This window comes from Dermacentor albipictus, chromosome 2 (genome assembly GCF_038994185.2).
Source record: "Dermacentor albipictus isolate Rhodes 1998 colony chromosome 2, USDA_Dalb.pri_finalv2, whole genome shotgun sequence".
NCBI lineage: Eukaryota > Metazoa > Arthropoda > Arachnida > Ixodida > Ixodidae > Dermacentor > Dermacentor albipictus.
In genome coordinates, this window is record NC_091822.1 from 201,811,586 (window position 1) to 202,948,347 (window position 1,136,762).

General features: G+C 46.0%; 11 protein-coding genes, 5 long non-coding RNA genes, 1 other non-coding gene and 2 pseudogenes across 29 annotated transcripts; 10 read left to right on the forward strand and 9 right to left on the reverse strand.

The window, feature by feature from the left end:
* Positions 1-6,073: 6,073 nt before the first annotated feature.
* Positions 6,074-9,386, reverse strand: LOC135904573 (putative nuclease HARBI1). Its single transcript, XM_065435428.2, has 6 exons — positions 9,224-9,386; positions 8,984-9,147; positions 8,488-8,617; positions 8,152-8,295; positions 7,602-7,909; positions 6,074-6,823 (listed from the first exon to the last, which is right to left on the reverse strand). Exons 5-6 carry the CDS (start codon positions 7,886-7,888, stop codon positions 6,454-6,456), a joined length of 657 nt encoding a protein of 218 aa, XP_065291500.1. The 5' UTR covers positions 7,889-7,909; positions 8,152-8,295; positions 8,488-8,617; positions 8,984-9,147; positions 9,224-9,386; the 3' UTR covers positions 6,074-6,453.
* Positions 9,387-36,672: 27,286 nt separating this feature from the next.
* TRNAM-CAU (transfer RNA methionine (anticodon CAU)) lies at positions 36,673-36,744 on the forward strand. Its single transcript has one exon. It is a non-coding gene; the product is annotated as a tRNA-Met (tRNA).
* Positions 36,745-54,956: 18,212 nt separating this feature from the next.
* Positions 54,957-56,117, forward strand: LOC135904574 (uncharacterized; the record flags this gene model as incomplete). The annotated part of the gene is made up of 1 exon (XM_065435429.1): positions 54,957-56,117. A coding segment is annotated over one exon (1,110 nt), but the record flags the coding sequence as incomplete, so codon positions are not given.
* A 14,501-nt stretch (positions 56,118-70,618) lies between these two features.
* LOC135904562 (uncharacterized) lies at positions 70,619-152,437 on the reverse strand. 2 transcript variants are annotated; one of them, XM_065435421.1, is made up of 6 exons: positions 152,250-152,384; positions 135,697-135,814; positions 133,537-133,651; positions 117,581-117,720; positions 79,170-79,314; positions 70,619-76,022 (listed from the first exon to the last, which is right to left on the reverse strand). In XM_065435421.1, exons 3-6 carry the CDS (start codon positions 133,602-133,604, stop codon positions 75,764-75,766), a joined length of 612 nt encoding a protein of 203 aa, XP_065291493.1. In that variant the 5' UTR covers positions 133,605-133,651; positions 135,697-135,814; positions 152,250-152,384; the 3' UTR covers positions 70,619-75,763. The 2 variants fall into 2 exon arrangements, with proteins under 2 accessions (XP_065291493.1, XP_065291492.1); XM_065435420.1 differs by lacking the exon at positions 135,697-135,814 and having other exon boundaries at positions 152,250-152,437.
* On the forward strand, positions 100,872-605,828 carry mTor (serine/threonine-protein kinase Tor). Of its 3 annotated transcripts, XM_065435416.1 has the most exons (56): positions 100,872-100,970; positions 101,686-101,826; positions 154,931-155,170; positions 156,091-156,992; positions 163,756-163,868; positions 180,547-180,726; positions 181,851-181,976; positions 195,119-195,282; positions 216,960-217,022; positions 219,933-220,051; positions 252,175-252,268; positions 255,426-255,631; positions 267,601-267,723; positions 289,380-289,463; positions 305,185-305,277; positions 334,434-334,568; positions 353,275-353,404; positions 370,930-371,120; positions 373,277-373,330; positions 376,611-376,697; positions 376,808-376,975; positions 380,832-380,944; positions 382,992-383,106; positions 391,675-391,815; positions 392,116-392,262; positions 424,268-424,410; positions 425,621-425,783; positions 444,390-444,523; positions 448,187-448,265; positions 448,463-448,602; positions 448,699-448,799; positions 457,401-457,516; positions 460,252-460,329; positions 462,333-462,440; positions 465,218-465,343; positions 465,988-466,119; positions 473,305-473,435; positions 482,136-482,253; positions 487,531-487,695; positions 488,804-488,901; positions 512,678-512,873; positions 518,919-519,041; positions 526,568-526,750; positions 528,145-528,279; positions 536,088-536,266; positions 544,377-544,508; positions 553,136-553,283; positions 558,109-558,231; positions 558,773-558,855; positions 560,767-560,914; positions 571,148-571,283; positions 584,460-584,525; positions 586,883-586,957; positions 598,172-598,249; positions 602,574-602,679; positions 605,629-605,828. In XM_065435416.1, exons 1-56 carry the CDS (start codon positions 100,949-100,951, stop codon positions 605,642-605,644), a joined length of 7,710 nt encoding a protein of 2,569 aa, XP_065291488.1. In that variant the 5' UTR covers positions 100,872-100,948; the 3' UTR covers positions 605,645-605,828. The 3 variants fall into 3 exon arrangements, with proteins under 3 accessions (XP_065291488.1, XP_065291490.1, XP_065291489.1); XM_065435418.1 differs by lacking the exons at positions 100,872-100,970; positions 101,686-101,826 and adding an exon at positions 152,929-153,775; XM_065435417.2 differs by lacking the exons at positions 100,872-100,970; positions 101,686-101,826 and adding an exon at positions 152,930-154,478.
* A 4,678-nt stretch (positions 605,829-610,506) lies between these two features.
* LOC135904563 (cytidine deaminase-like) lies at positions 610,507-648,956 on the reverse strand. 2 transcript variants are annotated; one of them, XM_065435422.2, is made up of 5 exons: positions 648,783-648,956; positions 648,167-648,289; positions 615,674-615,785; positions 614,969-615,023; positions 610,507-610,744 (listed from the first exon to the last, which is right to left on the reverse strand). In XM_065435422.2, the coding sequence occupies exons 1-5, from the start codon at positions 648,796-648,798 to the stop codon at positions 610,631-610,633; spliced, it is 420 nt and encodes a 139-aa protein (XP_065291494.1). In that variant the 5' UTR covers positions 648,799-648,956; the 3' UTR covers positions 610,507-610,630. The 2 variants fall into 2 exon arrangements, with proteins under 2 accessions (XP_065291494.1, XP_065291495.1); XM_065435423.1 differs by lacking the exon at positions 648,783-648,956 and adding an exon at positions 648,355-648,507.
* A 1,060-nt stretch (positions 648,957-650,016) lies between these two features.
* On the forward strand, positions 650,017-659,128 carry LOC135904564 (uncharacterized). Of its 4 annotated transcripts, none has more exons than XR_011512348.1 (3): positions 650,017-650,312; positions 650,451-651,448; positions 651,580-659,008. It is a non-coding gene; the product is annotated as an uncharacterized lncRNA (long non-coding RNA). The 4 variants fall into 4 exon arrangements; XR_011512351.1 differs by having other exon boundaries at positions 650,098-651,448; positions 651,580-651,875; positions 657,656-659,008; XR_011512350.1 differs by having other exon boundaries at positions 650,105-651,448; positions 651,580-651,875; positions 658,969-659,118.
* LOC139056408 (uncharacterized) lies at positions 652,004-669,158 on the reverse strand. Of its 2 annotated transcripts, none has more exons than XR_011512352.1 (3): positions 668,941-669,158; positions 665,924-665,956; positions 652,004-652,138 (listed from the first exon to the last, which is right to left on the reverse strand). It is a non-coding gene; the product is annotated as an uncharacterized lncRNA (long non-coding RNA). The 2 variants fall into 2 exon arrangements; XR_011512353.1 differs by lacking the exon at positions 652,004-652,138 and adding an exon at positions 665,192-665,818.
* Positions 669,159-671,963: 2,805 nt separating this feature from the next.
* Positions 671,964-685,357, forward strand: LOC139056410 (uncharacterized). Its single transcript, XR_011512354.1, has 2 exons — positions 671,964-674,001; positions 683,332-685,357. It is a non-coding gene; the product is annotated as an uncharacterized lncRNA (long non-coding RNA).
* Positions 685,358-694,637: 9,280 nt separating this feature from the next.
* Positions 694,638-714,625, reverse strand: Icmt (isoprenylcysteine carboxylmethyltransferase ste14). The gene is made up of 4 exons (XM_070534617.1): positions 714,398-714,625; positions 710,652-710,913; positions 705,781-705,998; positions 694,638-695,988 (listed from the first exon to the last, which is right to left on the reverse strand). Exons 1-4 carry the CDS (start codon positions 714,599-714,601, stop codon positions 695,806-695,808), a joined length of 867 nt encoding a protein of 288 aa, XP_070390718.1. The 5' UTR covers positions 714,602-714,625; the 3' UTR covers positions 694,638-695,805.
* LOC139056480 (U2 spliceosomal RNA) lies at positions 701,747-701,875 on the forward strand (annotated as a pseudogene).
* Positions 714,626-714,846: 221 nt separating the features above from the next.
* Ack-like (activated Cdc42 kinase-like) lies at positions 714,847-955,075 on the forward strand. Its single transcript, XM_070534618.1, has 17 exons — positions 714,847-715,065; positions 802,139-802,433; positions 857,328-857,534; positions 863,152-863,301; positions 863,851-864,042; positions 866,321-866,418; positions 866,538-866,664; positions 867,031-867,180; positions 880,599-880,723; positions 885,863-886,076; positions 919,552-919,660; positions 920,194-920,295; positions 920,741-920,949; positions 921,525-922,588; positions 923,304-923,468; positions 933,922-933,991; positions 950,883-955,075. Exons 2-17 carry the CDS (start codon positions 802,146-802,148, stop codon positions 951,111-951,113), a joined length of 3,501 nt encoding a protein of 1,166 aa, XP_070390719.1. The 5' UTR covers positions 714,847-715,065; positions 802,139-802,145; the 3' UTR covers positions 951,114-955,075.
* LOC139056467 (uncharacterized) lies at positions 859,732-861,896 on the forward strand (annotated as a pseudogene).
* Positions 955,076-963,987: 8,912 nt separating the features above from the next.
* Positions 963,988-990,331, reverse strand: Septin1 (Septin 1). Its single transcript, XM_065425950.1, has 9 exons — positions 990,189-990,331; positions 989,766-989,871; positions 989,598-989,684; positions 989,204-989,327; positions 988,837-989,089; positions 987,673-987,774; positions 967,023-967,168; positions 966,803-966,913; positions 963,988-964,497 (listed from the first exon to the last, which is right to left on the reverse strand). The coding sequence occupies exons 1-9, from the start codon at positions 990,207-990,209 to the stop codon at positions 964,347-964,349; spliced, it is 1,101 nt and encodes a 366-aa protein (XP_065282022.1). The 5' UTR covers positions 990,210-990,331; the 3' UTR covers positions 963,988-964,346.
* Positions 990,332-990,358: 27 nt separating this feature from the next.
* Positions 990,359-1,008,308, forward strand: Sas-4 (spindle assembly abnormal 4). Of its 2 annotated transcripts, none has more exons than XM_065425948.2 (10): positions 990,359-990,513; positions 990,623-990,767; positions 990,834-991,016; positions 991,131-991,229; positions 1,002,224-1,002,327; positions 1,002,425-1,002,503; positions 1,002,555-1,004,492; positions 1,005,126-1,005,199; positions 1,006,177-1,006,372; positions 1,008,160-1,008,308. In XM_065425948.2, exons 1-10 carry the CDS (start codon positions 990,359-990,361, stop codon positions 1,008,274-1,008,276), a joined length of 3,090 nt encoding a protein of 1,029 aa, XP_065282020.1. In that variant the 3' UTR covers positions 1,008,277-1,008,308. The 2 variants fall into 2 exon arrangements, with proteins under 2 accessions (XP_065282020.1, XP_065282021.1); XM_065425949.2 differs by having other exon boundaries at positions 1,002,573-1,004,492.
* Positions 1,008,309-1,011,808: 3,500 nt separating this feature from the next.
* Positions 1,011,809-1,036,360, reverse strand: LOC135897327 (uncharacterized). 2 transcript variants are annotated; one of them, XR_010563016.1, is made up of 4 exons: positions 1,036,292-1,036,360; positions 1,018,873-1,019,053; positions 1,018,609-1,018,738; positions 1,011,809-1,013,050 (listed from the first exon to the last, which is right to left on the reverse strand). It is a non-coding gene; the product is annotated as an uncharacterized lncRNA (long non-coding RNA). The 2 variants fall into 2 exon arrangements; XR_010563015.1 differs by having other exon boundaries at positions 1,036,042-1,036,354.
* Positions 1,036,361-1,057,491: 21,131 nt separating this feature from the next.
* Positions 1,057,492-1,061,112, forward strand: LOC135897322 (uncharacterized). Its single transcript, XM_065425923.2, has 5 exons — positions 1,057,492-1,057,777; positions 1,058,856-1,059,003; positions 1,059,106-1,059,186; positions 1,059,262-1,059,321; positions 1,060,163-1,061,112. Exons 2-5 carry the CDS (start codon positions 1,058,863-1,058,865, stop codon positions 1,060,328-1,060,330), a joined length of 450 nt encoding a protein of 149 aa, XP_065281995.1. The 5' UTR covers positions 1,057,492-1,057,777; positions 1,058,856-1,058,862; the 3' UTR covers positions 1,060,331-1,061,112.
* A 23,324-nt stretch (positions 1,061,113-1,084,436) lies between these two features.
* On the reverse strand, positions 1,084,437-1,123,719 carry PhKgamma (phosphorylase kinase gamma). 3 transcript variants are annotated; one of them, XM_065425944.2, is made up of 15 exons: positions 1,123,528-1,123,719; positions 1,122,879-1,122,997; positions 1,122,234-1,122,406; positions 1,119,871-1,119,925; positions 1,110,604-1,110,669; positions 1,105,804-1,105,876; positions 1,102,456-1,102,546; positions 1,101,637-1,101,727; positions 1,101,467-1,101,496; positions 1,098,356-1,098,479; positions 1,090,203-1,090,283; positions 1,089,521-1,089,550; positions 1,086,255-1,086,299; positions 1,085,907-1,086,023; positions 1,084,437-1,085,643 (listed from the first exon to the last, which is right to left on the reverse strand). In XM_065425944.2, the coding sequence occupies exons 2-15, from the start codon at positions 1,122,980-1,122,982 to the stop codon at positions 1,085,506-1,085,508; spliced, it is 1,218 nt and encodes a 405-aa protein (XP_065282016.1). In that variant the 5' UTR covers positions 1,122,983-1,122,997; positions 1,123,528-1,123,719; the 3' UTR covers positions 1,084,437-1,085,505. The 3 variants fall into 3 exon arrangements, with proteins under 3 accessions (XP_065282016.1, XP_065282015.1, XP_065282018.1); XM_065425943.2 differs by having other exon boundaries at positions 1,122,879-1,123,001; positions 1,123,528-1,123,718; XM_065425946.2 differs by lacking the exon at positions 1,089,521-1,089,550 and having other exon boundaries at positions 1,122,879-1,123,001; positions 1,123,528-1,123,718.
* An 893-nt stretch (positions 1,123,720-1,124,612) lies between these two features.
* On the reverse strand, positions 1,124,613-1,128,689 carry LOC135897314 (uncharacterized). The gene is made up of 3 exons (XR_010563008.2): positions 1,128,601-1,128,689; positions 1,126,382-1,126,456; positions 1,124,613-1,126,317 (listed from the first exon to the last, which is right to left on the reverse strand). It is a non-coding gene; the product is annotated as an uncharacterized lncRNA (long non-coding RNA).
* Positions 1,128,690-1,136,762: the final 8,073 nt, after the last annotated feature.

Here is a 1,136,762-nt window from a genome sequence, read left to right on the forward strand (position 1 = left end):
CACCTTTTTAGCTTTTACGTCGACACGTACGAAATACTTTCTGACCGCTGTCATCGCTTTCTCTTGGAAGAGACCTTCAGGCACGACTACAAAACAACCTTCCTTATCAGAAGTCAGAAACCGTAAATCGTTCTTCACGCCAAAGGTCTCTGCCATGGACAAGCCATGGACGGAGTGGAAGGAGAATGTTCTCGGCCCTTTTGAAGAGAACAAGGTATTAATATGGGATAAATCTATCGCAATCAAGTACAGGTTTGGGTCTGCACTCAGCTATTTTTATGGGAAAAGGAGGCTACTCCAACTGGCTGACTCAGCTTTGTGCGAGACGTCTGTGGTTCCGCTTGTCATTCATAGATTGAGTCTGGACCTTCAGAAGCAAATACAAGTGAGCGGGCCCAAAACGGCTGAAGAACTTCTGCATGGAATGCGAAATTTCTACCTACAAGACTCGGGACCCCAGTGGCAGCACACGATGCCTGGTGCAAGGTGCGTAACTGCCACATGAGCTGCTGAAAGACGTCCGCTTGCAAGCTGGAAGTCTACCGCTTCTCCTGTGTCCTTTCTGACTGACCAAGGAGGCTCAAGCCAACACGAAGAGTCAGATGCTGTAACAAAAAAAAAACTAAATAAAGAGGGCTTCGGCTTCCGCCTGAAGACACCAAGAGAAACAGTTTATTTGACGCATGCAAGTCTCTTGTATATATCTGCTTTTGTTGATGGAAAGGAAAGAAGCGTGTTAGTTGACAGAGGAGCAAGCATCACAATTATAAATGCCCGTATTGTTCAGACTGAGAAAGTACAACCGGGACGGGCCGTGGAAGTACATGGTTACGACGGAAGGCGAGATATTTTTCATAAATGGATTGATTTAAACATATCCTGTCTCGGCAATAGTGTTGCTACGCAGGCGCTAGTACTCGACGGAGTACCCTATCAATTACTCCTGTCACGTCCAGCGATCAGTGCACTTCACCTTAACATCTACTGGACTGGAGAAGTAATTACGCATGAAAAGCGGCACAATCTCAGCGTTTCTTCAACTTCTTTTTCGAGGAGCCTGGGGCAGCTATCGTCATGTGAAGATGTTAATAGGCTTTACCCGGAATTGCCTTGCTTGAAGGGATATCCCAAAGCAACTACAAAAGTTAAGGTACCCTTTAAGTTGGCGATACTGCAGTGGTGAGAAAAAAAGTCATAAAATATTTCACGGGAGAAGAGAATGTGGCTGAAGAACGAGCTTCAAAAGATATTGTATGCACAGATAATTCATCCATCCACGTCTATACATTCGCGTCGCCAATCACTATTGCAACTAAGGAAGATGGGAGCATCCGACTCTGCACGGATTACATTCAAATTAATAAGCCGACAGATTTTTTCCCTTTTCCTATGCTACGAATAGACTCTATCATAGACGAGACGGGTGGCTGCAGAGTGTTTACGCGTATTGATTTATGTAAAGGATTTGGCAAGTTCCACTTTCTGAAGAATAGAAGAAATAATTTGCCTTCATAACGCCTTTTGACATCTGTGAGTATAATCGACTCCCGTTTGGATAGAACTAACCCGCTTGGCTCCAGAACATGATGAATGACGTCTTGCGACCGTGTCTTGGGAAGTTTTGTAACGTGTACATCGACGATATAATAATTTACTCTCGCCATGAGGAGGAGCACTCAGAGCATCTTGCTAGTGTACTTCAAGCACTGAGTCATGCGGAGCTCAGGATTAATGACAAGCAATGTGAGTTTTTCCAAGAAAAGTTGTGTTTTTAGGTAGAGTATTTGATTGCCAACAAGACAACAAAGCGGGAATCAGTCGAACTAGTCCCAAGAAAGCAGAAACCGTATGACCTACACTCTTTGCGGGTATTTCTCGGCTTTGCGGGACATTTTCGGGCGTTCACTAGAGATTATGCCACGAAAACAAAGTGGCTCAAAGAAATGACCAAGAATAATGTTCCATTTCGGTGGACAGCAGAGTGTGATTCCGTTTATCAAAGCCTTGTGAGCATCATTTCGTCTGACCCATTTGTGACGATTCCAGACTTCAAGTTGCCCTTCGAGCTGAACACCAACACTTCTCATTACAGTAATGGCGCAGTGCTTTACCAGAGGGATTCAGAAGCTCCACGGAGCAGGCAACAAAAGGCCGTGGGGTATTATCCGTATACATTCTCCAAAGCGCAACTGAATTACACGACTACGGAGAAAGAAGCTTTGGCAGTCCTAATGGCCGAACGCTATTTTAGACCTTACCTGGATGGCAGGAGTTTCACTCTCTTTACCAATCACCAAGCCTTAACGTATATCCTTAACCTCGCAAAGCCTAGAGAAAAAATTGCGCGGTGGGTGTGTGAACTCCAGCAGTTTGTGTTCATGGTCCATCACAGGCCTGGAGAACACCTGAAGGATGCAGACGCACTCTCCAGACTTGCGGTAAACCCAGACCAGGAGACCATCAGCGCAACTCCGCTGTGGGAAGGAACTGAAGATTTTGAGTTCCACGATGAAACGTTTGTAGTCCCGGAAACAATGGTGCCTCGAATCTTGGAACTTCATCATGGCTCCCCGGACTCTGGCGGGCACGAGGAGTTCTGACGAACAAGCCTACCAACGATACCGCCAAGATATGAAGAGGCAGTTCGACCGCCGCCACAACACGCGGATACCCCGTATACAGCTGAACGATTTAGTACTCCTCAGAAAAGGTCTTCCGGGTACGAAGCAGGTGTACATGGGACCGTATCGCGTGGTGCAAACTGGAGTGCAAGAAGGTGTTCTCAAGTGAGTTGGTTACGTCAACCATGACGGCGTGCTCGAGTTTGCAACCACTGGGAACGTATTTATGTATCATATCCCAGGAGGGATGAGGCTTCAAAGAGAGAAAGTCTACGTGGACGTTGTGAAGAAGTTACAGGGTGTCTTCACGAAGACGGCGAACGGACGAGGGTGAAGGATAAGGAAGAGTGCTGATACCATAGCCTAGCCCTACTGTGTATTATTACAGCCGTCGCATCGACGCCGCCTGCAAACGACATTCCCGGCAACGCAGGCGCCAAAGCTGGCAGGGCATCTGTGTCACGATCATCAGTGCACCGGATGGACCCCGTGCCTGGCGCCTGCTCAGGGCCTTGCTGATAGGACTTCGTCTGCTACTCCTGGTACTCTCAGCAGCCATCTCCCTGGGCATCTCCGCGTCTACTCTGGCGGAGTCACTAGCGAACCGGTGAGCCGCCAGGCCCCTGGTACAGCGCGTCCTGCCTCCGCCAGGTAATGGGCCTCGGCGCCTCCCTCCCGCGTGTCGTCACCCGGAATGGGTTCTCGAGCAGATTATGCTCTTTGCTGCGTGTCCATCCGAGTGCATGAGCTGAAGGCCACCCTAGGACAAATCAAGCGACGGAGCGCACCAGGAGCCGATGGAAGCACGTTCCAGATGCTTTGTAATCCGCAAGATGCAGAGCAACATCGTCTCCTGGAGTACATTAACACCGTATGGAGCATTGGGGCTCTCCCGGACAGTTGGCTCACGGCGGTGGTGGCGCCAATCCTTAAGCCACGGAAACCTGCAGCGGCACCCTCCTCGTACAGGCCAGTGTCTCTCACCTCTGCCGCCTGTAAGGTCATAGAGAGGATTGTCCTGAAATGCATAGAGTGGATCGCTGCGCAGATGCGCTACTTCCCAGAGTAGCAGACCGGCTTCTAGCGCCACCGCTGCACTGCCGACTGCATCGCCGACGTCGTGGCCACACTGGAGGATGCAAAGAACAGCGGAGACGTGAGCCTTGTCGTGAAAAGCGCCTTTGACAGCCTGTCCCACGTGGTCATTGAGGCCTCCTCAGATATCCTCGGGCTTTAGATAGCCTCAGCCGCTTTGTCTCTGCCTTCCTCGCGGGAAAAACGTTCCGAGTACGAGTGGACCAGCCTCTCGAGTCATCGCCACCAAAGTGCCGCAGGGATCGGTGTGGTGCCCGTTCCTGTTCAACACAGCCTATTTTTGACGCGTGCCCAGCAGGATCCATCACGAAATCACGCCGCCGCGTGCTGCTGCTCGGAGTAGAAAAAAACGCGTCGCGCGCGCGCGTCCACCAATCAGAGTTCAGGTAAGTCACGTGGCATTTGGTCACATGACATTCTGGTTCTTTTTTTGCCACCAGATGGCCCTGGCCTCTGCGCATCTCGACGGAACCTCCATGGAGCATTTTTTTTTTCTCCGCAGAACTGGCGCGTGCGTTAAACAAAAACACGTGCTTTCGTGATTTCGTTCGCGCATCGTGACATGGGCAAGGCAACTATGGAGAAGGCAACCTTCAACGAGGCCCTCATAACCGAAGTTGAGAAGCGTCGCGTCCTGTGGGACGTACGCGACAGGAACTACAAGAATGTTATGAAACGAGACCAGGCTTGGCGAGCAATAGCAGATGTCCTCAGCGTAGACGGTATGTACTAAATCTGTGCACACGTGGTGTGGGTGCCCTGCTTGTTCTATGTACATTCGCCTCGACAAGCGTGTGAACTTGGCATGTTTACCCGCCGTTTGCGTACTTATCTCGCAGGCACAGAGCGTGCCGCCGCGCTTTATTTGTTTATTTGCGAGAGAAAAAGGTTGATCACAAGCTGTGTTGTTTCTTGACATCTGATTGACATGAATATGCCTGTAAGAAAATACTAGCAGAAGGAAGCTAGCGTGGACTGACGCAGGCTTCTCGATATTTTTTCTTTCCTGCAGAAAATAAATTTATGCATCACCTTCCTGCGAGCGCATATATGTTGCTCACACTAACACTTTGTTACTGCTTTACAGTGACGCAAATAATGAAGCGGTGGAAATCCCTACGCGACACTTTCATGAAAAAACGCAAAGTGACAACGAAAAGTGGCGCCGGCGCGGACAGTGTTTTCAGTGTGCGGTGGCCCCATTACAACCAACTACTGTTTCTCCTTGACACAATGGAATATCCTGAGTGAGTATTTCTTTCGAATTTCTAGAGCATCTATTTTATGATAACTTATTGTTCCACAGTAGGATCTGCTAAACATAATAATTTTCTAGAGATTTACCTTCCCTTCAACCTCAGCATTTAACACATTCTTTTCATCTGTTTTCACCCGGGAAGACCACTTTGACGTTCCATATGTACCCGATCTTGACTTCCCATATATGAAACCGATCGAAATACCTACCGAGGGCATAATACTTCTAATTAATAACCTTAAGTTATCCACTTCAGCCGGCATTGACAATATGAACTCTAAAATTCTTAAAAACACTTTCCGCTCCTGCTAACATTTTATACCGCCTTTTCAGACAATCTTTGGTTGTAGTTTTTCTTCTTACTGTCATCATTGTGATTGGTACACTCTATAGTTATTGTTTGCAGTTTTGCCATATGTATAATGTCAGCCAATATATTTTTTTGTGTTGTCCTCTTTCCTGCCCAACCTTATATTGCCGTCATATCACTTTATTATCAATTCATCCATTTATTTGAGCTAAATTGCAAATTTTAGCCGTATGTACTCCGTCGACTTACTTTGCACTTTTATTAACCCCTTACCTAATGTCCTGTCAAGGTGCCTATAAAGTATTTTCAATAAATAAATCGGGCACATTACTCAGTCATATGTGCATAAGGTATACTTTTCAAATCTGCTGTGTATATTTAAATTAATCCTACTTATAATAGTGTCGAAGTGTTGGGAATAGCTTGCATGTTTGATTTATCTGCATGTTTGATTTTATTCATAATCAGCTTATGACAAGTTGCAAAATTTTCAGGCCACAAGTCATGGTAGCTTTACACAAATGTTGAAATATAGCGTGAATTTGCAATGTGTATTATCCATGCAGGACAAGCGGGAACCTCGTGGATATTCAAGACATTGACTCATTCGACGAAACAAGCACCGCATATCTTCAGACTGAAAGAACTAGCATCATAGGCATTGAAGCCAATCTAGTTGCTAGCAACTTTCCTACCACCCCTGGGCAAGAAGATGGGAGTGGATGCTCCAGCCCCACGTCAGCGCCATCACCAGCCAGCAGCGCATCATCTGGTCCACAGAAAAGGAAACGGGGCCATGACAAGGTCTTTGAAAAAGAAATAGGAATCCTGGGAGAATTGGCTTCTAAACGAGCCGACGCTTCTGAACTATTCGGGCTTTTTATAGGGGACAAGCACAGACGAGTACCCCAACATCAGCGAGGACAATTTGAGTTGGAACTACTGCAAGTTGCTGCTCGTTATGTGCACAATCAGTACAGCTGTCAGTGAAGAACGGGAAGTTGTCAGTCTGTTTTGAAAAAGGAAGTTCGGCAAACAGTGAAAAATAAATTACTTAAAGAAACATTTATTACAATACAATTTTGCTTCTGATTCCTGACATCTTTTTCCAGACGAATAGTTACACAATATTGAGTCACTATTCTTGCCCTTCTTCATCAGCGGGTACATCAATTTCCAGTTTTCCACTGCCAGGCAACTTTTCCTTCATTCGCAAAGTACGCTGCATACTGCTTGCGAACCTGCAATGCCGAGTGAGCACACTGCCGCGCATGCGTTGGCTGCAGGCCAAATGTTGCCGAATCTGTGTCGGCTGTTGCTCTCCACGCACCGTCAATCATATTGCCATATAAATCTTCATGGTAGGCAAATCCAACTGGGCTATATGAAGAGCGACCGTTGGACTCCATGCACAAAAAATTGTGCAACAAACACGCTGCCTTCACAGCCCGTTTGGCGTTTTCAGGACTCAGGTTGATGGGGCCACGAAAGATTCTGAACCGTGCCCACAGAATGCCAAAGGCATTCTCTACACATCTCCTGCAAAAATAAAGGAAAATGCATTGACAGCAAGGCGATTCGTAGAAACGACAAAATTCGGCTTTTATGTGCAAATAATTTTAGTTGTGCTAAGTATACAACAAAGTAAATAAATTTGAAGTTGCACAGCAGGGGAAAAAACGAGCTCAGAATCAGAGTAGAAGTTTGTGGCGGCAATAACAAAGCAGGAAACAGTGTCTTTAACTGTTAATGAGAAACAAAGAAGAATCGCAGGTAATTCGATGTACCAAGTACTCAGGGGTGTAGCATAATGTTGAAACCAGAACTTTTTTTCTGTCTCAGCTTTTGCAGTAATACTTCCCTTCTCAAGTTGCCGCTTAGCTTAAAAGCACTTCTTGTTGGGCTAGTTGGTAGCTGTTCATTATAAAATATGAAGACGCCAAATAAACGCCCTGTCCCGTTCTCTTCTCTTGTGTGTGTCTGTTTATTTGGCGTCTTCATATTTTATAATCCCGCTTAGCTATTCTGTGTTCTCATGCTGAACAAAAGGAGAAACGCACAAGAAGAGAGCAGGCAACACAAACATTCCATCTGTGTGATCTATTTTCGTGTAGAAGCTTTATACCCACTGCTCCCCTTTTATTTAGTGTGGATGAATACACAACTAGCCCATTTATCTAATCTACCAAAGTTTTAATTTTCTTACAATCATACCAAGGAACTTGCTTTGCATGAGAGCATAATTATGGTGTCAAAATAAACACTAGTTGAAAATGATGTACTTTTCCTTTCAAGAGGATATGGAAAATACACACACCGTGCACGGCTCAGACGGTAATTGAATATTCGCTCAGCAGGGTCTTCCCTATATCCAAGGAATGGTCTCATGAAGTCTTCTCGCAGCTGAAAAGCCTCGTCCCCTATAAAGGCAAACGGGAGTGTTTTGTGGGAGCCAGGCAGCTGTGAAAGCGAAGGCAGCTGCAGCAAACCAGCATGCAGTTGTCGGCCAATTGGAGAGCGTTTGAAGACGCCTCCATCACTTATGCGGCCAGGAGCCCCAACGTCGACTAGAGGAAATAGATATCCGCTGTCTGCTACAGCCATAACCACGATTGAAAATGTGCCCTGCAACAAATAAGCACAAAAAGGCACTTTTGATCAATAGACATGGCCACAGGTAAAAGTAAAAAACAAATTGGATAGGAAGCAGCATTGATACGCAGAAAATTTCAAGGCCTAAAAACAGTTCATGTTCAAGTAAGTAAATCTGTCAGTGGTTAAGTGCGTGCAATCATACACCTATATGTACAAGGTTGAACACCCCAAAATGAAAACATTCGAATATTCATTACTTATGTGTCGTTTACCTTATAATTGTAGTATAGGCTGCCAGAGTTTGCTGGTGCCACAATTTGAACGTGCTTGCCATCCACTGATCCGAGGCAGTTCAGAAACTGCCACCGCTTCCAGAAGCCATCAGCAATGTTCCGCTACATTTTCTCATTTGGAGGCTGCAAGGATACAAGCCACAGCAGTGATGCCCATTACATGAAATAGTTAATACACAATTCTGACAAAAGTAAAAGCCACCACTGGCTTTAAGTGAGTCTAGATAGCATCACAGAATCTTAGAAAAATAGCCCGGGTCTTGCAAGAGGTGGACTTTCATTGCACAAATCATGTATTCATTCTAAATGACGCACCTTCATATACTGAGGAGCGAGATCATCCCACAGCACTTGGAGAGTCAAGTGGATCGCTTCTCATGCAGTCTCCAGCCCGACACGGAAGTCCTTGGCGATGTCAACAATGGCATTACCTGAACATAGATACCTGACGCGTGCCAAGCATTGTATGTAGAAAGTATAAACATACGTCCATTCTTCCACAGACGTCTTTTCAGAACAACAATAACACCCAAAACCATGCAGCACATGCTTTATAGGTAATTTAAGCATTATTTTAAATGCAATTCTTGAGCCGTACTTTTAATCAGGTTCAGTATCAGCAGGACGGTGTTAATTCATTTTTAAAAACGAAAAACCATCAATCGATATCACACCACCAAGGTGTTGCGCATATCTGAGTTATATCTGCATATTACATACATCTGCATTTGGCTGGACAACTTGCCTGTGAGAAATGTGTGAGTGTCAAATAATCAAGCACACATACAAAGTGAACAGTACAGTTAGTTACCTTAATGTCATAGCCAGACGTTCGCCAGATGAGATGGGCTCCTGAACGACATGCATCTTTGTGAGCCTTTCCCGCACACGGCCATGAATTATATCAAAGAGTTCGGGGGTCATTCGATAATATTTGAAGAAGAGCTCCGGATCCTGTTCGCTCATAACCTGAAACTGCATATAACAAAGACATAAGCTTCAGGGCCTCATTTCTTATCGCTAATGCTGGCAAGACAATTTGAAATATTACCAGTGTATGGTACTCGCTCTCTTGCTTTCTTCTCAACCATGAAGGCCGCACCCACATAGACCTCCTGACCCGCATTTGTTCTTGCTTCAGTATCAGCATCCCCCTTATTAGCAGCAATCGTCTCTTCTGTTCGGTAGTAAGCGGCCGACACTCCATTTTCCAGGCGAAGTTGTAAACAAGCGGCGGCCTCTCAGCATGCGGAAGGTACATAGTCGCAGTTTCGCACACAACCTTGCTGCGTGAAATTATGCTACGTAAATACACTTCAAAAAAAGATGTCGCTGACTAATTACCCGAGAACTGTTTTTCACGTAATATTCTGCAAGTTTAAGGGCATATAATATATGCAGTGAAAAAGACAATTCATGTTGTTGGGAGCTAGGTTGTCTGGCAACCCGGAAAACGCGGCGCGAAAGCGCCGCTCCTTCTTTTCGTACGGGTGCTCGCGCGTCGACGGCAACGCGGGCGTTTGCCGCCCGTCACGTTTTTCGCTCGTGAAAAACGCGCCATGCGGTTCCGGCTGAGGAAGCTTTAGCTCGGGCACAACTCCGACGCGGCCTATTCAAATACATGTAAAACGCGAAAACGTTTTTATGAGATAACTCCCGGACCGATTTTGATCAAGTTTGTTGCATTTGAAAGAGAAAGTTAAATTCTAGTGACTATTGGAAGCGGAATTTCGATTTAGGGCTTGAATTTTCTTAAAACAATTTTCAAATATTTGACCGTGTGAAAAAAAAATAGTAGCACGAAGTTTACAAATTCATAGCTCTGCATCAAAAACTGATATCGCGGTTCTGTAAACGACATCCATTAGACCATTCAAAGCGGACAAATTGAATAGGTCATTTTACATCTTACGTGAACTTGTTACGTCGGTTACAACGGTTTTGCAAAAGTTGTATTTCCCTATGACTATTATATTTATGTGTAACATATCAATCTTGTCCGCTTTAGATGTACTATGAGATGCAATTTACAGAATTGTATTATCATGTTTAGTGGTTGAGTTACGCAGTTGTAAACTTTATAGTCTCGTTTTTTTGAAAATGTTCGATTTTCGCCAATTTTTCACAAACAATTGACAACCTAACTCAAAAATTCGAAACAAACAGTCACTAGATCTTAAGTTTGTCTTTTAAATGCAACAAACTCGTCAAATTTGGTGCAGTGGTTGCCGGGAAAAATGAATTCTCCTTTTACATGTACTTAGATAGGAGCACTCGAGTTAAAGCTTCCTCTTAACGCTATGGCGTTAAAGTAACGTATACTACATAGTAATTTCTGTAGAATCATCTGATGCACTTCGCAAGCTAATTTGGCGAGACGGAAGCACATCTAATTTCTAATTCCTTCCCGATTTCTTCAAGTAATCGATTCATTTCATCACTACTTAACACTATAGAGCCACTAATATTCGTACGCGGAATAACTTTCCTACTGTGGAGAAAACTGAACAACGAACGCTTTTATTTATTGAGAGATAGGAAATGAAAATGCTTGCAGCCGTATGCGTCATTGGCCTTTGAATCTGTATATATGTTCAAAGACGGCTCGAGAAAATTTATAATGCCTAGAAATTTTGGGAATGGTTATGTAATAATTTTTCCAAGTGGCTTTTCTCTTTGTGTAATCACGAACGCTTTTATCACTCTACCAAGGGCTGGACGATATTTTCTTTATTCAACCGAATCTTGAATTCAGACTTCTCGCGAGAATTTTGCAAAGTGGAACACATCTTCAATGAAACTATTTAATAACAACTAATAAAACTACGTGTGTGCCACTGTGAATGTACCGCCGTACAATGACAAAAAAACCTTAAATTTCTCCGATGCTGAGCGGAATTGAACCCACGTCACAAAGATTCCTCAAGGACAGCAACCCGATGCATGCGCAGGCAGCACCGCAAGTGCACTGGGTATGTGCCGTTCTTCAATGAACTTCGAACAATTTTGAGCGTTTGTAGGCACCGGTGTGCGATGTTTCTCGTCTCGGAGGCCAAGCGCAGACTTCGCGGCAGTGTCACTAGATGGCACAGCGTGTCGAGAAAGAAGCGCGAGAAAGGAGTACTGCAATTTCTGAGCGTTCACATGCATTTAGGAGGCCACGCGAAGGCTTCGCGGCGGCGGCGCTAGATGGCGCTGAGTGTTCTTAGGGAAGCGCGAAAGAGGAGTATCGCTGCAGTACACACCTCATACATAACTCGTTTCGACAGTGGCAGCACGTTGTGTCGGTATAATGCTTCAGTGCTAACGCATTACCATGGACGGTCATAGTGAGATGGATTCCGCCGATTTTTTGCGTATTAGAATTTCACAATTTTGTTCCCAATTGTGTGTTCAGAGCATTCTTATGTTGCCCATCCTTGTGTGTGAAATATTGCAGTGGGCTGCCGTGATGGCGTAGTGGCTTCGCGTTACACCCGCAGTGGTGGCTTAGCGGCTATGGGGTTGCGCGGCTAAGCACAACATCGCGGGATCCAATCCCCACCACGTCGGCCGTATACCAATGAGAGCGAAATGCTACAAAAAGTCCCGTGTGCCGTGCTTGGGTGCACGTTAAAAAACTCCAGGTGGTCAAAATTAATCCGGAGTCATATGGCGTGCCACATAATCATGTCGTAGTTTTGGCACGTAAAACTCCACAATTTAATTAATATTACCCTCATGCTATATTGTTTGTTCAGAGAGACACTATCCAACTGCAGACCGCTGCTTTATTATAAAGCCAGCAGCATTCTTGTAAAGAAATAAATAAATAAATGAATAAATATAGACAATTACAGTGAAATTACTCGTGGAACGTGTTGCCGCGTTTGTAGTGTGGCGCAGATGATACGAGGATATGCCGACGTGTAAAGGAAACATAGCGAACAAGAAGAACAAGTGACTAGCACGCGGTGCTAGTGCTAGCCCATGCGAAGTGCTTACGCACTTCGCATGGGCTCCTGCATTTTTCGGCAATTTTCCGGATAACTGCTTTTATTCATCGAAAACTGTGGCATCGATGGAATCGGCACGGAAGTGGTACCGGAGGATATGAAGTTTATGAGCAGTACGTGGAATTACCGTGATTTTCTGCCGTTTGAAGTTTTCGCGCAACGCTAACGGAGCTAACCCTACAAGACTAACCGACCACAAAACTCGCCTGACCCGTGACCCGCGAAGCGTGTCCGGTGGCTCGTGAGCGCTCGTGAGCCGCCGCTTGCTCTCTTCGCGAGCGACTAGACGCTGCCGCTGAGTACCAGTGACTGACGCATCCGACGCAGCAAGAACTGCACGAGAACTGAACCAGGAAAACAACAGCATTGAAATAAAGGTGGAAGACGATACAAGAGCAGCTACAACTGGAAGTGGAGAGGACTTATGACGAGAGTAACGGAAAGGCGATAAACATCCAGGAAAAATGGCACAGATGGGAGAGGAGAGGCAAGAAGACTAATGCCCCAACCACTGGCACGCGCTGGAAAGCTTCGGCGCGCGCCGAAGGGTCAAATGCGTCAAAGCGTCGGTCGGAAACGCGCTGAAGCGGAACGTCGCGCAGCGATTATGTCTGCAGCCGGTGCTTGAAGTTTGCCGACGCGCGGCGAAGCTGCGCCGGCGTGCACCAATCAGAGGCTGCGACGAGTCGCAGGTGTCAACCAATCGGAGGCTGCGGAGACTCCGGCTACTAGGCCTTACATGGCCGCCCGTACCTGCCTAAAGCCCCTCAATCTCCCAAAGTAGCGCCATTCACTTCCCTCCTCCCCCGCTCGGCGCGGCCTCGACGGTGGCGCCGCCGGTGGTGGGCCTGCCGTAGCAGACGACGGTTAACACGCTACGGGAGGAAATCCGCGGAAAAGTTCGTTCGAGTCCTGCGGAGCAGTTTTTTCAATCTAGATCTTGCTTTGTCAGTCGGTAACTGGCCTTAAGAATGTCGTGTCGGATTTGCGGAAGAAATAGAGAAAAGCACCATTATTCAAGGCGTATTTAAGGCGTAAAGTGCGCGCATGTTGAAAGTTCGTGTTGCTGAAACACGACACAAGCACGCGGTGTGCTCAGACACGCGAGTAATTGCCAGAGTTTCAGGTTTTGACAGCGTGAAAGTATGTGCACGTGGTTTCGTAGGTTAATTTACGTACCTGCAGGATGCTTTTGTTCGGCCGGCGCGTGAGAGATTCCGACTGTCTGCGGTCAGCAATGCCTGGCAGCAGGGCCGTTTCTGTTCCGCGCCTTTTACAGATGTACGTAGCTCATGCACAGGTTGTGGTGGCCATGAGCAACGTTTTCACACATAGGCGGTATAGATAATTTGAACAACGTAACAGGATTCGGCTCGGCGTTGCTTTCACCCGTCGCTACGCACACCTCATCGGCCAATCGAACAACCCCGATTGTGTACACTGCCAGATGCCCGAAACACTGCAACACGTACTATGCGACTGCCCAGCATATATGCTGGAGCGAAGGACGTTAGACAGTTTCCTAACCAGCGTTGGCAGACAACTACGGTCGGAGGAAGCTATCCTCTGCCCATGGCCCGACACTGCAATTTCAGTGCGTGCAACAAAAGTATTGTTGAAGTTCCTGCAGGACACCAAGCTCGACGAGCGGCTCTAGCGAGGCAACTGTCTCATGTGTACATAAGCACTCACCACTTCTCTTATCATCATCATCCATCCCAATACTTTCACTCCCCTTCCCTCTTCCCCAGTGCAGAGTAGCAGACTAGAGCGCACTAGCTCAGGTCGACCTCTCTGTCTTTCCAATCAATAAATTCTATTCATTCACTGAACAACGTACCAGCATATGAAATCGTTATTTATTTATTACAGTGCAAATGGTTAGAATTTGATAGAAAAAAAAGAAGGAACTTGATGGGACAACTGGAAAGAGGTTAAGAAAATAATTATCCCCCTCCCCTCATTGGCACCAGCAACACTTTTGTTGAAGTGCTAATTTTATCTCTGTATACTACGTGCGTCTGTATTCTTTTGCGTTGTAAGTTTTCACAAGGAAGCAGTGTTGCGTTAACTGGAACAGTCAAGGCACGCAAGACAGAAAAAAAGTTGATTGTTGGGTTTTACATCCCAACACCACGATCTCATAAGGCATGCCATAATGGGGGCTCCGGATTAATTTTTTTCCAGCTGGGGTTCTTTAACGCGCCCCCAATGCACTGCACACGGGCCCGTCTTGACACGGGCATCAAAAGAAGAGGTTGGAGGAGCTGTGGCACTTACTTCACAAAGCCGCGCGTTCTTTGCCACTTGCTCGAAGTTAGCCCGCCCGATCTTGTGAATCCACACTTTTCTTCGTTTTGCGTTGCGCCCGGCGGATGGTAAAGCAAAAAGCTTTTCGCCGTCACTGGGTCTGTTGTGGCAATCGTAGGCGCAGCAGCACGGCATCGCAATTAAGCACTCGGCCCTAACACATTGTAAAAAACTACCGCGCTCCTTCAAACCGCCTGCCGTACTTTCGTCGCGCAGGCCCAAGAATGGGGGTCGCAGCGCGCTGGAAAGAAAAGATATACAAAAGCGCGGCGCCTGCTCTGCGCCGGAAAGAAAAAAATATACAAAAGCGCGGGGCCTGCTTTCACGTGACACAGATTGGCCAATGGGGGGCGGAGGAGGCTGGGGCGACAGAAGGAGTGGAGGAGGAAGCGCCTGGGTGAGCGGGGTGGCGGAAAGATCTAAGAATGGCGCTACTTTTGGAAAATTGAGGGGCTTTATACCTGCCCGTACGAAGGCGACGGCACCAACGATCGTCCGAGTTCCTTGGGCGTACGACGCGCGCGACAGTGTTCCTGAAAAACAGTGTTGTACTAGTAGGCCGACAACGACACGACCGACCGACGACCGTGGGTTGTGGCAGTGCGACGTGGATCCGAAGCGACTTCGAACGACGCCGACTAATCCAACCTGCCCACTGGGTTCTGCCGGGCTCGGTACGATCGTCTGCTAAAACAGCCAACCGAATCACGATTGCCGCAACGTCTGTGCTTGTTGTATGTGCATTTTGTTGTGCTCAAAACGAATGGAAACACGTCTACGAGCTCCGAAATCTGGATAATCAACACTCGCCTATCGCCGATGTTGTTTACGTTACACGTAGGCCTAGCGCGTCCATCGAGTTCATAACTGGCGAGTGAACGAACTCACCTGAGAAACTCTGTCGAAGGAAATGAATTTTCAGGTCCGTTTAGTGCTGCAGTGATTAAAAATATAGCACTCTTGACTTCGTGTGACCTGTGATGTGGTGAATGAACCGTGTGGAAGTTGGGTTGGTCAACCGCGGCGTGTTTCGTGTGGTGTCGGTTGACTCAGGTTTAACGGGCAAGCTCTGCGCTGTTTCCAGTGGTAAAGATAACTTCCGCCGAACTATTGGAAGTACTTACATAATCAGCCGTGCCGCCTGTTTCAGCTGACACTGCGCTCTTCTATTCGGCATGTGAATCCAGTTCAGTACAAGTTCACTGTACTCATTCACTAACTTCTTTCTAGTGCGTCCGTCTTTTGGGCTAGTTGGGCATAAATCGCTCGTGTAGCAATCAAGAACACTGACGCACTGAAACATACGTGACAACACAGTCATGTTTGAGTCAGTGTGTCGTTATAGTTGAGCACTGCAAAAAGAAATTATCTGTTTGCAACATGTGCCCTGTGTGCAGTGCATAGCAGGACCTGCATCATGCAAGACCTATGCATGTAGCAGCGTATATCACGATTGCTTCGATGCCCGCTTCAGAAGCAGCAAGTACTGAGTCAATGAAACTGTAATTGATTTTTTATCTCACTTTTTGCTTATGGAAAGTGTAGATGGTGTGAGTGCATTGTGGGGAAGGTGAAAAGGTGTCATCAGTGTTTTGTGCAGTCAGCATGCTTAAACTGCTGGAATCCCTTCAGCCTCTACTAAAATGTTTCTTGCTGCGATACTATAGATTGTAGTCAGGACAAAGATCTACTAAAACCAAGTTACTAATGCATCTGCACAGAATGTGTTTGATTAACAAGTTAACGCTTCCACAACAACAATATGCCGATGCACAGCACATGTGCTTACAATAAATACATTCTGTAAAGGTGAACGACTGGGCCTACAATATCAAACTTTGTAGTAGCACCGTAAAAAGTGCTGCCATGCGTATCAGCCACAATGAAACTGCTGCACGTCCAACCTTCTTCCTTGGAGGCACTTCTATAAAGACTGTTCGGGCCCTTCCCATTCTGGGTGTAGCATTTAGCTGTTCTCTCAACTTTTCTGCATATGTCACCAGCACTGTATGTAAGCACCGGCCCTTTCTTGGGTTTGTGTCCCGTGTCTCCCTTCCCTGATGACCTAAGGTTTTCCGAGCACTCTACACTTCTATCTTTCCGTCATGACTTGAGTACTGCTCATCAGTATAGTTCCTGTACCAAACTCGCGACGCTAACAAACTTAAGCTTGTTCAGCGCCGGACAATAGGCACCCTTTACTCCCGTCTTTTCGGTTGTCACACGCTCATGCCAGCCTTAGAGGATTGCCTCAAACCCCTCAAGTAGCACACCCTGCAATACCAACGCAACATTGCACTAGTCTATACTGCAGGGTGTTTGACGTCTCTCTGGACAGCACTAGTCTTTCTTCAGTTCGTCTGAACAAGTGGTCAGCACAGCCTGAGCCCTCATCACGCCTCTATGGCCCGACACCACAACTCCATGATTATGTCTGGCATGCAGAGCTTTCTCTCCACCCCCCCTGGCGATTTGGATTCTCCTTCCTTGGAACCAGACTTCATTGGCACTCCTGTGTGTTGTGTACCTGTCAAATGTGTGCGTGTGTGCCGTGCTGTGTTATTGAGCAAGTGTGTGTGCACATGGAGGGGAAGGAAGTCTCTTCTGCATCCTGCAAATTCCTGCTTTAGATGGCTGGTTATCAGATGCTCTAACATACAGGCTTCAGCCTTCTTTTTAGTCTAGTGTGCCAAGTTACCACTAAGATTATTATTATTATTATTGTTATTATTATTAGAATCATCACTTTGACCAGAATGATTGTGTTGAAGCCAGCGTGACACTTAATTCAAAATATTTCTGGAGCTTTGTGGGCTCTCTCTTCTAAAAGGAGTGCCAAAGATGTACGTCTTCTTCATGAAAATAGTGGTGTTGTCTCGAACACTGCTGACGCCTTTGCAGAACATTTCTGTTTGCTATATGGTGTGAAATATGCTTCAAGTAACCTTCCTTCTCAGTCTCGCGCAGTGTATGCTAACAGTCAATGAAAACCTCGTTTCCAAGTATATGAAGTGCCTTAAACTTTGCCTTAAACTTTCCCTTTCTTGTGGTGTTGATGGTATTTCCTCCACAGAGCTTAACCCTTTGAGACACCGTCTACACAATTGGGCACAGCAGGAGCGTGCATCAATAGCAAAAGCACTGATGAAAGTAATGGTATTTAAAATGTGTTTCATACATTTGAAACACTTATTATTGGAACTGTACTGCAATTTTGAAGAATGTGCAGAATGTTTTAACAAAATGAGTGGGAAGATAGACGGCTGGGTGTTGTTACTCTGTGTCAGTATGTTGTATGTAGCGGGTTCACTTCTTTCATTGTTTTTTACAATGTCGTGCACCAGGCATAATTGTCAAGTGGCTGGATAAGTGCTTTTCAAGCTTTTCAAAACACGAAATAGTACATGTTTTCATATTTTGTGTTCCTGTAGTGAGTTTTCGCATGGAGTTGAAATTTTGTAACCTTGACAAAACTCGCTAAACAATTGAAAATTCTTAACATTTACTGCAGCTGTACACTTTCTACAATTCTGAGGATGCAAGAAATGTGGTGAAAGCAACTTTTCAATCAACGGGATAAAGTGGTGTCTGAAAGGGTTAAGACGTATGGAAGCATACTTGTTCCTCGTTCTCACAAGCATCTTCAATAGTTCCCTAAAGTCTAGTACCTTTTCTAGCACTCGAAAGGTAGCATGAACATTGCCCATGCAAAAATCAGGTGCTAGATGTGCAGTTACTAACTGCCGACCTATATCTATCCTCTTCAGTGCGTCAGGTGTTTGAATCTATATGGGATTCCTCGCTTTCTGTTAGTGCTAAGAGCATTTTAATAAATCAACAGCATGACTTTGTGTGCCGACATTTCAGACTGTCAACAGTGTTCACCACTGCATCGACTTTCAAAAAGACATTTTTTCACTCTCAAACTGGTGCAGAAGCAATAAGTACTCTTAAATGCTTCCAACATTATGGCATTAAGTTATATGCACAAAACGCACCATGTGAAATTTTGATACACCCTACGTGATGCTCCACTTCTTAGGGTCGATGAAATGAAAGATCTTGGTGTGTACTTCGACAAAATGCTAAGCTTCTCTTCACATAGATAATTACACAAGATGCCCTTCACGCTCTTGGAATTGCATGATTTCCACTCACCTGTTGTGTTTCTGAAATTCTGCTGTGTGCCTCCAACTACTAGAGTATGCTTCTGTAGGAGGGGGGTGCAATGAGCAAATCTAATTCTGACCTCATTGAACGCATCCAGAATAAATTGATATCTATCTTAAAGTACCACATTTGCCATTCTGGCGACCACAGTTGAGCCTTCTCAAATATACTTCAACTCGCACCTCTAGATTCAAGTGTTAATAAATCACACCTTTTGTTCCTGTATAAGGTGGTCCATGACATTATACATTCCGTAAAGCTTCTTGATCATATGCATTTGTTTGTGCCGCAATAGTATACCAGGTAGCATTCGACATTCGTTGCCTGGGCTTGTTACAGGATTGTGCTAATAAGACTCGACTCCAAAACATACTTCAGAGTTCATTTCCTATGTTTTGTGTATCTGTAGATAATCATGTGGGATTAACTCCCTTTTACTTTTCTGCATTTCCTTTTTTTCCTATTTGTTTCTCTATCTTCCATTTTTTTGTCTACTACATTCATGTTTTCTGTACATTTTGTCTCACATAGTGCTCGTTAAGTGCACCTGTACAAAGGCTCTCTAGCTGTTCCTGGGCACTACAATAAAAATTTGAATGATTGATTATTATCGTAGTATAAAATTGTGCTGTTTAAGTATGTACTAGTATACTATTTCAGTGTAGTAGCTTTTGTGCAATTAAAAAAAGGGCATGAATTAAGAAGAGAGAGAGAAAATGATAAATGAAAGGTAGGGAGGTTAACCAGGACTGAGCCCGGTTGGCTACCCTACACTGGGGAAAGAGAAAGGAGGACGGAAAGATTAAAAGAAGAGAAAGTCCACTGGGGATATCAGTCGGTCACTCAGTTTGGATCACAGACGCTGACTCAATCCGATATCTTGCAAATATCGCAGCAGCGCTTTCGTGGCCTTTTGTAGCTGCGACATGCGAGGCCATGGTCCCAAGATCTAGTTCAAGGTGAACGGCTTTCCATCTAGCTGATTGAGAGCTGTGCAGAGGTCTTGCCTTTCATCTTCAAAAGATGGGCAGTAGCACAGTAGGTGTTCTATGGTTTCCTCGACACCGCAGGCATTGCACTCGGCGCTATCAGCCATTCCAATCAAAAATGCATATGCATTGGTGAATGCGACGCCCAAACATAAGCGGCACAGCACTGTTCCCTCATTTCGCGGAAGACCTGGTAACAGCCGCAGTTGCATAGAGGGATCGAGGGAATGCAATCGATGTTGAGTGAATTCAGGTGTGTGCCACTTTTCCAATGTCAAAAGAGTGCGCTAGCTTGCCTAAGTGTTGGGCTGCGTCGGTCCACGATAAAGGTTGTGGGCTCACAGTACGTCTCCGCGCACGGCGTCGCCAAGTGGCCCCCGAGAAGTGAAGCCTCACGACGCGGCACGACGGCGCACGGCGATAGACCCACCGCAGGTTCGAGCACCGAGCCGAAAGACCTGGACGGCTCTGGCCGTACGCATGGGCGCTCTCCCAGGAACACACGGCGTCCAGGACAGTTAAGGCGTTTATTGATCCCCAATGGCCAACATGTGCCAGACTGCACCCAAACACACGGAGTACACTCGGCGCCCGCGGTTCCCGATGGCGAGGAAGGCGGGGTACACGCCGCGTCGAACAATGGTTTACGCGCGCGGGCCGAAATGCGTTCGCAAACGCTACCTAGCGCTTCCCGTCACCGACAATGGTCTGCGACGGTTCGGACACGCAAAATGTGACGCACTGAGCACCTGCGACTACCGCAAGGGCGGAACGCAAAGCCACTCAGCCAGCCACACTTACGCAAGCTGACAAAGCACGTGAACGTCCCCAGGCCGGGGCGTTGGGGGGCGCAAATAGCTGGTCGCTCACGTACCTTGCAGCTTGCCTCTCGTGACCGGCGCTCGCCCCTGTCGCAGCCCGACTCCCCCGCGCACGGCGATCGTCCCCAGTCGGGGCTTCTTCCCTACGTCACGCCCCACGACCGAATCGCAGGGCCGCGTAGCATGACGTCACGGGACGCGGCCGCGGCGCCCGGGGAAAACGGCGCGCGGTCGAGGGGTAGGCATTTGGGAGAGGTTTTCCTCGCAATGGCGAATAAGTCCGGAGCCTTAGGCACAGCAGCGACTGCGCCCCGGTAGACCGAAGGACTCCCACAAGGTATAGAAATAAGGGTTGCTCCTTCGTGGGCTTTCCTAGCAGCTTCGTCAGCGAGGTCGTTGCCGGAGATACCGCAATGACCAGGCAGCCACTGAAACACGACGTCGTGTCCTTTCATGATCATGTGATGGTGCATTTCTCGTATCTTCGACACGAGTTGTTCACATGACCCGCGACGAAGAGATGACAGAAGACATTGTAAGGCGGCCTTTGAATCGCAGAATATTGCCCACCGATTAGCCGGTTGGTTATTAATATAATCAATGGCCCCTCGGAGGGCAACAAGCTCCGAACCGGTCGATGTTGTCAAGTAAGAAATCTTGTATTGGATGCTTAGTGACCGTGATGGTATAACCGCTGCGCTGGTGGAGCTGGTCTGAGTAGAAGAACCATCCGTATATATGTCGACTCGATCAAAGTAGAAAGTGTGCAAACAATCCAGAGCTGCTTGCTTCAAGGCCAAGGTAGGCAGAACGGTCTTCTTTCTTATCCCTGGAACCGTAAGACGCACTTGAGGTTGAACATGCTGAGGGTGTGAAGCCTGATGGTAAGGAGGCACAATGGATGCTGACCTTGTTGGAGAAGGACGTCTGTGGTCGTCGTTCTGGCATGAATTAAGAAAGTGCAATAATATGCTATGTGCCTGATCATATGCATTGTGCTATTAATTTCTTCTGAGTTTTAATAATGGCTGGCTACTGTATGTAGTGCTGTGCAATAAAATAATATGCCACAGCAATTATTGCGTGCCTTACAGAACAAATTAAATATATCTTTCTCAGTCAAAACATCATGGCAGGCTGAAAACAATAAACTGCAATTTTTCTTTTTGTGGTGACGAAGTGTGTAAATTGTGAAAATAACCTGTTTATATATTTCTGATACTATGCAAATGAGCTGCTCCCATACATTCGAATAAGTGCTTGAATAGTATGACTTGGCAAAGGGCAACAAAAGACTCCTATTAAAACCCTCTAATTCTCAAGCTTGTATTATCTGACGGTATGTCATTTCATTAATGTAAAGGAAGGCAAACTTGATATGTGGAAACCAGTTACAATATAACATGGCCCTTGCACTGTGAAAATGTTTTGTAGCAATACACTCGACGGCCTCCGGATGCGGTGTTGATGCATCAAAACAACCTAGAATAATGGAGGTGCTCCATGGGCTAGATTTGGCAGAATCAAGAATTGGGGGGAGACAAGATACGAATTACATTCATTTTAGCTAGTCTAGTTTTTTTTTTGTGAGTGCTACAGGTCTTTCAATTCCGCTTTGCTGATTTTCTCAGAACCCACTTTCTCACGTTTCTCTCATGCACCAACAAGCATAATTATACTGACACGGATGCTTTATCTGTATCCGCTTACCGTATTTCACCGGCTAAAAAATGTTAAGCGTTATCGCTCGGTGCAGGATGCGCCTGAACGCATCGCAAGTTTCGCGAATGCTATCGATGGTTCTGTCTGTTGTCGACGAACATTGCTAATCTGATTGCATACGCGACACGAATTGTGTTGTAGTTTCTGGAAGGCGCGCGGGCACCAGCGTATAGGCTGTAACTTTCGACGACTGACGTATGCACACCGACGCGCTTGACTCGCAGATGAGATTTTCTACGATTGCCGACATTGCTCGCCGCTATCGTTGCGATTGAGCCGGCACTATTTATTTACCGTCACTACTACGTGGCAATATTTCCAACACAGATTTTTTTCAGTTATACATTGCGCGCCTAATTCTTACGTAGTTGGCTGTGCAATCAGCTACCAAAAAATGAAATGGTACAACAGTTTTTGATGTATGGCATCGTCGTGCAGGTGTTTGCAAAGCGATCTTGCAGACAGACGACGCGCGTGCGCTGATGTCGATATTTTGTACACTATTGTTACTTCAAAAATAAAAACAAACTTACGGCAGGTGTATATTCATTATTCAAACGTGTTTTTTATATCTAAAAGCACATACAGATCACTAACTTATTGTTTCAAGCTTAGTTTACAGCAGGCTGTTTTAGGCCGAACTTTGACGGATGAAGACGGAATAGTCCAGCAACAGTGCGCCGCAGACGAGGAGCGAGCTTCGGCGCGCGTCTCCAGTGGTTGCGCGCCCTTTCCCTCCAGCCGAAGCGAAGCGACGCGTTCGCTTGCCAGCGCGCGCCGAAGCTTTCGGCGCGTGCCAGTGGTTGGGGCATAAGGCGCATATAAAACGCCCAGCCGAGGAAGCAGACCAACTGCGAACGCAGCAAGCCGGAGCAACAATACCTGTTGCGGGAAACATGCCACATTATAGAAAACCGAGACTTCCACCTTTGCCAGTAGACGACACGAAGATCATCTACAGACCTAAGGTGGGATTAGAACTCTCCAAATGGACATTGGTGGCAGTGACACATGCCATCGGTCGAGGTAGCAAGTTGTCCCAAAAAGACTATGACACCATCCGGATTCAAGTGCAACATGTCGACAATATAATAACCGCAAGTACACCAAACAAAGGCATAGCGTACGATATGCTCCTCAAGATCACCAGCATCAAACTTGGAGGGTGCATTTACGAAGTTAAAACACATGTCTGGAAACCAGAAGGCGTCAGCAAAGGCATAATCTGCAACATCCCGCCAGGCACGAGCGAAGAACTACTTCAACGGCTACGAGTATCCGCAAGATACACGGTTCTCGCAGCACCCATGCTGGGAAGATCGTCAACAGCACTCATCTACTTCGACGGACCGCACGTCCCGTACAACATCATACATAAATGCTGTGACTACCACTGCAAAGCGTACAGGAAATCCGTGCAATACTGCAGAACCTAAGAACTTGGGCACCGGCAAGATATCTGCCCGAAACATGTTATCAACTTCTGCTACATATGCGGCATGGAAAATCAATCGGAAGACCATGACTGCCAACCCAGTTGGAAAATCGGTCAACAACCCCATGAGAGAGCAGGAAAGGGGTGCCAACATACACTGAAGCCAAATCCACCACCATACAATATCACACTGCAATGTAAAACAAGATCCATGAGCAGCAAAGCAGATGTAACTCAAATTCAGACTCAGACTTCCCGGCACTATCCGTATTAAGAAGTACCTCACTACACAGTCTACGCAGATCCATAAGTGCCTCCAAATCAACAGGCAGTGAAGCGAACGAAGGACCCCGGTAAGGATCACGGTCCGGATCTCGTACACGCCACTCACAAAAGCGAGTCACGTATGGAGACGCTTCAGGAGGAAACACACGAGCACTAGAACCTGCGGAAACCAAAGGAGATCTGCGAGCACAACTCCAAAATCAGCAAGCCCTCATCGTCAAGCTCATACAGAGGTGCAAATCACGAAACACCGCCAATCAAGCCTCGAAACCTCAAGGAATGCCAAACATGCAACCGCCCCTCACGAAAGAATGAATCAAGAAAATTGTAACAATGAAGGTGCGGAAGCAGATACAGGAGGCCATGACCACTTTTGCAACAGCTCCAGCAACACAACAGATCTAGCAACACATCACCGCTCAGCTGGCCCAAATCCATGCTACCCTCCAAGACCTCAGCAACTTCATGTCCTATTCGAAGCAGAATCACGCAACGAAAGCCACAGTAGAAAAGCTACTCAACAACACCGACACAGTTCTCAAGAAAGCACGTAAAGACCTCCACAATGCAGTCAGACCGGAATCCACGGACCGGGGTGAAAACAACGATATCGAACAAGATGGCGAGTAATACCAAGAAGAGATTACCCAACTCCCTATGAAGCTGCGGCAATGGAACTGTCGCTTTATCCAAACCAAAGAACAAACGTTCAGGAACTGACCAAACTGGAGCAACCACATGTTATCGCTATCGCTATCTAAGAAACTTATCACACCAATCTGCGCATACAAAGCGGGATATGATACACCCACTGGATCTCAGAGAACAGCCATCCTGACGAAGGAAAATCTCACCACACAGGATCACACAATCCAGGGCCGCTATTTTGTAGCGATGCCTTATGCCTTATTCTATGCTATTCTTATCATCCACCACACACGGCCGCCTGATCCCGTTGATAATGCGGGCAGGCCGTCGCTCTGACCACTGGCCAAGCGCGAAAAGCCTGAAAAAGCATAGCATCGGAAAAGGCATCGCTACAAAATACCGGCCCAGGTGACAACCTTGGAACACACCTCAGTGGAAGTGCTACCTGAGAAGAAGACAAACCAAAGACTATACGTTCTATTCTTATATAGTTCACCCAGGGATCCGTTATCCGACTTTGTAAACATCATCACCGAAGCCAGAGGACTATCTAAAGGCCATGAATTCGTAATAGTGGGGCATTTTAATGCCCCCCACACCGCATGGGGCTACGAGCACACGACCAAGAAAGCAGCGCGAGTGCACGATTCGGCGCAACAGAATCACTTCACCCTGTGGAATGATCCTAAACTAATGACTCGAATAGGCAACAGTGTGTCCAGGGATACAAATCCCGACCTCACCTTTACAATAGGAATATCCAAGGCCGAATGGACCTGACTAGAAGAAAATCTCGGCAGCGACCACTACTTCCTTTAGCTTGAAATCCTGCACCATAAGAAGCCGAGCAGAACCGGAACGGCAAGGCTGACGGACCGGAAGGCCTTCCGAGAACATGTCATAAAAGAAAACATCGAAAATATTGAAGAGTGGCTCACCGAAGTGGTCAAGACGGCGGCGAAGCACACTAAAGTCATCCAACTCACCATGGACACCCCGGCCGCAGACTCTCACCTCCTACATCTTTGGGATGCCAGGAGAGGACTACCGAGGTGGTGGAAAAAGATGAAACTTAACCGCAAACGTAGGAAACGCATCACTCACATAGCAAAGCAAGCAAAAGAATACAAAGACCAACTCAGTAGTCAGAACTGCCATAAGCTATCCGACCAACTTCAAGGTACACTCAGCACGAAGAAGACCTGGCATATACTGCGAGCCCTTCTAGCTGCCACCAAAACCAAGACCCAATAAAGGCATGACTTCAAGAAAATCATTCACTCCCATCCAGGAACTGAGAAACTAATTCTGGAAGAAATCAAGCCTAAACTTGTCGGAGACAATGCCCCCAAGGTTACCGATCCCCGACCCTCGACAGCCCTTTCACCCTTCCTGAACTACACGCCACCCTTGTCAAATTGACCCGTAACACATCACCAGGAAATGACAAGGTGACCAACAAGGACCTACGAAACCTCCCAGACAAGGCCCTAAATGGACTCCTCGACTGCTGGGGAAAAAGGGAGCTCCCGGCAGAATGGAAGCACGCAGAAGTCATTATGATCCAAAAACAAAACAAGCTCTTCAAAAATCAGCAACTTACGCCCCATCTCCCTTACTTCCTGCGCTGGAAAGCTTCTCGAACACATGTTTCACGATCGCCTCACCATATACCTCGAAGACTAAGTACTCATGCCAGACAAAATGCTTGGCTTCCGACAGTTCCTCTCAGCACAAGATATACTACTACTGCTCAAGGAAGACCTCTTGGACTACCTAGAACACCAGAAAAAGTTCTCTATTTTAGCAGTAAATGTAAAAGGAGCCTTCGATAACGTGAAGCATGAAGCGATATTTCAGAATCTCCAAGACACAAATTGCGGAATCCGGATACGTACCAATACGTACACGACTTTCTCAAAGATCGCACGGCTACGGTGGGTACCGCCAACATCCGAAGCGACAGGTTCGAAATGCCCAACAAAGGAATTCCACAAGGGCCAGTCATTTCACCTTTGCTGTTCAATCTCGCCATGATTAAGCTCCTGAAACAACTCGATGGCATAGAAGGTTTAGGTCATGCAATATACGCCGATGATATAACGTTATGGACAAAAGCGTCCACAACCGGCCAACAGAAAACTACCCTCCAAGAGGCAATCGATCAGATAGAACCGCAAGTCTCAAGATGCGGTCTTCAGTGGGCCCTTGAAAAAACAGAGCTACTTATACTCAAGGCAAGGACCCTGGGAAGGCTACCAGCCTACGTCGCCCCAGATCCCAACGTGAGACTCAATGGAATCGATATCCCTCAAGCTGGCTCCCTCCGCGGCCTTGGCCTCACAATACATAAAGACGGTTCTGGCACAGCTACACTTCCGAAGCTTCAGAAGACCCTAACACAAGTAACTCATCTCGTTTGGCAAATAACCGCACAAAGAAGAGGACTTAAAGAGCAAGAAACCGTCCAATTAATCCAAGCATTCCTTATAAGCCGGTTCACATATGACACCACGTACCTACTCCTCAAGAAAGCTGAATTTGAAAAACTCAACATCGTCATCAGAAAAGCAATCAAGAGCGCACTAGGACTTTCCAGTACGACCTCAACCACGATACTCCTCAAACTTGGCCTCCAAAGCACCTGGGAAGAAATGAGTAAAGCGCACTGAGCCAGCAAGCTGGAACATCTTAATCTAATTCAAACAGGCAGAACAGTACTTCGCAAACTCACATGCAGCTAAACTTCATAGCAGACTCAGACGCGAAAGCCCGATTGCCGGCACTTCATGATTGTCACTTCATCTCAGTCGCTCCAATACCTCGCTACATGCATGCAACATACCACAAAGACAGAAGACAAGCAAGAGTTAGAGCGCTCAGCAAGAAATACTCAAAGAACCCCAACACGAGATATACAGATGCGGCAGAGTACCCACATAGAAGAGCATACGCAATTATCGTGACCAACAACCAAGAGAATGAACTAGTCGCTGCCACCATACTGGCCAGAAATCCAGAAACGGCAGGTGAAGTGGCCATCGTCCTCGGCATCGTCATCGCTGGCAGTCATCGTCATCGTTATCGCTGGCAGTCTCCGTTACCTTTACGTTACTCTTCCCTAGCCGCCAAATTTTCCCTGACGCTGTCTGGGGCCGTTCCCTCAATCCTCGCCGGGAAAGCTAACCGTCGCGACTTCCGGGTGGAAGGTTGCCAGCTGTCGAGAGGCTGAAAAGACCCCGAAATGCTGCAAAACTACAATATGACGACGACGAGTAATGCCGAGGAAGGTGTTCGCGCCGAACTAAACCTTTTTTTTTTTTTTGACGGACAGCCCGTGACAGCCCTTGTGGACATCGGTGCCGATTTTTCGATTAGGCGTCAAGAGCTGGTGGGCCGCTTTAGAAAGGTGAAAACACCATGCACGGAGCCACACATCAGAAGTGCCGGGGTCAACTAATGACGCCAACGGGTAAATGTATCGCCAGACTCCTCATCCGTGATTGGAGCTTTGCTGCCAGTTCGTCATCCTCCCCGAGTGCTGCAAGAAACTCATTTGGGGATGAATTTTCTACGTGATTATTGCGCAGTTATAAATACCTCGGAGCGTTTGGTCACATTTTCTGCGAGTCAAAATGTAGATGGCAACAATTATCGTCGACTAGCCGACGACGTGATCATACCGCCGCGAACCTGCAGGGTAGTGTCTGCCCCTAGCGAGAGGACTTACTATGGTGATGCGATAACGGAATAGCTCAGCGCAATATTACTCACACAAGGCCTTTTGATTGCAAGAGGCATTCCGTCATTAAATCATGCGCATGCAGAAGTGTTGCTTATGAACTTTAGCAACGAACGCCGCCACATTCCGAAGGGCACTGCAATTGCGTACTGTGATGACATAGCACAAGTAAAGGACTGCTTCGCATGAAGCATCACGGAATGAATGAAACGTCCATTCCGGCAGCGGAAACATTGTCTGTCGACGTTAGCTCCCCCCTATTGCCCACTGAGAGGCAGTGCTTACTGCAACTTATACATCAGATTGAGGATTGCTTTTAGTCCCCGTCCAAGGTCAAGCAAACAACACTGACCAAGCATCGGATAATTATGGAAGATGCCAGGAGACTAATTCGACAGAACCTTTAGCATGTGGCCCCGAAGGAAAGCGAAGAAATACAAAAGCGGGCGAACAAAATGCTCGAGGATGATTTGATACAACCTTCGAAGAGTCGTTGAGCATGCCCCGTGTTGTTCAAGAAAAAGTATGGCAGCTTATGCTTCTGGAGTGACTACTGCGAGTTAAATCAGGCAACAAAGACGTCTACCCATCATCACGTACAGAGGATTCACTTGACAGATTGCACCACGCACGTTATTTTTCCTCAATGGGCCTAGGCAGCTGGTATTGGTAGATAGAAGTCGATGAGAGAGATCGTAATAAAACCGCCTTCGTGACGCCCGACGGTCTTTACGAATTCAAGGTGCTCCCTTTTGGTTTGTGTATAGCGCCAGCTTCTTTTCAGCGTCTAATGGACACCGTACTTTCAAGTCTAACCTGACAAATCTACTCGATATACCTAGACGACGTGATCATGCATACAGCTACATTTCAAACCGGCTACTGGCTGTTCTTCAAACCAGACACTCGGCTTGCCTCAAGTTAAAGCCAGAAAAATGTCATTTTGACTTTAAAGAACTCTAAATCCTAGGCACGTCATCAGTAACGAAGATGTCCGCCCAGACCCAGACAAAATAGGCGCTGTCACAAAGTTACCCGCATCATCCGACAAGAAGGCAGTGAGACGCTTCTTAGGCTTGTACGCCTATTGTCGACGGTTTTTTGCGGACTTTTCCTATGTTTCCATGCCCTTGATGCGACTAACACGAGAGGATGTTCCCTTTGTGAAAAGTGAAAGAGAGCAAATGGCATTTAACGAGTTACGTCAACGTCAGCTCTGACCGGGACGCCCCGATAGCACTTCATACCGACACGAGTGATGTAGGTCTGAGTGCCATGCTCATCCAGTGGCAAGACGGCTCTAAAGAAGTGATAGCCTGCGCCAGCAGAAATCTCTCGCGCACTGGGGAAAACTACTCCACTACGGAGAAAGAATGTCTTGCGGTAGTGTGGATTGTTTCGCCCCTTATGTGCACGGCCGCTCATTCACCTTCATCAGCGACCACCATCTCTCTGCTGGCTCACTAACTTAAAAGACTGTAATGGTTGGGGTCACGGCATGAAATAGATGGTAGCTGGCGCATGCCGTCGTCCAACTTATCCAGATTGAGGAAGTTGTTGAAGGTAGGGACTTGTTCTCATCGTGAAGGAGGAATATGGTACTTATTTACAGTATCTACATGAGAACGTTACAGTTCATCAGGCTGACATGACTGATAGAGGAATGTACACTGAGGAGCCGCCAACGGCCCCTTAAATACACTATGTCCTCCCTTGATCCCTAGGTGAGAGAAAACGGCCATTCAACCGGCTACCAATTCGGAGCGTTCAAAGTCATCGTAGCCGCCCGCCTTTGAGGGTGAGGGTTTACATACACTTCCGCACAGGTTTCACTGGCCACGCCGAGGTGAGTGGGTTCTCGCAGACACGGGTTTTACCCCGAGCAGGCGCCTCTTCATCCCAGTGTTGACTCCGCAGACAATGGCCGCTGCGCCTGTCCATGACTTCTAAGCCTCGTGAGACGGCCACCAGACAACTTCTTCTAGGAGTTCCACCGCTTCTAACAAGCCGTGGCGGCCACAGCGAATCTACGAACAATACTTGGTCCGCTGCTGCGTTTGGTCATAGCGGCGCCGAGGGGTGTTAATGCGGCACACCGTCGTCCCTACAAGATGAGTCGCCGTGGCAGGTGGGGAAGGTTTCCATGGTCGCTTCGGGGAAGCTCGCAACCCTCGCAGCTGCGGCTGACAGTGAAAATTTCGTAGGTCGGCAACCTTGCGGGCCGTTCGTAACAGAACCCATCAGGCCGATTGGCACCCTGGAGCCTCAGGAGCTCGTCATGACGATCGTATACAAGTCAGGCAAGAAGCACACTGACGCCGACTGCCTCCCTCGGTCACCGATACAGCCCTCTGAAGAACTTCAGTTTGTCTTAGTTGGTATTTACTGCAAATCATACTGACCGTAAAAAAGACGGGGACAGAGGAAGAAAACACATAAACAGCACGGGCGGTAACTTTCAACTCTTTTATTCATAGCAGCCAGTGGGCATATATAGGCAAAAGGAACATGCGCAGATCGCAGCAAACAAGAATGCACATCAGCTTAGCGTGGCAACCAATTATCAAAAAAAATCTATTTCCGCTTGAAACAACCTAATGGAGGTATCGCTAATGCAATCTTGGCCTTTCTTTTTTATGTGGTAAGCCTCCATCAGTTCACGTGCAGTCTGGTCATGGCTTCTCCCCAGAATCTTTATCTCCTCAAAAAGAGGTGCACAGCGACAGGCATTGCAGTGCGCAGGTAAGTGCGCCAATTCATCTTTCGTTAACTTTTGTTCAAGCTCCCTGGCTCGATCATTTAGGCCCCGTCCAGTCTGCCCTATGTAGGACTTGCCACACGCCAGGGGTATTTCATACACAACTCCTACATTGCATTTGGCATACGGCTTGGTGTGGTCCTTACCACAACCTTGCCTTCCTTTAGGATCACGGGAGGTGCGGGGGCAGAGCCGCGCCAGCTTAAAAGGGGCTGAAAAGACAAGGGGGACTCCAAACCTGCCTGCCACCTTCCTTAGGTTGTGAGCGACCCTGTGAATATACGGCACTACTTCAGGTCTTATGGCCATAGAAGTCGTCCTCACCCTTGCTTTGCCCCTAGATCCTTTTACCTTCTGCAGGAGGGTTTCCACCACTGGCGTTACCATCGAGTCAGGGAACCCTGCCGTCTTAAGACGGTAAATCTGATTGCCAAAGGCAAGCTGCATCTTGTGCACACACGATTTGCGGAGAGCCGATTCTAAGCAGAGCATCGCTACTCCTCGCTTAACAATCTTTGACTGGGAGGAATCATATGGCACCAAGCCCTTTTGTGCCCGAGGGAAGTACTGCCAGCACGCGTGACCTTTAGCAAAGGAAATGCGTAGGTCTGAAAAGCGCAGGGAATTGTCGAGTGGAAGTTCGTGAGTAAAAGAAAGCTATTTGCCAAGTTGTTTAAAAACGGCTAAAATGCTGTCACAAGAAGTTAGACTTCTTTGCCCGTCAAAAACAATTAAAAAGTCATCCATATACCTAAAAACTTTTAAAATGTTTAAGAAAGCCCCCCCCCCCCCAAACGCCTGATTAAGCGCTTTGTCAATGGTAGCTCAAAAATGTTACACAAAAGCGGTGCAAGGCACGAGCCGATGCAGATTCCACGTTTCCGCAAATAGAACTGTTCGTCATAACTGATAAAAGTGCTATTAAGATAGGTTTCTAAAAGGGCTAAAAAATCTTCCACCGAAATACCAACTGCGTTCTGGAAGGGAATGGTGCCGTTTTCTTCAATACACATCCTCACAGCAACAAACAAATCTCTATGAGGAACGGAGTAGAAAAGATCTTCTACATCAACCGAAAAAGCCGGACCTATGAACTGGTTAGCCCTTAGAAATTCAAGAACCTCGTCAGAGATTTTTGCTACAAAGGGGTCAGATATAACAAGCGTCTTTAAACTCCTTAAAATGAAGCGGCTAACTTGAACCTGCCACGTTCCACGCTCGCCAACTATCGTCCTGAATGGGATGCCGGGTTTATGCGTCTTCGCAGTAAAGAAAAGACTTAGCGCGGCACCTGAAGCGCTACTGACGTCCCTAGCTAGTTTATCGAGATTAAGAGACTTGCACATTCTTATAACCCTGCTTTTTACTCTAGTTTCAGAGTTCTTAATAGGTTTAAAATTCTTCTTGAGTGCCTCAGAGGCTTTAGCACCAAACATGCCCTTCGGGAGCACAACAAATCCCCCTTCTTTGTCTGCTTCCAAAAGAACAAGCTCGTTGTTTTTACAAAACGTCAAAGTCCTATGAATGGCGGATACAGTTCGATTAGAAGCCGGTTGCGAGACACTCCTGCTAAGACAGGCAACACCTTCCAACAGGCACCTGTCATGGTGATCCTGCGGAGCCTTCTTCGCCACCCGCCTGTTCAGAGCAGCCAGTTCATGGGCAGGAACTTGATGCTCGACGCTGTACTTCGGTCCTTTAGCAAGCAGGGCGGTCACGTCTTCTGGGATGCTTGCATCGCCCAGAACAAGCGGCTTATTTCCTTGTCGCTGACTAGCCCTCGTATCCTTCCATGCCCTAAGGAAACGACCAAACATGTTGTTCCAGTAATACTCGGTCAACTTATGAGAGGCACGTCTAGCAGCCTTCAAATCCTTTTCCGCACGCCATTCTGTAGCTTTAGTAAAGCATATGATGCGAAGCCAATCATTGAGCAGTCTAACTTGCCGCCACAACTCTGCGCGGAGAATTTTGCATAAGCGCTTGATGTGACCCCACGATAGAACGACACACCCGAACAGTGCACTCACTTCCAAAGGGATCGGGCCGCGCTTGATACAGAAGCCGATGAATCTTGCTCGGCAGGTAGTCGCCACGATGTAACTGATGAGGGATTCTTCGTTTGGGGACACGACGGACGAGGGAACACAGAAAGAGGGGCCAACTGTACGAGATATATGCTTCAGAAGAACTTCAGTTTGGCCTAGTTGGTATTTACTGCAAATCATATTGACCGCAAAAAAGACGGAAACATTTTTTTAGCTACCATTGACAAAGCGCTTGGTCAGGCGTATGGGGGGGGGGGGCTTTTTTAAACATTTTAAAAGTTTTTAGGTATATGTATGACTTTTTAATTGTTTTTAACGGGCAAGGAAGTGTAACTTCTTGTGACAGCATTTTAGCCGTTTTTAAACAACTTGGCAAAGGGCTTTCTTTTACTCACGAACTTCCACTCTACAATTCCCTGCGCTTTTTAGACCTACGCATTTCCTTTGCTAAAGGTCACGCGTGCTGGCAGTACTTCCCTCGGGCACAAAAAGGCTTGGTGCCATATGATTCCTCCCAGTCAAAGATTGTTAAGCGAGGAGTAGCGATGCTCTGCTTAGAATCAGCTTTCCGCAAATCGTGTGTGCACAAGATGCAGCTTGCCTTTGGCAATCAGATTTACCGTCTTAAGACGGCAGGGTTCCCTGACTCGATGGTAACGCCAGTGGTGGAAACCCTCCTGCAGAAGGTAAAAGGATCTAGGGGCAAAGCAAGGGTGAGGACGACTTCTATGGCCATAAGACCTGAAGTAGTGCCGTATATTAACAGGGTCGCTCACAACCTAAGGAAGGTGGCAGGCAGGTTTGGAGTCCCCCTTGTCTTTTCAGCCCCTTTTAAGCTGGTGCGGCTCTGCCCCCGCACCTCCCGTGATCCTAAAGGAAGGCAAGGTTGTGGTAAGAACCACACCAAGCCGCATGCCAAATGCAATGTAGGTGTTGTGTATGAAATCCCCCTGGCGTGTGGCAAGTCCTACATAGGGCAGACTGGACGGTGCCTAAATGATCGAGCCAGGGAGCATGAACAAAAGTTAACGAAAGATGAATTGGCGCACTCACCTGCGCACTGCAATGCCTGTCGCTGTGCACCTCTTTTTGAAGAGATAAAGATTCTGGGGAGAAGCCATGACCAGACTGCACGTGAACTGATGGAGGCTTACCACATAAAAAAGAAAGGCCAAGATTGTGTTAGCGATACCTCCATTATGTTGTTTCAAGCGGAAATAGATTTTTTTTATAATTTGTTGCCATGCTAAGCTGATGTGCATTCTTGTTTGCTGCGATCTGCGCATGTTCCTTTTGCCTATATACGCCCACTGGCTGCTATGAATAAAACAGTTGAAAGTTACCGCTCGTGCTGTTTATGTGTTTTCTTCCTCTGTCCCCGTCTTTTTTGCGGTCAATATGATTTGCGATACAGCCCTCTGTCACCAAGGATAAGAACACGGACACTGCATTCTTGGGAGTCGCGATACGTTTACCATTTCAAGGCAGCAGCGCAACGACCTGCTTACACTTATTGATTTCTTGGAAGACCGAGCTAAAGACGTGCCGCGACTGTTTGCAAGAAGACTGGCATCATTTTCTTCGAAGGACAATGTTCTCTATGAGAACAGCTTTTCTGCGACGGGCAGCGCCTACTTACTGGCCGGGTCTGCTTTGCTTCGCAGTGAAATTCTCACAGCGTGTCTCGATGAGATCACCTCAGATCATCTACGCCATACACAAACATTTTCCCGACTGCAGCGCAAGTATTATTGGCCGAAGCTCCCAGCTGCAGTGAAACATCACGTACGCCCTTGTCTTGACAGCCAAAGACGCAAAGTGCCGCCCTACGAGCCAGCTGTTGGCTTCCATCCCGTAGAGGTGCCGGGAACGCCATCGGCCCAAATTGGCATGGATTTTCCGGGACCATTTCCAGCTTCTACTACAGGGAACAGGTGGATTATTGTCGGCACCGATTACCTTACCCGGTATGCACAGACAAAAGCTACCCAGCGTAGCACAGCAGCTGAAGCAGCTCGATTTTTTGTCGAAAACATCCTCCTTAGGCACGGTGCCCTATAGGCCATTTATCAGCGAGGAGGAACGCAGCCTCGAACCAGCGCGCAGCGCCGGACTCCTCCTCACGCTGGTATATGTGCAGATTCCGTTTTCTCCCAGCGGCAGCTTGCAAAAGTAGTGGTTTAATCTCGAATTACTGCGGTTATAACGTGTTCTGTATGGAATTTCTGCAATGTCAGATGACTCAAAGTCGACGACCTACCGCTCCGCTGTGTTCGGCTGCAAAAAAAAAAAGCTTTCGAAAGCAATGGTGAAGTGCATCTTCAGCCTCGGCGACTTTGTGGACACCGCCGTTGCGATAGCGGAGAAACGCCCGTTTTGTATTGTCAGCATAAACAGAAAGGACAAGATGCCATCGCGTGTATCTCCGGAAGGTTTTGTTCCCAGTGAGCGCTCAGCAACGAACCCGGAATTCGGCACCTTTGATCAAACCGGGATCTGGAAGGAAGGTGCGTATTCGAGTCGGCCCCCTATTGCGAATAGACGACGTTAACTATTTCTTTGTGCACGCGCATTAAACCTATTCAGTTGAAACGTCTTCTAAGATTATCATGCTTGGCAACCAACGTTCTCGTGGAAGTTGACCGAGGACGTATTATAATAAACGAAGGCATGTTCATTTCCATTCTGCAACCAAAGCCATGTCTACCGTGCGCCTGCCGGATAGTTCACATGGGCTCTCCCGTGCTTCCGAATCTCACCGACAAGCTGTCGACGCCGCGCATCGCGAGCAGAAAATAAAGTTGCTATTGCAAAGAGTAGTTGTTCGTTTTTCAGCTCTATCGAGTAGGCGAGGTTTCCTTACACGCACCGCCACCATTCGAGACCAAAGAGCGCGCATAATCTTTCAACGCATCGCGTGCGTCTGGTCGATCATGGAGTATTCGCGGCCACTATCATAAGCTCATTTCATTCGTGTTAAGAGCCCTTTTGATCGATTTATTTTGCAGCTCTTTATTTTATAAATCTTGATGCCCGGGTGCCAGATAAACAGTGTTTAGAAAATCGCACCGCAAAACTTTTAGTAGCACGAAAGCTAGCAACACGTGTTTCCTCGGAGCTTCGAGTTACTTGGATTGGGATGTACACTGGTGCGGCACACCGCATGACACAGGGGGACACCTGTGATTGTTGTCGCCTGAGCGATACCTTAATAGATCTCAAGGCTAGACATACAATGAAAGCACGCAACATGTGTACGTTACGTATCGACAATGTTCAGACTTGCCTCCTATTCTTGTCGTGGGCAGAGCTGCGGGAGCGCCTCTAGACCTGTCGCTGTTCGATATTGCCGCTATATCGAAGCTAAAAGCTTAGTGACGACACGCTAAGAAGCTTCCCAATCCAAACAACATGTTGATGCCTCTCAGGAAAGCGTACAAACTTGCCTTGGATAAAAAACCTTGGTCACAAACAACATCCGCTGCCAATGCTTGTGAGTGGTGGCGCTGGCTAAAACTCGCATGGTTATTTCTAGTAGTAACACATAAATATACCAGAAAGTGTATGGGAGAATAGCGCCGCGGTAGCTCAATTGGTAGAGCATCGCACGCATAATGCGAAGACGTGGGATCGTTCCCCACCTGCGGCAAGTTGTTTTTTCATCCACTTTCATACACCATCTCCGAGATTGGACCACATTTTTTGGAGATAAGATTGACCCGTCCTTGTGCGTCACCTTGCTCTGACCTTGGCGTCGACTAGGCAAAGGAACGCTTTACATTGAAAAAAAAAGAAGAAAACAGAGAAAAAGAAAAGGTAGTTTTGTCCTGCCACGAATCTTTTAGGTTTACCGTTGCGCTGAAAGCATCTGGGGATGTTGGTGTGATGGGGAGCAAGCAAGGGCGCTGCAGGATTAGCGTGGCATGAGCGACAGGCGAAGCAAGTGCGTGTATTGAGAAGATGACGCGCAAGAAGTGGCGCGCGACCAAATGGAATAAGAAGGGACACGTGACCGCAAGCACAAAGTGACATCACAGCCACTCAGGAGAACAACAAGAACGATATCAGTCTGCACTATGCTTGCCGAATACATTCGTCGGCCCTGTCTGAGTCACAAATACAATGTTAAAAATATTGTTAAAGGAATCACCTAACGTTCTTCCAGACCTGTTAAATTAGTCAAAAATGCGTGGATTCCGCTACAATGGAAGCTTGTCAAAGTAGTAATGATGCTTGAGAAACAAAGGGGAGCGTACACGTTGGCGAATACTCGGCCCATTGCACTCACGTCAAACGTGATAAAATTATTTGAGAGGCTTCTCCACCTTCGTATTATAAAATTTGTTAATAATAACTAAATTTTTAGTCCCTGTCAGGTTAGCTTTAGGGCCGGCTGCTCCATCTGGCCTGCCCATGTCGACTTAGGGAACCTAATAAAACTCGTTCGACGTCATAACCAATACGCTGCATTAGTGACGCTCGATATAGCTAAAGCATACGATACCGTGGAGCACACTGTATTGATGAATCGCCTAACATCCTTTGGTCTTCCTGGGTACATAGTAGCGTGGATTCAGTCATATCTAGGTGAAAAAAATGCTGCAAAATATTCCTGCAAAAGCGGCTTTCCATCTTCTAGGAATAAACAAACAAGAGTAGTTCTCCAAGGCTCAGACCTTTCCGCGGTGCTTTTTAATATTCTCATGAGCAAACTTCCCCGTGATGAAGTAGCCACTTTGAGTTTTTGCATTTGCAAACGACATCTACACGCTATGCCAACGAATGCAAACTTGCCTTTGTGCCCTGGAGAGGTGGTCGGATGTTAATCAGTTTTTACTCAATGCCAGCAAATGTGCCATTCTCCTCTTTCCGATACATGACCCCGTGCACATCTCATTGTCTTACCACCTTGAAGACATACCACAGGTTGAGTTCATTAAATACCTTTTCGTGATTTATAATGCCTCTCTCAAGTGTCGCCCGTATATACATCATGTGGCTGAATGAGGTGCCCGTGCAAGTGCCATTTTGTGTAGTCTAAGCAATCATCGACTAGGATTCAGAAAAGGTGCACTCCTATAGTAGTATATCGTGTGTATGTTCATCCTGTATAGGAATTTGATTGCGTGCTCTTCACTGGAGCTCCAGCCTACAAGTCCTGACCCCTAGCCCTCTTAGAAATAGAACCATTATGCTTGTGTCTAGGGCTTCCTAAATTTGTTGCAAATTCTGTTCTATATATAGAATCCCAGGTTCATCCTCTTTCGGGCAGGTTCCTCTTTAGACACTGCACACGTTCTTGAAAATTTATGAATCACCACTGCCTACGTCCTCAATCAATTTTTATTTCCCCGCCTGTGTTCCTTTTTTCGGGTCAACTGACCGCAAATAAATACACCTCAGTTTACACTCGAGCAGCAATTACAACTTGGAATTGTGCATCTGCGGCGTACTTCCGCTTCCGGACAGCTCTGTTACTATTGATATTAATGTCGATTACATTTTTCCTGATGATGCAAGATTACTTCCACATCGTATTCTAGACGGTGTATTACAACATCATCTGCAGAACCTTCAAACAAACATCGTAACTGCGGCAGATGCTTGGCAGTTTGAAGAAAAGTCAGGTATAGGTATATTCTCCCCGATTCTTGATTGGACATTTTCTCTTCGAGTGCCAGATTTTGTAGCCATCTTTACCGCCGAATTCATGGCAGTGGTGCTGGTTCTACGCAAATTAGGCCCATCGATTACGTCAGCCGTGATAGTCACTGACTCATTATCATTGTGATCATCCCTTCCTGCTTCTCGTGACTCTCGGGTAATGAGGACGTTTAATTAATTCGTACCTGAATACCTGAGAAGTGTGCGTTTGGTCTGGGTAGCTGGCCACAAATGACTAAGTATAAATGAAATTGCAGATTATCTAGCCAAGGCATACACGGCCCGAGTCCCCTGTGTTGTCATTAGACAGCTCATGTCACTGCGGATAGATTTCTTAGGAGTGTCATTATGTAGGCAGTGGCAGGCTCCGCAATACCCAGATCTTCCTACATTTAAAAAAGGTAACCTACTTTTTATGCACCTCTGAACCACATTCCAAGTAAAGCGATAACTCGCTGCGAAGCCCCGTGTAGCCGTTCCACCGAGTTTACCGTCTCGTCCGGGAGCACCAACGCTCGGACCTGACAACAGGCGAAGATGAGAAAAAAAGCTTGGAACCTTCTGCGATACATTTCGAGAGGGCGCTGTGCCTTCAATTCGGGGCACGTACAAGAACAAATGTGCCCGGCGTCGCGGCACTGTATACTGCGTGGCTCAAGCCTGGCAACGGGAGAAATGCTAGGAGACAAGTTTGAAGTGGCCTTCGGAGAAAAGTCCTGCTTGCCTCGCATTTTACTATAGTCGCGCCAAGCCGTAGCACGATCGCCTTCAATCTACGTGCTGAAAAACGTGCAATGACAGCAAGTGGGCCTCATCACATCTTTATAACACTGGAAAAAAGGCGCTGACCAGGAAACTAACGACCGCCGATAGAAAGAGAACAGCGCACCGTCTCCAGTTGTTCCACTGTCACTGTGGAAAAAAGAGAGGAACGGTTGTGATTACCCTTTTACTCACCTTCAAAGTACTTGCAATCGGTTCGTAAATCAGGCGAGTTTACTAAAGATGCCTCCATTGACGAGTGGTTAAAGACGTATACTGATCATCCACATTTACGATTCAGGCGGAGTCATTCGAGAGTGTTCGTCAGCTTCGCAGACTCGCGAAACGCGAACACATTTGTTCCACGCTGCGCCGCATTGGCATCGCTCCCGTTGTTGTTATCGGCCAACGACGCCTTCGGTTCGACTTTTCCCTCTTGAAAAAAAAAAATAACTGCTGCACGTGTGTGAGCGCGAAATTTTACGTGCTACGTGGGGACAATTTCTTGTCGTTTCTCTCGCCGCAGTACATTTAGTTCCTGCAATTATTTACCAAATGTTAGGATAATCTTAAGTTGCAATGTACCACTTAATTGCAATGTAATCAACATCAAATAGGTTAATCATAATTATGATGATGATGTACATTATCTGGGGAACTAATAAGATAACCATTTACAGTGACAGATATATTCCACAGGTTAGAGCTTTCAAAAATAACGTATAAGAGATCGCGTTTGTACTAGCAGCATTCAAAATAAAATATTTCCCGTACTTGTCGTAACCTATAAGAGCAATATGAAGTTCAGTTTCTGACAATATATACCTAGTAAATGCTTTATTATTTTAGTTTCGCGCTACTGATAATGAGCGAAGTTACAATTATCCATAAATGTTTCGCTATAATCGGGCAAATATTCGCAACAGGATGAGGCATGTGTATGCTGCAGCAAAAATGCGGAGACCACTCAGCACATCCTAATGGAATCAGAAGGGTTTCACCCAGGAAGACCCGAAGGTAACGTACACCTTCCAGAAGCGCTTGGATTAAAGATGGACGAATGCATCAATCGGTCAGCAGTCGAGTTAAGCAACAGACGTTTACAGTACTGGTGGAAAAAAATGCAGGAAAAAGATTGATATGACCGGATATGTTACAGGCATAGGTAGCGGTGCAAAGTAGATAAAGACCTTTTGATGAACAAGAAAAGAAGGATAAAGGAGATGTATACAAAACTACTAAAATGAAAAACATGTATAGCATACCTGAGTAACTGAAGTAGGCTAGGTGATATTCGTCACCACCCCGTTTTAAAGGGGATGCCAATAACTAACAATCAACATCGTCATCAACATCACCAAGAAGCTCCAACCGAAATTCGGTAACCCCTATAAGGCAGGAAGACGACAACATTCCCGAAGGAGACGACGTGCTGCTGTACACCAAACACGCTCTTGGAGATTACTTCGGCAAGAAACAAAGCGTAATCCTTACTGAAACATATGCAGTAAAAGAGAAGCCTGTGAGATCAAAACAAAAATTAAGCATGGAAACCTTTTTACTGGGAAATGCCCATGTCCTTGATAACAGGGTCGCAGGACCCGATGCAATTCCAATGCAGCTAATAAAAAACCTCATTATAAAGAGCAAGGCACTGCCAACTAATGCCATAGAGCGAATGATTAGAACGGAGAAAAAATGCCGTTGGATGGCGTGAGAACAAGACAAACCTCATCTACAAAAGCAAATGTGATAAGGATAAGACGAGCTCTTGCAGGTCAGTTACAGTAACGTAGGTGACATATAGAACGGAAATGTAAGCCATACAATTAGAGCTGTCGAAGAGGGTGGAGAACAGTTATGTGCTGGGGCAGCTACAGAATGGGTTCAGACCAGACAGACGCCTAGAGGATAATATGTCTCTGAGTTTTGAGTAGCTCAGAATAGACCTTTATGGATGGCATGGCGGCCGAATGGCGCAGGGTCGTTCACATGCTGCCACCAGCCTGCACGGCGGTGCTGCTAGCGAGGCGCCCTTTTGTAGATCCCATACGAGAACGTAGTCAGGGAAATGTTATGGGATATTCCCAAGAACGAAGGCATAGGTGACAATTTCGTGGGGCTGCTGAGGGATATATATATTACGAATTCACACACACACACACACACACACACACACACACACACACACACACACACACACACACGCACGCACACACACACACACACACACACACACACACACACACACACACATACATATATATATATATATATATATATATATATATATATATATATATATATATATATATATATATATATATATATATATATATATATATATATATATATATATATATATACCACTGACGAAGATGTCAGCTTGGTCGGAAGAAGACGACACTCTGGACTTCGCGCGCTGTCTACCATCTTGTCAGCCGCTACGGTTATTGTAAATATCCTTTAAATACACGTCTGACTGTTTTTAACTCCCTAACATTTTTGGTGGAGGTTGCGGGATCATTATCAAGACGGATTTACGCAGCGGGCGCTCGTTGGCTGCACCTACAATGCTAGCACAAGGCGAGGATGCTTCGGGCCCGTCGGCACCCACGCCCACCGTCATTCTAGCACAACCTCGTGACCCAGGAACCTTTTCTGGCAGCGACGACAATGATGTAGAAGACAGGCTTCAACTATATGAGCGGGTGAGCTCCAGCAACCACTGAGATCAGGCCATCATGCTCGATAATTTTATATTTTACCTCGCGGGCACGGAACGCGTATGGTTTCAGACCCACGAGGAGGAACTTACCAGCTGGGACATTTGTAAACAGAAGCTGGAAGATTTGTTTGGCGAGCCTGCTGGACGTCAGCGCGCCGCCCAAAAAGACCTCGCTTCGCGCGTCCAGACGTGCACTGAATCCTACCTCACGTACATCCAGGACGTGCTCGCTCTGTGCCGCGAAGCCGATCCGAAGATGTCCGAACCAGATAAAATTGCACACGTCATTAAGGGCAAAGCAGATGATGCCTTCCACCTCCTTGTTTTCAAGAATTCTTCCACTGTGCAAGCCATTATTACCGAATGCCGGCGCTTTGAAGAAGCCAAGAGTCGCCCCATTGCCCAGCCATTTCCCCGCCTTCCCAACCCGGCTGCTACGTCCACCTACGAAGACCTCCGCAGTCCGCCCACACCCGATCGCTCTGATGACGTCCTGCATATCATCCGACGCGAAACAGAAGCCGCATCTCCTGTCACAACCCCAACCCATGGCCCTGACAATTGCCGTGCGACCGTCTCACTGATACAGTCCGTCGTGCGCCAGGAATTGGCCAACATTGGCTTGACCAACGTCTGCTCAGCTAATCGACCTGACTACACTCCGTCCGGCACTGTCATACGCACCCGCAGCCTGAATGTCCCAACGCGGCATCGCAATCCGGCCGAATGGTGCACTCCAGACGACAAGCCTATATGCTTCACTTGTGGCCGTATCAGCCATATTTCACGTCACTGCCGGTCTTCGTGGATTTTGACCCCCTGGCCCTACCTCTCATCCCACGGCCCTCATGCTGCTCCTCGGTTCCCCCCGCAAGCGCAGCCAGTACATTCTGGCGATACTTATCTGCCTACCCGCTCTAGCCGCTCTCCTTCATTACGTCGCCGCTTCTCCCGATCGCCCCCATCTCGCCGATCACCGTCCCCTAGCTCCTTCCAGCGCAACCTTCCGGAAAACTAACGGGTGCAGCACCTGGAGGTGATGCTGCCAAACCGACCCGATGCAAAAATCCTCTTCTGACCTTGCCCACACATCGGAACCTCATTAAAGTGAACGTGGATGGTGTACCTGTTACGGCTCTGATTGACACTGGCGCGCACATATCTGTGATGAATGCTAAGCTTCGGAATCGTCTCAAGAAAGTCCTTACTCCTGCCCCATCGCCTGTGGTCCAAGTCGCCGAGGGTGGAACACCAGCCGTTATTGGCATGTGTCCGGCTCGCATGAGTGACGCCGGACATCATACTTCTGTTTTAATATGTTCTAGAGCACTGCCCTCACGACCTCATTGTGGGCCTTGATTTCCTGTCTACACATACCGCTTTGATAGCCTGTTCTGCTGGTGTTGTGCAACTCGCTCTACCTGCTGCTATTGACCCTCCCGATAGTGGTCCGATACGGCTATGTTCTACGGAGCATATTCTCCTCCCGCACCATGCCGTTACCTACATAGGTGTCTCCCCCGTTCCACCTATACCAGACGGTGACCACATCCTATCCCCTAATTCGGATGTCCTGCTCTCGCATAACGTCGCTTTTCCTCACACCGTCATTACCATTTCGGACAACGCGTCCTGACTTCCACTTGTGAACTTTGGACTTTGTACACAAGTACTCCCGCGCGGAATATCCCTGGCGGAAATAACGCCGGCCAGAGACTATAACATTTCGGCTTTAACTTGTAACAGCCCCTCGTGTTCAACCCTTGCTTCACTCCTTGTACCTTCAGACATGAATGCCCTAACAAAAATGATTGCTCCCGACCTTCCGCCCCAGCGTGCTAATGAACTACGTTGCCTCCTTGCCTCATACTAGGATATATTCGACCATGGAGAGCGCCCTCTAGGACAAACATCTGCCGTAAAACATCGAATGAACACCGGTGATGCGAGCCCGATCCATCGGTGACCCAACCGCGTCTCAGCGACAAATCATCCAACATGAAGTTGACAAGATGCTTTCTCGAGACATCATCGAACCTTCTTGCCGCCCATGCGCATCCGCTGTTGTACTAGTTAAAAAGTACCACAGTTGGCGATTTCGCGTGGATTATCGACACCTCAACAAGGTAACCAAGAGGGACGTCTATCCACTACCACGCATTGACGATGCCCTGGATTGCCTGCATGGAGCACAATATTTTTCGTCCATCGACCTTCACTCCGGCTACTGGCAAATTGCCGTCGGCGACATGGACCGCGAGAAGACAGCATTTATTACTCCCGATGGCCTGTATCAGTTCAAAGTGATGCCTTTCGGTTTATGTAATGCCCCGGCCACATTTGAACGAATGATGGACGCCCTCCTACATGGTATCAAGTGGTCCATCTGCCTCTGTTACCTGGACGACGTGATCGTTTTTTCTCCGACTTTTGCGACACACCTCGAACGCCTATCGACGGAAGGGGGGAAAGTAAGCCGCCTGGTGCCACTCTTAAAGCAGGGTAAATCCCCACTAGAGCTCACCTCTTACCGCCCAATAGCGCTGGCCAGCTGTGTAGGAAAGATAATGGAAAGAATGATCCTTGGCCGCCTGGAATGGTACCTTGAATACTACAAGATTTATCCGATTTCCATGGCTGGTTTCCGGCGAGACCGCTCTTCTATCGACAATGTATTTGATCTCGTTTCATATGTCCAGCACGAAAGGTCCCGTAAGCGTTTATCTGCAGCTTTATTCTTAGATGTGAAAGGTGCATACGATAACGTATTACATGAGGCCATTCTCGACGCTCTTGCGACGGTTGGCCTAGGTGGTCGAGTCTTTTTGTGGATTGCAAGTTACCTATCTGCAAGATCATTCTATGTGTTAACTGACGATGGTCTAACTACGCGACGCTATACCAGCAGGGGCGTTCCTCAAGGAGGTGCTCTCAGCCCGACGCTATTCAACCTCGCTCTTGTTGGACTTGCTGAATACTTCCCAACTACCATCAAAATTTCAATATACGCTGACGAATTCTGTGTCTGGACTGCGGCAGTCACATGTCCTCAGATACGTGCGCGGCTTCAAAGAGCGGCCACTTTGACAGCGAACTACTTGTGTAAACAGGGCCTCAGCACATCACCAGAAAAATGCGCATAGTTGCATTTACTCGCAAACCGATGACGCCTTATGTCATCTCAATCAATGGGCGGACCACTTTCTATGTCCGAACCCACATATTTCTTGGCGTAATTATTGACCGAGACCTCTGTTGGAGACCGCACGTGGCCTACATGAAACGGCGCCTGACAACAACTTCCCAGTTGTTTAAATACCTGACAGGAAAGATGTGGGGAATGTCAGTAGACGCAATACTTAAACTCTACACGTCTCACTTTCTCGGTTTCTTAACATATAGTCTACCTGTACTGAACAACACCTACAAGACAAATATTCGTGTTCTGCAGGCAGCACAAGCTCAAGCACTCAGAGTCTGCCTTGGTTTGCCCAGATGCACATCAACAGAGGCAACCCTTGCGATTGCTCGGGACCATCCAATGCGAACTCACATTACTATGGAAGCCCTGAGAACGCACATCAGACATTTTGCGCATGCCCCCTATCACCACCTTGCAACACTACCTTTAGACAGGCACCAAGCATCATTCTCTAAAACTATCGTCAAGTACAATGACAAACTTCCCTCGGGCTTCACCGCCGCATCTAACCCATCGGTACCCCCTTGGTGTCTTATCAGCCCCACAGTCCATCTCAGTGTACCAGGAATCAGAAAAAAGTCTGAACTGTCGTCGCGTGTGCTGAAACAACTGTCTCTGCTTCTTCTGCACAAGAGGTACGCGGACAATGAACACATTTATGCTGATGGTTCCACAAACATCCAGTGTTCGTCCGGTGCTGTGGTTGTCCCAGCAAGAGCTATTACCATCAGCTTTAGGACTGATCACCCAACATCATCAACATCTGCTGAACTAGCTGCTCTTCGCGCTGCACTTTGTTTCGTCAATCGGGAGTCACCTCAACAATAGTCAATCTTCAGCGACTCAAAGGCAGCTCTACAATCTGTGCTATCAGCTCTGCGTGGCGGGCCATTCGAGCAGCTCGTATTTGATATTAGATGCCTACTCCATTCATCACAGGAGAAAGGACACCACGTGACATTTCAGTGGCTGCGGCGTCACTGCGGCGTCATAGCAAACGAAGACGCCGATAACGCCGCTCGGGCAGCTCTTGAAGACGCACAAGAAGAGGCCATACCATTTTCACGGTCCGACGCAGCTAGCAGACTTCGAGTACTTGCACAGGAGATTACGGTCTCTCTATGGTGCACACCAAACAGCCAGACCAACCGGAGAAACCGTCAATACTACCTGCCGCCTTTGATGCATCTCTATATACCAACTTGACACCGCCGAAGAGAGGCCACTCTGCTTTATCGCTTATGGCTAGGGGTGGCTTTCGCGAAATCTTACTCATATCGCATTGGAATGGCCGACAACGCTCTCTGCAATGACTGTCTTTGCGAGGAGACGCTGGAACACATCCTGTGCGACTGTCCTGAATATAATGTTCAGGGACAGTCCCTAGCATCTGTTCTAGCGCGCCTTGACACTAGACCATTGTCCCTCGACACGATTTTCACATGCCGCCGACAGAAGACATCGCAGCTCAAGGCGACGAAGGGACTACTTCGGTTTTTGAAAGAGACGGGCTTGGACAAGCGGCTGACAGTAATATCACGTACCACGCCAAAGTGAAGGACTCTAACGGACGATGTGTGTGTGCTGTGCTATGTGCTCTCTCTCTCTCCCCTTTCCCCATCTTTCATCCCCCCTCCCGCTCCCATGTGTAGGGTAGCAAACCGGTTAAACTAAACTGCTTAACCTCCATGCCTTTCCTTTTCCACTTTTTCCTTCCTATCTGTTTTCCGTCAGGCGGGGCTACAATTAAATGTGTCCAAGTGCCACTTCGGTCATCGGGAAATCTCTGTGCTCGGGCATCTCGTCGATTCTTCTGGTGTACGCCCTGATCCCGATAAAATACGGGCAGTGAAAGACTTACCCCTGCCAACATGTGCCAAGGATGTTCGCAGCTTCTTGGGCCTTTGCCCCTACTTCCCTCGGTTTGTCCGAAATTTTGCGAACGTTGCGCGCCCTCTCACTCAGCTCCTCAAAATTGAGTCAGACAAAAAACAAAGAAATCGCAAGTGACATCCGTTCGGACTCTCAACGTTCGCCAAGCAGGTCCGGTGCCTCAGGCCTCAGTCCGGTGCCAACGTCACCATCTTCCTGTGGCCTCTCTGCCTTGTTTGGATACATGCAGACTGTCATTTCATTGCGCTACCCGAAATTCCCACACTTTTCTGGCATGCTGGGCGCTGCGTTGTGTGGTATTTCCTATGTGTTTCGATATAAATAATAAAAAAAAGAAAAAGAAATTGTTAACTTATCGAGGTTATCGGACGACTCCTGCAGGAAGTACGCGAATACGTTGCAGAAGCATGGGGTAAGCTGTTCAAACCTGCTCCGTGCGAGGATGGTTGGGCACCACGAGGTTTGGCCCCGAGTTCAGAAAACAAATCACACAGACACTCTTGGTGCGGTGAAAGATTGTAGACACCTTTTCTTGCGGACAAACTGAAAAGTGAAAGTTGCATTCTGAACGAATGCACCAATTCCACTGCTGCCGGCACCCGCTATAGGCAATTCACCCATACCCTGGGGACGCTCTTGTTCGCATGAATTTGTTTACTTGAGCTGCACACCACTCGATGTTCCCGTTCCGCACCGTCGAGACAAGTTCCGAAGAAGCATCCGCAGGCCGCATACCAAACATGCCGCTTCCCTCGATGCGTCTAGCACTCAAGCTGTTCTTACTCGTTTCCCCGGCATGCGAAAGGTTTCGCACATTGCCACAGCTGTGCAGCATGCAGCGTCAGCCACCTTTGTTGCTCCACACAGGGCGCAAGTACGCCGGTTTGCATAGCGATGAGCCAGCGCGCCCAACCATTTGCATGGAATTCTCGTATACTGTTTGTGTACGGCCTTCAAAGCACCGCGTCTTTTGAGCTGCTTCTTTCCTCCTCTCTCGCACTCTCTCCTGCCTGTTCGGTGCAGCATAGCGGAATGGAGGCCCACGCTTTGTCCAAGGCCTATAAGGAAACGAACTCTCGAACATGTGAGGCTGTTAATAAGGAAGCACGAATCCGAGTATATATCGTAGTGGTCAGCTTAGCGCAAACACTGCGATCGACTTCTACAGTTGACTACAAGACCAAGTAACGTTGACCAAAACTAATGTATTTCAGAAACGTACAAGGGCACGTCAGTTGGTGTAGCATTGCCAAGCTGTATAAAATAGCGCTAAAGACAAGACGGGCAGCAAGGCGAGACAATACGCGAGAGCTAACGTATATAGCGCTCACGTTGTGTCTCCGTCCTGTCTCTCGCGCTATCTTATGCTTGACAACACCAAAGTAGTCTGCGTCGAAGCCACAACGCCTGGTCCTGAAACCATCGTAGTGCTGCGTGTCTTCTTTACAGAGTTATTTGATGGACGTCGTCGAACCTCATTCGCAGTCGTGTGTAAATTTTCGAGGCTTCCGTTGCGAAAGCGGTAGGATTGGAAAAGTCAGCAATTCCTCATTGTTGACCTCGGCCACTTGAAGTTAACGTGCCTGCGCAATGCCGATTTTGCCTTTTCGGAATTCCCCGGAACAGTGGCCATACATACAACGACTGAAAGTTGAGAACGTTGGCCTAGGGGTTCGTGTTGCGGCAGGGCAGGCGGGTGCACACGGACACAACTCCAACGAGGAGGACAAGTCGGCGTTTGTGTCGACCTTCTCGTTCTACTTGTGTCCGAGTTTGCACGCATTCCTTTCTGTACCATGGCTGTACGGACCACAAGTTGCATTTATTAAAAAAGTACTTGCGCTATAAGAAGTGCTCGTAATGCTGGCCCCTTGTGATATAATGGACGCATATACGTAGCGACGGCGGTCCCGCCAAATGGCGAAGACCACTTACGAATTCAAAAATGTTTGTGAATTTGGTCCCTGGTGATTAAAAGTTAAAAAAGTAGGGGATCACAAACAAAATAATCCCTTCAAGTGCCCGAGATTTACAGCAGAGATGGTAGTGAGTAATTGGGCGAGCGGCATCGATAAACTGTCGGCCTCCCACTTTTAAATCTGGTTCCATACTCCTCCTCGCAGTTTCTCTTTCCTCGTCACCATTTTGTTTTTGACCGTTACCGGAACTGTGAAAAATGCGGCGATTGGTCGAGCTGTAAACAGCAAGGCACGTTACGGGCCGGTGCATTGGCGTGCGAGGTGTTCCTGAAGCGACAACAACAGTATAATTCTGAATTTCTGAACGAATGTTACATTTGCGCCGACCGCAAATACCAGTAAACGGGTTTGTACAACATCTGTGTGGGGCTGATCGACAAAGTAGTCCCAGTAAGCGCAACTTTATTTATTTATTTATTTATTTATTTATTTATTTATTTATTTATTTATTTATTTATTTATTTATTTATTTATTTATTTATTTATTTATTTGAATACCTTCAGGGCCCATAGGGCGTTTCAGAAGGGAGTGGGAACAATAACTAGGAAGTAAAAAACACAAAGGAAATGTTAGGAAACATGTTCAAGCGCATTTTTAAAGTCACTGGGGTCCGTAATAGATACAATGGAGGTGGTCAAGTGGGTCCAATCATTTCAAGTTTGTGGGATGAAAGAATGAAAGTGTTGGTTAGTTTGACAACGAAGAAGAAGCACTTTATAATGGTGGTCAATGAGAGGTGATATGAATGAAGGGTGGGAAAGTAATTCTTGCTTAAAGGGACACTAAAGGCAAATGCTAAGTCAAACTAAAGCAATAGATTAGTGCTCGTGAATCTCTAAGGCATCAATACTACCGTGAACAGAACCTTAATAATCGTGAAATCGACGTAAATGCAGGACATGATTAGAGACTCCCCCGGCACATTCAATCACTTGCCCGATGACGAAAGCATGCCTCATGCAAGTTCTGTCACTAGTACTCAGCCACTCGTTGCAAAAAAACATCCTCGTATTGTATTATAAGAGGAAAGAAATGCTACTCGTCCAATTGCGTTTCATGTTCAGAAAAAAGAATTCATTGAAATCACGTTTGGAAACGACGACGGCGGTCGAAAGGTTTCGTTTTCACTCGACTCTGCGCCACCCACGCTTTCGCGTTTCAGAACTTTCCTGATCGTGTAATGCTGCGCTTGTTTTGCTGGCTCGCGAAACTCGCACAAACTGCAAGTAGCAGAGAATCCAACTTCCGAGTGACGTCGCGGGATGCGCGAACGGTCTACGCCACTTGACCAAAAAACAGCTGCAGCAGCGAATACGCCGCTCTGTCTTGGCTCGGTTCAGCTGTATTTCAGGCGCCGTTTTACTCAACGACGGCAGCAAAGGGCGGTGATGGCGTATGCAACGTCACTACTCCTCCGGTTGGGTGGCGGGAGATATGAATTTCGAAAAAAGTATTTGGACCCTTTAGATACAATTTTCTCGTAAACGAAGACTTCTCTTGGCACGAAACAAGCGTAGCGAGGTTTCTTTTCTGGAAAGGTATTTAAACAGTCCACGTGGACTTAGTATTTGCCTTTAGTGTCCCTTTAACCTGGATCATGATAAATACCCGAGTGAATCCACTGCAAGGAGAGACGTGCTATTTTCCTGCGTAAGAAAAGGGTTGGGAGCCGTAACGGTGTTTTCATAGTTGAAACACTGGAAGGACGGGAGCAGTTGGAAAAAATGAAGCGTGCGCTACGACTCTGCACAGCTTCAAGGGGACTAATAAGACTTTCAGTAAATGGATCCCACACAGATGATGCGTATTCTAGTTTGGAACGAACAAAATCTTTAAAAAAAGGAGTTTAAGAGAAGAAGGGGCCATTGAATAATTAAGGCGCAGGTACCCCACCATTCGGTTAGCATTACTGACAATTAATGTGTGGTTGCCAGACAGGTTAGGTTAGGTTAATGTGGTCCCCTAAGTATTTGTAAGTAGCCACTTCCTCGAGAGGGGAACCATTTATGTTATAATGACTATCCTGTGTAACAAACGAATAAACTCCAAGATAATAAGAGCTAAAGGTGTAATACCGACTCACAGGTATCTTTCAAGCACATCGCGCTTTTAATGTAGTAGCGCACTATATTCAACGGATTCACCGATTTACTTAATCTTGCTTGATTTAGCCATTCGATATGTGCCACTGGGTATGTCCTATTCGCCAATCTTGTAGAATTCGCATGCGCCACTTTGATGTAGGTGGTACAGAATCCTTAAATATAGCTAGACATGTGTCGTACTGATTCTCTGTGCATACCCCTGCCATCATCACTCTTTCCTCTACAAGCATCATATGTCGCCTTCATAATTGTGACATCGCTGGGTGTATATCCTACTCGGTGAACCCTCCTGATTTGGTGCTTTCATTTCGGCATAACTTGTCAGCACTGCAGTGCATAAACATAAATATTTCATAGGAATAGCCTTGTTACCTTTGTGGTAGATAAACATGAATATTGAATGAGATTACACATTGCGTAGGATGAAAGTGGACGAATTGTACACATCACTTTTAGTCGTAAGGCGTTAATTAACCACTTGGCCAAAGCATCTTTTCACATAGATTTCAACATGTGCTTGAATACCACGCCCAACATACATCAGTCCAACGAGTGCGTTGGATTAGCATAACTTATGTTGCTGTCTTTGTTCTACGACAGTGAATGAGGACCAACCGAGCTCTGACCTAATCCTTCTCCCCAACCTAAAAAACACAAAACAAAACCCTTTTTTTCCTTTAATTCTTTGCAATAAATTGACCTTATCTTTTTCTCTCGCTTTCATTGTGATGGCGCAATGTTGCTTATTTTGTGCTTCCAGTTACCGTGCAGTACTTGGCTGCCAACCATCTTGACCTCTTCCTTCCTCCATTACATGTCCACACTTTTAAGGTACAAATGCTTGTGCACTACAGCTACCCGTTCCTTTTTATCCAAGCATATCCAGCTTTTCTGGACACGTACCTACTAGCGCCCCAAGCGGCCCCGGTACGAAGCTAGCGCGTTTTCAATAGAATGAGCGGGTTTCTTGCGAATAACAAAAGCTGCAGGTCGATTATTGAAAAAGACAGATGACAGACATGTTCGGGAAGACAATCCACGCGAGCCAAATGCAGTGATCACTCTCTAGCAAGCAAGAATTTTGTTCCCAGAGTGGTTGAAGATTCTGCACGGTAGCCTATGGAAACGACGAAAATTTGTACTCGATTTTCGAGACAAAAACGATATATGTGATAAAACTACAGCGTCTATGATAAAAGTCGCTGCAGCGCATGTAGTCCGGAGACTCAGATTTCGATTGATGCCTATCTCGACTCTCGACAGAAAGCGTAACACTCTTCCCAAAAGCGATTTTTGAAACACGTACAGTCATGCAAGTTCACGTGGTGTCTATAAAAACCTGATCCCATCCCTCGCGGAAACATTAGAAGCCGTGGCCGAGTCGTTTAATCGCTCGCACCTATACGCAACGTAGAAATGGGTTGATTGTTTGTTAAGTCAGTGCTTTTATTATCAAATTTTATTCATTAGACAACATAGCAACAAGCATGCGCATGTCTTTGTGCTACGTTAAAGAAATAGTATCGTGCCTTGTAGCATGGACATACTCAGGAATTCTGGACATTGCAACTTCACCATCTATTTGGAACTTCACGGAAATGCACATGCGTAAGTGAATGGGCAATTTTTTAACCAATTTTATTTCTACCTAATAAACGAGTATCAACAAGTTTCAACTGTTTGCGCCAAGAGGGCAGTCCTTCGTAAAAACATATGCATTTATGGCACTTATTTCGGAACTTTGGTGGTGCGTTAAACCAGTGTTTTGTTCGGGGATGGGCGGTTATGTCACACGACTGGAGCCAATGGTCTTGCACCCTCTCAGCAGAGGGCACATTGACTAGAAGAAGCGCGAAATTTGAACTCTAAAGCGATTTATTATAGCGGTAGTTTTTAATGGTAATTGCAGAGCGAGTGTCATTCAGTCTGTTTGCAAGCGCATGTTTTTGTGAGGCAACAGGGAAGGAGAGGGAGTGTATATGGGTGTGCACACCTTGAGCGTGCGTGCGTGTGTACTTGTATTTGTGTGAGCACTGCATGTTTGTGCCTCAGTATTTGAATATGCATGCGCACAAGTGCGTGTATGCGTGTGCGAGCATACGCGTGTTTGTGTGTGCGTGTGAGTTCCGTGTGCGTGTGTGCGTAAATTTTTGTGCATGTGTGCCTGCCTGACCGCGTGTAAATGTGAATACGGGTGAGCAAGTCTCGGACCTTTGTGTTTGTGTGCGTTTGTCTGAGTGCGTGCAAACGTGCATGCATGCTTGCGTACATTCTTGTGCGTGTGTGCATGCGTGGGCGCGTGTAAATGTGAATGCCGGAAAGCATGCGTCGTATCTCTCTGTGTGCGTGTTTGTGTGAGTGTGAGTGTGCGCGAACATGCGTGCATATGCATATGCACATGCATATATATAACGCATATGCACAGGCATATAACGTGCGTGTAAATGTGAATGCGACCGAGCATGTGTCGTGCGTGTGCGTGTGTGTGTGCGCGTGTGCGTGCGTGTGTGTGTGTGTGTGTGTGTGTGTGTGTGTGTGTGTGTGTGTGTGTGTGTGTGTGTGTGTGTGTGTGTGTGTGTGTGTGTGTGTGTGTGTAAGCGAGCAAGGTCGCGACAATTTTGCGGCTTACACCTATTCTTGGGCATGAATGCGATATAGAGTTTATTTAAACACATATTCAATTCTGCGAGACAATAACCAGTTACATTGCATTTATAGCATTATCTCTTTTGCGACCAAGCAAGCTTTCGGCGGCACACGTTCACTGCTACATCGACACTAAGACTTTTTAACCTGATTGCCTTCGAAAAAAAAACAGCGTGAACAAAAAAAAATTGGAGGACGCTTAAGCTTCGCCTTCAAGAGTGGAACGCGACAGCGTTCCCGTCGACCCGCCAAGGGGTGTAAGAAGTGGGCTACAGGGCAGCCATCACTTACGAGGCACCCCGCATCGGGCGCGGTGAGCGTCGAGCCATATGGTCGAGCAACGCGGCGTTCGGCGCCGCAACGAAACGTGCGCCTGAGCAAGCGGAACGAACCGAAGAACTCGGTATCTCGGAGGGGGAAATGATGCACGCCAGCCAAACGTCGTGATCGGCACGGGCAGAGAGATATACAGATAGTGATCTAAAGAAAGGAAGGACGCTTGATTCTGCAGAGGGAGCAAGTCGAAGCGTTGTCAGGGGAGAGTGCGCGCCGCGACCCACCTCGCACAGCTCCAATGCGCGTGTGGCGCGCCATCTGTCGGGGTAGTGCCGTACATGGAGAGGAGGGGGTCTTCTGTGTTTGCCGCAAGATGGCTCTGCGTGTGCGGAAAGCGCAGAAGGAATGCAGCAGAAACTCATTTCGCTACTCGAGTAATTGCGACTTCTGTAAGTTACATGTTCATAATTACCGATATACACCGCAGTATAACTTTCCACGGCTCGTTTCGAAGGCAACACCGCATTCACTAGAGGCGCGTTTGTACCGCTTGGAAGCATTGAACTCGTGGCTGAATTCAATGGAAAGAAGTTCTGAGTTATTTAGGTGTGCCTCTCTCACAGTATAGAAATAGCAATGCTCATTGGTCGGGAGGAGTTGGCAAAATTCAACGTAAAGTGAATTCATGGCGAGGGCGTAATTTGTCAGTGTTCTTTCGTGCTGAAGTGTGTAACGTTTTCTTAGCTTCGCGTCTTATGTATGTGCTCCAAGTACTGCACTGCTCAAGACTTCGCCTTCAGGCACTGCATCGCGTATTTGCAACATTCATCTGGAGTTCGAACTGTGAATGGATGCGGCGCGATAATCTGTTTCTCCCCCTTGAACGTGGTGGTCTAGGATTAGTACACCTCTTCGTCAGGCAAATTGTTTCTCGCCTGTTTTTCTTTCGAGACAGTGACCATCCGTTCTTGCGTGAAATGTTGCAACTGCGTTTAGTTCATTATGTTCCTAACATAGTAGTGTCATCAAATGTCAAAGATGTCCCACAGGCTCCTTGGGGCTTTCTCAAGGAGGTTGTTGATACATTTCTTTTCTTGAAAGTTAGATTCAGCCTGGAGTACGTGTTCACAGCGAGTCGAAAAGCAATTTCTGCGGCACTGGTTGACTCTATTTTCCCAGATCCTTTGTATCGTGCACCTTATTTAAATCGACCTTATCAGGATGTACTTGAACGCGTCCGAAAAATGTGTGTGCCTCCTGGAGTAAAAACATTTTTCTTTAAATTACATTCGGAAACACTCCCTGTTAAAACTTGGTTGAATTCGAGGGGTTGCTTTGTGCCGTGGTCAACAAACTGTCGGCTCTGTCCACGTGCCGAAACCATAGATCACTGTTTCATAGACTGTAGGGACGCTGTATTTTTTTGGGATATTCTACAAAGGACGCTTAAAAAGGACATTGACATGACTCCATACTCAATTAGGTTTCTACCGTTTAAGGTTACAGGTGGTCCTCCCTATGACATGTTCATTGTACTTGGTTTATATAGCCTGTGGAGAAGTAGACTCTGTGATCGCCATGCCGAAAGCCCGCGAACTACAAAATTCTTTTTTCGTAAAAGTGCTGCGTATGTAAGAAGTGTGTACGCTGTGCAGGAACCTCCGCCAGACTGGATGCACTTGTTGGATGCATGTGTGTGTTTGCCTGAGTTTTAAGTGTGTAGTTGTGTCCACTTTGTAATACACCTTCAGTTTTCTTTTCCATGTAATAAAGAAAAAAAAGAACTCGTGGCTGAGTGGTAGCATCTCCGTCTCACACTCCGGAGACCCTGGTTCGATTCCCACCCAGTCCATCTTGGAAGTTGCTTTTTATTTATGAAGTGCCTGCCGTGATTTATCGCTCACGGTCAACGCCGCGGACGCCGACACCAACGCCGACGACACCGGCTTTTCTGCGACACGAGCTCCTTAACGCTATCGCGTTAAAATCTAAAGTGGACTCCATGGCCACAAGCAACATGTTCACGGGGCCATGCTATTGATGACAGCATCAAAAAAAGGCTAGGTGCAGTCAGGTTTTTAGAGGTTTGCAAGAATTGACTGAGGGGCTAGTTGGTTCATTATCACAGAAAGAACGGTTTCTCAAGTCGTTAGCGCAGTCTGTGTGTGGTTCCTCCTTTGTGGGCCGTCTTGAAGAGCTGTTCTTTCTGTGACTTTACAGATGTTGTGACTTTACAGATGTTCTTTTTCTGCGTCAGTTACGCTTTCGAAGAGCGTTTAATTGGAACATTTTTGTTCCCATAGCTCTTACAGAACATGTTTAATCAAAATTTCTTCACTCAGCTATATAATCTCGAGGACGTACTCCAAACTGCTCATTTTCTTTAGCCACCTAAGATCAATTACTGAAAATTTATTTAACGGAGCTTTGTTAATTACACGCACAACTATGGAACATGCTCCGCATCCAGAGGTTACCAGTCTGGACACTCGAATGATAAAATTATGTCACCAATTTGTATTGGTTAAATAGCTTTTTTTTTACACTTAAAAGCAACCGGCATATTCATGACGCTGTAGGGTTCTTATAAAGCAAGTATAAAAGCTCGGACAGGTTTTCTTGGCGCAAATCAACTTCGTGAGCTTAATTAAGCACATGTGCCCAACCGTGCACTTCTGCCTTTCTAACTTTATAATAATTCTCCTACATTATACAAGAAGCACCTCAGCGCTACGGTACATCAAACAAAGTGTGCGAGAACATTGTGCGCGCTCCCGATTAGATTTTTGAGCGTTGGTGGCATTAGGCTCGGTTTTCTGGCACCATCAAGAATAATAACAGCTGCCTGGGGCAAAGCATTGGATACATTTTCAGTTTTTTGTAACACATGGATCAGTGCGGACATGTACGTTAGAACGAAAAGTACTGAAATATTAAGATGAGGGTTTTGCTGCATATATTTTGGCTGTCTAGTGTTAAGATATAAAGAAACAATACGGTGATTTTGGGTCATTATGGCTGACTATGTACAGTCACGTGAAATACGAGCTCCGACACAGTACCCGTGGTGGAACTGGCCCTGGACTACAGGGCTATATTGGACCACGAAATGCTGGTTTGATAAATACCAGTAATCGCACAGTGTTTAGCTCTTGAACTTTTGGCATGTCGGCGCCGCTGTGCAGTCTTCGGGGCCCTTTTTACCACGAGCACTATGCTTCAGCTAATATTCAAGGCAACTGTACGGTATCTCTTTTTTTTTTGAGGGGGGGAAAGGTGAGTTTTCTTTTTTGGCGTGTGATCATTGTTCCAAAGTTATAGGTTAGCTCAAGACGCTCCCCCATATGTGTTTCTTATATCCAGTGCGTTGTCACGGATTCAATAGCGAAAGAGCGTTATCTTATCAGACAGCGCGCGTAAAGCGAATACTGGTGTACAAATCCATCACATATGAGGACCCGAGATTGCGCTCTAATGTACGAGCATTCCAATCTGAGGAAGCGATGCCTTGATCCCTAGATCAGATTCAGAGGGAGCACTATACATTGCGCGCAGCCATCGTTGTGCTTTGGGTGTTTTTCTTTTCCAGCGCAAACTCACCTTATAATGAGTTATTTTCGTGACTCACCGTTTTGGAACTGCCTTGTTCTTCAGATCACTACAACTTGACAGTATATACGTGCTACATCTTCATTTAGTGAACACTGGGAAAAGGACTAGGAATTTTGTTGCTTGTGCGCTTACACATTTACAGCAACAAGTTATTTTTCATAACTTAATGTTTGATTTAGGAGGCTGTAAAAGACAGCAACCTGATACTAACAGGAGGTCTTATTAATGCAGAAAATTTAAATTATTATTAGTCAGATTTCACCTCATGGTAAGGAAATTAAATAAAGATATCCTTATGATCCTGTGTTCGGGCCACCACAAAAGCCGAGAAGCCAGCATTCGCTCAAACAATTGGACGTGCAAGGATGTGGTTAGCCAAAGCACGGGCTTCGTGTTGCGATTAGCAAGATGTTTCCCCTGGCGGCGCATCACCCATAGGTTGAGAAGGTGTCTGTCAATTTCTCTGTCGTAAAAATTGTTGACTCGTGTAAAATTGTTTGCAAGGTGGAGATGGCAGGCGTTACATCAAATGCCTTTGATTTGTCATCGCCGTGGACCTTGCCCCAATCCGTTACCCGTATCTTGCGAAGTTTCTTCATGTATTCAGTATGTATGCCAATCAACATGGATGAGTGCTCACTTCCCCTATGCATCTGGCTCAGCTGCCCGTGTAAGAGATTCAGGACCAAGCCACCAAGTGAAGTAAGGTGTATGAGACCGAGTTGCTGAGATGGCAGGTACGCCTGAACGATCCAGAAGGGCGACTTCTGAATCTGTGAAGACTTCGTAAACCAATCTGCCTCTTTTTGAGTCATTTTCATACCCCACATGGTGTGCAGGGGCATCAAAATTACCTCCAACAAAAACTGGAGCCCTTGGATAAACGGACCTGATGTGGTGTAACCAACCGATTGTGTGGCGTGCGCTTCGTGGTCTCCCTTAAAATGAGACAATAATAATATTTTGGCCGAACGGGTTAAAACCGCAACAACTACTCGCACCATTTATCGAGGTTGATCGGTGTTTGAGAGATGTTTCAATCGATGTATACGGCAGCCTTCCCAGGTTTTTCTGTTCAGAAACATCCCCACATATCTGGAATGGAAGCAGTAGTCTAACGAATGAAATGTGGGATTGCAGAGTTTATGTGACTCCTTTAGAAGCAACATCCACACAATAAGATTGCCTAATTGTATTTTTGACTTCAGTTCTCCTCATTTGTTATAGAGACCGCGGCAGTTCCATTGTAAAAAGGCTGGCTGAATGATATACTTATGTGGAGAGTTAACCATGGTGAATACTTGTTCAAATCAGTTGCGTCAGTTTGTTCGTGTGCCAAGCACGGTAGCACAGCCGTAGTAGGCGGCAATGTGAGTGCGAGTTCCGTGCTTTCCTTTCGCGCAACAGTTCCCGCTGCCGTGACAGCAGTGCTATCTGTGCATACAAATCAACAGTCTCTTGCTCTTCAGCTACCTCTGCTTTATTAAATGTGTTACCAGCATGGCGAGCAACTGATTTGCCCTTTTCAGTGCCTTAAAATACCACGGGCCTGCTTGGGTGGTTGTCTATGGCTCTGGCCGAGTGTCTTCTGTGCCGGTGATAATTACTGAAAACGAATGTAAAGCAAGACAGTCTCCGGTGTGTCCCATGTAGCACTGCGCATACGGGCACGAGCTGAGGCATGCCACTTGGTAGGGCATATCGGGAATGCGATGTCATGCTCATCTGACTTGCAAATACCGCATCGATAGCGGGGGTTTCCCTGCGGTGTCGTTCGTGCTGGGTCAGGAGATGTTGTTGGACAATACTTTTGCATGTGTGCAAGCTTATAACACCTGTAGCAGTAAACGTAGCTTGGTTTATGCTGCTTTGGTCGCACTATACAGCCACTGCAATAAGGTTTACGAGCGCCATCAAGCGTATCGTGCAGAAGGGTATTCGCCAATACCATGTCCTCCAAGAATTACGACACACAAAGGCTTAGGATACTTAGGGTGCCTCGACACCACGGGAGGCGGGGCTAACATTGAGGCACCCTAAGGATATCTCGATTCGTGCACCCCCTAACGTCCAGCGTACCTGAAGCGTGCACACACAGCAGGCCTCTGGTCAAGCCCGAGTCCGCGAACGAAGTGCAAGGGCCATCGTAATTACCGGCGTGTATAGTGCTGTCGAGATTCGCATCTTTAGAGGAGTTGCGCCCCACTCGTGCAGCTGACGCGTCCGGAGAACTTGACCTTGTCACCGAGAAACCGCACCACCACTTGATCAATTTGCCCGCTTGCAAAGGCATAAAACGATAGCTGTTGCTGCGCAGTGCCCACTGGCGTTCCAAGCGAAAGTCCATCTTGAGGATTTTTACTGTAAACCTTCAGCCTGTCGTCTGTCTACGTAATGCGAAGGGGTGAATTACAAAGGAGTCGCTTACAGCAGTCATTGACTCGGGGCTGCAGGGTCTGTTGGAGAGGGGGAGCTGCATATTGACGTGTACTTTGTCTTTTTCAGGTGACCTCTTTTCACCATCTAACAAATGTTATCGCTCAGCTCGGGACGCGCCTGCATGTGTCGGAAGTTTCTCGAGTGTTATTTCTGTCTGCTGTATGTTGTCACCGAAGCTTGTGTAATCTTACTGCATGTGCGACTCGAATTGTGTGGAACTTTCTGGAAGACACGCGTGCACCAGCGATTACTCTGGAACATTCGATGACTCGCGTATAAAAGCCGACGCGGTTGACCAACAGATCAAATTTTCGACGATCGCCGACTGTGCTCGCCGCTATCTTAGTTTTTTGAGTGTAGCCTGTTTTTGAGGGCACAGTTTCTCCCAATAAGACGCTAGTTTCGTCAGTCACAGCTTTGCTGCCTTCTTCACCGTCACTACTACGTGACAATATAGCTACTTTCCTTAACTATAATCTGTCTATATATTTTAAGGCATAAGCCTCTAGTGGCTCATGAGTGTCCGGGCTCAGTCCGTGGTGGTCGCAAGAAAGCGGTCATCACCGCCGAGGGGAGCAAGGAGAGGAGGCGCCATGCCAGTAGCGCTGTGCGAGTGGGCGCGTGGGGGTGCGCGCACATCGGCGACAAACCTTGCATGGCTGTGATTGCATTCCATGCTCCCGGCTACGGAAATATACCTGGTAGCGAAGCTTCCATAGGAGCCAATACGTTCAAAACATGGCGGTCCATCGCCGGTTCATGGGGCTTAGCGCCATCTGTATGCGGTGGGAACACTTCACGCGGAAGAAAAAATAACGTGACGCCATGTCCGTTAAAAGCAGAAGTGACGTCATTTTGTTTTCGAAGCCGCGAAATTTGTTTTGTTGCTCTTCCTTTGGAGTTGAATATTCAAGTGCCCCGCCATTCGACTTGATGGGCGTTTCGAGCTTTCAGCGTGGAAAGCGATGCAGGAAAAGGCCAGCCGTACGGTTGTCGAAATCGCATCCCTGCACAGAACATACTTTCTTTGGAGGCCGACGAAAGCTTTAGGTGTAGAGTGCTGATCCTATTGTCGGATGCCAAGCCCGTCGGCCAGCGCAGTCGCACGAAAACAACTACACAATTATCTGGCGGTCGTAACTCACTACTTTTGACTGAACAGATTAAGAAGCAATGAAGCTACCCGCGTCACCAAATTCAGACAAACTTCGACAAGCAAGAAAGCACAAATTGTGAGGGGGGCGTATTTTAACAGGTGAAACGAGTGCGCCTTTCTGCCCATTTCAAGACGTGCATTGCACTGCGAGTGATGGTGGCGTCAACGCCCCCTGTAGCGATGGGCGCTGAAAAGAAATGCTTTTATTATTAATAATAAAATTAAACGTATTTTCTTAACTCATCACGAATATATAAAATTGACTAGGAATTTTGTTTTCGTTGAATAAATCTCTGTGTCTCGTTTGAATTAAAAAACGAGTTTTTCTTTCCCGATATGTTCCCTCCAAACATAGTCGCGCTTCAATCGCTGCTCCCATAACCCCCCATGCTGATGTCGGTGACAATCTGTACTGAACCGCTTTTCTCCCGAAGCTTCGCGACCCATTTGAATCGACCTTGGCTACGGCGGCGTCCGTTCGCAGAACAGTTCAGACAACAGCAACAGAAGCAGTCATGATAGGCTTTCGCCTATCGCAGTTTAGCTCAGCGCAGTGCCCATAGATCTTTTTATGTATTCGTTTTAAAGAAGTGGCGCTACTTTCCGGGCCAGAATTTGCATGCATAATTGCTAATGAGATTACATTACACAAATTATACATTACATTCACTGAAGGTCGAGGCTAAAGAATTACTGACGGTTTCTCAACTGAACTCCTAACAATGTGCACATGCACTTGCCTCATTCGCGTACAATGAGGTCCTTTTTAAAGCTTCGTGCATGATAGCAGGGCCACCCTGTTGATGTTTTCAATGTAATCCTACTACTACAACAACAGCAGCAGCAATAATAATAATAACAATTATTATAATAATACTGCTTTTGGGCTCGCCGAAGTACCACCAAGATTTGGTGGCATGGAGCTGTAAATGCAAACTGCACCTAGTTCAGGTAGTGAAAGGTTCGTACCTGCAGCTTTCTCATTAGCATAGCCGTCAAAACTGTACAGTTCAACCCTGTCTGCACTCAAGGCATGTCCACTTAAAACAAATCCTGAAGCTAGCCCCTATTTCTATGTATTCGTCTTCAAGGCCAACACGAAGTAAGCAAGTAACCACGAACGTAACCACCGTATACATGTGACAACCGCGATCATTTACGTTTTTCGTCAAGTATCGTAGTCGCCGCTTTCGCGAAGACGGAGACGTCGCCTGGCCGAGATCTTGGCCTACACATAAGACAGAGAGATCCACTTTATTCAGAAACGGTTCTTCATCCCTGCAGGACTGTCGTTGGCGAAAAGCCGCCGGAGGACAGTGCTTCTGGTTCTCAGGTGTGCCAGTCATGCGGGATCACAGGCTCCGGTGACCTTGTCATTCGTGGAGTGATTGCTCTCTACAAATGCTAAACATTCTAAACAAAGCACGAGACAAGCTTTTATTTCTCGACCGATGGTATATTTGGCTTTGCGTTGCGCAAGTAGTCACAGGCAGTATAACGCACCTTGATTAGCGCTGTGCACTATATATCGACGGATGTTACGGCCACTCTGGAGCATGACGGAATGGGCTCATGGCCCCGAGCTCGTTACTTGCACCTTTCTGGTGCGTTTAAAACTTGTAGTTAATTAATGGGTTTAAGATTTGTAGTTAATTAATGTGTTTCCGCAGAACCTTTACGTCAAGATTTGTAGTTATTGTTAACAAACCGCCGTATCTGAAAGCAATCCAGTGCTCTAAAAATTATGGTGATGGTAACATAAGCATCCTCGTCGGAACGGGGTGGTGGCAACACCATCATACTCGTTTATTTAACTTTTTGGTGTATCTGCAAATACCTTTGTGCACTTCGCTACACGTGCAACGCCACCCTCGCAGCGCCCTCTGATAACGCTTGTGCGAAGCGCCTTGCCTTGCCCACCCACCTTTTACTCACGCACTTTCGTCTTTTGGTCAATAAACTACATCATCATTATACTAGTTTATGTCCACTGCAGGACGAACGCCTCTCCCTGCGATCTCCAATTACCCCTGTCCTGCGCCAACCGATTCCAACTAGCACCCGCGAATTTCCTAATTTCATTGCACCACCTATCTTCTGCCTTTGTCTACTGCGCTTCCCTTCTCTTGGTACTCATTCTGTAGCCCTAATGGTCCAACGGTTATCTAACCGCGTATTGCATGACGTGCCCAGCGCCATTGTTTTCTCTTAATGTCAATTATAATATCGGCTATACCCGTTTTCTCTCTGATCCAAACCCCTCTCTTTCTGTCTATCAAGGTTATGCCTACCATTCTTCGTTCCATCGCTCTTTGTGCGGTCCTTAACTTGTTCTCAAGCTTCTTTGTCAGTCTCCAAATCTCTGCCCCATATGTAAGCACCGGTAAAATGTACTGATCATACACTTTCCTTTTCAATAATAACGGTAAGCTTCCAGTCAGGAGCTGACAATGTATATTGTATACGATACAACCCATTTTTATTCTATGAATTTCCTTCTCATGATCAGGGTTCCCTGTGGTTAATTCACCAAGGTAAACGTACTCCTTCACAGACCTTAGAGGCTGACTGGCAAACTTGAACTCTTGTTCCCTTGCTATTCATCATTATCTTTCTCTTCTGTATATTAATCTTCAACCTCAATCTTATACTCGGTCTGTTAAGGTCCTCAATCATTTGTTGTAACTTTTCTGCAGTGTTGCTGAATAGAACAATGTCATCGGTAAACCGAAGACTGCTGAGATATTCGCCATCGATCCTTACTCCTACGCCTTCCCAGTTTAATAGCTTGATACTTCTTCCGAGCATGCAGTGAATAGCATTGGAGAGGTTGTCTCTCCTTGTCTGACCCATTTCTTTATAGGTATCTTCCTACTTTCCTCGTGCAGAATTAGGGTAGCTGTAGAACCTTTGTAGATATTTTCCAAGGTATTTACGTAAGCGTTCTGTAGTCCTTGATTACGTAATGCCTCTATGACTGCTGGTATCTCTGCTAAATCAAATGGCTTTTCGTAATCTATGAAAGCCATATAGAGACGCTTATTGTACTCTGCGGATTTCTCGATAACCTGATTAATGACATGGATGTGATCCATTGTAGAGAATCCCTTCCTGAAACCGGCATGTTCCCTTGGTTGACTGAAGTGCAGAGTTGGCCTTATTCTATTGGAGATTATCTTGGTGAATATTTTATATCATGCTGGGAGTAAGCTAACGGGCCTATAATTTTTTTCAATTATTCAACGTCTCTCTTTTTGTGGATTAGTATAATGATGGCATTTTTTTTCAGTTTTCTGGGACCCCTGCAGTCGATAGACACTTCGTATTATGTCTCCAGCTTCGCTATATGTCTCCTCCATCTTTGACTAAATCGACTGTTATTCCATCTTCTCCTGCCGCTCTTCCCCGTTTCATGTCTTGCAAGACCCTTCTGACCTCATCGCTAGTTATAGGAGGAGTTTCTATATCCTCTTCATTACTGTTTATAATGGAGTTATCCAGTGTCCTCTGGGTACTGTACAGGTCAGTATAGAATTCTTCCGCTGCTTTTACTATACCTTATAGATTGCTGATGATATTACACTGCTTATCTTTTAGTGCATACATCTTGGTTTGTCCTTTGCCAAGTTTCCTTCTCACTGATTTCAGGCTGCGTCTATATCTTACGGCTTCTTCAGTCTTTCTCAAGTTATAATTTTGAGTGTCACTTATTTTCGCCTCGTTGATAAGTTTTGGCAGTTCCGCGAATTCTATCTTATCTCTTGAGTTGGATACTTTCATTCTTTGCCATTTCTTTATTAGGTCCTTTGTTTCTTGTGAGAGCTTGCCTACTGGTTGCCTTAGTGCATTGCCACCGACTTGAATTGCTGCCTTTGAAGCCCCAGCCTAGTTACGGTTTCACTCATTACCTCTATGTCATCTTCATCTCTCTGTTTTAAGGCTGCATATTTGTTTGCAAGCACCAGCCTGAATTTGTCTGCTTTTACCCTTACTGCCTCTAGGTGGACCTGTTTTTTCTTGACCAATTTTACTCTTTCTCTCTTCAAATTGAGGAGAATCCTAGCTCTCACTAACCTATGATCACTGCACTTTACCATACCTATAACTTCGACCTCCTGCACTATGCTGGGATAGGCAGAAAGTATGAAATCAATTTCATTTCTTGTTTCACCATTAGGGCTTTTCCGGGTCCACTCCTTGTTGCTATGCTTCTTGAAAAAAGGCGTTCATTATTCTTAGGTTATTCCTTTCTGTGAGTTCTGCCAGCATCTCTCCTCGAGCGTTCCTAGAATCAAAGCTGTAGTTGACAATTGCTTGTTCACCAGCCTGCTTTTTCCACACTTTTGCATTGAAGTCGCCCATTGCTGCAGTATACTGAGTTTGCACTTTTCTCATCGCTAGTTCATCTTCATAAAACTGATCTACTTCCTCATCGTCGTTACTGGATGTTGAAGCGTAGGCTTGTACTACCTTTATTTAGTTTCATTACGACTACTGCTACCCTCTCATTAATGCTGTAGGATTCGTCAATGTTGCCCTCTATGTCCTTGTGAATTAGGAGTCCCACCACGTATTGCTTCTTATCTGGGAGACTTCTATAGCAGAGGACATGGCCGTTATTCAGCAATGTACAAGCCTCACCAGTTCTTCTAATCTCACTAAGGCCGATGATATCCCAAACAATGTCTGATAGTTCCTCAAAGAGTGCTGCTAAGCTAGCCTCACTCTACAGAGTTCGGCTGTTAGAGGTTGACTGGGTCAGTTTCCATTGGCGGCCTGTCCGAACCCAGAGATTCTTATCAACCTCTGCTGCGTTACAGGTGCGGCCGCTGCCTTGGTCTGGTGCTCCGCTGTTGCTGGGGACTGAGGGCCATGGGTTAATTATAGGAGTCATCAGGGAGCAGGAATCAACAGGGTACCAGATATATATGAGCATGCAAGAAGCAGCGTGAAGGGAGCAGAAAACCAACGAGTTTGGAGAAAGCGCATTTATTCACACCGCCACTGGCACAAAGCACCGCCTTGGAAAGAAAGCGTGCGCGCGAACGTGGCAGGCGTCGGAGAATGCTGCTTAAACAGAGAATACAAAGTGCGCGCGCACCAGCGGCTTCATGCGAAACAAGACTCTGGCAGCTTCGGTAAAGCAAAGTTCGCCCTAACAATCGCAACGCTGGTACACCGATGGTTCCCTTTTAAACTTTGCTTGTGCACTCGGCGTAGTAAGTATCGATAACGGCTCGCAGCTCTTTGCACACATACACTTGACTGTTTTAGTGCCAAATTCACCTACCAGCGACGCAGGTGGGGCATACAGAATGAGGGCATATGCAGGACAAAGGCGAAAGATGCATTATTCTTCTGAACGCGAAGAAAAGAACGCTAAAAAACAGCACGATGACGCGGGGAGGGAAACGCGACGCTGGTATATCAGTGTATACCATGCGCTGCTATATGGATGTTCTGGCGCTGTTTCCTTCAAGTTCAGTAATGCACCAACCAGCCCAATTCAACACGCTGCCGCACATTGAAAAGAGAGAAAAAGAAGAGGGAAAGGCAGGGAGGTTAACCAAGGACGTGCCCGGCTGGCTACCCTACACTTGGGGAGGGGAAAGAACAGATAAGGAGAGAACATAAAAATAACAGTCATTCACAGTCAGCCGCAGAGGAATCTCCGCTGTCACAAGCGTTCATACAATCCACACACTGAAATCTAAGCAACAGCTAGGAGCTCATGGCACTGAAGAAAACAAACCACAGTAAAACGAAGAAAAAAAAAGAATTAGACACAACCTTATACTTTCGCCAGGCCGGCGGGATCGATATCGCATATTTTCTTTTTCTCCGCTGCGTCAGCCCTTTTTACGCATATGACCTCAATGTCCTGTCTGTTGCCATGTCTTGATAAACAGCTACAGATTTCAACTTTTCAAAGGGAACACAGTATCCGTAGTTTGTTCCTCCCTTGGGTCTTGCCTGCCGGGCTGACAACTATATACGCTTCGCAAGCCAACCGATCAGTATCGTGGCATTTCTGCACTCTTTCGAAGCGCCAGATAACGGAGAAGGGTCAAACCAGAACGTTACGACACAAAGATGGCAAGTTCGTATATAGGTTTCCGTGGTTCAAGCACGAATAAGCCATCAAGAAAGCCACAATGGCGATGCATTGCTAAGATCGCTCGAAAGCACCTATGTGACCGCTTTTATGGGACAAAGCATTACACGATTTTGTGGGATTTGAAAAACAAAGCACTTTTGAAATCCGCTCAGCACCTCCACAATCAATATAAAGAGGAATTTACCGACAGCGATTCTCTAAATCCCTTATGCAAAATTCAAGAAACCATAGCGATAATCGAAGGCAGTAAGGGCCACTTTGAATGACCATGTCTATTAAAAATTGCAAAAGTATGATACCCCTGTGAATACACCTGAATTTGAGGGATCGCCAAAGCCATGCCACAGTTAAGACCAATGGGGCTCCTCGAAAGACGAACATTATCGCAAATGTGGCCTGGGCTCAGTACAACTATTTGACAGAAAAAGAGAATGTGCATAACAAGGCGGCAATATCATTCAGTGCTGAAACCCAGTAAAGCTCATGGCAAGGGCACTTTATGAGAAAAAAAAGAAAGAATTGTAGCTATAAGCACAAAGCGGGCGTTCGCAGTTCGGCGTTTTTACTTAACTGTTGTCGATACATTTTTTGATAGGTTGCCTAACAGCAAAGATAAGCATGGGGGTTTTATCGCTTTTATAAATATTTATCCCATGTGCACTAATTGGAATTTAGCAGGTATCAGTGCTTCAACCACGTTATGTTTATAATGCAGTCACTCTTGTCTCTTTCGATTTAGGATGATGTGGTTTTTATCTCGCCTTGTAAGGACTGAGGTTCTCAATAAGGAAGAAAGCCTCCCTTTTCACTTATTGCATATAACACTTTTTTGCAGAATATGCTGTTGCTTACTAAGTAGCAAATGGGCTTCGGAAGAGCCTGTTAACCAAAAATCATCAATAGCAGACCCCAAATAAGAAAGTAAAAATGAGTGAATTGCACTAACTGAAAGTGGCACTGCGCTTGCTGGTTCTACAGGACATTCGGCCATAAAACACACTGCCAGACGCAGATACAGTGAATATATTGTGTACAGATGCTACGATTACAGCGCTCTGCAAACACGTGCCTACAACACCAAGAACAAGCGATAGGAAAGTATCTTAGTTGCACAGGAGCTTCCATTCCCTCGAAAAAAGACGCAATGTCGAGGAAAACTCTTGATTATTGCAACCTGGCGCTCCTCTTGTGAACGAACACCGACGACGTGCTTTCTTGCATTGCTCGGCACACGCTAAGCGTTTAAGGTTTCATCACTTCAATTCCCGACTGTACAACTTCAATTTGTCACATGTGCAACGCTCCGGCTGTGCGTTGACGAGCCAATCCAGGATAATTATAAATTGTTATATTCAAGGAAAAGTCACCCACTTGGCTATACAGCATATCTTGATACAGCAGCAAAATGCACGTGTGCCATACTAAATAAATTTTTTAGTTGAATAGGAATTTGTTCCCAACAAACTCAATTTGCCTTCCTGTATTCTTTTTTTTTTATGAATCTGTTTGCACTATGTTGGTTCCTCGATAACCCATCTTGTCAAACGAGTTATTTGTTTTGGTCAATGATCGGCGTCACTATATAAAGTCTGGACTCATCCGCAGGAACTTGAGCTGCTTTCCGCGTTTCGTTTACCGCTATGCATTGCTGCTATGGAAGCGAACGCAAAATGCATTCAATGCCGGCCAAAGAATACTTTCAAGTTTTCACACGCGGTGGCACTAAGTCTGTGCGCTAGTGCAACCAAACAAAGAAAGACCTCGCTTGCACGACTTGTAAGCGCTTGTTGCGTGAAAGGCAGTTTGGGAGCCTTCTTCCGCTAAATAAAGCGGCCAACACTGGAGTGCACGAGTCGAAATTTCCGCGACGGTTGCGTTCTGTGCGCGTCGTGCACCAAGTGATGTGGCCGAAAGAGTGGTGAGCCTTTCGTGCGTCCTAGATGTCAGCCACCGAACGAGACCGCAGAGCTCGCTACATGCCAACGTCGTGCTATACTTTTTTTCACGCGTGACATCAACAGCCCCTTCTCGCAAGAATAAAGAAAAAGGGACAGTATACCGGTAAAATCGAAACGGCTCTATACGGACAAGAAGCAGGAATAGAGTGGAAACACAAGTCAGCTCTTCCTGCCGCTTGTCGGTTGTGTTTTTCCCCCCGCTATTATCGGCTCAATATCGTGGGCAGTCAACTCCGTCTTTCAATAGCTAATCTCTTGGATCTGTACATTATGCCACTGCTCTGTAGTATATTTCAGTCAGCCGCTGTTGACCATGCATAAAAATGCCACTAATATGATATCGTTTTTTCCGGGAAAAAGACTCGGTGTAAATTAGCCGAGAGTATCGCCTGTATTCTCAGAGATTTTAAACGAGCTATGAACAGTGGCGCCGACAACATTTGGGGTATCTTATTTAAAAGTAATAATGTATGTAACCGTATACCGCGGGTATAGCGAAGACGTGTTCTACGCGATCCTCCGTCATCAACACTTCGGAGCAACGAAACCCAAAGTGAACGAGGATTCGTGAATGGCACCAGAACACGGGTATTTCAATAGCTGAACTTCCAGAAAGCGGCAGTGCACAAGTCTCAGTTTGATCGTTAGTGCGCGGTTATTGTTTCTCTGAAACTTCAGGCTTTGACACTGCGTATAAAAGATCGTTTCTTCTAAGTCTTCTTTCTTTTAAATGGTACTCTCTAAACAGTGCAAACAGTAAAAAGCAAATGTTCCACACGTACAGTATAACCAGGGCAAAATCGAACGCTGCGAAAGAAGAAAACGCGCTAAAAATACACAAACCTTAAAGGACGGTGAACACTCCAAATTTACATCGCAGTGAGCAGTCCGGGGAAGCATAGATGGTAAACAAGCTTTCTGTAAAAGTAAGCGTGTTAACGAGCATGACTGGATGAGATGCAACTTTCAGAAACATGAATGACGTAGGCCTTAGTGAAGCTGTTGTATTTAGTATGCAACAACATCGGTACATTACTCCGAAGAACTGACGATAAAGGTGAATCACGAGCGCGTATTTCAAGAATAAGCCATGCAAAAAATTTTATAAAGCGATTTTAGCTTTATCGCGATTCATCACTTTTTTTCTTTTTTTCTCACACACCTCGCTACAGCGTCAAAAGCCTAAAGCATTATCACTGCTTATTGTGTGATTTATTCTTCGAGGCTAGGTGGTGCCAAGTGAAATGTCGCGACAGTCCTTGAGATAAGCACGTATAAATCATACCATAAAAACATTTTATTTGTATAACGTTGCGACTAGTGAGAACATCAAGAGTTCGCCAGCAAAGTTAAATGGCGAAGGTAGCCTTTACAAGGCAGCGTTTCAGAGTACGGAGTATCACGGCCCGTATATACAGAAAAGCTCTTACAATGTATAAAATTGTTTGCGGGAGCAAATTCCAACCATTCGTAAAGTTGAAGAAGGCGGCCTGCCAATGGCCGATACGAATTTCGCACGAAATGCTTTGAGGAAACATAACACAACGACAATTCAGTATCAACAATGAAAACATGGCGCCCCAGTTGGGATGAAAAGTGCGCCCGACTTATACTCACGAGGGGGTGAAGGGTGCCGCAAAATACAGCCGCACTTGGGCACGCGTTCGTTTCATTTAACATGACCGACACAACCCGACGCTAGGGGTGTTCACCTCCGACCACGGAGTGCGCCGCCTATGCTCGGTCCTCTGCTTATCTGTTCAACGTGCACGCCGCCCAGCGCTATTTGCCGGCACAAGTGTGGCACTCAATGGCCATCTCTCTTTATGTCTGCTAAGCGCAACCACGTACTGTGTCTAGTCAACGCCACACGTGGTTTATTGCGAGACAATGTGGTCACAGGAAGTCGAAGTGATAACATCCGATCCTGAATAGACAAGAACGGACATAAGGGCGACAGCACACAGCGCCGTCTGTGGTCGTTTCTATGTCGGTACCTGTCTTTTTAAGCGCTACTTAGGATAGCAGCATGATAACCCGAACCTCTGCCTTAATCAACCGACGGGCTGACAAGGGAAGCCTCAGACTACAGCCGACGCTTCGACGAGTTGGTTGCATGCAGGCTTCTCTCTTGGTGGAGTACATTACGTCGAATCTGTCATGGTGTAGCGCAGGAGTTTCCAAAGTGGGTTCCGCAAATCCCGGGGTTTTCACGAACGGTATTTTAGGGTTCCGTGAGGGGCCAAAACGAATCCGAGTCCATTGGGTGGATTTTTACATCAGAACTTGAATTAAACAATTAGAAGCACCACTTCCGCACTTAGGTAGTCTTTTGCAAGAAATATTCCTTCATCACAAGAACCCTCGCGAGGCCGTGGATAAACAGCACATCGGTGGGGAACAAGAAGCAGTGGGGAAAGGAGTGAAGGCAGGTGAAGTTCCCCAAGGCCTCAAAGAGTTCGGGAGCAGCCCTGCAGAGAGACGGCCCGATCTGAAACGAGGCACGCAATGAACCTGGCTGATGATGAAAAAGGCTGATGACAGAGACAAGCCGAAATGACAACTTCGACGAAAATGACGATCATGGCAGTAAAAGAAACTGCGCGCTATGTCACGCCGCGCGCTGTGGAAAGAATATTTTTCCAGTTAGAATTCGAGAAATTGAAGTACTGCTGTGTCGTCTGAAAAACACCTGTCATTTGACGAATGCTGTGAAGCAGTGCCTTATACGCTTTGCTCGCAAGGAGAGAAGAACCAACTGTGGTTCTTCCGGTTTCGGTGCCTTAGAATTGCACCCAGCCGCATTGCCTGTTTTCAGTTATTTTTTTCGGCCAGGAAACAAACCTGTGACATTGTTGTCCGCAGGCGGACCCCACAGTCACTGAAGTAAGACAAGGTTCTCAAAGCAAAACTATGGAGCAAGAAAATAATTCTGTTTAACGTTAGCATGGCAAAGGAGTTCTTCAATTTCTCCGGCCTTCATGAATGAGAGCTGACAAACAAGGATGTCATAACAGACTCCTGCCCCTTTGAAGTAGTGCGAGAGAGAGGCTCAGCTGTCAATTGACGCCTGTTGACCGACAGCCAATGAGGGGAGCACAGTGCTTTTCCAGTACTGCCGAGTGTAAAGTGGCTGCCGAGAGATTAACTCGCGCGCTTCGCACGCCATTGAATCGTTGCACGTGGCACGCTGAGCGGAGGTGCACTTGCCAGAAATACAAGTACGACACGCCGTACCCCAAACACCGCGCCGCCATCGCATTGCATAACCAGAAGAAATATCGAGATCTTACGGCTTGTTCGGTAGCAATCATTGTGATTTTGTTTTCCCTTGTCGTTCGCCGACGCTGCTTATACTCACTCAGTGCCGGCGGCGTCAGTTGTTTTAGAAGTAGCGGGCAAAGGAAGGCGACTTTATTTACAATGTGGCGACTCCTATATAGCTGCTTTATCCATGCAGGCAAAAGAAATGTGCTGGGTAGGTTGTGTGGTCCAACATTCGAAACAAAAAGAAGCGTGCTGCCCGACGCCGCGTCAATTCACATTAAGAAGCGCCTTTCACGTCGGAGGTAGACAGTGTTTGTCAGATACAGAGGAGTATTGTTGAAGCAGCTTTAAATGCCAGATCGCCATTGGCACGAACGACTTATGGCGTGATGACAAATTGAGCCTGAGGCACTGTCACTCGCTGCCTTCAGCGGCTGCCGTTTACGCTCGAACAGCAGCTCTCCTTTCAGTACATGTGACACGCTCGCGATGTGTCGTGTCTAGCAGGTCCTCTCTCTCTCTTTTATTTTTTTCTTAACGTGCAGCGATCTCTCTCGCAGCGTGTGCACCCACCACCAGAGGCGTGGGAAGCTGCGCAACAGTTCTCGAAAGCGCACCTGCTCACAACCGCAGGCGTTCCGAGGACGGACATAAGGCTGAGCACGGAGGCGAAAAAAACGGCGAGACTCAAGTGGTCGTCCTGCAATCTCCATAGGAATCGCGTGTCAAGCTAACATGTGACGCGATTAACCCCTAGTCGGCTGGTTGCTCACAATCATCAGGTGTGTAGTAGTAGTAGTATAAACTTTTATTAGAAAAAAAATCACATTCAGGTCCAGTGGGTGGGGCCCTGGACTCTGGCGATCGCGGCACGCCGGGCTTGGTCGAGAAGGGCCAATTGGTCCTCCCGCACCGTGCTGGCTAGCCACACCTCCCACTGCCTACTGTTGGAGTTTTGCCCCATAAGGGGTGATTGGATTTCTTGTGGCCGACTCTGGCACGACCATGTGATATGGTCAAGAGATGGCCGCCCTCCGCACCAAGGGCAAGTGTTGGGATACCGGGTGGGGTGTATGTGGTGTAGTAGGAGTAGGTGGGGGTATGTACGGGTTTGTAGTCGGCGCCAGTCCCGCATTTGCGCTGAGTCCAAGGATGTGTCTGGAAAACTATACCGTTGCCTTCCTCGTCTCTGTGCCTCCAAGATATCTTTTGCTGTGATCGGAGATTCTACGAGAGTGCATTCCGTCGCTCGGATGCTATATTCTCGAGCGAGGCGGTCCGCCCTCTCGTTACCCCTCACTCCGACGTGCGCCGGACACCACGTAATAGCGTGGTGTTCCGTGACATTTCTTCCTAGGATTTTGATGGTGAGTTTGGGCAGGGTGCCTGCCATGAAAAGGTGACATGCCGACTGCGAGTCGGTTAGTATTAACCCAGAACGTGCTCTATTTTCAGCGTCACGTATAGCCAGAGCCACTGCAGTAGCCTCTGCTGTGGCCACAGACTCTGTTCTGACTGTTGCGGAAATAGTAGTTTGTGCGTTTGTGGCTACCACAGTGAAAGTTTTGCTATCCTGTTTGCACGCGTCCATGTAATAAACCTCCGGATTTCTACCGAACCTGCGTTCTAGTGTCCCGGCCCGTGCAAGGCGCCGTTGTCTGTGGTATTTCTCGCTCAGGTGTGCAAGTTTTCTACAAACACCTACGATGAAACGTCTCTCCTGATACATTTTAGCTACTATTGGTGCATAGGACGAAGCCAAATCCATGTCCGAGATATTGCAACTCTCATTATATATTCGACGCAGAAAGCAACACCATCGTAGTCTCAACAAAAATTTGAAAAAAATATTCCGACAAGCTGAGAACCGGACATTCGCCCGACTGAAAGCTAGACGGGACGGCAAGGGAATGAACGCGCACAATAACCCTTCTCCCTTGTACGCCGTGCGTTTGCTATCTAAGAAAATGCATAAAGCGGCACAAGCAGGGTTTTTCGCCGAACGTTATTGGGTTTTTTTGCGGTGAAACAAGTACGTTGAACCAACGAATAATATTGATGTCACGCGCTTGGAGAACCCAACAAGACTCTCACGTGTGGCAGTGAAGAAAACGCGCGCATCGTGTGATCGGGCGTGTGCCCCTTTAGCCGCGCTTTAGTTGCCGCGCGTCGAAAACGACAGGAGCGGAAGTCCCCTGGCGTTCTCGAGGGGCCTTCCTGAAGCAACGTTGTGACACAGTTTTTGCCACATAAATTATAAACTCCCCACAATTGCTGCCAAAGCCTAGAGCCGCGTCTGTCTCGCCGTTGCCGTCTAGTACTCGCGCCAAATCGGAGGTTCCCTTGACGCCTCATGCACACGTGAGATCCACTGCAAGTACTGCCGCTTCGAACCGCGTTCTTTGTCTCTTTTTTAGGGCCGTAAGCAATAAACGAGCTCCAGAATCGCTCTAATCGAGATTAATTCCGCGACCGCCTGCGCGGTTCTTTGACGCTCTCATAACGGGGCCGTTTTCGCTTACGTCAACGCTAGCAATGAGCCACCATATAGTGACGGGCTCCCCGAGGAAAAGGTTCGCAGCCAGTAGGAGTCTCTGTGCTGAACGCGTACCTAGGGTGGTGCACATGAAGGGGGCGGAGTTCGTCATACCTTATACATGCAGGCGACCGGCGCTGCAGCGAGTGTTAATCCGGCAAAACGCGGACTGGACTCGGCCTTGCTACGAGAGGAGATCGAGCAAAAAAGATCCACAGCGAAAAGTAAGCCTTGGCCCACTCGGCATCCGCGTCACCTTCCGATCCCGCTTGGCAGTCCCCCGTTAGCAAATGCTCGGCGAAGAACATCGTGCCGAGCTCGGCCGTCTACGACCACCGGCGCAGCGCCGTCGCGGCGGCGGCCAGCGCCAGCAGTGGCAGCCCGCAGGCCCCGAGGGCCGGTGCCCGGCCGGTGGTGGACGAGGCAACCGCGTCGCACTCGGTGTGGTTCAGGTGCTTCTCGCAGGACCCGGTGAAGAGGCTGCTGCTTAGGTAGCCCGTGTAGCGCTCGAACAGCCGGTACGCCTGCGCGCCACATTGCTTCTCCGTCTGGGCCCGGTAGCAGTTGTAGAAGGCGTAGAAGTAGCTGCGACAACAACAGCGCCGGGCGTCACCAATGGCAAAAACACGAAAGCGAAACCGCGAGGCGCGTTCGTATAACGAGTCCTAAATCCGCAGCGCGTTATCCCACAAGACGACCATTTGAGGGATCGCCAGCCGTCTGTGCACAGGCGCGATGTAAGAACGGGCGCGAGAGAGAAAATCTGGGGCTTTTGCTCCTTATAAGATATGACTCTACTACCTTCTAGTTCTTTAGTTCACTGTAAATCTGCCCAGGCACTACGGAGGAGGTTTCTTAGCGCGTGTTGTAGGCGTTTGTCCCTAGGCGTGCCGTCATTGCGGAGTGGGGTCGCGTTTGCGTACGCTCGGACGCTGGCTGCCGGCGCGGTAAAATAGGTGAAGCAGCGGGCACTGACGCCTGATTTGGCGACCGCTGTGTCAGACGGAGTGTCTCGCACCTGCGGTGCTTGCGCTCAGTCGTGGCAGATCATAGCTTTTTCGTGCCTTACAGCGATGTACCTTGTAAATAACGTACCGTAATAGAGCCCGGGCCACATATATTGAAAGTCTACAAGGCAGAGCGCCGTAGCAACCGCGGTTGAACGCAAGTGGGTGAAAGGCCGCCGGTGACGATTGACTCAGCACCAGAGTCGCTGGCGCGAGAAAGTCTGTTCGACGTAGATTCAGAGGCACTGGTGTGACTGGTCGACACCGGTGCCTGACACCGTTTCTGATGGGTGTTGCAGAAGTCGCGGGGCATGGTAGCGCTGAACTTAGCGTCACAAGTTCACGGCTGGACTGAACTATATTTATTCAATCGTGTTCTTTACTAATTGTAACAACGTAACATACGTACTAATTGTAACAATTTGAAAAATTGGCTGTCCGCGATAGCGATAGGCGATCTTATACACCACTGGCCGCCCTGTTTCCAGCTTTGAGCCCTCGCTACCCCTTGGTTGCCCTGGCGATCCTGCGTCGCCTGCTTTATTATAACCACAGGTGCTCTCTTGAGGCCTCCGTTTGCCGGTTACATGTGCCCTCCTGGAGCAGTGCTTGTAATGAAAATCCAATCTATAGATCGTCGCGACGAAAAAAGCGACCCGCGACTTATACAACACCAGTGAGAACCTTGCCACTTCAGACACAGCGATGACCAAATTGGGCGTCCATGCCCACTGCCTCACCGCGCGGGCCGCCAGCGGCGGAGCGTAAACTCGATCGCACTCCGCAATGCCGGGGACAAGTAGGGAACAAACGCATACAACGCGCGTCAAGAAATCTCCTCCGTAGTGCCTAGGCGGAGTCATGTATTCAAAGAGCAAAGGCCCCGAAATTTTCTCTCTCACGCCGGCTCTTAATTGCCCCTGCGCACAAACGGCTGGCGATCCTCAAATGAACGTCTCTTCGTTATCCCTGGCACATCACCACACTGAGGTCGAAGGCCACGAGCTCTGGCGAGGCCAGCGTCAATCAGACTTCAATCAAGGCACTGCATAACAACCGTATTCCTGGTCATGTATGGCCATTAGTCTGCCAGAAGCATTCTCAGCTTGCGCTCCCGAACATTAAAGCGTTGGCCAGTTTGCCCGATGTACTCCTCCTCACCCTGTTGTACGTGTCCTCTGGAAAAAAATATATTTTACGCTGACAAGGGAAAAAAAATGAAAGAAAATGCGGACAAGCTCTAGACAGCTGAATTCCTGAGGTACGAGACACACACTAGCTGAAGCCAGGGCGCTGTAGAGTCCAGTATCATACCAGTCCGACCCATTATATGACAAGGTGCAGTGCATGTGCGACCACCACATTGCTCACTTAAATATAATACTGAGAAGTGACGTATTTACGGAGAAAAAAAGATCCCAGAACATCCGGGCATAGGGCGCCCACAAGTCAAAGCGGAACGAGTCTCTCGCTTACCGCGTCTATAGCTGCCTCAGTGCAATGCCGCGACAGCAACTGGGAATGTTGCAGATACGTGAACATCACACAAGGCACATGAACGAGTCCGTAATCTCATCATTTGTCGTGCCTCTAAGTCAAACCTGTCTAAATCATTTCGCAAACAAGTGCCTGTCAGTGGATAGCGATTATTGTTTTGAAATAAAACACCGCTGAAATAAGCACACACACCTGAATAACATGTTTTCGATTGATAGAAAAAACTGAATGAAAGCAGATGTCGGTCCTACTATATTCTGGGTTTTTCTATTGGATACACAAGCAATATACTGCGCCGTACCTTGCAAACAAATATCATGCGGAAGAGCTCGGTATGGCAACTTGACCGATATAAGCGCGCTGTCGCGCCGAGGAGCGCCTTGCTTCTTTTTTTATGGAGGCACGCGTGAGAACAAGTTTCGAGCAACAATTTCATGCGTCCTGGTTAAGGGTGTGCGAAAAGAGCTCCTTAACGCTATCGCGTTAATAAGAAATTTCGAATACGAATCGAGTGGTCTTCACTATTTAATTCGCAATGGGAAATTGACGAACATTCTGCTCGAATCTACCAGCACTTATCGAGGGAGAAATTGCTGCCCGAGAGCAGAAGCACGACAGAAGCAGTTGCGCAGTGGTCCCTGGGCGCGGCGCAGATTAGTTATGCCTAATAGTCTCCAGCCATTAAAACGGAATTTGTCCTCTCGATTATTTGACCAGTGTCACCGCGTTTGCACCCCTTTAAGAACAACGTGCGGAGCCGCAGCGCCACACACTTCTCTCCTTCAACGAACACAGCACCCTACGTGCATATCTGGTGCTCCCTCGATTCGTTGAGTGTACTGTCCCTGTACAAACGAAATGAGTTGCTTCTCATTTGCAAGCTCTTCCGTTGGACTGCAGTACGCCCAGTTGCGAACGGCACTACGTGCGCGTATCAAACAGAGTAACGAAACCTGCCATTTTGTTTTTTACTAAATAGCCTGCGGGGATATCTCGCCTTCATTAGAAATTTGAAAAAAAAATGTTGTTTTCCCCAAATACTCCCATTCAATTCAATTTGGAAATTTTACAATTCGAACACCCTTAACTTTGGTACACGGCAAGCCTGAGACACCGGATCCAACGAGAGTTTTCCTGCGGGATCAAAACGGTTTGCTGCGAGAAGCCTTGGGCGGCTATGCCGCTCAGTGTGCCCCTCGCATCTCTGAGCGCGCATATAGATTCTCACCAGCAGAACTGGGGCAGCGTGCTGTTGTGCTGCTGGGTGAAGTCCATCTCGGAGCTCATGAGCTTGCTCAGCCTCTCGTATTTGCCGCTGCAGGGCCCGTCGCGCCGAGACATGCGGCCGAAGCAGGGAGCGTACTTCAGGTACTCTGCACACAGCACGCGCACGATCACTCGCTGGGCTGGGCACACTGCGAGGGCAGACTGGGTCGCGTCACCATCACCGAAGCGACCCCGCCTCTTTAAAGGGGACGCAATATGATAGCGACCTCTCTCTTTTTTCTGCGTTTCATTTTCTTTTTTTGGGGGCTCAATAACGGTCGCACCAGTCGATAACTTAGAAGAAAAAAACATACCGGCTTTTTGGCTTCCTTGCGCATGCTTCACGATGCCACGAGGCAGAAAGCAGTCACGTGGGAGCAGAACACGCTCACTAGGTCGCCTGACATGCTGCGGCCCGATGTAGCGAGCCGGAGAGAGAGTGCCAGAACCGCACGTCATTCGGGGCTACCACGTGAAAATCTTGCGTCATGACGTCACGACACATACACACCTACCGGAAAACGAAACTGAAAGATTTATTTATTTATTTATCTTATACTGTTAGCCCGGGGGTCATTACATGCGCGGAAGACCCTAACGCAACAAGTGCAGCATAAAGAACAACTGACACAAAAGCACCAAACATTCCAGCAGAGAATCAAGCCAGTTCAAACTATAGAACGCACTGAACAAGCACAAGCAATGAACAGCTACTAGCTGCGTAAAAGTTACGCCTTACATATTAGTTACCGGTAAAACTAACTTCTAACACACGCCAGAAAAGTTCTTCAAGCTGACATGGCAGAATCGGAAAATACGCCGCTTCATTTAGGCCACTCCCGGTGTATACGCCGGACTATGAAATCAACAGCGAGCTTGGCAGCCTTCCGACCGACATCCGGCCCGGTGCCGTGACGACAGCTCAGGGTTCGTCATTGCGCGCAGTAGAAGAAAGCTTTCCCGTCGCGCATCATATTTTTTTCTTGTGGCCTCGAGTTCACCGCACCGGTGCGTGACAACAAAGCGCGCCAGTTGCTCTTTTGGTCAACGACACCACCACCTTCTTGGTGCGCACACGGCTGCATACGGGGTCTTCATTCTTAGATTCAACGGACAATGTACGGGGTGACGATTTATAGGTTCTGCGAAATTTAGAAGAATCGCCTCAGGCAGATAGCATAATTCTTATTCCTGAGCTGGATTATTCCAAGAGGTGGACATAAATATCACGAGAAATCGAAAAACATCTTCAACTATAATCCACAGAACATACCTAATGAACTTTCTAATTACTTTATGGTACATATTGCAACCTGCTAATTGTGGCCTGTGAGCTTGCAGGACGTATACACTTGAATTGCCAGTATGACACCACTTTCGAGATATTATTTCCCAATGTGTGAGCCGAAATACACGGGCGTTCCAGTTACTTTTCATTCATTCATTCATTCATTCATTCATTCATTCATTCATTCATTCATTCATTCATTCATTCATTCATACATACCTCAAATACCCCCATTTGGTATTTTACATTAGAGGTGGCCATAACTAGGCCATATCTTCAATGAATGCCTTGAACGATGAATAACTGGAGTAGTGAACCGCTTCAGCAGGTAGACTATTCCAGTCTTTGGCTGTTTGAACGAAGAAAGAGTTAAGATGAGCGGTGGTGCGAGCTGGAAGGGGATAAACAGCCGTTGAATGGCTATGACAGGATGAAGTGCGTTTTTTTATTTATTTATTTATTTACATACCTACTTCGCCCATTGGGCATTACAGTAGGGAGGACAGATAATCAATATAAAATACAAGATTGCACATTCTTAAAAGGTTAAACACTTCAGACCATGGGTACAATACTAATCATACATGTGTTACATTTTAAGGGAGCGCATGAGACAGCACAAAGAACAAGTTTCGCCCAGGTAACAAGTTACACTTATTTTCACAGCACGTTGGCTAACATTGCAAAACAAACATCAAAGAAGATTACAAATGGCGAGTGCATTTTTATCTGCAAACATATGCTTGGAGAGCAGTGGGGAATGCGACATCAGAAGCAACTTGAATTAGTTCAGGAGGCAGCAGGTTCCATTCGTGGATTGTACGGGGAATAAATGAGTTTTGGTATGTTGTTGTGCGCGCGCATATTTCTTTTATCTTAAGTAAGTGGTCGCGGCGCCCAGATATGTATGTTGGTGGTCGTAGATAAGTCTCTTTGTTTAGTGGTGTGCGATTGAAGACGATATCTCGAAGGAAAGAGATGCGGGAAACAACACGGCGTAGCGAAAGATCTTCTAAACATATGTGCCGTTTTATTTCTGTGATGCTGCTTGGAAATGAGTAAATGCCGGTTATGAAACGGGCCGCACGTTTCTGTATCGCTTCTAAGCTATTCACAAGAATTTGTGTATGCGGGTCCCACACAACAGACGCGTATTCGAGAATCGGGCGAACGTTGCTTAGGTAAAGTGTTCTCTTGACATCTAGTGGCGCGTGCCTAAAGTTCCGTTTGATAAAATTAAGTACACGCCCTGCTTTTAAAGTGATGCTTTGAATGTGACGATTCCATGTCAGATTGGAGGAAAATGTGACACCTAAGTATTCAGCTTCGCGTGTTTCTGATAAAGGGGAGCCGTTCAAGTAATACTGTGTACGGATTGGTTGCCGCTTGCGGGTGAAACAAATATGCTTACATTTTGAGACGTTGAGGGACATAAGCCACCTGTCACACCATGAAGAAATTTTATTTAGGTCTGTCTGTAATGCTACTCGGTCGGAATCATTATTAATTTCTCTGTAAAGGACGCAATCGTCTGCGTACAGCCGGATTTTCGAAGTGATTCCTGTGCCAATGTCATTTATATATATATATATATATATATATATATATAAGAAATAAAAGAGGACCTAAGACGGAACCCTGCGGAACGCCAGAAGATACGCATGCATATTCTGATTCTGTGCCATTAATTACCACTCTTTGTAAACGACCTGTCAAGTAGTTTTTGAGCCAATAAAGTATTTTTTTCTGGTAAACCAAGAAGTGAAAACTTATGAAGTAAGAGAACATGGGACACTCTGTCAAACGCTTTCTGGAAATCTAATAGTATGCCGTCTGTAAACTTTTGTCAAATGATGTGAATATGTCATGGGTAAATTCCACTAACTGAGTTACGCATGAGTGACCAGCTCTAAACCCGTGTTGGTAAGGACCAAAGAAACTGTTGTTTTGAAGGTGGGAAAAGATGTTAGTGTAAATTATGTGCTCCAGGGTTTTGCAACACACAGAAGTTAAGGATATAGGTCTATAATTCATGACACTGTCACGGGGCCCGTTTTTATGAATCGGAACAATGTCGCCCATCTTCCAGTCTTCAGGTAATTCTGAGGTTTCAAGAGATTTGCGATACAGTACTTCTAGATACCTTGATATGATATATGCGCAGGATTTCAAAACAAAATTCGGTATCCTATCTGGACCTGCTGCCGAGTGTGGCTTTAGTTTTTGGAGGAGGCTGACTATTCCGAAGTAGTGAATATCAATATCCGGCATATCATCAAGCGCGTTGCTCAAGAAGACTGGAAGATGTTGAGGTACTAGCGTTGAATACACAGAAACAAAGTAATCATTAAAACAACTTGATTTATCTCTATCATTAGTAACAGCTGCACTATTGTGGATTATTGGAGTGATACCAACATCGTCTTTACTGTTTGATTTCACTAGTTTCCAAAGTTCCTTTGGATTTTCTTTTATTCTAGAACCAAGAGAGTCGAAATACCTCTTTTTTCTTTCTGCGATTTTCATCTGGATTTCAGAACCAAGTTGTCGAAGCTTAGAAAATTGCAGTGAATCGGGCTTTTCTCTATAGACAAGAACGGCACCGAGAGCGGCGCTGCTGCGCCGGCGTTGAGAGCGCCGCATGCGGAGCAAAATTCTATTAGCCGGTGGTACCCCTCTCCCATCTCTCGTTCGCGCCGCCTTGATTGCCTCCTGCACTGCGCGTGTTTGGGCACGTTTCGCGCCGCGCGCGGTGTGTGCGCGTGGACATTTCCTTCGAAGGGCGGTGTACAGTCTCTCTCACATTTAGGGGAAAACTCGAAGCGCAGCAGCTCGCGCGGATGCTCGAGGGGCGGGATCTTGAACGGCGTCGTCTGCTACGGCGGCGCACGCTGGCCGCATTGTCGAGAAACGTTCTACTGTCAGGTGCAGGGCGCTGATCACATCGTTACTGCGTGAAATGAGCCGGTATTCTTTGCTAAGCGTTGCGCGACGCCCACTGATACGCCTCGAATGTAAGTTCATCGCTGCATGGCAGTCATAGACGACGTACTGATTCCATACATTCTTGAGGGCCCGTTTCTGGAAGGCGACTATATATTCTAACGCGATAGGACGCCGATCCACACTGCTCGTGCTGTGCAAGAACTGCTAGAAGAGCGCGCAGTCACTCTCTTGGAGCGGCCGCCTCAATCACCGGGCGCCAACATCATTTAAAATGTCTGGGGCTCGTTGAAAGTATCGCTGGCGCAACATCCCCTCTATCAGTCACCCGAGGATAGGCTTCGATCCACCATCGTCAGTGACTGAGACGTGCAGCGAATGAACACATCCCTGATCAAGTCATTCTACACTTCACTGCCTTCCAGGATGAGCGCTGTCATCGCTGCCGCTGGGGACATGACGAGATACTAACTGCAGTTCCGAGCGTGACGTGTCCAATTCCCCACCGGCGGGCAGGGTCTGTCTGGTGTAGCGAATGATTATCGAGAAAAATCACTTCCAGCTCATTGTCTGAACCTAAAACGTTCATTTAATCGTGTCCGTTTGTTTCACCGTGTTCCACTCCTATTGTTGAGTGCTTTGTTTTCCTTTCGAGTCAAACAAAGACTGAGCACGTTGCGCGCACATCTTGGTGCGTTTTGTCGCTGCTCATTACGGTAGCACACTCAGTGAAGAAATATAGGTGCACACGCCCAGTACTCCGGACTTTCGAAAGAACAAATGAACCATGTTGTCAAAAGAAGTTTGTGGAACTCCATTATCGCCAATGAAGGATCAGAGTGGGGCGACGCACAACGTTTAGTAAAGACTGTCAGCTCAGTTCCTGCAGTACCGATGAAATCGGTGCACTGCCCCTGACAGTACCACGCTTCCTGAAAATGCGGCCAGCGCGCGCCGCCGTAGCAGACGACGCAGATCACGACACTGCCCCTCAGGCCTGAGCGCCTGCTCGAGCTGCTGCCGCCGCACGACTCATTGCTTGCCGCATCGCGACGCAATACGTTCCGAGTTTTCCCCCTAGTGTGAAACAAGCTGCACACGCTATATTTGCCTTTAAGAAGATCGGTACGCTTCACGATTATTTTTATGGCTGCAATGCGGCGAAAGGGCAGCGTCTGCTTAACCATGTAAGGGACGCTGAGCAGGTAATTGGAAACGACATCGTATGTGCCGCCGGAAAAATCGTCAGCACATACGATGCGGCACATACATACAGCACCAACGAGCTAAAGTCATTTTTGCAGTTTCTCACATTATGTTTGCTACAAATCCGTGTTGTCTCTGATGGCGACAACGGACTTCTATCGACACTGTGCGGAAATAAACAAGATATATCGCTGCATAGCACAAGAACGACATGCGCACACAACTTTAACTAGTACGTCCCCTACAATATGGAATAGAGGCAGCAATGTAGACAGCTTGGTCATTTTTTAACAGTACTCAAGAGACAGAAGTTGAAAGTATTATTAATCATTCCTGCTTCAGCAATGCCGGCGCGACCAAGACGCGCGTGTGTATCGTCCAGTAACCCGATCGATCGGTGCAGTGGTGAAGCGGGAATGAACTCCGGCCATGTTCAATGCATCATGCACATATTGAATTTCTCGGCACGCGTGAACTTCGGCCACTGCTAGCGCATACAACAGACGTGGTTTCCATTCTTAGACAGCGCACACACAAACGAAACACGAGAAAGAAGACAGGACAAGCGCTCGTTTAACTTAAAGTTTTTATATGAATAAAAGGATTATGTACCGAGTAATTATTAATTTCACGTGGGTTACATATAGAAACCGTCATACACTCAGGAGGGATCAATGAACGAGCTCGCTTCGTTTGCCAGATGTTTACTTCGCTCGGCGCACTGCAGTAATCCATGTCTGTCGTCTGCTTCTTTCGTACCATTTTCTTGTGAATCGGCAGAATTTCACTGGTGGCATCAACCTTTTCATGTTTACATTGCTATCGTGACAGTTAACAACACAATAATAATTTCCGGTCATCCGAAGAGGTGCCGTCGCAAACAAGAGACGTTTCGCGCGCAGCGCGAACTGAACGCGGGCGCGACCGTGAAGGGAAGCGGCGACGGAAACCCCCGCTGGAGATGAAATCGCTCCGCCAGGGGAGAAACGAGCGCTGGCGTCTAGGATGAAACTTGGCGTGCGGTCGTCTATACCGTTTGAACATACGATTCCTCTTATTAAGTAGCACCTTTATGGGTTTATCAAACCAAGGTTTATTTTTTCGGTGTTTCACAGAAAGAAGCTTAGATGGAATGTGCAAGTCAATGAGCTGTAAAAGTTGTTCCTTGAACAGCAGCCATAACTCGGAGACAGATACAGTGCTGCTTTGTTCTGAGAAAGTATCGAAGTTTGACTCAAGCGTTTCAGAAATACGAGAGTAATTTCCGCTATCAAAGAAATAAACTTTTCTGGGTTTCGGTCGCGGTATGTACGGCTTGGGAGCAACGAGACGGGCAACCACTGCGTCATGGTCGCTTATTCCGGGAGAGTTTGAAATCAGAAGATCTAAGGTGGAAGCGGCATTGCCATGGCGACGTGTTGGTTCCTCCACGAATTGATAAAGACCATGCGTTGCGAAAAGATCGTAAAAAGCCGACGACAAGGTTGGGCACGAAGGAAGTACTGGCAGCTTGTTAATCCACTGCGCATCTGGCATATTAAAGTCACCACCGACGAGGAGGTAATCAGTTGAGACCGTAAGTAATAAATGGGAAAGGGTATTAAAGGTACGACTGCTGTTGTCATTAGGCGGACGATAAAATGCTCCAACTGTAAGCTGTTTGCTATGTTCTAGAACAACTTTGCACCAAACAGATTCACAGCTGTTATCCCCCAAGTCAACTATGAAACTTGGCAAGCTGTGCCTGACCAGAACAAAAACGCCCCCACCGTGCGTATTGCGGTCTTTGCGATAAGCCACGTATTCCGCAGGAAATACTTCAAAGCTGGAAATCGATTCATCCAACCAAGATTCAGACCCGATAACAATGTCAGGGCCAAAAGATGATACGAGCCCTGTTAACTCGTCGGTTTTGTTCTTGACGCTTCGGCAATTGATAAGCATAACGTTTACCAATGAAGGACGGCACGGCACATGCTCAACGGAGCGGCATCGTGGAACGCTGACGGAACCGTTAACTTCAGTAACAGGGATCGCTCGACGCCGTTTGAAGTTCACTTTTTTTGCAGCACGATATTATCATTATCAGCGTCGTAAATGAAGTTTCGTCCGTCCATACGAAGCTTATCGTGCCTTATTTTGTACGAGGAGGACCGAGCCTTTGCAAATTCGGAAAGTTTCCTGCGGGCTAAGCGTACTGAACGAGAGAAGTCTTCCCTGATGGAAATGTCACTTGTCTTCAACTTCGGACCCGCCCCCAATACCGCATCTTTATCTTTGAATCTAACAAAGCGAACAATTATGGGGCGGTTTTTATCTTCACTGTAAGTGCCCAGTCTATGCGCTCGATCAATGTTTAGCGGGTCAAGCGATACACCTAGCTTAGTAGAGCAGAACGCAACAACAGTTTCTTCGGCTTGCTTCCAGGTTTCCAACGGGTTATCCTCAAAACCAAAAAAGAGAAGTTTGTTCCTACGTAGCCTATTTTCGGAATCATCCGTGGAAGCTTTCAAAGCAGCGATTTCTGCAGACGCGGCCTTCGAAGAGGCCGAAAAGTTACTGGAGTGCGAGCATCCTTGCTCTAGAATGTCGACACGTTCTGTCAAGTTCTTCACTTTTTCGTCAGTGGCATATTGTTTAGTCCGTATGTCCGCTAAATCCGACAAAATTTTTTCTTGACCTGACTGAAGCTTGGTAAGCATCTGCAAGACAGCAGAGATATCCCCTGCGTCGGTCTGAGTACTGGATTCCTGAACGCTATCAGGGCCTGGGTTCGACTCCACGTCGCCTGACAAAGCTAACAGCAATTGTGACAACGCAACATGGCACACCGCGGACGTACAACGGTTAACAAACCAAAATAGCCAGCCCTTGGTGTCACTGGGGCACGACACCTCAAACAAAAATGGGTTTGAAGTTCGCATGCATGCGCAACGGTTCATGTAACCAACCGGTGTTACAAGAAGGGGTGAGCACATAGTGCGTCCGGCGGTGTCGCGCCCCGGTGTATGCCACGTAGGTGGGCGGTTAAATACTGTTGCTGTGGTTCCGGGTTGCCAGACGACGAATCCGAGGCACTCCAGTTTTGGCGGAGAGACGATTCCGGCTTGTAGAACACTCGGCTGGATCGAAGGCCCGTGTGTCGATGCTTCTTCATCCGTTGCGCTTGTTCCCGGAGCACCTTTGACGAGCATTCCAAGCGGGCCGAGCCAGACAGCGAGAGCAACCTGTGTTACAAGAAGGGGTGAGCACATAGTGCGTCCGGCAGTGGCGCAACACTAGCGCCATCTCTCGGACTGCGCTTCAACCACAGGCCACGCGGCGAAGCGGGATTATAGGAGACGCGCTATGCGGGGAAAAACATCAGGGGAGGCGCGAGGGTCACGCATCCCCACAGCTTCAATCTCGAGGGGGCGTTCAACATTGCGTGGGCAAGGCGCATTCAGTGAAGATCCACGGAGCCCAGCTCGGCGGTAAGGCCAGGCCCAGTAGAGGTGATCGGTTTCAGCGCAATGAAAAGACAAGGGTCTCCGGTCTGCAGTGCGCCATACGTCGCTCTTGCGGGGTGGTCGTGTTTCAGTCATGAATGGCGTGCGGCGAGTCCTGAAGTCAGCAGTTGCTTTTTCAACGGCGCGCACAACATGGAAGTCCGGGACATCACGCGCATCGTGAAAAGTCGGAGAAAACGAACTTCGCGCAGCTTCCGCATACGACATGCGAGGCCGTGGCTGCGGTACCTCGGGCTGTGGTGCCTCGCTTCGCTCCGGGACTTGTACTGCCTGCCTGATTTCCCGGACGACCTCAGCCAGGGCGAGTCGCAGTACCGATACCGGAGCCACCTGAAGCTTTTGGAGCTTCTCTCGGACAACAAGCCTAATGAGCTCCCGCAAGGCGTCGGTGTTGTCCAAGGGTATAACGAGAGGCTCACGCGATAGGGTCGACACGTCGCGGTTGTACTGCCTTGTTCGTTGCTGCAGTGCCTTTTCCATTGATATGGCTTCCGCGAGAAACTCTGCGACGGTCTTTGGTGGGTTGCGTATTAGGCCACCGAATAACCCTTGCTTGAAACCACGCATCAGGTTCCTGACCTTCTTTTCTTCCGGCATGGATGGATCCGCGCGTCGGGAAAACGGCACATATCTTCGACGAACATTGCGACGCTTTCGTTCGGCCACTGTACTCTCGCCTGAATTGCAGATTCAGCTCGCTCCTTGCGATCGAGGCTGGCGTATGTGCTGATTAGCTGGCGTCGGAAGTCGTCCCATGTCGATAAGGCTGCCTCACGGTTCTCAAACCATGCCCGCGCGTAGTCCTCGAGGGCAAAGTAGGCGTTGCGTAGCTTGCGCTCTGGAGTCCAGCCGTTGAATTCTGCGACACGCTCAAAGTGATCGAGCCAGTCCTCAACATCCTCGAAAGTGTCCCCATGGAAGGATGTGGGGATTCGCGGCTGGTTAAGGACGACCTCGGTCGGTGCCATTGAGGAAGAAGACGGAACTGATGTACTCATCTTTCCGACTCGATTGGGTAGAGGCTCGTGCTCAGGTGGCCGTCCCTGAAGTCAACGGCTTGTCCGTACGTGAACAGGAGTCAGCTCGACCGGATTTCGTACTGAGCTTGTAGACGGCGTTCGATCTGGGCGTGGTAGCATGTACCCAGCACCTCCACCAGAAAAGTGTAACGTAGATTGAAGACGAGTTTAACAAAATATACGCTTCTCTTGGCGGGCCAGAAAAAGAGCGTGAAGCGTACGCGCTTTGTCGTCTTCCATGGCGCCGGCCGTTGCGCGCACCGTCCCGCAGTGCGGGACGGCGCGCACAAAGGCCGGCGCGGCCCACAGCACAGCATTGCCCCACAGCATTGTGTCAATATTAAGAAGAGTAGCTAGTGGCCCCAGGACAGTGCCTTGCGGCACGCCGGAGATAACGGGTGATAAATTAGACCAGCATTGGTTAGCGTAAACGAAATGTTGGCGGTTAGTGAGAAAGCTGCGTATCCATTGGAGAACATGAGGGTTAAGATCAAGAGGCTATAGTTTTAGGAAAAGCCAGTCATGAGGAACTTTGTCCAAAGCCTTTTGGAAATCTAGAAAGAGGCCACGTATGGGTACGTTTTGTCTTTGAGTACATTAATGAGCGTTTGGTTCGAATAGTAAGTGGAACAACAGTGCCTTTTTACTGCGAGTTTGATGGCGCATATCTCCGAACTGATCTCATCCTGGCGACTCATATCAAGTCGATACGATTCGCAAACTCAGGCTACAATTCGTAAATTTCAATATGTGCCGTAAGGAAATAAATTACGAAGTCAATTCAAGATTTTTTAATTAGATGTGTTTCAATTTATCGCCTCTCTGAATAATCCAGCGAGACAAGAATTAGGCTATGGGCAACAGGTGATTCTTAAAAATTTCAGAAAACATAACTTGAAAATTATCACTCCTTTCAAACCATTCTTTTCAGAAACAAACTATTGACAGTGCGAAACGGCATGAACTACGGATGAAAGATACACGCGCTGCCTATCAAAAAACAACTTTAATGAAAGCACTCCTACAAATAAGCGATGATGCACGCGAGAACAACCGAAAATGACGCAGTAAAGGCGAACTTGGCATGAAATTACAATATCAACAAGTCCCTAAAGAAAGTTGTCACGGCAATCTATCTCCGACTCATGGAGTCAAACAGACGAAAGCACAACACACGTGTCTCCTGCCTTATCAATGAAGTAAGCTTCCACTTTCTCTCGAACTGATTTATCCCCCTACCTCGATAGTACTTTGGTTTTTTGAAGGCACTAGAGCGCAACTGCTCCCGCATTTCTTGCAGTGCTAGGCAAGATTCGAATAGGGCTGACCCCTTAAGGTAGCCATATCTTCCCTAAGGCGGACGTTGACGCATCTTTCCCTCCGCACGCACGCCGCACGAGACAGGAATTTTATACGCCACCCCTTTCTTGAACATGCTTTTTTCCGGTGCTCAATGGCGCACACTAATTGTTCCTGATCTGCACCCTCTGCCCCATTATGCACGGCAGCACAAATCCTGCTCAGCTTATTCGCTAAAAAAACGACATGAATACCGTAACGCGATCGAACCACGCTCAAACGGTGCGAAAAGCCATGTATGTAACGAACGCTTACTACATGACCGTCATTAACGCCCCTCGCTTACGTTCTAACACTACTTCCGCGTTTCGATTTTTCCAGAATCCTTTCACTCAAGGAGGCCAAATAACGTACAGAGTATTCCGTCTCACCTAGCCTTCCCAAATGTCTAGCAAAGCTTCCCTCCATCAAATGTGGGGAAGATCTCTTCAAAGACGCAGTCAAACAGGAGCAAGCTATAGAATTCTTATAACTTTCGAGTGCCCTGAGCGAAAATCAAGAATTGGTTTAACAGATCGGGGAGAATACATCCAGCAGGTGTGTGGTCCCCCAAACCTGAGACTCAAGTCCAAAAATTGGATTACTCTATTGTCCGGCACTTCACACGTGCAATTGAGCCCCGATCCTTTCTCCTTCAAATGCTTAAGTAATCGGCCCGCGCTGTAAAGACCTACTTGCGCCCACGAGTATAAAGAAATCATCGACATAACTCAATTTTTTTTTCGCTACACCCTCCAAAACGGGCTCAAGCAGGCGATTCACCTTACTCAAGAAAATTTCACTAAGAATCGGTGCCACTCTTGAACCTATACAAACTCCTGACTTCTGTGAGTAGACGACAGCCCTCCATTCAATAACTGCGGAAGAAAAATAACCAAACAATAGCTCCAAGAAAGTCCCTTGATCTACTCCATCGTTTCTAACTCATGTTCCTTATCTCCTAAGCCGTACGCCACTACTCGCGCATCTCTAAAACCAGCGACACGCCAGAAGAGAAAGAAAAGTTTGCTACAGACGCTGCCCAGTTAGAAGAGAAACGGCGGAAGGCGGCACAGGCAGTGAAATTAAGACACCAGGGAGACAGAGCGCACTGCCCAGCTAGAAGAAGAAATGCACCTGAAGGAGGCGTCACGCAGCGTGGCGCCATCTCTCGAGGCGACGCGAAACCTGCGCCGCGGAACTCGCGGACCATTGGCATTCAAAAGAGCCATCTTTTTTCTTATCATTATGTTTTTTTTTCTGGTTGTGGAAGCGTATATACATATATGTCGCTGTCACAATAAAAGCCAGTTGAAGTTTGCGCAAGTTGTGAGTCCCTTCTTCGTTAGACGTCCTGTCTTTGTGCATGCAAAAGTTTGATAAGAACCACGAGGGCCTTTTGTGGGAACCGCCATGAGTTGGTGTCCACGCGGCGTTGACCTCTGGATTGGCGCTGATGGATGGGTGGTAATTTGACTTGTGTTAAAAGTCTAATTCACTGTGGCTCGCAAATCATCGTCGTTGTTCCCCTCCTTTTCATCATTTGCTTAGGCTGCCAGACAAAGGGCGGGATCAGGACCTTTCGTGGACCCTTTTCATTCTTCGCTCAAGCTGACAGGTAAAGGGCCTTTTGTGGGACTCGTCAAGGATTGGTGTCCACGTGGCATTGACCTCTGGATAGGCGCTGATGGATGGGTGGTGATTTGACACGTGACAAACGTCCAATAAACGCATTTGTGGTGTTAAGACGTTACAAACATTTCCGCATCCAAGAGATTCGTCCTAAGGGTGACCAGATATCAGGTTGCCCAAAACGTCGATGATCGGTCGTGGCCTAGGGGATCATTCTAGTTGTGGTGGTTGAAGTCACACGGCAGCTCGAGGGCCCAGTCCTCGCTTCGTTGTGTCCAGCTTCCTGGGAATACACAGGCACACACACACACACTCGTCGGCGTGCCCGAGCGATATGCCTACCGGACGCTATGATTTCCGCATCGCTTTACAATGTTTTACCCCTCCCTCTGTCTCTCTATTTTCTATCCTGGTGTTAACAGCGCGAAACGTAGAAGGAGCACGAGACGAGAAGACGACACCACAGCGCTTGTGGTGTCGTAACGCCAGGATGGAAAACCAACAAGCCCAAGCTGCTATTCTAGCAAAATACATCGCCCTTCTAATTGTGGTCGGCTCTCGACAAGACAGAAATAGGTTGCCTAATTCAATCACCAGCGATACGTACAAAACATGTTCCAAAATATTTACCGCGTTCGTCGCTTAATATTCCCGGCTCAGACCGTCTGCATTCTTATTCTGGCTGTCTTTCTTATACTTGACCTCGAAGTTGGATTCCTGAAAGATGAGGCTCCGTCTCGGTAGTCCCCGTTTTTTTTTTTTTCTGGCATTTGCTTCAGCCATGCAAGAGGGCAATGGTCGCTCTCGACCATGAATTTAGTGCCTTGTATATAGCATTCTAGCTTTTGAATGACCCATACTATACACAAACACTCTTTTTCCAAGGTGCTAAACGCCTCTTCTCGCGGAGTCAGTTTTCGATTGAGGTACAGCACAGGATGTTCTTCTCCGCGTTCATTTAGTTGGGCAAGGACGACACCTAGACCACGGTTGCTAGCGTCACATTGGAGAAATAATTCTCCGCAAAAGTCTGGCGAGACAAGTACAGGCTGTGAAGATAAAGCTTTCTTCAGATTCTGGAAAGCCTCTTTCCTATAGGCGCTCCATGTGACCCCTTCTGATTCGCGCTTCCGGAAGCTGTCAGCGAACTGGCAAGCTCCGAATAATTTGGAATACAGTACTGTCAACACCCAGCCATTCTCAGAAATTACCGCACATCATTTTTTTACAGGCCTTGGAAAGTAAACTATGGCCGCGACTTTGGCTTCCATAAGTTCCCGCTTCCCGTGTTCTTTTTCGTGCCACAAATACCTGACACCCGCCTGGCCGAACTGACGCTTCTCGACTTTGATTGCCAAGCCCGCCCCTCGGATTATTTCAAGCACTGTTCGTGTATGTTGCAAGTGAGACTTCTAGTCGTTAGAAAACACGGCCACATCATCCAGATAGGGCAGCGCGAATTCTTCTGGTCGTTCAAGCACCTGATTCAAGCCTTGAAAAACAGAACGACGCGTTCTTCAAGCCAAAGCTCATGGTAACTGGCTGGTAAGCTCCGAAAGGGGTTACAAAGGCCGCGTAGCGACTGGCTCGTTCTGTTAAGGGCTCCTGCCAATATCCCTTCACTAAGTCTAGGGTTGGAATAAATGCAGCCTTGCTTACGAGTTCTACTCTCCTCTATATTCTGTAAGGGGTAGAATCACGCTTTCGTGATGGCATTTGTTTTCGATATTTCACGCATGATCGTGAATTTTTCCCTAGTACCTCAACTAGCATTAGAGGGGAGCAATACTCCCTATGTGCTCCCTTGATCACCCCGGGACGAAGCATCCTTTTTACTTCTGCCTTCCTTATGTCTAGTTGCCACGGGGATAGGCGGTACGCTTTGGACTTAAAAGGAATCTCCGTTGTTAGTTCGATGTCATGTATCAAATGAGTCCTTCCGAGCTTCTCCCCAAAACAACCCACATATCTCAAATGCTCCTCAATCCCCCCCTCCCCCTTTCTCAGTTCTTAGCTCCTCCTTTTCAACAGCCTGCGTTATTACTTCTTCCACACTAGGGTCCGTTTTCGTGCGAAAACTAGGTCACTCTAGAGGAACGTCCTCTGAAACTCTCAAACATTCATAGCTATACTAACAATAGCTGTTCGCTCCAAGAAGGGTTTCATTAAGTATACATGATAAACCCGTTCCTTTCGTCTACGTCCAGGTAAACTCGCGGTGTAATTCACGTGTGAAATGCGATCAACAACCTCGGCGGGTCCATCCTAGTGGACTTCCAGTTTATTTTGGCGTTTGGCCACAAGATCATCACCTTGTCACCAGTGCCCAAATGATAATTTCCTCCCATTTCTGACGTAATATCACTTTGACGCGTACTGCGCTGCCTCTAGGTTACACTTCACGATGACTCAGGTAACCTTTCCATCAGGTCCAGCACATATTCCGCCACATTTGTGGGCACCCGATCATACTCCCATAGCTCACGAACTAGCCGCAGAGGACCTCGAACATTTCGTCCATATACCAGCTCTGCCGGGGAAAACCCTGTTCCTTCGTGTGGCACGGTGAGCAACGCAAACAGTGCCTGGTATCCAGGCAACCGTCCCAGTCACACATCTTCTCACGACAAAACGCTCTCAAGACTTTCTTGAAGGCGCAATGCCATCTCTCTACGCTGTTGCTCTGAAGATGATAGACCAAGCTATGCAAAATTCTAAGGCTAGATTTCTCGAGAAACGTTGTCGTGAGTGCGCTCGTGAAAACTGTTCCCTGGTTTGATGGTATTTCTGCGGGAAACCGAGACGTGAAAATATGGAAAGGAGAGCATCTACCACCTTGACCGAAGTTGTCTCCTTTAACGGAACCACCTCAGAAAAGTTTGTGGCCAGGCACAATAAGGTGAAAATGTATCTGTTTCCCGTGTTTGTTTTTGGCAATGGTCCCACCAAATCCAAAATAATTCTGCGGAAGGGTTCGGAAATAACGGGCACCTTTATCATGGGTGCTTTCCATTTGTTGTTAGACTTGCCTGTTCCCTGACAAGTCTCGCAAGTGCGGACAAAACCCTGCGCTTCTCTGAAAGAACCCGGCCAATAATATTCCTGCAGCAGTCTTTCCTTCGCCTCATTTATACCTGGGTGTTCTGCTCACGAGTGGTCATGACAAACGCTCAACAAGTCCTTGCTATACAGAGCCGACACCACCAGTTGATCGTAAGACTCTCCTCGCCTATCTTGGTACTTAGGGTATAAGACACCGTTTCTCCCTTCGAAAGCAACGTTTTTCGACAACAAACCTTGATTTGTCCCGCTGTTCAGAATCGCTACCGTCGGGTCATTTTGATGCGCCACCCGTAGCTTTTCCCTGTCAACACCTAGCATGCGTTCATAGCTGTGTATGATCAGTGCCAACACGTACCCCTGGAAGCTGTTTTCTTTTCGAGTGCCATTTGCTTTATTTCAATGGTATTTCTCGGCATGACCCTTCTCCTGATTTTCTTTCGGAAAAAAATCAGAAAGATTCCCTCCTCCGATTTTCCTGCGTCTCTGGAGCTAGCTGTTTCCTCCTCCATTTTTGTACTTTGTTCCTCGTCGTAATGCAGCTCCTGAGCTAGTTCATGTGCTTTGGACCTCATCAAAGCCATGACCTGCGCTTTAGCAAATGTGCACCATGTTATTTTAGTCCCGGCTCCGAGCTGTTTGAGAAAAGGTAAAGGTAGCCTTCCAGAAGCCCATTGGAAACTGCTGCCACAGTCTCGATATCTCCGAAAGGTGCCTCAATCTGTATTTTTGCCGTAGGTAGGCACACTGAGTCTTCGCTCACTGCCTGCCTTATCCATGCGCATTCGGACCCGTAGTCTTCACTTTTCACATACTTTGGATAGACGACGTCCATGGTGGCCGCAGAGTCCCTAAATACCTTACACTTTCGGCCATTTACCATTACATCCGTCATGTATGGCTTTAGAAGATCTCTGTTACTCTGATGATTACTTATGCAAGCGAATACTGGCCTTTTGTTTGGCCAGTTTCGGACGAAATGACCCGCTTCCCTAAAGTCATAACACGCCAGCTGAACTCTCGATTCGAGCTCTTCCAAATGATTTTTAGGTTACTTTCTACCCCTTCCAGGTCTTTTCGCTACGCAATGGGTGCCCGCCGAACTGCGACTGGTGTCGTCTCGTTCCTTCTGGGTGTTTTGCTGCCCTCGAGGGTAAGACTGTAGCCATGGTGAAGGCTTTCTATAGTACTGTGCGGTACTGCTCTGTGGCATGAAGCCACGGCTTGCCACGTACACATCGGCGAGCTGTGCTGCGTTTTTTTACAGACACACCTTCCTGCCTGTCCTTAACCCGAAGGCGTACGTTATCCAGCAGGGTCTCGCAAAACTGCTCTAAGCAGACTAAATCTGACAGTTTACTAACGTTATCCGCCCCTGCTCCTTTCACTCACTCTGATAAATTATCCTTCAGGTTACATGCAAATTCAACAAGGCTTTCATTAGACTTCTTTCTTTCCTGCCGAAATTTCCTCCGGAATTCCTCGGTGGAAAGGTTGCATTTTGCGAGCAAACTCTACTTCACGGAATTGTACACTCCGGACTCGGCTGTGCTCATTCGGGCTACAATTTGCGAAGCTTCTCCCGGAAACAACGCCAGCAATCGCTCCGGCCATGTGTCTTAGTGCAATGAATGTTTCTCACAAATCCGTTCGAAATTATTTAGGTAGAGACCAATGTCATCGCCTGTGTTGTGCGGCTGAAGCAAATTCGCCATTTTCATGCTTTCCGTTTGTGCCGGAGCCACAACCGCAGTGCCTGCTATTGTCGCTTCCTCTAGTTTTATTTTCGCGAGCTCAACTTCATGCTGCCTCTTCTCTTGCTCCTCGCGCTCCTTTATCTCGCATTCTTTTTCTTCCGCTCTTTCTATCCTCTCGCGCTTCTCATCTTCCTCCCTTTCTTTCCTTTCGCGATATATCTTTTCCCGGGCCTCTGTGAGCTCGTCCTCATCGAAACCCACTTTGTCAATCGCCGTACAAATTTGGGATTTCCTCAACCTATAACTAATCTCCATACCGAGCTCTGCTGCCAATAGCAACAGCTCCTCTTTCTTTAACGCAGTGTTTTCGATGCTTTTCGAAAGCTGACAACTTCCTCTGTATTTCCCACACACCCGGTGGTGATCAATCACAGCTAATTTCCTGTTAGAACCCTCTCCTTATCGTCCGGCAAAACGCAGTCGCTCAAGCACTAACCCAAACTCGAGCTTGTCAAGGTCGTGTCTCCTGGAGCCACGTCCCCAGGTCTGCCGATCCCAGATGGTGGAACTGCCTTCTGCTCCTCTTCCTTCGAGATTCCTCGAGTCGTCCAAGACTGCACGCAGTTACTGCGAAGCTTTTGCCTTCCTGAGCCACAAAGCGGAGGTCTGTTGACCCCGGATCCGCAGAAGTCGCTCTTCCGTCCGTAGTTTACCTCGATCTTCGATGTTCGTGTCTCCCGGAGTCACGTACATAGACCCGCCGAAACCATCTCGCGAGGACTACCTTCTTGATCTTACCGCTGCCATCCAGTTGTTGCCGCCAGGGTCGCGTTCAGGGCATGTAATCCTGTGAGCCCATCGACTACTACGTTAGGTTGGAGAAGATGAAAGAAAAAAGGTGTATTTAGCTTAGTTATACGGCTCCAGTGCGGAAGCACACTCCATGCAGGAGCAAGTTAAACGTCCAAGTTCATGTCAGGACCCTCTGTCCTCACTCTCGGAAAAGTCTCCGCTTTTAATAGGGAATCTGAAAACCATTCAGCAACAAATCATCATCGTCGACTCCGTTGCGATACCACGCCCATGCTCGCAATAACCCGCAGTAACTCCGTCTCCGATGAGGCTGTTTGGAATATGTGGCAAGAAGGCAATTTGCGCCTCTCATGTCGTCGACGTTGTTCTCCTCCTTTTAATCCTCTGCTCAGGCTGCCAGGCAAAGGGCAGGATGAGGTCCTTTCGCGGGACCCTTTCCATCCTTCGCTCAGGCTGACAGGTAAAGGGCGGAATAAGGGCCTTTTGTGGGACCCGTCAAGGATTGGTGTCCACGCGGCATTGACCTCTGGATAGGCGCTGATGGATGGGTGGTGATTTGACACGTGGCAAACGTCCAATCAACGCCTTTGAGGTGCTAAGAAGTAACACTGTTTCCTTTCTCCTGACCATTCCTAAAAAAGGGGTAGTTGGTGACGTAGTATAGCGGTTCGGGTCCGGAACCGGGGTCACTCGCCCTCAGGGGGTACTGTTGCAGCTAGCATTGACTATATAAGAGGGTGCTTTCCAATAAAGTGAGCTTGCCTCGATACCCGACTGTGTCTGAGTTCCTACGCCTGGCCTCCGTCCCGGCGTGCCCCTGCGTTCCCCCCTGGCGCTGGCGCCACGGTGGCCGCGCCGACATGACGCTTGTCCCACGCTGCCCGCAAATGTGATGCGACCCGTTCGAGAACTTCCGATTGAGTGCGTGCCTCGAATGCGGAAAAAAATGCATCGCGGAGCGAGATGTGAAACATGCGATATCGCTGTGAACGAATGGGCGGAAAACAAGTTCTCCGAAGCGTATTGAGAAAACAATTACTCACTGACCATCAGCAAAGAATGCTCAGTGCAGAGACCCTTCGGCTTAGTGGCCTTTTTCTTTCTTTCCGAGCCGTGCATAGGTTAGCCCAAAGAAGCGTGCGCAGGTAGCGCTAAAGAATAGGGCGCAATCTATTCTCCTGCTTCGAATTCCTTAATAAATAATAATTTCTTCCAGGATTGTTCACAAGTGTCCCAACTTGAACGCCTATCCAAGACCCGCCCGGGCAGACACGTACTTGAAAATCTCGGCATCACATACCACTCGCAACACGGCGTCAAAGTAGACATTCCAAGACCCATACGCGAGCAACTATACGTACCACCATTGCCTCGCAACATGCACCCCCAACATCACACGGGGAAGCGTAAAGCCAGGGCACAACAAATGAACCGAAGTTACTCTAACGACAAGGAGGCGGTCTTCACCGATGCAGCCACCACGCACCACGCAGTTACTAGCCACCGAGGCAACCACCTCACGAGCGTCACCGTGAACACGGCACATGCCGAAGCGGCAGAGGAAGCGGCCATAGCCCTGGCCTTCACACAAACCAAAGCTACATACGTGATCTGCGACTCGCAAACGGCAATTCGCAATTTTGCAAATGGGCGCATCTCGCAAGAGGCGTATCAGATACTCCAGCGACATCCCATACACCAGGGAGAGGCCGACGTTGATAACCGAAGGCATTTGCTGTGGATCCCGGCACACACTGGAATGAGCACCCCCAACGAAGCGGCTCACGGCGTTTCTCGAGGCCTGACTCACCGAGCAGCATCGGAGGAAGAGCCCCCGCGGAGTACTGCAAACGTCTGGGCATGGGAGGATCGTATGACCAGTTTTCACGACATCCGGGCACACTACCAATTACAAAGACGCATATACCCATTCCCTCACGCTAGGTTAGACAGGACGCAAGCAGTACACTTCAGACAATTACAAACAGACTCTTACAGAAACCCCAGACTCATGCACGCCATGTATCCAGACATGTACACTACGAACAGATGCTGTAGGGGTTGGAGGACGGACTTCGGGATGAAAACAAATTTGGGAGGGTTTATTTTACATTATATACAGAGAGGTGAGTCAATTAACTGTCGTACAGTCATTACGGGCCGGCAGCAACTCGGACGCTGCGGCCCGCGGCAAGAAGTTCGATAGAGGTGAATCAGGGAATGCTCTGGTATCTCTGGAATGCTCCTCTGCTGTTCCCGGTCTCCGTCTTTTAAACCATTCGATGTCGGGAAGACGCGTCAGGTTCGGCCAATAAGAGAGCCCGCTCAGATGACGCCATCTTCGGCCAATTGAAGGCGCCCGTGCGGCGGTGTCACACCCGGCGGCTCACTGCAGTCTTGCCTTGCTGACTTGCAATGCTCCGTCAGCCTAGAGGGTAGGGGGTGACGGCGGACGAAGGCGGACACGCTCAATCACAGCCGTCATGTTGTCACGGCGCATTACAGCCGTCTTGGTTCGAGACCCCCTTTTCTTCCAACAGTGCCGGGCTATCCCCTCGCTTTCTGGAAGACAAGCAGTGAATAGTTCCCCGGCGGCACACGACCTGGGGGCCGCCAACTTGTTTGCACGTGTCTTGCCTCAGGAATGTGGCATCCCTGCTTCTGCATTCCTCAATTAGCTGTGCTGCGATTCGATGTGGTCTGGGGAACTCGAAGTAGCCTCAGGAAACGGCGCCATATCTAACAATGCACATCGTGTGGCGAGGTTGCCACACTAAATTACATGTTATAGGAGTGTCGGGACCTAAAAAACAAGTCGGGCAGTGCCAGCCCCTCCGTCTCTTCCACCGCTAGCCTCCAGTCACGCTGGATGACCGCACTGCTCAGCTCTGACCTGACAGCACAACTCTGGGCCGTCCAGCGAGCCGAGGAAGCCGCTTCGAGACAAGGTCTCGGAACCGCGTCCGCGGCGGGTGCCCAGACCCACTAAAAAGACGCCGGACTCAAATCTTGTTGATTTGAAATAAAAGTTTACCATCTCTCCAGGATTTTTCCACTTTTCTAGTAACCAGTCCATATTCCATATATATCCGCTGATTCTTGACCCATTCCCCACTGTGGGTGCGTGCCATATCTCGAAGGCTCATCATCATCGTCAGCACGCTGCCGATGTCAACACACGGTTTCCAGCAAGCCACGCGAGGGCCGCCCTAACGCCACCCCGCCTGGCGCCGTCCATGTTCCTCCACTGGGACACCGGTATGCGATCGTGTTAGCGGGAGGCTCCTCCTCCACTCAGAGAAATATTTAGCCGTGTGTGTGGAGGGGGGAGGGGGGGGGAGTGATGCGGGCTGCTGCGCTATAGGTTAGCAGTTCACCGCTCTTGTCCACGACAGTTCTCCGTTCTTGTCCAGGGATTATAGCTGGCGCTGTGCACCGCAGTTCGTGCGTACAGAAAGCTTTCTCGTCTACCAGCATAAGTGAACACAGCACGGAGATGCGATAACCAAGGAAGCTGCAGAGAAAGCACGTGCGACGCAAAGAATGTAGCACACGGCAACATGTGTCCACGAGCGGCTGTTGTCGTTCCACTTTCATTTCCATTTTCCTCATTTTTTCTACATTTCATCTAAGCGCGAGGGCTAATTTTCTTTTTGCTGTATCTGGCTTCATTGCCTGTTGTGGCTGTCATACGCAAAGTGGGACACTGTAAAAAAACGCACGTGGGACACATATACAAAACGCACATAAAAAACAAAGTTCCCAGAAGTGGCTCAGAAAGTTCGAAGTAGGAAGTTCTGTCCGTCTGCCTGTGCCCGTCTGTCTGTGTGCGTGTTTCTGTTAAAAGATATATGCAGGACATTAGGCGAAATAAGAACATGAGCTTGGTGAGGCAACGCACCGGCCCGTTTAGAAGGGGGCGCTCATGGCATCCATCCACGCCTTTCGCTCAAGGTGCCGTGAACGCTCGCAGGAGGGATGAGCGGCTGCCCAACGGCCTCTGGCCTGGAGAACCGGCTGCAACGCATCAGCGAGCTTCACCACGGTGCCCTGAGGCGCAACCTCGACGCCTTGTTACTCGACCCGGCGTGCCTGACCGCCGCGAACATTGGAGGCAAGTGGAGGCAAGAGCGTGCAGACAGACCTCGCTGCATCTCGCCAGGGGCGGAATTCTCGGGCAGTCATTTTAGGCGATACTTTCGTGAGACTGAACGAGACTTTTTTCTCGCGTTTGAAGTAACCTTGTGGGCACGCATTAAGTGCCAGCTTTCTTTAAATCTTTCGAAAGCTGAACTATGGCGATCTCCGAAAATGATCACAGAGGATACGTCCCTGGGTCTGTGCACAATAAAGTGTGCACAGGAATGCAATTCTTTGGATCTGTCGTTATGTTGCATGCGTTCTTTGTTATAACGTAGATGGGCTACTTGTTCTCGTTTTAGCATATCAGTTAAGGTTACTTAACGTGTCATCATCTTGTAGACATAAACAGAAAACCACTGTTCATATAGCCGGCAAAGTATGCATTCGGTTACAATATCTGCGAGCTAATTTAAGCAGCCAACAAATCGCTACAATGGTGTTATAGGTTCGCTTCCATGGTTGAGTGACATGGACCGCAGGTAAACGTCCGCACTGCAAAGACTGGTGAGACAACAGCAGCCATCCGTACTCATAGTTACATTTCAGTTTAAGGTCAACTTTCAACCAAGCAAAACCGAAAGCTCGAACAGATCGCTTGAGGTGGCGTTTCTTGAGCATAGTTTGCATACACATACGTTGCATTACACCTACGGTGTCCTTGCAGAAACCATGGTTACATAAATCATGCCAGAAAAAATAATCAGCTTGCACGTCAGGAGGGAAAATAATTGTTTCCACATGCATCCCAAGCAAAAACTTGTTAGTATCAAATATACGTTCTTTTATACGTTACTCATCATCCCCTGTTAACGCGATGGCGTTAAGGGCTGTACGGGTTGTAGGGGCATGAAAAAATGCGGTAGCGGGCCCATGCCATCGTCTAACTCATCCACGCTTGGGACATGGTTGAAGGGAGGAGCTTGCTCTCATCGATAACTAGGAGTGCGGGATTTATTTACAATATCTACATGAAGACAGGAGAACGTTACATTTCATCACTCCAGCATGACTGAAAACGAAGTACGAAGCACACCGAGCAGCCGATAACGGTTGCTTAAAAACCCTCTGTCCTCCCTAGATCCCTAGGTGAGGGAAAACTGCCGTCCAACCTTCGTCCAATCGGACCGTCCAAATTCGTCGCAGTCGTAGTCGACCCGCCTTTGAGGGCGAGAGATCGCACACTACTTCCCGCGCTTTTGTTGCGTGAGAGGGTCCTCGTGGACAGGGACTGTCACGCTTGACTCAAGCTGGCGCCTCTTGATTCCAGAACTCACTCCACAGTTAGCCGCACCGTCTGTCAAGCGGCTGTGACGATTTCTGGGGCCAGTGAGGAAGCACCGCAAAAAAACATTTTTCCGGTAGTTCTCTTGCTCCAATTAGACCGTGAAGGCGACAGCGAACCAACTAACAATACCCGGTCCGCCAAACGTGGCTAGCCTTGCTGGCGTCGTTGGGCTGTGCGAAGGAGGCGCATTGTTGGCTTTACAAAGCGACCCATCGCAGCGGGCTCGGAGAACGTCGAAGGTCACTACCCCTGCAGGCCGATCGTAACAGGGCCCCATGTCGCAGAAAATCCGGCGTCGGACGTCGTTTCGGCAAAAATATTTTTGAACCACCAATATCCAGGCTCTCGATATGCGCAAGGAAGCTACTGAATTGAATTTCTCAAGCTAAAATACGTAGAAAAATTGTAAAGTACGATTTACACACAAGCTACAGACATGATAGCGTCGAAATGTAATCTGATTGTACAATAAAACATAATTCTGTTACGCTAAAACTCAAAGAAACCCCTTTTCCAGCGTTTCTACCATCCAAAGACAGGCCACGACGTCTGCCATTTGCGCGCGCCGGCGCGTGAGTATCTTGGAGGCCATGAAGCGGCGCGCCCAATTTCTTGCAATACCTACAGATGGCGCTCGCCTCTGCCGGATGGCGGCCCACGCAAGAGGCCGCGTTTCTACCAGAAAGCCCGCCTTCGTGCATAGCGTTCGCGGCCAGCGTTTCCCGTTCAGTATTACGGTTACATACGCTCCAGTTACTGGGAAGCGTGAGAAGCAGTCAGGGATCATTGAGTGCATGGACGAAGGGAAAAATTGAGGAGCCCTGATACCACTCTTTGTGAAGCCAAGAGAAGCAGGAAGTTGGCGTTGCTCCACCATCATGTCGGGCCATGCAGTTCTCCTCTCTTGTTTATATTTCTGGCGAAATTACGCCACGCTGCTCAGACGCGCGCGCTCCGCAGCAATACTAAACAAAAGGATATAATCGCGATGTCTCATCGCATTAGCCTTGCCGGAATCATGTTTAATGAAGTTTATAACGAACTTCGCAAATTGGGCCATTGGGCCGTGAAGTAGAATCGGCTGCTTTTACCGGCTTTTATGAAAATAAACATGCTTTATCAGGCCAGCCAAATGAACTGTTCTCGTCAACCGCGGGTACCGGCTGCTGCCCAGTTTCTGCGTGTTTTTAAAAAAGGTCACCTTTATCGCTGCCTTCTACTTGCTTTTCTCTGCTTAGACTTCCTGGGGCTCTCAGACGGACTTGCGAGCTAGACGTCTGGCGATGCGAAAAAAATGTACGCATCCCCACTGCGCTGCGAGAATGCACTGGAGACACGTACGACTCACCGACCCATTTACGATCCATGTGGAGTTTATGAGCACAAACACGTATTCTCGCTGTGGCTTGAGGAATCGCCGTGCTTTACTGAACGAATTTCGCGTGACTGCACATCACTACGACAGCGCGCCGGCGAGGAGGCAGAATGTCATTTCTGACTCCGCGTTCCGATTCATTGACTGCGGCCTGAGGTCCCTTCTTCCCTCGGCATGCGTGAAGCTTCACGGAACCAAAGTTTTGCGATAGCCGTTGCACGGTGCTGAACAGTACGCGCATAGAACCGGCCTACGAGCGACCATGGTGGGCTCGGTGGCTGTGCCACAACACGCACCAGTAACCCACTTCTATTCATCATGCAGGTCTTCCTTTGCGCTGTCGCGCGCGTGCTGCTGCCCTCGATGGTGATGTCAGCGAGCCTCGTGGGGGAACCGCCAGATCTGCGCACAGGGATTGATGTGACTAGTTGGCGCATACGTGTCGACAGTCATTCCGCCTCTCCAAATGCACCACTACCTCAAAACTGGAAGCTTGAGCAATTACCGAGAGCCATGCCGTCATCGACAACGACTGCAGCGCAAGCTATAAAGGAACCACTTCCATCATCTGCGCTCTGTGGGCTCGGTGGCTGTGCCACAACACGCACCAGTAACCCACTTCTATTCATCATGCAGGTTTTCCTTTGCGCTGTCGCACGCGTGCTGCTGCCCTTGATGGTGATGTCAGCGAGCCTCGTGAGGGAACCGCCAGATCTGCGCACAGGGATTGATGTGAGTAGTTGGCGCATACGTGTCGACAGTCATTCCGCCTCTCCAAATGCGCCACTACCTCAAAACTGGAAGCTTGAGCAATTACCGAGAACCATGCCGTCATCGACCACGACTGCAGAGCAAGCTATAAAGGAACCACTTCCATCATCCGCGCTCTGTGGGCTCGGTGGCTGTGCCACAACACGCACCAGTAACCCACTTCTATTCATCATGCAGGTTTGTGAACCAGACTACTTGTATACTAAGAGAACTAGCAATTACTTTTTGGTGCAGCTTCCGAGCCCGCAGTGCTGCTTTGATATTGTTTGTGAGTGTCTCAGTGTATTTAGATCTATTTTGTTACAGTCAGGGGAAAACTGTCCGCTGGCCAAACCACAATAATAGCCGACATGCAGGGCCTTAAAAGCCAATGCACGGCTACAAGTGCTGCACTCGTTGACTTAAGCAAGAGGTTAGCGGATCTAGAGGGCCATTAGCAGAAACTACTACCATTGCAAATCGAGATACAGACCATAAGGACAGATACTGAGCAAACAGCAAAGCTTGTTCACGCTCTGAATGCCCGCGTTGACGATGCAGAGAATCGCTCAAGGCGAAACAATCTTGTGTTTTACGGCCTTCCTGATACAGCAGCATCAGAAACGTCAGCCGCGTCTGAAGACAAAATTTTACGTCTATGCTCAGACCACCTGAACGTGCCACTTGAACCTCAAGACATAGAGCGAGCGCACCGTGTTGGTCGCCATTCTGCTAATCACCCGCGCCCACTAATTGTTAGGTTTAATCATTATAAGAAAAAAAGAAATGGTGCTCTCAAATGGGCGCAAACTTAAGGGCACTGATCTCAGCATGGGTGAGGATTTTTCCCCGGCAGTTAGAGACGCCTGCAGGAAACTTGTTTCGTTTGCGAAAGCAAAATCTGTGCCATTTTCTTTGCGCTTTAAAACTCTTTTCATTGGTTCTAAGCGCTACGTATACGATGACACATCGCAAACAGTGAAAGAAATATAGCAGTCATCGCAGCATCAAAAAACAAGCCATCCCCCTCGAACGAAAAGTATAGCGCATGTTTTCCTTTCAATAATTTATACTAACATACGAAGCTTCATTCCAAAACGAGAACACGTGTCTAACCTCGTGCTGTCGTCCAACAGCAACATTCTTGTACTCACGGAAACGTGGCTTTGTAACGAAATCTATGACTCGGAAGTGTTGGCTGATTTGCCAAACTTCAGCGTCTTTCGAAAAGATCGTGCCGGGACTAGAGGAGGAGGTGTGCTTATTGCCGTTAGTCAACAGTTATCGTGCTCTGCCATTAACATCACATCAGAATTAGAAATACTGTTTGTTCTATGCCACGCCGCCCCACAGTCCATAATTTTAGGTGTATGTTACAGGCCCCCTCGCAATAGCGCCGACTTCGCTCGTAATCTAAACAATGCACTAAATGTGGTTTGCTCTCGCTATCCTAATGCCGACCCTCTTCCTTTTGGAGACTTTAACTTACCAGACATTGATTGGCACAACACAGCACCCTCTCTGGTAAGCCAAACCGAATCGAGAGATTTTCTCGACGTTTGCCTCAACTTCAATCTGACACAACTCATATTAGAGCCAACGCGCGTCACCCAAGACACTGCAAACATATCAGATTTACTACTGGTCAACCGTCCAGACAGTTTGTCGTCCATCACCTATCTTAGAAAAACTAGTGACCACAAGGTCATCCATGGTTCTTTTCGCTTTGCTCCAGCTCTGCCGTAGAAGCGGGAGAAAACTATACACTTATACGACAAAGGAAATTATCATGCAATATGTGAACATTTACAGAATTTTCTACCTTCCTTCCAAGATACGTGTCATAACTGCAGCATTCATGGAACTTGGCTGATATTCAAACAAAAAATAAACAACTTAGCGAACCAGTTTATACCCAAAATCACCTTTCGAACACATGAGCAAAAACTATGGTTTAACAATTCGTTAAAAAGACTATAAAACAAAAAGAAACGCATGTATCGTGCCGCAAAGTGCAGGATGAACACGTGTGCATGGGAAAAATACTACACTGCTGAACGCGCATACCTATCAGCGATTCGTAAGGCGAAAGATGCGTTCTTTGGTGATGACCTTCGGAAACTTTTGATCAATAACACGAAAAAATCCTGGCAGGTGATAAACCCTCAAGAAAGGCACGGTGTAACACTTACCAATGAAGGTGGTGAAACGGTCGACGATGTAGAGTGCGCGAACGTTTTTAATGCAGCCTTTATCTCGGTATTTACAGAAGAGCCTACCACGTCCCCTTTTTCTTCGCGTACTAACGAAACAAGCGTTATGCCAACCATTACATTTTCCCCAGATGGTATCTCATCGTTAATTGACAACGTTAAACTCACATCGTCAGCCGGTGTGGATAACATTAATTCGAAACTGTTAAAGAATACTAAACACGTCACCACGGTGTTTCTTTGTATGCTATTCTCGCAGTCACTTTCAACTGGTGAAGTACCACATGACTGGAAGGTGGGGAAGGTTGTTCCCATCCACAAATCAGGTGACAGGAATTGCCCGCTTAATTATCGCCCCATTTCATTAACGAGTGTGCCCTGTAAGCTCATGGAACACGTCGTGTACACAGAAATCGTGAAATTTCTCGACTCGAACAAATACTTTCATTCTTCACAGCATGGGTTCCGCAAAGGCTTTTTCTGCGAAACACAACTGGCCATTTTCCTGCACGATATTCACACTAACTTAGATTCTAACCTCCAAACAGACGCGATATTTCTAGATTTTGCAAAAGCGTTTGACAAGGTACCACACCAACGTGTGCTATCGGATCGGATCGGAAAACATTTATTGGGCTCTAGAAAAGAGATCTTCGCGGCTTCAGACGGCGTCTTCCATCTTCTGATGGATTCTTCTGTCTGCAATCACAGGGTTGGTGTCCTAGTCCAAGGCTCCACTGAGTATGGCCAACCCGCGAGCTCGCTCTACTAGGCGCTTTTGGCCGTTCAAGCTTACGCTGGAAAGCATACTCTCCCACTGTTCCGCACTCGGGTTTTTAATTTTATAGATAGTTGGGGACTCAATATTTTGACAGGCCCATGATATGTGGTACAGATCTGGTTTCTCTCCGCACCATGGGCACTTAGCCTCATATTGTGTAGGGAAAATTTTATTCAGAAGGTTTAGATTCGGGAAAGTACCCGTCTGCAGTTGTCGCCATGCAACAGCATCCTCTCTGCTTAGATCCTTATCCGGGGGTGGGTACTTCAGTCTGACCCCTTTATAATAATTTAGTATATCTGAGTAGCCCATGGGTACTGACTCGGGTTCCTCAAGGCTGGATGTGTCGGACGCCCGGTTGGTATGCCCTCGAGCTATCCTATCCGCCTCTTGGTTCCCTGTTATGCCAGTGTGCCCTGGTACCCAGATTATGGTATGGTGAACCTTGTTTCCCGGGTCGCATGAGCAGAGTATATGGCGTGCTTTGCGCCCAATTCTGCCGTTAGTATAATTACGGCATGCTGCTTGAGAGTCTGTTATTATTGTTAGGGCCCTGCCAGATCGATATCCCTCCAGTGCTGCCAGAGCCACAGCTGCCTCTTCGGCCTCGACTACCGTGCAGTCCTGTAGTGATGCGCTGGTGATCTCCTTGAGGTCCGAATTAACCACCGACGCCACTGCTCTGCTGATGTGTCTTCCGTCTTTGACGAACGTTGCCGCGTCCGTATACCTTGTGTTGTCCTTGTTCGCCAAGGTTCTCTGCACGTACTCCACTCTTGCTTCTCTACGCGCCTTGTGCAGGTTCCGGTCCATATTCTTGGGTATCGGTGCGACTCGCAGTGTACTGCGATACTTGTCCGGAATGGCCTCGGTACGTTCGATCTCTTGGATCATGTTGCCGCCGCCATATCTTCGCAGGAGCACCCTTCCCGGGGGGGTCTGCATCAACCTACGTGCCTGAGAGCATAGTAGTGCTTCTCTTAGTTCACTGAAGGTATTGTGCAGTCCCAGGGCCAGCAGTTTCTCGGTTGATGTCCGCTGCGGCAGGTGAAGCGCAGTTTTGTACGCCTTTCGCAGTATGGCGTCCGCTTGTTCTTCTTCTTGCTTGATGCATTTGTGGTAGGGAAGGCTATACACCACTCTGCTAACCACGAGGCTCGTGACTAGCCTAAGTGTGTCGCTCTCCTTCATACCGTGTCTCTTGCTAGATACTCTGTTGATCATACGGGCTACCTGCATGGTGGCAGTCTTCAGCAGTGTCAGAGTATGATTGCACCGTTGATTGGATTGAAGCCACATCCCCAGGATCCGAATGGTGGTCTTCTCCGGAATGCGTTGTCCCGCGAGGTATACGTTGAGGCTGAGCTCATCGCTTGTAGGGACCGTTCGAGTTTGTTTGCCTCGCCACACCCTTAGGAGCTCGGACTTCTCCGTCGAGCAGGTGAGGCCCCTGGCCCTAACGTAGGTTTCTACGCAGGTGGCCGCTTTTTGCAGGCACTCTTCCTTTTCGCTGAGCGATCCCCGGTTCACCCATACCGTGATGTCGTCAGCGTAAATGGCGTGCCGTATGCCTTCAAGTTGTTCGAGTTGTCTTGCTAGCCCGATCATTGCGACGTTGAAGAGTATGGGGGAGATGACCGACCCTTGAGGAGTTCCCTTGTTTGGGGTGCGAAACTTCTCTGATCTGACTGCTCCCAGGCCGATTGTTGCTGTCCGGTTAGAGAGGAAGGCCTTGACATAGCCATGAATCCTTCTGCCACAGTTCAGGCTATCCATTCCTGTGAGTATGGCTTCGTGGCTGACATTGTCGAAGGCTCCTTTAATGTCCAGTGCCATGATGACGTGTTCGCTGTTTCGTGGGACGTTGCTGAGCACCTCCTCCTTGAGCTGGAGGAGCACGTCTTGCGTCGATAATTTAGCGCGGAATCCAAACATGCTGGGGGGGGGGGGGGTACAGCTCGTTGTCCTCCATATAATTTTGTAGCCTCATTGTAACCACCCGCTCGTACAGCTTGCCTAAGCATGACGTGAGAGAGATTGGTCTAAGATTTTCTACTTGCAGTTTTTTGCCAGGTTTTGGAATCATCACTACCTCCGAATGCTTCCACTCCTCGGGTACTGTCTCCTCCACCCAGTGCTTGTTGAGATAGTCAGTAAGTTCTACTACCAGCTCATCACTCAGGTTGCGAATCAGCGCGTTTTTTATCTTGTCTGCGCCTGCAGCCGTATTCCTAGTGGTATTTCTTATTGCTGCGTATACTTCCTCTTTGGTTATAGGCCTGTCCAGATCAGAATTTTCTTTCCCCTTGTAGCACTCCGTGTAGGCTGCTGGGTCACCGTCCTCGAAGCACTTGTGCCTTACTCTTTCCATGAGCTCATGCTCTGAGCCCTGACCCTGAAACTGGTGAACCAGCCTCTGTATGGCCTTGTTGTTCTCCGACTTGGTTTTAGTCGGGTCCAGGAGTGCTTTGAGTATGCTCCACGTTCGAGCGGTACTCAGGGTTCCGCTTAAGGAATTGCTAAATTGCTGCCAATTTGCTCTCGCCAATTGTTCCGCATACTCTTCTGTCTTTTGCGTAATTTCCGCAATCTTCAGTTTTAGCTTCCTATTAAACTTCTGTCTCTTCCACCTTTTGGTCAGGCTCTGTCTTGCCTCCCATAGCCGAAGCAGTCTAGAGTCAACCTCCGGTATTTGCTCTGTGCGGTCGATCTCCTTGGTGTACTCGCTTTGCCTTTCCTTCAGCATATTCCCCCATTCCTCGATTGACAGTATCGCGCCCAGCGGATGTCCATCACAGGCTTGTCTAAAGGCATCCCAATCCGTTATTTTTGCTGTACCTATCCGACGCTTTACGTGAGCCATTCCAATTTGCGTCTTGATGATGTAATGATCACTACCCAGGCTTTCCAGCATATTTTCCCAGACCGCCTGTCTCGCTTTTCTTACGAAGGTGAGGTCAGGGCTGGTGTCCTCCTGGACGCTGTTTCCCATCCTGGTGGGGACCTCTGGGTCCGTTAAGAGTTGGCAGTTTATGTTGTCAGCCGCCTCCTTGACTGTCGTACCCTTTTTATCGGTGGTCTTGTATCCCCAGCTAGGATCCTTGGCGTTGAAGTCTCCAACGATTACGAGCGTGTTGTTTTTAGCCAACCTGCTCACACTGTGGAAAAGGTGCGTGAATTTGCCCTTCTTCTGCTTTGGAGGACTGTATACGTTTACAATAAAAGTACTTCCCCCGTTCTTCTTTTTCGGTATGATTTCGGTAATCTCATGATCTATGTCTGTGTCAGCAATCTTGTCGTGTGCTATGGCGGCAAGGGTGTTGCTGATCATAATGGCTGTTCGACCAGTGACCTCATTTACTTGGCATGTATACCCCTGTAATTTTGGCGTGAAGCCCCAGGTTTCTTGCAGAGCAATGACGTCGGGCGGAATTAACTGCTTGTTGATGAACTGTTGTAATTGTCCTTGTTTTCTTCGGTAGCCTCTCCAATTCCACTGCCAGATTTCAAGTTTTTCGTTTTTGCCTTTTCCTTTATTGGGTCTGGCCATGATTAGTTATCTGAATACAGGCCTAATGTGGGACGTCGCTGGTCAAATTTGTCTTTGACCCCTTGTGTTCTTTCTTGTTTACGCATGTTGCGTATGTCTGTGTTTTGCATCTCTATTCGTTGCTCTATTATGCTGAATTTCTGTCTCATCTCTGCCATGAACTTGACAAAGTATTCTGGTGCTTCTGATGCCTGTTCTTGTGGATGCGATGGCCTGTGAGGGGCTCCCGATTGGAGGTCCCTAACTGCTCTCATTAGCTCTTCAATCTTCTTATCCTGCTCCTCTACCTTCTGCCTGAGGACCCTATTTTCTTTTTCTAACTGAGTCTCGTGTGTACTGATGTTATTTCGACTATTGTTACCCGAGTGCGGAACAAGCGATTTGGGAGGGCCTGCATCCCAGCTCACCTTGCCGTTGTTAATGTTGTTGTTGGGCTTCTGCTTCTTCTGGTGCCGCTGCTGCTGCGGCTGTTGCTTGCCTCCCTTGACGCCTTGGGACGACTGGGGAGCGTTGGTCCGTGAACGGCTCCGCGAACGGTTCCGTGAACGGCTCCGCGAACTCCCCCTCCCCTCCTGGCTCTGGTTCCGGGATTGGCTATGGTCGCCCTCTGAGCTGAGCCATCTCTTCCGATGCTGCTGCTGCTGCTGCTGCTGCCCGCTCCGGCTCTTTTGGCGGCTTTGCCGCCCGCCATAGGCCGGCCCGCGAAGCTCCTTGAACTGCTTCAGGCGCTCCTTGCAGTCCCTGGACCCGGTGGCATGGTCGCCTCCACATACCAGGCACTTTGGCTGGCATTGATGTCCTTCCGGCGGGTTCCGTGCTCCACACTGCCTGCAGGCCTTGGCATCCGGCGTCGGACATACGTCAGATCTGTGGCCTTGTTGTCCGCAGTTGTAGCACACTTGCCTCGTCGGTCGGTATGGGTGGCATTTGTATTCGCCTCCCCACCAGTTGACCATCCTGGGAATGAAGGGTCCGTCGAAGGTAATGAGGGCTGTCTTCGACTTCCCCAGCATTCTGGCCCCCAGTATGGTTACACCCTGGGTGCGAAGTGTCATGTTTTCCATCAATTCTTCTTCCGTGGTCCCGGCGTCTATCCCGTGGATCACGGCACGCTTGCAATCTTCAGGTGTCGCTACGTAGGTGTTGACTTGAAAGGAGCGTCCTCCGAAACTCAAGCTGGTGATTCCTCGAATTATCTTCGCGGTCTCGTCGCTTGGGGTGCTCGCTATTATGATGTTGGAGCCTAGTCGCAATCTGATGATAAAGTCCTTGCCACCTCTAATCTTGTTTCCGCAGGCCGCACCGATGGCTTTCGCTACATCGGCTCCTTGTAGTGCCTTCACCGGCAATCCATCCTTCGGTCTAATAATAATCTTCGCGTCATTTTTCGGGAGCGGTGGCGCCCTTTGCCTAGGCCGCTGCGTTGCTCTCCCTCCGATTGAGTTTGGTGCGCTCGCGCTTTCCACGCAGGCAGCTGCGTCACTCGTTGTGACGGCACTCGCCGGCGCCATCTTGCCATTGTTTGCCCCTGCCTGGGGCTCTCCGTTCTTCAAAATGGCGGCGTTCCGTAAACCGCGTTTTTGGGCCTTAATTTGGCGCTTGGTCACGAAGAGTGTCCAATCGTACTCACTCCTCGGATGATTGGTTGGGTCCGCTGCTTCATGAAGCATAAAGGCGCCTTCGTAGTCGTCGGTTTCCGCTGCCTCTGGGTCGGAGGTGGCCTCGAGGTGGTCGGCTTCCATTTCTTGAGCTTCGAGCGGATTTTCGGCGACTCCGCTCAGTGTTGATTCAGAATTCGGCAAATTCGTGTGGCGGAGACCAATTTCAGGCTGCGTCGATGCCATGGTGTCGGTCTTGCTGCCCGCAAGCGCCGTCAAAGCCCTGGACCTAGCATCAGGCCCAGCGCCTGCGCTCCGCTCGGCCACGCGAGAGGCCTGAAAAGTCCGATAAAAACCCCAAAAACGGGCCTATCGGCTTGAAACGGGTAACCAGGTGGTCGGAAACTTGAGCGGTATCAGACACAACTTTCTCTTGCGAACCTTCACCCCGACATTTTGCGATGGATTGAAGCGTTCCTAACAAACAGATCTCAGTTCGTTACAGTTAACAACCGCGCATCTAACCACCTACCAGTGACTTCCGGTGTACCGCAAGGATCTGTTCTTGGACCCCTACTCTTCTTAATATTAATGACCTACCCCTGCACGTGTCTTGCAACGTTCGTTTGTTCGCAGACGACTGCGTCATTTATCGAACAATTACTAGCACATCTAATGAAGACTTACTTCAGGAGGACATTAACTGTTTACAGCAATGGTGCGACCGGTGGTTAATGGAACTTAATCCTAAGAAATGCAACTTGATGGTATTTTCTCGTCGGCGCGACCCATTTCCTTACCAATACACAATTAATAACATTCCCTTGTGTGCTGCGCAGTCTTACAAGTACCTAGGTGTTACTATATCTAACGACTTATCCTGGCGAACACACGTCAGTAACATCATTTCATCTGCTAACAAATCGCTGGGTTTTCTCAAGCGTCATCTAAAACGCGCCCCCAAACCTGTTAAACTACTGGCCTACCAGTCATAGTCCGACCGAAATTGGAATATGCATCCGCCATATGGAATCCGCACCAAACATATCTCATTAACGCACTCGGAGCCGTTCAAAACCGTGCCACAAGGTTCATCCATTCTAATTATTCATATGACGTGAGCATATCTTACTTAAAGAAAGAATTGAATTTACTTCCCCTTTGTACGCACCGGCGCACTGGAACCCTTTTACTTTTCCATGAGTTTTATCGCAGCTCGCTTAATCAACCAGCCTATATCCTCCCCGCAGCCCGAACATCTCATCGCACACGCCACACTTTTCAAGTGGGCCGCCCTCGCATGCGCACTGTTACCTTTTCCGCCTCATTCTTTTGCCATGCCGCTACAAATTGGAACAATCTGCCCCACCAAATCTCCACCATCATTTGCCCTTCTACGTTCATGGAGAGTGTCACTGCGCACTTTTCACAATAGAAATGACTTGTGCTAATAGACTTCTATGCTCGTGCAACTTTAGTTTGTATTACTTAGTTCTATGTATTTGCACTGACGTATGTAACCCTTTAGCACATGCAGTTTTTTGTTGTTGTTTGCGTGTTCATTTATGTATTATGCAAATTATGTACTAATGTATTCCCACCCCTTATGTAATACCCCTATCCAGGGGTCTTTAAGGTAATAAAATGAAATGAAATGCAATGCATGGAACAGCCGTTTGATGTGTTCGTGGGCGTACGTTCTGTGGAGGCTTGCTCACTCTTGCAGCGCATCCGCTAACCTTCACTTCCCTGCGCTTCTCATGCGCACAAGTAAGATACGCCTGCGGAAGGGAGGATTCGTTCCTTAAGTCAAAGCAGCCGCTCCTTTCCCATCTTCCAGGATAAAGCATCGGCTGGCTGGCGCACGGTGCATGTCGAGGGCAGTAAAATGCACATATTCTGCGTAACGCTCTATCAGCCGTGTATAGTTGTACACCTGTGCAGGTGGGTATGAACATCGAACGCGTTTTGCTTAAAAGACTTCGTGCTGTCGCGAGTACTGTGAGAAACAAGCAACAGTTAAGCAACATGTGTTTTAGTATGCACAAAAGCAAGTTGTTAGTGAACACGAATGTTCTAAAACCAGAATTATGCATTCTTGCATAACGTACGTTCTACGTGCCGCAAATGCACCATGTGCTGTCAAAAGCAGGAATCGCTGACCTGCAAGGCGTTCATTGCATACAGATTCTGAAACGCATCGGCTTCGGCATGCGATGGCACGTTGGCATGATTCCGCCGAAGAGGGCAAAATTTCCCGCGGATATTCCTTCGCCCGTTGCCACTGCCGTGACGCGGTACACTGGTTGCAGCGTTGCATGCGCGTTCATTTCACGAATTTTAGTTCCTCCGGTCCCGCCTGGCCACAGCAACATCCGGGAAAGCACGGTCCACATAACACCCAGCGCAACAAAACACGAATACTAATGCAAACCTGCCCACACGGTACCTTTGCCACGGTACGATATACGGAGCAACACGTGTGAGCGCACATAGTTATAACAAAACCACCATTGGGGCTCGAAAGCATGGCCGCTACAGCAAAAGAAAGAAGAAGAAAACGGAAAACAAGCGAACCTACCACGTCACTTCCTCCACACTTTTCTCCTAGCGCGCCCAGGGGCTAGCGCCTCTCCTAAGTTTTTTTTCCTTCCTACATGACTGAGTGCTATCCTGTTCCACTCTTAAAGGCGAAGCTCAAGCGTCCTCCATCTATTAACTGCGCTTCTGAAGAACTTCAGTTTGGCCTAGTTGGTGTTTACTGCATATCATATTGACCGCAAATAAAGACGGGGACAGCGGAAGAGATATGATACCGCCCGTGTTGTTTTTGTGTTCTCTTCCGCTGTCCCAGTCTTTATTTGCGGTCAATATATGCTCTGCTGAAACGCGCGGAAAGAGTGATTAGAATAGAGCGTGTGCCTTGGTCTAGAAATCTTGGCTTTCAAATCGCGTGTAAGTTTGCACACCACCAAGTGGCGTGTGCCATCAGACCCTATTGGTGATGGACATGAGCAAGGCAGCAAGAGAAAACGGATCAGTGTACAGCGCGTGCCGGAGGTCACCCGAAAATTCTGAGCACACACGGTTGCCAATGCGGCTCAATTAAGTTCGCTGACTTGTAACGCGAGATGGAGTTCGAAACAGCGGGCGGGGTGTTCCGAACCCCCCGGTTCGTAAGAAGTCTCGGATGTACAGCGCTGCCGCTTGAAATACCAAATATACTTTCTACGCCATATGTGAAATTTTGTCGAGATGGTCATAAATGACTGATCATCATGCGTCGACTTATGAATCGTAAATTGTATATTCTCAGTTTCACTGGTATTAGTCTTGCGAGTTCTAATAGCACAATACTTTTTTCATAAAATATAATGTCCTCATGCCAAACGTCCATACTAATTATGACAAACTAAGGGCAAGATCTTCCTGTGTATCATTTTGGAACATCGTACCATTTCAATTAAGTTTATGTGCAATGCACACACTCTGTCATAGTCTTAAAACTCCCTTAGATAACTTATCAGTGTGATAATTTCTTGTTCCTGCTTATGCTTTGTATTGCTTATTCCGAATTTACCTAAACTGTAATTATTGAAGGGAAAACCAGACATCCACCTATTCGTAGCAACTGCTACAAAGGAAACCCATACGGGTTCCACGAAAGAAAAGCCTCGCAGTTGAAGAAAAATTCGTCCTGGTCCGGGACTCGAACCCGGGACCACCACCTATCCGGAGCACCTGCTCTACCATCTGAGCTAACCAGGGGGCTGGCAGATGGCAGGGCGAAGTCGAATGTGTCGACAACTAGAAGCAAAGGCAAGAGTTTCAGGTAATAGTTCTGCGGAAACCCGCAGGGTGGAGAGAAGTAATTAATAAGGGGAAAAGCAGACATCCCGGACCAGGACGAATTTTTCTTCAACTGCTAGGCTTTTCTTTCGAGAAAACCGTGTGGGTTTGCTTTGTAGCAATTGCTAGAAGGGGTCCGATTTTCCCTTTATTAATTGCTTCTCTCCACCTTGCCTGTTTTCGCAGAACTATTACCTCAAATACCTAAACTGTATACATAATGTACTACTTTTCGCTGGGAGATCCTGACCTCCGATCGCCCACTCATGCCGCACAAGTACACGACCTCGGCCAACGCGGGAACGTTTGGAGGGCGGGGCGTACCGTCTCTAGTCTCGCCGGCGTTGCAGAGGTCCTGGAAGGAGGCGGTCACCGGCCGCAGGTAGTTCATGTAGATGCTGCGTATCTCTTCCGGGCAAAACGAGGTCTCGCGCTCCAGGCAGCTCTTGGCCTCCTCCATCTCCCTGCGCACGCCGCTCTCGCTGAGGCGCTCTCTCACTTCCACTCGAGTCAAATACACGCATGCCATAACGCGCCACATTTATACACATACCCAAGCTTGGTTTCCTCCTTTTAAACAACTTTTGACGAACCTGCGCTCGTTTAAGGCAAGCATCATATCGAAACTCTATAAGTCTGCCACAAATCCATATATGCACCAATCGCGACGCTTGAATCCAAGCGACGCGATCAGTGAACGAGGCAGCACGCACAGCGGATCGCAGGCGCACGGCGCCAAGGCGATGCTTGTCGACGAGACGCGGATGCGAAGCACCACACGCAGCCAAATGAGTTTAAGGCTTTTGTATTGCCCCCTCTGTGTCACTGCGAGACACGCAGGGGATTGGCTAAGCATCGGCACGTACCCAGTGGCACGTAACTTCAGCTGAAGACCAACTGAACACCAACTGAGGGTAAACAGCGATTTCAATAGGGTGGCTGAATGGTGCAGCTAATGGCAAATGTGCGCTAATTTTGAAAACACGGTATGCACAAGAACAACGCTAAAGAAGAAGCCGCTTGGGCATGTATCATTGTGACACTCAAACACAAATATATCGGTCTCTGCATAACTAGGGATTTGTCCTGGACGAAACATCGCGATACAGTAATAGCAAATTGCCGGCGCTAGTTTTTCATCATCATCATCATTTATTTACCCTTAAAGGCCCTTGGCTGAGGGCATTACATAAGGGCGCGGGGGAGCAGTCGTTACATATACAATGGTCGGTAACAACAAAAAGCAATACAAAGTGCAGGGTTCATGTTCAACATTAACATCATCAGAAGCATCAACACTAAGATAGACACAGCGGCTCAGGAACAACTTGGAAACAAAACAAAACACGCATGCACATTCAAAAACACGGCAAAATAACTCAGCCCTTGAAATGTGCTGTTAATAAGTGCCTGAATTTATTAGGTTCTATTTCAGTAACTATGGAATCGGGTAAGTCATTCCACAATGTAATGGAGCTAGGTAAAAAAGATTTATTAAATTAGTTTGTGGAGCCATGTATGCGCTGCAAACTTAAAGAGTTGAAAAGACGGCGTGAGGTGCGAAGCGGCGGGTGTAATACAGAATTTCTTAGCTGTGGGAAGGTATAGTACAATTTGTGAAATAGGCAAGGCTGTGAAATTTTACGCCGAACAGGGAAACGCCTCTCGCACGATAGCGAACGCTTCTCGAGCAGAACGGGACAGGCTCACAAGATACAACGACATCACCAGTGCATATTTGAACGCCAGAAGGATATACCCCCCGCCGAGTCCCAAATTGAACAGGAGGCAGGCCGTCGCCTGGCGACAACTCCAGACAAACACGTTCTCTAATCCATTCCGTCTCAAACGAATCTTCCCAGATAAGCATCAGGATGACACGTGCAAATTGTGCCAGGAAGGACCAGCAACACTCAAACACATGCTGTGGGAGTGCAATGTAGTTATAGGAGGGATGGCAGTTACTCCGGAGACCCTGTCGTCGAGGTGGGCCGCCGCTCTGCGCAGCTCAGACCTCGGAATCCAGACGTGGGCAATCCAGCAAGCCCGTGAGGCGGCGTTGAGGCAGGGCCTTGACGTTCCTCCATGGGAGACCTGAGCCCGGGTCGCGTTAAACCTTGCCGGACGTACAAGAAAGTTGTATCCATCCATCCATCCATCCATCCAAGTGCTGCAGGGGTTGAAGATGAAGGGATGCCTTGATAAGAATTGTGTCGTCTGTCATACTGCGATGTGATACGACGGGCCGCGCGATTTTGGATGGCTTCAAGCTGATCGATTAGATAGTTCTGATGGGGATTCCAGATCGCCGAGGCATATTCGAGTTTCGAACGGATGAATGTTACGTAGGCGAGTTGACGGACAGAACGGGGTGAAAAAGCGAGGGATCGTCTGATAAACCCAAGCAACTTAGAAGCATCTGTGCAAAGTTTTGCATTGTGCTCAGACCATGTTAGTTTGTTGTTCACGATGATTCCAAGATACCTGTATGATTGTGGTGTATAATTTAATGAATACGGATAGCTGAGGTTATTTCGCTTTCTTGATACATGCATTAACTTACATTTGGAAATGTTCAGTTGCATAAGCTTACCTTTTTTCTTTTTAAGACGGTCTTTAAAGGCAAATGCACATCTGTACGCCCCTTGGCATATAAAACACTGACTCGCCCAGTTTCGGAACATGCTGTTATCATGTTCACTAAAACGGATATTAGGGAACTGGATATCCACAGTATGTACGGGCGTACCTCTATATCCCCAACCTCATTTCTCAGAGTGGCTTACCTTCTTGAACTAATAGAAACCGCACATATGGTTAAAAATTATTTTATCAACTAATAAACAGCCACTACAATATTGTCACGTGGTAGTGAACGTCAAGAACAGTGTAGAAAAACTGTGAGTAACGAAACTGACTTTTATTGGACGAAGTTGTGCCCAAAAAAGTGAGTTACACTCAAAGCAAAACGATAGGGGCGAACACAGTCGGCGATTGTCGGAATCTTATCCATAGAGTAATACAGCAAATGTAAAGAGTGGACACTCCCGTAGGCGCCTGCGGCCGACTTTGGCTATCAGCGCACCTAGCGGAATGGGCGAAACGCACCAACCTTCAAGATGGTCGCCGCACGCTGCCGGATCTTGGATTTCAGTTTCGTTCCTTATATTATTATTTTTTGTGACTCATAACGTTGCATAAAACGAGTGATTTCATGCAGGTGCTTGTGCCGCTGTTTGCATGTTGCGACGGCGAGCACACGAAGGTGTTTCACTTTATGTTAGTATTATTTAACCTAATATTTGCTGTTCCAAGCCGTAACTTTGCGCAACAATAATGCCAAATGTTGAGGAAGTACAACTTTATCGTTTGTGATATTGTACTTCTAGTAACTCACACCGAAAGGAGTACCGTAAATAAATGTGCCATGTTCCTTCAATATAAATAGACTTGCTGCACAGCCAAAAACACGAAAATAGCAGATAACAGTTTATTAAGAAAAGATTGTGAGAAAAGTGGCGGGCATGAAAATGGGAAGAAACTGCGAAATGCAAGTGATGGAGAATAGTCGGAAATTAATGGCGTGATGGCAATAACTTTACACAAGCAAAACACATACAAGATGTGTTGCAACTATCCAGATAAAGAAACAAAAGGGATTTAGAAAAAGGTTTTAGAAGGAAAAGATATGACGCTTTCTTTTGTATGGAGGATGAATTAAGGTAGCAAAATTATGTGAATGGTTGCGTGCCAAAACAAAATGGCTACAAAAATAATTGGCCACGCACCAACATCCTCATCTCGAATGTGTAAGCCATTGCGTCCCTCATTAAACAGCTGCAAGATTATGGCATCTCAGTCAAGCACTTTGTGTTGAGGAGGTCTTCACCTGCTGTCTTCGAAGCCTTGCAATCGTCTTCTGATACTTGAAAATTTGCCCTTGAATATACATGATATCCTTTGGCTGTAAAGTGTATTTTGAGGAAATAGTGGAGATTCCTGCAATACGTAGAATGACAGGCAGAAGGTAAGCAATATTGGAGGCTTCAAATCTATTGAATGTAGACGCTACGTTCCTTCGTTCCTTCCTTGGCCTTTAAAGCTTTAGAATGGAGATGCTACGTTCCTTCGTGTAATGCATATTTTTCTGATCTAAGGTCAAGGAAGCACTGTTATGAATGCTAAGAAACAAGAAACTTTCTACGGTAAGGACTCCATACACAATTAAAACATAAGAGCACGTATCTGCAGCCCAATGCAAAACGGGTAACACCACTTGAGCGCACATACCCTGTTACAGAGGTTGAGAGAGAGCGCATTAATGCTATAGTGCACATATTGCAGGTGTACCGCTTTAGAAATAGCTACATTTCTTCTACATTCAACGGTATCAGGGTGTAGACGAGCCGTATGAAAAAATACCTAACTGAAGATATCTATAGCGGCTCCACAGCCACCGTAGTCCTCCATAAAGCATTATGAAACATCGTCCCAGCGCACAACTTAACACGGACGAGAAGAGAAAGACAACGCAAACGCCGGACTTCAACTGAATTTTATTAATGGAAAACAGGGCTTTATGTACACAGGGGGAGGGGGGGGGGCTGCTAGTGCGCAGGACCACCCAAAAGATGCTGTATGGACAGCCCAGCTGTCCATACTTGGCGATATCCTCCATAAAGAAAGAAACAAAATCCCAATAAGGAAGGGCGTCAGACAGGGAGATACGATCTCTCTAATGCTATTCACAGCGTGTTTACAGGAGGTATTCAGAGACCTGGATTGGGAAGAATTGGGGATAGGGGTTTATGGAGAATACCATGGTAAATTGCGATTCGCTGATGATATTGCCTTGCTTAGTAACTCAGGGGACCAATTGCAATGCATGCTGACTGACCTGGACAGGCAAAGCAGAAGGGTGGGACTAAAAATTAATCTTCAGAAAACTAAAGTAATGTTTAATAGTCTTGGAAGAGAACAGCAGCTTACGACAGGTAGCGAGGCACTGGAAGTGGTAAGGTAATACAACTACTTAGGGCAGGCAGCGACCGCGGATCCGGATCATGAGACTGATATAATCAGAAGAATAAGAATGGGCTGGGGTGCCTTTGGCAGGCATTCCCAGATCAAGAACAGCAGGTTGCCATTATCCCTCAAGAGAAAAGTGTGTAACAGCTGTGTCTTACCAGCACTCACCTACGGGGCAGAAACCTGGAGGCTTACGAAACGGGTTCTACTTAAATTGAGGACGACGCTACGAGCTATGGAAAGAAGAATAGTGGGCGTAACGTTAAGGGATAAGAAGACAGCAGATTGGGCGAGGGAACAAACGCGAGTTAATGACATCTTAGTTGAAATCAATAAAAAGAAATGGGCATGAGCAGGGCATGTAATAAGGAGGGAAGATAATCGATGGTCATTAAGGGTTACGGACTGGATTCCAAGAGAAGGAAGCGTAGCAGGGTGTGGCACAAAGTTAGGTGGACAGATGAGATTAAGAAGTTTGCAGGGACAACATTTCCACAATTAGTACATGACCAGGGTAGTTGGAGAAGTATGGGAGAAGCCTTATTTGACGTTTGCGAACCGCGGCCAACCATTACTGCTGTAGAACAGAAGCTGTTGACAGGAGGTATCACCTTGTTGCGCCAACCGCACCTTGTCTAGATGTGCTAAAGACTGACCGAACTTCGCCGATGCAACCTGCCACATAACTTGAAACTTTCACCAATCATCAGGCAACAATTCACCGTACCCAAAAACTGCACACGTCTGGGACCGTCGATGGTGCAACCATCTCTTTGATTGCTTGTACTTTTCCAGCTTTCTGGTTCTGGTTGCTGGTTCTAGGTTCCGGTTTGATGCCCGTTGGAACAACACCATAGCCCAAAAACGTTACTTCGCGAACATCAAACGAACACTTAGCCCGATTGAGTGTGACGCCGGCCGCAGAGCGCTCCCTTAGAACTGCATGCAGCTGCTCATCGTGTTCGCTCTTTGATGTGCAAAAAAACCAATGTATCATCCATAAGGCACATTACCCCTGAAAGACCATTCAAGATTTCGCTTATGCGCTTCTGAAGATATTCCGGGGCGGTGCTTATCCCAAATGATAACCGGCAGAAACAGTAGCGGACGAAAGGCGTGATAAAAGTGGTGAGCAGCTGAAACACACGCCTGCCAGTTTAATTTGATGGAAACCAGAATTAGCATACAACTTCGAAAATTATGACTCTTCCGCCAATGCGCCAAAAACCGTCAACTTTCGGCAATGCGAAGCGCTCCCCCAACACACTCTTGTTATTACGTTAGGATGGATAGTTGGGCGTGTTGGTTAAGCACGATCTGAAGTGAAGGCGCGACAATAGGCGTGTGTGTGTTCCCTCTTCGTCCACCGTCGTTGTCACGCCTTCACTTCAGATCGCACTCTTGTTAAGCTGGGTTAAGTCTACGCAGATGCGCATTTCGCCTAACGGCTTGAGAACTAGCACGATACCCGCGCACCACTCGGTTGGTTCATACTTTTCTTATCTCTCCTCTTTGTTCCATCTTCAGCACTTCTGCTTTCACCGAATCCCTTAGCGTAATGGGAACACGACGAGGTGTGTATATTATGGCGAAAGGCGGAGCTTCCGGCTTCAAGCAAATGGTGCATTCGCCTGAGATCGTTGACCAGAGAACAATCGGAGGCAAATCGCATCAAACTCTTTATCCAAGAGCACATCAACAAACTTCATCATGCCCAGGGTCTCAGTGGCTGGAGGCTTCAGGAGAACAGTGTGCACCGAATCTACAACGTACAGTGTTTGTCGTGTGGCTTGCTGCTTCCAGAGCACGTGCGCCTCAAAAGTCTCCTTCAAGCGGAGGCGTTGGCTGCCTGCCCCATCAAGACTACGTGTCACGGCTGTAACCGCGAAGTAACTCTATGGAACTTGGGCGGAACAACAGAGACTTCAGCTCCGGAATCAATCTTAGCCATTAGTGATACCCTGTTTATTGTTATGTGCATAAATCTAGCCTTTGAACCACTGAAAATTAACTTTAACAAGAATTAACAAAATATATTTCTTGCTCTGAATTTAGTGCAGAAGTTCCTACCTCGTGGCTTTGGGGGCTCTTCCCGCAAACCACAGCGAACTGTCCTTTGGCTTTACAACTGTTACACCACACTGCCTGAGCAGGGTGCCTGAAACTAGGATGGTACGAGCGTCAACAAAACCAGCACTGCTGCAAGTACTGTACCACATGATAAGGAGGTTGGCCGCCAGCGCTGTTTCAAGAATAAGACTGGAATCTATCTGGAGCGACTCCAACAGCGCGGCATCTGAAAGTTCCACGAAAAATGTGTCCCGTATCAACCGTGTCCTGAATGTGGCAAAATGCAGCAATTTGCCAAAGCATGTAGAACGGTGACGAATTAGTCAACCGTGTCACCGGGCTCCTGTTGCCTACAGTGGAATCAGGTGCTTTCGTACACCACGTTCTGTGTTGCCACGAAATGAGCATAGAACTTTTTGCATACCGTGTCACGTATTTTTCATTCGTCTTCCGAGAGACCTAACGCTTGAAAAACATTTTTGGCATGTCAGCCCATGGTATACAGCAGCGTACAGACTTGGACTTCTTGTGACCTGTACTTCAGGCCTGTGGTGTATTGGTAGTCGTCAAACTCCTGAATCCATTCAGGCCACTCCGACGTCCGATAGAAATTCACCGGCGGTGTAATTGCCAATGCGGCGGCCGGACGGGTGGCTGCTGACGAGGAAGTGACAAGCCGCTGTCAGTCGAGCGCCACTACTAACGCCCCCGAGACACGCGGAAGCCGAACACTATCCCCACTCCTGACACCATGTCGGGTCGCCATGGCGAACGACTAAGACACGCCACCTGACAGGTGAAGAGCAAGGAACCCCCGTGTTTATTCTTGCCTTACTTATATGCCGGCAGCTGCTGATAAGACACGTGCATGTGCAGCGTTACCCCGGCTGCGCACAACCACGTGCGCACAAGTCGAAATGACACCAATGTGTGATAATGACGACGATGACACGTACTTCACGACATGGCAACAGCGGCAGTGACATGACATAGTTCCCTCCGGAACACCGGCTTTGTTAAAGCGAAGCTTTCTTTGCACCTTCCTGCGACTTTCCCACTGCTGCGGCTGCTGTCTTGCACGCCACGTTGGGGGGGGGGGGGTGTGTTCAAAGCGCGAATGTCTACATGGAAGGAGCGTCGCAGCGAAGAAAGGCGACGCGAGACGTGTCGCATGCGCACAATGCCTTCTGGAGCTCCCTGGGCGTCGTCACATTAGCCTTTTGGCAGCTGTGATTATCAGTGACCCTTGCAAAAAGCATTGCAGAAAGTGCAGCGCTTACCCTTCTACTAACGTGCAAGTCCAGAGGGAAGCTAGATAAGATAGAATGTTAGAGTGACAGCAACGAGAAGAGGCAGAGACTGGGGGGTAGAACGGGCGCACGCACTTGCGAAACGAGTGAATAACAGCTTTGCCACTCTTCGCTCGCAGTTCCCATAGAATGGGGCGATAGGGAAAAGAAATAAATGGGATAAATGTAAGTTCAAGGCACGGTATAGTACATTTCTGCTATTTCTGAAGGACAAACACTATGCAAATTTGTCAAGCGGCCAACTTATGCAGCGCGTGCAGAAGCAGAGCTGCATTAAACCGCACTTGTAAGGTGGCACTACGAATAACCACCAACTAAACCAGCTTTCTGCCTTAAAAGACTACACGGAAGAGGTCACATGTCGAATGACAACTTCTGTGCACGCCGCAGTAGCTTTGCGGCTATGGCATTGCTCGACGCCGCGGGTTCCATCCCGACAACGGCAGCCGCATTTCGATGGGAGCTAAGTAGAGAAACGCTAGTGCACTTAGATTTTGGTGCACGTTAAAGAACACGAGGGTGTCAAATTTTGTAGTCCTACACTACGGCGTTCCTCATTATCCCATTGTAGTTTTGCACGTGCAGCCCCGTAATTCAGTTCTGCCACGATGCGATGCGTCATGTGAGGCAATGACAATGCTTAGCCCTCCTAGAAGTTATGAACAATGGCGCACAACGCCTCAAGCAAACACGTCTCCCTGTGTTGCGTATTACGCAGAGAAGCCGAAGTGGTAGAAGCAAGGTAACGTTTAGCATCAACTCACCACTCTCGTATGGGACTAAACCTTACAGATATTAAACATTCGTCGTAAACGTCACCGCTACTTATCGCCAATCAAAGCAAACAGCACAGAAAGCTTCGCTTATACATTGATTCCCACAGTGCGTGAGTACCGCATAATTTTTTCTATAAGGGTAGATGACGGCTCGAGAAACTTCATTTACTATTGCGATAGCAGTTAAATGGACAGTCCAGGCGAATCTCCGCCGTCGCCGTGAGGATCCGTATCAAGTCTAAGTGAGATAAGACCGCGGCCGCATGTCTTATGCTGTAGGTACGAGGGAAAGCATGCGAGGGTGAGCCGAGGATGGTGTCTTGGTGCGGCGGCGCCTTCTCGCGCCCGCAAGGGAAGAAGGCGGGGAGCGTGCGCACCGACCTTTCGTGATCACAAGGAGGGAGGGCGGAGGGGGGGGGGGGGCAGAACAGCGAGTCTCCGCTTCCACTCCGGACTCAGCTGCGCATGGCGCGGCTGAACGTAGGGGGTAGTCCGTGGTGGGTTCGAAGGCTAGCCGACCCAACACAGCTGATGGCTATGTCCTTGGGCGCCTGTACTCCGTCTCATACATCAGGCGCAATGTCTTGTGGGCTAGAGAGACTTTCTGCAGTGGCTGCGTCCGCACTCAGAAATAGCTCGATGTTCCTTATCGCCATTGCGCCGAATTGCTTTATATAGGTTTTAAATAGTATTGAATGAAAAAAGGCTTTGACCCTTAGAAACAAACAGGCGTATACGGCTACTAAAGCATTCATTTAGATCAACTTGTTTTGCGTTGATTTCTTTTCTTTATCAGACAGCTTTAGAATAGCCTTTGCAACCAAACGAAAACTCATTGCGTACGTAAAGAAATAGCGTCGTCCTCACTGCGCATGCTCCGAACATTACTGGGTTTCTGTGCTTTACGTGCGTTATGATAACGTACGTTATTTTGCGATTTAACATTCGTAATGTTTATGGACGCTAAGAAATAACGTTGTCGAACATGGCGGCACCCCTGGCTCGCGCTTCAGCGTGAATTCTCATGATGGCTACGCTTTCACTCGCGTTGATCATCAGTAACTATTGTAATGAGCTTTCGCGTTCTCTAACCTCACTAGAAAGGTAAGTTATGAGCGCATAGCGCGTCCATTTTCTGAGATCGTCAGGCGATTCTGGCGCCCGTAGATCTAAGAGACGCGTCCGCATAGCAACAGCATGGTGATTGCAAATGGATCGTCTTGGCTTGGATACGTTCGGCATGAGGCACCAGACGGCACCCCATTTTATAGCGTCTTATTTACGTTTGTGTTTCCGCAAGGTAAACTAAAAGACTTGAAAGGACGCGCACCGTAACGTCCAGCAAAGATGCTTACGTTTAACGTACGTGAGGCGACAAACGCTATTCTAAAGTTGTCCATTGGCAGCCGGGGCGAGTAAACGCCGTTTGCGCACAGCGAAGTATAGACGGAATGCGCAGAGTGACACATTTTCGTCACCGAACTTCTTACGTAGTTACCACAGCGTTGCATTGATGTATGAAACGGAGTGTAGTTAGCGCTGAAGCGAGAGCAGCGCGAAGGGGAATTCGCTCGCCGCTGCTGCCGCTCTTCATCACGCCAGCGTTCTCAGAGCGAGCGTCCGCAGCCACCGAGTGAGATGTACTCATGTTTGCTTGTGTGGGCACGACACAGTGCTTGTTAATTTGGTAAGCGAGTGTGTGCAGCAGTTTACAAAGCTAAGAAATCTACTATAGTGCGTACGACTGCCTAATAATTTTCTATCGCCGTCAATGCTCAAACTTTCACGCGAAACTGCAATTTTTTACATTTTAAGAATCATTTTTTTAGGTTTGGTAGCAAACTTACGGTGCAGCATTCTATTTCCAAATGTAAAAAAATTAAGCCAGAACTAATCGCACGATGAATGTCGACGTGACCGTCTCCTAAAGAAAGAAACAAAACACTGACAGTCATCTAAGTACCCTTATACGTGATTTGAATGGGAAAGCATGATGATTTCTCTAGGTTATCACCTTCAATTGAAACTGTACCTTAATCCACTTTTATCTACTTTAATCCGCTTCAATCCATTTTGATCCACGTTAATGCATGTTATTTCACTTTAATCCACCTTAATCCATGCTGATGATTATCTTTCCTGCCAGTCGTTGTGGACAACGCCAGCTTTTCTGCCTCATGAGACATATAATGCTTTAGCATTAAAAAAATTCTGTATACCAGTATGTCGCCTGTATACTGTATTCTGTATACCAGCCCAATTATTGATCGGACTGCATGATGACTAACGATTTCTCATGGCACCCCCTGTGACGGCAACAAAAAGTCACCTAGCCTGCTTAGGCTAATCAGATTTTGCTGCATTTATTGCAGCCTAGGATTTTGCCTACGTCTCTTTGATCGTGTCTGACTTCATTAACACTTCTATCTACATAGTGCAAATACCCAATCTTCGTGGCCATTTTTGTCTTTCCATTCTTTGCATCTAATTTACCGTCTCTATTTCTCCCAGTTTTTATGACTCCGTGTTTTCTATTTTCCTTTCAACTACCCTGTACTTGGTTGCCAATTTCCTGACGTCTTCCTTTATTCCGTGTCAACGCTTTCTAGGCACAGATACCTGTGCACTTTAGTCAGCCATTTATTTTCATCCATATTCCTAAGTTTTTCCTCAAAAACAAATTTTGCTCTACGCTCCTCTGACGTCAATGGAAGCCTAAGACATGTCACCCTTCACTGTCTTGTTTGTGGTAGCGTTAAGGGGCCTGTGTCGCAGAAGATCCGGTGCACCATTGTCAGATGGGAAAAGGACTTCGCAGCCGGAGGCGCCGCGTCCCAGAGTTTACATGTACTCATCAACCCAACATCATTCGATACATTGACCCCGGTGCTCGCCCTCAACCCGGGTTAATAGGGCGGTCCTTCCCGAACAAGGAGGCTGTTGTGGTGCAGTACAACTGAGGAACTGCACTCAACACACAAACAGCCATGCCGGTCTTACAGTACGCAAGCCTGACTGACTCTCGTACTGCCTTGACGCAAAAAAGGTCAAGGCATACAACCATGGAGAGCACCAAAGCCACCCGCGGGGCAGCGCGACCACACGAGGGTGCGTCACTACCGGTTCCGGCTCTGGGTTCCACTTAGCCAAGCAAAACCCCGTAGATCGACTGGCACACACGGCCGAGTCGAGCGACCTTAGGAGCATGCATCATAACTTAATGGATAGCTTTCCATCTGACTCATCAAAAATCACGGCAGGACGAGCCCACACTTCGAGAAACTTCTCGCCCAAGTGGTGCCGCTCCCGGGTTAGACGGAACCAGACCTCCTTCCGTGCTTTCGCAAGCACTTCGTGAAGGCCCGACGCCCGACCCCCGAAAACTGCATCACAGCATGCCAACCAAACTTGGTATGAGCACTCGGCGAGAAGCAGCACAAACTGGTTGATCGCCTGATTGGGCAAAGGATGCAAAAATCGAACTGTATCATAAGGAACGCCTGGGAGATTAAAGAGACTAGCAATTCTTTGGAGAAGAGCTGCAGGAAGCAAACACTGCGTAAAGATATGGACCGAGTCTTCACGACCGCCACAAGAGGGGCACACTCCATGAGCCGGGATGGCTGTGAGGCGCCGGTAACTCAACGGCAGGCACCCTCGCGCCAGGCGGTACATGAACGTAGCTCGTCTAGCGTAGAGGAAGCCGGCCGTAGTGAGCTCCTAGTTTCGCCTGTGCATGGACAGATCGTACCTTTGGCAATGCGGGGGGAGACCTGGGGTGAGGATATCGACTCGTGCTTGGATCGGAGTTGAAACTACGTCGACGCCGGGAGGAACCTTGCGGAGGCTTACCAGAGAATTGTCAGCCGCCACATAAATGGTGGACGGGGAACCTGAGCGAGGCACACATTGGGAAAATGTGCTCTGCGAAAACAAGCGGAGTCGAGTGCTAAAAAAAAGGAAGTGAGGCTTCGAGTTATGAGCATATCCCAGTTAAGAGCGACCTGGGTCCACCTGACGTGTAGTGCAGCCACGATGCCCAGGTCGGGAATTTCGAGTCCTCCGTTATCCCTGGGCAACTTGAGCAACCGCCTAACTACACAACCAGTTGTTTCCTTCCAGAGAAAGAGAAAGAGGACCCTCTTCAAGATAAGCTTGGTTCGGGTTGGAACAGGAGACACACACGCCACATACGTCAGGAAAGAAAACAGAAGTGAGCGAAGAATTGTCGCTCGAGTAGGCAAAGGGCATGACAACGCGCTGAATTCTTGAATCCCGGTTTCAAGCTTCTCTTTAGCCTCTTGACAGTTTTCAGGAGAGAGGCCGTCTGGTTCGAACTGGAAACCTAGAATACGCAGCCGCGTTTTCACGGGGAGAACATGAACGGGCTGCGGACTGGACGGAGTGGAGCTCAAGAACACGGCTGTACTTTAGACCTATTCAACCTTGCACCGCTTGCCTCGCAGTAACTGTCTATGACCTCCAAGACGCTACAAGCTGGTGCCTCGTCCGGGGCGACTACGGACAAGTCATCCGCATAGGCAAAGAGTGCAACCGGAGGGGAACCTGGTGGGAGGAGGAACCTGCCAATTCTACTGTCACAGGGCAACCTCTGCAGAAGCGGTTCAAAAGCGAGTGCGTAGAGGGCAGGCTAGAGAGGGTCCCTCTGCCGTACACCACGTCCCACAATGAACGCCTCCGAGACGCGGTGCCGTATGAGAACAGCAGAAGTCGGTCGAGAATACAAAGCTTGGACCCATCTGCCGAAAACCCACACTAAAACCAGCCTCCTCTAGAACACGGAAAGGGTACCTATGGCTAATGATGTCGAAAGCCTTCTCCTGATCGATTGAGCAAACAATACCTGGAAGTTTCCTGGTATTTGCCCACAGAAGAAGATCCCTCACTGCTAAACCGTGAAGCTGAGTAGAGCGTCCCTGGACACAACATGCCTGGTATGGACCAAAAACAGTGTTGAGTACTGGCGTGAGTCGCATATACAGGCACTTTGTTATGAGCTTATAATCGCAGTTCAGAAGCGTGATTGGACGCCATGCTCTCGGATCAGAGCTTCTCGACTCGTCCTTACAAAGGAGAGTGATTAGCCCCTCTCGTTGGGACGTTGACAAAGTCCCTTCACTGACTGACAGAAGCTTGAGAAGTTAAGGAACGGGCAAAGAGTGATGGAACGAAGATTGCTAGGCATAACGTTAAGAGACAGAAAGAGGCGGTTTGGATCAGAGAGCAAACGATATTCTGATTGACATCAAGAGAAAAAAATGGAGCTGGGCGGCTCATGTAATGCGCCGGTTAGATAACCGTTGTACAATTAGGGTTACAGAATGGGTTCCAAGAGAAGGGAAACGCAATCGAGGACGGCAGAAGACTAGGTGGAGCGATGAAATGAGGAAATTCGCGGCTACTAGTTGGAATCAGTTGGCGTAGGACAGGGTCAATCGGAGGTCGCAGGGAGAGACCTTCGTCCTGCAGTGGACATAAAACAGGCTGATGATGATGATGATTATTATGATGATGATTATTATTATTATGATCATGATGTCAGCACCGGTAGAATGCACTGATTACACACCTTCCTTTTTAATGATAATGGTAAGCTTCCAGTCAGGAGCTGATAATGTTTGCCGTATGCGATCCAACCAATTTTTATTCTTCTATGAATTTCCTTCTCATGATCAGGGTTCCCTGTGATTAATTGACCTAGGTAAACGTACTCCTTCACTGACTCTAGAGGCTGACTGGCGATCCTGAACTCTTGCTTCCCTGCCAATTTTTTCATCATTATCTTTGTCTTCTGCATATTAATCTTCACCCTCACTCTTACACTCTCTCTGTTAAGGGCCTCAATCATTTGTTGTAACTTTTCTGCAGTGTTGCTGAATAGAACAATGTCATCGGTAAACCGAAGGCTGCTGAGATATTCGCCATCGATCCTTACTCCAAAGCCTTCTCAGTTTAATAGCTTGAATATTTCTTCCAGGCAAGCAGTGAACATCATTGGTCACCTCCTTGTCTTACCCCTTTCTTTATACGTATCTTCCTACTTGTATAGAATTAAGGTAGCCATGGAATCTCTGTAGATATTTTCTAAGGTATCTATATAAGAGATCTGTACTCCTTGATTACGTAATTCCTCTATGACTGCTGGTATCTCTACTGAATCAAACGCATTTTCGTAATCTATGAAAGCCATATAGAGAGGCTTATTGTACTCTCCGGATTTCTCGATTACCTGACACCTGACACGGACGTGATCCATTGTAGCGTATCCCTTCCTGAAGCCAGCCTGTTCGCTTGGTTGACTGAAGTCCAGTATTGCCCTTATTCTATTGGAGATTTTTGCAAATATTTTATATTTACAAATAAATACTGGGAGTAAGCTAATGGGCCTATAGTTCTTGTGAACACTGATTTTGCTGTTTTGTCGTGTGCTTCAGTTAATAAAATAAAAGACTACTTTGAGCTAACAAACACTGCATAAAGTGTTAGACAGTACAGTGGCTACACATGTTTCCGTAAAAAAGGCCCGTCGTGCGACCGACCACGAGTTCTCCACAGCGTCCGCTTGCGCCGTGCTCACACGTCCTTCTGATGAGACCAAGAAAGCACGCCTTCCACCTGACCACAGGCAGCGCTGCAAAAGTATGACGAAGAAAATCGTTCTTCGTTGCGAACAAAACCGGAATTCCTGATGTACAAAGTTTTTCAAGAAGCCCACGTATGTTCTATTAGTAACCTTCTCTTGCAATCAGGCAGGATACGAATGGAAGGCCTCAACAGCCTCGCCAAGCGGTCCGGCCACAGTTCGATCTGTTCAACGACATCTTTTACGCGGGTTTGTGCGGGGTCCCGTAGGATTTCTTGTAAAGGGTGGGCCAGCTGCAACCATTGAAGCACAGCATACTCTGGAAACGTACTCATCTCAAAATGCTTATTTAGACAAGTATATTGATGGGGATGTTTTGCTTCGTACGCCAGTTCGCTTTATTCATGCCCGGTAACCTGTAATGCATATAATGGTAACGCATATACGGACGTACATATAATACGACAAAACTGTCTGCCCAGGCAAACACACCTGCACTTGTGCTCAAGTCCAGCGACGTCCTCAGCCACTTCGAGGTCCTTCATGGGATCGCTGGACATCTTGCGTAGGTCCCCCACGCATGCCGTCACGCGCGCCGGGTCGCAGGCTGCGTGCATATCGAGTGAAACACAGTGTGTCAGTCAGAACTGGAGAAGAAATGTATCCGGAATTTAATCATATACGAAATATCCACCACATACGCACTTGATCAAATTTAATATCATTGGCACATACCGCGGCCACGTGCCACCTATAGGACTGCAACTAGTGCAGTATTGTCTCACCAGCGTATTAAAGTGAATTCAAATAAACAGCTGGAAGTTTACGTGTATGATCGAAGAATTCTATTCTAAATATGGTATATTCAGTGTTTTTTCGTACCTTGTAATGTAAAAATCTGCGTATAACTTATAGTTGGAAACAGCTACAGCTTTGAATTGTTCTGTGCCACCTGTTTTTGTTGCTCTCTTTGTGACCAAGGGGTAGGAGGGCTAGTCAAGCTGCTAGAACGCCGCTTTTCCTCCCGCTATCCACACTGTTTAAGTACATTCTGTTCTGTACTGATGTAGTGAACAACTCAAACTCTCAAAGGACAGTCCATAGCATGCGTGTACATTATCGGACAACACGAGTGAGCGAAGTCCCTCTGGTGGAATGAACAGCAAAAGGAAAGAAGGCTTAATTAAAACAAACTCGTACGAGACGTAGCAGGAGGAGCGACCACCACCCAGAATAGTTTGATAGAGTCTGCTTCCCGCGAACAAGCGGATATATAGATGATGACGCCGCGGTGGCCGATCATTGCAGGCGTACAGCTCAATGTGCGGCGGCTACCCGCCAGTCACGGAGGAGCGCGGTAGAATTCGGCGAAAATGTTTGGAAACGACGAAGCCTTTGTTGTCGTACAGGCAACGCACCTGTATACACACACGTACTAATAGCGAAAGAAAAGCACAAGGGTCGACATTCCCACAAAAACTACGCATCAGCGGGACTAGCGAAAGACAAAACAACACAGACGCAGTTGCCCATGTTGTTCTGTCTTTCATTATTAGCCCCGAGAACGAACGCGAGCGACGCTGCGAGCGCCGCTCGCGTGACGTCAGGGCACGGACTCGCGCCTGTCGTCTGCTACAGTTCGGGCGTTGTCCGGGCGCTTTCTGCGGTGTTTTCGTTTGTTCGCCCTCGTTCTCTCTGCTTGTATACTTATGGTGGTCGTCTCAAATATATTTTTACGACGTCTTCCTTTGCGAACATTTATTCAAAGAGCTAATTTCTTAGACAACAATGCAGCTCTCGAAGGCAACGCTACAGTACCAGCCGAAGCGACGCAGACCAGCCCATTGCGGGTTTTTCATACGCGGATAGACAATCGCAAAAGCATACCCTATAGGAATCCAGTTATGATACCATACCTGCCGCGGGGCAACAAGTATGTCACAAAGCTGGCTACATATGACTTCTACAGCAGTTACGTTGATTTTATTCCGCTAAAACAGGTTTGCTCACGAAGAGTGGTTCATGGTATAATATCGAATTTTTGCATTTCCTCACATAAACACTCGGCAGTAGCACGGGGACTTAACTAATACTGGAGCTTAGATTCTACACGCCTCACTTGCTTCTTTAACTGCTTGTCAACATTAGGCGGTTCTTCACGTGTTTATTGTTTTAAGCGGCGAAATTTGAAGTAAAGTTAATGAAGGCTTACAGCTATTTACAGAGTACAAATAGGAATGTACCAATATATATTCCCTTTTCCGTGCTACACGTTCAACTCACCTCTTCAGAGCGCGTTTGTTAATGACTAATAATGTATGTTATGTTCCTCTTTTTTTGTCTATGTAACCAAGTGTATATCATTTATTTATTTCAATGCCGCAGTGTGTTTTGCATTGTTATTGTGGAATAATTGTGGAAATATTTCACTGTTCTTTCATATATTGTATAACTGCAATGTTTTATGGCCACTATATAAATGTAATTTATATGGCGCTTGATGTGTTACCCCATGCAGCCATATTGTACCTAAGGGGGTGAGGTTACCTCAAGCCGCGTCTGTGCGGCTTTTTTCCCATATCCACCTCCACTTACCACTCCTATGTACATGTGTGTGTGTAAACGGAAATTAATAAATCAAATCAAACTCACTTGAGAAATTCACTGGTGCTTGTTGCTTGAGGAATATACATGACGAATCTATTTGGCGAACTGACACAGGCTGCTCGGCCCAATTCGTTTAGTGAAGTATGCCTGGTGGACCGCATAGCTGCAGCCAGAAAGAAGTCGAAGCGTCAATGACTAGTTGTATGGGACATATTGAAGATATCAAAATTCCCCCGGTGGAGGGTCAGAAATCAAGTGAAAGTATATGCAAGGCTTGTGGTGCTTTCTTCATGAATGTTTGCGATTGGATTGGAGCAAGCTTAATTTAGCCTGCAAGGTTCTCTTTTATGTACCGACAAGCGAATAGTTATCCGTTTGTATAATTAAATAACGCTGGAACGAGACATCGTGAGACAGAAGGTGCTTGAATTTTCCTTTTGTAGGCAATCTAAGCTGCGGTGTAGTAGCTCGAGAATACTTTAGCCATTCCAGTTGGCACTGTAAAAAATGCTTTATGGTTTTAATTCGAAGTTGTAGTGAACTGATGGGTTTCGCGAACATAGCGTGCCTCGCCATACGGACAGTCGATTGCTACCGTTACGTGATCAGAGGTGTGCCATATTGTCGATAAAGGCTACTGAGGGCCACTATGAAACATTTCATCACTTTCAATTGAGTGGCTCTCGATCTTAACAACGAAACTTTTCTCTCAGATGATTGCCACTATGGTGTTTGTGAATTAACTATGTAAATATTCTACATGACGCGCCGTCGTGTTAGCAGCCATGAGCAATTCGTTTTTTGGAGGCCTGTTTCAGAGGGGGATGAAAGGAGCAGCAAACTTTTTCATAAGAAATGCGCGCCTAACTACTTTTTGCGCATTAATGAATGACCATATTTGAATAGAACAACACACCAGAGTAATAGGAATCATGATGACAGCTTCGCTTGGCAGTGTCTTTCTAACATCGGATAACATGTTGACGCCAATTACCAAATTTTTCTTCCACGTAAAGTGCAATGCCTCTCATAGCTAAATACTAAAGGAATGTTGAATGTTTAGCGAAGCACCATACACAACTTCGCGCGTTGAATTTGCAGATATTCTTTTTTTAGTCAAAATTTACCGATAGACACGGCGCATATATGCATTGCAAAACCTAGTAGACCCCTTTAACGCTACTTAGCTTGCGATATCCAACCGCAAAGTTTCTCGACTCACACGCTTTTGAAGAAGAAACTGTGGTTAAGGCATGGCAGCTGAAAGAAGCCGACGTATCCTTCAATACGTACGGCTCGAGCCACCCATGCCCCAAGCATACACGAATGGAACGAGCGCGTGCGGCAGCCGAGCGAGCCGGAGCGAGCGGCGTCCTGGCCGTGACGTCACTCGCGAGAGGGCGCCACTCCTAATTCTCGCCGCTAATAGGCTTTAGCGCACAAAAAACACGGGGATAGTCTTTTGTTCACTAAAACTAAAATGGAATACCAACATTCCCATTCATTGAAGCTTTTCATAAGCACTGCTGATGCGCTGATTTTATCGAAATGTCGCTCAACAAATTAGCTAAGCTTTGTACTCTTGTACAAGTGCCGAACTACAACTACAGCTTCACTGCCACAAGACAGGATTTTATTCACGTGCTGTATTAAAACGCATTCGCAAGGCACAATGGCGCAAATGGAGACCCATTAGATGGTAGACCAAACAATAGACCCCTGTCGACTTGCGACCAATGAGATGCGCACAAATCTACTCTGAAAAAAAAAAAAGAAGGCCGGATAGCAACTGATATACGTGTTTGTTAGATTCAACAAAAGCTCAGGTCGTCGGGTACACGCTGTCACCACGATACCTATTGAACGAAACGAAGGATGTTTGAAGCGCGCGCAAAACGGGGAAGAAGAAAGCCAGAGGCTTCCGTGAACTCTGCGTGCGGAGAGGCACCAACAACTGCAGGAACTGAAAATGTTCCACAGGACCAAATCTGTTCATCGGGGGATGGCACCTGGAGTGGCTGCTGTCCACGCCGCCGGCTACGAGGTCGGATGAAGCCGCCAGAGCCCATCTTGGTTTAGGCCAATAATAGGCGTAGGCCAGGATAGGCAGCCGTGGAGTACGTGCGGCGCTTAATCGTGCATGATTGCGATTCCGGGATAAAAAAAAATCGCGAAGAAAAAGACCCCTTTGACAGTTATTGGGACCATAGCGTGTAGGTGACCCTGACAAGTGAAAACAACACGGACGGGCGCTGTCGCTTCCTTATGCTGCAAGCTATATAATTCTGATTTCGCTATACGTGTAAAGCGCAGGGAATGCGTTTATGAGACAACCGGCGGACCGAGTTCAATAATATTTGCTGAATTTGTGATACAATGTTACATTCTAGTGACTGCATCGAGAAGATCCTTTATTTAGGACCTGAAATAATTTCGAAAAATTCACAGTTTCGAACTTTAAAAAAATAAAGGATGAAGTTTACAAATCGATAACTCTGCACCAAAACGAGATATCGCAATCCTTAAATGTCATTCTATAGAGTATCAAAATCGGACAAACTTGTTACATGAATTTACAGCTTAGGTGGAATTATTACTATATTTACGAGCAGCGTTCTAAAATAGTCTTACAAATCGGTCGTATACATCAGAGCAACGTATGATAATAAATTTGTCCACTTCAGATGTATAATTAGGTTCACTTCACAAAATTGTGATATCGTTTTTGATAGCCGAGTTGCAGAGTTGTAAACTTGATATATCCATTTAGCTGAAACGCTACACAGTATAGGAAGAAGGCAGTTTGGTAAAAGATGTCCTGCAATTGTAAAATGCTTGGGTAGAGACAAACAAATGTGCTATAGAGAACTGCTACAAATTAAAGGACAAAAGCATCTCAATGTCGGAGAATTTCTCAGCAGCCACTAGGTGCAAAAGGAAAATGCTATGGGAGAGTAAGTACTTCTGCTGCTATAGAAACGCAGGATAGAGGGTGAAATTTGTTCCCAACAATATTAAGATCGACAACAAATGTTTAAATTGGGTAAAATTAACAAAAAAATGATGGTTCGCGCGGGTAGGCTCGAAGACGTAGCAGCGAGCCAATGAATCAATAAAAACGCCAGAAACAGGTTGTCCTCTTATGCTCGAAGTTAAACGTTCCTAGCATACCAAGCAAGTCTTCTAGCCTTGAGAGTATAATATTTGCATACAGGCCGCATATTGTAAATATTACTGAACCTTGGCTGCACCCTGAAGTCAGCGACAAAGAAATAACCGCGCACGGTTATAAGCCCTACAGTAAACATAGTGGCTGGAGAAGGAGTGAGTTTTCAGTCATTTTTGAAGAATGCTTGCGAGTCGAAATGTTGCCACACACTCCTGGAATTTAATGTATCATCGCAAATGTGCAAACGGATGACAAAACTTTCCTTTTCGGGGGTTTGTACCGCCCTCCAAACACACACAACAGTTTCAGCAACCAGCTTTCCTGCTCTTGCAAAGCTTCTTCTAATTTACTACTGGGCGGTGATTTTAATTTTCTGTCGATAGTATGGGATGGTGAACTTCCCGAGCACAGAGCCCTTTGTCAATCCTATCCTGTATCACGATCTAACACACCCGGTAAAGCAACAGACACGCACACAGAGTGACTCTGTCTTTATCTTGGATCTCAGTATGCCCCCTCGGGTATTGGAGCTTAGTATTGTCAACGAGATACCCTATCACAAAATGGTATGAATCTGTTTGAACCAAGATACTAGATGCATTCTGTAGTATCTGACTTTGCTTCGCTTTTCCAGTCTGCTTCATACTCAGCGGAGAATCTTTGGCAGTTCTTTGAAAATTCTATCTTGCATTGTGTGTATCAGTTTGTAACAAGGAAAGTAATAGCCCGCAAAACCCGTCCGTGGACAACAGCCGTAATCGTGAACTTCGAACGAGATGTGGAGACGACAGGTCGGAATTGTCAGCACCCCTGTAAAGGTAACATGCGCAAGCTTCCAACGCGACACGCTCATCTTAGCCAAATCACTAGGAAAGAAACGGACTGCTATCACAGTGCCACCATAAAGGGATTTCTCCCCTCGTACCCAGCAACATTTTGGCGGCGTTTATCTTGGAAACAAAAAATTGCGCCCAGCCTTTGAACCGACTATGAAACAGAGATCTGAGAAATTATAAAGTGCAGAATTGTTCGAGGAGTTTTTTTGTTCATCGTTTACAGTTGACAACGATGAAAACCCTTCTACCCTGCATAGTGTTCCCCCAATTGTTTGTGTTAAAATAACAAAAAAGGTGTTTTATCGCTTTTACAATATCGGTACTCACAAATCTGCCGGCATTGATGACATACCCAACATATTCCTTGTCCACTATGTCAAGTGGTGCTCCAAACTCTCGTGCGTCACCTTCAATAAGTCTTTATTGCCTATCCAAGTTACCTAATGACTGTAAATTTGAAAACATTGTTCCCGTGCAAAAATGAAACGACCCCCTTACTGGTTTCTTCCTATATATCGATTCCTATATTTTGCACATGTTCGAAACTTCTTGAGCACATGATCCTTAAAAATTCCTAGAGCTTCAATGTTTTCTCAACCCCAGGCAGCACAGATTTTGCAAAAGGCTTTCTACCACCACGCAACTATTACAAGCTATTCATGCTTTTGCAGCTATCTTAAATGAGGAAGGGCAAACTGATATTTACTTATATCTTGAGGAAGCGATAGACCGGGTATCGCACATCAAACTCCTGATAATTAAATCTTAAACGTACCCTCAGAAATGATTCCCTTCTATCTTGGATTCAAGTATACCTTTCCTCAAGACAATATATATAAAGATAAGTGGGATATATTCACGATCAAAACCAGTGATATCCGGAATACCACAGGGAACAGAGCTTGGACCTTAGCGTTTTTCTTACATTTCATTTCATCACATTTCTTAAATTCCACGCCATCGACAGTAAAATCACGTAGCCACACCTGGCAAATGAGAATAAATGTGAAAAAAGAAACATTGTTGCAATGACCCTGACATCCTTTGAACAATCAGTATTCACTCTATGCGAAAATTTTAGATTTGGTGATAACGTGCAAATACTTGGACCTAGTTATCAGCCCGAACTTAAAGTGGAACGAGCTCGTGTCGCACATAGGAGAGAAAGCCATACGAGCAAGCTCGGTTACTGGAGGCGATGTCTGCGGAATCGACCGCGTGAAATTAAGCTGCTACGCATCACGTGCGATGCTGGAAATAAAATAATTAAGATACCCTACAGAAAGGCCGTATAAAGAGCGATTAAAGTACATGTACCTACGTTATCATGAAAGTCTAGCCATAAATAAGAACACTTCTACTAAGCCTCTCACTCAATCAGCACTCACAATCATACCTTCCTCGAACCATTAGGGAATGCTATGTTCTTGTCTGCCGTGGCGATTACCTGTAACACTGTTGGGTCCTATGTAAATGTATTTTAAGAAACAAGATAAACGTGTGGGTTACATCGACCACCCTCATTCCAACGCTTTCTTTACGAGAAAGCATCAACTGGCCCATTGAGCGGAAAAGCCGGCGTCTGTAGCAGCGAAAAGGCGCCTAAATTCCCATTGGCTGCAAAACCACGTCACGTGCGCGCCTCGACGGAGCAGAAGCGGAGAAAGGAAACACCTGCTGCCGCGCCAGCGCGCAAGGTGTTGTGCGAGTGGAGAGGGCATCACCGCGACGCCACGTCATCGCTCTAGCTCTCGGAAGCCTGTGTTATCCATGCATTCCTTGTGCGAGCAAGCTTTCCTCTGCTTTCTAAATTCGCCTCGGTAATCGACATAAGGAAACCAATGTATAAAAAGATAATTTCGAAAGGAAGAATGTTGGCGGTAGTGAGTTTCGAAGATGCGATCGCACTCTCTGCGCTAAACCAGCGCCTCCTAGATAGCAAGCCTGTCCACTCTGCTTTGTGATATCGTGCTTCTTGACCAAAATTGCTGTTACCAAGCCCGGCGAGACGAAACCGGTGACGTCACAATCGCCGCGTCTTACCCGGTAGCGTCCTTTTTAGATTCTATGGCACTCGAGCAAGGCAGCATGACGTCACAGATCGAAGTGCACGGGCCTCGCGCTATATAGCTCTCAAGCTCTCAACGCGCTCGCTTGCTCGCAAGGAGGTCATAACCCGAAATACCGTTCAGCGGCGTTCAAGTGGACAATAATGCTTTCGCACTCACAACTCATAAGGGCTTAAGTGTCCTCGGATTTTTTACCGGTCCATCTGCGTGATCTCAGGCTCGTGCATCTTCGTGCTTCTGCACAATCTTTGTCATTCTAACGAGATAACGACACCCGTTGCCACATATGTCGTATACATTGTATTTCTTCTGGTTTTCTGCTTTTCTTTCTTTTCATTTTCGCAAACTGAGCGTCAAGAGCAGTTTATTGATACCAGTAAATCATTTTGTCTTTTTTTTTTGCAAATTCCATGCCTTTAATGCCGTGTTTGATTCCTTGTAGTATTTTCTTTTTTATGTCAACCATCGCGCCCAATATTCGATGTGCTGCTATTACGTTATTTTTTGTACGTATCTTGTAACTACCTCTGCTTAAGTCCTCTCACAAGAGGCTAGCAGTACGCTTGAAATAAATAAAATAAATAAAAACAAGTTTTTAATTTTCGGATTTTTAGTTGTTTCTACAAAAATGACGGCCTAAATATAATCTATACACCATCCTACAGTCTTTAGATTTTAACTTGGTTTTCTTTTAACTGTAGCGAATCTAATCAAAATCGGTACATTGGTCGTTGTTGTCGAAGAGAATCCTTACGTCCACTTGTTGCCGCAGGCTTTGAGAAAAGCTTCGACAATCCTCACTTGGTTAAATTACGAATAGGCTCTTCATAGAAACTAGGCTTGTATGAGTGACTGCGTAATAAATATTCAGCACTGCTTAACCACTAGATCACGTTAAATGTTAGAGCGCAGCTCTTAGGCGCCCGTTGCGGCGGTAAGCGCCGACGTCGTCCTTCGGCGTCCTCGCAACCGAGCATAGCAAAAAGACGAAAGAGCGATGAAAGACGGCGACAGCGAAGAGAGCGCGAGGAGGAGAGCGTAGTGCCGCGCACGAGGGGCCTTGTGGCGGCGGTAGCTACGAGATGGCGCCAGAGTAGCGTGGGTCGTCTACATGAAAACCAAGCGCTGCATGAGCGGAGATGCTATGAATCGCGCCCACGCGTCCCGATTAGCGAGGCAGTCGCGCCACACTTCGCTCCGTTTGTAACGCGCCGCACGAGACAGACTACCCGCGTCAGCCAATATATCGCGAAATGAAAACACGTGTACAGAAGCGCTCAAGTTTTGCATTAGGGAGTATCGTAATCATCGGTGAATCATTTTTCAGTCACTTTGCAATAAAGACCCAATAGACTTTTGACCTGCAATTTTTTTATTAATGTGTTGTACCTTTAGTGAGCGCTATCATACGCGCATGAAAGAGAAAAGCACCCAGATGGGAGTATTTACTTGTCCTCCAGCATACCCAGGCGTTTTGGACATTCGATCAGTTTCCTTTTTCCGCCCCTATGTGGCATATCGACCTTAATGAATAGAAATTCGCGTCACGACGTATGCCATGACGCACAACTAAACAAAACACAATAAAAACAGGCCTTGAGACCGTTGCTTCACCTCGGTACTTTGAAACGAGCGCGCTTGTGTATCAGCCTGATCTCGAAGACAACCAGCTACTTGCCAGACAGCTCGTTGGCATTCCGGATGAGATATCTGGCCAAGATAACTACTCCTGCGAAGCTTCAGTTATTATTATTATTGTTGTTGTTGTTGTGGTTTTTTGTGCACCACTGCGGCCGCGGGCCTGCGTATAGTCAGCGATATGTTTCGTGGGTTTCCTGTAGAACCGGCGTGATGCATTGTATAAGTAAAAGCTTTACCTAGGGCCTATCTTCGATTGGCGCTATTTCGTCATACTTGGCACTTGCGCCATAAAACAACCAATTCGTCATCGTCTCCGATACCGGCTGCTCAAATACATGTAAAACGCAAAATGCATTTATGAGAAAACAACTGAATCGATTTTAATGAGAATTGTTGCACCTAAGAAAGTTAAATCACAGTGATTGCAGCAAACAGAATTTCGATTTAGCCGATGACATGCTTTACAAGAATTGCCGGAAATCTGTAAGTCTGAAAAATATACAAGTACGAAGTTTACAAATCCGCAACTCAGCATCAAAAACAAATATCGCATTTCTATAAACTGCATCCGTTGGCGCATCTAAATCGTACAAATCTGATGTTGAATTTAGGACTTATGTGAGTTGGTTGCAATGTTTGAAAAGGTTTTGCAAATGTCATATTCAGAAGTTAGTGATATATTTCAAGGTGGCGTATGATATATCATTTTTGCCCGCTTTAGATGAAATATTAGTTACAGCTTAAAGAATTGCGATATATTTTTTTAATCTTCTGAGCAACAGAGTTGTATTCTACAAGTTTTGTTTCTTGAAATTTCGCAATTTTTAAATATTTATGTAAAAAGGTCCTAAATAAAAAATTTGCTTTCTGAAATCACTACATTTTAACTGTTTCTTTTAAGTTCAACGTAACTAATCAATTTCGGTGCAGTGGTTGCTCAGAAGAAAATATTGTTGATTTCTCATGTAGAGTCCCCGAGCTCAAGCTTCCCCGTAAGCTCGACTTATAACAACATATTTCTTGGTGACAATGGTATTGATGCAGCGGCGGCGTAGAGGTAGAGCATCCGCCTCGCGTGCAAGAGGACGGTGGTTCAAATCCCGGTGCCGCGCAATTTTCCACCAGATTAAACAAAAAATCCGCGTCTTGATAAAATTGCATAAACAGGCCTGGAGTGCGGCTTGATCCCGGTGACCGGAACCGGTAACCCACGCCCTCACCAAAGCAGGATTAAAAAAAAATTATGGGGTTTTACGTGCCAAAACCACTTTTTGATTATGAGGCACGCCGTAGTGGAGGACTCCGGAAAATTTGACCACCTGGGGTTCTTCAACGTGCACCTAAATCTAAGCACACGGGTGTTATCGCATTTCGACCCCCACCGAAATGCGGCCGCCGTGGCCGGGACTCGATCCCGCGACCTCGTGCTCAGCAGCCGAACACCATAGCCACTGAGCAACCACGGCGGGTACCAAAGCAGGATTGGCCACCGTGGTGCTCCTATATGAATACAACAATTAACCCCGGCCCTCAGTCCCCAGCAGCTGCGAAGCAACCGAACACGGCGGCGGTCAGACCTGCGACGCAGCAGGGGGTGCTACGAATCCCTAGTTCCTGGCAGACCGCCATTGGAATCTGAACCTGGCAACGTTTAAGGCTAGAATGTTATCTAGTGCGAGTCTAGCACTGCTATTGGAGGAATTAGAGGGCAGTAAATGGGATATAATAGGGATCAGTGAAGTTAGGAGGTCAAAAGAAGCATATACAGTGCTAAAAAGCGGGCACGTCTTTGCTACTGGGACACAGTGGAGAGACCAGAACTGGGAGTCGGATTCCTGATTAAGAAGGATAGCATTAACGGGAGGGTGGCAGGTCTTCTGAAACTTAATAAGAGGTACACAATGAAAGTCATACAGGTCTACGCCCATACATCAAGTCATGATGACCAGGAAGTCGAAGGCTTCTATGAAGACGTGGAATCCGCGATGGGTAGAGTGAAAACTAAATACACCATACTGATGGGCGACTTCAATGCCAGGGTAGGCAAGAAGCAGGCTGGAGACAAGTCTGTGAGGCAATATGGCATAGTCTCTAGGAATAGCAGGGGAGAGTTATTAGTAAAATTTGCAGAACAAAATAATATGCGGATAATGAATACCTTCTTCCGCAAACGGGATAGCCCCAAAGTGGACGTGGAGGAGCCCGAAGAGCGAGACTAGAAATGAAATAGACTTCATACTCTGCGCTAACCCTGGCATCATACACGATGTGGAAGTGCTCGGCAAGGTGCGCTGCAGTTACCATAGGATGGTAAGAAATCGAATTAGCCTAGACCTGAGGAGGGAACGGAAGAAACTGGTACATAAGAAACCGATTAATGAGTTAGCGGTAAGAGGGAAACTAGAGGAATTCCGGATCAAGCTACAGAACAGGTATTCGGCTTTAACTCAGGAAGAGGACCTTAGTGTTGAAGCAATGAACGACAATCTCATGGGCGTCATTAAGGAGTGCGCACTAGAAGTCGGTGGTAACGCCGTTAGGCAGGAAACCAGTAAGCTATCGCAGCAGACGAAAGATCTGATCAAGAAACGCCAATGTATGAAAGCCTCTAACCCTACAGTTAGAATAGAACTGGCAGAACTTTCTAAGTTAATCAACAAGCGTAAGACAGCTGATGTGAGGAAGTATAATATGGATAGAATCGAACATGCTCTCAAGAACGGAGGAAGCCTAAAAGCAGTGAGAAGAAACTAGGAATAAGCAAGAATGAGAAAAGAGAATAGTCTAGAGGAACTTGAAAACCCACACGTAACGCCGGAAGAAGTAAAGAAAGCCTTGGGAGCTATGCAAAGGGTGAAGGCAGCTGGGGAGGATCAGGTAACAGCAGATTGGTTGAAGGATATTGGACAGATTGTTCTAGAAAAATCGGCCACCCTGTATACGCAATGCCTCATGACTTCGAGCGTACCGGAATCTTGGAAGAATGCTAACATAATCCTACTCCATAAGAAAGGGGACGCCAAAGACTTGAAAAATTATAGACCGATCAGCTTACTGTCCGTTGCCTACAAACTATTTACTAATGTAATCGCAAATAGAATCAGGAACACCTTAGACTTCTGTCAACCAAAGGACCAGGCAGGATTCCGTAAAGGCTACTCAACAATAGACCATATTCACGCTATCAATCAAGTGATACAGAAATGTGCAGAATATAACCAACCCTTATATATAGCTTTCATTGATTACGAAACGCGTTTGATTCAGTCGAAACCTCAGCAGTCATGGAGGCATTACGGAATCAGGGTGTAGATGAGCCATATGTAAAAATACTGGAAGATATCTATAGCGGCTTCACAGCCACCGTAGTCCTCCATAAAGAAAGCAACAAAAGCCCAATAAAGAAAGGCGTCAGGAAGGGAGACACGATCTCTACAATGCTATTCACAGCGTGTTTACAGGAGGTATTCAGAGACCTGTATTGGGAAGAATTGGAGATGAGGGTTAATAAAGAATACCTTAGTAACTTGCGATTCGCTAATGATATTGCCTTGCTTAGTAACTCAGACCACCAATTGCAATGCATGCTCACTGACCTGGAGGCAAAGTAGAAGGTTGGGTCTAAAAATTAATCTGCAGAAAACTAAAGTAATGTTTAACAGTCTCGGAAGAGAACAGCAGTTTACGATATGTGGCGAGGCACTGGAAGTGGCAAGGGAATACATCTACTTAGGACAAGTAGATACCGCGGATTCGGATCATGAGACTGAAATAATCAGAAGAATAAGAATGGGATGGGATGCGTTTGGCAGGCATTCTCAGATCATGAAAAGCAGGCTGCCATTATGCCTCAAGAGAAATGTGTATAACAGCCGTGTCTTACCAGCACTCACGTACGGGGCAGAAACCTGGAGGCTCGCGAAAAGGGTTCTACTTAAGTTGAGGACAACGCAACGAGCTATGGAAAGAAGAATGGTTGGTGTAACGTTAAGGCATAAGAAAAGAGTAGATTGGGTGAGGGAACAAACGCGAGTTACTGACATCTTAGTTGAAATCAAGAAAAGGAAATTGGCATGGGCAGGACATGTAATGAGGAGGGAAGGCAAGCGATGGTCATTAATGGTGACGGACTGGATTCCAAGGGAAGGGAAGCGTAGCAGGGGGCGGCAGAAAGTTAGGTGGGCGGATGAGATTCAGAAGTTTGCAGGGACAACATGGCCACAATTAGTACATGACCAGGGCAGTTGGAGAAGTATGGGAGATACCTTTGCCTTGCAGTGGGCGTAACCAGGCTGATCATGATGATGATGATGATGATGATTTATTGGTAGGATATGTTTGTAAAACAGCTTGGGAATTAAGGAAGAAGAGAATAGAAAGGGAGAAGGCCTGCTTGGCTAAAAATCACTAAATGCTTACTTCAGGAATTCTATCATGGTTAGATTAAATAATTTAGTAGACGCTACTGCCATGTGCACCAGAAATTTTCAGAGCGCTGCGCTGCAGGATTTTTTACAGACGTCCTGTACTGTTCTTTTGTAACAATTCTTAGTATACGGCCGAAATATTATCAAGATACAACTTCGCAACCTAAATAACGCACAGCCTTCGTGCGACCTTACGGTATCCCGCTACATTTCCAGAGAAGTTGATTCTCTCAAGCAGTTGCAGTAGGAATCTTAATTGCCAGCAATATTATTACACAGCTCAAAGCTTTGCGCGCATATGATTTTACACAGTATGCACGCTTGAAGCCCATTTCCTCCACAATGAAAGGAAGCCAGTGTCACGCTTCCAAAGATCCCTTGAAGTATTAGTATAGTGCTTACATAAAGCAGTAAATGACCCATACTACGTAAACTTTGCACGCACATCTGACGTAACTTGCGCCATCTTAAAAATACGATGTGGTTGTCTAGTTCAGCTTCCCAAGGACAATAGGGATGCCTACTACGTGCGTTGTATTACTTATAAAAATAGTACGTGATCGATATTTAAAATTAATCGATATTTAAAGTATCTGCCAACAATTTCTTGTATCAAAAACAAAGGGACATGGCTATAAGAAGAGGAAAGGCGAAAGGCGGTAAGTGCTAACCGCAGGCTTAAATTCCGAAGTCTTTTGAATTCGTACGAACCCTTCTATTTTCATTTGTTTAACTGCGACTCACTCAAGTTAGGCTTGAGTTTTGTAAGCACGACACTACAGTGTAATTAGGTAGTAATTATTCAGCGTTTATCTGTTCACTGATGGTTGAGTTACCTACAGAGGAATATATAAAAAAATGGAAAAGATAATATGAGAGTCCTCTCTGACTTTCAAGCCGTAACTAATTGGTGTAACGAATGACTCATGGAAATAAACGCTAACCAATGTAAAATTATGCGCGTGTCACAGATTACCTGAACTTTATTCTTTATTCATACATGAACGACAGCGCCATTAAGGCATTATTGCGTGCGGCAAACATCAACATTGTTGCGGTACACCCCATCCGCAGGTAGTGAATTCCAAGCTACAATGGTTCTTAAAAAACATTCAAAGTAATCAGACCAGGAAATATACGGCATAACTTTAAGTGGATGGACTTCACGCGAGGAAATATAATTCACGGCTATCTGATGAGCAGACTCCCGTATGATTATGGAAGAGTGAATAAAACAGCTTAAGTCGTAACCTGCTTCGCCGTTCAAACAAAGAGATCACACCAACTTCTTTTCTTTTCATTGCTGTTACACTTACAAAGCGGCCGCATCTCCCCAAGACACACCTTTCCTCGACGGATAGGATTTTTCTAATGCATTGATACGCGCACCACAAAACGTATCCCACACAGGGCAAGCATACTACAACACTGGTGAAACACATTTTTTATACGCTGCTTCTCATACCCAGGAATTCTGGCACGTTCTGTGGTATTTCACGGCAATGCATAAGCGTATACTGAATAGGCAAAACTTTAAAAAAAAAGTTCTATTTCAATATATCTACCGAGAATCAGCAAGTTTCAGCTGACTCCGCCGAGAGGGTAGCGTCCATTTCGCATGTCCATTTCGGCACGTGCAATGTCACTTTTGCAAGCAGCGTGGACACATTGTGAAGGCTTGTCGGCGGGAAACTCAGCGCTTTTCGCCAGCGCCCCGGACGGAAGGCAGCAAGCAAGGTCAGCACCGCGGGGACGGGACGACGAACTCGTACGGTGTCTTCCAAATATATCATCGGAAGAGCCCGCGTTCCACGTGACTGTTGAAGTGAATGGACGGCCTCTCGAGATGGAAGTTGGTTCCGGAGCCGTATGTTCCGTTATCAACGAGAGGACTCTGCTGTGACTGCGGGTATCCAAGCACAAGATCCAGCATTGTGACTTGCAACTTCGTACTTACAGCCAGCAGCAACTGCAGGTGCTAGGCTCGGTGACAGTCCAAGCCAACTACAAGGGCAGGCAGGCGCGGCTACGTCTTGTCGTGTACAAGGGGGCAGGTGTGAGCTTGCTGGACCAGGTCTGGTTTAAGGCTCTCGGGATTGAGCTGAAGGTTAATCAGCTGAGAATGTACAAGGTGAGACAAAGCCCATCACCCACTAGTGTGCTAAGGAAGCACTGGAAGTGTTTTCAACGTGGTCTCGGGAAGAGCCAAGGGCCACCAGTACGGGTGGAAGTGCAACCCCAAGCACAACCCAGATTTTACAAGTCCCGGCCTGTTCTTTTCGCTCTGCTTCCACGGGTGGATGAGGCCCTGAACAAGCTCATAGGACAAGGAATTCTAGAGCCTGTCCGCCCCTACCCATATGACGTAAAAAACCGAATTGACGTCATGTAGGCGAGCTATTCGATTGGCTGCCCAGGGCGCGTCATCGATAATTTTTCCACCTTTAGGTGAACAAATGATGTTCGTAACAGTTGGAATGTTTAGTTAATTTGTTTCTATAAAAAGAAAGTAACAGAAAGACAATGCACAATAACAATTTCTCAATACACTTAAAGGGACACCAAAGCGAAACAGTAAATCAGATTAACCTAATAAAGCATTGTTTGAGAACCCTGAAGGCAGTCATTTCAAGATAATAGTATGATTATTAGATGAGAAAGTGAAGATCTATGTATGAGTATTTTAATTTCGAGCCGAAACCCCTATGCCGGTACGTCAGTCTGACGTCAGGGATTCCACAGTATGTTTTCGCTTTTGGGCCGCGTTGGCTGAGTAAAGGTTCCCGAAACCTGCCGTGTTTAATATTCGGTTCCTTTAGAACACAATGTAATCAGTCTGTAACGCTATATAATTAAATAGGCCCTAGAAGGTGCCATCAAAATCCTTGACGTCACAGCGAGCAGCTGGAACTTCAAGGAGGCGTCGCCACCCGTCTTTCGTTCTTGCGCTTTTTCTGGCTCACCAAGTGTCTTGTCGCGGTAAGAGTGATGTTTTTGGCGTCGTAGAAGAGCGATTTACTGATGCGGAAGAAATCATTTTTCTCTTCAGTGCCCCGATCACTCGGCGAACGAGTTGGGAGAAAACGCGTGACTATGGAGGAGGGTAACTAGTAATGATCCGTAGCTCTCTTAATATGAGATGTTTCACACAAATTGGGGTGCGACTGGTGCGTCTACAAAATTTGTCCGAACCGTTGCAGAGGCAACACGCTGTGCTTATGGGGCACGCCATAGTGGGGGCCTTCGGATCACTTTTGACCACCTGCTGCTATTTCAGCATGTCACCCCCATCGAAATGCAGCCGCCACAGCCGGAATTTAACCTGCGACTTTGAGTTTAGCAGCGCTACGCCATAGTGCACTAAGCTACCAACGGCGGTTCCGATCGGCGTTAAACGGTTGCGTAAAACTATGACTAGTCGAAACGCCTGTAAAGTGGAAACATATATATGCACATGCTGAATAAATATAGCCACGCGCAAACGTTATTTGCTTATTTTGCCTCCATCGCACCGCTCCTTATGAGAAAGCACGTACCGTGACTGAATTACGCGCGCCGTCCGCCGGCCGCAGAACTGACCTTGGCGTCAGCCGCGTGTTTTCGCAACGCGCCGCAGTACATATGTTGGCGCACTGACCTCACTGGGGGCTTTCATTTATTTGTTACTCCTTCTGCAACAGAGTCCGCCAGCGGTAGCACACGACTTCTTAATTGCTTTCGTTGTAAATATACAATTGAAACGATAGGGGGGCAACAGCGCGCAAGACGAGAAATCGGAAAACTGAACGAGAGAATGCGAAATAGAAAACGAAAGTAACACCGTGAGTGAGTGAGTGAGTGAATAAACTTTTATTTGGTCCAGCAAAGCGCGATAAAACGCGCACCTGGCTAATCCCACGACGGGACTGACAGATCTAGTAACACTGTGTTGGCCTACTTTATATTACTTATAATTGTTGATGTTGCAGCTTCCTTCGTTTTGTTTTTGTTTAGCGTCGCGAAAGCTCACCGCCGATAATATCTGCAGGACACTTTAATGCACAGTTTGTTTTTATCAACTTCCCCATTTCATATTACGGCGCAATATATCCACGTCCCTTCTTCGGTATCTGGGGCGCGCTGTTCGCTGACCGGCTAGGACCGTGTGTTTTTCCACCTCTAGCTTGGTTTCTTTCACCTTTTCGTCCAATGTAGCATCTACCAGTTTTCTCTTCGACTTTCACGTGGTGTTTCGTCGTGCATTGTCGATGTTACGTCGATGTGGTGCCGATGTTACGATGTCGATGTTACGCTTGCAAAGCGACACGGCTAACAAGCTGCACAAGATAACCGACCATTAGCAATATATAAGCTTTTATGTATGCGGTACCGAGCAGTGGTTCGTACAAGCCTGTGGCTACGCTAAGCGGTGAAATTATCCCCGTGAAGCCAAGGGCACGAAGCAAGGCTTGCTCACCTGTGATTTGTTCCGCCGACAAAGTGTAGTCAACTGAAAGCACGAAGACAACGGAGTGAAGAGCAATAATCTTAAACACTTGGAAGTGAAATAGGACAGCCATGATGAACGAATACGCCGTCGTCCCGTATCGATTATCCAGCAGTCGGGACAGGCCGCGTCTCGTCTGCTACAAGTACGCTTCAACCGTGCCAGCGCCACTGGGCGTGTTCTGCAGCCAAAATATGTAATGTAATTATTTCTTGTGTGTATACAATTACTTATCAATAAAATTATTTTATAATTCTTGCACAAAGTACTGCGAAAAAAATTTTGCGAAACATTTTTTGCGTAGTTTGTCGGCAATTATAATCGGCAACAAACACGCTGCCGCACAACGCGCACAACAATGCCGTGCGGAGTCGGATTGAGTCGGAGTCATACCATGGTGTACTATATTAGAGGTAGTGAGGCGTGGGAAGGCTCCGCGGTGAAGCAGTTTTCCCAGAAACACACAGGTGGCGCTCTAGCGCCTTTCACCTTACTAACTATATAATTTACCTGGGCACAATTTCAAAACGTGTATTGGTACATGCGAGTTCAAGCACGCGCCGATGGCACGACTGGCTTATAGGAACCTGCACTGAAAAGAAAACATTCAGCGTACAGACAGGTTTAGTTCTGCAGACAGCGCTTTATTTACACATAAAAAAATGCGCTCGAATGCATACTGCAAAGGTGGTTGGACAGTGAAGCTGTAAGCGACAACTTAAAGAACGATAACCCATTGCGATGTAGGTTGAAATTATTCACGTGGCGACATTCACATGCACTTTACCTAGTTATGAAGTTTCCACGGCCTTTGACTTGGTTTGCGCGGCTACTTCGTGCACCTATGAAAGTGGACGAAAGAAAAATTCGCCGCGCCTCGTATGGGCGCTGCTCTTCAGGAGTCCACATTATACGTGTCACAGCACAAATCAGTTGCTGGGCGGGTTCTTCCACGTACAAAAGTGTAGTGCTGTTCTGTATGATGTATGCGTGATTCAGTTGAATGCATGCACTGTTCGCTTCACTTTGCAGAGTACTTGTAGCCTCTGCCTTACGGATGTATGAGCCATAGATGATGATAGTTTTCTGTCGACGTTACGCCACGAAGAAATGTGATCCTAGCCACAGACAACTTCGCTGCAAAACAGGACGAATAGAGTCATGCAGCACCTGTTTCGCTTCTTCCATGGTGTGTGACAGTGGTTCTGATATTAACCTACGGCAGACATACGTCCGGCAGACAACGTCGCCTTGTGTACTTTTGGAGTTCATGACTTTTTTGTCTTTTCGATCAGGACAGCGTGAGACTGACCGTGAACATAAGCAGCACCACCACAGTTGGGAAATATGTGTGCAGTCCACTGCTCTGTCGATTGAGGCACTTTTCAAGTCAAACTGAATGTACTGCACGTCGACTGCTGGTCCATCCGTTTGAAGCTCATCAACTTGCAAGCAAAGTTTCTTGGAGGTCTTTCGCGTGCTGGCACCTTCGACAGGTACTTCGGAACATTCGGTATAATGGTCGGTACTGTGTCCGGTGAAAGCGAGGAGTTTCCACGTGGTATCCGCACTGCCTTTCCATCAATGACGTGAACATAGTCTCGAAATACGTACCTTTCTTCCAGCTGTAGCTTACACACGGCGTCAGTCAGCTCCAGGGACTTATCAGCACGGTGAATGCTCCGATTCCAAACACAGCGCCTTTCGACGTCCTCAGGTACACCAAACAACTTCGGTGCGTTCACGCCGCTATACCCACTTCTTAATACCGGGAGCGAAGCAGTAGTTCTTTCGACAAGGCTTCGTCATATCACCTCATCGGTCAGAGAAAAAAACTGCACACGAAGTAACAAATGCGCGCACAAAACACAGAACAACACGAACACAAGCGACGGCCAACGCGCGAGCGGTGCGGGGGCACGGGCCCCAGATGAAAGGATGTGAAAGGCTCCATAGCGCCTCTTCGCGGCCGCAAAGATTTTCCGGATTTTCTGCTTCACGCGCGCGTTGCCTCCGCCTCGGCCCACTATCCCTATTCTAGTACGCTATAGTCGTACCGAGGTTGAGAGCAAAAACGGTGAAAGTTTGGTGGTTTGATTTTTCTTCTAAGTTTATAATGAGTCTCGAGCACAATGTGAGCGCTTCGTGCAAGTGTACCTGCCTCATTTGTTGGTGTGCCGTTTGATTTCTGTTCCCACCGTAAGTATGTTGTGGTCATCGGCGTAAATGTTATCGGTGCATTGTACTCGTGGGTCTGTCCGTTGCACGTTGAAAGCGAAACCAGTGTTTCTCTAGCCTGGAGTTGTAATGCTTCACCTGCAACTCTTAGAACAACCGATTGTATAGCTGATTGGTTGTACTCTTATCGAGCAATATTTTCGTGCGTGCCACTAGCAACGCTTCTTCATGATCGACTAGCTAACGGATGTCATTGTGTGTGCTGTTAGTGCGCCCGCCAGATTACGCGTCGGCTTAATCGTTTCAACTTTGAGCTCTCTCTTCACAGGTCGTCAGCTGGAAGCTCTGATAATGTTCGACCGTTAATTCTCTCATATGATTGCGATTCATACGGCTTTGTTTTGAATGAAATTTTCCAAGATCTTTGTTTTTCTTGAAGGTTTACTTGTTTTTGTTGTGTCCCCCGTTTGCAGATGCTCTGATAAAGGCTATCATGATCGCCCACGTGAACCAGTTCGTCGTTGGACTGAAAAGCCGCAGCGAAGATGTGCGGTTCAAGACCGCCAGTGAGCTACACCACTACGTCACAACCGAACTGCGGGAGATGGGCTCAGAGGACGTTTCGGCGTTCATGGAAGAGTTCCATCATCACATTTTTGAGATGGTGTCGAGCTCCGACGTGAACGAAAAGAAAGGAGGAATTTTGGCAATAGGTACATTCTAGTGCTCAAGTTCCTCTTATGATGATCTATTCATCTTGTTCCTGTTTAAGACCCCACATATTACATTGCAATGGCATAGTTTATTGTCTAATTACTCTAGTATAATGTAACGAATATTTGCGCAGTTCAATTTCGTGTTTAGTGCTTCATTGAAGGTGTTTCTCACTGAGTACATGACAAATACCTGTATTAATGTGAAACACCGGAGGTATTTTCTGCTTTTGTAGTAACATTGCCCAATTGCTTTACATTCGCACTGTTCGACCAACTTCCATACCAAGAGATCACTTAATCATTTCGTCCTGATATATATGGCACAAATTATATTGCTGTGCAGAGAGTGACATTAGAGACTTTTAGCGTGTCTGCTATTCGGGCAAACCGGGGCGGTTTGGGTGGATTACCGGATGGTCGAGGGCGTAAACGTGAACGGCCAGATTGGTGGCGCCAGCTGGTGGTGCAAAGCCCAACCACCTAAAGACAGAGCCAATTATTATATTCTTCTTAGCTGGGGTATAAGTTTTCGACAGTAGCGTAATTGTCAACACAATTACGCCGCTGACAACAATTTGCACCAGCAGCGAAACAGAATAAAGTAGGTTACTGCAATTTTAGCTCTGTTTGTCTGATTGAGCTCTACAACACCAGGTGGCTGCACCGCTCCAGCCACTCACGTTTACGCCCCCGACCATCCGGTAATCCACCCAAACTGCCCCGGTTTGCCGGAATAGCGGACACACTAAAAGTCTCTGTTAACAAAAACCAGTTAGGTGCATCATTACAGTAGTCGCTCTTGTCATCATTTTCTCATTTGCTTACTTTGCGTTCTTGGCCTAGCATGTTACCAACAGCGTTATTATAAAACATTCTGTGCGTTGATCCAATTTGCACTGGTTTTTGCCTTACCACAGTGAATCTCCTGGAAGTGGATTCTGGCAACACTGGATCAAGAATCAGTCGTTTTGCCAACTACCTTCGCAACCTGTTGCCATCTAATGACACAACAGTTACTGAGCTTGCTGCGTATGCCATAGGTCGTCTGACAACTGTCGGCAGCAGCTTTACGGCTGAATATGATGACTTTGTCATAAAGCGTGCCATTGAGTGGCTTTGTGAAGAGCGCCATGAGGGCAAGCGGCATGCGGCTGTGTTGATTCTTCAGGAACTTGCCATCTCCACACCTACCTTCTTTTTCCAAAACATCCAGCCGATTTTCGACTGCATCTTCAATGGTGTACGTGACCCGAAACCCATGATCCGGGAAGGTGCAGTGTTAGCTCTAAGGGCTGCGCTCATGGTGACAGCACAGCGCGAGACAAAGGACACCCAAAATCCTCCCTGGTACTCGAAGTGCTACGAAGAAGCTGAGAATGGCTTTGAAGAGGCACTGGGGGGTGCGAGGGAGAAGGGTGTGAACAGAGAGGATCGTGTCCATGGCTCTCTGCTGGTCATCAGTGAGCTTCTCAAGTGTAGCAACATTGAGGGAGAGAGAGTCAGACAGGAACTGGAGGAGGTCACCTCCCAGCAAGCGAGGCATGAAGCACACAGGACACAGAGTTCAGGCAGTTCGTTAACACGCTCTCTACGGGCCCTGCAGCAGATGCAGGAACACCGGCCACGGGGTGGTGCAAGAGCTGCGCTGCTGCGCTATCATCGAGCACAGGGTTTCCAGCCGGCCTCCATTGTGCCCATACATTCGGGGCCCTCATACCAGCTGCACGGAGGCCACAGACTCCACCACCACAGTCACCGTCTGGTACCCACACACGAGAGCAACACCTGCAAGCGTCTGCTTGATGAAAAGTTTGACCAGGTGTGTGATGCTTTTGCCAGTGTTCTGGTAGCATACATGCATATCAGTGTCTGCAGAATGCAAAAATGATTACATGCTAAAATTTCCATGCCTCTTTGGGCAATCTAGGTGTTTTAATTATTCCAGAGTATGCTGCAGCATCTCACACGGTCCAGTCAAACTGTCACTCAGTCTGTCTCAGATAGTAGAGCTGATAACTACAAATGTTGTTTTACAGGAGAAGTGCAGCACCATTTTTACTGTGACTCACGAGAGAAAGGACATGCACTGACCTGTAGTAAAAGAGAAAGAGGGAGGGGGAAAGAGAGAGAAAAATAAAACATAAGGGTTCTGTTTACAAGACACACGACTGAAGTATTGTAAGTTAACTACCTTTTTTCTGCTCATACCATTGATCCTGAAAATCTTTGTCGTCAATGCCCGCTCATGTTGTTTGTTTTTGTGATATGTTTCAAGAGAGAATCAAGTTTTCATGTTGCATGGGTTTTCGGTTGATTTATGACTGAATTGTGTATAAAGCATGTGTGTTTCTCATCAAAAAATTGTTTGCAAGTCTCTGCCCTAAGCCTCATGTTTGTTCTCATGTGATACAGTAACTTGACTGCAATTAGTAGTGAGCGCTGGTGTTGCTTAAATTAACTGCTAAAATGCACTTTGTTGATGAACAATGTCCATCAACTGATAACTGATGATAACATAAAACTCTGTGCTATTTTTTTCTCTTGGCAACATTTAGTTGGGGCAACCAATATATGTATAATATGTTGTGGCAACGAGCGAAGGTGCGGACTTGTAGGTCTCGACAGGTCTTGGAAGAGAGCAGACAGAACATTTCAGCGATTTCTCAGGCTTGGTTTAATCTGCTGAGCACTAGCCAGTGCTGGTATGTGCCAAGCACAGCACTCGCGCTTGTGATTATGTGGGCGTCTGCTATTTTATTCATGCAATGCCAATGCTGCTACCGCTACAGAGGGCTCCCCCTCCCCCACCTAGAGAGGAGACTCTGACGACTGATGCGGATTCCAGGGGACACGGGATGTAGCAGATGTCACCTGGGACGGTGTTCTGGAGAAAGGCAGTAGAGTGACGTCGCACAGTGGTGGAGTGGGCGGCAAGGTTGCCTCAATGTAGGTGGGATTGAGACTTTCGAGCACAATTGTGTCTGGTTGGCCGTTGATACTCATGACGAAGGTAGTTGGACGCGCCCAACAGGATATGGGCTGGAGTACTGTGATTGCAATGGCTTCCGCACAGCACAATTGCACTCTAAGACGTGGGTAGCAAAGCTGTGTGCAGGAGAAACGTATGAAGCTTTTTTTTATTGGAAACATGTAGACACGAGTGAAGTTAGTTGAAAAAAAGCTTGTAGGTTGGAAACATGATCCACAGCTAATGGCATAGAAGTTTTGTTGCCGGTTGCAAAGAAATTGCACTGAAGTCGTAGCTGGTTGCTGTAGACTAACTCGGCACAGGAGTGACCAAGGTCGCTCTTGAATGTGTCTCTAATGCCAAGCAAAACGACAGGAATTTATAGCACCCACTTCTCAGGTGATCCATGTGCCATCCTTGAGGACTTGAGGTGGCGGTAAAAACGCTCAACAAGTCCGTTGTGCTGCAGGTGGTAAGCCGTCGTGTGGAAACATGTTGTTCCAAGAAGCTTTAGCAGCTCTTGGAAAAGTGCAGAATCAAACTGCCGACCACAATCTGTAACAATTGTTGAGGGCAGTCGAACTGGCTAATCCATGTGGACACAAAGACTGCTGCAACTGTGGATGCCAAGATGTCGGGGACGGGTGTAGAGTGGTCATTGTGTGTAGCAGTCAATGCATGTAAGTATGTAACAGCAGCCCTTTGAAGATGGAAGAGGGCCGACGAGGTCTATGTCCACTGTGTCAAAATTGGCATCCTGTGAAAGAAAAGACGTCGAAGGAGGTATGGGGTAGCGCTGAATCTTGGAGTGTTGACGTGGCAAGCAGCAGCGAATCCACTGTGTGTTTATCTGGGGCCATACAGAGTATAGCAGCATGACTATCGCCTCCAAAGCAGGTAAAGAAGATGGGCTCACGTGTAGGTAGCACAAAAATAGAATATGCTAGCGTGCTCGACCTGTGCAGCCGCGGTGTCTGTGGCTCCCGAGATCCCGCTGCACCATGGGTGGCTGGCCTAAATAAACCGTGGCTGTGGCGGCTATTTCCTCGCGCTGCCTCCCACAAATTGGTGACCCAGACGACTGAACCCAGGGTTCCCACAAATTGGTTACACTGGACGACCGAGCCCAGCCATGCCAACGTCAGTGCACAGACTCTACCAAGGCAAGTAGTGGCGTGGTCTCACGCAGTCTGGCAGACGTCTCGCACTTGTACGGTGCCCGGGAATTCTACATCGACATGCCGGACATGTGGTTCATCCAGCTCGACAGCCATTCCCTTCTCAACAAGGTTCTGGGCGACAGCGGCGTTCCAGGCTCCAGCTGTCATTCCCCGGTGCCGACATCTACACGGACTTGCGGGCAACCATCTTTGCTCACTACGTCACCTCGAGCGCTTACTCACACCAGCTCACGCCATTTGAAACGTCGCATCATTCTGTGTCTTGTGAGCCCACATTGCCTGCGTCCACCCTTGCCGATCGTCAGCACGCACTGGGCTCAGCATCAAACCTCTACTTGATCTGTGAACCTCCTCCCCAGCTCAAAGGCAGCTGCGCGACGACTCTTTCTAAGGAATTCACTGGACTAAATGCGAGTGTTTCCATTTGGGAGCACCTCACTCATCACCTATTTAGAGGCTCTCCCACCGGCTCCACTAAGCGCAAATTTCACCCTTTCAGGCACGGCAATGCCACAACCACAACCTTCATGGTGCCTTCAGCGACCACCGCAACCATGATGCTATCGTCATTCGAGATTTCACGGCAAGCGCAATGTTCTGATGTTCTGGGCTCGCACGTTCCTCGGATGCATAGCCTGCCGAAGTTTTGTGGGGGAAGCTCTGCCATTTGGTTTCTTCAGCTTGAGAATCACTTATGCATCAACAATATGAGTGACCAACACGCTGTCTCCACGCAAGTCCTGAGCTGCCAGACGATCTACTTTTGGAGCTCTTGACTTCTACAGGCCCAGGCATCTATGACAGCCTGTCGCAGGTTGCACTTTTGCACTACGGTATCACTGTGGCTGCGCCTCGCTCACAACCTACGTTTTTTTTTGCATTGCTTGAACCCGACACTACCAACGACGACACCATCTGCACACTTTGCCTTGACTTTACCATTGGACTTTGTTTCAATCACGCTTTGCACTAGGAGGGGGGCCCTGTAGCAGTGCGACTATCGCTTCTAAAGCAGGGGAAGAAGATGGGCTCACGTGCAAGTAGCACAAGAATAGAACACGCTAGTGCTCTCGACCTGAGTGGCCGCGGTGTCGGCCGCTTCCTAGATCCCACTGCACCATGGCTGGCCAGCCTAAATAAACCATGGCTATGGCGGCTACCTCTTCACACTGCCTCCCACAAGAGCAACTGAAAAGAAGTTTCTGCATTGTACGAATGCCAGAATGCGACAGATTTTGGACTGCCTCAGTTGCGGCGCAGTGATGTTGAAGGGAACAACTGAGGTGTAACAGTAGAAGTGTTCCAGGCAAGCAGTGTACTACCTGGAGTCCGAATGGCGTCCTCTAATCGCAGGGTGGTTGATGAACTCTGTAGGGTACGAAGTTCAGTGTCGTCATGCTGGTGCCTAGCAAATAGGTTGACGTTAATAAAGAAAAAAATCTTCCAGGGGGCTGGAAACTACATTGACATGACTCGAGACATCGACTTAAATGTTGTCAGTGCTCTTTACACGACGGAATGTGGTTGTGAATTCCGAGGTGTAGGAAAAATGACGGTTCTCTCCTGGTGTGTAACAGGACATGGAGCGGTTCATGGTGTGCTCAAGGAGCTTGCGGTCTGTAAAGACTGTAAATGGGTAGCCATTCAGGAAATAATGAAAAGTGGCACGCAGTGAGATAAAGAGCAAGTAACTCGTGACCAAACATGCTGTAGCGCGTCTGCGCAGGTTTCAGCTTTATGGAGAAGAAAGTGAATGGGCGGCATGCACCGCTGATTAACTGCTGCAGGACAGCTCTGGTATTGGTGTTAGAGGCATCAGTCATGATGGCAGTTGGTGCTTCAGGTTTTAGGTGTCTGAGCAGCATGGTGGCGGCGTGGGCAGTCTTGACTCTTGTGAAAGCTTCAGCAGCCTCATCAGTCCACTGAAGCATCTGGTTACATTGTAGCCAAAGCAGGGCATCTAGAGGAGCCACAATTAAGGCACAGTCGTGAACAATATGTTGGTAGTAATTGACAAACCCAAGGAATTGCTGAAGCTTGGTAACTGTGGTCAGCCACGAAAAATTTTCGATGGCGGGAATCTTGGACGGCAGTGGGCGAATGCCATTGGCGTCAACCAGATGTCCACGGAACTCGAAACCCGGATGACTGAATTGACTCTTGGTGGTGTTGATAACAACTCTTCGAATGGCAAAGGGAGAAAACAATGACTGCAAGTTGTTGATGTTCTTGAATGGAAAAACTTGCAACAAGGAAGTTGACAATGTATGCAAAAACTAAAAGGCAGGCCTCGGGTTGAATGAATCAATGAAACGTTGAAAAGATTGGCTAGAGTTCCATAGGCAAAAGGGCCTCCGTAGAATTTCACAAAGACCGAATAGTGGGGTGATGCCGGTCTTTAGGATGTCCTCCTCAGTGACAGATAGCTGGTAATAGGAGCGAATGAGAACGATCTCAGGAAATATTTTCGCGCTGTGTAGCGCTACCTTAAAGTCTTGAATGTTTGGGAGTGGGTAGCGATTAGGAACTGTTATGTTATTTAGTGCCTAGTAATCACCACATGGGTGCCAGTCCCCAGTCTTCTTTGGCACCATGTGATGTAGTGATGCCCTATTACTGGAGGAACTGCGCATGATGATAAGGGCCAGCATGTGTTCAAACTGTGCACTAGCGATCTTGAGTTTTTCCGTAGATGAGCTAAGGGGATGGAAAGGGACTGGAGGGCCAGATGTGATGATGTAGTGGCATACTTCATGTTGTACCGGTTGCGTCCAATCTGGCAGTCCCATCAAGCTGTGAAACTAGCAGAGCAGGTCAGCAAATGGCGCTTCCACCATGGCAGATGTGGGTGCGATCGGTTATATGGTTGATGTGGGAACGCCGTGAATAGTCAGCTTTGTAATGAAGTTGATGAGAAGGTGCCTCTTTACATCAACAAGGCTGTAATTTTGCAGGAATTCTGCTCCAATAAGTGCATGTGAGACGTCCACAACCACAAAAAATCCAGCAGTACGCTCGGCGAAGGTCAAGATTTAGCATACCGGAGCATGCGCAGAACACTGGAATCCTGGTGCCATTAACGGCTAGCAAAAACAACACAGGTGCCGCTTTGCAGTTGGAGCACTGAGTAGTAATTACGCTTACATCAGGTCCTGTGTCAACGAGGAACTGCTGTGCTGTGACTCTGTTCATTACGAAGAAAAGGTGACATGTAAGTTGGGCCGGACCACTTATCGCCACTAGAGGTCGACCGACTTCTTTCCCTGCCATGCCGAAAGGTGAAGGCAGTGGCAAGCGTCATTTGCAACATGGTGATATAGAAGCAAACACCAGTGAGGTTGCACGAATCATGTCTGGGTGTAAGGATCTGCTGGAATTGCTTCTACGATGGTGTTCAGCTGCAGAGACGATGCACTCGAGGCAGTCACGCAGGGAGTCGAGAGGAGATTGTTCTGGCAAAGAGCAGGCAATGGTACGTTGCGTGATCAAATTGTCCATTCAAATACATAGTGGAAGCTGTCGCCAGGACCATCTGCACATTAGCTAGGAGTCTGCACATTAGCTAGGAGCCATTGCAGGAACAATTTGTGCAAGAGGGCGGCATCAATGGATCTTGCATTGTCTCTGAGCAGCTGTCTCATGCGGCGATGAAGTTGGCTAAAGTGGCGGTCCCTGTGTTCTTCACCTGACAAAAGCTGCTCGATATGAGAACGCTGGGAAGCTGCTGCGTGCTGCAAGAAGGTTGCCTTGAGGCCGTCATAGGTGGTGGCAGACAGCGAAGTGTTTAGCAAGTCTGCCACTTCGTCGATGGCAGTGGGTGAAAGCACTGAAACAGCACCAAACTTTGGCTTGAGAACGGATGCCGGCAACTTGAAATTGTGATTCAGCCTGAAGGAACCACCCTGAGAGCTGCTGGTCCCAGCACTGCGGTAGGCGGACAACAACGGTCGTACAGGAATGCTCACCGTGTTGCTTGGGTGCCTGGAAAATTCATAGCATCGGTTAGGTACATGGTGGTCGGTGTCACAGAAATGTCTGTTCTGGATCACGTCTTGTTTCACCAAACTGATGACAGATGACAGTGCAGACCCGTAGGTCTCAACAGGCCTCCAAAGAGAGCAGACAGGACACATCAGCGATGTTTCAGGTTTTGTTTGACCTGCCAAATGCTAGACTGTGCTGGCGCTTGCCAAGCACAGCACCTGCACTCGTGAAGATGCGAGCATCTGCTGTTTTATTCATGTGACACTAGTACTGCTGCTGCTACAATATTATAATGATGGCAACATGTGGTTTCTCATTTAGGTTTATGTTCTTGCACAAAACTTTGTACCGTCTTTTACAGTATTTTACAACTTGTCCTGCAATATTCATTGCTCACAACGCCTGTCGTTTATTGTTCTATCTCATACTGTTTGTGTTACCACTTTCAGATATGTGAGAGGGTTTTAAGGCAACGTGCCCTGCGAAATTCGTACATCCAGCATGCCCTGCACATGGTGCTGCCCAGACTTGCTGCCTTCCAGACACAAAGATTTGTGAAGAGGTAGGGTGGCATGCTTCCGAGATTGCTGATCCTTCATTCTTTCTTCTGACACAGTTGTGTTCTGCATAAGTTTTGTTGTAGCAGTAATGGCCCAGGAAGTGCTACAACATGCATAATTCAGTGTCATAGACAAAATCTCAAAGCATCTTTGTTTGTATAGTACAAACTTTAGGTAAGGTAATGAAGAAAATATGCAGCTGGCTGTGCCGTAGAAGGACGGTTAGCCACTGCCATAGCTGCTCACTTGGTCGAGCACTGGATAAGGAAGTGCTACAACATGCATAATTCAGTGTCATAGGCAAAATCTCAAAGCATCTTTGTTTGTATAGTACAAACTTTAAGTAAGGTAATGAAGAAAATATGCAGCTGGCTGTGCCGTAGAAGGACGGTTAGCCACTGCCATAGCTGCTCACTTGGTCGAGCACTGGATAAGGAAGTGCTACAACATGCATAATTCAGTGTCATAGGCAAAATCTCAAAGCATCTTTGTTTGTATAGTACAAACTTTAAGTAAGGTAATGAAGAAAATATGCAGCTGGCTGTGCCGTAGAAGGATGGTTAGCCACTGCCATAGCTGCTCACTTGGTCGAGCACTAAATAAAGTTTGCAATAATTACACTTTTGATCCCCTCTCCCAGCAGACGTGACTGATTGTAACTGAGATATAAAATAGCTGCCACAGCTAAATTAAGAAATGCACTTCATTTTCCTCTTTACTTGTTTGGTTTCATTGAGTGTTGTTCTCTTAGTGGCCTTACATACATAGCCAACCCTGATAACGTCAAAAGCAGCAGCATGAGATATTTGCTCATAGCTGTAGGCAAATGTAGAAATCATGATTTGTTCACCACCTTGAAATCCTTGAAAACCCTTGAATATGGAAATGGAATATCGAGGGCGCTTAAATCTCCTTTAAAATAAATGCCCTTGAATTCCTTGAACATAGAGGTTGGGTTGCAACTTTTGAACATTCAGATTCACAAACATTGCATCGGGGCAATGCCATGGACACTGTCTATTGGGACACAATCATTGATATTTTTATTGGAAAGTGTTGGTAAGCAATTGCAATGTGGTGTGCCCACAGCCACCAACGACAGGCTTGTTTAAATCACCCTAGTCAGTGTGGAGCAGGACAAAGGCAGATCAAATGGCCATGCCACGCCACCATTTTGTTGTGTTGATATATATATATATAGAAAGGATGCAACGGGAAAAGTCAACTTAGAAAAGTGGCCTGAAGAGATCGAAGCATGGGTCCAACTTAGCAGTTGCTGAGCTGCAAGGAATAGCAGCTAAGCAAAAGATTCCACTATTTTTCAGTTGTGGGGGATCTCTTTCGGCCCCCGTCCTTGGTACACATGTGGCTTGGGTTATTTGCCCTCGTAATCACTGGAGACATGCCATACCAACCTTATTTTGGATGGCATACATTTCCCATGGCTGCTGGTACCGGCACGACACAGAGCCTTCTGCTTGCACATGCAGCTCGCATTACGCCGTGTGCTTTGCATACCAACAGTGCCCGAAGAGCGAGCCCCTCTCTCCCTCTCTTCGGCATTTCTCTCCTTCAGCATCCGGGGTGCATGGACACCTGCATCTAGCAGATGCACCGTCGGTGTTCTTCGCTTTTGAACGTGTGGACCCACTTGATCCCATGCCCCTCCAAGCAAGGCAGCCCCCTTTGTGTGGTGATCCTAGCTTGGAAGAGCCTGTGTGGCTGAGTGAACTTCTTGTGCGCTTTGACCTATAGTCTGCGACTGCTACCCTAGTTCTGTGACCCTGTATTCTATGTGCCTTTTGTTCATAACAGAGAATAAACACCCTCTTGTTTGCACCATGGCTGGAGTTGTCTCTGCACCTTGCTGGTGAGTCAGCAGACCTGCTGTGGCACCCCTTTGCTCGTGCTGCAGAGTGGGGACGAGCTGCGTGTCTCCTTAGACTCTAGCTAGCCAGTACCGGGCACATTAATCTGAACTCCCACACAGTGTATGTATATGAATAACGTTTTTTCCCCTTTCCTTAAATTTTGGTCTTCAGCATGCTTGAATTGTACTTGAATTTTGAATCAAATGTTCTGGTCAAACCGTGGCGAAAAGGGGAGTGGCTGAGGTTGAACATCATGCCAGTAGAAAAAGACGACAAGAAAAATGTGTGTGTCCTTTCATTTTCTCTTCACTCATCTGTATTTTTTCCCAATTGGCCTAAATAGCAAGACGCTTTAGCTCAAGGGCTCCTGTCCAAAGACATGAGAATGAAGAAATCATTTTTCTTGGCAACCACTGCACCGAACTTACAAAGGAACTTGCCATGTTCAAAATTGGATTTTGGATTTCAGGCCATCAATCTTGTAAAAAAATTGAAAATTGCAACATTGACAAAAACTCAAAGTATGAAATTTCCAACTCTAACTCAGCACTAAAAAAAAGAGATTTAAAGTGGACAATACTGATGTATACACCACTCTAAAATATACCACTAGATAATTATTTGAGCAGAACCTAATTTAAATAAATGTGACTACAGTGAAACCTCGTTAAACCGTAGTTGGCCGGAGCTTAGAAAAAGTATGTACTAATGGTAGTACTGTTTAACCAAATAGCATAAGATCACCCACTTACCTGTCGAAAACGGAACTCAGAGAGAGTGCGATGAAAGGGGAAAAAAACATGCAGTATTTATTCACTTCGCGCTACAAAAGTGTTATTTTCGTTTGATGCCGCGGCGGCCTAGCACGACGACGACAGCGGCGTCAAACTTACTGAAGCTGCGTGCCAGCTTTTCAGCCAGCCCCCTCTTCTCGGCAAACACTCGCATGGCAGATTCCTCGTTGGCATTACATATTCTCCGTGCTTGTGCGCAGTAGTGCTGCAGAAGTCCCGGGGGCGCCTCTTTGATTGCCGGGTGCCGGAGTTTGGAATACTTTTCATATGGAATCGAATTATGTTATCGCGCCCCTGTTCTCGTCGCAATGATTGCATTCATGAGGCTGACGCAACACGCAGCTTGTGCCACTGTCGGGCTTGAATCGCCCGTGCTGTCGCTTTCCGTGTCGTCCTCATCACTGTCGCTAGTCGACACTTCAGCAACAACAGCGGCAACGATGGCGAAAAGTCGAACCTTGTAGCCGACATCTCTTCGCGGTCGCAGCAGCGGTGCCGAGCAACTTCTTCGCATCCCAAATGCCACACACCGTAGTCAACAGCAGATCCCTGTTGCGTGCCAGTGCCGACTTCTTCGTGTCACATTCGACAGCACGGACAATGTCTAATTTTTCTTCTATGCTGAGCACTTGGCGTCTTTTTTATCTGAGCTTCGGAACGACGCGAATCCTCGCTTGCACGACACCATAACGCTCTCTGGCACGGCCATAGAGAAAGCACGGCCAGGCACGGCGTCGAAATGATGTTGATGTGGCTTCGCGCAAACGCATAGGGCGCTTGGAGGCCGTTGTTTCGATCTCTGAGGCTTGTTGTTCTGCCGGGCCGCCCGATGGAGACGGCTCACCGCCGTGTTTGTGAGCCGAACAGTTGAAACGCTACGTTTTAACCGATGCGTACGCAATTAGGTGGTATGGTTTATGCGGATACAAAACACATGTGTTCATTGGCCGCCGAGACGGGTATTTGACTTTACTACTTTTAAAACGAAACTACTGTTTAAGCGGGTACGGTTTAATGAGGTTTTACTGTACAGGCAATATTGTTTTTACAATATTAGTCAACTAAAGTACTATGCAATATGAAGAAACAGAAAGCTACCTGATATTACATACGCAAGGATATTACACATAGAATGATATTACACACACAAAATTAATTTAAATTAGGCATTAGAATTAAGGAACAAGCAAAAACTACAAGAACACAATCTGTAGTAGTTTCTTAAGAGGCACGATTAGATGTGTCAGCAAAGCTACATGGAAGTCATATTCATTATGTCATGGTACAAGGCTGTCCCACTGAAGTGCAGTCAAAGACCGATTTTTTGGACATGCTCGATAAACTAGACGCCTTTGTGGCACCGCCACGTGCCCCCGTATAAAGTCAGTCTATAAGAATGTCTGAAATTTCGGACGCTGAAACCGTTCGCCGTCCAATTTTCCGGCCTTTCTACCATGATTGTAGGTCTGAAATGGCAATAATCAAAGCCACTAGCACCGCCATCTTTAACGAGCCAGCGCTCCCGCATGCTGATTCGCTGGCAGCCGTAGCCACCGCGGCGATGTTAAGCCTAGCTGCTTCGACATTCGCTACCAAGCTCCCTGCTCTTCAGTATGGTGTTTTTCATTGAAAATATTTGTCGCCGCCAGCAATGGCACTGATTTCGCTTTTATCATCCTTGCAAATGGCTTCAAAGCTCGGAAAACACAAGCGTCAAGCATTGCGTAATACTGGTTCCCGAAAGTCAGCTCGCCACAATACAACACTGTTTTAAGGTGAAGCATACCACGAATGCGAGGGGGCCTCTATCACGGGACACTGTATTAATGAAAGACGCGTGCACCCGCTTTCTACTGTTGCAGTACAAGCACTGATACACCTTAAAAGCGTACTGGCAGGCTTTCAGAGCTATTCTGGGTGTACCTGTGATTTTAGCCCTTGGAGGCAGTAGAAGGCATGCATTCATTTTCTTCTTCTTTTTTTTTTTTTTGACTGCCCGATTTCTTGGACATTTTCATGTCCTCTTGGGAGGCTGAAAAATGAGACGTTGACTGTAATGGCCTTTTTCTGGCCAAATAGACGCTGCAAACTTCAGTGGATGGGAATAAGCAAGTGGCAGCAGAGAAGTTGGATGGCAGTAAAAGACTTTCTGCTGGGCCGTCCGGCAAGCCAAAGATGCCGCCCGAGTCCAAGGACTTGGAGCCGCCACCTGAGGCCACCACAACGAAATTGCCGGCCATTCATTAATAAAGTTTCTTCTCTCTCTCTCTGGAGAGAAGCACAGGGACTGGGTGTGACTGTGCTGATGGAAGTGAAAAGTCAATAACACTTTAGTGCTGTTTGCTGTAGTCAATACGAGGCATGCTATGTGAAGTTAAATGAAGTTTAGTATGAAGTTTGAGTAATTGGAATTAGATATGGGGGGGGGGGGAGGTGGCTACATGCAAGGTGCTAATTCAAGGTAAGGATGTAGAAATGTTAGGTATGCAAGCTTCCGTGTAGTGGGCAGAACACCTTGAACATGTCATCTTTTATTTTATTTATTCATTCATTCATTTATTTATTTATTTATTTATTTGTAGTACCCTCAAGGCCAGGGGGAATTGCAGAGGGGAGTGGCATGAACAGTTTCAAAAGGTTACAAGAATGCAGTATGTTACGATAAAAAGAAGAAATAATCATTGCTGATATTTTACAATGTTACCTAAGGTGCAAGTGAAATGAACATGAACAAAGTGAAAGTCAAGTTAGGAAAACTAGACAGTAATAATGTTTGGTGAGGACAAAATAGCTGCTACGTATACAATATTAGCTAGTGCTAGTTTAAAGGCATTGTTATCAGTAATAGTAACAATGTCTGGAGGAAGGTGGTTCCATTCCCGAGATGTTTGCGAAAGAAATGACTGAAAAAGACTTTGGTTTGGCACGATACAAACCCTTCTGTGAGAGAATGATAATGCGATGAGAAACATACATTGGTTACGTAATTAAATCATTTTGTAGCACAGGGTGACAGTATAATTTATGAAACAGAGCTAGACAGGATATTTTTCGGCGAGAAGCTAATGGCGGTAAGTTGAGGTTACTTTTCATAGTGCTTAAGCTTGCAGTTCTATTATAGACAGAAAGAATGAAGCGAAACGAATTATTTTGAACAAATTCAAAATTAGGTTAACTTGGCATGAATCCAAAACAGCCTATGCATATTCTAATTTTGAGTGTATTAGTGTTGTATGCAGCAGTAGTTTTAAAGTTGGCAGAGCAATATGAAAATTTCGGCGCAAATGACCTAACGTCCAGTTGGCATTGTTAATTATGTAATTAGTATGAACAGCCCATGACAGGTTAATCGTAATATGAACTCCAAGGTACTTATATTTGTCCACAGATTCATGGGCAATTTTATCCAGGTAATACTTAGGTAAAGCATGAGCCGCTCAGGATATTGTTATTACATTGAATTTGTTAATATTAAGTTCCATTAGCCATTTCTTACACCAGTTAGCAATAATGTTTAGATCGGCCTGCAGTGCAGTTATGTCATCGGAGTTACTTATTTTGTGAAAAACAGCGTAATCATTGGCAAAAAAATGAATATTTGAGCATATTTCGAAAGGAAGGTCATTAATATAGATACTAAGAAATAAAAGAGGACCTTGCACAGAACCTTGTGGTACACCTGAGCCCACTTTAGTGCAGGCAGAGTTATGGTCGTTAGCACTGATGAACTGAAAACGATTGGTTAGGAAACATTCTATCCATTTTAAGAGGTTACAGTCAAGATTAAGAAGGCTTAGTTTGTATAGTGATAGCTTGTGACATACCTTATTAAATGCTTTAGAGAAATCTAGGAAAATGGAATAGGCAAATGAGGATTGGTCTAGAATGCATTGTAACTTGTGCGTAAACAAGATGAGCTATGTTTCGCCCAAATATGTTCTCCAGAAACCATGCTGCACTGACGTGAAAAATGAATTAGTTTCGAGAAAATTAACTAGAGGACTATACATAAATGATGTGCTCCAGCATTTTGCAACAGATGCTGGTGAGAGATATTGGTCTATAACTAGCAGGAGAAGATTTAACACCTGATTTGTGGATGGGAACCACCTTGCCAGTTTTCCATTGTATAGGCAAAGTAGATGCGTCCACTAAAAGTTTAAAGTTTTTAGTTTAAGTCTAAAAAGTTTAGTTAATATGACGGAACCGCAAGTAGATGTGTTCTTCAAAAATTTAGTACTTATAGTATCGTAACTTGGGGAAGTCTGATATTTTAAATTGTCAATGAGTCACGCAACACCAGGTGTATCAATGGTGATAGGATCCATGACTGAGTAATTATACTGACTCATAAAAGGTAAATGGGAGCTAGATAGTGGCGAGAAGTTTTTGTTGAACCCTTTGTTTAAAACCGAAGCGCAGGAGTGAGCAGGAACAGGTTCACCGGAAGGATCATTCAATGTGATGCTATTGTCGGCCGAAGGTTTAATTAGCGCAAGAATTTGGATACATTGGTGCTTAGCAATGATGGAAGGACATTAGTGTGGAAATTAACCTTGGTGACCTTCAATGCATTTACGTATTCATAATTTAATTTCATTTCATTTATTGTCACCTTGAAGGCCCAAAGGCATTACACAAGGGATGGGCAATACAAACACGTGTAAGAGTGGTTTCGTGCAAAAAAAAAGGAAAAAAACACGTTGCTGATTTTGTACGACTTTGAACAATCAAATAAAAAATTTGAGTTAAAAGAAGTAACACGGCAATACATTCGCAATAAAATAAACAAAAGAAAAAGACTAGGTGGAAGGGTTGACAAGGGTAGACTATTCCGATTGGTTTATGATGGGTTCATGAACGATGTACACTGGGAACAGAAAGTTATTCAAAGTGATTTGTTAGGTATTCACGAAATTTCTTGCAGTCAGTACAGGTAACGAAGTTGTCAGGGAGTGCATTCCAATAAACGATTGCATCAGGAAAAAAGGAAGTGGTCATGGCAGATGAGCGACCGGGTAAACGTGCTATGGCAGAGCTGTGACTTAAGCGAGAGGAAGTTCGTAATGGTGGTTTAAGAAGGTGGTGCCTTGAGCGTGGATTGTAAAAAAAAAGAGTGCAGCAAGCAAAGCCGTGATATGATGCTGTGAGACTTCAGTGTTGGCAGACCTATTATTTGCTTCAAAGAAGAGACACTAGTGTACCATGAATAATGTAAAGTGATGAATCGGGCGGCTCGGTTTTGAACGGATTCCAATGATGCAGCTAGGTAATCTTGAGATGGATGCCAGACAGCAGAAGCGAATTCGAGTTTTGGACGGACAAATGTCACGTACGCCAACTTCTTTACCTCTGGGGATGCCTTCTTTAGATTTCTTAATAGATACCCGAGTGAGCGCGCAGCTTTGCGATGTATTGTTTCGATATGTGTTATCCAAGAGAGTGATGATGTCAAAATAAGACCCAGGTACTTGTAAGATGAAGTAGCGCTGATGTTGACAGAGCTATTGCGATAAGTGAACTGAAAGGGACTGCGTTTTTGGGTAGAAGACATAGATTTGTATTTCGATAAGTTGAGAGGCATGTGCCGTTTTTCGCACAGAAGCAGTTTTATATTTTTCCCAGCGTGATTCACTAGGTGACTGATTGGCTAGTCAATAAAGGCATTTTTTTCCTGTTTGATAAACGTCAGATATGGCTATTATACAATGGGTGCATGGGGATTAGAAGTTATTGTGCGGACAGGAATGTATTTTACTGTTACGTGTTCGACTTGGGCTGCAAACATGTTCCAGTTAGACTGGACAGAACGGTCATTAAAACCGTGAAGAAAGACTGCAATAAATTTAGCTAGCTCGTTATTTATGGCATCAGAATGAGCTCTCTTGTAGTTGTGTATGGTTTTCTTCATTTTGCTAGTTTGAACAGAAAGAGCAAAGGTGAGCAGCGCATGATCACTGATACATGGTAGATGTGTTACCATACGGGCAAGGCCGGGGCTTGAAGTCAAGATTAAATCTAATACGTTCGCCGAGTTAGGCGATATTCTAGTTGGTCCGGTCACAAGCTGCAAGAGTGAAAAAACGGAGCACAAATCTAAGAAACTGCTTGCCTCGGTCGAAAATGGAATAAACTTGGTGGCTGTGTATTCCATGATATGTTTGGATAGTTGAAATCATCAAGCAGAAACAACGGGGACGAAGGAAAACGTGTGAACTATATATACCCAGAAGAACACCACCTTCTCGATGCTCAGTTCGATCTCAACGGTCACTGCAAAATGATTAGTGTCCTAAAAAATTTCGAAGTCATGCACGTGGGCTGGAAGCCATGTTTCAGTAAGTGCTGTAATACGTGCACAGCACGTGTCAATAGCAGAAGAGAGTGAGTCACGTTTATTAAGTACACTTCTAATAATGATACGGAACAGCCGCCACAGTGTGGCTGCACTGAGGAGGAAGACGACGACATGTGCCCGTTTGATACAGCGTCGCCATATTTGCCACCGTTGGTCTACGTGTAAATATATTGTAAATAGGCTTGTACATTAGCTACACGTAACATTAATTTGGTGGAGGCGGACATTACCCGTACCCGTCATGGAGCTGCGCAGCGGTCGCAACGGCGACAGTGTAATTTCAGCTCCTGCTGGCGGCACTTCATCCACGCAAGCATCTCCTCCTGCAGCCCCGACCTACGTTGCCGTTTCCCCCCCTCGGGATCCTGGTGTTTTCAACGGAGTCGGCAGTCTTGATGTTGACGACTGGCTCCGCTTATACGAACGTGTCAGCACTAGTCACAGGCGGGATCCGACTATTATGCTCAGCAATGTTCTTTTCTACCTCGAGGAGCTGCACTGGCATGGTTCCAGACTCACGAAGAGGAGATTTCGAGCTGGGATCTCTTCAAAGAGAAGCTCCGTGACCTTTTTGGCACTCCGTTCGGTCACCAAGTCAATGCCAAAAATTGGAGGACGCTTAAGCTTCGCCTTCAAGAGTGGGACGCGACAGCGTTCCCGTCGACCCGCCAAGGGGTATAAGACAATGCGCTACGCACAGCAATCACTTACGATGCGCCCCGCATCGGACTTAGCGCCCACCTATCACGCGGTGAACGTCGAGCAACGCAGCGTTCGGCGCGACAACGAAACGTGCGCCTGAGCGAACGAAACGAACCAAAGAACTCGGTGTCTCGGAGGGAAAACGATCTACGCGAACGATCACGCCAAACGTCGTGATCGGCACGGGCAGAGAGATAGTAATCTAAACCGGAAGCACGGCGAAGCGTCGTCAGGGGAGAGGGAGTCCCGCGACGCGCCTGGCAGCGGTCCCAATGCGCGCGCGGCGCGCCTCCTGTCGGGGCAGCGCCGTACATTGAGAGGAGGGGGTCTTCTGTGTTTGCCGCAAGATGGCTCTGCGTGTGCGGAAAGCGCAAAAGAAATGCAGCGGAAACGCACTTCGCAACTCGTGTAATTGTGACTTCTGTACGTTACATGTTCATAATTACCGATATACACCGCAGTATAACTTTCCACGGCTGGTTTCGAAGGCAACACCGCATTCACTAGAGGCGCGTTTGCACCGCTTGGAAGCATCGAACTCGTGGCTGAGTGGTAGCGTCTCTGTCTCACACTCCGGAGACCTGGGTTCGATTCCCACCGGGCCAATCTTGGAAGTTGCTTTTTATTTATGAAGAGCCTGCCGTGATTTATCGCTCACGGTCAACGCCGCCGACGCCGACACCCGACGCCGACGACACCGGCTTTTCTGCGACACGAGCTCCTTAACGCTATCGCGTTAAAAAAGCCCTTGCCACACGTGTATGGAGGTCGACCGAGTCTTATGTGTCCTACATTCTCGATGTCTTGGCCCTTTGTGCCAAGGCTGATCCGAACATGTCTGAGGACGATAAGGTTAATCACGTCCTCAAAGACATTGCTGATGACGCCTTCAATTTACTGGTGTTTACGAACGTCAGCAGTATCGATACGATCCTCACAGAGTGCCGCCGGATATCCCAGCACATCACGCGACTTCCCAACGCAGCTGCTGCGTCGTTTTGTGACGACCTCTTCCACCAGCCGTCGCGATGTGACAACTTGACCCGCATCATTCGTCGTGAGGTCGAAGCAGCGCAACCGGCGGCCCCTTCATTCCCGTCACCTGATCATTCTCTGGTGACAATCTCCTTGATCCAGGCCGTCGTCCGTCAAGCGTTGTCCAATGTTGGTCTGCAATCCATTCGTTCCGTACGCTTGGAACCTCTTTCTCCACGCACGTCCCCACCCAGCTCTTCTTACTTTTTTATGGACAGCGCAATCCCTCCAAATGGCGAACCGTGGACGACAAGCCGATCTGTTTTAACTGCCGACACCTTGGGCGTGTTGCTTGCCACTGCCGCAGCCGCTGGACTTCTCCGACGCGCCTATCTCCTGATTACCACCCTCATCCCTCTAGCGCGTCCTTTTCCTTCACTCCTATCTTCGCCCCATCATCGGACCCTGCAACACCTTTGACACAACCCCGCTACTCCCGCTCGCCTTTTCCCTCCCGCCGTCAATCTCATTCGCCCCCCTCATGCCGTGCTCCTTCTCCGACCTACTCACCGCACCCCCGACTGGAAAACTAGACAGTGCAGCTTCTGGAGGTAAAGCTGCAATGACAACATTGGCTCGAAATCCTCGCTTCACCTTACCCACGAACAAGAATCTTTTAGACGTTCTCGTCGACAATGTACCTGTGTGCGCGTTGATTGACACTGGGGCGCATATGTCTATTATGAGTGCTGCTCTTTGCCGTCGGCTCAAGAAAGTTCTGATGCCTGCCCCGAACCGAGTTGTACAAGTCGCCGATGGAGGGACTGTCACTATTGTTGGCATGTGCTCTGGCCGACTCACGATTGCTGAGAGACAACACCGTCGTCCTCTTCACCGTCATGGAGCATTTCCCTCACGAACTCATTCTCGGTCTGGATTTCCTTGCCAATCATTCTGCCTTCATTGACTGTTAGGCCGGCTCACTCTGCCTTGATTTGCCTCTTCTTGCTGACCCTGTGGACCTGCCTCCGAGCCATTTGAGCTGCATGGATTTTATTCGCCTACCGCCTCGCTCTGTGACACACGTCGACTTATTGTCCTCACAAGCTGTATGTGATGGCAATTACGGGTTCGCACCAATTCCGGCCGTTATACATGGTGTTACCCTGCCGCACACTGTGCTGGCAACTGCTGGCAACTGCGCCTGCCTTCCCCTTGTCAATTTCGCTCTAACCGCGCAAGATGTCTCAGGGGATCTCATTGGCTATAATTAGCACTTTGCAGGATGATGAGGTCAAGCCATTCAGAGTGGAAGATCGTCACAGCTCAGCCCATATTGTGACGTCATCGCATGGTACTGATGTCGACATTGAGAAGATGGTTTCCTCTGACCTTACACCTGCTCAAGCTGAAGCCCTTTGCCGCATTCTTGAAGGCTATCGCGACATTTTTTACTTTGACAATCGACCCGTAGGTCAAACGTTCGTTGTGCTCATCGCATAAATACTGGCGATGCGAACCCTATTCACCGACGTCCATATCGTGTTTCTGCATCAGAACGAGCTATTATCCAACGGGAAGTAAAAAAGATGCTTGAAAAGGACATCATCGAGCCTTCCGGTAGTCCCTGGTCTTCTCCCGTCGTAGTTGTCAAAAAGAAGATGGAACGTGGCGCTTTTGTGTAGATTATCGCCACCTGAACAAAATCGCAAGAAAGGATGTGTACCCTTTGCCACATATTGATGACGTTCTAGACTGCCTGTACGGTGCCACCTATTTTTCTTCTATCAACTTACGGTCTGGCTACTGGCAGATATCCGTCGATGACATGGACCGAGAGAAGGCTGCATTTGTTACCCCTGACAGCCTTTATCAGTTCAAGGTAATGCCTTTCGGTCTCTGTAACGCGCCCGCCACCTTCGAATGAATAATGGACTCTTTGCTTCAGGGGTTCAAGTGGTCCACCTATTTGTGCTATCTGGACAATGTCATCGTTTATTTGGCCACATTCGACACGCATCAAGACCGTCTTCCAGCGATTCTTGACGTGTTCCACCGCGCCGGTCTCCAGTTGAACTCGTCAAAATGTCACTTTGCTCGCCGCCAAATCACCGTCCTTCCCTGTTCGAACTTCCTGTTCGAACTTCCTGTTTGAACTTTCCTGTTCCAAGTCTGCCAAGGACGTTCATAGTTTCTTAGTGCTGTGCTCTTATTTCCAACGGTTTGTGAAAGATTTTGTGATCATCGCACGTCCCCTTACCAACCTCTTGAAGAAAGAAGCCCCTTTTTCTTGGTGACCTGACCATGCCGCATCTTTTTTGCGGCTCACTACTCTCCTTACCATGCCTCCAATTCTGGCCCACTTTGACCCGTCTGCCTCAACGGAAGTTCGAACTGATGTGAGTGGTCACGGCATAGGAGCAGTGTTAGTACAATGCCAGCGTGTACATGATCGTGTTATAGCCTATGCCAGCCGACTTCTATCACCCGCCGAACGCAATTATTCAATCACAGAGCGCAAATGCCTCGCTCTTGTGTGGGCTGTTGCGAAGTCTCGTCCATACTTGTGCGGACGCCCATTTTGTGTGATCACTGATCACCATGCTCTTTGCTGGCTATCCTCGCTCAAGAACCCCACGGGACGACTCGCTCACTGGGCATTACGCCTGCAAGAATATACCTTCTCTATGGTATATAAGACGGGACGCTTGCACCAGGATGCCGATTGTTTGTCCCGCTACCCCGTCGACAAACCGGCTGATGCGGACGCCATCGCTTGCATTTTCTGTGTCCCAGTTGCTTCAAATCGGCAACGAGCAACGCCGTGATCCGTCATTGCGAGCCCTCATTGACCGTCTGGAGTCAACGCCTGGCGACGCCTATCTCCGGATGTTTCTCCTCAAGGAGGGGACATTATACCGCCGCAACTTCGATCCCCACGGCCTTGAGCTTCTGCTCGTCATTCCATCACACCTGCGTTAGACTGTCCTCCACCATCTTCACGACACTCCCTTGGCTGGACACTTGGGCATCTCGCGCACATACGACCATGTACGCCGTCTATTCTTTCAGCCGGGTCTCTCCTGCTCCGTGCGGCACTACATTGCCGCTTTCCTCCGCGCCAATTACTCACCGAGCGTGGCTGCAGCTTTCTCTCGGCAGTCGTCAAGGACATCCTTCGCTCCTGCTCGACAAAGCACAAGTTCAGCACGTCCTACCACCCACAGACCAATGGCTTCACGGAGCGCCTCAACCGGACCATCACTGACATGCTTTCGAAGTACGTTGCGACTGACCACCACGACTGGGATCTTCACTCACCATATGTGACGTTCGCATATAATTCATCGCATCATGACACCGCCGGCTATTCACCCTTCTATCTCCTATAGGGCCAAGAACCCGCATTGCCCTTGGATACTTTGCTGCTCTCGGCCACACGTTCCGCCACTGAATGTGCCCGCGACACGATCGCACACGCTGACCACACATGCCAGCTCGCCCGCACCCATCTCAAGGCCTCACAGGAGCATCAGAGACACCTCTATGATTGCCACCATCACGACACTCACTTTTCTCCGGATTCTCTGGTGCTTCTCTGGTCACCTATTTGACATGTGGGCCTTTCCGAAAAGCTGCTGTCACGCTACACTGGCCCATACCGTGTGGTGCGACAAGTGACCGATGTCACGTATGAAATCACCCCCGCCGACCTCTCAGCGTCATCGTCAACTGCAAGTGACATCGTTCACGTGGCAAGACTGAAACCATACCATACACCTTTCACCTCAGATGTGTAGATTAAGCACCGGAACGGTGCTTCTACCGCCAGCGGTGATGATGCGGAACAGCCGCTACAGTGTGGCTGCACTGAGGAGGAATAAGACAACGTGTGCCCGCTTGATATAGCGTTGCCATATTTGCCACCATTGGTCTACGTGTAAATATATTGCAAATAGCCTTGTACATCAGCTACAGGTAACAATATTGTCACGTGGTGGTGACGTTGAAGAACACAGTAGCAATACTGTGAAGGACAAAAGTAACTTTTATTGGGCGAACCTGTGCCCACAATAACAGGCTACACTTATAGCACAACGATAGCGGTGAACACGGTCGGCGATCGTCGAAAATCTGATCAGCGGGTCAAGCGTGTCCGCTTTTATACTACATCAGTCGTCAAATGTTCCAGAGTAATCGCTGGGACCCGCGTGCCTTCCACAAAGTTCTACATTATTCGTGTCGCGCACACATGCGGTCAGATCACACAAGGTTCGGTCACAGACAGCGGATGGAAGCATAGACAACATTCCAGAAACTTCCGATACATGCAGGCGCGTCCTGCGCTGTACGATAACATTTTTTAGGCAGTGAAATGTGTCGGCCGATAAAGACAAACAATTACACATGTCAATATTATTGAATAGGACAGTTAGGCGGCATTGTGAAGTATGGCCACTACCCCTCATTATCTCCTATCTTGAAGAGGCTTGTGCAGCATTATCACCCGAGGCGGTGTCAAAGCATTGCAGTTTAACCTCTTCAATTTTGTCTGTCTGCATGTTGTAGCAAAAACATTTATTGTTCATGTATAACTTGTTGTATCGAAGCTGGAATTGTGGTGCGTTTGGTTAAGCTTTGCCGAATTCAAGTAGTTTTTTTAGAGCAGTACAGGTTGAGGCACATAAGTGTTTGGCTACGGTGATGTTCTGTTCTTTTAGGCAATTACGACAAGATAAATTTTTGTTTTGTTTTGAAATTTTCAAATTTAGCTATTACCGGGAAACACTTACTCGGTGAAAATTGGCCTAAGCTGAATTGATTCCGGCGGGAGCGTGTCAAGTACAGTCGTAAGTAAGCTTGCTAACCTAGATCCTGTTTCGTCCCAGGTCTCCTTGCTGTCTGAAAGGCCATAAAAAATTAAGTTGTCCCGCCGCGACCTACCTTCAAAATCATCGAAACTTGACTGCAGGGAGGCATCCCGACATGACAGTTGGTTAACCGTGTTTTGCATGGATGCCACTTCGTCAGTAAAGCTGTCGAGCCTCTCAGACTTATCTTCCAAAGTTTTGAGTCTCTGCTGAATGCCAGTAATTTTTGAGTCCAAGGTTTTCTGTGCATTTTTGATAGCTTTGACGCCAGAAGTCAAATTGGTCTGGGCTTTGGAGCTCTATACGGCCTGTTCGTGCACGCCTTTGAGCAAATGAAGGAAAACGCTCACTTGCTCAGCAGGGTCATCCAGCAGAGATTCAAGCTCTAAAGGGGCGTTAGAGCATGTACCAGGCCCCGGGTTTGCTTCAACGTCTCCTGAGTGCAAGAGCAAGATTAACACAGAAAAATACTCGCAAACAGTCTCGCAGAGCACCCGTGAGCACGGGAGAAGCAGTAACCATCGATCATCCAATTTCTTAGCATGCAAGGGAAGCTTGTTACACACCTGCACAGAGAAGAAACGCAGATTTGCAGCCATTGTGGTAGGACTGCTCCCGTGCCTACTGAAGCTGATGTTGACGTACTGGTCATGTAAAAGCTTGGTGGAAAATAATGTCGTCGTTGACTGGGCTGGCCGCTGATAGACGAGTTGCATTGACAGCAGCGTGTGCATCTTCGGCGGGGCGATCCATCCGTGTTCAGATGGTGTTGACAGGTGCGTGTTCAGTGGTTGTGCACAATCATGGAATTGTGCAACCACGACACAGTATCATAACTCACAGTATAACCTACAGTATGCAGTGCCTTGTGGTGGAAAGCTTTATATTTATATATTATAGTCCATGGTTGAATGAATGCCCTAGGACTTCCAGGATAGTTCATTGCAGTAATTAGCTGGCATTCAAGTCACTCTCTGATGCCTGCTTTGTCCTCACTTTTTCGCTACATTTTCATTTTCCTCTGGCATCTGCTTACACTTGTGTAGGTGTGTGGCAGGTGTGTGTCCTAAGTGTGTTGAGCAGGCATGATGACTTGCGTGCCCTTGCAGGTATCTGGCCGACACCATGGACTACCTGCTTGGCTGCCTACGAAGGGAGAGGGAGCGCAGCTGGGCTTTCCTCTCCATCGGACTGCTAGCCGTTGCCGTGGGTGAACACTTGTTGCCCTACCTTCCTAAGGTCATGGAAGTTATTCGTGTGTCTTTGCCCAGCAACAGTACACCATCCAAGTAAGTGGATGCAAAACTCATCCCAGAAGAGTTGCATTGTGTTCACATTGTGACCCAGAAGAGACCAAAAGGGATGCGCTAAAGTCATCTCTGCATTCCCATTACCACACCTGTGCTTAATGGTCATGCCCAAGTTAATCTTTAAAGAGGGGCAACACATGTATTCTCAGGTATTCAATTTGATAGTATTGATGGGTAGCTCTGAGGAAAAGTTACAGGCAAGAAGAAGAAGCTTGTTTGAGATGCAGGGGATCTGTGTCATTTGCCATGGCATGCATGCAGTTGCCAGAAAAAGCAGAAGTGAGAGTGCTTGGGGGGGGATTGTCAGGTTTTCTGGGGCCACAGAGAGCACGGCTAGCTGAACAGGACTATGTGTAGCTCTTCAGTGGTCCTGCCAGTGTTTTCCTTTTGGAAGAACCACTGTTGCCTCCAACAACTTATTAGATGCGTGCAACCACCGTTCATATGTCTAATGTGTGCAAGAAAGGCAGTAACAGTTTATATAAAAAATTGCTTTGGTCATCCCTGTTATTACCAATTATTCATTGCTGAAAAGCACACTATAGTATTCAGTGTGACTGATAGTTTAGTGAAGTGCAGTGACGGGCTTCTTGGTTCATACAGCTGCAAGATCACACGAGAATCTGACTTTCTGAACGTTTGCTTCATTGCCTACGCTACTGAGTAGGCTATATTCAATTCGTGCTCCCACGTCAACGTGCTGATGACTGCTGACGAAAATGCGGTGCTGGCGAATCAAGGGCACACAAGTGAACATTCGGAAAGCGAGATCCTTGCACGATTTTGAACCAGGAAAAAAAAATTTTTCAATGCAAACAACAAAAGTGGGACGCCAGGGACAGGAAAGAGTGCTGAAAACTTGTTCTTCTTTTCAACTGCCTTAGTTGTACAGTATGATAGATATCTGTATTCCTTTGCTGTGAAAAGTGTTCAGCCAAACCTTCTGCTTTCTGTAGTTTCAAAGTTTTTACATAAAGCTTAGTTCTTGCAGTGTAACCATCTGTGCTTGATATTGAGGCATTCTTCATTGTGTTGGTATTAGACTATTGGTATAAGTCTGCATGTTTACAGAATTTAATATTTTCCTTTTATTGTTCTACCAGGAAAAAAGGTCCCGTCTTGGATCCTGCTGTGTTCACATGCATCAGTTTGCTAGCAAGAGCCAACAAGAGCAGCATTGCCAGTGACCTGAAAGACCTTCTGGACCCCATGCTTAACACTGGCCTCAGGTTGATCTTCTATCTTAATTTCTCAAAACATGCCTCGTGCAATGATTCATGGTAGTACAGTTAAACCTCGATATAACGAAGTTGGTAAAATCGGCAATTTGCTTCGTTATATCAGAATTTCATCCTATCGAGATTCGAGCTTTTGTGCAAAGAAGTACAGTTGCCGATCGATTTTTCTTACATGGAAGAGGGCTGCAGAATTTCCCAAATTATCGGGAAATTGAAAAAAGCAGATGAATGAGAAAAAAATTATGCAGATCCCACAGACTGTGGGAATCGATGTAAGCGAAGCTTTCTGGGCTAGTTGCTTTGATTGATGACAATTAGCAGTGATGTTGACGCCAAAACCTTAATTTCTTCAATGCTTACTCTAGCATGAGAGTGGTGAGCTGACTTTAAACATTACCTTGCATGCACCACTGCTGTTTGTCTGCATAGTACACAGAACAAACAGGGAGAGGTATTTGCTTGAGGAGCTGTTGTGCGCAATATTTCATAACCTCTGAGTGAGTTGAGCATTGTCATTGCCTCACATGGCACATCGCATGGTGGCAGAAGTATTAAACTTGAATTGGAATAAGCTTTGAATAATAAACACCTTTTTCAGGAAGCGTAGCAACAGAAAGTGGACCAGGAAGAGCCGTAATGGTGAAACAAGAAATCAAATTGACATCATATTTTCTGCTGATCCCAGCATCGTGCAGGATGTAGAAGTGATAGGTAGGGTACAGCAAAGTGATCATAGGTTAGTGAGGGCTAGGATTCACCTCAATTCGAAGAGAGAAAGAGCCAAATTGGTCAAGAAGAAACAGGTCAATTTAGAGGCAGTAAGGGTAAAAGCAGACAAGTTCAGGCTGGTACTTGCAGACAAATATGCAGCCTTAGTACAGAGAGATGATGAGGATGACATAGAGGTAATGAATGAAACCGTAACGAGGCTGGCGTCAGGGGCAGCAATCGCAGTGAGAGGCAAGGCACCAAGGCAACCAGTAGGCAAGCTCTCCCAAGTAACAAAGGACCTAATAAAAAAACAACAAATATTGAAAACTGATCAGCGAGGCGAAAATAAGTGATATTCGAAATTATAATATCAGAAAGACTGAAGAAGCTGTAAGAAATAGATGCAGCCTGAAATCAGTGAGAAGTAAACTTGGCATAGGACAAACCAACATGTATGCCATGAAAGATAAGCAGGGTAATATCATCAGCAATTTCAAAGATATAGTAAAAGCAGTGGAATAATTCTATACATGTACTGACCTGTACAGTACCCAGAGAAGTCAGGATACCTCCATTAGAAACAGTAATGAACAGGATACAGAAACTCCTCTTATAGCTAGCGATGAGGTCAGGAGGGCCTTGCAAGATATGAAATGAGGAAGAGTGGCAGGAGAAGAAGGAATAATTGTCAATTTAATCAAATATGCAGGAGACATAATGCTTGGAAAACTTGCGGCTCTCTATACGAAGTGTCTGTCGACTACAAAGGTCCCAGAAAACTGGAAGAATGCAAACGTTATACTAATCCCCAAAAAGGGAGACGTTAAGAAATTGAAAAATTATAGGCCCATTAGCTTACTCCCTGTATTATATAAAATATTTACCAAAATAATCTCCATTAGAATAAGGGCAACACCGGACTTTAGTCAACTAAGGGAACAGGCTGGCTTCAGGAAGGGATACTTTACAATAGTCACATCCATCTCATTAATCAGGTTATCGAGAAATCCGCAGAGTACAATAAGCCTCTCTATATGGCTTTCAAAGATTAAGAAAAGGCATTTGATTTAGTAGACATACCAGCAGTCATAGAGGCATTACGTAATCAAGTGGTACAGAACAGTTACGTAAATACCTTGAAAAATATCTACAGAGGTTCTACATTCAGACTGGGATACATAGCGCAAAAAATGACACAGGGACAAGCTGAACACAGGACGAGCGCTAACTTTCAACAACTGTGTCATTTTTTGCGCTATGTATCCCAGTCTGAATGTATCCCACCAACACGCCCAAACTTCTTCCCTGCTAAAGAGGTTCTACAGCTACCCTAATTCTGCACAAGAAAAGCAGGAAGAGACAGAGAGAAAATAATGCAGAGAAAGGCAGGGGGGTTAACCAGATTCCGGTTGGCTACCCTGTGTGCAGAGGGAAGGGTTAAGGGGGATAAAAAGAGAAAAAGCAGAAAGATACCTATAAAGAAAGGGGTCAGACAGGGAGGGACAATATTTCCAATGCTATTCACAGTGTGCTTGGAAGAAGTATCTAGCTATTAAACTGGGAAGGCATAGGAGTAAGTATCGACGGCGAATATCTCAGCAACCTTCGGTTTGTCGATGACATTGTTCTATTCAGCAACGATGCAGACGAGTTACAACAAATGATTGAGGACCTTAACAGAGAGAGTATAAGAGTGGGGTTGAAGATTGATACTGTATACAGAAGACAAAAATAATGACGAATAGCCGGGAAAGGGAACAAGAGTTCGAGATTGCCAGTCAGCCTCTAGAGTCTGTGAAGGAGTATGTTTACCTAGGTCAATTAATCGCAGGGTACCCTGATCATGAAAAGAAAATTCATAGAAAAATAAAAATGGGTTGGATCGCGTATGGCAGTCAGCTGCTGACTGGAAGCTTACCATTATCATTGAAAAGGAAGGTGTGCAATCGGTGCATTTTACCAGTGCTGACATATGGGGCAAAGACTTGGAGGCTGACAAAGAAGCTTGAGAACAAGTTAAGGACCGCGCAAAGAGTGATGGAATGAAGTCTGCTAGGCATAACGTTAAGAGACAGAAAGAGAGCGATTTGGATCTGAGAGCAAGCGGTACAGTCGAACCCGGCTATATCTAACTCGCAAAAAAAACCTATCAGTTCGATATTGAACATAATTCGGTATAAGCCCGTTAAATAATTGCATGTCACAAAAGCACATACCATTTATAAGATCACTTTATTGATGAAACTAGCTTACTTTCGCATGAAATGGTCCTGCACTTTCTTCTGCTTGGGCAATTTCGCTGCACGCACGCACTTCTCAACATTTTCCAAGGAGTTGGGGCAGCTGAGGCCGCAACCTTCCGCATTCCTGCAGAATCACCAGACTAGTGCGAGCGCTTAAATCACTTCGGAGGGTGTGGACAAAGGACTCTCGTTGCTTTCCTCATTGTGCCCACTTTCACTTTTGCTCGGTACGATGTTGGCAATGTAGTCTTCATGTCTTCGTTTTCGGGCTCTCTCGTGGTCGCAATACCATCATTTGCACTCACAAACTCGTCCACCGTTGATTTGTCAACAGCTTCCGGAAATTCTGACAGCTCGCTCCAAACTTCGCCAACACCGGCAACGGCTTCGTCGCATTTATCAGAATTTGCAGTCATCCCCGAGCACGCGGAAGCGATTTCAGATAAACCACTCGCACACGGCTGTGCATACGCGTCGTGCGCCACGGGCATCGGGTCGCAAGTTTGGCTGCTTTAGCCCTAATCTTCCCCTTATTCTTCCTTCAAGATCGTGCTGAGAGTGCTCCTGAGAATCTTGCACGCTGCGGGGACATCTGACTTCTCACCGCATTCGACCCAGTTTATGATTTCGAGCTTCACGTCAAAAGGCAAATTTTGTCGCTTCACGCTAGCCATCATGGCAACACTACAAGAGAAGGTCCACAAGGTGCATGCACGATGAACCAGAAAAGCAGCGAGACAACTCGCACTTTCGCCATCTTGCACGACGAGGGCACAAGAGCCTCTGATTGGCTGCCTGAGCAAACGCTGCGGGCGGGCAAGGATGATTTTTTGCAAGGGGGTGTTGATGGCTTGTTCGACGCAGCACGGTCATGGTTGAGAGAGCGGCTGGATGGAGCCATGCTGCTGGGTTATCCCGCCATCGCGAGGGAAAGCCGACTTCCGGGGGCACTTTTCTGCCGCTTGAAGTTTCGTATATTGGGAGTCGCTGCTATTTTTGTTCGATGTAAGCGTAATTTTTGCTATATATACTCATTGTAACTTTACCGTGTCCAGAAATTGTTCGATATATCGAATAATTCGATGTAAATGGGTTCGATACAGTCGGGTTCGGCTGTATAGACGATATTCTAATTGACATAAAGAGAAAAAAATGAAACTGGGCAGGTCATGTAATAAATACGCTGCTTAGATAACCGTTGGACCATTAGGGTTATAGAATGGGTACTAAGAGAAGGGAAATGCAGTCGAGGACAGCAGAAGACTAGGGGGAGCGATGAAATTAGGAAATTCATGGGCACTAGTTGGTATCGGTTAGTGCAGAACAGGGGTAATTGGAAATCACAGGGAGAGACCTTTGTCCTGCAGTGGACATAAAACGGGCTGATGATGATGCTGCTGCTGCTGCTGCTGCTGCTGCTGCTGATGATGATGATGATCAGGAAGAAAGGAAGAAGCAAAGATAAAAATAGCTTCGCTTTAACAGTTTGATAAATTTGGGAGTCGGTGATGTAAGATACGGTATCATGCCTCGTATGTTGACGTCGTCGTTCGATGTTTCAAATTAAGCGAAGCCAGCCATGCTTTCTCGTGCACTCTGCTCCCCCCGGGTGATAGCATCAACTGCACTGTGGAGTGGAGGGTAAGTTGCCGCGTGACTGACTTGGCCGTGGCTGCGCATGGCTGTAAGCGCAGCTGAGCTCGTAATCTGCTGCGTATGCAAAGATTAGGCGGGCCGAGATGCCATGGCACCATGTAAGCGTCTTACCGTGCATTTAGTACAGTGAAAGCTCGTTAATTCGAACTTCAATAATTCGAATTTATGGATAATTCGAACTGTACGATTTGGTCCGGCCAAGCTCCGCAGAAGTCTATGTATAAAAAAGTCCGTTAATTCGAACGCGAGAAGGTTCCCTCACGGATAATTCGAACTACGCTCGCTTGGCACACGGCCAGAGAAACGCGCCTACTGCCTACACACAAGGCTGTATTGCCTCCGAAACGGGGAGAACGGCGAGAGAAGGCAAAATCGGAAAAAATCTAACCGACGCGAGGTCAGCCAGAAGGCAGCGGCGGCTGCCGCCTCTCCGTTCTACGTAACCTCCGAGACTTCTTGCCCGTTGCGAATCTCGGAGGCTTTGCAAATCTTGTATAGCTGCTAATGTTGTGCGGAGATGGCACGGCAAGCGCCAAAACACAGCGAATCAAGTACGTCGTAGCTGCGCTTGCAATCAAGAACGAACGAATCAGGGCCTTCGCCACCTTCACATGTTCGGTGTCTTTGTCTCGGCAGTCTTCATCGGTTGTGTACCTCTGTTTTCAGCATAGGAGGCATCGGCCGTCGCGATTCATTGTGATGGTGTTAAGCTTCGGCTAACGTTCGTTTCGGTGGACATCGGTGGTGTGGCACAGTCGGACCCAGAGCTTCGACTTGAAGATGGCGTGTGCCCGCGGCACACGCCATCACTTTCTGACTCGCCAAATTTCTGACATTCCCTACTGCTTCCCAATCGCAGTGTACTGTTGCTCTCCTTCACTTTCGTTAGTTCGAACTTTCGTTAATTCGAACTGAAGCGGCATCCCCTTGCGGTTCGAATTAACGAGCTTTTACTGTATTGGAAGTTGTGTAATCTCGAGTTTCAGTGACACGTTGGAGCAAGAGTCAGACGAAGCATTCGCTCCCCGCTGCTGGCGCTTTTCCTGATAGCGTAGTATCCGCAACGCTATCAGGAAAAGCACCGGCAGCGGGGAGCAAATGCTTCATCTACCTCCCGCTCGAATGTGCCCTCCGAAACTCGAGATTACGCAACCTCAAATACTAAACGCACGGTAAGACAGCTTACATAGTGCCATGCTGCCTTGGCACACCCACTCTTTGCATATGCAGCAAATTACCTCTAAAGTGGGGTGAGCAGCTGCTTATGAGCTCAGCTGTGCTTACAGCCATGCGCAGCCACGGCGAAGTCACGTGGCAACTTACCCTCCACTCCACAGTGCGGTTGACGCTATCACCCGGGGGGGAGCAGAGTGCACCTTGTGGGGATGCGCGTCTCCTGTAATCCGGCTTCGCCGCATGGCCTGCGTGATGCTCGCGGCGGTCGATGTGGTTGGGGCGCAGTGCGAGAGATGGCGCGAGTGTTGCGCTGCTAACGCCGCCTCACGGCAGGGTTACTTGGGGGCGCAGGGCAGAACGGGCTGGCTCTTTCCCGGCGGGTCGGCGCGCGGCGTGGATGTCCCGCGAGGTGACCCATGCTTCTGCGAGACCGCCTCGTGTGGCCACCTTCGAACGCGCCACCGTTGGCGTGACCGAACACGCGAATGACCAGGCGTTGGGATCCAGCATGGGGCGAACCTATTCGCTCGTGAGGTCGTGGTGAGTCGGACTTCTAGATTGGTCGCGCGCCCATCGGCATGTTTTGTGGATAGCAACTCGGCTAGCTGGCATTGATCTATGAAAGGTGCAATAAATGCCCTTGTGATTGTTTGCACAACTGTGTTGTCGTTCCTTTGTCCCAAGAGCACACGGTGTGAGAACCCCACAACGTGAAAGCATGGCTGGCTTCGCTTAATTTGAAACATCGAACGACGTCGTCAACATACGTGGCATGATACCGTATCTTACGTCACCGACTCCCAAATTTATCAAACTGTTAAAGCGAAGCTATTTTTATCTCTGCTTCTTCCTTTCTTCCTGATCATCATTATCATCATCAGCCCGTTTTATGTCCACTGCAGGACGAAGGCCTCTCCCTGTTGTAGTATAGTGTCGCCCCGTCAGATCTCTGTGTTATCGTACATGTATGTTTCATAGTAGTTCAGCTAGATGGCGCACCCCCCTTCTGTCATGTGACGAGCTGGGACCAATCAGGAGGTGTCATCTGGCATGTGAAGTCCTTTTTAATAATAAACGGCCGCGGGTCGACTGAGTCTTCGTTCCGGTTTTCATTGGGAGCAGTTAGCTCCAAGTCTCCTCCACTGCGCCGGCGCTCGCGCGCGTTCGCTGGCCGGGGGCCCCCACTTGCCTGCCGCTGCCGACACAACATCTTTTGGCGACGAAGATGGGATTCCCGCAGCGGTTCCGACCGAAGCCCTGGGAAACCAATGAGCTTCGTAAGTGAAGCGTCCTTTACGTGTCGGCACGGCCTGCAACGCCGCCGACGCACTTGGCGTCGCGAGGCTTCCGAGCCTAGGCCTACTCGCCCCCTTGTTCTTCCGTCCCCATTCCTGTTGCGAGCTCCGGCTTGTTTTCTGCACTGTCTCCTGCGCGCTACCGGGCATGGCGTCTTTTACGGCGAACCTTCCCGTTTTTCGGGAATTGCCCGGGCCACCGTTAATACTATGGTATCGATGGAAAAAAATTTTTCAGGCCCACCTCGAAGTGGCTGGCGGTGGCGACTGGACGGGTGCGCGACGAGCGTCCGCGCTCGTCAGCGCTCTCGGGCATGAAAGACAACGAAAGTACTTTGCAGACGAGGAGCAGGAAGCAGCAAGGCAGTTAACCAGCGCAGCGTCAGCGTCGAGCGAAGCAGCAAGGCAGTCGACCGGTGCAGCGTCATCATCAAGTGATGCGGTCACGCCAGCGTCAGAGTTCCAGAAACTCTTGCAGCGGCTTGACCGGCTGTTCGCCGCGTCAACAAATGTTCTGGCGGAGAGGCACGAATTCACCAGTCGAAGGCAGTTCGAGGGAGAAGGATTCCTGGAATTCGTGACCGCATTGAAGGAGAAGGCGGTACAGTTCAACTTCGGCACAACCTACAACGAGCGCGTCCGAGACCAAATAATACATGGGGTAGCGAACGCCAGCGTTCGCGAAGTTATTGGCTCATGGCGAAACCCCGTCCCTGGACAAGGCAGAAGAAATTGGACGCTCGTTAGAAGCCTTGCATCGAGCGAACCGCGCGTTCGGCTCCGAAAATGTACGAAGAATCGAGGCATCTCAACTTGGCGTTCCGTCGACGGGCCAAGATGGCCGACTTCTTCCGGGGAGGCATGAAGACGGCCGACGTAGTCCGGGAGGCCGCCAAGACGATGGACTTCTTCCGAGAGGCCGCCAAGACGACGGACTTCTTCCGAGAGGCCGTCAAGATGACCGACTTCTTCCCAGAGGCCGCCAAGAGGGCCGACATTTCGCACGTGGCTCCTCTGGGAACCGTGGTGCATGCGATCGGTGTGGCAGCACGAAACATATTGCAACGTACAGGAATTGTCCAGCAAGGAACCGGCGGTGCAATGCCTGCCACAAGTTGGGCCATTTTGCATCAGTATGCCGAAAAACCCGTACTGTTAAACACATCTCTTCCGCAGAGACGCTGTCTTCAACTTCCGCAGGGCAGCCATCCGCGTCTGTCTTGACGGTAAGCGCTTTTGAAACTAAAAAAGATTTGGAAGTTCCGGTCGTAGTTAACGGCGTCTCCATGCGACTGCCGGTGGATACGGGAGCATCTGTCTCATTGATGACGGCCGAAGATTTTGGAAAGCACTTTGGTCGACAGCACAGACTGTCACAAACAACAGTGGACTTGAAAAATTTCTCCAAGCAACGCGTCGACATTCAAGGCCTGTTTCAAGCCACTGTCCAGTTTTTTCAAAGGTCATGCTCCGTCACGTTCCACGTAACGACTACAGGAACATCACTGCTGGGTTTAGACGCCATCCAACGCTTGGGCATACAGATCGACGGTACGTCGCTGACATGTCGTCTACCATCGCTTCCTTCAGTACAGAGCCCCACAGGTGTGCCTCCGGGTTTTGATCACCTCTTCAGTAACGAGTTGAGTTTCGTAAACAACCTTGTGCACCGAATTCATCGGCAGCAAGATGCGAAACCAGTATCTTCAAAGTTGCGCCGACTACCCCTGGCTCTCCGTGACCAGGTCACAAATGAATTGCGACGTCTCGAGGACTGCGACATCATAGAGCACGTCGAGGCTTCTGAGTGGGTGTCTCCACTCGTGGTGGTGCGCAAGAAGGATGGAACCGTGCGGCTCTGTGTAGATCTACGGGAACAGGACAGTCTTGTGCCTCACGTTCAAGAAAGGGTCTTGCAGAAACAGTGGCAGACTAAACAGTACGTAGACAAACGTAGAGGTGCTCAGGCAACTCGTATCAAGGTGGGAGACACCGTCAGAATAAGATTTAAGAGGAAAGGATTTTTTAAGTACAGTAAACCTCGTAAAGTCAAGGCCCAGGTAGGACCATCTACTTTTCTACTCAGTGATGGGAAGACGTGGCATGTGTCTAAGTTAACCCTAGTGATGAAGGATCCAACAGGTAGTACATTGTGTACAAGTGATAAAGATTTTTTGTACTCGTATTCAAACCTGGATAGTCATTCCGATGACTCGTCTGTAGTGACATCGTCTTCTCATAAGCATCAGTTAAGTAGCTTGTCTGACTGTATCACTTCTGAGTCTACACAGTCAGCAGTCGTCTCTGATGCCGTGGGGGAATCGGTAGCCTCCCAGGACTTGTTGGGACGTCGAGAGGAGCTTCCTGGGCAACCCTCTCCAGCTTTGAGTGACAACCACATTCAGTTTTCCTACCAGGGGGAGGGGAATAGTGGGACGACTAGGTCTCTAAAGTCGACCGATACGCGTCGCAACCCCCAAAGTTCTTCTGAGGTACGCACACGTCCTCGTGACAGAAAACGGCCTCCGTGGCTCAATGATTTTGTTTCTATAGTGTAGAGTGTATTGCCGTCTTCGAAATGCCACGGCTAGGGGCCTCGCTGTGACATTTAGGAGACAGTCCACATGTTTCATTAAACACAGGTATAAAACACTGCTCCTTGTTGCAGTGCAGTGAGTTTTGTGCCTTGTTCCTTGTCAGACTTTGTTTGAGTGACTGCCTGTGTTTTGGTGCCCAAGACTGCTGCGCGTGTATGTGAACTTTGGCGGGGATGGATTGAATTTGTTGTGGACTTAAGTGCGTGCTTGGTGTGCGACTGGTGCGCGTGTATGAAGGTGGGGGGGAACGAACTGAAATTGCCTTTGGACTTAAGTGCGCGTCTTGTGTGCGCGTTTCACTGTATGCTTGCTTTGTTTCCAGGGGGGGATGATGTAGTATAGTGTCGCCCCGTCAGATCTCTGTGTTATCGTACATGTATGTTTCATAGTAGTTCAGCTAGATGGCGCACCCCCCCTTCTGTCATGTGACGAGCTGGGACCAATCAGGAGGTGTCATCTGGCATGTGAAGTCCTTTTTAATAATAAACGGCCGCGGGTCGGCTGAGTCTTCGTTCCGGTTTTCATTGGGAGCAGTTAGCTCCGAGTCTCCTTCACTGCGCCGGCACTCGCGCGCGTTCGCTGGCCGGGGGCCTCCACTTGCCTGCCGCTGCAGACACAACACCTGTGATTTCCAATTACCCCTGTTCTGCACTAACCGATACCAACTAGCCATGCTTACGGCTAGCCCAGCCATGTACAGTCACAGCCGAGGCGCGTGCCAGCTTAACCCCCCCTCCACCCACTTGCACGAGCAAGCGCGTGTGGGAAGGTGGCACTCGCGAAGCCGCCATCTTTTTTCTTTCACCCTCACACACTTTCATTCATACCTAAAACACACAGTGCACGGGGCGCAGTAGGATGTTATCACACTTGGACTTTATAGAGAAAATGATGCGGCTACACTTTGGCGGTTGCTCTTGTTGCGCGGCGCACAATTTGAGAGATGCGTTTGGAAACAGCCGCTTGTAATTCACTCGTTTGACCACCTGTGTCTGCGGAAGTTTCCATTTATTGTCTCGACATTCCTTTGCAGCGGCAGTGAAATTTTATTATATTGAGGTTCTAGATACATGGTGTTCTATGGACAAGAGGCTACGAAAAGCTAAATACTTCCTTATAGCGAGAATTTCGTTATATTGAAGTTCGTTATATCTAGGTTTACCTGTATACTTAGTCGTAAAGCTCTGCAAATGCATCCTAAGTGAATCCAAAGGCCTTCACCAAGGCACTGTAAGTTTTGCAGTTTGATAAAGAGGCCATGGAAAGCTGCGTGTGTTCTCAGATGTGTACCTGTCCCTGCACTAGAGCAGTTTAAGGGCACTGCACTTACCTAGTTATAGGAATAAACCTCTACTACAAATATTTTCCTATGGTTGCCATATTTCAAAACAGCTTGATAGAGACTTAGTCCTTGCAAGCCTCTCTGGCCGGTGCTGGCTGTAAAAAACAGTCATCAACTAATTTTTCGCATGCTTGCTTTTTCAGCTATTGTTAATCATTCAAACTTAACAGAACTGGCATGTTTCCATAGTCGAAATAAAAGGCATTAAAATTTCAGGCTATGAATAGTATTTTGTTCTGTTTTGAAGATACAGCCTATGCATGCCCCTGCCATTGTGCCTTGTTGCTAAGCCAAAGTGTTGCAATTTAGATAAACTACTGATCATGAAACAAGCCAAACGATAAAATTATATTTTTAGCTTCCTGCCTGCTGTAGCAACAATACCAGTAAGCACGGAAGTTGCTTTCTGAATTAAAAAATTATGGCTGCTACCACTGCATCACATCATCAGCACGCCTACCAGCTGCAGTTTAGCCCATTAACTTGAAGCTGCAAAACCTGGAAAACATATGAGATAAGTAGATTTTCGAGATAAGCAAAATCGCAGAAATAGAAGCCCGCTGGCTGCACATACACCATGTGAAGCCTATACAAAATGCTGCCAGTAATATTTTCGATCACTTTTGCTTGCACACATCAGCATCTGCAGGAAACAACATTACAGGCACTGTATCAAGATAGTGTGCTTGCTACACAGTGAAAGACGATTGATCGTAATGAAATAATTGAAGCTAGTCTTCTGAGCATAAGCGGTTCTAGAAAACCAAAAAGCTGACTCTGTTAATTCCTGCATTGTGATGAATTCTGGACAATTTCACTTCGAAAACCGAAGCTGAACTGCAGAAGAGTGCAAGTGACGCCACATTTTCGTCTCACCATTGCGCAACCATGAAGTGAGCGTCCTTATCAAGCCGCAATGTCGCTCGCATGCTGGCTTCTTTTGAACGCAGTGTATGGGCATACCATGCCTGCTCAAAAGTGCCAATTATCTTGCTCAAGGTCACGATTAATACGCTGTGTCTGCATTGATGTGTCACTGACAGCGTCTGAAATGAAGGGGAAAAAAATCAATTCCCAGCTAACCACTGCTGCGTGAGGCCACAACAAAGTTGCAGCTGAGCAAGTGTGCATCAGCAATGATAGACAGAAAAAAGGGGGAAAGAGAAGCAAGCAGCGCGGCCTGGCCTGCGTGACGTCTGGCTCAGTTAGCGAGCAACCATTGGGTGAAAAGGTAGTACAACCAAAGCTGCTGATGCTGCTCCGTTGCCTTTTTCCTGGTATATACGAAGTCTAGATTTCTAGATATCCAGAGTCGAGTGCAAAACCTTTTCACGATAAGATGTGAAAAATTTCTGCTTAACCAATATTTTGAGATACCAAGGTTCTAGGTAACGAGGGTTTACTGTATCTTTCAATTTGCTCCTAGCATAGTATGGGTGATGCCTCGCTTGTTATGCCATCACTGACATGTGTTTAGTACTTTCATCCATCCAGAAAAGCACATTTATCACTGAGTGCAGCAGCATGCAGTGGTAATTTTTGGCAGCAAATCTGACACGGTGTGCTTTCCAATGGGAGTTGTGTATGCAGTTCATGCTTCTTTTCCTCTTAAAACAAATGCAAAAATGTAATGTGATGAAGTTTTGCAGCTTTGTGTGCGTGTGTGTGTGTGTGTGTGTGCTGTTTACGCACACGCACGCACGCATGCCCCCAAATGCACAAAAATACATATACACAAACACATTATTTATTTCTGGTAATGAGTTCACAACTATTTACAACCAAAGTTTATTTTAGTAGCTATATATATAGATTTTTTTGTTTTTTAGGGCGTCAGGATTGAAAGATGCAGTTGTCATTGTAACCGTCAGTCACTCAAATTAGTATTAACATAGAGCTTGTTAGGTTAGCTATTGTGCGAATTGAGTACGCTTCTTAAAAGGAGCACAACAGAATAAGCAACCATGCTGTTTTTCTTTTTTTCTTACCCTTAAGACACTGGTCCTAACATGCAACACCCAGTAAAAAAGAAAAGATGTCTTGTATCATTGAGGAAAAAGGTTGTGCCACATGCCTGAGCGAATGTGCCTAATGAGTGCATTGCTCTTTGCAGTCCAGCACTGACAGCTGCCTTGCAGGAAGTGTCTCTGCGCATTCCCCAGCTAAAGCGAGACATCCAGGATGGCTTGCTCAAGATGCTGTCCTGTATACTGATGCAGCGTCCACTCAAACACCCTGGCGTGCCCAAGCACATGCATGCAGCTCAGCCGAATCCAGGTCTGCCTCCACTTTTTTTCCATGATGGGAGGTCACGATGTTTGTGTGGGCACAGTGTTGCGCTCTGCTTTAAAACCTCTTAAGCTTGCCGTTACAATTGACACTGGGAAAACTGCTTCCTTTTGCCACAGCTTGTAACAGTATTTGACACTATCATGTCTAGCCTAGGTGAAACAAAATTACTATACAGTGAAACCTCGTTAAACCGTAGTTGGCCGGAGCTCGGGAAAGTACATACTAAACGGTAGTACTGTTAAACCGAATAGCATGAGATCGCCCACTTACCGGTCGAAAACGGAACTCAGAGAGAGTGCGATGAAAGGGGAAAAAAACATGCGGTATTTATTCACTTCGCGCGACAAAAGTGTTATTTTCGTTTGATGCCGCGGCGGCCTAGCATGACGACCACAGCGGCCTCAAACTTGCTGAAGGTGCGTGCCAGCTTTTCAGCCAGCCCCCTCTTCTCGGCAAACACTTGCATGGCAGATCCCTCGTTGGCGTTACGTATTCTCCGTGCTTGTGCGCAGTAGTGCTGCAGAAGTCCCGGGGGCGCCTCTTTGATTGCCGGGTGCCGGAGTTTGGAATACTTTTCGTTTGGAATAGAGCTACGTTATCGCGCCCCTGTTTTCGCCGCGACGATTGCATTCATGAGGCTGACGTAACGCGCAGCTTCTGCCATTGTCGGGCCTGAATCGCTCGTGCTGTCGCTTTCTGTGTCGTCCTCATCACTGTCGCTAGTCGACACTTCGGCAACAACAGAGGCAACGATGGCGAAAAGTCGAACCTCGTAGCCAACATCTCTTCACGGTCGCAGCAGCTCTGCCGAGCAACTTCTTCGCATCCCAAATGCCACACACCATAGTCAACAGCAGATCCCTGTCGCCCACTAGCGCCGACTTCTTCGTGTCACATTCGATAGCATGGACGATGTATAATTTGTCTTCTATGCTGAGCACCCGGCGTCTTTTTTATCAGAGCTTCGGCATGACGCAGGTCCTCGCTTGCATGACGCCACAGCGCTCTCTGGCACGGCATCGAAATGATGTTGATGTTGATGTGGCTTCAGGCGCAAATGCACAGGGTGCTTGGAGGCCGTTGTTTCGACCTCTGAGGCTTGTTCTTCTGCCGGGCCGCCTGATGGAGACGACTCACCACCGTGTTTGCGTGACGAAAAGTGGAAACGCTACGCCTTAACCGATGCGCATGCAATAAGCTGGTACGGTTTATGCGGATACGAAACACATCATGTTCAATGGCCGCTGAGTCGAGGATTTGTCTTTACTACTTTTAAAACGAAACTACTGTTTAAGCGGGTACGGTCGAACAAGGTCTTACTGTAGTACTGTTTAACCGAAATAGCATGAGATCGCTCACTTACCTGTAGAAAACGGAACTCAGAGAGAGTGCGATAAAAGGGAAAAAAAGCACGCAGTATTTATTCACTTCGCGCGACAAGAGTGTTATTTTCATTTGATGCCGTGGCGGCCTAGCACGACGGCAGCGGCCTCAAACTTACTGAAGCTGCGTGTTCACTTTTCAACCAGTTCCTTTTCTTGGCAAACACTCGCACGGCAGATTCCTCGTTGGCATTACATATTCTCCGTGCACGTGTGCAGTAGGGCTGCAGAAGTCCCGGGGCGCCTTTTTCATTGCCGGGTGCCAGAGTTTCTATTCGTTTGGAATAGAGTTACGTTATCGCGCCCCTGTTCTCGTCGCAACGACTGCATTCATAAGGCTGATGCAACGCGCAGCTTCTGCCCGTGTCCTCATCGCTGTCGCTAGTCGACACTTCGGCAACAACAGAGGCAATGATGGCAAAAAGTCTAACCTCGTAGCCGACATCTCTTCACGGTCGCAGCAGCAGTGCCGAGCAACTTCTTCGCATTCCAAATGCCACACGCCATAGTCAACAGCAGATCCCTGTCGCGTGCCAGCGCCGACCTCTTTGTGTCACGTTCGATAGCACGAACGATGTCTAATTTTTTTTCAATGCTGAGTACCCGGCGTCTTTTTTATCCGAGCTTCGGCATGACCCGAGTCCTCGCTAGCACGATGCCACAACGCTCTCTGGCATGGCGTCGAAGGGATGTTGATGTTAATGTGGCTTCAGGCGCAAACGCATAGGGCGCTTGGAGGCCGTTGTTCTGATCTCTGAGGCTTGTTATTCTGCCAGGCCGCCTGATGGAGGCGACACACCACCATGCTTGCGCAACGAAAAGTGGAAACACTACGTTTTAACCAATGCGTACGCAATAAGCTGGTACGGTTTATGTGGCTACAAACCACATTATGTTCTATGGCCGCTGAGTCGAGGATTTGACTTTAGTACTTTTAAAATGAAACTACTGTTTAAGCGGGTACAGTTTATTGAGGTTTTACTGCATAAGCAATACATGGTCGTATTTGGTGCACTTAATCATTTTGTCATCATCATCATCAGTCGGTTTTATGTCCACTGCAGGATGACTCTCCCTGCGCTCTCCAATTGCCTCTGTCCTGTGCCAGCCGATTCCAACTAGCGCCCGCGAATTTCCTAATTTCATCACTCCACCTAGTCTTTTACTGTCCTCGATTGTGTTTTTCTTCTCTTGGTACGCATTCTGTAACCCTAATGGTCCAACAGTTATCTAACCGGCGCATTACACGACCTGCCCAGCTCCAATTTTTCCTCTTGATGTCAATTAGGATATCGTCTATACCCGTTTGCTCTCTGATAAAAACTGCTCTCTTTCTGTCTCTTAACATTATTAATAGCAATCTTCCTTCCATTGCTTTTTGCGTGGTCCTTAACTTGTTCTCAAGCTTCTTTGTCAGTCTCCAAGTCTCCGCCCCATATGTCAGCACTGGTAAAAGGCACTGATTGTACACCTTCCTTTTTAATGATAATGGTAAGCTTCCAGTCAGGAGCTGGCAATGTCTGCTGCATGCGATCCAACTCATTTTTATTCTTCTGTGAATTTCCTTCTCGTGATCAGGGTTCCCTGTGATTAATTGACCTAGGTAAACATACTCCTTCACAGACTCTAGAGGCCGACTGGCGATCTTGAACTCTTGTTCCTTTACCCGGCTATTTATCATTATCTTTGTCTTCTGCATATTAATCCTCATCCCCACTCTTACACTCTCTCTGTTAAGGTCCTCAATCATTTGTTGTAACGTTTCTGTAGCGTTGCTGAATAGAACAATCTCATCAGCAAACCGAAGGTTGCTGAGATATTCGCCATGGATCCTTAATGCAAAGCCTTGCCAGTTTCATAGCTTGAATATTTCTTCCAGGCACGCAGTGAACATCATTAGACAGATTGTGCCTCCTTGTCTGACCCCTTTCTTTATAGTTATCTTCCTACTTGTGTAGAATTAAGGTAGCTGTGGAATCTCTGTAGATATTTTCTATGGTATCTACGTAAGCGATCTGTACTCCTTGATTACGTAATTCTTCTGTGACTGCTGGTATCTCTATTGAATCAAATGCCTTTTCGTAATCTATGAGAGCCATATAGAGAGGCTTATTGTACTCTGCGGATTTCTCGATTACCTGATTACTGAGACGGACATGGTCCATTGTAGAGTATCCCTTCCTGAAGCCAGCCTGTTTGCTTGGTTGACTGAAGTCCAGTGTTGCTCTTATTCTATTGGAGATTATTTTGTAAATATTTTATATTTACAAATAAGTACCCGGAGTAAACTAATGGGCCTATAATTTTTCAATTCTTTAACATCTCCCTTTTTGTAGATTAGTATAATGTTTGCATTCTTCCAATTTTCTGGGACCCTTGCAGTCAATAGACACTTCGTACAAAGAGACGCCAGCTTTCCAAGCATTATGTCTCCTCCATCTTTGATTAAATAGACTGTTATTCCATCTTCTCCTGCCGCTCTTGCTCGTTTCATGTCCTGCAAGGCCCCTCTGACCTCATCGCTAGTTATAGGAGGAGTTTCTGTATCCTGTTCGTTACTGTTTGTAATTGAGGTATCCTGGCTCCTCTGGGTACTGTACAGGTCAGTATAAAATTCTTCCGCTGCTATTACTATATCTTCGAGATTGCTGATGATATCACCCTGCTTATCTCTTAGTGCATACATCTTGCTTTGTCCTATGCCAAGTTTCTTTCTCACTGATTTCAGCCTGCATCCATTTTTTACGGCTTCTTCAGTCTTTCTCACCTTATAGGTTCGAATATCACTCATTTTTGCCTTGTTGATCAGTTTTGACAGTTCCGCGAATTCTATCTTATCTCTTGAGTTGGACTATTTCATTTTTTGTCGTTTCTTTATTAAGTCCTTTGTTACTTTGGAGAGCTTGCCTACTGGTTGCCATGATGCCTGGCCTCCCACTTCAATTGCTGCCTCTGAAGCCAACCTAGTTACAGTTTCATTCATTAGCTCTATGTCACCATCATGTCTTTGTTCTAAGGCTGCATATTTGTTTGCAAGTACCAGCCCGAATTTGTCTGCTTTACCCTTACTGCCTCAAGATTGACCTGTTTCTTCTTGACCAATTTTGCTCTTTCTTTCTTCAAATTGAGGTGAATCCTAGCCCTCACTAACCTATGATCACCGCACTTTACCCTACCTATCACTTCTACATCCTGCACTATGCTGGGATCAGCAGAAAGTATCAAGTCAATTTCATTTCTTGTTTCACCATTAGGGCTTTTCCAGGTCCACTTTCTGTTGCTACGCTTCTTGAAAAGGGCGTTAATTATTCACCCTTTCTGCGAATTCTACCAGCATCTCTTCTCTAACATTCCTAGAACCGACACCGTAGTTGCCAATTGCTTGTTCACCAGCCTGCCTTTTCCCCACTTTTGCATTGAAGTTGCCCGTTACTCTAGTATACTGAGTTTCACTTTTCTCATCGACAATTGAACATCTTCATAAAACTGATCTACTTCCTCATCGTCGTGACTGGTTGTCTTTAATCTATACCTCTTATTAAGCTTGATTATGTTTACTGCTACCCTCTTATTAATGCTGTAGAATTTGTCAATGTTGCCCGCTATGTCCTTATGGGTGAGCAATCCTACCCCTTATTGCTTCTTATCTACGAGACCTCTATAGCAGAGGACATGTCCGTTATTCAGCAATGTATAAGCCTCACCAGTTCTTCTAATCTCACTAAGGCCGATGATATCCCAAAGAATGTCTGATAATTCCTCAATGAGTCCTGCTAAGCTAGCCTCACTCGAGAGGGTTCGTTTGTTAAACATTGCAAGGGTCAGTTTCCATTGGCGGCCTGTTCGGATCCAGAGATTCTTAGCACTCCCTGCTGCGTTACAGGTCTGACCACCGCCTTGGTCAAGTGCTCCGCAGCTGCTGGAGACTGAGAGCCATTGGGTAATTGAGGGAGCCATGTGGGAGGGGGTGGCCGGATACTGCACCAGAAAGGCCAATTCCTGTTCTGGTGAGGGAGTGTCTTGTTGAAGCTTAGTGGGCCTTCCCAATTTGGTTGTACCTGGATTAGTATAGCCCACTTGCTCTCGGCATCTTTTAACAATGGCAGGCGTCACTCCAAGCCTGCAGATGTTGTGCACTGGAGGAGGCGAATTTCTAGTTCACCATCATAAAAAAAAAAAGGAAAGAATTCTTTTATAGCAAGATTCGAACTTTCGACCATGGCAACCGAGTACTATTCCACATAGCCCAGTCAGCTAATCCCACATGCAGCGAGGCTACCTTATTGCCGAAAAATACAGCCCCGAGGGCCCTACACGCCTAAAAATTTTCTTGATTTGTCCGCGATAGATGCCTTTAGCTGATCGCGATGGATAACTCAATATAGAACGATTTCTAAACAGTTCTGGCCTCGTAGTTCCACTATTGCACGTGTGCAGCAGGCTGAGAACCCGGCTAGGTATAAGGCATCTCGGCCGCCTTTGACAGGGCTTAGAATGGAGGGGTAAGATAATGGTGGAAAACTGGTTGCTTCTCTCACCGGAAAGGCGACTAGACGCGGGGCACTTCCATCTTGCGCTCTTTTGAAGGCCGAGCCGAGGAGAATGGATAAGCTGCTCAGTCATTTGCACACACGTGCAATCGTTTTGTACTCAACATATTTGAATCTGCAGGTATGCAAGGCTGCCTGTGGGAATGTGATTACGAAATTTTTATACTCAGCTCAGTCCTTTTGACAAAATTGGATGCTCAAGTGCGAAAACTTATGCAAAGAACTCTCTGTATTTTGTGATTACTTACAAGCCTTCTTTAGAGCAAATAGCTTTGTTTGTCTCTTTTATTCGTGTTCATTGTAGGCAGTCGCCCGGTGGATTTGCGATACAAAGGCACCGTTGATAAGCATGCATGCTCTCCTGAAACCGAGTCACGAGGTGCGTTAATCGCCGAACAGCAGCATCAAAGGTCTTTGAGAAGTACATCCTAATTTAAAGTGTGTGAAGATTAAGACATGGTGGTGAAGCACTTGCAAAGAAAACGTACGGTTGCCCTCTAGTTACGGGCTGGTTTAGTTGTTGTTTGTTCGTTTATTTGTTTGCACGCTTGTTTAGTTGTTAACTTGCTCATTCGCTTAACTATTACAGTCAAACCCGGCTATATCGAACTCGCAAAAGAACGCCCATCAGTTCGATATACAGCATAATTCAATATAAGCCTGCTAAATAATTGGATGTCATAAAAGCAAATACCCTGTATAAAATCACTTTATTGATGAAACTAGCTTATTTTCACATGGAATAGTCCTGCATTTTCTTCTGCTTGGGCAATTTCGCTGCCTGCGACACACGCACTTCTCCACATTGTCTAAGGAGTCGGAGCAACTGAGGCTGCAATTTTTCGCATTCGCGCACAAGCACCGGACTAGTGCGAGTGCACCAATCCCTTCGGAGGATGTAGGCAAAGTACCGTCGTTGCTTTCCTCATTGTGCCCACTTTCACTTGTGCTCGGTACGATGTCGGCGATGTAGTCTCCGTTTTCGGGCTCTCCCGTGGTCGCGACACCATCATTTGCACTCACAAACTCGGCCACAGCTTCTGAAAATTCTGACAGCCTGCTCCAAACTTTGACAACACCGGCAACAGCTTCGTCACATTCATCAGAATTTACAATCATCACCGAGCATTCTGAAGCCGGCACGGCTGAAGCAATTTCGGATGAACCACTCGTACACGGCCGTGCATACGCGTCGGACGCCATGGGCACCGGGTCGACAGTTTGTCCGCTTTAGCCCTAATGTCCCCCTTATTCTTCAAGATTGTGGTGAGAGTGCTCCTCTGAATCTTGCACGCTGCGGGGACATCCAACTTCTCACCGCGTTCGACCCGATTTATGATTTCGAGCATCACAGTGAAAGGCAAATTCTGCCGCTTCATCACGGCAACACTGCAACAGAAGGCCCACAAGGCGCACACACAATGAACCAGAAAAGCAGCAAGACAACTCGCACTTTAGCAATCTTGCACGACAAGGGCACAAGAGCCTCTTTGATTGGTTGTCTGAGCAAGCGCTGCGGGCAGGCCAGGATAATTGTTTGCAGGGAGGTGTCGACGGCTCGTCCGAGGCAGCGTGGTCATAGTAGGGAGAGCGGCTGGATGGAGCCGCACTGCCAGGTTTTCCGCCACCGCGAGAGAAAGCCAACTTCTGGGGGCACTTTTCCGCTGCTTGACATTCCATATAACGGGAGTCACTGCTACTTCTGTTCGATGTAAGCATAATTTTTGCTATACATACTCGTTGTAACTATACCGTGGCCCTAAATTTTTCGATATATAGAATAATTCGATATAAGCGCGTTCGACATACTCGGGTTCGACTGTAGTTCATATGGCCACTAAAATGATGCCTAACGTCAACGACTGCATCACTTCACTTACCACAACTTCGGCCGCATCATAGCCCGGCAATTCTTTGCACGGTCATCACCTCACTAAAGTCATATTTTGCAAATGTTATTTCGGAACAAGTGCAACCGTCCTCAATGCATGCACCTTAGTGCAACTCGGTGCACGACAAGTATGTGACATCGTGAACGGATTAGCTAACGCACAATGAAGTGTTATTCATAATGAGTCACTAACCTGGCAAAATAATTTACTCAACGTAAGCTCACTATGTTCTTATATGAGCCTAAATGAAGTAGTGTTACCATGTTCCCACTTCGCGAACCAATACTAAAAAGCTATCATTTTCTATGTATGCTGAGTCTCAACTCGATTGGCCGCACATATTTCTGTTCACTTTGAGGCACGAAAAACATAACAGCACCAGCGCCCACCTCTAAGCCTCTGCGCGTGCTTAGATGACTGGCAAGCAAAAATGTTGGTAGCAGTGTAGCTTGTAATACTCTGTCGAACCTTCAGAGCAGCGATTGTTCGTGCCCTCTGCCTGCTTTTGTGCGTCATAAGTGATACGTGCTGTGAATTCACATGGTAAGGATCGCACGATATATTTAGGTCACTGGGGGCTTCATGGAGACCAGGATATCGACATTCAATTGTAAAAATACAACCATTTGCAACAAGATCTTGCGACACGGACTTGACAAATGTTTTTTTTTATTTATTTATTTATTTATTTATTTATTTATTGAATACCTTACAAGGGCTCTAAATCGGGCATTGAGTAAGGGGGCACAGAATCAAGTAAGCACATACAATCTCGTATCAATATGAAGGTAGAGAAAAAAACAACACCTGCCTAGTGCACAGCCTAAAAATTGGAGAAACATATTAGCTACATACAGCTGTGTATAGTACAATAAAAAGGAACTCAATAAGTTTATAACAACTGGAAGGAAAAAGTAGAAAAAATAAAACCAAACAGTGAGTATAATAGCACTGGTCAACAAGGGTTAAGCGAGTTGAGTGAGGCCTGAATTTTTCACAGTCAGTATCCGCAACTATGTTTCTTCTCATGCTTCTTAAATCATATTTTTCACGTAGAAAACAGGCTGTCTGCATAGACAATATGAAATCTGAACTAAAATTTGTCATTTCTGGTGTTTCACAGTGCAGTATATTGGGACCACTACTATTTAATATGCACCTTAATCTCCAACATTAACTCCACGGCTAAATTTATTATATACGCTGATGATACTAGCATCTTGCTTGCCGGAAATGATTTTGACCTTCTTGTTCAGGAATACAATGTCACTATGAACGAGTTACAAAAATGATCCGAATCCAAATGCATGTGTATAAATGAAAAAAAGACATAAGCTGTCATATTCCACCCTAAAAATAAACCAGTTGCCTCCTCCCTCAAGATTAAGTTAAATTCATGACGTATAGATGTGGTTGAGCAATTTGAATGTCTCGGAATAGTTTTTTCCTCCTGTATGTCTTGGGAACGTCACGTGGAGCATGTCACAACGAAACTGGCTCAAATAACTGGGGTCGTAGCTCGGCTCAGGTACGTTCTTCCAAGGCCAGTAATATTACTCCTCTATAATTTTTTACTCCTATTTAAACTATTGTCATTTAGCGTGGGGCACAGCCTAAATTAGCTGTCTTCAGTGCATCTACATTTTGCAGAAGTTTCTTCGTCATGTGCACAATGACCTCTGGGGCTCACAGAGTACGGATCTCTTTCTGCAAAGTAGTGTGCTGAAGATCCACAACTTGTACAAATACCGCTTGAGTGTCCGGTTTTAACTGGAAACACGGAGAAATGTAAATCGCATATGGTACCTTGCTGATTTGCGTACTCGAGAAGCAACCTACAAGACAAGGTATGCGGAGAATTAGGTAGTGCCGACCCCTCGAATAAATTCCGGTAGAGAACGCCTGCAGTTCACTCTTCCTTCCCTCTTAATGCTTATGTATATAATAATTTTGATCTCTTCAGTGCGTCAAACAGTGCTTTGTGTGCTATGTATGTTACCATGTAGGTTCCCCCGTTTTTGTTTTTTTGTGTGTGTGGTGAATATTGTCTAACTATGTTATGTTTTCTTTTGTACTTCTTCATTATTGTATAACTGTTATTGGACTGCAATTACCTTTGTTTTAAAAGCCTTGCTTTGAAGCCACTGCCAAGTGAAGGGGGGCTGCGGCTTTGTCAAGCTGTTTCTGACAGCTTTTTCTGCGCCTCCGCTGTTTGTATCTGTACAAGGCAGAAATAAAGAATTTGAATTTGATTGTTATCGGGGAGGCTGTTCTAGAGACGAATGGCACATGGAATCGCAGACGAGTTAGATGTTTCAGTTTTACTATAAATGCGCGTGAAGCTAAGGTGATTGTGTAATCTGTGTGATGTGTGCGATGACGTTTCTAGGTGTAGGGAGCGTTTGTTAGCATGGTGGGTGTACTTATGACAAAATGGCTATGCTGCAACAATTGCTTAGCAGCTGAAGTTAAAGGCGAAGCTTTATTGGAGTTATGCTAGAACGGTAGTCATAATTCTGAGAAATGAAACATGTGGCTCTGTTTTGGATTGATTCCAGCATGTTAGTTAAACAATTTTGGTGGGGATACCAGACCGGAGCTGTGAACTCAAGTCGTGGGCAAACAAATGTTTGAAATGCCAGTTTGCAGATAAGTGTAGGTGAGTTTCAAAGATTGCGTCGCAGGTAATTCGGTGGTCGAGAAGCACTGGAATAGACGGTGGTAATGTGAGAAGTCCAGGAGAGGTTTGTTGAATGAGTTAGGCCTAGATATTTTAATGATGAGGTCCGAGATAATGGGACATTTTTGATGCAGTAGGAATAGTCCAAGTTAGTGCGTTTGCGGCTGTAGGACAGCACTTTACATTTTGTTGAATTGAGTGTCATTAGCTAGGTGTCACACCAATTAGTAACTTGGGTAAGATCATTTTGGAGAATCAGATGGTCATCAGAGCTGTTAATAGAACGAAGATAATGATGTCGTCAGTGAAGATGTACATGCATGATGATAAGTTATTGGGTATGTCATTAATGTACATCAGAAAGAGTAAGGGACCAAGAACGCTTCCTTGTGGTATACCAGATGGAACATTTGAAAGGGGCGAGGAGAACCTGTTAGCAAAAGTAAACTGCTGCCTGTTAAAAAGAAAGCTTCGAAGCCAGGATAGAGTTAGTGAATCAAGTTTTAATGATGATAACTGCAAGAACAGGCAACAATGGGCTATGCGGTCAAAAGCTTTAGCAAAATCCAGAAATATGCTGTCAGTTGGAACATTTGAGTCCATGTTAAAATGTAAATTTGTCGTAAATTCAAGCAGTTGCATTTCGCACGACAAACCTCTCCTGAAACCATCTTGATTATGAAAAAAGTTCAGTTCTAGATGATGGTAAACATGAGATGCAATAATATTGCTACGGCACAATATGTGCGATCACGAAAGGCCAGCAGCGTGAAGACGACGACGACGATTAGATGCTAGCGCGGGCTGTTGCCTCTTGGCCTAGCGCAGCGTATTTTCCTTGTAAATATATTTGTACATAGCTTTTCGTCTGCGTCATCCTACGTAACATATCTGGTGGAGGTGGACGTTCCCTGTACCTCGTCACGGAGCTTCGCAGTGGCCGGTACGTCGAGCCTTCCTTCATGGCTCCCGGCGACGACAACCCGTCTCCGCCGGCTCCGACACCTGCTGCCCCTTCGACGACCTACATCACTCTCCCCGCTACCCGTGATCCTGGCGTATTCTCGGGCCACGATGGGGAAGACGTCGATGACTGGATCAGCCTCTATGAACACGTCAGCCGCAATAACCGGTGGGACCCTACTATTATGCTCGCCAACGTAGTCTTTTACCTCGGTGGCACACCTCGAGTTTGGTATCGCACGCACGAAGATGAGCTTACCAGTTGGGATTCACTTAAGACACAGCTTCGAGACTTGTTCGGCAACCCCTACGGTCAAAAACTTGGCGCGCAGAAGGCGCTTTCCGGCCGTGTGCAGACGTCAACTGAGCCCTATGTCACGTACATTCAGGACGTCTTGGCTCTGTGCCGCAAAGTTGACACCCACATGACTGAGTCAGACAAGGTTTCCCACATCCTCAAAGGCATTGCCGATGACGCCTTCAACTTGCTCGTTTGCAACAACGTTGCCACGGTGGATGCTGTTATCAAAGAGTGCCGCCGCCTGGAACTCGCCAAAAGCCGACGTATTGACCAGCACTTTGCCCGTCTGCCCAACACCCCAGCGACATCTTCCTGTGCCGACGCTCCTCGTCCCAACAACTCTGCCGATGTTACCAGGATCGTCCGGCGTGAGATCGAGGCCGCCTATTCGGTTGCCTTCGACTCCAGTCCCACCAACACATCTGCAGTCACGGTCTCACTGATCCAGGCAGTTGTCCGCCAGGAGTTTGAAAACATGGGTCTTCACACCATCTGCTCGGCCCATCGCCCGGCTTCTTCGATTTCGCCCCGTCCCGCATCTTCTTACCCACCACGTTTCCGCAACCCATCTGAGTGGCGCACTGCTGACGACAAACCTATTTGTTTCCACTGCCATCGAATCGGGCACATTTCTCGGCACTGTCGTAGTCGCTGGAGTTCCCCGATCCGGTCTACTTATACTGCCTACTCTCACCCCTCAGGTGGCCCTTCTCGTCCCTATGCCGCACGCTCCGATAATGCCGCCACTGATTCTCCTGCAACGAACCGCCCCTATTCTCGTTCGCCTTCGCCCCAACGACGACAATCTCGCTCTCCCCAGCCCCGTCGCTCCTATTCGCCGACTCCCTTCGGGCGCCGCTCCCAGCCGGAAAACTAGACGATGCAGCGCCTCGAGGTGACGCTGCATTGCTCCCTACGCCGCCAAATCCTCTACTGACTTTGCCCACTCATCTGAACCTTCTTGACGTGCACGTCGACGGTGTTTCCGTGTCTGCTCTCATAGACACTGGGGCGCATTTGTCCATAATGAGCGCTGACCTTCGTAACCGGCTCAAGAAAATTATCACGCCCGCCACGACGCCTGTTGTCCGTGTCGCCGATGGCGGAACAGCCCCCGTAATTGGTATGTGTACCGCCCGCGTCTCCTTCGCCGATCGCTCAACAATCGTGCTATTCACAGTCATCGCCCACTGTCCCCACGACATCATCCTCGGCTTAGACTTCCTCTCCGCACATTCTGCTCTCATCGATTGTTCCGCCAGTACTCTCCGCCTTGACCTGCCTGTTCTGGATCCTACTGAACCACACCCCAGTCGCCTCAGTTCCGCCGACTTCGTTCGCTTGCCACCTTCGGCACTGACCTACGTTGACCTAGTGTCATCCCCACCAGTCCCCGACGGTCACTACATCGCGGCTCCTATGCAAGACGTCCTCCTTACACACGGGATCACAGTACCCCATACAGTTTTATCTATTACGGCGAATTGCGTCTGCCTGCCAGTGGTCAACTTTGGCTTGACGACACAAGTGCTGCCACGTGGGATGTCTTTGGCCCAGCTTTGTTCGTTCGAGGATCACTCAGTAGCATCCATTGCAGTAGACGACACTTCATCCGATACTTCTCTACCATCGCAGTCGACAAATTGTTCCATCGCTGACATTGTGCGTTCCTGCTCCATTCAACACAAACTGACTACTTCATACCATCCTCAAACCAATGGCCTGACAGAGCGGTTCAACCGTACTCTTACCGATATGCTGGCCAAGTACGTTTCCAAGGACCACCACGACTGGGACATAGCCCTTCCTTACGTAACATTTGCGTACAATTCTTCCCGGCACGACACCGCCGGATTTTCTCCCTTTTATCTACTGTACGGTCGCGAACCTACCTTGCCCCTAGACACGGCACTTCCTCCAGCTGCGGTCTCAACAAGCGCGTATGCGCGCGACGCCATCGCCCTCGCCGACCATGCACGCCAGCTTGCCCGTGCTCGACTTACGGCCTCACAGACCACTCAGCAGTGGCAGTACAACGCCCGCCATCGTGACGTACAGTTTTCACCTGGTGCGCTCGTGCTCCTGTGGTCGCCCTCTCGTCACGTCGGACTTTCAGAGAAACTTCTTTCGCGATACACAGGGCCCTACCGCGTGCTGCGCCAGGTGACGCCTGTGACTTAAGAAATTGCTCCTGTGGGCTCAACCTCGTCCTCTCCTGTGGCGTCTAGTGATGTCGTACACGTCAGTATGCTCAAGGCCTACTACACTGCTTCCAAGTCCGATCTTTAGTCGCTCCGGGACAGCGCTTTTGCAGCCGGGGGTAGTGCTACGGCACAATATGTGCGATCACGAAAGGCCAGCAGCGTGAAGACGACGACGACGATTAGATGCTAGCGCGGGCTGTTGCCTCTTGGCCTAGCGCAGCGTATTTTCCTTGTAAATATATTTGTACATAGCTTTTCGTCTGCGTCATCCTACGTAACAATATGTTCCATCATTTTACAGCATATGAATGTCAATGATATCAGTCGGTAGTTTCAGCCAAGTTTTTGTCAACGTCTTTAAAGATGGGTATGACTTTGGCTGTTTTCCAATCTTGGGGAACCTAACCTGTCAATAAAGATTGATGAAAAATATGGAATACGAACTTCCTAGATATTGAGCCTGTATCTTTTAGTAATTTAGAGTTAATATTGTCAGTACCTGCTGAATACAAAACTTTTCAGTTATTAATAAGCAGAACAATACTGTCAATAGTAATGTCAATAGGTTCCATGTACCGATAATCTAGGTCTGCAACAATGGGCAAATTAAGTGATACTTTTTTTAGTGAATATGGATGAGAAGAATTTATTGAAAACTTGAGCGCACTCACTGTTAGGAATAGGAATGGTGTTTTCATTGTGTAGCAAGATGTCATTAGTATGGCTTTCAGGAGATAAAATGTAGCAGAACTTTCTAGGATTAGATTTTAGTGAAGGAAGGTCATGGGAAAAATATTTATTTTTGGCTACACTGAGAGCAGAGCAGTAGAAATTTAAACAGTTACGATACCTTTCCCAGGCTGACGTGGTGCCAGTTCGTTTTGCGGTTCTGTATGAATGTTTGTCTTTGTTTCTGAGTAAGTGAAGGGACTTAGTGAACCATGCTTTGTTTTTGTCTTCAATTATTGTGATTAAAGGAATGTGCTGCTCAACCAATGCGCATAACTTATCTCTGAACATGATCCAGTTATGAACAGACCTAGTGGGGAACAAAGGTAAAAATTGATGGTCGAAGAATCATTCTTGCTCATTGTTGATTGCTTCATAATTGCCCTTGTTGTAGTCACGAATTGTCTTTCTTGAGACACCTGTAAATGGTAATGGGATACTGATGGATACATTGAGCAATCTGTGGTCACTGAAACCATCTGAGCATGTTACTTGTCTATAGTCTCTGGGGGCATTAGTGTGAGATCTAAGACGTTAGGGCCATGGGTAGGTTCTTTAATGATCTGGAAGAGATTATAATCTAATGTTATACTAATGAATTATGATGAAACGCTGCAGGATAATGACAAGTTTGGCCAATCAATGAGAGGGAGATTAAAGTCGCCAATAAGGTATGTGAACTCAGTTGGACAGAGCTGGGTGGCTTTAGCAATGCTGCTGCGCAGTTCATCAACGAAGCAATGACTATAATTCCCGGGGGGGGGGGGCAACAAACGCTTATTAAAACTTTTGCAGAACTGCAGCGCCATATGGCTCAGACAACCTCCAGACCTGAAGATGTGTCAATGATGTATGATGCAATAGTCTTTAATAACCAGAAGGATGCCACCACCTCTTCTATTTGAGCGATTGCGGTGATAAATATTATAGGTGAATGAAATGGGAAGAATTTTGTTATCGGCTAAGTCAGGGGAAAGTCAGGTTTCAGCGAGAGCAAGAATAGTGCAGTCACAGTCTTCAAAATAAAATGAGATGAGTTCCCGTTTCATCATCAGGCTTCTAATATTTGTGAATGATAATGTTAACGATGTAGCAATGCGATGAGTTAGCGGCGTTTCTCATGTGTCTTGGTGTAGCTATCTGCTGATTTCCACTACTGAACACTTTGTGGCATCATATGCATAAGATTTGTCATCAATGCGCAGTCGGTCAGCTGAAAGTTTGAATGATTTATTTAGCCTCTTCGCATGCTCGATCAATTGATTTCTGGTTTGTCGTGTAGAAAATGAAAAGTCCTCTCGAACGTAGAAACCAGAACCTTTTAGTTTGTGTGCAGAAGCCAAGAACATTGGTGGCATTGTAGCTTGTAATATTCTATCGAACCTTCAGAGCAGCAATTGTTCGTGCTGTCTACCAGCCTTTGTGCGTCATAGCTGATAAGCGCTGCGAATTCATATGGTAAGGATGGTGCGGTATATTTAGGTCACTGGGGGCTTGCTGGAGGCCAGGATGTTGACATTCAATCGTAAACATACTATAATTTACGACCATTCACAACAAGGTCTTGCGACACGCACTTGACAAATGTTGTGCCTAATTGTAGCGTACACAATACATTCGGAGTCGTTGTAGTACAGCGTTAGCGTTCGTTTAGATACTTTTTTAAAAATAGTTATCAAAACAGAAAAAAAAAGAGCTGTCATCACTGAATTTCTGTAGTCCTCTTTATAGAAATTTTATGCTATACACAAATTTACTTGGAGCTAGAAATCCAATGTGAATGCTTATAGCGCAACTGCCTTGCTATGCATGCATTCACACTGCGGAAGATTGTCTGCTAGGCTCAAGTGTTGTAGGCGGCGCCACGGTCGAGGAGACAGTGGGAAAGAGGAAAAACAAGGAGGAGTGTAGGCGGAGGAGGAGAGTGTCACTACTTTATGAAGTTTCAGGGGCTTTACATATTGCTACACAGGCAAAGAAGAGACAGCGCGAACGTGCACAGTGAGCACCATGGCGTCGAAGCACAAATAGAAAGGGTGCAAACGCAGCGATTCGCCAGGCACCTTCCTCCTCTGGCACTCGCTTCCCTTATGGCTGCAAACTCGCCCATTTCACAGACGAGCTTCTACGCTTACACTTAAAAGACATTTCGTAAGCACAGTGTGGAGCCTGTTTCTCTAGATGCATTTAACCACAATATACGGTCTCTGTCAGTGCAGAGCATGGTTGCTTCAGCATAATCGCAGATCCCATGCATGATACAGTCAGTTTTGGCCGCCCACTTGCAATTCTTGAACATAGAAGTATGAGCTAGAAAGCCATTTTTGAAGCAACTTTCTTGTCTTCAATGTTCTTTCTGCAGAATAAAAGATGTAGCTACTTGCTAATAGAAAAATGTCACATAAAACGGTTGTGCCTTATGGAAACATAAAACAAGAACTGTATTCGCTCAAATCTAGGCCAACCCTGATTCTGACCTGACCCCCAAAAGTCTAAAGCCAGGAAAGAAAAAGGAAGAAAAAGAAAACTTACTTCTAATGTAGGCAGAAGAAAACAACGAGGACAGTGGTCACAAAATGAAAACAGCATTTATTGAATATGAACATGCTGAGCTCATTCTACGTCGTCATCGCTGCTAGCATCGTCGCTGACTTCCTTATCGCTGTCATCTCCTCGTTGCAGTGCATGCAGAAAGAACCTCCAGTTTCCCCCTCTAACGACGGACGTTTTTCTCATCGATGCCGAAGTCCCGCCCATCTTGAACGTTTGACAATGCCTCTGCAGCTAGCACAACTTTTTGTTTGAAAAGTGGCACTATAGTGGGATCGCCTGTTTGGTGCCATTTGGTGCCATTACGATAATGACATCGCTCGGGCACTTCAGTTGGCTACTGGCTTGGCTAGTAGTAGCTGCAATTCTTGCTTTTCTAGATGGCGCTAGCTATGCACCATACTTATTCAATTAAGCATGGTACATACATACATTATCGTTACCATACCATACAATATCAATTAAGAACTGGCACATTTTTTAAACTCCTCGTATCTAAGCTGATCCTTGAGCTTGGTATATGGTTATTTGAAAAGAACTGTCGGCCTGAATTTGAATAAATACGGTATATATATATTGTTGCACTCATCTAGACTAAACAGATGTTCGCATTTACAAACAATTTTTCGTATGGAAGCAAGTGTTGCCCTTGAGCACTAGTTTGAATGAAGCTGATGTGGTGCAAGAAAATAGAAAGTAAGAAAATAAAACTTTTTATTTATTTATTTTTGTGTTTTGTGTGTGTGGGGTGGGAGTAGGTGGGGGGGGGGGGGTATACACGTCACAGTAAGCAGACACGAGGAAAAGAAATGGAAAATGCCATCTGTGTTGGCCACTGTTTGGCACACAGACTTTATTTTATTTTGCGCGAAGAGACAGCCGCCGTGGCCATGGTTTATTTCGGCCGGCCAGTCATGGTGCTTCGAGGTCCTGGGAGCGGCCGATACTGCGACTGCCCAGGTCGAGTGCGAGCATGTTCTCTTCTTGTGCTACATGCATGTGATCCGTCTTCTTCACCGCCTCTGGAGGCGAAGTGACGCCACTGCAATTTTATTTGTTGATTTTGTTATGCTTATTGCTGAAAAAAACAAGCCTAGCTTGTTGGCACGAATTCCTTGCTTTACATATAGTAGCAGCAAACAGCAGTGGGAAGATGCCGCAGAACAAAGGTTGTGGGAGTTCCTTCGGTCTACCGGGGCGCAGTCGTTGCTGTGCCTAAGGCTCCGAACTTATTCGCCATTGCGAGGAAAACCTCTCCCAAATGCCTGCCCCTCGACCCGCGCGCCGTTTTCCCCGGGCGCCGCGGCCGCGTCCCGCGACGTCATGCTACGCGGCCCTGCGATTGGGTCGTGGGGCGTGACGTAGGGAAGAAGCCCCGACTGGGGACGATCGCCGTGCGCGGGGGAGTTGTGCTGCGAGAGGGACGAGCGCCGGTCACGAGAGGCAAGCTGCAAGGTACGTGAGCGACCAGCTATTTGTGTCCCCAACGCCCCGGCCTGGGGACGTTCACATGCTTTGTCAGCTTGCGTAAGTGTGACTTGCTGAGTGGCTTTGCGTTCCGCCCTTGCGGTAGGCGCAGGCGCTCAGTGCATCACATTTTCCGTGTCCGAACCGTCGCAGACCATTGTCGGTGACGGGAAGCGCTAGGTAGCGTTTGCGAACGCATTTCGGCCCTACGTTGGGCGCCAAAAATGTGGGCTCACAGTACGTCTCCGCGCACGGCGTCGCCAAGTGGCCCCCGAGAAGTGGAGCCTCACGACGCGGCACGACGGCGCACGGCGATAGACCCACCGCAGCTTCGAGCACCGAGCCGAAAGACCTGGACGGCTCTGGCCGTACGCATGGGCGCTCTCCCAGGAACACACGGCGTCCAGGACAGTTAAGGCGTTTATTGATCACCGATGGCCAACATGTACCAGACTGCACCCAAACACACGGAGTACACTCGGCGCCCGCGGTTCCCGATGGCGAGGAAGGCGGGTTACACGCCGCGTCGAACAATGGTTTACGCGCGCGGTGCCAGGAGGGGGTATCGGCACCCCTTTGGTACGTGTCGGTGAAGGCATGGCCCGCGCAGCGCAGAGTGGAGAGGTGCCAGCACCCCGTGCGGAGAGGAAGAAGAGTGCGGCGGGAGATCCCCCGGTGCCTTTTGGCGCGGCGACGGCGCTGACAGACGGCGAGCTGGCCCAATTGTGCCGGCAGAAGATGCGGGGGGACCCCGGATTCGCAGCGCTCGTTCGGCAGGGAGCTCCAGGCGATCAAGAGGTGGCCCAGAGAGAGCGACGGATTAATGCGCCGAAACAAACAAATCCGAACGTGGTGGCCGCCGACCAAGTGCCCGCGACGGCTTTGGTATAAGACGTTCGGGACTGAGCGCTGAGGCTCCGGGGACGTCTTGCCGTTTTATTTTGTACTTTGGGTTCTTTAACTTTTTTAAATGTTTGTGAGCGTGTGTCTCTGTGCGTGTGTGTGTATGTTTCTGTGTTCGTGTAGTAGACAGTACGTTTATTCTGGGGGGTATTCTGGAGCAGTGTGTTGTACAGTTTTCCCTTTGAGTTATATGGTTGTACACGATTTTCACTGGGTTTGTTGTATGTGTTAAATAATTGTGCTATTAGTGTATTTGCCCTGGTTGTATCGTTCTCGTTTTCTTTAATATGTGTTTAAGGGCTGGAACGGAAGCCGTCCTTGCAATATCTAGTGCTGGCTGATACAGGGGACTTTTCCTTTGTGTTACATGCCGCCGGCTTATTTCTCAGCTGGTAGGGACATTTAAGGGGAGAGGGATGTGGGAGTTCCTTCGGTCTACCGGGGCGCAGTCGTTGCTGTGCCTAAGGCTCCGAACTTATTCGCCATTGCGAGGAAAACCTCTCCCAAATGCCTGCCCCTCGACCCGCGCGCCGTTTTCCCCGGGCGCCGCGGCCGCGTCCCGCGACGTCATGCTACGCGGCCCTGCGATTGGGTCGTGGGGCGTGACGTAGGGAAGAAGCCCCGACTGGGGACGATCGCCGTGCGCGGGGGAGTCGTGCTGCGAGAGGGACGAGCGCCGGTCACGAGAGGCAAGCTGCAAGGTACGTGAGCGACCAGCTATTTGTGTCCCCAACGCCCCGGCCTGGGGACGTTCACGTGCTTTGTCAGCTTGCGTAAGTGTGACTTGCTGAGTGGCTTTGCGTTCCGCCCTTGCGGTAGGCGCAGGCGCTCAGTGCATCACATTTTCCGTGTCCGAACCGTCGCAGACCATTGTCGGTGACGGGAAGCGCTAGGTAGCGTTTGCGAACGCATTTCGGCCCGCGCGCGTAAACCATTGTTCGACGCGGCATGTAACCCGCCTTCCTCGCCATCGGGAACCGCGGGCGCCGAGTGTACTCCGTGTGTTTGGGTGCAGTCTGGTACATGTTGGCCATCGGTGATCAATAAACGCCTTAACTGTCCTGGACGCCGTGTGTTCCTGGGAGAGCGCCCATGCGTACGGCCAGAGCCGTCCAGGTCTTTCGGCTCGGTGCTCGAACCTGCGGTGGGTCTATCGCCGTGCGCCGTCGTGCCGCGTCGTGAGGCTCCACTTCTCGGGGGCCACTTGGCGACGCCGTGCGCGGAGACGTACTGTGAGCCCACAAGGTATAAGCGGCAGCTATGCGTACAAGCGAGCAATTTCGTTTTGCCGTGCCTTCAACTAGGTGGCAGATAGTGCATTGTCGAAAATCGATAGATAGTGCTTGTCATTTTCAGTATCCCCTATTGTCACTTCTGCACTACCTTACATCATGTGAAACATGTCACGCCAGTTAAATTCTACTCTGGCAACATGGGGTGAGTATTCTGTAAGTCCATCTAGTGGACATGTCCATTTCGTCAGCTTCTGAACTGCTGTTTGGCTGGGGTGCCTGTCCTCTTCTGACGCATTCCTCAGACCAGCCAATCAGTACTTCAGCAGCAGACAAAATGGACATGTCCACTAGGTGGACACTTACAGAATACCCTCCCTTCTGTGTGCATTGCAAGAGGCCTTCAGGTTCTTACAAAATGTAATGCACACCCTCTGACAACAGCGACAACTTTCAACTGTCTTCCATACTGTCTAACTCTGTGGCCCTGATTGCAGCACTCAAGTCCTCAGCCATAGTCTTGGTGATCAATTTATGGCTGAGCAGAATGTGAATGCATTGTGTGTTTATGCAGAATGGAACAAATATGCTGACTGGTGCCATTATGTGGACTGCATTGAAACTCACGAAGCATTAACTTCTCTCAGAATTCTGTATTATCCAGGTCTTATTTACTAGTTTTCTTTGTGTACTAGCCTGGCGCAGCAAAGCCTAAGTTGCTTTCGTGCCAATAAACCCAATTTAACGGACTAGTTTGCTTTGTACATACTCTTGTTTGCTTAGTTGTAACATTTCGTGGACATTTTCAGAAACCACTGATGTTGCAACCATTTCTCTCGCTTTGAAGACCCTGGGTAGCTTTGACTTTCAGGGTGAGTATGGAAATGTGGTGTATCTTCTGTGTGCCATATTTTTTCCGCACATAACCCGCACCCCCAATTACAGCAGCCCGGAAAGAAAAAAAATATGTTTGAATCTGCATGTATATCCTGTGGAAATAGCTGTTTACAACAGTGCTCATCTCTTTCCAAAACGATCTTCATTCATAGATGCACGACTTGACCATGTATCTTTGGCCAGTGGCTCTGCTTCCCCCCATTTCCCCCTCTTCGGCATAAGCCTCTTGCTGATAACCTTCAGCTTTTGCTGTGCCGTAAAAGATGGCTGTTGAGCGCAGCTCATCATGATCCGAGTTCTAGTTCACCAGCACTGCATGCAATATTTGCCGACTCCTAAACGCAATATGGCGATCTGTAAAGAGGAGGGGAATGGATGACCACAAAAAAGGGGAGAAAGGAGCTTCAGTACGCAAGAGTGGGAAGAAAATGGGGTTCTCTAGGAGATAGCAAAACTTTTATGAAGAACCTTACTTTGAAGTGTGTGGCATCATCACAGAAGCCGCACTTCAAGGTAAAATTCACATGTAATCCCCACCTCGCCTTTACTGTTACGATTTCTAAATTTTGGTGTGGGTTATACGCACAGAAATGTGGTAGTTGCAATAGAACTGCATTGTTTAAAACTTTGCTAGGTTTTGATTTCAAGCAAGCTTTTAAGATGAGCACCTTGAATCCTCTCAGAAAAAGGAGAGCACATGTTTAAATGAGCTAACAGCTTATCGTGAACAGCAGAGACAACAGGACAAGATACAAGAGGGCACCGGGCTGTACACTGTGTCGAACAGAAACCAATTAGCCCAGTTTCAAACTGAGCCAACACCATCCTTTTCCATGTGTTTTTCAAATGCAGCATTCCCCTTTAAGGAGTCACTAAAGGCAAATATAAAGTCAACATGGACTGTTAAACTACCATTCCAGAAACTTCGCCGCGCTTGTTTCATGCCAAGAAATAACATCGTTTCAGAGAAAATGATGTCTGAAGGGTGTGAATACCTTTAGCGCAATTTAAATCGCCCATCCCCGATCCGGGCAGTGGTGACATTGCGTATGCTATCTCCGCCCTTTACAGCCATCCGTGAGTAAAATGGCACCCTACAGATGGCGCTATGGTTTTTTGTGCATAGAGAAAGCGAGCCAAGACATTGTTGGATTCAGTGCTGCAGCTGCTTTTGTTTACATGGTGTGGACCATTTGAGCATCTCGCAACATCACGTAGATGTGGAAATCTTTGCTACTTGCATTTTATGAGAGTTTTGCGAGCCAGCACAACCAGTGCAGCCCTACGCGATTATGATACTACTGAAACGCGAAGGCGCGGCCAGTGCAGAGTCTAATGAAAACGAAACCTTTCGACCACCCGCATCTTCATCAAGGGTAACGTCAATGAGTTCTTTTTTTTATCAAACGTAGACTAAAACTGGACAAGTAGCATTTTCTTTCGTCTTATAACCCAATACAAATATCTTCTTAAAAACAAGAAGTTGAGTACTAGCGACAAAAATAAAATGAGGAGTGCCTTCGTCATTGGGCTAATACTTGAATGTCCCTGGTGAGCCGAAAATCGTGTCCCTGCATTTACCTCAATTTCTCTATTACTAAATCTTCGCAATAATATTGACACCTTAGGTCAGTAACGTGGAAAGTTGGGCTAGTTGGTGAGTGATCATTATACCTTGCTGGTGAAGCAGCGCACAGACACAGACACAGTGAAGACAAGCGAGTGTCGTCTATTCCTGTTTGTCTTCACTGTGTCCGTGTCTGTGCGCTGCTTCACCAGCAAGGTACAATGACACCTTAGGTGTCCTTGAGCATTGATCTATCACTTTAGCTTCACTTAATATTTGCCTTTGGTGTCCCTTAACCATTTCAGGGTAGATTTTTTTCGCCATATGCGATCGCCCAGGGTCGATTTTTTTTTATTGCAGATTCAATTCTTATTCTTCTGAGGCATCTATTTCCAAAAAATGTTACCATAATTTTTCCAGGGTCACCGTTACGTGAGAAGAAAATATTTTGGATTCGTATATATGTACTGTTTATTCATTAATAACAACAATAAAACAAGAAAATAAACTTATAAAATTAAAAAATTTGATGCATTGTTATACACGTATTCAAGGCTTAGAAAATGCGCACACGAGAATATTTCGCAAATCTCAAATGTTCATGCTCTTACACTAATATTTACATCCATAGTGTAATCAAACTGCATAGGTGAGCGCACTCAAGAAAACTGTGTGGTTGTGTGTCCGTCAAAAAAGCAAAACGTGTCACAAACTTCAGCTAATCCTCATCCTATCGCCAACTAGTGGCAATCAGTTTTCGCGAGTCTCCAAAAAAGAAGAAAAAAAGAAGCGCATACACAGCGGCATCCTTCCTATGCACACCCCTGTGAGCACTAAACGAGCGAGAAACAGGCGGTTGCCCTTTGAGCGATTAGTAGCAAGATAGGCATCAGTTTTGTGAGCGCAAGAAGCCGAAACTGCCTGCGGAACTAAATCCAAACCGCTGCCCACCCGTGCGCGCACCAATGCGCGAGCGGTAGTATATAGATGCGCCGGAGCAAACTAGCCCTAAGACAAACAGTGCAATGACAACCAAGAGAGAAGTGCAAAAAAAAATTCCCTGTATTCCCACATAGCGGCAGCACATGCCAGGAGAAAAAAAAGTTAGGGAATTGGCGTGCATTTTAAACGTACAGACGGCGCCATAAATATACAGCATTGACCATTTTGGACTTGTTTGTGGCGTTGTATATTTACGTCATTGACCCTGAAAGGGTTAAAGTTGTCAAAACAGAAAACTTGTTGCAGTATGTGTCTTAACGATCAGCTAGTAAAATGTTGTGTCTTGCAAAAATTGGTATTGCTCTTGATATTTCAGGGCGAACACTGACGAGCTTTGTCAAGCATTGTGCAAACACGTACCTGACGAGTGAGCACAAAGAAATACGCCTGGAAGCAGTTCGCACGTGCTGCTGCCTCCTTTCACCAGCACTACAGGTAATGGCACATTTAGGCTTTGACAGCTTTGGATGATGCAGTACCAAGGATTTTATTTTACTACCTATGTCGGGAGTCCGCTGTGCCTTATGGAATATTGCTAAAATTTAAAGTAAACATAATAACACCTGTGGAACTGTCGGGCCATGAACTGTGTGGGGTATGCTCTGCGTACAGCTAGAGTTGTAGGCGGGCTCCGGATCTAGACAGACACAGTTGTTCCATGGTACTCTCCAACCTGTAGCCTGGGTAATCGCAGCTACATCAGATTCGAATGAAAAAGGCAACCAGAAGGGTCAATTCCAACAATCTTTATTGACACTGACAATAAGGGACACTGGCAGAGGGAAGTCCACTCTAATAAGTAATAAATAGGCTTGTCTCATTGCCTGGCATAGTCGGGCAAACAAGGTCATTCACGGGTTGCAGCAGGTTATCCCGTGGTGGCGCACCTTTATACCTTTTTACTTTTTGCGAGAGAAATGTCCTTTTGCCTGGTGGATACCTTTCCTCGTCTCATGTGCCCAATGGGGGGGTACATGCATCGTGAGAGCGAAGGACAGTGGGAGGGCACGTAGTGCCTCTCTTGCATGTCTATTCCAGCTCTCCTCAACATGTGAACGGAATGACATTAGTCATCATCATCAGCCTGGCTACGCCCACTGCAAGGCAAAGGCCTCTCCCATACTTCTCTAACTACCCCGGTCATGTGCTAATTGTGGCCATGTTGTCCCTGCAAAGTTCTTAATCTCATCAGTGCACCCAACTTTCTGCCACCCCCTGGAACACTTCCCTTCTCCTGGAATACAGTCCGTAAGCCTTAATGACCTTCGGTTATCTTCCCTCCTCATTACATGCTCTGCCCATGCCCATTTCTTTTTCTTGATTTCAACTAAGATGTCATTAACTCGTGTTTGTTCCCTCACCCAATCTGCTCTCTTCTTATCCCTTAACGTTACACCCATCATTCTTCTTTCCATAGCTCGTTGCGTTGTCCTCAATTTAACTCTATGAGGGTCGATTTTTTTTGTTGTATATTCTAATTTTCTTATTAAGGAGGTATTTCAAAAAAAAGTTACCGTAATTTATCTAGGGTGACCGTAAAGTGAGAAAAGAATATTTTGCGTTGGTATATATTGTGGGGTCTGATCCAGGATTCTCACATCGTACTCTTGGGACAAAGGAACGACAACACAGTAGTGCAAACAATCACAAGGGCATTTATTGCACCTTTCATACATCAATGCCTGCTAGCCGAGTTGCTATCCACAAAACATGCCGATGGGTGCGCGACAAATCTAGAAGTCTGACTCACCGTGGCCGGAAGCGAGTGAATATGTTCGCCCCATGCTGGATCCCAACGCCTGGTCGTTCGCGTGTAAAGTCACGCGAATCGTGGCGCGTTCGCAGGCGGCCACGCGAGGCGGCCACGCAAGGCGGTCTCGCAGAAGCATGGGTCGGCGCGCACGCGGGAGACGTCCCCCGCCGTGCGCCGACCCGCCGTGAAAGAGGGTCGCTGCACGAGCGGCTCGGCACGTCCGTGCCGCTTGCTGGCTCGAACCCAAGAGAGAGAGCGCCTTGTCTTTCCCGAACCCAAGTAACTGCGCAGCGGCGCGACGCTCGCGCCATCTTTCGCACCACGCTTGTACCACTCCGACGCCGCGTGCGCGGCGAAGCCGCACTACAGGAGACGCACTATGCAGGAAAAACATCAGGGGAGGCGCGAGGGTCGCGCATCCCCACAATATGTACTCTTCATTCATGAATAACAACAATAGAAAAGGAAAGGAACTTATAAGAATTGAAAATTTTATGCATTCTTATAGTTCAAGGCTTTGAAAATGTGCACACGAAAATATTTCACAAGACTCAAATGTTCCTGCTCTTACACTAATATGTACATCCATAGCGTAATCGAACTGAGTAGGTGCACGCACTCAAGAAAACTGTGTAGTTGTGTGCCCGTCAAAAAAGCAAAACATGTGACAAGGTTCCGCTAATCTTCATCTTATCGCCAACCAGGGGCAATTAGTTTTCATGAGTCTCAAAAAAAGAAAAAGCAACGGAAACGCATGCATGGCGGCATCCTTCCTATGCGCACTCTCGTGAGCACTAAACGAGGGAGAAACAAGCGGTCGCCCTTTGAGCGATTGGTAACGAGATAGCCATCAGTTTTGCAAGCGCAAGAAGCTGAAACTGTCCGCGGAACAAAACCCAAGCCGCCGCCGTCCCGCGCGCGTGCCAATGTGCGAGCAGTACTATATAGACACGCCAGAGCAAACTAGCTCTAAAACAAACGGGGCAACGCGAAAAAAATTCTCTGTATTCCCACATAGTGGCAGCACATGACAGAAAAGAAAAAGTTAGGAAATTGGTGCACTTTTTAAACATACAGACAGCGCTGTAAATATACGGCATCGACCATTTTAGAGTTTATTTGCGATACCGTATATTTACGTCATTGACCCTCAAAGGGTTAAGTAGAACCCTTTTTGTAAGCCTCCAGGTTTCTGCTCTGTAGGTGAGTGCTGGTAAGACACAGCTCTTATACACTTTTCTCTTGGGAGATAATGGCAACCTGCTGTTCATGATCGGAGAATGCCTGCCAAATACACCCCAGCCCATTCTTCTGACTATTTCAGTCTCATGATCTGGATCCACGGTCATCACCTGCCCTAAGTAGATGTATTCTCTTGCCACTTCCAGTGCCTCGCTACCTATCGTAAACGGCTGTTCTCTTCCAAGACTGTTAAACATTACTTTAATTTTCTGCAGATTAATTTTTAGACCCACTCTTCTGCTTTGCCTGTCCAGGTCAATGAGCATGCATTGCAATTGGTCCCCTGAGTTTAGTTACTAAGCAAGGCAATATCATCAGCGAATTGCAAGTTACCAAGGTATTCTCCATTAACTCTTATCACCAATTCTTCCCAATCCAGGTCTCTGAATACCTCCTGTAAACACGCTGTGAATAGCATTGGAGAGATCATACTTCCTTGCCTGACACCCTTCTTTATTGGAATTTTGTTGCTTTCTTTATGAAGGAATACGGTGGCTGTGGAGCCGCTATAGATATCTTTCAGTATTTTTACATACGGTTTGTCTGCACCCTGATTCCATAATGCCTGCATGACTGCTGAGGTTTCGACTGAATCGACTTAGGTTTCGACTGCTGAGGTTTCGACTGAATGCTGAGGTTTCGACTGACACCAATTCTTCCCAATCCAGGTCTCTGAATACCTCCTGTAAACACGCTGTGAATAGCATTGGAGAGATCGTACTTCCCTGCCTGACGCCCTTCTTTATTGGAATTTTGTTGCTTTCTTTATGGAGGACTACGGTGGCTGTGAAGCCGCTATAGATATCTTTCAGTATTTTTACATATGGCTCGTCTACACCCTGATTCCATAATGCCTGCATGACTGCTGAGGTTTCGACTGAATCAAACACTTTCTAGTAATCAATGAAAGCTATATATAATATGTATTCCGCACATTTCTCTATCACCTGATTGATAGTGTGAATGTGGTCTATTGTTGAGTAGCCTTTATGAAATCCTGCCTGGTCCTTTGGTAGACAGAAGTCTCAAGCATTCCTGATTGTATTTGCGATTACCTTAGTAAATACTTTGTAGGCAATGTACAGTAAGCCAATTGGTCTATAATTTTTCAAGTCTTTGGCGTCCCCTTTCTTATGGATTAAGATTATGTTTCCGTTCTTTCAAGATTCTGGTACGCTCGAGGTCATGAGGCATTGTGTATACAGGGTGGCCAGTTTTTCTAGGACAATCTGCCCACCATTCTTCAACAAATCTGCTGTTACCTGATCCTCCCCAGCTGCCTTCCCTCTTTGCATAGCTCCCAAGGCTATGCAAAGTATGACATTAGTACACAGGAGGAAATAGGCACATGTGCGCCGCACATCTGAGATAACTTAAAGGGACACTAAAGTGAAAAATGATTTCCTCTGCATCAGTAAATTACCTTTCTACCACACCAAAAACACCACTCTTACAACGATAAGACGTTTGGTTAGCCAAAAAAAAAAAGCGCAAGAACGAAATACGGGTGGCGATGTCTACTTATGTTCCTGCACCTGGGGGCTGTGACTTATTGGATTTTGATGGCATCTTCTAAAGCCTACTAATTATATATAGCGGTACAGATTGACTACATTGTGTTCTAAAGGAACCAAATATTAAACATGGCAAGTTTCGGGAACCTTTACTCAGCCAACACGGCCCAAATGCGAGAACATACTTTGGAATCCCTGACGTCATGTTGACGTACCGGCGCTGGGGTTTCGGCACGAAATTCAAATACTGATACTTTGACCTTCATTTTCTCATCTCATAATCAAGTTATTTTTTTTTAATTACTTCAGGGTTCACAAACAATGCTAAACTGATTTCCTGTTTCCCTTTAGTGTCCCTTTAAAAACAGGCATGTCTGCTTTTTCCAGAGGTAACGGTCACATGCATGTGATGCTAAATATGCTGTTGTCAGATGACCAAGTTTAAACAGCATTATACTTGAGTGAGATTGTTTTGATATCGTTAGAAAAATGCCCCTTCCTTTTAAAACACATAGCAGCACCCTTTCCTTTTTTAGTAAAAAAGATGCTGCCTCTGGCTACCATGTGCAAAGGTAGGCTGACGAAAATCGTTAGAGGTGCACAAATACAATGAAATTCTGTTTTAAAGTCTCTTAATTCAAATTGATGGATAATTCAGACTGCTCTGTCGGTTCCGGCAGAGTCCTTCTTACTTAAAACTACTGTGAATTCGAACTCCAAAAGCCACACAACGTTTATTTCGAACAAAATCTCTCATTTCGATGGACCATTTTTCGAGCACACCCGAGCCAAAGGCGAAGGCTTGATGCATTGCTTGCTGCAGTAGTGTGTGTGCCGTAAAATGACAAGGAAAGATGCTTAGGGAGCCGAGGCGAAACCGGAGCTAACAGAGCAAGCACCCAGATTTTCCATCCGGCTTAAAAGAAGCAAGAAGGATCGTCTGGCTCGTGCTTTATCACGTTACAACACACGTTAATCACGGTAATGTTCACAGTAAAGGCTTGTCACAATGCTCAGAACTCTTGTATGCTTGCTCTGATGTCGGAGCTTACCAAACCAGCCAGTTAGACATTTTCTCGGAAATCCCACGCGGCATCTGTCATGGTTTAAGGTAAGGAAACTGCCACTGGGCGCATTCCTCTTGTGTTTGTGACAAAAGGTGCAGCAATCGACACACATAGTTCGAAGCTATTCTAGACACTCATTCGCTGCCTTGGTGCCAGTCTTAATTCGGCTAGTAGTCTTAGACTTTGCCAGCAAAACAATGGAAGAGTAATTCAACATTACAGCAGTGGTGTCGCGCTCTCGCGCCTGACTTCATTCCAGCTGAAGTCACTGGCAAACTACAATGACCCAAACCTGCTGAAGTCCTGATGAACTTCTGTGTGTGAGCTATTCTCAAAAAGGTGACCCATGCCTATCAGCACATCAGCATAGTGGCCCTGTGAGGGCACCAGGCCAACACGAAGTGGCATAGAGTCGCAGGCACGGGACGGTAGGCAAGGGTGTGTGGCAGAGAGGGAGAACATGGAAGACATGTGTGCGCGGTCGGCATGCGGGGAGCGTGCGACAACGAACTGAGTAAGGAAGTAATCAGCGCAGCAAGCCGTGTGCAGCGCGGCGGGACGGAATGCATACTGCATGTGTCTGCATGCACCGAGGATTTCCCAAAATAAAGAACTTACTTGACAAGTGGGGGCTCGTCCGACCAGACCTAACATGGAGGACCAAGAATCATCTAGTGCCACCCAGCCAGTTACATTGCCTCTCCTGCCTTCTTTGATTGTCCAAGATCTGTTGGCTTCGACCTCTAGGACCACAACGGAAAGGGAGAGACTCGCAGCTGATATAGCACAAATTCTGTGCACCACACCGCTCAACGACATGGTTACGCCTGACAAGACAACTGTCATGGCTAGGCCCGACAAAACAACCGGCGCGGGTCCTGCGCTCAACATCAGACGTGTGCCCGTCCCACTGCCGAAATTCCAATGGATACCAGGACCATCACTCACCGCAAGTCTTTCTGGAGAAGTACTCAGAGTACTGCAATATTGCGGGGATCAACCCTGATTGCCATTCGCAGTTGCTTCTAGCAACATTGGAGGGGTCAGCTAAACAATGGCGGCGCTTGTCAGTTGCGCACCCTGACTGGCAGACCTTCATATCCAAATTTCCGGAGTTTACCACCATTGACTACAGGTTTAAACTAAAAGCAGAGCTAGATCACATCGCTCAGCATCTGCTAGAAAAGTAGTAGCTTAGCGCAAATAAAACCACGGACACAAGGAAGACAAACAAGGACAAGCGCTTTTTTTTGTTGTTGTTAGAGGATACACAGAAAAGGAATTGCCCAGTGTGGACTTCAAATATGGACGACCAACTAGTCCAACAGTCAACTCTTCTAGAATTCTGCTAGAAAATCCAAGCAGTTTATTCACTTATAGTAGAGCCTGTTTCAGATGCCGAAAAGGTGGAATGTGTGTGGAGACAAATGCGTCCGACATTCCAAGACCTAACAGCCAGCATGAGCTTCGCAAACCTGCAAGAAATGACAAAGGCGGCCATCCCTATCATGGAATGCGCTTAACATTGCCTGCGCTATGCGCCGCTGCCACCACCACGTATTGCACAAACAGCAGCTGATTTGGCCTTTGTTATTCATCTCCGCACACCACTGCAAGCCCAACCAAACCCTCCCAGCCAAGCAACGAGAGTGGCAGCTGCAGCCTGCGGCAGTTTCGGCTTCTGAGTGTGCGCAGTCAACGACGCTTCACGCTGGAGCCCAGAAGTGGAACCCCTCACCTGTGCCATTCGCTCGCGTGCCGAACACTCGGGGCAACTACACTTCCCCGCCGCAACAACTCGGAAGAGCGCCTCAGAACCTCAGGTTTCAAGCGACGCAAGGTACGACGACGTGAGCGACGCTGTGGTGGTTTGCACCACCACAGCGCCAACACCACCACCACATTGCACATCAATGCACTACTGATAGACCATGCAGCCAACCCCTCTGTTTTCACTGCAGTTCCCCAGGATACCTGCAAGCAGATTGCCCAGGAAATGGATGAACGTAGCTTCTTCTCTTACAGATGGCTATGCAACGTCTCTGCAAGTGCTCGCAACAGCCGGAAATCAAGAACCACTACTTGAACTACTTGATTGGTCACAGTGTCCTTTATGCACTCATGGACACTGGGGCAAGCATGAGCTTAAGAGGTAGCCATGCCATCTCGGCGGTCAAGTGAACAGGAGGCACCTTCAGGCAAGAAGCACGAACCCTGAGGCTCGCTCAGGGCTGGTCTCAAACTGCACAATCGATTCGCTGTCATATTCGTTGGCAAGGCAGGTCCAGGAAGCAGCGTTTTCTTCTTTTTCCAGAGCTGAGTCACGATGTTTTCCTTGGGCGAGATTTTCTTGAGCTGGCAGGTATTTCTCTCCACATGGGCCTTGGCGGATGGTCACTGCACTCTGAACCGTGTGGGCTCGTCAAATTTAAAAAGGCACCAAAGCGGCCATGTGCGTTGGAAGCTGGACACCGACCCTTGTCAGTCTGTAAGACAGCGTTGCAATGCAATAAACAAGGTCAAAAGCCTGATGAAAATGTGGCCAGCTCTCTAGAGGCACATTTTGCAGATGTGCAGGATGTAGGCCACAATACCATTGAGAGTGGCGAGTGTAGTCTAGAGAACCTTAGGGAAGAGCAGAAGCAGAAACTTAATAACATCCTTGCAGACCATAACAATATTTTTACCACTCTGCCAGGTTGTACGTCCCTGGTGGTTCACAATATAGACACAGGCAGCCACTCACCAGTTAGATGCAAGCTGCGCCCGGCTAACGGCCAAAAGAAAGAAATTCTTGATGGGTCTGTGCAGGATTCGCTGGACCAAGACCTCATTGAGCCCTGCTTCAGTTACTGGGCCAGTGCCCCTGTATTAGTAAAAAAGAAAACTGGAGGATATCGCCTTGTGGTCGACTACAGACCCTTAAATGCAATCACAAGTACGCCAGTATATCCCATGCCCTGCACAGACTGGTTACTGGCTCAGCTCGTCTGCGCTAGGTAGTTCACGAGCCTCGATCTTGCTCAGAGCTTCTTTAAAGTGTCGGTTGCTCCCAAAGATGTACTGAAGACTGCGTTCCTGCACCATAGAGAAGTGTGCAGACATGCGCAACTGAGCAGACATCATGCAGAGTGGGACATTACGTGTTAAGATTACAAGGATTCAAGTGCACCATAAGGCATCGTAAAGGACGGGCCAACATCCCAGCAGATGCATAAAGCAGGTGCCCCATCCCTGCTGCCTTAAGTGGGCATTTAGGCTTTTTTAAAACTTGGAGCCGATTGAAGAGCTGGTACACATGGCTCGGTATCCACTCTAATATTTCCCTTTAAGTACCAGGCTTTCAAACCTCACCGGTAGAAGCCAAAAGGACTGATGGACAGTTCATGGGCCACCCACCCAATGCGGCAGCTAAGTGTAGACCTTATTGAGCCACTGCCCACAACCTCTTGGTGCCTTAAGTACATCCTGGTGGTGCTGGACAAGTTCGCGAAGTTTGTGCAGCTTTTCCCATTACGTGCGCCTGCCTCCAAATTGATCATCAATAAAATGATCGATATCGATCATTTTATTGATGATCAATTTGGAGGCAGGCGCACGTAATGGGAAAAGCTGCAATGATCAATATTTTTTGCCTGCATGTTGTGCCTAGCTCCATCTCTAGCGACAGCGGCAAACCATTCATAAGCAAACTGTGGAAAGGCATTCTCCAGCACTGGTGAATCAAGGAGAGCCACACAGTCCCATACAGACCAGCGGGACAGACTGTGGAACGCAATAACGCAATGGTTAAACAATGCCTAGTGGGCTACTGCACTTCTTACAGGGACTGGAACAAAAGGCTGCCCAAAGTGGCATTTGCAATGCGCACATCTGAAAGTGTAGTTACTGGCATTACGCCTGCCTTCTTGTGCTGTGAGCGGGAACTACGGAACCCGTGAAGCCATCACAATCAGGCATCTGGCAGTGAGGTGCCCTCTTCTGCACTTCATGCCCTAGCTGCTGAACTGGATGTATACCATTGAGATGCCTGGGCCTTTGCACAGGACCACCAAACTTTGGCGAAAGCCAGTCAGGCAAAGTATTATAGTGAAACCTCGTTAAAGGGGGACGTGGCTTTGAAAATCAACTTCCTTATTTCTTCATAGATTTTGATGAAAATTGCCACAAATGTTTAGAATGTCTCCCTGATGCTTCCCTAAAAGTTTCAATGATATCTTGAGAAAATTTTATTCAATTTTATTGAGCAGAATTTTTCTCCCTCTTACTTTCTGGAGACCCCGGGGAACTTAAAAAACGTGATAGAAGGCTTGTTAAGTATTGACTGCATAGCTAAATGTGTGCTGAAGGTCATGACATTCTTGCTTTTCTTTTTTTGCAACATTTTTTGGAATGCCATATTTTATGTTACCTTCACATCAAGCACACTTTCAGGGTATACGAATAGCCATATCATAAACTTACAAAGGGTCAAGATAAGAAAGCGAGAATGTCAGGACCTGCACTGCAGCCCAAGGAATGTGACAAAAAAAAACGGAGTCAAAATATTGTTACGGGTAATGTTAAACCGGCTTTATTCAAGGGACGAGATTGATGGTAAAGTCAAAATGGCTTCCTGAGGCTGCACCAGCTCACGTCTTCTTCCTCTTCTCCTCACCCGGCTCATGCCGTAGCAATCCCCGGTTGCCAGACGAAGCCCGCTGGGCAAGTCCAAATCACTCGGAAAGCGTAGGGTGAAACCGCTTAAGACAGGCAACATGTACTAACTGGGTCCGGTTAGACCGACGACCAGCCGACGTCAAGTGTGCCACCACGTACGTCAAGTCACTCAAGCGATCTACAATGACGAATGGGCCCGTGTACTGGGGTAAAAACTTTTCGCATAAGCCACGTTTACGTTGCGGAGTCCACAACGACACAAAGTCTCCTTTGGCATACGAGACAGACTGGTGTTGGCTGTCATAGCGCTCTTTCGATTGGTCTTGCGATGCCACAGTACGAAGACGAGTGATACGCCTGGCTTCTTCGGCAAGACAAAGCGTCTTGGCAACAGAGTACTCGCTGTGAAAGTCAAACGGTAGTATAGTGTCAATGCAGCTTAGCGTGAACGTGCGTAAAGGAGATAAAAAGGACTGTAATCGGTCGTCTCATGCTTTGCAGTATTATAAGCATAGGTGATGAAGGGGAGTACGTCATCCCAGTCCTTGTGATTGGAAGATACGTACATGGCCAGCATGTTAGTTTGAGTTCTGTTCGTACGTTCTACAAGTCCATTTGTCTGAGGGTGATAAGGCGTTGAATGACGGAACCGCGAACTGCAGAGATGTAGCAGTTCTTCCACGGCGTCAGCAACGAACTGACGACTGCGATCGCTAATGATCCCACGGGGGGGGACCATGTCGAAGAATAATGAATCGAAGCAAAAACGTTGCAACGGACGCAGCTGTTGAAGATGGTACGGCCGCCGTTTCCACGTAACGGGTCAGATGGTCGACACATACGATCACCCATCGGTTGTCGTTAGATGATCGGGGAAATGGGCCCAGAAGATCGATACCCACTTGTTCAAATGGCAGGCGAGGCGGCGGCAGAGGTTGGAGAAGACCTGGCGGAGCGGTCGTAGGGCACTTGTAGCGTTGACATTGTTCGCAACTGGTGGCGTAGTGCTTGACTGTGTCCCGCATTCTGGGCCAGTAAAAAACACTCCCGTGTCCGGTTCAAAGTTCTTATGAATCCTAGATGGCCAGAGGTCACATCGTTGTGCATGGCTCTCAGTATGTCCGTTCGCAGACTCTGCGGCAGCAGCAGACGGAAGCGTGCGCCTTTAGCCGAATAATTGGTCTTGTAAAGCGGGCTGTCACGGACACAAAATCGACCGGTGGCTCCAGGACGCAATGCGGCTACAAATAGAGGTTCCAAACGAATATCATTTTCCTGCTCTGCTTTGAAAGACGTCGATTCTGGGAATGTAGAAGAAATGGGAGCAAAGGAGTCATCAAAATTGTATTCGGCACACTCCGTCGTCGTCAGAGATAGGCGGGAGAGACAGTCCGCATCTGCGTGGCGACGCCCGGACTTGTAGGAAATAACGAAGTCGTACTCCTGCAGTCGAATAGCCCAACGTGCCAGTCATCCACTCGGGTCACGGAGATTCACCAACCAGCACAACACGTGGTGGTCAGTAATGATAGTGAACGGGCGTCTGTAGATATAGGGTCGAAATTTGTGGACTGCGAAAACAGCTGCCAAGCATTCTTGATCGGTCACAGTGTAATTGTGTTCCGCCTTAGTCAAAGAGCGACTAGCGTAAGCCACAACATGTTCAGCTCCTTGATGACGTTGCACAAGTACGGCACCGATGCTGATGCCACCGGTATCGGCGTGCACTTCCGTAGGTGTGGATGCATTGAAGTGACGCAATTTGGGCCCTGACGTTAGTAGAAATTTTAGCTGATGGAACGCGTCATCGCAAGCCGATGTCTAGTTGAAAGGGACGGCTTTTTGGAGAAGACATGTTAGGGGGTACACCACGTTGGTGAATCTTGGAACGAAGCGACGAAAATACGAGCACAGGCCCAAGAAACTCCTCAACTACCGCACTGACTTTGGTGCTTCGAAGGAGCTGACTGCCGCAATCTTCCGTGGATCTGGCCTCACACCGTTTTTGTCGACCAGATGCCCAAGTACAAACGTCTCGGTTTCTCCGAGATGACATTACTTGGAATTTAGGATCAAGCCGGCTTGTTTGACACAATCCAGAACAAGATTGAGACGGCTGTTATGTTCACTCAATGTGCTGCCAAAAATCACCACATCATCGAGGTAGCACAAACAACTTTCCCATTTAAGTCCTCGGAGGATAGTATCCATGAATCGTTCGAATGTTGCTGGCGCGTTACAAAGGCCGAACGGCATGACGTTAAATTCATAAAGACTGTCTGGTGTCACGAAGGCCGTTTTCTCCTTATCGTCTGGGTGCATGGGTATCTGCCAATACCCTGATCGCAAATCCAGTGATGAAAAGTAGGCAGCGGAATGTAGACAATCGATGACATCATCAATTCTAGGAAGCGGATACACATCCTTTTTGGTGACCGCATTCAGTTTCCTGTAATCTACGCAAAACCGCCACGATCCATCCTTCTTCTTTACTAAGATTACTGGTGCTGCCCACGGACTAGAAGACTCTTGAACAACACTTTTCCACAGCATGTCTTTCACCTGTTCAGCAATAACTGTCCTCTCTGTTAGAGAAATGAAGGCTTTTGCCGAATGGGGTGCGCAGATCCGGTGCCAATTCTGTGGCTATCACGAGAACGCGGGAGTGAAGCCTGCTTGTTGCCTTGTGTGAAATCAAACACATAAAGATGTGCCCACAAAACTTGTGCGAGAGCGCGGTGCTCATGTGAGGGCAGTGCCTTGTTGATCATTCGTAGGATCTGCTGTTCGGAAATGCTTCGTTGGGGATTGCTAGTATGAGACTGCTCCTCCTTGCTTAGAACTGTAATGGAGCTGTAAGTAATCTCGTCAAATTCAGCAAGCTTCATATCACGTGGGAGAACGGCAGGGACGCAAGAACAATTGAAAGCCCACAAATTTGAGGCGCCATTCACTAGTCTCACGACAGAGCGTGGTACAAGTTCATCTTTCTTTGCGCAGCTCGATGTAAGTAGCTGGACGTGCGCGTCAAACGATGAAAGGTCGGCGGCAGCGAAATTGACAGGGATACATGACAGCGACCAAGGCGGTAGCAGCAAATCGTTCGAAACAACCTAATAGTTTTTCACTGGTAAAGATGTGTCGGCAAGGGTGGTGAGAAGCGCGCTATTCAAAATAATTTCGCCTGTGCCACAGTTAACAGATGCACCACATTCCTGAAGAAAGTCAATCCCGAGAATCACATCATGAGTGCATCGCGGTAGTACGAGAAATTTTGTTTTAAGATCTTCTCCTCCGAATAAAACAGTTGCAACACAAATACCAAGGGGAACTAGGCACTCTCCACTGACACCACGAAACGTCACACCATCATTCCATGGGAACATAACTTTACAGCCCAGCCTCTCTTTGAAAGTCACACTCATGACGGAAACGGTAGCACCAGTATCCACTAATGCTGTTGCGGGTATACTATCAATTAACACACGCACTTTGTTCTTCACCATCATGGTAGGCAGAGGAGTATTTTGCAGAGACACAGACTGTCCGGCGACCTTACCTCCATCAGCCGCGCCGGCTAGTTTCCCGACGGTGGTGGAGACGTAGCACATCGCCGTGGTGACAGTGAACGGCGTTGGCGACTGGTTGGGGGCGTCAGGCTGCGGTCTGAAGCTGGCGAGCCACTCCTACTATATTGACAGAAGGTATTCCGAGGTGGCGCACCTGTGGTGTTTGCAGGGTCTATCGGCCAACGGTCGTCATAACTATCACGTCCAAAATTAGGCCAAGTTGGTGGTGGGCCATATGTTGTTGTCTGTCGGCGCTGGCGACAAAAACGAGCAATGTGTCCTGAGGCACCACAGCTGTAACATACAGGCGATGTGCGACTGACGTTGTATGCTTCGGAGTCAACCCTGGGACGCTGCGAATAATAAACGCGATCTTCCGAATTCCGATTCGTGGTGGTAGCTTGACGAGTTCGTTGATCGTGCGTCATGTCGTCGGGAAAGGTACGTCGGTGCTGTGGCAGCTGATCGACTCGACAGTCTGCAACGCCTGGCATGGCAGACAATGCTGACACAGCAGATGCATGTTCTTGAGGTTGGTTGGAAGCGCAACCAAGCTGTTCGACGTCCTCCCCTTTGGTGTGTCGTTCAAGTTCTTCGCGTACAATTTGCCTTATAGTTGCCGCAAGGTCAAATTGAAAGCTGTAGTTGTCGTTTTCGTCAACGCTTGCCACCGTTGTGACATTTGCTAGCCTGCCAAACTTTGGCGTGATACGGCGCAGCTTCAACGCGTCAAATGTGCGGCAATGCTTGATGAGGTCGGCAACCGAGGCGAGGCTCTCCTTTCCGATTAAATAATTGTAAACATCCTCGGCTATGCCTTTGAGAAGGTGTCCAACCTTGTCTTCTTCGGACATTCGAGGATTGACAGTCTGGCAAAGCTTCAGGATCGCCGAAGCAATGTCTGCTCCGCCCGCATGCTTTTCGTGGTGGAATCACCAAAGAACTCTGTGAGGTGAGTAACGAATCTGTCCCACGGTGTGAACGTATCGTCATGGTTCTCAAACCACACTAGCGCCGTGTCTGTGAGGAACAGAACCACATTGTCGAGCTGAGTCGTGGAGTTCCAGCCGTTGTACTTGCTCACACGCTTGTAGTGGGTGAGCCATTCCTCCACGTCCTCGCCGAATTTTCCAGAGAAAGGGCGGGGCTCCATCTGATGCATCCAGGCGCCGGTTTTTCGCACTGGAGCAGCCAGAGAAGGCTGTTGGTCGCTGCTGTGGGATATAGGGATCTCAAGTGGTGTTGGAGGCAGTCGAGTGAGGTGTCGGCTCCGGCGGGGCACTTGCTGCAGCAGCTCCGTCGTCTTGGTCGAAGTACCCCGCGCCTCCACCACAAAACTGTTACGGTTAATGTTAAACCGGCTTTATTCAAGGGACGAGATTGATGGTAAAGTCAAGATGGCATCCTGAGGCTGCACCAGCTCACATCTTCTTACTCTTCTCCTCGCCCGGCTCATGCCGTAGCAATATGTTAAACGGTAACAAAGAAATCAGCTCCAGAAACTGAGCAGAAAGGCAGAAAAGCAGTTTTGAGAAAACGGCTCTCAAAGTTTCACCTTCTCTTCATTTCTCTAAAAAGCACCAAATTTGTAGTCTTTTGGGTGTTTTGTGATGTGGGGCTTCTTGTACATGTGGCCTCTTGTCTGGTGTGCTCCCCCCCCCCCCCCCCCTTTTCTTTTTATACGGCATTCTTTGCTGCTGCTGCTCTACAAAGAGCATGGTGCCTAGGTTTCAAACCAAGTGACGTGCAGAACTCTGTGGGCAGGAATATAATTCCAGTGTATATTCAGGGAGCTTGTACCCGCAGGCTGCCCCATTCATAGCAATCTCCAGTACAATCAGTGAGGTTTTTCTCTCTTTTTTGTAGAATTGACCATGTTACTGAATGAAGGCTCTGAATGTCAGCAGCCTCCCAAGTCGTCTTTACTTGACAGTGGCTGCAAAACTTAGGATCAGAGAGCCAGTGATAGATATGCAGCTGCTAGGTGCTTTCCAAAATTTTACTTTTGTATGATGCCTTAATCACCTCTGCAGCCAGGTGTCTGTGCCAGCCCAAGGGGCCTAGTGAACAGAGCTCATGACAAGGTTCTCTTTAGGAAGGGGTGGTATGATAGATATTGTTACGAGCTATCGTGACAATAAGATAATAGAGTGAACTCGCAATATGCTTGGTTGTGGGTCCTAAGTGCCGATGTGTGAAATGCCTAGCCGCAGATACAAAGAGCCGACGCGCGATGTGCTTAGCCGCGCAGTTCGAGGTGCCGACGCGCGAAGTACCTAGCCGAGCAGTCCAAGGTGCCGATGCACGAAATGCCTTGTCGCGGGCTTGGGGAGTCGACACTCCATGCGCTTATTCACACAGTCCGACGTGCCGACGCGTGAAATTCCTAGCCTCGGGCTCGAGGAGCCGATATTCGATGCGCTTAATCGCGCAGTCGAAGGCGCCAATGGACAATATGCTTCGGTGAGGGTCCGAGAAGTGCGAGCGCGATGTGCATGATCGCTGAGTCGGAAACTCCCTATGCGCGAGTTGTTTAGCCACGTGCCCGAGGATTGCGTGTGTGATGTGCTTCGTCATGAATTCCGAAACACCGAGTGCTGAAAAGCTTAGGCGCATGTCCGAGGATTCAACGCGTGAATCTTGGTCGTGAAGTCCGCGTCGCTGATGCTCAAAATGCTTAGCCCCGAGTCTGAAGCGTCCACAACCGTAGGAATCGGCCATGCTACTGCGACGTCCGCGTAGCGCCTGTTTTGACACGTCAAGATTACGGCGAGTGGAGACGTCCAGACTCGCGAGGTGCAAAGAGCCGAGGAGACGACGCGAGCGCGAGACCAATGGCAAACCGCATTGGAGTCACGTGGCGGGCGCGGCCAATTGCAGGCTCCGGCATGACCTTCAATCATTTGCTTTTTGTGCGCTTGTTGCCATATGGAGGAGGTCGCTGAAACGGCTAATTTGAAGACGGAGAAATGCGCTTTCCAGCGAGACCAAGATGGCGGCGCTCGGTCACGCCGTTTTGTAGATATCGTGGCTTGAAAAACACAGTTCTTTCTTGATTTCCGCAAGATTTTACAGCACCTTGGCTGATAAAACAAATTTTTTTCAAGCACCTCTAAGTGGTTTACAATGATGATACAGTGGAATCTCAATGATACGAATCTCACGGGGTCACGAAAAATATTCGTATTAGCCGAAATTCGTATCATCAAACCAATTAAAACTAGCTAAATTAAAGAGTCAGAGGTGAACTCACTCAGGCACACGTACCTAAAAAGCATTTATTTCTTGAAGAAAAAGTATTCAATGTCATTCTGTCTCTTTTTATTTATCAGGTCACTTAACAGACTTTGTTCAAATTCATAAAAACACGCGCACGTGTTGTCGCTGATTTAATTCGCGGCCATAGCACGTCTGAGAACTTTGAGCGCGTGTAGCGTTTCAGCCGCTGGTGGTAGACCTTCGCAGTCGTCCACGTCTAACACAAAGAACGCCGTCCGAAGCACAGCATCTACTCTGCCCGATGGCACGTGGAAAAGCACAAAAGTAACAAAAGTGCCACCACTTCAATCTTTTCACGCACAGTCGCTGCGTCCGCGCCGTCCGGCGCTGTGTCTGTGCCTCCGCACCGAAAGAGAAGGCGAGAAATCGCATGACTACGCGCTCTTCTCTTTCGCAGCAATCAGTAGGGTGGCGAAAGCTTTGGCTCATGCTTTCAGTTGCATCCGTCCGTGCGCTGGAATCGTGCCAACTGTGGCCTCTCCTCTGCGCAGCGGTGCAACCTCCTCCCCTCCTTAGCAACCGGCGCGCCGATAGGGGGCGCCATTGTGCATAGCAACCGTGACGTCACACAGCGGTAGAATGAGCCATGCGTTGGCCATGCGTTGGCGGTGGCAGCTGCACCGTGTGGGGGTTCCACTCTGCGTGCGGCTAGGGCTGAAGGCGAGCTCCGGATCCAGCCCCACGCAGTCGCTCCTTGGTACTCCCAACCCGTAGCGCGGGAATCGCGGCTACGCCGGGTTCGGACGAATAAGGCAACCAGCGGCGTCAACTGTAAGAACGTTTATTGCTACCGGCAATAAAGAACACTGGCAGAGGGATGTCCTCTCTGTAATAGTAATAAATAGGCTGGCCTCGTTGCCCGGGATAGTCAGGCAACGTGGTCACTCACGGGTTGCAGCAGGTACTCCAGTCCGGCAGGTTAGGGGTCCGGCCTCAGAGAGAGAGCGTCTCCCTCGGTCGCGCTGTTTTGTACCTTTTTACCTGGGCGAGAGGAATGTCCTCCTCGCCCGTCAGCTACCTGCCCGTGAGTCGCGAGAGCGAGGGAGAATCGGGAGAGGGCATAGTGCGCCTCTCCCCTGTCTATGCCGGCTCTCGACGAGACGGCGCGGGGGAAGATGGGCGCGTGTGCTCCCCACAACCGCCACTCCTTCGACAGACGTCTGGTTGCAGTCGAGTGAGAGATTCATAGCTCCAAAGTGGCCCAGTGATTCCGTGCCAAGCGGTTCGGGGAAGCGGCAGCGGACGCCGGATTCCCCCAACACCGAACGGCAGAAGAACAAGGAGCGAATGCACATGCGACGACTGAACATGTCACCAGATGCGAAAGCAAGGGAGGCAGAACGGAAACCCCAACAGTGACTGATTAGATCGCCGGGTACCAAAGGCAGGGAAGCAGAATGAAAGCGGCAGCAGCGACAGGCGATATCGCCGAACACCAAAGCAAATGAATTGGAGCGCAGACGGCAGCAGCAACTGGCCATGCCACCGAACAGCAAAGCCAGGGAAGCGGAGCGCGGACAGCAGCAGGCATCTGGCTTTCGCCAAGCACACTTTAGAATTTCCAGTGTCTTCGGTAATTTTCGTATCAACCGACGTGGGCTGAAAATTGATTCGTAACAACCGCTCTCTAGCACGTTGCAAAGTAATGGGGCTCAGCCGGAACCACAAAAAAATTCGTATCATCCGGAAATTCGTATTAGCCGTGATCGTATCATCGAGACTCCACTGTTTGGGTATCAGATAGAAAAAGGTTTATAGAAACTGAAAAAGTTCATTTCAATAAATCGTTTTTTTTTTGAAATTTTTTGCGATGTGAAAGCCGCGTCCCCCTTTATACCATCGTTGGCCGGAGCTCAGAAAAAGTACATACTAAACGGTAGTACTGCTTGACCGAAATAGCATGAGATCGCTCACTTACCTGTCAAAAACGGAATTCAGAGAGAGAGTGTGATGAAAGGAGAAAAAAACATGCAGTATTTATTCACTTCGTACAACAAAATTGTTATTTTCGTATGATGCTGTGGCAGCCTAGCTGCGATGACAGCAGCCTCAAATTTACCGAAGCTGCGAGCCACCTTTTCAGCCAGCCCCCTCTTCTCGGCAAACACTTGCATGGCAGATTCCTCGTTGGCGTTACATATTCTCAATGCATGCGTGTGGTAGCGCTGCAGAAGTCACGAAGCACCTTTTTCATTGCGGAGTGCTGTTCTTGTCGCGACGATTGCATTCATGAGGCTAACATAACACATAGCTTCTGCCACTGTCGGGCCTGAATTGCCTGTGCTGTCGCTTTACATATCTTCCTCATCACTGCCGCTAGTCAACACTTCAGCAACAACAAAGGCAATGATGGTGAAAGGTTGAACCGTATAGCTGACATCTTTTCGCGGCTGCAGCAGCGCTGCTGAGCAACTTATTGGCGTTCCAAATGCCACACACCGTAGTCAAGAGTAGATCCCTGTCACGTGCCAGTGCCGATTTCATGTAACGTTCTACAGTGCAGTCCACTTATAACGATATCGAGAAAGATGAAAAATATGATCATTATAATCAATGATCGCTATATCTGGACTGCAGTTATTAAAAAAATTTTTTTTTTTAAAGTGGAACATACCTTTGCAGCTCCGAACTTCAATTTGCTACTTGCTCTAAAGAATAGATGATGTAGACAGTAGGCCGTGAAAAACAAACTTGAATTCTAGCGCCAATGACCGTGTCAAGTGTTAGGCGCGCCGAAATAGTCCGAAATCTGCACTTGCTGTTGCGGGAGCTTCAGCTTCACAACCGCGGTGTGCATGGATTCCAGCTGCTGTGCGAACACTGGCGGCAATCCTTTAGCATGCATAAAATCAATTAAGGAGTTGATTGACGACAGTGCACTTTGCGTGGACATCGTGGTCGGGGTCAAGGAGCCACTGTCAATCTCGTTGTCACGGTCGCTGCTGCCGTCGCCACCGTCGCACAACTTTGCCGTCTGTCGAGACAGCACATCTTCGGCGATCGCCTCGTCGGTGACCTCATCACAGAACGAGGCAGCACTGTCTGCAGTCAAAAACTCCTCCTTTGACGCATCACCTGTGTCACCAGTAGGAATGAGCTCCCAGAGCTCGGTTATGTCAGCGACTTCCACCGTGTTGGTCTCAGTGGGTTGGGGAAGTTCGTCCTTACGCACAAAGCCCGCCTTTTTGAAGCAATTGGTGATGAACCACTGGTAAAGCGCCTCCTTAACATCGGCGTACAAAGGGTCTCTAACCCTTTTCCGCTGATCGGCATGGCCGCTGATAGCTCCTGCCTTCACAATCACGGTGCTCCCAGTTTTCAAGATGGTTGATATCGTTAACTGGATGAGCTCATACTTCTTCACGAGGGCACTCACCTTGAAGCCGCATCGAGAGTCCTGCAAAATATCCATCTTCGTGTCAAGTGACACAGCTTTGCGCTTTGTCGGCGCCATCTTCGAACTGTGTTGAACTGTTGGTTGCACGCTGCTTCAGTGGCGCCAGCCTGCTATCACGAGAGAGAGAGACGCGGGACGGGCGCCACCGCGCCGCTTTGCTTGTTGATTTTTTTTCTCTCTCTCTTTCGGAGCGGCTGTGGCCGACGCGCATGAAGCAGCTAGCGCCATCTTGTCGCGCGCTGCACCTACTCAGCTATTCTCCGGTGCGCAGGCGGGACGAGACGTGCTTCGCGTTAATGGTGGCAGATACGAACTTACGGAGGTAAACATCGCCTCGTCTCGACTTCATTCGTTTCAGGGAACTAAGCAACGCAAATGTTACGATTATTTGGCACGGAAAACGCCGTCCAGACGGCAAAATTTTGATCATTATATCCGATATGCGGTGAATAACCTATTGTTATAAATGGTATTTTTCCCCATAGACCTAATGCATAAAATGATACTCTCATGTCGACCCATCGTTATAACCGATATGTCGTTATATGTGGTATCGTTATAAGTGGACTGCACTGTATAGCACAAGTAATGCCTAATTTTTCTTCTATGCTGTGCACCCTGCGTCTTTTTTATCCGAGCTTCGACCTGACGAGAGTCCTTGTTTGCATGACACTCTCTGGCATGGCACTGAAATGATGTTGATGTTGATGTGGCTTCACACGCAAACGCACAGGGCTCTTGGAGGCCGTTGTTCCGATCTCTGAGGCTTGTTGTTCTGCCGGGCCACCCGATGGAGACGACGCACCGTCATGCCTGCGCGACGAAAGGTGGAAACACTACGTGTTAAGCAATACATATGCAATAAGCTGGTACGGTTTATGCGGATACTGTTGTAGCTTCGACGGGCCATCTGGACGAAAGGATTATGGCATGAGGCCTAAACGGCCGAGGCGCGCAGTGCCGCAAGAAAGAGCCGGTCTACTTCAGTCGGGGACCAGACGAAGAATGCTCTTTTATTTCTCCGAGGGGAAGCAGGAGGCAACTTACAGCGTTTGGCGCTGAGTGGCGCCCTGACATAAACGACCCAACACCGAAACTAGAAGCTAACACAGGATACCACATCACCTCCCCCTTGAAAGGAAAAATGCTCTACTCGCTGTCCTCGCAACAAAAGCAAGTCCCGAGTCAAAGAACACATGTTAGCACTGTAACACACATGATTAGTGGTGACCTCTTTACACAACAGAAAATGATATCTTTGGCTTCCCCATTTAAGAAAAACGCACATGAAAACTGAAAACTGGGCCGACACCAGGTGGCGTAGAGTCGCAGGCACGAGACGGTAGGCAACTATGTAGAGTAGCAGGCACGGGATGGTAGGCAAGGGTGTGTGGCGGCGAGGGAAAAGATGGAAGGCGTGTGTGCGCATGCGCAGTCGCATACGGGGAGCGCACTACAACGAACCGAGTGAGGAAGTAAATGGCGGAGCAAGCCGCGTGCAGTGCGGCAGGATGCAACGCAGCCTTCGTGTGTCTGCGTGCGCCGAGAATCTCCCAAAATAAAGAATGTACTTGACAGCCCTGAAAGCATCGCCAGAGCGAGCATGGAAAAAATTATCCTAGAGATAAGTTGCGCGCCAAAATTGAAGCACATGCAGAATGCTTATGGGCTGTAATTAAAGGGCCCCTGAAACGGTTCGGACAAATTTTGTAGGTGCGTAGGGTACAGCTTAAGTAGAGCATTCGCACCACAATTTAAGTGAAGCGTTACGTATTAATGGAGCTGCAAGCGATTAGAAGTTACCCTCCTCCCTAGCTATGCTTTTCCTCCTCAACTCGCTCGCCGAGCGAGCGGCGCTAAGCTCCGCCTTCACTGGTTCAGCGTCACGATGCGACGTCACATCGCTCACTTCCGGTTGTTTAGGAGCACGCCCCCTCCCGCGCGAGACCTCTCCGCTAGCCGCTTGGCCGTCGACCGAGAGCTATCGAAGCAGCGTGCGTTGCGAGCATTCTGTCGTAGCGCCGAACGTGTCCGGTACTCCGCTAAAAACAGGCAAGCTGGTCATTTCGGCAAATGACTGGAGGCATAAACTCAAGCTGATGAAGGAACTTTAGCGTAGACGTACGTGAGCAGCCTGATCGGTCTGCACGGTCCAGACACTTGCAGGCGCAGCGCTTAACCAGTCAAACAAAGCGCTAATATTGCTCTAACCAAGTGTAAAGCATTTTAAACATTTATAAATCAACGTGTTGATGATTACACTCCTGCGAAAAATACACACCAGCAGCAAAGAATACACTTCGTTGCTGCTACTGTGTATGGTTGAGCTCTGTGCCACCAGGTGGCTGCACCGTGCAGACCGTTCACATTTGCCCTTCTGCTCATCTCGTGGCTCATCCCGGCACAGTCAAGCGGCCAGACCCTGTCCCCCTGCGCTTGCGTTTGCCCTAATACTGGACTCGCGGTTTGCAGGTCGCTAGGTTTGCAGTCCACAAGGCAACAAAGTCGAATCATAGTGCTCGCGAAAAGACTGAGACCGACTCTGACCGCGGAGCTCTCGTCAAAGACTGCGCACGTTGTAACACAAGCAGACGACACTTGCTGTGTGCCGGAAGTGCTGAAGTGTACTAAAAAACTATTCTTGTGTATTCTTTTTAAGTTATTTGCTTTTTACAAAAACAAAGTAACTAACATTCCAACTATTACGAGCATCATTTGTTCACCATAAAGTTGGAAAAATTATCGACCACGCGCCCTGGTCAGCCAATCAGATAGCTCGCCCATGTGACGTAATATGGGTTATTTGCATCATATGGGTAGGGGCGGCTTAAAATTCCGCCGAGCAGTGCGCTGCGATCGGCAGCGATGGGTATTTTTAAAACCTTATAATAAATTACACGCTTTACGCAGAGCACTTAGATGCATCAATTAATGATCAGAAGAACCTACTCTAACGACTCAGTACGTTTGTAGAAAATCGCCAAAATCGTTTCAGGGTCCCTTTAAGGCCAGGAGCAGACAGTTAGAACGAAACGTTTTCTGTTGCATTCCAAATATATCAGGTAAATGCTACACAAAAGATTTCCTGATACTTTTTTTATTATCAACCAAAGTAATTACTCGTACCCTTGTCACAGTGTTTATGTCAGACTGTAATTATCAAATCGAATATTGAATATTTAAGCACAGATGCATATGTTCACAGAATGGAATGGGAAAACTTTATTGCTCTGTATCTCAGAGAGATTGGCGGTGGGCTGGCGTCTTCATGTCTTGAGTCCTGGTCGCTTCGCAAGGTCAGCGCCCCTATTCCAGGGCACCGCTGAGTCTTGCTGCCTCGCAGGCGTGCTGCACAATTGCCCATTGGGCTGCGAGCTCGCTGCTGGTGAGCACACCCTCCCATTGTTCCGCACTTGGGTTATTTACTTTATGGAATACGAAGTTACGTTTGCATTCCCGCGTGACGTGGTATAACGTGGGGGTTGCCCCGCACCACGGACACGTATCCCTGTACTGGGTAGGGAACATTTTGTGTAGTGTGTGCAGGTTGAAAAACGTACCTGCTTGCAGTCTTCGCCAGCTGACTGCCTCGTGTTGTGTGAGCAATGTGTGGGGTGGGGGGTATTTAAATCTCCTTCCTCTGTAGTGGTTAAGTATTTCTGCGTACGTCGGCTCCACCATTAAGGGGCCCTCTAGGGTTTCCGACTGCTCTGCTCGGTGCGTGAGTTTGTGAACTAGGCTGTCCACCCTTGAGTTGCCCTCTATCCCGGTGTGTGCCGGTATCCAGAAGAACCTATGTTTTATGTTTTTGTTAGGATGCTCTGTTTCGAGGAGGATTATCAGTGCTTCCTTACTAACTCTGCCTTGTATGTAGTTCCTGCATGTTGCTTTGGAGTCTGTTAGAATTATCAGAGATTTGTTCCTGCGGTAACCTTCAGCCGCTGCTAGAGCTACGGCGACTTCTTCCCCTTCCATTACCGTGCAGTTTCTCAGGGTCGGCAGCTAATTGGTTCTCCCAAGTGGTCTACCACTGCTGCCGCAACTCTAAACATTCTAGTGTTGCAGTCCCATGGGTATACGCCCCCGTCTGTGTATACTGTGTTTTCCAGTGTGGCTAGGTTTCGTAGCACGTAATCTGCTCGTGCCTTCCTTCTGGCGGCGTGAAGATTCGGGTCCATGTTTCTCGGTAGGGGGCTAATCTCCAGTGTCTGGCGAACGCTGTCTGGGATGCTAGTTGCCCGATCCTCTATTCCGTCTGTGTTATGCCCTATTTTTAGGAGCTTGTGGCCGGTGGCAGTCTGCTGGAGCCAGGCGATGTGTGCATTGAGCTGTGCTTCTGCGAGTTCTTCAAAGGTGTTGCTTAGGCCCACCTGTAACAGTTTATCGTTAGGCGTGTTTCTTGGCAGACGTAGCACCGTCTTATACGCTTTCCTTAGTAGTGTTTCCGTCTGTTCTTTTTCGTGCTTGGTCATATTGTGGTACAGGAGCGGGTACGTGGTACGGTATGGGAGCGGGTACGTGACTCTGCTGACCACCAGGCTTCTGACCAGCTTGATTGTGTCTCCTTCTCTCATTCCACTTCTTTGAGATACCCTCGTTATCATTCGGCTTACTTGTTCTGTCGATTTTTTGAGTAAGCTGATTGTGTGGCTGCATTTCTTGCTTCCTTGAATCCACATGCCTAGGATGTGTATCATGCTCCTTTCAGGTATGTTTTGTCCCTCTAGTTTTACTATTAGTTCTTCCTTGGTGGGGTTTCTACCCACTCTCAGGATTTCTGATTTTTCAGTGGAGCACGCCAGGCCCCTTTCTCTGACATATTCTTCCACGCACTTGGCCGCTTCCTGCAGTTTTTCTTGCTTCTGGCCTAGAGAGCCTCAATTGACCCAGACCGTGATGTCGTCAGCATATATTGCATGCTGGATGCCATCAATCTTGCTGAGTCTTCGAGCCAGTCCGATCACTACGATGTTGAGGAGTATTGGTAAGATCACGAAGCCCTGCGGCGTGCCTTTGCGTGGGGTGGTAAAGACGTCACTTCGCAGATCCCCTAATCCCACCGTTGCCGTGCGTTTGGTCAGAAAGGCCCTCACGTAGTCGTGGATTCTCTTGCCGCAGTTGGCGTTGTTCAGTCCTTCCATGATGGCTTTGTGGCTAACGTTGTCGAAGGCCCCTTTGATATCTAGGGCCATGATAGCGTTTTCGCCTGCTCTGGGTGACGTGTTTATGATTTCTTCTTTTGTCTGTAGCAGGACGTTCTGTGTTGATAGGTTCGCCCAGAAGCCAAACATGCTGTGTGGGTATAGCTCCTTGTCCTCCAGGCGGTGTTGGATTCTTTCGTAGAGTTTGCCGAGGCATGAGGTGAGGGAGATCGGCCTCAGCTTTTCAATCTGAAGCACTTTGCCGGGTTTATGTATCATCACCACGACAGCGTGCTTCCATTCCTTCGGTATCATGCCCTCTGCCCACAGTGTGTTGAGGTATGCTGTTAGCTGATCTATCGCCTTGTCGCTGAGGTTGCGTATTAGGGAGTTTCTGATCTTGTTGGCGCCCGCAGCTGTGTTTTTGGTTGTCACTCTAATTGCCACATAAACTTCCTCTCTTATAATCAGTCTGTCCCTGTCGGGGTTCTCTGTCCCCAGATACTCCCCGTCGTAGCCTTTGGGATTGTCTTTGCCGTAGCATTTTGCACGCACTGCCTCCAGTAGTTCCTCGTCGGAGCCTTCGTGCTGGTGGACCAGTTTCTAGATTGCTTTGCCACTTTCTGTTTTCGTTTTGGTTGGGTTCATGAGGGCTTTTGGTATGCGCCACGTCTTGGCTGTGCCGAGCGTGCCGTTCAGTGAGCTGCAAAACTGCTGCCACCCTTGCCTGGCCAGCTGTGTTGCGTACTCTTCTGCCTTCTTTGTGATCTCTGCTATCTTCTTCTTGAATTTGCTGTTTAGCTTCTGTCTTTTCCAGCGTTTTGTGACCCCGCGTCTTGCCTCCCACAGCCCGAGTAGCCGCCGGTCCAACTCTGGTGCTTGTTCTATCTATTTCCCGTGCGTAGAGTTCTTGTATCTGTTCTAGTTCTTGGCTCCATTCCTCTATCGAGGTGAGTTCCCTTTTTAGTTGTTTGCTGTGCTTACAGAAGGCGTCCCAATCTGTGATATGGGCTGTGCCGATTTTTCTTTTTACGTTTTCCGCTTCGATTGTGGTTTTCAGTACATAATGATCACTGCCTAGGTTCTCTAGCAGGTCCTCCCACTCGGCCTGCTTTGGTCCTTTAGCAAATGTTAGATCTGGGCAGGTGTCTGGGCTAACGCTATTACTCTGGCGTGTTGACTGATTTTCATCCGTTAAGAGGTCGCAGCCTATGTTTTCAGCCGCAATGCATATTTGCTGCCCCTTCTTTTCGATTTTCTGGTATCCCCAGCTCGGGTTTTTAGCATTGAAATCCCCTGAAATTATTAGGGTGTTTGACTTGTCTAGCTTGTTTGCTTCTGCAAAGAGTTTGCCGAAGTCGCCATCTTTCTGCCTGGGGAGACTGTATAGATCGACTATAAGTGTGCTTTTAGCTTTGTGCTTCTTTTTGGGTATTATCTCTGTTATTATCTGTTTGATTTTCATGTCCTCAATTCCTTTGTGTGCTATGGTGACTATCTTGTTGCTAATGAGGGTTGCGGTGCGTCTGCTCTCCTAGCACGTGTATCCTTTTAGGGTGGGTGTTGTATAAGTTTCTTGTAACATAATAATGTCTGGTGGTTTGTCTCTAGTGTTTATGTACTGCTGTAGGAGTCCCTGCTTTCGCCGGTATCCCCTACAATTTTATTGCCATATTTCTAGTTTGTTTTGTCCTGCCATGATGCATTGTTGTTGTTGTTACTTTTGCTTTCTGGTCCGAATCTTCTCTTGTTAAAGAGCCTGTCTCTGGCATCATTAGTGGGTGTTTTTTTTATTTTAAACGTAACTGCAGAAGTTTTGGTCTTAAAACGCTGTTTTCTGTTGCATTTGTAACATTTGATTCTGCATTGTATTCATGAAGCTTTTCAGTTCGTTTCTTAAGACTCTGTTCCTCTGATTGTTGTGTGGTCTGCTCTACTGGTGGGTTCAGCGTTCGCCCTGGCGAGTTCCCGCCTTGCCTCTGCAACTGCATTTCCCTTATTAGGTCGTCTATTCTCTTTTTTAGCTGCCGCGTTTCTTCTAGGCAAAGCTCAAGTTCTTTTTTGAGTGCTCTATTTTCCTCAGCTAGTTTCTTTTCGTTGTTTATTTGGTTGTTTTGACCCGAGTGCGAAAACAATGATTTGGGAGGGCCTGCTCCCCAGCTTACCCGGACTTCTTCTGTTGTTGCTTCTGCTGCCCCAGGCCACCGTTCTGCTTCCCCAGGGGTGGGAAGGACTCATCCCCGAGTCCGCCATGGCTTCGGCTTCGTTCTCAACTCTGGCCCCTGCTTCGGCTCCACGACTGGTCCTCGTACCCGGCCCCGTTGTGGCTCTGGGATCGGCCCCTGTCGCCCTCGCAGCTCTCCGGCCGTCTTGAGTCACAGCTTGCAATCTTTCATGCCGGTTGCGTGATCGCCGTCACAAACCAGGCACCTGAGTGTGCATTGGTGTCCTTCTGCCGGATTCTGCGTCCCGCATAGTTTGCAGGCCTTGGTCACCGGGTTCAGGCAAACGTCCGATCGATGTCCTTGCTGGCAGCTAATGTAGCAAATCTGCCGCGTCGGGTCGTCGAAGGTGATGACAGCAAATTTTGACTTTCCAGCGTGCGGGCGCTGTGGATCGTGACTCCTTGAGTCCGCACCCGTAGGTTGGCCTTGAGTTCCTCCGGTGATGTTCCGGGGTCTACGCCGTGAATTACCCCTCGTTGGGTGTCCTCGGGGACTGCCACATAAGCGTTTACTTCATGGGTGCGTTCCCCGAATGTGAGATGGGTGATGCATCTCACGTTTCAGGCCGCTTCTTCATTATCCATGCTTACAATAATGATGTTCGAGCCGTTGCGAAGTCTGATAATCAAGTCTTCACCTGTACATTTCGAGTTGGTTGCCGTCATTATGGCCCGGGTGACTTGGTGGGTTTGCAGCGATCTCACAATGAGTCCTTTCGGTCTCAAAATTATCTTGAGGTCGTCTTTCAGGAGCTGAGGCAGCCTCAGTCTCGGCCGCCACATCGTCTCCTTCTCGTACTGCTTCGTCGCAGCTGGCGTGCCAGCTTTTATCGGAGTGTTGGCCGAGTTTTTTCCACCGAGGTCACCCTGAGCGGCCGGTGAAGAATTTTCAGGGTTGTTCCGTTCGTTTTCTCTCTGGCGTTTCCTCTGGCGTTTAGTCATGGCTAATTCCCAGTTTTGGTTTTCTTCGCGTTGTGGTCCACGTTGTAGGTCTTGCACCGCGGCCTCCTCGTTGCCCCTGCCCTCTAAAAGCTCAAGTTCGGCGGCGTCAAGGTAATCTTCCTCCATTTCTTGAGCGTCTAATAAGTCCCCTGGTTGTCCGTCCATTGTCAGTCTAGAATCAGGTTGGTTGTCAAGGCGGTGGTCCGTTCCAGGCTACATCGTACCTCTGGGCGAGGCCAGGGTGCCCGCGAGCGCCCGTATTCGTGCTAGGCCTAACAAGGCTTAACGGTCGCCCGACCACCTGGCAAATTCAAAGTCCGGTAAAAAACCGAAGAGTGGTCCCACCATGTTGAATTTAGTGTCCTAGTGGTCCGCTTCTGGTCCTCTTTAAGCTCCAACCAAAATTTTGGACATCCAGTGGGCAGAAAAGGTCCGGGTTGGTCAAAATCTGCGGAGCCCATGCGACGCACGTCCGCACTGCACCGTCGTCGTCGTCTTCCTCTGTTCACATCGTCTTCCTCTGGTCGCTGCACTCGGCTACACCGCGGCCGCTGCCAGGTGCCGTCACGAGTCCAGTGGCTAAGCGTACTGTGGCTCTCTGAGGTCAGCCGCGTTTGACTTACATTTAGTGCGGCATAAGCACCGAATCGGAAATTTGAACTGCATGCCACGGTAACGTCTCCGCCATAACCTTCGCAGTGCAAGGCATTGGAGGAGGAGGTAGGGGAGCACAGCTGAGGCCGTGTTTGATTGCCGATAACTCTGCTTCTGCTGAACGCATAAGTACTTTTTACGGCAAAGTGGTTCTGAAATAGTCTATCTTCATTTCAACTGTCTTTCTCCACTTCGATAAAAAGTGATTCAGGGCCGCTTTAACACCTGCTTCACCTTCGTCGTGGGTCAGCTCGGTATTGCACTATCTTCGGGATCAGCCCACATATGGGGAGTGCTTAACGTCTGCTTCACCACCACTGCGGATCTGCCCACGTATGGGGAGTGCTTAACGTCTGCTTCACCTCCGCCGCGGGTCGGGCTGGTTAGGCACTATCTTCCGGATCGACCCAACTATGGGGAGTGCTTAACACCTGCTTCACCTCTGCCCTGGGTCGGCCCGGCATTGCACTGTCTCCGGGATGGGCCCACTGACAGGAAGCTTTTTTGCTTAGCACGCCAATGACGACACGAAAATTTTCTTGGACGATCGAGGTATACAGCTTCGCTGTAATATTCGAAAATACCAAGTACAGTTGACTTCCTGTAATTCAGTCCCGTTAATTTGGACCTGATGGGACCGACAGAACTGGTCAAACTATCCGGCATGTCGAATGAAGCAATAGGCAGAAAAAACTAATGCCATTTCACTTAACAGTATTTACCTTTAAGGTTATCTTCGCCGCAATACAGTTGCGGTATGCAGCGAAATGTACCACAACTGTCTGTCCTCTCTGCTGTCCTTGTGCTGTTATTCAAATTTTAAAGCATGTTTTACTAACAAGCCCAATCCTACACCCGTCTTCTGAAGCATGCCAAGCGTGAAAAGGTGCAACCGTTGCGGCACAGCAAGTGTTCCTTAAAAAGCCCCTGGAACGGTACGGTCAAATTTTGTAGACGCATAGGGTACATTTAAAGTTAATCATTCGCACCACAATTTTTGTGAAGTGCTTCATATTAAGACAGTTACGGACGATCACAAGTTACCCTCCTCCATAGCCATGCATTTTCTCCTCAACTCGTTCGTCGAGTGATCGGGCCTAAGCTCCGCTTTCAATGGCTCTACGTCATGATGGCATATCGTGTCTACTTCCGGTTCTTTAGGAGCGGGCACGCGAAGCCTCTCCAACCTCTCTGCCAGCTGCTTGGCAGTCGACCCCAAGCGAGAGCTATAAAAGCAGCGTGCGTTGCGAGCATTCTGTCGCAGCGCCAAACGTGTCTGGTATTCCGCTAACCACAGGCGAGCTGGACATTTCGACGGAACGGTGGAGGCATAAACTCAAGCTGATGAATGAACTTTAGCATAGACGTATGTGAGTGGCCTGATTGGTCTACATGGACCAGCCACCTTATGGCACAGAGTTTAACCAACCAAACAAAGAGCTGATATTACTCTAACCAAGTGTAAAACATTTTAAACATTTACAAAAACAATGTGTTCAATCAGCAAAACAATCAGCTAAGAAGAATACACTTCGTTACTGCTACTGTGCTTGGTTGAGCTCTGTGCCACCAGATGGCTGCACCATGCAGACCATTCACATTTGCGCTTCTGCTCATCCCGTGAAACAGCACGGTCAACCAACCAGGCCCTGTCCCCTTGTGCTTGCGCTTACCCGAATACCGGACTTGCGAAACGCTATTGTGATAGTAATCCTCAGGTGTAAAGCAACGGCCGCAAACGTGTAAGTCGTGGCGCCGATCGGATAGCAACAGTCGTATGCGCTGGAGCCACTCCGCTCGTCTGCTGCCTTGCAGAGGGACATGATGTCGCAGCTTGACATATTGCCAGTCGCTACATTTGCAGCCCACAACACAGCAAAGGCTAATCATGGTCGTGAAAAGACTTAGACCGACACTGATCACGGAGCTCTCGTCAAAACGAAGCATGTTTTAACACAACCAGACGCTGTAGGCCGAAAGTGCTTAAGTGTACTGAGAAATTGTCCTTGTGCGTTCTCTTTCTGTTACTTTTTTTTTATAGAAAAAAATTAACTCACATTCCAACTATTACGAACAGCATTTGTTCACCAAAAAGTTGGAAAAATTATCGATGACGCACCCTGGACAGCCAATCGGATAGCTCGCCCACATGACGTCAGTTGGGTGAGTTACGTCATATGGGTATGGGCGGCTGAAAATTTCACTGAGCAGTGTGCTGTGATCGGCAGCGATGTACATTTTTAAAACCTTATAATAAATTACACGCTTTTTTATGGGGCACTTAGATGCATCAATTAATGATTAGAAGGACCTACTCTAACGACTCAGTACGGTTGTATAATATCATCCAAGTCGTTTCAGGGTTCCTTTAATTTGCCCATGCACATGTACTGTCTCAGGTCACAGAACAAGCACCAACAAGCCTAATAACTTTACCTGCAAGCCTTTGGAGCTTTAGAAAGACCCTAACTCTTTTGTTGGTTTTGAACATACCCTCGACTTTGGAGTTTTTTTCATCTTACCGCCTTCCTTTTCGGAGCCCCCACTGCGGCATGCCTCATAAACAGATTGTGGTTTTGGCACGTAAAAGCCCAGAATTCAATTCATTTTTCTAGCTAGGCTGTACGTTCTGTCTTCCTAACAGCTTTCACTGCCTGTCGTGCGGCATTCAGCTGGTTTTCTTCTTCTAGCTAGGCAGCGTCCATATGGATTAGTGCACAGTATAGCATGGTGTAGTGGGGTGTGCTATTGCAAATATGCACGACATCCATTTTAAGATTGTGGCCAGTATCATATCCAACTAATCTGCTTGGCTGGTTGCCATTTCATGCTTACATCCACTCTCGATTATGGCAGAGCCAGCAAGTTTTTGTTTTCATTGTTGTCTTTAACCCTCCTTCAAAGCTTGCTAACTGGGATATTTTTAACATTTAGCAATACTAGTGGATATAGTGAAAGATAGCAGGAACTCCACTAAAAATGTGTGTAGTGCTTTACTGTAGCTGGTGTTTTTATCTGCTGGCTTATATTATCAGGTTGCCAGCTTTTATTATAAATCAATAAGTCCTCTGCTGCACTAGTGTTCACTCTGCTGAATTTGCGCCTGTTTGCTTACAGAACATGAAGGCAACTGGGAAGTACAGCCCCTCCCTCATGGATGACGTTCAGAGAGTGCTTGGCAAACTATTACTGGCTGGGGTGACTGACACTGGTAATCTCATGGCTATGATTTTCATGGTTCGGTGTGTTTGCAGTTTCAGCTAGGATAACCTTGTTTCACTTGGCAATCATGAGCGTTGTAGTTTTTGTAGGGTGTGTTCAGCTAAGGACAGAGTAAAGGGGGTCCCAACTATTTTTAGTTTTCAGTGAAATTTATATATGAAGGGGACAAATGTCTCTAAAGAAGGGAACGAACCTTCATTTAGCAAAACTTAGCACAGATTTTTAAAAAAAGCTTCGTATTTCACAAAGTTGGAAAAGAGCATTTTAAGAACTTGCAGATTTTACAAATTCGAAGGCCTATCACTCTAAAATTAACGCATTGTTCCCCACCAATACTTTCTCTATAAATCTACATTATTAGTAATATTATTGGCCCACGGGAAGTTAAATTTATCTCACCCACGGTATGTTATTGAAAAATTGCCATACTTTGGTTTTTAAGTAACTAGCCACTCTGGCTGACCCTGGAATCAATGAGAGTGGCTTGTTGGGCTAGTTGGTACATGGTTATGCTAGGAGGATGCCAGCAAACTTTAGAGTAGGAAAAAATCGAGAGGCAGACATAGACAAAGAGACAACCACCTTCCTGTCTCTTTGTCTATGTCTGCCTCTCGATTTTTTCCTACTCTAAAGTTTGCTGGCATTCTCCTAGCATAACCTGGAATCAATGCTTATTTTTGGGTCACTTTAGCTAAGGTGTTGAAGCTGAAAAGCGTTTCTGGCAAATCTTCAAAAGATTTCTCGCAAACTAAAGAAAGAAGTATGCAACTGTACCATATATTTGATTTCTTATATAATCACAAGAATGCCAAAATTGCAAGAATAACGAAAATTGGAACTGTTTAGAGAAAGTCTAAAAATATCATCATCTTCGATCTTTATTAAAATTTTATTAAAATTAAATTTTAAACCTCTCTAAACAGTTCCAATTTTCACTATTCCTGCAATTCTGGCATTTTTAAGATTTTATAACAAAATAAATATGTGGTGTAGTTGCATGCTAATTTCTTTAGTTTGCGAGAAATCTTTTGAAGATTGGTCAGAAATATTTTTCAGCTTCATTGCCTTAGCTAAAATGGTACCCCTATAAAAAACTTATTTTTGGGGTCAGCTAGGGGTAGTTGCTCAAAAACCTAAGCATGGCAATTTTTCAAAAACACACTGTGGGTGACATAAATTTAATTTTCCTTGGGCCAATAATAGTACTAGTAATGTAGATTTGCCAAGAAAGTTTTGGTGGGGAACGATGCATTAATTTTAGAGTGATAGGCCTTCAAATTAGTAAAATCTGCAAGTCGTTAAAACGCTCTTATCCACCTTTACTGAAATTAATTTTTTTCATGAAGTCCGTACTAAGTTTTACAAAATCAAGGTTGATTCCTTTCTACAGAGACATTCTTCTACTTCATATAAAAATTTCAGTAAGGACCCTCCTAAGTCTGTCCTTATCTGAACACGTCATGTAATCATTTTACGTATCATGCCTCATTGTGCAGCATGCAATTATTTCTTAATCTGGTGAGATTTTTTTTTTTTTTAAGGACAATATTGCTTGAAGACGTATAGTATTATGCTGCGGCTTCTGACCAGTCACGTGTGGTTCTACATTTTGCTGGGACACTTTCTGGCATGCATTGAGACTGCACAGTAAGAACGAATTAATTCCAAACGAATTAAGAATGAATTAATTCCAAAAATGTTCGTGCACTCTTCACAAAGGGGAAAGGGATGGTAAAGAGTGATGACCGATATATCACAGTACAATATACCGTATTTATTTGCATAATGATCGCACTTTTTTTGTAAAAAAAAATTGATGCAAATTCAGGGGTGCAATCATTACGCGAGTTAAATTTTCCGCAAAAAGAAAAACATTTTTTTTTTTCATTCCGCCTTTGCGGCAGGGTGACAACAAGTCAACATACAGGCAGCTGTCGCTGTAACAGTGCTGGACATCAAAACAAAAATGGCGGCGAGCAGAGCAAGCCGAACGCGCCGAACGCGATTTTTTTTCTTTTCTTGAGTACATTACGTGCATTGAAACAGTTTCTTTCATATCAGTAATGAATAATATTGTTAACACAGGCAAGTTTGTGGCAATAACGTAGCCATGTGCACTTTGAGGGGACAGCAACAGATATGGGCGCGCTTAGCTGCCAGTGACATAGAAACACATGGCGGGCATGCTGCGGAAACTGCGGCATTTTGTCTTCACTACTATCCTAATACGGCACATTTCCACTAAGGGTGGGCGAATATCTTAGCTTTGTTACAAGCATCGGTGTATGAATATGGTACATTTCAAACGTATCAGTGCAAATGTGGCTACTACCGTTGCCGCTCGCGATTTGTAGCATGCCCATGAGTGCAGAGAGGAATTAAAAAGCGCCTTTTTCGTTTTTGTTTTGACCACAACCATTATAAAGCTTACAAATAATAAAGCCAAGGCAAGTTTGGTTGTGGCCTTTTTTTTTTTTTCATTTATGGAAGTGCGAAAAGGGATGAATGAAATGGGGCATCTGCATAAGAATGCTTGGTGCGTGCAGACCGCTTGGTATGTCTTGGAAGAGTCGTTCGCGTAGCATTCGACAGCATTCCTCAAATGGTAAGCGTGATCCATTGTGAGCTAGGCTTGGCACACAACATATCGCTGCGGCAAGTTTGAGGTGTGATCATTACACGGGAAAGAAAAAAAAAATCGAATTTTGATGACAAAATTCATGGGTGTGATCATTACGCAAGTGCGATCATTATGCAAGTAAATACGCTACAAATGTTTTTTAATTGCAGCTATGAACTTGAAAACGCCTTATTTTATTGAAGACACTGCTTTATTGATTTAATGCCTAAATGTCATGTAGCATATCCCATGACTATAAGTGAAATCTGTTAAACAGACATATTATTTATTAGTGCACTCCAACTTTTCCTGTGGCATGTGTTGTATAGGAAATCTTAAGGGAATCGGGAGACAAAAGTTACAGCATGTGAACATTTTTATCCTGTCTTGTCTCCTGTTTCTTTATTTGCATTATTGCATGTCATCATTTATTTATTTGTTGAAATGTGTTGAGGCTTTCTTAAACTTATTTAAATGTTGTCAACTTTATGTTCCTTTGCTTTGCTTCTGCCCTCTTCTAATTTAGACTCGGACGTGCGTTATTGTGTGCTTGCATCCCTGGATGAGAAGTTTGATGGCCACCTGGCGCAAGCAGAGAACCTAAGTGCCTTGTTCATCTCTTTAAATGACGAAGTGTTTGAGATTCGGGAGCTTGCCTTGTGCATCATTGGCCGGCTGAGCAGCCTGAACCCAGCGTACATCATGCCTCCACTTAGAAAAGTGCTCATACAGGTATGCATTGCCTTTGTGTTGTGCTGGCACAGCCAGTGCTCTGAGTGGTCTTGAGGAGCTGAGTTTCATTGGATGTCATTAATATTGCAGTAGTTCCACATGAATTTCCACCCTCATCTATGGATTGTGCATACTTTCACAAGTTTTGCAATATTAGATGCAATGTTAGTGGCACTTATTCAACTTACACATCATAGTTGCACCTATTGAGCATAACACGATGGAACGTACATACCACAGAACTAAAATTATGATGTAAAGTGGAGATAACGTGATAGAACTGGGCATCACTCTCATGGCAGCATTGACAATAAGTGGCGTGCTATGCATGCATGGTTTGATAAAGCTAACTGGCGGCATCAATGACCCGTAGCTGTGACATTCAAGTGCTTGAAAGATGTCGCTTGTTCCTAACAAATCACAGTGATTTGGATGATCATATTTGCCTCGAATATAATGAATCATTGAACTAAACAACAAGGGAGTCTTTGGTGACTCAGAAATTAAAAAAAATATATATATTTTTTTGCCATTTTACTACTGTGAGTGTATGTTGGACATAAGCACGTGAGGGAATGTTTGGCAATAGTGCGGGCTGTGCACAAGTTTCAGCGATGTTTGAGTTGAGCTAATTTCAAATACACTATGATCACTGGCATGATCAGTACAGAGGAAGCATCACATGAAGTGAGATTGTGAGTTTTGTGGCTGCAAGGGTTCAATAGCATAATCAAGCGCTGTAGGGGATGGGCCAACATACCTGCTGATGCTTTGCCTGGCAGAAGATTGGTTTCTAGTTTAGATGCTGTAGCTGCAGCAAACAATATGCACTGACATGCATGTGGATGTTATTGGCACATCTCAGCAATTTAACGCAGCTAGCCAGTGGACAATGCCAGGACCCACTGCTTCAGCAGGTATTTTTGGGAAACTCTGACACTGGTCTGTAAATCCAAAGGATGCCGAGGGAATACTGGACTTAGCCAAAGACAGAAACATATCAGAAACAGGTGTCCTGATGTGACGGGAATGATCAATTGGTTCACTTCTCAAGTTCTTATGCACCTCAGAGACCTGACATTATGGATGGAGCATAGTCACCCTTTGTTGGCTATGCTAGTTCCTGCGAGACTCTGATATGTGCCCAGATCCATTTCACTTGCTTGGCCAGGCCTGTGAGTAAATATTGTTGCTATCTATATTGCTGCCAGCGGTGCCAAGCATTCAAGCCTCCTTGAGAAAAAGCCAAGAGGGCTAATGGACAGCTTTTGGCTTACTCATACCATGCACTAACTCAGTGCAGATCTCATTGGGCCATTGTCTGCAACTCCTGAGTCGAATGTTTAGTAGGCACAATGTCATGTGCATCATTTCTAGTGATAACAGCAAACCGTTCAGGAACAGACTGTGGAGGCAGGTTCCTCGAGCACTGGGGACGTAAAGGGTGGGACACAGCACGTGACCGACCAGTTGCATAATGCTGCAGTCAGGCAGTGTCTTGTGAACTGCTTTAGTAAACAGGACTGGGACTAGAGGCCGAATGAAGTGGCGTTGCACACATTGGAAAGTGCCATAACTGGCTTCACACCGGCATTCCTCTGCTCCAGGCCAAAGCTGTGCCCAGCATGGGACTTCTGCAAGTGGACTCATCAAGCAGAGGCGCCTTTGACACCTAATACATTTGCTGTTGGATTGAGCCTACACATTCAGGGTGCTCTGGCTGTGGCTCACAGTCATCCAGAATGTACAAGGGCCACTCGGGAGAAACACCATAACAGGATCTGCAGAGCTACTGTCTTCAATGTTGCTGGTCTTTGTGATGCACATGCACTGAGCTTTGCTGATGCAGGTTCAACAGCAAAGGCGTCTCTGCCTTGTACGTAGCTGTTCCTAGTGACTGAAGGAACCCACTGATCCAACAAGTGATGGAAAGGACTGAGTGATGGGGATCGGTTTGTGCCCTTATTAGGTGGAATTCCTCTTGCACTTATTAGGGGAAATGTGAGGGTGTACCAAGCATGAGCTTGTGCAGCTGTCGGGCAGGGCTCAACAGGAAGTATTGCGCACGTGAGAGCAATGAGCAACAATCAACCATTGTGAGGTACATATGGTCAAATTTCCATATAATGAATCACGTGGGACCACCGAAAATCATTCGTTATTCTGTAAGGTCATTACGGTAAAAATCTCAAAATTGACCATTCCACCCATCCACCCATCAGTTCATAAGTTGTCACTGTTTGAGCTATTCACAAAAGCATTGCTGTTGACTCTCAGGCTGCGTTGTTGCTTTTTCCCATAGATTCCATGAGGGATGCATGCAAAGCAGACACCGACACTGAGGAAACTACTGAAAAAGGAAGCTCCATGTTGCTTCCAAGTGCAACGTTTCTTGTTTGTTTCTTGTTTGTTTGTTTTCACATTCCTTGCCGTGGACACCGCAACTGCCTCACTCTAGGCAGACACCTGAACTATTCCAAAGCATAATCGCGCGTAAACACCACCTTTGAGAAAGTGCAAAGTGCAACAGTGGCATCCCCGCGAGTATGGAGGTTACATTTCTCCACAATGTGTATCTAGTACGGCTGCAGAAAGAAGCGCGAAAGAAAGAGGCGTGCGCAGAAAGAAGGGCGGAAGAAGGAAGAGCCTCCGTTGCTAGGGGACACTTGCCTGGGCGCAGCATGCACTCGCAAAACTCAATGTGTCATCACCTCCAGAAAAGATAATTAAAAAATTATCTCCCGCCATCGATACTATCGAAAGTTACCTCCGAGACTACAGTCTCTAATCCGCACCCGACATGTCGGAGTTTCTCGTCCTGAGAGCACGGACACGAGGAAGACCACCCATGTATATCGAACCCGATCCTAGCATCTCCCTCAACGGTACCAAGATCCCTACAGTCGACTCCGTTTGCATGCTCGGACTTCACATCCACAAGGACAGATCAGGGGTGACCACTCTCCCGCATATCCAACGCGCACACTGTTACAAGTTACACACCTCGTCAAGAGGATCAGAAACCAAAGAAGTGGACTCAAGGAGCAAGACACGTTAAGCATAATTCAAGCTCTCCTAGCTAGCCGTATCTCCTATGGAACTCTCTACTTGACACTCAAGCCAGCTCAATCAATAAACTCGATGTTATCATTCAAAAGGCAAAGTAGCCTTGACCCTACCACCCATGGCATCAACGGAGAAACTCCTCAAGCTCGACGTCCACAATGCATGGGAAGAGCTTGTCGAGGCTCATAAAATCAGCCAACTAGAGCGGCTCAAGCTCACACCCACCGTAGGTGCAGTTTTGCACTACCTCAACTACAGTAAAAGCTAAAACTACATTGCAGACACAGAACAGAAAGCAATAATCCCACCCGCACTCCGGGACTGTATCAGCGTTGCAAGTATACCGTGCAATATGCATCCAACTTACCATAAGGAGCATTGGAAAAGGAGAATCTGCGCACTCAGCAAGAAATGCCCGAGCGACCCTGATGTGAGGTACACCGATGCTGCTCGGTATATTAAATGAAACGCCTTTGCCTTAACTGTTGCGGGTCACCAAGGCAAAGAACTCGCAGCTGTCACCATACGAGCAAGAGCCGCCGAGACTGCAGAGGAAATGGCAATCACTCTGGCAATAACAACTTTCCCTGAAGTAGCAGTAATCCTAATGGACTCCTAAGCAGCAACTCGCAACTATCAAAAAGGATGCATATCAGAAACCGCACTCAAAATACTTTGAAGTCACATTGCACGCACGCCGCTCCCCGACACCCAAATCAACTGGGTTCCAGGCCATCAGGGCATGATAGGAATTGAGGCGGCACACACCGCTGCCCACGAGCATACCAGCCGGGCTTTCCTGCAATCCCACACCAGGTCGGCCAACAACATTGATGACGTCACCTTGAAATACAATGAGCTTCTGCGACACCACCGACTCAGCGGTACCCTTCACCATACATCCGAGCAAAGAGGAAGAAGTCATCCTCCGCCACCTACAGACAAACACCTACATACAAGGAATAATCATGCACAGGCTATATCCTATGCAGTACTCGGACACATGCACCCGCTGCGACGTCCCATACACCCTGCAACACATGGTACAGGATTGCCCACTGCGTGACACATCCGCAGGCCCCACCTCACAAACTCCACAAGACTCCAATGCAAGTCACCCAGAGAAGGACAAGAAGAGCGTCCCTATTCACTGCAGATCTATGCAACCACTGATACATTGGACGCCAAGCTTTCCTCTGATGACCTGGACAAAGAATTCAGTCTTGTTGCCCGGGCTAAGGAAGCAGCCCAAGCCAGAGGGTTCCTGGAATAAGAAATCCACCCACCTAGGGTGAACCGACTCCTGACTTGGATTATCGTTTCCGAAAATAAAAGTTTAGTTCTCTCTCTCTCTCTCCTGCATCATTTTTTTTTTTCTTTAGCACAGTCTTGGGTTTTCCGAACCCCGGTGCCACAGTGTCCGCTTTCTGCACTTTGTCGTCTGCTAAACTACTGTTTCGGCTGCTATGAAAAATACACGGAAATCTAAGAGCCTCCAGATTTCGGAATATTATTTAGTAGTACTGAGGCGTTTTAACATGACATGAAAACTGAATAACGATTGTTATTCTGAAATGTTCTGTATACTGAAGTTCGTAGTACTGAAATATTTTTACATTGAAATCATGAGAAGTCATCTGGGGATTTCTGGAAAGATTGTTAAGATTGTAAGTAACAAGATTTCACTGTATGTGTGTGGGTGGCTAGGAAGTTGATAATAGGGCTGCATACGGCCAGACTTACCTTTGTGTGGTGTTTGGTGTAATAAAGCAAGATAAACTGAAAACACAAACCAGTAATGCATATTACATCCATATTGATGGGCATAGAATAGGGCCTACTAGTGTAGCATGATGGGGCAATCTGTTGCTGCAACCCACATTCTAATGGGGAGCCACAAAGCACTGCAACTACAGGCCAGACGCACATTGCCTGGGAAGGCTTTGTGTAAGTGCTTCACTGTAGTGGGTGAAACCATTGTACTTAAACTTTTAAGTGAGGATTCTTGTTGCATTTGTAGCCCTGTCCCCGCCACTACCCATTGTGGCGTCAAGTTGCGCTGTTGCTGTCTGTTGGCACATGCCACCTGCTATCAAGAGGCAGGCTTCTCTGCAATGCTAAGTGGCCTAGGGGCTGAGTTTGCTCCCCTTCATAAAAAAAGAAAGGAAAAATAAAGCCCTTGTATTTATGCACATGCAGTATTGATATTGTTGAGGGGATAAAACTATTTACACAATGTATTTACAAGGCGTACATAAACAGCAGCTGAAAATCCCGAGAGGCTGTTGTTGCCACTTTGTCATCCTCACTGTCGACGACTGTGTCCTCTTTTCCCACTATGACACAACCCCCGGCAGAAAAAGCACCGTCCCGGTTCTTCAGACGGGGCCATCGATAAGTGCATAGTAAGGCTTAAGCCGAGAGACGTGTACGACATCATGTGATGTGGAAGCGGGTGGCAGGACGGAGGTCACAGGGATTATCTCGTAGTAAGTGACATTGGTCACTTGACATAAAACGCGGTAAGGGTCTTTGTAGCACGGAAGGAGTTTTATGGAGAGCCCGACTTGGCGGCAAGGGGACCAAAGTAGCACGAGAGAACCCGGTGGAAAATGGGTGTCACGATGGCGGCGATTGGTAAGCATGCCGTTGAGTTTGCTGCGATGCCAACTAATGAGTACGAGCAAGCTGGAGCGCATGGTCAGCATGGGCGATGACGTCATGGGCATACGCGGCCCTCGAATTCTGTACCAAGAGGAGTGAAGTGTCCAATGGTAATACATGGTCACGACCGAAGAGCAAGTAAAGGGGGAAATACCCAGCAGTATCGTGGTGTGATGAATTATAGGTGAACGTGACATAAGGGAGCGCCACATCCCAGTCCTTGTGGTTGGGTGAAACATATTTTAATAGCATGTCAGTAATGCTCCAATGAAGTCGCTCAGTAAGGCCATTGGTCTGGGGATGATAGTAGGCAGCCTGTTCGTGCTTGGTAGAACATGAGCGGAGGATATCAGCGATGACTTGGGAGAGGAGAGTGCAGTCCCAGTCGGTAAAGAGCTGTCACAAGGCACCATGCACTAAAATGATATCCCGGAGCAGGAAATCTGTGACGTCGGTTGCGCAGCTCGTGGGAAGTGCCTGAGTGATTGCATAGCGAGTCACAAAATCAGTAGCGACACGATCCACCTGTTGCCAAAGCTGGACTTGGTGAAAGGGCCAGGGAGATCCAAACCCATACGAAACAATGGCTCAGGTGGAATGAAGATCAGCTGTAAGTACCCAGAAAGAAGCGATGATGTTGACTGGGCTTGCAAGCAGCTACATAGCACCATACAGAGCGTGCGAGGCCAGGCCAGTAGAAGTGGCAGTGCACACAGTCGTAAGTGTGAGCAACCCCAAGGTGTCCGGCAGTTGGGGCGCCTAGAAGCTCCTGAAGCACAGTTGAGTGGAGGTGGAAAGAGAAGGGAAAGACCGTCGGGATGAAAAATGCATCAACACAATATTCCGTCATTGAGGACGAACCACCATAATGATGGATCAGTAGGAGCAGATTCCATTCGGTCAATGAGGGTCCTCAAAGTAGCGTCACAGCGCTGCTCGTTGGCCATGTCCAAAAGCTGGAAAATGGAAAGAACACTTGTGGAAGCGTCCGTGTCGGCGTTGGCAGCGTGTGTACAGGGTAACAGGACAAGCAGTTGGCGTCCTTGTGCAGGTGACCAGACCTATACACCACTTAAGAGGAATACTCTTGTAGCCGCAAAGCAAATCATCCAAGCCTCCCTGCGGGATCTTTTAAGGGCAACAGCCAATAGAGTGCGTGGGCATCTGTTACAATAGAAAAGGGCCTGCCATATATATAGGGGCAGAATTTTCCTACTGCCGACACAACAGCTAAACATTCGTACTCGGTAATAGAGTAGTTTTGCTCCGCAGGTGACAAAAGATGGATAGCGTACGCGATGACACATTCATGGCTGTGTTGAATTTGTGCCAAGACTGCACTGATTCCGTGGCCACAGGCATCGGGGCGCACCTCTGTAGGAGCTGAAGTAGTGAAGTGTCCTAGAATCGGTGGGGTGATGAGCATGGTGGTAAGGTGAGAAAAGGTGGCGGCCTGAGAGGATCCTCATGAAAACAGCACACTTTTCTTCAGGAGATCTGTGGGGGGTTTGCTGTGGTGGCAAAATGTTTAACAAAGTGACGGAAGTAAGAGCAAAGGCTTACGAAACTTCGGACATCTTTTGCGGACTGTGGAACCGGGAACTCTTTCACAGCGCAAATTTTCTCAGGGTCCGGTCGGATGCCAGTCGCATTGACGACATGGCCAAGAACAGTAATCTCACGGTGGCCAAAGTTACATTTCTTGGAATTGAGCTGTAGACCGGCCTTGCGAAAAACGGCAAGTACAGCTGGAAAGGCACTCAATGTGTGCGCTGAATGAGGGCTAGAACACAATAACATCATCTAGGTAGCAGAGACAAGTCAACCACTTGAATCCTTGGAGTAATGAGTCCATCATACGCTCGAAGATAGCCATAGCATTGCATAGCCCAGAAGCCATAACTTTGATGTGGTAAAGACCATCAGGCGTTATAAAGGCAGTCTTTTCACGATCTAGATCAGCCACAGTGATTTGCCAATATCCGGATCATAGGTCGATGGAGGAAAAATGCTGTGCCCCGTATAGGCAATCAAAAGCGTCATCGATACACAAGGGGGTGGGTAAACGTCCTTCTTCGTGATGTGGTTGAGGTGGTGGTAATCAACACAGAATCCAGGGTGTCTACCAACTGGAAAAACTGGGAATTCTCAGGGAATTTCAAGTGTCTGGAAATACTCACGGAAAACTCAGGGAATTTGTGCTTCTATCAGGGAAAATTAGCTGTAATTTTATTGAAAGGGAACAAAAGTCGTGTTAATGCTGGCTCCAGTAACAGAGGAATCGCAACGAATCGTCATTGACACCGTGTCATCGGCATGAGGTATTTCCAGAGCAGTTAACGACCGATTGTCCAGATGCCCGATTTTCCGGACATGCCCGATAATTCGCACGACTTCGCGGCACCACCACGTACTCCATATAGTCCATGCATATTTCCCTGACTGCAGTTCTGAAATGGCATTAATCAAAGCCTCCACCGCCGCCTGGAACCGGCACTCTCGCACGCAGGTCCGCTGGCAGCCGTAGCCTCCCACCACCATGGCAGCGTTAGGCCCAGCTGCTTCTACGTTCGCTATTAAGCTTCTTGCCATGTGTTGCCGTGTTTTTGATTAAAAGAATTTGCCGCTGTCAGCAATGGCACCTACTCCGCCTTTGTAATCCTCGCGATTGGCTTCGAAGCTCGCAAAGCACTGCGCGTTGGGTAATGCCAGTCTCCGAAAGTTAGCTTCGCTTCAGTACAGCAGTGTTACACGGTGTAGCATAACAAGCGAAGGAAGGGGCAATTGTCACGGGACACAGTATGTATTCCTTAATTATACAAGTGTGCACCCCCATCTCCTGTCACAGTACAAACACCGATATGCCTAATAAGTGTACTGGCAGGCCTTAAGAGCATTTTCGGACGTGCCTGTGGCAATTTTAGCCCTTAAGGGCAATTAAAGACATTCATTTCTTTCGGACGTTTTTGTGGCCCCTAGGGAGTCCGAAAAATCGGACGTTGACTGTACGACTGACAAAGAGGATGCTTCAAATGATCCGTGGGGTGAACACGTGACAGAAGGAGGATGAGAACAGAGAGGACCGACGCACTGCAGAACTAATGGAAAAGGAAGTGTACCGCCGCCTCTTTGAAGAAGCTTGAGCTCAAAAAAGAAAGTGTTGGCTGACGCCGAGATGCAGGTGTCCCTCATCCAAACCAAAATAAACTCTTTAAAGCAGCGAAAGCCAACACTGAGGTGTTGTGTATGGGCTGAGAGTATGTTAGGACAGTTGACGTTGACTTCCCAGCAGCTGAGAGAGAACCTTAGTTGTGACAGAGTTCAGTCCTCATACTGATGAGCTTGCTATCAGTTGATAGAAATAGCTCATATTCAAAAATATTTACTTCTGTATGCATCTCCTTTTCATTCATATTTGAATATGTTCGACTCAATTTGGAATGGGTTCTGCCTTTTTTTTGCTGTGCATTTTACTAATACCTTCTTTCTCTTTTCTTTTTAAATAACATAGATATTACTCCTTACTATTCAAACTGGATTAAGTCTTTTTTTTTTCAACATGCCTACAAGAGAGTGACAGCATCAGGCAGCATAGTGTCAGCCTGTCTTGACATAAAACAAAGTTCTGGCTCATTCAAGGAATTTCACAAAGGTGCTCAGGGAAAACTTGGAAAACTCTGGCAATTTGGAAATGTCAACTTGGTAGAAACCCTGAGAATCTCCATGCGCCGTCCTTCTTTTGGCCAGCTTGACAAGTGACGCCCAGAGACTTGACGATGCCTTAGTGATGTCTTTCGCTAGCATCTTGTCTACTTCCATTTTGATAATGTGGCGCTCTGAAACTGAAACTCTGTAGGATCGCCGATGGATGGGTGGATTATCACCTGTATGTATACTATGTTTAACAGGTGACATCTGGCCTAAGGGTCGGTTGCTTAGGTTGAATATGTCCTTGTACAAAAGCAATAGACTGCAGAGCTGTTCAGCCTCTGCAAGATTAAGATTTGGGCGATCCTTTTCCTAATCTCGTTGTCAGCACATTTGGCAGACAGGAAAGACTAACAGAAAGCGTCGACGACAAAATTGTCAACGCAGCCATTGTAATCTCAGCGCTGACACCCGTTGTTGCAAATGGGTCGCAAGCCCCAAGGGTAGCGTTGGTCTGGCGGCCTGGGGCACAACTGGAAGCATCCGAAGGTCCTGGCAAAGCATGAGTCGACTGCTAACAGAACAACTTGTTTATTCTAGCATCGCAAAAGAGCGGCCGGTCAGGTCGACCGAAGTGGAGAGACGGGAGAGCACGCTACTCGACAGAAGAATTCGGAGCCTCTCTACTGGTGGCCGGGGGAAGCTGCTTTTATACTCTCGGAGTTAGGGCAAGAGGGAATGTCACGGGACGAGGCCACGTGACAGCGGGGCACGGACAAGCTGAGAGACATGTTGAGACGAGTGTAGTGACGCATCAGCCGGGCTGGCGCCGGTCAGACCTCCTCGCTTCACACTTGGGGAGCTCCTCTCCCAGGCTGCCGCGCTTTGACAAGCGTGGGCACACACACAAAGACACGTGGCACTGAAACATGCCTGGACGCACTTGGCGGGGAGGCGTTGCGGCAGCTCCGAACGGGCCAAAATGTCCGCCGCTTTGAACGAAGCCCCAGCGTCCGTTGCATCCGCGCCGGCTATACTGCGCGTCGTAGGCGAAACGTAACACAGCTAACTTCGAAAGCAGTGTTCATAGCCAGAGTGATATCTTTAGGCAGAATTTGCTTAGTTAGCCTGAAATTCACCACAAGGAGATACGTGCGATTGTCTGTGACCCTTAGTATTATATGTGGGACAGTAACATTGCGGGTGAGAGCAATGGCAGTTATGGAAGCGGAGATGTAATTACCATCGGGAACTCGCATAGAAGGCTTTCATTTCAATGTATGTCAAGACCTGTGGTGGAACGTGAACAAAATCAGTCGGTCTTAGGCGAATTTGCTGTGGTGTTGGAGGAACGTCCAGTAGAGGCAGGTGAAGAAGCACAGTACTTTAGGAACAACCGATGAGCGCTAAATGGGCAGAGAGGAAGTCCAAGCCTAGTATGATGTCATGGGGGCATTGCTCAAGCACAGTGGAAAGGACGACAATATGGCAGCCAGAAATGCTCACACGGGCAGTACACATTCTGACCACGGTCACCGTGCTACCGTCGGCAATTCGTACAAATCGATTAATGGCAGGCAAAACAGTTTTCCTTAAATGGCGGCGTAGGCGGCTGGTCATAATTGATATGTGTGCTCCAGTATCTATGAGTGCTGTGACGGACGGGTGTGGCATCAACATGGACGTGAAGAAAATTATGTCTCGTAAACAGCGTCAAAGGAGGATTTTGTGGCAAATCTGACATTGCAGCACCACTTTGAGGTGCTGCATTGCCTAGTTTTCATGCTGGGACAGTCCTGGGTAGGTAAGTGAAGCTGGGGCGGACATGGCTGGCAACATTGAGGCGAGGGCAAGCGAGCCTCAATGCGTCGGAAGGGTCGTAGAAGCGACGGGGTGAAAAACTTTGGCGCAAACTTGAATTCCAGGAAATGTTTCGAGGAAGGGACGGCCAACAGCTCCTGCAGTGACGGGAAACATGACCGATTCGGCCGCAGCAGAAACAGATCGGCCTGTCGATGGTGTATGCCAGTCTGATGGGTTCCAGGCAATGTAGGGATAACTGGCACTGTGAGATGGACTGCGATAGGACCGAGGCCCAGGGGCAGGGAGGGTATCAGGAGGACTCAAGGAGCAGGTGCTGGGAAGACTAGCGATTTCCTGGCGAACCACGGACTGGATCAGTGGTATCGTCTCGGTAGTGTTGTTTCAAGACGTCTGTTGAGGCGAGGCAGGAAACGCTGCTTTGAGTTTGTGGCTTACAATTCGCGGAGGACAATGCTGTCGGCAGTGAAGATGCGTACCCCGCATATCCACGAAGATGTCATGGGGATAAAACTATTTACGCTATGTATATACAAGGCATACATAAACAGCAGCTGAGAATCCAGAGAGGCTGTCACCACATCGTCGTCTTCACTGTCGACGACATTGTCCTCTTTTCCCACCGTAACAATATTCATGTTCTGTAACAAAAGTGTGCCATTGCTTTTTCAACACAGCATATGTTCATTATAGCATTACTGATGTTTTAGCTCATTTTAGTCCATTTTTGTGACTGCATCTTTCCTGTGCTCTGTTTTCAATTTTTCAAGAATCTGACGGAGTTGGAGCACTCAGGGGTGGTCCGAAACAAGGAGCAGGCTGCCAAAATGCTGGGTCACCTTCTGTCCAATGCACCAGGACTTATACGACCATACATGGAGCCCATTCTGGCTGTAAGTTACCACTTGTTGCTCACCAAATACGTTGTTAAAAGGTTTCCACAACACCTTTCATTGACACTTAAAGATTTCTTGTCTGTAAAAAGGCAGTGTATCATAAACCTCCACTCACACAAATGTGTCTTGCATAGGCGGAGTTATTATAGAGTAAATAGTTGTACTTCACTACTGCATCCACGGCTTCTTCTTTTGTCTGTCATGCTATGCTAGAAGCTACAAGTCTCAGCTGTTGTGGAAGATGCTTGATCCGGTGTCATGTCACTGTTCTGTGCCTCTTAACTTCTGTGCATCTCATGTGCCTCAGCAGTTTAGGGCCACTCCTAAACACTTACCATTACTATAGCCATGCTCACTGTGTATTTATCCTTCTGTTTTGCTCCTGTTTTATAGTTCTAGTAATTCTGCACTATGATATGGCTGCAATCATGTAAAAAAGTATATATGCAGTAAAGCATCGTGGACTCTACCCTCGTTAATTCAGAAAGTCGGTAAATTTAGACTTGTACTCTTGTTCTAGTAGGCGTATGCATTATTTAATGGCATCAAACTCCCCTTATTTTGGATGTATTTGGCTGCACACCGGTTAATTCGGACAACCCTCTGAGCGCCAAAAATATGCAATGTGAAAGAACAAAACGTGCACTAGCGTCCAACTGACCTTTTTCCAGTAAGCAACCCCTCTAGAAGCCTCCACTTCAACTAAATTTGATGGACATGACGTTATGGAGTCCTAGAGTCTGACAGGAGTACCCATGACTGCGGGTTCAAGCTTAGTGAGCCACAGGGCCAAGTCAGCCGTTGCCTCTACTGTGCCACTGCTCATGCGCTCAGCCCGCAAAGGGGCTATCGAGTGCTGTGCATGCAAGAGAAGACAGTAATGCCCTGCTATGGCAGAAACCATTTATTGTCTCCAGCGGCACCCAATACTGCACAAACGCCCGGTCCTAAGGGTTCGCGAGAACCAAAGGGCTCCCGCACCAAAGGCAAAAATACAGACAGGGGCACCTATAGCCTGTCGCTGCGAGAGCAAGGACTCGCGCTGGGACACGCCGCTAGGGAAAGTCCTGGCGGCTATGCTACTTGCTCTTGCGATAACCAGTGGGGCCAACTTGTGAAAGCTCAGGCAATCTCCTTCGGCTTGGGCCTTCGATAAGGGGGGTGTGGTACAACCTCGTGCGAGCACTAGGCACTGCTCTTCAGTTTAGTGTCTGGAAAGGATCAACACAAAGTATGCGCTCACCGCACAGGTAAAGGCACCGTGCGCAAACTCAAGTCCTAGACACCGAGGTGTCGGCGGACAAGAGGAAAACATGTGGAAACATGGTGCTGCCAGGAGGTGAATACCAGTGCTGCCATTGTGAGCAACCAACAGTGGCTAGCCCGCGATGTGAATGCCCCCACCACAATCATTGCCAGTGGAAAGGAGAGAAACATGGGGAAGACAGAACAGGTTAATGCCTACGCAACAGTGCCAGCGGATACCGCAGTTGTCACAACGCACATGCTGCCACCACTTCTCATCTCTGTGCAGTAGTAGCATTTGCTGAAGCAGTCTCTTGCGGTGGCCGTTCCATTTTTCTTTTTTGTCGCTTGTGTTGCTGAAGTAGCTTCTCATCATCCTGCTCCAGCGTGCGCATATTTGTTCACATGTAACAACACCTTTTCCATTTACCGATGTGAAGGCAACATGCTGAATGCGACGTGCAGGCCATATGGAACCAAGGTTTGAGAGATGCGCCAGCCTTTATTTTTTAACAGCTTGGCCAGTACTTTCCTCCAACTGGTAAAGACATGCATGCATGAGCATCAAACTCGTCAAAGCAGTACTTTCTTCAGGATAAACTCGCCCATCATTTGGAGTGGCTCGATTTGCATGAGGCAGTCAACATATGCATGCACGTACTTGCTCTCAAGAGCAGGCAGTGTAAGCAGCTCATCATAATGAACTATGAATAAACAACGTCCATAAGTTCTGCACACATACTGCGAGTGTACTGCAGCACAAGTGTTGTTTTTATTTCTAAATATGTAGCATATGAAGCAGCTTAGAGCGATGCCTGACACTGGCAAAAAAAAAAGAAAATAAATATGCCGAGAGCCAGGGGGGCTACATTAGTCTAGGTGCAACCAAATTAGGAACGCCCACTAAGCTTCAACAAAGGCACTTCCTCACCACAACAGGAATTGGCCTCCCTGATGCAGTATTCGGCCACTACGTCCCTCATGACCCCTACAATTAACCCATGGCCCTCAGTCCCTAGCAGCTGTGGAGCACTGGACCGAGACGTCGGTCACACCTTCATCGTGGCAGAGGGTGCCAAGAATGTCTGGATCAGGACAGCCCACCACTGGAAACTGAGCCTGGCAACATTCAACATGCAAACCCTCTCAAGTGAAGCTAGCTTAGCAGGACTCTGAGGAATGATCAGGCATTGTGTGGGGTATTACTGACCTTAATGAGGTTACAAGAACTGGTGAGGCTTATACAGTGCTAACGGTCACATCCTTTGCTACAGAAGACTTACAGATAAGAGATAATACAGGGTAGGATTTCTAATCCATAAGGACATAGCGGGCAACATTGATGAATTCTCAGCAATAATTCAAGGGTAGCAGTAGTCGTAATAAAGCTGAATAGGAGGTATAAATAAATGTAGTTAAAGCCTGTACACCAACCTCCAGTCACAATTATGAAGAAGTAGAACAGTTTTATGAATTTCTTCAATTAGCGATGAGATAAGTACAAATTCACTGTAGTCACAGCTGACCTCAATGCAGCAGTGGGGAAAAAGCAGGCTAGTGAACAAGCAATTGACAACTATAGCATTGATTCTAGGAACACTAGAGAAAAGATTTTGGCGGAATTCATGGAAAGGAATAAGCTCAGCATAATAAATACTTTCTTCAGGAAGTATAGCAACTGGAAATGGACTTGGTAAAGCCCTAATGGAGAAACAAGAAATGAAATAGATTTCATACTGTCTGCCGACCTCAGCATAGTGCAGTATGTAGAAATGTTAGGTAGGGTAAAGTGCAGGGATCATAGGTTAGCAAGGTCTAGGATTTCTCTCAATATGAAGAGAGAGAAAGTAAAATTAGCCAAGAAGAAACAGGCCAACCTAGACGCAGTAAGGCTAAAAGCAGACCAATTCAGCCTGCTGCTTGCAAACAAATATGCAGCTTTAGAACAAAGAGATGAAGTTGACGTAGAGGTAATGAATGAAACCGTAACTAGGTTGATTTCAGAGGCAACAATTGAAGTGGGAGGTAAGGCACCAAGGCAACCAGTAGGTGAGCTCTCTGAAGTAACAAAGGACCTAATAAGGAAATGACAAAGCATGAAATGTCCAACTCAAGAGATCAGATAGAATTCGCAGAACTGTCACAACTGATCAACAAGGAAAAAGTAAGGAATATTAGATATTATAACGAGAGAAAGACTGAAGAAGCAAAATGGATGCCACATGAAATCAGTCATAAAAAAACTTGGTATCGGACAAGCCAAGATGTATGCACTGAAAGATAAGCCGGGTAGTATTATTTATTTATTTCAAAATACTGCAGGCCAATGTGGTGGCCCAAGCAGGTGTGGGTTACATCCAACATGAATGTGCAAAGCAACAGACAACAAAAAAAAGAAGCAAGAAAGAAGAAAAGCAAAAAGAAAAAAAAAGATAAATAAAGCTTAAGAGAGAAGGTAACACTCCAACTCAACGAGAAAATTATCGGAACCAAAAATATCAGAAGGCAAAGAATTCCATTCTTCCACAGTTCTTGGAAAATAACTGAATTTGAAAGCCTTTGATCGGGCAAAGATTGGGGTTAGTGCAAATTCATGGCCATGGCGTGTGCGTCGTGTTGTTAAGGGTTTTATACAGTCAGGTAGATCTATTTTTATGTTACCAAACATACAATTATAAAGAAATGAAAGGCGACTAAATTTTCTGCGGGCTTCTAGCGTAGAAATACAGTTTAATTGCATTAGGTTGGATGGGGAATGATGACTTAGTATCATCAGCAATTTCGAAGTTATAGTAAAAGCAGCAGAATAATTTTGTACTGATGTGTACAGTGCCCAGAGCAGACATGTTACCATTCAAAATAGTAATGAACAGGATACAGAGGCCCCTTCTATAACTAGTGATGAAGTTGGGAGCGCTTGCAAGACATGACTAGGGGAAAAGTGGCAGGAGAAGATGGAATAACAGTCTATTTAATCGTAGATGGATGAGATATCATGCTTGAAAAGATTGCAATGTCTCACAACTTCAAGTGTTTCACAGAACTGGAACAATGCCGACAGTATACTAATCCGCAAAAAAGGAGACGTTAAGGAATTAAAAAATTATGGGCCCATTAGCTTGCTTTCAGTATTGTATAAAACATTCATAAGCTGTTCTCCAATAGAATGAGGGCAACACATGACTTCAGTCATGTGTTGCCCTTGTTGTTGTTATTGTTCTAAAGAACTGAAAAATTACACAAAATATTTACCAAAATAATCTCCATGTGATAGGAGTTTGGACGATTTGAATGTCGCGGCCGAATGTGCGTGACTGCTGTGCGGCGGCGACGGACGAAGAGGGGCCGGTGTCTGGGTAGAAACGGCAGCCATGCGATCTGCCTGAGCTGCCTGGGCTGGCCTTCCGAACGAGCCAAGCAGTTCGTATACCCAAGGCCGGTGTTCCTGGGTTTGCTGGCAGAACAGGCTGGGCTGTCCTTGGGCCTCAACCGGCCTGCTCCACTGCTGGGCAAGCATCCGGTGCACCTAAGCCTTCTGAACAGTCTACCCTGTGGCGAGCAGACGTCCCGACCCAGCTGTCACGCAAGTGGCTCGTCGTGTGCCGGTCATCCGCCCCGGCCTCCAGCGCCTGTGCCACTCGCTGCTCCAGATTCATCTTTGCACGTCTTCGTGCCATGAGTGTGTGATACCGATGCGCTATCGGACGCCTTCCTACATTGACGCTGAGCATGACTATACCTGAGCGACAGACACTCATGAAAGGAACTGTGTGTGTTATCGTGTACGTTATCCTAGTCCTGTCCCTGTGTCATTAAAGCCTCTCTGTGTTCATCGTGCCATCCCTGTATGTTTGAGGCCTGGGCCCACATCTTCAAATCACAAATTCACATCTTCAAATCACAAATTTTGGCGAACCTGCCAGGATTTTCAAACGTGCAAGAGGGACGATGGAGATTGAGAGGTTGCATGTCATAGGGAAAGAGCTAGGAATGACAGGAGCGGAGTTAAAACGTTGGATTGATACAGAAATCGTGAGGGAACGCGACCAGCGCACCCAACATCAGGAATACGTGAAAGCGCAGGCAGAACAAGAGCGTCTACGATTAGAAGTGGAAGAACGGGTGCTAAAGCTTAAGATCGAGCTCCAGGAAAAGAATGCTGCCGCACAAAGCGCACAGAGTGACAGAACTACGGAACAGTCGGTTACCAGGGCGGCTCCTGAGCTATTCAGTCCCCATAAGTTGATCGCCACATTTAACGAAGCCTGGGACGATTTAGACGCCTACTTGCAATGTTTTGAGCGAGTGGCAATGAGTCAGGAATGGCCCCGCGCAAAATGGGCACTCTCCCTCAACCTTTGCCTGACAGAAGAAGCGTTGACGGTCATAGGACGGCTTCATTCTAATGCAGCCCTAGACTATGACCAGCTGAAGGCTACTCTCCTTCAGCGCTTTCGGTGCACCGCTGAGGGATACCGAGAAAAGTTTCAAAACGCAAGGCCCGAAGACAATGAGACTGGTCTACAATATGCAGGTAGAATATTGGGCTACTTTGACCACTGGCTTGAAATGTCCCATATTGAGAGGACCTTCCACTCCATCAGGGACACCATGATTGCTGAACAGTTTTTGAGAAGATGCTCTGCGTCGCTGCGAGTGTTTCTGAAAGAAAGGAACTGTCAGACCCTTGCTACGTTGTCAAAGAATGCCGATTGTTTTATAGAGGCACAAAACCTGACCAATCTAGGTAGAGAAAAGTTGTCCGAGGAGATCGTGTTAGACTCTGCTCGCAAGACTGAACCTCCAACGGCGATGCCGCGCACAACTACTCGGTGTTTCCTTTGTGATAAAGCAGGACATCGACCTTCGGAGTGCTGGTCCCGGACTAAAGAGAACTCTACAGGTCGCAGATGGTCCAGCAGAAAGGGACAAGGAGGTGAAGCCTCAAGAAGGGAAAATCAAGGACAAGCTTCGTGTATTCTGGCTCGGTCGCAAGCCGAAAAGCCGACAGAAGAAGGTGGGGGATACGTCGTGCGTCAACGTGGCAAAACGGTCCCAATAGTCAACATGACATTAATGCGACAAGGCCCAAAATGTGACAGTGGAAACCTGCCAGTGGGAAGAGGCTTCCTCGAATTACAACCGGTGTCTGTCTTACAAGACACTGGCTGCAATACCGTAGTCGTGCGACTCTCTTTGGTACCTGAGGACAAAATGATAAGAACGAAAAAGTCCAGTAATGTTGCTGGACCGCACAATTCACTACTTACCGGAAGCGATAGTATACTTCGACAGTCCATTGTTTACAGGCGTCGCGCGAGTTAAATGTATGTGAGATCCCCTGTATGATGTGGTATTGGGAAACATGGAAGGTGCCCGTGCACCTGATGACCCGGCCAATTCTGGTCTTCGCTGAAACATAACAGCGACAAGACGAGTTACCCTGCCAACAGGATGTCATCCACCGCTCATGCAGAGCTACTAGACGTAGAGGGCCAAACGTTGTCCACACCTAAAAATGCAGCCGCCTCCTTGAGACATATAGAAAACTACGAATCTGGTACTGAGCTCGTTGCTGTGACAAAGGAAACGAGGATACGGTCCCTGTCTACACTGCCTGACCCGCAATCCGCAGTCACTGGAATAGAGCAAGGCAAATTAAAAGCTTTACAGAGGGACGATGGGTCTCTGAGGAGATGCTTCGAAAAGGTCGGCAAGATGATGGTCGCGGATGGCCGCGCAAGCAAATATTACCTACAGATCTCAGGGGGATGGTGATGAAGTTGGCTCATGAAGGGATCCTTGCCGGTCCCCAGGGTGTGACGAGAACGGTGGATGGAATTGTTGCTGAATTTTACTGGCCAGGGGTCCAGTCGGAGACGAAACGGTTTGTTAAATCGGGCGACATCTGTCAATGAACGGTGCCACGCCATTTAGTCGGACGCGCCCTATTGGGTACGATTCCTGTAATTGACACTCCCTTTGCTCGCGAAGGCATCGATATTATTGGTCCTTTATCCCCAACTTCAGATAAAGGCAACCGCTGCATCCTTACTATGGTTGACTTCGCCACCAGATACCATGGCGCTATCGCCCTGCCATCTACAGAGTCTAGAACTGTTGTGGAAGGACTCGTTGAATGGTTTTCCCGAGTGGGTTTACCACGGGAGATTGTCAGCGACCGCGGATCCTATTTTTTTTCATGTCAGCTGTGATGAAGGAGTTCAGTCGTCTTCTGTCAATTAAGCAATCGCCTGCCACACCGTACCACCCTATGGCAAATGGATTAGTGGAACGATTTAACGGCACGTTAAAGCGCGCGCTAGGACCCATGTGCCAAGAGCGACCTAAATGTTGGGACCGCTACCTCGGCCCGCTACTCTTCGCGTACCGAGAAGTGTCAAAGAGCAGCATCAGTTACTCGCCATTTGAACTATTGTATGGGCGCTATGTCCGTGGCCCGATGGCTGTGCTAAAGGAATTGTGGACAAAGCCCTGTTTAGATAACGACACGAAATCTTCTAATGAATACATCACGGAACTGCGTCAACGGCTAGAGCGTACGTGCACCATCGCCATGCAAGAGCTCACGAAAGCGAAACAGCAACAGAAAACGTATTATGACAGGAAAGCCAAGATGCGAGAGCTCAATCCTGGAGACAAAGTACAGTGGAATCTCGATGATATGAATCTCACGGGGTCACGAAAAATATTCGTATTAGCCGAAATTCGTATCATCGGAGCAATTAAAGCTAGCTAAATTTAAGTGTCAGAGGTGAATTCACTCAGGCACACATACGTAAAAAGCATTTATTTCTTGAAGAAAAAGTCTCTAATGTCCTTCTGCTTCTTTTTCTTTGTCAGGTCACTTAGCAGACTTTGTTCGAATCCATAAGAACGCGTGCACGTGTCATCGCTGATTTCATCCGCGGCCATAGCACGCCTCAGAACTTCGAGCGAGTGCAGCGTCTCAGCCGCCTGTGGTGGTCTTTCACCGTCGCCCACGTCTAACACAAAGAACGCCGTCCAAAGCACAGCAGCTACTCCGTCGATGGCACGCGGAAAAGGAGCAAAAGCACAAAAGCAACAAAAACGCCACCACTTCAAACTCTTCGTGCCCAGTCGTGGCTTCCGCACTGTACGGAGCTGTGTCCGCTCCTCCGCACCAAAATAGAAAGGGAAAAATCGCGTGACGGCGCGCTGTTCTCTTTCGCGGCCGTCATGAGCGAGCATGAGCCGACCGCGGCTCATGCTCGCGGTCGCGTCTGTCCGTGTGCTGGCATCGTGCCAACTGTGGCCTCTCCTCCACGCAACAGTGCAACCTCCTCCCTTCCTTAGCAACCGGCGCGCCGGTGCAGGGCGCAGCTGTGCACAGCAACCGTGACGTCACACAGTAGCGGCAGAACGAGCGCGCGCGTTGGAGGTAGCAGCTGCACTGCCGCTCCTTCGCCAGACGTCTTGTTGCAGTCGAGAGGGTGTGACGCATGGCTCCGGAGCGGCCCAGTGATAGCGCGCCAAGCGGTTCGGGGAAGCGGCAGCGGATGCCGGATTCCCCCAACACCAAACGCCAGAAGAACAAGGAGCGAATGCGCATGCGACTACTGAACATGTCACCAGATGCGAAAGCAAGCGATGCAGAACGGAAACGCCAACAGCAACTGATTAGATCGCCAGGTATCAAAGGCAGGGAAGCAGAAAGAAAGCGGCAGCAGCGACAGGCGATATCGCCGAACACCAAAGCGAGTGAATTGGAGCGCAGACGGCAGCAGCGACTGGCCATTTCACCAAACAGCAAAACCAGAAAAGCAGAGCGCAGACGGCAGCAGTGTCTGGCTTTCGCCAAGCACACTTTAGAATTTCCAAAGTGTCTTCGGTAATTTTCGTATCAACCGACGCGGGTCGAAAATTGATTCGTAACAACCGTTCTTTAGCACGTTGCAAAGTAATGGGGCTCGGGAGGGACCAAAGAAAAATTTGTATCATCTAGAAATTCGTATTAGCCGTAATCGTATCATCGAGATTCCACTGTACTTGTTCTACTGCCTGGTGGAAGGAATAAGCTGATACTCATGTGGAAGGCACGTTTCAACGTTGTAGAAAGGAAAAGTCCTTGGACTATGTTGTTGACCTTGGGAGCAGAACAACGGTATTTCACATAAATATGTTGAAAAAATATGAAGAGCGACCCAACAGTGAATTGCTTCAGGTAAGAGCGACAACGGTGGGTACAGATGACGCGACAGGTCTAGAGCTTGAAGAGAGAATTCCACCTTACCCATCACTCGTCGGAACACAGACATCAAAAGACGTCGCCATTTCGAACCAACTGACTATGTATCAGCGACCCAAAGTTGAAGTCGAGAAGTCTCGGAGCAGTTCTTTTGCAAGAACACGACAGGCATCCCGTGTCCTATGCTAGCCGGAAGCTTTTGCCACGTGAAGCTGCCTACTCCACAATTGAGAGGGAATTCCTCGTGCATAGTGTGCATGCATAGTGTGGGCTGTACAGAAATTTCATGTGTACCTTGTGGGGTCTGATTTGGGATATCTCACACCGTACTCTTGGGACAAAGGAACGACAACACAGTAGTGCAAACAATCACAAGGGCATTTATTGCACCTTTCATACATCAATGCCTGCTAGCCGAGTTGCTACCCACAAAACATGCCGATGGGCGCGCGACAAATCTAGAAGTCCGACTCACCGCGTCCTCGCGAGCGAATATGTTCGCTCCATGCTGGATCCCAACGCCTGGTCGTTCGCGTGTATGGTCACGCGAATCGTGGCGCGTTCGAAGGCGGCCGCGCGAGGCGGTCTCGCAGATGCATCGGTCGCCGCGCGCGCGGAATGTCCGCGCTGTTCGGCGACCCGCCGGGGAAGAGCCGTGCTGCACGTGCGGCACGCCCGTCCCGCTCCCTGCCACAAACCCCAAGAGAGCAAGCGCCTTCCTTTCGGCGCCCAAGTAACCTCGCGGCAGCACAACACTAGCGCCATCTCTCGCACTGCGCCTGTACCACTTTGACCGCGCGGGCGTCACGCAGGCCACACGGCGAAGCGGGAGCACAGGAGACGCGCTAAGCGGAAAAAACATCAGGGGAGGCGCGAGGGTCGCGCATCCCCACATCCCCCCAACCTTAAATGACTTCTTATTCCGGCGACACATGTGACACGGTCTAACATTAACCCGTGCTTCGCGAACAGGATAGTACATATAACAATGGCCGCGCCGAAGAAATGTCTACACGCTGTCCATAACATGCGAGCCGACTGTCCTTGGGTACACCGCTGGCGTCCACCGGTCACAGCAGCAGCTTTGTAGACTCGACGGCACAATTCCAGGCCAGGACTCCGGAGACGACGACGCAGTAGTCGGTACGAGCAAGCGTCGCTCGCGCCGACGCGCCCTGCTGGCAGAGCCGCCGTAGCTGTCGGTGACCGCCGGCTCTTTTGTCCACCGCCGAGGGTTGTGAGCTGGATACAGGAGGCCGCCGAAGTCGCTGCGCCGAACTGGCCACAGCATCACCATCGCCCGGGATGGCTCGATCGTAGTCCGGGGCAGCAGCGCAGGCGATGTGCAGGTGACAGCAAGCCAGGGCTGACTCCAATCACACTGCGTAAACTCAACACTCTCGGCAAACACTAAAGTAGTGCAAGGGAGAGGAACTCTGCATGCGTATCGCCCACGTGGTACAATGTTCAACTCGGCTAGCAAAAGATCGGGCAGCTACTCAGATGCTAAGTTCACGTGAACGAAGCTCGCTTTCTTGGGTCGAACGAGTAATTTCAATTCGTGCGAGGCTAAATAGAATGAGGGAAGCAACTTGCAACACCTCAACGCCACGGTCCACCGGGTTGTGTCCCTCCACGTGCAACCGGCAGCTTCGTAAAGCTTTAGGCCTAAAGCGTCGCTACTCTGACAACAACCGGCATCCAACAAACAACACCCAAAATGGGCACACAACAGGCAGCCGCAAGGAGACGTCAGCTCTGTGAGGTGGTCCTACTCCGCTCGGTGCACACAGCATCCGAGTTGACGGCGCCCACCGTCCCAGACGGTGTCGGAGCGCCCGGTGCCAGGCCGCAATACCAGTCAGCCCGTAGTGGCACCCGTGGCCCGCGGCCACCCGGCTCCCAGAGCCGCGACTTCATCAGAGTCAAAGAGATAGGAGAAGCTATTTACATAAGAAATTCGGACCACGCCCGAGGCTTCCGTACTCACTCGCTTCAGGCTTGGCAATGCTCCGCGGGCGCTGAATCGCGCTCTCCCAGGATGCAGACCACATGGCTCTCGTACTGACGAATGTCATTAAAAAAAAACACTTGCGAAAAGGCTTAGCATGTTGACATGTTCAAACACACTGCAGCCACCATCGCCTCGCTCAAGAAAGCACGCCGCCGACGCTAGCGATCAAAATTCACGCTAGGCCTACGCTTCGGTTCAAACAAAGGTCTCGAACGAAGCAAAACTGTTAAAATTATCGTCCGATGCCCCAAGAGTCCCACGTTGGGCAGCCAGATGTGGGGTCTGATTTGGGATATCTCACACCGTACTCTTGGGACAAAGGAACGACAACACAGTAGTGCAAACAATCACAAGGGCATTTATTGCACCTTTCATACATCAATGCCTGCTAGCCGAGTTGCTACCCACAAAACATGCCGATGGGCGCGCGACAAATCTAGAAGTCCGACTCACCGCGTCCTCGCGAGCGAATATGTTCGCTCCATGCTGGATCCCAACGCCTGGTCGTTCGCGTGTATGGTCACGCGAATCGTGGCGCGTTCGAAGGCGGCCGCGCAAGGCGGTCTCGCAGATGCATCGGTCGCCGCGCGCGCGGAATGTCCGCGCTGTTCGGCGACCCGCCGGGGAAGAGTTGCGCTGCACGTGCGGCACGCCCGTCCCGCTCCCTGCCTCGAACCCCAAGAGAGCAAGCGCCTTCCTTTCAGCGCCCAAGTAACCTCGCGGCAGCACAACACTAGCGCCATCTCTCGCACTGCGCCTGTACCACTTTGACCGCGCGGGCGTCACGCAGGCCACACGGCGAAGCGGGAGCACAGGAGACGCGCTAAGCGGGAAAAACATCAGGGGAGGCGCGAGGGTCACGCATCCCCACAACCTTTACGGTAATCCGTTCATCCTGCAGTCCGACCCCCAACAACTACGATACCTCGATTCGGCGAAGTACGTGAACAGTCGTGTACTACGTTGGAGCTTACTACTTATAGATTATGACTTTCATGTAGAGTATATTCGTGGCTGTGATAATGTTGGTGCAGATTGTCTAAGTAGAATAGGTACGGACCCGGACTAGAGTAATAGCTTGAACTGTGTGACTCGTGATACTCCGTAGTGCTACCCTCCTCGACTTCTTGAACTTGGGGGGAAATGTGATAGGAGTTTGGATTATTTGAATGTCGCGGCCGAATGCGTGTGACTGCTGTGCGGCGGCGACGGACGAAGAGGGGCCGGTGTCTGGGCAGAAACGGCAGCCATGCGATCTGCCTGAGCTGCCTGGTCTGGCCTTCCGAACGAGCCAAGCAGTTCGTATACCCAAGGCCAGTGTTCCTGGGTGTGGTGGCAGAACAGGCTGGGCTGTCCTTGGGCTTCAACCAGCCTGCTCCACTGCTGGGCAAGCATCCGACATTGACATGTTCCGGTGCAGCTAAGCCTTCCGAACGGTCTACCCTGTGGCGGGCAGACGTCCTGACCCAGCTGTCACGCGAGTGGCTTGTCGTGTGCCGGTCATTCACCCCGGCCTCCAGCGCCTGCGCCACTCGCTGCTCCAGATTCATCTTTGCGCCTCTTCGTGCCGTGAGTGTGTAATACCGACGTGCTATCGGACGCCTTCCTACATTGACACTTAGCATGACTATACCTAAGCGACAGACACTCATGAAAGGAACTGTGTGTGTGTTATCGTGTACGTTATCCTAGTCCCATCCCCGTGTCATTAAAGCCTCTCTGTGTTCATCGTGCCATCCCTGTATGTTTGAGGCCTGGGCCCACATCTTCCTATCACACTCCAATAGAATAAGGGCAACACTGGCCTCTAGCCAACTAAGGGAACGGGCTGGCTTCAGGAAGAGATACTCTACAATGGATCACATCCATGTCACAAATCAGGTTATCGAGAAATCTGCAGAGTACAATAAGCCTCTTTATATGGCTTTCATAGATTACGAAAAAGCATTTGATTCAGTAGAGATACCAGCAGTCATAGAGGCATTGTGTAATCAAGGAGTACAGACAGCTTATATAAATACCTTGGAAAATATCTACAAAGATTCCACAGCCACCTTAATTCTACACAAGAAAAGTAGGAAGATACCTATAAAGAAAGGGGGCAGTCAAGGAGACACAATCATTCCGATGCTCTTCACTGCGTGCTTGGAAGAAGTATTCAAGCTATTAAACTGCAAAGGTTTAGGAGTAAGCATCGACGGCGAATACCTCAGCAACCTTCGGTTTGCCGATGACATAGCAAAACTGCAAACGAGTTACAACAAATCATTGAGGACTTTAACAGGGAGAGTGTAAGAGGGGGTTGAAGATTAATATGCAGAAGACAAAGATAATGATAAATAACCAGGCAAGGGAACAAAAGTTCAAAATCTTAAGTCGGCCTCTAGAGTCTGTGAAGGAGTATGTTTACCTAAGTCAAGTAATCACAGGGAACCCTGACCATGAGAAGGAAGCTCACAGAATAAAAATTGGTTGAATCGCATATGGCAGACATCGTGAGCTCTTGTCTGGGAGCTTACCATTATCATTGAAAAGGAAAGTATACAATCAGGGCACTTTCTAGGTGCTGACATATAGGGCAGAGACTTGGAGACTGACAAAGGAGCTTAAGAACAAGTTAAGGACTGCATAGAGAGTGATGGAACGAATAATGCTAGGCATAACTTTAAGAGTCAGAAAGAGAGCAGTTTGCATCGGAGCAAACAGGTATAGACAATATTCTAATAGACATTAAGAGAAAAAGTGGCGCTGGGCAGGTCATGTAATGTGCAGATTAGATAACCGTTGGACCATTAGGGCAACAGAATGGGTACCAAGAGAAGGGAAGCACAGTAGAGGATGGCAGAAGACTAGGTGGTGCGACGAAATTAGAAAATTTGCAGGTGCTAGTTGGAATCGGTTGGCACAGGACGGGGTAATTGGAGGTCGCAGGGAGATGCCTTCGTCCTGCACTGGACACAAAATAGGCTGATGATGATGATGATAATGATGATGATGATGATTACGACGACTTCAGTCGACCAAGAGAATGGGGTGGCTTCAGGAAGGGATATCCTACAATGGATCACATCCATGTCATCAAACAGGTAATCGAGAAATCTGCAGTGTACAATCAACCTCTCTATATGGGTTTCATGGATTATTAAAAGGCATTTCATTCAGTAGAGATACCAGCAGTCAGAGGCATTACGTAATCAAGGATTACAGGAGGCTTACATGAATATCTCTGAAATATTAACAAATATTCCAACTACCACAAGAAAAGTAGAAAGTTACCTATCAACAAAAGGGTCACATGAATATCTCTGAAATATCAACAAATATTCCAACTACCACAAGAAAAGTAGAAAGTTACCTATCAACAAAGGGGTCAGGCAAGGAGACACAATGTCTCAAATGCTATTTACTGCATGCTTAAAAGAAGTATTCAAGGTATTAAACTGAGGAAGGCTTAGGAGTAAGGATCAATGGCAAATATCTTGGCTGCCTTCGGTTTGCAGATGACATTGTCCTGCTCAGCAACACTGGGTACAAGTTACAACAAATGACTGAGGACCTTAATAAAGAAGGTGTAAGAGCGGGGTTCAGTATTAACAAAGATAATGACCAATAGCCTGGCAAGGGAACAAGAGTTCAGGATTGCCAGTCAGCCTCTAGAGTCTGTAAAGGAGTATGTTTATATAGGTCAATTACTCACAGGGGAACCTTATCACGAGAAGGAAATCTACAGAAGAATAAAAACAGGTTGGAGTGCATATGGCAGGCATTGCCAGATCCTGACTGGGAGCTTACCACTATTATTGAAAAGAAAGGTATACAGTCATTGCATTCTACCGGTGCGAACGTATGGGGTTGGAGACTAACAAGGAAGCTCGAGAACAAGTTGAGGACCACGCAAAGATCGATGAAACGAAAAATTTGAGGTGTAATGTTGAGAGACAGGAAGTGAGCGGTGTGGATCAGAATATAGCTGATATTTTAATTCACATTTAGAGGGAAAAAATGGAGCTGGGTAGGCCATGTAATGCGTAAGATGGATAGCAGGTCGACTGTTAGAGTTACAGAATGGGTGCCAAGAGAAGGGAAGTGCAGTCGAGGATGGCAGAAAACTAGGTGGGATGATGAAACAGGGAAACTGTGTGGGGATGCACGACTCTCACGCGTCTCTTGATATGTTATTTTCCCACATAGCTCCCGTCTCCTGTAATCCGGCTTTGCCGCGTGGCTTGATGCCCGCGGAAGTCGGTGTGGTTGAAGCGCATTGCGAGAGATGGTGCAAATGTGGCTCTGCTAACACCACCTAATGGCAGGGTTACTTGGGCATGGAGAGGAGAAAGCTCTTCCTCTCTTTGGCTGCGGGTCGGCAAGCGCCGCGGACGTTCCGCGCTTGCACCGATCCATGTTTCTGCGAGACCGTCTCGTGAGGCCTCGTGCGAACGCACCACCGTTCGCGTGACCGTACACGTGAACAACTAGGCGTTGGGATCCAGCATGTGGCGAACATATTCGCTCGCTATCCGGTCGTGGTGAGTCAGACTTTCTAGATTTGTCGCACGCCCATCAGCATGTTTTGTGGATAGCAACTCTGCTAGCAGGGATTGATCTGTGAAGGGTGCAATAAATGCCCTTGTGATTGTTTGCACTACTGTGTTGTCGTTCCTTTGTCCCAAGAGCACAGGAGAGAATCCCACAACTGGCAAGTGCAATTTGTAATCAGTTGTTGCAGGACAGGGATAATTGGAGATTGTAGGGAGAGGCCTTCATCCTGCAGTGGACATAAAAGTATGATGATGATGTAGCATATGGCATAGTATGGGGGGGGGGGTAGGGAAGGTAAGTGGACGCATCACATTGCTTTGTCAGGCACGTGCGGCTTCATTTGCCTGAAAAAAGAAAAGTCTCGCAAGTTGTGTATAATGCGACACCGTGAGTGTGTTGCTTTAGTGTCATATGACGCATTTCTGTGGGCTGTGGGGCGACATTCCTCTTTTTCTTTGGCCCCACGTATACCTGTACAGCTATTTCCGCTTGCATGCAGTAATGCCTTCTTCAGCCAATGGTAAAAGTCCTGTGATATAAATACCAGTAAATTTTTATTTGTAATACTGCCAGTCTCAGTTCAGACCAAAGCAGGTGGGCACAATTTTACAGAAAGAAACAAACAGGTCATGTTACATGGTACATAAAAGAAAAAAAAAAGGAAAAACGCTTCCTTAACTATTGCAGAAATCACCATTAGTACAATACTTTTGGTTGGTATAACAATATGGCCATAACAATATAACAATGTAGTTAGTATAACAATATAACAATATTGTATTACTAGAATTTATATAAAAAATAGCGAATGAATGACACTCGTAAGATCAGAGAACTTATACAGCCAACAGACAACCGCGCAGAAGCGGCGAGTTTGGGGTCTGAAATGCATAAATTCCACGCACAGAAATAAGTATTACAGATATGTGGGTTAAGATTAGGATATGTGGGTGTGTTAAGTGGCGTCTTCTCTGTTTGATGTCTCCAGTAGGTTGATGAATGATGAAAGCGACGGAGAGGAAACTATGTCTGAGTGGAGGAGATTCCATTCCCTGATCGCACGTGGGAAAAGTGAAAACTTGAACGTGTCATTGCGAATACTGTACTGGTTTAGTGTAAACGGGTGATTTTTTCGCGACAGGCGTGATGTAGACAAAGTAACGTACTTAGTTCGATCTATCTTATAACTGTCGTGCATTAGTTGGTAGATGAATTTTAAGCGGGCGTGTCTGGCCCTAACAGATAGTGTTTTAAGACCTGCATCAGCTAAGAGGCTTGTAGGGGAGTCATAGGGACTGTATTTGTTAAAAATGAACCTCACAGCTTTTCTTTGCACCTTTTCTAGTTTTGATATGTTAGTTGATGTGTGTGGAAACCAGATGATGTTAGCGTATTCTAAGACGGGGCGAACAAAAGTTGTATAGGCTAGTAGTCTGGTGTGTTTCGGTGCAAGGCGTAAACATCGTCTAAGGAAAAAAAGCTTGCGTAATGCGACTGAGGTAATATTATCAATATGTAAGTTCCAAGAAAGGGTAGAAGAGAATGTCAAACCTAGGTATTTGTGGTTATTTACTTTATTCAGGCAAGTGCCACCGAGGGCGTAAGAAAATCCTGAAGGCTTCTTTTTTGTTGTAAAGGACATGCATACAGATTTAGTGGTGTTAATTGACATTTGCCACTCTTTACACCAATTGCACACCAAATCGAGTGCTCTGTTTAATAATAAGTGGTCTGCGTAACTGAGAATTTCTTTATAAATAATACAATCGTCCGCGAAGAGCTTAATGTCACATTCAATGTTAGCAGCAATGTCGTTAATAAAGATCAAAAATAGCAATGGGCCCAGTACTGACCCTTGGGGAACACCGGAGGTGACAGCTACAGACCTGGAAGGGGTGTTATCTATAATAACATATTGTGTTCGATGTGATAAGAAGTTTTTTATCCATGCAGTAATCTGACCACCTCCGATTGCAGCCTCCAGTTTTGCAACTAATTTTACATGGCTTACACAATCAAACGCTTTACTGAAGTCGAGGAGGATCATGTCTGTCTGGCTTCGGTTGTTTAGGCTGAGCGCAAGGTCATGGGCCACTTCGGTTAGTTGTGTTACTGTTGAGAGGCCACTTCTAAAGCCGTGTTGTTGAGGTATTAATATGTGTTCTTGCTCGAGAAATGTAGTGATGTGTTTGAAGATAATATGTTCCAATATTTTACAAGATGTGCTGATAAGTGAGATTGGCCTGTAGTTGGAAGGTTCGTTGCTGTCGCCGGATTTATGTATTGGAATTACCTTCGCTTTTTTCCAGTCATCTGGTAGTTGTGCGGACTCGAGTGATTTGCGGTATATAATGGCAAGGTATTGGCTACACCATTCTGCATACGTTTTTAAAAATTCGTTCGGGATATCATCTGGCCCGTTAGCTTTCTTGATATCGATATTAAGCAACAGATTAAGAATACCGGCATTCGTAATGCTCAATGAATCGATGGTTTTAGGTGGGCAGGGTAGGGAGGGAAGTAAGCCATTGTCTGAAGTGAAAACCGAGAAGAAAAATTTGTTGAATGTGTTTGCTCGAGCTGTTTTCTCTTCTAGAGACCGTTCGGGTGACACACCTAAACACGGGCAAAAGTATTTCCAAAACCTGTGTGGACTGTTGGTAATGAAGTCGGGGAATGTTGTGCTGAAATAGTGATGTTTTGCATTTTTTAACTTTCCTTTGAAGTCAGCAAGAGCGGAGGTCAGATTGTCTTTGAGGGTCGAATTATTTTGAAGAAAACCTTCCCGGGTGGTCAAATTATTTTATTGCAGATATTGAATGTACAAGATGTATAAAGTCGGGAATAAATAGTAAAAAAAATTAGGGAACAGTATTTTGGTGTCGGCATCACTCAGAACTGCAATATGTTCAATAGTATTTTAGAGTGTGGTACTCCTTGAAACACGAGTCTCCGCGCAGCCGCAGAGAGCGAGAATACCTCATGAGCGGCGGTGATAAAAGAGCTAAGAGCCGTGCCAATCAAGATAGAAATCAACTTCCGCCGCACCTGCGATAGCGTGCCGACAAAGATAAAAATCACGTTTCGCGCGCCTCCGCTGCGGCGGAACCGAAAGCGCGTTGCCGCTGAGAGCGAGAACACCCCGCGAGCGGCGGTTATAAACAAGCTAAGAGCAGCGCCAATCAAGATAGAAATCAACTTCCACAGCATTTGCAAGAGAGTGCCGACAAAGAGAAAAATGACGTTTCGCGCGCCTCCGTTGCGATCACGCGGCGAAACCGAAACCGCAAAAGGGGTGTGGCCGCAGTCTGCGCGACGCGCTGAAGCTTGAAGTCAGTTCTGTTTATCTCCCCAAGAAGGTAGCACAAATTTCAAACGCTTCTTGAAAGACCTAAGAGGTGGCAGCACCTCCCAGTAAGCGTGCATCGTCATTATGGCGCGAAATTTCAAATGTAGGGTCGAAACCGTACCCGTACGGCGAAGACCTTGCGGGACAGAAAACCGCCGCCGTACATGTACGGCTAAAACCGTCAAAGGGTTAAAACATCACCGAGACTGCCGGATCTGGCGTACGGCGGCAGGTGCGATTAGAATGTTCACTGTGCTGATGTTGTGCAGTTATCAGAATGCTGGTTTGCCTTACATAGCGAGAATCCCGTGATCGCAGTGAGCCATTGCCTGATGGCTCACTGGTAACATGCCGTAATTATTGTAAGTTGGCCGTGCACGCCACACCAGTTCAATACATTCAACATTCCACCCTGGTTTGTGCAATCAACAGTACAGCAAGTGTCCGGCATGAGACTTGCCACAACCGCTGAGCCTATCGCTTGAGCGTTAGTTCAAGGAGTCGTTTTCATCGACAAAACTGCTTGTAGCCTTTCCCATGAACTGCTAAAGTGTTTTCTTAACCGGTATTGTTGCCCAGAAACAACTGAAAATTATTGTTCAGTCCCTCAAGGTCAGTAAATGGCCGCAGCTCATGCATGGCATCACGCATTCACTTCGTGCACCTGCCCTGTGGTAATGGCGGCACAGCTTTGAATGTAGCTGGGGCGAGGGTATGTACATGCACATGGCTGAATTGTAAAAAGGTCCACTGAAACAAAGCGGTGGAGACTGCATTGCTACAGTAGTCTGCGGAAACTGTACAAGAACTGCAGGAATGAACGCTTAGTGCCTGTTTGTGCCTTTAAACTCTTTATTCTTGCATTTACCGCCACACATAACACCACATTCACTACGTGCTTTCAGAACTTCGTGATCGCTGACCATGATCATGTCGACAGCAAATACGGTTTCTTCCACAGCAGCTGCAAATAACAGTAGTTTCATTTTGACTCAGTGCAGTGTACTTTCAGTGTCAAATGCAGTGGAAGCTGTTGAGGATGCATAGAGATTCTATCATGGCCTACAAGCTGGCATCAAGCTCTCCAGCTACATTGCGATGCTGTTGCTGACCAGCTCACTGGTGAAAAAGTTATCAGGAGGTGCAAGTGGTAGGGAAAAGCATGTCTCGGATGAGGAAGTGAGCTGTGGTTGCACTGCCAAGGTAGTCGCGAGGTCTCTGTGCTGCGAGCGCTAATCAGTCATGAGATGACGTGAATTGCTGGTTTTGCACTGCTTTTGTGCAAAATAGAAGCAGGGTTTGCTGATTCATTCAGTAAACAATGTCACAGTTTCGCCTGACAAGTGAAGCACCGATTGCGATATCAAATCAGTGGATAGCTATACGAAGTTCGGGTAGTAGTTTTATCAACCGTATAAATGTGTAAACATTCAGTTACTAACTAAATTAACTAGCATGGTGTCAACGGCCTCAGGTAAACATGAATACATCTCGCTAGATGAGCTAGGAAACTCTGTCAAAATGCTGGAATTCGGAATCGCGGCAGGGGCAGCAATCGTATTGACCTTTGTGTATCTCTCACTTCAACGCGAATGAAACTTCGAAAGCACAGCACATACGAAGCTACCGGCACTATGCACATTCTGCAAATATAGCAGATCGCTTTGAAGATGAAGCCCACACAGGTGTGCACTTTGGCCACGTTGCAGATCACTTTCAAGATATGGCACCCGCACAGCTGCACTGTAAGCAGCAACCGCCGGAGAAGAATGCCCTCCTCCCCTTCCTTCACCTCACCCTCGTGCCTCGCCCGACGGCAATGGGTGGCGCGCTTCCGGCATGCCTTCCTTGATCGCACAAGCAAGACTGAGTTGCGTTTGCCGGCTCACTCTCACACACACTTTCACTCGCACCTACGGCATACGATGTGCGGCGACGATTTTATCGCCCTTGGACTTTATACAGAACCTCATGGCAATGGCAATGACAAAAATGCACCTGGAGTGCCCATATAATTGCTATTGCAATACAATGTGTTTACGTAGTCAGCATTTGTTTATTGTTCTGTCGATATCCTCGATAATTCAACATTCTGTTAAACAGACATATTTTTTTTTTGGTCCTGTGAAATCAGAATTAATGAGGTTTTACTGTTGTGAAAAAAAAAAACCATTAATTTCAGAAGCCACAAGAAAAAGCATATGCTTCCTCTTGTAGGCACGGTCGATATCATGATGTTTTTCAGGGCGTGTTTAACACTTAGTGACATTGTGCAGGTGCTCATCCCAAAGCTCAAGGCTCCGGATCCAAACCCTGGGGTTGTCATATGTGTCCTGGCAGCAGTTGGAGAGCAGGCACAGGTGCGTGTATTTAATTTTTTTTGTGGACATTGTTCTGTAGTTGGATACCGTTAAAGCAACAAAAGCTCTTAGCGTAGCATTCTGCATATAGCTTGGTTGGGGAACAGCAGGGCTGTGCATTTTTCAGTGTCGCATCCACTCCGTTATTGTATATGCTCTGTAATGTCACAATCTTCCTAGCATCCTCCATGAGCAGTACAGAAATACTACTATGATGTCTCTGTCAGTCATACTTCCTGGCAACATCTCACATGTTCAGTATTTATTCGTATATAGGTCGACTTTCTATTTTTCTCTCGAAGATGTTGCCAAAATGAAGCTATCGCCCTAATCTCTGACCAGAGAATCTCAACCTAGATTCTTCAGCAAAGCTAGCAAAAGTACCAAGCAATGGAGTTCCTCCATTGCGCCCACCCTTAAGCCAGTCTGGAGATTATCCAGATTGGGTTTAAGAAACCTTGCATACCCAATGCACTCAATGGCCATGGATGCTCGTGAAGCATCCAACGTGGACGACTTCTCTGGCAATTGCAACGAGAATGCCACTTCTGGCGTTGACTAGCATGATATCGTATGGTAAATAAAGGTGTGCAAGAGTGGGACGCTTGCGCCAATTGTGCCATTTTGATACAAATGCATATTCCTGTGCAAAATTGCACCAAACACAGAAAATGGACCGAAATTGTGCCATGCTGTGCCAGAACGGCTTTGGCATGTGTGCTCCGGCAGTTGCCGTGAACAGCGAGCAGAATCATTCTCCAATAGAGAGCGCAGCCATTCGCATTCCGCACACCATGCGACACGGCCTTCCGCAGTTTCTCGTAATTTGTGCGCGTATAACTAGAATGTATTAGAATGGGGGAGTAGGTCCAATGGAGGCCATGGCAAGCGGTGAGAGTGAAGCAAAAAACATTGAAATTTCCAGCTGCGCTGCCGTCGCCTTCTTCAGAAGTTCCAGCCAATCCGGTGCCTCAGCGGCCTGACGGAATCGTTCATACCAGCGGTGGTTACGGTGCCGCCGAGTTGTCGTCTGCTTGACATACCATCGTCTGCTCCATGCATCGTCATGCTTGTGTTGTTGTTTTTTTTTTAGTCACTGTTTGTACCTACCATGTGCGAAAAAAAAAGAACACAATAAAATTACTGCTTTGCCATGAATTGAGGTTGCTTGCTACCATCAGACGATGCTATCTGCATGATGTACGTGCACGCATACGGCCCTTGCCGATGTCTATAGTTTGTCTGGTAACTCGCCGACTCGGCAAAGTGTTCAAAGGAGGACAGGATGAGCACACCTCAGTGAGAGAACTACTGTTGTGTAGTGGGTTGCAAAACCGTATACAGCAGCTTGAAAGGTCAGGCCAAGATTTTGCTCTTCGGAGTCCCTAAAGATGAAGAAAGGCGCCGGGTGTGAGAGCTCAATCTTCACCGCACCGATCAGCCCTTTGGAAGTCACTAACTCCATTTGTGAGCTGCACTTTGATGCAAAGTACATACCAAGGCATTTTGTGCATATCATTGAAGGTCAGGAAGTATCTGCACAGCATGGAAAGCCTGTGCTTCGGTCTGATACAGTACCCACAATCTTTTGCCGTATCTTCCAGAGTGTCTCTACGAACAGCCCACACATGAGCAGCCCACACAAAAGAGAATGGCCTCACATGCAACAGATCAAGGCCGGTCATCTAAGAGAATGCCCTTGCTCTCAGTTGAACCATCATTGACATTGAAGACATGTGACAATGGAAACCTGCGCGAGCTCGAAGACATCGACAGCTGATGATATGCTTTCTAATTCAAGCCAATATAAACAATGTATTTTGCTTTATTCACCCAGGGGACCTGGAAAACCAACATCTCAGGCATATGACACATAAAAATAGGGGAAAAAACGGCTATTCCATAAATATTTTCAAAACACACAATTAACCTGCAAAAAAAAAATGTGCTGCACATAATGAATAATGTGGCCTACATTCTTCCTAAATGTCAAATCGCTGCTGTGTTTAGGGCATTGGGAAAATTTTTTTAGCATTCAATATATCGCCAAAATATCCCGACTCACAGCTGTCGTTGCTGCTGTCTCAATAGCCAGGGTGGTTGTATTTAGAGTGCACTAGGGTACGGTTGAGTGGCCCAAGCGGTGCGGTGCTCCCTAGCTGAGGCACAAAACAACAAAAAGTAGGCTGAAGGTGCTGCGTGTGAACGAGATACCATTGAGGTGGGTGCTGCTGCAGGTTCAATGGGCAGATGTCGCTGTCCCCAGGTCCAGTATGACGTAAAACTATTCCAATATGTTTTTATATCCATATGGGCGAGGCCTGAGCGCTTTTAAATTGACCTATCACTAAGGGCTAATGGCAAATTTGTAATAAAATGTTGCAGTAAAAATCTACATGAAAGGCGAAGCATCGATTGCAATAGCAAATTACAGGGAAACCTCATTAAACCATAGTTGGCCGTAGCTTGGAAGAAGTATGTAATAAATGGTAGTACTGCTTAACTGGAATAGCCTGACATCACTTACTTACCAGTCCAAAAAGGAACTGCGAAAGAGTGCGATGAAAGGTTTTGTGACCTTGGTGTGGAGGAGGAGAGACGGACGCTCCTTGCAATTTGAGGAAATATGGCCTTCCTTGTTGCAATGGAAGCAGGTAATTGGTCTCCGAGCCTCGAACACGCGCTCTATGTCTGCCTTAGCTTTAGTGGCCCCAGCCAATTGCGCTGTCTCTGCTAGCCCTTCCCTCGCCACCTCAGCCTTAGTCGATACTCCTTTGCAGAACTCGTCGCTCGTAGATGATTTCTTATTCGGCAAAATTGGATTGTGAGGGAAAAACCGCTTTACAGAATAGTCCTTTTTTTCTAGCCTGTCTTCCTGAATCGGTTTTCCTTGAAAATTTCGGCACATGTATTATTCCTCCGCGAGCTGCACTGCCTTCTCTAGGTCTCCCTCTGGGAGCCTGTCCTGCAGCCCAAGTCTAACTTCTTCTGGAAGAACTCGGTAAAACTGCTCCAGTGCTATGCATTCAAGCACCTTGTCGTGGCATACACAAACTCAGTTTGTGACTCGCAGCCCCCTTTTGCCTGTCTAAACCGCTGTAGAAATGCCTCTGCCGAGGCATTTCAAGGCAGTTTTTGTTGTCTTCTTTAGACAATCATGCAAGACCTTCCGTGGCCTCTCTTGGGACAACTGAAAGAAGTTTTTAAGACCAAAGGCTTTCGTCCAGCCCTATCTTTTCACATGTATGTTCGAGATTCACAAGAAAAAGTGTGATATCACCACCTATCCTGTACAGTAGCATCAGGTTGTATTCTCAGTTTAGGCATATCATCTCCACCGGAAAGGGGACTTGAACGCACCTAGCTGATTCAAATTTGCTCTATTTCCACTTCCCATTTTAAGAGCATGATCTCGCTCTTGGTGCCTTTCTTTCTCCTCTGCCTCCTCGCGCCTTTCTTTCTCCTATGCCTCCTCACAGCTTTTTCTGTCCTCTGCCTCCTCGCGCCTTTTTTTTTGTTTTCTGCCTCGTCGAGCATTTTTTCTCGCTTCTCCTCTCAAGAATTTCTCCCCAAACCTTTTCGACTTCCTTCTCAGTTACCTCTTGTGCGCTCATAATGTCCAGAATGGCTTTCTTTCGCCTTGCCGCGGCAACCGAAATGCCCATCTCCTGACAAACATCAAGAAGGTCCGGTACCCTGAGCTTCTCCATCGCGATCTGACGGCTCGTCTCCGGTTTTGCCTCTAAATTACCTTTGCTTCTGAAGTTGGAAATCTATGCATGGCCTGATGCAAACTAAGACATAACCACTACAAGCATTTCAGAATACTTGAGGAAGCATTTACATGTGCGACAGAAATATACATATAGATTAGTTTAATGGCGACTGTATACGTAAACAGTTGCACGCGGAAGTAAGCGCAGCAGCGCCGTTTCTGCCCCATGCAGCGCCCGTCGAAGCTCGCGCTGTGCCATGTAGCATGGCTGCAACTGCATTTACATGTGCGACAGAAGTCTGGTGATGCGAAAGCCAAACGTCGGGCACTCACCCCTCCAAAGTAGCTGACGCCAGTTAACCTCATGGCTGCCATTAAGTGGTATAGCGGGCGTTATCTGGCTTCGAATCCCACAACTTGCCATCCACTGTTGTGACTTCGGAGTGGAGGACAAGAGACGAACTCTTTCCAGAGACGAAGAAGAAATGAAAAAACTTTATACAATATTTACAGATAGTGGATGATAGCGTACATGTAGTTGTAAGAGCACATCAGACCGACTGGGTGGCTGGAGGTGACTCTCTCTTTCACAATGGGCCAATTCTTCCTTAAATCTCTTTGGTGACTCCTCATCAGTAAGAACCTGTCGAGGCAAGTGATGATGTCACCCGTGTCGAATTCTTGATTTTGTCGCTGAGATGGCTGGGTGCTTCTTGAAGTCCCTTCCCATGTCGAATTCTTGATTCGTTGTGGAGAAGTGGGAGCTTTCGTCGTCTCGATGATAGGCACGTAGTGTGGCAGCTCCTGTCACCTCGATGATAAGCACGTGGCATGGCACTACAAAGGGCAGAAAACATGCAGTATTTATTCACTTCGCACGACAAAAGTATGGTATTTTCGTTTGATGCCGCGGCGGGCTAGCAGCGACGATGACGGCCTCAAACTCGCTCAAGCTATGAGCCAGCTTTTCTGCCAGCTCCTCTTCTCGGCAAACACCAGCACGAGGCTAATGTAACGCGCAGCATCAGCCGCTGTTGGGCCTGAATCGTCTGTGCTGTCGCTTTCCGTGTCATCCTCATCACTATCGTTAGGCGACACTTCGGCAATAACAGAGGCCACGATGGCGAGAAGTCGAACCTCATAGCTAACGTATTTTCACAGTCGCAGCAGCATTGCCGACCAACTTCTCCTTCGCATTCCAAATGCCACACACCGTAGTCAACGGCAGATTCCTCCCACGTGCCACCACCGACTTCTTCGTGTCACGTTCGGCGGCATGAATGATGTCCAATTTTTCTTCTATGCTGAGCACCGGGTTTTTGTCCTAGCGTGCACGACACCACAACACGAGCCACAATGCTCCGACTCTGGCATGGTGCCGAAATGATGCTGATGTTGATGTGGCTTCTTCCAAGCGTGCTCTGCGTTTGCGCTTGGAAGCTGTTCCGATCTTTGAGGCTCGTTGTTCTGCCGGGCCGACATACCGCCGTGATTTCACCCCAAAAAGTGGAAACACTACGTGTTAACTGATACATATGCAATAAGCTGGTATGGTTTATGCGGATACAAAATGCATAATGTTTAATGGCCATTAGGTTGGGGATCTGACTCTACTACTTTTAAAACGAAACTACTGTTTAAGCAGGTACGGTTTAACAAGGTTTTACTGTAGTTGACAGCTATACAAAGTAACGATATTAGTCTTATCGGCCGTATAACCTTGTAGACACTCGTTCACTAACTAAACTAACAGGCATGGTGCCACGCGTGTAAAGCAAACATGAACACATCTCATTTGATGACCGTACACACTCACTTTCAAAACACTCGAGTGAGAAAGCGTGGCAGCAGCAGCGAGCGAGTTGACCTTCGGGCTGCCTCATGCTTCAAGGTGAATTAAGCAGCGAGAACACGACACATACGAAGCTATCAGCACGCGGCACACTCTGTCCCCATTGCAGATCGCTTTGAAGATGGATGCATTATTAACAAGCCCACATTGCAACCCTCGTGCTCAAGAAAGGGTCTGTACTGGTGTGCCATACGCATGCCCCTCCCTCTCTCTTGTGCCTAGGCGCGCTTCCTCACCACTTTCCTCCTCTATGTGTGCAATGTTGAGCCGCGATTGTCGGCTCACCCTTGTACGCTTTCACTCGCACATACAGCATATAGTGTGCGGTGACAATGTTATTGCTCTTGGGCTTTATATGGAACATCACGGCAACTATGATGGCAGAAATGCACCTGGAGTGTTCATATAATTGCTATCGCAGTGAAAGCAGATTTAACTCCATTTAACTCCTTCGTTTTAAGGGAACAGGGTAGGCAAATTTTCGGAAAAAAATGGATTTTTTGTTTTTGTGTAATTTAAAATCTCTATTCTTTCCTTAACATGGCCCAGTGTTTCGTTTGCGCCTACGCGAAATATTTACCTCAAAATCAACATTTTTCGAAACCTAGGCAGCATCCAGCCACGCTCCCTTTCACTCATGCTCGGGACCTTTGCCTCTCCTAAACTGAAAAAAAAAAAATTTTTTCACCGCCTATTTTTTGTCACGTTTAGCGGAATGGCTGTTACTCATTTGGCAACAATGAAAACCTAGCTAACATATTTCACTTAGCCAAACGAATCCTAAGACGCAGCTGGATTACTCGCAACGCGGGGCGTTTTGCACGTGCTTTGGCGTGTGTTCGCGGACAATTGAATTTATTTATACTTTGGTGCTGGTTATGTAGCGGTAATGCAATGACGAAGCCAAAGAATGGCTTTAAAAAACATCTCTTCCACGGAAACCGGCATAACTCGATCTCCAATGACCCCAATTGTCTGCAACACAATCAAGGAGTGGGCGTCACGGCCACCACGTGCGCGTCTGCATCAAAGCTTTCGCGCTCGGCGGAACGCTGGAAGCGGAACGCCGGTGTTTTAGCAGCTCTCAAAACCTGAGCTTCTCCAGAAATGTCTCCATGGAAAAACTCAGAGCGCGAATGAGGCGTTCAACAAGGTTGTATGGGAGCGCGCTCCGAAGAATGTCTTTCTTGGCCTCAAGACGCTGAAAATAGTGACAATGGATGCTGTGCTAACTTTTAATGACCGTAGCATTGCTCGAGCCGACATTTTGAGGTCATTCCGAGCTTCTCCAGGACGGTTCACGGTCCAGTGGTTGCGCCAAGTTGACCGGCGGCGAGTGTACATTGCAGAGAGGGCTACACGGCTGGTAACTAAGGGGGCCGGGAAAACTAGGCAGCTAGCTCAGAAAAGAAGTGTTGACGATGGAGGGGACTACCAGGCTGGTGGCTATCGAAAAAATGCACCAGAATTTTTTTCTATAGTCCTATATTGCAATAAAGCTCTTTCTTCCACTTCAAAGCCAATTATCTCAAAACACCAAATTTTGCTGCATTTGACCCTTTTTTTCAGAAACTACAAGCGCTAGGGCAACAAAATTTTTCAGATATTGAGCAAACATTACAGAAAGTCTACTGAACCAGGATTTTAAATATTCTTGCAGGGGATTTTTGTTTACAGGCTATTTACTGCAGATTTTGGCTCTAAAATTTGGTGGGTCCAGTAAAAAAATGAAAACAAAAAATCTAATCTCTAAAAAGAAATAATCCTGGTTCAGTAACACTACCTAACATTGCTGATTACAATGCCACCAAGATTATTGTTCTAACCCCAGCAGATCACTAGAAAAAGGGTCACGAACATAGCCTAAAATACATGGCTAGAATAGGACCTACCCTGTCCCCTTAATGTCAGTGGAGTTGCACTCTGTGTCACACGGTCTCCCTTGCACCGAAGAAGTTAAATGGAGATTCTGGGCAAGTTCTGCAATGACCATTACTGCTGGATAGAGTACTCTCGTTCCCAGATAGCCACAGCACCAAAAAAAAACCACGCTAATAAAATCGTCGTAACTAGTTCACTTACAAATTTTAGCGTTATTACTTTTGTTTTGCCTTGGGTTATATGCTACGTAATGAAAGTTTTTAATTTGTTTTTAAGGACATCAGCACTTGTACCCTCTACACCAATTCTTTGCCATGCCGCATGGTAAAATGTCGTTCTGCCATTTACACACCTGCGCGCGAGTTGCACGTGTAGTCCCAGTGGTCATACGGATAAACTATCCAGGTGACACGCACTGCAATGAGCGATCCCGGAGCTCAATGCCAATTGTTGTGGCCATGGCCAATGCGACCTTCTTTTTCACGTCTTCGGCTTCGTCACTCATATGTGAGCATTTGAGCTCACTGTAAACACACGCACATGCACAATTACACAACAGAATCACAACTCGAAGCGTGCCAGTCGAACAATGTGTCCTATGTACCCACGCTACTCTGTACCCACGCACGAAAGCAAGAACGCAGTATGGCCAGCATTGCTTGCAACTTCGCTGTGCTTGGAAAACAAAAGTCTTGCAGTGACATACAGCGAACTTTCTCACTGTAACCTTATTAGATTACGTACTGCATTAAAAAAATATACATATAGATTAGTTTAATGGCGACTGTATATGTAAACAGTTGCACGCGGAAGTAAGCGCAGCAGCGCCATTTCTGCCCCATGCAGCGCCCGTCGAAGCTCGCGCTGTGCCATGTAGCATGGCTGCAACTGCATTGCCGTAACTCTCCATTAGAGAGCTTCATGCTCAATGGTGTTTGCGGGTGCCCGTGTGGCAGTGGCATTACGTTATACCAGAAAGTTAAGCACTAGGTGCTTTGTAATTGCCCTGGTCTACTATGTAGACATATCTTTGAATATAAACCACAGTAGTTCATAACTCTAATTTCTCCATACGGTCTGTTAATGAAGCACATTTCCGGGCACTTCACCCCCACTGTCGAGACATTAAAGAAAAGTGTTTTTATAAAACGTGTGATGGGCTACTTTTTTAACTTTCGGACTCTCTATTGCAGAACGCATGCTTTTTGTTATTGGTACCACTAATTAAAAATCGACAGTTACTATTACCAAAATTTGCATGCATTAGACGGTTTCATTATCCGAGTAATCTACTCCAAAATTCAGTTTAAAATGTTGCTTAAGACAGATGCAGTACAGCGCTCGTATTGGCTAATTCTGTGTTCTGTCATAGTTTCGAAACGCTGAAATCAGGACTGGTTGTGCTGGCATACTTGATATTCCATTATTCCACCAAAATTCAGATTGCCCAGGTCCAAACTGCTGCAAAATAAAATTTTATCTGCTCCAAATTGAAATTTAGTCTCCTCCAAGCTGCTCCAAAATGCATTTTTGTCTGCTTCAAACTGCTCCAAAACACAATTTTACTTGCCCCAAAAATTGCTCCAAAAGTACTTTGGGCAGTCCCTCCCCTGGGTGTGTCATATTTCAAGTTTGTTTGTCTAAAAAGGTATTGATTGACTTACATTCTAATTATTCTAATTAATTTTTTTCTTTCTCGGCTAGTTCAGTACGCAGGGGTCGACCTACATTTGTGTTCAGCCTATTTTCTAGAAAATATGGTAGTTCAAGCTGACATCTTGTCACAAGACAAGGGCCTTTCCTGGAAACTTAATTTACCCATCCTGCATCACTTGTACCCTTCCTATAGTGAAACATATTTTAATCTTATTGGTACATGCATAGGCTATCAGTTATTTGTGCTACATGTTTCATGACATGGCCAGCTTCACTTTATCCTCTTATCTCAACTAAATATTAGGATCAGTGTATGTTATGTTCATTGCAGGACAAAGAAAATTCCAAGCCATTGCAGTCGAACCTACAAATAACAATATTCAAGTGCGAAGAATATCCTATTGTTATAACCAATAATTGTTGTAACCGAGTTGCATGGAAAAAACAGTGTAGTAGCTTCGACGGAGCGGCCGGAGCGGGACCTACGGTGTGAGGCCTAACGGCCGGGTGCGAAGCACCACGAAAGAAGAGCCAGACTGCTCAAGTCGAGGACCAGACAAAGAATGCGTTTATTCCGGTGAGGGAAAAGGAAATACATCAAGACACACTTACAACGTTAGGCACAGAGTGGCGCCAGCTGTTATAACCATTCGAAACCGAAACTGGATTTCGAAACAGGATGTCACATCACCTCTCCCTTGAAAAAAAAAATGCGCCACTCGCTCTCCTCTTGTAAGAAGCAAGAGCCATGACTTACAGAAGAATACAGAAGTGTAAGCAGTTATACAATGTCTAAGGTTTGACTTATGAACATGTATCATTTATACATTTTTTGTGGGCGTTCGCCAAATTGAAAAATAAATGCAGTGGAAATACAGCACACTACATGCCATGTGTTATAAACTTGAAATGAGTTGGTACTGGTGATCACATGTAAGCACCGTAACACAAGTGTTTGGTGATGACATCTTTATACAGTGAAACCTCGTTAAACCGTACCCGCTTAAACAAAAGTATCATTTTTGATGTAGTAAAGTGAGATCCCCGACTCATAAAGATCCCCGACAGCATAAAGGTTGCACCTTTATGCTGCCAGAAATTCTCCCTTTTGAAGGATACTACTTGTGTACTATTTACGTAACAAACATGTAAGGAAAGACATTTTTGGCATAAGAGCTAGAGTCAAGTGGGAGGATTGAAACCTCTGTAGAAAATAAAGCAGGGCAGTAAAGTTACTTGGTAACATAATCCTGAAACTGTACTGGAGGTTGTGTATGGCGTGTAGACCTACAGAGGACTGGTTCTAGTCGTAGAGTAGAATCAGAGGAATCATTACTTGTACAGCAACTGGAATGTGTGTCGGCGTCCCAAGTGCCTTCAGGAGCTGTGTCTTGGGAAGGAGTGTCGTATGGAAGCTCAGGAGACCTTTCTGCATAGGGTGAACTCGGTTGCGGGGGTGAAACAGGCGGTTGTAATAAAGTGGATGCAGCAGGAAAACCGGTACCTCTAGGAACAGGAAGAAATGGTGGAAAACTATCATCCAAGGATGTGTTGCCATTGAAATGACTCCTTTCATCTGTCATTTCATCTTGACATACCGTGTATTTCACCAGTTTAGAAGCATTCCAATGCTTGCCATTTTCAAGCTGGAAAGTACTTCGACCTACTTAACGATAAATCTTGAATGGACCGGAGTATTTAGGACCAGATTTCCGTGAGGTACATACTGTAACCAGATCTCCTGACTGAAACTGAGAAACTTTGGTTGCGCGACGATTATCTACATACTTTTTTAAATTTTCCTGTTTTTGACGTACTCTACTTCTGCTTCGTCCCCCTCAACTCCCCCGCCTTTGTTCTCGGTGCCCAGCATGGCATTTGCACCCCCCCAGCCACCTTTCTCTGCAGGCTTACTTGGAAACATTCTTCTTTTATGTTTCTCCAGGCGACCGCATGTGAGGCACTACACGATGAGAGGAAGAAAGCCATTTTACTCAGTAACTTAGGCTTTGAGAGGCAGCGTCTCTACTACGACCTGGCGTCACGTACGGACCTGACAACTGCAACATTCGAAGACATTCTTCGCATATCTGACCGTCACTATGAAGAAAGCACCAATACCCTGGTACATCGTATTATCTTCAGGGACAAAAAACAACAACCTGGGGAAACCTTCCAGGACTTTGTCACCGCATTACAGAGGCTAGCACCTGCTTGTGCATTCGACATTTGGCACGAGTCTCTTCGCGACAAAATCTTGCAAGGCGTCACATCAGCAAGAATACGAGAAAGGTTACTCTACGAAGGACCTTCCTTCATGCTCAAGAAGGCCGAGGAAATCGAACGAAGTGTGGAGCAAGTTCACAAGCAGCTTGAAGTTTTCAACGGCTCACACGTCCATCGCATCTCAACGCAACGGCAAGATAGCACCGACAACTGTCATGTTGCTCGCCCTGGTACGCAAGAGGGCGATCCCCGCCACCCTTTTCCCTTGACTCGGCGGGTTTAAAGATGGCGCTCAATGGCATGACGAAAAGTCGCAACCTGGAGAGGCCGGCCAACATGGTGCCCGACCAATATGGCACCCGACCCAAACTCCACAAAGCCAGTCAAGACATCACAGTCCATTGCTACCAATGTGGTTCTCTTCACCACATTGCATCTGATCTAGGCTGTCTGGCCAAGCATGTTACCTGCCGTCTGTGCGGAAAAGTGGGACATTACGCTACTGTTTACCGTTTGAGGAACTGAACGCATCGACAATACCATCCTCGTCGCCAGTATGTAGTAGCTTCGACAGGGCAGCTGGACGCGGGACCTACACCATGAGGCTTAATGGCCAAGCGCAAAATGCCACAAAAGAGCCAGGTTGCTCAAGTCGGGGACCAGACAAAGAATGCGTTTATTCCAGTGAGAGGAAAGGAAATACATCAGGGCATACCTACAGCGTTAGGCGCCGAGTGGCGCCAGCAGTCATAACCATTCAAAACCGAAACTGGATACCGAAACAGGATATTACAAACAGGGGACAAACATTCGAACATTTTAATTAGACAGAAAGCACAGTCGAGCTCACAACACTGGGCCTCTTCGATTTTCGGAGTTTTGGCAGCAAGACAGCAGCCAGCTATTTTCGGTCCTGATAGGAAGTCGCGTGGGCTGAGATCCCAAGACAACCCGAAGCTGCCCGAAATTTGCATAATTGAACACCTGGACAGCTGGCCACGGAATAAGCGTAAACACGCTACTAGCATGGCAGCGGCCAGTGAGGCCAGCGCATACTCGGCTTAGTCAGCCCATTTATGCATTGCCAGCTTGAATATACTATATAGTTGCATTCGGGAATACGATCGCTTTTGCAAGATTTCGCATGACAGGGCGCAGGATGCACACTGCGCACCTCACTTTATACAGCACAACAAATGGTCTCCGACACGTCTGATACCCAGATGCAAAATTGCGTGTGAGTGATCGCCAAAGCGATTGCTCGAGGTTGTCTGCTCGTAGTGATCACCGCTGGCGACATTGATGATTTGGCGTTTTGTCATCATTTGGCAAGACGTGAAAACGCAGGATATTGGGTACGTCTTATACACATCAAATTTTCTTCAGACATCCTTGTATGGGCTTCTGTTTCAGAAAGTTTGTTTTGGCTTGTGGTGCTTCTCTTCTGCCCCTGTGCTGAAGGACCTGGGGCAGCGGTTAGTGCATGAAAATTCATGCCGTCTGTGATGAGCAAAAAGTTTCACACGAAAAATAGTATTGGTCAATCATGAAAGCAATAAGTTAGTGTACGTGTGGCCATTACTCAACCAGTGCATTCCTTTAACATCAACAGTCTATAGTTCGAACACATCAGTTTCAAGCTGCCACCCATGCATATGACAGAGACGTAGTGAACTCGGGCTAGCTGCAATGCCTTTCCTAACTTCAGAAAAAGGATATATCACTGCATACATGCGAAATATCTGCAGAGGGATACCGCTAGATAAAGATGAAGCAAAGTGGCACCGCAATGTATGAGAATGAGTTCACATCTTTGAGGAGTACAACTTGCATGGAACATGACGCAGATAGCATGCACACATGATTGAGAGTGCGGCAAGCTGTTCATGGCCAGGAGGAAGCCGTCACGAGATACACATGATAGAAAGCTTGAAATAGTTCGCCACTGCTCGTATCGCATAGCCTCACGAGGCGGAACGCTGCAGTAGAACCTTGGAAGATAACACTAAAGTAATGTAAACCAAAGGTGACTGTAGCCAGTCGGCTGAGCGAGGTAAATAACCTCAACCGCCCACGTTGCAATCCGTCAAGTCCTCAAAAGGATGGCGGCAAGTGCTCATTGCCTCTTTTTGTCATCTGCTAGCCAGAGAACTTCCAGAGAGTAGTTAGACCAAAATTGTTCTGGCTGGTTCTGGCAGCCTGCAGGTAGCCAGAACTGTCCAACTTGAGTGAAACGAATGCATGGCAGAAGTGCATCGCACGATGGGCGAAGCAGCCCGAGAAAAACGAAGGAGCTCTGGCTGGCTCTGGCAGCCCGTGTGTAGCCAGAAGTGCAAAATTGAAGAGGCCCGTTAAAGCATAGAGCGCTTATAACGTAAGTTTCGGAGTCACAAATTTCCACACTATAATTTCCGTACAAATTCTCGCACTGTACCAAAATAACATTTTCCAAAGGCTGTGCACGTGCAAAACATATATAACAAGCAGACTCGTGTGTCCGGGAATCGAAGCATACAACGGGTCATTATGCATGCACTTTTGTTGCGGCATTATGTCTGCATTAGGTGCACAGCAAGTGAGGGAACAATTTTCAGCGTTTGTAGGCACCAGCATGCCACACTTCTTGTCTTAAAGGCCACGCAAGGACTTTTCGTCATTGCCACTAGATGGCACAGTGTGTCCAGAAATAAGCGCAAAAGAGGAGCCCAGTTATTGCATGACGTGTTTCTCAGTGTTTGCATGCACTGGTCCGCCGTGCATTTTGGAGCGCACACACAGTCTTCACAGTGGCAGTGCTAGATGACACCAAGTGTTCTTAGGAAAGTGCGAAATAGGTGTACCACTGCAATACACACCTCATACATAAGTCATTTCGGCAGTGGCAGTACATTGTGTCGCCATATTGATTCAGTGCTTACACATTACCGTCAACAGTCATAGTGAGATCCGTTCTGCTGCATTATTATATATTTTTTCAAGGATTTTGTGTCTGTTCGTTTCAGGGAACACATCAAGTAGCCAGATTTAATGGTTTTAAACACTAATATAGCACACCAGCATTCTTGTAAGTGATTTATTTTACTGTAGAATACATACAGAAGTTGATGGTGCGTCCGTTGCTCACTGTTATATCCAATATATTTTTAAAACCAGCACTGTTTATAAGTGGGTTCCACTGTACCACTTAACACTTTATTGCAAGGCTGACTCCATCGTACGCCTGTAGAGTTCCTCATTTCATTACACCAACCAATCCTCTGTCATCTTTTACTGCATTTTCCTTCCTTTGGCACCCATTATGTTACTTAAAGAGATACATTACATGACTTGCCCATCTCAACGTCATCCTTTTATTCTTAACTAGAATGTCAGTTACTACATTCACTCTTTATTCCATGCTGCTGACTTCCTGTTTATTGACAGGACACCTATCACTTTTCATTCCATCGCTTGTTGTGTGGCCCTCTGCTTGTTCTCAAGTTTCTTTTTTGTCCTCCAAGTTTCAGTCCCATGGGTTTAGTACTGGTAGTGTGAACTGATTGTGTATTTTTCTATTCAAGGTAAGCTTTTCTTTCAGAGTACTGTTAAAGGTTCCCACGCTGTGTTCCACAGAACCCAGGCATTTAGCAGGCACCATTATTGGGTCCTGCAAGGGGCCCATGTCAAATTTGTACCCACCCTCCACTTTCCTTTTCAAGCGTTTCTCGATTTTGCACACTCAATAAAACCTTTGCACATCACTTAAACATTTCAGAAGTTTTTGCTGAAAGACGGCTTCATAACTGTGGCATTATCAAACTGATCTCTTAGTATTTCTCTGGGTTGACTAGGGATAATAATTCTTTGTCTGACTCTTTATAACTGTTCTGTGCCATATTCTTGAAAGTGTTACTTTTGTTACTATATTTGCCTGTCTATGAGTTTCCTCTCCCTTGTTCAGTGCTTGTAAATTTGTTGTTTTCAACCCTGCAATAGGCCAAATAGGACCAACTGTATTCACAAATAAATAAATTAATACGTGCATGGAAGTGATAATGCACATTATGCACCCCTGGACTAGGATGAATTTTTCATTAACTGTGAAACTTCTATTCAAGGATCCTGTATGTATTTCCTTGGTAGCTTCACTATTTTTAGTGGGTGACAATTTTCTCTTTTTGTGGGTGACAATTTTTGGACATTGCAGGCTTCCATGGAGCTTATTGGTTGATCTTTCATAGCACTCTTCAGTGGTAATCGCAGAAAGCATCAACTTCCGCATTCAAAAAGATGGCCTTAATTTGAACTTTGTTTCAGTTTAATAATTACCAAGTTTAAAATTTTGCTTTTGCACCAATGAAGTACCTTTGCTATCACTGGACGCTTTCAAATTGTGCCCACCATCATTACAGGTCAGTGGGACAGAGATGCGCAAGTGGATGAATGAACTGCTGCCCATCATCATTGATATGCTGCAAGACTCATCATCATTGCCAAAAAGAGAGGTGGGTACCAAAGTGTATGTGGCAATTGGTGGCTGACCACAGCCTTGCAAACCATATACCGTACCCCATAGTAGAGGCAGCTTGGTGCAAGCTGGCCGACTGGTACAGGTGAAGCTCACGTGAATGAGAAAATTATGCATGGATTCACACAAAGGACATTTACAGTTGAATCTGGTTAATGCCACATAACCTCGTTGATATGACTCCTTCTCGTACAATTTCCTGGCTTGAACGTTCGCCATTGGAAACACAAAAGAAATGACCCAATACAGTTATGCTTCTTTTTTACAGTTAATATGTTCTTGAAACACACAATCCTTCAGCACCAGCATTCAGCTGTGATCATATCATGCGTTTTCTATCATGCGCATTCATGCATTTTATATCATGCACATTCTAGAGCAGTAGGCTGTTGATTGACTACCAAGGCAGCTTTCACACAATACTCGCCTGCCCGTGTCACATGAGAATGCCGGCATGCACTCTGTTTCCTCTTCTAGTATCAGCATATCACCTTGTGAGCCATCAAATGTCACCATTGACAGCTGTCGCTGCCAACTGTATTGTGATAAGCATTTGCACCTATTGTAGGAGCTGGGGTCGTAGCCTCAACATCTGGATTCACAGAGAGGGTCGCTCTCTAGCCTTCGCTGCCGGCGCATTTCGTAATGGGTAACTGGCCTGTGCCATCGAGACATCATACGGAGGCTAAGCGGGCCCCCACCATAATCAGAGTTTCCTTGAAGAGGGTTGCTTCATTCGTGAAGATTACTAGGTCGAGAGGATGAGGAATGGAACAGGGGGTTTATTTACCGTATTTACTCAAATCTAACAGGCACTTCTTTTTTCGATAAAACAGGCCCAAAAATTGCATGCGCATTAGAATCGAGTACAACCCAAAAACTGCGTTACCATATTGCCATCGGCATTTCAAAATGGCCGCCTCGCATGCACTTAGAACCTTGCTCCCGTAGCTTCCTCCATGTGCTGTAGTATGTGTGCTTAGGTTAGTGCACCGTCAGTCTTCCTGGTCTTCCCGTTTTTCGCATTTGCTCTATCAGCATGGAAGTGCCAACTGCAAAGACATGCCGAGTTCATCACGATGCAGCAATTAAAAGGAAAGTGATCGCGTGTGTGGAAACTGATGGAAATCGGGCCGCATCACGGGCGTTTGGAGTTGCCGAAGCTTGCGTGCGGGGCTAACACAAACAGGAGAAGCTTTCTACTCTAGTGGCTGCTACGTATGAAGCGACCCCTATCTTGAAAGTGATTTGCCATGGATACAGAGTCTACGCATCTAGGTGCATCACGCTGTGCTCTCATCGCTTTCTGCGCGTTTAAGCGAGAGGCTTCACAAAGGTCAATACGCTCGCTCCTGCTGCCACGCTTCTCCACTCCAGCGTTCTCATAAAGAGTTTCTGCGGTCACTGCGTGAGATGTGTTCATGTTTGCTTGTGTGCACGTGACACCATGCTTGTTAATTTAGTTAGTAAGCGAATGTTTTAAAGTTTATATGGCCAATAAAATTGCTATCCTTACTTTTCGTATAGCTGTCTACTAATTTGCTATCGTAATCAATGCTATGCCTTTCGGGCAAAACTGCAACTTCGTTTATTTATCGCAGCTTTAGTGTATTGGAGAGTAAATCTTTGTTTTTCGAAATGAGTGAAAGTTGTATTCCTGTATGAAAGAATGAGGTGCATGGTACTGTAAGGGACTTTTCTTTCTTTTTTTTTAAAAAGTAGTTTCATTTTAAAAGTAGTAAAATCAAATCCCCGACTCAGCGGCCATTGAACATATTGTATTTTGTATCCTCATAAACCGTACCAGCTTATTGCGTACGTATCGGTTTACACGTAGTGTTTCCACTTTTCATCCCACAAACATGGCGGTGCGTCGTCTCCGTCGGGCGGCCTGGAAGAACAACAAGCCTCGGAGATCAGAACGGCCTCCAAGCTGTGCGTTGTGGGATTCTCACCTGTGCTCTTGGAACAAAGGAATGACAACACATTAGTGCAAACAATCACAAGGGCATTTATTGCACCTTTCATAGATCAATGCCATGCTAGCCGAGTTGCTGTCCCCAAAACATGCCGGAAGTCAGACTCACCGTGACCGGATAGCGAGCGAATATGTTCGCCCCATGCTGGATCCCAATGCCTGGTCGTTCGTGCGTATGGTGACGCGAACGGTGACGCGTTCGAAAGAGCCCTCGCGAGACGGTCTCGCTGAAGCATGGATCGGTACATGCGTGGCACGTCCGCACTGCTTGCTGACCTCGAGCCAAAGAGAAAGTGCCTTCTCCTTATGCGCCCAAGTAGCCCCGCCGTTAGGTGGCGTTAGCACAGCCACACTCGCACCATCTCTCGCAATGCGCTTCAACCACACCGACTGCCGCGGTCATGAGGCCACGCGGCGAAGCCGGATTACAGGAGACGGGAGCTGTGCGGGAAAACAGCATATCACGGGTCGCGTGAGAGTCATGCATCCCCACAGTGTTTTCACGTGAAGCCACATCAACATCATTTTGGCGCCGTGCCAGAGAGCGTTGTGGCCTCGTGCGAACAGACTCTCGTCATGCCGAAGCTCAGAGAAAAAAGACGCCACGTGCTCAGCGCAGTAGAAAAATTAGACATTGTTTGTGCTATCGAATGTGACACGAAGAAGTAGGCGCTGGCACGTGACAGGGATCTACTCTTGGCTGTGGTGTGTGGCATTTGGAAGGCAAAAAAAGTTGCTCAGCAGCATTGCTGCGACCACGAAGAGATGTCGGCTACGAGGTTCGGCTTTTCACCATTGTTGCCTCTATTGCTGCCGAAGTGTCAACTAGCGACAGTGATGAGGACGACATGGAAAGCAACAGCACGGGCGATTCAGGCCTGACAGTGGCACAAGCTGCGTGTTACGTCGGCCTCATTAATGCAATCGTCGCGACGAGAACAGCACTCCAAAATTGAAAAGGCGCCCCGCGACTTCTGCAGCCCTACCGCCCGCGTGGATGGAGAACATGCAATGCCAACAAGGAATCTGCCATGTGAGTGTTTGCCGAGTAGAGGGGGCTGGCTGAAAAGCTGGCTCGCAGCTTCAGTAAGTTTGAGGCTGCTGTCGTCGCTGCTAGGCCACCATGGCATCAAACCAACATAACACTTTTGTCATGCGAAGTGAGTAAATACTGCATATCTTTTTCCCCTTTCATCACACTCTCTCTGAGTTTCGTTTTTGACAGGTAATTGGGTGATATCATGCTATTTCAGTTAAGTGGTACTACCGTTTAGTACGTACTTTTTCCAAGCTTCGGCCAACTAAGGTTTAACGAGGTTTCACTGTACAATCTAGGGTGTTTTTTTTTCCCCACTCTTTTTTTGGTCATGGCAAATGGGTGCACGTTACAATTGAGGGTGTCTTATAATCAAGTAAATACGGTACATTGGAATTGCAAACTCATTTACTTAGGACAAGGGGTATCATACTGGCCGGAGCATGGAGCGCAGTACATAGTTCTCGTAGCACGAGCCACAGGTCAGAAAGCTACATCTTTCTGGCGAACACGCAACGAAGTACACTAGCACACATTTCAGCAGGCCGCTTAAATCCCTTTGGTCCTCCCTAGATCTCTACGAAGGGGATACCTGCGGTCACATCTTCCTACAACCGGAGCGTCCAAAGTTCCCGAAGGCTCCGCCTTGAGACCGAGGGTGCGCGTGAGCATTCCGTCACCTTTGTTGCCTGAACACGAAGAAAGGAGGGGAGCTTCTTAGACAGGGATTGTCATGTTTGACTCAAACTTTTGCGTCATGGTTCCCGGGATGATCCAACAATTAGCTGTAGTGCCTGTCAAATGACCGTCGCGGTTGCTGAAGTCCATGAGGAAACGGCGGGGAGCACCCTTTTCCAAGAGTTTCCTGCTCCCATCGGCAGTGACAGTGACAGTGAACCGTCAATCAACACTCGATTTGCCAAACGTGTCTCGCCTTGTCGCCACAAGTCTGTCCGAGGAGATGCATTGTTAGCCTCACGAAGCGATTCGTCGCAGTGGTGCAGGAGAGGCTAGGTCACTGCCCCCACTAGCCGATCGTAACATGTTCATATTTTTTTGCGTATAACCCTGCCGTCATGTACTATAACCAGCTCCCCCAATTACAACAGCCCGGAAAGGAAGAGCACACACACACACACAAAAAACGAAAAAAAATCTGCATGTATTATTTGCACAAATAACTGCATGCAACAATGCTCACATCTTAGCAATAACAGTTTCCATTCATGGATGCACGACATGCCCATGTCGTATCTTCGGCCAGTAGCTGTGTTCCTCCCTTCTTCAGCTATGCTGATAATATTCTGGTGCACTATAAGGGATGGCTGTTGAGCACAGCTCATAGTGGTCAGAGTTCTAGTTTACCGGTGCTGTGTGCACTATTGCCAACTACCAAAGGGTGGTTTCAGGAGAGATCAAACATGCATGCCCACTTGTTATTCTTGTTTTTGTCAGTTTTTTTTTTTCATGTGTCATGTAGGAATATTCAAACTGCACGGAACCAAAAATTTAATTCCCGAAAAGCATTCCCAGCAAGCCAAAAAGATATCTGAAGGTGGTGGCGCAAGTGACCAACAATTGCTTACCACAATCTTTTCTGATTTCACGGCTGAATTAAGAATGTTGTGTCAAAAAGCGTTTCTTGTCATTTTAATACATTTCACAGTAAATTAGTTCCGTGGGTTTTTTATGCTGTCCACAAATGAAAAACATTTAAAAATTCCGAACATGGCCCAAATCAGAAAAATTTTGTAACTGATGCGTCTTCGTGCATTTTCTATCTCACACAGAAACGAAAAAAGTGTCAAACATAGAACGTTCTGTTTGCAACATTTATGCAAAATATTATCTTCCTACATGAAACACAAGAGAAAAAAAGTGGATAAATGAACAAGTATTTAAAAAAAACTCATTTTCTAAAGGTAATGAAAACTCCTATTCCAATTTTTGAAAAAAATCTTGATGGAAGCCTGCATTTGTAGGGTGAAGCACAATAATGTTTCCTCATTTGCTTTATTCACAAAATATTGTTGCGGGAAGAAAGCAGGCCCACGAGTGTAAAATAACTTATATTTACAAATGATGGATATGGCGTTCAGGCAACCGCCAGACTTCGTCTTTCTCTAGTCCAACTCAACGTCTTCCTTCACTTCACCGTAACATCACCCTCCCGGTGGGGGAGCTCCGTCCCGGTGCAAGTTAAACAGCCTCACTTATTGGGGGGACATAGGGCTTGAGCCTGGTGACGTGAACAACATCACTGGTTAAGTTGGGAGGCACGGAAGGCTGACCGAGTGGGGCGATCTCGTAGGTCACGTCGGACAGTTGGCGTAAGATCTGGTACGGACCAGAAAAACGGGACAGTAATTTTTCCGACAAGCCGACACGACGTGAAGGCGTCCAGAGAAGGACAAGGGAACCAGGTGAAAAATGGTGGTCTCGGTGCCGAAGGTCGTAGCGTCGCTTTTGAGAAGCTTGCGAGACTGTGAGGCGATGACGGGCGACATCTCGGGCCTGGGCGGCTAAGTCAATAGCCTCGCGAGCGTAAGCAGTGCTGGGTGACTGTACTGCGGAAGGTAGCAACGTGTCAAAAGGCAAGGTGGGGTCGCGGCCGTACAAAAGGAAAAATGGTGAAAATCCGGCAGTGTCGTGACGGGACGAGTTGTATGCGAAAGTGACGTATGGTAAAGCGACGTCCCAGTCGCGGTGATCGTTGGAGACGTACATGGCGAGCATTTCAGTGAGTGTGCGGTTGAGTCGCTCGGTGAGGCCGTTCGTTTGAGGGTGGTACGCGGTAGCAATCCGATGTTCTGTAGAACAGGAGCGGAGCAGATCATCAACGACCTTCGATAGAAAGTAGCGGCCGCGATCCGTCAGCAACTGGCGAGGGGCGCCGTGGTGCAGGATGACGTCTTTTAGTAAGAAGTCGGCGACATCTGTAGCGCAGCTGGTTGGCAGGGCTCGTGCGATGGCATATCTAGTGGCATAATCGGTTGCTACAGCAATCCATTTGTTTCCTTTGATGGAAATTGGAAACGGACCAAGGAGGTCGAGGCCCACACGGAAGAAGGGCTCTGTAGGTATATCAATGGGTTGAAGCAAACCAGCGGGAGGCATAGCAGGCGTCTTCCGGCGCTGACACAGGTCGCAAGAAGCGACATAACGGCGCACAGAGCGATAAATGCCAGGCCAGAAGAAGCGGCGCCGCAGGTGGTCGTAAGTACGAGTGACGCCCAGATGTCCAGCAGTAGGAGCGTCATGAAGTTGCTGGAGCACGGTGAGTCGAAGGTGCTTGGGGACGACTAGGAGGAGCTCCGGGCCGTCAGGACGAACGCTACGACGGTATAAAGTTCCATCGCGCAAGGTGAACATCCGAAGGGACGGGTCATTGGGCGAGGAGCTTAGGCGGTCCATAAGTGTTCGAAGAACAGGATCCTTGCGCTGCTCGTCGCCAATGTGGAGGAAGCCGGAGAGAGACAGAATACTGATGTCCGAGTCTGCATCGGTATCGTCCGGTTGATCCACGGGATTGCGGGACAGGCAGTCAGCGTCTTTATGCAGGCGTCCTGACTTATATATAATAGAAAATGTATATTCTTGTAGGCGCAATGCCCAACGTGCAAGTCGTCCAGTTGGGTCCTTCAAAGAGGAGAGCCAGCAGAGGGCGTGATGGTCGGTGACAACGCAGAAGCTCCGACCGAAAAGGTACGGGCGAAATTTCGCGACCGCCCATACGAGCGCGAGACATTCTCTCTCAGTAATGGAGTAATTTCGCTCGGGCGTGGAAAGGCGGCGGCTAGCGTAAGCGATGACACGGTCTTGGCCCTGTTGACGCTGAGCGAGGACAGCGCCGATGCCATGACCACTCGCGTCAGTTCGTACTTCAGTGGGCGCAGAAGGGTCAAAGTGGGAGAGAATCGGGGAAGTGGTAAGCCGCTCAATCAGGGTAGAGAAGGCTTTCTCCTGTAGCGGTCCCCAAGAGAAAGAGGCGTCTTTCTTAAGAAGGTCAGTGAGAGGGTGAGCGATGTCCGCAAAATTTTTCACAAATCGCCGAAAATAAGAGCATAAGCCCAGAAAACTACGGACATCGTTCGTTGAACAAGGTACAGGAAAATTTCGCACGGCGTGAACTTTCTGTGGATCAGGTTAGATTCCGGCGGCGTTGACGAGATGACCAAGCATGTTAATTTCACGGCGACCGAAATGGCACTTGGAGGAGTTTAGCTGAAGGCCAGCCCTGCGAAACACGGAGAGTATGGTTGTGAGGCACCGCAGGTGGCTCTCAAAGTTCGGCGAAAACACAATCACATCGTCGAGGTAACACAGGCATGTAGACCACTTCAAGCCGCGCAAGAGAGAGTCCATCATGCGCTCGAATGTAGCTGGCGCATTGCATAATCCAAAGGGCATGACTTTAAATTGGTACAGACCGTCCGGTGTGACAAAGGCGGTTTTCTCGCGGTCCATCTCATCGACGCTAATCTGCCAATAGCCGGAGCGGAGGTCAATTGATGAAAAGTATTGGGATCCGTGAAGGCAGTCAAGAGCGTCATCAATGCGAGGCAAGGGATAAACATCCTTCTTTGTTATCCGGTTGAGGTGACGGTAGTCAACGCAGAAGCGCCACGAGTTATCTTTTTTCTTTACTAAGACAACCGGTGATGCCCACGGGCTACTGGAGGGTTCAATGATGTCCTTGTCCATCATCCTGTCTACTTCTTTCTGTATGATGGCCCTTTCTGTTGCCGAGACACGATATGGCCGCCTATGAATGGGGCTGGCGTCACCGGTGTTGATGCGATGCGTGACAACAGATGTCTGGCCAAGTGGACGGTCGTCCAAATCAAAGATGTCCCGATAAGATGACAGGAGATGACGAAGAGCTGTTGTTTGCTCGGAAGGAAGGTCGGGGGCGATCATCTTAGAAACATCGTCCGCAGGCGTCGAGTACGAAGGAGTGGATGACAAAGGTCCGTTCGTACTGAGGAAGGATTCAGAGGTCAAAAAAGAAATCTGAAATTCTTCCAAAGGAGTGATATGCGCTATGGCGATACCGTGTGGCAAAACATGTGACGAGAACCCAAAATTGAGGATGGGCACGCGAGCGCAGTTTTCGCGGATCCGAATTAAGGTGCTCGGTAGGGCAATATTACGCGACAAAACCACGTCAGTAAGCGGCGACAGGACGTACTCGCCATCAGGTACGGGAGGACAGGGCGTCAGCAGGACATTTGTAGCAGCCTGTGGAGACAGCCTTGCAAATTCAGCAGCACATAAGCGGTGTGGAGCACAAGTGGTTGCGTCGGCAGGAAGCGGCAGGTCCAACTGTACAACACCTGCGGAGCAGTCAATTTGGGCAGAGTGTTTCGAAAGGAAGTCGAGGCCGAGAATTAGGTCGTGTGGGCAGTGTTCAAGGACGATAAATAGAACAACGGTATAATGGCCCCCAATGGTCACACGTGCTGTGCACATTCCAAGGACAGGTGACGTACTCCCATCGGCGACTCGCACGGTGCACGGTACGGCGGGGGTCAGAACCTTTTTGAGCCGGCGGCGGAGAGCAGCGCTCATAACTGAAAGCTGCGCTCCTGTATCAACGAGAGATCTAACAGGAACGCCATCGACTTCAATGTCCAGCAGGTTTCCACATGTAGGCAGGGTCAATAGAGGATTTGTGGGCCGGGTCGGAGTTGCAGCTTCACCTCCGGGAGCTGCACCGCCTAGTTTCCCGAAGCGAAGCGACCGGTTGCAGAAGGGGACGAAGAGCGGTGAACGAGAGGCGAACGGGACCTACGACCTTGCGGAGACGGGGATCGGCTGGATCTTGGTGGAGCACTGTCGGCGTTGATGTTCCTAGTCGGCGTATAGGGCGAGAAAGTGCGATTGTCGGGTACTTGGCTGTAGTGACTCGGAGACGACCACCGAGGAGGCGACGACCAGTGGTTGCGGCAATGACGGGCGATGTGTCCAATACCGGAACAATTAAAACAGATGGGTTTATCATCCGCTGTGCGCCATTCAGCTGGGTTGCGACGGAGTGGTGGAAAGCTTTGCGTCCGGGAGCGAGCGGTCGGAGAAATTTGGTAGGTGTTGGTATGGCGGACTGAGCAGAGAGATGGAATGCCCAAACTTGCTATTTCCTCCCGAACGACCGCTTGTATAAGGGAGATAGCGGGTACGCTTTCCCGACAGTCTGAACGAACGGGAGCCGGGGCCATGGCCTCAAGCTCACGGCGAACGATGCGCGTTATTTCTTCCGGTCCTGCGGGCTGAACGAACCGCGGCGGGTCTTCGCAAGAAGATGTCGCGGCGGTATTGGGCAACCGGTCGAAAGTTTGAGTGACGCGGCGGCCCTTCGCTTGTTCGAAGCGCCGGCACTCCTTAATAATTGCATCCACAGTGGCACAATCCTTACACATCAAGAGATTGAAGGCATCGTCTGCAATACCTTTCAATATATGGCCAATCTTGTCTGCCTCGGTCATGTTGTCATCAGCCTTGCGACAGAGGGCCAGCACATCCTGTATGTACACGACATAGGATTCTGTGGACGTCTGAGCGCGGCACGCAAGTTCTTTTTTAGCTGCAAGCTGACGACCGACAGGTCTGCCGAACAGGTCTCGCATTTTTTCTTTGCAAACATCCCAGCTCGTTAGGTCAGCTTCATGTGTGTCATACCATTGCTTCGCAGTTCCCTTCAGATAAAATATTACGTTTGCAAGCATCATTGTAGGATCCCACCTGTTGTTGTCGCACACTCGCTCGTACATCGTAAGCCAGTCCTCGACGTCGACGTTGTCCGTGCCACAAAATGTTCCCGGGTCCCGTGGGTGAGTGAGGATGACCGTGGGCACGGGCTGCCGAGGCGTTGTCGCTTGTGTCGGTTGATTTGCCATTGTGGCAGCAGGTAGATGACGTCCGCTGCGAAGTTCCGTGGTGGTACCCCGCACCTTCCACCAAAATGTTGCGGGAAGAAAGCAGGCCCACGAGTGTAAAATAACTTATATTTACAAATGATGGATATGGCGTTCAGGCAACCGCCAGACTTCGTCTTTCTCTAGTCCAACTCAACGTCTTCCTTCACTTCACCGTAACAATATATTGGACCAAAGTGGCCGAGTTTGAGCGTGCTGGCTTCACTGCCGCGATGACTCATTCTGGTTTGTTAACATATTTGTTAACGTATTTACTCCACAATGATCACACTTTTTTGTAAAAGAAATTGACGCAAATTCAGGGGTGCGGTCAGTATGCGGGTTAAATTTCCCGCGAAAAGAAAACATTTTGTTTCATCCCGCATTTGCTGCGGGATGACAACGGATCAACAAATAGCTGGCTGCCGCTGTAACAGTGCGGAACACCAAAACGAAAATGGCGACCGGCAGAGCAAGCTGAACGCGCCGAACGCAATTTTTTTTCTTCTCGTGAGTACATTACGTGCATTGAAACAGTTTCTTCCGTATCAGTAATGAATAGTATTGTTACTATCGGCAAGTTTGTGGCAATAACATAGCCATGACCACTTTTAGAGGACAGAAACAGATAGGCGCGCTTAGCTGCCAGTGACAGAAACCAATGGCGGACACACTGCGGAAACTGCGGCATTTGTCTTCACTACTATCTTAATAAGGCACCCTTCTGCTATGGGTGGGCAAATATCTTAGCTCTGTTACAAGCGTCGTCATATGAATCAGGCACACTTCCAACATATCAGTGTAAATGTGACTACTACCGTTGCCGCTCGCTATTTGCTGCGTGCCCACGAGTGCAGAAGAGAAGAATCAAAAAGTGCCTTTGTTGTTGTTGTTGTTGACCACAACTATTATAAAGCCTACAAATAATAAAACCAAGGCAAGTTTGGGTGTAGCTCTTCTTTCATGGAAGTCCGGAAAGTGATGAAAGGAATGAAATGGGGCATCTGCTGAATGTTCGGTGCGTGCAGACCGCTTGATATGGTCCTGGAAGAGTCATTTTCATAGCACTCAATAGCATTCGACTGATCGTAAGCGCGATCATCATTAGCTAGGCTTGGCACATGACATATTGCTGTGGCAAGTTCGGGGTGCAATCATTACACGGTAAAGGAAAAAATCGAATTTTGATGACAAAATTCAGCGGTGCGATCATTACGCGAGTGCGATCATTATGCGAGTTAATATGGTACTCTCTTTTAAAAAAAGAAAAGGCAGTGGCTGCTACAAATGAAGAAAGGTTTACCTCGTTTTTTTTATTGTAGCAGGAATAGGGAACGTGTATTCTGCTTTGTTTTCTTGGATGTAATAGAGAACAAACTCGATGCTATTTGTGGTGCTCGAACAAATATATTGCATGTCACTTTGCAGGTAGTATTTAAAAGGGCTTAATCACTGTCAGCTAGCTAGCAGCATTTTTCACAACGCACAGCGCATGTCCGCTTGACTGATCGCGGACACACATCCACACATGCCATGACTGAATTCCCAGCGAACGCGGCACTGATTTTTACTCCACTGACTTCTGCTAACGCTGCTCTTCGATGGCTGCAGCAGTCACATGAAGCAGGGCCACATGTTTTAGGTTTCCACTAAGTTGGGAGACCATCTCATGTGCCGACTGAATGGAGGCGGTGCTTCCAGACCTCAGGTTGTGCATGGGAGGAAGCTTAGTGCTTAAGAAGTCCACCCACACCGTCACAGGTATTCTTCCCATGCCCGGTAGTGGAAAATATCCACCTCGCGGGTGTATACTTGAAGTGGCACAACTCATACAGTTGGTACCTATCTTTAAGATGGCTCGCTGCACCATCGCTGACATATGTTATGTGAAAGTAGATGGGTGCTTCTTCATCTATCGTGCACTCTACCTAGGGCGTAGGAGGCATGCGCTGCGTCATGATGAATGTCGTATGTTGCTGTGTGTTGCTTTTCTTGTCATGGCGACACAAGTGAAAATGGAGATCTGTTTCTTGTGCCAATGGTACGATTGTATTTCATTTGAAAGAAGGACAGTCCAGTTTTTTACAAAATCAAAAATGCAGAACAATGCTTCCATGCTGCTGGTACTTCTTTGCCTCATGAATAGCCACGGCTTTAGTGCGACATATGTATTCGTGAGTAATCTATTTGGTCACCCATTTGCCGAGATCTTTCACAAAAAGGGTTGGAGACGACATCTTGGATCAAGTCACCACTTTCCCTCACAGCAAATGTGACCTTGTCCTCATCGACCATTGCCAAACTGGCCGAAGTGAGGCTTTCAGTCCATGGGCAGCGCTCACATTCACCTAGCATACAATCTGTAGTTTGGGAACCGCAAAGGCACAATGCTTTCATGCCTTCTAATGAGATTTCCATGCCGGTTGCGTTTTCAAGTGCGGAGACACAAAGGTTGACATTAGTGCAGTAAATGCAAATGCAAACCTCTTGTTGTGGCGCGAGCAGCACCTATTTTGGGCGCAGGCTATAAAAATTTGACAAGGTGATGGCACTTTTGGGGTAAGCTACTTTGAACATCTAGAATGTCTCGTGGATAGAATGTATCATAAACTGCTTTGAGACATTCTCTCTCTGGCTGTTCATGATGACTGACACAACCTCCTTTTTGTTCGGGCTCCGTCGAGAGCACCCAAGTTCGTCCTTGGTGAAGTAGCTAAGCGCAGTTTGTTAATTCAATGGGCTTAACCTTGACCTCGTGTATGAATAAAAATCTGACCACACTCCATGCTTCTTGCGCCAACTTAGAGCCTTTCTGAGCATGTATGTTGTGACAGCTGGGATTGCCTCTCGAGCATGTTTGTTTTCAACTTCTGGTGGCACGATGGCTAAGAAACGGAGGTGCTCTCGATAGAACCTCAAAGCCTCGTATGTTTGCTTCAAGCTATTTAACCAGCCAGCTCATGCACGACATTCTGTCGTAGATGGTTCAGGTGTGCAGGTGTACTTCCGTATGCAGCGCTTAAAGTTGAGCGCATCTTCCTCAACACAATGCTTTCAATCTCTGCCTGTTTTCTCTTTCCGTAAGATCGTCTGCTGCATTTGTGAATAGAAGATGGTGGCTTCAGTGGTGAAACATCAAAAGAAAGGTAGGTATACCTGTTCAAGTCACCAATCGGTTCCTCTTCCTGAAGGAATACCTCGTCTGCTTCATCGCAGGCGTCACTAGATGAAGACAGGATTTCATTGAGGTGCATGAAGCAGTGCTGGCAGACCTCATCGGTACTGCAAATATCCTCAGCCTCTGGCAGTAGGTTCCACAGGGAGGCAACATCCAAAATGTTTGTGCAAAGCAAATTTTTTTTTCTTAGCAATCTTCCTGTCAACACGTAAATAATGGGCACCGAATACTCGAACCGAGCTATGAGCTGCAAGCATTGCATGTAGTGAACTGAGTCATAGACTGAGTCGAAACATTTATTCTTAACAGCACCGCACTCTTTCTGTCGCTTTTTCTCCACTGCCATTGTGACTGAGCCTCCAGAGTGTCTGACGGTTTCATGTTTTACGAATAAGGCCGTCCAAAGCTTTTCACTGTAAAAATGGGCGGGCCACACTTGTTATCGAAGGACAATGTCCGTCTGGCGCCACCAGTGACCTCCGCTGTTCTTAGCGTGAGAAAGCACATCAGCAAGGTGCTGACAAAACAAAAACATCATAAATTAGGCAACTTTGGTTCAATCATGCCGCACTGCACAGTCAAGTACATTCTTTATTTCGGGAAATCTTCGGCACATGCACACACACGCAGTCTGCGTTCCGTCCCGCCGCACAGCACACGGCTTACTCCTCTGATTACTTCACTCAGTTTGTTGCGCGCTCCCTGCATGCCGACCGTGCACACACCCCTTCCATGTTCTCCCTTACCGCCACACACCCTTGCCTACCGTCCCATGCCTGCTACTCTACACAGTTGCCTACTGTCTCGTGCCTGCTAGTAGGTACAGCGGGGTGTGGCACTTGCGGAAACGACGGACGTTTGCGCGCATGCACGAGTAAGAGCGGGTGTGAGAGAGGAAATGTGGGGATTTTTGCTCCTTGAATGTACAACTCTGCCTAGGCACTACGGAGGAGTTTCTTAGCGCGTGTTGTGTGCGCTTGTCCCTAGGCGCGCCAGCAGAAGTCGCGGGGCGCGGTAGTGCTGAACCTAGCATCGCAAGTTGGCAGCTCGACACAGTTATGTTTATTCAATCGTGTTCTTTGCTAATTAAAAGAATGTGTCACTATTTAGCATTATGCGACGCCTACAGTATACCATAGCGGCAACGGGGACATCAAAGCTAGAAGCCGGACTGGTCCATGGGTTAGTGCTCGCAAAGGCCTTCGCGTGCCAAGGGGTGTTCACATAAAAAATTGGCTGTCCGTGACCGCGGACAGCCAATCCTATACTCCCCTGGCACACGCAGCCCTGCTTCCAGCTTTGATCCCCCTGCTACCGCTTGGGTGCCCCAGAGATCCTGCGCCGCCTGCTTTAATATTGGCCTCGAGCTCCACCACTGGAAAAGCTGGCGCCACCGTCGGCGTGACGTGCTAGGAGGGATCACGTGGGCATAGCGGCCGCGTCGGCTGCTTCGGGCGCGCCGAAGCGAGCTGAAAACGAGTTTAAATTCCCTCGTACGCTGCGGTCCTCATTTAGTGGCGAAATTTTCCCGCTTCTAGTGTCTCCTTCACGACGCTTCAAAGCACTACAATAGGTAGTGGCTGCCTTTGAAGGCGCGCAACATGGTAGGCTACTGCTCGGTGCCGCAGGGCCGGACGCACGTAACGGAGGCCGGCGTCAGCCTTATTCACACGTAGCCGCAGGACAAGAAGCTGCGTGAAGCTTAACTCGCGAAACATAAAATCGGCAAACAGTCGTCGGCTACAACTCGGGTATGCAGCAAGCACAGACGCGAGGAAGATTTCTGCTACGGCGCCCGGTCTGCGATGTTCTGAAAACGCGCACTGAGACGCTCGCCCCGAGTCCGCTGCCCGACTAATGTCATGACGGTTTGGTCTATAAACTTGTCGATGCTATAGATACTGGCAAGTTCAGTGGAGTGGAAAGGCAGCGGTTAGAAGTACATTTAAAAAAAGCATGGCATATGGTCATGTTTGTGTTATGAATTAATGCACTGGATTACAAAAAAGGAGCAGCGGGAAATTGCACGCTGAGAACACCGATAAACATACAGTGCTACGCAACTCGAGGAATAATATTGAAAGGTCAAAGAATTTAGAATAAAGAAAGATTGAATCGTCGCGACGGCACATTACAGTCCCCGCAGGCGTCGAAGTCTCTACAATGAAATTATTTTTTGAACAGCTCTGATAGTGCCCACGCCACAATGGTTGCTTGTATACTGTCAACTGCTCATATTCTACGGCCTGAAGCTCATGGCACGGTGCGGAAACGCGCGCGCGGAGAAAGCGAAACAGTGCGCGGACAAGCATGCAGACGCGCAGTCGGTCGCTGCGAATCTGCGCGATCGCTGCATTGAGGCTTCGTTCTATTACGCTCCATTTAGTTATACAAACACTATGAGAACGTATTTCACATAGTTTGCTCTCGGCGTTTACCTACCTTTTACGCAAGAAGCCGGTTCGGGAGACTCCATCGCGGCAACCGCGCGCAGTGGCGTTCACTGTACGTATTCGGTAAAGAGATAGCGTCTGTAAACGATTGTGTGCTTTCACTTTGCCCAAGATTATTATTTAGACACTAAGAAACTTCTCTCGTTTCGAAAGTACTTACAAAAATGTCCGGGAGAGCTCGCGCGTGGTGTTTTCAGTGACCGCTGACAGCAAAACCTATGAGGAACGTGTCACGTGATCCCTCATACTACGCCAGCGAGGCGCTTCCGATAGATGGCGACTCCGTAACTCCTCGCCGCCAATAACCTTAGGTGCTCTCCTGAGGCCTCCGTTTGCCGGTTACATGTGCTCTCCACGAGCAGTGTTGTAAAAAGTGCAATCTATCGTCGGACTAACAAAGTGACCCGCAAATTGTACAAGACTATTCAGAACCTTGCCCCTTCAGAGACAGTGATCACCAAATGGAGTGTCCATGCCCACTGCCTCACCGCATGAGCAGTCAGTGGCGGAGCGTAAACAAACTCGACCTCCCTCTGCCACGCCAGCATGCCTAGGGACAAATGCACGCTACATGTGCAAAGAAACTTCTCCACCGTAGTGCCTAGGCAGAGTCACTTATTCAAGAAGCAAAGGCCCCCATATTTTCTCTCACACCCGCTCTTACTCGCGCCTGCGCGGAAACGTCGAGTGGAGTCAAAAGTGCCACGCCCCGCTGTACCTACTAGCAATTGTAAAAAGGCAGCCTTGTACCCTCACAGGTCTGCCCTTCCCACTTTTATCCTGTGAAGAAGGCTTACAAGGCACATGATAAGGGCTCAGCTAATCTGCATTAGCGAGGCCTTTCTGTTTCCCTATAGCTAGGTCTCTGAGTCTGTGGGTATTGCGTCCAATGTGTGCAGTCACTCTGAATGGCCCTGTGCGTCGAGGGGCAAACTTGTCTTTGAATCCAATGGCTGCCTTACTTAGCGGGTGCGTGTCCTGGAGAACCAAGTCTCTAACCTGGAAGGTAGCTGGAGTGCACTTTTTGTTGTAATACTTTGCCTGGCTGGCTTTTGCCAAAGTTTGGTAGTCCTGTGCAAAGGCCCAGTCATCTCAAAGGTACACATCCAATTCAGCAGCTAAGGCACGCGGCGCAGAAGGGGGCACCTCGTTGCCAGCTGCCTGATTGTGATGGCTCCACGGGTTCTGTAGTTCCCATCCAATGCACAAGAAGGCAGGCGTAAAGCCAGTAACTACACTTTCAGGCGTGTGCATTGCAAACGCCACTTCGGGCAGCCTTTTGTCCCAGTCCCTGTGGGAAGTGCGGTAGCCCACATGGCATTGTTACCGTTGTTTTATGGCGTTCCACAGTCTGTCCTGCTGGTCTGTATGGGACTGTGTGGCTCTCCCTGATTCCCCAGTGCTGGAGAATGCCTTTCCACAGTTGCCTTTCCACAGTTTGCTTATGAATGATTTGCCATTACCGCTAGAGATGGAGCTAGGCACACCATGCTGGCAAGAAACATAGATTATTTTATTGATGATCAATTAAGAGGTAGGCGCACATAATTGGAAAAGTTCCACAAACTTCGTGAACTTGTCCAGCACCACCAGGATATACTTGTGGCACCAACGAGGTGTGGGAAATGACCCAATAAGGTCCACACTTAGCTGCTGCATTTGGTGGGTGGCCCATGAACTATCCATCAGTCCTTTTGGTTTTGCCGGTGAGGTTTGAAAGCCTGACACTCCTGGCAGCTGTGGATGTAACGGGAGATATCGGAGCGGAGAAAGGGCCATGTTAACCGGCTCTTCACACGTTTCTAAGCTTTAAAAAAGCTTAAATGCCCACTTAGGGGGTGGTCATGCTCCATTTTCAGTGCCATGTTTCAGTGCCAAGGTGACCTTAAGTTCACCGACCGTGTACACAAGGATACCATTGTTCGAGATTTCGCTGTCATCAGGTAGGTCCTATACCCTCTTGGACTCTTTAGCGTCACCAGGTAGCAGGCCAGAATTTAAGTATTGCAGCAGCTGCAGCAGCAGTGGATCCTTGCGTTGTTCCAACTGAAACATTGCAATGTCGATGAGTGGGGACACATCAGTTGCGTTAACAGGAGCTGCTAATTCAAAATGAATGGTTTGTTGTTGCTCCTGCACTTCGATTGGAAATCCGTCCTGCACCAAACAAGACTGATCAGATTCGGCAGCAGTGATGGGGCATCTGTTTAGTGTATCCGCTGGGAGGTTGGCCCGTTTTTTATGATGTGTTATGGTACACTTGAACCCTTGTAATCTCAACACCCAACGTCGCACTCTGCACGATGCCTGTTCACTTGTAAACATCCAAGCCAATGATGTATGGTCACAGTGCACCTCAAATCATGTGAATTCTACAAACAGTCGGAATCTATCGACAGCCCGAACCACAGCAAGGCATTCCCATTCTTGGGCAGTATAATTCTTTTCAGCAGCTCTGAGGGTCCTGCTTATAAATGACACAGGCCCGAGTTCACCTTTGACTTCCTGCAACAACACTGCCAATATGCCAGTGCCACTGGCATCGGTTTCAATCACAAAGGCCTTGTTCAGGTCAGGCAATACCACAGCCACCTCTCCTACCAGCGTTAGCCTCACAGTCTCGAATGCTGTCTGTTGCTTGGCACCCCGAACCCAACGGGCTCCTTTCTTAAGGGGAGCTGTCAGGGGTCTTGCTTTCTGAGAAAACCAGGGGATAAAATTTCTGTATTATCCCACAAAGCCCAAAAACATTTGGAGCTCCTTGACTGTTTTAACGCATGGGAACTATGCAGCCGCTCACACCTTGTCCTGGTCAGGTTCACATTTGCCTGGAGAGATTACATGTCCAAAGAACTTGAATGCCTGTTCATAGCATGCAACTTTGCTGGGATTGATTGTCAGACCTGCAGAGCCAATTCCTCGCAGTACCTCATCGATATGCTGTAGGTGGTCCTCAAAAGTTACTGAATAAATGAGCACGTCGTCAACAGATGCCATGCAGTAGTTGTGTTTTATGCCTTCTAACACTTTGTCCATGAGAGACTGAAAAGTTGCCGACTCACATGCTACCCTATATGGCACTCACTTAAATTAAAACACTCCTCTCTGGCACAGGAATGCCGTCTTCGCTACATCTTCGGGAGCAATCGAAGCTTCTACGCTCGTCCATTTCCCAAGCAATCTGCTTGTAGGTGTCCTGGGGAATTGCAGTGAAAACAGCAGAGTTGGCTGCGTGGTCTAGCAGTAGCACATAGACGTGCAATGTGGCCAAAACCGCCACACCGCCGACACGTGATACTGCGGTTTGGCAGCTCGAATCGCAGGGTACCTTGCGTCACTTGGAACCCGAAGTTCTGAGGCACTCTCCCAAGTTGTTGCAGTGCCGAGGTGTAGTTGCCCCATGTGTTCGGCATTCAGGCGAATGGCACAGGTGAGGGGCTCCATTCCAGAAATCCAGCGTGAAGCGTCGTTGACCGCGGACAATCAGAAGCCGAAACTGCTGCAGGCTGCAGCTGCCACTCTCGTTGCTTGGCCGGGAAGGTTCGATTGGGCTTGCAGTGGTGTGCGAAGATGAATAACAAAGGCCAAATCAGCTGCTGCTTGTGCAATACACGGTGGTGGCAGTGGCTTGTAGCACAGGCAGTGCCAAGCGTGTTCCATGATAGGGCCGGCCTCCTTCACCATTTCTTGCAAGTTTGCGAAGCTCATGCTGGCTGTTAGGTCTTGGAATGTCGGAAGCATTTGTCTCCGCATGCATTCCACCTTTTCAGCATCTGAAACAGGCTCCGCTATACGTGAATGAACTGCTTGAAGTGTTCTGCCAGATGCTGAGTGTGCTGATCTAGCTCTGCTTTTAGTTTAAACTTGTAGTCAACAATGATAAACTTTGCCGTAAATTCGAATGCGAAGGACTGCCAGTCGGGGTGTGCACCGGAGAAGCGCCACCATTGTTTGGCTGACCGCTCCAACGCTGCTGTAAGCAACTGCGAATGGCGGTCAGGGAGGATCCTCGCAATATCACAGTACTCTGAGTACTTCTGCAAAAAGTCTTGCGGCTAGTGTCGGTCCTGGTAGTCACTGAATTTCCGCAGTGGGAAGAGCACACCTTTGATGTTGAGCGCTGGCCCCGTGCCAGTTGTCTTGTCGGGCCTAGCTATGCTGGTTGTCTCATCAAGCCTAACCATGTTGTTGAGCAGCGTGGTGTGCAGAATTTGAGCTATATCAACCGCCAGTCTCCCCCTTTCCATTGTGGTCCCGGGAGTCTAAGCCAACAGTCCTTGACCGATCGAAGAATGCAGGAGAGGCTGTGCAACTGGCTGGGTGGCACTAGATAATTCTTGGCCCTCCATGTTAGGTCCGGTCGGACGAGCCTCCACTTGTCAAGTACATTCTTTATTTCAGAAAATTCTCGGCGCATGCACACACACGCAGTCTGCGTTCCGTCTTGCTGCACCGCACACAGACACCTTTCGTGCCTGCTACTCTACACAGCTGCTTACCGTCTCGTGCCTGCGACTTTATGCCACCTGGAGTGAGCCTGGTACCCTCACATACCTTCCCCTCTGAAATACAGAAGGGGAGGTCTGGGTTAGACATGAAGACATTATCTGTGAGCAGCACGGAAAGCATGTGAGAATGGGAAACTAAATAAATGGCTTGGCAAATTATTTGGATAAGTTTTTAGAAAGGCACAGTGTGAGTCACACGAGGGGGTGCCGAAGAAGGTTCCAGTATCCATTGCACGGGGGGAACAGAGAGCAGGCCGTGAGGTAGCACCTTCACAATGGTGCACCTGCTCATTACAGAAGCACTCTCTCGCTTACAGATTAGCCTGCCTTGGCATTGCTTACACGTTTTACTGTGTGGACCAGGCAGGTTTTGGCAAAGTCAGCCACAACATGCACTCAGTGGGTCTCACATGCTGTTGACAAGCAAATAAAGGAGGCTTAAGTGCGATGCCTACAGAAGTTGTAGGCTGCAAACTCCATACACATTAGTGCTTTAGTAGGTGACAGCTCCCCACCCCGCACATGCTAGACACAAATAAAATCGAACAATACATTTTTGTGTAAAACAATCTGCCAGAGCAAAGTTCTGAAGCAGCGAAGAAATTAGAACTAGATTTGCCTACAGTGCATACTGATACACAACCAGCAAAGGTGCTGAAGCCATCATGCTCAACATGGGCCACATTGGCCCATTATATTTTGTGAATAAAGCAAATGGGTGTAGCAAGCATATGACGCCCCCCAGGCATAATGTTCATTTGCGCCAGGCTTGGTGGCCTGCTAAAGCTCGGCAGGCAACATTGGTCACCGTACCGTAATAAACACCGACGAGCATGGCTGCTCGCCGGTCAGTCATCGTTCAGCACCACCGCGCTGCGGAGCATCCGTCTAACGGAGGGTGCCTCGAGCCCTCCCTTGTTCACGAACCCGGGTGGATAGTGACAATGGGGAAATATATTATCGCACCCACGTTTTGCCCGAGATAAGTAGGTTTCCATCCAGAATATTCCTTTTCTTTTCCAAAATTGCAACCGGAGTCTTCTTACTTTATTTTTTCAAAATGAATTTTTTTTTTACTTGTTTATTGTACTATTTTTTCTTCTCTTCCATTTTATGTAGGAAGATAATATGTTGCATAAATGTTGCAAAGAAAACGTTCTATGTTTGACACTTTTTTCAAGTTTATGTACAAAATAGAAAATGTGCCAAGACGCATCAAAGTTACACAATTTTTCTGATTTAGGCAATGTTTCGATTTTTTTTTACATTTTTAACAGTGGAGCTGTCCTAAGTCAAGCCTTCGACGTCCGTTGTCCGGTGTCACGCAGGAGGGCATAGGGCAGAGCGCGTGCCAGGGGAGAGGGAGGAGAGGAGTATAGGAGCAGGTGTTTCGCCACTGTGCACCCTTTCGTCCCATGGATTCTGCTGGGCATGAGCTGCAGTGGGAGCTTGCATGAGAGCGGCAGCACCAACTTCATGCAAATCCTGAGCTTCGAGACCGAGGAGCACAAGGAAAGTGCCAGCGGAGGGAAGCCGCTACTGCCGAGGATTGAGAATGGGAAGCACAATTTAAGTGCTGGTGGAGGGAAGCCAGTCCCCACTTTCCAAGAGAAGGCAACCCAAGCCAAGCACCAGCAGAAGCAAGCTAACCCCCAACTTCAAGAGTAGGAGGCTGAGTAGAGACATCGACACAGGGAGATTTCTCCTATGGAGAGTGCCGATAGACAGTTTAAGAGAGAATTCCTTGACCGTAAGTGCAGCCACAGCTGCAAGGTGTGGTAGACTGTGGCTTGAACCCAACCTCATGCAACTGAAGAGTGTGCGCAGTTCAGAAGCGAAGCTCGAATCTAGCAAAACGACAACGAGACAAAAGACTTTCATGAAAATCGTGCTAAAGACGAGTTCAGACTTGAGAAAACGACCACCAGCTTCGCTGTTTTGACAGCTTTCACTATGTGGAACTGGCTTTACTATTTAGTTTGGGGACAGTATAAAAAGAAACGTATGGAACTTATTTACTGTGAAGCATATTAAAATGAGCAGAAAAGGTATTCGACACAACGTTTTTAGTTTGCATTTAATTCGGCCGTGAAATTGGAAAATATTGTGGTAAGCAATACAAGGATGCTCGTGCTGCCACTTTCAAATATTTTTTGCTTGCTGGGAATGCTTTTCAGGAGTAAAATTTTCAGTTCCATGCAGTTTGAATATTCCTACATGACATAAAAAGAACAGACAAAACAAAAAATATCAAGCGGACATGCATGTTTGATCTTTCCAAGGTTGAAGACTGGGCGTGTTGGTATAGCATATTAGAGGCTAGATTGCGCAATGTTTGGTCTACACACAGAAGAGAAACGCGCACCACAGAGTGCTACTTGCAACTATCGTTTTATTCCCTTGTCAATGGAATAAATACTGGAAGATACTCGGGGGGGGGGGGGGGGGGGGGGGCAATGACAAAAACAAGAATATTTTTACAAACATGGCCATCCACCAAGCCAGCTTTGTCATGTGATCATTTTTGACATCGCAGAAAAGGAACCACGATACAAACTTCCCGATTAGCACGTGAGGAAATCTATTTCCTTTGCACTAAGGGAGGCTGATGGCATGCTCACACACATACTTCCCAAACGTGCAATCTCAGCAGCTTCGATTATTTCTCGTGTCATTTGGCTGCCATCTTTGCTCACAGTATTGCATTTCTTAAACAATGGCCGACATCCGCAATATCTACAATGTATGCCAAGGTGTCCGGCAACTGCTTTTGAAACGTTATAGTCAGGCTCCTTTAATCTTTCATTCAAACATTGTCTAGTCTGACCGATGTAGTTTCTGCCGCACTGAAGTGGAATGGAATATACCACTCCCTTAGTGCAGTTGACGAACTTTTTTGTGTGCTGTGTTTCACAGCCTCGTTTCTGTGTGGCACCTGGGTTAGCCTTTGTACACGTGCTCAGCAATTTTTCCAGTGCGGAAAACACCACATTTACATCACATCTTTCACCAATTTTCTTAACTCGGTGCGCGATCGAATGGATGTACGGCATCACCACTATTTTTTCTTGTGTGCTTTGACCGCAAAGCTCTTTCCCAGGTAATGGTGCCCTGGTTCCAATTTTCTTGAACAAACATTGAGCCACAGATACTTGTACATGGAGCGGATAACCTGCCCCCGTGAGCCTGCGCGTTTGCTCCCGAAAGCTGTCAGCAATGCTGTGATGGCACGATTTTTGCAACGCATTTCTGTAACATGACTTAACCATGGCTCATTTTACAACTTTTGAATGCCTGAGCCTTCCTTAGTGCAAAGGAAATAGATTTCCTCATGTGCTAATCTGTAATTTTGTGTCATGGTTCCTTTTTTTGCGGTGTCAAAAATGATCACATGACAAAGCTGGCTTGGCATTGGTGGATGGCCATGTTTGTAAAAATCTTTTTGTTTCTGTCGTTACCCTCCTTCCCCCCCCCCCCCCCCCCCATGAGTATCTTCCAGTATTTACTCAATTGACAAGGGAATAAAACGATAGTTGCAAGCAGCGTTCTGTGGTGTGCGTTTCTCTTCTATGTGTGTCGTCCAAATGTTGTGCAATCGAGCCTCTAATATGTTTGATTTCTTGTGGAATCACCCTATACTCAAGATGGTGCCCCGCAAAGAAGAGGAGAATGGCTGACCATGAAGGAGGGGAAAAGGGAGCTTCAGCATCTAGGGATCGGGAGAGGGCAGGATTCCCAAGGAGATAATGAAATTTTGAATGGCAGAGATCCTTGCCTTGAAATGTGGCTTCACAGCAGTGTGTTGCTTGCTGCCGTGAAGCCACACCCTAAGGCGAAATTTGTATACAATCCGCACCTCGACATTACTGTTAAATTTTAGAAATTTTTAGTGCGCAAAAATGCGGCATATGTTTCACAGCACATGTGGCATAGTGCTGTTGGTAACGTACTGCATGCTTTTAATGGGCGATAACCCAAATCTGCTGCTGTTCTCTGCGGCAGGGGGTGCGAAACGAGCGTCACATTTCACTCTGGCAGCATCATATTTTGGGATCACACACCAGCTTGATTTTGTTTCAGTTTTTCATCACCATCTTAAAACACTAAGCACTAGGAAGAAAACAAAGTGCAGTTGATGGGCAGGTGTGGACCTAGTATGGGGCTTCGTGTGCCGAGGCATAGTGCCATTGGCATCCCCCCTTATCCCGACATTTAGCGCCCAACGTGGGACAAGCTCTTGGAAAATGGAACGACAATCGGTTCGGTGTGAGGAAGGCTTAGTTCAGACTAGTGTTAGGCCTCACCCAAGCTAGGTTGGGCATATGCTTTCTTGGCTGCAAGTTAATTCTGAACCAGTGTCACCGAACTTGTGTAGACACTGAGATTTACAGTGAGTTTTCTCTGAAGAAACCTATGACATGTGGGCCATGCAGGGTGCACAACGAAGGTCGCACCGGAATAGAGATAGAGCAGCCGACGTAGTGGCCGAATTTTGCTGTACATATGTAAATATTCTCCTTTCCGTTTCTTTGGCTCTGAGAGTCGGGCACCGGAAATGCTGGCTGGGAAATTAGCGAGGTGCAGTCCCAGGAGTCTGCTCGGAATGCTGCATGTTGAGGAGGGGGCAGGAACCACTTAGCTAGTCCTGTATCCCCTTGCAGTGGCTCAATGGTATCCGTCATGGATGCGATTAGACCTAAGGCCCTTTGGAGCTGCCGGTTGCATGTTCGAAGATGACCATGCCGTGGCATATCGCGTGTGCAAACAGTTTCACTAGTTTTACTATACTTGCCCGAGCAGAAAACTCATTCGAATCAGAAAGCTTATTTTTTAAATGGACTCAATATATTGCAGGCGGAATAACGGAAAACCCGAGGGACCATGAAGCAATTTGTTCAGACGAGCAACGCCCACTTTCATGCTGTAATCAAAGCAGGAAAATTCAGTCAAAGTGAATAACTTCATTCAAACGGACTTAGTTTTTCATTACCAGATAAAACTATGTGGTAGACGTGCAGTTCGGCATCGCATCAGATGGCTGATGCTGCGGCGGTCTCACTGCCTTAATTGTTTGTGGAGTGCATCTCAGCAACGTTGCAGAATGAGTGAAGCCACCTGGACCTAATTGTTGCTGCCATTGTCCACATCCCTGCCTGATGTCTCGGCCTCAGATTGCAGCGGAGGCCCCTCCCTGTTCCCAGTCTGATGCAGCAGCACATGGCAGCCACAACAAGGAAGAGCCACCGTCATATACTCATATGATGATGCGTCTGTGCAACATTGCTTGTGCTGGTGCATGGGCTGCTTCCTCACCTGTTTCCCTGGTGGACGTGGCGGCGCAGCCCTTGAGGCCAAGCCGCCTTTAGTCCACATCATCATCAACCACTGCAATAGCTGCCATATCTGAACCACCGCCACACACGACTGTGCTACCTATCAATGTGGATTCCACCATTTCCTGCCAGGGTTTACCATCGCATCTGCTTCTCTGCCATAGGAGGGAGGGATGTGGGAATCCTCAGGTCCAATGACTGTTGTACGCACAGCAAACGTCGCATTGGACACTTGCATGCAAAGAAAGTTGGGAAGAGGGGGAAACCTTCCTTTTGCGGGCAGGACATGTGAATTGCAAGCGCCATCGGCACCACTGGGTGTGTCACGTGAGATTCCTCTAATATAGCCAGGGTAGGGTCTCTTTGGTCACCTGCAAGAGGTGAGTGTGGAAGTCTCTGCCACCGCTCCCGTTTTCCCACACGTGGTTAGTCAACCGCATTTTTGCCGTGGCGATCACCGTGGCCGCCCATATCCCAAGCTGGTAATTCAAAAGCCCTTCTTTACCTACCATATTATTCTCTTCGAGGGAACCCTCATGGATGTCAACTATAGCTGGCCTGTTCAAAGTGTTAGCTGTAGATATAATAAATGCTTTCCGAGTGTACATGTGGTTGTCGTCTATTGTTTCCTCGAGCTTGTGCCAGACTGCGGTTGATGGGCAGGCATGTGTCAACTGTGGGGCTCGGTGGGCCGAGGCATATCACTGTTGGCATCCCTCCCTTATCCCGACAACCTTGGTTACTTTATGTCATGCAAATTCTTACTGCACTGCTCCTACACACTATGGGGGCTGACACTGCTCTGTGCTGATAAAAATTTTTTGCCTCTTGATAAAAACAGAGACCAGTGGGACAGTAATTCCAATTTCAGTGTAGGTGAAGTGATGCCTATATGGATGAGGATCAGAAATGCTCTGAGACGTGTTTGTAGCCACAGCATAAAATGCAGCCATGGAGGTTTCAGGGGCACACCTTTATGGCCTGCCGTAGCTATCACTGCCACCCTATTCCCATAAGATCTTCATCTGCCCTCTCGAGCGTGTGTGTGGCGTGAAGTGTGGAAGTGTTAAAAATGTACTATACTGCATTTGCTTTAGAGGCGATGACCACTCCACTGTCATATCCAAGGCTCGTTGAGCTGGGTCAATCCAAGTTTGTGTCATTTCAAGTGTGCACTAGATCTAGTAGACTGTTATATGTACTGAGCGCACTGGAGAATGGCTGCCATGGTAGCTCAATTGGTAGAGCATTAAATTATGGGTGTGGAAATCCCGAATAGTAGATTTCAAATCGAGTATTGAGTTGAATCGAATCAAGAAAAAAGGCGAATATTGAATATCAGAAAATTGAGCACAAACATTCATGCTCCTAAATTTTGTGCAAAATAGACAGTACTGCACATGCTCAGGAGGCTAATAACATTACATAACAAGAATATTGCTAGCTATCAGTAACTTGGGTACCTATGAATCAAGATGCATAGTATGCTCTACTCTTATTAGAGGGGTCACCAAATTAATATGCCAGCACTGATAACAGTTCGTATGCAAAGGTCTAGAAAATATTTTTTATTGATTGAATGCCTGTCAAATAGAACTGTGTGTTTTTTTTACCTCTGAAGCTGAAGAAATAGCAAAGTTGTCTTAAATATTGATGCAGTTTTTAGTGTAATAGTGGGCCATACTGTGCTTAATGGCAATCCTCTATTACTTTCGAAGAACTGCTTTCCAGCTTTCCTCGAGGAAACGGAGTGCTTTTTCATTCTTATGGGAGGTGGCTTCTGTGGGTTATTGTCAGCTGGTTAAGGTCAGTCTGTGCAACAGACAAAAGCAGGGGATGCGCATCACACCACTCAGCAGTGCTCCGCACGGTGCTTAGTAAATAATATAATAAACACAAACATACCTCTGCCGCATGCCATTTTCACGTTTCCGTCGTTAAACACATGGCATGCACGCAACGGTAATGTTAATCTCCCTTTATGTTCGAATGTGTACGGCGAAAGATTAATTCAATTCTCTGGTGTTAAGCTGTGGAACAATTTGCCTCTTGAAATAAAACTCGCAAGAAATTTTGACATTACATGCAAATGCCACTTCTTATCTTGTCAAGCACATTCTTGAGTTCTGTTTTTGTCTTGTTTGTTTTTAGCACAGTTCTGTGATTATATATAGTATTTACCACCTATGTATGATACTTTCGCTGTTTTGTTTTTAAAAGACTGCTAACTAGTATCGCAATACATTTTTCGTATTGGACCCATCACTAGCCGCTTTAGGCTGTGGAACCAAATATCTTTGTATGCACTTTTCATATTATTGTGTAATAAAATTCCGTTTTGATTTGATCTGATTATGGCACCGATGGTAAAGAGTTCTCAAATTCTTCAATCAGAAAGCCCATGGCAAGTTTGAGTGACGTCCCCTCCCCCCTTTTCTTCCACGTCCCTCTGCTGTCTGTGTAAATGCATCTGCAGCCGAGGGTCAGTGTGCTGTGACGTGATATTTTCGAGCCCACCACGTAAATCTAAACCTAGTCTTGTGATGGGTCACTCTAAGCTACGAAAAGAGACTCTTGCACACCTATGAATGGCGTGTGGAACGAGGGGCTACCGTACATTATTTTGCGATGATGGCAGCCATGAACATGCAGTTGCTTCCGTTAGCAAGATGATTTATTGGCTTTCTGAGGGTCGTGCAACCGCTTTGAGATTTGAGATTTGGTTGATTTGGTAACTATAAATTTAGTCACTGACACCCAACAATGCAGCTCAAATTACTCCTAACAGGCTAGACAGTGTGGCCAATCGTGAGGATATGACAAAGATTCATCGCCAGCAGATTTGATTACGAGCCTTAGTCGCAAGATCACGCGTATGGGTTAGATTGATGGGCATTGAAGCGGCATTCATGTCCAGCCGGCAACTACCGCAAGCATGCGTGCAAGTTTGTCTGTATGCTCGCATGTGGGTCAAAGCTCCAAACTCCACAAATCTGTGTATGTGAACACTCAACTCTCATATTAGATGCGATCAGCATGCCTTCCGGTAGCTAATTGGCCTGATCTTTACACATGCTTTCGTGCTTTCAACATGTGCTGTGCTTGTTGTTCCTTCTGTTCACATAGTGTTAATTGTTTAGATCGATCAGGTTGACCTGGTTGAACCTTGTACTGATAAAGATTGTGTGTCGTGGGAACGCTGCATGCGCCAAGGCCCCAACAATGGTCAGGTGATTACCGGAGGTACTGATATTAGAGAAATCGAATATTAGATATTCTATTTGCGAATCGAATTATTCACATATTCTCTAGTCGATTCAAAATAAAAAATTCAGGTATTCACGCACCCTTACATTAATCTCATTTACATGCATATCGTACCTCTCCCTGCATACACCTCTCCTCACCATTCTTCCCTCAGCAAACATCACCTTTCTCCTTGTGACATCACTGCATCGACGCTTCACAGCATGCATCTGCCTGAATTGGTGTTTGTATTTCAGGATAGCCTGTGAGCAGTATAATATATAAACACAAACATTGCATGACATCAAAATTGTGACCTGTGCAGTGCATAGACATAACTTTGCATGACCTTACATGTTGCATAAAGTGAATAAACATTACAATTATTTGTATAGTATTTACGTCAGCACATTATTAAAGGTTCGCTTTTGATAGATTGCAACTTATGCATTGGATATGCTTAAATTGTTATGTCTGCTATCCTCAGATCAGTCTCTGGACACTTGGTCAGCTGGTTGAGAGCACTGGCTACGTAGTGGAGCCATACCACAAGTATCCCACTCTTCTCGATGTGCTGCTGAACTTCCTCAAGACAGAGCAGTCCAGTAGCATTCGGAGAGAAGTGAGTGCACCCTTGTATGTGCTTTTTGCCTGTGCCGGGTGGAACCTACATGCTGTTTGAATGGTCATGACAGTGTGGTGGATGATCATACCAGTGCGTAGCTCTTACTAAGTGTCCTTGGATGCCACATGGAAAAAAAAATTATTTACCTAACTGGAACAGCTTTGTGGGGTTCTTGGCACATCTTCAGCACAAAGAACTGCTGTGCCAACAAGCATCACCCAAGGGCACATGGCATAATTTTGTCCATGTACTCTTGTGCCTTTGCAGTGGTTTCTTGTGCTTATGTGGGGAGGTGATAAAAAAAAAGGGGGGGGTGTAGCCTGTCCTCTTGTGCAACAATTCACTGCTAGTGGGATTTCCAGCACACCATAGCTAAGCTTGTGCTTTAAGCACTGGGGAAGCTGACTCTCATATACCAAGGAACTTAGAGTTGTACTTGCAGCCGTGTTTCTGCTTGAAGCTCAGGCCATAACAGTTTTGGTTGAACTAAATATGTGGTATATTAGCTTGCGGAATTTCACTAAAAGCTACCATGCTCAGTACTTGGCAAAGGCTGTGTATATCTTTTAACTTGATGATGTGCCCTTATTGCTTTAAACTTGGAATGAGGTTTTAATCAACAATGATGCTCATGACAAGTCAGATTATGTTGCCTAGAACATCTTTCATTTGCTAGTGGCTCTAGCTTACTTGCATGTCTGTTTATTGCACAATGTGTCATCCTCATGATTAAGTGTTTCTACATTTTTCATCTTTGAAGGCAATAGAAATGCATAGTGTCGTGCTAGCAGGAGAGCTTTGATTTTGTTTCCCATTTAGTCAAGTTACACGTGCCATGTCTAGAAATCAGCAAACCTATGGTCCTGGGCTCAGCCACGAGATGCCATAGCTGCTGAGCAACTGTGGCAAGGGAAATAGACTGGGTGTATTTGAACCAAGATCTCTCACCATTTACTGTTTGCAAAAATGAAGGTGATTGTGGGCATGACAAATCTCCTGGGGTCGTATTCTGAAACCATCTACTTCGGCGATACTACGAAGCGATACTATCGCCTGGATAGTTCACGATCAGGTGCATGCCAATTGGTTGTTTTAGCAAAATCAGATGAGCTACATCGTCCAATGTTGCTCAACCAGCCAATCAAACTATCGCCGAGGCGATAGTATCGCCAAAGTGAAACGTTTCAGAATACGGCCCCTGATAGGCACTTACTCCTCTAGTCAGCTTCCGTTAATTCGACCCCAATGGGGCCGATGAAATTGATCAATTTTGGCAGGTTGAACTAGAAAAGATGCAGAAAAAACCTCACAACACAGTAGATTCATTTGGCAGTATTTGCTTGAATTTAACACGCCTTTGAATAAAATGCGTGCCAACTTTCTATATTTGCAAAGTAGAAAACTAACATCGAAATGACTTAAAGCTTCTAACCAAAGTATAAATCTAATGTAGACCGATTGTTTTTTTAATGGTGGCTGATTTCCTTAAAGGGAAGCTGAAGAGGTGTTAAAATTGGAAGGGTTACGATGGTTTTGAAGGCCGCCACAGTATAATTCAACTCCTGAAGTTATTTTCTCTATTGTGCACTTAGCAGTGCTGCAATCACCATTCAAATTTTCATTGAAGCTCTGCCCCCCCTCACGCACTGAGTGTAGCGGCGAAAGATAGGGCGTGAGGATGACGTCAATACAAAGGTCACATGAGCACTCTATTTGAATCACACACACCGCTGACACCCGAGATGACGTTATGATTGTCTTTGTTAGAGCCCATCTCCCACTGATGCTGCCGCTTGTTTTTGTTAAATAAAGCGAGTAGCAGTGATTTCTGCCCTGATAAACTATGATTTGCCTATTCGGGGGGTGAAAAACTAGTAATTCACTGAAAGCTCATTTTTTTAAAAAGGGCTTCAATTGCCCTTTAAGTCTGCTTTTCCACACGAGTATCTTCGTTGCAATAAAGTCATGTTATGTGGCAAATCATAGGAATGCCACAAAGGCAGTTTTGGTTTGATATCTGATTGCTCCACGCAGGCAATTTGCTGCCCAATTTCCTTCGAAAATAAAATGTGCCCATTAGACCTTGTAATCACATACCATAGTCCGACATTGTGAGCTACCGTTATTGCTTGAAAATCTTCCTAGGTCGTTGAAAATAGGCAATTTTGATGGGAAGCGACTTGTGTTCAACACATTCTGTCTCCCCTAAGCTTCACCGAGACAGACGAAGTTCGGATTATCCGGTGAATGCCAATTTTAAGATCGAAAAAATTTATGCTCACTTAAGCATTCTTACATGATTTGAATGCAAAAGCATTATAAGTTCTCTAATCAGTTGGTTACGTCCATGATACGTGACATCATACGTTGTCACATATCCTTCACAACTCAACCTTAATCCACCTTGCTCTAAATTGTACCTTAATTTACTTTAGTTCACCTTCATTCACTTCACCTTAATTCACTTTGCTCCACCTTTAAAGGGCAACTCCGGCATTTTTTAACCATATTAGGATATTGTCATTTTAAAATGGCATCGACAGTCCTGTCACCGGTAGGATGGTTCAATTTTCTTTGAAATTCATCAATAATTTTACATAACCGATAAATGAGATACTGAAACAGAAACTGGTAGCTGCTTCATGTGACGTCATGATGACTCGATGACGTCGGGTCCTACACTACCGTAATGTAAACAGGCAGAAAGCATGCTAAACATGCAGTACATATGGCGCTAACGCCAAACGAACCAAGCTGATTATGTCTCCTGGCGACACAAAGCCTTTACAGATTTTTTGAACTAGACAGTGACGATTCTGGCGACTATTTCACTGGCGGTGGCAGCGTAGTCTGTGACATCACAAACACAGGGAGGCCAGTAAAAAGTCATGAGTCAGGAACACAGCCAGTCTTTAAAATTCACTTTCAGGAAAACTAAATGACTTGCAGCCATATTGCTTGGCACAAATAATCAGAGTACAAAAGAGAATGTATATTCAAAATTTTATTAAGATCAGTGGACATTGAAAAAACGCTGGAGTTGCCCTGTAAGTCTGTATAACATATGACAACACGCTGATGATGTCACTGATGATGATGATCTTTGTTACCACTCTTGGACAACGCCAGCTTTCCTGCCTCATGGCACATATAATGCTTTCACAATAATAATGAACGTTTGAGCCTACAGAAATACATGGGCGCGAGCCAGCATCTTCGGTCGGGATCGAATTAATGAAAGTCTACTTTATTCGAACATTTCCAGGGTGTCTTCTAACCAGGAAAACTGGGAATTCTCAGGGATTTGGAATAGTCTGAAAATACTCAGGGAAAACTTGGGGAATATGTGCTTCTGTCAGGGAAAACTTGCTGTGATTTTATTAAAGGTGATGAAAGTTGCAATAATGCTGGCTCGAGTAACAGAAAGGAATCGTAAGGAATCGTCTTTGATGCCATGTCGCCGGCTGGAGGAGTTGCCAGTGTGCAGTCAATGACCGACTTTCCAGACACCCGATAATTCGGACAGCTCCGCGGCACCACCCATAGAGTCAATGTATAAGAATTATTGAATAATTTCGGACACAAGAGCCCTTCGCCATCTGATTTTCCGGACTTTTTGCTGTGACCGCAGGTCCGAAACGGCATTAATCAAAGCTACCACTGCCGCCGCTTTGATTACCTCGCCTCTGTGGAAAATGCTAGGCCTAGCTGCTTCAACGTTCGCTATTAAGATTCTGGCTGTTTGCCGCCGTGTTTCCATTGAAAAAATTTACCGCTGTAAGCAATGGCCCTGATTCCGTCATTGTAGTCCTTGCGATTGGCTTCGAAGATCGTAAAGCACGGCGCGTTGCATAATGCCGGTTCCCGAAAGTCAGCTTCGCCTCAATACATAAATGTTACGCGGTGAAGCATACACGAAAGTATTACGGTGAAGCATAACAAGAGTGCGAAGGGGCAATTGTCACAGGACACAGTACGTATTCCTTAATTATACACACGTGCACCCACCATCTCTTGTCACACTACGAGCGCCGATATGCCTAATAAGTTTACTGGCATGTCTTCAGAGCTTTTCCGGATCTGCCTGTGGCGATTTAAGCCCTTAAAAGCTGTAAAAGACATGCATTCCTTTTTTAGAACTGCTCGATTTTCGGGTCGTTTTCGCAGCCCGTGTGGAGTCCAAAAATCAGATCTTGACTGTACAACTGACCAAGAGGATGCTTCAAATGGTCTGTGGGGCAAACGCGTGGTGGAAGGAAGGCAAGAACAAAAAGGACCTACACATTGAGGAATGAACAGGAAAGGAAAGCGTGCCGCCGCTTCTTTGAAGGCGCTTGGGCTCAAAGAAACGAAATGTTGGCTGATGCCGATGCCGAGATGCAGGTGTCTCATCCAAGCCAAAATAAATTCTTAATAAACACTAAGGCGTTGTGCATGGTCTGAGAGTATGTCAGGACAGTTGAGGTTGACTACCAAGCTGTTGAGAGAGGATCTCACCAAAGTTTAGGCCTCATACCAATGAGCTTGCTATCAATTGATTGAAATAGCTCATGTCCCCTGCAGTCACGGCATGCACATTTGTGGATGCAACCTATTTTTGGCATTTCTCTGCAGTGGTAGCAAGGAATAGAGCACGAACATTAAGCTTTGGGTAAATTGAACATTCCGATAACCTAAATTACTTCTGTTTTACTTCTCATATGTATCATTACAGATTACCACTTTGGTAAAGGCACTGCCATGATTTATGTGATGTTTGACATGGGGCTTGTCGGTAGCAACCTCGAAATACATATATTTTTTTTCTCTCTTGAAATGCTTGAGGCCAATGATTAACTTATGCATGTAATTTGAGCAGGGTATTTAATCCTTTTTATGAGGAAACGTAGCATGACTGACTTTACAATATTGAAATATTTAGTTACTTTGTAATTATGATGACTCATCATAAAATGCTAAGTCATTCTACAACTTTAATTTGCTTTCAGTGGAATCTCAAACACCATCTATGTTTCACACGTGTATTGACAGTAGATCATGATTCGTGACTGAAGGGGATGTTCGAAAATACTTGTTTCTGTATGCAGCTCCTTTTTATTCGTATTTGGGAATGTTCAACTTGATTTGCAATGATTTTCACCATTTTTTTTAAAGGAAGATATTTTATTTGCTGTGCATTTTACTAACCCTCCCTTCGGATTCTTTTTTTTAATAAAAGAAATCTTACTCCTTACTATTAAAGCTGGATTAAGTCGTGTTGCTCTTTTTTTTATTTTTAACATGCTTACTAGAGAGTGACAGCATTGGGTGACATGCTGTCAGCTTGTCTTGACATTAAACAGAAGTCTGTGTCACTATGAGAATTTTGCAAAGGCACTCAGGGAATTCGGAAATGTCACCATAGTAGACACCCTGGTTCCAATCTGTTGTTGTGATTAACACCCTGAATGGCTTTAGACTGCATTCATGCATCCTTTAAGTTATGTAATTAACAATGGTTAAAGATACTTTAAATTGTGTCGGACTCTAAATTTGTTCAGTTCACTTCCTTTTTGCATTCTCTCTCTCTTTTAATTAAAAAAAACTGCATCTTTGTCACCAAACACTTCATTACATGCCGTAAAATATAAAAAAGCACTCATTTCTTTTAATAGAGACGATCTCAAACCCACTGTTTCTTTAAGGAAAGTGCTACCTATTGTGGGGGAAATTATAATAAACGAAAAATTGTAGTGCCAATACAGTCACCGATCGATAATTTGGACCTGATTGGCACCACCAAATGATCTGAATAATCAAAAGTTGGAAATACTAGATTCGCCAAAAAAAAAGTCACTTTATTTCACAAGTGACCAAAAAAAGGGTGCCAAATTCTCAGCTTGTCTCTTTGGGGATACCTTCAATTTCACATCACCAGTGCAAGATGCATCGGCGTCTGCAAGTGTCAGCATTCTTGGCACAGTGCCAAGTACACTATCATATCACAGTGCAAAAATGCTGCCACTCATTGATGTGTCTGATGCTAGTCATGCAAAATATTCTGAAAATAAAAGTACCATCAAAAGTGAGGCCCTAAAATTATGGCCCAAGTTTGTTGATGCACTGCTGCACGCATATATGGTTGCCTTTGGCCTAGACATTCCGTAGGTGCAATTTTCCAGCAATTCCTTTTGTGCTATTCTTTTTCACACTTTTCGTGCTTCATTAGTTGTCAGAGGGATGCTCTGCACACATTGTCAGTGGGATCGGCTGGCCATGAACGGTAGATGATAAGAGTGGCACAGAATCAAGCAGAAGGCATTGCTGCACTGTATTCTTATCAGCAACTGCTAGATCTACTAAGCTTCGGTAGTTTCGGTTTCAAGGAAGCACCTGTGACATGGCCGACTACCATGCAGGTGACATATCAAGACGAAAACATCGCTATTTCAGCTCAACTCGGTGGCCAAATTAGCACACACTCATGCAGTCAGAGTCAGAATTATCACATGGTGCACTGTAAGGTGTCTGAAATTTTATCATCCTTGTACATATGTCTATAGGGGCTAGGGTTGGTGCCGCAGAGCTATCTGAATAATCAAGCCTGTCCAAATTATCCGTATCCGAATTATTGGTCGGCAACTGTAGCATTATTTGGGAACTTTACTCACATCATGGGTGGCACTCCTTTGTCAGACCTGGCCCTTGTGCCATTAAACGCCACATCATCATATCATATCACTCACTTTGCAACTCAAGTTGTCTACTAGCTTCGGCGGCTAGGCATGTGCTGGCTGCTGACTTGCCAAGCACACAACATGGGCCATTGGGTATATGTGGCTGAATACCCAACTTGCTACTGGCCTAGTAGATAACTTGGTTCACTGGGTATGTCCCACTGGGTATGTGACCCAATAAACAACTTTGCCCATTCATGGATGGATGGATGTTATGAGCGTCCCCTTTAGAACGGGGCGGTGGGTTGCGCCACCAAGCTCTTGCTACTATACTGCCTAATATTCTACCTAGGTTAAACAATGAAAAAAGACGCAAAAAACCACTATGAACTACCACGCCCAAATTTTCTGATCCCCTATTGCAAACTGTGCTTTTGTACGTCTCCGTCTTTTGTCGTTTCCCTACTTTTCTTCCACCAATCCTCCAGTCGCCTCTTACTAATGTCTATTGTGGACCTGTTTGCTTTACCACTGCTCCCGCTGAACCCAAGGGTTTCAAGGAGGCCAGTGGTGCCTAAATCGACCGCTGGGTAGACGTCTTCACCTTCTAATAAAACATGCTCCATAGTTTCCCTAGCTTTACCACAGCAGGCACATGCTTCTTCTTCCTTCTTATATCTCGCTTTATAGGTGCGTGTTCTAAGGCATCCCGATCTCGCTTCGAAAAGTAATGAGCTTTCCTTTGAGTTATCATAAATGGTTTCTTTCCTGATTTCGTTTTTTCCTCTTAAGTAGTTACTCATGGCAGGTTTATTTTCCATTGCCGCCACCCATGAGATTAATTCAGCTTCTCTGACTTTCCGCTTGACCTTTGCTGTTGTGTTGTCCACCCTACAGGCCGCATACTTGCTGGTAAGCTTCCTAGTTCTTTTCCTCCACTGTGAATCAATGTTTTTCCTGTACAGATACCTGAACACTCTCCCAGCCCATTTACTTTCTTCCATGTTCCTCAGCTGTTCTTCATACTCAATTTTACTGCGAGCTTCCCTCACTTCAAAACTAGTCCAGCCCATATCACCCTGCACAGCTTCATTTGTAGTCTTCCCATGAGCGCCCAATGCGAGGCGACCCACTGACCTTTGGTTCCCGTCGAGTCCTGATTGTACCCCTGATTTATAGCAAACAACCGCATTTCCAAAAGTAAGTCCTGGAACCATTACACCTTTCCACATACCTCGGAGGACCCTCGTACCTATTGTATCCCCATAGCGCTCTGTGCTTCATTATGGCTGCATTTCTCTTCCCCTTTACTGTTATGGTTTTTTCCTGTGTTTCCATATATCCATTGCGTTCGTTTATCCATATACCAAGGTATTTATATTCTGTTACCCGAGGTATTTCTTGGCCCTGTATCTCCACTGTCTGTTCAGTGTTTTCATTGAATACCATAACACCTGATTTTCTCACACTAAACTTCAAACCTAAATCGTTGCCTTCCTGTCCACAGATATTAGCCAGACGTTGCAAATCACTTCGCTTGTTAGCTAGCAACACAATGTCGTCCGCATAAAATAAACCTGGGAGTTGCTGCTCTATTACTGTACCCGCCTGTTTGTATGAGAGATTAAACCCGATATTACTTCTTTCTAGCGCCCTCTCCATCCTAACCATGTACATCATAAACAACAGCGAGGATAAAGGGCACCCCTGCCTCAGTCCCTTGTTGATATGAACTTTCTCCTCGTTCCTCATCCCTTCCCATTCAACGCAAACGGTATTTTCTAAGTAAATCTCTCTCAAAAGCTGTATACAATCGTTACCTAAGCCTTCCCCTTCCAGGATATCCCACAAAATGTTGCGGTCCACGTTGTCGTAGGCTTTTGTAATGTCTAAAAAGGCCACATACAACGGTCTGCTTTCTGCTTTTGATATTTCAATACACTGAGTAAGAACAAACAAGTTGTCATCCAAACGCCTACCTATTCTGAAGCCATTCTGAAGCTCTCCCAAAATGCCATTATTCTCTGTCCATGCTTGAAGCTTTAATTTGATTGCTTGCATTGCTAGCCTGTATATTACCGATGTAATGGTGAACGGTCTATACGAGTGAATTCTGTCTTTCTCCCCCTTTCCTTTATAAATTAAATTCATTCTACTTTGTCGCCAACTGTCTGGTATTCGTCTATCTTTTAAAGTTCTTTCCACTGCTTTCACCAGAGCTTCCTTACTTTTTGGTCCTAGTTCATTTATCAGCCTAACGGGAACCTCGTCTAGCCCTGTGGCTGTACGCTTAGGAATTTTCTCTTCCGCTTTCTTCCAGTTTAATTATGTCAGCACCAGCTGCTTTTCTCCTTGGGTCTCTTTCATGCTCTTTTTTTTCAACAAGTATAACCTCGTCATTGCTTTGGAAAGACTCGGCTGTTGCTTTTCGGATGTAATTTATTGCCGCTTCTCCTTCGAGTCTGTTTTCATCTTCGTCTAGGATATGTTGTTGTATTGTTGTTGACTTCCTGCCTAATAATTTTATGTGGTTCCAAAATATTCTAGGTGCGGCCTTCTGTTTCTCATGTATTTCTGACAACCAACGTTCACTTTCACCTTTTAATTTTGCTTGCACCAGTATTTGAACCATAGACTTTTTCTCCCGGTATATTTCCCATTTACTGGTTACTTCATCCTGTGGCAACTGCGCCTTCTTTGCCTGCCTGTGCTCTCGAGATGCTTTCTGTCGTTCGGCGATTGCTTCTCATATCTCCTTGTTCCACCAGCTTTTCGGTTTCTTTTTTCCTTTCCAACAAATGTGTTGGTTCTCTTTCCGTATTTCTGTCTTTATTACACTTATAAGCTCACGATATTCCCACTCTTTACTTGGCCATTTGCCAAGTCCTTCCTCGACTCTAGTGACTGTATTTGCTATTTGTTCAGCGTTCAAATTTGGACTGGCCATTTTGCTCTCCTTGCTCTCTTTCCCAACTACATATCCCATTTTCAATATGATGCGTTTATGGTCACTCCCTATGCTGTCAAACCCTTCCTCATCGATGACCATTTCTCTCAACTTATCATGAATTCCTTCTGTCATCAGACAGTAATCAATGGTTGATTGCCAGTTTCCCACTTCCCACGTGATCTGTCCTTCACACTTAGGCCCTGTATTCACGATGACGAGGTTATTTTGTTCACAAAGGTCCAGCATTGACTTCCCGTTATTGTCGGTATAGCCATCTAAATCCTGTATGTGGGCATTCATGTCACCTAATAGGACAATTTCAGCACCCACTCCCGAAACCCTTAATATCAGCGCTTATGCATTCCACTAACTTTTTATTCTTCTCTGTGCAATTTTTTCCGGTCCACAAATACGTAACGCCCAGCCAAGTTTCTTTCCCACTCATTGTACCTGATAACCAAAGATGCTCTTGACATTGTGAATTTACTCTTTTCCATTTGGCTCCCTGATGGATGAGCGTTCCGACTCCCCCTCCCTTTCTTTCCGACTTAGTTCTGTTGCACCCTTCCCAAACATAATTGTCAATAACTGGTGGCTCTTCTGAGTCTCTAAGGTGTGTTTCTGCAACCGCATACACCCATATTTGGGGTCCCATATTTGGGGTCGCCCCCTGGTGCTGGGGGCCAGGACCACCAAGGAAGAGTGGGACCGAGCTCTATGCAGCTTGGACCTTGAAGCACAGCTCTGGGCTGTCCATCGGGCCCGAAACGCATCAGAGGGGTATGGCCTCTCTGTCCTGACATGGGAACGGCCTCCACTGCGCACTAATCGCGCGCACCAACAGACCACAAGAAAGTTATTCATCCATCCATCCATCCATTCGTGCCCATTCTTAGCCAATAGTCCTTGAGCTGGATAACCTAACACAGTGGACATTACTCTCATGAGAAATCAAAGTGCATACTGTACTAACTTTAAAAAATAATTTTTTTTTTAAGTAAAAACCTTATGACATACGAGGGTTGATCCAAAAATAAGCTACCCATCAATTTTAGAAATAGACAACATTGTTTATTCTCGCTCATCATTGGAAAGATGAAACTTTGCTCTATTTTTCTACATAATCACCATCTTTTTCTACGCATTCTTATAGACAGTGTTCCAATTTCTGTGTCCCAATGTCGTAGAATGCCGCCAATCCATTGAGGAAGCGTTTCACCTCTTGTTTGACTTCATCGTCGCTCCAGAAGCGTTGGCCACTCAAATGTTGTTTTAACTTGGTGGACAAGTGATAATCACCAGGCGTGAGGTGTGGACTCTGTGGTAGCTGGGGCATGACAGTCCACCCAAAGTTTGTCAGAAGTTCCTAGGTTTGACGGGAGATGTGAGGCCGGGCATTGTCGTGGAGCAGCATTACACTGGCTGCCAGTCATCCTCGCCAGCAGTTCTGGATAGCTGACCTGAGTTTTCTTAGTGTTGCACAATAATTGTCTGAATTGATTGTTGTCCCGCGTTTCATGAAATTGATCAGCAGAAGGAGTTTGTTTGAACTTCTTTGCTACTGGTGACTCTGGGTGACACCACTGTTTAGATTTTTGTTTCATTTTGGGAGTGAAATGAAACATCCACGTTTCATCTCCTGTAACAATGGAGTCCAACAATCCTTCCTTATCTTCTTGACACTTTTGAAAAAACTGGCGAGCACAGTCAAGGCATTTCTTCTTGTGGTCTGATCTCAATAGCCGTGGTGCCCATCGAGCGCAACACTTGTGATACCCCAATTTTTCAGTCAAAGCTCTTTTCACTGTACTTTAAGAACTCCCAGGAATCTGAGCAACAAGTTCACGGACGGTGATTCTCCTGTTTTTGAGCACTTCGCGTTGGACCATCTCAATAACTGCTCTGAAACTAATGGACTTCCACTTGGTTCTTCATCGTGGACTTTTTTCCGACTGGCACTGAACTCCCTACACCACTTTCGGACGTGTTCAACGGACATACACTTGTCGCCATACACCTCTGTCAACTGACAATGAGTATCCACGGGTGGAGTTCCTTTAGCATGCAAAAAGCTAATTACGGAATGAATGTCGCACTTGGCGGGATCAACAATGGGAACCTCCATATCGGACCGCTGCTGAACCAAGATTGAGCGGCACAGCGAAGCGCGGCCGGGGGGAATCGATAGTGGGGGAACAGTCGTGCGCAGCAGTGTTGCCGGATTTTGCCTCGCGCCTTCCCATGTGGGTGGAGCTCTTTGGGAACCTTATTTCTGGATCAATCCCTGTATATTGCAATTTTAGAGTTGTAGATCGTGTGATTGCTAAGCGATATATATACACTTAGAGCAAATACTGAGGATGGCACGAGTTTCGTGATATTCTCCGTCAAACTTGCAAAAAAATGCACTGTCGTACCAGTTACTTCTTAAGAAAACGTTGGTATATGCATTGAAGTTCTACAGTAACTGAGACGCCAATGTATTTTTGTCACCAACTTCTGTAATTACTATCTGGAAACTGGTCTTTCTCAAAATTTGTTCCAAGTAGATATGCCTTGCAAACTCACCAGATACATTTAGTAAATCTCAATAGTAACTAATTAAAACTATAATTAGTTTGTGTTAATTAATGATCATTCATTTAGATTCCTTGTGCAAGTGATGTCTGCCTCTGACATTAAAATTAAATTAGAGAGTTTTATGGGCCAAAACTACTTTCTGATTATGAAACACGGCATAGTGGAGGACTCCGGAAATTTTGACCACCTGGGGGTTCTTTAACACACACCTAAAGCTGAGAACACGGGGCCTCTAACATGAAGAACAAATAATTTAGGAGATGCAACTCTGCTCCTTCCCGGAGATGCAACTCTCCTCCTCATAATGTGAGGCAGAAGCGTGATGGCGGACGCCGTGACAGCACCGCCTACCAAACGGCAACGAAACTAATTCACGTAATGGTATGTCGAGGCGATGCAGCGGATCCATCCAACGCGAGGAGTGCGGGGCACGCTCTTGTTGTTTGCTCACGTGTGGCTGCTTGATGCCAGAGTGCTGCCGTTGCATTAGGAAGCTATAGCTTGAATACACTAGCAGAACGTGATGCCTATCACTAAATGAGATGGCAGCTGTTAGAAGATGCTCTTGCTAAGCTGGCCGGAGCATCATGAGAGAAGGACTGACCGAACGCGATCATTTCACAAAGCTCTCCACAATCGCTAGGGCAATTTGCTCAAATTTTTTTTACCTGCATGCTAGGGCAGAAGCTTTCATTGTGGGAAAATGGCGTACAGTATGCTCTTATGACACACACACAGACACCCACACACACACACAAAAAGTGTAAACCCGCCGTGGTTGTTTAGTGGCTATGCTGTTGGGCTGCGCTAAGCACGAGGTCGCGGGATTGAATCCCAACCACGGCGGCCGCATATTGATGGGGGCGAAATGCAAAAACACTTGTGTACTTAGATTTAGGCGCACATTAAAGAACTCCAGGTGATCCAAATTTCCAGAGTCCCCCACTACGGCTTGCCTCATAATCATAAAAGTGGTTTTGGCACATAAAAAACACATAATTTAATTTTTAACAAAGGTGTAACTTGGCTGCAGTGGAGAGCTTATGCACAAATGACTCGAAGGTTCAGACGTGCAAGCCTCCTTCGCAATCAAGCTCACCTAAATGTCCACAGCATTTTTGGAGTTTGTGACTGTCATCAATGACAACTTCTGACTTGTTACAAGTAATGGCGACCTTCACTCATTTGGCGCTGATTTCACCGGTAATATTAAAGATCTTCTGGCCTGGCTCTTGGTTTCTTTGCAAGTCAAGTCGAAGCTTTGGAAACACGCAAGATACCATCGCAGGGAGCAACGAAAGACTTTTTTAGCTGGTCAAGGATGACTGCGCCTCCAACCTCAGCATAATATTTACGCCTGCTGACCATTCCACTGGGAAAATACTATTCACAGACGTAGTCACTTATTGTCACTTCTCAATCCTCTCTTCCAATAGCTCTCGCCCACTCTTGCAGGTGTTCAGGGTCACTTGTAGCTTTGAAAGTTCAAACGTTTTTCGCGCAGGACTTATATCCACTGTTACAGTTTGGGAGGAAGCATCGGCACCCCATTGTCATCTATTAGTGAACACTTACATCGTAGAGTAGCAGTAGGGGAACATCAGGACTTACGAAGTGATAATTCTGACTGCTCGAAGTGAGTGGCAGACACTGCTCTGCTCTGCTGTTCCATCTGTCCATGTCTGCCCAAACGTGCTACAGAAATATAATTAAATTTTGTTTCCCCACTCAGCAGCTATGTCTAACATACTCGAAACATGACCGTTGTTTCAATCTGTGGTGACACATCGACTCAGACTCCTGATCGTCAATTGTAGAAGCCTTAGAAACAAAGTTGATCATTTTAATTTACTATTAAATTCTGTTAAGCCCGCAGTAGTATTAGGAACTGAATCATGGCTCGATTCTACGGTCCTCGATAGAGAAATATTCCCTCTTGGTTATCACAGTTTTAGGTGGGACCGTGAATCAAGGGGAGGAGGCATATTTATTCTTGTAAGATCTGACTTGCCCTGTATTCGAGTTGATTCTGATTTGCAATGTGAATCTGTATTTTGCAAGTTGTGGGCCGAAAATGGTAAAAGTTTTCTCATTGGATCTTATTAGCGAACCCCTGGTGCTTCTTATTATGAGGTTGCACAAATGACTACTTTTCTTGAGACAGTTCAAAGGGATCGCATTATATTGGGAGGAGATTTTAATCTTCCCAGTATAGATTAGGGATCTGGCAATATGCTTACGCGTACTGCCACAGCAGTTTATATACAGCTTTCTTTTAGTTTGTGCACGAAAATATGCTCCATCAGTTCGTAAGAGGCCCTACGTGTAACGATAGTACTGGTAATGTACTTGATCTGTTGTGTTGTGATGCACCAAGCACTGTATCAAATGTGCGTGTTTTGCCTGGTATAAGCAATCATAATGTTATTCTAGCCGACACTATCTTTCGAAATGTGTGTGTATCAAAAAAACCTCCTAGAACTTAGTATGCATATACAGTGAAAGCTCGTTAATTCGAACTTCAATAATTCGAATTTATGAATAATTCGAACTGTACGATTTGGTCCGGCCAAGCTCCACAGAAGTCTATGTATAAAAAAGTCCGTTAATTCGAACGCGAGAAGGTTCCCTCACGGATAATTCGAACTACGCTCGCCTGGCACACGGCCAGAGAAGCGCGCCTACTGCCTACACACAAGGCTGTATTGCCTCCGAAACGGAGAGAACGGCGAGAGAAGGCAAAATCGGAAAAAAATCTAACCGACGCAGGGTCAGCCAGAAGGCAGCGGCCGCTGCCGCCTCTCCGTTCTACGTAACCTCCGAGACTTCTTACCCGTTGCGAATCTCGGAGGCTTTGCAAATCTTGTACAGCTGCTAATGTTGTGCGGAGATGGCACGGCAAGCTCCAAAACAAAGCGAATCAAGTACGTCGCAGCTGCGCTTGCAATCAAGAACCAACGAATCAGGGCCTTCGCCACTTTCACATGTTCAGCGTCTTTGTCTCGGCAGTATTCATCGGTTGTGCACCTCTATTTTCAGCTTAGGAGGTATCGACCGTCGCGATTCATTGAGATGGTGTTAAGCCTCGGCTAACGTTCGTTTCGGTGGACATCGGTGGTGTGGCACAGTCGGACCCAGAGCTTCGACTTGAAGATGGCGTGTGCCCGCGGCACACACCATCACTTTTTGACACGCCAAATTTCTGACATGCCCTACTGCTTCCAAATCGCAGTGTACTGTTGCCCTCCTTCACTTTCGTTAGTTCGAACTTTCGTTAATTCGAACTGAAGCGGCTTCCCCTTGCGGTTCGAATTAACGAGCTTTTACTGTAATAGGGCTTAGTGCTTGAATCTTATTTTCCTACTTTTGACACATTGGCCGATGAATTAAATGTGGAAGAGTTATGGGGGATACTTAAAAACAAGCTTTTCAAAGTGCAAGATAACTTTATTCCCCTTCGAACCTTGTCTTTTAAACGTGCAAAAGATAAACCATGGTTTCACTCTCAACGCCGTTCCTTGTTACAAAAAATTTGAAGAATCTATCGGCAGATTAAAACTAAGAAATGGGATAGTCGTCACATACAGTTAGTTGAGTTAAAATGTAGCTTGAGAGAGCTGGCTGGATTTGCTAAATGCACATACTTTGCGAACTTGGAGCAGATATTAGTGGACGATCCTAAGGAATGTCAAAAATATGTTAAGAGAAGGATGACACTTCTGTTCCACCCTTGCACTGGTCCGACAGAATTGTTAATGATGACTCAAGTAAGATCGAAATTTTTGTTAATTACTTTTCATCAGTATTTCAGTCTACTCATTCAAACATTAGTGGGGTTAATAGTGTTGATTTTCTAGTTGAAGCTGACAAAATGTCTGAGGTTGTGTTTAGTGTGATGTGCATCGAGCAATTATTACAGCGTTTGAAACCAACAAAAGCGTGTGGTCTGGATGATATCCCTGCTTCATTCCTTATAAATCGCTCTGGCATTTTATGTTTGTACTTGTGTCGCTTATTTCAAGATTCCTTAAATAAGCACATTGTTCCTGGTGATTGGAAAATAGCCCGAGTTGTGCCAATTCATAAGAGTGCACAGAGGGACAGAGTTGAGAATTACAGACCAGTATCCTTAACTAGCATGGTATGTATAGTTATGGAACATGTGATTTATAGCTGCATCATGTCTCATCTTGACAATAATAACCTTCTTCGTCCTAGCCAGCATGGGTTTCAGCAAGGTTTTTCGGCAAGGTTATGGTTTTTCGTGTACGACTCAACTGGTTGCATTCACTCATGAGCTAGTCTTAGCAGTTGACAAGAAACAAATTGTTGACTGTATATTTCTGGATTTCAAAAAAAGCTTTTGACGTCGTTACACATAGTCTACTGATTGCTAAACTTCGAGGTTACAAATTGGTTGACAAAGTTATCGCATGGATTGCCGAGTATCTTCGCTCAAGACAGAGGTTTGTGGCTCTTAACAGATGTTCCTCTGAATATGTTCCTGTGACTTGTGGTTGTGGTGTACCTGAGAGATCAGTTTTAGGTCCACTTTTATTTTTGTTGTTCATTACTGACATCACTTTGGGCATTACATCATCATTTAGAATGTTTGCAGATGACTGTATAGTATATAGGGTCATCAACAGCGAATCTGACCAACAAGCACTACAACATGTTTTGGATTTGATTGCCACATGGTGGAAAAAAATGGAAAATGTCACTGAATGGGAAAAAGAGTGTCCACGTCACCTTTACCAGGAAGCGCTCATACGACAGCAATCATTACACTATAAATAATGCTACTCTTGAACAAGTGACAGAATATAAATACTTAGGTGTATTTTTTTCTGCTTATCCAAGGTGGAACAGACATGTTGCTCATGTTAGGAATAAGGCTGTCGGAGCATTGGGTTTCTTGAAACGTAACTTCAGTAGTTTGCCGCAGAAACTTAGGGAGCAACTGTATTTCACACATGTCCGCAGTACATTGGAGTATGCGCGTGTTTGCTGGGATCCGTATACTACAGAACTTGTAGATAAACTAGAAAAGGTGCACAACAGGGCAGTTCGCTTTGTCCTTGGCAATTATGACAGGATGCTTAGCATGACAGAAAGCAATAAAGCATTAAATTGGCACCTTCTTGAACACCATCGTCGAAATCTCAGATTAAAAGTTCTTCATAACATATACTACTCTAAAACGGGGATAGCTAGAGAATTGTATTTTCAGCCACCCACATATGTTTCTAAAAGGGGAGATCACAAATTAAAAATATGTCAGATTCCTTTTAAAAAGGACACTTTCCGCTACTCTTTCTTTGTTCGTACTATAAGAGATTGGAATACTCTACCACCTGACACTGTCTGTATTTGTTCAAATGATGATTTCTTCCACGCTTTGTGAATGTAATTTTGAGTGCTTGTTTATATGGGTTGTACTCTCCCTGCTGTAATGCCTGAATGGCGAAGCAGGTACCCAATAAATAAAATATAGATAAACAGGCATTTCTTATGGTGCATGTTAATACATGAGGACAAATTCTCATCTTTCATTATGTCAACAAATTTGTAAAGCTCCAAGTGCAGTCTTGTATACTCGCCTAGCTATGATTAGAGGTCATCTGCTCTTTGAAGTGTGCTGGTTTCTTCCTCTCATTGCCGCATAAAAAACATGTGATCCTAAATATAAATCTTGAAAAAAAATATCTGTACTGAAATGAGCTACAGATCCTTTATGCCTTGAGTGCAAGTGGCCAGTAAAAGACGATGCTGGATGCCGTCAGAGACCACGGCTGCAGGCGCTCTGCTCCAACTGTAAGGGGTGGTGTGCCTCCATTCGCCAATGCACGATAGCACGTCTGAAACTGCATGTCTCCTCCCCACCCAGTGTGAGATTATCTTGACTCACGCTGGTGCCAACCTATAGTTTCGCCTCCTGTTCTTTCCCCGTGGCCTCTGAGTATAGTATATTGTATCGGTATATTAGTAGTATTGGTATATTAAAGCAGTAGTGCCCCATCCACAATAAACAACTCCATGTTCAGCATTGTAGCCTGATGGAGAGCCATTGCAACGAAGTTGCAGCCAGGATACTAGAGCTACTGTAGTGTTTCAACTGAGCTGCAGTGATTATTAGATATACTGTGTCACGGTCAATTTCGCATTGTGGTTGGCAGTGAGATTGCTACTTCATGTGTCTGTGGTGGCAGTATGGTATGTCGCTCACTACATTGCTTTAATTTTGATCGCATGAATGTCAACATTCATCGTAAGGTGTTTTGTGCCAAAACGTTATAAATAATGCTGTCATCATTGTTGTCGTTGTCAGTTTGCCAAAGTATTTTAAAAAATTGGTGTGTGTTTGGAACATCTGTTTCTTTTGTAGAAAAAGATACATTTAAAAAGGTAATATGCTAAGATGTAAAAAAAATAACATTTCCACAGCTATCATGCACAAGGCAAAAACACTTTATTATTCTGATCTACCTCTGCACTTTTCCTTAAACTTCTGTAGGCTATTCGAGTGCTGGGACTGCTCGGGGCACTGGAACCATTCAAGCACAAGCTAAACATGGGGATGATTGATGACTTCAGCGATTCAGGAGCAGTTGTTAGCATCAGTGTGGTCCCACCCGAAAGTCAAGGTTGGTGAATCACTTGCCCAACTGCAAGTGATTGCATGTGCAAGCTGTCCTGTCAGCTTCTTTGATGCACAATATTCAATGATAAATCCAAAGTAATCTGCTTTGTAGGAAGTGCACTGTCAGTGCAAGATTAAAATGAGTTAAGATTACTTAGGTCAAATTTTTATGTATCCACATTTACCAGTGTATTTGACCCTGCAAGGTTGAAGCTTGATGTTGAGATTTTGGGCCACAGCACATCTTCATCTTCAAATGCATCTTCTTATCAAAGTGCTTCTAGATTATAATTAGAGTCTAGATTAGGAAAAAAAGTATACACGACATGCTTAGTTCTAAAGACCTTTGGCATAGAGCTTCTTGTGTTGGTCTTAAGTGTTTTCACAACAGTCGATCCCGGATGTACTGAACTGTAAGGGGATTGCAAAATAATTCGATATATGGAGTATTCAAAATGCAAAAAATACGCCTACCTGAACCTTATTTAACATCTCCGCATGTCTTGCAGTTTCCCAAGATCGTAAAAAGCTGGAATTCACCGATTTGGTTCTCCAAGGGCGTGTTGAATGCACAAAAGTTTACTCATTTTCTGCACATGATCTTTGATATACTGATTGCAATGCTAACCATAAAAGCTGGTATTGCTCAGATACAGTGTGCTTCAAGTGCGTGGAAGTGCTTGTTGCTCAATTTTATTCAGGAGAAGGTAGAAATGAACAGAAGCAAATCAGCCTATATGTATATGCATTTCGCCATCATCAGTACACTTGTGCTGTCGACTTCATATGTGGCACCCCAAAATTGATCAACTTACCCTGCAGGTTGAATTAAACAAGGTGCAGAAAATACGCAAAAACAAATAGCTGATTCATTTAGCAGTATTTTCCAGATTCTTACTCGCCCCTGAATCAAATGTGCACCCACTTTCTATATGTCCAAAGTAGAAAACTAATGCAGAAATGACATTAAAGCTCCTAAACAAAGTAGAAATCTAGCGTGCATCCAATTTTTTAGCAAGAAAAATGTGTTGCTTAATATGTGTCATACAACACAGGCAGTTTTCTAAATTCAGCATCGCTGCATTATGTTTTAAAATCAACTCCGCAGCCATATTGCTATGATATGCCGTAAAGTATGCAGACGCCGCCCAGTAGGTTTTGGCATTGTCCAATTGCACCACGCAGCCAATTTTTCGCCCAATTTTTCTGAAAAAGAAAGAAAGAACAAAAGTAAAAGGCACGTGTTAGTGTCAGGTAAAACCAGGCAATCAGACATTGTGAGCTACAGTTATTACTTGCAAATCTTGAAAGGCAGTGTGCAAATGGGTGCTTTCAATGGAATATGACATATATGTTCAGAGCATTTACTGCCCCCTAATCTTTGCTGAGAGACGCTACCACTAAAGTGGTTGCTCTCGGGGTGACCACAGGGGTCAGGCACATGCGTGCTGACCGGTCAAGTTCAAATCAACTAGCGAAAGCCAATTTTAGGATCGAAATAATGAAAGTTTGGGCCCATCGAAATGCATGGACGCTGGCCAGGGCCTTCAGCTAAGACGTTTGGCTATGATCAAACAAGCAAAAATTGAATTAACCAGAGTGAAATTAAAGGTAGTCTTCTGCACTGTGAATCACGCTTGAACAAACCTGGCCATGTATCCAAAGAGTATGCCATTTAAGGGCCAATCTGGCTGATTGTTTCACATTGGCAACTAGTCAACCAGGTAATTTTGTCGGGTTTCAGTTTCTGAACAAACTTCATTTTGGAACGAGTCATCCTCGCTTCTCGTGCGGCACATGTTTGGTGCGTGGCACCTCGCAGCCTCTCTGTTATGGGCCCTTCCCCTCCAGCTGTGCTACATCAAGCCCTGCCAACACTACACCGATGTCATTAGATTTAAAAGTGGCTTTCAGCTTACAGAACATCCAAGTCCATCCCCATACAATTGTAACTCTGCGAGCACGAATAAAATCCTTTCAACTCACTCATCCCACAGCGATGAGATTTGCACGCTGCTTCCTCAATGGTATTTTCACAAATTGCTGACGTGGCATGCGGTGGTTTTGTTAAGTTCAATCTGTAATGTAAGAATAGGGGGTGTGTGAATACCGAATAGTAGATTTTGACTCAAATCAAGAAAGCTGAATGTCGAATAAAGTATTGAGTTTTAGAAAAGTTTATCACAAAATGTAATGCTTACAATTTTGGGCAAAGATAACATGATAACAGCCTACTAGCATTGCATAGCAAGAATGTAGCAAGCTATCAGTAATTTTGGTACATAAAAATCAAGATATACAATACAGTCTACTTTAATTAAAGGGAACTCCAAATTAGTATACCAGCACTGATTACAATTCAGCTTTAGATAAATATCCTGAAAATATTTTTTATCTGTGGGATGTCGGTTGAATAGAATTAAGTGATTTTTTTTACCTATGAAACAAATATTACCATATAGACTAGTATAAGGGCTGGACTTTTACTTTCAAAAATTTGACAAGGTGCAGCCCTCACATGGGACCAAACCTTTTGGTCAAAATGGTGCCAGCACAGCTGGTGACTTATGCACTCCCCGGATCCGTTGCATCAGAAGTGAACGCGTGCCTCTCACCATCTGGTAGCGGCACATGGAACTACGCAGCGTGCGGCACTGAGGCGCTGAACGCAATTGATTCTCTTTTGGAAATTTTTTTTTTTGCAAATTTCGGTTGCCAAGTCCAGAATGCGGCCCTTACACTAGTCTATATGGTAGAGATGTTATGTTGTACTAAGTACCAATCAGGCTCTTAGTTCAAAAGTTGACCTGTGTACTATTATGACTGTTAGTTATTTCATAGAAAGTATTGCTTTCCAGTTTGACTTCACAATACAAAAGGGCTTTCCAGTCTTTATGGTAAGTGGTTTATTGTGAGGCCAATCTGCCCGACAGACGAAAGCACGGACCGCACATCACTTGACACAATTACTGCTTAGCATGTGGCTATCGTTGGCGCTGTGCGGGTTGATTGTGGTCAGCGCCAACAGCAGAGCAAGCACCTTTTCATTTTCAGGTTTAGCATTATTTGCCACCTGTCAAAGATCAAGAGAATCATGGAAAGTTCACACAATGCCCCCTCCCTCTCCCCCCTTTTCTCGTCAGTCCGCTGTCCACACATGAATGTGTCAATCCGCCGTCCACACATATGAATGCAGCTGGGCGGTCAGCAAACTAGTCACATGGCACTTTTGTCCCCACTATGTATATTAAAAACTGGTCTCGTAACGGGTTGCTCGAAGCAACAAAAAAATACCAATGTGCATCTACGAACGGCATCGGGAATGAGAGGCTACCATGTAGTGTAACAAATATCACAACTGTGAGCAACACTGTTGCCATGCCAAACACTTGATTTTGTTTGCGAGGTGATTTGTCAGCTTTCCTAATGTAATGCAAGCGGCTGCAAAAAGATCTGCATTGATTCAACACCAAACTGTAACTTTAGTTGCCGATAGCTGACGAAGCAGCCACAATTGCGCGCCGTTTAGGCCTAATGGCCAAGGCAAAAATTCGCCGCTGGCCATTGTCGTAACGGGCCACAAGCCATCTATGCAGTTAATATGGCTGTACAAGTGGTTCATCACGAGATCACGCATACTGGTTAGATTGATGCTTGTGTTGAAGTTCGTCGCGCCTCGTATCCAACACAATCCGCATGCCTTCCAGTAGCCAATCAGCACCATCTTCACACATTCTATTACACTTTATGAAATATGCGCTGCTTTTGTTGCCATTCTCTCTGTCCGCGTTCGTCATCGTTTCGATTGGTCCTGTCAACATGGACAAACTTTGTACCAACATAGGTGGCCCTGGCTGGCACGTTGCTAGTCTACGAATTTGGCATTCTGGTGCTCTGCGTTCAATCCCAACATCGGGCTGATGTAGGGGAGCGCATGCAATAGGGCAGAAGTGCATAGACAAATTCCACATACCGGTGGCTCGTCTGTGGCACGCTTGGCACTCCTTTTGCACCAAAAACAACAAACTAAGGTGCTCGCTTGTGTGGCATCAAGCACAAGGGGCTCCATGGCACACACAACATGTGGCACTGTGAGGATCTCTGCACCAAATACATAAAAAAAAACTAATAGCAGGTATTCCATTCGTGAATCTAATTATTTGAATGTTCACTATTCGGTTTGATTGTGATATTCGAGTATTGGCTCACTCCTAGTAAAAATCCATCGAAGTTGGGATTGGAGTCAACTGTAAAACCTGTGCTTGTCTACATGCTTGCCTACGTGCTTGTCTCATGTCCCCTTCTTCGTGTGTTGTTGTATTCGGCGCCGTCCTTGTAATTATGCTTAACCAACTAGCCCACCAACACATGCTCAGTAAAACCTCATTAATTCGAACTCTGTTAATTCGAAATCCCAGATAATTCAGAAGATTTCCTGTGGTCCCATATTTTCCTATGTAAATTCAACTGGATAATTCGAATTGGCGGCCTAGGCCAACCCGGGTAATTTGAAGATTTGGGGTGCTATGCGGCAATTCTCGATCCCCATTTCACCACAAACCCGACGAAATGAGTGCCATTCAGAGACGCGAGGTGACGCCACATAGCAATTGCGATTATTCATAGACAAAGAGCCCGACCCGTAGTACTGCTAGCACAAAAATCAGTCCACCGTATGCCCCGCGCACTGCCGAAACACACACCTGCTGGGGAGAAGACGTGCAGTGAAGCACGTCTTCTCCTTGCAGTCACAGCGGTCACAGTGTCAACACATGTTTCGTGCTGCTGCCACTGGCTGCCTTTTGGCGACGTGTGTGCATGTAACACCGGTCTGCATTGTTTATTTGTGTGCAGTGGTTAGGGTTGTTGCAGCTAGCGTGGTGTTCTTCTTTTTTTTTCCGGACCGGGCAGAAGTGCCAGTGAGCGAAGATGCCAAAGTATAAAACTTTAGCACTGCAGCAGAAGTTCTGCTTGATCCAAGATGTGGGTAAGAACACGTGTTCCAAGACCGAGTTGGCTGGAAGGCACAGCGTGCCCCTCTTGACGTTGTCCACAATATTGAAGGACAAGTCGAAGATACTGGAGGCCTACAGCAAGACATATTCTTCGAAGCAGTCGCGAGTACAGGCTCCCACGTACCAAGATGTCGAATCAGCTTTACTTTGCTGGCTGCAGAAAGCAAACGCAGCCCACATTCCCGTCAGTGGAACGATACTGCAGGAGAATGCCAACGACTTGGCTCTACTACTTGGGCACGAAGAGTTCAAGTGTAGCAATGGAGGGTTCACCCATTTTAATGAGCGCAATAATTTGACCATCGTAGCTGTCTATGGTGGGAGCGGCAGCGCAAACGAGAGCGTCGTTGACGACTGGAAGAAACACATGTTGGCTCTATTGCTTAGCGAGTACGGTGCAGACGATATGTACAACCTTGACAAGGCAGCCCTTTTTTATAAGATGCTGCCCACAAAAACATTCGCAGCGAAGGACATCGTGGTCAAGGGTCGAAAGCAGGGCAAGGAAAGAATTACCGTTATGTTCGGCGCAAACATATGCAGTAAACACAAGTTGCCACTACTCGTAGTTGGAAAGAGTGAGAAGCCTCGCTGCTGTAAATATGTGCGGCGGCCACCAAGGGATGAGCTTATCTACCGGCACAACAAGAAAGCCTGTGTCACACGCACAATATTTGAAGGTTACGTTCGGCAGCTTGACTGCAAGTTCGTGGCCACAGGGAGGAATGTACTCTTCGTTGTTGATAATTGCCTGGAGCGTGGTGACATCCCACACCTGAAAGCTATCAAGATGGTATTTCTTCCTTCGAACACCACGTCAATCTCATAGCTAACGGACCAAAGTGTCATTCACCACACAAGAAAGATTTAGCGCCACCACTGGCTCAAGCCCATGCTCCTTTGCTACGACAACGGCAAGGAGTACTCCATCGAGACCTCCTTGGGGCCATATGCCTTATTGTGTATGCATGAAAGCAAGTGGAACCCATTTTGATCATGCGGTGTTTTGAACACGCTGGCTTCTCGAAGGAAAGCACCGTCGATGCTGATGCTGACTATTCATGTGCACTTGATGAAGAAGGAGCTGAGTATTGCGACCGGATCAATGCACTCTGCACAGAGGATAGCGAATCTGGTGCAGTCGGCTTCACCGAGTATCTGAACTTCGAAAATGATCAACAAACATGCTACTCAGACTCGGAGAGTGAAGCTACCTCTGTTGTGACCATGTGCGATGACAGCGACGACAACGATGCTAACGAGCTCTCTCTCAGAGAAGTTATCGGATCGCTGAACGTCATCCGCAATTTTCCGCAATGCCTGGGGCGCCATGTCGAAGCAGGATGTTTTCGACAAAGAATTTCGCCACTTCGGGTGCGCTACCTTTCGGCAGTGCTTTAGTTTCAGCGAAGCGGGTGAGGTAGTCTGTCGCCACGACGATCCACTTATTTCCGGTTGTTGACGTCGGAAAAGGTCCCAGCAAGTCCATGCCGATCTGCTGGAATGGTCGGCAAGGAGGCTCGATTGGCTGTAGTAATCCGGCTGGCCTTGTCGGCGGTGTCTTGCGTTGCTGACAGTCTCGGCATGTTCTGACATAACGGGCGACGTCGGCGGTCAGGCGCGGCCAATAATACTTTTCTTGTATCCTCGATAGTGTCCGGCAAAAACCGAGGGGTCCAGCAGTCGGATCGTCATGTAGGGCGTGCAATACTTCTGGACGAAGTCCTGACGGGACAACAAGAAGGTAGTTGGCGCGGACTGGTGAAAAGTTCTTCTTCACGAGGAGATTGTTTTGAAGCGTGAAGGAAGATAATCCGCGCTTAAATGCCCTGGGGACAACGTCGGTGTGCCCTTCCAAATATTCCACCAGGCCTTTTAGCTCCGGGTCTGCCCGTTGCTGTTCAGCGAAGTCTTCCGCGCTTATCATGCCAAGGAAGGCGTCGTCATCTTCGTCATCTTGCGGCGGCGGGTCAATGGGGGCGCGTGATAGGCAATCGGCATCGGAGTGTTTTCGTCCGGACTTGTAGGTTACAGTGATGTCGTATTCTTGTAGTCTGAGGCTCCACTGCGCCAGTCGTCCTGAAGGATCCTTTATACTCGCTAGCCAACACAGCGCGTGATGGTCACTGATGACTTTGAATGGCCTGCCATAAAGATAAGGGCGAAATTTAGCTGTAGCCCAAACGATGGCGAGGCATTCCTTTTCGGTCGTAGAATAGTTGCCTTCCGCTTTTGACAGTGACCGGCTAGCGTAAGATATCACCTGTTCAACTCCGTTTTTCCTCTGGACTAGAACGGCACCGAGGCCTAGGCTACTGGCGTCAGTATGGATTTCTGTATCGGCGTACTCGTCGAAGTGCGCAAGTACCGGCGGCGACTGCATGCGTCGTTTGAGTTCTTCAAATGCGTCGGCCTGCGGCGTTTCCCACTTGAACTCAACATCACATTTAGTTAGACGTGTCAACGGCTCGGCGATGCGTGAAAAGTCCTTGACAAAGCGCCTGTAGTAGGCACACATGCCAAGGAATCTACGCACTGCCTTCTTGTCGGTGGGCTGCGGGAACTTTGCGATGGCAGCTGTTTTCTGGGGGTCGGGGCGTACTCCGGATTTACTGATGACGTGGCCTAGGAACAGAAGCTCGTCGTAAGCGAAGCGGCATTTTTCTGGCTTCAGAGTGAGCCCTGATGACTTGATGGCCTCTAGTACTGTCGTAAGCCGCCTAAGGTGATCATCGAAATTTTCGGCGAAGACGACGACGTCATCCAAGTAAACAAGGCAGGTCTGCCACTTCAATCCTGCTAACACCGTGTCCATGACGCGCTGGAAAGTTGCAGGCGCCGAGCAGAGTCTGAATGGCATGACCTTGAACTCGTAGAGGCCATCTGGCGTGATGAAGGCGGTCTTTTCGCGATCTCTCTCGTTGACTTCTATTTGCCAGTAGCCAGACTTGAGATCCATCGACGAGAAGTACTTAGCGTTGCAGAGCCGATCCAATGCGTCGTCTATCCGTGGAAGGGGGTATACGTCCTTCTTCGTGATCTTGTTCAGACGACGATAATCAACGCAGAAACGCAGGGTTCCGTCCTTTTTCTTCACCAGGACAACAGGGGATGCCCACGGGCTTTTCGACGGCTGGATGATGTCGTCGCGCAGGATTTCGTCGATTTGTTCTCTTATAGCTTCGCGTTCTCGCGGCGAAACTCGGTAAGGGCTTTGGCGGAGTAGTCGAGCGTACTCCTCGGTGATTATGCGATGCTTGGCGACTGGTGTTTGTCGAATCCTCGATGTCGTCGAAAAGCAGCCTTTGTACCGTTGGAGCAGACTTCTGAGCTGCTGTTGCTTAATCACTGGGAGACTTGGATTAATGTCGTAGTCTGGTTCGGGAACCATGGTCGTCGGGGTAGATGCGGCGGAATCCGAGAGGACAAACCCATTACTGGTTTCCACAATTTCCTCGATGTACGCGATCGTCGTGCCCTTGTTGATGTGCTTGAACTCCTGGCTGAAGTTTGTCAGCAACACTTTCGTGTTTCCTCCGTGCAGTCGAGCGATCCCTCTTGCGACGCAAATTTCACGGTCTAGCAGGAGACGTCAGTCGCCTTCGATGACACCTTCTACGTCAGCGGGTATTTCGGTGCCGACCGAAATAACAATGCTGGAGCGGGGCGGGATGCTCACTTGGTCTTCAAGCACACTCAAGGCATGGTGACTACGAGGGCTCTCCGGCGGTATCGCTTTATCTTCCGACAGCGTTATTGACTTCGACTTCAGGTCGATGATTGCGCCGTGTTGGTTCAGGAAGTCCATACCGAGAATGACGTCTCGTGAACACTGTTGGAGGACAACGAAGGTGGCAGGGTAAGTCCGGTCATGAACGGTAATTCTTGCCGTGCAGATCTCTGTCGGCGTAATCAGGTGTCCTCCAGCGGTCCGAATTTGAGGGCCTTCCCATGCAGTCTTAACTTTCCTCAACTGGGCGGCGATGGGTCCACTCATGACGGAGTAATCAGCTCCTGTGTCTACTAAGGCGGTGACTGCGTGGCCGTTGAGAAGCACGTCGAGGTCGGTGGTTCTTTGTCTTGCGTTACAGTTAGGTCTTGGCGTCGGATCACGGCTGCGTCGTGTTGAACTGAAGTTGGAACGTCGCGTCGTCAAGTCGTCTTTCATCGGTGTAGTCTTGGCTTTCCGATTTTGTCGGGACGGCGGCGTGTCGTTATGTCGTCGAGGTAGTTTCTTCGGTATCTTCGTCCGCGGCGGAGGATCTTCGTCAGTTCGACGAACAGCAACCGCACCTCCATCGTTTGCTGCTTTTAGTTTTTCGGATATGGGCTCGCTGACCGGCCCCGGGCTGGGCCAGTGTATGGTCGGCGCTGCGGCGACAGGTAGCGGCCTGGTGATGGCGAACGCGAGGGTCGTCGAGAGCTCCACTGAGTAGCAGCGAGGTAGTCGGCGATATCGCGGGGGCGTTCACCTTGCTGCGGGCGCGGAGCGTTCACGGCGAAACCACGCAGTCCTATCTCCCGGTATGGACATCGTCGGTAGACATGACCCGCTTCTCCGCAGTGGTAGCAGAGCGGGCGGTGGTCAGGAGCACGCCAAATGTCCGTCTTCCTCGCGTAGGTGCGCTGGGTGACGGGTGGTCGTGTTGGCCGTGGCGGCGGCGTACGACGGAACTGCGGCGTGACAGGGCCCTGGCGCGGTCGCGGAGGGGGACCTTGACGGTGTGCGACGGCGGTGTAGGTCATCGCTTGCCGCTCAGGCTGGGGCGATACAGGGGCTACTCCAAGTTGTTGTTGGAGCTCCTCACGCACGGCGTCGGCAATCGAAGCCACTTGTGGCTGTGGTGGTGGGAACAGCTTTTGTAGCTCCTCCCGCACGACCGCACGGATAGTCTCGCGCAGGTCGTCGGTGGCCAGTGATTGAACTCTGGCGTAATTTGTCGAGTTCATGCGGCGGTCGAATTGCCGGTTTCGCATCTCGAGTGTCTTCTCGATGCTGGTGGCCTCGCGAAGAAACTCTTCGACAGTCTGCGGCGGGCTTCGTACCATTCCGGCAAAGAGTTCCTCCTTCACACCACGCATCAGCAGGCGGACTTTCTTCTCCTCGGGCATTTCAGGGTCGGCGTGGCGGAAGAGACGGCTCATTTCTTCCGTGTAGATCGCGGTCGTCTCATTAGGTAGCTGCACCCGGGTTTCTAGTAGCGCTTGGGCTCGTTCTCGGCGTACGACGCTTGCGAATGTCTGCAGGAAGCCGCTTCGGAAAAGTTCCCAGGTCGTTAAGGTTGCTTCTCGGTTCTCGAACCACGTCCTGGCCGCGTCTTCCAAAGCGAAGAACACATATCGCAGTTTGTCGTCGCTGTTCCAGTTGTTAAAGGTAGCGACTCTCTCGTACGTCTCAAGCCAGCTTTCCGGGTCCTCGAAAGTTGAACTGCGGAACGTCGGAGGCTCCCTGGGCTGCTGCAGCACGACGGGTTACGCTGGTGCTGCCATTGGGGTGGACTTGGTGGCCATCCTCCTAGTCGTCTCGGGCAAAAGTCCGTGCTCCGGGGGCAGTCCTTGTAGCCTGCGGCTGTTTTATTGGGCGAACCTGTGCCCACAAAACAGGCTACACTTATAGCACAAAGATAGCGGCGAACACGCTCGGCGATCGTCGAAAATCTGATCAGCGGGTCAAGCGCGTCGGCTTTTATACAGCAATCATCGAATGTTCCAGATTAAACGTTGGGACCCGCATGCCTTCTAAAATGTTCTACGCCATTCGTGTCAAGCGATGAAATCAGATAACACAATGTTCGGCGACAACAGACAGCGGATAGAAGCATCGATAACTTTCCAGAAACTTCGGATACATGCAGGCGCGTCCCGCGCTGTGCGATAACATTTGTTAGGCGACAAAACTTGTCGCCTGATAAAGACAAGTACACGTGTCAATATGCACAACTCCATGCTTGGAGTATGGGACCTAGCATGTTCTCGTCAGGAACGCAAGTGGAACTACTGGTCGTAGAAATGTGGTGCTGCGCTCTTTCAGTGGTACGTAACTAGATTCAGGTCCGCGATGCCTTTTATGCAATAACTGCATCATATCGCAACATAAATGTATGTCAGACTTCACCCCTTAAGTGTTTTGAACGACCTCAGCTCGTCAATGCAATCATGGTTAATTTGCTTTGGACAGCTACAGCTTGTCAATGGCAATTTTCGTGTTTTCAAAGCGACTTAGGCCAACTAGACACGTCCACTTAGTTTTTCTCCAACTGCGTAGAAGACTGCAGTGCCAGTGTTTGAAATCCGTGGTAATTTCGCTCTTTTTTATTTTATCACATAGATGTCAGCACTTCTTCAGTGCCTCGTAAGAAACATTAATTCAGCTTTTGTGTTCTACAAGATAGATGGCAGCCGTTTCATCAGCGTTCAAAGACCGCATTTCTAGAATCGTAAGCCTTTGGCATCTTTAGGCAGTCTGCCACTGACAGCTTGCACGTGCAAAGGAAAGTCGCTGCTCAGCTGTGACAGTGAAAGTGAGAGTGAAAGTGATGCACTAGGGTTGCCAAGTTCCGAGGCATTACCTGGCTTTTCTCTAAACGTTAACAGCCAGGACGAAGCACTGAAATTTATTGAGAAACAGAGAGAGATCTTCCAAAAAAATGTGAGGCCGAACGTGCAGAAGTGCGGGAAGTGCATGCTAGGGAGAAGGAAATTTTAGAGCTCAAACTGAGATTGGCACTAGCAACGGAGTGTCACCGCGATGACGAGAGTTTGGCATCAGTGTCCTTTGGCTCGCAGTCTCCAAAAGCCAACAAAATCTGTCTGCATAAGCTAATGCACCATTCGAAAAAAACCGTGACGACTTGGATGCATACTTGCATCAGTTCAAAACGATAGCGCTCGCACAAGGCTGGGACTGGAGCAAATGGACCACAGCCCTAAGTCTATGCCTGGTAGGTGAGGCACTGAGTGTCTCTGGGAGGAAGACTACCTCTGAATCCCTAGATAATGACAAGGTTAAGAAGGCACTACTACAAAGATTCCAACTTACAGCGGAATGTTTTCGCAAGCGATTCCAAAACTGTAAGCCGGAAGACACAGAAATGGGAAAGCAATTTGCGTGCCGCCTGTCAAATGATTTTGGCTGGTGGGTGGAAATGGCCGATGTCGCGAAGACTTATGTGAGGGTTGGTGATTGCATGGTCAGTGAGCAATTCTTAGCTTGCTATAGCCATAATCTGGGTGTCTTCTTAAGTGAGAGAAATTTGGATTCACTTAACGATCTAGCCGAACACGCTGATCAAATTTTGGAGGCACAGGGGCTGACAAACCTAGGAAAAGTGAAAAAGGACCCAGAGAGTGCGCCCACCCCAATTAAGGTGTTTTTTCTGTAATCGTACCGGGCACTGTGCCGTTAATTGTCACGTAGAGAACAACCGCTCCAACCAACAAATAGTGTGTCAATTATGCAATAGAAAGGTACAACATGCGAATGAGTGTACGTCTGGCACATCACAAAAAAAAAACAATGTGCATAATAGGCAAGTGCGGAAAAACCGACTCGCAACCGAACTGCGCAGAGGTGAACCAGGCTCAAGAGTGTCAACAGGTACCGAGGGAAAAGTGAAAGGAAGGAGGCCCAAAGGAACAAGTTCTACCTGCCGTAGAAGGAGAGGTTCATGGACAACGGGCAACAGTGCTAGGAAATAGCAGTATAAATACAGTTTTAGTACAGAGGAGCCTGGTATGTGAAAAAGATCTGACCAGAGTGCTAACGCAAGTTACCTTGTTTGACAACACAGTGAGGTACCTACCTGAAGCCTGTATTCAAGTCTCCACACCGTATTATACCGGGTGGCTTAAGGCAAAATGCCTTGAAGAGCTATTATATGATCTAATTCTAGGAAATGTACCTGGAGTACGGAGAGTGGATGATCCAGATTGGAGCTGGAAGAGAAGTACGGCTATTGCAGTAAGAGAGATGAATGACTGTGGTGAACAACCACGTCAAGAAGTGAGCAAGCAAAAGCTGTCCATCAACCATTCACGAGAAGCGGCAACTGGGGTATGTCGTCTAGTTATATCGTCGGCTGTACGAACTACAGCCCAAACCCAGAGCAAGGCACCCATGTCAGCCCTGAAGGTACCTGCAATTCAGTGGTCAAGCATCACGCCCGCTCATTTCAGGAAGGAGCAAGACAAGGGCGAGTTGGTCAGATTGTGCCACAAGAAGACAGGAGAATTAGTGAAAAGGAAAAGAAGCCGCACTACGTTTGAGTTTGTTATGCACAACGGTATTTTATTTAGAATATGCGTATTCAGCTCGGGCAGAGAGGCCCAGCAGCTCATTGTGCCTAAGGCCTTTATGGAGACAGTGATGGGATTAGGACATCATAGTGTCATGGCTGGTCACCAGGGCGTAAAAGAACCCCTGGCAAGGATTACAGAAGAGTTCTTTTGGCCCGGAATCCAGAGTGACGTGAAGAGATACGTGAGGTCTTGTGATGTGTGCCAAAGAACGGTACCAAAATGGCAAGTGGGGACATAATTCTTGAGTAAGGCTAAGTTAACAAATGGAAGAGTAATGAGGTGGAGCCTCGCTTTGCAAGAGTACTGTTTTCACGTCAAATATACTAAAGGGAGAGAAAATGTGGGTGCATACTTTTTGAGTAGATTTACTTAGGTTCCGATGGTAATTCACAAGACAACAAGCCATGTAAATTGTATTTTTGCAGTGCAGAGAGTTGTGTTTAAGTGCAGTGAAGAGATTAATTGTTTGGTGCCTTGAGGTGATGTATGAACAGTGGACATATGGAGTGGCATTGTGATCATTCATTTCGAACTGGGTGTGACAAGCGTGTGATGAGCAGTTTTTTATGCAAAAAACTCTTGAAATGAAGGCCTATGCCTTGAGTCACTGGCAAGACCTGTATGACAATGTGAAAAAGACAAAGACGTTGGTCAACGAAATGGAGAAGGGACCCGCAGAGGAGAAGCGTGTGAAGCGTGTGAAGCGCAAAAGAAGAAGAAACTAAGAAAAAGGAGACATAGGCGGAGATGAGCTGGCATTGCTGACATGGTCGAAAAGCAAGACAGTGGCTTCTCCAGCTATGCTCTGGAGACGGGAGGTAGCAGATGCGGGGACCACGGACCGGAGAGGGGATGTTCGTGAGTTCACCAGCGACAACTCCGGCTCCTGAGCCTCGACTGCATCGCCGTGGCTGTGTTCCGCAGCCCCTGTCCAACCTCATGCTGCCGCAACTGGTTGCTGTCCCGTGCCACGAAGGCAATTGCTTGGCTACATCAGCGGCACAACAGCCGAGCGGCCCAGACCATGCCCTGTGTCACGCGAATCTGTGCGGAAGACTACAACCACATCGCTCTTGTCGGAGGTCAACGCCCACGCTGCATCGGAAGCACACAGGCCAACATCCTTCGCCACGCTGGGCCGGAGTCTGACACAACTGGCAACAAGCAGAACGTTCGTTTGCTCGTGACGTCACATTGGTTAGTCGAGTGGAGGAACAATGTGTAGTTGAGGTCTTGTTTCTTTTTTATGTGTATAGCTAGTTTTTGGAGTGCATCATGTGTGTATAGTGTTTATAGTGTGTCAAGGTAGTTTGCTGTTCTTTTTTTCTTTTGTTAGTTTTTTTCTTCGAGATAAATGTTCAACATGTTTGAATTGTGTGTCTGTCTATTTCTGGAGTGCTGAAATTCATGAGAATGGTGGATGAACGGAGAAAAAAAAAGTGAGCGGGGGGATGGGGGGTTACGAAACTGCCGATAGAGTCACGTGATGGGCAGTCCGTACGTCTGTCACTCAGATTGGCCTTACAATAATCCACATGCAGGAAAGTAGGGATAGCCCTTCTGTGTCTTGGAGAAAAACTGGAAAGTAAAACTTTCTATGCAATAAATAAAATATTGCCAATACCTCAGGTCCACTATTAAACTGTAGGTTCTGTTCAACAGGAATTCTGTTTATTAAGGAAACATATTTTCCAGACCGTCATATACTAGAACTGAGCTGTAATGGGTGGTGGCATTGGCAGCGAGGAGTTACTGAGTCGCCATCTATCGGAAGCGCCTCGCTGGCGTAGTATGAGGGATCACATGGCACACTCCTCATAGGTTTTGCTGTCAGCACGCTCACTGAAAACACCACGCGCGAGCTCTCCCGGACAATTCTGTAAGTACTTTCGAAACAAGAGAAGTTTTTTACTGTCTAAATAATAATCTTGGGCAAACTGAAAGCACACAATCGTTACAGACGCTATCTCTTTACCGAATACGTACAGTGAACGCCACTGCGCGTGGTCGCCGCGATGGAGTCTCCCGAACCAGCTTCTTGCGTGAAAGGTAGGTAAACGCTGAGAGCAAACTATGTGAAATATGTTCTTATAGCGTTTGTATAACTAAATAGAGCGTAATAAAACGAAGCCTCAATGCAGCAATCGCGCAGATTCGCAGCGACCGACTGCGCGTCTGCATGCTTGTCCGCGCACTGTTTCGCTTTCACCGCGCGCGCGTTTTCGCACTGTGCCATGAGCTTTAGGCCGCAGAATATGAGCATTTGACAGTATACAAGCAACCATTGTTGCGTGGGCGCTATCAGAGCTGTTCAAAAATAATTTCATTGTAGAGACATTGACGCCTACGGGGACTGTGATGTGCCATCGCGACGATTCAATCTTTCTTTTCTTCTAAATTCTTTTACCTTTCAATACTCTTTGTCGAGTTGCGTCGCACTGTATGTTTATCGGTGTTCTCAGCGTGCTATTTCTCGCTGCTTCTTTTTTGTAATCCAGTGCATTAATTCATAACACAAACATGACCATATACCATGCTTTATTTAAATGTGCTTCTTACCGCTGCCTTTCCACTCCACTGAACTTGCCAGTATCTATAGCATCGACAAGTTCATAGACCAAACCGTCATGACATTAGTCGGGCAGCGGACTCGGGCGAGCGTCTCGGTGCGCGTTTTCAGAACATCGTAGACCGGGCGCTGTAGCAGAAATCTTCCTCGCGTCTGTGCTTTCTGCATACCCGAGTTGTAGCCGATGACTGTTCGCCGGTTTTATTTTTTGCGAGCCAAGCTTCACGCAGCTTCTTGTCATGCGGCTACGTGTGAATAAGACTGACACCAGCCTCCGTTACGTGCGTCCGGCCCTGTGGCACCTAGCAGTAGCCTACCATGTTGCGCGCCTTCAAAGGCAGCCATACCTATTGTAGTGCTTTCAAGCGTTGTAAAGGAGACACTCTAAGGGAGAAAATTTCGCCACTAAATGAGGACCGCAGCGTACGAGGGAATTTAAACTCATTTTCAGCTCGCTTCGGCGCGCCCGAAGCAGCCGACGCGGCCGCTATGTCCACGTGATCCCTCCTAGCACGTCACGCCGACGGTGGCGCCAGCTTTTCCAGTTGTGGAGCTCGAGGCCAATACTTATCTGGTGTGGCCTTTAATAAGACTGATAGCTTGCTACATTCTCGTTATCCAATGCTAGTAGACTCCCAAGCATGTGCAGCATCGTATTTTCTTGCCCAAAATTTGTAAGCATTAAATTTTGTGAAAAAGTTTGTAATATTCTATATTTGATTAGATATTTTTTGTCTTGATTCAATTCGATAGTCTTTTTGAAATCTACTATTCCATATTTGCTTACCCCTAGTAAATTGCATAAATTTGCCCTTAGTTGTAGATAGGCTTATGGCATCATCTCTCTTGAGAAGAGAAGGGTTAACAGAGCGGCGCGATTTTTATTAGTCATATCATAAGAAGCCAACAAACACGGACACTAAGGACAACATAGCGGAAATTACTTGTGCTTAATAAATGAAATAAAGAAACAAAAAATAATGGAAATGAAAGTGGATGAAAAAACAGCTTACTGCAGGCAGGGAAAGATCCCACAACCTTTGAATTATGCGTGTGACCCTCTACCAATTGAGCTACTGCGGCGACTGGGAAACGGCACCGCAGTAGCTCAGTTCGTGGAGCATGTGGCAAGTTGTTTTTTAATCCACTTTCATTTCCACTAATTTATCGTTTCTTTGTTTCATTTATTAAGCACAAGTAATTTACCCTATGTTGTCCTTGGTGTCAGAGTTTGTTGGCTTCTTATGACACATCTTTCTTGAGGTTGTTCCTGATTACAGCTCTGCATCTACCCTTATGTTTCTTCTTTTGTGGTGCTATCTTGAAGCGCCATCTTGAATATTTAAATAGCATACTCCCATACCTTTCAGGTGAAAATAAAAAATAAAGCAGCACCACATTTTGTGTTCTCTCATTCTCTGTCCCTTGTTTATAGCTGCTTATTCCCAACACTTCTGCAACTGGTGCCACTGGCGATAAAGGTGCAGAACCTGATTGTTGGAGATGCTCACCGTTGAAAAGTTGACAGTTTGACAGTTCACAGCTTGACAGCTTGACGACGAGCTGTCATGTATTGGCAGTTGCGGGCTGTGGAGCATGCATGAGACAGAGCCTGATAGAGTTGCATTGTGCACCCATTGCCTTCAGAGCTGAGTGCCAGCGAGATGCTGGTGAGCATGGGCGGGAGCTTGGAGGAGTTCTACCCAGCCATGGTGGTGTCGACACTCATGCGCATCATGCGTGACCCCACACTCAGCCAGCATCACACCAACGTCGTTCAGGCAGTCGTCTTCATATTCCAGAGCCTCGGCCTACGTTGTGTCCCGTATGTGCCACAGGTTGGTTCACCACTGTGATGGTTCTGGGATTCTCATTGGTGCTGCATTGCTTGAGGTACAGATGCCCGAGCAAACTGTTGGTCAGGCAGAGAAGATCAGTAGTTACCTCACACTACAAACACTGTTTTGGCTTTAACTCAACATTGGAGGCACAATATTTTGGCTGACAGTGCTTCCTTTGCAGCGCCTCTGAAAACAGCCACTGTATGTTGATGCAGTTATCAGTATTGCCTTGATTTCTTGAATAGATATGAAATAATAACTACTTCAGTATTAACACAGAAGGAAATGCTTGAAGCATCTGTATAGCCAGGAAAAAAAAAGCTCTAGCTTGTATTGAAGGGCCTCTTTGAAAATAATTGTGCCACCAGGGAAACATTCTTGAGTTAAAGGTTTTAAGTGCAGTAAAAGCTTGCTAATTCACAACTCGTTAATTCGAAATTTCGGGTAATTCGGAGTAGCCGCCGTGGTCCGTCCAACAGTGTATTGAAAGTAATATGTAACGCAGCCCATTAATTCACACTGAAATCCGCACTGCCACCGATAATGCGAAGTCCGCACCATCGTGGATGGGGAGAGTGCTGGTGCGCAGCACGTTGGCGATGATCTTCGCCGCGCAGCTTTGCTCTTTCCATCGTCGGCCGTCTGTTGCGTGCCGGTTCTCTCCCTCTCAGGACCTCCAAGATAAAAATGCAGATGCGGCACTGCATGGTTTTTATTTATTTCTTTATTGTGATAGCAATTATATGGACACTCCAAGCGCATTTCTACCATGGTGCGGGTGTCGGCATTACCATGAGGTTCTGTATAAAGTCCAAGGGCGGTAACACCATCACCGCGCGCCTTGCGCTGTATTTGTGAATGAAAGCATGCGAGGGGAGGCGACGATCGGCAGCTCAGTCTTGCCCACACTAAAGGGATGAATGCAAAGAGGAAGTGCGCCGTCTTCTCGCACATAAGGGCCAGAGGGGAGAGGTGCATTCTCTCTGGCCTCAACTGCGCATGTAGCGGCTGCGCGTTTATTTTTTTCGCGCCAGAGCACCTTTCTTTTTTTTTTCCCTCGCCATGCATTGTGGGGCGGCGCAGTCGTCGCAACGAATGCATGGATGGAGCAAGAGCCATCTCAATGTCAGGCCACATTGGCTGTGTCCGGTTACGTTGGCTGTGCCAGTGCTTCAGACTATAGACGCTGTTCTTGCCAACGTGATGTAGTGTGTGCGCGTGCCAACCTGACATAGCGTGTGCGCACACGTGCTTACCCTACATCAGACTATGTATGCACGTTAACTGAGTCAATTTTTTTCTCTGACTTTCATTAGTGCGCATTTTGTGTAATTTTAATTTTCATAGCATCCCCGTGGAATTCGAATTACCAAGCGTTTACTGTACCATACTTGCAAGCTGCAGTGGAACAGGTGCACGCCGGGGCCCATGAACACATGTGCCTCCTCCTAAAAACCTCTGGTGTGCCAAATTATTTCTTTTAACATAGCTGCTGAGAGATTTTACAAAGGATCTACAGTATTGGTATTGGGCAAAGGCAGGGAAAGAAGCAAGAGAATTTTGAAGTTGTCAACATAGAGTAAGTAAATGAATTAAAAAGGAGCATAATGTCATGCCTTGGCAAGTCACTCTCCGTGAAGCCATTCCCCTGACTTTTTCTCTCAAAACTTTGACCCAACATACGACCTCTGAGACTGCAAGTAATGGCCAAGAAAGTTTCGTTCTTGGTAGTTTTTAATCAATGCTCACCTGTTTGGCTGCTCTGCCATGGTGCTACCCTCATAATGGGAGCACTAAAACCCACCACACACTTTGAAGTGATGATCACATGTTGCACCAACTTGTTTGGCTGCAGTCGTGTTGCCCAATGCTCCCTCCTAATTCTTTCCTTCCTCCGCAGCTGTCGATCAAATTGCGTGTGCTTTCGCCTTTGCTTTGACATTTTACTACTGCCGACTTCCCCTGCCTCTTTATCATATTGCACAAGACTGTGTGTAATTATCGTAATATCAGGAGGCAAAACAGTCATTCATTGTGTATCTGTGAGAACCAGTGCATGTACAAATTTGTGGGCTTTCTATTTTATTTCCTTTTTTTTTTCCCCTAATGATCTACACATTTAGCTAACCGCCCATCCCTCGCACTTCTCACAGGTTCTGCCAGCACTGCTTAATGTGGTACGCACTGTGGATGCCAGCTTCAGGGAGGTAAGCTCATATGATAATGTATCTACATTTTGAAGGAGTGTAATTTTGGGCACGTTTGTATTCTATTGTAATAGACCAGTACAAAACACAAGGATTGTGAGACAGACACGGGTGAAACACTTCATGCACATCCGCCATTGTGTGAATAATGAATACAGTACTGGGGAATATGTATACAGTCAACCACAAAAGTTTATGGACAACGGGATCTAGTAAAGCGTTGAATTTCCAAGAAGCCTGCAAAAGTAGCCAGTAAAACTCTACATCACTATGTTGTTTGCATATACTAGCAGCGGCTTGAAATGCGAACATTTCGAACACCAGGCTCCGTTGTGAGCCTGTAGATATATTCATCTTTTGCTCAGATCCCGTGGTCCATAAAATTTTGTGGGTGACTCTACATTCTTGTACTACATATTCAAGATGCTGTTGTTTGAGACATATTTACCTGCAGTATTTGGTCTTGCAATTGAGAAGCTGTTTCATTTAGTGCATCACAAGCCAACCTTATTTCAACTGAGTCAGACTTGCAGCCATAAATCTTGTTGAATTAAGTTTTGTTAAATATGTTTAGGGGCTCTAGTAGTGCAAATTATTTCATTTTCTCCCACAATAACTTTTTTAAGCAATATTTTATGAATTGGCATCATTGAAGTCAACTGCAACAAAATGTTGGGTCACATAGACTAAAAAATATATTTGCGGTAAGTGCATCTATTCAACAAGTGTGCACAAAAATGTGCAGGATCAGTTTGTGCGATATATTGTGTTGAGCATGCGAAGCATGATGGGTTCCTCCTGCATTTGCCATGCTGAACACTGTGCACAAAGAAAGCAGCACATTGTTGGAAACAAGGCACTGTAGGCACAAAACGAACTCACCATATTTATTCGAATATTGGTTGATCTTGTTTTTTCTTTTTCGTAAATGTTGCCTAAAATAAGCTATCAGCGTATATTTGTGGTCAGGGAATCTCAACCTATATTCATAAACAGCGCTAGCAAGAGCATTGAGCTAACGGATTTCCACCGTTGCACCGGTCGTAAAGCCATTTGGGAGATCATCGAGACTGGCTTTAAGAACTGCTGCATACCCAGCACACTTGATTGCACTGGGGACAATGTCATCTGGAGTGCCGAGGTTCTCTGTGATGCATCCGACGAGGACAGTTTTTCTGGCAGTGTCGATGAGGATGGAACTTATGTCATCGACTACTGGAATTTAGTAGCCAAGCTTACGGTAGATAAAGGTGTACCATGTTCCATGTTTTTCATTTTTAGATTTGGATCCACCTATACTTGAATTACTATTTTTTGTTTTTCAGTGAGTTCAATACATAAAAGAGCCGACCTGTATTCATGTTCAACCTATCTTCCCATAAATATGATATTTTTGGCATAGTAATGCTGCCCATCTACTTCCAATAATTTGACCCTGATGTGACTGAAGAAATTGGTCTAATTATTCAGTGGGTCCAGTTAAACAAGTGGCAGAAAAAGCACCAAAAAACACAGCCAATTTATTTGGCAGTATTTGCCAAGATTCTAAGATGTCCCCAAATCAAATGCGCACCCACTTCTTATGGGTTGAGAGTAGAAAACGAATGTAAAAATGACATCAGAGCTCCTAAACAAAGCAGAAATCAAACGCGCTTCTAATTTTTTCACTAGGAAAACATGGCACGCGTCTAACTGTGGCATAAATAAAGATGAAACTAGCAATATTTACCGTGAAAACCCACGTATAATACGAGGTTTTTTTGTTATCATTAGCATTCCAAATTTTCGCCACGTACTATATGCGGATCCGAACAAAAATTTCAGTGGTACTTTCGCAGAATGGAACTTTATTTTCTCATTCTCCGTCGTCATCACTCTCAGACAGCACTTTATCGCTGTCTATGAAGAACTACAACATTTCATCCTCCGTAAGGTCCCTGGCACATTTCATATGCTGTATTTATCAGATGACTCCGTGATAATCACAAACAGGCTGGTGTCCCACACTGAGGCTAACCACTTCGGCAGTCCGTCCTACAGTGCATGCAATTCTGTGGAACGCCAAGAGCATGCGATGCCACTTGTTGTCACTAGCTTGACATGTAGAAGAACTTATCGTCTGAATGTGCTTTCGTGGTCGGACTGAAAGGAGTGTGTCATTGTCACGCTATGTGTGAACTCGTTCTGCTGCCATCCATGCTTGCTATCTTGTGATTGCAGTGGTGATGACACTGCCTAGGCCGGTTCCATTTGTAGGCTGTTGTGAACACTGTTTTGGTATCATATCAGATTGCTGCACCCAAGAAATTTTCGAACTACTTTCCTTGGGAAAAAGAAGCTGTTTGTTAGTGTCAAGTAAATACTGTAATAATTCATTGTGAGCTACTGATTATTCAACATTTTCTTGCGGCAGATTGAAAAGAGGCATTTTTGATGAGAAAGGATATATGTTAAACGCTGCCAACACGGCTGCTATAGCTTTGGACTCGCCACTGCGGTCACCATTGGGGTCAGGCACGTGCCGTGATGACCAGCCAAGTTCAAATCATCTGGCGAAGGCTTATTTCAGGATCAAAATTACGAAAGTCTGATTCCATATAAATATGGGGGCATTGGCTGGGACTTTGGGTCGGTGGGTCGGTATTGAATTGACCAGAGTCGTATTAACAGAAGTCTACTGTATCTTGGTATTTGTGCCACAACTGAACACATTCTGCAATTAACTTTGCATAATGCTCTACTTACAGTGGCTTCACATTGGATTTAAAACTTCTACATTTGTTTGATCGATAATTTTCCCATGTGTAAATTCTTGCTTATATTTATTTCTATAGAGTGTGCCAATGTGATGTCTTATTTATAAACCTCTTTCAGTTATTTCCTTTGTCTTTCATTTTTCATGATATTGCAACTTAGAAGGCATGTTATGTTGCACTGCATAGTTGATACAAAACACACACAAAGTAAAAACACAATGACACTAGAGATGATGTATCATCTTGTGCGTCTTCATGTTTTTACTTTGTGTGTTTCGAAGCAACTATTCTGCGCACCTTGGCTTCAATGTTCAAGAACCAGCTAGCCTACACACGAATGTTTATGTTACAACAAGTCATTTCTGATCCCCAGAAGCCCAAATAGGTTGGCTCATGCCTAATGCACCTAGTGTTGCTGTTTAGCCTCTTCCTGTCCCAAAACTGCTGGCACTGTTTGAGTTGAGAGCTAAGAAAATTACTGGCAATTATCAATCATATTGTGAACTGTGACAAATGTTTTGCAGTTCCATTTCCGGCAGCTTGGCCAGCTGATTGCCATTGTGAAGCAGCACATCCGCAATTACTTAGACGACATCTTTGCCCTCATAAAGGTAAGTTATTGATTGTATTAAATTTAATAAATCTTTCTCTCCTTTTCTGTATTATCTTGACACTATGTAGTGCACATAAGACATGCTTTACATATATTGTGCCTGTGCAGGAGTTCTGGGCCGTAAACAGCCCGATCCAACTGACCATCATCATGTTGGTGGAGCAGATTGTGACCTCCCTTGGCTCAGACTTCAAGGTGTACCTGCCCAAGCTGGTGCCCCATGCCCTCAAGGTTTTCATGCACGACATGAGCGCAGACAGGGCTGTCACTGCTAAGGTCTCTCACATCAACTCATAATGCTAGACAGCTGCCTAAATAGATGTGCAGTGTTGTGGCCACGAATGCATCTAAAGCCATCAAGCCAAATGTGAGGGTCACTGACAGTGGGGCAAGTGCTACAATATGGGGAGACACACCTGGCCAGCCTTTTAGCCCAGTGAAGATTCCTTTAACAATGAAGCAGAAGTTTGGAGCTACAAAAGTCATTACAGCAACTTGGTCATGCAGCCAAGGCCATCAAATAAAATTATAATATTGTCACGTTGTAGTGGCATGGAAAAACGATGCAGTGTCACAACTGTGAGTTACAAATTTAATTTTTGATTGTGCGAACTTAAGCCTAGCAAAACAAGTAACACTCAAGCCCAATGATAGCGGCAAGCAAAGTCGGCAATCATTGAAAATTTTATCTGCGAGTCAAGCGCATCGGCTTTTATAAATGATTCAACTAACTTTCCAGCACAGTTGCTACTATGCAATTCACGTTGCGCATGCAATCAAAGCACACAAGGTTTGGTGGCAACAGACAACGGATAGAATCATCGATGACTTTTGAGAAACTCCCGATACATCCAGGCACTTCCTGTGCCAAGCGATAATGTTTAACATTTGTTAGCCAAGCGGTCAGTGGAGGAAGATAAACAAGTACACGTGTCAATATCTGCTTTTGCATAACCCAGCAAGCCAGCATGATAAGCTCGTGTGAAGGTTTGCATTATTGTAGCCTGATTATAGTCCTTGGGCATTAAAGCATATGTAGTTTGTTCAGCAAAATGTATGTACATGCAACATTTGCATAAATTTAGACTTCCAGAAAAAAAGGAGGTAACACACGCTGTGTAGACAAATCTAGAAACCAATCGTATTTGGGAATGTAAACTGCAGTTGCCCTCTCAGTGTGGTTAGCCACCCTGCTTCACATGTCAATCCAGAGGCTCCACAGTGAAATCTCAATATAATGAACATCAGGGGACCATGGTAAATTGTTCATTATTCTGAAAAATTGTTATAGTGAAAGCCCCAAAATAAACAATTCTGCCCATCAACCCATCAGTTCATAAGTTGTTACCATATGAGCTATTCATGAAAAAGTCGCTGTTGGCTCTCAGCATGCGCTGTTGCTATTTTCCATAAATTGTGCCGTCACGCACCACCGAAGCACCGCATAATAAAATTGATGTGCGTAAAACAGACGCTGACACTGAGAGAAATACCGACATAAAGGTATGTTGCCTACAAAGCGCAATGTTTCTTGCTTTTTGTTTGTTTTTCACATTTCTTGCCATGGACACCACAACTGTCTCGCTCAAGGCGGTCACCTGAATTATGTCAAAGCGCAAGTGCGCATAAATGATACCGTCTGGAAAGTGCAAAGTGTAGCCGTGTGGAATTCCCACAAGTATGGAGGTTACATTTTACACCACGCGGAGCCAATACGGCCGCAGAAATAAGTGCGAAAGAAAGAGGCATGCGCAGAAAGAAAGCTGTAAGAAGGAAGAGACGCGCCTGCATTGCTAGGTGACACTTTTCTGGGCGGACCATGCATTCAAACAACCTTATGCGTCATCGCCTCCACTTGCCCACATTCTTTTTTCTTGGATGCTGTCTCAGATCTTCCGAAGCCATGCGCCGCAATGTCCACTTTCTCTGCCTTGTCATCTGCTAGCGTACTGTTTTGGCTGTCATGAAGGATATGAGGAAATCTAAGAGAACCTAAATTTCTGAATATTAGTTCATAGTACTGAGGCATTGTTAACATCACAGGGAAACTTAGTAACAATCATTATTCTGAAAAGTTCGGTATTCTGAAGAACGTGGTACTGAAATATTTTTACATTGAAACTATAAGAAGTCGGCAGGGAATTTCTGAACATTTGTTCATATGAAAAGCTCATGATGTGGTCTTGTTAGTAACGAAGTTTCACTGTGCATGACTCTTGAGAAAACAGAAGTTGAGGGAGTCGACTAGGACTCTTAGAAACGAGTCTGAAGAGCTTAGTCGTGGGAGCTTTGTCCAGAGTATGCAACGAGTCATTCATTCAAAGTGCATAGAGCTTGGTCAAGGGAGCTTTGTCCAGAGTATACAACGAGTCATTCATTCAAAGTGCATATGTACTTTGCACTTTGAACACAGCTTAGCTACTTAAAGGGCTTCTTACCAGGTCTGGCCATGTTGAGCTGAGGAGCACACTGCATACAATGTCCGCTAACAATCGTGACTGCTAGGCATTACATCCCTATATACTGCAGAAAGAGCTTCAATTTCAAACCAAATGCTGTTTGCCCATCTCCTTGCGGCCGCCGCACTCCCAGCCAGACAGTTAATGTCTGTCACACAAGTGCGCTTACATACATTGCAGTGCTGTGATGTCGCTCACTGTGACACGCAACTTTGAGAATTATTCAAGGCAACATCAGTTATTTGTTTAATCTGTTGCTTCAATAGACAAGTTAAACTTTAGAGAAATAATAAAACATACAAACCAAACGTCTGAATGTTTTGGTTTTACTTCGTACTGTAGCAAGATAGGTGTACTTCCGTTTTGTCTGCTTGTTCCCACGTCATACAGTCACGCATGCAGAGAACAAAACTATGTCATTTTCTACTGTGTTCCACTGCCGCAATCGAGCTGCGTCTGCCTCAGTGCTCATGATTGTGGCACTGACTTATACCACTAATCAGATGTTCTTATGCAGAGCACGCAAAATTGTCAGCTGCGCAAAACAAGACAAACGCAACAGCTCACATGCGAGACCATCACCAGAAGTGCGCCACTCAACAAAAACGTGAGAGAAAGATAACAGAAGGTGGGGCTCGTGACATATTCGTCACGTGATCCTCCAGCTCTGGTTTAGGAGAACACAGTAAAAGAATTTCGCTTTCAGAGGCTAGACAGGGAAGTGGAGAGAGTGTCTTATGTTGGCAGTGACGTTCGCCTTCTGCAGTCATGGATTCGTGGCACTGAAATATTTCCATCTCGACTATTAATGAACTAATTTAAAAAATTCTTGCAGTAGAACACTTAGCACGTAACAATTTGCAGCATGTAACCAAAGTTTTCTATGAAGCCTGGTTAGCGGCCCTTTAAGAGAGTCAAAAGAGAAAGGCAGGGAGGTTAACCAAGGTCTCACCCAGTTGTCTACCCTACATGTGGGGAAAAGGGGAAAGAAAGACAGTAAGGGGAGAAGGAGAGTCAGCTGCTCAAACTGCCTAGTGTTGCTTGGCAGGCCACTAACACGTGTGAAATATAGCAGGATTTAGACTTGGGCTGTTTGATTGAAGTGCATTTTAGAAGTGCAGCACAAGAAAAAAGACATGGCTTAAAGCATTGTTGTGATCCTTCTTTCTTTGTGTCACATCTGTCCCTTACACCAAATTTCTACAATAAATGTGTGAAAGCTCCACTCTTGCAGCTTTCTCTTCATTGCTACTAAGTATCTTTGCTACATTTCATGTTTCTTTTCTTCAAGCGGCTTTTACCTGATCAGTTTATCGTAGCTGCAGCAAAGGAGAGAAATGTTATTTACAGTGTGCATAATGTTAACTGTCCATAGTCATCGAATAGCTTGTTAAAGCGTAGCCACTTAGTTGCATCTCTGGAGTTCACTTCTACTGGAGTACATTTTCGTTGCCATTACTTGATAAGAGTTCCTGCATGTGTGTGTGTGTGCGCATGAATCTGCATGCAATCATGTCCATGCAGTATAGGCCAAGCAAGTTTTGGTTTAACAATGTTAGAGATCGGGCAAGTTGTCTCCATGGTTTTGGTTTGGTCATGTTTCAATTGTTGCAGTAAGCTTAAAGGTGTTCTTCAAGGTATTGATTTACATTTCTATCTTGTAATGAACACAGCTGCTGACAGCACTGCAGAAATTCGGTTGCAACCTCGATGACTACCTGCACCTCATACTGCCTCCCATTGTCAAGTTGTTTGACTCGCCAGATGTCCCCAAGAATGTCAGAGCGTAAGTACTTTGTATGTGATGTGTTTCATGCTTACTTGGCTAGCTGTCTCACTTGGGCTAGTGTTAACGAAGGGAAGAGCCTGGCTATATTGTTCTTTGTTGTTACTTTTGTGCAAAAAGGGATGTAGCACATGATAAGAAGTATGCACAAAAGTGCTAACTTTATATTAAGAGCAGGCGCTGTCACTGAAGTACAAATAGCAGACGTCATGTACTGTCGGGGACAAAGTGCCCAGGACATGCAAGCATCAAGTGAATTTAGCACTGCACTATCTGTCAAGATCAGCCCCACTATCATCTGCGTTCGACGCGCCGCAAAGCTTGGGTTGCATATGTGTATTTCGGCGATCTTGCATGCAAAATGTAGCACAGCTGATCCCGGCGAATAGTGCACCGATGCAATAAGGTCGACACTCTTGCATCCTGGGGACTTTTGTCCCCATTAAATACAGTGTTACCTGATCACTAGGTAGATAGATCATTGTCTAAATGACTGCATTCACGGATATGACTACGATGTACATCATGGACTCAAAGGCCATTGTTGTTACAGCTGTAGATGTAAGCTTGTATTTGAAAGTTTTGTGATGCTGAACAGAAAGCCTAATCAATGTACTCATGTACTTGTTCAAGCTGCAGAAGTAATGCATGGTAATGTTACACATGCCAGCATGCCATTCTTATAGCTGTTAGAAAATTGTTAGTAATTGTTAGTAACTGTTGGTCTGAATTGTTTGAAGTTGTAGTGCATGACAGTGTCTTTATTGTGTGCCACATATGCAGTAATGTGGTTGTCTTTTCTGTCCTGTTTGAATAGAGAATAAATATAAAGAATAAAAACAGGTTTATCTAGTGGCAGCCACTCTATTCCTGTATACAGTAGAACCTGATTGATACAATCCTGTTTTGTATGATTTCCCTGTGCCGATATTTACCATTGAGAACACAAAAAAGGCCCAATGCAGTTGACATTATGTTTTGCTTGGGCGGCATCATGTTCTGGCATTGCCCGCCAGCTAGATTTTACTTCATTTTTCCATTGCCATTTTGTAATACTAGGCGATTGGAAAACGACAAAACATGCCTCAGGCCACTTGGACTACACCCAGTTGACATGTGTTGATGTCTCTCACCGAATGGGCACATTAAAACTTCTCAACAACATGCCTCTCTCTCCCTATGGCACTGTTGACCCAGGCCAAATTCGAGGAGTGCAAACAAACTTGCCAAAGCCGCAAAAGTAACAATGTGTGGCTCGGGCAGTGTGGGTCTCACCAGCTCGGCATTTGTCAGTGTCTTGTGCTGTAACGCTTCCCATTGCATAGATATCACCTGCAATCGAGTCTGAGAAATTGTTTAATTGCTTCAAATCATATATTTTTATGGTTATTACATTTTTTCTTGTGCTTTTTCCAAAATGTATGAATGAGGCTCTACTGCAGTGTGTGGTAATCAATGTACCCACCTTTTTAACCAAGACTACTGCACTTGCTGCTAGAAATGACACTTATAATGCTCTCTTTATTAGCTAGCTAAGTGTTGCATGCATTGCTTCTTGTTGCAAGTTACCTTGTTTTGTCCTTTTTTTTTTCAATCTCTTATATAGATTTTGCTCACACAGACAGAAAGTTGCATTCTTCTGTAGCTTGTGTATTAACTGCTACAAATTGTAATGTTCTAGTTTTTGTTTTGTTTACTTTTTAATGTGGCAAGTTGCAATGAGAGTGTGGCGACAGAAGACGAATATCTCTTCTAGGGAAGGGGGGGGGGGAGAGGGGAATGCACTGACCCCTACTCTGGTTGTACACTCTGGCTGCTCACTTCACTTGTCAATAAATGAATACCATTTATGTATAAAAATAAGCTCACTTATTTTTTCTGTTCTTCTTATCTACAAAGAGTGCAGAAAATTAAATATGTTAGCTTTATCACTTATGTGTTACTGTTAGCTGTAACATGTTAGCTTATCACTTTAGTGGTAAAGATGGGAAAACAACATGGGGACATTTTGGACAACCTTTGTAACATTTTCTTTTTACCTCTGCAGCACTGCATTGGAAACCATCGATATTCTCTCGGAGTCCCTTGACTTTTCGGAGTTTGCGGCCCGTATCATTCATCCCTTAGTCCGGACCCTTGACACCACCCCTGAGTTGCGCTCAGTAAGTGCATTGGCCTTGGAAGATTTTGACATGTAAATGAGTCGTCGCATGCACAGAGTGTTTAGCCTGCGAAATAGATCTACAGGCATAGCTTTATTACTAAATACCAATTTGCTTGCTCATCTCATGTGCTGTATTTTAAAAACTTCAATCTTATGTGGTATCAGTCATTTGCTAGACGCCTGTATTAAGTGAGAAAGCCTGTGCGAAGATTGGGCCAATTAGGCGCCAATAGGCACGCAGATCGTGTTGGATATGCGCGCCTATTAATCTCACAACACTTCGATAGCCATCAATCTAACCCACACGCATCATCTCAGGACCGATCACTGATGAGGCATCCGTACGAACATATTAGCGCCAAGCATTCCCTGATGGCTTGTGGCCCATTACTACAACGGCCAGCATCTCCAGTGGCGAATTTTCATCACGGTCACGCTGCCTCAGCTGTTAGGCCTAATCGGCGCAGCTTTATCGGGCGTTGGCAACCAAAGCTACAGTTTGGTGCCGAATCAACACAGATCTATTCGCAGCAGCCACGCAACCGCTGTTCAGAATGCCTTTTGTTAATAATTTTGTTCATACATTTTTTTTTGCTACATTACTTTCGTTTTCAACTCCACTCCTTTCTGTAACGCCTTCAGGCCTTGAAAGTATGTGAAATAAATCAGTAAATAAACACTCTGAATTCTGACAAACCACCTCCCAAATGAAAACAAGAGGCGGCAGATGAATGAGGAGGATGAGGGGTGAGGGGTAACGAGCGTCGTGAGCTTACCATCATCCTCCAGATTTCAGATTCTTTGACTGGTGGCAAGTCACTCCGAACCTGACAATAAAATGGCACAGACGGTGCCTGTTCTTTACCGTCGGCTCCAGGTACGCGTGGAGTGGTGATAGAGTTGCGTGATGCACGGTCCTCTTGTCCATCGGGCAGATTGGCCTTACAATAATCCACCTGCCTTAAAGTTGGGTTAGCTCTTCTGCATTTTGGAGAAAAACAGAAAAGCAAAACTTTCTAGGAAATAAATAAACGATTGCTGCAAAACACAGGTCAACTATATTAGCCAAGAACCTCGTTGGTAATCAGTACAACAAAACGTCATTCAAAAAGGCACTTGATTCTATTCAACAGAAATTATAGTCATAAAAAAAGACATCTTACAGGCCTTCATATACTAGAACCGAGCTGTAATTAGTGCTGGCATACTAAGTTGGTGTTCCCTCTAATAATACTGTACTGTATATCTTGATTTCTATGTACTGAAGTTTAAGTTTCAGAGGAAAAAAAGCACTTAATTTTATTTGACAGTCATTTCATCGATAAAAGTATTTTCCAGACCTTCATATATAAACTGATTTTTTATCTGTGCGGGCATACTAATTTAGTGTCCACTTTAATGAGAGTAGAACATACTATGCATCTCAATTCATAGGTACCCAAGTTACTGATAGCTAGCAAGATTCTTGTTAAGTAATGTGATTCGACTCCTGAGCATGTAAAGCACTGTGTTTCTTTAACAATATTTTGAAGCAAAAACGCTTGTTTTAAAATTTCTAATGTTCAATATTCGATTCAATATTTGGCTTGCTTTTTGTTTTGTTTTTCTTGATTCGAAATTGACTATTTGGTATTCACGCACCTCTAGTCAATATGAAAAATCAAATAATAAATATTCGACTTGCAAATCGAATTATTTGAACATTCACTATTCAATTCAATTCGGTGACATTCCAGTATTTGCACCCCCCTAGAAGTAAATAGTTTGTATTTTACAGTGCCAATAGAGTAAAAAAAAATCTAAATGTGCTTAAGTCAGTTAACATGGAATTGCAAGTGCAGTTTATGTGCGATGCATATGGTTGCAATTGCCAGTAAATGTTGCAGGCAACCTTGTTCAATTTAGGCTCTTCATTTTGGTTGTGTTGAATAATTTTTGTTTAAAGGTTTCTGCCAACACACCTTTCTACCATTTTCTCAGTAAGCACATTACTAGAGTTCACAAAGAGTCAGCATTTATAACCTGTTCGTGGCCTGCATATCCACAGGCCACTTGTGATAAAAAGCCATTAGTCAAAAGCCATTCCGACTTCGTCTGTTTTTGGAGCTCATCGACATTGATGACTGCAGTTCTGCCAGCACCAGGCTGTCACTCTGCCACTTAAGTACAGCACAATGATATGCTTGCCCTCAGTAAATTTGCAGGGTTTTCCAAGTCTGAATACAACTTTCTATAGTAACAAATCCAGCTTATATCATGCAATAATTTCTGCCTGTCTACATTATCTGATATGACACTTTTGTCTTTCTTCATGAACGCAAAAATGGCCACTTGAACCTTGAATCTTAATCAGGAGCTCTGGTGCCCTAGAGTCTGAATAATTAACGAGTAGCCACAAGCTATACTTAGGCATCTGTTCAATCAAAATCTCCTTGCTATAGGTCTAGTGGCAGAAAGACTTCCAGACAAAACGGAGACGTATCCTCTCCCAACAGAATGACTTGGCCAAGCTAGGGTAACGTATATTCTGTAGAATTCACATCTATCAAACGAATAAAAAGAAGCACCCTCACAGAGTCGTTATCATTGAACTACAAAAAAAAAAAGCTGTCGTGCGCTGTACGTGAGTCAAAAGATTTTTATTTTACCGTGATATTGCCTAACTTTATAAAGAATGCACCAGATAAGTTTTAGAGTTACCTAGGCGATAGCAAGAAGGCTTGCCCCGAAATAGCAGTTGATGGAACCATTGTTAATGACTTGAATGGCATCACAGAACATTTTAACAATTACTTTCATAGCGTATTCCCCCGTGCAAGTTCTGGCCCATCTTTAAGCACTGCAGTGTTTAAACAGCATCACGTGAACTTTATCTCTTACCATGGCATTGTGTCTATGTTACTCAATTTAAAAACCAAAACAACTCCTGGTCCAGACAACATCCCGAATGTGTTCCTTAGGCGATACGCCAAAACTGTTGCCAAGTTCATAGTTATATTGCTCACAGCGTCTTTGTTATGCATGAATGTGCCTAAAGATAGGAAGATGGCTCGAATTGTTTCTGTATTTAAGAAAGGAAATCGATTATTGCTCAAGAATTACTGCCCCATATCATTGGCATCATCTTGCTGCAAAAATGTCAAACAATAAATCGCAGCTTGCATTAGTGCATTCTTAGAAGAAAACTTCATACTAACAAGTGCTCAACATGGCTCCAGAAAGGGCTGTTCTACTGTCACGCAATTAGTAATAGTAATCGATTCAATTGCCAAAGCTTTGGATGGCAGTGGTCAAATTGATGCTGTATTTTTGGACTTCACTATAGCTTTCGATAGTGTAATTCAAGAAAAACTAATTCTAAGATTACGAAACATTAACCTTCCAGAGATCATAATTGCTTGGATTACAGACTATCTGGATAGCCGCCAAAAGTATGTTTCAGTTGTTGATCACAATGCAGTATATCTGCCATTCACTTCAGGTGTTCCACAGGGCATTCTTGCATTGCTCTTTCTTTTATATATCAATAACTGTTATCGTCATCAAACTTGGGACACAAATATGACTGTTTGCAGATGACTGCATTGTATTTCATACTGTTAAGTCCGCGGAAGATCAGAGGCAACTTAACTCTACATTGAATAATATATTTTTGTGGTTCAAAGAATGGGGTATGGCTGCAGACACAGATAAAGCTGTCTCTCTTCACATATTGCATAAAAAGAACCCCCTGGAGTACATGTATCGAATGGGATCTATTCCATTAAAGCAAATTGAGAGTTACAAGCACCTTGGCGTAACTTTCACTAACAATTTTTCATGGAACCTTTACATTGACAACGTATGTTCTTCTGCCTTCCGCAAGCTAACTTATCTGCGACACAAACTTAGAAATGCCCCTTCATACGTTAAGTTGCTCACTTACCTAACCTATATCCGGCCAAAACTTCAATATCCTTGCGTCACATGGGATTCCTATACTAAAGTCAATATTTAAAAACTCCAGAGAATACAGAGAAAGTCTGTTTGTTTTATTTATTCAAAATTCAAAAGTTCAGTTGACAGTGCGTTCAAAGGGGCTGGTTGGTTCATCTTTAGAATAAACTGAGCATGTGTTGGTGGGCTAGTGGTGGGCTAGAATAAAAAAACAGAAACAGCACGACACAGAACGATTGAGTAAAGAGCACTGGACAGCACTCTGTCCTGTGCTCTTTACTTGCTCGTCCTGTGTCACACTTTTTCTGTTTTTTATTCAAAAGTTCGTACTCGCCGTCAGAGTTAATGTTAGCTAACTACATTCCCTCGCTTGAACAAAGAAGGCAGAAATACCGGCTAGATTTTTCATATAATCTAATTAACCACAAATTGGCTCTGGACCCTTCACTTTATGTAAGCCCTCTTTCCATAAGGAATACACAACACCATTGTCCTGATACACTAACACCTATCTATCCCAGGACAGACAGCTACAAGTTCTCCTTCTTTCCTCAGACTATTTCCGAATGTAATTTTCTGGCCGCACCATACAACATGTGGCTGTCTTTTTTTTTTTAATATGTACATTTTTTTCAGCTTAGTATTTTCGTTGCACTAAGGAGTGTGCATAAATTTGTTATCTTTGCTGTTGAATGATCATGGCAAGTCCTCGTCTCTCAAACACCCTTGCTAGAGCGATGCCCAACGCTTGGTTGCCTATTGTGACTAATCTTCTGCTTTTATCTAGTTTACATCACTCTGTTTGCTCCCTCTTCTGCTCTCCATAATTGACTTGGAAGAAAGGATTGATTGAGGCTTTGTGTTTTGATCTTTTCACGAATTGTTTTGTGAACAATATAGAAACGTGTATATTTTTTCTGTATGTATGTGAGTGTATCTATTCATCTTTGTATATTTATATGTCTAGTCTTGCAGTTAATTATGTCTGCCCATCCTGCAAGGACCACAATGTGGTCTGCAGTAGGTACTAAATACCGTATTTACCCGAATGTAACACGAGTTTTATGCGTTGCATATTGCAATCACTCAGTTCAGCCCTTGGGCGCAGCCGGGCAGCCACCATTGAGGGTATGAGCCATTGTTCATTGCTGCGCGTCTCATATGTGGGTCTATTCACTTTTAAGTTTGCTATGTTTGTTATTAAGTTGCTTCTATTTTTATGCATTGCATATTGCAATCACTCAGTTCTGCCCTTGGGCGCGGCCGGGCAGCCACCATTGACCTTTAGCGCAACCACGTGACGTGACGTCACGACAGCCGGAGGAAAAGCTGGGCCCCAACTCGTGCAATACGCAACGCATTCTTGGCTTAACCAAGCTAAGCCTGGCCATTTTTTTTTACCAAAAATAGAAGTGATAAGTCACCTCCTGCATTACATTTGAATACTAGGTATAGAAAGGCTAAGAAAGGCACCAAACACTCATTATTAAGCTCGCTTAATGTGCCACATTAGCATGCATGTCGAGTGACCTGCTCCTTCAAAGTCACATGCTCCAAATTCAGTGGTCAACCAATACGTGAACCATGGCCAGGGCGAGTCGTGAATGCAGTACAAACACGAAAAAGGCAGAGCAAACGATGCCAACAATAGCGCGCCAGTGACGAGTCACCTTGGAGGGACCAAACGCGCCTGGGTGATGACGAGCACCCCTTGGCGCGCGAAATGGACGTGCCTTTTTCTCACCACTAGGCGATTCTAGTGATGTAGCGATACGTTTGGGCCACTGGGGGCGCTTCCTGGGCACTTGTTTCCACGATAGTACCACGTGACCTACGCAACCGACTCCTTAGGCAGTGCATAGTCGCATTGTCTGTTCAGCGCTTCGACACGTTTGTCTGTTCCTGCCTGCTTAATCTGCCTACATCCAAAATGGCGTGCTTCGCACTCGGTATACTGCTGGCTTCAAACGCAACGCTTTTCTACTCGCCGAAAAAGTCGGTAACTCAGCGGCCGCAAGAAGCCTGGACATCAACGAATCGACGATAAGGGGGTGGAGGAAGCATCGCCAGGAGTTGTTCAATTGCAACAGTCATAGGAAAGGTTTCCATGGGCCCAAGAAAGGCCGCTTCCTGGATTTGGAGTGTCGTTTTGCGGACTTCATTGGTGGACAACGCTCCTGGCTTTTTGGTGTGAGCATTGAAATGCTTCAGTGCAAAGCACGTGAACTTGCACAAGACGCGGGTTTGGTGCCAAACCAATTCAAGGCATCGTGCAGCTGGATACAGAAGATCATGCGAAGGGCCAGTTTTTCCCTTCGACGTACTACCTCAATTTGTCAGAAACTACCCAAGGACTTCGAGTCAAAACTTATCACGTTTCAGCGGTATGTCATTGATCTCCGCCACTCTACCAACATGCCACTTGGACACATCGGGAATGCAGACCAAACCCCCGTGTACCTTGATATGCCAATGGTTAGGACAGTGCACAAGTCTGGTGAACACGAAGTTCAGATTAGAAGCACTGGAAACGAAAATAATTGGATAACAGTTATGCTCGCATGTCTGGCTGATGGTCGCAAGCTCCCTTCCATAATTTTTTGCCGGAAGACTATCCCAAAAGAAACATTTCCGAACGATGTTGTCGTACGCTGCCACGAAAAAGGCTGGATGGACTCGGAACTCGTCATAGATTGGATTTCCAGTGTTTGGGACCGAAGGCCAGGTGCATTGCTGCATCAAGAATCAATATTGGTGCTGGATTCTTTTCGAGGTGACAAAGAGGAGTCCAGCTGGACTAGTGACAAAGAGGAGTCCAGCTGTGATAACAACAGCGACGGCGACATCAGTGGCGAGGATGAATGTTAGGCATAGTTTACAGGTACTTCAATAAAGCTGCTCTCGACTTCCTATAGTTTGTTTCCTGCCTTACATTCGTGTTCTATAGTTTCTGTTTCTCACATTACATTCGTGTTTTTGCGTCTTTGATCTCACACGTGCGCAAAGTCGACCCTCGCATTACAATCGTGTTCTTCTTTTTTCCCGGTTACGCCCTCACAAAGTCAACGCTCGCATTACAATCATGTTCTTTTTTTTTCCCCGGTTTCGCCCTTGCAAAGTCGACCCTCGCGTTACAATTGGGGTCGCGTTAAATTCGGGTAAATACGGTCAGTAAATAAAAAAAAATATCTGTACAGTATGTGGGTCACATCTGACGAATTGATAGACACACTGCGTGGTGCCTTAAATTTTAGTTGCCATTATACATACCTGTGCTCTATGGGTTACATGGTGGTGCCACATTTAAATACTTGAGTAAAACAGAAAACCAGGGTATTTGGAAAGTTGACCAGCAATTCAATGACATCTAGTGGCACCTTTTTAGGTCAAAGGCAGCTTGCTGTCCCTTGTCATACTTGTTGCTTAACATCAGAATACAGTCGAGCCCCACTATATTGAACCCATTTACATCGAATTATTCTTTGTATCGAACAATTTCTGAACGCGGTATAGTTACAATAAGTATATATAGCAAAAGTTACACTTACATCGAACAAAAATAGCAGCGGCTCCCAATATATAGAATGTCAAACGGCGGAAAAGTTGCCCCAGAACTTGGCTCTCCCTCATGATTGCGGGGAAACCCAGCGGCGTGGCTCCATCTAACCGTTCTCCCTACCATGACCGCGCTGCGTCGGGCAAGCCGTCGACAACCCCCTGCAAAAAATTATCCTTTCCTGCCCGCAGCGCTTGCGCAGACAGCCAATCAGAGGCTCTTGTGCCCTCGTCGTGCAAGATGGCGCAAGTGGGAATTGTTTCGCTGCTTTTCGGGTTCATTGTGTCTATGCCTTGTGGCCCTTCTCTCGCAGTGTTGCCATGATGAAGTGGCAGAATTTGCCTTTCAACGTGAAGCTCGAAATCATAAATCGGGACATAAACCCGAGGTGTTGGTGAATCGACGGTCGATGAGTTTGTGAGTGCAGATGATGGTGTCACGACCATGGGCGAGCCTGAAAACAAAGACTACATTGACGACATCGTACTGAGCACAAGTGAAAGTGGGCTGAAAGTGGGCACAATGAGGAAAGCAACAACGATCCTTTGCCCACGTCCTCCGAGGTCATTGGTGCACTCACACTAGTCCGGTGCTTCTGCGCGAATGTGAAAGGTTGCGGCCTTAGTTACTCAAACTCATTAGACAGTGTGAAGAAGTGTGCGTCACAGGCAGCGAAACTGCCCAAGCAGAAGAAAATACAGGACTATTTCATGCGAAACTAAGCTGTTTCATCAATAAAGGGATTTTATAAATGGTATGTGCTTTTGTGACATCCAATCCTTTAGCAGGCTTATATCGAAATATGCTCTATCGAACTGATAGGTGTTTTTCTGCGAGTTCGATATAGCCGGGTTCGACTGTATTCACGATAATGACTTTCGTCAGTGTCATTCTTTTTAGCGCCGCATATGCCCGTTTTAGTCAAAGTAGTTGTATGTGTATGGGTAGAATGTTTTGCGTGCATTGAGAAACTGCATATCTTGTGATTTACATATATGGACATCCTGTTAGTAGAAATAATTAAAAGAGGTTGTAATTGTATTAATTTGTGCCTGTACACATCTGTTTATGCAGCAAGCTATGGACACCTTGTGTGCTATGGTTGTTCAGCTGGGTAAAAAGTACAAGATTTTTCTACCTCTGGTCACCAAGGTCATCGACAACCACAAGATTGTACACCAGCGGTACAATTCTCTCGTCACTAAAATCATACGAGTAAGTACACCAAAAAGCTTTTCTTGTTCTCTTGGTGAAATGCTTGAGCAGAGCAAGCTCTTTTGTAGTATTCACTTCATGTTATCCGGTTATGTCCAGATTGGAGCTAGTTGTGTGAAGTAAAACTGACTGCAATCACTTTTGACATTAACAAAATCGTCGCACAATTAGCAGTGTTTAAGCAAACATACAATTGTGGCAGTTTGATTACAATAGAATTGTGCTAGTATTTCATGACTGCCATACTATTAGGATTTTTTTAAATGTAAGAAAAAGAGTACATGTCATATTTTTGTGCAGAGCACCAGTCTCATAGACGATGATGAAACATTTGGTGTGGACAAGCGGCAACCCCGAAGCAGACAGCAATCGGAGGACCAGCCTGCATCAAACACAGAGATCACAACGGTCAAGAAACAGAAGGTTTGCTCGGCCAACCTAGAGCGGGTGAGAGGGTCGCCTCCTTTTTATTTGTTTGAACACTTGCACCTGAAATAGCAAGATTCTCTGTGTGAATAAAACAGCAGCAAAAGCAAAGGCAAAAGAAAATATTTTCGTCAGAGAAAGCCATCTTAATGAAATCAAGAGTTCGACGAAAGCTCATCTGGTCGAGATTGCTCATAGTCAAGGGTAAAACAAATGCCAACCGAAAACATTAAAAAAAAAAAAAGAAACCAAGACGTTTCGGCTCCTATACAGAGGCCTTCCTTGTTCACAATGAAAGTAAACAAAAGGGGGGAGATGATAATGTACTTGTGAATAAATGGTGCAAACAGTAGGCTTAAACGGAAGGAAGGCTACCGTCATTACAGTTCAGCATGGCATCAGTAGTTTGGATTAGTAATGACTCAAGACGCAAACGCGAGGTTAGATTACTTTCAGTGGCTAGCACATGTGTCCTGCAGCAGTCAATATCATGACCTTCTGTTACATAATGCTCGGCAAGAGTGTTAAAAGAAACTTTTTGTTTTTTGACATCATGACAGTGCACCTTGATGTGCCTTTATAAATTGCCTGTCTCGCCGATGTAGATGTAACTACAGTCTGCACAAGGAATGTTATACACAACACCTGAGTACCTTTCGTTCGGAAGCTTGTCTTTGACATTTACAAACATGTTTTTCAGCTTTTTCGCTGCCATATGTGCAACATGCACATCAAAAGAACGAAGTATATGGGCTAAGGCCTTGTGCTAGTACCAGGAAGATAAGGTATCGCAGCACGTTTACGAGGAGCAAAGGTGGCGAAGGAAACACTAGGTGGGCGGAATAGGTGGCGTTGCACTGAAACCACAAATGAAGTAGGATAGTTGTTACGTGAAAGTTCAAGCTGGATGGCTTCCAAATCTTTTTCTACGTCTTTAGGAGAACTGCAGGTTTGTTGTGAATGTTGTATGAGCGATGTGGCGACCAAACATTTGTGGGGAGCAAGGTGGATTGACACGAAGTTCAAGTAGCGTCCTGTGTATGTAGGTTTTGGAACACATTAAAATGAAGTCCCGTTCCTCCACGTTGCACCATAACATCCAGAAAAGGTAAGCGACAATCCTCCTACAATTCAACCATAAAATTTACAAATTTATGGCGTGTTCTGGTGAGTTTAAATGCAACAAAAGGCATCCAGGGCATCCTTCTTTATCAGACAAAAGCTGTCATCCACATATCTATAAAAATTTCTTTGTTGCGGCACAAACGTTGCTAGAGCTGGGCATTACTGCGTCCATCGTTAGGTTTGCAGTGGTGACCGACAGGGAGGCACCCATCGGCATTCCCTGAAGTTGCTTGTAGAAGCAGCTTTAGAATATGAAATAAATATTTTCAAGGCAGAACTGCAAAAGCTTGTGCAGGTCCGTAACCTCGAATGGTGTCCTCTCGGGCAGCGAAGCGTCATCTTGGAGGGCAGCAGAACACACGTGAACGGCGAGATTGATTGCCACGCAAGTAAACAGGGAGGTCACGTGGAACGACACCATAGAGTGTGGGATTCTCACCCCTGCTCTTGGGACAAAGGAATGACAACACAGTAGTGCAAACAATCACAAGGGTATTTTTATTGCGCTTCTCATAGACTAATGCCTGCTGGCCAAGTTGCTATCCACAAAACATGCTGATGGGCACGTGACAAATCGCGGAAGTCGGACTCACCGTGACCGGATAACGAGCGATTATGTTCGCCCCTTGCTAGACACCAATGCCTGGTCGTTTGCACGTACGGTCTTGCGAACGATGGCACGTTCGAACGAGGCCTCGCGAGACGGTCTCGCAGAAGCATGAATCGGTGCAGCGCGAATTGTTCGCGCCGCTTGCCGAACCTGATTTAAAGAGGAAGAGCCTTCTCCTTTCGGCACCCAAGTAATACCGCTGTTAGGTGGCGTTAGGAGAGCCACACTCACGCCATCTCTCGCAATGCGCTTCAACCACACCAACTGCCGCCACACGGCAAAGCCGGAATACAGGAGACGCGCGCTATGCAGGAAAACAACATATCAGGGGACACGGGAGAATCGCGCATCCCCAAATCTCCCCAACCTTAATTTACTACATATTCCGGCGACACATGTCACACAGTCTAACATCAACGCGTGCTTTGCTAACAAGGTAGTACATGCAACAGTGGCCTCGCCAAGGAAATGTCCACACGCTGTCCATAACATGCTGGCGTTACCTTAATGAAAACAATGCTTTAACTTGCCAGAACTTTCTTTCCGTCGTAGATGCTTCTGCCTTTCGCTATTCCATAAAATCTACCACCACAACCCATTGGTGAAAGAACAGCTTATCACCCAACCGTCATACATATCATCTCGCTCTGACCACAGTTTCAAAGTTGCTGTGCCGTCTTCACATACTAAACTTTGTAGTAATGCATTCATCCCTAGCATAAGCATAGATTGGAACCACCTTCCTGCCACCATTGCAGCCCTTCTGGATACCGACCCCTTCAAAACGAGCATTCATGAAACACCACGTTAAATATGACTTGGTATCTTGCACAATTTTTTTTTTGTTATGTTCACCCACTCCTTTCTGTAATGCCTTCGAGCCTTGAAAGTATCTTAAATAAATAAATAAGTAAACATGCGAGCCAACATTGTCCTTCGGGTACACCGCTGGCATCCACTGGTCACAGCAGCAGCTCTGCAGACTCAATGGCATGATTCCAGGCCAGGGCTCCGGAAACGGCGATGCAGTAGTCGGTACGAGCAAGCGTTGCTTGTGCCGACGTGCCCTGCTGGCGAGAGCCGCCGTAGCTGTTGGTGACCGCCAGCTCTTTTCTCCACCACCGAGGGTTGTGAGCTGGATACAGGCGGCCGCCAAAGTCACTGCGCCGAACTAGCCACAGCATCACCATTGACCGGAATGGCTAAATCTTAGTCTGGGGCAGCAGCGCAGACGATGAGCAGGTGACAGCAAACCAGGGGTGACTCTACTCACGCTGCATACGTTCATCACTCTCTGCAAACCCTAAAGTAGTGCAAAGGAGAGGAATTCCGCATGGGCATCACCCACATGGTACGATGTTCAACTCGGCTGGCAAAAGATCGGGCGGCTACTTAGATTCTAGTTCACGTGAACGAAGCTCGCTTCCTTGAGTCGAACGAGTAATCTCAATTCGTGCAAGGCCAACTAGAATAAGGGAAGCAAAGTGCAACACCTCAACGCCACGGTCCAACAGGTTGTGTCCCTCCACGTGCAACAGGCAGCTTCGTAATGCCTTAGTCCTAAAGCCTCGCTACCCTGACAACAACTGGCATCCAAAAAACAGCACCCAAAATGGGCGTGAAACAGGCAGCCACGAGGCTACGTCAGCTCTGTTTGGTGGTCCTACCCCGCTGAGTGCGCACAGCATCCGAGTGGATGGTGCCCACCGTCCCAGACGGTGTCGGAGCACCCCGTGCCAGGCCGCAATGCCAGTCAGCCCATAGTGGCACCCGGCTCCCAGAGCCGCGACTTCATCAGAGTCAAAGACATAGAAGAAGCGATTTACATAAGAAATTCGAACCACCCACAAGGCTTCCGTACTCACTCGCTTCAGGCTTGCCAATGCTCCACGGGCGCTAAGCCTCGTTCTCCCAGGATGTAGACCACGTGGCTCTCAAATGTCTCTCAAATGCCAAGTGTCGTTAAAAAAAAAAACACTTGCAAAAAGGCTTAGCATGTTTACAAGTTCAAACGCATTACAGCCACCATCGGCTTGCTCAAGAAAGCATACTGCCAATGCTAGCGATCGAAATCCACGCTAGCCCTACGCTTCGTTTGAAACAAAGGTCTCGAACGAAGCAAAACTGTGAAAACTATCGTCCGATGCTCCAAGAGGCCCCACGTTGGGCGCCAGATGTAGGGTTCTCACCTGTGTTCTTGGGACAAAGGAACGACAACACAGTAGTGCAAACAATCACAAAGGCATTTATTGCACCTTTCATAGACTAATGCCTGCTACCCGAGTTGCTATCGACAAAACATGCCGATGGGCACGCGACGAATGGCGCAAGTCCGATTCACCGCGACTGGATAACGAGCGAATATGTTCACCCCGTGCTGGACACCAATGCCTGGTTGTTCGTGCGTACGGTCACACGAACGGTGGCGCGTTTGAACAAGGCCTCGCGAGACGGTCTCATAGAAGCATGAATCGGCGCACACGCGGAACGTCCATGCCGCTTGCCGAACCCGAACCAAAGAGGAAGAGCCTTCTCCTTTCCACTCCCAAGTAACCCCGCTGTTAGGTGGTGTTAGCAGAGTCACACTCGCGCCATCTCTCGCAATGCGCCTCAGCCACACCGAATGCCGCGGGCACCAGGCCACGCAGTGAAGCCAGATTACAGGAGACGGGAGCTATGCTGGAAAACAACATATCAGGGGACGCGTGAGAGTCGCGCATCCCCACAAGAGTCGTCATCGTCAAGACTAAGATCGCATACTTTTTTGGTGAAGTCATTCAAGTTATGTACATGTGTCGAGCCACAGCCCACAAGTGGCTATAGGATGCTGTGCAACTACTTGGAAAGGCCGTGAAAAGGAAACGGTCTGTAATCTACGATTGGCCACATTGGTGAAGCAGGCTTGTGTATCTTGGGTAGGCCATAGAGAGCAGGAGCAAAGGAGTCTGTAGTAAAGGTGCTTATGCCTCAGACGGACGAAACACAAGCAGCTTCAACTTCTACAACTTCTGTTTACGTGTGCTGTTTGCATCTTCTATTCACACGTGCATAATCATCTCCCCCCTTTCGTTTACTTTCATTGTGAACAAGGCCCTCATATGGGAGCCAAAACGTCTTAGTTTCTTTTCCGTTAAAGGAACACTAAAGGCAAATATTAAGTCAAGCTAAAATGATAGATTAGTGCTCGAGAATCTCTAAAGTGCCAATATTATTGCAGAGAGAGCCTTAATAATCGAGAAATTCACATAAATACAGGACATAAATAGAGAGCTCCCCGGGACATTCAAGTACTTGCTCGATGACGAAAGCACTCCTCAGTCAAATTCTATCACTAGTACTCAACGACTCATTGCAAAGAAACATCCTTGTGTTCTATTATAAGATGAACTAAAATGAGACTTGTTCAGCTTTATTTCATTTTTAGAAAAAAGAACTCACTGAAATTACCCGTCACAACGATGCGGGTGGTTGAAAGGTTTAATTTTAGCTCGACTCCGCGCCGCCCGCGTTTTCGTGTTTCACAGTACTTTTGTCATCGCATAGTGCTGCGCTGGTTTTACTGGCTCACGAAACTCGCACAAACTGCAACTAGCGAAGAATTTAACTTCCATGTGATGTCGCGGGATGCTCAAATGGTCTATCTATATAGTTGTTCTGTGGGTTTATGCCACTTGACCAAAAAGCAGCTGCAGCGGCGAATCCACTGCTTTGGCTTGGCTCGGTACCACTGTCTGTTGGGTGCCCTTTCACTCACCGACGGCAGCAAAGGATGGTGATGGCATATACAACGTTACCACTCATCCGGTTGGGCGGATGGAAGTTTGAATTGCGGTAAAGGTATTCGGACCCTTAAGATGCAATTTTCTCATAAGCTAAGTCTTTCCCTTGGTAGTATTCGGATCTTTAAGATGCAATTTTCTCGTAAACCAAGTTTCTTCCTTGGCTCGAAACAAGTGTTGCAAGGTTCTGGAGTGGTATTTAACAGTCCACATCGACTTAGTACTTGCCTTTAGTGTCCCTTTAATATTATTGGTCGGCATCAGTTTTACCCTTGACTAAAAGCCATTTTAACATTAAATTATTCAAGGAAAATAAAGGGAAGTGGAGGGGACTATATTTTTTGCTTTTTACAACCACATGAAGCCAAGAAGAGCATTGTGTTTTGGAAGGCTGTCTTGTCATGCACCACTTTCATTTCCTTTTCTTTAAATACAGTTAAACCTCAATACAATGAAGTCGGTAAAATCTGCAATTTCCTTCATTATATGGAAACTTCGTTGTACAGCATGGACTGCTTATAACGTAGGTCGTGGGAGCCGGGAAAATCTGCATTATAAGCGGTACTGCACTATATCAAATGCGCCATTTTTAGACTCTTATTCACATGCAAATATGGTCAACCCACCTTTTATTATGTATTTTACAACTTAACGCGCAGTAAAGCACCAGAATTGGACACTAAACAAATCATTTTATTTTTCTTCGTCAATGAAAAAATGCCGTTATCTTCGTCTGGCGCTGAGCCTTCACCATCTCATTCACCATCATCATCAGCATTATGCACCATCTCATCTTCAACAGCTATCAGACGCTGGGAAGCTTTCTCGCTCAAGCCCTTCTGCGCGCAGTACACCTTGAGCTTGCTTATGTAATCCAGTGCATCTTGCGGGAGATGTGGGGTTCTCCTCCGTGCTCTTGGGACAAAGGAACGACAACACAGTAGTACAAACAAGGGCATTTATTGCACCTTTCTTAGATCAATGCCTGCTAGCCGAGTTGCTATCCACAAAACATGCCAATGGGCGCGCGACAAATCTAGAAGTCCGACTCACCACGACCGGAAGCGAGCGAATATGTTCGCCCCATGCTGGATCCCAACGCCTGGTCGTTCGCGTGTATAGTCACGCGAATCGTGGCGCGTTCGAAGGCGGCCACGCGAGACGGTCTCGCCGAAGCATCGGTCGGCGCGCGGCACGGCACGTCCGTCCCGCTTGCTTCCCGAACCCAAAGAGAGCAAGCGCCTTCCTTTCGGTGCCCAAGTAACCTCGCCTGTCGGCGGCGTTAGCAGCGCAACACTCGCGCCATCTCTCGCACTGCGCTTCAACCACATCGACCGCGCGGGCGTCACGCAGGCCACGTGGCGAAGCGGGAGTACAGGAGACGTGCTATGCTGGAAAAACATCAGGGGACGCGCGAGAGTCGCGCATCCCCACAATCTCTGTGCGAAACTTCCGGTGTGCTGTCTCCTTCGTCGTCGTCATCGTCCGATACACTGTCATCGCGATCACGCACTGCTGCTACAATTGCTTCGTCTGAGTCTGCTTCTTCGCAGACAAAGTCATCGCAATCCTCGTTCACGAAGCCTTCGAATGTGTCGTCCTGTCCAACAATGTTCTTTTTCACCAGATCCGACCACACATCATCCGCGTTGAGGACTTCGTCGACATCGTCGCCGCGGTGGCTATCGTCGCTCCTCACATCAGGATCACTGACCACGGCGTTGCGCACAAACCCCGCCTTTGCGAAACACTTGGCGATGGTTGATGCTTTTATCTGCCACCAAGATGCCGTGATCATGTCGATAGCACCCCGCAGGTTTACCTTCATTGCTTCGTCTCGCTGAAGGTTAATCAGCACTCTTTCGCAGATGTGTCTTTTATAATGCGCTTTCACTGCAGCGATTATGCCTTGGTCCATCGGCTGGCTCTTGGCTGTGGTATTTGCGGGCAAGAACTTGAGGCTCACTGCACTGAGCTTTAAACTTACATGATGGGCACTGCAGTTGTCAAAAACTAGGACAACTTGTCGCTTTTCTGACACCATGTCCTTGTCAAATTTTTTAAGCCAAGTTGCAAATAGCTCCGGAGTCATCCATGACTTTCTGTTGGCCTTATATGTAATCGGCAGGCACTCTCTTTTTTTGAAACAGCGCGGCCGCGCCGACCTTCCGATCACAAATAAGCGCCTCTTGTTGCTGCCATCCATATTGGCGCAGAAGAGAACGGTAAACCGCTCCTTCGAAGCCTTTCTACCGGAGCAGCGTTCGTGGGACAGTGCGAGTGTGCGGTTTGGGAGCAAATTGTAAAACACGCCAGCCTCATCCGCATTGTAAATGTCCCGCTCCGCGTACTTCGCCAGCATGGTCTCCATGTTTATATTGAGCCAGGCCTGAACAGTAGAATCATCAACTTGTACGCTCTCCCCAGAGATAACACGGCAGCTTATTCCATGCCGGTTCATAAATCGCTGAATCCACCCATTTAATGGGTTGAAACTATCGTGGCCCAACAAGTTTGCAAATGACCTGGCCTTTGCTTGTAGAATCGGACCACTCACGGGCACATTCTGGGCTCGCACCTTGCAGAACCACTTGAATAAAGCGGCATCAACATCTTCATACTTTGATGAACGTATCCGCTTCCTTTCTAGTGATCCACAATTTTCTTGCAGTTGCTGTTGCACCTTGTCCCTGTTCTTCCAAATTGCCGACACTGTTGTGTCGGCGATGCCGTACTTCTGTGCGACGGAAACCTTCTTTAGGCCACTTTCGACGTCTTTTATAATACTTTGCTTCGTCTCCAGGGATAAAGCTTGCCGTTTTCTTGAGTTGGAAGGATCAGGCGCCATGGCAACTTAGCCCAGCGCAACACAAACGCAAGAGAAGGAAACATGTTTTCTGGTAGCTAGGCCTACGACGCTGGCAGCACATTTCGGTATCACAAGACGACGGCTTGCGTGCACCCACACTGGAGAAGAGGCAGAAGAGTGGCGCATGTGCAAAGCCAGCCTGTCAACCGGCCACCCCCAGCAAATGGACTTCCCCAACGTTTCCCCTTCTCTCCCACTGAGTAGGACTCACCCGGTTACAACGGCGGCGCGGGTGCTCGGTCTGGCTCGGCCCCGCCCTCGCGGCGCTGCACAAAGAAAAGCAAAAGATAAGGCCGCTAGTTGCGCTTCTTTCTTCGCATGCTGTACAGTCTCTCTTTCTCCTCTAATTTTCTCCCCTCTTGCGATGGGTTTCGTGGCTTTCTTATCCTTTTTTGTAGAGGGTGCGGGCATTGTAGTGCCGGGGGGTGCGCTCCCTTCTCTTCGGAGAAACCGCACTATACCCGGTCTTCCGTCGTGCGCGACCGCGCACTAAGTGGTACGCTGACACATTAAACTCTATAGGAGGCGTACTGGTGGTCACATAAAGCCGCATTATATGCGGTCCCGCACTATAGGCGGTTACGTTATAAATGGTCTATGCTGTATTGAAATTCGACCTTTTATGCGAATAAGTACAGTGAAACCTTGTTAAACCGTAGTTGGCCGGAGCTTGAAAAAAGTATGTACTAAACAATAGTACTGTTTAATCGAATAGTATGAGATTGCTCACTTACCTTTCGAAAATGGAACTCAGAGAGAGTGCGATGGAAGGGGAAAAAGACATGCAGTATTTATTCACTTCACGCGACAAAAGTTGTAAAGCAATGACTTGAGCTTGTTGGTAAGACATCATGAGGCTTATAAGCCTTGCGACAAAAGGGTTATTTTCGTTTAATGCCACGGCGGCCTAGCACGATGACGACAGCAGCCTCAAACTTACTGATGCTGTGTGCCAGCTTTTCAGCCAGCCCCCTCTTTCGTCCGTGGTAGAATTTGCAAACAGGCGTACCATGTCCTCACACGACGCCCCCTAAGCGGCTTGAAAACCCTCGTGTGGACCCCCGCTCACGCGGCTGTGCCCGGCAACGCGTCGGCTCACAGTTTGGCTCGAGATCTCGCACGCCGAGCCTCGTCCGCGGATGCGGACGGCGTTAATGAGGAGGAGACACACGAGGAGCCCTGCGAGACTTATTATGAAATAGCCCATCGGTATCGCTTGAGGCGTCGCGCGCTCCCACCACCGGCCAAGCAACTCGACAAAACGCAAGCGGTCGCGTTTCGGCGACTTCAGACAAATACATACCCACACCCAAAATACATTAACAAAATCACAGGGGGCAGGGAAAGCGACAAATGTAGGCTCTGTTCAGAAACAGGAACACTCACACACATAATGTGGGAATGCACCTCGCTCCCGTTCTCTCATCCCCCCGTCAGCAGCGAGACTGACTGGACAGCCTGGCTCAGTTCCGGGGACGTCGACCGACAATTGGAACTGGTGGACTGGGCGGAAAAGGCCAAGCAGGCCCAGGGCCTTACTTGAGCCCTAACGCTCAGCCACGTCCCTCTTTACCCTTCCCCCTTTCAATAAAGTTTATCACCACCACCACCACCACCACCCTCTTCTCGGCAAACACTCTCATGACAGATCCCTCGTTGGCATTACGTATTCTCCGTGCACGTGCGCAGTAGTGCTGCAGAAGTCCCGGGGGCGCCTCTTTGATTGCCGGGTGCCGGAGTTTGGAATACTTTTCATTAGGAGTAGAGTTACGTTATCGTGCCGCTGTTCTCATCGCGACGACTGCATTCATGAGGCTGACGTAACATGCAGCTTATGCCACTGTCGGGCCTGAATCTCCCGTGCTGTCGCTTTCCGTGTCGTCCTCATCACTGTCGCTAGTCGATACTTCGGCAACAACACAGGCAACGATGGCGAAAAGTCAAACCTTGTAGCTGACATGTCTTCACGGTCACAGCAGTGCTGCCGAGCAACTTCTTTGCATTCCAAATGCCACAAATTGTAGTCAACACCGGATCCCTGTTGCGTGCCAGCGCCGACTTCGTGTCACGTTCGATAGCACGGACGATGTCTAATTTTTCTTCTATGCTGAGCACCCGGCGTCTTTTTTATCCGAGCTTCGGAACGATGCGAGTCCTCGCTTGCATGATGCCATAACGCTCTCTGGCACGGCATCGAAATGATGTTGATGTTGGTGTGGCTTCACGTGCAAACGCACAGGGCGCTTGGAGGCCGTTGTTCCACTCTCTGAGGCTTGTTGTTCTGCCAGGCCGCCCCACCCGATGCAGATGGCGTACCGCCGTGTTGGCACGATGGAAAGTATAAACGCTACGTTTTAACCGATGCGTACGCAATGAGCTGGTACGGTTTATGTGAATACAAAACACATTATGTTCAATGGCCGCTGAGTCGGGGATTGGACTTTACTACTTTTAAAACGAAACTACTGTTTAAGCGGGTACGGTTTAACGAGGTTTTACTGTATAGTCGCCGATTGATGTTTCTTATATGGAAAGGGGCCACAGAATTTTCCACATTATCAGGCAGTAAAAAAAAAAGCAAGTTTGAATGAGAAATCTAGAAGCGTACGGTGAGGGGCTAGTTGGTATGACATTATGAGAACAAAGAAAAACTGCGCAAAAAAAGGACAAGACAGAAAAAGAACCACACGACACAGGCGCAGACTAACAACTGGTTTAATGCTCCAACACCTCTTTCCTACCAACAACAGAACGCATGCGCACCAACCACAAAGACCAATGCCGCTATCATGTAGTCGAGCCTAGAAACGCCAACTCCTTGCGGTACAAATGTATGGAAGCCTCACTAACACATTTATCTGGCCCTAATCTCGCGATTTCTAAAGCTTCGATTACTTCACGCTCTTTCTTATCCCTTGCGCGTCCGACAATCTTAGTCCCGCTGAAAAGTGGGGTACAAACATTGCCGTCATGCCTGCAGGTCTTGCAATGCTTAGGAAGATGCTGTCCTCTAGAATCATCTAGAGAATTGGCATGTTCTAATAATCTAATATTAATGCAGCGACCTGTTTGTCATCTATGAGATTCCGCTGAGTTGTGGCAACGTGTACGTTGGACAAACAGGCCGCTGCATTAATATTAGATTATTAGAACATGCCAATTCCCTAGATGATTCTAGAGGACAGCATCTTCCTAAGCATTGCAAGACCTGCAGGCATGACGGCAATGTTTGTACCCCACTTTTCGGCGGGACTAAGATTGTCGGACGCGCAAGGGATAAGAAAGAGCGTGAAGTCATCGAAGCTTTAGAAATCGCGAGATTAGGGCCAGATAAATGTGTTAGTGAGGCTTCCATACATTTGTACCGCAAGGAGTTGGCATTTCTAGGCTCGACTACATGATAGCGGCATTGGTCTTTGTGGTTGGTGCGCATGCGTTCTGTTGTTGGTAGGAAAGAGGCGTTGGAGCATTAAACCAGTTTTTAGTCTGCGCCTGTGTCGTGTGGTTCTTTCTCTGTCTTGTCCTTTTTTTGCGCAGTTTTTCTTTACTCTGAATGAGAGAACAATTCGTTTTGATGAATTTGGGAGTCGGCGACAAATGATACAGTTTCATGCCATGTCAGCAATATCTCCACATCGGCAGTATGAAATAAGTAATGCCAGCCACGTTTCTGCATGCACTTTGCCCCGCGGCTTATAGCATCGCCCACACTGTAAAGAAGCTATCATAAAAAGCGCGGGTAGCAAGGAGTGAATATTTCGCCTCTCGCTCCCCCGCAGGGGCCTCTGCGTCAGCAGGCGTTTGGTGTGTTGCGACACCACGGACCCGAGCACGCGAGGGTCGGACCCTCCCGCGTGTAGCCATGCGCGGCTTAGCCGTGTCCGGGGAAAGGGGGATCCTGGGGGTTGAGCCGATGCCGGGTGTTCGGACCTTTAAGGCCCCCGGCGGAGGCCTCTGCTTCACGTAGACGGCACCCCCGGACTGACCCACCCGGGGGAAATTGGCAATCGCTTCTTCCTGTCTCTTCCTCTCGAATCTTCGTCTTTATCTCTTACTTTTTGACCTTTCCTGTCTTCTCCTCTCTTCCATTTACTTCATTCTCCTCGGCGGCAAGGGTTAACCTTGTGTGGGATAGCCAACCTTGGTTATAACAGATTTGGTAATAGTAATGTCGTACAGCTGGCGCATGCAGGCCGTCTTTTCACAGTCCTGCAGCGTCCCCTTGTTGGGCTCCATGGTGGGTGGCTGGCGACGCTGCCGAATTTTCACGTGTATCTATGGCAAGTTCTTTTCCAACACTTCCTGATTGCCCTCATAAACGAGGGCGCACCGAAGAAGTTTTCAAGTTTTTTGGCCGAAATAATGACAGTTTCCCAAGATTTCATGTTGTACATTCCGAGAAAAAAGAAAAAGCAGCGAGAATGATCTCACCTTTTCTTGTTGCGAAGACACTTAGTGAAGCTTTTGGCCCAGGTTACAAAGTCTCTATGTTGGCAAGTGGCGACCTCCTGTTAGAACTGCATGATAAGACACAGTACGAGATACTCTCTAATCTAGTATCTTTCGGGAGTCTTCCAGTGACGGTCACACCACACCGCACAATAAACACCACCCGTGGAGTTGTTTCCGATGCCGATCTGATGGAACTGACTGAAGCCGAACTACTGGAGGGCTGGAGTGACCAAAATGTGATCAAAGTCAAGAGAATAAAGATCAGGCGCGATGGCAAGGAGATTGAGACAAAGCACTTAATTCTAACTTTTGCATCAAGTAGGCTACCTGAGACGATTGAGGCTGGCTACATAAAGATCCGAGTCAGACCATACATTCCCAATCCTCTCCGATGCTTTAAGTGTCAAAGATTTGGCTACAGTTCACAGAACTGCCGAGGCCGCCAGACTTGCGCAAAATGTAGTGCCCAAGAACACCCATCTGACAATTGCGAGACTGCTCCAAACTGCGTGAACTGTGATGGGGAACACGCCGCGTACTCGCAGTCCTGTCCATCATGGAAAAAAGAAAAAGAAATAGTCACAATCAAAGTTAAGGAAAATATAATGTTCAAAAAGGCACGCAGGCGGGTAGCATACCTGCCAAAGAAAAGCTTTGCCGAAGCGGTGCATCAGGGGGTAGCGTCACAACGGCCTCCGGCGACTGTCCGACCCACACGCAGTGAGTCGGCAGTTATGCCATCTGCCCCCACGGTGGTTGCAGCTAGCGCTGCTCCACCAACCGAGCAGAAGGGACCTTCGACCCCGAAGGTGGGAGCAGCCGAGGCTGCTCCACACCCCCCCCCCCCCCCCAGCCCCTTCCAGCGCTGGCAACAGCCGGCGCAGCCAAATCCCTCAGGGAGCCCCATCGACCTCCGGGCTGGTGGGCGCGAGGGTCTTGCCCTCCAAGGCGGGACTCCCTCTGAAAACTTCTCGCTCGCAAGAGCACGTGTCCGGAGCCTCACTAGAGGCAATGGACACAACACCTATCCTCAAAGCGCACCAAGTGCCTAAGGAGCAGCTAGGCTCCCTCGAACGCTCCATAAAGGGCAAAACTCCCGTTACAGGGCCTCGAAAGGGCTCTGTAATTTAATCTTTGTAATTTCCATAATCACTACTTCTGTTTCTGTACACACAGCACCTATTGACCTCCAATATGGATACACAAATAATTCAATGGACCGTCAGAGGTCTTCTTAGGAACCTTGATGATGTGCAAGAGCTTATCCAAAAACACAATCCAAAATTGCTGTGTCTACAGGAAACACCTAAAACCACAGCACACAAACTTTCTCCGACCGTATGTCAAGTTTCGCAAAGAACGGGATGATGCTGTCGTATCATCAGGCGGTGTTGCCATTTTGATTCATAAAAGTATTTCCTGTCAGCGTTTACAGCTACAAACGCCCCTTGAAGCAGTGGCGGTTCGAGCTGTTCTTCTAAATAAACTTGTCACCATTTGCTCGCTTTACGTACCCCCACACTACAAATTAAACAAACATGAATTTCAGTCATTTATAGACGAATTGCCAGAACCTTATGTTGTTTTTGGCGATTTCAATGCGCACAGCTCCCTGTGGGGCAACTCTCGTACAGACGCGCAAGGTCATCTTGTTGAACAGTTCCTTTCTTCTTCAGGTGCGTGCTTGCTGAATAAGAAGGAACCCATGTATTACTCCCTAGCAAACAAACTTTTCTGCAATAGATCTTAGCATAGTTTCCCCGTCCATACTGTCCGAACTCGAATGGGAAGTTACGACCAATCCTTACGGGAGCGACCACTTCCCTATACTGATAAGAACATCTAAAGAAAACAAATATCCTCCACAAGCTCCTAGGTGGAAGATAGACACAGCCGACTGGGAGAAATTTCAAACTCTCACTAACATCTCACGGGCCGACATGTCTTCTTTAGAAATTGATGCTGCTGTGGAGTATCTTACATCATTCATAATAGATGCCGCATCAAAATGCATATACGAAGTGAGTGGTCTGGCATGCAAACGACATGTACCGTAGTGGAACAGCAAATGTAGGATCGCCCGTAAGAATCAGAACAAGGCGTGGGGGTTGCTACGCGCTTCTCCCACTGCAGAGAATCTTATGAACATTAAAAAAGTAAAGTCCCAAGGCAGGCGAATTTGCCGACAGGCCAAAAGAGAAAGTTGGCATAAGTTTTTGTCGAGTATTAACTCGTTCAGAGATGAGGCCAAAGCCTGGGACAGGGTTAATAAGATTAAAGGGCGGCAAACATATTCACTCCCTCTGGTAAACACACAGGGCGATACACTGCAAGACCAGGCAGACTCACTTGGGGAGTATATTGAGAGCGTGTCAAGTTCAACAAATTATTCACAATCCTTCCTCAAATACAAACAAATAGAAGAATGTAAGCCTTTCATCAGAAAATGTCGTCAGAATCAACCATACAACCGTCCTTTTAGTATTGCGGAGTTTAAAGCTGCCTTGAGCGCATGTAAGAGCTCTGCACCTGGATCTGACAGAATAATGTATGAAATGATCAAAAACCTACAAAATGACACACAAGTTACACTACTCGCACTTTTTAACACTATTTGGGCTGTGGGATACCTTCCAACCGCATGGAAACAAGCCATTGTGGTGCCTGTTCTGAAACAAGGCAAAGACCCTTCCTCAGTGGCAAGTTACCACCTAATAGCCCTCACAAGTTGCCTTTGCAAGGTATTTGAAAAAATGATTAATCGCAGACTCATATATTACCTTGAACTGAACAACATGCTTGATCCCTATCAGTGTGGTTTCAGAGAAGGGCGCTCCACAACTGACCATCTTGTACGCATCGAAGGAAACATCCGTGACGCATTTGTACACAAACAGTTTTTCCTATCCATATTCCTCGATATAGAGAAAGCATACGACACAACGTGGCGCTACGGAATCTTAAGAGACTTAGCAGAAATGGGCATTCATGGTAATATGCTAAACCTCATAGAAAGCTATTTGTCCAATCGCACATTCCGTGTAAAAGTCGGCAATGTACTGTCACGTCCTTTTACACAAGAAAGTGGTGTACCCCAGGGAGGCGTGCTTAGCTGCACGCTCTTTATAGTGAAGATGAACATGCTTCGTGCTTCATTACCACCGGCCATTTTTTACTCTATCTATGTGGACAGCATTCAAATAACTTTTAAATCCTGTAACCTCGCAGTGTGCGAGAGACAGGTACAGCATGGTTTGAACAAAGTATCAAAATTGGCAGAGAAAAACGGATTTAAAATCAGTTATCACAAAAGTTCTTGTGTTCTTTTTAAACGAAAGAGAGGCCTGGTCCCGGATCCTTGCTTAGAACTGTGTGGACAACAAATTCCTATCAACAAAGAGCACAAATTCCGAGGTATTATACTTGACGATAGACTCACTTTCATTCCACACATCAAATTTAAAGAAAAATGTCTAAAAACAATGAACTTAATGAAACTTCTATCCAAGACTACGTGGGGTAGTGACAGAAAGTGTCTAATGAATCTCTACAAGAGCCTAATACGGTCACGATTGGATTATGGGGCCGTAGTGTATAACTCTGCCGCCCCGAGCGTGCTAAGGATGCTGGATCCTGTCCATCATCTAGGTATCCTCCTAGCCACTGGTGCTTTCAGAACAAGCCCGATCAAAAGCCTATATGCCGAATCGAATGAGTGGCCGCTCCACTTACAGAGATCATACGTCAGCTTTACTTATTTCTTTAAAGTGCATTCCATTCCTGAACACCCATGTTTTAATACCATTACCGATATGACGTATGCTACACTTTTCCGCAACCGTCCGTCTATAAGACAGCCTTTCTCGCTGCCTGTGAAGGAGCTTAGCGATGAAATGCATGTCCCACTCCTGGAGCACCGCTTAATGCGCCCAACCAAGCTATTACCTCTTGGGACTGGCAGGTCACAGAATGTGACGTATCCTTTCTAAAAGTTTCAAAGCATGCTCCAGAGGTAGAAATTCGAATGCATTTCCTAGAACTTCAGTACAAACACTCATGTACAGAGTTCTACACAGATGCTTCCAAGTCACACGCCGGAGTATCCTATGCAGCCGTCAGTCCTTCTTTTTCGGAATCCGATGTACTACATCCAGAAACAAGTATCTTTACGGCAGAGGCCTAAGCTATATGGTCGGCTGTAAAGCATATAAAGAAAGCAAAACTCCAAAAAGCCGTTATATATACAGACTCCCTAAGTGTGGTGAAGGCCTTAATGTCACCCTACAAACATAAAAATCCTGTACTTACTGAGGTCTATTCCGACATGTGCAAAGCTTATCTATCTAACCAGCAAATCAACACATGCTGAGTACCCGACCACAGGGGAATCGAAGGCAACGTTTTGGCAGACCAGATGGCTACGTCAATATCACTCCCTGCTGTTAATAATACTGCTTTGGTGCCTCTCGCAGATCTGAAACCTTACATACGAAAGAATCTGCGAAACCACTGGCAAAGCATGTGGCATGCAGAGATAAATAATAAACTGCACGTTATAAAGCCACAGTTAGGTTTTTGGCCCTCCCCAACAAAATCTCGGCGAACAGATGTCCTCTTCTGTCACCTCAGAATAGGACACACATTTGGCACCCATAATTATCTGCTTACTGGAATTGAACCTCCAATCTGTGGTAGATGCGGTGAGAGGCTTACCGTCCTCCACGTGCTCCTGGAGTGTTGGGAAGCCGAAACGGAGAGAAAGAAACATTTTCCGCTTGCTTACAAACATCACATCCCTCTACACCCGGCTATGTTTCTTGGTAAGGAACCGCTTTTTGACACCAAGACAGTCCTCAGCTTCTTAACTGATGTCGTACTACACGTTATATGCCCAACAAATTCGTAGAGCATCCTCGCTCCAGAGGATGCCGCTGCGATAACAGTTTTGCATAGCACATGCCTCCAGGCCCTTGTTTTTCAAGGGCTCTAAGGAGGCAGTAGTGCTCTAGCATATCTTATAACCTTATATATTTTTACGCATCGTATCATTCTATTTAAATGCATCTTAATGTTCATAGTACACGTCATAAGTCATCGCCATAATCTTATTATACAGATTTTGCGCACTTTAGCGCGACCATGTTTAAGGCCCCTCTACAGCCACGTCACACCCACTTCATCGAACTCATGATATCACTGCAAACTCATTAACACGGACATGGCGCTCTTTGGCCATACTTGGCCCGTGCGCCATAAAACATCAAACATTCATTCATTCGCCTCTCGCTCCAACGGGTCACCCAAACTTGAGATTACGCAACCTCCAATACTAAACATCCAAGAAGATGGCTTACATGATGCCACTACATCTCGGCACACCCACTCTTTGCACATGCAGCAGATTATCTCTAAAGCAGGGTGCGCGGTGCGTATGTGCTCAGCTGCGCCTACATCCATGTGCAGCCAAGGCCGAGACACGAGCCAACACACCCCCCACCCCACCCCCCTATCCGCCTTCTGCATGCGCTTGGTCGCATTACCGCGAGCTCGCGCCCCTCCCCTTCTTTCCCTGTGCTAGTGTGGGAAGGTAGCACCCCACTCGTGAAGCCACCATCTTCCTTGTCTCACCTTCGCACACTTTCACTTGCACCTAAGGCGCACAGTGCACGGAATGCGATAGGATCTTATTGCACTTGGACTTTATATGGAACGCAATGCGGCTCCACTTCCGCAGTCTCTCTTGTTACATGGCAGCATGTGATTTTAGTGGTGTGTTTGCAAGCAGCTGCATGCAATTCAATCATTTGACCATTTGCATTCGCGGAAGTTTCCATTTATTGTATCAGCATTCCTTTGCGCAACAAATAAATTTCACCATTCTGAAATCACATACAAGCACACTTCGTTATATTGAGGTTCCAAATTCATGGTGTTCTATGGATAAAAAGTAATGAAAAGTTAAACACTTTGTTGTATTGAAGTTCATTATATCAAGGTTTACTTGTATTTATGCATTTAAATTATATGAAATGGCTCATTTCTTCTATGCTTTCCTTGGCTTTGTCTGTTGTGTTCAAGTGTATCTACAGTGTTACAGTGTACGATGCACTGTAATATCAGTTGATTTGTTACAAAATAACATGGTTACTGGAAACGAAAAGTAGTATGTAATACTATTGATGTTTATGCAGCTTGTAGGCTCTCTTTACTTTCGGTGGTTCATAATGAATGCTTAATGTAATTGGGAAAATAATGGAAGCATGGTATTATTGTGAAGCATTCTTTGCCTCATTCTTGGCATTTTGCGTGCAGGTAGGTGGGTAGCTAGGTAAATACCTGTGCCACCTTGCTTTAATAAAAAAAGAAGAATGTGTGACGGACAGTGGAATTGAACCTTTACTGTAAAGCATAGCGGCCTAATACCCTAACCATTAGGCCACCATTGTATGCATAATCCTCTCATTCCAAGGCAAGCCAGCTCTTTGAAACGCTTGGTGTATGCAACCTGTACCATTTCATCTTCTTTTCTTGTGGCAGCTCATGCTCTGAGGCTCCATGTTAAAGTACACTATCTTCGGGACCAGCCCACTTTTCTCGATACTCTCCTTGTAGTACGCTATGCAAAATTGCAAAAATTGTGCGACATTGTACTGACTTTATTATTGCCCAAGTCAGTGATTCATTAAGATTTCTTGACGAGAGTGCAAACACTAACCTCGTCTTAATGCACACCAACATGACATGACATAGCCATAGGTGCGTACGATTGCATAACATGCAGTCGCTGATGACGTCATTGTCTCTGTTCAGGGTGTCTACCAACCGGGAAAACCGGGAATTCTCAGGGGTTTTCAGTAGTCCAGAAAAACTCAGGGAAAATTCAGGGAATTTGTGCCTCTATCAGGGAAAATTAGCTGCAATTTTATTGAAAGGGTTGAAAGTCGCCGTAATGCTGGCTCGAGTACAGACAGGAATCGTAATGAATCGTCTTTGACGCCCTTTCGTCGGCTGGAGGAGTTGCCAGTGTAGTCGACTGACTTCCCGTATTCCCAATAATTCGGACAGCTTCACGGCACCGCCACCACGTACCCCATAGAGTCAATGTATCAGAATGTCTGAAATTTTCGGACGCAAGAACTTTTCGCCGTCTGATTTCCCGGACGTTTTGCCATGACTGAAGATCCGAAACGGCATTAATCAAAGCCACCACCGCTGCCATTTGATTACCTCACCGCCTCAAACCGGCGCTCTCACACACAGATCCGCTGGCAGCCGTAGCCGCTAGTGCAGCAACGTTAGGCCTAACTTCTCCGATGGTCGCTATAAAGCGTCTTGCCATTGGATACTGTGTTTTTTATTGAAAGAACTCGCTGCTGTCAGCAATGGCACGGACTCTTTGTGGTCCTCGCAATTGGCTTAGAAGCTTGGAAAGCATGGTGCATTCCATAATGTCAGTTCCCGAAAGTCAGCTTCTCCTCGATACAGAAATGTTACTTGGTGAAACATATGCAAAACTATTGCAGTGAAGCATAACAAGCGTGGGAAGGGCCTATTGCAACGGGACACAGTATGTATTCGTTAATTATACACGCGTGCACCCGGTATTTCCTGTCACATTACGAGTGCCAATATGCCTAATACGTGTACCTACAGGCCTTCAGAGCGTTTTCGAATGTGCCTGTGGTGGTTTGAGCCCCTAAGGGCAGTAAATGACATGCATTTATTTTTTCCCACTCGCCGATTTTTTGAACGTTTTCGCGGCCCCTAGGGTGTTCTAAAAATCAGACGGGTACTGTGCAACTTACCAAGAAGATGCTTCAAATTGTTCATGGGGCGAACGAGTGGCGGAAGGAGGACAAGAACAGAAAGGACCTGCGCATTGAGCAATACACGGGATAGGAAGCGTGCTGCCGCCGTTTTGAAGCAGCTTGAGCTCAAAAAACAAAGTGTTGGCTGATGCCGAGACGCACGTGTACCTCATCCAAACCAAAATAAACTCTTTAAAGTAGTGAAACGCAGCACTAAGGTGTCATGCCTGGGCTGCGAGTATGTCAGGACAGTTGAGGTTGACTTACGAGCTGTTGAGAGAGAATCTCAATTCTCAAATCAAAGTTCGGGCTTCATACAACTGAGCTTCCTATCAGTTGACAGAAATAGTTCATATTCGAAAATATTTGCTTCTGTATGCATCTCCTTTTTATTCGTATTTGAGAATGGCCGACTCCATTTGCAATTTTTTTCGAAGACATCTTATCTGCTGTGCATTTTTTAACCCTTCTCTTCTATTCTCTTTTTGTATAACATAAACACTACTCCTTAGTATTCAAATTGGATTGAATCATTCTTTTAATTTTTCATACGCTTATTGGAGAGTGACAGCATCGGGCGATATGGTTTCAGGCCGTCTTGACATAACACATAGTTCTGCATCACTCAGGGAATTGTGCAATGGCACCCAGGGAAAACCTGGAAAACTCAGGGAATTTGGAAATGTCAACTTGGTAGACACCCTGGTGTTTCTCTCGCTTACTCTCGTCCTCTACCTATGTAGAAACCAACAATTGTCATGTCACAAACTTTAGCCAAACACCTGCCGTAGAAATCGTGCTGTTTCTGCCATATGATCATCTTCAAGGGGGCAACATGCTGCTGCTGTCATCAGACGCGTACACTCGGGACTGATGCACTCAAGTACTCAATTTACAAAAACATGCTGGTCCATCTAGTATCGCTTTGCAGAACCCCAAGCAATGCTAAATAGTAGCCAGGTACCTCCAAAATGGTTTGCATAACATCGATTCCCACAGTGCATGGGATCTGCACAATTTTTCTTAAATGATAATAAAGATAGACTAGCTTTTTTCTTGAAATGATGATTCATGTATGAGGGGTGGCAGCTATGCCCTAAAGAATTATTGTTGTGAATAATCTGAGTACATACGCTACCGTGCTGGGTTGTGTTCATTCTGCCTTTAGCACTTTTGTGGTTAGGGCCCCAAATTGCAGCTCCATAAAGGACAAAAGGTTGTTAAGGGCGCAGCCTTGCTGCTACTCCTACTCCAAAGCATGCATCAACTGCATTGTAGAAATGGGGAAAAAAAAATCCAGCATTGAATCGCTTATAATGGAACTGAAAAAACAACTGGCACTTCAAACAGCTTCAGCACACTCCACACGGCACACAGGCCACTTCTATATCCGACATGGGGGTTGGCGCGTACACATGCGAAAGTTTTGTCGTTGGCTATTCCATTGGCACACGGCCTCGGCAAAAACCTTACAAGGTCTAATTAGCATATTGTGGATGTCAGTGGTGATGTGTTCGGGAGCTTTCTCCAGTTTTTATAACAAAAAAATTGAATCCTTTTGAAAACAATCTTTTCCTTAATTTTTTCTTTACAAATCAGGATTAGGTGTTTTTTAGGTTGCCATATTTCATCTAATTATATTTCTTGATATCAGTCAAGGTGTTAGGTGCTTCTTGTTAGTAAATGTTAAATGCTTTGTTTCTTTAAAATTTCATTTCATGTCCCATCTTTTACAGCAACTACAAATGGCTTTCAATGCACCTTTTCAGTTGTTTCTATTGTCTTATCTAAGTCATGCACAAATAAGATAAGGAGGTCACAGTAATACCTGAATGGATCAACATTGGGTGAACAAAGTGTATATGTGCTCTTGGGACAAAGGAATGACAACACAGTAGTGCAGACAATCATAGGGCATTTATTGCACCTTTCATACACCAATACCAACTAGCCAAATTACTACCAATAGAACATGCCGATGGGTGCGTATGAATCGAGGGCGTCCGACTCAGCCTGACAGGATATCAAGCGTATATGTTTGCTTCCATGCTGGACAGGAGAGCACGTTGTTGGGCGAGTCGGTCGTACATACTTAAAGAAGGGAATTGCGCTAAAAAGACACGGACGAGTAAGGACATGGACGGGCGCAGACTTTTAGATACGTGGACGATTATTTGGTGATTTTTAAGAAGCAACCCGGTTTGACACACGCGGTTACCGTGCAAGAGACCTTATCTGTCTTTAAACGACACGGGAGGGGTCTAACCTTCACACACGAATTACCTGAACAAGATAGATTGCAGTTTTTAGATATTAACATCACTTTAACACCAGATCACTTGTGTTGGATGTACTCACCACGAGCCCGGAAAGACCTGCTGCCTTTTGAGTCCACTCATTCTAAGACGGTAAAACGCGCCATTGTTATGCTGTGCCTGAAGGAAGCCCTGCAGAAATCATGTGTTCACCTGGTAAATGACAGCCTCAACAATCAGATTGGCAGGTTGCAGAAGGCTGGTTTTCCCGTTTCCGTCGTGGCTGCTGTGGCAGAGAAGCTTCTGCAAAGCTTGAAACGTAGAACACCTCAAGATGGTGGCGGTCAACCGAAGACCAGACCGGCGGTTCTCCCCTATATTCATAGGGTCTCCCACAACCTAAAGAATGTAGCCAATCGCTACGGTGTGCCGGTGGTATTTTCTGCCCCGCGCAAGTTGGCCTCTTTGTGCCCCCGGATTGTCTCCGGCGAGGAAAGCGTGCGAGACTGCACCAAACGTCACGCCACCCAGTTTGTCAGGTGTTTGGTCGGGGTTGTGTATGAAATTCCCCTGACATGTGGAAAAGTTTACATTGGCCAGACGGGCCGTTGTATAAATGAACGACTAAGGGAACACAAGCTCTCTATGGTTAACGAAAAGGGGTCAAATTTGCCCTTACATTGTGGCGCATGCCCTTTGGCTTCGCCTGATAAAGCATGCCAGCCTTTGCTGGCTAGAACCAAAATCTTAAGGTGCAGTCGTAACCAGGTAGCACGTGAACTCGCAGAGGCTTTTTACATTGATAAGTCGGGTGATGATTGCGTAAGAGATTCCAGTATCAATCTGTATAAGAAAGAGAAAACGTTCTTGGCATGTGTGCTTAGGCAATGATTAGGCAATAAGAATCTAGGTATATATATTTGTGTTCCTTCTGAGTAAAATCAGTCGCGAATTGCGCCCGTCCATGTCCGTACTCGTCCGTGTCTTTTTAGCGCAATTCCCTTCTTTAAGCATGCTGGACACCAACGCCTAATTGTTTGCGTGTCCAGTCACGCGAATAGTGGCATGTTCGAATGGTTGAGTTCGTCCGTCCCGGTGCCCCACTCCGAAGCCTTGCAAGATGGCCCTGCAGAGCGTGCAGAGAGGTGCGCGCCAAGTCCATGCACTCTGCCAACCCAAAGCCAAAGCAGAAGAGGCTACTCCCTTTTGCGCCCAGCTAACCCTGCCTTTAGGTGGCATTAACAGTGCAACATGCGTGCCATCTCTCATGCTATTCTGCAACGACACCGACTGCCGGCAGCGCTTAGCTACATGGTGAAGCTGGATTATAGGAGATTCAAGAGCCATGCAGGGAAAACAACATAAGGGGGTGCAAGAGAGGTGCAATTTCTTTTCTCACATTCAAATTTATTTTTTACGATTGCCCAATAATTAAAAAAATTGTATGGCCCCTTCAGTGTAAGAAAAATTTGTTGGTGACTTCGTAATTGCATAAAGGATAAAATTTCAATATACAGTAAAAAAGCTCGTTAAACCGTAGTTGGCCGGAGCTCGGAAAAAGTACATACTAAGTGGTAGTACTGCTTAACCAAAATATTGTGAGATTGCTTACTTACCTGTCAGAAATGGCACTTGGAGAAAGTACGATGAAAGGGCAAAAACATGCACTATTTATTCACTTCGCGCAACAAACGTCTTGTTTTCGTTTGATGCTGCGGCGGCCCAGCATTGAAGACAGTGGCCTTAAACTCGCTCAAGCTATCAGCCAGCTTTTCTGCCAGCCCCTCTTCTCGGCAAACACCAGCATGAGGCTAACGTAACGGGCAATATCTGTCACTCTCGGGCCTCAATCACCCGTACTGTCGCTTTCCGTCTCATCCTCATCACTATCGTTAGGCGACACTTATGCAATAACAGAGGCAATGATGGCGAAGAGTCGAACCTCATAGCCAACATATTTTCATGGTCGCAGCGGCATTGCCAACCAACTTCTCCTTTGCATTCCAAATGCCACACGCCATAGTCTATAGTATATCCCTCTCATGTACCGGTGCCGACTTCTTCGTGCCACGTTCGATAGCACAGAAGATGTCCAATATTTCTTCTATGCTGAGCACCTGGTTTTTGTCCAAGTTTCGGCTTGATGCAAGTCCTTGTTTCCACGATGCCACAACACAGGTCACAATGCTCTCTGGCACAGCGCCGAAATGATGTTGATGTTAATGTGGCTTCACCCTTCCAAGCACTCTCTGCATTTGCACTTGTAGGCCGTTCTGATGTCTGAGGCTCGTTGTTCTGCCGGGTCGACCTATCGCCATAATTGCGCGATGAAAAGAGGAAAAACTACATGTTAACCAATACGTACACAATAAGCTGGTATGGTTTATATGGATACAAAATGCATTATGTTCAATGACCACTGTGTCAGGAATCTGACTTTGCTACGTTTAATGTGAAATGACTATTTAAGCAGGTACATTATAACAAAGATTTACTGTAACAAAATTTGATATTACAGAGTAAAATTTCGGAATTACCAACATCAATATAACGAGGTTTACATATGGTTGAACTTGAGCCTTTCTCTTATCTGAAACAAGAAAGCAAAACAGTGGCTATGCCAAAGGTTTATAGCTTGTGCATCAACAATTGGCTAACTAGTTAAATGTTAACAGCCCCACCAGCCTTGTGTGTCATTCAGGGACAGCAGGTGCTCAGGTGCTGCATGAATAGAGAATCGTAGAATGCCACAGATGTGACAAGAGTGCTGAATGAAACTTTGAAGCCATTTTTACCAACACATTCACTATGCTTAGGTCTCGTTGACTCTGCGACATTACGCGTTAGAGTAGCACGGAGTTTCTTGCTGCCTCATTGCCACATTGTTCACATTGCATGCTCATCGCACTGCCCGAATTGCCAGCTCTTGAAATACTGTGATAACAAGGAAAATGTGCCGTATTTTACTTTCACTATGATCTTATGAGTATGCACCACTTTTTAGCATTTTAGCTTGCGTCAGGTCAGCGCATTTTTATTTTTAGCACCAGTTCATCCTTCACAACATTATACTTGTGCTTGGTATTGCGCTTGTCATACAGAACTCGGTAATTAACATTTCCACTGTCATGGAAGTCGACACAGCCTTTTGATACGACAGCGAGACGTCAAGTTCGAACACTGTCAGCGCCATCTGAAGAGTGCTGCAAAGGGAGACTCACTCACGGGCTTGCATTCTGATTGGTCTGTGGCAAAAAATTCTGATGGCAGTAGCAGAAATTGGTCTGGAAACGAATGGTGTGGAGAGGGCCTTTTCAGTGTAATTCGCTGCCACCAGATGAGTTTCTGCGCCACTGTAGATGCCAGATCTGTCAGTGTGAACGAGCCTTTACTTCCTTAGTTTCCCATCACATCAATGCTTCAAATATGGTCAAACGTTGTTATAACGAAGTTGTACTTGCTGCAAAAAAACTTCGTTAAATTGTGAATTTCATTAATTCAGGGTTTTGAAGCTTCACTGGTAAAAACAACTTTACTAATTTTCAAAGCATTCCTGATGTATAGTAGCTTGTTAGTAAGCACTTATAAACGAATCACAAGATTGGGCCATAATAGTGCAAATTGCGGCAAAAGCAAAGCACTGACGTGGCTCCCAGGATGCGAGATTTGCATGTGTTGCATCATGCGGTACCGTAAATATTGATGCCATACCATACTTTGTGCTCGCAGCCAAGGCCCACAAATTAAAAACAAAATTCTAAAAAGATGCGAATATTCATTCTGTGCAAAAAAATACAAACAGGAAGAAAGGTCAGAGTTTTGCCAGAAATGTGGAGCATTGATTGCAAGTTGCAATAGCAGAGAAACAACTACATGATGAACTGAGGTTTGTAGTTTTATCGCTGTCACGAGCTCTCAGGCAAACAATCACAGAGCTCACTCAATCACCATGACCTCTTTCACAATGCGAGCAAATGCTTCGCACCATGTCTCGGAAACGAGATTACGCCACCACCAACATTAGATGCACTGGACCCCAATGTGCACCAAGGCACCAGCTGTCCTGGCTCATCCTTCACACTTGCAGGGAGAGATTATCTCTAAGATGCGGCTCATGGTCCACGCATGGACGTGCTCAATTAGGAGACACGCACGCTAAGAGGAGAGGGTAGATAAGCGTGCGTTTCTGCCCCTCAACCCCCCAGCTTATCTTTAATCACATTTTCGCGTGTTCTTCCCTCCACATCCTTCTTGTGTAGAAGGAATTATTAGCTCTCGAGCGCTACAAGCTGCTGCACGCCCCACGGCTTTTGCAAGTTGTTTACCAACGCGGCAATGCCACAGCTGTGTTCCCTGCCTACCACATGCCGGCGCATCCACTTATATCGAATTTTTGCCATTGAAAGTTTTCATGCAGAAGGACACCTAACTTTTGCCTTGCCCAGCATTTTTATAGTCTTTTGCTAAACTTACTAGCCATACAGGCTCCAAGTACGCGCTTGAAATGGCCAAAAACATTGTTAAAGCGAAACCGTGTCATGAAATTACTTCATGAAGTCATGAAAAAAATGCACTGTATTCAGTGAAATATTGTTGAAATGAAAACATTGCATTGTGAATTTCGTTAAATAAACGTTCATTATATCGAGGTTTTGACTACATTTATAAAACCTTTGTACCACTGTTGACTTCAGAGGCATAGAAAGCATATGTGAGCTAAAATCAAGCTGGAATGTGTAAGTGCGGGCACATGCTGTTAACGCAGGAGGCAATGATTACATAGTGGTTTGCTAAGAGAAATTTATGTTTTATAGAAGAGCCAGGGGAGAACCTTTATGAAAAATCTAGAGCTATGGTCTGAAGGGCATTGTGTCCTGTGGGCTTCTTGTTCTCGTCGTGCGTCCTTTTAGTGCTAATTAAATGCAGGTCGATTCTGGAATACCCCTTGAACTCTCTGTAGCATAAATCTAACCCTCATAAATACCCCTTCTTGTGCAAATTGACAACCAGTTTTCAAGTTTTCATCAGTTTAGTATCAGGTTTTTCATTAGCCAGAACTCTGGGCAAGAATGCATTGGAATTCTGTATTTTCTGGCTTACATGCTTTATGAATCCTGGAACATTCTATTCATTGGGAAAAGTTATTGTTACCATAGTATTGAGTCAAATGCATTGGTGCTATTGTTGTATGGTGATATTATTTGGAAGATTTTAACACAACAGCTCATGTTACATGACGCCAGTGGCATAGCCAGAAATTTATTTTGGGGAGGGGCGGGGGGATTCTCTGCCAACAATTGCAACTCCTCCCCCTCCTTTGGCTCTCTCTCTCTCTGTCTGTCAGTCTGTCTGCGTGCGTGCGTGTGTGTGTGCGTGCGTGCGTGCGTGTGTGTGTGTGTGTGTGTGTGTGTGTGTGTGTGTGTGTGTGTGTGTGTGTGTGTGTGTGTGTGTGTGTGTGTGTGGAATGTTCACCAAGCAAAGACAAACTCCTAGCGCTCCCTGGACAAAAATTCTTTAAAAGGACACTAAAGGCAAATACTGAGTAAAACTAAAGTGATAGATTAGTGCTCAAGAATCTCTAAGGCATCAATATTATCGCGAACAGAGCCTTAATAATCAAGAAATCGAGGTAAATGCAAGGACATGATTAGAGACTCTTCTGGGGCATTCAAGCACTTGCCCGATGACGAAAGCACTCCTGAGTTAAATTCTATCACTATTACTCAACTACTCATCGCAAAAAATATCCTTATGTTGTATTATAAGAAGAAGTAAAATTCAACTTGTCCAATCCCATGTCATGTTTAGATGAAAAAAACTCATTGAAATTTTTGTTGACATTGCGGGCGGTCTAAAGGTTTCGTTTTTGCTCCACTCTGTGCCGCCCACACTTTCACATTTTAATACTTTCCTGATCGTGTACTGCTATGCTGGTTTTGCTGGCTCGTGAAACTCACACAAACTGCAAGTAGCAGAGAATTCAACTACCATGTGATGTCGCAGGATGCCCAAACTCTCTATCTATGCCACTTAACCAAAAAGCAGCTGCAGCGGCGAATCCCCCACTCTGTCTTAGCTCGGTTATGGTGACAACTTTTAGCCACCATAGCTCAGTGCGGCCGTCTGTTGGGCACTGTTTTACTTACGATGGCAGCGAAAGGCGGTGATGGCTTATGCAATGTCACTATTCCCCCGGTTAGGTCACAGGAGATTTTAATTACGAAAAAGGTATTTGGATCCTTCAAATGCAATTTTCTCGTAAACTAAGTCATTTCTTAGCATGAAACAAGCGCTGCGACGTTACTGGAATGGTATTGAAACTGTCCACATTGACTTAGTATTTGCCTTTAGTGTCCTTTTAAACAATGAGGATGCACATTTTTGCATTGTCGAAACAACACTTTGCTTAGCTTCCGACAAAGGTTTTTCACTGCTGAAGCGTGTAGCCACTTCGCATCAAATTATTTTATCATCCTTATGCTATCTTTAAAAATGATATTAAAAAAACTCAAATTGCATTTACGAATTGATGCATTTATATAAAGCAAGTCGATGACCCGCTGGTACATGACTTGGAAAAACTAGCAGCGCTAGAAATGGGGCCAAACAAAAACAAAACAGTGCACTATCGTGTGTCTTGTCTACAGGCCACACTTGTTGCAGCCCAGGTAGCAGTAGAGATCAAGGTTGTTTTCCAGCCCGACCTTCTAGTGAGTGGTAGGGCCGTGCCTACGTACGTGAGAGAGAGAGGGCGGGCACTATTTTGCAGGTTTCCTAGCATTCAGTCGCACATTCGGCATTGTTGCCAGGCTATATCATTGTAGATTTAAAAAATACAGGAAGGAAGCTTTGTGCTAGAACTTCGATTGTATCATATGGTACAAGTCTCACTCACTTTTGGTGACCTGCTGTCTGACTTGCTTGAAGAAATGTTTGGAAGTAACTTGCGATCATGGTATTGTAGTCATGACACGACACATATTGTTATTTGATCACACTGAGGAACTAATGAGGCAGACAGTCCAAAGCATGGCTACGTCCTGTTGAGAAGCCTTTGTGAAGATTACGGCATCCATTGTTCACAGTAAAATAAGGGCCAGCTGGGAGCTTCGAGAGATTTGAAAGCGTTGTGTCTCCTGACACCTGTTTATTCTGAATATTGCTGAGTCATTTACCTAGGATGGGCTCTTCACAGCAAGCAGCACATGTTACGACGAGGTAGGTGAGTCTCAGCTAGGCAATTAGCCATGGCCGTCTGGCGTTGAGCCATCGGGCAATGACGAGACACTCTCCTTATTTCCATAATTATCCGCTAACTTCGTTCTTGATTCTTTTTATGTGCGTCCTCCCCCCCCCCCATGTTTTCCATCACCCCTTTCTCCTTCTTAAGTTTCTTTTTCATTTTTTACTGTCACACTCTTCAACATTCACCGGGTTGTTGAAGGGCATAGCAGCCCCGAACATGCCTATATTTCTGTTTTTGCATGGACTTGAAGGCCATTCACCTACCTGCCCTCCCACCTATTTGTTGTGGCAGTTTCTTAGCTTCTCTTGCCCAGCACTTCCATCCTTCATATATTTTGCCGTGCACAAATCAGCGTTCTGTAGGTCTCTTGCCCCCTTTCCTACCCTGTTTTCATTCTTAACAATGTACTCAAACTAGCCCAAGAGCAAGAAGCGCTTCTCAATTTTATTATCATAATTATCGAAGTCAAATACAAGGGAAAGAAAAAGAAGAAAAAAAAGATGGGGGCGGGGGTGCTTATGCATTTCCTAGACATGCACCTCGCAACGTTTTCAGTATGCCTTTCTTCCACACAGCGTGGTCAACGATTCTGTCAAGTACCAGAAGTGAGAAGCTTTTTGATGACACAAAATCCTGGTTGGGAGCAACAAAGTATCCAAGTTTTATGCAAGCACCCAGCCCACCTTTATCTGTGCGTGGAATTTTTAGTGCTGATCCCCCCTCAGCAGATATGGTTAAAGGGACTGACAACTGGCCAGAATGTGTTGAGATGTTGATTGAAATGAAATGACCATGATTTGTACTAATGGAATCCAGCATGTTGTTTGCCATTTAAGTAGGAATTATAATTTTTAATTGCCAAAGGAAGTCCCAAAACCCAGCAAGCGGCAAGACCTGGCTATGAAATCTTGGTACTTCGGATGTATTCTATGAGATTACTGTACGTAAGTCGACTGTTATAAAGTATATCATAATTATTGATTAAAATTGCAGTTGGTATATTATTAGAGACTTGCGCATTACTCTATGCTTTGGAAATCAAAAACGTATGTGTTGCTAGAGCAACACACTGAACTCTGTATTGGGTGTAAAGGCGTCGTTTCATTTTCGATCCGATTGGTTTTGTTTAAGTACCATAGCAGTTCGACAAGAAACCACTAAAACATGTAGCTGTTATTTTTAACAATTCGGAAAACATGAATCGCAGCAGCATCGACTTTATAAACAAAATAATACTTTATCATAGCTACAGCCGCACTTGTCGTCTGCCTCCCACTAATTCTGGCGTATAATCGCTATCGCGCTCACCTATCACCAAATTCAGCATGCTTCCAGTGAACAACTGCATTCTCACTACAGATCGAAAAATTGTGATAAAAAATTTTCCACTGTGTTTTCTGTGTTAGCACTTCATGATTAGACACTCTGACCGGTAAGCTTTCCATTGCACTAAAGAAAATTGGTGTCATGAAAATCAGTTTTCAGTCCCTTTAACACGACCCAGAATGAGGCAGAGGCACGCTATGCGCGTAGCCGCAATGTTCTGTGCATGGCAGAAGGGATCGCCCCCACGACAACCCCATCTTTCGGACTGCCACTAGCCCTCACCTTGCTTTCACATTCAAGCTTTCCCTTTCATCCATGTCTCTCTTTTGGAGCCGACCTCATGAAACATAATGTTCTTTGGGAAACAGGAAAAGGAGGAGGAGGTTCGTCCGAAAATTTCAGGAGGGGGGGGGGTGACAAGCCTGGCTACGCCAATGCATGATGCGGTATATTTGTATAAAGCTGCTTTCTCATATTTGACCATGAACAGTTTTTATGGGTGTCCTTGAATTCTTTCGGGTGCCTCACAATATTATGTCTCTCTATTGTTCTCCAGCTATGGACACCAGCCAAAAGAGTTTCCAAGGATGACTGGTTAGAATGGCTCAGGAGGTTAAGCATTGAGCTTCTGAAAGCCTCACCATCTCCAGCCCTTCGCTCCTGTTGGTCCCTGGCTCACAGTTACAACCAGCTCCCCAAGTGAGAGCAGTTTGCACACTTTTTGCACACGTTTACAAGTATTCAACCATACTTAATGGTATCGTAAAAGTTTCCACAAACATGATCGGTCGCAGGAAAACAGGAGCAATTTGTTTTTTACGTGAAGAGAGCATACTATATTTTTAATTTTTTTTAATGGCATGCCTTGTATTTTATATATGTGTCCAACTTCTTAATGTGTCATCATTATGCGATTTAAAAGTAAGTAAATCTGTATTTGCCCTGAAAAACAGGCATGCTTGCTGCCATATGTGATGACCATGGTATACCTGCCAACACTCCATAATTTTCCAGAAAGTATATATTTGGGCTTATGTTACAATTTTACTAATGTTGCATCAGATTTATAATAAATAAGCTCTCTTCCTGAAAAAGTTTCACTCGTTGGCGTCCTAATTTTTTGTTGAGATACTTCTGGTAAGGAAAGGATGCAAAAATGGTACTTGCTTCAAGAAAATTTGTAATCGAACAAGTTCCTGAAGCAGACAAAATCAACAGCAGAAAAGTTGCAGAAGAAGTCACTGTGATCTATAAACAATGTGTTGCTTATCAGTCTTTGCATTTCCAAGTTTGCTGTTGCTTGTTTGCTGCATCTAATGTAAATCATTGTTAATCAAGTGCATATGTAATGTACTTCAAAAAATGGGGACTCAAGCTAGCAATAAAAAATGGGGACTACTATTCTCGTTGTCATATCAGTGGGACTTTTACGAATTGTAATGTTCACAGGTTGGCAGATATGCCATGGGGTTTGGCTCATTGTAGAGTAACACTGTTCAAAGTTGAAGCCAACTTTCGACATTGGCTTACACTCTGTCACTCTTCTAGTGTCTCAGTCCAGAATGAATTATGAGTTTGCCAAGGTAGCCCTCATTAGAAAAATCCACAGCGAAATCTAGAACCCCTTTCTAGAACTCCTTTAAGTGCCATCTTCCAATGTGAAGTATCGCATATTACTAATGCCACTCATTAATTAGCTTGGATGAATTATAGTGCTAATGCTTATTAACCATTACAGGCCTCGTCAGCTAACTTTTGTTTTGTGGTTTTGTTTGTTTTGCTCTCATCATTCTTTGCCCTGTCGAAAAACTGTCATGTAAGCTTTCTTTACCGATACTCAGTATTGGGGTACAAGAATCTGACCTCCCACCTTTTATTTTATCCCAAACTTGATTGTTGCTCTGCTCAGGGACCTGTTCAACGCTGCTTTCTTGTCCTGTTGGGTGTGTCTCGGTGAGAATGACCAGAAGGAGATAATAGAGAATTTCCAGAAGGCCCTGATGGACCAGGATATTCCTGAGATCACCCAGACTTTGCTCAACTTGGCCGAGTTCATGGAGCACTGTGAGAAAGTAAGCGCACAGTGGTCTCGTATGAGTGGTGTCCGAAGGGCAACTGCAACAAAATTCTGCATCCCATAAAAAGACTAGTTTAAAAGAGTGCAGATATAAAGCCGCCTTTGTGCAGAATACTGTTGTAAGTACGACTGCATGCATTGCAAAAGGCATAATTGAAAAAAAAAAGTAAAAGAAACCTAACTGAAAATGATGCAACATTTAGAATGTTGAGAACCAGCACTGATCGTTTGCATGACCTTGGAAATTATGTGTTGCCTGGGGCATGTTAAAATTCTCGAAGGCCATGCTCAGTCTGGGATTTGCCACATATCCACTAACCGGTAGGTGCGCACCTCATCTGCCTAGGTGCTATTAAACGGCTTCTAATGATTGTGATGAGCATGTGACGCCCCCTCGGGCATAATGTTCATTGGCCCGACAGGTGGCCCGCCAGGCTCGGTGGACCAACGAAGATTATGCCCAAGGGGGTGTTGCATGCTCATCACAATGAGAAAACTTAAAAATTACCAGCCCTGCAGCTCTGCCAGAATTGCTTTAATACTATATACCACTCGTATACAGTGCAGTCCACTTGTAGGGATACCACATATAATGATATATTGTATATACTCGTGTAAGATCCGCGCTATTTTTTTTTTTTCATAGAATTTTCTCAGGTGTGGGTTACACACAAGTCAGACCTATAGCTACACATTAGCACACTGTAGTGCCACTGCGGTGTCAGATAATTTAAAAACTGGTGGCAGATATCAACATTTTGTTTCACTATTTATGACCGCTTTCAAGCTAATCACTCTCACACAAGCTCGGCTCATCAGCACTCTCACCACTGTCAGACAAGTTCACCTCATCGGCGCACTCCCAAAGCTGATCATTCTCTGTACTGTCCATGGCATTTGATATCCGCCTGACTCTAAAGCTCTTTGCGGTGGTGTCTACTGACACAGAAAGCCACAATTCCAGAATCCGACTGTACACTTGCTGAAAAGACAATTGCTTCACTCACCCTGTCAGAGTTGTTTCGTGGTTGCCCATGGCCATCCACTCGGTGTAGCACCGCCAAAACTCTGTCTTGGGTGGCCAGTTTATGCAAACATTGAGCGGTTGCAGCATGCTTGTCAAGCCACCAGCAATCATGGTCAAGTCCGTTCAGCGGTTCGCCAGCCTAGTCTCCACTCAGTCTGTTAACACTGGTTAGGTCAACATGCAACGATCATAATAATGGTAAGCGGTGAGTGGGAAAAACTAACTGGCACCATTTTGTAGGACTTTATGGGACTGGCAGATTTTTTGTGCTTTTTCTTTTTTTTTCAAATTTTGCATTCGAAAACGGGGGTGCAGGCTACGCGCGAGGACAGCTTATATACGGGTATATATGGTATTGGTTATAACAATGAGCCGACTTAAGAGTGCCAACTTATGCATTAAGGCTATGAGAAAAAAAACATATACAGTCAAACCTCGATATACCGAACAGCACTATGATCGTGAAATAGTTCGATATAGCCAGAATTCAATATAAAAGAACTACGTAAAAAAATGCGTCAAAAGCTTCTGCAAATCAATTAATGAACCAAGGGCGCGATCGGGGATCGTTGTTTGAAGTGCGTGTTTGGTTGGGCCGCGCGCAATTGGCCTAGGTCGCGCCGACTACGCCTGCCGTGAGCGCGCGGTAGAAATGAATGTACACTCTGAATGACAATCCCCGATCCTGCTCCAATCATGGCGCAGTAAATACTCACTTGAAGGCTTCACACAAAGTATTTATTTGGCTGAAAGTACTGCAGCAGTGTAGCCTGCTTCTTATTGGCAGCCGCGTGCTTAAACATGGAGTCCTCAACATAGTCTAAACGATCCACAAGCGATAGGCCAGTGCCCTCTATCGCACTGCAGTAATGGTGTAGTAGGGCCAAAGCAGCTACAGCCTCAGTTGAAGTTGGGAGCGGAGCAACATCAGCACCTGCAGAATCAACCTCGGCAGCGTCTTCATTTGGCCGCTACTTCAACTGCGATCTCCAGGTCCGTCAATCGAAGTGTTTTGAAACACTGTCAGTAACAAAGTATCAAGTGGGGTCTGCCAAGGCATCTATGAGTGAGCGCAGTGAGCGCGCGCGTCATTGTGGATGCAAACTGCCACTTCACTTGAGGTGCGGCAAGTGCCGAGCACTGCACTGAGGTGGAGTCAGTGCAACAAATGCAATGCCAACGTTGTGCAATGCATCGTTGACGTTGTCGAACTAGCCAAGCCGCCGCATGCATACGCAGCTACATTCAGATGGTGCCCTCGGCAAGATTGATGTGTGCAGCTATAGTGCGCAGCAGTCGGAAACGCCCATCGCGCCACCGCTATCTTCGAGGGTGTTGCAGGAAAGCTCACCGCCTGTCAACAGAGCGCATGTGGTCTGGGTTGGCGGACTTCGATATATCCATTTTACGTCCCACCCCATACAAAATAAAAAATTAAAGATGCATGCGATTTTCTAGGTGCTATAGAAAGTGTTCAATGTACGCAATTATTCAATATATCTGTGTTTGATATATCGAGGTTTGACTGTATAATGATGTGTTATTCACCACATATCGGATATAACGATCAATATCTTGACTTCTGGATGGCATTTTTCGTGCAGAATAATCGTGAAATTTGCATTCTTAAGTTTCCTTAAACGAATGATGCCGAGACAGGGCGATAAATTTGCCTATGCAAATTGGTATGTGCTGCAGTTAACCGCGTTCTGCCCATGTGCCGATTGCGAAAGTCACAGAACATTGCTAGTTGGCGTAGCACGCCACAAGATGGGGCCCGCTATCTCACATCCGTGACGCCCACGATGGAGCTACGCGTGAGGAGAGAAAAAAAAAGCAAGAAGTGATGTGGCACTCACCCTTTGCCCCCTTGGCAGCAAGCATGGAAATGCGCCACGGAAGCTGCAGCAGACAGCCCAGTTGATAGGCTGTGCTGACAAAATGCAATACTGTATCGCTTAAGACAAGCTGCAAATTTTGCAAAGCTCAAAGTCTGAGCTTACAAAGGAGCACCGGGATCATGACGGCTGCAACCAGGAGCCATGCCGATTAGTGGAAAAGGTGGGCGTTGTGCGCTTGGGCGAAACCCCTGGAACCAGCACGGTGGAAGCCACTGATATTACCGAGCTCTGTAAGCATGTCACTACTGACGATGGAACAGGTGGTGCTTCGATCAAGGAGTTTCTGAGTGCAGGTAGTGATGCCTCGTTATGCTAAGAGATCTCTGAAGGGGCGGTCATTGTCATGACAGATGGCAACATTGTGCGACGAGGGTGACGAGATTGACAATGACCCATCTTTGACACTGACCCTGATATTCATGCGAAGTGCACTGTCATCGATCTAGTCATTCATTAAGATCAAGTCATTAATATCAAGTCTTAATTGCCACTAGTGTTAGCGCAGCAGTTGGACACCAAAGTTATGAACCTGAAACTCCCCTAAAAGCTACTGCCGATTTCTATTTTGGCGTGCCTAACGGCTGATACACTGTTTAGATGTATACGTGAATGTTTTATTTTTCACAGGCTACATTACAGAATGTCCATATTTTAGCGCAAGTGGCAAATTTGATTTCAGAGCTACAAAGGTATGTTCAGCAGCTTTTCTTTTACGGCAGTCCAGATATAGCGATGATCGGTTATAACAATCAGATTTTTCATTCTTCATGATGTCGGTAAAAGTAGACTGAACTGTACAGTTAAACCCTCTATATGACGAACTTCAGTATAACGAAATTCTCGATATAACAAAGTATTTAACATTTTATAGCTTCTTGTCCATAGAACACCCTGTATTTAGAACTTCAATATAATAAAGTGTGTTTACACATGATTTCAATACATGTATCACGAAAATTTTACTGCTGCTGTGAAGGAATTCTGAGACGATAACTGGAAACTTCTGCAGGTGCAGATGGTGAAATAGTTCAGTAACAAGTGGCTGCTTGCGAGCACACCTCCCAAATCGTGTGCCCTGTGACTTAGTTTGGTACCACTGATGTGAAAATATTGACACGGCATCATGAAACCGTACCTTTCGTTGCCAACTTATAAATTAATTTTTCTTTCATTTGTTTTTACTTTTTCCAGTAGACCATTAAGTTGGAAATATTTGCTGGGAAATATAGTCTGGGTAAGAAAAAATTCCTCGGTGACTGTACTTACTTGCATAAAAGGTCAAATTTCAATATAGCAAAATTTGAATATGACAAAACCAATTGCCAATTTTACAAACTTCATTATATCAAGGTTTACCAGTATAACCATTAGCCAATATGATTTCGCTGCTGTTGGTCCTGAAAGGGTGCTTTGTGTGTGTGTGTGTGTGTGTGTGTGTGTGTGTGTGTGTGTGCGTGCGTGCGTGCGTGCGTGCGTGCGTGCGTGCGTGCGTGTGTGTGTGTGTGTGTGTGTGTGTGTGTGTGTGTGTGTGTGTGTGTGTGTGAAATACACAAAATGCGTTTGGTATCAATATGCATTTGTTCACTAATATTTTCGACAGCCTTAGTGAGATTATCATCATCGATTATCAAGATTATCATCGGCCTTAGTGAAGATTAGAAGAACTGGTGAGGCTTATACATTGCTGAATAACGGTTGCGTCCTCTACTATAGAGCTCTCCTAGATAAGCAGCAATACGGGGATGGGGTAGGATTTATAATCCATAAGGACATAGCAGGCAACATTGACGAATTCTACAGCATTATTGAGAGGGTAGCTGTAGTCGTAATCAAACTTAATAAGAGGTATAGATTAAGAATAGCACAAGCCTATGCTCCAACATCCAGTCACAATGATGGGAAAGTAAACCAGTTTTATGAAGGCTTTTAATTAGTGATGAGAAAAGTGCAAACTCAGTATACTGTAGTAATGTTCGACTTCAATGCAAAAGTGGGGAAAAAGCAGGCTGGTGAACAAGCAATTGGCAATTATGGCGTCGATTCTAGGAATGCTAGAGGAGAGATGCTGGTAGAATTTGCAGAAAGGAATAAGCTTCGAATAATGAACACCTTTTTCAGGAAGTGTAGCAACAGAAAGTGGTCCTGGAAAAGCCCTAATGGTGAAACAAGAAATGAAATTGACTTCATACTTTCTGCTGATCCCAGCTTAGTGCAGGATGTAGAAGTGATAGGTAGGATAAAGTGCAGTGATCATAGGTTAGTTAGGGCTAGGTTTCACCTCAATTTGAAGAGAGAAAGAGCAAAATTGGTCATGAAGCTACAGGTCAATCTTGAGGCAGTAAGGGTAAAAGTTGACCGATTCAGGCTGATACTTGCAAACAAATATGCAGCCTTAAAACAGAGAGATGATGGTGACATAGAGCTGATGAATGAAACTGTAACTAGGTTGGCTTCAGAGATAGCAATAGAAATGGGAGACCAGACACCAAGGCAACCAGTAGGCAAGCTCTCCCAAGTAACGAAGGACCTAATAAGAAACGACAAAAAATGAAAGTGTCCAACTCAAGAGATAAAATGGAATTCATGGAACTGTCAGAACTGATCAACAAAGCAAAAATAAGTGGTATTCGAAACTGTTATGTGAAAAAAAATTGAAGAAGCTGTAAAAAATATACACAGCCTGAAATCAGTGAAAAAGAAACTTGGCATAGGACAAACCAAGATGTATGCACTGAAAGATAGGCAGGGTAATATCATCAACAATCTCAAAGATATAGTAAAAGCAGCGGAAGAATTCTCTACTGACCTGTACAGTACGCAGAGGAGTCAGGATACCTCAATTAGAAACAGTAAGGAACAGGATACAGAAACTCCACCTATAACTAGCGATGAGGTTAGAAGGGCCTTGCAAGACATGAAACGAGGAAGAGTGGCAGGAGAAGATGGAATAACAGTTGATTTAATCAAAGATGGGGAGACATAATGCTTGGAAAACTGGCGGCTCTTTATACAAAGTGTATATCGACTGCAAGGGTCCCAGAAAACTGGAAGAATGCAGACATTATACTAATCCACAAAAAGGGAGACGTTAAAGAGTTGAAAAATTATAGGCCCATTAGCTTACTCCCAGTATTATATAATATATTCACCAACATAATCTCCAATAGAATAAGGGCAACACTGGACTTTAATCAACCAAAGGAACAGGCTGAATTCAGGAAAGGATACTCTACAATGGATCACATTCATATCATTAATCAGGTTATCGAGAAATCCGCAGAGCATAATAAGCCTCTCTGTATGGCTTTCATAGATTTCGAAAAGGCATTTGGTTTGGTAGAGATACCAACAGTCATAGCAGCATCACATAATCAAGGAGTACAGAAAGCTTACGTAAATACTTTGGGAAATATCTACAGAGGTTCTATAGCTACCCTAATTCTACACAAGAAAAGCAGGAAGATACCTATAAGGAAGGGGTCAGACAGTGAGACATAATCTCTCCAATGGTATTCACTGCATGCTTGGAAGAAGTATTCAAGCTATTAAACTGGAAAGGCTTAGAAGTAAAGATTGACAGCAAATATCTCAGCAACCTTTGGCTTGTCGATGACATTTTTCTGTTCAGCAACAATGCAGATGAGTTACAACAAACGTTTGAGGACCTTAACAGAGAGAGTGTAAGAGTGGGATTGAAGAATAATATGCAGAAGACAAAAATAATGATAAACAGCCGGGCAAAGGAACAAGAGTTCAGGATCGCCAGTCGGCCTCTAGAGTCTGTGAAGGAGTATGTTTACCTAGGTCAATTAATCACAAGGAACCCCGATCATGAGGAGGAAATTCACAGAAGAATAAAAATGGGTTGGATTGCATATGGCAGACATTGCCAGCTCCTGACTGGAAGCTTACCATTATCATTGAAAACAAAGATGTACAATCGGTGCATTTTACCAATGCTAACATATGGGGCAGAGACTTAGAGACTGACAAAGAAGCTTGAGAACAAGTTAAGGACTGCATAGAGAGTGATAGAACGATGGATGCTAGGCATAACGTTAAGAGACAAAAAGAGAGTGGTTAGGTCAGAGAGCAAACGGGTATAGACAATATTCTAATTGACATCAAGAGAAAAGAATGGAGCTGGGCAGCTCATGTAATGCGCAGGTTAGATATCCGTTGGACCATTAGGGTTACAGAATACAGGGTACCAAGAGAAAGGCAACGCAATCGGGGACGACAGAAGACTAGGTGGAGCGATGAAATTAGGAAATTCGCAGGCGCTTGTTGGAATCGGTTGGCGCAGGACAGGGGTTATTGGAGACCGCAGGGAGAGGCCTTCGTCCTGCAGTGGACATAAAACAGGATTATTATTATTATTATTATTATTATTATTATTATTATTATTATTATTATTATTATTATTATTATTATTATTATTATTATTTTCAAACAAAATGTTCTTAAACCTGTCTTCTATGAACAAACGTATTGTCAATTATGTGCTGCCTCTGCCACATCCTTGTAGCCTTGCCCTCTTTTTCATCATTTCTACTGTGCTTAGAGCTGTGCCACCATGTGCACGTAGTGCTACACCCATCATTTGCAGCCCTTCAGTACACTCAGACTTCATATCAGCATAACCTGCCATGGTATCGGCACAGTGGCTAATCATTCATCACAGCCAGGCATCGGGACTAGCTTATCAGGGAGTAGATTTCTTTGTTCGTGTCTCTGCTACAGGCATTTCTTGGTTGTGACATCGAAACAAATCCAGTTGGGTGTTTATAAGTTCTTAGCAATATAATACGTGGAAAGGGGTAGGAATTTTGGGAAGTTGAAGGAAACGGCAGGTTTGAATGAAACTGAATGGGCCTCCGCTGCATGTACACCCATAATTTGTCCACCTCCACTTCATTATCCAGGCTTCAAAAAAAAATTTGTAATCTTATATTTGCACATCATGCACCACTCTGCACAAGCCCGTCAGCACGGCATGCAATGCATGCTTAGCATGTTTGTTGGCACTTTGCAGAGTGTGCGTGGCTGCAATGTGGCCATGAAATGCATAGAAGCTAGAAAAGGTTGGCTACGTCCAAGGCCAAGCTGCCAAACAGCAAGAAATAACATGGCAAAAAAAAAAGTGGTCGCGATTGCTAGCATTGTTTTACACATCGAATGCATGAAACAGTGAAGCTGCACTGAACGTAGGATATAGCTCTTTAGCTGTTGCGCCAAACTGCATCGAGCAATGGCGTAAATCTCCACATAATTTGCGTATCCCTCTTTCAATTCCAAACCCGGGAAAAAAAAGTTAGCAAATTACGTGTATAAATAAGGTAATGTTTTCCTCAGCTGTTCATTGCATTGCTCAGGTATTGCAGCACTGTTTAAAATGAACAGGTTTACTTACAGTATCCAAAAAAGTGTTGCTGAGCAAGTGTCATATTGCGTGCTGAGCTATACTATAGAAGGTATAACAATATTTTCACAGTGCTTGTAGGCTTACTCACTATATTACTTAGGTTACGGCACAATGGTTATGTCAGCAAACATGGAATATGGCAGTGCATATCAGCCTCTAATTTAGGCCAGTGTAATGATTTTGTTTCACTTCTGTTACAAATTGTGTAGAGATAAGGGGGACTGCCAAGGGGCGCCACACCTTGGCACACCATGCACCGCTGTTAGCCCACGCCTGCCATCATCAACTGCAGTCCAGTACAAGCTCGAGGAAACAATGGACGACAACCATGTGCACACTCGGAAAGAATTTACATATTACAGTTGCAACCAGCCCTTCGAGCAGGCCAGCTAGCTGTAGTTTACATCACTGAGGCTCCTGCAAAGTGAATGATACGCTAGGTAAAGAAGGGTTTCTGACTTACCAATTGAGGAACGGTTGCCACGGCAAAACGTTGTTGACCAACCACGTGCGAGACAACGGGAGGCGTGGTGAAACCTTCCGCACTCGCCACGTGCTGGTGGCCAAGGAGACTCGGGCAATGGCAGGGGAATCTTACATGGCACACCCAGTGACGTTGATAGTGCTTGCGATTCCCTGTGCACTGCCCGTGAGAGGAAGGCTTTCCCCTTCTCCCCGAACCAGCTGGCACTTGTGCCCGACATGATGTTTGCTGTATGTGCTAACATCATGGGACAGGAGGATTCCTACGACTGTTGATCTCGACTTTTTATTTTTATTTTAATTGAATTGTGACCACAAACAGCTTGGCATCTTCTTGTGTGGTGCACTACAATACAAATTGAATGGTGCGTGTAGCAGCAAAAAGGTCCCGAGCACAGTTCAATGTCCGGTGCACTGCAGCTAAGCCTTCCTGCCTCGCTGCTGGTGCAAAACCACTCGCTAGCTAGTCCTTGTCCAGAGCACAGCTGGTAGACAATGTTGAGCATGAGCCATCCCACTGAGCAGACAATGTCGCCATGCTTTTCGACTACCGCTTGCCTTATGCTCGCCTGAGCGATATGTTCAGTGCGCATGAGCCACCCCACTCCTCTATTGATCTGTTTGCTGGTCATGTGAGGCCTGTTGCACCTGTCGGGTCAGCAATCTAGCTCTTCTCTTTGCTGTTTACTGGCCCCTCATAGTCGGGCACGCATTGGACGGATGAAGTGCCAGTTGCTCCTTCTTTTATGCGAAGCATACTAGCCGCACAACCACGCTCTTCCTTGCTGCGCCGCGCGCGGCCGCGTAGCTACCATATGACGTCATAATAGCTGCAAAAGCGGAGGCTCAACTCATGCGCTCGCTTGCGGCCGCGTATCTACATAGCCGGGTCTCAGCTCGTGCGCTCGCCTGCGGTCGCACAGATGGTACTGCGGGCTAACTCCCGCTCCTCCCGCTAGGGCACTGACGTCACAACAGCTGCAAGCCGGGCTCAACTCTTGCACGATGGGCTGGGTGGGAATCGAACCAGGGTCTCCGGAGTGTGAGACGGAAACGCTACCGCTGAGCCACGAGTACGATGCTTCAAAGCGGTTTAAAAGCGCCTCTAGTGAATGCGGTGTTGCCTTAGAAACGAGCTGTTTCTAAGGCTCAGGCGTGCGTCGCTTGCTCAGGCGCACATTTCGTTGCCGCGCCGAACGCTGCGTTGCTCGACGCTCACCACGTCCAATGCGGGGCACGTAGTCGCTGCGCCGTAGCCCATTGTCTTACACCCCTTGGCGGGTCGACGGGAACGCTGTCGCGTTCCATTTTTGAAGGCGAAGCAGTGTAACGCATGAGTTGTTTCTTCGTCTAGCCGAACCAAATATAGCCAAGCAACAGCAGTTCACCAGGCTAAACAGTGGTTCAACAACTAAAATAAAGGCTAGTATGCTTCGCATCCTGGGCCTAACCTTAGCTAAGCCACAGCCATTTTTTTTTTGCTCTCTTTGTGCTTGTGGTGAAGGAGTGCTTTTTGTTGCGGTGATATACAGTCAGGCTTAAGCACTTGCATGAGCCCTCAGGCCATCTTGCGTGCAGGGCATTTACACTGTATTAGTACAACTGTGTTGTGCTCCACTGGAGAGAGAGTTCAAATATGCTGGTGGGCGTCTTGTTGTGAACACCCATTTCGCTGTTTGCCCCTCCTGTCAGCCACTCCCGTGAGCATTCACACCAAGTAGAGACCGGTGTCTCAGCCTCCAATGGTTCAAAAGGCGTGAATTCCGTGCATTCAGTGGAGACTGGAGCCTCTGTCTCCAATAGCTCGAAAAGTGCAGACCCCATGCACTTAATAGAGACTGGAGCCTCTGTCTTTCAGGACTCAAACGACGCCAATTCGCACTCATTAGAGACCGGAGCCTGTCTCTCCAATGGCTCAAACAGTGCAATCCCCAACCTCGAAGCAATCGCCGGATAGCCAGCTTCAGGAGAGGATGTGGACCCCATTGTCTCCCCTGATATCGTCTTCAGCAAGCAAGAGCTACTAAAGGCTCTGTTAGAAGCGATCCATTTTGTCAACAAATCGTTGACGAGCTCAAAGAGCCTAGCTCCCTAAACAAGCAGGGCAGCAATGCCATCTGGCACACACAGACAGCTTGTATTGCTGTTGACACTGAGTGTGACATAGCTGATATTGTTGTTGGCATGTTGGATACATATCTGCTTGATGCTCATGGAGTTCTCCTGCCCTATATCCCATCTGAAAACGCTCCCCAGGAGTCTTTCAAAATGTTGATACTCTGCAGTCTAAGGGAAGCTACCCTGAGCTATTTCTACTTCTCACGGTTGTCCAGACATGCTAGTGGCCTTACGACTTTCAAAAAGTGCTACCTGGCCAGGCATGGAGCCTGACACTCTTCAGTATGCCCACTCGTGCCACACGTGCCCATGCGTGAAGCCTCGTGTAGGCAAACGCCCCAGGATCGTGCAGCCAAACAACAGCCAGCGACCCTGGCAAGTCGCGGCCTGTGACATTATGGGACCCTTTCCCAGAAGCTGGCGAGGCTTTCTCCTGGCTGTCACAAATCACTTCTTGAAATGGATTGAATTTTTTCCCCTTCAGAAGTTAACTGCATGTGCAATCTGGGGCAAGTTTATCGAGGTCTTCAACTGGTTTGGCCTTCCGATGGAGCTGGTATCAGACTATGCGTCCTAGTTCACAGCCAAGGTTTTCGTGGATGTGTGTGCTGCCTTTGTCATTAAACACTGCAACACAACCATCTATCACCCTGCAAGCTAACCCAATGGAGTGGATTAACCAGAACCTCAAGCCCTTGCTCGAGGCCTTTGCCTGGCAACACAGGGATTGTGACGTCTGTCTTAATGAGATAGTCTTCTCCTTGTGAACCACGGGTAACTGTTCGACTGTATATTCGCTTGCCGTAATCACATTGGATTACCATATAAATTACAACTACAACCTTCTAGTCTTTAGCAAACAAAGAAGCCTATGAATGACATTTTGCTCAGTTTTCTACTCATTTTTAAAATAAAGGCAGAAGTGGACATTACTGACTCTGAACCATAAACAAGGACAGTTTGTGTTAAACATTGCGACGGCCTTTTTTAGGCTACTGCATGTGGCGCAGTCTTGCACTTACTAAGTGGGGATACAGTCCAATTCAGACATATCGTGCCCTAAGAATTGTTTGCAGAAATTAAACAAGCATTGTATGCTCTGCTTGGAGGCGCCAAACAAGCATTGAACCATGGCCCACAAAAAATAAAAAATAAAGAATTTCCCGTGCCATTTACAATTGTTACTGCACATTGAGAAAGTGACAACATTCATTAACAACCACAGTGTTATTGTTACAAGGCACCATGCTAATGAGCTAGTTTATTTTCCTATACAGCTAAACCTCAATATAACAAAGTCAGTAAAATCGGCATTTTGCATTGTTACACCCGAATTTCATTATATCGAAATTCAGCCTTTTAAGCAAATGAGTATAGTTGCTGATGGATCTTTCTCACATGGAAGGGTGTGTAAAATTATTGAGCATTCGGAAAGCAAATTTGAATAAGAAAAAAGATTAATTTTGCCACACCATCTCGGCATTCCCACTATTTGCACACACGGCAGATTACCTCTAAAACACCCCGCAGGGGCATCTGCATAAGCAGGCGTTTGGTGTGTTTCCCAACACCACGTACCTGAGCACACGAGGGTTGAACCCTCCCGCGTGTAGCCGTGCGCGGCTTAGGCGTATCTGGGGAGAGGGGGATCTTGGGGGTTGAGCCGATGCTGGGTGTTCGGACTTTTAAGGCCAGAGATTTGGTCACGCATCCCAGAGCTGCCGAGGGCAGCTTGTGTGCGCAAAGTGCAGCACAACTGGTCACTCTGCTGACGACTGCAGTAATGATGAGGTACATTGTGCGAACTGCAAACGGCAGTCACCCTGCATACTCCAGAGCTTGTCTAGCCTGGAAGAAAGAAAAGGAAATAATTACTGTAAAAGTTAAGGAGAATATAACATTCCGTGAAGCACAACAATGGATCTCCTTGTAATTCTTACTGAAAACATTTTTTGCTGAAGTGATGCAATGGGAGGCGGCACAACTTCAACCTCTGGCGGCAGCCCGGACCACGCCTAGCGTGCTGAGGCTAATGCCACCCGCCCCTATGGGGGGAGCAGCCAATGCTGCCCTGCCATCTCTCAAAGTGTCTACACCAGCGGTCTCTTCAAGCTCCGGCAGCAGCAAGGGCACCGCAGAGGCCACAGGGGTCCTGTCGACCTCCGGCCTGGTGGGGGCAAAGACTTCGTCGCTTGAGATGGTCTACGTCACGTACACATCGCTCTCTGGAACGGGTGTCCAGTGCCTCACAACAGGCTATGGGCACCAGTCCAAGCCAAACGGCGCAGGCAGCGTCAAAGGAGCGGCGAGGTTCTCTTGACTGCTCCAAAAAAGACAAAACACCAATTACAGGGCCTAACAAAGGCTCTGTAAAGTAAGTCACTTTCCTCCCTTTTGAGACACACAGCACAATTTTTTTTTTCTTTTCAACATGGACGACATCATACAGTGGAATATCAGAGGACTATTAAAAAACCTAGATGACGTCCAAGAAATTCTCTAAGTTTAGTCCTGAAGTGCTGTGTGTGCAAGAAATACACCTAACTTCCAAACACACCAACTTCCTCCAACAATACCTGACTTTCCAGAAAGACCGCGAGGATGCTCTCACACCATCTGGCGGTGTAGCCATTATTGCTTATAGAAATGTAGCGTGTCAGCATTTGAAGCTCCAAATGACCCTTGAGGCAGTGGCCGTCCAAGCCGTACTTTTAAATAAACTCATTACCATCTGCTCCTTGTATATACCACCACATTATCAGCTTCACAGACACGACTTAGAATCATTAATAGATGAGCTCCCAGAGCCCTATCTGATTCTTGGTGATTTTAACGCACACAGTAGTTTGTGGGGCAATTCATGCTGTGATGCACGAGGTCACATTATTGAACAGCTGCTTGTTTCCTCTGGAGCATGTCTCTTAAATAAGAAAGAGCCCATGTATTTTAACCTGGCTAACAAGTCATACTCTGCCATAGATCTTAGCGTTTTATTGCCGACGCTTTTACCCTAATTTAAATGGAATCCACTTATTAACTTGTATGGGAGTGACCACTTCCCAATAATCCTAAGTACACCGAAACAAGATCAACTCCCCCCCAGGTCCGTCGTTGGAGGGTTGACACAGCCGATTGAAAACGGTACCGAACTCTTAGTCACGTGATGTGGACTGAGATGTCCGGTATAACCATAGATGATGCTGTTACATATTTTACAGCTTTTATACTTGATGCTGCCTGTAAATGTATTACTCAAACGAGTGGCGTGGGTTCCAAGCAGCATGTTCCCTGGTGGAATGATGCATGTAGGCAACCATGGAGGAACCAGAACAAACCGTGGGCGCTGCTTCACAATTCTCCAACAGCAGAAAACATGGAAAACTTTAAGCATGTCAAATACCAGGCAAGGAGAACACGCGAGAGTTGGGCAAAGTTTATATATATAAGTTTATAATTAGTTTAGTTTTATATATAGTTTATATATAAGCTTATAAGAAGGTGCAGAAAAAGCACCGTCCCGGTGCTTCAGACGGGGCCATCAGTAAGGGCATAGTAAGGCTTAAGGGGGGACGTGGCTTTGAAAATCAACTTCCTTATTTCTTCATGGATTTTGATGAAAATTGGCACAAATGTTTAGAATACCTCCCTGATGCTTCCCTAAAAGTTTCAATGATATCTTGAGAAAATTTTATTCAATTTTATTGAGCAGAATTTTTCTCCTTCTTATTTTCTGGATACCCTGGGGAACTTAAAAAACGTGATAGAAGGCTTGTTAAGTATCGACTGCATAGCTAAATGTGTGCTGAAGGTCGTGACATTCTTTCTTTTTTTTTTTTTCGCAACACATTTTTTGGAATGCCATATTTTATGTTACCTTCACATCAAGCACACTTTCAGGGTATACAAATAGCCATATTGTAAACTTACAAAAGGTCAAGACAAGAAAGCGAGGATGTCACGACCTGCACTGTAGCCCAAGGAACGTTACAAAAAATAAACGGAGTCAAAATATGTTAAATGGTAACAAAGAAATCAGCTCCAGAAACTGAGCAGAAAGGCAGAAAAACAGTTTTGAGAAAACGGCTCTCAAAGTTTTACCTTCTTCTCAGTTCTTTAAAAGGCACCAAATTTGTAGTCTTTGGGGCATATTGTGATGTGGGGCTTCTTGTACATGTGGCCTCTGGTCTGGTGCGCTTTCTCCCCCCCCCCCTTTTTTTTTAATAGGGCATTCTTTGCTGCTGCTGCTCTACAAAGAGCATGGTGCCTGGTTGGAAACCATGGAGCATGGTTTCAAACCAAGTGACGTTCAGAACTCTGTGTGGGCATGGATATAGTTCCAGTGTACATAGAAGCAGCCTGTACCCACAGGCTGCCCGATTGATAGCAACCTCCAGTACAATCAGTGAGGCATTTTTTTTTTCTTTTGATAGAATTGACCATGTTACTGAATGAAAGCTCTGAGTGTCAGCAGCCTCCCAAGTCTTCTTTACTTGACAATGGCTGTAGAACTTAAGATCAGAAAGCCAGTGATAGATTTGCAGCTGCTAGGTGCTTTCCAGACTTGTACTTTTGTATGATGCCTCAATTGCGGATAAATTTTTAGGCATAATTTTAGACGCGAAATTAACCTTTTTACAGTACATAAAGTATCCTCAAAATAAATGTGTGGAAACAATGAATATCTTGAAGGTGCTGTCTCACACAACCTGGAGTAGTGATAGAAAATGGCTTATGAATTTCTATAAGAGCCTCATACGCACACGGCTAGACTATGTAGCCATAGTTTACCAGTTGCCTACTCCAACTACTCTGAATATGCTAGACCCTGTCCACCACTTGGGTATTCGCCTGTCCACAGGCGCTTTTAGAACAAGCCCAGTGGAAAGCCTTTACGTTGAATCAGATGAGTGGTCATTTCATCTGCAGAGAACATATTCGTCTTTCGTGTATTTTCTGAGAGTGAACACAAACAGTGAGGAGCCCGCGTATTCCACCATAAATGATTTGTCCAGTTCTCAACTTTTTCGCAACCGGCCTACAGTGGCACAGCCTTTCTCTCTGCGTGTTAGAGACATAGCTGAAGAAACTAGGGTTCCACTGCTTGAATACCACCTTATGCCCCCTGCTATACAGCCCCCGCCGTGGCAGTGGCAACCTATACACAGTGACACATCTTTCGCAGCTGTTACAAAGCCCGTGCCTGTCCGAATGTACTTCCTCGAACTACAGCAAAAATACTGCTCTCCTGAATTTTTTACAGGTGCATTGAAGTGTTATTCTGGTGTTTCTTATGCAGTGGTCGATCCATCCTTTTCGGATGCCGGTGTTCTGCACCCTAACACGAGTATTTTCACAGCAGAGGCCTACACGATATTGGCCGCCGTTAAACACATTAAAGAATTTAATATCCCAAAGGCAGTTACGTACACATACTCTTGGAGTGTCGTAAACACCTTGAAAACTGAAAATATATCAAAACCCTGTAATCCTATCCCTTTACACAGTGTTATGCACCTCCTATGCATCCAAGCAGCATATCGTGGTATGCTGGGTGCCAGGGTGCCGAGAGATTGAAGGAAACATGTTGGCTGACCAGCTAGCCAGATCCGTCCACGTGAATGCTGCCAACTCTTCCATGACTGTCCCTGTAATGGACCTCAAGCCCTCCCTAAGGAAAAAGCTCAGGGCTTACTGGCAACGGTTGGGGGATAAAAAAGCAAAATAAACTATATGTTATTAAGCCGTATCTTGGCAACTGGCCGCCGGTATCAGAGAACCGCCGTACAGAAGTAACACTTTGCAGACTTAGGATAGGACACACACACAGTACACACGTGTACCTCTTGTCCGGTGGTGATCCACCCATGTGTGATAAATGTGGGGAGCCACTTAACCTGCTTCACAGCCTGCTGCAATGCATTGAATTGCACGCTAATGTGGAAAAGCATTTTACATTACCACACCGGCAGTGAATTCCACTCCATCATCTAATGGTCATATGTATAGAACCTCTCTTTAAATGTCAATCCTTGTCCGAATTTTTAAAAAATGTACATAGTTCTCATGTTATAGCCCCAGGAATCCGTAGCACGGCCTCTTAACAGTGGTTTCTGCTGCGGTAGCTGCATTAAAGGAAAGCACTTGCCTCCCAGCTGTTGGGCTCAAAGGCCTTAAGGCGGCGTACATGCTATTTCCATATTCTTGCATTTTAGCCCCATGATCACTTGTGATTCGTACTATACCCATAGATCACTCCAAGTATCACTGTCATAATTTTATACTATATATAGTTTTACACTTCTAAGATAGCGATTGATTTTAGGTCACTTCACAGCCATGTTACATTCCATCATCACAGCTCGCCATCCAGCACCTAACACAACATTATCAGTCATGGCACTCTTTGGCCACACCTGGCCCTTGCACCACAAAAAAAAAAAAAAAAAACATGCGTATCACATATCACCTCTAAAACAGGGCAGGTGGGCTGCATATGCGCTCAGCCGTGCTGACAGCCAAGCGTTGCCATGGCTGCGCTAGCATAGGAGACACGTGCCAACCTGCCCCCCAGTCGTGTGCCCTTAATTGTGTTACAGTGAGTGAGCTCCCTTCCCCCTTTCTTCTTGCTCATGCAGGAAGAGGAGCCACCATCCTTCTCGGCTCACCCTCACATGCTTTCAGTTGCACCTAAAGCATACAGCATACGGGGCACGATAGGGTCTCATCGCACTTCGACTTTATGTGGAACATGACACTGTTCTGCTTTGGTGGTCACTCTTGGTCACTCAACACACGATTTGAGAAGTGTGTTCACAAGCAGCTGCTTATAATTCAACCATTTGACTTTCTGTGTCCACAAACGTTTCTATTTATTGTCTTGGTATTCCTTTGCGGCAGCAATGAGATTTCATTTTATTGAAATTTTATGTAAACACACTTCATTATGTTGACGTTCTAAATGCATGGTGCTCTGTGGACAAGAAATTATAAAAAGTACTTTGTTACATAGAAGTTCGTTATATCCAGGTTTAACTGTCTCTACTTCCTTGCTTTCCGCATGGGCTGCGGTGTGTGTTTTATGGTTTAGATAGTAATTGTAGCAAGCTGGTTTAACAGCCGAATTGGGACCTTCAACAGAAATGGTCATTCTACATGTGCCATTGAAATAATGTCTTGGGCGTGGAACACAACTGGCATGGCCGAGTTCTCAAGTGCAAGCGTCTCTGCCTAAGTGGCTGTAAATTTACCAGTACACACCTTTACACACAGTTTACCAGCACAAGCACCCATTCTTGCACATAATGCGACTCTGTGAGTCGTAACAATCTGCTCGTGACAATATACTCGCCGACTGAGAAAAGTAATCAGCTCAAAGAATTGCTTACCTGTTGAGCACCCATTTACACCCTGTATGCTTGAACCATTTCATGCCGAAACAGTAACCATTATTATTCTTTTCGGTTCAGGTTTGGTTTGTGTTCAGGCACATTCTAAGTATATAGGTTTGGTTTTGGATTCAGTTCCGGCTAGAATTGCAGTTTGGGTGTGGTTTTCAGTTCAGGTTTGGTTAGACACCCCACTTTCAATATCTTTTAAATACTTTTGCAGTTGTAATGTGCTTACCCAGTGTGTCTTATTTTCTTGCAGGGTCCCCTTCCACTTGATCAGAAGTTGCTTGGTGAGCGTGCCATGAAATGTCGAGCATATGCAAAGGCACTCCACTACAAAGAGGATGAATTTCACAGAGGTCCTACTACTGAAGTGTTGGAAGCACTGATTAGGTATATGGAACTAAGAAATGTTACTTTAGTGGCTCTGTTAACTCTTTCTTTGTCTTCATACCCATGGTCCTCGAGAGTGTTGTCACTAAAACACCGCAAGGATGATGCCATGTTTGTTTAAAAAGCACAGGAAAATCAAATGCAAAAAGCACGACCTCAGAACAGAAATTTGAAAGATGCTTAAGTTTTGCCTTTAAGAGTAGAACGCAATAGCAATCAAAGATTCCTGGCACATGCAATTGGCGGACACCGTGGCCGGTCTATGAGTGGTAGAAACGCTGGAAAAGGGGTTTCTTTGAGTTTTCATGTAACAGAATTATGTTTTCTCAAATAGTCAAATTACATTGTGATGCTATCATGTCTGTAGGTTCTGTGTGCCATAGTTACTTTAATCTAACGCGCACTTATTTCCCAATAAAACGGGTCCAAAAATTGCTTTCGCATTAGACGTTACCATATTTCCATCGTTAAGCAAAACAAGAACAAGGTGAAAGCAGGAGCCAATCTTTCAACAAGTGTACTTGTCTTCGTGAAGAAGACAAGTTAAAAGCAGGAACCAACGTCTTGACAAGTGGACTTGTCTTCTTGAAGAAGACAAGTCCACCTGTTGAAACATTGGCTCCTGCTTTCATCTTGTTCTCGTTTTGCTCATCGTCTTGACTTTCCATCTCCCGCTTTCTCCGTGTTTTCCCTGCATATCGCCATCTGCATTTCAAGGTGGCCGCCTCGTATGCGCTTCGAGCCTAGCCGCCATAGCTTTCTCCATGTGCTGCATACGTATGCTTAGACAATGCTTTCCTTGGCATTTTCAGGTTAGTGCACCGTCTGTCTTCCCGTTTTCTGCATTTGCTCTATCAGCATGGAAGTTCTGACTGCAAAGAAATGCCGAGTTTATCACGATGCCGCAATTAAAAGAAAAGCTATCACATGTGTGGATATGGATGGAAATCACAGGCATTCGGAGTTCCTGAAACTTGTCTGCGGGACTGACGCAAACAGCAGAGGCATTCTACACTGGTGGCTGCTACTTACGGCGCAGCCGTAAAGTCCCTATATTGAAAGTGATCTGCGGTGGAGACAAGTCTATGCATCTAAGCGCACGACGCTGTGTTCTCGTTGCTTAGTCTGCGTCGAAGCAAGGGGCCGTACAAAGGTCAATTATCTTGCACCTGCTACCACACTTCCTCACTCCAGCATTTAAAGTGTTTCCGTGGTCATTAAACGAGACATGTTCATGCTTGTGTGGGCGTGACACCATGCTTGTTAATTTAGTTAGTAAGCGAATGCTTAAAATTTTATATGGCGCGACACCACGTACCTGAGCACATGAGAATCGGACCCTCCCGCGTGTAGCTGTTTTTAGGCCCTTTTACATTCATATCACATCTACTATGAGGAATTCATTGTGCACGTCATCCATAATACATCGTTCACATTACCACTTGTCATGGCGCCCTTTGGCCAAACCTGGCCCTTGCGCCATAAAACACCACACATCATCAAAAGTTTATAGTGCTGGTAAAACTAATATCCTTACTTTTCATATAGCTGTCGACTAATTTGTTATTGTAATTGATGCTTTGCCTTTCGTGCGAAACTGCGACTTTTCTATTTATAGCAACTTTAGTGCATTGGGAGCAAATCTTATTTTTTTCCAAATGAGATAGTTGTATTTCAATACGAAAGAAGGAGGTGCACGGTACTGTAAAGGACTTTTCTTTCTGTAGGTCACGGCAAATGGGTGCAGGTTACAATTGAGAGTGCTTTTTTTTCCTTTTTTTTTTGGACATGTAAAACAGATCTGCGATACAATCGAGGGCCTGTTAGAATCAATTAAATACGGTAAGCCATACTTCAAGATTTTTCTACGTATTCTAGCTAGAGAAATTCAATTAATTCAATAACTTCCTTGCGCCACATAAAGGGCCTGAGTATGGGTGGTATGAAAATCTTTTTTCTGAAACACCCATCGTGGTTGCTTAGTAGCTATGGTGTTGGGCTGCTGAGCACGAGGTCACAGAATCGAATCCCACCCACGGCTGCTGCATTTCGAGGGGGGCGAAATGCGAAAACAACTGTGTACTTAGATTTAGGTGCATGTTAAAGAACCCCAGGTGGCTGAGATTTCTGGAGTCCTCCACTAGGGTGTGCCTCATAATCAGAAAGTGGTTTTGGCACGTTACCTCCTTTTCTCTCTCTCTCTCTTCTCTTTTTTTTTCTTTTCGAAACTATGTTTGACGGTGAATGCCAGATGCCGACACCGGATTTTCTGCAACACGAGGCCTTCTACACTATAACATTAACCCTTTGACGGTTTTAGCCGTACATGTACGGCGGCGGTTTTCTGTCCTGCAAGGTCTTCGCCGTACGGGTACGGTTTCAATCCTCCGTTTGAAATTTCACACCATAATGACGATGCACGGTCACTGGGAGGTGCTTCCACCTCTTAGGACTTACAAGAGGCATTTGAAATTTGCGCTACCTTTTTGGGGAGATAAACAGAACTGACTTCTAGCTTCAGCCCGTCACGCAGACTGCGGCAACACCCCTCTTGCGGTTTCGGTTTCGCCGCGTAATCGCAACGGAGGTGCGCGAAACATCATTTTTCTCTTTGTCGGCACTCTCTTCCAGATGCGGTGGAAGTTGAATTCTAACTTGATTGGCGCTGCTCTTAGCTTGTTTATAACCGCCGTTCACGAGGTATTCTCGCTCTCAGCGGCAACGCACTTTCGCGGTTTCGGTTCTGCCGCAACGAGGCGCGCGAAACGTGATTTTTATCTTTGTCGGCACACTATCGCAGGGGCGGCGGAAGTTGATTTCTATTTTGATTGGCACTGCTCTTAGCACGTTTATTACCGCCGCTCATGAGGTATTCTCGCTCTCTGCGGCTGTGCGGATACTCGTGATCCAAGGAGTACCACACTCTGAAATACTATTGAACATTTTGCAGTTCTGAGTGATGCCGACACCAAAATACTGTTCCTAATTTTTTTTTACTATTTATTCCCGACTTTATACATCTTGTACATTCAAGATCCGCAGTAAAGTAATTTGACCACCTGGGAAAGTTTTCTTCAAAATAATTCAACCCTCAAAGGGTTAAAAGGAAAACCTGCTGCCATACAGTGTGAAAAATTGTATTCAATAACAGCGCGGAATTTCAAACAGCTACTGCCATCTATGTTGTAATTGGAAAAACACCCTTTTATGCCCTTTGTTTGTCAAAAGCCATTCAGAAAGTTGCTGGAATACCCATGACAAGGTAAAACAGTCATAAGTAAATAAAATGGCGATTACTCGTGACGAACTGAGGTCATTAAGGTCCTTTAAGGGATTAACTGAACATTAAAGGAGTCTGAACTTGCGCTTGTTTGTATGGCTTCATAACAAGAAAACGGCAAAAAAAAATGGGACCAGAAGGAAAGACTGTACAGGTGCTGAACCTTATTGCAGTGTAAGCACAGGTGTAACATTTCCATTCTTCAATTAATGGTTGGATCAGAGACATGTTTTTGGAACAAACATCTCATTTCATAGGCTGAAATAGTACCTGCAGGACATCTTCAAACCGGTTTTTGCTTCTCATCAGCTTTCATCTGTTGTCTGGGAAATATGTTGGGTGGAGTTTCATTTATCTAAGCATTTTTTTTCTTCCTTGCGCAGCATCAACAACAAGTTGCAGCAGCCGGAAGCTGCCGCTGGTGTCTTGGAATATGCAACCAAGTGTCATGCAACAGACCTGGTTGGTTGTCTTCCTTGCTTTTCTTTTCTTTTTTGTGCTCGTGTGGGTGCTGTATTGCACTTGCTTTCTGATTCAGCCAGTGAACTGTGCTTTGAAATGCATTCATAAGAGTTTTAATACAAATAACTTAGTTGCACTGGCTTGTTCCTTTTCTCATACGAAATTTCCGGAACTGACATGTGCCCCGTTGTCTGCAGAGAGTGAAGGAGCGCTGGTATGAAAAGCTGCATGATTGGGAGAATGCACTGAGGGTCTATGGAAGAGCACGAGAGCAGAAGCCAGATGATGTGGAGCTTATCTTGGGTCAGATGAGATGTCTGGAAGTTCTTGGCGAGTGGTACGTATTACTTGACATGGTTGACCATGCGCAAATGATTCCCATCTAGCTGCAATGGTCAAACAGCAATGTGTTATTATTTCTTTTACCCCACAGGGAGCAGCTTTACCAGCTCTCGAGTGGAAACTGGAGCAATAGTTCACACAGCAACCAACAAAAGATGGCTCGCATGGCGTCAGCAGCTGCTTGGGGCCTTGGTGAGCTGACAATAGACAAATAATTTACCCCTTTTCACGTGTGTGTAGTTGCATGCATGTGTGTGCACCACACGTACGCACACACTCTTATTCAAACTCATCGGATAGCCAGTTTTCATTTGAGTTTGAACCCAAATAAGATATGGTGTAAAACGGCATTATAATTGTACAAATTTATAATTGAGTGTTCTTAAGACGCAGGGCCAAACAAGATTTTCAGATTTTCTTGAACTCACCAAAATTCTTAAATATGGCATCACTAGTATTCTATAAAAATTTGTGTCAGGGGGGGCGGCACACCATATCTTTTGTAGTTGTGGAGCTAATTTGAATCTGCTTGAAATCAGATTCATTGAAGTTTGGGAACATTTTATTACATCTGTATAAACAGCTGTTGCTTGGAGTGTTGAAATGTTAATGTCAGCACAATAAACTTTTTGCGATTACAGTGGAACCCCGTTCATACATATTTCATCCGACTGGAGGGGAAAAAACGTAACAGCCAGGAAAATGCAGCAGTGGGAAAAGCTAAAAAAAAAATTATCAAAAAGAGTGTAGTTTCGATTTGAAACCATTTATTTCTTTAAGGTTGCCTTTCAAGGCTTAAAAAACTCGAGAATGGAGGCCTGCCGTTTCTTTTACTCACTGGACAGCACCACATGTTTCTCGATTGCCTGAAAGGCTGCATTGCTGTCAGCATCGCTTTGAGGTGCGGCGTACCTGTGCAGGAGGTACAGAACCGCAACGGCTTCTGCAAATCTTGAATCTGTTAAATCCCCGGAATCTTGTGGCTCGTGCTCGTCGTCATCATTGGAGGCATGGGCGTCATCACTTGTGACCTAGTTTGCAGCAATATTTGTGATGCTATGGCGCTCCGACATCATGACAGCAGCATCCATGGTGACATAGCACATGAGACCCCAATGGCACCCAGCGTATCGCCTCACGGAGCTCTTAGTCACTAGTGGCTGCTGTTGACTCTTCAGCTTGCACCATGGCCATTTCGGCCTCCCCGTCCATGTGGAAGCCACACCTCAGGAAGCAGTGCTGTGCAGTTGATGCACTCACTGCATTCCACGCTGTAGCAATGTAGTGCATTGTGTCAAGTACAGAGATGGTTGCAGGCTGCTTTCCACAATCAATATGTGCCAGTCAGTGCTTCACAATACACTTCTGATTGGAGTGCTTTAAATTCTTTATGATGCCGGAATCCAGCGGTTGCAAAAAATGCCTTGTGTTCGCTTGAGAAAACACAAGCTTGATGTTCCAAAGAAAAAGCTGGTCACTAGGGTGGGCTGTGCAGTTGTCAATAAAAAGAACACTCCTGCATAGCGAGCCCATCTTATTGTCGGCATACCGAAAAAATTCATAGAACAAGCAACAAGCCATCCACACACGACTGTTGCTTTTGCTGTGGTGTGGCAGTAGGCGTGTGTTCTGCAAGCACCACGAATCTCGATATTTTCCGATCACCCATGGCTTTAGCTTGTCCAAGTCATCCATATTGCAACAAAGAAGCACGGTCAACCGGCCTTTGCTGTATTTGCCTCCGTGGTATGCTTCGCCCTGCGCGTTTAGTGACTTTGATGGCTGCACCCGAAAGAGGAGGCCAGTTTCGTCGGTATCATATCTGTTGCGAGGCTCATACCCCTCAATTATAGATGAAAGTGTGGCCTACCACTGTGTTCAATTTGACACTTGCCACTTCTCCACTGACTGCCCTATAAGCAACGCCACACCTCTTTCAGAAATGGTCAATCCAGCCACTTGATGCCACAATGTCTACAATGCCCAGCCAGTCAGCTATTTCCATGGCCTTCTTGCGTAAAATACTGCTGTCGAAGTTCACACCGGCAGTGTAAGCTTGCGCTTGATTCATGTCAGAAGTGCCTTGTCGAAGTTCCCGTACTTGGCGCCACAAGCCTGCCTAGCTTTTCCGACGAAAAGCGTGTAATTTCCTTCAATCACGGTCCTCTTTGAGACGATGTTGTTAAGTGTCGAGGGTGGTAGTCCTAGGTTTTCGGCAATGCCAATTCTTTTCCACTCTGGCTGCTTGTTACCTGCATCGAGTATGTCGAGCTAGAGATAGCTGCCTTCTGTTATATTGTGATGGTCTTTCCCATCCACTTTCCACTTGGCTCGTCGTGGTTGAGCAGGATGTGGCAAACAACACAGTGCTCCTTTGTGTTATCGAGGAGGTAAGCGTCAAGTGCGTTCAGCTTGGTCAGCAACTGTATAAATTTTCTATACAGCGGTGCTGATTATCAATCTAAAGGATAATGTAATCACCCGAACCTCGTTATAACCAAATGGGCTATAACAAAATAATGGATCTAACGAAGTAATTGACATTCTCTTTGAAATCCCCATAGAGATCAACCTAATTAACCCTTTCGCTGTCGGACCTTTCTGACCGTTACGCACCCCCAGTGTCGGCTTGGTTTCAGGGAACGAGCATAACAGGGAATGAACATAGCAATTTATTTTTGATTATGATTGGTATTCAAATAACATAGTCAATGTAATATACACATTTCAGTGTTCTGCAGCTGTTGTTAGTAAACATCATCATCATCAACCTGACTATAAAATCCCTTCAACATCCGAATCTGACGATGCGGAACCCTCTTCCTCGCATGCGACTCTGTCCGAGTTTGAATCCGAGCTCGGCTTGTATTCTGAATCGGAATTGAGCCACCGCTCCAATGAGCAGACGAAGGTCCCGCGCGCTGAGCCATCCGAAAGTAACCGCGCGCAGGGAGGATGCGCTTTCAGTCGCCCGCACAACGGAGATGAATGGGACGTTGCGTGATCAAGATGACAGAGAGAAATGGAAAAACGCTAAACAAAGTTCGAAGGGCTTTACGTTTATTGCTCCAAGTCGAAAGCGAGGGTGCGGCGAGAGAGCGAAAGCAGCAACGAGTCGCTCTTTTCGGAGAGGCAACGGCACGTGCGCCTGAACTTGACGCGCCGTTACAGGCACACCAACAGAAGAAAAATAAAAACCTTCAAACCAGCGGAGATGGCAGAGCAACCCTTGAACCCATAACCACACGCGCGCGACGCATGATACAGTGAACACGGATCCACCGCGCCACTCAGCAAAGAGAAAGTGGGGAGTGGCCGTCGCGCCGTACTCTTCAATACATGGAGTAACACAGGTCGGGGCGAATATACGAACTTGTAGAAAGAGTCAACAGATTGCGTGGCCAAACCAGGAGCGCCAGCTTTGCGCTCTGGCGCGAAATTTTGAACGCACGATAGAGAACGTACCGGTACGTCAGTGACACTTTTGGGGGGGAAGCGCGATGACGTACCGGTACGTCCGTGACAGCGAAAGGGTTAAAACTTTATTTTAATGAAGTGAAATTGTCCAGCCAATGGATCCAACAAACTAAATTCATCTCCGAAACCAAAAAACACCTGACCGTTGCGTCCCAAGTACAGTGCTTTCCACGGGATTCAGCACTTGTTTGCCGTGGCATTTTATAACTTCGGTGTCCCCATGTCAAATACGTTGTTGAAAAACACTGGTCTTTTTCACTGCTGCACGTAGATGCATACTTGCGCACAAGCAGCAGCTCACTATTGTATTTCTCCACTGACCTCTCTTTCTTGCACGTGCCTGGTGCTGCGGCTGCATGCAGCAGTGCAAAAGATTTGTGCAGTCACTTATATGTGCCGCGTAGGCTGGCACAGCTGAGTGGGGCCTGCGAGATCGTCCCAACACAATTTGGAGGGTCATGCGCAAGCCTGTGCGAGCTGTGCCATGCTACGCGGCTGCGGGCAGTGGTGCGAAACATTAGTGCATTCACTTCTCCAATTCTCTGCTGCGTGCTGTTAGATATGGGACTTTTTCCTGAGCCTCCTTCGAGTTCACCAGACCACATCGAATCGCGCCACAGCTAATTAAGGAGCGCAGAAGCACGTATACCACATTCCCGAGGCACGGCACGTGCAAACAACTTGGCGGCCCCCACCTCGTACGCCACATCTGGAGCTATTCACAGCTTGACTCTTCCCAAAAGTGTAGCGGAAGCCTGGCATGGTTCCAGGTAACGCAGGTCCCGAAAGTCTAGCGAGAGCCTGGCGCTGTTCCAGGTAACGTGGGTCCTGAAGCAAGACGGCTGTAATGCACCGTGAAGGCCTGGCAGCTATCCCCCCATCCGCCTTTGTGAGGGCATTTGCAAGCCAGCAAGGCAATACCGCAGGGAGAAAAGCCCTCAGACAATTGGGGCCCAAGGAGCGACCCTCTCCGCCGGGTGTGGCACAATCACACGGGAGCCTACCATTGGCCGAAAATGACACCTGAGCAGGCTCGCCGATTGGCCGAAAATGGCATCACCTGAGCAGGCTCGTCGATTGGCTGAACGTGACGTGACTTCGAGACACCAAAGGGCTTAAAAGCCCGACACTGGGAGCAGCAAGAGAGCATTCCTAGAGCATTCCTTGATTCACCTCTTTCGAGCTTCTTGCCACGGGCCGCAGCATCCGAGTTGCTGCCGGCCCGTAATGACTCTATGACTGTTAATTTCTTGGTCGTCTCACTGTAAATGTAAATAAACCTCCAGTTTTTCATCCCAACGTCCTCCTCAACTCTTACAGTGCTGCGCAGGCAGCCGCAGCTGGGCTGGCCTCAGAAACCACCCTGGCGCAGTCTCGAGGGTCACGCCCAGCCATGCATTCACTTCTCTCCCTCTCTCTGCAGCGCACCGCGCAGGCTGGCAGCTGGCTATGGTCTCCGAGATCACACTGGCATCGGCGTGATCTCAGAGGCTACGAGCCGGCTGAGCCAAGCCTGTGGCAAAATTCTCTTACCTCCTCGATCACACAGAGGAGCGCTGTGTTTTGTCGCTGTGTTGTTTGCCACGTGCTGCTCGACCACGACGAGCCAAGTGGAAAGCGAACGCAAAAGACCATCACAATGTAACAAAAGGCAGCTATCTCAAGCCTGTCATGCCAGGTGCTAAGAAGTCAAGTGACACACCGCAAATTTGTTTGTTTTATAGAAATTTCATGGTATGCATTGTCGTGTAGCTGCTAGATCCGCAAGGCCACTGTCTTATTTACATGTTTACGATTGTGACCCCATTGGGCATATATTGCAGTAAATGGCAACAATGGATGTAACAAAGTAACGGATATAAATTAAGTAATTTTGACTTCTCCTTCAACTTTGTTATAACGAGGTTTGGGTGTAGCCAGCAGCAGTATTTTTATCAATCCCAAGTAGAAACGGGTTTGCTGTTTGAGAACATCCTCTGAAATTGCCACATCAACGATGTGGACAGGACGGGTAGCAGAAGCGCTACAAGATGTGACTACAGAGCTTACAGCAAGCGTGGCAGCAAGCATGGCAGCCTGTCCGTTTCTTTTCACCTTGTTCAGACTGATGCCAGCATGTAATTGATCAAGAATTAAATTCTAGACATAAACCCCTCATTCAACTACCATTTAGGTAGTGGCCTATGTTGCCCCAATTTTTTTCATCCTGATGTAGTAGAACTCCTCATTGAAGAAGGTGCATGCATGTTGACGGAAGCTCTGGAGGATGAGACTCTCCAGCACTGCCAAGATTGTCCAGAGGTCCCGCAGTAGGCTTGGCAGTGCCGCCTTTGTTGCTTAATGTTAAGATAAGAGACACTGAAACTACGTAAAACAATTGGAAAGAATTTAAATAAAGTGAAACACATCATAGAGAAGTACTGACAGAAAAATTTTGTCTTGCTTTTTTTAGCTTTATTAGATAGTTGCAGACTCCAGCTGCTAGGATAAGCCTAGGCATAAACATTCTCTATCAGTGTTACTACCACATTATTACACAGTTGTTGAACATGTACAGTATCAACAGGACAGACAGCAGGGAAGTTGTGCCAAAAAATGCTGTTCCTAGGGTGATACCCAGCCTCGCTCGGGACACTGTTTCGTATAATAAATGTTTCTTTCTCTCTCTCTCTTGCCTGAAAGTGCCCTGTTGGACAATGCATTGCACAAAAGCAAGAGTACCGCTGAAAGTGTCATCTGAGAACATTAGTAGTGCCTCATGTACACTGCCTCTTTACATATACAGTAGAGCCTCGTTCATATGTTTTGGAAAAAACGACAAGAAAAAGCGTACGATCCAAAGTAACTAAAAGAATTTGACAGACTCAACTATTGTTGACATCTATGTAATGCGAAGCGTTGTGCTAATCGCTGCGCCATGAGACACCAATGCACGTCGAGCTTGTGGTGCTCCAGCAGCCGTAGACGAGTTTTATTGTTTTACTATTGCGTGGTGTCTTAAGAGGGCGACAGGAAACCGAAACGAAATCGGGCTGGTGGGCGAGGCCGGATGCCGCCGTAGCCAAACCTGTTGCCGACATTGCACCACCTGCAGCAGGGAACAGCGGCACATTTGGATTATTGCCTACTAAAAGCATGCAGTATGCTACCAATGGCACAACGCACTATGCACCACATGCTGCAAAACAGGTAGATGAAAACGCTTAACGCAATTGGCTTCGCGGCGATAGCTGTAAATGCGGCATGCGACGACGCAGCTAGATATTTGCTGGGACCAAAATAAGAAACTGTGCTTGCCATCGTTTGCGCGTGAGACGGGTGGCTATATACTGTTCTTGATCGCGCGTGCCTCGTGCCTTTTCTTGTTCACATAGAATCTAGCAGCTGGAAAACTTATACGATCGCAGTCTGCAGCAGGGAACGGCGTCGCATTTCAGTTATCACCTGGCATGCGCTCTGCTTGTGACGGCACCACGCACTGTGAAACAGATAGCTGAAGATCCCTATCGCAATAGGATTGGCAGTGATAACTGTGAATGCCGTGTGCAGTGTCTCGGAGAAGATTTGCTGGTACTGAAATAAGAAACTGAGTACGCGCCGGTGTTTTCATGCGAGACATACGGGCAGGCAAGCATCGCAGTGAAGCTTCCATGTCGGGCACCTATATATATATATATATATATACTGTTTGCGATCGCACGCCTCGCGCATTTTCTTGTTTACATGGGATCTAGCGGCCAGTCAACATATCATACAATCACAGTTTAGTGACGTACTGAACGTTGGTGCCGAAAAATTGTGTGTTCTGGGAACATATGAACCGGCAAAAAATCAGAGTAACTCTATTGGGTCATTTTTTGTGTTCTCGACTGCGAATGTTGATGCTGAGAAAATGTACGTAGCGGGAATGTACCAACAGGATTCTACTGTATCTGTTTCTGACCTTCAAGTAATCTGTCTGTTTTGACGCTGCTAGACCTAATAAGATAATCTTCCGTTGCTGTTAAGATGGTTTAATGTTTCAATATGGCAAATCAGTTCTGCATAAATTCGCAAGGTATGTTATGAAAGGAAAAATTTTCAACCACCTGACAGAAGCATGCAGCTAAAAGGGGAACTCAATACAGGCTTCTCAGATTTAAAGAAAGGTTCACAGTCGAAGTAAAGCTTGTCCTGATTTAGGGATTTATCTCGGGGCCAATGACTTTTGCAAGTGCTTGTTCTACAATCTGAGCTAAGCAGGCTAACAGATCACAGCACGAGAGCGAATCAGTTGGCAACAAAGGGAAAGATTCTCATCCACCTATTAGTAGCACAAATCTCCAAAGGAAATTCACATGGTTTTATCGGAAAGCAAACTTCCCTGTTGAAGAAAAATTAAATCTTGTTTTTGGGATCGAAGTCGGGAACAGTGCCTTTCCTGGGGAGTCGCTCTACAATTTGAACTAGCCAGGAGGTTAGGAAACTGCAGAGCAAGTTGCTGAGTTAATCAACAACTCAAGGCATTTTCCTTACAATTTCTCTTTCACAGTGTAATCCTTATCTACCAGGTGGCACTGCAGCATTTAGTGTTATACCATCCATCGAGGACATAGGGGTAACGGGTCATAGTTATATTATGTTTAGTCATGTAATGTGCCAAGAAAGGATATACCGTATTTTGCAGTGTATAAGTTGTGTTCACATTTTTTTTCTGAATTTTTCGTCGGTGCGTTGTATAGAATAGTGCGACTTATATACGTTTTCTTTTATTTTATTTTCTGTCTCTCCCCTCCCATTTTTTCTTTTTTTTTTACGGAAACAACTATTGTCAAAATTGGTTTAGATGCTATGATCATGTGGAACACGCTGGGTTGACCTCCTCTGGCTGTTGCTACGGGTTGTGTGCGCGCTATGGATTTACTGGGTTCTTCTCATGATTGTGTTGCCGAGCGCCGTGTGAGGACAGAGCAGCAACGCAAGCAATGACTAGTTGACTGCGAGTTGACCGACTCCAGAGTCGTCGCATCTGCAGATCGCTTTCAATATGTGATGCGTGCCGCTGTGCAAGCTATGCAGTTGCTACCAGAGTAGAACTCTAAGTCTAAAAAGAGTCTATAAAGAGTATATCTTTGTAGTCTTACCATGTTGTCAGTGCAGCATATTGGTAGTAATATTTAAGGAGGATCCATTCGTTCATCACCTTCTCTGCTGAAGAGTGGTTTATCCTCACAAACTATGGCCCTATTTAGTATTTAGCTTTGGTGTCTGTTTTAATCTTTCAAGTTGGTGCCATTGTAGGTAAGCATTAACTCTTGTTGTGCTTGGTGTTTGCAGAAAAGTGGGAAACCATGGAGGAGTATGTGCAGGTGATCCCCCGTGAAACCACTGACAGTGCCTTTCACCAAGCAGTACTTTCTGTACACAAGGAAAACTTCCAAGGTGCACAGCAGGTATGGTGGAATGGTGCATCTCTTGAGATATCGCTTTTTCTCAGGCCCTACATATCAAAACAATATCCAGGCTATGAGAAGCTCAGTTACAAAATGCTCGAGACCAAGTTTAATCTTCTGAAGCTCTTCATCATTCATACCGCGTACCCACATTTGTGTTTTGTCTTTGTTGATGTGCAAAGACTGTGACCAGTAATGCAGTCTCAGTATTGTGATTAACCTTAAAACTTGCATATAGCTGTGTATAGTATTCCAGAGGAAAGTTACCTCTCGTAGTCTTTTTGTTCTGTGTTCTCCCTTTCTGTATTTCCCATGAGCAGCTGTTAAAGTTTGGTTAAATGCTGAATGTGGTGGTGCTAGATGAGTGTTGTGTCACTCTGGGAAATGGGTGTAAGCCACCTCCTGGATAAACTGTTGTCTTCTTTGTAGGGGTGTGTGAATACTCAAATATCACCTAGTTGAATTGAATAGTGAAAGGCTGAATAAGTCGATTCTCGAATCGAATATCTACTATCAGATTTTTCAATATTTGATATACGTACCCTGTGTAAAGACCCGCACAGTGCCACATGTCACATGCGCCGCGCTCCCCCTTGTGTTCAATGCCACCCAAGCAAGCGCTTCACTTCCTTTTCGGTAGAAAATGAGTGCTAAGCACACAGGGGTAGCAGACTTTGCCACTGAAAGCGCTCCCTGACATCAGCCTGATGCGAGGATCCACACACACACACACACACACACACACACACACACACACACACACACACACACACACACACACACACACACACACACACACACACACAGCGGCCATATGCCGCAGGCTGCAGAACGTTGTCGGATCAGCTCAGTTCGCCTCTGTTAGTACTAAGTTCGTCTGGGTCGTCACGACCAATCGAAATGATAATGCAGTGCGGACAGAAAGAATGGCAACAAAGGCAGCATGTATTTTATAAAGTGCGGAAGCATGTGCAAAGATTGGGCTGATTAGCTGCCAAGAAGCATGCAGATTGTGTTGGATATGCAGGGACAAACTTCATGCCACTTCAAGAGCTGTCAATCTAACCCACGTGCATTATTTTAGGATTGACCACTGATGAGCCAACCATACAAACATATTTGTGGCAAGCATTCTGCAACAGCTTGCAGCCCATTAGCACATCGGCCAACGGTGAATTTTTGTCACGACCATACTGCCTAAGCCATGAGGCCTAATCGACTCTGCTTCATTGGGCATTGGCAGCTAAAGTTACTGTTTTGTGCTGAATTGATGCAGATCTATTCGCAGCAGCTACACAACATTTGGAAAGCAAACTAACACGCGCGCAAGTGAACACAATTGGTTAGGATAGCAACAAAGTTGTTCATGGCCGATATTTTTCTGACACACTGTATGGCGGCCTCTCGTTCCCTGTGCCGTTCATAGATGCACATTGGTCTCTTTTTGTAGCTTCAAGCAACCTGCGCAAGACTAGCTTTGGGTGGTGTTCACGCTTAGATGCAACAGTGTTATGACCCGTTTGCATGCATTTGGTGCAGACAGTGGATAAACAAAGGAAAGGAAAATGCAAATTTGCAATGACCCTCCAGATTTCAATATCTTTGACAGGTGGCAAATCATACTGAGCCTGGCAATGAAACAGATTGGTGTTACAGTAAGCCACTTGCGGTAATGTGATGGCAGCTCTTCTATATTTTTGAGGAACCTGGAAAGCAAAACTTTCTATGCAAGATATAAAAGATTGCTGCAGAACACCAGGTTTGGCATTGGACAGAACCTCATTGGTGTTCAGTACAACAGAACACGACTAATTCATTAGATTCAAAGGAAATAAAGCACTTGATTCTATTCAACAGAAATTCTTTGGTAGAAGAAATATGCTTTCCAGACTTTCACATACTAGAACTGAGCTGTAATCAGGGCTGGCATAATAATTTGGTATTCCCTTTAATAAGAGTAGACTATGCTGTATGTCTTAATTTCTCTGTACCTAAGTTACTGATGCCTTGCTACATTCTTGTTATATAATGCTAGGAGACTCCTAAGCATGTAGCACCATATTCTTTATCCCAAAATTTGTAAGCATTAAATTGTGTGAAAAATTTTCTGATATTCGACATTCAATTTGATACTCATTTTCTTTTTTTCTTGATTCGATTTGCTATTTAATTTTCAATCTACTATTCGGTATTGGCACACCCCTACTTTTTTAGTGCAATTTTCACACAGAGGTGGGATGTTGCAGTGTGCTGCTGCAGTTTTTTATCCAGAATTAATTGGTATGCATCATATGCATTGATGACAGATCAAAGCAGCTTCATCTCAGTGAAAGGATGGTGAAGGAATGTGGCATTTGGAGAGGAAAAACCATTCTATATACTGTTGTCTATGCAGCAGGCATTTAGCCTTCGAAGGTCAGATGACAAATGTAGATCAGCAAATCTTACAGGGGCCCACTTTTGTGATGTCATTTTTTCTTACCTCACTAAAGCTTCGTGGAAAGAAGGTTAAGTGACTTGAAAAGTGTTTCATTAAACCATATGTAAACATACAGCTGTAGCTGTCAAAAGGCTTGTTCATGCTTGACCTAGCATTGTGCTCCGACTCCATAATTGATGTGACACATACTTAGGGCATAGGTTCTCCATATATTGAGTAGAATGCAGTTAGTTATCTCTTGCTGTTGATATATGCCTTAATTTATTCTCTTCATACATGCTTTTGTTTGTTTCAGTTCATTGACAAAGCAAGAGACCTGATAGACACAGACCTTACTGCCATGGTTGGAGAAAGCTATAGCCGAGCATATGGGGTGTGTATGGATGATGCAGATACTTCCAACATGAAACTTTTTTTTTTCACTGCTATAAGCTGAAATGTAGCTAATCGTTTGCCCCATCTTTATTAGTATACCTGAGTATAGGGATGTATGGGCACTTAAATACAAATTAAATAATTGAATTTGCAACTTGAGCATCTATTATTCAGTTTCTCAATAATTTGGTATAGCCTCCATGCAGTGAAGCTTTCTGCCAACCCATGCGTCATCTGTTGCAGTGCTGCGAAAGCACAAAGCAGTTGGGTACCAGTTCCCATCATGCAAGTAAATGCAGGCATGTCGCTTTCCTAGGTGTAGTTTAGTCCTGGGACATCCTTTTTCAGAAATAAGAAAATTGTTTGAGTTAATGATGTTGTGAGGAGGTCTGCTGCGAATGGGTTAAGTTCCAGCGTTAGGGACTCAGTTCTTGTTATGGTATTCGTTTGTCTTTCCCTGAATCAGCTTGTTTTCTTCCTGAAGACATAGACAAGCACACCCACAAAATGCTTCTTCCAGAGCTTCACCAATGCGCAAGTAAACGAAACGTTTTGCTGCCGACGAAGGAAAGGGTGTAGATGGCACTAACATTGCTCACGGCCACCACCTTTGCAACATTGCATGCATGGCTGTTTCAAAAGGCCAAATAATCATGCAGGCCTTAAATTAAGGCATTCAAAGAATTGGTCAGCAGCTGTACATGCAATTCACCAAATGCTAGAAGAAAGGGAAAAGAAAAAAAATCATCGATGTAAAATACAGATCCCAGAGATTGTGGTTTGTGTTGACCCCAAGATTACAGAATTATTGAAACAATCCCGCAAGTTGTCGTTTACAAGCCCATTTGACTGTCCATTGTTTTCATGCAACTTTCGCTTTCGTTCATCCTTGCATGAGTTTCCTACCTCCTGTTGTGGGTTTACCTGAAGTTCCTTCTTTCCATGGCCATTTCTTCTGGTCTTCTTACAGTTTTATGGAACCCATCACTACACTAGCTCGGAATTTATTTGATGTGCATGAAAATATCATGTCACCAGTCTACAGGCCATTCAGCTGCAATCACATTCTCACGTACAGCAAAGTGGACAGAGAAAGAGTGGGGCATGTCTTGTAAACTTCTGCCCTCCTGGTTTCAGAACCCTTGGTAGGCAGCAGAAAATAGCTGCTTGGGATGGTTGGTGAAAGCAGCTGTGCTACCCTCACAGTGGCTAAGCACAGAGCAATCACATCAAATCAGATGATGTACCATTTGCATGTTTGTCTGCCCCGTGGATTGGCCTTAATGTGCTAACGACGACCCACAGAACTCGCCTGAAGAGAGAGAAAAAAAAAAGAAAACATTCACGTGGCGCATTATGTAGACATGCTATTGATAAAATATGTTCCAGGGCTGTAATCAGTGCTGGCTTACCGATTTGGTGAAATAATAGCAGTAGATGACAGTTAATAACAGTAGACAATATTGAATGTCCCATTCATAAATTCCAGTATTATATAGCCAGCTGGAAGAGTTCCTATTACCAATAAAAGTACACTCTTAAGTATGTCCATCAGCTGATTTTCTTGTACAAGTTCACAAAAATTAAACTTAGTTTTAAGTTTGCTTATATTAAATATTTCTATTTCTTTTTTCGTGGGATTTGATTTGGTATTTAATTCAAAATCTAATATCTTGTTGTTGGCACACTCCTGATAGCTAATACCTAAAATATATGGTGTAGTCCACTGTTAAGGGGATCACAGCGATGGCTCACTGTATCATGGTGCTCTGACTCCACTTGCCAGCAGGAAAAGGGTCGGTATGTTGTGCATGCACACGGAGAAGAGCCAGTGCCACATACTTTAAGCCATCTGTGAAAAAGCAGTGTTTCAAGACTGGCAAGAAAGATAAAGTCGCAACTTTCTCACTCGTATTTGTTCCTTTTAAGAGTAGCCCATACTGTGTATTATGCAATAAGGTGTAATTGACATTTTCATTTTGTTATTTCACCGTAATACAGGCTATGGTGCAAGTGCAGATGTTGGCTGAACTGGAGGAAGTGATTCAGTACAAGCTTGTGCCTGAACGAAGGGAAGCAATCAAGCAGAAATGGTGGGACAGGCTGCAAGTAAGTGTACATTTATGGTTTGTTTAAGGTTTTATATAGCGGTGTGTTAATATTCTAAACTATGAATTGGTTGGTATTTGATTTGATTCTAAAGACACTTTTACTATTGAGATATTTCAACCCCACAAAATTTTGAAATTTACTCCGAACGTGTTTTAACAACGAAGTCGCAGAGAAATTACGTTTCTTGAATGATGTTTACTAGCTCCCTTATTGCGTTTTTTCCATGGCTGTACCGGTGTTCTTGCATAGTTGCCAACACGCAGCAATGCAAGCATAATGTTGGTCAGTTTCCTGCAGTCAGCTTTGCCACAGTTATGCAGCGAAGCATACAAGGTATTGCGATGATACTTATTTGTCTTGCAGTGAGGCACACCAAAAGTGAAAAGGGGGCAATGTCATGGGCCCATCACTGGTGCTGGTGACTACCTGACACTATCAGCTCAAGTACACATACTGTAGTGTCTCTTCATGCATCTTGAAAACACCAACTGCCAGGTGGTGGAAACCTGTGTCTGCTACTAATCTGGCTGAGGGGTTAAAAACACAGTTTTCAGGCAACAAGTTTGACCAAGCAGCAATATGGGAATGCTTTTAGACCCTCACTCTTGAGTACAGCCAACGACCAATTTTTCTGGTGCCCAGTCTTCCGGCCATGCCTTATAACTTGGACGTCCTCGCATCACCACCACATACCTCCTAAAGCCAATGTATAAAGCGTGTCTGAAATTTCGGATGCTGAGACCCTTCGCCATTTGATTTTTCCTACTTTTTGCCATGACCACAGGTCTGAAACTACATTAGTTGGACCTGCGCTCTTGTAATCCTCGCAGATAATTTCAAAGTGAGGAAACCATAACAAGAGTCTGGGAAACATTGCCTAATGCCTGTTTCCAAAAGTCAGCTTTGCTGCAGTGTTCCACAGTCAAGCATATACAATGTATTGTGGTGAAGCATACCAAGAGTGGAAAGAGGCCACTGTCATGGCACATGATATGTGTTCCTCAATTATACACGCACACTCCCGCCATCGCTTGTCACAGTATCTAAATGCCTAATAGTCGTACTGATGAGCCTTCACAGCTATTTCGGACATGGCCGTGGTGATTTGAGCCTTTGAGGGCAGTAAAGGTACACCTTCATCTTTTCGGACTGCCCATTTTTTTAGTCGTCCTTGCTCTTAGGGAGTCTGAAAAATTGTACATTGACTATTTCTGTAACACCAACATCCTCCAATGGCAAACTGGGTGTAAAGCGTGAGAAAATTTAAATACCCACGGACCCAAGGATGTTCTCAGCAACAAAACCTCCCGAAGAAGCTTTTTCCACACCAGCACTGTGTTAAGACTTCAATAACCTCCTCAACACGCAGGAATCTTCACTGCAACAAGAGCAAGCTGAAAGATATGTGCATAATGGAATTTGGGCCGAAAAAGAGATCCATGCGAGTGGTGGTGTAAGCATTGTACCCACTGTTGGCTCTGCTTCGGAAGAGATACCTGTCGATACCAGACACTATTGCATCTAGCAGGTGGCTCTTTTCAGTGTTTGGAGGATCCTCAACTAGCACGAATCTTCACTGCAACAAGAGCAAGTTGAAAGATATGCGCAAATGAAATTTGGGCCGAAAAAGAGAACCGTGTATGAGTGGCAGCGTAAGCACAAAACCCACTGTTGACTCGGCTTGTGAAGAGATACCTTTTGATACCACACACTAGTGTGTCCAGCAAGCGGCTCTTTTCAGTGTCTGGAGGAATGTGGAAATGCAGGAGGGTGTCATTGCTCCACGGACATGTCTAGCAGCTATCCTTCCTTCATGGCAACATCAAAAACTGCAGTTGGGATACTGTCAAGTAAAAGTGTTGTACTAGAGAATTTTGTTGGCCACAAAGCATAATTTTCCTATACACTATTTGCTGTACTATCACTTTTTTTTTCCATACTTGTGGTTGGTGAAAAAATTCCATTTTTGCCAAAGCCAATAAATAGTATTCTTATTCAAAAAATATTCCATTCGAAAGGCACTTGGTTTTTATTATTCGAATTCACTTTGAAATAGAAAATTTGGTGTTTGCACACTACTACTTTTATGTCATTTTTACCCTGCAGTTTTCTCTTGTTAAGCTGCCTTAAATGTTTCAATGCATCCACTGCACTAAGTTGATGAAGAAATTGCGGTCACTGACCAAGTTACAGTGAAATAACACAAATCCCCTTCGGGACCCGTACGTGTTCTTTGATCACACTAAAAGGGGGTGACATATGCATCTGTTGTTTGTAATGCTATGCAGTCACCACCTGCAATTACTGTGTTGTCACTTGCTGCGTGAATGCATACTGCACCTGGTGCACATTTTGATCTGGCCAATAAGAATGATGCTGTAATTCTTTGCACAAAGGACGGCTTGAGGCTTCGTACTGTGAGACAAAGGGGATATGAAGATGTAACAGGCATCTGTTAAAGCCAAAAATGAAAGCGAGACATTAAACTTCCTGTTGATATTTCATTAATGGTGCTAATGTGAGTGTAGTTTGCCAAAGAAAGTGTGCTGAGCTTCTAATTTACAAACGCATGTGTTTTCGCTGTATATGTATGCTAATTTCTTATTACCTCACTTTCTGAAAGGCAGCTTTTCTGTGTGTAGTTAGGCTTACCGTGACATCTATGAAATCAGCTGCATGTGCAGAAACAAGGGGGAAATTTTAATGGTCTTGTAGTAATCGATGATACAGGCTCTCTGATGTTTGCTTTCACTTGAACCTCTCCCCCATGCCAGGGTTGCCAGAGGATTGTCGAGGACTGGCAGAGGATATTGCAGCTTCATTCTTTGGTTGTGAAGCCCAAGGATGACATGCGCAGCTGGCTAAAGTTCAGCAGCCTGTGCAGGCGCAATGAACGACTGGTAAGACATGCTTTTATTAGAAGCGCCTTCATGGCTTACGGTAGACAGGGCAAAGCTCTCAAGAGGATAATTGCTCTTTACATTCTTTAGCTTTACTTTTTATTGGTGTTCATGACGATATTCTTTTCATGTGATCATTCACAATGAAGGTCGACTAAAATTCTTTTCATAAGCTTTTTCCTTTGTGTGCACTGGCAGTTAGATGTTTTTCTGCAAAATCTTTGTAACAAAGGTACAGCCTGGTTCTGCCATGTGCAAGCAAACTGGCCTCTGTAGTAGTGGTGTATGAATGCTTTTGCTCCCTTGTGTGCCCATGTTTTGTATTTAGAAACAACCGGGCTCAGCATGAATGTGTGTGTGCATGTGCAGAGCCCATTCTGTGGTCACATTCTGAGTTGCTCACTTTCAGCAGACACTGATGACCAAACCAGGACGCAAAACGTCCATCACACCATTGAAGCACTGTTCCATGTGTTATGTCATGCAGAAGAATCCCTGAAAGTAATAAACTGAGAACATGGCTCCTGGTGTGCCAGGCTTTTCACAATTGTTCTGAAGCTTTATAGGGCAGCCTGTTTATTTTGTCTGTTACAAGTGTGCAAGGGAGAACCTAATGGCACACACCTCCTGATGTTTTGTTGCAGGCACAGTCTCACAGAACACTGGTCACTCTTTTGGGGACAGACCCTTCTCTAGTGCCTAACCAGCCTCTGCCTACTGCTTACCCTGCTGTAACATTTGCCTATATCAAACACATGTGGCAGAGCAACCAGAAGGTAAGAATACCATTTTATATACACTTCATAGGCAATTTCCTGAATGGAAAGTCGACCGTAAAGAAAAAATCATATAATGGGATGCCTGGCAAAAAAAAAAAAAGTTAATTGGAAAGAAAAAGTAATTCTGCAAGGTGTGTGGGTATACTGAATACAGTAGACTTCCATTAATTAAATTGACTCCAATGAATTTGATCCTGAGCGAAGGCCCCAGTCGACCCCCATACATTTCTATTGGCCCAAACAGTCATTATTTCATTCCTAAAAGTGGTCTTCGTTGAATAATTCGAAATTGAACGATCTGCACGCACATGCCTGACCCCTGTGGTAACCACAGTAGGGACCCTCTTAATGACAGCGTCTCTAATCAGAACTTGCGGGACAGTGAATGCATTGAACACTTGTCAATCTTCCTCAGAAAATTCCTATTTCCAGCTTGGCCTAGGGAGATTTTCAAGAAATAACCGTAGCTCACAATGTTCAATTAGAGTATTTACACAATCCTTAAGCATGGCTTCTTCCTCTTCTTCTTTTTTATTATATTAGTATTATTATTATTTCCCAAGCAAATTGGGCCTTAAATTACCTGCGCAATGTAGTTGGACATATTACCAAAGCCGCTTTCACGGCGTTTATATGCTTTACCGCATAACAAAGGTGTACTGCAACGAAGCTGACTTGTAACTCATATATGCTTAGTGTCGTACATTTAGTACACTACTTTCATTCGCGGTAACTCTTCACATTTCTTATAGAAATGCTTCAGGTTCCTAGCCTCTATTTATGAGGTCATAACTCTTGTCTGTGCATACTTTGGTAACTGAGTATCTAGACATTTCAGCATAACGACAGCTGCAACATCATGAATTTCAGGGCTTCGAAAAGGGCACCATCTCATGGCAAATTGATCTGAATATAATTGATTGTTGGCAAAATTGTGATTACCTGTTTATAAGGGGCAAAATGCCTCTTATCTCTGTTCTCTGTATTTAAGACTTTATCACCTACGATGTTGGGTACAGTTTCAGGAGCCTATACAGTCTACGCTCACTACAACGGACCCACGTACAACATACTTTTGAATATAATGGATCGTATTTCAGCTTTAGTTCTTCCTACCTATTTTATTAATACAATGAAGTTCACTTTTAACGGACCAGACTACAACAGACTATCGTCTATAACGGGCGAAATGTTCTGCAATTTTTTTCAAAATAGGGTGTATAAAACGTACTTTGCCCTGTCAACAAACACGGCTGACAACTGACTTGCGAGGGTCAGCTGACAATCGCGGCTCATTATCACACGCAAGAGAGAGAAAGGGGGATGGGGGCGGAAACGTGCCGTCTTCTTTCATGTGCAAGGCACTGGGGGAGGCAAGAGAGAGGAGGCTTCCACTCCAGCAGCTGCTGCTTACAGTGCAGCTGCACAGTTACCGTATCTTGAAAGCGATCTGTGATGTGGACGAAGTGCTTGTTCGCGTGGGTGCCGTATTTTGAAAGCAATCTGTGATATGGACAAAGTGCGCCCAGTGCCAATAGCTTCGTATGCCTGTACTTTCAATGTTTAGTTCACATTGAAGTTAGAAAGAGCATGAAGGTCGATTTGCTCGCTGTTGCTGCCATGCTTATCTTGCTTAATTTGCTATCACAATCGAGGCTTCACCTTTCGGGCAAAACTGCGACTTTTCTTGTTAGTTTTTTACTTTGGTCGTTCGCCACTCACACTTTGCAATAAAGTTGTTTTGGAAGTGAGGCGTTTCGGATATTATGGACTTCAGATAAAACTGACATTTTTTGGCAGATTTTTAGGGTCCGTTGTAACGAGAGTTGACTGTAGTTGGGTGTGCTGGATGTCCTATCAAAGAGAGACTAATGTCATGAATTCCAGTCCACCAGGGAAATTATCGAGGCTTTCCACATAAAAAGATTAGGAGACACTTGCGTCAGTCATGCTTCGTTGTCTCTGTTAGATTGCGAATTCCAGTACCTTCGCAATACGTGTACTAATCTGAAATAATTTTTGTTCTTTGACTTCCATACCCACTGACATGTTTAACTGATGCTTTTACATTGTCATGTTCTGATGCTATGGTTTTTGCAATCACCTATATATATGTTCCTCGTTTCAATAAAAATTTAGTTGAGAGTTAGCGCTCGTCCTGTCTGCTCCTTTCTGTGTCCGTGTTTCACTTCGCGCTAGAAGCCAAAATCATGTCATGAATTTATGTCTGTCACATAAACTGTTTTGTTCCTTCTTGTTGGAAGGGAAGAGATTCATTGATAAGGCTTTTGCGAGCAAAGCTCCACAAAAGCTGAATATCATTTCGAACAAAATTGACACTTGTGATGAGGTGCCCTCAGCAGTGTGCATTATTTCGCCTGGAGACTATGCTGCGGCAGTAATGGATAAGGCAAGTGTGGATAAGTCAAGAAGATTGAACAGTCCGAAAAACTCGTTCACCAAAAAAATTAAATTAAATTTATGAGGCATACAGCAGCTTGAAAAGATTTCTAATAATGCCCTGCCTCATACTACGCTTGGAGGCAATCAGATTTGCTTGGATTTACGCAAGACTGATGTCGTCTCTGTATACAGTCTGACAAGAGCGCCACCGAGTCGGCGATCTCCGTTTCTGGAGCCCATCATGATGATCAAAGAAAGGAGCCATGTTTCTTCGCGCTACTTGGCTCTTGCGAAGGTACACAAGGTGATGTCGATCAAACGAATGTAAAGCTGCACAAACACACACAAAGATGTGACATCTCTGAGACACACCTTCTCTGTAGACACACCATGTACAAATAGCAACCGAAACCTAAAAAAAGAAAAAATGGAACACGCATTAAATATGGCTAGTTTTTTTTACCTACACTTCACGCAGGCTTCTGTAGACAAGTGTAGTGCCGGGTGGATGCTATCATGTCATGTGCTACACTTGCTCTAGCCAACCAGAGCAGACTGCACATTGTCTTCTGCATCAGCAGACGAAAAGCGCCTGACTCTGCACTTTGCCTGACTTCACACTGACTGGCTGCGCATATCATCATCATCATCAGCCTATTTATGTCCACTGTAGGATGAAGGTCTCTCCCTGCAATCTCCAATTAAACCTGTCCTGTGCTAACAGATTTCAGCTTGCCTAAAACTAAACGCTAAAGTACAACTTTCCTTTCATCAGCAAATCTAGACATCATCATCATCAGCTTGGCTACACCCACTGCAGGGCAAAGGCCTTTCCCATACTTCTCCAACTACCCCGGTCATGTGCTAATTGTAGCCATGTTGTCCCTGCAAACTTCTTAATCTTATCCGTCCGCCTAACTTTCTGCTCCCCCTTCTATGCTTCCTTCTCTTGGAATCCAGTCCGTAACCCTTAATGACCATCGGTTATCTTCCCTCCTCATTACATGCCTTGCCCATTTCTTTTTATTGATTTCAACTAAGATGTCATTAACTCAAGTTTGTTCCCTCACCCAATCTGCTCTGTTCTTATCCCTTAATGTTACGCCCATCATTCTTCTTTCCATAGCTCGTTGCGTCGTCCTCAATTTAAGTAGAACCCTTTTCGTAAGCCTCCAGGTTTCTGCCCTGTAGGTGAGTTCTGTTAAGACACAACTGTTATACACTTTTCTTTTGAGGGATAATGGCAACCTGCTGTTCATGATCTGAGAATGCCTGCCAAATTCACCCCAGCCCATTCTTATTCTTCTGATTATTTCAGTCTCATGATCCGGATCCGCGATCACTACCTGCCCTAAGTAGACGTATTACCTTACCACTTGCAGTGCCTCGCTACCTATCGTAAGCTGCTGTTCTCTTCAGAGACTATTAAACATTACTTTAGTTTTCTGCAGATTAATTTTTAAACTGACCCTTTTGCTTTGCCTATCCAGGTCAGTGAGCATGCATTGCAATTGGTCCCCTGAGTTACTAAGCAAGGCAATATCATCAGTGGTGTTCTTTAACATGTCACTAAATCAAAGTGTGCGAGCGTTTTTTATTTTGCCCCTGTCAAGATCCAGCTGCCGTGGTCAAATCTGCGACCTCGAGCAATGCCATAGCCGCAGAGCTAACATGGCGAGCACAGAAGTGTTGATTTGGCATGCAACCGCTTCCATTGTGTCGCCTAGACCCTGCTGTGTGCTTTAATTAATGCTGCTCTGCTTCTGTACGCTCTGCGTAAGTTGTCCGCTATACATATTGGCAGGGTTTTATTTTCAGAAATAGCAGAAACACACCGTATCATACCTTGAACTTAAGCTTATCCAGTGTTTTCTTGCCTTCTCACATCACCTTTTCCCTATCCTGCCCCCCCCTCCCCCCCCCCTTGCGTTTGTATGGGAACTGCAAGCGAAAAGTGGCAAGGCTGTTTTGCGACTGCGTCGGTTCTACCCATTCTCTGCCTCCTCCTCTCCTCCTCTTCTCTTCTATTCTATCAAGCTTCCCTCTGGACTTGCACGTTGGTAGAAAGATAAGCTTGCGGGGCGTCACGGATAATAACTGCCAAATGCCGTTTTGGCCGCTGTGAAATCACTGTGTTTGGCCACCTTGTGAGTGCTGAAGGCATGCAACCTGACCCAGAAACAATTCGCATTGTCAAAGACTTCCCATGCCACGTTCCACTAAAGGCGTACGGACCTTTGTCGGCTTGTGCTCCTATTTTCGACGTTTTGTCAAGAACTTCGCCGACGTTGCCCATCCACTCACGCAACTTTTGAAGAAGGACATGTCTTTTTCTTGGGGTCCTGAACGGGCCACTGTGTTTCACATGCTCACGACTTTACTTACATCACCACCCATCTTGGCTCATTTTGACCCGTCAGCCCCCACTGAACTCCGCACCGGCACCAATGGACATGGCATCGGCGCTGTTCTCGGCCAGCAGCAACAAGGACGAGACCGCGTCATTGCCTGTGCCAGTCGCCTTCTTTCCCCTTCAGAGTGAAAGTTTTCTATCACTGAGCGCAAGTGCCTCGCACTAGTTTGGGCTGCTGGCAAGTTTCGGCCATATTTGTTCAGCTGCACATTTTCGGTCATTACAGACCACCATGCACTTCGCTGGTTGTCTTCCCTCAAAGATCCCACTGGACGACTTGGTCGCTGGGCACTGAATCTGCAAGAATGCAGCTTTCACGTCACTTACAAGTCTGCCAGACTGTACCTGGATGCGGACTGCCTATCCCGTCATCCTGTGGAGCCGTGTGTCTTCGCAATATCCGATTTAACCAACATACGCAGCGAACAGCTCCGCGATGCCAGTTTGTGGTCAATTATACACCATCTGCGCTCTCATCACTCTGCCCCATCCCTACAATTATTCGTGCTTTGTGACGGAATCTTATACAGATGCAACACCAGCTCCGATGGCCCTTCGCTTCTACTGGTTGTTCCCGAAAGACTCCGTTCCACTGTTCTCGAACAGCTTCATGACACCCCCACCACTGGACATCTCAGAGCAACTCGCACGTGCGATCGCGTTCGGCGTCGATTCTTCTGGCCAGGCCTCCACCGCTCTGTGCGCCGATACGTTGCCGCTTGCGAGTCCTGCCAGCACCACAAGCATCCATCCTTGTCGCCGGCCGGTCCTCTTCAACCCATAGACATTCCTAGTGTCCCCTTCTACCGCATCGGCCTTGATCTCGTCAGGCCATTCCCAACATCTCTGACAGGGAACAAGTGGAATGCTGTAGCTGTGGACTACATGACACAATACGCTATCACGCGGGCACTGCCGACAAGCTGTGCCACTGACGTTGCGGAACTTCTACTTTACGATGTTATTCTTCACCATGGCGCTCTTCGACTGCTGCTGACCAACCGTGGTCGCTCATTTCTGTCCCAAGTTGTCGACAACATTCTTCGTTCGTGTTCCATACATCACAAGCTAACCACTGCCTACTATATGCAAACCCATTGGCTTACCGAGTGCCTCAACCGCACGCTGACCACTATGCTCTCCACGTATGTTTCCTCAGACCACCGTGATTGGGACAGCACCTTGCCTTATGTGTCATTTGCCTACAACTTGTCACACCATGACACCGCTTTTATCTTTTGTTTGGTCACCATGCCCCGTCTCTCTTCGAGACTCTTTTACCATCACCTGTGCACCCTGTTACAGACTGTGCCCACCTTGCAGCTTCTCGGGCTGAAACGGCTTGCCAAATTGCAAGGGATCGTCTTTATGCCTCCCAGCTGTCCCAGAAGGCCCGCTACGATTGCCATCACAGAGTCATTACTCTCCGGACACCTTGCCGCCAACTTGGCTTGTCATCCAAGCTTCTTTCCTGCTACTCCGGGTCTTACCAGGTCCTACACCAGATCACTGACGTCACATATGAAATCACTTCATTGGACAGTCAATCATCTGCCGCCTCCGTCACTGATATTGTGCACGTCTCCTGGCTTAATCCTTATATTGCCGGACACAATCCTACTGCTCCTTAAGCGCCGAGACGGCGCTCTCACTAGTGGGGGTTCTGTGTCACGTGCTATTTCTGCACACTGAAGCACACATCCTGCCGAGCATGGAAGAATGCGCCAGAAAGACGGTGAAGACGACGATCGAGGTAGCGCTCGTGTGGTTGTTCTGCTATCTAGCCTGCCACCACCTCTCTTTGTGTATATTCTGTAAATATAATTTCCTATCCCTTTCAGCTACTCTCATCCCTTTGGCACTATTATCATAGCCTCGGTGCTCTTTGGCCACTTCTGGCCCTTGTGCCAATAAACTCCAATCATTATCTTCATCGAAATTTCAGACTCACTATTGCAGAATCCATGTTTTTTGTGGTTGCTACCACTAATTCAACATCTACAGGTACTATTAGCAAAATTTGCATCTACTAGATGGTTTCAGTATCAGGGTAATTTGCTTCAAAATTAAGTTAAAATTTTGCTGACAGTTGCGGTACAGTGCCCATGTTGGTCTATTCTGTTTCTTCGTGGTTTCAAAGTGTGCTGCCATATTCTATTATTCTCCGAAAATTCAGATTGGCCTGCTTCAAACTGCTTCAAAATGAAATTTTACTTGGTAAAAAATTTCTTCAAGGTTACTTTGGGCAGTCCCACCCCTGTTTAGGTAATGTCCTCATCTTGCCGCGGTGTGTGCAAGAAGAATGGCTCATGACGCAGCTTGTGTGTACTGCACAACCCTAGATGTATGCTTCTATCTTCCTGCAGGAAAATGCCCTGAGGCAGCTGCACCACTTTGTCCAGACAGAGCTTCCAGCAAACAGCACCCTGAACCACCTGTGCCTGCCTGTTCCCAATGAGAATGCACAGCGCAGTGAGCACCAGAAACTCCTGGCCAGGTGATGGGGCCTTTGTGTATTTTGTCAATTGTCTTTGTGTATTGGTTGATAAATTTCTTTTGTTTTCTTCAAGCAAGCACTAAGATACATCACGCTTTTTGCCTCTTTTGTGTCATGCAGGAAGATTTCAAGGACAGCAGCATAATGTAAGCACAGGCAAGAGAGCTACACAAAATAGGGGATACCACAAGCAGTTGAATCTTGTTTTAAAGGGTACTTTATCCCATTGAGGGTCATTTTTTTTTTTTGCCAAGTACGACTCCCAAGAGCAGAATTTCTTTATTGCAAACAAAAAATGTACCGCAGTTCTTCAAGAGTGACGATAAAGGGAAAAAATATATACCGTATTTACATGATTGTAAGTCGACTCGAATGTAAGTTGACCCCCCCTCATATCGCGTGTGACAGGGGAAAAAAATAAAGAGCATACCCGAGGGTGCATTCCATAACAAAAATTTATTAGTAGCTGGCATGGTCACTGGACTGCTCTTCACTTGTGCCATCGTCATCGCTGTTACGGTTTCACAGCGCGTCGTTGTCCAGCAAAATTCCACATTTGGCAAACAAGCGCACCACGACATCTTGTGGAACAGCAGCCTGCGCGGAATGCACCCAACCACACGTAGCCATCAGGGAGGCTCTTTTGACGAGTCCGGTTGGCATAAGTTCGCAGTCTTTTGCCGCCAGCCACTCGTTGTACTCACTGCAGAGCAGGTCCCTAAAAGGTGAAGATCCGGGCTTGTTTCATGACCATGTCGCACTTCACTGGCAGGGACCGATCACGCGTTTCAGCGACGTACACCACAAGCTTGGCCTACTCTCCGAAAAGCGTCCCGACTTCGACCGGTAGGAAATTCTTCGCTTGCCGTCACAGATGAAAATTTTGCTTCGCTGCAGTCGCCACTCACATCACCCGTTCAGAAACATCAAAATTGTGTCCTGCTCTGCAGGGATTTGTTTTTTCGATGTAAAAGATGGCAGCCCTCTTGAACGCTGCTGTGAACGAGTGCCGAATGTTTAGTGGGCCTGGAGCACGCATGGTGACTGAGGAAGGATGGAAGTAGCACGTAGCTTGCAGTGAAGTCGAACGCGACAACAGAGCTACAGGGAAAGAGAAACACTTGAACGGTGTCTGCTCTTCTATGAACTATCGATACTCCCCGCTAGCGCCACCGTTCAAAGGGTGCCACCTCGAATGGAACAGCAGCACTTCCATCAACTTTCGACACCTCCCCCCCCCCCCATGAGTGTTGCATCCGCTGTAAAACTCTCAAAAATGTAGAAAAACCCTTCTGAAAAGCAAAAAAAAACGCGCGAGATAGCAAAGAGCTATGGGTAGGGCCATAGAGCAAACAAAATTGTAACTACGTTGTAGCTCCCCTGATATCTCATTGGTCTCACTTCTTTGGCGGTGCCATGTTTTGGTTTCAATTGTAAGTCACCTCCCCCCCCCCCACCTCCTACTTCAGATTTTCAAATTAAACAAAGAAGGTCAACCTACATTCGTGTAAATACGATATTTTCCATATGTAAACATGCATTGTTTCTTTATGAATACAGATAGGCTTGCATAAATACTTATAGTAAGTACAAAGAAGTAAATAAAATTGATATGTATTTTGTGGGCAGTAATCTTCATCAAAAGCATTGCCACTCAACTCGCAGCATAGCAATTAGCACACATGCCCACAACATAATTCAACCGTATATGTGAGCGCAGACAAGGAAACTGTATGGTTGCGTGCAGGCATGGCAGCATTTTTCAAACAATATTTACTCGCATAATGATCGCACTTGCGTAATGATCGCACCCCTGAATTTTGTCGTCAAAAGTCGATTTTTTTTTTCTTTCTTGTTTAATGATTGCACCCCAAACTTGTCGCAGCGATATGTCGTGTGCCAAGTCTAGCTAATGATGATCCCGCTTACCATTTGTTGAATGCTGTCAAATGCTACGCAAACAACTCTTGAAGACATACCAAGCGGTCTGCACGCACCAAACATTTTTAAGCAGATGCCCCATTTCATTTCTTGCATCACTTTCTGCACTTCCATGAAAAAAACAATGCTACAACCAAACTTGCCTTGGCTTTATTACTTGTAGGCTTCTCGGAATCCCATTCTCGTTATGTTGATCCCCCGGAATCCATCTCAGACACCGATGAATAGCTGCCTCACTGCCTTCCGAAAGCGAAACAGCAAGAGACTCTAAGGGAAACGTTCTCCAAGTATGGCGCTTGTCACACGGTTCATTGACGTCTCTGCGGCTTCTTAATGGTTTTGGCCGACGACGACGACAAAAAAGGCGCGTTTTGATTCCTCTCGTCTGCACTCGTGGGCACGCAACACATCGCAGGCAGCCACGATACTGGCCATGTTTACACTGATACATTAGAAGTGTACCCTATTCATACATCGACGCTTGTAACGCAGCTAAGATATTCGCCTACCCTTAGCGGAGATGTGCCGTATTAAGATAGTAGTGAAGACTAATGGCGGCGAGGAGTTACGGAGTCGCCATCTACCGGAAGCGCCTCGCTGGCGTAGTATGAGGGATCGCACGGCACGCTCCTCATAGGTTTTGCTGTCGGCGCTCACTGAAAACACCACGCGAGAGCTCTCCCGGACATTTCTGTAAGTACTTTCGAAACGAGAGAAGTTTTTTACTGTCTAAATAATATTATTGGGCAAACTGAAAGCACAGAATCATTTACAGATGCTCTCTCTTTACGGAATACGTACAGTGAACGCCACTGCGCGCGGTCGCCGCGATAGAGTCTCCCGAACCTCCTCCTTGCGTGAAAGGTGGATAAACACTGAGAGCAAACTATGTGAAATACGTTCTTATAGTGTTTGTATAACTAAATGGAGGGTAATAGAATGAAGCCTCAATGCAGCGGTCGCACAGATTCGCGGCGACCGACCGGTTCGCGGTGTCCGCGAACTGTTTCGCTTTCGCCGCGTGCGCGTTTTCGCACCGTGCCATGAGCTTTAGGCCGCAGAATATGAGCATTTGACAGTATACAAGCCACCATTGTTGCGTGGGTGCTATCAGAACTGTTGAAAAATAGTTTCAGTGTAGAGACTTCGACGCCTACGGGGACTGTGATGTGCGCGACGATTCAATCTTTTTTTTTTTTTTAAACTCTTGGACGTTTCAATATTATTTCTGGAGTTTTGTCGCACTGTGTTTATCAGTGTTCTCAGCGTGCGATTTCCCGCTGCTTCTTTTTTGCGATCCAGTGCATTAATTCATAACACAAACATGACCATATGCCATGCTTTCCTTTTTTAATGTGCTTCTTACCGCTCCCTTTCCCCTCCAGTGAACTTGCCAGTATCTATAGCATCCACAAATTCATAGACCAAGCCGTCATGACATTAGTCGAGCAGCGGACTCGGGCAAGCGTCTCAGTGCACGTTTTCCGAACATTGCAGACCCGGCGCCGTAGCAGAAATCTTCCTCACGTCTGTGCTTGCTGCATACCCGAGTTGTAGTTGATGACTGTTTGCCGGTTTTATGTTTCGCGAGCTAAGCTTCACGTAGCTTCTTGTCCTGTGGCTACGTGTGAATAAGGCTGACACCAGGCTCCGTTGCGTACGTCCGGCACTGTGGCACCGAGCAGTAGTCTACCATGTTGCGTGCCTTCAAAGGCAGCCACTATCTATTGTAGTGCTTTCAAGCGTTGTAAAGAGACACTCGAACCGCGAAAATCTCGCCACTAAATAAGGACCGCAGCGTACGAGGGAATTCAAACTCTCGTTTTCAGCTCGCTTCGGCACTCCCGATGCAGCCGACGCGGCCGCTATGTCCACGTGATCCCTCATGTCACGTCACGCCGACGGTGGCGCCAGCTTTTCCAGTGGTGGAGCTTGAGGCCAAATGCTGCAGTTTCCACAGCATGCCCGCTATGTGTTTCTATGTCACTGGCAGCTAAGTGCACCCATCTCTGTTTCTGTCCCCTCAAAGTAGACATGGATATGTTATTGTCGCAAACTTGCCGATATTTATGATATTACTCACTACTGATATGGAAGAAATGTCTCAATGCATGTAATGTGCTCACAAGAAAGAAAAAAAATCGCGTTCGGCTTGCTACGCCGGCCACCATTTTTGTTTTGGTTTCCAGCACTATTACAGTGCAATTGTACAGTGACAGCCGCCTGCTTGACCCATTGTCATTCCGCAGCAAATGTGGGATGAAAAAAATATATATATTTTCGCGGGAGATTTAACCCGCGTAATGATCGCACCCCTGAATTTGCGTCAATTTTTTTTACAAAAAAGTGTAATCATTATGCGAGTAAATATGGTATACGGTGGTATAGTATGTACATACCAGCACCCAATTGGGAACAGATGTAATTGCACCCATGTGAGCCATAAATGAGGGAGTATCTAGTGGTGACCTTTTGAGAGATTAGAAACCAGATAGGCATCCGTTTTTACAAGTGCAACGAACAGAAACAGCCTGCGAGACGAAACCACAACTAACCGCCTCGCAGATGCACGAGCAATCACTTAAACGCCAGCATAAAAAGGCCATAATGATAACCATGAGACTGCAGAGCGGAAAAAAAAATTGTGGTATCCACACAAGGTGGCAGCGCTTGCTAGGCAACAAAGAGTAGAAAATTTGGCATGTTTTTCAAACATAGATGGCTCCGTAAAAATACAACATCGACCATTTGGAACTTGTTCGCGGTGCCATATATTTATGTCTTTGACCCTCAAAGGCTTACGACTTTTGTATTGAAAGAAGGTGAATTTAAGATTAATGTATGATAAGTTCACTAATCAAGTAAAGCTTCCAATCATTCTATGTTTCCGTAAATTTTGGACAGTTTATATTTTCTTGATATCTCATTGTGCAAATGTTTCTGCACTGAAGGCGTAGCTTACGTCACTCCCCTGATGTAGCAGAAGATGTGTTGTTGGCCAGGCAGTGCACTGCCCTAATGAAAGCCTCCATGAGCATATTTTAAATGTTCAGAGCTCCATGTCTGGTCACATGGGTATTCACATATCTGATTGCAGCTGTGAACCATCGTGCCAGCAGTTTTTTGTACTGGAAAGGAGTGCAGATCAAGCTACTTGTGAAGCTGTTGAGGAAGTGGAAATAGTGGGGCATAATGGGCTACTGTTGTGGGCTACTATGCAAGTCTACTGTATAGTGTTTATTTGTTATTATATGAATAAAATGTGAACGTAGTGCATAAGCATGGCATAAGTATACCATACCAACAAAGTGCTAGAACTTCTCTCTAGATCATAACAGTGCTTCAGGTGATAGTACTTATGGGGCTACAACCCTGCGACATGTAGCGGTGGATATCTTGCTTACTTTTTCATTTTTCTTTGGTTCTTTTTTATTCACCTTTTTTACCCTTAAATGCATATATGTGCACGTGAGTCAAATATGCACCAGATGGAAGACAGCACCCTGTCTTCTCTCAATGTTGTTGGGCCAGTACTGTGCCTGGTTGCCTGGCATAGATTCGGTATCCAAGTAGTTCAAAACTCTCGGCAGTGCTTTTATATGGCTACAAATGACATACAGCTGACTTTAGAGACACGTGAAACTTATTTTACTTATCTTTGTGAATGAAAACTGTGCATGTGAACACTTAACCTGCCAGTAACCAAAAAAACAAAAAAAATATTAGCCAATGCAGTCAAATTGTGTTAAATAGTCTGCTGGCAGAAAATTATATCATTGGAATGTGACCAGGGGATATATTCTGGGACGATCACTTTTGGGGATCCTATTGCCTCGGCCATCAGGTGCACGTGCTGATTGGCTGGTTGAGCACTATGTCACGAGAAGGCGATAGTATAGCTGAACGTAATTATCCGAGAATACATCCCCAGGTCAGATGAGCTGTCTACTGAGGTAGTGAACCATTAGCATCATTTATGCTGTGGACTAATTTAGGGCATTTCAGGAGGAGGGGGAGAGAGGATGTCTGTTAACCTTTCCTTTCTGCCCATTTTTTGCAAACAGCAAGTTTGTGTAGATTGTAGTTTTCTGTTTTACAAACAGCAGTTTGCTTCGGGTGGATTACTCCCTTATGTAAATTATGTGTTAAAACCAGCTCATGTGGTTTCAGTGGATCTGCTTCTTTTCTCTTTCTCTCTCGCTTCCATTCTTTCTCTCTTTCAAGAAAATTTGCATGGTGTGGGTTTATTTTAGCATTGCCATTTGTTGGGCATGTTGGTAAGCCGACTAGGAAAGCATATTTAGCACCACCGAACAAGGATAGAAGGGAGACGACACCACAACACACTTTATTGCAACAAATGGCAAGCAGTCGTATCATCAGTGCTGAAAAAATTTGTGTTAAAAGCTGCTCCATTCACAAACAGGGGTCTCACAGCAGCTCTCAGTGGCTATGGCATTGCATTGCTGAGCGTGAAGTCATTGACCGCTTTGGCTGATGGGGCGGAATGCAGAAACACTCGTCCAGCGTGCTTTGGGTATACATTAAAGAACCACTGGTGGTAAAGTTAATCCAGAGCCCTCCACTACTGCGTTCGTCATAATCAGATCATGGTTTTGGCGAGTAAAACCTCAGAATTAAAAACTAAAAGAAATACATGCAGCAGTCAGTAACACACATCCATGAGAGGCAGTAACAGGTGGCAAAGGTGCTGAGAAGAAAACACTCTCTACAAATGCATGCACAAAGTGTGGGCGGACATTTCACGGTCAAGGTGAGCCGATGAAAAGATTGAAATTGGGGTGCACATCACCAACTGGCATGAGCGTTTGTCACTGAGTGGGTTACACGAGTCTGCAAACACTGCCAGCAGCAGTGTGTGGCAGTGTGTCCTGAAAGAGGCTTCGCCACACCACAGGCGCATGCCAACAGAGGGCAGTGTTGATGATTGAACCTTTGTGCCTGTGGCGTATCTTTAACATTTGACCCACAACTAGCCTCTGATTATGGTGACAGCCATGAGCAATATTGTAGGGTGTTTTAATGTATCAACGAAGGCTATATGAGCACAAAAACATATAATCTGTGATAGGATGAATGAGAAGCAAAACTTGTCAGGTGAGTTGGCACCAGTTTACATTGTTGTCTTACATTGTCTTAAATTGTTGCAGTCTTAGGCTGTCACTGGCTGTAGGGAAGGACATCTGCAACCCTGGGAACAGAAAGTGCTAGGCATGCATTCACTACTTGATAAGAACGAAGTGCAGATCTTGTATGCAAAGGCACCAAGGGGCAAGAGCTCTATAGACAGGTCTACACCGTAAAAACATGGACAAAGGAAGGAAAGGACCGGCAAACACTGAAAAAAGGGGGCTTATGACTGCACGCGCTCCTTTCTTTATTTGCATGTATTACACGCAGCTCTGTTTGTACTTTCAATGAATTAAATAGCCTAAAGCAATGTTCCGTTGCACCAAGGACGTCTTGCAACACTACTAGTTTTCTTCTTAGTCTGCCAAAATTGTGCCAATGTGATAAGCTTCATTAATTAAAAAAAGCTATGGTTCTCCTTGTTCTTTTTTTGCCCTTAGTTTTATTCTCTCAAATGTACAACATTTTCCCCACCCCACTCTTAAAAAATTCTGGGGCTTTACATCCCAAAACCACATTCTGATTATGAGGCACGTGATAGTGCCCAGGGGGCTTTGGATCAAAATTTACCATTTGGGGTGCTTTAACCAATGCATGTTGCGCAAGTGTTCTCTCATTCCACCCCTGTCGGGACGCAGCTGTGGAAGCCGGATTTGATCCTGCTTCCTGGGGCTTCCTAGCGCAGCGCCATAGCCACTGGACTTCCGTTTTAGGCCATCTCACTCTTTACAATCTTATTCAGTTAATGCTAGGTAGCCAGTGCTTCAATTATGCACCAGTATGAGCACTGCACTAATACCCCTGCCACACGGGCACGGAAAATGACTTTAACTGGCTAATGCCTTAAACTTTAATGTCATTCGTGGGGTGCCACATGGACATGCTTAATTGCATTAAAGCTTAATGCCATTCACGACATAGTGCGTTCTCGTAACTCACTTGGCCATCAAATGCGTACACTGGTTCCCAATGTCTCCACATTCTGACGAGACTGAACGGATTCTTAGTGAATAGCAATTAATAGTTTCTTCGCTTTCTTTAAAAGATACACTTTATCGCGGCGTAGTACTTTCTTACAATTATTACAACTCACTTGGCAGTCGAATGCTTACGCTCGTCTCCAATGTCCCCACTGTGGCCACGGTGACCACATTCTGACATTATTAAACAACCTTGTAGATAAAAATGATTAATTTATTCTGTGCTTTTTTAAAAGGAGCTCTTTATTTTTGTATAGATTATGCAGTCGATCTTGCCGCTATACGCACGGCTACAGCACTAATCGCGAGTGCGTTAGCCAGGAGAAGCTGTTCAATTGCACGGTGCCGGCTCCTTGCCTTGTTGTGCACATCAATGCTGTGCGCATCACAGTAAATAATGTTTTAACACCACTGTCAAAGAAAATGGGTAAGGCAAGGAGTTCAGTAGCTTCGGAAACAAGAACTACCCTGTAAAAATACTTTGTAAGTTAACTATTCTGTATTGGAAAACTTTGCGTTTTGGTTCGTGGTGTTAACTTTTTTGTAGTGCCTCTCTAAATAGTTGACCAACAAAATGGGCACTACAGTGGCACAGTGAGAAGTATTAAATTATTTCATCTACCCGCAGATGTTACCTGAAGCTTGGCCAGTGGGAGGAGTGCATGCAGGGCATCAATGAGACTTCAATCCCCATGATTCTGCGTTACTACCAGTTGGCCACAGAACACGATAATGATTGGTACAAGGCGAGTATTACAAGACCTATACCATTACCTCATAGACAGATGATGCACAGTGCAATGCAGCATTTTGCTCAATAAGTGGTGTCTAAAACATGGCATCCATGACATGTTTTCGCCTACGGAAATGCTTCCAGCCCATGCTGCCAGCAAAAGCATAGCCTTCGAGATCTGTTTTTGTTATCCAGAGAAAGCCATGGTGCTGGAGTGTGACATCAGTGTGATTCATCCATTGACATGCATTTCATGGTTACCAGCTAATTGGGTAGCAATACCACAGTTATAATTAATTACTCGCAGGAAGTGCTTTACTTTACCTTTGCACTTCATTTTGGCATGACTGTACACTGCTGGTCGAGCACATTGTTTTGGTGGTTTTCGAAGACACCTCAATATCAGAGGCAAATGTAAGAAAGTATGGAGGGGATCGAGTGCAATTCACTGCTTAATTTTGCCAGCGCTGAAGTGCTGGAATATTTTAAGAGGAAGAAGAGTTTGGTGGAAAAGGGGCCTTCCCCCTCTTTCCCCCTGTATGCGCCATTGGTCAACACCCTAGCTTTTCATTTGAACCAAGGGTTAATTGGCTGAATCATTCAATTTCAATTGTCATACCCTTCATATATAACTCTTCTTGTGGAGATCTTCTTGTGGTCACAAATGTCAAAGTTGCAACACTATGGCAGCAGTTGCAGAAAGCGCATAGAATTTTTTCCATTGTCTTAGATTTGTTGTCTAATATTCAGAGCCAACTTATACATGGTAGTAAGTGGTAATTTGATGAGATGTTATCACCATGCAAAAATTTGCTCTGTGAGTTGCATATGGATTTTCTTCATAGTGCTTTCATTTTATTACGTGTTTTGTTCACTGCTATTCTTCACCATAGAGAACCTCTGCTTTCATGTCTTGTATTTCAAAATATTTAGGAAAGTCATTTTTGTTAGGTCACCCTTTAGTGGCTGCATTCCTTATAAGTCAATTCTTCTTTTCTTTCTTTTTTAGCGACAGTAACTTTTTGTAACTTTTGTAACTTTTGTAACTTTTCATGTTCCTTATGCGGTGCTTAGATTTATTTCAAGTTACCCGTCCTCCTCTGAAGTATTCCATGGTTGCCCCCTGCCAAACTGTTCCATAGGGTGTCAGGCTTAGTCAAGCTGCAGTATTGCAGCCTTTTTCAATTGTTCCCTTTCTCTCCTTGAGATAAATAACATTGTGATTGATTGATTGATCGATTGATTGATTGATTGATTGATTGATTGATTGATTGATTGATTGATTGATTGATTGATACGGAATATATTTCACTAAAGAAGTTAGCAGAGTTCTGTTGTTGTTGTTGTTGTTGTTGTTGTTGTTGTTGTTGTTGTTGTTGTTGTTGTTGTTCTTGTTGTTGTTGAGTTTAATGGCGCCTAAGCAACTAAGGCCATCATGCGCCAACAGCAAGCAGTTCTGTGATTTATTGAGAAATTGGGTGCCATACAAGACAAGGCGAATTTGGCTTATTTGCACAAGTGCCACTAACGTTGGAAAAGTGCACCTGTCGTCCCAGGCATGTGTGCTATGTCATTGTGCATAGGAGAACGCTTTGATGGTCTCTTTGTCACTACAAGGGCCAAAGAATGCTCTTAATTGTGAAAAATTCACATGTAGCTCTAATAACATGAAATAAATTTACAAAATCCTAATGCCATATTTTGAAACAGAACCTAATAATTTCGTAAAATATTTCTTTAAAGAAGATACTGGCTGAAGTAAAACTTAATAAACTTAAACTATGCACATGTGTTTGCCTATGCAACCAAATGTATGGTTGAAAGCGTTAACATTAATACCATGCTTTTGCATGCCCAAGTTTTAATATTAACCTAGATCATACAACAGAGAAATATGCAGCTAAGATCATCGCATGCTTTATTGTCTGGCAAGTTCAGAAAAAAGGTAACAAGAAAGATTGTTTTTAAAATATTTTCAGATCAAGTTTAATATTGATGCTTTATATCTTTGAGCCTAATCCTAGCCTACTTCTTGAAATAACTGCTAATTATTGCAGCTGCTAGTTTCTTACAAGATACGCAGAAACATAATCATGCCCGCCAAGCTACACTACAATTTCAGGTTGGAATTTTGCCTAGATTCCGTTACACATAGTCACATACACATAAGATATTAAAGCTTAATTTTCATAATAAAGGTGCTCCAAAGGTTTTTTTTTTTAATTATTTTTCAGCCTGCATATTCTTTAAAACATTTATTTTTAACTTGTATGACAATCCCATGAGCTACAAAGCAGCCCTAATTACACCTTTAAGCGTATATAGCTTTCTTTTTCTTTTTTTTTTCTACTGAACAAATTTTTTAAATGTTTTATAGAGGTTATAGTGCAATTTGGCCCATTCACTTTACTCGCCTGAAGAGGTACCTATTACTTGCACAACAAAGCAGTAGCGAAGTCATGCCAGCTTAGCAGAAATCCGAAGACTAGCATTGCATTCCAAGATATCAGTCTACAAAATCTGCTAAAAATACATTAGTGTTACAGTTAAGATCAGCTTGCACTGCTAGAGGAAAGCTTTTCAAAAACTGTTAACTGGAATAAAACCTGTTTGAACTAATAAAGAAAAAAAGAAGTGGGATCTTTACGTATTGTATCACAATTAAACTTACCTGAGGTACTGTTATAACACCATGATGATTTTATATCTGCAAATTGTTAGTAGTAATTGTCTTTTTATTGTGCCTAATTGTGTGTGTTTGTAAGCATGTGTTTCACAGATTTGTTGATATATTTTCTGTTATTGCTGACATCCTGGGGTCAAGTCAAGCAGTGCTGTGATGCTGTTTTGTTTTACAGCAAAAGCTGTATACGACTAGCTTTCCGTAGTTTTTTAGTCGTCCGTCAACAGAAAAAATCATCATGTGGGCCAATCTTGGTGATAGTGCTGAAAGGGTCCAAGCTCAGTGGCACATACCTCTGTGGGCTCAGGAATCTGTAACGTGCCCTTCAGGATCTCTGAGATGGGCCCTAGTATGGGGAGTGCTTAATGCCTGCTTCACGTCAACCGTGGGTCGGCCCGGCATCGCACTACCTTTGGGATGGACCCACGTATGGGGAGATCTGAATTCCCGCTTCACTTCCGCTGCAGGTGGGCCCGGTATTGCACTATCTTTGAGATCGGCCCACATATGAGACGTACTTAATGCCTGCTTCACCTTTGCCACGAGTCGGTCCGGCTTTGCACTACCTTTGGGATCGGCCCATGTATGGGGGGTGCTTAACGCCTGCTTCACCTCCGCCATGGGTCGGCCCGTTATTGCACTATCTTCGGGCCGACCTACGACAGAGGTAAAGCACTTTGCTTTTCGTTTGAAAGCTTTGACTGTCGTCAGCTTTCACTGCCATTCCATCTTCACAGAGTGGAATGGTTGTCAATTTTTCTTGCTGGTTTCAGTTTTGTAGAAAATGGAATCAATTGATTGATTGATTCATTCATTCATTCATTGATTGAGTGAGTGAGTGAGTGAGTGAGTGAGTGAGTGAGTGAGTGAGTGAGTGAGTGAGTGAGTGAGTGAGTGAGTGAGTGAGTGACAACTTTATTGACAACTTTATTGATTATAAAGCAATGTGTTCATTTCCCTATACTGACTTGCTACTGTTTTTGTTTCTAAACTTAGTATTCTTAAACATGTAATAGATGTAACAGTTGCCAATAAATCCATTAAGGAATATCTTTACTACATTCGAATCAAAAAAGAAAAGAAAGGTTGATTACATTAGCTGTGAGCATTTGTAATTTTGTTCTGTACTCATATTTATAGGCATTAATATACCTACATAAGATATATGTTCAACTTTCAATACAGAGGTTTACTGAGGCATTTATATGACTGGTCTGCAATATGTTCTTTCGTTTTCTTTTTGTATGTCTGTGTTTTGTGGAGTTCTCACCCATGCTCTTCGAACAAAGGAATGACAACACAGTAGTGCAAACAATCACAAGGGCACTTATTGCACCTTTCATAGACTAATGCATGCTAGCCGACTTGCTATCCACTAAACATGCCGATGGGCGCGCAACAAATTGCGGATGTCCGACTCACCGCGACCGCATAGCGAGCGAATATGTTCGCCCCATGCTGCACATGGGCATTCACGTGTATGGTCACGTGAACAGTGGCACGTTTGAACAATCATGTTCATCCATTCCAGGGTAGGCCTTGCGAAACAGTCTAGCAGAAGCACGGATGGGCGCATGCGCAGAATGTCCGCGCCGCTTGCTGAGCCAAAGAGGAAGAGCCTCCTCCCTGTTGCGCCTGACTAACCCCGTTGTTAGGTGGTGCTAGCAGTGCAACACTCGCGGCATCTCTTGTGCTACCGTGCAAGCACACCAACAGTAGCTGTAGATCCACGCGGCAAAGCCAGATTACAGGAGACAGTAGCTATGCGGGAAAACAACATATAGGACGCGTGAGAGTCGCACATCTCCACAGTTTAAACATCTTTGTGCTCTGCATGCTTTTTATCCTTATTAAATTGGGCTTGGTCGACTGCACGTAATGTAAAATATTATTACTCTGTTCTTGCCATGTGCTTTCTCCCCACTGTGAAATGCCCTGATTGGCTTTTATGAAAAACAAATTTTTTTAATCAGGTACAGACATGATGTATTAATTAATAAGTACTTTGGTGAACAGGTTTGACCTTGTAGCAGTTTGTTTATAGCAATCTTATGTTATATGATCAACAGGTTAGTCGTTATATGAGGTTTGAGTGCAAGTTATTCTATGTTAGCCAAGTGACAAGCTGCTTATTAGAGCATTTGTTGGCTATGAGGAATGTTTACATGTGAGAAGTGGGCTTAGAGGCGCCTTTAAAGGAGAGTGTGTTATACTTCCTCCACGGTTAGTGTCATTCAGTGTTGAGGGAAGCGATAGGATCAAAATGATTTAAAGCTTAGCTTGTTGCTGGACAATTGCCTCATTTTAGCTTATTTAGGAACATTTCTTGAATTCTTAAATATGATATGTAGCTATCTTAGCTATTTTTATTATGCTGTGCTCTGTAAACATTCTTTGTTTAGCTGTTCTGGTAAACTTTTCTCTGATTATGCAAACCTGCCGCGGAGAGCCAAAAGCTTAAAATGCTTTTTTGCAGGTGAATCTAAATTTATCGCAGGTGTAGCGGAGCCTCCAAAGGTTTGGCATTTGCTGTGGATAAGCTGTGTATGTGTGCGTGCGTGTCCTTATGTGTGTGTGCTTGTCAATGTACTCCTTCTTTTTTGGCAGGCTTGGCATGCTTGGGCTTACATGAACTTTGAGGCAGTTCTGTTCTTCAAGCACCAAGCTCAACAGAGCAACAGTGCCAGTGCACTACCTTTGCAGCAGCAGTCCCAACAGGTTGGAGGAGGTGAAACTGCATGCTATACTGGTGACTGCCCAAGAACTGGTCTGGTGAGTCATTGTGCGGCACTTGGTAAGCAAGCAAGCGCTCACAGCAGCAGTGACAGGCATCACTGTGGTTGTCAGTGTTACCATCCAAGGAACCTTAGGGCAACATACACAAGGGCAACAACCAGCTGCTTGCATGTGCTCTTATGTTTCATTTCCAAATTGACACTGTCGTTGGCAAGTGCAGTACAAGGCAGCTGAATGCAGACCCACTTTCCTATGGTTCGTTTTAGGGTCAGCCTTTTAATGACAAATGTTGCCTACAGGCAACACACCAGAAAAAAAAAAAAATTCTTGCTGCACTTCGATATTCTTGATGAAGTTTCCCGCTAAGCTTCTTCAGCCAGCACTGAATGACAGGCAGCAAGCGCATTTCTTGGTTTAAAGCAGGAACACAGTATGAAGAAGAACTTTGGCACATGTTTTTTTTTGTAAGCACGGTCAAAGGAGACAGATCGATGCAAGATCTCTGGCTGCAGTAGTGCCACACTTGATGTAAAGCAAATTATATTTACACCTATGGTTCACATATGGTGAAAGAAATTCCAAACAAAGCCATAGGTGGCTTGGGGTGAAGCCTACTTCCTGTTTTCTGCCTGGTGTTTCTCCCCTATACCTGAAAAAGCTACAGCGCAATATTTTTTTCTTTCGTCGATTGTGCTTCTCAGTGTGTTTTGGACATTTAGATAGAAAAATTTTAAATTTTGTCGGGTATTTGTATGTTTTGTCATGAAAGGGTAAAATTAGGCCCAGAGATGCCTTCCACGTTTCATGTCTTTATTGCTGCTGCTTCCCCCCAAAAAATGTTCTAGAATTCTTTCTAGAGAAATAAAGCTGGCTTGTGCAGGTTCTATCGCTTGCATGATGTTTATGACTTGGTGTGTCTTATGGTCTTATGTTCCTCAAGCTAATGAGAGTTACTGATTGCACGAATGCACTTCCTGCAAGAAATATGCATTTTTCTAAGTGCTGTACACGTCCAGTGTCGTGTCCTCTGCTTTTATACTGAGCCAGCATAGTTACATTAGTGTTCCAATTCCGACAAGGTACTTGGATTTCTTGAATTACTAGCAGAGTCTGTGTACCTTGATGCGATCTGTTGCCCTTGCAGACAGCTCAGCACATCAAGGACTACACAGTACCAGCTGTGAAAGGATTCTTTCGGTCAATTGCCCTTTCTCATGGAAGCACCCTACAGGACACCCTCAGGTGGGTTGCATGTGCCATATTATTCATGAATTTGCGTATGCAGTGCTATTGTTTATACGCATTTCTATGTTACGGCTATGCTGCATCCTAGCTGTACTTTACAGATACAGCAGAACCTCATTGATACTATCCTGCTTCGTATGATTTCTCAGCACCAATGTTTGCGGTCGAGAACTTTAAAAATTACAGTTATGCTTCTTTTTCAGTCATTGATACGTTCCCTAAAAACACGGACCTTTTCACACTGATGTTTAGTGCATCGCCAAACTGCGATCGTATGAAATGTTTTCAAGCCTCTAGGTCCCATGTAAACAAGAAAAGGCGTGCACCACAGCAGCTTCCCCGTAGTACTCAGCTGCCCGTGGCTTATGAAAATACCAGCATGCGCTTAATTTTTTATTCCACTTAGTTTTCTATTCTGGTACCAGCTGATCTCCTCCCAGGACGTCACATGTTGCATTCACAGCTATCGCCACCAACCCTATTGCAATAAGAATCTTTATCTGTGGCACAGTGCATGGGGCAGTGTCATTGGAAGTGTACTGAATGCTTTTTAATATGCGATAACATAAACATGCCACCATTCCCCCGCTGCAAGCAGAGTGATGTGAGTGTCATGTCTTGTGTTCTGGTAGCATCATATTCTTCCAAAGCCCACCAGCTCGATTTCGTTCCGGAAACACTATGCAATAGAAAATTGCAATCTGTATCTCAGGCCACTCGTCGGCGTCTCGTGCCGTAACGATATGCGCTGAGTGGGCACGTCAGCACTTACTGTAAATGCTTCACCTGAAGGAGCTGCTTACCCAGGCCAAATTCGAGGTGCGCAAACGTATGCTTGCTAGAGCCGCAAAAACAAAAATGTGCGTCTTGGGCTTTTCTGGCCCTACCAGCTCGGTGTGCGTTGGCTGTCTCATGCCACAATGCATTGCGTTACGTCAGTGTCAACTGCAGTTGAGTCTGCCAAATTTTTTAGTGACTTTGGATTGTACGTTTTTCTGGTTAGTAGGGTTTTTTTATCACATTGATTCCTGAAATGCACAAACGAAGTTGTACTGTAATAACTTCAGAAGTTTGTTGTGGAACTTCAGAGTAAAATGAACAAAAAAATTCAGAGTAAAATGAACAAAGAAAAGGAAATGGGTAGGCTGTATTGGGAACACAGCTGCACCGGGCACGCGAAACGTCTTGTGTGTACTGCTGAAGTTGTATGAGCACTAGAGTACAGAAATTACATTGTCGAATCTACAAGTGGCATTTATCCACCTATTACGAAGCTTACGTGCATGGCTTATAATACAGTCAGGGTGGTCCTACGAACCTATGACCTAATCTTGCAATCGTGCTCGCTCTCAATTCGTAGTGGTCCTGCCGTGGTCAGAGGTGGCGGGCATGGATTGGCATCTCTCTGTCACGCCGCCTGAGTCTCTTCACACCATTTCTAGACCCTAGGTGTTGGAATGTCGGGGTGCCATAGCCAAGCACCTGTCAAGTTTGTGCAAGAAATTGTACGCTCGTAACCTTATAGCACCTGACAAGCACAGGTTTGAGTTCGGTAGGTTATACCTACTATGACAGAGTGAGCTCTCTCAAATTTGATCACTCCCTCTGGGATCGGCAAACGTACTGCTAAGCTATGCTGCTCTGTATGCTGAGTAACAGGCTAAATTTATCTCCGATTACATTGCTGTGGCGCAATAGCGGTGCCACCTGTACATGTGACACATACATGATGGCATAATAGATTCTTTTCCCTGCACAACGATACCAAAGCCAGGTGCATGGGTAGTTACGGCTGCTAAGGTATAAGCAAATACTATTGTTACACGTCTTCGTTACATTTCGTTACATGCGGTTTTGCTAAGCAATCGGGCATAATAATTTTATTTCCATATATTAGCATTGAGGGTTTTTTCTTCCTTCTTTATGTAAGTGTGGTTGCAGCCAGAAGTTGAACCTGTACTAGGCCGCCACAGCGGGTGGTCTTCACAAGTAAAAAAAAATGTTGTGCTGATTTATAGAGCTCGGGAGCCACACTGCAGAGGTGTTGCTTCAGTTTCCCTTCTGCGACGAATTCGAGATTTGGTTGTCTGAGACCAATCCATAATTTTCAGTTTTTCTCTATGATAGCCTTTAAAACTTTTCCTGTGCTCTGTACTCGCTGTGGGACGACCTGGAGGACCTCACGCACCCGGAGAAGCACATCAAGCGACCCTCTAGGCGCTCTGTGCCGTATCCACCATGACACGGAACATCACCGCCAGATGCGCTCCACGCTGCATCCATGGCATTGGTGCTAACTACTAGTCTTTCAGCCTCTGCAGTAGCAGCTACAGACCAGGGCCCTGCGAACAGGAGACTACGCGAAGAAGAGCTTTCAGGCAAAAATGCATAGGAGATGGACCAGGCATCCTTCACGGTTGTATCCTACAAGAAAAAATAAAAGGTGCTGGTGTCCCTGTTATCTTCAGACCTACCCTAGGAGGAGGAAACCTATGGAATGTTAACCCTAACATCGTGGCATCGGCAGTTGTAACGTTGGCTCAAGAGAAAGTTCTCAGCCATCGCCTTAACAAAGACGGCAGCCTGATAGTTACAGTGTCAACACTGCCCACCGCCAACCGCTTGCTCACGATAACTTAGCTAGCTGGCATGGCTGTAGAAGCCTGTGTCCTATATTCATACATGGCCAGCTGCGGCAACACGATGTACCTCTCGGCTACTCAAATGAAGAACTACAAGAGGATCTACACCACCAAGGCATCGTTACAGCAAGGAGGCTGTACGCTTACACCCCTGAAAATGGCAGCAAGGTCAAAGAGACATGTCATCAATCTGTTATATCGAATTCACCAGAGATTCGTCTTTACCTCAACAAGTTACACTTTGATTCTGCAGTTACCCTGTCACAGAATATATCAGGGTAGCAACACAGTGCTATAAATGCCAGAGGCAAGGCCACATATTGTGACATTGTACCAGCCCAGTGCGCTGCAAAGTGTGTGCTGGCTCTCATTCACCCAAAAAATGCACCTCGAGAGAACAACCCAAATGCGCCAACTGCTGTGGCCCACACCCTGCTTCATATGGTGGGTGCATTAAAAAGAAGGCTGCTACACTTGCTCGCGTGATGAAGCAAGTACAAGGGAAAACCACGCAAGCGTCATGAACCAACACCTAACCCCGACGTGGTTTTCACGAATGTGACAAACCACTCCCAGAAACAATCACCACAAAGCCAAAAGACATCTGGCAACACATACGCTGATGCGGTCAGAAAGAAACATGGGAAGCCCGCGGCCTCATTGCCTCCTTTGAAGCTGCCACAACGTGTCGCACAAGACCCACCAAATGACCACTGCCGCCATCAGCCTCAGGCACCACAACACAACGGGATGACCTACAAAAGGCAACTACACGAAAGCACCAAACAAGACATTACACGCTTACTGATTGTGATGTTGTTTACAGCCTTCAAAGCTCTTGTTCGTGCCAACCCCTTATCAGGATGTCTCCCAGAGATAAATGCCGTCCTTAGAATGGAGCCGTTGGTGTCGCCATCTTACGCTCCACAGGGGCGTACTACCTCAGTAATAATCATGGCTTCTGCAACAACAGCCTCACTTGAGCTGACCATCCACAAGATTTTTCACACATGCACCATATTTCAATGGAACGCTCGCGGTCTTTGCTTGAAACTTTCAGATTTCCGGCAGCTAGTGCGAACGTATCACTTCCCTTACATAGTCATCTCTGAATCACACGTCGAGGAACATTTCCAAATGCAAGGGTACTATTTTCATCATTAACAGTGACCAAACGACATCAGCAGCTTACTCGTAGGCTCTCGTTAGGATATTCCGGCCTCCGTGGTTGATGTTCCGCCTCACAGTGACAATGAATATGTGTGTGCCATAACATTAATAGGCCAACAAGAATACACTCTCATTGGAGTATAGCTGGAGCCAGGCAGGCCATTCGATGCTTCGAGACTTGAAAACTTGATTGCAACAACACCTCCTCCACATATTATTTGTGATGACTTTGATGCTCACAATGAAATTTGGGACAGCTCAAACACATGTGCATGAGGAGCCAAGCTCACAGAGCTTCTCTCAAACTATTCAATTGAACCTCTAAATGACGGCGGTATAACCTACCTCAGAGGCCCGACAACTACCAGCAGCATTGACGTGATCTTCGTAACAAGTTCAGTGGCCCGAAACTTTACCTGGTGTACCGACTTGGAAACACGAGGGAGTGATCATTACCCAATTCCTATATCAGCAGTCTGTATGCAGCTGTCACACTAAGAAAATTCCTTACAATATCTACAGATTGGGGTGCATACAAGGATGCTGCAGGCAGGGTAATTACTGCTGCAACTTGGGACAAGGAATTACTCACAACAATGGCTCATTGTGTGAGGAAATGCACACTAAGTTCCAGTAAAAAGTGAGCTTACCACCAAACAACGAGGAATTTGAAAGATTGTGTGCCATTTGCAGGCGAACTGAAAGGAAAGTTTTATGCACAAAATGCCTTAAAGACCTCTGTGCCTGCCGACGGACACAACATCATATCCAGCGATACCTGAATAAATGTAATCGGCAAAGATGGTGCAACTTATGTTCCACGTTGGATGTTCGTCAAACTGTAGCCAAAATTTGGCGGATCCTTAGAGGTATGTGCACGCCGCCCCAACAGCTTCACTCCTTTGCTGAACTCTTTCTGCATGAAAGAAATTCCCTCAAAGAAACCTCAGTTGAATACTGCAGACTACTATCAGCGGGTTCAAGGCCTTCGATTTCCTCCACAGATAGTTAGTCTGGCATCCCACAAGCGGCAGGGCCAGTATTGGATCTGCCTTTCACAATTAAAGAGCTCACCATTGCTATCGCTGAATCAAACAGGCACATACCTCCAGGCCATGTTGAAATAAGCTATGAAGCAATCGCAAAGCTGCCCCGCACCTCCCGCTTACGACTCCTGGAATATTATAATTCTTCGTGGATGTCTGGTAAAGTCCCAGCAGAATGGAAGCTGGCAAAAATCATGCTGATTCTGAAGCCTTTTAAGCAGCCAACAAGCTACGTGTGTTTCTGGCCTATTGCCCTACCGAGCTGTGTAGGCAAGCTTATGGAGCGAAGATCTACAAACGTATTACATGGTTCCTTGAAAGCCAGAATAAGTTTCCCCAAGAAATGAATGGCTTCCGCCAAAACAGTCCTGCTATTGATAATGCCATCGCCCTCGTCTCTTCACTTGAAGAAGACATTCACGCTGGGCGCATCCCAACAGCCGTTTTCCTTGACATTGAGGCAGCTTTTGACTCTGTTTTTCACCATGCAATTCTCGTGGCTTTGGCTAGCCTTGGCCTCAGAGGAAAGCTATACAAGGGGATAGAAAACTATCCAACAGAGTGGAAAATATTTACGAGTACTCGAACAGACCTACACAGCCCGCTCCTATGCCATCTCAACCTGATACACAAAACAAGAAACCAGCTGCGAGGAGTACACATCACAATCTATGCCGATAATATCTGCATCTGGGGGGCACATTAAGTTCGCGCTATATCACCCAACAACGACTTCAAAAAAGCATTACTGAAGCTCTCTATGTATTTGGCTCCCCGAGGTCTTCACCTCTCGCCAGAAAAAAGCACAGCCATGGCTTTCACAAGATAAAAAATGGCCAAATATCCGCTCTTACTCGGTGGACGACCATTGCCATACGTACAGTCTCAGTGATTCCTTGGAATTGGGATAGAAAGAAATCTCTCTTGGTCACCGCAGGTAAAAAAACTACGTGCGAGGATTGCTGCAGCATCACAAGTTTTCAAATTCATGGCGGGAACACGATGGAGCTGTCCTCTATATTGAAGGCACATATTGAAGGCACATTGCACTATTGCCTCCTGGTGCTTCAGAGATTATAACCAGCAAACAAGAGGACTCTGTAAGCCGCGCAGAACAACTGCCTGCGGATTTGCCTGGGCCTCCCGAAGGGCTTTTCAGCCTCGGGAGCAATAGCGGAAGCAGGATGTCTACCGCTAGATGTCATCGCTTCCCAAGAAACAATGAGTACCTATCTTCGGCATGTGCTCCAAGAGAAGAAGCACTTTGTCACGATCGACGGCACGCCACACGTCCTGAACTACTGCTTTATTTTCCGAACGCCAACCCTTCGCGCCCGCAGCACCCGCAACCACACTCCGATCCCTTTTCACTCTCTCCCCGCACACTCGCGCCACTGTCCTCCCCGCACTCACGCCACCTGTACACCGCTCAGTCAACTACTGTCGATCCCGCGTTTGGCCTCCGAGAACCGTGGCTCCTCATCGTGGGTCTTGGGCTCGCTTGCCCCGGCCCTTGCACGTCGCAACTTCATGTACCGCGTCCACAGTAAGTCTGGCTTTGACCAAGCCGTGCAAATCTTGCACCTTCCCCCGATTATTCAACCACAGAAATTACTGCCTCCGACTTTTCCTTCCTGGACACTTTCGCCTCTGGATATAAACCAGTTTGTACCCGGTGTAAATGGGACAAAGAGTCGCATGCCACAGGCTGCACTGCTGCAGACCACTCTCCTTTATATAGCTGAGAAATATACTTGGCACACCCACATCTACACTGATGCCTCAACCAACTGGGAGACATCCTGCTTAGGTCTTTACGTGCCCTCAACAGAATAAATGCTTTCTTATCAGCTGCAGCAGACGACATCCTCAACAGCAGAGCTTCACAGCATCAAAGAAGCTGTCCTCTATATACTGCGCCGAGCACCTGATCAATGGGCGATTTTCACTGACTCTAAAGGAGCACTACAAACATTGTGCAGCCTGTTAAAAAAAAATATCAGCCTCTTTCTTTCGACATTGTGTACTTACATCACTTGGCCATTGCATCAGACCACCGTATCAAATTTCAATGGATACCTGCTCATTGTGGTATTCTGGCCAACGAAAAAGCAGATGAAGCGGCACGCAAAGGTCTTCAGCACCAAAACTTTAAGCAGATTATTTCACTATACCTGATGTTTCCCAACTCGCTAAAAGATTTGCTTCTGAAGGAAAGGACCGGCTGTAGAGCTTTCTGACCCAGCATTACCCTTTCCTTTATTCAGTCTACCCAAATCTCAGACCCAGACTCCCATCCAACATTCCTCGCCATTTGGAAACTACATCATTGTCTTTGCCTGAACACCGCCTATGGAAACGGCTTACGGTACTGTTTGGTCAAGTGACAAGTCCACACTGCAACAACTGTGGCTCAATTGAAACTGTGAAGCATATCCTGTTTGTGTGTCGAGCTTGTGCCGACGAGAGTGCATTTTATAAACATTGCATGCATTCGCTTAAACAGAGACCTTCGTCATTTCACTATGTCTTAGGCCCTTTAGCCTGCCTCATACAACAGAGGTGTGCAATGAACTTTTTATTCACATACTTAGAAAACATTGGTCAACTCAACAAACTTTATTTCTACTCTGTCACCCTCACGTACCTTCCACGCAGCGAATTCGGTCACCTCATTGTGGGATGGTGCCTACACTGAAGGACTTTACCATAGCACGTCATTGCCCATGAGTCAGAAAACTCGGTGCCCATTTTTTTTAAAACTTATTCCTTCTTTTTGTGCCTCTCTCCTCTCTTTCTCTCCCCAATTCTCTTCCCCACGCAGAGTAACATGTCTGCGATGTCTGTACGCCGGCTAAAATCTCTGCCTTTCATTAAAGGGTTTTCTCTCTCTCTCTCTCTCTCTCTCTCTCTCTCTCTCTCCTGCATCTCTAAATTACAAGTTTGCCTTACCTCCCAGCTGCATAAGATTATGCATTGTATAGTTATGAGGCTGATCAACACACAACTCACCATTGGTATCACTGTAAAGGAAAGGCATAAAAAAGGAAGTATTGACCCTTAGCATTGCCAGGAGCCACTAGTACAAGTTTTTTCAGTCCTGCATTGTCACAATTTACATCAAGAAACTGGGGTGCAGATAGAGGTACTGTGAATGGTTAGGGCCTACAACAGAACTAGAGCTACAACAGAAATGGTCTTTATGTTTATGACAATGCAACTGAAGACAGAAGAGAAAAATGTGCAACAGAGCTGTCAAGCGTTATGAAAAGGGAATCTGGTTTATTGATTGTTCTCCAGTAGAATACAAACAAAAGTCGGGACATTCGGCCATTCTGACTGGGTCAAGTCGGCACTTGGGACTTCTGCTCAGAAGTCGGGGATGGCTAGAAAGCATAGTAGAAATTCATATTATCAAGTATTGTATTTTTTAAGGGTTGCATCGATGTAAGGCTTGCACTCCTTAAAGGGTCCCTGAAATGGTTCGAACAAATTTTGTAGGCGCGTAGGGTACCGCTACAATAAATAGTTGGCCCAATAATTTGTGTGAGGCGTCTCATATCAAGAGAGCTATGCATGATAACAAGTTACCCTCCTCCATAACCATGCATTTTTTCCCCAACTCATTCGCCTAGTGATCGGAGCCAAGCTCCGCCTTCATTGGCTCTGCATCATGATGGGACGTTGTGTCATCTACTTCCGGTTGTCTTCCAGAGAGGCTTCGACTTCCAGTCGAAGCCTCTCCCTCTCAGCCAGCTGCCTGGCAGTTGATCCAAGCAAGAGCTATCGAAGCAGCATGTGTTGTGAGCATTCTGTTGCAGCGCCGAGTGTGTCCAGTATTCTGGTAACCACATGCAAGCTGGACGTTTTGACGGATGGATGCAGGCTTAAACTAAAGCCCCTGCATACTACGATTGCTGTGATGAAGGAGCTTTGGCATAGACATACGCGAGTTGGCTGATCTGTCTGCACGGTCCAGCCACCTGGTGGCACAGAGTTTAACCAGCCAAAAAAAAAAACTAATGTTGCCCAAACCAAGTGTAAAACATATTAAACATTTAGAATAGTGTTCAACAAATAATCAGACTAATAAAGTGGATATCCAACAGGCACTATGGCATGAAAGAGCACAATCTCATCCGATGAATAGAAACATTCGTAATCAGTCGTATTGTATATGTGGTTTTTTACCTCAAGCTCTACGCTGCATAGAAAGCCAAGATAGACTGCATTAGTAGAAGGGCGTATAAGCAAACCTTGGGATTTCTGGCAAATACGTCAAATGAGAAATTCTTGGCGCTCGGCATGCACAACACATTAGACGAACTTATTGAGGCCCAGAGAGTAGCACAGTATGAAAGGCTTACACAGAGTTTGACGGGGAGACACATCTTAGATGACATCAGAATAATGTACGAAGCACAGCGTGGAGTGTGGACAGACATCCCAAGGAAAATAAGGGAACATCTATCAATACCCCCAATCCCCAGAAACATGCACCCAGAGTTTCACCAAGATCAAAGAAACGCAAAAGTGAAAGCTCTCCACAAAAGATTCCGTAGTACCAGGGACGTGGTCTATGTGGACGTGGCGGAGTACACAAATAGACAGAGTATGTTGATAGTTGCTACGAGTCTAAAGGGTGACTGCAGAGTTAGCGGGATGGTAAAAACATGGAAGGCGCAGGTGGTGGAGAAGGCTGCCTTAGCACTGGGCAATAGCCTCCACGGAAGCTAACATCGTAGTAAGCGACTGCAACACATCCGTCAAGAACTATGCAAAAGGAAGAATCTCGCCTGAAGCACTGAAAAGTTAAACAACTTTAGTGAAGATCGCGACATTCACATTACATGGGAACCCGCACACTCCTTCCTTCTCGGGGATGAAATAGCGCACAACCTGGCTCGAGAACGGACAAGCCGACCAAGTGACGCACACAAATACTGGGTACGGATAGAGACCGGATCATCAGCTTTAACTAGATCACCAAACACTATAACTTGGGAAGGGGACACTTGATACACTGGAATACTGGACTTGGGAACTGGGAATACTGGACACTTGGTACACTATTGTGGTAGTAATCCTCCGGCATAAACTGACAGCCTCAAACACGCAAATCTGGCCGCCGGTCGGATACTGACAATCTAATGCGCTGCAGCCACTCCGCTCGTCTGCTGCCTTGCAGAGGGACACGGTGTTGCAGCATGACATATTGCCAGTCACTACGCTTGCAGCCCACAACGTAACAAGAGCGAACCATGGTGCTCGCGAAAAGATAGATTGAGACCAACACTGACCACCGAGGGCATTGTAACACAAGCAGACTACATTTGCTGTGTGCCAGAAGTCTTCTGTGTAGGGATAAATTGTCTTGTGCATTCTCTTTCTGTTACTTTCTTTCTTTATAGAAAACATTCCAACTATTATGACCTACATTTGTTTGCCATAATTATCGATAATGAGCCCTAGGCAGCCAATTGGATAGCTCGCCCTACTGGCGTCAAATGGTCACCTCGCGTCACCTGTTCAGGGGCAGCTGAAAACTTAACCAAGTGGCGTGCTGTGATTGTCAGCGATGTACATTTTTAAAGCCTTATAATAAATTACACACTTTTCACGGAGCACTTAGATGCGTCAAGTGATGATCAGAAGGACCTACCGTAACTACTCAGTACCTTTTTACAATATCGTCAAAATCGTTTCAGGTTCCTCTTAAGAAAAGAAATTATCCATAGTTAAGTCATACACTCCTCTCCCAAGCACACATCTTGTCTTTTGTGACATGCACTGCACTATGTCCATGCAGTCTTGGCTTAGCTGTTGTTCACTCTGTTTCTTGCATGTAAAGTTCACATCTGTGACAATAGTGCACAGTAAACAGCAAAAAAGAAAGAAAAGACAGGACAAGCATTGTCCAACAACTGAAACCGACATGGCAACTGACATTTCATTGGAAATGAAATGTGACATATACAGTATATACAGGTAAACCTTGATATTGTCACAGCCTAGCAGGAGACGGGAAAGCCAGTGTCGAGGATGTGTAAAAGCACTTTATGAGAGCAGTCCACGTGACGTCGTTGTCGTCTCTGTTTTTCTACTTGCGCGCTACTTCAGCGTCGTTCTCATCACCTGGCACATACCCGCGGCGACCATATAGGATATGGCATTTGCCCCTGCTTTGGAAAAAAAAGGCATCGTCCCGATGCACTAATCTCCGAAGGCTGTGCACACACGGTGCAAAGTTGAGGTCATGAGGAAAAGTATGGCTTCATACGAAGCACGTGCACAACCTCGGGCAGATGCCGCCGGCGTTTGGAGCAGTTATGAGTGTTGGAGACAACTTCGTAATTCACATCGTTGATGCGGCGCAGAACTGTATACGGGCCGAAGTATCTTCGCAGGAGCTTCTCAGACAGCCCCCGCCGACGAATTGGAGTCCAGACCCACACCTGGTCACCAGCATTGTATGTGACGGGTCTGTGCAGGAGATTGTAGTGTCGGGCATCGTATTCCTGTTGTTCTTGGATTCAGAAACGTGCAAGCTGCCTGGCTTTCTCTGCGCATTGCGTAAACTCCTCGGCACCAGTCTCGTCGTCCCCCCACTCGTGTGGCAGCATTGCGTCCAACATTGTTGTCACGTCTCGGCCGTAAACTAGGTTGAAAGGTGCCACGCGTGTTGTCTCTTGGCGAGCCGTGTTATACGCAAATGTAACATATGGTAAAATCTCGTCCCAGTTTCTGTGGTTTACGTCGATGTACATTCTCATCATGTCTGCCAGAGTCTTATTCAAGCGTTCGGTCAGCCCATTGGTTTGGGGATGATAAGCCGTGGCCTTTCGGTGAGTGGTACCACTTAGTCGCAAAATGGTATCCAGCAGCGCGGCCGTGAACGCAACTCCTCTGTCTGTTATGACCACTGCTTTGGCTGCTGTTCCACGTTGGATAGCACCTGTTTCGGCGCATCGAGTAAGGTAATCTATGACGACGATTATCCCATCTATTTCCGGCACTAGACAGTGGTAACGGACCTAAAAGGTCCATGCCAATTTGCTCGAATGGTGCTTGCGGCATCTGAACAGAATGCAGCAGTCCAGCTGGCTTGCCAGGTAGGGCTTTGCGGCACTGGCAATCCAGGCATGTCTGTATGTAACGTTTCACGATCAACGCAAGTCTCAGCCAATAGCACTTTAGCCTAATGTAGCCTAAGTGACCAGTGGTCGGCTCGTTGTGACAGGCATGTAAGACTTCGTCGTGAAGAGATGCGGGAATGATGAGTAGGTAGCTACTGCCACTAGGTGAAAAGTTCTTTTTATAGAGACCGTCGTGGCGTAAGCAGAATGAAGGCAGCCCTCTGGCGAATAACCTCGGCATGCTCCTTGTTCTTCCCTCTAAGCAATCGAAAAGAGGAACTAGTTATGCATCCTCACGTTGCTGGCGTGAAACAGCCACAGTGTCTAGCACTCCTAGAAAAGCCGTGTCATCATCGTCGTGCACTGCAGCCTCAACAGGAGACCGAGAAAGGCAGTCGGCATCAGTGTGTCGTTTCCCCGATTTGTATACAACAGTGAAGTCGAACTCTTGGAGCCGAAGACTTCAGCACACAAGCGGACCAGCTGGATCCTTTAAATCCAGCTGGTCGGCAGCAAAGCATGATGCCAGCAAAGTGCATGATGATTACTGACAACGATGAAACACCAACCATACAAATATGGCCGAAATTTCAGGACGGCCCACACCAGTGCGAGACATTCTTTTTCTGTAGTGGAGTAGTTAGCCTCCGTACTTGATAGCGCACTGCTGGCGTAAGCAATCACTCTTTCGGCACTGTCCTGCTGCTGTACAAGCACTGCATTAAGGCCGACGTTACTAGGGTTGATATGGAGAATCGTAGGGGCGTCTTCATCAAAGTGTGCGAGCACGAGAGGTGTCTGCAGCCGTTGCCGTAGGTCGTGAAGTGCCCGTTGCTGGTCTTCACCCCACACGAAGGGCACATCTTCTGTGGTGAGATGTGTTAATGGCTATGCGATGCGCGAAAATTCCGCATTAAAGCATCGGTAGTAGGCGCAAAGGCACAGAAAATGTCGCACTGCCTTTTTATCTGATGGCGTTGGGAAATTAGCGACGGCGGAGATTTTATCAGGGTCAGGTAGGACACCTTCACGACTAACAATGTGACCGAGAAATTGAAGTTCTACAAAACAAAAATGGCACTTTTCAGGTTTCAAAGTTAAACCAGCTGAGCGTATTGCTTCAAAGACCGTCTTCAGTCTCTGTAAGTGTTCCTCGAACGTGACAGAGAAAATAATCACGTTGTCGAGGTACACCAGACAGGTTTACCATTCGGGGCCTGAGAGTACCGTGTCCATTAGTCGTTGAAACATTGCCGGTGTAGAACACAAACCGAAGGGGTGCACCTGAAATTCATAAAGTCCTTCGGGCGTCACAAAAGCGGTCTTGTCACGGTCTCTCTCATCAATGTCTATTTGCCAGTAACCGCTTTTCAAGTCCATCGACGAAAAGTAATGTGCGTTTCGTAGCCTGTCCAGTGAATCGTCGATACGCGGTAGTGGATAAACGTCTTTCTTTGTGATCTGGTTGAGTTTTCGATAGTCGACGCAGAAGCGCAGGCTGCTGTCCTTCTTTTTCACCGATATGACAGGCGATGCCCAAGGACTCTTAGAGGGCCGAATAACTCCGTCCTCAAGCATGGTCTTCACTTGTGTTTGTATTGCCTCGCGCTCTTTAGGTGCTACACGATAAGGATTCTGCCGAATTGGTCTGGCGTCGGCTTCGGTGACATTACGGTGCTTAGTGAGCGGCGTCTGGCTAACTCGTGACGTGGATGAGAAGCAGCTCTTAAACTCATCGATGAGCTCAAGAAGGCTGTTACGTTCCACGGGCAATAAGGTGGGATTGATGTCAACCACAGGGGCAGGCATAACCACGGTGGACGTCACGTGCTCCACTGAGAGGCAGTCCTGTATTGAGGTAAATTCGTCGAAGTAAGCAACAGCCGTGCCTTTAACAATGTGTCGATGTTCCCTGGTAAAATTCTTCAGCAGGAGTTCAGCATGTCCGTCATGTACGTTAATTACGGCCCTGGCGATGGAAACCCCTTGACTCAGTACCAGTGCGTCTATGTGTTCAGCGACGCCAGTCCCGGTGTTCAAGTTGTCGCAGGTTAGAGGTACGAGGGAACAGCTTCGGGGCGGAAACGTGATGTCGTCGGCAGCGATACGTGGGTCGCTGGTGTTCCGCGGGGTCGACGTCGTCTGAGCTCGTAGAAAATGTGACGACAAGGTCACGGACATTAATCACTGCACCGTACTCTCTCAAGAAATCCATCCCCAATATAAGTTCCTTGCAGCACTCAAAGAGAATGACGAGGGTGGCGACAAAGATTGCACCAGCGATTACTATCCTGGCTGTGCATTTTCTAATCGGCATCATCAACTGGCCGCCGGCAGTTCTGATGTTGGGCCCGGTCAACAGCGTCTTCACTTTTCTCAGCCTATCGGCCAGCTTTTTACTTATTATTGAAAAAGGCGAACCAGTATCGACGAGAGCGGCCGCTTGGTGGCCATCAATGCAAACGACAAAAACGGCGCTGACGTCATCGGTTACAGAGGGTGTGGTTGGAGTCGTCAGAGTTTTAGAGTCGTCAATCATCGGAGATGGGGGCTCTTGGATAGCTAGCCAGTTCGCAACCTCACCCTCGAAGGTCGCTGCAGCTAGTTTTCCCAGCACGGGCTAGGGGACCTGCCCCTAGAGGCGTCAGAAAAATTGCGACGGGTCGGTGGGGTGTAACAAGCCGGAGAAGGAAAACGCGATCGAGGCGTCGCTGAACTTTCTGGCCAAAAGTTTGTAGAATTTCCGTCGCAGCTACGTGCAGCATCAGACTCAGAGTAATTGCAGCTGGGAAATCTTGGATACCCAGCCGCGCGGTAGTGGCACGCGCAGTAAACATGTCCTGCTTCGCCACAATGAAAGCATAGCAGCTAGCTGGCAGTCAGTGCACCACTAATCGGTCCTTCAAAGCGGGCAGCCGGCAGGGGATTCACCGTAAAAACGAGGCACAGCGATCGACTGGCGGCGATACGGCATAATTGGCGGCGGCTGTGACTGTCGAAAATAGGGCGTCGGGGGAGGTGGTGATGGATGCGTCGTAGTGGTCGACGGTGTCAGCAGCATCGAAGTGGCGGGAGGTGGACGACAGACAGCTTCCGCGTAGGTTAATCGACGCGGCACCACCTGCCAGTCGGGCGACGACAAGGCCTCTCGAACTTCCTCCCGAATGATATCAGCGACAGAAGTCACCGCTGGTGCCATGGGAGAGATCCCGAGGTGCCGGATCTCCTCTCACACAATCTCTCGGATGACTTCACGCAGAGACGTCCTGCAGCTCTCAGGTAAAATTGAAGCATTCACCAGCAAGCTCTTGCAATCATATTGGCGGTACCGTTGCTGTAGTGCCTGTTCTATAGCGGTAGCCTTCTTGCTAAATTCGGCCACTGTCGTCAGTGGGTTACTCACGAGTCCGGTGAAAAGTTCCTCCTTCACTCCGCGCAAGAGATAGCGCAACTTCTTTTCTTCGGCCATCTTAGGGTCTGCTCTGTGAAAAAGACGGGCCATATCTTCTGCAAACATGGCAACGCTCTCGTTTGGTTTTTGAATACGAGATTCAAGAAGGCGCTGCGCGTTGTCTCTTCTGTCGCTACTAGTGAATGTGTCTAGCAGCTGGGTGCAGAAGATATCCCACATGGTCAAATTTCTCTCCCGGTTCACAAACCACGTACGCGCACTGTCTTGAAGCGCAAAATAGACATTAGACAACCTTTGCTGGGAACCCCAGTCATTATAACTGGCCACACGCTCAAATTGGTCCAGCCAATTTTGCACATCTTCAAAAGCGTCACCATGGAAACTTTCTGGGATCTTGGGATTCTGCAGCGTCACCTGCGATGGAGTTGCAGTGGCCATGGCGGAAATCGGTAGACGCGTTCTTGCAGGGTCCTGCAAAGGGTTGAACTCGGGCGTCAGGCCTAGCAGGCGGCAACTGTATCGGTGAACAGGAGTTTCGACGAACGCAGGTGATTCCACGTTCGATGTATGGCTCCTTGAAGGGGTGCCAATCATGAGGCAATCCTACCCTGCACCTCCAGCAGTGTCACAGCCTAGTAGGAGATGGGAAAGCCGGTGTTGAGGACGTGTAAAAGCACTTTATGAGAGCAGTCAACGCGACGTCGTTGTCATCGCCTGGCACATACCCGCGGTGGCCATATAGGATGTGGCAATATAGCAAAGTCAGTAAAATCTGCAATTTGCTTCGTTATATTGAAATTTCGATCTACTGAAATTGGGCCTTTTATGCAAATATATCACCATGACAAGCTTGGTGACATTCAAGTTGCGCGCCCTTTGCATTGGGCACTGTAATGGCACGACAAACTTGGTGACATTCAAGTTGCGCGCCCTTTGCTTTGGGCACTGTGCACGCCGTACAGTGGTGTTGTTCAGCAACAACAGGCAGCGATCTTCGTGGCACGGGCAGCCAGATGGACTCAACTCGCATGCGCCACGCGCACGAGGTGTCACGCGAGGAGAAGAGGAAGACGGTTCGAGCCCAGTTTGAGAATGCGACTGCTGGGATTTCTTCACGACCACAGTGACTTTTACTTGTGGGCACAAGTTCGCCTTTAATAAATATCGTTGTTTTACTAACATCGTTACATTTCTGGTGGAAGTGCAGGGTATGAGTCGAAGCCCCACAAACGAAAGTCAGCGTAGCCCCGACAACTCGCGAGTTCATCCCGTAGAACTCTCACCTGTACACCAGCGGACCAGCCGCCGTCTTCGAGGTGACTCGCCCGAATTCGGCCCTCTTCTCTTCTTGCCAAGAGAAACTCCCACAACGGATGCCGCCACAATGACTACCCAGGTAACACCAGCACAGCTAGTCATAAGATAACCTCGCAAGCCGCCAACATTCCATGGTGACTCATTCGAAGACGTGGAAGATTGGTTGGAACTGTTCGAGAGAGTGGCGAGCTTTAATGAATGGAATGAGAGACAGAAGCTCCGTAACGTATATTTCGCTTTGGAAGACTTTGCAAAAACGTGGCATGAAAACCACGAACCCTCTTTGACCTCTTGGGAGGAATTTCGATGACAACTGCTTGCAACGTGCGCCAGCACGGATCGTAAAGAAAAGGCGGAAATCGCACTTCAAGCCAGAAACCAGCTCACAAATGGGAACGTGGCGATGTACATCGAGGACATGTCCCGCCTGTTCAAGCGTGCTGATACCACCATGAGTGAAGATAAGAAGGTCCGCTATCTCATGCGTAGAGTAAAGCAGGAACTCTTCGCAGTTCTTGTCCGCAACCTATCACGCACGGTCGCCGAGTTCAGATGTGAAGCAACGACCATTGAAAAGACGCTGGAACAGCGGGCTCGGCAATACAACCGTGAGGCAAGCTGCGCACCTGTCCATGTCTTCCCTGGAGGCCTGCCAAACGACTTGGAAGCCCTGTGGGAGCTTGTCTGGTCAGTGATCAGGGAAGAGCTCAACAAGTTGCAGATACCTCAGGCTCCAGCTGCACTATCTATCAACGACGTTTTCCGGGACGAACTCAGGAACGTCATACGGGATCCAGAGCGTGAGCCACAGCCGACACGGCGCACCCCAACGTAAGCCGACATACTCAGGCAACCCGCGGTATACAGTAGCGGAGCAGTTGCGACGACCGTTCCCTACCCGCCTACAGTACGCAGTGCACCTTGTCAACTAGAGCCACTGGGTGCCTATCAGCCTTTAGCACGTAGTGCACCTCGTTTTGTGGAACAAAGGCCCCGGAAAGGTGACTCTGGCGTGACCACAAGCGCAGGCCTCTGTGTTTCCACTGCGGAGAAGCAGGTCACCGGTATAGGTTCTGCCCGTACCGTCAAGTTGGGTTAAGGGGTTTTCCCTTAAGCTCACCATGCCCCCAAAACCATGAACGGCCAGCGGAGATGGAAGAATACTTGTCGACGCGCCCAAGCCCTGTTACTTCTCGCCAACGTCAACCACGATCACCGTCGCCCATGCGCTGCCGATTGCCTCGCCCACGCGCGTCTCCAAGATTGCCTAGGCGTCGTTCACCAAGCCCACAACAGGAAAACTGAAGCAAGCGACCTGTGGAGGTGAGGCCGCTGATAACCAGAGTTACGAAGATCCTCCAACGCGATTCCAGTGCAGTGACGAGATAATTCCAGTCTACAGGTGCAGGAACAAAACGATTACGTCAAATTTGCGGTTGATAATAGACGGATGCGAGCTGAATGCCTTAGTCGACACCGGCGCTGATTATTCGGTAGTAAGCTTCAAGATGGCGAAGCACCTTAAAAAAGTTGTGACGAAGTGGACTGGTCCGCAGATACGCACGGCAGGCGGTCATCTTATTACGCCCCTTGGCCGATGCACCGCAAGACTTACGATAAAAGGCTTCACTTACGTTTCTGACTTTATTGTACTGCCAGAATGTTCACGGGAACTTATATTGGGAATGGATTTTCTACAAGCTAACGGCGCCATAATTAACCTACGTAGGTCCAGTGTATCTTTCTCGACAAAACAAGCTATACCTGTGGAAGAATCGGAGGAGCGACGTCTCGCTGCTCTGCGCATCGTTGATGATGACGTAACTGTGCCGCCACGCTGCAGTATAATGGTTCTTGTGGAAAATGAAAGATTTTCCGACCGCGAAGGCATAGCGGATGAAACATAGAGCTCCTTTTCAACAAAGGTATTTGCGTGGCTCGGGGCCTTGTTCAGTTAAGCGATGGCCGTGCAAATGTCGCACTTACAAATTTCGGTGATGAATTCCTACACATCGCACAAGGAACAGCTATTGCCTATTTCCACAAGTTCTGTGAAGCGGCCGAATTATGCAGCCCAACTACATCGATTGCCCTGCCAGGAACCTGCAGTGTCGACAGATCAATAACCGTCAACCCGAGACTCCCGGAAGCCCAAAAGAAACAGGTATATGCCCTGATAAAGGATTTTTCTGACTGTATCTCTACGTCCTCGAAGGTACGGCGCACGTCTGTTGCGAAGCGCAGAATCATAACAGAGGACGCCGCAAGACCGGTATGCTAGCACCCGTATCGAGTTTCACCAAAAGAACAGGAGATCATCACGAAGCAAGTAGAGGAGATGCTTTCAGATGACGTTATTCAGCCTTCCAGCAGTCCATGGGCGTCTCCGGTAGTGCTTGTTAAGAAAAAAGATAACACACTTCGATTCTGCGTCGACTACCGTAAACTGAACATCATAAGCAAGCGGGATGTGTACCCCCTTCCGCGTATCGACGATACTTTAGATCGGCTCCGATGTGCAAAGTTTTTCTCCTCCCTGGATCTCAAGAGTGGATATTGGCAAATAGAGGTGGATGAACGGGACCCCTGAAAAGACAGCATTCGTAACCCCTGATGGCCTCTATGAATTTAAAGCACTTCCATTCGGCCTCTGTTCCGCACCCGCAACGTTCCAGCGAATGATGGACTCTGTGCTTGCAGGATTGAAATGGCAGTCATGCTTAGTGTATTTGGATGATGTAGCCGTATTTTTCACCACATTTGACCAACATCTAGAGTGCCTGCGACTAGTATTGAAAGCTATTCGCGCAGCAGACTTGGCTTTTAAGCCAGAAAAATGTCAGTTCGGTTTCAATGAACTTCGGTTTCTCGGACACGTCATCAGTGCTGAAGGCGTTCGGCCAAATCCCGAAAAGACAGCAGCTGTTGCGAGGTTCCCGACACCCACAGACAAAAAGTCAGTGCGACGTTTCTAGGGTTTATGCGCATACTACAGAAGACTTGTGGAAAACTTTTCAAACATTGCTGAGCCCCTTACAGTACTGACAAGAGAAAATCAACCTTTCATGCGGAAAAGCGAACAACAAGACGCCGTTGACGAGTTAAGGAAACGCCTGCAAGCTTCTCCAATCCTTGCCCATTTTGATGAGACAGCCAACACTGAAGTTCATACCGATGCGAGTAACGTCGACCTCGGTGCCATACTAGTGCAATGGAATAACGGCCAGGAGAAAGTAATTGCTTATGCCAGCCGTAAGCTCTCGAAAGCGGAGGCAAACTACTCTGCAACCGAGAAAGAGTGCGTTGCAGTCATTTGGGCAACATGTAAATTTTGGCCCTACCTCTATGGTAGACCATTCAGAACAGTCAGCGATCACCATTCGCTTTGCTGGCTGGTGAATCTCAAGGATCCATCCGGACGACTAGCAAGATGGAGCCTTAGGCTTCAAGGGTATGACATTATTGTCGTATGCCGATCCGGGAGGAAACACAGCGTCGCCAACTGCTTGTCACACACACCCGTCGAGACAACTGTGTCAGAAGAAGAGGATTTCCCGTTCCTTGGCATTGTTGACGTGTCACAAATGGCTCAACAACAACAAGATGACCTGGAATTGCTTCCACTTATGCAGCGCCTGGAAGGACTCAACGTTCAACTCCTGCGTATTTTCTCTAGGGGGCTATCCTCGTTCTGTCTGCGAGGAAGCGTCCTCTACACGAGAAACTTCGAGAACAGTGAGACAAAGTTTTTACTTGTCATACGCACATCTATGCGAGAAGGAATTTTGCATGCATGTCACGATGAGCCGACGTCTGGACACATGGGCGTGAGCCGTGCGGTCGCCAGGATTCGTCTGAAATACTACTGGCCCAAGTTATTAGCATCAGTGCAGCACTACGTCAAGACTTGTCGCGAGTGTCAAAGGCGCAAGACTCCATCCGTAAAACCGGCCGGCCTCCTCCAGCCAATAGAGCCACCAAAAGCCCCATTCCAACAAGTCGGTATGGGCCTCCTTGGACCCTTCCCAACATCATCTTTAGGCAAAAAGTGGATAGTGGTGGCCACGGACTATCTGACCCGTTACGCAGAAACTGATTCCCTGTACAATGCAACGGCTGTCGAAGTTGCAAAATTCTTTGTCCACAATATCATGCTCAGGCATGGCGCTCCCACAGTTGCTATTACTGATCGTGGAACGGCCTTTACTGCGGACCTAATTAAATGCTTGTTGCACATGACACATACTGATCATAGGAAAACTACGGCGTACCACCCTCGGACAAATGGTTTAACTGAACGCCTCAACAGAACACTGACCGACATGCTTTCGATGTATGTCGACGCTGAACATAGGCTGTGGGACGAAATTTTGCCATACATCACCTTCGCATATAATACGGCCGTTCAGGAAACAACACGAGTCACCCCGTTTGAACTTGTATTCGGCCGAGCAGTAACCACAACTTTGGATGCTATGTTGCCGTTAGATGAAGAAAACCATAACTCATCTGACCTAGATGATTTCTTGCAACGAGCCGAGGAGGCACGACAGATGGCAAGGTACCAAATACGCCGCCAACAACACATCGACTCCAGCCGGTACAACCAGCGCCGTAGTGAAGCTCATTATCAGCCCGGTGACAAGGTGTGGGTATGGACCCCAGTGCGATGCCGTGGATTGTCTGAAAAGTTTCTGTGCCGATACTTGGGCCTTTACGAAATACTTCATCGCATAAGGAACGTCACTTACGAAGTGAAATCCGCTGGACACGAGAGCCCAAGACGGCGCAGCTCCACGGAAGTTGTGCATGTTGTCCGCATGAAACCCTACCAGGAGAGGTCATCAACAACAACAACAACAAAGGTGAGAGCCCACAGGAACCCCTACTTCCTCTCACACATCGGGCCGATGCGGTAAGGAGGGGGACAATGCCACGACAAACTTGGTGACATTCAAGTTGCACGCCCTTTGCATTGGGCACTGTAATGACACAACAAACTTGGTGACATTCAAGTTGCGCCCCCTTTTGCATTGGGCACTGTAATGCTACGACAAACTTGGTGACATTCAAGTTGTGCACCCTTTGCATTGGGCACTGTGCACGCCGTACAGTGGTGTTGTTCAGCAACAACAGGCAGTGATCTTCGTGGCACGGGCAGCCAGTTGGACCCGGCTCGCATGCGCCACGCGCACGAGGTGTCACGCGAGGAGAGGAGGAAGACGGTTCGAGCCAAGTTTGCGAACACGACTGCCGTGGATTTTTTCACGACCGCAGTGACTTTTACTTGTGGGCACAAGTTCGCCTTTAATAAATATCGTTGTTTTTCTAACATCGTTACAATATACAGTCACCGATCGATTTTTCTTACACGGAAAGGGGCCGCAGAATTTTCCGAATTATCAGGCAATCGAAGAAAGCAAATTTGAATGACAAAACAATTCATTTTGATAAATTTAGAAGCCAGCCAAGCTTTCGTCTGCACTGAGACGCTATCAGGAAAAGCGCCAGCAGAAGGGAGCGAATGCTTCGTCTGCTTCTCGCTCCAACGGGTCACCGAAACTCAAGATTATGCCACCTCCAATACTAAATGCGCTGTAAGACGGTTCACGTTATGCATCAGAACAGCAAGTTGGGCCAGTTGGTTGGGATTCATGGTAAGGGTTGTAACAGCGCAACCAAGACAAGGACAACAGAAGGAATAAAACGACGACACAGCGTGATGCCATGCCATCTCAGCACTCTATGTGCACACAGCAGATTACCTCTAAAGCAGGGTGCGCAGCTGCGTATGCACTCAGCCATGCTTACAGCCATGTGCAGCCATGGCAGAGACACGTGCAAGAAATAGAGACGCGCGCCAACTTACCCCTACTCTGCCCCCGCGAGCTCGCTCCCCTCCCCCCTTTTCCCTTTGCTCATGCGGGAAGGCGGCACTCACGAAGCCATCATCTTTCTTGTCTCACCCTTGCACACTCACTCGCACCTATAGCACACAGTGCATGGAGTGCGATAGGATCTTATCGCACTTGGACTTTGGACAGAATGTGATGCGGCTCCACTTCGGTGGTCGCTGTTGTGGTGCGGTTGGCGATTTGAGAGGTGCCTGGGCAAACAGCTGCTTATAATTCAATCATTTGATGATCTGCATCCACGAAAGTTTGCATTTATTGTCGTGGCATTCCCTTGGGGCGGCAGCGAAATTTTGTTATATTGAAATCGCATACAAGTGCACTTCGTTATATTGAGGTTTTAAATACATGGTGTTCTATGAACAAGAGGTTATGAAAAGTTAAATACTTTATTATATACTGAATTTTGTCTATTGAAGTTTGTTATATAGAGTTTTGACTGTAAACTAAAATACCACTGTGACACATCAGTGCTGGACAGTCACGAGCAGTCAGCTTGCTTGGTCCGTCATCCTTGTAATGACAGTCTGCTAGGGGGAAACCCGCCGCTGATGTCGGATCTTGGCGCCTGCGGCTTGTCCCATTGCACTTTCCCCCATGCGCCTGTTCACTTCTTTCCACGCACAATGGCTGCTGTTGTGCACTGCCATGAGCATGTGCGCATTGTATTCGTAGACATTCCTTATTTCATAGAATAGTTTTGCACTGAGGCTGTGTTTCTCATACCGCCTGAAAAATAGCAAATACTATCAGATGTAGCATTTTGTCCATGTTTTGCACCAATGGTTCTCCCCTTTGCATGCATGCATTCATTGTGTGGGTGTGGGGGTGTTCGGGTGTGTTTGGGTGTCGTTACATGTCAGCAGCTATAAATGAGCTAGGAAACTAAGTTGAAATAACAGTTTCTACATGTTCTTGCATTTGATGACAAGGATATCTGTTTCTTGAAGCAAATACACATTTACTTTTTGTTCTTGTGTCGACTGCGCCTGAGGAATTTGGAACTGTGTACAAACTGTTGCATTCTGTGTGACAGCTGTGGAGAATTCTTTCACTATCATTGCTGTCATCAAACTGTTCTTCTTTCATGCTGTGGCAACTGGCTTGTTCATTGCAAGATTGTGCTTCTCATGTGCAGGCTGCTGACCCTGTGGTTTGACTATGGCCACTGGCCTGAAGTGAATGAGGCCCTGGCTGAGCGGGTAAACAAGGCCCCTATGGAGACTTGGCTTCAGGTGATACCTCAGCTCATCGCCCGCCTTGACACCCCCCGACCCTTAGTGGCAGGACTTGTTCATGAGCTGCTAGGAGAAGTGGGACGCAAGCACCCTCAGGTCAGTGCTGTGCTCAGTGTTGTCATTTTAGCGAATTTGTTGCTATATGTAGCGACATTTTTGTTTGTTTAACGCCAAACTTTTATATTTAGTGACCATTAACTTTTTCTGGGGACATCACAAAACAATTGGCGACATTTTAGCAACTTAAATCTCATGAAGGCTGCTTTGAAGATGGCCCTGCAGGATGTACCTAATTTTTGAAAGCCACATGTAAACGGCCGAAATTGGCTGTGGGGGCACATGGGCTCTGCGACCATGTAAAAGCAAACATTTGCCTTGTAGAAAGTAGTTAGTATGATTACCTTGAAGTGACTTCCGGTGTTGTCACACATGCTCCATTTTGTCTTGGTGTACACTGTTTCTATGAAAGAAAATCAGTTGTTAGTCCAGAGCCCTTCCTGCTCCTTTCTCTGGGCCTTGTCTCACAATTTTTTCTAGTTATTGTCTCCATCTTTAAGCATACCTTTACAAAGTAGCCATAGCTGTTGTCTGTGAAGTGCTATTTACTATGACTATCCTACTATAGATTGTGCCTTCTCTATTGTTGTTGTATAGTAGAATGGCATTTTACCACATAGGACACTTGCACTTAATTAACCCTTTAAGGGTTGTGGAGTTCTCACCCGTGCTTTTGGGACAAAGGAACGAGAACACAGTAGTGTAAACAGTCACAAGGGCATTTATTGCACCTTTCGTAAACTAATGCCTGGTAGCAGAGTTGCTATCCACAAAACATGCCGATGGGCACGCGACAAATCGCGGCAGTCCAACTCACCACGACGGAATAATGAGCAAATATGTTCGCCCCATGCTGGACACCAACACCTGGTCGTTCGCGCATACGGTCACGCAAACAGTGTCAGGATTGGGGGCTCAATCCCATCGCTCGTAACCCGTTGTCAAGATTGGAGTTTGGCATGAATTAGAAGGTAGCTGGCCCATGCCGTCGTCCAACTTATCCACGCTGAGAACGTTGATGAAGGGAAGGATTGCTTCTCATCGAGAACGAGGAATATGGGTTTATTTACAGCTTTCAATAGGTGAAGCGCCAATAGTGACGGCACACAAGAAGATATACAGACATGACAAGGCGCCTTGTCCTGTCTGTATTTCTTCTTGTGTGCCGTCACTATTGGCGCTTTACCTATTGAAAGCTATGCACCAACTAGTCCCACAACTTGTTTTACTGTTTATTTACTGTATTTACATGCAGTTCATCAGTCTAGCATGACTGCTTGAGAGAGTTTCCTGAGCAACCGCACAACAGCGGTTTATAAACACTCGGTCCTCCCTCGATCCAAGGTAAGGGAAAATGTTCGACCCGGAGACGAGCCACCTCTTCCGAGGAAATACACAAACACACATACACAGGTTCACGGTCCTCCTCCCCTGAGGCAGCCAGACTTCGCAGAACTCGCAGCTCACCCCCGCAGCGCGGCCCCATGGTATCCACTGTCTTGAATTTAAACGACGCGTGGGAAGGGGTCTCCCTAGATGTTCCCGCAGCAACTCTCCTGCTCATAGCAGATCAGGTCCGCGGTGGCGAGGGCAGGCACAAAGCCTGCTTCGTCGAACTCGGCTCCAACGATGGAGAGTTGAGGACGCGTGTATTGTTCTCCACACACAGTTGACTTAGTCACACCGTGGCTAGAGGTTTTGTGGCAACTTTCCAGGAAAAGTTGCCGCCCGCGGTCGCAACTGGTTGGCAAAACTTGCACGTCAGCGGGCCGTTCTTAACGACAGTGGCACGTTTGAACGATTGTGTTCGTCCATTGTGGAGTAGGCTTCGCGAGATCGTCTCGCAGGAACATGGATCGGGGCACATGCAGAACGTCCGCACTGCTTGCCGAACCAGAGCCCAGGGTGTCTACCAACCGGGAAAACCGGGAAAACCGGGAATTCTCAGGGAATTTGAACAGTCTGGAAAAACTCAGGGAAAACTCAGGGAATTTGTGCTTCTATCACGGAAAATTAGCTGTAACTTTATTGAAAGGGAACGAAAGTCGTGTTAATGCTGGCTCCAGTAACAGAGGAATCGCAACGAATCGTCATTGACGCCGTGTCATCGGCACGATGTATTGTATATATATCGGCACGATGTATTTTTTGGACATGCCCGATAATTTGCACGGTTTTGCGGCACCACCACGTACTCCATATAGTCAATGTATATTGCCTTGACTGCAGGTCTGAAATGGCATTAGTCAAAGCCGCCACCGCCGCTATTTTGATTATCTCGCCGCCTCGAACCGGCACTCTCACCGGCAGATCCGCTGGCAGCCGTAACCACCACCGCGGCAACGTTAGGCCTAGCTGCTTCTATGTTCGCTATTAAGCTTCTTGCCGTGCGGTGCCGTGTTTTTTATTGAAAGAATTCGCCGCTATCACCAATGGCACCGACTCCGCCTTTGTAATCCTCGCGATTGGCATTGAAGCTCGCAGAGCACAGCGCGTTGCGTAATGCCAGTCTCCGAAAGTTAGCTTCGCCTCAGTACACTACTGTTAGGCGGTGAAGCATAACAAGCGTGGGAAGGGGGCAATTGTCACGGGACACAGTATATATTCCTTAATTACACATGCGTGCACCCCGTCTCCTGTCGCAGTACAAGCCCTGATATGCCTAATAAGCGTACTGGCAGGCCTTCAGAGCTTTTTGAGACGTGCCTGTGGTAATTTTAGCCCATAAAGGCAGTTAAAGACATCCATTAATTTTTTTCAGACTGCCCGTTTTTTTTCAATTTTTTTTTTTTTGCGGCCCCCTCGGAAGTTCGAAAAATCAAATGTTGACTGTACAACTGACCAAGAGGATGCTTCAGATGATCCATGTGGTGAAAGCGTGGTAGAAGGAGGATGAGAACAGAAAGGACCGACGCACTGAGGAATTAACAGGAAAGGAAGGAGCCTTTTTGAAGGAGCTTGAGCTAAAAAAACAAAGTGTTGGCTGACGCTGAGACACAGGTGTCCCTCATCCAAACCAAAATAAATTGTTTAAGCAGTGAAACCCAACACTGAGATGTTGTGTACGGGCTGAGAGTATGTCAGGGCAGTTGAGGTTGACTTCCCAGCTGCTGAGAGAGAACCTTAATTGTGACAAAGTTCAGGACCTCATACATATCAGCTCGCTATCAGTTGATAGAAATAGCTGATATTAAAAAATATTTACTTATGTATGCATCTCCTTTTCATTCGTATTTGAAAATGTTCGACTCAATTTGGAATGGGCTTTACCATTTCTTTCGCTGTGCATTTTACTAACACCTTCCTTCTGTTTTCTTTTTAAATAAAATAGATATTACTCGTTATTATTCAAACTGGATTAAGTCATTTTTTTGTTTCAGCATGCTTACTAGAGAGCGACAGCATCGGGCAATGTGGTGTCCGCCTGTCTTGACATAAAACAAAGTTCTGTCTCATTCAGGGAATTTCGCAAAGGTGCTCAGGGAAAACCTGGAAAACTCAGGGAATTTGGAAATTTCAACTTAGTAGACACTCTGAGAGCCAAAGAGGAAGAGCCTTCTCTTTTCCGCGCCCAAGTAACCCCGCCGTTAGGTGGCATTAGCAGCGCAACACTCACGCCATCTCACGTACTGCGCTTCAACCAGACCGACTGCCGCGGGCGCCAGGCTACGCGGCGAAGCCAGATTACAAGAGATGGGAGCTATGCAGGAAAACAACATATCAGGGGACACGTGAGAGTCGCGCATACCCACAGGGTAGTCTTTATTTTGCAAAAGATGTGCATTCATGGTCAATTTCTTACATTGCAGTTTCCAGTAGTAGGAAATAATTGAAAACTCATGAAAGGAGTAAAAATTTATTGCCAGCAATATTTGTGAGATGTTCCGGTCACAATGCACTCCGAGTCTTACCTGCTCATCGGAATTTTCTCATCTGATAACGAGCTGTTATTCATTGATTCCGACTTGATACTCGTTATGCACTCAGAGTCGGAAGAAGAAATGCTTGAGCAGTGGCCGGGAGAAGAGCCACCACGCATGCCTTACCGAAATCATGTCTGCATGAACTCCAGTGTATGTGAATATTCAAATCTCAAACGAAGGTAGAACCAAAACTGAAGGCAAAAAAAAGAAAAAGAGCAACAACTTACCAGTATCCCTGGACTTCCGCCACATAGGGCTATAACTAAGATAGTGAAAACACGATAGTGGCTGCCTTAAAAGAGAAGGGCATTGCCTCAATGCACGCCTTGGTGGTGGAAGACGACATGCGTGCGACCGCTTGCGTGAGTGCTTGAAGGTGAAAAAAGTGGAGCTGTGTGCCCCAGTGAGTGTAAATGCAACTTCAATCGAGTTTGTGCAACTCCGTAGAGATAGCAGAACCTCTCAACAACTAGTCTTGTCGATACACGTGAAATATCAAACATAAGATCAACATCATACACATCATACATGTGGCAAAAAAGCATTCAGGATGGATCAGCGTTGTCATTCATGTTCGGTGAAAATCCTGAAGAGGTTGAAAGAGTTTAGGCCCTAAAGCAAAAAAAAAAAAAGACCCTGTAAATAAGGCCTAAGCACTGGAGGCAGTCACAGTTATGTACTGTCAATCATGAAAACGTGGAACAACGTTGGTCCTTTCTTCCAGCCAACAGTTGATTTTAATGAACTACACCTGGGCCGATATTTTCCAGCGATGCCTTTTCCGATTCTATGCTTTTTCAGACTTTTCTCGCTTGGCCAGTGGTCAGAGCGACAGTCTGCCCACATTATCAACGGGATCAGGCGGTCATGTGTGGTGGATAATAAGAATAGCATAGAATAAGACATAAGGCATCGCTACAAAATAGTGGCCCTGGACAACACTTCTGTTGTACGCTTAATGACTATTGCTGCTGCCATGTCTCATTAATTAGATGTGTCTGAATAGGCAAAATTATGCTAAATGCCAGTGGTCTACGAGTTCTGCAACACAGGTTTTACGGTGCCTCGAGGGATGGCGCCACATTGCATGGCGCCTCCTTCAGGCGCTTCTACCAGCCACGGTGGCTTAGTGGTTATGGTGTTGTGCTGCTAAGCAGGAGGTTGCACAATCAAATTCTGGCCATGGTGACCGCATTTCAATGGAAGTGAAATGTGAAAAACGCCCATGTCCCATGCATTGGAGGCACGTTAAAGATCTTCTGTTGGTCAGAATTAATCCGGAGCCGTCGACTACGGCGTACCTCATAATCAAATCATGATTTTGGCACGTGACTCCTCAGAATTCACTTCATTCTGCTTCAAGGTGGCCAGTGTGCTCTATCTCCCTGATGTCTTTCACTGCCTGTCATGCGGCCTTCAGCCGGTTTTCTTCTTCTGGCTGGGCAGCGTCTGTATAGACCAGTGCGTAGTATGGCATGGTGGGGTGTGCCATTGTGAACATGCACTACACACATTTTATGTGGCTAGTGTCATCTCCAACCAATCAGCTTTGCTGGTTGCCATTTCATGCTTACATCTACTCTCAATTATGGGAGAGCCAGGAATGTTTTTTCTGCAACCCTTTAGTGAACACAACTCAGTGCCTTAAGGAAAGGGAGGGGGACATTAAGAGAAGCATTCCTCCCTGCACGCTGTCCTTTGCAGCAGTACAACCCATTCTGTGTATTCGCCTTTAGCACGAGGGCTTTCACTTCCCATGCCGTCTGGAACTGTCAGTGTGACGGATCTTGGCCACTACTGCGCTTCTTGTTGTGCTATGGTTGAGGCCCTTCACCGGCTGAGTGCACATGGACAGCGATATGTCACATTATGCAAGGCATTCGTTTCTGCAGCTTTCTAAGTGTGAACCCATGGTGGTTGATACTCCTGTGTGTGCTTTTGAGCCAGCACAAGATGAAGCTACCAATGCCTGTAGTTTTTCGTGCCCCAGGTTTTGGTTTAGATTAAGCTTACAGAATGAAACCAACAGGCACCTTGTAACATTTGTTGGTAAATACTACTTTGAATAGCACTAGATGGTTGTCATGTGTGTGTAAGTGATAACCTCAATACTTTTTCCTTGTTGCCTGAAGTTTGTTTTTTTTTTTTTTTTGCTTCCCAGGCCCTAATTTACCCTTTAACAGTGGCATCCAAGTCGGCGCTTCCAGCCCGCAGTCGAGCAGCATTACGTGCCCTTGGTGTGATGCGAGAACACAGTGCCAGGCTAGTCAATCAGGCTATAACGGTGAGTAAACCTCACTTGTCTACGGTGATCTCTCCTCTGCACATACAAAATGTCTGCTGAGATCTCCCGCATGCAGCTAACCTGGAAGGCGACTTTTGTTTTCCAGCCGCACGTGGTTATGTCACGCATGTTCGCGTATGATCCCAACCTGCAGTACAGCGAATTGGTGATGCCATATCCAGTGGTGACAGAAGACAAACAGTGGCGGATATTTAGGCTATGTTTTTTTATCCTCAAGTGTTCTGTCATGTTATGGCAACAGAAAGGTTGACTTTACTTTTTATTGTTGAAGTGTGGCCACAGCAGCTCAGGGCTGTGAGAATTTAGCCAAGCTGGTAGTTTATTGCAGCTACTTATCTTGTGAACTCGAACCTCATTATGACAAAACAAGATATAACAATATAACTGATGTAATGAAATAAATAAAGTTCCCCTTGAAATCCCCATAGAGATCCATGTATATGAAACCTCATTTTAACGAAGTGAAATTGTTCTGCCAATGGATATAAGGAACTGCAGATTCGTCTCCAAAACCAAAAAATTATAAAACCTTTATATCAAATCTTCCTGCTACATTCCTAAGATTTTGTGATAGTTTATGTACATATGGAATTACAACCAGTAATTTGATGTAAAGGTTGTTTTTTCCGCCCCTAACAAGTTGATCAAAATTTGTGGTAAGATCGATAGGAAATTGGCCCAGGCTGCCTCCACTCATGCTGGGAAAGGCTGTACTGTTAAGCATACTTCCCCGTTTGTGCACTGTAGAATGGGAGTTGTTTACGAACTTCCATTTTCCTGCAGTCACGTATACATCGGTCAAACAGATCGCTGCCTCAATATTAGATTGTCTGAACATAGGCGCTCACTAATGGGTAATGCCTACTCGCATGTCGCGCGGCATTGCTCTGAGCATGGGTGCACTCCAATATATAAAGACACCACAATACTTTCCACGCATGAAAATCAGACTACGAGGGAGAATATTGAGGCCTTCTATATCAGAAAAAAAGGGTCGCGTTGTGTAAGCATGCCATCGATAAACTTGCATGATAGTGAATTTGAATTTTTAAGCCGCTTCATAACGTAGCATTAGAATAAATGGTTTTGCGTGTTTTTTTGTTGCCTGCGCACTGATAATGACGCCATAGACGGGAGAGCACGTGGTTATGGGTTGTGTACATATGTGTATGTATGCCTTCGAATAAAGTTAGTTGTGAGTTCAGCGCTGTCCTGTGTGTTCCTGCCTTCTGTCATCGTCTTTTTGCGCTGCCCCTTCAAGATGTTCAACCAGTACCAACTCGCCCAAATGTCGATCCTCCTAAGTAATTCCTCGTGTGATGCACCTGAAATGAGGACATCATCAAAATATGGAATGACGCCTGGTAGTCCGCGGAATAGTTTCTCCATTAAACTCTGGAAGATGCCAAGTGCCACGCTGACACCAAATTGTAATCGTCGAACGCAGAAGGCACCTGATGCGTCACAATGGTCTGCACCTCTACAGATTCAGCAGTCACTGGAAGCTGTTGGTAGGCCTGTGCTAAGTCTAGCTTTGCAAAGGCAGTTCCACCAGAGAGGGATGTCAGCAGGTGGTTGACAGCTGGTACCGGAGATGAGTGCTGCTGCAAGGCTTTGTTGATTTTGTTGAGTCTGCACTGATCCGGACGTCTCCATTTGCCTTCAGTGGCGTAACAGTAACGGTTACAGTAACGTAACAGTAACGTAACAGTAACAGCATAGTCAACTGGCTCTATGATTCCTTGTATCATTTTGTCCAGTTCGACGTCGATTTCTGGTTGCAGTGCGAAACGAACCCTTCTTGCTTTCAGGCGGATAGGCACAACCTCAGGGTTAAGTGCAAACTGCACGGGTGGTCCCTTGTAGCAGCCCAGCGTCCCGTCGAACACAGAGGCAAAGTCCCGGAATGTGTTATCAAGTGAGCATGGTTGCTGATCGATGCGTTGCACTCCCGTGATATTGATACCGAGTGCCAGAAACCAATCCAGCCCGAGAACACTTGGGCGCTCGCCCTTGACAATGACCAGGTGCAATGGGCCATCAAAATCTTTGAACTGCACTCGGACGGTACCAACTCCACGTACAACGATACCGTTGGCTTGATAGTCCCTCATGATAACGTAAAGTGGCTGTAGGTTTTGAACATGCCCCTTTGGAAAAATGCGTCTGGCTTTGACGTTGGAGATAATGGAAAAAGTTGATGCCGAATCCACCTCCATCTGGCACTGTGTGTCTTCGATTTTTACACTCACATGTAACTTCAGGGTGTCTACCAAACGGGAAAACCGGGAAAACCGGGAATTCTCAGGGAATTTGAACAGTCTGGAAAAACTCAGGGAAAACTCAGGGAATTTGTGCTTCCATCAGGGAAAATTAGCTGTAACTTTATTGAAAGGGAACGAAAGTCATGTTAATGCTGGCTCCAGTAACAGAGGAATCGCAACGAATCGTCATTGTGACGCCGTGTCATCGGCACGATGTATTGCCAGAGTAGTTAACGACCGATTTTCTAGACGCCCGATTTTTCGGACATGCCCGATAATTTGCACGGTTTTGCGGCACCACACGTACACCATATAGTCAATGTATATTGCCCTGACTGCAGGTCTGAAATGGCATTAATCAAAGCCGCCACCGCCGCTATTTTGATTATCTCGCCGCCTCGAACCGGCACTCTCGCAGGCAGATCCGCTGGCAGCCGTAACCACCACCGCGGCAACGTTAGGCCTAGCTGCTTCTATGTTCGCTATTAAGCTTCTTGCCATGCGGTGCCGTGTTTTTCATTGAAAGAATTCGCCGCTATCACCAATGGCACCGACTCCGCCTTTGTAATCCTCGCGATTGGCTTTGAAACTCGCAGAGCACAGCGCGTTGCGTAATGCCAGTCTCCGAAAGTTAGCTTCGCCTCAGTGCACTAGTGTTAGGCGGTGAAGCATAACAAGCGTGGGAAGGGGGCAATTGTCACGGGACATAGTATGTATTCCTTAATTACACATGCGTGCACCACGTCTCCTGTCACAGTACAAGCCCTGATATGCCTAATAAGCGTACTGTCAGGCCTTCAGAGCTTTTTCAGACTTGCCTGTGGTAATTTTAGCCCTTAAAGGCAGTTAAAGACATGCATTAATTTTTTTCAGACTGCCCGTTTTTTTTCGTTTCTTTTTTTTTTGCGGCCCCTCGGAAATCCGAAAAATCAAATGTTGACTGTACAACTGACCAAGAAGATGCTTCAGATGATCCATGTGGTGAAAGCGTGGTAGAAGGAGGATGAGAACAGAAAGGACCGACGCACTGAGGAATTAACAGGAAAGGAAGGAGCCTTTTTGAAGGAGCTTGAGCTAAAAAAACAAAGTGTTGGCTGACGCTGAGACACAGGTGTCCCTCATCCAAACCAAAATAAATTGTTTAAGCAGTGAAATCCAACACTGAGATGTTGTGTACGGGCTGAGAGTATGTCAGAACAGTTGAGGTTGACTTCACAGCTGCTGAGAGAGAACCTTAGTTGTGACAAAGTTCAGGACCTCATACAGATGAGCTTGCTATCAGTTGATGGAAATAGCTGACATTAAAAAAATATTTACTTATGTATGCATCTCCTTTTTATTCGTATTTGAAAATGTTCGACTCAATTTGGAATGGGCTTTACCATTTCTTTGTGCATTTTACTAACACCTTCCTTCTGTTTTCTTTTTAAATAAAATAGATATTACTCCCTACTATTCAAACTGAATTAAGTCTTTTTTTTTTGTTTCAGCATGCTTACTAGAGAGTGACAGCATCGGGCAACGTGGTGTCAGCCTGTCTTGACATAAAACAAAGTTCTGGCTCATTCAGGGAATTTCGCAAAAGTGCTCAGGGAAAACCTGGAAAACTCAGGGAATTTGGAAATGTCAACTTGGTAGACACCCTGAACTTCCTCTTGGCGGGTTTAGACACTTCGTCGATAGCAGTAACTGCCAAGTCGTCCCAGTATAAAATGTTTGTGCGAGGAGTGGTCTTGAATTGTTGCATCCGGGCTTAGTCTTTGGCATTTCGACATGGGCTAAGCTGCGTCTGGGACCGGCAGACCTTAGCAATGTGCCCGGTTTTTCCACATTCCCTGCACTGGGCACCACGGAACCGACACAGGCGACGTTCATGCAGGCCTCCACAGATGGTGCAGGGGCCGCCCACCAATCTCTCGGTGTCTCGTCGCTTGGTGGGGCTCGCATGTAACCAAAGAACACCTTCGGCAGTGTCTTGCTTGCCATCATAGCCAGTCGTCGTCCCTTGATGCATGGGCTCAAGATGCAGCGTGTTGGTGGTTAGAAATGAGCCTAGGCTGGCTTCCCGGGCAATAGCCTCAGCGGTGACTGCTTTCTCGACAGCACTGGTGAAAGACATCTCTTTTTTCGCCAGTAGTCACCGCTTCACCGTGTCGTTCTGCAGTCTGAACACAAATTGATCCCGTAGCACAGTGTCGAGGTCGTTGAAGTTGCAGTGCTGTGCTGTTGCAGTGTGAAGTTACAGCGAGGTAGGCGGTGGCAGACTCACTTGGTGCCTCGTTGCGGCGATGGTATTCATATCGTCTGGCAAGCTCCGGTGGTTTCGGCGCTAGGTGGTCGCGCAGAATGGCGAGGATTGTTTCGAACGATGTATCCTTCAGTGGGGCCGACACAACGAGTGCCCTGGCTAATTGAAAAGTGGCGGGACCGCAGCGACTGAAGAATGTCGATCTCTTCTCTTTGGCATCCGTAACGTCCTGCGCCTCAAGGAAGAACTGGAAACGTTCTGCATAGTCCTCCCACTCTTCAGGGTGAGTGATATCGAAAGGCTCGAGCCCCTCTGTTGTGGTGGCCGTCATTGTGAACGAGTAAGTACTGGACGGAGCTAGCTTCCCATTGCGGCAGTCTCGTTCAGTCCCACCCTCGTCGCTAGTGTTATGTTGCTGCGTGGGTCATATCGTGAGGCACCATCGCTACAAGGCGTATCAGCAATAACCTTTCATTGCCCTCACAAAACTAACACAGAGCAGGGGAACTTGATAACAACTGGAATATATATACTCTTGGGTCTGGAAGGGGGCACTCTACAACACCAGGGTTGACTGACGAAGATATGTCATCCGCTGAACTCAGCAGCCAGAATCGGTACACAACAGTCGCCATCACCAGCACGCATTGACGAGGAAAGCGAGTTGCCCTGATGAAATTTCGAAGCTTCTGCCTTCTGCGTCGCCTGCCTCGTTCAGTCACTTTGGTGCTAACGGCACGTGTGTTTGGACCCGTGTAGCAGGCCATGTGATTGTGTGTTATTCGGAGTGCTTTGTTAGGCGTGTCTCATTGTTTTTGTGATCTACAGTGGTAAATGGCTCCATCAGTCTCCAGACAAAAGTGTCCGACTTTGGAGCAGAAAGTTCTGCTGATAAAAGAAGTGGAAAAAGGCAGCCGGCAGAAAACTGACATCGCGAAGGAATTCGGCATACTGCCGTCTACTTCATGAACTGTATTGAAAAACAAGGAAGCTGTGCTGGATGGCTTTGAAAAGAGTTTCTTGGCGAAGAAAAAGAGGAATCCCAATTCGAAATACCCCGAAGTGGAAGATGCACTTCTACAGTGGCTGAAGAACGCCAGGAGTGGAAATGTCCCCATAAATGGACCTGCACTTGCTGCAAAAGCCGAAGCTCTCACCCTCCAATTGGGCCATAAAGATTTCAAGTGCAGCAATGGCTGGCTTGAACAGTTCAAGAAACGACACGGCGTGACCTCGAAGTCGATCGTTAGCAAAAGCACAGCCGTGAACCACGACGCTGTAGACATATAGCACCAACATCGGCTCCAAGCTCTACTTGAAAAGTATGAAGACAAAGATAGTATCTACAACGTAAATGAGGCTGCATTTTTCTACAAGATACTGCCCAACGTTTGTCTCCACCCACGCCACTGCAGCTTCGCGTTCAACAGACTGTGCTTCTCCGCTGACGGCACTGCCGACGATGTCGTGGCGCTCCTTGGAACACTGCAGCCAGCCGACACTCGCCACAAGATGGTTGTACTCCATGATACATGCGAAGTCCCTTTCTTTCCGCTGCAACAGCACCCCACTCATAGGAGTGTCGCTTGCTCTTGCATCCAAAAACCATTTGAAGACCGCCTTCTCTACAGCTTCAAAGGCGGGGGCTCGCAGCTTTTTTCTGTCGCCTTTTGCACCACGTGCGACAGCACCGGTGACAGTTTCTTTGCTACTCAAAATCGTCAACAGCGTGCTCAATGCTAAGCCGAAATCTTTGGCCACTTTTTTCTCCTTCTTGCCGGACTCGACGGCTTTCAGCATAGGCGCCTTCTGCTTCATTGATATCGTTTTAGGCATCCGTTTGCCATTGCCATTGGCCATCTCATTTCTGGCAGCAGGAACTCGCATGAACAAACCGATAGAAATGCTGATATCCTTGATGCACATGCAGGCAACGACAAACAAAAAAACTGCAGTCGGCACTGCCCCAGGCACACAGCAGAAGAGCGGGCGGGTCCATTAGTTCCACGGGAATGGGGAGGCCGGCAGGCACGCACAGGAGATGCATGCGTCGTGCGCTATAAGACATTCACCTGACAGGTACCAAAATTTTCAGTAAATGCTCATTGTGGAAAAAAAAGAAGGTTCGTTATGCCCATTGCGAGGGAATATTAACTACATTAAAACGAGGATTTCAATACATGGCCATCTATTGAAATTTCAAGGGGAATTACAATTGCTTTGTTATATCCACTAGTTCATTATATCCCGTTTCATTATAACAAGGTGCAACAAGGTGAACTGCACATCCCAAAACTTTGCAAGAAAAAAAAAATGCCTTTCTGGTATGTTGCCGGTAGGCAACATTCATCGATGAAAGGATAACTTGTCATGTCATTGAATATTCACGGCATTGTAGCCAATCCTGGGCAATTAATCTTGTTTCTTGTATTACTCACCGTACAGTCACAAATCGTTTTCTTTTTTAACCTACATGACTACTTAGGCATTTGTGCAGGCTTTCCTGCAATTACTACCATCGCCATTGAAACAATGTAGAGTGGTATCCAAAACTTAGACCCTTTCATCTACTCATGCAACTGAAAGCTTTGGTGACTGCAATACCATATTTTATTCAGCCAGGTTTTGCTGTATTCTGTTTTTCTTACATTTTGTGCAATTGTTCCGCTCTGAGTTGTCGATTAATTCACTTTTGCCCAATCATCTGACAGTGTCCTGGTTAGCTCATTTGGTAGAGCAACCCCTCTGGTAAGATATTGAGGCCAAATTCAATTCATGGACCTGAACAACTCATTCTTCGGCTCGGCAGTCTCTTACTGAGGAACATGTAGAGGTTGTTTTTGTAGCATAATGTTACTTTCAGGTGGATAACAACTTTCCCTTTGTGAAATTTCCTTTACCTTACAGAGTCTTGCACAACTCGTTAGTTTATAGTGTGCAGTAGGCAAAATTGCAGCGTCATAACTGCAGGGCATGTCTTGTGTACTGTGCAGGTGAGTGAAGAGCTGATACGGGTGGCCATTCTGTGGCATGAGCTGTGGCACGAAGGCCTTGAAGAGGCCTCACGGCTCTACTTTGGCGAGCGGAACGTCAAGGGCATGTTCGCCACCTTGGAGCCCCTACATGCAATGATGGAGCGGGGGCCGCAGACACTTCGAGAGACCTCCTTCCACCAGGTCTGCTCACATGTCATTCTCTCTAAGGCTGCGCAGCCTCTCACAGCTTTGGCATAATTTTGCTGTATATTCTGCCAAGTGTGTTCAGCATTTCCACCTGCTGTATTCCAGACGTTTTTCAGAAGTGCAACAAATTCTATTTCTGTCTAGATAGAACATTAGAATACTCTAAATTCAAAGGCTATTTATTGGTCATATCTTGCTAAAATTTCATAAAGTTTCTAAATGTGAACAAAAATTGAGACATGATAATTAATAACTTTAATTTACATAATTACTGTTGCATGGGCAACATGATCTCTTTGTTGTGATCATTGTCAGTTGACACCTACCTCGTAATCAAAATTGAAGTTCTCTGAATCAGAGCTCATAAGAACGTTCTGGGAATTTCTTCATCATCCGAAAAATTCGTGGCGTTTTCGAGCCAGTTTGCAATGTCAAAAAACATGATGGGAGCAACACCAATAGATAAGCTTTGTCGCACCATTTGTCATATAAAAACAAAACCTGTCATACAAATTGAGTTTAAGCAACTGCTGTGCAGATGGCACTACCAATATACAAGTGTGTCTTGTTTGCTAATTGTCTTGGGAAAGGCAAGGTCTGTGTGAGAAGTGTGAGGTGGCTTACTCAGGCATTGCCAGTGGTGTGGATAAGCCCCAGACAAGTATGCTTGGGCATGGCACCTAAAAATTAAGTGCCATGGACAAAGTGTCCTGAAAATTGTTCACAGTGACTGCCTCGAAGAAGTTTGCTTCTTCTGTAAGACGTACCACCCATGCTTGACGGTAGTAGTTATAGTCATTTCCATCTCATCTTTTCTCGGCATTTGTGTAGCTTCCTTTCTGACCATTAGTGGCAAGCATTGGAAGCATTTTTTTTTTTTTTTTGCTATAGCATGCATAAAATTTTTTTGTTCCTGAATTTAGTCAAAAATGTTGCTAAGATGTTGTATGCACAGAATGCAGGAGGCAGCATCGATAGAACATGGCCATCTCTACCAGCATGGCAATGCATGCCATTTAGCACATTACCGTGTAGCTGACAGCTTGCAAGAGTTTAGACTGCTGTGTCAATAGAATAACTAGCAGCTTTAAGCATTGCCAAATGTTTCCCTAATCAGTGCGAAATTATCAGTAAATCTTTGTTATGAACTAAAAGAGCTTCATTGTATCTATTCAGAGGAAAGTATTGCTTTCCTATGAATAGATTCGATGAACGAGATCTTAAATGCACAGGTTTATAGGTAATCTTAAAGAGGAATTATAATTATTTCATTATGTCCATCTCTTTGTTATAACCCATTTTGTTAGAGTGAAGTTTGACTGTCTGTGTGGCATCACAGCCTTTGGAATACTGAGTGACACTGACATTATGACATTGAACCTTTGCAGGCCTATGGTAGAGACTTGGCAGAGGCTCTGGAATGGTGCAAGAAGTATCAACGTTCTTTGAATGTCAAAGACCTGACTCAGGCTTGGGACCTCTACTACCACGTGTTCCGTCGCATCTCCAAGCAATTGCCCCAGGTCAGCCTGAGCTTTGCACATCAATGCCAGGATGTTTTTCTTTCATTACAGATGCAGTAGGCTCTCAGTAGGAGGAACATTGTGAGGACCAACTCTCTGTTAGTGCATGGCCGGTCGCCGTGGTATGGTACACGAGATGTGCCCGACTAGATACCATGGTCACTTGTCAGTGCTCAGCGCAAATATTGTCTCTCTTCACTAATGAAAAGTGACTATGGCATATTGGTTAAAATGCACAGCTTGAAAAAGGGAGAGCATTAGTTCAATTTCATGTAGAACATCCCAAATCATTTTTTCCTGTGATGTAAAATTTGATGAAATCCTATTTGGCCACCAAATGGTTATGTCATCTTTAGATTGACTCCTGGCTGGTCGCATCAGCATCATAAAACTGTAGTTTTGATCTTCAAAGCTACTGATGATCTGTCTGTACTAGAATAACTGGAAGAACCATTTTGTTTGTTTTTGGATCTCTACAGAATCGGTTACCACTGACAAATTTTGGGAATTTTTTCAACACATGGTAGCATTCTGTATGCAGAAATCTGAGAGTGTTATATAAATGCTAGGAAAATAAATTTTAGATTGTTCTGGAAATAATACAAAAAAAATTTACAGCTGAACACATCTCATGATGATTGTCGGTGGATTAGAATGTGATTAGAAGTCGAGCAATGTAACAATATACCATACATGGCCGGTATAGCATAAAACTATTCCACCCTGTTTTTATTCCAAATGGGCCACTAGCCCTCTGTGGTAGGTCAAAATGGCTCGGGCTTTGCCCATATGGGGGGGGGGGGGCGCCATGCCTATTAGGGCAGAGCACGAGCCATTTTGACCTATCAGGGTAAGCTAATTGCCAGTTTAGAATAAAAGCAGATAGGAATAATTTTACATTATATCGGCCTATTTGTAGTGGTCATTCTGAGACTCTGTTGCTTCAGCCATACAGTCAAACCTCGATATATCGAACACGGATATATCGAATTATTGCATATATCGAACACTTTCTATATGACGTGGAAAATCGCGTGCATTTTAAATTCTTTATTTCGAACGGGGCCGGATGTAAAATGGACATATCGAACTCCGCCACCCCAGACCAAGTGCGCTCTGTTGATAGGAGGCGAGCTTTCCCGCAACACTCTCGAAGATCGCGGTGGCACGATGGGCGTTCCAGACTGCTGCGTACGACAGCTGCCCACATCGGTTGCGCCGAGGGCGCCATTTGAACGTAGCGGCATAAACACGCAGCAGCTTGGAGCCAGCACAGCCGCCTCGATCACGCGCGCACGACGGGGCTTGCCTCCGCCATGCATGCGTGATCTTGCCCCAGCCGTGCCCGCATGATCGAGGCGGCCGTGGAGCCAGTTGGAGCGCTTTGTCGGTGCTGAGCCACGCAGCATGTGCATTGAGGACTTCGTTGGCGGTGACGACAGCATCGGAACAGTGGCGGAGTTAACAGACGTGGAGATCGCAGCAGAAGTGACTGCTGAGCGGCCAAACGAAGACGCTGCCGAGGCTGATCCAGCAAGCGCTGATGTTGCCCCGCTCCCAACTACAACTGAGGCTGTAGCTGCTTTGGCCGTTGTACGCCGCTACTGCGGCGCAATAGAAGGCACTTGACTGTCTCTTGTAGACCATTTGGACTATGTTGAGGACGCCGTGGTCAAGCACGTGGTTGCCAATATGAAGCAGGCTACGCGGCTTCAGTACTTTCAGCGAACGAAATAAATACTTTGTTTGAAGCTTCGTGTGAATATCTATTGCGCCACTATTGGTTCATTGATTGATTTGTGCTAGTTCTTTACACGTTTTCTATGGGATTTTATGTATCGAATTCTGGCTATATCGAACTATTTTGCGATCACCGCGCTGTTCGATATATCGAAGTTCGACTGTATGCGGTATACTCTATTATACCGCCATGGTCTTCCATGAGCATGTCGATATGGCGTCGACTGTATGACACCAAACAATGACAATGATGGAATGACGGAGAAGGAATGACATTAGTGGAATGACAAAGGCGGTACAACAACAACAGCAGGACGACAACAAAATGACCATGGTATAATGGCAGTATTATGATGAAGACATTAGGACAATGAGCTGACGATGACAGGGTGTGGACAATGGTTGTATGATGAGAATCAGATGACTAAGCTGGAATGGTGACAATTTAACAACTACTGCGGCATCAAGACAAGGGTATGACAACAAATGTTTCAAGTACACTGTCTGACGAAGACGAAATGACAATGGTTGAATGACAACAGCATGATTATGCTAGAATGACAAAGGACGAATGACGTCGATCAATTGAGTAAGGCACTATGATGACAACGGCGTGACCTTACTGAAGTGACGACAATGGTAAGACGACAGCGACATGACAGCAGCATGGTGACAATGCTGTGATGACAACTGTTTGACAACGATGGCCTGATGAAAGCAGCATAACAAGAGTCAAATGTTGAGGTTAGAATGATGAAAATGGAACGACGTCGACGGCATCATGACAGTAATATGACAACGAATGCGTAATGACGACTGTATGAGGATGAAGCTTGCCAGTTTATGACGACAATGGCATGTCGATGCAGGTGTGACGACGACCGCAGGTTCAAGCTGGAGTGACGATTATGGCACAACCACGATGGCATGACGAAATTGGCATGACAATGGCAGCATAATTACGAGAGACGATCAGAAAGAAGTTTCTTCATTTTTTTTTAAAGAGAAGATGGTACACCAGGTGAGAGAAACAATAGCCATAAGAATCCATGCCCATTGCTGGTTCAACGAAAGAACGGATGTCAGTGGAGGAGGAATGACGCCTGCGCAGAGCGGCGAAGAAGAGAGTAGCAGCAGACCGGTGTGCCCGAGGTTATTCGAATACAAATCACAATGGCAGAAAGACGTGTGCTGGCAACATGGTCGCCAATAGAAGTGCATGCTGTGATCCGGTATGAATGGGCACATGGGACTAGAGTGTCTGTCATCGATGAACGCCTGCAGATTTTTTGTGGGGAAGACGTCATGTCTCATCAAATGGTTGATTGCTGGTGTTGCATGTTCATTGAAGGAAAGCAGACTGGGGAGGATGAAGGTCAAAGTGGGCGTCCCTCCGCATCCACGAATGAAAACAACATTACTAGAGTACAGGACATGGTGTTAGCGGACAGGCGCATAACGATGTCAGACATGGCATCCACACTACGTATTGGTCATTCGCAGGCCCATCACATGCTCCATGATGTGTTGGGTTACTGAAAAGTGTCTGCAAGATGGGTGCCAAGAAACCTGACCCTGGATCACAAGAGTGCAAGAATGTGAATCAGCCTTGATCACTTGATGCAGTACGTGCGAGAGGGAAATGAATTTCGATTCAGAATCATCACAGGTGATCAGACATGGGTGCACCACATTACCGCAGAAACCAAGACTGCCTCGATGACATGGAAGCATGCCAGTTCACCAGACAGGAAAAACATTCAAAGTGTCACCCTCTGCAGGAAAGGTTATGGCAACGGTGTTCTCGGATGCAAGAGGTGTGATTCTCTTTGATTTCCTCCATGAAGGGACCATCAATGTGGCATGCTACTGTGTCACCCTCACCAAACTCAGGTCTGCCATTCGATGAAAGAGACCAGGCCTCTTGAGTGAAGGTGTTGTGCTCTTGGACGACAACACAAAACCACACACTGCAAGACTCGCACAAGATTAGATTCAGCGCTTTGGATGGGAGAGACTGGAACACCCGGCTTAAAGCCCCTATCTTGCCCCGTCAGACTTTCACCAGTTCCCTGCATTGAAATCCGTACTCTCGAGATGTCACTACCAAAACAATGTTGAGGTGGAGCAGGCTGTGTGACAATTCCTTGCATCGCAGTGCATCAAGTTTTACCAAATTTGTTTATCCAAACTGATTGCACGCTATGACAAATGTCTCAACGTCGGGGGCGACTATGTAGAAAAGTAGTGTAAGGTGTATCTTATGAATTCGTATTTTATGCTGCATCACGTGTTCACTTGTATGCCCTGCATATATTATTGCTTTTTGCGTCTTTTTCCCAAAATATCCCTTGAAGCATTGTATTCCTTGATCTGTTCATTTTTCCTGTATTTTACTTTCTAGTATTAGTGCCTTACGTTAAATTTTACTCGTGTTCTTTCCTTGAAGTGACCTTTGTGGCATTTTATTACTTCAGTTTTTCCTTTTTCATGTTTCGATCTTTGTAGTAATGTTGATGAGCCCTGCATTGAGGCACATCTTTTGTACTAAACTTCAGAAGGCTGCTTACTCTTTTTTTATGCTTTGATTTTGTAACCCACCCTTACAAAACCAATCCTAACCAAAACCTAACCCACCCAAATACCTTACAGGCCCCCATAGGGCCTGTAAGGTATTTGAAATAAATAAATAAATTCATGATGTCATGGTGTCTTTTTTTTTTTCAATAAAGTTTTCCTGTGAAAATAAATAACAGAACTTACTTTCGGAACATCCCTCGTACAGTAGAATGATGAAGACGGGTTGGCATTGATCAATTGACAAAGGCTTTGTGATGATGGTGGGATGACATTACTGAAGTGATCAAGATGTTAAAACGACAGTTTGACAATGACTGCATGATGACAATGGTATGTCGACGACTGTGTAATGATGATGGCATGAGGGCGGCAACATTACAAGAGTCAGGTGACGAAGGTGATGTAACGATCACAACGCAGAATGACGAAGGTATGAAAACGAATCCGTGACGAAGACACAATGACATCGATGGCATGAAAACAGCCTGAGGACAATGGGAAGACAACAATTACATGACGAAGCCTGTGTGATGATGATGGCGGGACGACAACGGCATGACGAGAGTCGGATGACAAAACTGTAGTGACAGCAATGAAATGACCACTGTGGCAACACAACCACGAGCATATACCTAGTGACCCAAGCTCTTAGACAACTTGGGTCCACAGGATCGGCATAGAAGGTGTGATGACAATAGCATGACGATAGCATGACGAGAGTCAGATCACATAGCTGAAATGACAACAAATGAATGACCACAACAGCATCATGACCACGAGAACATACATAGTGGTCCAAGCTGGTAGACAACTTCTGCCACTGGATCGGCGTAAGAGGCTAGACAGACAGACAGAGTAGGCAAATAATGCTGATTGCATTTATAAAGCTTAAACACAAATTGAAGGCATGCACCCTGAATCCCAGCCCTGAAGAGAAAAGCTGTCGTCATCATCATCAGCCTGGTTACACCCACTGCAGGGCAAAGGCCTCTCCCATACTTCTCCAACTACCCCGGTCATGTATTAATTGTGGCCATGTTGTCCCTGCAAAGTTAATCTCATCCTCCCACCTAACTTTCTGCTGTCCCTGCTACGTTTCCCTTCCCTTGGAATCCAGTTCGTGGCCCTTAATGACCATCGGTTATCTTCCCTCCTCATTACATGTCCTGCCCATGCCCATTTCTTTTTCTTGATTTCAACTAAGATGTAAAAAACTCGAGTTTGTTCCCTCACCCAATCTGCTCTGTTCTTATCCCTTAACGTTACACCTATAATTCTTCTTTCCATAGCTCGTTGCGTCGTCCTCAATTTAAGTAGAACCCTTTTCATAAGCCTCCAGGTTTCTGCCCCGTACGTGAGTACTGGTAAGACACAGCTGTTATACACTTTTCTCTTAAGGGATAATGGCAACCTGCTATTCACGATCTGAGAATGCCTGCTAAACGCACCCCAGCCCATTGTTATTCTTCTGATTATTTCAGTCTCATGATCCGGATCTGCGGTCTCTACGTGTCCTAAGTAGATGTATTCCCTTACTACTTCCAGTGCCTCGCTACCTATAGTAAACTGCTGTTCTCTTCCGAGACTGTTAAACATTACTTTAGTTTTCTGCAGATTAATTTTTAGACCAACCCTTCTGCTTTGTCTCTCCAGGTCAGTGAGCATGTATTGCAATTGGTCCCCTGAGTTACTAAGCAAGGCAATATCATCAGCAAATCCCAAGTTAGTACGGTATTCTCCATGAACTCCATAACTCAGAAAAGCTGTATTAAATGTTAAAGTAAAGATTTGAGCTTCTGGAGATAAGTTTCATAATGTGACGTTGATGCAGTTCCTTTTAAAGGGTCCCATACCAGGCCACATTGCAAATTTGGTTATACGCTGGAAGTTGTTACAGGCCCTCTAGGGAGCAGTCTGCAGCAAGAATTTTTCAAATTGGTTCATTAATAGCAGAGCTAGAAATATTTGAAGTGCCGCAAACCCACAATTTCAGGAGGCAAGCTTAACCACCAACATAGACACTCTCTCCACTTGCCCCCATCTAGCCTCTGCAAGCGAAATTCCTACCCTGCATTCTCCCATACCAAAGCCGGAGGATTGCATAACGCATATGTCACAGGCCCCGCCTCTCTCTCTCTCTCTCTCTCTCTCTCTCTCTCTCATTTTTATTGCTGCGCGGCGCACTTCCAGTGACGGTCTCTCATGTGAGCTGATGCATTTGTCTTGTTTTGTGCTACGCATGATTCTGCACACTGTGCATGAGAAAATCTGATTAGTAGTACAAGTGAGTGCCACACAAGGACTGAGGCAGACACAAGCAGACCCAGATCATGATTGCGCACTGAAACCCTATAGAAAACCTATAGTCTCTTTTTCTGTGTGCGTGACTGCACAATGTGGGGACAAGCAGATGAAACAAAAGTACATCCTTGCTATGGCACGAAGTAAAATGATAGACTCTGAGGTATTCGGTTTGTAGGTTTTTTTTTTTTTTTGCTAAGCTTTTAATTGTCAAGAAAAGCAGCAGATCAAACAAATAACTTCTGTAGTCGTGAATGATACTCGAAGTCATATGTTGCGGTGAGTAACGTTTCAGCAATGTGAATTGTAACTGTTGTAACTATGTAACTCTGTTAGGTCATTTCTTGTGTTCTCAATTGCGAACGTTGGCACCGGGAAATCGTGCATAATAGGATCGTATCAATGAGGTTGCAATACTGTATTTGCAACTGTATTTGCCACATTTAACAGCTCAATTGTGTCTGCAGCATCAAGAGATATTCAATATTTTCCTGTGCGGTCAATTAGCATGTAAATCTGGGAGCTGTGAAATTGAGGTTACACCCCAGAATGTCCATGGCTTGCAGCAGTTTTGGCTGTGGTACCCTATGTTGCTTTTGCTTCATTTATCAGTTATAGCATCAACTACTATGTCGCTATAATTGCAAACACAATTGGAAAGTACTCTGTATTTATCTGTTTATTCTGGCAAAGCAGTCTGGAGGCTTTCATAACTTAATGTTTTCAGACTGCAAGTAGCATGAATGGGGAGAGCAGCATGTGTGAGTGTGTATGAACATTGGGATATACATAAGGGTGAAGAGGGCAGAATGGGATAAAATGGTACACCTAGCTGTCTTATAGCTTGTTGGCTGTTCACTGCTGCCTACAATGTAGGCAGCACTGAACAGTGCCACACTCGAGTGAGAATGTTGAAAAACCAACAAACGTCATGGCGCTCAACACATTACTCAGCACATTACTCGTTCACTTGTATTGTCCAGAATGATCCATAAAAGCATTTGTATCTACCAAACTTCTTAATGTTATGCACGAGTCTTAGGCCAAGATATTTTATGATTTGTTAACTCTTCAAAATTTGTATAGAGTGCAATCGTATCACTAAGATCAATCATTTAATAGATTCATTTATGCGAAACCTACACTGTTTTGGAAAGTTCAGTGTGCTTTCACCACTTGCCTTCTAGCTCACCTCTTTGGAGCTGCAGTATGTGTCACCCAAGCTCCTCATGTGCCGTGACTTTGAGTTGGCCGTGCCAGGCAGCTACAACCCGAACCAGCCTGTCATCCGAATTGCTCGTATTGAGAGCTCTCTTCAGGTCATCACCAGCAAGCAGAGGCCCAGGAAGTTGTGCATTAAGGGCAAGTAGGCTGTACAGTTAGCTAATGCAGCCGTGGTGCTTCAGCTGTAGAAAGGAGATCATGTCCTTGTTTGAGTACTGGGTGCACAAGTTATTTGAGGACGCACCTTCAAATTGCCATACACATCAACATTCTCATTTCATCTGTCTAGGCGCTTGACTTTGTCTTCACCAACCCTTCTGTCACCTATCTAGCACACTTATTGCAGGGTATCAGCTTCCAGTCTGACACAATAGGTGAATGCAGACCCTGTAATCACCTTACACACAGCCCACAGCGACTTTGAGATTTCCACCTTCTTGAATGTCATCAAATCTCTTGTTTTTGGGATTGGGCCAATGGACCTTTTCTAAAATGTGCAGCGCTGCACTTTCCCTCGGTGGTGTCTTTTGGAGCAAGGGTGTGCCGGGCAGCTACCGTCAATGTGAATGTGAAGACGCTGTGCATGCATATAATTTCTTTTTTTTTTCGAAGTTTTGATATTTTTTATCATTGGCGGGCGCAAGCTGGCTAGTGTGCATACTGCAGAATCTTCGGCAAGCATTTTACAATTATTTTACTGTCTTAAGCATGCTGCAGAAAAAGAAGAAAAGTGGCACGTGTAGCCAACGAAATGTTCTATAGGCAACTGCAACAAGAGCTTAACAAAAGAGATGTCACAAGAAGGGGCTTATATAGCTTTGCCGCACTACCATTGTACAATGGGGTGAAACGTACACTGTGCTTTGTTGGGTAAAGTGAGAATCGCGGACAGCCGATCTTCTACATGAACACTCCCCGGCACGCTCTGGTCTGGCAGCCTCAATCCACAGACCGCAACTGACATTCTGCACCTTCCACTTTATTATAATCTCAGGTCCTAAGGCCTCCATTGCAGATATTATTTTTATCTTTTCATGCTCAGTGACTTCACAACAATACATATCTGTATTGCAGTGAAGCTTAGATCGGTCATTGTGAAACGCATTCAATCATAGAAAAAAGATTTTGCACTTATCACAGCATTGTCCTTCATAAACTTTTGCAGGAAGAGTTGATTTTATAGCCTGGATTATTCGTTGTAACACATGACGTTGTTACCTGCCTAGCTTGTTCAGAAAAATCTGCAAATTTGTCTTCATCTGCACCTCTCAGATACACCCTCGAGCAGCTATCGGAATTGAATCTCGAAGCCATGCTCTCCTTTATTGCAGAGCACAGACATTACATAGCCGACGTGTTTTAGACATTATTTAGTAAATAAAACTTTCTGCAACTACTTGCCAAATTTGTCAAGATAAAAGCTGTGACTTTCTCTTCATCTCTTTTTTTTCTTTTTTTATCGTGCCAGTTGTTGCCATGCGCTTATTGCCTGCCCATTGAACAGGCTGTCTCCACGCCTCGTGTATCTTACATTCTTGCATTATTGCGCCTTTGCAAACAATAACCTTTTGTTAACTATTGTGTACTTGTGTCATGTTAACCTTTTTTTATTTATTTGTACTATGTAACCACACTCTATTCTTTAATACTGCGTTGCTTCTGTTAAACATGTGTTAGATTCAATCGCCCCCCTTACTCAATGATTCTCACAGAACCTGTAAGGAAACCTGAATAAATAAATAAATAAATAAATCTTTGCACTACTCACAGTACGTAATGTCTGAAATATGCCTGTAATGTCACTTTCGTCTGATGCAATGTTCAGAGCAGAGCCTTCGAGATTCACTTCCAATAACTGTTCTGGGGTGCATCTTAGAGATGAAGACAAATACAAATTCCCAGTTCTTTCTTGACCAACTAGGCACTTAACAACACAAAGTGTTACTTTGAATAATCTGGGTGAAAAAATGTGATCCTTCTACTAAAGCTGAGAAAGAACGAAGCTGCATTAAGCACAAAATGTTTTTTTTTTCTAGAATTTTAATAGAAAGAAGCACGGGAGTGTATAAGACCCTTGTCGACAGTGCTCCCAGTAATAAACAACATTTAAAAAAGGCTGACTGCGTGATTTTTTAAGCTTTAAAGTGTGATCTATGGATACAGTCGATTTCCATTAATTCACATGCGGATAATCTGATTTTTCAGTTAATTTGATCTCGACTAAAGGTCCCAGCTGATGCCCATGCATTTCCACTGGCCCAAACTTTCACTAGTTTGGATAAACAAAACTTTACTAATTGGCATGCACGTGCCTGACCCCTATTGTGATCCCAATAGCGACCTCCTTATCGATGTCAGTCTCAACAGAGCTTAGAAAACAATAATTGCATTGAAAACACATCCTCTCCTGTCGAACATGCATTTTTGGCCTACCTTGGAATGAGTTCCAAGAATTCATTGTAGATCACAATATCTAATTACAGTATTTACCTGATTCTAATGCACACTTTCTTTTTCCATGAAGATTAGACCAATAAGCATGTTTGAAGTGTTTGTATGTTTTGCCGCATGATAATGCTGCACTGCGGCAAAACTCACTTTATGAAACAGGCTGTCACTGTGCAACACATATTATTAACACATATATTGGACCCTTGCCCATTTTCCTTGCTAAAAAATTGGGTGCGCATTAGATTTGTCATTTTTTTAGGAGCTTTAATGTTATCCCTACGTTGGTATTCTGCTTTGGATACATAGAAAGCGATTGTGTGTTTGATTCAACAGTGTATTAGAATTGAGAAAGTACTGCCAAATCAATCTGCAGTATGCTTTCATGTTTAATCTGCATCTTGTTTAATGCAACCCCGCTGGATAATGCGATCAATTTCGTCGATCCCATCAGAGTCAAATTAGCAGAAGTCGACTGTATTTGTACATATGCGAAAAATTCAGGAAGCTTGCACAGCACTTGCTCACCTAAAAAAGCAAGAAAATGCTTGATTTTGGTTGCACCTGTTACAACGTCCATGCAAACACACAGTGGCAATAAACAATAGTGGAGCCAGTGCGCATTCCTTCGGGTTGCTGTTGCTAGGGGCGCACAGGACTTTCTGAAGAAGTCGATTATCATTTGGCAGAAACAATACAAGTGCATACTGAATAGAAAGGGAAGGGGGGTTGCAAAATGCGATAACACAAAGATGAGAGCAAACAACACAAACGCTGCACTTGCAACAAACTTTTATTGTGATACAAAGTAATCTTAAGTAGGCATACCAGTGCACCACCATGTGACAGAAAGGCACTTTATATTATTACAATATTATTGGGAGATACTCAAGAGACAAGCCGCCACGAGAACGACGAAGTTGGTGTGGGTGAGTGTCGGCCTGGCTGTCTGGCTCCAGTGTAAATAGCCTCTTTCATCTGTGTCTTTCTACACGTAACATTCTGGTGGAGGTGCGGATTATCGATCCCCGTGCCTTCTACATGTAGTAATATCATAGAAAAAACTAATAGAATAAAAAAATTAGAATGGCGGAAATTTATGAAACTGGTGTCGGCGACAAAGAAAAAATTAATGACACCAGATTGAATTTAAGAGCACTTTAATAAATCTTATCTTTAGAGATCAACATTAGTTGATTGAGCTGAGGAACGGTGCTGACTGAAAATTCTTTTCATTTTGTTTTGCTTACTGATTTGGCTTTGCTTGCTGTCGATGTCTAGATGTCATTTTGTTACCATTATCGAAAAGTGGTGTAGTATAGCTATTTTTGTTGCCCTATGTGAAGTTAGAATAAGCAGACTACCATTGCTGTTATGAGGTCCAGGTTTTGAAGCGGAAGGCCTATTGGTAGTTTCACAGCTGGTATGATTGTAGAGCTCAGATTAATAGAGCACTGGTCATTAAAAATGCACTGAACTATGATGAGGCGCTGATGCTATTGTCATTAGCATTTTTTAGCTGTTCCTCCATGGCGACTTCATGGTTCATGGTTGCTTGTCAAACCACATCATTACGCTTTGCAAGTGAAAGCTCAAAATGTGCACAGAAACCTAACCAAATATACACAAGCCTGCTCCTTTTTTAAGCAGGTGCAGTAACTAAATGACTGCATCATCTACCTTTAAGATGTAGCATCTTTGTGGATGCTTTATGTTGTTTCCTTTCAGCTTCTTGCAGTCAACTTCCAGCAAACGTTGCCATTAATGCACAAACCAGTGTGCACCTGTTCAGTGTGTCAAGGTGTCAAGTGCAAACTCTCATCACAGCAGCAATCCACTTTGCAATGCACATGAATTTGGCAATTGAGAAAGCGTTCTATAGCCAATAACAAAAGTCTAAGCAAGGTCCCTTGTTTGTTCTGTAATGTGCTATTGTGTTGGTCAGCATGTGAGATAATTAATGTCTTCATTTGGAACCGGTGAGTGCACTAGGCACCATCATAGCAGAAGCCACACATTTCTTTCCCAGTGTGGCATCCACTGCACATCCTCCAGGATTGTCCAGGTCAGCCCAGTTTCTCGCTGGAGGCACAACAGCACATGTCACATAGTGCTCATGTTTCCTTCATTGTATGAAGTGCTCCAGACAGTACGGTTTTACAGTTTCCACTTACTTTCTGATTCTGATTTAACAAGTGCAACTTTAGAAGAACTTGACTGAAGTGCAACTGGGAGAAAAAATTTGTTCATTGTTGCAGAAAATTGTTTGCATTAGCTCCCATGGAACATTATTCACTGAGGGGTCATCACCTGTGCTCTTAGGACTAAGGAACGACAACACAGTAGTGCAAATAATCACAAGGGCATTTATTGCACCTTTCATAGACTAATGCCTGGTAGCAGAGTTGCTATCCACAAAACATGCCGATGGGCGCCCGACAAATTGCAGAAGTCCGACTCACCGTGACCGGATAATGAGCAAATATGTTTGCCCCATGCTGGACACCAACACCTGGTCATTTGTGCGTACGGTCACGCGAATGGTAGCACGTCCGAACGATCGTGTTCATCCATTGTGGGGTAGGCCTCGCGAGATGGTCTCGCAGAAGCATAGATTGGTGCACATGCAGAACGTCCGCGCCGCTTACCAAACCCGAGCCAAAGAGGAAGAGCCTTCTCTTTTCCACGCCCAAGTAACCCCACTGTTAGGTGGCATTAGCAGAGCCACACTCACGCCATCTCTCGCAATGCGCTTCAATCAGACCGACTGTCGTGGGCACCAGGCCACGCAGTGAAGCCGGATTACAGGAAAAGGAAAGGGATTACAGGTGCAGGAAAATGACATATCAGGGGATGCGTGAGAGTTGCGTATCCCCAAATCACATAACAAAAACCCTTGATTGTAGTATACAGCGGAGCACCATTGATACTGTCACATAGTAGTGACATTGAAGAACACAGTAGCAAAACTGTGAATGACGAAACTAAGCTTTTATTGGGTGAACCTGTGCCCACAAAAACAAGTTACACTCAAAACACAACAATAGCGGTGAACACAGTCGGCAATCAGCGAAATCTGATCTGTGGGTCAGGTGCGTCGGCTTTTATACATGAGTCATCAAAGGTTCTAGAGTAATCGCTGGTGTCCACAGCTCTTTCAGAAAGTACTAAAGAATTCGCGTTGCACTTACAATCAGATTATAGAAGGTGCAGCAACAACAGACAACAGATAGAATCATTGGTAACATTCGAGAAACTTCTGATACATGCAGTGCATCCTACGCTGAGTAACGTTAAACATTTGTTAGCCGGTGAACAGTGGTCACCGAAGAAAGATAAAGAAGCACACATGTTGATACGTTCCTCACTGTTGTGTTTTCCCAACTGCTGCAACGCATTTTCCTGGTCCCAACTTAAATCCCATTGACTCCTAAGTATAATGTTCCCATTTGTTAAGTCGTGATTCTGTAATGTTCCTGTATTCTATGTGGCATTTGAATACCGCAGTCCATAAATTTAGTGGTGCAGAGGCAAATTCACTCTCCCCGGTTGCCGCAATGATGGTAAATGCATACTCGTGGTTAAGTCTGTCAAGCCCCATCGGTGGCATCACCTCAAAAATGCTGGAAGTATGCAATAGTCAGTCCCGATAAACGTTTATTGCAATTGTTGCCAGTTCTTTAAAGCCAGCCTTAAAGTCAGCACTACAGCCTTGCTATGCGGTGAAGCATATGTAAAATATTGCAGTGAAGCGCATTTTAGAATGAAAAGGGGCCACTGTCACAAAGCACAGTATGTGTCCTTTAGTACGTATCCCATAGTACGGGATGTTACTCACAGCAAGGTGCTCGTGAAATATGTGAAGCTTTCCTAATACACAAACATGGTGATTTATGTGTAAGCAAGCCTTCTGTATCCTTACATTGCAGGGAAATGTGCTCCTTATGCAATGTATGACAAGCTGCAGACAACTATGGCGTGTCAAATACAGTCGAACCCACTTATAACGATACCGGTTTTAACAATATATCGGTTATAACAATGAGAAGCTGCTGCACCGTCAACTTTTGTATGTTTTCTATGGTGAAATAACCCGCTTACTACAATGCCCCGATGCTGCATTATTGGTTATAACGATGAAGTCTGGCTACTGGGTGTCCAATCCGAAAGGTAGTGAAATGCGAAATCCTTGAACATAAAAAATAAAAACGAGAAATTCAAGTCGCTGCACTATGGGCCGCTGCTCCGATAGCCGCCATACACTCATTTTCCAGCCATCTCCGCGTGCCTCTATCTCGTCCCCCTTCCACCCCTCCGAACACAAATAAGTTGCGCCCATAGCTAGCTCTATGCCGCCCCACCCTCCAAAACATGATTGGACCGCGCCTACTGCACTGTTCACAGATTGCTCGCATGTAGCTCGCTGGCCTCTTAATCAGTGCAGTTCTGCAAAGAGCTCAATCGCTTGTGTTTGTCTTTGTTGGTTGCGTCAAATTCGTTCCTGGCCACGTGGTTTCTCAGCCTCGTTTGATCAGCAGGTTTGGCTCGCTGCCAAAAGGGAAGATGGCTGATTCGTCTGCTGGCCATCGACAATGCACGACATTGCTAGTGAAAAGAAAGTGCACTGCTATAGATTTGGAAACTAAGTGCTTGATAGTGACGACGGCGATAGCAGCGATGACGCGATACGGCAGGCTGCCTCAATGTTGTACTCACAGGAGGCCTAACAGGTGATTCAGCCCCTCTAGGGCTTCGTTTTCACAAGGAACTGGAGGGACTGAACCAGAGGGACCTCTGCTGCACTACTTGGAGCACCTGGATGCCTTGGAGAAGGCTGATACACATAGGGTTTCCTCGTGCAAGCTAGTGAAAAGTATGTGGCGAGATGCTTGTGGCGATCTCACCTGAGCATTTCTTCTGGATTTCTCAAGCTGGCAGGCTGCCACGGCAACCTTTTTGCAATTTTTAAAAGACCCCTTTTGGAGCCATCAAAGTGATGCCTCTGCAGAGCTCGCATATCCCTTGCCACCCGTGACCCTTCTATGCAGTTGTTATAGCAGTGCCATTCTTTAACGCTGACAGCCGCGGCTTGTTACACACGATCGGAGCGCTCAGGAATCGGTTAAACGAAGGAACACAATCAGCACCCAGATGGAGCAAGGTGGTGCAGAGGGACACTAGCCTTCCCACCATAGTTTTCTCACATCAGCTCTGCCATCCCTGTATTTCAATTTTTTCATGCAACCCAGTTATAACAATTATCAATTATAACAATGGAATTTTTGTGGCACTTGAATATTGTTATGAGTGGGTTCGACTGTACATATTTTTTTAGCTTTCTGCACGTAGGGATTTCTATTTATTGCAACTGAAAATGCTGTAAAGAGTGGTTGTTAGTCAATGCTGTGCAGGTCCTTTCTGCTTTCGTCCTGTCTTTCATGCTGTTTTTACCCCCTTTGTGTCCCTTAATTATACATACATGCACGCACCATCTCCGGTCACAGTACGAGCATTGTGATGTCAAATAACTGTATTGGCAGCCAATAAGAGCCGCTTCCGATGTTGCTGTGGCAATTTGGGGCCCTTCTTACTGTTGAGTTTGCCTGGCTGTTCGGTCTTTTTTCACAGCCTCGTGAAAAATGTATCAACATATACTGTAATAGAATCTTGCTTTGAGACTCAACTGTAGTAGCATATGCATTGGTGCTGATGAAGAGAGATCAGCCCTAATCAATTATATTCTGGCACTTTTGGATTGAGTGAGTGAACATTAAAAATTTCTTTCTCTGCTCAATTACAGGGAGCAATGGCAAAGACTACATGTTCTTGTTGAAAGGACATGAAGACCTGAGGCAAGATGAGAGAGTTATGCAGCTATTTGGCCTCGTCAATACGCTGCTTGTCAATGACCCTGAAACATCAAGAAGGAATTTGACGTAAGTTTATATGCTATCTCTTTCTGGCGATCCTTGATGTCATCATATGTCATCATGTCGGGAAATGTGATGCTCTTTGTGGACATCATGGACAGAGTACCTTTAAAGACCGGGACAGGATGAAGCTCATTTCGTTCAGCCTTGCTTTTTCTGTGTGTGTGTGTGTGTGTGTGTGTGTGCGTGCGTGCGTGCGCGTGCGTTCGTGTGTGTGTGTGCTTTCTGTTTATTTGTGTAATCCGTTGTCACCTGGATTTATACATCAAGCTTAGCAGCATGTTAAGCCTGTCTCAAGGCTTAGCCTAGAGACAGGCTAATTTGTTTGGTTAACGCTAAACTTTTTCACTCCCATGTGTGTATGTTTTTGTGGTATACTGGTTGATGTGTACAGTTTTCTTGTTGGAATAAAACTTTGAATATGCAAGTTTTGCAGACAGTAGGACAGGCTGTGGGGTGCAAATTACGCGATGGAAAGTGTTCAGAAGGCTCTTGCCCAAAGTTAGCAATCTGGGTATACTGGTTGATGTGTACAGTTTTCTTGTGATTCAGTTTGAATATGCAAGTTTTGCAGACAGTGGGAGAGGCTGTGGGGTGCAAATTACGCTATGGAAGGTGTTCAGAGGGCTCTTGCCCAAAGTTAGCAATCTGGAGTCTCGCATTATCAGCTTTCTGGTTGGTTTGTTTCAGGAAGAAAAATAAGATATATGGTACTTTTTTTCTCCAGTACTGTTTTGTAGGAGGGCATTTTGTGCTGTGGTGGAATCACAGTACTCACAGGAGTGCCGACTACCGCACAACTGCATGTCTGGGCTGCCAGTATGTGTCAACAACCACGCCGGTATCTGTACATGCTCTTCCTCTTAAAAGCACTGAGCATTGTGCCCCACAAGAAGCACAGTAGTGCCCAAGTTAACGAAGGAGAGGTTTATTTGCACCTAGCTTCTGGCAACACCAACGCTGTGTAACAAACAACAGGTTCTTGCTGGCACGGGGTGACGCTGCTTGGTGTTCACATGGAGTGGACGCGACTCTCTCGAGCTATGCAAAAGTTTAGTCTTATCCTGGTTGATATGGTGTTGGACCTTCCATTTTTGGCAAGGACATTCCAAACGTTGATCGACACCCAAGCAAGACATCCGACCATTCACAAGTATCAAAATTGAAACTTTTTGTGCGCAAACAAACAGGGACGAAGAAAAGGGGCAACACAAGGACGAGCGCTTTCTTAGAACTGCTTCGTCCCTGTTTGTTTGCGCACAAAAAGTTTTAAGATGAATCTGTTCCAACCAGGCCGACTCGCAGTTATCAAAATTGTTTTATTAACCACTTTCGGCGTCGCCAAGCTTAAGCCTCGTCGGCAACTCCGCCACGTCAGCGGCAGTGCGCGACGCTATAGCGGCGATGCCAGCAGGGATTGAAGTTGAAGGAGAAGAGCTGATGGCAGAGTCAATGGCCTGCTGGCTCAAACAACACATATTCCACACCGACAAACCCTCCTCTGCAATTGCACTATCGTCGCAGCCGAGATGACCTGGGGAGATGGCGTGGCCCAGGCAGCCACTGCCGCCGGATTATTCCTACACTGCCATCGTACAGATGCACAGGGACGTAGACTGCTCAAAATACTACCAGATCTACCTCAAGAGTTTGATGAAAAAGGCTGCCCGACTTGCAGAAGACGTCCACAGCACCCGGGTAAATACCCTAAATAACACTTTATTGATCACCAGCACAATTACGGACCGCATTGATACCTACCTTCACATCAAAAGGCTCACCATCGCTGGCAAGACCCATGAAGTGGTGATGCACTCTACCTCTGTGCAAGACTCCTATAAAGGCATTTTTGCCTTACCCGTCGACGTTAAGGAAGCCGAAACCATGCCCCATCTTCAGCAAGCTAACCTGGAACTACCGGTGCTCCACGCCCGCCGAATGGGACAGACCAAAACAATATTGGTGACTTTCCGCGGCGAGAAGGTGCCGTTCCACATCAACTACGCCCATTGCTGGCTCCGCTGCAGCCCTTTTCGGCAGAAGGTGGAAGCCTGTGTCAAGTGCAAGCAAATTAGACACCGGCCAGATGTGTGCCCGGTTGTGTGCGTTCCAACTTGTGAGAAGTGCAAGGAGGTTAGCCCCGACACGAACCATATCTGCAACCCTAAACGTGTGGTATGTGCAGGGGAGCACGTCACGGGCTCGGTGCAGTGTCCACAGCGCTACAAGCCCAAGACAACCCTTCCTCCTCGAAAGAAGAAGGCGTATGAAAACAAGGCATCGAGCAAGAAGCCGCCGCAGCTCCTGAAAGGGAAAGAACACTGGCCATTACTACTAACAGCGTCGACCTCATCGATCTTCATGTGAAGCATTCATTGCAATAGCAAATTATTAGACAGCTATACAAAGTAAGGTTAGTAGTTTTATCATCCGTATCATCAGCCTCCCTTTATGTCCACTTTAAGACGAAGGCCTATCCCAGTGATCTCTAATTACACCTGTCTTGCGCTAACCTATTCAAAGTTGCCTCCTGCAAATTTCCTCATTTCATCCCCCCACGTAATTTTCTGCCATCCTCAACATTGCTTTCCTTCCTTTCGCACCCATTCTGTAAATTTAATGGACCACCAGTCATCTGCTCCATGCATTACATGCCCTGCCCAGGTCGAATAAAATTTGATTCTTCGGTTCCGCACACACCCTATCTTGGAAGTAATCTTCGGTGGGCACAAGCGCTAGGCAACCTGAGAAGCCTGATGGCTTCATCTGCGCTGTGTTGTTTCTTGTGTGCCTAGTTAGCTTTGAAGAGAGAAGCAGCACAAAGAGGAATGCGTTTGCCACTGCTGCCGCTCTTCACCACACCAGAATTCCAGTAGTGAGTGTCCACGGTCATAGAGTTAAATGTGTTCATGTTTGCCTGTGCGTGCGTGACAATGCTTGTTAATTTAGTTAGTAAGCAAATGTTTAGGGAAGTTTATACAGCCAATTGAAAAGGGTCAGGCATGGAAAGACAATCTCTTCAATGCTATTCACTGCATGCTTAGACAAAGTATTGAAGCTATTAGATTGGGAAGGACAACCTTCAGTTTGCAGATGACATTGTCCTGTTCAGTAACAATGGGGATGAATTGCAACAAATTATTGAGGACCTTAACCAAGCAAGTGTAAGTGTAGAGTTGAAAATTAGGATGCAGAAGACAAAGCTTGGCAAGAGACTTAAGAATAAGCCTCTAGAATCAGTGCAGGAGTACATTTTTTCTAGGTCAATTACTCACAGGGGACACTGATCATGAGAAGGAAATTTACAGAAGAATGAAAATGGGTAGAGTGCATATGGGCTGCACTACCAAATTGTAACCGGGAGCTTACCAGTTTCATTGAAGAGAAAAGTGACCAATCATTGCCTTCTACCAGTGCTGACATACAGGGCAGAAACTTCTATGTTAACAAAGAAACTTGAAAACAAATTGAGAACAAGCAATGGAACGAAATAATGTAACAGTTTCGCCTGAAAGGTGAAACATCGATTGTGGTAGCAAATTATTAGACAGCTATACGAAGCAAGGATAGTAGTATTATCGGCTGTATGAACTTCTGAACATTCGCTTTATGACTCAATTACCGAGCATGTTGTCGCGCGCACAGGCAAACATGAACACATCTCACTCAATCACTTCGCGCACTCGCTGTCAGGACACTGGTGTGAGGAAGAGTGGCAGCAGCAGAATTGAATTGCCCTTCGTGTTGCCTCTCACTTCAACTTGAAACTAGGCAACGAGAGCACAATGCGCATAATGCCATGCTTCCTCCCTTGCACGTGCGAGATGAAGTCTTGGCTCACCCTTGGACACTTTCACTCACACCTACACCATACGGTGTGCAGCACGTTCTTATCACACTTGGACTTACTTTGGAACATCATGGTGATGCCAGGTCAAAATTTGTCTGAAGTGCCCGTATATTTGCTATCACAAATAAAGATGTTATGCATAACATTAATAGACAAGAGAGCAGAGTGGATCAGAGAGCAAATAGGGATAGTCAATATTCTAGTTGCTATTAAGAGGAAAAAATGGACCTGAACAGGTCACCCGCCATTGTGGTGGTGTAATGGCGTTGGCATTGCACTACTAAGCTCGAGGGTGTGGGATCAAATTACAACCACGGTGGCTGCATATTGATGGAGTCCAAATGCAAGAACGCCTCTGTACCGTGCATATTAAGGAACCCCAGGTGGTCAAAATTAATCCGGAGTCCCTCACTGGGGCCTGCCTCATAATCATATTGTGGTTTTGGCACGTAAAACCCCAGAATCCAACTTTATTGGATCTGGGTAGGCCATGTAATGCATGGGGCAGATGACCGGTGGTTCATTAGCGTTACAGAATGGGTCAACCATGCCCAGCTGCGCCACGTGTAGCCGCGGCCGGAGTGGAAGGGGAGATGCACCCTAACCTTCCCCTTTCCTCGCCCCCTCCCCCTTAGTGCGCGCACAAGAATATGCCACCACATCAAGCCACCATCCTTGTCGGCTCACCTTCACACACTTTCCCTTGAACCTACAGCTTACAGTTCACAGTCACGATCTCATTGCACTTGGACTCTATAAGGTGCATCATGGCAACGCTGACGACGACAGTGGAAATTCGCCTGGTGTGTCCATATACAATAGAATCTCAACGATACAATTATTCTGATGAGAATTTTGGGATGATCAGAACTTTTCAAAAGTCCTGGCCCAAGTCTATTATTACGTGTGAAATTTCAAATGTTGGGAACCACTTTTTGGGCCACAACAGAGGATACAAACAACTCAGCCTCCGGTAAGGAAGCCCCGACATTCCGGAGTGGAAGCCCAGGTGTACTGGTAGTGCCGAGACACTGGCTGTGGTCAGATTGGCAGAGCGGCCGCACCAATGCACCAGTGACATCACTGTTGCCAGAAGACCTATGTCACTTCCCTTTGACTCCACCATAGCATGTCCCTCACACACCCCCTCCAACCCCATGTTCAAAACAAAAAGAATAATGCATTTGATTTGTGCAGTATTACGCAACTTGTCGCCTGTTTTCAAACACCTTGCAACTTTACAAGGAGCCAGCAATCACATGTGACCCTGTCTTGCCACATCAGCAAGATCAGCAGCGTTCACTGTCACAGGTAGCCTTCTCTGGATTCCAAGCTTTCATTGTCTTTGGTGCCAGATGGCAATTTGAAACTTTTCTTCCTTTGCACCTGTAAGATCACACGATACAAATTAGCTTCACTGCCACAGAGAAAAAGGAATAGATTCCCTTGTCTTGTGCACATCACATCCTTGTCACCATCAGGCAGCAGCTAGGACACAGCAACAAAAGAAACTCAAGATAACCAGGCAGATCCTGAAATGTCATCCTCATAACATGCGAAGTGTGCGGCTTGCTGCTGCCAAAATATGTGCAAAATAAGCACACCATTGATTCAAATTCGCTTCAGCCAATGGAAACGTTTCCTGAGGACTTTGCGAGCGGTGCTCAATGAATTGCAACGCTTATTTTTCCTTGTCGCACTTGCTTTTGTTGCCTTTATTGTTGCATTGAGAAATACAGCACTGTGGCTGATTTATCTCTAATCTCTTGTATTTACAGCAATACCAAGATCGCGAAGCTACGCCAACAAAAAGCTGTGCTAGTGCAATAAGTGCTTCCAGAAGCCCATTTTTCTTCTCGATTTCAAAGGCAACATGCTAAAGAAGTGCAATTCCATGAAATTCTGCTATGTCTTTCTTCCAACAAATTTTTCCTCCATGACATTAAGGAAGGTCTTAGGTTTGAAGTAATAAAATTAAATAAAAAATTCGAAATTTTGAGCTATCAGGAATTTCATTGCCGTGTCCGCCCTTAGCTTCCCTATTGATTAATGTTTTTGGGTGATACAAATTTTCGCATCATCCTGAGATATTTGTATTATTGAGATCTTACTATATTTGTTATGCAATAAAACTTAAGCGTTTAGATATTAAAAGGTTGCATTGCACTGACGGTCACTGCTAGTATGAGCAAGACAAGACATTTTTTTATTTTTTTGTGCTTGTCCCATCTTTTTTGCTGTGATGGTGTCTTTGTTAGTGCATAGCGGATTTCTGAATGTCAACCAACTAGCCCAGCAGTGTGCATTTTTAGAGGGGCTCTGAACCACTTTTTATCGAAGTCGAGAAATGTATTTGAAGTTAATAATTAGACTACAGTGAAACCTCGTTAAACCATAGTTGGCCGGAGCTCGGAAAAAGTATGTACTAAACAATAGTACTGTTTAACCGAATAGCATGAGATCGCCCACTTACCTGTCGAAAACGGAACTCAGAGAGAGTGCAATGAAAGGGGAAAAAAACATGCAGTATTTATTCACTTCGCGCAACAAAAGTGTTATTTTCATTTGATGCCGCGGCGGCCTAGCACGACGACGACAGCAGCCTCAAACTTACTGATGCTGTGTGCCAGCTTTTCAGCCAGCCCCCTCTTCTCGGCAAACACTCGCATGGCAGATCCCTCGTTGGCATTACGTATTCTCTGTGCACGTGCGCAGTAGTGCTACAGAAGTCCCGGGGGCGCCTCTTTCATTGCGGGGTGCCGGAGTTTGGAATACTTTTCATTTGGAGTAGAGTTACGTTATCATGCCCCTGTTCTCGTCGCGACGATTGCATTCATGAGGCTGACGTAACGCGCAGCTTATGCCACTGTCGGGCCTGAATCTCCCATGCTGTCGTTTCCGTGTCGTCCTCATCACTGTCGCTAGTCGACACTTCGGCAACAACACAGGCAACGATGGCGAAAAGTCAAACCTCCTAGCCGAGCAACTTCTTTGCATTCCAAATGCCACAAATTGTAGTCAACAGCGGATCCCTGTTGCGTGTTAGCGCCGACTTCTTCATGTCACGTTCGATAGCACGGACGATGTCTAATTTTTCTTCTGTGCTGAGCACCCGGCGTCTTTTTTATCCGAGCTTCGGAAGAACGCGAGTCCTCGCTTGCACGACGCCATAACGCTCTCTGGCACGGCATCGAAATGATGTTGATGTTGGTGTGGCTTCACGTGCAAACGCACAGGGTGCTTGGAGGCCGTTGTTCCGATCTCTGAGGCTTGTTGTTCTGCCGGGCCACCCGATGGAGATGGCGCACCGCCGTGTTTGCACGACGGAAAGTTGAAACGCTACGTTTTAACCGATGCGTGTGCAATGAGCTGGTACGGTTTATGTGGATACAAAACACATTATGTTCAATGGCCGCTGAGTCGGGTATTGGACTTTACTACTTTTAAAATGAAACTACTGTTTAAGCTGGTACGGCTTAACGAGGTTTTACTGTATTTCAGAAATACTTTACCGCAAAAAGTTCTTAAATGCATTCAGCAAAAGCTCCCATTGGCGGTGCTTCCTCTTCTTCTTCAATGATTCGCACTGCGAAGGCTATGGTGGAGCGGGGTGTGCCCACAATGCTCTGCCTACTGAACGTCACATGGCACGCAGTTCAAATTTTATTTTAAATCTTCACGTAGGTGCCACTATTTCTGATTTTCGCGTCTATGACATGCGAAACATGGTTGTCTTCAGTGAGCCACAGTGTGCTCAACCAGTGGGCTCGTCGCAGCTACATGCAACTATAATGTGTACGCGCAGTGTTTGCTTTGTGCACAACGGGTTTAGATTGCGTGCTTAAACTTATGTGCTCCCATCTGGCAATGCTGCATGGTGCAGACAGGCTTTGTCCTGCACCAGCTTGATTGACGGATAGTAGCCACGTCCAACTTGCACATTTTTAAACGCTATCAATAGCTGATTACAAAGCAAAGTCTGCCAAGGCATCTGTTGAAAAGTGACCAGGACTAAGCACACACTGGCGAGTGTGCGTGTGCTCTGACCTTAAGCTTCACATGGTTCGAGGCTAGTTGAGTGTTCAAAACTAATCAAAATTAGCGAGAACCAACAGCTGCGACACCGATAAGGAAGGTGGCCGAAGCTTAATATAGCCACGACCACACCTGAGCAGACGATAGTCGGCTTCTCCCTGATGTAAATAATTATTATCGAAATTCGAAAGCACATTTTCGCTTACGTCAGCCTGTTTACTAAATTTCGGCAATAAATATACACAGTAACAGTAGGAAGAAGCGCACTGACCGAAACATCCTTCTTGATTGATGTCAACTTTTGGCCAATAGCAGCAATGTATGGAAATCTGCTATATTACGAAATAAAGTGTCCAGAAAGAAGTGAGGAGCAGGCATCAGTTGAAAAGAGTGCATTAGAGAAAAGGGGGACTTTGCACTCTTCTTGTGAATTCCACATGCCATGCATGACTGCAAAATTTGGCTGGTATGTTCATAGCAGTAAATGCTATCCATGGAATGTGCTTTTTCAGCAAGTCCGAGGGGTAATTCAGGGCCTTTTTAAGCTACATCTGGCCGTTACTTATGCCTTGTGATCGTTGATCAGTACACTGCGGGAAGTCCTGCTCCTTGACGTGTGACCACTCTTGGAATCTGTAACAGCAGGGTAAAATGTTGATCAATTGTATGTTTTAAAGCTATATATATGTATAGGTATTTAGTCTCATGTGTCGTTGTCATTTCAACTTTGTTCTACTTTCTCATGCAGCATTCAGCGTTATTCAGTCATACCACTGTCCACAAACAGTGGGCTGATTGGTTGGGTGCCTCACTGCGACACTCTGCACACCCTCATTCGAGATTACAGGGACAAGAAGAAGATTTTGCTCAACATTGAACACCGAATCATGCTACGGGTAAAGAGTGAGATTTTGACCATGATTAATGAAGCTAACGTTGTCCACATATCATTGGTTCTGAAAACAAGTCCTGAGGCTCTGTCTTTCTTTGGTCACAAGTTGCATGCATCTTGTACATTGTATCATTGCTTAGCTGCAACATGTATCACTGTGCACACAAGCCAGCAAAGGGCCATGCAATTTTAGATTTTTTGTTCCATCTGCAAAACATTCACTTGATAGCACATATTGTTCCTGCACCTTCTCTGTTGCATATGACAGTCAAGCTCCTTGACCAAAAGGGCCATGAATTTGATGAATGAATACTTTTCAGGGGTAGAGTACAGAGCTGTGAACATCTGTGCCAAGTTTTGCAGCTAGATGTGGCACGTGAGATTTATAAATGTAACTTTAATTTAGCTCTGCTCTGCAACTGTTTTGGAGCTACTGCCCAGCTATCGCCCAACATCAAGCGGTAACAGCTCAATGATGCCAGCCATTGGATATTTATTTAGATGATGCAAGCATGTAGTTTATCTGACTGTACAGCAAAGCTTTATGAAATGTGCTTCTTGATACTAGTAGTGCTTATAATATTTGAAGGTGCAAACAAGACACGTTGAAGTAAGGGAAAACAGTGTTTAAGTTTTGTTCATGATAACGCACTACCAGGACAAAAGTACCATTGCCTGGTGAAGGTTTTTGCACTTTGTCAAAATTCAAGATGAATTCCTTAATGGTACATTGCTGTAATACATTATTGGTTTTGGCCCCCACTTAGTCACACAAAAGTATGTGCACACCTTTGCATGCTTCCAAGTTTGTCAGACAAGTAGTGACTCAAAATTGCCAGTGGGACGGATAAACCAAGAAGGAAAGGAGGACATAAGCATTGCCCTTTTCCATTCATCTTAGATCCTTCTGTAAAATTTTTTCAGGTGTACAGTCAAATTTTGACATAACGTATCACACAGGACTGCCGAAAATTGTTCGTTATTCTGAAAGAGTGTTATAGTGAACGTCCCAAAATTAGCCATTCTCCTATCAACCCATCAGTTCATAAGTTGTCGCCATCTGAGCTATTCACGAAAGTGTTGCTGTTGGCTCTTGGCCTGCGCTGTTGCTATTTTCCCTAGATTCTGCCACCACGCACCACTGAAGCACTGTATAAGAGTGACATGCGCACAGCTGACGCTGAGAAAACTACTGACAAAAAAGGAAGCTTTCTGTCATCTCCTAAATGCAGTATTTCTTGTTTGTTTGTTTTATTGCAAAAGCAATACTATGCCAGGTCTAACCGCTCATCGCGTATGCCGTGCTCCCCCCCCCCCTCCCCCAGAGCCGGCGCTGCGCTTAGCAGTTGGTGTGACTTCAGCTCTGTCCGTTGCTATGACAATGCGTGATGTCAGCTTGCTCCCCTCGCAGCTAGAACGGAACCGCTCGTCGCGTGTGCTGTGGCCCCCGAGCCGGCGTCGCGCCTAACAGGTGGTCTCTCCATTGATATGACGACCTCCTCACCTTGCGCTCACTCTGCGGCGGCTTCACTGGGATATATAGCGGTCTGCTACACGTTGGTTGATCAGTCTTGCCATGGAAGTTACCGACGAAGAGTCTATATCTTAATCTAGTTGCTCTACTACTTCGGAATAGTCAAATTCTAATGCGAAAGCTAAGCAAGCTAGGAAGAATGAGAGAAAGAGGTTGCAACGTTGCTATCGCAATTCAACCAGGTTTAACCAGAGCTAAACCACAGCCAATTTTTTCACATTCCTTGCCGTAGACACCGCAACTGTCTTAGTCTAGGCAGACACCTTAACTATTCCGAAGTGAAGCACACGTAAATGATGCCATGTGAAAAATGCAAAGTGCAAGCGTGTGGCATCTCGCAAGTACGGAGGTTACATTTCTTCCTGCTCGTAGCTAGTATGACTGCAGAAAAAAAAAGACGAAAAGAAAGAGGCGTGCAGAGAAAAAAGGGCGAAAGAAAGAAGAGAGGCGCCTCTGTTACTAGGCAACACTTGCCTGGGCGGAGGATGCACTCGCAAGACCCGATGCATTGTCACCTGTGCAATGGTATGGTATGGTATGAAAAACTTTATTCAGGTCCTTCAGGTCACGCTAGATTCGTAGCCCGAAGCGGGCGACCACTACCACGTCGGGACCGAAAGGCCTAGCCTCTCGGCCACATCGCGAGCCTGATGGACTGCCCATGTCTATTCTTCTAGTTCAGGGCTGCAGAGAGCCACGTCCCAACGCTCTTTGGTGTTGTCCTGGTCGCTGCTTAACCCTTTCGCTGTCGGACCTTTCTGGCTGTGACACACCCCCAGTGTCGACTTGGTTTCAGGGAACGAGCATAACAGGGAATGAACATAGCAATTTATTTTTGATTATGATTGGTATACAAATAACATAATCAATGCAATATGCACATTTCAGTGTTCTGCAGCTGTTGTTAGTAAACATCATCATCATCATCAGCCTGACTATAAAATCCGTTCAACATCCGTATCTGACGATGCGGAACCCACTTCCTCGCATGCGACTCTGTCCGAGTCCAAATCCGAGCTCGGCTCATATTCTGAATCGTAATTGAGCCACCGCTTCAATGAGCAGACGAAGGTCCCGCGCGCTGAGCCATCTGAAGTAACCGCGCGCAGGGAAGATGCGCTTTCAGTCGCCCGCACAATGCAGAGAAATGGGACGTTGCGTGATCAAGAAAACAAAGGGAGATGGAAAAAGGCTAAACAAAGTTCGAAGGACTTTACGTTTACTGCTGCAAGTCGGAAGCGAGGGTGTGGCGAGAGAGCGAAAGCAGCAACGAATCACTCTTTTCGGAGAGGCAACGGCACGTGCGCCTGAACTTGATGCGCCGTAGCAGGCACACCAACAGAAGAAAAATAAAAACCTTCAAACCAGCAGAGATGGCAGAACTACCCTTGAACCCATAACCACACGCGCGCGACGCATGATACAGCGAACATGGAGCCACCACGTCACTCAGCAAAGAGAAAGTGGGGAGTGGCAGTTGCGCCGTACTCTTCAATACATGGAGTAACACAGGTCGGGGCGAATATACGAACTTGTAGAAAGAGTCAACAGATAGCATGGCCAATCCAGGAGTGCCAGCTTTGCGCTCTGGCGCGAAATTTTGAACGCACCATAGAGAACGTACCGGTACGTCAGCGACACTGTGGGGGGGGGGGAAGCGCGATGACGTTCCGGTACGTCCGTGACAGCGAAAGGGTTAATGCGGAGCACTGCCAGAACATATGTTCTAAGTCAATTACATTACTGCATAGACAAAAAAAAAAAATCTCCCGCATTTTTTTATAGAGCACTGTCTCAGGTTTTCCGAACCCGTGTGCCACAGCATCTGCTTTCTGTGCCTTCTCATCTGCTAGCCTACTGTTTTGGCTGCCATAAGGACACATGAAAATCTTAGAATCTCCAGGTTTCGGAATATTAGTTTGTAGTACATAGGCATTGTTAACATGACATGGAAACTTAATAATAACAGTTATTCTAAAAAATTAGCTATTCCAAAGTTCGTAGTACTGAAATATTTTTACATTGAAACCATAAGAAATCAGCAGGGGATTTCCGGAAAGTTTTTTAATCTGAAAAGCTTGTTAAAGTGGTGTTCATTGTAATGCGGTTTCACTGTACTATATTTCTTATAAGGCAGCACACTGATTCCACTACATAACAATTTCAGACCATAATATTTACGGCCATATAGCTCAAAATGGAAATAAACAAGCAATGGGACAACATGTTTGCATGTTACCTTGTTGCCTCCCCTCTTTATTTCTGTTTTGCGCTAAGTGCTTATAAATCTTATGCTCTGAAATTGTTCACTATGAACCGACTAGCCCAGCAACACGTACTACTGGTTCCAATGCATTTGTCATGTTTCAGGGAAGTGTTTCAGGGAAGTGTTTCAGGGAAGTGTTGCAGGGCCCCTAGTGTGAAAGCACAAAATGCTAACCGAGGGTGCCATAGCTGCACTGATTTTGACTTGTGTGCCTTTGCTAGTGTTTACTGATGCTCTCACACTGTATCTGCTTGGATATTCACTGAAATTTGTGGGTATGCTTGACTCTCACACGTCCCCTGATGTTGTTTTCCCTGCATGGCTCTTGCATCTTCTGTAATCCAGCTTCTCCCCGTAGCTAAGCGCCAGCGGCAGTCAGTGTGGTTGCAACATATTACGAGAAGTGGCGCGAGTGTTGCATTTCTAATGCCGTCTAATGGTGGGGTCAGTTGGGCGCGACAAGGAGTAGGCTCTTATTTTTGGCTCGGGGTCGGCAAGCAGCGTGAACCAATCCAGGCCTCTGGAAGGCCGCCTCGCAAGGCCTAGGAGCAGCACACCGGAATAGGTGAACATAAACATGTGTTTAAACACGCCGCTGTTCGCATGACCGCACATCTGAACAACCAGGCGTTGGTGACCAGCATGGGGCAAACATAATCGCTCTATATCCAGTCACAGTGAGTTGGACTTTCTAAATTTGTCACGTGCCCATCGGCATGTTCTGTGGATAGCCATTCGGCTAGCAGGCATTAGTGTATGAAAGGTGCAATAAATGCCTTCGTGATTGTTTGCACTACTGTGTTGTCATTCCTTTGTCCCTAAGTGCATGTGAGAGTCCCACAAATTCCATTTGGTAAACGGCACTTGCATGTGTTAACACTTTCATCCTCCCTTATTGCTCTTGGTACGGCATTCTGATCCAACTTGCACAACTTTCTACTGTTCTGTATTGCTTCATCTATTGAAAAGAGGTCTATTTACATGGACATAATCATGTTGACTACTGTTATTTTTCACATGCACAACCAGATGGCGCCGGACTATGATCACCTGACTCTTATGCAAAAGGTGGAGGTCTTCGAGCATGCCCTCGAGCACACCAATGGTGATGACTTAGCCAAACTTCTCTGGCTGAAGAGCCCCAGCTCAGAGGTCTGTCCTTGGTCTGTCATATACCTGGAGTATCTTACTTCTTCTTCTACAGTGAGATACCCTTTTGCAACTATACCTGTTTTGTGGATTTCTGAAGCAAGTGTTAACAGAAGCACAGAAACATGGTCATGTTCAGTTGTTAATATGGTTACATGGAAGCGAACTAGGTGGGAGGCTATTTACAAGATATATTTGCAAGTTTAGTAAGCAGTGGCCAGGACGAAAGCCAACCTACATCAAACAGCGCATGTTGTCGTCTTCAGTTCACTCATTGATTGCTTTTGGAGTGTCTCACTGAATCCAAGGATCTATGTCGTCTTCGAATGTCATATAGCAATATGAAAATTCTGTCACTTGTAGTTTTGAGCAATGTGAGCAAGCAATGAAACAATTCTGCAGACAAGAGTGACATTGCACTAGTCTGTTAACTTAGTGCCAACATGTACTAATGTGTTAGTGAGTAAATTATTCCATTAAGAGCACATAATTAAAATGGCACTGCCCATGAAGCATGACCAGAGCTGTCTGTTGTTACATCCAGGTGTGGTTTGATCGGCGTACCAACTACACAAGGTCTTTGGCCGTCATGTCTATGGTCGGCTATGTACTTGGACTTGGGGACAGGTCAGTAACTAATGTGTTATGTTGCTTTCAAGATCATCTTTGTTAGTGATTGCATGAGCCATTAAAGATCACTATTTCAACAGAAGTCAAATGTTGATTTTATACCACCTGCAGCTGAACATTTTTTTTTAAATAAAGGTTTTCATGTTTGAGGAATGTAAATAATCTTTAGATGTTTCCATAACAGTTTTGTTGGTTGACATGTTATGATTTAGCATATAACCTCCAAGTTTTAAGCACCATAACTACAGGAATAAAGATTTTAAAATTTTTGTCTAGAACCCAAGTCTTCCCTTAAATGGAATAGTCGGTCACGATGTGGGAGTGGATTTCTCATGTGAGAATACCTGTTATACAATTAAAATACAGCAAAACCACATTATAACAAATTTGCATTCGACACAAGAACACCTTTGTTATACCCAGTATTTATTCTAAGCATATCTCCGTTACATGCTGATATTAGGAAGAAACATATTATATTTACCTTGTTATATTCAATACTTTGTTATATATGTGTCTGTTATATCAAGTTGCATCTGTATTCACGATTTGTCACCCCTTCATGCAAAAAAAAAAATAAAGTATTGAAAAAAAGTGCCATCACAGTTGGCATGCATGAGACGAGAACTAGTAGTATTGCTAAGGACCCAGATGGTTTTCCAGTAACATTTCTATAAACATTTGGAGTAAAGATTTTTTCAGTGTTGGCAAATAAACTAAAAAATGAACTGATATGTGGGTCTTGCAGTGTCTACCGTTCAGCAACAAGCTTGTAAATCTTCATGCCGCCACTTACAGCAGCTGTGCTGGGCAGATAATTGAAGTTCTGTACAAGCTAATTTGACACAGCCATTTGATTTTCTTAAGGATAAGATAGACATGTGGGCAGAGTCCTCCAAGCAGCCATGTTGTGCTGCACGTTATGCGCAATCCAGTCCAGTTTAGGTTGGCAACACTATGCCATGCACCTATGGTGGAAAATTTCCACTCCCAAAGTCTCCATCTAGGAAAAAGAAGAAGCGTGTTCATTGTTTTAATGTTTTAGGGCCAACCTCCATGCAACGTAGCTTTACAATAAAGTCAGAACAGCTAGAATCTGGAGCAGGGAGCAACCAGATACCAGACAACTACGTATTACAGTATAAACCCTTGTCAGAACCACACCCTAAACTTGGCAGCCCAAAATTGGGGGGGGGATTCTAACTGAGAAGCAAGTGTGTTTGGTGCGCTAATTTGGCACACACGCATCAGCGAATTTTTGCATGCAGGGTACTGTCACATGCCGCTACTAGATGACGAGAGCTGCGCTTCGACCTGTATGTCCGGGGTGTAGCCATGACCGGCTCCTCCGTAGCATCACACAAGTCGCCGGCACCGTATTTTCTTTGTGCAGTTAGTTTTTGCAGCCAGCTCAGCCAACTCCTAGGGGCTCATCTGTCAGCTCGCAGAGGATTATGGGGGACTTCATACTCGTAGTCAGAAAAATTAAACCAAATGACTGAGTCCTGTGTAAGGGCTGCACTTCATCAAAATTGTGATAAACAGTGCAGCCCTCATGTGAATCTATGCACCATACTGCACCTCACAGTTTTCAAACTGAACAATCAGTGCAATAACTTTTGCAAAAGAAACCTGGTGCACTAATTTGAGGAAACTAATGCATGTTTTTCTGTTGAAGCACTTCATGATTTTAAAATTTCATTGAATCAGTTCGATGAATTCAGGTTCAGCTTTAGTTATTCGGCATTTATAGCATGTAACATTTACCATTTTTCTTTAAATTCAATTTATGAGAATTCACCTTCACATCTTATATTTTCAGAGGAAAGTTAAATATATCATACATTTTAACTATTGTTAACACATATAAGGTCATAAGTCTCCAATTCCTTTTCTCACTTTCGTCAGACATCCTTCCAATTTAATGCTGGACCGGCTGAGTGGAAAGATTTTGCACATAGACTTTGGAGACTGCTTCGAAGTTGCCATGACACGTGAGAAGTTTCCAGAGAAGATTCCTTTCCGACTTACACGCATGCTCATCAACGCCATGGAGGTAAGTAACACGGTGTGAATCTGCTGCTCTCGTTGCTGCTTTCAGTGCCTTACTGGCACACTTTGGTCCATGCAAGGGAATCTGTGTCACTTGGCAAGTGATAAGCTGCAGATGCATAATGCCTCGCTGGTTTTGTATAACACTACCGAGCTATAAAGCCATCTTGGTGCCGCAAGTGCTCACAATGACCAGTAACAGTTTTTGATTGCGTCACTACGAAACCTGCCATTGCTGTAGCATAGCAGTCGCTCCCAAAGAATGAGCTATGTCAGTTTTAAAACATAAGGGGTAACCTTTGGTAAGATGACTGAGTTGAAAACTGCCCTCTTTCAGTTCTGTCAGCTAGCCAGACAGACTTTTGGCAACCATTTCTGTTTAGAACACTAACTACTTGTGCAGGCAGAATGTGAAAGTTTATCCAACACACTCATTTTTATTTCCTTTTTTCATATAGAAGATTTTCACGGAAAGAGGAATAAGAGAATGTTGTGTGCAAACATGATGCCTATTTGAATGTGAATATTTGGTCTTGATAAAGCCCCTTAAGAAATGAATGACACTCTTGGATGAAGGACATTTGTCTTAGCTTGCACTGTTTATTGAAGATGATGCCTACTGATTATTATTATTTTTTTTTGTATTTATCATAGTTGAATATCTGTTCTTAGCGCAAGCAAATCTTTGTGCACTTGTTTTTGGTTGCTTTTCTCTAAGTGATTCATGACAGAGATGACTGACCATAATTAAAAAATATAGAAACGCAATTCCTTGCAAGCTTAATTATTCAAAGACAATCACAAAGACCAGGCTGACGCTCTTGGTGAACAGTTCGAGCATGTATTCAGTTCAATTCACTATTCCGAGGCATTCCTAAAACCAAAGAAAAAGCAGAACACCAGGTAATTGACTGCACATGTAGACTTAACGAACCGTATAACCTTCCTTTTAGTATTGCCGAGTTGAGAGCTTCCCTGACTGCTTGTCTTACCTCTGCACCTGGATCTGAAAGAATTGTACGGCTTAATCAAACACCTTTACAGTGATACTCAAATGACATTAGTTGCGCTTTACAATGCTATGTGGGCTGCTGGTACCTTCCACATATACATATAGAAGCCACATCATTCCAGTTTTAGAACAGGGGAAGACTCCTCCTTTGGGACAAGTTATCACCCGATTGCACTCACGAGTTGCCTTTGCAGGTTATTCCAAAAAATAGTTAACCATCGTCATCTACATTTCCTGGAATCTAACAGACCGTTTGATCCTCGTCAATGCAGTTTCAGAGAAGTCCAGTCTTCAACTGTCTCATGCACGTCAAAGCAAACATTTGTGTTGCATTCATACACAAAGGATTCTTATCTTTGTTTCTAGATATGGAAAAGGTATACGACACAATGTGGCGTTATGGAATCATGTGAGACCTGTTGGCAATGGGTGTTTGGGAACATTGGTTGCGCTTACTAGACAATCACAAGTAAGAAGACAGGACAGGCGCAAACTAACAACTGAGGTTTATTCGAGAAAAAAACACTTATATACCACACCATGCCAGCGCAGGCGCTTCAGGGTATCAGCAGCAGAACAGAAGAAAAAACCCATAATCAGAAAAAACCAATGGCGTAGCTTACCTCAACATACTATCTAAGAAACGTGCCTCCCTATTGTACAGCATGACCGATGTGTCCCTGATGCATGCTTGTCCCTTCTTTTTTATATAATATGATTCAAGAAGTTCTCGTGCTTTTTCATTATGGCACTTGCGCAGGATCTTAACTTGGTCGAGCAGAGGCCTGCATTTGTGGTCTAAGCAATGCATGGGTAAATGACGTTGCTCCCGGTTTATAATTGATCTTTCGTGTTCTCGGATTCCCACGTTCAAACAACGGCCCATCTGGCCTATGTAGGTTTTGCCGCATGTCAGGGGAATCTGATATACAATGCCAACTTGGCAATCTAAATAGGTGTTCTTGTGTTTCATGCCGCAGCCACCTTGCTTCTTTCTGGCGTGATGTCTCCCAATGCGGGCGCAAAGGTGACTCAGCTTGCAGGGAGCGGGAACATGCTAAATGTATAGCATGTATTGCGGGAACATGCTAAATGTTATAGAAAGCTACTTGCACATTCAGACTTTCCTGGTAAAAATAGGGAATGCATTGTCCCATCCTTTCATACAGGAAACTGAAGTAACTCAGGGAGGCATCCTCAGCTGTACATGAATTCACTCCGAACATCATTGCCTTCGGCCATTTTTTATTCTGTGTATGTCGGCAAAGTACAGATAGGTTACAAACCCTGTAACCTTACAGTGTGCAAGTAACAGGCTCAAGTAGCCCTGAAGCAGGTTTCTAAACAGGCCACTGAAAATGGCTTTAAAAAAAATCAGAATAAAAGGTTGTGTGTTCCATTCATACGAAAGACAGGGCTCGTAGCAGGACCCGAAGTAGAACTACACAGACAGCACATACCTCTGAGCACAGAACACAAATCTTTGGACACCATTCTAGACTACGCTAACTTTCATTCTCCACATAAAGTATCTAAAGGGTAAATCTTTAAAAGCAATTAACATTCTAAAAATTTGGCCACATACCACATGGGGCAGTGACAAGAACTGTTTGTTAAACTTATAAAAATCCTAATTCGTTCACTCATTGACTGTGGTGCAATAGTTTATTAGTCCACTGCACCCAGTGCTTTGAAGATGCTGGATCCTGTTCACAATTTAGGCGTCCACCTTGCAACCGGAGCCTTCAGGGCAAGCCCTCTGCAATGTCTCTGTGTACAGTCAAACAAGTGGTCCCTCAACCTTCAAAGGTCTTCCTCTAGTTTTGTGTACTTTCTTGAAGTTAATTCAGACTGTCAACATCCTTGTCACGCCACCATAAATGACACTACATATGCCACTATTTTCCATAACTGACCTAGAGCAAGGGAGCACTTCTCACTGTGTGAGCTGACTCGGTGAAGAAATGGGTTTTCCACTCCGTGAGCACAGCGTAATGCCCCCGCAAAGCTGTTACCGCCGTGGCGATGGGAAATTGTAGATGGGGACACATTGTTTGTTGAGGTATCGAAGCATGCTCTGGAAGTACACATCCGAATTCACTTTCTTGAATTTCAGTCAAAATACCCTTGCCTGGAATTTTTCACCGATGCATCAAAGTTACATGCTGGCATGTCCTATGCAGCATTCAGTCCACTTATTCTGAATCTGATGTCCTGCACCCATAAAGAAATATCCTTACGGCTGAGGCATGTGCCCTATTGTCTGCAGTGAATCATATCAGGAATATAAATCTTCAAAAACTGTTTTATTTACTTACTCTTTAAACGTCATAAAAGCATTAACATCGCATCATAAACACAAAAATCCTGTGCTGAACGAGCTCTATTTAGTGCTGTGCACAGCATATATGTCTAGCCAGCATGTGATAATATGCTGGGCACCTGGCCACATAGGTATTGAGGGCAACAGGCTTGCAGATGAAACTGCCGCTTCCCTATCACGAAAGGGGAACAGTTCCTCTATAGCTTGCGGGGATGCGCGACTCTCGCACATCCCCTGATATGTTTTTCCTGCATAGCTCCCTTTTCCTGCAATCCGGCTAACCGGAGGTCCCGCAGCAGTAGGTCTGGTTGAGAGGTAGTACGAGAGATGGCGCTACTAACGCCGCCTCCAGCGGGGTTACTTGGGCGCGGTAAAGGAAGGCTCTTCCTCTTGGGCGGCGGGCCGGGGAGTGCCGCGGACGTGCTGCGCGTGCGCCAATCCATGCTTCTGCGAGACCGTCTCGCGTGGCCGCCTTCGAACGCGCCACCGTTCACGTGACCGTACACGTGACCGACCAGGCGTTGGGATCCAGCATGGGGCGAACATATACGCTCGTTATCCGGTTGCGGTGAGTCGGACTACTAGATTTGTCACGCGCCCATAGGCATGTTTTATGGATAGCAACTCAGCTAGCAGGCATTGGTCTATGAAAGGTGCAATAAATGCCCTTGTGATTGTTTGCACTACTGTGTTGTCATTCCTTTGTCCCAAGAGCACGGGTGAGAACCCCACAAGCTGTCCCTGCAATAGATTTGAAGCCTTTCTTGTGGAAAAGCCTTAGGAGTTAGTGGCAGTGCTTACAGGCATGCAGTTAAGCCATAGTTAGGGAATGGGCCACCCATTACGAAAATATGATGAACTGAGGTAATTTTTTGCCGTCTTAGGATGGCCATACGTATGGCACACACTCTCACCAGTTGACTGGTGGTGAATCTCCTATGTGCAGCAAATGAGGTTAGATGCTGACTGTAATCCCTGTTTTAATCAAGTGCCAGGAATTGAAACCTCAAAGAAAAAAATACTTCCCTTTAGCATGCAAACAACACATTCCTCTCCACCCAGCAATGTTTCTTGGCATAGAACCATTCTTTTTTTTCCCCCACAAGTTAGTTTTAAGGTTTCTTCAAGATGCCAGTACATTGTGAGTTATCAGCCCCTAGACTTGCAGCATATCCTCTCTCCAGAGGCTGCTTCTGCGGTAGCATTTTCGCAAAACACTTGCCTCCCAGCTTTTGCATTCAAAAGCCTCGTTGAGCACCAGTGCTACTTTCACCTCCATATTTATTACATCATCCCTGTGTAACAAAACATTTATGGTCGCAGCTAATTTGTAGTCATTGTCATTATTTTAATACTGACATATTTTGTGCAAATTACAGCTACTGATTTTAGGCCTCTTCTCAGCCATGCCACATCCACGATTTGCTGTTCATTTCTCCATTTCATGAAGGACTCATTGAAAACTCATCACCACGTGCGTGGAACTTTTTGGCCATATCTGGCCCTTGTGACGTAAAACTCCATACAGTAAAACCTCATTAAAGTTTCGCTTTAAAAGTAGTAAAGTCAAATCCCCAACTCAGCAGCCATTGAACATAATGTGTTTTGTATCCGTATAAGCCGTACCAGCATATTGCGTACGTATCGGTTAACACGTAGTGTTTCCACTTTTCGCCGCGCAAAAACGGCGGTGCGTCATCTTCATCAGGTGGGCCCGGCAGAATAACAAGCCTCAGAGATCAGAACAGTGGTCTCCAAGCACCCTGTGCATTTGCACATGAAGCATAGGTGTTTTGTGGTGAATCCACAGAGAGCATTGTGGCATCGTGCAAAGAAGGATTTGTGTCTTGCTGGGTGCTCAGCATAAAAGAAAAATTAGACATCGTTCGTGTTATGGAACGTGACGCGAAAAGTCGGCGCTGGCACGCGACATTGGTTTGTTGACAATGGTGTGTGGCATTTGAAATGCGAAGAAGTTGTTCGGCAGCGCTGGTGTGACCGCGAAGAGATGTCAGCAACGATGTTCAACTTTTCGCCATCATTGTCTCTGTTGTTGCCGAAGTGTCGCCTAGTGACAGTGATAAGGACGACACAGAAGGCAACAACACGGGCGATTCAGGCCCTACAGTGGCAGAAGCTGCGCGTTACATTAGCCTCATGAATGCAATCGTCACGACGAGAACAGCACCCCACAATGGAAAAGGCACCTCGCGACTTCTGCAGTGCTACCTCCCGCCTGCACAGAGAACATGCAACGCCAACGAGAAATCTTCCATGCGAGTGTTTGCCGAGAAGAGGGGTGGGCTGAAAAGCTGGCTCGCAGCTTCAGTAAGTTTGAGGCCGCTGTCGTCGCTGCTAGGCCGCCGCGTCCTCGAACGAAAATAACACTATTATCGCACAAAGTGACTAAATACTGCATGTTTTCTACCCCTTTCACCGAACTCTCTCCGAGTTCCGTTATTGACAGGTTAGTGGGCGATCTCATGCTATTTCGGTTAAGCAGTACTACCGTTTAGTACATACTTTTTTCGCCGGATTCCTGCCGGACTTCCTGCCGGATTCTTGTGAAGCACAAAGATAAAGATGTGCAAGAGATTATTGAGGCTCAGGCTATCTGTCGGAATAGTGATGCGTGTGTTAGTGCCACTTCGATCAACTTGTTAGATATTAGATAAGGAGACAGCTTTTTTAGAGGGTCAAGATTTGGATGAGGTGGAGTCACTGTGCATGGGTTAAATAGGTGGTTGTTTCCTGAAAATAATGTTCTTGAAGTTAGCGCATTGTGGTGTCATCTCCCTTCTGTCTTCGTTTGCTGGTGCTAAATATGCTTTCCAAGTGATATCACATACTTATGAATGACCAAAAGGGTATGGCCTGCATGCCAGCACCTGTTTCTGGGGCCACGGGAATCAAGATAGAAAGCCAGTACTTTCTACTAGCTATCTTTAAACATGTATGCTGAAAGTGCCAAAAACATAATGCCACTAGAGGCCTCGAGATAAGCATTACAAATGAGAAATATCTTACAGATGCGCTAGAAACCAAGCAATACAAACATGTCTGAAAATGAACCACTAAATATTTTCCTCTGGACATTTCTATAAGCGCTCTGCAAGGCAAACAAACATACCACAAATAGTAGTCAGAAGCACAGCTCTAAATTTCACTATGCAACTGTACAGTTCTGCCTAGTATATCGTACTTGGGCCATGGTCAAACGAACAAAGGTTGAAAAGACATCAGTAAAGCACACTTCACTTTTTCTTGAGTTTTTTCTTTATAATCTGTCCAAGTATATCAGCAAGTTAAACATTACATATTTTTAACAGTGTACTGATAGGTATAACTGAAAAAGAAAGCGTTTATGTATGAGAAAAAAAAGTGTAAACGAAACAGAAAGTTTTCACTTTTGACGCATGGGGGTGTGCAGCAGCGCATGCAGGGATCGTGAAAAATTGCCACTGATAACAACATTAGAAAAAATAAATGCAGTCATAACTGAAACTCTGGGCTTTATGCGCTTCAACTTGAATATTTTCAGAGAGAACAGATGGATATTTCGCAATTCAGGAACACATTCTCCCTGTCGTAGGAACTCGAACAAGCACATGATGGGGAAAAACAAAGTAAATGACTGCCCACAGTGCTGGAACAGACAACAGAGTCCCTTTTCCTTTCCCAGGATCTCATTGTTAGGCATTAGAGACAATTAGTTTGTATTCCTGCGTCGTGATGCATTCATCCAGTCACAACACACAATGTATGATCAATGCACGGACCCTTTAGATGTGCAAGAGATGTCCAAATCACAAAGACATTCGATGTGCTTTAGGTGACCCTTGACTGCCATGTATTAGTGGAACATATTATAGATGTGAACTAGACATCTTTAAATTTCTTGCATATTTGGTGTTTTGTGATACGTACTATGGATATTTGTGGTTTGCTGGGTAGTACTGTAGTATCGGGGAAAGGCAGATTCTGAGAAGCAAAAGTCCCCAGATGTCTCTCATTTTCAGTTTCAGTTCAGTTTTGGTTTTCGAAATGAGGCTCTCCAAAATTTATTACGATACAGAAATTAGCAGCAGCATCTTTTTGAATGTCTGGAACCGGTTATGAACTGCTTGGATGACTTGCTTCATATATTGCATTGTAAGATCAATAGTCTTGTTTCCGTGCTAGGCACGCTCTCTTGCCACTGTGCCAGTAATGCTTTTGCCAGTAAACGCTGTGGGATTCTCCTCCGTACTCTTGGGACAAAGGAACGACAACACAGTAGTGCAAACAATCACAAGGGCATTTATTGCACCTTTCATAGATCAATGCCTGCTAGCCGAGTTGCTATCCGCAAAACATGCCGATGGGCGCGCGACAAATCTGGAAGTCCAACTCACCGCGACTGGATAACGAGCAAATATGTTCGCCCCATGCTGGATCCCAACGCCTGGTCGTTCGTGTGTACGGTCACGCCTATGGTGGCGCATTCCAAGGCGGCCACGCGAGACGGTCTCGCCGAAGCATGGGTCGGCGCACGCGCGGCATGGCACGTCCATACCGCTTGACGATCTCGAACCCCACCGAGAGCGCCTTGTCTCCCGGCGCCCAAGTAGCCCCGCCTGTCGGCGGCGTTAGCAGCGCAACACTCGCGCCATCTCTCGCACTGCGCCCCAACCACATCGACCGCAGCGGGCATCATGCAGGCCACGCAGCGAAGCCGCACTACAGGAGACGCGCTATGCGGGAAAAACATCAGGGGACACGCGAGAGTCGCGCATCTCCACAATGCAAACATTTCCAATGCTGAGTGATTGAGAATGTTGTGGTGTTATTTTGAAAAAGCTAGCTGGCTTCTATTTTCGTGATTTATCTTGAAACTCTGCTTACCTAAAAAACTTTTCCTGTTTTTACAGCTTTAACTGAATGGGGTTTTGCTCTATGTTTGTTAAAGGGACACTAAAAGTTAACATCAAGTCAATGTGGGCTGTTGAAATACCATCCCAGAAACCTCAAAACACTTGTTTTGTGCGAAGAAGAGACTTATTTTAAGAGAAAATGTGTTCTGAAGCATCCGCGTACCTCTAGTGCAGTTCAAATCGCCGCCCTCAGATCAAGGAGTGGTGATGTCATGGTCTCCTAGTGACGTTGCGTCGTCGGTGAGTAAAACGGCGCCTGCAGGTGGCACTACGGCTTTTCTGTGCAAAATGCAAATGCACGGCCAGAAACAGAGCCAAGACAGAGCCGACAGCAGTGCGAAAGCAGTACTATGGTGGCTAGCAAAAGGTAAAGCGTGCAACAATAAGCTGGTTCTTTATTTTATGACACCAACTTTGATGCTCGTTGCAATAGACAACCCCGACAACGACACATTGGCTCGTGATGCTGGGCTTCAGCGATTTAAGCACTGACGACCGTGACCTGCTGCTGAGGGCTCGCGCAGCCGGCGTCGTTGCGTACTAGTACGACGGCAATTGTATGTCATGGCTGTACAATTTCGCACATTTGTAGCTTTTCCTTTGCGAAAACCACATGCCGCACTCACCGCCCCGTCTTCGATCTGCAGTTGTTCTTGCGCTTCGGAGAATGCAGGCAAGACAGACGGAACAGTGCTACAGGAAAGCAATGCTTTGAAAGGCACTCCACACAACTTCAGTAAGTCGGTGTTGAACTCGTAATCCTCTGGATGAAAGTGCAGCGAGCACACTATGCGATTTTTCGGCTCTTTGCCAATGCGCTGTGGCAGAGGTGTGGCACTTAACCACTTCGAACGGAGAGGTTCACTCGTTGGCACACAGTGATAAGTAACGTTGGATTCGCTGCTGCAACTGCCCTTGGCCAAGTTCCGCGGACCGTTCATGCATCCCACAACATCACATGGACGTGGCATTCTCCCTGCTTGTTCCAAATGCAAGTTTCACGAGCCAGCAGAACCAGCACAGCACGATGTGATAACGATACAATGAAACTCCAGAGCACACGCGGCGTAGAGTCGAGCGAAAACGAAACTTTTCAACCACCCATACTACTGAAGGGTAACATCAAAATGTTATTTTTTCTTAGAATCGAACTGAAGTAGACAAGTAGCATTTACTTCCGCCTTATAACCTAATGAAATTACCTTTTTAATACGAGTAGTTGAGTACCAGTGACATAAATTATGGTGAGGAGTGCCTTCGTCATCGGGCTAGTACCGGAATTTCGCTGGGGGGTCTCAAATCAAGTCATCCATTTACCTCAATCTCTCGGTTACTAAAGCTCTGTTCGTGATTATATTGACGCCTTAGACGTTCTAGAGCATTGCTTTATCACTTTAACTTGACTTCATAGTAACCTTTAGTGTCCCTTTAACCAGCTTAATGCCCACAAAATAATTTCACTGGGAAAGGAGATTGAAAATAGCAAGCGTGTTAAAGTTGGCCAAGCAAGATTAGCTACAACAGTGATGTTGCATAAACTGGAAATGCACACATATATAAGATGTGCAAATTTTATGGCATGCACTTGTTTATATCAACAGTATGTGTTTATGAATACCGTTTAAAATTGTTCAATGCTTTACAAGGTGAAATATACCGATAGAGTTGTATAAACAGTCATTTCATCCTAGCAACAAAATTAATAAAGATGTATGCTGAAAGTCAGTGTTATCATTTTATTTTATTTTTTTCCTGCACAGAGTTAGCTAGAGCCCTGTTCTTTTTATTTCACTGAAAGCATTTTAAGAAAAAATCCTTTTGAGATGTGTGATGTAATCTGTTCTCCAGACATGTTTACATTCTTCACAAGCTAAACCATCTGCTGGATTTTGCAGAAAATGTGTGGTACATCTGCTCTTGTGTGATTGGATGGGTAACATTTAATTTGTTTGGATAACTCTTTTGTGTTTTGTTTGTTTGTTTGCATAGGTGACTGGCATTGAGGGCACATATCGAATGACCTGTGCAAAGGTGATGAAGGTGCTGCGTGGGAACAAAGACAGTCTCATGGCTGTCCTTGAAGCCTTTGTTTATGACCCACTGCTCAACTGGAGGTTGATGGATGGTGAGTTGCATGCACATAAGGAATGTGTCGTGCACATGAAACATGCTTCACAAGAATAGATAGTTGAGCTGGTCAGTTCACGATCAATGACTTCCACTGTATGGACATGAGCATATCTCTGTTCTGTTGTTGTGCATTGCAAGTTATTAACCCCAAGAAATCTGAGTGGCACCCTCTCGCATGTAATGTCAGGTAGGGGAACTCTGCCAGCTGCATCACCTTTAGTGAAGACTGCTCTATGCTTGTCGTACTCTCATAACCACATTTTGTTAAGAATACAAGAGTGATTATTTCGGAGAGTGCATTATCAATTCACTGCCATCAGAGTTCCAATACCATGAAATCGACCACTTGCAGCATAGCACTGTCAATATTTCAGTGTATGCCACCGACACCCCATACACAGGTTTTTGTAGGAATGGGCTAATACACTAAACCTCTACATAACGAACTTCAGTACAACAAAATACTCGATATAGCGAATTATTTAATTTTTTATAACCTGTTGTTCATAGAACACCATGTATTTAGCACCTCAGTATAACGAAGTGTGTTTGTGTACGATTTCAATATAACGAAATTTCACTGCCGCTGCAAAGGGATACCGAGACAATAGATGCAAACTTCCATGGATGCAGATCATCAAATGATTGAATTACAAGCGGCTGTTTGCAAACGTACCTCCCAAATCGTGTGCTGCACGACAAGAGCAACCGCTAAAGTGGAGCCACATTGTGTTCTATACAGGGGCGCTATAACGTAAAACTATTCCAAACTTTTCCAATTCTGCAATCTGTTCTCTGCGATTTGTCAAAAACTTTTTTGGACCACCCTAACTTCACCTGTCTGTTGCACGACGTCACGAAAACCGCGATAGCTCCCCATTTGATATGACTTGTACACACTGATTGTGTACGATTTGACTGAACAAAAAAAAATACTTATTTCCGATTCGATGCTTTTCGCCATTAGCTCTAGGCTATTGGTCAAAAGCTTTTGAGCTGCACCCACTTCACCTGCCTACCACGCGACGTCACAAAACCGCAAAAATTCAGCGCATCAAATTGACGTGTAAACGTGTTGAAGATGCATTAATATGCCGAAAAAAACTGAATTTTCTTCTAAATAGCCACAGACTGCCCCATTCCGAAAGGAATAAAAAATGGCTGGTGCCAATTGCTCAGGCAATAGCTACTCGCACCTGCCGGAGAGCATGGGTTTATTTGCATATAATAAAACATTTTGCGTAGCCGTGTAATGTTTTCGAGCATTTTTGGCATGTTTGCGACCTCATTCTGCCAACCCTTCTTTGCTGAGGATCCGTTTTAGCATCATTCTTAAGCTTCCGTTGCATGCCGCCTCCATTTTCGAACAGCCACCGCAGGCTAAGTAAGGGAAAGCGGACCATTCGCAGACACCGGCACCACCCTCTTCATCCGGTTATCGATTTTCAGTGCAGTGACTCAGCCCCATCGAATCCCTCTCCACTTGAGCGTGCTCCTTGTTTCTTGTCAGCCAGTTAGATAAGGCAAGCCGCTCAGTGTAGGCAATGTTATTCCTTTTTCAAGCAAACGAAAGTGACCTCCTATGAATGAGGAGAGCATCTGATTTGTCCGTTCAAACAAACCTGCGGGTGACTTCCCGATGCTTGCGTCGGCGGTTACGCAAATTTGACGTCAGGAGATTGGAATAGTTTTACGTTATAGGGCCCCAGGGGTTCCCACATAACTTGAGTCAAAGTCTCAAAAATGAAAGGCACTCTGGACGTGAGTTCAACTGAATGCATAATGTTGGCACTGGCCTTGAGTTACTCAGGCTATTTTTTATTTTCCACTTAACTAACGGATTTGATACGTTTAATTAATCAACTTTTTAAGTATTGGCTTCAGACCTCAAGTGTGATGCGCAAAGTTGTAGAGCACCTGCAGAAACCTCCCAATAAATTGATTCCAACACGATATATCTAATGTGGTCCTCTTTTCCGCGTTCCAAAGAAAGCCCACAAAATATGAAAAAAATACCACGTGACGGGGCGATTGCGCACTGTTATTATGCTGCTCTCAAGCATGTGATGAATGAACAAGGTCAGCTGCAACAAGACTAGCCCGGGACAGGGCGTTATGCCTGGTGTAGGTATCTGGGCATGCAGCTCTTATTGCATGATGGTGCAAATGTGTGCTGCTGGCCGAGCGTTGCCAAAGCGATAAAGCATGTAAGGCCACGAAAAAGAAAAGACGAAAGCAGCATTTTGATTCTGCTTGAAAGAAGGAAAGGGCGAAGTGCTTGGGAATGATGGAAGGCGACGATGGCTGCTACAATTTTACCTTTCTACACAGAGACCTTGTAGTAGTTTTCGAATTGAATGATGATGCTACAACTTTCAACCTTAGGGCTTGTATAAAAGTGGATAAATCACACAGGTACAAGACTAACTAATGGTAAAAAAAAACCTTGGCTATATTGAAGGAAAATTACGCATGTCTTCTTCAGAAGATCACTCTTTTCGCACTGGCCCCATGTCATATGTAAGAGGCATGCGGCACAGAAAGAAAGCAAGAGGACGATGTGCACATATCGGTCCAAACAGCATGAGCCCTCGAGGCGCGTGACCCGAGCTGTGATCGAGAGAGAAACGGTTCTGAGCTGGGATTATCGACGTGGCTCTGGGCCAAGAAAGTTGTAGCGTCAGCATCGCACTGGCGACGGGAGCCATGGAGGTTCGGTCAAGTCCGTGACGCTGGCAGGCCAGGGTATGGCCATCGACCTCGGCGACGTTCGGGGGAGGCTCCTTGGACCTGCTGCAGCCTCTCATGGCAGTGCCAGGCACTCCAGGAAAGATCCCCCTTCAGAGGCACACCAGCACGTATGATAGTCCCCGGATCGTCTCGTCGGCACTCAAAGAAGTAGCGGCAGAACCCAGAGTTAGGCCTAACCAGTGAGGTCGGAGTGCCACCTCACAGACAAAGTTTGGGACACCGGCATCACGGACGCACGAGTTGACCGGCCAACACCAAGTCAGCAACGTTTACGAAGTCGGCAAGAACACTGACTACGATGAACATCCAACATGCATCGGGCTTGGAGGGTACGTGCAATGTCAAAGGTCGGTAACAACGGTCTTTTCTGATAACGCCGCAGCCATAGGCTAGGGTTGCCTGACTTTCACGCAGAAGGGGCAAAGGACTAACATAGCCAACAATTGGGACATGTTTAATGACTGTTACGTAGGTAGCATAAGTGCTAGCATTTCTTCGTTGTGTTTTGGTTTGTAGGAGTTTTGTGTTGAGTTTTGGGCAATTAAATTCTGTTTGCTGTGCTGCTCTACGTCTCCCAACCCCATCTCTCCTAACATCCGCACGCCACCGAGATAGGTGACCCGCGACACCCTATCTGCTCTCCTTCTCACACTTACTGTCTACCAGACATTCTTTTTTGATCTCGCACCCCACAAATGCGCATCGCTTGGTGGTCGCAGTATCGGGTGCTTGACACTTGTGCTCCATGACCAGCGCGCCAGTCCCTGAGAGAGTGTGCCCGCAGGCTGTTCCAGTTTATCGGATGTAGATCATACCTCACATACCTCACTTGAACCAATCCCAGCGAACTGCAATATATCCAGTGCTCCTCAGGTGGCTGTATCCCTGCGTGTTCTGCACAGCAATGCTATTTGGCTGTGACTAACATTGAGCAGCAGATATGGCTTACTCCAATGAGGAAAGCATGGATATGGTTTTGGCTTTACGTGCGTCAAGTGCACATAGAAGGCGCGCAGTTGAGCTATTTCAACGCTGGCATCCAGGTACGCATCTTAGCACAATGACGATTGTGCATGCATATGAACCGCAGAGACAGACTGGGACTTTTACGAAGAAACGACATAAATCTTCAATCCTGGGCAAGGACGTGGAGACAGATAGTCTGTCAAAGTTTTTCTTCAGACCCACATGCAGGTGTGGGTACTGAAGCAGGAGTGTCAAAGTCTTCAGTGTAGAGAGTACTTAAGAAGAGGCAACCTCATCCGTACCACGTGCAGCTGCACCAGATGTAGGAGCCCCGCAATTTCTAAAATCGAAAGGACTTTGCAAACTGGATCATAATCAAGAAGGAAGAGGACCCAAGCTTTGTCAACAAGATACTCTGGACCGATGAGGCTACCTTCTCACATAACGCCCCCGTGAACATCCACAACACTCACTATTGGAGCAACGAAAACCCTCACTGGGTTTTGAAGACACATCACCAATATCAGTGGTCGGGTTAATGTGTGGTGTGGAATTTATGATGGCACTATCATTGGCCCCGTGTTTTCTGATAACACGCTTACAGGCGAAAGATACGTCAACGACATCCTTGATGGGGCACTTAAGGATTTTCTTTGCAAAGTTCCAGTGGCTAGGATCAAGGGTATTTGCTATCAGCATGATGGTGCTCCCGCGCACGGCAGCAGCAAAGCTTGCAAATAGCTGCATGAAGTATTCCTGCAACAGTGGATTGGACAGCATGGGCCCATTGCTTTGCCAGCACGGTTGCCAGATTTAACTCTCCTCAATTTTTCTCTGGAACTACGTCAAGGATCAAGTATACCGCACACCAACCACAACATCAGAGAACCTAAAAAAAAAAAAAGTCTGCTACTCCATCTCCGATACCATGATCACGAACGCCTTGGAAAATGTGCCTATGAGATGCCAAGTGCACATTGCAGCAGATGGTGACCTCTTCTGACACGCTGTCATGATCTGCCCGGGTTCGTGAACGAGGAAGGGGTCGAGGCACCCTCCGTTAGACAGACGCTCCGCGGCGTGGTGGTGATGTACGATGACTGACCGCCGAGCAGCTGTGCTCGTCGGTGTTTATTGGGTGTGGTGGACCAATGTTGCCCACCGAGCCTGGTGGCCCAACGAAGATTATGCTTGTTACACCCCCTTACCCCCAGTTTGTCTGTCAACTGCAAAAAAACATCCAAGTTCAAAGTATGAGGCTCTGCCTCCGTCCTAGCTGGGTGAACGGTGCCTGCTACCCAGACGAGTAATGGTCCGCTGGCCTCCGTGATTGAGTACTTTGCCTGGGCACCAGTGTTGACGGGCCGGGTGTGGCAACGCCGGGTGCTGCCTGAGCCAGCCTCGCTCCGTCAGGAGGGTCTGCAGTGGTCGGCCTTGTGAGTGGTGGCGGACTTGACAGTGCCCCGATGCATGCCGCACCACTGGCAACGCTTGCTTCCTCCAAGATAGGCGGTGCTCCGCTGGAAGCTACTGGTGTTGCCGCTAGTCCTCCTGCAGGCTGGAACTCTGAAATGGCAGTTGAGGGTGCTAGCCAGGTTCCGCGGCGAGGACTAACATGGTCGGCGTGTTGGTGCCACATGGCCCCGTCTGGCATGCGGACGAGCAGTGATGAGGTGCTGGGTGCTGGCAGGCGACACCACCTGTCCGATGGACCAGGGTGTGCCAGGACAGAAGTTCCTGGAGAAGACTGGAGCTCCCGACTCCGGCAAAGGCCCGGGACAGCACTCTCAGTCAGCACCCAGCTTCTGCTTCAGCTGCTTCAGGAGCACTGTGGGTCGGAGGTCCGGATGCAAGACGTCCAAGGGTGTCTTGACCATTTGACTCAGCAGGAGCTCACAGGAGGCACGGCCAGTGATATCACGGGTCGTGGTCCGGTACTGGAACTATATCTGGTCAACCTGCATCTGGAAATCTCCAGTCCAGCTCTTCTTGAGCTTGTCCTTGATGGTTTGCACCACCCGCTCAGCTGCACCGTTTGAAGCAGGGTGGTATGGCGAAACCATCATCCGGCGGATTCCATTCTTCGTCAGCCAAGCCAGGTACTCTGTGCTGGCAAAAGCAGGATCATTGTTGGACACGATGATGACCAGCAACCCCTGGGCAGCGAAAACCTGTCGCAACGCCACAATGGTCGCGCTTTATTAAGGCTAGACCATACTGTATATCTTGATATTTATGTACTTAAGTTACTGATAGCTTGCTATAATTCTAGGAGACTCCCGAGCATGAAATTTTTAAGTATTAAATTTTGTGAAAATTTTGTGATGTTCAATATTCGGCTTGTCTTTCTTGATTCGATTCGATTATCAATTTGAAATCTCCTTTTTGGTATTTGCACACCCCTAGTTTTTGGTGGTTATGAAATGTCTGAAACCATTGCTATAGGAGTGGAAAAAAATACTGGGCAACATAGGCAGTGTTACATATTTATGTGCTGAAGTGCTGACCTGCACCTCCCCCCTCTCCTCCTCCCCCTCCATGACTCAGCTTGGTGCCTGCACGTTAGCCGGCTCAACATAACCCGATTCAAAGTTCTTTCTTAGCTCTTGCCATAGGAGCGGACACACTTTGCAGGCAAGATTTGTCGAATGATGCGAATAAATGCTATCATGTAATTAACACTGGTGAAAACCTCGGCCAGATATTTTGTGCATTGTCTTCAATATATTGTTACGTTGCAGAAGTCACATATAACAGTGTATATACAATATTTACAAGGGAGACAAGGATGCATAAACAAGAAGGCTGTCGAGGCCGATTCTACCTCTACATGTCAAATCGTCTTCTTCTGACTGGTGACCTGCAATAGGAGTGTCATGCAACTGCGGAAGAACTGATGTCCGGAGATGGCACGGTACAGCGAGTAAAAATTCCGGTCCTTCAGGGCGTAAGCTGCGACAGTAGAGAATGTCATTGCGAAGCACTAACATGCACAGCATGGGCTCCGAATGTCGAGAATTGGGAGGATCGATGAGAACACATAAGCAGTCATCACACTCTTGTTCAGTGCGGATGTCGTGCAGATCAGAAATGGCCCAGATGCAAGAGTCTTTGTCCTGCGCATCATATTCAAGGCGGTCGACAGGATGATGGGAGAGGCAGTTGGCATCCTTGTACAAACGGCCTACTTGTAGAAAACAGCATATGAATATTCTCGGAGCCGTAGCACCCATCTACCCAATCGTTCAGTGGGGTCTTTAAGTGAGGAGAGCCAGCACAAGGCATGGTGATCAGTAGCCGCAGAAAATGTGCGGCCGTACAAGTAAGGGTGGAATTTGGCAACTGCCCAAACTAACCCCAGGCATTCCCGTTCAGTAATTGAAAAATTTCTCTTGGCAGATGACAGGAAATGGCTGGCGTATGCAATTACACTCTCAAAATTACGCTGCCATTGAACAAGTACAGCCCCAATTCCATGGCCACTGCCATCCGTGTGAAGTTCATTGGTGGCAGATGGGTCATAATGAGCCAGCAATGGAGGAGCCATTAGCAAGCGTACAAGGGTGGAGACCCGTTTCAAATCAACGTCCTTCTTAAGTAAGTCAGTGAGTGGGTGAGCAGTTTCGGCAAAATTCTTTCGAAAAAAAAAAAAACAACAGAAATACGAGCATAGCCCAACAAAGCTTCTTACGTCTGCGGCGGAATACGGAACAGGAAAGTTCTGGACAGCATGAATCTTGTCAGGGTCGGGTTGAATGCCAGCGGCGCTGACAAGATGGCCAAGAATTTTTCAACGTCCAAAACGGCACTTGGATGAGTTTAATTGCAGGCTGGTGGGTCAGAAAACAGCAAGAATAGCCAACAGACGCATTAGAAGACCCATGAAAGTTGGTTAAAAGATTATGACCTCGTCTAGATAACACAGACATATGGGCCATTTATAGCTGCGAAGTAAGGAGTCCATCATTCTTTCAAAGGTTGCCAGGGCATTACAAAAGCCAAACGGCATGACCTTGGAATTGGTAGAGGCCATCGGATATTACGAAGGCAGTTTTCTCACGGTTTATATCATCTACCGACATTTGCCAATAGCCTGATCGGAGTTCTATTGATGAAAAGTACTTGACTGAAGCAGTCCAAGGCATCATCAATATGCAGCAAGGGGTAGACATCCTTGCGCATGATTTTGTTGGCGTGTCTGTAATCCACACAAAAGTGCCAACTGCCATCCTTCTTCTTGACAAGGACGACAGGGGATGCCCATGGACTGCAAGATGGCTTGATAACGCCTTTAGTCAACATCTTATCGACTTGTTGTATCACTTGCCGTTCAGCATGTGAAACGCAGTACAGCCAGCAGCATATCAGATTGGTGTCTCTGGTGGAAATACGATAAGTGACCACCGATGTCTGGGCTAAAAGGCAACCGTCCAGATAAAAAATGTCGCAGTAAGTTTCCAAGGTCAGCAGCTTGTATCAGAAGAAGATCAGGTGCAATCATCTTGTGAAGTTCGTCTGTGAGAGTCGGTAAGTCGGAGGTTCCGATAGTGGGCGGCAGAATTTAGGCGTCAAGAGCCGATATCTTGCAATCACTCACATCCGAGATGTCACCCAAAAACATGCCTCTGGGAAGAATTTGAGTAGAGCAGTTAAAAGTAAAGAGAGGAAGCAAGGTCTGATTGCCTGTCCAGTAAAACCTCGTTAAACCGTATCCGCTTAAACAGTAGTTTTGTTCTAAATGTAGTAAAGTCAAATCCCCGACTCAGCGGCCATTGAACATAATGTGTTTGTATCCACATAAACCGTACCAGCTTATTGCATACGCATCGGTTAAAATGTAGCGTTTCCACTTTCCGTCGCGCAAACACGGCGGTGCGTCGTCTCCATCAAGTGGCCTGGCAGAGCAAGCCTCAGAGATTGGAACGGCCTCCAAGCGCCCTGCGCGTTTGCGCGTGAAGCCACATCAACATCAACATCATTTTGGCGCCGTGCCAGAGAGACGCCAGAGAGCATTGTGGCGTCGTACAAGCAAGGACTCGCGTCATGCCGAAGCTTGGATTTTAAAAAAAACGACGCCGAGTGCTCAGCATAGAAGAAAAATTAGACATCATCTGTGCTATCGAACATGACACAGAGAAGTCGGCGCTGGCACGCTACAGGGATTTGCTGTTGACTACGGTGTGTGACATTTGGAATGCGAAAAAGTTGCTTGGCAGCGCTGCTGCGACTGCGAAGAGATGTCAACAACGATGTTAAACTTTTTGCCATCGTTGCCTCTGTTGTTGCCGAAGTGTCGACTAGCGACAGTGATGAGGACGGCACGGAAAGCAACAGCACAGGCGATTTAGGCCTGATAGTGACAGAAGCTGCGCGTTACACCAGCCTCATGAATGCAATCGTCGCGATGAGAACAGCACCCGGCAATGAAAAAGTCTCCCCTAGACTTCTGCAGCACTACTGCACGCGTGCACAGAGAATACTTAATACCAACGAGGAATCTGCCATGCCAGTGTTTGCTGAGAAGAGGCAGCTGGCTGAAAAGCTGGCACGCAGCTTCAGTAAGTTTGAGGCCGCTGTCGCCGTGCTAAGCCGCCGCGGCATCAAAGAAAAATGACACTTTTGTCACGCGAAGTGAATAAATACTGCATGTTTTTTTTTTTTTTTCCTTTCATCGCACTCTCTCTGAGTTCTGTTTTCAACAGGTAAGTGAGCGATCCCATGCTAATTCGGTTAAACAGTATGACCGTTTAGTACGTACTTTTTCCGAGCTCCAACCAACTACGGTTTAACGAGGTTTCGTTGTAGTAGTGAGCACGGTATGGGGAATGGTCAAATTTCAAGCAGTATGTCAGCAGTGGGACATAGTACATAGACGCTGTCAGGAACAGATGGGAACGAAAGTAGAGTGACGTACGTAGTGGCTTGAGGCAACAGGCGGATGTCTTCGCCATGGTTGTGTGACTGATGGACTATAGCAGCTGTGAGGCAGTTCAAGTTGAATGACACTAGATGCGCAATCAAAGAGGGTTGAATGGGATGATAAAAAGCCGAAGTCAAGTATAACGTTGTAAAGCATTGTTCCAAAACGGCAAACAAAACAGTCGTTAGGTGCCCCATGATGCCAATGCGAATGGTGCACATACTAAGCACAGTAGGCGTTCCTCATAATTACTTTGTTTAGCGCAAAACGACACACACAAGAAAGACGACAGGACAAGGAGCTTTGTCTTGTCCTGTCGTCTTTCTTGTGTGTGTCGTTTTGCGCTAATCAAAGTAATTATGGATTCGCACCAACTAGCCCGCCAAGGCGTTCCTCTGTCGATGACGTGTAGGGTGCATGATATAGCGGGTGTGAGAACTTTGTTCAGGCATCAGCGCAATTTGGCACTCATCACGGATATGCGCGCACCAATGTCAATGACTGCTGGGACACTGATGCCATTGACTAAACCATCCATCAAGTTCTGTTTTGTCAGCAAAGAGATCGGAGGGTATTGTAGTCAAGTCATCAACGCAGCATCACCTCCGGGAGCTGCATTGCTTAGTTTTTCAGAGACGGGCGCCGGGGCTGCATCAGGGACAGTGGCCGATGAGCCTGCGGTGGTAGAGACAATGGTTGACCAGCTTGTGGCGAACGAGACTGGTGCCGTCGGAATGACGACGAGGGACTGTTCCAAGGTGCATGAGCGTCATTCTTTGGCTGTTGCGGTGCCAATGGAGGCTGCCAATGATGCTCGTTCTTTTGAGGTGATAATTACTGATGAATGGCAGTCACAGAGGGGAGGAGACAGTACGGTTGTCACAATGGTGAGCAACATGACCAATATGCTGGCAGACAAAGCAGATTGGCCTATAGTCTGTGGTTTGCCACTCTGCTGGATTTCGGTAGCATGCAGGATACCGCGGACCAGTCGATGGACCTGGAGCATGAGACAGCTGTGAAGTGGCAACGCCACATACAAAAGAACTGCAAGATTAGCGAGTTCTTCACGCACTATTGCCTGTACAAATGGTACCGTAGGCAAGTTGTTTGGTTCACTGGGGCGGGAAAAAGGGCTGCAGGAGCCATGGCTTCAAGTTCTCACCGCACTATCCGTGTTAGGTCATCTGATGATGATGGTCGCTGCACTCCCTGCCAGTCATCACAATAGAATGTTGCAGCTGTGTTCGACAGACATGCGAACGGTGTTGCAATGCAGTTTGGCTCTTGTCCTGCTCAAAGTGTTGACACTCTTTTATGATGTCCTGTACTGTTTCACAATTTTTGCACATGAGCAGGTTGAAAGCATCGTCAGTAATCCTCTTCAGTACATGCTCAACCTTGTCTGACTCGGCCATATTGCTGTCAGCCATACGGCACAGAGCTAGCACGTCCTGGATGTAAGAGACATATGATTCCATGGACGTCTGGGCGTGGGTCACTAGTTCTTTCTTAGCGATGTTCCTCCACCCGGTGGGACGGTTGAACAAGTCCCTCAGCTTCCGTTTGCATGTGTCCCAGTCGTTAAGCTATTCCTTGTGATTGTCATACCACAGCTTTGCCGTGCCTTGTAGGTAGAAGACCAAGTTAGCCAACATAATCATCAGATCCCATTTGTTGTGGGCACTTATACACTCATACATGGTGATCCAGTCTTCCACGTCGAGCTGGTCGGTGCCACAGAACATTCCTGGATCCCGTGGCTGAGCCAACATAACTGTCGGGGTTGTAGGCATTGATGTGGGCCGTGCCATGTCGGGTTTTGTTTCATCCAGCTTGTTGTCCAGTCCGAGGTGATGACCACTGCGGAGTTCCATTGTTGTTTCTCGTGAATACTCCACACCTCTCACCAATTCATTTCATTGCAGAAGTCACATATAAAGATGTATATACCATATTTACTAGAGAGACAATAGTACATAAACAAGATGGCTGTCGAGACCAATTGCACTTCTACATGTCAAATCATCTTCTTCTGACTGGTGCCACTCTTTTGTTATGCTGTAACAATATTGTCTTCTATAAGCATATTTTGAAACTAAGACCTGACGTAACTGATGTCGGCATGAAAGTTCATTGAAGACCACCACGTGTATATATATATAACATACTCGGTGATCCAAGTTAGTGTGATAGTTGGTTTCGAGCCCTGTTATCTCAGTACAGCAGCACACTATGCTACCCATTTGACCACGAACTACCCAGTGACTCAGGTAGGTAAGAAAATGATTAGATGCAAACAGACATAGATAGAAAACACAGACAGACACGGACGGACGGACGGATAGATAGATAGCCTCCGGTTAGTGCATGAAATACCCTAGAAATGCTACCTCATTTAATATTGAATAGTTCGAGGTTGCTGGTACTTAACAAGATAAATAGCCAGAGTAATAAACAGATGACATGGATGGAGATGCACATCTACTTGGAACTGGCCGCACCTTCCACTATCGTGTGTCCCACACACTGTGCACTTCCAGTGACGGAACCAGTCACCGTGGGTTTGTTTGTTGGGCACGCAACAGTAGATGCCACAAAACAGTTTTCATTGTTATGCAAAGTAAGCCTTACTGCACACATATAATACACACCATACATTATGCTTTAAGGAAGGTATTAATCGTAACATAATTTTTTTAAAATGTCGTGCAATATTTTTGCACTATGTATAGCTGCCTTAAGACAGGTTTCTTGCTTTTCTTCTTTCTGTTTCCTTTTTTTCAGTCAGTAGAATATTTTAATTCTCACATTGACAAAGTGATGTCTTATGACTGGTTTCGTTAAATACTTGCATCAAAAAGTGATCCTGAGATTCATTTGCAAAAGGTGCAGAGGATGCCTTACAATTGCGAAATATAATAAAGCATGGTGCAACTGCTGTTCGAAAAGTACCATTTGTCGGTGAAATTATGCAATTTTTCTTGTAAGCAAAGCTTTGGTTATGAAGTACCAAATGAATTAATTCACGGGCAAAATTTAAAATTTGCATTCAACTATACTGCCCCTTGGTCAATGCAAAATCTTGAGAATGAGCTGTTAGGTCATTTTTCAGTTTCAAAGCTGCGTAGACTATAGTTTACACACTCAACAAATTCTTTCGGGGCTGAATCATAAGATTGTGTCTATGACCACAATAACCGTTGTTTTATGAAAGGTAGATTGAAAATATAAGATTTGTTTGCCTGATAATGCTAAAATCTATAAAATTAACACTTGAAAAAAAAAGATATAGACAGTAAGTGGAGAGTGCCATGCTATGCAATCATGCTGCGAGAGTGCAAAAAAGTGCAGGAATAATGCATCTGGCGGAGCATAGCAGACAATAAAAGCAAGTCCTCAGTTGATGTCACCCGAGCACTCTTCGCAGGACCACCATCAATCACTCATGAGGTCATTTTAGCTAACATGCTGACAGCTAGCTTTGGGGTTTGAATGTCACCAAGAAGCATCCTTGTTCTTTTCTTTTTTCAGCACAGCCAAAAGTGAAGCACTCTAAAACAAGAGGTGGTTCTGCCCCCTGCAGCCATGACCAAGGAGGTAATTTAAGGAGATATGGTCAAGCTAGTTCACAGTGTGTGATGCTCTTGTGCCTCTCAGCATGAAATTAAGGACACTTGGATGTGCTGTATATAGCACAAACCTCTTTCTTATTTTACTTTAGGCATGTGTGAGTATGCTGTCTTTGGATTACTTAAATGCCTGGCGCCAACAAGGCACTATTTGTCAAGTACAGTTTACTCCTATTAATTGTGCGTCAATAGGAAATGTAAAATTGATTAGGGCTATCCCATGTTAAAACTTGAGCTTTCTTTATCTAAATGCATGGGATCGGAGAAGCCATTTTTCTCGGCAACCACTGCACCAATTTCAATTATTTATTATTTAGGACTTCCATATTTTTTAATTCCTGAAAATTGTAAACGGTTGAAAACTTGGATATAAAGTTTACAACTCTAACTTGGCAATGAAGAATGATGTCACAATTCTGTGAACTGCACCTAATAATACATCTAAAAAAGGACAAAATTGTGTTATGCACAGCTCTGAAATATGCCACTAGTTTGCAAGTGAGAGTTTCACAAAGCCCTCATAAACATTGCAACAATTTCATGTGAGCTCAGAATTCATAAATAAAATTTCTCCACATTAGATGCTTTAGTGGGTGCAGTGTATAGAAATGTGATATGTTTTTGCTGCACGGTTACAAATTTTTGAGCTTTGCGCTTCAATTTTTATTGAACTTGCAGATCTTATGCAAATAAAAAAAAATTTCAGGGCGTAGATCAAAATTTTGTTTCCTAGAGTCAAATGCAGCAAAATTTAATTCAAATCAGTCCAGTGATTGTTTTACAAAAGCATTTTTGCATTTTGCATTTATATTTCAATAGGGAAGTCGGAGTTGGAACTGAGCTAGAGATTTGTTTACCTTGCATGCGGCATATTTTCAAAGCTTTGAATATGCGCATGCAAAAGTCCCTAGGTTATAAAGGAGGCCATAAAGCGAGAAGTGGTCAATGCCAAGTGGTAGTGGTATGTATCACATGTGACTGTTCTACTTAAAACATTGTCGTTTAGTACACTGCGCACTTTATATATGTTCGAAGCCAGCACTGCAGGATGCGTGCTCAAAGCTATTGACGTTTCAGGGAAAGAGTATGGCTGCTCGATCTTGTGCAGTAAGCTAGACCCATATTTGACTAGGCTTACATATGAGAGCACTGCTACTTTAGTGTGTTGACATGTAGTCGCACAGTATTATTTAATATTTTGTCAGCTTAACCAGACTCTTGACTGGTTAACATCCCTGCCTTCCTTATATCCCTCTCTCACTCTGTCTCTCGTCAGCTTTTTTCATTGTAAAAATATCACACAAGACTGAGGTTGCTCTAAACACTGTTATCGGTCTTGATATGCTCCACAACTTATGTATTGACGCATTAGCAATTGGGTAATGTAACTAAAAGTTAGCTAACTACACTTCAATAATTATTTGTGCAAATTTAACAAGGTACTCCCTACTAGCATGAACAATGCCCATCAATATACAGTGATTGCCATTTGTACCTACCCTTCTATTGTTTTTAAATTCTAGGCAACATTTAGTTGAGACAGCTGGTGCATATATGATATGCATGTAGTAAGCTCCAGAATATCTCTGGCCAGTCAGCTCATCTAGAATGATTGAAGGCAACCAATTAATAAACAGCTGATTCTGTTCAATGAGAATTTACTGTGCTAGTTACCAGCTGCTAAGGTGACAGAGACATGGACTGGTTTTGCCACCTGTTGGCAACTGGAGAAAGGGTGGAGAGCTGCAGTGCCAGGAGGATTACGGCATGATTAAGGCGGTTGATTTGAAAATGCTGGTTCATCTTTTCTCTCTCCCTTTTTTTCTTCATTTTTTTTTAATGCTCAGGACATGACTGCTCCTTGACTTAATACTCAATTTGGTGCATAAAAAGTTAGCAGATGAAACAATATTTTGAAATCAACCGCCTTGTCAAAGGAGCAATCCTCCCAGCACCGCTGCTGTCCGCACTTTTCCAACAGGTGGGCGACATTAGTCTGTGCCTGTGCTTCCATGGCCTCAACAACTTATCCGATGGTGAGGGTGCAGAAGGCAACTTGCATTTTTTTCTTTCTTGACTGACCAGACATGTAAAACTAAACATACCAAGTGGTACACAATGATCCACACCTTAAAATGCAGTATCGCTGCGAGCCAAAGTAAAGCAGCAGTAAGTGCACAATGTTTAAAGTTTTAAAAATTAAAGCAGTCATCGTTATACATCAGTCGCTGTGGGTTCGCATTTCAGATAGATCTCTCTTGCCAAACACTTTCTGTGGAATTTACTTTGCCACTCAATGGTAACAATGCTTATATTTTGTTTCAGATATCCTAGAAGCAGTGGACATTGGCTCCCAGCCAACTGCAAAGAAAGCAGTTGATGCCATTTCTGGAATCGGTGGTAAGGATGCATATTGGTCAAAGCAGATATGTAAACATTGTCGAAACATGACAAGAGATTTCAGAGAAATCTGTGTCAATAATGAGCTAGCATATAAAGGCAACTTTCAGTTAATTCATTATAAATAAAAGTCTTGGCCATATGCTAAAAACTAGTTTGTGTTCAAAGGTGCTGCTCAGTTAAAGGGGCCCAAAGTACTTTTCTAGCTAATCACAGAATGGCCTCACTATTAAAGGGTGTCACCCTACAAATCTCCTTCCACAAATTTTTTTCAAATCCTTCAGTACAGCGGAGTTGAGCGACTCTCTCCTTTCGTCTCCGCTAGCGTGGTAAAAGCTACACAGGGGATGGGGCAAGGCTCTGCCCAAGAGTTGAGCATTTCACCAGCGAGAGGGTTTGTAGTGCAACCAATGCAGCCTTGGCATCTACCGTATAAAACGGAATATAGGTCAATGGCTGACCTTGACATGACCAGACGAGAGCTCACAATGTGCTAGTGACTGCTACTATATGACTAAGGGTGACTTTAGCTGTTCTTTTGTGGGAAAAGATTTCGACCTATATTCCAGTTTATACGGTACTCTAGCAGCACGCCACTGTTATCTCAGTGGCCACGAAGCTATGCACAGCTGTCATGTGCAGATGGGCAATGCAAAAAAATGAATGCTTTTTTAGTCTTTTCGAGATTGCAGTTATATTTTTTTTTCATTTATTTACCTAAAAATTAACAATAATAGTATTGCTGAGAATGTTCTTGCAATAACGAAATCAGCCAATAGGTGTTGGTGGGCTTTGCTGCTTGATATGACAGGATTGTGAAGGCGAGAGCAAGCAATTTTTCACTTTTTGACACAAGATTGTAAATTTTTTGCTGCATGCAGTGCAATAATACAGTAGAACCTCATTGATATGATCCCATTGCGTACGATTTCCTAGTGCCAATGTTCATGATCGAGAATACAAAAAAAAGGGACCCAATATTTTTACCATTATTTTTTGCTGGTTTGTATGTTATCAGAAAACACAGATCATTCGGCACCAGCATTCAGTATGTAGACAAACTGTGATTATATGTTGTGTTTTCCAGCCACTAGATCCCATGTAAACAAGAAAAGGTGTGGGGTGCGCGACATTGAGAACAGTAGCTACCCGCTGTAGAAGCAGCCCTGCAGTACTTGCCCACTCATCTCACGTGAAAACGCCAACACGCACTCAATTTCCCATTCCAATACCAGCAGAGCTCCTCCTGTGTTGTCGCACGCCACATTCACAGCCATTGCCGCCAGCTCTACTGCAATGAGCATCTTCACCTATCTGTTTCACAACATTTGGTGTACTGCGGTTGGAAGCGTACTGCATACTTTTAATAGGTGATAACCAAAATGCAGTGCCACTTCCTGTTGCAGGCATTGCGAAGTGAGTGCAATCTTTCGCTCTGGTGGCATTGTAGGCATCGTATTCCGGCATCGCCCACCAGCTCGATTTTGTTCTGGTTTAGAACACTATGCAGTAGAACAACAATATGCATCTCATGCCACAACAATTTTTGCCGAGTGAGCACGACAAAACTTCCCACCAAAAGCCAAAACGCTCCACTCAAAGAAGCTGCTGGCCCAGGCTGAATTCGAGGAGTGCAAATGTAAGCTTGCCGAAGCCACAAAAACGACGTCAGAATATGCGTCTCAATTCTCACCTGCTCGGCGCCACAACACACATCTTGGGCCGCTTCAGCCCCACCAAGTTGGTGCATGTCTGCTTCTCATGCTACTGGTACATGGTACTGGTGAACATTTCACGATTCTTGCAATTTTTCACATTATGTAGTGTGGGGTTCTCCTCCCGTACTCTTGGGACAAAGGACCGACAACACAGTACTGCAAACAATCACAAGGGCATTTATTTCACCTTTCATAGATCAATGCCTGCTAGCCGAGTTGCTATCCACAAAATATGCCGATGGGCGCGCGACAAATCTAGAAGTCCGACTTACCGCGACCGCATAGCGAGCGAATATGTTCGCCCCATGCTGGATCCCAACGCCTGGTCCTTCGCGTGTACAGTCACGCGAACGGTGGCGCGTTCGAAGGTGGCCACGCGAGGCGGTCTCGCAGAAGCATGGGTCGCCGCGCGCGCGGAACGGCCACGCGGTTCGCCGACCCGCTGGGAAAGAGGCAGTCTGTCCTCCGCTGCGTCCCCAAGTAACCCTGCCGTGAGGCGGCGTTAGCATCGCAACACTCGCGCCATCACTCGCACTGCGCCCCAACCACATCGACCGCCGCGGGCATCACGCAGGCCAAGCGGCGAAGCCGGATTACAGGAGACGCGCTATGCGGGAAAAACATCAGGGGACGCGCGAGACTCGCGCATCCCCACAGTAGATGTCAACTACAGTTGAGCCTGCCGCATTCTTTAGTGATACAGTGCAGTCCACTTATAACCATATCGAGAAAGACGAAAAATATAATCGTTATAACCGATGATCGCTATATCTGGACTGCAGTTATTAAAAAATAACTTTAAAAAATAAAAAACGCGGAACGTACCTTTGCAGCTCTGAACTCGAATTCGCTACTTGCTCTAAAGAATAGATGATGTAGAAAGTAGGCTGTGAAAAACAAACTTTATTTCTAGCACCAATGACCGTGTCAAGGGTTAAGCACACCGAAATAGTGTGAAATCTGCACTTGCTTTTGCAGCAGCTTCAGCTTCACAACCGCGGTGTGCATGGATTCCAGCGGCTGCGCGAACACTGGCGGCAATCCTTTAGCATGCACAAAATCAATTAAGGAGTCGATCGACGACAGTGCACTTTGCGTGCTCAAAGTCAGGGTCAAGGAGCTACTGTCAATCTCGTCACTGTCGCTGCTGCCGTCGCCACCGTTGCACAACTTTGCCGTCTGACGAGACAGCAGATCTTCGGCGATTGCCTCGTCGGTGACCTCATCACAGAACGAGGCAGCACTGTCTGCAGTCAAAAACTCCTCCTTCAACGCACCACCTGTGTCACCAGTAGGAACGAGCTCCCAGAGCCCGGTTATGTCAGCAGCTTCCACCGTGTTGGTCTCAGTGGGTTGGGGAAGTTCGTCCTTGCGCACAAAGCCCGCCTTTTTGAAGCAATTGGTGATGAACCAATGGTAAAGTGCCTCCTCAACACCGGCGTACAAAGGGTCTCTAACCCTTTTCCGCTGATCGGCATGGCCGCTGATAGCTCCTGCCTTCACAATCGCGGTGCTCCCGGTTTTCAAGATGGTTGATATCGTTAACTGGGTGAGCTCATACTGCTTCACAAGGGCGCTCACCTTGAAGCCGTGAGAGTCCTGCAAAATATCCATCTTCGTGTCATGCGACACAGCTTTGCGCTTTGTTGGCGCCATCTACGAACTGGGAATTAAACCGTTAGTTGCACGCTGCCTCGGTGCCGTCAGCCTGCTATCGCGCGAGAGAGAGACGCGAGACATAGAGAAAGATACGCAGGACGGGCGCCACTGTGCCGCTTTGCTTGTCGCTTTTTTTTTCTTTCTCTCTCTTTCGGAGCGACTGTAGCCCCGTTTACATGAATGCGACAGTGGCGCATCGCATTTCCAAGCGCATTTGGGAAAGGCGATGCAACACCGTTTACATGTAGCACCTTAACTCTCGCGAGAACGTAGCACCACATGGTGTCGTATAAGGCAAGTGCAACCTACTTCCGGTGTAACTGATTTCTGGTAGTAGGCCAAGTGCACGTTGGTGGTTGAGTGCCGAGAAATAGACAGTTTTAGTTTAGTGTACGCTATACACTATAGTGTAGCGGACACAAAGCCACGCACATGTTTTGCAGCTTTAGTCGGCCAGCGAGATCTTCGGATCTCAGAGGCCATATGCCGTCGTTGTGGCTATTTTTCGACTCTAGCGATAGGTAGCGCTGACATCTCGAACGTTTCTTTCGTTAGGCTTCGACTCGTTCGAAATGAAGAGCGATCTCGAAAACACCACAAGGGTATCCATAATACTCTGTCGTCGAAGTGGCCTGAGACTAAGCGAAAGCCGTTTACACAATCATTTGCTGAGAACGACGTGCGTTTTACAAAAGCAACGCCAAATTCAATTCGAAGCGGGCAGCCGGGACCGCCGCCATGTTGATGGCTAATTCCTTCCCATCATTCCTAATGCGACGATCCTGTGTTTACATGCTCCGAAAGAGTCGACTCGCGCCCGTTAATCTACCCTCGCCTGGCGCATTAATGCGATGCGCCTTCCTAGCGCATTACTGCTGTTTACATGAATGTGATGCACTAGAAATGCGATGCGATGTGACCTTGTCGCATTCATGTAAACGCGGCTTGTGGCCGACACGCATGAAGCAGCTAGCGCCATCTTGTGGCGCGCTGCGCCTACTCAGGTACTCTCCGGTGCGCGGTCGGGGTGGGATGTGCTGTGCGGTAATGGCGGCAGATACGAACTTACGGAGGTAAACATCGCTTCGTCTCGACATCGTTCGTTTCAGGGAACTAAGCAATGCAAATGTTACGATTATTTGGCATGGAAAACGCCGTCCAGACCCCAAAATTTTGATCGTTATATTCTATATGCGGTGAATAACCCATCGTTATAAATGTTTTTTTCCCCATAGACCTAATGCATAAAATGACACTTTCATGTTGACCCATCGTTATAACCTATATATCGTTATATGTGGTATCATTATAAGTGGACTGCACTGTATTGGAGTGTTCGTTTTACTGGTTGGTATGGTTTCTCTCGCATTTTTTCCGAGAACATATGAACAAAGTCCTACTGTATTTAGCTTAGATGTTCACAGGAGCCTCTTCGACAGATTGGGAACATTTTCTCTAGTTCAAAAAGGCCCCCTTAACCTGTACGCTAGCCAGATCTGGCACTGGTGCTAAACAGTTGGGTTTCTAAGCATGTTTCTTTGCATAAAAGTGGTGATAGCCAAAACTTGTTCCACAATCAGCTGCTTTGCTTCCATTGACAATTTGTCACTATTTTGTCATTGTCACTATATTAACTTTGCTAATTTTGGTATTTTTGTATTACCAGGAATGTTCAAGCAGTGAACTTTTCTAGTCAAATTTAAGAAAATTTAAGATCAATATTAACAAAAAAACTGACATGAAATATTGACTCGAATCCCCAAATATTTGTCAATTTTGACAAGAGTGGCAGAAAAAGGTAATACGGCAGCTATACAGGAAGCAAAGCTTGCTTTTGTTATTCAATATATGGAATGCTACTGCTGTCTGTGCAAGTCAACAGCTTGTGAATAAGAAACCAGCAAAAGGCTATTTTTTGTGGCATGGTATGACAATGACAGAAATTAAATGAAGGAAATAACAGTGACTAAATGCATGTGGAGAGTTTGGTTCTTTGTGTGCTGAAATGTGCAAACACATGTGCAAACTTAAAGTGTCTGCTGGTGTGATTCACTGATGGAACTAGGCATGCTGCCATAAATGCATTGCTTAGCTAAGTGTTGCTACAGTGGTGGGGGTCTACCTAAGAAGCAAGGCCTAGTTTCTTAGATAAATTTACAGACAGTTTAAAAGTGAAGCATAAACAGATGAGTAATACTTGTTGGGGGGCTAGTTGGTGCATGTTTTCAGAAGAGGGTTATAGCGCCGAAAAAACACAACACACAGCAAGCGAGACGGGACAGGCGCAACTTCCAACTGTTTATTCACTGCATATGCAAATGAATATAAGGACAAATAAAGATGGGTAGCAAGAACCACACATGCGCACGAGGTTTTTACAAAAAGCAGATAAAGATAGGTGAGGTACACACGTATCTCACGCCCGTGTATCTAAAAAAGCAGTTTCATTCTTATAAATGGAGATAGATGGGGCGCTAACACAATCACTACAGTTTCTTTCAATGTAGTAGGCCTCCAACAGTTCACGGGCTGTCTGGTCCTTACTTTTGTTTAAAACCTTTGCTTCTTTCAGCCTTGCCACACACTTAATCTTCCTTTCTTCTCCGCAGTCTTTACAATGATGCGGCAGATGAGAACCAGTGCCATTTTTTTAAATCCCGATTATGTTCCGCTAATCGGTCGTTAATACAACGGCCTGTTTGTCCGATGTACTTCTTTCCACATGTGAGAAGTATCTGATATACGACTCCCACAGCACATTTATCAAGCAGAGCTGCATGTCTCTTTTTACAGTCAGTTTTGTTTACCTTGTTGGGATCAGTTTTAACGCTCAAGCCAGCCAGTTTCTTTGGGGCGGAAAAAACCACAGGAACCTTATATTTTGTCGCTACATGCTTCAAATTATGCGCTACCTTATGGGTGTACAGGATGACAACAGGTCTAATTTTGCTTTTGGGGACGACATCTTGGTCACCCTTCTTTGTACTTTTTTTTTTCCAATTTTTCAGCAAGGCTTCAGCTACTCCTGTTAAGATCGAGGTTGGAAAGCCTGCTTTTTCCAACTTCCGAATCTGGGTGTGAAAGCTTTCCTCTGCCTTATGGCAACAAGATTTCTTCAGCGACGCTTCCAGGCACATCTGAGCAATGGCACGCCTTACTGTCTTTGAATGGGAGGAATCATAGGGCATTAGTTCCTTTTGTGCACGAGGGCGATACATCCAGCAAAAGCTTTGGTCATTAAGGGTGATGTCAATGTCTAAAAACTGCAATCTGTTGCCTTGGGCAAGCTCATGAGTGAAGTCCAAACCTTGTCCAAGTAGTACAAAACCAGATAAAACTTCTTCCACTATTTGTGGGTAAGATGAGAAAACCTGTTTCTTTAAAATAATTAAAAAATCGTCAACATATCTAAGAGTTTTCAGCACTTTGGCTTCGTCGAAAGTATCCGCCAGTGACCTGTCCATCTGCGCGAGAAAAATGCTACATAGCACTGGAGCGACGCAGGAACCAATGCAAATTCTTTTTTTCTGAACAAACAGCTGGTCTTCAAATAATACCACTGCGCAAGACAAGTAGTACTCTAACAATGCCAAGAAATTTGCAACAGAACACCGGCAGAGTTCTGGAAGGAAATCGCCCCATTCTTTTCAATGCACGACTGTACAGCGGCTAACAACACAGTCTGTGGGATAGAACAGAACAGATCAACAACGTTAATGGAAAACATATAACCTGAACACTTATTGTCATTCAAAAATTTAACAACATCAAGAGAGCTCCTGCAAGAAAATGGGTCTTTGACTTCTAACGCATGAAGTTGGCTTAGCAGGAAGCCACTAACATGGCTCTGCCAAGCCCCTCTTTCACTCACGATACATCTGAACGGAATTCGTTCCTTATGTGTTTTCGCCGTGAAAAACACGTGTAAGCTATTTCCTTTACAAAGCCGAATACCTTTAGCAATTCTGTCCAAGCCAATACTTTCACACAGAGAAACCACATTAGATTTCAGCTTTCCCAGATTAACCACATTCTTCCGGAAATTCCTGTGCACAGCTTCATGAGCCTTCTCGTTGAACATACCAGATGGAATGATGACAAATCCGCCTTGCTTGTCCGCTTGAGTGAGTCGCAGCTTCTGGTCGGCGAAGAACTTGACAACTCTTTTGGTGGTCGACTCATGTCTAGCTTCGTTGATGGGCGCGGTCCTGTTGAGGCTGTCCACGCCATCTAGCAAGCACCTTTCCTGGTCCTCTAGGTCAGGTTTACCGGCAATCCTTCGATTCAAGGAAAGTAGCTCATGCCCTGGAATCCTAGGCTCGATGCTGTACTTAGGGCCCTTCCTAAGGACGGCAACTACAGTAGAACCCCGCTGTTACGTTCCTCACTGCTGCGTTTTCCCGGCTGTTACGTCGCTTTCGTCCGGTCCCGGCATAGCTCCCATAGGATCCAATGTATTGGGTACCCCGCTGTTACGTTGTAGCTGTGAAAACGTTCCCGCATGTTACGTCGCAACCTGGCACCCCGAACCCGGCCGGGCAATGCGTGCCAACCGCCATTTTGACGAGTCTTGGCCAGGCTTGGCTACGGAATTGGCTACAAGACCATGGCCTCCGATATCACCCCCCTTGCACGCGCGTGGGTAATCTCAGAGGCCATAAAAAGCCGCACGCGAGTTGGAGAGATTGCCACTAGATGGCCACTGCCTCGTCAGCCGAAGCGAGTAAAACCCGCGGGCCCGCAGCAATCCAGTCTTTCTTGTTTATGCGGTTCAACCCATCCGAGTCGTCCGTGTCCATCCGTCAACAGCTACGCTGCCTATGCTTCGTCAGGCCTCGCTAATCCAGTCTTTCTTGTTTGTGCGGTTCAACCCATCCGAGTCGTCCGTGTCCTCCCGTCAACACCTACGCTGCCTACGCCTCGTCGGGCCACGCTGACACCGCGAGCGATTTGTCGTCCTTTGATGGCGTCGCGCAAGCGCAAGGCGCTTACCCTCGAGGAAAAGCTGGATGTCCTCAACGCAGTCAACAGGCAGCCAGCGCGGAAAAGAGTCGACATCGCCAAGGATCTTGGTCTGCCACTCTCGACGCTTAACAGCATCGTCTCGAAGCGTGCCGAGATACAAGGGAATGCCGCGCTCTTTTGCCCGAAAGCTAAGCAGGCTCGTGGCGCCAAGTATGGAAACCTCGACGAGTCGCTTCTTACTTGGTTTAAACAAGCTCGCGCTGCCGGTGTTAACTTCGACGGCAACATTTTGCACGAGAAGGCGATGGAAATAGCCGACCGACTGGGCATCAGTGACTTTGCCGCGTCAAATGGCTGGATCGACCGTTTCCGGAAAAGGCACGGCATCGCGTATAAGACGGTATCCGGGGAAGCAGCAAGCGTAAACGTGGAAACAGTCGACGATTGGAAGGCCACACTATCTGCCATAATTGAGGGGTATGAGGTTCGTGACATATACAATGCCGACGAAACGGGTCTTTTCTTTCGGGTGCAGCCATCCAAGTTGTTAAGCCTGAAGGGCGAAGCATGCCACGGAGGCAAATGCAGCAAAGAGCGATTGACGGTGCTCCTTTGCTGCAACATGGATGGCTCGGACAAGCTGTAGCCATGGGTAATCGGAAAATACCGAAACCCACGGTGCTTGAAGAACATTCACCTGCTGCCATTCGCCTGCTGCCAGCAACAGTCGTGCATGGATGACGGGTTCTTTGTTCGGAGAATTTTTTCGTTACTTCGACAACAAGATGGGCTCCCAGTGCAGGAGTGTTGTCCTTTTTCTGGACAATTGTGCTGCCCACCCGAAAGACCCGTCGTTTCTTCGGAACGTTAAGCTTGTTTTTTTTCCTCCAAACACTACAAGCCACTTGCAGCCGTTGTATGCCGGCGTCATAAAGAACTTGAAGCAGTCGTACAGGACGTCCATCGTAAAGCGCTGTCTGGCGCGTATTGATCGCGGTCAGCAGCCTACGGTCTTTTCGATACTGGACGCTATGCACTACGTCGCTTCAGCGTGGACTGCAGTGAGCGCGTCAACTGCACAGCGCTGCTTCGCGCGGTGTGGCTTTCGCATGGACGGCGGAGAGGAAACTTGCCACGGAAGCTGAAGAGACGGAAGCAGCCTCTCATGATCAAGAGCTGAGTGAAGCTTTGAATGCGCTGGGTGTCACGGGAGTCACGTATGACGACTACGTCGCCGTGGATGCTGCTGTCATGACATCTGAGTGTCGGAGTATCGCCGAGATCGTTGCAGACTCGGTCACGAGTGAAGCCTCAGACTGTGGTGACGACGAGGAGCACGAGCCGCATGATTCCGGGGAGTTGGCGGACCCGAGCTTTGGAGAAGCCGTCACGGCTCTGGACCTCCTTCGTAGGTACGTCGCACCTCAAAGCGACGCTGAGAGCAATGCAGCTTTCCAGGCCATCGAGAAACGCGTTGTGTTCCACCGAGCGGAAAAAACGGCAATCGACCATTCTCGATTTTTTTTAAGACCTAAGCTCACTTGATGTCGAAACAAATTGTTTCAAGGCAAAGCTGCACTGTTTTCATTAATTTTCGGACCTTTCCTCACTGTTGCGTTTTCCCGGCTGTTACATTTTTTTTTTCGCGGTCCGGTGAAAAACGTATAAACGGGGTTCCACTGTACATCATCCGAAATACTAGTACCCCCCAGAACCCTGAGCGCCATGCTGCTGTCTTGGTTTCTTCTTTTAACGCATTTTGATAATACCGGCAATGTCTTTTTCCACATGAATTCACTAGTTTGGGCGACGAGCCGCCTGAAGGACTGAAGTTTCACACTTGCAGTGTTCGCAGAGTTCTGGGAAAAACATATCCATTGCAGCCAATCGTACAGAAGACGTACCTGACGCCACAGTTCCGCGCGTAAAATTCGGCATATGACTGTAACAAGAGACATGCAGCTCTGCTTGTTAAATGTGCTGTGGGAGTCGTATATCAGATACTTCTCACATGTGGAAAGAAGTACATCGGACAAACCGGCCGTTGTGGTAACGACCGATTAGCGGAACATAATTGGGATTTAAAAAATGGCACTGGTTCTCATCTGCCACATCATTGTAAAGCCTGCGGAGAAGAAAGGAAGATTAAGTGTGTGGCAAGGCTGAAAGAAGCAAAGGTTTTAAACAAAAGTAAGGACCAGACAGCCCGTGAACTGTTGGAGGCCTACTACATTGAAAGAAACTGTAGTGATTGTGTTAGCGCCCCATCTATCTCCATTTATAAGAATGAAACTGCTTTTTTAGATACACGGGCGTGAGATACGTGTGTACCTCACCTATCTTTATCTGCTTTTTGTAAAAACCTCGTGCGCATCTGTGGTTCGTGCTACCCATCTTTATTTGTCCTTATATTCATTCGCATATGCGGTGAATAAACAGTTGGAAGTTGCGCCTGTCTCATATCGCTTGCTGTGTGTTGTGTTTTTTCGGCGCTATAACCCTCTTCTATAAACTGATGACTGCAAGATATTGATGAAGCAATTTGCTGCTGCACATGCTTTCTCAGCATTTCATATTTGTACGCGGAACCGTGCAGGACAATTGAAATGTACGCCTCTGCTACTGTACTGCAGTGAAGAACTGTGCATGTTGGTGCGCAGTTGGTGCGCAGTACAAGAGGTAAATGATAATGCTACTATATTCAGCTTCAACAAATATTGAAAAATATCAATTTTCTTTATTGAATGTAATCAAATAAAGAACATTACACTCAATTTGGGTTCGGATATTCACATATTCAGACACCTTCGAATCATACTTTTTTGCGTCAAATAATGCAACCTTTACCTTCACTGTTCATTTGTTTTCCCAGATGGTGAAGCTGGCCAGCCAGAGGCCCTGAACAAGAAGGCTTTGGCCATCATCAACAGGGTGCGAGATAAGCTCACAGGTATGCACGGAGTTTTTTCCTTGCCTTATTTTTGGTTTCATTAACCAAAGCATTTCTGCTGCAGCTAATACTAGGTAACATTAATTGGCACAAAAATATCCTGTCTGTTTTATGCAAAATACATTTAAAGTCAATTTGAGCAGGCAGGCAGGCAAGTGACACAAGGCAATGAAGACATGATGGCTATAAACATCAGCAGGAAGCTTCATCTTAACCGGGGTATCTGAGGAATGCAGGAGTGTTCTTATTAGGCAACCACAGCACAAATGTGGACAAAATCTATTATGCTTGCAAGAATAGGCTGCAAAGCTTTTCTTTTTTTGACTGAAGAAGTTGTAATACTGGAAGTTTTTGAAATGTCTTGTTTACATCTCTGCACTTTGCAACAATTATAGATACAGTGAACTCTCATTAAGACGAACTCGGTTAAGCTGAATTCTCGCATATACCGAATAACATGCGAACGCTTATTTGGTTTTCCATAGACTTGAAGCAAAACAATCCGCTTAGGACGAACCACCTCAGACATTCTCTTTGGTTAAAATGAACGTTTCGAGTGACAACCACTGCTACCGATCCTAGAGGCTAGGGTGCCTCGATGTGCCGTGCCTAAGGGCAGCACGTCGTGGCACCCCACTGGAGGCCTGCAGGGCACATTGCCCGTGGACATATACGAAAATGAGAAGAGGAAACAAAAAAGAGAGTCGCATTTCACTTCGCCCTAAAGGCAAAGCATTGATTGCAATAGCAGATAGATAGCTATATAAAGTTGGATAGTAGTTTTATTGGTCGTATAAACTTGTAAACATTTGCTTACTAACTAAGTTAACAAGCATGGTGTCAGTGTGCACAAGCAGACATGAACACATCACACTCAATGACCATGGATGCTCGCTGTCAAAACGCTGGCGTGAGGAATCGCGGCAGCAGCAGCGAGAGAAGTGACCTTCGCGCTGTCTATCGCTTCAACATAAACTGAGTGGCGAGAATACAGCGCAAGCAAAGCTACAAGCCATCGACCCACCTAGACTGAGCCGCCAAAGCAGATCGCATTCAACATAAAGCCCACACGACTGCGCGCCGCTGTAGTACAGCACACCCCCTCTCTCCCCTCCCTGGTGTCATGCGCGCAACGAAAGACGGTGCACTCCCCTTTCCCCTTTCCTCCATGATGGTGAGCTGCCACCGTCGGCTCACTGTCGCACACTTTCACTCGCACACACAGTGTACGGCGTGCGAGGACTCTGTTATCATGAGACAAACTCGGTATGTCCATTTCGCAAATGAAACCTGTAGCAACAGCTAAAGGAAGTCAACCCAGCACTTCTCTGCCTACCTTCCTCCTCCACGATGCTTCACCTTGTTTCGCCTTCCCCACTTCGCTTAACGTCACCTAGAATTTCCTCTAGGTTGCATTGCTTTGCGGTGAACTCAGCTCGCTCCTTCGTACTTTTGCTAACACGAAGCCTGCACCGATGACCTGCGAGGCGGCAGATGCCTGCTTTAACTCTCTAGTGAACCTTTTCCAGCAGCACGAAGGACAGAAGGATTTTTAAGCTCATTAGGCGAGTTGACATGGTTTGTGGCTGCTCGCCAATTTGCACAGGAACACCAAACATCCATCACAGACGATGCAATCAAGCAGGATTACCACTTCAAAACAGTTTTCTATTAAGTTCAGCTAAAGAAATGCTTTTTATATCATTTTTTTTCCCCTGTTTTAAGTCAACTTCATTTACCATTTTGAAGTAAGATATTTGGATGTATCTGGTAATGTTGCCAATTGTTGTTCTGATTAGACAAACGTCTGATAAGACGAACAAACGTTTATGGTTTCTTTAAATTTGTCTTAAAGAGAGTTTACTGTACTCATACAGACCCTTTTTGTGGAGTAATATGCTCCAGAGGAAATGAGATAGCACTTTCGGTGGCACACTTCATGTTGCCTCATCCAAAAGCGCACCAATGCAAAACCATTACTGCTTTCTATCCTGGGGCCGTATTCTGAAAGGTTCGCCTCCTGCAATAGTTTCACTGCTGCAATAGTCACGTTCAGTAAATCAAGTGACTGCTTATTTGTGATGTCAGGATGCACTACCAGCACGTGCTCTCAAATGCTTCATATCGCATGAGAGAGCGCACCATGCAAGTGCAGATCGGCTCGGGTGTATTGTTTTCGAGTGTAGTGGCCACAGTACGGGTTCTATGCACCGACTACAGTTGGGTGCAGCCGCTTTAGGTAAATTGAAAAAGGAAGTGTGAGATGTTTTAGTTTAAATGAACCAACAATTACTGCCGCAAAACAAAGTGCATAAAATGCCACTCTCTTATCCCTGCTACACTCCACCACCAACCGAACACCAAAAGACGTGTGCATTTATTCAATATATGTCGAGAGCACTTACCGACACCATGACATTAAAGGGACGTAGGCCGGAACTACTAGATGGTGCTGTTTATTTTCCGGTTTCTTTAAAGCAGCTAATCAGCGCGCCATTGGCGGAGGCGTGGCCAAGGCGATAGTTTCGTGGAAGGCAAACGTTTCAGAATACGGGCCCTGCTTCTGTGCAATCAGCTGTCAGAAATGCAACTGGGGGATCGCTAATGCATTTCTCTCCATTCATGCTGTAAAACATAGAACGGCAGAGGGAAGACGTGTGCAGTAGCTGGCTGCAAAAATAGTGACAGAAATATTAAGAAATGGAATGAATCTCTGTGACCAAATTCAGGGACTGCTGCCTGTTTTCCCGACCCTTCGCGATGCACTGCTTTCCTCGAGAATTAAGTAGTTCACTCATCTGCCAGCGTTGTATCTCTAACCTTTAAAGAAAGCACCTCAGCAAGAGTATCACTGATTACACATTGGTCAAGGGTGTGGTGCCACCTCCTGACATAGTAAGTTTCTCATTGTGCATGAGCGTATCTGTCTGTGTATAGCACATCCACCACAACTCACTCTCCAGCTCGTGCCAACTCTGTCATTCCCGTTTCAAGAATAAGTGAATGGGTGCACTCTTTTGAATAAAGTGCTGAAGCATGGGTGATGGACTAAACTGACAGCGCACGAATGTTCAAAGCTGAACACTTTGCGACGGTCCACAGAGTAAGTGAGTGACGATTAATAACATGTCTTCTGGGGGAACGCTCTGCATAAGGCTAGGGCTAAATGCAAGTTCCGGATCTAACAACACAGAGTCGTTCCGTAGTACTCCCCAAGCCGCAGCACGTGTAATTGCAGCTACATTGGGTTCAGGCGAATAAGGCAACCTGCGGCATCAACTCTAACAATGTTTATTGCTGCAAGCAATAAGCAACACATGTAAACGGAAAGTCTACTTGGAAATAGTTAATAAATAGGCTTGCCTCGTTGCACGTGATAGTCAGGCAACAAGGTCACTTACGGGTTGCAGCTAGTATCCCTGAGTTCATCGTTCAGGTTCCAAGTTAGGGGTGCCAGAGAGGGAGTGTCCCCTTCCTGGTAATGCTCTTTTATACCTTTTTACCTTTGCAAGAGGAATGTCCTTTTTGCGCATTGAATGCCTTTTCTTTTCCTGTGAGTCAGGAAAAGGTGGTGGGGGCACAGAGGGATGCAAGCTTCTCTTTTTCCAAAGGCACTCTATGAAACTTCTGGTGCGTGCATCACGTGCCAGTTTCTCATATTATTCCCTTGCGACTGCTAGTGCTTTGAGATGATTCATTTTAAACAGCAGTGTCTCCGGGACCGGTTCACATTTTTTATCACATGGATACCTACAAAGTGTGTGAGGTCTGCCTATAATGTCACATTAATATGGACATCTCTCGTGACACGTCAAGATAATGAAAAAAGTGCAAGCGGTCAAAATGTGAATCTGTGGAGCTAATGTACCTTTACTTTGGGCCCCAAGAGTTCAATAGGTATTCAGCAGTGTTCAAACCATGAGGTGACATATTTTGAAAAATTGTCCAACTCAAAAGTATTCTTTGTGCAGCATACAAAGTTGAGTACAGATCATGTGGCAGTCCCTGTGGTGACATAAAACAAGATGCTGGGGAAAATATGTACAGCCTAGTGCAAAAGTCTGTGGACCATGGCACGAGCAAAAAGTATAAATTTCTTGTAGTACAGAAGTGCAACTTTAATGTCTCAATGCATACTGTTGGTCAAAGACGTGCACGTAGACAAAATTGGTTTCAACCTGCATGTCTTTGCTGCGAAAAAAAAAAAAGGATTTTTCGGGATTCGTAGTCTTTTGCTCACGAGTGCACACACAGCAGGCAGCATGTGTGCTCATCCAACTTATGCTTTTGTAGGAACTAACCAGTAACCTCCTTTCCATTTCAGGGAGAGATTTTGCACCTGACGAGACCTTGGATGTTCCTGAACAAGTGGAACTCTTGATAAAGCAAGCAACTTCACATGAAAATCTGTGTCAGTGCTATATTGGATGGTAAGTGCTTCATTGTGTTAGCACAAAATTTCATGGACATCTTTGACACTCTCTTCAAGCAGGCAGCCTGGATTAGCTTAATATTACGAACAATCTCACCTAAGAACTGGTTTATAAGGGGTTTGAATTGGAATTTTCAGGTATTAGAATTTATTTCACAGGTTCACATTGAATCGTGACTTCTTTCTCACAAGCATAGATCTATGCTGTCTTCTGAATGAACTGTTACGCTAAATCATTAAGGTTGTCAACTGAAAACTATTGTAGTGTTATACAACTTGTAAGGTGTGTTCTTTTGACCAACAGCATTGTAGGCTTGAGTTCACACCGCAACCAAAACTGTTGTAACCTCTCCTTATATTAATGTAAGACCAGCATTCTAAACTTAAAAATGACCAGTGTATGCAACATTTACATTGTGCGCCTGTTACAACTTCACTTTGAGCGCAGTATAGTTTGATGAGGTGTGACAGTCCTGTCATTGCTTCCGATCTTCTTGACAAAGATGGAAGTGCAGTTTTACATGACTGAAAGAACACAATGTGTACAGTTGATCCTGAATATATTGAACGCGAAGGGAATTGCAAAATAGTTCAAAATATCAGAAATGCCTATCTGAAGCTTGTACAAAATCTCTGCACATCTCCAACAGTTTCCCAAGATTGTTAAAGCGGGAATTTGCCACCTCATTTCTCCAAGGCCATGTTGAATGTGCAAAAAGTTAACTTTCCATTGCGCGCGAATGTCACAAGTCACTCGCACATCGGAGTGGTCTTTTACATTGCAACACTAACCTTAAGCCTACGTTGCTTTGACGTGAGATCACAGTAAGCCTCACGTGTGTCCAAGTGCTTGTTGGACATTTTTATTCAAGATATGATAGAAATGGACGCAGCACTGTAGCAAGTCAGGCTTTGTGGATATATGCCATGCCACTATTAGCACAGTTGAACTGCAGGTTGAACGCGAATGTGCCCGGCTGCATTTCTGATACAATTTGTTGTTTAAACGGTTGATCGTCATACGTCAGTAACAAGTCAGCCAGGCAGTTGCGTCGTGTTTAGACTTTGGAAACTACTTCTGGTTGTAACCACTCATCCTCACTTCTTATCCACCCTAAGTCTGCCTGTCTCTTGCATGCTGCTCTGCAATCGAATGCCTGGCGGTTCTTTCATTCTTGACCCCCCAAAAAGTTTCAAAAGTGTCTGTCAACTTACACAAAAGCAAAGTCCATTCCCACTTACGTGTTACTCTGCGAGCACAAATGAAATGCATTCAGTGCAGACTGTGGGCCCACGAATTGCACAGCGATGAGCCTTGTGCATCACTGCCGCGATGGCCCTTTCATAAAGTGGCTATGTGGTCTGCGTTGGTTTTCTTACATTCAAATTGTAAAGATTTGTGGCAATGGAGGTTGGTTCAGTTTCACTTTGGTCGCTTGCAGAACCGTAAAGTTGCGCAAACTTGCCATGACCCTGCAGATCGTCGAATTTTCGAGAGGTGGCAAATCATGCCAAACCTGACAATAAAGCGAAGCGGACAGCACCTGCTCTTTCCTGCTGATACCAGCAACGCGAGTTTGGCCTTACAATAACCACATGCCATAAAGTCGGTATAGCCCTTCCGCTTTTTGAAGTAAAACTGGAAAGCAAAACTTTCTGTACAATAAATAAAAGATTGCTGCAAAACACAGGTCCACTATTAAACCGAGAGCCTCGCTGATATTCATTAGAAAAGAGCATCACTAATTCATTAGTTTCAGAGGAAAGAAAAACACTTGATTCAATTCAACGGAAATTGTATTGATAAAAAAAAATATCTTCCAGACCTTCATAGACTAGAACTGAGCGGTAATCAGGGCTGGCATAACAATTTGGTGTTCCCTTTAATAAGAGTAGACCGTACTGTATATCTTGATTTCTATGTACCTAAGTTACTGATGCCTTGCTACATTCTTGTTATACAATGCTAGGAGACTCCTGAGCGTATGCAGCACGATATATTTAGCCCAAAATTTGTAAGCATTAAACTGTGTAAAAAATTTTCTGATGTTCAACATTCAATTTGATATTCATTTTCTTTTTTTCTTGATTTGATTCGAAATCTACTATGCAGTGTTCGCACACCCCTACAGAAAACCCATTCTACATTGCTCCCTTACCTGTAGTGCTGTATTGCGCACCTCTGTGAAGGCTCAAGCTCGCTTGGAAGACTGTGCACAGTTCAAGTTACCTGAATAACCATTTTACGAGGCTCCAAACAGTTTTGTACCGAACTGGTTATCGTACCATATGAGTGCGTGCCAAGCCTGACTTCAGACATGCAGTGATGTGGACATTGTTCCCCGCTGTGGTGAATGTTTGCTGCAACCGATTCTGCATGGAACGGTCTGCTGAATCAGACATAAACGGTGCAAAGAATGGGGAATAGTTTATGCTGAAGGCTTTTGGATGGACCTATCATCAAAGGTGCACTCTCTTTGATGCTGCAGCATCAAAAGGTTGCGCTGCTCTTATAAGAGTGTGAATTTTCCTGGTTAGTAACAGTATGTTAGTTTAGGCATATTGATAGCCCATGAGAAATATGAAATTTGTAGTTTTTGCTAATATATTCTTGTGGTTGCATTGCATTGGATTGTTGAGGAAAGCACAAGGATTGCTCTCTTTAACCTGCAGTGAAAGCATGTGCAGCAAGAGCTCTTTGTATTAATGTTGCAAAAGAAAACTGATGCTGGAACTAGTTTTGTCCAGCTTCTGCAGGGAGGTTAGTGATTTTCCTTGGACATGCCAGTTATAATTTTTTTACTAACAAAAAACCTGGGACAACATAACTAATAATCTAGTCTGCAGAAGTTCACACATAAGTATTATTTGTTTCCTGGTGGTTCAGAAAATGAAAAGATCCCGGGCTGTCAAATTTGGTTTTAAGGTTGTTGTCATGTTATTTCAGGTGCCCGTTTTGGTGAAACCAAAGGATAAGAAAAAGAAGATGCATCCACAAACACTGTGGGAGATCATGTTAGGTGATGCTGGAAGCGGATCCATTTGTTGTCGGATGGACTGTTTATCTTTGTGCAGCATCATGTAAATTGTCTTTCTTTCTCTCTGAAGCATCAAAGTTGCATATAAAGTGTGCATTGTTATCAACAACTGTGCAAGCACACATGTTTTCGTTATATTTGATACCATGTCCCGGTACACGAACAGCTAGGTCCAGTCAACTGAGTTGCTTTGCTCAGGAGCAAGGTGCGTAAGGCACACCACATTATGCCCAGTTGAGGTTTCTTGAATTTATGCCAAACAAGTACTTGGCGTACTTCTGGGCAGGATTGGAAACTGATGCTTTGAAATAGCCATTCCATTTTCTGTTAAATTACGACACAATAGCAAGGTTTCTTACATTTGAGACAGTATTTGATGATTTGCAGATACGGTATAACACCGTTGTTGCATTTTTAGGGGAACATGGAAGAAAATATGTGTGATCCAGAAGCACATAACATCTAATAATGCTTGCAGCAGCATTATTGATGACACAAATAGCTACCTTGTTTGAAGCTGAATAAAAAGCTAGCATAACCTGCAAAAGAGTACGCGTTTGGGCTGGTTGGTTCATGATTACGAGCAATAAAAACAGCGCTAAACGACGGGACGAGTGAAGGGGCACAGACAACAGCGCTGGACGGGACAAGTGAAGGGGCACAGGCAACAGCGCTGTTGTCTGTGCCCCTTCACTCGTCCCGTCGTTTAGCGCTGTTTTTATTGCTCGTAGCATAACCAGCTCACTAAAGGCACCTGGTGGTTAGATTGAATGTTAACCCTTCAAGGACAAGACATAGAATTATCCGAAAGAAATGTTTGTTTTTTATCAAGTTGTGCAATAGTATACACTCTGAATAAGGATATTAAATGAAAAGAAAAAATATCTTGCGGAAGCTTTCTGAGCATTAAGTGGGCCATGCCAGACAGGACAATGGAAGTGAGCTTCACCCCAAGCCACGTATGGCTTTGTGTATATTTTGTACAGACAGTTTTCTTCAGATGTAAACCAGAGTTGTGCATTACATGTACTGCGCAGTTGCAGACAGATTAAAATGGACCACGGCTTAGGCAGCCGAAGCAGCTGTGGGGCCACATCGCAGCGCTGCTATCTTGCTTTGCACGCTCACGTGAATAGTGTCCCGAGTAACCTCAAACTTCACCCTCAAACCCTCGCTCTCACACTGGTGCTTGTCACGCTTGATAAATTTCTAGTGCCGCATTCTGCTGCGCCGCCGCTGATGGTCGGGATGCAGGGGCGCCTGAATCGCCGGTACTTAGCCAGGGTGTCTACCAACCGGGAAAACCGGGAATTCTTAGGGATCTTGAGTAGTCTGGAAAAACTCAGGGAAAACTCAGGGAATTAGTGCCTCTATATTAGGGAAAAGTTGCTGTAATTTTATTGAAAGGGTCGAAAGTCGCGGTAATGCATGCTCGAGTAACAGACAGGAGTCGTAATGAATCGTGTTTGACGCCCTGTCGTCGGCTGGAGAAGTTGCCAGTGTACAGTCAACGACCAACTTTCTAGATTCCCGATAATTTGGACAGCTTCGCGGCACCACCACGTACCTCATAGAGTCAGAGTATCAGAACGTCTGAAATTTCAGACGCAAGAGCTCTTAGCCGTCCGATTTTCCAGCCGTTTTGCCACGACCGCAGGTCCAAAACGGCAATAATCAAAGCCACCACCGCTGCCATTTTGATTACCTTGCCACCTCGAACCGGTACTCTCGCATACAGATCCACTGGCAGCCGTAGCCACCACTGCGGCAACGCCAGGCCTAGCTGCTTCGACATTCGCTATGAAGCTTCTTGCCGTTGGGTGCCGTGTTTTTTATCGAAAGAATTTGCCACTGTCAGCAATGGCCGCACTCCACCTTTGTGGTCCTTGCGATTGGCTTAGAAGCTTGGAAAGCACATAGCGTTGCATAATGCCGGTTCCTCAAAGTCAGCTTCGCCTCTGTAGAGAAATATTACTTATTGAAGTATGTATACGCAAAAGTATTGCAGTGAAGCATAAGCGTGGGAAGGGGCCATGCCATGGGACACAGTATGTATTCCTTAATTATACACGCATGCACCCAATATTTCCTATCACAGTACGAGCATCGATATGCCTAATACATGTACCGACAGGCCTTCAGAGCGTTTTCGAATGTGCCTGTGGCGGTTTGAGCCCTTAAAGGCAGTGAATGACATGCATTTTTTTTTTTTCCAACTGGCCGATTTTTCTGCCGTTTTCGCGGCCCCTAGGGAGTTCGAAAAATCGTACGTGGACTGTGCAACTGATCAAGAAAAAGCATCAAATGGTCCATGGGGCGAACGAAGGGTGGAAGGATCTACGCACTGAGGAATGAACAGGGAAGGAAGCGTGCTGCCGCCGTGTTGAAGGAGCTTGAGCTCAAAAAACAAAATGTTGGCTGATGCCAAGATGCAGGTATCTCTCATCCAAACCAAAATAAACTCTTTAAAGCAGTGAAACGCAACACTGAGGCGACGTGCACGGGTTGAGTATGTCAAGACAGTTGAAGTTGACTTACAAGCTGTTCAGAGAGAATTGCAATTGTGACAAAATTTGGGCCTCCTACCACTGAGCTTGCTATCAGTTGGGATAAATAGCTCATCTTTGAAAATATTTGCTTCTGTATGCATCTCCTTTTTATTCGTATTAGGGAATGTCCGACTCTATATGCTTACAAGAGAGTGACAGCATCTGGCGATATGGTTTCCGCACATCGTGACATAAAACATAGTTCTGCATCACTCAAGGAATTTTGCAAAGGCACTCTGGGAAAACCTGGAAAACTCAGGCAATTTGGAATCGTCAGCTTGGTAGACACCCTGTTCAGCGCTTTGCGCTGTCACGCAGTCGCAGATGGCTACAGGCCATCAAACCGCTGCACTGTGAAGGAACGAGGACCCTTTTTCTTTTTTCTCTCGGCGATTTGCAGTCATGGACACAATGGCTTCAGTTAAAAAATGTGTACCAGTACCAACAAGAGAAAAAGGTGCCTGGTGTCAAGACATCTGCTCTCCAAATTGTTAGCATCTGCTTAGCGCTCTTTAATCATAGCGAGCAGTACGAGCTGAGCTCAGAGAACAATTGTGCCCACAACAACCCATTTTGGCAGTGCATCAGATGTTGCAGCTGCAGTGGCGTCAACTCGCGCTGCTCACTACGATTAAAGAGCGCTAAGTGAATGCTAACAATCTAGAGCAGCCGAACAACACACGATAACTTCATCAAGTGTGATTAGCACCACCACGAAAGAGAGGGTGTGAGGGCGATGTTTGACGTCACTCGGGGGCACCCTTGACAGGAGCGCACGAAGTGAGATAGCAGCAGCACGGTGTGGCCACGCAGCCGCTCCGGCCACCTAAACCATGGTCCATTTTAATCTGTACGCGACTGTACATTACATGTGTGATACCACTGCAGCTGAGAATCCTGCATTGCTCTTTCTTCTCCAACAGTGCTTTCAAAAGCAAGCTAGTCTTATGCCAGACTACTACTTCGTCATCTTCTGTTCCTGCTCTAGTCCAAAAAGTGATTTAGCCTGATACTCCTTACTCAAAACCGAAACATTTGTCCATAAAAGCAGTCAACACATTTTTGTAACGATCATACCCGTGAATCAGACTACATGAAGCTTATAATTTCCATATGGTGCTTTGGTCAAATCTTCCAAAACATCTGCTTTTCGAGCACTTACAGCCCGTTTGCAATTGTATGCAGCCTCATACAGTATACTCAATAATTCGACTCCGGTTAATTCGATTTTTTTTGCTCGATTGTGACCAAAGGTCCCTGCCGGCACCCATGAATTTCCATGGGCCCGAATGTTTGTTATTTTGATCCTAAGATTGCCCGATAATTCAAACCTGACTAGTCACCATGCATGCACCTGTCCCCTATGGTGAGCCCAATAGCGACCCCTTTACTGGCAGCGTCTGTCTCAGCAGAGCTTAGGGGACAGTAAATGCGTTGAATAAACCTATGCACCCATCGAAAACGGCTATTTTCGACCTGCCCTAAGAAGATTTTCAGGCATTAACGGTAGCTCGTACTGAATGATTGTGGCATTTATCCGATTCACAAGCACTTCTTTTTTTTTTTTATGAGAAAGTAAAGCCTAAAACCGCATCTGCTTACTTTGCCGCATGACACAGCTGTATTGCAGCGGAGCTGGATTAGTAAATGGCCACCACTGTGGAACACATTAGACCCTTGCCCATTTTTCTTGCTATAAAATTGGGTGCACATTATATTTCTTAGTTTAGAAGCTTTAATGTTATCTCTGCTTAGTTTTCTACTTTGGTCACACCAAAAGCGCACGCGCATTTGATTCGGGGGTGTGTTAGAATTGAGCAAATACTGAATAATGAAGTGGATGTGTTGTTTAGACGTTTTTTTCGGCATCTTGTTTAATTTGACCCGCCGGATAATTCAATCAGTCTGGTCGGTCCTGTCAGGGTGGAATTAATGGAAGTTGACTGTACATGGAAGCAAGTGCATTCCAATGTGGAGTTACCCTTTTGTAAGTTTGATATTTGCTCAGCTGTGATATATGCGCACACACACACACACAAAAATTTAATGCAGTCATGCCTGCAACATGAGAAACACGATGTTGCGTGATGCAAAGTCGTCCAAGTTGCCAGCCTGTCTCCTTTAACAATATTCAGTGCAGCATAAAATGAGCTGCACAGGAGTAAAGCTAGCACTTTCCTCCTGTGCAATGAGGAATACTTTCTTTAAAGAATCACACATTTTAAAATATGCACGTACTTGTCAGGAAAAACAGTGAAGGCAGGTGATTTTTAATTTCATGACAGCTTACTACACCTGAGCAGCAGTTTCAGATGACTTGATTATTTTAAATCTGGAAAAGTGCACTGCCATTGGAACGATGTCACTTTGAAGGCAAGTCCGAAGCTCCAAATGACAACGGTAGCAGTTCATCTGCTCTTTTTGACGAAACCCTCCCATCAGCAGCAGCAGAGTGCACGACAATGTTTTTGCCGAACTGTCACAGGGAACAGAAAAGGAAAATTAGCAGCATGTACAAGTAGAGACATGGCAAAAAAAAGTTCACTGCTTGATGCACCCAAATATCACGCTTTTGTATTTGATTTGATTTATTTCAGTTTTCAAGCGCATGAGCTTGGTAAACCAAGCGAGAGGAGGATAAAGGACGTTAATAAACACCTGGCATAGGGCCACCCTCCCATCTTAAACAAGCATTGGTGACAATTTACAACAAAAGATACAGCAGCAGTAGGTACCAAATTTACTCGATTGTAACAAGAGTTTTTTTCATTATTTTCATTGATTGAACTCGACCCTCGTGTTACGTTCAAATAATGGCAAAATTTACTATTTTAAAATAAGTACTTTAAATTCCACGGATTTGAATGTTATGTCGGCAGCCTGCAGCTTTACATCTCGACTCAAGCCACAGATAAGTCAACCGAAGTCAAAACTTTTTTTGTTAGAATCGATGGTATTTTTATTATGCTTGTGACTGGTGTTACATTACCCTTCGGCAATGTTCATTTACAATGTTATGGCGACGCAGATCGTTCGGTATGACGGGCGCTTCGAGAGACGAGTAAGTTGGATGGCCGAGGAGCTGGGAAACTCCGCTGCGGTTCGGCATCAACGAGTCGACAATTCTCAGATGAGAGGCCTTTTGTAAATGCTTGGCCGGTCGGAAGGGCCTTGTAGTGACCTGTTACTGTCCCCAAATGAAATGGTTTCGCAGTCTTTTAAGAAGTACTTAATCTGAACCGAGCTCAACAGCACGGATGACTTGATTCTCAGGCAATAACTTTCGAAAATAGTTTGGCTTTAGCTAGACTTCGGCATTGAACACCTCGAAGTGTACGGCCGACTGCGCTCTTGGCAATGATAATGATCTTGGCACAGTGCCAGAACCACTTGTCGGGACGCTTTTGGTGCTGAGGCATGCGAATTTTCGCTAATTCTTCTAATGTGGTCGCCCAAGAATACCACCCAAGGAAAGATTCGTCTCCTTCTCAGACGACGATGACTTTGTGAAAACTACTTTCCGAATTGATTCCTTGTATAAAGGTACCATTCCTCTTTCTGTTCATCTCGCATTAAATTCGCAGTTTTTTCTATTTTGTGGACTGAAAAGGACACTTGTGTTACAATCGTGGTTGCGTTACATTTGAGTAAATTCGGTAGCTAAACAAACAGCATAGCAAAAGTACAACAGCGCAATCAATGTAAAACGCAATGACAATAACACAACATTTATCATTACTTAACAGTTTATGGACACCTATAGCAACATTTGACATATTCTGCAATGATAATTCTCATACTTCCGAGCATACAACAATGTGTGATGTATTAGGTATATGTTAGCCTTTTAGGCACGTGTGAATGTCAGATATCACCAAATCAAGGTGAATAGCGGGTGTTCAAATAATTCGATTCACGAATCAAATCTTTATTAATAATTTCATTTTTCTAATCTTCGATATATTCAGTGTAGGGACCTGCGCAGCAGCACAGGTCGCGTGCGCCGCTGAGCACCTCATGCTCGATGCCGCCCAAGCTTATATTTCACTCCATTTTTGGTGCAAAAGGGGCACCGAGGGTGCCGGGCACAGCCAGCCCGCTGCGGGCTCTTCCCGATGTCGGCCCGAAGCGGGGATCACACACAGCACCCAAATGCCGCAATGCGCATAACGGCATTGTATTGGCCAGTGCCACCTCTGTCGGTACAAGGTTTGTCCAGGTCGACGACGGGAACAGCAACGAAAGCATCGCGTGTTTCATAAAGTGCGAAGATCAGGCCGATTAGCTGGCGATAGTCATGCAGATTGCATTGTATACGCGGCTTCGAACTTGACGCCGTTTCAACAGCCATCAATCTAACCCGCATGAGTGGTTTTCAGCCTGTTACCACATCGGCCCACGGCAAATTTTCATCACTGCTACAACTTAGGCCACACTGCCTAGACCATTAGGCCTAATCGGTGCCTAATCGACGCAGCAGCCGCCCGACACTCGGAAAGCCGACAAACCGCCTCGCAGTTGAAAGCAAATCCACGAGATGGCTATTCACGGCCACCATATTTGCGACGCACGGAACAGTGGTCTCGTTATTAGAGAGTTTTAGTTTAGGGGACACAAGCGGCTTGTGTACGCAAGAACTAGGGGCGATGGTACTGCGCATGAGCAGACCGCTATGCCTACTTGCGTCCTTGGGTTGTTGGGGTGGCCAAAAACATCACTGCCCCTAAACGTCACGTTACCCATGTGACTCTGAGAACTTGCGAAAAGCGAGACCAACCGAGACAAGCCGCACATCCCCACACACACACGTAGAACATGGCTGCGCCGGTGAGAACATGTGCATGTGTGCATTTCACGGCCGACACGGTGAAGAAGCTGGCGGCAGAGCACACTGGCATGCTGTCGCCGCAACGGCAGCATATCAAATTTTGCAGGAGACTCTAAATAAACAAAACACAGACCTCAACGAATTATGCTGCGCGAGACGCCCAACTACAGTTAACCAAACGTATGTTTGGATTGCTTCAGTTCAGCCTCAGTCGTAACTTAGGCGCATAGATAATCTTATAAATCTTTTGCCTAGTATCGACAGACATCATTTTTATATGTATTAACTGCTTTTAATGAAAGTAGTTTAATGTACTTCATATGCTTGGTTTCAAATTCTGAAAAATGATAATGTAGCAACGATCAGACGCTGATGGCGCTGCGAGCGCATGCGACCTCAGCGCAGCTTGCGTTTGGGGCCGCTAACATGTAACATGTTTCTGCTTGCATATGTAAACGCACCCAAGCGCTAGAGGCCCCAACACCTTGCGTCCCCTAAACTAAAACTCTCTATTGAAGTTCGTAGGCACACATCGCATTTGAGGGCTCGCAACATTCTGCGAACGCACGCAAGCTCGCATCTACACCTGCCACGCCTCGCAAGAAATGGCGCTTTGCATGCACAAGGAACACGCAACAGTGCACGCAGTTACTGGGCTCGCTCATAGACGCCTTGGCAGACACCACTTCGTACTTTGTTACTGACAGTGTTTCAGAATGGTTCAATATCTATAAACGTAATTGTTATAGTTTAGAGCTGTTATATCAGCACAAAAAGGAAAGAAAATTCACTCTCTTGCATGATATAAATCTGCTTCACTGAGAGTCGATTGCACATCATAGCTGCGTATCCAGGTGCACGATCCTGCATTGAGCATTGGCCTCGGCGCAACTGGCAAAACGAATGAGTAGAGCGCAGCAAAGGTTGAAAGACCATACAAAAGCCGGTGATAGTGAACAGAGGCCGAAGAGGGAATTGGAGGAGGAAGGTTCAGTGGAAGCACGAGGAGCAAAGCGGAGTGCCGCACGAGACGTGTTCCACCACCCAGGGATAAAAAAAGAGCGAACGCGAAGTGCAGCGGAGGATGAAAGAGTGATAGTGAAGACAGCACGAGAAAGAAAGCGGAGGAGGAAGTGTTGGGAGGCTAATTGGTAAGACATAATTTGGGAACTTAAACTGCGCTTTAATCAGTCATTATGTTCTCATTGCTCTTTCATGCATGCAATAGGAGAAAGTGATAATATTGCCATCGTGCTTGCCCTTGTAAAAAGAAAAGTTTGTGAAGAGACTTTTAATACCTGAGTGAGATTACACGGAATGAAGCAGGCACACTGGAGAATTGGAGTGTGTGTCCCAGGGGAATTCAGTTTTTTAGTCAAATTGGTGATTCAGGCAAGTTGCTTATGCATTTCCATATGCATTATGCATGGTTTTTGTCTTGTGCTAGAAGACATGGACAAAGATGGGCTATAGGACACATGAAGCGCTTCATCTTCGTACCCCCTTTCTCTGTTCGCGTCTTCTAGCGCAAAAAGCATTGAAAAATGTGTAAGGTTTTCAGGCATTTTAAGCTCAAGTGGGTTTCAGAGACAAAGGAAATGGGCAGGGTGTCAGGTGAAGAACGAGAGGGAATGATTTAGTTGGCTAAGTAATTATAGTGGTCTTGAACATGTTCCTGGGTCGACTGGACTTGGAGAGAGAACTGGGAAGACCTGTGCAGTATGTTCTTCTTACACTGCTTTGCCACCTTACCTGAGCTTCTTCACAGTGCTGAGCGAGTTGGTGGAGGCATAAACAATGTCAGCATTGATCAAAGCACTGACAGATTTTATAGTAAAAGGATCACATATGTATGGCATCAGTGACACTCACCTCTATTATGAACTGTCGGCATGCTCCACAAGGCATTGTAAGATCATTCATGTTCCTAAATGAAAGACATCACTGAGCACACACCAAGATTTTGACACACATGAAAGTTTTCCTAGTCGCACATTGTGTATAGCAACTTCTGCGATCGTTCAGCCATTAAATCTGCTCGCCACCCTTAGCATACAAAAATGTTTTTCTCTAACTAGATATGCTATATTGTTTGCTATAAATTCAGTTCTTATTGAAGTTGCACTAACGTCAAGTAATATCACCACCCTTAGCATACAAAAATGTGTTTCTCTAACTAGATGTGCTATATTATTTGCTATAAATTCAGTTTTTATTGAAGTTGCACTAACTTCAAATAATATATATATTTTTTCATTTATTTTAACAAATGGCAGACAATAATCACAAAAATTTATCAGCTAATTTTCAGTGTAGCGGTGTTGATGAGCAAGCATTTCAACTGCCACTAGTAAATGTTGCAAGCTGCTCACATTAAGCACCTTCAAGAAAAATATGCATGAATAACAGCCCTGCTGCTTAAAACTTGACCCTGCAAATTTTTATAACTCTCATGGACTTTTTGACTGCTTTTCATACACAGCAATTGAAGCTTTTCTCACAACAGCCACTTGCAGTTGGGAGAAAAAAATGAAAGAGGTTTTGTGCAATCAAGCAAAAAAATGGAGAAGCACTTACGATGCAACAGCTATTGCTTTGAAGGTCCTGTGACCTTCTGACACTGCTTTTACTAGCGCTGTTCTTTCTGCACATATAGTCAGCCCATAGCTTGCATTCTCCACATTGCATCCTGCACCAAGCAAGAAAAACAGCTTACAAATTTCCGTAAGGCTACTCGGAGTCCTATAAAACATCAACAGTGCCATATGAGAGTACACGTCATTGTGTTGGATCCACTGGCATGTGGGTGCGCTGTTAATCGGGATGTGCAATTTGTCCCTTCTCTGGGTCACATTGGACTACTAAAACAGCAGTTCATTTGCCAGTTTCATTGCAGAAGACTGGAGCCATGGCCCACTAGTCACTATATCACAGCAAATATAGGATCTTTCATGGAGCACATCTAAATAGAGCATACTTATTGTTGCCTTTTCTAAATGCCACTGCAGCTGCACATTCTACACAACTTTGGAAAAAGCACAAACACATACCTGTAGAAATCCAAAAGAGCGACTGACCAGTCCAGGCTGAGAATGACAAGTTAAATGACTAATCCTACTTATTGAAACAAATTTGGTCTTGCTGTGTTCTGTTTCTTGTTGAAATTCTTTGGTCTCAATGGTTGTCTATATTTAAACCTAAAATCTCCCAAAATATCGTGTACATGTGACAACTGTGACAAAAAAAGATGTTCCACATCTGCCGTCAAGGCCGTGAGGTGTGGCACTTGGCTAACACTCCCAGGTTTAGTACTAGTAGATAAAACATAAATACCCTAGAAAGTGGATGGAAAAAGGGTGTCACAGTAGCTTAATTGGTAAGAGTATCGCATGCGTAATGCGAGAATGTGTGTTCGTACCCCACTTGCGGCCATTTGTTCTATTGCGATAACAGTTATATGAACAGCCCAGGTGCATTTCCACCGTCAGTGTCGCCATGAAGGTGCATATAAAATCCAAGGACGATGAAGTCGTCACTGCACGCCATATGCTCAATGTGTGAGTGAAAGCGTGCGAAGGTGAGCCGGCAATCGCGGCTCAATCTATCGCACCGCCTTCCGTCGCACGCAAGGCTTTGAGGGAGGATAGAGAAGGGTGCGCATTCTACTACGGGCGGCCCGAGCGGGTGCGTGCATCCGGCCAGGCCATTGTGTCTTGAAAGCCATCTGCAACGGGCACAGACTCCGTGCTGCGCTGTGTTTTCGCAAATTAGTTCGGGTTGATGGGAGCGGCTCCGCGAAGGTCAATTCACTCGCTGCTGCTGCCGCATTTCCTCACTGCAGCGTTTTGACAGCGAGTTTCCGTGGTCATCGAGTGAGACGTGTTCATGTTGGCTTGTGCGCGCGACACCATGCTTGTTAATTTGGTTAGTATGCCTATGTTTACAAGTTTATACGGCCGATAAATCTGTTCTTATGTCTTATAGCTAGCTGTCCACTAATTTGCTATCGCAATCGATGCTTCGCATTTCGGGTGAAACTGCGACTTTTGTTTCATCCACTTTTATTTCATTAATCATTTCTTTAATTCAGTTAAAAAGTACTGTTCATGTAATTTCTCATATACTATTTATCGCGTCTGTTGGCTTCTTACAATATGACACAAAAATCAGGCCTTCGAATTCCTTTCTTCTCATTATATATATATATATATATATATATATATATATAGACTCACACACACACGCACACACACACTGCACAACTGGCCACTCAAGGCACGTTGCGTGTATTCGCGGGCTTTCACGCTCGCAGTGATGCAAGTGCTGCGCCGTGAAGGAAATCCTGCTACATGCTGCACAAAATTGTCGTTAATTGCACGTATTGCGCCAGGCCTGCGCCGACCTGCACCTGCTTCGAATTGGGAATAGATATATAGCGCGCGCGAGCAGGCACCGCGCATCAAGCCACCGTTATTCACGACTCGCTCTCGCACACTTTCCATCACAGCTACAGCATACAGACCTAACCACGTTTGCAATCAATGTATTCTATAGTATAGTATAGTAGTATAGTATAGTATAGTATAGTATAGTATATAGTATAGTATTCCTCTGCTTGCGCTTTTTCTTAGGGGGGGGGGGCGTGCCAAAGCTACGATTTGATTATGAGGCATGCAGTAGTGTGGAACTCCATATTAATTTTGACTACCTGAGCTTCTTTTATGTGCACCTAATGCACATTCTTGCATTTTGCCCCCATCGAAATACGGCCAAACGAGTCAGTATAGGCCTATGTCACTGACCACCGCAATGATGGCGGCGCTTACTACCTGGCCGCAGCTTGTCATAGCGCTCTAATTTCTGACAACATGATTAACGTGGGCTTAAATGATCTGGTTTTGTCGGTGTGAATAGCAAACCAAACGAAATACTTGCAAGCCACCCGAGACGCCTCACTGATCGGTGTTTGCTTTCTGTTTGCGAGACGAAGCGCTGTCGAATCATTGCTGGCGATAACGCCAGTGATTTATTACCAGGTGCTGCTTTACAAAACAATCGTGCATTTGATCTAATGTTGTTCTATCAAGTACTACTCAATGTGAAAAACAAACTGTACATAGCAGATTTCTATATATGGCGCCGTGAGCGGCAATAGAAGCAATCGCCTTGGCTGGGTGATATGGGACCGGTGACGTGTACTGGCTCTATATGGCAATGCCAGTTGTGTATAGGCCCATGCAATATGTACATTTGATTTCGCGTGCAGAAATTCATTAACACATATAGACCTTTGATAACATACACACTGCAATTCACGTAGCTGTAGCCATGCTACATCTACACTGCAGGTGACTCAATTCCTTGAGATGAAAATAAATTTATGAGATCCTAATTGAAATGCAGAATTAACTGTGAATTAGGATTAAGCCTGTGTTTATCTTCATCATATTATATAACAACAATAAAATGGAACAGCAAGTTGAACAAAAATACTTGCATCTTGGTATAACACATATTGAATGCAATGTTTCAGAAAGTACTAACTTATACAGAGCTTCCTCTTTGCACCAGTTCGTAGGTTTGTGCTCTAAAGCATTCTTTTCTTGCTCCAAACAGCAACTTTTTCTGCTCCGAAATCGTATATTTCTGCTCCAAACTGCAATTTTTTCCGCTCCGAAGGCTGCTTCCATCACTGTGCTTGGAAAAACACTTATATAGCACGTATTGAGCAACAGAAAGCTGTATCAGGTGTTTTTCATGTTGCTCTCAATTTTCTCATAACTATATTTTAGAAGTTAATTAAGAGTAGTTATGTAATGAGGCGGAATGCAATATATTCGCCAACGATTGTGATAGTCCCTAATGTGAAATTTGAGCGCAGCTGTGACCATGTTTTCATTTGGCGCAAACAATCTGTGTCGTGCGGCACGCTGCAAACGAGTGGCGTGTGGCGCGACTGCCGCGCTAATCGGGAGAACACGAGGCAGCATGGGTGACATGTGGGCGCAATTCGGAGCAGTCGCCACAGACAGATCTCCGCTCATCCAGCACTTTGTTTTGACATGCTCGCCGCATGCCTTACCGATGGCGTAATCTGTGAACAAACCATGAAGGAAGAAAAAAACTAGGAGGGAGCGCCACGTGTTTCTACTAGCCTTAACAAGCCAACCTCCTCTGAAGCCGCCCCTCCTACTTGCAGCGGCCTTGTGCGCGGTGCTGTTTGGGTAGGAATAGGCCCACATTGTTGCCGGACCATTCGTGTTTATTTGGCACGTGGCACGTTCTTCGCTTCAAATGCGCTGCCTTGAAACGTGGAGAAAGACTGCCGAGTCAGAGCCATGGCAGCATAATTTTTATACCATCACTTGCGCTTACCACTGCAGTTAGTTGGCGCTCTCACCTTGAACATAGTCCTGAGTATGCCAGCCCGAGCATGGTCTATTGTTTTGTCAAATCAGCTGTTGCGTACCTGAAACTCCGGTGCATATTTTCTTGCTAATTTTTGTTCCACTGCTTAGCACCTATATAGGATGAGACAAGATCTTTCACAAGATAGCTATTTGTCGTGCGTTTGCTTAGTAAAAGGTTGTGTTGTGCGTCTTTCGTTGTGAAGTAAATAGCATTACCTTGCACTCTCAACACCAAAGTCGTCGCCTTTCCTTGAGATTTATGTGCACTATTTTGTAAGATTGTGTAGTGCAACATCATTACGCTGTTGAGATGTGCCTATTGAGTTCTCACTGGTCTGTTGAGATGCAGTAGGCATTGAGCGGAACGACAGCATCGACTGGGATCGTCTGTCATAACGGTGTGCCTCAAATATGGTCGGGGTACCCGGCTCACCATTCCATCATTGGGCACAAGATGGGACAATTTTTTTTCACTTGGAAAAGCAGTCGCTGTGGACCATGGATGCTCGGTTCAGGGCCTGCGCATAGTTGCAGGGGCGAAATACATGATATTGTTTCTCAGGAGATGGTCCCAAACACGACGAATCGCCGTGGGAAGGGCGGCTTGGTTGCCTTCAAATATTTGCAGGGCGATAGGTTTCCTCGCTTCCCTGAAACCGGCCCGAAACGTGACCAGTCATCCTTTACGTGGTAGTAGCAGGTTGTTGGGCATAATGTCGACGCCTTCGTTCACTACTGGCACCTGTCTGCTGCTTACTTAAGCGGCAAGACACATGGTGGTTCAGTGCTTTACCTGACTGACATAACACAGACTCGACTGCTTCTCACACTTGATTTCCTTCATTCAACCTCAGCGTGCGTTCGTCACGCCGACTATGTGCGCATATTCCAAAACCCCCGTAGCAGACGCTACCAAAGCGAGCTGACTAAAGCTACCACTTGACTGTCACACGAGGGTTTATTTCCCATCATCCCATTCCTCTAAATTCTTTATGAGTAGGTTTCAAGAACGTCACGTGACGTTCTCTCCTAGTATTTTCCTTCCTCCATGGAACAAACGACACGCGCTACTGTGGCGTTGTCTGGGTTCGATCGTTGCTGCAGAAAGCCACACCGCTGGCCACTGCAGCAGTTACGAGACAGCATGAAAATCTCGCCTCCTCTCTGTAGGTGCGAGATGTCGCGTGCAATCATGTTGGTGTGCTCTGTCCTGCTGCGGCGTCACCGTGTTCCAAAGTGAAGGAGAATGAGGTGCTGGGTGTCGCCTCCATGTCCTTGTATTCAGGGTCTGTTTTGTCGTACAGAATTGGATATGACGCACTGTCTCCAAAAAACTTTCCATCAGGACATCTCGGTTTAGACTCATCTTATAAAAAACAATCTCAAACCATGACAACAGAAACAAGTGCGAGCAAGAGCTGACACAAGCAGACGAAATAGGAAACAAGCATTCCGGCTGAGACCAGATATGAGTACATATCGAGCGCTCGGGTGGGTCCACATAACACCAATTTACCGCATGCACATCACTGAAGGGGCCGTCCTCATTGGTCTCCAACGTTCACGGCTCACATCTTTCATCTCACGCTTCGCATTCACTCATTCATCATTCACTGTTCTGCTCGTTCGCTAGCTTACGTCGAGGCCGACGCTTGCCGCAGGAGTGGGCACCTAGGAGCTGCACTCCAAAAATTACATTACCTAGATTTCGTACAGCTACGTGGCATTTGCATATTTTGAAATCTTGATGCATGATAGTTGGCGCCTGGCATGGGTATGCTGAGAAGGGAGGACAAACAGCGCACAGCAGCTGCCAGGTTCCACACAAGCCCGCGGTCAGGGTAGTTGTCACAAAGGTGTGTGGTGGAGACGTGAGGCAGGAGGCTTGAGTTCCTCGGTGGCCAGGCTCCACATTGTGTCCGAGGACCCGCCGATTTTCGACAGGTGGCACACAGGCCTTGTTCCGTCGTCTGTGCCGCCATACATGCTGACCACCGAAGTCTGCGGGTGCCCCATTTCCATGGAGCTGGACACGGGGGGCCAGTGTGTCGGTCACGGCCAGGAAACTGTTCAAGCATACTGTCCCCAGCATGTCTGTCGAGCCTTCGGGCATGATGCTGCGCAGCTACTCCGGGCAGCTCGCCCAAGTCCAGGATCAGGCCCAGGTCAGCATTTTCTTTGGCAATAGGGAGGCAATACTCATAACCAAGGGGTCTTCGCCGACGCTGCTGGGCCGAAACTGGATTCACGCACTGGGCATATGTCTGCCGTAGTGCCAGGAAGCCAGCCAACATGTGGTGAAAGGTGTGCCCAGCCTCCTGACCGAGTGCAAGTCCATGTTCCAGCCAGGGGTGGGCACATTCGCCGGCATGACAGTTGGCATTATGTACCATGGTTCGAATCCCGGTGCCGGCAATTTTCCACCGGATTAAAAAAAAAAATCCGCATGTTGGTAAGATTGCACAAACAGGCTTGGAGTGTGGCCTGACCCCGGTGACCAGAAATGGTAACGCACTTCCTCACCAGAGCAGGATTGGCCACCCTGGTGCAGTACTTGGCCACAACCTCCTATATGAACACAACAATCAAACCCCGGCCCTCAGTCCCCAGCAGCTGCGCAGCAACTGACCACGGCGGCGGTCAGACCTGCGACGCAGCAGAGGGTGCTAAGAATCACTGGCTCTGGACAGGCCGCCATTGGAATATGAACCTGGCAACGTTTAACGCTAGAACGTTATCTAGTGAAGCGAGTGTAGCAGTGCTATTGGAGGAATTAGAGGGCAGTAAATGGGATATAATAGGGCTCAGTGAAGTTAGGAGACCCAAAGAAGCATATACAGTGCTAAAAAGCGGGCACGTCCTGTGCTACCGGGGCTTAGCGGAGAGAAGTGAACTAGGAGTCGTATTCCTGATTAATAAGAATATAGCTGGTAACATACAGGAATTCTATAGCATTAACGAGAGGGTGGCAGGTCTTGTTGTGAAACTTAATAAGAGGTACAAAATGAAGATTGTACAGGTCTACGCCCCTACATCCAGTCATGATGGCCAGGAAGTCGAAAGCTTCTATGAAGACGTGGAATCGGCGATGGGTAGAGTGAAAACCAAATACGCTATACTAATGGGCGACTTTAATGCCAAGGTAGGCAAGAAGCAGGCTGGAGACAAGTCAGTGGGGGAATATGGCATAGGCTCTAGGAATAGCAGGGGAGAGTTATTAGTAGAGTTTGCGGAACAGAATAATATGAGGATAATGAATACCTTCTTCCGCAAGCGGGATAGCCGAAAGTGGACGTGGAGGAGCCCGAACGGCGAGACTAGAAATGAAATAGACCTTATACTCTGCGCTAACCCTGGCATCATACAAGATGTGGATGTGCTCGGCAAGGTGCGCTGCAGTGACCACAGGATGGTAAGAACTCGAATTAGCCTAGACCTGAGAAGGGAACGGAAGAAACTGGTACATAAGAAGCCGATCAATGAGTTAGCGGTAAGAGGGAAAATAGAAGAATTCCAGATCAAGCTACAGAACAGGTACTCGGTTTTAACTCAGGAAGAGGACCTTAGTGTTGAAGCAATGAACGACAATCTTATGGGCATCATTAAGGAGTGTGCAATGGAAGTCGGAGGCAACTCCGTTAGGCAGGATACCAGTAAACTATCACAGGAGACGAAAGATCTGATCAAGAAACGCCAATGTATGAAAGCCTCTAACCCTACAGCTAGAATAGAACTGGCAGAACTTTCAAAGTTAATCAACAAGCGTAAGACAGCTGACATCAGGAAGTATAATATGGATAGAATTGAACATGCTCTCAGGAACGGAGGAAGTCTAAAAACAGTGAAGAAGAAACTAGGAATTGGCAAGAATCAGATGTATGCGTTAAGAGACAAAGCCGGCAATATCATAACTAATATGGATGAGATAGTTCAAGTGGCTGAGGAGTTCTATAGAGATTTATACAGTACCAGTTGCACCCACGACGATAATGGAAGAGAAAGTAGTCTAGAGGAATTCGAAATCCCAAAGGTAACGCCGGAAGAAGTAAAGAAAGCCTTAGGAGATATGCAAAGAGGGAAAGCAGCTGGGGAGGATCAGGTAACAGCAGATTTGTTGAAGGATGGTGGGCAGATTTTTCTAGAGAAACTAGCCACCCTGTATACGCAATGCCTCATGACCTCGAGCGTACCGGAATCTTGGAAGAACGCTAACATAATCCTAATCCATAAGAAAGGGGACGCCAAAGACTTGAAAAATTATAGACCGATCAGCTTACTGTCCGTTGCCTACAAACTATTCACTAAGGTAATCGCAAATAGAATCAGGAACACCTTACACTTCTGTCAAGCAAAGGACCAGGCAGGATTCCGTAAAGGCTACTCAACAATAGATCATATTCACACTATCAATCAGGTGATAGAGAAATGTGCGGAATATAACCAACCCTTATATATAGCTTTCATTGATTACGAGAAAGCGTTTAATTCAATCGAAACCTCAGCAGTCATGGAGGCATTACGGAATCAGGGTGTAGACGAGCCGTATGTAAAAATACTGAAAGATATCTATAGTGGCTCCACAGCCACCATAGTCCTCCATAAAGAAAGCAACAAAATCCCAATAAAGAAAGGCGTCAGGCAGGGAGATACGATATCTCCAATGCTATTCACAGCGTGTTTACAGGAGGTATTCAGAGACCTGGATTGGGAAGAATTAGGGGTAAAAGTTGATGGAGAATACCTTAGTAACTTGCGATTCGCTGATGATATTGCCTTGCTTAGTGACTCAGGGGACCAATTGCAATGCATGCTCACTGACCTGGAGAGGCAAAGCAGAAGAGTGGGTTTAAAAATTAATCTGCAGAAAACTAAAGTAATGTTTAACAGTCTCGGAAGAGAACAGCAATTTACAATAGGCAGCGAGGCACTGGAAGTTGTAAGGGAATACATCTACTTAGGGCAGGTAGTGACGGCAGATCCGGATCATGAGACAGAAATAATCAGAAGAATAAGAATGGGCTGGGGGGCGTTTGGCAGGCATTCTCAGATCATGAACAGCAGGTTGCCATTATCCCTCAAGAGGAAAGTGTATAATAGCTGCGTCTTACCAGTACTCACCTACGGGGCAGAAACCTGGTGGCTTACGAAAAGGGTTCTACTCAAATTGAGGACGACGCAACGAGCTATGGAAAGAAGAATGATAGGTGTAACGTTAAGGGATAAGAAAAGAGCAGATTGGGTGAGGGAACAAACACGAGTTAATGACATCTTAGTTGAAATCAAGAAAAAGAAATGGGCATGGGCAGGACATGTAATGAGGAGGGAGGATAACCGATGGTCATTAAGGGTTACGGACTGGATCCCAAGGGAAGGGAAGCGCAACAGGAGGCGGCAGAAAGTTAGGTGGGCGGATGAGATTAAGAAGTTTGCAGGGACGGCATGGCCACAATTAGTACATGACCGGGGTTGTTGGAGTTGTTGGAGAAGTATGGGAGAGGCCTTTGCCCTGCAGTGGGCGTAACCAGGCTGATGATGATGATGATGACCTGAAAGAGCCCGGCCTCAGCTTTTCAAGCCTTGCTCACTGCCGTTTGCCCTGAAGGACGGGGTCACCCAACAGCTGCAACGGCTACTGCGAAAGGGCATCGTGGTGCCCGTCAAGACGCCTGATTGGGCCGCTACCGTCGTACCAGTCCTCAAGCGAGACGACAGTGTCAGGATCTGCGGGTATTTCAAGGTTACCATCAACCTTGTCGCTACTGTTGAGAAGTACCCGCTGCCCCAGATTGAAGACCTCTGTGCAGCGTTGTCCGGTGGACAGAAGTTCGCAAAGCTCAACCTCAGAGACGCTTACCAGTAGCTGGCGCTCCAGGATGCCTTCTGGAAGCATGTCACAATATCGACAACTTTGGGCCTCTTCCAGTACACACGCTTACTGTTTGGTGTGGCCTCAGCCCCAGCCATTTTTCAGAAGGCGATGAACCTCTTCAGGGGCATGAGGCATGTAACGGTGTACTTGGACGACATCCTGGTTACCGACACCGACGACGGGGACCACGTACAGAACCTGAACAATGTCCTGGCACAACTGCAGGACGTCAGTCTCAAGCTCAACTGGAAAAGTGACTTTTCCTAACCCCCAGTGTTGAGTACCTTGGACATGTTATTTTCCAGGCTGGCCTAGCCCCGGCCCCCTGCAAAGTTGATGCTGTGCTCAAGGCGCCCAAGCCCCAGAACAAGAAGGAGCTTCAGAAGAGCTACCTCGGCCTCATCAACTTCTACAGGAGCATCCTGCCAACCTGTCAGAGCATCTACAGCAGCTCCATCTTCTGCTTCGAGATGGTCAGCAGTTGGTCTGGAAGGAGGAGCAGGACGTGGCTTTCCATCACAGCAAGGAGCTAATCACCAAGGCTCCAGTACTGGTACACTTAGATCCGGCCAAGCCTGTTGTCCTGACCGTAGATGCGTCGCCGTACGGTGTGGGAGGTACAAGGATGGCCAGGAGTGCCTTGTGTCGTTTGCTTTTCTTCGGCTTCATACTGCAGAGCAACGCTACAGCCAGCTGAACAAGGAAGGCCTGGCCCTCATGTTCAGGGTCGAACGCTTCCACCTGTGCCTGTGGGACCGGAAGTTCAAGGCGGTCACTGACCACAAGCCGCTGTTAGGGCTGCTGGGGCCTGACAAGGCAGTTCCCGTGCAGGCATCACCTCGAGTGGTATGCTGGGCCTTGAGGCTGGCAGCTTAGCGTTACCAGCTGGTTTGCCATCCGGAAAAGCACCTGGGACCTGCTGATGCCCTGAGCCGCCTGCCCCTGCCAGAGGTGCCTGCTGCTGTTCCAGAACCTGCTGAAGTGTTGATGCTGGAGCACACGCACCCAGAGGTACTCTTCAGATCTGCCGTATCGCAAGCGACCAGTCGGGACCGGTCCCAGCTGGTCAGGAAATTCTGGACAGGAAAGTAGCAAGCACAGTGTTTTCACGAAAGGAAACGCAAGCAAGGCAGATGACGATTATTGTTGTGTGGCAAATATACACCCCAAATGGTATAGATTTGTTTAAGAGTGTACATTCTAAAAACAATTGCACCCTTTGGGGTGTATATTTGCCACACAGTGATAATCGTCATCTGTCTTGCTTGCGTTTCGTTTCTTGAAAACGCTGTGCTCGTTACTTTCCTGCCGATAAAGCTGTCATGCTGATAACGCGCATGCCGTTCGTAACTTAGAAGTACTGGGCTCGCAGCGTTAAAGAAAGGAAATGCGGGCAAGACATACAAAATGCTTGGGAGTGCGTCTGACTTGAGACGTTTTATTTATTTTTTATTTTATTTTATTTTTTTGTAGGCAACGTGAAGCGGCCTTTTGTAAAATGGTCCTGCATAAAAGCAGCTTCAGTGACTAGTAAACACAACTGCAGAAACATGTGCAATGTTTAATAGCTGTGCTTTATCTGATACCTAGCAGAGGTCCGCAAGTCTTTGTGGCCAAAGCCTGCCTTAACGATTTTACTGACTTGATACAGCGTCTTCAATTACTCTGTCTTCTGCTCTGGATAGAATGAATAGGTAAAGAAAAATGTGTTGTCATATTACAGTCTGCAGTGTGTGAATAATTATTTTGCAAGTTTCCCATCTTGATGCAATTGGTGCAGTGAAAACGACCTGTTGTTACTCTTAACAGCTTGTTGCCTTTTCAGTTGCTTTTAATTCAGCCCCCCAAGGCTCCAAGAACCAGCACTCTTGCCCTGCTGCCAACAGCCATTGGCCATCCATTCCCTTCTACGAAATAAATTTGATCTAAAAGCTCTTGCCAATGAATCTTTTTCTACATGCAGATTTGCTGCTATGAAGCGCCTGTTTATTCTGCGATATGAATGAATCGTAAAAATAAGCTTTGCATAAAATGTGCTCATGTGAACATTTCAAATGCGTCTAAATCTACATGTCTGCATCGCATATATAAAAAACGTGCAGCTGCTTTGAACGACAGTTAGTGAATAATAACATTCTGTTAACGACCACTGACATAACTGCAGGCACGATAGTCCTCTTGGCGATGAGCATTAATCAGCTGGTTTCGGCAGCAAAAATGCACTAACATCATTGTTCACCTTACATGTGTGAAGTTTTCTTCTAACACCTGTTAAAACATTTCTTGCTTTCGGGCCTTGGCAAGAAAATTTCATATGCATGCTGAAAAGCATTGCACCGCAATGCGCGTTTGCACGCAAATTTTTGAGCTGTTCAAGCCACGAGTGTAGTCAGGATTTTATTTCGGTGGAGGAGGGTCCACCCTATATGTACTTTTGTGCATGTGTTTGTATAGGTGCATGTACATATGTACATGCAAACTAAATATTTCATTTCATTTATTATCACCTTGAAGGCCGCAAGGCATTACACACTTACGCATTACACATTTCGGGGGGGGGAGGGAGGCGTGTTGCAACCCTACCCCCCTCTGGCTACGCCAATGGTTCGAGCATAGCCTGCATATAAAAAGTGTCATCTTGTTTAGCGCTTAGGAATAACTGCCACATGTAGCTCACTGCCAGCAGGGAAAAAAGCAAATGGAACACAGTGTGGCATTTGCCTCCTGCGCATGCGAGGAGTCGCTTTACTGCATAGCTCGAACATAATGGCGAACCTTTGCGCAATTCTGCTTCCTGCGAGAGCGTATAGAGGAACACTAAACAGGATACACAGGATGAGGTCCCTGAATAACACTAAAAGGTAGCAACCTGCTTTTATCTTGCCACCGCTGCTGCGAGGAGGCAGGAGAGAAGATCTGCATCTTCCAGTTGGTTGAGCGCTGTCACGTGTACTTTCTTTCCTTTTCATGCTTTCAACATCTCCTGTGGCATTGACAAACGCCTGCCCTGAGTCAAAAGAGATCAGGACCACTCACTTACTTACTTACCCTTTTCTCTAATTTTTCTTCTTTTCCATTACGTGTCAGCACGCTCACCACCATGACAGTTGGCCATCGAGTTTCCGCGGCGAGACATGGGTAAGCTTATGTACATGTGCTCTTCTCGGTACTCGTTCAGATTTGCTTTCCTGATTGCGCTGTCGTCCACAGTTGTATGAAGCTATAGAGAGCGTAGGCTGCGTTCTGTCATATACTGTGCTAGAAACTTAAGTGTTATTGTTGTAGTACTGAGAGTGCGTAGCTTTGTCAGTCTACGCTTTTGTTAGGTGCTGCAAATATATTCTGCGAAGGCTTTCTCCGCTTCGCCGTCTCGGCAGGATAAAGAGGTGCATGAGTTTGTTGGCTCATATTGACTTGGGACTTCGTAAAGAAAAAGGGAAAGTGCTCATAGATGGAAACCATTTCTCTGTGTAACTTTTCTCCTTGCATACGCTTTGTTCACAAGTGAAGTGCAGGTTCCTCTGTGATGTTTTCACTTGAGAGCCAGTGGCACCACTTTGTCATAAAGGCATAGTACTAGTTTCACTACGTAAAGAAATGCCAGCGATATGATGAAACAACGAGAATAGCTGAGATGCTCCGCGTTGATCGCGCACGTTTCTACATGACGCTCGAGTCATTCAGGTGAATATGTCACGCGCCTTGCGTTCGGTGATCACGGTACTAAGAAAATGAAATTATGAAGCTGCAAAAGCTGGACACATGGCAGTCGACTAGGTACACGCAGGTACACACGTACGCACTTCGAGAAGCGCAAATGCATACAAGTTGTTGAATCGGCGGCTACATAGTGCTGCACACGTGCAAGTGCATCACCTTTGGCATGTACTGGTGAAACCTTCATCGCAGCTCTTCCACGCCAGACAGTGTCTTTAGAAAGCGAAATAAAGAATCTGATGAATGCAATAGAAATGACTCGCAAAGCAGGTTGATCTGTGCAAGCCGCGATAGTATTGTTGCCTATGAGTACAATGCATGGCTGTGGACGACATAACACTCAAACAAAGCTCTGGCACGTATATAAACGTGTACATTACGTATACATTATTGGCGAGACAAAGAATTCTGATTTTTGTGCTAGTACTTGACACTGAAAAAAATTTGTCCACCAAACTAGCCTCAAAAGCCTTCTACTGGAAGCAGGCAGCCCACCCGAAGCCACAAAAGCACACAGTTATGCACCGGAAAAGCACAAAAAACATATGCTTCTGCCAGTTTCATAGCGTTTCATCATCGCTCCTAGCACAGCAAACAATAATCAAGCCTTAACTCTTTCCCTACCACGGGAAAAATAGGTGTTTTTCATAGGTTACGCGAGATTTTCTTTTTTCGGAAGAAACTACTGCACTTTTCACACATAATGTTTCATTAACGAGATATATGCTGTAAAATAGACATAAATCACCAGAATCAAGATTAACGTGAAGAAAAAGGGTTAACTGAAGGGCCCGATCTTTATTAGTCATAAGAAGCCAACAAACACTGACACCAAGGACAACATAGGGTAAATTACTTGTGCAAGAAACGATAAATAATGGAAATGAAAGCGGATGAAAAAACAACTTGCCACAGGTGGGGAACAAGTGGATGGGGAAATGGCGCCGCGGTAGCTCAATAGGTAGAGCATCACACACAAAATGCGAAGGTTGTGGTATCGTTCCCCACCTGCAGCAAGTTGTTTTTTCATCCACTTTCACTTCCATTACTTTATCATTTCTTTATTTCATTTATTAAGCACAAGTAATTTCCCCTACGTTGTCCTCGGTGTCAGTGTTTGTTGGCTTCTTACGATATCACAGAATCAAGATTGTGGGCTAAAATTGAACAAAGTTTGTAAACATACACTTGTATCTACTAAGAAAAATATGTACTAAGCACTATGAAACATACAAAATGTCTGATTGTCTAATAGGCACTATGTCCAAAAAATAATTTTTAATTGAACAGGTATTCCACTAGAAAAATTTAACGGCAAGCACTAAAGTTGAGCGTGCCAGGCTGCGGCCGTGAATGTTCCGGGCTGGTTTGTGTTGTCGCTCTCAGAGTCAAAGTCTGACGAATAGGCATCATCCTGAGATTCTGCTGCTCGATCCATTGATAAAATCAGCCACAGACGCAGCACAATCGCGACATCTGCAGTCTCTCGAAGGCAGCCACTTTTGCGTCTACCTTTACAATCATGAAACTTTGGGGCGCATTCAAAATTTACCATCTGGCATGAAAAAATCTAACTACTTAGAAAACAAAAATGTAGTTCTCTTCCTTCACGTCCAATGGCACAGTGTGTCCGTGAGCCACAGAGAGGCTGTGCGAGGAGGAATGTTGCTACCTTTTAATTTTATTCAAAGACCTTCCCCTTCTCCGAGCCCTCTCGCAGCTCGCTCTTTCTCTCGCTCACCCTCGTAGTTTGGTCGTTCACTCGGAAACTGCCCATACATTTACATGAGGCGAGACAATAAAATTGTTGTTGGGTGTTTGCGCATGATTGTTTACCTTATTTAAGGCTTCGCTTCATTACTGTGTACTAGTGCTAGGAGCGATGATGGACCTCTATGAAACTGGTAGAAGCAGATGTTTTTTGTACTTTTTCGGCGAGTAACTGCACGCTTGTTTTGTGGCTTCTGGTTGGCTACCTGCTTCCAGTTAGAAGGCCTTTTAGACTAGTTTGGTGGACAATTCCTTTCAATGTCAAGTACAAGCACAAAATCAGAATTCTTTCTCTCAACAATATATGTAATGTACACAATATTTATATACATGCCAGAGCATTGTTTGAGTGTTACGTCGTCCACGGCCATGCGTTGTACTCGTAGGCAAAAATACTGTCGCGGCTTGCACAAATCAACCCGCTTCGCGAGTTATTTCTGTTGCATTGATCAGATTCTTTATTTGGCTTTCTAAAGACACTTGCCCGGCTTGAGAGAGCTGCGATGAAGGTTTCACTGGTACACGTCAAAGGCGATGAACTTGCGTGTGTGCAGTACTATGTAGCTGACGATTCAACAACTCGGTGCATTTGTGGTTCTCGAAGTGCGTATGTGTGTACGTGCATGTGCCCAGCTTATGCAGCTTCATAATTTAATCATCTTAGTACCACAATGACCAAACGCAAGGCGGGTGACATATTCACCTGAATAACGCAAGCGTCATGTAGAAACATGCATGATCAACGCAGAGCATCTCAGCTATTCTCGTCGTTTCGTCATGTCGATGGCATCTCTTTATGCTGTGAAACTGGCACTATGCCTTTATGACAAAGTGGTGCCGCTGGCTCTCAAGCACAAACATCACAGTGGTACCTGTACTTCATTTGTGAAGAAAGCGTATGCAAGGACGAAAGTTACACACAGAAATGGTTTCCATAAATGAGCACTTTCCCCCTTTTCTTTACGCAGTCCCAAGTTAACATGGGCCAACAAACTTGTTCAACACTTTATCCTGCCGAGACAGCGAAGTGGAGAAAGCCTACTCACAATAGTCAGAATCACTTGCACTGGTCGTGAACAGCTTGTCCTCACAAAATATATTTGCAGCGCCTAACAAAAGCATGGACTGACAAAGCTACGCACTCTCAGTACTACAACAATAACACATGTTACGTTTCTAGCACGATATATGACAGAACGCAGCCTATGCACTCTATAGCTTCATACACCTGTTGACGATAGCACGGTCAGGAAAGCAAATCTGAACGAGCACCAAGAACAGCACCCGTGCCTAAGATTGCCCATGTCTCGCCGCGAAAACTTATGATGATGATGACGATCTATGCGGCCTTTCCCTTTGTGTCAAGGGATCAACGAGAGTTCGGACCTGGCACTCATTAGAAGAATCTGGTTTAAAAAAAATAAGAGTACATAAAAACACAAAACTAACAGGCAAAGAAAAAAAGACATCACCACTTAGCGAGGAGAAAAAAAATACGTAAAAAGAAGGGGAGGAAGGGGGGCATAAACGGCTGGTCTTATGTTGACTTCACTCAACAGGCTCACTGCCCCTTGTATGTTTCACTGGTGCGCCACCAAAATTCTAGTCTCCTCTTAGTCACTTCTACCGTTTCCCGCTGCAAGTCTTGGCGACTCCGAGGCTAGCAAGGCTTGTCGCTACTGGGGCAGAATCCTAGGACACTCCATAACAATATGTCTTATTGTTTCTTCGGAGTTGTTACACGGGGGCAGGTTGAATCAAGGCTCGTCATGAATTTGGAACGCAGTGACCATGTTCGGAGGACTCCGCTTCACTCAACAGGCCGCTTCCTCTGGAGTTGTTGTATATGGACTCCTTCTCTATGGTCATCTGTTGGGCACAGTAGATGGACATTGCCGTTCCTTCAGTTGCCAAATATGGACTCCTCCTCTATGGTCATTTTTGGGCACAGTAGATGGACATTGCCATTTCTCTTAGTGCTGCATCTTGCCAGAGTCCCTTGCTCGACTTCAGCTACCTGCTTCCTTAGTTTCTGCCGCTGGGTTGGCTGGAGCGAATTCGATGGCCAACTGTCATGGTGACGAGCGCGCTGAGATGCAGAAAAGGAGAAAAAATAGAGAAAAGAGCATGAAAAATATTATGTGACGGCGCTCAACCAATTGGGAGACGCAGACCTTCTCCCCTGCCTTCTCGCATGCTCCTCACAGCAGTGGCGACAGCAAGATAAAAGCATGTTGCTACCTTTTAGTTTTATTCAGGGACCTTATTCAAAACTAAGGCCTCTAGATAAAAGAATTGAAGTTATTAAGAACTCCAGCCCGTTAGCCTTCTATAGCATGCGGCGTGCAAATGGCACCATGCAGACAAAGCTGAAATAAGAAAGTCAACTTTGCCTCGCTGCACGCGAATACTTGCTCAAATAAGGTCAGTAAATAAGGAACAGATTGCCCTGTCATTGCGTTGCGTTTTATATGGCTGCGAGCCACTTTTTAAAGATTATGCCATACTGTCAAACTATATCATGATGAGCACGCACGACTAATAATTTCTCTCTTAGACATCTAGAAGAGCAGTGATCTTTCCCTCAATTTCCCTCCTTCCGGAGATAAATTAATTCCTGTCGGAGTGGTTATATTCTTTTTACTTCCATGCAAGCTCTTTTCACGTGTTTTCTGGTTTTTCTTGCAAAGTTTCATGCCTATATGCTGTTTGAAAGACTAAACATTTGGTTGTTTGTTGGCGCTGTTGTCTGTCCCTTTTCCTCGCCCTATTATTTTCCGCCCAAACCATAGAAGATATATGCTGCATGCGCAAGCTTTTGAAAGATTTTTCTTTCTGTGCGCAGTGGATGATGGACAACACCAGCGATGACAAACTCGGTCGCCCCGCTGTCTGCAAGTTGCGCACCGAGCAGTGGTTAAGAGAGCGAGCGCAACAAACCTAGTGAAACATTCACCAGTTATATTGAAGAGGTTCTAGACCGGTGCAAATGTGTGGACGCTTATACTACTCCAGTAAGTGAGGGTGTGGATTCCTGCGGCTAACCTATACTGAGGTCTATATATCGTTTAGTTTTGCCCGATCCTGCGTGGTCATTTAATCTGCAAGAACTCCACGACTGCAATCCCTGCTCACATAATGTTTTGGCATCCCGGGTAGGACCATGATAAGCTGATACGAAGCTGCCCGCAATGTATACAATGACCGCGCAGGACAGGTTCTGTCAAATTGGCCGAAAACAAACGCTGGTCTCGCCTGCGCGTCGACTTTGCAGGCCCTGTTGAGGGATCGACACACCATCTTGGTGGTAGGTGTAACGTGGAAATGAAATGGACGGATGCCCTTAAGACAGCGAGGGCATATAGACTACAGATGAGGTAGTACTGCGTTGGACCTTTGCACGTTTCGGCCTGCCTCACACAGCCGTGCCCGACAATGGCCACAATTTGCCAGTTCAGTTACTGAGCAATTCTTCAAATATAACCAGGTGTGTCACGTTATCTCGGCTCCATATTAACTTCAATCAAACGGGTCGACGGAGGGTGCAGTATGCACTGCGGTGAGTAAAGTTTCCCGAGTCATAGTTCTTAAAGGAATTTACCATTTCCAAGTTCTCACTACATTACAGGGCAACCTCGACCCAAGACGGGCCAGTCGCCTGCAGAGATGTGGCTTGATTTTCAGTCAAGAAACCATCTAAGAGTACATTTTCCAAAGCAAAAGTCGGCACATATGTGATCCCCATGGTGAGTGTGTCCCTGGCGCCTACGCCACAGCTGTTCCCACTGGGAAGCATTTTTACAATTGCTGGTAGGTACAGCGGGACGTAGTGTTTCTCAAAGCGCTCGATGTTTCTGAGCAGGCGCGAATAAGAGCGGATGCGAGAGAGAGAAAATCTGGGGCTCCTTGCTCCTTGAATGTCTGACTCTGCATAGGCACTATGGTGCAGAAATTTCTTTGCGCATATTGCATGCATTTGTCCCTAGGCGTGCCATCATTAAAGAGTGTTTGTTTACCCTAAGACGTTTTTTTTTTTCCTCCATGGGGAAAGTAAATATGTTCGCTATAGAGATTAGTAAGAAGCGATTGGAAGATTGGTGGAAGAAAAGCAGGAAAACGACAAACAACGGAGAGGTACAAAAACAAAGTTCACAATAGGGGTTCAGAAACTTTGGTTATGGGAAATAATCGTGTTTTTCTTTTCTTTCTTTAACATAGGTTGGACATTAGGCAATAAAATAACAAGAGCTTGGTGACACAACCCACCACCCAGTTCCAAAGGGGACGCTCATGACGTCCATCCATCCATCGCGGCCCACGCAATAGGCCGCGTTTCTACCAGAAAGCCCGCCTTCGTGCATAGCGTTCGCGGCGAGCGTTTCCCGATAAACATAACAGTTACATATGCTACAGTCGCCGGGAAGCGCGAGAAGGAGTCAGGGATCTTTGAATGCTTTTTTGAGACCGAATCAAATAGTGCTCTAAGTGAGTAGAATCGAATGGAGTATTTTTTTAATAGTTTGCAAATAATCTACAGCCTTCTCATCAATAATTTTCATATCCTGGGATTCACTACAGTGAAGTTCCTGTCATTACACTGCACGGTATACTCTATGCACAGCACTTATAGGGGCACCACTGAAAGCCGCCTAGCAGCAGCCATTAGAACTGCAGGCACACCTCGTGCCAAAGATGCCTGCATCCACTACAGGCATTACTGAAGTGTGTACATGTGATTTGCCGCCTGTGCGCGTCCCAAACGGTACTCCTGCAGTGTCAGTGTGCACAGGGAAATCGCATTGCAAATAGTGGACTTGTGTCCAACTTTACGGCTGTCTGGGATGACATTGTCACCTTACGTGCCAAAGGTTTGCCGCAGATGAGCATCGACAAGCTTGCCTATAAAGGGGAGCTCATTGCCAGTATGCCGTTTTCATTATAACGCCCTGGGGGCTAATGGCTTCATTTGTTGGCCCGTGAACCAACACTCTTTATGCACACGCTTGCTATGTTTACATGCTGTGTATTTTTATAGCAGGTTGAGGGAGCGCCGTCGTGCCTGTGAATTCATGGTTTGTACTGGCGCGGCCACGTGAGAAGCCAGCGACGGTAAAGCTTGCAAGCCAGGATGATCAGATTGAGATGAGAAAAATAGCACATATAGGACTCCGGCAATAATTAAGGGTTGATTGTTTTTATGCTTGCGTCTTACCACTGTCTGCACAGCATAGATTTCACATGTTCCATCATTAAACAAGCAGAGCGTTTCGATGATTTCACGAGATCATTCGAGAGAGATATCAGAAGACACCATAGCTGAAAATTTGCCTCCCAGGTCAGTCAAGAGCATATTCCTTTTATATTTTATGTTATTTTTTAGTGTCACCATTATGTTTACTAGAGTCACCCTCGCACCAAAATGCAAAATGAAACTGCATGCTGTAACGCCTGTTGTAGTGCCCCGGAGTCTGAATAGCCAAGGCAGCGCTTTTTAATTAGTTAAAAGAGTATGGTCACACAATATTGTCACGTACCAGTTTGTTCTGCTGGGGACACAATGACGTTAGGACGTGAAGAGGAGGTTGAAGTGTCTCAAAGATCGATAGATGGTGTTACCCTGGCCACTGAGCTACAACTTTGTAGCAGTATATATTGTAAAAATATATTGGACCGCGAGAAGACGGCCTTCATCGTGCCGGATGAATTATATCAGTTCAATGTCATGCCCTTTGGCCTATGCAATGCTCCTGCGACATTGGAACATATGATGCACTCTCTTCTACGAGGCTACAGTGGACCAACTGTATTTGTTACCTTGACGAAGTTATTGTTTTTTCTCCCACGTTCGGCGGCCACCTTACCCGACTCACTGCAATTCTTGCACTCTTTTGAAAAGCCGGCCTCCAGCTGAACTATACGAAGTGTCAATTCGGCCACCGTCAGATTACCGTGTTAGGACACCTCGTTGACGCATCCGGTGTCCAACCAGATCCGGAAAATGTATGCGCTGTAACACAGCTTCCCTGTGCCACGTTCTGCTTTGGACGTGCACTGCCGCGTCGACCTGTGTTCTTACTTTCGGCGTTTCATAAAAAAAATTGCCGACGTTGCTCGGCCTTTGGCAGATCTTCTAACGAACACCCCATTCTCATGAGGCCCGGAGCAGGCTCACGCACTCACCGCTCTCATCGGGTTTCTGACCACCCCTCCCATACTTGCCCACTTTGATCCATCTGCACTGACCGAAGTCCACACTGACGCAAGCGGCCACGGCATCGGCGCTGTTCTCGCCCAACAACAGAATGGTACCGAGTGCATGATAGCTTATGCCAGCCACCTGCTGTCACCTGCCGAGAGAAATTACTCCATCACCGAGCGGGAGTGCTTGGCTTTAGTTTGGGCTGTTGCCAAGTTCCGGCCATATTTGTACAGCCACACGTTTTCGGTCGTCAAAGACCATCACGCACTCTGCTGGCTGTCTTCCCTTCAGCACCCGACTTGACGGCTTGGTCCCTGTGCTTTGCGGCTCCAGGAATTTTCATTTAGTGTCGGTTACAAGACTGGACACATCCACAAGGGCGCTGACTGCCTTTCTCGTCACCCCGTGGATACTACCTGCTGCGCATGATCCGGTGACCTGCGTGATGGCTTTGACTGACATGACCGACATGCGTGCTGAACAACACGACGCATCCTTACAGTCAATTATCACCGGAGTGCAATCTGGCAGCACCAATGGCACATGCTGCATGACGGCATCCTCTATCGACTCAATATCAAGCCTGACGGCCCTGAGTTGCTCCTTGTCGTTCCTCATCATTTGCGGTCCGTCGTTCTCGAACAACGACACAATGCACCGACGGTGGGATACCTTGGAGTTTTGCGTACATACGACTGCATACGACACCGGTTCTTGTGGCTGGGTCTCTACCGCTCTGTGCGTAGTTATGTCACTACTTGCGAATTGTGTCAGCACAGGAAGAAACCTCCCCTGGCACCTGTCAGATGACTCCATCCAATTGAAGTTCCCTCTCAACCGTTCTTTCGCTTAGGCCTTGACCTGCTTGGTGCTTTTCCGACGACGACTAGAGGGAATAAGTGTATCGCCATCGCTACTAATTATGCAACACGCTACACGATAACAAAGGCGTTGCCAACTAGCTGCGCAACAGACGTCACCGATTTTCTCCTCCACAACGTCATTCTCCACCACAGTGCACAACAGTTACTTACAGAACGCAGCCGCGCGTTCTTACCTCAAGTTGTTGATGAGCTCCTCCACTCTTGTGCCACTGAGCACAAGCTGTCCACCGCCCACCACCCACAAACGAATGGTCTTACAGAATGTCTCAATTGAACAATCTCAGAGATGCTGTCAATGTGCGTCTCCAACGATCCCCGCGACTCAAGACGCCACGCCAGCTTGTGTGACATTCGCGTATAACTCATCCCAACATGACACCCCAGGATATTCACCTTTTTATCTTTTGTATGGTCATGACTCCACATTGCTGTTTGAGACCATCCTCCCTTCTGTGCCGCGTGTTGCAACTGAGTAAGCTATTGAAGTCATGGATCGCGCTCACATGGCACGTCAAATCGCCCGATCTCGTTTATTAGCCTCGCATCATATACAAAAAGAGCGTTATGACCGCTGCCATCGCAACTTTAAGTTCACGCCAGGTGCTCCTCTGGTCACCATGTCGTCGGGCTGGCCTCTTCCAGAAGCTTCTCTCTCGCTACACAGGGCCTTATGAAGTCCTACGCCAAGTTAACAACATAAATTACAAGATTTTGCCGCTACACCTGTATGCATCCTCAAGTCAGACACCTGTTGACGTGCACGTTTCACGGCTGAAGCCATACTTTGCTCGCAATTCTTTGCCTACCATGCGCCGAGACGGCGCTTCGCCACCCGGGGATCCTGTTACGGAAGGATGAAAGAAGAGAGAGAACGAAGAAGATCGGAGACGCTGGCAGCTGCATGTTGTTGGTGGTCAGCCATCTTAACTACTCTGACTCAGCGTGTATATATATTGTATATATAGTCTTTCTATGCTCGCAACATCCCCGTAACAGTATATTTTCTCCCCATAACATTTTGGTGGAGGTGCAGGGTAATTTCGCCACGAGCTGGCCCTGGATCTTCATAGCGGGCAAGAGCAGCAAGAGCTAGCGTCTCGTGCCCAGACATCAACCGAATCGTATGTCACGTATATTCAAGACATTCTGGCTCTCTGCCGTAAAGCGGACACGGACATGCTGGAGGCCGATAAAGTTGGACACATCTTGAAGGGCATTGCGGATGATGCGTTCAGCCTCCTGCTTTGCAGGAACTGCTCAACGGTTGAGTCCATCATTAAGGAATGCCGGAATTTTGAGAAAGCGAAGAGCAAATGCATCGTACAACACTTCAACCGACTTCCGAATACGGCTGCCACTTCCTCCTGCAATGACCCACCAGCGTCACATCCGCCTACAATGCTAAGCTTGACACAGGTCATCCATCGCGAACTTGAGGCTGTGGCTCCAAGTTCTCACTGCCCCCATATGCATGACAACATGACCACCTCGCTCGTTCAAGCTGTTGTCCACTAAGAAATTGCAAACATGGACATCCAGTCTGTCGTCCACCCACGTCCCACCCCTACCGCTCCTGTCATTGCCTGTGCTGCACCTCCACAGTCGTCCCCGAATCAATATAGGAACCCCTCTGAGTGGCGAACACCGAATGACAGGCCAATTTGCTTTGCTTGCTCACGGGTTGGTCACATCTCCCGCCACTGCCGTGGTAACCGCTGGTACTCCTCGCCTCCACCATATGCTGATCGCCACTTCGACCGAGACCCTCGGCCTCTGTCGCCCCTCTCTGAACCATATCATGCCGCCCTTCCACCTCGGGGACACGCCACTAGCCACTCGCCCTAGCCGCAAAGCCGTCAGTCCCGTCTGCCTACACCTCGACGTCCCTCGTCCCCGTCCTATGCGGGCCGCTTCTCGGGAAACTAAGCAATGCAGCCCCCGGAGGTGCGGCTGCATTGACAACTCGGACTGCAAAATCTCGGCTGACCCCTACTGCTCAACCAAACCTTGTTGAAATTTTTGTTGATGATGTATCCGTTCAAGCCCTCATCGATACTGGTGCTCAGGTGTCGGTTATGCGATCAGATCTTTGTAGCCGTCTCCGTAAAGTCCCGACACCTGCTGAGTTGCCTGCTGTCCGAGTAGCTAATGGCAGTACAACAGCCGTGATGTGAATGTGCGCTGCACATTTTTCACTGTACTGGCCAAGTGTCCCCACAAAGTGATTCTTGGAATCAACTTTCTGACTGCCCATTCAGCACTTATTGACTGTGCAACCGGCACCCTTCGCCTTGAACTGCCCCATTACCTTGCCGACCCGACTGACGACCACACGTACAGACTTCGTTCTACTGAATTTATTCGACTGCAACCTGATGCTGCAACTTATGTGCTCATGTCGCCTTCTCCACCACTTCGAGATGGTCCCTATGTGGTGTCCCCTCTTTGCGACGTCCTCCTTGCCCGTCAAATAGCACTAACAAGCTCAGTTGTAACTCTTGTCCACAATCAAGCGTGGCTTCCTCTTCTGAACTTTGGTTCGTGTCTGCAAGTGCTTCATAAGGGTGTATCTCTTGCTTTGCTGTCCCTTTTGGAAGACTGTGTAGTAGCTGCTCTTACGCCCGAACCACAGTTTGACACTGCCGCAGCTTCTGCCCCTCCTACTTCACGCAACGACAAGTTCACACCAATGATAGCTACTGATTTACGACCTGCTTACGCCAACGCCCTTCGCCGCATTCTGATGTCCTGTGAAGACATCTTTGATTTTGGCAGTCGCCCGCTATGTCAAACCCATGTCTTCACCCATCCAATAAACACTGGTGACGCTCCTCCTATACACCGGCGGCCCTACCGTGTGTCTGCGGCTGAACGCCAGGTGATCCAAACGGAGGTAGACAAAATGCTCTCCAAGGATATTATCGAGCCTTCCTGCAGTCCGTGGGCGTCACTTGTCGTGTTGGTTAAAAAGAAGGACAATACCTGTCGATTTTGTATCGTTTACCGTCACCTCAATAAGATTACCAAAAAGGATGTGTATCCACTTCCGCATATCGATGATGCGCTCGAAAGCTCACACGATGCCAATTATTTTTCGTGGATTGATTTGTGCTCTGGTCACTGGCAAATTGCTGTGGATGAACGAAATCACGAAAAGATCGCCTTCGTCACCCCAGATGGCCTCTACCAATTTAATGTGATGCCTTTTGGACTGTGCAATGCCCCTGCTACCTTCGAGTGCATGATTGACTCTCTTCTGCACGGATTCAAATCGCCCACATGCCTCTGCTACGTTGATGACATTATTCTTTTTTCACCGACGTTTGAGAGCCGCCTCCACTGACTCTCAGCTATCCTTGCTTTTTGCCGACAAGCCACAATTTGACAATTTGACAAATCAATTCTGCAAAGCGCCATTTCGGCCACCACCAAATATGAGTATTTGGCCACTTGGTTGACGCTGCTGGCGTCCAGGCTAATCCTGATAAAGTTTGTGCCGTTGGTGAATTTCCACTTCCGCGTTCTTTTATCGATGTCCGAAGTTTCCTAGGGCTGTGTTCCTGTTTTGGACGATTTATCCAGAACCTTGCCGAAATCGCTCGTCCTTTCACAGACCTCCTCAATAATGTCACCACTTTTCGTTGGGGACCCGACCAGGCCGCAGCAATTTCAACGCTTATCATTTGCCTTATCAATCCACCCGTGTTGGGTCGTTTTGATCCGCATGCCTACACAGAAGTTCGCGCTGATGCCAGCGGCCATGGCATTGGCGCTATCGTGTACCAATGACAGCGGGACACCAATCGAGTGTGCTAGCCATCTTCTTTCAGCACCAGAGTGCAACTACTCCATAATTGAACATGAATACTTGGCTCTTGTTTGGTCCATTGCTAGGTTCCGCCCTTACCTGTTTGGTCAGCATTTCACTGTCGTGACAGATCATCATGCCTTGTGTTGGCTATCCTCACTCAGAGACCCGACAGGCCATCTTGGCCGCTGGGCTTTACGCCTGCAAGAGTACACCTTTTCCATGTCCTACAAATCTGGGCGGCTACATAAGGATGCCGACTGTCTCTCCCGCTATCCTGTCGACCCTCCCGATGGCACCAAAACCGATACAGATACCTGCGTTTTGTCTATCTCAGACTTCTCGCGTATCGCCAGTGAGTAGCGTCGTGACCCATATTCGCGATTCATCATCAAACACCTTACTTCGGAGCAACAAGACGTTTCCCTCCATATGTTTGTTCTCCAGGACGGGACCTTATACCGACACACATGCTGCTGAACCGCTTCTCGTCATTCCCCAGCATCCGCGTTCGACAATTCTCTCTCAGTTACATGATGTGCCCACCGCTGGTCATTTGGGTGTCTCCCGTACATACGACCGTGGGCGCAGGCGATTTTTCGGGCCTGAGCTATATCGCTCTGTTCGAAGTTACATCGCTGCCTGCAAACTTTGCCAACGCCGCAGGAAGCCTCCATTGTCTCCTGATGGGCACCTTCAGCCTATAGATATCCCCAGTGAGCCATTTTACCGTGTCGTCCTGGACCTCCTTGGCCCATTTCCATCTTCATCCTCGGGCAACAAGTGGGTGGCCGTTGCGACGGAATATGCCACGCGTTATGCCATAATGCTGGCCCTCCTTACGAGCTGCGGAACCTATGTGGCCGATTTTCTCTTTCATGAAGTGATCCTACATCATGGTGCCCCATGTCAGCTACTCACTGATAGAGGCCGCTGTTTCCTTTCTAAGGTTGTCGACGACTTTCTTTGCTCTTGCTCCACGTCCCACAAGTTCACGACGGCTTATCACCCACAGACAAACGGACTTTCCAAGCGTCTCAACCGTACACTCACGGACATGCTCTCCATGTATGTGTCTGATGATCACCGGGATTGGTACTGCACCTTACCATTCGTGACATTTGTGTACCATTTGTCGAGTCACAATATTACTGGTATTCTCTGTTCTATCTACTATATGGCCGTAACCCACTCCTGCCTCTTGGCTCGTTGCTCCCTTCCGATGCCGCCACTACCCGCATTCTATGCTCACGACGCCATTGTTTGCGCGACCACAGCACGTCGCATAGCCCGTGACCATCTGCTGGTGTCTCAGACTATCCACAAGCACCGTTATGGCAGTCGTCGTCGGGACGCTCATTTCAGCCCTGGGTCACTTGTCCTGCTTTGGTTACCCTCCCGTCGCATTGGCCTTTGCGAAAACCTGCTGCCACGATACGTCAGGCCATACCGAGTTCTTCGCCAAGTCACTAGCCTCACATATAAGATATCACCTGGGACTTCGACATCATCTACCCCACCAAGAATGTGCACGTTTCGGGACTAAAGCGCTATAGCTCATACACTGATTTGCCACCCTAAGAAGCATTGAGACGATGCTTCTGCCGCCGGGGGTTAATATCACGTATGAGTTTGTGCCACTGTAGACACAGGGACGTTGGGAGGTGAAGAGGAGGTTGAAGTATCTTGAAGATTGGTAGATTTTGTTATCCTGGCCACCGAGCTACAGCCTTGTAACTGTATATACGGTAAATACATATAATTTCTCCCTGTAACAATATTAACAGTCTGAAAGCAAATGCAAAGCATGACATTAAATAATTCTTGTAAACCACATGCTACATTGAAATCATTTTCAAAACAGAGACAACTACAGGGAAGCAACATGAACATATATTGATCCATTTCTTGCAAAAGAGAAAGAGAACAAGCACTCGCTACCATCACTAGCAAGAAAGAAAAAAGAGACATGAAGGTTTCTGGGGCCCTATAATGTAAAACTATTCCAATATGTTTTTATTCCAATCTCCTGACATCAGATTTGTGTAACTGCCGACACAAGCATCGGGCGTTCACCCGCAGGGTTGTCTAACAGACCAATCAAATGCTCTCCTCATTCATAAGGGGTCACTTTCGTTTGCTTGAAAAAGGAATAACATTAATATTGCCTACACTGAGCGGCTTGTCTTATCTAACTGGCTGACAAGAGACAAGGAACACGCTCAAGTGGAGAGGGATTCGATAGGGCTGAGTCACTGCACTGAAAATCGATAACCGGATGAAGAGGGTGGTGCCGGCGTCTGCGATTGGTCCACTTTCCCTTACTTAGTCTGCGGTGGCTGTTCGAATATGGAGGCGGCATGCAACGGAAGCTTAAGAATGATGCTAAAACGGATCCTCAGCAAAGAAGGGTTGGCAGAATGAGGTCGTAAACATGCCGAAAATGCTCAAAAACATTACATGCCACACAAAATGTTTTATTATATGCAAATAAACCCTTGCTCCCCGGCAGGTGCGAGTAGCCAGTGCCTGAGTGATCGGCGGCAGCCATCTTTTATTCCTTTCAGAACGGGGCAGCCTGCGGCTATTCAGAAGAATAGCTGCAGTTTTGTACGGCATATTAATGCATCTTTAACACGTCCATGTCACTTTGACGCAGTGAGTTTTTGCAGTTTTGCGATGTCGCGTGAAAACCCGAAAACTCTTGACCAATAGCCGAGGGCTAATGGCAAAAAGGCGCCGAATCAGAAATAGCCTTTTATTTTATTCGGTCAAATCATGCATAATCCGTGTGTACACATCATGTGGGATGGGGAGCTATTGTGGTTTTCATGACGACGCGTGGCAGACAGGTGAAGTGGGGGTGGTCCAAAAATATTTTTGACCAATCGCGGAGGGCTGAGTGTGGAATTTGAATAGAAAAGTTTGGAACAGTTTTACATTATAGTGCCCCTGAATTCACCGCAACGCATGACACAGCTGGGGTAAAATGAATATGCATTAGTTGCGGACAAAGATTCGAAGTTCGGGCGTTTCTCATTACCGCAAAGTGATATAAAGAGGCATTCAAAACGAGGTTGAATGCCCTGTCAAAAGCCTTTAATGCTCACAGACGCCAGGTTGTGCAGTCAACTGTACAGCTGAGGCGAGTGTACGCCGATCGTTACACGCCGCAGGCCGCATTTAGGTGCAATCGATAAGTAGAGCAACAGTCAATTCCGTGCAATGCATCGGTGATTGCGCGATTTTTTTTTTTTTGAAGGCGCCGTCACTTGCTTATTAACGCGGAGCCCTTCGGCTTCTAAACACTGTGAGCGCTTCACAGCTTCGTTCCGCATTCTCTGGCTTAGCTTTTCGCATCTTTTCTTTTTTTCAAAGGGGGGCATCGCGTCTCATCAGTAAAAACCTAGGCGATCAAGTTTAAACTGACCCATGCTTAGTCGGGCTGCTAAGCACGAGGTCGCGGGATCGAATCCCGGTTACGGCGGCCGCATTTCGATGGAGGCGAAATGAGAAAACACCCTTGTACTTAGATTTAGGTGCACGTTAAAGAACCCCAGGTGATCCAAATCTCCGGAGTCCCCCACTACGGCATGGCTCATAATCAGGTCGTGGTTTCGGCACGCGAAACACGTACCATAATCTAATAATCGAAGTTTAAACACGGGAGCGCTCACTAAAGGCGCAGCGACATATAAAGCAAAAAAAATTACCGACGATTACGTTACTTCCTAATGCGAAATTTGAGCGCAGCAAATAAGCTGTTTCACCTTTTCGATAGATTGAGGCAAAGAAATCGAGCAACACATGTATGCGCTATCACAGAATTTTTTTTTTATTTTTCACACGTATTCCTTTAACAAAGACTCCACTAACAGTTCTTGACAGTCATGAAGGAAGCTTTGTGGTCGGAGAAATAGACTGATATATGTTCGACTTGGTACACCAATGCTTGATTCTCAAAGACGAGATCTATACAAGTGCCTCGCGAGGTTGTCACAGCCGTGGGACGCGTTACGAGCGAGAGGAACGGGATGTTCTCCCGCATAAGTGTTAGGAAATTGCTGTTTGTCTTTATGTCAACAGTAAAGTCCCCCACTACTAACATCGGTGTGGATCGATAGACGGTTAATGCGAGTTGCAGGAAGTGCACGACGTCTTTCGTGAGTGCGGTAGCGGACTCACGAAAGCGGTATCAGTCGGTCGCTGCTAGCGTTGGGGGGATGAAAGGGGGGCGGAGCTGGTTACAAGGCCGACGACAACGCCGACGCGAAACCCAGGAACGGACGCCAAAGAGCCATTTGTGTAGCCAGCCCTCCTCCACAGTCTCTCCTCCTCCCTTCCATCATCCTCCCTCGCCCGGAGAGCCGACAGCGCGCATGCGCGGCGGCGGAGCAGATTCGTCGGCGAGCTGGTTACGAGGCCGACGACAACGACGACGCGAAACCCAGGAACGGACGCCAAAGAGCTGCGCTCTAAAAATAAAAGCACGGCGATTGTTCTAAACCTGCAGTAAACAAAGCGCGATTGCTTATCTTCGTCGAACAGCCGCGATTCCACGACCTACTACACAGTAGGTCGTGCGCGATCCACCGCCGCCGTCGGTCTTGCTCGAAAAGTAGCGCCGGAAACTGTGTGCGCCTGACAAATTTTTGTACTTATGTTAAAGCACCCGACTAACAGTTATTTCAAGATATTGCTGGAAGCTTATAGAAGCGTTAAATCACGATCAAGAACGCAAACATAACAGCACGCGCATGGGCGCTTCGGGAATAGCATGGGAACAGCAGTTGGTTCTTTATTCTATGGGGAACAGTGCTCGCCCAGCCACCCGAGCCCGCCTACGCCTCGCAGCCTTGGCGACAAGCGGCGATATGCTTTATGAACATATGAACATCACAAAAGCATTTGAAAGCGGCTCGCTCACAAACGCGGGCTCTTCGCCATACGCGCTCGCGCATTATCGTATAAAATTTATAAAGGTAACGCTGTAGGCCGATTTGTGCACATTCGCTACCAAACCAGGAATGCGTGTCGTCTGCGGCGATGGCAGAGCGAAGAAAAAAATGTTTTTTTTTTCTTTAGTTCGAGTGGTCGATCGTGGCAGATGAATCCACAATTGTATAAAGTTTCTAGTAATGAAAGATATTCGGATTTTGTCCCATGAGAGGACAGGAATGTTGAATCTATAAATAGTACCATGCAATGGCCACAGCCGAGTGCCGTGTATAAACATCTTGTTGCGACTGATACCGTGTCTAGCCAGAAAAGTGTGGCTGTCTGAGCGACACAGCGTGCTCGGTATGTCCGCTGAGCGTGGGATGAAAAAAAATATCGCATTTTCACTTCAATTCATGGTTGATCGCCTACAACTGACGACATATAAGGTATTCGAAAGTATTTAAAATATTCGAATGGTGACTGTTCGATTCGACGACCTAGCTAATCGAAGAGCGACTATTCGACTCGAGAACCGAATTGGACAATATTCGATTCGTTATTGGAAAGTTTTGAAAATTCGCACACATAGTATGTCCCAATGTTCGTGCACCGAGGTGGGAGCACACCGCAGCACGTCCGGTGAATGTCCGATTTGTTTCCGAAATAGGACATTCACCGGACGTATTTCGGATACCGTCCCAAGGATGTATTACACATGGTCAATGTGCCCGCGGTGTGCTCCCTCTGGCTACGCCAGTTCCTGTGACCAATCAAAACTGCTCAGATGGCGAATTCGACAATTTCCAGTACACGTGGTCCAGTACGTGCTCCCCCCCCTTCCCCCCCCCCCCTCAATGTGAAATAGCGTTCTCGAAAGGAATGGGACGAGATAAGCCCGAAATGGTGTACATTGTTTTAGAAGAGTCAAAAGGCACTGCTTTTTTGGGCAATATTTTTTTTTTTCCAGGTTCGACTACTTCTTATTATTATTGCTGCGAAGCACGGGTATTAAAAGGCAGGCAATAATCGCAGGAGAAAGAAAGACGATATCTTGGTGGCATAAGCCACTACCTTACTTCAAAGGGTACAACGATTTCTACTGAGCCGTTTGCTAGAAGTTAGCGATCGTGCATGGTATATATATATATTGACGCGTGTATTCTATGCAGCAGACAACGACGATGGGGGCATTAACGGACTCCGTCTAGTGGGTGGCTGAAATTGGGCGAGGATGAAGAAGACGTGCCTCTGTTCCGTTCATTTCGGAACAGGTTGTCCTTTTGTTCTTGATGAACGTCTCCCTGTTTTCTGTCCGCGTTGTACCGCTACAATATATATGTATATCTAGGTCACGAAACACAAACAGGAAAACTGTGAGTATGAAGGTCAGAGGTATAATAAACGCCAGCTTGTGAAGATTAAACGTAACTTGCTACGAAAGTTCACTGTGTACAGAGAGGGACAACGCTCACCTGTAAAAATAGTCCCATCTTCACATAGGAGGGCCGCGCCAACATGAACCTTGCTATAGTTGCAGTAAGCTCTGGCTCGCATATCTTGGGCAATTTTTACAAGTTTCTGCGTTTCCTGATCAGCTGAAAATACGAACAAACAGCGGTATGAAGTTTTATAAAGCCGCAACAGCGGAAAATGTCCGTACCCATGTGTAGATTATAGAAACGCGATGCCGTGGGGCTCGCGCGACATCCACGAATGACAACTGCAAACGGCTACAATTGCTTTGTCCTTGTCATCATCAACTATGCACGCCCGAGGATGGCATTGGTGGTCTGATGCTTTCGTTTCTCTCTCTCTCATCCTGTTAAAGGCGGCTGCAGCAGCTGCGCGGTAAAGCGCTATTAAAAAAAAAGAAGATAACTTGGTACACTTGTGAAGCGCTCAGCCAATCCCCTATGCCTACAGTGGGCATGTGTTACATATAGTTTCGAGACGTGCAGCCTGAGAAACAGTTTCGCCCGGTTTTAGCAGTATTATCTCCGTTGTTTCTGACATGTGCAACAATTAACGCTGACAGCTTTTTCCGAAGAAACTTTGCAAATGAACAAGTCAATGTCAATCATATCTTACCGGTACGTAGCCCCATAATTATTGTTGTGTCGCTGGTAGGTTTGACACAAGCAGCTGTATCGATCCCGCTTTCACTACCTTGCAAGAAGTCGTCTCCCTTATCTCCACTTCCGGCACACGCTGGCTATCTTGATCGCCGCGCAATCCTGCACCGCGGCTCGCGTATTCGCAGGCGCCGGCTCTCGGGACGCGACGCGCACTGCGGTGCGAGCGAGTCGCATCACAAGATTTGTTTTCCTTTTTTTATTATTTCTAAAGCTATGGTTGTTTAACATGAGGCAATGATGAGGCACAAATTTAAATAACATTAGCGATTGCTCTTGTGTGCTCTACAAAATACCGCGGACTCGCTGTGCATTTTATTTTCGCTTATCTTGCAGACGGTAAATTGTTTTGTTGACTCCTCCAAAGTGGATGGAACATCTGAAAGTATTTTTCTTTTTTGTATTCGGAAAAGTTCTTATCATACTTTTTTTTTTTTTTTCTGGGAGCGGTGATTCCACAAAGTTTGAAAACTAATCTATGTTGCAGCACAAAATGCTGAGACGACACAGGAGAATGTGCCTTAACTGCTTTTTGAAATTGACATGAAATATGCATCCAAATTTCCTCAAGGGACTAGGACAAATAAAATTCAAGCCTCATGTTCCGGGAGACTATACCCATTGGATAACATGGATAACAGACAATTAACAAATGCACACTCGTTGCAGCACGTGCATTAGACGGGGCTGCATTCATATATATTTGATTCCTCTGATCAGATTTTTTTTTTTTTTACACAACATATGCTTTGTTAACGGTTACAATGGTTCCCTTTACGTTGATTCTTTTTCTACACTACATATACAATTTGCAATTAATGGCTACAATTGTTCTCTTTGTCCTGGAAGTTCAGGCATATGCCAAGAAGGCTCAATCCTTGGGCTCCTCCATTTTCTCATTTACATAATCGGTTTGCCCAATCGTAATTGTTTCGTTATACGTCTCGTATAGTGGACGATAGAACACTGGACTTTCGTTAACGGTGGTTAACTGGGTTTATTAAGCATGGGGTACACAGGAATGGGTGTGGGTATACATGGTGGTACAGAGAGTAGAGTGTTTTGAGACGGGGCGGCGGCCGACCAGCAGGAGAGGAGCGGGAGAGCCAGACGGAACTAACGGAGATATGTCGTCTGCTCAGAATTCAAGGAGGAGGAGGGCTGCCGCGACGGTGGGAGCGGAGGTTTCAAAAGAGGCGCGTGGCCAGCACGTGCAGGATGGTGGCGCCATCTCTTGAGCCTTCTTGTAACCATAATCATTTTCCAATTCGACCCTTCACAAGTGACGAAAGTGTCTGCGTTCACCCGGTGAACGCAGCGCAAGCGTTAGGTTCACCCAAACGTCACGTCCGGGACGCCACATCCGGTCTTTGTTTTTTCACGTCCGTGATGTCACATCTGGCCTTTTTGGCGGCATAATATGGCATATGGCAGGCTCGGAGTGCACGAAGCGGTGGATCGCTTATTTTTCGGGCTTTTGCTTCTCGTAAGTATACTTCGTCTTTGCGTTTGATGTGCATCTACAACGCGTAGCTAATCTTTCGACTGCATGATGCCATATATAGGTGTTCTGTGATGATACTTTATAGCCAGGTTCCTCACGAGCTTTTGTGATGCATTGCAGGGACCGCCACACCGGCCAGCCAGTGCTACAGTGTCCTAATGCAGAGAACGTATATTACACGGAACTGCGCTCCTTCAGAGTTATTTAGAGTCTTTGTCAGAAGCACGTAACAGTAACATTACTTGGTTACGGTGCTGCTACATGGCAGAATATTTGAATGGCAGATGTCCCGAGTGCGGCATGTAAGTACGTACGTACGCGCGCTTGTTTAGCCTAAATAAGAGTTTCTATTGTTCCCCAATGGAAATGCACATTCCTGATGCACGGTTCAGATCTGCCGGCTAAGGGCGGTAGTGAATAAAGTCACCAAATTGCGGCCTCGTTGCGGTCTCGCATTGCGGCCTCATTGCACGGTCGGGAAAAATTGCTTTAGAACCAAAATTTCGCTGCGCTGTCAGTAGCCATTCACTGATAAGCTTTCTCCGCAGCGTAATGCTCAGTGCAGGTGTGATGGGGGTTGTGTGTGCGGTCGGTATGTGACCGATATTCCTGAACGCAGTGTCATTCAGCGATGTGCACAGCTGTGGCTGATTGTAGAATGTGGGCTGTGACAGGAGTGATGGGGACCATGCTCCTGCCTCGGCCAAGGTTGCAGCGATTTCAGAGCTGCAGGGATCGCCCAGGCAGAACCTAATCTCGGCCCTATGCTGCAGCTCCAGCTTCTTGAGACGGGCACGTGGTAGTGCCACGAGTGGGAGGACGTACCGCAGGCGTGAGGTGGCTACTGCATGGTACAGCCGTAGAGCCCACCTAGTGGTGCAGCTCTGTCCTCGGGCAACAAGCTGGGAGACTGCCTTGTGGACCCGGAGGACCTGGACATGCAGGGTCTTGACAGCAGGCAGCCAGGTCAGCCGGTGATGAACGTGTAGCCCCGGGTACGTCACTGCCGGGCTTCAAGGTCGCCTTCCAGTTGCAGCTGTGCAGCGGGCGGTTGCTCTTGGGTGGAGCAGCATGGCCTCCGTCTTCCTTGCCGAGATGGCAAGGCCAATGCAGCTCAGGTAAGCAGCGGCGGTGTCGAGGGCTCTTTGCAGAGCCGAGCGCGCACTGCTGTGGCTGTGTGGTGGATTTCGCACACATAGGGTGATGTGGTCCGCGTTGATGGAGGTATTCACGTGGTTGTGGGGGTCAGTCTGCAGGACAGCAAGCAGTCGGGCCAGGTTGAACAGGAAAGGGCTCACCACTGATCCTTGTGGGACGCCCTCTACCAAATAGGTCCAGGGCCTGCTGAACGACTGGATAGGGCAGGCCGTCAAAGGCCCCCTTCATGCCGATAAGCACCAGGAGCACGGCGTCACCGCAGGCCTTGGCCTCTTCCAGCGTGGAGACCACGTCCACGATGGAGTCCGCACTGCATCAGCTCCGCCGGAAGCCTATCTGCTCATCGGCCAGAAAGCAATGGCCTCCATCAGCTTGCAAGCAGCAGAGGTGAGTGAGACTGGCCGATAGGAGCTCACGTTTTTCAGCCGGCCTTCAGGATGGGGGCCACGTAGGCTGTGCGCCATGACTCCGGCACCTGCCCTGACTGCCAGATGTTTAAGCAGTCAAGCAGGTGCAGCTGCTCGCTGGCGGCCAGGTTGCGAAGCATTTGGGTTCCTGGTGCACTGGGCTCCTGGTGCACTGCGATGCTTGGAGCTCGTGCAGCGTCAGCGGGTCCTGGTAGATAGCCATAACCTGGCTCGATGGCCACCCTGGGTGGTGAGAGAGAAGGGAAGACGGAAAGGCAGGGAGGTTAACCAGGCTGAGTCCAGTTTGCTACCCTACACGTGGGGAGGGGAATGGGGAGTGAAAGAGGAAGAGAGAGAACTTAAGTGTAGGATGTCTATAGTCGGGCACTCAAGTCTGTTGCCCTCAGGTAGCGAAAAAGCGCTCGGACTGCTTTCTGGGCCAATGAACTGTGAGGCCAGGCTCCCAAGACTGGATGACAGGCCATTTACAGAAGCGAAGAACCTGTGTGGTGGTTGTGCAGGCAGCTAGGCAGGCTGACGGAAGGCTGCCCTATCTTCAGGATGGCTGCAGTGCGTGGTACAGCCAGCGCAAACTGGTTGGCGAGGAGCTCCGCAAGGGCCTCTTCGCTGATGCTCAGCGTGATGGCCACGGCGAGGACAGGTTGTAGGCTTCCTCTCCTGCTGGTGAGGGATTTGAGCAGTCTCCAAGCCAGGGGTCCCCTGGACCTGCCTCGATGGCAGAGCAGAGGCTCCTCCTGCGCCGGGCTTGGCGTCTGCAGCGGGCATCTGCACGTCTGTACTCGGTCCAATGCTCTGCCTTGCCCGTCCGGATTGCTCCATGCTCCATACGGCGCCTGGAGGCACGAATGTTGAGCAGGTGGAGGTCCGGAGCGGGGGTATCTGGTTGGGTAGAGCACTGAACAGTGGCAGCCTGAGCACAATCCACGATGGCGCTCAGGAAGTCACGGCCATCGTCCAACTTGCTGCAGTGCTTCCGGAACAGGGACCAGTCTGTGACGTAAGTTCTTGACCTAGGCCTTCTCCCAGACCTGGGGCTGATCACAATAGAGAAGTGGTCAGACCCCCATTTGTCCGAAGTTGTGGCCCAGGAGTAGGAGCACTGCTCAGTGTTGAGGGAGAGGTCAATGGCCGTGCGAGCTCTGCGGTAGACGTAGGTGGGCTCCCTGGTGTTCCAAGGTCAGCAGGCCAGCTCAGCTGATGGCATCTGTGAGGCCTTTGCCTCAGCGGGTGCAGCTGCGGCTTCCCCAATCCGTGTGGTGTGCGTTGAAGTCACTGCACAGGACTGCATGCCCACCAAGGCGAACAGCCAGCTGGATGAAGCTGGAGGGATCCCACGGCTTTCCTGGACGGATGCAGATGCTCGCCACAGCCGTGTCCTGGCTGCCAAGGCGTACCACAACGGCGCATGACTCCAAGGGGCCACCGGCGATGTCAGCAACAGGTAGAACAGCACGCGCCAGGGTGCTGCGGACATAGATTGCCGTGCGTGGCTTTCCTGGCTTATGGACTCCATCTAGGCAGGGTGCCGCAGTGCAACTGCGTGTGGCACAGGTGGTGGCACCCGAGTAGTCGGGAAGCCGTAGGTTCTCGGCCACGGCATATGTCTCCAGCAGTCCGAGTACCGTATAGTGCGGAATATAGGTTGAGGTTTTTTCCCAAAAATATTACTAAAAGTTCACCCCTTGACTTACATACCAGCCCTTGGCACAGCATGAATAGTCGTCTGCCAGCATGTAGGAGCGCAGACCTTTCGGCATCCACATTGTTATCGCCCCCTTGGTGACCGACGCGGCCCAACTCGCGGGCGCTGCGCGGTTCTTTATTCTGACGAAGTTCTTTATTCTATGGCGCAGTGCACCCGGAGCTCAAAGACAGGGTGGCGGATTTTGTCCGCGAACATCGTGCCAGATCTTTGCCAGTCACAGCAGAACTCATCTGCATCAAAGCTATTGAGATCGCCCGAAAATCCGGACTGCCCAAGGAACAATTCAAGGGCTCCATTTATTGGGTTCGTCGCTTCATGCAACGCAAGGGATTTGCACTTCGACAGTGCAAATCAATCTGGCAGAAGCAGCCAGAGGCATACGAGGGCAAGTTGGTCGAATTCCAGCGCTATGTTTTCCGTCTCCGGCAGCAGCATGGCTACATGTTGGTACAGATCGGCAACGCTGATGAAATGCCGGTGTGGTTCGACATGCCGTCGCTCACCACAGTGTGCGAACGCGGCACAAAAGCAGTCGAGCTTCTTTCTACGGGGAACGAGCATTCACGGTGATGCTCGCGTGTACTGCAGATGGCAGAAAGCTGCCCCCATACATAATATTCAAGGGGAAGATGCTGCCGAAAGAGGCTTTCCCACAGGATGTCGTTCGCGTGAATGAAAAGGGCTATATGGACGAGGCCCTCATGCTCAATTGGATTAAGACCGTCTGGAATCGGCAACCAGGGGCACTCTTGCGGTGTCCGAGCATGCTCGTCTTGGATGCCTTTCGCGGGCACTTGACCGCAGGATTGAAGCTGGCACTCCGCGACGGGAGGACGGAACTCGCCGTCATTCCGGGAGGCATGACGTCAACACTTCAGCCACTGGACGTCGTGCTCAACAAGCCTGTTAAAGACCGTGTCCGTGAACAATATAATCAGTGGATGGCCGGCGACAACCTGATGACCCCAACCGGCCAGCTGCGCAGGCCGCCTCTCGTCACTGTGGCCACATGGGTGTCGCAGGTTGTGCTCGCTGCCCGACGATATGGTGGTGTGGGCATTCAAGAAGTGTTGCATAAGCAAGAAGTGTTGCAAAACTTTTTTGCATAAGCCAGGAAGGCACACAGGAGTCCAAAGAACTTTGTCACCAGGAGAAAAAGGGACAGCACAGTGGGTCGAGTCGTAACGAAACTTGCGAGCGTCCTGGGAGACGTCGGTGTTAAGCGGGGCGAGGCGTCTGCACTCTGCGAGGCGAGACACAAACTGTTCCAAGAAAGGAACTGATGGGGGTACAGGAGTCGAAAGGAATGATACATCAAGAATGAAACTTGGTGAACAGCCATAGATGAAGAAAAAATGTTAAAATCCAGTAGTACGTTGCGTAGCCATGTTATAGGCGAATGTCATGAACGACAGGATTGCATCCCCGTTCGTGTGGCCAGGGTAGATGTACAGTCGCATGCAATATGACTTGCAACACTCTTGTTCGTTGTTGAAGGGGCTCCACGGCCTGCGCAGCAGCTCTGACATTCGAAATAGCAGTTTAATAGACACCACTAATTGAAGCTGTGTTTCGGTCTGGAACTTACCATGTGTCTGCACAGCCGTACAGCCTTGGAACCCCTTCGACCACGGGCACTGGTGTTGCAATTCATATTGCACGTGACTGTACATCGCAATCAAGCTGTTGGTCTGCGCATGGTAACTGGAAGTCGTCTTGCGAATTGTGTTAGAGGCGCACAGAACTTCGGTGAGGATAGAAGATAGGAAGACTGCTGCGGTCACTGAGGAGAACGCGCGGAGCGCTGCGGTGTAAGATAATGTTGTGTAGAAAGAAATCGGCGACTTCAGCAGCAGTCCAGGATGGTAGAGATGCTGTCTCCGCATAGCGTGTTGGATGGTCTATGGCCGTTGCAATCCAACGATTTCCATGTGAGGTCATGGGAAGAGGACCGTACAAGTCTATTCCAACTACTTCAAAAGGCGAAGCGGGACAAGGCAGAGGTTGTAAAGAGCCAGAAGGAGCTGTTGGGTTTGCTTTGACAATGAACGCAGGGTGCAACATACTTCGCAACGGCTGAAGATGGGCCAGGCCAGGAGCAGCAACTTCATATTCTGTTGTAAGTCTTGTGGTAGCCTAGAGGACCAGTTGTCGCATGATCATGAAAGGCTTCAAGCACCTCACATTGCAGAGAACATGGTATGACCGGGACCCATTTGTTGCCATCGATGTGATAAATGTTGCGATGTAAAACCCCATTGTGCAGCTTGAATTGATTAAGTTGTCGACGAAGTCAGGCGTTTGGAGGTCACGAAGAATCTTCCATGCGTTGGAGAATAGTTCAGCAGTATGGGTCGATGCGTTAGTGGGACACAAGGACAGATGGGCTGTTGTGTCTTAGCCATTCGAGGGCTACAATGGGTAAAGCCGATGAAGAGGACTCAGGACGTACACAATCACGGAGAGGTTATGGTGAATCGTCATGATTCGGCAGAGGGTAGCAAGAGAGAGCATTGGTGTCTTGATGCTTCTTTGCAGCCCTGTAGGTGACATTGAAATCGTACTCCTGTAGGTGAAGCACACAGCAACCCAGGTGACCTGATAAATTCTTTAGCGATGAAAGCCAGCACAGTGTGTTATGGTCGGTAACGACTGTGAAATGGCGGCCATGAAGACATGGGTGAAATTTTTGCACGGCCCAACAGCAAAGCACTCCTGCTTGGTTATGGTGTAGTAATTTTCTGCACTGGTTAGTGCACGACTAGCCTAAGCAATTACTCGTTCGCGGAATGTGTTGTCGCATTGTAGTATAATGGCACCGAGACTGACTGCTAGCGTCGGTGTGAAAGATGGTGGGCGCGGTTGGATCAAAGTGGCGCAGTACTGGGTCTGACGTCAGGGCATGTTGCAAAAGCAGGAAAGCATGTTCACATTCGTCGGACGAAACAAAGGGTGCATTACTGGGGAGGAGTTGATGGAGCGGGGACGTAAGTGTAGCGAAGTTGCATATGAAGTGCCGGAAGAAGCAAGTCCAAGAAAACTGTGCATGTCTTTTTGACGCAGTGGACACAAAATTCGAGGATGGCAGTAAGCTTCTCGGGGTCCGGACGAATGCCTTCTTTGCAGACTATGTGCCCCAGAACTTTGATGGCCTTGCTGGCCAAACTGCATTTGTGTGTGTGTGTGTATGTGTGTGCGCGCACACGCGCGTGTGCGTGTGTTGAGCTGCAAACCAGCATTTGCAAGACAGGCAAGGACTTCATCAAGATGTTGCAAATGTTGTGAGAACATGTTTGAAAACACAATGTCGTCGAGATAGCACAGACAGGTTTTCCATTTCAACTTCTGAACTAAACGTAACAGCGCAAACATATAAGACGAGCCACAAACAGCGCCAGTGTGTGTCGTGTCTTTCTTTTTGTGGCTCGTCTTATATGTTTGCGCTGTTACGTTTAGTTCAGAAGTATGTACCAACTAGGCCCAAATGAAGTGTTGCTGAATTTCCATTTCAAGCCACAGAAGACTTATCGATCATGCGTTCGAATGTGGCAGGCACATTGCAGAGTCCAAAACGCATCGCACTGAACTCGTAGAGCCCATCAGGGGTAGCAAATGTCGTTTTTGCTTTGTCGGATTTGGACATCGGTATTTGCCAGTAGCCTGGTCTAAAGTCAAGGCTAGAAAAATACTCAGCACCGTGGAGTGAATCTAGTGCATCATCCATCCGTGACACGGGGTGAACATCTTTGCGCACAATTTTGTTCAGCGCACGGTAACAGACGCAAGAACACACTGAGCTGTCTTCGTGACAATTGCAACGACATGAGTGTCAACAGCTCAAGTGACAGTTGATCCACGAGGCAACAGTTGGGGTTCGATTTGGTTTATTGCAGTAAGCAATGCAGACCCCTCAGAGAAGCGAATAAGGCCAGGGGTAATCAGAATTGCTCGAGATAGGGTATGGTCATAGGGTAGAATGAATACGCCGCCATCCACAATGTTACAGGAGTTGACACCTATAATCTTTTCTCTAGGTGGCCAAAGAACGTAATCGGAAGAGGTGACGAGACGAATGCATTCTTCGTGGTTAGGAAGAGAATTGCCAGTGGCATCATCCAGTTGTGTGAGGCGCTGACGACAAGAGATAGAAGCAAACGCCAAAGATAAGAAGTCCCACCCCAAGATGAGTTCATGGGTCACTCACGAAATACGGCAAAAACAATGTGGTGAAGAATTTAGTCTATGGACACACAAACAGGACACGGTGCAATTGGACGAATAATAACCTTGGCCGCTGCACAAAGAGAAAGGCCGGAGTAAGGCAATTCTTGTGTTTTATAGAGTCCCAAACAGTCGCATGGCAATAATCGCCAAGCGTCTTGTAACATGGAGCCACCTCAGAATTGCGCCAAACAAAGATGATGGATGCAGCCAGTCTTGCCAGATAACTACATTTTGACTATTCTGTATTGTTTGCATTTTTTGTGTAAAAGGAATTGTCGCAGAGAGTTTTATCTTCAGTGGCCTTCAGTTGACGTCATCTGCTACAACTAGCACATAAGTTAACTCCATAGCACCACTAGGATGGAGACATTGTGTCGTGGGGTGCTTCCTTAAAAGTGGACAAGAAGATTCTAAAGGAAAAGTGTGAGAAGGTCACAGTAATAACCAAGGCATTTGGCATGGGAATGACCCAGCTGTGAAAGTATTATCAGATGTGGACAAGCATATAGTACTAAATGGCGCCTTGCACGAGTCCCAAGTGTCAAATGTAATGAGTATTGTGCATTGAAAGGGCCAAAAATGTTTTGTACATGCAAGGGAACACTATGGGCATTTGATAACAGTTGCTTAGATGTACTACATTAACAGGAACCAAACGAACTCCCTTAGACATAAGCATGCAGCAAATTCAAGGACTAGATGAAGCTTCAAAGAAGTAACTGCATTTCATGTAGGATAGGTGTGAATGACCTTTGTGCATGAGATCAGTGACAAAAACACTAAATGAATGCAGTACAGTGTCTGTATCATATCTTGTGCAGACCAAACTAGCCTGGAGTTTCAGCGTTCCTTGTCAGTTCATTTAAATAGGCACTACATTGTTCAAAGTGCAATATTGTTCTACAAAACATAATATGCAAGATGTAGCATGCTAACCCTCGTGGCTCAACAACTACTGAACCGAAACCTCAATGAGCAGTGAAGCTTCCTTGTAATTTTCATCGTAACCATACTTTCGCTCTTGAAAGTGAACCTCTTTAGTGAATTTGCTTGTGTATTAATTTTTCTTTAGGCAAGTATTTTTTATACATGTTAATGTCTCAATCCTGCTTTTTCTTTCCAGGGCTAAAACAAAATGCCTCTTATTTCACTTTGATCTTTTGACCTAGGAAGCCATCATCTGGTGCTGTGTACAGCAAGCACATGCTTCGGGCAAGGAGGGAGCCAGCACCATATCTACATCAGCAAGAACCTCGGTGCTCAAAATAAACATTTTCTGTGCAAATACCTGTCTTTTTATACTTCCAGCATGAATTAATAAGTTTCTTTTGCCTTCACATGCAGGAAGGTTTATAGGAATAAATAGTGACTGTTGAATGCCCAGGAAAAGCCTTGAAGCCATTCTACTTGTACAGTGATAAAGTATGTGTGTACTTGAACTTGATAGTTCAGAAACGAAAGGCAAAGTAACAGGCAAAATGCTCGGGGCAGCAGTCGTATAAATGTTAGATGAACACAGCTAATTGTGCTGTCCAGTTTCATTCAGTTTGACCAAATGTTGCAAGAATTGCCTTCAATATGAATCATTCAGTTCAGCCAGCTAAAGTCGAACTCGTACAAACTTTGGAATGTCTGCTGGGAATTTTAGCATAAATGGTATGTGTGCATCCTTCAGCAGCACCACAAGCCCAGTAAGGTTTTTGCGTTACTGTCCCCCCTCCCTTGGGGTTATTGCAGTGTCTACTTCACGTGCTTGAGGGTATAATGGAGAATGGCTCCATTCTCCAAAGAGAAGGCTATATAAATATGCAGTACAAGAGCTTGTAGGCCTGGTTATAAGCATTAATTAGATATGTATAGACCAAAGGCAATATGAATACAATATGTTAAATTGCATCCATATGTGGGAACTGCCCACATCAAAGGAAAGAAAGTGCAATACTTGCAACCTACCAACATAAACATCAGTCTAGGGAAGGATTCTGTAAGGATCCACTAAGTGGACTGTTTCAGCACACACTGATTAGGTAGAGCTATAAGCTGGTAGAGCAAGTGGCAATCATCACCATGGGCTCTCGTGCTCTATTCATTCAGCGTGTACTGGAATGGACAGTCCACTTAGTCAACACTTACAGACTAGCCCCCTAGGGCTGTGGAAGCACACAGTATATTAAGCTTAAGTCTGGAGTGTTACCTTCTGCTTATGTGGCAAGTCCTCCTGTTTACCTGTTCCTTTCAACTGAGAGCTGAGCACTGCCTACGTTAAGTCAGAAAAAGCAACCAGCGTCCATAGAATTCAAACTATTACTATTTGCCCTATATAAGGGGACAGTGAAGCCTAAAATGACACTTGACTTGGGCCATATTTTTCGCGATATGCCCGAGAATATTGGGATTTCCCATCAATTTTACCCTTCCTACATCACATAGTGAACAACCTGAAAACTTGAACAACCTGAAAATTTTGGGGCGCATGAGCGGCACGTATAGTAGAATGCATTGTTCCATTGTAAAAAAAAAATTGATGTAACAAAATAGAGTGCTGAGTGTTACGTCTTTGTTACATCAAGGTTCAACAAAAATTAAGCGCTGGAAATCAGCGCTGGACGCACATGCAACTCCTTACTCCACAATGAAAACATTTGAGAAAACATTTTTTTTAAATACTTTGTACATTTGTATAAATACCTGCGGATATTCCTCTGGTTTAGCCTAATTATGTGCTGCCTACTTAACTTACTGACGCAGCATACGTATCATTGCGAAATTTATAATTTTTTGCTTTTAGAAAAAGCATCGAGTTATTGAATTTTGCGAACAGAAAAAAAATTGCAACTTCCAATATAGCGCGCTTCCTAGGCTATTAAATAGCTACAATGTTCAAGGAACGTACTGTTTCCATGAGTGGTTTACTCATGCAGTAAGATGTACTGCTCCTATACACCTTGTAATAAAAAGCATATGCATCGACACATAGCAGCTGATATTCTTGCTTATTTTCTCATCACAGAGGTAGATGGGGCACATGAACCAATATGCTCACACAAATCAACGTGACCAACTACTGCGGAGACATGGCAACGAATTCTTTGTTTACCTTGTACACCACAAGTGCGAGGTTTGCGCATTTAACTTGACTTCATGAAACCCTACTTATACTACAGGCTTTACGGCAATGCTTGCATGCAGTGCGGTGAAGCGCTCGACGAAACTGCACATATTATATGATTTGTTTGATATTAACTCGAGATGCAAACGTTTGTGCAGGCAGGCAAGCAATGTTTCCATTCACGCAGCGCACCAAAATAGCGAGGTGTATGCATTGATCTGGTTTCATGACATCGTACTTTTGCCACTAGCTTTACGGCAGTGCTTGTGTATAGTGCTGCGAAGCACGCCGGAATTGCACGTTATTATACGGTGTGCTTGAAATCCACTCGAGATGCAAACGTTTGTGCAGGCAGGAAACGAATGATTTAATTCACGTAGCACAACACGAGAGCGCGCTCTATGCAGTCCTTTGATTGAATAAAACTCTATTTCTGCCACAGGCTTCACAGCAATGCTTGTGTAGAGGGCTGTGAAGCTCGACGCAGCTGTAACAACATCCCACAGTACACCCGATTTTTACCGAGTTTGTTTTAAAGGGCCCCTCACAGGCTACATAACAAATTTTGGTTATACACTGAAAGTTGTTACGTGCCCTCTAAGAAGTGTTCTACCGCAAGCATTTTTCAAATTGGTTCATTAACAGCAGATAGAGAATGATTGAAGTGCCGCGAACGCATGATTTCAGGAGGCGAGCGTCGCCGCCTATATAAACACTCTCTCGACATTCCCCGTTTCGCCTGTGTAAGCAAATTTCCTTCACTGCGTTCTCCCATACCGGAGCCGAGGGGTCGCGGCGGGTATACCCTGCCGTCTTCCTTTTTTCACCGTCACCGGCACACTTCCGGTGACGGTGTCGCGCGAGCTGTTGCGCTTGTCTCGTTTCCTGTAGCGGACGATAGTGCGCGCTCTACACGAGAACACGTGATTAGCGGTATAAGTCAGTGCCCCAGCACTGAGGCAAACGCGAGAGGATAAAAGAGCATTCATGATCGCAATGCTGGAACACATGTAGACAATGACGTATAGTTTCGTTCTCTGCGCACGTGCAAACGTCGGGAAAAGGAGACGAAACGGAAATTCATCTCTCTTGCTACAGTGCGAAGTAAAACAAAAGCACCCAGACATTCGGGTTGTATTTTTCATTATTTCTCTAAACTTTAATTAGTTCACTGCAGCAACAGATTCAACAAGTAACTGATGCTGCCTTGAATCTAAGTCACGTGTCACTCTGAGTGCCATCACAGCACAGCCTGTGCTCCTATGCAGCAGCGAAGTTACGGGCATTCATCTGCTTGCTGCTGCGATAACATTATGACACTTTAACTCAGAGGTACGATTTTTGTTGTGTGAGATTATAGATAGCCAGTAGACTACTTGTCTGATGTTAAATGCTATGACCCACTGGCAATCCACGATGCACTCAACGAAAACGTTTTTATGCTGTGTGTGGCGTGACTCACCAGTGACCCACACGCAAGAATTCTTGCTCTTGTGTTGCCATCTGAGGTTTGAAATTGCAACTAATATATATTTTTATTGCATTGGACATGGGGTGGCATGTTTGTTTTGGAGAGTGGAGTGGCGGCGCATTTCTCAGTTGGGTTTCTTGCAAACTTTCGCAGCAGTCTTTGAAATACGTGCCATTGGAATAAGTACCTGCATTTTTCTTGCTACTCCCAAACTTTTCAGCATGTCTAATAGATAGATCCTCATGCCCCTTACGGATGAAAAAAAAAAAGCACAATGCAGAGGAAACAAATAAACTTAGTTTTGGGCCAGAAGAATGCACCAGCAACTTCGCGATCACCAGCGGATGAGTCAAGTGCTTCAGTGTCAGATGTTCAGCAGTGGACAGTGAAATCAGTGACAAAGATAGTGTTTACGAACCATCACAGACCTCAGCCAGCATGTCGAATGGAGAGTCAGACCTGACTGATGATTCTGAGGTGAATGATTCAGGATACAATGCTCTCATTTCTCTCAGCCCATCTCTAGAGAAATGGACACCGGCAACAACCACTTCGCCTAGTGTGACACCACACGTACTCTAGGCCGCCCACTATCATTCAGTTGCCATCTAGCCGTTATGCCCCATCTTTATGTTCACTGTTTATTACGGATGACATTTGGCAAATGATGGTCAATGAAACAAACAGGTTCACACAAGTGTTGAAGTCAACTACTCCTAAATCTAAATCACGCTTGAAAAATTGGACGGAAACCAATGCCAAATAAATTAAAGCATTTATTCGAATACTGATTTGTATTGGTCTCCTCCGTCTTCCTACTCCCAAATCTAAATCAAAGTTGAAAAATTGGATGGAAACCAATCTCCAACAAACGAAAGCATTTGTTGGAATACCAATTTGTATTAATCTCGTCCATCTTCCTATCCGAGTCACTACTGGGCAAAAAGTAACCTGTATGGTGTTGAACTCATTCGTCAAAATATGAGCCGTGACCGCCTTTTCCCTACTTTTGAGGTTCCGGCATTTTGCGGACAATTAACTGGTTGCAGAGTTGCAGGATCATGTCTTTAAGATCCATCGTCTGGTAGAGAAATTGAACCAAAATTTTTGCCACTGTGCTTGAGCCAGGAAAGGAGGTTGTGATAGATGAAACAATAGTGCCATGGCGTGGCAGACTTTCGTTCTTACAGAGTCAGGCTGTTCAAGGCATGTACCAAAGACGGTTACAGGCTAAAGGTTGATGTATATGCCGGAAAGTGTGACTGAACAATTGGTATTGGACATGCCAAAGATGTATGCTTGAAACTCCTGCAAAATTACAAGGAAGTTGTGTGCCCGCTGTCCGTAGACAACTTCTACATGAGCTTGCCGCTCACTTTTCGCCTTCTGAAGGAAGACACTTTCATTCGTGGCACAGTTCGCTCAGTGAGGAAAGGGCTGCCAAAAGATCTCACTGAAGTAAAGGTTGCAAATGGCAGTGTTACCGAACTTCAGTCCAAAAATGGAGTGAAGGCACTGAAGTGGATGGACAAGAGGCCTGTTCTGATACTCACATCTGTCGCCAAATATGAAGCAACTTTGGTGGACAGTGGGAAGAAAACAAGGGACGGTGCACCAATAATGAAACATCAGGCCGGTCTCGATTACAATGCAGCAAAAAAGGGCGTCGACTATAGTGACCAAATGACGTTATACCACAACTTCCTTAGAAAAGGACTCAAGTGGTACAGAAAGGTAGCTGTTGAGTTGCTTGTTGGATGTGTCATCATAAATGCATGGAACATTCGTGGCATGCTTGAAGGAAACTCTATGCCAATTATAAAATTTCAAGATGAACTGGCTCATTCACTGTTCGGCCCTCGTCAAGACAACATCGAAGAAACCCGTGGGAGAAGTGTCCACATGCTAAGAAAAACTGGCACATCGGCACACGACACTCAGTGGCTCTGCACTGGCTGCTATGCGGCCAACAGTACCAGCAGTAGCCCAAACACTATGGTGAGAGTGAGAAAAGTGACCACTTTCTGTGAATAACGCCCCGGCAAGCCATTCATCTGTTTGTTGTGCTTTAATTCTAAGCACAAGTAACCTGAGAAGCAAGCTAGCTTCAACTGTAAAATGAGTAGGATGAAAACTTCAAGACATGGCTAATGTTCATACTAAATTTTAGCCTTTCTCTAACTAATAAATATTTCTAACACAGAAACTGACTTCTTGTCTTTTTTAATGGCAAGCACTTTGTAGTTCAACATAGGTTTCTAGCATCTTGAATCCATTGAGGGGCTACAGAATGTATTAAAGAAAGCTAAAAATGCATAATGTTGTGCTGAATGTGATCAAGACACATGTACAAGAAACTATAGTCATTAGTTCGATGAGGACAGTAATGTGCTTTAGCAAGTTAGAACTTTGTTACCAACTTGCCCACATTCACATCTTAACAGATTTAACAATGTTTCCACTACGTGGAGAACCTTGATCTACAGTGCTTTTATCATACTGAAGAAGGTTGGTGTTCCTATTATAACACGTGTACTTAAGAAGCTCAATCTCTCAGGATTTCATGTTGTTTTACTTGACATAAGCTTACGAGGCTTACAGATTACGTGCTCAACGTAAACACTTACTTCCTTTTCAATGATTTTCATTTCTGTAAAAGCACAGTAAATTTCGTCAGACGAGAAGTGCAAATGTGTTTTTTATTCTTTCATACTTGGTGCTTGCTACTATACAACTTACTTATATCAACTTGCTTGTTTAGAAAACTCATAAAAAACACTCCCCCCACCTTCTTTCTTCTTTTACTTTCCATTGACTCTAACTTTCATTATGCTAATAAACTTCAGAAGAGCTTGCTCTCAGGCTAGTTTGTACACACTGCTAAGAATGAAAAAATGGAGAGAAAACGGGACAAGAAAGAAAGGCCTACAGAATGCTGATTTGCGCGCGGCAATCTATATCAAGGACGGGGTGCTGGACCAGGGAAGCTAAGAAGCCGCCACAACAAACTATGGGAGCTAGGTGAATGGCTTCGATGTCCACACAGAAACATAAATATAGGAATGTTATAGAATGCTGTGTCATTCAACAACCCCGTGAATGTTGAAAAGTGGGACAGTGATTAGCTGAAAAGAGTTTCAGAGAGCTCCAGGAAGTGGGGAGGATGATACAGTAAGAGGGCTAGGGTGGTGACACGCATTAAGGGCATCAAGAATGAAGTGAAAAGTTATGGAACATAGGGGGATTGTCTCATCACTGCTCGATCGCTCAACACCAGATAGCTGTGGCCAGTTGCCTTAGCTGAGATTCACCTACCCTGTCATAGCATGTGCTGTGCTCGCTGCTTTGCAGTCTTTAGAATAGGCAGGTGTCAGGGAAGCATGCCCATAATGCCTGCAATTAAGTAATAGGCGACTTGCAAAATAGTGCCCGCTCTCTTCCATACACAGCCATGGCTGAACCACTCACTAGCAAATCTGGTAAGAAAATAACGCTGACCTTCACTGTTACTTGGGCTGCAACAAGTCTGGGCTGCAAACAAGAAGACACAAGACAGAGCGCTGTCATGTTTTTAGCGCAGTTCACTTTCCTAAGTAATGTACCAACAAGGTCATAATATACATTATATAAATACATCAATTTGTAAACAAAATGTTATTTTTAATTAGTCATTTTTAAAAACAGCACAAGGATGATAGCATAATTTTAGGCGTAGTCTTAGCAATGAAAAACTTTTGTCAGAAGTTAAGCAAAGTTTTGGCAACGTAAAAATGTGCATCCTCATTGCTAAAGCATTCCTGTCCGGGGAGTGCTAGGAGTTTGTCTTGGTGTGATGTAAAACTCTCCACACATTTATATAGTGCTAGAGAGAGAGGTGATGGGGGAGTGGTAGTGGCCAGTGGAGAATCCTTCCCTGAAATGAATTTCTGGCTACGTCACTGAATGTGTGCAATGCTTTGTAGTAGCAATAGGTCTTGGATGGAAACACTATAGATGATACCAGTGAACCTATTGAGCCTATTCCTGTTTAGTGAGGTGATGTATGTTTTCCCAAAGAATTATAGAAACTGTACAATGGAATGTTTTGTACCACCTGTAATAACCATGCTGTAAGAAAACAAAAAGGCTGAGCTTAAATGTTGTAGGAAATCTCTTAAGAGGCTCAAGGATAGGTAAAGATGACTAACTTCTGTATTCTCCACTCAACCCTCCACATGGATTCAAATGCACAGCAGCCCCACTCCTTGACACAGGCGGTTGCTTAGCTTTAATTAAACTTCATGTCAATTACTGTGAAACACAGCGTCGTCTTCAGTCAAGGGGTGGCACTGCGCTCATCTCAGTGGAATGAAGCTTCCAGTCATAGATGGTTTCAGTATACAGGGTAAGTGACCTCACATTTTACTCTCTTCGTCGTGAAATCTAGACACCAAAGCCTCGGTTTGAACAAGTAATGCTTTAAGCGCTCTCTCATGCATATGTTTGCTTTAAGGCAGAGTCAGCTTACTATTTCCTGCTTCTGCCACATGCAACTGACACAACAACATCTCAATAAAATGATTGTGATTTAAGTGGTACACACTCTCTGCAATGTGATTAAATGTTTGTAATAAAAGAAGCACTACTCATGTGCTGGTCAGCATCTGCAACATTATGTTCACCAAGATAGCTTTTTTGTCTCAATATATTCAATATTGTTGCAAATTTAAGAGGTTTTGCAGCTAACATGTAGCTGTTAACTTGTGTCTCGAGAACATACAGCTTTAGTTGAGAGGAGCGCTATATTGCATGAGACAAAGGAACATTTTTAGACTGCTTGTTTTATTTATGTGCGAAAAACAATTGTGAGGGTTTTAATAGCAAAGTAATACAGTAGGTGTTGGCAACGCGAACAAGCCATGCAAAGTGTATGCATTAGAAATGAACTATCCAGATGAGGACTCCCCACCCACTGATATATGTCAATGCTATAATATCAAATGCTGTGACATTTAACACATATGGTGACTAAAAAAAAAAGGATAACTAAAGCAACAGCAGCATTAATAAAACAACAATATCAACTGCAAAATTTATACAATTTTTCTCAAAACTTTTATCTTCGCATAAACTGTGGCCTCACACACTGTGGGCACTTTTGCTAACAACCTTCACATTTCACTAGTGCTAATTCTAGCTTCCCTTTAGCTTCTAGCTTGACTCTAGCTTCCAGCTCAACTGCAATGTTTTGAACGTCAGGGCATGTGCAAGTGAAAATTAGTTTGTGATGGCCATGTGGATCTGTTTCTCTGCCTGAATAATAGGAAGAGGAGGGCAATATAATTGCCTTGAGAACTATTAAGCAGAAGCAGCATGGTGGATGAGCAGTGGCCGGGATAAAACATTTCAGGAGTTCAATGTAGTAAGGATACAGGAGTCATATGATTAACTTTGCAAGAATATGAGGCCATTATAACACTAAGGGAAACAGACTGGCCCATCACACTGAATTTTCAAATATCGTAACTGGTCTAGAACACCTTGCACAGCTGCTGTAATTAGGAAAAAAAAAATGTAGCATTGTCTTAAAAAGACAGCTTTTTTGTTTGTTTACTCTGCTATGCCACTGTACACATTATTACTATTACTTTTTTTTCTTTTGGAACAGAAAGTCACCATATGCCTGGAGGTTTTTAGATCACCTTCTTGGTGTGCTCCCGATATATGAACAGTTCGAAAACATTAACATTGTTGCTTGGTTTATTGTTTATTGCCCAAGTAGAGCGGCACGTAACGACTGACTACGGAACCAGGCGTGTGAATATGCACACCCTGTATCCAATCAACCCCTATATCAATCTTGTACAATTAGACCTCCATATATTGAACTTTAATGTAACAAACCGTTTTACTTTGCAGAACTTATTTGGTGTGCATATAGAAATCTTCAATTTATTGAATTCTGTTTATCTGCAATTTCAATTTACGGAAACTATAAATTCTTCTAAAATTTGTAGGTGTTGCATTTGAACTGTAAATTCTATGGACGTACAAGCGCTTTCCGGGAGTAAAGCTTCACGATTTCCTTCCAAAGTTTATTCGACTTAAGGACAAAATTCTGCAGCAAAGTTATAAACAACCACAGGTGACAAGCAGCTGAATGCGAGGTATCTGGTACAGACCGACGGGGGAAAACTTACAAATCACAATAGCACACATTCAGGCGAGTATGTAAACAGGCGAACTAAGCACGGAACAAAAACAACACAGCACTGCTTTCATAGGTCCCGAATGATCAGAGTTTCGTCAGAGTTTGTGCAAGCACGCATCCGCAGATAAAACGGGCTCCCACCGTGCATTGACCAATACTTCGAGAGCTGACGCCTACACAATAACCGGGGTAGGTTACAGCACTTGTTTCTGCTCTGATCGTATAGTGTTCGAATGATGTCGCGACAACGCAAGTACTTGCAATAGGGGCGACGACCTTCCACAACTCCAGAACATCACAAAAGACCGTTTGCACATGTACTAACCAGCCAAACAAACTAACCACGGCAGCGAAGACCACTTAAATCGAACATACAACGCAGAAACACCTCTAAAAGGTTTCACCATAGAGAAAGGTTACACCTTGTTGCACAGACGCTCACAAGAAATTCAAGAAATGTCCAAAGCGCACTACCGCCGCCTTTTAAAAATCCAACGGGAGCCAAGCCAAATCAGTAATAAGTTGGCTATTTGGGTGAACGCAACGTACCCGTTAGAACCACCGGGTACGCCCAACGCCGGCCCACAAGTGACTGCAAAATTCGTTGCCCAATTTTTTCTAGCAGTTGAGATATTCTAGATTGTCCTTAGGAAGATCACTAGTTGGTATATAACGTATGAAAAATAAGACTTAAGTGTTTGTGGGTGTAATAAGAATATTCTTAAACTTTTTGCCAATGCTTGTCGTCGGATACAACTTTAGAAAAAAGGGGGCGTTTACTCCTCCGAGGCGGATGCGCACGAACATCCACCAATGGGCGCGCACTCTGGACCGACGTCATGCGCCGGATGGGCTGACCCCGCCGTCGGAGAAGATGGCCGCCCGGGCTTCGAACTGGGCTAATCATAGCATAGAGTTTCCTACAAATTTTGTAGGAAACTCTATGAATCATAGGGCTAGCCACCATAATAGGGCTAATGCCCCAACCACTGGCACGTGCTGGAAAGCTTCGGCGCGCGCCGAAGGGTCAAATGCGTCAACGCGTCGGTCGCAGCTGTGCGCGTCAACGCCTCGTCTGAACTGTTTGTGATTCTCTATCATGCCGGAAATATTACTGCGAGCTTACGATGCGGCATTTGTGCCGCGTGCGTTTATTCTAAGCCGTGATCCGGCGAAGAAACATTGCAGCGAGCATCGCTGACGCTGCACTACGCTTTGCCTAAAAACAGGATCCCACGGCGACCGCTGCAAACACACATCCTGCCTGTTTGTTCCATGTCTGTTTTATTTCGCTCCCGAGTGAAGTTACGAAGAGAAAAGTTTGCCAAAGTCTGGTGCCTACTGTCAGCGGCGGGTGTGTTCGGGTACTGTGTCGCTGGCGTTTCTCGTAGGACGGCGTGAAGTGATGGAGCAAAACCATTCTCAGGAGATATGAGAAAAGCGTGTGAAACAAACCTACGAGCGTCTCAACGGAAAATATCTGGAAAAGAAGCCTCCAACGCAAAGATTTGTCGCCGTCAACTTAGCGTGAACGATCGTTTTCAGCAGTGAGATGGCCGAGCGTCTAGGCGGTGCGTTGTGTAGCACCGTCGATTGATGCTTTCCACCAGTGCTCACCGCACGCGCAAGCTGTAGAATGCCTGCTGTGGCACTGTCACGCATAAATTGTGTTGCCAGCACTCGATGTGGTTTCCCACAACATAGCTTCGCGCTGCTTTTCCATTTTCGTGATATGTTGCAATTAAAAATTCCCAAGACAATTAAGAAAACGGTTAAAAAAAAAAACGAAAGGTAGGCACATCAGCTTGTGAACCCGCTCATATAATACCTCTACCCAGGTCTGTTTGTAAATGTGTGTGTTTTCTTGCGTTTGTCAATTTTTCTTTTTGTATCCCACATTTCTTTACATTTGAGTTTTTCTTAGTTTTCGCGTTTGTGTGCCTGCAGCTTCCATGCATGTTTGCGCTTACTCTTATTTCTGTCCCTTTATTTTATATTAGCATTTGTTTTTGCTAGTTTTCTTTTAGCAAAGTCTTTACACATTTTCATTAACGCATCTCATTGAAAGCACTAAATCCTACACTGCAGGGCTGGCCTCTTCCATCTCATTAAAACCTTTCTTACTGGTCTACCTCGTCTTCTCAATCTGCCTACTCGCTGTGTTTTCTGTCCCGCTGTGTTTTCTGTCCTTGCTTCTTGTGTTGTTGCTGCAATGTGATTAACCAACTTGCTCAAAACAAATTTTGATCACCTATGAAAACAGAAAGGTTTAGAGATACAGTTTCTTAAAAGCGTAATGTGGTTGCACAGCAACTTTGCCTCTTACTTCTGTTCATGTTTATGCATCAGTACATGTGGCAGCTCGCCAGAAGTGCACATGAAAGGCTGCATATTGCAAAGCAACACCTTTCTATGCTGTTGCATTTTTCATGCATTCAGTCTTAGTAAACAGGCGATTTTGCTGCCCATCACATAGGGTAAAAGTTTTCAACACGAATAACATTGTGCAGTGGGGAGTCAGTTCCTGTCTGACGCTTTCGTCATTGCAAAGACATTTTTCAGTGAATGGAGCCCAGCAAAGCAGTGCACTGAGAGCTTTTGCAACTTTCACCATTTATTACTTCACAAATGTCATTGTCTGAACCTGGCCGTCCATCACTATGCCGATGGCTTGTGAATTAAATAATTGCCTCAATAAAACACATTCAACTTCACGTAGCATTTTTAGTACCACCAATGCTAGCAGAGCTACTCAGGGTGAATAATTGTGCTTACGTTGGTGCTTACGTTGTGCTTACGACTGGCCCGCTTGTGTTCGGAAAGCCTGTATGTGCACTGCTTCGCGCGTAGCTGCTGCCTTTTCTGAGCAATGCCGAAGTGCAATCCGAGCTATTGAGTAGTGGGCTGCAACAGCACGTACACCAACTCATGAGGAACAAAGTTTTACAGGTTTCCAAGTCGACCGTATGAAGCCGAACGGCGTCAACACTGGATAGCGCTTGTCCGACGGCATAAGCTGTTTTATGTTCCGGCATTATGCCAAGTGCGTTATAACGCTAAATTCTTTGCTTTTACAGCAATGATGGCAGCAACGGACACCTACAGTCAGTGGCGTAGCTAGGTCGTCTGGCATCCGGGGCCCATAGGTCTTCTGCCCGCCCCTCCCCTTCCCCCGAGCTCTAGTTTATTGGAGGAAGGCGAGGATATCAACAATTTCCGTGTGTCTCCAGACGTATATGACATCCCCCCCCCCCCCCCCCCCCCCTGCTACGCCACTACCTGCAGTGCGTACCAGGATATGCATCAAACAAAGTAGTTTGTTCCTACACTGTACCGCAGTAAAGCTGTGGAACTCTTTCCCAATCCTCTCCCATTCAAACAGTGCTAGGGCTTGCTAAGAGATTTGAGGAGGGGTTGCAGCCGGCTGAGCTGGCATACACCCTTCTGCGCCCAGCATGTCAACGAAGGGGCAGATGAGATCACCAAAATTTTTGACAACGTGGTTTATTGGAACCTCCTTTGCACGCACTGAAAAATCGCAACATAAAAGTATCGCACTTCCAGTAACTAGGGCGAAAATATTTTCCCAGCGTAGTCTAACACAACTGGTAAGTTCATCCCCTTTTCTGTGTTTGGGGAGAGCAACGTTAGAATACCTCTGGTAGGTCTTACGAGTCGTTCGTACGCCCGACGTTCTTAGATGAGATGTTTTGGATTCGTATTTGCCGTCCTGTATGTACAGGGAAACTACCGCGGCGTCCTTGCACTTCCCTGTGATGCCAGCACGGCAATCGCAGCTCCCCGCTAGGATTTGTCTGCTGTCGCCAATCTTCAAGAATCAATTTGACCTACAATTTCATGCGTCCACACTGTAGATAACGAAGTAACTTACGCTGAGCTTCACGCCTCTCGCTGGTGCATTATTTTTCGTTTGCAAAATAAACCTAGCAGTCACTTCTGATCAGTCCGTGTTCAACACTTCCCTCACGTCGTAGACGTGCCCCACTTCAAATAGACGACTTCCTTTCTTTAAATTCTTTTCACGAAAAAAGCTATGAAGATCTTGTAGTTCCCGAAACCCGGTTAAAATTAATATTGGCACGCCGTTTCGCGCCATCGCTACCGTTTCACAGGACGCCAAACACGCAGCGTGGGCTGCTGACGCTGTGAGTAATCCTACCACATTCGCACAACTATTCGTCAGATGGCGCTAGGGGTCGGGAAGACAGGGCGCCGCCTAGCACTTGCAACGTGCCCATAGCACTGGCCTTCCGTCAGGCAAATCCCAGGGCACAAACATAACACCATATACGCTCCGAGAACTCGTTAGTGATCAGGACCGTCGGTATCTTGTTGCGGCGAAAGAAATCGTGCACACGACCTTGTCGCGCACAACGTGTAGTACTTCGTGCTGCATCTTCTTTTCTCCGCATTTTGTGGGCGCTTTCGCGAGGGCGTCGACAGTTTGCCACCCGAAATATGCGAAGCTTTGACCTCCCTCCTCACCTTGAACACTGTGCTTTCGCTGACACCGAGCATCTTGAGTTTGTAATGGCTGTGATAAATGCATTGTTTTATATATACCTATTCACTATCAACTGAATCATTTGAAGCTTGGAACAGGAGTAGTATATATGCCGCGTACATGTAAACAAGTGCAAAAGCCATGCAGAGCTGCTCTTTCTACTTTCGTCACTTGCAATAAGCTAAAGAGCAGACAACGGGCAGCGTTCAAGGCACGGGGTTATTTTTCCGTCGCGATCCGGCATGTGCTGTAGCACATGAGAGCTCTACTAAACCAGTCATCAAAATACAAGAGTCTTTATTTATGCCGAGAATTGCGCGTTTCAGAAGCACGATTATTTTAGAGGGATTATTTTAGTCGTGGAGGCAATCGTACGTCGCCCTTCGGTCATCTGGGCGGGGCCTCCCCTTTTTTCTAAAGTTGTATCCAACTTATAGACACCTCAAAGTCTACATCAGGTCTAACTGCACACTTTTGTATATACATGTGATGTTCCAACGAAGAAGAAGACTGAAGAGACAAGAACAGGAAGAGGAAGAAGAGAAAGAAATGGTCAAGATGTATCATATTACCACCCGATTCGTGGCCTATCCCCCTCAGTGGGTTTGTGCCATTAACTGAGGCTTCATCATCATCATCATGCATCCCTGTAAATAAATGAGTGCATTTTAACTCATACTTTATATTTGGCGCAGCCAACCATCTGGCTTGAAATAGCATTGGTAAGAATAGATGGGCGTGAGGACCTACCTGCTTGATGGCGAAGACCAAGTGCTTCTTCAGGAATCGGCAACTTCATCGGAACTGCTTCATGCATCACTGAGAAGAGTCAACTGAGCGAAGCGGCCCTCGTTGAGAAAGGTGCGGCACGAATTGATGCTTCTATGTTTGAATTTGAGATTATGTTTCCGGGACATTCAGGGATAGATTCCAAGAACGAGACTGAGCACACTAATAACGCCTTGTTACAAGCGCTGTTGCAGCAGCAGACCACGCAGATGAGCAACAGCGACTAATTCTCGAAGCAGTTTGCGACTTACTAAGAGCACAGAAACCATACCGAGAAGAGATTAAGCCTGACAGTTTCGATAGGGCGTACAATACCATCAACTTGTGGCTCAGATTTTATGAATATGCATGTGAGTAAAACCTCTGGATATTATTGGGCGACAAAGTGTGTAACATGCGCCATTTTTTACCTGGCAATGCCAGAAAATGGTGGGACATGCGAATCGCAAGCCAATGCCTTGATTCATGGCACAAATGGAAAGACAGTTTTCTTTCCGCCTTTGAGCGAAATCTGGTTCACAGATGGGACGACGTAATAGCTTTCAGACAAAGAGAAGGGACAGTCATGGATTATTTTTTCGCGAAGAGACATTTACTCTACATTGCCGATCGTAGTCTACCGGACTCTGCAATCCTTCCGCTGATAATTCAAGGCATGACTAATGAATTGCAAAGAGAGGTTCGTGTACACTGTACAACCTCCACAGATGACTTACTTGCTTGCCTTAATTATGTGTCCAGCGATTGTCTGATTGACGGTCCCATCAAAAGGCATAGTACTCTACCACTGAGCATTGACGCACATGGTGAAACGGTAGAATACTTTAATACTGAGTCTGACCATTGTGAAATGATGGAAAAGGTATAACTTTTGAAATCAAATCTTTTATTTATTTAAAATGATGGTAAATGGAAAAAGTGCGGACTCCCTGGTTGATACCGGAGCATCCGTAAGCCTGGTAAATCAGGAACTTGTCCAACCAAGCAAGGTGTATGAAGGAAGAATAGTTAGTGTTCAAAGCTACGATGAAAAAACTAGAAGGTTGCAACATTGGACAGAAGTAGAAGTTGGATTTGGTGGACATCATCTGAAAGTAGATGCCCTTGTCATGCCGGGTGTTGACTTTATGTTTATTTTATGTAGACCTTATATGTAGCGATTGAAGATGAATATTTCTTGGAGAGACGGAGGGACCGCTGACAGATCATTTAAGCCTAATTTGTGTGGAATTGAAAATTCACGTCAAAGAGTTAGAAATGCTGATAAGATACTGACAAATTTTCCCAATCTTACTTGTGTTGAGATGCACCCGCTAGCAGCACATGTACTCAAGGTACCTTTTAAGCTTCGTGACGTCACAGTAGTGTGTAATAAATCGTACAGTCTCTCCCATGAGGAAAAGATCTGGCTAAAGGCAGAATTTCAGCAAATGCTGAATGCCAGTATTTTAAGGCCTTCAACATCCACCTTCGCGTCAGCAATCACCGTAGTACCGGACGACGATGGCTCATTTCACCGTTGCACAGATTACCAGCAGATAAATGGCCAGACTGATTTGTTTCCTTTTTCCATGCCCCGAATAGACGAGCTCATCAATGAAACTATAGGATCAAATTTTTTATCTCCGATCTACCTCTGTAAAGGATACTGGCAGGTGCCACTACAAAAGGATTGCAAGCAGTACACTGCTTTTGTAACACCTTTCGATGCGTATGAGTACAACCAGTTACCATTCGGTTGGAAGAATTCTGGAGCTTGGTTTCAGAAAATGCTGAATGGGATTCTTGACGAGTTCCTGGTAATGTTTTGTAACATATACATTGACAACCTCATCATATACTCGCATACAAGAGAAGAACATGAAAAACACCTTTCGTGCATGTTAGAAGCCCTCAGCAAGTCAAAGATTAACAAGAACAAGAGTGAATTTTTTCAGACAAATGTTGTCTTTCTAGGAAGAGTTTTTGATGGTAAAGCTAAAACAACAAAAGAGGAGTCTGTACAAAGGATGAAGAAGCTCATCAAGCCATATGGTCTACACTCACTCCGTGTTTTCCTTGGACTCGCCAGTCATTTCCATGCATTCATTAAAAGGCCCCTTACCAGGCCTCATAGCAAACTTTGGTTACACGCTGGAAGTTATGTGCCCTCTAGGGAGCGTTCTGCCGCGAAAAATTTTCAAATTGGCTCATGAATAGCCGAGATGGAAATATTTCAGTGCCGCAAACCCATTATTTCAGAAGGCGAGCTCCACTGCATAGCGTGACAGCTTTTAGCTCCACTCTAGCCTCCACAAGTGAAATCCCTTTCCTGCGTTCTCTCATACCAGACCTCGAGGATCGTGTGACGCATACGTCATGGGCCCTGCCTTCAATTTTTTTCTCCTCGCTTTCCCTTTTTTTTTTTTTACGGCACTGCGCACGAGTTGTTATGATTGTCTGGTTTCACCCAGCGCACGATTTTGCGCCCTGAGCACAAGGACAAATGACTAGCGGTATAATTCAGTGCTACACAAGTACTGAGGCAGAACAAGCAGATCACAGCGCATGATCACATGCTTGATTCCACACGGTAAAAAATGGCACGGTAGTTTTGGTACCTGCGCACGTGACTGCATGACCGTGCGAACAAGCAGACGAAGCAGAAGTACATTTCTTGCTTCGGTACGAAGTAAAACAAAAAACATGCAGACATCCCATTTGTGTGTTTTATTATTTCTCTAAACTTCAATTCATCAATTCAAGCAATAGATCACACAAATAACAGATGTTGCCTTGAATAATTCTCGAAGTCGCACGTCACCACGAGCGACATCACAATGCGGACACTAATACGTAGGCGCAGGGACACTAGTACGTCACCGTTCGGTTTGGAGCACGGTCACCACGAGAGAAAGGGAAAACGGCATTCACATTGAAATTTCAGGATGCTTGAACACGATGCTCACGAGAACACGATGAACACGAGCTGATGCAAAAGGATGTGCCATTTATGTGGAATCAAGAGTACGAAAAAGCGTACAAGTACCTTGTTGAAGCTAATCGTCGGATCCTGTGCTTGTGCTACCTCACTTCAACAAGCCTTTCTATATCAACAAGACTGAAAGGAACAGCAAGGATGCCAACTCAAAGTGATCGGCTATTATTCTGCTGCATTCTCAAAAGCTCAAGAACATTATACGACCGCAGAAAAAGAGGCTCTGGCTGTTGTGATGGCACTTTGGTATTTCAGAAGCTACATAGAGGGTTGTCATTTACGGCTTTTCACTGACAGCCTCTTGGGATTAACCCAGCCTAAGGGCAGGGTGGCACATTGGATCAGTGAAATACAACAGTTCACTTTCGATGTAAGCCTGGTGATAAGCTCCCTGACGCAGATGCTCTTTCCAGGCTTCACGTCACAGAAGTGAGCACATCCAATCATGGACACATTTACAGCTTGTGGGAAGGCACCGAAGATTTTACTTGTGATAATGGCAAATTCTGCATACTTTGGTGAAAAAGGTTTTGAAGCTGTACCATGACAGCCCAGAGTCAGGAGGGCATGACTGATTTTGGAAAACTTATTGGAAAAAAATCGATTCACATGGAAAAATATGAAGGAAGATATCAAGAACTACGTGAAAACCTGTCACTAGTGCCAGATTAACAAGGCCAAGTATTGTCCAGGAGGGAATCCAGTGGTCATTGCTGATCATTCCCAAGTACCATTTGAAGTAATTCATCTAGACTTTGCCGAAATAAAAAGCGAAGCGAGGGAGTCAGTAAGACTCAAGCATTCCTTGTTGCAATATATGAATGCACACGCATGGCAGGTGCAAAGCCAAGAAAGGAACACACAAATTCTGTTTTGACATTACTGGAGCGAAATATGTTCAAGAACACCAAGGTGGTGGTGTCCGACAACAGGCCAGATTTCTGCAGTAAGAAGTTTCAAGAATGGGCCCATGATATTTGCCGCCCTCTACAATCCAGAAGGAAATGGCCTAGCTGAGAGGCTCATTTGGGACTTGAAAACATTCATCGCAATTTACCATGATTTCCATGGAGGATGGAACTGGGAAGCAGCAGTCAAGCACCACAACCATTCTCATACCATGGGATTAGGATGCATGCCTAACTTTGCTGCATCAGGCGAGGCTACTTGGCTACTGGCAGACTATGACCTTGGAATCGTTGGAAAAGTAGATCCACAGGAAATGCGCAAGACGGAAAAGGAGCTTACACGCTACAGATCAACCATGAAGAGACACTACGATCTGTGACATAGCTCGAAGGTGCCTGTAGTAGACTCTGGAGATAGTTTTAGTCCGAAAGAGTTTAGATTGACCAAAGTCAAGATTTCCTGGGCCCTATGCAGTGATAAAGACCATCAAGCAACAAGGAATTTTAATTTAAGTGTGCAGTGCTTTCAGCGACGTACTAATTGTGCACAATTTTGTCCGACTGGCAAAGAAACCTCACAAAATATGAAAAATACCATGTGACCAGTAGCGTAGCAACAGGGGGGGCTGGGGGGCCGTGGGCCCCGGGTGCACGGGGCCAGGAGGAGGGGGGGGGGGGGGTGTCATATACGTCTGAAGACACACGAAAATTGTCGATATCCTCGCCTTCCTCGACTACACCCGAGGGGGGGGGGGAGTGTGACAGAAGAGCTAAGGGCCCCGGGTGCCAGACGACCTAGCTACGCCACTGCATGTGACTGCGCTCCCACCTGCATCAAAAGCAGCACGCTCAAATAAGCTGATTGAAAGCAACTGTACTGCCTGTGGCAACCCTGAAGAGACGGCGCATCATCACCTTGATCATGGTATGGAAGGAGCACCAACAGCAGGCTTCGTGGCTTCGCAGCTATTCCTTCTTCTCATTTCTACGTCACACTTATTATCCATTTCTCAAGGCCGATTAATCACACTGATAACAAAAGCCCCTCGATAACGCAGCCGAAGCGCCGCTCTGACCATGCACGAAATTCAAAAAGCAATGTGATAGGCATAGAATGTTTAAAAATCCCGGCTTTGCTTGCAACGCATCGAATGAGTGCGTGTGCAGCTATATTTTGTGCCAGAAACTTACTCTGGACCAAAGCCGAATTAAAGTGACGGTTTTAGTTTTCACGAGTGTATGCGTGCTGCAAGAACATGTGTAGAGAAAAAGCAAAACCGATGCATTCAAGAAACTAAATGTATCGCTTCTAAATGAGCCAAATTGGCCATCGGGATGTCTGCACAAAAAAATTACAGGGTCTCTTAAGATCTCTCTTAAGAGGTGAACGGCGAAAGCCTTCTCTTCCTCCTCTTATCATTTGCCCCTCCTCTTTCTCTTTTTTTGGTCATTACTGCTCACTACTAAGCATTTTTAGTTATTTGTAATCAATTATAGTCATTACAAGCTGTCATTACACATGTTGGTCATATCATGGTCATTAGTAGTCATTATTAGTCATATTTAATGAATTGTAGTCGTTACAAGTTGTCGTTAGACATATTGGTCATTTTGTAGTCATTACAGGTAATTTCAGTCATTACTGCTCACTACTAAACATTTCTAGTCATTTGTAATCAATTGTGGTCATTACAAGCCATCGTTAGACACGTTGGTCATATCATAGTCATCAGTAGTCATTACAAGTCATTATTAGTCATTACTAAGCATATTTAATCATTTCTAATCAATTGTAGCTGTTACAATTAGTCATTAGACATATGGGTCATTTCGTAGTCATTAGTTATTCGTAAGCATTCTTAGTCATTTCTAATCAATTGTAGTTATTACAAGTTGTCATTAGATATATTGGTCATTTCATAGTCAATACAACTCATTTGAGTCATTAAAAATGCTTACTAGTGAGCAGTAATTAGTCATTTGTAATCAATTGTGGTCATTACAAGCCGTTATCAGACATATTGGCCATTTCATAGTCATTAGTAGTAATTTTAGTCATTAGAAATTTCTAATCAATTGTGGTCATTACAAACCATCGTTAGACATATTGGTCATTTCAGAGTCATTAGTAGTTATTATTAGTAATTACTAGTCATTTTCAAGCTTTATCAATCTCTATTATAACGTTAGATATATTATAATCTCTATTATAATATTAGATGGCATACCAAACGCCTTCTTAAGACGCTATGCCGAGTGGTGTGCAAAATACTTAGAAATTTTGTTTAGTAAATCACTTCAGCATGGCTAGAATAGCAGCTTGGGCTTGTTGGTTTTCCATCCTGCTAGTAACAGCGCAAAATGTAGACAAGGGACGAGACAAGAAGACACCACAAGCGCTGACTTTCAACAACGTTTATTGGCATGCTTCCGGATGACTGGAAAACAGCAATAATCAAACCCTTACATAAATTGGGAAACAAGAATTGTATAAAAAACTATCGACCAATTTTTCTGATTTCAACAACATGCAAAATTTTCGAACACATAATCTATAAGCATGTAATCGGTTTCCTTGATAAGCATTGTGTATTGACAAACGCTCAACATGGATTACGGCAGGGCTTTTCCACAAACACTCAGTTAGTAGAAACAATTCACGATTTTGCCAACACAATAAATAATAGAAAACAAACCGACGCTTTATTCATGAATTTCAGTGAAGCATTCGACAAAGTAGCCCAAAGCAAATTACTTTACAAATTAAGTTTTACACTTAGAAATGATAAGCTATTAAAATGGATACAAGCGTACCTAACCAATCATTTCCAATTCGTTAGGATAAACCAGACTTCCTCCACCACATTACCTGTTGCTTCTGGCATTCCCCAGGGATCCGCGCTTGGTCCTCCCCTTATTCTTGCTTTATATAAATGACATTGGCAATAATCTATCTGTCAAAATTAAACTTTAAGCGTATGACTGTATACTATATGACAAAACTGACTCGCCCCAAGATCAAATCAGGCTGAATAGTGACTTTGGCAAAATAGTTGCATGGTGTCATCAATGGAAAATGGCTATTAACTATGAAAAAACCATCTTCACGAGAATAACACTAAGGAAAAAGCCCCTTCTCTTCCACTATTTTGCCCAGAACACTTATATCTCCAAAGTATCTCACTGTAAATATCTGGGTACACACATATCTTACAATCTTTCCTGTTCAAAACATACTGACATTGTAATGGCTAATTGTCTTCGTATATTGTTCATACTAAGACGGTCGCTAAATTTCTCCACACCAGCTGTCCACCTCCTGGCATATAATACAATAGTTTGTCCTACTTTAGAATATGCAATAATCATTTGTGACTCCTACACAAAAACAAATATTGATAAATTAGAAAGAATTCAAAAAAAGCTGTCCGATTTATCTACAATTCTTATGGTCGAACTTCAATAACAGATATCCTTAAATGTAGTGGTTTCTCTTGTATTACAGAACAAAATCTTGTTTCCTGATTAAAATTATTTTTTCAGCTAATGAATGACCACTACCATATTGATCCCTCGCACATCTTAGCACTTTTAAATGGTTATGCTACTCATCATAAACACTCCCTAGCAGTAACCCCGTTAACACCACATAGCAACTGCTTCAAATACTCTTATTTTACAAGAACAATAGTTGATTGGAATAAACTTCATGATTTAGTCATTACACTAAATTCTTTATCCCATTTTCATGTGCAACTGCATTCATGACTCAACCATACATAGTTTATTTGCTCAGTTTTTCATCCATTCTGTCCTTTTGCTACGTTAAATTCAAGCGTCGGCATGATTGCTTGAACTGTACATTTGTATGAATATGAACATACTTGTATATTCCCACCCTGCTAAGATTTTGTAAAAGATTGCAGTATCTATAAATAAATGAATAAATAAATAAATAAATAAATCATTTAAAAAAGAAGCAGGGGAGAATCCAGAATTCAGAAATTACTGGACGCCATTGCAAAATTTAAACTTAAAGCTAAATGTGCTAAACAGCACTACTTTGATGTAACACTACCTAATTTTCTTGTTAATCACCCCCAGAGGTTTTGGAAGTACTTTCGTGCTAATAAAAATACATCGCATTCTCTGCCCGAAGAAAAAACTGTTAAGACTAACACATATAACAATGTTTTTCAGTCAGTATTTACTATAGATGATAATATCATTCCCGCAATTGTAACGCAACATCACACGAAAATCGATGAACTAGACATTACGGATGCTGGTATTTTCAATCTACTGCTCAAACTTGACCCCAAGAAAGGTAGTGGCACCGACAATGTACCTAATACTTTCATCAAAAGATATGCAGAGTGGTGTAGTAAATATCTTGGCCTAGTTTTCCGGAAATAACTTTTGACTTCACAACAACCTCATGATTGGAAAATCGCAAAGTTAATCCTGATCCACAAGGGAGGTGACACAACATTACCTTCAAATTTCAGACCCGTTTCACTAACTAGTACATCATGTAAACTTCTCGAACACATAATCTTAAAGCACTTGACAGTATTCCTGGAGTGCATTAATTTATTCTCTTCCAGCCAACACGGTTTTTGCAGTGGTCTATCGACAGTAACTTAACAGAACTAGTCCACAATCTTGCTGTTACAGTTAATAACCGCACTCAAACTGACTTGATTCTACTCGATTTGTCTAAGGCTTTCGACTGAGTATGTCACAGCAAATTAATAGCTAAAGTTGAAAATGTCCTTAGTATAGGAGAACTTTCTGTTTGGATAAAAGGTTTCTTTAGTAACTGCTCGCAATTTGTGGTTTACGAAAAAACACTTTCTAACACAGTCGCAGTAACATCTGGAGTCCCCCAAGGGTCTGTTCTCGGACCATTGCTTTTCTTACTCTATATTAACAATATCACAGCTAACATCAATTGCAATATAAAACTATTCGCGGTAGACTGCGTCATATATAGAGAAATTAATCATTACAATGATGATATTAAATTAAACGATTCTCTAGCTGACATAGCTAATTGTGATGTGATAACTTTATTTGGAATCCGGCGATTGGGAGGCCCGGGCCTGGGGCCGCCTAGATGGCCACTGGGAGCTGCTGCTCCCGTGCGGCTTCCTTGGCTCGCTGGCAACCCAAAGTTGGTCTTGGAGTTCTGAGCTGAGCAGCACGGCCGACCACCGCGCCCGTAGATTTTCTGGGGAGACTGCCATTTTATTTTGGTATATTTCACATCCCCACAACATGTGTTGAAGGGTGGCTCTAACAGACTTGCATAGCTTGCACATATCGCTCTCGTATATATCGGGGTAGAAAGTTTTTAGTTGCACGGGACTCGTATAAGTTTCTGTTTGTAGTCGCCTCCAAGTAACGGACTCAGCTCTGTTCAGTTTAGTGTGAGGCGGTGGTAATACTCGCCTTCGATTTTGATAGAATTTGGTAATATCACAAAATGTTGTTAATATATCTTTTTCTCTCCAGATTTCCTCCTCCGCGTTCTCCTGACCGATGGAAGTCACTCTTTGCTCAGCTCGGCGAGTAAGACCTCGAGCTTCGCGGTGTGCTACCTCGTTGAGGTTGACTGCGGGAATGTCTGGAGTCGTATGCGCTGGGAACCAGAGCAATTGCCTGCCGTTCTTCTCTGCATCGGAGAACTTCGCTTCATTGACTCTGATGATGTGCCATGCCTCAGGAGAGATCCTGCCTTTTGCATAATTTCTAATGACCGCTTGAGAATCGCTTATGATGTACTGAGCATCTGTGGAGACCAATGCTAGTGCAATGGCTACCTCCTCTGCGGTCTCGGAATGTTTGGTATTAACTGATACGCTTGTAAGGGGTTTTTGGGTGTGATCTACGATTACTGCTACATAGCTATTTCTGTCTGGCTATTCAGCCGCGTCTACGAAGATTGCTCTGTCGTCTGACCCAAAGCTTCGGATAATTTTCTCTGCTCTACTCTTGCGTCTGCCGTCGTTGTAACCTGGATGCATGTTCTTGGGTATATTTGGTACTAGGAGTTTGTCACGAATTTCTCTCGTTATCGTCCTCTTTTCCCCGTATAGATTGTGATAATTCATTCCTAGTTCGCTTAGTATATGCCGTCCCGTTTTGGTTTTGGTTAGTCTCTCTGCTTGAGATGTTTGTTGTGCTTCTGTGAGTTCGTCCAGTGTGTTGTGGAGTCCTAACTTTAGCAAGAGATCCGTGCTCGTACTGATGGGAATCCCTAGAGCTAGTATGTATGCTTTTTTTATCACGATGTTAATTTTACGCTTTTCAGCTGCAAACCAATTGTGGAAGGCTGCTATGTATGTGATCTGACTGATTACGAATGATTGTATAAGCCGTATGATACTTTCTTCCTTCATACCTTGGTGTTTGTTACCTTTGTGTCTAATTTCTTTACGGTTTCCCTATTTGTGCCTTTGTTCTCGATTACCAGACCCAGCACTTTGAGCTGGTTGACTATTGGGATATTCCGCCTGTTCTTGGTGTGTAGCTTGATTTGGTGCTCTAAATGGCAGATGCAAATAAACATACAAAAATCCGCGTGCACTGACTAACATAACCAAACTAAAATAGATACAAAGGAAAGCTGCGAGGTTCATCCACAGCAAATATAAATGTACAGATTCGCCAACATATCTTATAACCCAGTCTGGTTTGCGTACACTATCCACAAGAGCGAAACACGCTCGCTTGAAATTCTTATTTCAACTCATAAAAAATAACTATAGGATAGATACCACCAGATACATTTTATTCTCCGAGGCTCGAACTACACGTAACAAGCCTGTGCACACATTGACAGAATACGTATGTAAAAATGACACGTTTAAGTATTCTTTCTTCTCGCTCGCAACAGCAGAATGGAACCAACTTAATGCTACTATAACCAACATTGAATCATTATCAGAACTTATCTCACAAATAGAAAAAAACTCTGTGTGAATGACAGTACCTATGCATGCAGGGACACCAGCACAGATTGCTTTATTCGTTAGGAAATTTTAATAAACCTCACTTATGACAGCTCATTCGTTTCTCATAATGATTCTCAAACACTCATAGCAGGATCACACAGCGGCCGCCACGTACTCCCTGTCAGTCCCTGCATGGGAGATGCCCACTGCACGCTTACGTGCGTCCTGCGGGACCTTTATTAAAGTTTGTCCAATGCAAATCATAGTTACTTCATAGTTACAATGCAAATCATAGTTACAATTTAGTTACTTCCGTTTTATTACTTGCCCCTAGTGATACCTGTGCCATCAATATAAAGCCTCTTGCTTTTTTTTTCATTATTTGCTATTCCATTTGATCTTAACATGGTTTACTTGTATAATATGTATAACTTGCACTGCTTATGTTATCTTTTTTTGTTTAACCTATACTTTTGATTTCCTTGCACTGTACAGCTGAATTATTGTACTGCCCAACTGTCATGCTCTTGAAGGAGAGCAGCAGTATTGAAAATAAATAAATAAATAACTGTCACTGTCAATAACTTTTCATTCTTTAATCTATCTTCATATGGCGTGATGACGCTTCGGCGGACACTCCGGCAGTCACATCTGCTTACACAAACTTCACCATGAGCCTAGAAAGGCTTCCGCCTTAAAAAACAAAAAACCATCAGATTTCAGTGTGCCCTTATTATCAATGAATTCATAAGTGCCGTTGAACACCAGCTGCTGCCTAGAGGATGTATTTGAATAGGTCTCCTTTTGCAGCTACACAGTACTGAGTCCACTTTAATTGTCACATCTTCAGTGGCTTTCTTGATGACCGACATCGAAATTCTATGGCAGACATTCATTATCCTTGCCTTGAGCTCATCTGAAGTTCGTCTCGATCATCTAGGCTCAATCTTTGACATAACCCCAAAGAAAGAAATCGAGTGGAGAGAGGTCAGGTGACCTAGCCGGCCAATTTACAGGCCCGTGCTTTTCAATGTATTGCGCATGAAAAGTAACATCCAGTCAGTTTCGTGCTCGGCTGCTGCTGTGTGCGGCTGCCCCATCTTGCTGATACTACAGCGGTGGAATACGTGACAGCGGGACTTAACTGAGAAACTCATCCACCACTCCTTGAAGGATTTCGTCTATGTGACACTGTCCAGTCAGTGTGTGATCGAAGAAGATGGAAGTGATTATAGCCCCGGCGTAAATTCCGCACCACACATTGAGTGACCACTGGTACTGGTGCCAATTGCGCTTTACCCAGTGTGGATCGGAGTCCCTCCGACAGTGTGCATTACGCAAATTTACCTAGGCATTTCTACGAAAATTGGCTTCATCTGTAAACATGATGTTGCTCAAAAAGTCTGGCAACCCATCGGCTTTTGTGAGGAGCCAGTTTGAGAAATCTAGACGATTCTACAGGTCCCTATCTTCCAAGCATTGGTGCTGGTTAAGGTGGTACGGGTGAAAGGGCGTCATTTAGAATCCTCCAGACTGGTGAATTCGAAATTGGTACCTGGGCGGCCACGTCCTGCACACTAGCATGGGGGTTTGAGGCCATAAATGCTAGAACATCCGTGCGTAGGCTACGACTCAAAGATGGAGTCCTCCACCGCTGTTTCTTGAAGCTGCCGGTTTGTCTCAGGTTTTCATAATGCCTGATGATAGTCGATGTGTTTGGTCTACTGTCACACTTCCGTGACAAATATGTATTTTTGGTCTTCCTCTCGTTGCCATTTGCAGGTGCCAAGGCAAGGATCATGTTTACCTTTTGCTCATTAGAGAAAGACATGGCGACTGGGATAAAACAAAACACACCTTTAAACCTTTGCACTGATGTTCTCAATTCGCTTTTATGGCGATAGGTTTTGTGGAAAAAAAAAAGCATTCGTGCACTTTATCTAAGCGAAGACAACAGCTATCACAGCTTGTTACCAACTAACGCCAAATGCGACGTGTTACTTCGGCAGGGGTGCGGCAGGTAAGGCACTAGCTCTTTCACAATGTTTTTGTTTTATTTCCTTTATTTTGTTCTGGATAACTCGGAGGGAGCCTCTTCGAGGGTGCTGCTTTATGATGCGGATGGGAGCGCATTCAAGTGGTATTGTTCATATTTCGTGGGATTTATTTATCTGTCAGAAAAAATTAGTACACAATTAGTACGTCGCTGAAAATACCACAGTTAGATGTCCCTTGGCTGTGCCTACAAGTGCCTTATTGACACTTTGACAATTAGGATAGTATGTATCGAGTTAGATAATTAATTACAATCCCCTAATTAAATCTCAGTAACTAAAACATTAATGGCAGCTACTCCAATGTACTGGAAAATATATACACTAGGTTTTCTTTGAGTAACACATTGCTCTTTTAAATGTTGGTGCATGATAGTTAATTGGGACACCCTGTATATATTTATGACCTCCGCATGTAAGTGACAATGTTCCCATTCCTAATAAATGTTGTAAATTATTATAATTTTTTCCATGAGTCGTTGGCATTGCTTAGTGGAAAGAGAAGCAATACTGAGACGCACGTCACTCGCATACATTTCACATGCTGTTGATAAAAGATGCTGTTGGAGGTGTCACTGAAGTCGACAAGTGTTTTTTTTTTTGTGTGTGTGTGGCGGTGGGGGGGGGGGGGGGTCGATAAAGCATGCAAAGCAACTTGAAGTGAGGTGAACATACAGCAACATATTCATCCTCTGGGCATAGGCTATCCATACCTTTAGAAATAATTATTAATTGGCTACCTTCTCTCTTTCAAAAATGTCACGAAATTTGTCCTGTGTATATATTTAAATTTATTGTGTATGTGCATGGTGTTTACAGTGGAAATTTGAAACTTGTTGAAACTTGAAATTTGAGAATGTTGAAGTGAGAAATTATGGATGAGGCAGCCACCACTGGTGCTTCTAATGTGCTTGTCCTCCTATTGTCAGGGTTTGCAGAAATAAAGCCAAAGTATGAATTAAATGTCGTGCGAGTCCATGCCAACAATAATGCAGTAAGCTATTAGCCCCAATAAAACTAAGTAAAAAGGTTGAGTCAAGTCAAAAGAAACCTCAAATGACGTGGGTGGCAAAGCTTTGGTAATGACACTTTAGGTGTGTGTGTGTGTGCGTGTGCGTGTGTGTTTGTGTGCTTCATATAGATTCCAAAATGTCTGTTGGATCTGTATAATGATGTTTTTTTGCTGCATGGCGAGTATATTTGCAGAGGTGGTTTCGAGCGCTCTGCATCTCACAGGAATGCTCATGTTGCTCGTATTGTTTCTGGCTGTTTTTCTGCTGCAGGGAGCACGTTTGGATGCTGAAACACTGTGTGTGATGTCTTCCTACAGGTGGGCCAAGTGACTTGTTTGAGAAGCAGAGCATGCAGAGAGAGCTTTGTTTGAATTTTTTGCTCTTTTCAAAGCTTATGCAGGTGTAGTACTTCACAGACATGATCTTCACCCTGCCATCTGTACGCCACAACGTATCTGTCTACAATGCCCATACCTGGAGGGGGGCTCATTAATGTTTCACTGCCGTAAAATTCCAGTATGAAAGATAGGTCAGACACTGCTTATGTCCAAGTGATTCTCTTAGCTTGGACAAAAATCGTTTCAAGAGCAGTTCAAGCTAGCCTTTGTCCGTTTAACCCTTTCTGTACGGAAGCTGAGCTCGTCAAGCTTATACTTGCGAACAGATGGATGACAAGCCCAACTTGTCTAGCAATGTTAGTTTTCACGCAGCCCTCAAAATTTGAGCTCTTCTGTTGCACTGTGCTCCTTATATATGACATCAGATCGTGTAAGGAGTCTTCTAAAGAATGAAGTTGTAAACATACCATGAAATCCCGAGTGATGTCGCACCTCGAAAGATAACCCGCCCCTGACTAAGCTCCACGCTTTAAAGAACTGAGAGTTACCCACCTGAAAGTTAGACCACCTCATAGGTTTTCTTCCAATTTTAGGTGGGCTATCTCTTGGGATTTTACAGTAATTAGATTTTTGTTTTGTTATCTCGCCAGTCATCTACTTCAAAATGACATCCTCCATGGGAAGTGTCAACACTTCAAGTCATGTTGAAAAGAAAAGAAAGCGCAGCAATGCGGAGAGCTCAGCTTCTTCACGTGAGTGTGTTTTTGAGACAAAGTGCATTGTGCTGAAATATTTAAATGAGAAAATTCCAATATGCAGTGAAGCCAAACTTTGTTGCAGTTTAAAAAATTTGTTTTTCTAGTAGGCTTTGCCATTATGACAAGCCTTTTGCTTGGTATTGCTATATATAACCAACAGAATCATTTGAAACAACAACAAAAAAGAACTCAATCTATTTGGAAAATTTTATCATTTTTCTTACCATCCTTAAATGGTTAAGTATGTTAGTTTGATTGCACTTTCCTCAGAGAGTGATACCTCGCCAAGTTTTCCAGAAGAAATGAACACCCGGCAAGACAAACTGCAATGCTGCTGACTATAAGTTTATAACCTTGTTCATGCTTAGGTGAAAACTTCTGCAATGTACAGAGCAAATCAGTTCAGATAGAAGAGAATTTGTGTAGTGCATATGACCTACATATAAGAAATAAAATTTCCGTTCAGTCAAAACGTTAAAGCACTGCATTTTGAAGAAGTGCTTCAATATCCTTTTCAAAAGATTTGTTTTTATGACTGTCCTGCAACTGCTCAGTTTGCGGAATGAGTCATTTATATTGCACTACTTAAAGGTAAGCAACTTGAATAGAAATGTATCTGGCTGGGTGAGAAATAGAAGCGAAAACTGCTCCAGCCAAGGTTCAAAGGTTCCATATGTTTCAGGACCAGCTCAGTCCCTTCTTCAAGGGGTGACGAAGTGGCTGAAGAAACAACGTCCGTTAGACTCCTGTATTCTTTTTGTTGCGATTCCTCCTCTCCATAGCATAGCAAAGGCTGTGTGCGTACATAGGGGGGAGCATTCCCAATGACCGATTGATGTCGCTACGAGTATTTTGAATGCGCCATGACTCAACAAGCAAGGATTGGGCTCGGTGTCGGTCACAAAGGTGCTGCACTGGGCTAGGAGTTTCCGTATGTAGACCTTGTGCTGGTGGATTCTGTCATAAATGTTATTGGTTCCACCAATGCAAGTGGTGGAGCACTTAGAGCACAATGCTTTGTTAACAATCTCCTGGCATTTTCCAAGGACGGACGGTCCTCCAGCCGTGGGAGCAACTGGGCAAGCGTTGATACTGGCTTGTGTGCAACCTTCTTTCAGCAGCACCCTCGAAAGGCGTTCGCTAATTCTGGGAACATATGAAATGCCGATGCAACAGGTTTTCTTCGTTTCCTTTGTCGTTGGCAAAAGGAAGGGTGAAAGGGGTGGAGGACCCTGCCAGTGCCAAACCCAGTGAACAAAGCCTTTGGTGAAGCTATTTCTCCTTAGTTCTGCAGTTATGGGGCTTTTTTTCTTCCGGTCCTCTGATGTTCAGATCGTTTTTTCATGGAAGCGTTGAAACCACCAATGCTTTGTGGGCTGCACAATGGTTGGAACTGAACTTCAAAGAGACGTGTACATAATGAATTACATGTAATTACTTGTGATCAACCACATTTATAGGTAAACTTGTAATTTAATAATTACTTCATTTACTCTGTAATGCTCACTGTAATTCAATTACTTTTTTGAGTAATCAATTCCACGTAATCAGTTGAACTTTTGATGAAACAAGCTTCGACAGGCAACACAACTTTGAGCCTTTAAATTTGGTGGGAACAACAGGGTCCAAAGGGATGAAAACATGTACATAGGTTACCTCCTTCCCACAATCAGCATCTTGCACCTACGACTGAGTCACCTGAACATGGCAGGCTTACATTTGCACACTTCTCTTGAAAGTTCGACGTGTTATGATAAATTTATCTCCCTCTCTCCTGAAAGCGCTTTCAGGAGAGAGGGATAGGCAGTTAGAACTGCTGCTCAATTCTACACTTCGCAGTCCATGACTCCTCTGATTTATAGAAAGAAGTTTTTGGTGGTACAGCTCATATGTGTCTATTGGTTTGACACTATGCGACCCATATGCACCTATTTCTCGAATTGAAATACAGGAACGGTATTTCTAGGGCTGAATAATATTGAGCATCACAGTGAGTTACAGATTCAGTTGATTTTCAAGAAATGTGAACATTTTCTGTCATCCGTTACAATTAGTATTTCAGCCTAAAGGGTTAACAAGTGAAGGGCATTAAGAGGTCCACGAGTTGTTGGCAATGAAATTAAAATAGCATTTCAATGGCCGCTTGAGACATTCATGATCACCTAATACAATTTTTTCATTTTTCACTGGCCATGTTGGGAGCGTTGTGCTTCACAGACAGCCTAATAGACTCGAGCATCGCAGCATTGAGTAACCACAATCTTTTGAGCAAGGTGTTTCTACACTACCACACAGCCATTCCCTCCAGTGCACACATTGAGAGTCTTCAGTGTCTGTGCAGATGTCCTCCCAAGAAAATGATGGAAGCTTACCGAATAAAATTTTTATAAATAATTCTTTGCGAAGATAAACAATGTGTGAAAGGCTGCAGAGAACACATTGATAGGGTCAGGCTAGCTCGTTCCTTTTGTTGCATTTCTGCTATGGTAATAAAATTAGGGAGGAACGTACCACTAAAATAATTGATTACATTTTTTAAAGAAGTAATTGTAATCTGTTACTCTTTTTGTGTAACGTGTACAAGTTTGACTGCAAATACCGGCAGGTGTGCATCAGCTTTCTATGCACAGAAGTCATCCACTCATCATGTCACCGAACCAAAACATCCAGGAAGGACAAGGTGCCATCTTCCCAATCCATGGTGAACTGGATCGCCTAGGGCATGGAGTTGAGATGGGCAAGAGCTGTCCACTTCTTCATGATGTAAAAGTAATCTTCAACATACCTGACAAATACCATCGGCTTGTGAACAAAAGATGACAGCGCTGTCCCTTTGATATGCTCCATTGTGAGGTTCGCTGCACCTATCGCAGTTCCACTGGCTTGCTTGTATAACTCGCCCTTGAACCTAAAGTAGTTTCCATTCAGACATAACACTAACAAGCAGCACAGTCTGTCGACTTCTTAACCTTATCTAGAGCAGTTCTCGCTTCTAATATTTGGGTAATAGTGGTTTCCACACTTCTTTCTTGTGTAAAAAATCTCTGCACATCAGAGAGGAGAAGGAGAAAAGAAGAAAGCACCATAACTGCAGCGCTAAGGTGTCATCTGTTGGGTCTAGAATCGACAGGGTCGACCGCTCCTTCCCCTGTAGAATCCCCCTTTTGCTGGCGACAAAGTCAATTGGTTGCCTTGGCATTCCACATGTTTCTGAAATTAGAGAATAGCTTCCAAGGGTGCTGGCAAAAGAAGGCATGAAGGTTGTGCACAAGCGAGCGTAAACACTGACTCAATTGCTATTGTGGCTGAAGGACCGTATATATCCAAGAGTAAATGCCAGGGGATTGTTTACAAAGTGTCACATTTTACCTGCCCCGCTACTTACATTGGTGAAACCAAGAGCTTTCCTGACAGAATCATGCGAATGACGAGAATGACATATGGGAAGTTGAAGTCCAGGGCGGAGCTCTCACTCACCAATGCGAGAAGCATGACCATGCAATTGGTTTCGACGGCACCTCTGTGACCGACAACGAGACCTACCCGGGCAGAAGACTGTAGCTTAAGTCGTGGCACATTAAACAAAACTCGCAGAAAATTAAATCAGTTGTTGGGGAGACTCCTTTCTGTGTATGCCCATACTTGTCACGATGCTACGAAGAGGAGCAATCACAACACAAAGAACACAGGAGCTTAAAGGACGCTATTTCTTCGGCCGCTTCAGTCACAACCCTGAAGAAGAGACTGAGCTGGTGCCAAAAAGCCAAGAACTTTTTAACCTTGGCTGAAGCATTTTTCACTTCTAATTTTATGCTACTGTATTGAAGAAAAAAGCACTTCGGAACTGGGAAAAGAAAGGAAGGAAAGCTGACTGACCTGCCACAATTTCCAACAAAAAGTACACCATGCTACTATGACATACTGTGTCCTCTGAATACTATTTCATTGCCATAACATGTGCTGCTTAGGTAATCTTTGCTCGGCCACAAATGAGTACTCACCATTCTGATTAATGTGATTATGCTTCTTTAATACCATAAAGCAACTCTTCATGCTGACATCTTGTACAGGGATTCAAATATAACTACCGGTGCAAAGCCTCACCCCAAGACCTTTATTCCTGTGCTTACAGGAACAGTTTAAAAACTACTTGAGCTTTTATAAGATGTTTTAGTAGTTTTTGCATGTCCTCCATATCCTTGCAAAGCTTCTTCCAGATCTGACTTGCTGCTTTTATAGCCAATCATTTAATTCTCACAGTGCAATTAGCTTTCATCATTTGTTGTTCATAGACCCTTTTCCTAATTTACAAGTGCACTTCACTGCACAACTGCCCAACTAATGGGAGCACCAGTCATGTTTCAAACAAGAGTGCTAGCTGCCCATGCCGAGACTTCTCTATTGCATGGTTTCATCACAAGAGCTACTACCACAATTTTTCATGCCACAAAACAAGCAAACTGGGCTTGTATCTGATGGCTGGAAAAGTATCTGCCACGATTAGCTTGGGAAACTTCTTTTGGGGAAAACTAGCATTACGATTTTGATTTACGTTTGTTACTCTACATGTTTGTAACTTCTGCATATGCTACACACTCTGCTGCTTCAACATTCCTTCCCACTCTTCTTGGTTATCTCACAGTAATCGTTGCAAACCAGCCTCTGCATTGGCAATTAGTAAGAATTGCAATTTCCTATAACGCTCCCAATTGACATGACACATTCATACTAATTTGCCCTGCATACCCCACTGAGTTTTGCCTTGATCTCTATTTTAGTTACCTTGCACTAGGCACAAACATCTGCTCTGAAAAAATTCTTTTCTCTGGACATTTACGACTTATTCTATTACTCTTAAGCTGCAGCTTTGCTGTTACATAAAAGAATAAATAAAGAAAAGAAAAAGAAAGAAACACAAAGAAGAGTTGCTAACATGTATAATAATAGTCCCTCTGCCAAGACATCATAGTCTGTGGAAGGTGAAAAGCTGCACAAAAATGCGTATCAAGCAGGGGTCTCAAGGTGACCCTCTCATATAAAGACTGTCTTTTCTATGGCAAAGGAGACAGTTTTCGCTTCTAATGTACAGTCGCTACAGCAGCACAGAAAGAAGTGATTCCATTAAGCTGACTAAACGACACAAGTGAGAATTCATTCTCAGACGAACTGTACGAGGTCATGAGAAACAAGACATGGTTCTTTTCAACTGTATAATTATTGCGACTTGACACAGCTTAACAACGTGGGGAGAAAAGTGCATACCCGAGATTCCTCATGTCTGATGTGCAAGCAAGAACACCAGATGGGTTTGGTTTATGCACTTTTGCAGCACTATCACTGTACAAGGGGTGCAATGTCATCTGGTCAAAGGCTTATGCTCAGAGGTAGCAAATAAAAAGTGCACAAGACATACATGGGAGCTTGCAATTCTGCACAGTGAAAATTCCTCTATGTGAACGCCTTCTGGTACTTATAGTACACGTAAAATCACACACATTTCTAAGTACCTTGACACTCATTTCCACTTGGAGTGCTTCAACGGGGGCTAGTTTGCATGACATTACTTTATGGTGTATGGTTATTTCGTCATTTAGGTTAGTGTTTCTGTGTGTACCACTTTTGCAGTGCAAGCGCAACCATATAACATAAGGTCACGTTTCTACTACATCATTCCCAGGTTAGGATTAAGGATTGAATTGAATTGAATTGAATTGAATTTTATTCTCCTTGAAACAAAAAGGATCAGCTCAGATTCTGGTGTTCTGTTTTTGGTGATATAGCAGTGCTCAGTGTGTCAAAATGGAATGGAAATTAAAATGAAAAATGACAAAAAAAGATATTTTTGACCGGAATGAAAACGTAACGAAGTGTTACCATTTTATTTCGAAGTAAAACCGAAATATTTTTTATCGGTTTTCAGTTCAACGGGAAAGTCAGGAATCTGGAACAACCGACATCAGGCAACGTCAGCATTAGCGCGTATCTGAGGCAGGGATAACGCGAGCGATAGCTGGTAGAGCGCTTCACTAATCTAAGCCTGCCGCTCGATGCACTAGCAGAGTGGCATTGTAGCAAAACCCAGGGCATGCGTGCTGAAGACCTTATCGTTTTATTTTCTATGGTTAGAACGCTTTGTTACCGAAGCTTTAACCTTCACTTAAGTTCCTTTTATTGGAACAGGGGTCACGCATTTCGCTGAGTATACTCAATGGTGTACTGCTTCTGACACCATGCTCAGAGCCGAAAAAGAAAGAATGATCCGTAATGGTTCATAATGATTTTTGTTTGCATGCAAAGATTTTCGAAGCACAGGAATGATAAAAACATAGTATTTATTGTTCTCACTAATTGAATTATGATTTCTGAGATCAAGCTCAGTGCCTTGACTCATGGCATTGAACATGATCTCAGAATTCGTAATTCAATTAGTGAGAACATTAAATACTATGTTTTTATCATTGCTGTCCTTAGAAAATCTTTGCATGCCAACAAAAACCATTATGAACCATTACGGATCATTTTTTTTTTTTCGTTCTGGAGCAGCACTTGAATGAAACTTTTTTCAGTGGAGCGAAACTAAAACCAGAACAAGAAACATTTCGTTCTGCACCCTGGTAGTGTTGCAGAGCAGAAAACTAACACAGCTGAAAATGCACCTCCTGAAAAAAAGAAATTAGAAAGAAAAAATAAATAGAAGAAAACTGAGAATGGGCAATGTGCACTGACCAATGGAACCAGCTATAGGAATCTCAAATAGAAATAGGCCTCAACAGAGAAGTGTCCCCCCCAAAATAAGAGAACAGTTTCACCCGCACGTGGCACCATGTTCACACACCACAAACAGGCACCATTACAAACGGTCCCTGGCTTCACACTTCAGCACGAAACCCACGGATGAAGGGCAGGCCTGTGCAAGTCCGCTTCTGGTATTGCACATAATCTTCACCAAAGAAGGTCAGAAGGGTGATCTCTTCTTCCTCAACCCTTGTCCTAAAGAACTTCCATGATGCAAGAGTATAGGCCACAGTGCAGACTGGGTTGACCAGGACAACCTAAAAACAAGGAAGTAGCAGTTGCAACAGCCTGTTCATCCAGTCAAACATCATACATTAATGGGCCTCACAAGTGTGTAGTGTTGCCAGTTCAACATTACACAAACAATGCAGAAGACAGGAAAAAACAAGGTAGAAATAGCATGTCGTTCATACCTCAGTGCCTGTACTGCACTGCTCATTTCGTCGGGTCTTAAAAAAAATATAATTCGTGTTGCTGCAGCATTCATATGGGGATGGATTACCAGCGAAGCTGTTTAGGCTGCATACATGGGCTGCACACATTACAAAATCTTAATTTATTTTTAATATGGCACCACACTGTGCCGACACAAGCACCACTGCAGTCACCAAAGCTCCCATGCATATGCTGCAGCCGTGCTGGCATTTCCAATGCGCATAACGCTATAACTGAAGTGCAGGCTACATGCAGAGGCACCGTCGCCACACTCTTTCCCCCTCTCATTATTCGTCAAACAGGATTTAAAAGAAAAAAAAAGCACATGAAGGCCAACTTGCTACACTAAGTGCACTTTCTAATATATATATATATATATATATTTATTTATGCATATATATTGTTACAGTGAAGTGAAGGAAGAAGTTGAAGTGGAATGGAGGAAGACAAAGTCTGGCAGTTGCCTGAACGCCATACACACCATTTACAAATATATGTTATTTTACACTCGTGGGCCTGCTTTCTTCCCGCAACATTTTGGTGGAAGGTGCGGGGTACAACCATGGAACTTCGCAGCAGATGTCATCTGCCTGCCACCACAATGGCAAATCAACCAAAACAAGCGACAACGCCTTGGCAGCCCGTGTTAACGGTCATCCTCACTCATCCGCGGGACCCAGGGACATTTTGTGGCACGGACAATACGGACGTCGAGGACTGGCTTACAATGTACGAGCGAGTGCGCGACAACAACAGGTGGGATCCAACAATGATGCTAGCAAACGTGATATTCTATCTGAGGGGAACTGCGAAGCAATGGTACGACACACATAAAGCTGGCCTAATGAGCTGGGATGTCTGCAAAGAAAAAATGCGAGACCTGTTTGGCAGACCTGTCGGTCGTTAGTTGGTAGCAAAAAAAGAACTTGCGTGCCACGCTCAGACGTCCACAGAATCCTATGCCGTGTACATACGGGATGTGCTGGCCCTCTGTCGCAAGGCTGATGACAACATGACCAAGGCAGACAAGATTGGTCATATATTGAAAGGTATTGCAGACGATGCCTTCAATCTCTTGATGTGTAAGGATTGTGCCACTGTGGATGCAATTATAAAGGAGTGCCGGCGCTTCGAACAAGCGAAGGGCCGCCGCGTCGCTCAAACTTTCGACCGATTGCCCTATACCGCCGCGACATCATCTTGTGAAGACGCACCACGGTTCGTTCAGCCCACAGGACCGGAAGAAATAATGCGCATCGTTCGCCGTGAGCTTGAGGCCATGAGCCCGGCTCCAGTTCGCTCGGACTGTCGGGAAAGCGTACCCGCTATCTCTCTTATACAAGTGGTCGTTCGGGAGGAAATAGCAAGTTTGGGCATTCCATCTCTCTGCTCGGTCCGCCATACAAACACCTACCAAATTTCTCCAACCTCTCGCTCCCAGACGCAAAGCTTTCCACCACTCCATCGCAACCCCGCTGACTGTCGCACAGCGGATGATAAACCCATCTGTTTTAATTGTTCTGGTATTGGACACATCGTCCGTCATTGCCGCAACCACTGGTCGTCGCCTCCTCGGTGGTCGTCTCCGAGTCACTACCGCCAAGTACCAGACAATCGTACTTTCTCGCCCTATACGCCAACTAGGAACATCAATGCCGACAGTGCTCCACCAAGATCTAGCCTCTCCCAGTCTCCGCAAGGTTGTAGGTCCCGTTCGCCTCTCATTCACCGCTCTTCGTCCCCTTCTGCAACCGGTCGCTTCGCTTCGGGAAACTAGGCGGTGCAGCTCCCGGAGGTGAAGCTGCAACTCCGACCCGGCCCACAAATCCTCTGTTGACCATGCCTACATGTGGAAACCTACTGGACAGTGAAGTTGATGGCGTTCCTGTTAGATCTCTCATTGATACAGGAGCGCAGCTTTCAGTTATGAGCGCTGCTCTCCGCCAAAGGCTCAGAAAGGTTCTGACACCCGCTGCACTGTGCACTGTGCGAGTCGCCGATGGGAGTACATCACCTGTCCTTGGAATGTGCACAGCACGTGTGACCATTGGGGACCATTATACCGTTGTTCTATTTATCGTCCTTGAACACTGTCCTCATGACCTTATTCTCTGCCTCGACTTCCTTTCGAAACACCCTGCCCAAATTGACTGCTGCGTAGTTGTTGTACAGTTGGATCTGCCGCTTCCTGCTGAAGCAACCACTTGTGCTTCACATTGTTTATGTTCTGCTGAATTTGCAAAGACGTCTCCACAGGCGGCTACAAATGTCCTCCTGACGCCCTGTCCTCCCGTACCTGATGGCGAGTACGTCGTGTCGCTGCTTACTGACGTGGTTTTGTCGCGTAATATTGACCTACTGAGTACCTTAATCCGGATCCGCGAAAACTGCGCTCGGGTGCCCAGCCTCAATTTTTTATTTTCGCCACATGTGTTGCCACACGGTATCGCCATAGCGCATATCACTCCTTTGGAAAAATTTCAGATTTCTTTTTTGACCTCTGAATCCTTCCTCAGTACGAACTGACCTTTGTCGCCCACTCCTTTGTACTCGACGCCTGCGGACGATGTTTCTAAGATGATCGCCCCTGACCTTCCTTCCGAGCAAACAGCAGCTCTTCGTCACCTCCTGTCATCTTATCGGGACATCTTTGATTTGGACAACCGTCCACATGGCCAGACATCTGTTGTCATGCATCGCATCAACACCGGTGACGCCAGCCCCATTCATAGGCGGCCATATCGTGTCTCCGCAACAGAAAGGGCCATCATACAGAAAGAGTAGACAGGATAATGGAAAGGACATCAGTGAACCTTCCAGTAGCCCGTCGGCATCACCGGTTGTCTTAGTAAAGAAAAAAGACAACTTGTGGCGCTTGTGCGTTGACTACCGTTACCTCAACCGGATAACAAAGAAGGATTTATCCCCTGCCTCGCATTGATGACACTCTTGACTGCTTTCACGGATCCCAATACTTTTCATCAATTGGCCTCCGCTCCAGCTATTGGAAGATTAGCGTCGATGAGATGGACCGCGAGAAAACCGCCTTCATCACACCGGACGGTCTGTACCAATTTAAAGTCGTGCCCTTTGGATTATGCAATGCGCCAGCTGCATTCGGGCGCATGATGGACTCGCTCTTGCGCGGCTACATGCCTGTGTTACCTCGACGATGTGATTGTGTTTTCGCCGAACTTTGAGAGCCAGCTGCGGTGCCTCACAACCATACTCTCCGTGTTTTACAGGACTGGCCTTCAGCTAAACTCCTCCAAGTGCCATTTCGGTCGCCGTGAAATTAACATGCTTGGCCATCTCGTAAACGCCGCCGGAATCCAACCTGATCCACAGAAAGTTCATGCCGTGCTAAATTTTCCTGTATTTTGTTCAATAAACGATGTCCGTAGTTTTCTGGGCTTATGCTCTTATTTCCTGCGATTTGTGAAAAATTTTGCCGACATTGCTCACCCTCTCACTGACCTTCTTAAGCAAGACGCCTTTTCTCTTGGGGACCACTACAGGAGAAAGCCTTTTCTACCCTGATTGAGCGGCTTACAACTTCCCGGATTCTCTCACACTTTGACCCTTCTGCGCCCACTGAAGAACGAACTGACGCGAGTGGTCATGGCATCGACGTTGTCCTCGCTCGGCGTCAACAGGGCCAAGACCGTGTCATCGCTTACGCTAGCCGCATTCTTTCCATGCCCGAGCGAAATTATTCCATTACTGAGAGAGAATGTCTCGCGCTCGTATGGGCGGTCGCGAAATTTCGACCGTACCTTTTCGGTCGGAGCTTCTACATCGTAACCGATCATCACGCCCGCTGCTGGCTCTCCTCTTTGAAGGACCCAACTGGACGACTTGCAAGTTGGGCATTGTGTCTACAAGAATATACATTTTCTATTATGTATAAGTCAGGGCGCCTGCATAAAGACACTGACTGCCTGTCCCGCAATCCCGTGGATCAACCGGACGACACCGATGCAGACTCGGACATCAGTGTCCTATCCCTCTCCGGCTTCCTCCATATTGGCGACGAACAGCGCAAGGATCCTGTTCTTCGAACACTTATGGAACGCCTAAGCTCCTCGCCCAATAACCCGTCCCTTCGGATGTTTACCTTGCACGATGGAACTTTATACCGTCGCAGCGTTCGTCCTGACGGCCCGGAGCTCCTTCTAGTTGTCCCCAAGCACCTTCAACTCGCCGTGCTCCAACAACTTCACGACGCTCCTACTGCTGGACACCTGGGCATCACTCATACTTACGACCAGCTGTGGCGCTGCTTTTTCTGGCCCGGCATTTATCGCTCTGTGCGCCGTTATGTCGCTTCTTGCGATCTGTGTCAGTGCCGGAAGACGCCCGCTATGCCTCCCACTGGTTTGCTTCAACCAATTGATATACCTAGAACCCTTCTTCCGTGTGGGCCTCGACCTCCTTGGTCCCTTTTCAATTTTCATCATAGGAAACAAATGGATTGCTGTAGCAACCGATTATGCCACGAGATATGCCATCACACGAGCGCTGCCAACCAGCTGCGCTACAGATGTCGCCAACTTCTTACTAAAAGACGTCATCCTGCACCACGGTGCCCCTTGCCAGTTGCTGACAGATCGCGGCGGCTACTTTCTATCGAAGGTCGTCGATGATCTGCTCCGCTCCTGTTTTACAGAACACCAGATTGCTACCGCATACCACCCTCAAACGAACGGCCTCATCGAGCGACTCAACCGCACACTCAGGGAAATGCTCGCCATGTACGTTTCCGACCATCACCGTGTCTGGGACGTTGCTTTACCATACATCACTTTCGCATACAACTCGTCCCGTCACGACACTGCCGGATTTTCACCATTTTTCCTTTTGTATGGCCGCGACCCCACCTTGCCCTTTGACACTTTGCTACCTTCCACAGTACAATCACCCAGCACTGGTTACGCTCGCGATCCTATTGCCTTAGCTGCCCAGGCCCGAGATGTGGCCCGTCATCGCCTCAAAGTCTCGCAAGCTTCTCAAAAGCGACGCTATGACCTTCGGCACCGAGACCACCATTTTTCACCTGGTTCCCTCGTTCTTCTCTTGATGCCTTCACGTCGCGTCGGCTTGTTGGAAAAACTACTTTCCTGTTATTCTGGTCCGTACCAGATCTTGCGCCAACTGTCCGACGTGACATACGAGATCGCCCCAGTCAGTCAGCCTTCAGTGCCTCCCAAAGTAACAAGCGATGTTGTTCACGTCACCAGGCTCAAGCCCCATGTCCCCCCATTAAGTGAGGCTATATAACTTGCACCGAGACAGAGCTACCCCGCCGGGAGGGTGATGTTACGGCGAAGTGAAAGAAAAAGTTGAATTGGACTAGAGGAAGACAAAGTCTCGCAGTTGCCTGAACACCATATACACCATTTGTAAATATACGTTATTTTACACTCGTGGGCCTGCTTTCTTCCCGCAACAAAATATATATACATATATATATATATATATATATATATATATATATATATATATATATATAGAGAGAGAGAGAGAGAGAGAGAGAGAGAGAGAGAGAGAGAGAGATTTTTTTCTCTTACAACGACGAATTTATCTGGATGTATGAGGACCCACAACATTAAACTTATTTTTGGAAAGTGGCGGAGTGCTTGAAGCTTGCTTCACCTCCGCCAAGGATCGGCCAGATATTGCACTATCTCTGGGATCAGCCGATGCATTCCTGCCCTAGCGTTGCGATACGGATGTAAGCTGGCCAGGGTACCCCCTGGGAATGCATACTCGGTATTGCACTATCTTCGGGATCGGTGCACACATTCTTGTTGCTTATACGGACATAAGCTGGCCAGGGTACCTACCCTGGGAACGCATGCGAAGGATGCATACAGGGGCTAGGGGTAAACAGCTCCGCTGTAAAAAAAAATCTCAGTGACTTTCGACAGCGACACAATTAATTACCATTGAAGAAATGTAGCAACAGGCCATATTCCCACCACTGAGACACATCATATATGAGGCATGAAAGCAGCCAGGTTCCTTTCTCATGCTTCCCTATGAACATGCTAGGCCATCTAGTGGCACCACTGAAAAACCTATGCATGGCTTCCGAAATGCATGGTGCAGCTGTGTTGTGCTGCTTTACTTAAGGAACTTGCGTGATGTGGATTCAATTTCGCCTAGACCCATAAACATTTACATAAGGTTACGTAAAATTCCGTAAGCTCCTAGAAGTTGGCATACACACATTCGCACTGCAATGTGAGTGAATCTCCCTAAGGATGCTAATCGCATCAAAAATTAAATGATAGGGTTTAACGTGCCAAAAGCGACACATGGGCTATGAAAGACGGCGTAGCAGGGTCTCCGGATTAATTTCAGCCACCTGGGGTTCTTTAACATGCACCTAATTGTAAGCACTATTGCTTGGCACCCCTGCCTGCCATGGCCAGGAATTTAAACCAGCCAGCTGGTGCCCGGCATAGCCACAGAGCCGCCACGGTTGGTGTTGTGTTGCATAAAGAAGACAAACGTCATGGTGCTGGCAAAAACCATGATGCTAACATTCTGCACCACTGCACTTAGCTATTCAACAGACCTCATTTGTGGCAAGGTTGCCTGCAGAATGAAATTCAATATTATCCTTAATGCCTCAATGGTGTTACCTCATTCTCTTTAGAACTTTGCTGACTTGAAAAAAAGAAAAAGAAAAATACAATGGGGAATCTGTCAAGGTACTTGATGACAACCTAAGAATTGAGTACAAGCTGTGCCTGCAAAACTGCACTGCACTGGCACTTTGTGGCTCTAAGCTGCTAGACCTGCTAGTTCCCGGGAGACATCAATAATGAAAGAAATTTGCCTTCAACACGACATAATGAACATGGGCTAACATAGTGGGCTGGCTCATCTATACAGATTCGCTCAGTTGGCCAACGGTGCGCTTGTCAATGCATTGTTAGGTTGTCAATGATTATAGGCGTGCCCTGTGCCTGTAACTATGGCAATCAAGTGAAACTTGTACCAAAATCATTCTACTGTCATCCCTATGGAATCTGCATTGCTGGTCTCAAGTGCAATACTAACTACGAAACGAAGAGGGTGGCAAAAAGAAAAAAAAAATTCACTAATGAACTTGTGCTAACCATAAACTATGTGGCCAAATATTTAAGCATAGTACACACAAGTTTCCAAGTTAAAAATGAAATAAATACTATTGACTGACTAATTGAATAAGCAAGGACGCAGGGCACATGCAGTGTCGTTATGATCTGATGTTCTATCAACCAAGCACTCAATGGTAAAATATAGCTAATATGCAAACAAACTTGCAAAGGTGGCACAGCGAACAGTAAAAGCAGGTTAACTTTTCAAAAAAGTGATAAAATAAAGCTATGATTAAGTTGCACAAAACTTCCTTTAAGTACTTTTACTGTGTCAACAATCAGAAATGCTCCACCCATTTTTTCTGTCTGAATATTCGTTCTTTAGCTTTAGTAAGGTTAAATGAATATGGTTGTAGTCATTGAGAAAATTGAGGAATAGTCTACGTGGTCAAATTTTGTGTGTGTGTAGCTGCGTGCACGTACGTGTGTGTGTGTGTTAAGCAAATTTCTTTTTGTACAGCAGAAGCTAGAAGTGTGGCATGTCTCACAGCAAACAAGAAGCACGTTAATCATTCAACTAATTTTTTTTTCCGTCTATAGTTTTCGCGATTGGACATCATCATGGCAAAGCATAAGGGATGTACTTTCAATTAATTGCCTTCGGTAACACTTTCACCTAAAATATTTCATGCGATGCATTGTATGTATTATCAACATTCACATATAGCAAAACCCCACTGATATGATTTTGAGGGGATGTCAGAAAAGAATGTATGATTCGGGTAAACGTAACACCCAATAACACTTGTGGCTGTACTATTGATTAGACAAAAAGCTACTCTCACACACCTTTATTTGAAGTTGAATCGGACGGCAACAAATTATTGACAACCCACTCAGTAGAAGTCATTATTGCAGCCCGGCGGTTAGGCTGAACATTAAACCCATTCTTTAGAGTGGTCATACCTGTGAATCACACTAAATGAAGTTTTATCATAAGAAGCCAACGAACACTGACACCAAAGACAACATAGGGGAAATTACTTGTGCTTAATAAATGAAATAACGGAACGATAAATTAATGGAACTGAAAGTGGATGAAAAAACAACTTGCCGCAGGTGGGGAACGATCCCACAATGCTTGCATTTCGCGTGCGATGCTCTACCAATTGAGCTACCGCTGCACCGTTTCCCCATTCACTTTCTTGGGTATTTATGTTTCCTAGTAGAACCCTGGAAGTGTTAGCCAGCGCAACCACTAACAGGCCTTGGCGGCAAATGTGGAACATCCTTTCTGCTGCAGGCGTCGCGAGAATGGCATCTTTTTGGGTGATGGCAACCGGTCAATAAACCCACATATGCTGCCTGAAGGCACCAATGTTGTTGGATACGAGGCCCTCGTTATGTAATAAACGAGAAAAAAGGTTGTTAACTGAGGGCCCCGATTTTTATTAGTCATATCATAAGAAGCCAACAAACACTGACACCAAAGACAACATAGGGAAAATTACTTGTGCTTAGGTTGTGGGATCGTACCCCACCTGCAGCAAGTTGTTTTTTCATCCACTTTCATTTCCATTAATTTATTGTTTCTTTATTTCATTTACTAAGCACAAGTGATTTCCCCCTATGTTGCCTTTGGTGTCAGTGTTTGCTGGCTTCTTGTGATACGACTAATAAAAATCAGGCCCCTCGGTTAATGTCCTTTCTTCTCGTTTACTGCATGAATTTTGTAATTTCCACATGGTGCTTGGGTAGAATCTTCTCTAACAGCCTCTTTTTGAGTACTTATAGCACTTTTTCAGTTTCTACACAGCACTGCATATTGAAGTTCACGACATAGTATCCGCGAAATTAGGTGTGAGGTGTCCATCTCCTCGCGGCTCTAGCCGTCATGAGCCATGTTGAAATTGTCAACCAGCAACAATTTGAGCATGACAATAGGGATCCTTCTTCACTGCACAGTAGGTTCTGTGAAGGGATTGTTTTCAGCGGCAACATGCAGCGGTGAGTGCACTTGTCACTGATGGTCGATGCTGTGTCAATGGTGCACCATAGCAAGTTTTGGACGTAACAATCATGCAGAGGGAAGCTTATACCGTGACCCTATGGAAACTAAATGGAACCTGTGCTTCTGAGCATAACAGCAGGAAAAAGTAACAAACAGGAACATATGATGCTGTACGTGATAGAATTACTGCTTTCCATCCTGTAAATGCACAACATAATTGGAAAGCTAGCCTCTCCAGGATTTATTAAATCTTTCTCCAATACGAAAACAGTGCTAGTCAGACGCGTGTGCATAAAAAAGATTATTTTGCCATGTCTCCCTCAACTTGTTCATCCAAGTAATGCATGTGAAAGTAAAGCGATCAATCACAAACGTGGCTTCAGTTTCATATCTTGCATGCAGCAAGGCAATGCACACCAGGCAACACACATCTCAAAATCAAACTTGTGTCGAAACAGGCTCAATTTCAATGCATTTGCAAAAACAGAGATATCACAAGGAAAGGGGAGTACCTGGGTGCCGATGGACCACAGGAACCAGCCGACATAGGATGGGTGCCGACAGAGGGCATACACGCCATGGGTGACCAGCACATGCCCTTGCTCTCGGTGGTTCTGTATGATGTGGTTGAAGTTGGTGCCTGCTGTCAGCATGGCTGCTTTACGCAATCCTTCACCAAGCACGCACATCGCAAGGCCCATGTAGCTGACCCACCATATCTGCTTCATGCCTAGAACAAAGCAATGAAAAATGGGAACACACGTAACAAATTAGGGACAAAGTGCCAAAACTCAGGAACAAATTTCGCCTCACCATAATACAATGGTTTAACAAGATTAAATGGCTACTGCAGAAGAGTTGAAGCTTCTGAGGATGATATTCCAGCTATTCTCTACTACTTAAATTATTGGAATTGAACACTTACAGGCTTTCTTTATAACGAAAAAAAGGAAAAAGAGCAATAGCCATAAGATTGCATGTCTGAGGAAGGAGATGCACAATTTTGCCTCAACATTTGTGGCATTTCATAGAATATTTGCATGACTTGATAAAATAGCTAATTTTGTCATACATGTTGCTGAACTGTTTAAAGGCACCAAATTTTGAGTTTTTATATTTTCATCCTTTAAGCTCTGATCAAATAATTCGGTATTGTCCATATATTCCTAGTCTATGTGCTTACTGTGTTTCAGTATGGGGCAATATACATTTTTCACATTTGTTCTTTCTGCAAAAGCTATGCAAAGCCAAGTAACTCGACTCATCACAGTGCGTTTCATTCCTTTGCTACAACTCGCTGCATGCACCCGTGATTTCTTCCTTAACACCAGCTGTTTATTCTAAAAATGTTGGTTTTCATCTGTAAACTAATTCGCCATATGCACATATAGAAGGTGTTACCTTTTGCCACCTTCACAACACTAATGTTATCAGATTCTCTCAGCTACAAAATAGTCTCCAAAAGGTACCCCATAACTACTGAAAGTTTACTAGTTTGTTTGCTGGCACAGCAGACTGGAATCCCATACTTCATGAAATTAAGTAATAAAGGAATTCCAAGATATCACAATATCACATATGCTTTCCTCAGCAAAGTATATATTGATAGGGGCCTTCTAAAGGCAAGAGGGGGTAAGGCGGGTAGGCAGGGCAACGACCGAGGTTGGGTTAATGGCAAGGGTGTAGAATTGAAAAGAAAGGTGTCTGTTCCATGTCGGTGGAGGAATGTGCGGTAGCGCCATGTCAGCCGGTTGGCGTGTCACCGGGTGACACACGGCCGGTGAACAGCACACCTTTCTTTTCAATTCTACACCTTCGCCGCTAACACACCCCCGGTCATTGGCATGCCACCCGCATTATCCCCTCTTCCCTTCAGAAAAACCCACTTATATATACTGTGCCGAGGAAAGAATATGTGATATGTTGGCATTCCTTTATTACTTAATTTCATGAAGTAAGGGATTCCAGTGTGCCACGCCAGCAAACACGGCAATGCATTTTTTCATAGAAGGTGCCTGGACGACAGGGTTGTCTCGCCCATCCGCCTTACTCCCTCTCCCCCTTAGAAGGACCCTACCTATATATACTGTGCCGAGAAAAGCATATGTCACCTTGAGAGAGCCAACTCCACTTGTCAAAATGTTGGCAAGTGGACTTCGTTCCTTGTTCCTTGTTTTGCTCATCATCTTGAATTTCCACCTCCCGCCTTCTCAGTGTTTTTCCAACATATCACATAGCTGTTTAAAGATTCATTATACTTAGTTTACATGACTCCCTATAATTAGTCTTTTCTGTGAGAGAGAGAATAAACATTTTTATTGGGTGAATGCAGCTTTGGAGAGGCGTCCCCATTCCAGAATGCCTTGAGCTCGGGCCGTGTCCTGGGCTCTCGCAATCAGCCGTTGGTGATCTTCGAGGTCGGAGCTGGCCAAGGCTCTCTCCCAAAGCTCGTTAGTGGGGTAAGGGTTCGAAGGATTTAATGGTGCCGCTCTGCAACCAGCTACTATGTGCCTGAGGACCTGGGCTCTGCGCAGAAGCAGCATTGCGGAGAGAATTGTGTAGGGGCTATGAGGTGATTTCTGGTTGGGTGGGGGAATGTATTAACCTGTAGAGCTCGGAGGAATCGCTCCTGCTCTCTAGATAGTGACTTGTGTGGGCGTGCATATGTTCTGCGGGTTAGCTTGTAGTGTTGCGTGATGTCTTGGTACGAGATTAAAGGGTGCATGCTCTCGGGTTCAGATTCCTCGGCGTCGGATCGGTGGGTTAGATGTCGAGCCAAGTCGTTGGCAACCTCGTTGCCAGGAATGCCGTGATGAGCTGGTGCCCAGACGATCACGACTGATCTCATTGGCGGCTTTTGATTGATGATCTGGAGTGTAGTGGTATGAATTCTGCCGCTAGCAAAGTTGCGGCATGCCTGTTGGGAGTTGGTAACTATGACTTCAGCCTCTGTTTGGGAGAGCGCGAGGGCTATGGCCGCTTCCTTGGCTTGGAGGCGATTGTTTCGTGTGAGCGAAATGCTGCTCCGATGTTCTTTGTTGACGACTATGGTGGCTGTTGTGGCTGTGCGTCTGGGATAAGAACCCACGTCCGTGTAGGCTGTAGAGTGTAAAGTCCTGTATCGCTTGTGTATGGCCAGGGCCCGGGCCTCCCTTCGCTCTGCGTGGTGCACTGGGCGCATGTTGCGAGGTAGAGGACGCACGGTGATGTTGCTCCGGATGGCACGGGGTAAGCTCACAGTCTGAGGCGGCAGATGGCTCAGAGGGGCAGAGAGCCCCAGGCATAAGAGAATGGACCTCACCGCTTTTGTAACCGCCAGTCTTGTTCGCTGACTGGATAAATGTGCCTCGATCAGCTCCTCAGCCGTGTTGTGCACGCCTAGTCATAGTAGGCCTTTTTGTGGGCGTACTGATTGGCAGGCCCATCGCCTGCTTATATGTCTTTCTGGTCATTGCGTTGATTTTCTTGAGTTCTGTCGCGTTGAGTAGTGCGTATGGAATAGCGTAAGTTATTCTAGACACAACGAAGGCTTGGACAAGCCGAAGCGTCTCCGCCTCCCCCATGCCTCTTGTCTTGGTTGCTATTCGCCGGATCATGTGGGTAACTTGGGCTGTTGTGTTCTTAAGCTTGTGAATTAATATTGTATTGGTGCGATCCGACTGGAAAGCCATTTCCAATATCTTTACACTCAGACGGAACGATGGTGTGTCCCTCCAGTTGTATGTTGATAGTGGGCGAGTTGGATGCGTGCTTCTTTCGCGGTTAGACCAGGAGTAGCTCCAACTTTTGTGGTTTTGCAATAGTTTCTTTCTAGCTTAGTTCCGTAGTTTAGGTTTCAGTCTGTCTTCAGTCTGTAGTCGTTTTAGTGTAATTGTTTTGTAATCGTTTGTGTTGTTACGTGTGTACACGATGGACCAATTTTGTTCGTGTAACTCTCCTGTTCCATTTTCATTAACCCTGCAAGGCACTTTGCATACAATTGTGTACACCAAGATAGTGCATCAACAACAAAAGCATTGATGAAAGTAATGATATTTAAAGTGTGTTGTGTACATTTTGAAACACTTCCGATGAAAATAGTGCTGCAAGTTTGAATAAAAAGTGTGAAATGTTTTATTAAAGTGAGTAGGAAAGTAGATAGTTGGGTGGTGTTGCTCAGAGAATGCCCGTATGTAGCAGGTTCACTTGTTTCATCATTTTTCGCAATGTTTAGAACCAGGCATTATTTTTAAGTGGCTCGATAGGTGCTTTTCAAGTTTTCTGGACATGAAACAGTTAATGCTATCATGTTTGAGGTTCCTGTAGCAAGTTTTTGCATGGAGTCCACATTTTGTAAGGTTGACAAAACTCGCTAAAGAACTGAAAATTCGTCATATATTCTGTAGCTGTATGCTCTTGATTCTGAAGATGCAAGAAATGTGGTGAAAGTAAGTTTTCAATCAACAGAATTAATCAGTGCCTGAAAGGATTAAGCAGCTTGCATTTTCTATTTCAGTACAGTGGGCACAGCATGAAGCAGACAAGACACATGCAGCACTGCCTGTCTTGTCTACTTCACGCTGTCATCTAACAAGCCCAACATTCTGCACTTCTATTTCAGTGTTACTTTATCGTTTATCGTTTTTTATTGCTCTCGCTATAGTCTCTAGGCTTAGAATAACTTATACGTGCAGTGCACATGTTAACCACTATTGGCTGCATTTGATCAAATGTTTCCCCATATGAAACTGCCACCAACAGGGCCCATGAAGGAACAATTCAACAAAGACAAGACAAATTATTGAGTAAGTCATCATTATTACCATGGAAGATGTGGAAGCAATACAGACAGCTGTGACTAATGCACTGAAGAGCACCCTGTATGAAGCTTTCTCTGCTTGCTGCCATGACACTAGAAACAGAAGCAGCTGTGCATAGGTAGCCAAAGAAACTACTTTGACAAAAACCTAGTCATAAGTTTGTAAGCTCGACAAATTACTCTTTACAAGTTCAGCCCAAACATTCAAAAACATTCAGGAAGAAATGAAGGAACAATTCAACAAAGACAAGACAAATTATTGAGTAAGTCATCATTATTACCATGGAAGATGTGGAAGCAATACAGACAGCTGTGACTAATGCACTGAAGAGCACCCTGTATGAAGCTTTCTCTGCTTGCTGCCATGACACTAGAAACAGAAGCAGCTGTGCATAGGTAGCCAAAGAAACTACTTTGACAAAAACCTAGTCATAAGTTTGTAAGCTCGACAAATTACTCTTTACAAGTTCAGCCCTGATAGCATGCGTTTTATTTTTATTTTATTTATTTTTTTGTTCGGGGAGGCTACTTATGATGGCTAGGGCATTAGTCTCAATGTGTTCGACAAAGGTTACATGGACTTACCTGGAGCAATGTATCTCTCAATGAGAAATTCCAACCAGCTGCATGCTGCTGCTACACCATATTCCCGACTATGGTTGAGCAGAAATGAGTCGAGAGTCAGTGACTTGGGATTTGTGACTGCTGTTACAAAGTACTCAGAGAAGTGGAAGCCGCTAAGCAGTGCCAGGTACCAGCCAAATACCCGCCATGAGTCAGAACCATGGACACTAGTGAGGATTCCAAGCCCCGTCCCTGTGCCAAGCAATGCAGCTCTCCAAACAACCTTCAAGAAAAGAGAAAAGCCCAGCATCAGAGTAAATTACCGAGAAAGTCGCTAACTTTAGCGAGTTTCTTGGTCATCGTTATCTATCAGCTTTTTTTAGAGTCTTAAAGTGCCCCTCACCAGGTCTGACAATTTCGATCCGATAAGCACAGAGCATACAATGAACGCTAACGATTGTGTTTGCAAAGAAACACATCACTACGCACTGTGGAAAGGTCTGAAATTTCAATGCGAATGCCATTTTCTCTTTCCCTCGTGGTGTCTGTGCTGCATGCCGGATGGTGACATACTGGTGTCCTGTGCCTACGTATTGGTGTCCGCAATGTGACGTCACTCGTGGTGACACGCGACTTCAATTATTCAAGGCAACATCTGTCATTGTGATCTGTTGCTTGAATTGACGAATTGATGTTTAGAGAAATAATCAAACACACAAACGGAATGTCTGCATGTTTTCTGTTTTACTTCGCACCGAAGCAAGAGAGATGTGCTTCCGCTTCGTCTGCTTGTTCCCATGGTTATGCAGTCACATGTGCAGATACCAAAACTATGCCATTTTCTACCGCGTTCCAGCGTGTGATCATGGTCTGCAATCTGCTTGTTCTGCCTCAGTATTCATGTAGCACTTAATTATACCACTAGTCATGTGCCCTTGTGCACAGTGCGCTAAATCGTGCACTGTGGGAAACGAGACCATCACAACAGCCTGCGCGCAACGCCATCAGCGGAAGTGCGCAGCGTCGAAAAAAAATGAATGCGGGGCCCATGACGTATGTGTCATGCGATCCTCGAGGTCCGGTATGGGAGAACACAGGGAAGGAATTTCGCTTGCGGAGGCTAGACGGAGCGGGTGGAGAGAGTGTTCCGCTTTGCAGTGGGGCTAGCCTGCTGAAATCATCGGTTCACGGCACTGAAATATTTCTATCTTGGCAATTAATGAGCCGATTTGAAAAATTTTTCTGCGGCAGAACACTCCCTAGAGGACACATAACTTTTAGCGTATAACCAAAATTTGCTATGAGGCCTGGTGAGGCACCCTTTAATGACCTTATTAGTGACTTTCTTAGTTGCATAAATAGCCAGTAAATTCCTCTGGTAGAATTCCTCATCGCCCCCATTGTATATGAAGTGGAATATGTGTGCCTCCATTTGCCGCTACTTCTAAAGACATACCAAATAGCTTATCACTAGTGGGTCATATTGGTGCGTCAAAGCTGGTTTTCTAAACAAAGGACAATTTTGAGATATGCCAGCATTTCGGAAAATCTGTGGGGTTCTTTGCTCTTTTCACATTCTCACTATTGAGTCACTACTACTGGACTCGTACCTTCAAAAACATTCAGGAAGAAATGAAGGAACAATTCAACAAAGACAAGACATATTATTGAGTAAGTCATCATTATTACCATTTAGTGACTTTTCGCTGAAATTGAGACACTTTCAAGCCATGAGCCCGCAACTTTGTCCAAAAAGAAGCCTCTGACACTGGATAACACCTATGCTTATATGCAATGAATTACATGTAATTGCAATAATATTTTTTAGCAGTATTGCGATTGTTTGGTTTACATTTTTTTATTTACTCATTTACAGAATACCAACATTGCAAAGAAGGCATTACATAAGGGGAACCAGTGTAGTAAGAGAAATTGTGTTATCAAGCTCAAAATAATAATTAAAACAAACAGGCTCAGTAACACTCACCATAATTCAATAACGTTTTCCAGCAACTAGCTGCTGCACTAACAAGGCAAGCTGTAACAAGCCATGCAGCTTTGGGCATTTCGATTTGGTGGGACCCCACAGCAGAACAGCCACGGTCATGCCACACAGCATGGGCGCGCACATGTTCAGACAGGCAAACTTGGGACGCTCAGTGGTTGCTTTTTTTACCTTAATGGCCGACAAATTGAACTGGCACAGTGGCTCACCGGCAACAACCATTTCGGACGTTGATACCAACTGACGATTCTCCAAACCTCAGCAACAATGGCGCACTGCACTTCAGATGCAATCATTGTGGCACTGAATAACCTCAATATTGTATGCCAGGTGTTTGTACATTACAACAGTGCCCTTGACTCTAGCATGCACATCGAGTTAGTTTTCGGTGTCGCTGCCTGATGTCTTCACAAGAAAACAAGAGACAATGACTGACAAAAGTTTTCAAAAGTAATTCTTAGTGAAAAACAATGTGTGAAGGGCTGCAGAGGACGCACGGAAAGAGCCCGGAAAGGTCATTCTGTTTACTGCATTTGTGCAATATTAGTAATAATTTTAAGTAACATAAATTAATTGGTTACATTTTAGTAATTGCTTCATTACTCTTGTGGGGCAGCACTTGGTCGCTGCAATCAATTACATTTTTGAATAAAGTGAACATAACCAGTTACTTTCTTCTGTAACATGTATAAGTCTGCCATCACCTAACACGTATTCATTCAGCTAATGCAACGAGGGAGTTATGGTCACAGTAGGTGCAATCACAATGGGGAAGAAATTCACTTTGCTCTCCCACCGGCGACTGCTACTTGTGGCAGCAATGCAAGTTATTAAATATATTTGCAAGCACGAGGGTACGAGTCAGTCAACCATAATAGAACTTTTCAGCATCGTTGCAGTCAACAGCGATACTTAGCGACATCTGCGAGTCAGTGCAGATTCAACTTTACGTTGAAAGCAATTCCTACATGGCCATTTTCAAGCAAGTGTGGCTACTTCTTGCTTTAAATTCTGGGGTTCTACGCACCAAAACCACAACACAATTATGAGTCACGCCGTAGTGGGGGATTCCGGATTAATTTTAGACAACCGGGGTTCTTTAACGTGCGCTCAATGCACGGTACACGGGCGTTTCTGCATTTCGTCTCCGTCGAAATGCGGCCGCTGCTACCGGGATTCGATGGCACACTTTCGGGCTTAGCTGCGCAATGTCGTTCGGAAATTTCAAAGGACTTCCACGACGACGCAACTGTTCCTGCGACATGATCTGCGCTAGTGAGGGTGATGCTATGTTATGCACTTCAAGCAGTGACTGGCTGCTTTTCTTTCTTTCTTTATTGTTTTTTGAGCTCGAATTGTTCAGCAGAATTTAGCAGAGCATCAACTCTCGTAGTACTTCATGTGCTGTCAGAGCATATTAAAATTGTAGGGGGCTAAGAGGGACGCCGCTGTGGGGGCTCCGCATCAACTTTCACTACCTGGGCACGTGCACTGAAATTTTCGCGGCACACGAGTGCTTTTACATTCCGCCCCGACCGAAATGCGGCTGCCGCTAATCGAACCCGCAGCGGTGGGTGCTGTCGGAGAAAGCGACACCAACACACGTGAGACCTCGCAGGCAGAAGAAACCTCGTCGATATTAATGTTGACTAGCTGCTGCATCAGTGCAATACACATTCGTACAGTGCCATTATCTTTCAGGCGCAACCGAGTGAAAGAATATTGATCCGAAAATGAGTGCGCAAGTGTCCATCCAGCATACCTTGTACGCATTTCCACGGGGTCTGTAAAATATGTACAGGACACCGTGAATACACGTGGAGTACACCGTTGAGAGCAACAACCAGTAATCTTCGACAACATAGTAAAGCAGCTGACCTAAGGCACCAATAAGAGAGATGAGCACGACACTCGCCGCTAAACAGAAGCAGTAAAGGCTGATCCTCCCATTCGTGCTAAGCGCCATGATTGATGCGTTGCGGCCGCCAACCGCGCCTCCTGCAAGCTGGTTCATGAGCAGAAACTTTGAGAAAACCTAGTTAATATGTTATAAATTAAACCAAAAAACGTAATATAAGCATGTGTTAAACACGAATGAGATGCAATAACTTATTGCATGAAAAAAACCGAAAGCGAAACTGCCTTAGCGTTTATTAAAAAAAAATAGGTTTGGCCACACTGAGAGTACGTCATAGGCGGAAATCAACCGACGCAACTTCCTACATTTGGCATGGAGCTTGTGCTTGGTGGCGGGTACTTGCGCTTAAGTTTTGTTTGTTTTTTTCATCGTTGTGGATGTTGTGCGTACACATACAAAGAGTGCTTAGCGGCATGACTCACAGTTAGGAGCCCTCTTGGCGACACTTTGCACGTTGCTGCGCCCTTCCTGGGTGTCCTATATGGATATTAGCCCGGCGTGACACTTCGAAAGTAAGTTCTACCAAACTTTTTGGAGTCCGTCTGCCTTTCCGTTTGCTGTCCGTTCGCGCTTGTGTGTCTTGGTCCCACAGATAAAGCCCCTTCGCCGCAACGGCTGTGGTTTAGTTATAGTTTGACGCTGTCGCAACCTAATAAGAGCAATACTGAAATGTTCATCTCTGCGCTTTCTTTCTTTGTTTTGTTACTCATTCGCGCTTGCCGTGGCATGCGCCTTTGCGATACTGAAGGCAGTTCTGCGAGTTTGCGGAGCATATGAGACAGATCCGCGAGCTGTGTGACCAGTTTGGCTTCTAAACAAGAACTGATTGCAGCGTCTGTTTGACCGGCACTCGCTCCTGTCGAAGTATTTTTTTGCTTGGCCGAGTAAACAAATGGGTCGCAGTGCACTGTTCTCGTACCACATTATCGCCGGACGCGTCGAAAAGCGCATATCTTCGCCCTCCTCCGCATTTTTGACCGTTCATAACCGTCAGTTCTACGTTTGACTCAGTGTAGCGATGTTTTCGAGCCGCAGAAACTTCCGCCAAATATAGCAAGGTTTTCTTCGTTAATGACCAAAGCAGCGAGGCCGTCAATTTCTCCGGAATAATAGCAGCAACAAAGGTATGTGTAAAAAAAAAGGGGGGGGGGGGGACACTGACATGTTGCACGCGAGTGGTGCTTTTCAATCTAGTTTGTGCGAACTACACCTCGCCAAGAGTGGTCACGCGGTTCTTGATTTTGCCCGAGCAGTTTGCTGACTTCGTGGGCAGACGCGGGGCGGTGGCCGCTGAAGTGTTGTGCCGTCACTCGACGCCCCATCCTCATCGCGTCGCGGGGCCTGTGCTGCTGAGCCGAACACCATCCGATCAGAGGGGGAGGAGGCGCCCGCCCCTTGTGTCCCGTGATTTCGCCTGTCGTGTCGTCTTACCGCACTTTCCGGTGCGCAGCGGGCTGGTGCCGCTGTTTCACTTCGTTTCACACGAAACCATCGCCTGGACTCGGTGACCGAGTGTAGTTTTACCATTGTAGTCGGAGCGCGGAATTTCGCCGTTCTTCGCCACAGGTGTGGAAGTAAGCGCAGATGGTGTGGCATTCGTCTTTTATGAAGCAGTGCACGAGCCAACGCGCCAAAAACCCGTACGAAAAAACATTATTTTCTGGCTTATGGCGTGCGTCAAGGAATCTTACACCGTCAGCTGTTTCACTTACGCTATCTAGAAAAAACATTATATATATATATATAATGTGTGTGTGTGTGTGTGTGTGTGTGTGTGTGTGTGTGTGTGTGTGTGTGTGTATTGTAAGCCTTTCATCAAATACTTCATCTCGATTACAATCGATCGTGTCGATTTCAATGCGAGACATGAATTCAGTAAACGCTACATCTTAAAACTACATAATTGTTTGAAATAGGCTTTGCAATGAACTCCAGTAAGGTGTCATTTTACAAACGACTAACGTTTTCCTCATCACTGCCAGAACTTTAGATGTGTTGCAGTTGCATTCGTAGTTAATACTGAGCTGGACTGTTGAAAGATGCAGTCACAGATTTAAAAAGAGCACTAATCGAATACGCCGCGTATTTTCAAGGCGTATTTCTCGAAAGTGGTGCAAGGCGCGAGATTGCTGGCGAACGATGGGCGTGCTCTGCGTGCTGCACGGCTTCAGCTTTGCATTACGACATGCCCCTGAATTGTTGCGTAAAAACCTAATCAGGGAACTTCAGTTAACTACGTGCTTGACGAGTGGAATTGTTCGCGCACGTAATGTCCACCTGGCGTAAAACGAGCACCATTCGCACAACTGCGCATGTATCCCTGCATTTTTTTCGTCCGTGGTAAATGTAATTAAAGGGTTGCTTTGTGAGCCGTTAGCGTTGCCTGCTCCAGAAAGAATGAATTTTGTTGAGACACGTATCATTCACGCCTATTTCGCGCGTGATTAAAAACGGCTCGACTGTGGGAGTTCCTGAAGTCTGCAGTTCCCCGCAAGTCAAAAAACAGACAGCAGACTTCGGCGACCTTGATGAATAAGACCTATTTCCGGCGAATCATGTGCACCTTAAGGGGCCCCACGTGGTGTCAGAATTGATCCTCAGTCTCCCCACTACGGCTTGCCTGTTAAGATTCCTGCGTTGAGCGTCGTCGGCGAGCGAACGCTTGTCGAAACAGTCGGAACTGGTTTTGGCGAGGCTTTCCGAATCTGACCGCGGCCGTGATGTGTCACTTGTAGAACAGGAAGGACTAGACCAAAACGTGATGTCTTTGCCAGTGAACCGGCAGTGTCATTAAAAAACAAACCTTTATGACCGGATACACCAAACAAATGAGCACATTGCAGATGGGCAGGAACTAGCAAGTGAAAAATTTAACATGGACGAATCACTACACAGATAGTGAATACCAGCTGTTGTAATCGTTTGGTCTAATTTACGTAAAGTTAGAATTACTGCTATAAACACCGCGAAAAAAAATAGGCACAAAATCAGGCACCCTTAAAGGGACACTAAAGCACTAAGTCAAGCTAAAGTGATAGATTAGTGCATGAGAATCTCTAAGGCGTCAATATTAACGCGAACAGGGCCTTAATAATCGAGAAACTGAGGTAAATGCAGGACGTGATTCATGCAGGGCAGGATTCAAGCACTTGCCAGATGACGAAAGCACTCCTCAGTTAAATTCTGTCACTAGTACTCAACTAATCGTTGCGAAAAAACATCATTGTATTGTAAGACGAAATAAAATGCTACTTATTCAGTTCTGTTTCATTTTTAGAAAAAAAGAACTATTTGAAAATGCACTTTACAAAGACGCGGATGGTCGAAAGGTTTCGTTTTCACTCGACTTCGCGCCGCCCACGCTTTCGCGTGCCACCAGTTATCGCGTAGTGCTGCGCTGGTTTTGCTGGCTCGCGAAACTCGCTCGAACTGCGAGTAGCAGACAATTCAACTTCCGCGCGATGCCCGAACGCGCTACGCCACTTGACCAAAAAAAGCAGGCGCAGCGGCCTCTCTGTCTGGCGCCGACGGCAGCAAAGGGCGTATGCAACGTCACCACTCCCCGGTTGGGTGGCGGGAGATTTGAATGTCAAAAAAAGGTATTCGGACCCTTCAGATGCAATTATCTCGTAAACCAAGTCCATTCTTGGCACGACACAAGCGTTACGGGGTTTCGGGAATGGCATATAAACTGTCCACGTCAACTTATTATTTGCCTTTAGTGGCCCGTAAAGGGAGAAGACCGGCAGGACCAAATATTTCGATGCCAGTTTTTTTTCCTTGCATTGCGATATGTATATCTGTAGCAGTCGTAATGTTTGTTGCTAGAGTGCTTAGATGATCTTGTAATATGCTGTTTAAAATGCCTAAGGTAGTAGTTTCGCGTGGTCTGAAAAAATGTCATCGAACGTAATTTCCGGGGTACTTTCATGCATACTACTGGGAAGCATATTGCGAATTTCTACACTTAGTAGCTCAGGTAATTTTTTTACAGAAATATAATCTGTGGTATATGAAACCTGGAGAGGAAGATGACGCCGAGTAGGTCGGACGCGCTCCGATCGGCTCCTGCTTTTTCTCGATCTCTTCGAGGTTTATGAAGTGGTGGCCCGTGGACTTTGCGTGCATTATTTCAGTGAAGTTCTACAAAACACGTGGATACCAGTTTTTCGGAGGTGGGTGGAGTTTCTGAACATTTATCGCCGATCTTGTGCCGACGACGCCGGACTGAGTGCTAGCCCTAACGCTAAACGCAACGGCGCCGGTCTCGACGAGACGCTGGCCTGCGTTAGCCTGGAGGCGCCAGTTCACCGCTTTTTTGTGCGATGGAAGACGATGGGGACGATTTAGCCCCCGAAGGTTTTGGGAAAGGTTCTGGCTGGATAACGGTCGCCAAACGGCGCGTTTGCTAGAACGCTTCCGGGCTTCTTGGCGCAAACTCGTCCGCGGCCCACCCCGACGGCCAAGATACGCTGCCGGACCGAAATAGATATAAAGAAGCTAAAAGCAAGATTATCCGGGGCAGCAAGATGCCACCACTGCCAAAGGACGAAATGAAGATTGTGGTCAGACCCAGAGGCGGACTGAGTATTACCAAGGCAGGCCCACCAGTGGTCGCGGAAGCTATATGGGCTGCAACGGGTATCAGTACGACGGAAAGAGAATGGGACACTATGTGCCCCAATCCGATGCAAAATGTGATGATCAGCACATCTAGTCACGAGCACGCGGTTCGTTACGCCGCTGTGGAGAACATTACAGTCGCCGGGAAGCAGCATGAGGTGAGCGCGTATGTTTCTGCGCCGCACGCCACTTGCAAGGGGGTAATTCGGCGCATCGCAATCGAGGACGGATCTGAGGTCATTGACAGGAAGATCGTCAACCGGAGAAATCCACTCGCGCTCGGTGCCAAAAGAATCAAGAATACTGGAACTGTGGTGGTGTTATTCGAGGGATATAGGGTTCCAAATTACGTTGCGTATGGGGGCACTCTGATCAGGTGCACGCTTTACCACGAACAGATGGATGTTTGTTACACCTGCGGACGCCTTGGACACCGCTCCGATGTCTGCCCGTCACCAGAGGAAGTGGTATTCAGGGGTTGTGGAGCAACCAATCCCGATGAACAACACAGCTGCGATCCAAAATGCAAGTTATGCGGGCGAGGCCCACCTGACCGCAGCTAAGGAATGCAAGAAACGCTTCCAGACGCCGTACGTAGTTCGATGTAGAAGAGGAGAACGCGCTCGCAACGCTGAGCGAGAGGAAAGAAGCAAGCCATCACCACCCTTCAAGGATGAGCAACACTTTCCAGCTATCTCCGGTGAAAGGCACCCACACACGCTCTCAAGAATCGGACTCATCGGCCCCATCCGGCACCCGAGGCCGTTCCCAATCCAGAGGGCGATCCAGATCCCGGGGGCGCTCCATATCCCGGGGGCGCTCCAGATCCAGAGGACGGACAGCGTCTAGAGGCATGAGAATACGCATCAATTCCGGAAGCCGCATTAGGCCCGACGGCCGCACCAGGTCCAGTACCAGACCCAGAGGGCACCAGACAGGACCGGATCCTGGATCGTCGAGACCAACCACCTGGGCTGACATTATCCGTGGAGGACAGGCAGAGGTGAGGTGGGGGGCATCCTAAGAGCATGCGACAGGAAGCGCGCATAAAATAGCACAACTTGAACGCGAGAATGCGAATATGAGGGAGGTTATTAAAAAGCTTACGTCCGAAATCGCGGAGATCAAACACGCGAGAGGAACGCGTCCTCCGCCTGCGTCCGCTCCGTTGGAAACACCCCAACCTATGGAGGTTCCTATAGCGGAGGGCGAACAAGATGAGCCGAGACCCTCTAAAAAACGAGCAGTGACTTGTGAGTAGGATAGCCTTCCGGGACGCGCAAGGTCAGAAATTCGCGAAATGTTTTCAGCGCTAAACGACAGCGTAAGGCAACTGGCGGAGAAGGTCTCCCAGATACAAAGCGAGATGGCCTTTCAAGCTGAAAGTATGAACAAACGTGTGTCCAAAATAGAATCGTTCCTAGAGAACGTAATGTTGCCAATCCCTGGTCCTAGCGTCAATGTCGTACCACATACTACCATTGGGTCCCCTATAACTGGGGACAATTCATCCGCAGAATTTGGGGACAAAAGTAGACAGCAACAAGATGGCGGGCTCAAATGAATCTTTTCGCATTTGGCAATGGAACCAGGCCCCGTACACTCTCAAGTTCAACAAATGGCCACAGAGGGCGAAAAATCAATCGAGGCGCGTTTAAGCGTAAGCGCGTAAGTGGAGCTACTGTAATTTGGTCGAATACTTTAATTTGTGCTTTCTCTGCTAGGGGCGCTGAACATGCTGAATTTTTTACTTTACACAAACCATCGACATAAACAATCGAGGCGTCTAAGGATGTTTTGTTACCTCAGGCAAATAGGCAGTTGATTTTTTTTAAATTTGGTTGTTGAAGCTGCTTTTTAGTCATAGCGTCAAGGTTTCTGTACTTGAGTAACCACCGACAGCCGACAGCCTATTGGTATCGATGTGTTTCCTGGCCGTTGGCGTTCGAATACTGCGGCGGTAAAACCGGTAAAACATTTTCGAAAGCATGCTGGTTTCGTCTGCGAGTCATTACATTGACTTGCTGTAAAGAGGTCTACTCTTGGCAAAAAATAGTGCCTCATTGTGTTTAGGCGTTGATTATCATAATGAATGCGGCGGAGGTTGAGGGAGTGCGCTTGAAGGTACGTTTTTATGCCGTTGATCTCCCATAACACCGTGAGTACGCAAACCGATGTCACAGAAAACCCGATGCATCATTATTGTGTGTTCTCCGTCATCGCTTGTTTGCTGTACGCCTACTAATTCTTCATTTCTTCAAGTGTTGTAGCCTCCTTTTGTTCTTGTTCTCTTGTGCTTCACTTACAGTATGTCGTTCCGTCAGCTGTAATGCGCATTTGCAAAACCAATACGTTTGATAAGACGCAGTGGTTATCATAATTTCACTACACATGTATTAAGCTGGCACATATGGTTCAGATACAGATGCCTGTATGCGGACTTGCACGACGTTGATTCGGAGATTAGGATAATTATGACACCCGTAAGGAAGAGGCAGCTGACGGCCGTAAGCTGTTGCGTTCTTTCGGCCAAACTACCCGGCCTGGTAGTGCTGTAAAGATGCTGTATAAAAGTGACACGCGGTGACAGGGAAATTATTATACTTAGCAGCCGACCGTACGTTTTGTAGCTTCGGTCTTCTTTCTTGTGCGTTTGTGCTACCCTTATTAATGAGCCATTTCTTGATTATGTTCTTGATTATGTAACCGCGTTTGTGTGGATGCGTAGACGTGTGCTTTCTGTTTGTACTTGTAAAATGCAAATAAAATATTTTCAGGCTTACTCAATCTTTGGTGTCATGTGCGTTTATTCCAGTCGAGGCCATCGTGCCACCTGGAAACCGCATTCTGTCAGTAGCCCTATACACGAAATGCAACAGCTGGAGCGCGGCGGCACAACTCGGGGTAACGGCGGCGCATCCCGAGCGAAAAACCGCTCGGGATGCCCTTATAAGTCAGTTCAGAGTGTGCCTTAACTCGATATGACTCAGCGCTACATGTATTCTTCTGCGCCTCGATCGCGCTCCCGCCAGTTTGGTTGCTGTGTGGCAAACGTAGCGCCTACATATACACATAGGCGCTACGTTTGCCACACAGCAACCAAACTGGCGGGAGCACGATCGAGGCGCAGCAGCCAGAAACCCAGTAAAGCCACAGAACACCTGGTAAAGCGTGTGCAAAATCCTGTTTCCGTTTCCTGTTGTACAGCGCCACCGGTGGTCGCATACTTTAGTTCACGACGCCACCGCTACGCTTATTTCCGTAGCACTGTGGAAGGTACAGTTTCCCTTCTCTAAGTTTGTATAGGTGTTCTGTGATGGAACTGCAGGGGCTTTCTTAAGAAGAAAGCGCCTCTGCAGCAGTACATTCGCAGCAATTCCGAAAAACCACATGTAATCCTTATTAAAGAAACCCTATCTGCTGAAGTCAATTTGTCGGGATATCAATCGATTCTTGGTCAAACTGGGAGGAGAGGTGTATGCACCCTTGTAAGTCGTAAGCTCACATATATCACTCACGACCTGGGGATGGCCACCTGTAAAGCAGAGCATGTGATGATAGAAATCATACCAGGCCGATTGAGACGCAAGAGCGTTTTCATTCTTAACGTGTATAGTAGCCCCAATGACCTTCGCCAGCGTTTCAAAGTGCTAAGGAAGGCAATCAACTTCGCCGGGACTAATCCTTTGGTGATAGCCGGGGACTTCAATGCCCCGCACTACGCGTGGGGCTATGTGTACAACACGGTCAAGGGAAAGGAGTTATGGCAGAATGCTACAGACTTGGACCTTACGCTCGTCACTGATAAGTCTTTTCCGACCAGAATGGGAACATCTTCGTGCAGAGACTCGACTCCGGATTTAACGTTCGTCAAGAATTTGTTAAAGGCGCAATGGACTAACACTGCTGTTGATCTTGGCAGCGGTCATTATATCCTCGCTGCACACTTTCCAACAACACCTAAGAGGCCGAAGGAGTTCTTCACGGATTGGGACAAGTTCCGCAAGATAAGGAATGAGCGCCAACCTCCAACCACCAGACTGAGCCTTGAACAGTGGATGGAGCAGATCAGGGAAGATATCAAGAGTAACACTCACAAAATATGCACGGACCTTCCCGTGGAAAAGATGGATAGTCGCCTAGCCCATCTACTAGAGGCTAAGCAGTCACTCCTCAATCGATGGAAGGGCCTACGGCTAAATCGCAGACTACGCAAAAAGAGTGCTGAACTCAATAGAACCAGAGAGGAGTACTGCCACACCCTCTCAAAGCAACAATGGGACGAGGTGTGCAACTCAGTTGATGGTCAAATGCGGAATGGTCGAAACTGGAATCTTTTAAAGCATCTTCTGAACGACACCAACACAAGGTCAAACCAGCAGCATGTGATGGCAAAGCTTCTGCATACAGCCACACGAACCAAGACCACGGAGGAAGTCCTGCAGGGCCTGGTGGAGAAGTACCTCCCTGTTGGTCCCCGGCAAGGGACGTCGGTCGCCTACGCAGTCTACCTTGGGCCACCCAACTCCGAGCTGGATGCAGACATCAGCACGGAAGAGGTTAGGAGGGCGCTGCATGAACTTAATAGCAAGTCTGCTCCTGGTCCCGACGGTATCACAAATAGGACCCTCCGTAACCTAGACGATCACTCGATAGAATACCTGACAGAAGTCATCAACGAGACATGGAAGGAAGGCAAGGTCCCGGAAGCATGGAAGCGGGCACTTACAGTACTGATCCCCAAACCTGGCAAATCATCAAGCTTGGACAACTTACGACCAATATCGCTCACATCCTGCGTAGGCAAGGTCGCGGAACATGTCATACTCAACAGGCTCACGAGGTTCATCGAACACAATGAACTCTACCCCCACACGATGATTGGCTTCAGGGCAGGTCTGTCCACACAGGACGCCATGAAGCTCATCAAGAGTCAGATAATCGACAATGACACGCGGGACACTCGGGCCATCCTTGGATTAGATTTGGAGAAGAATTTCGATGAAATAGCTCATCAATTTATACTGCAATCGATATCCGAGCTTGGTCTGGGCGTAAGATTCCATGATTACGTCAGGTCATTTTTGCACCGAAGAAGAGCGACTCTCCGCGCAGGAGACATGATCGCAAAAGAGGTGGAGCTTGGCACAAGGGGCACTCCACAGGGCTCGGTGATCTCGCCCACTTTGTTGAACCTGACCATGATAGGCCTTTCCAGAACACTCTCACGAGTCGAGGGCATCAGGCATACCATCTATGCGGATGACATTACCATTTGGTGTGTTGGAGGAAGCGAGCCCTGGGTATACCGATCTTTACCAGCACCAATCGCCTCCTCCAGCTAGGTGTGCATAACACTCTGGAGGAGATTGCAGAGGCTCAGGAAAGAGCGCAACTTGCCAGACTCTCCACGACCGCCGCCGGTAGGAGGATATTACAAGAGCTCGGCTACCCACCATCTGCTGAAGCACCAAGAAAATGCCAGTTACCACGGGACATACGAGATTTGATCTCCGTATCGCCGATACCAAGAAATGTACACCCTGAATATAACTAGGGTAGAAGGAAAGCAAGAGCTTCAACCATACTCAAACAGATCAAGACAGAGGGGCGTAGAGCCTGCTTTGTTGACGCGGCCGCATATCGGAAGGGGTGCTCATTTTCTGCTGTAGTGGTGGACTCCAAACAGCGACTCACGAACTGTGCATCTGTGCGAACCGGAGATCCGGCGATAGCCGCGCACGTGGCCATTGCCTTGGCGATGCTTGATGACAGCAGCGACGTCATCTACAGTGACTCACGGTTGGCCATTAGGGCATTTCAGTGTGGAGTGATCTCAGAACAGGCTTTTGGGCTGCTTCGTAAGGCAGGTCCGGACCCGCCGTGGTTGCTCAGTGGCTATGGTGTTAGGCTGCTGAGCACGAGGTCGCGGGTTCGAATCCCGGCCACGGCGGCTGCATTTCGATGGGGGCGAAATGCGAAAACATCCGTGTACTTAGATTTAGGTCTACGTTAAAGAACCCCAGGTGGTCGAAATTTCCGGAGTCCTCCACTACGGCGTGCCTCATAATCAGAAAGTGGTTTTGGCACGTAAAACCCCAAAATTTTTTAAGGCATGTCCGGATAGAATCAAGTATCAGTTGCTTACTTGGTTCCCAGCCCACGTTGGGCACATGGCGGGTGTCCCCACGAACCTCAATGAGACGACCCACGCTGCCGCGCGCGCACTGACTGACCGCGCTGGCGCTGTAACGGCCGAAGAGAGTGTTACGCATGGTAGGGACGCGCCTGCCACTTATAATGAACTTCTTAAACACTTCTATCTCTCGCGGCGACAATACGCTCCTCCTCACCCCAAGCTCACTAGGCCTAAGGCACTGACATTCAGACTGTTGCAGACAGAAACCTATCCCAACCTGTTCACGTTACATGCGATATATCCGGAGATTTACACTGATGACGTGTGCCCTGCTTGCGGGGATAGATCAACACTTTCGCACATGCTCTGGGGATGCATCTCTATAGCAAACCCTGACCTCAGCTCAGCTAGGTGGGAGGCATCATCATCATCAGCCTGGTTGCGCCCACTGCAGGGCAAAGGCCTCTACCATGCTTCCCCAACAACCCCGGTCATGCACTAATTGTGGCCATGCCGTGCCTGCAAACTTCTTAATCTCATCCGCCCACCTAACTTTCTGCCGCCCCCTGCTACGCTTCCCTTCCCTTGGAATCCAGTCCGTAACCCTTAATGACCATCGGTTATCTTCCCTCCTCATTAGATGTCCTGCCCATGCCCATTTCTTTTTCTTGATTTCAACTAAGATGTCATTGACTCGCGTTTGTTCCCTCACCCAATCTGCTCTTTTCTTATCCCTTAACGTTACACCTATCATTCTTCTTTCCATAGCTCGTTGTGTCGTCCTCAATTTGAGTAGAACCCTTTTCGTAAGCCTCCAGGTTTCTGCCCCGTAGGTGAGTACTGGTAAGACACAGCTATTATATAATTTTCTCTTGAGGGATAATGGCAACCTGCTGTTCATGATTTGGGAATGCCTGCCAAACGCACCCCAGCCCATTCTTATTCTTCTGATTATTTCCGTCTCATGATCCGGATACGCCGTCACTACCTGCCCTAAGTAGATGTATTCCCTTACGACTTCCAGTGCCTCGCTGCCTATTGTAAATTGCTGTTCTCTCCCGAGACTGTTAAGCATTACTTTAGTTTTCTGCAGATTAATTTTTAGACCCACTCTTCTGCTTTGCCTCTCCAGGTCAGTGAGCATGCATTGCAATTGGTCCCCTGAGTTACTAAGCAAGGCAATATCATCAGCGAATCGCAAGTTACTGAGGTATTCTCCATTAACTTTTATCCCCAATTCTTCCCAATCCAGGTCTCTGAATACCTCCTGTAAACACGCTGTGAATAGCATTGGAGATATCGTATCTCTCTGCCTGACGCCTTTCTTTATTGGGATTTTGTTGCTTGCTTTATGGAGGACTACGGTGGCTGTGGAGCCACTATAGATATCTTCCAGTATTTTTACATATGGCTCATCTACACCCTGATTCCGTAATGCCTCCATGACTGCTGAGGTTTCGACTGAATCAAACGCTTTCTCGTAATCAATGAAAGCTATATATAAGGGTTGGTTATATTCTGCAAATTTCTCTATCACTTGATTGATAGTGTGAATATGGTCTATTGTTGAGTAGCCTTTACGGAATCCTGCCTGGTCCTTTGGTTGACAGAAGTCTAAGGTGTTCCTGATTCTATTTGCAATTACCTTAGTAAATAGTTTGTAGGCAACGGACAGTAAGCTGATCGGTCTATAATTTTTCAAGTCTTTGGCGTCCCCTTTCTTGTGGATTAGGATTATGTTAGCGTTCTTCCATGATTCCGGTACGCTCGAGGTCATGAGGCATTGCGTATACAGGGTGGCCAGTTTCTCTAGAACAATCTGTCCACCATCCTGCCGGTGACTCTCTGCCCACACGTAAGAGCTGATCAAAATTCTTTGAGGCCGGCGATAGCCGTGGGAGGCGGCCCTCCGCAACCCACTCCTGGCTGAGCAACGTTGGGCTGCCCAGCAGGCCCACGATGCGGCTGGCAGGCTGGGCCTGTCGGTCCCGACGTGGGAGCGGCCCGCGACGTGCTAATACGCGTTCTGCAGGACTGTAAAATAAGAGTTACTCAATCAATCAATATGAAACCTGCGCCAACGAACGGGAAAAGTAATTCTGGATCGGAGATGAAAATTATTTGAGGACGGCCTAATGGTGATTCATATAGTCGTAAAAAAGTCTGAACGGCCAGATGGTGAAATCGGCATAAAATGGATGGGATTCTCGCTTCCAGGTGTAATACCGCATTTGCAACGTATTTTGGAAGGTGTAAGGTCGTTGTGAATGTTCGGCTTGGTGAAGCTCATGTGTGCATTCTTTTTCTTTGCTTAAGTGCGTGCTTGCTCGACTTCTCTGGGGTCCACTCTGTTCTTGTGTATGTGTTGCATTGTGATGTTGTGCTGTTGGCTCGCAACCTGGCCGCTTCCACAGAGCGCCTGCTTTGGGAAGGCGGTGGCCGGACGCTGTTCGGCGAAAAAGGGAGCGGCAGGGGTTCTCGCGCACTGGTTCTGGCGAGCGCCATAAAGCGCGCAGCGAGCCGCTGTTTATAGCGGCACCTGGAGAAGGGAGTAGTGTTGGGTCGGGCCGAGGCCTCGCTCAGTCGCATTCGTAAATGTGAACCCGTTTTCCTTGTTTGCCATGTGTTCATTGTAACCGTTACTATCTGCCTGTAAATAAATCAGTTCGAATTATGGACATCCAGCATCGTTAGTCCCGGGATACCGAAGCAGAGAGCAGCGCATCGGCTCAGGAAGAGCCGAGAGCGAACTAAAACACGAGGAAGGAAGAACCCGGCGGAGGAAGGAAGAAAAACTTACCTGAAGGCCTAAGAACAGTCGTATAGCGCCTCTCGTTCTAACAAAACTAGCGGCCGAAGCTTGTATGATGGAACACCTGAGAATAAAACACAGCCTAATTCTAAAACCGCATGAACGTACATTTTATATACCATCAAGAGGGATTTTCTTCGCATTCCTGTTCTTCGATTGCTCAACTTGCGCAAAATGCCCATTGTACGAGCTCCTTTTGTCGCAATATATTCAATATGCGGCCGCCAGTTAAGATTTCCGTTATAGATAACCCCAAGGTACTTGAGCGACTCTACTTGTGGGATATCTTCGAGATGATATTTAAGCAATATGTATACTGGGTCTTTAACGGGAAAAACAAGGATAGCACACTTATCAGCATTCAGGCTTAATTGTAAGCTGTCCAGCCAGCGTTCTAGTTCCCTTAGACAAAACATGCAAAATTGGGTGAAGGGAGTAAATGTCACTAGCCATATCAAGAAAGGCAATGTTGTCAACATAGGTACTGACACCTCGGTGAACGGTGATTCTGCTTAGTAAATTTATTAAACAAAACTGGTAAAGTACTGATCCGGCCCTAAGGCACACCTCTTGTTTGCTTGTGTTTAGTAGAAGAATAGCCGCTTCGAAAACAATGGAATTCCCTGTCTACTGACGGCGGCTACTGACTGCGGGGTCAGCTCTGGGATCAAGAGGCGCCTGCTCGGGTCAAGACCGTTGTCGACAAGAATCCTCTCACCTCGGTTTGTTCAGTGAAACCAAAGTGCGGAAGTGAGTGTGTGAACCTTCCCCCTCAAAGGCGGGTCGACCACGACGACTTTGGACGCTTCCATTGGTCAGAAGGTTGAACGGCCGTTTTCCCTAACCTAGGTATCTAGGGAGGACAGAGTGTTTTTAAGCAGCCGTTGTCGGCTGTTCAGTGTGCTCTTCAGTGTGCAGGGCGGCTGAATTAGCCGAAGAGTACGCAACGCGTAGAAAGCTGAACGCCGAGGACCGAAATTGGCACGGTCGAAATGGACCGTGGAAACCATTTCCGTTCAAAAAGGGTGCGCAGACTAGACGACCGGAGCATGTAGACGCGGAGGAAAAGTCCTCAGAAAAGAAGTCAAACGGGGAAACCGGGCAAAAAGAGCATAAAAGAAAATTCGAATCTTTTAGACCGATCCGCTGCTATAAGTGCCAGAAACTCGGACATATCGCTGTAAACTGTGGGAAGCCTAGCGTAGTTTTCTCGTACGAGGATGCAAAAGACGAGAATATGGAACTTAAGCCCATATCTTCACGACCTGCAAGTTAACGGCAAACCATGACGGGTGCTGCGAGACAGTGCTGCCACTATGGACATTGTAAATCCGTCTTACGTGACGGTAGGTGACTTCACGGGTGAAGTATCATGGATCAAACAGGTTGTACAAGAACACAGCGTGTGCCTGCCGATGGACAAAGTCAAAATCAGTGGACCGTTCGGGGAGCTCGTGACCGAGGCTGCAGTTTCCAAATTTTTGTCGGTGCAGTACCCTTACATTTTTTCGAATCGGTCGGATCAGTTACTGCGTGACAATGGGCTTAAACTGGGAGAGGGCGTAGTACAGGCGTTGAAGCGAGGCCAAGCGCGTAAAATTGCAACGCTTTCGGCTGAAAATGCAAAAGCTGCTCCAGCGGAAGTAGCAAAAGAGGTAACTTCAGTAACCGAATCCGAACTAGGCTCGAGGGACAAAAAAACTGTTCAGGAAACCCTGTCAGCTGACCAGCTCAATGAGAGCGTATCACTAGGGTGTCAAAGTTCAGGCCTGCAGGAAGGGCCAGCTGACGCACTCGCAAGCGAGGCAGGGTCGCTGCTATCGCCGGCCTCAAAGAATTTTGATCAGCTCTTACGTGTGGACAGAGAGTCACCGGCAGCCGAGCAAAAGAATGAAGACAGCTTAGCTAAATTGCATCACACAGCTAAAGAAGGTATTGCTAGGTGCAACATGATGATACAAGAGAGAGGAGGATTGTTGTATCGGCACTACACAGGCCGAAAGGGGAAGATTCTAGGTCAGTTAGTGGTACCTACTAAGTACAGGGAGGACCTTTTGAGTCTCTGTCATGGGAATGGGTAGTCTGGCCCCCTAGGCAGAAACAAATGGAAGGAAAGATTGCTTATGGAATACTGCTGCCCTGGCTGTTTCAGAGACGTAGAAAACTTTAAGATCATGCGACGCCTGCCAGCGCTCTGGTAAACCAGGAGAAACCTGGAAAGCTCCACTAAAAGTAGTGCCCTTAATTTCAGAACCTTTCAGACGACTTGATAGATACGGTAGGGCCTCTACCAAAGACAAAGTCGGGTTATACAGGTACTTGTTTACCATTGCTGTATCCGGCTACAGAGTTTCCGGAGGCAATCCGTCTAAAAGAGCTCAGCTCTACCGAAGTAGTAGACGCGCTTTTGACAGTATTCGCATGAGTTGGGTTTCCAGCCGAAATTCAGGCGGGTCAAGGGTCAGTATTCACCAGCTCACTAACTTCCATATTCTTACAAAAGGGGGGGGGGGGGTAAAGTTGATAAACAGTTCCGTCTATCACCTTCAGTCAAATAGTGTACAGAGGTGGCATTCAGTGCTTAAGCGAGTTTTGAGGGCACTATGTTACGAGCACAAGGAGGACTGGAAGGATTGTCTTCCGGCCACTTCACTTTGCGAACGGTTCCTCATGAGGCTACAGGGTTCTCGCCAGCAGAACTAGTGTATGGGAGGACACTCCGCTCTCCACTGAGAATGTTAAGAGATGTGGGAGGAAAGAGGAGAGATTCCAACAATGGTAGAATACGTGCTAAATCTGCTGGAACGGCTAAGTGCAAATTAAGAACTAGTCGAAAAGAACATGGGAGTAGCTCAAAAGTACGCCAAGTTCCATTACGACAAGAATGCGAGGCTTCGTACGTTTAACGCTGGAGACCAGGTAATGATCCTCAAACCTTCAAGAAAGAACAAGCGTGAAGTTCACTGGGAAGGACCCGCTAAAGTGTTGCACAAGCTTTCAGATACTATGCTCTGAAAATGCCCCGTCGCAGAAAGGAGGTGGGGATATACCACTACAATTTGATGAAGCCATACTTTATCTAACTTACTTTACTTTAACTTTACCATCAACAAACAGGATGACACTACTACCGAGTTTAATGAGTATAAGGCGACTTGCAACTCTGGAATCAGCCTGGAAGAAGTGGTAAAACATTCGATAAGCTCGCACGCTCTCAGACCCGAGCAGCTAGATGAGCTAAGAGGGCTGTTAGAAGAATTTCTCGGCAGATTCAGTGATCAGCCAGGTAGAACCGAACTAATAACGCATGAAATAGAGCTGACATCAAGTGAACCCGTAAGGTTAAATCCTTACAGGGTGTCTCCACGACAGAGATGAATTATGGAGGATATACAGCGCATGCTAAAGTTGCGAGTTATTGCGCTCGCTGAGAGTGACTACACGTCACAGCTAATACTTGTAGAAACCCCTAATAAGGACCCTCGTCCGTGTGCTTACTACAAAAAGTTAAATGCCATCACTAGGGATCAGCTGTACCCGATACCCAACATTGAGGAACGAATCGAAAGAATTAGCGCTGATAAATACATTTCAACTATAGATCTCGTGCGGGGATACTGCAAATTTCCCTTTCAGAAAGTAACAGCCGCTATGCCGCATTTATCTCACATGTAGGCACTTTTCGCCCTCTCGCACTCGGCTTCGGGCTGAAGAACGCGCAGTTTAGCTTCTCTAAGTTAATGGATATTGTCCTAAAAGACTTGCAGGAGTTCGCCTTGCCATACCTTGATGATGTAGCAATTTTTTCGGACAGCTGGGAACAACACGTATTGCACCTCAAACAGGCATTCTCACGGTTGAGGGAAGCCGGCTTAATGATGAAGGCGGAAAAGTGTAGATTTGGCTGTTCGCAGGTTACTTATCTTGGCCATGTTGTCGGCCAGGGCACGAGACGGCAGGTCGAGCTGAAAATAGCTACGATTGGAGATTTTTCACAGCCGCGCACGAAAACAAACATTCGTTCATTTTTGGGTCTTGTGGGGTACTATCAACGGTACATTCCGAATTAATAGCAAGTGCTTTAACGGACGCCCCCCCCCCCCCCCCCCCCCGAAAGGGAGCACCAAATAGCGTGCACTGGGATAAGGACAAAGAGAACGCTTTCCAAGGTTTGAAAACGCTATTGGTTTCTAGTCCTGTGCTTCGCGCCCCAGACTACACAAAGGAATTCGTAGTTCAGTGCGACGCAAGCGACAGGGGTATGGGCGTGGTACTTAGGTCGGCGACGATAATAAGGAACATCCTATCCTCTATGCCAGCCGTACTGTTATGTTACTTGTACGGAGCGAAGTTCATCTTCGAGACCGACCACTGTCCTCTGACGTGGTTCAATACAATGTCACACAGAAATGGCCGCTTGCTCCGATGGAGCCTCACTCTCCAAGAGTACAACTTCTCCATAAGATATAAGAAGGGAAAGTTACATAGCAATGCGGGTGGTTTGAACAGGACATTTTAAATTCTGCGTTTAAGGATCCCGCCTAAATTTTGGGGTTGTCATTGTTAATATTGTTAAGCCAAGAAAATCCCCTCTCATTTAGCAGGATTCCCTCCATGATTGCTCAATTTGTCAGCACTAAATTCCTTCAAAAATTGGCGGAGCGAAATGAAGCATTTTTTTTTGTTTCTGGACTTATGTTTTCTTTGAAGCACAGCGGGTCTAAAGTGAGTTCCAAGATACGTCATCTCGGCGCAGAACCGTGTTGTGGGGTTCGTTTTGCAGTTGCCTGTCCTTGTTGGGTGTTTTGGGGCGGTGTCATTTCACAGCTGGTCTCTGCAAGCCAAGGCATCCCCCCTTGACACCAGCCATTCTCTTCCTGCCCAATGGTTATCAGCACTGGCCAGTCGAGATATTCCGGGCCATGGAGGAGCTGTTACGTTCGACCTGCGGGGGCTGGCAATCTTCGGGGAAGCGACCGTCGAACTCGTATCCAGCTTTTCTGGACACGAGGGTTTAGTTCGCGGGAATGCCACCACGTGGCGTACTCACCTTAAACTTTTCAAACTTCCCGCGGTGACGCGTGATGACGTCAACCAAACAAAAATAAAAAAGTAAAAGCTATCCCTGTGCATTGAACTTCGCCACAATGCTTGTCCCGCCAGCGTTATCAGTGTTCTTGATCAAGCGTATTCGCTCGTCGCCTGGAAATTGCTCGTCATCCAGCGTTTACTCGCGACGAGCAATTGTTGATTCTGGGCTTTTGATTCGGTTCTTATTTTTTTCTCTTTTCCTTTTCTTTTTCTTTTTTTCATTCTACGGAGTAAAGAAGATAGCCTAACCGTCAGAAGCACTTCGGGGCAGCCTTTCTTCAATCGGCATACATTGTTAACGTCCGAACATCGCACCGCGCCTACTAGAGACGCCGTCGTGGATGGATTTTGATTTTCCCTTATCGAATTCATTAAGGTGCACACAATTATTTCACTAGCGACTTTGCAATGCGCACTCATGGGCTATCGACGCAGCTGCAAATCTAGATGTGCTTAAGTATCAGGACATATACATGGATATGTCGGTTTTTCACCTTGACACAAAAGTCACGAAACAAGAGTTGAGCAAACTGTCCCTGTGTCGTCGCAGGGTGTGAGAGGGAGCTAGTTGGTATTCCATGCTAAAGTGACTAGCGCAAGAGTGGACACGGGACACTAAAGAGGCGACAAGGATAAGCGCAAACTTCCAACTGGGCGCTTGTCCTTGTAGCGTCTCTCTATTGTCCACTATTGCGCTAGTCACTTCAGTCTGTGTCGTCATCCGTTAGCATGCTATGGCCGAAGCTGCTCGCAATATTACGTCACATTTACTGGCCACCAGGCCAGGTACACCCTTGGGTACGACATATACAGTACTTGCAGTTAGTTTCCAAAGTAGTCTCCTATGGCGGCTATCCACGTGTGTGAAGCAAGAACGCTATTTAAAATTATTGTGGAATAATATATGCGGAATTTGTATGTTCTCCACATTTTCTACCATGTTGCCGTTCCACCTTTATTATATAGCCGCAATGTAGACTAGCAGCTATCGAACGCCATAAAGGCTATCCACATATTCAACCCTTAATGACCATCGGTTATCTTCCCTCCTCATTACATGTCCTGCCCATGCCAATTTCTTTTTCTTGATTTCAACTAAGATGTCATTAACTCGCGTTTGTTCCCTCACCCAATCTGCTCTTTTCTTATCCCTTAACGTTACACCCATCATTCTTCTTTCAATAGCTCGTTGCCTCGTCCATAATTTAAGTAGAATCCTTTTCGTAAGCCTCCAAGTTTCTGCCCCCGTAGGTGAGTACTGGTAAGACACAGCTATTATACACAGACTGGATTCCAAGGGAAGGGAAGTGTAGCAGGGGGAGGCAGAAAGTTAGGTGGGCGGATGAGATTAAGAAGTTTGCAGGGATGACATGGCCACAATTAGTAGGTGACCGGGGTTGTTGGAGAAGTATGGGAGAGGTCTTTGCCCTGCAGTGGGCGTAACCAGGCTGATGATGATCATGCTGCTGCTGCTGCTGATGATGATGACATATTCAAGGACCTCACGCGCAACTCCTGACACTTAATTGTATTCAAATTCAAGAGTTGTGCGACTGCCCAGGACATCCTCAACGAATGTTACATAACGTATTATGAGGTTTTACTTGCCAAAACCACGATTTCATTATGAGGCACGCCGTAGTGGAGGATTCGGGAATAATTTAGACCACTTGGGATTTTTAACGTGCGCCTAACCCTAAGTACGCGGGTTTTCGTATTTCACACCCATTGAAATACGGCTGCCGTGGATGGGATTCGATCCCGAGACCTCGTGATTAGCAGCCGAACCCAATAAAAGCTAAGCAACTACGGAGGGAAACGAATGTTGGCAGTAGGAGGAAGGTGACGGCCGGCCCGTGGGACAATTTGTTCCCATCCTCATTGCTGGAGAATGGGTACCATCTGTCCAAGAATGACACCGTAGAATGCACTGTATTCAATGTGATGGAGTCCGCGTCCAATATTTCAGAGCCGAATCATACTGTAATTACTGACGACCAGGTATCTCGCTAATACGTGCAGTCGTTTGACAGCTGCCGAGCGCTGGCGTCGGCCACAGGACCTACTTGACCTTTTTTTAACACTTGCCGACATTCTCGCCTTATTTCGCACTTTTGCGTTTCAGCTTAACTGCTTCAACAGCCGCTTTATTTGTGCCAGAATTTGGCCACCCTGTCAACGTTATGGTTTCTTATGTTAAGTCATCTTTTATATTGACACGTATACTTATCTTTATCGGGCAACCACGTTTCGCAGCCTAAAAAACGTAATCGCACAGCGTGGGACGCGCCTGTATATGTATCCGAAGTTTCTGGAACGTTATCGATGCTTCTATCCGCTGTCTGTTGTCGCCGAACGTTATGTTATCTGATTTCATCACCTGACGCGAATGGTGCAGAACTTTGTGGAAGGCACGCGGGTCCGAACGATTAGTCTGAAACATTCGATGACTGCTCTAAAGAAGCCGACGCGCTTGACCCGCTGATCATATTTTCGACGATCGCCGAGCGTGTTCGCCGCTATCGTTGTGCTATAAGTGTAGCCTGTTTTGTGGGCACAGGTTCGCCCAATAAAAGTTAGTTTTGTCGTTCACAGTACTGCTACTGTGTTATTCAACGTCACGACCACGTGACAATATTTAGGCTAAGGCTGTCGTGAAATTTCCAGCGGTTTCACCTTTCCCAAAATGCCCGCATTTTCGTCGGCCTCTTAATATTTTGGAGGATTTTTAATAGACGTGGAAACCATTGCATGGCCCCCTGGCCAAGCTGCTCAAAAAGTCATTTTATATCCCTGAGGTCATGCGCAAGCTTCCGCCTTCGTGCCGTTCCTCAACCTCCTGATTTCCCTGTCACCTGTATTCCATTTTGACGACTCCATTCCCACGGAAGTTGGCGAAGATAAGTCCATGGGATTAAAGCCATTTAAATCAATTCTACTGTGGATACGACAGCCGCTTATGTTCACTGTGGATGGAAATGTTGCGTTAATGAGCGCCATTCTGAGGAACCTAAATTGATAGTCACAAAATTATGCGGATCCCCCGTATGTGCGAATCGATGTAAGCAAAGCTTTCTGTGTTTGTTGTCATTGTTAAACGTAATCTCCACAGAGTAGTCAGGCACCCTCTAATGAAATGCTGTCAATGTTTGCCTGATTACGCCCACCATTGTGATGCAAATAAACGTAACTCCAACTCATTTTCTCAGAAATAAACGCTGAATGAAACGCTGACGTCATCCTGAACAAGATCAACAAGCGCCCTAGTGCTCGATCTTATGATGCCCCTATTCGTAAGCTTATATTCGTGATTTAGTTACTTGGGGGGGGGGGGGGGGAGGGGCGAGAGCGATGTGTTCTTATACCGTAGAAACATCCCTCAGACCTCTCTGATGTGCTCGTTTTTATTCTCAAGTACCCAATGAAAACTGTAATCGCTGCAACTTCATGATGTCCTGGTGGCAGGCCACCATGGCATGTCGCGCAAGTATGACCGCGCTGATTCATTTGGGTTGGCATATACTATTTGGTGCGTCATACTTCGCCACATGCATTTTTCAAGCAGAGCTTGAAAAGGGCGGCCAACTCACTACGTCCCTTTCCTCTGTTTACTTCCGCAAAGTGTGTGTCTATCGCTGTGGTTACCAAATACGCCCAGCGGTATGCTACCACTCAAGCCTTTCTGTCGGCTGAGCAACTGAAGTCGCAGGCTTTCTTCAACACGGCGTCGACGTTCAATACGGCTATCCTCAATTACTTTTCGCGGACTTCGCTCACCGCCTTCCCTCCAGTGTCATCTCTTACACTACTCGCTCCTGCTAGACACAACACAAACACGCAACGACCCTAATGAAGTATCTATAACACGCTAGTTGACATGCTGTCGACGTATATTTCCGCTGAGCACCGGGATTGGAGCGTGGTCATGTCTATGGTGACATTATCGGTCTACAGCTTCGCTCAACAACACCGCTCGTTACTCATCACTTTTTTTTTCCCGACAAGAGTATAGCGTATCTCCGCTGAATGTACTTCCGCTTTAAGTGGGACCTTGCACGCCCGCTTATTCTGTTGCGTTGACGGCGACCGTTGTCGTCAGGCTGCCGCCTAATTCTGAGCGTCGCAGTCACCAGAGTGCACAGAAAGCTGTCTTCCCAAACAAACCACCGGGATTCGAGCCCATCTCCCAAATGCAGCATCTTGCATTTGGGAGATGGGCACTCTAACCATTACGCTACCACCTGCCTCCACCAATTTCCGTTTATCTGCCTTCCCACTTCTCGTTTTTGCCGCAGACGCAGGAAGAACGGATGCAGAAACGAAAAAAAGAAGTAAAGATTGCTTGAGCCGCCAGTGACGCATGACTTTAACTTTGGCAGGGGACCTTCATTGGATCGCATGTAGGCTTGCGGCATCGTGCAGATTGTGGGTCGCCTTAGCTTTAATGTAAATTTGCTTTCACCAACTCTTTTCAGCTAGAACTGAAACGCCAGACAAAAATGAGACCTATCGTTGACTATTTTTCTTGTTTTCAAGGTTTAAAGCAAAAATGCTCATTAACACAAATAGTGATTTGTTTAAGAAATGGCATAAGGATACTGTATTTCAAGGTCATGTTTTGTCAATACGGCCCGGCACCACGTATCGACGAAAGGGCATCACAGTGCCGATGCACACGGCAGGTTACTGAATGAAGAAAACAGGAAACGACTGTTTTTCAGTTCTCGCAACACATTGTACACAGAACACAAGGCACCCACCATCATGACATTCTTTTTTTTTTTACAACAGCGACACACAATGCCGGACTGATATACTTCCTAAAAGGGTCTCATTTGATTTTTCATCGCAGAACTGCAAGCACAGTTGCGTCGCGCGTGCTTGCAGCCACGTACTGTAGCCGTGCTCCTTTTCCTCTAACAATATGGCTACCGGCGGCTTCAAGCGCTCCCGTAGGTGGCCGATTGGACTGTCACTCGAGAAGTTTAAATACATAACCTCTTTGCATAGAAATGACGGCATGATTGTTAACATCATTGCTCTCCAGACTGATCTTGATGAGCTAACTCATTGGTGCGGTAGGGCAGATGGTAATTAACGCAGACACAACTATACATCTCAAGTTTACTTCCGCTGCTAAGACGATTCCTAATGCCCACACAGTTAATAATACTATCATTGAAACTTCAGCGGCGGTAAAATACCTCGGTGTAAATTTTAGCTCTTATTTATCGTGGAGCACTCATATTGAACTGATTACTACGAAAGACTTAAAAAAACTTTGTCTTCTTAAACGCCGACTACGCCAAGCCAACCAGGATACAAAACTACACGCATACAACGCGCTAATCAAGCCTGTGATAGAATACGCACCCGTGATCTGAAACCCTCATTTTATCTATCTTGTTAACATGTTGAAATCTATACAAAACAAAGCTGCTCGATTCATCCTTTTCCGTTACTCTCGGTATCAAAGTGTAATGGTGCTGAAAATATCGCTCCGTCTCCCGCCTCTGGTCATGCGCAGAAAACTCAGCCGTTTATCTTTTTTCCATACTCTCTACCACAGCAACACACCATTCGCAAGTTCACATCTTCTCCCGGTGCCGCACACACCGGCTCGTCTAGATCACATGAAGAAGACTAAACCCATTTTCGCTCGGACAGACCGACACAAATACTCACCTCTTGTCCTGGCTATTGAAGAGTGGGATTCGCTTCCTTCTAGCATTGCGGCTATCGCTGGACCATCATCATTTCAAACAGCTCTTTGGTACCCCCCCCCCCCCCCATACTTAGAACATTCCACTGTACAATGATGAGCGTTTTTTTTTTCGTTTTTTTTGCAGTGTGTGCGTGTGGGCCGTAACGTTCCGTGGAATGTTAGATGGCATGTTTTGTAACTTCTGAAGGTGCGATTTTTGTTTTGTTTTGTGGGATTTGCTACATGTGCATTTTTTCAGCACCTGTTCCTAGCCACTTCTTCCCCTGTCAACTTGTACCTGGCTTATTAACTTGTTTATTCCTGTCTTCAGCCATTTATATTCTGTGTTGTATATTGTTAAGTTTCTTTGATGAATCCCCCCCTACGTAACGCCCGCATTGGGCCTTTAGGGTATTGAAATCAAATAAATATTGTTGGCTTGGATATGTTTGGCACGAGGCCCAAGTCGGTACCCTGTCTTCTAACGCGTTCTTTTATTTTTGTCTCTGTCTTGAAGGGACGCGCACCGTAACATGCTGCAATGGTGATTGCGTTGCGCGTATGTAAGGTGAGAAACGCGGTTCTAAAATGTCTGTTCACTAACTTGTGTAGTAAACCCATGTTTATAGTATTCGCACAATAGTAAGAGTCACGAGTATGGCAACCGTAACCGCAAGCGCCACGTTATAGTCGTAACTTGTCGTGACAGCGTAGTTGAAATCCACTGACCCTGCCACTAAGAAATACGTGGCGAGGTATGGCTGATGAATAATTAATTGCGAAGATTGGTTTTCAGTAAACGTTTGTTACCAAGAACGGCGGGTGCTTATACTACCGCAAATGACGGACGCTTGGCGGTGACTCCAATCATTTACTCGCCACATCACAGATCTACACTAGAATTCAACTGGTTTCACCAACTCTTGCTTATATTCTCTCGCCCCTAAACTGCGACTTCGCCTACCACCCGGCCTCCAGCTTTTCCTCTTTGTCCCCCGCTTCTTTCCCAATCTGCTGAGACGTGCTTCCACTGATGTTTGGTCTTATTTTTTCTCAATAAATGAAGGCATTCATTCATGCTTTCATCTGTTACTGCAAAAAATAGCGTGTCTTTATCTACATAACCACCCTGTCTCTCACCTGGACTCTCCAATCGCGAAACAAAGTTGCGGTGTTGCAAATGACTGGGCGTCACATATACAATTTTCTAGGAATGGCCAGTAGCACGGCGGGCAATTTTCGGTGGGTGACGAGACAGTATATAGAACACATTCTCTGCAATATCCACACTCAGTGCTCTGCTTCGTGAGCTACTATTAGCCGCTACTACGAAGTACGAAATGAAAGAAACCTAGCTGGGCTGGTCACGGACAGCTCTTTTTGGATTCGTGATGCGTCAATATAAAATATATATATTTCGTATATAATCCTAAATGACAGCGATATAAGCGAGGTGAGTTACGCTAGCTCGTTGGTCTTGACTAACGACACTCTTCATGCAGCACTTTCGTCTTATGCGTGTTTGCGAACGGGAATGAAAGACAGGAGGGTAACACGCCTTCCTGAAATTAAGCATTCGGAATAACTCTTTGTTTGACGGTTAGACATGTGTTGAGGGCCCCGATACGAACCACCTGCAAGTCTGTATCAGCTTGCAAAGAGGAACTCAGATTAAACGTTGTCAAGAGGATAGGCTTTTAATTACCATAAAGATATCTTTATTGAAATTCCTTACCATTAGGTGAAAGCCGACTAATAAGCATTCATATTTTCTGTGTTATTAAAACGACCTGTTAATAAAAGGTTGCTGTGTTCTACAGCCTCCTAAATTAGGGCATAAAAAATAAATTGATGCGGGAAGTGTGTAAACGCAGACGCAAGAAAAGGCCGTGTCCGTTTCCAAGTATTCACTCAATGAAGAAGGAGCGCCTCTATACTCTCACATTGTAGGGATGTCAAGAACAAAACACTTCCAAACAGTGAGTCACGAATATAAGTCATTATAAGGTGAGCTTGCGCGGGAAAAGAAAACGCTCAAAGCGCAACGATGGCTGCGCGCAAAGTGCTTGCTCTGATTCCGATCTACGGATCAAGGCGTCAGTTCGTCAGACTGAAATGGTCGTACATTACAGCGCAATCTCGGGTCCTCAAATGTGACGGCGAATGTAGGCCCGTATTCGCTTCACGCGCGCAATCTGATAAGATAACGCCCTTTCGCTATTGAATCCGTGACAACATACTGGATGTTAGAAACACATGCAGGCACATCTTGAGCTAACTGATAACTCTGGAACTGTGGTTAGACGCTAAAAAAAGCCTCCCCCATAAAAAAAGAATACAGTTGCTTTCAATATTAGCTGAAAAATAGTGCTTGTCGTTTAAAAAGGGCCTCCAACACTGCACAGCGGCACTGACATACAGGAAATTCAAGCGCGAACTATCAAACCAGCGTATCGTGGTTCAATGTATCCCAATAGTTCAGGGGCCAGTTCCACCACGGGTACTGTGTCGGAGCTCATATTTCATGTCAGCATTAATTGTCACAAAATCACAGTATTTTTTCTTTAGATCTTATCATTACACAGCTAAAATACATCCAGCGAAATCCTCATCTTAATATTTCAGTACTTTTCGTTCTAACGTACACATCCGTGCTGATTCATATGTTACAAAGTACTGAAAATGTACCCTATGCTTTCCTCCAGGCAGCAGTTTTTATTCCATATGATGCCAGGAAACCGAGCCTGATGCCACCAACACTCAGGAACCTAATCGGGAGCGCGCACAATGTTCTCGCACACCTTGTGGGATGTACCGTAACGCTGAGGTGCGTCTTGTATAATATATGAGAATCGGCTGTAAAGGCAGTCGTGCAAGGTTTGACACATGCGCTTAAGCTCATGAAGTTGATTTGTGTCAAGATAACCTGTCCAAGCTTTCACAGTTACTTTATAAGATGTCTACAACACCATCAATATGCCGGCTGCTTTTAACTGCACGAAACAAAACTATTGAAATGATACAAACAATGTTAACATCATTTTATCATTCGAGTGTTCAGATTGGTAATCTCTAGATGCGGAGTAAGTTGAGAAGTTGTTTGCGTAATTAACAAAGCTACGTTAATTAAATTTTCAGTAATGGTTCTTACGTGGCTAAAGAAAGTGAGCAGTTTGGAGCCCGTCCACGAGATTATGCAGCCAATCGAAAAACTTTCGACTAAACATGCTTCTGTAAGAGCCATGCGAACAAAAATTTTCCAAGTAAACACTCTTGGAAGGCGTAACTGACGCAGAAAAGGAACATCTGTAAAGCGACAGAAAGAACAGCAGTTCACGACGGGACACAAAAGAGGAACCACACACAAACTGCGCTAACCTTAAGCGCTGTTCTTTATGTGATAATGAAGCAACTAGACCGTCAGTCATTCCTTCCAAACCTGTAAAGTCAACCTGACCACATCTAGCCTTTCGGGATTCTGTCATCAATAGTATGGCCCCGCGAACATATTCTCCGTGGCCTTATAGTCGCGTTCCATTTTTATTCATGCTGTTTTCTCGAAAGCAAGCAGTTTAAAGTTTTGGTGTCAATGCGGCATTGTACGTGTGCCGCAGAAAGCTTGCTTGGTCGCAGGAGTGATGCATGACGCAATGATGGTGCAGATTTAGCGCGTCGCTGGCATCAAGACAATGCGCTGCCGCCGAGGGAAGGAAGATAACGAAAGTGAAAGCTTGGTAGCTGCTCACGGAGCCGTGCCGATGGGGACGGTGCCATCATGACGAAATCTGAGCCGGCGATATTGATGGCTGCAGCGTTCTTGTTTTCTTTTATTCTTTTATACTTTTTTTTACAGCGATGTCGTTAAGAGGAAGCTTTAACACGGGCCCTACTCCGACTCGGCCTATTCAAATAGATGTAAAACGCCGAAACGCTTTTCTTAGATAACCCCTGGACCGATTTTAATGAAATTTGTTGGATTCGGGAGAGAAAAGTAAATTCTAGTGACTATTGGAAGCGGAATTTCTATTTAGGGCCTGAATTCTGGTAAAAGATATTAAACAATTCGAAAGTGCGAAAAGTACACAAGCACGAAGTTTAGAAATTATTAACTCCACATCAAGAACTGATATCGCGGTTCTGTAAACAGCATCCATTAGACAATTCCAATATGCCGAGTTATATCTTACGTGAAGTCGTTACGTTGTGAACAAGGGTTGTGGAAAAGCTGTATTTCCATATTACTAAATTTTTTTAGATTCATGCGTAATATATCAATTTTGTCTGCTTTAGATGTGCTGTTAGATCCAATGTACATAATTTTGATATCAGTTTTCATTGCCGAAAGAGAGTTGTAAACTTGATGGTTTCGTTTTCTGAAAATGTGCAATTTTTGACAATTTTGAATAAACAAATGATGACCTAATTCAAGAATTCGAAACCAACAGACACTAGATTTTAAGTTTTTGTTTTAAATGCAACAAAGCTTGTCAAATTAGATGCAGTGGCTTTCGAGAAAAAGGAGTTCTCCTTTTACATTTATTTAGATAGGACCACCAGAGCTAAAGCTTCCTCTTAAAGGCTACTTTCCCCACTATCGCGTCCGCGTGTAGAGCCAAATCCCGAAGATAGCGTAATACCGGCCCGACCCACAGTGGTGGTGAAGCATGCGTTCCGCGCTCCTCATATGTGGGCTGATCCCGAATGTAACGCCATGCCGGGGAGACCCGCGGCGGAGATGAAGCAGGCGTTAAGCACTCCCCATACGTGGGCCGATCCCGAAGACAGTGCAATGCGGGGCCGACATACGGTGGAGGTGCAGTTCGCCATTAAGGGACCCACATACACAGCTTTGCAGGTCATGTTTCTCCACAGAGTGGAAGGGCACTGAGATTTTTTAGTTATCCGCGTTTACCCTGCATGCGTCTGCGATGAAAACAAGAAACAGGTATGCCTGGAAAATCTAAGGTGGTGGAAGCAGGTGGTAGCGGAGAGGTTAGCATACTCAGCCCCTGCACGTACTTATATCTGCATTGACATGGGTTCATGGTAGTGATAGCGACCAACGCTCTACTTTTTCTTCGTACTCTAGTCATTGTGAAAATAAGGATGTGCTTAGCATCCTTACGAGTGGTGAAATGTGAGTGGCATCCTTACGAGTTACGAGTGGTGAAATCCCACTGGGGCTGATTGTGAAGAAAGCTTCCTTCCTCTGTCCACTCTCGCGATGGTGAAGCTAAAAATGAGGAGGAGGCCTGACGGACACAACGTTGATCGTCACCATAACAGAATGGATGGACGACCTGCGGAAAGGACAAGGCACACCAAGTTTTTAGCACTTAATTTGTCCTACAGTAAAGCGCTACAATGGCTAGTATGCCCTCATGGGAATGGTAGACCGAACTGCTGCTCACTGCTAACACTGGACTGATACTAAGAAAATACTCCGTCCGCAGGCACCACGCTACACTGAAACTAGTAAAACAATGTCAGTTTATAAACTGATATTGCCAATTATCTGGTGTCCTTCTTGTGTGTGTGGAGGGCATAGAGGTCCTGGCAATGAAATGGTATTATTTTCGTTTTTGCTGCAGTTGCACACAAACAAAATTCTTTGAAGTTATCCGACAGCGATCTACCGGTGGAGAAGACCAACCCACAAATTAAAAATAATTGCTGGTTTCAGATCTTCCAATTTACTTCGCGCTTAGCTACCATCTGTTATATTCTTCTTTTTGTGCTCTTATAAAGAAGAAAACTCCACATTACTACAATATCAACAACCGTACACAAAATAGACTGGCTTTGAAGCTGTGACCACGCACCGCACTTTTCTACATTTAACACATGTAGTATTGGGGCAACACGTTTGAGCAAAATGATTAGGTTTTCGATCAAAGCACTGTGACAGGCGGGAAAAACTCGTTGTCATGCCCGGTCGAAACAATACCATCTGAAATCTTATTTATTTATATTGATTTTTGAAAAATCACTATAACCGTTTATACATTTGCTTCGTATGAGTTATATACTAGCTTGCCTCGTCAATCTCAAAAATGTATTCTCTTTTCGGGAGACGGCCTTCGTGAAAAACGACGCAACACGACAGTAAAACATCCAGCAAGGCTCTATCCAATGATTGGCGAAATAGTGCACTGAGAGCGTGTCGACTAGCGTGCAATGGAAAGTTGAATTATGATCGTTGTAGGCTTGTGTTACGTCTAGCACGCGCGAGTAGTGTTAACAATGACATTGGTGTGAAAATGGTCAGCTCTATCTGCGATTTGTTCTTGTGGATCTCCACATTGAACGTCGCAGTCGTCACGATGAGAGCACTCCTGTGACATTATTAGCTCAGTGGGCTGGGAAGGCTCGAGTGGTAGCTCACTTTGAGGGGTATTGGCTAACAATTATTAATGTACGTACTTTGCGATGATGAAAAAGATGCAGAAACACCACTGGTGTTGTCTAACTATTCGTAAACAGGCCCCCAAATTTCAATTGGCCCACCCCAAACATTAAGTAGGCTCACCCCCGAATTTCAAGTTGGCACACCCTCAAATTTAAATTGGCCCACCCCCCTCAAATTTAAATTCGGCCACGCCCGATTTTCTTTTCGCCCAGCCTTAGAGGAAGCTTTAGCTCGAGTGCTCCTATCTAAATACATGTATAAGGAGAATTCGTTTTTTTCGGCAACCACTGCACCAAATTTGACGAGGTTTGTTGCATTTAAAAGAAAAACTTAAAATCTAGTGACTGTTGGTTTCGAATTCTTGAGTTAGGTTGTCAATTTTTCGTTAAAAATTGCCGAATATCGAAAATTTTCAAAAAACGAAACTATGAACTTTACAACTCTGTAACTCAACCACTAAATATGATAATACAATTCTGTGAATTGCATCTAGTAGTACATCCAAAGCGGACAAAATTGATATGTTACACATGAACATAAAAAAAATTTAATCATAGGGAAATACAACTTTTGCAAAACCGTCGTAACCAACGTAACAAATTCATGTAAGATGTAAAATGACATATTGAATTTGTCCGCTTTGAATGGTCTAATGGATGCCGTTTACAGAACCGTGATATGAATTCTTTATGCAGAACTATGAATTTGTAAACTTCGTGCTTCTATTTTTTTCAAACGGTCAAATATTTGAAAATCGTTTTAAGAAAATTCAAGCCCTAAATAGAAATTCCGCTACAACAGTCACTAGAATTTAACTTTCTCTTTCAAATGCAACAAATTTCATCAAAATCGGTCCAGGGGTTATCTCATAAAAACGTTTTTGCGTTTTACATGTATTTGAATACGCCGCGTCGGAGTTGGGCCCGAGCTAAAGCTTCCTCTTAAACTCAAATCGCAATCCCAAATTTCAATTGGGCCACCTCTAATTTTCAAGTTGGTGCATGCACGCATGAATTTCCGTAAATCGACGTCCAAATTTCGAGTCGGCGCACCCCAAAATTTAGGCTTGTCCACCCCCATATCGCCCCCAAATTCAGATTGGCCGACCTCGAGATTGCCCCCACATTTAGGTAGGACCAACCCCATATCACCCCCGAATACAAACTGTGCTGCCTCCACAACACCACCAAATTTAGGTTGGCCCACTCCAATACCACCTGCAAATCGAGGTTGGCCCACCCCCATATCCGCCCCAAACTAGCGCTGGCCCACCCCTCGATCACCTCAAATTTATGATGGCCCACTGCAAATCACACACCAATTAAGGTTAGTCCACCCATATATCACCCCCCAATTCAGCTTGGCGCCGCCGCACATCACCGCCGTGGTCAGGTTAGCCGGTCCCAATGTCACCCCAAATTTAGGTTGGCCCACCCCCATATCATCCCCGAATCCAGGTTGGCCCACCCCCATATCAGCCCCAAACTTAGCCTGGCCCACCCCTCTATCACCTCAAATTTAGGATGGCCCACCGCAAATCAATCCCACATTTAGGTTAGCCCATCCCCTTTACACCCCCGATTCAGCTTCGCCCAGCCCCATGTCACCCCCATGGTTAAGGTGTCCCACTACCCATATCCCACCAAATTTAGGTTCTCCCACCCCCGTATCATCCCCAAATCCAGACTGACCCACCCCCCATATTCCCCCAAACTTAGGCTTACCCACCCATATATCACCTCAAATTTAGGTTGGGCCACCCCCATATCAGGCTCAAATTCAGTTTGACTCATTACCATTTCACCCCAAATTTAGGTTGGGCCACTCCCATATCACTACCAAATTCAGCTTGGCCCATCCCTGTATCACGCCCAAATTGATACTGATGGCACTTCCAATTTCAAGTTGGCCACCCCAACCCTTTTTATGAAGACCTATGTATTCATATGGGAAATGCGTCAAGTTTTTTGGCGTTACAGACACGATTTTGCACGATTTTGCTACCAAATTGCTGGGGTACTCGCCAACGAATGCTGCGCATTAAAAGCAACTGCACCGAACGAGCGACGCCATGTGTTGATCCTAAATACTGACGGCTAGCCAAGCTAGCTTCTCTGTAGAGCGACCGGGGCAGCCACAACACGGGACATTTATTCAAATGGATTTTTTACGGGCACACCTACACATTCATACCACTTGGCTGTAGGCAACACATTAACAGTAGCTATTAATCCAAACGCTGCACGTCTTCTCCTAGTTGGCGCATTTTTTATTTGAATGAATCTTTAGAAATAGTTAACGTTCGGGCAGCGACTCAGCTTAGCAGACCCTTTGTTCCGCACGAATGTTGCATAGGAATAGCACTGGCCACCGGGTGGCATTGTGGCCCAGGTGGACCTAATTCGCTCGGAGTATGTGCCATTAAGGACAGGCGAAAGTCGTGAAAACGGACCTTCCAGAAGAACGCAATAAGAATAGCCATTTTGTTCTCCCAGGTTCCACGCTACTAAGCACTAAAGTGTTTTTTTTTTTGCATAACACAAAGCTATGCGCAAGCTCCTAGTTATGATGTCCAATGAATAAAATATTCATAAATGCGGTGACCTAACTAATGAACACAACACTGCTATGTTTTAGGAAGGAAAATAGAAAACATAATATTTCAAGAGAACCACTGGAAAACTAGAACCGAAAGCAAACCATGAGCTTTGTGTTTCTGCCATCTGTTGGGAGACTGTAAAACTAAGTCCTATGGCTTCTAAAAAAAAAAGAAACTGCAACGCTGCAAAACCAGAACCGAAAGCAAATATTGGATTTTGTGTTTCTGCCATCTAGTGACAGACTATAAAACTAGGCCCTATGCGGCTTAAAAAAAAAGTGCGAAGCGGGAATCGAACCGCGGCCACCGCGAAGGGAGACGAAAGGTGCGCGCGATTCTACCGCTCGGCCACGGCTTCCGTGGCTACGCGCAGTGTTACGCTCATATTTTTATAGATACCACGTGAATTTTCACGACAGTGTTTCAAAAAACGCTTTTGGGAACAATGTTGCACCATGTGTGGAGAGTCGAGATAGGCATCAATCGAAAGCTGAGTCTCCGGACTACATACGCTGCACTGCGTATTACGATAGACGTCGTAGGTTAATTACAGGCACCGTTCGTGCCTCGAAAATCGAGTACAAATTTTCGTCGTTTCCATAGGCTCCCATTGCTAAACCTTTAACCGCTGTGGGAACAAAATTCTTACGTGCCTTAGCGTGATCACTGCATTTGGCTCGTGTGGATTGTCTTCCAGAACACGTCTGTCGCCTGCGTTTTTCAATAATCGACCTGCAGCTTTTGTTATTCGCGAAAAACCCGCTCGTTCCATTGAAAACGCGCTAGCTTCGTGCCGGGGCCGCTTGGGGCGCTAGTTGGTACGTGTCCAGAAAAGCTGGATATGCTGCCCGGACCGCTGCGATGGCTCGCTTCGTGAAAACAAGATTGCGCCTCGTCAACAACCCGTTGGCGCCGGCATGTCTGCTGCGGCGCCTCGCTTTGTAAGGGCGACAATACGCTGCGTCCCCAAGCGAGCGGCGCCGGCATATCTGACGCAGTCGGCGGACCAAGTATTGTTAGTGGATTCGCCGTCACCGTCACGGTTTGTTTGGAGCGGGGGAACTCCTGGAAGGTGTTTTGCGGCGCCGTCTCATGGGTCTCAAGTCATCAGTCAATGGGCAGACGCGGCGGCCACTGTCTGCGGGGTCAACTCTGGGACCAAGAGGCGCCTGCTCAGGGCAAGACCCGTGTCTGCGAAAACCCTCTCACCTTTTTGTGGTCAGTGAAACCTGTGCGGAAGTGAGTGTGTAAACCCACCCCCTCAAAGGCGCGTTGGCTACGATGAATTTGGACGCTCCGAATTGGCCGACGGTTGAACGGTTATTTTTCCTCACCTAGGGATCTAGGGAAGACAGTGTTCATAAGCAGCTGTGGCGCGGCTGCTGAGTGTGTATTCTCTTTCAGTCATGCTAGACTGATGAACTGTAACGTTCTCACGTAGATACTTTAAATAATTCCCATATTCCTCCTTCTCGATGAGAACAAGTCTCTCCCTTCCACAACGTCCTCAGCGTAAATGGGTTGGACGGTGGCATGGGCCAGCTACCATTTATTTCGTGCCCGACCCCAACCCTTACACCCTTTGTTAATGACCTTCGAAGACCAAGCCAGCGCTCTGGGCGAACGTTTACTCAAAATCATTCTTTAAATATACACAAGTAGCTGACTCTGAATCACTGGATCGTAAATCCTGACCGAATGGACCCTATAACTGTCCTTTTTGATATTGCCGAGCTGGAGAGCGGCCTTGAGCGTATGTAGGAGCTCTGCACTGGCAATTGACAGAATCGTGTATGACAGGATTAAAAACCTCTCCACATTTACACACTGGTGACACTCCTTGCAGTTTTCAACTCTATCTCGGCTGCCGGATGCCTTCCATTGTCATGGAAGGAAGCTATTGCTTTCCAGCCTTGAAGCTGAGTAAGGACTTCCTCGGTGGCAAGTTACCGCCCGTTGGCTCTCACAGTTGCCTTTGTAAGCTTTTTGAGAAACTGATTGATCGTCGACTTATAAATTTCCTTGAATTGAACAATATGCTTGATCCCTATCAGTGTAGCTTCAGAGAACGGCGGTCCAATACTAATCATCTTGTGTGCATTGAAGGATATATCCGTGAGCACTTGTACGTAAACAGTTTTCCTTATTGATATTCCTCGATTTGGGGGAGGCGTACGACACAACGTGGCTTTACAAAATCTTGCGAGATTTGTCGAGAATAGGCATCCGTGGAAATATGCTAAACATAATAGAAAGCTATTTTTCTAATCGTACCTTCCGCATCATGAAAATCGGCACTGTATTGTTGCGTCCATTTATACAGGAAACTGGTGTACCCCAAGGAGGCGTGCTCAGCTGCACGCTCTTTATCGTGAAGATGAACACGCTTAGTGCTCCATTACGATCAGCTTTTCTCGCAATTCATGTGCTGCATTTACCCCAACTTTGACGTTGAGGTAAATGCAGGACATGAATTGCGGCTCACCCGTGACATTCAAGTACTAGCTTTGTGTCCAAGGCACTCCTCATTTTATTTCTGTCACTAATACTCTTCTCATAATAGAAAGATAATTGCATTGCATTTGCACCGACACAAAAAATATCGATCTGATTTTTTCTGGTTTGATAAGTAGCTGATGACCCAGTAATCACGACACGAAACCTCACTTACTTCAGAGCGCGACAGGTAATTATTTGAAGGCTTGTTTGCAGCGACCAGTCCAAGTTTAGGTTTCTGAGAGCAACGAGATGGGCCAGCAGAGAAGGAATGTAAACGCAACCGGGCACGTGATCGCAAAAACCTCTGACGTATGCTCTGACGCGCGCGAGCTTCGAGTTGCTAGTTCGTTGGCTACGCCTGCACGTGCTTTGCGATGTCCTCGCCACGATCTTCGTCCAGTTGTGACGATTTCCTGTAGGCGGGAGCCGCCGTGTTAGACGTAGCCAATCACTTTCGTTTCGACCCACTGGAAAGCAGCGACTCGGATATTGCGGCAGGCGACAGTGAGGACGAACCTCAAGACCTTCGCATCGGCCACGTCCAATGGTGACACACGACAAATAGGCGTCGAACGACTAACTCCCGCTTAATTCTGCAGTTGCAGTGACACGGAGAGCGTCCCACTACAAGCAACAACTGAGAAGGGCACATGCAAGCAGCATGGCTGCCAACGAAAAATTCGTGACGTAGCGTTTTCTCGGTTGTTTACAATCTTTCCTTGATGTCGACGTCACGAGGTGCCGCGTTTTGCGGCTGGCTGCGCGGAAGTACATTAAAATTGATTTTAAATATGTTCTAAGCAATATTCGCCGTTGATATTTTGCAGGCGATGTGTGTATGCTCACATAAATCTACCTCACGCGTTATCTCCACTTCAAAATTTTGTGTCAGTACTCCTTTAAGCTTCGCCTTTAAGAGTGCAACGCGAAACGTTCAAAGATCCCAGACTGCTTCTCACGCTTCCCGGCAATTGCAGCTTACGTAACCGTAATGTTTACCGGGAAACGCTGGCTGCGAACGCTATGCACGAAGGCGAGCTTTCTGGTAGAAACGCGTCCGCTTGCACTGGCCGCAATGGATGGATGGATGTTACGAGCGTCCCCTTTGGAACGTTGGGGCGGTGGGTTGCGCCACCAAGCTCTTGCTACTATACTGCCAAATATTCTACCTAGGTTAAACAATGAAAAAAAGACAAAAAACACTATGAACTACCACGCCCAAAATTTCTGATCCCGTATTGTGAACTGTGCTTTTTTGCGTCTCCGTCTTTTATCGTTTCCCTACTTTTCTTCCACCAATCCTCCAGTCGCCTCTTACTAATGTCTATTGCGGACATGTTTGCTTTACCACTGCTCCCTCTGAACCCAAGGGCTTCAAGGAGGCCAGTGGTGCCTAAACCGACCGCTGGGTAGACGTCTTAACATTCTAATAAAACATGCTCCGTAGTTTCCCTAGCTTTACCACAGCAAGCACATGTTTCTTCTTCCTTCTTATATCTCGCTTTATAGGTGCGTGTTCTAAGGCATCCCGATCTCGCTTCGAAAAGTAATCAGCTTCCCTTTGAGTTATCGTAAATGGTTTCTTTCATGATTTCGTTTTTTCCTCTTTAGTTACTCGTGGCAGGTTTCTTTTCCATTGCCGCCACCCAAGAGATTAATTCAGCTTCTCTGACTTTCCGCTTGACCTTTGTTGTTGTGTTGTCCACCCTACAGGCCGCATACTTGCTGGTAAGCTTCCTAGTTCTTTTCCTCCACTGTGAATCAATGTTGAGGTACCTGAACACTCTCCCAGCCCATTTACTTTCTTCCATATTCCTCAGCCGTTCTTCATACTCAATTTTACTGCGAGCTTCCCTCACTTCAAAACTAGTCCAGCCCATACCACCCTGCACAGCTTCATTTGTAGTCTTCCCGTGAGCGCCCAATGCGAGGCGACCCACTGACCTTTGATTCCCGTCGAGTCCTGATTGTACCCCTGATTTATAGCAAACAACCGCATTTCCAAAAGTAAGTCCTAGAACCATTACATCTTTCCACATACCTCGGAGGACCTCGTACCTATTGTATCCCCATAGCGCTCTGTGCTTCATTATGGCTGCATTTCTCTTCCCCTTTACTGTTATGGTTTTTTCCTGTATTTCCATATATCCATTGCCTTCGTTTATCCATATACCAAGGTATTTATATTCTGTTACCCGAGGTATTTCTTGTCCCTGTATCTCCACTGTCTGTTCACTGTATTCATTGAATACCATAACACCTGATTTTCTAACACTAAACTTCAAACCTAAATCGTTGCCTTCCTGTCCACAGATATTAGCCAGACGTTGCAAATCACTTTGCTTGTTAGCTAGCAACACAATGTCGTCCGCATAAAATAAACCTGGGAGTTGTTGCTCTATTACTGTACCCGCCTGTTTGTATGAGAGATTAAACCCGATATTACTTCCTTTTAGCGCCCTCTCCATCCTCACCATGTACATCATAAACAACAGCGGGGATAAAGGGCACCCCTGCCTCAGTCCCTTGTTGATATGAACTTTCTCCTCGCTCCTCATCCCTCCCCATTCAACGCAAACGGTATTTTCTAGGTAAATCTCTCTCAAAAGCTGTATACAATCGTTACCTAAGCCTTCCCCTTCCAGGATACCCCACAAGATGTTGCGGTCCACGTTGTCGTAGGCTCCTGTAATGTCTAAAAAGGCCACATGCATACAACGGTCTGCTTTCTGCTTTTGATATTTCAATACACTGAGTAAGAACAAACAAGTTGTCATTCAAAAGTCTACCTATTCTGAAGCCATTCTGAAGCTCTCCCAAAATGCCATTATTCTCTGTCCATGTTTGAAGCTTTAATTTGGTTGCCTGCATTGCTAGCCTGTATATTACCGATGTAATGGTCAACGGTCTATACGAGTGAATTCTGTCTTTCTCCCTCTTTCCTTTATAAATCAAATTCATTCTACTTTGTCGCCAACTGTCTGGTATTCGTCTATCTTTTAAAGTTCTTTCCACTGCTTTTACCAGAGCTTCCTTACTTTTTGGTCCTAGTTTATTTATCAGCCTAATGGACCTCATCTAGCCCTGTGGCTGTACGCTTAGGAATTTTCTCTTCCGCTTTCTTCTAGTTTAAATTTGTTAGCACCAGCTGCTTTTCCCCTTGGGTCTCTTTCATGCTCTTTTTTTCAACAAGTATAACCTCGTCATTGCCTTGGAAAGATTCGGCTGTTGCTTTTCGGATGTAATTTATTGCCGCTTCTCCTTCGAGTCTGTTTTCATCTTCGTCTAGGATATGTTGTTGTATTGTTGTTGACTTCCTGCCTAATAATTTTATGGGGTTCCAAAATATTCTAGGTGCGGCCTTCTGTTTCTCACGTATTTCTGACAACCAGCGTTCACTTTCACCTTTTAATTTTGCTTGCACCAGTATTTGAACCATAGACTTTTTCTCCCGGTATATTTCCCATTCACTAGTTACTTCATCCTGTGGCAACTGCGCCTTCTTTGCCTGCCTGTGCTCTCGAGATGCTTTCTGTCGTTCGGCGATCGCTTCTCGTATCTCCTTGTTCCACCAGCTTTTCGGTTTCTTTTATGCGAAGCATATTACGAGAGCTCAACCCAGCTCCTCAGGCGCGGCGGTGTCGCCTTCAATGACCTTTGACCCCATGCATACCACGTGACACCGTGACGTCACGACAGAGGAGAAACGGGGCTCCAACTCGCGCCGTTTCTGTTTCTGTTTGTTTCCGCGTAACATAAGTATGTTTTCTCGCATATTCGCACTACAGTCCGACACTATCACGTCTGTAGGTTGTGTGTAAGTCGTCCTTTACGAGTTTTGTGACGTATTTTATTTAAACTCAATTAGTTCAGTAACTTCTTTGCGCTACATGGGGGGCCTGCGTGACTGGCAATGATTTTTGCTGAAACCAGGTCGACGCGTTGACACAGTGACGTTACCCTTGACAACGACGCGGGCGGTCGAAAGGTTTCGACTTTTGCTCGACTATGCGCCGCCCGCGTCTTCGCGTTTCAGTGGTTTCGTTATCGCGTAGTGCGGCGCTGGTTCTGCTGGCATCGCGAAACTTCCACAAAATGTAAGTACCAGAGATTTCACGTCCATGTGATGTCGCGGCATGCCTGAACAGTCCGTGCCGCTTGACGAAAAGCAGCTGCAGCGGCGAATCCAATGCTCTGTCTTGGCTCGGTTTCTCCATAGCGGCGTGCTTGCATTTTGGGCAAAAACCGTTGCGCCGTCTGTCGGGGGCCGTTTTATTCACAGACGGCTGCAAAGGTCAGCGTATGTAACGTCAGCGCTCTCACGCTCGGGGGCAGGTGATTTGAATTGCGCTAAAGGTATGCGGTCCCTCCAGACACGGCTTTCTCTTAAACGAAGTTCGCACGGAACAAGCGGTGCGAGGTTTCTGGGATGGTATTTTAACAGTATTAGTTTACTTAGAATTTGCCTTCAGTGCCCATTTAAAAGGATTAGAAAAGACGCTCGAGGATCCGCGTACAACTTGCGGGGCAAACTAAAATCTGTCACAATTGATGGGGGCAAAAACACGTCCTCGGTTAACAAAGGACTCGTAGGGCCAATGTATTTTAGTTGCCAAAGCCAATGTTCTGCAGTTCATCATTCACAAGCAGGCCTTGTGTGAGAAATACGTAGGCATGTCCTGTTTTCTGAAATCTGTTGTTTCAGCTGCTAATCTTATTAAGTCGAATGGGCTCAATCACCGCCAGTGTCGTACATTTCAAAAGACGGCAGAATTTGAGTTAGTAGACGTGACGTACTATGCGGCAGTTCGATGGCTGAGCTTTGGAAAAGCTTTGTCTCGTTTCTTTAATCTTACAGAAAAAGATTGTGTTTCTTGCGAATTCAGGGTCGTCTCGAGCCAACGTCTCCTAGATAATGCAAGGCCAGTGGACTTGGATCTATGACGTCATGTTACCTTGCCCGACTGCCATATAATGTAATGGGGATGCTCCCGAGTAAGCAGCGGTGATTTCAACGTCACCGCTTTCGTCACGCTGGGCTTGCCTGTGGAAATTTCATTCCAAGTAGTATGACGTCATAAAGCAGTGCACAGGCCTGCTATCTTGTAGGCGGCATGTGCTCGAGCCACTGCCGTCCAGTTAGGTGTGGCTTTGAAAATTGGCCTTTGTAGCGGCGCCACTATCGCCTCGATAGCCGGCGAAGACGGCTCGAGGACAGTTGGCAAGGTATCAAGTGTACCTGGTAGTGAAGCGTCCATAGAAGCCCATACGTTCAAAACGTGGCGATGCATTGGCGGTTCATGGCGCCGTGGTCCCAGAAAACGGGAAGAATGCAAACATTATACTAATCCACAAAAAGGGAGACGTTAAAGAATTGAAACATTATAGGCCCATTAGCTTACTCCCGGTATTATATAAAATATTCACCAAAATAATCTCAAATAGAATAAGGGCAATACTGGACTTTAGTCAACCAAGGGAACAGGCTGGCTTCAGGAAGAGATTGGGGGCGAGCTCCGCCACTGGAAGAGCTAGCGCCACCGTCAGCGTGACGTGGCATGAGGGATCACGTAGACACAGCGGCCGCGTCGGCTGCTTCGGAAGCGCCGAAGCGAGCCGAAAACGAAAGTTGAAATCCCACCTGCGCCGCGGTTCTGATTAAGTTGAGGCTTTACCGCCTTGGGTGTCTGCTTGAAAACATTTGAAAGTACTTTAATAGGTAGTGGCTGCCTTTGGAGGCGTGCAGCATGGTAGGCTCCTGCTCGGTGCCGCAATGCCGGACGTACGCAACGGAGCCCGGTGTCAGCCTTATTCACACGTAGCCACAGGGCAAGGAGCTGCGTGAAGCTTGGCTAGCGAAACTTAGAACCGGCAGACTGCCATCGGCTACAACTCGGGTATGCAGCAAGCACAGACGCGAGGAACATTTCTGCTACTGCGCCGGGACTGCGCGATGTTCGGTGAGTAGCAGAAAACGCGCACTGAGACGCTCGCCGGCGCCCGCTGCCCGGCTAATTTCATGGCGCTTTGGTCTATGAACTTGTCGATGCTAGATACTGGCAAGTTCACTGGAACGGAAAGGGAGCGGTAAGACGCACATTAAGAAAAGGCACGGCATATGGTCATGTTTGTGTTATGAATTAGTACTGGATTACGAAAAACAAGCAGAGGGAAATCGCACGCTGAGACGACCGATAAACATACAGTGCGACGCAACTTGAGAAATAATATTGAAATGTCCAAGAATTTAGAAGGCAAAAAACGATTGAATCGTCGCGACGGCACATCACAGTCGCCGTAGCTAGGCGTCGAAGTCTCAATAACGGAATTATTTTTGAGCAGTTCTGATAGCGTCCACGCAACAATGGTTGCTAGTGTACTGTCAAATACTCATATGCTGCGGCCTAAAGCTCACGGCACGGTGCGAAAACGCGCTACATGCATGCAGACGCGCATGCCGTGCGTTCGCTGGATTGAGGCTCCATTCTGGTATGCCCCATTCGGTTATACAGACAGAACATATATATATATATATATATATATATATATATATATATATATATATATATATATATATATATATATATATATATATATATATATATATTGTAATGAATCAGACGCGCCCCTGTGTATGTGCCGTCTGAAGAAGAAGACGAAGGGCCGTGCCGTGGTCTCGAGCGACCCCGTGCTTCGGACAGCCCTTGCAGTGCCTTGTTTTGCCTAGCGTTCCACAACGTCGTGAACGAGAATAAACCTCATCGCATTTGGTGGAGGTTGCTGAGATCCTTCGCCTCGTCCTGGAGCTCCGCACTCGAACCCTGCCAACAAGATCGCCTTGCACTATGCCTGATCCCGCCACCTCGTTGCCCGCCCCACCGGCTGCCACTGTCATCTGCGCCGGCGTCCCTCGTCAGCGCGACCCACCCATTTTCAGTGGGACCGCCGAACACGACGTGGAAGACTGGCTCTCATCGTACGAACGTGTAAGTGCCCATAACCGATGGGATGACCAGTCTAAGCTGACCAACGTGCCGTTCTACCTCGCCGACGTAGCCAAACTTTGGTTCTTCAACCACGAATCAGACTTTACAAGCTGGTCCGCCTTTAAGACTCTGTTTGCAGAAGTGTTTGATCGCCCAGCTGTGCGTACGCTACGCGCTGAACAGCGTCTACGCCAGCGCGCACAGCAGCCTGGAGAAACATTCCCCAGCTACATCGAGGATGTTCTCGATTTGTGCAAGCGGGTCAATCCCAGCATGTCAGAGGATGACAAGATCAAACACATCCTCAAGGGCATCGAGGACAGCGCATTCCAGATGTTGCTGGCCAAAGGCCCAACTAGCGTATCCGTCCTCATTAACCTCTGCCAGAGCTTTGACGAGCTGCGCCGCCAACGTTCCATCGCCCACCAGAACATCCAGCACGCCGATTCCGTCTCCAGCATCGCGGTTTCTACCGAATTCACCAACTCGACCCTCTCGCAGCATATCAAAGATTTTATCCGTGAAGAGGTGGCCAGGCAGCTCTCGCTGCTGCCTCACAGTGACGCACCTACGGCAGCTTTGCCTCCAACGCTGCAGGACGCCATCCGAAATCACATATCTGAAGCGCTTCCTGCAGCTCCTACAACCCCCCCACCCAACCCTATGAGTGTGCCGCTGGCCCATACCAACTTTGCCAACCACCCTACGTCGCTGCCGCTCAGTTATGCAGCCGTGGTTGCACGGCCACCTGCGCAGACCGCTTCCTTTCCATCGCCCATGAATCCGGCTTCATTTCAAGTTGCCCGACCGTCACCACACTTTTTTCGTCCCACCGAGACGTGGCGCACTCAAGACAACCGGCCTATCTGCTTCGCCTGCGGCATTGCTGGCCATGTGGCACGCTTCTGTCGCCGCCGCGCCTCAACTGCGTGTACCAGCTTTGACAGGCCCCGCTACGCACCACAATACGCCGCCACGCCTCCATTATCACCGCGACGTCTCGACACTGATCGCCGGTTGGAAACTCGGCGTTCCCCTTCCCCTCGTCGGCGTTCGATTTCGCCCCTGCGTCGTCGAGTTCCCACTGAAGAGGGAAACTGACTGCTGCAGTTCCTGAGGCAAGAACTGCAAATACGTCGATTTTCTCAAGACCTCAATCTTCGCCGCAAAATGTAATTACCGTTTTTGTAGAGGGAGTACCAGCAGTGGCACTAGTCGATACCGGAGCAGCCGTTTCCGTCATTCACGAGGGCCTTTGCCGCAAGCTACGAAAAGTGACTACAGCTCGCTCTGGCCTGGTGCTCGCCACTGCCAGCGCGCAGCGAATCCACCCTTCAGCTGTATGCACGGCCCGTGTCGTCATCAACGACGTTCTGTACATAATCGAGTGTTTCGTGCTACCATCGTGCTCTCACGACCTCATCATTGGTTGGGATTTCCTGTCACGTCATCATGCTGTCATTGACTGTTCACGTGCAGAAGTGTCGCTTTTACCACTATGTGAATCACTGCCGACCAGCTCTCCTCACTTTGCCGACAAACTCACTGTTGATGCCGACACAACCGTACCTCCTGAGTCGTCGATGGCTGTTGTCTTGTCGTCTGATTCCGCATCTGACGCCACCGTAGTGTTCACGCCGTCCGATGTGTTTGCTCAACGCAAGGGCACTGTTCTTCCGTTTGCCGTGCTTACTGTAACCTCTGGCTCAACTGTGATGCTGGTCACCAACTACTACCAGTACCCGATCAGCCTACTGCGTGGAGAGACGGTAGGATACTTTCAAGCGGTCGACTACGTCGACGACTTCGATGTTCCTGCCGCCTCCCTCCGTCACCTTGACGCCATCGCTTCGGTCTCCGGCTCATCACCTTCAGTGGGTTTTGACAAGGCCATCGACCCTGCACTTTCCCCATCTCATCGCCGCCAACTTCTCGCTCTCCTTCACAAGTTTGTCTCTTCTTTCGACTGTCATCAGACGTCACTGGGCAGTGCCACCGGTGTTTCTCACATCATCGACACTGGTTCCCACTCCCCCTTGCGACAGCGCCCGTATCGTGTCTCTGCCGAAGAGCGCCGAATCATCACGGAGCACGTGGACGACATGCTCCAACGTAAAGTCATCCGTCCCTCTCAAAGTCCTTGGTCTTCACCTGTCGTATTGGTGAGGAAAAAAGATGGCTCCATTCGCTTTTGTGTCGACTACAGACGCCTAAACAAGATAACGAGGAAAGACGTTTATCCTCTGCCTCGAATCGATGACGCTCTCGACTGTTTACAAGGCGCAGAATACTTCAGTTCCTTGGATCTGCGCTCCGGGTACTGGCAAGTTCCCATGGCCAAGCCTGACCGTCCGAAAACCGCATTCGTTACACCCGATGGCCTCTACGAATTTAACGTCATGCCCTGCGGGTTGTGCAACGCGCCTGCTACTTTTGAGCGTATGATCGACACCATCCTTCGTGGCCACAAATGGAAGACCTGTTTATGTTACCTCGACGACATCGTCGTCTTCTCAACCGATTTTCCGACGCACCTCGCTCGCCTGCATGACATTCTGACCTGTCTCGCCTCTGCCGGTCTACAGCTTAACCTCAAAAAGTGCCGCTTTGCTGCAAGCAAGCTAACCATATTGGGTCACGTTATCTCAAAAGACGGCGTCCTCCCGGATCCAGACAAGCTCCGCGCTGTTGCAGAGTTCCCAAGGCCCACGTCTATCAAAACCCTCCGAAGTTTTATTGGCTTATGTTCTTATTTTCGTCGATTCGTACGCAATTTCGCATCCATCATGGCGCCTTTGACAAGTTTACTTTCCGCCAGTAACGGCATAGCAGCATGGTCACCTGAATGTGATGCAGCATTTCAGCAATTGCGCCACTTGTTGACCTCACCACCGATTCTTCGCCACTACGACCCTGATGCTCCCACGGAAGTCCATACTGACGCCAGCGGAGTTGGCCTTGGCGCGGTCTTAGCGCAACGGAAAGCTGGCTATGATGAATACGTCGTCGCTTATGCGAGCCGTACTCTAAAGAAAGCAGAATTAAATTACTCCGTCACAGAAAAGGAGTGTCTAGCGATCATCTGGGCATTAAGCAAGTTTCGCCCATACCTTTACGGCCGTTCTTTCGCCGTTGTTACTGACCACCATGCCCTTTGTTGGCTTTCTTCCTTGAAAGACCCGTCTGGACGCTTGGGACGTTGGGCGCTTCGCTTGCAAGAGTACGACATCCGCGTCATGTACCGCTCTGGTCGCAAGCACTCCGACGCTGATGCGCTCTCTCGCTCCCCACTGACGCCTGATTTGGCGTCGTTGTCAGCTTCCTCGTCCACCCTGTCACCGTTCACCATCCCTGACATGCTCACAGAGCAGCGCAAGGACCCATCCCTTGCAATGTTACTCGACTACCTTGCTGCTCCGTCTGATGTCCCTTCGACACGAGCACTGCGTCGCCAAGCAACCCACTTCTCAGTGCGGGACAACATTCTATATCGCCGAAACTACATGCCCGACGGACGCAAATGGCTCCTCGCTATACCTCGTCATATGCGCTCTGACGTCTGCGCGTCTTTTCACGCTGACCCCCTAAGCGCTCATGCCGGCGTCCTCAAAACTTACACAAGGTTGCGTCAGCGCTATTATTGGAGAGGCATGTACAACTTTGTGCAAAAGTACATTCAGTCTTGCACTACATGCCAACAAAGCAAAACACCTACACAGCGTTTCACAGGACCGTTGCAGCCGCTGCCATGCCCGTCTCGTCCGTTCGACCGCGTCGGCATCGACCTCTACGGCCCGTTTCCATGCAGCGGGCGTGGAAATCGGTGGATTATTGTCGGCGTAGATCACCTTACTCGCTACGCTGAGACTGCAGCACTGCCAGCAGCGACCGCCCGTGACGTTGGTTTTTTCATCCTTCGCAATTTTGTCCTTCGCCACGGTGCTCCCCGAGAATTACTGAGTGATAGGGGCCGTGTCTTCCTGTCGGAGGGCATCCAAGCCCTCCTCGCTGAGTGCAGGATAATTCATCGCAAATCGACCGCGTACCATCCCCAAACCAACGGTCTTACCGAGCGCTTCAATCGCACACTTGGCGACATGTTGCGGATGTATATTTCATCCGACCACTCCAACTGGGACACCGTACTCCCCTTTGTTACGTTCGCGTACAACACCGCGACGCAAGCGACCACCGGCTTTTCCCCCTTTTTCCTTGTGTATGGCCGTGAGCCATCATGCCCTTTGGACACCATACTGCCGTACCAACCTGACGCTACAGAGTATACTCCGCTTTCCGAAGTCGCCAAATATGCTGAAAATTGCCGTCAGCTGGCACGTGCCCTGACTAGTGAGACTCAAGAACGTCAAAAGACAAGACATGACCGTGCTCATCAACCACCGCCCAACTTTGTTCCTGGTTCACTTGTGTGGCTTTGGATACCAGCCAACATTCCTGGCCTTTCTTCCAAACTCCTGGCGCGTTATCACGGTCCATACCGTATAATCGAGGCCACTTCACCGGTCAACTACATCGTCGAGCCGCTCACCGTGTCACCAGACCTGCGTCGTCGTGGGCGAGAGACAGTACATGTCAACCGCCTGAAACCGTACTACGACCCGCTCATCTTCTCCGCGCCCTGAGTCGCCAGGATGGCTACGCTTAGCTCCCGGGGCATTGTAATGAAGCAGACGCGCCCCTGTGTATGTGCCGTCTGAAGAAGAAGACGAAGGGCCGTGCCGTGGTCTCGAGCGACCCCGTGCTTCGGACAGCCCTTGCAGTGCCTTGTTTTGCCTAGCGTTCCACAACGTCGTGAACGAGAATAAACCTCATCGCAATATATATATATATATATATATATATATATATATATATATATATATATATATATATATATATATATATATAATATGTATATATATGCACATATTTCACATAGTTCACTCTCAGCGCTTGGCTACCTTTCACGCAAGAAGCCGGTCCGGGAGACTCCATCGCGGCGACCGCGCGCAGTAGCGTTCACTGTACGTATTTGATGAAGAGATAGCACTTGTAAACGATTCTGTGCTTTCAGTTTGCCCAAGATTATTATATCGACAGTCCAAAACTTCCCTCGTTTATAGAGTACCTACATAAATGTTCAGGAGGGCTGCCGCGTGGAGTTTTTATCGAGCGTCGTAAGCGAAACCTATGGGGAGCGTGCCGCGTGATCCCTGATACTACGCAAGGGAGGCGCTTCCGTCAGATGGCGACTCCCTAACTCCTCGCCGCCAATACTCTATATACAGTGGATCACATCCATGTCTTTAATCAGGTAATCGAGAAATCCGCAGAGTACAGTAAACCTCTCTATATGGCTTTCATAGATTACGATAAGTCATTTGATTCAGTAGAGATACCAGCAGTCATAGATGCATTACGTAATCAAGGAGTACAGACCGCTTACATAAATACATTGAAAAATATCTAGAGAGATTCTATAGCCACCTTAATTCTACTCAAGATAAGTAGGAATATGCCTATAAAGAAAGGTGTCGGACAAGGAGACACAATCTCTCCAATGCTATTCACTGCTTGCTTGGAAGAAATCTTCAAGCTCTTAAACTGGGAAGGCTTAGGAGTAAGGATCGATGGCGAATATCTTAGCAACCTTCTGTTTGCTGCCATTTCTGCACTCTTTCTTGCCGAAAACAACAGATTGGAACCATCTGCTCCCATACATTGCCTGCATGCATAGAAGATCCTGTGGCCTTGAAAGACGCGATGAAAAATTTTCTGCATTTGTAGCTTGAACACGTTAGCTTATCTTTGTACTTAGTTTTTTTTTTTGTTTTTTTTAAAGCCCTGCACTATGTGCTTTCTGTATGTGTGTGCTTTTTTTTGTTTTTCCTAATGTCATCCGCAACTTTAGATTCTGTCCTTGTTCAACCATGCACCCACCCCCTCTGTAACGTCCCAAAGGCCCTGGGGGTAAATAAATAAATAATTATCCGTGACTCCCCTCAGAAGCATTGCAAAAACTGCAGCGCTTCCCTTTCTTCTAACGTGCGAGGCCAGAGGGGACACAGAGAGAACTGTAGAGAGAAGAGGCAGTTCCTATACAAGAGAGGGGGGAGGTGACATGAGAAGCCAAGGAAAGCGGTTGCGGGGACACAGGATAAGCTTAAGTTCAAGGTACGGCACGGTACGTTGCTTCTATTTGTGAAAAATAAACCAATGCAAATATGTCAATCGGGCAACTTATGCAGGGCGCGCAGAAGCAGAGCCGCAATAATTAAAGCGCAAAGCAGGGTCCAGGAGGCACTACGGAAGTGGTCGACCGTCAAATCAACACTTCTGTGCCCGCCGCGTTAGCTTTGCGGCTGTGGCATTGCTAGAGGTCGTGGATTTGATCCCAACCGCGGCAGCCGCAGTTCGACGGGGGCGAAATAGAAAACGCACGTGCACTTAGATTTTTTGGGCACGTTAAAGAACATCGCGGTGTGAAAATTAATCCAGAGTCCGCCACTACGGCGTGCCTCATGATCCTAGTGTGATTTTCGCGCGTACAGCCCCATAATCCAATTCAAACTTATACTTTTGCCACAATGCGATGTGCCATGTGTGGCAATGACAACGCTCAACCCTCTCGGAGGTTATGAAATATGGCGCACAAGGACGCCTCAAGCAGGCACCTCTCCCTGTGTGTACTACGCAGACAAACAGCGCTCGCGAGGTGACGTTTAACATCGACCCGCCACCCTCGTGTTAGCCTAAACGTTGAAGAAGTGAAGCTTCAGCCAAGGCACGGCGCTTGCTCCCCGTCGAGCCGCCCTCGGCGACTATTTCGGGGCGGCGCTGCTGGGCTCCCGGGTGTTGTCGTCCCGCGGGGGCCCCCGCCAAGCAGCCGCGGCTGTGGCAGCGCCGATGGGCGACTTGGAAAAAGAACCGCGCATGGAACGGGCAATTCGGTGGCAAAGCTGAGATATCGTTGAGATTAAGAGCAAGAACGGGGTGCGGAGGAGGCGCAGTGCAGATAACTAGATAAAATAATGGGTGTCGATGAAAAGAAAACTGAGTTCACAACGGCTATCCGGAAATTTACCTTCGTCCTCAAGTGGTCATAAATGACGTCGAAGACCATCTCCTTTCTATTTTTGACCGATGGTACTTCTGCACCGCATGACGTCGACCGCGACGCCTCACTCCGTCGATACTCTGGAGTTGTGCGCGATGCGAATAACGTCGATCGCAGGTGCACCGTTCCCGTTATCACATACTTGAAGGGGTCCTCAGCTTGTTGAAGAAAACACAGTCCGCGGATAGCGTATACGCTGCTCTGAAGGTCTTGCTGTCGTGCGCGGCGCCAGAAGCTGGCAAGCGGGGCGCGAAGTCGTCTTTTCTTTTTGTTTTTCAAACATTCACTTCTTGACAGAAACCTTCTCCTCACTCTTTATTTCGTCATATAGCAGTACGACTGTTATTGGGCAAAAGCTGACATCAATCAAGAAGGGTGTTTGCATCTGTGCGCTTATTCCTACTGTTACTGGGTATACTTATTGACGCAGTATGGTACAGTATATTGTTAGACTCTAGGTAGTCCATGATGGCTTTGTTGAGGATATGCTCAATCAATTTGCAACAAGTAGTTAGGGATATGGGTCGATACGTTTCCACCGAAAGTTTACCACTTTTATGAATTGGGGTTATTCTAGCGCGAAGCCAGTCTGTCGGAACTGCACCATTTTTCAGTGAAAGCGTAAATATTTTATGAAAGAAGGGGGTAAGTTGTTCTGCATAACGCTTAAGAAACGCATTTGGAATTTTATCTGGGCCCGGGGATTTTTTTAACATCTAGTTGTAGAAGCAGGTTCAAGATACGTCATCCGGTTATCTCGATTTCCGGCATAGCCGAGTCACGTTGAACAAGCGGTACTTGCACTGGGCATGCTTGGGTGAATACGGACTGGAAAAAAGAATGAGTTAACTACGGTGTGCGTATTTTCAGTAATGATGCTGTTGATTTCCATCTTACGGATTGGACTGACCTGCTTAGCAAGGTAACGCCAAAATTTTTTCGGCTGCTTTGTCATGAAATCTGCTAAAGTGTGTGAAAAAAAAAGTTATTTCTTGCTTGCCGTAACAAGCTTTTAAATTCGTGGTAATATTTATTTATTACTGTTGGATTGCATTTACGCTTCCGTATTCTTTTCAGCCTCCGTTTCATATGAATAATTTCTCGCGTTATCCAAGGATTTCTTCGCCTTGTCCTCTTACGTTTCGTAGGAATATAAGTTTTTTCACAGTGAAAAATTGCCGCTTTAAATTTTAGCCATAAGTTCTCGACATCATCGGAAGGTTCAGCGTAAAAATCGTCATAATTAATTTCCAGGTAATCAATAATGCTTTCATCGTTTGCTCCGCAATAATCTTTAATAACTGTATGTGCATTTTCAGTGTTACTTTTTGCCAGGCTAAGATTAGGAAAATGAATTAGAATCAATTTATGGTCAGATATTCCATCTTCCACCTTAACTTCAGTATCTACTGTGCAGGAAATCAAAGCAAGGTCTAAAATATTAGAAACAAGCCCTTTGACGCGTGTCGCTTGCGTTACGATAAAGAAAAAACGTAGCATGGCATCAAAAAGTCGTTCGCGGCTGTTTACTTCCCTATTGCTGGCGGTCAAGTTATCCCAGTCAATTCCTGCCAAGTTGAAGTCGCCAACAAGTACCAGCTTCGTCCGATCATGCATTTTCTCGAGGAGGTAGTTGTGTAATTCCGTAAGGTAAGTTTCAGGTGCCCCAGGCTGTCTGTATACTCCACCTACTAGTAGAGGTGTGGTTTAAAATGTGACTGTGCACCAGAGACTCTCGTGGTTAGGTATACCTTGTTCTTCTTGGAACTTTAGACCATTCTTTATTGCGATGGCCACTCCGTCTCCACGGCTATCACGATCTTTGCGAATTATGCTATAGTCCTCTGGAATTATTTCCGAGTCGTGGATAGAGGGACGAAGCCACGTCTCTGTAATCACGGAGATGTCAGGTTTGTAAGCCAATAAAATCTCCTCTATCTGTTTGCAGGGTGTCTACCAACCGGGAAAACCGGGAAAACCGGGAATTCTCAGGGAATTTGAACAGTCTGGAAAGGAAAAACTCGGGGAAAACTCAGGGAATTTGTGATTCTATCATGGAAAATTAGCTGTAACTTTATTGAAAGGGAACGAAAGTCGTGTTAATGCTGGCTCCAGTAACAGAGGAATCGCAAGGAATCGTCATTGACGCCGTGTCATCGGCACGATATATTGCCAGAGTAGTTAACGACCGATTTTGCAGACGCCCGATTTTTCGGACATGCCCGATAATTTGCACGGTTTTGCGGCACCACCACGTACTCCATATAGTCAATGTATATTGCCCCGACTGCAGGTCTGAAATGGCATTAATCAAAGCCACCACCGCCGCTATTTTGATTATCTCGCCGCCTCGAACCGGCACTCTCGCAGGCAAATCCGCAAATCCGTAACCACCACCGCGGCAACGTCAGGCCTAGCTGCTTCTATGTTCGCTATTAAGCTTGCCGTGCGGTGCCGTGTTTTTCATTGAAAGAATTCGCCGCTATCACCAATGGCACCGACTCCGCCTTTGTAATCCTAGCGATTGGCTTTGAATCTCGCAGAGCACAGCGCGTTGCGTAATGCCAGTCTGCAAAAGTTAGCTTCGCCTCGGTACACTATTGTTAGGCGGTGAAGCATAACAAGCGTGGGAAGGGGGCAATTGTCGCGGGACACAGTATACATACTTGCGTGCACGTCGTCATGTGTGTATACACATGCGTGCACGTCGTCTCCTGTCACAGTACGAGCCCTGATATGCCTAAAAAGCGTACTGGCAGGCCTTCAGAGCTTTTTGAGACGTGCCTGTGGTAATTTTAGCCCTTAAAGGCAGTTAAAGACATGCATTAATTTTTTTCAGACTGCCCGTTTTTTTTCAAATTTTTTTTTGCGGCCTCTCGGAAGTCCAAGAAATCAAATGTTGACTGTACAACTGACCAAGAGGATGCTTCAGATGATCCATGTGGTGAAAGCGTGGTAGGAGGAGGATGAGAACAGAAAGGACCGACGCACTGAGGAATTAACGGGAAAGGAAGGGTGCCACCACCTTTTTGAAGGAGCTTGAGCTAAAAAAACTGAGTGATGGCTGATGCTGAGACACAGGTGTCCCTCATCCAAACCAAAATAAATTGTTTACGCAGTGAAACCCAACACTGAGATGTTGTGTACGGGCTGAGAGTATGTCAGGACAGTTGAGGTTGACTTCCCAGCTGCTGAGAGAGAACCTTAGTTGTGACAAAGTTCAGGACCTCATACAGAGGAGCTTGCTATCAGTTGATAGAAATAGCTGATATTAAAAAAAATATTTACTTATGTATGCATCTCCTTTTCATTCGTATTTGAATATGTTCGACTCAATTTGGAATGGGCTTTACGATTTCTTTCGCTGTGCATTTTACTAACACCTTCCTTCTGTTTTCTTTTTAAATAAAATATATATTACTCCTTACTATTCAAACTGGATTAAGTCATTTTTTTGTTTCAGCATGCTTACTAGAGAGTGACAGCATCGGGCAACGTGGTGTCAGCCTGTCTTGACATAAAACAAAGATCTGACTCATTCAGGGAATTTCGCAAAGGTGCTCAGGGAAAACCTGGAAAACTCAGGGAATTTGGAAATGTCAACTTGGTAGACTCCCTGGTTTGGTTAACTGTGCACTATGCACGTTGAAACACAATGAAGAAAACGACGGTGTACTTTCTTGGCATCATGCATTTGAACTATTACCCTCGCGACCAGTAATTTCAGAACGCGCTTGTTTAAGAGGTATCCTTTTTTCCACGTGCTTATCCCATGCATACAGCGTGTCATTTATTTTCAGTTTATGGAAAAGAAGCACACCTTTATCACCACATGCTCGGTTTGGTTTTGAGGACTCCCATAACTTCGTGCGCGTTTTATGAACTGCAAACGAAAAAATCCTCCGACACCGATAAGTCTGTGCCTTTGAGCTTTGAACAGTTGCGCAGAACTGTCACTTTTTCGGTAAAATAAAAAAACCGCAATATGACAAGTCGATGTCTATCAGCTAATCTTTTGCCAACGCGATGGACGCGCTCCACAGTCTTTACTTTTACTTTCAGCAAATTGAAGATTTCGTTCTCGACATATTTCTTCAAAGATGCGGGGCCTTCATCGCTACTTTCTGGAATACCATATATCACAATATTGTTCCGGCGGCTTCTGTTCTCTATGTCGTCCATTTTACTGTATAAATGTGCGACTTGCTTTTTGACCGCACTACCAGTTGTTTCACACTTTTCAACTTTTCTTTGCAGTCTTTGAGTGTTGCAAGCGTGTTCTCAATGAGCGACAGTCGTGTTTGGACCCCCTGCACACCGATTGGAAGTTCAGTTTGGGAAGCCTTAATTTCTGTGACGGTGTGTAAAATCTGTTGCAGAACATCAGGACCAGGATTACCCTTTGCATCAGAATCAGGACGTGGGTTTTCCTCTATGTCGCCACACATAATTAGGAATAAGTGAACCATGCGAGGCACATTCATGCAACATGACCACAAACAGGCAGGGCTCGGCAACACCACCAGGCATGTACAGCTGGTTCTAAAATACTTCGTAAGACGAAATTTTTCACCAACCTGTACACAGTAGAGCACGAACATAACCAGGAATTCTGGACATGCGTTTACTTTCTATTTTCGCCACCACGTGGCGTATCAACCTTAAAGATTTGAAATTCGCGCCGTGACGTATGCCATGACGCACAACTAAAGAAAACACAATAAAAAGAAGCACACCCAGAGACTGTTGCTTCCCCTCGGCACTTGGAAACGAGCGCGCTTATGTATCAGCGTTATCTTGAAGACAACCTGCTACCGTAGAGAAAGGGATTGCTGCTACTTGCTCGACTTGCAATGAATCGACGATTTTGCTAGACAACCCGCCGTGGTTGCTCAGTGGCTATGGTGTTGGGCTGCTGAGCACGAGGTCGCGGGATCGAATCCCGGCCACGGCGGCCGCATTTCGATGGGGGCGAAATGCGAAAACACCCGTGTACTTAGATTTAGGTGCACGTTAAAGAACCCCAGGTGGTCGAAATTTCCGTAGTCCTCCACTACGGCGTGCGTCATAATCAGAAAGTGGTTTTGGCACGTAAAACCCCATAATTTAATTTTTTTTTGCTAGACACCTTGCCAGACAGCTCGTCGGCATTCCGGGTGAGATGTCTGGCCGAGATAGCAGCTCCCACTAAGCTTGCATTGGGTTCCCTTCGTTGTTTTTTCTGTTTATTTGTGCACGACTGCGGCCGCGGGATTCGGTATAGTCAGCGTTATTTTCCTTGTGTTTTCTAAGAACCAGTGTGATTCAATGAGAGGAAGCTTTAGCTCGGGCACTTCTTCGATGCCGGCTGCTCAAATACATGCAAAGTGCGTAAATTATTTTGAGAAAATCGCTCAACCGATATGAATGAGAATTGTTGCATTCAAGAGAGAACGTTCGATCACAGTGATTGCTGCAATAATAATTTTGAACTAGGCCATGGCATTATCGACAAGAATTATCGGAAATCGGCAAATTTGAAAAAGAAGTACGAAGTTTACAAATCCGTTAGTTAGGATAAAAACTGATATCGCATCCCTCTAAACTGCATCCCTTGGAGCATCTCAATCGGACAAATTCGATGTATGAATTTATAACTTATGTGAAGTTACAATGCCTGTTAAGATTTTGCGAATACCATATTCAGGAGTTAGGGGTGTATTTCAGGGTGGCATATGATATATCATTTTTGTCTGCATTAAATGAAATATTAGGTGCAGCTTAGAGAATTCCGATATCGTTTTTAGTTGCTGAGGTACAGAGTCGTACACTTTGAGTATTGTTTCTTGAGATTTCGCATTCTTTTATAATTTAGAAAAGTGGAAACTAAATAAAAATTGGCTTTCTAAAATCTAATTTTAACTGTTTCTTTTAAGTTCAACATAACTCACAAATTGCGCTGCAGTGGTTGTAAGAAGAAAGGATTGATGATTTCCCAGGTAGGAGCTAAAGCTTCCCGTTAAGTTAGGTTTAGACTAATACTTTTGCTGAGAGAAGAAGCAAGACGAGTAGCGCATATACATTATGGCGGCCGCAGTTCGATGGGGGCGAAATGCGAAGACACACGTGTACTTAGATTTAGGTGTACGTTAAAGATGCCCAGGTGGTCGAAATTTTCCAGATTCCCCAACTACGCCATGGCTCATAATCAGATCGTGGTCTTGTCACGTAAAACGCCATATTTTTTTATTGACAGAATGTACAGTAATTTACAGTAATTGACAAAGCCAAGCCTACAGCAGGCTAGTCATTAAAGCGTTCACTTCTTCAGACCTAAGCTCGTGCTCATCTTCCTCAGCTTTGTCCAGAGCTGCGCAACATATTTCCACTTGGCGTGGAAGCGCCGTCCCGATGCTTTTTAGGCAGAAAAGGGCTGGTAGCGTTTTAGGCGGCTGACCTGAACGACGTCATGGGAAGTCTGGATGGAGCGAGTAGTAGGTGTGACCGGAGACATATAGTAGGTTACGTATAGGTTACCTGACAGAGGACAGTTTTTCCGAGAGGCCGAAACGGCGGGTGGGAGATCGAAGAGGGACAAGATCCCCGAGAATATAATCGGCGTCCTGGCGACTACTGTCACAAATGCTTTTACTCTTGTTCTGAGAAGCACAAATGCGACGGTGAGCAACTTGGCGTGTTTCTTGGGCTCGAGCAATGGCATCGCTTTTATACCGAGACACGGACTCTTGAGGGGTAGGCAGTATTGTATTAAAAAGCAATACTGAATCTCGGCCGCACAACAAATAAAATGGCAAATAACGTGCAGTGCCGTGGTGTGATGAATTGTACGCTAATATGACAAACGGGCGAGCAGTATCCCAGTCACGATGGTCATCAGAAACAGACACGAAGAGCGTGTCTGTTACTATTCGATGAAGCCGCTCTGTAAGACCATTGGTCTGCATGCGGATGACATGCATTAGTAAATTTATGCTTGGTAGAATAAGGACGGAGGAAGTCGCCCACAACTGGATAGATGGATGGATGGATGGATATTATGAGCATTCCCTTTGGAACGGGGCGGTGGGTTGCGCCACCCAGCTCTTGCTACTATACTGCCTAATGTCCTACCTAGGTTAAACAATAAGAAAGTACTATGGACTACCACACCCAAATTTTCTGATCCCCTATTGCGAAATGTGCTTTTGTACGTCTCCGTTTTCTGTCGTTTCCCCACTTCCACCAATCCTCCAATCGCCTCTTACTAATGCCTATTGCGGACATGTTTACTTTTCCACTGCTCCCGCTTAACCCAAGGACTTCAAGCAGGCCAGTGGTGCCTCAATCGACTGCTGGGTAGACGTCTTCACATTCTAATAAACCATTCTCCATAGTTTCCCTAGCTTTACCGCAGCAAGCACATGCTTCTTCCTTCTTATATCAGGCTTTATAGTAATGTGTTCTAAGGCATCCCGATCTCGCTTCGAAAAGTAATGAGCTTCCGTCTGAGTTATCATAAATGGTTTCTTTTCTCATTTCGTTTTCTTCCTCTGAAGTAGTTACTCATGGCAGGTTTCTTTTCCATTGCCTCCACCCACGAGATTATTTCAGGCTCTCTGACTTTCAGCTTGACGTTCTTTGTTGCTGTGTTGCCCACCCTACAGGCCGCATACTTGCTGGTAAGTTTCCTAGTTCGTTTCCTCCACTGCGAATCAATGTTTTTTCTGTACAGATATCTCAACACTGTCCCAACCCATTTACTTTTTTCCATATTCCTCAGCCGTTCTCCATACTCAATTTTACTGCGAGCTTCCCTCACTTCAACACTAGTCCAGCCCGTATCACCCTGCACAGCTTCATTTGTAGTCTTCCCATGAGCGCCCAATGCGAGGCGATCCACTGACCTTTGGTTCCCATCGAGTCCTGATTATACCCCTGATTTAGAGCAAACAACCACCTTTCCAAAAGTAAGTCCTGGAACCATTACACCTTTCCACATACCTCGGAGGACCTCGTCCTCCGAGGTAAAGAGAAAGGAGCGACCCCTGTCGGTAAAATGTTGACGAGGAGCGCCGGGGCGAACAAGGACGTTGTGCATTACAACAGTAAGTAGGCTACGCCAGTTGGAAGTTTACCCGCCGTGCTTGCTCAGTGGCTATGGTGTTGGGCTGTTGGGCTGTAGAGCACGAGGGAGCGGGAACGAATCCCGGCCACGGCGGCCGTTTTTCGGTGGGGGCGAAATGCGAAAACACCCGTGGATTTAGATTTAGGTGCACGTTAAAGATCCCCAGGTTACGAAATTCCCGGAGTGCTCCACTACGGCGTGCCTCATAATCAGAAAGTGGTTTTGGCACGTTAAACCCCATAATTAAGTTACGTCAGTTGGAAGGGCTCTAGTGAACGCGAACCAAATTGTATAATGTGTTGCGACGGCAATACACTTGTTGCATCAGTCGGATCTGGGGAAAGGTACCAAGAGATCTACACCAACGCGATAGAAGGATTCGGTAGGAAAGCTAAGAGGTAGGAGTGAAGCAACAGTGAGCTCAGATGGTTTCTTCTGGAGTTGACGTAACTCACAAGAAGCGACGTAGCGGCGGCCAGGTCGGTGCATACCAGGCCAAAAGAATCGTCGCCGGACACGGTCGTACGTACAGATTCCCCGAGGTGACCAAAAGTGGGTACATCGTTCAGCTTAGACAGAATAGCAGTGCGAAAATGCCGCGTAATAACCAGCACCATCTAATCCACTGGGGTACATGCTACGCCGATATAAAATGCCGTCCTTGAGTAGGAACATACCAAGAGAAAGGTCTCATGACCTAGATGTAAACTTTTCTATGATACCACGTATGCTTGGATCTCGGCGCTGTTCGGTAGCAAGGTCAGCTAAGCAGACAGAGAAAATACAGAGCAGAAGCATAGGTCGTAGGAACATCGCCTGGGTGGCGGTACAAGCAGTCGGCATCTTGGTATAAACGATCGGACTTGTAAGCAACTGTGTACGGGTATTCCTGTAGGCGTAGCGCCCAGTGACCTAGGCGATCGGTAGGGTCTTTGAGGGACGAAAGCCAGCAGAGCGCATGGTGGTCTGTGGTGAATGTAAAGGGCCGACCACATAGGTAAGGGCGCGATTTCGCCACTGCCTAGAGAACTGCAAGGCACTCACGTTCAGTAATGAAATAATTCCGCTCAGCTGGAGAAAGCAGATGGCTGGCGTAGGCAATGACGCGGTCGTGGCCTTGTTGACGTTGGCAAAAAATGGCACCGATTCCATGACCATTGGCATCAGTGCTGACTTCTCTTGAAGCAGTCTGGTCGAAGTGTGCTAGAAGAAATGGAGATGTAAGTAGAGAGATAAGCTTCGAGATGGCAGTTGCTTATTCAGGTCCCCAAGAAAATGAAGCACCTGCCTTCAGAAGAGCAGAGGACGAGTGACCTCCGAAAAATTGTGCATGAAGCGGCGGAAGTACGAGAACAGGCCCGCGAAGCTCCGGACATATTTAGCACATGTTGGCACGGGAAACTTCTGTACGGCACGAGCTTTTCCCGGGTCTGGCCGCACACCAGATGAATGAACAATATGACCGAGGATAGTATTTTAGCGTCGTCCGAAGTGACATTTAGACGAATTAAGTTGAAGGCCAGCAGTGGGAAAAGCAGAAAGAAGGAGTGAGAGGCACTCCGGGTGCGTGGCAAATGTAGGAACAAAAACGACGGCGTTATCTAAGTAACAAATACAGATGAAGCACTTGAGGTTATGAAGGAGTGTGTCCATCATGCACTCAAAAGTAGATGGAGCATTACATAAGCCGAATGATATAAATTTGAACTTGTATAGGCCATCGGCTGTTATAAAGGCGGTTTTCTCTCGGTTCATGTCGTCGACGCAGTCTGCCAGTAAGCGGAACCAAGGTCGATCGAAGAAAAGTACTTCGCACCATGGAGGCAGTCGAGGGCGTAATTAACGCGTGATAGAGGATAAACGTCTTTATTGGTGATCTTGTTGAGGTGCCGGTAATCCACGCAGAAACACCAGCTGGCGTCCTTTTTAACTAGAACGACAGGGGACGCCCAAGGACTGGATGATGGTTCAACGATTCATCGAGAGAGAATCTTCTCGACCTCCGTTATAATGACTTGTCGTTCGTGCGAGGACCGACAGTATGGTCGCCTGTGAATAGGGTGTGCGTCACCCATGGTGTGTCGTGAGAGAGGTCTGGCCGAAAGGGCGGCCCAGGTCAGGCTGAACGCGGAGACCAGCTAGTTGGCGTGGTGAGGCGGAGCAGTGACGTTTTTAAGCTGAGGAAGAACAGCCGGCAAAGAAGAAGAGTCAACGGGAGACGACGTAATATAAGCAGCCGAGGCTGAAAATAGGCAAACTTGGGAGAAAGACAGCGTACCTAAGGCTATGCCTTGTGGTAGGACGTGGTCACCGGTTCCTAAGTTGACGAGCTGAAGGCTGGTAGAGTTGTCGGTGATACTGACGACGGTTTGCTGAAGAGCAACGTGATGAACAAGGAGGACTTCCGCGAGAGGGGACACAACACAGTCTCCATAAGGCACAGGTGTAGATGTATAAAGCAGGACTCTGGTCATGGTTGTGGGGCGACTCGATAGTGCTCAGCGAAGCAGAGCCTGCTGGGAACTTCCTCAGGAGCGTTAGGACAGGTAAGTAGGCGGAGCTAAACTATTCTAAGCCAAGTAAAAAATGGCGACTTCCTACACTAACTATACTCTTGTAGTCAATATAGATAAAAATATAGCCCTATTGTCTTCATGAAGCACGAAATTTAAACTGTAAGGCGATTTATTAGAGCTGGCGTTGGAACTGTAATTGCAGTGCAAGTGTGATTCATTCTGCACGCAGTAGCGTCTTGAGAGGCAGCAGGGAGGAAGAGGGAGTGTATATGTGTGTGCACGTCTTGAGTGTGCATGCGCGTGTGCTTGAGTTTGTGCGTTCGCCCGCGCTTGTGTCTCCGTATTTGAATCTGCGTGCGAACGAGCGCGCTTATGCGTCTGCGTGCATACGCGCATTTGTGTATGCGTGCATTTCAGTGTACGTGCGTGCGTGCGCACATTTTTCTGTGTGTGTACATGCGTGGGCGCGTGGAAATGTGCGTGGAGGTGAAGATGCCAGTTATCTTTACGTCTGTGTGCTTGAGAGAGAAAGTGTGTGTGTGGTGAAAATATGTTTGTGTGTATAGGTGTGTGTGAGAAGCTGGCATTTCCTTACTTGTACCTATTCTCGCATGCAAATGAAATATCGACGTTAAAATTATGGGCTTGTTACGTGTCAAGCTCCCAATCTGATTATGAGGCTCATCGTAATGGGAGACTCCGGAATAATTTCGACTCTTTAACTTGCACCTAAATCTAAGTGCACGGGTGCTTTCGCATTCCATTCCCATCGAAATGCTGCCGCCGTGGCCGGGATCTGATCCCGCGACCTCGTGCTTAGCAGGCCAACACCACAGACACTAAGCAAGCACGGCGCGGATATAGAGTTTACTTGAATCTTATTTATATTCACAGAGACAAGATTGAATGGCACTGCCTTTATACCATTATCACTTTCTGAAAGCGAAACCGACGCAAAAAGAAAAAAAATATATATTAGGAGCCATTACACTTTGTCAAGATGGATGACCAGCTAAGCTGTAGCACATCATACAGGATTAGACAAGGGGTCAGGCATCTATTTTCACCATTTGGTAATGGTAGTGACGATATAGCCTTGTGATTACTGTGACACATACGGGTTGGCCCGGTTACAACCTTAGACAGAATATTGGCCAAAGTAGAAGCTATGCACGACCTTTGTTACCTAATTGAGTTACTTCGATCGGTCTAGCACTTCAAATTCTTCTTGCACAAGCTCAGTGAACCGTTTTTCTGATTTTGAAATGCCCACATTGAAGCCTCCAATGGTGATCACAAGGGTAGTGTCATCGCGGCTAACCAATGCAAAGCGCGTGGTGATGAACTTCTTGATACCACAGTTGGGTGTGCCTGAATATATATAAACAGTGGATATCATAATTCCGTCTTTCGTTTGTACAGCACACACAACCCCACAGTCGGTGCCCCTCTCCTCTTACGAGTTAAGGTTGTATGGTAGTATACATACATTTCCTCCTCTGCATATAAGGCAATGCCTTCTGCGCGTGAGGCCATGTGCGATTCCAGCATACCCATAGACGGGAAACAATGCATCTTCATTATTATTATTATTATTATTATTATTATTATTATTATTATTATTATTATTATTGGCGGAGCACTCGAAGCATGCTTCACCTCCGCCGCATGACAGTCCGATACTCCGCAACCTCCGGGATCGGCCAGCATTTTTGCTCCCTGACACGACAAATGCATTTATGGCCAGAGGTACACAGCTTAGCTGTGAAAGCGCCTGTGCAGTCAGTATTGCCGCCCTGTATTTTGTCTCGACGGCACTATCACCATCGGCACGGTCCCGCGAAGAGCTGCTAGCGGTTCGCGCTCGTTATCTCCCTTGCCTCTTGACGGTGATGACGCGCTAAACCTGCACCATCATTGCGTCGTGCATCCCTCCTTCGACCAAGCAAGTTTTAGAGGCACACGTTCGCTGTTGTACTGACATTAAAGTTTTAAACTGCTTGACATCGAAAAAAAAAACGAATGTAGTACGTACATCGAAAGCGGACTGGCCGCAAGCAATGTACATTACTCACGGAGCGATGCCATTGATCGCATTATCACAAAAGACTGGGCTCGGTCAGGTCGCCCTTATAAACATTATTTTTCAGCATCAGTTATGCTTTCAAAGAGGTTACTTGAAAAACATTTGTGCAATACAGAAGCATGTTTAATAATTATTCGCTCAGCTAGATAATCTCGAGGACGGGCTCCAAGCTACTCATGTCCGTTATCTGCCTAAGATCAATTATTGACAATTTAATTATCGTACCTTCGTTTACTACGCAAACAACTAATCAAGTTACTCCGTATCTAGAGGCTAGCAATTTCAACACTCGAATGATAACAATAATGTGAGCCGTTAAAAAATAACTGCCTGGATATTCATGGTGCAGTAGGCTCCTCAAAAAGGAGGTGCGATTGCTTCGACGGGTTTTCTTGTCGCAATTCAAGTTCATCAACTTAAGCACATGTGCCCAACAGTGCACTTCTGCTTTTACGACGGACTCTCCTCCGCTATACAAGAAACACTTCAGCGCTACGGTATATCACACAAGGTGTGCGAGAACATTGTGCACGCTCCCGATTACTATATGAGCTTTGGTGGCATCGGGGTCGGTTTCTTGGCGTCATTAAGAATAAAAACAGCTGCCGGGCGGAAAGCAATGGATAATTTTTTTAGTACATTGTATCAAATAGAGTAGCGCGCACGTGTGTGTTAGAACAAAAAGTACTGAAGTATTGGGGTGAGTTCTTTGCGGAATATATTTTAACTGTCTATCGGTGGCGCTCCTACGCCGCGCAACAGAACTCCCTGGCGGCAGCTGCTTCGCTTGACGCGGCCCAGTATGGCAACAGCGACAATTTCACGGTATTGTCAATCAACCACAGGAAGTGGCCATTGCCTTGGCCCTTCTGGATGACGGACATGCCAATATCTTCAGCGACTCCAGGGCAGCCATCCGCGCCTTCAGCGTTGGCGCCGTGTGTAAGGAAGCCTGTCGCATCCTCGACGGCAAAAGCATTACCACCCACACTCTCACGTGGTTCCCCGCTCACATGGGATCCATCACGGGAGGCCCCACAAACCTCAACGAGCTGGCCCACTCCAAGGCGCGAGGTCTCACTTTCCGCGACCATGGAGAACTCCAACGCCGGCCCGCAGCGGTGGAGAATAGAGATCAACCGACCACATATAACGAAATTGCGCGGCACTTTTATCTCGGCAGGAGAGAGTTTCCCCTTCCACACAAGAAGTTAAATAGAGCGCAGGCATTGACCCTCAGATTACTGCAAACAGGCTCATATCCCAGCCCGGCTTTATTCCACAAAATTTATCCCGACACCTATGCCACTAGTTCTTGCAGGCATTGCAATGACATCGCTAGCCTAGATCATATGCTCTGGCGTTGCCCCTCGTTACGAGGCACAGAAGAAATCAATGAAGACAAGTGGCTCTCCGCTATCAAGAGCCCCGATGCCGGGGCGCAACTATGGGCTGTCCAGAGGGCCCACGATGCGGCGGTCGGGCAAGGCCTGACTGTCCCAACGTGGGAGCGGCCCGCAGCGCGCTGAGTCGCGTACCTCAGGACCTTAATAAAGTTTCGCATCCATCCATCCATCCATATTGCTAACACATAAAGAAAAAAAATACCGGATTTTTTTTTTAGAATTAATGTTGATAAACGTATGCAGTCAAGGGAAACATGAGTTCCGACCTAGTGCTCGAGGTGGAAGTAGCCCCAAACCGCCCGGCTAAATTGGCGCACGGTTTATTAAGGCGAAGGGCTCAAGTGGCTCGTAGCAATGGCTCATACCCCCCCCCCCCCCCCCCCCCCTCCAATAAGCGGTGATACAAAGTAGAAGAGTGATACAAGAAAAGTAGAGGAATGGTACAAAAAATACCAGCAGCAATGGCTCCTTCGCGAGAAAAAGAGCGACATAATCAGGAATGGCTCATACCCTCGTAAGCAAGCAAAGGTGCAATGGCTGAATATGAATGAAGGAACCAAAGGAAAAAAGAACGAAGGAAAGAAAGAACAAAACAAAGAAAGAGAGAAAGAGATAAAGAGATGAAGAGATAAAGAAAGATAGAAATAGATGAAGAAAGAGATAAAGAAAGAAATAAAGAAAGGAAGAAAGAGATAAAGAAAGAAAGAGATAAAGTAAAAAAATCATGAGCCATTCCACTCCGTGAAGGTGCATGGTTGACCAGCGAAGCTGTTTAGCACATGACTCGGAGGTGACACATAATTTTGAACAAAAGGTACAAACTCATTCATTGTCTTCAGGGTCGTCATTATTTCACTCGCAACTGCAATCACATTCTTTGAGAATGTCAAATCTCCACGTACGCCGCTGGATGGACGGTTGGGCCGGATCAGTGTGGCATCGCAAGGGACATGTCTGCAACACGGAACCCGTAAAGCGCCCCCTTTTCGATACCCACACATGCATATTGAAATCACCGACAACGACAACAAAGGTTGAGTCATTGCATTTTTTGCTTGTTTACTGGGGTATGAGCCATTGATGATGACATTTTTCGACATGCTGTTTTGTATGTTGTATGCGTGATTACAAAGAATTTAAGCGCGGTTCGCTTGACTTTGCTGAGGGCTTGTAGCCTCTCTCTTACGAGGCTATGAGGCATTGCATTTTTGTTTGATGGGGAGTTTTCGTGTTGCTATACAATTTTCTCATTGACACTTTTCACCGAATTATAATATTTGAGAAGTTGATTAATTAATTAGGGCTAGTTATTTAATTAAGCCGAATAAAAAATTAATCTGAGTATCTCCAAGCGATGGCAAACAACATTATCTTGAGTCTGTTCAGCTACGTTGAATTTGCATATTTTTAATGTTTGGCTTAAGTTACGTGGGACACCCTGTATGTATACGCATAGGTATATACATTGTTTGACTATGCGTATGACTTGCTGTTGAATTCACACCATGTAATTATTCGTCCTTTCATTAAAGATCATAAGTCCCGATTCCTCTGTGTTAAACTTAAGGTCTATGTTTGTCGCTGCCTTGCCACAAATATTCGCAAGTGTCTAAATCACATGCGCTGTCCGCTAGTGGCAGAATGTCGTCATCATACATCAGTCCGGGGACCTTCTGTTGCGCGATTTGTCTATTACTCATGCAAGATAAATCGGACCCTAATTAACTGTTTTACAGGCGCCCCCCCCCCCCCCCCGACAACAGTGCCACATTAAAGTGATCGCACATCGCGACAAGCTTGGAGAGGCCGGTTTTCATGCCTCCCATTTCTAGCCACCCTAAAGCTATGACTTGGGCGTTGCGCCGCTAAGCCAGAAGGTGCGGGTTGGAATGCCAGCGGAGGCGGGCGCATTTCCACGGCGACGAAATGCAAGAAGTGTAGCGTACCGTACATTGTGTGGAAGTTGAAGTAACGCCCAGGTAGCCAAAATTAATCGGGAGTCTACCACTACGACGTGCCTGATAATTATATCGTCGTTTTTGCTCGTAAAACTGAAGGATTTATTATAATTCATCTTAAACAATCAATCTATTCGCAGCAAAGCACTCATCCTAAAATTCCGATATTTGCCGTCCCAACCTAGATCTAATCGGGGTCCGCACTGCCCCATCTGTTGCGAATTACGGAAAAACTTTATCCACTGCTTACCCCCAGACAGTTGTTATTAAGGTAAATAGCATTATTTACCTTTATTCAGCCATTTCGAACCTATCTGTCTGTCTGTCTGTCTGTCTGTCTGTCTGTCTGTCTGTCTGTCTGTCTGTCTGTCTGTCTGTCTGTCCGTCCGTCCGTCCGTCCGTCCGTCCGTCCGTCCGTCCGTCCGTCCGTCCGTCCGTCCGTCTGTCTGTCTGTCTGTCTGTCTGTCTGTCTGTCTGTCTGTCTGTCTGTCTGTCTGTCTGTCTGTCTGTCTGTCTGTCTGTCTGTCTGTCTGTCTGTCTGTCTGTCTGTCTGTCTGTCTGTCTGTCTGTCTGTCTGTCTGTCTGTCTGTCTGTCTGTCTGTCTGTCTGTCTGTCTGTCTGTCTGTCTGTCTGTCTGTCTGTCTGTCTGTCTGTCTGTCTGTCTGTCTGTCTGTCTGTCTGTCTGTCTGTCTGTCTGTCTGTCTGTCTGTCTGTCTGTCTGTCTGTCTGTCTGTCTGTCTGTCTGTCTGTCTGTCTGTCTGTCTGTCTGTCTGTCTGTCTGTCTGTCTGTCTGTCTGTCTGTCTGTCTGTCTGTCTGTCTGTCTGTCTGTCTGTCTGTCTGTCTGTCTGTCTGTCTGTCTGTCTGTCTGTCTGTCTGTCTGTCTGTCTGTCTGTCTGTCTGTCTGTCTGTCTGTCTGTCTGTCTGTCTGTCTGTCTGTCTGTCTGTCTGTCTGTCTGTCTGTCTGTCTGTCTGTCTGTCTGTCTGTCTGTCTGTCTGTCTGTCTGTCTGTCTGTCTGTCTGTCTGTCTGTCTGTCTGTCTGTCTGTCTGTCTGTCTGTCTGTCTGTCTGTCTGTCTGTCTGTCTGTCTGTCTGTCTGTCTGTCTGTCTGTCTGTCTGTCTGTCTGTCTGTCTGTCTGTCTGTCTGTCTGTCTGTCTGTCTGTCTGTCTGTCTGTCTGTCTGTCTGTCTGTCTGTCTGTCTGTCTGTCTGTCTGTCTGTCTGTCTGTCTGTCTGTCTGTCTGTCTGTCTGTCTGTCTGTCTGTCTGTCTGTCTGTCTGTCTGTCTGTCTGTCTGTCTGTCTGTCTGTCTGTCTGTCTGTCTGTCTGTCTGTCTGTCTGTCTGTCTGTCTGTCTGTCTGTCTGTCTGTCTGTCTGTCTGTCTGTCTGTCTGTCTGTCTGTCTGTCTGTCTGTCTGTCTGTCTGTCTGTCTGTCTGTCTGTCTGTCTGTCTGTCTGTCTGTCTGTCTGTCTGTCTGTCTGTCTGTCTGTCTGTCTGTCTGTCTGTCTGTCTGTCTGTCTGTCTGTCTGTCTGTCTGTCTGTCTGTCTGTCTGTCTGTCTGTCTGTCTGTCTGTCTGTCTGTCTGTCTGTCTGTCTGTCTGTCTGTCTGTCTGTCTGTCTGTCTGTCTGTCTGTCTGTCTGTCTGTCTGTCTGTCTGTCTGTCTGTCTGTCTGTCTGTCTGTCTGTCTGTCTGTCTGTCTGTCTGTCTGTCTGTCTGTCTGTCTGTCTGTCTGTCTGTCTGTCTGTCTGTCTGTCTGTCTGTCTGTCTGTCTGTCTGTCTGTCTGTCTGTCTGTCTGTCTGTCTGTCTGTCTGTCTGTCTGTCTGTCTGTCTGTCTGTCTGTCTGTCTGTCTGTCTGTCTGTCTGTCTGTCTGTCTGTCTGTCTGTCTGTCTGTCTGTCTGTCTGTCTGTCTGTCTGTCTGTCTGTCTGTCTGTCTGTCTGTCTGTCTGTCTGTCTGTCTGTCTGTCTGTCTGTCTGTCTGTCTGTCTGTCTGTCTGTCTGTCTGTCTGTCTGTCTGTCTGTCTGTCTGTCTGTAATCTTACGCCGACCCAGTGGCGGAAGTAGTCTACCTGCTTGGGCCCCTAGGTATGTGCTCCTTTCATTCCTGATGACGCAAGGAAACCAAGCCTGATGCCACGAATGCTCAGAAATCTATTAATTAGAGCAAATAGTGCTCCCGCACACCTTTTCTGATGTACCGTGGCGCTGAGGCGTTTCTTGTACAATGTAGGAGAATACATTGTAAAGACAGGTGCACGGTTGGGTGCATCTGTTCTAAGTTCATCAACTTGAATTGCGTCGAGAAAACCTGTTCGAATATTCGCACCTGATTTATTAGGTGCCTACTGCACCATCAATATATAGGCGGTCTTCTTTAACGGCACCAAATATTAAGGAATAGATCCATGTAAATCTTCCTGACATTAATATAATCATTCGAGTGTTCAGATGGTAACCTCCGGATACGGAGCGAGTTGAGCAGTTGTGTGGGCAATTTATGAATGTATGTTGATTATCATTTAAATAATTGTTTTTGGGTGGCTAAAGCAAAGTAGCAGTCTGGAGCCTGTCTTCGACATATTGTAGTTGAGCGAATATATACTTAATAATCATGTTTCTGTAAGAGCTAAGAACAAATATTTTGTAATTAAGCGTTCTCTAAAAGCCTAACTGACGCGGAAAAAGATCGTGGGTAACATCGACCTGACCGCTTCCAGCCTTTCGAGATATTGCGATGAATGGCTCCGTGAGCATGTTCCTTGCGGCCAGACGACTGTCGATATTTATTCACATCGTTTTTCCGAAGGCAAGCCGTTTGAAGTTGAAATGTCAATGTAGCAACGAACGTGCGCTGCCGAAAGCGTGCTTGGTCACAGAAACGATGCACGATTTAATGATAGTGCAGATTTAGCGCGTCATTGCTCTCAAGGCATTGCGCTGCCGCCAAACGGAAGCAAGATAACGAAGTTGAACTGCTTGGCAGCTTCTTACGGGGCCGTGCCAGCCAAGGGCGACAATACTGACGTCACAGGCGCATTTATTTTGTCAGTTTCACTTTAAGAAAGAGATAATGCTACAAATGCAGTGTCATTCGTTGTTGTCTCGACGATTTAAACACGGGTTTTAATGCTCTCCACACAGCGTATGTTTCCAAGAGTAGGTGTAAGCAGCAAAATGCTCACTCAAACCCGAAAACACACAAACACCCTCGCACGCACACATACGCACTCTCTCTCCGTCGCACGAGCACACACTCTCTTCCTCACAAGCACTCACACGCTCTCTCCATCGCACGCACATATATCCATGCGCACACAAACACGCACACTTTTGTCCGCATGCAGGCATGCATGCTGGAAGACGAATACGCACGGTCGCACACGTGCACATTCACACGCCGCCATGCATCCGCCGCAAGCACGCAAGCGCACGCACACGTGCACTAACACGCAGATGCAGGCATGCACATACACCGCGAACGCTCACACACGCATGCACGCACTCGCGTGCAAGCATATGCAAATATGGAGGCACTAGCACGCGCACACACTCTCCCCTCGCACGCACACACACGCAGTCTCTCTCTCCCTCGCGCATACACACGCCATTTCTTCCTCGCACACACGCACACACTTTCTGTCTGCCCCGCACACAAACGCACTCTCCCTCACACGCAGGTACTCTCTCTCCATGCTTCACACACACACACACACACACACACACACACACACACACACACACACACACACACTATACGCATGCGCAGGCATCCATGCGCACACAAACACGCACACATTTGTTCGCAGTCGTGCATGCTGAAATTCGAAAACTCGTTCACACGCGGCCACGCATGCACCGCAAGCGCGCGCACACACGCCGCGAACGCTCACACACGTATACACGCACTCGCCCGCATGTAAACGCAAATACGGATGCACACGCCTGCACAATCATACACAGAGCGCACACGCGCATACAACCATACCCAGGCGCGCTCAAGACATGCACACGCATAACCACCCTATACCATCTTCGGCTGCTTCTCAAAAACCTGCGCGTGCTAACAGGATGCATAACACTCCCTCTACCATTACCTTGGCCACGGTGGCCGCATTTCGATGGGGGTGAAATGCGAAAACAACCGTGTACTTAAATTTAGGTACACGTTAAAGAACCCCAGGTGGTCCAAATCTCCGGAGTCCCCCACTGCGGCGTGTCTCATAATCGGAAAGTGGTTTTGGAATGTAAAACCCCATAATTGAATTACCATTACCTTCTCAATGCCAACAGTAATAAACCGCTTCATAGTTTAAATTTGGCGCTTCTTCAATTCATTGTGCCCTCTGGCGGGAAGGTGCAAGACGATTTCCTCCTGTAGTGGGACTTCACCGCCCTTGTCTGACCTGTTTCAACTGCTTTAACGCACCACCAATGTTCTGACTAAGTGCCAAAATACACATGTTGTTAGAAGGGGCTACCCACTTGTTGTAGTCAGTTGAAACTTTTTGACCCTCAGCTGATATTCTGAAATATTATTTTCAAAAAAAAAATTTCCCATTGAGTTACACTTGTGCGTTGCTGTGAAGTTCCGAAGGAGAATGTCTAGAATTCCTGGACATGAGTTAGCATCGTGCGCCTTGCGGTGCCACCGAGCCCACTAAAGGGTGGTAGCAGACGTTGTCCCAATTTATGCAGTTCCTCGGAGGTCGCTGGAGTCGCAGGATTGCCGAAACATTTATCAAGATGGATCACGTTGGGTGTTGCTGAGTCAAACCGCAAGATCGATATGGTTGCAACAGGGGCCAGGCCAACTTGATACGATGCTGTCGATGTCACAGACGCAGTGTGTCCGAAGGGAGCCGGAAAGGAGGCATCACCGCGCAAACCGGGTCCCAGGAATACTTGTACACAGTAGAGCACGAAAGTTAGCATCGTGCGCCTTGCGGTGCCACCGAGCCCACTCCGGGCAAACAACTGTGGTGTTATGTTCCTGCATGCCTCCTCGTAGAAAGTAAGCGGTGATGCGATCTTCGGCATTCGTGCGCTGCGCCAAAGCTGTCGGCAATCTACACAGAGGGTTTAAACGCGGGAAAAGTTTGCCGGCTGTTGTAGCTGTTGATTCACAGTGGAAGAAAAGAACTAGGGACCTTGCCAGCAAGTATGCGACTGGTAATGGTCAGCAACATGGCAACAAAGAACGTCAAACGGAAACTCAAGAAAAGGTGAGATAATCTCATAGGTGGCGGCAATGGAAGAGAAACCTGCTATGAGTGACTACTTAAGAAGGAAAAACTAAATCAGGAAAAAAAACAATTTATGATAACTCAAAGGCAAGCTCTTTACTTTCCGAAGCGAGATCATTATGCCTTAGAACACGCACTTATGAAACGAGATGCAAGGAAGAAGAGTACGCATTTGGGCTGGTTGGTTCGTGATTACGAGCAGTAAACAGCGCTAAAAAACAGGACGAGGAGAGGGACACAGACCACAGCGCTAACCAAGTGTCTTCATTCTTTCAGTCAGCATATTGTCACGTGGTAGTGACGGTAAAAAACACAGTAGCAGTATTGTGAAATACGAAACTAACTTTTATTGGGCGAACCTGTGTTCGCAAGAAGAGGCTACACTTAAAGCACAACGATAGCGGCGAACACAGTCGGCGATCGTCGAAATCTGATCTGCGGGTCAAGCGCGTCGGGTTTTATATATCAGTCATCGAAGGTACCAGAGTGATCGCTGGTGCCCGCGTGTCTTCCTGAATGCTCTACGCCATTCGCGTCGCGCGATGAAATCAGATTACACAAGGTTCGGTGACAACAGATGGCGGATAGGACCATCGATAACTTTCGAGAAACTTGTGATACATGAAGCGCGTCCTGCGCTGTGCGATAACATTTGTTAGGCAGTGAAACGTGGTCACCCGAAAAATATTGTTACGTAGGAAGACACCAGTCCTCGACGTCTTCCCCATCTTTTGCCGAGAATACGCCAGGATCACGGGGAGCGGAGAGGGTGATGTAGGTCGTCGAAGGGGCAGCAGGTGTCGGAGCCGGTGGAGTCGGGTTGGCGTCGCCGGGAGCCATGAAGGTAGGCTCGACGTACCGTCCACTGCGAAGCTCCGTGACGAGGTACAGGGAACGTCCACCGCCACCAAATATGTTACGTAGGAAGACACCGACGAAAAGCTATTTACAAGTATATTTACAAGGCAATACGCCGCAGTTGACCAAGAGGCAACAGCCCGCGCTAGCTTCCAATCGTCGTCTTCGTCTTCTTCCTGCTCGGCTCTTCGTCATTGGGAATACTACCCCGTAGCAATATAAACAACTACACATGTCAATATATATACTCTACCGCTATCCCAGAGCACGAAAGCAACAGGTTGTGTGTCAGCGTCTGTGTCCCTCTGTTCGTCCTTCGTCGCACCTCTACCAAAATGTTATGGCGAGAAAAGGCGCTTGACAATATATTTACAATATACAACAATGGCAGGAGACAGCCATACAAGATGGAGACAGTGCGCACGACTATCGGCGATCATCGTCTTTGTCAGTCCTCTCATCATCGTTCGCTCCTGCAGCGCCTCGTAGCAATATGGAGTCGTGTGCCGTGCGAACCTCGGTATCTCTTCCTACGCGTGCAGCGAGTGTGCAGTCCCAACAGCGATTTACCGCGGGATGTGTTTTCGCCAAAATCGCGAGCCTTGTAGCGAATGCATCGAATGGCAGAAGTCGCGGCAGCGTTTGTGACGTCATTGTGCGGCGATGGAGGAAGTCCGAACCGCAGGCGGAGCGCGGGTGGTGTGAAAACGACCACACTTGGTAACGTCGCGCTCTGTAAGCAACGCGCCTCTTCTCCGATCATATCGCACGACGGGCGCCTCGGTCTGCGTTTGCGAGAGCCCATGCTGTCCTTGCCGAGTGTGTGCCGCTTATCTAGCGTATAGCCCAGCGCTCGGACTGAGCTCGTGCACATTTGTGCTGCTCTCCGGCCGACTTGCCGCGTTCTGTTTGGGATGTCCCCGACAATCTGTGGGCCTTGTTCCGCTGAATGAATGGTTTTGCTTGCACCGTTCGAGCGGATCTTGTGTCGCTGGATGAAGCGAGGGTCCTCGGCGTTAATGTGCCCCCCCCCCCCCCTTCTTCTCCTTTTTTTTTTTTTCTGAACATGGGCGCCTCTTCTGTTTTGTGCTCTCGGCAATGGTCGTCCGCGTCGTGACATCATTGTTCCTTTCGTAAATACGATGGCGCGGCGGAGAGCGGGCGGCTTGGTGCTGTGCTACTTCGATTGCACGGCGGTGCGTGGTCCTTCCGTAACACTTCCCGCTGCACCTGAAAGGGAGCATCATTAGGCAGTTTTAGTTGGGCGTCTGCAGCCAACCACGTACGCAGTGCGTGAGGTTGTGCGTGCGTAGCGAACCGCGCGCACATGATACGGCAATAGTTCGCCGCACGCAAAAGCTGCCAAGGGTATTGCTGACTTGCACGCGCAGGAACGACCAGTAGTGTGCTACTCAGCGCCGCCATATGCCGCCTTCTGAAACTGTGTAGCCAATATCAGCTGCCACGAAGTCGAGCCAAAAGTCGGAGTCATATCTTCGGCAAGAGCGATATCGAAAATATCGAAAAATCCGCTCTCGTGGACACGCGAGAACATCCCGCAAAGCCCGCTGAGCTCGCAGCGGACGCTACGCAGCAGCTTTTGAAAAGCTGCGGGCGCACGCAAGACGCCGTGCGTGCTCCTGCGCATGCGCACTGACGCCTCCGCGGGTTTGTTGCGTACGCAGAGCTGCTGTGGACGCCCAACTAAAACCGTCTATCATTCCGAACGGCGAACGCAGAAAACGGTTGCACCCTTTAAGGTGTATATTTGTCCCACAACAATAATCATCTGCCTTGCTTGCGTTTCCTTTCTTCAAAACTCGGCGCTCGCTACTTTCCTGTCGAGAATTCTGTGTCACACTGATTACGCGCAAACCGTTCGTGACTGGGAAGTACCGGGCTCGCAGCGTTAAAGAAAGGAAACGCGAGCAAGACAGATGAATGGTTGTGGGACAAGATAAGCCCCAGAGGGTGTAAATTTTTTTGAAGAGTTTTGGCTGCTTGGGTAATCATAGTGTCGAGCTTCAGCAAGGCTTAAAAATTCAGTCACATTAGCATACACCAAAGAGGGGGAAGGCGAAAGCCTGCGGGCTCGAGACATTCCTTAAATTGCTTGACATTCTCATTCGAACCCGTTGTTACTTCTTTTCACCCGCGAAAGGTCGTGGGTTCGAGTGCCTTAATTTACGCTACCTTAATGAACTGTACCTTAATTAACTTCGCATTAACACCAAAAGTCGTGACTTCGACTTCCACATGAACTCTAGGGTTCGACTCCCACCGAATGTCGTGGGCTCGAGTGCCTGAATTAACTATTATTTTAATGAGCTTCTTTTCTCTCTCTTTCCTTTCTGTCTTTTTTAGTTTGCCGTGATGAGCGGCATCGAAGCCAGCTGTGGAAGACGACGAACGCGCGAGGCGAGCTCACGTGACGAGCCACTTGGGGCTTTCGCCTTCATAAATTCACGCGTGCACTCGCTCGCTCGCACGCGTGCACACACACACGCACAAATAGGCGCATATTTAGGGAGGCGCAAATTAGGGAACCGTGGTGCCCGGTTTTTGTAACGGTAGCATATGACGGTTTATTGACCAGCTGCCTTCTCCCAAGTTCACGTGTGTACCACCTGATTAACGTGAACTACCTATATATCACGTGAGCATTCGCCGCCAAGGCCGACAGTGGTGGCGCGCCTTCCATTGTTAACTCTAATGATCATAATCATCAGCCTATTTTCAGGTCCACAGCAGGATGAACGCTTCTCCTAGTAATCTCCAATTACCGCTGTCTTGCGCTAGCTTATTTAAACTTGCTCTTGCACATTTTCTAATTTCGTTTTCCTTAGACTCTAGTACACATCCACAAATACCAACGGAAGTAGATGGGAATACGGTACCTCATGTGGGTGTGACTCTATAGATATCAGAGACCTTTAGCTTGTACGCTATTCCGGTAAACGGGAGCTGTTTGGGCTGATTACCGGATGGTCGGGGCGTAAACGTGAGCGGTGAAGCCGCCTGGTGTTGTAGAGCTCAACCAGACAAACGCATAGCTAAAACTGCAGTAACTCACCATATCCTGCTTCGCGACCCGTGTAAATTTTTCGCAGCGGCGTAATTGTGAACACGATTACGCCACTGTCGAAAATTTACGCCAGCAGCTAAGCAAAATATAGTAATTAGCCCAGTGTTTGTGTGGTTGAGCTTTGCGCCACCAGCTGGCGCCACCAATCTGGCCACTCAGGTTGGCGCCCCCGCTAAACCGGAAAACCGCCCGCGCTTGCCCGAATACCGGACACGCTAAAAGTTAGAGACGTTTAGCGTGTCACTTCAGTCTTTGAAGAGCGTCGACCATCTGAAAGGAGGCGCGGTATGCGGTACGTCAATTCGCTTATACGGTCTAACACAACGTAAGGTCCAACATAGTACGCCGGTAGTTTTTCGCTCAACACACGTTTTCTAGTAGGCGTCCACAGCCACACTAAGTCACCTGGAGCAGATGTGACGTGTTGGTGTCGGCGGTCGTAACGTGCCTTCGAGCGATCTTGTGAAGCAAGAGTGCGCAAATAAGCAAGGCGGCGGGCTTCTTCTGCACGACAGATGGTCTCAGATACGCAGGCATCATTGTGGTTTACAAGTGGGAAGATCATATCAAGGGTATAACGTGGCGACCGAGCGTAAAGGAGAAAGAAGGGGCTGTAGCCGGTAGTTTCGTGCTGGGTGGTGTTAAGTGCATAAGTAACGAAAGGTAGAATGCTGTCCCAGTTCTTGTGATCCGTCGAGACGTACATGGACAACATGTTCATGAGAGTTCTGTTGGTGTGTCCCGTAAGGCCGTTGGTTTGTGGATCGTAAGGCGTAGAGTGTCGAAAACTTGAACAACATCGACGAACCATCTTTTCAACCACATCCGCAGTAAACTGTCGCCCACGATCGCTGATAGCGACTTTTGGAGGCCCGTGTCGGAGAATGGTAAAACGTAGCAAGAAAAGGCATACGTCGGCTTCAGTAGCCGATGGTGTTGCAGCCGTCTCACGTTAGCGTGTCAGGGGGTCAGTGCACACTACGATCCAAAGATTTCCGTTAAAGGACCGTGGAAACGGGCCGAGAAGGTCGATGCCGACTTGCTCGAATGTAGTCCTTGGGGGTGGCACAGGGTGTGGTCTACCAGGAGGAGTACTTGTGGGACGTTCGCGACGTTGACATTCGTTGCAGCTAGACACGTACTGCCACGTCGTCTGACGTATATTAGGTCAGTAAAATCTTTCTTGAATACGGCAAGGCGTTCTAGCTGCTCCCAAATGACCGGAGGTTGGTTCGTCATGCGTCTTCTGGGACCACCAGGAGATATCGCGAGCCTATGGTAAAATAGTTCTTGTATTGAAGCCCATCACGCGTGCAAAAAAGATTGGCTGTTGATTTCTGTTTGGCAGCAAGCAGTTTGAAAGTGTCGTTTGGCTGCTCAGTCTTAAAGGTATTGTTGCAAGAAGTGTAAAGTAGTGTATATTTATAACTGATGTACATGGCATTCAGGCAATGGCCAGTCGTCGTCTTCCTCTAGTTCATGTCGCCTTCTTTCCCTTCGCCGTAACATCACCCTCCCGGCGGGGTTAGCTCCGTCCCGGTGCCTCACTTATTGGGGACATAGGCTTGAACCTGCCGACGTGAACAACATCGCTGGTGACGTTGGAAGGCACTGAAAGTTGACCGACTGGGGCAATCTGGTATGTCACGTCGGACAGTTGACGTAAGATCTGGTACGGACCAGAATGACGGGAAAGTAGTTTTTCCGAAAAGCTGACGCGACGTGAAAGCGTCCAGAGAAGGACAAGGGAACCAGGTGAAAAATCGTGCTCGGTGCCGAAGGTCGTAGCGTCGCTTCTGAGAAGCTTGCGAGGCTGTCAGGCGATGACGTGTGACTTCTCGGGCCTGGGCGGCTAAGGCAATAGCATCGCGAGCGTAACCAGTGCTGAGTGATTGTACTGCGGAAGGTAGCAACGTGTCGAGGGCAAGGTGGGATCGCGGCCATACAAAAGGTAAAATGGGGAAAATCCGGCAGCGTCGTCACGCGACCAGTTGAATGCGAAAGTGATGTATGGTAAAGCGACTTCCCAGTCGCGGTGATCGTCGGCAACGTGCATGGCCAGCATTTCAGTTAGTATGCGTTTGAGTCGCTCGGTGAGGCCGTTCGTTTGAGGGTGGCGCGTGGTAGCAAGCTGGTGTTCTGTAGAACAGGAGCGGAGCAGATCATCGACGACCTTCGATATAGAAAGTAGCCGCCGCGATCCGCGAGTAACTGATGAGGGACGCCGTGGTGCAGGATGACGTCGTATAGTAAGAAGTCGGTGACATCTGTAGCGCGTCTGGTTGGCAGTGCGCGTGCGATTGCATATCTCGTGGCATGATCTGTTGCTACAACAATCCATTTGTTTCCTTTAATGGAAATTGGAAAGGGGCCAAGGAGCTCGAGGCCCACACAGAAGGGCTCTGCAGGGATATCAATTGGTTGCAGCCAATCAGCAGGATGTAAAGCAGGCGTCCTCCGGCGCTGACACAGGTCTCAAGAAGCGACATAACGACGCCCAGAGCGATAAATACCGGGCCCGAAGAAGCGGCGCCGCAGGCGGTCGTAAGTACGAGTGATGCCTCAACGTCCAGCAATAGGAGCGTCGTGAAGTTACTGGAGCACGGCCAGTTGAAGGAGCTTGGGAACGACTAGGAGGAGCTCTGGGCCATCAGGACGAACGCTACCACGGTATAAAGTTTCATCGCGCAAGGTGAGCATCCGGAGGGACGGGTTATTGGGCGAGAAGCTTAGGCGTTCCACAAGCGTTCGAAGAACAGGATCTTGGCGTTGCTCGTCGCCAATATGGAGGAAGCTGGAGGGGGACAGAATACTGATGTCCGAGTCTGCATCGGTATCGTCCGGTTGATCCACGGGATTGCGGAATAGGCACTCAGCGTCCTTATGCAGGCTCCCTAACTTATGCATAATAGAAAATGTATATTATTGTAGACGCAATGCCCAACGTGTAAGTCGTCCAGTTGGGTCCTTCAAAGAGGAGGCCCAGCAGAAGGCGTGATGATCGGTTACGACGCAGAAGCTCCGACCGATAAGATACGGTCGAAATTTCGCGACCGCCCATACGAGCGCGAGACATTCCCTCTCAGTAATGCGGTAATTTCGCTCGGACATGGATAGAAGGCGGCTGGCGTAAGCGATGACACGGTCTTGGCCGCGTGCGAGGACGGCTGAGCGAGGAGAGCGTCGATGCCATGACCAATCGCGTCAGTTCGTACTTCAGTGGGCGCAGAAAGGTCAAAGTGTGACAGAATCGGGGAAGTTGTAAGCCGCTCAGTCAGGGTACAGAAGGCTTGCTCTTGCAGTGGTCCCAAGAGAAAGAGACATCTTTCTTAAGAAGGTCAGTGGGAGGGTGAGCGATGTCGGCAAAGTTTTTCACTAATCGCCGGATATAAAAGTATAAGCCCAGAAAACTATGGACATCATTTGTTGAACAAGGAGAGCAGGCGACTGGGACACATTTGGCACATAGTGGCGGTACGGCGGTATCTGCGGACACAGAAAGGGCACTTTGGTAACACGGCGGGTGTTCCACAAATACGCCGGGGGGCTCGAATCTACAGTAATTTCTCCCGTTCGGCAATCGACACTGGCAATACACAGCTTCAGAAAATCGAGGCCCAGAATTACGTCATGCGTAACATGAGGTAAAACTACGAACTCCGCGTTAAACGTTTCACAGCCCAAGCTAACTGTTGCACTGCACACCCCTACAGGGTGCAATAGTTCACTCACTCCACGAAACACATCGGCATGGTCCCATGAAAACAGCACTTTTTGTCCTAGCAGGCGTTTGAATGCGTAACTCATTACGGAAACGGTCGCTCAAGTGTCCACTCAGGCCATTGTTGAGACGCCGTCTACACGTACACGAACTTTATTTTTAAACATGCAGATTGGTGGACGTATTTCTGTCATGATTGAAGGCTCTCTAGTGGCTTCATCTCCAACGGCCACGCTGACTAGTTTTCCGGAGAAGGCGACGGGTAGCGGCGCCGGGGAGAGGGGCAGGCAGTGGTGTCAAGATCGGAGCCCGGTGAACGGTTTCGCAGCGTTCCCAGAGTCTCGTTGGACATACCGCGTGGATATGTGTAAGCACGGTGAACGCGTTGGTGGCCAGATATTGTTGATCGGTCGTACCTCGGCGGCGTGGTGGGGCCACGTTGCAGTACCTGGCGATGTGATTCCACACAGCACAAGGGCAGAGGACGCTCGACCGAAGCGCTCAGCCGGCAGAGGCCTTCGGCACCTCAGTACGCTGAACAAGAGCCTCTGTGCATCACGGCTGGGGTGAAAGCGTTGCCAAGATCGCTGTTCTGACGGTTACGTCTCCGGACGTGGCCGCGACGGTGGCAAAGTAGCGCATGGTGCGCCGGGCGCTGAGGGTTATACTGCAGGGTGCGTAGCCGGCGGTTGAACTGTGTTGCACACTAGGTCATTGTGTCGCCGTAGCTCTTCGCGTACCATTTCCCGAGTAGTAGAGGCAGGGTCTATTGGACGGACTCGTATCGACGCTGGCGACACTTTTCACGTTTGCCAGTCCTCCAAATTTGGGCGCAATACGACGTTTATTCAACGTCTCAAATGTACGGCAGTGACGCAGGACATCTGAAATGGACGTGAGCTATTCTTTACCTATCAGAAAACTAGACGTTTTCTGCGACGCCTTTCAGAAGACGTCCGACTCGGTCTTCGTCAGACATCCGCGGGTTTATGATCTTGCACAACTTGAGTACTTCTATATAAGTAGTGCGTGTCTCTGTCGGAGTTTGAGCTCTTTGGGCAAGTTTTCTCTCCGCACGTTTCTTTTTGGCATCAGAGTCGCCAAAACATTTTCCTATTTCTTCAACAAAGAGTTCCCATGTTGCTAAGGGCTCTCCGTGATTCTCGAACCACATCAACGCGGTTTCCCTCAAAAATAAGACGACGTTGTCAAGCTTCGTGGCCGAGTTCCAGTGGTTATATCGGCTCACCCGATTGTGTACTGCGTAAGCCACTCGCCCACGTATTCTCCCGCGAACGAGCGTGGTTCCATGTAATGGTGTGCGGCAGCAGCTGGCGTCGACCTTTGCGCGGTTGCAACTGGTTCCGGGTCTGGTCCTCTGGCATGATGACTGTCGTCGGCGAGAGACCGGCTAGACGGCGGCTCCGGCGAAGTTCAAGCGGTTGCGACTCCGTGGTACGGCGACGTCTTGTACCCTCCACCACTCTGTTTCGCCCTACTCTCTGTGTAGAGAGGGTTTATTGAGGCGTAACCGATGGTCCTGAGCTCCAGCCGAAGTTGATGTTGTTGCTGTCGACCACGTGTGTGGCTCCTACCCACGATGGGGGATTGGCCAAGAAATGGTCGGATTATTCCAAATTAATATGGAGCATAAGTTTCCGAATATCTATGGAATGAGACTTGAATAGCGTAGAATTATCTGTTAAAATAAGATCAGGAAATTCATATCAAATTAGTAATAATTTAAAAGTACACAAAAAATATAGATAGAATTTAGCAGGACATTCCTTTGGATTCTGTAAGAAATGTTTGGACCGCGAAGCAACAATCCCTGTGGCTGAATCCCAAAGTTGACGCACCGAACGAAAGAATAGCAGGTTCTGTTAAGGCCAGGCCAAGTCTTCGAAAAGGTATTTCAAACAATCTTTTTTTTTTTTTGCCGCAGTAAAGCGGCGACAAGATAGAAGAAAGCGGTGTATCGTCTCCTCCTCATTGCAAAACGAGCAGAGGGGGGGGGGGGGAGGGAACCAAACCCGACGAAGAAGAATTTCAGGGAGGGAATGCGGGCAACGTAAGTTGGTGAGAGAGAGCATCTTTGGGTTACAGGATTCGCCACGCCAGGGGAATGCCAGGTATGCTTATAATATGAAGAAGCAGTCAGAACTGGGTTCAATAAGGCTTTTCTATTTGATCGCATTCGAAATCTAGCCTCTGTGATCTCTGCTGTCACTGATAGAATGGGAAGAACAGGGCCGGAAAGTGATGTCTTTGCCAGTGAATCGGCAGTTTCATTAAAGAACAAACCTTTATGATCAGTTACCCAAATCAAATGAACACATTGCACATGGGCAGGAACTAGCAAGTGAGAGTTTTAGCAAGGGTGAATCATTAGTAGCGGTAAGGGGAGAGCATACAGAAAGGGAGTCAGTAAGAATAACAGCTGTTGTAGTCATTTGGTCTAATTTACGTAAAGCTAGGATTACTGCTAAAAACTCGGCCAGAAATATAGGCACGAGATCGGGCAATCTTAAAGAAAAAGACCAGTCGAGTGCAGGACAAAATATTCAACTGCCAGTCTTTTCCTCGCGCTGTGATGCATCTGCTGCATATGATAATGTTTGGCCCTATAGGGTGCATAGGTGGTCTTGTAACATCACCGTAAGGTAGTAGCTTCGCGTGGTTTGAGAAAAAGTTATCGAACCTGATCTCCAGGTCATTTGAATGCGTAATATTAGGAAGCACATCGCGAATTTGCACATTTAGAAGTTGAACTAATGTTTGCACAAATCTAATCTGTGGTGTATGACACCTGGGCCAATTAACGGGAAAAATAATTCTGGATTGGAGATGAAAATTATTTGAGGACGGCTTAATGGTGATTGATATAATTGTAAGAAAGTCTGAACGGCCAGAAGGTGAAATCGGCATAAAATGGACGGGATTCTGGCTTCCAGGTGTAATACCGCATTTGCAACGTATGTTGGAAGACCTAAGCACAGACGGAGCGCCTCTCGTTCTAATAAAACTGGCGGCCGAAACTTGTATGATGGAACACCTGAGAATAAAACACAGCCTAGTCCTAAACCGAATGAGCGTACATTTTATATACTGACACGTGTACTTGTCTTTATCGGGCGACAAGTTTTGCCGCCGAACAAATGTTATCGCACAGCGCGGGACGCGCCTGCATGTATCCGAAGTTTCTGGAAAGTTATCGATGCTTCTACCCGCTGTCTGTTGTCGCCGAACGTTGTGTTATCTGATTTCATCGCTTGACACGAATGGTGTAGAACATTTTAGAAGGCATGCGGGTCCCAACGTTTAATCTGGAACATTCGATGATTGCTGTATAAAAGCCGACGCGCTTGACCCGCTGATCAGATTTTCGACGATCGCCGACTGTGTTCGCCGCTTTCGTTGTGCTATAAAAGTGTAGCCTGTTTTGTGGGCACAGGTTCGCCCAATAAAAGCTAGTTTTGTATTCCACCGTACTGCTTCTTTCTTCGCCGTCACTACCACGTGACAATACCATCAACAGGGATTTTCTTCGCATACCTGTTCTTCGATTGCTCAACTTGCGCAAAATGCCCATTGTACGAGCTCCTTTTGTCGCAATATATTCAATATGCGGCCGCCAGTTAAGATTTCCGTTATATATAACTCCAAAGTGCTTGAGCGACTCTACTTGTGGGATATCTTCGAGATGATATTTAAGCGATATGTATACTGGGTCTTTAACGGGAAAAACAAGGATAGCACGCTTATCAGCATTCAGGCCTAAGTGTAAGCTATCCAGCCAGCCTTCCAGTTCCCTTTGATGCGACTGCAAAATTTCGTAGAGTATATGTCACTAGCCATACCAAAAAAGGCAATATGTCATCAGCGTAAACGTAGGTACTGACACCTCGATGAACGGGGATTTCCTGCTCATTAAAATATTAAATAATACTGGTGAAAGTAGCGATCCCTGAGGCACACCTCTTGTTTGCTTGGGTTTACAGAATAGCCGCTTCGAAAACAATACAATTTCCTTTCTTTTTAATGTATCCATGCTACAATATAGGCTGTGAAGCATTGGCCCTGTAACCCATTTGTTAAAATTGTATGTTCAGTGCTGTCATAGGTTTTGCATATATCTAAGCTAACTAAAGCCGCATATTGTTTTTTCTGTCTGGCGATGTTAATGCGACTTTCAAGGTCTACATGCGCGTACTATATTTAATAGTCACTTCTAAACCCAATTCGACAAGGATTCAACAATTGATTTTCGTCAATAAACTCTATTATATGTCCGGGAAGCACTCTTTCAATAAGTTTCATTATGTTTGATGACAATGCAATTGGTCTGATGTTGTCGATAGTATACCCTGCCCCTTGCTTTTTAAGTAACGGAACAATTTTGGCGATCTTCCATTCTTGGAATCCATGCATAGAGTAGTTTAGTAACTTCAGAAGCTCACTTGGAGCTTCTTTGAAGAAAATCTTTAACATTGCATTTGTTATTCCGTCCGGGCCAGGCGCTGTATAGTTGGCAACCGTAACATGACCTTTGCTACTTCCGAATAGGATATGTTTGTATTCCGAGAATGTGAGGAGTGAGAACAGAAGTTCGAAGGCGCGTTGTGAACCGCCTCTCCAATCCTTTAGTCAATAGGTCTAAAAACTCCTTCATTTCCTGTGACGTATGGACGATTGAGTCTACATTAGCGCTCATTGGGAGTCTGTTTCTAAAAGGAAGGTAATTAAATAAAGCACGTTTGTTTTTGAATTTAGATAGATAAGTTCCGTTATCGCCAAGCGAACGTCTTCCTCTCCCCGTGACCCACTACTGCTGGCGGCACATACCCAATTCATACAATACTTTCACGCTTGTAGCAGTGTGTAGACCTTTTCATCGGGCGACGAGGATATATGCGCGCGGAGAGCCTTTCCTCCTTGGGCGATCCGGCGCGGCGCTGCTGTCGCGTGCTGCGGAACCATTTCCAGATGTTTTAGATGGCACTTTGTGAAATTTGCGCCATGTCCGTTCATATAAGGTCGTCAGGGAAACCTTTTGGTGTATCGGTAACTACAGTAGGCGGAAATATCTCTCGGGGGCGCAAAAATGTGACGCGCTTTATCAGTCGCGGTGTGTGTATGTGTTGTGAACTATTTTGCTTATATCGGTTTTAATTTACCAAAGAAAACCGGTGTCTATATTGGCAGCATGAAATACGTAAATCTGCTCACTATCTGATCGCTTGGCGTAGGGAGTAAAACATAAAGCATAAGAGCGCATGCTCGTTCACGGCCAACCTATAGGGCAACCACGAAACATCTAAGTGGCAGGCGCTATCAAATATTTGTACGGCATCGTTCTCGCGCATTTAAAGTCTAGTAGGCTTTAAATTCAATTAGTAGGCATATGTCTACGCTAGCCCTTCCTGCATGAGGCCGATGGCGCTGCTCAACACAGCGATCACTGCGGTTGGTGAACCAGCACGATACAAATGTAAGCTGTGCGCTTCGGCATTGCCTTTTGGGCCTGTATACAGCCATAATATATGAGAGGGATCGCATAAAAAGAATGCGATGCCTATTTTTGAGGACAAAATTTCCGTAATACGTGTGAGTGCGTCGTAGAGAACGGAACGAACACAACCGAAAAAAAAATTCGGTTATCTTCTTTCTCGAAAAAGCAAGAGAAAACGGGCTAATGCCGCAATACTACCTCCCATAGTCACGCCGCACAACGTTTATAAATATATAACCGCTGATGCCGTATGCTTGGACCATGCGGTATATATATAGAACAAATATATCTGTAATCCAGCACCTACCACTGTTTAGGACGCTCGCGCAGTTCGTAAACAGTCCCTTTGCTGGACAAGCTTAATTCAGACTGTAAGGTATGCTGGTATTACCTGCCAAAACTATTTTATACAGGGACGGAAACCTCATCCATCGAACCATGTAGTCACGCAATGTAACCTGCAGCGAACAGTTCGAACGCTTGTCAAAGTATAACATCACAGCTCCTATCTTAGCAGAACGGTACCTGTTACAATCGTCGCGTATGTTTCATGGCTCCTATGGCTCCGCGTATGTTTCATGGTCAGGAAGACGCTCATTTGATAAACTGAGAGTCACGTTGCTTGAATCTGGATTTCGTTCAAAATATGACAGAGAAGCCCGCGAATCCTTCCTTATATATAAGTTTGATACCGTCGCGTGTGGTATGAATGAATGTGTAGGAAAATTGAGTTGCCTGTTTTTGTAGCCCGTCACTTGTCCCTTCTGCTACTAGTACGTCGCTATTCCCCTTTTTCTGTGTCGGTGTTTGCTTGATAACATAGCACATATTGAGCACATGTTGACGTTTTGTTGGCACGTGACGATTAGTTTTTACAATTCATTTCGGTGCGTTTTTATGCTTTGTATTTTAGATGATATGTTTGCAATCGCCATCGGTCTATACACGTGTCAGCTATCCGTTGAACGATTCGGATGCATTTTGTTCGCCCATTTTATTCGTTTTTCATGTAAACGTATCTTCATTTGGTTGATAGGCACATGTATACTAACTGTACTGACACCATGCAATGTATTCTGATGAAGGCCGGACCCCGGCCGAAACTTCAATAAACCGCTTCATACGCGCTTCTACTTCACTATATATATATATATATATATATATATATATATATATATATATATATATACACACTTTCGAATATCACTTATTTTCTCCTTGTTGATTAGTTTTGACAGTTTGTTCTCATTAGGTCCTTTGTACTTGGGAGAGCTTACCTACTGGTTGCCTTGGGGCCTTACCTCCCACTTCAATTGCTGATTCTGAAGCCAGCCTAGTTATGGTTTCACTCATTGCCTCTATGTCATCTCCATCTCCCTGTTCTAAGGCTGCAAATTTGTTTGAAATTTCCAACCTGAATTGGTCTGCTTTTACCCTTCCTGCGTCTTGGTTGGCCTATTTCTTCTTGACGAATTTATCCTTTCTTTCTTTAAATATATGTGCATCCTAGCCCTCACTAGACCATGATCACTGCACTTTACCTTATGTGTCACTTCTACATTCTGCACTATTCTGGAGTCGGCAGAAAGTATGAAATCAATTTCATATCTTGTTTCACCATTAGGTCTTTTGCAGGTCCACTGTTTGTTCCAACGCTTCCTGAAGAAGGTGTTCATTATTCGCAGGTTATTTCTTTCCGCAAATTCTACCAACATCTCTCCTCTAGCGTTACTAGAATCGACAGCATAGTTGCCAATGGCTTGTTCACCAGCCTGCTTTTTCCTCACTTTTGCATTGAAGTCGCCCATGACTACAGTATACTGAGTTTGCACTTTTCTCTTCGCTAATTCAACAGCTTCATAAAACTGATCCTTTTCCTCATCATCATGACTGGATGTTGGAGCGTAGGCTTGTACTAACTTTAACCTATACCTTTTAAGTTCGATTACGATTACTGCTACCCTCTCATTAATGCTGTAGAATTCGTCAATGTTGCCCCCTATGTCCTTATCGGTTAGGAATCCTACTCTGAACTGCTTCTCATCTGGTAGTCATTTATAGCAGAGGGCGTGGCCATTTGCCAGTACTGTATAAGCCTCAATAGTTCTTCTAACCTCACTAAGGCCAATGATATCCCAAACATTGCCTGACAGTTCCTCAAAGAGCCATGCTATGCTAGCTGCACTCGAGAGGGTTGGGGTGTTAAACGTTGCAAGGGTCAGTTATATTCAATTATATTCAGTTATAGTCAATGATATTCTAATTGATAACTGGGTTTCTTCTTTTCTCTTTGAGGTTTGATTTTATACTTTCCGTGCCCATTCAATTACGCAAGGCCGTGCGGGTACCACCGAAGAGGGCGCTAGGCGTCTAAACACATTTCTGGCCATGCGTTTGTTTGGTATTATTAGCAGCAGCATCGCACCTAGTCATCACAACATGATAATGACTATGGCTTACACTTCGGCTTTTCGAGGTGAATGTTAGTATCAGATTGTTGTATTTTATGATACTGAAAGTGGGGGCATATACGGGAAGCGTGTGAAAATGAGTCTCGGTGCTCCTATAGCCTCCTTGGGCCATTTTACAGTTTATTGCAAATTTCATTCAATGTTTTTTGTTTCTTCAGAATTCACTCGGGAGCGATAACTCAAAATATTCATTCTGGATATGAAGTCCGGCGAATGTGGAACTGTACAGAATACCGAAATTGGTCTATATCTATGTATTCTTACAAACGGCGAAAAGCAACTCCTTAAAGTGTGTTTCGATTTTTGTGCGTGCGTGCGTGCGTGCGTGAAAATGCAGGATGCAGCAGCAGCACGGCAATGTACTTACTACACGCAGTTCCATCTTCATCTCTGCGTTTAAGCAATGAAATACAAATTTTACCATAGCAAACTTGAGGAGATGGTTACTTCTTCCACGTACTTGGAGATGTGGCTTCTGGCGTCTAACTGTGGCAATTAAACTTAAGAAAAAATGTATTTCCAGGTTCTTAACATACCAGTAGACAATAAAAACCTGCTCGAATGGCGATAGCTGTATTTTGGTCTCGGGAGCTGGTCAAGTCCGCCTGTGCACAAATGTCGCTCTTCACTGCCCCTTCGTTTCTGCACACCAGGGGCGGCATGCCGTTCCCGTCGGCGGCGTCCACCTTCAGCCTGGGCTCCTCCCCCTGCTCGTCGTCGGGGGGCCCGCCGGCCGGTCCCAGCCTGTACGAGTTCCTGCTCGAGGCTGAGCTCTCCTCGTACTACGACGCGCTACGCAACGACCTCAAGGTGTCCTCGGTGGGACAACTCAAGTATGTCGAGGAGGACGACCTTTCGCACCTGGGAATGAGCCGGCCCGAGCAGAGGCGCCTGCGAAAGTACTTCCACAAGTACTTCCCCCAGACCTACCTGCGAAAAATCAAGCAGGTGAGCTATGCTCGGCACTTAACTGTCGAGTTCATGCGAACAGCTGCTTATTCCGTAGAGCCTGGAACCATGGCAACGGGGACGGCTATAGTTATTTCGGTTGTGGGCAAAATGTTATTTATTTGAAGACAGTGTCATGCTTCGAGAGTTATCCCGCTTTTACGTGTCGGGTATGTGTGCTTCTAGCCTCTTTCGTGGGCTGATCCTAAGGTAGTGGTGTCTGAAAATGTGGGCCCATGCCGAAGGTAGTACAGTCTAAAGCCGTTCCCGTGGGTACGTGCTGTCTGTGAAAATGCAGACCGATCCCGAAGTAAATGCAAAAAATGTGCTTAGTTCCCGCGGGTGTGTGCACTCTAAAAAAATTCACCGAGGATTACGTGCTCCCTAACGCGAAATGTACATCTCGCGATATATTGGCTCCATGGCGCGGACAATCTCTCCCGTGCGGCACGGTGCAAACGCAGCCAAGTGTGCCGCGACTGCCTCGCTAAGAAGATCGCGAGAGCCGGCGCCGCCGCAGACAGACGTCCGCTAATGCATGCAGCGCTTTGTTTTCTTATACAGGGCGTCCCGACTATCATGGACCAAGGTTTAAAAATATATATGAAAATGCCACGTAGCTGGACAGAACCAAAGTAATGTTGTTTGCCGTCGCTTGGAAATGCTCAGAAAAGCTTTTTGCATTCTGCTGAATCACGCAATTAGTCTTAATTAGTCAATTAGCTTCTAAAATATCATAATTAGATTAAAAGTGTCCATTAGAAATTTGTAGAGCAACATGAAAAACTCCCGATGCAGCTGTATGTTGCTCAGTACGTGCCACATAGTTTTTCCAAGCGTGAAAGAAGCCCGCAAATGCACGCAACTGGCCGCTCTAAGCACTCGAGCCGACATACAATCAAGCCGAGGAACGCATTTTTCCAAGCGTGAAAGAAGCCCGCAAATGCACGCAACTGGCCGCTCTAAGCACTCGAGCCGACATACAATCAAGCCGAGGAAAGCATAGCACAAATTAGCCAAGTGGAACGTGAAAGAATGTTTGCCGCTGGTGGGAGCCGCGCGCGATTTGTCTTCACTTTCTCGGGGGATGTATGCAAGTGTGGGTGCTAGCTATAGCGCCGTTTGCGGATGTGGGACGTCCTTTCAGTCACGTGACGTTGTTATGCGTTAACTTAGGGGCGTCCGTTCAACCCCCTCACCTTTCGTTATTATGTTTCCATTTGAAAACAAAAAGAATGGTTATATTCAGCTATGTAGCGTTTTCTTTTCTCTTTTGCTTCATTGTCACTAGCGTCTTTCACAAACTAACGCAACAGCGCGAGAAAGGACAACGGGTGCAAGAAGCGCAAAACTGATGCTATACGAGACTAATCACTGAGTTTTGTTGCTCGAGAGTCAGGAATACATAGGCACGAATTCACGGAGAGCACGGAAAGAAGCATCATCACCACTGCACTGCAAGCGCTCAAGCCGACTAGGCGAGTGCCAAACTCTGTCCGTATTGGGCATTTGTGTCCGCGTCAATCTCCATGCGCGCGAAAGTTTCCCGCCAACGATTCGCATGCGGTGGTGCCCGGGAACATCCCGTGCAGCGTGCGTATACGTGTAATAATGGGCACCTTTAGATGGGCGCCCGCTGCAGCTCAGCATACGTAGGAAACCGGCGACAGTGCGCATGCGCAGTACCCAGGAGCACGCGCTGTCTCTTGCGTGCGCCCGCAGCTTTTCTCAAGATGCTTAGCGCCCGCAGCGGGCTCTGCGGGCTTTGCGGGAAGTACTTGCGTGCCCACGAGAGCGCATTTTTCGATATGGCTCTTGCTGAAGACATGACTCCGGCTCGTGTTTTGGCTTCGTGGCGGCTGATATTGCCTCGGCAGTTTCAGGAGCTGGCATATGGCGGCGCTGAGCAGCACACTACCGTCTCCTGCGCGTGCGAGTCAGCAATGCCCTCTTTTTAGGCCCGGCCAACTATTGGCGTTTCGTCCGTGGCTGGTTGCGGACGCCCAACTAAAGCTTGTCGGGGGCATTACTGCACGGGCGGCGACGCCTTCTGCCGCTGGCACGTGTTTCGCAGGGGTGTTTGGCACTGTACAGTAGAATTCCGATTCCTATAGGTGCTGAAGTTATCTACATTAAGCTCTTCTTTTAAATCCCCGTAAATTTCGCTGCACATACATGTACATACAATTTTATATACCATATGTATACCGCGTAACTTGTGCCAAAATTAAAAAAAAAAGAATTTCACCGACGATTACGATATTCCCTACTGCTAAATTTCAGCGCAACTGCATACCATTTCGCGGTATGTTGGCTGGCGCGGACCATCTGTCTCGTGCGGCACGTGGCAAACGGAACGAAGTGCGACGCGACTGCCTCGCCAATCGGGAGATCGCGAGCGCGTGGGTGACGCGGTGGGCGCGATCCACAGCAGACGCCGCAGACAGACATCCGGTCATGCAGTTTCTGTGTCTGGCATAGAGTTTCTAAATAAATACCCTATATAGAGGGGAATGTAGCGTTAGTGTGCACGGAGGCTCTCCTGAGCGTCGCCTCGACGTATACATGGGAATGATCAAGTACAGGCTTCGGATTGACTTCGACCTGTAGACTAATGACGTTTGCTTGCGGTGCAGTGAACGAAGCTATACTGAAATATATTGGCGTAAAATCTAATTTTATTTCTGCAGTATCTTATATAATGCACAGCACATTACATAAACTTTGCATGACTTTGAGATCGAAGCACGGTTTACCACTATAGAGCACACAAGGATATGCATTGTTCTGCAATGCAATTCTGTTCCCGATTTAGCGCCACTGAATAATTAGTTTAGTTTTATAACAGCAATAACAACCGTGCATGTACTTATATAAAAATACTATGCATTGTTCTAAATCAAGAAAGGGGCTGACAGATGGAATAGCACACTGTGGTATAAAGTTTGCAAACGGGGATAAGGTACCTCAGAAAGGCTGGCCAGCCATTCTGACGCACCTTATCCCTGTTTACAAACGTTATACCACAGTATGCATTGTTCTGCAATTCTGTTACCGATTTAGCGCCAGTGAATAATTATTTTTATAACAGCAATAACAACTGTGCATGTACTTTTACAAATAAACTCAAGTATTTATGGGAATTAATATTTTGCTTTGTGAGAAAGTGTTGCGCCTTTGAGAGGAATGCTACAAGTGTCGTCTGCTGCGACGCCTGCTCGCTGCGACCGCGAGACTGTTCTCGCAGGCGATAGGCACGTCGGCTGTCACGATTGCTGAACGCCTTCGAGTACTTTTATCACATCTGCTGCAGTGTTAGCGAGGACGCTTGTGGCCTGCTACGAGTGTGCTTCTCTATATTTTATGTTGAAGGAAGGAAGGAAACTTTATTTAAAAAAAAAATAAAAGTATAGGCGAGCGTGGTTGGGTCCTCTGTCCAGCGCTCCATTGGCGCGAGCGGCCCGCTGTGCTTGATCCAGGAGAGCCACTTGGATCTCCTTTCCCTCTTCCGCAAGCCATGCCACCCACTGCCTATTAAACTTGAGTGGATGTGTATTTATGTATGGACTAGTAATATGGGAAGGCCTTTGCAGGCACTCCCATGTGATATGTTGTAGTGTGGATTTGTCAGAACACCATGGATGGACGTCCACAGATATATAGCTGGGTTTATTTTACTGAGTTGATGCAGGTGGCGGAAGCCGTTTGTTTGAATGCGGCGCCAGTCCCTACTCTGCTGTCTGTTAAGGGGTGAATGACCGTTGTTCTAGAAGAATGTCACGACTGCTTGGAAGAAGTCCCGCGCTCGGTTCGCCCACAGCTCGGTTGTTGAATCCTCGAGCTGTACGATCTGCCGCAACGTTACCCTCCAAGCCCTCGTGAGCCGGACACCAAATAATGTAGTGGTGTTCTGTCAAAGTTCGCCCCAGAATTCTGCTTACCGTTTTGGGTACCGTACCATTGAGAAACGGGCCACATGCCGTCTGCGAGTCGGACAGTATGACTGCCGACTCGTTTCGGTGTTCCGCGTCTGCAATGGCCATGGCTATTGCAGTCGCTCCGGCCGCACACGTGGCCGAAATGCGGTGCTTTGAATAGTATCGGTGGTTCTGTTGGGTACGAAATTCTGCTGGGTACAAACATGAAACGCAGATTATCGCATCAATACTGTAAAAGTGAAACTACTCAGAATTTCTCAAATGCTGCAGGGTGCCAGACTCCAGTGACAGTTGATACTGAAGCTCCGACTACGCGGAAGACAGGTATGTCCGAAAACGAACAGGAAGCCACATTAACAATCGATATACACTACTGCCCGACCAAAACGGCGGACAACTTGCGCATTGTTTCAGCAGGGCACTAGTTTCTCCATCTATAATAACGACGGTTGTCACGTTTATTGCGAGAGGAAGGCAGCATAAAGCCAAGAGGCAATGAAACCAAGGAAAGCCGAAACCTTATTAGCTGCGGTTGAAATTCAAATGTATTAGATAATGAAGAAAATGAAAGTGGACAGAAAGATAACTTCCGTTGCATTACGAATTGGACACGGCGACGGCCATCAATCCGGCCACTGTTTTGGGCGCGGTGGTGATATGTCCATAGTAGCACGGCCGTTGGATAAAAGGACACCGTGCGTGTGCTTTTATTCGGCGGCAGTGGTCATAGATGCATCCCTGGGAGTGTTAGCCAGCGCCACTCGGGGTCACGATGGACAGATGTGCAACATTCCTAGCCCGAAAGAAAGCACGCGAAATATGTAACTAGAAACGTGGCACTTTCCGTATTAGCGCGACACCGTGCCCCGTGTCACAGAAATTCCGGCGTCGGCGGAGTTGTCCGCGAGCGAAACTTTCCGCATACATTTAGGAATAAGTATATGTTACGCCTCGCTATTTGACAGGCGGTATATGCAGGTTATACCGCCGCACCATTCTATCACTAAAGTTGCTCATAACTTGTCTTACATTCTTGACAAAGTTACTCTTTCGAATTATGAGAATGACAGAATACAAACATCAAGAAATAAAACACCGAGGGAGTATGCCTTTTATGTTACATCTTCTCAGATTGAAATATTAAACGTGCGACAGAGTAACCGATGTGATTCTTGTGGCGCGGCTGCGGACCACCTCCGGGATCGCTTTGTGCTCTCCTTCGTGCATAAGCGTAAGAAGCAATCAGGCATCTTTGAATACTATTGCGTTCCACTCTTAAAGGCTAAGCTTAACTCCCGTATATTTAGAAATACATCTTAATTTGAAGCCCATGCTTGACTTAATCTACATGACGCCTGGCGTGGACCTGCCCAGGACGCTCAGTACGTTTACTTTGGCGCGTTCGCAACAGACGTCGTTTAGATCATGTCAAGCATTGGCTTCAAATTAAGATGCATTTCTCCAAATATTTTCTTAGGTTTACTTAGGCTTGCAAAAAACTTATGCTCGCTACGTATTGAGCAACAGAAAGCTGGATCGGCAATTTTTCAGGATGGTCTACAATTTTCTCATTGACAATTCTGGTGTGCTTACAATATTTCAGAAGTTGGTTAATTAATAAATAATTATGTACTTAGGCGACATACAAAAATAATCCGACCTGCTCCAAGCGACGGCAAGCAATACCTTGGTTCTGTGTCCAGCTACGTGGCAGTTGCATATTTGAAAAAAAAGTAATTCTGAGGTTTCGCGTGCCAAAACCACCACATGATTATGAGGCACGCCGTAGTGCGGTGCTCCGGATCAATTTTATAAACGTAGAGGTCTTTAACTTGCACTAAATTCCCGGGACACGGGCGTTGCCAATCGGCCGCCTCTTCGCCGTCCGATTTTCCGGACGTTTTGCCGTGACGGCAGGTCCGAAACGGCAATAATCAAAGGAACCACGGCTGCCGTTTTGATTACTTTGCCACCTCGAACCGGCACTCTTGCACGCAGATCCGCTGGCAGCCGTTGCCACCACTGCGGCAACGCTAGGCCTAGCTGCTTCGACGTTCGCTATGAAACTTCTTGTCGTTGGGTGCCGAGTTTTTTATTGAAAGAATTAGCTGCTGCCAGCAATGGCATGGACTCCGCCTTTGTGATCGTCGCGATTGACATAGAAAATGCCGGTTCCTGAAAGTCAGCTTCGCCTCTGAAAGAAATGTTACTTGGTGAAGCATACACAAAAGTATTGCAGTGAAGCATAACAAGCGTGGGAAGGGGCTATTGCCACGGAACACAGTATGTATTCCTTAATTATACACGCGTGCACCCGGTATTTCCTGTCACATTACGAGCACCGATATGTCTAATATGTGTAGCGACAGGCCTTCAGAGCGTTTTCGAACGTGCCTGTGGCGGTTTGAGTCCCTAAGGGCAGTAAATGACACGCATTTGTTTTTTTGCAACTGGCCGAATTTTCGGACGTTTTCGCGGCCCCTAGGGAGTTCGAAAAATCGGTCGTGGACTGTGCAACTGACCAAGATGCTTCAAATGGTCCTTGGGGCGAACGAGTGGCGGAAGGAGGACAAGAACAGAAATGAACTACGCATTGAGGAATAAACGGGAAAGGAAGCTTGCTGCCGCCGTTTTGAAGGAGCTTGAGCTCAAAAAATAAAGTTTTGGCTGATGCCAAGATGCAGGTGTCCCTCATCCAAACCAAAATAAACTCTTTAAAGCAGTGAAACACAACACTCGGGCGTCGTGCGCGGGCTGAGAGTATTTCAGAACAGTTGAGGTTGACTTACGAGTGTTGAGAGAGAATCCCAATTGTGACAGAATTCGGGCCTCGTACCACTGAGATTGCAATCAGTTGATAGGAATACAGGGTGTCTACCAACCGGGAAAACCGGGAAAACCGGGAATTCTCAGGGATTTTGAGTAGTCTGGAAAAAGTCAGGGAAAACTCAGGGAATTTGGGCGTCTATCAGGGAAAATTAGCGGCAATTTTATAGGAAGGGTCGAAAGTCGCGGTAATGCTGGCTCGAGCAGCAGACAGGAATCGCAGTGAATCGTCTTTGACGCCCTGTGGTCGGCTGGATGAGTTGCCAGTGTGCAGTCAACGACGGACTTTCCGAATTCCCGATAATTTGGACGGCTTCGCGGCACCGCCACGTACCCTATAGAGTAAACGCATCAGAACGTGTGAAATTTCGGACGCAAGAACCCTTCGCCGTCCGATATTCCGGACGTTTTGTCGTGACCGCAGGTCCGAAGCGGCAATAATCAAAGGTACCACCGCTGCCGTTTCGATTACTTCGCCACCTCGAACCGGCACTCTCGCGCGCAGATCCGCTGGCAGCCGTTACCACCACTGCGGCAACGCTAGGCCTAGCTGCTTCGACGTTCGCTATAAAGCTTCTTGCCGTTTGGTGCTGAGTTTTCTATTGAAAGAATTAGCTGCTGTCAGCAATGGCACGGACTCCGCTTTTGTGGTCCTCGCGATTGGCTTAGAAACTTAGAAAACACGGTGCGTTGCATAATGCCGGTTCCCGAAAGTCAGCTTCGCCTTTGTACAGAAGTGTTACGTGGTGAAGCATACGCAAAAGTATTGCAGTGAAGCATAACAAGCGTGGGAAGGGGCTATCGCCACGGAAAACAGTATGTATTCCTTAATTATACACACGTGCACCCGGTATTTCCTGTCACAGTACGAGCGCCGATATGCCTAATATGTGTACCGACAGGCCTTCAGAGCGTTTTCGAACGTGCCTGTGGAGGTTTGAGCCCCTAAGGGCAGTAAATGACACGCATTAATTTTTTTCCAACTGGCCGATTTTTCGAACGTTTTCGCGACCCCTAGGGAGTTCTAAAATCGGCCGCGGACTGTGCAACTGACCAGGATGCTTCAAATGGTCCTTGGGGCAAACGAGTGGCAGAAGGAGGACAAGAACAGAAATGATGTACGCATTGAGGAATAAATGGGAAAGGAAGCTTGCTGCCGCCGTTTTGAAGGAGCTTGGGCTCAAAAAACAGTTTTGGCTGATGCCGAGATGCAGGTGTCCCGCATCCAAACCAAAATAAACTCTTTAAAGCAGTGAAACACAACACTCAGGCGTCGTGCGCGGGCTGAGAGTATGTCGAGACAGTTGAGGTTGACTTACGAGCGGTTAAGAGAGAATCTCAATTGTGACAGAGTTCGGACCTCATACCACTGAGCTTGCTATCAGTTGATAGAGATCGCTCATATATTCAAATATATTCGCTTCTATGTGCATCTCCTTTTTATTCGTATTTGTGAATGTCCGACTTATTTGCAATTTTTTTCGAGGACACTTTATTTGTTGTGCATTTTACTAACCCCTGCCTTCTATTCTCTTTTTGAATAACATAAACACTACTGCTTAGTATTCAAATTGGATTAAGTCGCTTTTTAATTTTTTTCATGTGCTTACTCGAGAGTGACAGCGTCAGGCGATATGGTTCCAGCCCGTCTTGACATAAAACATAGTTTTGCATCACTCAGGGAAATGGGCAAAGGCACTCAGGGAAAACCTTGAAAACTCAGGGAATTTGGAAATGTCAACTTGGTAGACACCCTGGAATAGCTCATATTCGAAAATATTTGCTTCCATATGCATCTCCTTTTTATTCGTATTTGAGAATGTCCGACTCCATTGCAATGTTTTTCGAAGACACTTTATTTGCTGTGCATTTTACTAACCACTGCCTTCTATTCTCTTCTTGAATAACATAAACACTACTTTTTAGTATTCAAATTGGATTAAGTAGCTTCTTTAATTTTTTTCATGTGCCTACTAGGGAGTGACAGCCTCAGGCGACATGTTTTCAGCCCGTCTTGACATAAAACATAGTTCTGCATCACCCAGGGAAATTTGCAATAGCACTCAGGGAAAACCTGGAAAACTCAGGGAATTTGGAAATGTCAACTTGGTAGACACCCTGTTGATTCACAGTGGAGGAAAAGAACTTGGAAGCTTACCAGCAAGTATGCGGCCTGTAGGGTGAGCAACACTTCTACAAAGAACGTCAAGCGCAAAGTCAGAGAGGCCGAAATAACCTAAAAAAGAACCTGCCATGAGTAACTATTTAAAGGGCCCCTGAGACGGTTCGGACAAATTTTGTAGACGCGTAGGGTACAACTTAAGTAGAACATTCGCACCACAGTTTAAGTGAAGCGTTACGTATAATGGAGCTACAAGCGATTACAAGTTACCCTCTTCCCTAGCCATGCTCTTCCTCCTCAACTCGTTCGCCGAGCCATCGGGGCTAAGCCCCGCCTTCACTGGTTCTGCGTCACGATGCGACGTCACATCGTCCACTTCCGGCTTTTTTGGAGCCCGCCCCCGCCCGCGCGAGACCTCTCCGCTAGCCGCTCTGCCGTAAACCGCAAGCGAGAGCTATCGAAGCAGCGTGTGTTGCGAGCATTCTGTCGCAGCGCCAAACGTGTCTGGTATTCCGTTAACCACACACTAGCGGAACGTTTCGACTGAATGGAACTTTAGGAACATTAGCGTAGACGTACAGTACTTGAGCTGCCTGATCGTACTCCACAGTCCAGCCACCCGTTGGCCCAGAGCTTAACGAGCCAAAGAAAGAGCTAATATTGCTCTAACCAAGTCTAAAACATTTTAGACATTTACAAAAACAACGTGTTAACGATTACACTCCTGCGAAAAGTTTACACCAGCAGCAAAGAAGAATACATTTTCTTACTGCTACTGTGTCTGGTTGAGCTCTATGCCACTAAGTGGCTGCACGGTGCCGACCATTCACATTTACGCTTCTGTTCATCCCATGAAACGACATGCAAGGGGACACGGCCAGGCCCTGTCCCCTTTGCGCTTGCGTTTGCCCTAATACCGGACTTGTGAAACGCTATTGCGTTAGTAATCTTCCGGTGTAAAGTGACGGCCACAATCGCGCGAATCCTGGCGCCGATCGGATAGCGGCAGTCCGATGCGCTGCAGCCAGTCCGCTCGTCTACTGGCTTGTAGAGGGACACGATGTCGCAGCTTGACATATTGCCAGTCGCTACGTTTGCAGTCCACAACGCAACAAAGTCGAATCATAGCGCTCGCGAAAAGACAGACCGACACTGACGGCGGAGCTCTCGTCAAAGATGGAGCGCGTTGTAACGCAAGCAGACGACACTTAGTGTGTGCCGGAAATGCTTAAGTGTACTGAAAAATTTTTCTTATGCATTCCCTTTATGTTACTTTCTTTTTATGGAAACAATTTTACTAACATTTCAACTATTACAAGCATCATTTGTTTACCATAAAGTTGGAAAAATTATCGATTACGCGCCCTGGTCAGCAAATCGGATAGCTCGTCCCACTGACGTCATATGGGTAGGGGCGGCTTAAAATTCCGCCGCGCAGTGTGCTGCGATCGGCAGCGATGGGAATCTTTAACACCTTATAATAAATTACACGATTCACGCAGAGCACTTAGATGCGTCAATTAATGATCAGAAGGACCTACTCTAACGACTCAGCACGTTTGCAGGAAATCGTCAAAATCGTTTCAGGGTCCTTTTAAGATAAAAAAACGAAATCAGGAAAGAAGGAATTGAAGATAACGCAAAGGGAAGCTCATTACTTCTCGAAGCGGGATCGGGATGCCTTAAAACACGCACCTATAAAGTGAGAAATAAGAAGGAAGGAGCATGTGCTTGCTGCGATAAAGCTAGGGAAACAATGGAGCATGTTTCATTATAATGTGAACACATCTGCCCGGCGGTCGATTTAGGTGCCACTGGCCTCCTTGAAACCCTTGGGTTCAGCGAGAACAAGGGGAAAGTAAACATGTCCGCAAGAGCGATTAGTAAGAGGTGATTGGAAGATTGGCAGAAGTAGGGAAACGACAAAAAACGCAGACGTACAAAAGCACAGTTCGCAATAGGGGATCAGACAATTTGGTTATGGGAATTCGTCGTTTCTTTTCTCATTTTCTTTCTTTTTTTCCTATTTAAACTAGGTAGGGCGTTAGGTAGTATAATAGCAAGAGCTTGGTGGCGCAACCCATCGCCCCGTTCCAAAGGGGTCGCTCATAACACCCATCCATCCATCCATCCATCCATCCATCCATCCATCCATCCATCCATCCATCCATCCATCCATCCATCCATCCATCCATCCATCCACCCACCCACCCACCCACCCATCCACCCACCCACCCATCCATCCATCCATCCATCCATCCATCCATCCATCCATCCATCCATCCATCCATCCATCCATCCATCCGTCCGTCCGTCCGTCCGTCCGTCCGTCCGTCCGTCCATCCATCCATCCATCCATCCTGAACTCGCCAGTTTCTGTCTCGCGTGCGTGTGGTTCTTTGTGCTATGTTGCAGTGGCGGTCGGATGTTTGCGACTTCGTTGCTTGTTGCCGGCTTCTTTTCCCTGTAGCGTCTGTCTCTGCGTGTCGCCCACATTACAGATTTGTGTCCCAGGTAGGCGAAAATGCCTTACCGTAGCCGCAATTGCAAGACGCCATCCCAATGATTCTCCCAAACCTGCCTCACCTCTTCCCATGACCACGACCTGCACATAGAGAAGAACGACTCGCGGTTAACATATTATGTCGCTGGTTACGTCGCACGAAAATGTGTGTTAAAAACCAAGTGTGAAGTTTGCAAGCACTTTGACAATTCCAGCCAGTGAGGAGTGCTCAGAAGCCGCAGACTTCGCGCGGCTCAGGGATAAGGGAGTGAGTTTGTGTCCACGGGGGGCACTGTTTGGATTTGTTGAAGCACTGGATAATTTTTCACGGAATGCTTTAGCAAAAGCGAGCCGCACTTTGAAAGCATCCTGGATGTACTGAGTTTGGCAAAGGCCAAGAGCACGAACACGATTGGTTGTAGCGAACGCGGGGTTGAACTAACAACGAAGGCGGTCAGTTTCTACCTGACTACTCGGCTGCACTTCGTGAAAGGAGAACGCAGAGAAGCGAGGCAACAAGGAGACAATGAAACTCCTAAAGATGAGTAGGTGGGCCTAAGCTAAATATGCAACATGGGGGCGGGGGGAATGTCGTTTGAGATGCTGCTTGGCTTCTGCAAGCTGGTCTGCGATGTTTTTGCAAGATGCGCCTGACCAATGTGTTGCATTTATTACTGTTGTAATGAAGCAGACGCGCCCCTGTGTATGTGCCGACTGACGAGAAAGGCGCAGGACCGTCTCTTGATCGCGAGTGAGCCCCGTGCTACGGACAGCCCTCGCAGTGCCTTTACCTAGCTTTCCACAACGTCGTGAACGAGAATAAACCTCCTCGCATTTGGTGGGGGTTGCTGATATCCTTCGCCTCGTCCTGGAGCTGCGCACTCGAACCCTGCCTACGAGATCGCCCTGCACTATGCCTGATCCCGCCACCTCGTTGCCTGCACCACCGACTGCCACTGTCATCTTCGCCGGCGTCCCTCGTCAACGCGACCCACCCATTTTCAGTGGGACCGCCGAACACGACGTGGAAGACTGGCTCTCATCGTACGAACGTGTAAGTGCCCATAACCGATGGGATGACCAGTCTAAGCTGACCAACGTGCCGTTCTACCTCGCCGACGTAGCCAAACTTTGGTTCTTCAACCACGAATCAGACTTTACAAGCTGGTCCGCCTTTAAGACTCTGTTTGCAGAAGTGTTTGATCGCCCAGCTGTGCGTAAGCTGCGCGCTGAACAGCGCCTACGCCAGCGCGCACAGCAGCCTGGAGAGACATTCCCCAGCTACATCGAGAATGTTCTCGATTTGTGCAAGCGGGTCAATCCCAGCATGTCAGAGGATGACAAAATCAAACACATCCTCAAGGGCATCGAGGACAGCGCATTCCAGATGTTGCTGGCCAAAGGCCCAACTAGCGTATTCGTCATCGTTAACCTCTGCCAGAGCTTTGACGAGCTGCGCCGCCAACGTTCCATCGCCCGCCAGAACATTCAGAACGCCGATTCCGTCTCGAGCATCGCGCTTTCTTCCGACATGACCAACTCGACCCTCTCACAGCATATCAAAGATTTTATTCGTGAAGAGGTCGCCAGGCAGCTCTCGCTTCCGCCTCACAGCGACGCACCTACGGAAGCTTTGCCTCCAATGCTGCAGCACGCCATCCGGACTCATATATCCGAAGCGCTTCCTGCAGCTCTTACGACCCCCCCACCCAATCATGAGTGTGCCGCTGTCCCATACCGACTTTGCCACTCATCCTACGTCGCTCCCGCTCAGTTATGCAGCCGTGGTTGCACGGCCACCTGCGCCGACAGCTTCCTTTTCATCGCCCGCGCATCCGGCTTCATTTCCAGTTGCCCGACCGTCACCACACTTTTTTCGTCCCACCGAGACGTGGCGCACTATAGACAACCGGCCTATCTGCTTCGCCTGCGGCATTGCTGGCCATGTGGCGCGCTTTTGTCGCCGACGCGCCCCAACTACGCGTACCACCTTTGACACGCCGAGCTACGTGCCACGGTATGCCGCCACGCCTCCATTTTCACCGCGACGTCTTGATACTGATCGCCGGACAGAAACTCGGCGTTCCCCTTCCCCTCGTCGCCGTTCGATTTCACCCCTGCGTCGTCGAGCTCCCGCTGAAGAGGGAAACTGACTGGTGCAGTTCCCGAGGCAAGGACTGCAAATACATCGACGTTTTCAAGACCTCATTCATCGCCGCAAAATGTTATTACCGTATTTGTAGAGAGAGTACCCTCAGTGGCGCTAGTCAATACCGAAGCAGCCGTTTCCGTCATTCACGAGAACCTTTGTCGCAAATTACGAAAAGTTACTACAGCTCCCTCTGGCCTGGTGCTCGCCACTGCCAGCGTGCAGCGAATTCACCCTTCAGCTGTATGCACGGCCCGTGTCGTCATCAACGACGTTCTCGACACAATCGAGTGTTTCGTGCTACTATCGTGCTCTCACGACCTCATCCTTGGTTGGGATTTCCTGTCACGTCATCATGCTGTCATTGACTGTTCGCGTGCAGAAGTGTCGCTTTTACCACTATGTGAATTACTGCAGACCAGCTCTCATCACTTTGCCGACAAACTCATTTTTGATGACGACACAACCATACCCCCTGAGTCGTCGATGGCTGTTGTCCTGTCGCCTGACGTCGCATCTGACGCCACTGTAGTGTTCTCGCCGTCCGATTTATTTGCTCAGCGCAAAGGCATTGTTCTTCCGTTTGCCGTGCTTACTATAACATCTGCGTAAACTGTGATTCAGGTCACCAACTACCACCAGTACCCTATCAGCCTACTGCGTGGAGAGATCGTCGGATACTTCCAGGCGGTCGATTACGTTGACGATCTCGATGTTCCTGCCTACTCCCTCCGTCAGGTTGACGCCATCGCTTCGGTCTCAGACTTACCACCTTCAATGGGTTTTGACAACGCCATCAACCCTGCTCTTTCCCCATCTCATCGCCGCCAACTTCTCACTCCTTCACAAGTTTCTCTCTTCATTCGACTGTCATCAGACGTCATTGGGCCGTGCCACCGGTGTTTCTCACACTATCGACACCGGTTCCCACTCCCACTTGCGACAGCGCCCGTATCGTGTCTCCGCTGAAGAGCGCCGAATCATCGCAGAGCAAGTGGACGTCTGCTCAAACGTAGAGTCATCCGTCCCTCTCAAAGTCCTTGGTCTTCACCTTTCGTATTGGTAACAAAAAAAGATGGCTCCATTCGCTTTTGTGTCGACTACAGACGGCTAAACAAGATAACGAGAAAAGACGGTTATCCACATCCTCGGATCGATGACGTTCTCGACTGTTTACGAGGCGCAGAATATTTAAGTTCCTTGGATCTGCGCACTGGGTAATGGCAAGTTCCTATGGCCGAACCTGACAGTCCGAAAACCGCATTCGTTATACCCGATGGCCTCTACGAGTTTAGCTTCATGCCATTCGGGCTGTGCAACGCGCCTGCTACTTTTGAGCGTGTGATCGACACCATCCTTCGCGGCCACAAATGGAAGACCTGTTTATGTTACCTCGACGACATCGTCGTCTTCTCAACCGCTTTTCCGACACACCTCGCTCGCCTGCATGAGATTCTGACCTGTCTCGCATCTGCCGACCTACAGCTTAAACTCAAAAAGTGTCGTTTTGCTGCTGGCAAGCTAACCATCTTGGGTCACGTTATCTCAAAAGACGGCGTCCTCCCGGAACCAGACAAGCTCCGCGCCGTTGCAGACTTCCCAAAGCCCACGTCTATCAGAACCCTGAGTTGGCTTATATTCCTATTTTCGTCGCTTCGTACGCAATTTCGCATCCATCATGGCGCCCTTGACAAGTTTACTTTCCGCCAGTAACGGCATAGCAACGTGGTCACCTGATTGTGATGCAGCACTTCAGCTGTTGCGCCACTTGTTGACCTCACCACCGATTATTCGCCACTACGATCCTGATGCTCCCACGTAAGTTCATACTGACGCCAGCGGAGTTGGCCTTGGCGCGGTCTTAGCGCAACGGAAAGCTGGCTACACTCTTAAAATGGTTGCACCTTTTGGGGTGTATATTTGTCCCACAACAATAATCGTCATCTGCCTTGCTTGCGTTTCCTTTCTTGAAAACTAGGCGTTCGCTACTTTCCTGTCGAGAATGCTGCGTCACATTGATAACGCGCATGCCGTTCGTAACTGGGAAGTACCGGGCTCGCAGCGTTAAAGAAAGGAAACGCGGGCAAGACAGATGACGATTATCGTTGTGGGACAAGATAAGCCCCAAAGGGTGTGAATTTTTCTAAGGGTGTATGATGAATACGTCGTCGCTTATGCGAGCCGTACTCTAAAGAAAGCAGAATTAAATTACTCCGTCACAAAAAAAAGGAGTGCCTAGCGATCATCTGGGCACTAAGCAAGTTTCGCCCATACCTTTACGGCCGTTCTTTCGCCGTAGTTACTGACCACCATGCCCTTTGTTGGCTTTCTTCCTTGAAAGACCCATCGGGACGCTTGGGACGTTGGGCGCTTCGCTTGCAAGAGTACTACATCCGCGTCATGTACCGCTCCGGTCCCAAGCACTCCGACGCTGATGCGCTCTCTCGCTCCCCACTGACGCCCGATATGGCGTCTTTGTCACCTTCCTCGTCCACACTGTCACCGTTGGCCATCACTGACATGCTCACAGAGCAGCGCAAGGACCCAACACTTGTAATGTTTCTTGACTACCTTGCCGCTCCGTCTGACGCCCCTTCGACACGAGCACTGCGTCGCCAAGCAACCCACTTTTCCGTGCGGGACAACATTCTATATCGCCGCAGCATGCCCGACGGTCGGAAATGGCTCCTTCCTCGTCACATGCGCTCTGACATATGCGCGTCTTTTCACGCTGTTCCCCTAAGCGCTCATGCCGGCGTCCTCAAAACTTAACACACGATTGCGTCGGCGCTGTGATTGGCGAGGCATGTACAACTTTGTGCAAAAGTACGTACATTCAGTCTTGTACTGCATGTCAAAAAAGGCAAGACACCTACCCAGCGTTTAACAGGACCGTTGCAGCCGCTACCGTGACCATCTCGTCCGTTCGACCGCGTCGGCATCGACCTCTACGGCCCGCTTCTATGTGTGGAAATCGGTGGATTATCGTGGGCGTAGACCAGCTTACCCGCTACGCTGAGACTGCAGCTCTGCCAGCAGCGACCGCCCGTGACGTCGGCTTCTTCATCCTTCGCCACGGTGCACCCCGAGAACTACTGAGTGATAGGGGCCGTGTCTTCCTGTCGGAGGGCGTCCAAACCCTCCTCGCCGAGTGTAGGATAAGTACCATCCCCAAACCAACGGCTTGACCGAGTGGTTCAATCGCGCTCTTGGCGACATGCTGCGGATGTGCATTTCATCCGATCACTCCAACTGGGACACTGTACTCCCTTTTGTTACGTTCGCATACAACACTGCGACGCAAGCGACCACCGGCTTCTCCCCCGTTTTCCTTGTGTCTGGCCGTGAGCCTTCATGCCCATTGGACACCATACTGCCGTACCAACCTGACGCTACAGAGTATACTCCGCTTTCCGAAGTCGCCAAATATGCTGAAGATAGCCGTCAGCTGGCACCTGCCCTGACTAGTGAGACACAAGCACGTCAAAAGACAAGGCATGACCATGCTCATCGACCACCGCACAACTTTGCTCTTGATTCGCTTGTGTGGCTTTAGATACCAGCCCACGTTCCTGGCATTTCTTCTAAACTCCTGGGGCGTTATCACGGGCCGTACCGTATCATCGAGGCCACTTCACCGGTCAACTACATTGTCGAGCCGCTCACAGTGTCACCAGACCTGCGTCGTCGTGGCCGAGAGACAGTACATGTCAACTGCCTGAAACCCTATTACGACCCACTCATCTCCCCGCCCTGAGTCGCCAGGATGGCTACGCTTCAATCCCGAGGCATTGTAATGAAGCCACTCTGTATGTGCCGACTGACGAGAAAGACGAAGGACCGTGCCTTGATCGCGAATGAGCCCCGTGCTACGGACACACGGCAACATACAACACATCAGGCCACGCTCTCCTCTGAGTCCACTACAAACATAGTTTCATATTAGTATAACTCAGCCGCAGCCCAGACGAGAAAGCGATGGTATCGTAAACGTTGAAAGAACATGTTTTGACCGTTTGGACCTTGGTTTGTAGCGGTACGTGCTTTATGAAATTTCAGAATAGGAAAAAAGAAGTCACCACTGATAGAAGACATAGACAGTTGTACTTCTAGTGGCTTGACAATCAAATTTTATTGAGGGCTTCATTATGCATTGTTCGTTTATGTGCTCATTGAAAATGTGTGTTTTAGGACTTTGAGAACACAAACTTACTTGTGGTAGGAAAGGTTGCTACCCGCCGTGGTTGCTCAGTGGCTGTGGTGTTGGGCTGCTGAGCACGAGGTCGCGGGATCGAATCCCGGCCATGGCGGCCGCATTTCGATGGGGGCGAAATGCGAAAACACCCGTGTGCTTAGATTTACGTGCACGTTAAAGAACCCCAGGTGGTCAAAATTTCCGGAGTCCTCCACTACGGCGTGCCTCATAATCAGAATGTGGTTTTGGCACGTAAAACCCCAAATATTATTATTATTATTATTAGTAAAGGTTGCTGCTTCCTGGCTGTAGTCTAGTGTCGCAAAATGTGTAAGTGCAAAGCCACGCCATAACGCTTCGGAAGCGGTGCGTCAATTTAAAATAAGATGAAGCATACTCGTAGGAGGCCACAAGCGTCCTAGCTAGCACTGCAGCAGATGTGCTTAAAAATACTTGAAGACGTTCAGCAATCGTGACAGCCGACGCAGCCTTTCGAAAGAGCGAGAGAGTTCGCAAGTGCCTGTCGTCTGCGACTCGCGTTTGTAGCGAGCAGGCGTCGTAGCAGACGACACATAGCATTCCTCTTCAGGGCGCAACACTTTCTCACAGTGCAACATTTTAGAGCGCAGCTCTTTGGCGTCCGTTCCTGGGTTTCGCGTCGTCGTTGTCGTCGGCCTCGTAACCAGCTCCGCCCCCCTTTCATCCCCCCAGCGCTAGCAGCGACCGACTGATACCGCTGGATGCCGCTGACGCCGCTAGAGAGTCAAGATAACGTGACTGCATAGAACACCGTCGCCGCCATGCAGAAAGAGGAGGAAAGGGTCCCCCCCCCCCCTGTTCTTGTGTGGCGGATAGGGTGCTCTTCAGTTGCCGACTCGCCGGTTATTTCACGTAGGCCCCGGCACGTCGACGAATACGTGACCACCTTCCCACGGCTAGACCTGGTTCTTAGCGCTGCGGAAGCGAGGGTATCATATTGTTTGTGTCGGCATCGGCGGCGTTGTCCCTGAAACCAACTCCGCAGCTGGGGTTGACTCACTATCGGCGTCAGCGGCATCAGTCAGTCGCTGCTATCTCTTCCCTCCTCCCTTTATCGTGTTGTCCGCTTGCTGCGCGCGCTTCTGCCCCCATCGTTTGCCGCTGGGTGTACACGCCGCCCCCCTCCCCCCTCTTCCTGCGAGTCTCCGGTTGTCAAAGCGCCGGCTCGAACTTAATTCCTTTAAACATGCCGACGATTACGCATGCTGGTAGTAGCTGCCTACTTCGCCCCTACCGCACTCACGAAAGACGTCGTGCACTTCCTGCAACTCGCATTAACCGTCCATCGATCCACACCGATGTTAGTAGTGGGGGACTTTAATGTTGACATAAAGACAAACAGCAATTTCCTAACACTTATGCGGGAGAACATCCCGTTCCTCTCGCTCGTAACGCGTCCCACGGCTGTGACAACCTCGCGAGGCACTTGTATAGATCTCGTCTTTGAGAATCAAGCATTGGTGTACCAAGTCGAACATATATCAGTCTATTTCTCCGACCACAAAGCTTCCTTCATGACTGTCAAGAACTGTTAGTGGAGTCTTTGTTAAAGGAATACGTGTGAAAAATAAAAAAAAAATTCTGTGATAGCGCATACATGTGTTGCTCGATTTCTTTGCCTCAATCTATCGAAAAGGTGAAACAGCTTATTTGCTGCGCTCAAATTTCGCATTAGGAAGTAACGTAATCGTCGGTAATTTTTTATTTCCATTAATAATTGAGGTGTATTTTTATATAAGTACATGCACGCTTCTTATTGCTGTTGTAAAAATAAATTATTTTTTGGCGTTGAATTGAGAACAGAATCGCACAAGAATGCAAACCCTGGTGTGCCCTGTTGATAAATCATAGTAAACCATGCTTCGATCTGAAACTCTTGCAAAGTTTATGTAACGTGTTGTACATTATATATTTCAGAAATAAAATGATATCTTATGCGATAATATTTAAGTATAGCTTGGTGTACTGCGCCGCAAGCAAATACCGCTAGCCTATAGATTGAAGTCAATCCGAAGCCTGTACTTCCCATCATTCCCATGTAGATTGAGGCAACGCTCATGAGAACTCCCGTAGACACAGCGACACATTTCCCTCTAGGGTATTTATTTATAAACTCTATGACTACAAAGCTTTCTAGTCATAGAGTTTCTCACTGCATTACCTAAAGGGAAATCTGGCGCTGCTGCGCTGTGGTATGCATGGGAATGCCGGTATATTGTGGATTCGGATTGGCATCGTTCTCGTAGAGACAGGACACCTTGAAGACGCGCTTGGCAAGTACCGTTCCGTCTGTCACAATGATTCATATTCTACTAGAACAGCACGTGAAAAGCTGTTTTAGCTTTATTATTACGCGAAAACATGTTTTGTTTAACTATAAGAACTTGTTATTGTGTGTACGATTACATGTTACGTAAAAAGTATCAGCGGGCCGCTGAAGTTGGAGGACAGACGACAAGGTTCGCGCTCGCTTTGAAACAGTTGTTCGTCTGTTCTTGCTTTTCTTCCCTTGGTCATGCATCGTGGGTGAGTAAAGATGTAATATGCGTGAATGGAAACATTTTATGAAGATTTTACTTTGAGAACGCGTTATTTGCGTAGCCATATCCACGTTTTAGACGAAGCCTCTTACAACACCAGCCAACACGAGCCTCGCAGACACATATACCGTCATTCCCATGACGGCACGGTGCCCCCTTAAGAAACTCCCATAGACAGTGGCGCCAGATTGCCCTCTAGGTGTTATAGTGAGAAACTCTGTTTCTAGTACACTGAGGAGGATTATGGTAGCAACTTCTAGGCAACCATGGAGGAAGGAAACTGAGGAGAGGCCCTACCCCCTGCACGAGCTAGGAGAAAAGTGTGGAGGAAATGACGTAGTAGGTTCTCCTTTGTTTTGCTGTTTTTTTTATCTCTTTGCTGTCGTGGCCCCGCCTTTCGGGCCACAATGGCGACCTCGTTATTTTTCTGTGCGCTCACACGTGTTGCTCCTAAGGTTTCGTACCGTGGCAAAGGCGCCGTGCGGACAAGTTTGCGTTGGTATCCGCGTTTTGTTGCGCTGCGTTATCTGGACAGTGCTCTACCGGATGTTGCTGTGGCCAGGTGGGACAGGAGGAACTAAAGTTCATGAAATGAACGCGCATGCAACGCTGTACGCAATGTACCGCGCCACGGCAATGGCAACGGGCGAAGGAATATCCGCAGGAAATTTTGCCTTCGTTGGCGTAATCATGCTAACGATTGTTTACTATTGCTGCGGCGCGCGCGGGTCCGAGCAGCAAGGTTGCGCGCAGCGCGGAGTGGTTTCGCGAGAAATGTAAACAAGAGAGGAGAGCTGGCCCGATAGGCGGAGCAACGCCAACTTCCGGCTTCTCTTTAGCTTCACAAAGAGTGACGTCAGGGCCTCTGCTGAGTTTCCTTCCTCCGTGGAGGAAGGAAACTCAGGAGAGGCCCTGACGTCACTCTTTGTGAAGCTAAAGAGAAGCCGGAAGTTGGCGTTGCTCATCGCGATGCTCCGCCTTTTGTGCCACCCTCCTCTCTTGTTTACATCTTTCGCGAAACCACGCCGCGCTGCGCGTGGTTTCGCGCACGCTCGCGCAACATCCGGCAGAGCACGGTGCAGGTAACACAGCGCAACAAGACACGGTGACTAACGCAAACCCGCCCACACAGCGCCTTTGCCACGGCACGAAACCTACCAGAGCAACACGTGTGAGCGCTCAAAATCAGAACCACGCCGCTATTGTGGCCCAAAAGGCGTGGCCATACAAAAAAATAAATAAAAAAGCAGCAAAAATGAGAACCTATACGTCATTTCCGCCACACTTTTCTCCTAGCGCGCGGAGGGGGTAGGGCCTCTCCTTAGTTTCCTTTCTCCGTGCCTTCCTCCGTGTAGCCACCATAGCAGGATGGTTGGATCGTCCTGACCTGGATACGTTTGTCACGAGGCACCAAACGGCGCCCTGTTTTATAACTTCTTTACGTTTGAGTTTCCGCACGGTAAACTAAAGGACTTGAAAGGACGCGCACCGTAACGTCCCGAAAAGGTGATTACGTTTAACGTACCTGAGGCGACAAACGATATTCTAAAACTGTCTATTGTTTTGTGTACGGGCCTGTTAGGTGGGTCAAAGTGCGAAGCAGGTTTGGCGACAGTGGTGACTCGTAGTTGCAGCGAATTTGCAGATAAGCATTGTAATTGGAGGCTTGTAAAGACAAACCGTTGGTGGGTAATTCTATGCTTATAGGGTAGGTGCGCTATCGGTTACACTGCAGAATTTAGATTTGCTGAAGGGCGTTAAGAAAGCAATATTTTACAGGTTTTTTTACGCGCACATAGCGTGTAGCTTTTTTATGTTTTAAATGCGACCCTACGAATTAGTTTAGTTTAGAGTAAAGCGGTCAGCAGAGCCCAGTACGTTCGCATTAGAGGCGCTGGTACTGGCAGATGGCACTGACCGAACGAGCATCTCAGCACGCGGCATTGATCCCTTTGACCATCTCAATCGCTGTGACGAATCCCGTAGTTCAAAAGGTCGCCTTTTCCTTTCGCTTTGGCGACCCACGTTCCCTCACTCCTCCACGAGCAGTGTACATTCGACATCTTCGGACCCCCCGTCGCAACAGAGGCTAGTCACTGTCAGAAGTTTGACGACACGTTCTTTTCGCTGTCTGCCGACCAGAGAAGGCCATCTCCAGTTCCATGTAATGCATTACAAATTCCTTTGTCGCTGCCAATTGCCGACGCATGTCTCGGGAACGCCGAACACCCGGCCCGGCTACCCTTTTGTTCTGCCAGAACCTTACGCTTGAAGGATGCCTCGTACATCCTGCCGCTGGACTACCTCCACACAAGGCGGTTGAGCAGAAGCGCTACAACAGGCGTAAGGCAAACTGGAAAATGACGATTGCAAACCAAGGCGTAAAACAAGGTCTGTTCGATGGCAGTGTGGCTAGCTACCTTGTAAGGGTAATGGTGATAACAACTTTATTGAACATCCGGCAAATTCGTGGCCTGGACCTAGGGCGCCCCCGAGGAGGTCCAGAGATCCTGTCTCCTCGCCGCCTCACGGGCTTGCCGGATTGATCTTGGAGGTTTGAGCTGCACAGCGCGGCCGTCTGGGGAGACTGCATTTTCTCCGCCTATAACCTCACATTCCCAGAGAATGTGTCGGATGCGTGAGCCCTGCCGCTTAGTTTGCAGTTATCGTCTGAATAGATGTCTGGCTGAGATGACGCTAGTTCGGGGGAACCTCGACGTAACTTGGCGTAACACGGGGGAAAATCTTGGCTCGGATCACGATATAATTTGTGTAACCCTCGGGGGGACTGACATCAAGGCGAAACTGGGTCAAGCCAACATTACAGACTGGGACCGGTTACGTAGAAGCGCCGACAGTGAAGGCGAGGACGAAAACCAAGACACCTGGCACTCCTCCCTCTCCCGTCATTGGAGTATGCGATTTCATCAAGGCGATCCCCCCACCTCTTAACTGCCCCGCTACCCTACCCCATCCCTCATCCACCCTTACCGAGCGGTGGGAGACCTTGCTAACCAGCACCGCCCTGGAAGACCAGCTCGTCCTGATCTCCAGGGGCCAGGCGGCTTGGGAAGCATATGGGTCCCGTGAAGAGGGAACCACTTCCATCGACGGCGTCTAAGAAGATGTCGAGCTCGGCTCAATAAAGTTGTTTCTCTCTCTGGCTGAGATGAACGGGGTTAGGAAAGGTCTTGGTTTGTAACACCCTCCAGTCCACCGCTTTGGCCCTGTCGAGCTTGAGGTTAGGGGGTGGATAAACACGTCTGGAGTTTGGATAAAATTTTGTAATGTCACAGTATCATTCTGTCCCTCTCTACCCATCCCTCCGTTGGATTTCCATCCCCAAGAAAGGATCCACGCGTGCGCGGAATTCCTTGTAATGAGCTTTTTTTTGTGTGAGTATGGGTATTGTTTTTTACTTCGAGTAGAAACAGTTAGGATTGTAACGCACACGTGAATTTGAACGTATTTTTTATTACGCGTTAGAATCGTGCAAATACGGTACTTGAAACTATTCGTCTGCAAGAAGTTGGTCCCGTGACCGAAGAAGCTGGGCTCTGGGTCATCGTTGTGATGGTTTGTTCGATGGCGTAATTTTATCGTCTACTTCATCAGCTTGAAAATTGCCTTTTTTTTTTCCTTTAGTCCAAAAATAACGGCGAAATGTTCCTCGAAAACGGGAACAGACATCCATGGTATGTCGCGACCTTCAGCGCATAGCCGCGCGGTGGTCGAGATTGCGTATGTATATATAGCGAGTACGTGCTTCGCGAGCTGGAACGAGGCCAGTTGCTTGCGCAAGACGAACCAGGCGCAGGAGTTCTTACGCAAAGCAAATAACTCGTCACGAACGCCACGAGGGAAAATTGTCGCGTTGCATAGTACGCTCGGAATCGTGTCAGATGGCATGCCCACATCCAGCGCCCCCCTCCCCCTCCTAAGCCTCGGTTTATCACAACACATGTTTTCTGCTCCCATGCCAGCATCAGCTTTCTCTTAAAGGGCCCCTGAAATGGTTCGAACAAATTTTGTAGACGGGTTGGGTACAGCTAAAGTTAATCATTCGCTCCATAATTTGTGTCAAACGTCTCACATTAGAGAGCTACGGACGATTACAAGTTATCCTCCTCCACAGTCATGCATTTTCTCCTCAACTCGTTCGCCGAGTGATCGCGGCTAAGCTCCGCCTTCACTGGCTATGCGTCATGATGGCACGTCGTGTCGTCGACTTCCGGTTCTCTAGGAGCGAGCGTGCGAAGCCTTTCTAAACTCTCCGCCAGCTGCTTCGCAGTCGACCCCAAGCGAGAGCTATCAAAGCAGCTAGCGTTGCGAGCATTCTGTCGAAGCGCCGAACGTGTCTGGTCTTCCGGTACCCATAGGCAAGCTGGGCGTTTCCGCAGATGGCTGGAGGCATAAACTTAAGCTGATGAAGGAACTTTAGCGTAGACGTACGTGAGCGGCCTGATCGGTCTGCGCGGTAGAGCTTAAAATATGGGTGTTCGAATGGTTTCGCTTTCGCTCGACTCTGCGCGCTCGACTCTGCGCCGCGCACGCTTTGGAGTTTCAGTAGTTTCTTTATCGCGTCGTGCTGTGAGGGTTCTGCTGGCTCGCGAAACTTCCATTTGGAACAAGCAGCGAGAATGCCACGTCCATGTGATGTCGTGGGAAGCCCTCGTTGCTTTCCCGCTCCGGAGAGCCGGTGTCGAGGCCGCCGTCGTAGCACGCAACGACGCCGGCAGCGCGAGCCCTCAGCAGGTTTGAGGTATAGTAGCGGCGCCTGGTGGCGGTGCGGGAAACGACATCTGGGTCGTGCCAGCTTGGGTCGTATTGAGCCCTGGCTATGGCGAAGCACGGCCGAGTTTTGCGTCGATTCGCACTTTTTTATGCCCTGTTGCGAGTGCGAAAAGGCTCGTCACTTCTCACAGACCACGCTGACCACGCTGCGAGCTCGCCGCAGCCTAAAGTTTAACGAAAACGGACTCTCCGTGTGCCGTGGGACGTAATGCTGGGAGCAGACGGAATCGGTGATGCCGATCCGGAGAGACCTAGCCCAGCCTCGAAAAGGCGTCACCGTCATTACTTCTGCGTAGTGGGCTGCCATGAACAATAAGGCCTGAATCCCAACATCAGATTCTACCGTTTTCCTCCAAGGCCTCACGAAGTGGAGCGTCGGGCGCGCTGCATAGCTGCAGTTCGTCGCGCTGAGTAAGCGAAACTTCCTGCCATGCTGACTGCTTCGCCTGTCTTGAAGCTTGCTTGAATATCTGCGTTCGAAATTTCGGTCTTTTGCACCTACAGTACCGACAGCAAACCGACATAGCAGCAGGTATGGCTGGTAATTCACGATTCGAGACCCGGCCACAGCGACAATTAACAATTCGACTGATGCGAAGTGGTGAAGTGTGTGCAAATGAGCGCAAATGGTCGGGCTCATTCGATGACAATTCACTACTACTCTACGAGCAGCACAGGTTAAGATAGTTAAATGCGCTCATCCTTGATCTCAAGCCAGCACGTTGAGGCAGCGCAGCAAGGCAATATTGATTGCAGCACATCGATGTTCGAGCGCTGTCATTAAAAGCTACATAAATTATGCGAGCAGCGCACGAGCTCGCGCTGAGCGCGATTCGCACGTATGTGCGAGCTCACATGCATTGCGTCAGTTTAGCGGCATGCAGTCAACAAAGATTGCGGGAGGCCCGCCGTTTGGCGGCATGTCGAAAGACCGCTGCCGTCGCGGCGCGTACGATCGTGCGCTCGAGCAGTTCCGTACACATGTCTGCTTATCGCTGCTGTGGATTCATTTATAGCACGCATTTCCTCGCGTTTGCGCGCTTGAATCTAGCAGCTAGCGTGCAAACCTTACCTGTAGTTCCACTTCGTACGCGACTCGCTTCACTTGCGATTGACACCGTGCTAAACCTTCGCCGCCTAATTCTTGAACGGCGTACACGTATTCGGCACTGCATAATTTCTTGCCTTTACGCAGCGTGCCACCCCTGAAAAAATCTTCGGCGCCCGATATACGCAGCAGTCCGTGCTACAACACAACCGAAAGTGGCGGGTCCATATTAGAAACGTGCTTTCCGAAGCAGACGACCGAGCTTGGTACGACCCATTTTAGGACAGAGGGCGCTTTTTAGCACCTAGGGTGCCTCGATGTCCTCCTCGCCCGGGCGAGGAGGACATCGAGGCACCCTATTAGCACCTTTCTCGCAGCGCCTCCTGGGCAATGCATGAGCCCCATGGTCGCGCGTTTCTCCTTCCGCTAGCCACCATACTCCCGCTTTCGCTTTCTGGCAGCCTAGCCCCGGGCATCAACATCAACAACCGTTGGACAAATAAAGTTTATTCCTATCCTATCCTCGCTCTGCTGTCGGCTCTGTCTTGGCTCTGTTTCTGGCCGCGCGTTTGAGTTTTGCGCAGAAAAGCCGTAGCGCCGTCTGCGGACGCCGTTCTACTCACCGATGGCGCAACGTCACTATGAGACCATGATGTCAGTACTCCTCGATCGGAGGGCGGGCGATTTGAACTGCGCTAGAGGTACGCGGACGCTTCAGAACGCATTTTCTCTTAAAATAAGTCTCTCCTTGGCACGAAACAAGCGTTTCGAGGTTTCTGTGATGGTATTTCTGGTATTTCAACAGTCCACGTTGACTTAATAGTAACCTCTAGTGTCCCTTTAACCAGCCAAACAAGCTCTAATATTTCTCTAACCAAGTGTAAAACATTTTAAACGTTTACAGAAACAACGTGTTGATGATTACACTCCTGCGAAAAATTTACGTCAGTAGCGAAGAATACATTTCGCTACTTCTACTATGGTTGAGCTCTGTGCCACCAGGTGGCTGCACCGTGCAGACCATTCACATTTGCGCTTCTGCTCATCCCGTTAAACGGCACAGGGCACAGTCAAGCGGCCAGGCCCTGCCCCCTTACGCTTGCGTTTGCCCTAATACCGGACTCGCGAAACGCTATGGGGAACCAGCGCTGGATAGGCGGCGCGTCGAAAAGAGTGCGTTGCACGCCGCCCTGGCGACGAAACGCGGCATATTCCAGCCTCTCGACCAGATGACCCACACGTGCGCGGCCGTATTATAGTTCCTATGTTTCCGTTTTCGCGCTGCTTCAAGCGGACAGTTTTCGTAAAGAAGCTAGCGCCATCAAGTGAAGAAATGACGAAAGAAGCTTTTTAAGGTTTATATATTTTTCACAGTGTGTCGCGGCGAGCATGTGTGTTTGTTTAACGGTTGCGCCGTGGTCCGTTGCCACGCTTACGTGGCAGCCTGCCTCGCAAATCTAGCAGCTATGGCTCCGGTCGTGCTGCGTTATGTTTTCGGAAGTATTAGTTGGCCTGAAGACATTCCATATTTCCCTGGATAGACATAAAAAATTCTGATGTTACTTCGCCACAGTAGTCAATGGAGACGAAAGCTTTATCGCATCAGCTGATTCGCGCAAGCAAAAGTTTGAGCGTTCCGCTGCTGGATCCGCAACAACGCTGGCTACATTTAGCACTAATTACATAAATTTACCGGATGCATCTCAGCGCCGAGTCCTCATCCGCATGCGTATTTTTAAAAACACATAGGCGGCTTAGTCGCGCGTGCGCCGGTAGTATGCGCACACAACTCGTATTACAAGGCAGCTTCCCTACCACATAATTCTTGGCAACGAATGGATAATATTTACCTTTCGTATCGTTCGCCTGGTGCGGTGGCGTTGGAAGGGGCTTGGCGGTGGTATTGCGAAGGAAAAATGGTTGGTAACTATGCCGGATGGTGCATGCTATTGCTCATTTTGTTTCCGACGAAATGCCGACTGCAGATTCTGCTGTTTGGTACTGTCTGCCATGGCTGACCGTATTCGCTATCGAATAAACCAAGCACACACGCGAAATTTGATTTAGAAACTAGCCTGGCACCGCTTGTCAGGGCGACAAGACGGGAACGTACTCCGCTCGCCTGACTGCTTGGATACAACGCCGCCTCCGTTCTTCGCTAGAATAGCAGCTTGGGCTTGTTGGTTTTCCATCCTGCTGTTAACAGCGCAAAAGTATTTGCGCTGTTGGCAGCAGGATGGAAGACCAACAAGCCCAAGCTGCTATTCTAGCGAAATACTTTTGCGCTGTTAACAGCAGGATGGAAAACCAACAAGCCCAAGCTGGTATTCTAGCGAAATACACTTCTAGTTTCAAAATAACCGTTGTTGAAAGTCAGCGCTTGTGGTGTCTTTTTGTCTCGTCTTTTGTCTGTATTTTGCGCTGTTAACAGCAGGCCTCCGTTCTTGTTCTTAGGGTTCAGATGGAAAGACGCAGAAGGATACATCCTTCCTCATCCCGACGTACTTGTGGCACTTGTATACGCAACAGTATCGTCGGCATTCTTTCGTTTTCCTTCGACTTTTGGGGCACGCAACGCCACTACCCGTAGCAATTTTCGTCCGCGGGAGCGGCTGCATTGTGCACGTTCTGACCGCCAGGGCGGCGCTGCAGGCGTCGTGAAAACTCCAGCGCTGGTTCCCCATTGGGTTAGTAATCTTCCGGTGTAAAGTGACGGCCACAAACGCGCAAATCTTGGCGCCGATCAGATAGCGGCAGTCCGATGCGCTGCAGCCAGTTCGCTCGTCTGCCTTGCAGAAGGACACGATGTCGCAGCTTGACATATTGCCAGTGGCCACGTTTGCAGTCCACAACGCAACAAAGTCGAATCATAGTGCTCGCGAAAAGACCGAGACCGACTCTGGCCGCGGAGTCCTCGTCAAAATGGAGTACTTCGTTACACAAGCAGACGACGCTTGCTGTGTGCCGGAAGGGCTTAAATGTAGTGAGAAATTGTTCTTGTGCATTCTCTTTCTGTTACTTTCTTTCTAAAGAAACAAATTAACTAACATTCCAACTATTACGAACATCAATCGTTCACCATAAAGGTGGAAAAATTATCGATGACCCGCCCTAGGCAGCCAAGCGTATAGCTCGCCTTAATGACGTCATATGGGTGTTGTAGCCATATGGGTAGGGGCGGCTGAAAATTCCGCCGAGCAGTGTGCTGCGATCGGCAGCGATGTACATTCTTAAAGCCTTATAATAAATTACACGATTTACGCGGAGCACTTAGATGGGTCAATTAATGATCAGAAGGACCTACTCTAACGACTCGGTACGTTTCTACAAAATCGTTTCAGGGTCCATTTAAGAAAAGTGCCTCCCGCGCTATCCTTCTCGTGGTAGCTGTACACACGCCGATAAAAGCATCCGCATATAGTAGCTTTCGGCAACTTTACTGATTTACTTCTGACTTTTATTTATGCGCTCGCCCTTCACCTGAAGGCGGTAACTTTCTGGCCCCTCGTTTTCATATTTCCAAGCAGCGTGCGCTCGATCGTCCGGGGCCACAGTCACTTGACCTCAAGAGCGCGCCGTATGCTCCAGCGGTGTTTTGAAGATTATGATGATCGATAAACCTGGAGTCATTGAGGTGCGCTGGGTAAAGGCTCGGTGCCTTGGCTGACGATCGGAATATTAGCTGCGAGAATTAGGAGTGGCGTCCTCTCGTGAGTGACGTCACGGCCAGGACGCCACTCGCTCCGGATCGCTCGGCTGCCGCCCGCGCTCGTTCCTTTCTGGAAGAAAAGAGCGCTACGAAGACGCGGACTAATTTAAGGCCCGTTTATAGTCCGACGTTATCGGCGCGCGGGCGAGCGTCGTTTGCGGTCAGTCACGCTACGTCGGTTGCGCTGCGCCAGCCGAGATGCCATCCCCTCTATACTTCAACGCGCGCGCCGTAGGCTGCTATCTTCGGAGCATGCGCAGAAGGTTCGCCAAGTCGCGCGCCGTCCGCAAAAGCCGTCTGCGGAGTTGGCGCCTTTTTCTTCGCGCGCAATGCATTGTGGTGCGAGAGTTCCGCCGACTTCGACGCACGAATGGCTCCGGAGCCCTATCGGCGCCGGGCCCGTCGGGGCGCGTCGGAAGCCGCCGGTTACGTTGGCTGCGCCGGTGCGCCCGACGATAGAGGGGTCGTTTTCGCCGACGTGACGTAGCGTGTGAGCGCGCGTGCGTTACGTCGGACTATAAACGGCCCTTTAAAAGGGCCGCTTAACGCGCGCGCTCGCGCATGCTACGTTACGTTGGCGAAAATAACTCCTTCTACAGACGACCGCACGCCAAGTTTCATCCTAGTGTTCCTGTATATGCTCCCGCAGGGAGCTCCCTGCGGGAGCATATACAGGAACACTATTTCATCCTTTCACCCACTCTTTTACTTTGTTTCTCCAGGTCAATGCATGCTCACTGACCTGGAGAAACAAAGTAAAAGAGTGGGTCTACAAATTAATCTGCAGAAAACTAAAGTAATCTTTAACAGTCTCAGAAGAGAGCAGCAATTTACAATAGGCAGCGAGGCGCTGGAAGTCGTGAGGGAATACATCTACTTAGGGCAGGTAGTGACGGCGGATCCGGATCATGAGACGGAAATGATCAGAAGAATAAGAATGGGCTGGGGTGCGTTTGGCAGGCATTCTCAGATCATGAACAGCAGGTTGCCATTATCCCTCAAGAGAAAAGTATATAATAGCTGTGTCTTACCAGTACTCACCTACGGGGCAGAAACCTGGAGGCTTACGAAAAGGGTTCTACTCAAATTGAGGATGACGCAACGAGCTATGGAAAGAAGAATGATAGGTGTAACGTTAAGCGATAAGAAAAGAGCAGATTGGGTGAGGGAACAAACGCGAGTTAATGACATCTTAGTTGAAATCAAGAAAAAGAAATGGGCATGGGCAGGACATGTAATGAGGAGGGAAGATAACCGATGGTCATTAAGGGCCACGAACTGAATTCCAAGGGAAGGGAAACGTAGCAGGGACAGCAGAAAGTTAGGTGGGAGGGTGAGATTAAGAAGTTTGCAGGGACAACATGGCCAAAATTAATACATGGCCGGGGTAGTTGGAGAAGTATGGGAGAGGCCTTTGCACTGCAGTGGGCATAACCCGGCTGATGATGATGATTATTATTTCATCCTAAGGCCCCTTAATCTCCAAAAGTAGCGCCATTCACTTCCCTCCTCCTCCGCTCGGCGCGGCCTCGACGCTGGCGCCGCCGGTGGTGGGCCTGCCGTAGCAGACGACGGCTAACACGCTACGGGAAGAAATCCGCGGAAAAGCTTGTTCAAGCCTTGCGGAGCAGTTTTTTCAATACAGACGCTGCTTCGTTAGTCCGTAACTGGCCTTAAACATGTCGTGTTGGAATTGTGGAAGAAAAAAAGAAAAGGACTATTATTCAAGGCGTATTTAAGGCGTAAAGTGCGCGCACGTTGAGAGTTCGTGTTGCTGAAACACGGCGCAAGCACGCGGTGTGCTCAAACACGCGCGTAATTACCAAAGTTTCAGGTTTTGACAGCGTGAAAGTATGTGTACGCGGTTTCGTAGGTTCATTTACGTACCTGCGGGATACTTCTGTTCGGCCGGCGCATGAGAGATTCCAGCTGTCTGCGGTCAGCGATGCCTGGCAACAGGGCCACTCTTTTCATTGTGGGGTGCGTGCTTTGGTAATCGTGACGATAGATAGTTTTTTTCTTACAAGTACTGCTCCAGGAGGGCACATGTAACGACTAACGGAGGCCTATGAAGAGCACGTGACATTACAATAAAGCAAGTGGCGCAGGGAGTGTTCGCATACAAAAATAGGCTGTCCGCATAGCCTATCTTATACTCCCTTGGCATGCACAGGCTTCGGCGAGCCCCATCCAGCCATGGTTCTAGCTTTGGTGCCCCGTTGCAGCTTTGGTGCCCTGGAGGCGCTGTCAATAGTACGAAATAATGACAAGGTGTTACAATAGTAAATACAGTCGCGAAATACAATCGAAGAAATACAATCGCGCCGAGGCGCCAACTTCGAAAGCAGCGCTCGCCCGCGCGAGTATTACGAAACGCCATCGAGGAATTCCGGCCCACGTACGACTCTACGATCAAAGCGCACGTTAAACATCCCCAGGCGAGCTAGATAAAGTTATCCGGAGCCATCCACTACGACCTGCATCCTAGCTTTAGTCGCTTCGGAACGTTAAAAACGTTAATCACCACAAAATCAATACATGCGGGCGTACATTCGAAGCTGAAAGAGTGCATAGTAAGTCATATTGAGCCTTGCAAAAGCGTCAAGAATGTGATAACTTCTGGCGGAGCTTTCAAAACACACCCTGAATAAAGTCGCTTTTATGTCACAGGCCAGCTGCAGATGCATACATTTCACTGCAAGACGAAACTACATGAAACAAAGGGAGCACATTCGAAAAAAAAAAGTCAACGCGCTAAAAACCCCGCAGGGCATGAACACACACTTTTTCGAAGCGGAAGGCGTGAACTAGGCTCGAAATAAGAGGTTGTGAGTAGCCGTGGCCCTTACTTCACTAAGCCGTGCGTTCTTTGCCACTTCCTCGAAATCAGCCCGCCCGATCCTGCGAATCCACGCTTCTTGCGTTGCGCCCGCCGAACGGCAAAGCAAAAAGCTTTTTGCCATCGCTGTGTCTGTTGCGGCAACCGAAGGCGCAGCAGCATGGCATCGCAATTAAGTTCTCGGCCCTAGACATTCTATTACTCTAACGCACTCCGTCAGTCCGCCTGCCGTACTTTCGTCGCGCAGGCCCAACAATGGAGGTCGGCGCGCGCTGGAAAGAAAAAAAATATACAAAAGCGCGGCGCCTGCTCCGCGCTGGAAAGAACAAATATACAAAAGCGCGGTGCCTGCTTCCACGTGACACAGATTGGCCAATGGGGGAGCGGAGGAGGCTGGGGCGACAGGAGACGTGGAGGAGGACGTGCCAGGGTGAGCGGGGTGGCGGAAAGATCTAAGAATGGCGCTACTTTTGAAAAATTGAGGGGCTTTATTTCATTCTAGACGCCAGCGCTCGTTTCTCCCCTGGCGGCACGATTTCATGTCCAACGGGTGTAGGTTTTCGCCGCCGCTTCCCTTCACGATCGCGCCCGCGTACAGTTCGCGCTGCGCGCGAAACGTCTCTTGTTTGCAACGGCGTCTCTTCGGATGACCGGAAATAATGATTGTGTTGTTAACTGTCACGACAGCAATGTAAACACGAAAGGGTTGATGTCACCAGTGAAATTCTGCCGATTGACAAGAAAATGGTACGATAAAAGCAGAAGAGAGACATGAATTACTGCGGTGCGCCGAGCGAAGTAAACAACTGGCAAACGAAGCGAGCTCGTTCATTGATCGCTCCTGAGTGTATGACGGTTCTTATATGTAACCCACATGAATTTAATAATTACTCGGTACATAATCGTTTTATTCATATAAAACCTTTAAGTTGTTCGACGAGCGCTTGTCCTGTCTTCTTTCTCGTGTTTCGTTTGTGTGTGCGCTGCCCAAGAATAGAAACCACTTCTGTTGTATGCGCTAGCAGTAGCCGAAGTTCCCGCGTGCCGAGAAATTGAATATGTGCACGATGCATTGAACATGACCGGAGTTCATTACCGCTTCACCACTGCACCGATCGATTGAGTTACTGGACGATACACGCCCGGGTCTTGGTCGCGCCAGCATTGCTGAAGCAGGAATGATTACTAATACTTTCAACTTCCGTCTCTTGAGTACTGTTAAAAATGGCCAAGCTTTCTAGATTGCTGCCTCTATTCCATGTTGTAAGAGGGCGTACTAGTTAAAGTTGTGTGCGCATGTCGTACTTGTGCTATGCAGCGATATATTTCGTTTATTTCCGCACACTGTCGATGGAAATCTGTTGTCGCCATCAGAGACAACACGGATTTGTAGCAAACATGTGGGAAACTGCAAAAATGACTTTAGCTCGTATGCGCCGTATGTATGTGCCGCATCGTATGTGTTGACGATTTTTTCGGCGGCACATACGATGTCGTTTCCAATTACCTGCTCAGTCACTTACATGGTTCAGCAGACGCTGCCCTTTCGCCGCAATGCAGCCATTAAAATAATCGTCAAGCGTACCGATCTTCTTAAAGGCAAATAGAATCGTGTACAGTCTGTTTCGCATTTAGGGGAAAACTCGGAACGTATTGCATCCCGACGCGACAAGCAATGGAGTCGTGCGGCGGCAGTAGCTCGAGCAGGCGCAGACGCTCGAGGGGCGGAGTCGTGATCTGCGTCGTCTGCTACGGCGGCGCGCGCTGGCCGCATTGTCGGAAAGCGTGCTGCTGTCAGCGGCAGTGCACCGACTTCATCGGTACTGCGGGAACTGAGCTGATATCCTTTACTAGACGTTGTGCGTCGCTAAACCCTGAGCCTTCATTGGCGATAATGGAGTTCCACAAACTTCTTTTGACAGCATGCTTCGTTTGTTCTATCGAAAGGCCGGGGTACTGAGCGCGTGCACGTATATTTCTTCACTGTGTGTGCTACCGTAATTAGCAGCGACAAGACGCACCAAGATCTGTGCGCAACGTGCTCAGTCTTTGTTTCACTCGAAAGGAAAACAAAGCACTCCACAATGATAAATGTGGGGGTCGAACACGATGAAACAAACGGATACGATTAAAGGAATGTTTTACGTTAAGACAATGAGCTGGAAGTGATTTTTCTCGACAATCATTCACTACAACAGACAGACCCTGCCCACAGGCGGGGTATTGGACACGTCACGCTTGGATCGTCAGTTACTATCTCGTCATGTCCCCAGCGGCAGCGATGACAGCGCTCATCCTGGAAGGCAGTGAAGTGTAGATTGACTTGATCAGGGATGTGTTCATTCGCAGCACGTCTCAGTCGCTGGCGATGGTGGATCGAAGCCTATCCTCGGGCGACTAATAGAGGAGATGGTGCGGCAGCGATACTTTCAACGAGCCCCAGGCATTATAAATGATGCTGGCGCCCGGTAATTGAGGCGGCCACTCCAAGAGAGTGACCGCGCGCACTTCCAGCAGTTCTTGCACAACACGAGCAGTGTGGAACGGCGACTTATCGCGTTAGAATATATAGTCGCCTTCCAGAAACAGGCCGTCAAGAATGCATGGAATCAGTAGGTCGTCTATGACTTTCCTGCAGCGATGAACTCACCTTCCAGGCGTATCAGTGGGCGTCGCACAACGCTTAGTAAAAAATACCGGCTCATTTCACGCAGTAACGATGAGATCAGCGCCCTGCAACTGACAGTAGAAGGTTTCCTGGCAATGCGGCCAGCCCGCGCCGCCGTAGCAGACGACGCCGTTCAAGATCTCGCCCCTCGAGCACCTGTGCGAGCTGCTGCCGCCGCCTGACTCAAGCGCTCGCCGCATCGCGATGCAATGCGCTCCGAGTTTTCCCCTAAATGTGAAACAGACTGTACATCGCCCTTCGAATCAAATGTCCACGCGCACACACGCAGGCACAGACCGCGCGCGGCACGAAACGTGCCCAAACACGCGCAGTTAGGAGGCAATCAAGGCGGTGCGAACGAGAGGTGAAAGAGGGGTACCACCCGCTAATAGAATTTTGCTCCGCATGCGGCGCTCTCAACGCCGGCGCAGTAGCGCCGCTCTCGGTGCCGTTCTTGTCTATTGGCCTCGAGCTCCACCACTGGAAAAGCTGGCGCCAACTTCGGCGTGACGTGGTAGGAGGGATCACGTGGACATAGCGGCCGCGTCGGCTGCTTCGGGAGCGCCGAAGCGAGCTGAAAACGAGAGTTTCAACTCCCTCGTACGCTGCGGTCCTCATTTAGTGGCGAAATTTCCCCACTTCGAGTGTCTCCTTTACAACGCTTGAAAGCACTACAATAGGTAGTGGCTGCCTTTGAAGGCGCGCAACATGGTAGGCTACTCCTCGGTGCCACAATGCCGGATGTACGCAACGGAGCCCGGAGTCAGCCTTATTCACTCGTAGCCGCAGGACAAGCTGCGTGGAGCTTGGCTCGCGAAACATAAAACCGGCAAACAATCATCGGCTACCACTCGGTTATGCAGCAAGCACAGACGCGAGGAAGATTTCTGCTACGGCGCCAGGTCTGCGATCTTAGGAAAACGCGCACTGAGACGCTCGCCCGAGTCCGCCGCCCGACTAATGTCATGACGGTTTGGTCTATGAACTTGTCGATGCTGTAGACACTGGCAAGTTCACAGGAGTGGAAAGGGAGCGGTAAGAAGCACATTATAAAAAGTATGACATATGGTCATGTTTATGTTATGAATTAATGCACTGGATTACAAAAAAGGAGCAGCGGGAAATCGCACGCTGAGAACACCGATAAACATACAGTGCGACGCAACTCGACAAATAATACTGAAAGGTCAAAGAATTTAGAAGAAAAAAAAGATTGAATCGTCGCGACGGCACATCACAGTCCCCGTAGGCGTCGAAGTCTCTAAAATGAAATTATTTTTGAACAGCTCTGACAGCGTCCACGCAACAATGGTTGCTTGTATACTGTCAAATGCTCATATGCTGCGGCCTAAAGCTCATGGCACGGTGCGAAAACGAGCACGCGGCGAAAGCGAAACAGTGCGCGGACAAGCATGCAGACGCGCAGTCGATCGCTGCGAATCTGCGATCGCTGCATCGAGGCTTCGTTCTATTACGCTCCATTTAGCTATACAAACACCATAAGAACATATTTCACATAGTTTGCTCTCAGCGTTTACCATCCTTTCACGCAAGAAGCCGGTTCGGGAGCCTCCATCGCGGCGACCGCGCGCAGTGGCGTTCACTGTACGTTTTCGGTAAAGAGATAGCATCTGTAAACGTTTCTGTGCTTTCAGTTTACCCAAGATTATTATTTAGACAGTAACAAACTTCTCTCGTTTCGAAAGTACTTACAGAAATGTCTGGGAGAGCTCGCGTGTGGTGTTTTCAGTGAGCGTTGACAGCAAAACCTATGAGGAGCGCGCCACGTGATCCCTCATACTACGCCAGCGAGGCGCTTCCGATAGATGGCGACTCCATAACTCCTCGCCGCCAATAGTCTGACGCACTGCAGCGCCGACGTAACCGGCGGCTGCCAGCGCGCCCCGACGGGCCCGGCGCAAATTTGGCTCCTGCTCCATTCGCGCGCCGGCGCCGCCGACTGCGTCGACCCACAATGCATTGCGCGCGAAGAAAAAGGCGCCAACACAAATTCGCAGACGGCTTTTGCGCACGGCGCGCGACTTGGCGAAAGTTCTGCGCATGCTCCGAAGATAGCAGCCGACGGCGCGCGCGTTGAAGTATAGAGGGGATGCAATCTCGGCTGGCGCAGCGCAACCGACGTAGCGTGACCGCGAACCACGCTCGCCCGCGCGCCGATAACGTCGGACTATAAACGGCTCTTAAAAGAGGAACATTTACGGCGGACAAGGCGCTTTTTGCATACTTGAAGAAAAGAACGCTACGTACATGTTCATTGTTGTGTCGGCAGCGGCAGGCAAATGGGGGGCCCCCGGCCAGCGAACGCGCGCGAGCGCCAACGCAGTGAAGGAGGCTCGGAGCTAACTGCTCCCGATGAAAACCGGAACGAAGACTCGGCCGACCCGCGGCCGTTTATTGCTAATAAAGGCTTCACACGCCAGATGACACCTCCAGATTGGCCCAAGCTTGTCACATGGATGGATGGATGGAAGGTAGGAGCGTCCCCTTTGAAACTGGGCGATGGCGGTTGCCACCATGCTCAGATTTTTATTTTGCCTTTTATTTTTCTCTGTGTTGTGTGTTATTGAATTTCTCGATTTTCTTTAAATACGTCTTCCTATCCTTTTAACCTTATGTCACCTCTGCTTTTGAGCCACCAATCCTCCAATCGCCTTTTGCTAATTTCCACCGCACATTTATTTACATGACTATCATTATCTCTGAACCCTAGAGCCTCAGGAAGGGTGACTGTGGCCGCATCGACATCGGGATTGATACCATCACATTTTAGTATGAGGTGTTCCATTGTTTCTGCATATTTACCACACACAGTACATGTCTTCTTCTTCGTTAAATTTCTCTTTATAGCTCCGCGTTCTAAGACATCCTGATCTAGCTTCAAAGAGTAGGGCACTGCCTCTTGAGTTATCATAAAACGCTTCCTTCCTGATCTGCTGTTTCCAGTATCGATATAGTTCTACACTATGCTTCTTTTCCATTGAATTTATCCAATTTTTACCTTCCGCATTTTTAACCTGTCGTTTAATGCTCTGTCCTTTTTCGTCCTCGTGTCTGGCATACTTACTGGTTAGCTTCCTAGTTCTTTTCCACCATTGTGAGTCAACGCTCTTTTTGTATAGGTATTTAAACACCTTAGCTGCCCACCTGTTATCATCCAATTTCCTCAGACGTTTTTCGTATAGGATTTTACTCTGAGCTTCCCGTGCTTCGAATGATGCCCAGCCCATATCTCCCTGTACTGCTTCGTTTGTGGTTTTCCCGTGGGCACCTAGTGCTAACCTTCCCACAGCTCTCTGATTTGCTTCTAGTCTCGACTGAACCTCCGCCCTTAAACACAGGACTGCATTCCCGAAAGTAAGCCCCGGCACCATTACTCCCTTCCAAATGCCTCTCAGTACCTCATACCTGCTGTAACCTCGCAATGCCTTATGTTTAATTATCCCGGCATCTCTTCGCCCTTTTGCTATTAGAGACTGTTCGTTCTTTTCCGTGTACATCTGCCCTTTGTTTATCGATACCCCGAGATACTTGTATTCGGCCACTCGGGGTATTTCGTGGCCTTGTATTGTAAGCTCCTGATCAGTTGTATCGTTGAAAAACATCCCACCGGACTTAGCTGCACTAAAACTGAAACCTAAACTGTCTCCTTCGACCCCACAGTAATTAACCAGAGTTTGCAAATCTTCCTGGCTATCTGCTAACAGTACAATATCGTCGGCATACATTAAACCCGGTAGTCGTTGCTCAACAACCTTTTCGCCTAATCTGTACGACAGATTATACCCTAGATTGCTTCGTTGTAACCTTCTTTCCATGCTTATCATATAAAGCACGAACAGCAGCGGTGATAGAGGACAACCTTGCCTTAATCCTTTGTGAACCTCGACAGTTGTCGTACTCTTGATTCCTTCCCATGTTATTTCAACATTATTTTCTCGATATAGTTCCTGTAGAAAATCAATTAGCTCATTACCGATACCTTCAGCTTTTAATATGTTCCACAGGAGTTCCCTGTTCACATTGTCGTATGCACCACTTATGTCCAGGAAGGCTAAATACAGAGGTCTAGTTTCCGCCTTAGCTATTTCTATGCACTGGGTAAGCACGAACAGGCTATCATCTAAGCGCCTACCACTTCTGAACCCGTTCTGAAGTTCTCCAAGTATTCTATGACTTTCTACCCATGACTGCATTTTTAATTTCACCGCCTGCATCGCCAGCCTATATATAACTGATGTTATCGTAATTGGTCGGAAAGATTTTATGTTCTTCTTATCACCTTTCCCTTTATAAATCAAATTCATTTTACTCTGTTTCCAGCTGTGCGGAATTTGCTTATTTGTTATGACTGCCTCCAATGCTTTTATCAGCGTTTCCTTGCTTCTTGGGCCAAGTTCATTAATTAACTTGATTGGAATTTCGTCTATCCCCGCGGACGTGCATATTGGAACATTTGCTTCTTCCTTTTTCCAGTTAAGATTGGTCAATTCTAAGCTGTTTTCTATTATGCTATTCTGTGTTGCTCCCTCACTTGGGGCGATTACCCTATCGTCTTTCCTATATGACTCTGCTATAACTGAACCAATGTAGTTCACAGCGTCATCTCCCTCTAAACAATTTCCTTCGGCATCGTGAATCTGTTCCTCTTTTCTGTGATTAGCTTTACCCAGCCAGCTTATATGGTTCCAGAATTTTCTTGACCCCCCTTTAGTTGCATCGCGAACTTCAGCCAGCCAGCGATCAGAGGACTGCTTTATTTTAGCCTGGACGAGGACCTGCACTTGTTGTTTCTTTTGTCGATAATATTCCCATTTTTGGCCTATTTCCTCTTCAGATAACTGCGCCCTCTTTGCTTCTCTGTGTTCCCGAGATGCCCACCGTCGTTGTTCGATGGCCTCTCTAATTTCCTTATTCCACCAACTTCGTGGCTTCCCCTTTCCTCTCCAGCGGTTTTTACCTCTTTTATTTTTGTACTAATGAGTAGTTTTAACTGATTATAATCCCACCTTTCCATGGGATGTTTCTTTATTGCTTCCTCTATGCCAGCCGCTATTTGCGCGTCATTTAATTTTGCGTACTGTTTTTGGCTTCCCTGCATTTCTCTTTTGAGTAGGGCTCCCAACTGTAGACTAATACGCTTATGATCACTTCCGAGGCTTATGATCACTTCCGAGGCTGTACTGCCCCTCTTCGTCTATTTCCATTATTGCTAGCTTGCTATACAATCCCTGCGACATTAAGCAGTAGTCAATGGTCATTTGTCTGTTACGGGACTCCCACGTGATTTGTCCCTCACACTTAGTTTCTCTATTTACTATAACTAGGTTGTGTCGTTCACAGAAGTCTAGCATCAACTTCCCATTACAATCTGTGTATCCATCCAGATCCTCGATGTGGCCATTCATGTCACCCAGCAGACAAATATCGGCACCTTCTCCAAACTGCTTTATATCGTCATCGAGACACTTCACTAATCTTTGTTCTCTTGCCTGTATTTGTCCCCTGTCCCTAAATAAACTACTCCTAGCCATGCCTTTTTACCGGCAATTGTACCTGATACCCAGACATGTTCTTTGGCAAAGAATAAAATTAACTTGCAATTTGTTTCTTGGTGTATGAGCATACCTACTCCTCCTCCCTTCCTCTCCGTTGTTCTATTGCTCCCTTCCCAGACGTAGCCTTCAATAAGCGGTGGGTCTTCTAGATCCCTGAGGTGTGTTTCGCATAGCGCGTATGCACCTACTTCTTCGTCCTTTAACTGCTGTTCTATTTCTAACCACCTCGCTCTCTTTCTACCGCCTTGAATGTTTATGTACCTGATCCTGGTGTTAAATTTATTTGTAGTTTTCTTCCTGGACCTCCTAGTGGCCATTTTATTGGTGTCAGCCTCTATTGTTGCACTTTCTACACTGTTTCTACCTACCTCTACGCCCTGAGGCGCAGTGGACCCCCTCAAAAAGCTACTGCCCGACCTGCCAGGCGCCAGCCGATCTCAGCTCCTAGCCTTCCATTAAAGTGGATGCCATCTCGTGCAAAGCCTCCGCCATAGCCTGCTCTATGCACTTGTCTGTTTATGTCTGCCACTTCAAATCCTTTCTCCTGGCTTAGCTTTCTTGTTTCACAATTTACAGCCACAACGTCCTTGGCAATTGCTCCGTTCCTTCCTTGCACCTCCGGCACTGTGCGTACCACCATCTGGACTTGCTGTGCTATCGCCCTTAAATTGTCAACTCCCTCCGCTAATCTTTCCACTACTTTTGCAGCTTCACCATTCAACACATTATTTAGCCCCGCCGCTACCACTACCAAATTGCGCTCTGCAACATTCTCAGAAAGCTCGCTTTTTGTTTCTCTCAGTACTGCGTCCATTGTCCTGCCTGGGAAAGTCCCGACTGCTACCCGCTTATCACCCTTTGCACGCTCCATTATAGCACTTTTGCACCTCCTCATATTTGAATCACCACCAATAAGTACTAGGGCATTCTTTCCCTCCCTCCTAACTTCCAGGTTGTGCTTATCATTGACTATGAGCTCATTCCTTGGGGTTAGCTTGTTCCCCTCCTCTCCTCGCGCTCGCTGGCACCCCTGTGGCTGCAGCGTCGCCTCCCGCGGGGCGTGTTGCGCTGCTTCACTATAACTACGCCGATTCACCAGCGGCGAGCTGACTACCGCTTGCTCTGCCATCCTGCCCCCGACTTCGCATGTAGGGTCTACCCTACTTTCTGTGCTTTTGCCTCCGGCTTGGTGTCCCGACCCATCATTCTCCGCTGCGCGCGTCTGAAGCGCATCGAGACGCCTATGCAGTTCTGCTCTCCTTTCCTTCTCTTCTCCAAGCTCGGCCACGGTTCTTACTAATTGCGCCGCCTGCACCGCTTCCACCTTGACCAACTCGGCGACTTTCGCCTGCAAATCTAACCGCCTATCCCGCTCCTCGCTCAGGTTTGCTTTCAGCTCCTCGAACTTGGCTGTCCAATTTCCTTCCAGTTTTTGGACTGCTTCCCTGACCCCTCCACACAGCCTGCACGTAAAGCTAGACTTCTCCGCGTCTGCTAAGCTCTGGAAACTGGTCTCGTCGAGGGAGCACCAGCGCAGGCACTCGTCGCACTGCACTTGCTCGGCGTCCCCCGCGGCCTTCCCTTTCTTTGGTTTCATCGCTAGGCCTACGTCCTTAGGCTCAACGAGCACGTCCGCCAAATCACTTCGAAAAGCTAGCTGAGATAGTTAAATAGGCCTATCAAATAGGTCCCGCCCATAGAGTTACTATAATGACTCTAGAGGACAAGCTACCCATAGGGCCCATGCAATAAAATCGGGAACCGCAAGAGCGCCGCCATGTTGCTACGCGCCGAGGTTGCCAGCTCCTGAGACGCTTGCTAGACTTGGTGACAGTAGTCAGTTTTAATCCGGCAACAGTAGCAGCGTAGCAGCATGGCGTCTCGCTTGTAGTGTTGTGATGTGTGCGTGCAGCCGTGTGTTTGGGCTTTATAAGTCGGTTCTTTATTCTATGTTGCGGGATGGTGTGGGTGTTGGTCCATGTTGGCCGTGTTGGCCGTACAGCTGGCAGTTATGCAACCGAGGGATGATCCTGCTGTTCAAGTTTCCGGCGGTATGCAGTTTTCAGCGGTCACGCCTGTTGCAGGAATGTCACTCGACGACGTTAAGAGCTCGAAGCTGTGGTCAGATTCCTCGTTGGCGTTCCGTAATTCTCTTCGCACGGGGGCGGTATGTTGCAAGGCGCGGTATGTTGGATGGGCGCGGTATGTTGCATCTATCGTCGTGACGATAGATAGGGTTTTTTATTATTATAAGTAATGATCCAGCTGTAGGGCACATGTAACCGACAAACGGGTCTCAGGAGAGCACCTGAGATGATATTAGAGCAGGCGGCGCAGGAACTCCAGGGCACCCGAGGGACAGTGGTGGGATCAAAGCTCGAAGCAGAACGGTACGTATGTTGGGGCCTCCGAGGCAGGTGTGTGCCAGGGAGTGTTCGCACGGACAGCTCCCCTGGCACGCGCAGCCGTGCCTCGCAAGGCCGAGATACTTTAAAGGCACCTGTGCCCATCATCTTTATTTTGCCTCGGCGCAGTGAGCACGATTAACGAGAATAATGTGGAGGGCATCCGGTGCAGTCGCGAATGCATCATGACAAATGTAGCTCGGGTCGGCTGGCGTCTGTAGGAATATCAGAGTTGGTTGTATGAACTTTATGCATAATACGCTTTGTTACGGTACCTTAACGGAATGGGTCTAGAGGACGGTGTTGGTACATTTTTTCGTACCGCCCTAATCCTATACCCCCACTACAAACACACACATACCCCCTTTTTTTATGTATACATACAATTCCTTGCCATGACGGACCATAGCCTCCTTTATTTTTGAAAAACAGAGGAGGCTATGGACCGATTGACCAGTTCAAGTTGTCAACTTGTCAGTAACTGTCGTAGGAATCACTGTAATAAACACAATTCCACGATCGGATCGTTTACTTTCAGTTTTTGTTGTAACACTGAGGACTACATAGAACTTTATTTTGTATATGTGAGAGAAGTATGTGGATATCACGAGCTTAAGCCAATGTGCGATACACAGACAAAGCAGCTGCTACAACATGAACTGCATTGAGGGCCACACAACACATACGTAATTAAAGGTGCAAAATATAGGGGGAAGCTTCAAAATACGCTCTGTAACACTGCAAAGTATAACATGTATTGTATGTGTACAATAAATGTTCAAAAATACAATGCATCAATGTCCCATTTGCCTTCAAGTTTATTGTGAAGTTCAGGTTTACTGAAGTTTATTATGAGCATATGTACAACAGGAATCTACTGACACACCCGCAGTCAAGGTGGCTGTTCGAGGTGTGCTGGCTGCCTCAGTGCAAGAAAAAGAAATCGGGTAAATGTCGACACCAGTGCCACCGCTTCTTGCCTCTGACCTGCACGTGCCTCTGCGGCACCTTTGTGCACAAGTGTGCTGGCGTGGCGAGGCGTAGGAGTCATCCGAGAGAAAGAGTATTGTTTACATGGAGAAGTGGCTGTTCACATTGCCTGTCACTTTCCCTCAAATGTTTCCTTGGCGACTAAGGTGACACACCCGCAGTCAAGGTGGCTGTTCGAGGTGTGCTGGCTGCCTAAACGAAATAAAAAGAAAGAAATTAGATGAATGTCGATACCAGTGCTATTGCTTCTTGCCTCTTACCTGCATTTGCCTCCACGGCCTCTTGGCTTGCGGAGTCTGTATGAGGGAGCTGGTGTGGCTAGGCGTAGGCATTGTCTAAGCAAAAAGAAAAAGCCATTCAAATGGGGAATTATGGAAATAAATGCAGTTGTTATGTCTGCTTCTTGCACTCTTCTTGCCTAACAGTTTTCAAACATAGTGTCCAGTACACACCAGCACTTTGACTGCTTCTGCTTTTTACCTGCAGGTGTTGCTGCGAGATCGTTAGTATGGCTGCGTGCAGCATTGTAACACTTGGCGGAGGCATTTGAAGTGGTAGCCAAAAATATAATCATCCTTGTCTGCACGAATGCTTTCAATTTCTAAATGCAGTGGTAACTATCGCTATTAGTGTAAGGCCCCCCACATCTATGCGGCAAGTGCCATAGCTCGAAACTGAATTTTTTTTTTAGTGTTTCACAAGGCGTCTGATATGTCCACATTAGATGTGATGTGTTTGTTTTTATTTATCCCATTGTGGAGAGAGCATCATTAAATAGTTTTTTATTTTTGCATGTCTTGTTTTTTGGTTTATTTTTGAATTTATCAAGCAGCAGTCTCATGATGCTAGACGTACCCCGGAGCACCTCTTATCTATTTTATCCCCATAGCACTCTGGGTTTCATTAGGACGGCATTTTTCTTCTTCTTTACTGTAATTGTTTCTTCCCGTGTTTCCATATATCTATTGCCTTCGTTTATCAATATACCAGGGTATTTATATTCTGCTACTCGAGGTATTTCTTGGCGCTGTATTTTCACTGTTTTTATTGAATACTATACACCCACCTGATTGTTTAATGCTAAATTTCAAGCCTAAATTCTCACCCTCCTACTCACAGATATTAGCCAGACATTGCGTATCACTTTGTTTGTTAGCTAGCACCACAATGTCGTCTGCATAAAATAAACCTGGAAGCTGTTGCTCTACTACTGCTGTACCTGTCAGTTTGCATGAGAGATTAAACCTGATATTACTTCCTTCTAGCACACTCTCCATCCTCACCACGTACATCATCAACAGCAGTGGGAATAAAGGGTACCCCTGTCTCAGTCCCTTGTTGATATCAACTTTCTCCTCGCTCCTCATCCCTTCCCATTCAATGCAAATTGTATTTTCTAGGTAAATCTCTCTCAAAAGCTGTAGACAATAGTCGCCTAAGCCTTCCTCTTCCAGAATAACCCACAAAATGTTGTGGTCTATGTTGTCATACACTCCTGTAATGTCTAAAAAGGCCACATATAACAGTCTGCTTTCTACTCTTGATATTTCAGTAAACTGAGTAAGAGCAAGTAAGGTATCAACCAAATGCCCAGCTGTTCTGAAGCCATTCTGAAGTCGTCCCAAAATGCCATTATTCTCTGCCTATGCTTGCAGCTTTAATTTAATTGCCTGCATTGCTAACCTTCATATTACCGACGTAATGGTAAACAGTCTGTACGAGTGAACTCTTTCTCCCCCTTACCTTTATAAATTAAATTCCTTCTACTTTGATGCCAACTGTCTGGTATTCGTCTATCTTTTATTAAAGTTTTTTGCACTGCTTTCACCAGAGCTTGCTTATTTTTGCACCTAGTTCATTAATCAAGCTAATGGGAGCTTCGTCTAACCCTGTGGCTGTGCGCTTAGGAATTTTCTCTTCAGCTTTCTTCCAGTTAAAATCTGTTGGCACGAGCTCCTTTTCCATCCGGTTCTCTTTCATGCTCCTTTTTTCTTCAAATACAACCTCGTCATTGCCTTGGAAAGATTCGTTTGTTACTTTTCGGATGTAATTTAATGCCACTTCCCCTTCCAGTTTGTTTCCATCTATGTCAGGGATATGTTGTTGTATTGTTGACTTCCTGCCTAATAATTTTATGTGGTTCCAAAATATTCCAAGTGCGGCCTTCTTCTTGTCGCGTATTTCTGACAACCACCGTTCACTTTTACCTTTTATCTTTGCTTGCATCAATATTTAAACCATAGGTTATTTTCTCCTGGTATAATACCCATTAACTGGCTACTTCATCCTGCGACAACTGCGATTTTTTTTGCCTGCCTGTGCTCTCGGGATGCTTTCTGTTGTTCCGCAATCACTTTTCGCATCTCCCTATTCCACCAACTTTTCGGTTTTCTTTTTCCTTTCCCATGAACACGTTGCTTGTCTTTCCGTACTTCTCTTGTTATTAAACTTAGAAGCTCACTACATTTCCACTCTTTACTTGGCTGTTTGCCGAGTTCTTCCTCGACTCTAGTGACTCTATTTGTTATTTATTCAGCGTTCAAATTTGGAGTGGCCATTTTGCACTCCTTGCTCTCTTTCCCAACTACATATCCCATTTTCAGAATGATGCGTTTATGGTCACTCCCTATGCTGCTATACCCTTCCTCATCAATGACCATTTCTCTCAGCTTATCATGAATTCCTTCTGCCGCTAGACAGTAATCAATGGTCAATTACCGGTTTCCTACTTCCCATGTGGTCTGCCCTTCACACTTAGGCCCTGTATTCACAACAAGGAGGTTATTTTGCTCACCCAGATTTAGCATTGATTTCCCGTTGTTGTTGCAGCCATCTAGATCCTGTATGTGTGCATTCATGTCACCTAATAGGATAATTTCGGCATTATTCCCGAACCCCTTAATATCAGCACTTCGGCATTCCGCTAACTCTTGATTCTTCTCTGTGCAATTATTTCAGGTCCACAAATATGTTACACTCAGCCATGTTTTCTTTCCACTCATTGTACCTGATAACCAAAGAGGCTCTTGACATTTTGAATTTACTCTTTTCTAGGGGTGTGTGAATATTCGAAATTTCAAATACAAATTGAATATTTTCCTTATTCGAAGTGTATTCGATTCGAGAAATGCATATTCGGAAATTCCTGAATATTCGAGGATGGCCGAAGAACTGTAGAAACGACGAATATTCGGACAGACTGTGAATAACTGAGCATTTAACGAATTACATGCTTGCTCTGCATTCTGCTAAGGACATGTTTATTCACTTATAACTACGCATGATTCGCTCATTATCTGTATGCTCTGTTTCAGTCTATCTGCATCCCGCCCTTGAGACATGAACAGTTTCGGTTTCTTTTTTAACAAGCTTTATTACAGGGCTCTTTCATAACGATATATGTGATGTACTTTCGTGCTCTGTAAGTATCCGCAATAAAATATGCATCTCTAAAATGTTACCTTGACAATTTTTAGATGTTCGGAAATAAAAAAATAAATGTCTGATGAAAACATTGGATTCAAACTGACAACTCCCGCCTTGTGTTCCCACTTTTCTATGGTGTTTGCCAGCTCTTTGCTACGTTAAGCGCTGCTGCTCTTTGAGGCAAACGCAAACCACACTAACTTCGCCGCTGCGCTATTTGCAACTATCTCAGTGCTGATACAGCCCTCACTCAAGGGTGTTCTCCAAGAATGGCATCAACTGCGGATGACAAACCACCAAGCAAGCAAGAAAAGAAAGCCGGAAGAAGTCTTCTTTGGCGATACTACACAAGACTCTCGCCGTCTACAGCTCGGTGCAAGTAGTGCAAACGTGTTCTTCAAACGCCGACGGGAATGACTACTACTCTCCAAAACACACGAAACAGCACCCTTTGTTGACAGAAGAGCACAAAAAAGACGCTGCTGCAAATGCGCCATTGAAGAATCAACCAACACTGGATCATATACTACAGCAGAGACAGCAGCCATTGTCTAAGAAGAAAGAAAACGCACTTAACCAGAAAGGGGCAGAAATGGTCGCCTTAGATCTTCCCCCTTATAGCTTTGTAGAAAACCGGAGGTTCAAAGCACTGATAAAAGCAGCTGCACTGTGCCACAGTCTGCCATCTCGAACAAAACTGTCACATGTGCTTGTCCCGCGCCTGTACGACAACACAAGAACAAAGGTACGAGCCGAGCTGCGAAAAGCACTTGAAGAAGTAACAAGCACTCTCGCTTTTACGAGCAATATCTGGGCGTCACGTGCCAACGAGGGCTTTATAAGCCTCACGTGTCATTTCTTTTAGGTGAAGTTTAAGATGGGGACAAGCTGTTGTATTCCGCTGAAGTTCGCGCTCGCTGTTTTCCAAATGCACGAAAAACGGCAGTGATCTCCAAGCACCCAGGCACTACATCCACTGTACGTTGTCTCTGGTGGCAGAACCCATCGCAGGTTGACGCGAAGCAGCAAACACGACCAGATAGCTGATTACAATAGGTGGTGGTTCTTGGATGAAATCGCATTCGTAGTTTAAACCAAAGCTGGTGCAATTCAAGCCTCTCCATCGACGCGAAAGTAAACAACGCTAAAAAACATAGGGTCGCTTCCACTCAGAACAGGAAGCTGCAGCTACCTAAGTTCCGCTTGACACCGGAAGCTAAGGGGGTGAGTGGAAGAGGAGCGTGGAGGAGGAAAGTAGGTTGGCGGTACTTAACCTGGTCGGCGGTGGCGCATGTGTGGAGGGGCTTTAAACCAAAATATCTTTTGAGTTTGAGTGGTGCTGCCTCAATAGCAAATACTATAACACTGTAATTGATGGGATTGCATGACTCGTGCCATTTTATCAGTGAAAGTGTTACCGTACAGCCAGATGTTTTTTCTGTGTTTATTACCACATCGTAAAATGCCTATCAATAAGTGGCAAACACAGTTTCATCAATTCTAATCCTTATAAATGTAGCAATCGCATGAGAATAGTTTTTATTGATGACGCAGGTCATCCCACTCTGGAGCTCCCTTAGAGGTATCGCCTGGGACTTCCAGGGAATTGGATCGGTGACCGCACCTGTTAAATGTGTCTATAGACGGTTTTGGAATATATGAACACGAAAATAGCAGGGCACCACCTGCCATTCAACGTAGTCCTTGCGAAGCGTCAAGCCACAGCCGTAGGCCATGCTTTCCGCCATGTGCGAGCTTGCTTCGAGACAATTTATTAGTACTGCTCCGCACCATTGGCCACCATATCATTGGTGGCTCCAGTTGTTCCATTTAAAGCTGCAGTGCACGATGCCTGCTTTCAGTCTTCAGAGCGACATCTGATGTCGGTTGCTGGGTCGAGATACGTTGTAGAGTACAGAATATGTTTCTGGTGTTTATTGGTTGTGTGCTGTTGCAGCAGTGTTTAACTGATTGTGGTAAGCTTTTGAAGGGCAGTGAAACACCTCAGTAGGTCATAGCTGCACCACTTGCATAAAGTTGACACCAGCTATAACATTTAACATTTAACATAAGCTCGCGGCGTCTGCTAAAGACTGTCGTACATCGTGTGAATGTTTGCTTCAGTTGGCAATAGTTGGTAAGGGGCTCGTAAGATACGCATATGTCAATATTAAATTTACGTTTACATTCCATAAATACTCATTGGCATGTCAGTGTGTGTGGCTTTTATGTAGCACATGCATGGGCTACATGTTGGAAGGAGAAAATGAGATTTCCCTGCTGGCTCACAGTGGTCTCGGGTTGTGCTCGGATACATGTGCGGTGTGCTTGTATGACGACATGCTCTGTTCGTTTTGTACTGTGTACAATTCACGCAGTGACTGTGTTTTAAAGGACCCCTCACCACGCCCTATAGCAAATTTTGGTTATATGCTGGAAGTTCTGTGTCCTCTAGGGAGTGCTCTGCCATAAAATTTTTTTTAATCGGCTTATTAATAGGCCAGGCAGAAATATTTCAGTGCCGCGAACCCATGATTCCAGAAGGCGAGCTCCATTGCATAGGGAGACACTCTCTCCACTCGCAAGTGAAATTTCTTCCCTGCGTTCTCCCATACCATACCTTGAGGATCGCATGACGCATACATCATGAGCCCCGCCTCCATTTCTTTTGTTTCTCCTCAATTTTCTTTTTTTTTTTTGGCGCCGTGCACTTCCCCTGATAGTGTTGCGTGCGAGCTGTTGTGATATTACGCGCAGCACACAATTTTGCATGCTCTGCACAAGACGCATGACTAGCGGTATAATTCAGTACTGCGCGAATACTGGCTCAAAACAAGCGGATTGCAGAGCATGATCATGTGCTGGAACATGGTAGAAGATAGCATAGTTTCAGTACCTGCGCACGTGACCGCACAACCGTGGGTACAAGCAGATGAAACGGAAGTACATCCCTCTTGCTCCAGTTCAAAGTAAAACAACAAACACGGAGACATTCCATTTGTATGTTTTATTATTTCTCTAAACTTTCGTCAACTCAAGCAACAGATCACACAAATAACAGATGTTGCCTTTAATAATTCTTGAAGTCACGTGTCACCACGTGTGATGTCACACTGCAGACACGACTAGGTAGGCGCAGGGACACGACAACGTCACTGTCCGGCTTGGAGCACGGTCGCCACAAGAGAAAGGGAAAACAGCGCTCGGATTTAAATTTCAGACCTTTCTGCGGTGCATAGCAATGTAATTCTTTGCAAGCACGATTGTTAGCATGCATTGTATGCTCTGTGCTTGTTAGCTCAAATTGGCCAGACCCGGCGAGGGGCCCTTTAGTGGGGGAAATCAGTGAGACACATACATAGAAGAACACGTGGACAGGACAAGCGCTGGACTTACAAAGGAAGAGTTGAAGTTCAGTGCTCGTTCTAACCACTTCTCTTGTGTACGCATCTTTTTGTTTCGTAGGTTGCCTGTTCAGTAATTTGCACCGACTGGCCCAGCAATAAATTCTCTCGTAAAAGGTGGTCTTGAACACAAGGGCACGAGCCCTTTATTGCAGATAGCTATCTTGCAACATTGCAGAGAGATATATAAGGTTCTGGGTTACACCACGTCACTAAGAATACTAAATGAGTGAATTAAGAAGAAAAAACAGGAACACTGTTTTCGAGATTGTAATATTTAAAAATTAATGTATGCAGAACCTTAGTTACAAACTTGGCTTGTACAGTGAACGATTATGCATTGTAAAAGTTAAGGTGTCAATTGGAAATGTTTTGTGCTGTTCCTATGTCAGTCTAGCATTTCTGATTGATGTTTCAGTTGGCGTGTGTGTTACAATAAGAAGTTCTAGAGAGGATGGATGAGTGGCTGTCATGAATTTCAGCACTCCAGAAATGGAAAGAGACACAATTCAAATATGTTAAAGAACATTCATCTAAAAAAAGGTGTAACAAAAAGAAAACAGCAAACTACCCTGACGAATTATAAACAGTATACACACACGAGACACTCCAAAAACTAGCTATACACATAAATACTAACAAGCCCTCAACTTCATATTGTTCCTCCGCTCGACTGACCAACATGACGTCACAAGCAAACGAACGTTCTGACTCTTGCCACTTGTGTCAGACTCCGGCCTAACGTGGCAAAGGACATTGGCCTGCATGGTTCCAATGCAGCGTGAGCGTTGTACGAGAGCGATGAGGTTGTAGTCTTCTGCAGGGACCCGCGTGGTGCACGACGCGATCTGGGCCAGTCGGCCAATGTGCCACTGACGTCGCCAGGTGATTGCCTTCGTGGCATGGTACAGCAACTGGTTACGGCAGCATGGCGTTGGACTGGGGCTGTAGAGCACAGCCATGGCTATGCAGTCGGGGCTCAAGAGCTGGAGTTCATCATCATCATCATCTGCCTGTTTTATGTCCACTGCAGGATGAAGGCCTCTCCCTGCGATCTCCAATTACCCGTGGCCTGCACCAACCGATTCCAACTAGCACCTGCTAATTTCCTAATTTCATCGCTCCACCTAGTCTTCTGTCATCCTTGATTGCGTTTCCCTTCTCTTGGCACCCTGTATTCTGTAACCCTAATGGTCCAACGGTTATCTAACCTGCGCATTACATGAGCTGCCCAGCTCCATTTTTTTCTTTTGATGTCAATTAGAATATTGTCTATACCCGTTTGCTCTCTGATCTAACCACTCTCTTTTTGTCTCTTAACGTTATGCCTAGCATTCATCGTTCCATCACTCTCTATGCAGTCCTTAACTTGATCTCAAGCTTCTTTGTCAGTCTCCAAGTCTCTGCCCCATATGTCAGCACTGGTAAAATGCACTGATTGTACACCTTCCTTTTCAATAATAATGGTAAGCTTCCAGTCAGGAGCTGGCAATGTCTGCCGCATGCGATCCAACCCATTTTTATTCTTCTGTGAATTTCCTTCTCATGATCAGAGTTCCCTGTGAATAATTGACCTAGGTAAACATCCTCCTTCACAAACTCTAGAGGCCATCTGTCGATCATGAACTCTTGTTCCTTTGCCTGGCCGTTTATCATTATCTTTGTCTTCTGCATATTAATCTTCAATCATACTCTTACACTCTCTGTGTTTAGGTCTTCAATCATTTGTTGTAACACGTCTACATTGTTGCTGATTAGAACAATGTCATCAGCAAACTAAAGGTTGCTGAGATATTCGCCGCCGATCTTTACTCCTAAGTCTTCCCTGTTTAATAGCTTGAATACTTCTTCTAAGCATGCATTAAATAGCAGTGGAGAGATTGTGTCTCCCTGTCTGATCCCTTTCTTTATAGGTATCTTCCTGCTTTTCCTTGTGTATATTTAAGGTAGCTGCAGAACCTCTGTTGACAACAATAATTGCACACAAACACAAAACCATCATGTCACAAACCATTTCGATGCAATGTACATAATGTAATCCTCAGTCACTACTGTATTTCTCATTCTTGCCTCCGAAATATGTGCACAGATGCGACTGCTCTCCAAGTCTGTGTGCAGTGCAAAGCTTTGCACTAATTGCCCAGCAGTGTTGTTGGGTGATATCTGAGTGATTAGTACGCTCAACCCCCAAGTACACATTGTTTCACTGGTATGGGTTCAAATCCCAGTGGAGGTGGTTGGGGAGAAATGTTCTTTTTTCCTTACACTGGTTCAGTGGCAAAGCTGGGGATGACAAGGTGGCCTTACCACAACAAAAATGGATGGACAGACGAGACAGACAAGATGGACCCAATGTAGAGCTTTTAACTGCTGTCCCAGTAAAATATTGCTTTAGGAAATTCATGTTGCTACCATAGCAGATGAGTACAACATGGCAGTAAGAGTTCTGCATGCATTAAAAGCATGTATGGTCAGTGCTGCTGCTCCCATGCTGAAATCATGAGGATGAAAGTGGCCAGTAAGAATAATGTGCCTGAGAGCACAGATCAGGAGTACACACAACAATATTTAAAATTAAGTTGTGGAAAAAATATGCAGCTCCCAGTCATGCTGTTTGGCACACATATGCAGAGGCCTAGGACAATCAATAAAAATTTTGAGCCTATCTACATGTCTAAAGAAGTTGCCAGAGTTGCCTTTTTAAGAAAGTGTATATTTAGCTTTAACTACTGATGTGTTCAAACAAAATTTTCTTAGAATCACGTAGCAATCCTTTTGTTGTGGTCACAGTTTTGTTTTCACTGCGCACTTGCAGTGCTTTATGCAGTAGGCCAGCCATGGTTAGCTGAAGGAATTAACAAGGCCTATCATTCAGGAGGGCAGGATTCAGGAAACATTATCCTCTGCACTTGTGACCCTATCTTCAATGATAACTGATGCATGTCATGGAAACTTAAAAAAAGGATAGTGTTATGACCACTTTTTTACATAATCACAGCACAACCTGCTGAAAGTTGCTGGTGTAACGGAAAAAAGTGTGTGAACACCGAAAACCATTTGTGTATCTTTTCTAAAAATAAACGCAGAAAAATTGTAAGCATAGAAATGAGGCTATGCAGTTGGCAATGAGAATGCAACTGGCAGCACTTCTTAAACAACTTCTTGTCTCATTGCTAACTCCTCAAGCTTTCAGTTCTCACATTGCTTTTTTTTTTTGGCGTGTAAACTCACACACAGATAAGTAATTGTTCCTGATATATCTTTTTACAGAAAATGGTTGCAATAACAGAGGCGCTTACCTTCTTTCTTCCTTCTTTGACATCATGTGCTTCTTTGTTTCTTCTGTTTTCTTGTTCCTTGCTGATGTGTTTGCACTGTGTTGGTTTCCATTTCTGAAGTGAAGTAAATTTTGAAGAACTGATAGCCATCGATGAAAGCAAAAAAATTTTGCTTCAGGAAAGTCTGGTCTCCAAGAACTGCCAAGGTTGTCTTGAGAACCAAACAGAGAAAAGTCCACAGGTAAATGCAAGAGGAGAAAAGCAGAATAAAAGACATCCAAAGAACAAAGATGCTGCTGTCTCAAATAGTTCCAAGTGTTTGTGCTTGAATGCAGCTCATTCCCCTGCTTGCCATATGGTTGCCATTGCTCATTGCAGTTGTGTAGAACTCGTGTTTGTGCACAAATCAAATATAATAAAACACATGATTTCTTATGTTGTGCAGATGATTCTCCCCAAAGCCAAAGATGACATGGACCAGTCGTCAGTGCTGTTGCTTGACACTAGCACGGACAAGGGTTCCTCGTCACAGGTTCGGGTTCCCAGCAAGCATATAATCCCTGCAGACAGCATTGTCATCAACAAGGAGCTTGGTGTCGGCGAGTTTGGTGTCGTCCAGCAAGGGGTTTGGACCAATGAAGATGGAGACAGGGTGAGTTAGATTGGTGTCTATTAATGGCCATTTAGAAATGGCTAGGCACCAGGCATGCACATTTTCTTCGTCTGCCCTTCAGAATATCTCAAGCAGGGACAATGCGCTAGGTCAGCCAGCTTGTCTTCAGTTTGGATGAATGGCCTCACATGGATAATGTCTATCCCTTTGGTTCCGGCCACATACCCTGAGGTGTGCTGTTCTGCACTTAAAGTTCAGGGCAACAGGTGGTTCGTTGTACGAAAAGCGTCTGATAAGCCTAGCTTTTCAGCGAAGAAACACTGCAAGCAAAACATTTCTTTTAAGCAGTATGCATGTAATTTCTGGCTCATTTCACATTTCAATTTTTGTTGCCTAGTAATGTGTGGTGTTTAACCCATTTCGAGGTGTGCCACAAGGACGACGGTCATCTGCAACTCAAATTTTTGGAGATTGGAGAGAGAGACTGTTTGCTAGTCTCCAGGGCATATGAGGTCTGTCCTAAAAGTTTGTGCACTACATTTTAAAGAGTGCATTTTACGAACTTTCTGATATATCAATGTGTTCACTTTTGAAATACTCCCCATTAGCCACAATACACTGGTCTCGCCTCTTTTTCCATTGCTGAAAACACCCTTGGAAGTCTTCTGTTGAGTGCTTCAGCTACAATGTATTTCTTTTTGAATTGATATCATGTCTCTGAAACGCCAGCCCCATAGCACCAATTTGCATTTGAGAATAAAAAAAAATTATGTGGATCCCCCCACACTGTGGGAATGACGTAAACAAAGCTTTCTGTGCTGTTTGCTTTGATTGATGATAATTAGCAGTGATGTTGATGGCAAATTTCAGCATTTCTTCAGCATTTCTTCAGCATTTAGTGAAATACGAGAGTGGCGAGTTGATGGTAAATGTTACCTTGCATGCACCAGTGCTGTTTGTCTTCATAGTACACAGAACACACAGCGAGACGTGTTTGCTTGAGGTGTTGTTGTGCACCATTGTTCATAGCCTCCGAGGAGGTTAGTATTCTCATTGGCTCACACGTCACATTGCATCGAGGCAAAAGTGTTAAACTTCACTTGAATTATGGCACTGTACACGCCAAAACTACAATTGGCTTTTGAGGCACGCCATAGTGGCATACTACGGATTAAATTTGACCCCGTGGGGTTTCTTAGCGAGCAGCTAAACCTAAATACATGCTCGTTTTTGTACTATTTCGTCCCTGTCGAAATGTGGCTGCTGCGGTCAGGATCGAGTGTGCAACCTCGAGCAATGTCATAGCTGCAAAGCTACCACGGCAGGCACACAAGTGTTGAATTTAAGTGTGATGCCTAGGCTATACGGTGCTGTGATGTTGCCTAGATGCTACGGTGCCCTAAGGGGGGACGCGGCCTTTGAAAGCCGAAAATTTTAAAAAAAAGTCGATTTTGGAAAACCACATATTTGGGCAGTATGTCTTATAAACTACCATTTCTGTAAATATCATCTAATTCATCGCGAAACTATTTAAAATAAAGCTTATAACGAGCCGCGGCAGCCGTCGAGTGGTGAACGAGCACTCGAAATACCCTTCTTGGCGTGAACACCATCTCTCCACCGCTCCCCCAAGCTCCGCCATTTTGGTGTTGTTTTGCTCATGCTTGTGCTTTTTCTTCTCTGCCAACCGCGGTGGCAGCGGTAGCGCAGGAGAGGCATAAATCGCTCATGATTGGAGGGCTTGTCAGAGCTTTCATGTTTCCAGAGGCTGAGACGGGAAGCTGAGATTGTGCAAAGCGTGCTCCGTAAGGACGCGGGAAAGCCCGCGACTCCCATTGGCTGCTGTGTGCGATGACGTAGTGGTCTCCTGCATAATGCGTCCGGCTGTCGTCTGCTTCAGCTCCTCCATCGCTGGCACCCTTAGTGTGTTCTGCTTGCCGTAGTCTATCTTTGCAGCTATTCACATATTCTCCAAGTTTCTGCTGTCTTTACGAGATGATTTTCAACCGTCTTTACAAGACCATGGTTGCCGATTGTTGTGCGGTCGGCCACAATGTGCCCAAAGAAACTCAAGATGCTACATGCGTTCGGTGCAAGGAAGCATTCTATGAAACTCGCCCGCATAACGAAGCTCGCCGCTCGCCTGCACGCTGACGACTATCGCACTGATGATTCCTGTGGGGAAGCTTCTGCTTCATCTACGCAAGAGCGGGGTTGCATCGACGCTTCTAGCAACATGACTCCTGCTCCACTGGCGCAAGAATTTGTCGTGACGAGTGCGCCTGGTGTCTCGTGCTCATCGACAATGGCTTCAATAGCCTCTCTTTCATCTGCCTCGGACAGGGCAATCACGTCATCCACTGTGCACTTGAAAACAAGTTTCCTGATGTGTGAGTATAAAGAGACAGCGGATCAAAAACACGCTGCTGTGCAACGAGAACTTGGCGCTATTTCAGCGATGGAGCGAAAATTTCAAGCAATAGAGCGTGATCCTGAAGCTGTCACTGCTAGAAGTGATGGCAAAAAATTTATCCTTGTGCAAATGGATGCCCTAGGTGACCTGCTATCCGGGACCCCATGTCAGCAGTGCTTCGTGACTGGGATGAAGGTTCAAGGAGGCACTCAACTTGGACCTGCAACAAAGCTTGAGCTGCTATGTTTACATTGTAGAGTAGTTGCAAGCTCGTGGAGCTCTGCTCATCAGGATGACTCGATGGCCTTTGACGTGAATTTAAGAGCCATTGTGGCAACAAAACAGATAGGGAAGGGACAAGCAGCCCTCAGTGACTTTCGGGCAGCGATGAACGTGTCCCATCGTGACCTGCATCATAAAACTTTTCAGAAGCACTTGAAGAAATTCAGGGAACCGCTGACACAATGCATAGACAAGTTCTATGCAGAATCTGCTTCTGCTGTGAAAACCACCTACAAAAGAATAGATCCATATTTCAGCAGGGATATCACAGTAATCTTTGATGGAACATGGCACAAGCATGGCCACACATCCCATGTTGGAGTTGGTGCAATAATTGACTGTCATATGGGCCTCATCTTGGACACCATTGTTTCATTGAACCAGTGCCTTGGTTGCCAAGTAAGACCAAAGCCTGGAGGTCCAGGCTATGCAAGCTGGCAGGAGGATCATGTGTGCCAGAAAAACACCGACTCCAAGTCTGGGAGGATGGGAATTGAGGCAGCTGTCATCCTTTTTTCTTGTTCCATGCCAAAGCACAGCTTTCGTTACACAACGCTCGTGTCTGACGGAGATAGTGCCACCTTCTCTGCCCTTGTACAAGAAAATGTTTATGGACTGGTCCCCATTTCGAAAGAGGAATGCCTGAACCAAGTCCAGAAGAGGATAGGGACAGCACTGCGCAACCTTGTACAGAAAAGGGACAAGGCTTTAGGAGGGAAGGGCATGCTGACGAAGGCCCTCATTGACAAGTTGACTGACTATTATGGCTGGGCCCTACGGAACAATTCCAACGATGTGGCTGCAATGCAGCATGCAGTGATGGCATTGTACCACCACGTGACATCAACGGACGAGGATCCTCACCATGACTTGTGCCCTGAAGATGCAGACTAGTGGTGTCGTCGTAATGCCAGCAAGAGTGATGGTGTGCCACCTCCGAAGCATCGGTACAATCTTTCAGGCTATGTTGCAAAAGCACTGCTACCTGTTTATGAGCACCTCTCACAGGCTTCTCTTCTGCATCGCTGCCTGGGAGCAAAGATGCAGAATGCATCAGAATGCTGTGGTTCCTGATGCCCAAAGAGCAGCATGCATCACTGATTGCTGTGGAGACAGCACTGCATGAGGCAGTTTAAAATGTAATGCTGGCTGCCACAGGGCCACCCAAGAGCTATGTTCATCAGTGGGGCTAACACCTGGCCACCTGGCCATTTAATGGGCAGCCAAGAAAGATTCTCTGCGCTTGAAAAAGGCCAAGAAGCGTTCGCAAGAGAAGGTGGAAAGGCAGCAAAAGAAGAGAGTGCTTCTAAGGACATCTCCACTTACACTGCAGGGTCATTTTAGACCAATATATGTGCTCAAAACTTTCAAAGCCCATTTTCTCAAAATCACTTTGTTGGCTGGTGAGGCTGCTTGTTCCAGCCATATCTCTGTAACCGCTCACCAGATTTCCAGAAGTGTTTTTTTTTTTGTATCTGAATAAATTTCTGAGGGCAAAGCAAGCCCTCATATATTGTGTCTGTGATTTGGGATATTTAATCAAAATTTGATTGATAAAATATTAGTCGCCAACACTAAATTCGATGGTCTGCTAAAATTTTTCAGCAAGGAAATTTTAAATCTTGCCCTGAGGTATCCATCTGGGAATAGTCATAGTGAATTTCACATTTGCAACACCTTTTGAAAATTCTCCAGGCCTGGAATGAGAAAACTATGTGCACCAGTCTGACTTTTGCTACGAGTCTCTCCTCAAAATTTCATTAAGATATCTCAATAAACAAAAAAGTTAGTATCCAAGGGTAGCCACCCCCCTTAATGTGGCTTGGAGTCTGCACACCATGCATCATTTGTCCACTTGACAAATTTGCATGGTGTTTATTTTTCAGAAATATCAGAAACATACTCTACCGTACCTTGAACATGAATTTATCCAATTTGTCCACAACCGCTGTCATGTCTAGTAGTAGCTAGGGTGCTTCAAGGGCACTTGCATTGCACAGCATTTCCTCGCCTTCTCAGGTCGCGTTTTCCCTCTCCCCCCACCCCCCATATATGTATTCGAGTGCTAAGAGTTTCGTGGCTGCATTGGTTCTACCCATTCTCTGCCTTTTCTCCCCGCTCCTCTCTACCATTCTATGTACTACTTCCCCTCTGGACGGTTCCACATTAGTAAAAGGGTAAGCGCTACAGTTTCTGCAATGCTTTTGAAGGGGGTCGCAGATAATTACAGCTGTCAAGAAGGCATTGGGGTGATGCCCAGGGAGCTCCATAGGGCATTGTGGATATGCCACACAGTGCAAAGGGTCAAACGAGTTTCTCATGTCGCCTTTCCTCTTTGCCATGCTCCTGAAATTATATACACGCTATGAACTGAGCCCTTTCGAGTTGAAAGAGTGGTCCCGATACACCCTCTCCAACTTTTTTGCAGACTCATTGCGTGAAATTGTGGGACAGAGCTCCTACATTCAAATCCAGGTCTTATTCATTTTGTCAATTTGGGAAAAAAGTCTGAGTATTACAAGAAAAGGGGTCCAAAATAGCCTTTGAAGCAACAACGCGCTCCCACTTTTTGTGATTGTTCAATTGTTCCAGCAGCCATGTCAATGACAGTTTTTGCATATCTGGCAGGTCATTGCTGATATAGCTGACAATTCAGCATCTTGTGCTATCTTTTGCACAGAAATTTACCTTTAGGTTGCATAAGACAGGCAGTAGTCATCTTAGACAGGCACCATGGCAAAATAAATCCCCTTGGCTGCTTTACCCTCTTGATTGGTGGTTTCACTGCTGAAATGATGATCACAAAGACAGACACCTGTAGCATTGATAATGTACCTCCCATGAACTGCACTGGTCCTTTCTTGTGTTTGTGCCAAGATGGCCTTCCGTCAGTTTATATTGAGCAGCTGCAGCAGTCCATATTGCAGTCGCGCACTGACAGCGTGTACTTCTTATCTGCAGATCCAGGTGGCCATAAAGTGTCTGAGCAAGGATCAAATGCAAAACAACCCCATGGAGTTCCTCAAAGAAGCTGTCATTATGCACACCATTGACCACGAACACATTGTCCGGCTCTATGGGGTTGTTTTGGACACTGTGTCTCTCATGCTGGTGAGTAGAATGCTTGCAGATGTCCTAGTATTGTGACACGAACTTGGTACCTGGTTGGTTGTTTCATAATTTTCAAGCACTCATTCAGGTGCAGGATCAATGTAGGTGGGCTCTGATGGTCCATGGTTACGCATAATTATTTATCAAGCAGCTGGTGTTTCTGCTTTTACTATTGTTTTAACTGTCTTTTGGCCTCGTATGGTTGTTGCTGAAGGTTCATCTTGAAGTTACAACAAAAACAATGACACTAAGCATAAAAATACAAGGGTCTTTCCATGCTGGTGTCCCAATCCTGAATATGCCTTTCTCACAATGAATCTAGTCCAACTCTCCCTGTTTGCAGTTTTTTTTTCTTATTCCGGACATTGAAATTTTTAAATATTATTATATTTTCATACTGATCCTGTGTGATAACCATTCAATTAGTTGTTAAAAAACATCTGGCTGCAGTTTATTTGCTTTACATTTCTTGGTGAGCAAGAGTCAAGTGTTGCTGAGTGACAACAGACACAATTTGTGTAACCGTGACTTGCGGGTGATGGAATGCAGGTGACTGAGTTGGCACCTCTGCGATCACTGCTGGAGTGCCTGAAGGAGGCTTCTCTGCGGCCCAGCTTCCCGGTGATGGCACTCTGTGACTTTGCAATGCAGATCTGTGATGGCATGCAGTACCTGGAGAGCAAGCGCCTCATCCACAGGGACCTGGCTGCACGGAACATCCTAGTCTTTGCCAAGAACAAGGTTTCTAACAATTCATTCAGAAGAGCAACAAGGCATGCTTAAGTGAAACTCTTAGTGAGTGTATGAGGTGTGTTTATTAAACATTACCCCTGACCCACCTTCTGTGGACTGAGAGCAATGAAACTAAGCACAATTATTAGTTGTTCCCTACATAAGTGCCACCTAGGCACACACAATTCTCCCATCTCTTTTTGTGACATTAAACACCATGCTTGTAGAAGTTAACAGGTTGCTCCAAAATCAATGTTGTAAGTTCGGAAATCGGTCGCATGAAAATGCTTGTGCTTAAAAGAAAGTTGCAGTTTCACCCAAAAGGTGAAGAATTGATTGTGATAGCGAATTCGCAGACAGTTACACGAAGTGAGGATAGTAGTTTTATCAGCCGTATAAGCTTGGAAACATTTGCTGACAAACTGAATTAACAAGCATGGTGGCAGCATGCACAGGAAAACGTGAACACATCACACTCGATGACTGCAGACACTCGCTGTGAAAACGCCGGCATTAGCAAGTGCAGCAGCAGCAGCAAGCGAAGTGGCCTCCATGTTGTCTATTGCTTCAACGTAAACAGTGGCAAGAAAATTTCATGTACAAAGGTATGAGCCATCAGCAGATCGCTTTCAAGATACAGCACGCACTACAGTGCGCCACCATGGTAAGTACGCAGTTGCTGGTGGACTAGAAGCTTACCTGAAGTAATCACTGATGCATAATTGCTTGGCATGGTAGTTCTTCGCTGCCGAAAGTGCCATGTTCTCCAGTTTGCTCACAACATGTAGCATATCTATATCACCACCGCTGCACTCAACAAAGCTGCGGATGATGTTCATGGAATGGATAGCCGCTGCTAAAGCAGGTGCGCAGGTCGGTTTGTTATCGTCACCATCATCGCACACTGGCACACTGTCAATGATTTCATCTTCCACAGCAGCATACGTTGTTTGAACATCTGCTTCTATGTTCGAATATTCCACAAAACCTAGTTCGCCGCCATCTTCTTTGCTGGAGTTGGTGATCCGAGTACACATCGAGTCTCCCTTATCATCTAGGCAGGAAGAGCTGTAAGCGTCACGCTGGTCCTCCCCACATTGTTTACAAAATGTGGCGTGTTCAAAGCAGCGCCTTATGATATTTGCCTTGAGCTCTTTCCAGATGCAGGCAATCAGGCAAATTGCACTGAGGAGATATATTGAATACTGCTTGCGGCTGTCATAGCAGAGCAGTATCCGCTTCAACAGGTGGTGGCAATAATTCTTCCTCGTCTACAGTATCACTCCCTGGTCCATCGGCTGAGATATGGCAGTTGTGTTTACAGGGAGGAAGGCAATCTTGATGGCTTCCAGGTTCTTGATGCCATCGTAAGCTGGGCAGTTATCGATAACTAAAACTTTCCTCCCTCTGGCAGTGAACTTATGGTCAAGGAATCGCGCATACTCCTAGAATATTGCAGCTGTCATCCAGGCCTTCTTATGTTTGCAGATGACAGCATCTCTAGGAGGGAGATGCGCGTCCTTGAAGCATCAGGGCTTTTCTGCTCTGCCAACCACTAGCAATGGAAGCTTGCTGCTTCCAGACAAGTACGCAACGAATAGGATGGTAATTATGTCCTTGGGCTGCTTTCTCCCCGAGACAGCGGTCTCCTTGGCAGCAAATGTTTTAGTAGAAATCATCTGATAAAATAAGGCTGCTTCATGTAAATTGTGCGCATCGGCATCTCCATACTTCTGAAGCAGCGGAGCCAACGTGTACTTCCGCCAGTCTTCAACAATGTTTGCACCCGTGCTGCCGCTTTCTCCACACAACATTGGGTAGGAAAAGTGGTTTTGTTTAAAACAGGTGAACCAAACGTTGCTTCACTTGAAGTGCAGTACCCAACTGCAGTGCCAGCTCATCAGCCTTTCACAGGAACGTCAGTGCCGCTCGCGGTAAGATGAGTAACATTTGCATTTTGTAGCCACTTCATTTAAACGGCTTCGATATCCGGGTATGTTGGGAAACGAATCCTTGATCGCTTTGATGAATGCACCTTCCTGTATGCCTCAATAACCTTTGTCTTTTTTCCTGCCGTTGCAGCTGGCTGGAAACTTCGAATTGTCCGGATAGATCTACGCAGGCTGTTCAAATTATCCGGTAGAATTTGCATTGAAAATGGTTGGACAGTTCAATTTCTACAAATTAACTGAAATTTCGAATGAACTGAGTTCGAATTATTGAGGTTTTACTGTACTAGTGGTAGAGCTGCATTAATGAAATCACTAATTTTGTTCTTCCTCTTCAGGTAAAGATTAGCGACTTCGGACTCTCTCGAGCACTTGGTGTAGGCAAAGACTACTACCAGACAAACTTCAATGTTAATCTCAAGCTCCCAATTGCATGGTAAGCATACACCCTTTGCTGGCAGATTAGCAACTTCATTGCGGAGTATGCTGATAGTTTCAAATACGTAGTTTTTGTACGTTCATTTCCATATGGCTTTTCATGCAATCTCTCAACAGGTGTGCTCCAGAATGTATTAACTTCCTGCGATTCACATCAGCATCTGATGTGTGGGCATATGGTGTAACCTTGTGGGAAATGTTCAGCTACGGATTTCAGCCCTGGGCTGCATTGACTGGCCAACAGGTGAGCACATTGTCATTTCAGGTACTGGCCAATGTCAAACAGCTACATTGTGCTAAAGAATTTGACTCATGCAGCTGGAGGTAATGCTTTCATTTTTCTAGTAGCAGTAGTGCTGCTGCTTGTTCCCCCAAAGGATATATGTTTATCACAGTGTTAACATAGTAGGACCTGCCATATAATTAGCACCTAGTGACTTGCTGTTTGTACCTTCCACTTCATGTTATTTCTTCCCCAGCTTTTGTACCTAGCTATTCTCCAACATTCATGACAAAAAGTCTTTTGGTTATTATCAGAGCAAAAGAACCTATTCCTGGCTCCTATCTTTGTCAGAGTCAGCGCAGTCATTAGTGTTTTGTGTGTTGACAGATATTGGAAGCGATAGACGAGCCAAATCTGCAGAGGCTGGAGCAGCCTGACTGCTGTCCTAAGGATTACTACACACTGATGCTAAAATGCTGGCAGCACGACCCAAACAAGCGGCCAAGGTTTTCTGAAATACTTCAAATGTTACCTGATGTAAGTGACCCCTATAAATGTCATCACTACAACCCAAATTACTTTCTTACCTATTCAGTTGTTACTTTTTTTCACTGATGTGGTTCTCTGTGGAAGTCTTGAATTTAGAAACGCACTGTAAGCATCTCTGCCTTAGCTAGAAATTTTGTTTACGCTGCCTTTTTTTAGAACCTCCTTAATAAATGTTCATATGATTTCCTGGTGACATTGTTCGGTATCAAGAACACAAAAGAGTACCCAATACAGTTACACTTCTTTCTTGCCGGTTCATACATTCTTGGAAAACACAATATTTCCGCACGAGTGTTCAGTACATCGCCAGACTGCGATCGTGTCATACGTTTTCTGGGCACGAGATTTCATGCAAACAAGAAAAGGAGCAAGGCACACACGATCGAGAACAGTAACTGCCTTTTGTCACAGCGTACCCACAAAACTCACCCACCTTTCTCACATGAAAATGTGAACACAGTATTGGCTGTGTTCACAGCCAATGCTGTGAACCATATTGCGATAAGCGTCTTCACCTATCTGTTTCACACTGCATGGGGTGTAGTGCCGTTGGAAGCATACTGTGCACATTTGATAGGCAATAACTAGCGGTGGGCTAATATTTGAAATTTCGAATACGAATAGAATATTACACACAAATATTTTGTATTTGAAAGTGAACTATTCGGTACGTACAAATATCAAAGCTAACCAAGTCTTTTGCTGCTACTGACTGTTAAAAGTATGGCTACTGCTCTCCGCCTGCTAAACAAAGTACCACAGATTATTAGGACAACGACAAAAGCTTTTCATGCAGTGTTGGAACAAAATGGGTAATGCAAACGGTGTTTTCGGTATTGCGACGGTGTCGTACTGAGTGTACGAGGTATTTAGAGGACATAATGATGACTCCACAATAGCAGCCTTTATAGTGTTTTTATTATTGTGTGGCTGCTTGTTAGTCTTGTTCTCAGTGATGCCTGTCATGCATAGCAGTGTACAGGTTTAGATATTCGGAACTAGGAAGCTACATTAAGGGTGACGTGACTGCAGAAGCTCATAACCAGATATCCTCGTGTCGTGTAAGACAGTCTGATACCTTGGAGTGGTGCCTAATGAAATGTGCATAGATTGCTTGAATATTAACTCTGCCACTCAAAGCCGCTTCGCAGTGCCCATAATAAATTTCTCAGCGTCCTCACTCATCATGACCCCCATGTGCTGGAGAATCTCAACCACCTGAATGGCGTCTGACCACTGGCAGCGCCTATTTATCTTTTTCACAGACTTTATTGACCAAAATCTTTGGTCTCACACCAAAAACAAAGGATTTCTCAACATTCAAGAAAGCGGCCATCTCCAAGTCAATGTGGTCGGCGTGGGAGAAGACTATGCGAACTTACGAAGTCATCTCCCACGTCAGACTGAAAGCTGGTACCCTGGAATATATGGGCTGGATGGATAACTGAGCAGTTGGTGTGGATGAAGTAAAGTACTTAGAAAGATAGATTGAGAATGGTAATGGTTATGGCGATTGCAAGTAGTGTCCTCAAATACCTTACGCGCCTGTTACATGAAAACCAGTGATTTGTGCTTGTAGTCTGTAATTTAGTGTTTCTTGCAGTCTAGTCATGTGGCATTTTTATCTTTTATGCTACAATTAGTGATGTTTTTTTTTGGAATGAGCCCTTTTACATGTGTCTAGGGCACACAATTTCTGCAGCAGCTCTTTTTTTTTTCTCTTCTTTTCAGAAATTTGGATCTTCTTTTAACAACTAGTTATCTAGCGTTTTTGGAATGATAATCATACAGCCGCCATTCATTCTTGAAAAGCTCGTTTGCAACCAGGCTCTAAAGACGTTGAGAGACTATTTGTGCAGTTGTGTTATTGACAATTTGTGATCTTGTGTTTAAAACTGATGCTTATTATCTGTGATAGAAAGCTGTTCTTTTCTCACTAGTCGATACAAGTGTGATACCTAATTTTACTGAAATAATTATTCCTGTTGTAAATATGTACACCTGCGTTTGACTATTCTATATTCTATTTGATATTTGATGCTCACTATTCATATTCGATTCGTATTTGAAAATATCATATTTTCCGACCTTTATCGATAGCCCGAACATGGTGCTGTTCCGTGCTGCAGGGGGCACGAAATGAGCATTATTGTCCACTCTGGCCCACCAGCTCAATTTCATTTCAGTTGCCATCTTAAAATACTATGCAATAGTAAAACAACAGCATGCATCTTGGGTTGCTCGGGCCCCTTCAGCGCCACAACGATTCCTGCTGAGTGGGTGCGTCAAAATTTTCCGCTAATATACTGTATTTAATCGAACATGATTAAATATGAATTGAGGAATTGCAATTGCAATGCATGCTCACTGACCTGGAGAGGCAAAGCAGAAGGGTGGGTCTGAAAATTAATCTGCAGAAAACTAAAGTAATGTTTAACAGTCTCAGAACAGCAGTTTACGATAGGTTGTGAGGCCCTGGAAGTGGTAAGGGAATACATCTACTTAGGGCAGGTAGTGACCACGGATCCGGATCATGAGACTGAAATAACCAGAAGAATAAGAATGGGCTGGGGTGCATTTGGCAGGCATTCTCAAATCATGAACAGCGGGTTGCCACTATCCCTCAAAAGGAAAGTGTATAACAGCTGTGTGTTACCAGTACTCACATATGGGGCAGAAACCTGGAGGCTTACGAAAAGGGTTCTGCTAAAATTGAGGACGACGCAACGAGCTATGGAAAGAAGAATGATGGGTGTAACGTTAAGGGATAAGAAAAGAGCAGATTGGGCGAGGCAACAAACGCAAGTAAATGACATCTTAGTTGAAATCAAGAAAAAGAAATGGGCATGGGCCGGACATGTAATGAGGAGGGAGGATAACCGATGGTCATTAAGGGTTACGGACTGGATTCCAAGGGAAGGGAAGCATAGCAGGGGGCGGCAGAAAGTTAGGTGGGCGAATGACATTAAGACGTTTGCAGGGACAACATGGCCACAATTAGTACATGACCGGGGTAGTTGGAGAAGTATGGGAGAGGCCTTTGCCCTGCAGTGGGCGTAACTAGGCTGATGATGATGATGATGATGATGCGACCACAATCCGCCTCTTTCATGGCGCGACGGTGCATGCGCCCTGCCCTAGCAGATTAGTCGCGAAATGTTTTGGAAGGAAGGCGCGCGCGGCCGCGCGGCCAGATATCGGGGGAAAGTACCCCGGAAAAAAAAAAGCGCTGGGACGCGCGCTGTTGCAAACGCTCGTGCCATGTACCACGTTGAAACTCTACTCGTAGCTCAACGTCGGTGCAGTGCCGAAAACGTGCGTAACGCTGCAACTCCACTTTGAAACAGAAAAGGGCCTGCACCGTGAACCATGTAGTTGGCGCCTTGCATTGACGGCCATCAAATTTATCGATAAACGCCTACGTTACACTTGGGCGACACTTCAAAAACACGTTGCTGACACAGTCTTCTTGCAGCGTCAGCCTACTGTTGCTGGTGGTGGCAACGCGGGCCTGACTTCGTGTACTGTTTTAAGGCGTGATAACATTGGATCGATACAAGACCGACAAGACACTGACGCCGACGATTGGCCGATGATCCAGCACTGTGTCACTGAGTCCGTTCGATCGTAATAAGCCTACAACGACGCAACCGACAGGTGCGAGTTGTCATATAGCGCGACGAGCTTTCGTGTCGACAGCACCGACAAAATCAGCTTCCCGACCGTGATAGCTTGACCGAACCCTACGCGATCGGCCGTCCAACCGACAAAGCGATAGCTGCAGCTCGTTCACTTGTACATATAATAATTCGTGCTCAAAATGCATCGACATGCCTTCGAAGTTAGAGTGCACGAGCTTCAGTCCTCTCAAGCTGTGCAGGTGAAGTTTGAGCCAATGTTGATCCTGTTTAGCGAAGTTTGGGTTAGGCCTGACCCCGTCGAGTTCGTGCACCCGCTACCGATGGAGTTGGACTTAAAAGTAGCAGTCAGGACGAAGGAAACCGCTCTTATAGTTAGGTTGCGGCCAGATAGCGATTTGATAACTACTCTTGACTTTGCACGGCACGTACACAATAAGTGGCAAGTGGTGACACAGCGCTGTGCCAACATCTTGTACTTTGCTCACCGTTCCCGAACGCTACCGGTCGCATTCTCGTAGATGGTGGGCCTGTGTGTGTTGTTATGCTGACATTTCTTAATTCCAAAGAAGCATTGTTTACCTCTGCATCAAACGGGAAAGAAGAAACAGTGCATTCGATACACCTGCATAAACTCGCTCTGTTGCCAACGGTGTCAGCGATGGCATCCGCCTTTTCGCGAGAGAACTACACGGCACATAAGTGGGTACTTATGTCGAGCAGTCTCTAATAATACTTTATAGCATGCGCAAACTGTAAGTATGATGATGTTAAACAAAACCAAGAATCGGTAGTAACAGCCCGTAATAGATATGTGTCTGGATCACAGTTGCACTTGTTTAAGGGACTCGGCCGGTCATACCGACTCGTCTGTATGTTTTGCTACGTTTTGAGATTATTTCACATCCGCGATGCGCCGTTTCTACAATAACCGAAGTTAACAGCGATCTGAAGCTGTAGATGTAAACAAATGCACCGCTTTGACAAATCCCACGTGGAAGGCTGCGCTCGAAGGCTTCTTGAATATGCGAAATGTTTAGTGAATGTGTAAAACGAATACAAAAAGCGATGTGCAATCGCAAACGTCAGTGACAACGAACTCAAAGCAGCTGCGTCGGCAGACGGAACTCAGCGTGCCTTTATCAACCGCGCTGTTACCACAACAGCGCACTCAGGCCTGTTCACCCACTATACTCGATGGGTGAACGACATGCTGCCCCGGAAAAACCATTAATAATTAATCGCGATCCACGAACCGCACCACCGACGCACACTCAACATGGGCACAGGCACACACATCAACCGGCGAAATTCCCGACACCCTTCCAAAACATTTCCACCAGTGTGCGTCAGAGGGCAGCACAGGAACGTGAAAGAGGCTGATTGTAGCACAAAGGTCGAGTTTTCAGCCCACGAGATAAAAAAACATAAAACCACAAATGTAACACGAGACGAATGGAAAGAGAAATGGCACCTTTATTTAAGGAATCGATTCGGTAACACATTCTTTTCACTTATCGTCATCTCCTGAGGAGGAGGTGGAGCTTTCCTTGGGTGGTATTCTTGGACGATCAATTTCGCGTGACTCGGCACCAAAAACATCCCCAACAACTGTTTCTGGCTCTGTGTCAATCTTGTTATCAGTGCAATTATGAGCGATGCTGAAGCGAGTCAAGTCTCCGAAACTATTTTCGAAAGTGATCACCTGAGAATCAAGTGGTCGTGTCATCAGGCTCCTTTGAGATTAAATATTTCTTAAAGGGCCCCTTACCAGGTCTGGCCATATTGAGCTGACAATCACAGAGCATACATTGCGTGATTATGATCGTGTTTGCAAAGTATTATATTGCTACGCGCCGCGGAAAGATCTGAAATTTCAAATCGAACGCCGTTTTCCCTTCTTCTCGAGGCTGCCGTACTCCAAGCTGGAGGATGATGTACTTGTGCTAGTGCGCCTACATACATGTGTTTGTGCTGCGATGTGCCGCACACAATTAGCCTAAGCAGCGCCGACTTCATCAGCCACGCCAAGTCGGGGCAGACTAGGCCAAACACGAGCTCCGAACAACGATCTCCAATCACGCCCCAATCGTGGCATTGCACAGGTAATACGCACTTGAAGCTTCACACAAAGTATTTATTTATTTGGCTGAAAGTACTGCAGCAGTGTAGCCTGCGTCTTACTGGCAGCCGCATGCTTAAACAAGGAGTCCTCAACATAGTATAAACAATCCACAAGCAATTGGCGGTTGCCCTCTATTGCGCCACAGCAGCGGTGTAGAAAGGCCAAAGTAGTTACAGCCTAAGTTGAAGTCAGGAGTGGGGCAACATCAGCGTTTGCGAGATCAACCTCGTCAGTGTCTTCACTTGGCTGCTACTTCTGCTGTGATCTCAAAGTCCATCGATCGAAGCATTTTGAAACACTGTCAGTAACAAACGAGAAGAAAGGGGGCTAACCGAGGGACCCGATTTTTATTAATCATATCATGAGAAGCCAACAAACAAGGACGCCAAGGACAACATAGCGCAAATTACTTGTACTTAATAATTGAATTAAAGAAATGATAAATTAATGGCTATGAAAGTGGATGAAAAAACAACTTTCCTCAGGTGGGGAACGATCCCACATGCTCACATTACACGTGCGAGCAGTGCTTTCCGATATGTCGTCCTTGGCGTCTTTGTTTGTTGGCTTCGCATTATATGATTGTCAATAACAAAGTATTAAGCGGCATATGCTAAGGTGTTTGTGAGTGAGCCTAGTTAGCGCACACTGTTGTGCGTCTTTGCGGATGCAAACCACTAGTCCTCACGAGGCGTGGCAGGCGCATGTGAGGCGGAGGCAGTGTGGCAAATGCAGCACGTTGTTGACGTTGCTGAACTAGCTAAGCCGCTTTCGCATGCCACTACGTTCAAGCAGTCGGGAACATCCATCACACCACAGCTATCTTCGAGAGTGTTGCGGGAAAGTTCACCGCCTGTCAACAGAGCGCACGTGGTCTGGGGTGGCGGAGTTTGATATATCCATTTTATGTCCGACCCTGTTCGAAATAAAAAATTAAAAATGCATGCAATTTTCCAGGTGATATAGAAAGTGTTCGATATGTGCAATAATTCCATATACAGGGTCCATTATGAAAGTAATGTGCATGATTTTATTATGACATGACTGTCCATGGCAGCGCAGTAAAACTGGTCAGGAAATTTGGCGAGGGTTCTCCCCTGCCAACGCAGTCAGTCGCTAGTTTACTCCAAGCAGTGTGAGGTCTGCACGAAGCTTGCGCTGAAAGTGTTGACAGAAGATCAGAAAGAACTTTTAGTTTCTGCTGTCAAGAATTGTTGTATTTGATTCAAAATGAGTCAGACTTTCTTAACTCTGTCGCAACCGGCGAATAATCCTGAATGTTCAAGTACGACCCAGAATCAAAAAGGCAGAGCAGTGAGTGGCACACAAAATCATCCCCCCGCCCAAGAAAGCGCAAATGAGCAAGTCTCGCATCAAAACGATGCTCATTGTCTTCTTTGACGCCCTAGAAATCGTCCATGTTGAGTTTGTACCTCAGGGAGAAACTGTCAACTCGGCCTTTTACCTGGGGGTGCTCAAGAGATTGAAACGCCGGTGCCACGCATGAGGGCTGACATCAAAGACACGGTCAAGCTCCACCATGACAATGCTCCCAACCACACATACTTCATCGTTACCAACTTCCTAGCCTGGAGCGGCACCCCGGTGGTCTCCCATCCCCCTTACAATCCCGACTTGGCTCCGTGCGACTTTTTTTTTCTTTCCCCGACTGAAGAGAGCGCTGAAAGGAAGCATTAGGAGAAAGTGGAAAACATCTAAAGGCATGTTACAGCATTCCTGAGAGACATTCCCGTCGAGGACTTTCAGGGTGCCTTCCAGGCATGGCAGACGCGTCTCCGCAAGTGTATTGATGCAGAAAGAGAATATATTGAAGAATTTTAACCATTTGTACAGGTCCGGTCAATAAATCTACTTTTCCCAGAAAATGCGCATTACTTTCAGAATAGACCCTTTATGCTTGCTCGACATATCGAGGTTTGACTGTATTGGTTTCAGTCGACTTGTCCATGGATTGAACGCAATGTTAAAATACGCGAAATTTAGAAAATTTGTTTTAAAATACATTCTTGTGTTATTTGAATGTAACATGACGGTCTAGTTCAAGCAATGAAAATCATGAAAAAAACTCTCATTACAATCGAGTAAATACGCTACCTTTCTCAAAGAAGCACCCGACCCAGGCTGAATTCAAGGAGTGCAAATGTAAGGGAGGGCTTGTCGAAGCCAGTGCGAAAACGACAATGTGTGTATCGGGCCACTGAAACCCCGCCAGCCCGGTGCATGTCGGCGTCTTGTGCTGCAACGATTCATGCAAAGCTTCGCATTATGTAGATATCAACTACAGTTGAGTCTGTCAAATTCTTTAGTGACTTCAAATTGTATGTCTTCCCAGTTAGTATGGTTTATGTTTTTTTTTTTCCATAACATGAACAATTTTCTACTGCATTATCTAAATGCCATTATTCTTCCTGGCCAGAGTGATTCGAGGGTTCTTGTAAACACAATTTTGACATTTTTACTGTATGCCCAGTCCGTTGTAGCACAACTTAAAACTGTTTAGAAAGGGATATGCATTGCAGAGCATTGACTGTTTCATTTCAGAGAGTTTGGCGGTGTGTCAATGGATTTATAGACATGTATGTAGACCTTTATGATTGTCAAAAGAAAGAGTATAACAAGATGTGCATTCTCTCTCTGGCTTGAAACACGTATTAAGGGCTGAATGCACATGCATGCACAAAACTATTACCGTTTTTGATAATTCCATTATTATTTTGGATGCTTCAGCAAGCTTTCAGAAGTAAACTCTTGTTAGTTTCTCTTTTATATATCCCTTTTGAAGTCATTTCCTTTGTTTTGTGCTTCAAGAGAGTTCATTTATACTGAACCATATAAAGCCAGCCGGCACAAATTGCAGCCTTGCTTGTTTCAATTGTTTCCTTTTATGTGATCAGGTAATATAATCGTAGCATTGTAGTTGTTAAACCAGCATGGGAATAATGGGAAATGCAGTTTTTGGAATGTCATACGCTGACTTGCAGGCTATCATACAAATTCACTTCTCCTGACTCTTACTTTTATTCTCGTTTGTGCTGACTTCACCTTCCATGTACCTGTATCTTGGCAATTTATGCTATTGCTCAAAGCTGTGCAAAATTTCACGTATTTTGTAAATTTTGTATACTCTTTTATGCGACATTCTCACACAAGTGTGGTGGCACTGCCATTGGTAGTAGTTAGCTATATTGAGTTAGCAGATAGTAAGAGTTTACAATGCAAAACTTCCAACCTTGCAACCTTGTGGCAGTTCAGAGCATCTTAGTATGTTGCTTCAGAGTGAAAAAGAAAGCACTCATGCATACGCATCCATACAAACACCCACACGAACAGTGCTTGTGTGAAAAAGTGGGAGGTGTCCTTTCATGAGGTGTTTATGTGGGTGTTAGTGTGTGTGAGTAGAGCACACTAAAATGGAGGACTTGGTCCAGCGGACACCACGGCAAGCACCAAGAGTGATGCAAAAAAATGCTGAAATGGTGGCAGTGTTGCCGCTGCCTTATCCTGAAGCTCTGGCTGTTTCAGATGTCCCATTGGCTGCGATGAGCTCATGGGCCAGGTCACTGTCGTCTGCTCGGTGTGCTGTTCTTGGGTCGCTTGCATTGTTTCCGTCACTCTTTCATCATTTTCTTTATAACATGTCAGTGGGGAACGAAATAAGTCTTTCTGCCACCGAATTGCAAAACTAGATAGAGCAGAGGGAAACACCTGCCCACACTCCATGCAACTGTTGCAGGGCTTCTGACAAGACATGCGTCCGGCTGGCATGTGGGCCAGACGCATGAAAATGCCTCTAGTGAGTGCATGCGTACATCCGAGTGTGTTCTTTTGTGCTCTGAAGCATTGTTGCCATAATTTTTTGCAATGTGTCACTAAAGTGAGATGAAAAAGTGGAAAAAAAATTAGATGAAAAATTTTGACATAACATAGGCATTTGGGCAAATAGGCTGTAATATACGCTAGCACGGTGCTTATCATTTATTAAAAGGTCTCATGTTTGTCTAGGATCCATGTGAATAAGGAATTAACAGCGAATTTACCAGCAATACTTGGATAATAACAGTTGATGACAGCCAAAATTCAAGCATTTGCCTTCAGATTGTCAGGTTTGAAATGCCACACAATGCAAATGAATGCAAGCAACTTGATTTCCCTAGAACGCAAAGGCACTTGGTCAACATTATCTCTGAAAGTTTTCTCGTTCTCGGCACTCCTGAAAGGATAGCAAAATTCTGCAAGACGTTCAAGGTTGCATGTTAATACGGAAATGACAATTATGTGACCTGTATGCAGGCCAACTACCATACCTCTGCCCCTTTTTATACCTGAAGGCGCTTTGCAGTACTGATTTGTCCACAATCTATGCCATAAAGAAGCAGTGTGTTCTGTCTTGCATGAACAAGCCCAGTTGCTCTTGCGTATAAGCCTTGTTAAAGTCGATCTATCTTGTTATTCAGCTGCTGTGTTCTAAATCTCACAATAAAATTTTTAAAAGTTCACCAGTCGAAAATATTTAGTAGGGGTCTGCAATTACCGAATTGTAGATGCTATTTAATTCTATATTGAATCGAATCAAGAAATAAAAGATGAATATAAAATCAAATATAGAATATTGCAAGATTATCGCAAAAGTGAATGCTTACACATTTTGTGTAAGAAAAGACAGTGCTGCACATCTCTGGAGTCTCCTAGCATATTGCATAACAAGAATGTAATAATTAAGCTATCAGTAACTTGGCTATACAGAAATCAAGATATACACTATGGTCTACTCTTATTAAATGGAACTACAAATAATATGCAGGCACTGATTACAGGTCAGTTCTAGTACACGAGGGTTAGAAAAATATTTTATTTATCAATAGAATGTCTGTTGAATAGAATCAAATGCTTTTTTTCCCTCTGTCGTTATGTTCTACTGAAGACGAATAGGGTTCTCAGTTCAATGACGTATATATACGCCACCACGAACAAGTACAAAATCGTCAACGCCGTATATTTACGATGCCATCCGTACATTTAAAAAGCATGCCAATTTCCTAACTTTTTCTATCCTGGCATGCGCTGCCACTATGTGGGAATACAGGAAATTTTTTTCTCGCACCTCCCTCTCTCAGTTTTTGTTGCATGGTTTGCTTTAGAGCTAGTTTGCTCCGGCACGTCTATGTACTACCGCTCGCGCATTGGTGCGCGCGCACTGACGGGCGTCGGTTTGGGTTTTATTCCACGGGCACCATACCAACGCAAAATATTTTTTTCTCTCCGTACGGTCACCCTGGAAAAACTACGGTAAATTTTTTTTTGAAATAGGTCCCTCAGAAGAATTGGATTCTGCAATAAAAAAAAATCGACCCTGGGCGGTTGCATATGGTGAAAAAAAATCAGCCCTGAAAGGGTTAATAGTGGACCTGTGTTTTCTGGCAATCTTTTATTGCATAGGAGGTATTGCTCTTCAATTTTTCTCCAAAATACAGAAGGGATTTTTTATCCTTGTGGCAGGTGGGTTATCGTGAGGCCAATCTGCACAACAGAATTAAGAAAGGGCAGACCGTGCATCAGGTGACTCCATCACTGTTTCACGCGTAGCCATTGTTGGCACTGTGCAAGTTGACCACGGTCAGTGCATTTAATAGAGAGCCCATTGTTGGCACTGTGCAAGTCGACCACGGTCAGTGCAATTAATAGAGAGCAGGTGACTTTTCATTGTTAGGTTTGGCTTAATTTGCCGCTGAAATAGGGAGGGTCACAGCAAAATTGTATGCTGCCCCCCCCCCTCTCCCTCTTCTCTGTCCCTGCAAATGTATGCAGCCAGGCAGTTAAGGCACTAGTCACATTACACTTTAATGCCCACCATGTAAATCCGAAGGTAGTCTTGTGACTGGTTGCTTGATGCTACAGAACGATACTGATCTGCGTCTACAAATGGCTTCAGAAATGAGAGGCCACCATATGGCGCATTGTAAAGGTGGCGGCCATAAACAACTTTGTTGCCAAACCGTACACGCTTTCGTTTGTGAGGTGGTTTGTTGGCTTTCAGAGTGTCATGCAGCTGCTCTGAATAGAACTGTGTCGATTCGGCACCAAATTGGAGCTTTAGCTGGTGACGCAAGATGAAGCAGCATCGGTTAGGCCTAATGGCCTAGGCAGCGTGGCTGTGGTGAAAATTTGTCGCTGCTGAGGTGGGAATGGGCCACAAGCCCTCTCGGAAAGCTTGCTGCTAATACGTTTGTGTGGGTGGCTCATCAGTAATGAGTCCCAAATCATGCGTTTGTGTTTGACAGCTGCGAAAATGGTGTTAAGTTCGTCGCTGGGTATACAGTATGATTTGTGTGCCTTTTGGTGACTAATTGGCCTAATCTCCGCACATGTTTCTGCACTTTCCGAAATATGTGCTGCTTTTATTGCTGTTCCGCATCGCATTATTGTTTCGATTGGCCCTGATGACCTGGAAAAAAATTGTACCGAGACAGGGGGAACAGGCCAATGCCACTCGATTCTGCCAATTGTGGCATTCGGGCAGAAGCGCTTGTAGAGAGAAAATCCGCTGCCGCATCAGCCAGTATGGCCCATCCGCAGTGTGCTTGGCGTTCATTTTGTGCTGAAAACAATGAAGTGAGGTGCTTGCTTGCTTGCCATCGATCACAAGGGGCTCCACAACACGCGCAGCATGCGGCATGGAACAGATGGAACAGTAGATGCTCGAATTGCTAATCAAATTATTTTAATGCTCACTATTGAGTATTTGCACACCCCTAGTATTTAGTGAAAGTGGAGAACCCAGACCATTGAGACCCTTTCATATCGGTTTTGTAAAGAATAAAAAACACAAGAACATGCACTTGTGAGCACACTGTGGATACTCGCTTCATCATGGTCACAGAGCCTACGTGGCATATAGCCAATTTCCGTTGCTTTCCCCAGCACAGAGTAGCCAGCCAGTGCTTACACTGGCTAACCTAACTATATTCCCTGTCCTTTTTTGCCCTCATCAGCCACTCACATGTAGTTTTTAGATAACCAAGTGCATTCTAGAAGCGTAAAGCAAATTTCCTAACTTCAAAGTTGCTGAAATGTCAGCTGTTCTACAACATCACTAAAAAAAAAGAAGGTCGCTGGTCGCTAAATTGAAAAATTTGTCGCTGAGCAGACAAGAAAGTCTGTAAATCTATTGTTAAAATGGCTATACTGCTCTGCAGCAACATATTAAGATGAATTACCAGCTAGCCCAGCTACAAGTTCTAGGTTCAGAGCATGCTCCTCACTTGTAGTTCTGAACTGTGTACAAAAGGTATAGCCATGGAATGTTATAGTGGTGTGTTATAGCATTATTGTCACTAGAAAGGGCATTTATACAGCAATACTTACGATGTATGCTAAGCCATCAGGTGAGCAGCACTGTTACTTCCCATTACTGTTATGCTAGTTGAGTCATGCTACTCAAGAAAACTGTACAGGTGCTAGTGCCGTGTTCATCTCTCGAACAAGCTTTATAAACTGAATGCTTGCAGTTAGCAAAAAGAAACATGCTGATCCTCAAGCTACTTCCTTGCTTGTTTCCTGCAAAAATGCTCTTGAATATGCGCGGGGCACCTGTTCTTGTGTTTTTACTCTTCATTTTTTCTCAGTGTAAGCCGGAGCAAGTGCAGGCTATCACCGACTGCCCAGACACTTCTATGGGAGGCTCAGTCAAACTGAAGAAAGATGCCTTGCACTACCGAACAGGCGATGTGATTACAGTGCTGGACAAAAGGTGAGACAACCTGATTGTCTCAAACTTTTTTAATTAGTTCACAGCATGTCAGATGTGCAAGTACCATTTGTAATCAGCAATATTTTTTAGTTTTTTTTTTTCTTGAAACTAACCTTTTTAAGCAGCGCTGTATGTTTCCCCAGTATTGTGTATCTCTGGCTTCTACTTCACGGCTACACTGACAGTGTGGGGTTTCCGCTGTGAGGGCTAAGTGGCTATGGTGTTGCGTTGGTAAGCACAAGGTGGGGAGATCGAACCCCGGCCGCAGCGGCCGCATTTCAATGGGGACGAAATGTAAGAATGCCCGTGTTTTGCGCATTGGGGGTACATTAAAGATCCCCTGGTGGTCAAAATTAATCCAGAGTCCCCCACTACGACGTGCCTCATAATCAAATGCTGCAGAGGTAAGGACAAAGGCAAGTTATGCAAGTGCTGAGCTGTCAACTACAGATTTATTCGAGAGAAGAGTTGAATATATATACATCATACTGCACATGTGCCTGCAAGGCAACGAAGCAAACATGGCAACTTAATACAGTTTCTATCAATTTTTCTGAAAAAGAAAATAATAAAAAATTACTAAACCAGTGAGAAACATGACTAAAACTGGCGTATTATAAAAGTGATGTTTTTTGGAAGATCTATTTAAGGGGCCCTGACACACCGATCTAACTAATCGTAAAATGGCCTCACTATTGGAGGATGTCACGTTCTGAATATCCTGCTGCAAAAATTTTTTTTTCGAGTCCAACTATAAGTGGAAGTCATTGCAGTGATACCTGCCTTGTGTGTCACAGTATCTATGTTGAAAGCTGATCTTCTACCCACCGTGGTAGCATAGTGGCTTTGGTGTTGCACTGCTAAGCCCAAGCAAACTGTATCAAATCGCTCCTGTGGCCGCTGCATTTCAATGGGGGTAAAATTTAATATGGTAATGGTAAAATTAATCCGGAGTCCTATACTATGGCATGCCTCATAATCGTACCGTAGTTTTAGCACATAAAACGCCAGTAAAAGGAAAGAAAAAAAAACTTACTTTCTGCAAAACGTGTGGTAGCAGCACTACCTTCAATCTTTAATACTATTACCAAGATTCAGCTCTGCCCATTCAATGGTTAATAAAAAAAAATGGAATTGCAGCTTTGTACTTTAGATTGGTGATGGTCAAGTCATGTGACTACAGGATGGCTGGCAGCAAATGAGAATAACTTGACATACTCGGAGACACTAAGTACCCAGACCGTGCGCTGCCTTTGATGCGTGAAAAGCTTATGCGAGAATTGAAAGTTGCTGTAAAGGGGTACGATAAAGTGGCAATAATGGCAAAGGACAAAAAATGGTAGTGGTTGCACCATGAGTCCCATCTGTGATTGCGTAGGTTGAAGCAGGTGGGGTCCCAGAGTGTTGTTGACATTGTTTTTTCAGCCAAGAACAAAAAAAATGGCACATGCACAGCAGGCTGCAAGTGCATTGAGCAAGCAGCACAGGTGAGGGATGCCTGCACTGTAAATGCCTGGCACCAAGCTCGTGCCCTGCATTGCCGCTGTTGCCTACAGCAACCCTCTGCTGTGCCCGGGGTTTGTAGAGGATGAGGAGGGTGCCGTACGAGCATGCAATGCATTGCCTTGACTGTGGATGTATTGCATAATTTGTGCGGACAAAAGGTGAAGCTTATCATATACTGAAGGCATGCCTATCACTTAGCTTTCGATAACTTTTTGACAAAACAAAGCATCAGATTGTGCCATTACACGATACTTATCTGCCTTGCTGTTGTACTAAAGGTTTTAGTTTAGTTACCTTTCTTTTTCCCTATAAAATTGATCGCAACTGTGCTCAGTTGTCATATTTGCTTTGTTGCTTTGCAGGCACACATAAAGTGCAGTACACATATTAAACCGGTTTCCAAGATAGATCTGCAGCTAACCATTCACTTGTGTTGTCACTTGCCTTTGTCTATTAGCCACGTGGGTGACCAATGGCAGTGCTTCAAATGGCACTGCGAACAATGCTCCAGTGATGTTAGCCGGGGTATTTGCCTTTGTCGTCTGCTATGCTCTGGTTTGATTAGCTTCATTTTCATGCATTTGCTACCGTTCTGACTTTGTGCTTGTCTTGCATGGCACTCACAAATTACCATCTGCGTTTTTTCTTATTGTTAATTTTATAAATGCCAGCATTAAGCGGACAACTAATGATATATATTTAATGTACCTTCTGTATAACCACGGCACGGGCTAGCCCAGTGGCTATGGCATTGTGCTGATAAGCTCGAGGTTGCTGATTCAACCCCAGCTGTGGTAGCCGCATTTTGATGGGGGCACAAACAATCACGTGTACTTAGATTTAGGCGCACGTTGAAGAACCCTAGATGGTCAAAGTTAATCCATAGTCCATTACACTGTGCCTGATAATCATATAATGGTTTTGACTTGTAACATCCCAGAATTGAATGTTGTTACAATAAAAAAAAAACTTTCTTTTTTTCACATAATCACATGCCTCCCGGGCAAAGACACAATCTCGGGGCTCAGTCATAAAACATTGCACCAAGCGAATAAATGAGTCCATGCAGCTTTAGAAATGAAGCACGATCGCAGAGCTAATTTGCAGAATTTTGCGTCGACTAAGCATCATTGTAATTAAATATAAATTTTACATTTCGCTCATAATCCTAGTAACTTGGTGGCGCATGTATAAAACTTTTTCTGGCAAGAAAAATCACATTATTTTGCTGACATGTAGTTTCTCTTGTACATTACTTGCACCGTGCTCTTTGATGTTTTGCAATCATCACGCATGCTCTGCACCGCTTTCTTGCAAGTAAATATTATTACCACTTCCTAAGGTAAAAATTTTGTTTGTTTTGGTTAGCATTACACTATTTCTGTTCAGTGCACTTTCAGACTACCAGAAACCACTCGGAAAATGTCACTTTATCAGCATAAGAATAACAATATTATGTCATATATCAAAAAATAAAATGTATGAGAGACTGTGAAAATTTTATTGTGCCATTGTATGGTTTCCTTTTTTTTTCTTGTGTATTTAGTGTTCCAACTAATTATTCAGTCAAGTACCAGCAAATTTAAACTTCTCTCTTTTTCTTTAGTTTTATATACGTATGACATGCTTGCAGAACAAAGTACCTTGAAATGGTCATCTGAGCAATGGTTGTTGCCTGTTTTTGTTATGTGATAGCATAAATTCTCATCGCTGGACAAACATTGCCTGCGAAATGTGCTTGCAACTAATGGCAAAAGCAATGAAAGGGCTAAGCTGAGTCAACTAACATGCAGGGTAGTGCTGTGTCATGGTCGAAGTAATCAAGTTTCATTAATATTATCTTGCGAAGGTCAGCACTACTGCACAAGGCTATGCAATTTTGTTTTGCCTATGAATTTTGTCCGCCCTTCTATCAGACATTCCAGACCCCGTATTGCTGCAATGCCGTTAAAGGAGTGCATGCATTAACGCACCAGCAACCACCTAGTTTCCTAAAAATGGCATCAAACGTCTTTCATGATATGCTCAACTCACTGGGCAGCAACAAAATTTGAATGTCTATGGCAAACCGAGCAGGCGACCAAACACATGGCACATCCTGTACAGACAAACACAGTATTACAGCACAGATACAGTAGCTGGAGGTCAGACGCTGCAGTTAATCTTCAAAAAAGGGCCGACAAATCATTGAATACGCCACAACAACTTAGCAGCAATGACTAGAAACCAATGCCGTACACGCACGTGTATAAACTGACGACTAGCATGCAACACCATGAGCAATCCAAACTAAGCATGGTGATGACGGAGACTTCCCTTGATTTTGCAGGAAATAATGTTGTGGAACATTCAGTATAGACTTTTCTACACACCTGCAGACTCTCATTTCAAAAACAACTCAAGCAGAGCAGGTTTGCCAAAAGCGTCAAGTTGCCTTGCCTTCTCGTAGTGAGTGTGTGCGCAACATGGCAGCTTGTCATGTGCAAGAGGGCAAGGGAAAACACGAGTAAGGCAGGGGTGGAAATTCAACACAACGAGTAAAACGAGAACAAGGTAAAAGCAGGAGCTAACATTTTGACAAGCGGACTTGACTTTTTCAGCGTAAGAGGGCGGGCACCACTCAAAAATCTTGTGGCTAATATCTTCATAGCACCTTTAGTGCTGCCATGAACCTGTCCCAACTTGCCCTGTTTTCTCTGCTCTTTGGCTTCTAGTAACACAACATTTTTTGCTGTCAGAAGTCCTAGTTGCTGCAACCATCAAAGAAACCTTATGGTACTCTGAAGCCTAAAGACATTGTTGAGGGAAGTGACGAGGTTGCAAGATGAATCAAGAACAATAAATATGGCAACAGTTTGCCCTTGTTATTTATTTATGTGGTGAATTAAGCTTATTTGGCACCACGTGATGATATTGAATAAACTAATTTGAACTCAAGAATGAATTCAAGAATAAAAAATACAATTGGGTATCTGTAGGTGGAAGGCATGTGAATATCATACGTGATTTTGCAATAAGAAAGAAGTGCATTATAATTACCTGGCACAGTCACTGTAGCTTTTACAGACAAAATCACTGTAATTTATACAGTTGTTAGTGCACTTAGTTTTTGAGTGGCATTTTTCAACTGCTGTGAATGCCGCATCAATGATGTGAGCCTGTTTACAGGCATTCTGATTGCATGGTCACATAGATATTGAGACTCGTCCTTTGCTGAAGGTGGTGACCCCACATTATTGGTGTTAAACAGTGAAATGTGAATTCCTTTCCAATCGCATTGCACAGAAAGACCCCTTTGTTTCATGCTCACTGCATCTGGGGAACTGTGATGGGTTGCCACTGGGTTTGCGCGCAGGGACACATGGATAGTGTGCAGATTTCCAACCATATTCCTTAAAGAACTCAATTTGTGGAGCTAAATAATATAGGCTTCTTGGAAGAACATAGTTGGAAGCCCTATGCTCAATCTTTCAGTAATAATAGTTGGTGCAGGTTAACATAAAAAAAATTAATATGATGTTGCAGCACACACTGTGTACAAAAACTCATGAGCACATGGAAAGGGCTAACCACCATGCATACCTTTTGCAACTGCGAGAACCACTCCACAAAGCAGTACTTGCGGTGTTCCAGGCCTGATGCATGGTCCCTGTGGAAAGGCGTCACAGCTTCGGGAAAGACTGGTTTCTTCAATCCGGCTGCTACAATTGCATATCTGGGCCACAATCTGCCTTCAAGTCGTTCTAGTGGCAGCTTCACCCGATGGGATCCTCGTTCTGGTGCTGGTGTAGCCTACGCCAGTGGTCGGCGCAGTCGATTGCGGCCTGAAATGATTTCAGGCCCCCAGGTTTGTCCACCACACTTGCTTTAATTGCATGCTACGTGAATCCATGCTGCCTGACTAGTTGAAGCTTGTGAGTTTGTGGGTGCAGTATAGTCGGACCTCATTATCATGTAAGGGGTATGACAAAATCATTATAATTTCCCTTAATTTTAATTTAAATGCAGGCATATAAAATTTCATAATAGTAATGCAAGAAGTTCTTATTAACAAATATAACGAACCATTTTTAGTTCATGATTAAGATTTACTGGACACTCTATGCCGAATAACTGTTTCGTTACCGCTCGTATAGAAATCGATCAATTTGATTGACAGTTTTTCTGCACATTGCTAAACATTTTCGTTGAAATTCTTCGGCTACAACACCATGCACCGTCTGAAATGACAACTGAAATTTAGCTATTTGTCAAATCTCACAATTTTTAGCAGATTGAGGAGTCTGAAAAAATTACTTTTATTGGAGGTATCGTGGAAACCAGCCTCTACTGCTCCTAGAACTTCTTAAAAAAATAAAAAAGACTAGAAATTTCGTTTAAAACAATTTTTAAACATCAACAGTGAGGACACGGAAGCTTTGCTCTGGTTCCCATATTTTTGATCCGACTTGTAGGCTGTTTTAATGATGTCTCAAACAACGGTAGCTGCTCATGAGTGTGTGTTATTTAGAAAATTGCGTTCAATATCAAGCGCAGCTTAATTTTCCTCACTGTGGGTTGTTTTTGTCTGTCAGAGCTTCGAGAGTGTACGTACAAATTATTGTGAGCAATCCTTGCCATCGTGTAAACTTCTCACTCTCACAAGAGTTTGCAGTCAATTTGAGACTAACCTTAGACCAAAGCTTGACTAGCTGTCCGATTTCTTACATTTTGAACATTGCCTGTGCATGTGTAGAGGCGGTGTTCATTATTGTACAATATTGTGCAGCACTCCACATTACTGTACAGCACTGTACAGGAACTGAGCAAAGCATGTGGGGGCTCCAGCGCCAGTTGAATGTGTGCTGGACCATCTTGCTTGCACAGAAAACTGATCGAACACAGTAATCAAGTATAAGGAGGCGTCTGTATGCTCCATGACCTGACAACCATTGCTTCGCCTACCTAAAGAATGCAGTAACCAACAAACCAGGTGCTTGCTGCAACAAGTAAGAAGAAATGTCCCCTGTACAATAAGAACTTACCAGTTTTCACATTTGCGTAGCTACTGCTTTTTCGCATAGCATGGGCATCACTATGGCTAGTATTGACACCAGCAAATCTTCATAATAATTTTTATTATCTTACTTACAAAGGTTGGAAACTAGGAACCAGGTGTATATTTTGTATGTTTTATATTTTTTACTATCAGTACTTATACTAAAACTAGCAGATTATTACTTTCATTCATGTTCCTTGAGGTGCTTCGTTGAAGTTTCACATAAGAATTCATAAAAAATTGCCTAAGCAATTATTACTGCTATGCATTGATTCAAAACACCAGTGATCGGGATATAATTTTATGTATCACATTATATGCTGCAACTACTACGTCTCAAGTTAAAATTCTAATACCTAAGAGCACCGAAAATGAGCACATTTCTACCACTAACGATCCAATCTGTATTCTTCCCATATTCTCTAAAGGCGTAGAAAAGATCATGCTTTCAAGAATCTTACCATTCTTTAACAAGGATAAACTTCATGACTTTCAACATGGTTTCACACATCTACCGATCGAGACTGCACTCTTAAGACAAAAATAATTCCTAATGAAAGCCTTCAGCCAGAAAGAAATTTTAATAGTTTTTTGTGTCAACTTTTCATAGGCATTTGATCTTCTAAATCACTCTATTCTTCTTTCGAAATTACAAAAGTATGGTGTCTGTGGCATTGCTCATGACTTGTTGAATTCTTACCTATCACATAGGATGCAGTATGTTCGCACAGGTACCGGGATTACTTCCATATAGTTATTAAAATCCGGTGTTGCCCAGGGAAGCATCCTAGGGCCATGGTTATTTACAGTCTATGTTAATGATATTGATACATGCATATTGCATGTTTCTTGTAAACGATGCACGCGGGCACCCCGACGAAGACGACGGACACTCTCAGTCCTGCGCCATTTCATCCACGCCCACTTGACCCCACCATTGACCAACTAGCCCTAGCGATATCTCTCATTCAGGCAGTTGTGCGGCAAGAATTTGTCTACCTCGGTTTTCCTGCTGCCTTCTCCGTCTTCTGACCTGACGCCCTACCAGCACCGACAGGTAACCCTCACAGTGATCTGTATTCCCCTCCCAGATACTGCAACCCTACCGAGTGGAGAACTCCGGAACGCAAGCCCATTTGCTTCCATTGCCTCCACATTGGCCGCATCACTCACCACTGCTGCACCTCCTGGATGTCGCCGTATTCGAGCTCCTTTTCCCCGTCTCCTCGCCCATATGCCGACCCGCACCATTGCTCGCCTTGCCGTATGTCTCCTACCTCAGGCGTATCCGTCGACGACAGTTGTCCTGCTTGCTCGCCGTCACCTCAGCGCCGTTGGTCCCCGTTGGCCCAGCCATGCCGCTATTCGTCGCCAACCAATTATGGACCCTCCCAGACAAAAAACCGGACCATGCAGCTCCTGGGGCTAATGCTGCATTATCTTCGTCGTGTCGAAATCCTCCATTCATGCTCCCAACAAACCAGAACTTGGATGTTCACATCGACGGTGTCCCTTTGACGGCATTAATAAATACTGGAGCCCAGGTGTCCATAATGAGTTGTAACCTCTGTTGTTGACTGAGAAAGGTTCTCACGACTCCTACTACGCCAGCCGTACACGTGGCCGATGGTAGATCTATTGAAGTCACTGGAGTGTGTACTTCCCGTATCAGTGTCCCCGATCGCCACGTTCCTGTTCTTTCAAAGTGAAAGCTTTACTACGCCAGCCAGCAAGCCATTTTGTGGCTCGTCACGCTGTATGCCGTATGCAGGGAGCCGTATGCCACATGCAGTGGCTGACGAAGAACAACCTTGAGCCGCCGTTGCCTAGCAATGTCGCAGCCGCGCTCCAACAGGTGGTGCTTCCGTCACTGTTCGCTCCACCAGATGTGCTCTGCTGCGGTAGAGGGAGAGAAGGTGTCGCCTTGCGGAGGGGGGGGGGGGTGTATATATATTGCCGCGATGCCATCTGCGCACAACCACGTTGACGAAAAAGACGACGAGCTCGTCTGTGCAAGCGAGGTGCTAGAGAAGAAGCCTGGACTGAGCGCTTGCCCTAACTCTCTCGAATAAATACCACTCTCCTTTCTTGTCTCCAGTGAGCCGTGACACTGGTGGACGTGCTGGGTATCGCATCATCACCTAATGATAGGGACGACTCCTGCGAGTAGCCCTGCATCCAGCCCTTCAAGACATCATCCACGCGTCGAGACACCTGTGCACCGCGCAAGCCGCCGCCTGCAAGGTCTGTGCCCAGAATTCAGCCTCTTCCAAGGAACTTTGTCAGCGACCTCACCGACTCAGGAAATGGCGCTTGCAAGTCCAACACAGGCGACTGTTCAAAACAATCTAGTCCCCACTAGCTTCCACGGTGACACGTATGAAGACACTGAAGACTGGCTGGACCAGTACGAACGCGTAGCTAAGGTCAATCAGTGGCGTCCGGACCAGAAGCTATCGAATGTGTACTTCGCTCTTGAAGTTAGCGCAAGGACGTGGTTCCAAAACCTCGAGGCACATTTGTCAACGTGGGACGAATTTTGCCGTCGGCTACTTGACATCTTCGGAAGCACTGATCGCCAAGATAATTCACAACGCCTTCTCGAGTTGCGCATTCAGAAGCCAAACGAAAGTGTTTCGATGTTTGCCGAGGACATGTCTCGTTTGTTTTGCCGCGCGGATCCCAACATGCCTGATTCCAAGAAGCTGAGCCATCTCATGCGCGGCGTCAAAGAACAGCTATTCACTGGTCTCGTGCGTAACCCGCCTACAACTGTAGAAGAGTTCATTAAGGAAGCCACAGCAATCGAGCAGGCGCTGCAGCAGTGTTGCTGGCAATACGAACGCCTGACTAACGATGCGCCTGCAGGAGCCGCAATATTGACAGCGACAGACGAGACCTCGCTACGTGAACTAATAAGAGACATTGTGCGCGAGGAGATTGCGAAGCAAACTGCGACACTGAAAGAGTTCACTGTTGCTTCGGTCGCTGAAGTTGTCCGCCAAGAAATCCTGCAAGCATTTGCATCACCTGAGCCACTCCCTCAACCGTGTCCCGAGCCACGCTTCGAGCCGCGCGCATACAGCTACGCGAACACTGTTCGACGCCCTCTTTCTACCGGGCCAGTACAGCAGTACCACCAGCGGCCACCTATTGCTGCCTGGATACAGAGGGAGCATTTCAGGCGACCCCAGCTGCGCAGCACCGATGTATGGCGCACTGCTGATCGCCGACCATTGTGTTTTCAATGTGGTGAACCAGGGCACATTTATCGTTTTTGCCCTCATTGCCAGGGTGGCATCCAGGAAATGTCACCTGCCACTCCACGACAGTTTCCTGAGAGACGTCGACGCTTCGACGACAGTGTCACTCGGGAACAAGGCAGCTCAGCTAGTCTCCGGTCGCGCTCGCCGTCTCCGTTGCGTTATTCTTCGCCGAACAGTCGCAGTTTCGCCGACGTGGTAAGAGGCCGCTCTCCAAGCCCACTGCAGGGAAACTGAAATCGGCGACCTCCGGGGGAAAGGTTGCAAGTCGTCGAACCACCGAAAGTCCCCCAACATTACAGAGAAACGAGCAGAGCGGCCTGGAGAAACGGAACGCCGACGAATTTGTGAGCTCCGACTTACTTTTAACGATTGATGGCCACGACGTGACAGCTTTAGTTGATACTGGCGCAGACTTTTCGGTAATGAGTGAGCAGTTGGCAGACCGGCTTAAGAAAGTCAAAATGCAATGGACAGGCCCTTATATTAGACATGCCGGGGGCCAGATAATGACACCTACAGGAAAATGTACTGCACGACTGCAGCTACAGCTTTTGTTGCCACTTTTATGATCTTAAAAGAGTGCTGCAGATCACTCATCCTTTGAATAGACTTCTTGAGGGAGTACGGTGCCGTCATTAACATACGGGATGGCGAGATAACCTTGTCAACTAGTACAGAGACGAGCCACGACGAAGAGCGCCAACGTACATCGTTACGTGTCGCCGACGACAACGTCTGCATACCACCACTATTATGCAGTCTTGTCTCCATCAGTTGCGGAGAACAGTTTGACAAGGTGGCGTAGCCGAACAACTAACTGCACTTCTGTTCCATCAAGGTGTTGCCATCGCTCGCGGTATCGTCAGCCTAATCGGTGGTCGCACCGAGATACTTCTGACAAATTTTACCAATGAACGCCGGCACATCAGTAAGGGCACCGCTGTGGCATACTTTGATGAAATTGACCACGTTCAACTCTGCTTTGCTGTAAAAGAAGAATCGACCACTGATACGATGCCACATGCACCCGTCGTTGACGTTGACCCAGGTTTAGCGCCGCAAGAGAAACAAAGTCTCAGGGAACTGCTTGACGATTTTAAGGACTGCTTCTCTACAACGTCCCAAGTGCATCAAACACCACTGACGAAACACCGCATCATTACGGAGGAAACAGCAATACCCATCCGACAGCATCCGTATCGCGTGGCTGAGAAAGAGCATGAAGCAATACAGCAGCAAGTCAAGAAAATGCTAGAAGATGATGTCATCCAGCCGTCAAAAAGCCCTTGGGCATCGCCCGTGGTACTCGTTAAGAAGAAGGATGGTAGCCTGCGGTTTTGTATCGATTATCGCAAGCTCAATCGGGTTGCAAAAAAAGATGTGTATCCCTTACCACGCATCGACGATTCCCTCGACAGGCTACGGCATGCACGGTACTTCTCATCGATGGACTTAAAAAGTGGATACTGGCAAATAGAGGTTGATGATCGGGATCGCGAAAAGACTGCATTTGTAACGCCTGATGGGCTCTATGAATTCAAAGTTCTCCCTTTTAGGTTGTGTTCCGCCCCAGCCACGTTCCAAAGACTAATGGATACTGTACCCTCAGACCTTAAGTGGAAGACTTGCTTAGTCTACCTAGATGATGTCATTGTTTATTCTGCCACATTTTATTAACATCTCGGACAGCTACGGTCGGTTCTTCAAGCCATACGGTCTGCTGGGCTTACCTTAAAACCTGAAAAGTGCCACTTTGGATATGAAGAACTACAGTTTTTGGGCCACGTAGTAAGTCGCACAGGTGTCAGGCCTGATCCTGAGAAAATCGCAGCCGTCGCAGAGTTTTCAAGGCCTACAGACAAAAATGCAGTCAGATGCTTCCTGGGCCTATGCGCATATTACCGGCGATTCATTGCGGGTTTTGCATGCATCGCCTCACCGCTTACCTGCTTAACCAGAGATGATGTCACGTTTGTGTGGGGCGAGAAGCAGGAGGCGGCATTTAACGAGTTCCGGCACCGTCTACAAACTCCGCCTGTTCTTGCCCACTTTGACGTGGATGTGCCGACAATGATCCACACCGATGCCAGCAACGTAGGTTTAGGTGCCGTCCTTGTTCAACGGCAAGACGGCGCTGAGCGAGTCATCGCTTACGCGAGTAGAACATTGTCACATGCCGAGTCGAACTACTCCACCACAGAGAAGGAATGCTTGGCTGTAGTATGGGCAGTTACCAAGTTCCGTCCGTACATATACGGCCGCCCATTTCAAGTTATAAGTGACCACCATTCTCTCTGTTGGTTGACCAACATTAAAGATCCATCTGCACGTTTGGCACGCTGGAGCCTACGGCTTCAAGAGTACGACATGACGGTAGTCTATAAATCGGGAAGGCAGCACTTAGACGCTGACTGCCTTTCCAGATCGCCGATCGAGTCGTCAGGCGGAGATGATGACGAATCCACTGGCTTTTTGGGAGTTGTTGATGCGGCCACCATCTCTCAACAACAGCAAGAGGACCAGGAGCTTGCCTCACTAATTGATTTCTTAGAAGGCCACACCACAAACAAGCCCAGATTGTTCTCAAGGCATCTGTCATCATTCTGCTTACGCAACAGTGTTCTTTTTAGGAAGAACTTCTCTTCAACAGGGAAGAAATATCTACTGGTCGTCCCTAAAACTCTCCGCAATGAAATTTTGCAGGCCTGTCATGACGAAGCTACCTCAGGTCACTTAGGCTACACAAGAACATTAGCACGGATCAAAGAGAAGTATTACTGGCCACGGCTCGCAGCACAGGTGAAGCACTACGTTGGAACGTGCCTTGACTGTCAGCGACGAAAAGTGCCACCTACGAAACCTGCCGGACTATTACATCCCGTTCCAGTGCCTGAAACACCGTTTGCACAAATTGGGATGGACCTTTTGGGCCCATTCCCAATATCTGCTGCCGGAAATAAGTGGATCATAGTCGCGACAGATTACCTTACGTGATATGCTGAAACCAAGGCACTTCCTAGCAGCTCAGCAGCTGAGGCCGCATAATTCTTCATCAAAAACGTCGTCCTGAGGCACGGTGCTCCAGCGGTCATCGTGACCAACAGGGGATCCGCGTTCACGGCTGAACTTTTGCGAACTGTACTCGCCCTCAGTGGCACGGCACACAGAGGGACGACAGCCTATCACCCGCAAAGCAATGGACTTAAGGAGCGCCTCAACAAGACTCTCGCAGACATGCTGTGCATGTATGTCGATGTGACCCACAAGAACTGGGACCAAGTATTACCCTACGTAACGTTTGCTTATAATACGGCTCGGCAAGAAACAACAAGAATGACGCCATTCAGTCTCTTCCACGGTCGAGAAGTGACTACAATGCTGGATGCTATGCTTCCTCATGACTTCAGCGATTCCGAGACTGACGCCGCAGATTTTACAGAGCGCGCTGAAGAAGCAAGACAGCTCGCGCGCGTTCGCATAGCTAGCCAGCAAGACCGTGATGCCCGACGTTACAATGAACACCATCAATGCGTCGTCTACCAGCCCGGGCAAAGAATGTGGGTTTGGGCTCCAGTACGCCGCCGAGGCCTCGCGGAGAAACTTTTGCGACGATACTTCGGACCGTACAAGGTTCTACGACGCCTTAGCGACGTCAATTATGGAGTCGTTCCTGACAGCCCATCCTGCTCGAGGCACCGTCAGGACCTGCCTGAGACTGTGCATGTGGTGCGCATGAAACCGTATTTTTCTGAATGACATGGACACTCTCTGGTTTGCTGGACACCGGATGCTACCCGCCGAGTATCGGGACGATGCTCTTTCTGGAGGAGGGCAATTGCTGCGACGCCATCTGCGCACAACCACGTTTACGAAAAAGACGACGACCTCGTCTGTGCAAGCGAGGCGCTAGAGAAGAAGCCTGGACTGAGCGCTTGCCCTAACTCTCTTGAATAAATACCGCTCTCCTTTCTTGTCTCCAGTGAGCCGTGACAACATATATATATATATATATATATATATATATATATGTGTGTGTGTATAAAATGTATGTATGTTGTTCGCCTCAGTGTATTTAGTCATTATGGAGAGTGCGAAAGAGATGCAACAATGATAGAACGAAGCGAGGAAGAGACAATGCACTCGAAATACGCCAGAAGAACGCGCCGCACAGCTCGAGAAGTGTCGGAATTGAGGCGCTGCGTAAACGTTGCCTAGTCATTACCTAGCCTAGTCGTTACCTGAACAGCGTGTCTTGTCGCGTCTATAGAATAGAGCTAAACCAAACGCTTAACCACAAGCTAACACCACAAGCATAGCCATGCAGCTCTTGCTTTCGCAATTCAACTAGGGTTAACCAGAGCTAAACCACAGGCAATTTTTTACAGTGCTGACCAATTGTCCCCATGACCTAATCCTCGGACTCGACTTTCTTACGGTGCATTCGACTTTAATCGACTGTTCTGCTGGTACCCTTTGCCTCAAACATCCTCTACTCGCACCTATTTGTGCCGAACTGCCATGCAACTTTACCGCCTTCGTCCACCCGCCGCCTAAAGCCTTGACTTTCGTCGATTTGCTATCACATTTTTCTGTGCCCAATGGTAATTACGTTGCCACACCTGTTCCTGATGTCTTTTTGATGCGCAATATCACTGTGCCCCGCTTTATCGTCACTGTCGCCGATAATCGGACATGCCTCCCTGTCGTCAATTATGACCTGACAAAGGATGTTCTACCCCGAGGCATATCGGTTGCAAGGCTGCGTGCTATAGGAGATGACCACATCATGACGTTTTCAGTAGACATCTGCTCAGATTCTTCACCATGTTTACAGGATGCTATTTGCCCTGATGCAACATTTCATCTCATGATTGCTGCGGACCTATTGCCTGAACAAGCTGCAGCTCTGTGTCGCCTTTTGGTTTCCTACCACGACATCTTCGACCTCAACAATCGCCACTTGGGCCAGATGCATTGTGGCGCCATTGCACGGGGGCCATGAGAAACAATTTGGCAGGCGCCGCTGCGCGCCGCGACAGCCGCCCCACGCGAGACTCGCAACCAAACAAGCAGCATGTGAGACAAGACTCAAGCAACGTCTACGCGCTGTCATAGTTTTGTCGTCAGCTAGCCATGGAGCCCACTGGTGAATGCTTTGTACTCGGAGGTATCTTCAGCGTGACAAACAGCCGGAAAAAGAGCTTCGGCCACGTTTTACAAACTCCCCTTGGCCAGAAACCGCTGCATCTGTGGCGTAAAGTGAATAAGTAATAAAACAGCATGAGTGCGCACAAAAACACATGGCTCGAATAGGGCGTGAGGTGTAGTTCTTAGGGCGAATATCACATTTCACCACTGCATGTATCGCTTTATGGTGTGCCATAGTGCTAGGCGTACATACTTACGCAGCCAGCGGGGAGGCAAACAGAATGCCAAGTTGCATACGTTAATTACCCACATAAAGTGTGTGTGCATCTATAAAAATGATAAAAAATGGTCAGAATCATCAAAATCGGTGACACCTGTCGGTGATGCCTGTCTTCCTTTCAGAATGAGTCGCTGTACGAACAAAGCAATTGACCGCGTCCTTTTTTTTCTCTTTTCTTGAACTGGTGCGTGTAAACAAACAGCATCGGTATTGTCACGTAGTAGTGAATGCAAAGAACACAGTAAAAGCACTGTGCATGACGAAATTAACTTTTATTGGCTGAACCTATGCCCACAAAAACAGGCTACACTTAAAGCACAACGATAGCAGAAAACACAGTCGCCAATCGTAGAAATCTGATCAGCGGGTCAAGCACGTCAGCGGGGTCAGCTTTTATACATGAGCAGTCGAACGTTCGGGAGTAATCGCTGGTGCCCACGTGTCTTCCAGAAAGTTCTACACCATTCGTGTCGCGCATACATACAATAAGATTACACAAGGTTCGGCGACAACAGACAGTGGATAGAACGATCGATAACATTCGAGAGACTTTCGATACATGCGGGCGCGTCCCACACTAAGCGATAACACTTGTTTGACGGTGAAAAGCGGCCACCCAAAAAAGATTAACAAGTACATATTTCAGTATGAAGTCCAGATGTTTGGCCGACGGCGAAGGTGCCCCTGAAAGGTGTCAGTTACACAATAAGATACGCCACTCGACTCCAGAAGATGCCGCACAGGAAAATGAGCCTTCTACAAGTAAATATTACGTAGTGCCGACAAGAATGACGAAACGACAGCTAGCAACGATTGCTAACTAGCGCTATCAGCTACTTCCACAGTGCGCGCTGTTCCCCACGTCAGCCCAGCAGTGCAGGTGAGCTTGACTCCGACCGATAACTGCGCCGCCATCACGAGCATTCGGTGAGCATTTATAAAGCTGCAAGTGTGCACGGCGTGAAGTTCCCAAATGACAGCGTTCTAGCGACAGACACACGGAGGAGGAGGAAAGAACTTTATTGTGTGCCCTGCGAGTTGGTGGGGAGGGCCAAAGGCCCCGCCTAGGTGGTGGCCAGGAGTTCGTGGGTCCTGGTGGCATCCTCGGCCCGCTGGACGGCCCATAGTAGATCCTCGAGGGCGGGACTGAGCAGCGCGGCTTCCCAGCGCGTGCAAAGGCTGCTGCTAGGGGCCGCGTTTTCTTTATTGTCATATATCCCTCGGCATTCCCATAATATATGCTCCAGAGTGGCTCTGGATTCACATGTTTTGCATTTGTCCGTAGGATATACATCGAGATATATGATGTACGAGAGAGCAGGATTCGGATACGTCCTAGTTTGTAACTGCCGCCATGCGACAGACTGCTTTTTTGTCAATTTTGCGTGAGGTCGCAGGAATATGCGCCTCTGCAACCTATAATGTTTCGTAGTGTCGTTATATGTTGTCATTCTGTCGTCCCACTCCCACTCATTTACCGCACCGTCACGTCCGGAGGGTGTTGGGATGTCATTTGCAACTGCGGCTCGGTCTGTAAGCCCTTGAGTCGCATCGTGTGCCGCCTCGTTGTTGCCGTCCTCCGCAAGGGTGTGAGCGGGTGTCCATGTGATGTATATCTTTCTTTTGTAATTTTGGCCTTCTGCAAGAAGAATGCGTAGTGCCTCCGGGGAGATTCGGCCGTTGGCAAAGTTTCTTATTGCTGTCTGAGAGTCGCTGACTATCACGGTTGCGTTAGTCTGAGCTACTGCAAGCGCTATGGCTACTTCTTCAGCTATCTCGTTACTTATGGTGCGTATCGTCGCGTCGTCTGGCACCGTTTCTCCCTATCGATTATGGCTGCCGTAAACCCCCGTCAGCGACTGCATCGAGCCACGTCTACGAACACTGCGTCCTTGTCGCTGCCGAATTTCTTCTGTATTTGCTTCGCTCTGTTCTCTCTTCTGTCCTTATTGTGTTCTGGGTGCATGTTCTTTGGTATGGGAGGTATTGCCAATCTTTCCTTCGTCTCTCTCGGGATGTCCACCTTGACACCATGCTGTGTGTGGTAACCTATGTCTAATTCCTCTAGGATGTGTCTGCCTGCTCTAGTCTTAGAGAGGCGTTCATATTGTGCCATACGTTGCGCTTCAATGAGCTCGTCTATCGTGTTGTGTAGGCCTAATTGCAGCAATTTGTCCGTGCTGGTGCTGATCGGTAGTCCTATGGCTAGTTTGTATATTTTCCGAATGAGGCATTCTACTTTGATCTTTTCCGCGACCTGCCATCTTAAGTACGGCACTACGTATACTATTCTACTTATTACGAAGGCCTATATTGACCTGATCGTGTTTTCCTCTTTCATCCCGCTATGTTTATTTGTTATCCTTCTGATTAGCCTCATGATTTGCGCTGCAGTTCTCTCCAGTCTTCTGAGGGAACTGTAGCGCAAATCACACGGACACACAGACACACGGAGATGATAGGAAAAAAAACACTTTGCGTTTCACTCAACCAGATTGCGTGAGCTCAGAGATCGTTTTTTTTGCTAGCTCAAACATACATTTGCGTCTTCATCAACATTACTTGTATGAGTCAGTAATGACAAAAACAGAGGTCAACTGCATGTGCCAATGCATGCCTATCACAAAGTGCAGCCCTAATCCAGACTTCATGGCGCTGTCGATCGCATTTTACCGACGGAAATTGGAAAATATGCATTGCCCTGCAGGGATGGGCACGGGAGGTGCAGCCGTAAACGAGATACAACATTGGCATTGTACCAAATTTCGATGACAATAATGTTCGAGAGGCGTTCCATGCGCATGGCAGCGAGAATGGCAAGGATGACGAATGAAATAACTATTGGAGGTCTGGCGAGGACGCAAACTCGTCACGCCCCCGCTAGTCCCACGTCGGGACTGGCAGGTCTAGCCCACAGGCCCGGTCATGAGCATGCTGGACAGCCAGGATTTGCTTGTCTAGAGCGGAGCTACGGAGATGCAAATCCCAGTTCTTCTTGCTTAACTTGGGGTAACTCGACTCGTATACCCGGAGTGGAGCACGCGTGTTAGAGTGGAAGTCTGCCCACTGGACGGGCAGGCGTCATCGCGATATACGTCGGGATAAACCGTGTAGACTGGCAAGACACTGGTATATGCCAGTCCGTAAGAGTCTAAGAGAAACGGTGGGTGCCCTATTCCACTGACAAGTGCAGCGCCTGCCACTGCCGTACTCCACTCACTCGGAGTCGAGAGTCGAGTCCGGCCATGCGCCTGCGAAATTACTTTGGTCCTCATCCGCTAGGGCGCTGCGTATGCGCAGTTCTGCGACGCAAAAGGCGGATTGTTAAGCATCACATAAATACTGGGCTGCCAGCCTTATTCATCACCAGCCATATGGAGTTTCTGCTTCAGAGCGTAAGGTTATTCAAGATGAAGTGAACAAGATACTTGTTAAAGGCATTATTGAACCTTTGTCGAGCCCTTGGGTGTCGCCTGTGGTACTTGTTAAAAAGAAAGATGGCACATGGCGCTTTTGCATAGATTATCGTCATCTAAACTGCATTACCGTAAAAGACATCTACCCCTTGCCTCGCATTGATGGCACCCTCGATTGTCTCCACGGTGCCAAATACTTTTCATCAATAGAGCTTCAGTCTGGTTATTGGCAAATTTTGTGGATGAAAAGGACCAAGAGAAGACTGCATTCGTCACCCCTGACGGTCTATATCAATTCAAAGTAATGCCATTCGGTCTATGCACCACTCCAGCGAGTTCAAACGTATGATGGACTCCTTGCTTCAAGGGTTGAAATGGTCAACATGCCTCTGCTACCTTGACGACATTCTCATATTTTCACCCATGTGATGGTTGGAGTTGGGCATGAAATAGATGGTAGCTGGCCCATGCCGTCGTCCAACTTATCCACGTTGAGGACGTTGTTCAAGGGAGAGACTTGTTCTCATCGAGAACGAGGAATATTGGATTTATTTACAGTATCTACATGAGAATGTTACAGTTCATCAGTCTAACATGACTGAAAGAGGAATTCACCCTGAGGAGCCGCCAACGGCTCCTTAAATACACACTGCCCTCCTTAGATCCCTAGGTGAAGGAAAACGGCCGTTTGACCAAACAGAGCGTCCAAAGTCATCGTAGCCGACCCTCCTATGAGGGGGAGGGTTTACGCACTCATTTTCACACAGGTTGCACTGACCATGCCGAGGTAAGTGGGTTCTCGTAGACACTGTGGTGCCCTGAGCAGGTGCCTCTTTATCCCAGAGTCGACTCCGCAGACAACAGACAATAGACAACGGCCGCCGCGTCTGTCTATTGACTGACGACTTCTAAGCTGCGTGAGACGGCACCGCAAATCATCTTCCCGGAGCTCCCCTGCTCCAAACAGACCGTGACGGTGTCGGCGTACGCACTAACAATACTTGCTCCGCCGACTGCGTCTAGACATCTCGGCACGGCGTGGCAGGGGAAGCAGCGCATTGTCCTCCCTACAAAACAAGTCGCTGCCGCAGCCATGGTGGCGCCGACGGGCTGGGGACTGACGTATTGTTCTTTCAAAGCGAGTCATCGCAGCAGACATGGTCGCACCTTTCCGTCGGTTGCTTCCCCGAAGATCACTAGCCCCCGCCAATCAAATGTAACACCCACATTTGAGACACTCCTCAAGAGCTTATCAACTGTTCAAGTCTTCCGTGAGGCTGGGCTGCAACTAAATTCATCGAAGTGTCACTTCGGTCGTCGGCAGATTACGCTTTTGGGCCACCTCGTTGACACTTCCGGTATTCAACCAGACCCAAAAAAAATTCGTGCTGTCATGTCTCTTCCTGTACCTCAGTCAGTCAAATATCTCCGAAGTTTTGTAGGACTCTGCTCCTACTTCCGACGCTTTGTTAAAGACTTCACAGTCAACCGCTTACTGATCTTCTGAAGAAGGACATGCCATTTACATGGGGCCCCGCTCAAACTGCAGCATTTGCCCAGCTCACCAACATTCTCACCACGCCACCTATACTGGCCCGCTTTGACCCGTCCTCTCCTACAGAGGTGCGTACTGATGCCAGTGTTCATGGTATCGGAGCCGTCTTAGCCCAGCACCAACAGGGTCAAGATTGTGTTATCACCGACGCTAGCAGCCTCCTCACAGCAGCGGAGCGCAAGTATTCGATTGCAGATCGTGAATGCCTGGCTCTCGTCTGGGTAGTTTCCAAATTCTGCTCGTACTTGTATGGCATGCACTTCTCTGTAATCACGGACCACCACGCGCTCTACGGCTGCAAGAATATTCCTATGCAGTAGTGTACAAGTCGGGCCGACTACATCAAGACGCAGACTGTTTATCAAGCTATCCAGTGGACGAACCACCCGCTGACCCTAACCCTGATGCCGACGCTTGCATTTTCTTTGTTTCTCAGCTGCTACACGTTGCCGACGAGCAACGCCGTGATGCTACCTTGTGTGCCATCATTGATGGCTTGGAATCTTCATCTTCTGATTCATCCCTGCACCTGTTTGTTCTCCGGGATGGTGTATTATACAGCCACAATGTTCGCCCCGGTGGTCCTGCCCTACTCTTTGTCATTCCTAAGCACCTCCGGTCAGCTATTCTCCAAGAATGTCATGATTCTCCAATCATGAAGTTCTTGGTGTCTCCCGCACCTACGACCAGATTTGCTGACGCATCTTTTAGCCAGGCCTTGCCCGCTCCGTCCGGAAATACGTTGCGGCGTGTGAGAAATGTCAGCGCCAAAAAACACCATCAGTGCTCCCTGCCGGGTGCCTTCAACTGTTCGATATTTTTCTTTCAATCCATGTCTGGCAACAAGTGCGTCGCTGTGGCGGCTGATTATGCCACGCGCTACGGCATCACCAGAGCTCTTCCATCAAGCTGCGCCACAGATGTCGATTTTCTTTTACACGACATGATTCCACAGTATGGCGCTCCACACCAACTGCCCTCTGACCATGGTCGAACATTTCTTTCTAAAGTCATCGCCAGCATCCTGCGCTCCTGCTCAACCAATCACAAGCTTACTGCGTCTTACCATCCACAGACTAATGGTTTCATGGAGCGTATGAATAGTCCTCTAACAGACATGCCTGTAAAGTATGTCTTGTCCGACCATACTGATTGGGACCTTGCCCTGCCCTATGTCACTTTTGCATATATTCCTTCACGTCACAACACTGCCGGTTATTCCCGGTTCTTTCTGTTGTTCAGCCGAGAACCCGTGTTGCCACGGGACGCTTCCCTTCCATCTGCCGCAGCAGAGATCAGCGAGTATGCACTTGACGCCATCAACAGTGCAGGCCAAGCATGCGAAATTGCCCACTCTCGCCTCCTGACCTCGCAAGAGAAGCAACTGCGTTTGTAGGATCGCCAACAGAGAGACGCCAACTTTTTCCCTGGATCTCTGGTATGCCTGTGGTCCCCGACTCGTCACATTGGCCTGTCAGAAAAACTCCTGTCTCGGTACACAGGCCCATATTGAGTGCTGTGTGCCGTGACTCCTGTTACATATGAAATTGCCCCAGTCAGCACGAATGCCTCATCTGCCCTGAATTCCACTGACGTTGTGCATGTCGCACGCCTCAAACCATATTACTCTCCTGTTATTAGTGGTATTTAAACACACGGGAACGGTGCTTGTGCCGCTGGGGATAATGATACATGCATATTGCATGTTTCTTGTGGTCGATGCATGCGGGCGCACCGACGAAGATGACAAACGCTCTCTGGCTCTCGAACTGTCGGCTGAACTGGCCAGTGCTGCATTATCCTTTGTAAATATACTTTGTAAATAGTCTCTAGTCCTTAATCCTTTGTTCGCGTAACAATATTGAACAAGTATGTACCGATGATACTACACTTGTTCCTGATAAGTGTGAACTAAGCCTAGTAAGAATTAATGAAACGCTTGTAAAAGTAGAAACACGGGTATAAGCAAATTGCTTAAAGGGGTCCTGAACCACCCCTCAGGCTGTAGGAGTCAGGAGTTGTTGCCTTGGAGTCTGGTGTCACACAGAGGGTCGCTCTCTAGCCTACGCCTCCGGTGTGTCTCAAAATGGGTAGCTGGCCTATGCTACTGGGGCATCACATGGAGACTAAGCGGGTCCACGCTGTCGTCCGAATTTTCTTGATGATTGCTTCATTAGTAAAGAGTACGAGGTCGAGAGGGTGGAGAAATGGAACAGGGGGTTTATTTACATTGGAGAGGCGAACCTATTTAACAGAACAAGGGATACTCGTACTGGCCGGAGCACAGAGCGCAGTACATCATTCTTGTAGCATGAGCTACAGGTCTGAGCAGACTGCATCTTTCTAGGAGAGCACACATCAGAGCGCACTAGCACTAAAGGTGTCCACTTTTAACCCCTCTGTCCTCCCTAGATCCCTGACCAGGGAAATCCAGAGTCACACCATCTTCCAATCGGAGAACTCGTAGTCGCCTTGTGGGCGAAAGTGTGTGCAATCACTCTGGCACCTTTCTTCACGGAACACCATAGGAGAAATACCCCAGGGCACACACGGCTCACTGTACCAGAGAAAGAAGACTGTGCTCGTAGACTGGGGTGTCAGGCTTGACTCCATTTGCGCGTCCTGGCTCCTGGTATGGTCCAGCAATTAGCTGATTGTCTTTCGATCGGCTTTGGAAGCTAGCAGCAGCCACAGCGAACTGGCGTAGAACACACCTTCCCAAGAGTTCCTTGGTCTCAGTGCCGTTAAAAGTGTCTCGCCTCGGTGTTGCCGCTGGTCTGTCTGAGGCAACATATTGGGAGCTTCACGAAGCGATTCGTCGCAGTATGGCAGCAGAGGCTGGAAGGTCGCTTCCCCCTGCTGGCCGATCGTAACAAGGGACGGTAAAGAAACACATTCCGCATATAGCATACACTGCCATGAACATCTTAACCAAATTTTGCAGTCGTGCACGGCATGTGGATCTCGCAAGCACAGTGCGAAGTCACCTTTTTCTCAAACGCTCTTTTCAACAGAAGCTTTTTCCTAACTCTTTTCAGGCTGCTTTATTTTATAATATAGCAGATCCCTATACGTGGCTGCTATTGGCCACTAGCTGACACCAAGAAGGGTGGGCTGCGACGAGTCCGCTGGCTGAGTGCACTGCGGCTCACCAAGGGCAACTGCATTTGGCGCACTGTAGGCACCAAAACTGGAAAATAGTGGCATCTATGTGAACATCCAAAATCAAATTTGAACTGTGCACCACAGTGATATTTAGTGGACGGAGTGTTGTGGGCATGCCCCGCTCCGCCGTAGCCTTCTCAGTGCAAGGCATTGAAGAAGGTGCAGGAACACTGCAAAGGGAATCATAGGCGACCTTTGATTGCCAATAACTCTGCTTCTGTAGACCGCATTGAAGTACTGTTTGCAGCAATGTATTTGTGAGATAGTCTGTTTTAACTTCATATGCATTTCTTGATTTCAATAAAAAGAGATTCAGAGCTCTGTTAAAAATAAACTCGTGAAAATCCAAAGTGGTGTCATAGACACTAAGAAAAATTAAAATACTCATCAACAGCTGAATGTTTATTTGTGGAAGGAAACTATAGGGATATCGGACTCGGTAAAGACACTGGGTGCGATTTTCTCAAGCCAGCCAACATGAGATGAACAGGTTGAACACCTGCAGTCCAAAATGTCTTTTGGTTTTATGCATGATTGCCTCAGACATCATATGCCTGGTAAAGTCAAGCTTATACTTTATTATGCATTAGTGGCTTCCCATCTTCAATATTGCAGTCTTGTGTGGTTAATACCAGGGTCACTAACTTGACAAAATTATACCTGCTTCAGAAAATAATGGTTCACTATGTAGCAAATGTCTGATATGTTCACTCTACTTCCAGCTTTTTCATTCAGTACGAAATACTTCCTCCGTTTCATTTGTACAGATATATGCTGACACTACCATACAGATCAAGGTTGAGTTATGATGGTATAATTTGCTTGGTTGGCCTCCAAGAAAACTACAGTAAAGGCTCGTTAATTCGAAGTTTTGGATAAGTCGAAGTAGCCACCGCGGTTTGTACAGCAATGTATTGAAACAATATGCAACATACCCCGCTAATTCACACTAAAATCTGCACCGCCACCAATAATTTGAACTCTGCACCATCGTGGATGGGGAGAGTGCCAGTGTGCGGGAGCACGTTGGCAATGCTGGCGTCACTGCGCGGGCCGCGCAGCTTAGCTTTTTTCATCTGTGGCCCTTTGTTTGGCCTGACTGGAGAGAGATGCATTTGCGCCTGGCCAGGCATGGCCAATGCCTCTGTTGCATGTTGCTTCTCTCTCATGAGGTTCCGCATAAAGCTCAAGGGCGATAAAATCATCGCCGTGCGCCATATGCTGTATGTGCGAGTGAAAGCATGCAGGGGGTGAGCGGGCAAATGCGGTTTAATCTCGCATGCACTAGTGAAAAAGGCGGGGCGGGTGCGCACCCTGTCCTATCGCACACGAGGCACAGGGGTGAGGCGGAAGGAGGGAGGGAGGGAAGGAAGGAGGGGGAGTGGGGAACATACTTCTCCGGTGGCTGCTACTTACTGTAACGTGCCAAGGGAGACGACGCTTACAGCAGCATGGTCAGTGCAGGAAAGAACGAAGGTTTATTGAGAGCATGGCTTATAAAGACATGAATGCAGCGCGCTGTACAACTGCGCATCACAGATGCGCATCCGCGCTGATATAATCAGTACACACGTCCGATACATCCTCCCTCGGGCAACAAACAAAACAGATTTAGATACATATACACATTTGCCAAAACTTATGACACTTGCTTAAAATGTTCATCATAATGAAGCTTCTGGGGAGGCCGGACGACACGAGTCGACCTTCTAGTAGCATGCGTCGGTTGGATGCCAGGCGAAAGATCGCCGTCACTTGCTGGTAGCATTGCTCCTACGGTTGTTTCTAGAGATGACGTCTCGGTGGCTTGCGCTGTTGGTTCAGCTGGTGCTGCAGGCGCCGGCGCACCATAACTTTCGCATGGTGGAATCTCCTCGCAGTCGTCATCACTTTCACTGCTATACGGTTCACCCGTCCTAAGTAGATGTCGGCGGTTGCGCCGCAGAACACGTCGATCTTGCGTTCGTACCAAATAGGAACGTGGAGCAGTTTCACCAACGACCTTCGCTTTTGGGGACCACGCAGTCGCATCCTGAAGCCTCACCTTCGTGCCTCTGTGCAGTATTGGCAAAGGCCTCCCGGCCTTGGCTTGGTGGCGCTTCCTCACAGGGGTCCGGGACACCCTACCGAAGTCAGGAAGGTTAGAACGAAGTCGCCTTCTTTGCAGAAGCTCACCCGGAGAATGCCCATCTTCCAGTGGTGTTGAGCGATAGGCTAGCAAACCCAGCCAGAAGTCCTCCCTCACCTCTCGAGTCTTTTTCAGGATGCGCTTTACGATTTGGACACCTTTCTCAGCCAAGCCATTCGACTGCGGATAACGGGGGCTGGAGGTTACATGCTTGAAATCGTATGTTTTGGCAAATCTGGCAAATTCATGGCTTGAAAACTGGGGTCCGTTATCCGTGCAAACTTCTACAGGTACGCCGTACCTGGCGAACATGGCGCTAAGGGCTGCGATCGTAGTTGCTGCAGTTGTGTCGTCAAGTTTCTCAACCTCAGGGAAATTTGAAAAGGCGTCGTAAGCAACCACGTACGAATCTCCAGCATAAGAAAAGATATCTACGCCGACCCTATACCAAGCACATTTTGGAACTGGCCGCATTAAAAGTGGTTCATGTGGTTGCCTGTACGCGTACTTTCGGCAGGTAGCGCAGCTTTCAACTAGCGCAGCTATTTCGCCGTTCAGACCGGGCCAAAATACGAGAGTTCGGGCCCTCTCTTTGCACTTTTGCAACCCGAGGTGGCCAGCATGTATCCTGTTCAGGATGCTTTGTCTCATACTCCTCGGTATTACAACTTTCGAGCCCTTCAACACTATTCCATTAACGACTGACAGCTCTTTCGCAAAAGGCTTGAGTTCCCCGGTCACCGGCTGTCCGCTTGTTAAGCTCTTCCTCACGGCCTGTAAGTATACGTCACGAGAAGTTTCTTGCTGCAGTAGCCGCTGCGTTTCGGAAGTGACCATGTAGCCCAAGGACTGCACCGCATGGATCTCCACGTCGTCGGTGGTACCAGAAGTGGTGCCAACTTGATCTTTGCCCTGGTCAGCCGTTGAGCGTGACAACATGTCAGCGAGAACCAGCTGTTTCCCGGGAATGTACTGCAAGACAAAGTTGTATTTTAGTAGCCGCAAAAAGAATCTTTGCACTCTCGGTGGCATGTCGGCGATTTCCTTTTGCGCGATCACTATAAGTGGCTTATGGTCTGTTTCGATAAGCACTTTTCTTCCGTACACAAACTCGTGAAACCTTTCACAGCCAAAACAAATTCCGAGTGCCTCCTTTTCAATTTGTGCATAGCTTTGCTCGGCTCGGGTTAATACACGAGATGCATACGCTACCGGTCGCCATTCACCATTGTAGCCTTGCAATAATGCTGCACCGACACCTTCCTTTGATGCGTCGCACGTTATCTTAGTTTCTCGTTGCGGATCAAAGATTGCAAGCAGGGGGGCGGTAGTCAATACTTGCGTTAAGATTTGCCACTCTTTCGCGTGGTTTTCTGTCCATTGGAACTCTGCGCGGGACTTGATAAGCTCTCGTAAAAGCGTCGTTCGCTCGGACAACCGTGGCACGAATTTGCTGAAATAGTTCAGCACTCCCAGCATCCGCTGGACGTCAGTCTTGGACGTTGGTGTCGGCATGTTCGCCAGGCTTTCGATAAGCTTTGGGTCAGGCGATATGCCCGTTCGGCTTATGACGTCACCAAGGAATTTGACTGATTTCACACCGAACTTGCATTTCTGCGCGTTGAAAGTCAATCCTGCTTTCTCGGCAGCCTTAAGCACTTCTGTCAACCGTTCGTCGTGTTCTTTTTTACTAGAACCCCAAACTGAAATGTCGTCAATGTATACCAGCACCCCAGGTAGGCCCTCGAATACTTGACTCATGGTTTGTTGGAATACCTCCGGTGCGGACGAAATGCCGAAAGGCAGACGCAGAAAACGGTATCTCCCAAACGGTGAAGAGAAAGTGCAGATCTTAGATGTGCGCTCGTCAAGCGGTATCTGATGATAACCGGAGTTCGCGTCAAGACAGCTGAAGTACACGGCATTGGTTAAACGGGCTTCCAAATCTTCGCGCCTAGGAAGCGGGAAATGCTGCCGCTTTATGTACTTGTTCACAGCTCTGGGGTCCATGCACACGCGTAGTGTGCCATCTTTCTTTTTTGCCAGAACTAAAGGACTGGCCCAGTCGGTAGGCTCGTTCACTTTGACAATTATGCCAGCACGCACCATTCTTTCAAGTTCCTTCTTTAGAGGCTCTTCCAGTGCCAAAGGAACTCATCGAGCTGGTTGCACGACTGGCACCGCTTCAGGTTGCAGGACCATGCTGTATGCCTGCTGCAAACAACCTAGGCCCTCGAAAACATGCCTGAATTTCTTGAGAAGTCCGTCGTAGGAAATTTTGTCTACGGCACCTACTTTACGCTGGACCAGCCCCAAAGCCTCACTAGCTTCTAGCCCGAGTATGGCCTGACGGCCATTTTTCACAACGAAAAATGTGACCGTAGCAGAAGTATTACGAAGCCTTACTTCCTGCGTAGTCGTTCCATAGCACGCTATGGTACCGCCGTTATACGCCCTCAGCACCGAATTCGTTGGCTTCAACTCTTCAGCTCCCCTCAGTTGGCGGTAAATTGACATGGGAAACAGACTTGCTTGCGACCCCGTATCCACTTTAAAGCTTATCTCGCGATTGCGAACTTGGGCTTTAACCGTCCAATCCCTTTCGTGACTAGATGTTGTGATCTCGAGAATGTCGAAGTCATCGTCTTGCTGTTTTTGGACTTCGCTGACTACCGCTGACGCGCAACTACTTGCAAAGTGGTTCAGCTTGTGGCACAAACGACACCTCTTGCCAAACGCTGGGCATTGCTTCGGTTTATGGCAGCGGTTGCACTTACCACAGTGAAATTGTTCTTTTCCTTTCTTCCGCTCTTTTGAGGGTGGCGCCGTGCGCCTCGATACGGCATCGACTCTGTCTTCCCCGCTACGCCATACTTCGGTTCGCTGTGCTGCAGTCTCCGCTGCTTTACACATTTGCTCTGCTTTTTGCAAAGTCAGTTGGCTGTCACGAAGCATTTTCTCCCGTAGTCTGGGATCCTGCGTGCCAAATACGATCTGGTCCCTTATCATGGATTCTTGCCAAACGCCAAAATTACACTGCGCTGCTTGCTTTTTCAGGTCACGAAAAAATTTTTCGAATGGTTCTCCCTCCGCTTGCTTTCTTGAACGGAATACATATCTCTCGTGCACTTCATTGCTCACTTCGGCGCAATAGGCATCAAATTTTCTCACCACTGTACTGTAGTCGGTCTTGTCTTCATCCAGCGCGAACTGGAAGTTGTTGAAGACGCCCAGCGCGTCGTAACCCGCCATGCTCAGCAGGAGGGCTGCCTTCGATGCTTCCGTTTTCGGCTGGTCCTTTGCCGCCGTTGCCTGCAGAAATAACTCAAATTTCTGCTTGAAACGCTTCCAGTTTTCCGTGACGTTACCCGTCAGCCGCAATGGCTGTGGTGCCTTCAGCAGGTCCATAATGCGTTCTTCGCGGGAACGGTTCCCCTCAGGCGTCGACAGGCAGCGCAGCAACTTCTGACACCATGTAACGTGCCAAGGGAGACGACGCTTACAGCAGCATGGTCAGTGCAGGAAAGAACGAAGGTTTATTGAGAGCATGGCTTATAAAGACATGAATGCAGCGCGCTGTACAACTGCGCATCACAGATGCGCATCCGCGCTGATATAATCAGTACACACGTCCGATACACTTACAGCATGGCCATGCGGCCACTGTATCTTGAAAGCGATCTGCGACGTGGCCAAAGTGTGCGTCTGCTTTGGCCTCATCTTCAAAGGGATCTGCGATCTTTGCAGCGTGCGTGTAGTGCCGGTAACTTCGTACGCAATGTGCCTTCTACGTTTCGTTCACGTTGAAGCGAGAGCTTTACAAAGGTCAATTCGCTCACTGCTACTGCCACGATTCCTCACTCCAGTGTTTTTCAGCGAGTTTCCGCGCTCATCAAGCGAGATGTGTTCATGTTTACCCGTGTGCGCGTGACACTGTACTTGTTAATTTAGTTAGTGAGTGAATGTTTACAAATTTATACGGCTGATAAAACTACTATCCTTACTTTGTATAGTTGTCTACTAATTTGCTATCGCAAACGATGCTTCGCTTTTCGGGCGAAGCGACATGCTCCAGTCGGTGCGACGAATGTGCAGATGGAGCAAGAGCCATCTCAACATCGGGCACGTCGGACTGCGTTGGCCACGTCCGGTTACGTTTACTGTGCCAGCGCTTCAAAGTATAGATGTTGTTGTACACGGCAACGTGACATAGCATGTGTGCGCATGCGCTCACTCCACGCTGGACTATATACGCACCTTAGTCATTTTTTTTTCTCTGACTTTCATTAGTTCAAATTTTGTATAATTCGTATTTTCGTAGCATCCTTGTGGAATTCAAATTAACGAGCTTTTACTGTACAGCATCAAATACACCAGACATAGAGAGCCATGGAAAATTCCTACCCCTAGAATCAATTGCTGTGATCAATTCTCTGTTAAACAACATATCCAAGTCCCCAAATGTTTATCTTCTTCATAGTCCAATCTCGGTTATTAGAAGGGTTTGTTGGTATCAACTACCTCCTGAATAAGTTTTACCATTTTCCACAGTGAATTCATTTTCTTTCATGTTTAGTTGCTTTCTTCATCTTTAATGCATTTACTGTATGTTGCCATCACTTGTCATCCCGAAATTCAATTATCGGAGTGTTCTGCTTACAGTCTTTGCCGTCACTGAATGTGAATTTTTTTACTTGCTTAGCATTACAGTGCTACTATGTCATGCCAGTAGGATGTCACCTACACATGCATGGCATGGTGCCATGCGATTTCTTCCCATTAAATGGGCGACTTAAGAAAGTCAACCCCACCTGTCGCACCAAGGGCATTCGGGGAATTTTGAGGGTCAGTTTCGGTTTTGGAGGTTGTGTTACAATGAACTTGGACAACTCAGACAAAGTTCTTGGACAACCACGTACTTTGATTGGTCTCTGTGAGTGAGCGTGGCAACGTGAGACAGGATATCTCTGAGTAGCTATCTGTCCCAGAAATATAAAAAAGACTTGTAAACATTGTTGGAGCACTTAAAGATAAAAAACGCTCACAGGAACCTTGTAGCTGTTGCCAGTATGTACCAAGGCGTATTTTCCAGCATAAGCTTCATGGAGGCATTACGCATCAGCAGTCATGGAGGCATTACGCTCAGCAGTCATGGAGGCATTATGGAATCAGGGTGTAGATGAGCCATATGTAAAAATACTGGAAGATATCTATAGCGGCTCGACAGCCACCGTAGTCCTCCACAATGAAAGCAACCAAATCCCAATAAAGAAAGGTGTCAGACAGGGAGATACGATCTCTCCAATGCTATTCACCGCATGTTTACAGGTGGTATTCAGAGACCTGGAGTGGGAAGAATGGGGGATAAAAGTTGATGGAGAATACCTTAGCAACTTGCGATTCGCTGATGATATTGCCTTGCTTAGTAACTCAGGAGACCAATTGCAATGCATGCTCACTGACCTGGAGAGGCAAAGCAGAAGGGTGGGTCTGAAAATTAATCTGCAGAAAACTAAAGTAATGTTTAACAGTCTCGGAAGAGAACAGCAGTTTACGATAGGTAGCGAGGCACTGGAAGTGGTAAGGGAATAAATACATCTACTTAGGGCAGGTAGTGACCACGGATCCGGATCATGAGACTGAAATAACCAGAAGAATAAGAATGGGCTGGGGTGCGTTTGGCAGGCATTCTCAAATCGTGAACAGCATGTTGCCACTATCCCTCAAAAGGAAAGTGTATAACAGCTGTGTGTTACCAGTACTCACATATGGGGTAGAAACCTGGAGGCTTACGAAAAGGGTTCTGCTGAAATTGAGGACGACGCAACGAGCTATGGAAAGAAGAATGATCGGTGTAACGTTAAGGGATAAGAAAAGAGCAGATTTGGTGAGGCAACAAACGCGGGTAAATGACATCTTAGTTGAAATCAAGAAAAAGAAATGGGCATGGGCCGGACATGTAATGAGGAGGGAAGATAACCGATGGTCATTAAGGGTTACGGACTGGATTCCAAGGGAAGGGAAGCGTAGCAGGGGGCGGCAGAAAGTTAGGTGGGCGGATGACATTAAGACGTTTGCAGGGACAACATGGCCACAATTAGTACATGACCGGGGTAGTTGGAGAAGTATGGGAGAGGCCTTTGCCCTGCAGTGGGCGTAACTAGGCTGATGATGATGATGATGCACCAGTGGCATGTGCATTCAGTCGGTGGACCCCAGCATCTTGTCAAAATGCTTTGAAAGACACCTTCCGTTCAAAAAACATTTTCGGTATTGTAGCCAGCATGAAGCATATTCTAGTGCATAATGCACACGCCGAAGAGCCCTGCAAAAAAGACTGTTCATGCGTTGAATTGCCTTAAGTGTCATTCCGGTTGGAATGTCTCCACACATACAGGCAGCCGAAATGCAGTGAAGTAGTAGTGTAGAAAAAAGCTTAATGTTCAAATGACGTGCCATTGTCTTCTCAGCAGTGTGTCATGGCTGTGCATTTCGCGTATTTAGTAGCAAAAGCAGGTCATGGAACTTCACTGCATGTACCCAGCATGTAAAGGGCGGGTGCTAGAGCATGGATACACTCAATACACTCACACAGTACAAAAAGGCCAACTTGTTCTTTTTTTTTTCTTTTTTGCTCTCTTCCTTTTTCTGTTCCATATGTCTAGCACAAGAGCACCTATTATTCTTGTCATAAATGAGTGTTTGCAGAAATACGCCCACCTGCTTGGTCTTTATAGACTGCAGTACGTACAAGTAAATAAATAAATAAAATAAACTCAACATACCAAATGCGTGGAGACGTCATGGCTGCAGTACCCACACGACATTTTATGGCCACTTGGGTTGTGTTTATTTTTGTTGTGATATGTAACCTGTTGTGCTCCGATTAGCTAAGATGGTAGAAGGAAGGGTTGACTCCAGTTAGACAAGTAAGCAGATGACAGAGCACCTTCATTCAAGGTTCCCGTAATGCCTTAACGGTGGCTGCTTGAAGGCCCATGCCACTTTCTTAACTCGTCCATTCAATTGTGGAAGTGTCTCTCAGACAGCCTTTGCCATCATTTTATGTGAATTCTTTTTACTTTGTTATTTTTGCTGGTGAGGTGACCTGTACAAATGTGGCTTGGTTGGGCATGTGCTGCTGGCGTCTTCCCTCATGATGGCGGTGGCACCAGGCACTAGCATATTTAGTGTAATACAATGAGGCATTTGTCATTATGAAGAACAGATGTGAAGATATTCATGGAATTGTTTTCATGCTGCTTTTGCTATGGCCATACTGAACAAGTCTGTACTCTCTTGTCACTGCAATTTTCATGCATTGTGTACATCATGCATTGCTGTGTGCATTAATAGATGCCAGCATTAATTGTATGTACCCATGTTTTATTTATTATAATTGTTACTATATTTATTTATTTATTTATTTATGATATTGCTACTCTCATTTGAGAATGTGGCAGTTGGGCGATACATGGCGATACATGAATGGCAGTTGGGCGATATATGTATATCAGTACGCATCTAGGCAGAACAACTGAAAAAGAAGGAAAATAAAAAGAAAACGATTGCCCAAGGATGGCAATAGAAGAAGGAAGTTGAGTTTAGGAACAAAAATACATGTTTTCACATGACAGTTAATTAACATAATACTAGCAGTGAAGAACATGTAAGTAACCAGTTATACATGAAATAGGAGCGAACTGAAAGACAACACTTAATGCGTCAAGAAATTTTAAAGTTATGTGAAGAGATGCACTTAAAACATATACACTTCGAAAGCGAGAAGAAATGAATTGAAGGAAAAAGAAAAATGGGGCATTGAAAGCAACACAATGCGAAGTTTGTGACGATGATTCATGTGATGATAAATGATTTTATTTACGTACTGCAGCTTCTACTTGTGAGGTAAATTCGGACAACGATTCGATGGCGATTATAGCAGGCTCAAGTCGGTTCCATTCAGCTACTGTAAGGTGGAAGAATGAATACTTAAATGTGTCATTGTTGCAAGTGTATTCTGTTGTTTGTTACGTGTTTTTCGAGCCTGAGAAAATGAAATGTGCCTAGACACATCTATCTTATAGTTATTTTTTAAAAGCTGAAACAAGAACTTCAGGTGAGTGTGTTTTGCTCTGGTACATAGCGTTTGCAATCCAGACTGCGTTAGAAGATTAGTCTGTGAGTCAGCGCATTTATATTTGTTGTGAATGAACCTTATAGCCTTTCTTTGTACTGCCTCTAATTTTGTTATGTTAGTCGTTGTATGAGGAAACCAGACTGTGTTTACATATTCGAGAACTGGCCTAACGAACGTTGTGTAGGCCAGTAGCTTCGTTGATGTCATAGAGAGGTCAAGGCTTCTTTTGAGGAAGAATAGTTTGTGTAATGCTCCTGCGGTGGTATTCGAAATATGTTTATCCTAGCTGAGGTCTGAGGCTAATGTAACTTCCAGGTATTTGTGTTGTTCAAATTCAGTTAGTGGTATACCGTTAATCTGATATGTAAAGCTAGATGGTCTTGTTTTCCTTGTTACGGTCATAGCCACAGACTTTTTTATGTTAATTGACATCTGCCAATTAGAGCTCCAAATAGCTAAAGTGTTGAGGGATGTATTAAGGGGGGACACGGGTCTTTGGCACTGAAAATTCGCGAAAAAAATCGAATTTTGGAAAATGCTATATTCGGAATCTACGTTCATTATTCTACTAATCTGCAAAGTTTCATATCTGAAACATATCTATTTCAACGGCAATATCATTTTTTTGCATTAAAGGTAGCCCAATTTGAGTAGATGTAGAACCGAAAACGGTGCAATTTCAACAATGCGCAGCTTCCGCGCTATCGCTCCGCTCGCGGCCATGTTGGTATCATTTGAAAGAGGAGTTTTTCGTCTTCAATTTTCGCGCGCTAGCGCTTCTCTACAGTCACCGGTAACAATAGAGAAACGCCGCGAAAAAATGATGAAATACCAGTCGCTATTGGCTGCTCAGGGCACGTGATGAAAAGCGGCTACGCGATTGGCTGAGAGCATCGTCTGCAGCTCGTCTCGATCGCTTACACGGACGCCATTTTGTCCTGTTGTCGGACCCGAAAATTACCGCGATGTCAACGAGAAAGTTTGTGTGCCGACATAAGTACGGCAAGAAAAGAAGGTCGTCACTGATTCAGAACATCAGAAGGGTGGCTCAAAGATCGAGAGGCACCGAAGGCGAACTGCAAATCGAAGATGAGCGACTGCAGGCATCGAGCGACGGAGCCGCCGAGCTGCGTACACCAGGATTAGGCTTAGCGGTCCCGTCAACGAGTGACCCTGACGTCGGCCGCGTTCGTCGTGATACAGTGCTCCGGACGCCTTCAGATATTGATGAAGGTAGGAGAAGAGCAGATGCCAAAGTTCGAGAGCTTGCATCGACTGCAGCAACGCAAAGAAAATCGGACTTGTTGGCCGCGAGCGATTCCGGTGGCTGCCCGGCTGACGAGACCAGTTTCACCGTGGTGTGTTTGGAATTGGTGAACACGCTTCTTGAACACCTACAGTGCAAGATATGTGGCGGAAACGCGAAAATATGCCAAGAGGAGCGAGAATACGGCCTTGCCGTGAAACTGTCACTTGTTTGCCCCAACTGCGGTGACAAAGCTACGGTTTGGAGCTCGCCGCGCGTGAACGGTGATAAAAAAGTGAATCCGTTTACAATAAACATTCTGGCTGCGCGTGCCATGCAAGCTACTGGCAACAGACAAACGGCCCTCAACGATATTTTCGCCATCATGAACATTTCTCACCGCGGACTGCACACGAAAACGTGGCAAGCCTACCAAAAGACAAAGTTGACGCCCGCCGCGGCTCGTGCAGCCGAGCGACAAGAAAAGGAGAGCGCAGAAGCCGTACGGAAATTGTACAGCGAGCTTAGGCTGGACAATCCCGGTAACATCGCCGTGTCCTACGACGGGTCTTGGATGACCCGCGGGCATTCGTCCCACATCGGAGTCGGCGCGGTTATTGAACTTTTTTCGGGGCTCGTCTTGGACCACGTCGTACTAAGCAACTTTTGTGCTGGTTGCGAACGCGGACCACAAGCTCATGACCCTCTCTATGAAAAATGGAAGGCCACTCACGTATGCCAAAAAAATACGGACAAGAAATCTGGCGAAATGGAGGTTGAGGCTGGCCTTATTCTATTCAAGAGGTCTTGGGAGAAGCACCAGCTCAGATATACAACTGTTTTGTCAGATGGGGACAGCAGGACGTTCCTTGCCCTAAAGGAGGCTGAAGTGTATGGGTATATAGATATCCAAAAAGAGGAATGTGTCAACCATGTACAGAAGCGCATGGGGACAGCCCTCTGCAATCTGCTGGCAAAACACAAGGGCTCGAAACCACTAGGTGGAAAAGGGAGGTTGACTGGTGACCTTGTGAACAAACTCAGCTCGTACTATGGCTGGGCAATCAAGTCGCACAGTGATGACATTGAGGCTATGCAAAAGGCTGTGATGGCGACATATCACCACGTAACATCAAATGATAGTCTCGCCAATCACAGCCTTTGTCCCACTGGTCCCAATTCTTGGTGCCGGCAAAATGCTGCGAAAGCTAAAGAAGAGCCAGCACCAAAACATCGTTATAGCCTTCCTGATCATGTGGCCAAAGCTCTACTGCCTATCTACGAGCGGCTGTCTGATAAGAAGCTTCTTGAGCGGTGTGTGCGTGGCAAAACTCAGAATAGTAATGAGAGCCTGCACTCACTAATATGGGCACTCGCCCCAAAAGAGAAGCATGCATCTTTATTCGCCATTGAAGCAGCTGTGGCGGAGGCCGTAATGAACTTTAATGCAGGCCGTGAAAGAACCTCAGCTGGAATTTTACATGAGCTTAGCATGAATCCTGGCCAGCGAAGCACTAAACGCATGAAAGAAAAGGATCGGCAGCGATCAGTCTCATCCGCACACAAACGTGCATCTGCAGACACTGTGCAACAAACACTAAAGAAGCGCCATAAAGGTGGCAGTGATCAAAGTGATTATGCCCCAGGAGCATATTAGTGCTTTGAGAGTGCAAATGTGTTTACATTTCTCTATTTTTTCTAAATAAAGCTTTCTTGTTTGTTTTTTTCACTTTACTCAAAATGCAAATTTTGGCCTCTCAGTGCATCCGTAAATGCGATATCTCAGCTCCAATTGCAGATATCGTAATAATTCTTTTTGAAGTGCATAGCTGAATGAATGGAGCACACATTGATGCAAACCATTTTTAAAATTTCCTTTTGACAAATATTTTATATGGTGCATTTTCTCAGTGGGTAATTATCTGTTATGAGACGCTCGTATTCAATGGGCTTTAAATATGGGACATAAATTCACTAACTAAAATCTGCTTGCATTATTGTGTCCTTTATGGTTTACTGAGTCCACAGACACGTATATAGAAAATTTTTAACGAGTGATTATTTTTTAATTACTTTCACGCATAATGCCAAATGATTTTTAATTATCTGACTAACTAAGCAAGCTAGAAGGAATGTAATTGCATTTTTGGAATCTGCAAAAGAAACTGAACAAGTTTGCCAAGTTTCACCAAGTTTCATAAAGAAATAAGCGAGTTGTATTTTGATGCAGCATCTCCCCTTAAGTGTGATGTGGTCGCTATAGTTAGTGATTTTGCTGTAAATAATTCAGTCGTTGGCGAACAGTTTTATATTACAACCAATGTTAGCTGTGATGTAATTAATATGGATTAGGAAGAGTAATGGCCTTTGTCTCTTCCGGTGATGTTCGCTGCTTTGCCGGCACGGTGATTTTCTGACCCCCTTTGTGAATCATTTTTTTTAAGCAGCACTTTGTGATACTGCTCGTTGCTCCAAACATATGGGCGATGGTTAATGTATAGTTTGTCGAAAACAAGCGAAACGTTTTCATCCTTTTGCCAGTTTACCTTCGCGCTGTTCCAAAGTTTTCTTCTGATATCTCACACGCGTTTTGAAGTCTGCTGCAATAGCTAGTTGAGTGTCCTTATGTTTGTACCCCCTTTTCAGTATTGTGTACTTTTTTCTTGAATCTAGTAATTCGAAGATTACAGGCTGAATATTGTTAGGTTCTGCTCTCCCTATCTGATGTATGCGTTCTGCTTTTAATTCCAGAGGGCCTTTGATAATGTCTTTATTCGCTGTGCGTTCTAGTGTCAAGGGTGTCTCTCCAGTGGCTTCTGGTAGTCCACATATTGTCAAATTAGAGCATCTGCTACGATTTTCTAGATCATCGATTCTATTTTGCATTGATATTATTGCCGAATTCATGCTTGCTATTTGCTCTTGACAAGAATCGACTTTTCGTTCTTGGCTTGTCAACGTGTTCAATTTCTTATCTATTTCAGCTAGATGATTTTATTTAATGTCTTTTATATCTGCAGCTATTTCCTTTGTTTACTTATTTTGGGGCCGGGATTAGTTTCGACATCTCCGCCTAATAATGGAAGCTTTAGTATAAGCACAGCGTGTTCAGACACGATACCACACAGCCTTGGGCACGGCAGCACTAACAAGAATGGGTCACTAAAGCGAATACATTTTCTGTATCGCTTTCTCACCTGAAGAATGAAGACAAACAGATTGTTAGGTGGCTGCATTCCCTGAGCGCTGTCGTGCCCAATGATCTCGACTTGCGTGTGATAGGCTTTTATAGGTGGGCTGCAGGGTGATGCTGAGCACCGGTTGTGCACCCAGCGACCTGCGCAGGTGCAGCACAGAACCCCATGACTTTATCAGCATGACATTCGGCACATGGCAGTTGGTCACATTGAAGATCCCTGTTATTCCAGTCACTCCTGGTGGTTCAAGGCCCGGACTGGCGTGAAGCACCAGTCCGAGAACAAGCTGAAGAATGAGGACAAACAGATTGTTAGGTGGCTGCATTCCCTGAGTGCTGTCGCGCCCATGTATTATTATTATTATTATTATTATTATTATTATTATTATTATTATTATTATTATTATTATTATTATTGATCTGCGCTGCCACATGTCACCATGTAGACCATCTACATGGTGACAAAATACTGCCTATAGGTTGGGACCTTAGTCAAGCCACTACAGCTTTTAGTCCTGGCCCCTCCTGTCAAAGCAAAAGTAAACCTATGATTGATTGGAAAATAAAATTGTGGCAGCCATTTACTTTTTCATTTATATGTAATCTTGCACTTATGAGTAACTTATGCTTTTGGATCAGATGTGCTCTGGGGCCATCTAAAGAAGCACTTGCTCTTTACTTGCACACGAAAGCTCTTCTTTGATGAGTCCTTTTCTTTTTCTCTCTCTCTCTCTCTATCTGCAGGGTGACTTGAAACATACTGGCCATGTAGGTCTTGATGGAGCATTTTTTGGAGATGTAGCTTTCCTTGGTGATAAATATGGGCAGCTGCCGAAGCAAGTTGTGAATCCTTGTGAGTGAACTTGTTTTTTCTTTCTGCCTGCTATAGATGAAATATCACTTGGGCTTTTTGGATCTTGAAATATCCCTTGCCAAGCGCCTGGTATAAAAGGGTCACAAAAGCACAACGTTTCGGTGATTCTTTCTGCACAGCCAATTACAGTCTTCTTACAATTGCTTCTCTTAATTTACTGAGCAAGTGAAGAAAACATACCAGCTAATATCAAGCTCTGTTCCACATGTGAACTAGAAGTCGGTGCCTGTGCCTTATAATAATTCTAACATGTTTGTGCTATCTAAGATTGAACCTTCCTAATTTTTAACCTGCTTTTATTGATATTGAGCTTTAATACTAAAGGCTGAGACATTACTCTGGAAGGTGTGAGTGCCACTATTCAACAAAATTTTTACTTAATTTGAGCTTGATATTGGCAAATAGCCCAGCTAAAGCAAGTTCTTGAGCAAGCCGTTGTCCTTTGGACACAGAAGAAGCAAAAAGAAACCCACACACTAGGACCTTTTTTTTCTTTTCTGTGGCATTTCCAGATAAGCCTCAAGAAGATAAGGACTCCTCAGACTCTTCAGATATGACACCTCTCCTAAACGGCTCCAGTTCCACCGTAGATGGCAAAAGTGGCCCTGCTTTGGGTGTGTCAATTTGTCTTGGGTCTGAAAGCCTTGACCATTATGGCACTATTTTCGTGATTTCTGTTTTCTCATAATGTCAACTGAGGTGAACTGAGTTTATTTTTATTTTATCGTAACCATTATTTTTGCTATGTATTGGCTTGTTTAAGAGGGCATAAACAGTCTAGCAGTTTAGTTTCATTAGCTGAAGTGTCTCAACTGCGCTGTTTTTTCATCTGCATCACAGTCCACAAGGTAAAGTCGCCAAATGGCGTTCCCATTTTATGAGTGACTGCACTTTGATGATATCTTTAACTGTAATATTTGAAACAATTAGAGATAAAGGCAGAGTGGTGCAACATCCTTTGCCTTTTCTTTTATGTTTGCTCTGTAGCTATGCTCTAGCAAATTATTTCATGTGTGTGTTCAAAGCACTGACAAATTTCGTAAACACGTACGTTTGCAGAAACTTGGTCTGATACTAGTAGTGAGAAAGACCTGGCAAAGGAGTACATTCTTGAAAAAGAAATCTGTGCCAAGCCACTGGATCTGAAGCATTCCAAGCCACTTGACCTGAAGAGCATGTCAGCAAAAGATAGCCAAAAACCTGATCATGAATATCATGAAATAAGCGATGAGGAACAGATGGATGCTACTGAGAGTCCCAAATTTGAGGTGAGTGTTTCTTTGCAAGATTTAATCAACTATTATTGGAATCTTCAGTGATATTTGCTTACCAAGACAGAAACCTGTATTTCCTATGCATTAACTAAACAGACGTGAGCCCGGGTCATTAAATTTTGCTGGATTTAAAATAAAGTTGTTTCCATCCATTAAATAAACAGCAGATGCATTAATTGATCTGATTGTGCTTGCATGGAAGTAATTGAAAGGTAACATTGTGAAATGGCTCACTTAAGGACTAAACTTAGGGGTTTTTGAGTAAGATGTTACTTAATTACTTTAGGCACATTTTCTTTTTGGCTGATTGACTCATCATAACGATATCTGTGTGTCCTATGTGTGACTTTGTGTGTTGTATCTTGAAAGTCTTTTGAAAAATTATTGTGATGTTTAAATTCTTACTTGTTAAAAGTTAAACATTTCTGCACTCTATTGCATAACTCACTCTTTTGTTGCTATGTAAGTGTTGCTGCAAACATTACATGCAGAAAGTAATTTGCACCATCATTGGCTCGAAGCCAGTTCATACAATGTTGCACAATTTACTTGCTTCTACCCACTTGCAGACTCTGGACTTGGGCCCCTCATTGATGGACGAGGTGTTTCGAGCTCTTGAGACAACTCAACTCAACTTTGACTTTGACAAAGTGCCCAAAGACAGCTGTTTTGCTAAAAGTGAGCCTCCAAAGGAAACCCTGATGCCCAAACCTTCCTCTGCAAGCGGAACCTTCAAGAAGAAGCAGCTTGCAGCAGTCAAGCCCATTTCGGCTGCTGAGGAACAGACACTTGAAACGGCCATTGCAATAGCTAAAGAGGCTGCTGCACAGAGCATGCAGGAAATGGATGGTCCTTCAGAATCTGATGCCACACAGGACAGCCCGCGCACCCCCAGTTCGCCAAACAAGCGGAAATTCTCCTTCAAGTTTAAGTCAAGCCCCAAATTGGGAAGGCGCACTTTCTCAGAGGAAGCAGAAGCAATTCCTGACATTCAAGACTCTCTCTCAGAAGAGGCCAAAGAAGCGTACAATAGTCTTGTCGACAAGGTACCAGAAAAACTAGTGGCAGTTGAACCAACACTGGAAGTAGCGCCAGCACCCGCAACGGCAGCTGTTGGTGAATCCCCCCTGGACACAGGTGCCGACATGAACCCACTAAGGCGAATTAGGAGTGGCATCCAAATTCAGCCTCGCATCAGAGGCAACCGTCATGGCATCCCAAGCAGTTGCAGGCCCACCACACCACACACGGCTGCGCTTGCACGCTTGGCTGCCAATGCTGTCAGCTCTGGCAGCACACCAAGAAATGGACTGGGAGCTCCACCACCACCACCACTCTTGCAGCAGGCAGAAGCGAATCCTCTTCCATTGCCGCCAAGGGACCGTACTAAGCCTGCGCAAGTCCTGAAGCATCACCAACGGAAGCACCCGCTGCTGCTGCTTCCCGGTACTGTTTCAGCGGAGACTGCGGATACCTGTAAGGACTCTGGCAGTGAGTCGCCTCCTGTGCAAGAGTCTGTGACAGTGCCGAGGCAGGCTTCTGTAAATGAGCGGATAGCGGCTGTTGAAGCAAGGACAAGCAGAAGCGAGGCCGAGCCACGGTTTCCCCCACCAAAGCCAGTGCGAACATGCAGGTTTGGTAACGCTTGTTTAGCAGCAACCTTGAATATTCTGGAGTTTTATGTCCCAAAAGCGCAATCTGATTATGAGGCGCACCATAGCAAGGGACTCTGGATCAATTTTGACCACTCTGGTTTTTTAACGTGCACCTAAATCTAAAGTACATGAGCGTTCTTGCACTTTGCCTCCATCGAGGCGCAAGCTCGTGTCTTCAATTCCTGTGTTTTAGGGCATCTTGCATGGCAGTGCGAAGCAGAAAATTTCCAACTCTATTGTTGCAGCATGAAGCAGAACTTCTGTGATATTACCTATGCATTCCTGCGTGAGTTAATAGGCAAAAATGATAATCCCTTTTTGTGCAAAAAAAAATTGTTTCAAGTGTTCTTTCTTAGTGCATTTTGTTGCTAAATTCTAGCTGCCATGGTGGCTTATTGGCTATGGCATTGTGCTGCTAAGTGCGAAGTCTCAGAATGAAATCCCAGCCGCAGCGGCCACATTTCGATGGCGAAGTGCAAAAACGCCCGTGTGTCTAGCAATGCATGCATGTTAGATACCCAGGTGGCCAACTTTTGCTGAGTCCCCCACTATGGCGTGCCTCATAATGATATTGTGGTTTTGGCATATAAAACTCTATAATTTAATTGCTAAATTCACATTTATGAGATGCTCTTCTGCATTAGGATGCAGAAGAGCATGCTGTTACAAATTTAGGTATTGATTTCTTTTCAGTAACCCAGATGATTCGTTTGAGAACCAAATTCAGGAAGAAATTGACAGCCTAGACCATCTCACAACAGCTGAAGCTCCATCACCACCAACCATCTATAAGAACAGTGACCACGTCAGTTGTGAAGATCTCCTCGAGTTTGCCATGGACAGGCCTAATGCAAAAAGGTTGGACTTCTCGGAACATAATTTTGTGTGTTATGTGAAACTTTCACATATCTAAATGTTTGGAGCACCATACACCTAACTTCATATGGCGTTTTGTACATTCACTAATAGTTAATAAAGGGAAAATCAGACATCCACCCATTCGCAGCAATTGCTACAAAGGAAACCCATACGGGTTACTCGAAAGAAAAGCCTCGCAGTTGAAACAAAATTCGTCCTGGTCCGGGACTCGAACCCAGGACCACCGCCTTTCCGGGGATGCCGCTCTACCATCTGAGCTAACCAGGTGGCTAGCAGATGGTAGGGCCAAGTTGAATTTGTCAACAACTTGAAGCAAAGGCAGGAGTTTCACGTAATAGTTCTGTGGAAACCCACAAGGTGGAGAGAAGTAATTAATAAAGGGAAAATCAGACATCCACCCATTCGTAGCAATTGCTACAAAGGAAACCCATACGGGTTCCTTGAAAGAAAAGCCTTGCAGTTGAAAAAAAATTTGTCCTGGTCCGGGACTCAAACCCGGGACCACCGCCTTTCTGGGACATCCGCTCTACCATCTGAGCTAACCAGGCGGCTAGCAGATGGTAGGGCGAAGTCAAATTTGTCAACAACTTGAAGCAATGGCAGGAGTTTGACGTAATAGTACTGCGGAAACCCTCAATGTGGAGAGAAGTAATTAATAAAGGGAAAATCAGACATCCACCCATTCATAGCAATTGCTACAAAGGAAACCCATACGGGTTCTTCAAAAGAAAAGCCTCGCAGTTGAAAAAAAATTCGTCCTGGTCTGGGACTCGAACCCGGGACCACCGCCTTTCCGGGGCAGCCGCTCTACCATCTGAGCTAACCAGGCAGCTAGCAGATGGTAGGGTGAAGTCGAATTTGTCAACAACTTTATTGATTACTTCTCTCCACCTTGTGGGTTTCCGCAGAACTATTACGTCATTGACTAATAGTGTTGCAGAATGCAGCCAGCCCTTGGACATAATTTCTTTTTTGTCTCACGCACTTTCTCAAGTTTTTGCTGTGAGCAGCAGTTATGAGCTAAGAAATGGGATAAATCTGTTCAGATGTTCATTTAAACAATTCTCATACCTTTTAGTTACTTATGTTAACGAAATTGGGCTACAAGACATATTTGCAAAAGAGGAAATATATTGTGTTCTGTATGTATCAAAGCCTCTCGCATTTCCTTATTTCTTTGAAATGTAACAGATTATTTTTGCAATTAACATGTGGTTACCATTGTTAAATTTTTCTGTATATCCACCTCTTGTGCAACATCCCCTAGAGGGTCCTTAAGGTAATAAAAGTGAACTGAAACATTTTCTTTTTGAAAGATAACATACAAACTTGAGCAACAATGATGGTTTTGCAAGATTGAGCAATTGAAGCTGGGAGAACGGATTTTCAAGCTGATAGAAACAATAGGATGTTGCAGCAGCTTGAATAGAAGTGGAGTGGGAAAGGGAAAGAGTCACTAGAATTGCACTGTCTCCAGGATCATCCCTCTTTTCATTAAGCATCTCCAAGATTAGCCCAATTTACTGTTGCACTATCGTTAGGACCAGCCCACCTTACTTGGCTAGAAGCAAAAGGAGCAGATGCGCCATACCCCAAGGAAGAAGGCACCAAAAGCTTCACTTTAATAAAGCAAATAATCCGCTGGTGTGTATTAGGAATACTGGGGATATTTAGGTACCATTGGTTCTTCCACTGCGTGATTCCGTAGAGAACAGCTGTAACATCTGTAGAGGTAGTTCAGACATATTAGCTGATTCATTAAGTGCTATCCTGTGAATGAGATATTTCACAAGACAGCTGCAGCAGCAGCTGTGGTCAGTAATGTCTTGGAGGGATTCATGTTTAAAGCAAATTGCTTTAAAATGCGATGCAGAAAACTGTGGAAGCTCGAAAAGGAGCAATGTATGCCATTGCTTGTGGTCCCAGAAGTTTATTGAGGAGGCCTATAAGCATACCGTAATTGAGTTGCTTTGAGAGAAGAGTCTGCCAGTTTCTTCCCTCTCTATGCATAGTGCAGCAGTGATGGTAGCAGTAAAACTGACCGTTAACAAACAGCATGACCTACATACCTGGTAGTCTGAGTGGTTGGCGCCTATTTGGATCAGTTTCCATGCATTGCTTTAACTGCAGTATTCAGATCTGACAGACCCACTCTGGTCTTCATCTCAACAAAGGCACATTAGGCTACTAATGTGATTAACTATGTTAGTGCCGATGTGCGGCACTGTTTCGGGTCGCTTTGCAAACAACATTTATTTCATTTCATTTCATTTATTTTCTGAACGTGCCCAAGAACAGCTTTACACCTTAATATTGGTGCACTTGTGTTAGGCATAGAGCATAAAACCGAAAGCAAAACAGAATATCTCAAATAGCAGTGGTACACAATGTGAAAATTGAATTAATCAAAGACAGAAGTCAGATAATGAGCAAATAGTAGAGCTGAATATATGAAGATCATAATGCAAGGTATTCTGTTATGTTACAAAACATGTTGTAGCGTTAGAGATGCAGGAGGAATTCACGTAGAAAATTTTTTTTCACAAGTTAGGGCAAGGCACGCAGAACATTACAGCTGACAGTAACCGTGCGCAGGAGAAGTGGTTGTGAATTAGATTATACAAGAATATATAATTACATTGGATTAGATTGGAGCCAACTTTATCTATGCCTGCAGTTGGGCGCTCGCGCGCCCTGACGACGGCTTACGTCATCCTCGAAGTCGCCGTTACTCGGCGCGGGTCTCCGCTCGCCATTGCCGGCTCACTGGATCCGTGCCTTTTGAGCACCTCGAGGACCTACTGGATGGCCCAGAGCTGATTGTCTCGGTCGTAGCTCTTCGCGGCTGCCTTGAGCCGCGGTGGGAGCATTCTTGATTTTGCTTCTGGATATTTAACGCAGTCCCAGAAGATGTGCATGTAGTCTGCGGTCTCCCTCCAGCAGACTCTGTACATATCTGTCAGATATGTCTCGGGGTACATGCGATTCATGAGTCTCGGGCTCGGTAGCAATTCGGTCTGGAGCTGTCTCAGTACTACCGCCTCCGCTCGACTTAGTCTCGGGTGCGGGGGTGGGAGAGTCCTGCGAGCCAAGCGGTAGGCCTTCATAATTTCATTGTAATCCGTCATGCGGTCCTTGGTTTCGAATCACGTCGGACGGTCTGTCGCCAGGGCGTGGTTGGTTAGCACTCGCGCCACTGTGTGTGGCGTCTCATTATGGTTCTCATTGCGTTCTGACACATCGCCCGCGTGCGCTGGGAAGCACTTGAGTCATACTTTTCGTTCTTCTAGTTTGACCGCTCGCAGTACGCGCTCAGCGTCCCTCCAGATGTGGCCTTTGGTGAAGTTTCGCACCGCCTGTCTTGAGTCACTCAGCACCGTGTGGTAGTCTACGTCGGCGATGGCCAGGGCGATTGCTACCTCCTCCGCTTGTTCTGCTCCGGCGCTTCTCACGCTCGCTGCTGTCCTCGTGGCGCCGGTTGACGCCTCTATGACGACCGCTGTGGAGGCGTTCCATTGGTATTCGGCCGCGTCCACGTACCGCGCGTGTTCGTCGTCGGCATGCTGGTCGGTGAGAACCTTGGCCCCTGCCGCTCTTCTTCCCTTGTTAAACTCGGGATTCATGTTCTTCGGTATGGGGTCGATTCTGGTCTGGTGTCGGACCTCTTCGGCGACGGGGAGCTTCATCTCCACCTCATTCGAGCGTCTAATTCCCAGATCGTCCAGTGTCTTTCTCCCGGCTTTGGTCATGGACAGCCGCTCCAGTTGAGAGGTTCGTTGCGCTTCGGCTATTTCTTTGAGCGTATTGTGTATCCCAAGTTGTAAAAAGCGGGTTGTGCTTGTGGACTCGAACAGACCCAGCGCTGTCTTGTACGCTCGTCTGATGAGCACGTTGATTTTGTTTCGTTCGTGTTGCAGCCATCTGTGGCAGGCTGCAACATATGCAACGTGGCTGATGACGAAGGATTGAACAAGCCTAATTAGGCTCTCCTCTCTCAGGCCAGTTTTCCGCGAAGTGACTCATTTGAGGAGTCTAATCGCGTTGGATGCTTTTGCCTTGAGACGGGTAATGGTTTCGCCGTTTCTTCCGTGCTTTTAGATGACCATGCCTAGCATCCTAATTTTGCCGACCTCGGGGATCACGTTGCCGAATTCGGTGACGATTCTGGTTTTTTTGTTTTTGTGTTGTCTGTTCTTGCCTCTGCTGTTTTTGGTCGGTGGGAGTATGAGAAACTCCGATTTGCTCAGCGAACATCTCAGTCCGGTGCCTTCCAGCTGGTCTTCTATTGCATTGACGGCGGCTTGCAGCACGCTCTCGATGTGGGCGTTGCTGCCACCGGTCACCCATAGCGTGAACCTTATCGAAGGCGCTCTGCAGGTCGAGCCCTAGGATTGCTTTGTTGTCGCGGGCGCTGCCGCCATCATCGATGGTTTGGTGTTTGAGCTGCAGCATCGCGTCCTGCATGCTGAGGTGCTGTCTGAAGCTGATCAAAGTGGCCTGGTACAGCCCTTCTCGTTCCAGGTAGTCTTGCCACCTGTTGAGCAGGACGTGCTCTGGCAGCTTTCCCACGCAGGACGTGAGCGAGATGGGCCGGAGATTATCCGTGTCCGGCGGCTTCCCCGGCTTGGGAATCAGGATGGTCTTGGCTGTCTTCCACAGCTTTGGCAGCGCACCCGCTCTCCAGCACTTGTTGAAGTATTTTGCGAGGTTTTCAATCGAGCCGTCATCGAGGTTCTTGAGTGCCTTGTTCGTGACGAGGTCCGGGCCAGCTGCCAACCGGCTGTTGAGGTCGTGCAGGGCCGCGCGTACCTCCTTGACGTCGATGTCACGATCGAGCTTCGCGTTAGGCAGGCCGCTGCACGGCGATTGTTGCCCGCTGCAGTGCTGGCTCTGTGCAGTAATGTCTTGAATCTCTGTTTTCTCTGCGATGGGTTGCTGTAGACGTTGAGCAGAGATATGGTTCCTTTTCTCTTCTTGCCTGGGATGATTTCGGTGAGTGTGTGCTCGATCTTGATATTGCTTTGCAGCTCGTGTTTGACGAAAGTGAGTCCCTTCCTGACCAGGGTGCACAGGCCTCTGCTGTCGGGCGGTCTCTTGTGCACTCTGTAGACGGCGAGGGACGGTGCGTCGGTTAGTGTTTCTTGTAGTAGTATAACGTGTGGCTTGCACGCGGCATGTACGATGTGCTGTTAGATGACTGCCTTCTTCCTTCCGAAGCCGCGACAGTTCCACTGCCACGCGGTTACACCTGCTGCTGCTGGTGTTGCGTTGGCGGCCATGATTGCGTTGGCATGTACGAGGCTCCCTGGTTGGGTGGATGTTGCGCGAAGAGGGGCGCAAACATCAAGTGGCTTACCATCGGCTGTAGGGTCCTTTCGATGTAGGCGAATCTGTTCGTGTTCTCGGCTTGGTAGGTCTCCATTGCTTGTTTCAATGCTGTCACCGCTGCGATGTTCGTTGTGATTAGCTGTTCGAGTTTGGTGAATGTCGCTTTGAATTTCGCATTGAGGCTGTCCATGCGATCGTTTTCTGTTTGTGTGTGTGTGTGGCCTCGATGGCTCGCTTCTTCGGTGCCGGTCCTCTATGGCTCATTGTTGCATAGCAGCAACTGACAGATCTCGGCGATCTCTTTCGTGAGGTTGTTGATGGTCGCTCACAACGCCGCATTTTCTTGTCTTAGGATCTCATTTGCCTCCCGCACCTTGTTCATATCTTCTTTCTTCGTGGTTTCGGTGATTTTCTGCACGTTCCAGTATTTCCGTCTTATTTTTCGGGCCCTAATAGTAAACGTGCATAGACATTAATCAAGGGGCATCGAAGGGCTCAATACTTAGTCCTTTGTTGTTTTGTGTCTACATTAATGATTTACCTAATTGCATTAATCTTACTAATGTTGTCCTTTATGCTAATGATACCACCATTTCCGTGTCATGCAAATCGTTCACTAGTGCTAATCACTAAAATGAACAACTAATTGACCAAAGTTATTCAATGGTGTTCATTAAACAACCTACTGTTGAACCCGCTTAAAACTCTATTCATGATTTTTAAATAATCTCAAAGTTCTCCCTTATTTACCGCAAGTGTGCATAGGCCATCATTTATTCCCAGCAGCCGATTGTGTAACTTTCCTTGGCATAAAATTACACCCTAACTTGAAGTTTAATAATCATATTGCTTACGTTTGGCAAAAAACTGCTTTTGGTATAAGAACTCTCCTTAAATCTCGACCATTTTTTTTCTGTCCACGCCTTAATTATTGTCTTTATATTTTGCCTTCACACATAGTCACTTTACATATGGCATTACTACGTGGAAAAATACATCTAACTGTCACCTTTCATCCATACAGCACATTCAGAACCAGGCCATTTGCTTTATTACCAACAGTTCTTTTTACTCTAATGCTGTTCTGCACCTTCAGGCTAACTTCATTCTTCCTATATCTGGCTTGTTTAATTTTCATTTACTTATCACTCTATGTAAATTACTTAAAAGGCCCCTGAAACAGTTCGGACAAATTTTGTAGACGCGTAGGGTACAGCTGAAGTTAATCATTCGCACCACAATTTATGGTAAACGTCTTGCACTAAGAGAGCTACGGACAATTACAAGTTACCCTCCTCCACAGTCATGCATTTTCTCCTCAACTCGTTCGCCAAATGATCGCGGCTAAGCTCTGCCTTCACAGGCTCTGCGTCATGACGGCACATCGTGTTGTCGACTTCCGGTTCTCCAGGAGCGAGCGCGCGAAGTCTCTCCAAACTCTCTGCCAGCTGCTTGGCAGTCAACCCCAAGCAAAAGCTATCGAAGCAGCGTGCGTTGCGAGCATTCTGTCGCAGCACTGCACGTGTCTGGTATTCTAGTAACCACAGGCTAGCCGGGCGTTTTGATGGAACAGTGGAGGCATAAACTCAAGCTGATGAAGGAACTTTAGCGTAGACGTACATGAGTGGCCGATCGGTCTCCACGATCCAGCCACCTATTGGCGCAGAGCTTACCCAGCCGAACAAAGAGCTAATATTGCTCTAACCAATTGTAGAATATTTTGAACATTTACAAAAACATGTTAACGATTACACTCCTGCAAAAAATTTACACCAGCAGCAAAGAATACATTTGTTACTGCTACTGTGTGTGGTTGAGCTGTGTGCCACCAGATGGCTGCACCGTGCAGACCATTCACATTTGCATTTCTGCTCATCTCGTGAAACGACACGTAAGGAGACACAGCCAGGCCCTGTCCCCTTGCACTTGCGTTCACTCTAATACTGGACTCGTGAAATGCTATTGCGTTAGTAATCTTCCGGTGTAAAGTGACGACCGCAAACATACAAATCTTGGTGCCTATCAGATAGCTGCAGTCTGATGCGCTGCAGCCTGTCCGCTCGTCTGCTGCCTTGCAGAGGGACATGATGTCACAGCTTGACATATTGCCAGTCGCTACGTTTGCAGTCCACAACGCAATAAAGTCGAATCATAGTGATCGCAACAAGACTGAGACCGACTCTGACCGTGGAGCTCTCGTCAAAATGGAGCATGTTGTAACACAAGCAGACGACACTTGCTGTGTGCCAGAAATGCTTAAGTGTAGTGAGAAATCGTTCTTGTGCGTTCTATTTCTGTTACTTTATTTTTATTGAAACAAACTAACATTGCAATTATTATGAACATAATTTCTTCACCATAAAGACAGAAAAATTAGCGATGACGTGCCCTGGGCAGCCAATTTGATAGCTCGCCCACATGACGTCAATTGGGTGGTTACGTCATATGGGTTAGGGCGGCTGAAAATTCCGTCGAGCAGTGTGCTACGATCAGCAGCAATGTACATTTTTAAAACCTTATAATAAATTGCACACTTTACGCGGAGCACTTAGATGTGTCAATTAATGATCAGAAGGACCTTCTCTAACGACTCAGTACGTTAGTAGAAAATTGTAAAAATCATTTCCGGGTCCCTTCAACAAACAGCTCGCGTTTCACATAAAATCTAGGTTGCTGACAAGTACCAATAGCACTAGGTTTGCTTTTTATTACCTAAATGCAACAAGAATTATGGCAAAATGACTTCCTCGTTCTCAGCGATTCAACTGTGGAATGACTTACCCCGTGCTTTTAAATCATTGTCCTTGCATGCATTCAAATATGAACTTAAAAATTTAATTTTGTATAACTAGTTCTCCTGATTAACTTACTTTGTATATAAAGTGTGTACTTCATTTGTTAAATAGGTTATGACAATTTAGATTGGTAATGTGCGAATTCTTTTTTCATGTATGACTTCTTGTATAAAAATCAAATGTATTACTTTTCACTACTTTGTTCACTTTTTATTTACTTATAGATTGCATAGTTTTACACTGTATTAATTAATATTTTTGTACCAATATTGTTATCCGAGGGTCCCGCTGCAATCGTTTGACCTTGGGACCCACGCCTGCATACTATTAACAACCAACTATGTATCGTGAAAGAATAATAAACTTAAACTGAAACACGCTCATAGGCATAAGATACACGGTGTCCCTAAATCGATTGTACAGCATATGAATGAAACGCCACTTAACACAATCAATTATTGCAACATTTGTCAAATTAATACAGTTCGATACAAGAGAGCTAAACTCTAGCTTCGAGTGGACAAAAGAAGAATACAAAAGAATAACGCATTTGACATTTGCAAACTTTTCAGTCATTTTTTATATGAGGCCTAACTTTCTGTAGGATGCATTAACGGTGTTTTAAACGTGTTCTTCACAAGTTAGCCAGGAGTCAAGTAATATTTCTAAGTCGCATGTACCACCCGCTTATTTCAAGTGAATGTTATCAGGTATTCAAGTAAATCCAGTATTTGTATAGTAAAGTGTACATTTTGCAATTAAAGGAAACGGCAAGTGTCTTAAGGTGGATGAATACGCAAAATGTTGGAAGCGCACCACTCCACAACAGAATTCACACATCTTCCTCTAATAATTCACAATAATGCTCTGATTCTATTTCACGGTAAAGTTCAATATCGTCAGCGTTAAAAGGAGATGCAAATAACCCAAACATTCTTCAAGGTTATTAACAAAGATATTGAAAAATAATGGGCCTAAAATAGACCCTTGAGGAACGCTGGAAGTTGATTCATAAGGCAAAGAGTACTTAGCAACATCACAAAAATAATTTAACCGAGTTGACGGGTAGTTTTTAATCAGCGTGCACAGGCTAGTACTAAAACTTTGACTCAAAAGAGTTTATGGATAAGATCATGAGAAACCACATCAAGTGCTTTTGACAAATCAAAGTATACAGTGTCTGTCTTTGGTTAGCAATAGCGGGTCCTGCAGCATCAAGAAAAGAAACAAGGTCTGTTTCCACAGACCTACCATGAACAAAACCATGTTGGTAGTATATATATATACTGATCTTACGCTTAAAGAAAAATGACAGATTTTTAAACCTAGCTATTTCAAACACTTTTGTAAATGGACACAAGAGGGACATGGGGCAGTAATTTTGTCTTTCATGCTGCCACATTTATGAACTGGCACAACTATTGCATTCTTCCAACAAGAAGGAAGGGCACTTGTATGCAAAGCAAGAAGAAAGATGTGCATAAGGAGAGGAACACATATAGAAGAACAGCCTTTGATAACAAAACTTGGTATGCAGTCGTAAGCAAGAGAATGTTTTAGTTTCAACTTACTTATGGCCACCACAATATTGTGTTGTATAAAACATGAAATGTTGAAATGGTCACTGAAGTTATACTGCCAGTCACCAAAACTAAAAGTATACGCTGCATTTGAAAAACTGAAGAAAAATGTTCAGTAAATGCATTGGCGATATTGTTGCAATTTCTAAGAATGCCATGAGATGGATGATTTGTGACTTTAATCTGAGCCCGCTCAGAAGTTGAATCTTTTACATAGAACCAGAAACATTTTGGATCGCATTTTACACGCTCTTTGACAAACTTAATGGATGCATCACTGTCTCTACGCATTACACATTTCACCTGGCTTTGCAAGATGCTAAAATTTTTCGTACCACTCCAATGATTCTGTTGTCTTAAACTTCCTATGGTACCTCAGTTTTTTATGAAGTAAATCGCGTAATTAGAAAGCCACGTAGGATAGCAAGCAGGATGAAACTCTTTGCAGGGAAGGAAGGCTTCCAAAGCACATTTTACATTATCAGTAAGAATGCTAACTGCTTCGTTGATATCTGTGCCACAGTACAATTCATACCAGTATACTGAAGTACATAGTTGTGCAGGTTCAGATAGCATTGCATAACTTTAATTTTTAACCAACACCTGAAACATTTGAAAATTGCTTGCCCATGGAAGGTGCTTCTACGAGTTGTAGTACCATTTATTGACAGCATGTATGGCATCAATGACTACCAATGAGCGGTGTTTTTTGAACATTTTCCTTAACAGGACTCAAGGCCCTGCACGAGGCGTTGATTCTGATGAGGTCCGAATCATGCAGAAAGTTCTCGCAAAAGAGGTAAGCACACACACTTGCTGCCTAGGTCATATTGCTGTTGAAGTGCTAACAGTTTTAGTTTTTAAGTTGACTAACCCTAGGGAGAGTGGGGGCTATTCTGTAAGTGTCCATCTATGGATGGTCCATTTCGGTCACTGCTGACTGGATGGAGCTGTGCCACCTCCTTCTAACTGGTGTCGCAGTCCAGCCAATCAGCCCTTTAGCAGCAGCCATATTCAATAGTCTACTAGCAGGACACTCACAGACTGCCCTCCAGGCTCCATTTAGAGCAGTGAACCTGTGATCACATCTCCTATTTGTAGCACATGCTATTGAGCCTTAAAATTTTCACATTTATCACATATTGAAGTGCAAGCTTTAGCTTGAAGCCATCTTTGATTTCTGTATTCAAATTCACATGCGATGCAGAAATGTCAGATTATGTCTTATTTATTTATATATTTGTTGAAATAGCTTCAAGGTCCATGGGGCGTTACAGAAGGTAGTTTGTCAATATGGACAGATACAACAGGAAATACAGCAATTATGCAAGAACAAAAATAAAATTTACCAATGATCACAATACTCCTAATGCGAAATTTGAGCGCAGCTCTATACGTGCTTTCATTTCGCGATATATTGGCTTGTGTGGACAAGCTGTCTTGTGCGGCACGTTACAAACTGAGCCAAGTGTGGCACCACTGCCTCGATAATTTGGAGATCGCATGAGCCAGCACTTGGGTGACCCATAGGCACGATTCATCGCCGACAGACCTCCCAGATGGTGTGCTGCTCTGGCGCCATCTCGTAGCCATCGTTGCCACACTACGCTTTTCGCTTCACCCTCCTCCTCTGCTTTCCTCCTCGCATCTTTCATCCCCCGCTCATTCACTTGGTTACACCGACGCTGACACATGCTGCAGTAACGGCCGCCTAAGAGCTGCGCTCTAAAACATATACATTTCAACATGTACATTCAATGCATGAGTAAAAATGCATTGCAACATACACCCATTCATGTCCAGTATTAAATAGGTAGCAATGATTAAACATATATTACAAAAATTATTCATCAAGTGCAATTTTAAATGCATCAAGCTGGTTTGCTGACATAGTGGAGGTGGACAAAGAGTTCCAATCTCAACTTGTCTGAGGAACAAATGATTAAAAAAACTAGGGCGTCTTACAAAAGGGATTACCAACTTTGTATTGATCTGCGTAAAAGTATAACATAGCTCAGAAAGAAGTACAGTTTTCAATTCCTTATTCTGATTATAGTTATTTATTTTATTTTATTTATTTATTTCATACTGCAGACCTAGTTCAGATCCAAACAGGGTGGTAAGACACAACTGTAGTACAATGCATCAATCGATTGAAACAGGCAACGAGGTATTCCAGTCTGTTATAGTTTGGGGAAAAAAAGAATACTTGAATACATCCGTCTGTGCAAAATGAATTGTTAATCAATTCGGATGATGGTGTCAACTAAGCCTATATGTTGAATTAGACAAATGGGACGCAGGAATTATTGATAAATCTCCATAAAAAGCATGGAAAGAAATCGAATTCTTAAGTTTTCCCTTCGCTGCTCAAGGATTTCGATGCCATTATTATGCTTTATTTGTGAGGGGGAATCATATCCAGAGAATTTGAAATTATGAATCGCACAGTTTTCTTCTGTACTCTTTCAAGACATTTAATATTTTGTTTAGTAAACGGGTCTTAAACACCACATGCATATTCAAGTTTCGGTCTAATTAATGAATAATAAGCAAGCAGTTTTGCGTTAGGTGGGGAATATTTAAGTTTATGCCACAATAAAATACAATTTACGCAAGGCCAAGGAACAGATATTATCAGTATGTCAATTCCATGATGAACTGTTATAATTGTGACACTCAAATACTTATATTTTGTTTCTTCCTGTAAAGGCAACGAACCAAACGTCTAACTAAAGGTTAGTGGAGCTTTCTGACGAGTGAAGTGAAGAAAGACCGTCTTTTCAGCGTTAAGCCGCATTCTCCACATTTTGCACCAATCGGTTATAACAGCAAGAGAAGTATTTAAATCAATTTGGTCATTTGTTGTAGTGATTTCTCTAAAAAGCGCACAATCGTCCCCAAACAACCTAATTTGCACACTGGAATGAATTGCAGTAGTAATATGATTTATGTAAAGTAAAAAGAGCAGTGGTCCTAGAACACTTCCTTGAGGAACTCCTGAGTTTACCGGAAGAGAGCCAGACTGTTGCTTATTAATTGCCACAAACTGATGGCAATTTGTTAGATCAGTATTTCTGGAAGCTCAAGATGTCTAAGTGTTAGTGTTAATTTGTCATGTGTAACTGTATAGAAGGCTTTGCTAAAATCAAGAAATACAGCATCAATTTGACCATTTTTATAAAGGTATGAGGCGAGTGGATGAATTACAGTGACAAGCTGTGTAACTGTTGAATAGCCTTTTCTAAATCTGTGTTGAAAATTCGACAGTATTGAATGTTTATCTAGAAATTCATCAATCTTATTTATTGGCAACAATATGTTCAATTAGCTTACAACATGAGGTTGTCAGTGATATTGGACGGTAATTTTCTAACAATGAACAGTCACCCTTCTTGAATACGGGTACAACTGTGGCTATCCTCCATTTATCCGGTAATTTTCCAGCAAGTAATGAAGCATGAAATATAATAAGAAGGAACCTTGCAATAGTTTCAGCATAACGTTTCAGAAAAATGTTTGGAAGGTTGTCACGACTGCATGAAGATTTAGTTTTTACCTATTTTAAAGAATGAGGATAGGCGCGGAGCTTTTCTGCGAAGTGAGAGCAGTAGGAGGTTTAGGCTTATTTTCATAGTTGAGACACTTGATGTGTGGTGGTAGTTTGCTAATATAAAGTGAGCACAACGATCCTGAACCGATTCAAGACTTGGTGAGATAATCATAATGTGGATCCCATACGCAGTTGCATACTCCAATTTGGAGTGAACCAGTTTTATTTACATATTAATAGCTTTAGATTTGATGGTGTCTTATAGAAGTTCTGTCTGATATAACCAAGAACTTGATTAGCATTATTTACAATGTAATTAATGTGCTCAATGTAAGTAATTTTATTAATTTTTCAAGGCCTTGAAAAAGACAAGTTTACTTGCCAAAATGTTGGCTCCCACTTTTACCTTGTTGTTTTGCTCATCGTCTTACATTTAGGCATAACTTTTTCATTTGAATTTAAGCTCCCTGTATTATCAACTATGTTGCTAATGTGTTCTGAAGCGTGGATTGTAGCACTATTTTTTTTTTGGAAAGTGAATGTTTATTTTCTCTTCAATGAAAAGAGGGTGCCAAGACAAAAGGCAAGAGCCTGACAAGGTCCTGGTCACCCGTAGAACACCTGGCATTGTGTACAAGCACTTCACAATAAATTTCTGAAGTGTTGTAAAAAGCATGACACAGTAAGTTAACATGCATGAAATTGGTACTATAAAAGAATAAATCGCATACACAACTTATCGTATGAGTAGTAAAAAGATACATAATTTTTTTACAGACATAAAAATGTCAATCCTAAAACACAGAAATAATATCACAAATCTAACAACATGTGCGTTATAGAAAAAACATTTGAAAGGTAGTAAAATAAATACAAATAAATACAAAGTCTGTCGACTAAATAAATATCTCATTCTGTTTGTTCCAATAGGTATCTTTTAATTGTAGATTTACAATGTTCTTGTGGAAGGTAATATTCAGTTTCAAAGGGAAATTGATGTATTGCTGTGGGAATTTGGTAGCTTAGTGCTTGCTTGCCATAATTGGTGCGTGTGATTGGAACAAGCTTACGTTTTGTCCAAAAAGCACATTGGCTGCTGGAATTATCTGAACACGAAAAGAACAATTTATGATGATGGATGTACTTAAATAGACAGAAATTATATAGTTCTTTTACTTTAAGGATGCCACGTTTCAGAAATAGCGGTGACGTAGGTAAATTTGAAGGTCTGCCATGAAACTCCTTAATAGCATGCAAAGCACATTTCTGAATTGAAATTAGTTTAAGGTAATTGCTGGACGTCGTAGTTCCCCAAACAAGGATACAGTATGATAACCTTGGGTACAGAAGTGCGTAATACATGGATATCTTTAACCAGGGGAGCAACAAATGAGGTTCGAGCTTGAGGTTTCTTTTCCTTCAAAGATGAAAGAGGGAACTGCGACAAAAGGTGGTAAAGCCTGACAAGATCACAGTTTCCCAAAACAGTCGATAGAGCAGTGAGCAACACAGAAATAAATATTAACATGGTATGATAGTGAACAAAATACATTGCATCAAACGACAGTATTACCGTGAGAAATATTACTTAAATATTTATTACGTGAGAATCTGAGATATGTTATACAAACGAGCGGCTGTCTTACTTAGCTCAGACATTAATTTGGTGGTGTGAAAAATTCCAAGAAAGATGCATTGAACCAAACACCAAGAAATTTCTGGTTTGAAACTCTCTTTAAAGCAATTCAGTATGCTCGTAGAAAATTTTCAGAGTCATACTTTCTACTGTAATAATAGGATGAAAAATAATGAAGTCTTTGATAAATTAAGGCTAATCCTATTGGTCAACAACCAGTTAAGTAGCTTTCTTAAATATGCATTTGCCATAGCCTCCATTTGGGACAAGGAGTGGGATGAAAAAAATATATTCGTATCGTCAATGTGCATGACCAGATAAGGCGATTCGAATATGCTAGCAATATTGTTGCGGGAAGAAAGCAGGCCCACAAGAGTAAAATAACGTATATTTACAGATGATGGATATGGCGTTTAGGCAACTGCCAGACTTCGTCTTTCTCTAGTCCAATTCAACTTCTTCTTTCACTTCACCGTAACATCACCCTCCCGGCGGGGTAGCTCCATCCTGGTGCAAGTTATACAGCCTCGCTTAATGGGGGGACATAGGGCTTGAGCCTGGTGACGTGAACAACATCGCTGGTTACGTTGGGGGGCACTGAAGGCTGACCGACTGGGGCGATCTCGTATGTCACGTCGGACAGTTGGCGCAAGATCTGGTATGGGCCAGAAAAACGGGACAATAGTTTTTCCGACAAGCCGACGCGACGTCAAGGCGTCGAGAGAAGGACAAGGGAACCAGGTGAAAAATGCTGGTCTCGGTGCCGAAGGTCGTAGCGTCGCTTTTGAGAAGCTTGCGAGACTTTGAGGCGATGACGGGCGACATCTCGGGCCTGGGCGGCTAAGTCAATAGCATCGCGAGCGTAACCAGTGCTAGGTGACTGTACTGCGGAAGGTAGCAACGTGTCAAAAGGCAAGGTGGGGTCTCGGCCATACAAAAGGAAAAATGGTGAAAATCCGGCAGTGTCGTGACGGGACGAGTTGTATGCAAAAGTGACGTATGGTAAAGCAACGTCCCAGTCGCAGTGATCGTTGGAAACATACATGGCGAGCATTTCAGTGAGTGTACGGTTTAGTCGCTCGGTGAGGCCGTTCGTTTGAGGGTGGTACGCGGTAGCAATCTGATGTTCTGTAGAACAGGAGCGGAGCAGATCATCGACGACCTTCGATAGAAAGTAGCGGCCGCGATCCGTCAGCAACTGGCGAGGGGTGCCGTGGTGCAGGATGACGTCTTTTAGTAAGAAGTCGGCGACATCTGTAGCGCATCTGGTTGGCAGCGCTCGCGCGATGGCATATCTAGTGGCATAATCGGTTGCTACAGCAATCCATTTGTTTCCTTTGATGGAAATTGGAAACGGGCCAAGGAGGTCGAGGCCCACACGAAAGAAGGGCTCTGTAGGTATATCAATTGGTTGAAGCAAACCAGCGGGAGGCATAGCAGGCGTCTTCTGGCGCTGACAGAGGTCGCAAGAAGCGACATAACGACGCACAGAGCGATAAATGCCGGGCCAGAAGAAGCGGCGCCGCAGGTGGTCGTAAGTACGAGTGACGCCCAGATGGCCAGCAGTAGGAGCGTCATGAAGTTGCTGGAGCACGGCGAGTCGAAGGTGCTTGGGGATGACTAGGAGGAGCTCCGGGCCGTCAGGACGAACGCTGCGACGGTATAAAGTTCCATCGCGCAAGGTGAACATCCGAAGGGACGGGTCATTGGGCGAGGAGCTGAGGCGTTCCATAAGTGTTCGAAGAACGGGATCTTGGCGTTGCTCGTCGCCAATATGGAGCAAGCCGGAGAGGGACAGAACACTGATGTCTGAGTCTGCATCGGTATCGTCCGGTTGATCCACGGGATTGCGGGACAGGCAGTCAGCGTCTTTATGCAGGCGCCCTGACTTATATATTATAGAAAATGTATATTCTTGTAGGCGCAATGCCCAACGTGCAAGCCGTCCAGTTGGGTCCTTCAAAGAGGAGAGCCAGCAGAGGGCGTGATGATCGGTCACAACGCAGAAGCTCCGACCGAAAAGGTACGGTCGAAATTCGCGACCGCCCATACGAGCGCGAGACATTCTCTCTCAGTAATGGAGTAATTTCGCTCGGGCGTGGAAAGAAGGCGGCTAGCGTAAGCGATGACACGGTCTTGGCCCTGTTGACGCTGAGCGAGGACAGCGCCGATGCCATGACCACTCGCGTCAGTTCGTACTTCGGTGGGCGCAGAAGGATCAAAGTGTGAGAGAATCAGGGAAGTTGTAAGCCGCTCAATCAGGGCAGAGAAGGCTTTCTCCTGTAGTGGTCCCCAAGAGAAAGAGGCGTCTTTCTTAAGAAGGTCAGTGAGAGGGTGAGCGATGTCGGCAAAATTCTTCACAAATCGCCAGAAATAAGAGCATAAGCCCAGAAAACTACAGACATTGTTCGTTGAACAAGGTACAGGAAAATTTCGCACGGCGTGAACTTTCTCTGGATCAGGTTGGATTCCGGCGGCGTTTACGAGATGACCAAGCATGTTAATTTCACGGCAACCGAAATGGAACTTGGAGGAGTTTAGCTGAAGGCCAGCCCTGCGAAACACGGAGAGTATGGTTGTGAGGCGCCGCAGGTGGCTCTCAAAGTTCGGCGAAAACACAATCACATCGTCGAGGTAACACAGGCATGTAGACCACCTCAAGCCGCGCAAGAGAGAGTCCATCATGCGCTCGAATATAGCTGGCGCATTGCATAAGCCAAAGGGCATGACTTTAAATTGGTACAGACCATCCGGTGTGACGAAGACGGTTTTCTTGCGGTCCATCTCATCGATGCTAATCTGCCAATAGCCGGAGCGGAGGTCAATTGATGAAAAGTATTTGGATCCGTGAAGGCAGTCAAGAGCGTCATCAATGCGGGGCAGGGGATAAACATCCTTCTTTGTTATCCGGTTGAGGTGACGGTAGTCAACGCAGAAGCGCCACGAGTTGTCTTTTTTCTTTACTAAGACAACTGGTGATGACCACGGGTTACTGGAAGGTTCAATGATGTCCTTGTCCATCATCCTGTCTACCTCTTTCTGTATGATGGCCCTTTCTGTTGCCGAGACACGATATGGCCACCGATGAATGGGGCTGGCGTCACCGGTGTTGATGCGATGCGTGACAACAGATGTCTGGCCAAGTGGACGGTCGTCCAAATCAAAGATGTCCCGATAAGATGACAGGAGGTGACGAAGAGCTGTTGTTTGCTCGGAAGGAAGGTCGGGGGCGATCATCTTAGAAACATCGTCCGCAGGCGTCGAGCACGAAGGAGTGAATGACAAAGGTCCGTTCGTACTGAGGAAGGATTCAGAGGTCAAAAAAGAAATCTGAAATTTTTCCAAAGGAGCGATATGCGCTACAGCGATACCGTGTGGCAACACATGTGACGAAAACCCAAAATTGAGGATGGGCACGCGAGCGCAGTTTTCGCGGATCCGAATTAAGGTGCTCGGTAGGGCAATATTACGCGACAAAACCACGTCAGTAAGCGGCGACACGACGTACTCGCCATCAGGTACGGGAGGACAGGGCGTCAGGAGGACATTTGTAGCCGCCTGTGGAGACAGTCTTGCAAATTCAGCAGAACATAAGCGGTGTGGAGCACAAGTGGTTGCGTCGGCAGGAAGCAGCAGATCCAACTGTACAACACCTGCGGAGCAATCGATTTGGGCAGAGTGTTTCGAAAGGAAGTCGAGGCCGAGAATTAGGTCGTGTGGACAGTGTTCAAGGACGATAAAGAGAACAACGGTATAATGGCCCCCAATGGTCACACATGCTGTGCACATTCCTAGGACTGGTGACGTACTCCCATCGGTGACTCGCACGGTGCACGGTACGGCGGGGCTCAGAACCTTTTTGAGCCTTCGGCGGAGAGCAGCGCTCATAACTGAAAGCTGCGCTCCTGTATCGACGAGAGATCTAACAGGAACGCCATCAACTTCAATGTCCAGAAGGTTTCCACATGTAGGCAGGGTCAACAGAGGATTTGTGGGCCGGGTCGGAGTTGCAGCTTCACCTCCGGGAGCTGCACCGCCTAGTTTCCCGAAGCGAAGCGACCGGTTGCAGAAGGGGACGAAGAGCGGTGAACGAGAGGTGAACGGGACCTACGACCTTGCGGAGACGGGGAGCGGCTGGATCTTGGTGGAGCACTGTCGGCGTTGATGTTCCTAGTCAGCGTATAGGGCGAGAAAGTATGAGTGTCTGGTACTTGGCGGTAGTGGCTCGGAGACGACCACCGAGGAGACGACGACCAGTGGTTGCGGCAATCACGGGCGATGTGTCCAATGCCGGAACAATTAAAACAGATGGGTTTATCATCCGCTGTGCGCCAGTCAGCTGGGTTGCGACGGAGTGGTGGAAAGCTTTGCGTCTGGGAGCGAGCGGTCGGAGAAATTTGGTAGGTGTTTGTTTGGCGGACCGAGCAGAGAGATGGAATGCCCAAATTTGCTATTTCCTCCCGAACGACCGCTTGTATAAGGGAGGTAGCGGGTACGCTTTCCCGACAGTCTGAACGAACTGGAGCCGGGGCCATGGCCTCAAGCTCACGGCGAACGATGCGCGTTATTTCTTCCGATCCTGTGGGCTGAACGAACCGCGGCGGGTCTTCGCAAGAAGATGTCGCGGCGGTATTGGGCAATTGGTCGAAAGTTTGAGTGACGCGGCGGCCCTTCGCTTGTTCGAAGCGCCGGCACTCCTTAATAATTGCATCCACAGTGGCACAATCCTTACACATCAAGAGATTGAACGCATCGTCTGCAATACCTTTCAATATATGGCCAATCTTGTCTGCCTCCGTCATGTTGTCATCAGCCTTGCAGCAGAGGGCCAGCACATCCTGTATGTACACGACATAGGATTCTGTGGACGTCTGAGCGCAGCACGCAAGTTCTTTTTTTGCTGCCAGCTGACGACCGACAGGTCTGCCAAACAGGTCTCGCATTTTTTCTTTGCAGACATCCCAGCTCGTTAGGTCAGCTTCATGTGTGTCATACCATTGCTTCGCAGTTCCCCTCATATAAAATATTACGTTTGCAAGCATCATTGTAGGATCCCACCTGTTGTTGTCGCACACCCGCTCGTACATCGTAAGCCAGTCCTCGACGTCGGCGTTGTCCGTGCCACAAAATGTTCCCGGGTCCCGTGGGTGAGTGAGGATGACCGTTGGCACGGACTGCCGAGGCGTTGTCACTTGTGTCGGTTGATTTTCCATTGTGGCAGCAGGTAGATGACGTCCGCTGCGAAGTTCCGTGGTTGTACCCCGCACCTTCCACCAAAATGTTGCGGGAAGAAAGCAGGCCCACAAGAGTAAAATACCGTATATTTACAGATGATGGATATGGCGTTTAGGCAACTGCCAGACTTCATCTTTCTCTAGTCCAATTCAACTTCTTCTTTCACTTCACTGTAACAATATCATTTACGTATACTAAGAACAATAATGGTCCTAATATTGATCCTTGAGGAACACCATGCTGAATTGCCAATTTCTCTGAGGGTACGTCATTAACTTGAATATACTGCAATCTGTTATTTAAATAGCTTTTTAGCAAGTCAGATGCAATACCACATATGCCATAACTGTTAAGCTTGCGTAGCAGGGTGTTGTGATGAACGCAATCGAATGCCTTTCAGAAGCCTAAGAAAAGACGAACTGGACATACACTTGCTATCTTCAGCTGATCTGGGTACACTCCGCTTTCTAACATACGATTTGCGATGGAACGCAGGACGTCAGATATTAAAGAATATACATGCTTCAAAGGTACTGCTAGTATACCATCATGCCCTGGTGAAACATGACTTTTTACCTTATGTATTAATGAAGCTATTTCATGAGTAGTAGTTGGCATAAGCGCAATAGAATTTTTTAAGGGAGTGATTAGATTAGAAAGTGCATCCGCCACTGACATGGTCACCAAAGTACATATAGAATTTGCTAAATTAATGAAAAAACAATTGAAAGTGGTTGCGAGATCAGAGCCTGTAAGTTCACCATTGACTGTCATAATAGTAAGGGGTGGGTCTGGATTACATTTATTAGTTAAAAGGTAATTTCATGCCAAACTTTCCTACTTTCAGAATGTACTTTGGTAAACCGATCAATATAGTAAGTAGATTTAGTTACTTTAACATCCTGCTTAAGTTCATTTCTCTATTTTTTTAAATTCAATGAGGCTGTTGGCATCACAGCTCTTAATAAACTTGTGGTACAAATGGTTTTTCGTTTTAATTTTTTTGTATAGTTCCTGAGTCATCCAAAGCTTTTTAAACTTTTTGCAAGTTTTAGTTTCTTTTAGTGGAAAGGCATTGTTGTAGCGCCAAAGAAACTGTTTATTAAATGTGTTTGACGTAGTCAAATGCATTATATGCTTTGTTTACATCAGTTGTATTGTACACATTATACCAATGGGAACATTCAACTAATGTTTTGAACATACTCATCGTGTTAGCATTAATTACTCTGTATAACCATGGGACCTTCACATCTATGTCGTGCATGACAGGCAGGAAGCAAAAGATTGGCAAATGATCGCTGATGTCATGGGACAGGGCACCAGAGAGAATGTTATTAGACATCAGATTTGTAATACGTATGTCTAGTTAGACTACTTGTTTCAACAGCTACCCTTGTGGGTAAAGATATGCAATTCCAGCAGGCAAAGGATGCAACGGTATTATTGAATTGCGTTGCACATGAATCGTTCAGCAATAACTTAATATTTATGTCACCCATAATAATAAATACGCATCCGGTAGAAGTCAAATACACCAGTAAATTTTCTAGGAAGTCACAGAAACCCGTTTGTTACCGGTGAGAGGTCTCTATATTGCAACGACCACTACATTTTTAGTAGATACAGTAATGCATACCACATTAGAATCTATTACGCAAAATTCATCTATTACAGAATGTTTGTACAATTTATTCACATACACAGCGAGACCACCACCCTTGCAGTGAAGGCTTAATAATCCATTATAAGTATAATTGTCAAAGTGGGGATGATCCTCAGGGGATGTTAGCCATGTTTCTGTAAACACAAAAAAAATCAAATTTATGCTTTATGGATGCAAAAAGCAAGTTCAGATGGTCACCCTTGTGCTTGATACTTCGAGCATTAAAATGAATAGCACTGAGCCCTTTCTCTAGAGAGCCGAGCTTCGTTCTGAAATCTTCAACATTATAGCCAGCACAAGTTAGCTCGCAGTTCATGGCACTGCGACAGTCCATCTTAGGAAATGGACCTTACCTAGTCATTTTTTCCAGATCACCATGATCGAGTGATCCTCAGAGTGTCAGCCAGTTCACTTTGACGTGTGAACACCTTACCCCCTATAGTCCAGACCTATATCCATGACACTAATTTCTTACGTGCAATGGCGGCACCTAACAACTGCTTATTAAACTGAGATAGACGCTCATTAATATAGACAAGCCCTCCATCCGAAGAACCAAGCATACCGTTATTAAGTCTCTGTTTCCTTGCCTTAGAAAGGAGCATGTTCCTTTTTTCTCGGTGAACAAAACGAACTATAATGTTCATCTTGTCCGAGTTCCGAGTGGGAATGCGGTGACATGTATTGATGTCTAATTCACTGACTGGTTCGCCAACAACTTCACCAATTTGTTTTATTACATCAACAGGCTCTACATTCGCCTTGACACCCTTTACTTACAAATTGTTGAGCCTCATGTACTGCTGTAGCTCTTCAACTTGTCGTGTCAACCACTTGTTCTCGCTCCTCAAACCTTCATTACACCTAGCAAGTTCGCTGACTTCCTTCCTCAGTGCCTTAACCTCAGAGGTGATCTTCTTCGTCTCATCGCAAGTGTCGCTGCAGAATTTCGTGCTCTCTCTCACAGAACGAAGTTCTAATCTCATTTAACGCTTAAAACCATCAAAAGCGTTTGCGAAATCCTTAGACATATTGTCACAGCCTAGTAGGAGACAGGAAAGCCAGCATAGAGGACGTATGAAAGCACTTTATCAGAGCAGTCAACGCGATGTCGTTGTCGTCTCTGTTTTTCCACTCGCGCGCTACTTCAGCGTCGTTCTCATCGCCTGGCAACCATATAACATGTGGCATTATAGAAGAAAAAAAAGAATGACAAATTGAACAACAAAATTTAGGAACTGTAAGAGGTGTGGCAGCAGTGTGTAGCGCACAAGAAAAACAAGAATTTGCTCCCCGCAGGTGCTTACCTGCAAAAGCAGATACCTTTAGTAGATGATCGCGCAGCCTGCGCACTGCTGCCAACTAAGAGGTCAGATGAGGGTGCGTCCGCTTTTAAAGACCCAGGGCGACAGCTGGCCCACGCCGATTGGTTGATCGATGCTAGTCACACCAATCAGTCGGCATGCTCTGAACAGAGAGTGCTTCTTGCAGCGCTCTAGGCGCTAGCTTCGTGACAGCACAGTCTCAGTCCGAGATACACTTGGTTCCCTAGATCAGCTGCAGCTTGAGATATGGCATCTTTCGTTGTCACTGCAAAAGCAGATACCTTTAGTAGATGATCGCGCGGCCTGTACACTGCTGCCAACTGAGTGAGAGATATCATTGTAGGGGCTGAATGTGTAGTGTTATTATGGGCAGTGCCTATAAACATGAATTTTTTTTCATAGCTCTTTCATTATAATTTAGCTTCTGAAGATCTGCTCTTTCTGTACTCAATAATCTTTCTTGCGGAGATAGTTTTAACTCTTTCATTAGCGCGAGAAAATGGTAGTTTTTTATAGGTCTCGTAAAAAATTATTTACCACCGCAAATAATATTCCAGCACACATTGCAGCATAGCGTAGGGTATTGTGCATAATGGAATGCTCTTTCCAAGAACATGTGTTGCCAAACAAAAAAATTTATTAGGTAAAACAAAAATTCTAGGCAGTTCCATTTTTGCTGCCAGTTGAGGAAAAGAAGAGTAAAAAAACGTGATATTTACAAAAACAGCAATATCAAAGGAAATTCAAAATACACATTTCAAAGACAAATAACCCAGAAATAGTGTCTGAAAAAATAAATGCTCAGTAGACCGCCATTCTTCGGATACAAAAGAGAAACCAGGACCGGTTCATTGCTCATGCCATGTGGTGAAGAAGTTTCTAGATATCGTGAAGCATAGGTGCACTCTGCACTTTTCCCAGAAAACGTCTGGTTTTTGTTCAACTTTGCAGTCCTCGTAACACATTTTGCCGTTCCGCCTTTTTTGGCATCTTCTGAGGATGGTTCGATGAGAAGACCAGGGAACGTACTTCACCAGTTCGTCTAGAGTCATGCGCCTCTTCCAGGGTCATTTGCTCTCAGCGTAGGTGGGCAACTACTACAAGATTATGCATCCAAGTATATCTGTTTGCATTTTTGCAGATTGTCTTTATCACCTCTGCAGAGAAGAGTAGAAAGTCTAGTAGAAAGAAGTAAGAAAGAAGTAAGTAAGAGTAGAAAGAAGTACCTAGAAAGAAGAATAGAAGTAAACTGTCTTGCGCAGATCTGTAGTGCTGGGCTGAGATGTGCTATGGGCAGCCTTCTTGGCGTGAACGGAAGTTTTTTTGCTGCCGATGGCAGCAAATTATAGCCAAGCGAAGTATGCAAGCTGAAGATAATCAGTAGAGCTTTCGGGTCGTGCAAAAAGATTGGCAGATAAGTGCGCACAGAAAGGAGACTGCTTAAGGCCGTAAAGGAAACTGGCCAGTGAACAGCTGCAGATGTCTCATGCTGACTCAAAACATTGTCACTGTCTGAGCTTGAATCTGCTTTGCTGTCATCTTCAGAATCATAACTCGAGTCCTCATCACTAAATTGAATTGTGAGTGAAGCATAGTTTTGAGCATGACCCTTTTCTCGCGATGCAGCCACGCGGGACGACGCTGTGGGAGTGACATTCTATAACTGCGCAGTGACACTGGCAGCGCCCCTTGCCTGGATTTTACAAGAGAAGCAAAAGGGAAACTCTTGGAAACTGGTTGAAAATGCCAGGTCCACATGTTGGATATGCGGTGGACCTTCAGAAATAGACTTTCACGGAATAAAACGATTCGGACCCCAAACCAAAGCTTACTAGTGAACAGCTGGCATCATTTTCGGTTAATTATCACGGTTCAGCACTGTCGGATGGCAAAGCCGGTGATATAATGTAATTCTTGACTTGCTGGGAGTAATTCGATTACAAAATCTTTATGCTAGTGCAGCGTAATTGTGAGTGGCATGCTTTTTGTGGCATGCCCTTTCCCATATGGGCCCAAAAACAGTTTAAAATAGTTTTAAGTTATACCAGCCCTGGGGACAGAGACACTCGCCTACTGAACTTTCTGCAACACCGCCTCCCTAATGCAGGGTTCTTTTGCATTCCACGAAATCAAAGCTTTGACCAGTACCTCATTTCCATAATGTAATTACAGCTACACCTCTGTATGTAAGCAGATGTACCATCACAAACAAATTAAATGTGAATAAGAAATAACAAAGTAGAACACCTTTCTTAAGTAATAACTCGCTAGCATGATCTCACGCCTCTACTTATCCAATTGACAAAGGTGGCATAAGGCTCAGACTAAGCTTGAAGCCAAAATTTTGCTGACAATACATATTGGTGAATACAGATAGGAAAGAATCTGTTCTAGTTAGCTCCATTTTGTTTAACTACCATATAGACACATACATCATCATTCTCTTTCTAGGTATGGTTTTATGAGGTGGTTTCACTCTACGCAGGAAATAATCACATGGAGGCACTAGCAGCATAAATTCAAATGCAAACCATTTCAAGACTACTTCAATGCATTATTTCGCTTTCATTTTGGGTGAAACAGAGAACATTTGTAACAGTGGCTTAATTCAGACTTTGAAACGTACACATGGCACTACTCCATGCCTCCATGCTTAAAAATTAGCTACCAGTTAATGTCAAATTTTTTTGGACTCCCTAAGGGCCGCGAAAACATTTTTAAAAAAAGATGAATGCATGCGCTTTATTTCCCCAAAAGTTCAAATTGTCACAGGCATGCCTGAAATAGCTCTGAAGCCCTGCCAGTACATTTATGCATATCGTAGCTCATACTTCAACAGGAGATGGCGGATGCCTGTGTGTATAATTAAGGGATACATACCATGTACCGTGACAGTTGCCCCTTGACACTTTCGGTATGCTTCACCGCAATACATTTTGTATGCTTGACCGCGTATATTTCTGTATTGCGGCGAAGCTGACTTTCAAGAAGTGGCATATGCAACATGGCATGCTTTGTACGCTTCGAAGCCATTGGTGAGGATTACAAAGGTGGAGTCGGTGAAACTGATGACAGCGGCAAATTCTTTCAATGAAAATAATGCCACCGGACAGTGTGAAGCTTGGCAGCAAAGGTCTGCAGCAGCTAGGCCTAGCGTTCCCATGGTGGTGGCTGCCAGCGAATTGACGTGCGAAAGTGCTGGCTCGAGGCTCTGATATGATCCAAATGGTAGTGGCTTTGATTAATGCTGTTTCAGACCTGCAGTCACAGTGAAAAAGTCTGAAAATTCAGACGACAAACTTTTTTCCATCCAAAATTTTCAAAATTTTAGATGTTCTTATACATTCACTCTATGGGGTATGTGGCAGCTCCGTGAAGATGTCCGAATTATCGGGCATGTCCACAAAATTGGTCGTTTACTGTGATTACACATAAAAAGTGTTCATTACGGTAAGCATTTCTATTCATGCCAATGGTACAAGAGCAAAACCAGAGGCCACAGTGACAAGATAATGAAGCACCGGATGTGAGGAAAAAAACGGGTAAAAAAGGTTCTAGTTCACTCACAGTGCCCTCAGCTTACTTTTCATTGTTTTGCACCTCGGCTAGGGAGTGCCATGCTGTTTGGCCCACTGAACCATATTCTAGTACACTTTCAATAGAGCCGCCCTGGCCATTCCAACAGCAGCGACAACAGCCAGAAGTGGCTACGTGCATACCGGCCACTTGCCAGGATCACCAAAAGGTCCATTGTTATAAGTTCAAAAATCATGAGAAACTGTATAGGAGGCGCCGTTGCGTGGTGTGTGGAATGTGAACAGCTGCACTCTTTTTCCAAGAACAAATCCCCTCACTGATCACAACCACTTCCGGAGCGCACATGCCGAAGGTGATCTGGCGCAGCGTGGGGCAATTGGTGCTGGAGTCCCACCCCTGTAAGGTAGACAGCTGGACTAGTTGGAACAGCATTTGTCCCATGTCCCTCTTTTTGTGTTGCTGGCACTTTTCACATTGATTTCACTTACATACCTAAGAGTATTCTGTACTGTTGTTTGAAATCACTGCAATGCCAGAAAAGAAACCTGGAGAAGTCATTTTGCCAAAATGTTGGCTCCAGGCAGAGGCTTCTGTCATTTCACCATTGCTGATCCCTTCAAGCTTCCTGTAATCACTTTGTCTTGTAAGGTGAAGCCACACCAGCTGATCTGGGTTTTGGAGGAAAGATAGGGCAGCCTTGCTTCTAGGTTCAGTAACCATTCTGTTTCTCGTACACAGCATGTTGGCGTAGAGGAGTGCCTTGTGGCCCTAAATGAAGTGGACTGGGATGTGCACAAAGGAATCAAGTGGCTGCGGCTTCAGCAGCAGCTGCAGCAGCGGCATGGCTTGACTTTCCCAGCTGATGCTTGCTCCCACGCCCTGGAGCAGAGTGGTTGGAATGTCTTGCAGGCCACCAACCTCCTCAGAGCTACACAGGCAAGCACCTTGGATGACACCACCGAAGTGTGATGTTTGAATCTGGTAGTGAATTTACTTGAGAGCTGTGGGGGAAGAAGGGAGTATGTATGGGTGCACACATATTCTGCTGCATAAACTAGTAGCCCCAAATGATGAATTTCATTAGTGAAGCACACTCCATACATTATTATTCACTACCACAACTTACATAGCAGAATAGCACCTCTGTTCTACTGTTAGCTGCAGGATTCATGAATTAATTATGAACACAAAACGCCATACAATTTTACCAGAAGTATATTTAGCCATTGTAAAGACCTAGGAAGAAGGCAGTAGTAGCAGAAAATGCAAATGGGTGGATGCTTAGCTGTTGAACAATGCCATATTTGTCACTGATTTTGGAAATATTGGCCTCTAATTTTGCTTGTGTGGATCCATCTAAGTGAAGTAATGGAAAAAGTAGAACTAATCAGTTGTATTCCTTTTACTACAGAAAGAAAACTGCAGCTTGAAATACATTTTAGCATGCATACTACAAGGAACGGTTTTGTGAACATTGTGCTCACCCTTCTCGGCTCGGGTGACACTGATAGCATGAGTGAGTGCAGGCCATTTACAGGGTCGAGTCCACAGTATCGCATCATGCCTGGTGAGCAGACAGAATGGGCCACAAATGCCACTACTCCCATTGTTTGCACGTAGCATAATAAAGAACGTAGTAATCAAACAGGGAAACAAAAGACACTGATTTAAGTCATGCAGTTCACCATAGTGTTCTTATATATTGAGCAGTACCATGTGCTGCTGCCTTTTATGCTTGTCATCTTTCACATCTGAGCTGCTGCTAGATTTTTCATGGAAGCCTGTGTAGTGAAACCTGTGAAGTTCATAAATGGTAAGTGTCCTGGTTTTACGTTAGTTTTTCATTACATCTGTGGAGCCAGCTTAGATAGCTGGCACGGGTGCCTTGTGCTTTTGTATGTTGTTTGTAGATTCTCGAGCATTTAAGTACTACTGCCTGTGGCTATAAATGTTTCACAGTGTTCTTTGTGCCTACTACATTGTGGTTGTCTTCTGTAGCAGATGGTAGGCAGGCTGATGTGTGTGTGTGCCTGCCTGAACAGTGTCATAACTGTCTGCTTTGCACTTTAGGAAAGCAGTGAAAAAGGTGCCTTTAGAATGTGGTGACGCTCTCATGCAATTTTTATTTTCTGTGTGCAGTTGTAGCGGCAAATGTTTTGTGTCTAACATGTGCTTCAAAACAAGAGCGTGTTTTCCTTATACTGTAAGCTTTACTTACTTGGGCCCTGAGTATGGCAAGTGTTCTTTAGTTAACAGCTCTGCACAAATAAGTGCTCTAGGCATTGTATATGCGATAAGAGAAATTTGTGAAGAAGTAAATTGGCTGTGAAACAGGTGCAAAGCAACTAGCTATTGAAGGAATCTGTAGTCTGGTTTTGGTGCAGTACAGATGGGTTATTATTGCTTAAAAGAATTGCCCATGTTGCTTCAGTAAAAGGGATAATCAAAAGCAGTTAACTGTTTGCTTTTTCACATCGTGCATGTAGTGAGCCACAAAAAAAAAACAGAACCATTAGAAATGTTAGTTCTGGGAAAAAGTTGAGGCATATGCATTGCACACACATCCTAGTCAGCATGGAGGTTTATGCTGACATACTGCCACTGATGCGTGCTACTATTGAAAAATACATCAAGTGCGGGACATTCACAAATTCAAGCAGCTCTATGAATTGCTGCACCAAGTGCGTATTTAGGAATCTCCTGTATGCACAGAAGAATTCTATATCTCAGCTGATAATGTGCATTTTTTTACTTTTCCTCCACTCTTCTCTTTATGCCATTCAGAGACTTACTATACAGGCATGCTATGACTATGATCAACTTGCGCACAAAATTGTCACAAAAAAAAAGCATTGCGTAGCTACTGTGGAATTGCACCTACTTAAGTGCATCTGTGTTTGCAGTGCAATGTATTATGGCACCACATAGTAAATAGTCTCTAAAATACATTTAAAAAACTGGCAAGTGTTTGTGGCTTACCAAATATACATATATATATGAGCATCAAATGCATGCTACTTGCCTAGCAGTACCGTAGTTACATAAATCGCAATTCACATGACTGTCTATCATAACTGGTTTTCCAAGCACTGCAAGATCTTAATTTCTTTTTGTACTTTGTTGCAGTGATATTAACTTTACTGCAAGTGTACAGTAATGAGTCCAGTAGTTAGGCCTATGAACCTATAAATGCCATAAAAGCTTGTCAAAAAATTACCTTTCTCATGTCTGGCCTTACTGAGCTTGTTTGTTGTGCTGTATAGTGTTGCGTGGCTGCAAGCTTTCTCTTCTGCATCTAATTTCTTTTTTCATAGACCTCAGTGCCTCAGATAGAAACTGTTTTGTTTGTGCCAAGCACAGTCTGTGCACTTTTTAACAAGGCCATCTATGATTTAGATAACAGATGCATGATTGAGCTCATTTCTAAATGTTAAAAAAGAGAATGCAGGTAGTAAGTATTTTAAGTCAGACACAGTATCTACTCATTGTGCATGTTCTTCACTGCTTAAGCATATTGTAGAATTTAAGATCTTCCTTGCTAAGCATGTGCCATCCTCGTCATATATAATTGGTTCTCATTTCAAAGTTGCCTGTTTTGTTTCATTTCCTCAACACACAGCTTCATTCGAATCCTCCTTTGCACATGCATGTTGCCAAGGGTGCTGGCAGAAAACCAATTGTAAAGTATGCTTCTCTGTGGCGTTTGCACACCACAGGAAATGTTTTATGTTTTCCGTACAGATATAAAAATGTGTAGCTTTCGTCATAAGTAGGTTTTAGTTTTGTGCTCCTGATAGTGAACCAGTGAAGCATGAGCACTTGAAGTGTCTTAAAGTTCTCAACACTGATTTCAACCTAGCTTTCTTAGAGCAATAGGCAGTGCTTTATTTTCTCTGTTAGTGCTGCCAAGGAAAAGAGCCCGTTAGTGTAAATATATTTATAAGTAGGCTTTTCTAAGTGTTAGGTTTGCCTTGTGCAAGTTTGTATATGTTCGATGTATGCTTGAACCTGTGTGTTCAGTGAGGAGTGTTGTGGCAGGCTGCATGTCATTGCAGAATTTATTTCCCAAAGTTAGCCATGCAGTGTAGCTGCCACATACATAGTCCTTGTGCTTGGCTGTTTGCTTATAGGTCCTGTTTTGTCATGGACAAACTCCTAGTACTATTTCGTAATTGACAAGCAGCTATATTCAGGCAACCTTCATTGACTGATTGGTAATAACTTCATCTTTTGAAACGTCTTTTATCTGTCTAAGCTTCTGGAGGTGCCAATTATTAATAGCTTTATATGCTAACCTTTTACACTGCAACAGAAGCAAGCTGAACAACTAAACTTGCATTCCTGTGTTACACACCAGCTTTGTTTGACCGCTGAAGTGAAATCTTGGCAGCTGTATGTTTAGCATGCCTTCCATACATATGCAAGTGTGTTTTTTGACGTTGTGCGAGTTGCCCTTCTGAGAAACCATGAAAACCATGTGGGTTCAAATGCAGAACATGCTTTCAACCTGTCTATGTATGATTGCTAATCATGCGGAAAATATTTTGGCTTGCTTATGCTTCCTCATCCGGCTTTTAAGAATCTCAGTGGTGTGTTTTTTTCCCATCTCACTTTGCACCTAAAAATAATATTCCCCTGGTTCTATACTGCAAGTTTAAGTGCGGCGCTACAATGGAGATATTTCATTGAAATTACTAACGGAAGCATCTGTCCCTATTTGGTATTGAAATTGTTTAGCTACCAGTGTTCTTCTGTTAAATTTTAAACTAATTTAGCTTGTAACTAAAAACCTTGAGACAAGACAGGGTTTTTGTGTAATTCGCAAATGTACAAGTGTCTGGAATGATCTGAATGCTATTTTGCTGCTGTACGCAGAAACTCTGTAACAGTTCTACTTAGCATTGCATGCTGTCAATAAAATGTTTGATGAATGCATGTTTCTGTGTTATCAAAGCAAGTATCTATTCACACAACATTGTTAGTATTCATAGGCTAATTTTGTATGTACAGTAAAATCTTTTTCCGCCATTGGAAAAATGTTTTTAGAATTAATAGACAGCTTCAGAATAAACAGGGTGTCTACAGACTTGCATACGAACATGCTGCCAAGGGTTACAAAATTCACCTTATTTAAGTATGTGCAAAGGTCCCATTGCAGTCTTTGACTTTGGGACCCTCGTCTGCATATCGTCTCTTACCTATTTGCTGTATTTAAAGAATAATAAACTGAAACTGAACATAATAAAAGTGTCCGGCGAAGAAAAATCGATCTAAAATAGCCTGAAAGTACCTACCAGGAAGCTGTTGTATATACAGGGTGTCCCAGCTAACTAGCCAGAGTTTAAAAATATGTGAATGCCACGTAGCTGGACAGAATCAAAGTAATGTTCTTTCTTGTTGCTTGGAGGTACTTCGATTTTTAAATTCTACCTAATTACGTAATTAGTCTTAATTGATTAACTTATCAGATATGATTAGATGAAAAGTGTCAATGAGAAAATTGTAGAGCAGCATGAAGAACTCCTGATACAGCTTTCTGTTGCTCAATACGTGCTACATAAAAGTGTTTGCTGAGCGTGAAAGAAGCCTGCAAATACATTCAAAGTGCCTCGAGCGGCCAGTCGCGTAACAATTTAGCGTGCATTTGCAGACTTCTTTCGCACTCGGAAAAACATTTTGGTAGCACGTATTGAGCAACAGAAAGCTGTATTGCAAGTTTTTCATGTCACTCTACAATTTGATCATTGACACTTTTCATCTAATTATAATATTTGAGAAGTTGATTAGTTAATGAAGACTAATTATCTAATTAGGTGTAATGAAAAATATAATTTGGGTATCTCCAAGCGACTGCAAACAGCATTACTTTGGTTCTATCCAGATACATGGCATTCACATATTTTAAACTCTGGCTAAAGTTAGCTGTGACACTCTACACACGTAGATGAATTCAGGATGCATTTCCATACAAGTGGCAGGAAAATAGTATGATGGCATAAAATGTAACACGAACAGGTACACCATACACACTTTGCATACTGAATTTACTACAGTGTACTCTCTTTAAGTGGAACCTCAGGGGACCAGGGAAATTGGTTCCGTTTATAATTATGATGTCAAACACTGTGAATGAATGATTTATGAATGATTATGATGTCAAACACCGCAGCAGGTTGGTTGACTGTGGAAAGGGTGTAGTGTATCGCATTCCCCTGTCCTGCAGGAAATAGTACATCAGCCAAACTAGACGGTGTTTGAATAACCGATTAATGGATCACAGAGCTTCCTTGAAGGGGCCGCCGTCGTCTAATCTGTGCCTACATTGCAAAGAATGTAAGTGCAAACCGTTGCTTAAAGAAACCAAGGTATTGTCAGGACACAAACATAGCATAGCGAGGGCGATTCTTTATTCAGAAGTCCGGTCACGTGCGTGGCGAGGCCATCAGTGAGTCTGCACGAACTAGAAATTGATTATTTAACTGCTAATCTTTAAGGTACTACACGTGTTTATGCCAGCGTATATATTTTGTGTTTTTCAAAGTGAACCCTTGTTGCAAGTCTGCGCTTATCCATGTTTTCTATCTTGTCTCTGCTCATTCGCGCCATTCTTCTTTGAGTATGGATTACCAACATGCCCAACAGTTAGTACTTGTAAATCACTGGAAGCAGCACCTACCAAATACCAAAGCCCTCGCTGAAGTTTTTGTAGATAAGTTTTTCCTTTTACTTCTAACCAAATATGCCTAAATGCCTGTTGCCTTCCACCGCTGATGATAGCTATTAAGTTCCGCAGTTGAAGAATAAAATTCACTCGCTTCTACCACCCTCCTTCATCGTTCTACTTGCAGCATAACCATCAATTAGTGGTATAGTACATAATGAAAAGTGGTGCATAATCTACCATACCGTAACACAAAGCTGCATTGTTGTCATGGCCAAGTCCTGAATGTGGCGGCCTCAACTTCGAGGCACTGGCTTTGCAGTCCAGTCACCACCACATATAACTGTTCCTTTAATCCTCTTTGTCTTTTTTATGGATTACCCACGGCAGATAGCAAACATCCATGAAAATGATACATCTTTGAATAGCTAATTAACAAAGCTTTGCTAATTAACTAATGCACCATACAGCCACATTGCAACTGCTGAAAGGAAACCTGGTGATGACGAAATCTTATGCCGTTAGCACATATGTGAAGACTAGCTCATTATATGTCCTCAAAATCTGACAAAAGATACATTAGAGCTCCAGCTAGTTTCTTCCTGCGAGTGAGGCTTTAGGAAAGCTATTAACTGGAATGGCACTATTTCATGGCACATTCCAAAATTTATAGGAAAACTGGTGCTGATCTTAGAGTTTTTACTAATTGGGTATGGTTACCAGCCCTAATTTCCAAATTCCAACAGGTCTTTCTTCTAAATTGCAAGTGCAATTTGCCACATAGCACACCTCCCCTACTAACAGCGACACCGTTCACCATTCAAATGAAAATGATGCCCAAGCTGGGCATGCTGTACTATATTTAATGGGCATAATAGCTAGCTCAGTTGTGGCCCGAGGCTTTATAATGGGAGCCACAACTACAAACCTATTTCAGTCAGTCAGTCAGTCAGTCAGTCAGTTTTTATTTGCAGGAAAATCACATCATCCTGCAGGTGGCAGAGACTAAAGGCATGGTTGCCTGACGAGGTCTCTGCCACGTTGTAAAATGCATGAACTGAGCACATCAATTAACATAATTAGGCGAAGAGTATAATTTGCACTAAAGTGAATGGTCAGAACTTTATAAAGGTTAATTTTTAACGACATTATTATTTGTTGTGCCAACATCCCTGCCTCTTCCAAAATGATATGAAGCTGAATTGCCTATGTGCCCAAAGCGAGTATTAAAAAAAAGTGTTCAATATGTGTGCATGGTAGGTAATATTTTCATGTAGTAAACTATGTCCACATTTCCCACGTAGATGTATAAAATCATCTATTACTCGTCAACACACTTTGCAGCCTTATAATGCCATGGCCTTGTTGAGCCCTCCTTTATACAACCATGGCCTTCGGGATGCCCAGCACCACCTGGTTTCGCTTCAGCCGTCCCATTTGCTGTGCTTTCCAGCAAAAAAGTGTAATGCTGCTCATGCCCGGCTACCCCGAGAAAACGCTGATTAGCCGAGGGGTACGGCACCAGCGGAGACAGTGCGAGATCGCAGCCTGCACATTGGCTCTTTTTTCGCATATTGCGGAGCATTTTCACAGTCAAGGGGAAGGAGCAGCACCCAGGTCCTTCACACACACCCACACAAGAGCGTTACGTACGCGCCTGTAGCTACAGTCCAAAGCCGTCGCATTGCCTGCTACACTCAGACTTGCGTATGACCACTGCTTCACCCCCCTCCCTGCCCCGTGCTTCTAAGTGTGTGTTCACTCTTCGTGCCTCTGCGGTATGGCGGAGAGAGTTTAAAAGGGAAACTGGGGAAGCTTTGCATGCGAGTGCAAAGCATTGTGTGCTTTCGAGCATAGCTCTCACTTTCGCCTTCACTGCCGGCATTGCCAGATGTGGTGGTGCCAGGGACATTGCAAGAAGTAATCATGATCGATGCCAAGCGCCAGTTGGTCGGCTCAGTTAGCGTGCTTTTCAGCATGTGCTTGACCTTCTTTCTTTGTAAACTTCATATGCTGCTTCAACCGAGTGTTTGCACTGTTGCCTTTATCAAATGTGGCGCTGCCTTTCAGTGCAACTGAGAGGAAATCTCAATGTCACCACTTGGGGTGTCAATATAATTGCTATTGCAATAGAAAATTTTGCGTGTACGGGCCAAGAACAATATGATTATGAGGCATGCCGTAGTGGGGCACTCAGAATAGCTTAGGCCACCTGAGGTTTTCTAACATGCCCCTCAATCTAAGTACATGGGCGATTGCAGCAGATTTCTGTGGGCAAGTCATACTATGTCTTGCTTCGCACCTTATCATGACAGCGAAATGCACAGACAAAAAAGCAAGCGCCGACACAAGCCGCCAAAACTGCTTAAAAGCTGGCTGCTTTGGTAAGCCAGCTTTGAAACTGGCTCACTAAATGGTAATCATATCTACATAGCCCGCAAATTTCGAAGTATTGTGCGTTTACAGTACATGACGGTCTTTTGCATAGACATTCCCATAGGCACCGACTATGGGGGGTTCCGAGGCAAGAGCCCCCTCTGAAGTTTTCCAGGGGAAGGGCAGAGCTCTCCCCGGCAATGCCGGTGCCTATACCCCCAAAAAATGTCCTTACCAGGGCTCTGTTAACCACATCATTTAAGATTTTTTTTTATTGTAGCTAAAAGCTTGCTGCATCATTGCTGGCATGGACATGCGTGGCTTTTAATTCATACTTTCGCTTTATTTCTGCAAATCATGACAATTGGAGGACAAGCGCATTAGAAGCACCAGCGGCGGCTACCTCATCCGTATTGTTTCACTTCACCATTATCTTAAATTTCCACTGTGAGCACCATGCACAGACACAATATAAATATATACGTAGTACAAAGTTTATTATATTTTTTAAAGAGAAGGACGTAGCCAATTAAATATTATTTCTAATGGCATGGACAACCTATGCCTAGAGGATGAGTATGTTGTACGTTCATGTCGCTTCAACTTGTGTTGTGTGCTTTTTGACCAGAAAAAAAAACCTACAGACTTCAGAGACCCCTTTGGCCAAGTCTTTTTATGTACGACATGTGCAGTGCATGTTAATGATATGTGTCCGAGTATTGTTTCTCTTTACACCAGGCAACGCTAACGACTCGTAAAAATAACTCGTCTAATAATTTACAACATTTATTAGGGATTGAATTAAACATCACCACTTGCATGCAGAGGTCATAAATATGTCTAACTCATTCAGTAACCGAAATGAGGCCAAGCTGAATTCACTTGAAATCATAATCAACAGTAGTCATGCGCAGCAGCGCTTATACTCGGATTCGCAGTAAAAAAGGAAAAAGGCTGCAGTTTTTCAGAAAGGTGAAGTAGTATTAGTGATTGTGAAGTATAAGACAATTACATAAAGGAAGATTCGTACAGTATAAATGCGTGTAATGGATGCACCCGTGTAAGAGCCACAGCCCCAGCTTAACAGCCAATATTTTTTTTAACATCCAACCAAGAAGCAATCATGTTTGTGCTCAACAGAGAATTTTCGCGTGTCACTAAGAGGTGGCGATGGCGGAAGTTTATGGCGGATTTCATACTCGTTGGCAAAATTAGATTAAGTGACCTGCTCCCATGTAAGGTTTGCCAAAATCACAACAAAAAAGTGCGGCCCTTACATGAGTCTATATGTTAGTTATATCGACCACATAAATTTTAGCAACCACTTACTAAGTCAAATAACAAGCATAGTGTAATGCACGGACTATGTAAACCTGTAAATATCTTACTGGAAGACCACAAGCGCTCACTGTCGCAACGCTGGCATAATGAAGAATGTCAGCAGTGGGGGCGAACGGTCCCTACAGCTGAGAGATTCACCGCAACTCAAAAAATTAGATTCATCATCATCATCTGCCTATTTTTATGTCTACTATAGCCGCGTTTACATGAATACGGTAGAAGCGTATCGTGTTATCTTGCCGTATCGAATTCCGCTGATACACCTCCGTTTATATGTATGCGCATCTCACTGGCTGGCAAGCTAGCGCCGTCTGGTGTAACATTTGAAAATGAGCCCCCTACTTCCGGTAAGCAGGCTTCCGCTGCCATACGGCCGCGCCGCTGGTTGGTTGGCCGGTTGTAATCCCGCAGCGAATGCTTTCCCATAATTCCTGATGCGATACGCTTCTGTTTACATGCGCCGCTGAAATGCGTATTCTCCATCTCAAACTACCCTTGTTTGGCGTATTGGATGCGATACGCCTTCCTAGCGAATTACCTCGTTTACATGAGATGCGATACGCTTGAAAGTTGATACGATACGCTTCTGTCGTATTCATGTAAACGCCGCTTATGTCTACTACAGGACAATCTCTGTCAGCGATATCTCTACTACTCTTAGACTACATGATCTGCAATGCTAGGGGCACGGAAAAACGGCCCAGGAAGGAAGACAGCCTGCATGAAGTTAGCAGCGATCCCTGCTTACCCTTTATCATTGCAAACACCAATTACCAACCATTAGATATGGCACGCAAGCCACGTAAGCATCAGCCGCGCGTAGTAATTCACAGCTACGGCACGGCGACTTAACACACATATCTTCCTAACGTGTTTAACGGAATCCACTTGTTGTATGGCTTATCTGAGAGACGTCAGTCTCTTGCTGCAGCTAGGGGACTTGGGCTGTGAAATTGAACTGTCTCCGACAACAAGGTTTTGTAAACACTCATATAAGGTCGTCACTTCGGTGAACAATTCTTCACACGCGCACACACTGACGATGAGCCAAATACTCACGAATGTCCCGGCCACCGACTGCTGAATGCTGCGCCGTCCCGACAGCATGTCACATATATATTTTTGCGGTTGTCTACAAGTCTATACAATTGATTGTCTACGAGCCGTACAAGTCAGCGCAGCCACTATCAAGGAATATATGTGAAAGCTGGATACCACCTATTCCCCCTTTCCCTCACCCCCAGTGTAGGATAGCAAACCTGACGCTCGTCTGGTTGATCTCCCTGCCTTTCCAATCTTTGCTCACTCACTCACTTACTCACTCAAACACACGCACAGTCATATCATACGAAGCCAACAAACACTGACACCAAGGGCAACACAGGGGAAATTACTTGTGCTTAATAAATGAAATAAAGAAATGATAACTAATGGAAATGAAAGCGGATGAAAAAACTAGTAAAAATCGGGCCCCTCGGTTAGATTTATATATATATATAGGGTGTTTCAACTAACTTGGGCCGAGTATTAAAAAAAAGAAACATAGGCGCTAAGTGTGTTGAATCGCCGCAGTATTGTCCTGTGCCATGTGAAGCACGTCATGTTATTTTTTTCAATCCATCAAGGTGAGTAATGAAAAAAGATTGCTTAATTGACTTTCCAAATACTACTCTAGCGAGACATCTTGAATACAAAAGTTGTAGCGCTTGTTCAGAAACATCAGATTACTTCTTCTATGCTAAGATAACTGCCCTGTTTAATTTTTTCCCAGCCTTTCCTTAATGTGTGCAAAATTTAGAAAATACCACGTTACACATGTAGCACCTATGCTTGTTTTTAAGGTGAAAGCCTTTCTAGGCTCATGGTGAAGTTTGTGTCAGCAGACCTGAACGCCATAGTGTCTACCAAAGTGTCATCACGCCATATGAAGACAGAATAAAGAATGAAAAATCATTCATGGTGACAGTTAGTGAATAACGTTATAATAGAGATTGATAGAGGTTAATAATGACTACTAATGACCAGGAAATGACCAATATGTCTAATGACAACTTGTGATGACTACAACCAATTAGCAATGACTAATAATGGCTGAAATTACTTGTAATGACTAGTAATGACCACAAAATCACTAATATGTCTAATGAAAACTTGTAATGACTACAATTCAATAGAAATGACTAAAAATGCTTAGTAATGACTGAAATGATTATGATATGACCAACATGTCTAACGACGGCTTGTAATGACCACAATTGATTACAAACGACTAAAAATGCTTAGTAGTGAGCAGTAATGACTAAAAAAAAGAAAAAGAGAAGAGGCATGAAGAAAGAGGTGAATGATAAAAGGAGGAAGAGTAGGCTTTCGCCATTCACCTCTTAAATAGAGATCCCTGTAATCCCTGTAAAAAAAAAAAAAGGCGCCCTGTGTGTGTGTGTTTCTTCTTTGTCCTCCGTCATTTTAGCGCCTTCACTTCAGAAATTGAATACTTGGTCCAAGTTAACTGAAACACCATGTATATGGGAGGGGTTCGAAAAGCTGGTACAGCCCCTTACCCCCAGAAAAATGAAAACTTTCTGCCTATGGATATTCCCATTCTACACACCGACGTAAATATAGCAGGAGTATGTCTGCAGAAAAAAATTTTTTATGCATTTGAGAATAAATGGGCAGGAGCATGCACTTTGCCCTGCCATTTTCTAATCAGTAAAAGATCATATACCAGCAGAAAAGCATTCTTCTCTTGCCTAATCCAAGCCGCAGCAACAGTATCCAAGTGCCCGAAAGCCTCCCGGATGCAGGAATTGCCCTCGGCCACAGACCCGCCGTTGCTTAGTGGCTATGGTGTTGGGCTGCTAAGCACGACGTCGCGGGATCGAATCCTGGCCACGGCGGCCACATTTCGAGGGGGCGAAATGTGAGAACACCTGTGTACTTAGATTTAGGTTCGTGTTAAAGAAACCCAGGTGGTCTAAATTTCTAGAGTCCCCCATTACGGTGTCCCCCATAATGAGATTGTAGTTTTCACAAATAAAGCCCCATAATTTAATTTTCTTAGCCCTTGGTTGTGAACGCCAGTCCAGAGCTGGCCACACCACCTCAGAAAGTATGCTTTGTGCAAATGGGATGGCCAAAAGAAAGGAGGCCATGATACAACTCTTTCTTGCCTCCCAATGAAAAGTCCCATGTTTACACTCATGTAAGCCAATAAAAAAAAAAAAATTACAAACGCAGAGCTCACGAGTCTAAATCTAGTGACGCATCTAGAGTGTTTCAGAAGTATACTTTGCAATCGGTCCATGCCATCTTTGACAGACACTACGTTCAAGTAGCCAATAGTTGAAGTGTGCCAGCCAATCCCAAGTGGTCACACGAGCCATTTCTGGTTCAAGTTTCAGGTTACATCTGGTTACTATTAGAGTAAACACAGTATGTGTGCATTTTTATCCAACAGAAGCCACAAAGTGTTACGAACACCATTTATTCATACAAAAATCTCGCCTTCAGGAATTCAAAACAAGACTGTAAAAGGTTTATAAAAAAAAGCAAATATGGTAAAATATAACATATATAGTGGTACATCCTGGTTGGCATCTATAAAAGAACAAGGCACTCATGTAATACAATAGCCTGAGAGGTTTTCTTTCTTTTTTCTCTTCAAAGATGCACGTTGGTTGCAACAGTGACAAACTGGCACTCAGAGAGGGGCATGCAGCTCCCAATTTTGGCAGATGGAGCAATCCCTATAAACAGGCAGTAAATACAAAACGTTTCAGTGCATCAGCATGTATAGAAATGCAAGAGTGGCACATGACCACTGCCTAGACTTTGGTCTGGTGCTCTGTGCCATTTGTTGTTCCTTGCTGCATTTGTTCCTGCATTTTTTTCAGCATCTCCTGCATTCTCTTGAGCTCAGCTTCTTTCTCCTGTAGAATTCTGTCTTTCTCTGAAAGCTTCTCATCAGATGCAAGTCTGTTCAGAACAGAAAGAAAAGATTCCTGTGAGACTTCAGATGATGAAAGAGCAAGAAGCTGTTAAGTCTAAGCTACATGTACGTTTGCCAGCACACTCCTAAGTATGCACAGGTGGTGTGGGACACTGAAGTGCTGAAGCGCGGTGCAAGCACAGATATCTTCTCCAGACAAATATCGGTGCTCTGGCTGCCTCACAAAAATACGAAACCATTTCTACCAAGGGGAAAATAGTGAGGCACGTGGACGCACATCACCATTTCTCGCAGTGCGGGAGCTTTCGCGCACAAGCAGTTTTGCCTTCGATGTCCACGTAAGCTCATAGGTGGATAGTTCAAAATGCTTATTCTGCTGCTAATCACTCTGATCCAACTTGCAATTTTTCCAGATAAGGAAATTACAATTTTGGGTGTTCGTGTACCACATATATCACTAATGCATCATTTCCATGGAATGCGAAACAGGAGATGGATGGCAGTTCCACTGGTGCTAGCATGGACTGCTGTGAACCACAAGTTTCAACAGTTCATATGCACTAATATAATGATAGTTTTTTTGGGGGGGAGAGGCATTCAGACACAACAGTTCAAATCAAACACAAACCTCCGTGGATGCAAGCATCTCCATTTTTGCCGATGCTATCAAGCTAAGCTAATGTAACGAAGCCATTGTGTGGTTCAGTAACACCTATCGATAAATACTAATACGTACCACTTATATTTACATTACATGCGCAGCACACAATAAAAGTAGTTGACGAAGTAGCTGTTTGTGTTCTTGCTTGTCCCGTCCTTTGCACTGTATAGACTGGATCTGTTTTTTCACCCAACTCAATCCAAAACTAAAATGATTATATTTAGTGGCAACCTAAGTTCTGCCAACAAAATTGATTTTTTTTCTTTCAGGTACTCCAGGTATCTGCAGTCAGGTTTCAGAAGCTGATGGAGGTGCACCCTTGCCCTTGTCTACTCCCAATTTCTTAGGATAATTGTTGTATAACAACTTCCATTCACTGGAAGCTTACACCGAGCTGTTCACAGTTCTTATCACAAAAATAACTGCAGTGTTACAATAATACACGAAGTGACAAACAGCAGTCAATCGAGGGATGTCTCAAGCCTCGGCCAACATTTTGAGAAGGGAACTTGTCTTCATCAGGTTGAAGTAAGTTCTCTTATCTGACAAAACATTGGCTCTAGGCATCCCTTGTTGAACCAGTGTTGATCATGACACCACAAGATATTGTAACATGCTGGCAACAGCAACAAGTGAAAAAATACATTTTAGAGTGATCATCTAGATAAGCAGATTCAAAAATTTTTGTGTGCAGCTCCACTTTATAAATTAATATGTTCAGTTCTTAAGCATGAAATGCTTTCTCCGACTGTTAGCCCTGTCCTAGTGGAAAGTCAGAAGCAGCTGAAATTTATGAACTATTCAATATCTTGATCAATACTGAAGAGAAACTGTGTACACACTATCTGAATTTTTGTGACCATGAATATTCCCACTCATACCTTCACTTTCATTGACAAGCCAATTTGGTTAGACTTTCGAGTGCCATTCAACAGCAAAGCCAAAGTAAAAAAAAATCGGTGACATGGCTCAAGCTATAAACTTTTGACCATTGACTTGCCACCTAGATAGCAGTACATTAGCATAGTTTTTAGAGCAAAGTCTTAAAGAAAGAAGAAGGTGGCTTTTTTTCTACAAGGAAGATGAGCAAGAATGCAAGCTTGACTGATGACATGGGCCGCATGTCACAATATGGAAACTGAAATAAAAAGGTGTACCCAATGTGAAGTGAGAACAGAAAATCACTTAGACACCATATCCTGCCTCAGCAGAAATTCATCAGCTTATGAAAGGTTAAAAATGGCACACAACATGATCCCCATTTGCATGTTTACTTCGAAACGTCAACTGTTTCACAAGCTATGGAATATTTTTGTACACCGGTTTGCTTATGTGAATGGATGCTGCGGTGCAAGTTCCTTCGTATGTTCACTTCCATTAGAAATTTCTACAATTCTGCTTACGAAATCAGAATCCAAGCTAAAGTATCATATCTGTCTAGGAGCATACCCTCATATTCAGAAATGCGCCACTGCTAGACTTTGTCAAGTTCGGCTCAAGATAGCGCCTGATGTGAATGTCCCTAATATGCTCATGTTTTCTAGAGCACATCAGGCGTTACCCTGAGCTGGACTTGACTAAAGGTGGCTTCAAGTTAAGGTGCGTTACTGAATACAAGGATTAGAACCAGTAAACGGTGACAGTTGGCTAGAATAAATGGGGATACGCACACTGTGGGCTTCTTGGCTGTTGCTGGAGGAGCCTTACCAGCCAAGCGTTCTGAGCGGTAGTTCTCATAGTGAAGTTCCTGTGTCACTTCCTGCAAGTCTTGCATGTGCGTTCTGTTAAGAGGAGGCACAGGTAGGTGAAAGCTTTAATCCATCAACAAGTGCCAGTTTGCAAAGGGCATGCATAGAGCTGGGAATAGGTGAGGATCACGCTCCAACGTACATAAGCATGGTCCTGAGCTTGATAAAATCTCCGTGTTCTGGGTTCTCCACTTCTACAACACCCCAAGGGTAAAGACGTCCTCTGACTTTTCGGCCTTTGACTTCTATCAACTGCACAGAGGAACTAACTGCAAAAGGTACAGACTCCTAAAAGCAGAAAAAACACAGGAAGCAATGTAATGTGAGGAATTGGCTCTTGTGCAGATTTCACACTTGGAATATGACTAGGAATTTGACTGCCTTGTTTTGTGTGTATAGCTTGTGCAAGTTATTACAACTGTGCTCACCGACTCCACCATACTGCTTTAAAAGCCCTTACTCCTGAAGGTGCATAAGGAATGCTAGCAAAAACCAAAACATACAATCTAAAAATAAGGCTGGGCAGCACCTTCTTTAAGTGTTTTCTGCTGTTCCCATAATCAACGTTTGTGGACCTTGTTGACACGAAATGCTCATTTTCACCTATGTCTAGCTCGCACACTGACCAATCCAGCCCATGATTTTCAAGTGGGAGTTGAGTTTACTGAAAAATACAGTATTATACAAACAGAGAGATACACCAAAACATTCGGTATGAAGTGCAACATAAACCTGGTGAGGCTGCACTCTGGCACATGACAGACTTTGCCGACATACAATGCAACCGAGCAAAGTGGCCTCTGTTATTCTGAACAAATATATTGTTACTTATTATATTATATATTATTATTGTTATATATTATTATTGTTATATTATTGTTAAATATAGATGTTACGAATGATGTTTATTTACAGGGTGAAACGAGGTCCGAGATGGAAGCTACAGGCTAGATCCAGCCGGCGCAGAGTACCCCGAGATCATGCGCGCACACCCTACTTCTTCTTTCTCTGCCTCAGTCGCGCAGTGCTGCGACAATATCAACCCATGAGTTTTGCTCACTGCTTGTGTTAAAGGCACTGTAACATTAAGCATATTGAAAAGTACACCACCTTGTTATGCAAAGCAAGACGCGTTGTCTGCAGCCTTATTTAATACAGCTGCCTTCTGTTAATTCAACCCTGACGGGGCTAATGAAATTGGTCTACTTAAACAAGGTACAGATAAAATGCCAAAACACGCCACCAATTTATTTGGCAGTATTTGCCCGATTCCCCGAATGAAAAATACCCGTTTTCCATGTGTCCGAAGTAGAGAACTTACATAGAAATGACAATAAATATACTAACACAAGTATAAAAATAATGTGCACTCTTTTTTAGCATGAAAAATGGGCAAAAGTCTATCTATTATGTGTTGCACAATGGCAACCCATTTCCTTAAAGGAAAGCTGAAAGCTTTTCCAAAAAAAATTAGCGAAGAGCAGTACGTCGTGGTTTTCAACCCTCTGAATTTGAATATCGCATCGAAATTGAGCGAAAGAAAGCGCAAACATATTTTATTTCGACGAAAAGTGCAGCAGCAGACACGCCCAGCTCGCGCGCCTCGTTTCCACTTGTCATTAGTCAGGCGCCTCGTGACGTCAACAATGGTGTTTGTCCGGACCGACTGCTGCCGCTGCACACGAAGCACGGTGCAAGGTAGTTTGGTGCTGTTTTGCTGAAACGGTCATGTAAAATTTCGAGAGCTTGCATTTCTCTGGAGTTCGGTGTCAAGTCCAAACTCCACGAGAGCAATTTTGCGCGCGACGGTGACGGGCGACGGCTTCGAGTGACAAAACGGGCCGTTGCTTGAACAGATCGCTCCGTGTTGTCGCTCAATCGCTCGTTTCTAGAAATCTAGAACTCGTCGCTCATCGCCTGGAAGTGCTATGAGCCAACAGTGCGAAGCCGGAACTGGATGTACAGGCTCGTCCACTCTTAGGGTGAACACGGCTCACCGTGGCCGCGCTCCGCGGGGCGCCAGTGCGTCCAGCGCGGCGGCGCATCGAAGCGAAGCGGCGCAGGCGCACACGGACCTCGGGGAGGCGCTTCGCGTCGTCTGCTACAGCGCTGGAGCGCGCCGCTCTGGCTTTGCTGTAAAGTACACTTCGCTAGACCCAGGTGACTGAGCGACCGAGGCGGCGTGGCGGGAAGGCGCACTTCACTTACTGGAGCATTTTCCAGCTGGTTCGGTCTACAGCTTGTGAACAGCCTGCTTAATCAATATACATTAACAGAAACAAGCTTATCACCACATAAATCACTTAGCATGTTTTTATAAAGGATGAGGGTAAAAATACAGTCATTTTTTCGCGCTCTTTATTAGACTGGGGCGTAGAGGCGACGCTTGATAGTCGTGTCAGAGACGTCACCCAGCCAGAGGCTGTTCTTAATTTCCCGAGCTATAAAGGTCGGGTTTGCAGCAGCCGCCGCAACAATGATCATGTATTCAGCTTCAGTGGTCACTGTTTGCCTGGCTTTACGGGGAGCATCCGCAATTCTTCCATCCTTTTTGTAAGCCTGGACAATTCGATTCACAGTTTTCAGTGGCCTTTTTGTCATCTACAGTAGAATCTCGATAAACGGAAATCGGTTAAACGGAATCAACGCTTAAACGGAACAAACGCCTCGCAGTTGGTTGGTTTTGTATTAAGGCAATGTAAAAAAAATCCCGTTAATCGGAACTCGAATTTTCAGACCACCGCATAAACGGAACCGAAAATAGACTCGAAACCACAACTTGACGTTCACGCAGAGCCCCATCGTGGTACGCATCACTGTCTCCCCTTCTTTCTCGCACACTGTAACCGCATCGCTTGCTCTCTGTCACGGTGCGCTTGCTGTTGTTGGGCTTCAGCCTTACATCCTCTGTTTAGCGTCGTCTGCGACATTTCGTCGCCAAGTGTTGTAGCAGACATCAGCATTGTAGCTGATGTCTGTCCCCCCCGATGAAAGCGAAGACGACTATGAAGAAGTCGAACACGAGACTGCCGACTCTGATCCTGTGGTGACACCTGCGCAGGCGGAACCGGCAGTCCAAATGCTGAAGAGTTTCTTCCAACGAGAAGAAGGTTCTGAACTGTTTTTGAGCAGCCTGTCTAGTATGAGTGGTGCCATTCAAAGAAAACGGTTGCGAGAGCTCAAACAAGCAAACATAAAGTCCTTTATAACAAGCCAATAAATCGCAGTTCCCACTGATCTCCGCGGAATAAGTGGACTACTGAGATTTTTTTTTTAAATTTTAGTAGTGCTCTGAAAAAAAGTTCATTGCTTACCGCTTTTGTGCAATAAAGTTTGTGCCCATAGCGTACCGTCCTCTTTAATACCTAGATTTTGCATCTGAGATCCGCTTCAGCGGAGACTGCCAATTGCGCGCACGCCTGCCTCGTCGGGACCAAGCAGTCCGGAACGGATTGCGAAATCTTGAACATTCTCTCTCTAAACGAAACTCCTGATAAACGGAACATGTTTTCCCGGTCCCTTGAGGTTCCGTTTAACGAGAGTCCACTGTACGATATAACGCGTTGAGAATAGTTTTGTAGGCACAGATCTACAATGCGTCATCTTTCTTTTTCCGGTACCCGTGACATGGCCAGTTTCCGAAAGTGCACCGGGGAAATAAAATCCTGCACTGGGCTTCTTCGATTTTCCACTTCTGGCTACCCGCGGGCTGCCAGAGCCAGCCAGAGCGTCTTCGTTTTTCTCGAGTTGCTCCGCCCACCGCGATACGCACTTCCGCTGGGCGTTCGTTTTGCTCGCGCTGGACGGTTCTGGCTACCCGCGGGCTGCCAGAACCTGCCAGGACGATTTTGGTCTGGCTGCTCTCTGGAAGTTCTCTGGCTAGCAGACGACTAAAAGAGGCGATGGGCGCTCGCCGCCATCTTTACGGGGACTTCACGGATTGCAACGCGGGCGCTTGAGGACTTAATTTACCTCGCTCAGCCAACTGTCTACGGTCATCTTCGGATTTCCTTACTTCTAGCGTTATGTTTTTAGGTGCTAACGCTCCGCTCCGCATCGCGAAGCGGTGTGATACGAGCCGTGGTGAATCGTTTGAAGCTTTTGTGTGTGTGTGTCCCCTGATTGCTTCTTCGCGGCGGTAAACAGCGCGCCGCGCTCTCATGCGTGCATGTTATCTGCATCGTGTTCCACGCAAGTTGTAGACGCTCATTCACACATTGCGGTACATTTTGGGTTCGTATTTCTCTGGTGGCGTTCCTTTTGACATATCTCGCGTATGTATATCTCTCCTTTGCAGTTAGCGAAGGCTTTGCAACTAGCCCGTGTTCGCTCCGTCTCTCCGTCGTATGCTTATAGGTGGCAGCTCGAAACCGATATGTATTTGAGCTGCAGGCCGTTGATCTGAGAACACACTAATTGCACTCGCTACATTTAGACACACGTACATTGCATGGCTTATTGCTCTCGTGATTGCGACCAATGTTGTTTTGCGTGTGGAACATTTCGCTGGTCACAGGCGACGTGCATTTTGACGCGCCAGCCGCGTCCCCAGCTCCTCAAATGAGAAGCACCATCAGCCGCAACAAACTTTCTGAAATCGAAGCCCAAGCAGGTCGGCGCGAAATCTTAAGCGTATGAGACGTACCCGATAACCTGCTTTTTTATGTCTTGTGATGACACAACGCTAACTCATCAATGTCGCCGATGGTCGACGTGATCGCTGCGAGCAGGGATCCTCCAGCCATTGCTTTCGAGTATACAATCACGATTTCGCGTTTTGTCATCCGCCGCGTCGGAGGCCATCTGTTGCGCTGCGCAAGGCGAGGTTGGCCGAGTACGCGTCCTGCGCCGAGTCGCACGAAAGTGATCGTATACCTGAATGCGACTATATATTTTCAAGCTGGCAACGCATAATTGGGCCGACTACGCCGAGCGCGTGCCGGCCTCGCCGGGCGCTGCCGTGCTGGTAGCATGTTTACATTTGGCCAGCTGTACCGGCGTTCGATTTTGCAAACTTCGGGCATGTTCGGGTTGTCTTGGGATCCCAGCCCACGTGACTTCCTGTCAGAACCGGAACTAGCTGGCTGCCGTCTGGCTGCCAGCGGGCTACCAGAACTCCGAAAATCGAAGAAGCCCACTGTTACAGCGTTTTTGTCGCCGAAGTGCCCCGGCAACCGACAACCGAACAAAATGCAATTCATCATGCAAGTCGATAGAAATGCGTTTAATGGAAACACCTCTGGTGTCTTTCGCGAAGTAGCGGATGTCACTTCTTAGTTGCTGTCGAAGTAATATTATTGCCCTCCTTAATGGTAAAATCAATGGCAAACATGGTGATGCATGATTGAACAATCGTTTTCTAACTTTCTGTAGAATTTATTGCGGGTTTCGGTCGCTTTTTTAGGTCAATTAAGCACATTTGTTCTAGCATCAAGACATGCTCGAAATGGCGCGCTAGGCTCATCACATGATGACTCCAACGAAGAAGAGCGCACCTAATAGGTTTCTCGGTATGCACTACATCAAGTGCTGTGAGAGTCAAATAAAATGGCACCAGCCTAATAAATAGCGCGAAGAAATGACTGTATTTTTACCCTCATCACTTATTAAAAACATGCTAAGTGATTTATGTGGTGATAAGCTTGTTTCTGTTAATGTATATTGATTAAGCAGGCTGTTCACAAGCTGTAGACCGAACCAGCTGGAAAATGCTCCAGTAAGTGAAGTGCGCCTTCCCGCCACGCCGCCTCGGTCACTCAGTCACCTAGGTCTAGCGAAGCGTACTTTACAGCAAAGCCAGAGCGGCGCGCTCCAGCGCTGTAGCAGACAACGCGAGGCGCCTCCCCGAGGTCCGTGTGCGCATGCGCCGTTTCGCTTCGATGCGCCGCTGCGCCGGACGCACTGGCGCCCCGCGGAGCGCGGCCACGGTGAGCCGTGTTCACCCTAAGAGTGGACGAGCCTGTACATAACTCAAATACTACTGTTTGTCGCACAGAACGAGCAAACTATTGAATAAGAATAAGAACTTAGTGCAAGACCTTCAGAAATATTTTATGCTCCTTTTTCAGTAAAATACATAAACTTAAATTGATAAAGCATGCGTCACACTAGTTCGGCGCGTATATTGCTGCCCTCATGACCGCAAAGCCGTCACTGGCGTGGAGTTCAGCTTGCAGGCGACGAGTGAACGCGACAGCAATCACCTCGCTTGTCGCGCTGTCGCTGTCGCGTGCAAGATCACTTGTAAGGGGTTTATACTTTACTCCCTACATGTACGAGCCGATTGCGAAGAGCCGGCCTCTCCAAGAAGCAAAAAATGCTGGTGCAAGCACTACTTTCCACGAGAACGAAGGCGAAGTGTTAGCATCTCCTTGTGTTGGAAATGTTCTTTGGCGAGTATGTTTTTTGCTAAGCTGCATTCAGTGTCCCAGTGAGTATGTTTCCGGGCAAACAACTGTGGTGTTCTGTTCCTGCTTGCCTCCTCGTAGAACGTAAGCGGTGATGCGATCTTCGGCATTTGTGCGCTGCCCCAAAGCTGTCGGCAATCTACACAGACGGTTTAAACGCGGGAGAAGTTTACCGGCTGTTGTAGCACGTACTAGTATAGAACTTTCATCAGCGCGCCATCCGTATGGTACTCGTAACCGGCGAATTCTGTCGGCTATGTGAGATGATCGGTTTCTTTATGTGTGCGAGAGAAAGGGGAGCGCAGCGTCCTGGCGTGAGCAGGCTTTCCAACACAGGCAAACTTTACGCTTGCACTGCGTTATGGTAGCTGCATGCAGGCTGTTTCACAACACACGTGAGAACTGAAAATTCGCGGCGCTTGGCGATGAAACCTGCGTCAAGGGTGGGAGATAAACATGCACCATCGGTTCAGCGTACTAACATGAAGGAGAACCCAAAGCACGCGTTATTGATAAACTCCGGTAGTAATCGTCACGGAAGTGGTTAGAGCACAACACTGTTGTTCTTGAGCGCTTGAAGTTGTTTCGCTTCACAGCAGCCTCCCACTTAGCTGAAAGCTTCTTGTCTTGCAGGAACTAATGGAACATCGGAACATCGTTGCAGCCGCTAGTGTTCGTGCAAGCGTAGGCTGCACAGAACGCCGGCATGATCGGCCTACAAGTTCAATTGATGCTGCGCATGTCAACTACCACTCCTATATACACACAAACAAAGGAATGTAGGGTCGAGCGAAGCAGATTAGGATGGCATGCACGCAGAAATAAGCCTGGTCAGGCACTGTTGCGGAGACAGCGAAGGACCGGAACACCAGTGCTGACGTCACTACGCCGCAGTTTTTGGTCTCCGCTCACATCGTCAGCAGCAGCGCGCGGTGCTCGACGGGGGGCGGAGCTACAGCGCAATTTTAACCAACGATTGCGTCGCTCCTAAGTGAAAAATCCCCCCCAAAATTTTACCTGCATGGTTCCCACATCCGTATATGAGCATCTTATTGAATTCGACAGACTCTTCAGCTTTGCCTCAGTGTTTTTTAAGTAAGCTTTGCCGCAACCCACTTTTGTTGCACTGTAAACCTTACGAATGCCACTAACGTGGTTTTGGTTTTGTATCCGATTGAATTTTCGACCCATTTTCCTGGGAAAAAATGAAGTGCTCGTTAGAATCGGTTATATACCGTAATCAGACATTATGAGCTACCATTATTGCTTGAATATTGCTGCATTGCTTACTACTGCAGCAAATCTTCTGTCTGTGCCCACAAGGAGAAGTGTAATTGACGTTAAAATAATGGCGTATCTGGTCCAAGTACTCGTCGACACTCAAGCCCACGTATCTGATGAATGCTAGCCTATGTAGATGTTTAAAAAAGTCCTCGCCGCTGGCTGAGTGCTTCCTGTGGCCGACAGTGGTGCGCTTAAATATAGGCGGCCGCCCTACTTCTGTTCTCTTTACTGTGATCAACAACTGCCCTCACTACGTTATCTTTGGATTGGACTTTTTATCCATTTATTCTGCTCTCATCGACTGCACGACCGTCGTTCTTCAGTTAGAACTGCCTCAACACGTGGACGGTCCAAGCACCGCCCTACCGCACTTGTGCTCGCTTCACGATGTGCATCTGTCACCCGAGGCAGTTAAGTCACTTTGACCGCCCAGTCATAGGTTCCTGACGGTGAATATGTGCTTCGCCCCATCATCTGCGTGCTTTTGAACCGGAACGTTGCTGTTCCACATATGCTGGTCATGGTTACTAATAACAACATCATTCTACCGCTTCAGAATTTTAGCCTGTGCCGTCAAGTGATTCCTGTCAGCATGTTCTCAGCCAGTTTCTATTGGTTCTGAATTTTGACATTGAGAGTCTGAATGCTGAGAGTGGTTTATTAGCACCAATTACAACTTACACAGCTCTGGTTCCTTAACGGATGGCTTCGTGAAAATGATTTCACCTGACCTCACCTCTGCACAGGCCACGGACATGCATCTCCTGCTTGAATTGTACAGTGACATCTTTGATTTCGGCGACAGGTCTTTAGGCCAAACATCTGTTGTTCAGCACCGTATAAACACTGGAGACACGAATCCTATTCGTCGCATCCCTATCATGTATCGCATGCTGAACGTCAAGTCATCCAATCAGAAGTGGCCAAAATGCTCCGCACACGGGTCACCGAGCCATCAGCCAGTCCTTGGGCTTCGCCTGTCATCCTTGTGAAAAAGAAAGACGGTACTTGGCGTTTTTGCATCGATTATCACCACCTAAACAAGATCACGCGAAAGGACATCTACCCACTACCACACATCGATGACACCTTGGACTGCTTGCATGGAGCTAAATACTTCTCGTCCATCGATCTTCGATCCGGCGACTGGCATATTTCAGTTGATGAAATTAACCTCGAGAAGACGGCTTGCATCACGCCGGATGGCTTATAGCAGTTCAACGTTGTGCCCTTTGGCCTATGCAATGCTCCTGCAACATTTGAACGAATGATGGACTCTCTTCTGTAAGGCTACAAATGGACAACCTGTCTTACGGTCTTACGGATCGTCTCAATCAAACAATCACCGCGATGCTGTCAATGTATGCCTCCAACGATCACCGCAACTGGGATGCCACACTGGCCTATGTGACGTTCGCATATAACTCGTCCCGACATGACACCACAGGGTATGCACCTTTTTATCTTTTGTATGGTCTCGCACCCCACATTGCCGTTTGACGCCATCTTCCCTTCTGTGCTACGTGTTGCAACTGAGTACGCTCGTGAAGTCATTGATCGCACTGACATGGGGCGTCAAATTGTCCGATCTCATTTATTAGCCTCGCAGCATCTGCAAAAAGAGCGCTACGACCAGTGCCATTGCAATGTTCAGTTCGCCCCAGGTGCTTGGGTGCTTCTTTGGTCACCATGTCATTGGGTTGGCCTTTCCCAGAAGCTTCTCTCTCGCTGCACAGGGCCTTATGAAGTCCTACGTCAAGTTAACAACGTAAATTACGAGATTTTGCCGCCACAGTTTCATGCATCCTCAAGTCCGACGCCTGTTGACGTCGTCCACATTTCGCGGCTCAAGCCATACTTTGCTCGCAATTCTTCGCCAACCATGCGCCGAGATGGTGCTTCATCATCCGGGGGTCCTGTTACGGAAGGATTAAAGAAGAGAGGAAGAAGAAAAAAAGATCGCGGGACGCTGGCTGCTATATGTTGTTGGTGGTCAGCCGTCTTAACTACTCTGACTCATTTTGTATATATATCGTAAATACAATCTTCTATACTCCCAACATCCCTGTAACAATATGTTCCTAGGGCAGGCTGGAAATAGGTGTTTTTGACAGGAGATGATGTGTGTTCAATGCATCCAGTATGCCCTAAGCTCCGCCAAGACGGATGCTACTGCTAAAAGGATCGCTGTTGAGGTCACCTCAGTTCTCAGGCGCATCTGTGCCGACCAGTCAAGATTGAATAGCACGTGGCCACTTCATTGTTCATTTCACGTGAAAAGATCAACAGCGGTTGAAGAGATGACTCTCGAGCCAGCCTTTGATCTATGGGACTCGTCTTCATCGAGGCAACAAATGCCATGGATGCTAGATGGAAACATTCACTCGTGAAATTGCTAAATAAAATTAAAAACCTTAAAAAATAGAACTGACCTGATCCTAACGATTATCTGCGTGGAAAATTACTGTATCAGAACATATTTTACCCTAGAGGCATGTTAAATTGGCTGAGACAGTGCAGGCACAAAAATCCAAAGAGAGCAATTCACCGACAATTACTATACTCCCTAGTGTGAAATTTGAGTGCAGCAATATACGTGTTTTCATTTCAAAATATATTGGCTGGTGCAGACAATCCGTCTCGTGCAGCACGTTGCAAACAGAGCGAAGTGTGGTGCAACTGCCTCGCTAATCTGGAGATCACGTGGACGTGATTCACAGCAGCTGCTGCAGACAGACCTCCCAGACAATGCACTGCTGCCATCTCATAGCCACCATCACCACACTACGCTTTTCTTCTCAAGATTTTGCTATACCCTACTCCACCGCTTTCCTCCTCACGCCTTTCATCCCCCCGCTGCGCTCCGCATTTGCTCAGTTACGCTGCTGCTCGCCGTAGGAACGGGTGCCTAAGAGCTGGGGTCGAAAAAATAGCTTGACACAGATGCACATTTCCTTTGCACGAACACTTAACGCCCCATTATATTTCGGTTTGTGTGTGAACTGAACTCAGGCCTCGGGGGTGCGAGAGGAGCACGCTTCCCCAACGCCATGGCAGCTCCACAGTTCTGGTTGACTAAAGGTGTGCCTAGTGCATGTGGCATCGCACACATCACGTCGCAGCCACCGACTAAAGGTATGGCCTAGAGCGTGCGTCATTGGGCACGTGATGGCACAGCCAATGGGGAGGAAATGATGCCATGTCATGAGTCTATAAAATGAGCATGGTCATGAGATTCCGAGTTCTACAAATGGTGTAATGCTTTTGCATTTCCACACATAAGCAGTCTTAGTGTCTCGACAAAAATTTTTATTTGCTTTATTTCACGACTTGCTCCATGCCATTGACGTAACGGTGCAGTGCTAGTTGCGCTTTCATGACGTTTGAATGGATAAAATAATTGTTTGAGCTTGATTAAGATCAGATGGTGTAGATGTCCTTCGACATGAAGCATTTGTGGCAAACCGTTGCCATAATGTTTATGCGCAAATCCCAGCATGTGCAGAAAATCATGCTTCGACTGTGCAGCAAAACAGAGGACCACGTGCTGCACACTTCTGGCCATTGTAAATATTTTGCTGTAAGTAATGTTCATGACTGGCACCACAGTGCCCCCACGCAGTGCTGTGGTTGTCTATAGTAAGCCCAATAATACAGGTGTGGCCAGAATGAACTGCAACATCACCACCAAATTGCTATGGCACTCATTTTCACACAGATTGTCTGTGGCTGCCCATTTTCCTATAATTGTAAGGTGTTTGAACAGTAAAGTGCAAAAGACTGCAAGGTCCTCCAAACCTAACAGTTTTGTGCCCTCACAAGAAGAAAGTAGCACCTGTATAATGTACCAGGTCTAAATCCATCTGACCCACTGACAATGTGATGACTGAGAAGAGAAAAATAGACTGCACAAACAGATGTAAAAAAGAAAGCAGCTGCAAAATTGAGTTGGCACTACCATGCTCCATATTGTTCAAGTAACCTCCATACGCTTACATGCAGGCCATATTATAGCCCGTTAGTTATCCCTCAATTTAAAGGAGTACTGACACAACGGTTCCTCTGTAGCAACAGACCTTCAATGATTTATAAATAAGGGAACCTAAAGCATGTTTTAATGCAACTTTAAGGACTGTGTGCATGGCCAAATTCAAACCATAGCACTTCATTGCATAGGCAAGTTTTGATTGTGTTCAGAGAGCACAGATTGCAATCCAGTAGGCAAGCACTCAAGCCCAATCTTTTAGCGAGTCTGCACTGTTGTGTAAATTGTGGATAACATGCAGAAAGGGTTGATGTGCCTAAAGGCCAACTGCAATCAAATTTCACTTTGCCGAAATTGGTAATAAACATACAACTGAAGCCGCTGTGCTGGCAATCGTCTAATTTTTTTGTTATCAGCTTTTAATAGCACCTAAGGAAACGCGTGCACCTGGCAATGAGCAGATATGATACAAGTCCCAGCATGGTGCCTCCAAGATTTTTCAAAGTGCCCCGGACCACGGTGGTAGACTAGGTGTCTGAACGAGGCTGTCACGCAGACTATTTTTTTCAGTCGTGGTTTACATCTCTTTTGTCAGATGGCAAGGCACACGGGTCTCTTCAAACATGCGCACGCATAAAGGAATCGCTAGTAAATTGTCCCATATGTGCCTATGTACCAGTCCAAGTGTCTGGCGAGCCTTTGGGAAGCAAGCTTAGGTATATTCTTTTAAATACAAGGGCTATTTTTTTTAAGATCCGATCGGTCGCGAAACGAAGGCCACAGTGAAAATCAAGACTGTCTTATTTGGAACATTTAGATACACTTTCCAGCTATTTCTCTACATAGTCACCACTCGAATTGGGACATTTGTCATAGCGTGGTACAAACTTTCCTATACCCTAGAAATACAAGGCAGCCGGCTGTGCTTTCAGCCAATTCTTTACGCTGGTCTGCAGCTCATTGTCCGAGTCCCTTCCTCGTAGCCAGCATTTCATCTGAGCAAAGAGATGGTAATCAGAGGCAGCCAAGTCTAGTCTGCACGGTGGGTGATCAAACACTTGTTTTTCAAACACAAGTTGTTTTTTCATTCACTTTCATTTCCATTAATTTATTGTTTCTTTATTTCATTTATTAAGCACGAGTAATTTCCCCTATGTTGTCCTTGGTGTCAGTGTTTGTAGGCTTCTTTATGATATTACCACAGCTGTGTCACCCACATCATTTGAGGTTTCTTCTCCCTTAAAATTTTCTTGCGGCTAATAGCTTACTGCATCATAGTTGGCACGGACATGCGCTACATTTAACTCATAATTTTGCTTTACTTCTGCAAATCCTGACAATAGGAGGACAAGCGCATTGTAAGCACCAGCAGTGGCTGCCTCATACGTAATTTCTCACTTCAACATTGTTTCAAATTTCCACTGCAAACACCATGCACATACACAATAAATTGAAATATATACACAGAACAAATTTCATATTTTTGAAAGAGGATGCAGCCAATTAACAATTATTTTTAAAGGTATAGATAGCCTATGCCTAGAGAATGAATATGTTGCTGTATATTCACCTCGCTTAGAATTGCTTTGCGTGCTTTTATGACTCCCCCCAAAATACCTATAGACTTCAGTGACCCCTTCGACAGAGTCTTTTAACAACGGCAGGTGAAATGCACATGGATGATGTGTGTTTCAGTATTGCTTAAAAGGAAACTGACCCTTGCAACTTTTAAGACCTGAAATCTCTCAAGGGAGGAAAACTTAGCAGGACTCTGAGGAACTATCAGGCATTGTTTAGGATATCATTAGTTTCAGTGAGGATAAAAGTACTGGTTAGGCTTATACAGTGCTGACTAACGGCCACAGCTTCTCCTATAAAGGACTCCCAGAGAGGAAGTTGTACGGAGTAGGATTCCTAATACATAAGGACATAACAGGCTAATGACAGAGCTGCAGTAGTCATAATAAGACTTAATAAGAGGTATAGATTAAAAGTGGTACAAGCCTATGCTCCAACCTTCAGTCATGATGATGATGAAAGTAGATCAGTCTTATGAAGATGTGGAATTAGCCATGAGAAAAGTGCAAACTCACTATACTGTAGTGATGGGCGACTTCAATGCAAAAGTGGGGAAATAGCCGGCTGGTGAACAAGCAATTGGCAACTACGGCGTCAGTTCTAGAAACACTAGAGGAGAGATGTTGGTAGAATTTGCAGAAAGGAATAAGCTACAAACAACGAACACCTTCTTCAAAAAGCGTAACAACAGAAAGTGGACCTGGAAAAGCCCTAATGGTGAAACAAGGAATGAAATTGATTAACACTTTCTGCCAATCTCAGCATAGTGCAAGATGGAGAAGTGCTAGATAGCGTAAAGTGCAGTGATCATAGGTTAGTGAGGTCCAGGATTCACCTGAATTTGGAGAGAGGAGGAGTAAAATTGGTCGGGAAAAAAGAGGCCAGCCTAAACGCAGTAAGGATAAAAGTGGACCAATTCAGGCTGGTACTTGCAAACAAATATGCAGCCTTAGAACGTAGAGATGTTGATGACATAGAGGTAATGAATGAAACCGTAACTAGGCTGCCTTCAGAAACAGAAATTGAAGTGGCAGGCAACACACCAAGGCGACCAGTAAGTTGCCTTGGTGCATTGCCAAGCAATGACAAAGAATGAAACAGCCCAACTCAAGAGATCAGATAGAATTTACGGAATTGTAAAACAGATCACAAAGGAGAAAATAAAGGATATTCAAAATGATAATTTAAGTAAGACTGAGGAAGCAGTAATAAATGGACACATCATGAAACCAGAAGGAAACTTGTCTTAGGACAAGCCCCAAGATGTATACACTAGAAGCAGGGTAATATCATCAGAAATATTGAAGATATAGTAAAAGCAGCTGAAGAATTCCATACTGACCTGTACAATACCCAGAACAGCCAGGATACCTCCACTGAAACTAGTAATGAACAGGTTAGAGGCTTCTTCTACTACTTGCGATGAAGTTAGAAGGGCCTTAGAAGACATGAAACAAGGAAAGGTGGTAGGAGGAGACGGAATAACAGTTGATTTAATCAAAGATGGAGGAGACATCATGCTTGAAAAGCTTTCGGCCCTTCATACGAACTGTCTATTGACATCAAGGGTCCCAGAGAATTGGAAGAATGACAACATTATACTAATCCACGAAAAGGGAGACGTTAAAGAATAAAAAAATTATAGGCCCATTAGCTAACTTCCAGTATTGTATAAAATATTCACCAGGATAATTCCCAATGGAATAAGGTCAACATGTGACATCAGTCAACCAAGCAAAGAGGCTGGCTTCAGGAAGGGATACTGTACAATGGATCACATCTATGTAATTAATCAGGTAATCAAGAAATCTGCAGAGCACAATCAGTCTCTCTACATGGCTTTCACAGATTACGAAAGGACATCTGGTTCAGTAGCAATACCAGCAGTCATAGAGGCATTACGTAATCAAGGAGTACAGGAGACTTATGTAAATACTGTGGAAAATATCTACAGAGATTCCACAGCTACCTTAATTCTACACAAGAAAAGTAGGAAGATACCTATGAAGAAAGGGGTCAGACAAGGAGACACAATCTCTCCAATGCTATTCACTGCGTGTTTGGAAGAAGTATTCAAGCTATTAAATTGTGACGGCTTAGGAGTAAGGATCAACGACGAGTACCTCAGCGACCTTCGGTTTGCAGATGACATTCTCCTGTTCAGCAACACTGGGGACGAGTTTCAACAAATGATTGAGGACCTTAACAGAGAGAGTATAAGAGTGGGGTTGAAGATTAATATACAGAAAACAAAGATAATGATCAATAGCCTGGCAAGAGAACAAGAGTTCAGCAATGCCAGTCAGCCTCTAGAGTCTGCAAAGGAATATGTTTGCCTAGGTCAATTACTCACAGGGGATCCTGATCATGAGAAGTAAATTTACAGAAGAATAAAATTGGGTTGGAGTGCATACGGCAGAAACTTGCAGATTGACTGACAAAGAAGCTAGAAAACAAGTTAATGACCACACAAAGAGCGATGGAATGAAGAATGATAGGCGTAACGTTTAGAGACGGGAAGAGAGCAGTGCAGATCAGAGAGCAAACGGGCACAGCTGATATTCTAATTGACATTAAGAGAAAGAAATGGAACTGGGCAGGTCATGTAATGTGTAGGTTAGATAACTGGTGGACCATTAGGGTTACAGAGTGGGTGCCAAGAGAAGGGAAATGCAGTCAAGGACGGCAGAAGACTAGGTGGGGTGATGAACTTAAGAAATTTGCAGGCACAAGGTGGAATCGATTGGCGCAGTACAGGGCTAATTGGAGATCGGAGGGAGAGGCCTTCATCCTGCAGTGGGCATAAAATAGGCTGATGATGATGACTGCTTCTCTTCCCAGTAAGCAATGATGACTCGTGAAATAAACTCTTCTAACAAGTTACATTTATTATTATTATTAAACATTGTCACTTGCATGCAGAGGTCATAAATATATACATGGTGTCCCAAATAACTATCGTTCACCAAAGACTTAAGAAAAGAGCAATTGCGATACTCAAAGGAAACCCATTGCATATTGTTCCCAGTACAGTGGAGTAGCCCGCAGTAACTTTATGTTACTGAGATTTAATTAGGTAACTTTAATTATCTAACTTGAGACATACTTTCATAACTATCAAAGTGTTAATGAGGCATTTGTAGGCACAGCCAATGGACATCCAGGTGTGATATTTTCAACGATGTACTAATTACGTAGCAATTTTTTGCGACTAATAAATAAACCCCGCAAGATATGAAAAATACTATGCGACTGCGCTCCTAGCTGCATAATAAAGCAGCGCTCTCAAACACGCTCCCTCCGAGTTAACCAGCACGAAATAAAGGAAATAAAAAAAAATATTGTGATCGAGCTAGTGCCTTATCTGCCGCACCCAGTCTGAAGCAACACGGTGCACTTTGTGTTAGTTCAAAACAAGCTGTTATAGCTGTTGTCTTAGCATAAAGTGCACGGATCTTTTTATTTATTTTTTTGTCACCAAGCCTAACACCCTAAAAGAGAATTGACGTGAGTGCAAAGGTATAAAGTTGCGTTTTGTTTCTTCCCAACTGCCACGTCTTTCTCTAATGAGCAGAAGGATAACATGATGCTTGGCTTGGGAGCTACAAATGGCAATACGAGAAATGTCGCAAAGATATATCAGTCACGAAAGTGTGGCAGTAGACCAAACGCTCACCAGAAATTATAACAACCAAAGACAAACTAGCAGCTTCCAGAAACAGCGGCGAAGGACTCCATCTTTCGAGTCCTAGCCTATACACAGATGTTCTAGCATTTATGGCCTCAAACCCTCATGCTAGGGTGTGGGACTTGGCCATGCAGGTACCGATTTCTAAGTCATTAGTTTGGAGGATTCTAAATTACTCGGCCTTTCATTCGTACCACCCTAACCAGCACCATTGCTTGGAAAATATGTACCCGCAGAATCGTTCAGATTTGTCGAACAGGGTCCTCACAAAAGCCAATGAGTCACGGGACTTCTTAAACAACATCAAGTGCACACACGAAACCAATTTTTTCAGAAACGTCCATGTAAATTTGCATAATGCACACTGTTGGAGCGACTCCAATTCACACTGGGTAAAGCACACTTGGCACCAGTACCAGTAGTCATACAATGTGTGGTGCGGAATTTACGCTGGTGCTAGAATCTGTCCCACCTTCTTCGATCACACACTGACTGGACATCATTACGTGGACGAAATCCTTGAAGGTTTGGTGGATGAGTTTCTCAGGAAAGTCCTGCTGTCATTTCTTGCACTTCTGTGGTATCAGCAAGATCGGGCACCCACACACAGCAGCAACCGAGCAAGAAACTGGCTGGGTGCGACTTTTCATGCTCAATAGATTTGAAGGCATAGGCCTGTAAATTGGCCGGCTAGGTCACCTGACCTCTCTCCACTCAATTTTTTTTTCTTTGGGGTTATATGAAAGATTGTGTTTACATGATCAAGACGACGATGTCAAATGAGCTCAAGGCAAGTATAATGGATGCCTGCCATAAAATTCCAGTGTCGGTCATCAAGAAAGCCACTAAAGATGTGATAAAACGGACTCGGTACTGCATAGCTACAGAAGAGGACCTATTCGAGCACGTTGTCTAGGCGGCAGGTAGTATTCAGCAGCACTTAAGAATTCACAGATAATACGCGCGCACTAATATCTAATTTTTTTTTTTTTTGTGCAGATGTATCGATTGCCAATTCGGCTCATTTAGAAGTGGTACATTTACTTTCTTTAAATGCATTGGTTTTGCCTTTTCATCGCACATGGCCGACTTCTCGTTCCGCTTATTTTTATTTTATTTTTTGCCACGTGAAGCTATTTTTGCAGCATGTATAGACTCTCATGAAAAATAAAATTATGCAGATCCCACGTACTGAGGGAATATATGTAAGCGAAGCTTTCCATGCTGGATGCTTTGACAGTAATTAATGGCGATGTTAACAGCTAAAGCTTCACTTCTTCAACGTTTAGGCTAACACAAGAGTTGTGAGTTGATGTTAAACATTATCTTGCATGCACCACTGCTGTTTGTCTGTGTAGTACACAGAATACACAGGGAGAGGTGTTTTTTTGAGGCATTGTTGTGCGCAATATTTTATAACCTCTGAGAGGGTCGAGCGTTGTCATTGCCTCGCATGGCACATCACATTGTGGCAGAAGTATTAAACTCAAATTGGATTACGGGGCTGTACGTGCCAAAACCACACTCGGAAGCGGTGGGGTGAAAACAAGTTTCTCCAGTCGCCTTTCCTCTCTTACTCGCCTGTCATCTATGTGCACGCTGTGACCCCCGCCCCCTACGCAGTGTGTGCGACAGCAGCTGCCACGGCAGAGTGGGAAAGTCGAAGGCAAAGAAAGCTTCGCTTTAAAACCGTCACTTTAATTTGGCTTTGGTCCGAAGGAAGTTTCTGGTGCGAAATATAGTTGCACACGCACTCTTTCGATGCAATGGCCAGAGTGACGCATCAGCCGCATTATCAAGGGTATTTTGTTATTAATTTGATCAGTCAGCCTTGAGAGACGGATATTAAGTGTGAGAAATGAGAGAAAAGAATAGCTGCGAAGGTGCGAAACCTCATGTTGGTGATCCTTCCGTACCGTTACCTAGGTGACGCGCTTGTCTTCGGGTTTGCGACAGGCAAAGCAGTTGCTTTCAGTCAGCTTATTTGAGGGCGCTGCTTTATGATGCGGGTGGGACCGCAGTCACGTGGTATTCTCATATTTAGTTTTTTTTTTTTTACCAGTTGGAAAAAATTGCATGCAATTAGTACGTTGCTGAAAAAATAACAGATTTCATTTGTGGGTGCCTACAAATGCTTCATTGAGACTTTGATAATTAGGACAGTACGTACTTCTCGAGTTAAATTCAATGCAATTACCTAATTAAATCCCAGTAACGAAAGAATTACTGACGGATACTCCACTGTACTGGAAACAATATGCACTAGGTTTTTGGAGTAACAAAACAGCTATTTTTAAAGTTTGGCGCATGATAGTTGGGGCACCCTGTACAATTCACTCAGTAACCGAAATGAGGCCAAGCCAGATTCACTAGAAATCAGAATTGACAGCGTCATGTGCGGCAGAAATTGTACTCAGACTCACAGAAAAAAAAAATAATAATATAGACAGAGAGAGAGGCTGCAGTTTTGCCAGAAAGGTGAAGCAGTGTTAGTGATAGCAAAATATATGGCAATTACATGGAGGAAGATTGTACCACCGAGAGACACCAGATTCTTGGTGGTGCAAGAGGACTGAGGTTGGGAAACTGAACTGTTTCCTACCATGAGGTCTCATAAATACTCATATAAGGCCGTCCCTTCAATGAACCATTATTCCAGGTCACACTAAGTTTCTTCAAGCGCGACTGTTATTAAAGGCTATATATATATATATATCTGGTCCGCACAGGAAAATTTAAAACTTTCCACCTAGGCCTGCCCATTCATCCCCCATGCCCTGGACAGCCACATGCAGCACTTAACCTCGGAGGTTCTGCTAAAGAACTGCACATTCCGAGTCAAGCATCACTTCTGGTCAGCAGTAATGGCAGCAGTTGTCCAGTTTCAATTTCAGAACATCTACTTTTGCAAGCCTTTCACATTATTTCAAACGAAAGATTTTACATGGAAGTTGCTCTATATCTGCACTATCTAAAGCTCGGCTTTTGCATGGCCCGACATTTTGGTGCAGTTGGCCAATAGGCTTACTTGCGGGACCTGTAAGCACTGTTATGTTTTCTGTGATCATCAGTGATTAGTGCATTAACAAGGTGTTCCACAATGCCGCATCATTCTTGGCACTCCTCAAAATCAAAAAGGACTGGCCACTGTATAGGTTTTACTTAATTCATCATGTGCACAAGAAAAGGGTTCCATGCTATATCTACTGGGTCAGTAGCTACTGGCCAAAACATTCAACTTCTGTGTCAGTACGCCTAATGCACATCTGTCAATGTTTACGATTTCATCTTAAAAGGCCATACATTCAGCGCTCGGTTACTATGCTGTAGTGACACGAATATTTTACAATTTTTCATAGTATATAGTTAAGGATAAAGAAACTTAAAAAGAAAAGACCAACGCAGCTGGTGAGTGAATTTTTATTGCTCAATTTCTCGGACCCATTGATTACATGGGTGCACCTTCATGGCAGCAACTGATAGAACCAACATATCATGGCAACTGGATCTTCGACAGCCGTTATGCGACTATTGCATTAATAAACTTCATAAACATTTCTGTTTGTTTGTGGCACAGTTCATTGTTGCTGCTACTATATAGTGACGAGTGCCTATGCACACCATCCCTACAGAACAAAGCCTGTGAACCTTTGATAAAAATTATATATTGAATAATCAAATAATTTTTTGTATGTTTAAATATTTTGGTTCTTTTTCTCCTCCACTGTAGTGTCTTTCGAATTCTAAGGTTGGCAGGTCTGCTAATGCAAGACATGTTCAGGAAACGGTTTACTTGCAGCTTCAAATGCAGAAGGCTGCATTGAGAAGTGAATAAAAAGAAATCACCTACTTTGAGCTGCTTGACTTGCTCTTTGTATTCTTCATCTTCATCAGAATCGCAGTCCGGAAGAGGGTACAGACGAATTCCATTTTCATGAATCTCGTGCATTATCTAAATACATGCAAAATTGTATGTATTACATACAAAAGACTTATTAGTGTAGTAATTCAAGTTGTAAGCACCTAATTCTTTTCCAAACTTGGACCCTCTAAATGCTTGGCACGTGTTTAGAATGGAAGTCTTCACATTTGTTAATCTGTTGCTTTTATCCTTTTCTTTCCGAACTGCAGTTTTCAATAGACAGAAAGGTGCTTAGAATAATGGGAAGTTCTAACTTTTCATGAATGCGGTACATGCACAATGATACTATGCATAATTTGCACATCAGCATCAGCCTTTATATAACAGTGTATGATGATAAGCTGCTTTGGTTCTTCTTAAAGTGCACCATTAATAAGCACAGAGCCAATAGCTTTGTCGACACCTCTGGCAACACTTCTAGGCACCATTTTAAGACAAGGCTAAAATACTACTGTTGCAGACTGTTAACAAAGGCAGTTTTAAAATTAAGTAATGACCAGTGCCCACTACCACTTTATGTTTTGGGGAATCAAAATGTTCGCAGATATACATACAATATTTCATTAATATGTCACTTTGATGTTGCTTTGTTTTGCATCAGAAACTAATGCGGCAACACCTATGCGCTTAAAATCAAATCACCTAGAAAAAACCTGGGAAAGTGGGAGATGGAAATTCAAGACAATGAGCAAAACGAGAACAAGGTAAAAGTGGGAGCCAACGTTTTGACAAGTGAACTTGTCTTTTTCAAGACTTTTACCCGGTTTTATTTTGTTCTCATTTTGCTCATGATCAGAGAAAACCTGTATGCATGAAAACAGAAGAGTACAGCCACACACACTGTAGGCAAAAAAAATAGCAGATGAATAAAATGATACCCTTTTTTTTTATCTGCTGTTTTGAATATTAATTGCTGCAAGAAAAATTTGTCAGATTGCTCTCAAAATTAATTTTATGTTCAGAGGAAACTTATGTAGCTAGAGTTTGTCATGTATATTTCATGTGTACAGTAAGGCTGAAAGCACTGTCGCTGCATCTTTGTGACATGGTACTCAAGAGCTCGTCGGAATTATATGGCACAGGCATACTGACCCTCCTCTTGAGGTTCATCACTTCTTTCTTAGTCAAGGCATCTGCTTTGGCAATTACAGGAACTATGTTGACCTTATTGTGAAGCATCTTCATAAACTGGACGTCCAATGGCTTCAGACCATGGCCAAAGGGTGAAATGAAGTAGAAACAACAATGGACACGGTTGTCCGTAATGTTTCGCCTGTTGAGTCCACTCTCGTCGCACAAGAAGCGTTCAAATTGGTCTTCAATGTACTGAATGATAGACTTGAAGCTGGAATGAGAACCGGGGGCACACCGACATTCTTATGAAACAAGTTCGAATGTCAATACTCTACTCTTGGAAATGAACAGTATGAACAGTCTGGGAAAAAATAGGCATGCTCACCAGTCTGTATTGTCAATGGCATCTCCAAAACCTGGTGTGTCCACTACTGTGAGCCGCAATTTTACACCACGCTCTTCAATTTCAACAGTTGATGCATCAAGGGTCACCGTCTGCTTCACTTTTGCTGTATGGAAAACATGGCACAAGAACTGACAGCGTTAATCGTCACAACCGTACAAACTGTCAAATGGAGCATAATGATCGTGGACCAGTCATTTAAGTGTATGAGGACTCGTGCGTTAACAATGCTACAAACGCTGTCTACGGTTGGGCTCTGTTCTTAAAACTTTACCATCCTTCAATTCTTACTAAGGTTACCAATGTTTTCATTTTCCGTGTCATGCAAAAAGATTTGTCGATTCTGTTAAGCTTGTGCAAGCATGGTAATGCTCACCGCTGGCATCAGGAACATTCCTTTCAGGGTACAGATCCGTTAGGAAAAGGCTGTTGACTAGTGTAGATTTGCCGAGGCCAGACTCTCCTACAAAAAAAAAAATGTTATTCAAGCTTTGGTATTACGAACGAAATAGCAGCAGCGATGAGCAACACATTCGAAGCTTACCGACAACCATCAAAGTGAACTCGAATCCTTTTTTTACAGACTTCCGGTGAACTTGGTTTGGAAGGTTCGCAAAACCGACGTAGCCAGGCGTCTCTGGGTTGGAGAACTGGAAGTACGAAACGTGCAAGGAAATCGGTTCGTAAACCAGAAAAAGAAAGCGAGGTGACAAAGGATTCTGCCTGGGTAATATTGGCGACTTGCAAAATAGTAAGTCAATGTAAACACGCGTAGCAGGAAAACGAAGAACATAGGATGCATTTCAACGCGGTGCAAGAAAGATAGTTACAGTCTATGTTAACAGGACAATGGCGCATTTACGAATTAATGCGTGTTGCCGAACGCAGTTTCATCACTTGGCAAAGGAAACAGCGATGACTCGACCGAGTCGCCTTCATATGAAAATGGAAGGCGTTCATCATTTACCGTTTTTGTGTCCGACGACATACTTGATGTTAGGGTAAGCGAAGGATCTCGCTGATGATACAACTCTCGTCAACCAAATGGCTATTATTGAAGGAGAAACCTTGAAACCCTTGAAGTATCTTGGTCTTGTCACACGAACCGGAAGATGTTTATAGAGAGCGCCATGACAGATGGGTGGAGGCTGTGCATCATCTCCGCGAGCTCACGCTGCGCGCGCTGCAGTCGCCACAGCCAGGCGGCGAGAGCGACATTTGAATTCGGTTTCGCAAAATTCGTGGTTTCTCTGCACGACATCTACGATGTATCGCCGATCAAAATCATGCAGGTAAGAAAACGATCGTGCATTGAGCCTCCTGTAACCGATTGCCAGTTCCTAAGAATAATTTTGTTGCGAAAATTGATGGTACAGCCAGTACAGCATTTCACTTTTACAGGGAAGTGCCAGAACGCACGCTGACAAGAAGCGACATATTTAAACTTGTACAGGGTATTCGAACTAGAAAGCACAGAAAAACAGCAGCTGCAGATGAATTATCTGACAAGTCGGAAGAATCGCGGTCGCAAGAGCCTTCCAGCGAGGTTGGTAGCCTCATGGTTAAGTTTCGTGTGTCGTATATGCAAGTGTTCCTTTTCTTTGCCTTTCAGCACCTTGAGAGTAAAGAGACGAGGAGCGGCGTGAATGTATGCATATTTCCTTGCAACAATCCAATCGAACACGTCATTGCAGAATGTTATAAACACGTCAACCATGGCCGGCGTTTATCAACAGGAAATTCGCATTCAGCTGGGAGTGAAGCATTAAGCTTGTCCACGTGCGAAAATCTCTTGGTAGGTTCCGCTCTCGCATGTCACTTGTCCACACTGGGACACTACTCGCAGGATGAACATGTGCCAAAGTATGCTTCTTTTCTCTTTCTTTCCTTCTTCCTTTCTTTCTTTCAGAGCCAGGTAGCGAAAAAAATAGAGGAGCTGCAAAACGAGATGAAACTTTATCAGTCTCATAACGAACACCTTAAGAATCTGCAACAGCAGTACCACCAGGTGAGCATCATTAAGTGAGTCGGTACTCTTGTAGCAAATTTAATGCGGTTATTGGATATAGAATTGTTTTACAGGCAGGTTCGTCATAAGCATGCATGGCAACTGAAAACAAACTTCATCTTTCAGACACCCTCAGTGAGGTAATGGGATGTGAGAGCAATGTAATATTCTACCTCGTTACTGCATAACGTAAATGGTGATAGTTTCTCTGTCGACATATTGAAAATTATTGCACTTAGTAGGTAATGTTGGCACTGGTCACATGTGTTTTATCATACTTTGCTCAGCATTTTCAATTGTAGAACTTTTAATGAAAATATAGCATGGCCTGGGGAGGGATCTGGGGTTGGCCGTATTCTTTAACCTCATATTATTTGTTTCATAGTTTACATGCATGGCTTCCTTGAAATAATTCTTCTGGCGTGTTTTATTGTTAAATGAATCAGTGACCTAACAGGATAACCTTAAGACAGTAAAATGGGTACGTAGTCTAAGCAACAAATGTCTTTTTCTGCAAGCCAATCACTACCCAGTTGTTGGATAAGAGAAGTCAGTTTGCCAATTTAACATTGTGGCCGTGGAAAATTATACTTGTGAGAGATTGAGAGATTTTATACGTGAGATTGCAAGGGCTCAGAGTTATAAAAAGTGCAAGTCAGACATTTTGTTTCTGTAAGAAAATCTGCACATTTATCTGTGATACAATGTGCAGCTGTGTGAGCAGTAAACTGTCACTCTTATTACTTTGTTTCCTCTGTTAATTAAACGGTCTGTGAAAGTGCAGGACTTTCGTTACATTTATATCAAGGAAAAAAGTATTGCTTAAAGCTTAAAACATTGAATAACTTGAACTCAATGAGCAAATAGTGAAAATTATGAGTTATGCTAGAGGTGCTATCAGTGATGCTTGTGGAGTCTGTGCCCTTGACACTCACAGAGAAGTCTAAGAAAGCCCACATCTTAGTAGTGGGTGAGCTCTAGAATATAGTGCTGGAAAGGGGCTATGGAACAGTACAAAAATGCATGCATCAGAGGCATGCCAATGGGCATACTGCTTTGGAAGCAAGCTTCTATAGAACGCAACAGTTTGTATATTGTACCCTCTTTTAATCTGTTTATGACACCCATATGATCATGGCAGATTCAGCTGTACTGAAAGAATGGCGCTTTATAATGTAGCCTTAAACCAAAAGTTTCGAGGTCATGGCGTCATCAGAAATTTTAAATATCTTGTGGCACAGCCATGCCTAGGCTATGTGGAATTGTCAGTGCATTTCATTGGCCGAACACACAGTTGTGGGCTGTACTGCTTCATTTCTAGCTCCATGCCTAGGCCACAAGAAATATTAAAATTTTCACGATATCTCTGGTCTCGACTTTTACTTACAAATGCACACTTTTGAGCTACTCGGTGCAAGCTGATAAACGTGTAATAGATGTACAAAAGAAACAACAAAGGGACTGCGACATGACAAGTGTGAACTAACAATTGGCTTTATTGGACATTGATGTGAAAGTTGAGCAGGGAGCACAATGGGCAGAAACAATATGAAAAAAAAAAACCATGAGGCACTGCTCTTGTTGTCTGGGTTCAAAGAAGCTGTTCAAATGACAGTATTTGCCACTTCATAAACTAAGTAATGCTGTAATGTCACCGAGGTTGCAAAGCAATTAATGGTCTAACATAGGTTATGGTCGCTGTCCAAGTGCATTGGTTTCTGACAACTGCTTTTCCTCAATGATATGTTTCACATACTCCAAAGCTCTTATAAGCTTTAGTGGTCTTTCAGCTTATAGGTTTGAGTGGCTGTATATTCAAACCCTCCAATAACACATGGATGCGCAAAGATACATTTTGTACATTTAGTTCATTGTAGGTTAGTCAGATCATAGGTTAGTGAGGTCTAGGATTCACCTCAATTTGAAAAGAGAAAGAGTAAAATTGGTCAGGAAGAAACAGGCCAGCAGTAAGGGTAAAAGTAGATCAATTCAGGCTGGTACTTTACAAACAAATATGCAGCCTTAGACCAGAGAGATGAAGATTACAGAGAGGTAATAAATGAAACCGTAACTAGACTGGCTTCAGAAGCAGCAATTGAAATGGGAGGTAAGGCACCAAGGTAACCAGTAGGCAAGCTCTCCTAAGTAGCAAAGGACCTGATAAAGAAACAACAAAGAATGAAAGTGTCAAACTCAAGAGATAAGATAGAATTCGCGGAACTGTCAAAACTGATCATCAAGCAGAAAATAAGGGATATTCAAAAATATAATGCAAGGAAAACTGAGGAAGCAGTAAAAAAATTATGCGTGGCTCTGCTCTCACAGACACCAGAGACTAGTGGAGCTGGGAGAAGGCCAGTAAAATAGTGTCAAACCATACACGAGCTCCGGCAACGCTTCCCTACGGTGTCTGCCAAAGGCGTTTACTACGGCATCCGTGATTTGCATGACCAACAGTGTAGTAGACGTCGCGGTTGCCTCCACTCTGTACGGAGTGGCGAGCGAGGAGATTGAGGCACCCAAGCAGCCACCGGAGAAGAAAGCCCCTCTTCCCTCGCCTGACCCCTCTGCCTCACGCGCCACAGGAGAGGGCTTGCATCCGCGCCGCGTTTCTCGCTTGTGTGTGCGACACTCCTTCTCCCCCGCTAGGCCCCACCCACCCTTGCCGCATCCCTTTTCTGCGCGATGATATTTTTATGCCCTGCTTTCACTCTCTCTCAGCTCTCTCTCCCCCAGCTCGGCAAAGCTGCAGACGCGATGAGAAGCCCAGCAAAGTTCTAACAGCTCCACTGTAAAATGGATGCAGCATAAAATCAGTGAGAAGGAAGCTTGGCATAGGACAAACCAAGATGTGCACACTGAAAGATAAGCAGGGTAATGTCATCAGCAACCTCGAAGGTATAGTAAAGCAGTGAAAGAATTTTATACTGACCGATCCAGTACCCATAGTAGCCACGATACCTCCGTTCAAAATAGCAATGAACAGGTTGCAGAGACTCTTTCTATAACTAGCGATGTGGCTAGAAAGGCCTTGCAAGATATGAAAAGGGGGAAAGTGGCAGGAGAAGATGGAATAACAGTCAATTTAATCAAAAATGAAGGTGACATAATGCTTGAAAAACTGGCGGCCCTCTATACAAACTGTCTATCAACATGAAAGGTCCCAGAGAATTGGAAGAATGTCAAAATTATACTAATCCACAAAAAGGAAGACGTTGAAGAATTAAAAATTATAGGCCCATTAGCCTACTCCCATTGTTATATAAGATATTCACCAAGATAAATTGCAATAGAATAAGGGCAACACTGGACTTGAGCCAAGCAAGGGATCAGGCTGGTTTCAGAAAGGGATACTCTACAATGGACCACATTCATGTCATTAATCAGGTAATATAAAAATTCGCAGAGTACAATCAGCCTCTCTATATAGCTTTCATAGATTACGAAAAGTCATTTGATTCAGTAGAGATACCAGCAGTCATAGAGGCATTACGTAATCAAGGAGTACAGACTGCCTACATAAATATATTGTAAAATATTTACAGAGATTCCGCAGCTACCTTAATCCTGCACAAGCAAAGTAGGAAGATACCTATAAAGAAAGGGGTCGGACAAGGAGACACAATCGCTCCAATGCTATTCACTACATGCTTGGAAGAAGTATTCAAGCTATTAAACTGGGAAGACTTAGAAGTAAGGATCGCAGCGAATACCTCAGCAACCTTCAGTTTGCCGATGGCATTGTTCTATTCAGCAATACTGCAGATGAGTTACAACAAATGATTGAGGACCTTAACAAAGAGAGTGCAAGAGTGGGGTTTAAAATTAATATGCAGAAGACAAAGATAATGATGAATAGCCAGGCAAGGGAACAAAAGTTCAGGATTGCCAGTCAGCCTCTAGACCATCAAGATGGCCAGTTGGTTGGGATTCATAGTAAGGTGCGTTACAGCGCTGTAGCGCTGTAACGAACATTACAGTGTTACAACGTTACAGCGTTCAAGGTGTGTTTCGGAGTGTGTAGATGCCATTGCTAGGACAGGAAGAGGGAGGGGCGGCAAGGACGTGCTTAGGCCCTTAGTTGACTTTCTGTGTGAAAAGAATTTACATGTGTTAGTAGCAGACAAAGAACGGTACTTCATTATCATGAATTATGATGTGTAATCACAAAAGTCTGATGATGGAATTCGGGAAAATTTAAAAGGTGTAAAGGTTAAGGCTGGGAAAGTCTAGCAGCAAGCACTAATTTTGTTGGAAGGAATGAATCTGCAACATTTAGCGTCCAGCGTAAAGAAAGCAAAAATTCTGGAACTACAGGTTTTCTTTACTGTGAAATCGCACTAGGATCACATGCTGTTCCGGGCCATAGTCTCGGAAAAGGACAACTGGCAGTTAAGCGTGTCACGACTTCTATAGAGGAATCTTGTGAGCTTAACAATAGTTAATCCTTTCAGGATAGCCAATTTGGATAATGTGTGCAAGTACTACCTGGAAGACAGTTCGTTAACATTCGGTGTGCTTTCAGCGTAGATGTGGAAAACTTATATTACTCCCTTCCACATGCCCAGGTTATGAAATGTGTTGGAAAGACTGCCTAGTGTGTGACAATGATGAAGCAGCCTTCATCAATGGTTGCAGTATCTCAGTAGAAGCCTTCCTTGAACTTCTTTCCTTTTACTTGAGATCTACCTTTGTTTCATGGAGAGGGGGTGTGTATACAGTGAAAGCTCATTAATTCGAACTTCAATAATTCGAATTTATGGATAATTCGAACTGTGCGATTTGGTCCGGCCAAGCTCCACAGAAGTCTATGTATAAAAAGTCCGCTAATTCGAACGCGAGCAGGTTCCCTCACGGATAATTCGAACTACGCTCGCCTGGCACACGGCCAGAGAAAAGCGCCTACTGCTTACACACAAGGCTGTATTGCCTCCGAAACGGAGAGAACGGCGAGAGAAGGCAAAATCGGAAAAAAATCTAACCTACGCGGGGTCAGCCAGAAGGCAGCGGCGGCTGCCGCCTCTCCGTTCTACGTAACCTCCGAGACTTCTTGCCCGTTGCGAATCTCGGAGGCTTTGAAAATCTTGTACAGCTGTTAATGTTGTGCGAAGATGGCACGGCAAGCGCCAAAACACAGCGAACCAAGTACCTCGCGGCTGCGCTTGCAATCAAGAACCAACGAATCAGGGCCTTCGCCACCTTCACATGTTCAGCGTCTTTGTCTCGGCAGTCTTCGTCGGTTGTGAACCTCTGTTTTCAGCTTAGGAGGTATCGGCCATCGCGATTCATTGTGATGGTGTTAAGCCTCGGCTAACGTTCGTTTCGGTGGACATCGGTGGTGTGGCACAGTCGGACCCAGAGCTTCGACTTGAATATGGCGTGTGCCCGCGGCACACGCCATCACTTTTTGACACGCCAAATTTCTGACAGCCCCTACTGCTTCCAAATCGCAGTGTACTGTTGCTCTTCTTCACTTTCGTTAATTTGAACTGAAGAGGCTTCCCCTTGCGGTTCGAATTAACGAGCTTTTACTGTATACAAAAATAGGGGGTATGCATTGGCTCGTGTGTAGCTCCTATCATTAGTGACACATTTCTAGGTTACGTTGATAGGCAACTAGAGGGCCACCTTGCTAAGCTTTCCAATAGGGTTTTTCGCTGTGTTGATGATTTCGTTATATTTTTTACCAGTGACATTCACGCTGAAGGTGTTAATGAAATTTTAACATTATTCAGGCAGCACAACATGGGCCTTAATTTTACTTTCAAAGTCCCCAAGGACCATCAACTGCAGTTTCTAGACCCGAGATTAATCTGTGGTAAAAATCATGTGTGCTGGAAATATGATCCCAGGTCGGTTAAGCCCATTTTGAACTACAAATCTGGTCATTCTAAAGTAGTGAAGCGGGCTATAGTGAAGACCATCCTAAATGCTGCATTAAAGAAGTCATGTTTTCATATGTCGAAGGCTGCTTTTTCTGATCAGGTAAATCATTTACTGGATGATGGTTACCCCGAAGCGACTATTTCATCTGTGAGTGAAAGTATGGTTCACGGCGTCAAGAGCACAAATGACCAAGGTATTAAAATTAAATTCGAAGAAAAAAGAAAAACACAGTAGTACCGTATGTGCACAAGTTAGTGCATGGGCTTAAGAACGTTGGTTCAAGGCACAGCATTGATGTTTGTTTTTCTGCGAAACACAAGATAGGTCACATATGCCCGTTAGTTGATAATTTGCTGAAGGATAAGCAAGTGAAGGGAAAATTCACTGTCAAACATGTGAACAGGTACATCACTTGTGCTAAGCAGGTTGTGTATGCCATTCCATTATCTTGTGGTAGAGAGTACGTGGGACAAATGAAGCGATGTGTGAATGTTCGACTTAGGGAGCATGAGCTATCTCTTCAAGGGGTTGCGCCACTTCATCTCTTGGAGCATTGCAAGACGTGCGGTTGTCTCCCTGAATTTTAAAAAACTAGTGTCATTTTTAAACACACGAGCCAATTGACAAGGGAAATCGGCAATTCTTGCAATATAAAAAGATTAGGGACAAAGAATGTATCAGCGAACCGTCTATCACTCTTCATGACAAGGAACTGCATTACCTATGTCAATTTTGATTATGCGTCAGTTTGTCACAGTTGCCTCAATGCATCTCTGTGTCTCGTGCATGTCATGGTTATCAACTAGCACCTATATATACATTAGACATATCTTCAATAAAATATCAGTTGAGAGTCAGCACCATGTCATCGTTCTATACCTTCTTTTGTCCTTGTCTTGTGTTGCGCTGTAACAAACCTTACTAGGAGCCTCTAGAGTCTGCGAAAGAGTATGTATACCTAGGTCAATAAATCACAGGGAACCCTGATCATGAGGAGGAAATTCATAGAAGAATAAAAATAGGTTGGAGCGCATACAGCAGACACTGTCAGCTGCTGACTGGAACCTTACTATTATCATTGAAAAGAAAGGTGTACAACAAATGCATTTTACCGGTGCTGACATATGGGGCAGAAACTTGGACACTGACAAAGAAGCTTGATAACAAGTTAAAGACCATGCAAAGAGCAATAGAACAAAGAATGTTAGGCATGACGTTAAGGGGGAGAAAGAAAGAGTGGTTTGGATCAGAGAGTTAACGGCTGATATTCTAATTGACATTAAGAGAAAAAAATGGAGCTGGGCAGGCCATACAATGCATAGGTTAGATAACCGGTAGACCATTAGGGTTACAGAATAGGTGTCAAGAGAAGGGAAGCGCAGTTGAGGACAGCAGAAGACTAGGAGGGGCAATGAAATTAGGAAATATGCAGGCCCTAGTTGGAATCAGTTGGCAAAGGACAGAGGTAATTGAAGATTGCAGGGGGAGGCCCTCATCCTGCAGTGGGCATAAAATATGCTGACGATGGTGATGACTAGGGCGAATCAAACACATGTACAAAAAGCACTCTGTCCAGTACTCACAGGTTCACCCCAATGCAAAACAAAAAATGCTTTCTGCAAATTTTGGCAGTGAAGTCAGGCACTCCAAGCTCAGTAAACCTTGTATCAAGTTTAACATTCATGTGTGGACCAGCTTACATCAACTGTACAAAGTGCTATGGAATAATGCATACAAAAATGCTGTACAAGTAATAGGAAATCCCCTGGCTGGTTTTTGCTGAAATATTATTGTGCAGGAAGCAACGGTTCCATAAACTTTGTAAGGAAACGAACAATATATATTGGCGCCAAAGTTTTGCTATTTGCCAAACAGCAGTCAAATGGATTTTATGTCACGATGCAATGTGTTACCATGAAAATCTCGAAGTTAACTTCAAAACTGACCCTGATTGTTTCTGGCGCTATGCAAGGCTGCAAGGAAAAGATAAAGTAAGTTCAACTGCTTTTAAAAATGCTGGTATGATTTGCTTTCAGCCAGAAGATATCAGCAATCTGTCCGCTGAGCACATTGGCTCCTGTTTTTCTTCATCATTAGCCCCAATAGATGATGCCATGCTGGCAGACAGTTCAGACTTTTTATCTTTTTTGTCACTGAGCTCAAGGTTTGCCGTTGCATCATAAAGCTGAAATTTTCGGCAGGGTGTGATGGGATTTCTAACTTTATAATCAAAGGATGCGCAGAAATCTTTGTTTTTATTTTGACTTGCATGTTTAATCTTTTTTTACAAAGTGGGTTTTTTCAGTCGGAACGGAAAAAACCAGTTGTAGTCCCTGTGTTCAAGGCTGGCGATCCTTGTGACGTGAAAAACTTCCAGCTTGTTTCTCTGCTTTCAGGGTTTTCAAAGATTTTTGAAATGGTTATACATGAACAATTGTACACATATTTAAGGGCAAGATTTCTCCCCTTCAACATGGGTTAGGGCAAGGCAGATCAGTAGAAACCAACAGAAACACTTTTCTCGCTTACGCCGCACAGGCCATATTTAACTGCAGTCAAGTGGATACAGTGTACCTTTATAGTAAAATATTCAGCGCGCACAATTGACAAGGACACAGTGAAGGGGGACACACGAGCACTTACTCACAACTATGTTATTTTTGGAAAGACGCAGAACATATACGTACACCCCAGCTATCAGCGCTGAGCATGTGCAACAAGAGTGGTCAGTAAAACATAAACAGATTAAGAAGGTTCAACTAGTATTTAAAAAAGCAAATTCATTTTCAGTGATTGCAACCGATGGTTGGCTTATGCATTTTTCAGCGCACTTTTTGATATGAAACGCTACTGTGATTTCACGTGTCTTTTTTTATCTGAAAACAAAATGTCAGTGTCAAAAAATACCGGATCTCAATAACATAGATTACAGTAGTTCGACAAATGCGAATAGTTTTCTTTACCGAGAGAATGTTCATGTTCTTTTAGACGGGTGTTTATGCACCGACCGGTTTGTCCTATATACGTGTTGCCACAGGTTAACAGAAGGCGGCACACAACACCTACTCTGCATTTCAGGAATTCTTGATCTTCTTTTAGACCGCAGCTGCATTTTTTTACCCTATTGCCACACTTATTGGAAATAGCTTGGCACAGTTTTTTCACCTTGTTAGGAGCGCTGAAAACCACTTCAACGCCGTACCAGCTGGCAACATTCTTCAGCCCATGAGCCACTTCAGGGCCACTTTTGTTTTTGTGTTTGTTAATGATTTTCTCTGTTCTGAAATTGAGTCCCAAGCGTTGATGTTTGCTGCAGATTTAAAATTGTTTAGAAGAATAGGGTGCTTAAATGACTGCTATAAATTGCAGAAGGCGTTGCCTTTATTCATCAGTGGTGTGTTACTACCAGACTTGAAGTTAATGTGAAGAAAATGAGTGTGCTGTCGTTTCCAGAAAGCATGTGCAGACAAATTTTAATTACACTTTGTCGGGTGATAGTAGTAATCATGTGGTTGATGTCTGTGACCTTGGGATTTATGTAACTTCAAGGCCTGGTTTTCGCATTCATGTATCCTGTATTGTGAGTCATGCCATGAGGCATTTAGGTTTTATACCTAGAGTTATAAAGAAGTTTTGGTGTCCCGAATGTTTCAAAACGTTGTTCTGTGCACTAGTCAGACCGTGATTAGAGTTTGCTTCTACTGTGTGGAACTCTATTAGTACCCATCAAAGTAACTTAATAGATGTCATCCACCATTGATTTTTTCGCACTTATACTACGACAGATATATTTGTCAGCGCCGATACTATGACTACTCAAGCCTGTTAGTGGATTTAAGTATGCTCTCTTTGTGTGACAGGAGACTCATGCGTGATGTAAAGTTCTTGCGATGAGGGATGTGTGGGCTCATTGATTGTCATGTGTTACTAGCATTGTTGCAGTTTCAGGGGTTCCATCACTGAAAACCAGCAGGTATTTTGACATGTTTTACCCTAATCTTTCTCTAACTTGCCCCATGACACGGCTGCAGCAGGTGTACATGTTCGATGCCGATTCATCTGACATGGATATTAACACAATAGCGTTAAGGGCACAGTGTCACAGAAAATCCGGCATTGGCGTCCAGCGTCCCACATCCGACATCTCGAGAATAATTATTCCGACTATGCATACCCGACCATGCATACCCAAACACGCAGGCACTCCATGTAGTGCAAAGAAGTTACTGAACTAATTTAATTTCTCAAAGTAAAATGCGTCAGAAAAATCGTAAAGTACGACTTAAAGCAACCTACAGACAAGAAGTTACTGAACTAATTTAATTTCTCAAAGTAAAATGCGTCAGAAAAATCGTAAAGTACGACTTAAAGCAACCTACAGACAAGATAGCATCGAATTGTAATTTGAATATACGAGCAAACATCATTCTGTTATGTTGAAACTCAAACACAGGCCCCTTTTAACGTGATAGTGTTTTCCAGCTGCAGTCTGTCTTAGTAGGAGCAGCCCTCGGTTGCTTGCACACCATTAAAAGAAGAACCACAAAGCACGCCTTGTTGTATAGCGTTTGCTGCCAGCGTTTCCCAGTAAACATTATGGTTACATAAACTGCAGTTACAGGGAAGTAATTGAGTGTCTGTGCTATGTTATCACACAGGATGCTTGACGTAATAAGTTCAGCAAGCACATCTTCTCAAGTTTCTTATACAAACTCATGCCTTGTATATTTGCTCTAGCCTACAATATTGCTGGAAATCCTGTTCTGTTTTCATGTTTTATTTTTGTTCATGCTCTTGTATTTACTAGTGACCTGTTGCCAAGGCTTTAGAGCTGTTGGCAGGCACTGAAATAAACAATAACATGCCCCTGCATTGATATTAGCAGTTCTGTGTGCCATATGATGTTTCGTATTATTTGCTGTTATTCAGTTATATTGTCAAGGAAGCATTGTCAACTGATGCAGTAAAACTAAGAAAACAGCACATAGAATTCACAATTATTAATAATAATGCACTGGAATGTTGCTACTATTAGCATTTCTAAGATCTGTAGAAAAACTGTGATAGCTTTTCCCCCTCACCTTGTATTTGTTTTAACATCGGTACAGATGTTGAGCAAGCTCCAGAAAGACAAAGACGACTTTGAGGCACATAAGGAAAAAGAAACAAACAAGCTCAAAAGCGAGCTTGAAGAAGAAAAGCGAAAAATTAGGTGAGCTTTTCTTGCATGTTTGTGATCACTTATGACATGATAGAGCAGCAATAACTTGCTTGAGCAATACCAAAGGAATTTCTTCCCTCATTTCCAGGACACAGAGGCGAAGGCAAAACCTCAGCACAGTCACTAAGGCAGAAATGAAATCCTCTGCTTCAGCTGCTAAAGATAAGGTATACCTTTAAAAGCAAGCTTTCATAAATGTGACTATGTATGCAATCAAGTTGTGTCTTGATTTTCAGAATGTGAATAAGGAAGCACAGAGCCAGATCCAACGAAAAGTCAATCTACTGGCAAGTGAGAATGGGCGCCTGAAAGACAAGCTCCAAGTTGCAGACCAGGAGAAAAATTCCTTGAAAGCTATGGTGAAAGAACTGGAGGAGCAAAGAATCGCTCTTCTTGAAAAGCTTGAAAAAATTTATGAGTTAAAGGGATATCCAAGCCTAAATGAGCTGGCACTGTCACCGGCATCACACTTTGTCATGCCTATGCTTATACCTGCACCTAGTTCTCCTTTTCAGTCTGATGGGGCACAGTTGGCATTGGAAAGTGCACACGGAGATAGCTTGTGCATGGAGGCCAAGAACTGCAAGGAAACTGCATTTGACTTTGGTAGCACACTGAACCTGAGTGGCACACCTGCAAAATCAAAAGAACAGACATCCGAGCCATCGGCTGTCATTTCTGCTACTGCTGTCACGTGCCTCTCCCTTGACAGCACAGTAGCAACCAGTTCTTTAGGGGTTTGCAACAAGGAAAATTACACCCCTGCATTGCGCAGAAATGATAGCCTTCAGAAAGAAAAGCTTGCCCACAGCCAGTCCTCCAAAACAGTAAGATTTGCTGCAGACATACAGACAAGTCAGAGTGATAGCAGTGTATTGGACAGCATTGGCAGAACTACTGTGGTGGGCTTGCAAGGTGAACATGTCCAAAGTGCCTCAGATGAATCTGCAGGGCAAAGAATGGGAGAGCTATGCATAAGTTACAAAGAAATCAGTTCAGACCAGAAGCTATGTGAAGTACCTTTGACCGAAATGCCCGTAAAAAATGACAACTTTTTAGATCGTATCTCAAAGGTGACAAAAGTTGGGTTGATCACGAAGGAAGTACTGACCAACACATCATTCAAAAGGCCCTCAGCTGATGTTCTCCACTGGAATGGAGCATCTCAGATGAGTCTGCACTCTGATAAGTCTAGTTCAGTAAATATTACCACTGAAGATAGTAAAAAAAATGCTAATCAAGGTCTGCGTCTGGTTTCCAGTTTGGTCGGGGAATGTGAAGTTGCAAGAACAGAGTGTAATGAAGGATCTGAAAGTGACAGATGCACAAGTGCGGACATTCAGGCCACAAGGTGCGACCAAACAGACTTGGAATCCTGCCATGGGTCTGAGCAAAGCCAGTCATGCCCTAATGAGGAGCAAATTGCTGAAGGAACTGACAAGACATATCGGAAACTAGTTAAAGAATTGCAACACAATGAACACACTAGCAGTGATATCAACGTCTCAAAAAATGGGGATCACTCAGATTGGGAGTCTTATGAAGAACCCGGGCAGGGCCCACTTGTATGCGGTGCTCAGTGTGCAAAAAACACAGAATGTTCAGAGGTTAAAAGTGCTGAACCTGGTAACGAATGTACAAGTGACATCAGTGAAGGGGGTACTCGTCATGGAAGCCCAAATGCAGAGGAAGCTGGAAACAGCCTCCATGAGATTCTCCAGGAGCTAGGAGGCCACTGCTCGTTGCAGGCTCCAAAAGCAATGTCGCGGTGTTTTCTCCAGGACTGCCAAGCGTCTCATTCAGTTAATCGTTGGAAAAGGCCAGCTGATTTAGCCGTGGTGTCACACCTCTCCGCAGACAGGAAGGTTAGCTCGCTTATCAAGAAATATTCTCAAGTATGCACTTCGAGTGAAGACACTAGTGGCTTGCCCGAGACCACGAGAGCACGCAAATCTCAGTCTGCACAAATTCAGTCATCTAGCCTTATGCGAGACCACAGCCTTGATAAGCACAACAGCCGTACATGGGCACTAGATTCCAATGGTCACAAGATGTTACTCACTGTTGTGTCCAAGGAGATAGACCCATTTACTCAGGTCATTATCTACAAGTTTCAGAATGGAGACCAAAAAGATCTGCATCCTGATGGGAAAGTGGTAAGAACCTTGAAAGCTTGTGCATTATGTAACATTTGTTTGCGTGTAGTTAGCAAAAATGTGTCTCATGCAGATTTGTCCAAACATCAAAATTATGATAATTATGAAGTTTCGTTGGGAGCTGCCATCATTTCTCAGTCTTGAGCTGCACTCATAATGCTAGTAAAATGAGCAGTGTAAGCAGATCCTGTACACATTGTTGTGTGGTGCACTCAACTTAGCACGCACAGAAAAATAATTACTTGCAGCCAGCTTTATTTCACTTCAATGTTAACACTATCGAAAACAAAAGCAAAATGTTAAAACATATAACCTTAAAAGTGAGATGCTAATGTCAACACTGATGTTGAAAGTTGGTACTGTGGATAGCTGTGCAATGTGGAATTCGTGCTATGGTCACTGGCCTGCTCTACAGATAAAATATGCCATGTTGTGACAAGCCCTTAACTAAGACAGGCCTCTGTTGTAAAACTTATGCTTCAGTTGCTACCAACTGCCAGCTCTGCACCCCAAAATTAAATTGGCCTCTTCAGTCGTTCCCCTTTTATTTTATAATATTACAGTGCACCATAATGACTATGAATCAGTGAATGCAATGCAGCTGATGCTCATTGCTTTGTTTTTCTTGTTTAGGTCTATCACTATGCAAAGAGTCAAACTGTTCACACAGTTTACCCTTGTGGCCAGAAAGAAATCAAATTTGTCAAGTAAGTCTAGGTGCATTATTTAGCATCATGTTTCTCTTCCCAGAAGGGAATCGGAACAGCGCTTCAGACAGGGTAAAATAAAGATAATAGACACATCGCTGACTAACAAGTGTTTTTTGCGATTGAATGGTAATATATAGAAACGAGGATCAGCGCAGAGAATAAGAAGACAATCATCTCAAGCCACCATTGTCAGCAGCCAGTTACGCATTCGATAGCTACCTTACTTTACTTCTGTGCACAGATATAGAAGGCATGCTAATACAAGAATCATTGCGTTCGTATATCTGAAAAGCTTCGCTTATCTCTTGGGCACGTTGCTGTCCATAGCATTCTAAAAATGGGCACTTTTCAAGAATTGTTTTACAAACACATTTTTACAATGTCCAGCCAAATGGCTGTCAGTAGGTCACTTCATATTTGTGACCTGCATAACAACTCAGTACATACTGTTCTGAAAAAGCAGGCTCATTGCTGCACTTCGTCTTTTTTTTTTCTTCTTTGAATGATATCCGCGCCTGATTACACACTAAGCTGCAGCCTAAATGTCATTCTTAGATTATATGAGCCCATAGTTCTTCCATTGAAGATGCTCAAACAAAACCTGAAAATCTGAGATGTCCCATATTGAAATGTATCATTACACACACCTTCTTACACAAGAAATTCTTCTTGTGTCCCTTTGCCCCTTTTGTTGTCAAATATATGGGTGAAAGTTGGTAAGCAAATTTAAATTATATTAACTGAGGCCTGAAAATGTTTGTTGAACAATATTTAGAGTTCTAAAGTTGCCAAGAAATGAAACCAAAACTGGCTTTTGGAATACTTATAGTAAATTATTTAGAATGCTCCAAGACTTGCCAGTATTTTTTTAACCCCAAGAAAATCAAGTTGAAAATGTCTTGTCAGCATCACATTATGACTGATTTGTATGAGCCCAGACTCAATATAACATGCAGTACTTTTCATTGAACCAGTGGTCAAGTCGAAACACACAGTGGGGATGGAAATGTTGAGGTGACGTACCCAGATGGCACGGTTCGTCGAATTTTCTCTACCGGGGAAGAAGAACAAAAGACACCGGATGGCATCGTGGCTCGGAGACTTAGAGATGGCACAGAAACTATTGACTACCCAAATGGCCAGAAGGAGGTTCGCAGTGAACTGTACAGGGTAATGATAACTTTTCCTGAGTGACCTTGCATGCTTAGGTAGATGTTACGACTGCAGTTGACTTCAGTTAATTTGATCCGGACGGGACCGGCGAAACTGATTGAATTACTTGTCGGGTCGAATTAAAAGGCAGAAAAAAACGCCGAAGCACGCCGTTACTTCACTTGGCAAAATGTGCCTTTAAAGGTGGATTCGCCGCAATACAACGTGTTATGCGGTGAAAAATACACAACGGGGACGGTGTCGTTGATACTGGACATAGCACCTATTCCTTAATTTACACACGCACATGCGCCGTCTCTGGTCATAGTACGATCATCGAGATGCCTATTAGGTTTACTGGTAAGCATTCATAGTTTTAGATAGACCTCCGCTCATTTGTTCGCTTCAAACGTCCTTTCGACTTTCGGCGGTTTTTCCCCATCTTACCACCTTAATTTCTTTTCGCTAGCTTTCCAGAAACCCAGCTGATTTTTCTCCTCTTCTTGTTGCTGCACGGCGCATGCGCGCCCCGTTAACGGCCTCATATACAAGACACGCATGGCGGGCGAAACAAGGGCTCAAATCGCCGTAGCACGTCAGAAACAGCTCTGAGTAGCTGCCAGCTTGCTTATTAGGCGTCTAGGTATTAGGTCTAGGTCTAGGTACAGTGACCGGAGACAGCGCGTGCGCACCTGTACGCGTACTATATGTCCCGTGACAGTGGCCCCCTTTCAATTCTTGATAAGCTTCACTGCAATAACTTGCATATGTTTGACCGCGTAACATGGCTGTATTGCGGCGAAGTTTACCAGTCAAGTTCGAATTATTTGGCGAAGGCTAATTTCGAGATCGAAATAACTGAATTTTGGGCCTATATTGATGCGCTGGCGCCGGTCGGGACCTTCGGTCGGGATCGACTTAACCAAAAGATTGAATAAGCCAGAGTCAAATTAACGGAAGTCTACTCTGTTATCCAAAAATCAGTGCCAAACACTTTGCTAAAGTAGACACACACTTGTGAGGCTTTCTGCATATAGCTTACCAATGTGTTTCTTTTTTTGGTCTTATGCCAATTTGTTTCATGCTTTCAAGGAAACAAGAGACAGTTGCAACAAGGCTGGCTGACTCTATTCCTTTGATGCCAGCAACTGATCATTACACATAATCTGTTGCAACAAACTCTACTTACTTTATCAGTGCTCTTCATCATGGGCAGCCTTTAGGGCAGATGCTCGCCCACCAGGGTAGCCTAGAGACTGGAATTTCGCTGCTGAGCTTGTGAGTTCAGTCCCGGCCACAGCGGGCACATTTTGACGGGGGCAAAATACAGAAATGTACTTAGATTTAGGTGCACGTTAAAGAACCCCAGATGGTCAAAAGTAATACAGAGCCTGCACTATGGTGTGCCTCATATTCAGATTGTGGTTTTGGCACATAAAACCCTAGAATATAATTTAGTTCATTTAGTTCAGGTGATAGTTCAGATGGCAAAGCTCTCTGATAAAAATGAAGTGACAATGGTTAGTCACTGAATGAAATTGAAATACAAAATATTGGAGGCATATAGCTTATATTTCAATGCACTTACAGGTGGGCATTGTGCAATCAACCGGTTAGTTTGACCATGAGAGGAATGGTGTGGAATATTTGTTTTAATTATACAGTCCAAATCGAAGGAAATGTTAAAAAGCGTGATTGCTTATAAAGCTTTTGACCACGGTCGCACTACAAGGTCAAATTAATGAAATGCGACTGTATTACACAAGATTAGGTGTTTATACCAGTGATGTCAAACTTTGTTCCAGAGTCGGTACTACCCAAATGGCACTGTCAAGACGGTTTACGTTGATGGGAAGCAAGTTACCAGGTATCCCAATGGACGAGTTAGAGTCAAAGAAGCTGACGGCACCGTCAGAGGCTAATAGAAATGAGTTGGTACTCTCCTTCATCCTTACCACACTATTTTTCCACATATTGCCTGCTGTATTGCCAGGACATTGCCTCTTGAAGGTTTTAGTGATATTTATTACATGCACGGTCCTATAACATTTCCAAAACCAATAAATATGGTGTAAATGTAGCAAGATAATATGAAATCCAGTACTTTTTATCCTCTAGAGGAAGCTTTAACTTGGGGCCTCCTTTCTAATTACATGGAAAAAGAGAAATTGTTTTTCTCAGCAACTACTGCACCAAATTTGATTGTTTTTTGCATGTAAAAGAAATAGTTAAAATCTAGTGACTGTTGGTTGCGAATTTTTTTATTTAGGTTGTGAATGTTTTAATAAAAATTGGCAGAAATCACTTATTCTCAGAAAACGATACTATAAAGTCTGCAACTCTAACACAGCAATGAGAAAGGATATCACAATTCTGTAAATTGCACCTTATAGTACATCTAAAGCAGACAAAATTTATATATTGTCATGTAGTAGTGATGAGGAAAAGCACAGCTGCAAAACTGTGAATAACTTAACTAACATTTTAATGGGCGAACCTGCGCTCACAAAAGCAAGTTATACTGAAAGCACCACGACAGTGGTGAACATAGTCGGCAGTTGTCAGAATCTGATCAGTGGATCAAACGTGTTGGCTTTTACATATTACTCATCAAGGGTTCTAGTGTAATCGCTGGTGGCCGCATGGTTTCCAGAAACTACTACAAAATTCGTGTTGCTCATACAATCTGATTATACGAAGTTCAGCGAGGACATACAGAACAGATAGAATGAACAATAGCATTCACCCAAGTTCAAAATCATGCAGGTGCGTCTTAGGCTGAGTGATAACGTTCAACCCTTTGAAGGTCAATGACGTAAATATACGGCACTGTGAAAAAGTCCAAAATGGTTGATGCTGTATATTTATGGTGCCGTCTGTACGCTTAAAATGCGCGCCCATTTCCTAACTTGTTCTTTTCTGGGATGTGCCGGCTCTATGAGAGAATACAGGGAATTTTTTTCTCGCACCTCCCTTTCTTGGTTTTTGTTGTATGCTTTGTTTTACAGCTAGTTTCCTCCGGCGCACCTATATACCACCGCGTGGTCGGGCGGGCGGGCGGCAGTTTGGGTTTTGTTCCGCGGGCGGTTTCGGCTTCTTGCACTCGCAAAACTGATGACTATCTCATTATTAATCCCTCAAAGACCGACCGCTTGTTTCTTGCTCGTTTAGTGCTCACAGGGGTGAGCTTAGGAAGTACGCCGCTGTGCATGGGTTTCCTTTTGTTTTCTTCTTTTGACGACTCACGAAAACTAATTGCCTCTAGTTGGGGATAAGATGAAGATTAGCGGAAGTTTGTCACACATTTTGCTTTTTTGACGGGCACACAACCACAGTTTTCTTGAGTGCGCTCACCTACGTAGTTCGATTATGCTATGGACGTAAATATTAGTGTAAGAACAAGAACATTTGACACTTGCAAGATATTCTCTTGTGCACATTTTCTAAGCCTTATGTGTATAAAAATGCCCCAAATTTTTAATTCTTATAAGTTTATTTCCTTTTTTTATTGTTGTCATTCGTGAACAAACGGTACATATGTACCAACACAAAATATTTTTTTCTCACTTTACGGTCACCCTAGAAAAATTACGGTAAATTTTTTAAAATAGGTCCCTCAGAAGAATTGGAATCTGCAATAAAAAAAAAAAAGAAAACGACCCAGGGAGCTCACATATGGCGAAAAAAATCGACCCTCAAAGGCTTTACATTTGTTAGTCGGGGAACAGCGGTCACCACAGAAAGATAAAAAAGCACACCTGTCAACATTGTACATTGCTCTCCAATAGACCATTAATTCGTGAGTGAAACCTTTGCAAAACCCTTTTAGCTAATTTAACAAATTCATGCAAAATATAAATTGGCATATCAAATTTGTTTGCTTTGGAAGCTCTAACATATGCAATTTACAGAACTGCGATATCTGATCTAGGTGCAGAACTGCAAATTTGTAAACTTCGTGCTTCTATGTTTTTCAAGCTTGACAACTTTGGAAATTCCTTTCAAAATATCAGTCACTAAATCGAAATTTTGCTTCCAACAGTCACTATAATTTACCTTTCTCTCTCAGATGCAACAAGTTTCATTAAATTCGGCCTAGTGGTTACCTCAGAAAATTGTTTCTGCATTTCACGTGTATTTGAATAGGCATCATCGGAGTTGGGCTCGAGCTAAAGCTTCCTCTTAAGTGGGGATGTGACTTTCGAAATCAGCTTCTTTATTTCTTCATGGACTTTGATTAAAATTGGCAGAGGTAGCAGTAATGTTTCTGTGATGTCACCATAGAGGTTTCAAATTTTATCTCACCAACTTCTTTATCTATAAATTCGTTCCCCGTATGGGCTCGTAAAGCTTACGAAATGTAACAGAAGACTCATTCAAAGCGCTGTGCATTCCAAAATGAATGGTTGATGGCACAACATTCTTTGAATTTTTAGAGCGCAGCTTTTAGGTGCCCGTTCCTGCGGCGAGCGTCGGCGTCCTACCTCGTAAATGAGCAAACGACCACAACGAAAGATGAGAGCAAATGCAGAGCATAGCGGGAGTTGAAAAAGTGGTGAGAGCGAAGAGAGTGTGAAAAAAAAAATGTAGTGCTGCACACGAGGGGCTTTACAGCAACGATGGCTATGAGATGGCACCAGACTAGCGCACATCATCTGTATGGAAACAAAGTACCAAATGAACGGAGATTGTCTGCGGTGGCTGCTGTGAATGACATCCACATGTCGCCCATGTGGCTCGTCTCGCAATCTCCCGAATAGCAAGGCAGTTGCGCCACACTTCATTCTGTTTGCAACATGCCGCACGAGACAGATTGTCTGCACCAGCCAATATATCGCAAAATGAAATTACATTTAGAGCTGCACTCAAATTTCACATAAGAGAGTACGATAATCATCAGTGAATATTTTTATTTACATGATTTTTTTAGTTCTTATTTTTTATGAGGTGGCTGTACAACAGGCATCTAAACTGTGAGCAACTAGTTCAATCACTAATTCAGAAAAAGTCACACTGGAAAAGAATGAATGTCACGCCCTGAACTGCGCTTCAAAGAACACAATAAAAAAACAGAATTTAAATATACCTAGCAGGTTGCGAAGAAATTTACAGGACAAGCTGAGCAGGAGCCCAAAAAAATATATATATAGTTTTGAGAAAATGCCTTTCAAAGTTGTACCTTAGATTTTAAGTTATCAAAAGGTACCAGAGCTGTAGTCATTGATGTGCCGTCAAATGCTGGACTTCTGGAGTGTTCTGCCTTTAGTCTAAAGGGCCTTGCCTGCCTTTCTAGAGCGCAGCAAAGGATGAAAAAGTGAATGCGTAGCGCAGCAGGTGATGAAAGCAAATGGCGATAGCGAAGAGGGCACAAGGAGGAAAGCGGAGGAGGAGGGTGCAGCGAAACCATAAGGCAGTGGAGGAGGTTATGGCGAAAGTGCGAGAAATGTAGTGCCAAGCAAGACAGGCTCCGCGGTGGCAACTACTGCAAGATGGTGCCAGAGTAGGGTGCTGTCGTCTGCTCATCAATAACACCATCGATAAGGCATGCAACGAGTGTGTTCACCGATGCCATATATGGAAACAAAGCGTTGCATGAGCGAAGGCATGTCTGCAGTGGCTGCTGTGAATCGCTCTCACACATCACTCGGGCGCTGCCTCTCACAATTTCCCAATTAGCGAGGCAGTCGCATCAACCATTCTCTTCACAGCGTTCTCTTCTTAATATACCTATATAATCATAGTACAAAATATTTACATGCATACCTCTTTCACGTACAGAGCTTCACTGTAATTTCACATTTTTCCCCGAGACATCCTTTTCTGCTGCTCAATGAAGAGCATGTTGGCCAGGTTTCAGACCAAATGTTGCACAATATCCCATAAAAGCACAGTGGGTCCCAGAATTATGTTTGCATACTGCCTTGTTCACAGCTGTCTCCAGTGGAGCAGGGAGGCCTACCCATTAGCATCACTCACATGATGTCTGTCACATTAAATGGCACTTTTTTTTGGTAGCAATGACCAGATGGTTAAACAAAAGCTTTCAGCAGCATTTTGAATTTCGTTTTAGATAATGGCTGTGGAGCTAGCTGCACATTAGAAAGGCACTGGTACATGGACAGCAATGCAGCTGAAACTTGCATGCCTTGCAAGCCAGCACTTATGTGAAGGTTTACCCTGTGTTTTTCTGGCCTAATGTTTGCACCAGCTACCATATTTTTGTGAAGATTGTATTGTACAAACTATTTTTACTTTGAATCTTTTGAGGGTGTGGAGAGTTTACTGAATGCGGTGCAAGGTTTGTTGAATATTGTGAGCATAGCTAAATACCAAGACAACACACAGGCATCCTAAGGATGTATGATGGATGTCTCTGTAAGGATGTTGAAGAGATCCTAGGGATGTTCCTAAAATGTCTTACGCTAATCAAGAAAACCTCCCAGGTGAAACACCGAAAGATGTTCCATGGAGGCACCAGCCGGGTCTTTTTTCGGGCGTTATCTGGATGCGGGATGGAGGTTACATCCCAGGCTCAGGATGTAAAATAGATATTATTTGTCATGCTTGTTCTAGGCACATGGTGTCCTTTGCATGCAAATAAGTGGAGCAACCTTATAAAACTTGCACAGCTTTATTGCAACTTGTCATCGGGCTGCCTAAGTGAATGAATTTTGTAAACAGTCAGACATCAGGCCCCTAAGAGAAGGAAAGAAACAAATTGAAAAAAAAAAAATCTGTTGAGAAGCAAAACCGAAGTACATTAAACAGGCACTGTTGGAAATTAGTTTCAAACAATGAAAGCTTCACATAATGAAATGTAGGCCAGCATGTCAGTGAACAAACTCTCTCTTATGTACAAAGCAACCTCTTATGTGCAAAAAATGCCTAGTGATTTTTCTTCAACCAAGCAAAATTAAAAAGGAATCATCTTTGGCAGCTAGCACAATTGTAGTAGTAGTGCTAGATTACTGAAAGCAGCGGGCATTACTTACATGGAAAATCTAAATGCATAATTGACAAATGAAGAAAAATTTGCTAATTACACTTGTAAGTCGCATCACATGTTGCAATTCCCTAATTATAATCAGCGAGGTCACAAGGTATATCCACTTGGAATTAATTTTGAGGTTGGCAATAGAACACATTGGCCTCCCATTACTTTTGGACTTCGGTGCACAAAAACCACATTTTCTTAAGAAAGTGGAACAGTGCATTTTTACCTTAGGTTTGATAGTACATATCTCAAAACCAGTGCCATCCTCACTATTTGCTCCTTCTAGGTATGCCTTGCACACTTGATGGCTACAATTTCCAAATTGCAGTATGTACCGTAAAGTAATTAGTTTAAGAGTTAGTATTCTTGCTAATTAATTGGCTATGCATTTCAATTTATTGGGTAAGTAATGTGCACCGCTTCGATCAATTCTGATCAAGGACTGCACCCTATTTGCCATGGACAATTTTTACAAATTGTGTTCTGGAACAAGAAAACACACACCCTGTATAGTTATTCAATTAAGTTAAGAAGCAAGATACTTAAGAAGAGAATAAAGAAGTCTGAGAGAGCGTCAAGTGTACTTAATGTACTTGATGTTTTGATGCCAAATAAGTCAAAGTCATCTTTTTCAATAAATATTTGTGATGATATTGTGATCTCGCGGCGGCTTGACTTTCATTTAAATGAGTACTTCCTTTTTGCAAATAGACAACTAAAATAGCTACTAGAGCTTGATAACCAAAGCGTTCCTATATTTCTAGCATAAAAATAGTATGAAAAGCCTTTGGTTGCTTGAAGATTTTTAACATAAATTTACTTCCAACTAAAAATTATTAAATCTTAATGCTTAATTATTCAAAAAGAAAATGATTATTACCAGTTTTTCACAATACGGCTATGGTGGCTCGATTTCAAGTGTCTTGCAATCCAGGAATTAAGAGAGAATTCAGCCTCTCTTTGACTATGTTACATTACATTACCTATCACACGAAACAGTGCATACTCATGAAGTTCAGGTTGTTTGCCGATTTTCAAGGTCACCATCAGCAATGCATCAAGAAAAGGGCAGTTTGAGACCAAGAAAGGCCTTGGGGAGGTATCAGAAATTGGATGAATGAGAGTACATGAGAATCAGAATTGGTTTATTCATGACAGAAATGGGGATAGTTACATAATAAGTACATGCAGAAGGAGGTCCCTTAGTTAGAAACTGAAATGGGACCTCGTGTGCATGATGACAAGAATTAATAATACAAACAAGGGCAACTTGTAAAATTTACGTTAGAAAAACTTTTAGGTGGCAAGGCATAAATGAACAGAAAAGCAGCAGTTGAATGCATTAAACAATAATAAGGCTTCAGATTTGTCAATGATAGGGAAAACTTAAGGCAGCTTTAAAAAAAAAGCGAAAAAAGAAAATGCTGGAGACAAATATAGAAACAAAGTTAACGTTAAAAAATACAACACATACTACACTTAAAAAGGGAAGTCGGTGGAATCTAAAAGAAAGTGCTTAAGTTCTCTATGAAATCTGTGAGCAGGGTAAAATGAAGTTCATATTGCCTGCAAATCTAGTATTGTTTATATTAATAAGGGATGTCTTTGGTATGATTGTTACTGGAATATTCTTGTTTAATGCCCTAAAAATAAAAATGGCCAGGTTATATTTACCAAGACCAATCACATTCAAAATATTATGTGCATGTAATAATTGATTTGCACTAATGCTACGAGGTGAAAATGTTATTAGGCAAAAAGCTCGATTTTGAATGACTTGCAATGAAGTTAGGTGACTGTTATAAGTGTTTCCCCATGATTCAATGTTATAGTTAATATGAGGATGAACAAATGCTTAATAAAACGACATCAGAGTAGAAAATGAGAAATATCGTCGTGCTTTGATTAGAATGCATATTCCATATGTCATTTTCTTTTTTACATTAGCTTTGTGAAGGTGAAATTTAAGATGGCGATCAACTGCAGTGATTAGGTGGTTGTTGATGGAAATGGATTGAAGGAGCTCAGGCAATTGCTGATGCAAGGCAAAGACAACAAAATTGGTCTTGTTATGGTTAATCTGCAGCTTAAGTTCACACCATGTGAAAATTTTCATGACATCTTCGTTTGGCTTACTTTTTCACATTGTTACACAATTAGAAATAAATATAGTAGTTTCGTCAGCATACAGAATGCACTTCGATGAGGAGAGGCAACTTGGCAGATCATTAATATATATTACACCTATGTTGGTACGAGAAGGAAGGGGGCTAACCGAGGGGCCCAATTTTTTATTAATCATATCATGAGAAGCCAACAAACACTGGCACCAAGGACAACGTAAGGGAGATTACTTGTACTTACTTATTGAATTAAAGAAATGATAAATTAGTGGCAATGAAAGTGGATGAAAAAACACAGGCGTCACAAGTACATGACGCCTATGTTACCATGTTAGTACATGCAACCTTTGTTAGTAGTAGCTTCTAGTAGTAGCTAGTACCCAGAAATGCTTACTTGTTTTCTATCTTGTAACTGGAGATTAGGAGTAGTGGCAGACCAGTTATTCCAAAGGCTTCAAGTTTAGTGCAAAGAGTTGTGTGATTTATTGTGTTGAAGGCCTTGGACAGGTCAACAAATATTGAGGCTGCAAATTTACTTTCATCAATAGCTTTCTTAAGATAATCAGTAAGTAATATACTAAGTGCTAGATTAGTTGAAAAGCCAGAACGCAAGCCAAACTGATAGGGGGAAAGGATACTAAATTGAGCTAAATATTTTAGACACTTTTCAATAAGTGTTTCAGTAACATTATTAAATAATGGAAGAATGCGAATGGGTGTATAATCCTGCATAAGCGTGCGGTCACCTTTTTTGAAAGCAGGAATGACTCGACCGTGTTTGAGATCACATGGGAAAAAACTGGTTTTAAAAATCAGGTTAATGATAGCTGAGAGAATGTTAGCAGTATGTTGTGTGATCATTTTAATATGGCAACCATTAATATTATAGAGGCCAACACTAGTGGCTTTAAGGGTCTAATTATTGAAATTGCTTCATCAGGCGTTGTTGGAAAAAGGAAAAATGAAAAACGTAGGCGGTTGAAGGACACGTTACAGCATGAATCAGAAGTGTTATTGAAGAAAGCATCACAAAAGGCATTTGCAATATCAAGTGGATTAAAGCATACCTTGCCATTGTGAATGATTCTAGAAATCACGTTCTGAGAATTACGGCTTAAGAAGTAGCTAAATATTTGCCACTTTTTCCTAGTGTTATTGCCACATTCTATAATTTTTTGTTTGTTATTGTACCTCTTCGCACTTCTCAGCTGAGCAGAAAGAGAGTTAGAAAATTTTTTGTAATGGGCAAGTAGTTTAGTATTGAAAGGTTGTTTCTTAGTTTTCTTATACAAAATTTTCATGAGACCACATTTGTTTCAGAAGGTTATTTGTAAGCCGTGGATTTCGCGGCAATGCTACCTTTTTTCTGCCCTTAAGTTTATGTGAGTGAGAGTTGAAATGCAATGAAAGTGTCATCAGAAACTGTGAAAAAGCTTTTTGGGATCACTAGATGATACAACTTCCGACCAGTCAGTTTTAGTTAGGCTAGTAAGGAGCATTTCTTCGTAAAGTACATCTCTGCAGAATGAAGTGTTTGTTAAGGTTGAGTGATTGTGCAAGTTTAGAACGATAAGGTAGTGATTTGGTAATATCGGTCGTAACAATGCAAGCATCTGATGGGTCTGTTAAGGTGGATAATGTGTGATCAATCAAAATGCCATCAGCAATGTTAGGATAGCAAGTAGGGAAAATAATAAATTCATACCCAAAACTATGGGAGGTACTTGAATAACTAGAAGAATTAGATGAAGTGGTATCCAAGAGGTTAACGTTGATGCCACCCATGATTATAACATTAAAATTAGCGCACAATATTTTTTACATAGCTCGATCAAGCACACTACAGAAGTCAGTAACTAAAGAAGAAGGTGAGCGATAAATGCAGCCACACATTAAGTTCTTGTCTATACAGAAGATGGGGGAATCAAATTCAACAAATGCTGATTCACAGTTAGAAATATTCAACTCTAAGTCATGCCGGCATTTGTATGGAATGTTAGATGAGACAAATATAGCTGCACCACTGTGATTACTCATCTCTCTGTGAGAATACTCAGAAGTGTATGAGTTATCAGAATAGGTCCTTGTCATCATTGCTAAGCCAGGTTTCAGACACACATATTATTTAAAAGGTGTTGTTAATTGTCGAAAACAGATGCTGAAAATCATCAAAATGCTTGCGGAGACTTCCAGCATTCAAGTAAATGATTAAATGTCAGTCGTGCAACATGAAGTTATCCAGTGCAGATGTTGACAAGTAAGAATCCATGGTGGATGGTAATGACATTTAAGGGTTAGAATGGAGGCAGTTAGTTGAAAACACAAAGGTCAGACTCACCAGCAATGCGACAAACACACCTCTCATTTGTCTTTCTAGCCTTAGTCTGACAATTATCCGTCCAGAAGTGCTTTCAGTTAGCTTTTTTTAGCCCCAGTGCTTTGGGAAAGAATTCTTTATTTTGTGGTGTCAAGTGGTTGTTAACAAACACAGGGCAGTTGTCATATTTCCCGATGTCACTCAGGCAGATCCTTGCCTTTCATGACTTGCAGATAAAAATAATTATTTTTCATTCGAGAACAGAATCTAGCAATGAAGGTTTTACCCTTATCTTTAGTGGAGACTTGATGAATGACATCGATATCAGAGGAAATCACGGGACATCCAATTTTCCTGCCAACTGTGTCCAATACAGCAACACAGTCCTCGCCCTCTGTACAGGGGATACCCCTGATCTCGATGTTGTTAATGCAAGAGTACTGCTCGAGCTCGGAGACCTTGCAGGAAAGTGAACAGTTTTCACTTTCCAGGGCTTTGTTTTCTACCACAAGTGAGGCCTTTTCAATGTGCAGCTTGTCAACCAGATCATTCAGAAATTCTAAACTGGACTCAAGGCTGTCCACGTGTTTCTTTAGCTCCAGCACTTCAAAACCTCAGAGGTCTTCATGTATTAAAAAGTCTTGACTCTAGTTCATCGAGTCTCTTGGCGAGCTCAGCACAGGTGGCCATATCTAAGAGCACTCAACTATAAAAAAACACTAAAAACTAAATGAAAGAACACAGGTAGCCTAAAAAAGTTTGTGGCAGCAGCGACAGTAACAGGATAACAAAGAAAACAACAGATGCTGTCGTAACCAACCTGTACAAACAAAAAGGAATGCGTGAGCTAATGCACAAGCACAGCCAATGCTGCCAAGAACGGTCGACGGTAGATGAAGACGGCCTTTAAGTAGCGATGCCAGGACAAGCAAGCACCACCTGATGGTCTTCTGTAAAGATGACAACATAGCCTCCTTGATGACACCCAGCCATATTCTGGTGGTCTTCTGAGAAGACCTTGCTTAACAAGATAGGCAAACAAGCTAAGGTAAACCTCCACCTAAAATGCAACACCTTCACTTACATCAAAAGCTGGACGTAACCAAAACTGTAGGAAACGACACAATTGTAGCTGAGTAAACAGCAGCCACTCCTTTCTTCTCCAATGCAGCTGCTCGCTCTGACGCTTGACGAAACCACAGCATTACACATTTTTCTATTTCTTTGGTAGTTGCGATTGCTTGAGATGATACCTGTGAGCACGGCTGCAAGTGAAAAAAAAAAGGCAAACGAATTTGTGGTAACTTCATCACAGGAACAAGAACAGTTTTAGTTATAAAGATACTAAGAAAAGTTCAAGGCAAGGCAAACCCTCCAAATTACTAGACATGCAGCTTTGAGTTAGTAGAAAAGTTGTGAGCCAGGTGGCATTAATTTTGTTTGAACCCTGAGGTTATTCAACTAGCAAACAAGACAAGTACCAATATAAACCACTTGAACAGATGTGTCGCACATTGTTAGGTATATGTGATTTATCTAAATGCTTGGGCAGTATGTTTACCCACCATATTACTTTCCATGGCAACCACATTCTGATGGCAGCAGGATTCAAAATGCTTTTGTTCACGTTAAAGGTCACCAGGTGGTCAAAATTATTCTACAGTTTCCCACTACTGTGTGCCTCGTAATCAGATCGTTGTTTGGCATGTAAAGCTACAGAATTTTATTCTAATTCTCTTATTTACTGCTACTTTGAACTATAATATTGTGCACTACACAACAAACAATGCTTCGACATCAACAATACTTCGACTGGTGAAAAATTAGAATGCCACACCATGACACATTTCCAGAGGACCTTTTCGGCCCTTTTGAATGTATATTTATCTACAAGCCAAATAATAATGGTTCTTAAGATGACTTTTCTCCAGATAAAAAAGATGGTGTTTTTTAATGTACAGAAACAAGAAAAAATAAACTCTATGAGGCATCTCAGCTTCTAGTTTCTGATAACTTGCCCTAAAATTTTGAAGCGTTGTCAACTTCATTTTGTTTACTCTGCTATGGTTGCTTATAGATTGTTGCATTCTGTTGCTGGCTATGACATCACAGGCATGACTCAAGGTCACAAGTAATTCCAATTTACACATTCAAAACAACAGAGAGATCTAGTAAAAGTTATTGTGAAGGCTTCGCACTACTGCACAGCTCACAACTCAAGGGTCTGCATTCAAGAGTACCTTCAGTTATTGTCTTAAGAGGAGCAGGTTGCACGCATACATAAGTGGCACCTACTGCACACGAGCTTGCAGAAGTTGGTGACCACAAATTTTTTTTACAGCGGAGCTGTTATACGCTGGGTTCTTGCAGTTTGTATGCGTAGGCAAAAAAGATGGCGACCGCCCCAGAGGTAAAAAAGCTAAAGCATAAAGTAAAAGTGTATCACCAGGTATGCCCCAGCTGCGTTTAATCACGAGAAATGTCAAAACGTATTGTGGTAAAAAAAAACATCGTAATAAATAAAGTAGAACCGGAATAGACACTGCTTAGTATGGATTGCGGTTTGACATCACGGGCTCTATAGGCAAACCACATAACTTTATCTCCGTTCCTTTCCACCAGTGCAATGGGTAGGTCGCGTGCGGTGAGGGCTGCAAAAGAGCAGCATGCCTACAAAGAATACCGTTGCGAACAGAAGCGGGATTGTGCGCGGCGATGGCGGTTAGCATGTAATATGGACGAAGATCTTGCCGCAAATGCCAAGCATATGTACCTTTGGTTGGATCGCCCCTACCGACTCCACTCCCATTGTAATTGTGGGTGCTTTCAACGTAGACTTGTCTCGGCCAGATGGAAAGTAGTTTGTGGCATTTCTCTTGGAAAGGTTTGGCGTTCAGAGTTACACAAGCATCATTGTGCCCATGACGCATCATCGGTCGTGTATAGACCTCACATTGGTGAAGAGCCTTTCCAGTATCGCCACAGAGCCACTGGCCATATACCATAATCATAGCACAACCCTTGTCTTAAGCAAGGATTACTTCCCCACTCATCATTTATATCATCTCGTATTGACCATCGTTATAAAGTGTTTGTTCCTTGTTGTCACACTAACCAACACTTTCATTCTTTCGTTTCTCAAACTTGTAGTGATTGGAACCACTTGCCCACCTCCAATGTATCTATTACGGACCCCAGTGACTTTAAAAATTCGCTGGAATATGTTACCTAATATTTGCTTTGTGCTTCTTTTATATTCATTGTTACCACTCCCTTCTGTAACGCCCTATGGGCCTTGAAGGTATTGGAATAAATTAAATAAATAAATAAATAAATCATAGCGATCATAAAGTGACAGTCGCCTTGGTGACCAAATAATAAACCCAAGAAAGCAAACAAAAGAAGGTAAACACTCAAAAAGCATTGAATATGCAATTTAATAAAACAACAAGAACATCATGAAAAAATAAAATTCATTGTGGTATGTGTCTTTCATTTTCAATCAACATATTTATTGTCAAGATATTTATCACCATATACTATACAGCTCCGCTGGTCATCCATCTTCACAGAGTGGAATGGCTCTGAATTTTTTCTTTTTCCTTTTGCCCCGAACCAACACAACTCCGCCACCACTGCTGGCACAAGAATGCTGCGCGAGATACGTCATGTTATTTTTCCTTTGCTGTGTCCCCTCCTTGAACCACCATGTTATCCCTCTAGAAAAAAGCAAAAACGTGGTGTGCACTTAAATAGAAGGAACAATGAAGCATATAAAACTGACTACTGATTTTAATACGTCACCCCCTTGGTAGAGCAAAAAGATCACAGGGACTACGAGCACTGGCAATTTTCTGACACAATGATGAAATCATTCATAAATTAACATTTTCAGAGATCAGCAAGCTTTCCTTGAAATCTGTGAAACTGTATGACTGTTTGGTGCAATAAGTACTGTGTGTAACTAATGACATCAAAATTCTGTTTAGTCAGCTAGGCATGAAACTGGTAACCGAGACATCATAGGAGCACAGTTTGTGCAGAAAGACAGCCTTAGGGTGGTGGCTCATTTCAGTGTAGACTTGTTAAAGCTTTTGCTCAGCCCTACACCTACAAAACAATTGCAGCAAAACAAAGCAAAAATAAGTGAATGTCAAGAAGGAAACAGCCTATAAAACAAAGCGCAAGCAATCACTTGTTGTTATTGCGAGACGACATTGTTTCTCATTTTTCATGGTAGCCATAACACGATAGCGGCATCCACTTCCCACTCCACAGAGCCAAACTAAAGAAGCTGAATAGTGAACTTAAGCACATTGACTCATAAGAAACTATGCATGTGTATAAAAAGAAAAGAAAAATGTCTGCAAAAGTATAGCAGCAACATTTATAGTCATCAATGCAGAATCCGAAAGTTTGCACAATACTTCTTAGAACAAAAAACACGCACACTTTGTTGCTCAGTCTGGCTCAGCTTGGATTAGCTTCAACGACAAAAATGATGGCGAAGACATCATCGTTAGCGAAAAGTAGATGTGAAAATATTAGTATTAATTTTATTTATTTATTTAATATACACTGTGGACATGAAGTCCATGCAGGGTGGATAAAATAAAAAGGTAGGGCACAAGTAAAACAATGCTGATACAACTTCCATAAAAGCAAGTCAATCCAGTCATTAATGGTGCGTGGAAAGAAAGAATGAGTTGCTTCAGGCAAAATAAGGGGTAGGAACATTTTGGTGATGATGGCGAGTGGGCCTCATTATTAGTGGATTTGCATATATTTGTGGATTTGCATACATTGCCGGCTCGAGTGCCAGTTTGTTATTAAGTAACTGAGAAAGTCTAGCTGTAATTTTTTTCGGCGCAATTCTAGTGTAGGAATACTATATTAGACCTCGCTAGTTCAGTTGGAGAGTCAAATGTCAGAAATTTATTGTAAACAAACCGGATAGCCTGTCTTTGGATTCGTTCAAGTTTCTTTATGTTACATTTAGGATAGAGATCTCGGATAATATGGGCGTACCCGAGCTTCGGTCGAATTATGTAGCAATAAGCAAGTAATTTAACAGAGGATGTCTGCTAGTAGTAAACCTTGGAACTAGCTTTTATTACTGCTTTTATTAGTTATGGTGTCATATATTACAACCAGCGACTGCTGCTGCTTACGCTACAAAAACAACTCTCGGAGGCTATGCTTCTGCCCCTTTTGTCATTCTGCTCAAGTAATGGCCTGATATAGGCGGTGTCCAAATTCTTCAAATGTTTTTCCAGATCATGTTCCTCCATGGCCCAAATCCACGCAGTGATGATGCTCTCTGTTACAACAAATACAGATCTTACAGGCCATGCTTTTTTCTGTTGACTGTGACGAAACTGAATTTCAGGGCTGCAAATACTTCATGACGGCCAGTTTTGTACACCAGCTATTCCAAGCATTATTTATTAAGTTACCATAGAGTGCCTAACGTGATCACATGTGTCACTTTAGTGTGCTTCGGTGGCGGCTATGGTGGTGGTACAAGGTGGTCCATGTTTATTTCTTTTCGAAGGAAATTGAAGCATCATACCATCGGAAGTGCCAGTAAGGTGAGAACAAGAAAATATTCGGTACAATCTGGCAAAATTTGTATGTTACATTACTGACAGGGAGGAAATGTGATAGGTATAATTTGTACAGGAATAATTGGCCCTCAAGGTGTGCATAAACTGCATGTTACTATTATATGGTCCGTCAACGTTTTTGGTTTAGTTGCGAAAATAACAACAAAGTGCACAGCCTTATTGGGCCATTTTGTGCACATTTCAAATGCGCGGCTGGCCAATTCTGCCAGCACTTCCCAATAATGCCTGCAACTGTTCATTATTGGGACTTTGCTGAATCCTGTGTCCTAGAGATACCTGCAGGATGTCATTCATAGGATCTGGGATGTCGATGTTTTTCGGACGTCCATGGGATGTGCATTCTCTGGGATGTGACATCTTGGTTAATACCCCCCCAATTTACACATTTCATTTTTCTTGGCACCTTCACATGAGACAGACTTTTCATCATCATCATTTATTGGCCCTTAGAGACCCCTGGAAGGGGCATTACATAAGGGGAGGGTGGAACATCGAACACAACGTAGGTCACTGTCAAACATTGTCACCATCAGTGATCGGCAGGATATATACAGAGGAAAAGAAAAGCACAAAAAACTTTAAATAAGCATTAACAAGTATAAAAACAGCTACAGTAAAGTAAACAGAGGCAAACAGAAGCAGGCAAGAATTCTCCACATCATGTTTTCTAATAGGATGTCGGCAACTGCCGGAACTTATATGGATCGCATTCTCTTACAATATGGTCTGGTAATGATTTCCATTCTTCAATTGCAAGAGGCAGGAATGACTTGTTAAATGTGTTAGAGAAGCCGTGCAGACGTAGAATGCTCATGGAGTTGGAGACAGCGTGATGTTTGGAGAGGTGGAAGCAGAAGAGAGTCTCGAAGCGATGGAAAACAGAAGTGTAGCTTATGAAATAATTACAAATGGGCGATTTTTCGTCTGTGTGTCAGAGCCTCGATGTCAAGCGATAATTTTATATTGGTAACACTGGAGTAGGTGTCGTAGTCGGATGAAATATATCGGGCTGCCCGGTTTTGAATGGCTTCTAGGCTATCGATTAGGTAAGTCTGATGTGGATTCCGAATTGGGGAGCCAAATTCTAGTTTGGTTTGGACAAAAGTTTTGTAAGCTAGACTGCGAATAGAGGGAGGGGAGAAGCTAAGGTGCCCTCTGATGAACCCAAGTGATTTCGATTCATCAGCTGTAATCTTTGTGATGTGCTCGGACCTGGTGAGTTTGCTGGTGATGTGAATTCCAAGGTAACGGTGAGATTCAACTTGGGAAAGGGTGGTTGAGTACAATGAATATGTGTAGCTGAGGTTAGTACGCTTGCATGTTACCTGCATGTATTTGCACTTAAATACATTCAGCTTCATTAGCCATGTCGAACACCAGTCTTCAATTCTAAGTCATTTTGAAGCAACAACTGATCATTCATTTTATGTGGTTATGCGGCAGTACAAGACGCAGTCATCTGCGAAAAGGCGAATGCACGATGAAATGCTGGAAGGAAGATCGTTCATGAAGATTAAAAACAAAAGTGGGCCGAGCACCAAGCCTTGCTGGACACCAGAAAGAACTTCAGTTGTGGGTGAATGATCATTATCGATAACAGTGAACTGAGAATGACCGGATAGAAAACAATGAATCCATGTTAATATCAGCGGATCAAGACACAAGCATGAAAGTCTGGCTAAAAGATGCTGATGGGGCACACGATCTAAAGCTTTCGAGAAGTCAAGATATATGACGTCTGTCTGAAATAAGGAATCTAAATTGAGGTGAAGATCGGTTGTGAAATGGAAAAGTTGAGTTTCGCATGGGTAACCGGATCTGAAGCCAGGCTGGTTGGGAAAAAAAAAGCTGTTGGAATCAAGGTGAGATGCAACTTGTGAATATATTATATGCTCAAGTAGTTCGCAAGCAATGCACGTTAGTGAAACCGGTTGGTAGTTAGAAGGATCAGAACGGTTACCTGCTTTAAAAACTGTACTACCTTGCTCAGCTTCCAGTCGTCTGGAATTGAGCCAGCAGCAATCGATTGCACGAATATTATTTGCAGAAACTGGCTTGGTCCCGGACGGTTGACACTTCAAGCCTTTCAATAAGATTTATGGTACCATATGTAGTGATGATAATGGACGGCATCTGCGAAAACGGAAATTTAGATTGGGGAAGGATATTTAAGGTCGGTTCATTTGTAAAAACAGGAAAAGTAAGAATTCATTACATCACTGCGTTTGTCTGGTGGAACTTCAGAACCGTTATCACTAACCAATGGGATATTATGTGATGACCTAATGCCGGGAGTTAAAGCTTCCAGAATTTTTTTGGATTGGAGTGAATAGTGTCCTGTAGATCCCGATGATTAAATTTTCTTTTTGAGCATCGCAAAAGTTTTGTGTAATCGCGAAGACAAGAGAAATAGCTTTCCCAATACAAAGCACTAGCCGAATGTTTTGCTGCCCGGAAGAGTCGTTTTTTTTTTTTATTTGAAAGTTTTCTCAGGGCATTAGAAAACCGGGGTCTGCTGGCATCGCCTCGAATGCAAACAAGGGGTACATATCGGTCAACGAGTGACAAAAATTCTTGTTTGAAAAGCAGCCGATTTTCATTTACTGTTCTGGAAGTGGAGGACATGTGGAAGTAATGAAGAAAGTTGTCCAGCTGGGAGATGATACTCTGAATGTCAGCCTTCTTATAGTCTCGGATATATTTGACAGATGGTTGATGAGTAGGGATGGGTATGGACAGTTTGAACATAAGAAGCAATGATCGCTGAAACGGGGAATGCATGATAATGACTGAATGGATTCAGGGTTCGAAGCAAGAACAAGGTCAAGAGTATTGTTTTGGCGTGTTGGCATGTCAACTGTTTGTGTAAGATTGAAGGTTAGAACTAAATTAATGAACTCCTTCAATCGGCCACTGTGCACCGATAAGTCAAGCCAGTTAATGTCAGGGAAGTTGAAATCGCCACAAAGTAAGCACCTCGCGCGGGGATAGCGGGCCTGAAGATCCAGTAGGGTTGAATACAGTTGGTTAACATATGAAATGTCGGCGTCCAGGGCATGATCGCAAGCAATTAAAATGATTGTATTGGAAGGAAGTGTTAATTTCAGAGCAACAATCTCATGATTACTCATTGGTAAGACACAGAAAGAGGGCACACTCGATTGCTATAATTGCACTTCCTCGACAGAATTTGTTTCGGAATTGTATATGAATTCTCTTTCACTCATGGTGAGCTTGTCGAATCGGATATTAAAATTAGTGCTCCTTTCTTGGGCGTAAGTGAAAAGCATTTTTCGGGCTGTTCACACGCGTGTTCAATAATCATGAATTGCGTAAGACGTATATTTAAGCTTGGGTCCCACTGATAGAATCTTCAATTTAACTTTGAACCCCCTAATTTTACAACTATAGGGCGCTTTTTGTCTCCCTGGAATTGCCCCAGCCGGTGCACTCGCTCAATGTTGTCAGGATTTACGGTGACGCCAAGTTTCTCTGAGCAAAAGCAAATAATCTGGGACTCAGACTCTGCCCAGGTTTCGCCTTTATTATCCTTTATTCCGAAAAAAATCAAATTTGAGCAGCGAAGGCGATTCACGGCGTAATCACATTTGTTTGTAAGAGCTTGGATTTCCATGGAGAATTTCTCTATGCTTGTTTTCAAGGCGCAAGAAGACGAGTCATTTGGTTGATTATTCTCAACAACTTTTTCCAGTGCGTCGACACACGAAGACAGGCGGTCGACCACACCTTCTTTATTAGTTTGGGCAGCGCGGATTAGCAAAAGTTCTACGATAATAATGGTTTGGGACTGTTCCAGGTGAGACAATGTGTGTGAAATAGATACAAGCAATGCAGGTTTGTCACCGTTTGAAGGTCCAGGATTCATTTCTACATCCCCTGACATGACAAGCAAGAGAGATACCAAATGGACACTGAGGCAAAAATAACATGAGAAACACAACTTTCTACGGTAACAATCAAGCAGGTCAGGGGGGCACGACACTGCGACCAAAAAAGCAAGAGGGAGGTAACTAACCTGCACAAAAATGAGCCGTCAGATGAGAAGAGGACTTCGAGAAGAGGACTTCACAGCATCTCTGAAACACCCGAATGTCTGCTGCAGTCTCCATACATCAATGCTTGTGATCGACTGATTACATCTGAAAAACTATAGCATATTTTCCACTGCGGCTGATTGCCAAGTGTACCATCGTATTGCTACAAGTTTGCAGACTTAAGGAATGAGAAATATGAATTTTCCGCTTACCTGTCTGTCGGGAAGGAACAACATTGGCAGCGCATTTGCCTTCAAATGAAAACGTGTCCAACTGACCTCCGTGCCCTGTAGAAGTTCCGGATCGTAACAGAAGGCATCCCGTGCGAAGTGCCTACCGCAAATGCGTAGGTTTTCCCGCATCTCCGTGGAAGGAAGGCCAATGCGCGGTAGCCAAGCAGACCACAAGGAGTCATCTTGAGGCAGCAAATACCGAGACTTCACGGATTTTCTGTCGCTGGCTTTGCACCCGATGACTTGGAAAGGCGCATCTCGCTTACTCATTCCTGCCAGAAATAGCTGTGGGTGCTTAGTGCACTCGGTCGGCAATGCACTGTCCGGGGTAAAATTCACCGCTGTCGAATTGAGCCGAGCGGAAGAAACCGAAGATACAGTCAGCTCCGAGGCAGCCACATGAGTGCCGACAGAACTAATCGGAGAACCTGCAGTTACTGCGCTGCAACGTCCGGAGGTGCCGTTGTCAGATGGGAAGAGGACTTGGCACCCGGTGGTGCCGTGTCCATGAGCTTACATGTACTCATCAACCCAGCATCATTTGATACTTAGACCCTGGCTCTCGCCCTCAACCCGGGTTGACTGGGCAGGGGGCTTTGGTTCGGGCCAACGGTCCTTCCTGGACAAGGGGACTGTTGTGGTGCAGCGCCACTGAGTTACTGCACTCAACACACAGCCATGTCGGTCTTACAGGACACAAGCCTGACTGACCCTCGGACTGCCTTGACGCAAAAGAGGCCAAGGCATAAAACCATGGAGAGCACCAAAGCCGTCCTGGACACGGAGCAGCGCAACCACACAGCGAAACCACACCGGTTTCAGCTTTGGGTTCCGCTGAGCCAAACAAAACCCCGTAGATCGACTGGCGCACACGGCCGAGTTGAGCGACCTTAGGAGCATGCATTATAACTTAATGGATAGCTTTCCACCTGACTCACCAAAAATCACAGCAGGATGAGCCTACACTTCGAGAAACTTCTCGCCCAAGCGGTGCCACTCCTGGGTGAGATGAAACCAGACTTCCTTCCGTGCTTTCGCAAGCACTTCGTGAAGGCCCGGCACTTGACCCCCGAAAACTGCATTGTGGCGTGCCAACCAAACTTGGTCTGAGCACTCGGCGAGAAGGAGCATGAACTGGTTGACCGTCTGATTAGTCAAAGGGTGCAAAAATCGAACTGTCTGATGAGGAATGCCTGAGAGATTAAAAAGACTAGCAATCCTTCGGAGAAGAGCTGCAGGAAGCAAACATTGCGTAAAGGTATGAACCGAGTCCTCACGAGCGCCACAGAACGGGCACAACCCACGAACCGGGACGGCTGTGAAGACCATGTAGCTCAACAGCAGGCACCCTCGCACAGGCGGTACATGACCGTAGCTCACCTAGCATCGAGGAAACTGGTCGTGATGAGCTTCCAGTTTGGCCTGTGAATGGACAGGTCATACATTTGGCAATGGGGGGGGCAGACCTGGGGTGTGGATATCTGCTAATTCTTGGAGTGGAGTTGAAGCTACATCGATGTCGAGGCGAACCGTGCGGAGGCTTACCAAAGAGTTGGCAGCCGCCACATAAATAGTGGACGGGGAACCTGAGTGAGGCACACAGTGGGAAAATGTGCTCTGCAAAAACAAGCAGAGTCGGGTGCTAAGGAAAAAGAAAGTAAAGCTTAGAGTCAGGAGCATATCCGATTTAAGAGCAACCTGGGTCCATTTGACGTGTAGTGCAGTAGCCACGATGCCCAGGTCAAGAATTCCGAGTCCTCCCTTATCCCTGGGCAACTTGAGCACCCGCCTAGCTACACAACCATTTGTCCCCATGCAGAGGAAGTGAAAGAGGACCCTCCAAGATAAGCTTGGCTCGGGTTGTAACAGGAGACACACACACCACATACGTCAGGTACGAAAACAGAAGTGAGCGCAGGATTGTCGCTCGAGCAGTCAATGGGCATGACAACGCGCCGAATTCCTGAATCGTGGTTTCAAGCTTCTCCTTAGCCTGTTGCCACTTTTCAGGAGAGAGACCGTCTGGTTCGAATTGGAAACCTAGAATGCGCCGCCGCGTTTTCACGGGGACACCATGAATGAACAGGCTGCAGGCTGGACGGAATGGAGTTCAAGTACATGGCTGCACTTTTCGCCCTATTCAACCTTGCACTGCTCGCCCCGCAGTAACTGTCCACGACCTCCAAGGCGCCGCAAACTGATGCCTCGTCCGGGACGACAATGGACGAGTCATCCGCATAGGCAAAGAATGCAACTGGAGGGCAACCTGGTGGGAGAAGGAACCTGCCAATTCTGCACAAAATGGAGCGGTTGCATGACCACGTTTGTCGCATCGGCGTGCCCCGAATGGCCCCAGAACGGAAGTGGTATTTGTAGGCAAGGCAAAACTGCCGAGGTGGCAGTACTGCATGGTTACCAGGTGAGCAACTCGACTGTAGCTGGATGCGGCGGATTCCGCCTGTCTTCTACTGCTCTGTCGTTATCCACAGGAGGCTGTGTAGCAACATCATCGAGTTGACGAGCGGCGGCGGGATTGATGAGGCCGAAACCGGAATGTAGCGGAGCAAGGATGCATAGCAGGAAAGCCTGCGCAAGAAGGAGCGATGGCATCACCACGTTCATCGCAGCGGTGTGCGCCCTGGGGTGAACAAATTGAAATAATCAAGCCAAAAAAGCGAGTAACTCCCGACCTGCACTCTAGCACAATAAGAAACCGTTACCAAGAAAAATAAATAAAATTAAAATTTGGAGGACGCTTCAAGGGCCTCTGAAACAGTTTGGACAAATTTTGTTGGTGCGTAGGGTACAGCTTAAGTAGAACATTCGCACCACAATTTAAGGGAAGCGTTACGTATTAATGGAGCTACAAGCGATTAGAAGCTACCCTCCTCCCCAGCCATGCTTTTCCTCCTCAACTCGTTCGTCGAGCGAGCGGGGCTAAGCTCCGCCTTCACTGGTCCTGCGTCACGATGTGACGTCACATCGTCCACTTCCGGTTGTTTTGGAGCCCGCCCCCGCCCGCACGAAACCTCTCCGCTAGCCGCTTGGCTGTCGACCCCAAGCGAGAGCTATCGAAGCAGCGTGCGTTGCGAGCATTCTGTCATAGCGCCGAACGTGTCTGGTATTCCGTTAACCACAGGCAAGCTGGTCATTTCGGCAAATGACTGGAGGCATAAACTCAAGCTGATGAAGGAACTTTGGCGTAGACGTACGTGAGCAGCCTGATCGGTCTGCACGGTCCAGACACTTGTTGGCGCAGCGCTTAACCAGCCAAACAAAGTGCTAATATTGCTCTAACCAAGTGTAAAACATTTTAAACATTTATAAAAACAACGTGTTGATGATTACACTCCTGCGAAAAATACGCACCAGCAGCAAAAAAGAATACGCTTCGTTGCTGCTACTGTGTGTGGTTGAGCTCTATGCCACCTGGTGGCTGCACTGTGCAGACCATTCACATTTGCCCTTCTGCTCATCTCGGCTCATCCCGTTACGGCACAGTCAAGCGGCCAGACCCTGTCCCCTTGCGCTTACGTTTGCCCTAATACGGGACTCGCGAAACGCTATTGCATTAGTAATCTTCCGGTGTGAAGTGACGGCCACAAACGCGCAAATCCTGGCGCCGATCGGATAGCGGCAGTCCGATGCGCAGCAGCCACTTCGCTCGTATGCTGCCTTGCAGAGGGACACGATGTCGCAGCTTGACATATTACCAGTCACGTAACGTTTGCAGTCCACAAGACAACAAAGTCGAATCATCGTGCTCGCGAAAAGACTGAGACCAACTCTGAACGCGGAGCTCTCGTCAAAATGGAGTACGTTGTAACACAAGCAGACGACACTTGCTGTGTGCCGGAAGTGCTTAAGTGTACTGAAAAATTGTTCTGGTGCATTCTTAACAAATTAACTAACATTCCAACTATTACAAAGATAATTTGTTTACCATAAAGTTGGAAAAATTATCGATCACGCGCCCTGGTCAGCCAATCGGATAGCTCGCCCCACTGACGTCATATGGGTGATTTCGGTCATATGGGTAAGGGCGGCTTAAAATTCCGCCGAGCAGTGCGCTGCGATCGGCAGCGATGTGCATTTTTAAAACCTTATAATAAATTACACGCTTTACGCAGAGCACTTAGATGTGTCAATTAATGATCAGAAGAACCTACTCTAACGACTCAGTACGTTTGTAGAAAATCGCCAAAATCGTTTCAGGGTCCTTTTGGACCCTGAAATGAGTGTGTCCATTTGATGTTTCTTTCTTTTATGCTCTCTCCTCTTTCTCACTCATTTACCTCCTTCCTTCTTAAAGGGCCCCTGAAACGGTTCGGACAAATTTTGTAGGCGCATAGGGTACAGCTTAAGTAGAACATTCGCACCACAATTTAAGTGAAGCGTTACGTATTGATGGAATTACAAGCGATTAGAAGTTACCCTCCTCCCTAGCCATGCCTTTCCTCCTCAACTCGCTCGCCGAGCGAGCGGCGCTAAGCTCCGCCTTCACTGGTCCTGCGTCACGATGCGACGTCACATCGACCACTTCCGGTTGTTGGAGCACGCCTCCTCCCGCGCGAGACCTCTCCGCTGGCCGCTTGGCCGTCGACCGAGAGTCATCAAAGCAGCGTGCGTTGCGAGCATTCTGTCGTAGCGCCGAAGGTGGCCGGTATTCCGGTAACCACAGGCAAGCTGGTCATTTCGGCAAATGACTGGAGGCATAAACTCAAGCTGATGAAGGAACTTTGGCGTAGACGTACGTGAGCAGCCTGATCGGTCTGCACGGTCCAGACACTTGTTGGCGCAGCGCTTAACCAGTCAAACGAAGCGCTAATATTGCTCTAACCAAGTGTAAAACATTTTAAACATTTATAAGAACAACGTGTTGATGATTACACTCCTGCGAAAAATACACACCAGCAGCAAAGAAGAATGCACTTCGTTGCTGCTACTGTATATGGTTGAGCTCTGTGCCACCAGGTGGCTGCACCGTGCAGACCATTCACATTTACCTTTCTGCTCATCTCATGGCTCATCCCGGCGCAGTCAAGCGGCCAGACCCTGTCCCCTTGCGCTTGTGTTTGCCCTAATACCGGACTTGCGAAACGCTATTGCGTTAGTAATCTTCCGCTGTAAAGTGACGGCCACAAACGCGCAAATCCTGGCGCCTATCGGATAGCCGCAGTCCGATGCGCAGCAGCCAGTTCGCTCGTATGCTGCCTTGCAGAGAGACACGATTTCGCAACTTCACATCTTTCCAGTCGCTACGTCTGCAGCCCACAACGCAACAAGGGTGATTTATCGTGCTCACGAAAAGACTGATCGACACAGACGGCGGAGCTCTCGTCAAAGACTGCGCACGTTGTAACACAAGCAGACGACACTTGCTGTGTGCCGGAAGTGCTCAAGTGTACTAAAAAACTATTCTTGTGTATTCTCTTAAAGTTATTTTCTTTTTACAAAAACAAAGTAACTAACATTCCAACTATTACGAGCACCATTTGTTCACCATAAAGTTGGAAAAATTATCGACCACGCGCCCTGGTTAGCCAATCAGATAGCTCGCCCATGTGACGTCATATGGGTTATTTGCATCATATGGGTAGGGGCGGCTTAAAATTCCGCCGGGCAGTGCGCTGCGATTGACAGCGATGTGCATTTTTAAAACCCTATAATAAGTTACACGCTTTACGCAGAGCACTTAGATGTGTCAATTAATGATCAGAAGGACCTACTCTACCGACTCAGTACGTTTGTAGAAAATCGTCAAAATCGTTTCAGGGTCCCTTTAAAGGGCCCCTGAAACGGTTCGGACAAATTTTGTAAGGGCGTAGGGTACAGATTAAGCAGAACATTCCCACCACAATTTAAGTGAAGCGTTACGTATTAATGGAGCTGCAAGCGATTAGAAGTTACCCTCCTCCCTAGCTATGCTTTTCCTCCTCAACTCGCTCGCCGAGCGAGCGGCGCTAAGCTCCGCCTTCACTGGTTCAGCGTCACGATGCGACGTCACATCGCTCACTTCCGGTTGTTTAGGAGCACGCCCCCTCCCGCGCGAGACCTCTCCGCTACAGTGCCTAGAATATGCTGGCTAGTGTGCCGTGCACCAGCTCTTTTCAATGGATGAGCGTGGCGCCGCCTGCAATGAATGCCCACGATGGCCGGCAGAGGTCGCTGCCACACGGGTGGGTGCAGACTGCGCGTGTCGTCTGCTTCGCATATCAGTTTCGCAGTTGTTGCGTCGGTTTCTGTGTTTGCGTTTTCAGTGTTATTACAGCGTTGCGTGTTTGTGCTTGGTGTTGTCAAAGAGTAAGTGCGTGGCTGTTATGTTCGTGTGCCTGTCATTGCGAGAACTATGCGGCGGCGGTGAAAAAATGCCGAAGCTGAGACAGTGCAAGGAGAGGACCTAGCTGCTTTGTGCCGTTGTGTGGAAGCGGTTACCGCTCGAACAAAGGGCGTGTATCCTTGTTCACGCTACCATCTGATACGAAGCGGCAGCAGAATGGGCAAGAATGGACAGAAGACCGGCACCAACTGCTGCGGTTTGTGAAAAAGAGTTCGAAAACAGCTTAGTCGAGCGCGCGTTCTCTATCACCGTGAATGACAATGTCCACGAGATACCCCGCGATAAAACACGCCCACGGTGGAAGTATTCTTCCATCGTGACCACGCCTGAAACCCTAAGCTATACCCACGATATTTCCTGAGTTTGCTAAGCATTCAGCTTACTTTTCCTGAGTACCAAGGAAAAAAAAAGAAGAAAAAACGAGCAGTAGTGCTTTGATCTACTATACTGCAGGTTATGTTGCACGATAGATTACTGCCCAAAATTCTTGACCACATTGTGCAGGCTTCCTTTGCGTAAGTAAAGCTGAAGCTAGTACAGACGCTGCTTCATTATTGCACTTCCCATTTTGACAATGGAGGCCTTGCTTGTCTATCTTAATTAGCCAGACGTCAACCGCTGTGAAGGCCGGGGAAGATGATTTTACTGTGTTCTTCAGCAAAAACAAGTTACATGTAGCGAGTATAGCTGATTTTTCAGGTCAGCTGCAGACAGCTGGCCTTTCCTCAACCAGCTAGGGTGCCCAGAGCATGAAAAACCAGCTTTTGACAGCAGTTGCAAAGTTCTTTGTTTTCTTGAGGTTTCTTTTTTTTTTTGTAAAAGGCATCAATAAAGAGAGGGAAGCGCAAAGGAAACGGCAGAAGCTCCTGAAACTGCCTCACTGCGCGATCTATTCATGTGTGTGTGCATTATCTCATCTAGGGCTGTCTTATATGCCTGCGATTGACTGTTGTTACGCATGAATAAAATCTTTGTTACGCTTAAATGAAATATCTATTTCCTATTTTTGTTGACGTATATCAGACATAAAAAGAAATCTGCACGTATTTACCAGGTATAAAAAAAAATGTATAGTACACGGAACACCACGTGCGTGCAGTCCATTTTACAGGCATTTTTTTTTTGCTTATTATCCTATCCTCGGGGCCCAATGGGAATTATAAGGAGATGGGTACATGGTTTACAAACCATCAAAAAAATTCAAACCTATGAGGACAACAATAAGATAGTAGGCAGAAATAGCAGCAAATAAAATAAAAAGAAAGAACACAGAAATTCAAGTCATTTCAAAAGATGATCGGTTACAGCGGTTTTGAATGGTTATGCATTAATATAACATCAATAGAACAGTAACGTAACCTTAGAATTCCTTTACTTTATTAGAATGAAAAATATAACCTGAAACGTACCCTTAAAAAATTACGCTGCCATCATCGCTAGAATAAAAAAACAAGTGTCCTTAGCTATCGCCGAAGATATAAACGTACGAAGGCGAAAGCCTTGTAAAGCCTACTCTAATTCACTCTAATCCTTAATTAATACACCTTAATCCCTCTAATTCAGCCTTATATCCCTTAATCCAATCACTATAATGAAAAATTAAATTTGCTAATCATTTAGCATCTCCTATACACGGCTGGACATGCTTTGGTTCGTTTCTGGCCTTCCTTGGATCGTGTGATATGTTCTGTACCTCGCAACACGGCCTTGGAACATGGAGATCAAGGCATTTGCCTTAGAAATTACGTTTTCTCTTCGCCAGCAGAGAAACAGATCAGGTTCCCCGCTCGAAGCCCAGCTGAGCTAGCACACGCTTTTCACGCAAGCGACAAGCGCTAGAGAAGCCTGTTGTAATCGAAACAAACCCTGATTTATAAATCAGCTGCCCACATTTGAACTGTGCTGCTGCTACAGCTTAATAAAAACAAAAAGCGCAGCAGCCCGCTTGCCGATGCTGTGGAAACACGGCGGGCTACGAAGACCGGATGATGCACCCACCTGCACTGCAGCGCCCCTCGTGGCAGCCGCCGGCATTCATTGCATTTGGTGCCACCGAGAGGCCGCGGACGGCACACTAGCCAGTATATTGGCCGTTGACCGAGAGCTATCGAAGCAGCGTGCGTTGCGAGCATTCTATCGTAGCGCCGAACGTGTCCGGTACTCCGCTAAAAACAGGCAAGCTGGTCATTTCGGCAAATGGCTGGAGGCATAAACTCAAGCTGATGAAGGAACTTTAGCGTAGACGTACGTGGGCAGCCTGATCGGTCTGCACGGTCCAGACACTTGCTGGCGCAGCGCTTAACCAGTCAAACAAAGCGCTAATATTGCTCTAACCAAGTGTAAAGCATTTTAAACATTTATAAATCAACGTGTTGATGATTACACTCCTGCGAAAAATACACACCAGCAGCAAAGAAGACACTTCGTTGCTGCTACTGTGTATGGTTGAGCTCTGTGCCACCAGGTGGCTGCACCGTGCAGACCGTTCACATTTGCCCTTCTGCTCATCTCGTGGCTCATCCCTGCACAGTCAAGCGGCCAGACCCTGTCCCCTTGCGCGTGCGTTTGCCCTAATACTGGACTCGCGGTTTGCAGGTCGCTAGGTTTGCAGTCCACAAGGCAACAAAGTCGAATCATAGTGCTCGCGAAAAGACTGAGACCGACTCTGACTGCGGAGCTCTTGTCAAAATGGAGTACGTTGTAACACAAGCAGACGACACTTGCTGTGTGCCGGAAGTGCTGAAGTGTACTAAAAAACTATTCTTGTGTATTCTCTTTAAGTTATTTTCTTTTTACAAAAACAAAGTAACTAACATTCCAACTATTACGAGCATCATTTGTTCACCATAAAGTTGGAAAAATTATCGACCACGCGCCCTGGTCAGCCAATCAGATAGCTCGCCCATGTGACGTAATATGGGTTATTTGCATCATATGGGTAGGGGCGGCTTAAAATTCCGCCGAGCAGTGCGCTGCGATCGGCAGCGATGTGCATTTTTAAAACCTTATAATAAATTACACGCTTTACGCAGAGCACTTAGATGTGTCAATTAATGATCAGAAGAACCTACTCTAACGACTCAGTACGTTTGTAGAAAATCGCCAAAATCGTTTCAGGGTCCCCTTAAGCTTTGCCTTTAAGAGTGGAACGCGATAGCATTCAAAGATACCCGACTGCTTCTCATGCTTCCCGGCAACTGCAGCTTATGTAACCATAATGTTTACCAGGAAATTCTGGCGGCAAATGCTATGCATGAAGGCGAGCTTTCTGGTAGAACTGCAATGCAGTTACTTTTCAGCAATAATTTTTTCTGCGCACAACACGAGACTGGAATGGCCTGCCCGCCGAAGTTGCCACTATCATCGACCCACTTGCATTCAAGCGACTCATCGGAAATATCCCTTTGTAATTTGTAGTATCTCTTTGGCACTAACTCCCCACTCCCTCATGTAATGTCTCAACAGAGACCGTTGAGGAAATGAATAAATAAATAAATAAAGTCCCTCAATCATTTAAAAGTACCGCTAGGCTTTGATCCAGCCGACAACACCTGCGATAGGCTGATCGGTGACATGTGACCTTGCTCCGCCCCTTTGCCGCCATGAAAGTTCCTGCGCTCCGGGCGAAGTGCGCGCGTTTCGCCTGTTGTGATATATGCACATCGCTGCGATAATTTCGTTCCGGGAGGTCCGAAATGCCTTATTGTTGCTGTGCGGTTTGGTGCGGAAACCGGAAGAAGGATGGCAAGAAGTTACTTTGCATCGCGCGCGGCAACCAGAACGTAACCAGACGAAAAGTATGGTTACGAATTGCACGGACGGACTTTGAACCGTCGGTAACAGCACGACTATGCGAGGCAAGTAACATACAACGATACAAAGGTGCGATAGAAAGTACACACGTGCGTGTGTCGAGCGGTGATAGTATTTCACTCACGTGCATGAATGTTGAGGGCCGAAGTTCGTGGAGATTATTTCTTTTAGTTCGCTGTGAGCCCGCTGAATAGATTGGTATGACCTAGCTAGGATGCGAAGGACCGAAATGCCTTATTGCTGTGCGGATGGGTTCCGAGATCAGACGGAGGACGACAAGAAGTTATTTTGCATCCTGCGCAGCAAACAAAACCTAACCAGAAGGTGATTCTGGTTGCATAGAAATGGACGGAAAGACTGAACCGTCGGTAACTGCACGACTATGCGAGGAAAGTATCGTAGAGCGATACGAAGGTGCGAGAGAGAGAGAGAGACAGAAAATGATAAATGAAAGGTAGGGAGGTTAACCAGGACTGAGCCCGGTTGGCTACCCTACACTGGGGATATCAGTCGGTCACTCAGTCCGTATATCACAGGCGCTGATTCAATCCGGTAACTTTCAAATATCGCAGCAGCGCTTTTGTGGCCTTTTGTAGCTGCGATATGCGAGGCCATGATCCCAAGATCTTCTTCAAGGTGCGAGAGAAAGTATACACCTGTGTGTGCAGAGCTGCAGTATTATTTCATCCGCGCGCATGAATGTTGACGGCCGAAGTTTCTGGAGATTACTGATTTTAGTGCATTACGAGCCCGTTGACTTAGCAAGTGCAGTATGACCTAGCATGCAAGGAAATAGTGGGGCAGAAACGCATTAACTTGCTGACAAATATCCGCATTGCGTTACGTGCGATAAAAAGTAAAATTCAGCAGCGAATTATACTTTTACACTTTCCTGTGTTTGTGCGCGCGTTGTTAACTGCGCTTTACAATATGTCCAAAAAGTAATTTCCAATATCCTAATCGTATTTTGTGCATTGCATATGTGAATAAATGTACTGCTAAGTGCCCGCATTATTCTGTTTTAAAAAAACGAATACTGCATAGCCACAGCTACTGGCCGTCATGTGAACGCAGTGGGGCCGCCTATGAGCAGCGCCATAGTGGCTTGGGTGAAAGCGGTCTTTTGCATGGCAGGTATATATACGCTCGGCGGCAGGTACTGGCGTTTGTTTTCGCGGTCGTGCGGTCTGTTTAGTATGACGTGCCTCTTCTACGTGGTAAACGGTTCTGTGAAACGTCCTGAAGTGGTTTAAGGCGTAATGGCCGGAATTTCTGCTGGCGTTGAGGTGGGCGGAACACGCAGCGCGATGTGTGCACGCATATTTGAGCCTACAATCAGCCTCGGAGATCAATTGTGTATTTATGAATGTTCCAATCACTAATGTGACCTAATTGTAGTATTATCCTCTATTTCTTAGCTGCGGTTTAGGAGCCATGAAACATACGCGATGATCGTAACAGCGTCTGCTACGATAGGAGCTGTGATGTTATACTTTTACAAGCCTTCAAACTGTTCGCTGCAGGTTACATTGCGTGACTACTTGGTTCGATGGATGAGGTTTCCGCCCCTGAATAAAATAGTTTTGGCAAGTAAAACCAGCATACCTTACAGTCTGAATTAAGCTTGTCCAGAAAAGGGACTGTTCACGAACTGCGCGAGCGCCCTAAGCAGTGGTAGTTGCTGGACAAGCACCTACCACTACTTGTTCTATATACCGCATAGTCCAAGCATATGGCATCAGCGGATATGTATTTATAAACGTTGTGCGGCGTGACTATGCGAGATAATATTGCGGCGTTAGCCCGTTTTCTCTTGCTTTTTTGAGAAAGAGGATGATAACCGAATTTTTTTTTTCGGTTGTGTTCGTTCCGTTCTCTACGACGCACTCACACGTATTACGGAAATTTTGTCCTCAAAAATAGGCATCGCATTCTTTTTATGCGATCCCTCTCATATATTATGGCTGTATGCAGGCCAAAAAGGCAATGCCGAAGCGTACAGCTTACATATGTATCGTGCCGGTTCACCAACCGCAGTGATCGCTGTGTTGAGCAGCGCAATCGGCCTCATGCAGGAAGGCTAGCGTAGACATATGGTAATTTGAAGCCTGCTTGAGTTGAAATGCGCGAGAACGATGCCTGTGCATCACAAATATTTGATAGCGCCTGCCGCTTATGTTTCGTGGTTAGGTTGGCCGTGCACGAGCATATGCGCTCTTATGTTTTAGTCCCTATGCCAAGCGATCAGATAATGAGCAGATTTACCATTTCATGCTAGTTATACAGAGACGCCGTTTCTCTTCGTTGAATTAAAACCGTTATATGCAAAAGAGTTCACAACTCATAAACGCACCGCGGCTGACAATATATGCGCATCGCGTGTTTGCGCCCCCAAGAGATATTTCCGCCTACTGTAGTTACCGATGCACCGAAAGGCTTCCCTGACGACCTTATATGAACGGACATGGCTTAAATTTCGCAAAGTACCATCTAAAACATCTCCAAATCGTTCCGCAGCACGCGACAGCAATACTTTCAACAGCGCCGCGCCGGATCGCCCAAGCCAGAGAGGAGGAAAGGCTCTCCGCGCGCCCTATCCTCCTCGCCCGATGAAACGGTCTATGTCAAAGTACATTACATACAGCTGCAAGCTCATTCCAAGTTTCCTTTACACTCGAAGATGTTTCAGTAATCGGCAATGCCATTTTACTGATGAAAAACACATATCTGCAAATGAACATAAGAAAAACGCCACAAGCGATACACGGATTGCAAGCAAAACACAGTGGAGTAATAGCTGGGCCAATGCGCGTGCGTTTCGTATAAGGGCCCTCTAATTTTTAGGGGGCTTTAGCGGTGCACGGAGGCGAAAAGGGATAAACACAACAATGTGCGTCATGATTCGAGTTTACGCGGCGACGTCGCACGGTTCACGAGAACAGTCAACCGCATTCACACACGCGCACACACTACGCTTGATATCGGTGTGCCGCGAGATCAGATCGCGCTGGCAGCCCGAACATGATCGAGGAGACACGCTGACACGATCCATACCGCCTCTTCATCACGTCACGACAGTTGCACTGGCTCGTAGTATTGACGGTATTGAACCACAAGACACAGCAGTCGTCGTACGTGTAATCGCTACACGACAGACACACTCAGCGGCAAGAAGACTGTTGTCGCACTCGTTTCCACACACACACAGGATGTTGTTTAGTTGCCGTGAGGGCTGCGCGCTTTGAGAATCGCACGTTTGAGCGATGTTATGTCGAAAGTTTTTCGGTCCAAGCGACTGTCAGCCTTCATTTTTACACGACTTCTTCGTTCAATGCAAGCGCTATGTGTGCGCAGCACACTTACATGCAAAAGATTTCACAGAGCATACGGGATTAAGCGCAAGCAATCACCAAGGCTCGCGCGGTGATTGAGCGCGAACGAACGAAATGTAAACACGCGGTATCGAGGCGATCCAGCCCTCATAACGCTTTCTTGAGCTATTTTCTTGGAGCGCTCATTTGAAATTAAAGGTCTAAATTTAGCAGTTCGGGTCATTCTTTCGTTTTTCGCCACAGTCAGGCACCAGTAGGTTTTATTTCCGCGCGTATGCAGATATTTTTTCACCTCCCGAATGCCGCGGCGCCGCGGTTTAGCGTGGGCGCCGTCTGCTACAGGAACTTCCTAGGTGGCGCGCGCGGCAGATGTCGAATGTCGCTACCTTGAAAATTATATGCGATGGATGGACGGATGGATGTTATGAGCGTCCCCTTTGGAACGGGGCGGTGGGTTGCGCGACCAAGCTCTTGCTACTATACTGCTTAATATTCTACCTAGGTTAAACAATAAAAAAAGACACAAAAAAACACTATGAACTACCACGCCCAAATTTTCTGATCCCCTATTGCGAACTGTGCTTTTGTACGTCTCCGTCTTTTGTCGTTTCCCTACTTTTCTTCCACCAATCCTCCAATCGCCTCTTACTGATGTCTTTTGCGGACCTGTTTGCTTTACCACTGCTACCGCTGAACCCAAGAACTTCAAGGAGGCCAGTGGTGCCTAAATCGACCGCTGGATAGACGTCTTCACATTCTAATAAAATATGCTCCGTCGTTTCCCTAGCTTTACCGCAGCAAGCACATGCTTCTTCTTCCTTCTTATATCTCGCTTTATAGGTGCGTGTTCTAAGGCATCCCGATCTCGCTTCGAAAAGTAATGAGCTTCCCTTTGAGTTATCATAAATGGTTTCTTTCCTGATTTCGTTTTTAAGTAGTTACTCATGGCAGGTTTCTTTTCCATTGCCGCCACCCATGAGATTAATTCAGCCTCTCTGACTTTCCGCTTGATCTTTGTTGCTGTGTTGCCCACCCCACAGGCCGCCCAAGTAACCACGGATATCCGGGCGACGTCCGACGGACGTCCTTTCTGGATATTCGGGATGTCCGTGGAATATCCATGAATGTCCGACGTACGTCCGAGGGACGTCCCTGGGAAATCCAAAGGTAATCGCTTTGGCATCCGTAGTACGTCCGACGCGGACATCCAGCATGGACATTCAGGGGACGTTCAGGATATATATATATATATATATATATATATATATATATATATATATCTGTGCGTGTGTGTGTGTGTGTGTGTGTGTGTGTGTGTGTGTGTGTGTGTGTGTGTGTGTGTGTGTGTGTGTGTGTCTTCCCGGGGATATTCCAGATATACACATGCCTTGAAGCGACAATAGTGGCCGGGACACATTCAAGCACCGGACCATTATATATATTACATTGGTCTAATGCTTGAATGCATTTTTGTTTTAAGTAAACGAGAAATGAACTTACACCAACTTCCGCATACAATTAAACGTTTATTGTCACCTTATACATATACATAAAAAGAACAATAAGCAGATATATGCGTACTGTTCAAAGAACAAATAAATACACGGATAAAGAAGAAAACTTGCAATTTCAATAGTATAACACAAGGTAGAGAACAGCAGAACAAAAATACTTATTGCCCACCGTGCTTTGACATTTGAGTTTGCAGCATGGAATAAAAAGAAAGAGCAAAAATACATCAATTAGCATTATTAAGCAGCGAAAGCAACAGAAATGACAAGAAGGAATTAATCTTGACTACATCACTTCACTAGCACTCTGCGACACGGGCACAAAAAATGACATTAACTGGCTAATGCCTTAAACTTTAATGTCATTCGCGGGGTGCCACACGGACATGCTTAATGGTATTGCAGCTTAAATGTTATTCGCGACGTAGTGCGTTCTCGGAAGTCAACTTGCCGTCAAATGCGTACTCTCGTTCCCAATGTCTCCACATTCTGACGTGGCTAAACGAACTATTAGTGAAAAACAATCAATATATTCTTCACTTTCTTTAAACAATAGCTCTTTCTCGTGGCGTAGTGCGTTCTTACAATTATTAAAACTCACTTGGCCATCGAATGCGTACTCTCGTTTACAATGTCCCCGCCGTGGCCGTAGTGACCATATTCTCACGATATTAAACAAACTTGTAGATAAAAACAACTAATATATTCTTCAATTTTTTAAAAGGAGCTTTTTATTTTCGTAGAGATCAGCAGGCGATCTTGCCGCTACTGACGGCTACAGCTCTGATCATGAGCGCATTAGCCAGGAGAAGCTGTTTGCCAGGAGAATCAAAGGGCGCCGATGAAGAGTCCGCGGTAGCTAAAGCAAATGTAGACTCCGGGGTCCTGCTTACCAGAAAACCCGCATTGACTTGTGCGTACACCTCTCCTAAGGGATCCTGTTCCGTTCTCACAGCGAAGTGAACCATCCGAAGCGTCATGTAGAGTATATCCATCAGGGAAGCAAGGCACATTGTCCTTAGTGCGCGTAGTCTCACAACCACCGTCCTGAACTTCCGATGTCGCCTCGGTGCAGCGACCAGCATCACAAGGCGTACAAATGTTTGCAGGGACAGCCCGACCGCACATGTTAATGCATGCGTGCGGGGTACACGCGCCACTGCACAGTTCTAGACTTGCGAATTCTCGAGCTGTTGACTGCTGGCTGCCGGTGCGAGATCCGAAGTCCTCGAATATCGTCTTTGTTTCCAGCGACGCTCGTTTTCGCGCGTGCGGCTTCTCCCGCAGTCTAGGCATCCTGGCACCTGTGAAGAAAACACATTTCAATACCCAAACGAATTAAAAAAGAAATCCATGTAGCTGTCATACCTTGGTAGCTGAGTAGGAGACCAGCAGGCACGGAAGGTGACAAACGCTGCTCCGCTGCCCTTAAAACGATCGCAGAATGAAAAATGGCGTGGCGACGATGGCTAGAGCTTGGATTGGATTGGATGAGTGCAGCGTTCTGCTTTGCCAAGGTTCTAACACTTCCACGTGCATCTACGCAAACATAAATAGGTTTTTAAAATATTCTATTATTACACAGTGAAATATTTACTTATTAATATTCGGTATCTGATTTTCGAGTTTTTAGTTTCTGCTAAGCTGTCGGCGCCAGAAAAACATAGCCTTTGAGATTACAGTCAATGCATGGCGGCTCTGACGCATTATAGCTTTCGTAATCGCTTTCAACGCACGCAGCCACCACAAGCGTAGCCTTTGAGATTTGTTTTTGTTACCTATAATGATATTATTGTATGCACAATTGAACACTGCAGACAACTTCCTGTTTTAAGAAACCAGCCAAAAACAGGCGCACACAGGAAACATACGAGAAGACAGAAAAGAGGCTGGAAGAGGCCTGTCTTGTGTATGTTTCCTGTGTCCGTCATTTTTTTTTTGCTGGTTTTTTCTTAATACAATGCACCAACTAGCCCAACAACGTGTTTTACTTCCTGTTTCAATGATAACCTGAACCTACATAGCCTAAGTCCAAGTTACATGTTCGGAGGTCAGGACCAAAACTGATCAGGAACTTTTCATAATGAGGGGTAACTTGAGTGCTTGGCTCTAGGTCGAATAAGTGGCTTCAAATGGGCGCTTATATATTCTGCTAGTCATCCACAAGCATTTTTTTAAAGTAAACTACAAATTGTTTGTATGACGCACCGATAGAAAAAAAATCGTATTTTAATACTGCGATGTTAAAGTGGGCCGAATTTATATCAAGTTGGAAATATATTTATTTTGCTTTGAAAAAAGAATGAACTGTGTCCGATAGAGAACAAAAATAAACAAATATAACATGAAAAAACTAAAATTTCCGGCAATATATTTATGCTAGTTTATATATAACTCACTAGTGTATATCCTAGGCATGCCTATTTATGGACAGCCAGCGGACGTTCAAAATGGGATGTCCCATGGACATCCAAACAGGATATGGACTTCTCCTGTACGTCCCACGGACGTCCATGTTGGATATCCGGATGGATGGACGTTGGGACTTATGGTGGACGTCCCACGGATATCCGTGGTTACTTGGGCGTATACTTGCTGGTAAGCTTCCTAGTTCTTTTCCTCCACCGTGAATCAATGTTTTGCCTGTACAGATACCTGAACACTCTCCCAGCCCATTTACTTTCCTCCATATTCCTCAGCCGTTCTTCATTCTCGACGATGCAGCAGAGGTGAGCGCCATCTGGAAGTGTCGAAAGGAACTGGGCGCGCTGCTTTATGGCTTTTGAGATTTGCGTGCACAAATCTCAGAGGCCATGGCCGCTCTATGAACGGTAGAAATGCTGGAAAAGGGGTTTATGTTTTGAGTTTCCGTGTAACAGAATTTACCATTTTGTGGCATATTTTACCTTGTGATAAATTCAATTAGTTCAGTAACTTCATTGCTCTACATGGAGGGCCTCGCGTGGTTCAAAATTATCTTTGCGGAAGTGACGGTCAACACTGGACACCTAATGCTGACGCCGGATTTTCTGCGACACAGGCCCTTAAAGCTCTCTTGTTAAAAGCCTGAATTCAGCACGCGATGTACTTGCGTGGACGCGAAGCTGGAGGTGCCGATGTGTAAATTGCTTAGCCATGGGTTCAAGGAGTCCGCGCGTGATGTGCTTGGAAGTAAACTTGGAAGCGAACTCCGAACCCAGGAAGCACAAAGTTTGCTACTAGCTAGCTTGATACAGCTTGAGCAGGCTAGAAGCAGCTAGAGCTATGTCAACCTGTAGTTTAGACATCTTCAATATGGCTAGCACTTGATGTCTCCGAGCCATACGCTTCTGGCCATTGTGAAGACAATTAGAAAAAGTGTCGAAATTTCGGAGGCATTGCCACAGAAAATCCAGGGAAGCCTCAACAAATTGGGAGGATCAGGTGGACAACGGTCAATTTTGCGAGCACCAAATTGCTGGTATGGTTCGGAAAAGGCAAAGGGATAATTGCGTTGATAGGGGATAATTGCATTGATAAGGTGTATGAAACCTCTTGTAGTGTAATCAGCGCCAGAAGTGGAACGTGCAGAAACCGATTCCTCATAGATTTCCTATGCAAGTTCTGAAACGCGCACCTCTGCTGGTTCAAATTTGGTGCCACATTGATAGCATGCTGCAACCAAGGAAGATCTATACTTAAACCATTTAGCATATAACCTCCTTGGCTGTGACTTGCTGCCCCTTTGGGGGCGCGCAATTTAAAATGTGCATAAAGAGCAAGTAAAGAATAAAATATAGGTAGTGACTACAGTGACGGGGCCCGGCACTTTAACATCTGTACTACAGTGACGGGGCCCGGTACTTTAACATCTGTACTACAGTGACGGGGCCCGGCACTCTAACATATACACTACAGTGACGGGGCCCGGCGCTTTAACCTCAGCCCTGCAGTGACGGGGCCCGTCTCCTTAACCACAGACGGGACCGGCACTTTACGTCAACACTGTAGCGACGTCAATGGCCGCACTTCTTTCAAACATTCTATGCAAACAACTTCGAGCACTTCAAGGCAGGCAGTGAACTTTATTAAGGTCCTGAGGAGCGACTCCGAAACCCGGGCCGCCGCGAGCCGTTCCGACGTTGGGACGGGCAGGGCCTCCTCCCACTCTTCTTCCGTGGTGAGATGACCACCACGGTGAGGCCGATCCACACGACGGACTAAGCCGCTTGGTCACGTGATGCGACGTCACGGCCCGCCGCGGTCCGGCGCAGCGCCCAACCAGCTACACTCTCGGCCAGAGTGTTATCATTGCGACTCGAGTCCCACAAAGCCGGGAACTGCTCAACGAGGTATACAAAATGAAAAAAACCTCCTCGTCACTCCAAGAGGACTCGGTGTTTAAAAAATATATCTGCTGCACGCACGTGTAGGCGGAACGGCGGATATGAAACGACTGGCTTTTGCTGAGCAGAAAACTAGATTGGATTTGGCTGAAGACACTCTTTTGCGGACAATATTCGTTGACTAAGCCAAAATCGCTGCGGTTTGCATGCGGCCCGCCGCCAAAACGGAAGCGGGAAAAGCCTCGGCGATTCGTTAGACCGCGAGGGCCGCGGTTACAGTGTTCCCGCGGTCTTGCGCGGGCCAACGGCGGTACGCACGAACTGGTGACGTCCTATCACGTGATGCGCGGACCGCGGTCCAAAAGAGCAATTTGGTCCGTCGTGTGGATCGATCGGCCTAAAGGGACACCGCCAGAGCATGTGTTCTAAAGTGCAGAATGGATCTCCGCAATCCGGACACCTGCCCCGCACGGACGCGGCGTTAGGTTGCCCCTGTGATCCACTACGGCCGCCGCGAACCGGTCGGACGAACCGTATTGGGCGACGTCGACGAACGCATTGACGACCGTGACGACCACTCGTCGAGCACGCACCGCCTTTCCCTGACGGGTTAAAGTCCAGCGCCTCCAGGATCCGCCTCCCCGCAGGCGAGGAAGCGAGCCTTACAACCTGGACTAACATCTGTGACCCAACCTCATCGAAGGCGTTGTGGACCCCCAGCTGCATGAGCTTCTCGGTGCTGGTGCCTATGGGGATGCCAAGCACTTCACGCACCGCGGTATTTTATTCCAGTACTGTCCACAACACCACGTGAATTTCACGATGTCAGCAACTTCCGTGCAGTAATGGAATAAATTGATTGCACACATACGGATCGAACGACCGCAATGGGTACTTGTCCACGAATGTACAATCTTTTGCGTATGCACTGTAACACCTATGATGATTACAATAAAGAAAGAAAGTGGAAGGGGAACGGTAAAAACACATTAAGAAAGGCACGGCACATGTTCCTGCTTAATTGTGTAGCACCAGACAATTGAATATTCTACTGAATTAAGAAAAAGAAGCAGCGGGTATAAGTGCTCGCTTAGAAGACCGATAAACATGCAGTTCGATGAAATTTAAGAAATAATGATATTGAAGCTTCCAAGACCTTAGAAGAAAAAAAAGAAAATTAAGACTGAATCATCGCGACGGAACATATCACAAGTCGCTGTAGGCGTCGAAGACCCTAGGCTTGAACAGCTCCGATAGTGTCCATGCAACAATGGTTGCTTGCGTACTGTCAAATGCTCATATGCTGCGGCATAAAGCTCACGGCACGGTGCGAAAACGTGCTCGGAGCGAAAGCGAAACATTGCGCGAGGACATGCATGCAGACGCGAAGTCGGTCACCGCGAACCCGTGCGATCGCTGCATTGCAGCTTCATTCTGTTATGCTACATTTAGTTACACAGACAGCCATCCCACTATAAGAACATATTTCACATAGTTTTCTCGGCGATTGCTTGCGTTTCACGCAAACCGGTTCGGTGGAATCGATTGCGGCGATCGCTCGCAGTGTCCCAGCTTACTGTATGTAGTAGGCAAAGAGATAGCGTTTGTAAACCATTCTGTGCTTTCTGTTTGTCCAACATGATTATTTTAAAGGTAAAATACTGTCATTTCGAGAGTACTTGCAAAATTGTTCAGGAAGGCTGCCGCGTAGTATGTTTTATTTAACCTTTATTTAACGCCGACGCATGTGAGGCGCTTCCGACAGATGGCGACTCCGTAAGTCGTCCTCGCGCCCAATACCGACATCTTTATATGACGGCCCCGTCGGTGTTGTGTTGTAGTTAAAGCGACGGGCCCCGTCACCGTAGTGTCGATGTTAAAGTACCGGGCCCCGTCACTGTAGTGTAGTGCAGATGTTAAAGTGCCGGGCCCTGTCACTGTAGTCACTACCTAAAATATATGCTTTTCAAAAACATAGCTGTGCATTAGTTTTCTTAAAGTGAAAATATGTTAACATGAGAAAAATTTAGTGCCCAAGCTTCCACTCATAGGCGCGGGGGGGGGGGGGGCAACCAGCTTTCCGAACCCCATATATATATATATATATATATATATATATATATATATATATATATATATATATATTTATTTATTTATTTCCTACACTTGAAGAAACTTCAAGAGATCTCGAAGAATCGAGCACTAAAGTGATGGCGTTATACGAGTATATACAAGACCTCATAGTAGGTTTCACAGCCCGAGTCCTCTCGGTGGTGTAATCTTCCGACGTGTAATTGTCGCATACTTGGCTATCACTAATACTACTTCGTGGTGAAGCTGCAACCTCTCTCTCTCTCTCTCTCTCTCTCTCTCTCTCTCTCTCTCTCTCTCTCTCTCTCTCTTTTTTCTTCTGTGAGTCTGAGTATAAGTGCTGCCACGCATGACTGCTGTTGATTCTGATTTCGAGTGAATTTGGCTGGGCCTCATTTCAGTTACTGAGTGAATTATACAGTGTTGTCCAACTATTATGCTTCATGGATGGATGGATGGATGGATACAACTTTATTGAGTGTCTGGCAAGGTTTAACACGACCTAGGCTTAGGCCTTTCACAGGGGAACCAAGACTTAAAAAAAGAGCAGTTGCGTTACTCGAAGAAAACCTAGTGCATATCGTTTCCAGTACAGTGGAGTAGCTGCCAGTAATTATTTCGTTACTGAGATTTACTTTGGTAATTACAATTAATTATCTAAATTGAGAAGTACTGTCCTAATTTTCAAAGTATCAGTGAGGCCTTTGTAGGCACTCCAAACTGACATCTAACTGTGGTGTTCTCAGCGACATACTAATTGCATACAATTTTTTCCAACTGGCAAAGAAACCTCACGAAGTATGAAAAATACCATGTGACTGCGCTCCCACCTACATCATAAAGCAGCACCCTCAAATAAGCTGATTGAAAGTAACTGCACTGCCTGTTGCAAGAGACAGCGCATCACCTTGATAATGATACGGAAGGAACACCAACAGCAGATTTCACGTTTCGCAGCTATTCCTTCCTCTCATTTCTATGGCACACTTATTAACCATCTCTCAAGGCTGACTAATCACATTGATAACAAAAGCCTCTTGATAACACGGCTGAAGCGCCGCTCTGACCACACGCGAAATGCGAAAAGCAATGTGTGATAGACATACAATGTTTCAAAATCTCGGCTTTGCTCACACCGCATCGAAAAAGTGCACGCAAAGGTATATTTCGTGCCAGAAACTTGCTTCAGACAAAAGCCAAAGTGAGCATTTTATTTGTCATGAAAATGCATACATGCTGCAAAAACAGGATTGTGTCAAAAAATAAAAGCTAAATAGACCAGAAAGCAACCAACGTGCAGAAAAAAGGCAAAACCGATGCGTTCAAAAAAGCATATATATATATATATATATATATATATATATATATACTGCTTCTAAATGAGCCAAATTGCCAATCAGAATGTCTGCACACAAAAAAATATCAGATTACAGTGTGCCCTTATTATCTATGAATTCGTATGCTCCGTTGAACACCAGCCTTGAGGACTTGTTCGAATAGTCTCTTTCTGGAGCTACACAGCACTGAGTCCGTTTTATCACATCTTCAGTGGCTTTTTTGATGACTGACACCAGAATTCTATGGCAGACATCCGTTATCCTTGCCTTGAACTAATTTGACATTCGTCTCGATCATGTAAGTGCGATCTTTCACATAACCCCAAAGAAAGAAATCGAGTGTAGAGAGGTCAGGTGACCTAGCCAGCCAAATTGCAGGCCCATACCTTCAAATCTATTGTGCATTAAAAGTCGCATCCAGCCAGTTTCTTGCTCGGCTGCTGCTGTGTACGGGTGCCCCATCTTGCTGATACCACAGAAGTAGAAGACGTGACAGCGTAAACTTGTGTGGCTGCCTGCCGGCAGCTGCAGAAAGTGTTTCAAATATGGTTGCCACGTGTTGCCTGCTCCTGCATTTCGTCACATCTACCAACTGTTCCATCCCCCCGGGCAATTAGCATATTCTAATGCTGACTTCCGACACCATTGTTAATGGTGATGTGTCTTTTGCACTGAGCCGTCGCTGCATATTGGTAGGCTTAGCATTGCTCCTAGCCTGGTATGGTTTCAGGGCAGTAGAATATTGATCGTCGTCCTTAACCCTACTTCTTCGCCAGTTGTGCTCTCCCAGGGCACCACTGTGACTTGCATTACTGATACCATTGATTGATTGTAAACTTTATTCCACCGAGCTTTGGTGCCCGCCTCTTCACCTACACGCAGGTAGTGGGAACACCAAACCTCTTTTATTAGAACCCTTTCACACCGAATCATCACCTTTGTCTACTTCAACTGATAATCATGCTACGACCGCTGCTTTAACAGCCTCGATAAATCTTGATGTGACTGCAGCCCAGAAAGAAGACCTTTTGGCCCTACTGCAAAAATACAATGCATTATTTGACGTTCATTCCTAGCTGGGGGGGGGGGGGGGGGAGGGAGGCGCATCTCTGTCGCAGTTGCACCGAAGCTGAAGGCAGTTCGATTGTACACCACCGCCCATACCGTGTGTCTTTCGCTGAATGGAAAATCATTGCGGACAACGTTGATGACATGCTCAAAAGAGACATTATTCGGCTGTCATCCCGTTCTTGGTAATCTCCTGTTGTGTTGGTCTGGAAGAAAGATGGCTCTGTACGATTTTGCATCGATTATCGAGCACTTAATAAGATGACATGCAAAGACGTATACCCATTGTGTACAAACGACGATGCCATTGACTACCTCCAGGCCACTGAATATTTCTCGAGTCTAGACCTCCGATCTGGGTATTGACAAATACCTATGCACGAGGCAGACAAGACAGCCTTTGCAGCACCCGACAGACTTTACGAGTTCAACGTAGTGCCCTTCGGTTTATGTAACGCTTCTGCAACCACTTTTCGTCAACACCTTGAGCATTTGGGTGTAGCTTTAGAGAGAGAGAAGGGAAGACGGAAAGGCAGGGAGGTTAACCAGACTGAGTCCAGTTTGCTACCCTACGCGTGGGGAGGGGAATGGGGAGTGAAAGAGGAAGAGAGAGAACTTAAGTGTAGGATGTCTATAGTCGGGCACTCAAGTCCGTTGCCTTCAGGTAGCGAAAAAGCGCTCTAACTGCTTTCTGGGCCAATGAACTGTGAGGCCAGGCTCCCAAGATCTTCGCTTCCGTGAATGGCCTGTCATCCAGCCTACTTAAGGCACACTGGAGAGTCTCACGTTGATTATCGAAGCGAGAACAGTGGCACAGAAGGTGACTGATGGTCTCTTCACACTTGCACGTAGCGCACATTGGTGAATCCGCCATTCCAATGCGGTAGCTGTAGGAGTTGGTGAATGCTACTCCTACCCACAGCCGACACAGCAGTGTTGCGTCACGTCGTGGAAGGTACGCTGGTAATGTAAGTTTTAGTGATGGGTCGAGGCTGTGTAAACGACGCTGAGAGTTCTGTGGTGTATGCCAGCAACCTAACGTGATTGCACGAGCAAGACTGCGAAGCTCTCTTGCAGCGTCGACTCTGGATAAAGGTATAAGGAGTGTCGGTGAGCCAGCCTGGGCACGTCGGGCAGCGTCATCGGCGAGGTGATTACCAACGATGCCACAGTGTCCCGGCAGCCACTGAAATATGATATCATGTCCTCGTTCAGATGCGCGATGGCAGGTTTCGTTGATTTGTGACACCAGCTGTTCATAATTGCCACGTCGTAAACTTTGCAAGCTCTGGAGGGCTGCTTTCGAGTCACAAAATATTGCCCATTTGTTGGGCGGTTCTTTTTCAATGTATTCGACAGCAGCGCGAAGAGCGGCCAGTTCAGAACCTGTAGATGTCGTTACGTGTGAAGTCTTGAACTTGATGACGGCCGATTGAGATGGTAGAACAACGGCGCCCGTAGAATTTTCCGAGACGGAACCATCCGTGTAAACATGAGTTCGGTTAGCATATGAAAAATGCAGAAGTTCCAATGTGATCTGCTTGAGAGCCGCGGTGGTCAGGCTAGCTTTCTTCACTATTCCTGGAACAGCAAGGTACACAGGAGGCTTCTTCAAGCACCACATAGGGGATGGCGTTCTTGTTGCGGGTGAGTGCCTCAAAGACAAAGAGTGCCGGTTAGCCGCAATCGATCTGGAGAACGCTGCCTTGGGTCTCTTCTCAGGCAAGTGAGCGAGATGGTGGTCAGGGACTCTGGATATATGGCGAACATGCGCCCGGAGTGTGTCGATATCTATATAGGTCCTTATTAGGTTGTCTCTCGCGATGGCAATTGTTGCCATGGTTGCAGCATTTCGAGGTAGCCCCAGACATGCTCGAAGGGCTTGGCCTTGAATGCTCTGTAGGACTTGGATGCTAGTTTTGTTGGCATTGGACAGCACTGGTGTGCTGTATCGCAAGTATCCTAGGAAGAGCGTCCTGTATAGTTGAAGCATAGATGCCACGGATGTGCCCCACGTTTTACCGGCAAGAAACCTTAGTATATGGGAAATAGAAGTAAGCCTCTTCTTCAAGTATGAGATGTGGGGGCTCCATGAAAGGTCTCTGTCTATAATAACGCCTAGGAATCGGTGAGTTTTAGCGTAGGAAATTGGTTGGTGGTCAATAGAAATGGGGTACCAGGTCATGGGCTTGTGGGTAAAGGCGACTAAGGCGCACTTCTCGGTCGAAATGCTTAGGCCTTGCGCACGCAGGTACGATGATGTTACAGTCACTGCTTTTTGGAGCCGTGCACGCACCTGGAGACGTGTAACTGCCGAGGCCCATATGCATACGTCGTTTGCATATATTGAAAGGTTTACTGTATGCGGTAGAACATCGGCAAGGCCAAGGATTGCAAGGTTGAACAAAGTGGGGCTAAGAACCCCACCCTGAGGGACGCCACGATAAGTGTAATGGTCAGTAGTTCGGCCATCTGCACTGTGCACAAAGAAGGATCTTTTGAATAGATAGCTCCGAATCCACCGAAACATGCGTCCACCAATTCCATTATTTTCCAGGGCATCAAGGATGGCTTCATGCGTTACATTGTCGTAGGCGCTTTTCACGTCGAGGAATAGTGCAACCGGTATACGCTTGTGGTGTTTTTCTTGTTGTACAGACGTGACTAGGTCGATCACGTTGTCAATAGAGGGTGTAGCTTTAACATGCATCTCTAGCGCTGGGCTCCAATTCAACAACAAAAAAATTCAATTTTGCCAGAAAGAACATCAAAGTGTGGGGCCACCTTATCAGTAAAGATGACGTTCGACCAGATCCTGACAAGGTTGCTGCCGTGATCCGGTTCCCTCGACCCAAAAATCAAAAATAAGAAGTTTCTTGGGCCTGGCATCCTACTTCCACCACTTCATCACTCATTTTGCTGCCATGGCATCGCCACTGCATAAGTTTCTGACGTCAGATACTGCTTTCACTTTGACAGACAACTGCAAACTTTCTTTCCAAGCCCTCATGCAAGCCTTAACATCCGGCCTTGTCCTCTGTCACTTCGATGAGAATGCACCAGCTTCTTTGTACCCCGACTCGAGTGGCTGTGAGATCGGTGCTGTCCTTCTACAGCATAATACCACTACACCAGAGAGGGCTGTTGCTTATGCCAATCATGCATTAACGGCTGTTGAAGAGAACTGCTCGATAACAGAGTAGGAATGCCTCGCAGTAGTTTGGGCCATGCAAAAATTTCGGCCATTACTTTATGGATGCCACTTCACTGTCATAATCGACCATCACGCCTTATGCTGGTTGTCGTCACTGAAAAATTTGTCTGGGCGCCTTCGTCGCTGGCTGCTCCAATTGCAAAAGTACGATTTTGAGGTGTACAAGGCAGGGAAAAAACGTCAGGATGCCGACGCTCTGTCTCGCTGCCCCTTGCCACTATTATCTTCGAGCACGTTTCTTCATTGATCACCACTTGATCAGACTATGTCTCCACTTATGCTATCACCACTAGCGGTTACTCACTTGCTATCTTCCGATCACAGCACTCAATTCACCTCGTGTCAATGTTCTGATCCATACTGCAACTGCATGCGGAACTTCTCCTGCACTGAACGCCAGATTATGTCGACAACTGCGACTACTTAAACTTGAAAACGATGTGCTGCACTGCTACATTTAGGATACCAACGGACACTGCTCGTTACCTGTTCTTCCACGTTGACTCGCCGTGGTTGCTTAGTGGCTATGGCGTTGGGCTGCTAAGCACGAGGTCGTGGGATCGAATCCCTGCCACGGCGGCTGCATCTCAATGGGGGCGAAATGCAAAAGCACCCGTGTACTTAGATTTAGGTGCACATCAGAGAACCCCAGGTGGTCCAAATTTCTGGAGTCCTCCATTAAGGCATGTCTCATAAACAGTGTTCTTTTTGTTTTTTGTACGTAAAACCCAATAATTTAGTTTTCGTTTTTCTTTCGCATTCGCTGTGCACACAAGTCCTTGAGGCCTTTCACGACGACCCATCTGCTGGCCACTTGAGCTTCCACAAAACATACAACCGCATTAGGAGCCGTTTCTTTTGGCCAGTCATGTCTACCTCTGTGGCCAACTGCGTTGCCTCTTGCGTCCAGTGTCAATGGTGGAAATGACCGACTTTGCCTCCTGCTGGCCTTTTGCAGCCTATCCCATGTCCGGAGACACCTTTTGCCATCATTGGGATAGACCTGGTCGGGCCTTTGCCCATAATGCCAGCAGGTCATTGATGGATTGTGAAAGTTGTCGACCATCTCACTTGGTACTCAGAGACCGCTCCTCTATGCTCTAATTCGGCCTCATACGTTTCCATGTTATTCTTGGACACCATTGTGCTGCATCATGGTGCACCTCGTGTTCTGTTGAGTAATCGTGGCAAGACTTTCATGTCAGCTATAATCGAAGTACTCAGAGCTTGTGGCACAGTTCATGAGACGACATCTGCATACCACCCTCAAACGAATGGCTTAACAGAGCGATTTCATTGCACACTAATGGATATGATCTCAATGTATATCAGGCCAAACCACGACAACCTGGACAAACTTCTACTTTTTGTGACATTTTTCACAACACCACTATCCAACGAACTATAGGGTACTCACTTTTCTGCCTCGATTACGGCCGTTCGCCGACATTCACTATCGACTCTACTTTCTTAAATGCCCCAATCTGACAGCCCGGTCAATATACCCGAACAGTTCGTCTCGAGACTTGAATGTCGCCAACGTGCTTGCCTCAACGCAGGAGTCAATCAACTAGATCGCAAGAAATGTTGCATCTCTTGTCAAGATGCCTCCTTTCGTCCTGGAGAGGAAGTGCTCCTTTGGACGCCCATTCATACACTCGTATTGTGTGAGAAATTTTAATCACACTTCCTTGGATCCTACATTATTACTGAACAAACATCCCCAGTGAACCATCGTGTTGCTCCCCTTGAGCTTTCTTCGGATCGTTGTTGCCGTGGTTCAGAGATCGTTCACGTTTCGTGCCTCAAGCGATTCGTTCTGTGTCTTCTTCCTGTCTAATGGCAAATTTCACTGGTCGATTTTTAATATTTCATTGAAATTTATCATTTGTTTAATTCATTTAGTAAGTACAAGTAATTTCCCCTATGTTGTCCTCGGTGTCATTGTTTGTTGTCTTCTTATATGATTAATAAAAATTATGCAGGTCCCACACACAGTGCGAATTGATGTAAGCGAAGCTTTCTGTCTGGTTGCTTTGATGATAGCGGCAATTTTGACGGCAAAAGCTTAATTTCTTCAACATTTAGTCTAACACGATAGTGGTGACTAGATGTTAAATGCTACCTTGCGTGCACCACTGCTGTTTGTCTGTGTAGTACACGTAACACACTGGGAGAGGTGTTTTCTTGAGGTATTGTTGTGCACCATACTTCATAACCTCTGAGAGGGTTGAGCATTTTAATTGCCTCACTTGGCACATCGCATCATGGCAAAAGCATTAAACTTGAACTGGATTATGAGGATGCACGTGCCAAAACCACTCCGGAATAATTTTGACACTGCGATGCTTTTTTAATGTGTCCCAAAATCTAAGTGCATGTGCATTTTCTATTTCGGCCCTGTCGCAATGCGGATACCACGGTCGAGTTTAAATCCGCAATCTCTAGCAATGCTATAGCTGCAAAGCTACAGCAGCGGGCACAGAACTGTTGATTTTACGGTCGAACGCTTCCATATATTGTTGCCTGGACTGTGCCTTACGCTTCAATTAATCCAGTTCTGCTTCTGCACGCCCTGCCTAATTTGATATGTTTGACATAATTTGACATATTTGCATGGTGTTTATTTTTCAGAAATACCAGGAATGTACTGTACCATACTTTGAACTTATATATATATATATATGTATATATATAAGCTCATCCAGTTTCTCTACAACCACTGTCGCAACTCCAGCAATTCATGCGACACCTAGCGGCAGTAGGGAGAAACGAAATACGGAGGTCCAGTCGCCGTGTGTGCCGTAGAGGCTGCTGTCGCGGACGGAAGAATGAAGCTGCTAGCAAAGAAAAAGCGAACGGCCAAGCAGTTCTGCTGTGTTCCTCGGTGCGTGCCAGCGAGATGGAAGGACAGCGATATTTCCGTTCACGCACTTCCCTCCGAGTGGAAAGGCTGAAGCCGCAGAACCAGCTGGATCGCTAACCTCCGCATCGGCAAGGCTGTGACGCTTGCAGTGACTGTTTGCTCACGGCATTTTGCACGGTATAATTTCTCCTTACCATGTGAGACACTATTGTGAACTTGTGAACTCGACCCTAATGCATGACCATTGTGCGTGTCCATTATACATGTCGCTGTGTCACCTTATGTAAACACGTTTCGCATTGCGGGCACTGGCGATTGGGCTATGCATTATTTGCTGCATGTTAGCCGCAACGCGAAATTCGAGCACAGGTTCGAGACCTGTCACAGCGGTTTCTCCGAGGAACGTCTCTTCTGCACTCGTTAACCACATTGGCTGTAATTAGAGCTCATGTTCGACGCTTCACAGCGGTTTCTGCGAGCAACGTCACCTCTGCGCTCGTTGGCTACACCCGGCTGTAACTCGGGAGGCTTTTGATGCCCAGCACGTCTCGCGCAACTTATACGGGCGTCGGAGATTCAAATGTTTACGAATGATGTACTAGCAAGTTCGGGAAGTGTTGAGTGTAAACGTGCCACGTATGTGGCATGCTAAAGCGGAATAAATATCATGCGTGATGCGGATGAACTTGCAGCACAGGCGCACTGCACGCGGGCAGCTTCCCAGCGCGACTGATTACGAATTTGCCACTTGCACTTGAGAATCTCCGACGTGCTCAAGAGTGGCCATATGACACTGGTATTTTGCACCGACGGCGAGCCTATCACGTTCATTGCAGAAGTTTGCCACTTACGCGACAGCCACATGTCAATTTTACACGCGTTTGCTATTTTCGAGGAAAATTTACGGCGTCCGCCGTCTACTGACGTGTCGCATATGTATGTGCAGTATTAGTACCTAAGCTAGCTTTATCTGTGTTATTAAATCATCCCCAAGTCAGTGGCAAAACTACTCCGGTCATGTGGTGGTGTTTGCACCTGTGTACTTTGCGTTATGAGCAGCTTTCAACTACGTTTTGCAGATGCTACATTCGGTGTACAACGTTGCATAGCCTTGCACACTCAAACTGTGCTTCATTTCCTTGCAAATGTTTTTTTATAAATATTGTGGCCTTGTTTCTGAGGTAAAAAGAAAAAATTCTGGGTGCAGCCCATATTGAGGCACAATAAAGCATAAACAATTCATTTATTTTTTCAGATGTAGCATGTCAAAGACAGCGGCTGAAAAAAATGCAGTACCAACTGAAAACCTGCCAAGGACGTCATGTTATGATGAGAACAAGGATGCTCATATGAAAGAGCTTTCACTGGCAAGACTTCGCCGACGTGTGTATCGGTCAGCCAGAGTAAGTTAATTTGACTACATGGTGCAGCACTTATATGCTTATGATACATACACCATGTCTACAAGCATGCAATAGATGTCAACACCTTTTAATGCATTACAGAATGAATCAAGCAAAGAAACTGTTGCCTCCCCATTAGAAGCAAAGGTGTTGCCCCATGCACCTGTCAGCACGACCACCATGGTAAATTGGCTGCCTGCAACTTGTGCACACATTGCTTCACCACTAATTCCTTGGGATTAAACTCTGACATTGCAGGACGATCTCCCATCCCCTGACCGCAACAGCATGGACCAAATAAGTGACAAAGGAAATATGGTAATTTCTTTTTGAAGTTCAGTGTTTGACGGAAGCCCGTCTGGTCGGGATGAAACATGGTTAAAAGGGTAAACAAAAACCCGGGGCACTTCGCCGACAAAATAAAGATTTAAAAGAAAAGAAGACGTTTCGGCTCCCACACGGGAGCCTTGTTCACAGGTAAAATAAACAAGGGTGCTCGGGCAGCTCGCTTAAATAGTCTAGAACACGTGACGCAGGCAGCGCGCATACACTGACGGCAGATTGCCATCGCTCCTGTTCAGAGTGTGAGGCGTAGTCTGGATCATGAGGGACTGAAGATAAAGGCGTCGAGATAGCCCTTTTTCCCTGGCAATTTCTTTTTGTACATGTATGTGTTGTGGTAGCTGTCTTTACCTAGACGGTGGCATGCTTTCTGGATTTACATCGTAAAAGCATTGTAGCACGTGGTGTGTGATGGGTGCACATTAATTGCAACTTGTGCACACATTGCTTAACCACTGGTTTCTTGAACTGAACTCTATCTGACATTGCAGGACGATTTCCCATCCCCTAACAGCATGGACCAAAGCCTTGAAACACCATAAGGGACAAGGACATAGCAAATATGGCAATTTATTTTTTCTATATATTTGTGATGTGGTAGCTGTCTTTACCTAGCCGGCAGCATGTTTTCTGGATTAACTTCGTGAAAAGATTGTGGTGTGTGATGGGTGCAAATTAACTGATGCAAAAAGCCTGGCTTTCCTACTTCCAACATTGAATTTAATACATTGATGTGCATTATTGGAATGACAAAAAGAAGCTGCATTTCGCGTCAGATATGTCAGACATTACAACTCTTGCTTTTGTTTTGTGACAGGAATGTGCTTGCCAACCTGGCCTCCGGACATTAATGGCAGAGAAGAGAAGAAAAAGACGTGGCAAATTTCCTACTAGAAATGGCTTCACGGACAAGGCTTACAGAAAGCATGGTTGCCCAAGTGACATCGGGTACTTTTCCACAGAAGTTTGTGAACACGATAAATAGTAGCAACGTAAATACATTCACAGGCCTGCCATCATTCGATGTTCTGAATGCTCGTGTGACGTGCTACACAAAAATTCATCCACTTTCAGGACGGCACCAGTTATGTGCAAAAACAATTGCACAGACATTGGTGAAATTGAAGCATATTTCCACTGCATTCTTGAGTCACCTTTTTAACTGTTCTCTAACTACATGTAGCAACATAATTGCAGAGACTGCTCAGTTGATGTGTGAAATTTTAAAAGTAACTGTGGCTGTGCCACCAAAAGATGAATTCTAGTGGCACGTTTGCATATTCGGCATTAGGTGATTCACCTGAAGTCGTGCCATGGCTGGCGATATTGCAAGTAGCCTGTACTGCATAGAGGCATTTGTGCGTGTGACCATGGTTCCATCAAAGCGTGGCGGCCTTGAGAGTAAGTGCGGTCTTCTGTTTGGAAATCCAGCATTTTTTATGCCAATCAGCCACTTCATACTTTTCAGACACGGTCGTTGCCATGTGATCTACATGCTGCACTTGTTTGCATTGGCCAAACCTGCAGACTTCAACTTCAACACACTTTTTGTAAATTAGCAATGCACATTCTTTTGCAACTTGTATTCTTCATTGAAGTGCTGATTTACACTACGCATTCTGATGCAAGTTTTCATCTTATGGTATTCCGAGATATTTGCAGTTCACTTATGATCTGTGTGCATAGAGTTGTGGTTATTCTTCAATGGCTGTTTGTTGTCCCTTTCCTTACTTATATTTTTTCACAAAATAAACCACATGCACTCAATATTTTGTTCACTGTACTTGCCTCATACGTTTTACTCAAGCCCATTTTTGTTGCACTTTAGCATATGAGGGTATATCTGGCCAAACAGAACATGAGAAGTAACATGGAACAGTGTCAAACCTGCATACGATGAGTGTTTAAAAAGTTTGGCCACCAGAGTTGAGTACTCTGAAATAATGGTTTGATTCAAATGACCCCAGCTGGTACATGTACCATAATTTATGCTTCTTCCCAGTTTGTTGAATACAGTGCAAATGGCTGTCCTGGGAAGCATAACTAAACCACTGGTAATACAACATGGGGAGACACTTGTGCAGACTTAACATCAGTGAATGATAATTATTGACCTCCAGAGAGCATATAGAGCTGTCCTTACTATCAACATATCAATAAATGGAAAGTAAGTGACATAAAAGTTTAACATGCACTTAAAGCACTTAACAAACACTTAAAGGGGCACTGAAACACTTCCGACTGATCATAGTTACCTCACTACAAAAGGACACCGCCTGCTGCAAAAATTTTTCGAATCATTGAACTGTAAGCGGAATTAGTAGTTATTGCACTGATGCATTGCTTTCTCCTTTCGCCTCAGCTAGTGTGCTGGAAGCTACACGGTGCATGGCAAGGTAGCAAGGTCCTGGTCAAGTTTTTTTTTTTACACATTGCTACTTGTGGTTCAGGCATGTGTGGCACTCTCTAAACGCGAGATGGACGCCTGGAGCTACATCACTTACAGAGACCAATAAATACACACGGCTGTCTGATCATCCTGCGAACAGAGCTTGTGGTGGTCGTGGTATCTATATTATGCGGCATGCCAGTTTCAGGGCCCCTTTAAGAAGGGCACTAACAAAGACAACAAAAGTTGGTTTCATGAGTTCTGCCTGAGTCGCCACTGATATCACGCAGTTGCTCGAGCACAAATTGTGAAACAATAACGTATGAGCCATAGGAAACGAACAGTCATGTCGGCAAAAAAAGAAAAAAAGCAGGATATGTATTGTGATAGGTAACCCCAAGCGCCACAGCACAAGGTGAAGCTAAGTTGCAGTTCGGCACATAATAGGACCTCTTCTGCTTACAACGGTGCACGCACATGAACATTTCACTTTACTACGATCTTTGCAATATGAACAGCATTGAAACGCAATGTAGAGATTAAACATTAAAGGGACTGACAACTACACCAAATGTTCCAGGATAAGGTGCCAGGAGAAACAGCCGAGATGTGCTTGCACTTTTGCGACAATCCAGCAGTGCACGAACACTTTGCCTCCACGATCGATGGGTCCCGGAATGCGTCGGCGATTCTCACCACAATCTCGTGCGGGTCCGCTGTCACGCCGGAGGTTTGCACACACGCGCGACCACTTCTACTTAATTACTCTTTGTACCACTGGTACCGACTAAAATGAGGTGCTCGGCGTCCACTACCCGTTCTCCCCCAACAAAACAGCGCGAATTAACATCGCAGTGCAACAAACTTAAAGTTTTCACCAAGGAAAGCGTACGCGGGGACCTCCGTAAAGCCGCCATACTGCACAGTGTAGCCAGACCAGGTCAGGCTTCGCAGCGCCCCCTAATGTTGATTTGAGTTGCGAATAGTAGTAGGCTATGCAAATGTGGGTAGGGTACTTATACTAGTACAAATGTGAATAACGCCCAGCATTCACCATAAAGACGCGTAAACCCGCAAAATAAAATTGAAATAAGGTGTATCTCACAGGTACGCCTGTCAGATACACCTCTCCTTAACATGGCAAACAAGGAACCACATCAAATGGACTCGTGAATGAAAGTGCAGGAAGAACACTGCCAAGAACAAGTAAACAAGCGATAGTGTAAAACAAAGATTTCTAGTAGCGTTTTTTGAATTAGCTCTGGCAGAATTGTGGAGAAATATATATTTTCGGAACAATCACAGTTTTTTTTGTATCCCTCGCTCAGTGCTCTACCAAGTTAAGTGCCAAAACCGACTCGTGTCATTTGGAAAGTTGTGTAACGTTGCGTGGTGCTACATTCGACTGGTGGGGGCTGGCGATCTTCGGGGAAGCGACCATCGGAAAGGCGTCACCATGTCTGCTGCGACGACTCGCTTTGAAGGGATGACAATACATCAGTTCCCAGCCCATCGGCGCCACCATGGCTGCAGCGGAGACTCATTTTGTAAGGAGGACAATGCGCCGCGTCCCCATTGGAATGGCGCCGAGATGTCTAGACGCAGTCGGTGGAGCAAGTATTGTTAGTGTGTACGCCTACACCGTCGCAGTCTGTTTGGAGTAGGAGAGCTCCAGGAAGATGTTTTTCGGTGCCATCTCACGCAGCTTAGAAGTCGTCAGTCAATGGACAGACTCGGCAACCACTGTCTGCAGAGTCGACTCAGGGATATAGGGGCACCTGCTCACGGCAGCATTGTGTGCGAGAACCCTCTTACCTCGGTGTGGTCAGTGAAACCTGTGCGGAAGTGAGTGTGTAAACCCTCGAGCCCCTTCAAAGGCAGGTGGGCGACGATGACTTTGGACACTCCCATCGGTCGAAAGTGGAACGACCGTTTTCCTTCACCTAGGGATCTGGGGAGCACAGAGTGTTTATAAGCAGCTGTGGCGTGGCTGCTGAGTGTGCATTCCTCTTTGAGTCATGCTAGACTGATGATCTGAAACATTCTCATGTAGATACTGTAAATAAATCCCATATTCCTCGTTCTCGATGAGAACAAGCCTATCCCTTCAACAACATCCTCAGCGTGGATAAGTTGGACGACGGCATGGGCCAGCTACCATCTATTTCATGCCCGACCCCAACCATCACAGTGGCCACCAGTCCCATACAACCGTATAGGCACAGGATGCTGCGGCTCTAGACGTATTGCGCCCACTGCGGAAGGTTAGAAAAATATCCACATTAGCACAGCAGAGAATGGTGGCTACGTCAGGTGGCTCGACTGATAACTGAAGAAACGTCATTTAAAACATAAGGAATTATTCTCTACTTCCTTTCTAAATAAAGACATGTTGATCTATAAACATTTTTACAAAAAAGAACAGTTAAATTTGTTACTTTTCGCTTTTCCTTCCTGTCTGGCTGTTGCTTTGGCTCTCTCCCTTAGTAGATCGCTTAATTTCTCTACTCCTTGCCACTCTTGTTCCCAGTTGCCAACTTTGCACGAAAAGTGCTGTATAATTAGGGAAAAAACCAGAGGAGGTAACGGGTGACAGTCATATATCGCTTTTGGGTTTAACGGTTATTGCAGGGTTTGATGATGGACGCTGTTTCGCATTATTTTATTTTCCACCTTGTCTAACCCATATCGCAAGTGTATGATTTCGAGGATCTGCTAGCGTCACGACGAGCCATCGCCCAAGGAAATAATGAAGCAAAGGAAATGTTAAACAGAACTGGTGCTTGCTTCGGCCACGACCTGTTCCACGAGCATACAGGCCAGCTTACTACAAACCGAAGCCCTTTCCTGGTCCCTGGATCAGTCTAAACAAAGGTTGAACTAATGAAGCAACAGCAATGCACATGACCGTTGAATAGATGTTGACAACTGAACGCATCTTGAGTTCATTGCGGGAGCACCGAATCGATGAGAAAACTGGCCTTCACATCCCGGAGATGCCGATAACTACCACCATCCAAAAGGAGTGAAAAAGGCAACAAAATGTTGACTGCAGAATAGCTGTCAAGTCTCAAGATTGATTTGGCAGCGCTTTAGAAATGTATTTGAGGAGTGGTGGCATGGGCGGGGTGGGAGGGGGTATGCCGCTTAACTTTTTAAAAAAAATTTGGGGGGAGGGGGGCCCTTGGGTAGGGGTTTTCTGATAGTAGGGTTTCCTTTGCCTTCACACGTCATGTATTCTCAGGTCCCCATATTTTGCAAGTTTCCTATCACTCAATCACACTTTCGGCATTGTGGGCGTGCTATATTGCCACCTGCAGTAGGGGGCACAGTGATAGAGGCAGGAAGGACAAGAAGGACGAAGCGCGCATGCTACCCCCGCTCGCTCGATAGCCAGGTCGCACCGCCGTGTTTTTCGGGAGCCATCTGTCTTCATTAAACATAGTGAGTCCTCTTTGAAGTCACGTGACAAAGTGGTGGAGGTGCTGGGTGTGCCAATAGAGACTCGATCCCCTCTATCAGGCCAGCCGAAGGATCAGGGGACTGGCTCTGGAAGACAACACATCGATTCCAACCACCTCAACTGGTATGGATAGCGTGATGACGACAAAGTACACACTTCAGAACCCACGGGTTCCAAAGTTGTTTCATGGCGACATGTTCAAAGACGTCAAAGACTGGATGGCTTACTTTGAGCACGTGGCCGACTACATCGAATGGGAAGACATGACTAAACTTACAAACGTATTTTTTGCCTGGTGGACAGTGTGCGTACGTAGTTTCAAAACCGTGAGGAGCAACTGACGTCGTGACCTGAGTTCCACCGTCAGCTGCTAGACACATACGCCAGTGCTGATCGTCGCGAACGAGCAGAACAAGTGATCAAGGCCCGCATCCAGCTTCCCAATGAAAGTGTCACCACGTTCATCGAAGACATGACATGCATCTTCAGATGAGCAGCCCCAGGAATGACCGCGGACAAGAAGTTGCGTCACCTGATGGAAGGAGTGATGCAGCAGCTCTTCGCTGGACTTGTGCGGAGCCCTCCAAAGACTGTCGCTGAATTTTTATCTGAGGCTGTAAGTATGGAGAAGGTGCTTCTACAAGCGGCAAGTGAACGTGACATCCCCTTCCGATATTTTCACGGCCACCGGAAGCAACGATGACAACCTCTGAGAACTGATTAGCACCGTTGTGCGCGAAGAAATGCAGAAGGTTTACAACGCGTTACGGGCTACAATGAGCTCCATTGTGAGTGTTGTAAAAGATGAAGTGCACTAAGTGCTCCGGTCCACCTTTCCTCTTGTTAACACTGCACCTGCATCAACTGAACACCGCTGTGCGACCTAGGCAGAGGCCTTCACATTCCCTGCTCCATCACCGTCACTGTTTGTTCATGCCACTTATCCGGTTGCAATTTCACCAACCCAACTGATACAATACACAAAGAATGATGCACGCCTCCAATGTTTCCCCCTGCCGCACCTCCTGTTGAGCTTCAGCCAACAATAGTAAAGAAACTTCAACTTTGTGAGCATTATTTGAAAGCTATGATGACCACTGTGCTGTGAAGTACAATCGCAATGTGAAGGCTACCCAAGTGAAGGCAACCATTGGTTCATCATTGTTATGGTGCCTACGCATCATACAGCGAGTTTCGGCTACTTGCATGTAGCTTTTGAATATTAAGCCGTCTTCTAGAAGGCGATTTTTCAAACAACGTTTCTAACTTATAAGTCGTTCAAATATCGCCAACTGTTTATTCAAGCCACTAAATTAAGAAGTAGCCGATTGCTGAATAGCTAACTTTGCCATAAACAAAGAAGTCACTAAATCTAGCGTTAAATCGCTAAAATGGCAACATGTATTAAATACCGGTAAATTATAAAATCAAATGTGATTTTGTGTTTTCAAAGATGGTTAGGTTAGACAGCCGCAACAAACACTGGATGATGCAAGTGACAGTAGATTAAACTTGTTTTGGACAGCTTAGCGACAGCTTTCTCAGCACTGCAGGCTTGTAAGGCACGTCCCGCAAGCGTATTGCACTGCAAAGTACGGAGTAACCCTTCTTAGCTGTTTAGTGCAGCCGGCCGAGCATCATATGGGACAGCACATGGCATCGAGGCCTGAAATTAGACAATCCTATCTGCCCAAGCAGGGGATACGTAATAAATTAATCATACCTATGTGGGCACGATTCTGAAAGAAAACTTGGCCTCAGCTGTTGTTTTGTTGTATTTGTGCAGAGTGCAGCTGCACAGTGCCTGCTTTTACATGTGTGCATGTGCAGGGGGGGGGGAGCAAATGGCTTACTTTTCCCTTTCACTCCTGATTGTGTACCGTGACTTGGAAGTACTGGGCTCACAGCGTTAAAGAAAGGAAATGCGGGAAAAGACTGATAACAATTATTGTTGTGGGACAAGATATGCCTCAAAGGGCATAAAATTTTTTAAAGAATGTAAATCAAAGCAGCCTTGAAAATATACTGGGAACCTCAATTGCACTATTGAGGTTCTTAGTATGATAGACCGAGTAGCCGGAATCAATGCCTATATCAAGTCTTGAAAGACAACTGCAGACTTGTGGAGGTGGGGAAATTTACCACCTGGAACCGAGTAGAACCTGCGTGCTATATACCAGTGTGTTGGAATAGAATGAAAAAAAAAATGAAAAAAAAAATGATATTTTTGACCGGAACGAAAACGTAATCAAAACATTATTTTGTTTCGGAGGAAAACCAGAATATTTTTGTTCGGTTTTCAGTTCAAGGGGAAAGTTGGCAATTAGAAATAACTGACATATCAGGCAAGAATTAGCACGCATCTCAGGGGTCCGCATAAGTGCGTCTCTCAGGCAGGGATAGTGTGAGCGACAGCTGCCGTCGAGTGCTCCACTAATCTAGGCCTACCACTTGCTGCACTAGCAGACAGTAGTGTAGCAAAACCCAGGACATGGGCACTGAAGAGCTTATCGTTTCGTTTTCTGAGGGTACAATGCTTTGTTACCGAAGCTTTATAGTTAGTTTATGTTCGTTTAAGTTCATTTTATCGTAACAGTGGCCTCGCATTTTGGTAAATACACTCAATGACATGCTTCTGAGGTCATAGAAATCATAGTTCACTTATTGAAGAAGATAAATACTATGCGTTTCTTGTTATGTTGCTTTGAAAATTTTAGCATGTGAACCAAAACTGTTATGAACCATGACAGATCATATATATATATATTTTTTTCCATTCTGGAGCAGAACAGAAACGACGCTTTTTTAAGTCGAACAAAACTAAATCTATAACAAAAAACATTTCATTCTGACACCCTGGTATATATATACAGGTGACGAGTGCCCTGGAGAACCAATGTGGCCAAGGCTCCACATGCAGCTGGCGGAGGGGCCAGAACCCATTATCAGGGCTTCAAGCGGCTTTTTGCAGACTCAAGTGATCTTGGTTGGGACCGAGGCACCACATATACCCGGCTTTCAAAAACGGGGGGCAAATTGCCTACTTTGCCCCGGCCCCTCCAGTCCTGAGAGTAGGGAGGCAAGTGCCCTCTTTGCCCCCCCCCCCCCTCCTGGTAAATATGCCTATAGCTTCATCTACAACGTATTTTATTGCCAAGAGACACACGCTTTAACGCTATGCAGCTTGTGTTTGGTGTGTGCCCAGTGAACCATACAGCCATCGCACATGGAACATCTCAATGTGTTAAAAGGCTCCTCACCAGGCCCCATAGCAAATGTTGGTTATACGCTGGAAGTTGTTACGTGTCCTCTAGGGAGCGTTCTGCCGCAAAAATTTTTCAAAGCGGCTCATTAATAGCTGAGATAGAAATATTTCAGTGCCGCAAACTCATGATTTCAGCAGGTGGGCTCCACTGCCAAGCAAGACGCTCTTGCCACTCACCCCGTTTAGCCTTTGCAAACGAAATTCCTTCCCTGCGTTCTCCCATACGAGCCCTCAACAATTGCGTGACGCATACGTCACAGGCCCCGCCTTCATTTTCTTTCCTCCTTGTTTTTTTTTTTCCCTGCGCTATGAATTTCTGCTGATCACGCTGCGCGCCAGCTGTTGTCTCGTTCGTGCAGCGCATGATGTTGCGCGCTGTGCACACGGAAACATGAATAGTGGTATAATTCAGTGCTACACGAATACTGAGTCAGAAGAAGCTGCTCACAGAGCGTGATCACGCGCTGAAACACGGTAGAAAATGGCATAGTTTCAGTACCTGCGCACATGACCGCACGACTGTGGGAACAAGCAGACGAAGCGGAAGTACATCTCTCTTGCTTCGGTGCGAAGTAAAACAAAAAACGCGATGACATATCGTTTGTGTGTTTTATTATTTCTCTAAACTTCAATTCGTCAATGCAAGCAACAGATCGCACAGATAACAGATGTTGTCTTGAATAATTCTCGAAGTCACATGTCACCACGAGTGACATCACACAGTGGGCCCGATTACGTAGGTGCAGGAGCCCAAATATGTCACCATCCCTCTCCCGGCGGATTCGCCGCAAGAGGGAACGGCGTTTGGATTGAAATTTCAGGCCTTTCTGTGTGATGTTTTGTAACATTGATCAGTATTATTTGCTTGTTTAAATATTTCCTCGTTTTCTCGCATTACTAATGATATACTATGTATAGTTGACAATCTTACTTTTTTGTAAGCTTGATTGCTTGCCGCATACATTTTGTTCTTCTTTTCTTGTTTCTACACTGTTGCACTGCATTTTCGTAATGTTCCATCCCCTGAGCAATGTATGGGTAGGGGGGCCTCTGTCAGGCAGTTGCATGTGCCTTTAGCCCCTTCATCCTAGACAATGTATTGTCTAAATAAAGCATTCAAACCAACCAACCAACCAACAAAAAGAATAAAGAAAAAATGTGCATAGCAACTAGCAAGCAAGAGAGAGAGAGCGTGGTTTCAAAGAGGGAAAAGCGCTATTTTTACTGTGCAGACAGCACGGATCAGAGAGGAGAAGGGCAACACGTCGAACGTACAGTCAGGAAACCAGGACACACCAACCAGCACAAACATCGCATAGGAAAGCACGAGAAACAAGCAATCCATTTAGAGCCCAGTGCAAAAGCCAAGGCGATTGATTGATTGATCGAAACTTTTATTGGAAGGGATGGCCCGTGGCCTAAGATAGGGGTGGGGGTTAGGTGAAAGGAAGGATGCCTGCCCCCTTTGCAAAAGAGAGCAAAGCATTGATTCTTCTGGTGGCATCTGCTTGAGGTGCGACCCAGTCTTCGTACGATGCCACCTTTAGAGGTCGGGTGTCCTTGTCCCTAAGGGTGGCGGTGGCAGGACAGGACCAGATCATATTGACACGTGTATTTATATTTATCGGGCGACCAGGTTTCACCGCCTAACAAATCTTATCGCGCAGCGCGGGACGCGCTTGCATGTATCCGAAGTTTCTGGAAAGTTATCGATTCTTCTATCCGCGTGTCTGTTGTCGCCGAACCTTGTGTTATCAGATTTCATCGCGTGACATGAATTGTGTAGAACTTTGTGGAAGACACGCGGGTCCCATCAGGTAATCTGGAACATTCGACGACTGATCTATAAAAGCCGACGCGCTTGACCCGCTGATCAGTTTCCGACGATCGCCGACCGTGTTCGCCGTTATCGTTGTGCTATAAGTGTAGCCTGTTTTTGTGGGCACAGGTTCGCCCAATAAAAGTTAGTTTTCTCGTTCACAGTATTGCTACTGTGTTATTGCTTCTTTCTTCACCGTCACTACCACGTGACATCTGGTGGAGGTGCTTTTCGTCCATGTACAGGACGCCCCCGACAAGCCGTGATCCCAGCCCAGACCGCGAACAGAACACCAACGTAATCCCGGACCACCGAGCAAGCCGCCGTCTTCAACAGCTGCCCCCGGAGCACGGACTTCTACCTGAGAAGACCAAGAAGATTGTGGCCAAGGCAACCGCAATGGCAGCCCCAGCATCCCCCATCGTCCTGCAGCAGCCCAGGGAACCACCGACGTTCCGCGGTTCCACATTTGAGGACCCGGAAACCTGGCTGGAAACATATGAGAGGGTCGCTACGTTTAACAACTGGGCAAACGACGACAAGCTACGACATGTCTATTTCGCATTGGAGGACGCCGCCAAGACGTGGTTCGAGAATCGAGAAGCCACCTTGACGACGTGGGACCTCTTCCGAAGCGGCTTCCTGAAAACATTTCAAAGCGTCGTGCGAAAAGAACGAGCCCAAGCTCTACTGGAGACAAGAGCGCAGCTGCCGAATGAGACGATCGCGATTTTCACTGAGGAAATGAGCCGTCTGTTCCGCCACGCCGACCCAGAAATGTCCGAGGAGAAGAAAGTACGTCTACTGATGCGTGGCGTAAAGGAGGAACTTTTCGCCGGTATGGTAAGAAGTCCACCGAAGACCGTCGACGAGTTTCTTCGTGAGGCGACGAGCATCGAGAAGACACTGGAATTGCGGAACCGGCAATTTGACCGACGCACCAAGCCAACAAGCTACTCCGGAATTCAATCACTGGCCACGGACGATTTATGCGAGACCATCAGGGCCATCGTGCGCGAAGAACTGCGCAAGGTCTTGCCATCGTCGCAGCCTCAAGTGGCCTCGATCGCCGACGTCGTGAAAGAAGAGGTGCACCGATCGCTAGGAGTTCCTGAGGTGCAACCACAATTACCGCAGCCCCAGCCAGAAGCGATGACTTACGCCGCCATCGCACGCCGTCAAGCTCCCCCTCCGCGACAACGCCAGGTCCCTGTAACGCCGCAATTCCGTCGTCCACCGCCGCCGCCGCCAGCACGCCCACCCGTCGCCCAGCGCACCTACGCGAGGAAGACGGACATTTGGCGCGCCCCCGACCACCGCCCGCTCTGCTACCACTGCGGCGAAGCCGGGCACGTGTACCGCCGATGCCCATACCGCGACCTGGGATTGCGAGGCTTCGCCGTGAACGCACAGCGCCCGAGGGAAGGTGAACGCCCTCGTGACATCGCCGATTACCTCGCCGCTACTCAGTGGAGCCCTCGACGACCGTCCCGTTCGCCGTCACCAGGCCGCTACCTGTCGCCGCAGCACCGACCATACACCGGCCCAGCCCGGGGCCGCTCTGCGAGCCCATATCCGGAAAACTAAAAGCAGCAACCGATGGAGGTGCGGTTGCTGTTCGTCGAACTGACGAAGATCCTCCGCCGCCGACGAAGACGACGAAGAAACCGTCTCGACGACCTAATGACGACACGCCGCCGTCCCGACGAAGTCAGGAAGCCAAGACTACACCGACGAAAGACGACTTGACGAAGCGACGTTCCAGCTTCAGTTCAACACGACGCAGCCGTGATCCGACGCCACGACCTAACTGCAACGCCAGACAAAGAACCACCGACCTTGACGTGCTTCTCGACGGCCACGCAGTCACTGCCTTAGTCGACACAGGGGCCGATTACTCCGTAATGAGTGGACGCATCGCCGCCCAGTTGAAGAAAGTTAAGACTACGTGGGAAGGCCCCCAAATTCGGACCGCTGGAGGGCACCTCATTACGCCGACTGGAATCTGCACGGCAAGAATTACCATTCATGACCGGACTTACCCTGCCACCTTCGTTATCCTGCAACAGTGTTCACGAGACGTCATTCTCGGCATGGACTTCCTGAACCAACACGGCGCCATCATCGACCTGAAGTCGCAGTCAATAACGCTGTCGGAAGATCAAGCGATACCATCGGAGCGCCCTTGTAGCCACCACGCCTTGAGTGTGCTCGAAGATCAAGTGAGCATCCCGCCTCGCTCCAGCATCGTTATTTCGGTCGGCACCGAAACACCCGCTGACGTAGAAGGCGTCATCGAAGGCGACCAACGTCTACTACTCGACCGTGAAATTTGCGTCGCAAGAGGGATCGCTCGACTGCACAGAGGAAACACGAGAGTGTTGCTGACAAACTTCAGCCAGGAGTTCAAGCACATCAACAAGGGCACGACGATCGCATTCATCGAGGAAATACAGGAAACCAGCGATGCCTTCGTCCTCTCGGATTCTGTTGCATCTACCCCGACGACCGTAGTTCCCGAGCCAGACTTCAACATAAATCCAAGTCTCCCCGTGATTAAGCAGCAACAGCTCAGAACTCTGCTTCGACGATACAAAGACTGCTTTTCGACGTCATCAAGGATTCGACAAACACCAGTCGCAAATCATCGCATAATCACCGAAGAGAGCGCTCGACCACTACGCCAGAGCCCTTACCGAGTTTCGACGCGAGAACGCGAAGCTATAAGACAACAAGTCGACGAAATGCTGCGCGACGACATCATCCAGCCGTCGAAAAGCCCGTGGGCGTCTCCAGTTGTTTTAGTGAAGAAAAAGGACGGAACCCTACGTTTCTGCGTCGATTATCGTCGACTGAACAAAATCACGAAGAAAGACGTATACCCCCTCCCACGGATAGACGACGCATTAGATCGGCTCTGCAATGCTAAATACTTCTCATCGATGGACCTCAAGTCTGGCTACTGGCAAATAGAAGTCGATGAAAGGGATCGCGAAAAGACCGCCTTCATCACGCCAGACGGCCTCTATGAATTCAAGGTTATGCCGTTTGGACTGTGCTCGGCGCCTGCAACGTTCCAGCGCGTGATGGACACGGTTTTAGCAGGATTGAAGTGGCAGACCTGTCTTGTTTACTTGGATGACGTCGTTGTCTTCGCCGGAAATTTCGACGATCACCTTAAGCGGCTTGCGACAGTATTAGAGGCCATCAAGTCATCAGGGCTCACCCTGAAGCCGGAAAAGTGTCACTTCGCTTACGATGAGCTTCTATTCCTAGGCCATGTCATCAGCAAATCTGGAGTACGCCCCGACCCGCAGAAGACAGCTGCCATCGCAATGTTCCCGCAGCCAATCGACAAGAAGGCAGTGCGCAGATTCCTTGGCATGTGTGCCTACTATAGGCGCTTTGTCAAGGACTTTTCACGCATCGCTGAGCCGCTGACGCAGCTAACTAAATGCGACGTCGAGTTCAAGTGGGAAACGCCGCAGGCCGAGGCATTTCAAGAACTCAAACGACGCATGCAGTCGCCGCCCGTACTTGCGCACTTCGACGAACACGCCGATACCGAAATCCACACTGACGCCAGTAGCCTAGGCCTCGGCGCCGTCCTGGTCCAGAGAAAAGATGGACATGAACACGTGATAGCTTACGCTAGCCGGTCGTTGTCAAAAGCGGAAGGAAATTATTCTACAACCGAAAAGGAATGCCTCGCCATCGTTTGGGCTACAGCGAAATTTCGCCCTTACCTATATGGCAGGCCATTCAAAGTCGTCAGCGACCATCACGCCTTGTGTTGGCTAGCGAATTTAAAGGATCCCTCAGGACGGCTGGCACGGTGGAGCCTCAGACTACAAGAATACGACATCACCGTAACATACAAGTCCGGACGAAAACACTCAGACGCCGATTGCCTATCCCGCGCCCCCATTGACCCGCCGCCGCAAGATGACGAGGATGACGACGCCTTCCTTGGAATAATAAACGCGGAAGACTTCGCCGAACAACAACGAGCGGACCCGGAACTTAAAGGCCTCGTCGATTATTTGGAAGGGCACACCGACGTTGTCCCCAGGGCATTTAAGCGCGGATTATCTTCCTTCACGCTTCAAGACAGTCTACTCGTGAAGAAGAACTTCTCGCCAGTCCGCGCCAACTACCTTCTTGTTGTCCCGTCAGGACTTCGTCCAGAAGTATTGCATGCCCTACATGACGATCCGACCGCTGGACACCTCGGAGTTTCCCGGACACTATCAAGGATACAAGAAAAGTATTATTGGCCGCGCCTGACCGCCGACGTCGCCCGTTATGTCAGAACATGCCGAGACTGTCAGCGACGCAAGACACCGCCGACAAGGCCAGCCGGATTACTACAGCCAATCGAGCCTCCTTGCCGACCATTCCAGCAGATCGGGATGGACTTGCTGGGACCCTTTCCGACGTCAATAACCGGAAATAAGTGGATCGTCGTGGCAACGGACTACCTCACCCGCTTCGCTGAAACAAAAGCACTGCCGAAAGGTAGCGCAGCCGAAGTGGCGAAATTCTTTATCGAAAACATCCTGCTGCGACATGGCGCCCCAGAAGTCCTCATCACCGACCGAGGAACGGCCTTTACAGCGGAGCTCACCCAAGCCATTCTGAAATACAGTCAGACAAGGCACAGGAGGACAACGGCTTACCACCCGCAGACGAATGGTCTTACGGAGCGGCTGAATAAGACCCTCGCCGACATGCTAGCGATGTACGTCGACGTCGAACACAAGACCTGGGATGCCGTCCTGCCGTACGTAACATTCGCTTACAACACGGCGGTGCAAGAAACAACACAGATCACGCCGTTCAAGTTGGTTTACGGCAGGAACCCGACGACGACGCTCGACGCCATGCTGCCGCACGTAACGGACGAAGAGAATCTTGACGTCGCTACCTATCTCCAGCGCGCCGAAGAAGCCCGACAGCTCGCCCGCCTGCGAATCAAGAACCAGCAGAGGACCGACAGCCGACACTACAATCTCCGACGACGCTTCGTCGAGTACCAGCCCGGCGACCGTGTTTGGGTATGGACCCCTATACGCCGACGAGGACTGAGCGAGAAGCTTTTGCGTCGCTATTTTGGACCGTACAAGATCATCCGACGTATTGGTGCACTGGACTACGAGGTCGTGCCAGACGGCATTTCGCTGTCACAGCGGCGCCGCTCACGACCTGAAATTGTCCACGTTGTGCGGCTCAAGCCGTACCACCAGCGTTGACGAACTTTGGGACTTCGCGTAACTGACCTTTGGACTTTATTTCTTTTCGTTGTTTTGTTACTTATAAGCGTCCCTTTGTGTTTCGCTCTCTTTGTAGCATCGGGACGATGCTTTTTAAGAGGGGGGTATTGACACGTGTATTTATATTTATCGGGCGACCAGGTTTCACCGCCTAACAAATCTTATCGCGCAGCGCGGGACGCGCTTGCATGTATCCGAAGTTTCTGGAAAGTTATCGATTCTTCTATCCGCGTGTCTGTTGTCGCCGAACCTTGTGTTATCAGATTTCATCGCGTGACATGAATTGTGTAGAACTTTGTGGAAGACACGCGGGTCCCATCAGGTAATCTGGAACATTCGACGACTGATCTATAAAAGCCGACGCGCTTGACCCGCTGATCAGTTTCCGACGATCGCCGACCGTGTTCGCCGTTATCGTTGTGCTATAAGTGTAGCCTGTTTTTGTGGGCACAGGTTCGCCCAATAAAAGTTAGTTTTCTCGTTCACAGTATTGCTACTGTGTTATTGCTTCTTTCTTCACCGTCACTACCACGTGACAATATGTTTAAGATCGACGTTGATAGCAGGGCAGCTGGGGCATTCCACTTCTGTTCTCCACTTGCTCAGGACATCCGGTGTAATAGATGCCTTAGCTCTTGCTTTGTGGATGAGGACCTGGGCTGTTCTAGGAAGGATGCTAGGAATGGGCTCCCGTAGTAGAGCCTTCCTCTCGTGTTTCAACCGGGCAATCTGTTGATCTGGTACAACGACGGATGATGGGGAGCTATAGGTATGGTCCAGCAGGGATGGGCTCACTTCACGGCTGCGATGGCGGTCGTCTCTCACACCAAGCGGTGCTGGAAGTACGAGCAGCGACAATCTAATCCAAACGAAGCAGGAAGAGGGGGTGCCGCCAAGTTACGACACCAAGCTTGGTGCTACCGGACATCCCTTCATTCAATGCTTCACCCTGCTCCCTCAGGGGTTGCAGAATCAAGCATTTTTTCCTTTCTTTTTTTAATCCCTATCATCATCATCCTGCGTTCATGCTCTACCCACGACAAGCACACAACCATTTATCACCCGCTGACGAATGAACTCGCAGAGCGCCTGAACCGAACTCTGACCAATACGCTTTCAATGTGCATTTCTGCCGACCACCATAATTGGGACTGCTCTCTCTACGCTCATCCGCTATGTACACCTGGCCACAAAATTTTATGGACCACAGAATCTAAGAAAAAGCTTAATATCTCGGCAGCCTCAGAACGGAGCCTGGCCTTTGCATTTACAGTCGCTGCTAGTATGTGCAATCAACACAGTGATGCACTGTTTTACTGGCTGCTTTTACAGGCTGCTCTGAAATTCGTTTTACAAGGTTCCATGGTCTATAAAATTTTGTGGCCGGGTGTGTCTATGCAATGCCATAGTTTGCGCTGATACAGCTCGCCAGATCGCTCATGAACGGCTGACAGTGTCCCAGGCTTCCCAAAAAGCCTTGTATGACCGTCACCACTGAGATGTTTGTCACTCCCAAGGTTCCCTTGTGCTACTGTGGTCTCCATCCCACCAATATTCGACTACGGCAGTCCACATAGGGTGTTACATCAAATCACCGACGTTACATATGAAACTGGGCAATGTTCTGACTGGTATTGTAGGCTGTAGAAGTTGCGGGGTGCTTTTTTTGTTGCTGGGTGCTCTTTCTGTCGTGACGATAGACTAGATTGTTTACAAGTACTGCTCCAGGAGGGCACATGTAACTGGCAAACGGAGGCCTCAGGAGGGCACCTGAGATTATAATAAAGGAGGTGGTGCAGGATCTTCAGGGCAATCAAGGGACAGCGGGGGGTCAAAGCTGGAAGCAGGGCGGTGGGTTGGGGCCCCCCCCCCGAGGTCGAAACGTGCCAGAGGTGTATAAGATCGGCTCTCTGCGGGCAGGCCATGGTGAGCCCCAACCCATGGACCAGTCCAGGTTGCGCGTCCAGGTTCTAGCTTTGGAGGTGCCACCAATAACAGGAAACAATGGCACATTGTTACAACTAGAAAAAACACGACTGAAGAACTGTAATCACACCCAGTTGCTAACTTGTGACACTAAATTCAGCACTACCGCGTCCCGCAACTTCTACAACACCTGTTGGAACCTTTCCTTATATGGAACCAGTCGTCGAGCCAGAGCCTAACAAGCGCTTGCATCCATTGCCGCTGCTTATGGTTGCTGTAATAGTAATAATTTGTAAATACAGGCTATTCCCATAACGCTATATACGTTTAGATGGCGTAAGAGATGCTTTCTTTAGGTTTCCATGCAGAGATTGTGTGCATAAATAATTAAATGCATGGTATCAAACTTGTGTACTGTCAAGTGGCACAAGTAGCCATCAGGCTATAAGTGCTTGCTTGAGATATGCTAACAAATTATTGGAAAGACTTCTATGCTTAACCCTTTAAGGGTCGATTTTTTTCGCCATATGCGACCACCCGAGGTTGATTTTTTTTTTTTTTAGATTCCAATTCTTCTAAGGGGACCTATTTCGAAAAAAATTTACCATAATATTTCTAGGGTGACCGTAAAGTGAGAAAAAAATATTTTTCGTTGGTATATATGTACTGTTTATTCATGAAGAACAGCAATAAATATAGGAAATAAACTTATAAGAACTACAAATTTGATGCATTGTTATGCACATAGTCCAAGGCTTAGAAAATGCGCACACGAGAATATTTCGCAAGTGTCCAATGCTCCTGCTCTTACCCTAATATTTATGTCCATAGCGTAATCGAACTGCGTAGGTGAGCGCACTCAAGAAAACTGTGGTTGTGTGCCCGTCAAAAACTAAAACGTGTGACAAACTTCGCCTAATCTTCATCTTATCACCAACCAGAGGCGATAAGAACCAGAGGTTCTCATTAGTCTCAAAAAAAAAGGAAAGAAAAGGAAAAACATGCATGGCGGCATTCTTCCTATGCACCCCCCTGTGAGCACTAAACGAGCGAGAAACAGGCGGTCGCCCTTTGAGCGATTAGTAACGAGATAGCCATCAGTTTTGCGAGCGCAAGAAGCCGAAACCGCCCACCCGCACACGTGCCAATGTGCAAATGGTAGTATATAGACACGCTGGAGAAAACTAGCTCTAAAACATACCATGCAACGAAAACTGAGAGAGGGAGGCATGAGAAGTAAATTCCTTGTATTCCCACATAGTAGCAGCACATGCCAGAAAAGCAAAAGTTAAGAAATTGGCGTGCTTTTTAAACGTACATACAGACAGCGTCGTAAATATACGACATCGACCATTTTGGATTTGTTCAGGGTGCCGTATATTTACGTCATGGACCCTCTGAAAGGGTTAACCCAAATCCATTTCTCCATGGTGACAAGGTGTCCGGCATATGTTCGGTGGTAAATTACAGTGGAACATCTTTGCAACGTTTTCCTCGCTCTTACACTCTAAAATGTTGCTCCTGTTTATTTTCCATGGGGTCATGTGTACTAGCTTCCCATTTGTTATGTTTCCATTCATAGTTTTTATGTCTAAAAACAGGGACGGCGCACCTCTGGCACATGTAACCTCTGAAAATGCATCGAGCATCTACAAGAAATCGAAAACGCCTAGTCAGAGAAAGAGGTGCAAAAGTTTGAGGATGTTATGGCACGGATAGGAGTACATATCACCTATTGTGAATGTCTTGGGATGTTGGCGCTGAAATCCTGGAACTGTTATATAATCGCCGATCTCAGCATAGCTCATGTCGAATGCAGAGGTGAATGTGACAAAAGAGCTAAGGGCCCCGGGTGCCAGACGACCTAGCTAAGCCACTGCGTCCATACAGGTGAGAACGAAACCGCTGAACCGCAAATATTACCGCGAGGCATTCTTGTTCCGTGACAGCGTAATTCTGCTCGGGCCTACTTAATGAGCGGCTTGCATATGCGATCACGTGTTCGCGGTCACCGTAGCGTTGAACTAGGACGGCACCAATACCTATGGCACTGGCATCCGTATGGAGTTCCGTCGGAGCTGAAGGACCTAAGTGTTGAAGAACCGGTCGTGACGTCAGCAGAAACTTCAACTGACGAAAAGAAGAGTCGCACTCCGGAGTCCACTCAAAGGGGGTGTCCTTTCGTAGCAGGCATGTCAGTGGATACGCGACATCGGCGAATTTAGGAATAAATCGGCGGAAACAGGAACAAAGCCCCAGAAAACTACGGAGCTCCTTGACAGAGCGCGGTGCACTGAACACTTCAACGGCTGCTGTTTTCTGGGGATCAGGGCGGATGCCATCCTTGTCGACGAGGTGCCCAAGCACAAGGGTTTGGCGGTCTCCAAAGTGACATTTCTTAAAATTTAAAACTAGACCAGCATTTCTGATGCAGTTCAGGACAATATCCAGACGCGAGTTGTGTTCGCTGAAGGTGCGGCTAAAGATGACGACGTCGTCGAGGTAGCACATGCAAATGTTCCACTTCAAGCCGCGCAGAACAGTGTCCATAAATCTCTCAAAAGTTGCCGGAGCGTTGCACAATCCAAATGGCATCACATTAAATTCGAAGAGCCCATCAAGGGTTACAAAGGCAGTTTTCTCCTTGTCGTCAGGATGCATCGGAATTTGCCAATAGCTAGATCGTAAATCTACTGAAGAAAAGTAAGAGGCAGAATGAAGGCAGTCTATTGCGTCATCAATACGTGGGAGTGGGTACACGTCCTTTTTTGTTATAGCATTCAAACAGCGATAGTCGACGCAAAATCTCCAAGATCCATCTTTTTTTTTAACAAGAATCACTGGAGCTGCCCACGGACTCGCTGACTCTTGTACGACTCCCTTTTTCATCATTTCGTGCACTTGTTCATTGATAATCTCGCGCTCTGATGGTGAAACACGATATGGCTTTTGTCTAATCGGATTTGCTGAACCCATGTTGATGGTATGACGCGTTCTAAACACAGGGATTGCAGGTATTTTGTCCTTCTGCGCAAAGTCGAATACTGAAACGTGCTTCGAAAGCACACACACTAACGTTCAGCGTTCACTCATGCTGAGCGATTTATTTACCATCGACAAAAGGGCTGTTTCCAAACTGTGGCCATCAGGTTCTTCCGGCACATCTGTAAGTTCAGCCACTGATAAGGACGCGTGTTCCCTGGCGAAGGCTAATTTCATGCCGTCTGGTAGTATAACGGGCTCCTTAGAACAGTTTACTGTCCATAAGCCAGTGTGTCCGCCTTTGATTGACACCACACAATGTGGCAACAACACATTCTTCTTCACACAGTTAAAGTGCATCGGTTCTACGGTAGCTTTGAAGCTGTCGGAATCGGCGCTGCAACAGACAACGGGAACGCAAACGGTAGATGATGCAGGTATGATTGTTTCACCACAAACACATTCGCGATCTACAGGGTTCTCCAGGAGTCCTGATGGAATCCTACCACTTATGAATACCTTCCCTGTGCGGCAGTCAACAGTAGCAGCACACTCCCGCAAGAAGTCCATGCTGAGAATAACATCATGGGTCGACCGAGGAATAATTACAAACTCTGTCGTAATAACACGGCCTCCCCAAAACATGTCAGCACTACACATCCCAATAGGTCGCAACGGCTCGCCACTCACTCCACAGAACTTTGAATCTTCGTCCCATTTAAACAAAACCTTTCGCCCTAACACGTGTTTAAAAGAGACACTCATAACCGAAATTGTTGCGCCTGTGTCCACCAGAGCCATCACAGGGACATTATCTACAAGAACACGCACGTTGCTTTTCAGCATCAACACGGGAGGTATTTCTGTCAGTAGCATGTCTCCAGCGACCTCACCTCCATTGGCCGCGCTAGCTAGTTTTCCGGTGACGAAGGGGACGTGGTGCGATGCTGTGGTGAGGGAGAACGGGGAGCACGACGTTGCGGTGGGGGTGTCAAACTCCTGTCAGATGCCGGGGAACGATTCCGGGAGCTGCTCAGCCAATACTCGTCGCCAGATGATATGTGTGCTGGCCACGGAGCACCTTGTGACCGTTCGGAGGGCCGAGAAAACTCTGAGGGCTGGCCATACCACGTAGTCATACGCTGGTTGCAAAACCGCTATATATGACCCGGGACACCGCACGAATAACACACCGGGAGAGGTCGAAACCTTGGTTGCTCGTCGATGAAGTGGATATTATCATTTTCCCGCGTGTATTGGGTTGGTTCGTGGCGTGTGTCACGACAATACATCGGGTGTCGACTAGGCGTGCGTTGATCGCAGTGGTCATAGCGCGGAGTCGGAGGGCGTGTTGTCATCCTCGACTGTGGGGCTGCGCTGTACTCTATGGCCACTGCGGTAACCATCAGTTGCCAAGGGGCTGAATGTGGCGTCGTCATAGCCTCACGTGACGTGTACATGCCATGGTGGTCAGCAGTTGAATGCAACAACTCCTCCCGGCGGGAAAGTTCCTCGTGGACAATCTGTCGAATGGTGGAAGGAAGGTCGAGGCAAGGACTCGTGTCCACACTGGCAACCGTCGTAATGTTTGCCAATGGACCAAAATTTGGCACAATCCGACGCATCTTGAGCGTTTCAAAAGTTCTGCAGTGCCGAATGATGTCAGACACAGAACTGAGGCTCTCCTTTCCAATTAGAAAATTGTACACATCCTCAGCCACTCCTTTCAGCAAATGTCCAACTTTATCTTCTTCCGACATGCGAGCACTGACCACCTTGCACAGCTTTAATACTTCTTCGATATATGTTGTGCATGTCTCACCTGGTAGCTGCGCCCGTTGAGACAGTGTCTGCTCCGCATGCTTCTTTTTGGCGACTGAGTCCCCAAAACACGCCTTTAGCTCGTCAACAAAATGTTCCCAAGTCGTAAGCGCGTCCTCGTGGTTCTCGTACCTCACGAGGGCGGTATCGGTCAGAGAACACCACATTGGTGAGCTGAGCGGTTGCATCCCACCCGTTGGACTTGCTCACTCGTTTGTAGTGGACGAGCCACTCATCAGCATCTTCCCCCACTTTGCCTCCGAAGGTGGGTGGAACTTGGTAGTATGGCAGTGGACTGCTAGGCGCTGCCCTCGGAGCGGCTCCTTCTTCTGGCATCTCGAAGACGGTAACGGCTGATGGCGGGAGGCCGGCAAGTCGACGGCTTCGACGAAGCTGCGGCAGTGACGGTTCCGTTGTTGTCAGCGGTACCCCGCACCTCCACCACTTTGCTATGCACGAAGGAGACCGTTTTTAACCCTTACGGATGAAGGGGACCGATTACTTTAGGTCACGAAGGCGAGCGCAAGAGCGGCCAGCTGGTTAATCAACTCAGCGTCGTTCTCTTGTTCCTTCCTCTACTCGGGACCACAAGCACGTTCACCGGTCTTCGTTTTCTTCATGCGTAACAATATTAGAAGACTGTGAAGTTAGGCCAGTTAATTGAGCAAGATTCTGATAGTACAGTTAAACCTCGATATAACGAAGTAGGTAAAATCGGCAATTTGCTTTACTATATCGAAATTTTGTTGTATTGAAATTTGACCTATTATGCAAATAAGTACAGTCGCCGATCAATTTTTCTTACAAGGGGCCGCAAAATTTTCCAAATTATCGGGCAACCGAAAATTTGCAGATTTGAATGCGAAAGCAATTCATTTTGAATAATTTGGGATTCGGCGATGAATGATATGGTTTCATGCCATATCGACATCACATGGGCGGTATGAATTAAGTGAAGTCAGCCACGCTTTCACGTGCACTCTGCCCTCGTGGCTGATAGCGTTGCCCACACTGGGACGACGCTACCATGAAAAGCGGCGGCAGTGGGGAGCGAATGCTTTGTCTACCTCTTGCTCCAATGAGTCACCGAAACTCGAGATTACGCAACCTCCAATACTAAATGTGCAGGAGAACCGCTTACATGATGCCACGCCGTTTCAACACTTTTTGCACACGCGGCAGATTACCACTAAAGTAGGGTGCGCGGCTGTGTATGCGCTCAGCCGTGCTCACAGCCATGTGCAGCCACGGCCGAAACATGTGCCAGAAATCTCGACACACCCACTAACCCCCTGCCTCTGGCACACGCTTGATCACGTTACCGTGAGCGAGCTCCCCTCCCCTTTCCCTTTGCTCACACGGGAACGCGGCACTCACCCTCGCACACTTTCACTCGCACCTAAAGCACAAAGTAGAACTACTGCGTCAAACCCTTGCCTTTTCTTCGGCTTGTTCGATAAATTCGACTTCACCCTGCCATCTGCTAGCCGCCTGGTTAGTTCAAATTGTAGAGCCGCTGCCCTGGAATGGTCCCGGGTTTGAGTCTCAGACCAGGACGAATTTTTAAACTGCGAGGCTTTTCTTTTGAGGAATCCATATGGGTTTCCTTTCTAGCAATTGCTAGGAACAGTGGATCTCTGATTTACCCTTTATTAATTGTTTCTCTCCACCTTGCGGGTTTCTGCAAAACTATTGCGTCAAACAATTTTTCAGATTTCGCTAAACAGGTTATTAATGGCTTCTGCATGATTTAAGGGATGCCCTAAGACCAACCTTATCACTCTGCCTACCTAGAAGAGTTTGAAGTTGTAACTAGAGAGAGAGAGTAGTTCTGTTGTTTTTGATCACAAAAGCAGCTGCCATGTCGCCACATTTTTCTGACAACTTATTGTATGCAGTGTTAACAGTGCTCTTGTGTGCACCACAGAGCAACCGTCTTGGAGACCACAGCATTTTTTTTTTTATGCTGTTGGTGGTTCACATAGGCCACACTTATTGAAGTTCGCTACTGTGCAGAAAATTTGCACTGACCAAGGAGCACACTTCAGTGTGACTAGTTTGTTATGAAGTGGAGTGTTGCACCTGCTTGTAGCTGCCAAAAACTTGAGTACAGCACCAACTTTAATAATGAAATGATTACATGACCAAATAGACCTGATTGCATTAACACATATTTATTCAGTCTGCTTTCAAACACACATTAAAGGACCTGCATGTCCGATGTAGATATCTTGTTAACTTTCCAAAGCATAGGCATCTCAAATGTTAGAAAACCTGCACAGTTTTGGTTCACTTTAGATGTTCTCTATACACATGCAACAATGAATCCTTTCACTATGCCTTCTAGTCTAAGCATCAGGTTCTTTTATGCTGTCCAGTATATATTCGGGCCTAAATCTACTTAAGCCATATTGCACATGGGTAAAAAATAAATTTTGTCATGCTGGGACCTGCCAGATATTTTTGGCTTTGGACTTGGCCAAGAGCGCAAGTTAGTGACAACAGAATCATTATCGCAACACTTAATGAAATTTTAATTCAGGATGCTTAATGCAGTTTGCAAAACATGCCCTTCTGGTGCCATCTATCCATAGACATGAAAGTCATTAGTGGAAAATAAATTCTGAGATTCTTTTAATTGTGACATTATAGCTACCGACACATATTTTTAAAATATTTTTGCCAAAGACAAATGCTCCGAAAGCTTTTATATTTTAGCAACTGATAAAGTGCAGATTCATTCCATGCTAAAACTGTCGCCTACCTAGTCCACCTTTCACATGGATGGAACAGCTCATTTCGTGCATGATCTTACACAAGAAAATTGGGCATTTACACTTGGTGAAATGGCTTTTCAATGCAACATGCACTACCAGACTGATTGTTATCAATTCAAAATGAAAAAATTTGACATTCAGCTTTCAATTGACTAGGAAAGCAGGTGTATACCTGCCAACATATGCAAACCGTCCTAGAAGCATCCTTGAAAACAAAAGGAACATGGGCAACAGCTGTTGCAACACTTTGTGGGCAATGTCAAATCTCCTTTCCAGAGGCACTGACCTATGCACAGTGGCCCAGAACGGGGGACAGAGTGTAGCGGGCACAATTGACACACAGCGCCACAAAGGCGGCTACACAACTGCACTGCGTGGAGAGGTACTTGTAGCACCTTGATGCTTGGACAATGGCCAGTGCCAGTAAATGGGATCCTCCTCCTGCTCAGGCAGCCACTTGTGTCTCTTCATACATCTGTCGCAGCTCAATCTTCGGGTGATTCTCGAACAAGGCAGCACGATTCTGCATTTCTCCTTTCTTGACCCAGTGGCAGTAAACTCTGAAGGCACAACCATCGATCACCTGCAGAGAATGTACAGTTCCATCTGGTGTGAAAAGCAGGAAGCGAAAGAAGAAAAGGTGACAAAAGCAAGGCATCAACAAGGCTATGGTACTGAACATACATATGCAAGCACTTTTTTTTATTATTTGTGTACACAATGCTCACAAATGGTAGATGACCCCTGACTGCACCTTGCGCACCGTTCTAACCCAGTTCCACACTTTATTTTATTACTCAAGCCAGACTTGCACTGATCCTCTATGCACACAAAGCTTACTGATACCTTTCGCAATGTCTTGATGCGATATGGGTTGGTCCGTGCGATGTTCAGAGAGAGTGGCTCAGGGGTGTATCGTAGCCGTCGAATGCGCACCAGTGCTCTGACACAAAGAATGCCAAACTGCAATATACAACAAGAGTCTGCAGTGACAACACTCGGCAGAGGACAAAAGTTAGAGCAACACTAATCAGGTAGCACATCAACCTGCTGCATTTTTTTTTCTTGTAACAGAAATGAATATTGTGGCCAACTCACATTCTAGCCTCAAAGTCTAGAGCCACTTAGGCCTTCTTGATTCCTGTGCTGTACATGCAAAAACACAATCCACTCACATACAATGTGCTCACATACCTGAAAAGTTTTCTTTGCATTGAAGGTGCGCTTTTGTATTCCCACCTACAAATGCGTAGAAAAAGAGTGTATGTAATATGGCTACAAACGAAGCATAAGTGGCATGATTCTACATCTCTGGCAACATTCATGTGTTGGTTTAAATTTTGCAACATCTATGACGGGTTTTCAACTCCTGCAATCACTTCCACTGCATGCAACCAGCAAAAACATAGCTTTCAAGACCTGCATCTGTTTATCGGGAGGGCACCACCACTGGGCATGGATGTGGACATCACCTATAGCAACTCTGTAGGGTAACTACATCAAGAACTTCTTAGGAACTGAGTGACTCAAAACGTTTACAGTAATTTTCAGTAATTTACATACAATAGAGAAACAGTAATGTGAAGCAAAGAAGCAGCTTTCTAGTATACTTCTCCAGGACACTATGCACATCATTTTGTAGGCCACACCACTGAATGTTGCAATAAACATCAGTAATTTCACGTACCTGAATTATTTTTGTGGACAAAAAGTCTATAGAAGTTACTAATCCACCAATCCAGTTAAACTTAATATAGTTTTCATTTTTACAACATTCTACATAATGGAAAATGATGGCTCATTAGTGGAGAAGATCAAGGCCGAACGAACTTGAATTTCGCACCCAAATCGGAGACCACATCAGTCACTTCCCACATCAGTGGAAAGCAGTGCTGCCAACTCTAAGATAAGTTTCATAGACCCAGGAAAATTTTGTGCTACGACGTGAAGAAAAGAAAAACGCGACGTGAGAAACTACTGCAATGCCTCGATGACCATATCCTGGAGCTGCTGATGTGTCGCTGCATTTTTATTTCTGTCACCGCAAATTACTCTGCGTTTGCAAGCCAAGTGTGGCTTATGATCATACTGCAGCACAGTTTATGCATCTATTAAAGTAAATGACAAGGTGTGAATGTCCTGCATATAGGCTCGCTGACAAAGCACTGCTACTGCGCTTTTGTCATTCTTATTTCTAGCTGTGCTGAGCTGTGCTGTCGATTTCTGGGCACTTTGAATAAAATATTTGTATTTAACCAGCGAGACAAGCATATGCTGCAACACTCGCAAAGCAGCACAGGCAAATCTCAGCTTAAATGGATACATATGTAATGCTGAGCATGACAATGCGATTGTGGTGGTGAGCAGCCGATTACGCATGTGCGTGCTAAAATTTACCGGCAGCCACCCATACGTGAAACAACCTTGGACGGAATCCCAGCGGTTAAGAGTTTGGGTAAGTTTTGGAATAAAGGAAAAAGAAAGACTGACCACGTATCTGCATGCTTCGCTACAAATGACATGTGAGCATGGTGGTGCTAAGTCTGTATATTGCATAAGAGAAAAATTTATTGCACATTGTTTACACTGGTCTCGTGAAATGGCATACTGTTCCAACTCTATTACATGATGTAAGGGAGTTCTGCTACCCATCTATCTTATAATTCGAATAAAATTCCCTGTCAATCTTGGCACTTTGTCGTTGTTCAAACTTGTTTTGCATGCACAGAAAAGTAATATTAACAGGCTGATGTGCTCTGTGAATGCGGCTTCAAGCAGGAATATATGTTATTAACAAAACTTGCACTGTAACAGCTTTCAGCTCAACTGCAGCTTAACATTTTAAAATGAGCTTCAAAATAAATATAAACTATAAAATTTGCAGTCTAATCGCATAACACAAACAAATAATCATTACTACAGAGAACCATGTTGATAAACTGAACAACCACATCTTGCAAAGATATAGGGGATCTTTAAGTCAGATTTATAGGAAAACTAGCTTTCGGGGGAAGGTCAGCAGCAGTGGTGGGAAGTCATATGGCATCCTCGAGAAACCACATCTCACCAGCTGCTGCAACAATCACTAGCAGTTTCTCCAGAATAAAACATGGGAAGCTGGCACCACAATTCCAAGGCGTAATAGCAGCCAGTTCTTTACCTCAATTAAATTGTTTTCGATCACATACAGCTCCTACTTAAGTTATAAGTAAAAATCTAGGATAAGTTAGTATTTTATTTTCATGTCCCTTATATAAACAAGAAGCCCTTTTATTTTTAGAATTCTAGCAGGCTTTGGGGGGTTCCTAGCTTAGACAAGGACCAGATTAGAATGCAATGCAATATCCCTGAAATTCCAAACAAATGATTGGATGTAGGTAGCCTTTTAAGCCTTACAAGACCCACTGCTGATGCATTATTGCTTGCCATGCATAATCTTTGCCAGCACACATACTGCGCCAATTCTGCACCTTTTATGCCGCCCTGACTTTCTTGAGAATTCTCAGTGTGACGAGCCACCAATAACTTCATGCATGACACATGCTGCACCATAGTTCCAAACCTGCACGCTGTTCAATTTCTAGCCACTGGCATCACGCTTTCTCTCCAGTGCAACGATTGCACGGAGGCCCACCAGCACATGCCATCTAATTACGATTTCCGCTCTTGATTCGGTGCTTCTAATCACAGAGAGCGCTTTTCAAGACCCACATCTGATTAATGTACAGGAGTTCGATTGAGTGTGCTAAGTTTTAACTTAGTAATGTTACTGCCCTGTCATCTCAAGCAACTGTTTAAAACTTGTCTATGTGCTTTGGTGCATTTGGGCCACTCACTAGACGATCACATGATCTTTAGTAATAATCTGCGCTCTGAGGCACTTTGTCTGCCCACACCGTACACTGTCTGTGCAGAGCATCAGTTCACTACCCCTATTGCACTGCCTGTAGCAATAAATTAAATAATTGAGCAATATATGCAAACTATCTACAGAACAGACATGAACAAGAATGCAGCAGATAAATTGTAAAGTTTGCATAAACAATGAAACATTCCATGGTTTTCTCAGCTTCATAGTGAACGAATAACAGCGCATACTGACGAGGACGAGATGAGTAGGCAACACACAAGATTTCTCATCTTGGTATTTTAGCACTATAATAACCAGATAATGTTTGTTGCCATTTGCTTCACTAGTGTATGTATCCTACAAGCAGTACTGCAAACATGACTACATGTACTAGTTGCTACAGGAACAGCCTCTGGGATATTTAATAATATCGCTTGAGTGTGTGGCAAAATCTGCAAAGGGCTTATGTGCAAGTGCACAAAGCACTCTACAGTTTGCTACAGTTTCACTTGCAGGTTGTGTGCTTGTTGCTTGCTCAATACTATCAAAGAAAGAGGAGGCTGTGCAAGCTTCTTCAAACTCAACTAAGGCGCTCACTAATGGTACTTACGTCTTCGGTGACGAAAACAGATGCACGTTTCTACATGAGTCACAAGACGGAGAGAAACAAGCAGAACAGATATGCATAAAACACAAGGATTCAAAGCAAGAGCACATGATCCATGCAAAGAAAATTTTCATGCAGAAAGTAGCACACATGTAGCCCGAAACAAGGACTGAATTAAAGACCATGCATGCTTCATGCATTTACATCAACATGACGGCAGATATGAATTCCATCACTTTATCATACTGTGTGCAGTTTTTCAGAGCTGAGCCTTGCACACTTGCACCTATTTTTAAATAAATAAGGACATCTCAGAGACACCAAGTATTCTTTCTTGCTCTTGAAGAGCAAGCACGCAGTACAATTTGTTCACAGTGCAGCCAAAAGTGTCTGGCTTAATTCATGCAAGCAAGCTAGGTATGGGTGCACACTTGTAAATGCATACAAGTTTTGCAGATTGTAGCGCAAGTGGCAAGTGGAAGTGCTTGCTTGTGTCATACCGAGAAGTGACGCAATTAACCAGGGTTACATGCAAGCCAAGAAGCCCTTTGAGAGCAGTACAGCACACCTGAGACACCGACACAAGCACCACCACCAGCAAAACATTGGCACCTTCTGTACACGAAACAGTGCTGTCCTTGAACTTCAGCAAAACTACCACACTGGAAAAATCTCTGAAACTTACAACAGCCTTGAAGAAGCAATGATCCAATGCTTGAGAGGCAGTGAGACGTTTCTTCGAATCAACAACTAGCAGTTTACTGATCTAAGAGAAAGACATCAAGGCATGTTATTAGTACAAGAGATGGCAAAGGCGTGATAAAAGATGACATAATATCTTCTGTAGAACAGCTCTTGTTTTATTGCAGTTGTGTTGCTAATAATTGCAGAAAGCAAAGTACAGAGATTGTCATCATTAGGGTGTTGAACCGTAACTGGCATTGATACGCCTAGTATATGCCGAAATGGAACTGAACTCGAACCATAGCACTATGATGGAACGGTTTCAAATCAGTTTGGCCAGCAGGTCACAATGGTTTGGAACAAACAGAGGTACCATTCAAAACCAGTTTCATAGGTGGTTCTGAATGTTTCGAAACAAATTGCATTTTTCCTAGCCAAGCTGTATTTTTGCCTGCTGAAATTGCCAGGCAGTGAAGCATTCTGTTAGCCATTGCAAAATTGTCAAAAGGACTTCTGCCAAGCATACTTTACTTTTTAAGGATACTTCATGAACTATGTTCTAGAAACAATGTGCAAACTTTGCTTCCAATAAGATGTTTAATAACCAGGCTTCACAATTGAGTGCAACTGCATGCTAATTAGCGCATCAAAGCATGGTGTTCAAATGCTGTTTAGTGAACATATATGTAACCTAATCATCATCATCATCATCATCAGCCTATCTATGTCCACTGCAGGGCGAAGGAGTCTCCCTGCAATCTCCAATTACCCCTGTTCTGTGCCAACCGATACCAACTAGCACCCGTAAATTTCCTAATTTCGCACACCACCTAGTCTTCCGCCGTCCTCTACTGCGCTTCCCTTCTCTTGGTACCCATTCTGTCACCCTAATGGACCAACGGTTATCTAATTTGCGCATTACATGACCTGCTCAGAGCCATTTTTTTCTCTTATGTCCATTAGAATATAGTCTATACCCATTTGCTCTCTCATCCAAACTGCTCTCTTCCTGTCCTTTAAAGTTATGCCTAGCATTCTTCGTTCCATTGCTCTTTGCGCGGCCCTTAACTTGTTCTCAAGCTTCTTTGTCAGTCCCCAAGTCTCTGTGCCGTACATCAGCAACGGTAAACTGCACCGATTGTATACTTTCCTTTTCAATGATAACGGTAGGCTCCCAGTCAGGAGCTCACAATGTCTGCCGTATGCGATCCAACCCATTTTTATTCATCTGTGAATTTCCTTCTCATGGTCAGGGTTCCCTGTGATTAGTTGACCTAGGTAAACGTACCCCTTCCCATACTCTAAAGGCTGACTTACGATCTTGAACTCTTGTTTCCTTGCCCGGTTATTTACCATTATCTTTGTCTTCTGCAAACTAATCTTCAGCCCCACTCTTACACTCTCCCCGTTAAGGTTCTAAATCATTTGTTGTAACTCATCCGCAGTGTTGCTGAATAGAACAATGTTATCGGCAAACCGAAGGTTGTTGAGGTATTCGCCATAGATCCTTACTCCTAAACCTTCCCAGTTTAATAGCTTGAATACTTCTTCCAAGCACGCAGTGAATAGCATTGGAGAGATTGTGTCTCCTTGTCTGATCCCTTTCTTCATAGGTATCTTCCTGCTTTTCTTGTGTAGAATTATGGTGGCTGTGGAATCTCTGTAGATATTTTTCACAGTATCTATGTAAGCGGTCTGTACTCCTTGATTACGCAATGCCTCTATGACTGCTGGTATCCCTACTGAATCAAATGCTTTTTCATAATCTATGAAAGCCGTATAGAGAGGCTTATTGTACTCTGTGGATTTCTCGATAACCTGATTAATGACATGGATGTGATCCATTGTAGAGTATCCTTTCCTGAAGCCAGCCTGTTTTCTTGGTTGACTAAAGTCCAGTGTTGCCCTTATTCTATTGGAGATTATTTCGGTAAATATTTTATATAATACTGGGAGTAAGCTAATGGGCCTATAATTTTTCAATTGTTTAACATCTCCCTTTTTGTGGATTAGTATAATGTTTTCATTCTTCCAGTTCTCTGGGACCCTTGAAATCGACAGACAGTTCATACAAAGGGCCACTAGTTTTTCAAGCATTATGACTCCACCATCTTTGATTAAATCGACCGGTAGTCCGTCCTCTCCTGCCGCTTTTCCCCGTTTCAAGCCTTGCAAGGCCCTTCTGACCTCCTATCTAGTTATAGGAGGAGTTTCTGCATACTGTTCATTATTGTTTCGAATAGAGTACTCCTGGCTCATCTGGGCACTGTACAGGTCAGTATAGAATTCTTCTGCTGCTTTTATTATACCTTCAAGATTGCTGACGATATTACCCTGCTTATCTTTCAATGCATACATCTTGGTTTGTCCTACGCCAAGTTCCCTTCTCACTGATTTCAGGCTTCGTCCATTTTTTTACGGCTTCTTCAGTCTTTCTCACGTTATAATTTCTAATATCACTTATTTTCACTGTGTTGATCAGTTTTGATAGTTCCGCAAATTCTATCTCATCTCTCGAGTTGGGACACTTTCATTCTTTGTTGTTTCTTTATTAGGTCCTTTGTTACTTGGGAAAGCTTGCCTACTGGTTGCCTTGGTGCGTTGCCTCCCACTTCAATTGCTGCCTCTGAAGCCAGCCTCATTAGCCTTTGGGCCCCCAATACTTTGGGGCCCCAAAGAGCTTTGCGGATGTTAGTGTTGGGGCACGCAGGAGTGAAGAGTTTTAGAATAGGGCTTTGCGCTTGCAGATAGCGTCTTGCGCTGACAGCGCCACTACGGCATCAAAGAAAAGCTATCAGAAATAAATAAAATACACCATTTTATGATAGGAATAGTAATTTTGACTTGCGTGTATTCACATTTAATTACAATTTAGAAGTTATTCTGTAAGCAGCAAACAATTAGTTGCACTTAGTTTTAAGCAAACCAACTTTACGTGCCTTCACCAGCCAAGCATAGCCACGTTAGGCCTACGAGCCATAATATCCACAATCGAATTCAGAATCAGCGGCGCCTAATGAATCAATCATCATGACACACGCTAGTTGAGAGAAAGCGATAACCGCAGTCACTTCTCCTAGCTTGCGAACTTAATGCGTTACCATGCATGGAACCCAGTTTGGTGCTAGGTTAGAGCCATCGCTTCGATGAGTGCCACCATGTTTGCCGACGCAAAGCTTTTGGGGCTGCTATTTGGGCTCCTGCTAAATCGGTGAAATAGCGTTCCTAACGCGAAACCCAAACCCAGTTTGCATCTCGTGCATGCACAGTGGCTTCAACACTATTTTTTTGGGGCCCTTATTCTAAAACTCTGTATTACCTCTATGTCATCATCATCATCTTTCTGTTCTAAGGCTGCATATTTGTTTTCAAGTACTGTACCAGCCTAAATTTGTCTGCATTTACCCTTACTGCCTCTAAGTTGACCTGTTCTTTCTTGACCAATTTTACTCTTTCTCTGTTCAAATTGATGTGAATCCTGGCTCTCACTAACCTATGATCACTGCACTTTACCCTACCTATCACTTCTACATCCTGCACTATGCCAGGATCGGCAGAAAGTATGAAATTAATTTCATTTCTTGTTTCACCATTAGGGCTTTTCCAGGTCCATTTTCTGTTGCTACATTTCTTGAAAAAGATGTTCATTATTATCAGCTTATTCCTTTCTGTGAATTCTACCAGCATCTCTCCTATAGCGTTTCTAGAATTGACACCGTAGTTGCCAATTGCCTGTTCACCCGCCTGCTTTTTCCCCACTTTTGCATTGAAGTCACCCATTACTACTGTATACTGCGTTTGCACTTTTATTATAGCTAATTCAACATCTTCATAAAACTGATCTACTTCCTCATCTTCGTGACTGGACGTTGGAGCATAGGTTTGTACTACCTTCAATCTATACCTCTTATTGTGTTTGATTACGACTACTGCTACCTTCTCGTTGATGCTGTAGAATTCGTCAATGTTACCTGCTATGTCCTTATGGATTAGAAATCCTACCCCGCATTGCTTCTTATCTGGGAGACCTCTATAGCAGAGGACATCGCCGTTGTTCAGCAGTGTGCAAGCCTCACCAGTTCTTCTAATCTCACTAAGGCCGATAATATCCCAAACAACATCTGATGGTTCTTCGAAGAGTCCTGCTAAGCTAGCCTCACTCAAGAGGGTTCTGGTACTAAACTTTGCAAGGGTCAGTTTTCATTGGCAGCCTGTCCAGACCCAGATATTCTTAGCACCCTGTGCTGCATTGCAAGTCTGACCATTGCCTTGGTCAGGTGCTCCACAGCCGCTGGAGACTGAGGGCCATTGGTTAATTGAAGACATCATTAAAGAAAATACAAACAGGGATATACCGAACACAGCATATACAATAGAGAACGAATACAGTTTAGCAAAGTACGATGTTCAACTAGTTCGTGCATAGCTGCCAACATTTGTAGCGCAAAAAGCTAGCAAAGGAAAGAATAAATGGACAAAAAAATTCAGCGACAGTTACAATACTCCCTAACGCAAAATTTGAGTGAAGCTCTACACGTTTTCATTTCGCATGTCGATATTGTATATTGTGACTATATAAGTACATTAGGAAGATATAAGTACATGAGGAAGAGAATGCTGTGAGTAGCGTGCTTTGTTTCCATACAGACGACGCGCACTATCTGGTATCATATCATAGCCATCATCGTTGCACAGCCTGTCTTGCACGACACTATGCTTTTCTTCGCACGCTTTGGTTCCACCACCGACAAGAGCAGCCCTTTGTCGCGGGGAAATTGTGCCACCAGTGTTAGCTGTGACAACACCCAAGGGAGCATCACAACGAGCCTTACTCGTACCCGCTCGCCATCACCCCTTGCACAAACAGTGATACACATCAAACACGCTGGTACCGCAGGCTGACCTCAGCAGCTGATGCCACGGATGAGCGTAGCCCTCCCTACCTCACACCACTTTGCCTCACCCCCCCCCCCCCCCACCTCCCGCAAGCGCAGATCAGATCGTCCACATGGCGGCGGATGCCATGACCGGCGGCAACTCAGCGCATGTGCAGGCTCTTCCACTCCGTTCCTCCTCCCCTTTCTTCCTCACGCACTCTTCTTTCATCTACTGCTGCACTCTGCATTTGCTTTCACCTTTTGTCTGTGTTCATTTGCTCAATTACAAGGTATAACACCACCAAAACGCGCCGACACTCAACGCAGGAATGGGCGCTTAAGAGCTGCACTCAAAAAGAGCTCTTTCTGTCCATTTCCTCTTTCCTTTGCTGAAGTTTTGCACCACAAACATTGACAGCATGAATGCAGTCACTTCCTTTAGTTATGCTAGTTACCATAAACTATGGATCTCCAGTAATTTGCTGTCACTTGTGGGAGGCAATCCTCAAGAAGCTTGGGATGTTTGAAAGGCCATGTTGAGCGCCTTAACATACCCCTGCTAACCTCCACCAAACTAGCTGAGCAATGAGTTGAGGCACAATTGGCGTCTTTCACCTCCATTCGTGCGCATCGCATTCCTCACAGTAGAGCTAAGTTACTCAGATGGTAGTGCAGGGTTAGTTACTAGCTCCAACAACCAATACCGTTGTAGCTTTATTTCTTTTTTTTTTTAGTATTTGGGGAATCTTGCACTAGATTTGGAATATATGCCATATGTACAGCATTGCAGCACTAAACTGTTATGCTGGACGAGTTCTATCTTAACTCCAAATGTCTAAATACACAAACAATTAACCATGTCAAGTAGTAAAAACAGAGTAACAGTAAAATTTTACAGCAGGGAATTTTCCCAGCTTGAGCTGCTCGCAAGAGAAGCGGCACACCATTTTCACATGATCCTGCCAAGTATCTCATGCTGCCAGAATCTCCAATAGAGCACCTCAAGGTCAATAATGTTTTACAAAACCAGGCAGCAGCGAAGGACGACCGACTTGAAATTGTGTTAGTTGAACACAACAGCAACTGAAATGTTGGTCAGTGGAACTATTACAGAGTTGTCTAATCAATTTCATCTGCTGTAAATTACTTGTCTTCGTTGTATGTAACCAAGCTGGAAATACATGATTAGTACATCTGCAACAGGCAAACAAATCTTGAACTAAAAATACAAACAGGCTTAAACTGGTTCCAAAACACTCGCAGCATAGTAGGAAAACATTGCCAATCTGTAGAAGAGGCTCTCATGAACAGGTGAGCCAAATATTACTGCAGTGCACGCAGCAGGGAAATTATAATATCGTGTCAAAAATACTAAAATATTGCTTGCTCTCTCTTTCACAATGTTGCCATGCAGATACGTAGCAAGCAGCCAAGCCTACAAACAGTTATTGGCTGATTTCGTGATCACAAGAATATTCTCAGTAATACCATCAATGCTAATTTTTAGTTAAACAAATGAAGAATACCCAGGTCTGCCATTTCATAGTGATAAAAAAATGCATTTCATTTTGCACTTCCGGTCAACACACGCCAGTTGCGTGCTGCATAGCATAGATACTGCGACCACAACGGTGTGCCGCGATGAGCCCTCTCACCGGTGAGACACTCAACTTTTGGGTGCGGCCTTGCTCTCTCACCATCTGCTCTGTATAGCTTCCAGCGCGCTAGTGGAGATGAAAGGACAAAGCCATTCATCGGTGCGATAACTACATTTAACGCTGCCTATACTTGAAGGATTGAAAAAATTTTTTCGCCAAAAGATTTGTGAGGTGACATTCTTTAATAATGAGGCCATTCTGTGATTAGCTAGGAAAGTGTTTCAGGGCCCCTTTAATGCACAGGAGTTAAAAAAATAGAATTAAGGGCAAATCAAATTTCTGTAATAAATTATTAACATTTTTGTACTGGTAAACAAAAAAAAAGAATTTTAATGCCACATTCTTATTACAGTAAAACCTCGTTAATATGTGGTCGGTGGGGAATGGGGATCAGGTATGCACTAAGTGATGTGCTAATTAACCGACAACGGCAGATGAGCGTCTATAGATTTACTGGCCAAAAAAACGAGTTAATTCTCAATAAAACACACATGCAGACAAGCTTTATCTGTGAGCAGGCAGCAAAAAATCTATGATTCCGCCATGGCGGCCTTGCAGCGACAACAGCATCCTCAAGCTCAGCAAGGCCATGAGCCAGTTTCTCCATCAGGCCCCACTTCTCTGCAAACGCCCTAATGAATGGCAACAACGCACTAGCCGCGTCGCATACGGAAGGGCCATCATTCACATCGTCATCTATGTTGACAATGTGGAAGTGCTAGAAGCTATGGGAGCAGGAAGCATATCACGGCTACCATGTTTTGATGTCACTATCGGTGGCGACTGCAGTCCGGGAAATGTCTGTGTGCCGCAATTTCGCTATCTATAGTCTGCACGCATGACATTTAGCTAATTCCACGCTTGTGCGCGCTGAAAAATGAAGTAAACACTACACACTAACCGTTTGGTATGCGTTAAGAAACCGCAGCTTAGGCTGTCAGCCAATGTACTAGGTTCAATGGTGACAGGGTGGGGCATTCACTGCAACTATGCTTAAACAAGAATTATTTATTTTATGCGGGTATGTATTAAGAGGTTTTAGTGTATGTACATCTTTGCCATGTGCACCAAGTGATCGCCAAAAAATGAGAGAATGTGATTTTTACTGAACCGTAATGAATCAGTTCAAATGGTTTTAACAATTTCATCTTTTGTTCCTGAGCTGAACCCAAACAGCACCAAAATGTCGGAACTGTAAACAAAAAGGAAAATATACTTTTGATTTGACACTCTGGCCATCATTGATCACATAACAGCGAAACTTCCACATCAGAGACAATTTACTCAGAGTGACTGATTAAAACTCTGGTAATCTCTCTGAACTTTCCATGATGAAAACTGAGCATTTCAACTTTGTGAAAAGAAGTGCTGTCCCGGTACATGCACATTTGCCGATCCCTTTATTTATGGGAAAACATACAAAGCCTGACAATGGTGCAACACATTGTATCCAAAGGTCTCTCCTGCACTGCCTGTTTAATATCTCCCCCTTTCTAAAAAAGGAACAAAAAGAGACCAACTTTAACAATTGAAAAAGAAAGTCTAGTGACAGTTCATGAGCTAGTACGTCACTTAGGAGCAAACTTAAGCAACTCCAGCAGAGCAAATAAATTTCTCACCAGGTCCTTAGGCGCTTCAGTGATATCATCCCATTCTGGACTACAAAACTCATACTTTCCTTCCATGATGTTGCGAAGCATCACCATCTGCTTTCTGTGCCAGAATGGTGGGAAGCCCACCAGCCTGGGTACACAAAATAAAGCACATGTGTCTCTTTAACGGCATTTTACTGCGTTAGCATCATTACTTGAAAAGATTAGTGTTGATTAGGCACCAAGGGCAACATTGAAGTTCATAGCATTCTTCAGGTGTGCATTCAGGCAAAACATGCAACACACAGAGCAGATAGAGTGTATTAGTATATGTAGCTCTGAGACAGGATAGAAACTAGTGAGTTAAATCAGAGTAGGGGCAATATCAGAGCATTGGGTGAGACCTTTGCTTAGCAGTGGACCTAATTAGGTTATTGCAAATAATAATGATGAATGACAAGCAGCATGTGAAAGCCAGAGAGGGCAGTGGCTGTAGATTTCTGATTACCTATAGGTTTGTTTGATTCAACCAAGTTTCTCTGCACCGATTCATGGTGCACTGCACCTAGGCCTTCAATTCCCCGACGTGCAGCGATGCACCCCCGTGCTCGTCTGAAGGGAAGGGTGCAGTGTAGCCTCGAACCTTGCAGTGAGAGAGTGCAGCCCACAACTGGCACCAGCTGCTCCTTTTTGTATTGAACAAATCTTTTATTAGTGGCTCACATGACCACTCTGCTGAGTCAACTAATACCAACAGAAGCAGTTGCTGTAGCTCACAAATGTCCCCAACTGTGTTTCTGGCAACCTAAAGCGTTGCTAAATGCAAGCAAATCTTTCTAGTTTGTATATCATCTCTCAAGAAGCCTCACAACATTTGTTGTATGCTAAGTAACGACACAGTCGCACAGAAAAAAATGCAATCGAATTGCATCCTTTTCCCACAACAAATTCGTTGATGTGCGTCAGTATAAGAGACACAGAAGGGCTGCTGGAATAATCTATATTACAACTCTTTCTCTTTTTGTGCTTCGTCAGAAATCTGTCTGAAATTCTGTCTATGTTAACACTAAGGCTGGCTCACTGTAAGCAGTATATGATACGGAAAGTACCGACAAGCGACATAAAGGAATCATGTGGCCCAGCAGATTTTTCAGGCGGCCCTGCATTGCCACAAGAAAGCCCCTGCCAGGCAAGGGGATTTGAGTGCCTTTTGGAGGCAAGTCATGCAAACCTGATACAAGCTACTGGATGTCAAGACTGAATCTCCTAACACCAATAAGGAGAGCATCAAAATACATTTTGCCCTCAATGCAATTTCAAAGGATATAGTACTGAGGTTATTCGCAAATCTACTCATTTATAAAGTAAGAATTTAAACGTGGTTGCGAGACATTCCTTCACAGCTAGCACAAGTACTAGGAGAAGGCACTGCCACCACAGATATTCGTAGCAAGGAAAGGAGCAGAAGAAATAATGGGTGGTGTCCAAAACATGCAAACAGGTTTTGCCAAGTCAAACGTGTGTTTCTGGCTCCTATAATCACTTCCGACGCCAGCAGTACACAACAGCATGGCCTTGGAGATTGGCTTCCGTTAGTCTGAGGAAGTTGTTGCTTGGGATGAGATTTGGACACCACCTACTGAAATTCTCAGTGCAAGCACAAACACACATTGCCAGGGTAACAGGACTTTGTAGAGGAGGTACAGAAGGGGCTTCACTACCTCTGCCATGAATAATAAGGCTTCCGTTAAGAAATGCACCATTGAATTTCGAGTTAACTGAGCCATATGAATTGTTTGTGTCTCTCAAATATCTTCTTTCTCATCAGGAGCGCACATTCACTGCTGCACCCTTTGGTCGAGGAGAGGAACTAGTAAAGGTGTGCTTACCGAAGCACTATAACATGTGACTGCAAGTGCCAATGTCACACTACATAGTGAAAGCAGGCAGTACAGCTTCATAGGCAAAACGAATTGTAGCTTATATCGGCAATGCAGCAGGAGACAAAATATGTGAGAGCACAATAAAATATCATGTTTGCATCAGTCTGAAAAAGTAAAAGCTGAACTGCCTCAACAGCATGGCAACACCAGAGATAGGAAACATGCATGAAATCTAGCATTATACAGGATTGCATCTGGTTGAGGCAATTTACTGTACAGTAGACTTCCGTTAGTTTCGACTTTGGTTAATTCAATTTTTTGGTTAATTTAATCCCGACCAAAGGCCCATGCAATTCTCCGGGCCCAAGCTTTCTATATTTCGATCCTAAAATTGACCTTTGCCAGATAATTTGAACTTGACCAAAACAGTACGCAGGTGCTCAACTCCATGGCAACTCCACTAGCAAGCCCTTTAATGGCAGCATCTACCTTGGCAGAGCTCGGAAGACGGTGAATGTGGTGAACACAGGTCACCTCCCATTGAAAACGCCTACCTTCGACGCGCCCTAGGACGATTCTTAAGCAATAATCGTAGCGCACAATGTCTGATTGCTGAATGCGATCCTAATGCACACCTTTTCTTTATTTCATGAACATCTGGCCAGAAAGTGCCTGTGCAGTGCAATCGGGTCCCAAGCCAAAACCGCCTTCGCGGCGTTTCTTTTCTTGCTAAAAAATTTGGGTGTGCGTTAGATTTTTACTTCGTTTAGGAGGTTTAATGTCATTTTTATGTTAGTTTTCTACTTTGGAAACACAGAAAGTGATGGCATGCGTTTGATTCGGGGACGTGTTAGACTTGGGCAAAGACTGCCAAATTAATAGGCATCGTGTTTTGGTGTTCTTTATGTATCTTGTTTAATTTGACCCGCCGGATATTTCTATCAATTTTGTCGTTCCTGTCAAGGTCAAACTAATGGAACTTGACTGCAGTAATTCAGAATAGTTTTGCACGATGGTCATTTCTCTCTGCACTTTATCTGGTTTGCATCACCTACTCCTGTTTGGCAATGCATGCATTAGCTATCCTATAATGACCTGGAAAAAGTCAATTTGCATGGGCCAAATCTATTATTTTTCTTTTCTCAGTAGGCAAGAAGCTGCTCAAATGCCAAATTCATGGCTGCTACCATTGCACTGCGGCCGTTAAGAATTGTGACACCAAAGACAATGGCAATAACTGGCCTGTGATACTTACAGCGTGTACATGATGACTCCACAAGCCCAGCTGAAAACAGAAGAGACTGCTAATAAAATGTGTTCTTAATGAGCTGAAACTGTCATTATGCAGATTGAAATATTTGAGAATTAGGAATATTACATGGTGCACCACAACAAAAAGGATGTGTAATGTCCTTCAATACATACATGTCAACTTGCTTGTCGTACCCCTCCGAGCTTTCATACATTGATGCCTTCAGCAGCTCAGGTGCCAAGTAACCAGGGGTACCGCAGAGTTCTGCAACATCAGCAGGTCCAAGTTTTAATAGCAAATTATCTGGCATCCTTTAGTGCAATGACAGTATTACGGCTGATCCAACACTTTCAGCCTGGCTGCTCTGGTGAACACACCCTCCCCTCGGCTCGAAAATGATCTTCCTTGCCACTGCCAGAGTCCTCTGGCATCCTTTGCAACTGCCATGTTTAATCTCTGTTCATGCGCTGGGCTTACACTCACAGCTTGTAAATTCTGCAGAGTGCCTCTTTTCTGATGACACTACAGTACGACACAGAGAAATTCTGAGCATCTGCATGCCTTCACGATAAGGCAGCTGCTACAGGCTGCCTGCCTGCAATACAGCACCTATGCAGTTGGATTGGTGTCCGCCGCCACACTGCTGCCACACATCTGCATGTAGCTTCCAGTAAAATTAAGCTGAGCAGAATGAGCTTCCTGTGCATGTTGGATCTGCATAATTTATTGTCTTACACTTGTCCTTGCCATGGTCTTCCCCACAATTTGACTCTTTCTTTTAAGTGACGCACGAAACAATGTATACTTTGTCACTTCATTTTCCCGGACTGCTCGTACCGTTCTTGCTTCATACATTTGTGCAAATTCATCCAAATTAACGAGTGTCTGATGCTATATTTTAAATATACATTTGCTGGGACCAGGAAACAAGCCCGAATGATCCAATTTTTGAAATTATTAAGAGCACAATTAATGATCTACTTAATGCATACCTGTTAAAGTTTCACCTTCTGCTAGCTGAGTAGCAAAACCAAAGTCAGTGACCTTGACATTTAAGTCATCATCCAAGAGGATGTTTTCCGGCTGAAAGGAAAGCTTAAGCATCAGAAAAACGCAGTAGCAAGCAATATTACAAAAAAAACTGAAATTAAATAAATTAGCAAAGACTGAAACAAGTCCTGCCAAAAACACAGTATTCCAAAATGTTTCTCTCTTTGGCTATAGTACTTCGAAAAGCAAAATATTTTTTTTTTTACCTTTATGAATACAGTTCTCACACATTCAAATTTGCATTCTCAACAGCACTTAACAAATCTACTGGTAAATGCAATCAATCTCCTAAGCTTTAAACAATCAAGGAATATATCTTCAAGTGGTCTGCCAAAGGTGCGAGTGCAACATGCTGCATACAATTTGCACAATGTTCTGTTTCAATGCCGGTGTCATGTTGCAGATACAGTAACACATAACACAAATGGAGAGAACTCGCAGAAGTTGCATTAGCACTGTGTACAGAAGTGCACCATGCTGAACCATGTTATAACAGTCGCATTTGACATGAAAATAACTTTGTTACATCTGATGTTCATCATAAGCATATAGTATTTGTTACATTCTGATATGTTTGACAAACATTTCACATTTTCTTCATTACATGTATTTTCAATAATTGGTTATATCCATGCTTGCTATATCAAAGGTCGACCAAATCTCAATCTATTTGAATTCTGCATGAGCCAAGAAGCACACTGTGACTACGCATGGCAAAGTGGGCATAGGAGCTGCATGTGCAAGTGCAGTGACCCGCGCATTTATTTTGGCAACTTTAAAAGCTTAATGTTGGTTTGTTTGCTCTCATACCACCACTACAAGATTGCACATTTGGGTCACCATCTTCCATTACAACACTTGCCTGGATCATCCGCAGGAAAAAATAAAATGGGCACAAGCAGGTTGTCACACAGTTGTACTGGACTAGCCTTGCTGCCCGTCTGAAACCAAAGCGTGGTTAATGCACGCAGTAAAGTGGCTTCACCGGCATATTTTCTTAGTGTCAACCTTGCCTCAATAATGTGAAAGTGTTCTGTGATCTCTGCCAAAGCGAGACAATGAAACAGAACAGAGTTTTCACATCCACCAAGATTCTATAGTAACTCTTCTGCATTCCACACATTTTCCTTGGTTGCCAACAAGCTCCAAAACCAGTCCACACCTGCCCGTGCAGTAGCTTGCTTGTGCATATGTGATGGTAGTGCTTTATTTTTTACAGATGAACTAGGCAAGTAATGGTCCCAAGTGTTATATTCAGCAGTGAACAACCCAAAAGACCTGTTCTTTCAGCCAGATTTCAGTGCAAACAAAGCACCATTAAGTATAAAATATTTTCTTTATGTGGTTGACATAAATATACAAGGAGACATGCCACACACCGTGTCGCTTCACACTGACACAATACTCCAGCTTGATCAACAAATGTGGCTGTTCTAGTGATATCAGCGGTGACATCGGAAATAATGCTGCTTTCAATTAAATATGTTTTCATGCTAACTGCACCATTCATGTCCCAGTAAATTTTGATTGCCAAGATTAAAGCTTGTGCCTGTTCAGCAACATGAGTGATGTCTAGGAGTATGTGAATATTCGAATAAGAATGGAAAAGTATATTGCTATACGATTTGAGAATTCGCTGTTTGAAGTTGTTGGAGATTCATTTCATTTGAATACCATAAAAGAGAGAGAGAGAAAAACTTTATTCCTCAGTTAATCGGAGTTATGGCAGGTCTGGGTGGGGCCCTCAGTCCAGGGCTCCACTGGCTCTTGCGGCTCGCTGAACTTGGTCCAGGAGGGCCAATTGGCTCCCCCGATCCTCACTTGCGAGTAGTGCCCCCCACTGCTGTATGAAGTCTGTGACGCTTAGAAAAGGTGAATTGACCTTGCTTGGCCGAGCCGTACATACGCATGTTATGTGGGCCAGCGTGGGTTTTGCGCTGCACCACAGGCAGGTGTCGGTGTAATATGTCGGGTGCTTCTTGTGTAAGAGGTTTAGGTGTGGGTATGAATTGGTTTGTATGCGACACCTGTCTTGGGCTTGTCTTCTATTTAGTTTGCAGTGCGGAGGGCCGTAGGTTCGTCTCTTCCTCCTCTGCACAATAGCTTCCAGTTGTGAATTAAGCATGTCTCGCCTTAGGCAGCCTGCAAGTTTGCTGTCTTGATTTATGCAAAACAATTTTGTTTATTTGCCCAATCTTATCATTTTGCATTCCGTAAAAATAATCTGCAGTGCTATAGTACTGTACTTTGGTGACTTGCTGTTGCACTTCCGTCACCATATGCACTTATTAGCTATACAAAGTGCACACCTGCTGATGTGCTGTTCCTTTGCTCTTTTATTGTTGTGGTCAAGGTGCACCAGATATGACAACCTTTCTTTCGCTTCTCGTTTACAGGCTTATCAGTTGGCTTATAACGGCATTAGATGTATCAAATGGCTCAAATAAGACTTTCTTTTTCCAAACGAACTTCACAGATCCTTTATATTTTATGATCAAACTTCTTAGCATGGAAACAATGGACGAGACCGAAGGGATACAACATATGCAAGCACTATCCCCTCAGTGTTTCCAGCATAAGAAGTTTGATCATAATATTCCAACTAGCCTGATCTCTTACAGTGCTTTATATATTAGTTTGTTGGGAAATTAGGAAAATTCAATTAAATTGGAAAATTTCGCTACTGAAATACTCCTATAGTTGTACCAATGTATTGTGCAGAGCAGAAAACGGGATGAACAAGCGAAATGCTGTTTTGTCACTGTCATCCCTCTGCCTGATGTCCTGCATTTTTCGTGCCAAGTGGTGAATTATGCCATACCAATGAGCCCATGTATCTGCCCTCGTGCTGTTCTAATTTTGACCCTAATTTAAGAATGGCCATTGTAACAGGAGAATGCAGAAGCACATGTGTCTCTTTGCTGTCCTCAGCCTGATGCATCACTTACTGTTAAATGAGAACCAACAAACCCAAAGAAAGGTTCTCATCATGCTATCCCAAGCAAGAATCGTTATGTGGCAACACACAACTCCAGGCACATAATTATTACAGCATAAAATACGGTTTAAAAACATCACTTGTGCAGATGTTGGAGTACAGCACAATCAATGCCGGATATGACTATCGCAGGAGAATACACCTTGAAACCCAAAAACCTGTCAGTTGAAATCGCTGTAGGTTTAATGCAACGTGGATCACCTGCAAGTGGCTTTCAGCGCTGTGTAGAAAATAAATACTACGACCTGCTTTCATATTAAGCACATGCACCTACACAGCAAAAGTGACTCACTTTTAGGTCTCGATGGACAATGCCTTTTGAGTGTATGAACTCGACAGCTTCAAACAGTTGCTTCATGATACTCCTACGTACAAGAAAAAAATATACATGTAAGCATAGTGATGTCCTCAACACAAGAATGCACACTCTGAAGCAAGCAACATTAGGCAGAAATAAAGACTACTCCAAGGTGTATTGAAATAACAAAGCACCTACACTTTACACTTGCAACAGAACTGCTTGCTGGCCTAGTTGGTGCTTGCTAAAAGACATGTTTTTTGCCGCAATTGAACACTTACAAAAGTAAGACACATAAACCCGTGTTGTCTTTATGTGTCTTCCTTTTGTAAGTGTTCAAGTGCGGCAAAAAAACATGTCTTTTAACTTTACACTTCATCGTCAATGAGGAGGAATGCATTAAAATAAATTGAGTTTTATTGCTCCGACAGGCATGCTAATCACAGCTCTGCTACTACGTGACCACGGAAGGCTGCATCTGGCGGTTGTCAAAGAACCAAAAGGTTGAGTAGTGAAGGCTTAAAAATAGAATTCTGAAATGAGCCACATGGAGATGCTTCAAGGTACAATAAAAACTACTGTAGCCACATTCCTCCATCACTCTTTTCCTATGCACTCAGACAGCATTCAGGCACTCGGGAAGCACACAACCTCAAAGCAGCTGCCAGTTCTGCATATGTATTGTGTATATACACAGTCTGTGCCACAGTGCTTAAAGGGGTCCTGAACCAGTCTTTGGGCTTGGTGAATAAACATAGCCTGCAGATAGCATATGCTGCTGTGAACATCTCAGTCAAGTTTTGCAGTCATGCGAAGTGCATGGAATTTGCAAGCGGAGCATGAAGCCACATTTCTCTTGAACGCTCTCCTTTAGAAGCCTGCTCCTCACTCTGTTCTGGACGCTTTAGTAATTTAGCAGATTCCCATACGTGGCTGCTATTGGCCCATAGCTGGCATCAATCAAGAAGGGTGTATGGATAAGTGCGCTCCTTCCTACTGTTGCTGTGGATATTTATCGACGAAGTTTAATTAACAGGCAGAATTAAGCGAAAATGTGCTTTCGAATTTCGATAATAATTACGTACTTCTGGAGGAAGCTGTCTACCGTCTGCTCATGCTCGGCTGTGGCCGCCCACATAGGAATTAAACTTTGTCCACCCTGCTTATCAGTGTCCCGCTAATTGTGTCACTCTGCCGTCGAGTCTCACTAATTTCGACAAGTTTTTAACTCTCAATTAGCCTCAAACTTCGTGAAACTTGAGGTCAGGCTACATGTCCACTTGCCAGTGCATGGTCACTCCTGGCCACTCCTGACTTATTCATGGTGCTTCAAAAATGCGCAAGTTGGATGCGGCTACCATCCGTCGATAAAGCTGGTGAAGGACAAAGCCGTTGCATACCACATAGCACCATTAGACTGGAGCATATAAACGTGAGCATGCACTCAAGCCCCGTCATGCACAAAGCAAACGCTGCACATACGCACTACAGATGCATGTAGCTGCGGTCTGCTCCATAGCACAGATACCAAGTCCACTGGCTAAGTGCACTGCGGCTCGCTGAGAACAACCGTGTTTGGCTTATGTTTGGTACATCATGGGTGCCAAAATCAGTAGTAGTGGCACCTACATTAACCTTCAAAATCAAATTTGAACTGTGCGCCTCAGTGACATTCAGTAAACAGAGCGTTGTAGTCATGCCATACTACGCCACAGCCTTTGCAGTGCAAGGCATTGAAGAAGGAGCAGAAGCACCGCGAAGGGCATGTTTGATTGCCAGCAACTATACTTCTGCTGAATGCATTGAAGTAGATTTTGCAGCAAAGTATTCCTGAAATAGCCTATTTTAACTTAAATGCCTTTCTTCACTTCTATACAAACTGGTTCAGGGCCCCTTTAACTGTGCACAGAATGAAAACACATAATGAAAAATGAGTTGTGCTTATCTTAAAGTACACACAAACTTACCACTTTCATCCACAACAAGCACACACCATTAAAAGCATAACTATAATCAAATTTTGATATCACAAAATCACATTCAGTTGTAAATCCCTCATCCCTCCCCCCCACTATATTCTATCGTTATAAAAGTAGCACTTGCAAGCATCGGTACACACAAACAAATTCACAGTTGGGCTTGGGCAAATGAAGCACAGATGTAAATAACGCCGATGAAATTAAAATTAGATTATGAGGTTTTACGTGCCAAAACCACAATCTGATTATGAGGCACGCTGTAGTGGGGGACTCTGGATTAGTTTTGACCACCTGGGGTTCTTTAATGTGCACCTAAATCTAAGTACAGGGGTGTTTTCGCATTACGCCCCCATTGAAATGCAGCCACCGTGCCTGGGATTTGATCCCGCGATGTCGTGCTTAGCAGCAAACAACGCTAATATAATATACAGTAGAGCCTCGTTCATACGTAATGAAGCCATCATAGCGCAAAGAAACACAGACAAAGGGGACAGGATACCTAGCGCCCGCAGTGTCCTGCCTTCTTCATTGTCCATATTTATTTGTGCTACAATGGCTTCATTATGCATCAACCAACTTGCCCAAGCAGTTTTACTTGTTCATACCTTTTGGAATAAAACGCAAGAAAAGATGTACTAACTAAAAAAATGTATGATGTCAACTGTAGTTGACATCTACGTAATGCAAAGCGTTGCACTAATCGTTACGCACAGGGCGTGAGGAGTTGACGCGTGTCAAGCTAGTGGGGCTTTGGCGGCCGGAGACACGTTTTGTTGTTCTCTTTTTTAAGATTGCGAAGGGAAATGTAAATGAAACCGAGCTGGTGGGTGACGCTGGATGCCGCCGAAACAAAATGTGACGCTCACATCGCGCCTCCTGCACCAGGGAATGGTGGCGCGTTTGGATAATTACCTAATAAAAGTGTGCAGTAGGCTGCCAATGACACTGCGCTTCATGTACTGTATAACAGATAGGCAAAGATGCTTATCACAATAGGTTTAGTGGCGATTGTTGTGAATGCAACGTGTGATGACCTGGGAGGAGATTTGCTGGCACCGGAATAAGGAACTGAGTGCGCACCAGCGTTTTCATGCTAGACGGGCGGAAGAGTATTGCGGGGAAGCTGATGCGGCGAGCTGTTCTCAATCGTGCTTGTCTTGTGCCTTTTAACGCGAAAGCGTTAGGGGCCCTGTGAGCAAAAATCCCCCTATATATTTAGGCGTATGTATATGCTACACCTTGCTATAAGACATGCGGTATATGCAGGCTATACTGCCACCCCATTCTATCACTAAAGTTGCTCATACCTTGTCGTACATTTTTGACAAAAGTTATTCCTCAAAATTCTGAGAATGACAGCCCACTAACAAATGTCATGAAACAAAACACTGCCAGCAGATGCCTTTTATGTTAACTCTTCTCAGACTGAAATTTTAAAAGTGCGAAGCAATAACAGAAACCTGAAAATGATGTAACTTTTTTGGCGCAGCTGTGCACTACCTCTGCGTTTCAACCAAAAAGCTCACCTTCATGCATGACGTTCCTTGCTATCAAACACTAGGGTTACATAAGATGCAGTTGCCAGGAGGCGTGAGAAGCAGTTGGGGATCTTTGAATGCCATCTCATTCCACTCTTAAAGGCGAAGCTTCAGCGTCCTCCAAATTTTTCTAGTTTACATGGAATCTAGCAACCGGAAAACATATCATACGAGTGCAGTCTGCAGCTGGAAATGACGGCGCATTTGGGTTATCGTCTAATAAAAGCATGCAGTGCAGTTCCAATGGCCCCATGTGCACGTGCTGTGAAAGATGCTTATCACAATAGGGTTGGCGCGATAGCTCTAAATGCGGTGCGACGGCCCTGGAGAAGATTTGCTGGTACCGGAATAACAAGCTGAGTGTCCGCTAGCATTTCCACCTGAGACAGGCAGGGAAGTATTGCGGTGAAGCTGTTGTGGCAGGCGGCTATGTACTGTTCTCAAACATGTGCACGTCACACATTTTTTTGTTTACATGGAATCTAGCGTCCCAAAAATGTGTCACACAATCGTAGTTTCACAATATACTGAATGTTGGTGCCGAAAAATCGTGTTTACCTGTAATGTATGACCCAGTAAAAAATAAGCTTAACTCTGTTGGCTCATCTTTTCGTGTTGTCGATCATGAACGCTGGTGCAGGAAAATCGCATCTAACGGAATCGTATCAACGAGCTTCTACTGTATACACATTTGCAAAAATTCCTTCCCATGTAAACAGATGCACATATACTTAACTCTCCTGCGAATTTCACGTTTACAACAAAAAGTGCAAAGCAAAATCATTCACTCTCCCAGGGTAGATTGTTTGGAGATCTCAAGACTCTTTGTTTGTGCACATACACAAAAGGAATATGCCTGTACAATGGATCTCACAAACATATGAAGGAGTGCAATTACCTCTGCATATAGACTTCCTTAAAATTTTTACTGTTAGCATACACAATTTGAACTGTGTCCACACAAAATTCACTTCTCTAGTAATGTATGGCACATATGGCTGTGTTTTTGCTTTTTTTATAGCAATAGGGCACTCATTAAAACAAAGCCCGACCAACCAAACTTCAAATTTACTTGGCTGTACTCAACCCAGAACTAAACCGTTTATATCAGTGTTAGTTGTGCTGTTCACCTGCATTACAAAAACTGCACCTTTAAGTCCATTAACCTCTGTCTGACATATAACAATTCCTTCTGTACTGTGCAAAAGAAACATTATTACAGGTCAACTTTCAACTACAACATGTAATCACAGAAATAGTAAGCAAAATGTATTTACTTTGTTTTTTTTTCTGAAAGGGCAACAACACTGGTGAGGTAGTCGAAGAGTTCCCCATGCCGACACCTAGAACAAGTAAACAACAAGTTGAGACATGCGAACTTGCACCGTCAGGAGCACCTAGCATTCCTAGCATTCTCTGCTGAACACGGAAGCAAGAAAGAAAAAGATCTAATAATTTAGATTAATGTTCTTTGCTATCTATAAGTACAGTTTATACACAGTGGTTTAAAGACCATTCTCCTACTCGGAGTATTAATTCGAGGGGAAAAAAGAAAAGTAAAAAAAGAAGTTGCAATAACTGGAACTGAATCGAAAAGGTAAATGACTTTCTTCACTTAGGTGGAAAGCCAATATGAAACAACAATGATTTTCGGTTCAGGTGGACCACCTTCTCTGGCAGTTTATATCTATGCATTGCGTGAGGTAGCATGGTAGGTAGCATGGCTCAGCCATGCTACCTCATTTGTAAACACACACGAGATTCCTGTGATTTTAGAAATGACAGCAGCGTTAGTGCTGTTTTCATGTGCCATGTTGGGAGGCAGGCACTTCAATAATATACTCGTGAATGCTCAAAATTGTCGAGTCAAATAGTTCTCCGTTAAAAAGTGCTCCTAGCTAGATGGTTGTTTTTGATCAGACTTGTATTAAACTGAAGCAGTTGCAAAAGAAGTGATGTAGTGCTCCTGGGATGTGGTTACACATGATTTTTAAAGCAAAGCATTATTTACCTACTCTCGCTATGGTAAAGCAATTTAGAGCACAAAATAACACACACGCACACATGCACATACGTACCCACACACGCCATCACTCAAAAAAAAAGAAAGAAAGAAATGCCCAGACACAGAGGGCCTGTCTCTTAGAGGAAGCTTTAGCTTGGTTGCTCCTATTTAAATACATGTAAAAGGAGAATTCATTTTTCTCGGCCACCACTGCACCAAATTTGATGACGTTTGTTGCAATTAAAAGAAAAACTTAAAATCTAGTGACTGTTGGTTTTGAATTTTTGAATTAGGTCGTCAATATGTTATTAAAATTGGCAAATATCGCACGTTTTCTGAAAACTAAACTATCAAGTTTACAACTCTAACTCAGCAATGAAAAATGATATCACAATTCTGTGAATTGCACCTGATAGTACATCCAAAGTGGACAAAATTGATATGTCACATGATTCTCAAAAAAATTTAGTAATATGGAAATACGGCTTCTGCAGAACCCTCGTAAACAACGTAATTACTTCATGTAAGGTATAAATTGACACATCTAATTTGTCTGCTCTGAATGATCTAATGGGTGCCATTTACAGAACCACAATATCTATTCTTGATGCAGAGCTATCAATTTGTAAACTTTGTGCTTCTATTTTTTTATAACTTTCGAATTTTTGAAAATTATTTCTACAAAATTAAGGCCCTAAATCGAAATTCTGCTTCCAACAGTCACTAGAATTTACCTTCTCTCTCAAATGCAACAAAGTTTTTTAAAATCAGTCCAGGGGTTATCTCAGAAAAGTGTTTTTGCGTTTTACATGTATTTGAATAGGCCGCGTCAGAGTTGGGCTCGAGCTGAAGCTTCCTCTCAAGGGTGCGTGGGGGGGGGGGGTTCTTTTTAGAGTGATTGCATGAGTGGGTGTGTGCATGTATGCGGGCATTTTTTTTGCACTCTAATTTGTATTACCATAATCAGTTACCAACTAGCACAACAGCAAGTTCTTATGCTCTCCTTCGTTGCTGTTGAAGATGTCTATACCAAACGGGCATGACCTCCCCTCTTGGCATGTGGCGATTGTCTGGGAAGGAAGGGGAGTGAGAAGGGGAACTAGCACATGGCAAGTTAATATTACGCAGACAAAGACGTCTCCCAGAGATACCCCAGGGGAGAGCTCGGGATTTCCTTTGTGCTATGGCTTCCATCACAGCCTGTTAGAAACTTGCAGGATAGATGGTTGCGGGTAGCCTGCTCATATATTGCGTCAGTATTGGGCTGTGTGCACTTCCACAGTAGGTGGTAGGCATTGGTTTGCTTTCCAGTGTTGCACCTGACAGTGATCACTAGATGTGGCTGGTTCACAAACTGTTGCTCTGGGAACAGAGTACATGCCTCGCAGGTGTCAGAGCCTTGCCTGTTCTTACTCTCTTAGAGCAAACTTTTAACTTGTCCATATTACTGCTGAATAGGATCTAAATCTTCTGGCACTAAGTTTTCTAGTACTGCCTTGCATTCCATCTTTTCTTTTTGCCAAGTTCACTATCATATTCTTCCTCGTTGTCTGATATGAAAAAATAATGCCAATGAGCGCATCTCTGTTACGCATAATAAAAAATAAATAACTACATAAAACCTGCAAGTATAATGTTGGCTCATATGTATCTCTAAAATGCAGATCCCTCAATGATTTTCAATCGCTTCTTTGATTTTCTTAAATTCCTTATATTTTGACCATCCCTTCTTGGCTCAATGGATATGCGTCAGTGCGACACAAGAGGTATAGAATCTTTAAATGCATGTACATCCAATGTATTTTGTCGTACTTCTCTGAGCCCCTCCCCCGTACGCCTTTTGTCACCACTCTTCCCTTGACAGACATCATGCATTGCCTTACTCTTCGTGATGTTGCTAAGTCAACATTAGAGAGAACTGTACGCATTGAATTTTGTTGCAACACATTTATTGAACTGCTTCACTTGACATACATTCTAACCTTTTCAATGGATCTGCATAGCTTTCTTTGTATCTACTGGCAGCCTTAACACTGGCCAGTACATCTCAAGGGCACCGCTGAGTTCTTGTACAAAATTGGTTTATGCTGTCTTCCTCCAATTATTGTTTGGTTAAGCAAACAAATATGAACTGGTTCAAACCAGATTGAAACATTATTTTTTTTTGCTTCGAAGTTGAACCAGAACTGAACCTTTTTTGCTGAAACAGAATGAAAACCGAAATGAGAATTGTTTCAGGTAGCCACTCTGCTCCTGTCATTTGAAGCACTGAGTGATATACCAGATTGCTTTTAGCTCGCATGTATACTTGTCAAGGGTAATTTATTATATTTGCTCGATTATAAGGCAGCTATGATCATAAGGTAAGGGTGTAGCTGCGCAACCCAAGAGAAAGAACTTAAGTATTCACACTATGAGCTGATTTATAGCAGCCAATGGATTATACAGACTCGGTGGGGATTGCCTGAAATAACGAATAACCAGAATCTTCCAGAATATTAATGCGATTTATATGCAAATTTGGCCTTGAGGTATCACTTCATGAGAATTTCGTCTTAGGGTGTCACTTTGCTGCAGCGCAAAGCACACAGCCATAGAGCCCCGCCATGAGGAGATATTCCCACTGCAGCAAAGTCCCACCCTCAAGGCACAATTCGAAAATAACCCTCACCCCCCCGCCCCCCTTTATCGTTCCAATTTTTAAAATTCTCGGTGCTGGTTACGTGCACGAAACTGGAGTACTGCTCTACATGCCAAGGTTACAACCTGCTACAATTTGTGCTGTCATATAAAATCTGGATCGCCGGAAATCTGTCACTTGCATATTAATCCCTTAACTGCCATGAGAAATTTCAGAAAATTTGATGAGAAGTGCAAATTTTTTTTTGCCCGACTTTTATTTTTTCTAAAAAAATTTTACCAGGAATGCTTATAGTGCTATCAATGCTCTTATTTAAAAAAAAAAGCCAAAATACACTGTGTATTATTTATTTATGCGTGAGAATTACAAGGTAGTACAAACTTTGTCTTGACAAGTCAACTTGTCATCGGCAGTTAAAGATAGATGGAATAAACTTTATTGTCCAATGGATAAGGTGATTTACCCACCCCCTGACACGAAGGTCAGAGGGCGGCTGTCTCAGATGCAAGCTGGGAGGTATTGGGTCCCAGCAGCCTCTTCAGCCAGTTGGACGAGCCCGAGCTGGAGCTCACAGTCCAAGCTGCGCAGCAGGGTATCCTAGGTGTCTCTACTACCTATGGTATTTGCTCGCATAATGATCTCACTTTTTTGTGAGAAAAATTGACACAAATTCAGGGGTGCGATCATTACGCAGGTGAAATTCCTCGCGAAAAGAAAAACATTTTTTTTTTCATCCCGCATTTGCTGCGGGTTGACAACGGGTCAACAAATAGGCGGCTGTCGCTGTGTGTAGTGCGGGGAACCAAGACAAAAATGGCGGCCGGCGGAGCAAGCCAAAATGCGCCGAACGCGATTTTTTTTTTTCTTCTCATGAGTAACATTACATGGATTGAAACAAATTCTTCCATATCAGTAATGAATAATATCATTATTATCGGCAAGCTTGTGGCAATAAAGTAGCCATGTCCACTTTGAAGGGACAGAAATAGATGGGTGCGCTTAGCTGCCAGTGACATAGAAACACATGGCAGGCATGGTGCGGAAACTGCGGCATTTGTCTTCACTGCTATCCTAATAGGGCACGTTTCCTATAAGGGTGGGCGAATATCTTAGCTGTGTTACAAGCGTTGGCGTCTGAAAAGGGTACACTTCTAACGTATTAGTGTAAACGTGGCTACTATCATTGCCACTTGCGACTTGTTGCGTGCCCACGAGTGCAGACGAGAAGAATCGAAAGGCGCCTTTTTTTGTTGTCGTTGTTGACCACAACCATTATAAATTTTATTTTGTTATAGCGCAAGATTGACACGGACAACAGAAGGCACATCTGACACACACAGCGCTACTTTCGACAACAGGTTTATTTGTCGTTCTCGTCGCTATACATACACCCTCGACCTGTCATACAGCACGTGTAACATTTTTGGAAAAATAAACAAAAAAATATAAACTGGGAACCACACGTAGGCAGTTTCTTGACTCACATATTCAAAGACATGTACACGTTCAACGCGAACAAAGATAATTCAACTTTTTTGAGGATAATGAAATGGAAGGTTTACTAACGCATGCGTCGCCGAATGTTGGTATGTGTCTGGCCTCTATTATCAAGCGCGTCATTTCACACCTGCTTCTACTCATGATGACTGTTTCTTTAAATCTTGGTTTGCACTTGCATCTCTGGCAATGGATGGCAAGAAAGCCATCAGCGGCCATGTTGTTAACTTTGTTACTGTGTTCGTGTAGCCTGTCATTTATGCTTCTGCCTGTTTGACCGATGTAGGATTGTCCACACCCGAGAGGAATACGGTGTGCCACACCGGCGATGCAATCCACGAATTTGTTTTTATGTTCTTTTTCGCATGCAGTACGTGGAATTCTTTCTGGCCTTGTGTTTTTACAGAGGCTGACCAATTTATTAGGTGCCGAAAACACAACATTGATGCCGCTCCTTCCAGCAACCTTCTTTATTCTATGGGAGAACCCGTGTATGTATGGGATGACGGCAACCTTTCTTTTGTTCATGTCAGTGCTCGACACGTGCACCTGCTTCGAACTGCTTTGCTGCGCCTTCTTAAGCAGTCCTTCTGCGACTGACACAAGCACGTGGCTCAGGTAACCAGCGCAGCTTAAATGCGAGGCTTGCAGTTCGAAGCTATCGTGCATTAGGTGTTGGCATGATTTTTTCAGTGCTTCGCTGAAACACATCTTCGCGATTCCCCTCTTCACAAGCCTTGTATGCGCGGAATGAAATGGTAAAAGTGGCTTACTTGCCCTAGGTTGGTAACACCAGCAGGTTTCGTTATCAGTGAGCACAAACTTGATGTCAAGGAATCTAATCCTCCCGTCACATGGCATTTCAAAGGTCACTTCTAGTGGATTTAGACAGTCACGAATAGTGGTAAAAACTGGAGCACATTCATTAGTATTTGTCATCTACGTTTATCGAGAACAAAGGTACCCTGTATCTACAGAAACAAGGAGTGTGTATAGGTTCTTGTCTAGCACCAGTGCTAAGTAATCTGTTTTTAGCCAAACTAGACAGAGACCTGTCACAGTGCCTTCACGAATCTAAGGTTGTAACATTTTTTAGATATGTTGACAACTTTTTAGTTCTAAATGACTGTTCATCCGCTTGTTTTACTAATATGTATAAGTTTTCAGTCGCTCCGGAGAGCCGGTGTCGAGGCCGCCGTCGTAGTACGCAACAATATCGGCAGCGCAAGCCCTCAGCAGCAGGTCGCGCTCGTCAGTGCTCAAATCACCAAGTTGATCCAAACATCGCGAGCCAATCTGTCGTTGTCAGAGTCCATTGCGACGAGCGTCGAAGTTTGCGTCATAGAATGAAGTACCAGCTTATGGTCGCGCGTTTCTCCTTCCGCTAGCCACCATACTCCCGCTTTCGCTCTGCTGTCGGCTCTGTCTTGGCTGTTTCTGGCCGCGCGTTTGCGTTTTGCACAGAAAAGTCATAGCGCCGTCTGCGGATGCTGTTCTACTCACTGATGGCGCAACGTCACTGTGAGACCATGATGTCAGTACTCCTCGATCGGAGGGCGGGCGATTTGAACTGCGCTAGAGGTACGCGGACGCTTCAGAATGCATTTTCTCTTAAAATAAGTCTTTCCTAGGCACGAAACAAGCGTTTCGAGGTTTCTGGGATGGTATTTAAACAGTCCACGTTGACTTAATAGTAACCTTTAGTGTCCCTTCAAGGTGGAGGGGGGGGGGGGGGAGGTTGACTTCGAGGGTAAGAATTCTGATAAAAAAACCTTGCCTTATATTAGAATAAGTATGGTAGTTAATTCTACAAACTTCCCACAAATAGTTAGTACTTGATGATGGTTTGTTTGAAAACGATGATGGTTTGTTTGAGGCGCAGTAAAATTAAAAAGTGTGTGACATTACATATCTGCCCACACTAAAAGTCATTAGCAGTTGTTGACAGCTCTTGTCTTAAAAAGCTATCTTGCAAGACTTTGCGCATACTATATGACAAATGGCTTACAAGAACAAAACCCACAAAGCCAAGGAATACAACGAAACACGTAGGTGTGTACACTCGGCGACAAAAAATTGCGGGGCGCTCGAGCACATGGCGAAACGGTCCTCTGTGCCTTCTAGCGGAGCACCACTGTTGTCGAGACTGACGCCTGCACACATGCATGTCCCTCCAGAACTGCAAGCGTACATGTTTCCGTGCTTCCTCCTTGCACGCCAGTGAAATCCAAATGTAGCCGTGAGGTGGCCCTCTCGCGATTGGCGCTGTGATAGCTTCGACAGGCAAAATTTCATTTATATAACGGAAATCAAGAGTCCATTTTTGTCTTGCCTGTCTCCTTCTATGGAGCAGGTTTTCTGCCGCGCCGTGCCGTGGGAGAACGCCCCATTCGTAAAAAGAAAGAAACAATGAAGATTAGCCATGAAAAGGCGCAGTGCAGAAACAAAAAATTACTTGTTGAATTCGCTACTGGGCCTGCGTACGTGCTCATGACTCGACAAAAAGCGGCCGCAGCGGCACACGCAGGCTCACGCTTCACATAGTTTCGCCCATCGAAGCCGCCACAGCGCCAATCGCAAGAGGGGCACCTCACGGCTGCACTCGGTTATCACTGGCGTGCAAGGAGAAAGCTGTGGAGACATGCACGCTTGCAGACTCAGAGGGACGCGCATGTGCGCAGGCATTGATCTAAACAACGGAGGTGCGCTGCTAGAGGGCGCGGAGGGCCGTTTCGCCATGCCCTCACGCGCCTTGCAATGTTTTGTGGGCGAGTGTACGTGCATCTATCTTCTGTGTCTCAGTCTCACGCTGGGTGATTGCACGAGAGATGAAACATGCGTGTCTGGTTGGTATTTTTGTTTTGTCTGTTTTGTTTTTATTTCATGTAGAAATATCCAAAATGCACAGAACCGAAAATTTTATTACCAAAAAGCATTCCCAGCAAGCTAAAAAATATTTGAAGGTGGCAGCGTGAGCGTCCTCCTATTGCTTACCACAGTATTTTCCGACTTTGCCGTAGAATTAAATGCAAACTAAAAACTTTGTGTTGAAAAAGTTTTTCGCTCATCTGAATACGCTTTACAGTAAATTAGTTCCATGCGTTTTTTTATGCTGTCCACAAACAAAAAAATGTAAAAGAATTCCAAACGTGGCCCACATCAGAAAAAGTTCGTAACTTTGATGTGTCTTGGCACATTTTGTATTTCACACAGAAACTTGAAAAAAGGTGTCAAACATAGAACATCTTTGCAACATTTATGCGAAATATTGTCTTCCTATATGAAACACAAGAAGAAAGCAGTGAAATGATCAAGTTTTCTCAAAAAGCTTAATCTAAAAAAATAAAATAACAAGCTCCGGTTCCAAATTTTGAAAGAAGTTTGCATGGAAGCCTGCTTATGTTGGGCAAAATGTGGGTGCGATAATATTTTATAATGCTATCTTGTTTCTGTGTTATAAGCAGAGACCTTCTTAAAGGACTTTGTATTTTGTAGAATAAAAGAAATTACAAATAATACAGCATTCAAGACTTGCCTTGTGCCAATAGCTACACGTTTTCAAATATGTGTCAGGGTGTTTAGGATGTGTGCCTTCAATTACAGGGCAGTTCAATTACTGTTCATGGCATGGTGACATTTTCTTTCTTACTAATTTCATGTTTGCAACGTCGTTGAGTAATTCCTCAATTTTTCCAGTTTTATAATTTCGAATGTCACATCTTCTGCTTGTCAACAAATTTTTCTTAATTCAGCCAATACAATTTCATCTTTAGGATTAAACAATTTCATACTTTGGTATTTATTTGGTCCTTCATTGCTCAGGACAGCTTGTATCTTTCCTGTCTTGGTATCTGATGCAGTCGGCTATCAAAATTGTAAGAAATGAAAGGAGCTGTGCTACAGCTATCACGATGGAATGAAACGTGAACAGCACTGCACGACCTGTGAGGTACTCCTCGTGGTTGGGCTACATGGCTTTACATCCTGCTCTCATCTTTTTGAATGTTGCTTGACCTCATCTCGTCAAATACGTAGCTTAACTGCACATGTGCAGCAGATTTTCATGGGTGCTGTTAGACAGTGCAGCACGCACTGAAAGACAACATGCTTCTCTGTTTGCATTTCTGCCGTGATAGTACACGATGCTTTGCCACTGCCTAAGGCCTGGACAATGCAATGCTGCTAGATTCGACTAGTTGGTATTCCTTTCAAAATTCCTTGGGCGTGCAAGAAAAAACAAAAACAAACAATGGATGCAGAAGGTGTGAAACACAAGCAAGTGTTTTGTTTGTGTGCCTCTCACATTTTCTATGTTGTTCTTCTACTTCCCTCTACAAAATTAAAAGAAATAAAGCTTAGTGCCAAGAACAACTGATTCACAGAATAAAGTAATGTACTCACAGCTCCAGCACCAGGAAAATAAATGTTGTCGATTCAAACACATCATGCAGCTCAACTGCAAACAAAGTGGAAGTTAATGCAGGCTTTTAAAATAATAATTGTAAAAGGTGATTACACACAACAATTTGGCATGCAAACTTGGAGAACATCCTTAAAGGGGCCCGGAACCACTTGTTATTGAAGTGTATAAAGGCATTTGAAGTGAAAATAGGCTATTTCAAAAATACTTTGCTGCAAAAGTACAACAATGCGTTCCGCAGAAGTGGAGTTATTGGCAATGAAACATGGCATTTGCTATACTACCATTCCTTCTTCAATGCCTTGCACTGCGAAGACTACGGCGGAGTGGGGCGTGTGCACAATGCTCCGCCTTCTAAATGTCATCATCGTGCACAGGAAGTGCGTGCGTGAGCCAGCCTTCGATTACCTTACATAAGGAAGAGATTAAGTGCCTTAACAGTTATCTCTCACGTAGACCGGCACGTGTACCCGACTGACACATGGTGTTACCATTCCTGAGCATGCGCAGATGAGTTTTGTGTCTTCTTTCTTTTTCGCCTCAGTGCTCCCTTCAGTTGATAGTCGGCGTTCGTGCTGTCCACTTCACTACTCTTGTGTCCTGTCTGCAAGCCTCACTTCTTTTTTGCACAGTTCTAAGTTTCATTTTAGATGTTAATGTAGACACCAATGTAGTCTTTACCTAACACAATGTATAGTTCAACAAACGCTTTGAAGACTTCCTATACAGGAGCTGGGTGCATTCCAATTTGGGAGTTGGTCATTCTGAGCAACAAAAGAAAATCAGTGAAAAATCAGAAGGATCTCTGGACTGCAACCAGCTGAAGCTGAAGCTAAAGCTCGTCTGCAGTGCAGCAAAGCAAGCCCGGCTGGAGGAAGAAGCTTGCAAGGGTTCTGAGGGCACCAACTATACAGTAAAAGAATTTTGAAATTTTATAGTTCTGGCAAAATTTCATACAAATTGATCATATGCAATACCAATACACATGTTTAGAATATTTCACTTTTATTTTACTCTTTTTTCAATCTTACGTTGTTTTTACAACCTATGCACAAAAATACTTGTACTTAATTTAACTCATTCATGGCAGAAGTTTGCATCCATATGCGCAAAAACGCATAGAATGCAAGTATCTAGGCTTTGCCATTATTTGAAGCAATTGCAGTCACGTGCATTTTAGTAAACCAATCAAGGTTCTCTATAACTATAGTCGTGATTAAAGATTTTGTTTTTGAATAAAAAAGTTTAAGAAAAGAAAGTTCTGAGCTTATTCACAATTATTTTTTTATAAGGAGCAGTTGACGCTACTTTATAACAATCTCCAAAACCCACTATGAAGTCCAAACCTTGCAAAGGAGATCCCACTTTTTCCGCTTCCAAGGAGCATTTCAAAGGTATTGAGAAACAAGAACCATATTCGAAAATAGAACTCTATATTGTGCATGATTCCGTCGAATTAGCTTCATTGTTAAGAAGAATAGAGGGACGCTAGATAGAAAAACGATTTGAACTGTATTTGTTAACCAAGCTTTACAATAATAATAATTAATAAGAATAATAATAAAAAAAGAACACTGCTATCGTGAGAAGCAGCTTCGCTAGCAAGATGGAAAAATGAAAGACGGGTGGCCCTGCTGTCTCGAAGTTCCCGCACTAGCTCGCTGCGATGTCATGGATATTGACAACATCCGCCCGGGCCCAGTTCAATTCTTCATTGGTACAGGTGGATTGCATTGTATTTCACATGTCTCAGCTTAGCAGGTTTTGACTTTTGCTGTGCTACAACGGCTCATAGGCTTGGACCTAAAAAGCATTTTCTGAGAACCAACCTATTACCACACAGTTTATGCACATAGAAGTTTTGAAAGGATACTCAATCAGTTTAGGCTGACACGGTGTTGCCTTTTAATGTCTCTTTTTCAATGTGCACCCCTTTGCATTCCGCCCCAATCGGAATGCAGCCATCGTGGCCATAGATCAAATCCGTAACCCCCACACTCAGCAGCACAATGCCATAGTCACTGAGTCACAGTGGTTTCTAGAAATTGTATATTTAAGAATTATGCAGTTATATATATGATCACAAAATATGGAGAAGACCAGTTGGGCCAGTGATAAAGCACAAAGAAAGGAAATAGGACAGAATTCATTAACCTAGCCTGCAAATTATTTGCTGTTATCTCATTCTAGATTACTGCTAGCGTAGAGATGAGACTAATTTTGTTAACAAGCTTTATGGAGTAGGGGATTGCATGTTTTTGATACAACAAATCTGAGCTAAATGAATACATGAATTCTTTTTTCAAATACTTGCCAGATAAGGTCATGGTATGATGGCACTTACTAATATAGGGATGACCAGCCACTCTCTTCAGCACTTCGATTTCCCTTTTCGTTGCCTGGTAGAGACTTGTTGGTCCTGACCCATCAGTATCTGAGCTGATATCTATTATCTTTGCAGCAAACTCCTCACCAGTCTCCTTGTCAATGCACCGTCTTACTGTACTACTTATCCCCCTGTAACAAGATATCAGGTTTTAATGGCACAGCATATGTAAAATGTCTAAATGTGACAGATACAGTGCTGTGACAGTCAATTTGTACATTGTGCTGGCTACAATGGTAACTACAGTAGCCGCAAAATGTTTCATGTTACTTCAAGAACAAATACACAGCACATTTGTTAATATAAAAAGGGCACCATAAAGGTGGCATTAAAGTTAGAGATATAGAAATAGCACCACATTTCTTGCGATTTGTCAGCATCATTTGCACGATACATGTGAAACAGCGGCTATGCAAAACGTCAGGGTACTCTTCATTGCGTGGCCGCGGCAGGCACAATAGGAAGCAACATTTTTGTGGTCTCCATTAATGAACTTCAACCACGTCATGCTAGATCAGATTCGCATGCGTACAGTACAGTTGTCCAGACGTCGCCGTCAACCATTCCCCCAGCCTAGTTTAAAAAAAAAAAGTAACCTGTTACCTTCCCAGGATCTCTTTTGGCTCATACTTGGCGTAGAATTCTTTAGCGACATCCTTGTCAGGAAGATCATCCTCTTGACGCTCTTGCAACTTCGGTGCAACCATCACATTGGCTTTTACCTACCTGAAACACACGTGCGACAGTCTTACAAACGAAAATATGACACCGAGCGCACTTTTCATTGCAGAAGGCTTGAAAATTTAGCTTGTTGGTACATTTCGAAACTTGCTTGGAGGAGAGCTAAACGACGGCACAAGGAAAGACAACACAAGGGCATACAAGCCACCCAACTCTTCATATTTCGTACGCAAGCTTCTTATATTAGGTCGAACTGTTACTTCTACAAAATTAATGAGTACAGCATTGATTCTTTTTTTTTCTTTTTCTAAGCGATCGGCTCTGGATTTCAAATCACAGAAACAACGCTTTAATGACAGTAGAACGCGGTTTCCTAGCCCATGCCACACATCAAGAGAACCGACCCCTACTATGACCGTGAAAATATCACGCCAAGATGTTGTTTAATCGGTTTCTAAATTAGTAGCGAGGTTGGGCACAAGGCTCCGATTGCTGCCAGAGGACAATAGGTATTTTCTCCGCTGCTTTGTATAGTCACATGCGAGTTTCCAAATTTCGTTCCTTCGCTCACCACGAACAATCGAAGCTAAATTCCGTCCATGCTATTTTCGAGGCTTCATTCTACGAGAAGCGGGGGACGCCAAGTGGCTCGACTTCAGTTCCGTCCCTGAACACCTGTGTTACTAGGGTATGATCTGAAAGCAACCCCGGTGCTGTGCACGGAAAACAAACCTCCGACCCCCGTCGCTAATGTTCGTAAGTAGATGGCGCAGCGGGCGCGCACTAGGACCTCTGATAGCCTCTGGTTCTTTTATAGGTTCTTTCATAAACTATAACTATATTACGGCTTCTTTTATTCTCAGACTAGAGTGTACCATCATATGGTACCATACTGTACCATATTACGGTACCGTACTGTACTCACGACCTATACTGAACTCCAGACCTGTACAGACGTCGCTTGTCCAGCACGCCTGGTCTAGTTCAACTGTTTTACCGCTTGGAACAGAACGTACGGGCAGAGAACGGACTTAAGAGGAAAAAACGAAATCAGGTAAGGAACAATTTATGATAACTCAAAGAGAAGCTCATTACTTTTCGAAGCGAGATTGGGATGCCTTAGAACACGCACGATATAAGAAGGAAAAAGAAGCATATGCTTGCTGAGGTAAAGGTAGGGAAACGATGGAGCATGTTTTATTAGAATGTGAAGACTTCTGCCCAGCAGTCGATTTAGGCACTACTGGCCTCCTTGAATCCCTTGGGTGCAGCGAGAGCAGTGGAAAAGTAAACATGTTCGAAATAGAGATTAGGAAGGGGTGATTGGAAGATTGGTGGAAGAAAAGTAGGGAAACGACAAAAAACGGAGACGTACAAAAGTAAAGTTCCCAATGGGGGATCAGAAAATTTGGTTGTGAGAGTTCATCGTGTTTTTTTCTTTTCTTTTTTAAATCTAGGTAGGCTGTGTAATAGTAGAGTGTACTAGCATAGAGTTACTATACTGACTCTAGAGGACAAGCTACCCATAGGGCCCATGCATATACCCATGCATTAAAATCGGGAACCTCAAGAGCGCCGCCATGTTGCTACGCGCCGAGGTTGCCAGCTCCTGAGACGCTTGCTAGACTTGGTGACAGTAGTCAGTTTTAATCCGGCAACAGTAGCAGCGTAGCAGCATGGCGTCTCGCTTGTAGTGTTGTGATGTGTGCGTGCAGCCGAGTGTTTGGGCTTTATAAGTCGGTTCTTTATTCTATGTTGCGGGATGGTGTGGGTGTGGTCCATGTTGGCCGTACAGCTGGCAGTTATGCAACCGAGGGATGATCCTGTTCAAGTTTCCGGCGGTATGCGGTTTTCAGCGGTCACGCCTGTTGCAGGAGTGTCACTCGACAAGGTTACCAGCTCGAAGCTGTGGTCAGATTCCTCGTTGGCGTTCCGTAATTCTCTTCGCACGGGCGCGGTATGTTGCAAAAGCCGCTTTCGCGATCTATCGTCGTGGCGATAGATCGGTTTTTTTTATTATTATTATAAGTAATGATCCAGCTGTAGGGCACATGTAACCGACAAACGGAAGTCTCAGGAGAGCACCTGAGATGATAGTAGAGCAGGCGGCGCAGGAACTCCAGGGCACCCGAGGGACAGTGGGGGGGATCAAAGCTCGAAGCAGAACGGTACGTAGGTTGGGGCCGCCGAGGCAGGTGTGTGCCAGGGAGTGTTCGCACGGACAGCTCGCCTGGCACGCGCAGCCGTGCCTCGCAAGGTCGAGATACTTTAAAGGCACCTGCGCCCATGATCTTTCTTTTGCCTCGGCGCAGTGAGCACGATTAACGAGAATAATGTGGAGGGCATCCGGTGCAGTCGCGAATGCATCACGACAAATGTAGCTCGCGTCGCCTGGCGTCTGTAATATCAGAGTTGGTTGTATGAACTTTATGCATAATACGCTTTGTTACGGTACCTTAACGGAATGGGTCTAGAGCACGGTGTTGGTACATTTTTTCGTACCGCCCTAATCCTATCCCCCCACTACAAACACACACATACCCCCTTTTTTATGTATACATACAATTCCTTGCCATGACAGATCATAGCCTCCTTTATTTTTGAAAAATAGAGGAGGCTACGGACCGATTGACCAGTTCAAGTTGTCAACTTGTCAGTAACTGTCGTAGGAACCACTGTAATAAACACAATTCCACGATCGGATTGTTTACTTTCATTTTTTGTTGTAACACTGAGGACTACATAGAACTTTATTTTGTATATGTGAGAGAAGTATGTGGATATCACGAGCTTAAGCCAATGTGCGATACACAGACAAAGCAGCTGCTACAACATGAACTGCATTGAGGGCCACACAACACATACGTAATTAAAGGTGCAAAATATCGGGGGAAGCTTCAAAATACGCTCTGTAGCACTGCAAAGTATAACATATATTGTATGTGTACAATAAATGTTCATACATACAATGCGTCAATGTCCCATTTGCCTTCAAGTTTATTATGAAGTTCAAGTTTACTGAAGTTTATTATGAGCATATGTACAACGGGAATCTACTAACACACCCGCAGTCAACGTGGCTGTTCGAGGTGTGCTGGCTGCCTCAGTGTAAGAAAAAGAAATTGGGTAAATGTCGACACCAGTGCCACTGCTTCTTGCCTCTGACCTGCACGTCTCTCTGCGGCATCTTTGTGCACAAGTGTGCTGGCGTGGCGAGGCGTAGGAGTCATCCAAGAGAAAGAGTATTGTTTACATGGAAAAGTGGCTGTTCACATTGCCTGTCACTTTCCCTCAAATGTCTCCTTGGCGACTAGGGTGACACACCCGCAGTCAAGGTGGCTGTTCGAGGTGTGCTGGCTGCCTAAACGAAATAAAAAGAAATTAGATGAATGTCGATACCAGTGCTATTGCTTATTGCCTCTTACCTGCATTTGCCTCCACGGCCTCTTGGCTTGCGGAGTCTGTATGAGGGAGCTGCTCTGGCTAGGCGTAGGCATTGTCTAAGCAAAAAGAAAAGGCCATTTAAATGGGGAATTATGGAAATAAATGCAGTTGTTATGTCTGCTTCTTGCACTCTTCTTGCCTAAAAGTTTCCAATCATAGTGTCCAGAACACACCAGCACTTTTACTGCTTCTGCTTTTTACCTGCAGGTGTTGCTGCAAGATCCTTAGTATGGCTGCGTGCAGCATTGTAACACTTGGTGGAGGCATTTGAAGTGGTAGCCGAAAACATAAAGAATCATCCTTGTCTGCACGAATGCTTTCAATTTCTAAATGCAGTGGTAACTATCACTATTGGTGCAAGGCCCCCCCACATCTATGCGGCAAGTGCCATAGCTCGAAACTGAATTGTTCCTTTAGTGTTTCACAAGGCATCTGATATGTCCACATTAAATGTGATGTGTTTGTTTTTATTTATCCGTGTGGAAAGAGCATCATTAAATGGCTGAAGTACTATAGCACCAAACAGACGACACAAGAAGAAGAGACACGGACGAGCGCTTATGTCCGTGTCTCTTCTTCTTGTGTCGTCTGTTTGGCGCTATAGTACTTCAGTAATATGCACCAACTAGCCCAACAAAAAGTTCTGCTGGAATATCATTAAATGTTTTTTTTATTTTTGCGTGTCTTGTTTTTTGGTTTATTTCTGAATTTATCATGATGCTAAAGTGACTTACGTATGTAATGGCAATCAGCTTTTGTTTTGCAGAAAAACAATGCATTTCCTGACCCATTGTTTGACTTCCCCTCACTCGCATAATTTTGCAGAGTATTCTACCTATATTGACTTGCTTGACCTCCACTAAAGAGTCTTGCATTTTCAAATACGACTCTTTCCTTAAAATCATTCGACACTTCTCATAATTTCTGTACCTTGGGCTTCTGATACTCTGCAGTCACCATTTTTGCTTGTTTCTGACTAGAAATATCTTCTTTAATTTAGAGCTTAAATTTTACTTTTGGAACACATTGAAGAGGTTGCCATTGCATATCTGCATAAAAGGGAAACATGTTTCATTAAACATTTGCAAAATCCAATTGAAGATTGATGAATGCAGCTTGCAGTTTGATATGACTGAATGAGCCATAAAAGTAACTCATCTCACTTGGTAAATGAAAGCACATATTAGTGTGATGCACAAGATACGTTACACTAACGTGGTGGGTTCTCTTGCTTATACAGCAAAATAATCGGTGCGCGAGAAAAAAGTATTTTTGCATAACCCTTGTACACACTGACTTAAGGAAAATGAGCTGGAGCTGCCCACATGATGTACTTATTTTACCTGCGAGTATGGTCAACAAAAATGTGTCCCAGCTGCTTAGTGGTATTCGGGATTATGTCAGTATTGCATATGTGCCTGTTGTCGAAAATAATTGAATTTTGAAAATGCTCGCAGGGATCTGATATGCATATCTGCAGTTTATGGATACATGTAAAAGACAGCATCAAGTGCAAGTGAACGGTCCCACAGGCCCGGAGTCGATCATGCAAATAGATTCGCTGCACAAATTTGTGACCAGAAAATATATTCCACATGAAATGGCATGCAAGGAAGTGTTGAAAATATTGCACAGTTACTAAAACGCCTACGCTATTATTATGTGGGTAGATGCATTCGTTATGCAAAACGGACGTGAGGCGTGCAGACAGGACACAAGAGTAGAGTATTTGCAAGCAAGCAACACGAGCGCCGTCCACTTCTCTACTCTTGTGTCCTGTCTGCACGCCTCACCTCTGTTTTGCATAATAAATCCTTACCAACTAGCTCAGCTTTCTGTCATTCTAAGTCTCGATGCACTCGATTTCATCCGCATTAGGCACTCGCCTCTTGAATACTTCGTGGCACAGAAATACTCGGCATCAGGCTGTTTTTCTGCTGTGGCCTTTGTACAAGCATGATTGTTCAAAGTGCAACAAATAAACAGATTTTTTGAGTTGCTTGTGGCTTCGCCAGTACAATTCCAGTGCGCTGGTCCGCCTGTCCAGCAATTTCCTACTGAAGGGAAACCTGCAAATAAAAACACCGCTCCGCATGCAGAAAAATGCTCTACTGTGACGCTTCTCAAACGATTGTGATGCACCACAAGAGCTGCCTACTCGCGTGATATTCTCAACAAGGGGATACATTCGTTTACTTACATGTGAAGGTATATGCCAGACTACTTCGGGGCTTCGGTGGCACATAAGGCACGAGTGTGCCATAGCATCCGATGTCGACGCGCGATCGCATGTCAAACCTAAACGAAACTACTACGCATCCAAAAAACATATTCGAAACCGAAATTCACGTCATCCTTTATTGCATGAATGCGTACATCGTGATTTACGTAGGTCATGGACTTAGTGATTGCTTTCTGTAAATTTAATATTAACGTACCACCTCCATAAAGCCATCAGGTATGCGTTTTTAGATGACAAAGCATAAGGTGACCTGCACTTGTTCTCAGCTCTTTCAATAGTAATTGCGCTGGCCACATTGACCAGTAGCAACAGGGCGGCGCCCTAGAGGTTCCCACTTTTCCGGCCCAGCTTTTCCTCTAGAGTTGTTCTACTAACTCTATGTGTACTAGAATGGGGGAGTGTGTCCAGCGGAGGCCCCGACAAGCGGCGAGAGTGAAGCAAAAAACACTGAAATTTGCGGCGGAGCTGCAGTCGCCTTCTTCTGACGTTCCGGCCAATCCAGGGCCTCGACGGCCCGGTGGAACCACGCCTATCGACGGTGGATACGGCGGCGCCCAGCTGTCGTCTGCTCGACGCTCCGCCGTCTCCTGAACACGCCCGTGCATGTGTTTATTTCGTCATTTTTTCTCTAATTGATTTTTGTATCAGGTATGTAAAAAAAGAATACAATATAATTACTGCTTTGCCATGAATTGAGTTTCCCCGCTTCCGTCAAACGATGCCGTCTGCACGATATCTACGCGCGCAGACGGCCCTCGCATATGTGTTATGGTTTGTCTCGTAATTCGGCGACTTGGCACAGTGTTCGAAGAATGAGAGGATGAGCACACTTCGGCGAAAGAACTACTGCTGTGTAGTGGCATAACCGTATACAGTAGATTGAAAGGTCAGGCCAAGCTCTCGCTCTTCGGAGTCCCTAAAGACGAAGAACGGCGACGCGTGCAGGAGCTCATTCTTCACCGCACCGACTCCATTCGTGAGCTGCACTTTGATGCAAAGTGCATACTGAGGCATTATGTGCATATCCTTGAAGGCCAGGAAGTATCTACACAGCGTGGAAAGCCTGCGCTTCGGTCTGTTGCGATACCCACAATTCTTTGCCGTATTTTCAGGATTATCTCTACGAGCAGCCTACACCCGAGCAGCCCACGCGAAAGAGAACGACCTCATATGCAACAGATGAAGGCCGGTCAACAAAGAGAACGCTCCCGCTCTCAGTTGAACGGTCATTCAGATTGGAGGCATGTGTCATGGGAAACCTAGCTGCGCGGGCTCGAAGACATAGACAACCGATAACATGCTTCCGATATAAACAATGTGTTTTGCTTTATTCACTAGGGGGTGTGGAAAACCAACTACATCTCAGGCGTATATGACGCACAAAAATAGGGAAGAAAAAAGGCTATTCCGTAAATATTTTCAAAACCCACAATTAACCTACAAAAAAAAATGTGCTGCACGTAAAGAATAATGTGACCCATATAGGCTCCCTAAATCTCATATCGCTGCCGTTATTAGGGCATCGGGGAAATTTTGTTAGCATTCAATATATCGCCTTGAGAAAGGAACAAAACAAAGGTTTACCAATTTTTATTTAACACCTAATTATGCCACACAGTTCATTAATTCCTGTAACTCATCCCATTACGGCACATGGTTCCCGTTCCTTCGGAATATCAGCTATGAATTTCGTGTTCTCATGATACAGTGAAACACGCACATAAGGTAAGGAAAGCAAACTGCAAACGCGATCCAACTGACTGCGTGACTCCAGCTAGTCCAGGCACGGTCATCCTCGAACGCAACTACAACGCTGCGCTCGACCGCGATCGTGCTTTTTCTTCTCCTTCTTCTTCTTTTTTTTTTTTGTTGGGCACGCTTTTTGATCGGTGCCGTCATGGCCTCCGCCGCGCTCGGGGGCGTGGCCTCCAGAAGAAGGCGATGGTTGCGCCCTCTGGATTTTCAATAAAAACATGCCTCAGCGCGCAGCTCTCGTTGGACCCACTCTCCGAATCTAGTACACTCTAGTAATAGCAAGGGCTTGGTTACAGTGTACTAGGGGCTCTATTCTGGACACGCATGGCGGCTGCACGGCCGCCATTATCCGCCATGTTTACTCTCTGATTGGCTGTCGAAAGGTCACGTGTTTTGAAATTTGTGCCGGGAAGCGGAAGTATTGCAAAATGCAATTTTGCGTTTTCATCAAGATGACGAAACGTGACGTGGAGCTGCAAATGTTATGGACTAATACATTTTTTGGTCCTTGGCAGATATATTGTGATGTTAGCGCTTCAAAAAGAATGTGAGCGGTAGCGTGCAGAAGCCAGTGCAATGTATCTGCAATTGCGCAAATATGTGGTGGCGATTCAAGATATGCGCCATGCCAGCTTGCTGATTGGCTGAAGGAATATCTCATGAGGAGCGTCACAGGAAGGGCTGTTTCGTAAACGTCATTTTGACGATGCGTGACGTTGCGCAGGGCCGCCATTGCTGAGATTTTCCGCCATAATTTTTGCTGCGACGAGCCGCGCGAATTATGCTAATGGGCAGCCATATGCAATGGCAGCCGAGAGGAATGCGTATCGCCACATTTTCCCCGTCGTTTGGCGCCACGAAAATCTTTTGTTCATAACGCGTGCTCATAGTATTTGCATCGCTCTCGGGTGGTGTTGGCATTTGTGTTTTGGGCCATCGTTTTTTAAAAGAACGCGTAAATACGAAATAATATTCGTTGAATATAGCAAACTTTCAGCAATGTTGTCCACTTTTCACTGCTGCATTTGTATTGTAATCGAGATTAATGCCTTTTCGCACAATCAAAAGTTATGACAACGGCCTTTTTCTAACTTACAAAAAGAAATGTACGCAAGGCGGCGCCTTGAAGTTTCCTCCCGCGGTGCGAGTAACCAGCGAAATGAACAAGAGATGGCAGCGCCGGCGCTTGCGTCGCTCTAGTGGATATCTCTGGCGCGCGCAACGCTATCGGTGATATTCGGCCGTTTCTAAGCCAGCCGAGTCGGGCTGAGTCACTTGCGTTTCACGAAATAGCGATAACGTGGCCTAGAACGTGCGCGCATCACCACTGGTAGTTCGCTTATGTTGTCTCAAGAAAGAAAACAAGCGCGTTGGCACGAACATGCGATGACTCATTCCATTTTCCAGGGACACGCATCCTAGCTATTGAAGCAGACGACGGCTTGTACGCAGCAGACGACGGAAGCGCGAAGCGTTTTCGACGGAACAATCATACGCTTTGAGATAGCTGCTTTATTTTTACTGCGGAGGAAAACTGTTTTGCGTTACCGATAACGCTACATTCAGTGTCTTCATTTCAGTTTCTTAGGCAAAACGTCAAGTGGGCGTCACGTTACGTAGGCAAAACTGGGCCACCAGCGCCATTTTGTTTGCGTCGCGCCTACGTCACGCACCGAAGAAAATGGCGGAATGTCCAGAATAGCGCCCTAGTTCACTGTAGCTTGGTGCCCACCGCCCCGTTCCAAAGGGGACGTTCATAACATCCGTCCACCCATCCAGGCGCTATAGCTCTATGAGGCGCTAGTTACGTAGAGTTTCTCACGTCCAGAAACTCCATAGATATTAGTGAGAAACTCTATGGTTTCTCATAGAGCCATAGAGTTTATCACTATATATGTATATATGCATATAGCATGTCATAGAGTCTCTCACCATATAGTCAGAAACTCTATGGTTAGTTATAACATCTTCGCCGTCGTCTGCTTCCGCGGTTTGTTCCAACCACCGTGCTGCCATTTCGGCAGGCACAAAGCGCTTGTATTGGTGGTGAATTAATAAATTCAGAAATATAAAAATAAAACAATATTTGCGAATATTTTGCGTTTGAATAGTGAAATTGGAGGAGGAGGAGTGGTGCAAGAAGCGTAAACAACGAGCATGCATAGGTGACAGATGCAATGCTAGACGGCATAAATTTCCCTTTCCTAGCCTCCGCAAGAGACTGGAAAAAGTTTTAAAGAATTCCTAAGACAAACTAGCTTTTTTTCAGTTGATGACAGGTAACCTAGCTAATGTCAAAGGTAACATTAGGATTTACTGCTGTGTGCCGTAGTTAAAGACAGAGGATCTGCAATATGGTAGAATTGTATTCACAAGTTTTTTTCCTGCGCCCGATGTGCGCAAGAAATTGATCGAGCCTGTTTCAAGGAAAGTAGAGCTTAGCTTTTTTTTAATATATAAAACTGTTTGATGTCTAGGTGAGTTGAAAGCTTGCAAAAAGCGATCCCACTGCTTTAAAACGTACGTGCTGCACGTAACTTTTTTCAGGCTGCAAAGCTATATAGATTTTGTGCGTGTTACGGTGGCAGCATCCCAGATAGCCAGATACATCCGTTAGATGTGCTTGGAGGTTCAGTACGTCCATTTGATATCCAGATTTATTCAGAAAGCGTTGCATGGATGCACTATGGATCATCGCAAATGCATCCGGAACGTGTAAGTAGTATATAGTACGTTGTGGGGATGTCAGAGCATGGTACATCTAATAGACGTCCACAATATCCTGTTAGGTGTATTTATCACATCTAATAAATAACCACAACATCCAACAGATATTTACTATATCTATGGCACCGATATCCATATTAAAGGAGTACTGACACAAAAAAAATCCATGTGGTTTTTTCTGCTTTAATAAGTAGTTAATGACGCAGTAATCACGGCACGAGACCTCATTTACTTCAGAGCGCGACAGGTAATTGTCTGCAGTCTTTTTTGTAGCGACCAGTCCAAGTTTCGGTTTCAGAGAGCAACGAAACGGTGCAGCGGGAGTGTAGACAAAGTGGTCACGTGTTCGCAAAAAGCCATGACGTATGCTCTGCCGCGCAGCCAGCGTGCGGCGCGCCGGCACGCGAGCTTCGTGCTGCTAGTCGTCTGCTACGCCTGCACGTGGTTTGCCATGTCCTCGCCATCATCGTCGTCGTCGTCCTCGTTTTCGTCGTCCAGCGGCGACGATTGCCTGCATGGAGGAGTCGCCGCCGTATTAGCCGTGGCCAATCACTTTCAATTTGACCCACTGGAGAGCAGTGACTCGGATATTGCGGCCGGCGACGGCGAGCACGTGTAAAGAGCACGTGTAAAGCCGCATGGCAGCCAACGAAAATTTGTGACGTAGCCACATGGCGTAGCGTTTTCTTGGCTATTTACAGACCCGGGTGATGTCAATGTCGCGAGGTGCTCTGTTTTACGGTTGGCTGCGCGCACGTACTTTAAAATTGATTTTATATATGTTCTAAGCGATATTCGCCGCTGATATTTTACACACGATGTGTGTGTGACCCACTAAATCGATCTCACAAGTTATCTCGACTTCAAATTTTTGTGTCAGTGCTCCTTTAAGCACACTTACGACCATAGGACATCCACTGTACTATTTTCTGCTGTTTCTTTTATTCATCATGCATGCACGCACTGGGCCTCTTCAGTTTGCTGTCCCAGACTGCTTGAGACGCTATTACAGCCAGTGATTATTTCCGTACGCAGCTTCTCGGACAGTCCTGGACTGTTTGGGACAACAAATCAAAGTACCACTATTACTAAGTGAAGAGAAACTCAAGTTGTCACCGTCAGCCTTTTTATTGCGAAACCTCTTATCAGTATCAACCGTTTGACAAGTACGTAATGATGTACACAATATTTGAAGTGAAATACAATGGCAGACTGCAGATGTCTCATGAAAATAAAGTGAACACTAAAGATACAACATAATGCCATCTCTTGGTTCCTGAAAGGCACAATGAGTGCTTAATACACGAAATAATACAAAAATATCAATTTTGCATAAGAGCTAAGCATAAACATACTGAAGGATAAATAAAGTAAGACAGTAAAAGCAATGCTTGAAAAGGAAGACTTCTCTCATAAAAAAAAAAATTCTTAGGTGAGCAAGAGTGCAATGTTAGCTGCATTCTCTACAGTAAAATAAAACACAGAGGGCACATTATGAGACTGTAATTCTCATTAACAAAAACAAAAGCAGAATTCACATATGGAAACATCAAATCACTTTTTGATTAGCCTTGTATTCAGCAATAGAAACAATGTAGAGAAACATAAAGGAGAGCAACAGGTGAAGGCCCAAAACAGCAATATATCCTATAGGAAAAATAATCTGAAAACCACCAATATGTTAGCACAATGATAAATTCTGTAAGAGAAGCAGGCAACCCCCTGCAGCAAAGGGGTGCCAAATTAGCTTCTCTATAAAGATAAAAAATCTAGAACACAGCTACTGCATTAAAAAAGTAGCTTTAAAACACTGTTCTCTCTTAGACATGAAGACTGTTATAAGGAGGAAGTATCTTAATTAATTTTTGCCTCATTTTCCTCAAATAATTAAGCATGCAGTCCAAATACAACCATGGTATGCTCTATAAATTATTCAAGAAGAATAACTATATCATATTTCCACGCAAGTGAGACTAGTGTGTAGATTCATGGACCATAAGGGTGTCAGTGTAGTTGCAGTTAGTGGTTACCTGGTACCACAGCACACTTGGCATGCACTAGTGAACCAAACGCAGTGGTACCAGGCCACACCATGCTGCTGAGAGTGCTTAGCCACTTGTAGCAGTATCAAATCAGCCCTTTCCTTTTAAACTGTCTCATTGCTTTCCGTACACTCAGCCTGACATCAAGTAACAGGATTCTATATATGTCACATTTTTGAAAACATACAGCACTACATAAAATGCAATCAGGTGCCACGAAAGGCCAATACATTGATTCAGCTGATGCTGGAAACGAGCTGCTACATCTACATCTTTAGCGTTATCTGGTTGGGGTTCATACACTGGGCTAAACATAGCAGCAGTGGTTAATTGCATTGGCCCCCGCAGCAGTACTACCAAGGAAACATATTGCAGTGAGTGCTCATCTTAAGGTAGCCACTTCAAAGGGAACATAATTTTTGGGCACTGGAGATAGTGCAGTTTAGCCTTGTAGTCATTACCGTGACTACAAGTTAGACTGCTACCAGTTTCAAAAGAGGAAGAAAATTTGTCAGCACTCCTAAAGGCACACAGTACGATGTGTTACGTTTCGCCTACGACGCGCGGTATAGCCGGCGCGGATGCAACGGACGCCGGGGCTGCATTCAAAGCGGCGGACATTTTAGCCCGTTAAGCGCTGCCTCAACGCCTCCCCGCCAAGCGCGTCCAGGCATGTTTCGATGCCACGTGTATTCGTGTGTGCGTGTGTGTGCATGTTGGTGCCCACGCTTGTCAAAGCGCGGCAGCCGGGGAGAGGAGCTCCCCAAGTGTGAAGCGAGGAGGTCTAACCGGCGCCGGCTCGGCGGATGCGTCACTACACTCGTCTCAACATGTCTCTCAGCTTGTCCGTGCCCCGCCGTCACGTGTCCTCATCCCGTGACGTTCCTTCTTGCCCTCAACTCCGAGAGTATAAAAGCAGCTGACCCCGGAAGCCAGGAGAGAGGCTCCGATTTCTTCTGTTGAGTAGCGTGCCCTCCCGTCTCTCCACTTCGGTCGACCTGACCGGCCGCTCTTTTGCGATGCTAGAATAAACAAGTTGTTCTGTTAGCAGTCGACTCATGCTTTTTGGACCTTCGGATGCTTCCAGTTGTGCCCCAGGCCGCCAGGCCAACGCTACCCTTGGGGCTTGCGACCCAGTTGCAACAACTCGTGCCAGCGGTGCGATTGCAACAACGGGTGTCAGCGCTGAGATTCCAACAGATGCTATGTGGGGCAGGAGGGCGAACCGTACTTGGAAGATCACTCTCTTGCTGGCTGGCTTGAGCATCCTACACCTGAAAAGTCTTTACAACTATGCAAACACGTCGCTTAGTATACTTACCCCACATTTAGATATTCACCCTTACTTGAAGCCCAAGCTTGACTGTCAATACATACAACGACAGGTGCAAACGTGCCCAAGACACTCACTGTCTCTCCTTGGGCGCGTCGCGTCGGGTTTTATCTCGACCAAATCAAACATGGGCTTCAAGTTAAGGCACATTTCTGAATGCGTGGGTAAGACATAAAAGGTAGCTTAAGACGCCTACAATAACTGGTTCTCAGCTTCTCTAAATCTAAGGCATCTGCTTATATAGTACCACTGACAATAAAATT

What these genes read in the sequence shown, in the direction of transcription:
- Ack-like (XM_070534618.1), top strand. Translation starts at nt 802,146, where the DNA reads ATGCCGTTCCCGTCGGCGGCGTCCACCTTCAGCCTGGGCTCCTCCCCC. An exon ending in CTCAAGCTCCCAATTGCATG is followed by an intron (nt 866,419 to 866,537) that starts GTAAGCATACAC and finishes ATCTCTCAACAG; the next exon opens with GTGTGCTCCAGAATGTATTA. An exon ending in AAATGATTTCAGGCCCCCAG is followed by an intron (nt 886,077 to 919,551) that starts GTTTGTCCACCA and finishes CTCTATCTGCAG; the next exon opens with GGTGACTTGAAACATACTGG.
- LOC135904562 (XM_065435420.1), bottom strand. Translation starts at nt 152,352, where the DNA reads ATGGCTGTCCTATTTCACTTCCAAGTGTTTAAGATTATTGCTCTTCAC. An exon ending in GTCGGCGGAACAAATCACAG is followed by an intron (nt 133,652 to 152,249) that starts GTGAGCAAGCCT and finishes ATATGCACGCAG; the next exon opens with CCTGCGACCCGGCGCGCGTG. An exon ending in ACGCTGCCCCAGTTCTGCTG is followed by an intron (nt 76,023 to 79,169) that starts GTGAGAATCTAT and finishes TTGTTGTCGCAG; the next exon opens with CTACTTCTACGCCTTCTACA.
- Sas-4 (XM_065425948.2), top strand. Translation starts at nt 990,359, where the DNA reads ATGGGTGGAGGCTGTGCATCATCTCCGCGAGCTCACGCTGCGCGCGCT. An exon ending in CTTCAGCTGCTAAAGATAAG is followed by an intron (nt 1,002,504 to 1,002,554) that starts GTATACCTTTAA and finishes TATGCAATCAAG; the next exon opens with TTGTGTCTTGATTTTCAGAA. An exon ending in AAAGAAATCAAATTTGTCAA is followed by an intron (nt 1,005,200 to 1,006,176) that starts GTAAGTCTAGGT and finishes TCATTGAACCAG; the next exon opens with TGGTCAAGTCGAAACACACA.
- LOC135897322 (XM_065425923.2), top strand. Translation starts at nt 1,058,863, where the DNA reads ATGTCAAAGACAGCGGCTGAAAAAAATGCAGTACCAACTGAAAACCTG. An exon ending in GTGTGTATCGGTCAGCCAGA is followed by an intron (nt 1,059,004 to 1,059,105) that starts GTAAGTTAATTT and finishes AATGCATTACAG; the next exon opens with AATGAATCAAGCAAAGAAAC. An exon ending in CTGTCAGCACGACCACCATG is followed by an intron (nt 1,059,187 to 1,059,261) that starts GTAAATTGGCTG and finishes CTGACATTGCAG; the next exon opens with GACGATCTCCCATCCCCTGA.
- mTor (XM_065435416.1), top strand. Translation starts at nt 100,949, where the DNA reads ATGTTCCTCCACTGGGACACCG. An exon ending in ATGCTTAACACTGGCCTCAG is followed by an intron (nt 181,977 to 195,118) that starts GTTGATCTTCTA and finishes TGCTCTTTGCAG; the next exon opens with TCCAGCACTGACAGCTGCCT. An exon ending in CACCAGAAACTCCTGGCCAG is followed by an intron (nt 473,436 to 482,135) that starts GTGATGGGGCCT and finishes ATCTACCCGCAG; the next exon opens with ATGTTACCTGAAGCTTGGCC.
- LOC135904563 (XM_065435422.2), bottom strand. An exon ending in AGATGGGACTATTTTTACAG is followed by an intron (nt 615,786 to 648,166) that starts GTGAGCGTTGTC and finishes TGCTTGGTGCAG; the next exon opens with GATGCAATGTGGAGAATGCA. An exon ending in GCCGACAGTTCATAATAGAG is followed by an intron (nt 610,745 to 614,968) that starts GTGAGTGTCACT and finishes TCCCTGTGACAG; the next exon opens with TTCGGCAAAAACATTGTCGT.
- Septin1 (XM_065425950.1), bottom strand. Translation starts at nt 990,209, where the DNA reads ATGTCGTCGGACACAAAAACG. An exon ending in TGATGAACCTCAAGAGGAGG is followed by an intron (nt 987,775 to 988,836) that starts GTCAGTATGCCT and finishes GCATGTATTTAG; the next exon opens with ATAATGCACGAGATTCATGA. An exon ending in AAGCTCAGGACCATGCTTAT is followed by an intron (nt 966,914 to 967,022) that starts GTACGTTGGAGC and finishes TCCTCTTAACAG; the next exon opens with AACGCACATGCAAGACTTGC.
- PhKgamma (XM_065425944.2), bottom strand. Translation starts at nt 1,122,982, where the DNA reads ATGGTTGCACCGAAGTTGCAAGAGCGTCAAGAGGATGATCTTCCTGAC. An exon ending in CCAAAAGAGATCCTGGGAAG is followed by an intron (nt 1,122,407 to 1,122,878) that starts GTAACAGGTTAC and finishes ATCTTGTTACAG; the next exon opens with GGGGATAAGTAGTACAGTAA. An exon ending in AGAAGGTGAAACTTTAACAG is followed by an intron (nt 1,101,728 to 1,102,455) that starts GTATGCATTAAG and finishes CTGATGTTGCAG; the next exon opens with AACTCTGCGGTACCCCTGGT.
- Icmt (XM_070534617.1), bottom strand. Translation starts at nt 714,601, where the DNA reads ATGGCGCTTAGCACGAATGGGAGGATCAGCCTTTACTGCTTCTGTTTA. An exon ending in CCCGTGGAAATGCGTACAAG is followed by an intron (nt 710,914 to 714,397) that starts GTATGCTGGATG and finishes CTTTTCTTGAAG; the next exon opens with GTTGTTTGGAGAGCTGCATT. An exon ending in TGAGAGATACATTGCTCCAG is followed by an intron (nt 705,999 to 710,651) that starts GTAAGTCCATGT and finishes GCTTTGTTCTAG; the next exon opens with GCATGAAGCAGATATGGTGG.
- LOC135904573 (XM_065435428.2), bottom strand. Translation starts at nt 7,888, where the DNA reads ATGGCTGTAGCAGACAGCGGATATCTATTTCCTCTAGTCGACGTTGGG. An exon ending in TACCGTCTGAGCCGTGCACG is followed by an intron (nt 6,824 to 7,601) that starts GTGTGTGTATTT and finishes TTATTTTTGCAG; the next exon opens with GAGATGTGTAGAGAATGCCT.